Source organism: Rhea pennata, chromosome 1 (genome assembly GCF_028389875.1).
Source record: "Rhea pennata isolate bPtePen1 chromosome 1, bPtePen1.pri, whole genome shotgun sequence".
NCBI lineage: Eukaryota > Metazoa > Chordata > Aves > Rheiformes > Rheidae > Rhea > Rhea pennata.
Genome location: NC_084663.1, coordinates 161870533 through 162840586, shown reverse-complemented (window position 1 = coordinate 162840586; position 970054 = coordinate 161870533). Strand labels below are relative to the sequence as shown.

Below are 970054 nucleotides of genomic sequence, written 5' to 3'. Positions count from 1 at the left end.
ATTGGTTTCTTACTCAAATCAGATGATATTTTATTTTAGAGTTACTTTAAAAACTAAACAACATATCACAGCTTAAGCTCTCATTGATGCACTCTTTTCTAGCTTAAGAACGGTGATCTTTTCATCAACATCCCTCTTTCTCTTGAGGCCTGACATGTTGCCACCAAAATTATCTTCAGTTTTATCAGTCTGAGCATATTTTCCATCCTTCTGCAATCTGGTCAGTGACTCCTCTAATATAATTTCACATTCATCCTCTTTAAAGCACTCTACCTCTCCACCTTTCCAGCTACCTCTCATTTTGTTTCTTTCTATTACCAGTAAAGGATCTTCCCTACTGAAACAATCAGCCATGCACTTTCTATCAAACAACTCTCTGTGCTTGCAAGAGCAAACTGATAATCATCTGCTGTATGACCTTCTTCTTTGTCAAATTGCTCCCTCAACCCCACTTAGACTGTGAGAACTGTTCACTGCTGAGTACATTGCTGTGGGTTTCCATTGTCCATTACTTGCATTTATTGCACTGAATGTACCTAAATGCTTTAGACAGCAGTACAGTAATGAACACATTTTTTGTATTTCTTGCCTTACTCTATGGTCACTGAAATCAGTTTTTCTCCCCAGGAATTTAAATGCTTCAATGGGCTTTGAATTAGACCCCTATATTGAGCTTTCATGAACAGAGACTTTGTCTTTCAGATATGACATTTGCACTTTACGTGCTTTTAAACACTGAGCATGTCACCAGTGTCATAGGTTTAGGTCATGCCAATAGGAGAGAAGGAAAAGAAATGATTCTCTTCATATTTTGAATTAAATTCTGTTAAAAAAAAGTCATACTTGCAGGAGGTTTGTAAAGGTCTTTGAATATGAAAAAGTGCAGTATGGTTGGTAAGAATGATTGATGATAAAATTTAAGATCAGACAAGTTAACAGCAGCCGCTTTAGATGAGAACCATTTCTGTAATAGTTTAGCATCTTCTTGATATACCAACCCAGTGTCACTGAGTTTTGTCAACTGCTCACTGAACTAGTGGTATTATATTAAGCGTGGTATGGACAGTATTACTATAAGCACAATTGCTTGTTACCTTACACCATGAAAAGAGGGATGCTTGCGGAGTAAGATAAAAAGAGAGAAAATAGTAAATGAAAATAAGAGTTATTTAGTGAGAATATTAATAAATATTCCATAATTGAATAATCCCTTAAGTGAATAATTTTGTCATCATCATGACTTTTAACTGTAGTATTTTCTGCTTGTTTCATTTAAAACTGTTCACAAAATACAGAGTTGTGCCTATTATCTATTCCTAGTATGTGTCCATCATTTTTTAATATTTACAAACTATTTTAAAATGTATTTTGGGGAAAGTTTATCTTAATATTACTTTTGTTTTTATGTTTTCATACATATTTAACAACGCTTGGACTGGCAGCTTGTACATCTTCCTTCCTAGAAATCTTTCTTCCTGGAATGAATAATTTTATTTGATATTTTGTTGGAATACAATTGAAAGTAAGTTCCAAAGTAAACTGTACTTAACTTCAGAACACTTTAAGATCAGGCTTAAACATTAGGTCAGTACAGGAAGGCTGTTTATTGCTCTTTTACAACAGTAAACATTTATTTAAATTTAGTGTAATATAAAATTTCTCATACCATGTGTGCTGATATGCAATCCTTAGTGACTATGACTGTTTATCCAAGTCACTGTGATTTCTTTGTGCATTTATTTTCCATTATTTTGGAACACTATAGTGGAACAGTTTTCTCATAGAGAGATCTAGTTAACATTTTATGAGACAGACAAGCTTTTAGAATTCCTTTTGAGCTTTGCTAAATTGAACATGTGAAAATAAAGTTGTCAGATGTAAGAGCAGTAGAGCATTTTGTGAGTCTGGCTTGGAGGATGAAATCACATAGTGCTGTCCCGGGAACAGTGATTTTAGTCACTGTAAAGTGCATCAATATTATTCAGTCTGATTGATCAAGGAAAGTATTAATTTCAGTTGGATCAAACAAAGTCACCACCAAATGTCACTGCTTGACTATTCTGTGCACGATCAGGTGCATGCTATCTATATAATCTAAGCCAATCTAATACACTTTTTCATTTTGTTATAGAAAGTACACTGATTCCAGCAACTGAAAAGTAGTAAGTGGATGATAAATAACTCAGTGGTTGTCAGGCTGTATGAGCAGGAGAGTAAAATAATAAAAAAGAAAGACAATTTCTAAATCTTACATGGAAGAAAGGACACATTTCAGGTGATTTTATTTGAAATGGTGTTGATATCAGATAGATTAGATACACACTTTGCCTAACTGTTCACTCAGTTTTGGAAATGGAATATTTTTCTATCATCAGGCTCACTAGGTAAGAAACATTCTATAGTCTCTGGCTATTTGTAAAAACTCTAATTCACTCTATTATTTTAGCAGACAGCTGTCAAGAGGCTTAATATGCCATGTGATTCATTTAAGGATGTAACAGGTAAATTTCTGAGCTCCTGGAACATTGAAACATGGTATAGATTAACTTGCAAATTTGTTTTTTTATGTCATTTTATGTTTTATAGACTTATTGGCAAAACTCTACACTTGCTGGCAAGAAAAATATGTATTCTAAGGACTATCATGCTCCATCATGCTTCACAAGAAATTCTAATATCCATTTATATTATTTAAAATAAGGTTAAAGTATGATGATGCTAGTGACACTACACATGTTGTACCTGCACGTGCATTTTTCTGAACTTTTTTTTCTTTTCAGAGTATCTGGTTGTAAGCTAAAAGGGTGGACTGTAAATAAAATACTAATATTTATTACAAACTGATTCTGTCCTTAGCTGAGTATGAAACAGAGCACAATTCAAGCCCTCTGCTTACAGAGTGATTAGAATGACTCAGATCGCTAAGAAGAAATGCAAAATAGGGTGAAACCTCTGCAGATACTTATCCACAATGCCAGGATAAAAACTCTTGTAAAAAATGAGATTCATAACCTAATTCATTGATTTTCTCTGAAGTAAAATAAAGAAAGTGAAGGGTTCTTTTTTTTTTTCCTAAATTAGACACCTGTCATATAGCAACACTAATAAAAACATTGTTAAAATAAAGAAATAATATGAAACTGTAAAGAGGAGGAAAAAAAGGAGTATTCTGTATTTCAGTAGAGGACATGAGAGTAGAGGAAATAAAAGGGACTATTTTATCCTACCCCTTTAAGAGACTATTTTATCCTATCCAAATCAAGTCCAAGAATGGAAGAAAGCCAAGGTCACTCCTGTCTTCAAAAAGGGCAAGAAAGAGGACCCAGGAAACTACAGGCCAGTCAGCCTCACCTCCATCCCTGGAAAGGTGATGGAACACCTCATTCTGGATATCATCTCCAGGCATATGGAGAAAAAGAAAGTGATGGGGAGTAGTCAGCATGGATTCACCAAGGGGAAATCCTGCTTAACCAATCTGACAGCCTTCTATGATGGCATGACTGGCTGGGTAGATTAGAGAAGAGTTGATGAGGGTAGATGAGGGGCTGAACTCTTTTCAGTGGTGCCAGGACAAGAGGCAATGGGCACAGGAAGTTGTGCCTGACCGTAACGGGGAATTTCTTCCCTGTGAGAGTGACGGAGCACTGGCGCAGGTTGCCCAGAGAGGTTGTGGAGTCTCCTTCTGTGGAGATCTTCAAGGCCCACCTGGATGCAACCCTGTCTAACATGCTCTAGGTGACCCTGCTTGAGCAGGGAGGTTGGACTAGATGATCTCCAGAGGTCCCTTCCAACCTGAACCATTCTGTGGTTCTGTGATTCTGTGATAGTGAAGAAAGATCAACGGATAACGGGCAACTCAACTTTGATATGTGATTAGAGAAGTCATTCAGGTTTGAGGATATTACCTTGTTTCCCAAATTTTAGGTTATTTCACATCATCTGCTGTTTCCATTACTGAAGTCAAACACAGTGCAGTTAGCAGTGCAAGACTTGGTACAGCACTACAGAGCTTTCCCTTTAAGCACTTTGTAAGCAGTAAGTTTTCTGAATAACAAAATAGTCTCTGTATGGTCGAGTTACTATCCTATTAACCTGAATGTAGGTATAGAAGGCAGCAAAATGATGACCCACAGGTGATTTTAATTCTAACAGTTCCTGTCTAGTTGCATTCTTGATTTTGTAACTTCAATATTCTTTTAACAGAGTTTAAAATATGTGTCTTTGAGTAGTAAATAAAATAGAATGAAAAAAATTGCAGAGTGATTACAGAAACTAAATCCTAGAGGGACTTGTTTGATCATCCCTTTATAAATAAAGGTGATTTTTTTTTTTTTTTTTTTTTTTTGGTCTTTCCATCATATTATTAACTCTTTCACTGGATAAAAGAAAAATTAATAATTTTCTAGTTCCCTGCTATTGCAGGCAGTTTGCTAGCATGGTGGCTCAAGAGAAAATCTCTAAAAAAGTTATTTCTTCAGCAAGATTAAGAAAAGCGCATTTCATGAAGCAGAGAAATATAATGAACACTGGGGACAAAAAGAAGAAGGAAGGAATCTCTGTATTATCAAAGTGCTTAAAATGAGTCTGGGAAATTTCTGATGCCTGATTATATTTACAGGTGAAATTAATAACATAACTTAAATTTATAAAACCATATATGAGTAAATTCATACTTTCTCATCTATGAAGAAGGTTTAAGGAGAGGAAGGCTTATTTTTACTCCTCTGCTTGGTCTGCAATATTGAGAAATGAGAGCCTCTGTTTCCACCATGAGTGGTATGACATGTCTCCTACAGCTTATTTTCCTCATATTGGGAAAACAAGTATACAGTTATAACAAAAAAAAAACAGCAAAAACAAACCTACTTGTTTAACCTATGCACAAATACTCCAAAATAATTAATTCTGCAAAAGAAAACCAGATAAAGACACCGTTTTCAACAGATCTTGTACAAAGATTTCCAGTCTTTCCACATTTAACGATTCATTTAGTTAAGATGAACACCTAAATGGCTTCTTAGATTATGTCAGTTTTCCTGGTTTTCTGGTGTGATCTGTCCATTGTTAGATACAGACCTCCTGTTAAAGGACTTTTTCATCAGGCTTATCATTATGAATTTGCTGTGGGAACTGCTAGCATTACCAGTGAACAGCAAAATTGAGAATGATACAGCTGATAGGTTTTACCCTTTATCAGCTTCATGCTAATATAAAGCGACACAGACTATTATTTGCATTTCTTCAAAAGTAAAAAGATGCTTCCTGTGGGATTACTTCACTATTAGAGATTTCTTATTCTATTATGTTTGAGCCAACACAGTATTCAAAACAGGGATTGTGTAAACTTCATTTGTGATAATAAACTTAATGAGCAGCACCGAGAAATGTCTAAAGAGCTGAATTATGATGACATAGTATTTGCTAAATACAGCTTTATATTTTTTGAACATTGTTTCATTAAAGACACTCTACATCTTTTGGCATGCAATTAAAAATGAAAACAGCAATGTGCATTTTAAACACCTGCCATACTGGGCAATCACTGGAAGGAAAACAACCTGTAAAACAGATATAAGATGTAAAATTACAACATTCATCCTTGTTCCTTATGAAAGGGAAAGGTTATAGTGTATTGTCATGTTTTATGTTGCCTAAATAGCAAAATCCTATAGTTTTAGTGCATATCCTTTACAGGGGAAAGGAAGAGGGATTAATACGCAAGACTTATTTCATTAGGAAATGTAATCAGAAAAGGTCTGTTTAGCGTCAGAGGCAATAATTGAAAGTGGTAAAGTGGTAGTACCCTAGCCACAGTGAACTACAACTAACTTGGTCAAATCATTAAAAAAAAAAAAAATCTTAAAAAGCTTCACACCTAGGCATTGGGTGTTGGATGATATCCAGTAATCCTTCTGGACCTGAACCTGATGGAGGTTACTCCACTAAAAAACACAACACAATACAAACATAAAAATAAAACCAAAGACTTCACTGGAAATAGTTTTGCCTGAATAAATACAGCACTGTTAGCCCCAAGAATTTCTGAGACTTCTGTATAGGAATAACAGTTATGACAGAAGACAAACACAGGAGACACTTATTCTTCAGAAGCAGCATTTAGGATCAGGGAGATACTCCAGAGAACATTACAATAAAAGGCACTAAGCTCTTATGTGTACATTCATATGTTTATCTGCAATTATGCAGATAGTAGGAGAGAAAAAAGACACAGAGAAAAGCCATATTAATTCTGCTATAGACTACTGAAATTTCTGTTATTTCTCTGGAAAATAATAACGGATATCAAGAACTTGAGAGAAAATAAAGATAAGTATGCCCTACAATCCAGAATTCATACTGAAACTGTCTGAAGTTCAAAATTTCAAAATATTATTGCTTCTATTTTTCATAAATTGGAACATACCTTTTTTTTTTGAATCTATTAAATCTGTTTGGTTTGCTTACATACTCTTGTTTACCATGTGTAACAGATTTTCCTCTGACATTTCTTTTTCATTCTGAGTATTTGTCACCACACTTACACAGTCCTCATCCTCCTATTCCGTTCTGATGGTTTACTCTCTACATTTATGAGCCCATCATAACATACTCACTCTGAGCAAAATAGCCATCACGGTTGTGATGGTAAGCCTTGAGTATGTCAATAATTCATATTGCACAGCAAAGAGAATTTTAGAAATATATGTGATCTTTGTAAATCACCTTGAAAACTGATTATATCTAGAATCATAGAGATCAAAAAGAAGCACTAGACCTGGCACACAAAGGAAAGAAGACAGAGAAGACAAAGGAAAGAGTCCTAACAAGAAGGATAAATATTTATGGTTTCTCTTTTGTAGAAACATTGATGCAACCTCATCTGGTATGATTTTTTTCAATCACTTCTCAAAACCAATATTCTGCTATTTCTAAAAGAAATCATCCAGTAAAACATAGAAAAATTAAAGGCAGTTTTAGACTGTACCATTCTCCTGAAAATGACCCAAAAGAAACTTTATTACTAGATTGGTACATCAACATTTTCTCTATTTAAGCTGGATTTTCTCTACAGGACTTGACAAGTCCATACATGATGTTTTGTGTTTGATGCCATATGTTTCTGAAAATAATTTATGTTTTCCTTCATTTTTTAAAATTTTTAAGCAATCTGCTTTAAACAAATGGCCAATGCCTTGTAGAATGACAAGGTAGTCCTTTCCTGCTGATACATTGCAGAAGGCTGCAGAAGGTATTAGATGGGAAAAACTCCCAAGAAACACAAGATGTGAGTTGACAGAATTGTGATCTATGTGAACTATAGTGAGATTCTAAAAGTGCCAGAAAGAATATGTGTTAATTTATAACACATACAATTGACAGTACTGATAGTAGTCTCAACAGGAAAGGCAAAGGCTGAACAGATATAGTAATAAGATGATATGTAAAGATTACATTTTGATCCAAAGTTGAGAAAGTCTGGCAAATATTCTTTGTAACCTGCATTATAAATACTTGTGTCCCTGTTAACCTTAAAGGTTTTTTAAGTTCTCTCATCCTCAAATTCTGGCTACATCAAGCAGACACGTATCACATTTACACTGCTTGCAAGAGAGCTTTCCTGTGATTCCTACATCTTGGTGAATGGCCAAGCTATGTCCCAGCTATGCATTAGAACAAGTCAGCGGTGTGCAATAGCCTTTTGCTGTACCCTTGGTCACACAAGAGCGGACCTTTGGAGCATGAGAGCCATCATGTTCCTTACATGAGTATTGATCTGGACACCAGGCCCAGGAATGCATCAATAACAAGGTTAGTGACAGCCACAGAAACCTAAAAACAAGGTGCACTCCTGAAAAATCATGTTTCTTTTTTTTTTCAGGACTTTTACAGAGACTAATAGAGCTTTTAGTCTATTGTAAGACCAGGTGGGAACTGGAGGTCTTTAGAACTCCAGATTTAATTAGCTTCAATCAGAAAATAAACAAGGAATGGAAATAAGATGACAAATAGCAGAAGTCTACAATGCAATCAACAACTGGGAGCCAAAGATTCTCTAGTTAATAATCAGAAAATATAGAAAGATTTTGTCAAGAATTTCTTGTGGCATTTCTGCAGCAGAGATTTCTCTTGAGAAGTTGGTTAGATGGAAGTGGAAAATATCCAGATGCTTTTTGTCAGATAAGGGACTATTTCAAAGAGGACTCACTGTCATACCTGTTTCAGTAACTCTATTGTAACATGATCAGTTGAAAAACAGTTGTGTCCTAGTCCAAATTTGCCCTATTCAGTGAAGTACATCAGTCATCATTTTTAACCTAATATTTATCAGCTGCTAAGAAACAGAAGCTGCCAAAACACTACAGTTACTTTTTTGCTTTTATATTTCTTGGGTTTTATAGCATTTATATAGAAAACAAATAGTAATCTCTGACCACTGCAGTAATCATGGAAGAAAATTCCTGCTTATGCCTAAATTATTTTAGATTAACATGACTCTGACCATACTATTCCAAACACCATTGTACAGTAGTTAATGATAAGCCCTTACTTTTCAGTAGAGATCATTATAATACTGCATTAAAAGAATACTATTTTTTGCGATGTACCTTGTGCTCAGGAACTATTACTATAGTCTACCATGGGCTAAATAAATATTTCAGGCTATATATGACATGTTAACTCCCTAATCTACCTTCAAACCTGATACGGGAAATTGTTTACAGGAAAATGTATTGCTCTGCTGCAGTCCACAGAGCTATTTCGAAAGAGCTGTTGTCTATTTTGATGCTGCATTGTGCTGCTAGGAGATGTGAAAAAGGAAGATGAAAAAAAGCATGTCATTATAAATCAACTTTAATTGAGCCTAATCTTTGAAAATGGAATGTAATAAAGTTGCAAACAAAAAATTTTTAGATCATGTGTAAAAAACAAATAAGTGAAAAAATTTAAAGGGGGAAAGTGGTAGTATATTTTAATCTATTTTAAAAGCTTCTGTCAATACTCCTCTGAACAAGTTGAGTGTTTGAAAAAACCTTACTGAGATGGTACAAGAAGCATCATAACAGAAATTTATCTTTCAAATAACCATAATATCAGTCTTTTTATAAGAAAGATCTTGCCCGTCAAGACACACATTCCTATTCTTCTCTATGAATAGAAATCCTTCTAGCTGCTATACAACAGATGATTGGAGTTTTAATATCATTAACATGCATACAAGTATTTAGATAATCCTGATGCGAGTTTTGCAGTAAATACTAATGAAGCTGATTTTTTCATTCTTGTTTTTTGTTAAAATAACAATAATATTAATAATAGTAATAAAACTGCAATCTTACAAGTAAGTTGTTGCTTTCCAGGAGTTCTCATCAACTCATTATTTGGCCCATGGAAGTATATGAAAACTGAGCTACACTGTCTCAGTATAATGCAATTCTGGGAAGCCATCCAAATCTGGAAATGTTTTTTTATGATCAGTATATCAAAACTGGACAGCTAACTCATCTAGTACTCTACTAAGAAAAACACACAACCAAGGAGTTTGAAGCTGAGATTTTATATTTAATAAATATGGTGCCTGATTCCTTACTAGGAGCGCCGGTTTGTACCTTCGAAAAACTCTTTTCCATTTACAGTTGTTTTATTAACAGGCAACGGAGTTCAAATACTAAGTCTTTTATGAAGCCAAGATTTCATCTATGCATATATTAAAAGAGTTTGCAGACAGAACCACACCATAGTGTAGTATTGTCTTCTGTTTAAAATCTACCATAGCAAAGGTGCAATTAAATGATGTCTCATTACTTGCAAAATCTTTACAATTTAACACTCTTTTTGCTTCCATGCTTTACTAGTTTCCTCACTCTGAAATCTGAAAGACATTTGAAAAGAAACAGAAAGACGATTTGTCTTTACGGGAGGAGTAGATTAGGGAAACAGTTTAGAAAGGATGAACTCTGGAAGCAGCAGAGTTGAATGTCTGAAATAATATGGAAATTGCTTTCTAGTGCTGTTTATGTTCTCTGGCTTCAAGAACTTGCAGTGTGGGGTGATGAGTGTCGGCTAATAAACATGACAACTCAAAGAGGGAGTCATGAAGTGACAGCAAAAACACCTGGTAAGTACAGCAGGACCCAGAAATCCCAGAACTCCAAAATCACAGATTTGTAAAGCTAGGGAAGGCAGCAAGATATTAAATGTGCAGCCATTCTTTCACAGGTCTGTAGCGGGTTACTTGCCATGGGAAATAACTTACAAGTCATTTTTTTCTTATTGTTGGGCTTCGTGCCTTTGTGATTTTTGGGCTTGTAGGATAACCAGAGCACAGTCACACATTTTAGGTTGCATTGTCATTTATGCAGCCTTTATCAATTAATCATCTTAAATAGTAAACTTCTACTTAGTCTTAGATACAAGGCATATTGATTGTCAATAACACATCTGAAGTTCCTGTTCCCTTAAGATCTTCTCTTTAACCTTTAAGCTATTTCTTGCAGCAAAAGGGTTCAACAAGGAACATTATTGCATCAGATGGAAGAAAATATGTAATCTCCTCAAGTGTAATTTTTTATCATTATAGATCTCCCCAAATCCTGTCCAAAGACTGAAATGAGATACATAGTTTTGACAAATGATAAAGTCCAGACTTTAAAACAAAGACCCCCCCATCCCGAGAACTGTAAAGAATGAAAGTCACAAGTATTAAATACCCTGACATGTTAGAACAATAGGAAGATATATAATAAGAACACATACAAATAATCCATAAAACAATAAAACCTCCAATAAAGATAAATTCTGAAGACTTTCTTTGGAGAGGTTTAATAGAACAGAAAAGTACAAACAAGCTTGGAGAACTAGACTCAAAACATCCACCTCTCTTTGTCCTGATGTTTAAATTAAATTCAAATCAATTTCTGATTCATCTGCCCATCACATTCTGTGTGGACATTTAGAACCTAAGGCTAAAAGAGAAAAAACCAATAATTTGTAGAACTTACCTCACCTTTAGGAAGGCATATGTGTTTCAAAACAATAAAGAGGAGTAGGAATAGGGTCAGAAGCACACAGGAGAAAAGAGAGAGAGAAGGGCAAAAAAGCTGTGTACTTTGCTGTTCTTCAGGAATATTGTTTTTATATTAAATTTCATCTGCAAGAAATAAATTTTTAAAACTGCTGAAATGATGGACAGGTGATGAGAAACTGTGCCAGCTGAAAAGGAGATATTGACCGAAGGAGAGGGAGAGGAGAGGGGGAGGGAAAGGAGAGGGAGAGGGAGAGGGAGGTGGAAGGGAAGGGAAGGGAAGGGAAGGGAAGGGAAGGGAAGGGAAGGGAAGGGAAGGGGAAAAAATCTTTTTCTGGACTATGACATAAATTGCTTTCTAATTCCAATTCAATTCTGCACACAACAAAGCAGGTCTAATGAAGTCATTTCATGTACTATTTGAGACTATACAAGACATTCTGACCTCATTAGAGAGAAAAAAAATCGTGAATTAGACATCTGTATGGTGAATTACAAGGTTGAAGAAAACTGTGGCAGATGCTATATGGCATAACATGGATGGAATATCATTTTAGCAATATAATTAAAACTGCGGATATTATGACAAAATGGGAAGTTAAATATGTCAGTTAAAATTTCAAAGGGACAGCAAGAGGCTGAAACTGAAGAGTTTATTTGCAAATTAATTTTTGAATAGTTAGACATTAAAGAGCATGTACATGCATATATGATTTTGAATCTGTGTTATGAATCATTACATATCCTGTTAAGTAAGGTAGTGCTGGAGATTAACTGTATATAGATACATCTATAAAATTTTTCTTGGTACTGATGGAGTAATAAAATTCATATATTGGTGAAAATATAAGTTATTATGTGGAAGATATCAGTAAAGATAAATGACAATAAAAGATTTAAAATACAGAAGGAAAACGTGACAAGGTACGTATATATCAGGAAGGTATTGCAGAATGAAACAACAAGCAAGACAGCATGTGAGTTGAATACGCTAATGGTAAAGAATCCAAATGATGCCCCATTTGCTACTTTACACCAATATTCCTTCCTCTCCAAACTATTCTTTATCAAACACTCGTATGCACAGTTTCAAGAGAAATTGAGAGAGGAGTTTCAAAGTTTTCTTCTGGAAATAACTTCAAGATAGAGTTATAATAGATCAGACTCTTAATTTGTGTAAATCAGTCAAGGTTCCTCAAAATCAAGATAGTTTGGGGGATTTACAGTAGCTGAGGATCTGACCCAATATAGAAATTTGTTTCATTTTGGTTTTCATTTCTTTGCAGTATGATTTAAAAAAAGCATGGAAAACATATGAATAGTGGGAAAAATGTTATTTTACAAGTGATCCAAAATCCTGTTTTCTCCAGATGCTTTTCAAGAATGCAGAAGAAAAAGAAAGGGGTGTTAGCAATGAGGAAATAATGTACAAACAGAAGAACTAAAACTGTCATTTCTGTGCAATACTGCTGCAGAAGTTTGGCCTGGACACAAACTTCTGGATAATCTGAGTTTGAACAGTAAATTCATAAATACAAACATCAAAGGATACTTGAGGCCATGGTGCTAATGGTGCTACTAGTCTCATTTATAGTTGTCCTTTGAAATTTTGAAACTTTAACAGGAAAGAAGTTATTTTATAATAAGAGAGGTGATTTAGGGAGTAGTTTCATAAGCAGCTGATCCTGCTAAATGTCACTACGAACAGTATTTTTTTTTTCTCAGAAAGCAGACAGAGTCAATGAAATAAACGGACTGTTCCTATGCCTTTCAAAAGCTATATAATAACGAGTGCTAGCAGACAGAAGGAAATGTGGCTGCAGGCAGAAAAGAAGGCAGGATCACTTTTCTCAGTGGCAGCACTGTCCTGGTTCATCACAAGCCAGCTGTGAAACAAAAAAAACACAGGACAAGTTGGGAGAAATGTCTTCTGAAAGTGTTTAAACTCATTTATTGACTATAGAAGATGCTGGAATGTCGAGGTGAGAACGATCTAATTCAGGTTTTGCACAAACCTGAACAAAATTTGGTTCTCAAGCTCAAAACCAAGGCCCAAAAAGCAAAGTTCACAAATAGGTTGTATTTTTTCCCCTTTCTATCCTGTTAATCTTCTCCTACACCTCATGTTAATATCAATTTTGATAACAATTCTAACAGCACTCATAGCACTGCGAAGAGAAGGACTTAAGACATATTTTTTCCTTCGGTATTTCCTATTAATTATATTGATCTCTATATTATAGCATTCTGGATGCTGTGAATTGCAGTTCAGGGCACTGATTAAAATACTGCTCATTTGCTCTTTCTGTGTATACAAATGGGCTCCAAGATGAGGGAAACTTAATTCAGTCTATTTTATGTTTCTAAGTTAGCTGCAGTCATCTTTGAAAAGAATATGTTAAGGTGATTCATGATGATTCTGGGAAATACAGCTTAGATACGTAGGTTCCCCAGCTTTGATTGTTGAGTGTCTGGGGAGCCTAAGTACCTAAATTAGATTGCTCTGATAGACTGACCTAGATAAACACATCTTGTAGACTAAAACTCAGAGATCATGAAGCTTATTAAAATCAGAAACTGAAAACATGAATTTTGATAAAATGGTTTGCTCACTTCTTCATGTTTAGAGAAGGGATTCTTTAATGTTACTTCGCTACATGCATCTGTGAGGGATGTGATGTGTCTTCACCAAAGGATTGCATCTTCTTATCTTCCTGACTCTAAAAGTTGTATTTTGGGATATACAATTATACTGCTTCAGTACATGGCATGTAAGAGATACTCTACTGATTTTTGTTGCTCTACAGACTGCTAATCCTATCACTGCCTGAGAAAAATTACATTTCTCCAGACCTGAGTGCTTTTAAGAATGCACATCAGCAACAAGAGAATTTTGAGGCAGAACAGGACATGTCAGAAGAGGAGATAGCCTGTGTTGCTACCTAGGGCTCAACCGTCTATGTTTGATCTCAGTGCAGGCAGAAGTAAACTGCCTGGATCTAGCCTAAAAGAATTAATTCATTTGATGCTGACAATTAGCACTTGACAATTCAACATTCTTCTGCTAAAAGGGAGCTGCTCTGGACTACTTATAAAATCTTCAGCAGTGTGTATGTAATCTAATTGGCATTATTTCTCTCTTGAGAAACTGGAAGAAAAAGAGTAGCTGATGCTTTATTTTGGCCCGAGATTTCTGCAGCATCTTCTTTTCCTTACTTAACCAATGTAACAAGAAAGAATGAAATGAAAATCTTCTGTTTCCAAACGATACTCCTTATACTGAAGATAGAACCACTGAATCATATATGTTAGAAGAGACCTTTAAAGGTCATCTAATCCTACTTCCTGAGCAAAGCAAGTCCAATAGGGCCATTGCTCAGGGCCATGTCTAGTCGATTTTTAAATATCTCCAAAGATGGATATTCCACAACCTCTCTGGGTAACCTGCTACAGTGTTTGACCACCCTCATGGCATTTTTTCCATCCTATAAGAGGATTTTATTTCCTTGTCTTATCCTGTGTTCCAGGCTGTCTTACTTGCTTTCCACCTCCGAAAAGTTTGGGTTAGTCTTCCCTGCACCGTCCCATTAGGTAGTTGCAGGGAACATTAAGATCCCTCTTAGCCTCTCCTCTCCAGGGTAAACAAGTCTCTGTTCTTCAGCATTTCCACACAAGGCATTTGGACCAACTGCCTGAGTGTAATGGTAGCCCGTCGCAGACCTCGTTCCAGTATATCCTTCCTTATATCAACTCTATGAACAGAAACTGGTATGTGTCACTGACCCATATGCACTGCAGTTATTTTTTTCTTAATCAAAAGAGAAAGAAAATACTTGTTCCTTTCAGTTACATCCTAGCTAGTTTACTCTGCTACCCACTTTGTCTAACAGAACAGACGTCACACTTGCTTGGTTATTATATGATCAACAAATGTCACAGAAAACTCTTGGAACACTCACTTAGCAAAGCATTTTGAATGAATTGCAATGAATTAGCAACTTCTCTTCATCAGTTGACATGCTGTATACTTTTAATTCTTCAGCTGCTAGGTGTATGGAGTAGCATATAATATTCTATGCAGGCACATATGCACAACTTACTTTAATTTCCTCTGTGTCCAATGCAAGTAAGTTTGAAAAGCTCAGACTCTTTGGAGCCAGAGTTTAATGAAGGTGCTATAGCTTAGACTACTTTGTTCATTAATTCTAAATTTAGACTTGGTATTAAAACCAAACACACTGCAGGAATGTGGTTTTTTTAAAAAAAAAAATCACTTCCTAACTCTCACAAAATAAATTATTTGTAATGGTCTCGTCAGAGAGATCAAAACAGAGAATAACTGAAAACAAAGCTTTTTACAAGTCAGAATATATTTTAATGACCACATTTCTTTAAATCAAGAGTCTGCTCCCATTTTGTGAGATTTCTGTATGCCTGGCATATTTCATGAGCACTATAAGAATTCATAAAAATGCATATAATTTTGCAAGAGAGCAACAGGCATTATTCAAAGGAAGAAAACTCATAGGAAAAAAAGCTCAACCACCCATACAGATAGCAGAGTAATTTGTGGGATCATGACTTCAGATATCAAAACACGTAGTATGTCTAAAATTGTCTTTTATTTTAAATGGTAGATTGTTAGTGAAAGGACAAAGATTGTATCAAGCTCAGGAGATCATGTTTAAATTTACTGCATCTCAGAGTGTTTATAGAAACAATAAACTGATTCATTAGGAATTGAGAGGAAATGTTTTATAGTTCTTATTAAGGTCACAAGTTCCATAACAATCCTACTAGAGACTCGTGAGTTTTGCTTTTATTTTTTTTTAATAATATGTGAAACTCATGTTAAAATATAAATCTTTGATGATTCAGGATTTGGTTTACACAGAATATTGTATTTCTACTCTATTTGTCTTTCTGGGTTGTGTTCAGTTACTTAGGCACTGACTTAGGCCTAAACATAGGCACCTAATTTCTTTTGAGATGCTACAGGTATCCAAGATATGTATTTAGGGCTGGCGCACAGGTTCCAGGACTTCATGGAGACCTTCACCTTCCTGGAACAGCAGTTGGAGACCTGCTGGGGTACCTATAAGCCCCTAAAAGGGCACTAGATGTCTAGGTGACTGAAACCAATTTCCAGGCTTATTTTCACTTATCTCTCAAATCTTTTACTTCTTATCTGAATATATAAAGTAAATGAAACTGATTACCTTAATGCATGGCAGTTTGAGTAATTCAGTAAATTGCATTAAAAGTGACTCAGATGTTTATTTTAACATGTGCCATGATGCTATTGGCTTTTAATTTAGTTACTTCAGTTAAAGAATTAAAAATAGATGTTACAAATCTGACTCCTGTGTTTCTATCTTCTACACATCTATCTATGTGTTCATCTCTCTTTTTAGTATCTATTTTCTCATGACAATTTAAGTGAATCACATATACATGTGCACACACACACACACACACACCACTAAATGAACAGTCCTATAATCCTACAGATTCTGTATAATTTTCTATATTATATCCCAATTATCTTTGACTGAAGATTCAGGACATACAGAAGGAAATTTTTGTTTCTGTAAAAGATGTTCACTGCTTTTTTTAAAACATATTTAGGCCTCAAACTCTCATACTGCTTTAAATTTTCTGTTAATGTTTTTATCTACTACCTATTTTGATCAATGTGTTACTGTCTCTAAAATGATGCTTAAAATTTCTTCTGAATTTGCAAGCCTAGATGTTTATGTCTTGCTGTTAACTGACTCTGCTTCTATAATTGTATCTGCATTAAAGTTAATAGAAAGAAACATTTCTTTAAAATCTTTAGCTTTCTTTCAGTGTAATTATACATTGTATCAGGTAATGAAGTAGCATCATCACCCCACGAGACTTTCATTGCGGTTCTGTATCCAAGACATTACTCCAGCATGATCACTAGCTCCAACATGATCACTAGTTCAGATAGCTATAGCAAGTCTAGGAGATTGATTTATATCTTAATAATAATGTTGGGGAGAGGGGTATCTTGTTTTACTTCTCAGTAAGACAGAACACAAATGATGCTCCAACAAAATGAAATATTGGGAAAAAATAGTAATGCTGAAAACATTGTTTACAGCCTCTGAACAAAGAAGCCGCATCTTTCTACTTGGTCAAGTTTTGAATAATTTATAATGGTACTATCTTTTTTGCCTATGTTATATCCTTCAGTGGACAGAAACATGAAGCATATACAGCCAAATAATAACTTGAGCATTGTATGCAAATGGAATATCATTTTAGTCTTTCCAGATGGCCAGGCTTGGATGCATCCCATCTAACTTTGGGCACCTAATCAAGGTCCTGCCTCTTTAATTGATGACAACTTTGCTCATGATCATAAACAAAGGGAGCACAAATCTGATGCTAATAGAAAATGTTAAAGTTTTTTTTAACTCTTTGGCTCTTCACCAGTGGTCTGAATTGAAAAGCGGAGCCCAAAACCTAAAATCCACAAGAATAAGAATTATAAGCAAGACTTGTCCAAGAGGGCTTGAGACAGTTTAATTTCAAGGGAAGGAATTTAGAAAAAGAATATGAAATGTGGAATCAAATGTAATAGAGGTTATAATATTCACACTAGGAATCTGGTACAGAAGCTTAATGATTTTGGACGACACCGGACATCTCAATTGAACTTTTTTTTCAAAAGATGTTTCAAGAGTATAGTTCATACAATAAAAACATGCATCCTTGAATGCTCTACCTACTCTTGAAGCCAAAATGAAAAATCTCGAATTCAAAGTCAGAACTAGTATTTCATGAGACTGAAAAACAAAAGAGTCTATGTGATAATACATCATGGGATCATTTAGATACACAACTATTTCAAAGCAGTTATTCTCAGACATAAGCCAGAAATCTCTCTGAGAAAAGCAGATCTTTCATTGCTTTCTACAGCCTGTTTCTTCACCTGAGATTTAAAAAGGACAGGTCATAAGCAGAGAAAGAAAAGACTGCATTGCAGCTATACTGTAGGGATTATATTGCAGCTACTCCCACTGGAGAATTACCTAAAGCTAGTTGCTCATTAGTAAAGTCCAATTTTTAATCTTTGAAGACCTTAGTTAGTTGAAGTCAATGAGAACTCTGACTGCTCAGTATAGTTGGATATTATGCTACTGAGTCATGATTCAGAATATATATTTAATTAATTTTATGCACAATATATTATAACCATTAAAACTGATGATGACAAATATGGCTATGAAGTCACTTGAATAATTAATATTAATATGTAAATGATCATTTTATACATATAATTACTGATAAATAATGGAAAAAAAATAAGTGAATTAGGCTGATTCATTTATGAATTAAGCTGTTTGTCTCATTTTAGTTGCATTTCTATTCTGAGGATTCCATGGGATTTCCAGGCTTTTTGTTTTGGCAGATGTATTTTGGGCTATTAGATGTAAAGTAAACAAATAAATAACAGTATTTAAGATGACTACTGTTTCATGCAAGGCTAATTTAATTTGATTTAATTATGTATATTTAATCTATTAATCAAACCTTTTTTCTCTGTATTTGATTATTCTTTGTTCTGGAGAAATTACCCTCTTAATTTTGAGGGAAAACAAAAGTAAAGAAAGGTCCTAGCACTAAGAAAGAAACTTCTAAAATTTGATAGGACAAATGAAGTATCTAGCTGTTATCATTGGAGTTCTTCCCATCTCCATTCCTAAAAGTTTTTTTTCAGAATTTTCTTGTTCTCATACACTTATCTGCTCACTCTTATTCTGCTTGGCCTTGCAGTGAAGTAATTTTCACTGAAAGTGAATTTCAGTAATGTCAGAAATCCTATATGTGAACCAGGTATTGCAAGACTTCTTGTAGACTGCAAACACTTATGCCAAAATCAGTTTTGTGGGAGAAATAAGAAGCCTTCCTGAACTATCATTTAAATACAGCATTTTCCCATCATTAGAATCTGTGCTGAGGTTCAGTGAGCAAATAAATGTTCCCTACTTGAATACTGAAAACTTACAAAATAAATCTCTCCATAACTTAACATATTGTCTACATGAAGATCATAATCTTTAATTCAATTAATTCTAGGCTATTTTTTGTAAACAGGTATTAGGCTAGAAATTTCATTTCAGTGGGCATTTTTGAGAATTTGAGCTCTGCTGACTAATTTTTGACTGCAGAAACTCATCAAAAGAAAGTTTTTCTTCAAATGAACACAAGGCATTTATATTATATTGCTCCCCTTTGTCCATTGTAATATCCTTATTCATCACAGTTTATGTGTGTGTGCAGCCATACCATGCTAAGATTAGTTCTGTTGGTTGCAACATGATCTAACACAGTTTGTGACTTAAACACTGAGTAAATATATGCAGGAAAAAAATGCATAAATTCATTTAAAAGTTTAATTCAAAAATTTTCTTCTGTAAAATCCTTCTATCTACAGCTCTGTTCAGGAAACATATATAAAGATGATCTGGAGGTTCCTGAAAGGTCAGTACAGCACAAGCAAGTGGATTTAATGATTAAAATTGAATATATGCGCTATGTTTTCCTGATATATTTTCCCAACTTTTCTATTGAAAACATTCTAGACAACTCATCATTCAATTCAATATTTTAAAACTGTATTACTGTATTCTCTTGTATGTTTCAAACTATAATTATTGGTAGTTATACATTTTATTATAAGTGATATTTGTTTAAACGAGTGAGCTGAACTTGTAATCATAGTTCCCAGCAGTTTTCTTACAAGATATTTTACTGTATAGTAATAGAATTATAATTTCCTTACACAGATGAATTTTTTGAGTCAAAAGTTTTTAAAATATAAGACATTCATAGCAGGAGCAATCAGATATTTTTAAGTTGGATGTCATCTGTTTTCACTTTATTGTGATTTCCTTACAGAATAAAACAGGTTAAGAGTAGAGGAAATGAGTCAAAATATGTCAAATAACTTTGATAACTTTGGCTGAAGTAACAAGGAAATTATGAAAAATGTAAGACCCTTTTAAAAGTAGGATGTATTTTAAATTGGTCCCTAATTTGCAATTACATTTTCTAAAGAAGACATTCATAACTATCCGGCTCCTCAGCTAAGAGATAAATTCAATAGACATTGTGCAACTCTTCTTCAACTAGGAATCAAAGCTGTTAATATCCAAGTCAAAAAATAATGTGCTTGAAAAAATTACGAAATATATTTGCAGAGGCCAATAAAAGTTGCTAAATACCTTTATACAGAATAAAAGAGTATATTTTTATGCCCCATAAATATTTATTCTATCATTCAGCTTCTATTTCATTTAATTATCATCATATTTCATCATTATAATTGTATAGGCTATTACATGATTTATGCTATCATATTATTTAAACAGTTAAATTCTGTGCACAAAATTAATGTTTTAGTCTACATTCTTTTATAAAAACATTTCTTAAATAGTTTCAGGGAAAAGAAATATGTTCTCTCTCAAAGGACTTTTTTTTCCAAAAACAATTCAGAAGTATTGTTATTTGCATGAGGACAGTGTGGCCACTCTGTAAGAATACCGAAGATATTTTAAGTGATGTTCAGCAAGACTAATAAAAGCAGGTATCTTAGCACTGCAGTTATCCAAAGTTTTCCAGGATGAAATCTATCCAAAGAGTTGAACCCAGCTCTCTTAAAGCCAGTGATGCTTTAAACGAATAGCCCTTTAATAAAAAGGAGGCATAACTACTATTCTCGCTTTCTTGAACCATCTCATGTTAAGGGACTGGCATAACCATCCTTGTCCACAACAGGGTATGAAACTCCAAACAGGAATTTTATATCTAGGGAATTTTGCATTGTTCCTGTAGCTACAACATGTATTCTCAGTCACTGAAGGGCAACTTCAGGCACTCCTGTGCCTTCGGAGTTTCCAGCTGGCCACCTTACACAGTTCTCTGATGATTTTTATGAAGGCTTTTTTCAAACTCTTCCTAATATTTGATTGATATGTTCAGAGGGATCTCAATAGGCTTGAGAAATGAGCTAGTAGGATCTTCATGAGGGTCAACAAATGCAAATGCAACTCCTGGAAGTAGATTGGAATAACCCCATGCAACAGCCAGACTGGGGCACCAGCTAAGGAGAGCGCAGCATGCCCAGGAGATCCTGTTGGACGTGAGTCAGCAGCCTGCCTTTGTGATGCTGAGGCTAACTGCAGACTAGATGAGGTTGCTCGGGGCCTTTCCCAACCACATTTTGAAGTTCTCCTGGGATACCAGTTCCACAATATCTCTTGCTAATCTGTACTAGGGCTTACCTACTCCATGAAGAAATTTTTCCTTACTGGAATTTCCCCTGTTGCAACTTGTGATCATGGTACCTCGTCCTTTCCTTGTGCATGGCAGAAGACTTTGGCTCCACCTCGTCTGCATCTTGTGTGCCCAGCCACTTAAGCGGCCACTGGCTGGATTTGCACCATCATCTCATTTTGTCTTGAACTGGGGAAGACAGAGGTGGACACTGCTTTCCAGATGTAGCCTCTTAGGTACGAAATAAAGGGGAATAATAATTTCCCTTCACTTGCCAGCTGTGATCTTTCTAAAGCCGACTGGTCTGCAGGTAACCTTCATCAATGCAAGGGCATAGTACTAACTCATGTTCAACTTCTGGTCCAACAGGACACTCTAGATCATTTTCTGCAAAGGTGCTTTCTAACCTGTGCTTTCTGCCACAGCCTGTGCTATTGCATGGGGTTACTCTGTCCCACATGAGAAACTTTGCATTTGCCTTTGTTGAACTTGCTTTGTTTCCTCTCAGTCCCTTTTTCCCAGCTAATGACGTCCCTCTGAACAGCAGTCCTGCCCTCCCATACATCAACCACTTTCCCCCTCACACCCATGTTATTTTTGCTGTTATCTGAAAACTCACTTAGGGTGCACTCTGTCCCACTGTTGAGGTCATAAATAAAGACATGAAACAGCTTTGGCCTTGGTACTGAATCTTCAGGAATGCCTCTCTTAACCAGCCGCCAGCTGGACTTTATACTGCTGATCACAGCTCTAAACTCAGTGGCTCATCCAATTTTCTACAGCAATTATCCAGTCTATATTACTAATTTGATTGTAAGGATACCATGGGAGCATTAGAGCATGTTGAACATTAAGCCACTGATCACAGAAAGTGCCCAGGTTGGTGAGGCTGCCATGGTCTGAGTCCAAACTGACAGTGTGGAAACTTAATGAAGGGACAGAGTGCCTCCTCAGCAACTTCACTGATGATACTAAACTGGAAGGAGTGGCTGATATACCTGAGGGCTGTATTACTATTCAGAGAGACCTGGATAGGCTGGAGAGCTGGCCGGAGAGGAACCTCATGAAGTTCAACAAGGGCAGGTGCAGAGTCCTGCACCTAGAGAAAAATAACCTCAAGCACCAGTACAGGCTGGGGGCTGACCTTCTGGAGAGCAACCCTGCAGAGAAGGACCTGGGAGTGCTGGTGGACAAGTTGATCATGAGCCAGCAAGAAGGCCAAAGGCATCCTGGGGTGCACTGGGAAGAGTGTTGCCAGCAGGTCAAGGGAGGTGATCCTACCCCTTTGCTCAGCCCTGGTGAGGCCACATCTCGAGTACTATATCCAACTCTGGCCTCCCCAGTACAAAAGATACATGGAGCTACTGGAGAGAGTGGAGCATGGGACTACAAAGATGATTAGGGGACTGGAGCATCTCCCCTATGCGGAAAGGTTACAAGAGCTGGGCCTGTTTAGCCTGGAGAAGAGAAGACTGAGAGGGGATCTTGTCAATGTATACAAATACCTTCAGGGAGAGTGTCAAGAGGATGGGGCCGAACTCTTTTCAGTGGTTCCCAGCAACAGGACAAGAGGCAAGAGGCACAAATTGAACCACAGGAAGTTCTAGCTGAATATGAGGAAAAACTTCTTTACTGTGAGAGTGACAGAGCACTGGAGCAGGTTGCCCAGAGAGGTTGTGGAGTCTCCTCTGGAGATATTCGAAAACCTGCCTGGATATAGTCCTGTGTAATGTGCTTTAGGTGATCATGTTTGAGCAGGGGGGATGGACTAGATGATCTTCAGAGGTGCCTTCTAACCTCATCATTCTGTGATTCTATGATTCTGTGATTAATGGGCTCAGATACTGCAGAATTTCTCGTTGCAGATGCATGTAACATTACAGATGTAATGATATGTTAAGATATGTAGTGACATGACCTCCCTGTCTGGGAGCAGGAAGGATGTTGGAGCCAATGTAGATGCCTGAGGGTTGGTGTGCACTCGCCTGAAGCCAGTCATGGGTCCCCCTACCGTAAGCACTGCAGCCTTGCCTTGGAGCCTCCAGGATGATTTGACCCATAACCTTTTCAGGGACAGAGATGAGACTGTTGGCTTCTTGCCCTTTCTGAAGATGTCTGTGATGTCTGCCTCTTCCCAGTTACCAGAAGACTTCCCCAGTTACCAGTTACTTTCAAAGTTGACAGATAGCAGTCTTGCAATGACAGCCAGCTCCCTCAGCACCCTCAGACATATCCCATCTGGTCCCAAGAACTTGCAAATGTAAATTCATTTTAATGGTCCCTATCTTGATCATCCTCCACTGTGAGCAATCATACTTAAAAATCTAGTAACGGTATAGTTATGCCAGAACAAACCTTATTGTTTTGTAACATCATTTTGTGTGATTTATTCTGTGTCCCGTCTGCAACAATATCTGCTAGAAAGGCAGAATTATCATCAAAAATTTTGGAGTCTGCAATTCTACTAAAAGATCCTATGACTGGCACTTAGGAAAACTGTGAATGTAAAAGCAGAACAAGGACAGCAAATATTTCTGACTGAATAAGCAGTCTAGTCATTCAAATAGCTTACACTGAAGTAAAAAAAAAGAAAATAGAAACTTGATTGGCAAGCTTATATTTCTGGTTTATAAGACCTAGTAACCACAGAGGTCGTATTTGAGTTATCTGGGGATGTGTATTAGAAGCCCTCGATGCCCTGTATTGATCGCTGCTCTAATGTTATAAAATTCTGCTTTATTAAAATCTCCTAAAAGTTCAGAAGTCATTTCAGATTCTGCAAGAACAAAGCACTTCCCCAAACCGCTTCCAAGTTAAAAACTAATAAAATAAAAAAGCTTGATTTCTCTCTCTTTTTCCTGTAGGGGATGGTAAAGGTGAAAGGAAAATCTCTCTTTCGTCTGTCTGATAGTACATAACGAAGTCTTCTACAGTATGTGAGCCCTCATGGAAGCTTTCAAATTAAAGGCCTTTTCCTTTTATTCAGAAATGTCTTGTGGAAAAGTGTGTAAAAGAAAATCCCTTTCCTCATCTTTCAAGATTAAACATGGGTTTGAACTAGAGTTAAAAATGGAGGCATTTCCTAACAGTGAACATCAGTAAATTCTTGATTTCAACATTAGACCCTGTGATCTACAGATTTCAAAACAGCAGGCATTTCAGACACATTTTGTTTGATCTTCAGAGCTACTGCAAAAGCAAAAACAATTGTTCAGAAAAATCCACCTTTGTTCTACGAATGAATCCTTTCAGGTAACCTAGGAATACGTGAACAGAACATAGCATATTTTGTCCATTGTGTGCCATGGTTATTAAAAAATAAATAAAAGAAAAGGAGAATCTGATATGCAAAGATGACATTCTGGAATGGGGAGATAGTCTTGTCAAAAAAGCTGTTTTCTAACGGACTTTGAAGAAAAATATCAGTAACAATCAATAACAATATCAGTAACATCTGCAGTTGCATTAGCATGTCATTTCCTCATTTCAAGGACGTCATTTCAAGGTCCTCATTTCAAGGACCTTCTCACCTCAACAACGACACAAACTACTAGAAATTTCTATTTTACTTTGGCTTTGGGAATATTTCAGAACAAGTGTTTAAGAAGTTGTATTAATCTGCATTACACTTATGTAATATTTCCATTATATTTTATACAGAATCTGCAAAATGTATTAAAGGAAAATGAATTATTACCACTCATATATAGCTCAGCAGTTTGTCTGCACTCTGTCTGTAGGGCTAATTTTTAATGAAGTGACATTACGTATATACTTTATGCCTCCTAGTCATATACTTGATATTCAAAGCATTTATTTGACTTGAGAATATTTGGCTTGATTGTATATTTCTGTCATTTCGGATATCAGAAAATTTAAGTCTCACAGTAACGTCACTGGTAGATTTTGCACTGTGCATGCTTATTAGCTTGGAAAAGTACATGATTTACTTCAGACTGATGGAATAGATTGGACTTTGAAGGAAAATTAGTATTTAAGGGTTTAGTGCATCTCATAGCTTTCTATGGCTCCAGACTATTCTCTGTACACAGTCCTCTTTTAATGTGACACATTCTCCTCTGACACCTCCCGATAGTTTTAAATCAGCAGCACGCACTGACATGAACTGTTAGCTTTCTGATCAGTTTTAGCAGTAAGCCTACACTGGCTCACCTACTTGTACTACTGGAATGTTCTTGTCCAGCAGCCTGCGACAGATTAAAAAAATCTGAGGACGTTACAAGTTGCCACATTCATTTCACACATATCTCAGAACTTTTAAAGGGAGGCGCAATTATCAAGTATTGAAAATAAGAAATGGTTTCTTAGGGTATTGCCTATTCTATAGACATATAGAGCCTGCAGATTCAGGCTCCACTTGACCTAGACTATTCAAGATCAAGGTAGAAGTCTCAATAAAATTAAATGCTCAGGTCCAAGCATACTTAGTAATGTTTTAAAATAGAGAGAAGTATCTAAATGGCATGGAATAATAGGAAAATAAGTTAAAACAAAAGCATTAATACCCAAAATATTGTAAATTAGATCATTCATGGGAGACATTGTTCAATGGTCTATCTTATTAGTAAGGGAAGAGGAAGTTAATCAGATTCTTAAAATTCTGGGTCAAATTGCATGCCTAAATTGGACAGAATAGGTCCCAACTCCATGCTCCATTAAGCCAATGGGATTTACATCCCTAAAAATACTTAATTTCTAGATGAAAGAGCTTGGAAGTACTATAACTTGTAAACCTCTCTCAATAAAATTCTCTCCTCCATAAGCTAAGCAGCATCACCTTTCATCATATACAAGTTAATCCATGTCCCCAGACAAATGGTTGTTCTGGTGCTAGTGGATATGGCACAAATCCAAAGCAGGATGATGAACAGGAACTAATTCCAAGAGAGACAACTCAGAAAATACTTTAGTTACATAGGCATTCATGTGCAAAGGCAGAAGGCAGCACTGGCTATGTACTGAAGTCTTCCAAGTGTTAGTTTAATGCTTCAGCATTCAATGTTATCCTGTAATTCTGCTAGCAGCAGAACCTCTTTGCAGTAGAAAATATCTGTAATTGTACTGTCCTGGATCATGAGAAAAATTAAGTCATTTTTCCAAAAGGTCTGATTCCGCAAAGTCTTGAATCACATGCACAACTGCAAATATTCATTGATTCCAATTCAAACAAAGAGAAAGAGAAAGAAAAAAAACAAAGGACTTGTTTTTTAAGTTTTCTCAAATTCAGCTTTATCTTGTTATATAATACAGCAAATTCAGTTTGAATAAAGTGAATGCACTTCCCAATCAAAAAATATCATTCCGTTCATACTGTGATAACTGAGCAGAAGTTGGCTATATTTATAGATGCTTACTTGAAAAGAAAGTAATGCAAAAACTTTGGAGCTTCCTGAAAATGAGATTATCTAGAACGTACTGTTGTTTTTGGCTTTTTTGAGATAATTAGGTTTCTTTTTTCTTTACTTTTTTTTTTTTTTTTTTTGGTCTAAGATAAATGACGTAAGAAGATAGGGAATAAGAAACAGAAGGAAAGAAAAATAAACAAAAAGGAAAAGACTTTGGAGTCTTTTCTTCTTCCTTTAAAAGACACTGATTACTGGTAAAAACTAAGAAAATAGAAAAAACATTGATACAAGAAGAAATTGAAAAAAATGGAATTTAACAGTAAGGTTCTTAATATTATTGTATATAAAACCAAAATTTCACTGAATTATGTGGAATGGGAGCTCTACATAGCTAATTTCAAGCCATATTTACTGTTAAACTTATCGATTAATAATGTGAATAGTTGCATTAGTATTAAATGGATTATCCATTGTATGCATTATTCCCAGCAGCAAGTACTTATAAGTTCAAATTCTAAAATTTCAATCACAAATTCACTTATTGACCTGCTCTTCAGCCAAGTACTTTGGAAAGTACATTATGAAGTAACTCTTAATTGCAATATTTAACATATAGACACTACAATAGCAGATGAACCAAAAATACAGTGGAGAGCAACAGTGTCAGTCCTTACTGACAGTGTCAAAGGATTTGGAACCGGGAAGCACTCCTAGCTCTAAGAATTTCGGATGTACTCATCAGGAATGCAAATCCCTGTATACATAGTAAGTAATCATGTGGCTCAGTCTCAAGATATTTTTTGGGGAAAGTGGCATCAGTCGTAAGGCTGGGCTACACTGTTTACTATTTTCTTTTTCCGCTAATAAAGGAGAAAGGAGAGCAAGCTAAATAATCTTTCTTTAAATCATGAGCTTTGAGACTTTCAAAGCCATGCTGACGATTGTGATGGCGTACCGTGAAAACATAGATTTATTTAAATGACTTACATTTTGGCATGCTGAAAAAAAATTATTTCACATCACAAAGATCAAATAGCTTGATAGAGAACTACAGAGGACAAAGATAACAAGTTGCCTTTCAAAGCAGCACATCATAGAGTTCCTCTGCCCACAGTGGTTACAAGAGCACAGCAGGAAAACAGGAAGCAAGGACCGGTTTGTATAAGCAGGACAAAAGCATTTCTTTAAATAATTAAATAAAGTAATAATAATTATGGCATTGGAAATATACCATGTTAGCAGTATGTAATTCACACACATTACACTAACATTTATGAGAAGCAGCTGGTGTCCGTGGTAGTATAGCATATGCTAACTTAGTGAGGTAAAGATTCTTCTTCGGACATCATAGAAGTACTACATAATGTGACGACTGAAAGGAACAAACAGAAATGGAATGGTCATAAATTTTCACATGGATTTTTTCAATAAAAAGTCATGATTTATTGAAACAAACTTACTTTAACAAAACTTACAGTGTCACTGAATTTTCGATGTAAAAAATAAATTTGTAATTACCAAAAATTTTATAGCTTTTTAAAATCTATTTTCTGTTTTTCCACAGAAAGAAGACTTCTAATATTAAAAATACAGATATATTTATAAAGCAAAGAACAAAAGCCAAAACAGAAGTGAAATGTTTTAGAAATTATTGCAGCAGAATATTTTGATCAATCTTTCCTTATGTTTTTCTTTCCTGATTTCCATTAAGATGCATTTCTCCCATATTCAGTGTTTCTTCCCAATTCACAAAGGAATAATTCAGTTGCTGGGCAGCTAAAGTCTTCATAGATGCTCTACTATGTTTCACATACTTGCATGGAGCTAGCAGGACCATGGAAGAGCAGGGCTGGCAGAGGGAATCCCTGCAGGGCATCTCAAAGGGCCCTGCTGGTCTATGTTTAGGCAACTGAATCCTGTCTTTTGTGCCTTTTGTTACTTCAAGCTGGAACTATTCACTGATCATATGTAAACATTCCTGCACATATAACTACGCTAACTTTTGACTTTTGTTTGCTTCTTGCCAGAAAATGAACGGAAAACTCCCCTCTCCGTATGTCAAATGCAAAATGAACACAGGGGTTTGCAAAAAGTTGACCTACTGCTACTCTGATTACAAGAGTGCAAGATTCAAGTTCAAGACTGCAAGAATATTTCAACTGTTTGTTTGTTTTTAATAAATTTGCTTTATTGATCCTAGGTTTTGATGGGTTGAACTTACAAACTGAAATTTTAATATCTCACTGTATTATCCTTTATAAAGTAACACTGTCGAACAGGAATTAAGAAGAAAAATATTACGCAGGGAAGTTATTTTAGAAATATATCAAAAAAAAGGCAACAAAAAAAATCTTCAGAAGAGAGCATTGCCTTGATTTTGCTTTTCATGTCTATCCTTCATAGGATACTTTTAATACAAAATTTGAATACATGAGGAAATCAGCTATTGGACTTTTCTTTGGTGCTTATAAAGAGGAAAAGCAGTAGAAATATTTGCACTGAATCAAATTAAGAAAACAATAGCTATCATTTTTGTGTTTAGTGATCAGTGTTCTGATTCCATAGTTCATAAACCTGAAACTAAAATTGGGGCATTTTTTAAAAAAAAAACTTGATTTTAGTCTTGCGTTCGTGCTTGCTACTAATCAAGATTTCCTGAGACTAATCTTCATATTTTAGGCATAGCAAAGTAGAACATAACATGAAAACAACATAAACTGTAAAAACTAGGTTTCAGTTTATCCTTAAAGCTACTTTGTTCTTAGTACCATAAATTTTTAGATTTTATCTAAATTTAATTTTAAACATACTATTTCCTTCTTCTTTGATATATATATATATATATATATATGCACACATATAAAGAGAGAGAGTCACAAACATAAACACAGACACACATATGCTGCATCAATAAAACATTTACAGACTGTACAATTAGAGTTACAACAGTATCTCCCAGTATCTCCAGCATATCTGGATCACTCAGGATGTAGCTGCAAAGTTCATCATTATAATGTCCTAGAGTTAAAGAAAGACTAAATATAGCTGCCTGAGTATCTTACTTTGAGGTCTGAAAGGAGCGTAATCTAGATCCTGACATAGATAGCATTTCCCATTAAGCTGCATTTGGTTCGGTATTTATATTTATGTTCTCATTGTTCTCTTTAAGCAGTTGACAAATGTACAAGAGAAAACCACAAACAAAATGGGAAGAATTTGTTAATATCTTCCTTCTCTTTCCTTGAAAAAAAAAATCTAATTTTGTGACTGTTTATACAATTTTTTCTGAACACTTTAAGAGATCCCTTGAATTATGCACTAAAAATTAAACCACTCATTTCATTAAAATTAATGATTACTCTGAAACAAAGTCCTAGATCTGAATACTTTTATTCTTCACAGATTTGCAGTTTGACAACGTAGTTTTTAATCTCCATGATGGTCAGACCTATAGTTCCATATCTCAGCTCTTTCCAACTCTGGACAAATGAGGACTCAGTGCCGAAATTTGTAGCGCCAACTATTTCTATTTGCAAGCATTAAAATGGCAATACTTCCAGAGACCTCATTAGGTTTGAATTAACAATAAAAATAAACAAATATTTTTTCCAAACAAATAGGCTTGTTTCAAATATAGCTCCTTTCCCCGTCAGAAGAACATATTTTCAACCCTACTAGCATCTGTGGCAGGTGTTACACATTAATTCTAGCTCCATAATGAAAAATCTTGACTGTGAACAATAAAAGGGTAAATGGATGACAACATGCATAGTTACGTTTATAATGGCAAACAAATGCTCCTCAAAATGTATTTTAACTGAACGGACTTGTGGAAGGACTTGAAGGTCAGTTTGAGACAAGGGACGTAAAGGAAAGAAGTCACATTGTCCACAGAGTAGTTCTGTCATACAGAGTATTTGCTTTCAGAACTGCCTCAAAGACACTTTCTTTCCAGCACGATGCATTCTTGATTTGTCAGGAATGTGACACACACTATTAAAAGTGGATACTGTTAAGTGTCTTCACACAGCAAGTTCTGCTGAACAGCCCGCAGAAGTGTCACTTTTTGTTAGGAGGCGCTACTCTGTCCTCTCGTGTAATTATGCGTGGACACCTATACTGGAGGATATCAGTTAGTGAAATTAATGCTAAAAGTGAAAGAAAACCCAAGATGGCTGCATGATAGTGCCACAATATATCTGCCTACCTTAGGACATGTTAGAAAATAAAGGTACAGCTCTCACTATTTCAACTGGCTTCATTATATTTTAATTGTTTTTGATGTGCTTGCAAACTATTTAAATTAGCATAGAAAGAATGTATTCATTCAGTTTAATTGAGTTTCATTTATGCAAACACGTCTAGGTTTACTGTTCCCCTTTCCCTCGCCCTTACATTATTTGCATGTGTCCTTTTAACTTCCTGTTATGTCATGTTAGACAATGATTTCTTCCACTGTTTGCTTTCCTTAACTTGGGTATATGCTGGCTTGTGTAATCTAATATGTGTTGGGACCCATAGGTGCTATAAATAATGGATAACAACAGTTAGCAACTGAGTAAATATTGCAAAATAGAGGGCTTAGTGGATCGGAGGATTCCGCTTCCAGTGGCGCTAACATTGTTCTACCTGTGTATTTTACATGATTCTTCTGGGGCTATTCATTGTTGAAAAAGGATGTCATTGATATCAAACATGATCTAGCAGGTGCCTCAGCAAATCTAAATCAATATGCATGCTGTTTTTGTAAGTAATGTCAGAGTGTTACGAGAGTTCCTGAATAAGGTAGCATTTGTCAGTAATAGCTACACTGGGGAGTATCTAGGCAAGGATTTGCCCTCCAGCACGTCTAATACAACAGCTGGCTTCTGGAGGAGTGTGAGGGAGCCCATGACTGCAGAAAGTGGCTTGGCTTGTGAGCTCTCCCTAAATGACAGCTCCTACCGACCTTGCTGGTCAGTAGGTCAGTACGGGGCGAGATGAACCTCTTGATTTGACCTGGGAAGATGTTTCTTGTGCCCTTCTTACAGCAGGGCCAAAACCAAATTCTCCAGGTAGGGAGACCCCATTCCTCTGCAGTACTCTGTGTTTGGAAGGTTATGTGGGAAGGGAGGATGCAAATACAGGCATTCAGAAGAGTTTTCTCTTGAAAACTGAGCACTTTACCACCAAGTAGAAGAGATTTGCAGTGTAAGAAGGAGCCTGACTTCATAGTCCAGTGCTCGAAGCGCTCCATCAGACTGCATGGTCCTGGATTATGCTCCCTGTTTTACATTTTACATTGGAGAGTCACTGATTCAAAAACACTAGTAGCAATACAAAGTACTGATTCACTAGCTAGGTTTCCTGGCCACTAACGTGCTAACTATTGGTTTAGTCTTTTAATTCTGAAGATGGTCAATTAAGTAGTCTGGGATTGTTGCTAAATAATAATATAGCTTCTTTAAGTTTTTAACTTGGGCTCTACAAGACTCAGTGCTACAGAGAGGATAATTTATGACAGTCATAACCTTTGTTATCATCATGCAATTCATTTTATTTCTCTTTAGCTCGGCACTCCTGATTATAACTTTTATAAAGTAATTTTAGTCAGTATTCTGCAGGACCTTAATTCACAAGGGCCTATAGAGAACAGGAAGGGGATGTAATGTGAATATGAGAAACTCCAGATATATTTGTCTTGATGTTGTTTAGCTCACTTACTTTTCTACTCAGTCAAGATGTGAATACTGCTGACTTTTTTTTCTCTTTGTGTCAGAGAAACTAGAAGGAAAGCACACAGTGAACAACATATTTTCACCTGTTCCTTCTCAGGTAATACACTAAGTTACACAAATTTGGCATTTATTTATCCTGATAATTTGTTGGCGCTCTTCTTTCTGGAGTAGATTATGCTCCTTACACTCATGTAAACAAACTAGGGTTTATGGGTAAGACTACCTAAGAGTTGTTATCATTTGAACGGAGCTTATCATATAAATCTGAATTCTCTCATAAAATAAATATGTAAAAATGGTACAGATATACAAGGTACTTTCTAAACATTGTGGAATTCAAAATATACAGCTTCCTGGATCCAGTTCTATTAACAGAAAGGTAATAGGAGATTTTCTGTTTCTGACTCTCTGAAAACACTACGTTATGCTTCTTCCTATACCAGTGCCTCCTAGCCACAACCCTTTTTAATCACAAACCAACTTACCCTTCTTAAAATTTAAAGATTGCCTTGTGCAATGTTGGCAGAATGGTTTCATCTACAAACAACCTATTAAAAAACTAGACTAACTATGGAGTGCTCTAGTATTATTTTTGTATTTTCCCATTCTGATTATTTTCTTGTTTATGTGTGAACACGTGTCATTTCATGAACCATTTGCTAATATATTGCAGATCACCAATATACCAAAGATCAGCAGTTGAGAAACAGTCCCAGACCTGGCTGCTCCAAGAGCTTCTTTGATTAGTCCCTTCTAATCAGATGAAGCCTCATGAGGTTACTGTAAGTTTTTGGGAGCCAATCTGTATTTTAATAGAAACTGCCTGATAAAGCAAGGGTCCAAAATCAGCATCCCATTAGCATCCATCTTCACACATACACAAATACACACACACACACACATGCACACAGAAAACATCAATGTATTTGTCTTGAGGTTTAACGGAAGTGATTACATAACAAGGTGACCTGACGGTGAGATGTTATGGTTCTCTTTGAAGGTGCTAAGGGCTTGTGAGTTGTAAAAGGCATTCATATTGCTTAACATCTGATCCCATGGTAGTCCTGCTACAGAAATCTTCTTGTGCAGCCTTGAAATCTGTGATTTTCTCCCCACTGACTTCACTATAAGCTGTGTTGTAGCTTTATATTGTAGTAAATAGGGCTAGCAGAAAGACTGGCATTCATGTAAATTCATAGATGACTAGAAACTGATAATTATTTCATTCTGTACTCTTAATATATTATGAGATTGGGTTTGGCACTATTTTAACCACTGTGAGAGAAATGACAAGAGATGAGGAAAATATTCACTGCTAAAATCCCCCAGGGAACTCATTATAAAGATGAATTGTTTACAACATTGAAAAAAAGAATGAAAAATTAGACTGAAAATAAAAGTGAATATCACATGGGTTTTGGCCTTATGTTGTAGGATTTTTTTAATATGCCCTCATTTCATTGCATTTTGACATTTTTGTTACTCGGCCATCATTGAAAATTTATTTATGATGCCAGAGAGGATTTGGAAGGCAGTAGAAAGGCTGAGCAAAATGTAATAGCACTCAGAGAGTTGAACCGATATTTCAAAAAAAAAAAGAAAGAATTTTCTAGTTGCCCCTCAGCAAAATTCTCGTTTGGTAATTCTACAGATATGATCCTGAGTATAGACACAATGTTGAAATATAAGCCAAACACTGATTCTAATTCTCAGATAATGAGTGAAGTATTTATAATTTCTTTTCCTGCTTAAAATCTTTGCCAGCTGTGACATAAGTCAGCAAACTACAGAATAAAATAGGGGTTTTTATTATTTTTCTTTAACTTAATTTAAGAAAAATTCATGGGCAGAACTCATTTGCGTCATTCGTTTTCTTTCTTTGGGAGGCAACAAGCACCTAGCATAGCAGAGCTTATTTTGAAGGTCAGCTCCTGAGAGATGGAGTTTGGCAGGGTAGTAGCATGGTTTGTACACTCCAGTGGAGTAGTGAAGTGCTGTTCAGAGAAATGAAATGCCTTAGGACTGCAAGAATCTCTCTGCCTCTTTCTCTTGCCTCCAAACCTTATACTGATTTTTACATAAACAGAGTCTCAAATTGCAAAAATGTAAGAGAGAAAATCAATCTTAGAACACATCTATACAGTCTTTGGAAGGCAAACATGACCTTCATTTGCCTTCTTCTGAACTGATATCAACTTACATAATTCCAACCTATCCATACACTGTGATACTGTTGTTAACATAGTGATTTCTCAAACTAAACCATTAGTGAATATTTATACTACTCCATCATTATTCTGTTACAGAACCAGCATTCATTTAACATATGCAAAAAAAAAAAGATAAGTATTTTGACTTAAATGCTTTTTTTCTTAGTAGTGAGATTAATTTTGCAAATCAGCTGTGGGAATTTTTGGCTTAAATTTAAAGGACTTATTTGTTGCTAATAAAATTATATTTATTGTATCAAATTATAGTTATCTGGCTATACATGAAGATTTTGATATGCCTAGCCATGTCTAAGTGCTTTCTTTTTCTTTCTCTCTCCTATTAAAATTATTTTCCTATAATCATGAATAAAATCAATAATAAATAAGACCAGTTCATACTAACACTCTGAAAATGTGTTCTGCTTAATTTAGAGGTGTATTATCTCTTATTCTATATCCAGACATTGAAAGATCATTATGTTATTTAAGTGCAGGACTCACACCCTTAGAAGGATTCAGTTGCCCAAACACAGCTCTCAAATGCCATTTGAGATGCCATGGAGTATTCCTCCCAGCCTGCAGGTGCCTCTTTAAAAGAGCATGGGCTATCCATAGATAGCCAGTCAACCAACCCTGAAAAGAGATCTGAAATGCCCATGAGTATCCAAAAAGGCACTTGGTGCCATGCATGAGCACCTGAATCTTACCCCAAGTTAGTATTCACGTAAGTGCCCATTTACCATTACAGTTGGAGGAAAGCTGGTATCGTTTGGCAGCTGCATCCCTCTGTAGACTCTGTTGGCTACAAATCAGTTGCTAAGACCTTGGTGAGTGACGCCATCTGAGATGCCACAGGATGTTCCACTTACCTGTCACTGTTCCAGCAGGGCGTGGGTCTTCCCTAGGTCGTGTAACAGACTTGCCAAGTGAGACATCAAAAGAGGGTACCTTTGGGCAGGCACCTGAATCAAGTCTAAAATCCCCTTCAGCTGCAGTGTCATCTTGTGGATATCAGTTTACAAGCTGACACCTAAATGTTGATACTTAGATCTGCCTTGCAATTTGTCCCTGTTGGTAATGGTCATGCTATCTTTAAAAAAGACAATACATTTAATTTCCCTACCGTGCCTGGTGTTTGTGTTACTTTTTCACAGTTATCAGCTGATAATACAATATGACTTGAAAAAAAAGCTTCAGCTTACGTTGCACAAAATAGAATAAAAGAAAAACAAAAAAAGCAGCACCAAAAAAGAAAAAATAGTCAAAATAGTTAATTGAAGTTTCTCTTTCCTTGTAAAGCGAAAACAATCTAAATTGAGATACTGTTGGTTACAGATCTGAGATTACAACAAGCATTACAAATAGAGGTCTTCTCAATTGCTTTACATTAAACTCCATATTTGTAGCTCATGGCATTTCTCCTTAACAAAATCTTGTATCTGTTGGATTAAAACGAGAAATACCAGTTTCCTTTTTTTATTAAAAAGATCTTTTCCTCAAATACAAAATTTATCAATTCATATTTTAACTTTCTCATATAATTGGGAGTAGATAAGAATCTACATTCCTTATTCACTCTGCTAGGCAGTCACCAATTTATATGCACTACAAAATCTTAAGTATAGTAAGTACCTGCAGCTGTTTTGCAGCAGATAGCTATAGTCAGTGGCTGTTTTTATTTTTTTTTTTTTTTACTTTTTTTTTTTTTACTATCATTTCTAGGTGCATATTGCTCAGTTCAACAGCTCAATTAAAAAAAAATAAAAATAAAAGCCCATTGACCATTTTATAAGATATAATTTGTCTTTTTTTCTCCTGGTGGCTTATAACAGCCATAGCATCATCAGTATAGCAATCACTATTTCCTCAGCTTGGATAGGACTTTTGGGGTTTTTACCAATTTTTTAGTATTGACTCTTCCTTGATAGCTGTTGAATTAGAACATTAGAACTGTATGTGCTCCCTAGAGGAATTCTCTTCTTGGGAAGGATCTTCTGCTGATCAGTTTAAGACTTTTATTTTCACAAAAAAGCTTACAAACTTCCAAAAAACTTATAAACAATTCAATGATGTTTGGAGTAGGGGTGGGACTCAGGAGGTAATACTCATCTGAGATCTGTCTAAACGCACTGCAAGCTACAAATTATCCACTTGGGCTGAAGTGCTAAAAATAAGACAAATTAGTCTCAGCCACTTTAGACAACTTCTAGCCTATTCTTTTGGGGAGGGAGGAGGGACTCAAGAGGATCTGTGCTCCTCTGTTGACCAGTAGTGGCATTTAAAGCAGATCAGAAGAATAATGTCCTCATAATTATTTTTCCCTTTTTTTTTTTCATTAGTGTTAGATACAGAACTGCCTATAAAAGTATACGGCCACATATGTATATGGGCACATATGCAAGTCATTAAGAATCTTTAACTGAAAATAAATATCCCCCATTCAGGTTCTACATAGATGATCCTATGTTGCTCTTTATGGTTATATCTGGATTCAGTCCAAAGGGATGCTGTTGACCTGTTGTGAACAAAGTGCACAACAAAAACGGGATACTGGGCCTAAGGCCGTGTGCATCTGCCAGGGCAGACCCTAAAGTTCTTGTAGGATTAGCTAAAGGTGCCTCTCTTCAGTGGCTATAAAGAAAGTCATAACAAATAGTTTGAACTAGAGGCTTAACTTTCAGACAATTAACGTCAGCTGAGCTCAGTCCTACCTAAGTCTTTTTGTTAGTCAGAAATACACACGGTTGTACCTCCTCCCCAGAAGAGTTACACATAGGAAGAGAAACTAAGAGCAGACATCATTTTGTTCAAATTCTGACACTATATGTGACAAAAAATAGTGCATAGACAAAACTGACCAAGTAACATAGTGAAAATTAACTAAATATAAGCATAAGTTCCAGCTCACTGAAACAGAAGAAAGTGATAATCAGATGCCTTCTCAGTAAGGTATGACTTAGAATCATAGAATCATAGAATCGGTAAGTTTGGAAGGGACCTCTGGAGATCATCTAGTCCAATCCCCCTGCTCAGCAGGGTCATCTAGAGCATGTCAGACAGGGCTGCATGCAGGCGGGCCTTGAAGATCTCCAGACAAGGAGACTCCACAACCTCTCTGGGCAACCTGTGCCAGTGCTCCGTCACTCTCACAGGGAAGAAATTCCCCCTCACGTTCACGCGGAACTGCTTGTGCTTCAATTTCTGCCCATTGCCTCTTGTCCTGTCACACGGGACAACTGAAAAGAGTTTGGCCCCATCCCCTTGACACCCTCCCTTCAGGTACTTGTACACATTGATAAGATCCCCCCTCAGTCTTCTCTTCCCCAGGCTGAAGAGCCCAGCTCTCACAGCCGTTCATCATAGGGCAGATGCTTCAGCCCTCTGATCATCCTCATAGCCCTACGCTGGACTCTCTCCAGTAACTCCATGTCTCTCTTGTACTGGGGAGCCCAGAACTGGACACAGGACTCGAGATGAGGCCTCCCCAGGGCTGAGGAGAGGGGCAGGATCACCTCCCTCGACCTGCTGGCAACACTCTTCCTAATGCACCCCAGGAGACCACTGGCTCTTGGTCAACTTGTCATCCACCAGCACTCCCAGGTCTTTCTCTGCGGAGCTGCTCTCCAGAAGGTCGGTCTCCAGCTTGTACTGGTGCCTAAAACAGTTTAGAGTCAGAGAGAGAAAGAATTTAAAAGAGAAAAAGAAGACATTTTACAAAGCTTTGTTGATTTTTCCTATGTATAAACATTGAATGGGGGAGAGTAAACTGGTTCCCAAGGAAGAAATGAATGCTCAAGGCTGTTTTCATTAGTAGAACAATGTCATGGCTTGACAGCTATCATATCTACTAATCAAGAGTTAAATGGGAAAAAGCCGAAAACAAAGATGAGCACTTGTTTTTGTTGCTTAAGCAGAGAAAAGACTCTATTTATTTATTTCTAGATTCATAGGACCTTGGTTTTTTTATGCTAAAGTCATAGAAAAATATATTTTTCACTGCAGTTCCTTTACTGTTCTTTGCACAGGTTTAGCAGCTTCTTTATGGAGATAGGAAAATTGCTCAGGTCTGACACTTTGAATTTATGAAGCTTTGCTGAAGGTCAATAATTTCTGCACTGCACTGAAGAAGGAACTACTGGAGGGCTTTGCATTTAGGAGTCATATGAAGTACAGGGATGGATGAAGAACCACTTCTGCAAAGCTAAACTCTGCCCCTGTAAATTTTAGGACCTTCGTAAGACCAAAGTCAGTCTATCTCAAAGGGATATATCAGTGAAGTCTTCATGGATCTCTGATTAATATATAGTTTCTGTTAATCGGAGTTCATTTTTAGTTTATTAACTGTCTACTTCATTCTAAAATAATGCATTCTAGAATAAATTGAGAATAATCTAAGAAATGTCTTAGAAGTATCCTAGAAATCACTCATACTTTGCAGGTTCATTGGCAGATTACATTATGCTCTTGCCAGCCTTGCAAACCATATTTTACCTTTCCCTTTCGCACTTTACAACTCCTTCTAATGGCATCTAAGCTAGTGTGAGTGTCATGGGAAAGGACAATGAAGAGAACAACTCAGGATGAAGATGCCATAGGTGCTTTGTTCTCGTCTGTAGCATACAGAAGTACAGAGTCTGGTAAATACATAATTAAAAGTAGAAGAAAATCGCAAAAGACAGAAAATCACAAGATCTATAAACTATACTGAACAAAATATCAGGTTAATTGCTTGCTTTAACACCAGTTTTCCCATGCAGACTATTAAATAGAATAATTTCTTGATAGCTGGGACCCAAGGTATCTTAATTCTATCTATCTAGTTTCAATAACATCTTTTACAGTCATTTTAAAGTTGTTTGGAGAATTGAATTATTCTTATTCCTCCCTCTCCTACACAGCAGGTGGGCTAACCTAACATACAGAGAAATCAAGATCAGGACTCCTTTACGAAAGTTGCTATACCATCATTAGGGAAGAGTTCCTGGACAAGGCTGTTGCACAAGCACTGGGGAAAATTTGGCCATGCTTTGAGTGGGTTTTGGAAGATGACTTTCAGAGGTCACCTCCAAGCAAAATTTTCCTATGATTCTGTGATTCTAAAGCCTGTTTTTCACTTTGGCAGCGTTTGTCACTTAATTTAAGACAATTCCTAACAGCTCATCCTGAAAAGAAAGTAAGGATTAGAGGAAAACAAGAGAAATGACTAGACTCACTACCCCTCACATATAAGTCACAAGGAATAGTTACATGGAGAGTGAGCTTTAGGACTAATTTCTGCCACAGGAAAATTATGGCAGTAACTGTGCCCATTACCTAACTCAGGGTTTATGCATAGCTGAAGGAAGAACAGACTTCTCTGCAACAGCTTTTGACAGGACTACTGAGAGCTGTCAGGCTTGTTATTTACGGCAAGCTGAGACACACTGATAAATCCACCTGAACACAGAACTACTGCTTCCAAAAGTGTAAGCACTCTGGTAGACATCAATGCACTGGCTGTCCTTGGTACAGTGTGTTAGTACGTTATTTACAGTAGTGGGACTGGAACCTGAGGATGGTAAAGGGAGGTTTTCCTTTCTCTTCATACCCCCTTTTGCCTTCCCCCTTATCAAAGCTAGACATATGATAAACTTTTCAGCTCCAGAAAGTATGGCTTGAGCTTAGGTTTTAATCTATCCTTGGTAATTCATGACATGATGAATATAATGGAAATATTTTCCATTAGAATACCTAACAGTTATGCTGTTCCAATGTAAAAGACTATTGTTTACTATCTTGCATAACAGCACTAAACCACATTCAATATGCTTACCTTGTATCTTCCCATCACTGTCTAGTTAGGAGGACATTCAACTATTTCGTTCTGTAAGAACAGACTACTACTTGAACATGCTTCTCTGAAAACGCTATGGGTCCCTGAGTGGTAACTGATTGGATGACCTACCTACACTCTGATAATGAACAGAATATAGAAACTAATACAGCGTATTAAATTGAGGAAATAAATCTCTTTCTATTACTACTGTCTTCCACAACACTAATGGAAAGTTCATCTTTTTATGGCAGCTTAAATAAGAACTAGAAAATGATGAAGCAGGCAGGATTAATTGAATGCCAGGAAACAATGCTGTTGCTGATCTGCCTACTCTTAGTCTCTTACCCTACAGTAGATCCATACATCCTCTATTCTTCTTGTGTATTTGTGGCAGATTGTTTGGTGGGATATTTTTTGTTTGGTGACATTAATTTTCTGCAAACCATAAGGGCCATTCTATATTGCTTTACCTGTTTGTGCATAAAACTCAAAATTTCCATTTAGGCTACTTGTGTGCTCTGTAACTTGGTTGATAACAATAAAAATTTTGCACTGGTGCTGTGTCTAGGACATATGTGAGTCTCAGTCATTTCCTTTAACCACAGATGCCTAAACTATATCTTCAAAGTCTGCCACCACTTAAGCAGAATACTGCTCATGAGTGCCTTAATGTTCTTGGGTTTACCCTGCATAAATCACACCTGATATGTGTAACCACAAAATTAACTCTTGGAAGAAAAATTCAACCTTCTCCTGTGAAGTTTAAAAGAAACAGCTATTTGTGATGTTGACAGTTTACCATTGCATATAAGTCCTTGCAGTAATATGATTAATCTATTAACAAAAAACAAGAGTCACTGTAAATTGACACGGTTTTGTTTGAGAGTGAGTTTGGCTTTGATAATAAGGAATTCTAACTTTAGAATAATTACAAAGGGATCTTTTTTGTCCTGTTAAAATCTTTTGTTGAGGTGCATAGACTGTGAGGTTTAAAAACCACAGTCAAAATAAAAGTTAATTACTACTCAGTACCTTTAATTGCAAGCTGTGGTTCAAATACTTCCAGACAAGGTAAAGCAAATAACATTTGTCACCAATAATTATAGCCAGTTTTCTCTACCCTGTCCTGAAGGGACTGAGCTGCTGCTTTTTTAAGGGGTCACAAAAGATAAATGAGTGAAAAGATCACACTTCTAAAACATCTGAATAACACTTCACTTTGAGAATTCTTGTTTCCTTTATCCTCAAATATTTCTTGTTGTTCACCTTTAACACTGTTTAGACCAAACAGAAAGTGTTTCTAATCTTTCACAGTTAGTCACTCCAGGATGTCTTTGTATCATTTACTTTTGCAGACTGTATGGTATGCACACGGTCTGAAGTGAGAAGTGAGTTGGTGGTTGTGCATTTTATTTATTTATTTATTTATTTTACAAATGCACAGGCAAATGTGTAAGAGAAAAATAAACAGAAAGTCATGTAAAAGTTAAATGGTCAAAGGGAGATTGTGATTGCTTCTAATATTTACTGAAACCCTTTTTTCTCCAATGCAGCATGTGTGGAAAACATAAACAAGTAAATAAAAGAAATTTACATCAAGCTGTTTCTTAATTGAGCACTAATGGATCCCCTTTGAGACCCATCATAACAGAGAAATTTATATGTAGTCTGATCTGCATCTGTGCACAGAGCTGGCTCACAGGTGTTTACTTTTGCTATCTAGCAATAACAGCCAATTTTTAGGGCTGGCATGTGATCTAAATCCTCTTCTCATCTCTTCTAAACAGTATAGCCCAGAGGCTCAAAAATAAGTACACCGCTAACTCTCGGTGAAACTGCATTTCCCTTAAATAATCAGGACCTAAAAAGTACTATTTTTAACCTTTCCTCACAAACCTTCTACAAAGTAAAAATGAGAATAGAGGACTGAGGGTGTAGAAATAAGAAATGCCTCTGCCAGGTAGTCCCCACCATCACTACCATTTTTACTTTTCTAGTGATTATAAATTGTCACTGATGGAAACGAAATGAATGGTGTGGTTTCAAAATAGGTTTTAGTGAATTAAAATGTACATCACAAAATTCCATTTTCCAGTGCATTTGTAATTTTCGTGCATACCTAAACGTATATGCATGTGAACACATGGTAACGTAAGTTGTTTTCTTAACTGGACTGATCTAGAAAATGTTTGGACTGTTCAGAGAGAAGAGATATTGCAAAGAGGAGGGTAGAGCTTATATTGTCATTGAAGCTGCTCTATACCTGAAGAGAGGATTTTTGTTTAGACTGCTGAGCTTCATTCATGTATTGACAACAACCTGTATGAACTTTCTTGAATTATTGGCACCTTCCTACAAGGTAAGTTACAGTCTGCACTAAATTACTGTTGCATGTAAAAAGAATCCTAACTTTTGGATGGATTAATACTCATTCTCCTGGATCATTTCTTCAAAGAATTTTTCAATGGCCCTCATTGATCAGCTGTATTCAGAAGAGGAGCTGTCAAGCAGTTCAGTCAGTATTTGTTTTCCTCCTGACCAGTCTCCAGAGACTATTCTTCTGGAAGCCTGACATAAATATTTAAGCAGTTAGTCTTCTCCACTGCATATTCTAGCGTGTATGAGCATCAGAGGTGTTATGTGACCTATTGACAGCTTCAGAACCAAAATGTGCAGTGTTTTGTATGGGATCATTTGCATGCTTTTCTTCAAAGCTCAGCATCTAACTTTGATTTGAGATGGCTTAAGCACTTGAGATTTTTGAGTGTACAGCTAATACTTTGTTAGAAAGGAGCTCATTTCAGCCATTTTAATGATCCCTATAAACATCTTCTTGACTCACCCATATTCAGAATATTCAGAAGAATTGCTATCCTCAAATTCATTTGATTGTGACATAAACGTAGGATTGGATTTACAGCGATCTGGAGTTGCAGAGCTCATCATATTAAGTAAGATTATATATATATATATATATACGGATGGATTCATGGATGTATATAGTCTTGTATATAGCTTACACACGTGTATATATATATATACACGATATACTCCTGGTATTATCTCATTTTCAGAGTGCTAGTCTAGCCTTCTAGTCCAAAAAAGAAAAATCACAGAGGACTATCCAGGGAGAAATGACCAAGGAAGAGTACACACAAAAGCAAGGGTGGGAAAGGGAATAACACCTGCAGTCTGCCTATTTATCTTATTAGGCATTTCAGCTGTGTCATTTTGGGGAAGGTGCAGGCAATCAGATGCTTGCACATCAAATGTGAAACATTCAACTGAATCAGTTTATTAAAACCACTGCCTTCAAATCAATTAATTTGAAAGGCAAATAATAATATGTTTCAACTTATCATATGTATGCATATATGTCTGAAAAGCAGAAGTACTGAATCCTTGGAATGATTTTCGTTTAAATGAAATTTGAACCCAGAAACTGAGATACAAGCCAGAATTTCCGGAAGAAAATAAGTTCGCCTGCAAAATCGTTTTTTCTCTGGCATGGTTTAATCACAAATAAATGAAGGTACTAACCCAAAATCTTGGCAGTAATCAAAGTGCAATGTGTTTTAAACACTACTGAGGATGTATTAAAATACCTCTGCCATTTTGCTGTTTAAATAGAGGCATTGTTTTCTCAGTGAGTAAAAAAATTATATGAAAGGCAACTTTCACATAAGCCAATGAAAGTAATTTAAAAAATACTATGAATATGTTTTGGAGACCTGAAGGTATTTTGATTATTCTCCATTTTCCTGATTTTTTGTGTGGAGACAATTGTGTGGAAGTTACCAAGAACTGGATAAATATCAGATTTAAAGAAACAAGAAATCCTAGGGAAATAAAGGGATTTAAGATGGCAGGCCGTCTTTAACAGCCTTACTCCTCTTCTATCAGTTTCTACACCCTGTAAACTTCTGTACATCACTTCACTGTGTGGGGCTCCTCAGCACCCACAGCCAGTAAAAAGTCATTGGTAGGACAGTGCATCAAGCCTGGGCAGATGAGGAGGACAACAAACGCTAGCAGAAAGTGCTTCTCTGCCAGCATAGTTTCACTATGCCTTTGAATGATAAAAAACTAAGTTGACAAAGACTCTCCTCTTTCAGCATAAAAGTTTCTACTCAAGGGACTTTTCTGACATAACAGTGTCAGTGTGGGGTGAGATTTTTTTCATGGCCTCAGCTATGAAAGTTCTGCTGACAAAATCTTTGAGTGTAATTTAGACTAAAACTGCACGGTTAAGAAATCAACATTAAAATCCCTAAGAACACTGTCTCCTTTGTGTCTGTGTTGAGGAAAAGATGGGATGGCAAGAGCGGGATTTGTGAGCCACAGAAGGATAACATCAGGAGGAGTTTGATATGAGGCCGTAAAAGCAAGTGTTCATACCTCCCTTATGCAAAAATGATGCCAAGGAGTGTGGGGAGAACTAAGTAGTGTTTGAGATCTGTAGCCATATTAATCTGTGACATGGTTATCAAGATGCCGCTGTTTCTATAGTAATAGACTGGAAAGAAGTTTCTAGGAAATAGTCCATGCAATAGAGTTTATTTCCATTTGTTTTCAACAGGAGGCTACTGGGCTGCTACCATTGCTCTTAATCCAATGTCAGTGATAGTGTTCTGTAATATAAACTGAATTTATTATGACAAAGTCATAAATTACAATGTTTTACATTTCTGTTACTAAAAATGTGCTACTCTAATGAGTACATAGCCATATAGGCAAATAACGTGTGCCTACGTATATCTAGTTTATACTACAATACTCTCTATATATTGTATAGAATTTAATCTGTGCCTTGAGATACATAGTTCTTACTGATTGATTGGATTTATTTAGTGAAGCATAAAATCTATTTCTACTAGAAAAGACTTGATATTCAGCTTCCTCCAGTGACAGATTCTGAGGCCATTGGAAATTTGATAAGATCTAGTTAACAAAGTCTACACATGTTAATTAGCGATACATTTGTTTGCCATACAGTTATACCATTATGCACTGACATTCAGCCTTGTACTGGTATATTCAAGAAGTAAAATTTCTTTATGAAAGCAAGGCCAGAGTTCAGGACAGCTTCTTCACATTTAACTATTACATTTCATTTTAAATCTATAAAGCACCTTGGAAAAATTCTAGCAAAGTCAAGAATTTTGCCCTTGCTCTTTGCAATTACAGTTCATTTTTAACAGTACTGTTATAATTCATTACTTTCTTTTTAACATTCATTCCAAACTTTGATTCTCTCCAGTGTTTGCTTTTGACTTCAGGTGCCTCCTGAAGTCCTTATTTTTATTTATTTAATTTGTTATGGCTGTTTTATCTGCAATTCATAGACACTCTATTACTGCAACTAAGTAACTGAATTTATTGCAAATTTGGACTCCTCATGTGGCTTATAAATAACAGAGTTTAAGATTTTCTGACTTGAATGTTTGTTGCCATGAATCTTGTCCTCTGGACAGTGCATTTATTGTCTGAGTATTTGTTGTGTTTGTTGTTCTGTTGTGGCTTCTGACACTACCACAGGTTCATTCAGATGCAGATCCAGCTTCTGATTCTTGTTAATGAAATACGAGCAAGATCTCCTTACTTCATGCAGTGCCCAGTTGTGTATAAATGTTGGCAGCAGGAACCAGAACTCATTTTCACTAGCTCCATTTGAATATCCCTGTCAAACCATATGATCAGATCTTCTCTCCTCTCTCTCTCCTTCTGCCTGGTTACAGAGGGAAACCTTTGTTTTCAAAATTGGAAAAGGAAAATTCTTTCTCCAAATTTTTCTGAATACTTAGACTAAATGCTTAGGAGGTGAAAGAACAGTTTCAGGCTGAAGAAGAAACTGGACTCAGCCTCCTCTAAGGAAAGCTATTATTCAAAAGGTAGGAACTTATCTTTGCAAGAGATATTTCAGATACACTTGTGAGCAGACCTCATTCTCTAGAGCATGAATGATGCTTCGTGGACATATCTGAATCAAGATCCTAAATCTGAAATAGCACTGAAACAAGCCTGGGCTTAGACAGATCTGTTTGCTGGGGGTGAGAGGTTTCTTTGTCAGCTCAAGGAGCTCTTGCACTACCCTTTAGGGGCTCCATGCCTGAAGGTCGGAGTCTGTGTACTGAACCTCTGCACTCTGAGTCATGCAGTTAGTGACAGGTTCCTAATACCTGGGTGTCAGAAAAGTCTGGTCAGATGACTGAATCTTAGGTTTGTCTGATAGAATATACTCTACAGTGTCATCTAATGAAGCCTAATAGTTGTATTAATCTGATTAAATCAATATATTATTGTCAAGATACTATTATCTTTCAATGAAAAGGTACAGTATTGAAAGACAGTATCTGGAAATGTTGGGAAAAATCTTTATTACTGCAGCAACCATTCACTCTCTACATTGCCCATATATTTTTTCCTTTTATATTCTTAGATTAAATGACATGACTTATTTTCTTAGTTTTCATCTATCTTAATTTTAATTAGTGTAGTTTAGCTAATATTACTTTTATTATTAATATAGAATTATTTTAATGAAAGCTAATCAAAAATAAGTACATTAGCAATGACTCAGCACTTGCATAGCTCAAGGATTCTTCAGTGATGTATAGATACCTTCTCTGTATTAAGTTTAGCAATGATTTTTATGTCAATCAAATTCAAGCTCACCAAGACTAACATTAGCTTACTGTGGCCTGAATTCTAGCTCCAATTTTTAAGCCACAGAAGAAGAGGAGAAAGGCTGAGCTAGTCTTTTCAGAACCTGAGGATGGAAAAATAGGGAAGGGCTCTCCTCAGATCCGAGAGTCCTGGTTTTTGAAGACTGTGGACACCACTGCTACTGCTTTTAAGCACACTAGCGCAGAGAGTATATATTATATCTCGCTCATCCCCCAAACCGAAGTTGGACAGGAAGATTCAACTAGAGAGCTGCCCAGATGTGGAAATTCATTGGGCATTTAGGCTGTGCACTGTAGTGCAAGCCGTGCAGAGGCTCGTTCCTAGGTAGCTCTGATACTGGTGGCGGCGTACTCGCATCGTTATCACACTATGCCTGTACCTGCCAGAGGTTACAGTAACATACTTGTGTTGCTTCCAAGGTCTAATGGAGCATAAATCTGCAATCGTAGTGCTGGACTGCTCCATGCAGCCATATTGCACCATTTAGAGCTAGCGCAGGTGTCCCTAACAGACTGATGTATTACTTGTCGTAAGCACGTCCTTAAAGAGCTAAGCGCCTGGACTGAAGTCAATTCATCGGAGGCACTTGACACCTATACTGGCTACAATGACAATGTTGTGCTATAGTGATTATGGTATTGCCAAAGGCAATTTCTTCTAGAAAGCAGAAACAGAAGTTCTGTTGATGGACACTGCTCTTCTTTCGTTCCCGGGGAACAAGTGCTACGTAAGGATGAACCTTCAAAATTAGGGGATGCCAGCGCAAGGGCAGTTTAATCACTGTGCAACAAGAATCTAAAAAGCAAAAGCTCAACTAATAGCTTCCCTGTTCCCAGGCACTTTTTTATATCCGTTTGGGTAATTTATCCAGAATATGTAGATTGCCTCCTCTTTTTTTCACGTGCCTACATCTCTGAGACAATTTTATCCATTCTATCATTTTTTGTCTATTTATCAATTTTTATAATGTTAGAACACTCAGTTTTCTACCTGTTCTTGCCAATTATAACCTCAGTATTGTAAGTATTGTTAGCATTCTTATTTGTTTCTTCTAATCACAGTTTTCTGGATGGTGTTCTTGTATCCATCTCTGTATATAACACTGCCAATACTTTCTTGAACTGTGCCCATAAAATATGAAATAGCTCACTTTCAATGATCTCTCTCAAACAGCATTTCTCATTCATTGCTTAAACAAATTTCATATTCAATGTCCAGAGTTATTTGGGGGAGGGGGGTTATTTATTTTTGTGCTTGAAAACAGATTGTTCTTGGTCCACTAGAATTAGAAGCATATTCCATATCTTTTAGCATCTACATCTTATCTAAGAATATGATACCAATTCTGTTGCAGAAATAGATTTTCATGGGTGTCATTTCAGATAATAAATAGTTAGCCACCTCCGAAACTTTTATAAAGTTCTGATTGTTTCTTACAATGCTTAAGTACTTCTTTTTAAGTTAATGTTTTTTAGGCAACTGAATCTCTCACATTATGTCTAACCATGGACAATCACAAAACATCATTTGAGACACTGTATGATATATGAAACATTTGCACAGAGCTGGTACACATAACAAAGGACTCATGAGAGACCTGTGCCAAAGACTCCTCTTTGGAGTGACCACAACAGGCCACACAGAATACTTCACGGGAAAAAAAAGTGGTCCTGGACACGTTTAGGCACCTGAATTACTACTTAGATGAAGTTTGTAATCTGTATAGGATATTTGAATAGCAATAGTTTCTAACACTATTTAAAAGTTTCATTCTCACACAATCTCACTCATTCAAAAGTGAAAGAAATTTAACTAGCATTTTTGATGTACCTAATACTTGTTTTTCTTACAGTTTTTTAAATCAAACGTATAGGCCATTTTGTAGAAAGATATTGCATGAGTGTACATCTCAGTTACTTTATGGAAAAACATGCACAGATTATTTCTGAAAAAAAAAAAAATTACACTGCTGAAAGGACCAGAAGTGGTGTCACTTTGGAAACGTAACCTTCAGAGATAAAGAACAATAGATCAAACTTAGTAACTACTTAGATCTGTGTAACTGTATTTATGCAGAGATAGCTGAGAATAAAGTCTTTCCCATGAATAACAGTCAGAGGGTGATGTGATTCATTATGGATTTAATTATTATAATTACATTTTTCCCATCAATTAGGAAGGAACCTGCAGAATGAAGAAAATAGATTGCGACTTTTTTGCCTATACTGAAATAAAAGTACAGCTCTTTAGCTTCAACTAGAAGAAATCTCTTGCCACCATAAATTCAGTACTTGATCTTATAGTCCCAATATTGCATGGAACTATACTTATGAGTCACTTAGCATTTCTGAAAGGAACAGCATCCATACTGGCAACAACTGCCCATAATTAAACTATTCAGTGATCTCTATTATGTGCCTTACACAAAGGTTCCGGAGAGTAATTAACACTTATTAACACTTCACTACAGCAAAAACAATTATTAACTAACAGTGAAATGAACACATGGAAACAATTGTAAATTAATGGGTTTGTAAATTAATAGGTTTGTAGTGTGAAGAGATCAGCAAAGATTAGCAGCTATTTGAGAACTTACTGTAAAAACACTACAGTCTATTATGTTCCTAACTGCAAAGGGAAAATTTGTATATCTTGTCTTAGATAGATAAGTATTTCTGACCTAAAAATTTCAACATGGAAATGAACATAGGTTTGAATTTGCCTTTTCATTTGCTACTACATCTTAGTTATTTTATTCTCTAATAGAGAGGATCAATTTTGAATGTTTAATTATGCCTCTGAGTGGCCACATGGGATTTATAATTATTTTGAATCAACCTTCAGGTATAATTGTCAGTATAATCAAGGAATTATTGATTTCAGCTTCTGGCTTGCCTTTTCTGATTTCTATTATACTGGTCAATCTTGTGTGATTTTTTGGACAGAAGTATAGCAATTTTTGCCTGAAGTATGAATTTTATTTTACTTCAAAGCTTTCACCTTTTAGCAAAAAAAGGTCTCATTTTTTATATGGTGAGACATAAAAGTATCTTTTTGCTGATGTCCATTATTAAACACAGGTAGCTACCTGTATGTTATGGGGGAGGGGGGGAATTATCATCCAGTTTCCTCTTGGAGAAAAAAAGCATTTAGAAGTCTATTTTTAAGCTAGAGATATTTTTTTCCTTCAAATTTTGCTTCACTTTGCGTGGAGATTTCATAGAACTAGGGCCAAAAGAGACTTATTGGTCATTTCAAGTGAGGTGCTTACAGTTCCCTCCAGAAAGTGGATTCCAACATGCTGTTTAAGAGAATGGCTAGTCTTTCTCTAGGAATCCAGATGGCAGATAAGCCAACCCAAAGTGTAGAAAGGCACTACAGAGCCTGTGGATCTTCCATTTTCCTCCTAGCTACACACCTCACTTTTCCCACCATCACTGACCTGCAGCCCTTTATACTTTGTAGAGACAAAAATTTGCTTCTAACTGCCTTTCCTGCCCTTTGATGTTACCTCTTTACCATTGACTCCTATGTAAATATGCCTTGTTTTGATATCTGTGCTATTGAAAAAATGCTAAGGTTGCATTCATGCCCCTGAACTCACCAGCAAACTCTACAACCTCTCCTCCCACCCTTCCTTCTCCCTCTATCCTACAGCTTTGCCTGCCTGTGTTAAAGACAAGCATTTAAGTGCCACAGCTGTCTATCATTGCTTCACACAGCTAAGAGAACAGCTCAGCTGGGAGAAGAACCTGTCAGCCTTGTAGGCCTCTACTCCATTGCTCTGAAGCTGTGCTTAAGTGCTGGCCCACAGCTTTGGCACTTGCCTGAGCTATATTGTAGATATGCTCATGCCCAGCCTTGCATCTGTTGATCCCAGCCTGTTGACTTGACTTGACTTGACTTGACTTGACTTCTTTCTCGGCTTCACCTCAGACTAGACTTGGGACTTGGATGGTGATTGCTAGACTCTTGGCTGACCTTGGTGACCATCACTGGTCATGCTCTGCTCCTCTTGGTTGCATACCGTGGGACTGCACCCTGCCAAACAGGGGAGACCACTTCTCTGTACAGCTTGCTTGTATGCTTTGGTTGTTCAGGAGGAGAGGGAAATGGTGACATTCAGAAGAGAAGCCCTCCAGAGCTAAGCGTGAGCCACCACTGTTGTTGAGCTTTTTCAGGCAATGTGAACCAGGCTTGACCAAGACTCCTGTTCCTGAGGCAAGGTACTGCTCAGGCTTGATACAGGTGTAGCTTCAGCATAGTACAGACAAAGAACAAGGGCATGGGCTTAAATGTAGCTTATGAGCAAAGAAATGAGGAGCCCCCAACAGTGTACCTGACAGGTAGTTTATTCACTATTCAAAACTAAGGCTCACTTTCTCTTGCTGTAACAGCTTACCAGAGTTGCAACTTTTCTTTGTTAGTTTTTATTGAAGATCTTTGCCTGTTATCTCAGTTTGAGCTGAAGAAACCAGTTATTCTTGATATGGTGGTGTCACCCACTGGCACACAAAAATCACTCCTAATTACAAGGTAAATTTAAAAACAGCTCTGAATTCTTCTAATTTTCCTTTTGCGTTTAGTCTTCTAATTTATATATTCAAACTTTTCTATCTAATTATGGAAGCTAAATATTTCGTGTTTCTTTTCCTCAATTTAATCAGAAACTCATATTCTTAGGTAATAATACAGGAGCTGAGACATACAAAAAAAAAAGAAAAATTAATTTTGAGAGATCTGGTGATTTTGTGTGATGGCCTCATGGACTGTCATCTAAACAAAAGCTGTTGATATAGTAAGTCAGGAAAATTTCTTTGCTTACTGTTACATAATGTTTCTCTATTTCTTCTCTCCTTATGTCATATTGCTAACATTATGAAAGAAAACCTGAAAAGCTTTCGAAAAAAATTTTAAGTATCTCTCCTATGCACTAGTATTCAGCTTGAGCAGTAGTTAGTATAGCAAATGATCCTTTTTCTATCTGCAGTTCAACTTGAAGCCTGCATTCATCTAGACCAGCTGATGATGCTGGTACAAAGGAAGTTATTTTTGCCTTCAACCTCACACATATGGCAGCAGCAGCTCTACCAGCCAATACAAATGTCTTGGAAAGGGGTATAAACTCCACAGTTTTTACAGCAAAAGTTGCCTTTAAAATGTCTTTCTGTAAGCATGAAAAGATACACACAGAAATGAGAGATGTTAAATAGCTTTTATTACGTTTCTTTGAGTATACAATGTGTTGGTTTTACCTCCCTAGAGTAGTATGAAAAGAAAACGTAAAATGGTTTTAAAACCCAGACACACACTGTAGATATAATTGCTAGACTTTGTGAATACTATTATTATCCATTATGAACATGTCATCCTGAACAAAGCTTTTTCCTTCTTTGTGTGTTTTACTATATAGGTGTATATTTTGCAAACATATAATTTCATATTTTCCTAACTATATTTATGAACAAATAAGTAGTTAAACTTTTACTTGGTCATGAAGAACTGGGAAAATTAATAGGGAAAATGCCATATCTTCAATAGCATCCTGTGCAGACTTCGTTTCTCATACTAAAAATGCCAGAAGAAGGCGATAGCAACTTTGTTCACTCATATTTTATTTTTACCATAAGCGATAATCCAGCATCTTGGACTGCTCTGGGGGAAGTGAGGAGGTAAAGCTCCTGAAGAAGTCCACACAGAGCAGGGACAGGTTCCTAGAAAGCAGAGGAGTTTCCCTTTAGATCAACTGACCCTGTTTTCTATAATGCCTTTATGGCCTGTGGCTGCATGAACATTCTTCCATTTTCTCACCTCTGCATTTAGATCAAGGCTATATTTGTCCAGGTACCAGTTACTGGAATAGCAGAAATTGAAGCCATATAGCTAGTCTCAAAGGACCTGTGATTGAGATTCTTTGCTGAAAGAGCATAAATATGTGCAGAAAAAAAATGTAATCTTAAAATAATAATAATAATAATGACATCTTTGCATAATATAAGGATGTAAACTATCTACCATAACTTAAAATTAAGTATTAAGATGACTATATGTTGTATCCATGACTTTTGATCATTGCAGCCTCCTCCAGGCAATACTAAAGTTCCCACATGCTGTTCCCAACACTTGTATTTCCTGAATGTAAGGTTTGTCATTTTTCTCTTTCTCCTTTTCTTTTCTTTCTTTCTTTCTTCCCCCCCCCCCCCCCCCCAAGATGAGAAATAGAAGTCTCCTAGATGGTTGCTTATGTACCTTTTCCTACGATACATTGCACCAAATCTGTTTGTTTTCTTTTTAAACTTCTTGGGTTGTTCTTCTATTGCCCACAATAGCCAAATGCCAGGCTTGCTTATGAAATAGTATCTTTTCTGTTTCTTTATAAGAGAATTTTTCATTTTTCTAGAGGACTGCTTTATTCTTATTGAGTATTTATATTTATTTTTTGTTGAAACTACCCTAAAAGCAATACAACATCAGTGTAGAAGAACAATTGTAAATGGACCAGAATGTTTATTTCATACGATTATTGCAATTCTTGAACATTTTTTCTAAATACAAGAAAAACCTAATAGCAAGACTCCTAATGACGGTCAGTCTGATTTAAATGTGAGTCATAAAGTTTCTATGTGACTTTTAAGCATGTAGTTTGTAAGACCAATATTCTTAGATTTCTTTGATCTCTTGAAGTTGTTTTTATTACAAGAGAAGTTGATCTACTTTTTGATATAATAAAAAGTTTAGAGATAATTTAATCATTTATTGTTACCTGTCAGTCTTTAACGAATGACTTAACTTATTTGCTTATAAATCAGTAGATGACAGGAGATACAAATTATCATCATTAATCTGTGTAAATACATGCTGAGTTGGACTGCATCCAGGAAGCATGTTACTTAAATACACTGGTCAAGAAAAAATCTTGAAAATCATTTTGGCTGCAGTTTTGATGAAATAAAATAAGAAGCAGCTGTCTCATTTCAACAAGTTAACAGTGAAGCTATGTATTTCAAAAAAACTTCATTTCTAAATTTGTGTCTAAACATCATATAATTTCAATCTCTTTCCATTTTGCCCTAAAATCCTACTTATATAAGAAGGATGAGAAAAGAGAAAAAATAAGCAGCAACTTACAGTAAAACATATGTTTATGATTCCAAATAACACCATTTGGATGGCTGTATTTTTTTTCAAATTGCAATATTCATACTTCCTTATTTCCTGACACATTATTTATGTCAGATTAATAGGCCTGTATTTGACTTTTTTTTTTTTTTTTTTACTTTTTTTTTTCTCTTTTTCAGGAATTTATCTCTTAATTCTGTACACCTGTATAAGATACCTGTTTCCAGAGCTAGGATTTTCAGGGTCCTACTATAAAAATAATCAAGTATTTCTGACTTAAGACATTGAATCTCTATGTTTTACTTTCCCTAAGTCTCTTTTCCCTATATGTCTCCATCTTCACGTTGCTGTTATCTGTGGCCCACATGTTTCATACCACCTTCCCAAGAGAAAATGGAAGAGGACAGTCTACTGGCTTTGGCAGAGTGCTCTGCTGATGCAGTTAGACTCCTGGTGTCTGAGGTAGCTCTTTGAAGCTGTATTTTTTCCAGATTCACAGGTATTTATAAAGCTAAAAAGGCTTTTGGTATTTGTTCTAGTTTATCTTGCAGTAAATTCAGATTTAGTTCAGGAAATTCATACCTGAATTTCTTTCCTGGAGAATATCTTCTTCCTTTCTCCCTCCAAGTTACTCCTGATAACCTCACAGCTCAGTTTCTGGTCAGGGCAGCCCATGCAGCCTTTACACAAGATTTTGCCAGGGTGCTGCTAAACCTTTTGAATGTGAAGGAGTCTTGGAATTTCTGTAAATCAATTCCCTTAGCTCCTCAGTGCAGCATCACTAACTCCCTTAATTCATTAAAATCTGACCATTTGAAATTGAAAATATTTGTTAAAGACCTATTTGCAGTTTAATTAATTTAAATCGAAGCAATCCATGATTCCAGATTATTTTCTATTAAGCCTTTACAAAAAATACAGATCAGTATAAACTTAGCACCATTTTTTGTTGATTTGTAATGACTTAGTAAAGAAATCTGTCAGCTGTTACCAATCTGAATGGCAGAGGCTATTTAGTACTAATACCATTATTAGTTGCATTTGTTCACCAGCACTATATCTTGGAAATTAAATACCAATACCAAATTAAATACTGTAATGATACCATTCCCAGTTCACCATCTGTTGAACAATGATTGGTCTTTATACAACACTTACACCTAAATATTGAAGTCTTCTATGGTGATTATAAAATTACTGTTTCTTAAGACATCAGTTATGCAATTTCACAAATGTGCCTTCAGAAAGATGGGGTGTAGGGAAACAGGCTAAAACTTTGAGGAAGATTGTAAACAAATTAAGGAGTAAAACAGAAATGTAAATTAGGATAGGCTGGTGAAAAGAGCTGAAAGATCCAGACTAAAAACCAAGAAACTGAGAAGGAATAACTTGCCTCCAACATTTATATTTTATCCCAAAGCCCACTCATAGAGAACTCGGAATCAAATTCCTATAAAAAGAAATTGAAGACTCTAGCTTAAATATATTAGGAAGAAGAAGAGAGAAAGCCAGCTTCAAAAACTAGGTGAGAGACATGGATGCATTTTATGAAGTACCTGAACTTTAAGGATGAGCTGGATTTATATTTTCTTGCCCAAAGGTTTCTTTGGTAATGTTATAGTTAACTTAATAATAATATCTTTGATTTTTTAATCATAGTCAAGCAGAGAGGAATCACGGGGAGATACGGCAAATAACAGTGGCTAAGTAGTGGGAGGTGGCCACACAAGTGTATTATTTACAGATAAAAGAAAAAGAATTAATAAAAACATCAGTTGGGATGGATGATAAAGAAGCATCCATATTTTCTAGAGTTAAATCTTAGAAAATCAGAAATCCTTGCAGCAAATTAATTATTCCTTAAAAGATGCATAAAACACGAGCCTGCACTTATTTCAAGAACCTACGTCTGTGTCAGATGCAGCATTCCTAACCTGCTGTGATAAAGCAATTACCTCAAGCTTTGAAACCAACAGTAAGAGAAAATATTTGAGGATTCCATAGCCTGCTGGAGACATCTGGCTGGAAGACAGAAGTTAGATCGATTTTATTGCACTAAACAAAGCTATATTCAAGCCCAAAGTCTTAACAAGACATCTAATGTGTCCTGTTGGTTGAAAATTGTTAAGGAAACGTTGTTTTTAGGAAACAATGTTTGGAACGACAGCTACAGTTTAGGCTCTAAAAATGTGTGAAAATATTCACATTTTTGAATTGTCTAAGTCAGTTTAGGCAACAAAGCGATGAGACAAACTATTAAGTAGGATGCACTTTTTTCTTCAATTTTGAATGACCTTTTATTTGTAACTAATTGTTTTTTCATTCATACTTGTTAAAAGCAGGAGATTAAATTCTATTCATAAAATAAATGAACAATCTCCTTAAATAATCAATGATTTTCATATCCCATAGGTAGGATACATCATTCTAAATAACCTCTCTCTTTGAATCAGTTATGAAGGTAACATGGACAATTAGCTTAAACTACACACATCATTTTGAGAGGGCTACAGTTGAGTGAGATAGATTACACTATTACTGCTGAATATGATATTTGTAAATTTTTACTGATTTTCCTTTCACATTTCCAATCACATTTTCCAACATACTTAAAACAATATATCTTGATTTATTTCTTTCAAATAAAATTAAGAATAAATTGTTACTACCTGTAAAAGGTAATTTTCAATTTAACCTGCAACTCTCTTACTTATAAAAAAATAAAATTCAAACTGTGTGGAGGCATTAAAAAAAAAAAAAAAAAAAAAAGAAGAAGAAGAAGAAGAAATAATACCCAAACAGCACCTCATCCTAATTTTCCTAATATAAAAAAGTGTTCATATAAGAAATTGAAAGATTTTCCTGTCTTTATGGACAGAGAACCATTTTATCTGCTTATCTGCACAGATGTATGGAAATGATGAGATTAGTAGATTTATGCTATTAAATTTCCTCTTTACCTTCAGATTTTAAATCTTCTGTCCTCTGTATAATGTCAAAATTACACATTTTAACATTCAATTTCCACATATTTTTAGCTTAATTTTCCATGTATTTTTAACTTCAAAAAGGACAAGGAAGAGGACCAAGGAAACTACAAGCCAGTCAGCCTCACCTCCATCCCTGGAAAGGTGATGGAACAGCTCTTCCTGGATGTCATCTCTAAGCATGTGAAGGAAAAGAAGGTGATGAGGAATTGATAGTCAGCATGGACTCACCAAGGGAAAATCCTGCTTAACCAACCTTACAGCCTTCTATGATGGAATGACTGGCTGGGTAGATGAGGGGAGAGCAGTGGACATTGTTTGGCTTCAGTAAGGCTCTGTCTCCCATAACATCCTCCTAGATAAGCTCAGAAAGTGTGGGTTAAATGAGTGGACAGTGAGGTGGAGTGAGAACTGGCTGAAAGACAGAGCTCAGAGAATTGTCATCAGTGGCGTGGAGTCTAGTTGGAGGTCTGTAGCTAGTGGCGTCCCCCAGGGCTCAGTACTAGGTCCCATCCTGTTCAACTTTTTCATCAGTGAACTGGATGAAGGGACAGAGTGCCTCCTCAGCAAGTTTGCTGATGATCCCAAGCTGGGAGGAGTGGCTGACACACCTGAGGGCTGTGCTGCCTTTCAGAGAGACCTGGACAGGCTGGAGAGCTGGGCAAAGAGGAACCTCATGATGTTCAACAAGGGAAAGTGCAGGGTCCTGCATCTAGGGAGGAATAACTCCATGCACCAGGACAGGTTGGTGGCTGGCCTGCTGGAAAGCAGCTCTGTGGAGAAGGACCTGGGAGTGCTGGTGAACAACAAGTTGATCATGAGCCAGCAATGGGCCCTTGTGGCCAAGAAGGCCAATGGTCTCCTGGGGTGCATTAGGAAGTGTGTTGCCAGCAGGTGGAGGGAGGTGATCCTGCCCCTCTCCTCAGCCCTGTGGAGGCCACATCTTGAGTTCTGTGTCCAGTTCTGAGCTCCCCAGTCCAAGAGAGACATGGAGCTACTGGAGATGGGGCTACAAAGATGATTAGGGGAGTGGAACATCTCCGCTATGAGGAAAGGCTGCAAGAGTTGGGACTGCTCAGCCTGGAGAAGAGAAGACTGAGAAAGGATCTTATCAATTTCTACAAATACCTTAAGGGAGAGCGTCAAGAGGATGGGGCCAGACTCTTTTCACTGGTGACTAGTAACAGGACAAGAGGCAATGGGCACAAACTGAACCACAGGAAAGTCTACCAGAATATGAGGAAAAACTTCTTCACCATGAGAGTGACAGAGCACTAAAACATGTTGCCCAGAGAGGTTGTGGAGTCTCTTTTTTCTGCGGATATTCAAAGCCCGCCTGGATGCAACCCTGTCTAACATGCTCTGGGTGACATCATCTAGGGGTTGGACTAGATGATCTCCAGAGGTCCCTTCCATCCTCAACCATTCTGCAATTCTGTAATCTTATTTTACTTGTCATTCATGATAGCAAAAAAAATAATGTTACTAATTTTTTCCATTGAATTTTCTAACTCATTTCACTTCTAAAGTTTTTAGTGACACAGTGATTGTGACAGGATTGTATTAGAGTCTTCACAGAGATTTTTCCTTTATGTAGTTACTCCTTCAGAAGTATAATACCTAAATCTTTGCTTTCTAATTTAGTGATTAACATTAGGCTTTTAGATAGCAATTTTTTAAAAGATTAATTTAGAGTTCTGGAATTTTTTGTTTTCAGTCCATAATAAATTACACAGTTCTGCAGTCCTGGCCATGTTGATGTAAAATCTGACTTGTTCCAGAAATATTCTCTCTTAAAGCAAAACAAAATTATATATTAAGTAAACATCATTACATTTATAAAGTACTTGCTTAAAATTAATATTTGGTACGACATGCTGGCTTAGGTGATATCAGTATATCAGTATATTATAAGTTTGGTTCTTTCTGATAACAAATTATTTAATATGCTTTCTCACTGGAAGTTTACATCATCTATTTTTCTTTTGAGCTGCCTTTATCTAGACTTTGCTGGCACAGACAGCAGAAGATGCTCAATTAGATGTTGAGTTAGGTTCTCTTTGAACTTGCCATGTTGCTGTCTTAACAAAATGTATATGCTAGAATAATTTTTAAAAAGCCTATCTGAATTTTTTTCATGCTGTTCATAATATTCATAGTACCAAGGAATCCTCACAGTTACAACAATTATGAAAGAATCTAAGTTTTCAGAAATGGCTATTTTTACACTGACTTTGAGGCGGTGGGTTTGATTTCTGAAGAGTATCTAAAATTAATATTAACTGATTCTGAAAATCTATGTCTTATTAGAAACACAGCCTAACTCACCTCCTTTACATTAAAACTTCTCTTTAATCCTCCATTTTTTAAACTATGTTTAAAACTATATTTAAACTATACAGTAGACTCTGTTACTCTAGGTGATTCAGATGCTACTGCCAGGCTAAAAAATACAAATAATATAAGATGACCTTTCAAAAGTAGCATTCATTTTTAGATTAAAAATAATTAGCTATTTTCATCTATTGTAGATATAGCATATTATAACTTCTGACCTTTTATAATAAAATTGTATTCTTCTGTTTATTGGGACAGAAATAAAAAACAGTAGTAACATGCTTAGAGGCTAGCAAATCAACATCTGGTTTAAATTAAAAGCATCACTTCTGACCCCAACAATTTCTATTGTGAAATTCTGTCTAATCAGTCTACATCAGCAGTGTGTTCTAGCATTTATATTTTCACTTTGCATGGCATCTAAATTCTGTGTACATCCTTTTACAATGTATTTTGCTTATTTGCATTTCCCCAAAGTATGGAACAAATAAAAAGAGAAAACTTTTCCCTTAGATAACGTTTACATATGACAGAAGAGAAAGCAGAAAAAAAAGACAGAGATAAAACTAAGGATGGTTTGGTAATATAAGCTCTCTTACATGATTAAATGATCCGTTCATATGAAAGTGCAATTTCCTTTTGCCATACCTGACAGAATGGCAGGTGAGGGCTAATAGGGTAGAGTGAATTTCCCAGTACATATTGATTCTTTTCTTCTTGAAAGATTTTACCCCTTTGATTTCAATCCCTTTAAATGATACTCTCTAACAAAGAAGAGTAGGCACCTTTCTGTACCTGAAGAACGAATATGAACTCTGATGACGCAAACTTCACAACTCCATTACTCTCTCTATGTACCTCAGCAAATAAGAGCTGTGGTGGGATGCAGAGAAAAATTTGACAAACACATAAGGACTGGCATCAGTTGAAGGTTTTGGGCCATCTTCTTATTTATCTTACTGAATGCCAAATTTTGTTAAAAGGTAAAAAGTCTTCAGTGAGCATTTCACTAGTACTAACAAAATGTAAAGTCTCTCGTGTACTTGATTGAGAAAAAGACGGGTCCCTGCTTTGACTCACCCTTTGGAAGAGCCTAACTTTACAGACAGAATTAGCAGCAGAGAAACCTTTGTCTCTTTCCATTGATTACTAAAGACACAAATGAAGATCAGCCTCTTCAAGCACAAATTAATCCTTAAGAAGACCTTTCTCTTAATTGAATCACGCCTCTCAATGAGGTCACCTTGCGGCGTGATTCTTCAATGGTTCCTTAACAGGGTCCTGTGAGATAGCTGGCCTCTAGGCATGCAACACAGCAGACAAAGGGAATACTTAGCAAGCTGTGTAACTGGCAAAAAAATCAAGGGAAGAGCCCAGTATATTTCTGCAAGGTAGGTGAACAATAAAGTATCTTTGAGCACAAGACTTTTAATTAGAAACACAGGAATTTTCTTGCTATGAATTGCCGAGACTTTCTACGATTTCATTCCAGTTGTGGAGAGAGAAGCTGGACTGTGAGTATATTTTTTTCTAAACCATTCTTGTACCGAAGAAATATTCGATTTCTCTTTCCAATGGATCCAATGAAATATAAAGCAATTGCATAGACCTAATGTCAAATTCTAAGATGGTTGGTAATTTTAAGCTTTTCTTCAATAAAGCATTACAATTCTTGGGCCACATGGGAGTAGGTTTTATTTTACTACATCTTCTGAAAGTTTAAAAGGCTCTGAAAGGATGTTTTCTTCTAAGAAAGCTGGAATCAGAAGCATTTCTGGTGAGTGATGTAGACTTTTGGAAATTAACTGACCATGCAATCAATTGCTCAGAGAGGTCAAGGTTGCTTTCAGCTGGAAGTCATTTCTCTCCAGCAGCACTCCATTCTGCATTCACATGCAAATACAGAGGTGAATGCTTCATGTCCTTAATCATCTGCGTCTCTGTGATACGAAAATTCTTATACATATTTTTCTCTTTAAGTATATCCTGTCAAGACACTTGCTAATGATTTACTTTCAGAAAATAAGCGTTATACTAACTGAAGATCACTGGCACAGAATTGTCCGTGATTAGTTAATTAGTCCTACCATAATTAAGCTTTAAAGTAAAACATATTCACTAAACCATTATCTCTCTGATTCACCAATCAAAATGTGCTGTGGAACTGGATCATTATTGACAAAATGTGGCAAGTTTGCCTTGCCAAACAGATTTCCAGCCTTGACAGGTTGTTGGCAAGTCCCCCATCAGATCACACTGTGGCTTTTAGCCAGCTCTTCTGGGAGGCAGAAGCAAAATGTCAAGTATGCAGGACCTGAGCATCCTGTTTTAGGCCTGTGGCTCCCAGCTACTCACAGGTGAATGTCTTTCTGGCTTGGAAGGAGGCTAAATGCTGAAATCTTGAAGTTCTCCAATTACTCTTTTCTGCTCAGCATTATTAACAAATTAATTTTGTGCCAAGAGAATAAACTCTCACAATGTAAGTTGCATACATAACTATTTAAAAGATATTTTATATCAACCTTAACTCTTAATTGTAAAGAAGATTTATATACTATGAAATGATGATTTATATACTTTTAATGTTAATTAATTCACAAAAGACTAATTACACTTCAGTCTTAAAATGTGTAAGGGTTATAACTAATGATCCTAAAGCTTAATTACAATGATTTCAATGGTGTGGGAGATTTTTTTTTTTTCTATTTTATATCACGTAGCTTTTTGTGTTTTTGTGTTCTTCAGTACCTTCGTGATTTGCCATAGTAGGATGTTTGTATCTGCATCAATAGGAAGAATGTTGCTGCAAACTAGAAAATTATGACTTTAAAATAACAGTTACTGAAATTCAAAAACAGATATCCTTTCCCAAACTAATCTTTTAATTTTTTTATGGTTTATATTTTGCTTTATTTTAGCCCTCTTCTAAAGATAAAATGATACTGATTAACTAAGATTGATCCGTTGACACTTAGCACAAATACATTTTCTGAGTTTGTTTATAGACGCTGATTCTTTTATTTACTTCAGACATCTAATGATCATGCACCCTGTAATTAATTAAATTTGAAAAAAGGAAGTAATTTTAGACTATGAAAAGGAAGACAGTGGACCAAATTTCCATTTCCCTAATATGGAATATTCATTTAAATCTAGATATGTTTACATTAGTGTAACAGAGGAGGGTTAGACAAAATAGGGTTAGAAGTTCAGTATGTGAAAATGAGAGATGTAATGTAATATTTGACTTCTTTGCCATTATATCAGATATATCCAGAAATCAAAATGAGAGTTGTGACAATGACTAAATGTTGCATTTCCCCATTTGAAAATTCATATGTTTCATATGTTAATGTTTTTTTTTTTTTTTAGAGAAATCACTTTATATCTAAATACTGAATATTTTATACTATGTCTTAAAAAAAACTTTAAAAAGCATATAGACTAAAATTCTTTTTGAATTTCCTTTTCATAGCAGTCACAGGCTACTTTTTAAGAATTTATGAGCACAGAAAAAAAGATAATAAAAACTGAGCATAACTCATTAGAAAAGGATAAAAGTTAAGCTAATGTAACAATCAGTAGAGTCTATAGCATTGAAATAAGTACAAACTGAAGTGGTTGTACACTGGAAACATGTGGAAATCTCAAAGAGAAGTATCTGAATCATACTTCATTCTCTATTGAATTACCTTTGATAATGCCGCATATATTACCTTTGGCATTACTGTAGAGTAATACTTCTCATGTAAAAAGAGTCAGAATAATTAAGACTATTATTGATGTGAAGGAAAAACCATCTACAAATCTCATACGCATCAGACAATGGTTTTCTCACAAGCAAAGTGGCATAAAGGAAGTTGTTCACACCTGCTTTTAAGCCTTACCTCATCCTGACACAGATGTCAAAAATAGATCAAGTGAATTCATTCTAAAAGTGTCCAGCTTGGACTTAGATATTCAAAATTTGGAAAGATATATCTCATCCTTTGTGACCTTGAAACTAATACTGTTTAGGCTATTCCTGCTGCTGAATATCTACCAACAAGAAAGCTTTCCTCAACAGTGAAATATTTTTCACTGTATGTTTAGGATGCCTCTCACTTACCGTAAGACGACTACTGTTGAACTCACTTTATATCTTAACTCTTTCATGCTCCCTTTAGAATTACTAGAGATAAAAAGACATTTTAAATAAAACTCATTGTCTTTGAAAACAGTTTGGAAAATGAATCAGGTGTAGACATCGTAATTCAGTTATTTGAATCCTGATCTATATTACTAATTCTAGATACAATGTTTTCGGTGACAACAAAACACCTCTATCTCTTTTGCATCTTTCTCTCATTTCACAGGTCTTATCCCTCAGGATATTATGAAGATACTTTGCAACACTATTAAGAGTGATTAAATAGTAGTTTAAGTAGATAATCAATGTCTGTTAAGACAGATCACCTTATTAAAGAGAAATTTAATTTTAGCCATCTACAAAAACTGGGACATATTATGTAATAAAAATTTGGGAGGTCCATCAGGGTCAGATTCTGAAAGAAATGTCTCAGATCAAGCAAGAGCAGAAGTAATGACATGAAAACAATCAAAGTAAAAGTAAAAATCACAGCTGTAGGGATAGCTTATCTCTCAACATCAGTAAAGCAGAACTGTTTTATGAATATTTTGCTTAACCTTAAATTACCTCCTGACTCTCCATTTAAATTAACCAGAAACCAACAACCTTTACTTCATTATCAGAAGTTAACTTTAACAGTCAGAAATATCTTTTAATTGTTAGTGAGAACTAATCGATTACTCCAATTGTCTGCTTAAATTACAAGTAGTTTCTTCTTCTTTTCAAGTGATGGAGGCTCCAAATTTCCTTCTTTTTATGACCTTATATATACTCTTTCATGCTGCAAAATTCTTGGGATGTTTTACCACCTCTGATGTAAAGATGCCTCCAGAAGAAAACTTTTTAGTGAACCCTAATCTGTATTTGAGGAACACACACCAAATCAGATGTTGGAACTGGTCTATCTTCACAGTGAAACTGAGCAAAAACCTGAACGTTTTTTCTTTGCTCTCCATGCACGTGGCACTAAAAATACTGCTAAGGGAGACCTTGGACAGATCAAGGGTGACTCTAGGAGCTAAGACGGAAGATATAGCTGCTCGGGTGGTACCCTCCTTAATGGTCAAAGGGAAAGATTTGAATAGGAGAAAGTCAACACCTGGCTGCACAGCTGGGGTCACAGGGAGGTTTCTTCGGTTTCTGTGACTATAGAACCCTCTTCAAGGGATGAGAATGTCTGTAGAGAGAAAATACAAGATCCACCTGACGAAGATGGTGAGCAAGGTCATCTTTAACAGCAGAACTGCTGACCTAGTGAGAAGGACTATGTTTCATGGGGGATAGAGACCAAAATGCAAAGAGAAGTTGGGGAGCAGGGATGGGTGAGCTTCTACTCACTAAGGACACTACGATGGAGGAAACTCCCACAGTCCCCGTAAGAGATCAGGGTGAGTGGGAACCCATCTCAAATGACTGTAGTCTATGAAATAAACAGTAGAAATTAGAAATCTATATACAGCCGTTGAACTCTGATGTCACTGGGATCACACATCAGGATAGCTCCATTGCCTGGAGTGCTACAGTGAATGAATACGAGCTCTTTCAAAAAGACAGGCAGAAAAGACAAAGGGAAAGTTGTACTGTATATAAAGGAGCAGCTATGGAGCATGAAGCTCTGCTATGGAGCAGGCCTGTTGAGAGCTTATGGTCCAGGATCAGAGAAAAACCAAAAAGCAAGACATGGTGGTGGGCATCTTGTACAGACTAGGCAAATCAAGAAGAACAAGTGAATAATATCATCTTAAAACACGGGAAAAAGTGTCCCATCACAGGTCCTGGTTCTCATGAAATATTCAACTCTCACAGCATCTGATGAGAGGGCATCAGGGCAGGGCTTAACGAATTCTGGGTTTTCTGGTATGTGTGTCAAGGACAATTTTTGATGTGAGTAGTGGATGGGCTATCTAAAAGGGATAATCTGCAGGAAGAGTTGCTTGGGGATATGAGAGTCACTGGTAGCCTTGGCTGTGGTCACCATGAGATGAAGGAGTTTAAGATCCCAAGGGAAGTAAGGAAGTCAAGTAACAGACCTTGGACTTCAAGAGAGATGACTGGCTTTGTCAGAGAACTGGTAGGCAGCAGTAGCAAATGGAAGATGCCCTGAACGGCAGAGGAACTCACGAGAATAGGAGTGTAGATTGAAGAAATGGAGTACTTTGCCTGTGTTTTTCTCAAGTCTGCAGTGTTGGGGTGCACATTAATGATTCAGCTTACAGCAAAAAATTGTTTTGATTCAAAAAGCCATTGTGGCTCTTCTTGTTGCACATTCAAAGCATATGTACGTATCTCTGTGTGCAGATGCTTATTTCTGTTACAGTGAAATAAGGCAGAAGCTATATAATGCCATGTAACTAGAGGTAGCACTTACATGAACACAAGTTACAGATGCATGATGTCAGTTGTGTCACTGCCAAGGTCCTCCAGCACTGTCTGGTGGCACATACAGAAATGATTCTGGAAATATCTACTGCTTTTGCTACTCTTCCATTGGATCTGAGGCTTTCAAAAGGCCTGAGAGATTTCAGTTTTCTGCTACCGTTTCAACATTTTGAGTGAGACAAAGCCTTGTTTACACCTATCACAGGCACCTTCTCTGGGTATATTTTTGGAATTAAATCATTTGGGGAATTTGGTACTGCCTAGTTGTATTTCCACAAATCTAGATCTCCTGTGTACCTCAAAGCCTTCTAATTTCAACTTATTTAATTAGACATGGCAGCAAACGACGAAACAAAGATCAGGAGCTGTATCTCTGTGCTGCCACCTAGACACCATGTGAAGCTCTCATGTCTGTAAATTTTGTAGAGAGTGAGCTAAGAAGTGTGCAGGGGAAATGTTATAAATAAACATAACTTATATGACCGTAAACCAAAAATGTTAAACAAATGACTGCTGTAGACTACCTGAAGACCAATACTAGATAAAATTTAAAAGGATGAAGGGTATTTTTCCGAAGACAAGAGATAGTATGTATGACAAAAACATTTTAGCCTGTACCTCTCCCACAGATTTTGGTAAAGAGCTCCACAGCCTCTGATATTCAGAAATGAAGCAAGAAAAAATTATGCAAAAGACATCCTTTTGTCTCTGAGCTGTTGTACAATCAACGTTCTCCCAAAACACAAGTAAAACTGTTTTAAAGCAGAGGAGGGTGAAAGAAAAGAGGCTCTTTTACATGTATGCCGTTCCTGTAACTTATTGCTATAGGGAAGTGTACCTTGCCTGTGTTTCTAGCTTCTAACTTCTATCTTTAGACAGATTTCCATGATTGGTGCTAAGTCCATTTCTTTTCAATCTCGGATGTAGCTGGGAAGTAAACTTTTCCTCCACAAGTTTAATGTTTGGAATATCAATATCTTAATTAAATCATATCAGATTCACAGAATGATGTGACCATACATGCAATAGAATATTAACATCTCCTTCTCCCCTCTAATATCTCCCTAACTTCTTCCTCTATTTCTGTATATTTTAAGTCTCTTGTTACAAAACAGGTCTCCAGTTTTGTAATGGAAGTATTTTTTTTAATAGGTGGAGGATGAGAGAGATAGCAAAGGGACTCAATTTCTACAGCAAACAGGCCTGCAGAATAATTTTTCATGAAGTTACCAAAATAAATATTTGTAATGCATTTCAGTATCACCTATGAGTAAAACCGTGTTGAGTAATAGATGTCTGTACTCTATTATCCTCCAAGTGAAGGAAATAAAGACAGATGGCAATACATTAACTCTAACATGTCTCTATTCCAGTGTATCCTGTGCCAACTGCTCTCGCTCAAACTCCTAAATATTAACTTCCTTCTGCTTCATTGCCACATGCCACCTAGTGACTTTCCACTGAATCACAGTTTAAAATGTATTAAGAATGACTAGAAATTACAGCCTTGATTTTGAATGTTTAAAGATGTAAAACTGGCCACGGAAACAGCTAGCAGCACAACACAAAGCATGCCTTTGCTTTATTATCTTTACTTCCCTATTGCAGACCTCCAAATATAGGCAAACAAAATGGATCACATGTATCTGAATGATCCAAATTGTGTCTTGTAATATTTGTCCCCTGAAACTGAAATACTAAAAAAGAGATTGGGTCATTGAGATGTTAAACAAAACCAAAAATGAAAGACAATACACTTTCAAAAATATATAAATATTTTATATATATTTATATAAAATATAAAACTAATATATGCAATTAATGTATAAATAGAGCATAATTTCCTTCTGAGCTAATCTTTCTAGTATTTTACTTAACTTTTTATTTATTTTTGCATAATTTCAGCTTTTTGAAAATAATATTTTTATTAATTTGAGGTCTATGTTTTCATATTCTGATTTTCTGACAGAATGCAGAAAACGTTAGAGATATCCTCCTTTCTGAACGTGTACTGTGACCATATTCAGAAATGGTATTTTGATTTTTGAACGGGGCATATTTCTTACCCAGAATAGCCAGATGTGGTCTTTGTCTCACAAATCAGAGGGCTGTAAAACATTCTTAACTGCTTTACCAGTAACAGCAACCCTCAAAAACTCACTAATTGATGTAATCATAATAGCTTTAAGATCAAAACTTTTGTGCTTGAGTAGGCACTTCTCAGAAAGTAGGAGATGTGGTGGTCTATGCGGATTCTTCCTGCTTAGGAAAAAACAAACAAAACAAAACTGTGAGATACTCATGATGCTTACCAAAACACTGTGTCTGTTTTCTCTCAAGTGTATTTTGATTGAACACTGTCTGAGAGGTTCTTCATTACACAGGCAGGCCAGGCATTAGAGATGCGGTATGACTTTATGTAATGCAGATCAGAAAGCATTTGATGACAATTTAATATTTGAAATGTAATGAATAATTCACTGCACAGATCCAGAACATCATCCTCTAACTAGCCACATTAATAAAATTAAATTGTAAAGAAGTATCATCTCCAAACAAAACAGGATACCAGACCGAATCAAAATGACATTTATCATACAAGACTGTTAAAAGATCTTGTAAATGAATACTACAATGTATTCTCATTTGTGGAAAGGCTGCTATGTGACCGGTAACATAATAATTCTGGCATATTTGCCTATAGTATTTCTTTTTACCTGATAACTTTTGACCTGTTTTTTACCTGATAACTTTTGACCTGTTTTTCCAAAAGAAACTTTTTCTAATCTGCATCTGAAAAAACTGAGGTTGAAAGAAAAAAGAGATCCGTTAAAGATTTATTTACTTATTTACTCACTACTGTGCAATATTCAAGACATCTGATGTCTTTCAATGAGCTTTAGAAATTCAGATCTGAAATATGTTTTCCTGCTTTATAGTGTTTTTGAAGTTCATAATAGTGTGACTGAACAGTTTTAATGTAACAAGGTATTCTCCTGCCTGTAGCTGAATGCTTACAGAGCTTTCGTGCTACAATCAGTAAGGAGCAGTATCCATAATCCCAGCCTGTATGAAGATCAAATGTAACTGCATTTGAGAATTTGATCGTTTGGTCTGTTTGCACTAGACAGGACCTACCGAAATTTCTTTCTTGATAGTGTTTTAAGTTCCTGCCTTCTTAATTTATCAAGTGTGAGGCTGACGGACATCATTCAGACATTTAATTCTGAGGTTAACTGAAGATTGCTTGAATGAGACATTTTCTCTCAAAAGAGAGCATGTTTGTAATGCTAATATTACATGAAACTAACCTGGCCTGATGCTGCAGATCTGGGCTGATGCTTTATCAGTGTCTGAAAAAGGCCAGAGTAGGGGAAAGGGAATTAAGGGTAGTTTTATGGACTGATAGCAAATATTCAAATGCTTTTTTATTTTTTTTTTTAATTCAGAAGCTAAATATTCTTCTACAACTCTTGATTCTACTTCAGCCTGTCATGTGTATCAGCCTTGATGTATTGGATGATGGGAGTGATTCATCCTTCCTAATGCTGTGTGCTAGAGCTGACCTCAGTCTCCCTTGAGAGTTCTCAGACTCTGCTGAATTTATTGCTATAACCTATGGCTCATAACTAAAATTTTGAAATGTTTGTTTACTGCAATTTAAATATATTTAATATATCGCTTATATGAGATACATATATATGAGGATAATGAAAGCAGCGTACACTGTAAGGTGATTCAGGGAATCTACCTTTGAAAGGCTAGATATTCATCTGGTATTTAAAAAACTGCTGTTTCACAGGGAGCTCATAGTGTAATCTACCATCAGCTGTCAATGCAGTACTTTCCAGACAAGGACAATGGCAGTCAAATTTTGATGATAACGTATTCTGGATAGAACAGTTTCCTCCAGCTTCTGTAAAGGAGCGTGGCAGTTTGGAGAAACTATTTCAGGGCCTGAGAAAGTAACCAAGCTGTTAGTACTCCTTCAGAAACTTCAGAGAGGAAGAGGAAGAGAAAGACACTTTTAGGTTTGCTGACCAGCTATAGCAGGACAGTAGGATTCCTAATCTTGAAGGATATTTGCCTAAAGATCAGAGAGTTTTTCAGAATGGCGAAGAAACTGTGGCAGGATGTCTATTGCTTGGGATAGGTTATTTCCTGCTCATGACAGTAGCAGTCTGCTCCCCTGAAGTCCTTGAGTATCCTCTGTGCATCATGTCTCACTTGTGCCCCCAAAGGGACAAATAGCAAACCCTATTACATGTATGTTAAAGTTACTGAAGAGTCACCATTTTGGCCCAAAAGCTGAACTGGGTTGCAGACCTCCATTTTTACAGATGAGTAGTAGATAAATAGCATGATTCATGTCACCCATAGTCTCTTCAAGTCCTAAAGTAGAATTGGTTGCTGAGTCTACATCACAACATAAAAGGGGCTAGGGAGTAAAGTCACGGCTGGGCACATGGCATAATTGTAGCTCAGCATTCAACTGCTCCAACCAGCTCTTTCTAAGACTAAACCTGAGCAGGATGAGAGAGAGAGTTAATTCCCCAAAGTATGAAGAAGAGACTATACTGCACTTGCTTTCTTCCTCCAGCCACAGTCCTCCATCATGATTTAGAGAGCCCCACAGATTCTTATCCTGCACCCAAGGCATGCAAAAGATCTCTTTAGCTTCACATCATAAAATGTCTTTCTGGTGAGCTTCAATACAGCTTCACTCTATTTCAGACACTCTTAGTGGAAAAAAAAAACATACACACACAAATAAAATGATAATTCTGTTCTAAAGCTACAGGGATACCACCTGCCATTCAGAGATCACCTTAGACAAAGTGTTTTATAGCGTGGATTTAATCAATCATCTTCCCCAGAGTACTTTTTATTCCTATGTTGTGTGTTTGTGAACCAGTGCACAGCAGCTGGCCTTGGTGCCAGGGACAGCTTTCTGGCCCACTTACAGGGCAGTGTAGACTGCATGAGTAGACTGTATGACTGTATCTTACAGGACAAGTTCAGTCTTCTCCTTTGTAACACTACTGTCTGGAGCGCTTAATACCCACGATCATGTCCTTGTGCTGCAGCACAGGGAAAAGAGGCTTGTTTGAGATGTGTTACAATTCACGGATAGAAGCGGAGGAGCCTAAACTGCTCTTTAATCTCTGGTAGGGTAAACCTGGCTTGCATAAAACCATTCCCACATGAAGTCTAACACAGAAAGGCAGCGCAAAGGGCCCAACAGACTCTGCCACTCGCTGCATAAACGGGGCCAGAGACATGGAAAAAACGCATGACCTGAAGATCTAAACTTTGTTCAAATAGCAAACCTGGAGTTAAGGAATAATTCACTCTACCACCACTGACCTGCTATATACAACTTTTACATGGAATTTTATCAGAAAATTAACTTTGTCCAACCTGACTCTTGTTATTTATAATTAATGTTATATCACTACTATGTATCATTCTACATGCACATTAGTAATCTAATACTAAACAACATCAATAGTATAAATCAGTTAAGAACTTTAAGTGAAATCAACATAACTCAGTCATGAAGTTTTCTTAAAATGCAACAGTTTAATGCAGTTTAGCTGGAGGAAATTAAACAGTAAAAAATAAGTGGAGAAATAGTTTATCAAGAACACATTTGCAACCTAAGATGCTTACTGTATCAAAATACAGTGGATTTCAAACAGTGATCAAGAGCTTGTGCAAATGAACAAGTCACTGCGCTGTACAAACTTCACACACATCTGCTGATTTGTAGTAACTGCCTGTGTTCATGCTCTTAGTTTGTGGTAAGGTAATTTGAGTTAGCTGAGCCTTCTTTCATTAACTTCATACCCTGTGGGAACTTTTTGACGTATTTAAGCTCTCAGACCAACACCTAGCTTTCAAACTAACATGTAACACTGAAATAACATAGCCAGATTGATACGAAAGCTTTTCTAGATTTGAAAATTTGCAGGTCATTTTAACTTACACTGCCATAAAGAAGACTTCACAGAATCATAAGTTTTGCTTTGCATTTGCAGGATATAATCACAACCTATTACTAAGTGAGACATACAAAAGATGGGAGTGGGAAGAAAGAAAAGAAGTCAGATGAGTATACTAAACATGTTTTGCCAAGCCAAGGGGAAGCTTAATAAGAGGAGCATCTTCTCTGTTCTGTCAAAACTGCTTCACCTTGTGAAGCTGTTTTCTTAATCATTGTCAGACTGACTGATGTAGTCAGATGCCTTTCCTTCTGATCCCTTCACCACTTTTGTCTGAAAATGAGTGAAAACAATGAAAAAAGATCAGGTTAAACAAAATAATCACCTAAAATATTCTGAAAATTAGGGGTAGAGGGATCTTTTTCCAGATGAACTCAAGAGCCTTAGTTTTGTTTCCATTAAATAGTGTATAAATATTTTTATTTTCAAATACTGCTCAAAATAACATTTATTCCCCATTCAATTTATCTCATTTTCAGAAACAAATTGTCTATTTTTGCAAGTTCTACTCCTTTTGTCCCACTTATGGAAGAATTAGAATTTGTCTGAGTCCTGTTGAAGTCTTTTAGTCACAATTCTGCTCTTCTGTAAGTCATCATGCAACTAACTCTGGAAGGCTTGAAGGCAGAAATGTATTTAATGAGGAGAAATACCCAACTCTGAAGGTTGAGACTAGCTGTGTAAGTATGTTTTTAATTTATGGATATGAGTGAGAGGTGTGGAGGGAGGGGTATTATTCTCACCTGATTATAGACATCCAAAATGTTACGTGATCATCACTTTTTATTGATGATAAAGAGAAACAGTGTTTGGAAAAAAAAAAAAAAAAAAAAAACAAAAAAACTATATCACTGTAAAATAGATATCTAAGACCAAATTAAGACCTGAAGGTGCTTGTTTACTTCCTTCATTACCAAAAAGAATTTAGTTCAAACTAATTCAGGCTTAGGTATCTGACTTTTGCACATCTAAACCATGGGAGAGATTCCCACCTACATAGACAAATGATGCCATTAGAATCATGCAGCCTTACTGAACTGATTAATTTGGTGCTGCTGAGGGTAATTTGTGACCAAAGAGATCACTCTCTTCTGCTATGATAGGGATACTCTAATTATATGCTTACAGTACCTTTACTGCCCCATTGTTTTCATAATTTATTTAGACAAGTTGCCTATTTTTTAGTTTAATTTCTATAGCTTTCCCTTCTTGCCCCATGAGCATCATAATGCAATCTTTTTTTTCCTATCAGATTATTACATCTAAAACAATTTTCTTTATATACCATCATCCTCTTAGCAACCTTCAATTAAAATGCAATCTGTCTTCACATCCTATTTGGAAAAGGTATTCTCTCTGCAATAATCTTAGCCTGGTATCTATCAATTACCCAGTGAAATTTGGAAGATTTTTCCCATCATAACTAAAATATTTAAAACTTCTATTAGCCCTCAGTAAACTATACTTTAAATGCCTAATATTTTAATACTTGCTCTTATTATATCAAGTACTATTTTTCAAAGATGATAGTGCTTTAGAGTAATTGCTGTAGAATGCTTCTGTTGCTGTTCCTTTAAATAAATGGACATCAACCAAATGAAAATATTTATGTGCAAGCAAGACTTCACAAAAATATGTTATATATGACTAGGGAAGGAAAAATGCACAGGGCTTGGAAGGATAACAGCAACAAGAGATATCACTATCAGAAATAAAATTAAATGTAGACAGGAACATCAAACAAGAATGTTGTATTATAAATAACCATGTCCCTAACTGAAACGATAAATCAGACTTTCCTTATCTTTAATCTCTCTCTTGAGCATTGTAGATGTAGCTTCAGCTGCCTAACTATAGCCCTGACTGGCATTTGATCCCTGGGACAGTCCTCTTAGCCTTGAAGCAATGCATTCAGTCTCACATTAATCCATGCCCTGGACCAGACTTAGGCTTCATTTCTACTCTGGGCCATATCTCTTCCCAGGCTGCTTTTAAATGACTTCTCTGGTTCACCTCAAGGAAAATTTTGAGAATATGCGTTCTGCACGATTCCCTGGCGATTGTCATGCAGCCGACGTAGAGCTCCTTGGCACAGGCCCATTAAGGCTTCAGCCTTTCCTCCAAGGTTCGCTCCTGCCTGCATTTCATCTCTCACCTCCTACTTCAGCCCAACTATCTTTGCCAGCTCCATGAGCCTTGAAGGTCACTTGGTCAATAAAAAGATCAAAAGTGAATATTTTAAGACAAGGAAAAATCATGAACTTTAAATGTAGCAGAAGAAAGTAATACAATTGCAGTACTGGAAATAACTGACAAAACTTTTGCAAAAAAAGTAAATATAATATTGTTTACACCTTAACAAATAAATAACTTACTTGAAGTCTTACAGTTATTTTATGCATAATATCTCATAATTTAATCTCTAAATTATGGTCTTTCCTATCCACCCGTGCAAGAAAACAAGCAAACAGCTTGTTTCCATTTTCTTCATCTCTCACTTAGATTAATGATCTCTTCTTTTGCCCTGAAATTTTAAAATCGTCCTAAAAATATCAGTTCAGAATTCTCTTGCAATTATCGTTGTTCTTTAGTGCTACCTGATCATGTTACCTATCTCGCTGAATCCCTTATCTGACTACCCATTCTGTCTTGACTCAGCTATAAGCTAATTGTCTTTAAATGGGTTAGATAAATACTCAACAATATATTGTGCTTCTTTGAGTAACTACTCATCATTATTTTTTATGACCTAATGGAAACTTTAAAAGAGATTTCTGTTCATTTCTTAACTTTGTCTAGCTTTCAAACTGCTTGATTCCATAATTTCTTGTTACACAGTTAATTATTGTTGAAAAGCATCCAAAATCTGAAATCAATTTAAAAAATGAATAACAAAAAAAAATATATTTTGAATGGGAGGAGGAGAATTTAGAAGACTATAAATTCGAGGAAAAGTCAAATCCAAAGGTTTTAACTTCTATAGTGAACTATCTATTGTAAAAATGAACAATATCGACATGCCTTATTTGTATGAAAAGAATATAGGCTGCAGGACTCTCTGTAGTAACGGCACCACAATTTCAATAGTAACATGGCTATAAATAATGAGATTGAAAGTATACCAAAATAAATTAAAAAATGAATATATAATTCTGATTTTTAAAGTTTCTAACTAGTGAATAACTATAAAGTCAGAGACTAGAAACCACGATAAACAATAAATTAAGAATAAAATATGTTAAAACTTAAAAGACAAGAAATCAACGTGAAAAAGGGATCAGAGATGTCTACGCTTGTAAGAATTTAGCTTAAATTGTTGCATATAATAGCCACAAGTTTAAAACAATAATTTACCTCAGTGAAAACAAAATAGTCAGCAAAAATGACCATTCAGATGCAAAAAGTATGCACTTTTTTTAATCTCTTCTTTTTAGTGTCCTGGCTAATCTGTAACATTATAGTGATGAATGAGTCAATAAAGGGTAATATAAAATCAAGGGTGGGTGGAATACAGATAAGTAGTATTAATTTTTTTGGAATGTTGTAAGCAGAATTCATTTGAAGAGTGTGACGTTGCAGGAAGAATTTGAGAAAAAAAGTAAAAAATAAGCGGCAATATTCGGAATTTTAAAATCTTGTGAAAGTCAAATGTTAAAAAAAAGCCTCAAATACTGCAGTATTGGTGAGTTGAAGGAAATAGAATATACACTAACACTTAAAATCTCTGAGTTTTGTCAAGTGAAGTGTTGCTAATGAGAAAAAAAACAAATGATCGAAGCATACTTAAACTTTATGTATCAAGAAAGAAATCTTGCAGCAGAATTAGCATTCGATTTAGCATGTGCTATGAACTGTGGGGAATGTATTGAATTCCTTTCCAAAGTCAAATTAGCCATTTGCTTTCCTAAATAAAAATGTACCTGCATTGTGCTTTTGTTCCAGGCAACAGGCAACAAAGAAACACCTTCATTATTATTAAGTTATTAAAAATGTTTGTTAAAACATTTATTCAGTGATTAGTTTTCTGTAAGTGTTACTAAAGCAACAGAGTTGGAAAGACGGCCAGCAATTAAAATATTTCATCATTAGAAGTTCTGAAACAAAAAGATGAAGGAATAATACTTCTGGAGTCAAATTTGTTGACACAATGGAATGCCTCAGTTTAGAATGTCATCTAAAAGTGTACTGCAAGAATTATTCTGGGAAACTAAGTGTCCACTAATAACTCTTTAATAGCATATGTGCATACACTTGCTAAATATATAATTGAAATGAATCTTTACTTGTTACATATTTTGTAGAGCAGACAATTTTGTGATGAAGGACTGAAGATTATGCCAGTCAAAATAAAATATTAGTCATCTGCCAGCTATATTCCTATCTTTTGCAAAAAAAAAAAAAAAAGTATTTTGATGCTGGTGTCAATGGTGCTACTTCAAAGGATTTGGATAGTTGCCCCACAGGAGAAAAGTATTGTCTATTTTGTAGTTCTGTCCTATTAGCGTGAGGTGTGGCACTGTTATTGGAGACAACAGATGTCGAGAATCCTGGAGCTGAACAAACTCCCAAGGCTGGGAGTTTCCTTCATGGAAAAAGGAGTACAAAGAAATAAAGAAACAGCAGCACAAAGGTTATCTGACGGGCGAACAGCAGTGAGCTCCTGAGCTTGGGACTCTGGCACTGTCTGTATTGCCTGCGCCTTACCATCCATGACTTGACTAGTGAGTGCTCACTGAGCTCATTTCAGAAAAATCAGGATAAGAGACTAATTCAGTTCTCTTACAAGCACTTTTGATAGTTGGATAGGTTTTACTCTAACAGAGACATTAAAATCCCCTTGGAAAATTGAAAAAGAATGCTTTTGACTGTCATATAGACAGTTTTTCTCTGATGGTTCCAATTTTAATTTTCAAACATCCTTATTGCATATATTTAGTTTCTTTGCCATTTTATTTTGAAGATTAATCAATAAATGCATATAATGTTAGTTTTATTTATATACAATTGTAGGCACAAACTTGGACAAAACCAGACATATATTCTAAATGCTACAGAACAAAAGGGTAAGGATCTATTTAAAAGCCAAAGAATAATTTCAGTGTGCTTGAATGTAGTTTTATAGACTGCACTTTCCATTATGGTGATTATAAAATGAAATTCATTTGAAATGAAATTAAGCTATGAAATGAAATTAACAGAAGAAGTGCATGGCAACAAATTTGCTTACAAATAGCCAGAATTATTTCAGTTCTAGTTCTTCATTTTCACTAAAATACATGGCAGATTTTATCGACTCTACCTATAATTCCTGACCAACATTTCTTTATACTGGTCTTTGTAATCTCCAACAATGGAGATCATAGAATCATAGAATCAGTAAGGTTGGAAGGGACCTCTAGAGATCATCTAGTCCAACCTCCATGAGCAGCAGGGTCACCTGGAGCATGGTAGACAGGGTTGTATCCAGGAGGGCCTTGAAGATTCTCTAGTCTCCTCAATATTTACATTTTTTATCAATTGACACATTTTCCAAATATATAACCTAAATCTTCCCTTTCTGAAATTAAACCCCACATACTCTTTGTAGAGCAAACATGGAAAATGTTTTTCTACACATCTATCTGCTGTTCAAAAGTCTGTATCTCACCATGTTTCCCGCCAGTCTTTCCTCAAACCTATTTTATAGGTTTCTGAGCATTATCACTGCAACCTTCTAGTCACTCTTTCATTGGTCTGTATTTTTCTATTTCTATTATTTTCTATTTCTATTATATATATATTTCTATACTTCTATTATATTCAGTTATTTTCTATTTCTATTATCATTTGCTGATGACACCAAGCTGGGAGGAGAGGCTGACACACCTGAGGGCCGTGCTGCCATTCAGAGAGACCTGCACAGGCTGGAGAGCTGGACAGAGAGGAACCTCATGAGGTTCAACAAGGGCAAGTGCAGGGTCCTGCACCTAGGGAAAAATAACCCTAGGCACCTAGGTACAATCTGGGGGCTGACCTGCTGGAGAGCAGCTCTGCAGAGAATGACCTGGGAGTGCTGGTGGACAACAAGTTGACCATGAGCCTGCAATGGGCCCTTGTGGCCAAGAAGGCCAATGGTCTCCTGGGGTGCACTGGGAAGAGTGTTGCCAGCAGGTGGAGGGAGGTGATCCTGCCCCTCTCCTCAGCCCTGGGGAGGCCTCATCTCGAGTACTGTGTCCAGTTCTGGGCTCCCCAGGACAAGAGAGACACGGAGCTACTGGAGAGAGTCCAGTGTAGGGCTACGAAGATGATCCGAGGGCTGGAGCACCTGCCCTATGAGGAACGGCTGCGAGAGCTGGACCTCTTCAGCCTGGGGAAGAGAAGCCTGAGGGGGGATCTGATCAATGTGTACCAGTACCTGAAGGGAGGGTGCCAAGAGGATGAGGCCAAAATCTCTTCGGTTGTCCCGTGTGACAGGACAAGAGGCAACGGGCAGAAACTGAAGCACAGGAAGTTCCGCCTGACCGTGATGGGGAATTTCTTCCCTGTGAGAGTGATGGAGCACTGGCACAGGTTGCCCAGAGAGGTCGTGGAGTCTCCTCTGGAGATCTTCAAAGCTCGCCTGGATGCAACCCTGTCTAACATGCTCTATGTGACCCTACTTGAGCAGGGGGATTGGACTAGATGATCTCCAGAGGTCCTTTCCAACCTTGCTGATTGTATGATTCTATGATTTTTGCAGGTCAAAGCATTTCAGCCAAGATATTATGAGGAAGAGCTCTGCCAAGCAGGTCAGAAGGAGTACAGCCTAAATCTTTGAGGCAGTACTGGTATTTATGTAGTTTGGTATGATGATTACTTTTTTTTTTTTTTTTTTTTTTTTTTTTTTTTTTTTTTGCAATTATGTGACATTGATTGCTATTGTTTAGCTTCAGTCTTGATCTTACTTTACACAACTGCTACTAAGCCTGTTATTCTCATCTTATCATTGTGTAGTAGTGCAGTAGTGAATTGTTTGTAGAGAATTGCATCCTATTTGAGTTGTTGGCTTTTTTCCAGACCATTCCAAAAAAGAGTATTTTGAATGTTAATCTTATCCAACAATGTGCTTGCAGTACTTCCCAGGTGGTGAAGATTTTTTATTTTATTCCATCATCTATTATCCATAGGGCATAGGATCCACGCTTTTCAAGACATTAAAATTTAAACACTTTCTATTGAGAACCTATTTTTCCAGTGTGAAATATTCAGAGAAGACTTTCAATAACATAGAGAGAAATTAATTAGAAAGAACATTTCTCAAGGGATGCAGGTGACTGTTATTTATTTCAACATGCAAGGACGACAAACCAGCAAGCTCTGATTAACAGCCGGTGATGTGACTGTTGGGCAGCCAGTGACATCCATCACCATCGTCAGCTAGTTAATGGATCAGACCAGCCATCTGCACAAAGCATGTCTCCGTGAGTTCTGACACCATGCCTGACAAGGTACCCTGTCATATCATATCATATAACAAGTCCTAATCAATAACCAGGTTATCAGTTGCTTACGTCACTGATGCAGCTTTTTTGGAACACTGTGATCATCAGCTTGTTCTCATGCATTATGTTTAGTTATAGTAGTCATAGGGATACTCCATTTTCCTCATCAGGACCATGGTGACCTAGGTTTTTTCACCAGGATTCCAAGACCCCAATTAGCACATGTTAAAATCACACAATGCAGTATTGACTATCAAGATTCACGTCAAGATAACCACCATAACTATGCTGATGAGATATGATTGAAGCGACCTTTCAACCTCATAAGTGCAGGAAGGAACTAACAATGGTGGCATATCACGCACATAGAAGGATTGTTTAAAATCTCGTATTTTATTAAATAGATTATGTGCATATTTTTTATCTATTCTGGTGCTCTTAACTCATTTCACACTTTTAGTGATTTAATTTAGATGTCATGTATTGAACTAACGGATCATTCTGTTGATGTATGGTCATTGTCAGTGCTAGATGACATTTTTTCAAGAAATAATTAAATTATCAAGAAGAGACATCAAATTAACTTGAAAATTTAGTGAAGAGTTTAAACAAAAATGGCAAAAGATATTTGGAGAATCAGCTGTTTTGTCTTCGTATTCATGAATTGAATTCAATTCAGATTCAAATCATTTCTCTCTGATATTTTTAATTAAACTTTTGGTATGTTGCTTCATTTGGATATTTATCTGCATCAGAAACAGAAAGGGCTCAATAACCTGAAAATGAAACCAATAATTTCATATGACAAAAATAAAGTGTTGATCTAAGTGAAATTTGTAAAGCTTTCATTTTTCAGAAAGAAATAGGAGGAGGAGTGTTAGTCTGACACACAAGTGGGTCTCACAACTCCTTGGTTTCACTCAAACTGAAAAAAATCTTTTCGGTCTATTCTATTCATTTTGGATCATCTTTCATTATTATATCAACTGGTTGTAAAGTCATAGTCTTGAAGTCAGAATATTTTATTTCACTTTTTTTTAAATGATGATATTTGTTAGCTTAGTATTATAATAATTTTCATATACTTATGTTAATAGCACAGTGTTAAAATATTTTAAATCATACAGTTCACTTTTAGGATCAAAGACTGAGCCAGATATGACTAAGGTGATCCTTCATTTTATTCTCCTCAGCTCTCCCAATAAATATTCAGCCACTGCAATTCCAGGATAAATGTCATTGTTAATCAAATAAATGTATAAGCAATTGTTTTGGAACAAACCGAAAAAAATATAATAAAATCAGCTCAGTGTGCAAACACTGAGGCACCTTTCCTGGCAAGTCTTATTTAATTATGGGCTGACTATTCAGCTCTGGACAGTGATAAACAACAACCAATTCACCATGGTGGTAGTTAATTCCTTCTCATTAATTCCTTTCATTACGTTTCCTCTGATTTGAGAACTTAACTGCCAGAACATCCAAGTAACTATCTCTTCTCCTACTGTTAATAGAGCTGGAAGTGCTCCTTCTGCTGACAAATGACAAGAATGTTTTTTTCTCACTTCCTGCCAGTGACCCAGCTATGTATGTAGGCTACAGCCCAAGTGTGAGACCTAGGAATATATTCTAGTTCTCAGATCCAGCTACACACTACAGCTGTCTACCGACTGTGCCTGGACAGGAGTTAGGCTCTGTCAGAGTCTCTGGTCCCTGTCTCAGGTCCTGACTGCCACAGGAGGACAATCTTTTGCAACTGTGGTGGAAAAAAAAGAGACTTCAGTGTACTCTAATGGTTCTTTGGGAGGAACAGCAGGACTGCAAAATGAACCATAGAGCTAGTCTACCAAACAGTTCAGAAGTAAGCACAGACTTCAGAGTTGGCCGTTATATCCATTTGTGTATTTTAGTTTCACCATTTCAAGACAAGTATTTTGAAATTCTAGCCAAACTTATCTTCATTTAATAGGTTTCAGATGTTTGTAAGATGACTATAGCATTTCTATCTGGTGCTACTGAAGAGAGGAAGGCTGTAAGAGCACTGGCCTGTACCACTGGTATTGCTGAGAACGGAAAATGTACCAGCATTTGTTTACAAGAGCAGTTATTTACCAAGATTTTAGGTGACAAGTCCTCACCCTAAGTGGTTATAAAGCTTTGGGCAAAGGCTTTTGCCATGGCAGCACAGACTAAGACTTAACCTGAGACAATAGAGTTACTGTATTATAGATAGTAATATACGGTTATTCCCAAGAGGAGCAGTCAGTCATTTTGGAGACACACTGTACCAGTGTGCAGCAATAATTTCTTCAGCTATTGTCTTCTCTGAATTGATATCCTGTTCTTTTGTGAGTTCTGCTGATACTGAGTGCTTTGAGTTGTTGTCAGAGAAAAGACAAAAGACCATTTACACAGTTAACCAGTTGTGGAAATGACCATTGTACATTGTACCATTCATTACTGAAATCATATATTTCACTTCTCAGATTTGCAACAGCATCCTCCCTTGAAGCTGCTACGAGCTACACAAAAATTTGTAACTGTCATAAGCAGATCTTATTCTCATATAAAAGGCAAAACTATCTCCCATTATGATTTCCTCCTGGAAATACTCCCTGCAGGAAGATAGACATATGGTAAATGTGAAAAAGTTAATTGGCTATATATTGGCTGTAAAAGTTAATTAGCTGCATAGTGTTCCATATATTGGTATTTTAACAATTTACCTTCAGATATCAAAACCAGTCTTTTTGTTTTCTTGGGTCTGTCACCTCAAACACTGGCTTTCAGCAAAGCTCGGTCCAACAGACAGATCTTTATGTCCATAGACTACATGCATGTTACAGAGAAGTAAATTGTATTTTCTTTTGTTGGTCATCACAGTGAAAATGAAAAGTGCTCTGGGATTTTTGCCATCTGAGTCTATGAGTGGCCAATCAAAAGCTAATCTGGAAAAAATATATAAATTTAGCCATATCAACTACCTGAATTGATTCTTTGCCTGGTTACACAGTGACAGGGCTCAGGAAAAGAGGTAGGAAGATAACGCCGTACTTGATTTAGATGGTTCAACTTGCCAAAAAACAGCATTTTAATGCTTCTTATGGTTTTTTGCTGTGTCCACTTTTGAATGCGCTCAAGCTTAAACACGTCTCATATCATATAAGGATTTAGACTTTAAATAAGCTCCAAAGTGTGGGGGGGCAGAGGGGACATTGAGCTCACAACATTGCTTAGTGCAGTGCATCAAGGACCTATTTGACATTTACAGACATCTGGTTATGGTCATAGCCAAGCTGTCTATTTTTATATTTCTCAGAGTACCTACAGCAGCACATGTGGCTAATACCAGGAAGACAAATCAGTTAGACTTCATCAAAGGCCTAGGAGGGGAGATCAGAATTTTGAATTTTCAGGCAGCTGAACAATATATTTTTGTGATCCGTCATGCTCCCTATATTTTGCTTCTGCAGAGAACTGCTTACGTAGAAAGATGAGGCTTCTATTAGAGTTACCAGATACTTGAAAACTGAAATACCTAACACTAGGTCTTTTACTGGGTTTGGGCACTAGCATACTCTGAAGTCTGAATTTTGCTAAAGGCCTTGCACTTCAAAGTTTGTATTGCAGTGCTGAATGTCACATTGCTCTAATTCCATCTGACCTCTATCCTATGTAATCTGATCTAACAAATGATGTTGAGCTATAACTCAAGAATTGTACCCCAATCATCTACAATGTTTATTTTTCAGCTTATTTCTTCGTTTCTGTTATGGATTGTCTATCCAGCTGTCTCTAAGACAAATCTGCCACAGAAATGGCTGGAACCAAGCAGTGTGAAGGCTGGATGGTCTGTGTCACTTAGCTTTGGGGTCCTGTTAAATTATTGTAATAAAGTATTATAATAATATAATAATTACTTGTTCCTCTTCTAATTATTAGAGACTCTTGCCCTGACATAGTTGGCCCAATTTTACAGAAATCATCAGCTCGTAAAACCTGAACAGTCATGAGGAAGCCTGGTAAAACTCTACCTATGGAGAGGTTCTTTATATTTCTTTCTTTGCAGCAAAAGAAAAGCAAGAAGGAGGCTTCCATTATTAAATCAAATTATCTTTGCTTTACAGAGTTATTCATCCAAGAACCAAACAGTGTTTATGAATTTAATTTACTCATGCAGCTGCCTTGTGAGGATGTTTCATTTCTCCAGATGGTTTAGGGCTCAGAAGACAACTGACAACATGAGCAGCAGAATATGTGACAGATCACTGAAGACGCACTTCCCAATGCCAGTTAGCACGTTATTTCAGAAGGAAAAATACAGGATGGTACAAATTCTTAACTCTGACTGTGGTCTCAACTTTCATCATATTTAGAGATACATTTGCAATAAAATTGGTCATTTTCTTTCCAATTTTCCCTCCTTATCTCCTCAACTGTTCTTCAGTGTCATGTGTATGCTTTCTGGTAAAATTGATAGATGATTCTGCTATTGCTTTTCAAATATATATATATATGTATTGTTCCATCCAGAGCTGAACACTTGAAGACTTGGATTCTTTTCCTTCTCATTAAATTTCTCACTTGTCCTATATCCAGGACTACTAATAGTTCCACTTCTTCTCACTGCTTCCTCTGGTCTGATTTATTTGACTAGTAATTCCATGCTGAATACTTTTTCAAATTCTAATTCCCTCTTTCTATGCAAATTATTCCCAAGGAAACAGTACATTTTCTAGAACATGCTCAGTCTGGTTCTTTCTGCATATTTGAAATGATCCTTATTGGACTTCATATACAGTTTCAATAAGCTTTTCAACTAGAAGTTACATAGCCCAGAATATCTGTTCCTCTCTGCTGTCCAATTGAGAAAACTAGAGTAATGTAAAATGATCTTGTGATGGTCAAACAAAGTGTTGATCTGTTTGTTCAAACTGCACTTATTTCTGACACAAAAATTATTTGAAGTGCTAGACTAGAAACAGTTGAGTAGAAAGGCAAATCTGGACCAGCTCCAGGAAAGATTTAGGTTTCTTAATTCAATATAAGGTAAATTCTAAATGTTCAAGTGCAAAAATGACATTTGACAATCTCTGCAAGCATTTATGCTTGGCATTTCATTGTATACCTCAAAGGATTTTACTATCAGGTCTATTTTTGAGCAGAACAGCACTGAAGCCTGGTCAAGAACATGTGCTTCAATTAAATTTATTAAGAACAACTTATTTGCTTTTTAAAATATCAAGGATGAATTTATATGAATATACAATAAATGTAGGTGATCTAGATTCCTGTTTCTGCTCAGCCTAAGGAACCTTAAATCCACAGTTTGGAACTACCATTTCAGCATCAAGCTAGAAACTAGTTTCCCCTCTACGGGGGAGGTTGGGGCAGTGTATCTAAAATTGGATGGTCCAGAAAACAAGAAATCATCCTCTTGATCCTTCATCAACTTATTAAAGTCTTTCAGTGCATACCTATAGATGTCGTTTCCAGGATCTGTATCCCAAGTGGTAAAGATGTCTGGTTTTTCTATTAATTTCCTTTTCCAGAGAAACCAGAAATTCTAAAGAACTACGATTTTTGGGAAGCATTCATGATTAGCATTTGCCATTGGCTATCTTGAGGTCTGCCACTGCCTTAAATGTGGGTTTTCAAATTCTTTTTTGCAGGACTGGATTTTCTTCTCCAGGATTTATGATGATTTCTCGTCTTGAGTTTCTCTCTGGCAGAGAGAAGAGTACAGGTCTTTTGTGCATTTAGCCTGTATCTCTGGGAGTGGTAAGTTCAAGCAGTAACTCAGCAGTAATATGGTACCTCAAAGTATGACTAATATTCTTTCTGAAAGGAAGAGAACTTCTCATTAGCCTGTCTATCTCACTAGTATATGGGTGAAAATTAGCAGGTCGCTGCAAGCACATCTGTCCCAATCTGTGAGAGTTGGGATCTCTTCCTAGTGCATCCCAGCTGCACCCTGAGCTCAGCTCAGCTGTGCATACCATCTGCCCCTGCCATATCCTCCTTTTTACTGGAAGTAAGAATTCCTCTGCGTTCAGGCGAGTCCCTTAAATCACTAACTGTAATCTGTTATTATGGAAGAATCAAACCTGTAGTGTACCCAAGGAGGTATTACTCTCCAGATAAAGGGATAAAGTCTGCCAACATTAAAGTTAGGACTTGTGTAAAAAATAGGACTTTTACAAAATGCTGATTAAAAAAAAATAAAAAAACCCACAAGTTCATCCTGCAAATGTATGCAACACTGTATATAAAAATAATTCCTAACTTTCTACTGAGTATGGACTACCTATCTCATAGATTAGCAGATTTTGTATTTCGCTTTCTTTTGAATCACTCTTTTCACACTCCTGCTTGGAGGAGTCTGAAAAGGGGTGAAAGCTGCCCATAATATTTAGTTATACTATATTCGCATGTGCCAGCATTCTCCTAAAAGACTAGGGGCTTAACTCTACCCTCTTGGTGACTGAATGTGAAAGGTCTTGCAGGTTTGCCGAGTCAATCCACACTTCTTCAACGCAGAGGAAAGCTCTATTTCTTGAGCCTGGATGAAGGGCCTGGATATATGGCTTTATGGATGTATGGCTTTGAGATGGAAGTTTTTGAATCCTCACAGTCCTTTCTAGACTTTATCAACCTCCCTGCAGCTGGTGTATGTTTACAGAGGGCAATCGAGCCTCATTACCAAATCAGGCAGGTAGCTTCAAGTTGTGCTAACAAGCCTTCTATGAAGAATGACAAAGGCTGGCCAGTAAGAGATAGGAACAAAGATCAGAAATGTTGCCTGAAGAAGACAGAAGCTATCGTAAGGGAATTAATTAGTAGATATTTGTACACTGTTTGTTTTCCCTGGACATATCTGCAACTAATGATGTTATGTCAATTGGACTAGTGCTTGGAGACTTTGAATTTGTTAGATTCAGAAAGCCGCTAGTGAGTTCTGGGTGGCTCTGAAGGGCTAGGAGTTTTTTTGTTTGTTTGTTTGGCTGTAAATCCAAGTATACTATAGCTATTGATCTTTGCTGGGTTTGCTTGTTATGGATAAGCATGATCTTATTATAACCTGCAGTATGTTTGGTTTGTTTATCTTTGAAGAGTGGAAACTGATCTCCACTGTTTAATATCCTTTGCTGTTTCAACTTCTATATGTTGAATGAGTTGTACGATACTGCTACATACTATTTGATTTATGGAGACTGTCTCAAATCTTCTGTCTGTAGCTTAGAAAATATAGCTTGCTTTTTAATGCTGAAAAACACTTGCATATTCTTACTTATGAATAGTTTTTAATTGCTTAAGTAACATTAGATTTCAGCATTTTTTTCTGGAATCTTATTTGTTAGTTTTTAGTAGACAGTAACTGAATGGTTAATTAATGGTTAATAGCACTGGTCTCCTGTTCCTAATGCTTACATTCCATAATCATTCTAAAAAAATGTATTTAGATGTAATTCCCTTCCTTTCTGTATCCTTCTGTATCCCTTCCTTACCCATCATCTCATTCAAAATAGTCTTTCCTGAGACAAATGTAATGAAACTAAAAAAGTAGAATGCATATGAATAGATCCCTAGGAATCAGGTTTATAAAACTACATATATTTTCCTGGTTGGATAAAATAGCATTATGCCTAACGCAAGTGGCAACAACAACCCATGGGATAACACTGCTTAAAAAAAGGAGGAGAAAAGCAGTTTTGAGTAAAGTGCTTGTTTTTCTCATCAGGTGCTTTAGGATGTTTACCTAAACTTGATAGAAGACATAGGTATATATAGTCAAAATACTTTAATTCTTAACTTATTCATCAAATCCTCTCCTAGATTCTTCTTCCTCCCAACCAATAGGAATTATGTCCTAGAGAAGTAGTCCAAAAATAGGGATTGAACACTCCTCTCCCAGTCTTTGGAGTTTTTGCACCTTATTCCGCTTCATATCCATGACTTTGTTCCAGAGCTTTCTTCTGTAAAGACCAGTTCCTTCTGCCTCTCAGGAGAGTGCCATAAGCAAGAACCTCTGTGCGAGGTTGATGCAATAGCAGCCACTTTCAATGCATTGTATTAGGCCCGCATCATTGTACACCAGAGTACCCGGAATTTATTCAAATGAGCAAGGAGGTTGATTACAAAGCAAAGCTTGATTTGGTTGTGTTGTGATTAGAGCACGTGTCTGAGTCACTACTTGTTTCTTCCGAGGAGATTGCATTAGATTTTACTGCGTAATATCACAGGAAAAGAACTCTCTCAGATACTGTAATCATAAGAATCTGGTTGTGATTAGTCATAACTGCATGGCCACATTTGTCTGTCTTTAGTAGCTTTCATAGACCTCTTTTTTTCATTATAACATGAAAACAAAATAACATTAACTTATTTATTGTAATACCTGGTTTATTGGCATAGAAGGGCTAGGAGTAGCCGTTTATAGTTAAGGCCATATGAAAGCTTGATGAAAGCACCCCTTCAGCTACTTCATTCCGGTGAAAATGCTTCCTTTACCTCTCAAGATTAGATGTTTTTAGAGCCTTTCCCTTTGCCAATCCTCCACTATGTGGAGGATTTTAGCATCTAGTCTAGAACTATCCTGTGAGACAGACTTTAGGTCAGAGTTATCCCACCGAAATTCTTATTTAGCAGCATTTTTTACATGGGAGAAAGCACAATATAGTAGCACAGGAGATCTATCAGTGTCATGTGCGGTAGAGTATTGAGTTCTGACCCAATTGCTTCCTTAGCTCTTCATAAAATATCCTAGGAGAAGTCTTTCCTGCCTTTCCCTCTGGTTTCTACTTGTCTTACAATAGGTAAATTTTCTTATTACACAGTAACTTGCAAACACTCTGTAATAGAAAGCATATATTTAAATTTCCTGCCCAAGAAATGGGAATAGGAATAAGATATAGAGCAAACAGTACCATGGAGCAACTTTGAAAGTTTCTTGAACAGGCCAGGTATTTATTAAAATGACCATTTAAGCCTGCTTTGATTGACAAATCGGATTCTGATATGAGAATTTGGAAGTAAACATAAGACCTAGATTACTGGCCATTCAGACGTTCTGGTCTAGGGAAAAAAATATTTTTTAAGTTAATTTTCTCCTCTTTTTTGACATAAAGTTTTCATTCCCATATACAAAACCAACCCATCTATGATATGGAGGTGCTCTTCAATCTACCTAGCAATACTTTATATTTTCCTTTTTAAAGGTATCATCAAATACTCTTGGGGACATGTTCAGTTCCTCTCCATACTGTTCAACTCAGATATTCTGGCTTGTAACATAAAGTAATTTTTCTTAGTCTAAAGATATTTAATGAACTCTTCAAAAGTGACATATTCAATCACAGGCAAACGACTATGAAAAACCCTTAGTCTGATTTGGGGAAAGAGTCTGAGATTTCCCCTTCCTTTCCCCCCTTCCCCTCGCCCCGTTCACGATGAAAATAAATTGTTAAATATCAACAATCAACACTTCGTGGCTGTCTAAATAAAACACTCTTATCCTAAATCAAGGGTCTGCATATGCAGACTGAAGGAAAAAAAAAAGAGAAAGAAAAACATGATTTCCATTCTCATTGGCAAAATAAGTCACTCTCAAGCTGAAATTGTTTATGTATTAGTTAGGGGTAAAATCAATGCAGAACTGTGAGTAGGGGAAAGAGAATCTCAGAACCAATTTCATTTTTACAGAGTTGAGGAAAATAGAAAACTGCAGTAAGCAGTAGCTTATCACAGGCACAACTTGCTCTTAATTTTTTTTTCTCTCACTGGGTTGCACAACTCTTCCACCCAGTTTTAAACTGGCTGACCTTGGAGGCTTGCAGAATTATTAGAGCAGGCTACTTGTTTTATGCACACTGTTTGAAGTTTCTTCTCGGACCACCAACAGGACAGCGTTGGAAAACAATTATGGCTCAAGTTGATACCTTTTCAAAGTTATTTGGGAAATAAACAGAAGAAAAACAAAGCTGCCAGATGTAAGGCACGCAGCAACTCCATCACTGGGGTGCTTGTTTATCCGTCCTTCTCTTTGTAGCGTTCTACGCGCTCGTACAACAATTAAAAAGAAAGCCGTATGGCACATCTGTAAGACTCTAAGACGAACGAGATGAAGTTGTATCTTGTACTGTTCTCTTTCCCCCTGTTTAAAGTTTTTAGTAGACTGCCGGACTGGGATCAACAGTTTTTCCAATAACACACAACTCATAATGGAACTCGAAATGAAATTTGCAAGCAGTTGTAGCAAATTGGTGTTCAAGTTTGGATAGCTCAGTGGTTGTTCACTGTATTACAGAACCTTTCTTGTAATGATTTTCTTTTCTTCCCCACCCCCAACACTTTCAAACCATCAGGCGATGCATTCCCTCCAGTATTTCATCTGCTTTTTAACTATTTTGAATTCCCCATTTATCCAAAAATAATAGATACAAGGGAGTAGGACAAGAAGTTCGTTTCTGAAGGCCAATCTTGTGGACATTTCAACTTTCAGTAACATTTTTTGATTTTGGAGGAGGGGGGAGGGTTGATCCTAATCTTTAAAGGAATGGCATTTTCAAAATACTGATTCTGTACTTCTTGAAGGGCAATCTGCTCATGAGAAGTTCAACATTCAGCCACTGAAATCATAACTCTTCATAAAATTTAAACAGATAAGCATAACAACTCATTTGAAGAGAACAGTATCTCTTGGTTTTTCAGCACATCCAACTAAAGGCAATACATGAATAAGCAAACCTGACAAAGTTCTGTGAATATTCCCTGCTATAGGAATAATCACTTCTGTGAATATTCTGTTTGTTTTAAGCCAGAGTCTTAATGCAATTTTTCCTCTTTACAGTTTTTGTCCTCCTTTTTTTTTTTTTTTTTTTTTTTTCCTGTTTCAATTTAGACAGCATAGTATGCTTGTCCCTTTGGAAGACAGTTTTTGTCAAAGAGCTTGCATTCATTTAAAATCAATTCTAAAAGGGAGGAAAGTGAAGACTTAAGGTAATGTTAAGATTTATTTTCTGAATATAATGTTCTAGCACATTAGAAAAGAAAAAAATAGATAATTTTCTCCATCTTTCTTTTTAATGTAGAGTCAGTGCTTTTAATTTTTCTTTTTTTTTTTTTTTTTTCTTTTCTGGTGATAGATAATCTTTCAGCTGGACTTTAATTTACAACTTGATTACATCGTTCATTTTGCATATTTGGACAAAAATTTGCATAAACAACACAGTTACGATTATCAGCTTTTACCAAAAGATTATGAAGAGAAAATACTGATTAATCTAATTAGTATAACGATGAAGTTAGTTACCTGGGTTCAATTTCTATTGACTTTTTTTCCTTTTTTTTACTGTAATAAATCATTATTGTTTTATGAGTCACACCTTTTAGCACTGCATCTATCTAAATATACTTGTTCGAAGTTTTCCATGATAAGACTCAGATCACTCAATGGATTTTTACATGATTATATTCCCTTGATAGTAACTGATTTCATGCACCAGTTCAACTGAAAATGAAGTCTTGAATTCCCAAAGATTTTCAACACTACAAATAACTTTTTTTCAGGCTAATTTTCTCATGTGCATGTTCATAAATGGGGAATTTGTGGAATAGGATAACCCAACTGCTGTGTTTGCCTTTGAAAGCTGAGTTTCTTTTTTACTTTCTTTAAACCTGTGTGCTTCTGGATATCTCTATATTCATGTTTCCTTCTCCAGAAGGAAAACATAAGGCTATTTTAAAATTTGTGCAAGTGAAAAGCACTTGCTTGGTTGAATGGTCTAGTGGGGTTCAACAGATTTAAATCCCTAGATGTTTGGCAAGCACATTCTTAACACTTGAAACCACTGTAGTCAGTGAGCTAAAGGGTTTCACAGAGAGGAAAAATGAAGATCACACCCAAAGAACAGCTTCTCCAACTACCAGCAATAATAATGTAGAGTTTTATCCTTAGGCAGCACACAAGAAAAAGACATATATAAATAATTCTAAAATATTAAAACAAGTTTTTTTGAGGGGGAAGCATGATTTGTAAGTAAAATAATATGAAAAGGAAAAGCAGCATACTTTGCTGTACTTTTCTATTGGCACTAGATTGAACGGAGAGTAGCAAGTACAGAATTTCTAATCGTTGGCTACATGTGGTTACTTGAGTTATCAACATAGGCATAAATTCATGTAAGTCAATTCTTCTGTTATCCAGCTTTTTCCATGTGGTACACAAAACTCACTGTTTTGTGGGCTTACAGGCAATCTCATCCCCTTTTTGGTATAATAGAATTAGTAAGTCTGAATAAACAAATTTTCTTGACTTTCTGCTATCACTGTTGGTCATAGATATGAAGTAATCATCATGTTTTATCCTGATGTTGCGGTGGGACAGTTGCATAGGGGTAGTGGTGTACTGCACCGTTCACAGAGCTGCTGACTGCACCTCCCATGGCATCAGATTTCCTGCTTCTGCCCACAAGGAGAAAACCTCCCAGTTCTGCTAGTTTTGGGTCAGACTCTGTGTACCATCTCTCGCACTGTATCCTCTGTAATTACCTAGGTGGTCCTAGCCTGGCACTACGTGGCATTACGTGGGGACGCTGGCACAGATAGATGGATCAGCTTTCCTAATGTCACCTGCAGGAACAATGTTTTCCTAAGGAGCTGAAAAGGGGAGAAAGTTTAAAATACTGAAGTGCATGGTTAGCTTACCTTTACTTTAGCATGAACTTCTTTCTTTAGACAGAGAATTTGTTTGTTCAGACCAGTTCACGTGGTTTTGTGGGAAACTAAGCAGGAATATATACAATCTTTGGTTTTTTCGCTGTCTTCAAACACATCGAATGCCTTTTGTTGTATCACTTTCTTTAAGTCACAGCTTACACTTCCTGCTGTTTTCTTAAACTTTCTGTGGATTCACTCTAGTGGATTCACTCCAGTTTAGTGTGCATGGCAGTTTAACCTAAGCTGGAGCTTCAGAGATCCTGGTTGCTTCTAATTTCCTTCTTTCCCCTATCCCTATATCCTTCCCAGACTCCTCCTCCTCACTGTCATTTCTTTTGGAAGAATGAGTGGGGAAATTTCAGCCAGCTCATGTCCCTAAGTAGGTTTGTTGCATTACTTCAGAGAGACAGGTTCACAAAGAGATTGGAAGAGATGGAAGAATGATTAGGTTTGGGCAATTATGTTGCAAACAACCTAGTTTTCTAGTTAATAGCTGCTTCATAAGGAATTGTGGACTAGTCCAGTGTATATCAAGAAACTATTCCCTTGTCATCTCAGTCAGACTTACTAATAATTTTTTTCATTCAATTTAATGTTGAGTCTGTTGAATGAAAACTGCTAAAATTACTTTGAGAATAAATATAGATTATTTTATTAGAATGAAAGTGGGACAAACATTTTGAAGATTTACTTTATTTATAAGCAATGCCTTTTCATGCAGCAGATATGTTTTACCACCTATAAGTGTTGTGTATCCGAGGACACACAATCTCTGAAATGTTATCTCAGCTTGCTTATTGCTCTGCCACTTCTGTTTCTTGTTTTAAGTGCCTCTATGAAGTTTCAGCTCAGGCTACATGAATAAGCTGCAACATTTGAAGCCAAAACTTTCAGGAAAATATAAAGATGAAAAATATATTTTCAAATACCAATGGAACAGAATAAGATTCAGCTTCAATAGATTTGTTTTCTGCTAGTTTTTTTTTTAACCGTAATTTTAGTTACGCTTTAATTGATTAGAAGTCTTAAATTTTGGTCTTTGCATACATTACAAGGTAAAATTCAAGAACCAAATGAAAGAACTCTTTGGAGGAATTAGTTGTGTTTTTTCCTTCTGTCACCTCCTCCTCCCCGCCTTGCTAAACTATGATGCTTTGAAACTATAATGCTTTAAGGTAGTACTTTCTTTGCAGATAGAGCTTTGTCTTGTTTTGAGCCTTAAGCTCGCTCCTGGATGTGCTCACAGAGCAGCACATTAAGCAAGGAAGGCCAGACCTTTATTTTTTTCTCTAAGACTGTCTCTGACAGGCCTGATTTTTCCAGACATTTCTGGGAACTTCTGAGAGTCCATGTCAGCTGAGGGGCAAAAGCTCTCCAGAATGAGTGTGCATTATGCCAGCAAATTATGCTCTGCTTTTGAATGTGGACAGTATAGTCACGACTGCCCCTTAGCAGTAGTTACTAGGAAAACAGAGATGTGTCTAAAGACTTTGAGCTACTACAGTTTCCAGGTATGGAGCAGGAAAAGTGTGGTCTGAGATCTAGTAAGAATATTTACAATCCTTGAATGGAGGCATGCTCAAAACTAATAAACCAATAATGACAATGCTAATTTTATACTTTATATTGCCTTAATTTTCATTTCATTTATCCAAAAGAAGCAAAAAGAACAACAGAGAAAAGATGTGAAAATTTCAGATTCAAATGAATTGCACGAAACTTGAGGGCTGCTTATGCCATGAGAATAAAGCATACATAGGCTTTTCAAATCTGTCTAGTAGATACTCTTTTAAAAGAGAGAGGCAAAATAAATACTGATCATGTTAAGAATATCTTCTAAACTTAAAAACAGAAGGTACTTATTAGTGTCTTATTTACCTATTCCAGTATGATAATATCATACATACGATATTAGATTTAAACATTCGCATGCAAATTAGGCAGAAACCACAGACAAGTTCTTTCTTACAACTTATGCGCTGAGGCAGCTGCAAGTTTGGAAGCCATAGCGGACCTTGAACTTTGGAACAAATCATGGGGTTGTTTGACTTGTAGAGTCTGAGAGGTTTTACTTCGTCTAATGAGATGATTTATTAAAAATTAATATGTTTGCAATTACAAGCATGAAAACCATAACTCTGTGTTCCCAGACTCCTTACCTGAAAAACCAAATTCTTGGTATCACTCGCTATAGATTCTGTGTATTTTTACAGAATTTGCATTATGCAAGTAGGTCACCGCTAACCTCAAAGTTTCTGTGCTGTTTGAATGCTGTTGTGTGAATGTTAAACAGAATTCCATGTGAAGATATGCAGTTTGCTAAAGGAAGTTGGAGAAAATTTTGAAATTATACTAGAATACTATGCTCCCCCCCTTTTTTTATCCTCTCTCTCCATTAGTGAAACAAACTTGAATGGTCAGTATGGCGAACCATCTCAATAAGCTAATATAAAATTGTTGTTAATTAATTTATAACTTCACCTACTCATTTTTTATCAAGGTCATCTAATTTTTTTCAGTGCTGTTTAATTAATACTGTAGCTCCTTGTCCATTAAATCAACTCTGAGCTGTCAGTAAAAGGAAGTATTGCAGAGTAATCTGGTTATATCTTTTAAATCCTCCTAGCTTTTTAACTGAATCTACAATGTATTTTTGTGCCAAAAAATGACAATCTTTACAAACTCACAATACAGTCAAGGATAACAAATCGCATAGATGTAAAGTAAATTGATTTGAAATATTGTTCTGTTACGCTAAGAACGAGCTACTGGTATTCCTCTCAAGGGTTTGCTTCTGTATGCTGTCATATGGTACCGATGTATTTTTTACGTTACATACTGCCCAGTGAGTTGCTCTTTTCTTTGCTATCTTTTTATTACTGACTGAAACATAGCAAGTACTGAGTTAAAATTTTATCATGTCAAACTAGTATAACTGATGGGCCAGATGAATGAATAGTCTCTTTGTTTTTGTTGTTCTGGCCAAATATTTGAACCTGAACTTGCAAGAAACAGGAAAAAAGTCCCAGTCTCAGAGCCCAGGGTATGATCTCAAAAAGCAGGGATTCTGAGGCTGACCTGCCACGTCTGACTGTCTCCTCTCTGTAAAGAAAACAGAAGCGGTACTGTTTAGTATAAATAATAAGGACGAGGCATGGAAAGATGTATATCAAGTTTTATGATTTGGTGTTATTGATCACTGTAAAATCTTTCCTATGAAGTTTTATTACATTGATTATCACAATTCTCTTCAGCTACTGAATCTCAGTAAAGCTCTATTCCAGGATTTGGTTAATCTGATAAAGTCTATTATATGAAAGACTGGTATTTTCTCTTTTTACCTACAATCTTTAACTCTGTAGATGTTAATAGGTTCAGACCTGATCAGTTATGGCAGGTTGAAACCACTTAGGTTACAATAGGGTAGGGATACAGTAGGGATAAATGGACTTCTAGCATGCAAGTTAGGGAGACAGCGCATCTTGAGTTCCCCATGCTGGGAACATGTGCCCCTGATGGGATCGCAGACGGGAGGACAGGATAATACGTCCAACAGAGCTTCGGATGGGCGAGAAATTATCCCCTCTCCTATTGGAAAGGCTACCATCTCTTTTTTTTTTTTTTCCTTCTGCTTGAAATTTGAGTTGCAAACGGGGGGCTGGGCTGTTTGTGGGTTATATGTGGAATTCAACCTATGTAAATAAATTTATACCTATACTAATTAGGATGCATTCTCTGCACATGACGTATGTTTATGCTCCCACATTTCCATCCAAGGTTTCCTGAATAAAAAGACAGGATGCACCTCCGGCAGTAGCCCCCCTTATTTTTTTGCTCTTGAGTTGCTGAGTTGCAAACGCTTCTTGTCCTAAAGCAAAAGCAAAGTTTGTCTGGCTTCCTTCATGTTTAGTTTGTGATGCTGTGGAATCGGAGAAGAGCATCAGTGCAGAGCAGGGAGAACAAGGTGTGCTGGTGTCCTATAGAATGGAAAGATGTGGACAACAAACCAAGTGGAAGCAATGAAAACTCCTTCAACTGGCTTGTTAATCTCCACCTTGAGGTAGAGAGAGTAATACAGTTACATCCTCAGGCAGGATGGAAGAAAGAGACTTCAGAAAGATTAAAAATATATAAAAAAGCTGCATCTTGCAGGGTCTGTCCAAGCTCTCTCAAGTGGACACAATATGAAAAAAATATACAAAATTGCATCTTCTAAGAGAAAATAGAAAATTGGACATCTCCTAGAATTAACCATGATCTATTTCATGGGCAAAAGAATGAAAGAAGGACTCTAAAATGTATTTTGCATATCAATCACATTGTAGCATGATAGATCAAACAGGTACAAGGAAAACTTAGAATTTTCTGCCACTTCCATCATGTCTCCAGTCACTGATGTTCGTGCTGCCTTTCTGTAAGCACATCAGAAGGCCTCGCTGACACACAGTAGATGTATTAAGGAGAGAGGGTGGGTGTACATTCAGCTTGATAGATCACACTTATATGATTAATTCAGTTTTCTGCATGTAAAAGTTGGGTGACAGTTTTTGCCTCAGCTCGGTTTATGCAATTGAAATAGGATATACATTTAAATGTCAAATCCCTGCCTCTCGCCTTAATCTCATAACTGCATAAGAATCTAGTCTAGTAATCTTTGTACCAAATCTATAACTTCCATTATATCATTCAAATATATCATTCAGACATATACAACTGATTTAAAGATTTTCAAATGATGAGGAATTGACCAACTTCAGTTGTAAACTTTCAAGGATTAAACCCTCACAGGAAAAGAAAAATCTATGTCTTCCATTTTAAATTTGTCCAGATACAGTTCCTTAGTATTACGCCTTGTAATGCCTTTGTCTCTTAGAACAATTTATCTGAAATCTTTTCCCCTATGGGTATAGGTAGACTGTAATCAAATGCTCTCTTAACTTTCTCTTGGGTAAATTGAAGAAATGGGGCATCTTAAATTTATTATTACGAGAGATCTTTTTTTTTCTTGTCTTTTTTCCTTCAAACCTTTAATGATCCACGAGTTTCTTCTGATGGATGAATATCAAAACTGCAGACAGGAGTCCAGCGAGAGTTTCCCCAAAGCTGTATACACAGTAGCATTTCTTTAGTTCTTCCTGATATCCCACATCATCTTCATTTAAGTCCTCTGTTGCCTATTTATTTATATTGTAGTGGGAGTTGATATTCAACCTGCTACTGCCCCAAATTCTACCTGTCTTCAAATCTGAAAGCAGTACTTATTTCCTATGTTTACTCCCAGAAATTTTACTCAAATACCTTAGAAAGGGAGTCGTTTTTTCCACATCTACAAGCAAGTGCTGTGGCTTTCCTTTCTGCAGTACATGACCTGAAATATGGAATTCATAAAACAGAGCAGCCCTGTCCCCTTGGGTGCTCATGCTTAAAGCCCTGAGATTTTAAAATCACACAATGTGGGGTGGTAGTTGAGCGAGCGCATTGGATACTGAAGAATAAAAATCCACTGGTGGGAAATCTGTCCTGGGAAGATGTGGTGGTTCCTTCCGTTCCGTTTAAGGTCACGGTTCGAACACAGTCCTACGCAGGAATGTGAAAAATCCTTATCGGGAAGCCATCTAGCTCCCTATTCTGGGATATCTCTTCATACCAGCGTCTTCAATGCTCTGGCCTTGACTTCTGCAAGCTGACTGAGAACAAGGCTGTTGTTTCACATGTCACTGCTGACAAGGTTAGAAAAGCAGATCTTTTCTTTAGTGAAGGGATTGAGCAGGGAACCATTTCCTCTGTCTGGAAAGATTCAGTCCTGTATGGAAACCTAAACTCCTTTACCAAGCGCGCTCTCTAGTCCTCCATAATTTCTTGTTGAGTACATCTGTTTCCTGGGCTTTGCTTCTGCCTTTTGTACAAGTATTTTGAGGCAGTTGTTGATAATAGTTGAAAATGGTGGAAGCTGCAGTCAATAAGTAATGGAAGAAATAAATGCAGAAATCCTAACTGAATCCAAAGGTCTCTTAAGATTAGAAGCTCCAAAACATCTCCACCACCAGGTAAAACTTGGAAAAACTTGTTATCAGAGCTTCATTATGTAAGACATGTTTTATATAACTGAATCAAGCACTGTAATAAATTACCTTATATGATTAGAAGACACAAAAGTTATTACCCATGTTCTGTGGTAACATTGCGGTCTTGCAATTCTATTAAAGGCTATTCATTTTCCTGAGAGGGGACTTTAAACTTGCATTAACATAATTTGAGTATATTTCCATCTTTTTAAATATATACAACCCTCACTCTCTCTCCCCCACACCAAAAAAAATTAGGTCACTGTTTATATATGTAAAACATAAAAATAGGTGCAGGAGAGCAGATGTAGCATAACAACTATATATTTTTTCATTAAATGAAAGATAACAAATGATTTTCCTGGCAATAGGAGTGTTATTTTGTACTTTTAGAATCTTTTTCATTTTCTATCCTCTGTTTTTCTCAGGGGCAACTTAGAAGAGCTTAGAATAATGGTGAAAGCCGAAAGAGTGATGTCACTATACATTTACATACTTTATCTCCTGTATCAGAGAAATGGGATGTAATCGTTGAGATTTGTTCCTATGTTGGAATTCTAATACTTTGGAAGATGGGATTTTCAAATTCAGTACATTAAGCCATCTCAGATAAGTAACAAAATTGAGATGATTAAATATTATGTAATTTTGTTGGCTTCTTTAAATAGGTAAATATTTGTCAGTAAAACTTTCTCCTTTTCCAGCATCTGGAGAATTATGCTGTGACTCAAATGACATTATTTTACCACCCACAGAATGTTTTTGCTCAGAGTTCACAGAGACATCGAGATGATAAAAACATATTCTAGTAATGAATGTATTAAAGGAATGTTTTTATTGCAAGGATGGTAAAAGTTGAATTGAGAATATTACTTTAAGAAGTATTTCTTAAAGAAGATTATTCCCTTCTTTGTTTTCTATAAAGCTCTATTAAAGAAAAGGATTTATTCATCCTATTTAGCACTACCGTTGAGAAATATTCTTTGCCCCATTTCCTCCTGTTTTGATAACTTGCTGTGAATATTCATTCCATTTATTTTCAAGTGTAATATTAAAATAAATATCAACATTACTTTATCAGCACTTCATTCCATCAGCATGTTTTCTGCTGAGAAATGATGTCTTGGGTGAATTGAAATCAGTTAGTTCTATAAGGATTTTTTTTCTTCCTAAGAGCAGCTAGCTCCTTTCTTCTCCTTCCTCTTCCTTTTTCCCCTTTCTTTTTTCCTCTCAGCTTATGTGGATTAAACTCATTTAGCTATGCTCTGTACTTTGTGCTTTGTGGCAGAACAGTATTACATTCATTCACAAAAAATTGTATATGGAAAAATCAGAAAGGAGAAAACTCTGAGTTGATAAAAGTAGCCCACAGGAGGGCTGTCAAGTCCACATGTATTACGGACAGATCTTCTCCTTCCCCAAGGTAACTCATATTGGAGGCTACATAGGCTGAAAGCGTTTTCATTTTTATATTTTGTGCAAACATTTGGCTGAAAATGGCTTCCCTCAGCAAGTACAGTCACTAATATTCTGGATTTGCCCTTTCGGAGATAAATGTGCTTAGTGGCTAAACAGATAAGGTAACGCGGAAATATACGGGGTCACTGAATAAATCACTAATGTTTTGTTAACGGTCTTTTAAGCTGAGGTCACTGTCTTTCTACTGAGATACGTTTTAAAAATCTTCCTCCCCTCTTGAGCTTAAAAATTCCGGATCCATTAGAAGTTAAGTATCGTGTAAAATGCCCATGTGCTAGTACATCCACCAGGATTTGCTCATTCCAGAATGTCCCACCTATCGCTAAATTAATAAACCTGTAAATATATCCCTGGCACAGGTTGGTTGGTTATTTTAAATTTAGAGTGTATTTACAATGATTACTCTCAGATGCGGCAGAGTTTGATTAACACTGGTTACTCTTGCTAACTGTATTTTTAATTAGGAATTCTGCAATAAATACAGAAACTTTGTAGTAACTCTACACAACAGTTAAATGTTATGATAAAATTTCACATATTTTGAAGAAATGCAGATGAGGATTAAAAACCTATTGTTTTCCATCAAGACTTTAGATCATTATCTTGTTTACCTTTATCGTAATCTGGCAGAACTGAATGACCAATTATTGATAAATGCTGCCACGAAAAAATGTATTTTTCTTAAAACTTATTTTTATTTACTTGATTTTTTTTCTATGAATATGTTTATATTGACTACTGTGTGATTATCTGGTAATATTTTTCACTTAACAAAAGGATCACATTTGCTTTATTTGTTAATTAATATATAGAATTCTTGTTACTTTGAATGGTTACTGCCTAACCTTTTTATAAACCCACAATCCAATTGACTTATGTCAAAGTATGTCCTTAAGCCTGAGTTTTCCCACTTCTGCCCCTCAATTTTTGTAAAATCTTAAAAAAGAAAACACACACACATTAAACCTGATAGATAAGATTTTGAGATAAACCTCTGTTGTTTCTTTTTGCAGAAGTTGCATGCAACTGTCAAGGATTTATAAGGAAATAAAAAGGATATTTTGTCTTAACTTTGACTTCTTTATTAGCCATAAATTTGGTAATAAATTTCTCTGTGTAACAAATGCCTAAACTCAGGTCATAATCCAAAGTATCTGTGTATCATATATAGAATATATGTTTTGAAACACTAAAACAAAAGCATCATTTTGAAGAAGTAAGCTTATAATTCAAATCTCCTTTCAAAGCAAGGAATGGCTTTTGATGGTCAGGGAACAGATCCAATATTTTCTTCCTGAATTTTTGACCAAATAGGATAAAAGATAAATAAATCTGGTGTTCCATAAATCCATGATAAACTGTCATTCCCTTCCCAGAACAATTTATCAGTGAAAAATTTAAGCTAGCAACTTGACCATAAAATTCTTGAGGATGAACATAACTTCTATAGGCCGTTATATGCCTATTTGCAGTATTATTTCAATATCTTGTCTAATTATCTTTAAAACAATATCCTATTTTAATGCCTAACAACCATAAACTATCCCTGCAAGTGCTGATCAGATTTCTTTTTCGTCTTCACAGTACTTACTTCACATATACTTTGAAAAATACAAAATAAATTGTAGTTTTCAAATTCAGATAACCTGTCACTTTTATGCAAGCATGTTATGCAAGCATAGTATTTCTAGAAGCTTTGCACAGGTATGTCTGTACTGAATTCAAGATGACTGTGGAGCCAGTGAGTGAAAACCTTTCCCTCCCTTAATCACACTGTATTTCAAAATGCCAGTAAAACTTAATTACAAACTGACAAAAAACAAGAGCATCATATGATGCAAGATTGCGTATGGGATATAAAAACTCTTCAGCTCACTATTTGCATGCGCCTTTCATGTCCCTGCCTTAAAACTTAAATTGAGTCTCTTCTGCATTGCATCATCCTGCCTAATCCTTACACTTTTGCCAAAAGATGTGTATGGTTTCATATTCAAGAGGTGTTCAGGTGTGTAGATGATGGATATGAAACAGTGAAGCTCTGCCCCAAAGTGTTCTGACACGATAAAAATTTTTAGCTTGGATGCAGCTAAAGCTCTTGAGCAGATACACAGAGGAACATTAGAACTTGGCCACGAGACCTTCAAGGACATCATAAAGCTCCCGGGCTGTAGCACTGGGTTGGGTGTTCAGAGTAAGTCTGTTCTTCCCTACTAGAAACAAGGGCTGCTTTTGGACAAGTTTACAATAGCAGTCCTAAACAACCTAAAAGAGTGCCAAGACTCGCTAGAAAGAGGACTGTTCAAATTCTAGCTGTAGCATGGAACTGTTCTTTTATTTTCTTCTTCATATATTTAACTCTTCTATGATCTGACTAGATATACGAGGGACATTGACCATCCAATATCTGCCAATTGTTTCACTTCTTCCTGTTCATTGCTTGCAATTTGTTTTTGTGTGTTATCAGTGACCCCAGCTGGTCTTCTAGATGTTAATCTGGAATTCTTCAATGGCAAGAGTTATGAAACACCAGGAAATCTAACCTGAAATCTAGACAAAGACTGGGCACCTGGATAGACAGATGTGTGTCTACGTGCTGTTTATGGCTAGACTGACTATGCAGCATTTAGCATATGCATGCATTTAAACCATGCAATCTGCTCATGCAGGAATAGTATATGTGAAGAAATCAATTGCAATAGCTCAGACTAATAAGTTTTTTTTTCTTCTTTTAACTCATGGTTTTGGAGGAGCTTTGCTTAGTGTTTTTGCAGTTAAAAATAAATATATGATGCAGGAAAAGCCTCAATAGGCTGCTTCTGTAGTGCTAGTCCTTCCTTGGAGAAAAGGAAAACCAGATTTGCAAGAGGATCTGTGCAGCCTATGTGCCAGGATACCAATGTTCATGTAAATTATTGCAGTTGTCTGTGGTTTCTAAGGAGGTCTCTAAAGGCACTCTAAGAATTCTGAGTTTTCTCAAATGTATGTTTTGTAAATATTTATTGTGATACAGGATTTATACATGTTTTAGCTTGAAAATAAGCATCAGGAAGCCATTTTAGCTAGACATTACAATGTGCTAACTAAAGAAACAGAAAGAATATGAGCTAATACTTATTCTTGAGCACTTACCACACATGCACAGAACAGCACCAGGAGCCGAGTAAGATGTGCAGGAAGAGAAGAAAGCAGGAGATGGCATTTCAGGGATAGACATCTCAGAGCTGCTGTTGTCTGTAAGTCTGAGTTCCAGGCCCCCCAAGCTAGCTTCATTGTTCCATTTCGAAAAGCAGCAAGAAAGGAGCTGTTGCTGTTATCTGAATCATGCTCAGGTTTCCCCCAGCTTTCCGAAGGATTCAAAAAGAGAAATGGAACTTCTGCACCAAGCTCTTTTCAGAGACGATTTTTTTTTCTTGCTATAACTTTATTTCTCACCCTAAAATCAGCATATCACATGGAGGTTAGAGAATCATAGAATAATTTAGGTGAGAGAGGATCTCAGAAAGTCCCACTACTGCTGAAAATAGCTATATTAAAGCGTAAGAATTCCAAATTTCTTTCTAGTAATCCTGAAGAACAGTAGGAACAGGCTTTAAAATGACCTCCTGCATATTCAGCAATCTTCGTATACAAAACTCCCACTGGAAATCACAGATAACAAAGAAAAAAATCCTTTTATATTTCCTCTATTTGTTCTAAAAGAATTGATATCTAGCTTGATATTCTGACTCTGCAGAGAAACTTATCTTCAAAGATTTGAGGCTGAAAGTGACTCCTCGGTCACAGATTTCCATGCTCGCTTTTACCTCGGCCCATTCTCTATCCTAGGGAACGAACATAGGCCTGCTGTCTTCATGAAGAAGCCACCCCAAGACTTTATCAGATAATGAAAATGCTTTAGCCAATTATCTGCTGTTTACCAGGTTAGGTAAATGGTCTTTCAAAGGTTGCCTGGAGGCAGCTGCCCACCTGCCATACTGTGTTACATATGTCCATGAGGGCACATGCTCATATGGTTTCACCAGGGGAAAAAAAACAATCATGCATAAGGATCAGGTAGACTGCTGGATCCTATACAAACACATACACCTTTAGCTTTTGGTTCCCACAGTCTCTCTATTGTGATTTATCTGCTCTTAAAGTGATTTATTTTTAAGAATATAACAATTTTGTGGTTGCTGCAGAGGAAATTGGAAAGAAGTACTTGCAGTGAAGAAAATGGCCCACTTCTTTCTGCAAATGCTTTTCTGTTCATTCCCACTCCTAGCACCTTTTGAAATCCTAAAATTAAGATCTTGAGCTTTACAAAAAAATAAAGGTAGTGACATGTTTATTTTAATGATAATTTTGCCTATAAAAAATCTATATATGCTTATAGAAACAGCTATATATATATATATATATATATAAAGGAAGAGACATCAAGACATCTTGGTAAAGGGTTCATGTGGAGGTGATAGAAATAATCTCTAGAACTAAGAGGCATTTTCCTATCTGTGAGTTTAGAAATAAGAATGAAGCATCTGAGCTACTTACTTACAAAATATACATTTTATAATTAATGTCAAATACCATCTCAAGATTGGAGGAAAGCTGAATACAAGGCCAAACTCTCATGGAAGAGTTAAAGGTAATGCTGGGAATTACATAGTAGTATTGAAGCCCAAAGCTGTACACAAAAAGCTAGCTGCCACTAAATTAGCCAGCAAGGAATTTAATAGTGATAGATCAATACCCATATCTGACTTTTCTGTATCAAAATTGTAAATCAACAGAATTCCCTAGACATTTATTATAGTTTAAAGAATACAGTCCTTCATTTTGTCATAGCTACAGAAAGCGTCTGGGGAAAACGTCTCATGGAAAACATTTTTTCCCTAAACTTGGATTTGTAGTTTGCTGAACATGAATGTGAGGCTGTAGCAGACAGGTATTTACCCGAACAATAGGAGAGAGGATATAGAAGGAGAGGTCCTGTGAGCTTTCCTTTCCTCAGGAGGACAGGTCTTTCTATTCAGTTAAAGCAGTAGAGTTTAGTATCCGGAGGAAAACTGAGAGAATTCAGTAAAAAACTAAGAATCTTATCTTAATATTAAATGTAGAAAAAGGACAAGGCTATAGACATACTCTCTCAGCTTGCCCGGCCTGGAGTCTCACATCACTCCCAAGCCAGAAGCTTCCTTCATGTATTTAGTAATCCTCAGCTGATTTCTTTTCCATTAACTTGTCTAGTCTCTCCATGAACCCATATAAATCTGTATAGACCATCCATGGGGGAAAAAAAAAATCAAAAGATCCATTCTTTCTTAGCCTATACAATATTCTATTTTGATTATTAGCCAAGGCATGGCCTAACCCTGCGCTAAGAAGACAATGACATCTTTCTATAAAAAGAACTAAGAAAATTAAGCGCTATAACAGTGCCAGAGGTATATTTTCCTTTAATTCTCATTAGGGCTTTCTTGCCTATTCTTACCTTGGAACTTCTGTTAGATGTGTGTGTCCACAGCAGCAAATGCACCAACATAGTCTCCTCCTGCAGTTCATTGGCTGATATTCCTAAAAGATAGTTTTTTTTTCTACACAAGAAAAGCTGACAAGGTGAGCATGCCAAGAAAAGAAAAGAAAATCTACGCTCTAATAAAATCCTCAATATTATCATAATGTGTATTCCAAGTCAAGTCTAAGATGTCCCATATTTTTGCTGAATGTGTAAGCTTGTGTGTTTCATTAGGCGCCCATTCATTATGAAAATAGACCAGCAAATTACATCTTTTGTAAATGGAATCATTATAGCTGTAATTTACAAAATACATTAAGCCTTTTGATCTTTGTCAGAGAACATGCCATGTACTTTTAGACACATTGCTTGAAAATTGTAATTTAAAAACTATAAGCCTTACATTCACAGCTTTAATGCATATCTTAGACTGTACTTTTCCACAAAAAAAAACATTTACTTTTTGTTTGTTGTGTGGCTCACCTTTCAACTGAACAGAAAAAATATGATAATGCAAAATAGTTAGATATGAATACAAACTATCATCAATGAACCTCTTTCACTTTTGCATTATTCAGGCCTATGATCTATATAAACTAGTCTTTCTGGTGATAATCTATAGCACATTGAATTTTTTCAGCCCTGTGTAATATTGCCGTGATATTTCCCATAGTTTGATTTCTGATACATGTATGCATTTGAAAAAAGTTATGTAATATTTTTAAAATATATTAACCTATAGTCTAAATGTTCTTTGGGAAATAATATTTTTATTTGACTTTTTTATCAAGTGCTTTTTTAATTGCTATTTTTTAATGATGGTAGGTGCAGGAAAACAAGATGCTTAGCAACTTTTAGGAATCTTTAAGGTAATCTTCTTGTACAGTTAAGACAGAACAGATGTTGCATCTTATCTGTGGATTAAGACGGAGGAGCACTGTCATAAAAGTATACATTTGAAAATGACCTCGATTTTGTATATATCTGGTTTTAAGGAAGATGGCACATATTATTCAGAGGTCTAGCATAATGTCAAAATTCTGCCTAAGCTGTCATGTAGAAGAAAAGCATCAAATAAGCGAAAAAGAAGCAGTACATAATGTTTAGAAGGTCTAGTCCTGGTATATTCCATGTAAAATCTACACAAATGTAAAAATACTTTCATTTTGGAGCTTTGCCAACATTTATTCAAGCTTTAAAAATGTGGAATTGAACATAAGAACAGAATTTGCCTGTATATGTATGCTGTTATCTGGTTCCACAGATTTATTTAATTAAAATTTGCAATCTTAAAAATCATTTATTTTTTCCCCTTTTTCTTTTAACTGTCTTTTCCAAAGAAAAACAACTTGTAATCATTTTATTTAATAGAGAAGGCCACTATGGACCATTTTTTTAATTAAAAATGGACATACTGAAGTACACTAGCTGAAAAAAATAATAAATAAAATGAAACTGATTTTCTATTGGGAACAACACCCATGGATTATTTGTTGGAGTGGTTATCCGGAAGAAGCCATGGCTCTGTCCAGCCTTTGAGTACCATTGCTGAAAAGCCCAAGCATTTCCACTTACCCATTCAGTTGCTATGATATTTGTAATTCAAAATCATAAACTTCAAGAATTTTTTCACAAAAGGTTTCATAAAATGAACAGCTAAAATAAAACACTGTTATTTGCCCAAAATAGCATAGCCTGCAGATTTCAAGATTAACCACTACTGCTTATAATTAATATGATATCACTGATTACCACTTATAAAACTTTTTTATGGGAGCCTAAACCTCCTATATTATGCATAACCGAGCATATGGAATCTTAGATCATCTTTTTTACCTTCTGTCCCTGAAAATTTTCAGAGGAAAGCAAGCTATTTGTACTTGATTATTTTGTAGATTTAGCGGGTCTGTCTTCTTGGCCATGAGTCCAAAACCTTTTCTAAGAGGACTTATCTAACAGCTGCATTGAGAATTCTATTTTGAGTGCAACTTGAAGAGCAAGATGATTTCTTCACACCTGTGTCTCTAAAGCTTATTTTTTGGAGGAAATTGGACTCTGCCTTAATTTTGCAGGAAATGCCGTATAGTACAAAGGAAAAACAAGAATATTTCCCTTTCTGAGATAGAGTGATAAGAATCAGTTTGTGATGTGCGAAGGAAGGTTGGCTATACACACTCTGGACACAACATGAAAAACCAGCTGCTAGGGACCACTTCATGCTGTCATGTATGCCTTCACTGAACTGGTCTTTCAGGAGCTTTATTGAGACAAATTCATAACTCGGATTTATTCAAAGAAAGTTATCCCATCACCATACAATTAATGATTTCTGGGTTTTAAAGAATCACCTTTTCTTGGGCCAGACAGTATAAACCTTGAATAAGAATATTTTCTTAATGTAATTTATTCAATTTTTACATAGAGTTTTACTGTAAAAGGAATGTATTCAGATTTCTCTGTTGACACAGTTGTGAGTAACCTAGACTGTGAGTAACTTGGTCCTCAAAATCAAGGATGTGTTTTGTACTCTAAAAAATGCATTGGAAGCTGTTATGGGGCTGGATTCTCCCCTAAGATGAACCAGGATCCTGCCAGCCCATGTGCACACAGCTACAACTTCTGAAGCACTCCAAGCCTAGGAGGACAGACAGACAGACAGACAGACAGAGACCAACAGCCGAGAAGCAATCCTCCTCCAGTAAAAATCAACCAAACCATCAGAGACATGTCACCAACAACCATCCTGATGGACAACTAAGAATCTCACTGATTATAGCCTCAACCTTTTTTTTGCTTTTTTTGCCAGAAATCCATTGTGTGAAAGCTGCAAATATAAGGAACACATAAATTTAACAGTGAATCTGGACATCAGCTTCTTTTTTTGCGAAGTTGAGTTGTAGAACATTTTGGCATTTGCCAAAGCCTTATTTGTCAAGTCAGGTGAAAAATGCTTTTGTCTATCCAATCCTCTTAATACCCATGACTCCGATGAGAGTTTTCTGCTAACACCTGAAAATAAATCAATATATCTTTCAATGTAACGATATTTATCTTATCTGTAAAGTGAAATTGCTCAAAAATCTGAAAAAGGGGGCAGCACTTCCTAGTACAACCTCAACTTCACTCCAACATACTATGCATTATAATGCTTAAAATTCATAATCATGTGGTTTTCTGCTATGTCCTTGAATCCCTCAGAGCTCAAGATGATGGCAGCTTGGCAAATGATGCAGCAATTCAATATTTATTTTTGTCCTTATTATTTAGAGATTCCATAGCTCCGTTAGTGCACACCATAAAACTCTCCCAGCCATGTGGGGCACAGTATTCTAGTAGCTGGAGGAATTAACGCTGACTGCTGCTCTACTCTGCATTGACAGTTTTATTATGATGTGGTATGAATGATTACTTTCAATCCATTTGATCCATTTGTTAAGAAGCATATGAAAGCAAAGGTTAAAAATCGTTTGTCTTACCCATTTTTGGCACAACTGTAGGAAAATGTTTGCAAAAAATCAATCAGTAGAACTTGATATGAATGAACACCTCCTATCTGGAATAACTTAAAAAAGAAAGAGAGAAAGAAAGAAAACCCACGCTTGTAGTAAACTTGGCCTAATAGATGCATTGCAAAATCTTAATTCTCAGCAATCACATATGTTACAGCAGAGAATGTCTTTAGTGGAAGGGGCTCTCCAAGAAAATAAATGATTGATTTTCAGCCTGGCTGTCAAGCAAGCAAAAACATTAAAATTAAATTGATTTTTTAAGTTTTATTATTTCTTTCCACAGAAATGTAAAAGCAGCAAAAACATTCCTCGGTGATTAAAATGTTCCATCTAACTAAAATAAAATGTTTCATTTTGGTGCTTATGTAAGGCAAATGAATTGAATGAGTTGCTTCACAAAAATGATGGCAGGAAAGCCAACCCTTTACCAAACACTTTAGAGGTTTGAGCAGTCACCCAATAAGCGGGCAGCTCGGAATCACTTCAATCTCTGCCTGAGAACACTTTAACCTGTGAGACTTTAATCACCACGTCAAAGAGGTGGGAGGAGGGCTTTACTCCACATTTTATATACATTAAATTGTTTCTAATTCAGCAACTGGTCCACTCTCATTGCTTCTTCTAAAATACCAAGTTAAAGAGGTATTTTCACCGGTTGCAAAGCACACGAGTTAAGTATTTTTTAACGAGGCAGAACAGCTGCAACAGGATAGGTGTAGGGTGACCACCTCAAAAAGCCTAACAACGTAGAAAATGAAAAATGAGAGATTTTAGTTCATGCCCATCGCTTGCCTGACAGAAGGTGTCATGTTTCTAATGGAGCGCTACAACCACTGGTTTAGGGAGCGTACTGATTTGGGCTTTCTTTGGAATGCTCCCACTTTGTACAAAAATTAATTTAGTATGTATTGAGAACACGCAATGGTTCTCCTATGTGATGCGGATTGAATTCATTGAAGTGGTAGAAATATCTTTATTTTACATCTTTAAATGTAAGCATAAAGTAGAGACGAGGGGAGAATAAGATTTTCTTTTAATATATAGTACTCTGATACAATCAGCAGTCTAGGCCATTTATTTAAGAGGCATGATAGGGTGGGAAATGAACCTGGGTTTTCCAAAGCTGCTATGTAAAAGTAAAATCGTACTATCATCACCTTAAGTAAAAATACTATTGTCTTTTGAATTGAAAAAAAGCATGAATTCAACTGAAATTTGTAAAAAATGCAGAGGTGAATAAGCCTTTTTTTTTCTAGCAAGTCCACAGTTTTCCTGAAAATAAATAAAATTTACTTAGATGCATTCCTGAGATAACCACAGAATCTCTTGCTATTTTATAATGATTTCTGAACTTCAAACAATTTTGCTCTGATTTTCTCATTTGCATCTTTGAGCTTGTGTCAAATAACTTTCCTGTGGGTTGAAGAAATGCTGAAGAAGATTGGATTGTGGGGGAGTCTGTCACGTTTGATACATGGCAAGCTAACTCTCTACTTTGACCACAATGTAGAGGAAAGTTTGAGCAATTCAGAAGAAATGAGGTATGTGCAACATTTCTAACACCCTCCTGGTCCTATCTTGAGGTGCACTGCGTGCATCTTGATCTGTCAGAACTTTGCCACGTAGTAAAAATATGGATTTTGCCTAACTTTAGATTTAGATAGTGTCACGAATAATTACTAATGTACTATTTGTAGTGGGTTGGTAGCACACAGTTCTCTATTTTGGGGCTGTTCCCTCCCTTCCACCATGGGATAAGGCTGGGAGACAGCCTTTAACAGTGTTACAAAACCTATCCCTCAAAAAAAGATCGCAGAGCTAGAAAGACTTGATATAATGAAATCTTTCAAAATCACAAGTTGGTGGAGCCCCTTTGCTTTATTTATCACTCTGACCTCCTGGGGTCTGACCTTCCTGTCCCCTAGGGACATTTCACCTGAGCTTGTAGGTGCTGTGATCCCTTCTTTCCACTGAGGATGCAGGACTCTTCTAACAAAACCCTCTACTCACCTGCTTGTTGCTGGGCCCTGCTGGGCAAAGATACACATGCAGTATCTTTGCTAGGAAGAGGGAGGAAAAGGGGAGCACACATAACTTCTACTTCCCTGCTGGGTGCAGAACCGGCCAAAGGGCACCATCACCCATTTGATGGGGAAAAGGATGCAAGGAAAAAACAATGCGGGGGAGGGAAAAGTGGTAACAGAGGCTAGGGAAACACGCAGTGTCTGGTGGGGCCAGACTGCGGACAGTGGCCCAGAGCCAAGAACAATTTTGCGGGCGCTGTGACACTGCAGCAATATTGGCACCTATCATTCTGGTCTAATTTGAATGTATCTTGAATTATGATACCAGCATGCTATATGGCTTCTCACCACTAAGTCAGCCTTTGAGCTGATGGTATTTTTCTCTCTTCTTTTGGCCCTCTTTACTTTATCCTGGGACTGAAATCTCTGTACACTTTTTACAAAATACCACACTTCTCTACAATAATCGTAGCAAGCACTGCAATAAATTCTTTTAAACCGTAACTTTGTATTTTACTATTGAATACTTAAGTATTCTCCCTTAGCAGAGATTGAATTCACCTTGCAGGAATTTTCTTCACTTGCCCATTCAGTTCTTTGCAGCTGCTCATTTGCTGGAGAGAATTTATGGTTTTGTCTCCTGTTCTCCTCTCATAGGGTGGCACAAATTACTTGGGTCAAGGACTGTCTGCCTTGCTTCCTCCCCATTCTCCTCAATCTGCTACCCTGGCACAGAAGCATCCTTCCCCCTCTCTCGTTTAGAGGACAGGTTTTTCCTCCTCCTAGCTCTCTGGCTCGGGCATTCTGTGTGCAACAAATAATAATTAATGAAAAAGAAATGTTTACAGAGCCATTGCAAACCCGACATTATCGAGAGCAACAGCACTGAAGAGTATCTTTTCTGACTTCTCGCTAGCAGGCAATTCGTAATTTGGGGGCTAGGAGCCGCTGGAACCGAGGTCAGGAGGAAGTTTTGGGAGGCGCGGGTGCTTTTCCTTCCTTCCGCCAGCAAACAGCAATCCACGCCAGGATTTGCTTTCTGCTCCCGTATTTCGGCGATGCAATGTGTAGCACGTTTTGGTGTGTGAGTGTGTGTGTGTGTGTGAATGTGTGTGTGTGTGTGCGCGTGTGTCTCTCCCTCGCTGTGTCAGTCTCCCGGATTTCTCCCTGCCTGGATCAGGAGGCTGCTCCAGCGCTGTGCGGAGCAGAGGTTTTCCCCCGGATCACCGTAAATACAGGCACACGCACCCAGCACACCACACGCATGCATACGCGCGCACACACACACACACGCACACGCACACCCGCGCACAGGCACAGCGGCGCGCACGGAGCCGCTGTCCAGTCCGTCCCCACGCCGGCTGCCTTCCCACCACCTCCACCGCGCGCAGGCGGCACCAGCAGCTCCGCGGCGGATCGCGCTGCCGCCGCCTCGCCGCGCCGCGCCGCTCCGCTCCGCTCGCAGCAACGCGCCCGCGGTTTCAATCTGCACAACCTACAGACAGATTTTTTTTCCTCTTCTTACCCCCATCCTTTTCTTTTTTTCTTTTTTTTTTAATTGAGGGGGGGCCGTTCCGTTTCGCCTCGGGGAAAGGCGCCGGGGGCGCCGAGGCTGCCGCCCTCCCTCCCGCGCATGTGTGCGTGTGCGCGCACCGCTCTCCGCCGCCTCGCAAAAGTTTGCCCGGGCGGCCGGGGGGCTCCCGGGCCGCCGCCCCCGCAGCCGGGGGGCGCCGCGGCGGCGCGCCGGGCCATGCCGCCGGCGCGGGGGGCTGCGCGCCGGGGCCTGCCGGGGCTGCTGCTGCCGCCGCTGCTGCTGCTGCCGCTGCTGCTGCCGCCGCTGCCCGCGGCCGCCGACGCCAAGGCGCGGAGCTGCGGCGAGGTGCGGCAGGCGTACAGCGCCAAGGGCTTCAGCTTGGCCAGCGTGCCCTACCAGGAGATCGCAGGTGAGTGAGGGGCCGCCCGCGGTGGAGGGGAGGGGGGATCCGCTGCGGCGCTGCGCGGACTCTGCGCGGGCTCCCGCACCCCGCGGAAGTGGCGCGGCGGGCTGCCGCCTTGTGCGCGCGGCGCGGAAAGGCTCCGCTGGCCCGGCGTTGTGTGTGTGCGCGAAGAAATTAATACAGAAGCAAGAAATTAAGGCATGGAGGGGGAATGCAAAAAAAAAAAAAAAAGGAAAAAAAAGGAAAAAAAAAATACGAGGAAGGCGGGAGGGGAGGCGAGCGGGGCTCGGCCGCGGTTGTTTTCGCCGTCGGAAACTTCTTGAGAGTTGCAGCCGGGTTGCTGGAGGAGAAAAGCGGTTCCGACGTGGGCCGTGCCGGTGTGTGCGGCTGCCGGGGGCAGGTGGGGGGAACTACTTTGCCCTTTGCCGGCAGGGACGGGGCTGGCGGCGGCCCCGCGCTCTGCTCCCCGCGCGGCGCGGCGCAGCGGAGCGGAGCGGAGCCGGGCGGGCGCCCCGGGGCAGCCCGTCGCCGCGGGGCGCGGCGCGGTGCCGCCGGCGCTGCCCGAGCGGCGGCTGCCGGGGCGCCGTTCCCCCTCCGTGCCGCTCCGCAGCCGGGCAAGCGGGCGGCCTCTCGCTTAGCTGTGCCTTCTGCTGAAACATGCTCACAACAGGTTTATCTCCCAGGCTGCCTAACAGTCGCTGTTTTGTTTTATTTTATATTTTTAATTTTTATTTTCCAGCTTTTCCCTCCAACCTTATCCACAGTGTGTCTCTGGGACTGAATGAATAAAAACGTGTCCAAGGCAGATAATCCTGTAGCAATCAGAGAGCAGGACAAAAAGAGAGAAATGATACGGGAAAAGCATGAGCTGGGGCTGCTCAGATTGGACTGCTCGAGCCCTCAAGAAAGATCTCTGCTTTGCTGCTGACGCTTTGCTGTTAGGTTCTCCTGTTTGTACAGTGAATTAGATGCCCCTCAGTTTGCTTGCTTCCTTTTTTAAAGTTGGAAGCAGCAGATTTACCATGAAATAAAGCTGCAGTTACTTGCCATGCAGCATTTAGCACTTTACGTGAGGAATGACAAATGTGGAAAATCTCCCGGCAGCAAGGATGTAGTTCACAAAAATACCGGGAAGGTATTTCCACATTCCTGGTGCATAATAGACCAGATTCTCTGCAGAGCCACATTGCTTTCCTTGAACACATTGACCCATTGACATGCTTTAGGACAAGGCAGGAGCGCAAAGGCCCCGTGCATGAAACTGTCCCGCAGGCAACTTTATCCCTCTGGCTCGCTGATTCTCTAGTCTTTCTGTGCTCTTTCTTTTAATTTGTCTTCGAGTTGCTCATCAGTTCCATGAAGTCTCTCTTGTTGGGCCCCAGACCTTTTTAATATGCAGTCATGCTTTTTCTTGGCTTGCTGTTATTCCATCTACTTTGAAATAGGATGACAGGCTGTGCTCTATGCTATTTAAAAAAAAATCTGGTGGATTTCAAACTTGTAGTAACTTTGGATAAACACTTGTTGCTTTCAGTTCACAAAGGAGTTTTATTGTCTTCTTTATTTTTTGAATATACAGTGCAAAGTTTCTGTGCACTTTTTAAGGAACCCTCATAGTTATTGGGAACTTGCAAGTTTTTGGTAACATGTATCAGTACAGGAAGACTGATGGCAGTTATATTTAATATTTGTTAAATCCAAAATTATTCTTCAGCTTCCTCTTAAAATACACTTCTGGGTTTGAGAAAAAATGATTTATGCAGTCAAGTTATTTTTTCTGAGCTTCCTATTAAATATTGTCGGTTTTCTTTGTGGATTATCTGCCTTGTTGATGAATCAGCTTCAAGTAGTTTGTGTGGATTTACAGAGTACTCGTTTGGAAAAGTGTGATGATCTTAAGCTGTGTTTCACAGTATGCTCTTTTTATGTAGTGCTGAGAAGTTCAGTAATAAGTGCTTATGCAGCTCTTTTTAATGGCAGGCTACCTATTTGCAACCAGGTACGATGATGAAAGTGCTTAATTAAAGCAATCAACATACAGGTTTCAGGTGAATTTTTTTCTACTCTGTCCTTTTTGACTGTACCAATCTGGCTAAGGAAGCAATTTGTTACTGTTACAAAATAGCTGTAGTGTGTCAAAATGCTTCAGATATTAAAGATATCAAAGAGTTTTATTTAGATTCCAGTTTTTGAACAAACACTGCGTTTTCCAAAGATCTTGCATTAATGACTTGATAGTATGATAGAAAATAATAATACACAGCATATACGCAGTATGAGTTACGTGTTTTGATTTTGATTTAACAGTAGTCATATGTTCAGTGTCATTTGTTTAAAAGCTACTTTTCTAGGTTGAACTGTTGAAATGTGATAAACTGAAGTGATCGTGTGTATGTACTAATGCAAAGAGTTGAATAATCTGTTAAAAACCTCTGGGGTTGCAGACCCAGAGGGACCCCTCTGTTGAAATGAGCTGCAAAGTCAGACTGTTTTCATAACTATTTCCTTTTGTTGGTAAAATTATTTATATTAGTACTTTCTTTAAAAGTTTGAATGGAGCAGAGAGAGGTTACGGATTTGTGAAGCTGTCTATTTTTGCGCTGTAAGGCAAGGTTTTCATACAATATTTTGCAGCGAGTGAAATGCGTTGAAGTTGGTAATAGTACGATTATGATAGTCTTTTCGTGCTTTTATAACAGAGCTGAATTGTTCAATGTTGCTGGCGTAGTAGTTATTTGTAATTGGCCCTCTGCACTTACCAATGCTGTCCATTAGGGAATCCTGATCACTGCATTCAGGTGCTGTGACCTACTTCAGAGTACTGCATACAAAGCTGGTTTCCAGCATAGGTTGTCAGAGTAAAACCTCAGTAAAAGAACTTTGCCCGGGAATGCCTCGGGGGCCAGGGGGGAGATGAAAAACTGAAGTGTGTGTAATATATTGCTGTGGACTTTCTTCTCTGCAAAACCTGCATCGGTAACATGCAGACTAGGTAGCAGCAGCTTGTGGTGTACGCTTGTACGGTGTACAAGGCTGTTCATGTAAAATCTGACCTCTCCTCAAATTGCCCCGAGTGTCCTACATTTGAAGAAGTTACTGCAATACAGATATATCAGTTTGAAAAAGTATCCCTGCATTAAAAATAAAAGTAAATAAATAAAACATGTAATTGAAAGGATAGCTGAACTATCAAAATTATGTTGCCGTGACCCAATGTTGCTGAGCACTCAGTGGAGCTCCCAGGATGTTACAGGAAATGTTTCACTGTAGGAAAATGTGTCACTTAAAGAAGTCAATACAAAAGTGAAAAGTCACATTGAGTATCTCCTAGCGATACTTGTTTAACTCTAGGAGTGACCTCAACAACTTTAAGCATCTTAGGGAAAGCAATGAAAATGAAACATCAAAGTTAAAGTTTAGGGCATGTCCTTGCCTCAGACTGTTCTGAATAAAAGTGAATGCCTGACTCTTCAAAAATAATGGATGTGTCTGAGTCGTGCCTTTTTACTTTGAATTAAATCTTTGGTTTTAGCAAAGATTCTTATTTCTATTCTCCTGTTTACCTAAAAAGTTAAGTATGTTCTAGCAGCATTAAAATGTACAGTATTTACCAGAGGTGCTGAAAGGTGAAGGGTTGATTTTGGAATAGATGCTGACTAACAGTGTGTCTAAAGGAACACTAGAAGCATCCCGGTGAAGTGTCCAACTGTAAAGATGTTGCATTAAGTTTGCTAAGTGTGTTAGGTTTGTGAGCTTTGTTCTCCTGTGCAGGTGATGAATGAGGTGAGATTCAGGCAACACAGAGACACTACAGTGAAAGTAACTTAAATGAAAGCAGAAGCAAACCATTCATTTTGACGATTAGGAGTCACTTGAAATTGCACTTTGGTGAGTGGGCTTTATACTAACAAAACAGAGGTTTGGACTGGTGAAAGCAAACAACACAGTTGCTTGTAGCTTTAAAATGGTAATAGTAATAATAAAAATAAACTAAATAGTCACTTATGTAACTGAGCTATTAGCCCATGTCAGATGATCCCAACATGCTGTTTGTGAATATTTTTCTTTCCTTTAAATAGCACTAGGATAGATTGACAGCAGAACAGTGGAAAATCCTCCTGGCCAAATCTGTATTAAAGCACTTTTTAATTAATGTCTTCTTTTACTGTTTCTCTCCTGATGTCACTGAGAATTGTGTGAACAAAGTGCCTGTAGAAGAGAAGACAAATGAGGATTCGCAGAGATCTTTAGTTGTCTCAGGAGTATGGAATAGGAATAACTTCACTGAAATCAATGGTATAATCGATGCAAATTTGTGAAATCTGAATTGAGCCATTAGAGATCAATTCGTTCCTGAACTGAGTGATGAAAATGAAGATGGACATGCAATTTGAGGTTATCTGAATGGCTTTCTTGTGTTAGCCTAGTTGCAGGAGTATCCCCTACATTGTGTATAGCTGTTACTAATCCCTACCGGTAATTTCAGTAACTGTAGCATCAAGTGACTCCCTGGTCTCTCCCCTACGGTATCCCTTATTTTTCTGTTATGAATGCATGGTACATGCTAGTAAACCATGCTGTGCCTACATTCAGCTAGGAGAAAGTACAACTTCCGTAAATTCTGACTTTGCTCTTACTTTTCTATGTACTTACTCATATGTATGTGACTGGTTCCATTAAAAGTGAATGTGACTTCTGTCTGTACATCTAAATCTACAGGTACCGTTTGTAAGACCAGGACCTTTGAGGAGAAATAACATGCGTTTTAAAGCTTATAAGTAATTGATTTTTAACTGAGACTTGTAAATGTCAACATCTAGAGTTCCCAACATGATTTTATAGTAGAGTATCTTGGAAAGAGGGATTTAAAATAGAAATAGCAATGCTTTAATAATTAGTGTAATTGTGAATGTCAGCGTATTGTCCTCTAATCATCCTTTTTCTTTCTGTTGACAGTTTGATTTATAATCAAAGAGCATACCTAAAGCTATAATATTTTCTACACTTCCAAGTGCTAATGTGTTAAACTGTTCTAATGCTATATTAGTACTTATTCCATCATATGGTATTGTGAAATACTCCCGAGATTAGGTGGTGTTCAGACACCAGAGAGGTCAAGCACTACATTAAAAGCTCAGGCCATTCTTTTTATATTACTGCAATAAAGAATATATTCATTTCATTTATATTACCGCTTGGCTCTCATAAAAGGTCAGTTTCAGCTGAATGTACAATTACTTGCAAATGGCAAATCTTATAACAAGTGATCAACAATAAAAGCTTTTCTGGGTAATTTGTCTTCAAAATTACCACCTGCCATTTCTTTTGAATGACTTGAAGATCTTGCAGTATCGCTGTATGATCTCTGTCTTATTTCACACAATGTATGTTAGAAAACTATGCATACTAATCTTTCTTTCTGCTTAGTAAAGTAAAAATGTATAATTACATTAAAGTTTCCAGTTGAAATAACAAGCTTGGTGCTTAAAACTCCATTACAGTATCAAAGTATCAGCACTCACATTACTAGCAAAATGAAATTACATTTTCAGTGAACTATGACTTTATGCTACCCTTCATACCTGGTTAATGGGTGCTATCTCCCTGGGAAGGGAACATTCACTCTGTGGTTTTGACTATTCATACTACCAAGCATAATTATTTTAGCAGTTTAAATATGTGTAAAAGAATTAGCACTTCTCTACAAATTCCTATGAACAGCTTATAAAGGCTAGTGTTTAAAAGCAGCATAGTTACTCTGCTAAACTGAGAGATACATTACAGGATGCAGAAGGAATTTAAAAAGTATTGCAAATACTGGTAAAAACTCTTAACACTCAGTCCTCCTATATGTAAAAACAGCTAAAATCTACTGAAACTAAGGCTTCCTTTCTTCACTATTTATTGCTACAGAGCTCCTGCGCGCATTCAGAAAATAAGGTCCCGTTATTGAAGTTTTTTAGCTCTTGCTATAGGAGACTCTCATCAAGACCACCAGCAGGAGCTTGTTTCACTGACACAACCTTTTCCTTTCAGCAAAGCGAAGCGATGGCACGTTATTTTGCTGAGCGCCTGCAAAAACACTCTTCCGCGGGAGAAGCGGCGGTGAAGGCGATCGCTGCAGTGCTGAGCGCCCCAGAGGCCGGCAGGCTCCCGCTAACCACATGCAAAGCAGTAATTCCGCCTGTAGCATCGCGCGTCGCGGGGCAAGGCTCCTGCGAGCAAAGTTGGGAGTTGTTAATAGCACCGGGCCTGTTACTCGCTTTTCCGAAGCGTCGCCGGCGCGGCGGCTGTAGAAGCGCCGTGTGCCCAGAAGGAGGCTCTACTGGGTAGCTCCAGCCCCGAGGTGGAATACCTCGAGCTGCGTTTTAGCCTAGTTATTGCGGAATTGATTTTCACGGCTCATGACAGAAGCTGTTTTCGGCCCGTGAAAAGGAAGTGGCGAGGGCTGATACCCCTAACACAAATAGCAAATTGCTGTATGGCTTTCAGAGCCGGCGAGGTCTGTTACCTTAAGGTTCTAATGGCCTTTTAACAGCGTTTCCAGCTGAGCAGCAGATGTAAAGGATACCGAACACCGCGAGCTGTTTTTTCCTCCTGAAAGAAACATTTTTACAGCCACTGTGCTAACAGTGGAGCCTCGGACCTGCTCCCTGACCTGGTGGGTTTAAAATAGCAGGACGAAGCTCCCAAAATAAATTGAAGTCTCAACTATTTTTAACAGGTGCCTGATGGGGCTGTTATGTTAAATTAGATATGCTTGCAGAGTAATGCAATCATATCTGTGGATATGCGTGTGTGTAAAGTCATCGTTTTTACGTGGAGTGGCCTCAAAGCCACATTCTAGGACTGAAAAAAAAAACAGGCAAGCTGCACTTTACCAAGATAGTTGTTTGTTAATCAGGTTGAAACCTTAATTTACATCTGAAAAACACGTGGGCAAACACCTGAATGCAAACATATGCATGGTGATAAACTACACAGAGCTCGCATCATACATGTCAGAAAGATCAAAGGCTAAGTCAGCCTACTAATCCTCCTGTTTGGGGAATCTGATTAATTCGAACCTGATGCTTAGTGCAGCCAGTAGTACATCGTGCACTCTAAGGCAACAGCTCTGTTGCCCAAAACGTTCCTCCCAAGTCGCCGTAGCAGTAGCTTTTGCCATAAGTGTGCTGGTAGCCACAGATGTCTCTGATAAGTTTTGTCTTCATCTCTCTGAAGTATGTTTTGAGTTTCTCGTGCTGGGACTTCTCCTTTGGGCACTTCCTAGAGACCACTGAGGCTCTCATCTGGCTTTCGCACAAGTTTCTTTTGGAGGGAAATCAGCACTCGGGATGGGTTTGTTACACATCAGACTGTGATATAATACAGCATGAGGATGTACCTGGCTGCTGCCATGGTTGTGAGAGCTGCAGAGGTATGTAGAAGTACCTTGCATCTGGCAAAATAGTGTCTTTGCACGTGTCGCTGCAGTTGTCATCTCTTACATCTGAGCTGGGCTTTTGAAAGTGTCTGTTATGACCTTGGACTTTTTCATTGAGGGCGGGAGGCAGTGATTAACACAGGAAACTAAAACAACTTTCTTAAACTGATTTTTTTTTTTTTTTTTTAGAAGTGAAGCATGACAGTAGGGAAAAGATCTTTAGGCTCAGTTATCCTAGCAAAAGTCTGATCATGTTGACTGATGCTCCTGGAAATGGAAAGCAGAATCCTGTGTACGTTAGCTCTAGGTTCACCTTAGTTCAGGATACAGTTTTCTGTCTTCAGTTTTCTGTTTCTCTTTGAATCACTTTTTTCTAAGTTTCATTTTTTCTGGTGATTTCAGTTGTGTGGTGGAGGTAGCTTTTTGGGTTAGGCATTGGTATTTATAGCTGCAACATTTGAATCTGGAACAACCATTTTTCTTGTCCTGTAGATCCCAGATTTTTATCTTCTTGTTTGTTTATTTGTTTTTGTTTCGGACAGTCTTTAGGAGAGTAGCAGTCTGTAGCTTTCGAGTCCAAGCAAGAGTCACGGAAGTGCAGCTGTAGGTATAGGTAGTAAGACCCAGAGAAAGCTGATTTAGGGAATTAGGGAGGGAGTAGAGGGTAGAATGAATGGTAGGATAAGGGTCTGTTACTAGAAGATAAATGAAATACGAGTGGGGGTACTTCTTTCTCTCATTACTTGAGTCACTTTGCATTCAGTATGTCAGGTATTAAATCCTTGCTTGCAGGTTTAAACCCTGCCTGGGAGAAAGGAGAAAGACTGTTAAAGTGTATTCATGCTGGTCAAAGTTCTGGATGAGCTGGGTGCAGAGAAGAAGGTAGGGAAAAGAATTGAGCCATTCCTCTTCTTTCCTGTGCCACTTGGTCTTGTTCGATACAGAGGCTAGGTTTTGCCTTTTTCTTATAATCTAGGAAAGCAGCTGTGATTCAGCTTGACTGATCACGCTCCAAAATGCAAAAAGTTCTAATCAAGACGTATTGGCATTTCTATTGTTAAACAGTTCTTTCAGAGCTCATTGGTCTGCTAAGTGGGTAGTTTTCAAAGATTCAAGCTTGATGTGTAATAAGTAGTTGAAACAGGTCTCTTTCCAAAGAGAATACCACAGCTTTTGCACAGTTCTGTCTGTCATAAGAATTAGGTATATCTGTGCTCCATAACTTGAGAGAGCAGGCTGTGAGTTTCTAGGATATGCTTCTTTGAAACCTAAGAAAGAAAAATTATAACGAGCTCAGGTCCTGACTGTCGTATGTGCTTTCATTTACACCTAACTTCATTGGATGGGAGTCTGCTGTTAACCAAGGTAACCATGTTCTCCATTCCTGCCTCTGGCTGTGCCTCCTCCCTGCTCCCCTCGTGTCAGGGCTAGGCAATCTAACATGGTGGCCTGGACCAGCAAGCTGATCTGATAGCTAAACACCTCAAAAAAAAAAAAAAAAAAAAAAAAAAGATCTGGAAGTTACATGGGAGAGTATGTAGGAACGTGTACCTGAGGGCGTGTTGAGAAAGTGTGGCTCAAACTTTTGATGATTGCTGTCTGGTAGATGTCTTCAGATCACTGGACAACTTCAAGAGAAAGGCTTTGTCCATTTTATCTCACATGGCAGCCAAATGCGATGTGCAGTATGCCAGTGCTGCAGTAGTCTTACGGCATAACGGAGAAGAAGCCACTGGCAACTGATGAGCATTCTTGGGTGCAATCCTCATGTTTGCACTTGACTTTGTACCTGCGTCACCAAGATTTGATGAGCCATACTATGAGAGTCATCTGTTCTCCAAAACTGAACGATGTCATCTACCTGGGACGAAGGATCACAGTGAGAGTCCATCGCTAGCTTAGGGGAGCTCTCAGCTTGTTATTATACTGATAATATACTACTGATCTGGTAGTTAATGTGGTGAATTTAGTGGGGTTCTGCTACTTATTGCATGTTGAAGTTTTGGGTTTATGAGGCAACCATTAGATTGCATATGTGTGTACTGTTATACATTTCTTTTTTCCTTTTTTTAATCTTTTCTATACAAATTTAAAACTCTATGCAGTTTTGTCTTATAAAACTCCACATAGTATTGTTAAAACATAAATTGTTGAAAGCAGTGGCATTTCTCTTTTTGGCATGCCCTGAGTATCCAGTCAGCAGTCATCAGACTTCACAAACTGTTGCAGAATTTTTAAATGTCTTTTATTTTGTGGGTGCCATTTTTTTTAATGTGTGCCAGTCCCTAAAACTTAACCAATGCTGTAAAAGATCAGAATAAAGGGATGATGTGCACCCAGTGTACAGTAGCTGAAGTTGAAATGTCTTTTCCGTCTTTTCTTAAACTGATAGCATATTTTAGAAAGAAAGATCCTTTAAGTACTAACAGTGACTGTTTCTTGCTTTGTTTTCTTATTCAGATACACAAAGCTGATATAAACACAGAATATCAATATTTATTTCTCTGATACTAGCTTTTGACTTTATGACTTCAACATCTCAAGTGAAACTGTATATGAGCAATTTTAAATCCTTGGATGAAAAGAGCAATATATTGTTTTGTCCGTCAGTATTATTGCAGTGTGGAGAAATCCGAAAATACCTCTTGAACAGTTTCTGACTCAGGACATATTCTCTTTAACCACTTAGCGCTTTGGCAGTTTATGGTATTCTTACCTAGTCTAGTGGTTACAGTATTCTTATCTGTTCTAAAATTTGCATAACATACCTGTGTCTAAAGCAGTGTTGAAAATGACAAAGTTGGCCCACATAAAAAACTTCCGTAGTAAAATCTTCTTTTCACATTTGTAATGCAATGTATCCTCTGCTGACAGTACAGTTGCAAAAAATAAAATAAAATAAAATAAAAATAGCTGGAAAGAAAGACCTTGGTAGTCTAAGTTGCAAAATAGGTTATTGTGGCTCAACAGATATTTAGGTGTTTCTGAGCAGAAAATCAAAATCTAATTTAAAAATTAAGGTATTTAAAAGAACAGCACAGGGGAGCTTTATTTATTGAATTGGTGAAAAGCCAGGAGCGATATTCTTTGCTGCTGTTAGAATGGTCCATCATGCTGGCTATGAGCTAGCAATGAGCATTTGTTAATTGAATACCTGGAACATAACTAAAATGCATTGATTAAATGCAAACACCTGTCTTTGCAATGCGGCATGGCTGATAAAGTGAAAGGACTCCCAGAAATGGTTTCCTGAAATTGAAAACTGAAACAGTGATTAATTTGTTCTTAGAGCTGATCTTCAGAAGTCTAGTACCATTCTTTGAATGAGAACTCCGAAGCCTCTTTCTTATTTAATTAATGAGACAGTAATTAAAAAACATGTATAAACTGACTGTAATCAGATTGGTTGTGGGGCACATAAATACTTTGGTTATAATAGTTTTGTTAGTTAAAATTTCAGTGATTTCTACCTAACTCCATTGAATGCAGCTGGTGGCAGAACTTGATTGAGAATTAATTGCACTTTTTTCCAGAAAATCAGAAATAATTTTTACAGTAAATAAGCAAAAGTGAAATATAATTGTATGAAGCAATAAATGCAAAGAAAGGACAATTCTTTCTACAAGCTTATATTTTATATTTATGTTAACACATCCTCATGAGACTTACATGACTGTAGTGTTATTTCATTACAAAATAGTGATGTACATACTATTTAAGCATTTTTCTATTATATAAGTATCAAAAGTAGTACAAATAAATATATTCCTTAATTTTTTAATTGTCCTTTTAAAGGACATTGGCTTCATATCCCACTGAGATTACCACAATAATTGATGGATCCTTTGTGCAAGCATCTTTGTACCTTGTTAATTAGTAATTTAGAGTCTGAATTTGCTTTTAAAAGCAGCTCCAGCTGGACACTGTAAATCATTGTCTAGAGCACAAGCTATGCTCAGTACAGAAACTAGCCAAACCGCAAATTCTTTACACCTTGTATACCAAAATCTGGTTGCTGGCAGATATTTAAACACATAAATAGAGATCATTGCTCAAGTGAAGCTTTTCCTTATCTGACAAATGGATTTAAATTGTTCCTCTCTACCGATTTGTGCACAAGAGACTAATGTCTTCTACTGAGAATAATGCACAGAAGTAGTAGAGTCTGTGGATCTTAAGTAACCACAGTGTGTGGACATCCATCCATCCATCCATATATAAATAACACACATACATAAACACATTACACTCAGATAGTCTGCTGAAATTTTACCATGTACCAGACAGCTTTTTTTTCAAGGTATGTTATAACTCTTTGGTGACTTTAGGATTATAAGTGAGATCTGATTCTCACTTTTGGTATCCTTTTAGTATTTGAACAGTTTTGCTTTGGTTGCTAGTTTTTGCTCCTTCAAATATTCCAGAACAATTTCCATTTTTGTGGTAGCAGGATAGTCATTGACATTACCTTCATGCTTAATGGGCTTCTCAAGCTCAATCTGCCTGTGACAGGAGAAGAAACTCTGTAGAACTTGCCTATCCTTATTAGCTGAAATACCAAAAAGATCAAACTCAAGAGAAAGAGAATTATGGAGCTGATTAGCAGATCCATGCAGATTTTAGTTTATAGTGTTGAACAAATCAAATGTAGGTCTATAAACTGCAGTTAAGCTAAAGAATCATACATGTAGTTTTAATATCGATTTATGTACTTTTAGATGATCTTTTATAGTCCTTTCAACGTCACTATTACAATTATTGTGCAGCACACACAATAAACCTTTCTAGAAAGACTAATGGAGTTGGCAAATTAGGATCATCATCGCTTTAATGGCTGATACATAAGTGCTAATCTTCTCCTTCCATTCTGTGGCTTGACTGGTCTTAGGGAGCTGATCAAACTGTTGAAGGCAGTAACTGTGCAGATGAGTCACGTGGGAAGGACTGATACAGCAGAATAAAACTTGTCAAAACAGTACTGAGAGTTCCTATACCTTTGCATTAATTCAGTGTAGAGATATAGAAATCAAATTTTACATCAGCTTAAATCATTTCACATGAGATGTGCTAGTCCTATTTTTCAAGAACCAGGTGGATGTATACAATAAGCATTTGGGGAAGATGACAGTAATCGCCACCAGCCACATTTTGCAATTAATAGATATTTGTATCTATTAACATTTAATACTCCTGTGTCAATATGAAAAGCAAATTTATAAATATTACTGGTATTTATTCCACAAAATACACATTTATCAGATCTGTACATTATCTTTTTGTCTCAGTAATCTGCAAGCAAAGATGTCTGCTAAGGTGTACTAGATATAGTAGAAATTTAACATTCATACACACTTCTGCTTGAAAAAAACCTCTTGGTTTAATTTTACAAGCAAGCTGCATGCATGTCATTCAACAGTAAGGAAGTAATTAGCCAAGGCAAACTATATACATACATACATACATACATACATATATATATATATATATATACATACACATACTCTGGACAACTTTTCACTTGCTTATGGTGGAATCTTCTTTTCTCTTTAATTTCCAAACCATTCTTTTCTTCCTAGACTAGTCCATTCTATGCGAACAGATACATATCTCCTTATTTCAAAAGAAGAGAACAGATTTTTTAACATTCCTCATGTTTGCTAGAATACTTAATGCTTCCTCAAAGGGTTAGGCCATTACCATATTCACTGTTGTAACCTCATATTTTAAGACACCTTCGAGCCTTGTGGCATCTTTTTGTTTAGGAGCCAAGGGTACACAGTATAATGCGTGAGGATAGTTGGTCAAATCCACCATCAAGGTGAGTAAGGCAGTAAACCAAGGGAAAAAATCCTGAGAATGATGCTGCTGGTTAAGAGATTTGAGCGCACACTTCTTATTCTTTGAGTGAGTATCTTCACGGCTCTTCTGGAGGCAGGTATACTATCTTTCCTTTTGAAGCAATTCCACTGTGCATGAGTAATAGCATTTTGCTAGTGAAAATGTTTGTAGTGCAGCTGTTTGTCAGCACATAGCAGGATACTGTTTTGAAAGAATTAATGCACTCTTCTAGGCTCCAGTCCAACAAATTTATAAATATTTTTGTGCAAAGTAGCCACTGGAAAACAGACTGAAAAGAACATCCTGGATCTAGAATCTCTTTGTGGAATGAAAGCGCTCAGTGCTGAGCTAGATAGTCTGCTTGCTCTGTTTCTACCCAGTAAATAATTACTGCATGTAAAACAAAAGAATTTAATAGAAAAGACTGAGAGTAGGTTGCTAAAATTATTTTTATTTTCCATGGAGAACCTTTTCTATAGTAAATCTATGTAAACATGAGGTAGCTGTGAAGTAGGCTAACATTGCTGTTTGATCCTGTAGCTTTTCTTAATAAAAAGCTTAATCAGCTTGAAAATTGGTCAGCACAGAAAGTTTGTTCTGCTTTTCCCTTATTTCTTCCCTCCTGAGAAATATTTAAACAGTTCCTATTTTCTTCTTGTGCTGACAATGTTGTTTAAATTATCAGTAATCAGCTACTAGATTGCAAGCGGTCAGCAAAGATCTAAAAAAACATTGAGAAGTGTTACGGTTTATGGAATAATCTTCCAAGGGGTTTGATGGGAAACTCAATGCTCATTTGATCCTTAGTTAAACAAAATACAATGAATTGCACATGGCTATCACCTTCTTAGGATTTGCCAGTAGTGATAAAAGGCCTTTTTTCTTAAAGTAATTTAAAGAAACAAATCTCCCGCTTTAACTGTGAGGTTCTGTAGGGACCAGTTTGGATTAACACAGTTCATGTAGTAGGTAGCTACTGTCCAAAGGACAGTGGATTTGCAGGTGACCTAATCCCTTTTGATATATCAGTTTTGTTTAAAGGAAGCACATTTCCTCAAATGTGTGTTGCTTGCTCTCACTATGCTGAATCCTCGAAAACTGATGAAGAGTACAAACAGGAGCCTACGTAAAAAGATCTTCTGTTCTGCATATGAGTAAGTCCTTTTGAAAGTGCAGGAGGTGTAACTACTACAAATGCATATAAATATGTAGCAGACATATGTCAAGAATATTGTTAAAGGCATTGGTAAGCTTCAAGTAGTTCCAAAATATGTATTCTTTCTCACACAAATATGTACACAAAAAAAGAGAAGGAACTACCTGTAACCTGTTTTTGGTTGGGTTTGATGTTCTCATCCTATAATTATGTTTATTGAGAATAACACTATAAAACAAAAATCTGCAGAGAATTAGTGACAGAAATCCCGGTGTTTTTCACTGGAGATGAACCCATTCCTCTCTTAAGCTGTTCTGTGGCATGGTGTCAGATAGATCTTGAACATCTTGTGCGTTCTGTCTGTTTTCACTAGAAATTTTATTTGCTTTCTGAGCATCGATGTGAACTCTACAGTGGGAATAACAGCAGCTTTAATGTTTTCTCATGGGGAAATCACTTGACTTCAGAAGCGCCTTGGAGGGTTGCAAAGGTATCACTGGCCAACAGGCACAAAATAATTTGGTATAAAACTGAGTTTTAAGATTCTATTGGAAACCTCTAGGATAATGAGTCAGTTTCAGAAAGAATAGGTTCATTATTTTTTAATTGGGCAGGTTTCGAGAAATCCAAGGGCTGCTCATCAAAATGCAAGAGGTATTCCAAATATCACGAAGTTTAAGGAAATGAAGTTCTCATGAATTTTATATATTTGACATGTGATGAATCTACTGATTATACAATGCTGACCTTCACTAGTTATCTTTCCCATCCCTTCTAATGTCTTCTCATGTGAAGCACAACAAAAACACCAATTTGAGCCGTCATATTATATACATATGAACTGAAAGTAAGTACTTAAAACAAACCTTTAACATGGCCAGAAGCAGTTTTGCAAGATTATTTCAAGCAATAGTTAAGATAAATGAATACTGCACTGCTTTTCTTTGTGATTAACATCATTATGCTCTTGTTTGGAATATTCATTTTCAGCAATTTTCAGAGAAGCTTTGTCACAGCAGAGTGAGAAAAACAACAAATACATTGCAACTAGGAATGTATTTGATTTTCAGAGAAAGCAGGATGAAGAGTGGACTGAGAGGGGTGGGATATATTTATATTCATATTGATACAGAACTGTGATGTAGACAGATACGGGAACTAAAGAAGCATTTCTCATCTAGTAATATAGATAACCGTGACTGAGCAGATAGATATTTGGTGGAATGCAGATGAATGGACATAAAAGACTTTTTGAGATTAATTTTATTGCTTTCACTTCAGCTGTGAATTCCTCCTTTATTGCCACCAGTCCAAAAACAAAGCTGGAATCAGACCTCCTTTAGGAAGAATTTTATGGTCATCTGATAGAGGCTAATTTAATACGCATCTCAAAAATTAATGCAATGCAATTTTCACATATCTTTGGCTGTTTATTGCTCAGTGACTAGTAATTTTATATCAGTCCTGTGTGATGTCTTTTTGAAAGTTGAGGGGGTCAGGTACATTGTTCAAATGAAAAAGCATTACAGGGTAACATTATTATGCATTTTTTATAATATATATTGATATGCACCAGCCATTCTAGTAGCTGATACTTCAGATCTCTTATCCTATATCCACCTCATCCACCTGATCTCATCTTGAAGGTTTCTAGCATTTACACACACAGTTTTCGAATAAAGAAAAGACAGAATACACTAACAAATAGCATTTAGTAAGAATATGGGATAAATAGATTGTGGTGATCAAGCACTTGGCTCAGTCACAGAATCACAGAACGGCTGAGGTTGGAAGGGACCTCAGGAGATCATCTAGTCCAACACCTCTGCTCAAGCAGTCACCTAGAGCACATTGCACAGGATCAGTCCTGGTGAATTTTGAATATCTCCAGAGAAGAAGACTCTACAACCTCTCTGGGCAACCTGTTCCAGTGCTCTGTCATTCTCACAGTAAAGAAGTTTTTCCTCATATTCAGGTGGAACTTCTCATGTTTTGAGTTTGTGCCCATTGCCTCTTGTTCAGTGGTTGCTGAGCACCAGTGAAGAGTCTGGCCACATCCTCTTGACACTCTTCCTTAAGGTATTTGTAGAAATTGATATATCAGTCTTTTCTCAGTCTTTTCTTCTCCAGGCTGAGCAGTCCCAGCTCTTGCAGCCTTCCCTCATAGAGGAGATGCACCACTCCCCTAATTATTTTTGTAGCCCTATGCTGGACTCTCTCCAGTTGCTTCCCTTGAAGCCATGCCTAGCTCCTCCTCAGCCTGGAGGGCACTAAAGCTGTTCCTCAGTTGCAAGTCTTTGGGAAGAGTAAGGGCCTTTCTCCTCCCAGAAGGAGTTTCCAGCTGTCTTCTACAGTGTTATGATGTACCATTTCAAACGGCACAGAGCTCTTCAGCAACTCCACTGCTGTGGGGGGATTGGAACTGCTGGAGCTGTATAGTCTCTGAGAATATCCTGCCTATCTCTTTCTCAGCTTCTTGGATGCTGTCAGGTAAGCATACAGAACAGCTGTCTGTTTACATGTGACTTTCCTCTTTTTGTCCTATTTCCCTCTATTTCCCCATCCATATTTCATCTTAGTCACTCCCTTTTCCTGCCTTGGTCCTTTACTAAACCTTCCATAGTAAGTTTTCAGCATCCCCACAGCCACCTTAGGACATCTCTGAAAAAAAAATGACACAATCCCAAAATGTTCTTCCCTCAGCATGCCTTAATGAGTCTTATACGCCTGTAGACAATTATTCTGTTTTATCTGCATGGCATTGGGGGGATAAAGTTTCTTTTCTTGGATTATTTTGATGAATTTCACGCTAGGTACAGCAAGCTCGCCAACTATTTGGTCTCCCTGGATAGCTTTAGGAGCAGCCAATTCAGTGTGCTGTAATTTTCATTGATTAGGTTACTAGAGTGCCTCTACCTGTTGTCGTTCCTCTGATCCTTGTCAGGCCTTTGTATTTAATTTGTGTAGCCTTTATTAAGATAATCTGTCCACAAATATTCAGCAGCTTCATTCTGTGCTGCTTCTTTCCATTTGCTCAGTCGTTTCTTAAAGCTTCTTCCTTTTTCAAATTATCTTAGCATTCTGGTTCTGCATCTTCACTATAGTTTTATCTGTCAGTTACACCAAAAGAAATATCATTTAATGTAGTCTTCTTGCATTCATGATTTAGCCTCCTTTTGGTGCTTTTTCTGTCAAGCTCTGATGGGAATACTTTTCCATTTTGTCAAGCGCAAGCTTAGTTTTATCTGTATTTCAGAAATCATCTCTGCTGCATGTGGTATGTCATCGCAAGTGTTCCTGATTGAGGGTTACTGGTTTTGGCAAAGTCCACGGCAAAACTGTGTTGCATTTTAGTAAGTCCAGGACTTCTTTCTTCATCTAGAATTTTCTTTCCTGGACTTATTTGGGGGGAGAATTAGTTATTTGCTTAACAAGTAAACCAGTATATACTTCTGCTATTCTTTGGGTTATGAGCAAGAGAAGGATAATCAACACTTTTTCCCTCTTAGCAAAAGCAAGAAGTGGAGCAGTTTGCATCTGCCGAGCTATGTGAAAATAGGGGAACACCATCCAAGTACAACAGTATCTGGAGGAACAAAAGAAGCAGTAACTAAAGGACATCTTTTATAACTTCAGCTTATGTGTTGCTATAGTAGTTTTGCTCAAATTTTTACAGTAGTAGGGAATGTTTACAAACTCTGAATTTATGACTTCACTGTAATTAATGCCTGTATTTTATTTTTAGTTGATAATGTTTACCACGTAACTTACGGTAATTTTCTATTTCTTGTCATTACACCAAAGTTCCCTCAGCAGCCCTACATCCTCCCTTCGCAGTAGTGATCTTAGAAGCTGCACGTTAAAGTCTTCATGTGTCCAAGAGCCCCAGAAACAGCCTGTGTCTCTCAGCCCTCAGGAAGGCAGCTCTGCCAGTGGGCACAGGCAGCAGATGCCCCTTCTCAGTAGTCCCATCACTCTCGGTGAAAGGCGTCCTTGCTATAATCAGCTTCCCTGGCTCTTCCGTGTCTCCGTTGCTCTGTCCAAAGCTCCAGTGCCAATAGAGCCCACCGCCAATGACAGGATGTAGCCCATGTGTGGGTGTCCCATGTGAGCTGCAGCTCAAGAGCTCCAGGTTGGCCACCCCAGCAAGCATACATATGTAAGTGTCTTTCTAAACTTCACAGGATTTCAACTTGAAATCTTATTAACTTCCTTAATGGCTTCCGCATAGAATAACTTTACTATTGATAGGTAAGATTTTTCTCCTTATGAGGTAATTTGAAATTGTTTGGAGAATAATACTGTAGAATAGTGTGTTTGAATCTGTCTCAATGTGAATAGGACACCGAAGGAAGATTTTAGGAACAAGTTTGTTATGTTTTTTTCCCTCACATTTGAAGGAGAGAGAGATGTATTAATGACAAATACCAATACATATATATTTATACCTATCAATCATCAGCACTTTGGAAAGTGTGTAGGCAAAAGACAAACCAAGAAAAAAGCAGTTCCAAGACAGAACTGGCAATGATGTGTTGAAAATGCACAATCTTTGCCATTCTGCTGTAGTCAGAAAAGTCAAAATTCACTTCAGAATATAATAAAAAAATGACATTATGCTAGACTGCAGCCTTACAAAATTGCTGTGAAAATAAGCTAGCTCCAAGCAAAATGCTACTCACCTACCTTTTACCATGATGTTGACTTTAAGACAAAAGTATTATACTGTATTTGAGAGTGGAAAATTAAATTTTTCATTAACATGGTAATTTTTAATGCCATTATTTCATAATTACTGCATCAACTTTGGAGCAGAGAAGTGTAATATTGCCAATAGTTTTTTTGTTTTGTTGAGTAACACTGAATAATAATCAACATAATCATAGAATCATGGAATCAGTAAGATTGGAAGGGACCTCTGGAGATCATCTAGTCCAACCCCCTGCTCAAGTAGGGTCACCTACAGCATGTTAGACAGAGTTGCATCCAGGCAGGCCTTGAAGATCTCCAGAGAAGGAGACTCCACAGCCTCTCTGGGCAACCTGTGCCAGTGCTCCGTCACTCTCACAGGGAAGAAATTCCCCCTCATCTTCAGGCAGAACTTCCTGTGCTTCAATTTCTGCCCATTGCCTCTTGTCCTGTCACACGGGACAACTGAAAAGAGTTTGGCCCCATCCCCCTGACACCCTCCCTTCAGGTCCTTGTACACATTGATAAGATCCCCCCTCAGTCTTCTCTTCCCCAGGCTGAAGAGGCCCAGCTCTTGCAGCTGTTCCTCATAGGGCAGGTGCTCCAGCCCTCGGATTGTCTTTGTAGCCCTACACTGGACTCTCTCCCGTAGCTCCATGTCTCTCTTGTCCTGGGGAGCCCAGAACTGGACACAGGACTCGAGATGAGGCCTCCACAGGGCTGAGTAGAGGGGCAGGATCACCTCCCTCCACCTGCTGCCAACACTCTTCCCAATGCACCCCAGGAGACCATTGGCCTTCTTGGCCACAAGGGCCCATTGCTGGCTCATGGTCAACCTGTCATCCACCAGCACTCCCAGGTCTTTCTCTGCAGAGCTGCTCTCCAGCAGGTCAGCCCCCAGCTTGTACTGGTGCCTACGGTTATTTTTCCCTAGGTGCAGGACTGTGCACTTGCCCTTGTTGAATCTCAGTAGGTTCCTCTCTGCCCAGCTCTCCAACCTGTGCAGGTCTCTCTGAATGGCAGCACAGCCCTCAGGTGTATCAGCCACTCCTCTCAGCTTGGTATCATCAGCAAACTTGCTGAGGAAGCACTCTGCTCCTTTGTCCAGGTCACTGATGAAAAAGTTGAACAGGATCGGACCCAGTATTGAGCCCTGGGGAATGCCACTAGCCACAGGCCTCCAACTGGACTCCACGCCACTGACAACAACCCTCTGAGCTCTGCCTTTCAGCCAGTTCTCACTCCACCTCACTGTCCACTCATCTAACCAACACTTCCAGGGCTTCTCTAGGAGGATGTTATGGGAGACAGTGTTAAAAGCCATCAAATACAAATGTAAAAATTAATATGAATTCTGTAAATTCTTTTTTAAAAACTTGCTCATAAGCTTTGAAAAAAGCTTCATTTTTATATTAAAAAAATTCATAATTTTTCTTTCGTTTAAAGAAGAAAAGGAGTGCTGGTTTTGGTCCAAGGCAAATGGTTTCAGATTGTATGAAATAAGCTATTACTACCTAAAAGTGTGCAATACCAATGGCAGATGTGACCTCAGTCTAAATTGGAGACTGTGCAAGAGCATAACATGTTGTAGAAGTGCGTGGCACTACAGGGCTAAAGATCTGCTTGCAGCTCTCTTAATCTTCCCTCCTAGCTTGCACATTGCCAACAGACATAAACTTTATTTGTTGACATTTCTGATGTGTTAACTGCATTCTTGGTAACAGCAAATAAATCCAAATTTCAGGATGGAACACCAGAACAGTGAAAAAGCATCTTTGAAAATTTTGTAAAATAAATTAATAAAACAAAAAGCATATTGTGATTATAACCTGAACCTGCATAATGTGAAAAGTATTGTGTCAGCAAAATTATTCCTATGCATCATTTTGGGATTAAGGTAAAACAGTACACCCCATCACTACATTTCCCTATGGGTCATTTGCTATTATAATCATGATATAAAAAATACTTGGTCCCGGTGCAGCTATTTTACTAATTCTAAGTAGATAAAAGTGGAGTGCTTCTTTTTGGCCTCGTGCTACTTATCAATAGAGAAAGGAAACAGTTTATTTAAAAATAAAAAATCCTCCTACTTCTTGGAGAGATTGTAAGTTCATAGCTGTTACTGGTTCAGATTTTGGGCACAAACAAACATACATATACTGAACCAGAAACTATGATCACTCTATTGTATAAGAGCTATGAACATAGCATGTATAAGAACTACATAAGAACATGTAGTTCAGTTCATGAGTAGATATTGATAAAACTGGTTTTAGTTTGAATAGAAACTGATTTGTAAAAAGAAAGGGAGGTCTGTGAATCGGACAGAGATGATATGTGAATTTGTATTTATAGATGACGTTAGGGGCAAGAAAAGGAGAAGCGACCCAGAGAGAAAGATATTTGGAAGCGCTCTGAAAATTGGATCAAAATGAAAGCAAATGGAGAAAAAAAAAGGAGGCAGGGAAGGATAAAAAGAGGTATTCCATGATCAACATACAGCAGCACATGAAAGGAAATGGAGGTGAAAGAAGTTACGTAGGGTAACTTTGCTTTGGTTGTGAGGCCTCAATTTATTTTTACTTGTTTTGCATATGAATTCTTTAGAGTTGTATTTGCTTTCAAAACCTCATCAGGCACAAGTGCTTGATGGAATGTTTCTGACAGTATTCCTAGTTTCTGCACTTCATAGTTGTGATTAGTTCCTTCAACAGATCTTTTATGCTGTTGCTTTGATTCTCAAAATTAATCACTCTCACTCAATCAAGCACGTTTTTAAAAGACAGAAATTGTTAAATGTAAGTTGTTCAGGAGCTCATAAAGAAAAGACAATTTTAAATGTTTTGATTCCCAGCATATGTTCCCGCTACGAAGAAAGCATGATCACCTGACAAATAAAGAAGGCAGAGGATCACATTCCAGGATAATCTTTGTGTAAAGACAGGTTAGGGTATTTTTTTGATAAATTCCTAATATGCATAAAAAAAGTCAGTCAGTTACCAAATACTTGCAAAATTCTGAAACTGATTATTAAAGATAGAATCCTATATTGCTATTTATGATGTGCAAATATGTGTATATATTTATATGTATGTATAGCTACACATAGGTAGTTGAAGCGAAGCTGTTCATTTGTTTACATTTGTCAAACAACATTTTTAATATGCATGTGACAGAGGAGGATCTCAGCATATGAAGTGGAGCGTGATATCAGCAAACAGAAAAACAAGCAAAAATGACAAGTGTTGTTTTATCTAGAAATGAAGGCTTGGAGCATAGGCAGTATTACAGTGCTTGAATTACCAAATCCAAATCCTATAGTCATGCCATGCAACAGGACTGTATTCAGTCCTCTTAAGTTGGACCTTAAAATGACTTTATATGGAATTTAGATGCTGTAATCTCAGAAGAAAGTCAGGCAGGTTTTTTCAAGAACCCCATCACCTCTGTAAAAGTATAAACAAGCAAAAAAGCATACAAATGATATTCTCTGTTTTGAGGCCAAAATTTCTTCAGCTTCCTAACCACTAGGCTACTGAATCAAAGAAGCACTTTTTTGTCACTTACCTTAAAAAAAGTGTTTGGCACTTTGATTCTCAGCTGGATTTAGATGTCTGTTTAACCAGGTTTATGTATGTTCTTGTGCCTTCTGTTGTGGAATATGGATACCTTACATTTTCCTGTAGAAGTATATAAGTTTCTATAGTCTGTATGTTTTCTTTTTTATAGTATATAAAGAGTATTCACACACACACACACACACACACACACACACACACACACACACACACACATTTTTTTTTGTATATAGTTCTTTATAATTGATATAGAATGGTAGATTCTAATTAAGATCTTCTGAATCATTCCCTGGAATCCGGAGAAAGTGCACCTAGATTAACATTTTAGTATGAACTAGGAATGTGCTTTTGAAGTAAATCTCCCCATTGTGTCTACTTACTATGCTTGTATTCATATCACAGAGCATTTTTGGAGAACATAATGTGGACTTCTTCTGGATAGCCAGAAGATGTACTCCAATCATTAACAAGTACTTAGATCCATAGTTCCAGATTAGAGTAGGTCTGAAGCCTTTAACATGTGTAGGGTGGATATCAGGTCATCACAATCAGTGTTTCATCCTGAAGATCTGCTCCTATTTCACTCCACTCCTTGCTGATGTTAGGTACAGGCAAGGATTTCGTGGAAACTTTCTTTTAACTGCAGAGTGAATCTAGTTCTTCAGTGTGGGCAGTCTGAATCACCCTGCTGCAGAAAGGTGCCTAAATTTGAGTCACTGAAACATTCACATTAGCTGTCTAAAGTAGGTGATATAAATACAGTTCAGAGTGTTCATATCAGAAAATAGCGCTGTGTGTCAGTTCTTATTTCAGTCCCCTTCAGCAAGTTATTCTGTGCTCATGTGAAGCCCACTGAACCATGCGGAGTGATCGGGAACCGTGCGGAGTGATCAGGATCTTCCCACATCTTTGCTAATCCAGTTCTTGACTTGTTTTTTGCTTTAGAGAGATACTGATAATTTACAAAAAAAATGAATCCATAGAAAATAGACAACCCACCCTGTTTCTTTGGAGGCACACCCCTTTTCACTCTTTCATTCTTCTATTTCTAATCATTTGGTTGGAGCAAAACATCTTGTCCTAGGACTATTAAGTAAAACATCTAAGTCATTATTGTGCTTAAATCCTGTTTACTAGCTTCTTCTCTCAAAAGCTATTACATAAATCTTGATTCACTGTCAGTTTAGAGATTGTTTCTCCCTCCTAGAAAACATAAAGCTCTCAATGTATTCAAAGAATATTTTACCAGTATGTATTTCTCATGCCATGCCAGCAGTAAATCAAATACAGAATGGTACAAGCTTTAGTGATACATCCTTTTATAACTTACTGATTTTTATAAGCATTTGTAGTATATATTTCTGTTTAAAGACATTCAAAAATACTATCTTAGTTCATATTTGGAACCAAAGTAAAGAAGACTTATACTAGTATATTAATAGAAACTTAAAGTTACGAAGTCAAGCATTAAAAATTTAGATAATTAAAGTTGTTGGAGGAACCTCAGTTTAGCTCCCTTGCATGTATGAATTAGGATAATTCTAACAGTATAATCATGTACCAGTCCCGTTTGACCTTTTGACAATGATCTTTATATAATGCATTATTTTCTTTAGTTTTTACTAGATATTATTCAAATTCTGAAGAAAAGTCTATAAAATATTTTCATAGCCCTTTCTATTGTATCTGAAAATTTTTAAAAAGCCTTTATCTTCCCCGTACTCACTAGGATACTGTATTTTTTCTTTCACAGATGAGAAAGAAACACATTTTAAAAATTGCAGATGCTCAACTTCACATTGCAAGAGCAGGTAGTGCTATATATTTTAAGAGTGTTACTAACACTGGTTTCAGCTGCAGTCTCTGAGTAGATCTGCTTATCAGGCTCTACTATGTCAGGTTTTGGACACCAGAAAATGATTAAGGTAAATTGGGACTTATATGTGAAAGTTTGGTTGGCTGCAGGAAACTGTAGCAGAAGTTACGGTACAATGCAGGTCCCAGTGGAAATACTCTTGCTGTCGTACTCATGATGCTCATTGCTCTGGCTGCAGCTCCCCACTCCATTCGCTAAACATTTTGCAAGCTCTCCAAAAGAGACTTCTGTCCTGCTGACCGAATGATACCCCATCTCGAGCATTCAAAAACAGTTCAGTCTTGTGCAGTTTCACCATTGTGAGTCACATGCACAAGGGACCCAAGATTAACTGTATGAATGTTTAATTTCCTAACTATCATAATGTTTTTTAAACAGGACTGTCCATATATGTGTTAAAATTACAATGATTACAGTGAAGGTGCCTGAATTTAGACTTTCCATATAAAGTTGTGCACTCTTTCCATATAAAGTTCACCTCAGATTTGTCTGCCTATGGTCTTTGTTCTGTGCAACTAACATCTTGGTTCATTGAAAGACGAGTCCTTAACAGACCCTTTGTATTGTAATTAATTTCCATGATGCAGGATTTTTCAGTAGCTTAGTGAGCATTGTATTAAAATAGACAAGGGATGCAATGTCATTAATTGAAAAATATTAGTTCAGCTGCATGCTAACTATTCTGTAACTTTGTAATCAAGTGATAAAATTGGAAGATTTGCTTCAAGTAATACTGATCATGGCACCGGTAGACAGACTAGGTTACTCTTCCCTGAGGTAAGTTAGGAGGAACCTTAAGGGAAAAAAACATTACAGCTTTTTTCTTCTGATCATCTGCATGGGACTGAGATTCATACACGAGTAGGTTTTTCAGAATTTGACTCACAAGTTCTCTTCCTTATGAAGCTTATTCTACTCTATGACAGCTTTGTTACTGGGGGACAAACAACTAATGAGAAGATAGTTTTTGGAAGTGGCGCAGACTTGTCAGTGAATAGACTCAACTGGTACAACTTAATAACTAGAAATTTTGGGTTATACCCCAGCTCTTATAAAGAGAAAAAAAAGCAGTTTGTTCAGATCAAGTGGCAGCTGCTAAATACTGCTGTAAGTGTATTGAAACATCAGGTTCATATGGAACTCAAACTTAAACATCTCACGAAAATGAGAACAATTCTTCAAAGCTGAAACCTAAAGCATTCATTTATTTCAAATGTTTCTCTTAGAATGATTTACTTTCAGTAGACTAGACTCCTCATTTACTATTGAATAGTTTCTTATGGTTTCTGTTTCCTTTTGGGAGTTACTTTGGATATTATGCCAGAAGGCTCAGGACCTCCCTAAAAAGCCCATGAAACACAGAAGATTTGCTTATCTTCTCCTTCCGCTTGTTAATAAGGTTACAGTTATAATAGAATTACATGCAATGAATAAGTGACAAGGTTTAGGAGACATACTATAATTTATGCCCCTCATGCAACATATTTCACTTGACACAAACCACTTCCATATCATCAGATTACCACTTCATCCATTTCACATAGCTGCCTTGGGAAGTTTGTTTCTTATTATGTTCAGCATTATGAAGATTTTATATTCATAGGTCTTGGGCACATTTTTCATTATGCTGAAGTTTGCAACCCGTACTGCAGCTTACGGTCCATGACCTTGTACCAGCGAGCGGTATGGTATCAATAAGACATGTCATTCATTGGCAACAAAAATGCTCCACCTTCTTCATAATTTTACCTGTCTCCACAGCAACTGACAGCTTAAATGGGTTTCCCAGAAGTAGATCTTTTGTGATGAAAATTTCAAGGCTTAATTCAAATTTTAAATAAAAAATGTGTTCACTGTGTATATCTAATTCTATCTGCGCCTTCTCTGCGTTCTGAAGAAATTTCATCTCACTTGCTTCATCTCCTGTCTTCTGACATAGTTGTAGTAGCTGATGCTCTGGCAGATTTCAAGGAGCACAGGCAAAGAAAAAAAAAATTCTTCTTTTTAACTTCCATCCTACATCCCTGTCATTACCTATAACTGAATGTAGGCAAAGGCTACATGATCATCTTGAAAAAGCAGGAATAAAATCAGCCAGAACTAAATGGTCTACTCCAAAATAAGAATATACAAGATATCACTCCAAGATAATACGTTAAGCATATTAATGTTTTCCCATTCCTTCTCTTTCTCAAATTAAAAATTTCCTTATCTATTTAATCTCTCCAGAGATTAAGTGCAGAAGCTTTTCCATACATTTATTCATAACTGTCTTCTGTCTCTATACTTCTTATGCTTTTACCTTGCTTTTGAAATTCTTGTGCGCATGATATGGATTATACAGTAGATCATGTTATATTTTGGTTTTGTTTCCTATTATGTAATAATTCCTAACTTTCTATTTTATTTTTAATTGCTACTGGATGTCAAGAACAGTAATTAAAGGGTTTAAATTGACTGTTAATACTAATGAAAGAGTGAGGAGACCATGATTATTCACCCACTGTTAGGGTTGTCCCTTCTTTCTTTGCATATGCATTACTTTGCAAGTATCAGCTTTGAATTTCATCTTTCATTTTATTGACAGGTTGTTCAGTATTGTGTAATCCTTCAGCTCTTCAAAGTAGCCTTAATTCTTACTATTCTGATTTTGTATCATCGGACTTTTCCTTTACAATACATCCTGTTTTCCCAGATATTAAAAAAAGAAGTTAAATAGCACAAGAACCTTAGGGACATTTTTGGTAATTCTTCCTTCCTCTGTTATGAATGCTGACCGTTCATTTCTAATGTACGTTTCCTATATTCTAGCCTGTTACTGATCTGATAAGATATGGATAAGAGAGCCTTCCCTTTCCTCCCATGATAGTTTAGTCTTATTAAGGGACCCTTTGAAGGACATAATCAGAAGATTTTTGAAAATCCAAACAGTCCTTGTAAATCAATTGAGTTTTACACATACGTTGTTGATTCCTTCAAAAACTAGTCATTTGTGAGATATACCCTTTTATTATAATGAATGTATCAATTTTCTATTCATTTCATTCCTTAGACAAGCTTTCATTAATATATCTGTTACAGAGGTCAGACATCCTGCTTTGATGTTTCTTAAATCTGTTGAGAGTCAAAAAAAAAAAAAAAAAAAAAAGAAAAAAAAAAAGAAAAAAAAAAATTGGTATCCCAATTGCAGCCTTCCTCTGGTACAGATTCGGATTTAAGTGACAAGACCATGTTTGTTACATGCTTTCCTATGTTCTTGATTAGTTTGTAGTACAGTAAAAGTGATAGGACAGAGAGAGACAGAGATGGCTTAGGAAACCATTATTTTCTGATCTAAGCATTAACAGAGGTCAAACACTGCAAAAACAAATTCTTCATTCAGAGCCATCGTTGCTCAAAGAATACTTCAACTCATCCTGACCAGGAGTCCTGGAAGCACATAAATAATGCAACTCCTTCAATAAAACCCTGAACTATGCACTAATTGCCAAAATAAGTAAATAGAAACATAGTTTTTAGTAGACCATTAGGACCTTATTGTGGCCATGTAAATTAACACAAAAGCAGAAAGCAAGTTACTGTAGTGTGCTATCAATGTATTCAAAGAAAAGACACTCTCCTACAAAATATACAAAAGATCATTAAGTTATTTTTTAGGGCTACTTGTTTTATTTCAGACCAAAAAGTTTAAGACCATGGAACATTATTTTTACAGATCTGTGAAGATCAGGGGAAGTGCACTTTCAAGAGAGAACACTGTAAGGAGGTCTATTTGACTAGATAAGTATAACCAATATCTTTAAGCAAACGTGTTTTTTGAAGCTGGGGACATTTACGGATAAGATACAGGATTACATTATTAATTGAGGCAAGTGTTTCTTAAAATTCACATAGCATTTATTTTCAAAATAAATCCATGTAGTCTTCCTTTGAGGTGAGCATCAGAGCATTTATAACAGCACTGAGGCAGAGACCTCCATTTTGAGATCTATGAGAGCAACTGCATGGCTATCAGGATGTAAATTTACCGTTTCTGTTATTGGTCATCCAAAGTAGAGGGAAATAATAGAAATTATATATAATATATAAACTTTATTTTGAATTTACATATTTAAAGTACGGACTTGCTTTCCAAGCAAGATAGATCTTTCCAAGCTTATAACTATGAAAAATTGCACAGTAGTAGATTTATGGACGTTAGTATGATAAAAGATAGGAAAGTGTAACTATGCTTACCTGGAGGTTTCCTTTATTTAGCAATAAAAGTTCTCAGATCAGAATACCCTAGAGATGCTGAGTACAAATACAGAGATTTATGTTGTTATGGTAAATCCTCATGCACTGCAGCACTAGAAATCGTTATGCCTTTTCTTTCAGTACATATACTTGAAATAGTCTATTTAATTTAGGGATGTAACATTGAATTAACTTGGTTGTGAAAGTTCTCTGCTGTGGATTGAAACTTAAGGAAATGGGGTGGGATATCACTTGTTTGATTTCATCCTCAAGTTGCAAGAAGTCAGGGCTAGTGTTAGCAGACATGTGTTCCTTGTAAGAAATGGAAGTTTCAACAACTTACTCGGACTTAAGTTCACAAGGGAGGGGAGCAATATTGTTTAACCTTTTGTTGAAAAACCTCAGTGGCGTATGAGAACCATTAAATAGGCATGGAATATGATTATTTTTAGTGGCTGGAGTGTTGTTGGTACTCGAAGAGGTGTAAACTCTCAGGCATACTTACATCTGTTTTCTGTGTTCCCATTTCCCCTACCTCCAAGCCCACAGCTCAGTTGAGGCATTTTATTAGTGCCTCATTATGATGTGTGCTGGTTGTTGAAGATTTTCTGATACGGTTTACATAAATGGTATTTCCCCTGAACTATCACCTTCTATCCTCACCCCTTAATGTAATGTGTTAAGCTGTGGGTTTTTTTTAGAGAATATTAATGGTAGCCTGATTTCAGTGTAATTTTGTGACCACATCTGAAGTGCCAATAAGAATTTATGACTCCCATAAGATGAGGACATAAAAGATGCAAAATTCAATCCTCTACCTCATAGTCTTTTAACCACAACATTATTTGAATCAAGGACACTATCATTATGTGCCATAAAACACAGCAGTTTTGCAACAGTGTTTCCCAAAGTAATTCTGACAGAGAGGACAGGCAAAATCTTTCTGCCTGGTTATCATCTGCCAGAGTAGCTTTTTAAAAACCCGTATACATTGTAATAGAATAGGGTAACTCAGTAAGATTTATTTTGGAGAAGGCTAGTTAAAGCAGTTTAAATGGAGTTAGGGAACAAGACACTAATTAAGCATTGTGGCCTTTTGTAGAAGCCGTACAAGCTCATTCCTTAGCCTTCTCTTGTTTTGCAATTTAAATGTTAAAATCCCAGATGTTTTGAGAACTCTGCGAGGTAGGTTTGGTGGCCCTCACATCCTTTTCCAAAGATATAGCACTGGAAAAAATCTCCTCCTTCCTCAAACTGTGTTAATGCTCCCTCTTTTTGCTCTGATGACAACTGGCTGAGCATGCTTGCTCTCCTGCTTTCTCTCCCACTCAGGGAGGAAATCAGTCTCCAGATCTGTTTTCTGTGAGCATCGATAACAAATCTTGCCATGCAGTCCCTTCTTTCTCAGGCTTCTTTTCTGGCCATCAGTAGATACAACCTTGATCAGGATCAAACCAGCTCATTTCAAAAAAGAGATTTTCCTTAGCTTAGTCTTCAGCAACCAAGTCTTTAACATATATTTAACACTCCATTTTTGTTTTAACTCTTCTGTCATACAGAGGTTTTCTGAATTCAAGTCTTCATGTAGGCTATCTGCTGCTATAGATACAGTATGACAGAGTTTTTTCTTGGTTATCACCAGAAAACCAATGGAAAATGCTTCTTCCTTTCCTAGCTTTTGTTGGGCTGATTCTTAAAATATCCCATTCTGTAGAAATATAGTTGTTATTCTCTGGATGCTCTAGAAATAGTCTATTGGGACCCTGGGCACGATAAAGTATTTCAGTACCTGTATTTAAAGATTTGCCATGTCCTTTCATCAGGAATGTCTTCTTATCTGTCAGGTCATCCAGTCAGTCTTATCTGTTTAAGAACTAAATAGTGTATCTTTAAAACATTAATTTGCAATAATGAGACCTAAATACAGAAAGATATTAAGACTATACTTAATAATAGCAATCCTCCTTTCTGCTGCAGCCTCTCAGAAAGGTTTCATTTCTCTTGCTTTTCTGTCAAGACAGGCTCTCCCTCTATTAATTTAAGCTTATCTGCAGACCCTTTTGCCCTTTTTCGTTTGCTTATCCCGAGGAGAATGTCTCAGAGTAAGAGCTAATGCTTTCCTCCTCTGCCATCCCCAAGCTATTCACCTGTTCTGTTAGAAAGCCTCTTTCCGTGTTTCTTTTTAGTGAATACTCCTCGTGGTGACTACCCATGGCACTGAGGAGGAGGTGAAGGGATGAGGTTCTTGGAGTAATGCTTCGGTGACTGCTCACTTCAAAGCGGCAAATAGGAGACGTGCATGTTTAATTCACGTGAGAACCATTCATAGGAAGACTCAGAAGGATTTGTCTGCAATCAACACACTTTATACTATGTCTCTCATTTACAAAAAATGAGTTTTGTGCCCTTTCTTTCGTATAGGAAATATGATTACTCAGCAAGTATTTCACTCTTCAGGCATAATCTGTATTTTTTAGAACACTCAGAATATATAGCTTTAGTTTTTATTGTACCTTACACAACAAAATATTAAAGCATTTCAAAAATTTCAGAAACTGGAAAAATACAAGAGCAATGTAATATTAAAAAAAGTCTAAAGTACAAAAGATGGAAAGATCTGTGCAATGCCCATAAATGCAGAACCAATTTTTTCTCTTAATACGCTGTCAGTGAAGTAGGTGTTGTAATTGCTGTTTTCTGTATCTTATTTCTGCAGAAATCATTTCTGCAGGTAAATCATTTTAGCAATTGGGACCTCATATATTCAGCCATAGTTTTGTTCTTGTATGCTGCTCAGGAGTGATTCGGTAAACGGGGTCATAAAAATTCATCCTCCTTTATCCTTGGCAACTATAAGAATCTTTTCATAAACACTAAGTCTGCAAGCATCCGAATCAGTTTTTCTGTATATGTGAGGGAGTCACTGATCATTGGTCCTGCCAATTTAATTCGTATCATGATAAACAATTCAGGAAACCTACCTTAAATCCCCCTGCTCTGTATTTAGATTAACAGATGCTGGTACGGTTGAGATTATCATAGTAGATGCACAAGAATTGCAAGACTACTGTAAAGGTTTTTATTTGGGTCTCTAAGTGGGAATATTGCCAGACAAGCAGTATTAAAAAAACAAAACTTCTTTTCCCACCAACAAAAACTGTCTAGAAACATACATTTCCCAGAACAGGAATCATGATATAATGGTAGTTTGTAAAACAAGTCAGGAAATAAAACATACCCTAGAGGTATGTTTAGATTTAGTTTTCCTTTGAGAACCACCATGAGAATATATGTAATTTCAATAGTGTTGTTTTGCCATTACTTGCTGTGAACTGATTGCATTCCCTTTGCTTCAAAATAGGAAATAAATTCTGTCCCTTCATATACCTGCACAATTCCCAAAGAAAAGGATGACACTGTATAAAGTGGTTTCTTGAGAAGGTTTCCAGCCATTATGAGACTTAAAAAGGATTGGTTGATGTACCATCACTGGTGACCTGATACTATACTTTCAGGATAGGGGTTTTCAAAAGCTCTTACTGAGGGTGTTCATAGAACTCATGAGAACAACCAAAGATATTTCTGTGCTATCTTGAAAGTTTACCATAAATATGCCCCATGCTTCCTTAGTGCTGTATGAGAATACAAATCGAGCTGTGCTGTCCCCAAGAAGAGGCCCTGTGCGCAATACAGATATGCCATTATTCTATCATGGGGGGGCATTTCTGCATTCTGCAGGCAGTACAAAAATCGGAGTTACTGTAGCTTCCAAAGACTATTATACATTTAAAAACAAGCAATTAAATTCATATGGAATGAACTCCATTTCCTTTTATGTAGTTCAGTTGTCTGCTTCAGTCTAATGATAAAATGTGTTCTTCCTTCATTAGAACGTATTACCACTGTAATTTCTTTAATTAAATGGTACTAGATACATACCTCTATAGGATAAAAAACACTGCTAAATTAGACATTCAGGGGGCACAATGACATGCCAAAGAGCCCAGGGCAAAAGTTGAAATTGTTGTCTTTCCTAAATTGGGATTTATAATTAGTGTCATCACATAAAGCTCCTTTTAACTTCTTAAAATATTGCAAACTGCCTTTCTTGCTTCCTCAGCCTCATCTCCTGGACAGCCCTGGGCTGTATGTGTGAAATATTTCTTTAAGTCTCTTTCTTTTTTTTTCCTGTTAAACATCTCGGTATCCTTTTTCAAACTTGAAGTGCAGTCATCGCTATAGAGACAGTGGAATAGATAGTGGAATGGTCACTTGTGGTTGGATTTCAAAATAACTGTGAGCACAATGTGAGGTCCATTTATGAATTACAATAGCTTGAAACACAGTGTATATAATAGCTTGGGAAATACAACAGATGTATTGCCCAAGTTCAAGAGCAATTGATTAAAATATTATGAAGAGAGAAATCTTATGAGACCATAGTAACTCTGAGTCAGTGCTTAAATTCTGCCTTCCTGACTGCTGGATCTAACTGTTGTGTCTCATTTTCTATACAGATTGTAAAGGCTACGTGAATGTAGTACTGTTTCTTCCAACCTGATGCAGCCTTGTGCTCTGATCAGTTACACTAGGTTTTTATCAAATTATAAATAATAAATGTATTGCACAATGAAAGGAACAATCTGTAACTGGTTGCATAAATTGCATACAGGTGGTATCACTTTCTGTGAAGGTCAGCTCATCCTTTCAGAGCTAGATTGTGCATTCTGGTTATCTTTTAATTCATTCTCATACTACCTGAAGTCTTTTATGTCCTATGTAATATATTGGGGTTAACATAAGAAATTAATAAGTATTGAAATATTTTAAAAATAAGAGCTTTATAGTATTCCGACTATTTCTATTAGGTGATACATATTGTCAATTTTTTCTAGATCTGAGAACAATCTTAGTGTTAGGATTGGACACATGGGCTCCAATGCTCAAATAGGATCCATAAAATACAAAGGAGGTCTCCTGCAACTCAGTAAACCCATTGCTTAATGCCAAGGGAGAATGTACTGGCTGCTGACTGCCCATCAGCACCTTTCACCCTTTATTCATTTCTAAGTAATGGCAAATTGACCATGCAGCGAGTTAAGTACAGTATCTTACAGACCTCCTTGTCTGCAAAAGGCCTGGCTGCAGATTCCTCTTGCAAATGCCGTAGGCAATGTCACTGCTTTTATATCCGTACCACCTCTGCAGGAATAAATATATATCATTTCAAGCCTTCTGCATTTCTCATGACTACTAATTTTGTCTCTTATAATGTTGTTTCGTCATCTGTTTCTTGGGATGGCTTTTTCAGGGAAGTTGGAAATAAAGTTGCCTCTGCAGTCACGAGAGGAATTCAAAACCAAAATTAATAAAAATAAGATTTAGTTATTGTGGTGCTGAGCATTGCCACTGACTAATCTTTAAAGGCCAAGATTGGAAATCATGTGTTAGGCATCTCAGCTCTTTATCTACTCATGAGACCAGTGTAGGCTACTTAGGTGAGAAGTGTGAGATAACGTAACTGCTGCATGATGAATAGGGAGAATATGGAGACTATAGGATTTCAAAACCTGCCTACAGAATGATCTAATACCTTATATTAAGTGGTTGCTGAATAAATTTCATAAATAGTTATCACAGGAGGAACTGCAGCCTAGTTCTTCTCTTTCATCTGATGGCTCTGCCTTCTAAGTGACAAAATCGTACTCATTGCTTTTGCTTTCTTCTCTTGACTGAGGGAAAGCTATAGGGTGCTCTTTCCCAGCCAGAATAACCCACTGGTGAAGACACTTTCCAAGGAAGTTGGATGTCAGCGATAAAGCTTCAGATCTCCCTTTCACAAAGAAATGCTGTAGCCAGTAGACCAGTAGCCAGTCTATAGGGAAACTGGAAACATCAGCTGGATCTTAATGGTGCTGTCTAAAAGTAAAGAGTGATCCTAGGTGTATTTTTAAATACCTGTAGGGCCTTCTATTTTTAGGGAAGATTTTTGCCAGTGGACGTCTGTAGAGATCTAGAGAGGGATAGCAATGAAAGTAGGTATGGCCTCTGTGTGCCAGTTACTGTTCTAGTTCCAGGTTTGTTTCAGCACTCTTGACTTTAATCGCAGCTCTGTCAGCCTAGTTCGACTGTCTGTTCTGTGATACTATAGTGCAGTGTAAAGAGCTGCACTGCCATTACCTTATTTCTTACTCAAATCATATCACCTGATGCTTTGCATAATCTGTAGGGTAGTGGGAAAAAAATGAGGCTTGAATTGCAATGGGCAAAGAAAGGGGCTGAACCATCATCTCTTGAAAGCATCCTGAGAATATGCTTGACCTGCTAAGTCAAGAGTTTGAAATTTCTTTATACTTCTGCAGCTGAGATGTATCCTTGTATAGCAAACTTTAATCTATTGAGAATATGCTAGCTTTTCTTAGTTATCTCCTACAGATTACACTAAGATAGTCCGTTGTAGTCTAACATTTGCGGATTATAAATTTAAATTAGGTTAAGCTATTAAAAAGTAGGGAATGGGAGCACTACATCTTAGATTTTAAAAGTGTCAGAAAATGCCCTATTTGGAGGTGCTTGTTCCTGCTAGAGTGTGTTGTAATGCCATCTAATGAATTCAGGTCTTCATGGAAGGTAGGTGGAAGTTACTGACCTAATTTCTATGTTCTGTTTTGAGTTGTCTAAATGCTGACTTCTCAGTACTCCCAAATGTGGAGCAAAACTGAGTATGTACTAAAGAAAAATTTTAGGAGCCTAGGAAATTTTTGAGTTAAAAAAAAAGGAGGGGTCTTTGTGCTATTTTGCATTTGAGTTAAGGTCTTCAGAATTGCATTCTTTAATTTAAGCACCTATACTTTTCCTGAGTCTATTTTAAATGCCCTGCTTCCTTCTTTCCTTCTTTTCTTCTCCTTCTCCTTCTTCTCTTCCTTTTTTTTTTTTTTTTTTTTGCTTCCCATATCATTTGGTGTGGATTAACCTTAAATTGTGCTTACAAATGAGTGGGTTAATGCCCAGCCAGTGCTGTTAATGGCACTGCATTCACTGCTGAACTAGGCAGGAGAATAGCAATCTTAGTTTCTGGCTGGCTGTGATCTGGCAGCAAGTTTAATTGGACAGCAGCAGCTCCTTGAATTAACAAGTCCTACTGGCAGCATGCAGCCGATTCCCAGCATGACCAGAGGGAAGCAAGAGAAAAGATATTTGATACTATGAGAGAGGGGAAAAAAAAAAAACAACAGAGAAGTTGCTCCAAAAATGAATGAAAGCAAAGCTCATCTTTTCACTTTTTTTTTTTTTTTTTTTTAAATTAACAGGTAGGGATCAAACACCACTTTTCTTTCAGGAACTGCTAGCTGAGAAATACTTTTCAGATTTTGCAGTCTTCCAGATGAGAGTTTTTCTATCTTGAGAAGTCTTGGAACAGAACAGTCTTATTTATAGTAAATATTGACAGAATATTGGGCAGAATAATGAAGATTTACTACTCCTTTGAGTAACAGATGACTTGTCATACCACTTCCCTTTCTCAAAGAATGCATTTCAACAAAGGATCGGTCTGAGTACTTGGGGATATTTGAGAGTATTTTTGAACCAGGCAGGCAGAAAAACACCTGGAAAACAGGTAATTATGGTGGACAATTTCAAATTAATCATCAAAGAACTATAAGAATGGATTTGGAGAGGGAATTCGTGTTCTTTAACCATTATATTGCTATTTGGGTCTGGAAAGTAGGAAATTGAGAATGATTTTCAGCTTTACCTCAGGTATCTGAATGAAAGGTCATTCAACACAGGTTTAGTTGATTATGATAAGAAAACAGTTATGATGCTCACAATCTTGTGTGTGTGCGTGTGTGTGCGCACATACACTTGTGTATGTGTGTGAAGGATTCTGAATCTGAAGGGATTTAATTCTACTTTAATAGGTAAGCTTAAAAGCTTTCTGCCCTGAATCTTTGTGCCATAGTAGCTGATCAACTACTTAATCCACCTACATAATTTTTGGCTATGATATGGATTTTATATTATTTTGCTTTTTATTTAATCTGTTTCTCCTTTTTTATTTTTCTCTCACCAGCCTGATATCTTGGCTGTCTAATTAAAACAGCAAAGTGCTAAGAGAGCCAGAACTAAAGACACCCAATTTCTTTTAGATCTTTTTAATAATTGAATTACAATGTTTTTCTTCTTTTATGTCTGAATATGCATATATTCTGGTAATATATTCAAACTGCCACATTTCACATCAGAATTGGGGCTGATAAGATTGTTAGCATCCCACACGTTAATGCAGTCTCCTGGTCTCCCTAGAATCCAGCTGCTTCCTACAAAATTTATACGAACTTAACTATCTTTGAGATTTCTGTCTTCTCAGTCAGATTTGGTTGAAATTGGTCTGGTTAGTTCAAAAATTAGAAGGAAAGGATGCACAGGCTCTGTGATTACACAGCCTTGTTTCCATAGGAAACCAGGCTAAAAACAAGCTGCTAAAAGCCAGGTTTATCTTCTGAAAATAAACTCTTTCCCAATCCTATGCAATAGATCCATAGCATACTTGAGGATATTCTGAAGCAATCACTTTCAGGGAAAATAGAATATCTAAGTGCAAATCTAGAAATGCCAAATACCTATCTTCTCTTAGAAGGGTTTTTATCAGAGCAGGTAGATATGAGTCATTCAGCTCCTGAGAGTCTTCCCTGTCCAAACCTTCCCGTGCTGTGTTGGAGCAATGAGAACTGAATTCTTATTTCATGTGTCAGTGAGGAGGAAGAGTGGATGAAGGAAGAAAGAAGTGGGCTACAGAGAGGGAATATACTGACTTTTCCTTTCCGACTGTTAAAGATCCAAATAGACCACCTGCACTCTGTCTCTCTGTTCAAATCTCCTCTGCTGTACAGGTGTGCAGGGAACATTATGAAGCTAATTGGAAGCAAATTATCATAGAAATTGGAGGTACGAACTTGAGCTGCGTATTGCATCAAGAAGAACCCTTGCTTGTGGAATTTAGTTCAGTACATGGTAAAATGAATGAAAGAATATTTGGATAAACCATAGAGGCATTATCAAAAAGCAGCATCCTGTAGAGAGAAATTATTCACAAAACAGAAACATTTAAGAGTAGTCTAACCTGAAAAGAGTATTATATTGAAGACAGTATCAAGTTATTTAATGATTTGACTTGTCAGGGAAAAAAAACAGAAATGGTGAAACAGTGATAAAAATAAAACTTGATCAAAAAGCATTCCAAATCTATTCAGCAAATGCAGCTAAATAAATTAGCATGTCTGGATAAAAACTTGCACAATGCACAATTTGAAGAATTTTGGCTTGGCCAACTTGTTGCAAACTTGTCCAAGTGTTTGCTGCTTTGTTCTGTATTCTAAAATAACATATATCACAAGAACATATTTCAGCTCTCGACTATTCATGAATGATAGTCTTTGGGGTTATGAACTGATCACTCAAGTCACTCGAAAATAAAATACATTGTATGTCTAGTACCTGTAAAAAGCAGGTTATACATATGCCAGTTTGTTCTCTTCACAAATGTGTACAATCTAACGCCCTAGTCAATAGAAAGCATCTGTACATTTTTAAAAATCTAAATAGCAGAGCGATTATATAGCAATATGTTTGGAAATGTAAAGCTACAGAAATGAAATAATGCATGTAACTGAAACTTCTGTTTAGTTCAGTGCGGTCATAGATAATCCTCCTTATTTATACTAGATGCACAGAATGTGTTAAATTGTCTAAAAGTTAAGCATCAAATCTGAGGTAGTTGCCTTAGCTTCCTCCATAGTCAGTGGAGAGAAAAGATTAACTCCAGAGGATGGTTCATCACATTCTAAGGTAGGTGCATGAGTGGCATGAAAGCGGAAAAAAAATGAAAAGAAATAGTCTCATTCTGAAGACGAGGAATTTCTTGAATTCTCATTGATCTTCATCAGAGCATGGCTTTCCCCTTCAGAGCAGCACCTCAGACCCATGCTGACTCTTTTGTTGCAACATTTGCAGCACATGACATAGAAGCATGTTTAGACAGTGGCATAGTAACTGCTTAGTGAGGACTTTTTTTTCCCTCTGTACAGGTGGACAAGGTTTAGGAAATATCTGAGGTGCATATTTTTTCCTCTCCATTTTATTCAGAGGTATTTTGATTAGGTCATTGAGTTCTAAAACCTTTTTTTTTCTCTATTTCTCTAGTAGCAAATATATTCACTGGCAGTTTTGCCAGCTGAGGAACAGACTCTGATTACAGATTTGCAGACTACTATATCTAAGATATGATGTTATGACAACTGCCATTTTTATTTCATTGACTGAGGATAGTAGTAATGAGGTCAAAATCATACTTCTAAAACCGGTTCATTTAAGCCTCTAATGAGCTGTGTGATGTAAAAGCTGTTGTTCGTGTGTTGTACTACAGACACATAATATACAATAGGAAAAAGTATGGGAAGGCAGACGTCTTAAAGAAGTACATAATTTCTAAAGGCTACAGAAATATCAAAAAGATCATGTTTGTAATATCAGATTTTGAATTTGATAATCATTTAGTAACAGAAATTAAATTACAGATGATTTTGGACTTTGGACTTTGTTGTAACCTGATGCTGTAATGTCATGTTTGCTTGTGGTTAGAAATTAGTTGCCATCATCACCCGAAGAGGGTATGTTCATTGAAAAACCTGCTCCTGAAATTTGTTGCTGTCACTGTGCTTGGGCCACAGATTACTCTACGAATAGGTGATCTTTGCATGGTCAGATTTCCACCCTGCTAGGACCTATGGAAGTGTGGATCAGGGGAGCGATTCTGGTTAGAGTTGCAGTCTAATCTAAAATCTGAAATACTCACATCAAGAGGGACAACTGAGAGAAGGGAGTTTCCAGGATTTGGAGAACAAGGTCATGGAAACCAGCTCTGTTCAAAATTCTTATATGCAGACTTTTATTCAGTTAGTTATCAGCGTTCTTATACCATTTTTAATTATTTTCCAAGTTTATTATAAAATCATAGGCACTTACTGGTTTGTATCAACGAGTACATTCACATAGACAAGTGTGTTCATATCCTATGTCTATACATACATGACTTTTCAGGTAAATCGGTTCTTTTGCAAGAGTGTTTTCCTTTCATTTGTAGTTTCTAATGGGTTTGAAGACTAGCTATTGATAGTACATTTTTAAACAGTAGTAGTTTTTAGTAGAACCGCAGATGGGTGTTACTGTCTTAACAGCTTATCTCAACGCAACAGTTCTTGTGGTACCTTGCTTCAAACTGCCAAATCTATGGAGTGGAAAACAAAACGAATCACAGCTGGAAAGAGTTGCAATTCAGCTTTATTGTATAAGCTAAAAACAATAATTTTTTTTTGTAGACAAAGATACCAGTTCATGGTTTGTTTGGTTTTTTTTCATTTTGTTTTTGTTCATGCAATACAATAGCCGCTTGAAAAATCTCATCCATTAGTCTCGACAAAGTGATGCTTTCATTCACATTTTCCAAATCCTATGAACAACAAGATCGTAAATTACTTTTATTTAGTTGACAGTATCTTTTGTTTCTCATTGTCTTAAAAGCAAACATTGAATTTACAGTCTTAATAATTATAATAAGAAAGATTAAAAAAATAGTCTTGGCATTTTTCCAAATCATAACACTGTTACTTGCATATCAACCCACATTTGTCTACAACTGAATTGATATCATATGTTCTAAAAGTAATCTTTTATTCTTTATTGCCCTTCTTCTTACTATTTTTTTCTCTGTCTTCTAGGGAGGTCACAATCTCCTTATCCAACATTTTTTCCATCATATGGATCCAAAATTACTCTTTCTCAGTAGTATCTTTTTAATTTTTTTTTTTTGGAATATCTTCCAGGTGGATATTTTTTATATATAATGTTTTTCTCTCAAATACTAGTAATAATGTGATGTTCAAATTAAAACATATATTTAAATAAATTGATGTTGATAAATAAAAACCAACAGTTTCCCTTATGTCTTTTCTTCAGATAATATGCTCAAATACAGATTTTGTTAACTGTTTCAGCACTGTGATTTAAGACAATTGCATTAAGTTTCAGGAAATCTGCTTTTTACTTAAAAAAACCCTAATTAAGTCAATGTTACATTCACTGGACTTGTATCCTGACAGAGAGCTCCTGAAAAGCAATCTATGGAGAGCCAGATATTGTCTTTCTTGCTTGTGTTTCATTTGGCTCTCACTGATATTTTTGGGAAACGAATGTTAAGTCGCTGCACAAGAGAAGATTTCTGTCCTTAGAGAGCATACTGAGTACTACAGGCTCATTCTATTTATTTCAGATCTGCTGAGGAGAAAGCATCTTTTAACAGTTTCTGCTGCTCTACAACTTTAACTGAATCAAAGTTACCAATGTGAACTGCCACAGGAGGCAGCCGGCAGTCTTCCCCTCTCCTCAGGAGATGCTGGATGCAGGACAGTGGAGAAGGAAGCGACTAACACTACTTCATAAAGAGCTATTTGACTGGTAGAACCTTGAAGTTTTGGTGTGGTTTCTCTTTTTCCCATTGCCCTTTTTTGGGAAATCTTATTACTATGTTAAGTTCATTCTCATCATTACTCTTGGATCTCCATGCCTGAAAAGGAGAACTTTTCCAGCCACCAGCTTACCATGGCCTGACAAGTGGCACAGGGTTGGAATGGATGAAGGCTTCTGGGATATGTTGAAGGAGCAGAGGTACTCAGAAGGTTCATCAGCCTCCAAATGTCAGGCTTACCTACTTTCTTCCCCTCTTAGCTATTTGATTCCAAGTTCTCCTTCCCCGCCTGATTTGTTTGGTACTTCTGGTCTTCCACCTCTTTTCCTCTGTCTTCCCACTCCTTCTTATGCCTCTTAGCTGTAGTTCCCATGCATAAGCTGTCCCTTTTGGTCTCATCCATGTTCCTTTCTCCTGTTCATCAGGTCATTATCAGCTTTCCATCAGACTTTCCCTTCAAATATACATTTAATTCCAACATGAAAGCCAAGTCTGCAGGACCAATACTTGAATCCCACTTGTAGTGTCTGGGAGCACCAACATTTCTGACAGCTAAGCAGCTGAGAAAACTTGCTCTGGGGAATGCCCTTCTTAACCACCGTAGCCTTGAACCAGGGTGTATTCAGGTACTGGTGGTTTTCTTGAAGCATTTAGTTGCTGAATTCATTTCCACAGAATATATAAGAAGTCCCCCAGAGGTTTGAGTTTTGCTCAGATTCAGTACTGTTTTCATGGAACTGCAAAAGGCAGCTTTGCTTGCGCATTTCAGATTGCTGCTCCAGAGTGTGAAGTGACGAGTTATGTAATAAAATTGTAGAGTGAATTAATAAGGCTTTGGCAAGGCAAAACATTTCCTCCCTTTCCCTGTCTCATTTCAGTCTGGAATGCTTCACAGTTTTTGCATGCCTTTTTTAAAAAAATCATGTCAGCCAGATAACAAGTGAAAAAAAATCCATTAAAAGTTACTGGCAAAACTCTAATTTACTGGAAGCAGGGAACGTTATGGAAAATTTTGACCAATACAATACTGAGGTGTCCTGTATCCTGTGAATAGTTTCAGGGTTTTACTTTTATTGGTGTTTCTAGAAATAATGAGAAATAACACAGATTAATGACAGTGCCATTATCATAGTGCAGATTTTAATTGGATACACACTGTAACAGCTTTAAACTGTCTTTAGCAGTTCAGATTAGGATTATTGTAGGTTCAGAGTTTTTGAATTTTACAAAGATTTATCAGGAAAGATACTTGATTTCTGTGATAGTTTTTTATAACTTTACTATGATTTAACATGGAGAAATGACTCAAAAATGCTCTTCATTCAGATTACTGTTATTTGATATTTTATTTATACACTTATAATAATGTCAAAGTAGTAGTACAAGAAATATCTTTTATAGCTTACATTTTAAAGACTTCTTTAAAATGATCACATGCCAAATTGCTCTAATAACACTGTACAAGGCATAGCAAGACTATTACAAGGTTACTGTTAATGAATAGTCCACCTTCTAGGTCCTTTGAACTTGCTTTTAATGTGAGAGTATGCATATAAATGGGTACCAGGAGAATCTTTCCTGATTCCTAAGAATTTCTGAAGAGAGAGAGAGAGAGAGACAGGCAGACAGATGGGTGGCTGTAACATTGCACAGTTTGTGATTGATAGTAACATAACCTTCCAGTATAGATCTGGGATATCATTTTTTAATGTATTCAGCATAATACACAATAGATGCTGTTTAATGCACATGGAAATCCTTTTTATGTCTTTTTCCTTAGATGTTTTCTCACCGAGTTTTAATTTAGTTATTCATAATCCCCTGAGTTCCTTAGGAACAAGTATATTTTCAACTACCATTAATTGCTAACCATTTCTCTTCAAATTCTTGTATTTTGCAATATACAGTTTCTCCTCTTTTCTTTAACAGGGAAGTCCAAAAAACAGCATAAAGCTTGAGTCATATGTACAATCTAATAATGTACAATGCAATTAATTTTTACGTAGAGACATCTCCATAGAAGTGATACTTCATATGAAGAAGAATAATAAACTGGTAATTCTTCAGTGAGAAGGTATCACGATTCTTACACGTAAACACTTTTAAACAAATACAGAGTGCTTGGGAGTTTTTGTTGTTTATAGTTTGTTATAATTTAGAGGAATATGTATATAGGGAGTAAACAGAATTTTAATTGTTTGCTAAAGAGTGTAAGACTAGATTATGTCTCCTGAATCATCATGTCCAGTATCTGTCACAGGCAGAATGCCTTGCAACTGCTTTTGTAAGAATACTTAAATGCATTTTAAAAATGTTTGGCCTACCATTGCCCTATTGCATAATGTCATTGCCTTGATGGTGAAAGCAGGCCTTCTAATTTCTAACTGTTCATAGTAATCACAGAATCACAGAATTATTATGCATTTCTGAGTCTGTATTATTCTTTAATTTACAAAGGTCTTCTCCAGCCTAGTGAAATTTTAGAGAGCAAAGGTGTCTCTTCTCAACTTTCATTTTGCTAGACTATTAAAGCCTTCTGGTTTTATCCTTTTTGCTTAGGTGAGGTTACATCATTCACCCATGTGTTGTTCCCTTTCGACTTCATTGCACTTGAGTATCAGGCAGACCTGTGCCAGACAAGGAACATTACACAGTAGCACAGACCATCTTTATCTTTTCTGAATTTCTGCTCCATGTACTTGTGTGTTTTTTGTTTTTTGGTTTTTTTTTTTCTTTTTTTTTTTTTTGGCTTTATTGTCTTTTTGGCAGCTCCTAATGTTGTGGGTTGGATTTCATAATGTATACTCTGAGTCACCTAAAAGGCAAACATCCAATCTAAATCAGTTGTTTAAGCTGAGAGCAAAAGGTAGGCATCTAATGTGAGTGAGTCATCTCACCTATGTTAGACATCAGTTTTAGTTTGATACGAATTATGAGCTAAAGATACTCTCCACTAACTGCAGAGAAATCCTCAAGGAGTACTTTAGACTAGACATCTAGCTTTTAGATGTCTGAATAGGGTAAATTGAATCTGATAGTTTGTGGTCAGTTGTACACAAAACTCTTCTTGCTACCACTTCTAACAACGAGGGTTAGAAGTGCACAAGTTCCCTTGTGCAGGAACGTGATAGATACGCGTATGTGAAGTATATGGCAGAGAAGAAAACTATGCATAGAGCCAGAAGATCTCTTCCTTTGTCTTTGCATTTCTTTTACCTTTTCACAGAAGCATGAGACGCAAGCTGGATACAAGTTGAAATTAAGTGCAGAAGTAGTTGTCAGTCTGCTTAAAGCATAAATTACTACAAGATTTTGAAGAAGCGTGGTAGTGCTTTAGTTAAATGACTTTTTCTGTCTTCTGGACTTCTGTTGTTTCCCTCCAAAATGAGTCTTAGGATAAAGTGATGGATACAAACCAAACTGACAGCCTGCAAAGAGCTACATGGAAGGATAGAAGACTGACTATATATGTGATCACAGTAAAACTGAGATATCAGACTTTTTACCATGGGAGTTGTGAAGAAATACCAGAAAAAAATTTGAGTTATTAATGTGAAGTGTATAGCTAGAAGCCTTCTCGGCATACGCTTAAAAAATGAGGTTATTAAAAGATCTGCATCTAGCACTGTCTAGTGCTTTTCATGTTTCTCAAAATTTTCCCCAAACTCAGACTTAGGGATACCTCAGGTTGCAGGAACATTGATGCAGTGAAAGCTTGATTTTTCTTGATGCTTTATACAGAATTTCCTATCTCAAATGTTAGCCTTTTTAAGTTAAATAATTGTTAGAATCTTTAAAAAGAGTCTTAAGATAGGTAATTATCAAATGAGTTACTATGCATTTTTCTTTACATGCTTAGAGAGCTCATTCTTGTCTTTATGAGCCTGGCAGAAAATCGTTTAAACATTGCCAGATGATTAACTAATTCTCTAGTTAATATCAGCATTTCATAGTTAAATAGATTCCTGCACTGATAATCAGTTTTAACATGAAATGACCTTGCAGTTTTTGTGCATAAAACATTTTACTTTGTACCTGATAAAGATATTATAAAGGATTGCAATTTAAAACTAAAATATTTAAGAATTTTTGAGAAAAGAAGTTTTCACCTTAATATTTGAAACATCCATTAGCTGTAGCAAACATTTTCTGTTGAGTATTTCCCAATCATAAATGTTCTTCCTAATATTTCAAGTAGGAAGACTTCATATACTTTATCAAACATAACAACAGTAATTATAAATGGCAAAGTTGAAGTCAATGCCTACTTTTGTGGTGCAGCATCTATTATTAAAAAGAAAATTTAAGAACACGTTCAGATTTAAATATAGAATATCATTTTTTTTGTGTGTTGTTCAGTGTGATCTACAGGCTATCCAAAGGTTATACTCATAAAAACAATCACATTGTAAATAACAGTAAATATTAGAGAAGTGCATGATGACATAACTTTAAAGAAAGAAATTATTAGAATTCTAGTTTTTTGGAAATGTTTTCCATCATTATAGCTGTCATCAGTTTCCACTTAAAGGGGCAAGTTATTTCTTGCATAGCAACTAAAAAAAGTCAAATCTTGCAGTAGCAAAAGATGATTATGTGCTGATATTTCCTGTTTTGAAGGAAATCCAGATGAAAACCCACTGTTATCTGTACTATCCTGAGTTTTTGCAGGGTCGCAAATACTTTGCACACTGTTTAAACAAAACATAATTATAATACTTGGATTTTTATGCTCAGATCATTGCAGGAGATCAAGACACCAAAGCTTCATGAGTATTCCCTATCAAAAAAGCTATGGAAACTATTGATTAATGTAACTGTAGCCATCCACAGTAAAATCTACTAGCTTAATCTAGGAGCACTTAACATTTTTAATTGGGTGGGCAATGCTTGTTATAGGGCTGCTGTGACTTCACTTAAGGAGCACCCATTAAAGTGAATAGTCTTGGTAGAAACTGGAACAAAGCAAAGTTGAAATATCTGGAGAAGTCATGATGTCTACAAGCCACGCTAAACTTTCTGGTGATCCAAAGTTTGCTTAAATTCTTTTTGAGAAGATGGTGTGAATTTTAGTTTTTAAGTTTGGTACTTCAGTAACTTCATTTCTTCTGCCTTCACAAGTGCTTCCAGGTTTGCAACTGCTTCTGCTGTCAGATTCTGCTGTCAGACTTTTTTACCTGGTGTCTGTTGCTGCTCACTCAGCAACATAGTTTGGCTATAGTGAAAAGGGCCATGCTAGTTTAGTACTAGCACAGGGAGGATGTGGTGGCATGAGTTTCACCATGTGCTATAGGAGACTGATGAGATCCATACTCATCAACTGCATTTGTCTGCCAGTGCTGCTGTCAGGGCTGCCATTTATTCACGGTGAAATGTTAGTGTTACCTAGATTAAAGCTAGCGTGAAAATTCCTGTCCTGATTAAAAGTGCAATTTTGTATGCAGTGTACAAAATGCTCTGTTCCTGGTAGTGGGTCATCAGCTTGTCTTTCATAATGCTATGATGGGGAGAATCACATTAGTACATGGATAGTTGATATTCATGGGATATGATAATAAGCTGCTCTCCAGCTTCTATATCAGAAATGACTTATTTAACTTTTATGCAAGATTAGAATTTTTCTGTTGTAACTGACCTTTGCCATATGCAGTTAAGCTGTGTCTGTACCTAGGCTTGGGATATTTATTTTCTTTTTAATGTGTTAATCTGTTTCATTCTTAGAAGAAAGAAGTGATATATTTTATGCCCTTGTGATTTTTTTTATTATTCTTATTTTCATTTTAGACCATGACCTCAGTGTTTCTTATTCAGTACTGCTGTTTCACAGAAATGTGAAAATAGTCATACTTCTGAGTAATGACTAACTACTCAGTTATCACTCATATTACACATAGCAAAATAATTTGATTCAGATGACTCTGCTGTTTCTTTCTTACTCCATTTGAGCCTTTAGATGAAGCTAAAACCTCAATAGAAATATATTCTCTCTCTTTTTAGAAGGAAGAATTGTTAAGTTCTTTCCTTTTGGAGAGGATTCTTTTTTTTTCTTTGGATTCTTTTTAGAGAGAAGAATTTAAATATAACCATGTCAAGAGAACATGTATTTGTTTGCTTAAAAGGCTAAAGTGGAAGGTATTTTGGATCATCTAAGTAGTTACTCTGGTGGAGAGTATTCTCAGGAGATCTGTTCAAGATAGTTGAAAACTAACAAAGATAAAGATGAATACTGTGCTGCTGTAGAAATGCAGAGTTAAACCTATAAAGGACATAGAAACGTCTGGGCACATTAGAGTAATGCACATAATACTTGTTTGTGTTTCGCTGTCAATGGATGAGCAAGCAAATTAGTGGAAACTGTAATAGAATAGAATAGATAATATAGAACAGGTAGAATAGATAATACAGAACTGGTGGACACATGAAGAAATATAATGGGAATCCTTCAAAATTACTTTTGTCAGAAGAAGTTATGTCTCACAGTTTGCTAAAAGTTTTCTGAAAGAAGTGAGAAAGCTTATAGACCAAGACTGATAAAGTTAATGTACTCTGCCTGGATTTTCAAAACGTTTTCAGCAGAATTCCTGAGCAAATCTTCAATAAGAAATTAAGCTTCTGTGGAATAATAGTGATCTTCCCATAGATCAGTAACTGACTGAAGGATAAGAAACAAAGAATAACATGAAATTAAATAATAATGATGGTCAGTAGTGTTGGTCAGTTTTGGAATAATGAAATTCCGCAACTGTTCATCTTAATATGTTCATAAAGGTGAGGTAGATAGTGAGATACCATAGTTTTCTAGTGATGCTGAATTATTCAGGGCAGTATACTTGAAAGTGAACTCAGATCTTAAGATAGTAAGTAGTTAGGCAATAAGACAGCAGATGAAATTCAGGTTTGATAAGTCCAAAGACAGACGTGCTGAGGATGGTCTGTAAACTGGCTGTAACAACTGTGAAAGTATATTTTGGAGTTAGATAGTTCTATAAAACATCAGAGAGAGATGACAAGTTTGATCAAAGTTGTGGAATGGTATCTGTGCAAGGATTCCTGAATAGACTAACACTTTAGTAAGAAAAAAGAAGTGACTAAAGGTGGATAGGGTAGAAGTATATAAAATCATGACTGACGGGCTGAAGAGGAGTAGAAAATGATTACTTGCTTTTTCTCGTAAGTACCCCAAATCATTAAGCAAAATGATCAGGTAGTAGGTAATCAAATAAAATTGAACAAATGGAAATATTTTTCATAAAGGACGTAATGAAATCATGGAGTTCATTTACATAGGAATTTCTGGAGACCAAAAGTATGCAGAGATTCAAAGACTGAGTAAGTTCCTGCAGGAGAATTCCCTTAAGGACTGTCAAACAGTAAGATGCAAATGTAGTTTACAAAGTCCTGAAAACACAGATTGCTGGAAACTGGAAGCAGGTGTTGCAGAAGTGTTATTGTGTGATTGTGCTGCATTTAGTAGATTTTTAATCATGGTTATATTCATTAGACTGTGTCAGACACATGATTCAGGGCTTGAAGGATCTTTGTTTAGCACCAGTATTGCTACTCATATAATCTTACAGTCTAATCTAATTGCTTGTACTCTAGGCTTTTAAAAAATGTCGTAATACTTGAGGTACCAGGTCAGACCCAGGGTGCCCCAATCTTGTGTCAATATGTCAAATGATGGTCAGTAGGGAGTTCTTAAAAAAATGCTACAAGGTCTACACTAACATGCACTGGTAATACTTCCACTAGTATGTACTCTGTCACCAGCAGTCTGCGGCTAAACCAGGACTTGTATCTTTGTTTATAATAGATGCTGTTGAATTATTTTACCTAGATGCATCTAATTGTTTTTAATCTTGCTTATGTTTTTGGCATCTATAACATGCTGTTGCATTGAATTTCAGTGTTGCTTACACGTTATGTGAAGAAGTACTCCTTTTGCTTGTTGTAGGCAAATGACCTGATAGTTTCATTTAATGTCCCTGTACTACTTCTACTATGGTGCTTAGTTCTTATGGAATACTGTTTCCTATTCACCATCTCTATAATGTTATCGAATGCTTAAACTTTTTATTGTCCAGCTGAAGTGTCTCTGATCTCCTTTCAAACTGAAGCTGCTTCATGCCTTTGCTTAACTGCCATCTCTATCTTTGTTGACTTTCTTATTCTTTTCATTTTCTTGTTCTTTCTTACCCACAGAGAGGCCAACTTCAGATAGATTTTGAGATGGGGAGATAAAGTTCTTGCAACTATGTTAATGAACAGAGAAGTTTCACAGTGCGTACTGTGTAACTTGCAGACCCATCTATGAACTTAAGTGAGAGCTTTTGCAGGGCAATATAACTAAGTTAAAATATTAAGCAAGTAAAAATGCAGAAATGTCTTTCCCCATCCTGTGCAGAGATGCACTAATATGTGTATGCTACTGTCGTGCTGAGCTTTGCATAAACAGTAATAGAAAGGAATGTAGTGGTAGAATACAAATAGCTTAACAGCCGTCATGAAATTAGTAGTATTGTCAAAAGTTATAAATCAGAAGCCCCAAATCACAAAGCTGTATTAAAAATGACTTTAATGTTTGCAGTGGGTCTTAGCTTTTTTGTTGTTTTTTGCTTGTTTTTCTCTTTGTAATAAGAATGATTCTTTTTCAGATTAAAGTTGAGATTGTAGAATAAACATGTGGAAATGAATGTCTAAGGAAAATACTAAATAATGTAAGACTTCTGATAACACTGTATAAGCTCATATCACTGCTCATATTTCATGATCTGTTTGAAGCATCAAATGTATTTTACATTTGCAGCCTGTAGACATTATATAACAGAATAAAAGCACTGGATACGAGGGGACGTTTAAGGTTTTCAAAGAGTGATAGATGACTGTTCTCTCATTCAATGTCTTTTTTAATTTGGATATTCATAATAATTTAGATAACGTAAAGTTATTCAGTCACCCAAACAAACAAAAAAAAAAAAAAAAGGAAAAGAAAAAGAAAAAAAGGAGGAGACTGAATTTTGTCTGTGAGACCATTGGTTCTATAACTGGTTTTCTGATTGACGTACAGCGTTGCCTATGTTTTGGCTGTCAAGTGTTGGAATGCTTTTTCATTTCATTTTTATCTTTTGAATGGGAACGAAATTTCTGGTAAAGTAAGGTGCAGTGAAAAAAGTAGGCATTTTGATCTGCTTGGATAACAGTGAATCATTGAAGATTCTGCACTATTATGGAAAGAGTTAAAAATCTATTCGGACCAAAAGTCAGAGTTTTCTTAAAGGTTCCTTTTTTCCATATGTATAAATCTGTAGTGATAAAAAAAAAAAAATCATTTTCACATTATAGAGGGAAGAAAACAAGGTAAGACTTAAAGCCGTTATTTCATGGCATATTAGCATCAATTTATTTCCAACAAATTACTGAGAGTATTTTTACATAGGCATAGCATACATTGCAAAAACGTACACTAATTATATGCTAGGATAGGTTTGTTACAGTCTTTTGCATAAATAATACTGCTTATACAAAATGTATGAATATATTACTGTAAAAAATTATTTTTTTCTTCTACATTTAATTTACTGCATTTACTCAAACTGACTAGGTACTTTAAATGTATAATTAAGTAGTATTTTTTTAATGTATGTAATTTTAAGCAAAAAAAAAATGGAATGATTCCCAATTACATCTATCTTCTTAGGTAAATGTGTACACATGTTATTTTGTAAAGCATAAATTACAACCCTGATAAACTAGGATGGCTTCTTGAATTTTCAGAACATTTTAAACCTGGTATTATATGGTTGGTAGTGCTTTAAACAATGTTAACTGTAAAATGTAAACCACTAAACTTTAGGAAATCTAATGTCAAGACTGATGTGCTGTGTTTATATCTTTGTGATTTTTTTTTCAATAGTGTGAAAGTGAATGTCTCACAAATTGTACTGATTTCCAGAATTTAGATTGCATTCTTTAAGAACCAATCACTGTGAAAATATCAACACTTTGCAATGGTCTGTCCATTGCTAGCCCTTGTACTTACTTTACCTCGGACTCAATTTGACCTGAACAACACAAAACAGATTTTAGAATATGTTAGAAGAGATTACCTTTTGGGGGGAATTATATTTCCTGGAGCGATATCAAGGTGAAGAAATAACTTGTTCATATTTTTTCCCTTTTTTCTTTCTATTAGCTTTTACTGCTTCCTGATCTGTATGTTACAGTTTCAAGGGAAAAAAAAAAAACCAAAAAACTTGTAACTGCAAGTTATCATGTACTACAATTACAGTAAAATAATGATTAATGTTATTAGGTAGTAGACAATGATTTCTAAGGTCATTGTTTGTTTGCTGCGAGGTTGTAAACACAACTGTATTTCAAATAACTGGAGATACAATAAAGTTTCTTAATTTCAATCATCTATGAATTCTACTGGAAGAATCAAACCTCCAAAAAAAATCTGCTGTCTGAATTGTATTTAAATAATTTAGGTCTTCTAATTTTTGTGATTTGCTTAAATCTCTTTTGTGGCTTTTACTGTTGCCCAGCATATGCACCGTGAAGAGCCATTACTTGTTCAAATGGACTTTGGGCTGTGTGCACTGGTTTCAAACAGTCATACTTGGCCAAATGATGTGCAAAAACGCAAGGCCAAGTTTGCATTTGTTCAGCTGCTTTGTTAAGGTTGAGATGGCTTCTATGTATAGAAGATGCTCGAAGCCCAGTAAAGGGCTCACAGGCAGCTTAAAGCTGCTCAGTTTTTCTGTGTGGCCTCCTTGTTCTTTCCAGCATCCGAAAATGATCCTGGAAGGGACCAGCTGGCATCTGGAATATAAATGTACAATATAAATATAAATGTATAATATAGATGTTCTTTATATCAGAAGCAGTTCTTTTTCTACTCTGGCTCCCAGCACATGAGTGAAAATTAAATAGAGACTGGTTCCCTCTTCCAACTAGGTATGTACTCCTAAGTGTGAACGAGGTGTCCAGGCTCCCAACACACAGTGTGGTCCTGGGCAAAATGCTGGAGCGCTATTTAGCCCACATTAAAGTTAACACATTGAATATGGTTCAGCTGGCTATGTATAGGGATCCAGCCCCACCTGAGATGCTGACCTGCTTTACAGATGCTACTTTAGAAGGCCAACCGTGTTGTATCTGCTGGCCCCGCCAGGGTGGTTTGATATGCTGCAGGATCTCGGATGGTGCAAGACGCCTGAGCAGAAAACTAAGGCAGTCACATCTGGTAGCTGCGTTACTCTCTGAACTCCACTGGCTCCAGTGAATTAGAGTAATTTTGTTGGTGGTGGTGGTGGTGTTTTGCTTTTTCTTTCTGGTTTCACCTAAGGTACTTTACAAATCTCTTGACTATTATGATGAGCAGCATATCCATCTCTGTATGCATACAAATTTTAGCTACGGTCAAATTAATTGAGAACAACTGATATCTGCCCCCTATTGCTTTCCATAGAGAATAAATAATATGCATGTATAATACACAGGTATTCTGGTCTAGATGTTTCTTTGTGTGTTTATAAAAACATTGATTAGTGCTGGTAGGTGAGAAGGCTAGAATTCCTTATTCCTCCTGTGCTAGACCCCCCTTCTTCACAGGGCCAGTATAAAATTCAGCAGCTTAGTGAAGATAGTTTCCAATTTCATTTATGATGGCTATCCATAATACAGGTGAGGGCAGTGGGCTGATCAGGACTGACAGGATCCTAGTACCTTTATGTTGCATACTGGTATAGTATGACTCTCTTGTGAAAGAGAGAGCTTCTCTTTTAATCAGGAAAAACCTATATGTCCTTTAAATCATGTTATTTTGGAAACAGCAATACCGGAATACATCAAGGTCATGAATAATCCTCTGCTGCTATCTGAAAAATTAAATAGGAGTGTTAGAAAAGCTATGAATGTTGATAAGCATCTAAACCTTGATTTATATAGCATCTCATACAGAAAGATATGAATCTCAGTGAGACACAATGAAGTGGTCATTAGTTTGTTCCATTTGATACTAATTATACTATTTTCATTTTTAGAACAATTTTTAAAGGTGTCTGTAGTGTACTTACAAGGAAACACAGTATATCTTTTTAAATATCTTCTGAACAATTTCCACTGGACGAAGAAAATGATTTCCAAGCTGTGATAAAGCATTTTCAAACACATAACTCAAACTAGAATGAAGTGAGGGCAAGCCTCTGTCCTTTACTATATGGCAGATCAGATTAGAGGATCACAGAGACTATTACGGCTTTATAATCCATGATTAACATATTAATTTTTAACTCTCTGCTTCCATCCATTCTTTACATATAAGCATGCCCATGTTAGGAGCAGGTACAGCTGAACAAGTGGTTGAAATTAAGCAAATGTTCCAGTGCTTTGCAGGCTGGAGCTTTGGTTCTGATATCTTGAGTTCTTTTTGGCTTTCAGAATGTTTACAATAAAATGTCTTTTTTGACATTAGGCCTTCCACTTTATCTGAAAAAAAAAAAAGAGAGAGTAAAACCATAAAGGTAAGAACACATTTTCTTTGCCTGAAGAGACAATTATATTAGTTAAGAAATGCGTTAAAGAAAATTTTATATGAAATAATCTGCTTTTCCCTAAGCGTCAGTTTTCAAATAATTTTTACATGTTCTGATGAAATACATATATTATCCATAGAATCATTTTAAAAGTTCAATTTTGGTTGTGGGGATACATTAAGATAATGTAAATGATGGATAATTAGCATTATCAACCTGAATTCTGTACTTCAGTGTCTAAATTAAATCTATGAACACTTATAATACAACTAAATAATATATTTTATGTTTCTAATAACCTATTAAAAATTAAAAAATCAATAAAACTGATGCCATATTAGTCATATTAATATAATTCTGATATACTTTAATTAATTAAACAACAACAGTAACTCTTAGCTTAAATATTTTGACCTCTGAAGAATATATGTTTGACAGTAACATGAAGCAGCTGACTTACCAAGTGCGACTAATTCTCCAAATATGTATTGGGGTCGTTACTTCCATTATAAAGTGCCTGGTGCTAGCTTAAATCAATAAATTCACAACAGTGTGATATAGCTTGAAAAATACCGAGGAAAGAAATAATAAATATATATGCCTGTAATAAAAAAGGACTTCTGTCTGTAGGAGAGATTCATCTTTTCATCTCTCCTCCCTGCTCTGTCTGGTACTGTAGCTTTGGTCTCTCTGAATGTTTCTATTATGTGTAGAGTTGCAAACATAATTCATGGACAATAGTATGATCAACAAATTTGCAAAGCTGCTGTCAGGTTTCCCCATATTGATTTGTTATTCATTCAGCCAGTACTTCCAATACCATTTTCACATGTTGTTGTCATCAGTCTTCAAGAATCTATATTGGGTTTACTGGTTCTCCTCCAGTTTTCACCTGCCATTGTCAACCCTGCCAGTTTTGCAGTTACCCAGATGCTACCAGCTTTGCAGGTCGTACAGTTTTATCTACTCTGTTTCACTTGAGAAATATGCTCATTCTTTTTCTGTCCGATTTTGTAACTTCTGCCATTTTATAAGTTCACAGTTTCTTATCATAGTTCTTTCTTTTTCCTTGATCTCTCTTCCTTGTAATAGTGTTTTCCTGCCATGTCTTTTCCTTCTTCTGTTTGTACTTCCACTTTCCACGTTCTTTTTCCTAAAACTTCATTTTCCTCCTTGCTTATGTCATAGTTTCTCTTCTATGTGGCATTCTTCTCTCTGCATAATTATTAAGATGTAAAGTGTTTTGCCAAAGTCAGCTGTAACAGCTGACCAATAAAAACCAAACAGATGAACCAAAAGAGGATGACCAGAATCCATGTAAAACTGCTAGTGATTCCAGATGGCTGATCTGGGAATACATCTTAGGAGACCATTAAGGCCCCATGGTAATGAGTAGTTTTTGAGGACCTGTTTCTCCTTGTATGAACAAGTTTTGTCTTTTTTTGTAGGCAAGCTGTATAACTGTCAATTGAGATGTTATTTAGGACTAGGTGCAGGCAGCAATGGGAAAGGGAAAATAAGGAAGTTTGTCCTGGTTTCTGTCCGTCTCTGCCTTTTGGCAATGTTGCACTTTTACAGTCTGGTGGTAATGTTGATTTGTGATCCTTAGCAAGAGTAGATTAGCTGGCCAAAAGTTTGGGTTGCCAGGAGCCCTTTCAGCTCTTGAGTTTAATTACTTTCATACCTTATACAATACAGTATATTTAGAACATCAGAAAATGGTGAATTCATTTCAATGAAATTTACTTCATTTGAATTTTTTCAAATGATGAACGCTAACTTCAAATTATGAAAAACATATGCTGGCATGCCACGAAATTTTTCTAACGCAGCTCTGTTGAATCACACAGTAGCTAGAGGGAACAGTTTTGGTATAATAATTATACAGTAGTACACGTGAAAGAAAATGGAATTGTGTTGTATGTCAAGAGTTTGAGCTCTCGCTGTATGGCTTATCGGTGCTCCATATTAAATACAAATGTACCACATAATGGGGGATTGATTGAAGGATGTTGTCATTGTGAATGATGTAGTAAGGTCATAAGATCTTGGAAGTCTACGGCTGGAATTTGTCACCAGTTGTTGTCACCTACATATAAGCATCTGTAAATTAACTTGGTGTGTGAGGGTGGACTTGGATTCAGTTGCCTAAATGTAGGTGCCTGATGCTATTTGAGATGCCCTGGCCTAGTGGAATGCACACAGTGCTAATGAATATGACACAGGATCAGATGGAGATTGTAGCAGTGGGGCCAGATGGAATAATTCTGCTGCGTCCACAAGCACTTCATGGCAGGTTTCATTTCCTTAAATGGGTCTAGTGCCATTTGAGATGGCCTAGTGCGTCCCCCTGTTGTGCAACTAATACTAACAAAGATTGAAAATCCTATCCATAGAGCCTGTGCTGTATCTGTCCTCTCCATGAATGTGTTATGGGTACCTTGCAGCTTCTCAAATGGCTTTAGAGGCCTGTATTTAGGCAAGCAAGTCTACATTTACCTCTTTGTTTACAATAGCAGGAAGTTGTTCATAGTTAGACACCTTCCCATAAGTATCTGAATCAAGAACAGAGAATATCCCATTTTCAGTACTGAGTTCTATATCACTAAGAAAAACAGAATGCCATTTTGTTATCGTGAAGGACAACAATAGTGATATGGATGACATGGATCAACACAGTAATAACATGTAAGTAAAAGGAGTTTAAGAAGAATATTCTTGTACAAGGGGGAAGTGATAAAGGTTACAAGTGGAGGTTGTTTGATGGGTAGTACATTCAGAGGCAGAGTGGAAACCGTGCCTAAGTGATTTTCTGCTTGCTTGTACTTAATGCACTATGTGTCTTGCTTTCCCATAATGCTTGTTCTCTGTTCCCATGCTGTTCTGTAATATCACTAGTAGAAATATACTGCTGGCATTGTTACAGAGGGCAGAGTTAAAGTTAACCTTGTTAAATACTCTTCCTCTGATTTTTTAGACCTTTAGGGTACTTCCATTTAGATTGTGATGCTAGCAGGTAACCCTGACTATGCATGAGTTCGAAACAGTTATTTTTTATTGTTCTCGTGGAGGAGACTGATTCTTCCCATCCCCTTCTGGTATTCTTTGGGGACAGGAATCTTTGCTGGCCAGAATTAATCCTCTGCCTGCTTTTCTTTATTCTCCTGTTTCTCTCAATTTATTATTTGGTCCTCCATCCTCAGCTCTCCAAGACGAGCACTGGTGCAAGAAAACAGGAGTTGAGGAGCTGAACAGAAGAGACAGGAAGATGAGAACAGTGGGTACATATCATTGGCGAGAATGGATGGGGGAAGGACCCTCACATGTATATCCCACATACATTGCTCTGCTTCCCTGTGTACTTCTTTATACTTCTGTGTTGTGCTAGCAGTACTCTTAATCTGTAAAAGTAATTTCATTAGCAGAGGCTATTATGAAGAGAGGGAAATTGTGGGTTCTTCCCTCTCATCAGAGAGCAACCAAGGAGCCTCATGTGAGGTAATGAAGCAGATGTTGAAATAAAAAAGGAATTACTGAAAAGTAGTATTTGTAAAGGAGTTTATTAATTGGTGATGCAAACAGTCTCTTTCTTCATATTTGTAGTTCTCCTCTGCCAGAATTCCCACAAATAAAGGTCGCTTCAGACCTTCCCTTTGAAGTCCTTCTCAGCAACACAGAATTCCAAACAAATTCTTCCGTCTTGTGAGTGTAATCAGTATTCCCTGTTTTGAGATGCAACCTTGAACTTAAACCAGTGAAATGCATATTGGTCTAATGATCTCACTTCAATAAGGGATGAAAGTTTTCTGTATAGTGGATCTATTTATTCATTCCTTTATGTCCTTAAAAAATGTGGATTATCTAAAAGTATTTCCTGTACTGATTCTGTAGCTAGTGAGCCCTTGTTCTCTTTCAGGAACTACTGGGATAATTCCTGATACTCTGCTGTCACAAATAACTAGAAAAATGTCAGTTTTGAAGGAAATTAAAATTAATTATATTAAAGTAGAAATATATAGTATTTTAAAGTATTTTGTCAGCTGCATCCTTTCTAAACAAACAACTTCTGTGTTTTTGAGGCATTATTTAGGTTCATTTCCTTAAAAATATTACGTTCTTTGTTCAGTTTTGCTAGCAATTATTTTCCATTGACATAGAAAAATAAGGTATGAGGAAAAAGTATAAAAAAATCCATTTTTTTTCATAATGAGTCTTTTACAATAAAACTTCAGAATTCTGATATTATAGTATATGTACAGCACTACGAGTGCTGGTATGGTTTGCATTTTTAGTCCTCTCCAATGCTATGTTAATTTATCTTGTTGAGAACAACAGTATGTTCATGTACTTATGGAAAAAAGGATGAAGAACTTCAAGTCCGAGCAAAATACTCTGTGAGAATAGCTATTCTGAGTACAGCTGTTGCATTTTTGCTGGCTTTGTCTTAAAATATGTATTTTGGTTTACATTTTTCACTAGAGTAATTCAGCATCTGTAAGTTAGTCTTTTTTCTTATCCCTCAGATTATGGAGAAAATGCCAACTATCACCTGTATCCTTGATCTGGTATAAATGACTGCTTTCCTGATACTGAATTATTCTGGTGAAAAAAGTAAGTGGCTGAGATCCTGGGCCACTTACTTCTTACACAAGCAGGAGTTTCCCATCAGTAGCCTTACAAGGTCATTTCTTTATAATCCTTCCTCACTTCTTCAACATAATTTTACTCTTAATGCTAATGTTGAATCTTAAAAAGATTGTCTTCTTTTTTTGTTACAAGGATTAAGTAGAGTAATAAAATCTAGTGATGTGGTCATTGTCATATACTAAAGCATAAATTGGCCAGCTCCATCCAGAAATGAAATTGGAAGCATTATCAATGATGATGTTTTGTAAGGTAACACGTGTTTAATTATGTTTTATAAGCACTGATGAGAAAGAAGTGTACTTGTTACATACCACTTCATCCTATTTATGCACTGCGCTTTCTTCTATTGTACACATTTCACAAGATGCTGTGTAAAGACAATATTTTGAAATTAATTATTCGTTTAAGTTATTGTTATGATTTCATCTGTGTTTTGTCTTTAGAAAAGAGCCCCTCAGAGAATCCCTGGGTTTCCTAAGGGCAGTACTGTGAGGCCTTTTGATGCAATGAGGCACTGTAACAATACAGTTTGTTCCTTTCTTTGTTTACCAACTTTGTAGAAAGAAGAGGATTCGTTAAACTATTCCTTAATCTACTTGCTGGTCCTTTTGAATTGTGGCCCAGTGGGGGTAATTCCTGTGCCTTCTGTCAACAAAGAACAAATGTTTTTTTTCTAAATTGATTTTTATGAAGTGATGATAGTTTTCTTGTTTCATTTCCCGTTTGCTGTTGAAAAGCCTAGGTACATCCACTATTGCTTAGGAAATACCACTGCATACATTCTACATTGTGAGGCTTGCACCAAAAGGTCTAAAATCCATAGTTAGATAACGTATAGCTTTTTAGTGGGGATAAAAATCCACTGGGGACTAACACTAAATCCAGTCTGTTTTTGACTTTTTATAGCTTGATAAGTAAGTCATTTTTTTAATTCTCCGTTCACAAAATATTCTTAACGTATTAGGATTTTATATAATGCTCCTGCTTCACAAGTGCTCTATCTTTGCCAGAGGCTCACCTTATACTGGCTAGTATGTGATAGAGAACCAGGGGCATAAAAAGAGTTCTTCAGACTTTAGATGTCCACGCTGTAGACAAATAAAGGAGCAACTTTGGGTGGCATTTAACGGAAAGAAAGAAATACTTCTCAAGCACTGTTAATTTCATTAGTATTAGGAGGAGATTTCTCATGCCCTAGGATGCTTACTTCTCTCCGGTGACTAGAAAAAGCACAAAAGTACCTAGGTATCTTAGAGGTAGATCTCGGTATATTAGAGGTAGATGTCTTTGGTATAAACATTGGGTCAGATGAGTTCCCAATCAGAACATTTGTCATTTTACACTGATGAAAACACAACACTTCCTTAATGCTAAATGATAATTTACATAAGTAGAAGCAAATATACATACATTGTCTACATTTTTTGGCATAATTTAAGAAGATCTTTTTCTTCTAATTAAGAATTATGTTTAAATATGAATGCTTTTGAACATCAGTTTTGAGTAAGATCTGCTTGTTTATGAGAGAGTTGATTTGAGTTGAACAGAGTCTGCATTTAATGACAAAATAATGTAAGTTTGTAATATTTTAATTCCATGTAAGCTGAGTTTGGTAAAATATTTTCAGTATGACTGGAAAGTTTATTTAAAGAAGAGACTATTAAATGAAATAAAAATGTTTTAGGGCACAGAAGTACCAATTACTAAGTGATTCAATATACCTAGGGAACTAAACTAAGATCCAAGCTGTTATTCAGGATATATAAAGTCTTACAAGCCCCTCACTTTCAAATGTTTATATACTTAGTTAAATACAGTATGAATGTAAACAAATCAGCAAAATTTATAGGGACTTGCACTTCTGAAAACGTGTGGCTATGTACCATATATATATGCTAATACAATAGCATATCTAACTTTGAAAATGAAAAGCTACATCAGCAGATTGTGGATCTACTTTTAATCACTTTTATTTTGTCCATACTTTTTTTTGTGAGAAAGGTGTGTATTTGATACATATTTGTACTGGATTGATAAATATGTTCAAAAATTTGCAATTTCTTCCATGAACTGTACAGTTTAAATTTGTGTTCTTGGTAGACAGTTTACAGCACCAGCAATTGTAAAAATGTCTTCTGGGTAAGCATGAAATTAGGGAGAAGCCTCATATAGCTCAATAACTGAATGCTGTCTTCCACATGTTGAAGTAAAAAAGAATAACCAGAACTCTTACTGCAGGAGAAAATGTGTAGCTTCTATGAGGCTTCTTGGCTGCCTAGAATAAACAGGGTATGAACCAAAGGCTGCTGAGATTATTAGAAGGATTCCCATATACTTTGGCAGGTCTAGATATGGCTTGCTGCCCTTTGACTCTTTAGAATTAACTCTGTATATTAGTAAGGATTTGTTCAGCTCTAAGAGGAGAAGAGACAGTAATAACATACCTTCCTGTGGCTTAGGACCTGCTTGGGTATTTGAATTTTACTGAGCTATTAATCTTTCTAGAGCTATTTTCCAGCCAGGCAAAATAATATTACTGTGGCAGTGCCAGAAAAGACATTGATTTTATTGTCAGAATGTGACATGTCCCCATTTTTGGAGAAAGGGAATGATTGGTGAGTGGGGTTTTCATCCTCTTCTTCCTTTGGACCTTCTTTGACTTTCTGATTGGCAGCTGACTAGGTTCTGTGTTGGAAAGGTATATAGGTATCTAGTTCAAACCCAAAGTTGATGGTTGTGTTTGATACTGTCTTTTTAATAGAATCCCACATTGCTCCACTTAATCTCTGTAGTCCTGGAATACTGATCGTGATCAAAATCACTGCTCCTTACTGAAGTTTTCCTGGCACTTATTGAAGGTATCTAGATTGCTTACTAGGGGAGCCTCAAGGATGTTTTCCATACTAGAATTTGGAAACATGGCCCGTTGAAGCCTATGGTACTCAAGGTGAACCAACACAAGCTGGTGGCAGCATACAACATTGCATAGCAGCATGTGGTGATACTTAGCTTGACTCTAAAGCCTTCATTAGCAGAGTTTTGTGGGCCCAGCTGATAGGCCTTACTTTATCAGAATCAGTAGAAATTATAAAAACCATGCATTTACTGCACTGATTAAGTTGCAAATTGAATAATTATTTTAGATTATGAAAAATACAATAGCTTTTATCAGAGTTGTTTACATAGAAATCATAGTGGTACAATGTCTGCTAAAGACAAAGATCCTTAAATCCTTAGTCAAAAATACTCAGCAACAAAACTGCATGAAATGGTCCATGGGAATTGAATAAAAAGGCTGGTACTCTTTTATGAAGGAGAAATTGATAGAATATTAAATACATGTTTACTTTTAATTTTCTTTCTTGATTATTCCAATACTGAAAAGAGTACAAGTCATATTTTCTTTATGTAGTCAGGGCTAGTGAACGAAAAATGTACCTACTTGGGGGTCATTCTGACCCGTTCCCCACACCCCCATGCATGACCACACAGAGTTTTTGTAGATTTAGCATCATTTTAGTCAGCTATACTTCCTAATAATTGTTTGCTATACGTGTGCATTTTCCCACTGCTTTTCATTTGTTTAAAGGCTTCTAATGTGGATTTTGTTCATTTGTTGCCTAACAATAAATTGGCTTAAAGAAGGAAAGGGCCAGCTGATCCCACGGATAAAAGGTTGTTGGTTTTATTATTATACCTCAGCCGCTGTGGATGAACACTGCCTGAATCCTCAAGCCACTTTGCTGAAATGAATAGGCTCTCCTGAAGGACGATGACAAACGTGTTAGAAGGCAGACCCGATGAGATGAAAACATATAATTTGTTTTATACTTATTGCCCCAATTCTCCAAATGTTTTGTGAAATAGCAGTAATCTTTTGGCAGATTTTAGTGGTGTGCTTATATGCTTTGCATGTAAATTTGCGCAATTAGCTGCTGGCAGTGGGCAGTAAAAGGGCTCTCACGGCCCCTCTTTTTCCATATGGGAACGAGTGGCAGAATTAAACTTGGTGTACTGCAGAGGAAACGCGCTCACGGGAGAGCGTCGCCTGTCCCAGTTATTTTCCGCCCCTCGGGGAGTCCGCGGCGTGGTGCTGGGGGCCCCCCGAGGAACAGGCTGGCGTTGCTTGCCTTCGAAGAAGCGCCTGCCTGAGAGCTGAGCAGGGGTTCGCCTTGCTCTTCTCCTGCGATGGCATGCGAAAGGGAGAGTTGGGGTGTTCCTGACCCTGCCTAAAAGGGGAAGAGAAGCCAGCCGGGTTGATGCAGATCTGCGAAAGGGACTAGAAAACAGACTTTAACCCCTGGGGAGCGGTGCGGCTACACCCAGCCTCCAGCACTGCCAAAGCCTCTAGGTTAGGGGCACTTTTGAAGCCACGTGCACTTCTTTTTTTACATTGAGCTAGCCCATACTACGCAAGTCCAGGCTTTCAGAAGGTTTCATGCCTTTTTCTGAAGCTGCTGTTTGGTACTGTCTTTAACAGTTTCGCTATTCCCACACAAACTCCTGTTTAAAAATAACGTATTGCAGTAATTAACAGGTGAGAGAAGGCACAATTTGTGTGCAGCTCCTGCTTAGTTTGTAAACATGTGGGGTAACATTGTCTTGGATAATAAACTTGGTACTGGTTTTATGTTTTTTAAATTATGAGTTGAACATTTGTGATGACAGTGAGCTCAGTGTTCATCTGCAGAAATCCTGCTTTGATGCATCCAAGTCAGACATAAGGTTGGAGAGTTCATGGAATTAGAAATGGGATAGAAACATTAAGCATTACATTCTAAATTCAGAAATGTTATATTATTAGTATTATTAATTGGTATCCTAGAATTTGTTGTTCCAGCTAATTTGCAGTGGAAGCTATTTTTCACAAACAAATACTCATATTGCAGCTCAGCCAAGATCATGAAATGCTGGAAACGTAAGGCTGGAATTGACTTGCAGAGATCATCTGATTCATCACCTGTACTAAAGCAGGATCAAGTAAGACCGTATGTGACAGGTGTTGGTGTATATTCTGTTCTTAAAGTCAGAAAGCTTTTCCTGAGATCAGACATAAATCTTATTTGCTGCAAGGTAATCTCCTCTTCCCCCGCTACGGCCACGAGGAGCAGTTGATCACCGTGCCTCCTGTGCCAGCTGCAGGGTACCGAAGTTTCTCCCCCCTTACTCCCTGCCTCTGCCACATCCTCTCAGCTGCACAACCTGGACTCCATTCAGCTTTTCTCCATTAAAGATAACATTTTGGGGTCTTTCAGTGTCTTGCTTTGGGCGCTCCGATTTGTCTATATTAAAATTTTCCCCAAAGTACTGACAGTATTCCAGCTGCTAAGTAGAACAGGGTCAGAACTTTCTGTCTCACGTATGATACTTACATTAACAAGCTTGAAGCGATACTATTCTTTTCCAGCATGTGCAGTTAGTGACGACTCGCGTATATGTAGGGATCCCCTATAAACCCCCACACCTTTTCTGACATACCACCAACTCTCCAGGCTGTTTTCCTTCTGGTTTTTACATTTGACTCTCCTTTTTAAGTACCATATGTAGCACTTCGATACTGTAGATTTATTGTTATTTTTATCTTATTCCAGTGGATTTCCACCAGCACTTAGAATTCTGATTATCTTCACAACTGTTTAAAAGCTCTTTCAGAGTAATACCATGCATAAGAAGCCTTACAAGCATAGCCTCTCCTGTAATGCAAATACTGTATGAAACTGGGCCCAGGATTTTGTAGGATTACATTTGTGGTGTCCCACAGGTTGTTAAAGAAACGTCAGCAGCTTTGAGTGGTGTTTTTCACCAAGATTTGCCCTACCTGGGGCTCAACTCGTGTCCTATGTAGGCTTAAAATTCGTTTGAGGTGTTTTTTCTCCTGGCCCTCAGCTATCACATGTCCAGCAGGATGGGGCACATCCCAAAAGGTCTGTGTCATTTCTATGGGCCTTGTGTCAGGAGACTGACTGGATACATGTCTCCGTTATTCCCTGTGGCTGGATGTTATCGTAGCCTGTTCTATCATTTGCCCTAGTCTACATTTTGCTTGTGACGCTATTTCAAAAATAGATTTCTGATGTTATCAGGCTTTTGACCTCTCACATTGTCAAAATAAACGTAAATACTTAAAATACTTCTGTAGGCGCTTCTTACAGGACCAGACCTAATTAAAGTAAAGCCTTCCTTATTGGTTTGGGAAACATCAGGAAATGAGCATATTTTCTTAAGTCTCCCAGAAGTGCATAGAGAAAAAAGCTTTCCCTCCAATTTTCCCTCCAATATTCTTTCTTATGCCTTTTATTAATATCCATCAATCAAAGACACCATTCTATTAATCTGTTAGAGTTATTTTCATACAAAATGAAAAAGATTTGGTCTAGCGATTGAAATACCTATTTTATTTTGTTCTCAGCTATAAAGTGAAATCAGTATGCCCAAAACATGACAGTAATCTAACTTGAATATAATTTAACAAGCAACGTTAGTATGTACACAGTTGTCACACATACATGGAAGACTGGAACCATTGATAATCTCATAGAAAATTCTCTTTTTCTGATCTTAATCTGTCTTTAAAAGGATAAAGGATCAAGCACTTTCAAAAGAGATCCTTTCAAACACAGTCAGCAAAGTTGATTGGGACAATTTTAGAAAATAAGCTGAGTGTCTCAGTCCCTGATCTGAGAGATATGTAACTTCTATAAATGAGAACATTTATATTTGGCTTCTGGGAAGAGTCATTTGATTTGGTTGAGGCGGTTGTTGCTGATCTCACAGTTTCATTTTTTAATATAAATTGAAACATTTCCAGTAATGACATATATGTTGATATTAAACCTTTCACCAAAGATAGTAATCGTATTGATATAAATACATTGCACAAGAATAGCAACACTTGGAAGCAGCATATTTTATGTTAATCAAAAATAGGTAGCTAGAAATAAGCAGAAAGCCCTTTTTGAGGATCATGTTACAAAATTATTTGAAATAATGGGAATTGTTTGAACCCATTTTATCAGTATGGCTCCAGAATATACACATTTATGTTAGTTCCCTTTGAAGATGGTTGGCACAGGAAATTAGTCTTTATTATTGCATTGGCCTAATGCATAATAAGGGTCAAAAAAAGCAGAAATTAGTTTGCTTACATCTTTATGTTTTATCTTGCATTTTTGGGGCTGGCAATCATTGTTTAACTTCTGGTTAGATTACTTCGTTCTCACTTGGCAAAGTATATAAATTATACCCAAGATTAGAGAAACTATAGAATCTATAGCTATAGATTGGGTAGATACTGCTGGGACTTAGTAGTTGGTATAAATCCTTTTAAACGTTTAAATGAATTCATATTATTGAAACTGAGAAATCTTTAAGAAACTTTAGAATTTGCTATCTGTCTACAGAAATTTTTAATTTACAAATAATTTTCTTTCTCAGTTAAGAGTAAAACCTTTGTAAATTAAAAAACAAAAACTAAGTCTAAGAAAGAATAGAACATCTGAAGGAAGTGTTTGTTACTTAATATGTTCTAAGTGATGATTGAGTTTTGTGTGCAGATCTTTATAGTTTCTGCAGAAAAAAATGAATGTTTAGAGTCATTTTGAAGCCCCTATAGAAATACATCAATACATTTAGGGTGGTAGTAAATTACTGAATTCTGAGGGCTTCTCTATAACATTCTGGGGAAGCCTTCATGAAAAAGAAAACAAAAAGAGGGAGAACAAATGTATTTCAAAGAAGACCTTTTAGCTACATTGGCAGATTCCAATCCTGGTTTGAGCTTTGTGAATTGCGAATGAAAAGTGTGCTTTATGATTGATGAAAATGGATTAATGCTGCTGTACCTAGAGGTATCCAATAATCAGTCATTTTGTCTGTGGAGATGTTGGACTGCACAGACAGACAATTGCTACAGGGAGCTGGGTAGATAGCTTTTGGGATGTGCTTTATTCTGATAGAGTTAAGCTACCTCACAGGTTGTCTTAAAGTTGTTCAATTTTTTCTCCTAGTCATTTACTTTGCAGTACTGCACTTGCACTATTTATTTATTTCCAGTGGATGGCAAGATCCTTGCAAAATACCTAAAGCTGTAAATGGATGAGGAAAAGAGTTAGCTCATATAATGCTTCCTAAAATATATATATATATATATAATGGCCGTATAGAGCCTTTGTTCTGGCAGTGGTTCCAAAATGAGTATTCAATTTTACACGGAAAATAAAGCAGTCTTTTTGTGGCAAAAATAATTATCCATTTTAGGTATGGGTACCTTAGCTATATGTTGTCATATGAGAATATTCCCTAAAGATTAGCTTTTTGACAAAGATATTTCAACTATAAACTCTGCTTTCTGGTCATTTACTGTTGTGTTAGATTTCAGATGAAAGTTGAAGAAAAAGGTTTCTGTTGGCCATAACAAGAACATGTCTGTGATTAATCTTTTAAGATATTAGCCTCTGGCAGGTAATGCAGTTGCCTGGAGGAAACTCTAAAAGCTTTTTCAAAGTGCAGAATTATCAGTAGATGGCTTGCAGGACCCAAATTTCCCTTTTAAGCCTGACTCAGAAATGTACAATGTTCAGTCATTATGCATCAGAATATATGTTAGCTTACCTTTAAAGTAAATGAAGTTATCTGGAATGAGTTAAGCAAAAAATTCAAACAGACAGCTAGGAACTTTGTAGAAGTGTTTGAAATACAAAGGTAAATCCAAAAGAATGAAGAAAGAGAGATTTTCTTATAGTACAAGCAAACTTCAGTATTTTGAAACAAAGTTTTCTACAGTGAGTTATAAATAAGAGTAACAAAAATATCAAGAGTATTACAATTTTAAAATTATTATCACTATATTGGAAATTATGAGTTGATGAAAGTGATCTCCTTGTCTGTGGGGAATAAGGATTTTTCATCAACAACTATCAGAATCATCCAAGGCATGGAAATGTTTGGAATGAAACAAGTCAGGCAACCTAGTACTGTAGGACATGGAAGAGACTAAGGTATTTAGCACCTTTCTTGGCTTGGATCTTTACTAGAAAGGCTTGATCTCAGGTCTTCCACATCTCCAGATATAGGACCAAAGCCTTAGGAAGGAAGGTAGTATCCACAGTAGATCAGGATCAAGTTAAGGACTACCTAGTCAACCTGGACAGACGTAAATTCATGGAAGGGAGCAACCTGAGGGTTGAGGCTGGGACTGATGCTGCTCCCTATCTTCATCAACAGTCAGATGATGGGAAGGAGTTTGGAGGTGACACCAAAGTAGCAGGAAGGCAGTTGACATAGTGGAGGGCAGCACAACCACTCAGGGCGGTCGCAGGTGCTACGGGAATGGGTCCACAGGAACCTCATGCGGTGAAGCCCTGCACCTGTGTTAGTCTGACACAGATGCGGTATACGGTCAGGGCTCACTGCTGTGCTGCAGCTCTGCAGAAGAAGACCTGGGGTCTGGGTCAATAACAAGCTGAGCATGAATCTGCAGACTTTGAAGGCTAAGTGCCTACTGGGTGGCATTAGAAAGTGCATAGCTAGCAGGTGAAAGGGACTGATTATTCCCTCTGCTTGATACACTACATCTGGAACTACATCTGGAAGACTCTCCAACTTTGGGCCTCACAGTCAAAAATATTGACAAACTGGACACTGTCTAGTGAAGGGCCACCAAGATTGTTAGGTCAGAGAAGATTGTATGAGGAGAGGCTGAAAGAAACAGTTTGTTTGTCCTGGAGGAAAGGAGGAACCTGAGGTGGATCTAATTGCAGTTTGCCACTACATAAAGGATATTACAGAGAAAATGAAGTTAGGCTATTCTGAGAAGTGCATAGTGAAAGACCAAGAAGCAACTGTCAGAAAATTGCAAAACGGAGTATTTCAATTCAATATAAGGAAAAAATATTCTGAATGAAGGTAGTTTATCATGAGAGATGGCTGCCCAGCTAAGTGTTGGAATCTGCTTCCTTGGAGATTTTCAGAAGTCCACGAGTGTGAAGCCCTGAGTAATCTGATCTCACTTTGAAATTAACCTTGCCTTGAGCAGAAGGTTAGACCAACCTAAATTACTCTATGTAATTTATGTCTGTGAAGGTAGCTAGCAGGAAGTCAACAGGAAAAAAAGGTACTTGAAAAGAAGGTTTACTCTAACCTTCTTTAACCTGCCTAGTGAGGACATAAAATAATTTACCATGTCTAGAAAAGTGGTCTGGAAAGAAAGCGAAGATCATAATAAAACCAATAAATTACAAAAACAAACTAGTAGGATTGGTGAGTAAGCTCTCATTGCAAATGAATCTAAGGGAAGAACATTTACAAGCACTGGCAGTTCCCTCTAAAATTACATTAAAGGGAGAAGCACAAACCATCTCAATGTTGAGAAGTAGCCCCTTTAACTAATCCTCAAGTTCTTGATCGGCCTCAGACCCAGGAAAAAAATCCCACAGAAAGTGGAAAGCAGGTCAGGTAACCAAATAAGCATTAAAAAAGTAGCACCAACAGGACGCGATAACAAAAATGGAAAGGCCAAAACACAAAATTATGTCTGATGTAAAAAAAAGACATAAAAGGAAGCTATTGTATGTATAGAAAAAAAAGCCCATTTTATAAACACATCAATAATAAAAGAAAAGTGTTGGTATGCTACCAAACAGGGAAGGAAAGAAATTGAAAGATGATACTAAAACTGCAAGTGCTTAATGTCTTTTCCAGTTTTCCTTAATAAGGTCTTCTGTGATTAGTTAACACAACCAATATGCATCAGAAATGGCTAAGATCTCAGATTGCAATGATAAAAGAACTTCTGAGAGAGCACATGGAGAAATTAGATATTTTTAAATGAGTAGTGTTTAATGAAGTTTATTTTACAGTATTTAAATAGCTAGATGAAGCATTCTCAAGATCTATTAGCAATTCTCTTTTGTGGAGAATGGAGCAAGTTTCAGAAAACTCAAAAAGAGCTGACTCAGTGGCTTATGAAGGAGAGGAAGGAAGAGCTGGGGAATTACAGATCATCAGCATAATTTCAATTTCTTTAAAAAAAACCTTGGAACAAATAATCAAATCAAATGAACTGTAAGCACCTGCAGAATAACAAGGAGATGAGTAATAGCCAAAATGAATTTGTCAAGGAGAAATTGTGTAATAGTAGTCTAATACCTTTTTTTGACATGATAACAGTTCTTGAGAAGAGGGTGAACCAGGAGATGTCATGTGTCTTGACAAGTAAAGCTTCTGACATTATTTCACATGACATTTTCATGAGAAAGTGTGAACTAAATTAAACTACTATTAGGTGAGTGTGTAATTAGTTTAGAAACTGGCGAGTGCATTGTTCCCTGTCAAGCTGCAATGTGTTCTGTAGGAATCTGTCCTGGGTCCTGTACTATTGAACATTTTTAGTAATTTTTAGTAATGACATGGCCAATGGCCAGTCTAATTCCATTTCCACCCCACGGGGATGGGAGAGGAGGGAGAGCTAAATTAGCAGGCAAGATTAGAACTCATAAATTGATGAGTGAAAAAAACAAACAAAATGCAATTCTGGGATGACAAGAGCAGGTTCTTATTTTAGTGAAATTCCATATAAAAATGTAAGGAGAAAAATGATTACATGAATGAACTAAACTCTGGATGCCTGTTTTAGTCCTTTACAGTCATTCATGTTATTTCCATGATTGTAATGGTAATTCTTGTTCTCATTTTTTTTTGAAAAGTATTTCAGCTAATGTAAACATGGTACTTTTAAAGTACAAGCTTTTTTATGAAAATAAATATGTGCAAATTTCATATAAGATTTCCAGTATCCTAAACCTTGACCTCTTTATCGTCATTGTTAGTAAGAAAGGTAGAGCTTATACTTCTGAATTTTAGGAAAATATATTTTGCTTCTCTCTAAATCTTAGAATCCAGTAAATCTTCTTCTGCATTCATAACTTCTTGATTTCCAAGAATGTTTTCCAATAATGTTTTACCATGCTGTTCTGGAACAGTGGTTCCCACTTTGTAGTCCATAGTCAAGAGTTTAGACTACAATGTCAAAGTAATATTTTTGGTAAATAATCCACAAAATCATATAGCTTTTATAAATTATCTGCCAGGACTTTTCTGGAATGCGTGTTAATTCCTTAGCTATGTTAAGAACCCAGTATTTTTACCAGATCCTCATAGATGCTCAAAAACATTCTCTGTAATGGATGCAAAACCAAATTTAAGGACATGGATTTTCACCATTAGTACAAAAATATAATCGTGTTCTGTATGGGTTAAAAACCTATTGGAAAGGAGTCAACACTGATGTCATCAAAATAGTGTTTTATTTAGGTATGCTTATTGTAAACTTTGTTATTTGTATTTTTATTAACATTGCTTCAATTTTTCTATTTTTGCACTTTTTTTTTTCATTTTTTTTTCTAATTTTTGTATTGTATGCATCTTCACCACAGGTTAACAAAATGTATTGCCAAAGGATCTCTTGTATAAAAGGAAAAAAAAGAGTAAAAAGTTGCATCAAATAAAATGATAGATTTGATTGATGCTCTTAAATGTTATTGAAGCTAAGTTTATCTAGTTCTAAAGAACTGGCTCTTCATACTGAGAAGTCAAAGGTCTCTCCTTGTGTCAGTCAATTAATCTGCTGCAGAATAGGAAGGCGCTAATGATAAATTTAAAAAGGAGTCATTATATTTGATTCATATTTTTAATCGAATAATACTGTGTTCTTTAGGAGAAAAAAAGAAAAGAGATATTCAGGTTCTAAAAGCTTTAATTCAAATACAGCACTTGGCTGTAAATGCTTCAGATTCAAAGTTGAAAAAAGCTGAATAAAGAATTTTCTTTTAATATTCCAGAGCATATGTACACTCAAATAGTCTGACATTTGTAAAGCTTTGAACAGGATACAGAGATGGCCAGGAAGGTCAGGTTCACCATTTAACCCAATAAGAATTTTTCAAGATTAACGACATCAACAGTAGACTCTAGGGTCTGTTTATCTCATCTGATTAATTTAGACATTCAGGTATCCCACCTCATTCCAGCACTTCCTTAAAGGATTGGGCTTCAGCTACTTCATCTGGATGTGATCCAGCTCCCAGTATGACTCTTCAGTCAGCGTTATTCATATATCTTGTGTTGTATACTTTGTTTTATAGATTATTTCACTCTATCACATTGCATATAAGGTAAAATGAGTTTCAAGTCAATCTGAGATGAGGTTTCAAAGGTAGAGCATAGAAACCTGGCAAAAACCACACACACACATGCATAAGAGTAGTAGTAATGCTCTAAAATAAAAATTTAGTCATTACAAATTCCTTTGGAATTTTTGTTAATAACATTAATCATGAGATACTCACTTGGGATTAATTTGAATAAAGTACTTAAAGGATTTTGGTGTTCATTGACCATTATTTTGAAATGCTCTTGTGTGAATTTTGAACTTAGGAGCTTCACACACTGAAAATGAACCATTTGTAAGGCATCTAAAACTATGAAAGCTTCTATATAAGCATTTGGAAATGTGATTTGGGTGTAGGGATGATTCGGCATCCTTATTGCACAAACTGAAACAGCATGTAGCGTCTTTTGTGATTTGCTTTGGGACTTTATTGAAGTTGCTGAATGAAGTAGTTTAAACCTATTTAAACTAGTAAGTACCCATGCATAAAAAGTTTAACAATTAGGAATGGAGCGTTAGAACTACCTTCCTCAGATTTTGGTTAAATTATCAAATATTGCTTTTTGGATGTTGCTTATTTTTTAGTAACTGTTATCTTGAAACTAAGCTGTCTACCCTCAGTATAATTTTGAACTGTCAACCAGTTTTGGTTCAGGACCAACTTCTTATATGTTTATTATATTTTTAGTTACAGATTGGTTTCACATCTACCTCCTACTTTTTATTATCTCTTTCTTACAGCTTTCAGAAATTACCATCTTTGGACTGTCCAAATTTAGTTCTGCCTGAAAATATGCTTTCGATTTTTCTTTTGGGAAATCTTCAGTGAAATGTGAGTCTTCCTAGAACCTTCAACTCAGAGATTATCATTCATCTTCCTCTGTCTTTAACAATCTCTACTGAATTGAGAAATGTATACTTTCTTTTGAATTCCAGCTGGTTTCAAAAGGATGGGTAAAGGTCTAAGGTCTAAAGCAGAATACAGAATAAAGATAGCTAACCTGAGGCTGACTTGCATCTACTCTGCATCACCGTGCACATGCACGTCGCACCAGTTTGTGTCCCAAAATATCTATTAACTAAGCCAGTTAAAATAGTTGTCCCCTCCGTCAGAGATATTGGAAAGAGATGTGAATTTAGAACTACTAGCACTGCTGAGAAAAACAAAAAGATTCACATCTAAAATTCATGTCTGGCAAGAGATTAAAGGGATTGCTGGAGGGCGCAAGAGGGAGCAAACAGAAGATTGTGTGTTAGCTGTCTGCGTGGTCTGAAAGGAGAACTCCAGTTGTGTGTGTGAGCAGGGATATGGACGGAACACTATGTTGTGGGGCTGAAGTAACAGAATCTTAGTTTTTAAGTTAAAAAGACAGAAAGTAGACTAAAAACCATTAAGCATTAGCACTGTTTTGTTTTACAGTCTCTTAGATTTAGTTATATCCTGTGTGATTAACAACTGAAAAGAAACTTGAGAAAAATTCAGCACTTGCAATCTTATAACTAAAAACAAAATAAGAAGCTGAAGATTTTATAATTACTTAACTTTTTCTCAGTTGTCAAAGTTCTTAGACAGAGCAGACAGAGCTGGAAATGTATAATATGCAATCTTTACTAATTCAATAATATTTTGGCTTGTTAGCCAAGGAATCTCAATGATGTTGCTTGGAACAAAGTACTTAAAAGGAACCATTCATATGCTGTCTTTAAAATTAGAGAAGCAAAATAATAAAAAAAAGCCTTTTCTTGATTAGCCTGCATTTTGCAAAGAGCAACAAGTATTTTTACTCTCTATTCATTTGAGTTAATTTATAAATATTCTTTGTAATGAATTAAATTTGAAACGTAAAAGATGAAGAAATCAAAATGAAGCAATCCAGTATGTACATGTAATACAGGTGCTGGTAACTTAAGGCAGAATTTTTATAAGTATCTAAGCAAAATTTAAGGGTGTTGTGAGTTACATAGGCTGCTAGTCACATTTGTCCTACCCTAGGCAATTGATAGTTAAATATTTGACCCAAGCTTCTTTTTATTGTTTTGTCAATGGACAAAAAACATATATACAAATCTAGTGAAGGGTGACTAACTCAAGTTTAGATGTTTTAGACACCTAATTTGGGGCAGTGGGATATCAAAAAACGATTTTCTTCTGTTGAAATAGGAGACTTTAAATGCTGAGCAATGCCTTGATTATTTCACTAGAGGATGAAAATATTATTTAGGAAAGCAGAGAGCATTATTTATTGCTTAGCAGAAACCGTACTTTATTCATTTTGCTAAACTCCTTCTCTACCGTAACATAGAGCAGTAAATGTTGCTGGTTAGACTCTATGAAGAAATGAAGCGGTAAATTGCATTATGTTTTGTATTATCTCTGTCTACCACTAAACAATGCCGCATCAAATTGAGCTCATATGTACAACAGCTTTTACTAGAAAAAAACATCAGTTTTGATAAACTCTTTCTGTAAATAGCGAGTCTTCTCCCTGACTTAATATCAAGTTACAGGGGCAGAGGATGAAAATCTTTGTTTCTTGAGTGTTCTTTGAGTTTACTGCATAGGGAGGGAATGCCCAAGTTCACCAGTTTTTGCGAGCTGAAAGGCTCGATGGTAGCATCTAGTCTCGTGACCAGGGAGGTCCTGCTCCTGGGAGCTGCCCGGCAAGGGGGAGAGAGGCTGCTGCGGTCCGGCTGCATAGGGCTGACCCCGCTGAGCTGTGGTACCCCACGGATGCAGGGTTTCGTATGGGTCCCTCCAGAGCCCATATGTATTTTGGCTAGCACGAGCTCTGTGCTATGTAGGCAGTAGCTGTGGTCACGTGTCTGGGAAGGGGCTGTAGCCCATGATCCTCAGCTAGGGCAAAATATATACCTGGCTGTAAAGATCAAACCGGCTGAACTGAGGGAAGGAATTTAAAAATGCATAGTCAGTAGATATTAAGTCACTGTATACATATTTTGGTAAATTACGTGGTCTGCCTTCACAAGAAACTGCTCTATGTCTGCATGGTAGCACGCACACAACATGCATTTAATACCTTTTAAGGATACACCTTTGGTTTATTAGCTGCACATCCCATCTGGAACACATTTATTTGTTGCTGTAAAGAAGCAAGATAGAATATCAGACTACTGAATAATTTCTCTTAATATCTGCAAAAGTGAAAGCGACTATAAAACCATCCTGTGGAGTTATTCCTTCATCTATCTATCAACAAGTCAGTCTTTTCTGGAGTTAAACTACAGTGGTCATAATGATGGCAGTAAAACTTGAAGAGGATCATGTAGTTCTCCAAGCAAATAAGTAAATAAAAGTAGCAAGAATTAAATTCCTAACTCGGATTTACTGTTTAATGCATACTCTGTGCACGGAGAGTCAGTCACAAGTGAGGGCTGACTGCTTCCAGTGATCACAAAGTTCATTATTCATCACTACCACCCGTTTAAAGATTATTACAGTTGAAATTAAAAACACTTTTGGGAGCAGAGAGGGATGAGTGAAACTTAAAACCCATAGGTCTTTACTTTCCCCTGCCATGAGTGTCACTTTTTAGTGCCCCCCCATGCACTTTTTCTTCCATTAAAGAAATCACTTCTAAAAATTTGCTACTTCTTTCACCTCTAAAAATGAAGATGCAGTGCTCTGTGTCTTTCAGCCCTCACAAAAGTACATTGAAAGCTTTTTATAGACAAAATCCTCTTTAGCTTGTGGGAGTAGAGGAAGAAGATGAGTGTGAGATGAAAATAAATGGTCTGTGTCACTGGTCTTCCAAGAATATGAAGGAAACTTATTTTCAGCTATCTCTTTGCATTGTGCTTCATTTCCAGGACTTCTTTATGTGTAGTTTAGAAAATTCTCTGCTTTAACTGTAAGGACTTTGAAGCTGACTTACTTCCTTTATTGTTGGCAAATAGTTCAAAAATTCTGAGTGAGAAAGCCTTTCTGAGCAAAGAGATTGGCCAGCTGTTGTACAGGTATTATTAAAAATCAAATACAGGAATTTAGTAATAAAATCCCCATAGCTAAATAACGCTCAAGAAGTTCCAGTAGGTGAGTAAAAAATCTTTACTGATTTGAAATAGTTTAACTGTAAAACATCCTTATGCTCTGATAGCTGAAGAAATTCCCATTTTAGTGTAATGGCCTGTATTGTTGAAAAACTCTGCTACAGATGATGGAAAAAAAAAGGAGCAGTAAATGTTTTTTATTACAAAATATGATTAACTTTTCACATGATTGGGCCATATGAAAGAGATGGAAGAGGAAAAGGTAATTTAAAAAATAATTAAAATTGATATTTGCAAAAGGTTTATTACCTTGATTTTTTATTAAGGCTTTCTGCTAGCTGCTCTACTCCCTGCTGCTCCAGATCTTTCTTCTAAACATCAATCATAGATTTTAACAGTAATTCGCCTGTCACTAGGAATTTTAATTGTCAGTGTGATCATTTATTAAAAACCAGAGGTTGATCTGCCCTCTGCTATGCAGCATGTACTTCCATAGATTCAAATTAAAGCAATTGTGCAAGCGTGTGTTATACAACAGAAATAACATTATAGGAAGAAAAGCTCCTGTGTATAGGCAGTTGTCTAGTGCTAATAATGCTGAAGGTGTACATTTAAGCTTCATTTAAGTTTATTACTGAGGGCGGTGATGCACGCTAATTTGGAGGGTTTTTTTTTTTAATACTAGGGATGTTTAGAAAGTCTCTTCACTGAAGGAGTTTGGGACTTCTGCACAACGATAAAGTGTCTTTAAAGAACTGCACTTCAGCATAGCACTGCTGTAGCTGGTAATGGAGCAGGAGCTCAGTGTGGAGCTCGATGTCTGGCTCACTTGGAGGAACAGGACCCTCTGGGGTGAAAATGTGTAGTGCTGTCTGGAAGGCCACATGGCCAAACTTACATAGATCCTGGACAGTATAGAGGTTACTGGCAGATTACAGAAAGTGACCCAAGTAGCCAAAAATCATACTGCGATATTTTTGTGAATATTTATTTATTTATTTATTGGTATTATCCTTAATGATAAAGGCTGAAATTGAGTTGAAGTTGAGTTTCTTTTGCAGTGAGGAGGAATACGAAAAGCCAGAAATAAGGATAAATTGCGAACCACACTTCAGAAATTGTGGCTCCTAGCCTTGTTCTTTAACAGTGGAAAAATACTGTTTATTCTTTTTATATATGCATTAATATTTTAAAATCTAGTTTACGTACCAGATCTACATACAGGAGGAAGCATAAGCTCATAGTTGTTGACAACATAGGCCAGACACATGCTTAACTTTTCTCTAGGCCCCTCTTGAGGCACTTACATTAGAAATGTAGTTGCCCAAGATCTCTCTGTCATCAGAGGAGAGATACTTGAATTGCCCTTCGGAAGTGTGTGGGTGCATGTGTATATCCCTCTTCATTGACTCTAAAGGGAACTTAGGGTCATTAACCTTCAAACTTAGGTATCTCAGATTTCAAAACTTTTGGACGTGGAAGCCACCTTTGGGGTACTGGACTCTCTGTGGCCCTATATTAAAACCTTGTCTTCTCAAATATCCTCCACCACTTTTGCCAAAGCAATTCCCCTGTGTAACAGCATGTAAAATTCAGGGAGCGAGGAAGAAAGAATACAAGAGTAGATAGTAAAGAGGAATTTTATTTACTGATTTCAAGACCGTACATGTTTATATTCAATGATGACTTAATGAAAACTGTATAAATAGTCCTAAGTGCAAGGTGTCACTTTGCCGACATGTGAATCCCGCATCTAAATCCAGCCAGATAAAGACTGGGATTGACTTTGAAGCTTTTTAGTCTACCTACATTACTGGCCTCTTTTTTTGCATTCTTACAGCAGTTTTACAGTGGTCTGAATCTGTGCAAATAAAATGGAATTTGACTAATGTAAAACTGCAGCAACACAAATATAATCCAACGCAGTCACTGGAAGTCATATAAAGGAACTTATTCAAACAGGTCACTCTTTATTAAGCAAGCAAATAAACAGATACCATGATTTAGTGCTCCCAAATATTTCGTCTTTTAACACCAGTTTCTGCACCTGTGGATAATGTAGCTTTCTCCAGAAAATGTTTTCCTTTCATTGTGGACCTGGTGGAGGCCTTTCTGTGATAGAAGGTGGATATTGGGTGTACAGTAGGAAAGAATAAGATCTCAGAAATACATATCCCCAGGAGAAATAATCTAGATGAGAATTTATTGTATACCTACCTCGTAATATCTGGAAGGAGGAAATCATGGGGACAGCATGATGCTAAGGCAGAAATCTCTTTCAGGTCTGTTGGAGTCCTCTAGGTATGGGAGAGGGGAGAAGCAGCAGCCAAGTCATCAGCTGGCACAGCTGGTGGTCAAGGTCTGCCGACAGGCTCATCACGAAAGAGCTCGATAAGGAACCCCTTTTGGAGGTCTGCTTTCATCAGGGATCTCCCACCTCCAGCAGAGAGGATTATCGAGACGCTGTAGTTTAGCAGCTGTATGCAACAGAATACAACTCGTTCCAGTGTCCTGCGTTTACCACATCTCAGCTAGCAGGATATTTTAACTCAGGAGTTGAAAACATCCCTCCAACAGAGATTTATGTTCGAATGGCAGCATTGATACCCAAATAAAAAATACTACTGTGCAGCATGATAGCTGCAGTCTGCAGAATCCAGAATGAGTTCAAAGAGCTGATGCTGTAATTTTCTCTTTGCCTCCGGACACTATCCAGGTTTACATTTCCCTCTCTGCTGGTGGACACCCTTTTCTGTTGTTGTTTTTTTTTCTTTCTTATGCCTCATTAAGGTTTTCTTGTAATATTTACTGAAGCCATGTTTCCACATGTTTGGAAACCTGCTCCATGTTCAGATTTTCACTTAGCACCAAAAATTAATCTAGTTCTGATCAGGGCAAATGTTATATTGATGAATGTGATAGTCGGGTAAATTTTAACAGGTAGTGTTTATTAAACCATCTCCTTTTCAAAGACTGTTTTTAAATTAAAAACAATTGATTATGAGCTATTTTACTATTTGTATGGACCATTGCTTCAGTTAAAATTAAAAGGAAATGCTGTTAAACTAAGCAGTATTCTAAGTCATTTTTACGTGGCTCCCAGCTCTGAATAAAAACATAGCAATTTGTGTAACTCAGTAAAACGCTGGATAGCAATAAAACATCTTCCTCATTACAATCAATACCTATGAATAGCAAAGACCTGCAGCGTGCCATGGCCTTTCTCAACAGGCAGCCTCGCTTGGTGGTGAGGAAATTTGCTATCGCCTTGTATGAAACTATTTTAGCATCACCCTGAGCTTAATAGAGCAGTCTTTCATTGCCTGTTAACAAGCTGAGCTATTGCCAGAAAATGTTTAAACTGACAAATGTTGTCAACACTCTTTCCTTGCAAAGACTTTTTTGGTGTGTTTAGTGTGTTAACATTAGTTTTAATTATGTCAAAACATATGTTGATTATTTTGTTTAAGAAACTGATCAGTCCATTAATTCAGGATACAGAAAAGTCTCTACGCAACAGCAGCTGAATTTCAACACATTTGTAATAGGTTTCGTCGAGTAAGTTTGCAGTTAATTTCACCGTGATTTCAGGTGGAGTAGATATGAAAGTTATGTACTCTGTTGCGTGGCCTGTTCTTTTCCGCAGTAGTCAGTCATTGTCTCTACACAATATCCAAGACGTTGCGGTTCCAGTGACAACCCACAGATACCAATTGCGATGCAATGACAGTTGTTTTATAGAGGCAAGATGTGTTGACATTCTCTGGACATTTATAGTCATGTGTGTACTTGCAGCTGAATATGACGCATACTGAAAATAGCATGCATGAAATACGACACGTGAAGGTGCACGAAGTTTTGTGTAAGGTGAACTTTCATGTGAAGAAATCCAAGGAAAGGGTCATTCCATTGGTCTGCAGTCTGGGAAGGAAAAGTTGAAACCTAAAATGTATGAACTCTCTAAATTGTCTAACAGGAGAAAAATGAAACATCAAGGCTTTTTTGGAACATACATCAATTTTATGATTTCCGCAGTGTAATAAAGGGACTGTAATAAAGATGCATTATTTGTGCTGCAGTGACTTTCAAATTACACAAATGGTCAAGCTGGCTTTGACCATCTGCCCTACCTTTTCTATAAGGCTTTCATGGGCAGTTAGAGACAGGAAGAGGAAAAAGGGAATGCTGAAGAAGAAGAGAGCTGGTGTATGCTGCTGTAGACAGGTTCCTTCCCACTTTATATTAGTGCGACCCTAAGATTTCCATAATTTGCATTAGAACCCCCTTCATCCCTAATGGCACAAAGTTGTAGTGTGGTGTCATATTTATCCAGTTGCCCACTTTGCTGAATGCACTTCAAGTAGAGCTGATGGATGATACAAATTATTTTTTTGAGTGGCAGAGAACTACTAGGGGTTTTGCTTTATGTGTTACTGTTATCATTTTACTTTTCAGTAGGCCTGCTAAAGAGCAGTCATAGTTTTTATTTTGTGTAGGAATTGTACTCATTTTATTCTCTTCTCCTTCCCAATAGCCTGTAGCCTCACTAGATTTCCTAGATTAATTAGAACTGGAATGGATGTGACAAGGGGAAGGAAGGCAGAATTGTTAGTCTGAACCCTCTAATTTCTTCTAGTTTTCAGGAAGTAATTGTCAAATTCATTCTGTCTGACTCGAGCTGGGATGAACAATGATTAGGCTCACTAGATAAAATCTTCTATTTTCATACAGCGGGGAAGTGACCAAAAAAAAAAAAAACCCTGAAGTAAATTATGGCTCTTTCATTGAGAGATACTTTCCAGTTTCTCTTTCTCATGTAAGCTAAGTTATAGCCTTTCTGTGACATGTGGTTAATGTGTGGGAAAAAGCAATTTTTTAATGATAATAGTTTCTTCTTTATGCTCTCAGGAATGGCTGGAATACTGTAGTGATTAAAAAAAGAGGAAAAAGAGCTAGTTAAATACCGTTCTTATGCCAGCTGTGTATTCAGATCCATATTTCTTACTGCTCTTCTCAAGCTACACAGACCTAAAAAGAAGGCTTCGGAGTACGGGAAAAAAAAAAAAAGCTAAAACATAAAGAAATATAGAATCCCACAAAGAGGGGAAATGTCTTCCTTTCGCACTTGAGAAAGTGCACGGAGTCAAAATGAGGACAGAACACTGCTCTACAGTCCCCTGAGAAACAGTTCGTCTCTATATCCCAGGGAAGGAAGATCGTGCATGGAAATCAGGCTTACGCTGCAGCAAGCCTCAATGTGAGCACTGTATTAGTTGAGACAAGGGGAAAAGGAAAGGAGGGAGCAATGAGAAAGGAAAGATAGAGGAAACTCCCACTTCATTTAAAAAACACTTGCAGTTTGATAAGTTCCTGAAATTATGTTTTGAGACAACTCTGAAATTTCATTCATTTTCAGTATGGATAGCACAATAAGATGCATTTTTTTTCAAGAGTCTAATCTCCTTTTTGCCCTTTGCGTGTCTGTGAAATGCCAATGAAGTGCTGTGATGGTTAAAGCAGCAGTGAAAACAACACACTTGCAAAGAGATTGGGTCTAGCAGGGAGGTGTAAGAATAAGGAGTTACACTGCAGACTGGTTGCTAAAGGCCACATACATCTAGAATGAGTGAAAGTCTGAGCATATAAAGCATGGGAGATTATGGCATGGTTGAATGTAGAGCCTGCTGGATCGGGTGACTAAGTATGTTCAGTGCTGCTCCTGCGTAATAGCTGCATTCTTCTTCGGAAAATATTTGTTTTATTGGGACTAAGGGTTTCCTGTTTCCCTGAGCTCTGGGATTCAGCACAGTTGTGTTAGCAAAGACAGAACTACATGAAAACACCAATAATTTCTACAAGCTGTGCTTCCAGTGTCATAGAAATACCAGAAGTTTTAGCTTGCTACACTCTATGCAGCCCACATCTGAGAAAAAATTAGGCACAGGATTTAATTTCTAGTTCTTCCTGGGTAGTGTTTGAAAAACCCTTTCTAAGATGACAAACTGATTTGGTTTTTGGAAGTGAAATGCACTGTTAGTTTATTTGTAAACTTTTACCTGAGATACTTCACTTTGAATGTGTAAATGAAGTGGCCCAAACCAAAAGATCAAGAATAGTGTCCAGAGCTACATCAGGCAGAGAGAATGTAAAAAGTTAGGATAGTGCAGTTAGTTTGCATACCCCTAAATGCGCTGGGATGCAGAACAGTGTTTTTTGCCATCTAGTCCTGGCAACTATTTAAAAAAGAATAATATAGAGAACGTTCAGATACATTTAGATACTCCATTAAATAGAGTTTGGAAACAGAAACCTTTTTCTTCATAATCGCATAATTGTACTTCTGTTCCAAAAGATGTTTGTTCTAGTTTATTACAAGTTCTCAGTTGGACTTACAATCATTTACATTTACCTTGAGCAGATTTTAATTTTTTGGATAAGATTTTCGGTGCTAATCAGAAGCGTTTTCACAGAAGATGACATTTGTTGTTGAAAAGGAAGAGCTGAAGAACTGAATATCAGTGAAGATTTTTACACATTGGCAGGTTGTTTTCTAAATTTTTGTGAGGTTCACATTAAGTCTCTGAAACTTCTCTCATTTTCTCTTACTGAAAAATACATTAAAGTGTTTCCAGAACAGCAGGCGTGCTTTTTTAGCAATTGTATTGTGTTCATAAAATTATCATCAGATTTTATGCGTTCAAGTAGATTTCACATGAACTTTCCGAGATGTTGGCTGTAAAAAGGAAAGGAATTGCTGGAAATATGAAGATGTCCCTGGCAAAGGAATAATGTTAGGAAGTGGGAATCCAGATCAAATCATCATATCAAAAGCATGAGGGAGGGGGAAAAACACAAGAACTCTGCCTTCTGTTCCGTGTTACAGGCTGCCATGCTAATTTATTAAGAAATCCTTGTTAAATAGCTTCAGTTTGCATGCAGGTGAAATTTCATCTTTTAAAAAACAAACAAAAAGCCTATTGCAATTTATAGTGTTTTGTGGTCAGTTTATGGTTTATATTGTTTTGTGCATTAAGCTATAAGCAGAGTGACTGGCTGGAGAAAGGGATAGGCAAACAGTATTATGGTTTGGAAGCAGATAACTGAAAACTACAATGTACATTTATTTCCCAGTCTGTTTTGGAGAAATAATTTAACAGTGCAATTACAAGAAAAGTATATGCACAATTTAATGTTAACCAAGGTAATGCTAAGGTCTGTTGGGAAGGAAGAGGATTTATTTGGAAATGTGTTTGAGAAAATGTGACTTAATTAATATCTCAGCACTGTGTTTGGAATTTGGTTTCCTATCCTAACTCAGTTTCACAGGGGCTGTGATAGCTAAGAGTTTCTCAGAAATGCTGATGTTAGGTTTTGGGATTTAAATCCAATTTTGAGGGAAGCTTTAACTGTGGGGGGTTGAATTAGGGCCTATAAAGTATATGATGACACAACAAAAAGATGCAATAGCTTTTTAAAAATAAGTTTCTGCATTTTCAAATACTTGACATTTTTTTCACTGTTATAAATGCAGTTTCTTTTTTAATTGCTCTCTGAATCCTTACTACTCAATGCAGATCTTGCATATTTCTTTCTCTTCCTCTGGAAATATTCGATGGAAACAGAAGCTATAACTCACGTAACTCATAGATAAATGTCCAGGCTTTGGAAAATGTTAGGAGAGAAGTTTGCGGACCAGCCTTGCACTGACATTTATAATCTGCTACTTCTATTAAGCATGATGTCTTCTTTTTACAGTATGTCTAGGATTGAGATTGCACTAATAACAAAGCAATAAGGAAACTTCTGCTTCTTTTCTGTTCATTTTTATGTAAGGGTTGTATTTCACTGTTGTCTTAAAACCAGTGGTTTTTTGTTCATAGGCAAATTTTTGTCTTCTGTGTACCCTGCAATTTAGCTATAATGGTAGAAATACAAGCTATTAATATGAATGTGATTTTGAGCAATATATGAAATCCTTAGTGGAACTACATGGCCACAGGGAATGTGCTTCCGGATTTGTTGCCTACAAACACTGTCAGAAATCCACATCTAGTATCTTCAAGGTTAGACATTTGAAGCATTTATAGTGTTGTGTGTTTGATGAGATACTGCAGTAGTAGTCTATAAGTGATCATTATTTAAGCAGTATTGACAGTCACTGGTAAGTTATTGGTTTGTTTTTGCTGTTTCTGCTATAAAACTGTGTTTTCTGCAGACTTGCTAACACAGAAGTAAAAAGTTCTACATAAAAATTCAGCTATCATATAAGGAACTGCTTGTAAAGATATTAAGCGAGGGTTAGATTGTGTCTCATTTATAAAATACGAAAGCTTTTTTGTGTTGCAGGATTCATCCATTTTTCTAGAGATTTATGGAAATGAATTCGCAATAATATCAAAGAGTTTGCTAAACGTGCTGACAATATATAATCTTAATTCAAACACAAAAAATAGGAAGTTCTTTATTTTGGAGAACTGCTTAGTGCAAAGTCTGTTAAACTCAAGGGGAGTCTTTTTACTGTTTCTTAACAAAAATGGATGTAATTTTCATATCTTCTCAGCTTTCCTCCCCAAGTTTTCTGCTTTCTAGACACAGATTGCCCTGTACCTACTTTGAATGCACTGCATATGTCTATGTGCTTGTCTTGCATGTTTATGAGCAGATGCACATACTACATAACAAAACCATACCTTTCCTTCTGCCTGTCATCCATCCTTCTTTCATTCATGGAATCTCCCCGTATTGCCTATTTTCCAGGCATTTTCCGAGCAGATCACATTTGTTCTAACAGATGTATTGCATCTGTGCTAGAGGTTGGTGTGGAATCCTTACGATACACCATGTTTCTTTAATGTAGATGATGTCAGGAGAATAAACCAATCAGAACTACTAGATAGTGTAGTTCTAGATATAGTTTGATATGTAGATGTAGTTTGATGCATGTTTTGTATCAATCTAGGTATTAGGAATATACTTGGCAAGCATAAACCTGGAGTAATGCATGCCTTAACTCTTACTAGACACAGTGGTAGCCAACCACTTTGAGAGGACAGTGGGTTTATAGTGATCAATCTCCACTGTACTTTTTTCTGAATTTATCAATTCTGTGTCCAGTATGCCGATAACGGATCTAAAAGCTATGGGATTCGTAAGACTGAGATGTACAGGGTCAGCACAATACTGAGCTTTCCATACTGCTTATGTGAATAACCACAATTTGCTCTAAAGTTGCCACAGTTGTTTAGACATGAAACACAGCTATAGTTTCATTTAAGCAATGTATGAAAAGTTCTCTGTGAGGAGACAAAGTAGAATAATGCTAAATGACTGCACAAAATGCAGTAAGATTTGCGTAAAAAGGTGGAACAGATTATAACATCTTTTTTTTTCTACTATCCCTTCTTTATCTTTGCCCTCTTCTCTGCTAGTGAAGTAAAACGAGAGTCTGTGTCAATGTGCAGCCATGTATTTCCCGTCCAGTGCCCTCCTACTCAGTACTGTAGCTGAGTAAGTTCTGCAACATGCTATTGTCTTTCTGTGTTTTAATATATGGGAAATGCTGTATTCTAGCCGTTAAGTCATAACTTTCTAATTACTGAGTTTACTGTTTGTGTAGATGGAATGGCTGTCAGATTAATACTCTTTTCAGTAGGGTGAAAGTTTTACCGGTACAGAGTGAGATTTTTATATACCCTCTGACTCTAAAAGTAAAAAATACTCTTTAATATTTTTTTTTGAGAAGATGACCGTTTAATTTTTTAGGAAATTTTTTTTGAACTTTCCACCTGGTTCCTATCTTTAAAAAAAAAATGGTGATGAAGGGTCTATAATTAATGTCCTTATATACGATTCTGAATATGTAAAACCAGCAGATGTTAACTGATACTCATGTCTGATAGTAAGTCAAGAATATTACAGTACACTATATAAGTATATCAGAGAGAAGTTTTGGAACAAAATTCTACTTTAGACTGATAGGCATTTTCCTTTATGTGATACATCTGTACCACAGAATTGTGTAATATTAGTATTATTCCATGTTCTTCTATAATTAATGTGAGTGTTAGACCCAGCATTATTTCTCTAGTGTTCTTTGACCTTAGGATAATTTTTTTCAACCAAAGAGGTCTTTATTCTGTAGTGTGCTCTATGGCTGGCGGTTACCATCTCTTTCCCTGTATTCTGACTTCTTCCTGCTCAATGCTACCTGTAACTTAATTAAAACACTTTCTGAAAACAAAAATCTGTACTGTATGCTTCCAAACTTTTCCTCTCAAAAATTTGTCTATTAAATGTTGAGATACTTGGAAGCAAAATTGAAAGCACCCACAAGGATAATCTCGTCTCTGTCCTAAGGTAATATAGTAATATGTGTGCATGATCCAGAAGATTAACTTGGTTCCTTCTTCATTATTCAGTAATGTTAACTGGAAATTTGATAGCAGTTTTGTCTATAATGCAGGAGCCAGTATAGAACCCAAAAATTTTTTCCAGAGAGGAATGTGTTACAGAGAGCTAGTAACACCTAAAAGCAAATATTTATTTTCCAGAATCAGTATAAATAATTATTTAGTAACTTCTTTGACAGCAACCAGATTTTCAAAATGCAAATATTTTACTTTGTATTATGGGGGAAGAAAAAACTTCTTGTTTCTCTCTCTCGCTCCTTTTTTTCCACCTAGCATTTTAATAAATATGCTGAGATAGACCTGATTTACTTTTGTTAAATGCTCTTGTTTCATGTACAGGAGGTGGAATTTCCTTGGCACATTCTGACATAGCATAAGAATGTCGATTGATGTAAGGAAGGCAGATGCTTCAGAGATGTTGAATAGCAGATATAGAAATGCTATATCATAATAAAGAATACAAAAAAGTAATAATTAATATAAGGATTAAAAGCAGAGCGGTGATAACTAGTTAGAGCAAGTTTTTTAGGTGAATGCAATGCTCTAATGTAACAGGGCCGATAAAATTGGTGTGAAAGCAGAGTTCTGTAATAATGCCCTCCAAACAAACTATACAACATCATTTTCCAAATACCATAGTGACATAATTGCATTGCTAAAGAGTCAAGAGACCAAATAATGTCTTAGAATGAAGTTCCAATGACTTTGAAAAAGAGAGAGATCGTCAGCAAGGTGACTCAAGAAAGATGAGGCTTCCCCAGCCATGTGGAGAATGGAAAAATCTTACAGGATCTTACAAAAGTACAGGAGCAAGATAAATGCATAGATTTTTTGGAAGAACATCAATCCTATTTGAAAAGTTGGGTTATAAATGAAACAACATTTTTCTCAAGGAATGCTATCATGTACCTGCTGCTGAGTAGCAGGTGTGAATTTCATTTGGGCTTGCTGAGGACACTGTGGTTAGTATCTGTTGGGACTGCAGTCAAAGATCATGTCTAACTACAAATTTCAGAAGATACCCTTTGTCCTTTGCTGTACTCTTACAACCTAGGAAGCTGGAAAATGATTGAGCTACCTCAGAGCTACTTGGAAACACGATTGCTTCAAATTTATACATGAAAAGAGCAAGGAAAGAATAACACTTCTGGTGAGCTGAGGGGGAAAAGTTCACAAAATTCTTAAAGTGAGTTTGAATTCTCATGAATGCCATCAGCTGCTCAAGTTCTTAAATTGCATATTTTAGTAAGCCAGTCAATCACTTTGCAGCAGTGCTTTCAATCTGTACTTTTCACTTTATGCTCTAAGAAGTGGAGGAATGAAGTTGTACTTAAAGGAACACTATAAACGTTCTGATTGCCTAAAACAGGATTGAAAGATTTTATGCTGTAGACCTTTTCAGAGAGTTTTCTTTGGGACCTTTCCCCAGTATTTGAGGATTTTATGGATTGGTTACTAAAGCTAAAAAAAATACTTGTTTCAGCACCACTTTGCCTCATTTTCCATTTCTTTCAAATTGAAGTGTGCAGTTTAGTAAAAGGAACTTCTGAGGTATGAGAGAAAGGACTGTAAGTTATATTCAGGGTTCAGAGTCTTTACATCTTCAGTGCAAGGTGCATACAATTATTTAAACATCTTCATTTATTATGGAGAGGAGAGTTCATTGAAACTGTCACAAGTCATGCTGCATATTCTGAAATACCAGGGATGCTGTAAATGGACTGCCTGCCATCCATTTCTAGCAAATCATAGCAAGTAAAAAATACTACTTTGTACAAACAAATCATGCAAAGAAAACGGACTGAGTCTAGCATCTCTAAGAGAAAGTTCTTGCAAGTATGTTGCAACAAGGGATTACAAGCTCTTAGCTTCTAACTGTAGGTATCTTTAAATGACTCAAAAGATTATGTCAGGGTATATCCCATATATGGTTTTCAAACCAGAAAAGCAAACCTGTGAGCAAGACCATTTCCCCACAATCTCAAATTTTATATAATCTAATGAATCAAAAACTCATTTGCTTCCTTACTGAAAACTATTACAGATTTCATATGTTTGCTTCCATAATATTTGTATTATAAATCGTGGAATGATAAGCCCCAAGTAAAAAGATAATAGATGTCCTCACTCCTCCAAATTAGAACTAAATGTACAACAATAAATAACAGATAGCTATAAGTGGAGTAGAAATATGAAAGAATCAGGAGAGCTTTTCAGCATGGAATAAAATAGTACTTAATCTTTCTCATGTTTTTAAAGGCATCGTAGTAAAGGACAGTTTGAAGGTTTTGGAGGAGTGAGAATATGTCTGGCTGTTTGTGTGGAGCTCCTCACAAATATGTGGAACCACCTCAAAAAGTAAAAAGGTTGAACATTTTGATGTGTGGACAGTAGAACTTAGGATCATAACATTAATGAATGGAAGATGATAGGCACAGTGAGGATATTACATGCAGGTCATGGGAATGAAGACAAATGGCTTATATAGGCTGTGACAATGATGATAAAGACAAAGAGTGACATGGTCAATAAAATAGGATGGAAACGTTTTCACAGTAGAATTATTCTAAGTGAATGAGCAGGTGAAACTGCATTAATAAAGGACGGAGTAAAGGATGCTGCGGCAATGAAGACACATGTTTGGAATTTGATGAGCATATAGGCCCTATATTTAGATATGAAAGGCTGTGTCTGTAAGAAGTTGCCTTGAAAGAGTCTGTATGGTGGAAATATATTCTTAATATAAGGAACTAAAAGTTACCATTTGAGAAAAGTCTTGGGTTTTGTATCTGAGGAGGATGATGGTATTATTCACAATTATATATTAAAAGAAAAGAGTAAAGAGCTGTTATGCCAGACAGTAAAATGAAGAATTCTCTTTTTGCTATTATGATCTTGACCTAATAGTTAAGAACTTTTTGAAACACATACAGAAATTTGAAGCATGGATGAGAAAGATGTTCTGGCATATTAATTCAAAGCAAAATTAGAGAAGGAAAAGAAAAGAGACATCTCCGAGGCTGAAAGATGAGTATCATTCAAGGAAAAACTCATGTCAGGAGTATTTGAAAAATCTAGGAGGTTGAAGATAAAGTCTTCATTCTGCTTTTGGCTAAGAAAAAGCGTAGGGAACCCTTTGGGAAAGCTATGTCCATGGAATACAAAGGACAGAAGTGAAGCTGAAGCAGAGGAAGTCCAGAAGAAAGTATAATTGGGAAAACAAATGAATCCAGAAATAACTGTGAAAGAATATGTAAGACAGTGAGGGTCAGGGAATTTAGATGATTGGTTCTGACTTGTTTCTGTTGCATTTATTATAAAATAGAAATGACTGAGGAATTGCACACTCTACCTAAAGAAATTACCATATCCATCTTTTGTTCCACTGCCATTTTAACTTTATAAAGAGAGCTAGAAAATAGCTCATGTAAGTCTTAGCTTTCATTATACTAATCACATAGCTCCAGGGTCTAGAACACTATTAAAAATGCTAAAATTAAAAAAAAATACTGATGCACAGTAAGAATATGAGAATATGAGAGTGACTGTGCTAGATCGATCCAAAGGACTATCTAGTAGTCCTGTATTTAAACATCACCACACTGGAGTGCGTAAGATCAAGGAAAACATACAGTGATACACTGGACTACTTGCCCTGATTTCAGCAGTTTATAGCCCTTGAATCTTTTTATTTAACAGTTCTTAGTTTAATTTTCTTCCATGATTTAGGCAGCATTGCATTTGACATTACAGTAAAGTAATCTTTTGAGTCATTTAAAGATACCTACAGTTAGAAGCTAAGAGCTTGTAATCCTCCCTAACCCTTGTTACAACATACTTGCAAGAACTTTCTCTTAGAGATGCTAGACTCAGTCCATTTTCTTTGCATGATTTGTTTGTACAAAGTAGTATTTTTTACTTGCTATGATTTGCTAGAAATGCAAAGGGCAGAAAAGATAACAAGAGTTCAAGGAGTGACAAAAGATGAAAAATTTGTTATATCTTTTGTTTTGTGAAAGGTCAGAAAATAAAGGATGTTTCTTTTTGGAAAAGATTCATCACATTTAGTTTTGTGTAGCTTTACAGCTTTGAACGTGGTTTCACACCTCTTGCTTCATGATATTTTTTGAGGCAAATCATATTGCACCAGTCTTGATGCTATTTTTTTTTTTTTTTTTTTTTTTGATTTATGGTATTTTGAATGTGTCATTGTAGCTTTGTTTTAGCCAATGGTTTTACTTTTGAAAAATCTGTTAAAACTTAAGCTATAGCATTTACCAGGAGTGACCTTGCAGGTGTGCCTTTTTCATTTTACTTAAAGCAAAGCCAGCTTTTCTTTAACCAACTGGCTTTGCAAGAATTGGCTTTCTACTGTATAATGTGTCTAATATGCCTGCTACTAGCGTGGCTCTTGAGCATCGTGTAACAGCAAATTCTGCCCTCTTTCTTATTTTGGTGCAGCTGATCTTTTTTGTGACAGCAAAATTCAATGTAGGTCATTGGAAGTATTGTATGGTAAGGTCTAGTGGGGGGGAAGCATCTCTGCTTTCGGAAGTCCGCCTTGTCACCTTTGCTTATCAGTACCCCAAAGCCAGGATTTGCTGACAGTCTGACTCAGTATCTTCAGCTTTGCTTAATATCCTCAGTGAAAGTTGCAGTGGGCTAAACTAAAAGGATGGAACTCCATAAAATGCCTAATCCCTTTTGAGCAAAATGTGACACAGAAACAGCATTAATCTATGTCGTTGACAGCAGATAGGCCTGTATTAGGTAAAGAATTTTGATATTGATACTGTGTCCTGGCTGGTTGGCTAAATTCACTCTGATTGTGCCCAGGCTTGACACGGTTTTAGAGATGCATTTTATCCATTTCAGTTGCTGAAGATGTCTTAGAGTTGCTCAGAGCAGGTGCTGCAGTGATTAGGTCTGTCTCTAGTCCTAGGTGAGAGCGTTTCTGTCTTTCCTCGTTGCTTCTCCCTTCATTTCCTGTGAGTGGCAAGGGGCACTGCTGGTGACTAAGCCATTTCCTTCTCTCTTACTATTTTAATGTTTCTTGTTAAACATGTTAATACATATGTATATATGTATTTCATAAATACATGACACTTGATATATTTATATAAATATATATAAACATAAAACACACACCCACATATAAAAGCAGTGTATATAAAACTATATATGTATAGTTATATATATATATACATACACACTATATAAACTAATATATATATATATTAGTTTAATTCTTTCAAGGGACATTCTAGGGATGAGAGCAGTCAGTGAGACTATAATGAGAAGTATAGGACTTGAGGAGTTATTCTCTTTTTATATGGAATTCTTGGAAAACAGCTCAAATTCTTGCTCTTAAGTAAAAGTGTTTGGTATAAATCTTTTAGAGTTCATCTCATCGTTATCATGGATATCACAAGTAGTAGTCTGTTAAATTCATTAATGAATTTTAACTTCTGAAGTACAGTAAAATCTTCTAGGTGGTGAGGGTAGTCACTTCTGTAAATTTACTGAAAAATGTAAAATCATATTACTGAAGAATCACAGAAGTGTTGGAAATAACTTATATTTCCATGTACATTGTAAAATGAAAAAAATTTCTGTGAGAAAATCATCCATGTTCTTATTGTTTCTGTTTGAAATTACAAGGTGTAGTAACTATATAGCCATACTGAGGATGAAGCATTTCCAGCCCTGAGAAACTTTAAACAGGGATCTTCAAGAAGCCAGAATCCCATTAGGGCTGCATTTGTAAAATCTACCGAGTACTGGTAAGGAAAATGATCTAAAAAAATGAAGAAGTATAGGTATGGGGCAGGAGACAAAGCTTTGAAATTTTCTTGTGGTGTAATGTTGTTGAATCCTAACTGCCATTAATAAAACTGAGCAGTTATTCCATTTCTGCATATTTGTGGGTTGGTAAATATGTTAGCATATTTTTCGCAGGGCCATGCGAGAATAGCCATAATTTGAAAAGCATTTTCTGCATATCCTCCTACATGATTGTTAGATTTATTTATTTATTTGCTGGATCAGTATCTGTAATATATCAGAACTCAAATTGAAAAATAAAGTAATTCTGCATTGGAAATTCTTGGGATTTATATGGTCTAATAAAAAGAATAGAACGGAGAACTTATTTTATTCTACTCTGACTGTGCTGAAATAAATACCCGCTGTTACTTTGCCTGTATAAATAAAGGTTTTCTGAATGTTAAAAGAAAAAACGATTTTTCTTGGCAGTGTGATAAAGTTTAGTTCAGTAGTAAGAGGTGCCATTTAGAAATGGAAAGTATTGTTGTGAAAGCATTGACATCAGAGTCAAGGGTAATTGATTTCTAACATGGCTTTGAAACATTACGGTATCTACAATTTATTTTCTTCTTTGTGGTGCTGTTGAGATTACTTTAGGAACATTGTTAGATGTGTGCTTAAATTTTATTTCTAGTAATGCTGTTTTCTTTGCTGACATGTTCAATACAATCTTAAAAACACTATGAAGATACATGTGTGGTTATAGTACCTTTAATAATATTGTTGTGTGTATACTGCGAAGCAGATGGTATTTTCAGTAAGTTAATCATGAAAGATATGCTTTGCATCACTACTTGAAAGAATTAAGTATCTTGTTTGCTAGTCAGATCCTGTTAAAATCTTTTTTCACCCTTTTGTTATTGGTATAAGTGTCCAGTGGGATAAATTTAATCTCCTTGACCATATGTGTTATAGAGCATAGATATCATAATACGTTTTTTTTTTACTTGTTCAAAGTAACTTTAATGAACTGATTTATTCTTTATTTAATTCATGATTTTGTGAGCATATGGTAGTTTAAGTCCTACTGCTTTCCAGTTTATCTAGTTTTAAAATTGATGTCATCCTTTTGATCATCAAAAATCTGACTGTAATTCCAGGAGATATTTTGTAATGCTTTATTCACTAGCAGTGTTTTAAAAGAATTAGTATAAAATAATTTCACATCTGCTAAGCATTTTTTGCAAGTGACCAATATGAGAAAGCAAACTTTATTGCTAATCTTGGTATGCAGCTTTCAGCAGAAACAGCAATGGTCTGTCTCATGTAGGCAGCAAAAATACTAAAGGTGGCAACAAGGCTATTTAAGAAAGCAGTACTAAGTGGGACATTTAACTAACTACGAGCTTATTTCTGTACCCTAAATAAACTCTTACAAGACTTTGGTCAGTGCCTTAGTCAAGTTGTCCTTCATAGGGAAGTTGATTATGTTCCCTCCCACGATATGGATGAACCTGGAGTCCAAAACTGTTTGCTCTTATGAGTTGTATTTGACTAAAGACCCCTGCCACAAGTGGTTCCTAATGTACAGGATCTGTTGCCTGCACCAGTAGCCTCACATTATCAAGCAAAAGTGAGGTACTCCTTCCATCTGTTCTGTTTGGAATGACAGGTTGGAAGGTCAGTGTCTTCCTCCCTAATGAGGAGGCCTTGAAAATCTCAGCCTAGAGGTTTTTCAAGCAAAAGGTTGCTCCAGCACAAACATATTCATCTCCAGTAAAAGTGTGCTTTAGCTGTCTAAGTACAGTTACTTAGTATAGAGACATATGCCTTTAGCTTTGGGCAAACACCGAAAGTAGCATTTGTATTCAAGACAATAGGCACTCATCAGTGTAAATTCCTGTCTACTATGCGAGGTGCATCTTTTGATCTTTTAGACAGAACTGGAAAATTGGATGGTATTTGCAAAAGTCTTTCAGCTGAGAAATGTCAATAAAGCAATAGTGTTGAGACTGGTACATGCAATTGACTTGTTGGAGTGGCCACAGGGATGGTTACAGGTGCAGGAATGAGTTGTGTGCATCTGCTGATTACACAGAACACAGCTCAGAGATGAGGAATTGCACGCAGGCTCAGCATGTCAGGGCTGATCGCATTTGTTGCGGCAAGTAAGAATGGAGAAATAGGGATGCAGTTTTTCACACTTTTTATGTGTTGTCTATGTAAATGCTTTGCCTTCAGCGCACTGCTAAATACATAAAGGCAACAATGGAGTGTGATTGCACGGGTACACATGGTGCATGGCAACAAGTGGGAATAAACGCATAACATAATTTCTTAGTGAAACTCTCTCATAGTCTGTCCCCCTGCACATACCCTTCCTTTGAAGATATTTGCAACTCTGCAGTGTTTAATGTGTCTGTCTGCAGGCCACTCTTTTTCGCTCATGTTACTTCCATAAATAAATAGAAATAATTATCAAGGGTTTAAAATGATTATCGTTCATCTAATGCATGTGTTTGTTGTTAATCCATTAACTTAAGAAGATTAGTGTTGTTTTATTTCTTTTTTAAATAAATCTGGAAAAAGCAATCTAATGAATATACATAAGAGTCTTTTCCTCCTTGGACATTACTGTTTTGAATGCAACATTCTTCAAAGGTTATTCTTTTAATAATCCCATAAAAATGTCAGGATATTTATAAAGTACACATGCTAATGCTGTATTAGATACACTGCAGTATCGTCAGGGTAAGCTGAAAGTTTGTTAAAAGGCTGATTTTAATATAGGATGGAAGTAATCAACAAGTGGAAATGAGAAGATAATCCAAATGGAAATAAAGGGAAAGGGAAAAATGTTTAAGGGAACGCATAATATCAGTGCCTCCTTGCTAGGAGAAGGTGAGAGTAGGTTATCATATGTAAGAAGGAGAAAACAGTGAATCGGGGTGTTCACTGCTGACTTGCCAAATGTAGGTCTTCCTGATGTCAGATTAAGGTCTTCGATTTGGTTGATTGATGTGTCTCATCTTTACTGCTCCTAGAGTAGCAAGCAGCATGGTGGAATTTAACAATTTTTGTTTGAGCTGCGGAGGGCACTTCAGAATAATTTGTCTTCTCTGTTTGCATGTTAATACCTTCACACACTTCAGTAAAGCATTTCTCAGTAAAGGTTCTTCATTCAGTGTCGCAGAGGGGGACAAGCTGGTGATGCTAAAAAAGCTGCTGGAATCTTTACAAAAGGTTGGCAAGGAGTTCCATAGCTTAATTTCATGTTACTTGACACACTACATCTGTGTTTTTTGGGGTTTTTTTTTTTGGGGGGGGTAGTGCTATCAACTTGTTGGTTCATTTAGTGTGTCAGAAAAGCAAATGAGAAATATATATGCATGTTCTCCATACAACTGAGGATTTAATAGACCTCTATTTTATCTCCTCTGTCTCTCACCCAGGCTGAAGCATCCTTAACTGCTTGGTAGTTCCATGTACAGAAAAGCTACAAAGAAGCCTAATATCTTCAGTGCAGTTTAATAATCTGTAAATGCAAACTTAAGCATCTAAATAGAAGGAGGACTCTCAGAATTTCTAGAGTTCTCCCAAGCATAAGCTGATTATGTTTGTTTGAAGTTTACTCAATGATTGACTTATTTGCTCATTTAGGAAGTGTATAGATCTCTGAGTTGATCATTTATAATTCTTCTTAGAAATATAATTTTGAAAATAAGAAAAAGCAAGTCTAGATGACTCAAATGTAACCTTTGTGATAACTCAGAATTCCAGAAAAGTAGAGTCCACTAGCTATGCCCTTTGATAGACACAAATCCAAATAGGGCAGAACTATTTTACAGATGTTGAATTTTATTAACTGACGTGATATGCTATTAACAATGAAACTTCCAAACTTGATGTTAGTGATTCAGATGCTCATTACTTAATTTAATTGTTCAAATTATATGCACTATCTCAGTGTGAAGGAGAACAGTAAAGTTTCAGTGAAGTTAAACTCAATTTGTAAAAATTACCTGGTGATGGTTTTGTTTTATTCAACTAGTTAAGACCTCAGTGTTCACATAGCTTATCACAGGCACATTCTCGATTTTTGGAAAATTTTGTCTGAGTTTGTTTGAAAATATAGGTGGAAATCAACTATGAGATTACTAGGACCAAGAAAATAGACATTACTGGTTTTTAAGCGTCTTTTTTACAAGTGAGAGTAAAACAGAATTAGAGAGATTACATTTTTTTGACAGATGTTCTACAAAATTTGCCATTTTGTGACTCCTTGCTCTGTGTTGAATCTTCTAAAATAAATATTGGCTAATTTTCAATGGACAATTTTGATCTGGATTTCAAGTAAGTTGTTGCCAACTCTTTGTATGTATAATCTTACAGTTTTATGGATTCTGTGGAAACCTGAATTATGGGAAAGTAAGAGATGAAATCAGTCATTCTGCAGTTGCTGTCTTGCTATAATGCCTTAAAAAAACACATTGTTCTTGGGCGGTCAGTGGGAGAAATAGCACTGACTCCCTTCCCCAGCTGTTTGTGAGAGCTTAGCTAGATCCACACTTTGTTTCAATAGTGCTTCTCTAATGCTGAGCAAGTGTTTCACAGATGACTGTGGGCAGAGCATTTGTTAAAAAACAAACAAACAGACAAAAGCCTCTGTGTGTTATGACCTCGCATATGGTAATGCTTATTTTGGGAATGAAATGATTCAAACAGGAGAATCAGTCGCTGTCTGGATGCAAATGGGAGCTTTTATTGCAAATGTCCTTCCAATGGCACCTACAGTGGGATGGGGTGCGACTCTCCAAACCACTCTTCTGCTGGCCTGTGGTGACTTGGTGACTACAGCACATGCATGGTCTGCTGTTATAAATTACACAGAAAACACCTCCAAACTCTCTTAGGTGCATACAAAAGACTGTCCTACATTACCATTTTTGCCTCTGAGGAACAGCTTCTACTGGCTATTTTCATATGGCTTACCTATGTGCAATACGATCGATTCCATAGCAGAAGCTGCCTGGAAGTCTCTGGGACGCTCTATCCAAGATGTTAGTCACCACATCTGGGCACACAAATTGAACTGGGCACAGCAGGAGCTGCCTGGGGAATCTCTACAACTGTGTGAAGTTCCCACCTAGAGAGCTTCTGTAACATTCAGGCAAATAATTAATTGTGAAGGTGGCTCGGAGCTTAGTCAGTCGCCTGGTTTTAAGCCTGTTCGTTCCCTCAAGGCAATCTGTTACCTCCTCTCTGTAGGTGACTGACTCAGGAGCTCTTGGACCACCCAAGGAGTTAATTACTTAAGTGCACGGGGTGAGCACACAGCCACAGCCCTGATACCCAGCTCCATCACAGTTGTAACTAATGGGCAAGCTTGAGTTTCCTACTTATAACTCACTTCAGGCTTGTGTTTCTTAGCTCTTGTCACACAGGAATAACAGAGGAGGTATCTCAGCTGGAAGGAATATCTGCAGGAAACGAGCATCCACTTTCCTCTTCCCCCAGAATCTATAACCTCCTGCACACTTTTACCTAGGATTTGCAACCAAATCATCCCTCCATCCTCAAACTTCAAGTATTCTGCCTTCTGGTACTGGCTAATTTGACTGCTTCTACTGTTAGATGCTGTAAAAGGTCAAAATATCCCCCTAACATTCACAACATCTCCCTGAATTTATTGTTTTAGGACCCTGCTATGTAAGGAAAAATTCTAGCTACCTAACTGTATTTTTCACTTGCATTATTGGAGATCTGCCTTCAGGTTCAAGGGATTAATTACATAATGGCCTGCTGTTCTTTCTGCTAAATTATGGGAGTTTTTTCATTTATAGTAGGCCTGGGCCTAATGGATATAGAAAACCCTAAGTATGAGAAAACAGCAGTGAAGTGCTTTACTGGTATTCTGTTGCTAAGAGAATACCTCTTGTTTTGTCTTTTTTAAAGGAAAATATGGATTAAAGAGCTCACAGCAGATGAAAGCAATCTTTATTTTAATTGTACTGAATTTCATAAACACTTCAAATCTACTTTACATACAGAAAAAGAAACTACTTGTGAGTTGTATGATGGTTACTTAGGTACAGTTTTACGTTTTGATATTTGGAACAGGAAGTGGTGTTCGATTATGAAAGTCAGGTGACAATATTGTTCAATTATTTTTAAACTCATTGACCAGAAAGCAAACAACTTTCTGAATCTTTTGAGTCATGCTAATTAGCAAATGGTCAAATGCTGTTTCTTTTGGTCAATTGGAAGGAACTAGTATATGGCTGCTTATATGCATACTTGTAAAATATATTTTCCATTAATTTTTATTGATGTAAAAAATAATCAAGATAATATTTATGAAAAACTAATGCATAACAGTAATGTTAATTCATTAAGAATTTTTAATAAGATTTTCACTTACTAGTGTCATAAAAAATGGTTAAAATTGGAATTTTAATGGAGGCAATGATGAATCTTTTGCTGAGTTACAGGGGACTATATAGCCATTCAGAGTATCATTCAGAAAATCTTAGAGTGTATCTCTCTTACTAGAGAAAGATGCAAATGACACAAATCTTTAGTCAATCACCAGTCTATCATCTGATTTGCTTTCATAAATTTAAAATTCCCCCAAAGAGCCCTGGAACAGTTAGATGTACTCCTCCATGTCCCTTTGTTTTTGTTGTGATACTTCACACATCAGACAAAGCTTCATTTTGAATCATCTGCCTAGACTGACAGCTTGACATCTAAAATGAAATGTTGTCCTATCAAAATACATATTTAAAAACGTATCATTCAGTTTGCTAATGTCATTATTTTAAAATTAAATTATAGGGACAGTACTGTTTCAGAGGGTTCTTTTTTGCGTTGATTTTTATTAGCCCAGATAGATTGACACTTAGATTGCCATTATTAGACTTCAGCAATGTCAACAGATTTTTTTCTTCTACCTCTCCTCTCTTCCCAAATAATTAAAAAAAAAAAAGTTCAGTTTGGGGAAGTGTTGCACTTTATGTTGTCTTTGGCAATCTTTCAGGAATGCATAAAATACCAAAATAATTCCTTTAAAATTCTTGTGGTGATGCTACGCTTTTGAATGTATTCTTCCAGACCATTATCTCTCTACTGAAATTTGAACTTCTTTTTCATTTGTGATTTTGTCAAAACCTCAGAATTTCCATTTCATCAAGGATGCTGCATAAAATGACAGTTCTCAAATGGTAGATTGATGATAAGATACCCCAGGTGGAAGATTTGGTATCTCAAAAAAAAAAAAAAAAAAAAAAAGGAGAGAGAGAGAGAAAACCCCCAAAACTCTTCAAGCCTTCTACCTCCCTGGGAATAGTAGTTCCCGTTTACTACACTGAGCTTCAGAAGCAGTTAGCTAGTAAAATGCCACAGCTGAATTATCCTCAAACATGAATACTGCTTACATGCATGCCTTGCTGTCAACAATCTTACTTGACACAATAACTTTTTGTTTTTATCTGAGCAGAACTTAAACTTAACATAACCTGAAAAGTTGACTCTTTCCTAATTGGTAGATATGCTTGGGAAATGCTGTAGCTTGTATGTCAAAGAAAGGACACAAAGACTGTAAATGAATATGTATATAAATTGATATGAAATACCAAACGTTTGCTAAGATTAAGAGTCTGTCTGTGATCTATTTAAACAATTAACTATATCTCTCAGTTTTTGCAAAGACCGTTAAAGATTTGTTCTTTGGGTTTTTTTGTTTTGTTTTGTGCGGGCAGGTTCTTTTTTGTTAAATAGATGTTTCCTCTCATGTTGCTCTGCCACTAATTATTTTTCTTGTTGAAATAGCATGATCTAAACATAAAACATTCTGTACTTAAAACAAGGACCTTTCGCATATGGCTTGCTTTTATTGGGAACTTACTCTCTTATATTTTCTTTAAATCTGAGCAAGACTATACTCTAATGGACAGAAACATTTGAATTAGTGTAAACTGTATCCTCTGGTGTATAGGGCTTTTTCCATGATAGATTTCTGTGTATATACTTTAAATACTAATATGTAGTAGAGTCTTGTAGTATAGTGATAGGAAATCTTGATGTGCTCAGTTACAGAACCACAAAAGGTCTCTGAAAGATGTTTCTAAGGAATCCAGTATTTCATAATTTTGCTTGTAACTTTTCATACATAGGTCAAGCTCTTTGTGTACCACCAGGACTCCTTGCATTCTTTTGCTCCTCTACTCTTTTGTATTTTGGGGGCCCTCATATATTATCCATCTGACTCTTCTGTTTTCTCCTGCTGAAGTGCAGCATTTCTGCATTTCCTGCCCCTCACCCCTGCTTTAGTGTCTTTGATCTTTCACCAAGGCTGCTGGTCCCACATGTGTATCCCTCCCTGCAGTGCTTTTATTTCCACCTCCACTTCTATTTCCACCCTCTCTATCTCTTTTCAGGGGCCGTCTCTGCTCCCACATGGGAGTCTCAGTAAAATTGGAGTGTGCCTCCTGATTTCTGCTTCCCCTGACAAAGATTCCCAAGTCTCCTGCTTTCAGAACAACTGGAACTCTCCTTTACCCATCTCCCTAGTGATAGTGGCTGAGTAGAGGAGCTAAGGAGATGTAGAAGGTATTCAAGGGCTAAGGAAAACTCCCTGGCTTGGGTCCAGAGAGAATGTCCATATGGTGTGATGTTGGTAATGAAGTGATTACTGGCATGGAAAGGTTGAGAACCACTGCTGCGGGTAAGTGCTTGTCACTATGGTCTTGTGAAAAGAGGTTCACTCTCTTTCCTAATATTTCCCTCAGCCATTTGTAACTATTTTTAAACACAAAACCCGATCATGAGAATTCAGGCCATTGATATGTAGGAATTTTGGAGTTGTTGTAAGGCAGGGTAACTGTTACATTAATACGCATGGCCCATGAGTGAATGGCTGTTCATACGAAAAGAAATTGTATATATCTGGCCTTGAATAAAATTTCCTACATATAGAGGAGTAATCTGGAGTTTTTCCTCTCACAATAGAGGAACAAAGTTTTACATTCTCATTTTCTGTAATGTGATAATGCATACTTTTTAAAACTGTAATACTATTAAACATTAAAGTCTATCCTTCAAAATTCAGATGTTTCTCACATCAGAAATCATCCTTTCCTTTCTAAGTAAGCAAATATTATTTCTGAAGAGGTCATATCAGAATCCACATCCTGGTATGCCAGTACTATCACTTATAGACTTGTTTTTAAGTATTTTATTTCTCTTTCCCTGATTTTTTACCCAGAGTACTGTCTGTCTTTAATTTCTTTTGTGTTCGGATGTATTAAATATCTCTCTCTGCCCAACACAGATATGTTTTGGGCTCCAGACCAAAGTCTAGATACTTATATTTTACAGGATTTGCAAAAGTTTGGTGAGAAAAGCAATGAAAAATGGGACTTGACACAAAATTAGGAGTCTGGGGCTCTTAGGGTATTTTTTGACCTGCTTTCAGTGGTGGCTGAGCTTGCATATATAAGCCCTTAACACTTAATATGACACAAAACTTCAGTGAATGAAAACTCTGCCCAAATTTTATATAAGATATCTACTAAATCAGGGCTTCCCAGACTTCTATCACTCCCATTAATGTTGTTTACAAGAGTGGACATATCAGCCTTACTGTTTTAGTTTAGATCAGGTTGTAGTTTAAAAAACAGTCCTAGTCATTCTTACTTACCACACTCTAGCCCACACTGCAAACAGTCTTGGCACACATAAACTAGATTTATTTGAGACAAAGCTAAATTATATTATGTACCTCAAAAGGGTACCCAGTGCACTGCAGCTGCCAATAGGTGTTCTTTATATGTGATCAGATTATTACTAGTCTTAATTAAACTTCCTTGAAATTAATACAATGTGAATCTTGCTTCTCAGCAAACAATTTTGCCCTACAGATCTGCTGCTGTTAGTCTGTGCTACTTGCAAAAGTAGTCATAGACAGGGAGTGGTCTGATCATCATCAGCAATAGTTCCTGACTCTGATCGCAGCTGGGGAAAGCCCTGCTCTAAGAGTCACTCTTGCAATGCCTTTCCTGATCCCATAGCAATACTTGGGTCCTACAGTTTTCAAAGGCTTTCAGATCTGCAAGATTTTAAGTTTGTTGTTTCTGGGAGCTCTTTCAAAGTTGACTCAACAAAAGGATAAAAAAAAGGGGGTGGGGGGATTCCTTGAATGGCTTCTCCTTTTCTATCACTGTTTCCTACTTTCCCCTATTGAGAAGGGGAGACTAAGGCCTGCATTAGTGCCTTACTTTTATTTTTTAGACACAGTTTTCCTTAGAGAATAGCACATTTTTTTTTCTCTCCCTCTCTAAGCAAGACATTAACAAGGTTCACATTATATATGCAGAATTTAAAATATAACTGATTCATCTGTACAATAACTTCTTAAAAGTAATGAAAATATCAAATTTGGGGGTAAAACTTAGGGCTTTATTTCCTGCCTATGCTCATTTTGGTTAAGCTGTTCTCACTGACTAGCATCATGTGAGTAATAATATTTAAATGAAACTGTGGTTGTTTTTCATAAAGAAAAGGTAGAAAGTCTTGTATGGATTGAATAGCCAGAAGAAGAGAGAGAGAGAGAGATTAAAACTGTATGAAGTAGAAATCCATATAGGATGATAGGAATTGATTAGACAATTATTAATAGAAGCATAAACAAGAAAATGCCTCCCACAAGCACATCTATACTTGCAAATATACCAAAGCAAATATGTCAGCATATAGCAGAGAGTAAACTTTTTTTTTTTAATTGGTGGAGGGTAGTTGTTCAGAATACAGATGATCTTAAAGTGCAATAAAGACATTTTTCCAAGGCTAATCTAATCTTGCATTGACAGCACAGTTGGATTATATTGCATAATAGAGGCACTGCAAGAACACTGAAGCTGGCAACAGGTTACAGAAGCTCTGAAATAATGTAATATAACTTACAATTAAATAATTAAAAAGCAGTCGAGCTGCATTTATATGGTGCCATATCCAAGCCGTATTCCTACTGAGGAACTTTCTGTCTCTGGTGTAATGTTGCATTTTTGTTCGGACGTCTATATCATGCTGAGCTGCATTGTGCAGACACGCCAGCTTGGGTCAGCGTTAGCTCAGGCTCTCTGCAATCTACAGTATGACAAAAGGATGCTCTGTCGAGCCCCTACTTATGTGTAAGAGTGTTTTCTCTGACTCTTCAAGAGATGTCTTTGTCGAGTGTGCCACTGAGAAGTCTGTGATAGTGACTGCCCTTGACTTTCATGATTGCAATGAATTATTAGTTATCAATATTTGCAACAGTTAATTACTGTTAAAAATCTCAGTCATCTAAATCTGCATAGAAACTTACTTTCTCTGCTGCAGCAGAACATTCATTGTTGGTGAGACACATTTGGGCAAGACTTCTTGAAGCTGAAAAGTGCAGTATTTTTCTTTTATAGGACAATGTCTCAGTGGGAGACATTAGCAACAGAAATTCTGTCCTGGGAGAAATTTAAAAGGTAACTGTTGCTCCTTATGTTGATATTGTGTTTCTGTATTTGTCTTTTCCCCCCAATTCAGATTTCTTTGCCTATCATCACTCATAAAATGTACAGAATTAATCTTGTAAAACACCGAATTGGTATATGAACAGAGCTGACGGTGCAGAGAGGCAGTCTGTTGTGCTAGGAGAGCTGTTCCTGAAGGACGCACCAAATTGTGCATTGTGCTTGGGTATAATTCTGCCATGACTAGACAGATGGGTGGCTATAAATGAAGTATCTTCCTATTCCCTCTGAGACATAAGCAGCAATGTCCTTCTTTAGATGTTCTGTCATGGCAGTGCACACAATTAGCTACAGAATATTAGTTACTCTGCTGGATGCAAATCAACATCTTTCTGTAAGTATAGTAAAGGCACAAACCTATCAAATGGTATCAAGACACCAGATTTTCACATATACTCAGCTGGTGTTAGTGATTTGGTTGCTCACTAGCAGTTGGGGGAGATAATATAATGAATGGACAGTCCTATGTTTGTTTGTAATGAACCACAATGTAATGTTTTCATCTCCTTGTCCATTTAAATGCAAAAGAGCACATTTCACTTTGTAATGAACCATATACACTGATGTACAACTTTACTGAAACATCAGTTTCTTCCAAAGGTTCTCATTCAGATGTAATCGCTTCACAGTGGAGACTGTTTGACATTGTGGTTAAATATCAGTACAGATCTAAGTCAGAAAGAGAATTTTCTTAAATGTTCTTTATATTGAGAAAAGAGAAATATATCCAGCTATTTAATTTAATACCTTAAACACAGCAGGTGTTTCAACTTGGAGGATTTGCCTGAAATTCTTTGTGACCTTAGCTACACCAACAGGTGTCTAGCTATCTCTTATGATCTTGCTGGGTAGATTGCTTTAATTAAGCAATAGGTGAATTTGATTAAACACCTTGATCTGATGTGTGCATAATAAGAAAGACGTGACCTCTGCCAAGGATCATCAACAGATCAAGGAGCTGTCATTTTTATTCTTAGATATGAAATCTATTTAACTTGTTTCTCTTGCAAAATAGGAGTTTGAATTGGACAATTGCTGAGCAGTGAATGCCCAGCGGATGTCAGCCATCTCAGAGAATCAGGCTGTAAACTGGGACCGGAAACCCCAGACAGCGACATAATTTTGGAAGCACGGAAGGCCTTCTCCAGCTTCTGTAAAATACTTACCTTTCTCAGTCACTGTACAAATATAGCAATTTTATTCACACTACCTTTGCTGTGAGCTATGTCGTGGAAAGAGCTATGTCGTTCTTATTATTACATCTGCTCTGTCTTGAACAGTTAGTCATCTGACATTTCTTAAACACTTGGAATAAAATTAATAACCCTCTGGAGGAGCATCTATTGATTATAAGGTAGCATGAGAATGACCAGCTAGACCTAGGTGTCTAAAAGCTTGGTATATAGATTAGTGTACAGTAAGTTTACCCTGAATTAGAGCAAAACCTTTTAACAATTGCATTTTGTGCCTTTGTGATCTACTTTCTGTTAGAATTTCACTGAGCTAGTTGTTTTAAAGTTTAGACATGTTTTACAGAAGGGCTAAATCACCAGCAAGTTTTAAATAGTAATACAAATTCCTAACTTTATTATTTTACATATCTTTCATCCAGGCAGCACCCATACTGATAAACAGAGCTTCCCTTCAGTTACTCCAGATAACAGTATGCTTTATTTTAAGATTTCTCTTGATGTGTGATCAAGCACCACAAATTTCTATCCCAATCTTACAATTTATCACATGTCCAGCACTTAGAGAAGGCAGACAATATTAGTTGACTTTCCTGCTTTCCTATTTCCGTAAGAAGTAGCTGAAAAGTCTTCCTGATGGTCCTGTAAAAGTGTGAGAGAGAAAATATGTTCATAGTATTTAAAATGGAAAGGCCTTTGATAAAACTAGCCTTCAGAATGATATGCCAGGAATGATCTTGACTGTTGGCTCAATATTTCTAGAAAGTCAGAGACCTCCTCTCCTTATCTAAGTCACACAGAGAGCTTTTTCAGCAATGCGAGCCAATTTTAAGACACTTTGGGGAGTCTGAGAGCAGATTAAGCAGTTCATGTAGATATCCCTAGTATGCTCTCATGACACAGTCGGAAACATTTGATTGTGCTACCTGAAGACTGCAGAGTTGCTGTGTTTTCCAATCATTTTTTTCTATCAGGTACTACCAAGTCTCTTGAAGTTTCTATTTCTTTTCTTACCTCTCATACCTTTCCTATCTTTGCTGCACACTTACATTTGTCTTGGAAGAATTTACTGTTCTGCGAGTTGTTAAAAGAGAAGTAGCTGTGTCTTCTGGACCACAGTTGTTTCCTTTAAAAATGAATTATTGTTCTGCTTCTTGTTGTACAGTGTTTATGCTTGTCCAGTTGAGGAGCTATTGAAGGTTAAGGTTTTAGCATTACCTTACATGAGCTCAAGCCTGTGACATTATTGTGCATCACAGCACTGCAAAATTTCTAACTATCTGGTAAGTTCCTCTGAGATTCAAAAGAGTTCTTTAAAGGAAATACAGGTTATCCTGCTCCAAACTTTTTTCAACATGGATAACACTGAAAGCAATTTAACAACTTAAGCATTGATGTTATCTCGTGGGTTTTCTCCACTAGAAAACAAACCAATATAAAGAAAAAAAAAAAAAAAAAACCAAAAAACCCCCCAAAACTAAAACCTAGATTTTATTCTAAAGGTCCATGCTCCTCCTGTCCTTTTTTATTCCAGTGATGCCTTCTCTAGTACATTTGTCCAGTTCTAGAAAAATCTCAAAAGCAGAAAGGCTAAGAAGCACTTGAAAGAGTTCTGTTCAGGTATGGACTTTCTTTGCTGATAACAGAAGTGGTTTCTCACTCCATCTGTGAAGAAGTTATTGTAATAATGGCAAATTCAAATATTTTCTAATAAGATTAGAATCCTATAAAACTGTTCATTGCTGTAAGGAGCCCTTGGGTCTACCCATCGTGTACAGCCTCAGTGTTCATTTTGTGGGTGAGAAATCAATGTGAATTAGTACTTTGAAACAAATTATGTTTACTTCCATTCAGTTTAAAGACTGCTAAATAGTCTTACAGAATTTATAAATATATTACTTCTGGTGTAGCTAGCGTGCGTTAATATGTCTAAGTGTAGTAACCTGACTGAAAGCAGCAAGCTACCCTGTAATTCTTTGTTTAATTCTTTAAATGAACGTAGGCTGGGGTGGGTATACCAAGCTGTCAGTACTGCTTTTTATTCAGTTTTATCTCTTGAAAACAGCTTCATTCTCTTGCTTGGACTTTGGTCAACCCAAATTAACTAACTACTCACATTGAAGCATGCAGTACAAGGATGTTACTAAATCTCCAGAGTATTAGATGGTTTTTGGAGTAAGCCTTATACTCCAGACATCTAACATAGCTGGAGTGACTGCTAAGAACCCTGTTTCCCATTCCCTACAACTATTCACTGTGACTGAGATTCAAAAAGAGCTCTTCTGAAGAAAAAAAAAAAGTGTTTTTTTTTTTAGTTGATACAGCCTTAACTCTATTCCTTTGAACTTCACTATATTAAAAAAAAAGAGTATATAGAAAGAGTAGAGCATATATTCCTCATGCAATCTATTCAGGTATTATGGCAAGCTCAATTTCGTATCCAGAGGGCTGACTTATACCTCATTTATGAAATGTGTTTACTGAACTTTTAAATTTAAGTTATAGGTCACTTCCTTTAGTAAATTCTTAAAAGGTTTACCTACCATCACCTATTTTGTGGACTTTTTAGATTATGGAAAGCAGGCCACTGGTCACTTACCAGTTCAGCTGATGATTTTGTACTAAAACCTTTGATAGCTGCTAATCCAACAAAGATTTAATATTTTCTTTAAAGTTAGCTCCTTATTTTGCAGAAACCACCAGATGCTACTTTGATCCTGTTCTGCACCTCTTGTCTTTTATTCTTGTTCAAAATTACTGTGTCCATTTTGGAGTTACATAAGCATTCTCACATCTGTTCTTTTGTGATTCATCAGAAAAAAACTGCTCACAATTTTAGCTCCTTAGAAATAAATTCCGTATCCGACACCACCGTTTCCTACTCCTGATGTGATGTTAGCAAGTAATTAGAGTCCCAAGTATCCTTTGTGAGATTCTCAACAATGAGGTTGAATATCTCCTTGTGCATTCTTTGTAAAATAAATAAGATTGTGTCAAAGTACTACTCCTGAAGCACAGTATGGAAAGGGAATGGGATTTCATTCACAGATTCAGTTCTTTCACCTGGCTTCATTGTTGCCTGCTGTCTCTGCTTCTGTCTCACTTTTTTTGATCATGCTGCCTCAGAGATATGCAAGCCTTGGTAGAACAGGAACTGGTGAAACACCGTGCCCACCCCAGTGTTAGCCAGTGATCTCTGTTTATTTGGTGTTGGAACTCATTTCAGCAATCTCTTTCCATAAAGTTGTTAAAAACAGAGCATTGGCAACAGCCTCAATGTCAAGATCATTTAACCAAATCACGACCTGGTAATACTTGCTAGGAGTCTTGTTGCCGAGATAACTGCCAAGATATGCTTTACGTGTTTTGTGATGATAGTTTGCCCTCAACTTCTACTTAGTCTTAGACAATGTTTGTTTTAAAGTAAGAGGGACGGTGGGGCAGAATATAGTACAGACCTGTATTCAAAGCTGTGTCAAACAAATATTGCTGCTGCTTTTATCTTTTTCATTTACTCTTGCTAATCAACAGCCATGAAGATAAAGATCATTTCGTAAGCCTATATGAAATTCATGTTTTGTGGTACATCATTTGTTGAAATAGAAGAAGGAGGGAGATGAAGAGGGCATCTGAGAAACTGTGTATGAGAAAGCTCACTGGCCAAGCAGAAATTCCTGGGCAAGTAATACAATGACCCTCAGCTATCTACATAGAAAACAGAATTAGATACATACCTCCAGATAGTGACCCGCCAAAGATTTATTGGCTGTCTGAAAAACAGTCTTCCTCCTTGTTGATGATGGTGGAAGTTGTTCTAACTACCCTTTTAGTAACACTTCGCCTAGGTTGTATGACTCTCAAGATCTTGATTCCCAGATAGAGATATTGCTGTTGGAGTAGAATAATTTCCATAAATTTGAAGGGATGTTGTAAATTAAAACAGATGAATATATGAAAGATTCCTATTGAACTCTAGAACTAATGCCATACCAGCTATATTTACATATTCATATTTTTATTTTGATCTGATGACAAAATACACCGAATTCTTCTTTATAACTGAACTTCTGTCTTTTTCACTAGAGTATTTGTTTTCTTTTAGCTATATTCCCTATATTTTTGTGGAAATCACTTAAATTAAGAAATTGTTTTAATAAGTTTGAGTACTAGAACAAGATAAAATGCAAGACTAAAATCTGAGATATACAATAAAAATAGATTCTATCTTTAATAGATAGATAGATAGATAAACATAGGGTATAAATTTATATAGAGCTAGGATAAAAATTCACAGCATGAATTTCTGTCTCCTAATACCCAAAACTGGATAATTTGGGAATAACAAGGAGATTGTAAGTCATATAAATCATTCTGTATCTGTGGGCAATATGTAGATTTTGAAAGCAGAACAAGAAAGAAAATAATTTTCTCACTTGTAAGATAACCTGTGGTATTTCAGAACTTATACGAGCGCTGTACTGGAATAAAACTGGTGTCTTTTGAAAGTTGCAGTTCAAAGTTTGAATCAGGTTGAAGAGCAGTGTGAATCTCTCTCAAACATTACCTGTCAGTATCTTGACTGTGTATCTATTGGATGTTGGAAAGTGGAGCTTGTGTATACGTACTTCTTTTTGTAGAAGTTGACCAGAATTCCATCGTTCCATCGTTGTTAGAATCAGCAACACATTTCTTTGGAAAGTTTTAAGTCTGCAAATCAAATAAGAAATGATTTTTTTTCAGATAATTCCAACTGCTTCAGTCTGAAATAGCTTCCTTTGAAATACCAATCTAATTCATCATGGAAAAAAAAAAAAAAGAATATCCATGCTTTTATCTTCTGCTGCTTTTAGAGAAGCAAAAGCTAAAGAATTTTAAATATCAGTTTCATGTATTTTGGAAAGAAGCACAAAACAAAAGCTACTTTGTCAAATTCCTTTTTTAACTGCTTCACAGTTTTTCACTATATTTTCAGTCAGTTGTTCTGTTTCCATGGAGCTGTATGAATTAGTAGATATCTGGTTGCTGAAACAGGGAAAAAAGCACAAAACCAGGATACATATCTTATCTGACATTTTCATAAAGAAAATACTGCATTTTCTTTTGCTATCAGGAATGTAAAAGTGGGCACATTTTAAGTGTTTTGAAAGTTTCAATTACTCTCCAAGCAGAAGTATCATTACTGGAGCACTTCAGCAGAGCTCTTTTCTCGCTGTTGAATTGTAAGTGCTCAGCAGATTATGGCAACTGCAACAGGATTCGGATTTCATCCCTTCTGTTCTTGAGAGCAAAATAATTCCCTTTAAAAATTAAAGGGAATTAATTTAAAAAATTTAAAAATGGCATTAGTAATGCTTCTGTAAATTTGTGGGGCTTTTAATATCTTATTGTGCCTGAGGTCACTGCTGGTAACAGAAGAGTTTCCATGTTGTCCAGGCATATTGTGGCATGATCACAGTGTACTTGTGAAATGATTTATCAGTCACTCTCTGCGTACCTCTAAAATGACTCATCAGTTAATCAGTCTGCTAATTTAATTGCTACTTGCCCCTTGACAGGTTGGCAAAGATGCCATTGTGGTCCCCACAAATTAAAAATAGTACTCTGCTAATGTAATAGCAGTTGCAATTAATTATTCATAAATTCTTATTTATGTGATTATTCTTCTGACTGTGATGTAAATGATACTTAAACTCTAGGCTCTATTTTAGGAAAACTTAATGGCAAAGAAAGATCTGCCATTTAAACTGAGGTGAATTGAATCTCTAAAGAATAAAGGGAGAAAATAAAAGGAACTGTGATCCACATTCTAATCTTTTCTTCAGATCCATAGTCCATTACCTAGCGAAAAGGTTAATAATTTGGCTCTAGAATAACAAGCTTCAGATGGTTCTGCTTTAAAAATGTATTTGTTATCTTCTCAAGTGCTAGAAACTACCTAGACGGCTTTTATGTCCTTATAACCCTCATATAATACTGAGAATTACACAATTCAGCAAGCAAATGTGGGAGTTTTACCTATTAAAAATAATGTAGGACAGAAATAGCTAACTAGAGTTGACAAAATAACATTTGCTGTCCGTGGACTTCTATACTTAGCAGTAGTTTTCTGCTGATTCTTGTAGCAGTATCTCCTGCAGCAGGGTAAGTAAGGGGGTTCTCCCTGCTACCTTCCACACATTTACACATAGAGAGAAATTTTGAATATACTGCAAAGAAAGTTTTGGATGTTTCATTGTAAACACATAAGTAAGGAAGGGACATATTACCTCTGTGCAATTTTGGGGTTTAGAGTAAGTGCCATCTGGCACTCCAGAAGGTATCAGAGTTATTCAGGGTGAAAAACTGATCATGATCCTTCAGCTCTGTGGGAAGTGTTGATCATTTATTGAGCAGCATTAAGATTTACTGCAGGGCTTGTTCCGTGACCCTCAGTGCCCAAGCTATTGTACAGCTCTGTCTTCCACTTCTTTTCTTCTCTTTTTCATGCAATTCCCCAAGGAAAAATGCCAGAATTTCTGCCTAAAAAAATGTTAAGTGTCAGCCGCTCAAAGTAGTGCATTATACTTGTCGGCACTTCTTTGGTCTCCCTGGTTTCTGAAGAATCATATCAGAAATCCTGGTGGGCAGAAAACACAAAGTGCTTCAGAAGAATTGTTGACATGATAGAAGTAACACAGACAAGTGGCCACGAGATACAGTAGCCCTAAAGGCAGCTGAACAAAGAGAGGCTGCAAAAGATTTCCAGCTGCCAGGAAGGCTCATAGGAAGCCTCTTAATGGCAGCACGGTATCTACACAATCTTTGGCTAACTTTTGCAGGGCTTTCAAAAGTGTTTTCTTAGGAAAGGGAGGGATACGGCTTCTAACACGGGAGTGAGCTGCCTCTATTCATTACTCCTCACGAGGTGTTAGTGCTGTTCCACAGCCAGGAGCCGTGCTTCTGTGCATAAGCAGAGGAGGCCGTTGCATCAAGGAGCAGTCAAGTACCTCGTGGGTATTGCCCATACCAGAAAATCAGGCTGCTGCTGTTACTACCCCCAGAATTTCAGGATATAGGGCAAGGGGAGGGAGGGCTGGCTGCAGCTACAAAAGAAGAGGAGAGGCAGCACATCTCAGAAGTAGCGGCCACCTCTCCATGCGGGTGAAGCAGGTGTGATTGCCTAGACATCTCCCTCAGTGTCTGTGGCTCCTGTAGCCCTGCTGAAGTGGCTCCACATTCTCTGTTTAAGAAAATTTAGTTTTAGTTTTGCCAACTCTGTTAAGGTGACTCTATCCTCAGCATTTTCACTGTGTTCAGATCAATGAGGACTATATAATCTGAACTCAAGCTATGTGATTTTTCTAAAAGCTGGCAAATACTCCAGCCGACATAAAAATATAGAATCTCCTCTTTGGGGAATCACCAGACTTACATGGGTAAATGATTTTTTCTGAGGAACCTGCAAAATCATACTTACTTCTGCTGCTTTGGGAAGCCATGGTAAATATATGCTGTTTATGAAAAAAAATGAGTAATATAACTGTATGATCGAAGAATAGTTTTTCTCTTTTTGATTAAAAACAATACTTCATTTGTCCTGCACTGCCCCAAAGTGCAATTGCAGGCACTTCACACAGTCTTTTTTGGATCAGAAGCACTGCATCCCTTCCCATCCGCAACATGAGAACTCTGGGGTTTGGCATTTTTCCCTTATAACTGTTAAAAAAGGAGGTGAACTCTTTTCCCCAGTTGCAACTAAAGGCGAAAAAATGAGGGATATAATGTAATTACCAGTACTGGAATCTCGCCAGGATACTGGACCTTATTTCTCTGAATTTTCAAAAAAGTGCCATGGGACCCTCTATAATTGTAAGCAATCAGGACCACAGTTTCGTATCTGACATGAAACACTGCCTCCAGCAACTAAGAGTATCAGACTGGGACATTTGTTCAGTGCTGACTCAAAAAGGCCATCTAATGAGTCACAGTCATGCTGGTCTTCTTTTAATTTTGTTATGTACCTATAGCTTGCCATAACATCTGAATAGCCAGCATCTGTATATTTTACAACACTCTGCTCCACAGACAGCAGAATATAAGTCAGCACGTATAAAATCTTTGTCTGTTCATGTGATTTTAAGTGATAGAAAGTAAGGTGATAGTAGTATTTTAATTGCAGGAAGTTTTTAAAACTTTCATATATGATAAATATGAATCTAGTAGCAAAGAATTGGAAATAAGAAAGAAGTGTCCCATCATATCTGTCCTGTCTATAATATGTTGTCACAGACTGTCTTTTGCAGCTCACTGACAAAAGGTATATCCAGGCAGAAGTCTACATAACAAACCAAATCAAGATCTACCAACGAAATACAGAGCAGTCAACAATTGTTTAACATGAAATTTGATTTTCCTCATAATGTTCAGAAAATTAAACCCTGTTTCTCTTGTGCAAAAAGGAGTCACTGGTATTTTCCACAAAGAAAACAGTAAACCTATTAAAAAACAGTGAAAAGGGAAATTGATTGAGCTTGCTAATATAAAATTATTTCTACAACATATGTCCAATAGTTGACAAAGACAGAATAAATGGATTGTGGTTTGTGTGCCAGCTTAATGAGATAAATAAGTTTGTAAAGTCCTTGATGTGAGGAGCCAAGATGGAAGAAAGGATGTGTTTGTGAAAATGTTTCCACTCTAAATTATGATCAGCTCTAGTATTTTACTGACAGAAAGGAGAATTGGTAATAAAATAGTAAATATTCACGTATACTATATATAATCTATAGTATACTGTATACTATATAAATATATATTATATTCACATACTACTTAATTAAAAAAAAACAAGTTCTGAGATAGAACATGTATTTTCTTTTTAATTTATCCCATTCCCATTTATGTGTTGAGGTTGTGGTAAAATCAATAATCTGGGCAGGTTAATGAAATCAATGTCAGCATGCTGATTTCATCAACCTGAAATCAAAATCAACAGCAGCACAGGTTAATGAAAACATTTTGGAAATCACTTGTAAAATGATGTCTGATTTCTCAGGTTGCTTCCAGTCATTGAAATCATGCTTCTTACTCATTCCTTTTCTAAAATTCCTGTCACGATGTTAACTACTTCAAATAGAAAAATCCTAACTAGTAGATAGCTGGGGAGAGGGAAGTGGACTCAAGATACATTGCATAAAATGTTTATGTTATCACTGTCTGAAATAAGATTGTGTATGAGGAGATGTCTTTGTTCAAATGAGGAAGCTGTAATGATTTTAAACCTCAATTTCTTCTACTCAACCGCCACTGACTTTAGTTTAAGCCTGACTTATCTTTGCTTTAGATAAACCCCATATGTTTGGAGGTTTTTGATGTTCAGTGTGATGAGATCCCTTGTGAAGTGATCTTGAAGCACAGTGGACATTGGGATGCTTAAAAACTGGTCACATAGTTTTTGACTTCAGCAGTTAAGAGTCTCAGGCCTCCAGCTTGGTTATACCAAGAACATCAAGTCCTTGCTACCTTTAAAGAAACTTGCATGTATGAAAATGCGACAAAATAAGGTTTATGTTTCATCTGAACTTAAAAATATTTTAAACAGAAATTCATCAGTAGCAATCCAGGCAATTTCTCATCTGTTTGTATCAAGTAAATTTAGATTATGTTCCTCTTTGTGGAGATGTTTAGCCGAAAGCAGATCAAGACAGATGTATTCACAGATGTAATTCTCAAATTTTCAGATTTGTGTAGGTGGCCTCCTGTGAGGGAGACCAAACTTTAACAAGCTAATAACAGATGAACAGGAAAGGTGGCATTCGACAGAAATGCAATTAGGTTATTGTGCAAAAATTTTAATAATCTGGAAAAAAAAGTGAAGCGCTTTGGTATTCTTGCGTCAAGTAAGGATTATTATTGCTACTTTATTCCATTGCCTAACTTTTAAACAAGCAAACGGTAACCCAGCTTTAGAGCATTACCACTGTTATGCTCTAGGGAATGATTTAAGTAAAATAACAATGTATTAGTCTGGTAATTGTTAGGGATTAAGTTTGTAGTTGTGAGATATTACTTCACTGGACAAGCAAAAGAAAAAGGTGAGTAATGAAAGGCATGCTTTTACTGGGAGGACCCACCTCCTCATTTAGTCAGTCAAGTGTTGTTATCCTTTTATTACCCTATAATTTGAGGGCAAGTTCAGTGAATAACTGTGGAGGCCATTAGGAGCTGTCATGGAGAATTTATTTGCCGTTGAATGGAAGGTGGAAGCAGTACAGCAGAGACTATGCTCCTTCAAAGTGGATAATTCTCTTTTTGCAAGCTTTTTAATACTATGTTTATTGTTTCCTGGTATGTCTCCCTAGACTGTTCTTTGTTGCCTTTGCTGCTCTTGTCAGGAATAAAATTTATAGAAGTATGGCCCAGGAGAACCACTCTTGTTTTGTGTAGTGACTATATTAATAGCCTACAGTGAGTCTTACTGGAAACTTGCAGAAAACATAGTAAAAACCAACACCTCTGCAGAAACTAAAGGACTGGTGACATTTTTTAACTGCTATAAAATACAGGTAGTTATGGGAAAATGCTCTCTTACAGTAATGTAACTCCAGAGCAAATCTCATCAAAGTTAGTAAAAGCAAATGCCACTGAAGTCAATTAAATTGTTACAAATATATCATAGTTTAACAGTACAAGCATCTGACTTCCTGTGAAAGTAGTTGTTATTCTTGGTTTCTCTGAAGTATATTAGACATCTTGAACACAGGGGAAAAATCTGGTCTTTGCTTTACATAATGTATTATCTGAATTTTAAAAGACATAAGAAAATATGCTAATTTACAGAAGAGAAATAGAGTGACAGAAATAAGTTCATCCAGTTGTTCATGTACAACGCATTTATCTTTGAAGAGCCTGCACTACTCAAGAAGTAGAAGATGAACAGCTCTGCCTCATCTTCATTTAACAATGAGAGACTGTATTAAAGACTGCATTTTGAGGGTAAGGATGAGTGAGAAGGAGAATCTTCTTCAACAAACATCATACTGTGTATATTAGGCATGGAAGACATTTGTAAGTAAAGATACAATTTCCAAAATTCACTAATACTTTACGTAATTCACATACCCTGGGTATGTACAGTGTTACAGTGAGCTGTATCAGGAATGTATTTGATTTATTCTAATGGAAACTAATCCTTGGGGTTTGAGCATCTTTATAGCTATGTGTTTTCCTTAACAGAGTTCCTCTTGCAAATATCTGATAGAGAGAAAATTATATATATAATATTTACTTATTTATTTATTTATATCTATAGTCATATTTTCAGTTTCATTTATATATATATTATATATATATATGTATATATATTCAGATACAAAATCAGGTAGTGACTTCCAGGTCATTAATTTCATGGTCATCTAGGGCTAAGTTTGAGTTCTATGTATTTCCATTGCTTCCGTGTGTAAATACCTAGACATTATTTAAAATATCTCTTTCAACTAGTGGTTTTTAAGGCATACATTTCCTTTCTGCTTTCCTTTCCTTCTTCCTTTATGCTGCAGGATTTAAAACAGTTTCTAGAGGCACTGGCGGAGATTTCGTGTGATATCATTGATAGTTTAAAGGGCAGTTTATGGAATAGCAGTATTAGATATTGTACAGCCTAGGAGAGGAAAAAGACTGGAACAAAGTTGAAGATACTAGATATTTCAAAATCAATATTAATGCTTTTCAAGAGGACAAGCAGTGGTGATTCAATAACCTCTAGTTCTCGGTAGAAAGATATTTTTAAAATTCTATCTTAAATTCCTGTAGCAAACAGCTGTGAAAATGTAGCAATGTAGCTGTTAGCCTTAGTGTTTAGTTCTGGTGAACAGCAGTTCCTCAGTGTGCAGTGCCTTTTGCCTAGCAGAAAACAATTTAATCAGTAATGGAAGAAGAACAGAAAAAACCTCTGCTGATGCAGACGGGCAGTGTCTGACACTCCCAAGTCATCACGAGTTCGGACTTACCAGCTCATTAGCCTGCTTATTTATTCAGCTGTAGTGTGGGTGCAACATCTACGATGCTAAACGCACCAAGTGCTGCCTGACTCCTCAGCCAGCTGATGGGTAACTGGGCTAGGTGGTGTCCTTAGAGCTTCATTTAGCACTAGTGCGATCCTAAAATACTGCTCTTGCTTGTATGTGTTACACAGCAACCCGTGTGTTCCCCGTTCAGTTGTTCCAGAGGGGACATACAGTCGCTCGTGTATTATGGCCTAGGGTGCTGTAAAGGGAGGGTACTATAGCTAGAGCCACAGAGTTGCCTTCATGGTTCATACAGTTTAAAATAAAAGATATTAATTGCTGAGTTGCTGGATTAATGGTGGGGAAAATTGCTAAATATTGGGAAGTATGGACAGTTTTTCAATGAATGGTATCTAGTCAATTCTGGAAGTGTCGGAGTAATAAAGTGTAACATTTGTTCCTGTCTTTACTGAAAATTCATAAGCAATTCAGTAATGGACCTTAAGTACTTGTATTCATTTTTATACTTTCTGTTTTGGATGCTACCCCAAGAGCAGTACTTTACATGTACTCACTCCCATGTGATTAAGAGTCACCAAGGAAGTTACAATTCCTCAGTAACAGTATGAGCAATGTTCCTTCCAGCTGGCAGCTGAAGTTTAAATTCCAGCTACCACAATCATCTCAAGCACCATTCATCCGCACCTGACCTTGTCCTAAGCTGCACTGGCCTCTACTTCTACCTGCAAGTTTTACAGAACTGCTGGCATGCCAAACATACACTTACTTACTCAACTAGTTTCTGCTAGCTTCAGTGAGAAAGAAGTCTTTGGATGTGTTGGCAGTGTCAAATAAATCAGCTGTTTCTTCGAAAAGTGGTAGATGTGTTAGTTAATTCCCAGGGTCTCAGGTGAAGCCAACCAGAATGTTTCCCTTGTCCAAGGTGAACTCAGCAGCACGTCAGGAGATGCTTCCTTCTGAGGACAAGCAGACTTCAGACGGGACCATGCCGGGTTTGGTTCCTTCTGCCCTACACAGTCCTCTGTGCTATCCCAACAGGCCTTGTACTTTCATACACACCATATGCTCTGATGCTGTATCCTTCGTTCCCTTAGCAGCATGCGATGCACACGCGCTAGGCTGCTCTGACAGATTGCATGGCAGCCTTCCTGTTAATTCAGGTATTAAAACTGAAACAATTTAAAAATAAAATTGTTTTATCTAACGGCCTCAAACACACTATGTGAGGTTGTGGGGCTGGTCTGTGGGGCACTAAACTGCCAGTCCCACCTAGAGGGAGTGAATTCACTACATGGTCTGGGGCCCAGGAATGACTGCTAGTATAGGCATAGCTTGGGCTGTCCTTAGCTGGCAAATGTGACTAATCTCTCTGCTGCAGGATATTTACTTACATAGCTTAGCTAGGTTAGCAGAATGATGTGAGAAAGCATATCATGTCAGAGATGGAATAATACCCTTTTACAGTGGCTTCTTTTCTTCAGCTCTCCACATTCCTGGATGGAGACGTCTTGTTAGATCTCCTTACCTCCTTTACAGCAGTGCACAGAAGTAGGACTTGCAATCAAGCCCTAAAAGAATAGCTATTTTGAAGTCATGCTCACACATTATGCCTTTTAATTGCCTGATTTTCATGGAATGGGTTGCTCTTGCATGTCCGCAGGGCATACCAGTGTCGCTTTATGGTGCATCATTGCTTCGTAGTGCACACAGAGGGAAAACCACTCATTAAAAAGATGAACAGTGCCTGCTTTTCAATGCCTATTACTATCAAGACATGTCTGAAATATGCAGTGCACATTCTTAATGGGTACTGACAAAGTAGTTTTAAGCACATTGATGTTTTAAATGTATATTTAGATTAATGAACAAGATGCAATTGAAGATTAACCTTCTGAGTGTATCAAATCAGTGGGAAAGCCTCCTTCACTCCTGAATCGACTGTTTTCTTTCTTTGTGTTTTTGATCCATTCAGTGATACTTTAAGAAGATAATGAGGATCCAACTCTCTTGGAAGCGTCCCTGGGCATATTGCGAAAGAGTGGTAATTCAGCAGGGTAAAAAAAACTGCATAGGAATAACATGAAGGACAGAGCACACTCAGGATTATTGAAAGTATAATTTTGACCTCAGCAGTGACTTTGCAAAAAATGGCACTGTAGAGTTACATATTTAATATGCCCCCTAGATTTTTCAGATAAAACTCACTCAGTTGGAGAATGAAATGGTGTTGCTCTTCCTGACCTGTCATCCCTTCTGACTCTGCCTCCAGCAGAGCTCTGTCTGGCATGAGCAACCTTAGCAGCAAGGGTGCTTCTGCTGATCCCTAGCCATACATGTGTAACCTTCTCCTATGGGATTTTCTTCTGCAATGCCTGCAGATGCCCACTGAAAGGCCATGGCCATGCGTTCGCTGCATTTTGATGGATGGGCATGAGAACAGTGGAGCTTAGTCACGCCTCACATAATGCTAGCAGGCACGGTGAACATGTAGCTTCAAGGGCAGCCTCAAGGTGATGTTGATGGCAACACATGAAGTGAGCAATCTGTCTGGGCTTGTTTCCTTCTGTCTAGGTTAGACTAAGGGCACAATCTGGTCTGTCCTGGCATGTCCCCCGTATGCACCCATTTAGATGGTAAAGGAAACTCAGCTTTGATTGCTCGACAGTAAAAACGGGAAGAAGTGGATATATTCCTGTTCGATATAAAGTACTGGCTGCTGTAGCAGTCTGTGCAAGAGCTGAGTTTAAATTTTCTTATCTAAAGCTGATTTGGGGAAAGGCTGTTCTAGCTCTCTGACATTATTGAATGCTCAACTGTTTCTGCTAGTTGCTATATGCCACCTTCTAATACAGTTTACACTTTTCCTTACTGCTATGTGCAGATGATATTTATAATGCATATCATGATGTGACTTATAGGCAAGAAGTTCTACATCGTAGAATCTGTTGCTGTAAAGACAGCATCCCCCTGTGGAGCGATAGGAGACTCCATAGATTAAAAGTGGTATTGGAGTTCAAAATGCATGAACATAATCCTTGAAAAGATTTGACTTGGTTTACTTACCTTTCTACTCTGTTTACTGTTGCAGTAGCAATTTCCATCACACCTAAGTTTAGGGAAGTACTTGATACTACTAAGCTAGCAGGTTATTTGCCTTAGGCTTCCTTAATAAACGCTGAGAGAGACAGGTATTTACAGCAGACAGATCAGCCATCTAAGGTCTTCATGCTTAGAATGTAAACATTAAATCTTATATTTTCTTTGTGATAGTGCAGAGAAAAATAAAGATTCTTTTAGAATAGGAGTATTGTAAAATATTCTATTTAGAATATTCCTATTCTAAAATATTTGTATATCTAAAATATGGACTCATGGTGCTCCATTTTCTTTACCTGCATGAATTTTCAAAGAGATGGAAATTTGAGTCTACTAACCTAGCTATATCTCTCCAAATACTAGTAAAATAATTCATAATATATGAATAGCTGCTTGAACAGTGGATGTTTTTATATTTAATGAGATAATAAAAATAATTATATAAATACACAAACTCACATATATCTATATATGTGAAGCTTTTATCTAGTCTTTTTAACAAAGTATAGGTACAATAAGGGCTTAAGTAACATTGTATGCACTAGATGTTTGCAACTTATATTTTGTAGTATGTTCATTTTTTAAAAAGGCTCCCACACCCAATGCATTAATGAACAGTTTTCCGTTATATAAATGTAATAAGAAGAAACTGTTTATGCCTGCTGGTAATGTCTGCGTTTGCAAGCTTTCCAGATTTTAGCTGAATGTTTTGTTTGTGACAGCTTGATCTCCTAAGTGAGCCATTCTGCACAGATTGTTTCTCTGCACCTGAAACTATCTTGCTTTTCTCATACTGATTTTCTACTTAGTTTACTGTTGCTTTTAGAAATATGTGTAGTTTCCTCTGAGTGTAAGGTCCAAAAGACTAGGATTAGGGGCAAAGATGTGCTTTGTGGTTGACGTGCAGTTGATAGTTTCCATATGACTGGCATGTGTCCTTCTGGCACATTCAATGCTTAAATTAAACCTAGTGTGAATGTTTAATATAACCTTTGTCTAAAGCACTTCATAAAAAAAAGGTGATTTTCTTTGTAAAGTGCTGAAAAGAAAAAGGCTTGATTCTGACCCCATTTGACCTTATACTCTTTAGATAAAAACCAAAATAGGGTATTCTAAAGAGAAAATGGCTACCGTGAACATACTAATTTCATTGCAATAAAATCCTATTGTAAACAATATCCTGAAAAACTCATTAATAAGTTAAAACTTGGAAAGCAAGACGGTATGAAATCTATATCTTTCAGTTTCCTGTATGAAGTATTTCTGAAAAATTATTGAAATCTGAAGTTCCACTGAAGAGATCTTGTTTTACATGCTAAATAATCGTATTATACACAACTACCTTTTAATTCCACAAAATATGCCTTCATTTCTTTTGAGCTTATACACATTGTTTACTGACAGGCTTAGTTGCAAGTCTAGATAAGTGTCCTAAACCAAAGTAGAACTCTTATGCATTTTCTACTGATGCAGATGGTCATTTATTTTGCCAGAAATTGATGTTTCCCATTCAGTCTTCTAACTCATACAAATCTATATTAATTTATTTACAGCCTTCCATACTTCATTAACTGAAATGATCGTCGGCACATTTCAAACATTTAGTCAACTTTCTCTTCCCAAACACTAATAGATATACTTAACACATTGATATTGACTGACTGTCTTCCAGAAGAGCACTCTTTATAATTTTTCTGGAGTTACTATACCACAGGCCTTTTATTTTTTTCTTTAATGAAAAATTAGGTGATTATTTCTTTAATAATCACTGCTTGAGAATTTTAGGATTTTTTTTCTGTTGCGCCATATTTTTTCTGCATCCTTTTTTAAAAATCAACACTGTTATTGACTACTATATATCCTGGCTGCTGCTAAGGAAAAAGCATTTGCTTTTTGCCCCTTGCAGAATATGCAGACAAAAAATATTTTCAAGAAAACAGGGCAACTAACCTGTTAAATTTGCACAAATCAAAAACTGTTTTGTTTGTTGTTGTGACCGTAAGTAAGGATTTAACCGTACAGGAAGGACCACTCTAATTTGGCCCTATGTCCTGCTTCAGAGAACTATGACCAGTGCTCTTTTATGGTGATGTTTCCCTTACGTTCTTTCCATGATTTGTAGCTTTACGGAATAAGTGAATCTGTAGTGAATAACATTTTATCAGAGCTACCTAGGTATCTCATTTGTGCTCAGTGATTTGCTGCACTTAGGATTCTCCCTAGAGATTTGAATTTTTAAGGAGCTTTTCCTGAAAAATGTCTTTATGATGGTTACTCCTCTCTGTGTTTAAGACTGACAGGAAAAAAAAAAAACAAAAAAGCCATTGTGTTTGTTAACCATCTTTTTTTTGGTTCTTGGCTTCAACTTACTATATTTTCTTGAATGTATTTCCAAAAATATGTATTTTGCCATTAGTTGCCTTTGTTTGTCTTATTAAATACAGTGATGTGTCCTGTCCATTTTCTGTTCTCTGCGTTGGTCTTGATGAAGCCGTATGTCTGTACACTTTTACTTTCTCCTCTCACCTCCGGGCTCATTAAGAATTTCGGTTTGTGCAAGTAAGTTGAAGTTGAAGGGGATGGGAAGTGGGGCCAATTGTGTCACAGCTCAGTAGCAATCTCCTCATTAAGGCAAGAGCAGAGTAAGGCAAAAGCAACTGTAGTGGTTGTTGTCATACTTTCCGTCATCTGTTTTGCAGGTGCCAGTTGATTTGGAATACAATTTCCTCATATTGAAATTGTACCTTCTGGTACAATGGAAGAATCACCGAATGTGTACACGTTTTGTGATTATTAACCTGCTAACGATCACTCAAAAGCCAGAAGATTGAAATTATCAGAAACCTTTAGATGGAAATTACATCTCTATTGCCTTATGAAACAAATTCAAACATGATTAATTTTATCCCTCTGCTTTTGAGTTTCCATGTTTCTATTTAATGTGTCCTAGCTGGGATGGAAGAAGGAGAGAAACTGTATGAAAAATATTCGACAGTTTTACGACTTAAGCAGTTATTTTGTTCTCTACCTCACCCCGGTACATTGCTGATATGATCTGAGCCATGGCATTTGCATTTATCAAATTGACGGGAATATCTTAGGTTGCACTGGTGGTTCTCGGTGCCTCTGGGACAGTGGTTTTAAAACCTACCTGGGATTAGACGGGAATCTCACTTATGCGTATATGGAAGAGGCACTGGGTCAAACCTTTTTTACCAACTCTGGTTCAGTCTCTGGGCTTGAACTGGTCACTAATGGGGCTCACATGCAAGCGACTTGTGCTCTTGTAGCAGGACTTTTGGCAGAGCTCCTGCTGCCAGAGGCCTTTGTTCTGCTGTGGCAGAGATTGAAGCGTGCTCATAAATGTGACAAATGTCTCCCAGGCGTCATTCCCCTGGCTTCAATAGAGTTACACAAGGAATGATTTTGGACATTTTCAGCAGTACTGTGTGATTTTAGTACCTGTATGCATACAGTTTGGAGCACGTATTTAATCTGCACAAGCAATTTGATAGCTGTCCCAGAAAGATAAGTCACCCTTTGTCAGAATTATTGCTCTGTATATTCCACAGTTAAGAGACTATTAAATCATTTACTCTAAAAGCTTAACATTCTCCAACTTTCAGACTTTGCTTTCTTCCAGGAAATATAATGTCTAGTCCAGCATAATGTATTTTTTTTCCTGTTGTTTTTAATAAATCCTTGCAGAACTGAATAATTAATAATGCTGCAGTCATTTTAAGACCTAAGACAAATGCAGTTTATTAGGCCAAAGACAAGAAATGCAAAAACTCTTCCCCTCCCTCCGAGACCCCGCTTGGAATGCTGCATTGCCAAGGTACTTTTTAGAGCGTGGCCTGATACCCACCAGTGTTGTGACTGAAACCAATTACTGTGTCGAGCCCCTTGGATGTGAACAGCGCCACGAATGAGCTAACGATTAAGAAGTGGGTGATGAGAGAGCCCATACATGAGCTATCTCCTTGCCCTCTTCTAGTTGGTAATATACTCAATTATTCAATCACGGAAGCTTTTAAGCTAATTGGATCTGGACAAGGTCTGCTTTCTAAGTCTACGAGACAAAATCCCAGGTTCACAACTCCTTTCTGAGGCTCTTTCTAAGTTGTCATTGAATGCCAGTGTCTCAACCCTAAAAATTAATGTCTGATGCATCCTCGTGCACCTTGGGACTGCAGCGTGACTGTAGGCCCTGGTAAATCTTGCTTGACCCATTTAAAGAGGATGAGTAGTAAAATGAGGAATTTAGGTATAGTGCTGTCCTACTCACCAGGACTTTATCCATGAAATAGTCTGCAGTTGCACGTCTTTCAGAGTAGCCTACATCCTTCTTATGTCAGTCCTTTGGGGAGTACCGTATTTGGTGTTTGGGGCAAAGCTGACTCGTTCTACATCTCACCCTTACGTAAATCTGTTGGGCACCCTGCAATGTTTGACTTCCCTCAGAGTAGAAACCTACCATTAGAAAAGATCCCCTTCTTTATGACTAGTAATTTTGAATTTGTGAAAGCTCCAAGCAATGCTATTCATAATCATCTCATTCCCACATACAGCCATCTGTGTAGCAGATGCTTTTTCTTCTTTTTTCTCCCCCAGGAAAGTTTTAATAGAGGAAGAACAACAGTAGTTTTTGACCAGTAGCCTTTCCATAAGCAACCAAAAGCATTTCCAGGATAGAAAAAGGCACTGTAGGTGTCTTCAGGGTTTCCAGGCTTGTATAGTCACAGTGTCCTAACATTTCTAAATGTTAAATGATAAACTCAGATCCAAAAAAGATTAGAACTCAGTTAAGACAGTCCATTCTGTAACAATTGTTTCTGTTTGTGTCAGTATTAGAGCCTTTACAACACTGTTAGCTGGGTGAAAAATGTATTTGGTTCAAGGGTTGTGATGACAAGTAGCAAAAATTCAATTTTATTTTGATTTGAGTGACTTTTTCTTTAAAAACTGTAAAGGTGTGGTCCCAGGAACATGCCTCTGAGGTAGATGCTTAAAAGAAGGTAAAGCTGCTCAAGTAGAGGTAAGTGTTTCTTTACGCGTTAAGCAGTATCAATGCTAACTATTCATTAGGATTCTCTGGCACACTAGTACGCTGTATGAGAACAGTTTATTTTGTATTCTGAGTTTAATTACCATGTTAGACCTTAGACCTCCCAGCGAACAAAAACTTCCTGCCATTCTGACAGCTTATTTGACAGCAACGATTGTTAACCTTGAAGGCCCCCCAAATGACATTTGAATGGCATTATGGATTTATACCGCGCATTGCAGTTTTGCTCACCCTCCATTAAACCAAATAAGACACCTCCAGAAGGTTGTATTGATTCTTGACCACAGATTCTGGCTCTGCAGGATATCAGTCTATTCTTCAGAAAGGTCACGCTCTCTCAGAAATCTTTTTTGCTGAAAACACGTTGCATTGCAGCCAAGAGCTGTGCAGACAAACATATAACCTAACTTCTATGAAGTTCACTATTCTTCTGCTATTACTACCTCTATAGTAGTAATTATCTTTCTCTATCTTTTCTCTATCTTTCGCAATGTATATGCGCACATAATTTTAAAAAATCATATTTATTAGTCTAGTAAGTAGCACCACTCACTCAGACTGTTCTTAATGTATCGTATTAAGTAGAAAGTTAGCTTCTCATTCCCACAAAAAGATTTGATTTTGAATCTCATTTATTTTCTATGTTAATTCTGCAGACGCTTTACGTAGACTTTCTGCCTTCTTGTATTCAAGTAATAACATTTCAAAAGATAGGTTCCTTTTTGGCTTTCTAGGCTATGCTTCCTGGTCAAAAAGATGGTCTCATGACTTGCACAGTGTAGATAGAGTGTAGCGGAATGGAATTTTCTAAATTATTTTATTTCCCATTGAAATAAACCAGCCTAACTGAGACCTTCCGTCAAACCCATATAATTTTCAGAAGAATGTAACCTATACTTGAATCATTTGACAGTTTAAGTCAGTGGTTCCAGTTCATTCTCATATGTACCCCTGAAGCTAAAATGCAGTTGCTGGAATATTATATAGAGACATGGAATTAATAATTGTTATAGGAACATGATAGTTTGGTAAGCTCCAAATGGTTGGTGAGAAATGATCTGACTTTTGGGAGCAACTCTGAGAAAAGAAAAAAAAAAACCAAAACAGTAACTGCAGCATTGCTTATGATAGGATCAGAGGACTGGTGGCAGCATCTAGTTTGATCTTCAGAATGGCTGCTGGCTCTTGGCTTTTGTGAGGGCTTTTCACCAGGCAACATCAGCATTTGTAGTTATGATGTTAATTAAAATACTAAGTTAATGTTTTGTAAAGCACTATATTTTGCTCACTGAAGTATTTTTCACCTAAACAACACCGGGACATAAGCTGGTCTGTGGAGTTTTCTTTTTTCTTTTTCTTTTTTTTTTTTTTTCTCTGAACATTGTGGGTGGCCCTTTCCTAAGACAGTATCTTGAAAAAGCTATTCTATGGATGGTGAGGCTTGCTTAATGTGGCATTTTATAGCCACAAAGGGCATATGCATTTGCAGTTTTCTTCTAGTAGTCAGTACTAGACCTCTGGGACTCTTCAGTTGTGTTTATCGAGCTAAGTCCTAAAGTTTTGGTGTGAAGTAGCTGTTATGAACAAAGGCAATGAACAGAAGTCTGTGGGTGTTGAAACACGGAAAATAAGCTATCCGCTAGGCAAAAAAGAAGAAGAAAGCAAGTTCTTTAGAACATGTTCAGATTAGTTTTCTTTTTTTCATGTTATAGTCAACAGAAAAACTAAAAAAGAAAAAGAACTTCAACTCTGAATGCACTACTTCATGAAGCTTGACAGAACAAAAAGAAAGAAACTAGAAACTCTGTAAGATTATTTCTTCTTTGAAAAGATTTTCTAAAGCAGTTATATTTTGGAATGCAATCTTTATCTTCTGCATCTGTTAACTATTTAAAAGTGTTTCATTGCTTTGATGTTAATGACATCATTTCCCTGTTTATAATAACCTGACATGATAAGTCTAGTGAATCGTGCATTCGTTTCCCCAAGCTCTGGACTCCTTTGTATGTAAAGTGGAGCAGTTTCTGATATAAACTGAATAATCAAAACTACTAATTTGAACATCAGGCCTGAATTAAGGCTATTAAGTAAAAGAATGACATTAGAGGGATGAACCATAATTTACTTTAAATTAAATTAAATTAAATGGAAAATACTGGCAATATTATAGCGTGAGAAATTAAATAATTCTACCTCCTAGACATGCATAAATACCAGTGAATTTTCCTAGTTGGTTTTTATCATTATTATTTTAGGAAAAATGCTGTGCAACATGCATTTAATTTTTGGCTCACTAGGCATAAGAGTTTCATAAGGCAAATTTATAAGCAACTATCTTCCAAATAAATAACAATATTGCAAAAATGTGTGTGCAGAAAAAATAAGGAGTAAGAGATTTTAAATTGTTTAATTAACATATTCCTAAAGGAAAATGTAGTTGACTGTGTTCTTTTCCACGTAGCGCTACTAATTACTGCCTACAGGTAGTCATAGATTGTAAAAAAAATCCATTAATTTGAAAAATGTCTGGAATTAACAATAAATTTTGAAATTAGGAATGAAAAAAATTGAGAGGTAATAATAAAATAAATTGTGACTTTCTATGTTTTGGTAAGTTAAGGTCTTGTCTTCTTAACATTTACGATTTTAGAACGTGAAACAAATTATTAAATAATTTTCAAATTTGAAATTTTGAAAATATCAGAATACATTCATAATTCCTCTCCCAGCTCTATATTTTCTAAAAAGAATGGCAAACATTTTTGCAGAAACCTTTCTCCAGACTCTTCAGAATTTTTTGAAATTTTTCAGGTTTCTCAGGAATTTGTCAAGTTTTATATTTTGGGAGAAAAGCATTTAATTTTAAATTTATTAGGTGACTATTTATAAAAGAAAAATACTTTCATGGATAATTCCAAACCAGCTATTTTACCAGCCCTTTCCAAATTCTCCCTGGTGATAGTGGCAGGGTAGCCAGCCATTTCCCCATCAGTTCAGCATTGAGAAAAATGAACGCAACTGCAGCATCAAAAGGACGAATCCTTCTGCCTCAGAATTTGGCCAGGCTGCAACATACTGCTTAGGTGAGTTGGGGACAAAATTCATGTAGATTATTTTGAGACAGAGGGGCCATTCAATTACTATCACAGCCCACTTCTGCCCTCCTGCTGTTTTTCCCACTGACATATTTATTTGTTTGAGGCATCCAGTGGTTTATAAAATTCTTCTGGACTCTCCTTGGCTTTTCACAGCTCTTTCCAGATATGCATGCAAACTAGTTTATACACTGAAAAGATCTGTGAGAGCTGCAAAACGATATTCATTCAGAAATATCCATTTTCTCATGAATAAAATTTTCCTTATAAATATTAATTTCAGAAAAAAACCCTGTTGAGAAAATCTGTGGTGGCACGCACAAAGCTTGCACATCACTTGGATGAATGGCAAGTTAGATTTGAGACATGTACAGCTCTTGCGTCTGTTGTTACTTTGATTCCAGTTTACATAATAAGCCCATTTCCCATGTTGTAGAAACTGCTAGCATCACTGCATGAAAGGGTACAGGTAATATTTAACTGGAAAAACTACATAGATATGTAAGTTTTGTGGTTATAATCTAGAAACAGATAAAGGCAAATTTAATGATCAGACTGAGTGTAGATCACCTTTAATATATGCTTTATTGGGTTGAATCTAAATAAGCATATTTGCCCATTGGTGTGATGAAGGCGATGATAATTAGTAAAAGAAACACTGACTTACAATATGTAAGCTACCCTGTACTGGAAATCGTAAATAATAGATATAATAGGTAAAATGTTATAAGAAATAAGCAATAAGTACTAAGTAAAGGAATAAGTGATGGCAATAAGAAACATTCTCTTGTAATATTTCGACATCTAAGTGTTGAATACTGTACTTTAGTATATAAGTTGCTTCTCAGAAGAAACTGAATAGTTCTGAGCAATTAGAAATCAACATTCTTGTGCTAGCAGAAAAAAAAAGTAGCTCAGCAGTATTATTTCATTTATTTATTGGTTTGTTTATTACTTACTCTTTTAAAGGAAGGAAAGAAAGGAATTGGGTCTGTTTTCTGTACTGGCCGAGCTCTTGTTTCTTGTGCAGGGTTTGGCTCAGCTTTTTTGGATGAGCAGCTGGAGGCCACCTAGGATTCCCTGGAGCATCTCGAATGGCACCAGACACGTACAGTCGGGCAAGTAAACTGAGCCCTTGCTCAATACTGAGTTTTTTTTTTTAAAAAAAGGCCCTGAAGCCTGAGCCCTGACCGCAGAGCTGGCCCTGCTTTGAGCAGGGGCCTCCTGAGGTCCTCTCCAACCGAATCACCCTAGGATCCTGTGAAAAGAAGTTAAATTTTGCTTTTGCATTGGTTTCTGATTACAAACTATTTCCAGGGCAGAGATGCTCCTACAGATTTGGGTATTAGTGTTGAGTTCAAATTCCTAAAGAGATTGTCCTTCAGCCTGGCTGTCCTCATTTAGTGCTCATGCTTATGCATAAGTTAAATCAGTTACTCTGAGATTATGCACGGATTCGACATCACTCACATCCCCTCTCCTGGGAAACCGAAATGGAGGTTTTCTACTTCGCTGCCGAGATCAGAATTATACGTTGCCCTCCTTCCAATCACTGTTTTAAAGTCAAAACACACCCAAGCACAAGAGCAAATGAGAGGAGGACCGGCTGGACAGCCGCTATGAATTTCCTCCCACGGCTATGGAAAGTTATCGCAGATGAGCACCTTGCTAACTCAATTTCTTTTAAGTGTCTAGAGGAAGATTGCAGCCAAACAGCTGAAAAACTACTTTGAACTAAACTACATAACCTGAATTGAACTGTGTCCCCATCATGAAGAACTGGCCAATGTGAGCAGTGAAATGTAGTTGGATAATTAATCTTTGCCTGATAAATAGTGCCCTTCTGCACATGTCTTTTCAGTCAAGCAATAATTTGGTCAATGCAAATTTGATATTTGCAGAAACTCATACCTGAATTTTATAAGGCCTATAATTGACTTGTGCCTAAAGTGCGGATTTATTTCTGTAAAAAATTCACCTCAAGTAACTAGAAATAATTGAGCCAATAAAAGCAGTAAGAATGTGGCCACTGTAAAAAAAATTAAATGGAGTAGTACATTTTGCAAGAAACCCGTTTGTAGGCAGTAAAAAGTCAGCAGAAACCAAGACAGCGTACTTAAGTATTTACAGAGTAGAGATATTTCTCACTGCTCGTAATTTGTGATGTCAGTGATTCAGCCAAGATGTGCAAGGAAAGGCTTTATAATCATATCCATGCAAAAGTCTTGGGAGACTGGAAGGATGGGCTTAGGTCATTTTAATGTCGTGGTTCCTGTCTTCTCTGGTTCCTTCTCATCTTTGTGGAAGAGTGGATTATGAAATAAATAACCATCATAACCATTAAACCCAAATTTTAAAACAGTGATGTGGAAAATTATGATTAGATTTTGATTGTTTTTTAAGAGAATGTCAAAAAAAGTGAACTGTAAATCAGTGGTTGTTCTCTGTGTATTTGAGATTATAGACCTTGATGATAACATTCTCATACCTTGCGAATGCAATTTAAAATAGATATTTAATTAAATAGTTTATTTAAATTCTTACTTTGGAGTAATTTAGAGCTGTAGTTTCATTTTAATTGATAAGTTTATAGGAAATCTATTAAATATCTATATTTTCATAATGATGCTGGAGCTGCCTTTCCAGAATTACATAGATTTACTTCTGCATGCTAGAAGTTTAAGATAAGTATGCAGTACAATCCTTATATAATTTTGCTTTATTTACTGCTCTAGAAAATTGCATACTATATATAGGAGAGAGACATTTACTAAGAGATTCCTGCATACTCAGCAGCTTTTTATTAAATGTTTACAATTCATATTGATATTTTTTGTTTATCAAACACTTATTTTGAACACATTTTTAGCAAGCTTCTCATTATATTAGTGGTAAGGATCTTTAGGGAGTAGGGAAAAAAGCCAATCTAAGTAGTGTCTTTTTTGTGTTTGTAATAATTAATTGTTAGTATAGTCCTGTTCTCGTATTCTTCTGTTTTTTGTGATACAATTAAATATATATATATATTTAAACAGAAAAATATTTTAGGAAAGGTAAACAGTTGCACTGTCTGGAGCTAAGCTAAGCTTGTTTGGATGATTAATTTTTTTTTTTTTTTTTTTTTTTTTTTTTTACAGCATACAATTTTGAGATGAATGAAAGAATTCATGAATTTGGGCCAAAACAACAGTTCTAGCTAAAACAGAAGCAAAATCTGAAACTGAAGATAGAGCTGTCCCCATGCTGCAGTGATAATTAAACACTGCTTATTTATTTTTTCGCTAGTGTTAGAAGAGTAATACTTAATAACATTGAGCTGTTACACAGAATGTTCAATTAGCAGATCTCAAAGCATCTAAAGAGGATTTAATTGCAATTATATTAATTCCACCGAAGACCTTTACAAATAATCAAGTATTAAAAATTTGAAAATACAAAAGAAATCAGGTTTTACTTGAGAATTGTTTAATGAGACATTAGGTCTGCTTCCTGAGGGAAATTTCTGCCTGTGACAAGTTTCATGCAGAGCTTTCTCAGAACTCTGAAAAACAAAAAAGTATTAGGTCCTTTTAAAACTTGTTTTATCAGTGGCTTTAGGCAAAGGCGTGTACATCGGAAGATCAGTGACCAGGCACTTAGTCTTTAAGGCACTGTTCAGAAGTTACATATGTAAAATGAATTAACTGCCTGCTTTGCACTGCAGAACATTAAGTCATTCTCGTTTCTTCTCTGCTGGAGATCCTACATTATTGACTTATTATGTGTGTAAATATAAACCATCATTCTTAGTACTTACCAATTATTCTTGTAAATTTAAACCATCATTCAAGTTCTTAGCATAACATGGGAGGATGGTCTGCTTGACTGCATGGTCAGTCCTATCGTGTTGGCAGAGGCAAGAGAGCAGAGTGGCTCCAAGAGTATAATGCATACAAAATACTGCTACAGGGTTAAAAAAACCCCGTAAATTGTGTTCTATTTGTAAATTTGATAGAGGAAACTGTGTTTCTCTTTGAAATGCTGTTTCTGAACATCTTTCATCTATCTTCCATATATGGATAAAAATGATTAAGTCTTCTCCTTTGGTATCATATCCTGGACTTTGGATAGTTTGTGAAGACTAAGACACAGTGTCAAATAAACAGATTGATAGGATATTCTAGTAGTCCTATTTTCCTTGTTGTACAAGTAGGTATAGTGTCACTAGCCTAATTACATTACAGCTTTTGTGCTCGTGTTGGGGAATGCTGACAGTTATTGATCTCACAGATCCACTGTATTTATTATCTTGAACCTTAGTAGCCCTACATACCAGCTATGTGAAAATTACGGAAAGATTTGAGGATTGGAGGAATAGTAAAAAAAGAAATTCAGAGTTCCTACAAGAGAACAAAGCTGTATCTATAATAAAGGGTTCAAGGTACTAAAAATGGTCAGATATGTCTTCAGTTTAGGCCAGCCCAGAGGAAGAAGTGAAGCACCTCTCAATATGTTATCTTTTTTTTTTAATGATACAACATATCGTTAATTAGTCAAATCGCGTGTTGTCTGTATTGCCATTTAGTACTGCCTGTTAAAGTGTTATGTGAGACACTGCATGATCAAAGTGTCCTTCAGGTGAAAAGCAAGCTAAGAAGTGACGTGAGCCTCTTTCTTCTTGGGATAGTCTCAGCACAAGAATGAACTAAACTGTAACCCCGTGTATATAGATGGTAGAAGTACAGTACTATGGTATAATTTCCTTGCATTGTTACAAAATTTCAGACTCTGGGCTCTCCAAATGCAGGGACTGAGAGTTTTCACATTAACTCATGAAATAAGCTAATACATGGTGTACATAAAATAAGAACACCCTTACCAAATGCTGCTTGCATGATGACAAACTTTTGAAAAAAAAAAAAAAACAATATGGCATTTGGACAGGAAAACTGGAAGGGAAGAGAGTTAAAAGAGCAACAAGAAGAAACTGCTAATACAAGCTGAAAAGGGGAAAGTGAGGTTATGTATATACAGATCTGTAAATGAGCACTACAGAAAGAGTCTGAGGATAAGGGTCATAAGGAGTCATGCAGACTAGTGAGTCTAAACAGTGAGGAGAGTGGAACTAGGTTGAAAAATAGGAAAAGTGAACATTTGAACTGGCTTAATGGGAAACATGAATTGAGAGAAGGATATAGGTAATAGTGGCTGGGCACAGGAACACTTCAAAGGATAAGCAGTAAAAATAATTAGACTTGGAATATATGACCTTGACGGTACCCTGGCACCTGGAATAGAAGAGCCAGATCCTGCATCTCAACATTTTTCTCCTGTAAATAGCTATCAGTGAAACTCTCTGCTATAATATTTAATCTCTGTTTAGTGCTAGTTTTCATAAGAGGAGAGTTTACTGCTTCTGTGTGTATTCAGGTCCGAGGGCCGCGTCCCTGCCGGTTGTCCATATGAACTGCAGTACGACGCAGCATGGTATCATTTCTGTGTTTTGTGCAATTAGATAAGTGGAGTGCAGTTAGGACTGCTATGGCACGTGCGGAAAACCGGCGGGAAGCAGGTTTGCTCCACGGGCAGGATCAGTGTGGAACAGGCAGTCTCCTCACATGCCCAGGATCCCTGCCTCACGCAGCAGATGAAGTGGAGAATACTTACTTTTCAGTACTTCATTCACCCTTTATTGTTCACAGTGTAATCCTCCGAGCGGCGTACTGAACGCCGTTCAAACACTCTCCAAACAGTTAATTTCTTCACAGCCACTCCTGCTTAATGCATCCCTGTAGTTTCTGACTGATTCACAAATACTTGCCTAAGTATTTTCTCGGCATGTCTGTGAGGATATGTTCCTGGGAATGAACAGAAAAATCAAGGTCCAGGTACACATGGCACCAGCTATTGACTGACTCCTTCCAGCATGCCTGCTCAGTGGTCATGATCTGCCCAACTTGAACATATGTAGTCTTCAAACATGTGCCAAATGTACTGATTTCAGTAGAACTGATGCTATGTTTAAAATCAAAGCAAAGTACATCTTTTGAAAATTGCAGCTATAGGATGGAGAAGGGAAAAAAAATCCGCAAACCCAATTTTAGAAATGTTTTGTTTTTATGATAAAATGAATTGAATCTATCAGTTCTTTATAACTGGTTTTCAGATTACACATTGACCTGATACTGGTATTAATAATGAGAGATGAGCAGGGGAAAAATGAGTAGACATGCGCTGTCAGTCAGTTCAGAAAAGGTGTCATGAAATGTTGAAGACGGAGGCAATTGCATAAGAAATGGACATACGTGTAGTGAATGTACAGGAAGCATCATGGAGTGAAGAGCTATATGACATCAGAGCTAGCTGGGTAGAGAAAGATCAGAACTGTATGTTTTTCTAACAAGCTCAATAAATATAGGGAAGGTGAATTACATTAACTGGACTCCTTTGCAAGCCAAGTATTCTATATAGCATTCCAGAATGAAGTCTTCATTACAGTGGATCATTTGCCTAATAAAGCTCGAGAGAAATGACCAGTTTGTGGTTAATTTTTTTCTCCTTTACACCACTCAGAGGCTGACATAGTTCTCAAGTTATTTTTCTAGTCTGTGTGTTTTGAGTAAATCCCACAGTGCAGTATTCAGTGATTCAGGATTAATGTTTGAGGTAATGTCATATCAGTTAGTTAATTTGTTTCTTCATTTCACTACAAGTAACAAATACTGAAAATCAAGATCTAGATGGGAATACTTTCAATAATGGAGATTTTTGGGCTATTAATACCAACAATATTTTTTTGTATATGTTGAACATCTCTGTTGGCAATCTTCAAAAACCTAATTTGGTGTGGCGTTTGTCACTTCTTTATAATAATATTGTGGTGGTTTTGTTTTAATATAGCCTGTTTTTGGCAACCTCTGAAATGAGGTTTAGGTGATCACAGAACCTTCTCGCTTGTTTCGCAGTCAGAAACCCATTGGCAAAATTTCAGTCAAGTTGAAAGGAAAGGAGAAGTCTTGCAGATGACAAATTCAGAAAGCTGGACAAAAACTAGTGACGGAGTATAAGAAAGAAACCAAGACTGCTTTTTGATACTATATTTAAGAGAATTCTGTTTGGCAGCACTTGGCCTCATCATTCTGCGATAGCCAAGACTGTTGGACCTTGCCAGTAGACATGCAGAAGGAGGTGAGGGAGCAAAAGACTAATATTCTTTAGCTCCCCACTGCTCACAAGCAATGTGTTGCTTTTTCAGTTGCATCGCAGAGATGGAGCTGGTGCCTGGCTCTAAGGTTTATCTGGAGTGTATGTGCCAGGTTGTTCAGCATATGATGAGCATAAAACAGTCCCAACTGAAGAATGACGTTTGCAGAAGTTGATTAATTCAGGAGCAGGCAGTTCAGGAAAATCAATAGGTTCCTGCCCATTACATTGATTATGGAACCAATAAAACGCTATGCTCAAATACTGTTTTTATTATCATCTGCCAATTTTAACAGCATCTCTGGACAGTTGACTCAAGGCCTCTTTACAAATAATATATGGATTACATTCTGCAGGTCTTCCACAGTTGAGCACCAGTTGAAATCAATAGTAAGGACAGAAAAATATTTTCTCCAAGAAAAAAGCCTAATGGGCAAGAAAATAAATGAGTTTATTTCATAATGATATTTTATGTGTAATGAAAACAGTTCAGTACTTTGGAAAGACAAACCTTCACCCATGAATATATCTATAATTGTTCTGATAGTTAGTTCATGATATTTAATGTGCTGGAGAGGTAAGAAAATAAGGAAGAAGGTGCCTGTGCCTATGTCGATTAGTGGAGAAATACCTATTGTGCTGTTCATAAAGCAAGCATTATTGGTGAAGGAGGTAGTTATATATTAGGGAGCTCATTGCCTGAAGACCTGGTCTAGAACTGTCATTAAAGTGAATGCTAAATGAGGTTCATTCAGCTTAGTTCGTATGTGATGCCAGTGATTGATTTTCACAGTCAGGCTAATAGAACATTTTTCTTCAGTCCTTTGTGCAATTATGTTACTGTTACAATATTCTTTGCTTTTTTTTCCCTGGTATTATGGTTTTAATAGATTTTTTGAGTCTCTTTGTTGCTGATAAAGTTAAATTTAATTGGATCTTGAAATCTCCATATTGAAAATTTCACCTTTTTATTCTCTGGAAGGAAAACTGCTTTTCTGTGTTCCTACATCCCTCAACCGTCTGACCTCAAAAGGATAATCAATGCTCTTGTGGTGGCAGATATTTCAAAAAGAAAATGCCTGTGTGGTTTAGACTTAGTCATATAATTCATCAATGGAAATGCTTCATGAAGAAAAAATTAGCGTAATATCTCTCTGTTATAGTAAGTGAGGTTAGAAGTCTGCATGCTTATATTGCAGTTTATAATGAGAATGTAATTTTCATGTTATTTAAATGAAGCACAGACATTAAACAAATAAAGTTTGCTTTTAATAGTTTTCCTGAAAAAGCTATTGTTTTAAATAGTGCAGATCAGACTTGTCCATAACAGGAAATTACTAGAGTCCAAACAGAAATAATTTCAGTCTTGTGAAAAAAATAGCAGTACATGTGAGGTAGTTAGTTAGCTTTAAAATCTATAGACATCAGAATGGGAAAAAAAGAGGCTGACTGGTCAATCTTACTGTATCATGCTGGTACATGCAGAGTGTTGGATATGTATTCACACATTTGTATACAGAAAAGGTAGCAGGAATATATTCTATTGTTACATCCCTACTTCATATACTATTGTATTCTTACTAAAAGTCAATCAATTCTTGCAGATTTTTATAATAAGTATTGAAAACAAGAGTTCTTACACCTGTGCATAGTAATTAATTCACTGAAATTATATTTGAAATAGTACTTTGATTTTTTACCTACTTGTATTTGAAAAATACATTTAAGTAAAGTTGGAGGTGTGTGGCTTGACACATAGGAATTATGAAGTTAAGCCAGATCTAAATGCCAAATCTACTGTAATGTCATCTAAATTAAAACACAATTGTTACATCTGACATAATGAAAGAATGAATCTGTCTTTTGGAGTCAGTTGTTCTCTATAGTTTATAATCCATGAAAACTATGATGAATGATAGGATAATGCAGATGTGAACTGAAGGCAAACCCTTCGAAGTGCATATAGATTATGGACTTATTTTCTGAAAGAAGTAAGAATGATCATAGAGGAAAGTATTTTCACATAGTAATGCAGAAGAATGCATTTATGCTTTCATACTATTGATACTGACAAAAATAAAAGGAAGCAGGTAAAAAGAGAAAAGAAGGACACTTATTTTTACATTATTACTTTTACAATAGCTCAAAGTAGCTCATTAGTTTTGTGTTGAGATAGTTGGATAAAAGTGGATTCCCGAATGGTAATAAAAAAACACATAAATACACTGGAAGATGTTTTGCATCATGAAAGTGATACGCATAGTGCAAAAGATTATTAAAAGGCTCTTAATCAGCTGTATATTTGCCAAAGGAAGACGCATGACCTTTTCAGATAGTATTTGGGTCTGCTCCCCAGCTGCTAAATCTCACAAGACTTGCCTTCATGTGTAGTTACACATTATATTTGAAGGTGTTTAAAATTACAAGAAAGTCATTAGTTTGAAAAGTAATTAAGGCAAAGAAGTTTAATCTTTTAATACAAAAAGTTGCATCTGCGTGGTGAAATTTCAGAAAGCTTAATTTGAATAAAAGTATTAACAACAAAAAGTCAATTCATTTTCTTAGTGATTGCATATAAGTCAAACTTACAGAATATTTGCATTCCTTGTCCAAAAATATCTGTCAGATGATGAGAGGGGACAGAGATGTTCAACATGATAGGTAAAGGGGAAAGCCTCTATGAGTGGGATTTTTAAAATTTATGTGTTCATTTTTGTAACTATCTCTACCTTTCTAAAATCCCAGGAAGTCATCTGTATTCTCTAGGAAAGTAGTACAGAGTGTCTTTGTGTCCGCCCTTGGTTAGCTCTGGTTGAGGAGGACTACGCTCCTTGTATGCATGGAGGACTTGTGCACTTGGACCGGTAGCCTTAGGCATAGTGTCTGTGTGTCTCAAAGTGCTTGAAGTGGAGTGAGGGCTGTATTGCAGTCCAGCAGTGATATTTGGTTAGCCTGATTCGTAGTGGTGTCTTGCATATCTTGGGAGGTGGCCTGAGAGAGGCCAGAGCAGTTGAACATTCAAAGTCTGATAACACAATGTCGAAGTACAATGTAGAGCAGCGGAGTCAAATCTAGGCTTCGTGAGAGAGCCAGCAAGCTAGGTTAAGTATCCTGAGAGTTTTGTCTAGGTTTTGGTCTTGGAGAGGGTTAGTTGGTTCACTGTGAATGATAATGTGTTTAGTGCGTGAATTACCACATGACAAGAAACCAAAAGTGAATGGAGGAGTGAAGTTATTTGACTTAGTAGATCCTGAAAGTGATTATAAAAATGAAATCACTATTTACTACAAAGTTCTGTTTTCACAAATGATTTGCTGTAAAGGGTTCTAGCACCTGAATCTCCATGTCCTTCTCTGTCTGGCTGTCTGGCTGACATGCTACTTGTGGAGACTTTCACCACAGAATAGTTTATCTGAGAGGAAGTTTTTCCTTTATGAGGGCTTGTTTTTTTCCAAAGTGGTAAAATCCTTTTGGGAGTCCAGAAAAACTTCAAAGGATATTTTTAACTTTAAATATATGACATTTGATTACAGATTACACATAGACCATTAGTACAAGATGCTATTGGAAATTCAAGCAGTGATTAATTTTAAACTCAGGATATTTTATCTAAAATAATTATTTTGGAGAATCACTGATTGAGATCAAGTGCATGTTTCTGAAATATATGATCAATAAATTCAAAAACACTGAGAGAAAATGTATTTCATAGTGCAAACTCAATTTTACAGTTAAGGACCATGCAAGATCAAAAGCTAATCTGATTTTTTTTTAAGGGTTTTGATAAATTTATAGCCAACAATGGTGTCTGAAATTATTCAGGTTCCTGAAAGATTAGTAAAAGTTTAATTTTCAGTTTAAGAGTAATGTTCCACAAAAAACTATTTTAAATCATAGCCATGTGCATCCCTGTTTTTTGTCATTACATTGAATTATTGGATCCAGTGGTGCTGTCACTTGACAATGTAAAGATTGGATTCACTTGAGCAAAATACTGTTATCATGAGCATCCACTGGCTTACAGAAGAAGCAGGGTACGTGAGCTTGGCACACAGATCCCAGTCAATAGCTGGTGGAATAAAGGGGAGCCTCCTGGTCCCTGCTCCTGTCAGCAGTATATCTCTTCACGTATGATGCCTGTTTAGAGATTTTTTTATGAGAATCAGTATCACTGTTTCCTCTGAGAGCAGCTGACAGGTGATGGGTACTGAGCTACTTGCAGTGAGGAGAAAAGCTGCTGCGCTGTAGCACCATTGCTTCCTCACTGTTATTAAGGAAACTGGACCAGTCATGAGGTCAATTCTAATCCGATGCAGGAGAAGATCAAGAATAATTTTTTTAGATTATGTAATTACACTAACTTATAACGAAGGCAAGTACATCTGAGTCTTCTTTTATCATTTTCTTAACACTATTCTTGATATGCCTAGGCATGGACATTTGTTGTAGCAACAGGAATAATGTAAAATGAGAGCATTTTTATATTCAGGGAAAAAATAGCATTTTAAGACTAATAAGAGTTTTCAAGCAGTTAGGTTTTCTTTTTCATAGCATGAAAAGGATCGCTCATTGTTTGGATGTCAGATACTTACTATACCGACACACCTTTACAATATTATCCTCTCCCTAGGTAAATAATAAGCATAATAGTTTCCTTTTAGATAAATAATAAATATAATAACAAAACAACATTTGAACATCTGAGAAAAAAATCAGTTGGTAAAATCAATTGGTAAGATGGTTTTTGTGTGTACATTTTTTTGATAGTATGAAATGAGGTTCTCCTGACCCAAGAACGGATGTAATAGATAACTCAGTTTGAGACTACTTTTTAAGAACACTTATTAAAATAAATGAGCACACATCACATTTTGTAGAAAAAACTTGCCAGTGCATTGAAATTATTTAAGTGCTTGTAAGAAGCAAAACCAATCATGAAGTCAGACCAGAGCTACAAAGAAAATTCACATCTTAATTAAAAATGATCCAAACACCCACTGTTAAGAGCTTTTCTCAAAGGGAGCTCTGTGGGAGTTAAAGTCCTCGATATGTGAGTTGTCTCTCTTTAACTAGAATGAAGTACAGTTCGTGATTTTTCACTTGTCAGTACTTTTTCAAGTTTTTAGCAGGCGAATAATTATAAAAATTAACCTAAAAACTTTTGAGATCAAATTTTATTTCCGTTATTGAATCTTTTCATGACCATGTCTGCTCCTCAATCTCTAAAATGGAGTTGTGATTTACAAAAGAAGAGTAATAAAAATAAATTGACTTTTTAAGCCCAATAAGAATAAAATGCATTCGATATGTAATCAGTGATTTGAAGATTTTCTTACATTGCAGTAATATGCTCCGTTTCCTCTGAATAACTTCTTCAATAAAATTTTAATGTCCTATGGGTAATTTTGGGCAGTCTGGGATATTTAAATGCTCATTACACCTAAATTATTTTGCATAAATGATTCGTGTCAATAAATTCCTGGAAGATGGATACCACAAGGTATGTTCTCTTCAGTGGGTTTATCTTCCTGATCCCTGAAACCAAATCAAAACAAACAAACCAGAAGATTTAATGGCTGTACTTTCATTCTTATTCAGTGAACCCAAAGTTTTGGTTCCTTAGCGTGCAACATCCATTGCATCTCAGCTGTCTTTCATGAGAAGTCTTCAGTGTCTCTTGTGTACCCTGACTTTCTTCAGAAGTCTTTGTTACGTGGGTGGAGAGGGAGCCAGAATGTGCCCCACTAAATCAGGGGTCACCATCTTGTAAAGTGTGCGTGTCCCAAGATGAGACTCAGTGAGCTGATGAGTGCGAGGACCAGGGGTTCGTGATACAAGATGCTGCCCTTCTTTCTGGCTGTGGACCCCCTGTCTCTGAAGGGCTGGACCTACCTTTCATGCAGCCACTTGACAAGCTGAGTAGGGGAACCCCAAAAGGCTTGCTTCACGTTCAACTACTCCCTCGCCCACACCTGGCTCACTCTGTTAGACCTACAGCAGCACAGAGGAGGGGATGTGGACAAGTGCTCAAAGTATGGCAGATAGTCTAATCAGTCTAGTTAATGAACGCTTGCATTAAGTGGTTGTTGGATTGCAGGCTCTATGGCAAAGGCACGATGCATAACAGTATGAGTGCGAGAATGAGAAGTATTTTCTCCTCACAGCCTTCTGACGAGGCTTAAAGCACAAAACTGAATTCTCTGTCCTATTGCAGAGGCCAGTGTTGCCTACATTCATTTTTTGCTACCTTTAAGAGCACATTATTTGTCCTCATCATAGCGATGAGAATGCTGCAATCGTTGTTTAGCAACAATGGCAAACCTGGTGGTGGTACCAAAAAGGCTACAAAACTTCGAAACTATATTTATCAATTTTCTTTGGGAATAGATGTTTAAATTAGTCGAAACATGACTTCAAGGATTTAAGTGAAGAGCAGAAATTATAAAAGAAACAATTGTTCAGTAACAACTCCCATAAGCCTTTAGCACCACATGAGTTAAAATCTGCTTTCTTATGAGATAATAAGCAAGTATTAATGAGAAGACAGTTTAAAAGACTGTAAGTTTACCCACCATGAAACAAATGATTTTATTCTTACTATTGCATTTCAACAAAGTAAGTCTCTTCATGTCTTTCAATTTCAAATCAAGTGTTTCAGCTATTATGTGAGAAATGCAGGGCATCATTTAACTCAAAATTTTAAGTAATATAAACATGTATTTTATATACAATCCATAGTTGTAGATTTAAGTAGTACTTGAAAGTGCAGTTTACAATAACAAAATATTTATGACAATAGTACACCTATATATTTTAAAGAATCCTCCCATATATCCATGAATTCTCAAAAATCCTGAGTGATTATTATTTTTCTAAAACACCATGGGAACATCATGAGTGTTCAGTACACCTGAAAGTCAGGTGTCATACTGAAGACATAATTATTTTGGACTTTTCCAGGAATGAGCCTGTACAGTTAAAATTTTACTGAAAAGTCCTTTTTTAATCTGACCAAACCCACTTGAGGAATTCTGGAAAAATCGTTTTATTCATAGTTTTCAATACTGGTTATGCACTGAAATATGTTTTTAAAGCCACAATTCCTCAACAAGAGCATATCAAAGCCAATAGGAAGGAATCTTTCTGTTGTTGTAAAAGGACATAGTTCTTTTCATAAGCAGCATAGTTCTGGAAAGTATTGCTTTTCCTGTGCTCCCATATTTTTTCAATTTCTTCATTTAAAATGAGAAAAATAACAGAAGATTTAATCAAGAAAATAATTGTAACAGTTTTCCCTTGAAAAGTATTTTGAAGTACACTGGGAGTTATATCAGAGCATACGCGTAAACTAATCCGTATGATCATGGTAGTAGCATTTTAAACTGATTTTGATAACAATTGACATTTCATGTATTCACAAAGAAAAACTATGGTCTTGCTTTTGGCATACTAGTTGTTCAAGCATTGTAGTCCTAGGAGTTGTGCAAAAAGTAAGGAAAAAAGAGAAAAAGAAACTTTAAGAATATAATTATAATTCACAAAATCACAGAATGGTTGCGGTTGGAAGGTCCAACCCCCATGCTCAAGCAGCGTCACCTACAGCATGCTAGACAGGGCTGCATCAAGGCGGATTTTGAATATCTCCAGAGAAGGAGACTCCACAACCTCTCTGGGCAACCTGTGCCAGGGCTCCATCACTCTCACAGGGAAGAAATTCCCCCTCATATTCAGATTTAGAACTTCCTGTGTTTCAGTTTGTGCCTTTTGCCTGTAGTTCTGTTGCATGGCACTACTGAAAAGAGTTCGGACCCATCTTATTGACACCCCCTCTTAATTTGTATATGTTGGTAAGATCCCCTCTCAGTCTTGTCTTCTCCAGGCTAAACAGCCCCAGCTCTTGCAGCCGTTCTCATAGGGCAGGTGCTGCAGTCTTCTTTGTAACCCTTCACTGGACTCTCTCCAGTAGCTTCGTGTCTCCCTTGTACTGGGGAGCCCAGAACTGGACACAGGACTCGAGATGAGGGCTCCCCAGGGCTGAGGAGAGGGGCAGGATCACCTCCCTCCACCTGCTGGCAACACGCTTCCTAATGCACCCCCTTCCTGGCCACAAGGGCCCATTGCTGGCTCACGGTCAACCTGTCATCCACCAGCACTTCCAGGTCTTTCTCTGCAGAGCTGCTCTCCAGCAGGTCAGCCCCCAGCTTGTACTGGTGCCTCAGGTTATTTCTCCCTAGGGGCAGGACCCTGCACTTGCCCTTGTTGAACCTCATGAGGTTCCTCTTTGCCCAGCTCTCCAGCCTGTCCAGGTCTCTCTGAATGGCAGCACAGCCCTCAGGTGTGTCAGCCACTCCTCCCAGCTTGGGATCATCAGCAGACCTGCTGAGGAGGTGCTCTGTCCCTTCGACCAGGTCATTGACGAACAGGACTGAGCCCTGGGGGACACCACTAGCCACAGGTCTCCAACTAGACTCCATGCCACTGACTGAATTCAGTATATGCAAGGAAGATTTCTCAGAAAGTTCTTCACTAGAAACCAGAGGGTGGAATATGATGGTGACAGACAACAAGATGAATAGATACAATTAACCAGAGATCTGAGAGACAGTAAAGTGAATGGAGACATACAGTTTCCAAAACATAACAATAAACAGTGAGGAGACTGTCAGCAGGAGTACATTCTCTGGAAAACATGAACTGATAATGACAGAAACTAAATCTAATTTAGTGTCTCACAAAATAAACTGCTTCTTTGCTTTTAATATTAAGAATATATAGTTATAGCTCATTTTAAGTAATATAGATGTTCAGATAAGTTAATATAATCATATTGAATCCTTGCCAAATTGTTAAATTACAGTGCTTTTAAAGTAGCCATTTATTTGTGCATTTAACAGAAAACATGACTGTATAAAGGGTAACAGATTATAAAGTAATGTAAATTTAATAAAGTGTATTTATTTAGAAGAAAATATATTTATTTTTTAAAGGAAGAGAAACTGGCTCCTGAGAGTATAGTTACAAGTTGAGGTCAGGAAGGCTCTTTTCAAGCAGCTCTGCACATTCTGTTAACCGAGTTCCAGATGTCAATTCTTTACTAGGAAAAGCTATATATATGTGTATATTAATATCTGTTTTGTTTCAATATCTCAACTATGCATTTGAAAATAAAGAGTTACACAGTGAAAGAAAGATACTGATTTGGTGGGACAGAACTGCAACTGGCTGTGCGCTCTCTCCTATGCTGGCAAGTTTAGCTGGCCTTGGAAGCAATTTATCTAAGGCTGTTTTCATGTTTCCATTTTATTTTATTTTGAATAATATTATTTAAAGTCCATCCAGCTAGTTTTTCCTCTAACACTGGAGGACCAAAGATTAGATAATAATTTCATATACCAGAGGCTGGTATCATAAATTATCAGCCTTAGTAAGGTCAAATAAAACCCTTATGCTCAGGCTCAGAATCTGCAAGCTCCTCCAAGGGCTGCAACTCAGGCCACTTTGGAAAGTGCCTGCCTAAAGAATATATGCAAAGTGTTAGTGGTTATGAAATTCCTTCTTTTTTTTTTTTTTTCTCTCTCTCCTTTTCTTTTTATGATTACTGAGATTATTAATCATTGCGTCTTTGTGGTACTGTTAGCTTCATGCCTCATTCTCCATCTGAAGGTCCAACTCTCTCATCATGTGAGACACTCTGTGATTGTCTCCCTCCCCAGGTGGAGGCACTCCACCAGGTCCTGGAGGAAGAGCATCTCTGTTGGGTTGCAAAAGATCTTGCACTGCCAGCACATTGAAATGTAAGCCTCTCCTTTTCCCTTCCAACTTTGCTGTGGAGCTATTGTCTTTGTCCTCAAACTTTAGTAGTTCTGAAGCAGTATTGCTGGTTGTTTAAAGATTTCAAGTTAGTAAGTAAGGTTCCTTCTTTCATTCAGGAAATGTTCATTCAACATTTGTTTTCTTCATGGATACTATACTAGAAAAGGGGCAGCACTGCAGGACACAATATCAGGTTATTAGAATTGAATTAGGCTGAAGGAGACAAAGATACTTTGACAAAGGCCAAATTTCATAATCTAGGAGAACATTTTACAAAATCTGAGTTTTGGCATTTATATTCTATTTGAAATGTCTAGCTTTTCTTTAAATGTTGGCTAACAGAGTTCATATCTTTACATTGCAAACTGAAGAAACAGTTCTTACAAAATGGCTCTCATGATGGTTATAATTTTAAAAAACAATATTTTTTCCTCTTTGAAAAATCAGTAACTTTTCAAAGTAATCATACAAACAAAAGGGATTAGCTCTAACAAAGGACTGTGAATGTGTTAGTTCAGCATTTGAGCTGCAGCCTATGCAGAAAGCAACGAAACAAACAAGTCATTTGAATCCTTACAATTTGGCATGTTACTGTTGGATTCAATAACACATGAACAGTTGTGAGTTAAAGAAGAAAAAGGGATGAACAATTTTGTTTTGAAATTGTTATTCACAGAAGAAGTCTAAGAAAGCTGTATATACTTCCAAAAATCTATTGGGAGGTTTCCACTTGTTGTCTAGTGATATTTAATACAGATAATTTATTATCTATGTTTGCATAGTATTTAGCAGCATGAATTAAGTATCAGGATACTATTTTAATTGGTGCTGATATTCAGTTACAAACACAGATGAAAAATGAAGGTCCCTAAAATAGGCAGAAGACAAGAACTACCACTGGACAAATTACAGATGAGGAAAACAAAGAATAAATTAACTAATACAAATACGTATCGCTGGCAGTGGTTTCAATATATTTTGGGGTTAGACAGTGATTTCAGATGAAAATTTGCTTCTAATCTAGAAATGCAGTTAGTTAGGTTTTGGCAAATCTGTGGGTTAGACCAATGAATTTAGATGTATTTCTACTACTCAAAGATTGTGCGTATGTGCTGTTTTAAAGTTTCTGCTTTCTAAGTTCCTGTTGTCTTTCTAATTGTTTAAATGGTTCCCTTGCTAAAGTTTTGTATTTGCATTTAATTTAACACATGGCAGGAATTAGCAGTAAATAGAAGAAAGGTGCAGCTTGCCTGAGTATAGTGAAGGCAAAATGAAGTAGAAAATTAAAGATATTTATCTTCATTATTCTTTTTAAAATTTTGTTATTAACAAATTCCAAATGCAAAGAAAATGATAAATTATTATTCATAGTCATACAGCAATATATACTTTAATGGGAAGAAAAATAATCCACTTCAAGCATATCATGCACATTTCTTTCTTTTCTAGAATAAATGAGGTGCAACTGTTACATAGACAGGGCTGTATATTCCAAATGTTTGTTTTATTGTGCAGTATGTCCCCATGGTAATCTGTATCACTTGATGCTAGTAGAGATGCCAAGAATGAAGTGTATAACCAGTGAGAAAGTCCTTCAAGGTCAAACTCTTAATGACATTAAATTAACCCACACATTATGGATTTTTAAATATAAATAAATCTCTAATATATTTTAAAGAAAAAAGGCTGAGATACCTTAGAAATGACATTCCTGAATATGTGGTACATTGTTTTTGTAGATGGATATCCTTTTTGCATGCATTGTATTCTACTGTACCGCATGCAGCTGCACTCACTTAAGGTGTTTTTATCGTTGGTCACCAGTTTGTTCCTCTGCCTGAGGAGAGCAGTAGGAAAAGTTAGAGACTATTTCTCTGAAATTTGTAGCTTTAAGGCACATTTGCTGGATAAATCTACAAATACATACCACTTCAGTCAGCATAATATACTAAAGTCCTTGTGATACCTTCAGTCTCCTGAGGAAGTCAGAGCGAGTTCTGCATTATGAGAAAGTCTCCAGGACATGAAACCTAAATCTCCTTTCTTTTGCTTGCTGATTTCTATTATTGATTGCAGCAGGGTGGAGAATGTGAGGAAGGACTTGGTTCTCCAGTAATGCCAGGAGGAACATTTTGCCTCAAGGATCATAGGCATGCAAATTAGAGAAGCTTTAAACTCACTGGGTCCAGGTAGCTCCTCAACTCATCGCTGTCTCACCAGATTAAACTCTACAGAGACAGAGAAATTCTGACCACTGATACAAATAATTAGAAAGTGGTCCCACCTCTTACTAGCAGCTGTAGTACTCATTTCTCTGAAAAAGGGAATTATTGATGCCTGTGCTTAAAATAGACTGTTTTTTGTCAATTCTATTGGCTTAGGCAGCGTACATTTTTGAGTGTTCAATGCATCAGCTGTCCAGCTGCAAACTGCAAATATTTTTGGTCAAAACAACTGTAGGGGTAACCCCTAAAAATTGGTTCAGCACAGTCTGTGCTTCTTAATCCTCTGAATATTCTATTTTTAAACATACTTTGCTAACCCCAGTTGTACTGTTCTATCTTAATACTTTAAAATACTCTGAACAAATTGTCAATCATCCAAGAACACTGGACTATCAAGTAATCCTAATGGATTACTGTGTTTGTTATAGGTGTAATGAAGTGTATTTTACCTGGAAAGGTTTTAATTAGGAAAGCATCAGGGATTTGTATGAAGACCAAGCTGTTAATCTTGAGGTGGAATTATAGCAAAACCAGATGAACGCACCTGATCAACTAAAAACAAATTTGGTATAATGATAGAAAATGACGTAGTCTGCTTAATGCATAAATTGCAAGATAATGAAATTACAGGTCATCTGTTTGAATAATAGTGATTGTTTCTGGAAAAAAACATGCTGTAACATGTAATTGTATGGAACAGAGGTTATGATAAAAACTTTTGAAACAGTCTGTGTTGATGATCAGAAGCTAAAAAAGACATACATGGTTGTGAAGAATATTTATGGAAAGATGGACATTAAATGTGACCAATATTGAGTAATACACGGTTGTACTCACAATACAATATATTTTAAAAGTTTTAGTAATTATAGCACAGAGGAGTATTCAAAGAGGTGTTTAAAATGTTCATGTTCTGTAATTTATTTTGTATTCTTTTTATATTTCTTTCGATCATAAAATGCATAATGAAAGTGCAAACAAATCCCTACCAGAAAGAGTGTCTCAGTGACAAAAGTTACACTGTATGTAACTCGCTTTAAAAAGGGAAAGACTAAATGTATAAATGATAGCAGCAGTTAAAAATGCATCTGTTCTGTAAACTCAATATTGTTTACTTATTTAATGAAAACTGTATCTGTGAATATCCGAGTAGATCACAAAATAGTTACCACTATGTATAACTGGGACAGTTCAAAAGACTTGAGATGAATTGTAACTTTATATGATCACATCTTAATTTGTTCATCAACTTTGTTTTGTAGTTTCCATACGTCTTGTAGTGAAAAATTTAGAAAATAGAAAATTTACGTTTTTTTTCCCCCTCCAGCATAGTTCTTTAAATTGTAGAAATGTATTTGACCTTTTACTTGTGCCCAGTTGAGACATCTTAGGTAAGACAAATGATTCAGCTGGTGTCCTGATCCAACATTTTGGGTCAGCCAGTTAGACTTACAGAAATTCTGAGACCGACCTAGATTTTAGATCACCATTTCCTTTTTATGCTTTCCTAATGTTCAGTGTCCAAATCAGATGTTCAGCATCTTTACTTTATACTGCTAACGTAAGTAGTTTCTTATTTTATTTTGGAGGACAAAAGTAGATAGAGCATCTGTTGTTGTGGAGTAGCTATTGTCGGTATTCCCTAAATTTGGCAAAGCAAAGACCCTTGATAGGCTCTCACCAAGCTCATGGCAGTTAGCATTAGATGTTTGGCTGGTGTTAGGTGTGCCACCAGCTGAAATCCAGCTAAATGATAAAAAATGTGCAGTATAACAGAGATCAGTAAGCATAAAAAAATGATTAGCAAAATCCAATGAAACTGTAACTCATAAAGGATAATGTAACTAAATTCATATGCAGCAAGAAAGTCCATGAAAATAAAAAAAAAAAAGGCCCAGGTTTGTTTGGTGGATCACTTTCTGCAAGTACATGTTCTTCAGAAGAAAAAAAATGTGATGTGATACCAGAGTTCAACCCACATTCATTTTTCTTCTGTTTTTAAAATGAGAAAGAAATACTTAAGTGCTTATCTAAAATAAGAAGTAGGACCCACTAAATGAAAGGTGGCGTGTTTTGGATCAAAATTAACCAATCAGGTAAAATATAAGCTTGAAATTTAACTTTAGGAACATTACGAAGTGTTCTAATCTATGCAATTTGATTTCACAGTGATCATAGCAGCTATGCAATCATAACTGCATTAATATATTTGGACACAAAAATGCCACTTCAACTAGTAATATTACTAGTTTATAAATTAAAATTTATAAAAAATAATTTTTGTCTTGCATTGTTACAAAACTGCTGATGCAGTTTGTTCTTTGAGGCACCCCGTTTTTGGTGCATTGAGCATGCAATATGTTCTTTGAAAATAACTTCCTTCAGTATTTTGTAAGCCTCAATGATTCACATGCCAAATGAAATGAAATTGGCATCCCGTGACAGCATCAAGTGTTCTGTTTGTGCAACTTTTTAGGAAATAATCAAAAATATTTCTCTTGAATTGATAAAAATTTTGGGTTCTTCAGTCAATTGAAGCCAATCTGACTAATAAGAAAGGCAAGTTAAAAAATCTTTTATATATTTGTGTAGTCTGAATACTGAGGATAATATTTCATGACATGCTATGGCTTTTCTCTATTTTTCAACTGGGAAATCTTATATATAAAACTTTCATCCTTTGAAATCTAACAGATGTTTCTTGCCATTGACTTACTGGACACAAAATACTATTCTAGATTTTTGTTGGTTTAATTAGATAGTCCTGTTTCTAAACTAAAAAAAAACCACTGATCAAGAATCAAGTACATTCTTCATGATGGATAGGAAAGTAAAAACTTGTTTCATTGCATAAAAAGTGCTGTCTTTTTTTTCAGATTTGCAGAAATATTTAGAATGGAATCTATGTCTGCCCCAATTAATTAGCGAAATCAATACAAATTTGGTTCTAAATTTAATCCTCTCACTGTAGAAATAAAATGAGCGTATCAGACAACTTCAGTAGTGACATAAATTCTGTGAAAGTCAGTATGTATCAGTAAGATCTCATTGCCTTTCTGTGATGTTGAGCCAAGGTTGTTCAGATAACATTACAAAAATTGTATGTTTTACTCTTTCTTTTTCAAAGTTAATGTTTTAGAAGAGTTTTTCTTGAGGTTAAAAAGCTTGAATTGTTTTCTTATTTCCAAATATTTTAATAGTTGTAGATTTCAGGACAGAGATTAATATGAAGAACCATGTTTTGCATATAGATAAGAGTAGACATGACTCCCAGATATAGTAATTTTCATTCAGCAGGCCTGTGTCAGTAGTAAAGTCATGATCTCTTTAATCTTGAAGTAGTTGTCTTTCTAAGTCATGTTAATATTATTAGGTGAAACCAGTAGCTATACTATTATCATTGTCCTTGTTATTGACATATCAATCAGATATGTCACATACATATCTAAACTTTGGAAAATAGGTGGGATTACCTATTAAGCTTCACCAAATTACTATCTCTGCCTAGTTTATTGATAAAACACAGACCACTGAGCAGCATTTTGTGTTCACATTAAAATAAAAAATACAGCATTCACGAAGAATTCATCTTTACTCTTCAAACATGTTATTTCCCTACATTGAAAATGGAATTCAGACAGAGATTGTAGCTACCTATGTAGAGACACCTACTTTAGGGTAAGCTGAATAGCAATTTGGACTATACTAAGTGATTTGATGGGTGACTCCACTCAGAAGACAGTAGTCCAGTACCACTTAGACATCCTGGAGCATCTCAGATGGCCTCCAGCTGCCAAACCAGAAAGTCACGGTGCTCATCTGGCACCTCTGTTGTATCTGTCAGTCCTCTGTGTCTCATTTGGGTAATCGAGGGTGTCCCAAAGGGCACAACAAACCTATATTTAGATAGATGAATGAAGCAGTAAGGTTTGTAAGCTGGAACTGAATTCCACTGAAGGTGATACTAATCTGACATGCATTGCATTAGTCCTTACCAGTAGCGAATTTCTGGTCAAGCTCTGGTCTGCATCACTCAGGCATAGAATTTTATATTGTTTTATATATAACAAAAAGGCATCTCTTCGCACAGTGATATGCGTGATACAAGAATGTAAGCAGATAAGGAAAAGGAATATTCTTGAGAACAGTAATAAGAAAATTTAAGGCATCTAATCTATAAAATATTTTAAAAGATACACCTGCTTGGAAAAGGTGTGTGTGTGTTATTGTACACTGAAAACACCTGAAATATTACTGCCTATTTTAGGTGTATCAGGATTCTACTTGTTTTACACTACTTCACTCTGATGCACTTTGATTTTGAACATGAAGAATAATTTCTATTTAGATGTTACTACAACATCCAAGAGTGGGAGATGTTTAGCCTCAAAGTGGTGATTTGGGAGGACTCTTGGTTCCTGCAGTCATGGAGAGATCAAGGAACATGAAAGAAAAGCTGATTCAGAATATCCACATGTGATCACTATCTCTTTTTTTATCTATTTAGGGAAATCAGATGCATTTACACAGTGATTCAATTCTCCTGAGTGCCAAAGAAGGGGCCAACTAAGGTCACGGCAAAAAATGCTGATGTGTTTTGGCAAGGATATGAGATAGAGTAATATTTAAATTATGTTAAATTTTCTTAAAATATATACATTTTGTTAAAAATATATAGATTTTATTTCTTATGATAAATGTAGTAAATGTTATAAGAATTTCTGGATGTAGCGAGCTGCTTCTGAACTTAAGCATGTGTGTGTTTGTGCCTAATTCCTTCTGTACAGTGTTAACCAAATGAAATGATTTTTATTACTGTTCTATTTTTTTCTCATCTCACTTAGATAAGATGTCCACTGCTCACTTTTGCAGTCTAGCACCTCTGAGCTAGTGACATGTTAGAGTCACTACAGAAATATAATAAAACATATGAGTCCACTGAAACTGTGTACTCTGCATAGTGTTAGACAAATGGATTTTATACTAGTATTTTTTCAGATGAGCCAGAGGATATTTATTCCATTATCTTTACTCAAAAGTTATGTAAACAGAGGTATTCTTAACATCAGCTCCCTAAATTGCTCTATGCTTTTGTTTTCCATTTTTATTTATTTTGCTTTATCCTAAACAGTAATGAGATAAGCTTTTTTTAAAAAAAAAAAAAAAAACAAAAAAAAAAACTACTCTGTTAGATGGTGATTCTGTGTCCTCTCATCTTTAGAGAAAAATATTATCTTCTATTACTTTAGCTTTCCAATGTTAAAGTTTCTATTAGAAACGAGATTTGAGGTTAACGTTAAAGAAGACTAGGTATCATGAACGCTTCTGAAAATGTTTTGTTGTCTTAATCTTGTCTGTGGCAACGAAGAGCTTAGCACAGGCTGCAAAATTTGACTAAGATGCAGGTAGATGTTTCGTGATGAACTGTGCTTAATCTTGTGTTGTTATGGCTAGATTTGAATACCAATGTGAGTTACATCTTGGACTGTAAACCCTGAGGGGATATTTCTCTCCTGCTCCATTCAATTGCATTTTCAACCATCTGGAACTGTGTGCAAATTCATTTCCATTGTGAGCTAAAATCTGACAGAACACATTAACTTCTTTATGAGAAAAGTTTTGCATGGCATGAGCTGTACCTCAATTAGCCTTCTGTACACCAGTCTCATTGGTTAATTTGTTAGGTTTTTGTGTGCATAAATGCCAGCTGCCAGTAAGATCTCGTTCTTGAATACTGCTGCACAGGTCAGGCCGTGGTGCATGCCCAGCCTTTCCTAGCTGTCAAACCTGACACAATTCAAACCTTCAGATTCCTCGGATTGAGTGACTCCTAGCCAATGATGTTTATACATACCCTTCCCACTATTAAGTTAGTCTATCTTCCCAACAGTAATTGAAAACGTATCCCAGAAATACCAGCTAAAAGAGCATATAATCGAATATGAATATTTTTTTCTCAAACCAAAATATTCTCATGTCTTTAATCTCTTCTCCAAATACCCTCCCCACGTTTTCCATTCATGACAGTTTATGGAAGAGGACCAGTCAGAGAAAAAGAGAACGGAAGCAGAAAAAGCCTACATTCAAAGTCTTCCTTTTTAAACAATCTATGATTCTGCATATAGAAAACTTCATAGCAAATGCAAAGGTTATACAATATCAAACTAGATAATAATTAATATAACTGTTTGCAGATATTACAGAAATTCAGGAATTTATGATCCATATGAGGTCATTTTAAAATGCAACCCTAATTACAGAGTAGTGATCAATCAAGAAAAATAGATGAAACAGCACGGTTCTTTAAAGAGTTTAAAATTACACAGTATACATCAAAATAAAATACTGCTTATCATTTGAATTGTATCCATATATGTAGCTACAGCAGAAAAATGGAGTTTCTATTTACAAAAAGATTACATTTGCTCTTGTTTCAGTGAATAAAAAAGAGAAAAATAAATTGAAAGTCTCAAAATCCTGCTAACTTTAAAGTCTGTCAAGTCTTTATGTAACAAGCCTCAGAACTTTTAATTAGACATGCTATAGACTGTGATTTTATGTTAAATACACTAAGATTTCAAAATTAGGAATGCAATGTGAGGGGAAAAAAAGCACTGAATGTTTTTGTATAATATTAGTAGTAAAATAAAATCAGTCAGAAAGATGAGACAAGATTGCAATGTGTAAAAAATTGTGTACAGTCTGGTAGGCAAAAATGTGAGTGTCCGTGAATTTGTTTTTATCTTTTTGTTGATGTTTCTCATTCAGAAACAGTTCAAGACACCTCAAGTGTTAGCAAGTGTAACTCACAGTATGTGGGGGAATCACCAGTTTTAAGTTTATTTCTTGAAGCAACAGCAAAAGGTATAAATGCCGTTAGACTACAGCTATTTAACCATCCTGAAGGAATATTGTAAATTTAAAAACAGTTGCCAAAAAGAGCAGACCGACTGCAGTCCTAACGGGGTTTTGCTGGCAAGGGAAAGTGTAAGGGCAAAAGTAGTAACCAGCTGCACAGACTGCTCATCTACTTCAGTCTCTTGGATGTCAGCAGTAAAAATCTCTTTTGTGGTGTCTAAGGCCTTTCACACTGTTCTGAGTATTCCAGATGAATTGAGAAGATATTTAGATTTTCACATTGTAACCAAGACAGGTATTTTTAATGTCTTTTACTAGCATCTGTCTTACTGAGGCTATTTGTCTACTCACCTGAGCCTGGAGATACTCTAAAACTATCACTCATGAGACTTTATTCTGAAGGCATGATTAGATAGCTTCTAAAAATGAAACATGTAAGTAGCATCATAAATGACTACTGTCTCTCAAGACATTCTCATTTTGCCAGAGGAGTAAAATATTGCAACTGGAGGAATGCAGCCACGTTCTGTTTTCAACTGGGACGACTTACAAATATAGGGAATAGGTAAATATTCTGTGCCCAGAGGGCACATAAATATGACTTAGTTATAATAAGCAACAAATCTCATTTCCTATGCCTCAAAAATACTGCTTTTCTGAATAAAAATTCATATTGAGATAACAAGTGGTAAACAGCCTTTAGCACGCTTAAGGATGGCACAATATTTTCTGGTTTTCAGTTTACTGGGTGTTCCAACACAGACTTCTAAAATTACAGATTTGCTATGTCCTCAGTCAAAATTATAGGCTTGATGGACCTGATAAACCTATATAGTCCTGATAAATCTATTTATTCGTTAAAAACTTTAATTTCTTTTCTCAAAATTGTCACTAAAATAGCATTGTACTTTGTGAGTAATTGCTGGAAATTAAGGGCCATCCTGACCATCACAAAATTATGAGCGACTTCAGTGTACCTAGGATTTACATCAAGTCACCAAGTCTTTCTTTCTGTCAGAAGAAAAGGACAGATTCAGAAGGAGTTCACAGAATGCTACTACTTATTATGAAACGTTGTTGTTATTGGTAGCAAACCTGTAATGCTGTTGAACGCACAAGAGGGAAAAAACAGGCAAACGTAACATTTCTTCTGCATTATCAGCCAAGGAAAGCTTAAATATGGAGGGGCTGTTTTTATCCTTTTATCTTTGTTTTAATCTTAGAGGTTTTTTGTTTTACTTTTCAGTGCTTTATCTGAATGTATTCAGTCCATTTTCAAGATTTTGGGGGTTATATTTAGGCCAAAGACTGTGATTAGTCTGTCTGCTGTACTTAGCACTTAAGAGCAAGTAATTTTATTGCCATTCAAATAGAATATTATCAGAAGCAAGATTATCTTTCTGTAATATTCTTAGAAAATCTGTGACCTAACAGAAATACTGACATTAAATTACTGTAGCAGATAGATCATGAAAACCTGCAGGAAAGATTGTTCAATGGACAGTTTTAAGAAAATTTCTTACTGATAGAAAATATGGGTAAAAGTAAGGACCAACTCAGCCTTAAGTAGCAATAATTAAATTCTATAAAAAAGGTTGTTTTTACAGCTGATATTGTACTTTAATGATTCATATAAAAATCTCAATTTGGTTTCCTATAGGAATATGGCTGAAAACATGAACAGCAGAATTGCAGCTTGCCTAAGATTTCTGTAGTTTTTGTCAGCTTCATAATAAAAGCCAAGGCTATGAGGTTGAATACTGCACTCCTAGGAAGCATCATATTTTCTATTTTTATTGTTAAAGTTGTATTCGGATTTAATACTTTTGAACCTGAGGGATTAATAAATAGTGTAGACTTGAAATGGCCTGTACAAAATTCCCCATCTGCCCTGCTGGTGCCTCCACTTACCACTCTTCTAAGAGCTTCCCACTCCTCGAAGGTGCTGTAATCAAAGCAAAGGCTGGTTATAGGACTGGTCCATGAAACCTGAGGCAGTCAAAGCACCATCAAATGCACTTTTACTTACTCCCTCAAGGTTTAAACTTTTTATCCAGATGCACAAATCCAGTATTCTGACTCTGGATCTTAATTACAACGCCAGGAGATCATTTAGTGGTGCAGACTTGTCTTCCTCATGTCTGGACCCTTCTACAGAAGTTCAGGCTTTATACTATTTTTACTCAGCCACAGAATTAAATAGCCAGACTGGCTACATGTACTGAAGATTATCACAGGTGGGTAGAAAAAGATCAAAGAAGAACTATGCAAGCATGTGGAGAGCTCTCACAGGACAGTTAAAGATACCAAAGGTTCTTTTTTGCTGGAAAAAAAAAGTAGTGTAAATCTCGTACAATTGCATAAAGATGAAGAGATCTAAAATGAGAGAAACTGGTTAATATGTGCAAGCAGCAAATTATTCTGGACACTATCCGATCACAGAATGAGCTTGGCTATTTACCCAATCAAACCAAATACTTTTTTTTTTTTTTTTTTTTTTTTTTTTTTAACCAATAGCCTCTAAACCATCTCATGAACAGAATCACTTGGCAGTATTTTGGATTTATCCCTGTTAAATCTTCCCTGCTTTTCTTATATTATTTTTCACTGAGCAGGAAAAGATAACTATGGAATGGTTACTTTTCATGAGACTTAGCAAGTTGTTTTTTGCTCCTTTTTCTGCTATATTGATCACTATAGTGACATGTAAATAAAAATATACTCCTAGCAAAGCCATAATTTAAGAAAATAGAAAAGGAATTTATCTCAAATGAATTGTCAAAATGTCTTCTTTGTCTGTAGATTTCAGTACTAGATCTTCTTTCTCTTTTTCTTTCTCTGTTCTTTGACATTTAGCTGTTATATTCAATAGCTGTCATTAGGACAAAGGTACTATTTCTGAAGATGAATGAGACTCTTGCTTTCCTATTGCCTTAAGATTTGGCATTGGCATTATTTATACTTTTATCCAATAAAGAGAAACCAGCTGGAGAGTAATTCATGTTCTCTCTTTTTAAAGAATGCAGAGGCATATACTCCATTCAAAGGAAAATACAGATTTTTAGGCCTTTCTTTTATGTCATGTCTGTCCTGTTTATATCATTTTAATGGTTCTTTCAGTTTTTATGGAATGGAGGCTTTATTGACTAGTCAGCCTAAAATACAGAGGTAAATATTATATATGAGCTAAATAACTTGATTATTATTTTGCCAACTGCATGTCTGAAAAATATGAAACTCCTCATTGTGATCATCTGAAGAAGAAGCTCATTTAGTCTCTGAAGAAACTCAAGTAGAGTTGCTTTTTGGGTTTGTTTGCATTTATTGCCAGAAGAGAATTTAAGAAGTATAAAAAATTCGTATCTGGGGAGAAAAAGCAATATTCTAGGAAAAAGACTTTGTGCTTTGATTGGAAATAGTAGTTCATTCCTTCCACTCTATAACGATTTTTGAACTATCCCCTAGTAATATGTAATAAACATTGGGTGCCGAAGTAGAAATCAGTTCTTAGTTAGAATCCCCACAGTATATTACTGTAATAATTAATGTTGACTGTTTCTATGTTGTTCTTCCTAATCCAAAATACTTAAATTGACAAGCTACTTCCAAAGAATAAGGAAATAAAAGGAGCTTCCAAATGCCCATCACAACAAGCTTCAGCTCTAATCTGGTAACTGCCATTTTCTGGTATTTGACAGCTTATTTGCCTGTAGGACAGCAAAGCAAGGAAAAGATTTTCCACCTAACTAAGAGAAAGAGAAGTATATTTGCAGATGCAAGTTAGATGTTCAGTATATACAAGAGAATGTGTTTTGAAGTGTTTGAGAGTCTCACTATAAGACTTCATAGTTGTAGTATCGCAGCATGGGTGAAACTGAACATTTGATATCTATCTCCAGAATCAGAAGAATACCTGGCAAATAGTTAGATCTGTAATAAATTGGGCCACTAAAATTTACATTATCAGGTTTTGTTGAAAACAGTGAGGTTGAGTGATCTTTCGTTTAAAGGAAACCGCAGTGATTATGTAATCATCTGATTCCAGGTGACCATGGTTCTAACATTAAGTATTACAAAATAAAACCACAGCAATTTGCAAGACCGCAAATGTACAGAAGGCTTGAGTTGCTTTGCTGCAAATGAGTATCAGTTAAGCTCGTTTCATGATCCGGAACATGTTGTGTGCTGCAAAAGAATGTACAGTTCTGTTGCCTTCACAGTCATGTGCAAGAGAATCAGGAAGAGAGGAAAAGAGAAATGGCTAGGGCTCCCATAAATCACTACAGCTTCTTTAGGAAATGAATCACAGCTTTCAAACTGCTGTGTTCTTCAAGGTCATACGTATAAATAATAGTCAACGTCACGCTTATATAATCCCTCCCATATGAGGAAAAAGGCAAATTCCAGTCACTTAAAGAATCAAACGACATCTTCACTAGGCTTTAATAAATGGACAGAGGCCGGGGGCTATTAACCAGCTACTTGTAACTTGCAAGGCCAAAGAAACAGAGCGACGGGGGGGAACGTTGGCTGGGAATGCTTCATGCCTTTGGTGGGGCAAAGCAAAAATCAGTAACTACTCTGATAAGTTATCAAAGAAGGTGGGCCCAATCTTAGAACCTGTGAAGCTATTTTAAACCATTTCAGTTTTTCTTTTGGAGCAGTACAGAGTTTTGGAATGAGTTGTGAAAGGCGCGCGGATGGAGATTGGGAAGATGCGTACTAAGGGAAAGGTTCTTGTATTCTTTAAGGATTTTGAGATAAGTCAAGCTGAAGAATTACTCTTGTCTGCATGTGTGTGCGTGTCTTGGCAACAGGCGTGTCTATATTAGCATTTTATATAGGATGAGGAGTATGCTTTCGGAGCAAACGTCCTGATCATCTCCCCTTGCAGGGTTTTCCATTTTAATTGTGGAACAGTTTTGTAGTGCACACTTACACACTGCGAAGGGTTTTTGGATGAGGCTTGCCCAGGTGGGTTTCTGCAAATTCCATGTGCACCACAAAAATGAGATGGAGTGAGTCTGTAGTAAAAACTCCCCAAAGTTCAGCACAACTGTTTTGTTCTGCAGATTCTCTCCTGTTGTGATGCACTTCTTGCTAATGTGAACATAACTCAGAACAAAAAACAGAAGGGAACCCAGGAACTGAATTTCTTTGTCCCTCACATATAGAAAAGGACACCATTCCCACCCTTTTCCACCATTTTGAGGTGGAAAGCTGCATCTTTTTGGGGGAGTGAAGGTAACAAAATGATGGTTCATTCCTAGTAACAGATTCTTTTTAGCTGAAATCACATGTAGTATGTAGATAAAGTTTGCAAGTTAGAGTTCAAGCCAACAGAGGAGCTACCTTCAGTGCACTGGCACTTTTGGATTCTTTTATTTTCTTCAAGGCTGCCATTGTATGCATGGTGATATGATTTGTTTTCTTTTCAAATACTGACGTTGTTAAATTAATGATCAGAGTAAATTTACTGTAATATGTTCCTCTGTGTGTGTGTATACTGTATGTACACACACACACACACACACACACGAGCACAGATCAAATGGGCTATAGTATTTGTTTGTGAAGGCCGTTGCCTTCCTTCAGATGGGCTCTCACAGCAATCTTGCTGAAGGAACTTTTGTTGGTATACTTTTAAAAAAAATCACTCTTCAACAGCTGTTTCTATGTAAAATACATTAATGCAGTTAATTAGTATTGACCTTTTCCAATATTCATCATGCCATTGCTTTATTATCTTGAAAGTTCTCTTTAAAGGAGGTATAGCTGGTCCTGCAGGGAGAGGCTGAAAGAAATCTCAGCTGGGTTTTATTTTTATGCTAATGTTAGAAAACAGTAAATGGTTTCTGCTGGGTAGCCTTGATTTGCAACATCATTAGAGATATATTTATTCAATGTTATTATAAACTTTATTAGATTATATTATTCATCAGATGATTACTTGAGTAGAATATGAAAGTTCTTTGTGCTGAAATTGCTTAACAGTCATGCTTTAGCCTATTTTCTTGAAGAAAAAAAATCTTTATCCAAAGAAGTAAAGTAATAACTATCCTTCAAATACCATCACAGTCCATTGCAGTTTTACAATCAGGAATAGTATTACGGATCTTTAAATGATTTTTTTGTTCAAAAGTCTTTGACTTTTGAAAGTGATGATATTATTGTTCTTGCTTGCTTATTTAGATGATAGCTCTACTAGATTTTCCAGTTTAGAAGTTACTACAGTATTTTTCAAAGGTAGATTTAGGTTGCAGTCACTCCCAACTCAACTACCATCTCTGCAGGGTTAACACAAATGTTTGATCTTTGTCTGTGCAATCATATGAATGAGTTAAATACATTTATCCCATTTTCATATCAGTATTAGTACACTTATTCAGTTATCTCCAGGTTACCATAAAAATACATCTGCTTTTATAGATGTAAATGGAGACACTGAAATTTCCACTCTGAAATTTTTAGACAGACTCAAAAAACAAGATAAGGTGTGCTGTTATTTATTGTGTCAAGAAATTTTTAATGGGCCAGTCAAGTACAGGAGACAACATAACATTGTTCTGCCACATCAGTGACTTATATCTCTGTAGCGGCAGGACAACCTTTCTTTGAACAGTGGGACTGTCTAAATCATCTTCTGAATAAGACAAAGAGGTAAATAAATACAGGAAATGGGAAGAAATGAATGTATATGTAACTCGTGGAGAGCATCAAGAGAAATAGTGTCTAAAACCCAATATATTTCAATAGGAACATTGTCTCTAAGGAATGCAACCAGGAGCATCAGCCCTGCAGGGCAGCAGAATTCTTTGGGGTGTCTTGGGGAACATCTGCAGTAGGTCAGCTGAACATAGCTTACGTATAGATTATTACAGATGTTTGCAGATGTTTTCAAGTTTACGTCTACTTTTATGTTATCGTAGTCTGGTTGAGTTAAGGGAAGTGTCAAGCTACATAGCTAACAAACATGAAAGCACTCGCCACCCGATTAGGGGAGGAAAGGAGGGATAAATACAACACATGGACTGCTAGAAACACTTTTACAATTGTCTAGCTTCACATTTTTTTTTTTCAGGCTTGCTCCATAGAAGTAACTTTTTCTAGTCTGGAACTTGGCATCACAGAAGCCAAGAACGGGACTTTCAGAGATAGTAGCATTTAGTAAAAGTTCTTTAACATGAAAGTAATAGTCTGCATGAACTCCCAAAGTCCCAAAGGTGCTTACAGTTGTGTGTACTTGAGTATAGAAAGAAGACAGACCATTGTTAAATGTATCTTCAGAACTTAACCACAGTGGGGCCTGACTCTCTCTGGAGTCTACATGCATTGTTGTTTTGCTGTATAAAAGCTTTTCTATCAAAATACATAACAATGGAGGGGGCAATTCGGGCAGAGCTAGGCATGTAAATACAAAGAGATATTGAGATGCCTAAGTTCCCGGGAATTAGTCTTTGGTGTCTGATTTACTTCCCAGGAGCATGCATCCAATAAAGCATAATTAAAGCTAATGTGATTTTGCCACTGCTGTTGTTTTGCTACTGCTATTTATACTGTCAAAGGACAATTACTGTCATTAACCAAACAAAAGTACTGTTTAAGGCAATGCAAATTCAACAAGTCTTGCTCAGCACTTGGCCCGTCCTAAAGGTAAGCAATCTTTGTTTGCTAAGACTTTATACTTCCCATGAGCAAGAAGTGCTTTTTTAACCAGTGTCATGCTTCTTTCTATACCTGATGATTAATGTGCTGGTAAAAACTTTATGCATGCTTAATCTTTCATAGCCAAATATATCTGATTCTATACTGCTAAAAGCTTCAGCATTTATAATTAAATGACATCAGCAGAAAGAAACCAGCTAAATCTGGAAGTGAATAGTTTGAAAGCTTAATGATAATATTTAAATCTTTCTCCATATTGCACCACGGCATTTAAGAGGGATTCTTGGTGTTTCTATCAGAGAGAAGGAAGGAAGGGATAAGAGCAACTCCTGCACACTGTTTTCTTGGATAGAGAGGGAAAAAAAAGGGGGGGAATACAAAAGTAGCATAAGTATTTTTTACAATGATATATATTGTAAAGTACATGGGCATGCATTTTTACCATGCTAGATGCACTAAAATCTAAAGAAGGTGAGTGCATCTGTGAAGATGGAAGAGTAGTGCTGGGATTGTATTTTCTCAGAACTATCTGTTATTAAATTAGGGTGCTCAACAGAAATAAATGAGAGCAAAAACCACGAGACATTCCTGTCCCTTAATCTACTTCCTCTTCCAAGAGAAGGAAATTGAGTTCTAGTCTCTCAAATCACGAGAGATGGCTTGAACCTCATCACTACTGGATAAAAGATGAGGCCTTGATACCTCATTGTTGAGTTCTGCTTTTAATGGCAAATGGGGAGAAGATTGCATAGGCAGATGGGTATGCATATTCTGGAGTCACACTGGAATGTGAGCTCAATTGAGAAATAAGAGTTAGTGAATTCTGACTAGGTTGAGATTGAACTGTCATTTCTTATAATGTAAATTCAAGAATATGGGCTCATATTTTTTCACATTTTTCCATCCTATACCTTTCATAATTTCTCATGATTCATTCAATTCAGCATATCTGAGATTAAAGACAGCTGTTTGCTAAAACACATGTATGCATATTTAAAGCAAATTTAAAGCAAATTAACTGTAACAAATACAGATTTTTTTCCATGAATATTTGCAAATATACTGTTTATATTTTTATGTAATCCCTCATATAAATAAATAAGTAAATAAACTCATGTTTAAATCTTTATTTATTTATTTATTTATTAATGTTGGGAAGATGTTAAGCAGTAGTTAGAGAATAAATTACAAGATGAAGTTTCCATTCTGAAAATTTTCTTGTGGTCCTACCAAAGCAGGTGATTGATGATAGAATAATGTAATAGATGGATCAGTGGTATAATTTATTAATTCCCAGAAGCTTGAAAGAGATATCTTAGGGCAAAATAACATGGAAAGCTCTCTGGAGCAGCACGATATTCAATTATTTATTTGCTTCTCTTCCTAAAGACTGCTTTAATTCCAGATCTTCCCATTTCTGCTATATAATTAATGGGAAGTATAATGCATAGCTCAGAATACCTTGGCTGGATTTGAAAGTATGTGTGCAAGTCATTTCTTTGGTTCATCAGAGAGAGTACATACGTATTTATATTCAAAACAGTTTCTGCAGATTTGTTCAGCAAATACATGTGTTACGTGTTTCACTTCAAAAGTGAAGATGCCTGTCTTACTAGACTGAAAATTTCTGAAAAGTAGTAAACAGCTGTATTTATAAGTGTTTTTTAAGGCCTAAACCATTTTTTCCCCATGTAAGTAGCACATTGGGAACCTACATATTCCTATTCATTTACTCACAGAATTCTACAACTGGAACAGAAATCTTCATTCTAAATTACAGAAGTGATGAGGGCATGTTCTTGGGTTTAGATGTATTCTCATGTTGAGGTGAATATTGAATCCAGACCTTCCATTTAAAGCATAGACTGCAAGGTGAGAACAACTACTACCTTCTTCCACTGTTTCCTTGTTTGCTTCCATTGCTTGGAAGAATTAAAAAAAAAAAAAAAAAATAAGAAGAAGAAGTCAGCTGATTGCATCATTTCATGCCTAAACTTATTGTTTTATCATTTGAGTCATTGAGAGTATTCCAAGTTGTTCATCCTGATGTTTCATAAATCCCTAAATAGATTCCAGATTCCCATCACTTTTCTGCTTTCATTACTGGTTAGCTTAGCATAACCAAGCATTCAGCGAGTGCCTGAGTCCTAGGCACTCTCAGTTCTCCACTACGGAAACATAGAAACGGGAACGGATAGCTACAAGCTCTCACTGTCTATGCTCTGAACCAGTTTGACATCAAACTTCTGATAGCAATACTTTCAAAAATCTATAGTTAGTATATATGTGGCAAAGTGTATTTAAAGGTCAGGCTTTATGTAGTTTAGGTGCTTAAATTTTACTTTTTCATCACCCATGAAACTTTGGCTCCTAAATACACAGGGGCTATTGAATCCCTTGACTTGTACATCCATTAGAATAAGAGTAAATCTGAGTGCCAAGCATGATTTTCAAAGTACAGCAAATATTTTCTTTTTTAATCTGATGTTTTGGGATGGATGAACGTGATAAATGGTATTTAGAACATTATAATTAGATTGCTTCTTCCTACCATGTGTACTATTAGTCATAGTGAAGAAATGTGTTTGTATGTGTGTGTATATATGAAGTTCTAATTGATTTGTATACTCAGAATTCTTCAACAAATATCAAAAAGTGATATGTGTGAATACAGGCTATCCTTTTTATTTGAATTTCTTACAGTTTCTAGGTAAGTAAAATCCAGTAAATATACTCTTCACTGATGATGAAATCTTCAGCTGCTAGAAATCATCCGTTTCCAACAGCTGAAGATTGGCCCCTCTTGTATATATTGTTTTCCACCACAAATACTTAAAAATGTAGTCCATATTTTTTCCTCCTATCTAGAAACCTCTGGTATAAAAAACTGTATCTAAGGAGAAATGCATTTGCTTTCAGTACAGTCCGTTTCCAGGTTTGTTGGACTGATTTGCATAACTGACGAGATTCTCTGTAGGAGACAAATGCTCCATTATAGTTTTAAGTAAGCATTACTGTTTTCTTAAAATTCAGATCCTGTATTACTGTCTGATGTGCTGATTTGAGCCTTACAACAGGAGAAAATTAATGCAAAAATCATAGTATTAAGTGTAATAAATACAACAATTCATAGGATTCAGCTCTTGTAAGGGTTCTGTACAGAGATTAGCAGAATTATTTATTTCTCTATGTCTGGAGCTGATTTAGCACTAGAAACCCCAAAGTAAATACCATTTGCCCTTGAACAGTAGTATAGTTTAGCAATATACGGCCGTTGCTTTAATTTGAAAACTATATGAGCTGTGTGGATAACAGGTTTCTTAGTGTGCACACATTATGTAGACCTTTCATGTTGTTTTAATGTTTAGTTTACAGTCAGGTCATGTTGTGTAATGCTGGAAACAGGGTGAATGAAAGCACAACCTTCCCCTCCCATTTGTGAGAGAGGAAGAAGTGGGGAGGAGGAGAAGTGTCTTAACAGCTGTCATTGACAAAGATTATTTAAAAGCTGTAAAAGCCTTCATTTGCCTTCAGGAGTTGTGACATATGGTCAGAAATGGTTTGAAGATTTATTGTCATCTTTGTTGGATGAGATTCAAAGTGTTCTTTAACAAGGATCTTGTCCCTCATCATCCTTGGAAAAATCCTTCAGAAATTGTAAAGCATACAGAAAGCAGACAGAGAATAATGAGTTTTTTTTTTTTTTTTTTTTTTTAAAAAAAAAGGCAGTAAGCAGGGTTGCCAGATAAAATAAAATAAATATTCATGGTAAAAGTGCACTTTACTTTTTACTTGCAATCTAATTTTTTACATGACACTATCTCATATGTTAATTAATAAAAAATTTTTCTTATCTGGTTAAATCAGATTTCAGTTGCAAATTGTGCATGCTACACTTCACAGAAAGATTCAGGAGGAATTTGGATGCATGAAGCTGCTCAATCCAGTTACAGCTACCCATTTGGTTTGGGCCTCCCCCACTCCTCCTTTAAAAAATAAGGTAATAAATGTAGTTATCAGGTGTGGATTTCACGTTTTGAAGACATGGTGGGATCTTTCCACCCCTAAAAGCCCATCAAAACATGTGAGGCCAAGAAAGTGAAAGTACCAAATGACAAGACTGCTTGATCAAGCAAAGTAAAAGGCTTTGGTAAAGGGAAGACAATTGCCTGAGCATAGAAATGTTTAAAATCAAAACCAGCCCCAACTGTGTATCTTAAAATGGTAAAAGGACAAATCTTCTCTAACTTCATTTTCCTAGTTGAATCTGTGCCTATTCTCACTCCCACTGACTGTTGCACCTGTGGGAATTAAGAATAAAGCCCATCTCTATGAATATTGAAAGACACATTGATCTCAAAGTATACGAGGTATCAGTGAGATATGGCAAAGGGCACCTTTTTTATCCCTCTCTAAATTTTGCATAAGTCAGACTGATTTAAACTTCAGCTGAATAAACTCTCCAATTTTATCAGACTTGACAAGAATTTATTGTGTTCTAGTGAGAAAATAACACAGAAACATAATACTCCAATCATATTTTTAAAGGTAGCTTCACAGTATGAAGTTATGGCACTTGCACTATGGAATTATAGTTACTTTCAGATTCAGTGTCCTTGCTTGTTTCCTGAATAACAATAATATATCAAATAGCCAGGAAATTAATCATCAACGTATGTAAAACTTCTCACTTTCAGCTGGAATGAGAGCAGGACTGACACAAGGAGGAGGAGAACAGGGAGAGGCCACCATGTTAACCTTGGAAACTCTCCTCTGCCTCAGTGTGGTGGGGAGGAGAAAGGCACAGGACAAATTTGGGAAGGTTTAATGACTGTAGCATGAACCTCTGAATTGCTGGTAACTATCCTGTTACAGAGATGATCTGGCAGGAGCGAAAGGAAGAGAGGTCACCTAGATGTACCTTTTACCAGGTTTCAGAGTACAAGAAACCAAGTAGAAGCACTAAGTGAAAGACAGACTTGGCCAGGGAGCTTTGTCACTGCCTTAGTGACTGCCTTATTTCTGTTGCTGTTGTTATCACTGAAATTTGCTGCTCCTTTTGGAAGGAGGAAGAGCATCCAAAAACTCTTTGCACTGTCCTTTTCCACATTTTCATATTGAATGAAAAGTCTACCAGTATGATGTAAAAATAAAATCACTTCTTCCAGCATCCATGTACCATCAGAAACAAAACAAAATTTTACCTTTGAACAGAATCTTGACAAATCTACTGAAAGATTCTGGCTACATATATGGTGCAAATGAAACTTATCCAGAACTGTTTTCTGGCATTGTAGCCAGCAGGTCCAATCTATACTATTAAACACTCTTTACTACCTCCAGGGCAATATGCCCTTACAGACAGTGACTGCTATATGCTACTTCAGGCTTCATTTTTACCACTGCAGGGAGGAAAAGGGACCATAATTTATCTTCTGCAGGGTTCTTTTTCTGAACTTTTTTCCTGCTTAATTCCTGATTGAGTTGCCACAGAGCTTAATTGTTCCTGGCAGGAGCTTTGTTTTCCTGGCCAGCAAGACCTTCCTAAGTGTCAGACTGTCCTTTTGAGCTTTGATTTGCATAAATTTGCATAAACCCACCAGTACTAGGCCTCGCTTACACACTTGTGTTATCACTGTGTGATAGGAACAACACAAATGTACAAAACAGAACGCCCTAACTTGCCCAAGAAACTTTGAACACCACCTAGCCTGGTGAAAAATACTCTTTTCTGATTTTTCCAGGCATTCCAATTGGCAAATGCTATTCCAAGCATGGGTGTTTAAAAATAACTAATTGAAAAGGTAACTACCATGTTCTGTGACCCAACAAAAGGTTTGTTCCTAGCTCCTACCTGCAAGTCAAGTCTCAAACGTGGAAATAAGGAAGGAAAGAATAAAAATGGAGGTGTCCAATTAAGAGCAGAAAGGTAGCCAACCTGGAAGGAGAAAAAAAAAACAAAATCTTTTCTGTCTACATCTGCATCTTGAATAACCAAGATGAGCTAACTATCCAAGAATACAGTGAACTAGCCTTGGCCTTTTATGAGAGATGAATAAACTTGGGCCCATATATGTTGCCTTAGAAATTCCTGGAAGAGGATATACTTCACAATATTATTCATCATTTCTGAGATGCCCAACCAAATTCTAACAGTTTTCTGAATCACTTGAGATTTGATCCTTATTAATGCTAATTTTAATCTTCTTTGAGAGTTGATAACAAATCTGTCTCAAGCTGAAAGTTTCCCTTTCTGTTTTTATTTTTTTAAGGAAAGTTTATGCTGGGAAGCAAATATTAGTCATTTTGATTTGATTTTTCTGTGATTTACTAAAGTACTGCTCCTTGACATAAATTAACCTTGTTGATACATTTATATAGAAATTCTCCTGTGGCCTTCCTACTCTTTTTCAAAATAGCTGTTTTTATGATTGCAGATCCCAGGCATATATAAAAAGGTACTAATATATTGCTATGAACCTCAAATATACTGATCCATCAATAGTTATTGTCTCATTAAGTACCTTGTAAAAAGGAATTTTAAGTATGCACATTAAATGATAGCTAGGAGACCTGCATAATGAATGTATAAGTTTATCCTAATCAATTGCTGTTTTCCAGATAGAATTTCTTGATCCCTGGGCTAAGGAGAGCTCAGTAGGGGGCTAATTACAGTGGTGCTACTAGTGTGAAAAATAGTTGCTCTCCCTTACGGGAAAGTTTCTGTAGACTTCTAGGTCAAGATAATGAAGCACTGTTTGGCAGTCTGGAAGACTGCAAATAACAGCTGCTTTTCTTAGAAGTTGGTGTGGATGATTTTGCTGAAATTTGTGAAATGTCTGCAAAGTAGTTGCCATTGCTTCTGAGAATTCCAGTAACTAGAACAAATCAAATGTACTGTATCTAAGATATTACGTTACAAATGTCAGAATGCATGAGAATAAATAACATTTAATACAGGCAAAGGAATCCCTTCTAAAAGAAATCAATATATAATAATCACTAATATCAAGTCTATATTCAATTTAATGGGGGGCAAAATTTTCAAAGAGTGTACAGTATTATGGGTGCATTCACTTGGTGCTCCAAGAATAGGTGCTACAACTAATCTCAGCATTGGTGTGTCATAGTACAAATTTGGCCCTTGCATTTTTGAGTTTGCCTGGTGAGCTGTAACTCTGTAGATACAGAGAAAAGTGGGACTTAGGCATTTACAAAAAAATAGACATTAATTTTACTTTTAAGTATATGTGCATGTCAGTGTGCAATACGCAGAACGCATACTTCGTAAGACGATATTCTGCTTCCTGGTGGGCAGAATAACAGTAAGAATGTCTAGATCTTTGTCTTTCACACTAGAGTAATGAAAAAGTTGGAGAGACCTAAATCATATGGTTTACAGAGTACTAGGACAATCAGGCTTTTGGTTTAAGCCTTAGTACTATATAGGTACATAATATGCTAGTGTTTGCTATGTAATGTGCTACATACCAGGGTCAGGGAAGAATTTATCTTTCTCTTACTCCTTTTTCTGTAGCAAAGAGTTATGTGGTCTCATATGAGGAAGAAGAAAGTAGATCTGTGTTTGCTTTGTTAGATATTGATTAAAATCTGTGAATCTGGGCTCTAAAATTATTTTGTGTGCTTTTTGTTGCAAAGGTTGGCCACTGTGTCTAGTCTATTTTAGCTTCTGTTTAGGGATAGCTTAATGTAGTACTCTCAGTGAATCATTTGTTTCCCTTTAAACACAGCCAAAATTTGAAGAATATTTGGTAATGTTAATGAAAAATAGTGGTATGCAGTTTTCTATCATTAACAAAACTATGATGTCGACATGGTGGATGAATAAATATTCATAGCCTACAATGGGATTAATGCACATGGATCTTTCTAACATCTTTTATATAATTGCTCTAACCTTATCACTAAGGAATATAAGAAGTCAGTAAAAGTGTGCAAGAAAACAATGTTATGTTCCTAACATGCCAAAGTGTTCATGAATGATCCTTCTTACTATTGGTTTTGTTCTGTTAGAATCACCTGTACCTTTCTCTCATGTTTTTGATTATATCTTTCTTCATTAAGAACTATTTCTGAGACTGAGCTCTCTGACGTACCCTTTTGAACTGTTACAGCTGGTTGCAGAAGTTTTAACTTTCTTTTGTCTTACCTGCATGTTGCAAAATTGGGCCTTTGAGATGTTTGTGTTTCTCTCATTTATTTCTTATCCTATATTGTAGAGAGGAAAAGGCTGATAAAATGAACTCTTCACAGGTTGTAATGAAGGGTTGCTTCTCAGAAAACTAGACACAACCTGAAATGAGCAAGAGGAGAAAAAAATGCAGTGGGAAATCTCAGAAATACAGTGCAAAATATTTGGTTCTAATCCTAGAATTCCTGACTGACCTTAGAATTGTCATGAATATTCTTTTTTTCTTCTGTTTTCTAATCAATGAAACGTTTATAAAAGTTAATGGGGACAGACAAAAGCCTCAGAGAGGACTTATTTGTCTATCTGCATATACATAGTAACATATTTTATGCTGTGATGGATGCATGGAGAATGAAGTAACTGAATTTAGAGATAAGAATAAAACAGGGAAAGGTTTGGACTTGGATTTAGTATTCTTGGAAGTTGTCCTAACAGTTCTCCACACATTTCTGAGGGTTTCTTTTCTGTAAAGTGTAATTCTGAAAGGTAATTTTGAAAAATGATACCTCTCTCTCATCGTTAGATTTAATTGCCAGTGAAGCCAGAGGTGACTCAGCATTTGATAGTTTAGCTTACCGAAATTTGAAGGTAACCCATGTATATTTTTCTCCTTGGTGCCCAGGCATAACTGTGATGAGCTTTGGAGATACTGAGTTTTGAAGCAAACCCATTTCCTTTCAAAAGTATGAAAAACAAACTGATGTGCAGGTCTCTACAGTATATGCAAGGTATGAGTAACCCTGTCAGATTTACTCTTTCAGCATTCAGCAGACTACTTAAGGAAAGAGATATTAATTCATTTTTAATGTTAGGAAAATACAGTCATTAAAAAGCAGATAACATAAAATGCCAGAAATGCTTTTAACATTACATGAAGTGCACTACTTGCCTAAATAGCTTGCTACTTTTGGAGATCTAGATATGCTGAGGTATTAAATATTAAAATAGAGGTTGCTTTTTAAAACGCACTGTTTCTTATCAGAAAAACAGTTTGAACAAGCAGTGCTGTTGTATAATGCATGATGTTGCTAATAAGAGTCTTGGAAAATCATTTTCTGCGCTGTAAGAATGATTAGTGTTTTGAATAAGAAAGATGCTTTCTCTGTTTGGGTTCTCATATATAACATATATAACTGCTGTCAAGCTGCATGTGATTATAAATTTACAATACATTCTCAGTCACATGAGGTCCATTCTGGGCTTTTATCATATTTTTGTATATCTTCTGTTTATCAACTCTGTTAGCAGATTATACATAACCTTGACTGGAAAGTGATACTCAAAGAGCAGTATCAGTATTTCAATGTTGATTTAGATAAATTTATTGGAGGAGTTCTTCAGGGTCTGCTCTATGTCTGGTATTATTTAGTATTCACAGTATCGATTTGGATGAGATAATATGAACTATGCTTATTAAATTTTCAGATGACACCAAGCTGGTCACTGCTGTTCCTGCAACATTAAAAGATAAGATTAGAATTCTGATGATTTTGTTATATTGGAGAAATCAGTGAGAAAAAAAAATAGGATGTAATTCAGTAAATATAAATGAAAAATTTTACATTTGGGAGAAAATGCAGGTTAGATAAAGGATGAGGAATGGTTGATTAGACAACATGTTAAACAAAAATTTTTTATGGTCACAATGCATTAGAAATTGAGCATAAGTCATAAATGACATGATAATGCCAAAAAGCAAAGTATATAATGGGATAGATAAACAGGAGTATTATCTGAAAGCTATATAGATACTCAGATACAGGGATATTTTGTCCAGATTTGGGCACAACTGAGAAAGAGCAATTGTGGATGGTCCAGTCAGAGTAATAAGAATGAGCAGAGGATCTAAACTCTGAGGAAAGGTAGAAGAAAATGTTTTTCAGTTAATGAACCATCTTAATCCCTGTAAAAGATAGCTATTAAAAAAAACCCAGGAAGTACTATGTTCTCCATGTTTATGGCAAAATAAATGGGTGTTAGACGTAATGACAAAAAGCATTAAGGCTAGTGAAGCACTAGACTGGAGTGCCTAGGGAGAATTCAAGAGCAGGTTAGATACAAATCTTTCAATAATGGAAAAGACATTGACGACTGTTAGATGACCTAGTGCTCTGTGTTTTATTCTAAGAGAGATTTCCTTGGAGCAAACAGCAGTGCTTGTCCAGTCCAGATGCCAATTTTCATCCTGCAAAAAAACAATAAACGAGGATCTCACTTAGGGATGGAGCTGGGACTGATTAGAGCTCCCAAACCTAAGAGTTCAGAAATGTATAATATTTTAACTTTGATTAATTCTCTCAAGCTATAAATTATGTTTTGGTGAGAACTAAATGATGCTGCTGTGGAGACTTTGGCGTGTGACTGTATTTTTATTGAGGTGGACAGAGTAGCACACATTTTGCCTATATGAGTGTTTCTTTTAAACAAATCTCCAAGATACTAGAAAATTTTCAGACTAAAAACTAGAACAGGAAGCAGATGACAAAAACATACTTATTCTTGAATTCTTAAGGCTACTTGTGAAAGTCTGTTTCATTTTTAGTTAGTTGGCTTGGTTTGTGTCTTCGTGATAACATGCGATGATATGGCTTAAGAGCAAGGCCAATAATGTTTTCAGTCATCATTATAATTGAAGTACTCACTGTTACGGGAAAGTGAGAAGCTTCATATAATGCCATATGATAACATATGGCTGAACAACTTGAGAGGAAGGAGCATCAGACTGGAAGGACCTGGATACAGTTTTTGCCCTTCCACTGACTTTGAGCAAATCACTTCATCTATTTCTTCCTTTCCCCTTGCTCCCATTTGCCTCATGTAAACAAATTCTTTGGCAAGGAGTGCAAGGAATGACTCTTACTGTGTATTTAATAAAATGGCCACCCCTGTTCCACTGGGAACTTCAAGCCACTATTATCATTTAATAATAACAATATAAGACAAAAAAAGGGAAGGCTGTAAATAAGGTTCATATGCACGTCATGCATCTAATCTGGTCAGATGCATCAGGCATTGCAGTGGCAGATTAGTACCATTACAGACAGAGTCTGCTTTGCTGCTTATTCCCTTTGAAATATTAATATTCATCACTTACTCTGTTATTCACAGCAACAACAATAAAAGAGATTGAGTAAAAATTTTCATAATAGTCACTCTAGTAGTCTACTTATATTCCTTGCATTATCTCCATCCTGCTGTCTTTCATCTCTCTAGTATAATGAAACTCCTTTTCAATAAGTATTTTTATTAAGAGATATACTTAATGCTATAAATATTAACATTTTGTATTGCATATTGTGTGTGATAGCTTGAAGAAGACAGACATATTATCCCTAGACCATCTGCATGCAGGCTTATATTAACTCTACCTCCTGCATGTATTTGTTCTCTTTGAGTCAGAAGTTGATTTTAAAGCCTACAATTCATATTAAATGTAAACTTACTGGTAATCCTTTTTTTTTTTCCAAGCACAAGAACTTTTGGCTACCCATGAAAGGGATTACGTTCCCTGAAACAATTTTGGGGTAACAGAGTTCCCTCAGTGTCAAGTAGAACAGATCTCCTGAATTATTTTAGCAGACTAATGCCTAAAACCTAATCAGTTTTTCTGATTTAAGTGGCCTACACTGCAGCCTAATGTGAATCAAAAGCAGGGTTGTCAGATTTGCCAACCTGTAAGACTTTGTGGGAATCAGAAGTATTTTTGATTCCAGTGTGTCCTTGACCAGGATGTTAAATGGAAAGCACTAGAGAGAGTGGTGAATGAAGTGTTCAGGAAGAAAATGAATGCTTATAAAACTGTATGAACCTTTTAGGGAAAAAAGTCTAGTTAGTTGGAGCTGAAGTATAGCGTAGTATAGATCTGAAGTGAATAAATAGACATCTCTTAGCTTTTTGTATATGTAGTTTTGGGAAAGCTTTCTCCCCTCCCCAAAGAATAAATTCTGACTTTCATTGTTTGCTTGTGAATTATTCATTGTGTCTTCATTTGTTTAAATCTAGAAATGGGGAATCTTGGAACACATAGTGGTAGTGATTAGAAAGCCCAAGATCTTCACTAACTCTTGGTCCAATGTTTCCTACAGCTAATACATCAGCACCTAGAGATCAAAAATCTCTAGGCCCCATTTCTCCTGCAGTCTTCTGTCTGCTCATGATTTCTCATGAAGAAGCCACAGAAGACAGAGAGCCTCTCATGAAGAGAGCCTTAGACTAACTTCTGAGTTAAATGAGAAAAGCAATGACTGAAGAAAGCCAGATTTTGCCACGCTTGAGATACTGAGCAGCAGCATATTCCCTAAATAGGCCCATTGATTCTGAATTCAATAGAACTGTTTCCATGTGGTAATGAATCAATATGGCATATAGATCATAACCAGACTTCAGAAACTGGCCAGATTTCTTAGCAGGAAATAGATTTTTGTAACATCATAATGTTAGTTTTAAGCTTAGGATGCTACTGATGTGAGATTTTTGTAGAATAGTCTCATAAAATATTTTAGTGATTGATAGTTTTAATTATTCTAAAACATTTGAATACATTATTCTTTTTCAGAAAAGTTTTTCAATTACATTTCTCAAGATTAGTGTTTATTTGCTGTTATAGCCATGCACTACAATCTTTCAACTTACTGCTTTTACATTCAGATCAAATGTCAGATGTTTGAACAGCCTTTTATATCTTGTGGTCACTATGCTTTACACTCTAATTTAAGTAACTGAATATTCAGTGTCCAAGCTTGAACTCCCATATTCCCTTTATAGTCAATGAGGAGACACAGGTATTTCCACAGAGCAATTCATTTCATCCTAAAATAGGATGTCTGAAAGTAGAGGAGATTAATCGCATCTCATTAGGCAATCAGCCTTACAAATATGAAAATATTTCTTTAAAGAAAAGATATTATGGGAATTTCAGATGTATTGCTTGATAGATTTCATAAATGGTTGGCTGAATTACCAATGAGATCTGTTTATCACATATCCTGAACTGAGAGCAGTCTGCAATATTCAATAGCTGAGAAACATTTTGATTTCCTGCTTTAAAGCATCTTAAGTCACTTATTCCCAAGATGATATTGTATGCCTGTATTGCTGAAAATGATACATATATTTTTCATAGCCAATTTCAGGAGGTGAGAAATTTATACTTTTGTTTCTTACCAACAAAGGAAGTAGGATTTGATTTTTGCTATATTTCAGCTGGTAGTCATTTACATGTGTGCCAAGAACAAAACTTAATTAAGTCAAAATAGTTGGCTCTATGTAATTCGGATCTGTCAGATCTCACACACTGAACAGGAGGTTCCTGTCTTTCTCCTCTTTGACTCCTGTCTCATGCTTCTTTATTGCAGCACCAAATTTGTCATTATAGTACTGCAGCCTCTCTCCTCCATGAATCCCTGTGCAAGAAGTGCTTCCCAGCTTGCTCTGGGATCTGTTGATCAACTGCATGTGCGATATGGGGTCAGGAAACAAGCCTAATACTGACAGAGTGGTACTGCTGATAGGGCGGTAGCCTGGTCTTGCTCTGAAGGACCCTGTTAAAAGGTATCTTCTACTTCCTGTAGTTGTCATGTGGTAACCTGTAATACAACATTATAACGTGTAATCTGAAGTCTTTGTAACAGAAGAGAAGAAAGCTAAGGAATACACGCATTTGTCTTTAGTTCAGAGATGCAGATGGCAACTGAAGCAGCAATACTCTTGTGATCCAATCAAGTTGTTGAGGTTTCATGGCAATACTGATATCAAGTAAAATAGAAAAAAAAAATCATTGATTCTCCAGAAGATAGCACATTTGATGTATTCTGGCATATGTAAATACCTGCAGGTGGCTAAAAGAGGCAATGTGAGGTATGACAACTGAAGAGAGAAAAAAAAGAGAGAGAAGAAAAAGAAATGATTACACCTTAATCCAAAGCCTAATCACTAAGACCTGGAAAAAAAAAATATAAGAAAGACAAATCAGTGAAGCCACTGCGTAACCCTTCCAGGGAATGGAATCCACCAACAAGAAGCTTCTCTTTCCCTGTATGTATTCAGCTCAGAAAAAAAAATAATCGGGACATTCAAATAATGGAAAAATCTGCATATTCATCACTTCCACGGAAATGAAATTTGCTATGCAAAGATGATAACAGTTGCATTTTAGTAGCATTGATAAGTAAATGTCAAAGCATACATTTTTAGGAGACAATCTGGTTACTTTGGCAACTCAAGCATTATTAGTCACTTCTGATAAGGCACCCATCTTTCATTACCACCTGTGGCCTTTGTCACTCTGTTTCCTAGTAACATCAAATTGTTTTGATAGAAAGTAATTAACATATTCAGTTGTAACAAGACTATACATAAATCTGATCGCTTTTTATTGTTTTTCTCAAGGTAGCATAACAGAATTTAACAGAAAGCTTTGTTTCCTTTTCTTTTCTTTATTCCTAACGCAATCTGAGAGAATTACACTAAATTACTGAGGCAGCTATATATCCGAGCCCATTAAAATAATATAATTAGGTTTAAAAATGCCGGTTAGAATTGCTGCTTTAGATCAGGGGATATTTGATTAACAAGAGGAAAAAATAGCCTTGAGGTATAATAAGAGATATAAATGACTGTTACGAGAACGTAGGAAAAGCTACAGCAATTTAGAGATACAAAATTTATTAAAATCCTTCAAAATATAATTGTAAGTAGTTTCTATTGTGAATTTCCTAGATTTATTTAACCATTTTTAAAATCAATTAAAACACTGACTTTCTAAAAGTTTTGTACAAGGAATGTTCCTAGGTTTTCTGAAGCTGATTACCCATGTTAAGAAACATATATATTCATATGTACTTACATATGTGCTACATATAGTATTTTTCAGGATACAAGATGCTTTTCTTGCGGCTGCACCTAGCATGGCAAATGAGGCAAGGCAGGGAGGCCGTGTTCCTGGTGGCAGCATCAACTCCTTGGATTCAGTTACTGATTACTTATTATTACAGAATTGCAGGATGGTCAAAGTCAGAACCTCTGGTGAGGTCTAACCCCAAGTCCAACCCCTTCTGAGCTTTCTCTTCTCCAGGCTAAACAGTCCCAGCTCACTCAGCCTCTTCTCATGTGAGATGCTCCAATCCCATCATCATCTTCATGGCTTCACTGGACTCACTTCAATATGTCAGTGTTTCTATCTTGTAATGAGGAGCCCGGAACTGAACCCAGCACTGCAGATGTGGCCTCGCTAGGGCTGATTAGAAGGGAAGGATCACCTCCCTCAACCTGCTAGCAATGCTATTCCTCCTGTAGTCCAGGGTACTATTGACCTTTTTTGCCATAAAAACATTACTAGCTCATGTCCAACTTTTTGCCCACTAGGACCCCCCAGGTTGTTGTCTTTCTCTGAAAACCTGCTGTCCTGCAGGTCAGGCCCCAGCTTTTACTGCTGCGTGGAGTTATTCTGCCCCAGGCACAGGGCTTTGTGCTTCCCTTTGTTGAACTTCATGAGGTTCCCATTGGCCCATTTCTCCAGCCTGTCTGGGCCCCTCCAAATGGCAGCGAAACCATCTGGTGCACCAGCCCCTCCTCCCAGTTTTGTGTCATCTGTAAACTTGCTGAGTGTGCATTTGGTCCCATCATCCTGGTCATTAATGAAGATCTTAAACAACATTGACTCCTGGGGGACACTACTAGTGACTGGCCTCCAGCTGGACTTGATGCTGCTGATCACAACCTCTGAGTCTCACAGTTCAGACAGGTTTCAGTCCAAATCACTGTCCACTTATCTTGCCTGTACTTCATCTGTCTATAGGGATGTTATGGGAGACAGTGTCAGTGTCCTTATGAAAATCGACACAACATCTGCTGCTCTCTCCTTGTCCACCAAGCTAGTCATTTCGTCAATCTATAGGGTTGTTCAGGAATAATTTCCCCTTTGTAAATCCATGCAGGCTTCCTGTTCTTCATGTTTTTTGAAATGGTATCCAGGATGCTGTCCTGGCATCCATCACCTTCCCAGGAATCAAGATGAGGCTAATTGGCCTGTAGTTCCCTAGAGCCTCCTGCTTGCCCTTTTTGAAGATTGGAGTGACACTTCCTTTCTTCCAGTGCTCAGGGACCTCTCCCAATCACTATGTCCTTTCAAAGATGATCAAGAGTGACCTCACCATGATATTGGCCAGCTCTCTCAGCACTCATGGGTGCATCCGATCTGGTCTCGTGGACCTCTGTATGTCCTGACATGATTCTCCTCTACTGAGAATAAGTCTTCCTTGCTCCTGACTTTCCCACAGGTCTCAGGAACCTGGTAATCCTGGTTCTTAAGAAGGCTGGTCTTAGCAGTATGGTCTGAGGTGAGAGAGTCATCGAGTTCGATGGCCTATTCTGTGCCCTTTGTCACCAAGTCAGGGTCCAGGTCAGCAGCCAGCCCGCATTTGCCTTCATCTTTGTTTTGCTACTGATATATGTAATATCATAACATAATGTCATAACGTAATATAAGACCTGATAAGAAAAGGAAGCCCTGAAAATCACTGCAGATTGCAGAAATGGACATTTTTCTAACTGTCAGATTCTTGAGCTATGTGCATAGTGGTAACCATTCCATGTCCTTGCAATGTGACCTCATGGACATCGTAGAGGGAGTTGCTAGCTATTTACACCAATGTTGTTGTTGGAAACTTAGTGGTTTTGGCGCCTATTGTATAACATATTTTCCAGGTAGAAGTGGAAATGTGCAGAATGACAGAAAGTGTAATGCCATATATTCTGACAGTCTGTATGTAAGTAAAAGTTACAAAAATAATTTTAAATTTAAATAGGCATAATTCAATTTCAAATGAGGAAACAGCGACTGACTAACTGTGAGTAAATGCATCATGGAACACTGCATATTATAAACATGAAAAACACAAAATAGAAAATGTGTTTGTTTATATGAATCTTGAGTTTGCCTTCCTGACTAATGCTACCAATGTGTTTGAGTGTTGGCTGTATCAATCCCACTGCAATCCCATCTAAGACACAAGCAAAAAGCAATTTACAGAGAGGTGAGAGGAATACTTTTTTGAATGCTCTTACTGAAGGCAGAGAATTAGAGAAAGTTTTCTGCTGCATTTCAGATTTATTAAATATTTTCAGTTCTTCATTTTTTTAGACAGTGGGAACTTTTGAATATTTTGTCTTACATAATAAAACATTCTATTACAATGCTGTCAAAATATTTATCATTTTATGATGTTGCATAAATCTCTTTTTTAGCAGTCACACTTTTTTGTAGAAATATAGTTACCAGAAAGTCCTGCATAATGTGATCGTGACATGTTCTGACTGATCCTCCTTTTTTGTTAACCCTTTGTGATTTTATTTAATTGCCTAGAAATGTAACAGTAAGTTCATATAAAAGACTTGTATTTGCTGAAAGTTGCTACAGACTTCACTAGCTGTTTTTGGTGGTACAATCTAGTTCTCAAAGGTTACAGCAGATTAGAAAACTTCACCTTTGGGTACTTCTTTGAATATTCTATGTAAACTTTGATCCTCTATGCAGTTCTCTGTAAGACAATGGGACAGGGTAGATAGATAGATAAAGAGCTGTTATAGAAATTGCTGCTGAGTAACATTCATTGCTAAGTAGCATCCTTTGTTTCATTTCCATGATGAAATAGTTTCCTGAAGCCAGATTATGAATACCAATAATATTTTACTGCTTCTTCTGCTTAGCAGTGCAAACAGAACTCTCCATATTCTTTGGAAGTAATGGAGGGAGGCAGATTGTTTTATATTACAGTGTAGGAATGAAGTGATTGTTTTCCATTATCAGCTTTATTTCCTAATGGTGACAACTAGGAATATATTACCAGCAGCATTTATAAAATTTATTTATTAAAAAAAAAATACTGTAACTAGATATTTCTTGTATTAGACTATTGTTGCAACCAAACTGTAAAGAAAGTTAATGTGAATTGGGTACAAATGTTTAACAGTCTTTGCAGAAAACAAAAACACCAAAAATTTAATTTTTTTCAACAATCATTCCTTTCACACAAATATTATAATGTATAATTCTAGCCAAAATTTGCTCAAACTGAAAATGTTAAATATCAAATAAGTCGTAAGTTATTCAAAGCAACAAAGAAAAATATATGAATTGTCTGTTACTCCATCTTGACTGTTTCCTTTGAGAAGAACATGATGTCTTCATGACCAGAGAAAAGGACAAAATTCATCAAATAAATTATTCATAAAAAATGATTGCCTATCTATAGTGACATCATGGAGAGTAATAGTCTCCTCTTACATTATGACTGTTCAGGCCAAACTTAATCCAGAAGTGCATTAATATTTGAATTTGATATTCTGAAGTAATTGAGTCAGCATTAGGAAGTTTAATGGAAACAACAATTTAAGACCTTGATCTTGCTATCTTGTCCTCAGAAATAGACTCTTGTGCTGCTCACACTGGATTCTTTCCAGTTAAATTTTCACTAAATAAAAAATTGAGGAACACTCAGTGATGTTAAAGCTTTAATCAACATGGAAACAAGTTTCTCCCTGTAGCAGAATCAAAAATTAGTATGTCATTTTACACAGATAAATCTTTGATTCAAGTATCAGTGAGCTCATCAAAAGTCCTAACTATTTGTACTGATATTGAATTTGTGCCTAGCAGTGTTGGGAATGATTCAATCATATGCTAGCATGTGTTCAAGAAGACATTTTTGCTCACTTTAGCTAGGGGTGACCGCTAAGATTCATCTCATCTAATTTCTAAGCCATTTAAAAATTAGTAATTTTATCCAACTTTTCAATTAGAATATATTTGTAGGTAAGGGAGATAGTCAAGAATTTCTGGAAGGCAGTTAAAATACTTTCCTCTTTTAATTACCAAGAAAAGGCATTGATCCATGCGCATGCAGGTACACAGGTACCGCTGGTAGAAGAGAAGCAAAGATGTGATCACATGTGAATGGGAGAAAGGGATACATATCTTTCAGTAACGGATCTTTCAGATCACATTCATCTTACTCCACATAGACTTCTCTACATCAGATGAATCCCATCCTGATGTCACATATTATCTCCATTGACTGTAAAAGTAGCATAGCTTAGGTGTAGGTTAGTCCAAATGTAAACAGCTGCAATGTACAGAGATATAAAGTTAGATTAAGTAAATCCTTCCTTCTTTGACTATGAAATTAAACTATATTTACAAGAAAGGCTATTGAATATGTTGTGGTGAAGTGAATCACAATTTTGATACTGAGTTTCTTGACTGCTATAGAAGGTAATTGATGTGAAATGGCAAGGGATTTTCCATTGTGGCTTTGATTTTTGAAAACATCTCTGGTTATATTCTAGAGAAATACCTATTATTTTTTAAGAAAAAAGGCTCCAAACAGAATTAATTTTAGCCTCATTTCTAATCCTTTTGCAGCTCTTTCACTTTGGGATAATGCAGCACTATCTGATAGAACAGTGCAGCTGTGAGGAAAGGAAAAAGAACTATAAACTTCTTAACCAACCTGATAGCCTTCTATGATGGAATGACTGGCTGGGTAGATGAGGGCAGAGCAGTGGATGTTGTGTACCTTGACTTCAGCAAGGCTTTTGACACTGTCTCCCATAACATTTTCCTAGAGAAGCTCTGGAAGTGTGGGTTAGACGAGTGGACAGTGAGGTGGATTGAGAAGTGGCTGAAAGGGAGAGCTCAGAGGGTTGTCGTCAGTGGCGTGGAGTCTAGTTGGAGGCCTGTGGCTAGTGGCATCCCCCAGGGCTCAATACTGGGTCCCATCCTGTTCAACTTCTTCATCAGTGAACTGGATGAAGGGACAGAGTACCTCCTCAGCAAGTTTGCTGATGATACCAAGCTGAGAGGAGTGGCTGATGATACACCTGAGGGCTGTGCTCCATTCAGAGAGTCCTGGACAGGCTGGAGAGCTGGGCAAAGAGAAATCTCATGAGGTTCAACAAAAGCAAGTGAAAGGTCCTGCACCTAGGGAAAAATAACCCTAGGCACCAGTACAAGCTGGGGGCTGACCTTGTGGAGAGCAGCTTTGCAGAGAAATACCTGGGAGTGCTGGTGGACAGGTTGACCACGAGCCAGCAATGGGCCCTTGTGGCCAGGAAGGCCAATGGTCTCCTGGGGTGCATTGGGAAGAGTGTTGCCTGCAGGTGGAAGGAGGTGATCCTGCCCCTCTCCTCAGCCCTGGGGAGGCCTCATCTCGAGTCCTGTGTCCAGTTCTGTGCTCCCCAGTCCAAGAGAGACATGGAGCTAGTGGAGAGAGTCCAGCGTAGGGCTACAAAGATGATCCGAGGGCTGGAGCACCTGCCCTGTGAGGAACGGCTGCGAGAGCTGGGCCTGTTCAGCCTGGGGAAGAGAAGCCTGAGGGGGGATCTGATCAATGTGTACAAGTACCTGAAGGGAGGGTGTCAAGGGGACGAGGACAAACTCTCTTCAGTTGTCCCGTATGACAGGACAAGAGGCAATGGGCAAAAACTGAAGCACAGGAAGTTCCATGTGAACATGAGGGGGAATTTCTTCCTGTGAGAGTGACGGAGCCCTGGCACAGGTTGCCCAGAGAGGTTGTGGAGTTTCCTTCTCTGGAGATATTCAAAATCCGCCTGGATGCAACCCTGTCTACCATGCTGTAGGTGACCCTGCTGAGCAGGGAGGTTGGACTAGATGATCTCCAGAGGTCCCTTCCAACCTTACTGATTCTATGATTCTATGAACTGCATCTGAACTTTCGTGTACCAGAATTGTGATTTGAAAACAATATAACCAGATCCAAACCCTAAGTACAAATTATATATACTATAACTATGCTCCATATGGGATCTGTTGAAATTAAAAGGCGTAGGCATAGCACACTTCGGGGGATACAATTATGTATCAGGACTTACTGTTTGAAGCAAAAATAAATTTGTCAAGCTTAAACCAACTATTCTGAAAATTCAAAAGATGGTTCACAGGGAATTTCTCCTCTTTAGACTGAGAGTTATTTGGGGAAAAAAAAAAAAAAAAAAAAAAAGCATTCATTTATCCAGCAAATAAACTTGTGTGAGAATAAATTTGGAATTTGGATACACTTTTAATCTGGAAAATAAGTTACTTGAATAAAGCAGAAACTGCAGTGTGTTCTTTTCCAAGAGACAGAGAGATGGTGACTGAGTTGAATGTTTTATGTGTGAGGGGGAGAATCTTATCAATATTCTGTAATTTAATTTTGTTCTCTGTAACCTGAACCTATTTCTGAAATTATGTCAAGATTAATAATTATTGTCCTTAGTCATTTGGAAATAATATTTTCTACAGATACAGAGAGAGCTGATTAACTTACCTTGTATATCTGTGAATCTTATTACTTTAAAGGTAGTTCATTCAAATAGCAGTGTGTATTGAAGTGGAGATTTGATTTAAAAGCTGTGTCTACTAACTGTATGGAGGTTTTGCCACTAAATACATGCCATCAAAGGAATATTACGTTTTGAAATTAATGTTGTTTTCCTGTAACTGGAGTATATTTATTCTATTAATATATTTATCCAAGTCAGCCTTGTTTTTTATTTTTGTTTGAAATTTATTTAACTAAATAAAAGTATTTCAGAGACAGTATTTCCAAGAAACAGCTGAAGACTGCGATATCAGTATCATAAGAAAATAGCAGTATAGTTAATACACCAATATCACCTTGAGATTGGGAAGCTGTTTTCAGGGGTCGGCAGGATATTAGGAAACCTGATCTATGACTATAAACAGTTGTTTAGAAAGAATGAGGACTATGGTAGGAAAACAGATATTCAGCTTTACCCTCCTGTGTGCCTGGGAGTTGATGTAGTGGAATGGAGTACTCTGCTGGGATCGAGGAGAGATGGCATGGCCATCATCCGTAAGATGAGATGCAGCTGACTCAAGAAATTCCCTTTGCAAATAAATCAGACCTGCAGGCAAATGATAGGATTGTGCTAATGGTTCAACATTGCAAGAACACAACACTCTTGTGTCCTCTGTGGGAATGGTCAAACTCGTTGATGGGCAGCAAGCTTGTTTAGCCCTGCTGACTGATACCCAGGCACTGGCTAGTTTAGACAGAGACCTAGATAGAAAAAGAGCAAAGAAATAAGAAAGGAAAAGATAAGTAAGCTCATGTTTAGCACAGTATACCTTATGTTTTTATTTCTTGTTTAGGTTTAGCTTTGTTGTATTCCTGTACATGGTTTTGAAAAACAGACCAGAGGGAAATGCAATCAAAAGTGCTAGAATATATGTATTTGAGTGGTGACTTATTAAAAAAATGCAGGTAAATGCAGGAAAATTCAGGTAAAATTTGGGCAGAAGATCAGCACAGGGCTAAGTGCCTCTCTATTTTACTGCATTTTACTGTTTTGTTTCTAGAGAAGGAGCTGAAAGGAACTCACCCAAATTTAAGTCAGTAAAAAGTATAGATAAAAACAAATAGGCATTGTATATCCTGTTGCTTACATTTCCTGTTTCACAATAAGGGAAGATGGCAGCTGCAAAATGACTATTTAAAAAGTGACCTAAAAAGATCCAGGGAATTACAAGCCTCTTAGTTTGGCTTCTCCTCTGGAAAGATTGGTAGGAAAGAAAAGAAAAAAAAAATGGTAGGAAAGAAAGGAACTAGTAAACATGTATACAGATAGCATAGAGAAGAAATTAATCTGCCTTATATAGAGGATCATAGAAATGGATTTACAAAGGTATTATATAGTATACCTAGATTTTCAAGAAAAACTTTTATATGTCCTTTTCAGATTTTATCGTGGGGAAGAAATTTTTTAAAGCATAGGGGACTAAGGATAGGAATAAATGGTTGGTTCCACTAAGAATGGGCTGAAACTTGTGTTCTTTAACTTATCAATAAATGACCTAAAAAGGCAGGGAGAGGGAATGAAAGAGAGGCCAAAATTGAAGTGATAAAGTTGTTTATGATACCAAGTTACTCAGGGCAGCGAAATGAAAACTGATGAGCTGAAGAAGGAGCTGGTGTTACTATCTGGGTGGTAATGTGGCAGATACTATCCAGTGTTAATAAATACAAAGTATCATACATGGGGGAAAAGTACCTGACTAATATACATATAGTTATGCATAATAATAAGTATGTGTGTGCACAATGATGACCAGTAAACTAAGTATTACTTTTCAGGAAAGAGATCTTTGAGTCATGAGGACAGTTACTGAGTCTCACTCCTCAACAGCTGTCAAAAGGCACATAGAACTTCAGGAATTTTTAAGAAAGGACAATAAGAAAGAAACATCATTGTGCTATTGTACAAGTAGATGTTCTGCCCTCATATTGCATTCATTCATTGCATTCAGTTCTAATCAAACTAATCAAAAAAGATTAGAAGAACTTAAAATTGTACAAAGGTAATCAGAAAGGGATGATCAGAAATATGGACTTCTACATTTCCATTAGAAAGAATATTAAATAGATTAAGAGTGTTCAGCCTTTAAAAGAGATGATTGATTGAGGTCAAAGGAGATGCTGGAGATCTCCATAACATATGGAGAAAACGGCCAGGTAATGATTAGTCACCATGTTTTATTGTATAAGCAAAACCGATTGACATTCAATTAAATTGTCAGGCAGTAAGTTTAAAACAAACATAAGTAAGCACTTTTCTTACATGACCCATAAGTGAAGCATGGAGCTCAGGATCTTGCTGTTGCCAGACGTACAAATGCATTCAAAGAGCAAGTAGATGAGTCATCAGCACAAAGTCTGTTAACTGTAGCAAAGGTGTAGTGAACACAGTTACATACAGGCTGTTCACCCACCCAGTCCATCTTTTCACAATTTGGCTACAAAGATACTATAGAAAACTTTGCTAAAGACTCTCCTAAAATCAAAGTAAATGACTTCCACTGTCCTTCCCTCTGCCATCATCCATAGAGGTTTTTAACTCTTCATAAAAAGCAATCATGTTGGTCAAGTACAATTTGCCCTTGGTAAATCTGTGATGACTGTTCACAGTCACCTCTTGTCCTTAATGTGCCTGGAAATGGATTCCATAGGGACTTGCTCCATAAGCTTCACAAGGTGAATTAAAAATTTTTAAATTAAGCAATCCAAAGTAAAAAAACAAGGTAAAAGCTTGCTTCTAAAAAAATCTTCTTTACCCTCCTTATCATCCTAGTAGTGCTGCTTCAAACTTATTCCAGATTGTATTTGTATGTTTTGATCACTGATGGGTTTTGCAGAGTATTCTAGATAAAATTTAATATTGTTTCTTACAGAGTTGTGGTAATACTTCACTTCTGCAAATAAATATAACATTTGCATTTTTCAGCCTTCATTATGCTGATGTCTTTAAGTTATCCTGTGCTCAACAAGTAAATCTAGTTCTGTCAAATCTTTTGCTACTCCCTTTCCACTTAGTAACATTATTCCATTATCATGTGCCCTTCTTTTCTCTAATCCTATTATTCCTAAAGATGCAAGTATTCCTCTATGATATTCTTATCCTCCAGCCTTGTGTCATGAACAAATTTCATTATTGTGCTTTTGTTCTTTGTGCCAAAATCACTAATGAAAAAATCCTTAAGGAACACCGTAAGTAACTTCCTTCCAGTGAAATATATTGCTTTCTCTCCCTTAACCAGTTCTGTCTGCACCTCAATTAACTCAATTAATTCTAATAAATGTTAAGCATTTTTGTATTAAGTTATAACTTTTCAAGCGTTATCATATCTAATGTTTAGGGAAATCTGGAGAATTATATCGATCTTACTTCACATTTTCTAAGTAGTTCATTTTCTAGATATAAGGTCAGTCTGGCAACTATATTTAGTATATATTTCTAAATCATTTTTTCACTCATCAACATTCATTTTAACTATTCTTTTTTCAAAAACTACTCTAAAATATTTTTTAACATTAGTCTAAACAAATCTACATTTGTTTAGGCCTTTTTTTTCCCTTTCTTGTAGGTAGGTTTTACATTATGTCCAGTCATATGAAACCTCATATAAGAATCTTACGCTTCTTTCTAGCCAGGTTGAAAAATGTCACAGAAACGTAAGTATAGAATTAATAGTTTTCTACAAAAAAAAAAAAAAAAAAAAAAAAAAAAAAAAAAGGATTTAATAGGAAGAAATCAATTTGTCCCAGACAGCATCAACAAAATGAGACAAGTCTGCACCCAGTCAACGAACGTGTCAGATCTGTTGAGGATATTTGGCTTGGTTTTGCTTATCTTGAAAGGTTGAAAGCTACCTTATGTTCTTTGACTTTGCATGATGAATGCACGTGTTTGCCATATCCCAGAAAAAGATTTTGGGGAAAAAGGGAATATGGAGGGACTTCGTATAACTGTTCCAGTTGATGCCTCCGGACATAGCACGTAACTTTCTGGTTATGTGTTGTAGTTGCGCAGGTGCGTGGTACAAATTGTGACTATGTCTACCACAATACAGCAGGAGATTACAGATACAACTGCCCTCCCATGGCAGACACAGTCAGAGGCAATAACAGAGGTTGCTGGATTGCAAATGCATGGTTTGTGTCATGGTATGCATCTACCTATGATCTCTCTCTGTCAGGTTCAACACAGGCAACTTAACATGGTCTTGATGCACCCTTAGCCAAACTAGCTGCATCATCTGCAATCCAACAGATGCCATAGCTAAAGTAGCAAAAGCCATTGTGCCAGGGGCAAGTGTACCAACAATAGCAGTTTGGCCTTCATTAGATCAGCATGAGCTTTGCCATTGAATTCAGCAGTGTTTTAACTGAGCTATTTTGAAAAACTCACCTGACATTGAAATATTAACATTTTCAGTTCCTAGAATTATTAATCAGGAGTCGTTAACAGACGATAATAAATGGAAGATATATGAGAACTACCTTGACTACCCTTCACAGGTAGATAATGTTTTATTCTGTCTCTATTCATCTTTACTCTTGAAGAAAGCTAGAAAAAATATTTTTGTGTGGCTTCCTTCACACATTAGACAAAATGCTGGCTTATAACATTTACATTCAGACAGTGTTTGGCTCGCTGAAGTGGAAGTAAAAGTAACAGTAACAGGGTTGTGAGATTCTTTTGTAATTGCATGAAAGGAGCAGTCACCTCACTTTATGAACAGCAAGTTCTTAGGTCAGGGAGCATTCAGAGACAAGCCATAAAATAAAGAATAATATAGTGTGGATATCAGTAAAATAGTAGAATCAGCACTTCTTACTCTATTTAACTGAAAAAGTATGAGGCCTGCCTTGGGAACTAATGCCTCTTAACAGTGTTTGGGCAGAGAGCCAAAAGGAAAATGCATTTCAGAAAGAGAAAGGAGGACTGGTAGTCCATAGGATAGGTAATCATGACAGGCCATTCTAACGCAGCCAAATCCAGGGTTTTAAACTGAGCATGCATTAGACTTTCAAGTCAGTGCGGATGAAGGTAGAAATCAGAGGTGTATTTGTAAGATTTCCAGTGAAATAGAAGCTTGCAGTTTAGGCTTTCACTTACTGTCCAATCCGGAACCAAACTTATGTAAGTAACATCAGCTAGTCAGATAGAAATTACTGGTTTTAATGTTGGGTTTTATATTCAGTTACAGTGTTACAAGACATTAACTGGAAGACATACTACATAGTGATGTGTCCATCCCTGAATACTCAATGTGGAGTTCACAAAATCTAGTTGTCCAGTTTTAGTGCTTCATTTTATTGTGTATCTTGTTTATGCAAAATATAAAAGGAAATCTGTTCTAATAGCTTAAGTGTAAATGAAAGTTACTGCCCCTACATCCTTTTCTTCCTCAAATTGCTTTCAATTTTAATACAAGAGTATAACTGCTTTAATAATAAGCAGTAAACATATCTACTTAGGCACATACTAGGGCGTTTATTTTTTCAAAAGTAATCACATTTCAAGTTCAGATAAGTATGAAGAAATATTGCAACAGAAGTGTGTGCCTGTGCTAATGAAAATCTTACTATAGTAACACTAAGCACTCTTATGATCTGTAAACTGCAAATGTAAGACCTGAAAACTGTTGACATTAGGAAGAATGATAATTAAGGTACAGATAATATTAGAATATCTATTTTCTTTTAAGAAATACTTGACATTGCCTTTAATTTGACTCCTAAATGGTGTTGGGAATTAATTAAGTCAAACATCTATATTAATCTTGGTTCTGACTTGTTAGTCTTTTTTAAGCATACAGAAGAAGAAATTTAAGGATATTAAGTCTAAATCTGCCCTTTTATTATAAAGGAAATGTTAACAACCTGCTGAACATGTTAACTTTCATGCCTTTCTGGAAACTAATAACAACAAAACAAATCTTTTGCTGGTTTCTCTTCAAAATTAGGGTTTTAATGAGATTTCAGAAGTATATGATTGAGCTGTTTTGATCCAAAATATTTTCCCCACCATTAAATAACTATGCATTTGCTTGAGATCTGTGGGGGGGGGGGCGTTTAGACATTCAGTTTGTACTGTTATCTTAAAAACACAGAATTATAGTTTTCTTCAGTGGCTGTTAAAGCAGTCCTTCAATCTATTACTGATAGTTCTCTCAACAGGGCACAGAGCAGTTGTTAATTCTGTGAAATCCTGGATGCTGCATATCCTGCACAGCACCCTGCTAGCTCTTTAAAACCAAAAAATTTGTTATATCTTATGACCTAATATGCTCCCAGACTATGAGGGATTTATGATTTGAAGAGAAAAAAGAAGCAGCAGCCAGCACTGAAAATTTCACAGCATCAGTAATTTTCATGGAGATGCTGTTTTCATTGTCATTTCAAATGATCTTATAACCATAGATGTCACAAATAAATGGGCCTATGTGTCATCTGTTGGTCTTTAGAGTTGAAAGATACACAGTGCTGTGAATTACTAGTAATAGTTTTAAATGCAATAATCATAGAGGTTTGGCTTTAAAACTTCTCTGTGTGTTCATTAAAATTGACATCAATAGAAGCAGCAAAAATATGCACTAGCAGACTTTCATTTTTGAGTCTATTTTGTTTTTCTAAGATAATTTTCATACTAAGCAATACATCAAATTTAATTTCTGTTGGAACTTACTGTTCTTATTACCCAAGTATAACCACTGCTCCTTTGATCTCATTCTTGTGTGTGAATTTGCACAAGCAATAGGGGAGGCAAACACACAGGTAAGTCAAATACATGTGATAAATCATGTGGAAACTGGAATTTCTTAAGGCTCTCTCTTATGAATAGCAGAGATAATGAACACTTCAGTTTTTCCACAGATGACCAAACAAAAAAGACTGAGCAAATATCTGGAAATTTTCAAGTCAAGCACAGACTTTTCTATAAAGATTTTGAAGGGAAAGTAGGGAATTACAATGAAAACTTTGCCCCTGTACCTTTACTAAAAAGATACTGTATATTTTCTAGAGAACTATTCTGAATGACTGAATAATTTTTAAGCAGGTTATCCTAGTATTTTCTTTTATTTGTCTCATGGCTTATGAAGACTAACAGGACATGAACTGTGCTTCATTTTGAGAAAACTATCAAAAAGCTGTTAGTCCAGATCTTAAGTAAAGGTCTTAAGGGATAAATGTACTTAGCTCTCCTGATTTATATCACAAGTATGCAGTAACCTTTCTGCTGAGATCAGCTCTTCTACAGGTTCATCTTTCACACTCTTCCTAAGTAAACCAGTAATGAAGTAATTGATTACAGATGATTGTATAAACGTAGCTAAATCTTGAACTTTCATACCAGCACTTCAGATGAGCTGTGTGTGCTCTGCTGCTAGAGCAATACTTGAGAAAGAACAAGGTGTAATAATCTTTTTCCCCCACATTTCATCTAAAAGCAATATTAAAATGATTCATGTGGCTTAATTGCTATTATTTCTTTCTCTGCTTTTAAATTATTTTAAGGGATTTTCAGTAGACACAGTAATAGCGTGCAAAACTACAGTTACGTGTAAAATGCAGTACAGGATTTCACAGTGCTTTTTGTATCTCTGCACCTGTAGCATAGATGAATAAAATAACTGCCTCATCAGGAGATAAAATGCAAAGTACTGCCCATGAACAGCTGTTTAAACTGAAGCTCTAATTTTCTAAAATTCACTAAATATTTTCAAATCAGTGGCCTTTTCCTCATAGAATTGCTTATGTATTATAAATGTACAGTTGCTGATGCAGCACAAAGACCCGCATGCTATTCTCAAATATAGAAGTAATAGAGCTTTCATTGAAATGGAAACTTGAATCTAGCTCTTCCCACTCATATGCTAGCTTCTAAACTACAGAGTTGTGCTTCCTAAATCTATCTTATATATGTAATGTATGTAGCATATCTTAAGCTATCCCACAAAAATTGAACTGTTTCAGATGGAGAGACAGAAAGAGAATCAGCCTTCAACATTAAATAACCTGGCTGGAGTTTGTCTCACAGAATTTTAGGCACTGAAGTACTACAAAAGATTTTAGTCTGACGAATGAATTTAGTTAAAAGAAAGAGTTAGATGATGGCAAAAATAACAGAAATACCTCAATGACCTCATCCCAAGATAGTCATCTGAGATAGTCATAATGAATTGCCCTTGTAGGTAATGATACACCTCACCTATATTTAGCTGCTGTCAGTATCTAGCCAGTCTAGAATGGGTAATCTGTGGGTTGGAGAAATTTGGATCAAATTCTCTCAGAGGTGCAGAGCTGAATTTGGCTCTCTTTCACCTGCAGTTGGTGCTCGATCTGCTGCATGACTGTCAGAACAGCTCTTGCTCCTCTGAATTGTCTGCGCCACAGGTAACAGATGGCTCTGAAAACACCTCCTGTTTGAGTTGCTTAAGAAATTGGAGGAAAACTTAGTTTGTGAGTCTAGCTGTAGTTGGATGTATACAAGAAGTGTGCCTGTTTGCTCCTGTTAATAGGTATGCAGCCTGAGCATAGTCTAAAATGGAGAGTTTGGCATTAGGGAATCACTCCAGTAATAATTTATGTACTTGAGGAAGTCAGATACTGTCAGTGCTAAGTAATAATACTGCGTGGGTTTTGAGGATCTTAATTTTTGATCTAGGTACCTGAAAACGGCAACTGAATGCTTAAGTCCCCCTTGAGAATTTAGTGCAAATGAAATAAATCTATTCTAGCTCTTGCCTAAATCAAGTGGGAATGCAAATTCTTTGTTTTGCATATTATTTCTGATGTGTTTTGGAAGAGTCTTTGTCATACATTTTGGAAGACCTTATTATCTTCCCAAAGGAAAATAATCAAAAGCATGTGCTTTAGCTTATCCGGAGACTACAGTTATATTTTAAAACTTCTTTTTAAAAAAGCAGGAGAAACCATCTTTGCTCTGGGCACTGAAGGCAACTATTGTGTTTTAGCCATTGAATTTGTGTTTGTATTCTCCAGATACTGTATACTTTTATGTACTTTATGTACTTACCTTAATGTCCTGAGATATAAGTGTCTCCAGTCACAGCACAGGAAATCTAAGCACCTAATTTCAAATGATGTGTTTCAGGTGGTCGATTTGGGCTAGTCACCTGAAAATAGGAATACATCATCTTAATACTTGGAATTGCCTCTCTTATTCTTTAGTCCTCTATGCTTGTTCATGAAGAAGGAAAATTGGGACCAGTCATTTAACAGAGATTCTCCACCTTCAAATTTACAGAATTTCATAGTGGCCTCATTAATGATCCATGCCTTTTCTTTCTCTTTCTTTCTCTTTTCATGTAAAACTGTCTCATACTAAGTATTTGGAAAGCTAGTAATTCTCCAGTTAATTCCGATTTCTGACATTAGTTTTGGCATCCCCTGTCTTGTCCCCTGTGTATGTTTTCCTTGGCTACATTTTCTTCAGTCCTAGACTCTAGTAGCCAATAATAATAATAACAACAAAGTAATGTATGGGAGGGTGAATGATAAAGAGCAAAGTAGCACACAGAAAACTAATAGCTAGTGGAGCAGTTCAGATGTCAATATTTGATGCCATTATCTTCTCTCTCAGATCATTAAACAGCTGATGATACTGCAATGGAGCAGCGAACTGCTTTGGCAGCATTGTGTGTGTAACTATTATGCTTCCCTTCCTATGCTAACTATTTGCAGAAGGATTGGCTGGAGTTCTCACTTGCCCCGAGGAAAACATCCTTTACGATTTCATAAACAGCTTCTGAATTATATGCCCAGTAATTTTTAAACTTTCTGGATGTTTCTGGGCTGAGTTGTTCTACTCGAAGCTCTGCAAGCATACAGATACTGGAATAAAGCACATCTAAGCTCCTGCTTTCTCTGTCTCTTCTTCTAGGGAATAGAGTGAATGGGAGGCAACACATAAATACTTCATAAAGCACATCTAGTATAACATTAATCTCGGAAATGTGAAACAACACTAACGCAAAATAGTACCAAGGTAACAACAAAGGGCAAACTATGCCCAGAGAAAGTAATAGCACTATGACTAATAGAAATTCAGTCTGTAAAAACTGTGAGCTAATAAATAGAAGGCAAAATGTTTTAAAATACCGTGGACTTACAAAAGAGAAGAAAGGAATCTAATTTAAAGATGTTTAGCTACCACTTACGTTCCAGAAGGAAGTTTATCTAGTTAGAAGAGGTACTCTGAAAGCAGGGTTATTGAAGCAATTTAAGTAACATGCCAGTGAATTTGGGGATTGAATGTGGAAACACAAATAATTGGAAAGTCGTGCAAGGAGGGGTTTTAGGAGTGCAGCAAAGTTTTAGAATATTTATATGTGTGTGAAGTGAAAGGATTATAGGACTCCTGCCATATAAACATGGGGTTTATACACATACATTTCCCAAACTATCAGTGGACTACAGGTGTTAAAATTCTCCCGTGTCCTTCCCATTTTCAGTGTATAAGCCCAATTGCATCAAATTCTGTTCATCTCTCTCTTTCCTGTAAGATGCTTCAGAAAATACCAGCTGCTTTGTTTCTGAGAGGCCTTTAATCTTTATGCAAGCCACAGCTGATGCAGTAAACATTCTTATTGACAAAATTACATCCTAAGACTGCATTTGTAGTCTTGCGACTGTACCAAACTGATGCTATGAGCAAGAGGAAAAATAAAATTAATGAAACAAAACCACCAGATCAAATATAGAGTGGAAAATAAAATCCTTTCAAAAATCAAAACAAGCAACTAATATTCCAAAAGTACAGATCCTTATTTTACAACAGTTGGGCTGAAGAGAGAAAAAAGATCAGAATTATTGGGGGGGAGGGGGAAGTCCTAGAAGGAACTTCAAAGGTTCATGTTCCCCATTTTGGTCAAATACAGAATCCTTTGCCTAAAACATTGCTGATCTATCCTTTTAATAAGAATAAATATTGCACTGTCTCCACAGACAACCCACTGCTGTATTTAATCAGCAATAACATCAGCTTCTTAACTAGAACTTCCTTTCTGGAATGTAAAACCATTTCTTCTTATCTTATACACCACGGACATGGAGAATGGCTTATTTCCGTTCTCTTTATAACTGCTTGCTTCTTAGTATTTAAGACCTCATACTTCTGCTTCAGTTATTTTTCTTCTATGAAAAACAAATCCAGCTGTTTGTATAGGTCATGCTTACTGGACGTCTCGTTGCTCCCCTTTAGGATCTCTCCAACTGACCCATTTTTATTCGATTGGCAAAGCCCAAAACCAGACTCAGCAGGCAGTGAGGGCTTTGCCAATCCCAAAGAAGTATTTTAAGTGGATTGCAAAAAATGTTCCTCTTTATACATCTTTGTATGAGAGCTTTTTTTTTTCCAGTCACATGGCATTGGTAGCTCACTATCAGCTGACGGTTCAACATCTGGCTTAGATTTGCCCTTCACAGCTGCCACTCTGACAATTGTTCTCCATCTAGTATTTTTGCAGTAGTTTATTCTACCTAACAGAAGAACCTTTTTTTTTTCCTGTAATGAATTGCATCCTGTTTCTTTCAGACTGCATCTTCATTTTGTTAGTCCTGTTTTCTAAATCATTTATATTTTGTTGTCTATGAATATAATCTCTGTTCAGTCACACAAGTATCAGGGAATTTGTCAATAAAATATGAAGTGTTGATGTGTTGCTGGATCTACATCTGTTGATCATCAGATATCCTTTCAGCCTTGCTATGCTCTATTGATAACCACTTTCTGAGTACAGTTATTAAACCAGTTCTGGACGTATCTTAGAAAAGTTTATCTTAGAATAGTTTTTGTTTATTACTTGCATATAAAAATATATTGTGAGGCAATGTCAAAAGTATTTTTTAAGTGAAGATCTCTTCTGTTTAAATTGGATTTGTTCTTGACAAGTCTATTTTGGCTGTTATTCATGTTATCTTAATTTTCTAATATTGTTAATTTCTTTCAGTATTGTTTCAGAAATTGAACTTAAGCTGAGAAGTTTGTATTTCCTTTTCTCTTCTTTTTCCCACTTGTTAAAGATAAAGGCTGTGTATGACCTTTTTAAATCTTCTGAAATGTCAGCATGCTCTCTGGAAGATAACCACTAATGCTTCCGACATTGTTTCAGCCAGTATTTCATGTACTCTATGGTGAATTTCAGGAGACTCAGCTGATTTGACAATATCTAATTAATCCAGATATTCCCGCGTCAGTTCTTTCCCTATTCTTATCTGATATCTTAGCTATATTTTAAAAATATTAACTACCTGATACCTACCTGGTAAATGCAGTACCATCCTCTGATTTTTCTAGTACGAGTTAAATACATTTGTGCTTAAGAAAGCAATACAGGGTAATGTTGAATATTCTTGTAAATAACTTAAGCTAGAGTTGATTCTCTGCTTCCAAGTACTTTTCAAGATCAGATAAAGCTTTACCTATCGCCAGCCAGCCATTAGAGAATTTTCTGCAAGGTAGTCAGAGACTTGCCTGATGTGAAGGATCTTTTCTTTTTTAACAAAATAAATTTTACGATAGAGTTAGATCTGTGTATCTAAAATGTCATTAAAGGTAGGATTTAGGTTGCAATTCAGACACCTCATTTTAGGGGTTCCAGCACACTTGCCTAAACACAAGAGCTTAGACCTTTCTGAGACATGCTACGATGTCCAGGATGTCCTGTAACATGAGACCAGCATGACAGGGCCTTCATCTGCCACTTCAGGTCAGGCTTCAGCTACTCACACACAGGCATTTGGTGCCATTTGAAATGTCCTGGAATATTCTTCTTGGCCTTCAGATGCCAATCCAGATGGTCACAGGTCTCCCATAGGCCTTCGTTCATGCTCAACAGCTCATGCAGATAACCCCAGATAAACCAGAGGGTCCCAGAGTATCTCCAATGGGTCTAGGTACCGAGGTTCACGCAACTGCATTTCCCCAGCCACTGTGTACACAAACGAGTAAGTTAGATGTCTCATTTAGAACTTAAATTCCACCCCAGATTTCAGGATAATAAAATTACTATTGATTTGAAATAATACTGCTTCTCATGAGAAATATTTGGATGCTCTTTTGTTCAGAAAACGTTCCATGTAAGTATATACTTAATTCTTTTCCTTTATTCTTTAGTACCAGAAGAATGTAAATAAGAAACCCCTCCCACATGATGTTTCAAAGAGTTAATTTTCTTGCTGCTCTTTTGTAAATGTAAGTCATAATCCTCTATTTTTGACACCAAAACTGATTGCTGTGGAAATAATTGCAATGTTACCAAACCTGGTTAAGTGTTCAACTGGAGAGGCAGTTGGAGGAACAAACAAATTCTTAGAAACAAGGATTCTATGCTCACATAACTATCCTTGCTAATAAATATGGTGTTAAAGCAAAATTGTTTCTTTGTTTCTAAATATTTTTTCCCAAATTTCTCCAAGATGTATGACTATTTTTTCAGCTAGCAGCAAAATTATTTTCTATATTCTATGTGAAAAGCTTTAATAATGGAAAAAAGAGAGGAACAAAATAGAGAATACATGTGTTCACTCAGGTATGATAAAACTAAAATTAATCTCCCCCAAAATCTGAAACAAGGTAAAACTAGATCATTTTAATGGAAAATTGCAATAAATAAAAGGAAGATTTCTTTAATAGCATCCCATAAAGAACTGCTTACTTTAGGGTAAAGTGAGTAATGTTGCCCATTTATTATCATATGTAAATAACATTGACGAGTCTATCTTTTGTATGCTGAGAGCATTACTAAACATTCAGTCACAGAGGTTTACACTAAAACATTTTGACAGCTTGCAGACATTTTAACCCAGAGACAAGTATCTTTGTGTGACCACTAATGATTCTAATGTACGAAAAAACAGCGACTGAGATGAAACAGTAAGAGAAGGAGACAAAGCTACTAAATTAAATGGAACTATCAGATACTTGAAAGCATTGCTGATAGGTTATATAGTGGTTATACAGTAGGTGTACATCTGAATTGTTAAGCCATGGTTCCAGACTCTTAAGTGCATATGATTTATTTGTACTTAAAAACTAAATCATGTTGACATTCTGTACATTACTTTGGCTAAATGGATAAGTCAAAAGGAGATAAAGTCTGAGGTTTTGTTTGATCAGATGTGCTTAGCAAACAAATGCTAGAGAATTAAAGCTGACAGTAACAGTCTTCAGCACTTGGCTGAACTGGCTGTTCAGTTGCAATTAATGTATTTTGTATCATAGGTAGAATACAGTTTTAAATATGCTTTACTCTCTCAACTCTAAAATAATATTATATTTATTATTTGAGAGAGAACTATATTCACCCCTCCACCAAACACTGAAGAGGAGTCTCTTCCATACACAAAGGAGTTTACATTTAAGATAAGTTAACTCCTTCCTGTTTCTTTGTTCCTTGCAGTTGTTAGTATCCTTGCTCCTTTAGACATCTGTTACCATCTCCCACTTCTGTAACTGCAGTGTTCCAGCTACAGGAGATGTTCTGCAGACATGCACAAAGTACACGTCCCAAGGATCGAAGGATAAAAAGAAAAAGCAAAATTTGAAGACAGGGAATAGAGAAAGAATCCAAAAGATGTGGAAGAAAGAGGGCTGTTATGAAATGTCTCTACTTCCTCTGTGCAAATTCATATTCTGGACAAAACATCAAAGACAAACTTCCTGAAATCAGAGGGACTCCTAAGCCGTGAGAGACTCCCTCCCCTTTGCTGGCCACATGGGAAGCAACAGGCTGTATTTCTAGGCTCTACCTACAACAATGAGTAGGTAGCACCTAAACACCTTACAAGTACATGCTTAAGCTTAAATTGGCTTAAGATACCTCTCCAAGTTCAAGGATAAATTAAAAGTTGTGTAGGTTTATGGAATAGGAAAGAACCTATTGCTGGCCAAGAAATAAGGGAAAATATAATTTCTAATACTCAGGAAGCAATAGTGATCAATCCTCCTCCTTCAAACTTTGTAACATCACCATAAAACCCTGTCTAATGATATAATGGCAAAAATTCAATTTCTTTCATGAAATCTGAGTGCAACTGAGTAAGGAAATTACAACGTGGAGCAAATTTCAACCTATTCACTGCATTTTCAGTCAATGAATCTAATAGGGCCATGAATACAAATTGCCAAAAGTTTATTAGGAATGTTGCTTTGACTGTGGAGCACTTACACAAATGTAATAATCTGAATTCATTTTCATATGAAAAGTGTAAAAACCTAAGTCCACAGTAGAGCTCTGATTTCTCACTTCCAGGGATAGAATACCAACATGAAATTACTAGGTCAAACTTTAACACATATTAAATAAAACTAAATTAACTTACACAAGTGAATTAAAAAAGAATTTTAAGTTGTACTGAACACGCAGGCTTAAGGAATACTTTATTGTTGCAGTCAGGTTGTTCACACACACTTTATTTATTCCTTTGGGATCCTGTGGTGTGTTTTTAATTTGTTTTTGCTAGCCTTGACAATCAACAGTGCCTTTTACATTTGTGACTTTTAGCATTGCCAAGAGAACATTTATGATTAACTTTCCTATCACTACTTTCATTCTGAGCCTTCTGTTAGCTTCTCTCTCTTTTTATTTTCCCTTTCATTTAACTTTATCAAAGTCAATCTGAAACTGAAACAAAACAGCTCATCAGAGTTACTTGGTGAGGAAGTAAGGATTGTGGCAAGGAGTACAAGTCAGTAAGAGTAGATGTAGAGTGAACATATCACTGACTGTAGAGTGAAATAGCTGAAGTTGAAGAGCTGATGTCTGCATTAAATGCACATCAGGATGTTTATTTTATTCTAGTTCTGATGGTTCTGTAGACTGTATCTCTGTTAGAAGTTGGAATACCTTAGATACAGTCCTGAAGTGCATCTTTAGCTACAGTTTAGTTTGAAGGCAAAGTAGTACATACATGCCCTCTGAGACTGGTCCATGATGTGAACCAAAACACGGTAAGTGCAGTAATGTTAGAAAATTCACTTCAAAAGCTTATTCTTGATCCAAACCAAAGTGCTAAAATAGACACAGCCAAAGATTAAATGCATGAGGGACCACGACAAAGCAAAAACAGCTGGGAAAAAAAGTTCCTTTCTCAGAAGACAGAATGTCCTATGATTCTTGATCAAAATGTAGAGACTCCAAAATAGCCCTTCAGTATTCAGACCGTTATTCAAACTTGTGTGCGCAACACTACTTGAGAAACTTGCTTAACTCAGTATTTGGTGGATGGTGTTTTGTTTTGCCTTGGAGATACTAGCAGAGGGGTTTGATAGGCACCAATAGAAGGCCATCCTGCAAGATATTGTTTATTAAGCAAATTAAGCAGCTAGGGAACTCTGAATCTCTCTCAATCTATTGAATCTGAATTTGAGGTATTCAGCTTGAAATGTAAAATAGCTTTGTGTTTTGCTTGAGATGAAAGAGGCACAATAAAGTGATAAACATAGTTTATGCTAGAAAATAGAGTTTCCTCTCTAGTGCTTTGTTCTTCTAGCAATCTGCATTGTGGGTACTTTCTGAGCTGTAATCATCTTTCTATTTTTAAATATATTTTCTTGTATTTCCCTAATAACTCTTGAGCTCCATTATAATTTTAGCATCCTAAATGGAATATATGGTAATAAGTCAAATACAGAATATTTACTTCTTTTACTTCTTCACAGCTTTATTTAAGCTGTGACCTGATTTGGTGCCTTCTTGAGACATAGGATAAGCCCAAGAATCTGTCAGCTGAAACAGTTGGTGCTGATGACCTGATATCCTGGAATACACATTTGAGCGGGTTTTACTTCAAACTACGTAGGCTGGTTCCATAAATGCTCATTAGTGACTGGATCATGTAAGGTGAGTATCTCAAGTGCATCTTTCAATTTATTTTCATTTGAAAGGAATCTATTTCATGGTCTCTGAAGCTGCTGTACCATGTGAAACAAAGCAGATACTTGCTTCAAAAGTGTTCTCCAGGTGCAAACAAAACACTAATATGGATTCACATTGCTAATAAGAGTTCCCTAGTCCTCACTATTCGTTGTCTTATGGATTTCCTTTATATTTCCTCAGTAATCTCTTTTCCTAGAGCCCTACTGTATCTAATTCCACCTTGTATGAAAGTATTCCATATTTTTGATCATCTGTGTTGCCTTCTCAAGTTTATTATCTTCCTGGGAATTAAACTGCAAAATTCAGATTCTTCACTTATAATAGAGCTCCAATGATATTGTAAAAATGCAAAACAAGGTTGTTTCACCCAGCTGGTCAGTCCCTGAAACAGATAGATGGTTTTGTTCCTTAGGCTGGCACACAGTCATTCTGGAGGAGAAAACAGCCTCATTCAAATGTGGAACAAAGTGGAGGTGAAGTGGAAGGAGGCAGTTAGGAAACAGGAAATTTGCAGGACGAAAGGAATTTTAAAAATTATCAAGGGAAATTGGAGGAAAAGATAGGGGAGATGGAAAGGACAGACCAAGGAGATTTACAGTCATACAGATTTCTTCCAGAATTTGAGAGAAAATTCAGTATTCATCTGAGAATACCTACCTAAAAGACTGGCAAAATAGCATCCCTCTTGAACAACTTGTTCCATTAGGTTATGTCTACACTAGTGTTTTCTTTTGAACCAGTACTGAAAGTCTGAACAGGGTGCCCAGGTCAACCCCACTTCTTTTATGTCAGAGCTGGGTTGCAGAGCTGTTCTGATATTTTCAGAAGAAACCAAAACCTCCAAAAGGTCCCCAGAAGTTCCATTTCAGGTGCAAGCTAAATACACTCCAACACTTTTTGGAGACTTAAGGGTCCTAACCAATGACTAGTCCTTTGGATTAGTTAGTTCCCACATGTCTGTTGGGAACATTCAGTCTGGGAGACCCTAGGGGGAATCTAGTTATTTCCCCTTAGTCTGAGGGGAAACTCCTCTTCAACATACAATATCATTGAAGGGGTCTCAGCACCATCTGCTTTGACCTGCTCATCCTCTTATATTGTTTCAAATTACTTGCTAGTGTAGCAAGTAATATGTTTAGAAACTAATTGATAATTAGCCTGAATATCTAGTGCATCTAACATTTAGTGCAGGGCTCATTATGGTTTCACAAAGCATTGATGACATTTGTTTGATTTGTTTTTATAAAGCAAAAAAGTGACTTTTAAAAGAGTGATAGGCTCACATAAACAGGGTCTGGAAAGGCTGGAAAGCCATGTGCTCAAACGTTAGGAAATGTCAGCATTAAGGTTATAGAGGTGCCAAGCAGTTCATAACTGCAAATCAGGTCAATTAGAGCAGAGCTTTGGATGTATAGTACGAATTAAGTGTCTGCTGCTATTAAAAGTCAGATTTTTTGTGCCTTAAGTGAAATAATAATAATAATAAAAATAGTAGTTGTAATGTAGATGGCTTTCACTTCTTTTTAACTAAGTGGTTATTACTGATAGCACTCCAGGGTTAGTTCACAAACAGTGCAGCTTTCAAAGCAGCACTGCTGGAGGGATATGTGTATATTTTGTGGCATATATGAGACAGGGAGACTGTGAAGTCTTCTTTATCACTGATAACCTATACCAAATTGCAATCATCAGAGCTGTTATGAATTATATCCAAACTATTGCAAGAGTGAGAAAAGTCCCAAATAGAAACAAAAATAATTAAGCTGTACTAGCTTCTGCTGCTGTGATCATCTCTGCCAACCAAATGGAGTGACTGAAACTCTTAACATAGGGAGAACATTGCTTCTGTATCTCCTAAAGCTTTGCTATTCATCCATAGCACTGGCCACACAACTTCTCAGTACTTCCTACACCAAGCCTGTAACTTCTGCTTCAGTGAAGACATACCTTTTAGATGGACACCCAAACTTTGTACATTGCTTTCTTATTTAAAAATGTGACCTTGCTTCCATATGTATTTGTCTAATTTCGTACTCCAGCTGGCACAGTGGAGGAGGGAAAGAGAGAAATGGACAGGGATACAACAACACTAGTATTAACTGAACTGACAGTATAAGTCTTGTCAGTTCTTCAATCCATGTTTTAAGGCATAAAGATAATAATGTGGAATACCTCTTACTGTTGCTTAGCGGTAAGATTAAATCTGTGTAGGTGAGTCAGTATATTGGCTTGTGATTCTTCTGTTGTCTGTAATGTTGCTGTTTGATGTAATGTTCCCATGATGTATTGTGCCATACTGTACACAAATTGAAAATATACCCACCCAAAATTTGCTAAGCATCTATTTGCCTCTAATGTTTTTTGGATGGTAAAATGCTTGGGCTGCAAAATGTCTTTTAATGAATATTTCAAGCTGTTCTAGAGATATAGAGAGAATGTGCCTTTTCAGAGACATTTTTAAAAGGCATTTTACTTAGAGCTATTTAAAAGTCATAGCAGTTGTCATAATAAAATCTTTCTCTAATTTTGATAGTTCTGGAAAATAAGTATAAATCAAATTGTTCTGAGTACTGAAAGACTAGTAAATGACATCTAATTTTTTATGTGAAAGAAGATGCTTTCAAACATTCATGAAATTTCTATCATTCCATTTTAATTTACCATAATAAGTTTTCTCCTTTGTTACTTGTTTTAGATTTGTGTAATAGTTACTTCTACTCAAACTGTTTTCCTATTCTGAGGAGATTTTGCAGATGATATAAGCGCATTGATTTCTTTAATGGCATATAAATTGAATTCCTTTCATAAAGAGATAACATTGTGGTAAACACACTGATGCTAAAATATTAGATTTCTTTTGAAGATACAATAATCTTAGTGGTCCTGTCATTATGAATTTTCAAATGTAAGCATAAAAAATTTATTTTGATTTTTGGGGGGGTTCTTCCTATTTTAATCCACTATGTGAACAATTTCAACAATCAATGTTGAAATGAAATCAAATTCATATAAAAATTTACATTACTTACATTGATACAAAAATACATAATGCAGATGTTAGACTGTATTGTAAAGCGATGCTGTAAAAATTCATCTCTAATAGGAAATACTTGGCAAAAGTTGTACAGATATTCTTGAAAGACTACTTTCTTTCCTTTGTGTTTTGAAAGCTTTATTTGCAAAAAAAATCTAATTAAAATCTTCTGTAACATGAAATATCCACTGATGGCTGCTTTGTTAATGTACATGCTTTTCTTTATATTCCTCTGTTCTTTGTATTTTCTTCCTCACTTGGCTTTCACATAAATCTTAAGCCATGCCACCCCAGTCTTATCAGTGATGCCGGACCTAACGTCCAGCTGCTCTTCTGTCACTTTTGCCTTACATTTGTATGCCTCTACAATGCACTAAATATGTCCCAATGAAAGACATCAAGTGCAACCATCTGCCTATGCTAACACAACAAGAAAACTTCCCTTGTCTTCTGATCACTTGATTCAAATCTCCTACCAAATCACTGTTTCTTTGCCTATACAAAAAGTGAACTGAAAAAGAACAAAATATCTTCAAGCTACCTTATCTTAGATGTTTTCCAAGCTGGCCTAGTCTTGATCCAAAGGTATCATGTTCCCAGTATGGATTACCCTCATATTGCAAGGGTCTACAACACCTTGTGAATAGCAACTTATCACTACCCAAAGTGCTTCTTTATTACATATAATTCTGAATCAACCTCATCTCTTAATTGTCATAACAGTTGTAGAAATTTACTAATAAGCCCTGATATAGGTGATGTGTACCATCCAAGACTCATCTTAACTTGTACATTGTATTTTCTAACCGTCTCAAAATGAGTAACAGACAAACAAGCAATACAGATAAAGGAAGTCATGTTCTACTAGAGTGTATATGGAAAAAAAGCTGTATATTTTAAAGCTTCAGTAGTTCTCTGGTAAAGTTAAGTGAAGAGAAAAGTTAAGAGAAAGCCTCTTACTACCCGAGACTGACAACGTAGAAAAGTAGGATGTCAATTTGAGCCCAAACAGGTAGCTTTTCAGGAAGACAGTGGTACTCCAGAACTTAGGAGGAGGACCTCATGAATACATGTGGGCTTTTCAGAAAGAAGGCATCTTGAAAAAGTGCATGTGGCAAACAGAGAAGGAAAAAATTTAGATTTGAGGGAGCAGTAGGTGTATGTCTTGGAAAAATTTAAAAAGGAATTACATTGGACTGCGTGTATGACTAGTGATGCTTCAGAGCAGGTTCAAAGGGATATCCCTAACCAACCTGCCTGCAGCTGTGCTTGCAGCCTATATCAGCAGGTACACCTCAAATCACCACAGGCAGAATTCCTTGTTTTGTTCCTCCTGATGACTCTTACATCATCTTCACAGTGCCCAGCTACATCTTGCTGCTGTATGGATGAGAAAATTTTGCTGCAGCTGATTAGTGCTGATGAATGTTCCTTCTCTCTGTAATACTTTGCCGCACAGCCTTATTACATAATCCATCACAGAGGCTCAAGCAATCTTTTTTACCAAAAACATTAAAGGAAATTATGATTTGGGTTAAAATATCCTTTTTTTATAGTATATGTGAGATCTGAAACAGGGCTGTAACTTGTTATGTGGGCACAGGGGAAATCTGGAAGTTTGATGATAGCCACCGTCCCTAGGATGTAAACAATAACAAAAAGGATTTCTCAAGCAAATAGACCAACGGTAGATGTAATTAATCTAATATCTTTAATTGTGACTGTAATTTACATCTATGATAATGCTTCATTTTGTTTTTTCTACTTCATTTTATTTTTTTCAGGTTTCAGAAAAATAGTACCTAAGTATCTTAAGGGAGGGGATCAAGGGGATGAGGACAAACTCTTTCCAGTTGTCCCATGTGACAGGACAAGAGGCAATGGGCAAAAACTGAAGCACAGGAAGTTCTGCCTGAATGTGAAGGGGGAATTTCTTCACTGTGAGAGTGACAGTGCACTGGCACAGGTTGCCCAGAGAGGTTGTGGAGTCTCCTTCTCTGGAGATCTTCAAGGCCCACCTGGATGCTACCCTGTCTTCCATGCTCCAGGTGACCCTACTGAGCAGGGGGGTTGGACTAGATGATCTCCAGAGGTCCCTTCCAACCTTCCTGATTCTATGATTCTAAGTATCCTTTTAAAGGAAGAACTTAGGAAAAACTTCAGGGAACAATCTCATTCCTTACCTCTTTCAGAGAAAGTTAATTTGCTTGACATACTGTGCAAAGAGATAAATCCTCTTATTAAGGAAATTAAACCCAATCTGTATGTTTCTAGTACTCTATATACCAATTCAAACTTCTCATATATAGCATGTGTTAGGAACTCTATCATTTGCAGATATCTGGAGAAGAGTTAATGATAAGTTATAGCCTGGAAATGATGTGATTCTTGTTTTTTACTATCTGTTCACACCTAGGAAATATATAAAAATGAGCTGCACCATGCAAATATCAGAATATTAATGTGACAAGACATCTATATTTTCCCTTTTTCTGTGGTAAAGAATGATGATTGAAAGGCCCAAGTGTCAAGTCTAGCCACGGGCCCAGCCTGTGTTGGATAAAATTCTGTCCAAATCTAAATGATTTTTATTTATTTCTGTCAAATATTTACTTCAGTAGAACTAGAGATGTAGATCAGCCAAAACTATATGTCAAATTTGACTTGATGAGTCCCGTAGCCAGTAGTGTCCCCCAGGGGTCAATACTGGTCCAGGCTTGTTCAGTTTCTTCATCAACAACCTGGATGAGGGAACAGAGTGCCTCCTCAGCAAGTTTGCTGATGATCCCAAGCTGGAAGGAGTGGCTGATGCACCTGAGGGCTGTGCTGCTATTGAGAGAGACCTGGACAGGCTGGAGAGTTGGGCGGAGAGGAACCTCCTGAGGTTCAACAAGGGCAAGTGCAGAGTCCTGCACCTAGGGAAAAATAACTCCAGCAAGAGCTGGGCCTGTTTAGCCTAGAGAAGAGAAGACTGAGAGGGGATCTTATCCACGTCTACAAATACCTTAAAGGGAGTGTGTCAAAGGGATGGGGCCAGACTCTTTTCAGTAGTGCCCACCGACAGGACAAGAGGCAATGAGCACAAACTGAAACACAGGAAGTTCCACCTGAATATGAGGAAAAATTTCTTTCCTGTGAGGGTGACAGAGCGCTGCAGCAGGTTGCCCAGAGAGGTTGTGGAGTCTCCAGGGGTGTTGGACTGGATGGTCTCCAGAGGTCCCTTCCAACCTCAACCATTCTGTGATTCTGTGACCTAAATTGAGAATAATTTATGCTGAGGAAAAAAAAACATAAGCAAAATTAAAACAAAAACAAAAACAGAGCAATAAGTTGAAGGAGGAAAGAAAAGGAGTTTTTTATTTGGCTACCAAATCCCAAATTCAAATGTTCCACAGCAGCATGAGACCTTTGATATAGCTGATATTCTTTGGATACCCAACAGATAAAATATTAGTGGTAAACTCTGAGTAGCTTATTCCATTTAAGTGGAACAAAGACTGGTCAGGAAGCTGCCCTGCTGAGTTTCCTGGTTAACATGCTGCTAATGAGAATGGGTGAGTACATGGTCTGGCCTTTAACGTTTTGCATAACATGTTTTATTCTTGGGGGAAAAAAGCTATTTTTTTTCAGTGCTGTCATAATGAAAGTTCAAAGAATTAGGAAGGAGAGAGAGTGAAAGCAAATTCTTTAAGTGAGAAAAGACCTTAATGAAAATGTTCCAGGTAAATTGCTGAAGTTGTCAGTCAAGAGCTATAAAGCAAACCAATCATCTGCACTAATTATTTTCCAATTGCTTGAAGAGTACACTAGTTGGCAAAACCACAACATTGCAAGAGTGAAAGGTATTTCCAGCAACTTGGGAAATCCTTTGTGCAGCAAAAAGTTAAAAAGTGACAGACCTATTTTTTTCAGTAACAAACACTTCTTTTGTTCTATTTTAGTTGAATTCCTTTTTAAATTTAAAGGTATTGGATCTTACTGAAGGGAGAAACCAAAAGCATTAATCAATTTCTTTAAAGGTGAGCCCTATTTCAGTAGTATGAAACTTGCATTTCATTTAGTCTGACAAAGTCCACTGAGGATTACAGCTGATGAATTAAAGCGCAAATATCATTTAAATTTTGCCTTTTAAGATGAGGACTAAAATGCTAACAATACCCTATGATAAGACTATTGCCAGAAAGTTATGTATGAATTTCTGCTTTAATTATAGACTACATATACATGTTCACACAGACTAATACAGACATAGATACTCAAACATACGTATTTATAAATACACAAATAGCCTACAGTCCACACATGTATCTGTGATCAAAGAGGAAAATGTAAAGAATTTAAATTACATCTAAGATGTCATCATCAGTGAAAGTTTGAGATTATAATAAAAATTGATGCAGAGGAAATACTATCTGCAGTATACACGGAAAACTGGATATTCGTGAAAGAATAATTCCCATTGTTCAGAGGAGCTCTTGTGCTTACTATTAATGAGAAGAGTTAATCTAATGTGCTAATATATTATCTTTTCTTCAGCATCCTTGAGGATGCTAGATGCATATACAAAAATTATTGTGAAAAAGGTTTTAAATATAGACAAAACAATTATCTATGAATTTCTGAAATCTCTGTATGAGGCACACAAAATTGAAATGTACTGAATAGTTCAAAGATGCCTAAAAGTTTGAAGACTGTTAGCTCAGTATCTACCAAACTTCCCAGAAACTCAAAATTTCTCCTATGCTCTTAAAAAAATCACTGAATAATGATACTTTATAAATAAAAAGAACTAGTCTTTTGTAACAGGAAATAAATTGCATGGAACATTATATGTATTAACTACATTTTAAAAAGCTTAAAATACCATGCAAACTCTATTTAAAGATCCGTACACAATATGTGTGGCACTCAGGTTAAAAACTAGATGAGAATTTACTGGCTGTAAATCAGAATAATAAATCACTTTTTATCAGTGGTGAATAATTACATCAAAAGTCATGAACAGGCCATGCAGAAATGCATTTGAGCCTGTCTGTACTTTTCTTACGACTCGTCTTTGACCTGTGCTACCCACAAGTGAAGAGTTTTTCAAAAAAACAATAACAACTGCAAAAACAAACCCTTGGAACTTCATGGATCTCTGAAAAGCAGAGATCAGAGTACACTTTCAACTGAACTTAAAGAGTCCTGTTACTGTAGAAGTGCTGAAAGCATAAGCAAACCATATTAGACAAGTATTAACTATTCACAGATCCAACAGATAGAATCATAGAATCAGTAAGGTTGGAAGGGACCTCTAGAGATCATCTAGTCCAACCTCCCTGCTCAGCAGGGTCACCTACAGCACGGTAGACAGGGTTGCATCCAGGTGGCCCTTGAAGATCTCCAGAGAAGGAGACTCCACAACCTCTTGGGGCAACCTGTGCCAGTGTTCCGTCACTCTCACAGGGAAGAAATTCCCCCTCACGCTCAGGTGGAACTTCCTGTGCTTCAGTTTCTCCCCAGTGCCTCTTGTCCTGTCACATGGGACAACTGAAAAGAGTTTGTCCCTGTCCCCTTGACACCCTCCCTTCAGGTCCTTGTACACATTGATAAGATCCCCCCTCAGTCTTCTCTTCCCCAGGCTGAACAGGCCCAGCTCTCACAGCCGTTCCTCATAGGGCAGGTGCTCCAGCCCTCTGATCATCTTTGTAGCCCTACGCTGGACTCTCTCCACTAGCTCCATGTCTCTCTTGGACTGGGGAGCACAGAACTGGACACAGGACTCGAGATGAGGCCTCCCCAGGGCTGAGGAGAGGGGCAGGATCACCTCCCTCCACCTGCTGGCAACACTCTTCCTAATGCACCCCAGGAGATCATTGACCTTCTTGGCCACAAGGGCACATTGCTGGCTCAAGGTCAACCTGTCATCCACCAGCACTCCCAGGTCTTTCTCTGCAGAGCTGCTCTCCAGCAGGTCAGCCCCCAGCTTGTACTGGTGCCTGGGGTTATTTCTCCCTAGGTGCAGGACCCTGCACTTGCCCATGTTGAACCTCATGAGGTTCCTCTCCGCCCAGCTCTCCAGCCTGTCCAGGTCTCTCAATGGCAGCACAGCCCTCAGGTGTATCAGCCACTCCTCCCAGCTTGGGATCGTCAGTAGATAAATAAGGAACTGTGTCTTCTCTTTCAGAAGGGCACAGATTCTGTGATATCATTTTAAGGACATCAGCAGTGTTAGTGATACCTTCGTAGATGCTACTGTTTCTCTGTTTTAGCTGCTGATTCTGTGTCATTCAGAAAATCCTATTTTGTCTTTTGCATTTTTCCCCTTTATAACTGTTTCTGCCCTGTGCAATAAAAAAAATTACTAGTTTCTCTGGACTGATTACTTACATCCTTCAACATAATGAAAACAAGGCAGTACAATTGCATACTTGAATAAAAAGGAAATAACACATTGTGAGGACAATATTAAATATGAAAGTTTTAAGAATCTGTTTCATAGAGAACAGCATTATTTTATTTCCCAGGGTAGTAAGCAGTGTTGCCTTGATGGCATTTGTAGTAATGGGGATAAAGTCCTACTTTGTTATTTTGCCTAAAACACTTTGTTTTTCTCATCTCATGGAAAGGAGTTTGATCTTTTCTTTGACTTAGATATATCTGGGACACTATATTCTCTGTTTTTAAATCTCTCTGTCTTCTTTCCTCTTTCAACACATATTGCATTTCTTTATTTTTTATAAATAACAGGTGCTACCTCTATCTCAATAATATAAGTAATTTACAGGTAATATAATTTTCAGTCTTTCTCTGCCTGCTCCACCTGTGGGACATGGAGAGATCATCTCTGCAGAACTGGCATCTAAACTACCCAGAGAAAGAATACATGTGCTGGGTACCAGCGTCGATCTGCTTCTGGCAATATTTGCTTTCTTACCTAGCACAGAACCCCAGGCCAACGAAGCTTCACAAATGAATGACAATTCATTATTTTTTCTACGGTCTCTAAATCTAAACTTATGCAGATCTTGTTTGAAAACATCAGCATTATTTCAGTAGGTTTAATAATAGGTTTATGTCATTGCTGGATTGTGATTAGTGCTCAAAATTTGTCAGAAACACCCCCTTCCTTCATCCTTCAGGCAAATAGGTAATCAGGAATAGTACTCTGTGTTATAAAATATCTTTGGCAGCATTTTAGTTCTTGGCAACCAGAGGAGAAGGTGGTTTTCAAAACTCATTGATAGCTATATGAAAATAGTTTTGTAATGTGTGTATAGTTTTTAATTTTAAAGATATTGTTGCAGTAACCTTGTTATTTCACGGGCTTTTTGGTGGCGGGTCCTATAAATATTCAAGAGTCAACTTTACAATTGGTCATAAATTTCTAAGCATTTTCTCAAAACAGCACATTCCTCCAGCATCTTCCAGCAGGTGTGACTATGAAGTGTCATTCTCACCACTCAAATAGAAGCCATAATCTATTATACCGGATATCTATTGGCATAAGGTAGGATAGGGCAATGCTGTAAAATAAGAACATTTAATTTCAATCAAGTATCAAATATGGAGTACTGTGTACTGACCTGATTTATATATCAGCAAATGTTTCCTTATTTATAAGTTTAGATAATATTGCCAGTGAGAAGCACTAACGAATTATGAGTTAGTGTTTACCATATCTTCATACTATTTTAAGCCAGAGCTTTTTTTTAAAAAAGGGGGGGGGGTAATTTATCTGTTTAGATTACTGTGAATACACATTTACAAATTACTGTTAAATTAGATTTAGTTATTAAACTTTGAGTAAGAAATGGGATATTTCATGAAATATTATGACTATGTACTGAGGTACTACAATAATGTAAAAAAATTCAAATGGTTCACAAAAGTTGCTTTAATTTTGCCTGTAAGTCTTTGTACTGCCCTTGTTGCACTCAGGGGCAAAGTACCATTGATTTTAATAGGAGCAAGCTTGCCTTAACGTCTGTAATTGAAATGCAGGTTAATGAGAATCAATAAAAGAATATGAATAACAGATCTGCCTCTGGAACCATACTGTACAAAGCAGAATGACTTTTTGTATAAAAGAAATTAAGGCAAATATACAGGTGTTTTTTGGTGATATAAAAAAAGGGGTAACCTTTGAAACTAGAGACTGAAATACCATCAGAAGTTACAAGGGGAGCAAAGAGGAAGATACATTTAATTCAGAAGCCCAGTTTTAATAGATCCCTTTATCAGTGATTACAGCGCATGTATACTTAAGGATGGTGGTATGGAAAGCACTGATCTGGCAGTAACTATTTTACAGTTTGGCAGTGTCTGTAGTTTATGCTTGTAGGTACTATTGCAAATGCATAGAGCATCGGACTTTTGTTACTGACCTGGAGAGAGTACAGTTGTATATCTGCCAAACAGGTCTTGTAATCTATAACTAAAAGCATATGTTAAAAAGATATATGAGGGTCCAGGCTCAGTAGTGTGAAAGTGGTGAATTATACTGTTCACAGTTAGAGATTTTCCTTCTGCTTTTCAACAATGGGTAAAATATCATCAGGTTGAGCAGATACACTGTAGAATAAACATAAAAAATACTGCTGGAAGCAAAGTATCTTAACTATCAGAAAGAAAACCATTTTAAATTATTTATATTGTGATACTTAGAAAAGATGAGTGAATGAAAAAAAAAATTCTCTTATATCTATCTAAATATAGTTTCACACAAATCTCAAGAGGGTTCGTTTACATTTCCATTGGATTAGTTTACTGCAACTGGTATCTGCCTTAAAATTATTTCTTTGAGAGGAATGATTTCTTAATGTTTTTGGCATGTGTCTTAATTTCCTTTCAGCGTTTTCATTTATACAATTTATCCTATACTGTCAAAACAGCGAGCGTATCCTTCAGGACCAAAGTATAAACATGTCAATACAGCACTGTTTATTGCTACAAATGTATTTGCCTTTTGGTGTTGTCTCTTCCTTTTTATTGCCAAGTGAATAACTGAATAAACAGACTCCTTTGGCCTTCACCATTTCTCTCTGTGCCCTTAGATTATGAGCCAGTTGTGCACCACTGTGCTTTGGAAATGTCAACAGTTTGCCACTGATAGAGGTCTCCGTTCTTCAGAGAATATCCCGGTTGCATGTAGATGCTTATGGAGTGAAAAAGGAGCATATGTAGGTTTCTCCCAACTGCCCGTTCTTTGCACTTGTCGTGCAAATTCACTCACATTGAGTTTCAGCGCTTGTAATGCCGTCTTCTCACAACGCCAGTACAAGCAAATATGAGAATGGTCACCTGATTTCTGAGAATGAACAGAATCTCACAAAATGAAGTTTATGATCTCTACTGAATTCTAAGTTTCTAGTTTTCAGCTAAGCTTGCATCAAGATTAACATATTTAATTTACAGGGATAAATGAATGAAAGGAGAATATTGGCTAACTTTGAGAGTTGTTATAGAACTGGTTGTCAAAATGACAACAAAAACATACCTTTTTTTTTTCTGTAGTCACAGCAACAAAATTTAGTAGCTTTACTAGCTGGTGGTCTAGCAGGATTCCCAAGCCAGAAAGGACTGGGAACTTCCCACACTCTAAGGAGTTTCCCAAGGGCCTGGTATTTAGGGAGATATTTTTTCTCTTCTTGTAACTAGAAGTTGCATTTGTATATATGTACATTGACAGTGGTTGATAGGAGAAAACTGTAACTGAGCTTGTATAGGTCCCCAAGCTGTGCTAAAGTGAATTCATATCCTTCTAAAGCGGTACATATTTAATGTGGGCAATAGATAATTCTTTTGAAAAATTTTTTTTGAAATGTTTTAAGTAGAGTGAACGTCCCTCACTGTCTTCCTTTCATCTCTAAGAACAGTTTTTGCTTTTCTTGTTGATAACACTTTCTGGATCTTTGAAATTTGAAAATATTTGGGAACATAGTTTTTCCTACCATTCCTTCTTTCCTCCTCATTTTTCTAACTCCTTCTACCACCACAGATTGTTAAGGTTCACAGAGAAGAAACTGTATTGTAACTTTTAAGAAAAAAAAAGACACATAATACACTAAATACTTTATTATAAAACATAAGTTACATAATTTTTATTAAATAAATATATAGATATTATTTAAAATACTCATTTCATACAGTGTGAACTAGAAATATCTTAGTCATTCTAATTTTTTTGAAAAATTATGTTTTGGACTAGCATTAGCTTGGACTTAGTGGCCTTTCTGTCCTTGACATAAATGTTCTTTGCACTTTGATCAGCAGAAGTATAAATTCTGGTAGGTATAAGCAGTTGCTAGTTATGACTTTGATTACAGCAAAGTGAATATTCCTTTGTATGCACATGGCTGAGGATTATCTAGCCAATAAATTGAAATCATATAGATCATTTACTATGTAGTGAATAAGACATTTTATGTAGATAATACATGAAAACTTCTTTCTGAGTACTATACCCTCCTCTTCCCCTCCCCCCCCCCCCCCCCAAGGACAGTACAGTAACAGAAAAACAATAAATTTTCAACATCAAAACAGATTTCTGAATATTTATAAGAGATGTACCACAGCAGGGAGGGAAAAACCTTGTAGACCATCACAGTAATAAAGCTCATTTTAGTTGAATGTATAAAAGTTGAAAAAGAATTGAAAGTGCTCAGATCTTCCTATTATTTAAATGTGTTACTTGGACTAAATTAAAGACATGCTCATCCCAAGTGAGCATACAGACTATTGGCTGTTTTTTGAGAGATACAGAAAAACAGAGCACCTGGGGAATCAGAAAAGCAGCTTTTTCAGAGTATTTTGTAAGAAGCAAAATGCATATGGAAAATATTTTGTGCAGAAAAGGTATCATGAAGTAACAGATCTTGAAATTGGGAAGAAAAAAAAAGATTTTCAGTGTGATAAGTCATGTCAATCATTGTATCTGAGTCTGTCCTACAGAATATAATTGAATAGAAGATACGGAATACGAAATTCTGTTTGTATTGAACATTACTAAACAAAAAGTCAGTATAGTGAGAAGAAAAGACTCTTTTTCTTTTTGCTCATCAATAGATAATGAAAGGAAAGGATCTTAATTTAATTTATTTTATGAGTGAAGCATCTGAGGTAAATTTGTTCCCTGAAGGTGTGCAAGCAACATAACACACCCAGCATATAAATCTTTGCATCTCGGTAAGAAACTATCTTTAGCATAGCTTGACTATGAAAATTCTTGTCTTCATTTTAATTTCTTAAAAATGTAAGATTATGGTAATGGAAAAACATTTTTACATTGCAGCAGTAATTAAGTGCATTTTAAAATACTATATGAAGAACAGCAATGTTTTAACCTGCAGCTGTTGTGATGCTTTGTACAATATGGAATTACATTCACCTTGCCCAATTCAGGGCCCAAGCGATTGCCTTAGCTGTAGTTTAACAGTTTGGTTGCTTGGATTTTGTTGTTGTTGTTGTTGTTGTTGTTGTTGTTCTATTTTTCCCTTTATTTACTTCTTAAAACACAACTTTCATTGATCTTTAAAAAGTTTCAGCCTGCTGCCTTCATACCATTGATAACTTAACATGATTGATAGTCCTTGAACCCCTTTTTTGCAATAAATTTTTAGTGAGACTGAGTACTCAGTTTGGAAGCCTGAAGGCATGTATGCATAGGACTGTATGAATGAGGAGACCAGGAGACATATGTATGAATACCACACCCATGCCATGTATGTAAAGTTGTATCTGTTTTTATTATTGTGGTACATTGACAAATAGCAATATAGTTATCTGTACAACTTTAAGGCATAGTAAAGTAAAAAGATCTGAATGAGATTGTTTAAGCAAATCCTAGAAATCTAGGATTTTGCTACAGATTTCATCCAGAAAAATAGCACCATATTTTTGACTTTTCAGTTTCAAAAAAAAAAAAAAAAAAAAAAAAAAAAAAAAGGCTAAACCTCTTATGAGTTATCTGCTAGCTCTTCTTCAATGATTTCACTCCACTTTTTCACACTCCATATGTTTGATTTGTCACCATTATACAGCTATACAAGCTACTCACCATTACCCTCTTTTGGGCGAGTTCTGGCGTGAAAAAATATGCTAATCAACATAACCTTCTCAAAGTTGCTGTGGAAACAAGGGTTCTGTGAAAAAATATCAAGGTATTGCATTAACAGCAAAGCTGTACAACATTGCACAAACTCTTGAAGCCAGAACAGAATTATGAGCCACAGTGTCTGGTACAGAGTGGACGTTCGGAAAGGATGGCTGCCACTTTCTGGAGGTCAGGAACTATGCTGGCTCTTGGTTTACCATGTTTGAATTTGAAAGATATGGAAGACCTGCAGTCATTGCATGGTTGGCTTAACCAGAAAACTCATTGTCACCATACAGCTGAAAAAAGGCAGTATGGGCAGATTTGCAGCCCCAGAGCATGCAGCATAGTCAAGCTGATACTCACGTGGCTATGCCTCTTCTGGAGCAGAAGCTGACTAGTGTGTAGATCCTGCACTACATAGTGCCTGGCCTTGATTTTCCTGTGGTCCCAAAATAGGGTCATGCTGTGGCTTAATTGTTGTGTTTAATCAGTTCGAAGAATGTAAAAATGATGTGAGGTTTTGTTCAGCCTGAAGAATACTATGTTTTGCTTGTATATTTTACTTCAGTTGAGAGCTTATGAAAATTCAGCCAGCAATGGCATGGCTCTCTCTGGACAAATATTACCTTATGCATACCCTCAATTCTTAATACGCTTTGTCCTTCTCTTGCTTTTAGTTTCCCTTTAAGTTCTCTTCACACATTTCATAAGCATGAGGCCTTTGACAATTTAATTACAGTAATTACAGTATCTGAAATCAAACTGAAACTGTCTAAGGATTGTGGTCCCATTCAGCAAAAGAGGGCTGGGTCACAGTTGGGTCTCAGTTATGAAAAGTTACGCATTGAATAAAAGGATAAGTAAGGAAAATATAATATGACAAGTCTGACTGAATTTTCTTTTGAGATTTGTGGGTTCATTCAAACTTGGAGAAGACAAGCAAAGATCTCAGATGCCAAAACTTAGATCAAAACTGAATATGATATTAGCTTGACTGTGAAAAAAAATGGTGAGCTCTGTTCAGTTCTGAGTAGCAGACTTGAAGTGCAGAAATGATCATGCAATGCTATGGGAGCATTTAATAAAGTAAAATGTAATCACTCAGAGGCAATATGTTTGCACTGTATTTCTTTGAACAGTCACACAGTCACCTGTGTGGACGATACTCGCTATCTTTACCTCTACCTTTCATTTAATTAATCTGTTCTGATGATACAGTCCCTTGTAAAAGCAATTTTGTAACATTCAGAAAGCTGATTTGCTAATAAAATAAATGACAAGGTTTCCCTTTGATTATTTTGTACCTTAAATGCATCTTGTCAAGCAAGTCTTAGATGGTGTCTTGACTCTAAATGATGCATCAAATTAGCCATAAGTAATAAGTAACTGCATGCTGGTTCCCTTTTCAAAGTCTGTATCATTCACAGATCTGCAGCTTGACATAAAGTTTGCACTATCTGCCTATAAAAATGCAGGCAGCTCAGTTCACACTCTTGTATTCTAGAATTCATTTCTGAGGGGGACAGATTGGCTAAAGCTTTGAATGTCTTTTTTTTTTCTTTTTTTGTCACTAGCACATATGCCTAAATCCTATTATTATATGATCATCTAGGTTTTAAACTTTCTAACAGATTTTTTTTTTTTTGTTAATAGTAATAGTTATAATAGCTTCAGACTACTATAGGAACTTAAACTTTCCATTGCTCAGCATTTGCAGTTTCTTGCATCAAAGGATTTCATACTACTGCAGTGAGTATGATGCTAATGCAATGATGCCTAATAGTTTGAGCCTCTTCTTGCCTTACAGTTATTTTATTCAGATTAATATAAATACTCACAGAATTTATGTTAGCTAGTTGAAACTTTAATCCATCTCTAGAACAACTGTACTTAATTATACAACCTTTAACAGTAAAATAAGACAATATTTTGACATACAAAAATGGGCAATTCAGGAGAAAGATTCCCAACTGTATTCTAAGAACCAGAATCCTTTAAACAAGGATTTGAGTCCTGTGAGTATTATTTCAATCCTAGTCTTAAAACATAATTTTCTACTGTGCTCTAATTTTAACCCTTACAGAAACTCATGCTTTAAATACCACTGGGAAGACGAGATCAGTGCAGGGGCTTACTGTAATGTTTTCTTAGATGTCTTAGGTTTCAATACATAGAGGTTGTCTTGGCTGGATTTATCACCTGATTATGTATATGTGTAAGCAGTTATTTAAGTGTGACCAGACATTTATGGATTATAAAAAGTTAAAGCAAGGATTTTGATAATGTGATATCTGAAAAGCCAATAGATTTCATTAATTTTAGATCCTACTTGGCCAGACCTAAGGAGAACAGAGTCTAGGATCCTTGCATGGAGTTCATGAACCTCTCAGAGGCTGCTTGTAGTTAGAAAAATAAGGAAAAGGAAAATTAAGAAAAGTCCTATAATCTAAGTCTTGGTTCTGTCAGCATTTACAGTTGAGTAGCTTTATGTATGTCAGCAATCCCATATTGCTTATTAGAACTTTTGAGTGCAGAAATAATTGCAGAATTACATTTATTTTGAACTCTGTGGATGGCTTTTTTGTATCTTAGGAAGCAATGTTAAACTGGGCTAGGTAGTTGCTTTAAATTAGGAGTAGTCAGATAATAGTGAATTATTAAAATGACAGCATAGAGCAGTCAAGATTCATGGCTTGTTTTTAATAGCTTTTTTATGTAAAGGTTTACAATTTTATCATGAAACTGAGCAATGTTAATTTTGGATAATAATTCTCTTATGATACAATTTTGATACTTCATTTATAACCACATTAAAGAAGACTAAACCTACTTACCTCTGCTGTTGTTTTTAAAAGACATGCTGTCCGAGTGGAAGGTGATTGGGGGTATTCCCCAAGTGCTGTTAAAAGAACACAAGTAGTAATATGATTCTCCTTATAGGACGTTATTCTTTCAACAGTGGTATCAGCTAAAATTGGCATTGATAATTCAATCACTCAAAAAGAGAATTTGCATTTGGGAGAAGATGTTTGGAAACATCTACAACAAGTGCTCAAAACTGCTGCTGTGTGGAATGGACATAAAGAACAGCCAAAAAGTTTCCGATAATATTCGTTACACACTGTATTCATTAAACAATTTGGACTTACGGACTCCTGATGTGAACTCCACCAAATTAACTACACTGCTCAGAAGTCACCTCAAAATATAGACATTTTATTCTCAGAGAGCAGTATGCAAGGAAAAAACTTAAAGAAAATGCTTTTGAATTTTCTATTTAATGGAAGATGTATGGGATTCATATTTCTTTTTTTATGCCTAGTTTTTAGTGCAGTTAGTAGCACCTGCACTATAATGTTCCTCATTATAAACCTATAAATCTCTTTCAGAAACATAAAGCACTGTGAGGGCTATTAACTAATAATATATATTGTATTTAGTGGGATCATGAATCCCTAATTTGTGATTTAGAAAAGTGCTAACTCAGTGAATAGGTTATTTACTGGTAGGTGTATATATTTTTGAATATGTCTTTTTCATAAACTATTCTGATTTTTTTTGTTGTTGATTAAGTCATGTGATTTGCTGCTTTATCTCATAAATACATTAGAAAGAGACTAATCTTGATACTTTTCCTCACAAAAGCAGCCAAACTTGACTCAGAACATTTCCAAGAATGGTTTTCAACAGTTTCACAAGAAGAAAGTATGCTTTTCCATGCAGTGCATTTGATTTTATATGTATTTTTGTGCAAGTGTGCATCATTTGTATATACTATTGCTTTTAACAATAACTTTCCAAGTCAACAGTTTAAACCACCACCCTAAAGCCAAATTCCTGGCAGCTGTTCAACTTCATCCTAGAAACATCAATGACCGTCAGGAACTACAGTTAATCCACAGTCCACTCTGCAGAGTGTATGGAGCTTATTCCTATATTGCAAGCTTTTAGCACAGGTAGTCTTCTCATAACAGCTCTACCAGCTCTGGTTTGTGCTTTATTACCTCTCCTGGTATCTCCTCATTGCCTGTCGAGTCAAAATAGGAAAGAGAGGAGTTAAGCAGACTGACATTCAAGAACTATAACAAAGTTGTGCTGTAACTTAAACAAAATCACACAGAAATAAAGTGTAGTTCTTGCGACAGCCTGTTTACCTGTGAGTGGAGATCTTCCTTTAGGTGCTTTGTAGAGTTTACTGGATAATTTAGCCTCTTTCTTCATTAATTCCAGACATTTCTTGTATTTGCCCAGGAGAACAGTGTTTTAGAATAAGATACCTGGAGATGACTATTCAAAGTTACTTGTTTACATATATATTTTACTAGACGTATCCCTGAACTGTACCTTGTCAGCTATATTTTTATAACTTCACTTGTGATATACAAGGAAATTAAAAATATATATGGCTTCCTTTTGGTAGATGATAAAGACAAGGATAAGTAAAAGCGTAATAAGAGTTTTACTAAGGCATTTCATATAAAAATTATTTTTAATGGCAGTAAAGGTCAATACTATTGACTGAAAGAATCAACATTGCTGGATTTGTAATGGGAGAAAATTCAGGGGTACTACTAAGGGCTATTATTTCCCTTTCTTCAAGTTCTTTGTGAAGGTGATAAGGGAAAAACATTCCAGATGAAGCTTTTGGGCATGCACTGGCCCAACATAGCCCCTGAAAATATTTTAATATATTAACTACTTCTGCAGTTGAGCCCAAAGTGGAACTATTTATATAACCCATCCAAAAAAAAGCAAACAAAAAAAATCGGAAAACATTAGTGAATGCACATAATGTCTGAATTATGTCCACCTTGACCCAGCTCTTATCTTACAGATTTATTGTTGCTATTTCCAGAGATTTTTTTAGGTAGCCATCATCATTCTCTCTGTTAAAGAGGTAAATGATAACTGCTTAACTCAGAAAGCCCTTCTACTTTGTGAAAATGCACTGTGCATTGCACAGGCCCCCACCCTAGCGAGGACCACATTTAACTCCAGAGAGTGAAGCCTTACAGGAGAAGGAGGTGAGGAAAGGGAGACAAATTCACACTGTTTCACTGGAAGCACTGAGTAAATGCCTTTGTGAAAAGAGATGGTTCCACAGCTGGTTTGAAACCCTTACGTTAGGCCTTAAGAATTGCTCAACTTAGGTTTGCCTAGGATAAATGTTAGGAAAAAATAAAAGGAAAAAGAACAAGCCTTGGAAGCGTTACAGCTACATCTGCAATGCAAGCATGTCTACCACTTGCACATTCCTACACATTGGTTTTATGGGTAAGGTAGCAGTCAGTTAAGATTTGTACAGCCATACACTAAGATTACTTAAATTTCCATGTAGCATTAATATGATGCATCCTCCCATGGCTCCATCCATGCAGAAAAGTCCAGAAAGTGCCAAGAAGTGTCTCATTCTGCATAGTTTCTAGACCAATAGAGAAATAAATTCAGGGTGCTTTTAATTTGGAGAGGTGCCTTTCTCGTACTAAAGAGAATAAGCCCAACCAGCCTCTGCTATGACATAGTCCTTGCTTACTTTCTTCCTGGCTCCATCTGCTATACACCTGCAAAGAGTTTCCTTCATAAAACAAGGCTTCTCTTTGGATAAAATCTGTCCGTATTATGTCAGCTGAACTGCACTAAGTAAATTGCACTAAAGAGTGCCTTGTCATCTTTATAGGAAATAGCCAATTCAGCCGTAATGAAGAAGAATTATCAAGCTGTTTCAAGGAAAATACAGTGCCTAGCGTGTGATATTCTTTCACTTAAAAAATAAAAAGTATTGATTTTTTTTTCCAGAAGTGATGGCTGCACGGTAACTAGAGGTCACCACTGTAAGCAGCTTGTCTAGAGTTTAATTAGACTGTTCAAATATGCCAAAAATGCATATTAATAATATATTAATAGTAATAATATAGAATAGTAATTCTTTGAGAGACTGATGGCACCTTTCTAGCCTATTACTGTGTTCTTCCAGACTTAAATGCTTTGATTAAGTATATAAAAGTGGATAGGAGCCTCTTTTCTTTTTTTCAATCAAAAATGTCCACTCAAGAATATGGTTATGTAAGAGAAGACTTCAGATATAGATGGGGATTTCCTTTCAAGTTGATCTTTAATCATAAATGTCAAACCTTTAACATTAAAACACTTGAAGGGCAAGAAGCTCTGGTACATTCAATTATTGATTTTGAAGACCCTGAGCCTTGCCAAGTATCACAAGCCATAGAGGGCACTATCAAAAGGACAATAATAAAAACAGCTAAAAACTCTTATTCAATCTTTTTTGGTGGTTAAATCCAATACAAAAAGCTATACAGGACTAACAATGGAATCAGATATCAAACACTATAGGGAACAGTGAAAATCTGCAACTGTTGTTTGTGGGCTAAGTTACTATCTTCTGCTCTAAAGAGCTTTCATTTTCCTTTTGGCAGCTATTCTTGTGGCTGGCTGACATTACAGAAGCATAGTTTCTGTTAATTAGAGTGAGCTAAAAGTTTTCAGAGCAAACAGAGTTCTGTTACAAAATATTGACTTACAGAAATATGATATTGCAAGCAGGTTTTCCTGGTAGGCTGCAGGGCTGCCTAAGCTCTCAAGCTTCCCGCATTTGTGATGCAAGGCGTTCCTGCCATGTGGCCTCCTTCGGATGAGGAGACCTTCAAGGGCAACATTTTGCCTGCTCTGGCAGTCTCCTTGAATCCAGCATCCAGAGTCCTTTGCCTCTGAAAGACTCTACTCTAATCAAAGGACTCAAGATCTAAGACACAATGCCTTAAAAGGACCAATCTCAAGCACTGGCCCCAAGATCATCTACGCTAATGGCTAGCTCCCACATTGGCTCTCTTTCTGACAGGGCCAACTGTTTTGCTTCCAGATTCATTATGAACAGAGGGAGTTAACCCTAAGAAATGTGGGCACAAGCTCCACCAAATGGCATGGGATCGATTGCTGGACCCTTTTTATGCAGGAGTATAGCTAAAGACTTTAGATGCATAGGGAAGTGTATAGAAGCCTGATAGACTGATCTGAGCCAGATGCTGAGAGCACTTCTGATCTCCTACCACAGAACACCTGGAAGGAAGCCTCAGAGGTTTTCAAAACTCCCAAGCTCTCTGCTGTAAAGTCAGAAAGCCTTCGGACTGCCACAGGAAAGAAACCACAAAGCCTTCAAGGCTTCCCAGCCTCTGCTGAAGAGCAATGGCCCTGTCATATGCACTGCCTTAGGTCCAGATACCTCTGGGCTTCTAGACACACAGACCAGCTGCCCTTGAATCAAGGAAAGCACTTGAATCCAGTTTACCTTTAAGACTGGAGGATTTGGATGTCCCAGCCTGTAGCCCTGGCTCTAGGAGATCTAACAGCTGACTTTGAAACTGATATTCTGATAGCAGCAGTGAACAGAGGATTTCAAGAACATTAGTCTTCATTGCTGAATCTTGAGGAAATTCCTAAGGAAATACCATGTATTGAAAATATGTCATAATTTCCTGTTTATTAATCAGTTTGCTTCTCCATAATGTTAATAATAGAATTACTGGTCTCACACTATTGTTAGCAATATCTAACGAGAAGTTTTAAATTCCTATTGATAACTAGAAGCCTTGTAATTTATAAGATTCATATAGTCTAATGCACATTTTTTCAGTTCAGTAAAACTATATTTTGTCACATAGTGCATCAAAACATATTTTTTTTAGGGTTTTATATCTTCTCATTTCAGAATTTTTCCCCTGGAATCCTTTAACTGCTATAAGCCTGTCCATAGTTTTGCTTTCAGTATCTTGCATGGATTTAGCTTGGACTTTCTCACAGTGTAGCAGCAACTAAATCTGAGCCAAAGTCACACAACCACACTGCACCAAACTTGGATCACAGAGCGCAGAACCCCTGTGTGGAGGATAACAGGCCATTAGCTTTTGCATCTCTTTGGATTCTTGCATTCAGTGATTTTTCTACTCATTTTACTTGTGGCCATATTTATAATACACTGGGGAAAAGGGAAGATTCTTTTTTTTCCCTGTAAATTCAAACACACACAAACTTGATGAAGATGTTTTGTTTTTTGCCTTACAGCTAGTGTCATGATAAGGTTAATATTGAAAGAGCTGAGAGTGGCATTTTGTTCATTGCAATGTTTGGTTCCAAAAAGAAATGAAAGGCCAAAGACCATAGTTTCTCACCCTGATATTTCATGTGTAGACCTTGGGCTAGTACAATAACAGGACTGTGAGGTCTTTATAAATTGAAGCCTCCCTTTTTGTATGCTTGTGTACCTAAGCAAGTAAGGAAATGGGAAATTCAGAGACTGAGTTGTATGCGTAGGCTGAAGAGTATCTCCGAAAAGAGCTCATGGCAATAGCACCGAAGTCTTATCAGTGAAGTAACTGATACAGCCTCTGACTTAAACCCAACCCAAGGTATAGCTTAGTTGCCTTTATGAACTATTTCTGCAACTGATGTTGTAGGAACAGGTCATTATCAATCAGAAGAGCGAGGCAGTAGATACATCTGTCCAATGCTGGTGTAAAAAGTTTTCTTTGGACAGACTGAAGCCGTATGAAGAACAGAAGAGCGCCGTGACTAACGACTCTTGAACACATGTTGTTATGTTTTGTATTTTAGAAACATGGATTTTATTCATGGCGATACAGTGATCAGCAAGTGTTCTGCACAGCTTTAAAATATGCTTTACAGTGCAGTCGAATGGTATAACTGTAGCTCATGTAACTTTAACGTTTCCTGCCTGCATATTAGTAATAGTGTAACCAGTGTTACTCTGCCCTTCATAACTGCATGGTTGTGTACAATGTCATCCTGCTATCTTAATAATAAAATTGTTCAGAGAGCAGCTGAAATACAAAAACTGCTTGCACCATATTTCATGAGCATGGTAACGCAATGTGCTTGCTTGTGCTTTCCTTCTCACTATACTATTATATAAGATATTTCTGCTACTATAGTGGGAGACATAATAAACAGCAAAAATCAATTTAGGGGGAGGGGAAGTTAGCTGCCATTCCCAGGCAGGAGCGTGCTTTGAAATCAGAAAATAACAGCCATGAAGCCAGTGAGATGATGAAACTGTGCAATGCTGAATCACAGCCGCACAGTTTGCTTTCCGCAACGCGCCGAGCAAAATGTCAGTAATGCACCCCCCGAGAGGTAACTAAAGATTCTTCTCACAAACTGCGCTATCAAAAACCAATTGTCTGACTCCGTATGCTTGGAAAATAAAATGAACCTGAGCGTTGGAGTGGTGGTACTGCTTCTGGTAGTTTAGTTAGGAAGGCTCTAGGGACTTTATCTCTTTCTTTGGCAGCTGTGTAGTCCTGGTCTGAACAGGTTTGCCTTGGCCTCCACTTCTGTAACTTATTACTGAGGGCTTCCCAAGGACAACAGGGTCAGGGCTTCTTGCAAATGAATGTTCCCTGTGGGACTCATAATGAAGAGACTGTTAACTAATTATCGGTCTGTTTGGAAGGCATTCATTTTTTAATTGACCTCAAAGCACTCACGGAACAAAAGAAATCTGAGGAAAGATGATTTGGGTCCAGGGCAAACAAATGAGTCATTTTCCTTCCTGGGGTAGTTGCACTGGTTTATTAAAGTCTAGTGGACATGCAAGTTTTTCAGGTTTGTTATTCTGATGATTTAAATCAGGAGATTTATTTCTGATGGCATGCTCTGCATGCTCTGTATTTTACAGGGAGCTTGATTCAGGTATCATATTCTGCGCAAACGTTGCTCCCATCAGCACTTGTCAGGGCAACATTACAATAGAATTAATTTAAAACATAATCTGTTTCCTTTTAGTTTAAGTGGGAAAGTTCAATTCTGCAGCTTGAGTGTCAGGTGCAATCTTACAGAGGCTGCTTGCAGGGCTGTTATACCCCACAGAGGAGATAATTACAAAGTCAGAAGGAGCCTTGGGACTCTTCATTAGGGAACAGGTTTTGTCCAGCAAAATGATATTTTAATTTTCATTATTTGAATATTGGCTGAAATGATGAAACTCATCTTTCTAATTTAGTTTTAACTGCTAAATAAGTCAATGCAGAAAACATGGTACTTTTTTTTTAAGATAAAGGTGATTATAAATCAAATTATTCTACAGCACTATTTTATCTTTACATTTATGAGTGACAGAAGGATATATGTGTGCTGGAGAGGAATGGTGTTCCATGGTAGAAACTTAATAATGCGATCATAGAAAGTTCTCCCATATTTAGCATTTAGTCCTGATTTCACAGGCAGAGCACTTAACACATTACCAGCTTTGAAAAGCAGATGTTCAAAAACATAATCGCCAATACAGACAGAGAACCAAATCAATAAGCAGGGGGCAAGGTTATAGCTGAATAAGTTTTTTTTTTCTTTTTTTTTTCCCTCTCTATTTATTGTATTTAAAGGTAAAATATAGAAAGTATAGAAATAAGTTGGAAAATGTTAATGCAGAAATAGAATTGCAGCAGCTGCAGCCCTTTGTAATTCTGCCAGTATGAAGTTCTGAAGATGGTAATAAATCTTCTCCATCAAGGGCTGTATATGAGCTGGTCTCATGTTCAGTCTTCAAAGCAGATCCATTAAGACAGATATTTGTATTTTTAACAAATTTAATTAATGAGGAAGTCCAAAATTGCAATCACATTAACCTGATTCACAGGATGAAGGAGGTGAAGCTACTCTGTCTTCCTTTAAATTTTGTCAGTGCTTACAGGAAGACCAAATTTGAAAGCACACGTTGCATTTACCCTTTATATTTATTGACATTTGTTCATTTTGGCTTTATGAAGCAGTGCAGTGATCATATGTTTCTATTATCACCAGTCATACAATTAATTAGTCTTACCATTCTGTAGGCGGAACAGTCTAGGTAAAAAGTTTTGTACTGTTTTTTAATTTATGAATTTTACAGGTTTAGAAACTGTATAAAACTGACTACCTCCTAAAGAACTGTGCCTGAAATTTCTAAACTTGCAACGTGACCCTTAAGAATTCTGGCTGATGCAAAATATTTTCTGTAAACATGCTTCCAGCTGTAATACTATAACCAGTGCTTACATCGGGCATCCATGAAATTTGGTGGTGAAATTGTTAAGGGCAGTGTTATATTCCATGGGGTTTATTACACCTTCAAATTGCATCATCTGGAAGTAGTTGCTGTGCTCAAATCAGTTGTGGCATTTTGATACACAGAAGAAGCATTTATTCAGTTTGAGAGCTGTAAGCTGCAATTTTTCATAAAGCTCTAGTGAGTTTCTGTAGCGTTTTGTGGCAACACCAAACTGCTGTATATCTGAATATAAAACAAGTGCTTTATAAATTGTTTTATTACACTTCACAGCAACATGCTAGCACGATTACCAAACTCAACTGCAAAAGTTGCCAATTTGGAACGTGTGAAGACAGGTGTGAGATTACAGCTGTAATAAAACTGAAATTGAGTACTGGGCAGCTGAATTTGTAGTAGGCAATTGATTTGATTTATATAACACAGGCCACAAAAGGAGAGGCATGTAGGTCAGCATCTTCGGTTGGAAATGGTGGTTAGAGGAGCTGTGGTAAGCTGCGGGGAACTGCTGAGTTAATACGTGTTTCGTCTGGCATAATGCTGGTGCAGCGTAACTACGGTCTGTCGAGCTTGTCTGTGGAGACACCATTTGCGACACGGAGAAACCAGTCAGTTATATCCAGTGCCACTTGCGCCATAAAATCTTCACTAAAATTAGCATAAGAATGTATGCTAACTCCATGACCATATGGAGTTTCCCAAGGCAAGAATTGGCACATTAGCTGTGAGCACATTTTGAGCCTGCAAAATACTTAAGGTGTGTATATACACAAATCAACGATTAAACTCATTTTAGAGTAATAGAACAATATATTACAAAACTCAAATGGTAAATGAGCCTGTTCAAGGAAATAGAGGAAGCACATTCAAATATAGCCTGCAGAGTTATTTCCAATCCAAGCAGCCTGTAGTACGACTGATTTGCATGGAATAAGCAGAAAAGCCAAAACAAAATAAGAACACCACCCTTAATTAAAAAAAAATGACCTTTTTTTTTGAGAAAATAATGACTGCTTTTATTTTCCAGGTAATGAATGATCTGGTTGTAATAATATAAATTGGGGGATTAATAAGCACAAACACAAAATGGTAATCACTGCTTTAAAAAGGGAAATTAAGATCAAGCATACAAAAAGGACTGTTTGTATGAGGAAGTTTCCATTCGCCATTTCTACAAAATCTGCCCACATTTTTTTTTAGCTGAGCTGCGAGCCTTTGGGATCTGCAGCCGCTCATGGTCAGTACAAACGTGCTTATGCCCCCCAATTTCTGAAGTCATCATCTTAGCTAAGTGTAGCTGAACCTCTTAGGCTGATCAGCCTACAAACACTCCATTGCCGCAGAGCAGAGGAAGATACTTCTGCTTGATCTATGCTCTGGCCTGAACCTCCAGTGCAGGGACCAGGAGGAGGAAAAATATGATCTTGAAGCAGAACATGAAGAGTAACACAATATTTTTGTTATTATTTCTTTTCCGCCAAAATGCAGGGAGTCCATGGGGGGAAGATAGGAGAACTAGAAATGCTGTTTTCAGAAGCTGATTATAGTTTAGTGAAGTGCTTGCAGTGAAGGTAGATGGTTAGTATAGATGATACAGGAAGATACATTGTTAGGAAAGGGATGAGGTGGTGTAGAAGTTGTGCGTATTTCTGATAATAATGAGTTTCCTATTTCAGCAGGTAAGAGTGTAATGACTGTATAAAAATCCAGTGAATTAAAAAGAAGAAACTTGATGAAAATCCATATGTAGATATATGAAATAAGTACAGTAGCTATCTGAATGAGATCATAGTTGTTATGGTGCATTTTAAAATAAATTGGGAAGTAGGTTTTGTAGTAAAGAGAAACTAAGATCGTAAATAAATTAGTAATACTACACAAATGACTGTAGTACTGAATTCAATATTCTTTAATGTGTTGTAATACTCAGAATAACATAACGTCTTAAAAACCTACACCTATGGCTGTTGTTCACTAAGTCTTGATGATTATTATTAGTTCAATTGATACTCTGGCAGCTCTGAAAATATTGCAAATAAAGCCAGACAGAGAAGAAAAAAAAAACAATGTGAAATGAACAGGAGGAAAAAAATGAATTTATAAAAATTCATGACTCCAGTGCTAAAGGGGGTTATTCTTACACAAAGCATAAGCTACCACTGTGGCTGGAAATGGGACAGCATGTCTCCCCAGTGCTTTCCGTTGAGCAAAAAATTGAGTTTATCTAGGAAATGGAGTGATGTATGGAGAGGGTATATATGTATATATATTAATCATTGTAATAATTATTGTAATAATTATTGTAAGTAATTAATTATTGTAATAATAATTGTATATATATTAATCAAGACTATACAAGTGCTTATAATTGTGCCGTTTCAGTTTTCCTTCTCCTTCTGGCCTCTGATGAGAACTCAGGACATGACTGTTACTCCAGGAAGGCTTATTTGGGCCCTCCCAGAGAGGAAAGCAAGCATCACTTTGTTTTTTTCATTTACGTTTGATAGCAGCTGGCTGATGAGTCCTTACATGGGTTGTTTCTGGTTTAGATGCCTGATTTTGAGAATGGGGAGGGGTTAAGCTGATAGTGTTGGGAGAGTTTAGCAGATGTGGGAGATAATCCCTACATCATTTTGATGGTAATGCAGTATCTCCTTTTCTGGTGTTCATATAGTCTTTAACGCAATGGTGGTTTGGTATGTGGCTAGAAATTGTAGGTATTATTGCAAAACAATAACTGATGATAATGAAATGATCCTTCCTCAAGATATATAGCTGTGATTTTTTTTAAAGTTTTGAGACTGCTAAAAGAAATCTCATGGCTTTACAGGTGAACTCTTCCAGAAAAACAAATTAAGTCTGGGTTGATGGGTCAGGTCTGGGGAGTGACTAAACTTCAAATCAAAAGACTTCATTCAAAAACTAATATAAAAACTGGAATATGGTCAGGGCAGACTCATGTACAGGACAGTGTTTATTCTAAGCATGTACAAACCTCTTTTTGATGCTGTTTTCAAGATGATGCAGCAGCTAAATGTATGACACCCTTGGGAAGTATAAACCTCAGGGCCTGATTCTCCTCACTACATAATAAGAATGGTGAAAAGTAGCCTTAAAGTAGGTATAAATTGCATGTAAATCTTCTTTATGGCTCAGCAGTGGTACAAAGGTGCCTTGATATAAATGAGAATCAGGTCCCCAGTATTTATTTAACCCTTGGGCTTTGTGTATCATTTTATTTGCACCTTTAAGGGATTTGCAGAGGGATTTTTAATCAGGATTTGGTGTACAGAAAGCTAAATGTTTTCATTGCCTTACAAGTAGCTTTAATCATAGAGGCAGATCATTCTTTTTATTTCTCAAGAGGGAATGGTAGAATTTCTTGCCTTCGCACAAACTGAGCTAAATGTTTCTGACACCCATAGTACAGTGTCAATTGGAAATTCACATTTCATGTAATAACAGACCATTTTAATTTCATGAGCTAAAGAATTGGTTTCCACTTGCAAATTGTACCGAAGAAAGCAATATTGTCAGAAGAACTGGCACAGTGCTTCAAGAGATAAATCTATTGAATTAAATAAGAGGCTTTCATTACCTTTTACATTGCATTTCCGTATAACATAAGCATTAATTAAACTCTTCATTGCTTTCTGCCATTCAGTGGAGCATTTGCTATGTCTGACAAGAAAAGACGTCTAAGAAAACATGTGGCACCCAAACACAGTCATTAAAAGTCACTTACTCAAGCAGAAGGGAAAAATGGTAGAAGGGGAGAGTGTTTTGGTGCATTTGGGCATGCATTGAGACAGAAGGAAAGAATCACATTTCTAACCACCTTTCTGCCCAGCAGAGTAGGACCATATTACAGAAACATTTAATTTCTGTGTTTTTTTGGTTTTGACAGCAAGACATCTCTGGTGGCTTGTAACTGCTCATGTTACTAGGTATCTCTGAAGGCATTTTGAATACAAACAAAAAGCAAGCAATTGTCATAGCATTTTAAAGTTTTTCTCTGTTTATGAGAAAGGCGTTCTCAGTTCAGGAATCATGTTGAGTTTGAAAAAGTTTTGCTTCTGAAATATCAAAAAGTCTCTGCAAAACGTGTCTCCCCACCTGTGTGTAGAATGCCCAGCTGTGGCAAAGTCATTGATATAGATTCAAAATGTTCCCAATGAAGTGGTCAAGCCTTAAAGAGCTCCTGGTATAGCACAAATCTCTTAACTGAAGGGATATCATGTATGAATATAAAGTTCATGGAAAACTCTGGCATATATCTATTTAAATATTTCTAATGCATTTTCTCTTGTGATTCTAGGGGAACATTTGAGAATCTGCCCTCAGGAATATACGTGTTGCACCTCAGAAATGGAGGACAAGTTAAGCCAGCAGAGCAAACTGGAGTTTGAAAACTTAGTGGAGGAAACAAGTCACTTTGTACGCACTACTTTTGTGTCCCGGCACAAGAAGTTTGACGGTAGGCTGGATATAATTTACTTGTTTTCAAGGTTATGGGATTTAAGTCAGATATCCAAGATGAATTCCAACGTTCTTTTCCCTACACATGCAGTTGTCAGTTTGGCTAAGATAAGGGTTAACTTACAGCTGGTACCCTTATCAGCCTTTTGAGTATTGCCTTTAATTACAATAACATCAAGAATCAGACTGTTAAGTGCCTGCAGGCTTGGCTAATGTTGAGAAAACAGATTAGATATGCATAGAGAGGCTTATAATTTTTGTATCCTAATTTCAAATGCAAAATTTAGGTTTGCAATTATGTTCACTGTTGCAAGATGAACTATGGATCTTCCATGCTTTTTGTTATTGCAGAGCTATTATTTGTAGTCTGCAGTCTGTAGCCTTAAGGCTCTATTTTTTTCCTGCATAATTTTCTTGCAGTGCACAGAGTCTCTCAGAGGGTCTTGGTTGCAGTCAGGCCTCAGTTGCATTTGGGAGGGATTTTAATGCAAACCACGCAGGCAGTATTAAATACAAATCTTTTCTATCTAGGGAAAGTCTATAAAGGCAGTTTTTGTTTTTTATTTGTTTGTCATTATTCTGACCTCTTCTGGCCCTCAGCCTTTGTAAGATCTGGGAGAGGAATCAAGGGACCATTGCCACGATTTGCTAAAAACTTTTCTTTAATAATGAACTCTAAGTAATTTTTATGCTTGTATCCATATTTGCAAGTCATAATTTATGAAGTTCTTCTCATAAATTGCAGATTAGCAAACATTAAAAGAGCTTCAGAACATTTGGTCATGGCCTTAGCTAAGTATGAAATCTGTATTTGTGTTGAATGCTTTCTTCCGTGCATTTTTGTGTCTGCATAAACATGGACATTGGAAACCATCAAAAGCAACTGCAGAGCTTTTTCTTTTTCTAGAAGGAAACCAAGATGATCCTTGGTGTTTGGTGAGGAATGCAGATCACTGAAAATGCTGGCCTAATTTACCGTGGAGTCAGAGGCTGCCTTTTTAATTATTTGGAAACCTGATGCCTTTTGGTATTGCAATGAACCTGAACATGTGGCGGCTTTTTCAGTAACCTGAAATTCTGTAAATCAAGGCTGTATGTCTTTATTGATGGTAGGGTATACCTCAAAGTTATTGACCTGCTTTAAACATTACATTCTGAGATTCTTACAGATCTCCTCTGCAGGAAGTCAGATTAAAAGACTAGTTGATTTCTTCTGGCTTATCATTGATTTTTAAAGGGAATTTGCAATGTGAAGTCTCAATATCATCACTGAGCAACTGAACTTTATGTCACAGTATTTTAATACCATTCTACAATTTTTCAGAAGTGGTTGATTTATATGGAAAACTGCCCAGTTTTTCTAGGAGAGCAATACATTTATGGAAAAATATATCCTTCTAATAGGCTGTGCCTTTCAATATAAAAACAGGTAGATTTTCTTGCAATCTAAAACAGGATGGCACTTTTTGGCATAAAAACAAATATTGAATTGTTGGGTAACTTCAATATTATAGTTTTTGGAGATCATCTTTTTTGTTTTAATTTCATATTTTGATTGTACAAGGAAGTTCTGATACATGACTCTGCTATTTGTTGCTAGTATACCACATAGAATGAAACAAATACAGCCAGCTGTAATCTTTCATGGAAGTTTTTATATATAGGACCTATTTTTAGCAAGAGCCGCAGACATAACAGAGTGGGTGAACATTTGAGTAATGTTGAGACAGAATATACTATCATTGCTCCTGTGAGGAATTAATTTGAACTAGTGTTGGTGCCAGCCTCTTTGTTCCTGTAGACATTTGTATAATTTTGAAAACTTTTGCAAAATAATGTGGAATTTCTTGCAGTATTTGCATTTTTTTTCTGGTGTACCAGGCATGCCTTAAGGTAATGCTAGTTTTGACAACATATGACACTCTAAGGGTATTCTCTGTTGAATTATGATCTGATTTTCATATGTCTTACCATTGGTATCTTACAGTATTTTGGATTTTCTATCATGTCCTTTCTGTCCCAAATCCATACACTTAAGCATAGATCAAATGATTTTCTGATTGCTTTTTTGAGAGTTGATTTGAAGACTGTTTTCCTTTTTAGGATTTTGCCCCAGATCCCATTCGTGATCTAGTCTTTAACCAGGGAACTCAATCTGGTGATAAGAAAGATAGAAAAGATAGCTTCTGGTCAAATACATACTTTATATACATTTCTACATCATTTCTATATCCATTTTTCTGATGCATTTTTACTAGAACTGCAGTTTCTTCCAAATTGCTGTAATAACTAATTTGTGTAATATCTATAAGCCTGAGAAGCTGTGAATGAAATGGTATTCTTAACAGAGAACTTTAAAAATTATTAAGTTTGGAACCAGCTACAATCAGAAAAAAAAGGAAAGATGCCTTTGTTTTAACTGGCATCAGTTCTTGCTTATTAAAGCCCTATACAATGTTCTTCATTTGTCCTCTGCATTTCTAAGGACTTGTCACTGTGATGGGAATTGTAATTGTTCCATTCTTCCACGTTCATTTTTTTTTCTAATTAATTGTTTTATTAGCGTATGTAATTGTTATATTAACATAGTAAGCGGGGTTCAGCAATCACTCAGAGCCAAAGTTTTAACAATAGTATTTTTCATTTGGTTTCTATATTCTAGCTGGTAAGTGTGAATTAGCATGAGTACACAACATAATACCAGCTGCCAAATGTTTCTTGAGCGAGCCTTATGTGTGGATTTGTACATCTGTATTGCTGACACCTGCACACTTGCTGTTACATTGCCATATGGATGGTCGTTTGCAAAAATTTGAGGTTTGGAATTTCCGTTTGGGGTGCATGAGGATCCAGGGAATCCTCTCCTGGGAATCTTGACTAAAGAAGAAAGCCTCAAAATGAGAGAGATTCCTTGAAATACAGTAGGTGATCATTTTTACTAGCAAAGAATAGAGCACCTGTTCCGGCAATGGCACTTCTCAAAACTAGAGGGAAAAAGAAAGAGCCGACAGGCTTTTAAGAGGCTTCCAATAGGCAGGAAAGTCACATGAAGCAAAGAGTTACAGCAGGCCTGGATTTCTTTTACTTCAATGTTTAGGGCAAGACTCATCCAAATAAGCAGACTTGTAATGATCAACTCTTTCCTGTTCCTAGCAATAGACAGACCATCGTGTTCGAATTCTTGGACCCCCACTGCATGCCTCAAAGTAGCTTAAAATATACTGTGCTCCCTCCCAGTGTAGTCATCTTATTATCACCAGTTCCCTTGCATGGTGGCTTTGCTTAGCAGCTGTTTCACAGACAAGCCAATTTCTTTTAAGTCTTGCTCCATCAGCAGCTGAAGCCAACCCTACTGGAAGGTTTTGTCATGAATGTTAATGAGCAGACAAGTATCTGCTCAGTGACATTTTCTCACTAATCCTGTGAATAACTATAGGCAAATTATAGAAAATAATTTTATTTCAGCTAAATTGATCTGATCCTGATTAAAGAGGCACTGTCTCCTCATTCTCATAAAAAAAAAAAAAAAAAAAAGAGAGAGAGAGAGAGAGAAGTATTCTTGGTAATAGTGTTAAAAGTGAAAGCGTGTCTAAGAATAGCTGTCATGAACTTGAACAGATACGGATAGCCTTCAGCAGAAAGTGTGAGCCACGATGCCATTTAAGGAAAATAACCTGAGCAGGATAAGAACCAATCTGCAGCTGCATTGATCTAACAGGGTCATCATTCCCCACAGTCCTTTTTTTTTTTTTTTTTCCTTTTTTTTTTTTTACAGTCTTGGAGAAGAGTGATCCATACCCATTAGTGCTGCTTATGTTTCTTACAAACATTACCAGCAGGAACAGTGTAAATTACAGAGCAGGAAGGGAAGTTTCAGAGATAATCCCCTAAACAATACCTACAGGAAGAGCTACCATCCCAGAAACCTTGTATCACCTTTTCTTTTTCTTCTCCTCCCTTCCCCCCCCCCCCACTATCATAGAACAATTTGGGGGAAAAACAGTGTTTATGCATCTTTTCTTGATTGTGGAGTTGACAAACATGTATCTCAACAAAATAAGAACTCTTTAACCAGATGAACCCTCATAGCCAGATTTGAGTGTCTCAGAGTAGACTTTGTGGGAAAAGCATGAAAAATAACTGTGAGTAAAATAAGGGAGCTGCTTAAAGCTGGAAAACGCCAAATTTCAGTTGCTTAGCTAGTGTAAGTCCTCTGCACTTTCTCCTGTCCTTGCTGCTCAGGCTGCAAGCCCAGCTTGAGCCTCAGGTCTGGCAGCTGAGCGTACATGGGCTCTTGCTCATGCCTCGAGCATCACCGATGCCAGGGGGTTTCTGAACAGCAGGCCTCTTGCACACTGCTTGCATACTGCTGTCATAGTCAGCAGGTGAAGAAGGACTTAGGGCAGGATATTTTTTTCATGCTTTGTGCTTTGCTTGCTTTGACTGTGCTAGGGTATGGTTCTTTTTTTTTTTTTTTTTTTTTTAATTTTAATTTCTGTGGTTTTTGGAGGCAGGGAATCAGAAGGCTCTGCCTTTTCTACACGGCTGTTTAGAAGGGAGGAGGCTTTTAAGGAATGCAGGAAAGCCATACTGATACAGTACAGTCCATGATCCTTGTGCAATTACTGATATTCTTCATACTTGTATTATGCTAATCCCATGAGATCTGTGACAGAATATAGGCTCCATTCTGTGAATGCTGTGATATCAGGTATTTTGCTTTTTACTTCTGGGCAAGGTGACAGTGTTTTGTCTGTTTTGCTTTGTTTCGTTTTGTTTTACAGGATTTCAGTGTTACTTTGAAATGTATTTTGCATCAAATAGAAAATCCATTGCAGGACAGGTGGATTTTTAAGACTCCACAACTGTTAGGCTGTTTCAGTGCTAGCAGGTCACAATTTCCATATAATTCCTCTACTGTTTTAACAGACTGCATAACTTCTCCACTTCCCAAAATACAGGCCTTACAGCAGTTATAAGCCATAAAAAATGGTAACATCTGCTGGCTTGTAGTAGGTAAATGCTGCAAGCCTTTGCTGGACATCTGGTGCAAGTTTCTAAACTTTACAGAGGTGCCTGATAAAAGATCCCATTACACTATATTTGAAATGAAACATTAATTTGAAAACAAAGTATTCATGTAGACTTGAACCAAGTACTATCAAAGCTGGTAATAGCCTACAAGGAATCCCTATGGCATACAAAAGATTTAGGGTCTAATTCTGTGAGATGTGTATTGAGGTTACTGCTTATCATCATTTCTAATATCATGTGAAAATGTGTTTACAAATTACATCAGATCACGTAATTAATGATATTAATAATAATAAAGTTGACCAGGACAGGAGGTGCTGCAAGCCTATGAAACTTGGAAAGGAAGGGTTTGTTGCATAGTGAGAACAGTTTCCTGCTAGGGGTGCAAATTCACGTCACCTGTCAAGTCCAGTGCTGACATGCAGTAATGTGGGCACTGGCTTCTTCTGCGCACTCCCTGCAGCCAGAGCTGTACTTCATGCATTCGCAATGGCTTGTTCGCACTCCTCTCCCACAGCCTCATTTGCTAAGTGCAGCTGGCCAGTGGACCGTGTAATCTCCTAACCAGCTGCATCAGGTTTATGAAGTTACAAAGTGAAGGACAAGCTGCTGCACTGTGCTGCAACAGGGGGACGTGACCCACTCCCGCATGGATCTCACTAGAAACCCTGTTGTCGGAATATAGGCAAATCTTTGTCACATTTGTATGTACTCTGATACGCACAGTCTCATGTGTTGAAATGCACGAGCTCTGAGAGGACAGGAATCCAGTCTTTTCCTTATTAAACTGAGAGCAGAATTCTTCTTGCTGATTTTAGGTGTCCACAGTGTAGTTACAGGACACCTACAGGTGTCCTGTAGGTTTCCTCTGCAGTCAACAGAAAATGATAGGTGCATGCTTGCCTAAAATATACACTACAAATCAGTCAGAAAAATCTCTTTCTGAAGTGCGTGTTTCTCTATATTGATTAGAGAGGGCACGGAGTTCAGATGTCTATACTGTGGACATGTACATTTGTTCAGATAAACTCCATTCTGAGGAACATAATATAGCAGTGAAACATCTAAAACACTTCTGAGACTCTCTGTGCTTTATTTTCCTCCTTTAAAAAGTCATTTTCTACTTTTTTCTGTAGTGTTCTAGGGGAAAATACATTAAAAATATTAAGCCAACTAGGCACTATAGTAATGAGTTATTTATTAAGTATCTTATATTGGTTGAAAAAAGACTTTCCTGTTAAATGCAAATAACATATAATCTTGACTGAAGCTCTGAATAATACACTTTTTTAAACATCTTGTGATGGAAATTGTTTTCTCAATTTAATGTCCAAGTCTAAAAAATACTAACTCATAACTAAAATTACTGATTTCTGAATCCTGAAGCTCCTGTCATTAAAGATGTTTCATATGCATGTGCACAAGAATAGGATTAATAATGGATTCTGCCTCAACTCCATAATACTAATGAAAGATATCAGTATTCTGAAAATGTCATCAGAGTCTCTGTTACCCAACCCTGATTCTTACTCTGACAGTAGGTGCACACCTGACACACAGCAAGGACAAAACTGTGTTGTAAGAATGAGAAATAAGGTCTGGATATCAAAACCAAGCTGCAAAACAATGAGATTCATATGCATTATCAGCACCCCGGATAATAGGAATGGTGGTCTTACCATGTCTCGTTTGTTGTCTTCAGCCCTCATTAAATGGGCAAATATTATTTCAGAAATGAATTTCTCAACTATATTACATGAGCATTATTGTCTTTTTGCTGCCTTCCCCTACTTAATTCTTTTACCTGTGTGTCCAAACAACGGGAAATTAAAAGCAAACTTTAAAATAGTATATCAAGAAATGGGTTCTGGAATATTTGAAAAATGATTAAATGAATCATTAATCACTACTGTCCCTATATCTCTACCTATCTAAAAAAGATCATCATTTTCTAGAGTTTATTTGAAATTAAAGTTTCTTCCTTTTACCTCTGCTCTGTGGTCTTCCAGGAAAATACGGAAATGGCTCCTTCTCTGAAAGGAGTGTCATAGATATGTCACGTCACTTTTAGTAGTAAGGTAGTTGCTTTAGGGATGAAAAGGGACTGTGTGCCTATGTGCCATAATTGCTAAAGTCTGCTTGTGTTATACTTTGTGATAAATGTGCAAATTGCATGTATAATTCAGAGCTACTAGATCTTCAAGTATGCCTTAGTAAGAAAGGTATGGCACAAGGGTATTGTTCCTGAAGTCTTCCCCCCTTGCTATACAAGTGCTTTCATTCCATAGCAGTATCTGACAGGTAAAAACACGTCCCCTGCTTACACCGCTGTAGTGCAACCCAGCTGCTTGTCTATTCAGGTGGCAATAGAAAGGAGCAGCCGCATTCTTTTTTTGCAGTTGTTACCTTATAAGTGTGCTTTATGCATTCATAATAACATGTCACTGCAGCATTACGTAAATGTTTCAACAATGTGCAGGCCAGTTACCTGTCATTAATAGCAGCGATATATGTAAGGGTAGCACATATTGCAGGGTGAGATTACCTGGGACTGGGGTAAAAGACCTAGAAGTAGAACCCACAGTATTGTGCTGTGAACTGATCTGTTATGACTATAAACCTGTAAAGGACAGTATAGATCTTAAAAGAGCAACCTTATATGAGTAATTCAATGCAGTAGGATAGTTTAATGCAGAAGGATAGTCTTCATATCAGTGGAAAGACAGCTAGCGAACACCATCACTACCGGAAGTGTGCTTTGAAGCTATACTGAAAATTAAAAAACAAACAAACAAACTTAAGCCCTGAAATAAAACTTATCTAATAATAGCATTTTGGTTAGCTCTACGAACTAATCTCAGACACTTTCTGGAAAGCAGTGGGAAGAGAACTGATTTCTGTTGTCTACTAGTCTACATATCTCTGTAACTTTCCTGGAATTCCTACAAGTAAAATGCATATGAATTTAAGTTCCCATTAAGCACAAACTTACATACCTAGAAGAGTGAACCTTTGTCACCTACTTTGATGCCTCAGGAAATTTCAGTATTGGCCATGGGCCTGAAAAACCTTCTAGACTTGTGTTTACCATCAGGAGTGGATCCCAGAGTCTCAGACATCTCAGCATCATTTTTGGACTCTACCCAAACCCAGCCAGGTTGGATCTGCTGCCTAGCAGTGAGCCTGAGCTGCAGCTATGAAATTAGTCAGCTTTTTACTGAGATGCGTGAAAAGCCATCCCTTTCCTGTTTGTAGTCTATATTTGAGATTTGGCTTCCTATTTTGATACCAAAAGAAACATGGTCTGATATTTTAAAAAGCTGCTGTGCATTTCCAAACGTGACTACTCCTTGAAATTAAGCATTTGTTCATATGGATTTTGAGTCTTAAGTAAAGCATCTAGGCTTGAGCATTCTGGCCGATGCACATGGGAAGGGTGTTCTTTATTTGCACTCGCTCAAAATCTGAACCACTGAAAATTCCATGTTTAGTAAGGTTCATTTTATTACCACATCCTACTTGGTCCAGTTTTGCCAGTTCAACCCAGAGTCCAACCATTCTTAGAGTTTATCTCTTTAGACTGTCCTTCTAGCAGTGTAATCAATGGGAAGGATGACATTTAAAACAGAGGCAAGATGCTGCTAAATCAATATCCTTAACTGCTCCTCAGCTACGAAGTGCATCCTGTACGCACCAGAGAGCACACACGGCCTTATTCTGTGCCAATGTGCTGCTCGAAATGCCATCCCTGAAAAATCGCAGTGGCGTGACAACAGTTCAGAGAGAGAGCGGAAGAAATGGAAAGCTGAGCGATGCTATTAGCAACGGTCAGAATGGGCTAATGAGGAGCACCCAGCCTCATATACTCCTGTCTACAGGATGCTTCTTCAAAACTTCTCAAAATTTCATTAATACGCTGTTATTCCCTTAACCACCTTTCAGTGTTTGGCACAACTATCATTTTATCAATGCAAACTATGAAGGTACTTTATGGATTCAGTTTCGTTCTGTTGGTTTACTTAGATTATTTTGTTGTACTATGGTGGTTGTGCACAGTGGTACAACTGTGTTGACAGTCGTGGTACTTAAATGTCAATCAAATTAAGTCTATGTCAGACACTTTGTGCAGAGATATATTTCTAAATTCCAAGAAGTGGGCTGAAACAAACAAATTAGTATTCTGTGGGAGATTATGCCTAAACTTAAGTTATTTTAGTGTGGCATATTTTAGCGTGGCATATTTTTCAGCAATCCCACCACCACTGAGTAGCTCCTCAAGCAAGCTGTACAGTCACACACTTAAAGTTAGGGGTATAATAAAGTTCCTTGCTGAACAAGGTTGCCTATGAGTATATAACAGCTTCTCTGTTAAATAAAAGTGAGTTGTAAAATAGCAAGTGATCATTGCGTAAATTCATATTAGGCTTATACTGCTCTTGTAGTGGAAATTAAATAGCACTAGACATTTTTTCCAGCTTACATGCCTGGTATCTCAGTTCTTGAATATCTGCCTATCTATATTTATATAGATATCTTCATTATTTTGGTTAGTTCTAGTGCCATGCAATCTGTGTATAGTTGTCGTCATAGCACTAGGACATACCTTATTAAACCTGGCATACCCTTGTATAAATACTTCTTTTCAAGCCTAACAAAATATGACAATAGGAGTCACTTTGAAAAATAAATGAGTTCAGCCTGGAGAAGCCTGAGGGGGGATCTTATCAATGTGTACAAGTACCTGAAGGGAGGGTGTCAAGGGGACGGGGACAAACTCTTTTCAGTTGCTCCGTGTGACAGGACAAGAGGCAATGGGCAGAAATTGAAACACGGGAAGTTCCTCCTGACCGTGAGGGGGAATTTCTTCCCTGTGAGAGTGACAGAGCACTGGCACAGGTTGCCCAGAGAGGTTGTGGAGTCTCCTTCTCTGGAGATCTTCAAGGCCCGCCTGGATGCAACGCTGTCTAACATGCTGTAGGTGACCGTGCCTGAGCAGGTGTATTGGACTAGATGGTCTCCAGAGGTGCCTTCCAACCTCAACCATTCTGTGATTCTGTGAAACAAGACAAAATTTTCAAATGGGCCTCTAATAATGCTTCTTATGGAAGGAAGAATATTTTTAGCTACTTTGGCAGAGGAATATGAGTGTACCTGATCTTGATTTTACAGAGTTCTTGAAAAGAAAAACCATTAGTATTGATTCAAAATGATAATTGACCAGTTCTTACAGCAAAGCCAGAGAGATAATAGATTTCATGCCAAAATAATACCACGCTTAACTGTTCACTGGGTACCCTAAAACTTGTAGGGGTTTGTTTGGATTTCTGGCATCTTACATTACTACATTCTCTTCCTTAACGTGACTGGTTTTTTTAAGTGCTTTCTTCCATAGGTGGTGAACCCTGTGACGCTATGTAAGATGAAAAAAAGCCCCATTCAGTTCATTTAGCCCATGGATAAGTCTATGCTGGGTCCTAACATACACAGGCTTATCACTGGACCTCTGCATGGGAGTCAATTGCATTTTCATATATTACCTATAATAGAATGCAGCCACCAACAGCAGTGGCATCCCCACCACTTTTAAGGGAATACTTTGAAACCAAACTCTTTACCCTTACTTCACCTCTTAAATGCTCTACTTATGCATCAGTAGGCTGCTCACTAGAAGTTCATCGTGGCTGTAGTGGTGTGCCTGGGAGGAAAAGGTTTTATTCAGCTGTTTCTAAAGAAGTGCACTGAGGAAGAGTGACATGGAGGAGGAAGGGAAGATTAGAAATGGGACAGGGACAGATAAGAACTGACTGTACTTTTGTGCTGGGCTTAGTCCTGTGAAAGGATGGAGAAGCGTTGAAAGCCAGCGACCCAAGGAAGGCCACCTCAGCAAGGCTATCTCGCCTGGCAGCCCTCAGGGGCTTATTGCCGTTGCAGTCAGTGGATTCATACATCAAGGACTGTGAGATCTGGTAAAATGTCTAAAAGTATGAGTAAGGAAAGAAGGTTATTACCTGAGAGTTGTTTACAAGCAGGTATGCAGTTATTATGTAATGCATAAATCTGCCCTCCTTCTGGCAGCTGCTTTTCCTGTTGAACACAAAGGAGACTTCAGAGAGCAAGAAGTAGCTGTAATGAAGTTTTCAAACATACAGCTTGAAAGGAAACATTTATAGCATAACATAAAAACAATAGCCATGTTTCCTGCTTTGACTAAAATCTCTAAATGTCTTAATCTCTTTATTTTGCTTTTTGAATGCTCCTTTTCACAAATTGCTTAAATAGAAAACATATTACTATCCAGACTGAAATCAATACCCTATATACATTTATTTTTATTATTACTTTAGGCATATCCAGGAAAGCTATAATCTGTATCTAAGGTAGGACTAGTAGTGATGTGACAGGCTTTTATATGTTATCTTTGTAATGCAAATAAATATAGAGTTGGGGGAAAAAAGCAGAGATCCAGTGGGCTAGTTTGACCAAGCATCTATAGGGAAAGATTTATGCATCCCTATTTCAGTGCTATAGGTCTGCAAAAAAAGGTATGCCTGAACTTTCTGTTGGTAGTTCTCAACCTGAGACTCTGATGATAATACTGTTCATGAGTTTGTGCAATACTATTCATGTGCTTGTGAAATTAAAAACTGAATACTGTGACCACATGTTATGTATGGTTTGTTGCTAGCTCAGGTGTTTTGCTTGTGGCTTATAGGAAAGGTTTTATGATTTTTGTCTTTTTTTCAAAAGAAGAAGATGAATTTCAATCTTGTATTTTAGATGTTTTACCACTACTGGACGTACTGGTAGCAAAATAATTTTCTGATGGCTACATTAGGGAAGGATTCGGAGATAAAAGGGCAAAACAAAGCATCTTGTTCAACAGGAGGTTTTTTTAGATCAAAACGTTAAAAGAACACAATCCCCCCAAAAAAAAGAAAGAAAAAAAAAAGAAAAAAAAAAAAAAGAAGGAATTTAATTGACTTCTGCTTACAAAGGTTTAAAGGATAATGTCAGAAGTTACTGTTGTTTGGATGAGTCATCTTGGTTTTCCTCATAAGCTCATATACAGGGCCCCAATGTTCATAGTAGTGGGTTTTCTTCTATCTGTCTTTCTCAAAATCTCCTTCTGCTCCTAATGTTTAGGCTGGTTATAACTCATATTTTTCAGGAATTTTAAATGTAATAGTTCAGGATCGATCACAAGGTCACCTTACTTTGATGTCCCTGCATACTATCAGCCAACTTTAAAGGGACTGAAATATTTTAGCTTGTTAAATCTGCAAAAACTGCTATTTCTTCTGACAAAAGAAAGTGGAGGAAGGGACAGAGAGAGAGAGGAGAAAATTCAGCCATCAGGTCATGTAGTGTGGCAAGTGACTCTTAGAGATGAGGACAAAATACTGTCAAGATAGTGCCAAAATTAGGAGGAGGAGATTTTGAAAAGAAAGCAGTTGATAACTCAGTGTTTGAATGTGCTTAGCATGTCTCCTTATGTTTAGCTGCCACATAAAAAGGTCCAAGTACCAATGCAGATTTCAAACTCTTAGTAAAGGGCCAGGTCCTGCTCCCACCACCGGCTTTCTGCTTAAACAATTAGAAAGTCTTTATGAGACTACCCAGTGAAACTGCACACTATCAGATTCGCTAACAGACCGTCTATGAACAAGTGTGGCAAGTTTTGCAACAGCTAAAAGGTTTCTTCTCAGCTTTTGTTTGCAAAACATGTGTGAGCTAATGGAGTATCACATTTATGCAGTGCTGGGGCATTGACCTGAAGTCTCTTCAGGAGACAGATCTAGGCTTTACCTAGATGTGCTGTGCTCTACAGTGGAAACAGCCCACATTTTCTATAAGGTTATAGCGTTGTTTGTTCATTAAATAACAAAAGTGGATGGCAACTTTTCTAAATTTTTATAATCTATACAGCCGTATGTTCCGTTCCTTCTTGGAGAGAAGTTATCTTCCCAAATTAAAGTCTAATTTCTTTCATTTGCTAGCTTAATTATTGAGTAAACTAGGGCAACACAATGTTTACTGTAAAGGTTACAGTTTGTCTGGCTAGAAGGTAATCTCGTTTTGCTTTCAAAGAGTTCCGTGATATTTGGGAGGGAATTTGGGAAATGATTTAGAAATAGTCCAAGTACTTGTGGAGTCATATGGAGAAGAGCGCTCTTAAGTCAGCCTGTCTTGTGAAAGCCTGATTCTGAAATTACGGGCACAGATAATTAACATAAAGAACTTTTTCTGGTGATAGAATCAGTCAATCATACTTTAACTGTTGAACACCGAATATGCTTGTGGATTGTCAAATTTTCCTGTTAATGATGACATCTCTTGTTGCATATGATATGAGCAAAGGCTGAAAAAAGCTTTAACAATGAAAATTTAGTGGATAAATGAGTATAGTCCCCTACCTCATCCACTACAAAAAAGACGATTATGAATTGCATCTTAATACTCAGAATGACAGGGCTCATTTTCATGTCTTCATCTGCTGCTCTTCCTCCATCTTTCCTTCAAATATTTCTGAAATTGCACTCAAGTCAATGATAAATTTAAGAAAATTTGTAGTCACATTTTGTACTTGCACATTGTTCCTTTTAACCAAAAAACATAATTCTCTCTAGCCACAAGGAAAGACTTTACTCATATTACTCACAGAAGGATGAATAGCCAGAGGTTCATCCCAAACTTAAGGACATGGAAATCTTGGTTTTAAATGAGAATTTAAATCATGTAGCCCCAAACCTTTCAACCATAAGGATACTATCATCTCAGGCATTCTTTTGGGTAGCCTGGATGTGGAGAGCTCTCCTCTGTGTGAAAGAGTCTCAGTCAGTCTTTTTTTTTCACCTTATGTATTTTCATTTTTGTATTTTTGTTTTCACTTAAACATTTTGAATAATCTGAGTCGAGATTGGCTAATTGAAAACTTGCAGCTTCTCTGTAAACTAAATAAATATTCTTATAATATTCTTATGTCTAAGAAGACAATGAAGAAACTGAGGCACATAGGGGTAATTTGACTTTCCTGAGGTCTCACAATGTGGGAGCAACAGAACTGTGAAAGGAACAAGGGTTGCTTTCCATGTGCATTACCTCAGACTCGTAAATATACCCTCACCTTTTGTGATGTTAATGCCAATAACTCCAAAAGTATTTGGAGTAAGTTACAGTTTTTCTTAGCTGTCATTTATCCAAGCCTTCTCTGTAAGCAATAATTCTTTTAATTTTCTCTCATAAATTAATGTCCCTTTTTACTCCTTTTTTTGTAAATACCTTTCTGCTGAGCTTTTCTGTGCAAAAGCATCCAGACTTGTACACAGCATTTTAGTGAGGGTTTTGTGCTACAACAGAAGCTTTTGTTGTAGAATAGTATATTTTTTTTTGCCCTATGAAAATAAAATTGATTTTTTCCTTGCTGCAAGACTGTGTTACAGATTCACATTACAATTATTACCCTCAGGTCATTTCCCCCCAGATATTTTGAAGCTTTTCTTAGTTACCTTGAATGCATTCACTTGTACTTTTTTTTTTTTTTTTTTTTTTTTTTTACATAGAACATACTTCAGTACTTGCTGCCAATTTTTATTTTCAGTCTCTGCAGGCTTTTTGTCTTACCTGTATTAGTAGTTGCAGCACCTTCCATTTTGGAATCATCTACAAATTTAATTAATGTGCTGTTTACTCCTTCTTCTAGGTGATTAACAGATGATTTGTCTGAAAAGAACACCCATCCTTTATCTGACACAAGCTCTTTGGGATATACTACTAACATAACTAATTAGACTGCTGAAATTCTCCCATAACCTCCTCTCATCATTGATCTTCTGAAACAACAGTGCTCTCATTGTATCAAATTTCTACTGGGCAGCTTCGTGCTAGTTTCACACGCTAAAGTGGATCAGTGAACCCCAGTTATTTATCAGACAAAGCAAGTCTTTTACTTCCAATCTGTTACCAAATTGCACTACACTTGTGACCTTCTTAGATTTAGTGCTCGTAAAAACATTTAAGGTTTGCTGGCGCTAAAATTGCGTCTGCAAGTACCATTACTGAACTGGCCACTCAGTTTTCTGTATCTCTCTGGGTGTTATGCTTGCTAGTGTATCTCTAAAATGTTTGATAACTATTCATCCTTGATTTGCTCAAATTTTCTCCAAAATGAACAAACTGTTGCACTAGGCCTGGCTGGGTTTTGATTTTAGCTAATAAATTCTGTCCAGGGCATCGTTCCCTAGTGACCTAGCTATAAATCATGAATATTAAACTTCAGTGTATTTTTGCAGCACTTGATAGCAGTTAAGCAGAACCTGCTGATTATAGGCACTGTATGTACGGACTTCAAAGATAGTTTCTCTTTTACAAATTGCCAGATACTCTATTTACCATATTCCCACACAGAACTAGAAAACCAGTATTATCCTTGTGTCATACTTAACTGTGAACAGCTTTTATGCTCAGTGATACCTCCTTATTCCTCCTCTTAAGAATATGTTTTTTTCCTAAAAGCAGCAAGATACTACGTTTTAGACTGGAGACAGATTGTATGCTGCTTTGTTCTGGCATGTGCATGATTTCCAGGAGCAGATTTTGCTCACAGCTTTCAGAAGAGGAAGAAGGGGATTGCTTAACAGCACATGCACTTAGTAAAGTGCAAATTCATTTTGTGGCAGCTTCTACCTTTTACTCTCTTTTTTCCTCCTCTCCAGCTGTGCCATGCTATTTGTTCTTCAGAGAAGTGTTATAATATCACAGGTACGCAAAGGTGTCAGCTCTTGCTAAATAATGGTGTTTGAATGATAAGTATACTCTCTGATAGAATGATTTGACTAGTACACTTCAAGTGAATACCCAGAATGTCTGCAGAATATCTGTCTTTGTAAAAGCAAAATATATATGTGTGTGTGTGTGTGTGTATATATATATATATATGTGTGTGTGTGTGTGTATATACATATATATATATATACATACAGGTAAAATAAATATGATAGGACATGTTATACTAGCCATGTTGTCTTCTCAGGACCACAGATGAGAACAGAACTGAAAGCACGCATGCATGTAATGTAGTCCTGTGGTTAGAAATACTGAGGAAGAACAAATACAAACAGGCAGGCAGAGTCAGGAGAAGAGATGTATTCTAAGTCTTCAGCTGATGACAAGATAATAGGAAATTTGTTTTCAAAAACTACAAATATACTTAGGTGTCCAATCCTTCAGCTGACAACATGTGATACATGTAATTAATTTGATGGCTGGCATAGCACCTGCTTGTACAGCACTTAGCTGTGAGCTATCTGGCATCTTAAGTCTCTGTTCTCAGAGGACTGATGGAAATCAGGATGTCATCTAGAGCTTTTCTCTCGAAATATCTGTGCAGAGAATACCAAACAAAATGTTCTTATATTTGTTATACAGCTATTGCTTGAACATAGCTTTATTAGTGAAATGATTCGTTTATGCTTTGTCCATACTGTTCAGAAAATAGGAGTGATCTGTCTGTCTTTGCCTCTGCAAGATAGACGTGCAGGTCTTATAAGGTATCGCTACCACAATTTCAAAACATGAAATGGAAGCAGTGACACCTGATACTTGAAAACTCTGTCTGTGAAAGATATTATTAGGGATGATGATGGTATTAGCAAACATATTAACAGTAATTACTGTTAATCTACCTTAATGTGACCTGACAAGGTGTATCTAAAATGAATGTATATTGGGCATGCCTATATACCTTTTACACTTGTAAACATGAATAGATTTTATCATTTATCCACCAGAGTTTACAGTAAGGAATGTTTTTAATCAGGTGTCTCATAACCAATGTTTAGAGCATTTGAGTAACTATGAAAACACTCAGTAGTTTCAAGTGAATTGGTTTTAGTTTTAAGGCTTGATTTTAGAAATAGAAGCCAGACCCAAAGAAAGAGATGCAAAGGAATTTAGGAATTTAATTTTTCTGTTACTGCTTGTTACTTTGTAAGTACGATCTTACATAGTCTATTGCCATTCCTGCAAACAATCTTGTGAAAAACTAAATACCGATCTATGATGTCCTGGAGTGCAGCAGGTGCTAGCTTTGTCATTTTAACATCAATTCGGGGTTCAACAGCCTTGTAGGGCTGATACTGTCAGTTTGCAGGTGCTGGAATTTAAAGACTCTGAAAACAGATGCATTCAGGCACTATGAGTGCTCACGGCAGGCATTCAAGGGCAAATCATGCTTGAACAACCTGATTGCGTTTACGACAAAATAACTGGCTATGTGGATGAGAGAGGAGCATAGGAGGTAATATACCTTGACTTTGTAAGACTTTTGACACTGTTTCCCGCAGTGTTCTCATTTGGAAGCTGGGCTGGGTAATCTGGCTGTTCTATGAATGTAAAATTATCTGGACTGCCAGGCTCAAAGAGTGTGATCAGTGGCTTGATGCCCAGTGGGTAAAGTAAAGAGAGAGTACCCAGTACAGTAGGGGTCAGTACTGATGTTCATATCATTCACCATCTTCATTGGTAACCTGGAAGGTGACACAGAGCTCAGGGAAGTGGCTGACATGAGGAACGGCAGAACATCCAGAGGCTTGTCAAGGCAAACCTTGATAAACTTGAGGACTGAGTGAACAGAAACCTCATGAAGCTCAGTAAGTAGAAGTCAAAAGTTCTGGATGTAGGACTGAGAAGCCATGTGCAGGCTGGAAATCAGCTGCCTAAGAGTCCTGCTGAGGGGACCATAGCTCACAGTAGGTGCCAAGCTGAATATGAACAGTGTGTGTTTTGCCTTACTATGGCAAACCCAGGTACTGGGCTGTATCAAGAAGAGCATAGCTAGCAGAGGGAAATTATTCTCCTCCTCTACTTGGTGCTGATGGGGCTGCACTTAGAATGCTGCATCTAGTTTTAGGCCCCCAGTTCAAAAGGGATATGGAGGAACTGGAGATCATCCAGGAGAGGGTTGCCAAATGGTTGCTTGTTATATGAAGAAAACTTGAGAGAACTTGGTTTGTTTAGAATGGTAAAGAGGAAGAAAAGGAGAGCACCAACAGCTGCTTATAGTTTCTTAAAGGGCATCTAGTTCCAAAGATAAGAGAACCAAACTCTCTTCAGTAGAGATGGAAAATATAACAAGGAACAGTGGCCACAAATTGCAGCTTGAGAACTTCAGGAAAAAAAGATGTCTCTGGAAAGTAGTGCAGCATGGGTGCGGGTTGTCCAGAAAGGCTGTGCAATCCCGATCTGTGGAGATTTTCATGACGTGGCTGGACAAGGCTCCAGCTGGCCCTGCTTTAAGTGGGGGGTAAATGACCTTCAGATGTCCCTTCCAAATAACATTTGTAAGGTTCTCCGATTTGTCCCATGGCAATATCTGGAGTAGTCAGAATGCAGAACATTCAGGAATCTTAAATAGAAGCCACAAGAAAATGGTATATGTATCAAAACACAAGCAAGATATTCTTAAGCAGGTATGTGGTAGAGCTGCAAAGAGATCCAGAAAATTCCCAGAAGAAGTTAACACTGGAACTGGTGGAATTTCCTCTTTTTTTTTTTTTTTTTTTTTTTTTCTGTGCTCTGAATCAATGCTTTGTGCACATTTAAACCTATCTATTGTTGCTTTCCTCAGGCTTAATAATTTAGTTGACTCAGAGTGTTTTCCTCCCTGCCTTTGGCAATAAAATCTCTTTGTGAACTTGTTCAGTTCTGAATTATGTTGCAGTGTCAACCTATCTATACCTTTTCCACCCGCATTTCAAACATTAGATTCTGATTTTTATGAATTAAGATAGTTATGTTAGTTGCCATTGATCAGATTCCTGCTGACCTGCCTCGTTCTCTATGTAGGACCAAAATGTTAAAGCTTAGTCCCTCTTCTGATAGTAGACTATTTCGATTTAGCTTAGTTCCTTAGTATTCTTCATCTTTTGACATATCTCTCTTCTTCCCTCCCCTTCCTCCTCTCTTCTCCTCTTCTCTCCTTTTCTCTCTGCTTTGTGGATGAGGATGTCAGCCAAAACGTGAATGACTTTGAGCAAATTGTTTCAGCTCCCTTGATAGTCATTGGAAAGAAATAGGAACTCTCAGGGCACAATATATTTCCTATTTTAAAGTAGGTTAAATGAATACATCTTACACGTGGCTTTTCTCTGCTGACTAGGCCAGAAATGAAGAGTAACCCTCTCAGCTGTAAGATACATGTGTCTAAAGTTAAGTAGGATGGTATTACCGTAATTCAGAGTGATCACAACCAGAAAGAACTATGTTGCATCTATCTCACAATGTTAGGAGGTATTCCTCCATATGTTTTATGAAGTATTTGACATTCCTTCCCTGTTCTTTTTCCTCTATCTAAATATTCCTTATTGGCTTTTGTGTTTCTCCATATTTTTGAGCTTTCTATTTATAAATATTGTGTATAGCGACATTACTCCCCTTCTTTTTGTGCAGCATATTGTATGCCTGTATCAAAAGGTTTCATGTATTGAAATCACTCTTCATACTCATTCATTAAAAGGATTAAAGGATCACAGTACTGGGTACCTCGCTGTTTAAATCTGTAAACTCAGATTTACAGATGCCCACCAGAAACAGAGCAGATTAAATACTTTTTCTGTTTCCTTTCCATCTTTTACATTTCAGTTAACTTGTTGGCCTTTGCTATATTGAACACCATCAGTGTTCTCTAGTATGAGAAATATCTTAATGTTACTGGCTGGTACAAAATGCTTCTGCTGTGTTTTAAGTATAGCAATATACAGCCAATGAGATTTTAATGGCTCTTTATCACAGTTGGACTGTAATAATAAATGCTTCCAGTCTTCAAATACATACATTCTCCTTATATACGACTGAGGACATTGAAGAATCCAAATTCAAGAGAAATACAATTCAAATATTTTGATTTACAATAAGGTAGCCAATATTTTCAGTTTCTTTGAAGTTCAGCTTGGCTCACTTTAGCTTTTAATGCACTAGAAAATCAATATTAGGATAGTTTTATAGATGTAGCAATACATCTCCAAATTTTTGATTTCCAGATATTCATGAAGTCTCTGGGGACTCTTTCAAGATGAGCTCTTCCAATCACATGCAATAATAAAGCCATCTGCTTTGGAGATATAAGATCATCGGATAACAGATTTCCTACTTTTTCAGGATTCACTGAAACTCTGATTCAGAAGAGGAAAGCCTGAGTTAAAATGCAGCTTTATCTGTAAAATCTGTGACCATCTTTTTTTCTCCTTTCTTATTGCAGGACTGTTTTCACCCTTTGATAATCGTCCTTGTAAGGACAAGGTATATCCCATGCGTATGTGAGCATAAATATATGTATATTACGAAGTAGTATTACAAAACTATGGACACATTTGTCTTTCACTTCTGTAATATTGATTAGGTAAATTTGAAGACATTCTCAGCCTGTGTTGTATGTTTCAGAGAACTGAAATTACAACCTCTTTCAGTGACGATATAAACAGAGTTAAACAAAAAGCAGCAATTTCTGGCTCTCTTCACACTACATTTTGTAAAAAAGTCTAATAAAAGTAATTTTTCTACCTTATATGAATTTCATGTGAGCAGCACAGTCAGAGACAATTGCAAGTCAGCGGCAATACAAGACATCTCTGATAACAGAAAATTTCTCATCTTTTTCAGTACATAGTAATTGCTTTGCCTCTGGAACAATGTGTTTGGTGTTCTATTCCTGCTTATCTCACTGAGACCTTAAGATAAAAGGGTCTGATGTTATTCAGCCTGCAACAAGTCTCCCTATTTTGCGTTTGGTTGTTTGGTCAAAATATTTGACCATTTGAGTGTGATAGTAGAAAAAAGAACAGTTACCAGTGGGTAACTTCGTGCTCCATACTGCTGTTCTAGAATGATGCTGGATCAACCATGCTGGAGACATTTATCCCTGAGCCAAATGATCTGTTGTTTACAGCCAGCCCCCTCAAGAACCATTTGGTCACATCCACATTTGCAGTTCTGGTGATTCATGCTTTGATACTGACCCATAGGCTGCTTCATCCATTGGCTTTACTTGCACAGGTACATGTGCCACACATAAGCTATGTCTGTTCCACATGCTAGATGACCACATCCTTTTCCCACATAGACTTTCAGGTAGGTTTACTCTTTGTTTTATTAAGCTTAGCGTAGCATTGCTTGGGGTTGTGCTGAAACCTTCTGCATAGAGGTGTGCTGCTGTATCCTTGGCAGTGGTCAGATGGATTCATGCAACTATGATTCGCTATGGTGTGGGGATAGCTCAAAATCCACAAGACTTCACGTTTACTCTCAAGCATCTATGGGCCACCATTTGGGACCCATCTGGGACAGTGAAGAATATTTTAAGGTTCCTCAGGAATTAATAACATGTTTAATGATAAAAGGGCTCTAGTATTATTACTCTCTAGTATTGTACTTCCATTGAATGTGGTCAAGGGCATGTACTGAGTGAAGAGAATTGTTGTGTGAGTGTGTGTGGATATGCAAGACCTACTAGAACAGTGTTGAAAAATGGTGCCATTTGACAGGATGGGGAGAAGACCCAGTCCAATCTATAATCTGTCTCAGATTGAGAGTCTCTCAGTTGGGATCCCAGGAGCAATCTAGCATATGTGTAGTGTGAAGGAGAAGACAAAACAATCGTATGTGGTAAAAGAAGGGGAAAACACTGAACAAGCTGGTACATCAACAAATTTTGGCCTTGATATTAGGCAGCAGCATTCATCTAGGCAGATAAACTTAATTCTTGTCCTATGTTTCAGTCTTTTCAACCTTTCATACAGTCGCTATCTATAACATGCATACATCAGTGAGTGTCCATATCTATTTTGCCCTGTGTTGTCTATATGAAAAATTTTTGATACACTGTGACTTTTTTTTTCAGTACAATCATTCCGGTAAAATTCACAGAATAAGCCAGAATAATGCTATTTTGACTTTTCTGCTTTCAGTAGAAAGTGATACCCCCAAGCAGCAGTGGTGGCAACTGGTGCAGAGTGAAAATGTAATTGTTGTGTTTTCTCCAGTCCCTTCTGTCTAAGAAAGCTTCCTAGCTAGTTATAAAATGCTGAACTGTGGAAGCAGCAGGACAGTGCTGCATAAGCTTTTTTTTCTCCAGAACAAGCATTGAATATTTTGAGCAAATTAAATGGTGCTGAAGCTCACACTATAATATGCAAAGTGATAATTGAATATTTGTGACAAAGATGTTCTAACTTGGGTTAATAGAGATGTTGTTTCCGTAGCACTCCTTAAATACTGAATGCTTTAAATAACTAACATCCCAGTTTGAAGCCCATTTTCCCTTCCCTTTCTGCCTTTCATATATTGTTGTTGTAGGTAGTTTTAGTAGAAGTTATTATTTAGCCACAGTGAGGAATTTCTTTGCAGCACACACAAGCAAAGGCTTGAGCATATTTTTGCAAATGGTACTTTTGTATTTTTCTGCTTTACACTTGAAAAGCAGAATGAAAACTTCCTTGACCCTGGTCTCTTCAGGTACTCTTAGTACTTTTAGTTTGTTTTTCCATAAATATGCTTGTGCCCATTGCCTCTTGTCCTGTCACGGGGCACCACTGAGAAGAGTCTGACCCTGGCTTCTTTACACTGTTCCATGAGGTATTTACAAAAATCAGTAAGATCTCCCCTCAATCTTCTCTTTTCTTGGCTAAACAGTTTCATCTCTCTCAGTCACTCCTCATAGGAGATATGTTCCAGTCCCTTAATCATCTTTGTGGCCCTTCACACTGGACTCAGTCCAGCAGATCCGTGTCTTTCTTGCAAGAAGGAGCCCAGAACTGGACTCAGCACTCCAGATGTGGCTGCGCCAGGGCTGAGTAGAGGGGAAGGATCACCTCCCTTGACCTGCCAGCAAGGGAGGTCACCCCCCTCTCCTCATATAGTCCAGGGTACTCTTGGCCTTTTCTGATCTGAGGACACCTTGTTGTCCCATGTCCAACTTTTTGTCCATCAGGACCTCCAGGTTGTTGTCCCTTGAAAAGCTACTCTCCAGCTGGTCAGTCCCTAGCCTGTACTGCTGCAAGGAGTTATTTCTCCCCGCATGAAGGACTTTGCACTTCCCTTTGTTGAACTTCATGAGATTCCTCTCTGCTCATTTCTCCAGCTTGCCAAGGCCCCCCTAAATAGAAGCACAACCATCTGGTGCATTAACCACTTCTCCCAGTTTTTTGTCATCTATGACCTGAATCCAGGTCATTAATGAAAATCTTAACAGTATTGGCCCAGTATCAACCCCTAGGGGACTCCACTAGTGGCCAGCCTTCAGCTGGACTTTGTGCCACTAATCACAATCCTTTGGGCTCATCAATTGTGTTTAAGCACAATTTCCTCTTTATAAGTTCGTGATGACTAATCCTGATTACCTCCCTGTCCTGCATGTGTCTGGAAATAGCTTCAGGATTAGCTGCTTCATCACCTTCCCAGGGATTGAAGTGAAGCTGATGGACCTTCCTTGGATTCTCCTTCTTGTCCTTTTTAAAGGGTGAAATTTGCTTTCTTCCAGTCCTCAAGAACCTCTCCTAATCACCATGACCTTTCAAAGATGATTGAGAGTGGCTTTGCAACATCAGCCGGCTCCCTTGGCACTCATGGGTGCATCCCATCAGGGCCTATGGATTTGTGTGTATTCAGTTTGCTTACGTGATCTCTATACTGCTTGTCCTCCACCAAAAGAAAGTCTTCCTTGCTCCAGGCTTCCTCTCTGTTCTTCTCAGGGGCTTGGGATTCCTGAAGGCCAGTCTTACCAGTAACACCAACACAAAGCATTCAGTACCTCTGCCCTTTTGGTTTCCTTTGTCATTAAGGCCCCTGCCCCATTTGCCAATGGGCCCATATTTTCCTTAGCCTTCCTTTTGCAGCTGATGTACTTGTAGAAGCTCTTTGTCTTGCCTTTCACACCCCTTGCCAGAGGATCCCAGAAGCCTACTCCAGGTAGGCTTTATCCTCTCTTAACCTCATCCCTGCATGCTCAGACAGTGAAATGCCGTAGGTTATCCTGCTTGGTCTTCAGCTGCCTCTCCAAAAGAGCATGGCTCACTCAGAGGTCCTGTGCTGGACATGGCAGCTCTGTGAGGATGTCCTAGGTACCCTAAAAGACCTCAAATGACACCAGACACTTGTATGTGTGTGACTGAAGTGAGCCATCAGCTATTTCAAATATGGAACAAGCCTAAGATAAGAAGATATGGACTGGCAAACTAGGAAGCATGGTTTTCTTTAAGAGAAATGGAAAAGGCAGGGTTCCTCTGATCAAATGGCAACAGAAAAGACATAGTAGTAGTTAAAACACAGAAGAAGAGTTTATGAGTTATTCAAGGATCATACAGGTTTGTCCAGTCACCTTCCCAACATATGGCAGACACAGCACAACAGAAGTTGATTGACATTTATATTTTGAATTGATGAGCATGAATGGTGTGGTAGTTTAGCTGTAGTCTGCAGAATAATTTATGTATTCATAGTCAAGCGATGAGAATGTTACAGTGAATCAAAGCTGGAGTTGTATAGGCTATGGTCAGGAGTTAGGACAAGTAGGGAGATTTGGCCTTCTGTTATATTGTGAAAGATGGTGAGGAAAAAATCAGAAACCATTTTTAAATATACAGAGAGTAAAGTATGATCTCAAACTCACAAGCCTTAGAGGTGAGGAGGATATATTGCTCATATTAATATGTAATAGTAATAAGGCAGATGGAAAGTAATGAGAGGAAAATATTTGTTTACTTTCAGTAAAAAAAAGCAAAAAAATACATCCTCTTGAGAAGGTGGGGTTGTTCATCAGTAGGAAGGTAATTCATGCTTGATTAGAGATGATGTTTTCTCTTCTGGAGACATTTTTTGAAGCAATGTTTATTTTCCTACACTTGTTTCAAAGAATGCATTTTCACTGAGGTAGAAGTCAGAATATGCATATAAATGGAAATCCTTCAAAACCATCACTGGAAATTTTCATTTTCTAGTGCAAGGATAATATTATTATATACACTTCTTAATACAGAAGGAAGTGTAAAACAAATTTTATTTAAATGTAAATTTTGAAAAATGAATGCAATGATATCTCTTGAGTTCATTCAGCATCAAAATGCTGGTATTGGGTAACAAAAATAAACACCTAAACAAGCAATACTTCAGCTTCTCTCCCTTTATATTTTCCTTTTTAGTATAGAATTCTTGAATTACTCTAAGAGCAGTGTCACTAAGAGAGAAATGATTTGTGGCGTGCAGGGCATATATTTGTGACTCTGTAATTTGCTTCTATTTTGTGTTCTTATTAAAGCAAGGTAGTATAAAAACATGTTAACATCCAGAGAGGTTAAGGAGAGAGAAGTAGGGAAAGGTAATCAAGAACTTTCAGTGTCCTTCTCACATAAGCTATTTATCAAGCAAAAGGAGTGCTGGCGTGGCTGCCCGTGTGGTGCAAGGACTCTGCTTGTCTTAATCCCCATTTCCCTCCAATTAAATATTACTACATTCTTTCCCTATTCTAGACATCTGCTATTGGATATCTGCTGTTGGAGATGATATGCTGAGCTAAACAAACCTTTTTTGTTTTTCCTGATGTTTCTATTTAAACAAAGAACTACTCTGACTTCTTGAATCCAAAAGAGGATTTGCCCAAGAGCAATGACATGGTAATATCCTTCTCTCGCTCTTCTTTTCTTCTGCCATAAAAAAAGCAGATTCAGTAATGGTTTCTGGCTTCATGAAATTAAAGTAAGGTACTATTTTCAAGACTCGCTCTTCTCAGTTATGCTACACACTCTGTGTGACTTTTATAAGCTTGGCAGTTTCTATTTGCTGTTTTTAAAATGAGGATAATATTTAGTAACAGTATTAAACTCCTTGGCTAAAAGAGTGAAGAAGAGCACTAGAAGAGTGCTAAGCATTGTTGATATCTTGTTGCTGGCTTTAGTGATTCAGAAAACAGACTTTCTGGTCACAACTGAGAACAGAGTTGCTAAAATGTGACGTGTTTCATCTGTAAATAGTAATTAAACATCTGTGAATAATTGTATGTGAACAGCCTAGCACTGAAAATGAAAAATAGAATGCTGTCTATTAAAACACAGACTGTAGCAATGCAAAATTATAAAATTCATCAGTGTTGTGAAATAAAAATAACAAAAAGCAGCTGGCTTTCAGAGGCATCATGATAGCTTTCTCACTTTCCCTGTTTTTCAGTGATCTATGACAGTCCACTCTCTTTAACACTCCATCTATCTGCAGCCCTGGAATCCATCATATATCCAAAATGACTAATGCAAATCCTTTTTATGTAAAGCTAACGCATCACTATGTGAATCTTCTATCTCTGCCAGTAGAGACAGATATTATTTGGAAAACAGAGCCTTCAATAGATAGCTTTGAGAGCCTTAGAGTCTGCAAGTGTTCTCTGGTCCTTCCTTATTCTTAGAGTAGGGTGAGCAGCAGCTGGCTCTATTAGGTGTCTAAGATGGTCCATTCTCTAGAGATTCCTTATGCAAGAAGGATGAATCAGCATCTCATGAGACCACAGAAGAAAGTTTTACAAAATCAGAAAAATAAACAGACACAAACCCTGACAAGATGAGTATTGTATGACAAACATTCATTTCCTTACAGGCAGTCTTTTGGAGAACGACAGTATCATATGGTCCCATTTCTTTTTTTTTTTTTCCTTCCTTTATGAAATTTAAACCAATATTTGGGCCAAATAACAAATCACTACATTTGAATAGCAATTTTAAAGAATCAGGTAGTCTTGGCCTATTACATTCCTCAAAACCCTATTAGAATACAAAGAATGAGCAGAAGTTAACTAGTATGAAAAAGCAGAAGAGAATAAAAATAAAAAAAAATGCAGTGAAAGTCATGTAAATTGAAATTAATGAATCTGTTTGAGTTTCAGTAGTTTTTTTGCTGAGAACTCTGAATTGATGTTAATGGATCTGCTTGAGTTTCAGTAGCTTCTTTACTGAGAACTCCATTGCAATATTTTTTATAGTCAATAGGAGTCTTTCCCCTGGCTGCAGTGAGCTTTGATTTGCTTCTTGTGATATGGATATGAAGAAACAATATTAACCAGATCTTTGTTTAGAAAGGGACCTCCATCTTAAATCCACAGATTTTGCTTTCAGAGTATTAGGATAACACAGATTAACCTTTTAGCCAATTGTTAGCTGCTCATAGCTTCCATGTTATCAGAAGTTCTGCAACTTATTCTTGAAAAACTCCAAGCTTTGTAGACTCTACTTAGTGAGCTCCTATTTTCCTATTATAAATTACCAACTCTAGTATTATTGCAAATCCAAATAAACTCCCTGGTGATTACAGATTGCAGTCACAAATCCAAAAGGTACAACACAATATACTTTTATTATCTAAATTAATTATTTCAGTTCTGGGCAACTCAATAGTAAGAATTGAACCACCAGCTGGCTAATATGTACAGTCAAAACATTTAGCAGCAGGTTTTTACATTACTAACAGCAAGAATCCATTTCACAGAAGACAACTGAGAATAAATGATTCTCATTTTAAGAGTCCTTAAGGCTAAAGTGCTTTATCCTCTTTAAATGTTCTGACTAACTAGCTCCACATGATGTCATCAAGATTAATTTTATGAAGGTAGTTTCTGCTGCAGAAATACAGTAGAAATGTATACAAGTTATGGAAAGTGGATGAGGCAAAGCAGAACAATTCTTGTAACACAAAGCTGTCCAATTTGTAAGCAAGTCTCAGAAGTCTTGCTTTGGGTGTGGGGAATGTCTTTTTTTTCAACTGCTAGCATTATGATTGTTGTTGCTAATATTATGTTCTCCTCCCATAAGTGTCCAATGTCATTTGAGAAACACTCAAAATATCCAAAACATCTCAACCAGACTCCCAAATAAGAATTTTTAGAGCCCTTGATAAGTTCCCTTGGTTCTGTGGTATTGTTTTTCATGAGAACTCTAATCCAGGTTTGTTGCAATCAACAGGAATCTCTCCATTAGTTGCACAGAAAAGATATGACATACGACATTTTGGAGACCCACTGGTGTGACAGTTGGAAGCCAAGCAGATTACAGTAATGCATCTGAAATGACACTAAATGCCTGTATCTAAGCACTTGCAATCTAGCCAATATAGTCAGTGGAAGCTGGCATTTCTTCAGCTAACTAGTAGGATAAGCTGACTAGCTCTCCAGATCCACTGAGCTCATTCCGTAGCCTGAACGTAATTGTCTAAACACACACGTAAGCGCTAGATAATTAGCTAGTTGCCTGTGTCAAATTCTACATGAGATTCCATGTATTATCCAAGATACTGGCACAAAACTAGCAGAAATGTCCCTGGGACCTATGGAACTCCTATGCCTAATTGGATCAGCGAGCTGGAGGTAAGGTAATATATCCTAAGTCATCTCAACAGAATTAGATTCCTGTTTTTCAGCCATTAAATTGAGACTCATCAACTTCCCAGATCTCTCACAAATATAACAGCCTTTCCCATTTCACAGTAGGTATGTCATGTAGGTATGTTATAATGTCTTGAATTAGACCCAGTATTAGACACTTGCTGTGTAAGCGCCTGTGTTTAGATTTCTGTTGTCTGAAGCTGCAGTCTGAAGCTGATGCTTGATGTAAGCACTGAGAGATGAATTTGGTCACCTAACCTGGGAACTTAATGTAGGACTCAGTGCTCCATAGTATTCAACATAGTCAGTGAGGAAAGAAAGGTCTTCCAAAGGGAATTTCAGAATAGGAGCCTTAAGGCTGCAGGTGCAGGCAACTTAGAACTAGGATGAGCAGAATTCATTTATCTGTTTGGGACATTTGAGATTCCCTAGATTATCTGCCACTTCATTATGGAACTGGAAGATTGGAGACCCAGAGCCTTCTGGCATGGCAGCTGGAAGCCAGGCACAATGTTTTGAGGCATCTCAAGGTGCTCTAGACACCATATCCAGGCATCTGAATTGTAACTCTCTTTCTCTTGTATCGGCAAATTTTATTGTGTGCAAAGAGACTCTGCAGAACAGGATAAGCTCAAGAGTACAAGCAATTATTTACTGGATAATACACATATTATACAAAAAGAGAGCTAGGACTGTTGAGCTACTAGACTACGCATTAGTATGACCACCATCTGCGACGAGGCACCCAATAAGTCTCTGCTGGCCAAGCAGTCCACAGTCAGGTGTCAGTATTTTTCTTTTTGAATCCTTGAGCTGCTAACTAATTCCTAAACAATTGCACACGTCTGTCTTTTGACTTTCTTTATATTGCATGCTTTAGTTGACAGACTTTCTCACACCTTCACAACCGTTTTCCCCATAAAACTGAGGCAGGGTCACACAGCTGTGCTGCACCAAACCAGACATTGACCCATGGAGAGCAGACGGCCTGGGCTGAGCATTGGAGAACTGAGCTCAATGTGTCATTGAACTCTTCCAGAGAGACAGTGGGAAGCCAGGAAGGGCATCACGCTGCCTGAAATACTGCTGAGTTTGGGCAACTAAATCCTCCACAGGTCAATATTTCTTCATATGCCAGCTCTGTAATAAATATAGTCCCAGTGAAGTCAGAGGAATTTTGTCCAGCCTAAACCAAAACGAGAGTCTGTCAAATTGTGTCTAGAAACACTAATTTAATAGTGCATTGGTAAATTAATTATGCAGTAGTGCCTAATGAAAATAGTTGCAAGAATGAATAAAAGAAGATTTTTTGCGAGAGAAGTACATATGTTTTAAAACTAAAATACATCACAGTGAGAAATAACCATAGAAAAGAAAATTGAGATATTTCTGAGGCACAGATGCACAGACATCTGGAATAATATATTAGAAGCCCTGTATTTTCAATATATTACTTGTGTTTCAGATAACCCACATTCCTCTAACTATCTGTGAAATATCTACTCAGACATTTTCCCAGATAGGAAAGAACTCTTCTTTGTCTGCTGAAGGAGAGGACTGGAAGGATTCTGCCAAATGTTAGCATATAGGGTTACATTCACACTAAAAATATCAAGAGCTAATACATTATCTGTTCATTTTTGATAAATTTTCCCTTGTAATTACTTGTATTGCCTTTTCACCAAATTAAAAGTTTTCCCACAAGTAACACACTGGCTATGAAATTATGATAAATAAGTACACATTGTATCACTTTCTAACAGAACATTACAGAACTCTTTCAGAATAGAAATTATTGATTAAAATATTATTCTGGTATATTTCTTTAACTCTTTTATGACCTTTTTCTTTCCTTCGTCACCAGGAGAGCACGTTTTTCTGTACCATCTCATATTTTAAAATCTCGTATAGACGTTACTGTGGTCGAAATTATTTGTAATATCTTCACAATGATGGTGATGATATTATGATGTTTCAAATATTTTTATCAGTAGATCTAGAATACTTTATGAAGACATCCAGATAACTTTTAGAGAATGGAGAATACTTAAAGATGTTTCAGTTTTCCCAGGACTGAAAAGATCTAGGAGAAAAAGCAGCTGTGTTTGTTTCTTAAGCATGAGCTTTTATCTCACTGGAATTAATAGGATATAGAAAGGTCATTAAAGTTAAAGAAATGCTTCCATGCTTTAAAGAAGAAAAAAATGTAACTCTGGTCTTGTCCTGTCTTATCCTATTTAAATTTCTGATCTTCGTTTTATTTGAAAGTTGCTCATACAAATCAAAATGGATAAGTGAAAGATATATAAGCTGAATGCACAGTATGTTTTGTGTAATTTTCAATGAGCCCGAGAAGTGATAACTTTAGAATGAAAACTTCAATTTATATGAAACATTTTGTGGGGAATTTGGACATGTTTAAACATTTCAAATAACATTTTAGAGAAATGCCAAAGCACAAAATAATCTCTAAATTAAAAAAAAAAAAAATCTTACCTTGTTTGATTTTTTTTCACCTGAACTTATAAATTGCCTGAAATTCATAAAATGTTTTGGTTTAGGTAAAGCCTATATTTTTCCTAAAAGAAAGTTTTATCCAATGATTATAGCTTGCCTGTTTTCAGATAAGAGTATCAAGTAAGCACATGCTGAATTATTTTGCTGACTTGAATGGTCAATATCTCTAAGTGTCTAAGATATTGAATCTCCAGATCAATTTTAAAGACATTTGGGCAATAAGACATCCTAAAGTAAATTCAAAGTTTCACTAGGAAAGAAAAAAAGTGAAAATACAAGTGTTGTCATTCCACATAAAACCTTTCCAAAATTTGAAATAGAAGACTGATGAACAATAGAACAAATTGTTGCACAAAAACATAGTAGAAAGAAGTTCAAAGCAAGAGAATCAGAGTAATGATATTAATAATTTATTCTATCCAGTATAGTTTATTTGGTATGACTTCCAGTTACAGATAAATGAGCCATCAGAAATCCTGTCTTAAAAGAAAGAAAAAGAAAAGAGTGAGGTATAATTCTAATAGCAAAAGTGATAGTGTCAAATATAAGGAAATCTATTTATATGAAAATTAATATGGATATTGAAATAATGTAATATAAATTAATCTTTTGGATATACCGTCAGAAATAATATAAAAATAATTAAGGGTACTTACCTCTTCCAACAAAGATTGTGCTTAATAAATAAGGTAACATCTTGCTTGGGGTTTGAAAGAAACATGTAGAAGGACACCCTTCCTCCACCAGAACCTGAATGAACCATGTTATTCTTTCAAAGTGAACTTAGAGCCTTCAGCAGAATGATAGACCAGAGCCATTATTACTTTTAACCACACCCACTGTTGCCTGCAAAATTTTGTTAGGGAGAAAAGGAACACACTTTTGCACAGATCCAAGAAGTTATTGTCTGCCTAATTTAAATCTTACCAGTGAAGCCAAGAATTATTGTTAGTCCAGACCTAATGATTACAGAAAAGAACACAGTCACAGAAGAAAGTGATGACCATCCTGTGCTTGCACTGCCCCACACAACATTTTTTTCGAGCCATAGATAGTTTATTCTTCACCATTTTTATTTTAGAGCCATGAACAGTTCATACTAGCTAGAGTAACTGCTTGCTGTTACTATCCGTTAGTTACATTTATTTTTACATACACATATATGCATACACACTATATATATATATATATATATACACACACACACACACACACATATATATGTATAGATCAGAATTACTGTAACTATTGATGTTGCACCACAGCTTAGCAAAAGCTGGAACAAGTTAAGTTATGGCAACCTGGTTGTTAGACAACTGCTGTTACAGGTAAACAAGCCAAAATAAGGTCCATGCCAGAATGGCGACACCACATCAGCTAGAGTACAGTGCGACAGCATAATGACTTTCCTAAATGAAGAATCTTCATTCACAATTTAAGCTTACCTCAACCAATGCCCACCTTCGAGATAAGCAAGTAGGGCTCATCTTGAAGGTACTCTTCTGCGATCCAGTTTTGACTCCTCTGAGGAAGAATTTCTCTTTTGTTTTTTTTGGTATCAATACAGTCAGGGGGAAAATAAAAAAATATTTCACAAACAGAAATGTGACAGAAATTTCAAATTAGCAGATGTTAAAGAGGAGAACTAAGAGCAAATGTTGGAAAAATCATTTTAGAGGTATACAGGAGTCTGTTTTCAAAGTAGGTCCTTGGTAGATTGAGGTGGTGACATGAGAGCATGCAGCGCGATTCTCTAAAGAAGATTTGAAGCAGTATGCGAGTGTTTCACCTGTCCTTTCTGGTACTGTGGCCCACGTCTCATCTCATAATAATATTGAAGGTTTATGGTATGGCTTCTCTCTTCTTCACATCACTAGGTGCAAGTGTGTTACAGTTATGTTTTTGTCCGTGTCATATGATACTACCTGGCACAACAGCAAAATGCTGCTACATCTTCATACTGAAAGTAAAAAAAAATAAATTTTGAGATAGGGAAAGCAAAATGAAAATGTACAGATTACCTTTTAAAAAAGGTGCACAGGCTTGTAGAGAAAAGATTTTTTTTTCCTCTAAAGGGAAATTCAGTTTAAGACAAAATAAGCAAAGATCTGTGCTAGTTCATAGAATCATAGAGTCATGGAATCATAGAATCAGTAAGGTGTGAAGAGATCTCTAGAGATCATCTAGTCCAACCTCCACGCTCAAGCAGGGTCACCTACAGCATGGTAGACAGGGTAGCATCCAGGCGGCCCTTGAAGATCTCCAGAGAAGGAGACTCCACAACCTCTCTGGGCAACCTCTGCCAGTGCTCCATCACTCTCACAGGGAAGAAATTCCCCCTCACGCTCAGGCAGAACTTCCTGTGCTTCAATTTCTGCCCATTGCCTCTTGTCCTGTCACACGGGACAACTGGAAAGAGTTTGGCCCCATCCCCTTGACACCCTCCCTTCAGGTACTTGTACACATTGATAAGATCCCCCCTCAGTCTTCTCTTCCCCAGGCTGAACAGGCCCAGCTCTCGCAGCCGTTCCTCACAGGGCAGGTGCTCCAGCCCTCGGATCATCTTTGTAGCCCTACGCTGGACTCTCTCCAGTAGCTCCATGTCTCTCTTGTCCTGGGGAGTCTAGAACTGGACACAGGACTCGAGATGAGACCTCACGGGGGCTGAGCAGAGGGGCAGGATCACCTCCCTCCACCTGCTGGCAACAGTCTTCCCAATGCACCCCAGGAGACCATTGGCCTTCTTGGCCACAAGGGCACATTGCTGGCTCATGGTCAACCTGTCATCCACCAGCACTCCCAGGTCTTTCTCTGCAAAGCTGCTCTCCACAAGGTCAGCCCCCAGCTTGTACTGGTGCCGAGGGTTATTTTTCCCTAGGTGCAGGACCCTTCACTTGCCTTTGTTGAACCTCAGGAGGTTCCTCTCTGCCCAGCTCTCCAGCCTGTGCAGGTCTCTCTGAATGGCAGCACAGCCCTCAGGTGTATCAGCCACTCCTCCCAGTTTGGCATCATTAGCAATCTTGCTGAGGAGGCACTCTGTCCCTTCATCCAGTTCACTGATGAAGAAGTTGAACAGGATGGGACCTAGTACTGAGCCCTGGGAGATGCCACTAGCCACAGGCCTCCAACTAGACTCCACACCACCAGTGACGACCCTCTGAGCTCTGCCTTTCAGCCAGTTCTCACTCCACCTCACTGTCCACTCATCTAACCCACACTTCCAGAGCTTAAGATGTTATGGGAGACAGTGTCAAAAGCCTTGCTGAAGTCAAGGTACACAACGTCCACTGCTCTCCCCTCATCTACCCAGCCAGTCATTCCATCATAGAAGGCTATCAGATTGGTTAAGCAGGATTTCCCCTTGGTGAATCCATGCTGACTACTCCTGATCACCTTCTTTTCCTCCATATGTCTGGGGATGACATCCAGGATGAGCTGTTCCATCAGCTTTCCAGGGATGGAGGAGAGGCTGACGGGCCTATAGTTGTCTGGGTCCTCCTTCTTGCCCTTCTTGAAGACTGGAGTGACATTGGCTTTCTTCCAGTCCTCAGGCACCTCTCCAATTCTCCATGACCTTTCAAAGATGATGGAGAGCGTCTTGGCAACAACATCCACCAGCTCCCTCAGTACCTGTGGGTGCATCCCATCTGGGCCCATGCATCTGTGGATGTTTAGCCTGCCCAAAAGGTCTCTAATCCTCTCCTCCTCAACCAAAGGAAAGTCTTCCCTTCTCTGGACTTTCTCCCTCATGTCCAGGCTTTGGGATTCTTGAGGGCTGCCCTTAGCAGTGAAGACTGAAGCAAAGAAGGCATTCAGTAATTTTGTCTTCTCTGTATCCCTTGTCACCAGGGCCCCTGTCCCATTCAGTAGCAGGCCCGTATTTTCCATAGTTCTCCTCTTGCTGCTGATGTATTTGAAGCAGCCCTTCCTATTGTCCTTAGGTGCTAGTTCTTTTCCCATTACCTAGCTGAAGTTTTTCATTATTTAGGTTCATTTTTTAAAAAACAGTCACTTTTGGATGAAAGAAAAGCATGGATTTCCTATTGCAGAAAATTTCACAAACATACAAAGTTTACAAAGAGCAAATCCTTTAAGCTCTTTGGAAGGGTCATAGTACCTTAAGCTCCAGGAGGTTTAAGCTTTCTAATAGTTTTGACCTTTCAGTTGTATTTCTCCAGAATGTTATCCCAATGTGATTTGTTTTAAGAAATATAAAGGAAAAAATCATGAAGTTCAAGAAAGTTCAGTGGTGATTTAATGGTGGTTGGTGCAATTGCCTAATAATTGAAGAATAATTGAGTGTTGTAGGTAAATCATGTTTACTATCTTTCAGGGCTTTATGACAATCTGCAAAACAACTGCTGATTTTAACTAGTGCTGTCTATATTTTGATTTTGAGACAATAAAGTTCACAAGCTCTAAACCAAAATAGTCATGAATTAATAAATAACTATGTAAAGGGGAACCCCTCCTTTCCGCAAATAAAGCTCTGTTATAATCACAGAACAATATATCTTAAAGTAGATTCCCTTTAAATACTTTGTGAGGTTGTTGTGGGATTGTTATTGTAAATAATATAAAATAAATAAATGAGTGATTTATTTTCTAATAGCACAATAAATCTATGTGAAAAGCTTCTGGTGACATTGCTGAAGCAGCCTGTTAACATCATTTGAGAAAGAGCAGTAAAATTTCTGAAGAAGACTTTCCAAAGTCTTTGTATGAAGTCTTTGCCAACTATAGGCCCCTATTTTAGAATAGAATCCCTACATCTCAATGACAATTTGAAATATATTTTGTGAGATAACTTTAAATGTAAAATACCGTAATCTCTGAATCTGACAGAAATCTTTTGCCCAGTGTTTGTTTTTGAAAGTATTATGTGATTGTGAAAGTATGTAAAAAAAAATGAGAGATGCAAAATTCCAAATTTTAAAAAGCATTTAGTGCTACATAGATGGGAGGATATAATCATCTAACGGTCTTTCGGTACTTTAAAGACAGACCTTGGGTTTCAACAGCATTTTCTACTTAGTCAAGTAACTTAATAAAATGTCGTAGCATGCCTGTGCATTTTACTAGCATTTCATTTTACCACAAAGAAAATATATTAGCACTATTTTGTTATAAAAATGCCATTTTGTACTTTATATATATATGTGTGTGTGTGTGTATGTATATATAGCTGAGATCTTTGTCCCTTTAATTTGAGTGAAATAGCTATAACTGTATTAGAACAAACAGAGTCAGGAGCTGAACTAGGTCCTTTCCATCCCACCGCAAAATACAACTATAAAACTATTCTCTTTCATCTAGTGATTTAAATTCCTGTGAGAGAAGTTCTATGGAAGTAAGAAGTAGTTGTAGTTCTATAGAAGTACAAATCAGGTACATTAAACTTTGAATGGCATGCAGCAAAAATGCTTTTCAGTGTGTCTTTCAATTTCTGCCAATTTACATTAGAAAAGTGTCTAAGTAGTTAACATATTTAAATAAGAGCTTTGAAGAGAGGCTTTATATTCAGCATAAAAGATAGGTATTCAGCAGTGTTTACTGATTTTTTTGAAGCTTTGAGTGTTAAAGAGAGTATTTTTTCAAGAAGAAAATATATTCCTTTGCCTACATGTGTGAGTTTTTTTTTTTAATGTAGACGCTCTCTATGCTATCTTAAATGCCTGAGTTTAAGTTGATAATTTACAGAGACAATCAAAAAGTACAAAAGTAATTTTGAAAAGCCTGTGCAATTAAGCTTCTCAGATGCAGCTTCAGTAGGGTTTAGTGTTGTATTTGTAGCTGTGTTTATTCATGCAAATGTTGCTGAGAAACCCCAAGTTTTACAGATTTTAAAATTAAGTTATCTTTTTTTGGAAAACTTGTTGAAAGAATATTTCTGAAGCACCAACTTAAATTTCAACAAGATAATGAGAAGCACTCCTCAAATGCACACCAAATGTCTGTGTTACAGGATCCACTTTAAATCTAAATGCTGTTTTGAAGAAAAACTTGCACACCACAAGTAGATGATACACATTTGATTGTATCCTGTTGACCCCATTTTGATGGGACATTAACTTCCATTAGGCAGTTCACTTGTATTTCACCTGATATGTCAGCCAGAGTCTATAGTAAAGATTCAAGGCTTCGTAGAGTGTGCAGATAATATAGCCAAGATTTGCTGGCAGACCAAGACCAAGTGTTTGCTCTGAAGCCATTGCTGACTGGTTTTAGTGTAAATAAAGTTGTGCAGGGAAGCATGAAATTGAGAGAGTTCTTGAAGCCTCTGGGAATGGAGGGAGCTCGTGCTTCTGCTACATTTGACACTTGGTTTCATGATTTGTCTTAAAAATGGGGTGAAATGGGATAAGAAATCAAGAAGTGCCCATTATGCACTTCTGAGAATGTTATAATGTTGGGGAGCCAGTAAAATGCATGGACAAGGGGGAAACCATTCTAGCAAGAACAGGTTACAGTGATGTGAAGTGAGCATACTGAGTAACTTACTGCATTTTAGTTTGAGCTCTAAGGTTTTTCTTCCTTTTTTTTTAATAGAGTAACTGCCATTATCAGCAAAAATCTTCACTGTTATCAGTGCTGCTTTGCTTTAATTCTTAGAGGCAGTTCAAAAGTAATACTTACAAATTGTTTCACAGAACTTGAATGGGTTCCTTGCCCACAAAGCATATCATTTCAGCTCAGTCAAAGCAATCAAAAAACTTAATTAAACCTTTTTTCTGAAAGAAGTGTCTGAACAAAATGCTTCTGTGTTGAGTGATATATAGGTAGAAGATGTGTGGAATGATACTTGGAGAGAGCTCATCCAACTGTAGATTTGATTTCAGTACATTATTACATTGAAATCCTAACATTTTATTCAGAATAGATAACCAGTGACTGTAGATCAATTAATACATAACAAAGGGATTTTGAGGCTGTTTGTTGCATTTTAATAAACTGAGCTTATATTCTTGGAATAGTCTCATCTGAAAGTAAAAGACTGAAAGTATATTAATCTCTTTGTTGGTCTTTATGATTTTGCTTCTCAGCATTCAGTATGATCTTTTTTAACTCTGACATCTATATTTAGAATTAATTATGCTGAAAAAGAGTTTGTAGAAGGCTTAATTAAGGTTCTAACATATAGGCATCTAGTGCCATTTTAAATGCCGTAGGACACTACTCTTGACCTCCAACTGTCACTTCAGAAAAGCACAGTCCTTGATATACCACAAATCACAGTGCCCCCCTGTCCTGAGCCTCCTAGAACATCTCAAATGCCATGAGACACCTTTGCTTAGGCAGGTGAATTGGCACTGAAGTTACATTATACTCTTGGAGAAGAATTCAGTTGCTTAAACCTAGGTGCTTAGTGCTATTCGAAGTGCAAGGTACAAGCAGGCATCTCAAAAGAAGCTTGTGTCAAGGCAACAGTATTTCTTCAGTGGGACACAGCTTCAGACTAAGATGCTTAAATTTAGGTATATACAATATTGATGTCTATAAGTAAGTTGAAGGTCTACATCCCTGTTATAGCCAATGAAGATGCAGTTGAAATAGACAGTGGAGTCTAATGGGCTGTTTATTTACTGGTCTCAATTTAAATGTTCCTGCTTGACATCTTAGAAGGCAACAGACATTCTGTTTAGGTAATTGAACCAAGATCAGTGGTTAGCTCTCAAGGATGTCCAGAGGTGTTGGCCAAAGACACCTTTTCGTTGCCTGCAGAAAGGTGCTTAGGGGCTGCTTGAGCCACTGTAGTGTATACGACATTTTTCCAGGGCTGGCAGGTGTGGCACACACTTGTGGGACATCTGGAGTAGGAACTGAAAGGCAGGCAGGATACCCTAGAGAATTTCAAAACGCACTAGACACTTATGTTTGGGCAACTGAATTAGGATTTGAATCTCCACTGATGATAGTGGGAGCCTAGGCATATAAATTAATGTAGGTATCCTTACTTGAGAGTTGGATGTTATCTTTCATGTCTGGCTTTGTAGAGCTGCACTAATTTGCCTTAATGTATTTGTCGGGTGCCATTTGAGATGCCCATGCTGTTCTGCCTGTCCTCTAGCTGCCAGCCCGGAAGAGCATTAATCTCACAGATATTATGTCACATCTGCCCAGATCAGGCCAATATCTCAGATAAACCGGGCAATGCCAAATGGCCCTAGACACTTGGTGTTAGGCAACTGAGGGAAGTCCTTAGTATATATAAGTCATGGAAATGTTACTACTATTCCAGGAGCATCAGTTCCTGACCCTGAATTGAAGTGTAATGGCAAATGATTTAAGTGCATGACTTCAGAGCATTTGGAAAGAGAAAAAAAATCAAAAACGTTACTGAAATTGCTATGTTTCTGATAATTCAATCATACACACCTGTAAACTAAAAAATACAACTTTTTTTAAAATATCCTTTCAACAAATTAGTTAACCCATCCATCCACTAAGTAAGATTTAGTGGAAATTTTCCCAACAAAAAGAAATAAGCATACCATTTAATATATGTGCAATAGTAATTGTTTACTATGAACACAAGAGTTTATGTGATCTGAGAAACAATCAAACTGAAACATTAAGGACTCAAAAGGAAGGCAGCTGTTATTTATCACAGAAATGTTAGTATTTTAAAAGATGAGTGATAATCTACAATACTTGAAGAGGATACTTCTCACCTCAAGGTGAGGAACGGAAGGACATGTAATTGTTTTTCCTCCAGGTAAGGTGTGGAAAGCCACCAGCTTCATTGTGGGCTCTATTTGCTTTAGCATTCTCAGTCAAATTATTTAAGTAAAGACTTTAATCTCCTCTAGGAATGTATGAGAAATGAACTGTGACTTTCTTACTAGGGATTAAATCTAAAGAGCCTTGTTTGTCGAGAAACATACTTCTCTCTATAGTTTCATGGAGAAAGGGGAAAAAATTGTGCCTGTATTAAATGTTGATATAAATGTATATGTTTATAGCAAGCATGCTGTTTTTTCATGTGTTTCTTGTGATATAATCTGGCCTTTATAAATCAGTGGTCTGGTGTCAACTAACTGAAAATAACTTTCTTTTTAGCTACTTGCAAAGGATAAACAAACTGTTAAGGAGGCATGTTTGGCTTTAAAAATCAAAGTATGGGTAGCGTCTTTGTGAACAGAGAGAAAAAGATCACATAATGATATGCAGAAGAGTAGGTTGGAGTATAAGGACACTGCTCCATTATGGTTCAGAGGTCTTCTATTTCTTTTACTTTGCAAATATTTGCCTTCATTAAGAACTCCAGGCAGTGCTGCCAAGTCTCTGACTGCGGATGCTATGCTAGGACGCTGTTTTCCTTTTTTTTTACTTTGTGTAGTTCTCGAGCACAACCTATTAAGCCCCAGTAACACAGACAGTCCTGTCCTGTCACTAATCCCTGCTGCTGTTTGGAAGAGTCTATGATTTCATTACATTCTAGCATATAACTCCCAGAATGCTATTATACCCCATCCATTACTCATCATTTTGAATTGCTGCCTATTTCACTGCCATTAAGCTGGCACTAAGTGCCTGAGTCTCTTGCCTTTGCAATATTCGAGGCCCTTGATTGATTTGCTAAGTGTTTTCCATAATCCGTTGTCTCCATAGGCTTCATTTCTTTGAGTCTGCTATGTTCTTATGGACTGACTCTGTAGGAACAATTTGGACTTTTTATCCTTGTCTCTGTCACTAGGTCTGACACTCAGCACTTACTGAAAGTGCCAAAGAAATACCAAATATTGGTTCATAACTGCGTAATATAGATAGGATGCAGTTATACATAGGTGCTTATATATGACTTCAATCTTTGACTGACATCCATAACCAATGGTAAACTGGAAGAGAAAGTTCTGGGAGGAGTGGCTGACACACCTGAGGGCTGTGCTGCCATTCAGAGAGACCTGCACAGGCTGGAGAGCTGGGCAGAGAGGAATCTCATGAGGTTCAACAAAGGCAAGTGAAGGGTCCCGCACCTAGGGAAAAATAACCCTCGGCACCAGTACAAGCTGGGGACTGACCTGCTGGAGAGCAGCTCTGCAGAGAAAGACCTGGGAGTGCTGGTGGATGACAGATTGACCATGAGCCAGCAATGTGCCCTTGTGGCCAAGAAGGCCAATGGTCTCCTGGGGTGCATTGGAAAGAGTGTTGCCAGGAGGTGGAGGGAGGTGATGCTGCCCCTCTGCTCAGCCCTGGGGAGGCCTCATCTCGAGTCCTGTGTCCAGGTCTGGGCTCCCCAGCACAAGAGAGACATGGAGCTACTGGAGAGAGTCCAGCGTAGGGCTACAAAGATGATCCGAGGGCTGGAGCACCTGCCCTGTGAGGAACGGCTGCGAGAGCTGGGCCTGTTCAGCCTGGGGAAGAGAAGCCTGAGGGGGGATCTTACCAATGTGTACAAGTACCTGAAGGGAGGGTGTCAAGGGGATGGGGCCAAACTCTTTCCAGTTGTCCCGTGTGACAGGACAAGAGGCAATGGGCAGAAATTGAAGCACGGGAAGTTCCGCCTGAGTGTGAGGGGGAATTTCTTCCCTGTGAGAGTGACGGAGCACTGGCACAGGTTGCCCAGAGAGGTTGTGGAGTCTCCTTCTCTAGAGATCTTCAAGGGCCGCCTGGATGCAACCCTGTCTACCATGCTCTAGGTGACCCTGCTGAGGGGGAGGTTGGACTAGATGATCTCCAGAGGTCCCTTCCAACCTTACTGATTCTACGATTCTATGATTCTATGGTTATCTGGTTTACAAACTAAACTTTAGTGTTTAGGTAGAAGGTGGTGCCTCCAAACTTTAAAGTTTCCAGTTTTATAATTAGACAATTCATATTTTCCTTTACAGTTAGGAAAGTTTTAAATCTAGAAATGACAAAAAAATAAAAGCTGTATTTGACTAGAGGAGGGACTGAATTAAATCCAGAGTTCTTGGCTCTGATCAGATCATTTTCTTTTTGTTTTGTTTTGCTTTGTTTCTTTCCTCTAAATTGGCTCCATTTAATACTGAATGAAAGTGCTGTCTCTCCCTTGGTTCTAATTTCTGCTTCAGAAATTCTACTTCTAATGCCACACAATACTGTGTCTCTGAACTGCTGCTGTTCTGGGTGATGTGAGTTGATACCATGTGTGAAGGACTTGGATCAAAGCAGAATTTTATTTATACAAAGCTGAGAAACTATATCCAAAGAGATTTGTAGGTTTATCCATTTATATTTACTTATAGGTAAATAATTTTACTTTGATGCACGTTCATTGAGAATCTTCATTCTTAAGTGAAATTTAGAAAAACATACGTAGGCAACTTTGCAGTACACACATTTTGTGCTTTTTCTATTCTGTACTGCTTAGAGTCACCCAGATACCTATGACAATGTTGTTATTGATTGGAGATTGCTGTTACATTGCTATGGAAATACTGTGATTCCTCTGGCAAATAGCTTTCTGTTCCATGGATGCTCAGGGAATAAAAACTTTGATTATCCTTAACCTTGAAGGTCTCTTTTGTAGGAGGGAATGACTAAGGAAAAGTGTGTGTGACTACCATGGAATTTCCTAAGATTCTGACCTTTTCTGGCAAGTTTAGCTCTGTGATACTACAACATAGCTGATACTACAACATAGCTACGACTAAAGAGGGAACAGTAGCCCTTTGCAAGTGCTGTGTAGCCTCATCATTTCATATCACCTACGTTTGAGCACAACAGGTCCTACAATTATATTTCATGGAGAAATTTATTGTAAGATGCAATGAACTTCAAAATGTCATCTCTAATCTTTTGCTGCTGTTCTGCTTTGTTTTGCTTTGCTTTGATTTTTTTTTTTTTTTTTTTTTAAGCAGTGCAGCCTGAATTGCTTGCAAGGTAGAGAGACACAGATGGCAGTGAACCTATCTTGTTAGAGTTTGTTAAAATAAAATGACAGATGTACCTTAGAAATTGAATACAGGTGCTGCAGAGAGAAAATTATTACTTTGTATCTGACTTTGTCTGGAGACAGCTGGTGCTGCATATTTTTTCACTTTTTTGATAATAGGGATTCAGGCATTTTATTTGTTCTCATCTGAAATGTCAATTTTGGAACACAGTTAAATAGTTCGAAAGATAACTACCAATGGTAATAAATAAGGAACTCTGATTTTCAGAGTTGCCAAGTATTCCCAGCTCCCAGTAACTTCAGCAGAGTTTCTTGAATGGAGGCCATCAATTAAAAAAATAAAGTGGAAGCATTTTTTTCAAACATTCTTCTGTATTTGCACCTGAGCACGAGCTAATTAATTTAAATGTAGTTAGGGATAATGCCTATATATTTTGCAAAGAAGATGATTTTAAGTTCATCAAAATTCCAAAAGTTAGATAGTTCTCTACTTCCTTCGTAGTGCCTAGTGCCGTGTCTTCAATTCCCATTTACTATTTACTCTGTGCGAACAAAGCTAACTGCGGTTATACCTGCCATTGCAAATTAATCCAGGAAAATTCTGTGAAACTGCGTATCCATAGCTCATCAAAACTTACAAATCAGACCAAAAAAAAAAAAAAAAAAAAAAAAAAGATGAGAACATGAAAAATTAGCTACCAGTTATAAACAGTTGTGTTTAGTTTAATTATGCCAATCAGTAGAGCAATCTGAGAGAAGAGGGCAGCTGGCAGTTTCTGGAAAAGGGGGACTGTTAAAAAAAGGAGTGGTAGCAGGATCCTTCTGCTGTATGGAAATGACAGGAATGGGTAAGTGAATGCCTATGAAATGTTCAGGGGAAGTTGGCAGCGCATCACAGGAAAAAGTGGAAAGAGCAATATCTTTATTCAGTCTATAACTTTTACTGTCCTGTATAATAATGGATTTTAGTTTCCAGGCTCATCTGTTGAAGGTATTTTATAGGCCTCGCTTGTGGCTTAGGACAGCGAGAATGATGATAGAGAAGCTGTTCTGCGAAAAACGTTTTTCTCTGACAACTGGCTGTTCATTTTTGAGATGTGGCATTCGTTTGGTTTCAAATATGTGGCTTCTCTAAGGGTGTGCTGTGTAGTGACCCCCATATGGGACAACCTGGGACGTGCATCAGTAGGGTACTGAGCTCTCGGTGACTCCGTTGTCCAGGCAAGTAACTATGGTAGCTTAGGACATAAACTGAAGTTATATGCTTGTTACTCTAAAATTGTCTCGTTCTGCTGATGAATGTTAATGTTAAGGAATTTAACATTCATCAGTGGGGAAAAAAAAAAACTTTCTCTGATAGTGCTAGGTGAGGTTAGAAGATCCTTTGGAGGCTAGGAAAAAAGGAGGATGCCAGGAAATGTTTTTTTCCAAGACACTATTTTCTTTTGTATGTAGATTGCAACCATTTAATGACTTCCTTTTTTGGGGGGATTTCAGAGCAAGATGATATGTAACAGTAAAAATGCTCAGTTAAGCAAGAGGGGTCAGTTGTTTAATAAGGATAAATAGAATCCCTGTGTCTATTCTAAGGGTTTTTTTGTTTATTTTTTCTTTTTTTTTATCCCTCAGAGCACTGAATGGGGGTTATTTTTTAAATTAAGAAGATAACATTATTCTCAAAATGAAAACACATTTATACTTGAGAACCTAATTGTACGTCACTGTTTCTTTGATTAGTCTAAGCAGTTATTGCTCCTGTATGTGGACAGCAGCCTGAGAGAGGCTTACAGATATTCACCTGGGTATTGAATTTGAGATATTTTCAAACGTGCTAATAATAGTGAATGAAGACCCCCATGACACATACTCAACTTGAGGCACCTTAAATTGAAGGAGTCTTCAAATCATTAGCCTTCTTTGAAATGTAGCAGTTTGGTCATAATTCATTTGCCAAAGTGACGTTAGAAATAAATATATAGTAATGTAGCATGAAATTCTTGTTTCATGGTCTAAATTCACTTACATTTTATCCATTAGTGGAAATCAACATCACTTACGTTAAAAAAATGAGATACCCTTTGTGTCTGAGTGAAGTGCTAAAAGGATTTTAAATAAGTAGAAAACGTTTAATCCAGTGTACTTCAGTGTCTCTGATAATGATGTTGGCAGCTCTAGGCAAAATCATGTTTTGTGGACAATGCTGTGAGTCACTGGGTATCTTGATTAATAACCGGAATAAGTAGAGCTCTTTGAGCTCCTTGTAATGTAATGCCCATATTTGTAAAGGTCCCAGGAATTAGCTTTGTTTTTCTGTCAAAGTCATATATCAGCAGTACTGAGAAGCATACAGGACAGTAAGAGGCTTATTAGGTGGTAAGAGTTCTTGAATTAACAATGTTGCATTGGTAGTATCCACACTGTGTATTTGTTACGTGTAAATACATGGCTTGTGATTTCTTAATTAAATAGTACTTTTTCATCCTGATTCATACTTTTCATGCTGTGAATAATATTTTCAAGTAGAACTATAGACACAAGTCTATCTCTAATGCTGTCACATTAGTCTCTCTAAATATTGTTGGTCACTTCTGCTTTTTGAAATGATAACCTAAAATTTGTTTCCTGGGAGGAATATAAATGAAAGGAGTGAAACAGATGAAACAGTGACTTTTTTAATCTTTCAGTAGTTTCACATTATATTTAGTATGTGTTTGAATTACATTTTCATTATCAGCAGCTGATGACTTGCCCTGCTTAGCACTTCCTCGTGTGTTTCCCATTGGTTACAATTGTTTTTAAGATTATAAGGGAACCAGTAAGTCAGTAGCAAAAACATGAGAAGTAGCTTAATTATTGGGGGGGGGGGGGGGGGGGGGGAAGCTCACAATTGAACCTTAAAATGAAAAAAAAAATTAATATCTCAGCATGACAAATCTTAATACAGGTGTCAGAAATGAAAAGAGCCACTGAATGTTCAAAAGTCAGTGAATGAATGGTGAGCTGCAAGGAGAGTTCTCAGAGGTTACAGTAGGATGTGTGCTCTGTAACTAGCAACTAGGAAACTTGAAGCTCTAGAATTTCTATAAATGATTAAAGCAATGATAAAGGGCTGATTTAGGTCTTTGAAATGATAATAATAATGCTCCTTTAAGTGAAACACATAAATGGCTAGGGAAAAGAAAGGACTGCATAAAAAATCTTGTATTTTTTGAGTCTGTTCACTACATTCTTATATAAGTCTGGGAAGGTTGGGTAAAACTCAGCGGTTGAATTGAAGGTCAACAGCAAAGGTTTGCTTGTCCCTGGAAAACTTTGCTAACTGTACTAGTATAATACCTCTCCCACATCCTTCTTACACTATTCTTGTGGGAGAGTGGGTTTACCTTGGTTTCACATAGCATTTTTATCTCATGAACTACATGAGAAAAGGGATTCCTATATTGTAATACAATTGTCTGTAGAGTTGAGATTATGCTGGTATAATTGTACTGATTTATACTTATACCTTGTTTTATATATATGGGACTTACCTAGCTAGGTAAGTCCCTCAAGTTCTTTGAGCACTCCTGAGAATGTGACTTTAGGGCTTCCAAGAAGGCAAATATATATATATGGCTTGATGTAAAGGCTTCTGGAGTTGCTGGAAGTCCATTGACTGCAGTGGAATTTCCATCTGACTTGCATACAACTATGCAACTGTCTAAGGAAGTCAGATGAATCACCAATCATTTTTGCAAGTATAATGGTTGTTGGCATACTCAGCTTCATTTTAAGGAAACACTGCTTTTGTAGAGAGAAATGAGAAAGCCAAATATGCTTACTCAAGTATTGGCAAAGGGGAAATGATCTTGAATGTTGGAGTTTTTCCATCGTTAACTCAGCAGGAATCATTCATAATCTATTGCTCTGTCTTTCTAGAATATCATAGCATGACCACAATGCCGAAATGCTGTTTGCATGTGGTTCCAGACCATGTCTGTTGGAATTCCATGGAAGACAGATTTGCCAAGATTGCTTTGGAGAAAAATAAATGCATGCTCATACTTTCAAAGTGTGCAGGGTTTTTGTGTGTTTGAGGATTTTTTCTTCTGTTTTTTTTTTTTTTTAATCTTCATCTGCTCTGTAATGTAGAGCACTTTTTTATTTCTTCTTCTTCCCCTTTCATATTTCATTACTTGTGACAGTGTTCCTCGGGAGACTCTGCATCACTCCAGGTAATTTCATCAGTGTCGAAATGGATGTTAGTCAATGGTCTTGACACTGCAAGTTAGTCCTTTATGAAAGATTTAAGCAGACAACAATAAGGCATAGGATGGTATCTTTAGACTAGACCGTGGAGAACTCAAATGTCAAAAGCATACAGCATTGTCTTTAATGTTTCTCAACTTACCTTGAAGGTTTTACATTTGTAACAAGACAGATACTTTGAAAAATCAAAGCAACGGTAGTAATTTCCAGCAAGTTGTCAAATTTACATTTCAGAATCTTTCTCTCTTCTTGTTCTGATGTAATAAAATGCCGTAACATCTGACAGTCATCCACACATACTAATACATTAGGTTCCTGTGAAATAAGACCATAAAGTGCTGATTTTTAGATTCTGCTAACACCGTATAGCAATCGTACAAATAAATTTTTACTGTACAAATACAGTATTAACTTTATTATAGGGTCCATGGCACAATACTGAAAACAATTTTGAATCTTTAAAATATTTAAGGTGAGTAATATTTAACAACACTTAAGTTTGCCTAATTAATATAGGGCATAAGAAGACTACTACAGCCGAGAGGCTCGTGATTTGTTTTCTCAGTCTGTATGTAATAAGAATTAGAATAAAATGAGGCTTATTATGTAACATTTCAGTACACATTCAATAATCTTATTTTTTTTGCATGTGCTGATAACTGTCTGAATAAATAAATGAGTGATCTCAAGTTGCATCAGAGAATTTCTTCTACACATAAGTAATTTTGTTCCATTTTTAATGTTGTTTTTCATCATGTTTTCCACGTAGACCATTAATGGAATTAAAGTAAATGATCTGTATGCATGAATAGGGAATCATGCAAGCTGATCTGGTTACAGGCTGAAAATTTACTCTTTTATGGAAATTCACTCTAATAGGCTAGTTTGCCTCCTTTTACGGATGAGTGAAAAAGGAGAATGCAGCCTTGTCTGATTAGCAGATGTAGAAAACAAAAGTTCAGGTAAGTCTGTAGCAGGATAAGATTGTGTTTAAAGAATTACATAATAGATTTAGTTTGCATATATAATGCAATGATATCAGGGGGAAAAAAGATGCACCAGAACACAGTCAATTTAGAAGGAACAGGCTTTCTGCTGCTTCTAACTTCTCTGAGGACATATGGGTTTCCATAGTGAACATGGAAGCACTTCCTTATACTTTCAAACACAAACTTGGCGGAGGGACTTGAAAAGAGAGATCAGTCTGCCAAGCCTTTAGACATCCAAAGCTCAGTTGTGTAAATCTCAGCTTCTTTTAAAGCCAGCAGAGATTAGGATTCGAGAAAGTAATTCATCTTACTCTTCATAGATGACTTAGCGTGAGATCAGATCCCTTTCAGAGGGGTCTATTTCCTTCCGTAGACTACGGAGGAAGCCTAGGCTAACAAGCTCAGACTTAAACACCTGATCTGGAGAGGCGTAAATTAGACCTAATTAGTCTGTCCTGTAGTTCTTATAAGGCTGAATGGCACTGTTAAAGCATTTAGTTTTGAATTTCCATATATCACATTTCACCCAATTACACCTTGCAGAATCTGCAACTTCAGCTAAAGCTCAGCTTCAGGTCAGCTTTAGCTCATCTTTTGCTGAGGCTGTTATAAAACACCAGTGTGAATCCCACAGGCCTTACAGGACTGTGCGCCTGTGCTAGAAAGTGGATGGGTGAACTCTCAGCCTTCTGGTTTCCCGTCCCCCCCATGAACCCATGAAAATGAGCCAAGTTTTCTGATTAGAAATGATTAATACAGAGAATAATTCTCTTTTAGCTAAGATACTTTCTCATTTAATTGAATATCTTGCCCCATTCCAGACATCAAATAAATGACACAAACTTATTGCTCTGCTTCAAACTGAGTTTTTTCTTATTCCCTAAATCCAAGGAAGGATGGGGCCACTGTTCCCTCCCAAGCAATAATTTTATGTATCCTCTCGTAACACCATTTCTGGGTGTTAGGTATGGAAAAAGTCTCTTTGAATGCTTTGCTTTCACATTTCTTTTTTGAGGAAACTGGTGTTTGCTATATCTTAAGTTTCATTTTTCTACTTTCAAAATATAGCCATGCTGAGACTCAGTTAATACAAAATGCAAGCAGCTTAAATCCTGTCTGATTCCAGTCTGTCTCATTATGTTACACCTGTGGGGAGAAGGAAAGAAAAGAGGAAAAAAAAAAATCACTTTACTAACTTTATGTAAAATTCCTGGTAGACTTTAAAGTGCATTTCCCCTCTACACACACACTTACAAATGCTTCCATAATAGCGGTCCAATATACTGTGGCTCTCTGACTAGCTTTTATTATATGTTGCTAGTTCTCCAGCCAGGTGTGCATCAGACCGGTATTTGAAATGTCCTCATTATCAGCTTTGAACACTGGGCTCAGTCTTTAACATCTCTGCCCCTGACTATAGAGTTATCCTATGATCCAAATTCAGCAAAGTGGCATTATCCTGTCTTTCAAGTCCACCTTTAAGGGGCACAGGTTTGTGGAAGATTTTTAATGAGTTTCCAGGCTGTGAAATACACTGTGTCTGCTGTGAAGAAAGCCCTTGAAGTCTGTGACTCAAAACATCTAGGAATTAATTAATGATGTAATAATTAGTATTTACTAGGAAAAAAAATCACATGACATTTTTTGGGGTGGTTCTAAAATATGCTCAATTTCAGTAAATCATTGGCTTTGCCTGGCTCCTGAGATAAAGGAGATTTAGGAAAGTTGACCAGTCATCTCAGATTATTGCTTCAAGATGTAGGATTACTCACACTATGCAGCAGTTAAAATACATCTTGAAATATTTCTCAGCTAGAGGATTGACAGACATCCTATGCCTGAAGGTTATCTTTTTTTTTCCCCTGATCATTTGTCTTGTTTTCATACTGATCTGCAATTGTTTCCCAGCTTCTGACTCCTCAAGTCAGAATTTCGGCACCAGAATGCCTAAGGGACGTGTGCAGGTTGCAGACATCTAGGCTGATCTCAAACAATACACCCTTGCTTTGTATAGCTGAGATTTACACGCTCTTATTTAGCCTCCTTCTCTTCTGTCTTGCTCATCTTTCATGGAGCAGCTTAATCTTTCGTAGCCTAATCAACAAATTACTATCACATGCATACACTGTGATGTAGCTGTGATTACAGCCCTTTCACCCATGGTTGTTATCCCTCTCAATAAATATCAGTAACTAAACACACTTGGAGTCTCAGGGTTCACCAGAGGTCAAAATTCTGCCACACTGAACAATGCAGATGATATGTTATTAGTGTGTGGCAGGGCACAGAGGGGAAACATTTAATGAAAGAAATTTCCTCCTCTTCAGCCTTAGCCATACCTTAATGTTTAGTTATTGTTTTTTTTTTTTTTTCTCTCAATCTCCATTTTTTTCATTCTAGCAGGAAAAAAAAATACGATAGCTACTAGGTGGTCACAATAGCAGCCTGTGCCACAGCACCAGAGAAGATTTTTTGTGGAATTTGGGAGGAGAGGGCTCTCAGCCTGGGCAGCAGCACACCCTTCCCACCCAGCAATGGCTTAGGCAGCAGTGGGATGGATATAAATATACGGCTATGGAGAAAACGCAGGAGTTACGTATGAGGAAAATGAGAAATAAAGAAGTCTGAATCTGCCAGGCCTGCATACATTCAGAAGTCCAAGAAGTCCAAGCAGCTCCGTAAATGACGGAATACCAAGTATGTGAAAGCAGAGGAAGGAATGGGGAGGAAGCAAATGAAGTACAAATTCAGGTGAGACTAGCAGTTAGCTGGCTGTCAGCTGGCTTCATTAGTTCTTATTTAGCAGGAATACGTGTACCTGGTAGAAGCAGGAAGTTTGATCTTTTCTTTGATAAAGCTGCTGCCTGTTTATAACAGTCAGTGTACTTTGACTTTCTTTGTAGCTTCATCCTTTCACTATTTATGTTAATATTTATTCAAAAGACATTGTACTTCATAATCATTCATTAATGTGAATGACAGTACTAAAGTATTCTTTTAAAAAAAATACTTCCAGATGATTCAGTGAGATTTGATTATCATAACTTGCCAATATATATATGCAGACAAAATGTGTGCTGAGGTGTGTATATACTTCGTAGTATACATGTAGAGGTTTTGTGTAAATATAAAAATACCTTAAAAAATGTAGTAGGAGAATATCACTGAGGTTTTCCAAATCAAATGTTTAGAAATGTCAAAAATAAGGTAGTCTGCACACATGAATGATAATACAGTCTTCAGTTTTGTGATTACAGACTTCTTTTAATGGAAACCTTACCTTAGTGCCTGCTTCTCTGAGGCTGCAGTGAGAGAAAATACTGCCTGTAGGAAGCCTGATTTATTTGTTCCAGGTCTAAAGATGTGTGACAACTGTGATTGGACTGATGAAGGGGAAAAGGGATGATACCATCATCAATGCAGTCATATTAGAAGTAGTATCTTTCATTTAATCAACTGATATTTGGAAAAATTAAATCAGTTTTCAGGAGCATATTCCCTTTCTCCGTTCTTAAACAGAAGCAGCAGATTTCAAAACTCAGTAACAGTTGGGAACAATTTCTCTGATATCTTTAGGAGAAAGTAGCCTACAGAGCAGAAAGCAAGGAGAGTAAAAAGTGAAAGAGATGATAAACTATGAATCTCCTACACAAAAGCTGTAAAGCGTGGTCTTAGAGGGAGGAGAAAGGAAACTCCTGGAACACAAACCTGAATTTCAGAAATTTATTTTTCATTCAGTATATAAAATACCCTTGTGGTAACTATGTTTCCTGTTTTCTGGACATCACAAAAAACTGAGGTCGGATTTGCAGAATAACTGGTTTTTCAATTGTAAACAAAATCAATTAGGACTGCTCTGAATGAGGACAATGTTGTGTATGAAGTGAGATCTAAAGTGATCCAAACTAACCCAAGTTAGTGGGCATCTCAATATCGCTCTGAGTCATTTTTCAAACTGAAAAAAGGGTGTAATAAAACTACTTAAATCTCAGGAATTTATGTTTGTCAGGCATTCATTTACTATAGCAAAAACGCCATGGAAACAGTGATGAAGAAAATAATTTTAGATTCAACACAAGGTTTAAATAATGTGCTAAAGAAGGTATGGGGTCAAACACTGAATAAGGAAAACAAAAGAAGACCTTGAATAACAATCCATTTGTTAAGTGCAACCAGAAGCTTTGAGGAAGAAATACAATGAGTCACATAACTGAAATATTATGATGGAAGTGTCAAAGAGGCCATAAAGTAGCATGTGCATAGGCAATATTTCTGACTAACTTTTGAGTGCTTGAGTGTGTAACCATACCACCCTGCTCACAAAGGGCTGTATGTACTTCAGATCAATAAAATGCTGCATATTTTTAACTTATTAGAAAATGATCTGCAACATGATCAGCTATAACCAAGTTGATAATGAATTAGGGTCATCAGCATTTTTCGAACCAGTGTCACAAATTGTTGCAGCTTCAGGCAGTGGTGTAACAAGTAACAGGAGTAAACTATTCCTCTCTGTCTTCCAGCTGCTATGGATACTGTGACACAGCCCTTTGTGTGGTTTGTGCAATATGAGATTCTTAATGGGTTTATAATTTGACCAAAACTGAACAGGTTTTCACTGACAGAGAGGAAGTGGGATTCAACTGCAAATTCAAGCCATCTAAATCTAGGTGGCAAACTCTAGGTATCTGTGTATGAGCTTTTCAATTAAATATTTCATAAATGTTACAGTTTTGTTCTAGCTTTTGTTTTAATTAATTTAAATCTCAGAAATAGGTGAATTATCTTGCTGCAGTGTTCTAAAAAAGCCTGAAGAAAAATACTCAGGGTTAGTTCCTGCCTAAATTAATGAATTTTACATAATTATAATAAATGAGACCAAACATTTACAACAGGAGATCCTTGCTCAAGTTTAACTGTAGGCAGTATTTCCCACTTGCTGTTATCATATACTCCCATTTAGCTATTACTTGCATTCTCTACTCTTCATTCTGTCTTCTTGCCTTTTTATTTTAGATTAATAGGTGAGGTCCTCAGAGCATGGACTTTGTCTTTATATATTCCTATGGCCTAATAGAGTGGAACTCAAGTCATGGTTTGGGTTTTTTATGTATCTCAGTGTGATTCATAGAATATTTATTTCTAATGAAAGTCTTTTTTTAAAAAAAAGGTTTGGGGCATAGCATTGTATTTAGCCAGAAAGGAAGTTTCAATTTTTACACAAGAGTAATGACAGCAAATTAACACAGATTTGGTGCTGATATCCTTGCTCTCAGCATGTTATCCTATGTGACAGGGGAGAGAAGGTACCTGTAGTAGTAGCATCTGAAAACATAGAAGCTAAATTTGGCGCTACTGCTGAGTTAGATCCCACAGTTTAATTCCAAATTAGAAGTGTCTTACATTCCTATAAGCAAAAATTTTATTGCTACAGCATAATTTTGCTACAGCATTGCTAGACTAGCATGGTTAGACTTTTGTATTCTGAAACTATATATGCAGGGCCACAGTGTAATTTAGGTTGGAAGGGACTTCCAGAGGTCATTGAGTCCAACTCAATGACCACTGTCTGAAGCAGAACCAATTAAAGCGGGTTGTTCTGCCTTGTCTAGTTGAGTTTTGAATATGTCTAAGGATAGAAACTCAACTTCTCTGTACAACCTGTTCAGTATTTGACAATACCTCACCTTATGGTGAAAAGTCTCTCCTTTTCTGATCAAAATTCCACATTTTACAGTTTCTTTCTATTTCTGCTTCTAATATCCACCAAAGCCTTTTTTTCTTAAGGCTAAACAAACAACCCAGCTTCCTCAGCCTCTCCTTGCATGTTGCATGCTTCAGCCTGCTGATCATCATGGTGGCCCTCCACTGGATTTGCCCCAGTAGGTCCACGTCATTCTTGAAGTGGAGAACCACCAACTGAACACAATGCCCCAGTCTCACAAGGGTTAAACAGAGGAGAAGAATCACTTCCCTCAGCCTGCAGGCTATATGTTTTCTAATATGGTCCAATATACCTTTGACCTTTTTTGCTGCAAAGGCAAAGTCATGCTCTTGTGTTCAACTTTTTGTCCAGCAGGAACCCCAGCTCCCTTTCTTCAATGCTGCTTTCTAGCCAATCAGTCCCCAGCCTTCATTGGTGCAGAAGTCATTCCATCCCAGGTGAAGGATTTCATATTTGCTTTTGTTGAACTTCAAAAAGCTCCTGTCAGCCCACTTCTGTAGCCTTTCAGAAGGGGATGGCACTGTTGTCCAATGCATAACTGACCAACTAGGCTAAAAGGATACTGTGGGAGACTATGCTGAAGTGCTTGCTAAAGCCAAGGTAAACAACATCCACTGCTCTCCCCCTGTCCACACAGAAAGGTATTTTATCATGGAAGGCATCTGTGTTGTTCAGTTCACCCATACTGTCTGTTCCCAGTGCTTTTCTTATTTTTCTTGTGCTTGAAAATGGTTCCATAACCCTTCCAGATACTGAATAAGGTTGATCAGCCCGTAGGTTCCCGGATCCTCTTCATCTTTCTTGAAGCTAAGTATGGTGTTTCCCCTTGTATTCCTTCTGGGTAGTGTGTCCCACTTCCACCTTCTCTATATTTACTTTTTGCATTTGAACATATTCAGGAATTCCCTGTCCACCCATACTGGCATTCTGCCATGTTTTTTTGACTTTCTGTGCACTGGAATAGACAGATCTTGTGCTCTGATGAGGTTGTCCTTGAAGATTAACCAGCTCTCCTGTGCCTCTTTATCTAGGATACTGTCAAAAAGATCTCTGAGCAAGCCAAATTCTTTTGAAGTCCAGTGTTCTAATTATTTGTCTTGGTTGCTTCTCCCAGGCTTTTAAACCTCACAGTCTCATGATTACCGCAGTCAAGGCCACCCTTGACCTCCACATCTCCAATCAGCTCTTCTTTGTTTGTGGGTAGCAAGTCCAGTAGACCATCTCCTCTAGGCCATCCATCACCTGTGTCAAGCAGTTGTCATCGTCACTCTTCAGGAATATCCTGGATTTATTTACTGTGCCCAGCTATGTTGCCCTTCCAGCACTTAAGAGGGTTTTTAAGTACCAAAAGGCACTTTCCTCCAGTTTTCTAAAGAAAGCTTCCATCTACTTCCTCTTCTCAATTAGGTGGTTTGTAGCAGAAGCATGCCACAATGTGACCTGTGTTGGTCCTCTGATCCTTACATCTAAGCTCATCACCTGTCCCAAGGCCAACCTCTATGCATTCAATGCACTCCTTTGCACAAAACACAGCCTGTCCTCCTCACCTTCCCAGCCAGCCATGCACGCTCTGCCTCCACATCTCAGTAATTCTAATGAGATAATTTCAAGAGTAATTCCAATACATAATACAGAGTTTTTAGATGACTTTTTTTTTTAACTCAGTGGCCATGAGAATAGTGACCAAATGCAATCATTCCCATTCTGAAATCCTGTAATGAAAAGATAGTACTCTGGGGAGTAAGCAGACATTTTGGAAAGCTACAGAGTAGTGAGGACCTCGGTTCAAGAGCATAGACTTAAAGATTTGAGCTTTCTTAAGAGCAACAATGCAATTAATGGTAATTGAAGCCTCTTTCTGAGGCTAAATAAAAATTTAGTATGCACGTTTACTTAAAAATATCTCTAATGACTTATCATATTACTAATGGGGCTGGAAATGATAACTATAGGTAAGGGACTTCAGAAGTGTTTATAAAGTACCAACAAGGAAATTAACAGCTATGTCATATTTCATTGTGTTAATCCTGCTCGAACCCCTGGTTGACTAAATTCTCACTCTAAAGCCCTGATCTTCGTCTCCTAACTATACATTATATTAGATCGTTTCTGCAACTATTTTATAAGTCTTGGAACACTGCACATTTTATTTTACATAATATTTGGCACTACCCAATCACTCTTGGCAATTTTTATTTCCTTTTGAATCATAGAAACTCTCCTCTTAATAGAGAAGATAAATATAGATTCATTAGCATTTTGTTTGGGCTGTTTCATTTTGTCTGGAAACATGGGAGGAGGAAGTAATATTTCCATGAAGTCTCTTTCCACTCCCTTGAATTCAATTTGTATTTATTTTACTATAACTAAGCAGAGAATTTTTAAAATGTTTATTTATACTCTATCCTATACTCCCTATGTCCACTATATGGTCAACTGGAAGTGGTAATACAGTCAGACAGAAATTAATTCAGAAAATTATTAAATACATTAAGTTGCCTAAAGTAATTTTCAAATCTTTGTCATATTTGAGTTGCCTCTTCTGCAGTGCTACACTTCTGATTCAAAAAATATTATAAAGAGACTACATAACAGAAATGATATGCCTGGAGCTTAGGTATATTTCCATCAGCTTAGGAAAGAAGTTTCACAGATTCCAAATGTCACTGCAACTGTAAGGCAGGAGAGCTGTCTCAAGTAAGGAGTAGAAATGTGCTACTAACAGCTGGCAGTGTAAATCTGGGCAAAAAATAGTAGTAACTATTACTAGTTACAGTACCTGTCTATCTACTAAGGTATCACAGAACTTAAGTCCAGATGACAACAAGAAGTATCCCATCTAGTCTTTATGTCTTAGTTTTGACAATATCTTTTTTTTTTTTTTTTGATTACACCTTAAGGCCTCAAATACAATGCAGATGTACATATATAAATCTATGCCTATACAAGGCGTTAGTTGGATAAAATCACTTCAGCCTTTAGTAGACTAGGCTAGAGGTAGCAAACTGCAATGTTGAGAAGTGCAGCAAAGATAGAAGATTACGTAGATGAAATATGCAGGACTTGACCAAGTGCAAGAAATCTTGCCTTTTGGAAGAAAGAGATAAAAAAAAATAATTGCATAAAGAGAGGGGAAAATTCATTCCAGTCCCCAAATTAGCAATCACTGTAATCTCCATTAACTGTTTATATAAAGTGTAAAGCATCCTAATTGCAATCAACCAGCAAGATGGTTTTGAAAGCTATCCTTTGCTCAATTATTTATAACAGCCATCCACTATTTCCACAAGGACTGTAGGGACAGCGTCGTGGTTCCCTCTCTGTATGTGTCACTGGGAATAGGTGATAGCGAGATGCTCCTGAATGTTTTACTGGAATGAGATTTGCATGCACATATTAAATCTGCACACATATCCTTATCCTCACCTAATGCACTCCAGGTAGTGTACCAGCATATTCTGCTGTATGAAATTACTTGCATTTGGGACCATGGTTACTCAGCATGAGAGCAAATTTTAGAGAAAAGGAGATTGTTACTCCAGATTTAAAAGTACAAGTTCAGGGAAATGTGTGATGGAGCATATGTTTAAGGAAGAAGGTTACAAACGTGACCTAATGCAACTCTTCAAGACCTTTACAAACTAAATATAATTTGACAGCACTGTGAAGGTTTTAGGGTAGTGATGGAGGTTTTATGTTCCAGTTACTTTCCTGAAATTTTTCATCTTTTCATTTCAGAAGTCTGAAATTAGGTAAATCTGGTGAGGTTTAAGGAAATTTTCTAAACTCCAAACATTTACTGCTATGGTCTCTGAACCCAGGTGTAAATGTGCTCGTGTATCTTGGCTTATCTGGACCTTGGCAATGTTTGGGACTAATTCAGTGCCTCCTCCTATGTGTATTCTGGCAGCACCGGGGGCTGGCGAGCCATATGCTTCTTTATTAATATTGGCAAGGCTAGCATAGCTTTGGTGCACGTTTCACAACACACTCATAACATAGAACCTTGTGTTGTCCCAGTGCTGTTGCTGATGGCATGACTTTGAAATCCTAAAGGTAAAGCAACAGTTTAAAATAACGGAAATTATTATTCTAGTTTTAAATGTTGCAAGTAAGCAAGGGAAACAGTCACATATAAAACATTCCCTATTTCCACAGAATATGAGAAGTTGAAACCAAATGTTTTGGTTTTACCTTTGGACATGATACATGTGATGAGTCAGCACAGCTAGCCCTTTGGAAGCTAGACCGTGGATGTCTGAGTCAGTTTTGGATAATATTAATAAATTTCCTAGATTTTAAGAGAAATTTGGTTAATTTATTCAATTTTGTTCCTAGCAAAGCTAAAACTCTTACTCTGATTAAACACCATTCAAAGGGAAATAGATTTCTGTCCATGCATTTTTGCTAACTGGTTGGAATCAACTGCTGTTCACAAAAAATAATATTAATAAAATCAAAAATTATTTCTGTTTTTCATGGTTTAAGAAATCAAAAGGCAGTGCAGACAGATCAAAATTAAATTTTGATTGATTAAAGACTGATATATCTAACTCAGAATGATTCCTCATGAAATAATATTTTTGATTCTTTTTGGTAAAATAATGATTGTTTCTGGTAGCAAACCATGTATCAGAGTGTGGATGAACATAATAGCAGACTTGAAAGTTCTTGCAAATTTCTACTTTCACTGAACAATGCCTCATAAAAACAAATTCAAATTGACTGTGGGAACTGTGGTTTATGGTTACTTGGTCTCTAGGTGTTCATAAAAAGTGTTTTAAAGGAGCACTTTATTTTAGAGGCTGTTTCATTCTTAGCATTCTTCTCATTCTCTTTGCAAGATAATTTTTATTTAAATGAGAACTGTCCATTTTATTTTATTGTATATGCAGTTAAGAAAAAGGTAGCATTTTAATGTTGTATGACAAATAATGCTACTGAAAAGCTGAACATATACCTGAAAAGACAATAAAAACCTAGTTACTCAAGCATAATCATTTTACCTATTGTTTTTATTGATATGTGAAGAAACCTGCTGTTCATCTCAAAACACTGTGGAGCAGTAAGGAATATTTCAGAAGTTATTCTTTTCTACAGATTTCTATTTGTCAATAATTAGGTAACATTAATCTAAACATTTTCATGGTTGTTTTAGTCACCTCCCTCTCTCTAAATAAAGTTACAGACTTTATAAGTAACAATCAACTTGATTAGTAGCATGACCACTAGGGTTAAGAGTAGAACATAGAGAGAAATCTGTTGAAAAAACATATTCAGTTACATATTTTAGTATCTTTAGCAATGAATATTTAAAGAATTGTTCTGAAAATTCAGAAAAAAATCTACACTACATTTTTTTCAATATTCTTTGTTTACTTCTTCAATCAACATAACACATCTATTTTTAATTTATGAATAATACCACGGAAGGAAATTCATCCAACAATCAGCTTTTCAGGTTGATCCAAATTCTTTGATCCATAGAATGATTTGGAGAGGAAAAGCTACCTAACATTTGTCTGTGCAAATTAGTGCAAGTCATCTGTTCTAGTGTGGTCAGAAAAAAAAGAGTTTCCATATATGCCTCATCAAGCCAACAGGAACTTTATAATTGTATTTTCAAAAGTATGTATATAAATGTCAAGTCAAAAACATGCATCCATTCAGAGCGGAAGAATATATGAGTCCGTCATTCATGAGAAAAATCTGGGACAAGAATATTATATTAATTTTCCTTCTTCAGAATTTTATATGAGACTTCCAGCTGCAATTGCCTATATTTTTATTTTAAGTTCTTGCTGTTAAATATATGTTGGCTTAAGACCTTTAAGTAAGGATAAGATGATCATTGGATCTTCTCTTTTAGGTGCAAGAGCTAGAGGCATACTGTTTTCTTGCTATACTTCTTCCAGTGCTTGTAGTTGATCATTTTTGTTTTTCAACAAGTAGCAATGACGTGAACTACTGAGAAATTCATTCAGAGAAATGTACTAAGCTGGATAAATATTTATGGAAAGAAGCTTTGGAACCACAGCTGGCTCAGTGCTTTCTTATTATACTTGAATTTTGATTTGTGTTATGAAGCAAATTTTGCCACTGAGCATTGAAAATGAGGATGCACAGAAAAATATTTGCTAAGATATATGTATGTTTTCAGTGTAGTACTGAAAGCAAAGAGAGGGTAAAAACAGTTCTTCATGGCCGGATAGCACTGAGCAATCTACATGGGCTATTAATTTAAAGACAATCATGACTCTGAAAGAGAAACATACACTAAAAACTAAGTAATTGTGGGTTCACTTCTTACTGAAAGTAGATGAGGAAAGGAGAAAGCATAAAACCTGTTATCATAAGCCAAATGGAGTTCTTCAACCCCAAGAAAGACTCTGCAGAATTTTGTGCCTTTAAAGGGTGGAAAGTCAAGGCCTAGGTAAAATTTGCTTATTGTGAAGAGCAAAGTGTCCCATGATCAGGTTTCTCACAAATAATTAAAAACTATTGTAGAATTGCCTAATTTCTAGATGTGAAGTAATTTAAAAGGGAGTATACTAGGTGAAGAGTGCCCTTGACATTTTCTTTCTCATTGATGCTTTCCTTTCAATGCTACTATTGACAGTCTTTCACATTTAGCTTACACCCTGCAGTGGTTTTGTAATTCTGTGAGAAATTAACAGAGATTAATAGATCCCCCCTCCAGTTTCATTTGAAATTGTGTTTCCATTGGTGATGATACTCATTATTTGTAAGAAGGAAGATTTTCTTGTTTCCTGCCTAGAAATACACATGCCAGTTAAATGATGAAGCCCAGTGGGATAAGCGAGTCTCATTCTCAAATGTTTATATTAATCCAAACAGGTAAATTAGCTTAACTGCAGAGAGACATCCAAATCCTTAAGTTAAGAAGACTTTGGACCTTTCTCTAATTAACAGTAACCTTAAAAGTCTTTACCTTTTAAAATGGATTAAAGATAATGCTCAGTAGGATAGATTCTATTCACAAAAAAAGTAAGAACAAAAATGGGGGTAGTACATAATCAATTTCTGTTTAGCTGATCTAATACTATTTAACTTATAACTTCCACAACTTCATTGGAAGATTTGGGATAGCACAAGGCAATTTTATTTACTGAGGTTTGACTGAATGGCAATACCATTCTTTGTTTTAGATTGTGTGTATAATTATATAAGTGCTGACCTGCAAATGTTTTTTGGCTTTTTTGTTTGGTTGGTTTTTTTTACCTCTCTCTATTTGACTTTGGCCATTGGTTCACCTTGCTGAACACTGATCTTTGGAAGTCGTAATTTTGTCTTCCAAACCTCAGCAGACATCATTTTCTGTTATTGTCTTTATGCATCATATGTCTTCCCCACTCCCCCAAAGTCTTCTTAGAAGTATGAGTTTCTGGACTTCTGAGGGCTGTGAAATACCTCATTTATTTATAGAGTAACTATTTTTAACAAGAAGCCCTGATATCTTCATGTATGTGATGTATAGTTCATGGGAACAGAGGTATTTTTTTTCTTCATAACTTCTCTGCACTCAAGAATAAAAATTCTAAAACAAAGAAACAAGTGCAGTTGGTACTTCATTATTATAATGCCCAGTAACCTCATTATTGATGGAAAAAGAAAATGATGAATCAGAATTCTTACAAAGTAAATCCCTCCCAAAAATAAAGTAACTTTCAAAGGAAAAAAAAAATTCTGTGCTTGACATCTCATTTCTGTTCCCACTTGTATAATATTTGCAATCTATCACCATCGATTGTGAAAAACTACTTTACTTGTTAGATATTGTTCTGCATATTGAACTTTAGAGTTAAGTTCCATCTTTAAAAGATAAAGATTCAGAATATACTTTTAAGGAATGTGTGCTGATTTGTAATTACATCTTCCTATCTGCAAGTTTTTTTTTTTTTTTTTTTTTTTTTGAGTTTAAAAGAATAGTCATTAGCTGACCATTTATTGAAGGTTTTTATTTTTTCCTATCAGTTTATATGTGGATATCTTTACTCAATAGAATATACATATATTTGCAAAGTGCATGAAAAAATATTGTACTTCCAGATACATTCTCAAATGATCTACTTCTATTTTTGAATGTAACATATGGACTTAAGTAGCATGTGAAAAGAAATACAATAAAATTCTATATTATTTCTGTTTGGCTTTCTCTGTTTTTCAATATAAAAATGCATCAATGAAAAGATGTGTTTTTCTCCATTCACCTCAAAAAATATAGAAAATAATGCTCCTTTAGCATCATTTTCAAAGGAAGACTAGTTATTTGGAAGATCTATTGAGTGTCTTTTTGAGATCTACCTTCCAGAGAGGTTCTGAGGCTATGGACATTCTAGACACATGGAAGAGCTACAAAATACAGTGCAAAGCATCTAAAGGAATGCATCTTAGCATCTTAAGCAGCTTAGTGGCAGTGACCAGAAAGCCTTCAACTGTCTCCATAGCCTGAAAATGTTTCATCTCCATAAATTGTTTAGCACCTTGAAGGAGTGTAGAGACATAGCTTTATAGGTCCAGACCTACTTCATATCTACCAGATCTGCTCCATGAATGCTGTGAACTTCTATGTATGATACAGAAACAAAATGTTTTTCACAGACTCCATATCCCTTGAACCTTTAGAAATTCTCAAATTTTGTCTCAAAAACAGTGATATAGTTGGCAATGTATTAAGCGTGGCACCTTTTTATATAACATAGTGAGGGTTTCCCAGGAAGAAGAAATTAATTCTTTGCTCTGTTAGAGGGAGTGCAGTACTGAAGAGAAGAAAAGCCAGTGAGGATGTAGCCTGGTCTTCATGGTAACTTTTCACTCCTTCTGATAAAGTACTTTCATTGTTTTAAAAAATTTTTCAAGTGTTAAGCCAAAGAAAGAATATAAAAGGAAGCATGAATCCATGACCTAGAAATTAAGCAATGCCACTATAAGAACGGATCTTTAGTGGTCCCTGCTGTAAGCATTCACTTTTATACTTTACGTAAAGCAGTCACAGGAGAAAATATAGAAAAGAATAACCTTTCCTGACTCATTTAAAAGTAAAATGTAAAATCTGCTGTGAAAGATCTATCAAAGATGTATTTGTAGGCTGGTGACTGCAAGAAAAAAAGTAATTTTCCCCAAACTCCAGAGGATGGTATCTTAGTCCTATATGAGAAAGAGATGAGAGAGGATTGCAGACATGCTCGTTTACACAGTGTTTGCTACTGGTTTAGCTCTAGGCAGTTTTGTTGTGGGCATGGTTTGGGTCCACTTGACTCTTAATACTGTGGTATCAGAAATTAAAGCTCCTCAAATTGTATCCAACCCCTCTTGAGGAATTAAATACCATAGCAGCTAATTTATAGGTACCAAAATCTTTTATAAGACTGTCAGTTCAACACTGCTTGATTTTCAGATAACTAACATTGTCTAGAGCAGGCTTCATGTCTACATGTTATGTCTATAGATGGTAGAAGTACTTGTTTAATTTCCCTTTGTGGAAGGAGCTGAGAAAAAATCTAAGAGACCAGAGGGTAACAAAAAATTTAGTAAGATATAAAAATTAAGAAGGAAATGATGAAACTGGGCAATCAGATTTAGTAGAATCCTGCAGTCAAATGTTCATGGCTGCATAGATTCCCTCTACAGATACTGGTGCACAGGCAATGATTTGGTGTGGTACAGCTGTCAAAACTGTCATCATTTCTTTGAAGAAACTAAGTTACTTTTTGATTAAGCCAGATGATTAGAATGAAATAGATCTGTTTAGCTCCATTGAGAATGACCATTGGAGTAATAGTACTAGGGGGAAAAATATAAAATCAAATAGATGTAAAATACCTGAAATGTTGTCCAGTTCTTTAAAAGCAGAAGTCAGATAGAGTGTCTATGGAGTATTGGCCCAAATTCCGTAAGATATCAGACTGATATGTTGGTTGTGTTTTGACCAGATTAATTGCAGCCTAATGATTTACTTAGTACTCAGTTATTTTCATTCATTTTGAATCTAATCATCATCTAGTCCATTCTCTGCAATACCTCTAATTCACCAGGCAGAAAAAATGTCTTCTTCCCCTGAATGGGAGGTATTCCTATACTTGTCTAACTCTGGTATTTTTATCTATGACATTTGAAAACCGATGAGGAACGCTTCGACTTTGCTGTCGAAGTCCCATTCCACCTTTAGCTGTTCGGCAGGAAAGACTCAGGTTGCTGTGGCTTCCTTCACGGCAGGAGAAGGTATTACAGCAGTGGGAGGGAGTTCAGGGTGAAGATCGATTTGGTGAAGGAAAAGTACAGATGCAGCGCGCTGACAAACTATTACCAAGCAGTGGCCAAGTAACAGGAGTCTATCGCTCTTTATAAAAAAGCAGTTTGTTTTAAAAAGCAGCAAACTTTTTGTGTTTAACAAGATCTTGATTAGAAGTTAGGTGACTGATAGGTTACAATAGTGGTGTATTATACAATGAGGTACATGTTTCTGACTCAACATTGTTCAATAGCTTTTACTAACCTCAACGAAAATTAAAAAGAATAAAAAATGAGGTAATACGGAGAAAGGAGAAAAAGCATAACCAGGGACTGGTAAGTTACCTTGAGTGACTGAAAACTGCAATTTAATCTGAACGGTATGTGCTGTAGTACAGCCAGCTGTAAGTGATATTTCTTGAAATAAACCCTGAGTGTTGCACCCGTTCAGTGTATCCTGAAGTGCAACGACACTGGAAAGGTCCTGGAGGCCAGGGTAGATAATCAGTTGAACATGAGCTCTCAGTGCATGGCCGCAGAAAACAAACAGCGTGCAATTATTGGGAATGATTTCCAGTAACCAGGAAAATAAGTGGGACTAGGGAAAAGTATTTCTTAGTATGCAGCATCAGTGACATTGCTACTGAAATACTACAGTCAGTTCCAGTGATGATGTTTTAAAAGCTGTTGATGGATTACTAGAGGACTAAAAGAATGATTAGATTTGGATTAATCTCTCATATTGTGAGTTTAAAGTAGTTCCATATTTAGTTTCACAAGCAAAAAGCTAAGAGTGGCTCATTAAAAAGCTCCAGATGAAGAAATGACTTCTGGCAGTAAACAACAGAAGAAGTGAAGATAATCTGCACTTGGAAACTGACACTAGAAAAAATTCAGACTAGATTAAGGCACCATACTTTTGTACGTAGCCATTGCGAAAAGTATAGCTGCTTCATCAATGTAAGCGTACAATTCAAACTAGCATGTTTCTCTCAAACATGTATGATAACCCTAAAAGATTTTATGGGCTCGGTTCATGAATTATTGCGTGTCTTTTTATGGTCTGTGTTACGAAAAGAGGACAAGGTGAATGTAAGACTTACTTTGGCCTTTAAATTTAATCTGCTGTGAAGAGGCTACTGAAAAAAGAGACTCACTGAAATTGAAGCTGACACCGGAATTTAAACTTTCTGGAAAAAAAGTGAATGAAATCTTGGTAGAAGATAAACATTCCCCTGTATTCACTGATTTCATCATATATGCCTAAGCTTTTAGAATATAGCCCCTATGTCATTCAAAATACCTGTCAATATTTTTTTTGCCACTTTTCAGAGTATAGGGGTGAGAATGGCATCTAATTAAATCAGTTTATAGATATGCCTTTATTACTTGTATTCATTAGAAAAAATACAATTGTTGCCAGTGGACAACAGCATTTGTTTTATTTTAGCTTTTTCCCCTAATTTGTTTTACTGATAGTTTCATACTTCTAGGAAAATACCATGACCCAAAATAGTAGATGTTAGACGTATTTTGTTAATAAGTTGAATTAGAGCATTTCTTGTTTAGTGTTTCTTAGGAAGATGAATTTGGATACTGGAAGTTTTTGTAAAGATGCCCAAGCTGTCTGATTAACTTCCACTTCTCAGATGTTTCTTAGGCAGTGTCTAAACATGACTTACCCAGAAACAATAATCAGATGTCTTAGAATTATGTTGTTCGTGATCTATCCAAGTTGAAATGATACTTTGAATTAACAGTATTAGTTTTTATCTGAAAACAAAATGAATACTTAAAGCATTATATTAGTCTTGTGAAGATTTGCTCCTCCAGTAGTATCCTAAGTTCTGATGGAAATCAGGAAAGAGAATCCTATTATATCTTAATTAAAAATCACCATGACAACTGAATAAATCCCTTTATAAGTTTCCTGGAACTCATTTTCAAGTAATTAATAAATATGTTATTTGGGAAGACCAGAATTACACTCAAGAAAACATACAAGTGTTATTTACTGTTTTAAAGCATTGTTTGAAATAGGAATTTTCTGCTAGTGACACAGCTTTCCAAAACTTCTTTGGTATGACCAAATGAAAATCAGTGGGATGTTTTTGCCAATGACCTTTTAAAAATGTTGTTAATTCAGCTTTTTCACTTCTGTGGACTTTTATCCTTTTTAAGAACAGAACTGAATATTGAGGACCACCCTGAAGATCATCCTCTTTGGATGACCACGCTTTAAAAGAACAATTAAAACCACCATTCGTTTCCTCTAACAGGAATTACATTCTGCGTCACTTGTTCGCTTTCCATGTGCCCGCAATCCACAAGATTGAAAAATCGATTAAGAGTCACATGTGAGTGAACCCGCTAGCCTTTAATGTGAAAGCACAATCATCAGTCATTTCTCTCTCCCTTCGTTCTGGTTTTCCTTACAGAGTAGAAATGAGTGCTGCAGTAGTATTTTTATACACGGCATTACCTGTTTTGGTGACTGAACTTGTTAACGTGGATACTGTTACACCAAAGATGCGCAGTCCAACCCTTTTGCAGTTTTGCAGCTTTGCACATTTGTGGCACTGTATCTCCATCCTCGCTTAATTATTTGGGCGATAATCCAACACATTTTTTTAAAGCCTAATTAATATTCGCTACTCTCATGTTTTAAAATACGCTGCAAATTCGTCTTTTATTGTTCTGTAAATGCAGTACACATTTCTTTATAAGCAAAACAGGATTTGCTATCATAAAAATTTTGTAAGTCTAACTCATACACGTGTATTATCAGTACAGAAGTTGAGTGAAGAAAATAGAAGTATCCCTTGTGGGAGATAGCATAATTAAAGAACAGCTTTAATATGTAAGAGCAGAGGTCCACCTTGCCCGGTAGTGGTCAACTGTATTTAGGGAATATGAGTAGTCTAATATTCTTTTAGATCAAGTCTTTAGAATATCTGTGATTGTTTTCCAAAAATCCCATGATCCATAATCAGGTCCTTCCTAAGCCAGGGTGGTCTCTCTACATTTAAGTAGCCCCTGAAGATGGATTTTCATTTCCAGGAATAGGGCCCCTTTTTGGCAGTGTGTAAATTCCATCTACACCTTTCAGGATAGGAAGATAAGGTGAGAAAAATGAGATATAAACAAGAAAATGAACAACAATTAGTGCAAATGAAGAACAGGGATTTTCCAAGTGCCTGGAGCAGAATTCAGAAGAAAAGATATTAATCATATTTCTACTGTGTTTATATAGCACTTCTGTTTCTACTGAGCACTAATGAGCTTTCAAAGTATACTAAACGAATAAATACAAAACCGAAATAAAACAATTTATTGTGTTGCAATGGGCACGTGGCTCCTGTAGGAGCACGTGTCATCAGTACAAAAGGATCGACAGGAGCTGAACTGGATTAACGCACTGAACTGGATTTTCAGCTCCCAAAGGATAAATCCTTGTATTTGTCTGTGGTACAAGAATTGCAGCCTTTGAATGAGAACGTTGACGCTAGTTTTACTAACCAAGCTTGACCAAGACTTGGACTGTGTTCCACACCTGAAATACCATGTCCCCTACATCACCATTCAGCTCGAGCTTTCTGCATCCAACAGATGTTTTATCAAAACGGCAAAGCAGCCACAGCAGGCGAGCACAAAGGCCCAGCGAGCCCAGAATTTGTCTCTGACAGCTGCCGGTAAAGGAGGATTAAAAGAGTGGGGCAAATACTGATCAGTCGCTACCTTGTTTAGGATTTTCGCCGGCCATGTAAAATAGCGGTGCGGCAGACCAACACGCTGCATTTCCACATGTTTTAAGCTAGCGCTTTCCAATATAAGAAACTGCAGGTATCACTTCAGCTGTTTTCTTGAGCGGTAGGAATGCCAACAGCAGCTGTGCAATGAAATCCTATATAACCATTGTGCATTCCCTGTATTTGTTGAAATGCTAGCTGCTGGTATTCAGGGACTCCTCATTTCTGTTTATTTGTAATTTGAACTATTTTTGTAAGTGAGCTAGGCTGTACACCGAGCAGTTTTCCCCCCACAGCTCCTGCTGATAAATACCAGCTGTCAACAGCGAGCGCAGTGATATGAGAACCGTACAATGATTTTCAAGACAAGGTCAAATGACAGGTAGTTAAATAATGTAGAAAGGATAATCTTCTGAACAAGCAAAAATCTCAGGTTGGCTGAGTGTTTTTCACAAAATTTACAATCAGCAGATGGCAATACAGAGGTCAAGCTCCCAAACGGAATATATCATGTATCTGAATAAATAATCTGTGTATAAATGATACTCTATGAAAACTAACTTTTGCTGTTGACATACCTACCTGACCTACTATTAACACTCTTTAAATTGTTGTCTGAATTTCATTATGGGGCAGTACTCAAAGTTATATGTTGCAACTATAATCATATTTATATTGTTATACACATGTTTAAAGAACTAATGATTCTGAAAGCCTGAAATTTGCATTTTCTGTGGTAAACTGCCACATAAACTGCTGGTAGTCTTAAAAAGTGTCTTACAATGGGAACATGACAGAAATCACATTTGTGAAAATGCATGTCTGAACAGTCTAGAGCCTTTTCTGACATACTCCTTTTTTTGCTTATATCTGACTTCCCGTGTTTCATAGTGCCTCTTGAGAGCTGTTACTCTACCTTCTTCAAAAACCTACATTTAACTAACAAAATTAGCAAAAGTGATTTGTAGTACTTCTAAATCTTAATTTGAATTCTTTCTTATACAAGAGGTCCTTTAAATTTCTTTAAATTTAGATCATTCCAGACATTTATTATGAAAAATCTCAAATGCATTCAGTAATTATTTTCTAACTATCTTTTTTTAAATCAACAACAAAAAAAAGAATGTGTTTTTCTAATGTGGGTCTTTTACATGCTGTGAAAAAATGTAGCAATAGTCTAAAACCAGTTTTTAACTAAAGGACTCACAGTGAGCTGTCATAGATATAATTCTATAATGCCAAAGGAAGTTTTTTTTAATGGAAATGTCAAACACAATTGTGTTAATATGAAGTTAGCTCCCTATGACAATATAAGTACTATTTCGTTGTCAGTTGGGAGCTTAAAAGATTCCTTTCCTTTTATATATTATATTTTATTGAAGGAAAATAAAATATCAATCAAAATCTATGCTAAAATAATTTTAAAGGCTTTAAGGAACTAGGCATTGTAGGAGGATTTTCAGATAAGGCTGCCATAATATCCAGAGATTAAAAGCAGTGAAACAACCCTCAGGAATTTTTTGCCTTCCATGAATTCTCAGCTGATGGTGAGCTGATAGCAAAGTGAAATATTTCTTCCCAGTGAACCGCAGGTGTGATATTGACTTCTGAAGGTGCAAAGATAACTTGATTAGACTGAGTTTGTTCTGAATTTGCTTTCTAGTTTTAAAGAGACAGTCTCCCTTTCAGGTAATGGAATGGTAATAACCCAAAACTTCACACATTGTATCACAGTTTTAACAAATTTATTACTTAAAATTTATTTTCAATTACTTTGGGCATTCTCCAAAAGTAAAGGTGCATTTGTGAGTTAGTGAAACTCCACTGACTTTAAAGATCGCACAACTGTCTATGATCATAATGACACAGAAGACAGTTCTGAAGATGGTATTTACGGCTCCCCCACTGACTGCCCTGAGAATAGTCCCAGGACCCTGGATTGAAGTGGAAGTTGCTACGCAATATGAGAAAGGGAGGGGGAGCTTTTCCTCAGTCCCCAAGAAGGTGTTGCTGCATCCTTACTTTCGACAGTCACTTTGTGCTAGTCACGTTTCTTAATTGAGACAGGAAAGTGTAAATACACTATAGTATTTCTATCCAACAGTCCAAAAGAAAACGTTACTGACTACTTGATTACAAAAATTATTTGCTACAGCTGTCAAGTGTTTGTCCAACTCTGTGACAATCCTGAAGAAACTTGTTGCTGAAATGGCGTTATATTCTAGTTCTGCCAAACTTTTTGCAGTTCCACTATCATTAGCTACAACTTGTTCAGATACAATTATTATTTTTAATTTTGTATCTCTGAAATAAGAAGAGCAAGATACTAATCCCACTGAAATAATTCTATTGTCCTACTGCATACACCAATAGAAGTACATAGGATGTCACCAAGTGCTAATATGCTGTTCTGGCATTTGAAGATGACCTGCAGTGGTTTAGCATATGATATTTTTAGGAGCATCTTTAACTGGAAGCCTGCAAAAAAATTAATATATGTCATTCTCTGGCTTAACTGAGAAGGTTTACACTTGAATTGTTCGCTTGTCTGATTTATTTAATCCACACTTTATGGTCTTTGAAGTTGTTCCACAATACTTACTTGCTGACATTTCAAATCTCCTAGCAGTGTAATAATCATTTAGTACTGGATATGCATTTCCATAGCTACCACCATGTATGAAAACTGACATTTGAAGGATTTGGTTATTATCATCCACTGAAAATTAAGGAAGAAATTGAAAACCACAGCTGTTGTTATGAGAAGAGGGTCTATCCTCTAGCAAGAAGCTTCAATTAAGTGTTATTTCCCTCAGCATGTTTTACGTTTCATGACACAAAATTTCTAGCTGATACAACTTGTGTATCACTGATAAATCTGAGCTAGTAAGCGGAAACTGAGAAGTGAACAAAGGCGTTTGCATTGTGCATTCAGTATCTTGAGCTTCTGAATGGGAGGTGGTCTCTAACAAATGAATTTCCTACACTGTGATGTAAAATATGCTCAGATTGCATTTTAACCTGTAATAGCTGAAAGGATTCTTTATTTTTTTTATCAGAGTCCTTCACCTTCAAATCATTTCTCCTATTGAACTTGGCAATGGCTTTTGAAACAGAGGACTGGAGACCATGATGTAGCTGTTATATCAGAAGTGAATTCAATTGCTGTGTGGGGTTTCTCCTCCCACCTTTTACAGTTTTGGGTGAACCTGGTGCTGCTGAAAGCTTAACTGATGGTCCTAAAGAATGAAGTCTTCTATTTAACTGCAGAATAGTTGTAACACAGAAGCAACACAACAGGTGACACACAGCGATTGAAATGTCTTTAAAAAATAGAAGCACGAATTTCTGTCCATTACAGTAGCTGCTAGGAGCAGTGAGAGAAAGCAGTAAGGGGGAATGTTTGACAGCAACAGTGTGTCACGCTTAGTGTTGCTAAGTATAATTACAGCATGAGGCAATGCATGCTTTTAAGAGTTAGCTTTTGTAAAGCTTTCTTGTATAGAAAAGTGACTATGGGGACACTTATCAGCAATTTTACAGATTCATCCTCCCAACTCGATCATCTATTTTGTAACACAAGCACTCTGAAGGTAGCAGTCTCTATTGACTGAAAATAAAGCCTACCTGATCGACTTTGGGTCACTATTATCAGTTATAGAACAAGTATAATTAGCTGAAGTTAATCTGGCCCTGTGGGATTAATCAATAGCTTAGTGCTTTCTTTGAAACTAGAATATCACATAGAAATGCAGTTTTTATGAAAGGAGTGATTCTTATCAGTATAAATCTATCTATCTGTGAGCTGTTTAGTTAATATAGGTAGAACAGCATTCTACAATTCTATTTCTAAAGGTCACTCAACATTAGAGAAGATTTATATCCTACCATTTGTGATAGTATTCATGTTTTGTTCCACTTTTAGGGTGTTTGGGTGGGTTTTTCAGGGTGGTTCTTGGGCTCTTTTTAAAATTTTCTCACAGAACTTCACATTTATTTTGGATACAAAAGTTCAGTATTGTGGAATATCACAGCAGCAGGAGCCTTCTGTGTAATCATTTTGAGATTTTACTTCTTGCAAAAAGGGAGAGCAAGAAAAGTACTTTGCTACAGCATGTTGAGATTTGTAGTTACTATGAACTTCCTGCAAGTCTGAGGAACACAAAAATGTAAGTTAAAACTGCCTTTGCCCACAATGAATGTGCAAAGAGCTAAGCAGTGTCCTATCTTATCAGTTCAGAAATAGTTGTCAGGACAAACAGCTGTAAAATTAGATAACTCTTAAAAAAGGCTGCTTAACAAGTCTAAGGGTAACCAAAGTAAAAACAGTAGTTGCACATTAGAAATGTCACATGAATCATCAGTAGATAGGTGAACGTGATGGATTTCTAGATTTTCTTACTCAAAAAATATTTTGCAAAATGAAATAAAATATGGGAAAGGCTTTTGTGGTGTTCGTTTCTTAAATCCTTTTGTAAACAAAATCATAGTACCATTCTGTAGTCCTGCAGTAAGGCAAAGGTGAAGGAGCACAGTGGTATCATACAGAAGGACAATATTCTGTTCAAACTAGAGTACAGTAAAATATATTCAGAAGATTATCAGGAAAAAAAAAGGCATTGGCCCTCAAGATAAACATTCTTTCTTTTTACCAGCTTCAAAGTATGGCTCAAAATATGCTGCATTTATGCTGATTTACAGGATAGAGGGTTTCAGGAACAGCAGTTCAGCCACAGTGATGATTCAGCTGTAAGAAATATTTGCACTGTGTGGTAGAAGGGATGTGGTCAAAGCTGCATAGAAATGCAATGATTAGGATCACATTCTGTACTTTCCACTGAAGGAGCAACTGTGCAGTCAAGCTAGAGTTTCCATCTTTATTTCCTTCTGTGACAAAATCTTGAAGAAAATGTGAATAAAATTTTACATTCTCTTTCACTCTATGAATACCATCTGGGATGTAGGAGATAGCATGGGAGGAGTTGTATATAATTTGTGTTGAATGTAGTTCTATATTTTGGGATAGTCTATAGAGAAGGCAAGAAGAGATTCAAAGAAGAAGTCTCAAATCAAAGTTCTATATTCACTTTTCTTCAGAAGAAAAGATTTTGTATCATCTGCTCACGTACCTTTAGCTACAGTTAGTGATTAAACGTGCTAAAATTGTAATGTGCATGAGCTCACCTTTGACTGAATACATTCTGTTCTGCAAGCTGCCTTCCCATCATTTACAGTCACGTTCCGTCTATGCTTTTAGTGTTCTCAGTTGTGCAGGGAGAACATCTATGTACAAATATACCCCTAAAATGGATCTCTTCTAATATTATTTCTTTAAAACATTCTAAATATAAATATATAAAAAACAGAAATAAAAGAGACAAGGAGAAGAGAAATGGAGCTAAAAATACTTCAGCAGCAATGAAGACATTCAGTCAGCAAAGCACAAGTTATACTTCTTTTAATATGTCACATTGAATCTGTGGGGAGTATTCAGATGTCATAATGACCATAATGATGGGCATAAGCATAATAATATGAATATAAGTGAGTAAGGAACTGTGGAATAACCTATCAGCAATTTTCAGGAGTGCTAAGGAGGTAAGAGAAAAAGAGGAGAAAACCCTGTTTCTGTCAGTTAGGGAATTCTGCTTGGATTACTGTAGCTGTTCCAGGAACCTGAGCGAAGATGCAGAGAAATAAGTTTTGTTCTCTTTGTCAGCATCTATTTGTAAATAGGTTATTATACAATCTTTATATTACAGTTGATAGTCGTAGTTTTTAAATAGTGTAACCATTAGAGAAATTTTTGGAGCCCAAGAGCTTGCTGGTTAAATAGAAGAAGCTTTTAAGGCACAGATTTATGATATGATAGAGGCAAAATGTATAAAGCAAGCATATAATCATATGGTAAGGATTCAAAATAAATTAATTACTATCACGTATATAAATTATGTCTTTATGCGATTTTTATATGTTCATATATATTGCAATAAGTGAGATCCATTTACTGTTAAATGTTAGTTTGAGGGAATGTACTGATCTTAAATTGATTCACTGCACCTGGTGCATTTGCACTTCACAAAGCAACATTTACATGAAAAACTACAAACTTTATCTAGGCCACTGTCAGGAAGTGATGAATGAGGTCAATGGTGCTGTAACCCCAATTCTTATCCCTTGGGTGCTATTGGCTCCCTTGAAAGCATTTGCTAGCTGGTTTCCGAATATGCAAGGTTTTCTATTCAATATCTGTGGAATCATAGCTTTTATTTAGTTTCTGAAATGTTTTGTCAATCAAGAGGGAATAGTGTGTGGAGCAGAGTACTGTTTCCAACAGGTTAGATGATAGTGCTATCCATCGTAAATAAGGTAGAAAGAGCTGTTTGCTGAAGTATGAGTAGGTTTACAGCTTCACCTATCAACTTTAAAAGCTAGCATTTGCATTAGAGTAAATCAGAAAGACAACATCTGAGTAACTGATTAAGCAGTCTGCTGTACTGCCTCTCATAACGTTTTGAAATATCACCTTTATGCTGGAATCAATGGAGTTATCATAAAAATAACACAGAGTAACTGATGCAGTTAATTTGCTGTAACATTACCCAATGTATAGTTTTCTCAGTGCTGTAAAGTAGCAATTAACTGGCCTATTTTCTATTTGACTTGTGAATCCCCTTTTGTACTGTATATATGCAGTGACATAAATAGACTATAGACTAAGTCCAAGTTAAGGGTAAGTTTGTGGGTTGGCAATAATAAAATCAGCATTTTAACAGAACAGATATATGAGATTTCAGGACCTTAGATCTTGAATATACTGGCCCTTTGATGGTTTGATTTCAGATAAGTGTAATTCTCTCGCTGAAATGTGTGTTCATCTGCAGAATAGGAATGGTGGATTCTCTGGAGAGTCCTGTGCAGTCTGTTGTATTTCGTGTTTTTAAAAATGAGCAATGGTATATATAAAGGTAAGGGGAATATGTGACATCATGGAGCTATGTTTTCATACAGAAAACAAATCTAAACTCTTATGATATTCAACTTTGTGTTTACTAATGAATACCAAAGCTTGATAACTGTGCCCTACTGTTAGGAATGTTTTTATCATTGACAAAACCATAGCTTTTCAAGAAAAATACAAGTCAAATGATAAAAAATTAAAGCATTCGTTATAATGGCCTTCCCCCTCCCCCCCCCCCACTACATAAGAGAAATCCAGCACCTGATAATAGTACTTAGACACAGAGGAAGAGGGAGAGAAAAAGTAATTTCACTGCACTAACCATTAGCATCAGTTTTTAAATCATCAGCAGAAAGATGATGATATACTTTAATTTCCTCCATAACTATGATCACGTAAGTTTACAGTGAAATCAATATTACTAATAAAATGGTGATAATTTGCTTAAAGTTCTTAAAAAGAAGCTGCACATAGCTTCCTCATTCCAAGTGAGTAAAACCAAAACAGTACAGACAAAACCCAAACAAAAAAAATAAGGAAGCCAATAATGCTTTCCACAAAATAAGGATTTATTTTTAACAAGCTACAAAAAGGCAATGGTAAACTGCTCTAAAGTTATATTAAGAAGGCACAGAGTATATCCTTGTTTTGTAAAATTTTTGCTTTGTAGAAAAGAATGAAAAAATAAATAGCAGGAGAAAGAAAGCAGAGATGGCTGCTTAGATGCCTGGGCTAAGTACTATTTTTCTGAAGCCCTTCGGGCTGCTCCTGCCCATTAACAACATGCACTCACCACCCAGATCTCAGCTGTCTTTGACAACTAACAAAATCAAATATTTGTGTGTAATTTAAGGTGCATATTGCACCATGTTTGGTATACTGCTGTTGGCTCATAAACAAAACATGCCACAAGCTACTATTTACAAGGGAAGAGAAGTTTTTAGAAAGGAACTTAACAAGAACATTGCAGGAACTGCATTTTATTCTTATTGTGTACTTTTGCTTTTTCTTAGAAGAACTTGTTCTGTGAAATCATTTAACTGTTTAAGAGAAGGTTATATTGCAATATCTGATATTTTGTGGACCACAAAAAAGTCTGTTTGTGGGTAAGAAGGATGGGAAGCATCTGTAACCATGAACAGAAATATCCTAAAGCTTCTTTCATCATTTAGTATGGTCTCTCATACAAAGCAGGTCAAAGGCTTGCAAGTAGCTAACTTTTACAGTGACTCATACTCTGCAATATATGAGGCCAAGTGTGATCAAGCTGTTAGAAAATTTAGATATTAAGATCAAAAAAGACACTGAAGTTTGTAGAACAACGAGAAGTAGCAGCATCTTTTAGTGCTGCTGAAAGAGGCATCTTCCCATCAATCTTTAGTAAATTCTACTAATGTTCAAAAGCATTAACAACATTTTTCCTTGATTCTCCTCTTGCCAACCTTATTTTCTCCCATGAAAGTGTACCAGGATGCTAATTGTTTGTGTCCTATTCTTTCCTTAAAGGAAATTTTTGAGTCCTGGCATTGTCAAGACACTTTTTCTGTTTCTCCCCAAAATGGCATAACATTTTGCTTCATCATTCAATCTCTTCATAATTCTCTCATAGGGAAACATTTGTCTTTGGTTTCAGCCTCCCCATTTTTTACCCAGTTGCAGTAACATTTAATAATGTTGAATATTGATAGGAAATAGATTTCCTTTTTCTCCCTGTCAAAGAAATATGCTTGTGTTCCCAGCCCTTGCATGCTGTTTCTCATAAGTGTTTTCATTCACTTTTGTCTCTCTGGATTTTTAAATAAGGGTGTATATATGCATATATGCAGTAAAACAGAAAGTACAGGACAAGCACTAAAAGACCTTGTTCAATCAAATTAGTGCTGAAAATTAAATAAGAACCAAATGTACAAGCTAATTTGTATTGTAACAAAGCTTAAAATGCCATATTCTGAGAGCTAGAAACATTTTTATTTCCATTTTTTGCTTGCAGATGTGACCTGACTATTTGAAATCCCTCTTACCATTTTTTCTTCTAACTTTCCCTTTTGAATGTAAATCTCTCTTTCTTCCTACACTCAGCCCTTTTGTACCAATAGTCCCCTGAGTCAGAAAGAACTAACATGACCTTGAGCACAAATCAACACACAGATGTAGCAAATTTACATAGTATCATGCAGTTTTCCTTGAAAATATATTACCTAGTGGAAAATGGGGACATGCGTATGCCTAGGCAACATGAAATGAAGGATAGCTTTGACCAGAGGCTTTTGACGTATTAAACTATTTCTATGGGAAATTACAAACTTATGCAACTTTTCCCCCCCTGAAACAGCAAAATTAAAGGCAATGTGTTAGCATACTGAAAAAGTGCTGATGAGTTTTTGTGTATCTGTCTCTGTGCAATTTGACCTCATAAATTTAAAAACTGAGTGACTTAAAGCAGTTACTTCTTCCAGTGAGCTTTGCCCTCACTCCAACATACACATACCAGCATCCAAAATGTTCTTCACGTTTATTTCCATATTCTCTTTAATTATGTGTAATTGTGAGCCAATGTTTTCTCTTCCTGACCAAGAACAGCAGCAGACAGAAAGCATGAAGTATGCTGATACATACTAACTGGATGACGAGGGTACTCTTCAGACCATCACTGCTTGTGACGGAGATGCAGTAATGTCAGCCCATGCCATCGAGTTCAGCCTGCCAGTCTTATACGGAGGGGCAGTTCAGTATCCTGAGAAGAAGGATGTTTTGAGGATTGTGTGCAGGACTGAGAACTGACCCCGCAAAAGTGTTTGCCTTACAGACAGTGGTTTTGATGGTTTAAGTTGGCCAAGCAGGCTGAAGTTTAGCTACTATTAGTACTAGCAAGAGTCAGGCAATGGAGAGTGCTGGCCCATTCTGTCCCCAGCAGAGGGCTGGAGGACTGGTTTGAGTGCATTTTTTTTTTTACATCAAATTCATTTATTTTGAATAAATGATTGAAACAAGAAGCTAAAACAGATTTGAAGTGTGGAAAGAACCACTTTAACCACCTTTACATTGAGAGAGGAAAAGCAAAACTGTTTTTTGTTAATCCAAAGTCCGTTTGGCAGTCATTGTTAATGGTAATTGGATCTATTTTTAGAAAAGTAGCATGTATGAATCTAATGATAAATAGATCCATGTGAACGAAGTGCTGTACAAACAGAGGGTAGGAAGATAATTCAGCATTACTGACCCTACAGTTGAAGAGTAACATAAAATATACCAGATGAGTATAGTTGTTGAAGGAAACAGCAATACAGCCAGCATCACAGGCGGCAGTCATAGCTCATCAATTGATACCTATGGTCAAGGTTTTTGTATCGTGGCAGAATGATATTTTGAATGGATTCAAAATGAGAGATTGTGTATCAAATGTTTGGAGAGAAGAAGAAAAGATAAAGATGTGTATTAAAATTCTCACAGAAGGACAAAGAGAGTTAGGTGTAGGTGAGTCAAATAAATGAGGAATGCCAGTTTTGACATAATGCAGTTTTATTATATCAGTGCAATGAATCAGTCAGTAGAAAATATAATGGGAAGAAGATAATAAAATCAAGAATCCACGCTAGTTTTTTTTCATATGCTTTGACAATAATGATGAGAAAACACAAATGGACAGCTTACTATTTGGTAGCCGAATTTTTTGCATGCAAAACTACACAGTTCAGTACTGACCTTCATTTTGAATAACTGTCACTTTTCTGCCCGTGGGCGTACTAGAGACTCGTACTTTGCAAAATGGAGTTTGAAAACTGGTCTTTACACTTCAAGTCTTTTTTTAAAAGGTAAAGAAAAAAAAGTGAAAAAAGTGAAAAGCTAATATGCTAATTGTATAGGTCAGTGCATGCTGTCAAAATTTGTTACAGCCAGTGCCATTTACAGATGTCTTGCTTCTGTCTTTGCATTGCTCTTTACTGTAGCTCATACTCTTTGTCACCTGAAATATCAGAAGAACAAACATAGTAGAAAGCTCAGACTTTTGGCCACTGTTGAATGACTGAGTTATATTTGACTAGTAAGCAAATTGTGCTCTAGCAGGGTATTCCTGCAGGATCCATAGAAGATAAAAATTAATATCCCTCTTGAAACAGAGTGGTACAGATGGTTCTATGTTATAGCTATCTTCAAACACCAAATGTCAAACTGCTCTGAAACCAAGAAAAGACACTGCAAAAGCTTAAATATAATCTACTCATGGAATACGTCAGATTACTAAACATTTCCTGAAACTTTTACAACCCTTGTTGTTGAAATCACACAAATAGTTTACTACTGAAAATATTCAGGCCAAGAGCCTGAAGATTATTAGCATATATGAACATATCCTCTCATGTTCCAACATACTTGACTGTGATACAGTGTTGTGCTGGACAGTTTCTGAAGTAGACTAACTTGGCGCAAAAAATGTTAGTTTTTGAAAGTATCTTCCATCCTACGTTTATCCTTAACATTTGGAAACTCACAGAGATGATGGAAAAATACATTTAAAATTTTATTTAGGTTAACATTTAAAGACTCTTTATTTGAAACAGAATAAATTAGTGCTAATAAATTAGTTATGACAGGTATTTGGTATATGATTATTTTATATATGTAATCCTATATTTTTTATAATCTGAATCTTTAAATTGGTTCATTCAAGTGACTGTATTAGATTATTCTTTAACCATCTGATTCAATACCCATTAAAATGTAGGATTGGGCACTAAAAGAAAATGGGTTTGTTCCCCTAGGATTCAGTCTATTTAAGCAGCATCTAACAAATGAAATTGGGCTTGTGTTTATTGTTTAAGGGAAATAAAGTGCTTTCAAATTAAAAAAAAAAAAAAAAAAGTGAAGGTTTAATTTATGTCTTATTCAACCTCTTTGTTACAGAAGAGTTTAAAGATCCCTAACAATTCAAAGATTTCTTGACTTCATAGAGATATTGGAAACTGCTACTCTTCAGCAGTTTCATGAATTTTTCATGTTAAGTGATCACTGTGATAGCCTTTTCAGATGAGAAGTCCCCACCCTGCATAACTATATACCTAGTCTATGTTCCTGCCAACCTTTCTACTCATTATGATCAGAGGCACTCTACAACTGGAACTTCTGTTCTATTTTAAAGTAAGTTGTCTTGCAGGTAATTTTGTATTTGTCTTTTAGTTCTTCCTATCTAATGCAGCTGTTTCGCTGGCATAAGAATTCTGCCTAGAGTAACTAGGGAAACCTTGAAAACAGGTTGTGCTGGCCAAAGACAATTATAAATCTATAAATTTATTCTATTTAAAAGAAGAGAGAATTTTTAGGCTACAGATTATCTTCATTCCTAGGAAAGGTGTGAAGAAAAAGTAGCAATGTTTATTATTGCAGAGGAATGATTGCATAAAGCAAGCTTAGCTTCGCCGCGGCTAGCAGTAGATGAGAGGGCGAGGAAGAGCAATTCTAGCAGCTTTATTCCATGAGTTCACACAGAAAATCATATGTTCCCTCACAACCCATTTGGAAACATAAGCAATCCTGCCATGATGTATTCATAAAGCTGCAGAATGAAAACCAAGTGAAAAGCTGGTCAACTTTCTGATGAAGTCACATTGGGAACCTTCTTATGGTTTATGGCCATATACCCCAGAGCCAGTGCATGACAAGTCGTATGCTAGTGGGAAGTGACACGCTGTAGGCCATCCTATATCACTCTGACCTGGAGAAGAACCATTATGGACAGACCTATGCTGCTGAATAAAAGGAGACCACTTGTCCCTGACCACAAGTGACGTGGACTGCGTAACTGCTTAGGACTTTCCTACCTCCCACGTCATGTCTGACTTGCAAATATTTGCTTGGAATAGTCCAAAATGGAATCAGAAAGTAGATTAACAACCAAGAGACTATCTGGTGTGTGATGCTTAGACTTGCCTGACCCTTTAGTTTTTTGCTTAAGCTTAGCCTCAGAGGCCTGCTTATGCAGCGACAGGATGCCCGTATCTTGCATACTCTTCTGCAGCTGCAGTTTGATTGCTCCTACTGCAATGGTTTCAATACCAAGCATAATATAAGCTTGCAAGGCTCCATACTCTACATATGCATTTGTACTTGCATGTTTGCTATACATAAATGTACGCGTTTGCATCACACATGCACATTTTGTGGCTATGATGAGGACTAATAATGCAAAACTCTTTATAAAATCTAGAGGAGATGTCATCAGATTAGAAAAACTAACTAGTTTTGAACTAATAGCTCTTTCCCATCTCTAGGCTTGTAGTTACTGTCCCAGTAGCTAATGTTTCAGTTTCAGTAGACTCAAATAAGTTATATCAGTCCTGAGAGCAGACCGTATCTGTTCTGCTATTTGTCAACAATTTGAAAAATCATAATTCTTCCTTTTGCAAAACTGTATTTATCTAAGGCATAATGTCTTAGAATGAAAATAAAGATTACTCAATAAGATCACAAACCTGTGAAGCAGACCTGCTAATTTTATTTAAGGGAAAGGGAAAAGAAATCTGATCATTAAGAAGCAAGGTGGCATTTCTGCAGCAAAGTCTGACCCTGGGAGTATATGCTTTCTTACTGTGAACTACTTTTTTTTTTTTTTTTGAAAATACTGCAAATTGTACAAAATTGCATATGTTACATAGTTATTATCAGTGGGAAATTAGTATTAAGAACCTTTACTGAGTTGCATTTATTCAGTCGTATTCTGTATAAGCATATTTTTATTCACTATAATAGTTATTTTTGTACATAAATATAATTTTCATCTACACTATTTCAATATATGACTGTGATATACGTACTATGAGATAAATCTTGCAGGCAATGTCATCTCCCTTTTCCACACCTACAAGTTATGAACTCCCAAACTTTAAAGGTGGAGCATCTGCATTCCTCTTTACTCTTTCTTATTGCTGGCATGTAGTCATCATAGCAGTGAGTGTACTATGCTTGGAGCAGCACGAAGTGCAATACCATGTTACATTACACAGTGCAGCATGAGCACTCATTATTTTTCTTGCATACGGGTAACATAGTTGTTCTTGAACTCTGCTTTGTAGCTTTGGACATGATAGCATAAACATGATGCACCTAATCAATGCGCAGGATTAAGAGCCTCTCCTGCATGCTGCTTAGTAGCCTGCAGCCATGCTGAAAGCTCACTGACTTTGGGTGAGACTTCAGTAGGGATAGTCAGTCAGGAGACTGACCAGCACTCTTCCTGCATATGGGATGGTGATGAGGCATTGAGTGCTGGATATGACTAGAGGCAGCCAATTTTCAGAGTTTTCATCCACCATAGAATTTCAGGAGGATATCTGCAACTTAAGGGTTGAGAGAACCTTCTACATCACTCTTATGGTCAAAGCAGCCAGTTTGTATTGGGCCAGTAAATCAAAAAGCTACCAACAATTCTCTCGTATCCCCACCCCTTTATTTTCCAGTGTTGAACTCATGTGTACCAGTAACACTTCTTGCCCACCAAAACTGGGAAAGAACAGTTGTTCACTTGCTTTTGTGTCCTCAAAGAACTCAGTGAATATATAGTGAATATATATATATTAAATGTTTTTAGGCACACATAATAATGAATATATGTAGAAATTAATTATATGATCTTTCTGAATAAGATACTTGCAGATTAAAACATAATTATGAAGTCAAATATAATTTTCAATATATAGATCAAATTTTAATTGCTAGACTAATTATGGAAAGACAAGAGACCTTTGAAATGGTTTGATTGAACAATATATCAAACGTAGGGTTTGTATTTTTCCTTTGCCTGTCCCCACTCCTTTGCAAGTCATACTAGCCTTCATGCAGTCATGTAATAAAAGCTTTTTATTTAGTCATTTAGAAATTTAAGTCCTGGGATAAGACCAATGAACCATTGCATTAATATGCTAATTGGTACTTTAAGGAGTCTGGAAATGATTAAAGTCTTAAAACTTTTATTGCTGTTTTGCTTTCAGCCAGTGTAGGAAGTGAGCACACTGTCTAAATTTAAAGATTTGCTTGTGAAAAGATTCTAAAAAAGAAAGAACTTTTGACAGTATTAGGGGAAATATTTCTAATTTGGATATTTCAGCCACTTGAATGTTTTTAACTGAAATAAGAAACTCCCTGTTGGGCATAATTTCATTCATTTGGAACTTTTTTACTAACTAAATCAACTGAAAGGTAAGACAGTGTCATTCAGCAGCTAAGACTCTTCCTCAAACTATAAAAAGAATAACAGAATCTTAAGGAATGACAAGATCTATTCCAGTTATAGATTATTTAGTCATTTCAGAAATGACATTTGCAGGGCTCCGCTCTGCTTCAACACATGAACATCACAGAATATCAACATGAAACATCATGTAGAAAGGTTTGCAGTTAAATTACAGGGGTAAGTTTGAACATGAAGTAATTTACAAGTAAATAAAAAATAGCTACCATATGGAAATCAGAATTAATTAAGTTTGTGATTCTTAAATATGAAAGTCTGATTTCTCAATTTGATTTTTATTTTATGATATATTCTCAATAATCTGTTAATTAACAGTATGTTTTCTAAAGCAGGAAGAAACTATTTAAAATACGCACTACAAGATTCATTTTTATTAAAAGGTATAGTCTAAGGACAACTAATCTGGTTACGTAAAACCTTCCCTGCAAAACCATGTACTTTATGAATCTGTTTGATATATTACACATAATATCCAACAAGTATGTTGCAGCTCTTTCTCAATCTTATTATTTACAATGGGAGAGGGAGTCTGCTTTTTTTGGAGGGAGAAACAGGTGTGGTGATTTCCAGATTAAAAAAGAGGAAAAATACAAGAGCCAGATGTTGACTATGGTAAGGAGATGATGATGTACATATGATTAATATATCACTAAGTATGGTTTGGGACAGTTCTGTATGACCTCTTTATTCAGATTAAAAGCATGTGCTCTAAATAACGGTAGGCTTTTAATTTAATCAGCATTTGCCTTTATACTGCCAGGACTCAAGTGGAAATGTCATGGGCATTGAGGCTGATGAGAGCTTGCAGCCACTATATCATTCTTGTTAAGGATAGTAAATGATTACATATTTGAGCTTTACTGTTATATCTGGTTACATTGTGGACTGGAAAATTATAGAAGCTGTAGAAAGTTGTCATTATGTGCTTTACTAATACAGATCAATCCTGTTTTGTGAATATCCACTTCACTGTGATTCTTGAATGGTATCATTTGTTATTCACATAGTCTAATAGACCACCCTACTTTCATAAGACTAAATTTAAACTTATATGAACTATATTGTTTAGCATAAATGATGCATACTGATCCTCAGTGAAGCCATATATTAGATGCTGGGCATCACAATACAAAATTGGTCATAAAGTCAGTAGAAATTCTATGCCTTGAACGCTTGCCAATTAAAGCCTTGAACGTTATTGAAACAGAACATAGAAATCCAAAATAAGCCTTTTCCATCAGACTGCACCTTACCACAAAATGCATATAAGAGCAAGTTGTCTACAAATACTTTTTTTTTTTTTTTTTCATTTTGGGATAAAATAGGAAATAAATAAATAGGAAGTGTCCCATCTGCCTTGTTGTATGTTGTATGTTCTGTTGGCTGTATCCTGTGATACTGATATATAATGAAAGCCACAAAACTCCCATTTCAAGACCAAATTTACTGACAGAGCTCTGTGATATTCCGGTGGAGTGCAGCTATGTATGTACCTCTATAAAAATATTTTTAAGACGTAAATTTAGGCATCTGCAGTCTAGCAATGAATCATTACCCTGGGCTAGATAGAGGTGTCCAAATGTAGGTGCAAAAATATGAATTACGTGTCTAAGTTCCATGGTAGACAATGGAAATCTAAGGTCAATTCAGTGGCTTAAACATAAGATCCACATACTAGGTCCTCTGATATTCACCTTCACACCAGATAACTCTCCATGAGCTTTTTTTAATAGGTCTTATATCTGCTAGTCCTGTGTAGTGGACTTTTTTGGGTACCACAGGGCTTATGATATAGCACTGGAAGCCTATATACTGCCTTTATAATCAAAGGCATAAGTAAGCATATTGAATCCACATGAAAATGGAGTAAATCATCCTCTGCAGGTGGTTCTAAAATCAACAGCAAGAGATGGGAAATCTAGATAAAAAACATACACCGCAGACCTACATTCTGGACAGATAAAATTAGGTAAGGGGAAGCCTACCCTTTTCATTCTACTTCTCTGTCTCAAATATTTTCAGAACAGTAGTCAATATGCCACTAACCTAATCACTTGTTTTCCACCAAAGTTTATAGGCAACAATATTAATCTTGAAACAATTTAATTGAGCTTAAATGAAATCTATTTTGCAATGGAAGATTTTCTAATCCCTATCGAATTCCCTTTTAAAGAAAATAAAGTGTGTTTATTCAAACCTCTTTCAGTTTGCAACTGCACTGTGTGGGCTTGTGTTTGTAATCCTGATGCAGCTAAATACTTTAAGAAATACTTCAGCTGTGATGTATTGTTCTGAAATTCCAATAACAGAAAAAAGTCAAAGGAATTGTATAGTTGGTCCTTGGATAGAGCTACTAATATAAGCTGAATGAACACAAAAAGGAGGAGGGGACAAAGAAGTTTTCTGGTGAAAGAGAGTATTTTCAGAGCTAAGAACAGAGGGGAGGATTTCCCTTGCCTTTCCCCAAATAAAAATACCTCTCCATTTGATAACACATGCAATTTTAGCACTTAATCTAGTTTTCAAACATGCATTCTCCTGGAGATCGATCTTCTGGGATTCTTCTCATCCTGAGATGGTATACAAAGTCACTGTGGGTGACTTTGAGGGACTGTCCAGTGACTCCGTATCCAATAAATTAAACTAAATGTATTTACTCTGGAGATATCTGGATAGATTTAGCAAAGTTTACAAAAGAGACTAGAAATATATGCTAGAAGTAAGTGAAGCCCTTAAACAGACTTATAATGAAGTTCATACAGGCCTTAATTATGCAATCCTTCGGTGAATATTTCCAAGCTAAATACCACTACAGTCATTTTATTGAATGTAATGACATTCAGAAGAAGAATCTCTTTAATAAAATATAAAAGCATGAGTTTATGAATTTCAATTCATTTCTACTTGTCAAAAATATTTTATGTTACTTATTCTGAGAAAATAGTCTTCCTAATTGCTCTGATGTATAGACTTTCCAGTAGTTTTTGAGAGCATAGATGTGTCTGTAAATCTGCTTATACAGCTTGCTAAGTTCAAATTAAATTAGAAATAGTATAATACAGACAAAACTTCAGTGGTATCATCAAAGTGCAATGGACCAGATCATAGAATCATAGAATCGGTAAGGTTGGAAGGGACCTCTGGAGATCATCTAGTCCAACCTCCCTGCTCAGCAGGGTCACCTACAGCATGGTAGACAGGGCTGCATCCAGGCGGACCTTGAAGATCTCCAGAGAAGGAGATTCCACAACCTCTCTGGGCAACCTGTGCCAGGGCTCCGTCACTCTCACAGGGAAGAAATTCCCCCTCACGGTCAGGCAGAACTTCCTGTGCTTCAATTTCTGCCCATTGCCTCTTGTCCTGTCACACGGGACAACTGAAAAGAGTTTGGCCCCGTCCCCTTGACACCCTCCCTTCAGGTCCTTGTACACATTGATCAGATCCCCCCTCAGGCTTCTCTTCCCCAGGCTAAACAGGCCCAGCTCTCACAGCCGTAGATGCAAGTTACATGTAGATCCACTGTAAATTCATTAAAATATTCTTTAAAAAGACAAAAAACTCTATATAAGTCAATATCAGCAGATTGAACAATAGCTATTTTTTTAAAAAAATGTCTCATTACAACATCTTTATTTCTCACTGTTTACTAAATTTAGCCTTTGATTTAATGAGGGTCATTTCACAGTTTCCTCCTTGCTATGCTTTTGAGTTGTGATAGGCAAGAGCAACAGTATGTCTGCTAGTGAGAAAAAGGGGGTATACGCGTGAATAAGAGATAGCTCAGGCTTAGTGTAGTAGTGGCTGGCTTGTGTGTATCGTATGTGTATAGGTGTGGAGGGCAAGCATATGTGTATGCATATCATGCCTGTAAATGAACAAAAAAAAAAAAAAAAAGAAAGAAAAAAGAAGAGCAAAGCATAGAAAAGTCATTCTCTTTCCCCTCACTCAAACTGGGCCCTTCCCCTCCTACGCTGGCACCTTCCCGTCTGACCCTTTTCCATCTATCTGCATCTAAGCTTTCTTCAGTTACGCCATAATTACACCAATTGATAGTTTCCTGATAGAGGAATGCTTTTTTCTCCCTTTTGGATAATTTTCTTCAAATAGATCCTTACTCACAGCGATGTATGTTTTTCAACTGAAGAACTTCAATTTGCAAATGTGTTCTCTCGGCCATCTCTAAAATTAAATAAATGTGTCAGGAATTAAAGAATAGGACTATAATGTACAAGTTTTGACTTTAAGGCTCTAGAAAGACTTGATGAACACAGACCATATCATTTGGAATATTTGTTGCTTGGTTTCAATGCAATGGGCTGTTCACTGTGCTTGTCAATATGCTTACTTATGCCATACAGTTAAGTTTGTTGGAGGAAACTACAAAATAGAATTGACTAAATTAGCTCCAGAACTGGAAGCAATGTACCCATGCTGGTATAGATCCAAATCTGAATGCATCAAAACTGTTTCTAAGTACCAAAGTTAATCAGGTCCACTTTTTTTTTTTTCTATTTTGGCTTCGTGCTGTGCCAAGTTTATGTAAGCTAAACTTTAGGGATAGTTTTCATGCTTCTATGCCATGCTCCATTGAAGAATATAGATATGCCAAAGAAAACTGTATGAACTGGGTGCTCAAAAACCTTTGTCACAAATTAGTATATCGCTGTATCATGAAATGTTGCTCTAGAAAGAGTAACAGGGCTCTCTCTGTTCACTGAATAAGACCAACAATGTTTCTGTCTAGATTATACAATTCTCTAGAATAATACTGAGGTGTGTAAAAGCATACATGCACAACTTATGAGTGAATTTATGTAACTAAACATAGTTATCTAAAATAGAGACATTCTCATATGAGTTCTTCACACTTAGTTCTACTTCTAATCAATGGAGAACAATAGAGCTTCTACAGTGTGACTCGCTGCATCCTAAAACAATAACTAAATGTGATTATAGCATTAAAAGTGCCTGTTTCTCTACATCAGCTGTAGAGGGAGCCTATAGTGACTAGCCTGGATATAAACTTCTGCACTGTAGTTATGTTAGGTCAGAAATCCCATGCTAAATGATAAAATAAATTCTCTCTCAACCACATGTTATAAAGAGCTGAGTTTCCTTGGAAGTGGTGTGATCATGAATAACCAACGTAAGCACTGAACATACCTAATCAGCTCTAGAATGATTACATCTCTCCTGTGTATTCGTCAAAGTGCTTATGAAAATTATATTTTTAAAAAAAATTTCTAAATCTATACACTGTTTTCTTTAAATCCTAAAGACAATTTTGAAAGCAAAATGACTGTAGGATGTTATATCAAATGTATTGCTTCCAAACAATTCCAGTGTCATATACAGTCATCTGAATTGTATATGAGTTTCTGTAGTACTTACAATGCTATTATTAATACAAAAAAATAGAAAAGAAAATAAGAAGACTTGTTATTTGGCTGTGTTGTAATGGACTGTGCAGTTTTTCTATTTACTTGCTAAGCAACTGGACCAACAGAAAGCTTCTGTATCAGTGAAAAGAAATTCCTCTCTATTCTGAAGCGAGCTGCCACTAAGTTATTTCCTATTTATTTTTCCATTGTTTATGTCTCACATGCCTTCCTAGTGTTGAAGTACTTGAACAGGGGGCTTATCTTCATGAATAATGGCACATTTTTGTCAGAAGAGACTAAGAAAGATTCTTCCCGAATTACCTGATAGTATTGATCATTTTTCTAGTATGCAGAATTATCTGGCTTGAAAGTATTGTTCCAAAGCGGGGTTAAAAAAAGGGGTTCTGCAACCTCAGTGCAAAGTACATGTCTCTGGTCCTAAATGCCATGGGCTTATATGTGTGTGTGTGTATATATATATATATATATATAATATATACATACATATATTGCATACACATACACATGCACATGTGCGCACACACACACACATCTATATATAGAAAACTGTGTGTGTATGTGTGTGTGTGTGTGTATGCATACATACCTTTATAAATAGACATACAGTCCTGTAAAAATTTTGCTGCCTAAGGGTAGTAGTGGGCTAGGCAGTCAGTGGATGGGGGATGTTTGAAGATGCTGGTTATGCCAAATGATAGCAGTCATCTACCTTAACAGAGGTTTGAGAGTTTAATATAAAATTGAGCTACTGACTAAATTTTAATGTAGACCTCTCTAAAAGCCTTCCACCTGTTGGGCCCTTGTTTTAGGATAAAATTCATTGTCTTTTAGAACTATTTATTTGTCTTCAGAGGCTACAAACACACCTAGGTTGCTAGCTCAGATGCTCAGAAGTGGCATAGATGCCCCCAGATGTAGGAAATAGGTTGCTCACAGTGTAATTTAGGTGCCTACAGGCCATTGGAATCAGTCTAGTCCTGATTCACTTTCAGACATTTGTATCACTTCTCTAAAACTAAGTTGGGCTATTACAAAAATTATGCTAAGAGCAAAGTGATCAGAATCTGTAACAATCAGGGATATAAATTAGTCAGAAAGGGCTACCCTTTGAAACTGTTATTTACCAGAAAGTTTTAGTCTGCCTTGTGATGCAGGCGTTGTTCTTTCTTTCTTCTGTCCTGTACCCTCTTCAAGCTTAAAATGATCTTCCTACCTCTTCCCAAGATCTACATTTCTTTTGCTGTGCTGAGTATAGTTATATTCATTTCCTGGCATCCTCTTCTATGAAGAGCAACCACATTGCTTTGCAGTATACAATCCAGTAGCTATTATGTACACTTGAATTTAAAAATCTCAGTATTTGTAATATTTTCAGTAGATTCAGTAGCTGTGAGAATTCAAATATTTGCTTTCTGCTAAAGGCAGATATTAGTATTTTTGAAGTTTTATTCAACCTTAGTTATAGCACTTTATAAACATCAAGTTCTTGAATTTGTAGTTTATTCCCTTATAAGAAGACTAGATTTTTTTTTCATTTTATATAGCAGCACAATCCAATAAGCAGGAAAATACCATTTTAGACATATTTATTGAAATAAATTCAGTTTATTGTGCACTATCCTACTGAAATACTTAGGTTTGAATTCTTGATTTCATAATGGAACAAATGTCAAAATGTCATTGTGCAGAAAGCTGAAGCATCTGTATGTTTTGTGGTATTTTTTGGATTCCTTCATGAAGGTTTGTATAGTAACCTCATGAAGACATTGCATGCAATGGGAAGGCCGACTGAGAAACTTCGTAGCCAGAATCAAGCCCATATAAGCAGGAATACATACCCACATTCTTTACCTGGACTACTTTTCTTAAATATTGTTAAATTTTTTGCTTCTCTTACTAAAATTATTCTTAACCTCTACCTTGCCCCCTCTCTTTAAATGTATTTAGTACATATATTCCACAGACTTACTTAGATTTCCTTGATTTATCAGGCTCTATCCTTGCAGCTTAAAAGAATGACTTAAGTGCCATGCTGCATTGCTTCTACAACTCACCAGCTTTGGAAAAGTTCTCATATCTCATACAGTATTGTATCTCATACTCTACTATAGAGTTTTCATTATTTACTGTATCTAATATATCACCAAATAAGGTTACAGTAATAGACATACACAAATAGGAAGATCTTTTAGCCTGTCAAGAGGTAGAAGTATTGAAAATATAACTTGCTTTTTGTATTGGAATAAAATACTTTACTGCTTCACAGAAACTTCTCTAACTGTCACACATGGTAGCATTTAAATTGTATGAAAACAGTTTGGGTATGTTATTAAAGGGCATTGCTGATATTGTAGGTGAAAAAGGAGGGAAATCACAGTAAAATCTTATAAGTGCTCAAATTTTTTCAGAAATACAAGATCAGCTTATTAATGTGAGGATATTTGGTCAGCCTTGGAAAGAGAAAGAAATCAATGAATATCAACTTCTTCTGTAAACTGAAATGTCCCAGAAATAAATACCTTCTGGTGGATAGCTCTTACAATTTTAATATGAATGGGGAAATAGCTAATTCTGTGGCACAGAGATGCCTTTTCTGTCCAAGTGGCCAGTATATTGTGTCATTCCTTTCATTAACTTTTACTATTATTCAGAAAAACTGCTTGCATAAGGCATAAAGCATCAGGTAACTTATTCTTCAAACTTTAATTATTTTTTTCTTGTGAGATCCTGCCTGATTTCAATAGTCATAATCTATATAGAGTGAAGGAGAAATCAGTCAAATATAGATTATATTCTTATACCAACCACGAGCATGCTAGACTAAAATGTGAAGTGGTTTATGGAGCACTGAATTGAAACCACCTTGGTTAAAATACAATCAAAGGACTGTGCACAGGCATGCTTCATTTCAGTTGATTTCCAGCCCATGAGCAAAAACTGGGGGGGATCAGTCCTCCTCTCTGGTTGATTATTCTATTATCGAAAGAATGGGGAGTGCCACAAACATACATGTTGATTTAGGGTTGCACTGAGGAAACCATTCTGTTTGCGTGATGTGTCATTTTTCATTGCTTTCTTATCAAGGTGTTTCAGCTGCACCCAAAACAGGTCTTGTAATTGCTTCAGTTGCTTGTGGCAAAGTTATGTCAATGTCAGTCACTAACCAGCTTTTGACTGCTTCTTGTTGGATCAGTGAGGAAAGAAAGCCAGTGCGATGTGGATTCCTATGTAGAGACGGTGTCTTAATTCTGATTGTAAGGAAGGCTTTCTACCAAAGAGTGTGGCTGCTAGTAAATATATTAAATATAATATTGCACTAAAAATGCCTATAAAGCCATGAGGGGATCACATGGCACTTTCATAAAGAAGAAATCTAAATGCAAACCTGCTATCCTTATTGGCAAAAGCTCCTGAATTTTTGCAAAGGGTATGTCCCCCGCACTGAGACTCAGTGACTGCACAAGGGTAGAGAAAATACCTGTTTTGGCACTATCCACAGCCTTTCCTGCATTTTGTTAACTGTACCAAAATGAGGTTGTGGTGAGGTAGGGGAAAGCAGTATTTCAGTGGTAATTAATAGTAACTGGAATGTGGAAGTTTGTTGCTCCTGCTGAGCAGACAGCTGCTGAAACAGGAAGACACCATGATTTTTCCTGATGCCCATTAGGTACTTGGAGCAAGGATTTCAGATTCTTGTATCTGTCCTATAAGATTTTAATGCCATATTTCCAAGCGGCAATGGAATGAGTCTGAAAGCATTATGTACCATGTGTCAGACAAATCAATGCATTATAATATTTCTCCTTGAATTAATTGTGCTAGCTATTAAACTTACAACAACTGCAGGGTCATATGCACGCATGTAAAACACAGGAGAGCCACTATTTTGCTATGTTGCAAATTTGGAAGAAAAGAGTTGCCCATCATCAAAATTTTCAACTCGCATTTTTGAGTGTAGTAATATCAGAAAACCATCTGGAACATACTTCTAGAGATAACTTTTACCACTTAGAGCTTTTCATAACTATGACGTTCACTAACTGCTGTAGCTCAGGTAGGAGCATGCTCAACTTCAAGTGGCTATGTTCAGAAACCAAGAAGCTCTGACAGGGTAGGAGTTGGGAGTCTCAAGCTGCCTTGTACACATGTATTGGAGTAGACAGGAGAAATTTTGGGGAAAAAAGACAAAGGAAAGGGGGGCAAAGGCAGACTGAGATCCATAGGATGGAATATTTGCCTTCATTTTGAAGACACTTTGGAATTACCTTGTGTGCTCTGAAATCGGAATAGCTTTCAGACCAGAAAGAGAAGCAGGTTTATAGGCTTGACCTCCACTGGTACGACCACTTCATATCAATCACTGACCTTTGCTTGTAACCAGCCAGCCATCAGCCTTTCTAAATCATGGTTTCAGCAGACCTTAGGAACAAAAGCTCCTAAATCTTTGTTTCAGACCCTGAGGACTATGAAAGATGAGTCACTGAGTTTCCATGCTGACTGGAAAATAAGAATTATAAACAGATATTCATAGAATTCCTATTAGCATAGGATTTCTAGGTAGCTTTGCACCCTTACTTGAACAGGAGTAGCCTTCCAAGTGACCGGACCTGCAGAGCTTCTTGAGTTCCTCTCCTCTGCAGGAGGGAACCCATCCGTGCCTTCATGTCCACTGGGAGATATTACATTTACAGAATAGCTATGTTGTCCATATAACTGCTGTGAATTTTGGAGCTGATTAAAGCAATATGACTCACTGATATATGCAAGTGAAATCACTGCTAATATTCAATGAAGAGCAGAAACTGGCTTCTATTACACATAGAATGGACAACGCATTCTAGCAGAAGTGATATTTCTGAATTTTGTTGCATTCTCTGGGGTTGAAATCGCTACAGTCTCAGTTTTCCAGAATCTGGTCTTCAACTCAAAAATAATGCATCTCCTGCACACACACGCATGCACACACGGAGCTGGAATACAGTCTGCCTCCTACTGCTTGCCTCTCTCCATTTCTGAGGGAGGTAACTGAGAATATGCTGTATCTGTTCAAACAGGCCGTATAACTCATCCTTTCACAGTGGGCACAAGAACTAATTAGCTGTGCTACCTGGGAGAGAATCTTTTACACAGATTTTCTTTCACTCAAGTAAGGATCAGTAAAGATACAAAAGGTAAATTCTTCAAGATATGGTACTTGTGAGAAGATGGCAGTGTACTAAATTCATGCAGGTCCTCTGTCAAAATGACTGCATTGCATTGTGTATCTGTAAGTAGCAGAGTTTTGCTGCACAGAGCAGGACAAATGATCTGATTTCAGTTTTATGACCAGAGCAGATGCACTCTTCTGGATTCCCCAAAAACAAATTAAGCATTTTCCAGAATTTGCTAGCTTTTCTGCCATTGCTCTTACTACCCATGTGAGTTGTTGAAAATTATTCTTCATACATATTATACTATCCCTTGAAGCAAGATCAGTAGAGCCACTGAAGGCACTAATTTAAGGATTCTGCTGGTATTCAAGATTCTTGAACAAGGATCCACTTTTGTGATCTTTAGAAACAAGGGAAACATTCCAACTTTTTCATATTAGAACAGCATTAGAAATAAAGTTGATGTACAGAATAGTGACCATTAACTATTTGGATGATATATTTTCACCAAGTTTACATGAAAAAGCCTAGAGAGACGTAGGAAAGGCCTAGACTTTCTATTGCTAATTTATCAGAAAATTAATTTTAACTTCAAGCACTGGAAGACATTTTAAAAACCTTTCAAACTGTTTTTAATTATAATGATGTTAGGTTTGTTATTTCATTCCAGATACATGGTTTTAACTTAACGGAAAACAAGTATATCAGGCCTTCTCCTTTGGCAGGATTTCATTTCTATTTGTTCATTTGGCATTTCTTCTTAAGTCTTCAGAATAAGTCTGTCAGTTCTGATCCATGAGACGAATATAGAAATATAGCAAGCTATGTCTTGGTTGAATCAAAGCAATACAATATTGCCTTTTTGGTTTTCAAAGTTTTAGTTAAAAGTATATTGCTGTAGTCCAAGAGTTTCATGGTGGCCTTACCATTCATATTTTAGAGCATTTAACTTCCCATACATTAATAATGTTAGTAAGTTTCACTGACTTCTAGATTTTTTGTGTGTATGCTCTATTTTCTTATAATTGTCTTTGATGCTTTTAATATTAATCGACATCCAGGTAATTGCATTGATTTTTGAATCATTGACTATGCCAATAATTTTAGAAGAATGTGTTTTCAGTTCTTTGCCTGAATAAACTTTTGTTTGCGGTGATTTTTCAATGTTTCCTGTACTATGATATGCATAAATGTGTGCATGCTCCAAGATGTCTATAAAGTTGCTGGAGAGACCAAGAGAGAATGGAGATGCAAATATCTCTTTCTAATTCTTTATCTATTTCTAAGTTAAAAAAGCTGTCAGGGCAATTTAATTAACCTTGTATTTTGTTTCTTAGATACATTTCAGTGTGCAGTATCAATAGTTTACACACAGGCAGTGAAAACATTTCAACAATTCAAAAATGTTGAGAACTATTTCATGTTAGTTACCCATCTTTTATTTAATTTGCATTGCTGTGTTGCTCAGAATGGTTGGTGTGTATTTCTATAGCCAGTGCCTGAATTCCTCTTTCCTCTTCATATTTACTCCATCTTTCCAGTTTCTCATTGTAATACTTCTGAGAGAGTATTTAGAAAGGTGTAAAAACACTGACTGCTATGGACGTTGAGGCATCTTGAGTAACCTTAACTGAAAGAATATAACTTTGTTAGAAGTGAAATTTTAGCATAGATATATAGAACAGATAAATGTAAAATATTATTGTAACTACATTTAAGACACCATATATTTTAGAAGAAGGTTGGCTAATTTGGATATATTGTTTCTATGTCTTTAGATTCCATATATGAGACAATCTTAAAATTGTTATGAACAGCAAGTCAATTACAGTTAAATACACACACACACACACACACACACACACACACTGTATGTATATACTAATAAAGTCTTCAGGAGAACTTTGTGCCAGTTTCATTGTGATTGGAGACATTCATTACCTCCTTCCTTCAAGCTAGGACAGGAGTGATGTGTCATGAGAGAAGTCTGCTCTGCCAGTGCTGGGGATTTATGCTGCTTTCACAAAGGTTGCACCTCCACTGTCAATTTGAATCAGACCCTTTTTCATTCCAGAAACCTGTTCTCCCCAATTGTTCACACTTCATCCATGCAAATCCACTCGCTGGAACCCTTCTGGAGTGGAATAACCTTGTCCTTCCGCAGATCAGCCTCAGGAATGCCTCTGTGCGGAGGCTGGTCCAGGGATTGCTCCAGCAGCCAGGGAGGTTGCTCTGTCTTTCAGCAGGCAGCACATGCTTTCAGCTTCTTGCCATGGAAACAAAAATTTGGCAAGCCCTAGGGGAGCCACTTATCTTGTCGAAGTCATACAGATATATTAATTTGTAAAGAATTATAAAAGTGTTGGTATAATGTATCCTGTGCTAAACTGAAAGTGACCTCTGTAGAGCCCTGGATGAGAACCGCTGTCACATGGCAAGAGAAACGCTGTGTGCTGGGAATGGTGTCCTGGGTGCGTTGTAGAGGCTTACGGGATACTTATTGCATCCAAATTATGTATATCCTGAAGGTGCAGCCAGACTCACCTATAAAGAGCAGTAGGGGCTTGACTCATTCTGGTCTCAAGTAGTTAAGATTCACTTCCTAGAGCATATCACAAGGACCAGATAACCAAAATGTAAATACAGAGAGACAGAATGATAAATCAGAAATGTCCTCTCTCCCTCCAAAATCTGGAGATAAAATCATCTGTCCGGAAATGATGCAGAATGGTTTTTTATTGGCTACTGCTTAGAAAGTCAAATAAAAATATATCCTCCTTTGTTGCTATGTCAAACTACAATGAGAGGTTAAATGAATCTTAGCAGACTATCAATATCATTCTTTAAAAGACACTGCTAATCATCAACACTGTTTTTTGGTTTTTAGTAACCCACAGATCTTTTAACTTTTTAGTATTAACAGTAAAAAATCATTATCTAGAAACCTTGGAAACTAGAGTGACATCAGTGAGGGGAAGCCTGGCACAAACTGCTCCTTTATAGGGTGCTGAGGACAGTAGCTGCCTATCTCTGAATGCTGAAGCAATGTTTTTTTCAGCTGTCATTCTTTTGGGTTTTATCCATCTGTTAATGCACTTATATTCAGCTTAGTACCCTGACTGAAATGACTTACTTGTTGCCATTCTTCAAATGTCACTAGAAAAAACATGACCTCAGAAAATAACCATCTTCTTAGCTGACTCATCTCAATACATTTTTTTCATAATTTATACATTTGTAAATCTTTCCTTTTTATTTCAAAAAATATTTTTGTGATAAAAGTTTGTAGTATTTAAAATATATGCACCTCGTGTTTTTTTTCTCAGAACAGATTTGTAAATCTTACTTCAGTACAAGTCAAATAGTTAAAGTGCAAATGAAATATAAAATTAAGAAAAATATGAACATTTTACTACAGACAGTAGTTCAGCACAGTGTCTGAAGAAAAACAAAACATTCTCTCATTTCATTTTTAAAGTACTTTAATAGATTAAGGTGGTTGATAAAGAGAAACTTGATGGCATAATCCATTTTCACTTTTAAAGAGACTGAAGTCTTTCACGAGCAACCATTAACAGTGGAGTGTCAAGGATAAGATTCTGAAGTAAGTTCAGTTTTGTCTGACTAGTAACATAGAATAAAATCTCCATATTTGAGGATGATACAAAACTATCCAAGTAATTCAAGGAAAAAAAAATATGTAGAACCTCAGAGCAATCTAGCCAGGCTAACAAAATAGGCTCATGTTTTCAGATAAGTTCGCTATTGAGAAATGCTAGGAAATCTGCTTAAAGAATATATAAGCCGATTAGCCTGCTCCAAGTTAATTGTATAGATTCAGGAGAATGAGGAGACAAAAAAGGCTTAATAATTTCTGTGAAGAAATCGTAGAGAATAACAAAGTGCAAGAGTTATTAAAAACGAGTAAAATGTATGAATGAATGAAGATTTTTACTTGAGACATACAGATAATAGAAAGGATTAAAACACTACAAAGGGCAGGGAGAAGAATTGGTAAAGGCAGGTATAATATAGAAAGTTGGTGTGAACAAGATGCAATGACCTGTCCTATTTAGAAGCTGCAGTCAATAAAATAGGAGCATTTGGCACAGGAAAAAGTAAAGCTTGTGCTAGCATATAGCTTACATATAACTACATTTTCTTTCAAGTTGTCCCAAGGAAATTTAATTTTCAACTGTAAAATGTGTACAAAAGCTCGCAGAAATCATCACATCAGAAGTGGTTTACCTAAACTCTTCTCTCTGTCTCTTTTGATAGCCAGTATGGGAACTGAGGCAATATCTTGTGATATTCATGACCAAGCAGGCAGACAGAATTGCAGACATTTGTTGCATGCCACAGAAAAAAGTCCAGAATCTAATAGGCTGACACACATTTTTTGAATAAATTCCAAAAGCATGATACATAGGCATGCTTCAACTTAAAAAAAAAATCTATTTACAGAACAATGCAAAGAAAAAAGTGATTTAATAAATTACATTTATTAAATAATTTATTCATCATAAATAAGAAAAGTGTTTAAACATGAAATAACCTTCCTAGTAGATATTCACTGAAACTGCACATGAACTGACAATCGGTTTTTATGTGAGTGGGAAATTGATAAGATCCTCTGCTTCACAGTTGTATTTTTTATGACTGTGGCTTTATCATACTATTTTCCTCTTCTTCTGTTTCTCTCCTTTCATTTGTACAGTGGAGGAAAGGCTTGGACACATGACCTGGACATTGCTCATGGAATGTGGCAGTCCTTTTCCTCATTATTTTAATAGTACTCAAAAAGAAAGCAGCAAATCATGGTTGACAGGTTTTTGAATTCCTAGCTTTTGGCTATCACTTCAAGGAAAACTTAATGTAAAGTGTATACAAGAGCACAAGTAGGTGTATAAATATATCAAATCCATTATAAGGGGGTTTTCATAAATCTATGTGTAAGTCTATACTCATTGAGTTCTTTTTAAGTTTGCACAGGGACTTTGATCATCATCATCATCATCATATTTAGAGGGCTAAATCTCTAATTTGGCCTTTTTTTCACTCTACTTCAGTCTTACCTGAGTTGTCTTGAGTTATTATTTCCTTTTTAGGAAGATGTTGCCAGTCTCTGTGTAATTAGTTAAGGACAAAAGGCTTTATTTTAAAAGGTTCAGCTAAGGAGTTAAGTAAAAGTTGGTCTATTTTGCCTGATGAGCAGAAAAAAAAAAAAAAAACATTTATAGCCATAAATGTCTTGGTCAAATTATATTATGGCTTTTGATTACCTTTCCTTTTAACACACAATTATGAAAATCGTTGTCATGATACCCTCATTCTTGCCATTGCCTTTCTCGTTAGTCAAAGCGTTATTACCTGCAGCAGCATTTGCACCCTGTGCTGGTGCCAAGCGTGTACCGTGCGCAGGTACAGAGCCAGCAGCCCGAGCCCCTGCATCCACCCCCCAGCTGGGGTGGCGCCTGGTGCGGGGCAGCAACCTTGATTTCCCCTGGGGGAGAAGACCCTAGAAAAGCAGGTACACACACTTGTACCCTTAGGTACAAGCATGTGCAGCAAGACTGTGGACCAAATATAGACATGAGGGAAATTTTTACCTGAAAGAAACTCTTCCTATGCCTTCTTTTAACCTGTAAAAATGCATTTCAGGCAGCAGACTCCAGCTATGACCGGTAGTGCAATAGGTGATAATAATCACCTATTGCATACTCCAGGGGAATTACAAAGTTCACTATTTATGATATAATCTTATTGAGACAGAGCCTAGACTTTCTAGGTACTAGCACAGTGCCCATCACTATGCTGGGATTTCTGAACGGACACTCCGACAATACGGAGGGACATGCAAAAGATGCATTTTACATAAAAAAAAAAACAGTCATTTTTAAACATTACATATCATAATATCTCTCCAGACAGATTAACTTTATTCAGGAAACGATAACTTTGCATTGTTTCACTGTGTGTTTCATTGTAAACCTGGATGCGGGCTGAGATTTTCAGAAGGACCTGAAGGACATGTGCATTCCATTAATTTTAATGAAAGATGTGTTTAATTTTGTGTGATATGGCTTTAAGTCAGCTTTTATAGACAGAAGGATGAAAAGTGATATGGTTTCTGGAGCTATGCATGTTTTGTTGTTTACAATCATTTTGTAGAAATAACAGAAGACTTCATATCTCACTGCTTTATATTCAGCAAATTTACTTAATTCATGCTCTCTGGGCCTTCTGTTTGCTCCTCATTACAAAGCAGAAAGTGGAGCAAAAGTAAGAAGGTGGTAGAAAGACTACTACAATCATCAAAAAGTTATAGGTATCAAAGGCCAAGTCCACACTAGAAGCAAAAGTGTTTATGGAGAGAGAAGGAAAATTTGTAGATAAAACTTTGCAATATTTCTGTCAAGGGAAAAAATATGCTTGAGACTTGATAGTTAAATTGGCATAAAATTGCTTTTATCACCATGAGCTTGTCTGAACCAAACTGATGGGAGCTCAAACTGACAATAACAGGTTGTTTTGCTGCTAGATGTGGAATATTTTCAGGTAAATTTGAACTAACAAGTCAATCTCTCATATAAACTCAGTAAAAAATTCCTTGGTATTCCCTCCTTTTAGACATCAGAAGAGCAAAATATAATCAGAGTAATTCACCAAATGTAGAAGATGAGTTTTCATTCTTGTTGTAAATTGTGTTTCTCTTCAAAACTGGAAAGAATTTATTTTTCAGAAAAGGGAGATTATCTCTCATGCTTAGGAAACCTTACTTATTTTAAGTGTTTCAGTGTAATGCTCTGAGTAGGTCAGTATGGTAGTGATCTTGTTTACATTAAAATATTCTTGCCTACGATATTTTTTCAGGTTTTATACTCGAAACAGACGTGTTTGTTAATGACATTACTGGAATCATGTCTCATCAACAATTAAAAAACAAACGCCTACCTTTTAAGAGTTTATCTGTCAGATAGATAAATATTAATTTACTGAGTCCATCTGCTGTGTTTCAGTGTACAGAACACCACAATTAAAATTTGACTTAGATTCATTACACACAATTATTTTTCTGTATGCTGTAGATATTAGTGCTTTCTTGAAATATTTTACTGAAGTAAAATAGGGCAAAATTAGGAAAAAGTTTTTCTGCTGTTATTGAAATTTATATTCAAAAATGTTAATCTTATACAGCTAATATTCTAATAGCTGAGGCTAAGATAATTTTGTATGTGAAAATATATTCAAAAGCATGCAGTGGTATGCTGCTAGGCTTAAAGTAAAAATGTTTCTGAACATTCAGTAATGAGAATGTAATCCAGGAAAATTACTCACTTTTAAGCACAGGTTCTTTAATATAGTTTTATAACCCCCTTAGTATGGTGAGTGTACTTGAAAGGACAAAAATCATTATTTCACAGAGATATAAATGTTTGTCTCACTGAAATTGGGAAAACTTTGAGTAATTGGGGATTATTGGAATATATGGGAAAGTAATAAACCGGTCTTTTATGGACAGCTTAACTCGCAGAATATATTTATTATCTAGGTGGAATAACTTTGTGGAAAGGACATATTTTAACAGCTTAAAAGTTTATATTAACAGATGACCAAGAGCTTGTAACACAGCATTCCTGAATATACTGATTCAGTAAAATATTCCCATTGAGGAAAGTATATGCAAAGGTAACGTAAAGCTGACTCTGAAGTCCAGTTAGAAATAATCTAAATGGAAGCATATGAGTAAGTTCTTCCTCACTTTAGGGAAACACCTACACCTCTGCTTTAAACTCATATGCAATGAAGTTATTTCCCAAATGGGAAGTAAACCAGATGGGAAATGTGAGCCATCATGTATGTAAACCAAGGACTTCTGTCCATACAAGCACCACTGTGTATGGATTTATAAATACATTTGTTTTGCTGCTGTTTTTAAGGGACTGAAATCACGCATGGAAATGAACCAACTTTCAACATTGTGTAAACCTCTCAGATGTTAACCTTCAATGATGTGGCATTAAACTAAGTTCCAACAAATATTATGCTATAAAAGACCATATCATGATTTAGGGAATGTTTCTCTTTTCCTTGATTAAACTTGCTCCATTTCCCTTTTCAGTCCTTACACATGCCAAGTGTTTAGCGTTCAGTTAGGTAATCCTACAAAAAAGAAGTTAATATCTTATGAATTCTGGAAGAACATTTGCCTTTCATCAATTTTTATATGCACAAATACTTGTGCTATTGAGCCCAGATGAGTAGCTGTCCTGACTGTAAAATAATGACAGCCATGAAAAAAATGTGATAGATAAATAAATGATTATGGAAAAAGTAATCTGCGATTAAATCAAGTATAATAATTTTTTCTTAGCCCAGCTCTGAAGATTCCTAAATAAATGGTTGAAAGGTGAAAGGCGTGCTTATCAAGATGGCAGGTTTAAAACGTGACATTTTCTGGATCTATCTGTAGCATGCCCGCTGCCTTTGATTCTGAACTTTGGATGAGTTACCCCTCTGCAGCAGAGTCAATAAGAAGTGGCATTTGCAATGCTCCTAGGTCCATTCCTCCTTTGTCAGTTCAATTCTGATTTGATTTTGACTGTCTATTATTTTGAAATGAGCAATCAGGACTCTAAGTAGAATCATGGACCTAGTAAAAGGTGATTGTTAACATTTAATAGAGGGTATTTAATATCTCTGAGACACCACTAAAAATCTTCTTAAAGCTGACCTACCTAGCATAGTATTAGCACTATAAAACTAATAAACAAAAACAAAATTGAACTTGCAATTAGAGCGAGCTGAGCGAATAATTTGTTTAGAGACTCTGGAGGTGGATAGATGACAGATAGATAGGTAGTGAGATATAGGCACACACAGAGACAATATACACATACACATCCATGAATTTTGCTAGGCATTCATCTGTGCATTTCACTGTGACACTTTGTGCATGGCTCTCACATCTTCTCTAAGTGTCAGGATGTTTGGAAGAAATTAACTCCATATAGGCCACAGAAGCATGAGTATTCCCCGTAAAAGCACAAGCTTTTAAGTTATTGACAAATTGCACCTTACAATTTTTATTGAGACCTACATACAAAAGGAGCATTAAGCCTGCCATACACAGATCTCTGACTGATGGTAATAGAGAAATAAAATGCTAAGAAAACAGGTCAGCAATGCCTGAAGCTGAAAATAAAAATAATCCATAATTTATTTTTTTCATAGATTTTGTCCTTTTAATATATTTAGGGTTATGACTCATCATATTTGAAAATTTGCAGTTGGTTGTGTTCCACCTGCAAGAGCCTCATTACTCTGTGTACAAGAAAAAAACAAAACAAAACAAAATCCCTGGTGTTCCATCTAAGATATCCAAAAGGGGGCCAAGAATCTATTATATCAAATCTGTTTCCAAGTTTTTTTTCAGGATGAGGAGTAAGAAAATCATTGATATCAGACATTTAACTAAGTAACCTTTTCAAATAATAAATCCTGAGGATAGATAGTCACAGCATATATGAGAAATACATGGTCCAGGCCATTGCCTACAAATATTATAAATGCTAGTGATGGTGCACATGAACCATCACTATGTTATTTTCAAGTAAATGGCTTGGTTTCACCCTCTTGTGAGCCAGTCTTCACCCTATATGTTTCCATGTAGATGAGACTATCATAAAGCCATAAATTGATTTGGAGAGTCTGATTAATGTTGTAGGTTGATTTATTGGCTTTGCATATGTTTTCCTCAAAGTCTCTGCCTTTTTTATTTCACTTTTTTTCTTCATTCAGCCCATATTTATTTATTTCTTACAAAAATTCTAATTTGGTTTCCAGCTTCTTCCTATAGCTCTTTTTCATTGAGCCATCAGATTTTTCCAGAAGACCATTTAGACTAAGTGAAGTCAATAGCTATCCAAAAGCCACCATCTTTTAAGAAAACTTGAAAGCTGAGAGCCTGATTCTTGTCATTAGCCCACCATACAATAGGAAGAACATTGTTCTGCAGGAGGATAGAAAATTGGCATATGAGGCAGCTGGCAATGGATTATTTGTTCTCAGGAATCAGGACCATGCTCAGAGAGCACTACCGATATGCCAGTAGTTTCCAGTCTGTGACCAAACTATAAAGTTGGCATGAGTCCTAGTTCTTGGAGGTCTTTAAGCAGGATTCATTTTAGTTAACATCAGGTATCTACTTTCGACCTAGTCACATGTCTGTACTATTTAATAAAACACAGCCACGAAGTGGGCTTGAGAACTGTGCTACTGATATCCTTACTGCATGTTTCCTCATATGATTTTGGCCTATGTCATCTAGTGCTTTCCTTGCAAGCCCCCCAAATCGTCTGTGGAGCACGCCTCGAGTGCCCTTCCCAGTATGGAGTACAAAAAGGACTGCAGGAAAGCTTGGCTGCCTTTAATCTGCACAGTTCCTGAGCACTATTGCAACGCTTGTTGCATACCCCATACGCATTGATGCTGCCTTCTGACACGTGCAGAACAAACCCTCGGTTTGGTGTCAGTGCAACCAACCTGTGCCACTTGGCCTGAGGGCCAGAGAGTGCCCCATGACCTGGTTCAGTTTAGCAGTGTAGATACAGTCTCTTTGCAGCCAGAGGGAAAAAAAGTAGTCACTTCTTAAGTGGAATTAGTGTCAATCTATTGTAAAAATATAGTTCAGGTTAGCTGAATTAGGCTCTAGGAGAGCCTGTTGGGTGAGACGACTCCCACCTTGAGTGTCTGTGAAGATTTCAGGAAGCCAGTGCCAGTGAAGATCATTCATTCTTGGAAAGTATTCTGTGTTCACCTCAGGCTGTGGTGATCTCTGTGCCGTTGGCTCAAGCTGCAATTCTTTCTGCATTCATTTTTGTAAATGTGTGTGCTTTGCTTTTCTGTTTCTCTTTTGTTGGTGTTGTTAGGGGAGGAGGGTATTGGCTGCTTGGTTTGGGAGGTCTTTTACAATGGCTGGACAGCCATCGCCGATTAGGAGATTTGCACTGGTTCTGGAAGTGTTCCTTCAGAGAGTACATTGTGTACTGAGAGGCCACAGACAATTGTTCTCCTTGTGTGTTTGTTCAGGAGAAGGGAATTTGTCCTTGCTTGAAAACAGGACATTCAAAATGAATTTCGAGTTCCACTCTCACAGGTGTTGAATCTTATCTTATTGGAACAAATACAGATAAACCCCTACAGTGTGATCTCAAGTTCAATAAACAGCTTAATTATTAAGGTTAAACAGTGCTCCTGAGAGATATGCGGAAATCTACCTTATTTTTGACAAACACGGTTTGAGCAGTTTTGCAGTCTGAAGGGACGCTGGGTTAGAATGGCTCCTGTGGGGCTGATTAACTATTGGAACTAGCACTGGAAAACAATAGTATATTTTGAGAAATTATTTTTAAAAAGGTTTATAAACACAGTATAAAAAATCCGTCAAAGGAAGCAACAAATTGCTTTTTTTCAACAAAATGTTAAAAATTAACTGAATTTTCTTTATTAACTAAAATATCTTGTGTTTTTTTTCTTAATCCAAATAAATACTAAAAAATGTACAGTTTCATTAAAAGTGATTCTTTGCCAGGACTACATTTCCAACGGAGGAAATAAAGGTCTTTTTTCCTCTGCTATTGAAAATGTAACACAGTTAAACACTTGCATAACTGGAAGATATGAATTGAATTAACAATTAATATAGTTTAAATAATGCATTGATTTAAAATTGAAAAGATTTAAATACTGAATCTGTTGTAAAAAGTAAGTGGCTTCCTAATACTTCCTTTATGTCAGTGGTAGTATCTAAATCTAGAGCAAAGCTACTAGAGTAGGTAAAATATAAGTATTTAAAAGCCTTCTAAATAACTTCATGAAGTGTTTTACTGTAGAAAACATAGCAACACTGTAACATAGATTCAGAACTTTAATACCTAAATAGTATTCCCTTGTGCAGTAAATCTTTCTTTTAAATACTTTGGCTTAAGTGAACGGTATGGCAATTTTTGAATGATTGACATAACGTGTCAGTCTTCTAGCCAGCAGAAATGACAGTATAAATCACTTTAGAGAAAACAAATCTTCAATTTTCTAAAGGGTGGCCATAGGTTGAAAAGTGACTTTATAAAAACAGCATGAAAGGTTCAGCAGTGCTTCTGTGCTGCAGTTTTTCTAGATGAATGGGTCTTTTTGCAAATAAAAAGAGGTGATTTTATAACTGTCAGACCTGCAGTAGCTCTAGACTCTGGTCATCCAGTGGAATTCTTGTTCTATCATGCATCTGTTGCCAAAAAAAAGGCAGAGTGGTTTCACAAGTTTCACTGAAGATATGGTACTGAAAACAAGTATTGGACAGACATCATTTAGCCTGAAAATTTTATCCCACTGGAAAGATGGATGTGATGAAAACTATCAGGTTTGATAGATCACATGGAAAAGTATGTATCACATAATGCACCTAATTTTCATTGGCAAACTTGCAGTTTTGCTATAGAATGAGAAAACTCAATAGCCAGTGAGCAAGAAAAAAACATTTTTGAAAAGTTCATTCTGAGGCTAGAAGATTTATGTGCCCCAAAACTATGATAAAAATGTCAATGCTCAGACCTGGGAACTTAATGAAGCTCCTTCTCAGCTGATATAAATCAAAGTAACTCTGCTGAGGTCAGTAATGTCACATGCGTAAACATGAGATTGCGCTTTTATTCAGCTGATGATCAGCCTTAAGTATTCATTCATTGCAAAGTGTATTTTGACCTGAAGAATCAAGCAGACATTAATTCATTTGTTATGATGATTGTATCATCAGATAATCAGATGACTGAGGATGTGAGATGCTGTAGCAGCCCTGTTTCCTCGTCTCTAAGTGACGCTGGCATCACGCTCAGGGGAGCGAGTATCGAACACGCGCTCTGCACGGCTTTGGAACTATTACATCAATATTGCTGTAAATATTATAACATAGATCCTCAAGGTTATAATGCCATACAAAACTGCAAATAGAATTGGTCAGATAACTGGAATATTGTAAATCCTGGCATTCTGTCTTTTTAAAACTTATCTGCTCTCATTGTGTGTATTGGTATTACATATGCATGGCTGCCTCATGCACTATTCTCATTCGTTCTGTGAAGGTATAACATGGCAGTTGTGGAAATAAAAAAGAATATTTGCTAGCAGCAGAGTTTTACTGTTCTGATTGTCAGGGTGAAATTTATAGCACGTATTTTTTTCCAAAGCACTTGACTTTTTGATTATAACTAAGTAAATTAAATGATATACTGAAGCAGCTTCTCTGTAAGTGATATTTAACAGAAGTAATCAAAACAAAGTAAGTAAAGTGAGAATAATCCCAGTACAGATTTATATTTTGCTTATCTGAGGTTTCTTCATAAACCTATCAAGGTAATTTCTTTCTCCTCCCAGTGGAATGAAAACTGTAGATACATCTTTTTTACTCTTTATAGGCAAACCATCATCTCAGCACACAGCTTTTAGTCTTTTCTAGCAGCAAACAATAAGGACAAAGCTGTGTGTGCAAGTATGTGTATTTGTGAATACATATGTAAGAGCAGTGATTGTATGAATGCAGTTTCTTTTTTTAACGTGGAAAATTAGAGTCACAGTGAATAAGATCAGACAGCAAATGTGTTAGACTGGGCAGTAATATATACTTTAGGTGTTAGGGACAAAAATACCTATGTATCCTTCCCTAAAATAAAAAAAAAAATCAGAATTATTTTGTAAAACATTATCATCATACACAAATGTAGAGCAAGCAGAATTTCTACTCCCTGTTGGAAATATTTATTATGTTTTCATAATAAAGTCAGCCACTTCAGTTTGGAATTTTTACAAAATAATTATTAAATATTATTTGCCAATGTATGTGTATTTACTATTAATGATCATTGGGAGAAATAGGAAACCTCAATACACAGAGTTTTGTTAAGTAGAATATTGAAAGTTGGGGAAAGGAGGAACAAAAAGGCATTTTTACTAAAATCTAAATATTTTCCTTTTCTTGCCTTGTTGACTGTCTTTGTAGGAATTCAAAATGTTCATCACTATCATCTGATATTTTAATTAATGAACAAGAGTTTAAAAAGTATTTAAAAAAAAGACAAAATATACGCATATATCCCTGATGTGCTGACTCAAAAGAGGAGGACAACTAAAACAACTGCTTTCGTTTTTGTGCTGATCTTGTGCTGATTTTGTGTCCTGGCTGTGCTTGAAAACTCTGAATTTGCCTAATTATCATTGATAGCTATCAATTTTTTTCTGTAGAGGGGTGTGCGATAATCCGTAGATCCTCTGGCATTTCACTTCAGAGCCTGACTAATCCTTGAGAAAGCCCTCTTAGCTGCCTAGATTATGCTTACTCTTGTCTCTGACAGTTCCAGAGGAATCAATGTTTTACTACAGACTTTGCGAGTTTGAAGCGATTTAAATACAACTGCCTGGGCCATTTAGCATTTTGAAGTTAAGAGCTGAGGCTTTAGACTTTATGTCGTGTAGGAAGTGAACAAGATGGGAGAGGTCCGTTTTATTGTTCTTGGGTCAGTGGTTGTGCTGGGGAGATGGCCTGTCACTTTTTTATGCTTGATATATTTTCCCTGTTGATGGAGGCTTCCTGTGTACGTAATTTGTGTTGCTGTAGTACAGCAGAGAGATGATGTAAGAACAATCACATAGTATCAGGTCATCATCTACCAAGAATGGGACAGAGTCTTCTAACCGGCGTAGAGAACATTATTTATTCATTTACGACATCTTCTTAGTTTTCCTAAACCGTGGGTCAAGTTAACCAGCTGTGGACACATTTCTTAAAAGAAAGGTAACAGCTCTACAGTGAAATTTGTTTCCTACATTTTTCCTTAGCACATTACTCACAGTATGTATACCATTCTTTTCCTGATAATAAAATTTTTCATGTATTTTTCATACAATTCTTGTTTTGGTTAATTTAATTTAATCCCTCAACAATGTGGAGGAAGGGGAGAACAAAGCCTTTAGTGTGAAAAGTGTGGCTTCTTCCCTGGAGAAGTTACATGACTGATCTCACAAATTACTTATTTATGGTGCTCAGCTCTGCGTTGTAGCAAGCCATCCAATTTATTGGTACACCTTTTAGCCATGCTTAAGAAGAGCTACCAAATATTTGCAGAAGGAGTACATAGGTTTCAGAACAACAGCTTAATATTGTATACCTTTGGGCTGAGATACTGAAAAGGACACCTGAGTGGTAAGAGCAGTAGCTACTTCAGTGCAGTAGCCGCATTTCCTCCTTGTTTAATCTAGCAAAGGAGAACCCTCATGTAGGCAAAACTCACAAGAAACACTTGTAGAAGTGCTTAGTGAAATAAATCAGTCAATAGCACTAATTGCAATGTAAAAGAATGAACAGATGGTCTTTATGTGACTGAAAGTATCAGGACGAAATTTAGCACATGTGTTTGTTAAAACAGCTCTGCTCCAAAAAACACACCTGTTTACTTTTCTAATAGCAAAAATATTGTTAATATAGTTTTTATTTACAATTATCTTTGCAGTTAAATTACTCCATAGTCTTTTAGTCCCTTTTGTACCTAGACAGATAATCAGCTTTAAACTACGTAATATTATTCATATAAGTGTTTCACCCCAGGGTCCAGTAATTGTTAATCATGACATCAAAATAGCAAGGTGATCTTTCCAGTTTCCTTAATCCTATTTATACCATATGGCAAACATGGTCCAACTAGAAAGAGAACAAATATTTCATCTTCACTACTGGAAATCAGAGTTTCCAACAAGCAATAACCAGTCAAATTAAAGCACTCACTGGAGCATACTGGTAGTAGATCTCTAAATTGCTTGTCTTTCTAATAGCACTGGAATTGGAATGTATCCACAACTTCACCAAACCTTTCCTGCATTGCCTAAAACTGTCATATGCTTTAAATGTTTTTCCCTAACTCAGTGAAGTCATGGGAGTGGGACTGTGATGAAAGGGTTCATCCTGCATCATAGATTGTCACCATAGACTGTCACCATCTCACTGTCCCCTCCTAGTCAGTCCATCGGCAAAAGTATTTGCTGTGGCAACACATCAAACTCATGTTTGCAGTTCAGTGGGAAACAAGACCCAATTCCAAGGTTTCCCAAGCTCAGTTTGGATTTCAGAAACTCAAAAGGAGTGACTGGCATGTGACTTTATCTGAATTCTGAGAAAACAGTATGCCTCGTGCGTTCAGATTGCCTAGTTCATCAAACAAGTCTACTAAAGTGGAAAAAAAAAAGCAAAATACAAATATCTAAGTATATAATTGCAAAGTTTGGAACACAATTGTAAAAGAGGAGAATAAAATAATCCAAATTTCTATGAGCTCATACTCCTTGAAGTTCTTCCTTTGTTGCTTTAACATTTCTGATTATTTTGAGGGAACTGGCATCCAGTATTTTCTTTTGGAAAATACTGTTTGATCCTTTGTTCAGGATCAAACCCCCTCTTCTATCTTACTTTTGCCTGTTCAGAAATTTCTTCTAGTTCATCTTTATTCTATAATTCAATCAGAATTTTTCACTACCAGAACATACTTTTTAAATAAGCAGAATTCAAAGTTTTACCCAACTCTATTCTTTGGTATTGGTCTTTAAAAGGGAAAATACGAATGTCTCATTCCCCTGTGATTTGGGAAACTTCTGCAAATTTATCTTTAATCGTATTACTTAATTAGCCTGTTTTTCCCTGCTATGCGGTGCTTGTACTACTCACTATATTTCCATACCAGAATGATGCCTTATAAATCATATATCTCCAAGAAATAATGTCTGTACATACATCATAATAAAATTAAGTTCTAGCCACTAGTTCTTCAGATGGAAACAAGATCTCCCAGGTGTAGAGACAAGCAATGAGGCATGAGAGCATACATTCTATTTCCTTTCCTTCTTCCATGCCTTTGGCCTGTTTTAGAGCTCCTACCACATACCCTGTCTTTTAGTCCTGGTCATGTGACCGGATTTTTTTTTGTATGCTTCTGATTAGCATAAAGTACTCTGCCTTTTTTAATGTTCAGTTAAAAAAGAAATACAAATGTAGGGTAGTAACTGAGCTAAGCTGTATTTCTGCATTTAGTCATTTTTTTGGCTTCAATGTCGTAAATTAAAAAATTATTATCTATTATTTGAACTCTACTGTTTGACTTGATAAAGATGAAAAGTCATTAATCATTTGTAAGCTTTCTTTTATGATATGTCATAATTTTACATAAAATACACTAAATTAAGCACAAATACTTGTTAGAAGAAAAAGATGGTGATGTACAGCTATTACTTTAGCCTTTAAACTTTTAATTGATTGAGTGCTGCCGGAAAACAACTGATACCAGTTCAGCATTCATAAAGATTCTCTGATTTGGGAATCTTTAAAGACACAATTTTGGACCAAAGCCAAAACACCGTGTTATGATCCAAAACTCAGTAGACAGCTGATAGTCTAAGTGTTAGGATTTGTACGTAGATTTACACTAAGAACAATAGACTGTGTTGGCCTGGTAGTTGGCAATGAGGAAAGGGATTGGCACCGAGGGAAAACAATACCTTCTTAAAGATAAGAAGCCTGTGAAATAAAAATAATGATATTGCTAATAGATCTGATTGCTACTGAAAGATCTTAAAAAATCTCTGGGTCTCTAAGGTTTTATATAATTCAATTGGTAGAGTTCAATAAATAGTGATGTTCAAACATTTTCATGCACCAACTAGCTTTTTACTACAACCGTATGAAAATTAAAGCTTAGTGGTTATATGGAAAGGTAATATGAAACTGGCATTTCCTGTATTTTTAACTGCAATTTGACACTGAGAAATGAGAGAACAAAACCACTGTCTAGAGGATACCCTGTAGACTAATTTTTTGAGAATCTAACAGTGAATCATTAACAGCTATTCCAGGCAACCGGGATGAATTCTTGTTCTGACTCTGAGCTCTTCTATACACTGCAGTGAATAAAAGAAACTGAAATCCTAATAGAAATGATTTTTGTTACATCATGTATATTTAAAAAAACTTAGGCAACACAGTACTTTCCAGCTACTGAAAATTCTTCTCCAAGAAAACATACAAAGCTAATCTAAAATTAGATCAGTAACAGTGAACACAGTAAAACTTCATCATTCCTTGAATACTTGCTCCCATTTCAGGTAAACAGTTCAGAAATCAGGTCAGAATCAAATTGAAAATACATGTCATACCCTTGAGCCAAGTAACATGTTCACTATATCATTTACAAAACCTCATTAAGTTACTTACAAACCACGGGTGGCAAGTTACAGGCAAAAAAAAGCTAGAATAGAACAAAAGTAATTAGAAGATAATTTAGCCCCACATATGCCCCACAGAGCTTAGCAGTTGGAGATCAGCCCATACTGTGACTGAATTTCATTTAATCTTCCTTATCATGCTTTGGAAACTAGACAGTGCCAAAAATATACCTTGTTATAAGCTATAATAGATATCAGACACATTTCACCCCATTGCTAAATTTTCTTATCATGTGCTAAATATTATTATCCATATGGTTTTCATTTAGGCCACAACTACCCCACTTGTCTTTTATTGTTCCTTAATTTTATTCATAAATAACAGAATTTCAGAAAACCTAATTCTTGCCGTCTATCACTACATGTAACGAGCATTAAATTAACTAAAGAAAACCATAGCTTTACACAGATAGCCAAGTACTGTCTGATAATGGCTCACATGATGTCTTTCATCACCACCTTCCATCAATATATATTGCTGCTAAGTTAAAAATATATATTCCTCTTGTCATTGCAATTCTCTCATCTTCCTGGCATGAAACCTGATTCTAATGCCCAGATCAGCTTCTTCTTACTCTTCACCACAGCTCCAGCTCTACAAGGCACTTAGGCCTGGGATAAAGTTAAGATGTAAATATCATGCGACTCTGGGATTCCATGTGGGCTAAAGGCAAAATATATTCCAAATTAGAAGCTTTTCTTGGAGACAGTTTGGATCCTAATGTTAAAAACTCTTAATGGTGTTTTGCTGAATCAGAGCAGTGAGGGAGAAGTTCAAATGATGAAGAAGTGATTGACTTCATCTTCTAAATTTAATACAGTATCATTCTATTCTATGCAGCACTGTTAGTGATAGCTTGCAAGAATTCTTGATAGACAGATAACCCATTCAATCAGTTAAGTAGTTATCACCTCATCACTCTTTGTTGCACTTATGATTCTCATTTTAGGAAAAAAAGAAAAAAAGGTTTGTATTATCAGTCTCTTTAAATACTTTTAGAAGTGCTCAAAAGCTGTTCTTCATCAAGTTCCCATGGGAGTAACTTGTGCTTTATGTATTATTGCCATGGTAACATTAGAGAATAGGAACAGGAGTGAATGCTGTGTTGTATCCATCTTAATTTAGGACCTATTTTTCCCCCCAGGGTCAGTTTAATTTAACAAAATATTTAATGGTCTGTAGAATAAAGATTGAAAAGGCAAATGTCCTTAAATATAATACTGCACTGAAGTCCTTTTCCACAGTTCATTACTTTTTATCATTGAATCAAGTATCAGTGATCTTTTTATTGTTATTTTTAGCAAAGCAACAACTGAAATATGTTGTAAGTTTGCTGTGACAGAACTAGAATACAATCATGTGAAATTTATCATGAATCACTTGGAAACTTGCTCCCTGACATTTCTCTGCATTTTTCCTGTTAATAAAAGTGCAAGTCATGGACAGAGGCAGCATTTTTCAAGTGACTCCAAGCAGCTGATTGGATTCAGATATCCTTAGATTCAGATATCCTTAGATGACATCTTTGGGAGGGTGGGGGGTTCTTTGCCTTTTTTTTTTTTTTTTTTTTTTTTTTTGCTACTTTTAAAATTGTGGTGTTCTTTGCTATCTGCCTCCTCACCCTACACTTTGTGTAAGTATGTTTTCAATTTCTGTTCTCTCTATTTCTCTTAAACTACCAAATGTACTTTGATCGACTACATATATATATATATTATATATATATGTATATTATAAACTGATTCTGTAAAACTTTATTTAAAATATATAAGACTCAGTGGAACTCACTATTCAGCTAGTATTGCTGCTTAACATTATTGCATAAGTAATATAATATAATTCTCTCCAAGGTCAGCCTTTTTATTCGTTCTTTCCATACTTTTATCCTTTGGCCAAGTACATATTCATTTATAAGTAGATTACATAAGAAGTATTGAGATAATGAAGGGCCTGTAAAAAATGATGTTATGAGAATGAAAACCACAGGAGGTACTACTGTTGGCAGGCTCGCAAGAGAAGTTTATTAAAGATTAGGTTTCATTTCTCTGTTTGTGTGTATGTCCTCCTAAATGTTAAGAAATGCTCTGTAAGCCACTGTACAGCTTCATCATGAAGCTGTCAGGGTGCAAAAGTACACTTTGCAGATCTTGAAATATACTGCCTGGAAGACATTTTTTACAAAATATCAATAGAAAATATCCTTCAGGGAACGATTGTGCTGCATAGAGGCAGAATTACATTCTAGTCATCTTCGTTAAGATGTCAGCACTCGCGGATTGATTCCATGAAGTCATTTCCTGTTTGCAGGGGACGGAATAACTACCAGGTGGACAATGCAAACAATTGCATTTAATTATACCACACGTTAACTTATCAGCAATTTAATGACAATCACTGTATCCCAAGTTCATCTGTAGAATACCTGAGTGTTTACTTCATGATGGTAACATTTTTGCACTGGCAAAAGTGTATTGGATTTTTATGTAAAATAACTTTTCATCTTGAATTTCCAATTAACTTAGGCTAGAAATTTTCAAGAACAAGAAAAATGACAATTGAAACAATGTTTCTATAGAACTTCTGTGAACTAAATGTGGCTGCCAAATTCTTCCTGATTTGTGTAAATTCAGTGTGCATGGGGAGCCTGACTTGAACTTATTGATTTGTGTGTGGGGAGGTGGGTGTCTGTCCTTGAAATGTTCCTACACATTTCTCACCCACTTCTGATTTGAGCGCATGTCCGTGAACGAAATTGTGTGCAGTAGATTTCTTTCCTCATCCGAAGCACTGAAACTCTGAGTCAGGATTTTGTAACAAGTGGTTTCTGTAAGTGATGCCTTTATATGTAAAGATGCTTCTGGCTCCCTTCTTCTACTCCTCACAGCTGCTTCTGATTTCTTACGGCTCCCCCTGTTTGCTCAGCCTGGGGCTGAGAAGGGAGCAACAGCAAGACTTGTGCATATTTGTGCCCACTTCATGCCATTTATTCTGTTTCTTTTTCACACTGCATGTGGGATTAAAAAGAAGAATAGAAAACTAGTTCCTGGGGAAAATGATCCCTCATGAGTAGTTTTGAGCTAAGTTATTGAAAGATGAATCATTGTATCTCTACCCTGTAACTGTGGTTTCAAAAAAAGAGACAATTAATATAGTTGGCTATTAGTGAAGATTCCAAAATCATATATTGTGTATATATTGCAAAATCCTCTGTCAAGCTCCTCAAGTATTTCTTTGAAAATCTTTGTACTTTGCAGCTGCCAGAACCCTGGTAATTGGTTACCACCTGGAAAGAAGGCAACAACGACTCACTACATTTATAGATACCTTGAAATCCTTTCAGGTTTCAGAGCTCTCAGTAGGAAACTAGAATATCTCTTTAGGCAGTTTCCTGGTAAAACAAAGTTTAAGAATGCCCAGATGAAGAGAACTACTATTCTGTTTCTACTAGGCTTAGTTAAACTTGAGTTAAACTTTGGTAAATCAGCTCAGTTCTTGCTTCCCCGTTACCCCCCAAATGTTTAGAAAGGTTCTCTAAAGTATCCCTGCTCCAGTCACTGGAGCTAAGCAGAAGCTTAGCAGCTGCTGAATGTGTGAGAAATGTAATTTTTCAAAACTATATAATTTTGATTTAATTTGGGCGGTTCTGTATTGAGAGTGACGTAAATCACTATGGCTATGCAGATGATGCTCCATACTCTGCACTCAGCTGTAGAAGTGGGATCAATGTTTCAGGCTTCAACTTTTTCTTCAAGTGATTTCTGCGCTTTAATTTCTGTGTTCTAAAACAGTTTTTGGCATCATTCTTCCCTGCAGGGTACAATGATTGTCTGACAACTCTCCTTAAGGTTCATTTACTATCATTTGCACCAGTAAAACTAGGGTGCAAATTCTCCTTTACAGTGTGACTTCATTGCAGATTGTGATGGTGCTGCTGCTGTTGCTGCCAATAGCAATGCCTCCTTCTGAAGGTGACAAACTGCCTTGAAGGTGCTAATGAATTAGGAGTCTCAACACTCCTGCAAGACAATTAGGTAATGTTATCCTGTACTACAGATGGAAGAAATTCAGGTGCACAGAGGACTAATGATTTTCAGCAATGTGCTTAATATTTCGATGCATAATGATTTATATGGCAAGAGTTAAACAAGGGCTTCTGTACAGCAGAAATTCGCTCATATCATAAAATAATATTATGGATTTTCAGAGTGAGAATGTTTGCTTTTTCATTTTCCACTCACCCACAGCAAATTCTAGTGTTTTTCAAGAGGGGATTTTGAATCGTCCAAAAGTTAAACCTACTTCCATAATTCTTCTGGGGTCTAATGTAAAGAAAATAGCTTATCTCTAAGTAAATAAATGTAGTAGCATCTCCAGTCTTGTAGTTTTTCAAGACTAAATCCCTGAGCAACCTTATCTGACCGCAGAGGTGACCTTGCTTTGAGCAAGAGGACTAGAGACCTCCTGAGGTCCCTTCCAACCTGAATTTTCCTATGATCCTATGTTTTTGTGCTGTTTACTGCTAGGAACTCCTTGCCTGTGACAATTGCAAGCATATATCATTAGCATATTGCATGCAGGAATTGAATATTCAAAATAAGATTCATGCAGATTAAATTCTATTTATTGTAATAAAATGTCATACTAGAACTTCTTATCATTAAAGGAATGATGGCACCTTGTAAAACCTATCCTGCATTAAATAAACAAATCATGCAATTATAATTAAAGTGCTTCCCAGCAGAAACAGATGGAAGGTGGAACCAGAATATACAAAAAGTAACTGGCTCAGAAACCACTCTCGTTGCCCTTAGTACACATTTTCAAATTGATCAAAAAGTTCTACAAATCTGAAATCAAATCATCATTCATCTATTGCTAATGCAATAATTGTCTGTGAAATACATTTTTTTCTGCAAAGTTGCAAGAATTTTTGAAAACATTTATACAATGAGTGTAAATGAGTTCACACAGAGTATACGTTTATCATTAACTTGCAATATCCAAACCCTAGAAGCCTAGGGAATGCAGCCTGCATACCATATCTTTTCTGCATATTAATGTATTAATTGCCATAGACTGTGTGTAAGCTTGTTTACTTAATGAAGTGCATGATGGTCTCTGTGGGTGAATCCACATTAAAACATCATGAAGTGCTCCTAATCCTTTTCCCCCCTCCTTTAATTCCTGAAACTTGTATGAGTTAATTCTTGATTATTTTCAGGAATATTCAAGCTTAAGGCAGAGGTAATCTGTAATCAGAGGTATTCAGGGGACCCCTGAAATAACGGCTGCTGTCTCTGTCTCAGCCTCACTTGCAGTGTGTAAGTAGGGAACTAAGAAGAAACTACCATGAAGCTCTGTGGAGTCTGGGCAGACCAGAATGCTGCCCTTTGTATCTGAAAGATCATTTCACCTTGTAGGAAAGCAAGCTTAAAAGTGGACTGTCTCAGGGTGAGTAATTAGATCCAGGCTCCTTTTCAAGGTTCTTTTGTAGAATGGAAGACAAAGAAAAAGACCTAATTCTCCCATTTGAATGTGCAGTTCACAGCGCAAAAGCTACAGTCTGCCAATCTAATGAGAAAATTCTGCCAGTGAAGGTCATTTCAGAAATCAGTACAAAGAGACTGCAAGCCAGAAAGCAAGAATAAAGAAAAAGTTACAGAAATGAAAATGCTGTACCAGGGCAGGCATTTGTTGCCAGCTGCTGTAGCACTTTGTAAACTCAATCCAGTGGTTGAACTCATTTAGTGGTGACTATGGATCGGCAGAGTCAAGAAACCTCTTCTTCAGTGAATGACAGTAAACCACAGCTTCTAAAAGGCGATAAAGGAAAAAAGTAAGTCTGACTAAGATACTTTAACAAAGAATCTTCGGTCCTCAGTTGTCCAAGTAAAATCAAAGAGCACAATCTGATTTTGTTTTCACCAAAGACAATATATTTGGCCGAGATAAAAGAACATAAGAGAATGCAAAGGAATAACCTCTTTTGATTTCCCTTATATGAAATATTTATAACTTGCATTCAGTTTCTTCTTTCTACTCATGTTGAAAGCATAAAACTTAGTATTTATACGGAAAGCAGACATTTGTCATCCTGTGAAAGAAGCACAACAGCACTCTGAAACGTGACCTCCTGACTATTTATGTAGAGTTGTCCCACGATAGCTCCAGTTAAGGAACGATGTCTGGAGTAGTCTATTTTTCACATGTGCTATGTCTATTTGTTTATTATAGTACTGACATGACTGTAAATGCAGTGGCTGAGCACAGTCCAGCTAATGGCTGTGCAGATATGGCCAACAGGAAGCCCCTTTTCCCAGGGGCAGCAGTTCGAGTGCAGATCAGGTCCCCAATTAATATGTGGTCAGTGGCAGAAGAGACCCAGTAATACTGTGATTGCTTGGCTTGGATATCCTGTTTATTAGCTACTCTCTGAGTACATCTGGACAATAGGGACATTAGTCCTCCTACGAGTATGTCATGTTTGATATTTGGCACGCTTTCGGGGTCGGGTCCAACAAGCTTAACACTGTGGCAGGAGCTAGCAAGACCCCTGTGGTGGGGCTTCCAGCACTGATAACAATGCTGAACTGGAGCTAGTATCAGCAAAGATGGACAGCTTTAAATAAATAATCCTAAAGCAAATGTGACATTGAAGAGATCTGATGCACAGCAGGAGTTGCCAAAATGTTTCTTTTTGTGTGTTTTTTTAATAACATCTTGCATATGATCTCTTGGTAAGTGACAGTACACAGAATAGGCAAGTGGCACACATTTCCCTCCTTCCCTCCTTCCACACAAAACACTAGCCCTCAGCAAAAAGGGGCCAATAAGGCAGAAGCCATAAGCAAATGGCAGTTGCCCACTCTACTTTAAGACTTTTCCACTAGGCTTTGTTGGTGCCTACAAAGAGAGAAAGAGAGCAGCAGTGAGGAAAGCAGGAGGGTCCTGTGGTCATCACGGACCACGCGCGCAGGGCTGAGTTTAGGTGAGATCCACCCTTCTGTAAGTGTGAAAACATGCACGATGTGGGTGAAATAGCACACATTTTGGCATGAGTTTTAAAACAGCCACAGTTCACGGGGGGGGGGGGGGGGGGGTCAGACTGGGTGTCCTTTACTCGCAGTTCCTTGAAACAGAGCATGTAGCAGGCTTTAGTTCCTGTGAGCAATTACGGTGTCAGAGCAGGTGGGCTCTGACTGAAAGCTCCAGCCCTCAAAGCCTAATCTTGGAGGGTACCTGGCTGCCACCCTAGTCTCAGTGGTTAGAGAATTTTGTCAAGATAGACATGATTTTAAAAGTCCTTTCATGAGTGAGATAGAAAGGCTTTACAAGCCACACTTAGAGAGTCAATGGTAGAGTGCCTATTTTTTTTTTTTTTTTCTGTAACAGCCAGCACTTTTCAATGTAGATCAATACATTTCAATTAGCTACGGAGGCTTAAAATAACCAGACTTAAAAATCTGTAGAGAAATTTTTAGCACTTTCTTTGCCATTTTTTATTTAAAAAATGTTAGTGAAAATGAGATAAGAAGAAGGACAATATCAGTATCATGCAAATAGATTTTAAAAATTTAGATATGGGTTCTTTTAGTATTTTTAGCATTTTTACCTGGTATACTTTTAATTTAATAGGACACAGTTCAGTCCCTGTAGAACAACAGTATTCACCAAGTAAGTATATTCTTTGCAAACTGTTGGACTTGGTGGATGCTTTTCTGTTCTCTATTGGGATTTAACTTGGGGTCCAACTACACATGGGCTAAGCTGATACTTCATAAACAATACTGTCAAACTTGTGCTCTATCAAATAGAGAAATAGGGAAGTTTTATCAGGGAGGTTGTGTGTGTATGTGTGTGTTGCTACAAAAAGATTTCTGGAGAAAGAGGAAATAAGCAATAACCCAAGCCAGACACTTACTGAGACATAAATTGAAATCTTTTCCTCCCTGGATTCAGGAGCTTGTATTTGTATCCTCCTGTATCTTGGACCCTGACTTCATGGATATTCCTATACACAACCCTCTCATTCTTCTTCTGGAAATATCTATTGATTATGAAGTATTTCTTTTAGCTGGGCCTGCCGCTTTTCGTAAGACTTCCCTAACTGCATGGACCTCTCTGTCCAGAAATTTTCAAAGGACATAGGTTTCAAACAGTGAGGAAGAAGAACCTTTGGAGGAAAAGAATGTGGGTTTTGTTTTTTTTCTTTTCTATAGGATGATAAGCCTTTCCTTATCAAGATCTGCCTTCAATGGGACCTTTGCTGATGGATATTCCGTTTGAAATAGAATGACAGAAGCTTAAATAATCTACAGCAAAACTATCCCACATGTTTCTGTCACCTCCCCCCACCCAGCATGTATTTTAAAGTTTATTTAAGATTACCATATATCTAGTAAACTTTGCAATATAGATCATTGGATCGGATCCTGATCCTTTCCGAGTTCTCATTATGTTCTTACCATACTTTGTCCTAGTTGATGAGGGAAAAAAAAAAAAAAAAAAAAAAAGAAAAAAAGAAAAAGAAAGCAAGCAGAGAACAATTTGGCAACATTGCACTGGTGAAACCTCGTATTAGCTGGCATAATTGACATCAGCAAGTGTCATATCCTTTCTGTTCTCAAGGCAGGATGGAGGACAGAAATAAAAGTGATGTGATGTCACCTCCTACCCCCACCTGAAATCTATACATTTTACTTTACTTATTTTGGCCGGCTGGCTGTATCTGTTCATTTTTACTGTTATTGGTCAACTGCCCAGTAAGTTGGGTAGTTACACTGGTAGTAGTCTTTAACCCACAGTTAACTGAATCATCAGTCTGACTTCTAATGCTACTTAATTTAGTTAAAAAATATACACACTGATGTCTTGTTTCTAATGCACGCCAATATGTTGTTTCTAAGGTGCTTCAATTTGCCATATTGTGAAAGCAACCTCTGTCTCCCATTTCAAAAAAACTCACATGAATGCACTTCCTGCAATGTGTGGGTAGATGAGCAGTGACCAAGCCAGACTATACATCAAGTTTATGTCTCAGGAACTTTACCCCTAATAATTTTTACTGTCAACTTTTAATAGCAAAGAAGAAAGTGTTTTAACATACTTCAGAACACTTTATTAAATAGCATAGTATTATATAGTATTAAATAGCATAGTATTATTATATAGTATTACTATAGCATAGTATGCTGTAGTAAATTGAGGTCAGGATGAAGGGTAGCAGTACTTTACAAGCTTAGCAACTTGATACAATGGTACAGCACTAGGATAAGAGTCTGTTCTAGACTGTTTGCAGCTGACAGTGCTATCAACAACTCCAGCTCATTAAGACAACAATAACAATAACAGGGTGAAAAAAAGGAAGTATCAGAGATATATGTAAAACCAATGATTTTGTTTATCTCGAGAAAAAAGACAACCAAAAGGGACCCTTGGGATACCTGAGGGAAGAAACTCTAATGCTAATTGACATGATTTAAAAAGATGGCTCTTTTATTGCCAACAGTCTAATTTAGTCATTAGCTTCCCAATGTTGAGGCAATCAAACGAGTTGTTATAATTTTAGCAGGTGGATGACAAGATATGCCTCAGTGTACATATGTATATGCTAAAAGGTAGTTTAGAATATACAAAGAGGGCTTTCTAATAAATAAATTTTGTTTCTTTTTATGAAATACCACTCCTTAATGTTATTTGTCTGCTGAATGAGCTTCATTATATTTTGTGCAAATATGTAGTAATAATCTGTCATGAGGCCATAGAAAAACAGCAAAACCAAACAAAACTATCTGTATCTCCTTAATTTCACCATTTTTCAAATTAAAAGACTTACATTTTTACATAAAAATAAATATTTGTTAGAGGGGAAAATATTTTTTCTTCTCTATACTATATGCTTGCTTTGCAGAAAAGGGCCTTACATTAAAGAACTCCAGTGTTCACCTGGAGGTTGCCAAAGCTGAAAGAATTGGAAATTAGATCCATTGGAGATATAACTAGCTATCTTGGCTCAAAGGCTTGCTGCAATACTGCCCTCATATCTTTTCCCTGGGTACACTTCATACTCTGAGAGTATCCTGGTGGTACCATATATTTTCACCAAATGATATGACAAGACCCTTTAATGTGCTATACCTGCAGTACTTCCTATTAATAGCTCTAACTAGCATCTTTTTTAAATTATATGTGGCTCAAACTGAGTGGAAAAAAAACCACACATGGCAAAACCTGTAGAGAAAAACCTGTTTCCAGACCTTTCTACCACCCAGAAAAGCTCTCTGTGCCTGTCATATAAAATTGTTGTGCTCTCTTGACTTTCCTCTCCCATAAACTTGCTATAAACTTCTCCCTTATCCAGTAAGTTTGCAGTAACTCAAAATGCCTGTGCTGGAGAGAATAGGCTATGAGAAGGAAGAAAGCCTTTATTTTGAAAAGTCCTCCTTAGAGTCCTCCTTAGAGTGAACTCTGCTCACCTAGTAGTGGGATACAGAAAGTAGCTGTCACTTACTTTCCATTAAATAAGAGAGTTGGGAACTAGGAAAATCTTTTTCTTCTTTGCAAGAGCTGCTCTTGGTCCATGTGGCCCTCTTGCTGCATGCTTTCCATTAAGTATATCTGCCACCCCCCTTTTCCCAATCTCCCCTCCCTTTTCCAGTGTTTACCGGCACAGTCCCATGCCCTTTTGTCAGGAAGTTGGACTAATGCAGGTTCCATTACTCCGAGTCTCCTGCCAGCCCAAGAGGGAACACTTTGTTCTGCTTTATTTATTTATTTGCCAAAAATGTTGATGCTTGGAAATCAAAGCTCTGTCCTGATAGTAAGACTGGCTCAGACAAGATGCCCCCAAAGCCCCAAAGAGAAGGTATTCTTACACAATGTTGAGATTCGAGTCCCTACTTCAAGTTAAGCAAGGTATGAGCAAGAATCTTATTCCCATATCCTACACAAGTAGAGGCGACTAGGTCACAATCTGTTTGAATGTACCGTTTCTACATTCTTTAAATGTAGATCTTAGAAGTCCATTTCAAAAATGTAAAAAAAAAAATCGTTAAAAAACAGCAAAAATGGCTTCTATTTGAAATAAAACATATAACACTGAGAGGTTATTTATCCTTATTACTGTTGTGGAGAAAACAGGACAAAATAGTACAGATAAGCATTTGAAAAGTCCCTGTTTTGTTTAGTTGGTATCTGCCAGATGTTCTAGCAAATTTTAAGGAGTGAATGCCTTTTCCATGACCTTACTAGACATTAGCCCTAGATGTTATAAATGGGCCTTAGAAAATGACACTGCCCGGGATGGATGAAGAGAGTTAACTTGCATAAGGCCTCAAATCTCTACTCTGATTCACCTGTCAGGAGTGCCACGATCTGCTAGGAGAAAGACGGAAGCTATAGCCTTTCCAGAGCAGCAGAGATGAGCGCTCCTGTGTGTAGAAGGGCTTTCGAGTAGCTGGACTGAATGCAGGTCAGTTCAGTCACAATTTACAGCTGTCTACTGCTAGAACAATTTGCATAGGGGAGATTTTTGTAAGGCTTGTTAAAACAAGTGCGGTAGAATCATCGTCAGAAAGGAAACTACGCAGTGAGAATATTAACTCAGCAAGCTGTCATTTGCTGTCTTTTTTAATATCTTTGTATATGATCTATTTATAAGTGACAGTGCACAGAATAGGCAAGTGGCATACATTTCCCTCCTTCCACACAAATGCCACCAGCTATCTGTGGGAAAACTTTAAGACTTTTCCACTAGGCTTTGTTGGTGCCTACAAAGAGAGAAAGAGAGCAGCAGTGAGGAAAGCAGGAGGGTCCTGTGGTCATCACGGACCACGCGCGCAGGGCTGAGTTTAGGTGAGATCCACCCTTCTGTAAGCGTGAAAACATGCACGATGTGGGTGAAATAGCACACATTTTGGCATGAGTTTTAAAACAGCCACAGTTCACAGGTGGATGTCAGTAAAGCATTTTTACCTTCTGATTTCAGTATATTTTCTGAAGCTGGTATATTTGCCAGAAGAGCTGCAAACTATTAAATACATACTTTCTGACATCTGAACCGTACAGTACTGTGTTTGATAAGGAAACCTGTCTGAAACCACAGAAATCTGTGAAGGTTTCTCTAGGGGCTCTTGCATAGGGTTGTAACAAATTACAGTTTTGTTCACTATCAAGAAATGATTGAGCTACATCTTGGACCTGAGGAGTTTTGATATTTGTAATTGTATATCACAAACACAACTGAATTTAGACTCCAGGAAACAGTTTCTGGGTTTGAGAACAAGAGCCTGTGCTGCTCAGGGGAAGTGCCCGTTCCCAGGCAAGGGAAGCCCTCGGTGGTGCTGCGAGCTGCGTGATGCGCACGCTCAGGAGCATACCTACCCTGCTGTACAACTCTCATACTGTAAAACATTACTGCTTTGGTGAGCCCATTACTTTACTTTTCTAACTGAAACTGAACAACCTACATGTGCTAGTGTCATCACTGCTCGCCTGCACCATGACTCGTGTTTCCAGTGCTAGCCTCTGGTTTGTAAAATACCAGTTTTTTCTGTATCTGAGTATCTGCACATACTTCTAAGCCTATCAACTAATGTATTAGGAATTGCCACGATACAGAAATACAAGCACAATACAGTTTCTACAAGCACAACCCTTCCCACAACCAAAGAAATTTCTAAATTTCTCATTCAGAAGTACACCATGGTTGCACATAGACTATGTCTACTAGTAGACATAGTTCTTTCATTTATAGTTAGACCCAGAGATCACTTGGTGATCACTTGGTCAGGAAGGAAGGATATGTGACCGCATTGACTTGTAACCACAAACTGTTTACTACAGTTAGCTCCCCAATGCAGGCTACACCCTTCCAGTACCCTGTAAAGTATCAAATGTGTCACCAAGAAACTTAGAATGCTCTTCACTGCTTAGCAGTTTGTTTTTTTTTTTCTGATTGCACATTAAGATTTAATATAATATGCAAACACGGAGAATGAGTCACTCATTCACTTTTGATAAGTGTTCGTCTTCTCCTCCAATACGCCAATTTCCTCAAAGAAATGCCATGTTCACCGATCCCGTTGTTCTTAGTGAGTTAGGTGATTTTATGAAAATATGATCTTTTATAAACACCTGTTCTAAATTACCTTCCTGTACCTTGTGTGGCATTACTTCTGAGGAAAAAGCAAAGGAGTGTTTTAGAGGCTTTTTTTTTTCATAATGCTACTTAATTGAGAAAGAATTTACAGCTCACACTTATGTTATTCTTTATTCAGCCTGTCAGAGCACGCTCATATCCTATATGATAACTTGAATAAGAAAATTACCCTAAAATTACCCGAAAAATTACCCTAAAATAGGGCTTTAGGAAACAGGATTTTTGTGACTGCCATTAAGGAATAGAAATTCTTCTTTGATAATGGGGCATGTATTAGGCATTACTAAGAAAACATCAGTGTTTAGTCTAATTTAGTCCTCAAAGTCTGTAGCAATTCGTATTTTAGCATTAACATTTGTATGTTTGTATAATACCTTGAAAGTATGTGAAGTCTATATGGACACACAGTTATGGTTCTGCCTTGAAAGTTCAAAATCTGTCTGGATTCTAACAGATAAGGTTGATAGCAATACAATGCACTCAAAATTTCTTTTTTTTTCTTTTTTTTTCAATGTAAATTTGCTTTTATTTAAATAAACCTCAAAGATCGATAACATATCTTCTAAAATGGTATGTCTTAGAGTATACAAGTTTATTAATTTAAATGAAATCTTACAGTGAAAGTATAGGACTCCTCTTAAAAGAAGTCTAGTTATGACAATGACCTATCCCTTAATTTACTACTGTTTCAGCTATCTCTGTACATTGTCTGGAACAGTTGGGGCTCCTAATTTGTAGGGCTTTAAGCACTGCAATAACATACCATAATTAATAATAATTATGGAAGATGTATGCTTCTTAAACACAGTGCAGCAATCACACAACATATGACAAGGAGACTTCCAGTGATAAAACAGTAGGCAAACAAATGGGGCAACAGTCTTGTTTTAATGCACTACGTTACAAGATGAGAAAGATAAGCAAGAGTTCAAGTAGATAAACAATCCAATACTCCAAGTGGGATGTTGTGCATCAGTGACAGACTATGGTGCAGATTCTTTGAGATAAGAGTAGTCTGATCGTATTTCTTGACTCTCATCAGAAAACAAAGAGCAGCATGTTTAAGCATGTGGATTGACGTGCTGAGGTTTAGGAGCTGGGTTGACTGTCAGCAGTAATAGGTAAGGTAGAAATTGGAAGGGAGAGAGAATATGACACTCAAAAAAGTTCTCCCACTCACATGCATTAAAACAGCAGAAAGGTTGACCCTACAGTGCAAAAAGCCACAGACCAACTACAGAATTTTATTATGGTATGTATAACCAACCTCTGTAATTATTATCTGAACTATTCAAATTTTAAAGTATTTTAGTTAAATAATGAATTGCAGTACCATTTATAAGATATATTCAAAAAAATCTGGCAATTATACCTTGGTAAACATTTCAATTTTATCTGAAATTTTTGCTAATCAGATAGAACTACGGGCTATTCTTAATGGTTAGAGAGTGAAATGAAGAGCAAAGTGACAAAAGAAAGTGATGAAATTTCTTCACATTTTCCTTGCTACTTCATCCATAAGAGGAAATATGTGATCATTAGCTTTTAGAATGGCCTGCATATCTTTTTACAATGTCCTCATATACATAGGACCTGATACTTATTGCCAATAGGACACTGAAGATTATTCTCATATAAAAGGTTAATCACGTGCATAAGTGTTTGCAGGAGGAAGCTATTAAAATGTGCACTGTATGCTCCCAAGCGAGACAGACCTTGAAAAAAAATGAGAGAGAAAAATTCCATTCTTTGGTGTGTGCTACTTTTCCTGGCTCTTTGTTAGCCTTCAACTCACACAGCCAAAGGCTGGAGTAACATCAAGAAGAAGGAGAGAAAGCTGCATTCTCATTACTTGAAATATTACATATGAAAGCTTATAAAACAGTTAAGAAGAAATCAGGACCAACATCTCAGTAGCAATACAAGTCTTGACTCTTCAGAGCTGAATGCTTTTTACTGTCAGTGATGTCAGAAACAGGATACTGAATTACCTGCAATTGCCATAAGTTTAGAGAACACATTTGAAAATTTGCTGTGCATCAGCTACTGTAACATGCCTGCCTTCAGATACTATTTTCAGCCCAACAAAATAAAGTGGTCACACTTTCCATTCTCACCTGCAGCTAGCAATTCCCCCATCTTAATTTCCCTTCTAAAGTATTTTTAGATCCCCAAATCTATCTATCAAAATACCTTTCATATTCTGTTTTGAAAATTGTTTTCCTACTTAAAGTACAGAGGGAAATTCAAAATCACGTGCATAAGCATGAGTCACAAAAGATGGGCATGAACTGTCATTAATTCCAGTAGGTACAGTAGGAATTTATGTAATTATAACATTTTTCAGGGCTGCTTTTCTCATCAGATCATGATTGAGGACTAGATCCTCCCTCCTGTGTTCCCACCTTTGGAGTTCTCTTTCGAGGAGAGCCAGGAAAGCAGAACACAGTAGCGTGGCAGACGAAAACAGTTGATTTCTTTATTCCTATGAAAGATTTATCTCTTTTCGTACATTGTAGGCAACACATTTTAGCCTTGATTTGTTTTCTGAACACATCTATGTTCTACTTTTATTTATTTATTCACTTTTAAGCCAGCCTTAGCTTAGTTTGGAAAAATATTTTGCAAGACTCTCTCTCTCCACATCCGTAGATGTCTCAGGATGTTGAGCACATTAATTGGTTTATTTAATGAAATATCTACGTAAGGCTGTGCATGTCTTTCAAAACACTTCCCTGTAAATGTGCATTTTCCAGACTCCATTTGCCAGCTCTGTTCTCTCCCTTGAGGTGCACTGCTGGAACCACCACAAATACCAGGTCCTAACCCTGAGTGTCCACTCTGGTCGGAAGTCAGATGGGGCAACTCCGCGGGTTCTCACCGAAGAATGCCTGAGTTCAGTGCAATCAGTGGGGATCTTCAGGCTGAATTTGCAGGCCTTGTCGTGCTAATGTACTGTAGGACATTGAACAGGAATAGAGCCAGCACACTTGTTATGCAAAGAGCAGAAGTCCCCAGAAATACAAGGGTGGGGAGAGGTGCTGTATATGCTGTGAAAGCAGGAATGGGCTCAGGGAGTCGAATGTTTTGACACAACTGTCACCACACAGCTGAACAGCTACTTGTACTTCAGTTTCAAATACTAAGACCCTAAGTCTGTGTATTTACTGCGACCACCTTTACCCTCTCATTAAACATGCAAAAAAGGGAAATAAAAATTCTTAAATGGTTGAAAATTCAAAATGTTCTGCAAGTCTTACAATTGTAATGACCTCTAGAGTTTCTATGTAAAAAAATCCTTTTTGTTGCACAGTTTTTTAGATTGGTAATACAGATGGTCATTACTGTCCTTTTGCAAGAGAGAAAAAATTTTTGTTGAGAAAGTGTGGAACTTTCACTGCTGGAGTTTTGTCTTGTTTCCTTGAAGATAAAATAAATCAAACGCATGCAGAAGTGAGCGGAACAAATAGCCGAAACAGAAAATGCAGCATCAGTTACTAGGGCTGAATTGAGCAGCATTGCCCCTGAAAAGGCCAGGTATTATGCACAATCTGATCAGCTGGGCTCAGAAAACTTGTGGCAGTGTCAGGCTGCTTAAGGTATTATCATTAGCTGCCTTTCTAATGATAAGCTTATTGAAATCAAACAGAAATAGATTGTTTTGATCTGGTAAGACAAATAGACTTGCAATGAGATGGATCAGAAGCAGTAATCCGTTAAACACATCTGTTTTGACATTCCCTGTTAACAAAGTATGATTACTGGTAGTGCAGCTGAAGTAGGTAAGAAAGAGGTATTTCCACCATTGGTGAGACACAGTAACTAATATTTTGGGCGGTGCTGGCCCCCAGGACTTTGGAGTAGAGCCCTCGTCCTTCCCATTACTAGGCCACTGAGCTGGTGCAGTCAGTTGTACAAATAGTTCACCTTGCTCTTTTACCTGTACTTAACTGTGGGTCAGTTTGTTCACTGCACTGTTTTTCACGTAGCTGTAAAACGTGTTAGGGGTTGTGGTAAGGCTGTGGAACACCAAAGGTCTGAAGAGAAAAAAACACAAGGGAGATAAAAGGACATCCGAACGAAAGCGACGTCAGGAACATAAATGTCACATTTCAAATAAGCTTTGGGATCTGACTGAAGCCACTAAAGGTGCCAATACCCTCTGCATGCCTCTTCAGGCTTGGCCCCATTAGGCCATTTCTAAGGATAAGGATGAGGAATACTGGTATTAGCAGGTGGCAGGAAAAAAGAGAGGAGAAGAAATTCCAGGAAATGGTACGGTCAGTGGGTAATTCTTATTCTACTACTGTGGATACATAGATTCCATAGTCACTAGGTAATAAAAATAGAAAATTTTTCTTTGAAATGTGCTAGTTTCATGTTGTAATTTTTGACTGACTTTATGCAAGTAGATGAGTTACATTTTTGTTATCTTGGATACCTAAAATAATTTTCTACAATAAAAAATACAGTCATTAGTTCTGCAGTGTGACTTTCTCTACAGTTTCATTAGAATAAAGTCAGACTAGAAACCATTTCCTTTCTATCTTTGAAAGAGCCTGTGGGGAAGAATCCATCCAAACACAAGATAAAGCTACTTGACAAAGAACAATCTTAAGTTTAACATTAAATAGGACAATGTAAAATTAACAATACCCTGGGATGATGGCAGGCTATAGATGTTGAGTTTGAGATGGAAAAGTCCAGTAATGGGAGAATGCTTAATGACGATAACAGAAAGGGGAAAGGAGTTCCAGAGGAGTGCTTTGTTTGTCAAACATCTTTGTAGAGGCATCTAGACACTTCTGGACAAAGGCTAATCTTTTTCTACCTTGTTGTGCTGGCTGCTGAAGAAGTCAGGAAAAATTATTGCTGCTAGAATTGCCTACAGGATCTTTCCCCTCCAAGTTCCCCTCCAAGAAGGTGAGAGAAGCCCCCACGTCCACTGAAGGCAGAGACGCACTGCTGAAAAAAGGCTTTAGATATTTCGTATGATACCATTTCGCTGGAGCCCTGAGTGGACAGGTCAGTGTTTGCTACCATGCCTGAACAGAGAAGTTGCTGAAATATAGAGAAAGGACATAGTACTAAGTCCAGAGTGGGGAGAAAAAATAAATAAATAAAGGAGAGGTATAAAGAAAAATCAGATGGAGAACTGCAGTTGTTGCCCAGAAAAAGCAAGTTGATTGCTATTCTCATCCAACTAAGACACAATGAGGGGGACTGAAACAGAGCATCAATATCCTTGATTTTTCTTTAATTATTATGGCATTTTGTATTCTTGTTTCTATTATTTGTAAATGTTTTATTAAATGAGTCTTATGTGTATATTATATTCCTAGCATTATGTTAATACATTTTGTATTAAAAAAAAAAAAAAAAAAAAAAAAAAAAAGGGCAATTGTTTCCAGACAGTATGTATCATGGCCTAATTTATAAACTCTTAAGAATAAGAGTCTGCTGGGATTAAACCTATCTTTTACCTCTTCCCCTAAACAGACCCCTATGCCTGCATTCTCTTTCCAACCCTAGTTGATCAAATTCCTCTATATGGAAACCTAAGACTTGTTTAGGAATATACCTGCTCTTTCTGTTCTCCTTGGTACTATCTCTCCAACTGCAGGCAGTATTAAATTCCCATGTGAAAATCAGTAATGATAAAGGAAGCATACAAAACTGTATTATCCAAGTTTCAATCCACTGAAGTATCCTATTCTTCTGCCTCCCTGTACTTTGCTGGCTTAAATGTCAACAACTTGAAGTCCCTTGTCCTTAAAGTATTTTACTCCTTCCTTTTTCTGCAGACAAGTGAAATCTGTGAAAAAAAAAAGGGATGTGAGATCTCTAGGAGGAGATTCCTTCATGACAAGGCCCAAGAAATTGTTCTACCAGCAATGATAGATAGAGAGTCCAGGGTTTTTTTTCAGAAAAAGAATGAATTGATAGGATTTTGATGAAGTAAATCATCTTTATTCAAAAAATTAAAAGTCTAAGAATCCCTAGAGTTGAAAGTTAAGGAGGTCAGGTTGAAAGTTAAGGAGGTCAGGTCACAAAGAAGTAAAAGCAGTAAAAAATAAATAATAATCCCAAGTTTTCTAGTTACTGAGGAGTAGATGAAATAATTGAATCCCTGTCTCTCTGCAGATTTTATTGCCCTAGTAAACAGACAAAAAGAGATTTGGGGGAAAAAATGTATAAGTAAGAGCTTATTCCTATTCCTAGAAGAGCCACTGGAAAGTCTGTCAATTCCACATCCAATAGAGGATATGGAATGTATAATTAATTTGCTCTTTTGCTTGGAAGAGATCATCTCGTTTTGTGACAGCTTTGATCAGAACAAACCATCAGACCTCTCAACCGCTGCCTGCTCTGAATGATTAACACTTAAAGTTATAATAAGGCAAAAAAAATCATTCAGCGTGTGTTTATTTGTAGCTGCAGCTAAGAATACTATCCCCAGCTTATATCTTCTGTTGTATTAAAGGGTATATATTTATATTATTTTGTGTCTCAGAATGTGTTGGATGGCGTGACTACTCAATACTGATATTTTACATATATTATGATACAGGATTATTCTGTACTGGTATCCTTCGTATCCTTGTATCTCTGTAATTCATTAAACTGCTTTTCAGATCTTAAAAAAGTTTTTTCTTCATTTTCCTGTAAAACAGTTTCCATGGAATCATAACTTGCTTTGTATTGTCAGTTTCAAGCACTTTGCAGGGGTGTCAAAGGCTTATACTGGCTTCCTGTTCAAAGTTAAAAATATGCAGAAATGGAAAATGAACCTCCATGTTTTTAGTATTTCTTCTGTTTCTTTGAAACATTGGTACTGTGCGTGATTCGTGTTAAGCACTGTGTTTCCAAAATCACTTTACATTTCAATGTAAATAGGTAGTTATTCACAGCTAACATTATGCCTCCTTGGTTTTTAGAAGTTTTTTTGTTTTTCTGTTTTTCAGGGTTTTTGAATGATATTCTCTTCATTTTGACTTTATATCAGGAAAAACAGAGCATGGTCCCAGACTGAAGTAACATAAACATTTAGAAAAAAGGTTCAGCTAAGAATACTAAAATTATAAATATGATATAAAATATAAGTATTATATTATAAATAAATTAGTAAAAACGTTAATTAATATTTTTTGAAAACTTGTGTCCCTGACTAAAGCAATTCAAATAAGTTTTGTAGCTCTTGTATATATGTGCCAGTAATTTATAAACACCATGTACTTATAATTATGAAATTATTCCTAGCCTGGAATTAACTTGGAGTTAACTTTATCAGGCCTATGTTGTTTTGCTTCGGTTAAACAGCTAGACCAGTGTGTACCTTCTATGTACTTCTCTACATAATATATTTATAAGAAGGAAATTAATAATTTCTAGAACCCTGTTTTCCATTCTTATGATTAAGCTTTCTATATATTTTCTTTAACATAACACATTTTTTATCAGAATTTCAGCTAAACATTAAATTACTTTAATTATAAAAGAACTTAGATATAAAAAAGTAGTGAAGGATTTGGCATTGAGATAAAACAAGGCAAATAAAATATGTTTTTAATGGAAACTGACTCTGTATGGAATCAATCCATATTGTTTCATTAAGTGTTAAAAATGTAACTGATTTTGAAAGCTGTCTTAAAATAGAATGATTATATCAGAAAGGATGACATCAGTGTTTCAGACTTAATGTACTTAATTTGTAATGCCCAAAATCATTTAATTGAACTCATCACAGCTACCCAGACATACAAATTCAGTATTGGCTAAAGTGCTTCCTGGATCAGGCCATTGTTTGGATTGAATTACATATCCAAATATTTGTCATTTTTTTGCCAATCTGTTTTCCTAGTTCATACCCAGATATAACCCTGAAAAACAGACTTTATTTACAGGGTTATTGCCATTTTGGTTCTTCCACAGAAAGTATTATTTACTTAAGTTTAAAATATTTACATGTTTTAATTGAATTTTACCATATAATGTGGCTTCCTGGGACTGCAGGCAAAAAATGAAATAGTAATACTTGAAGTTAAGATGACAAACATCAGGGTATCCATATGATTAGGCTTGATGTTTGCTCTTGAAGAGGAATAATAGTAATTCTGTTTTCTAACCTGTCTTTGAGTCGTTGCTTGACTATCAGTAGGGAGCTTATCTAATTATTATCTGAATTGACTTGAGGTTTGGGTTTCCATTATACAGCTTGTGCAATTTCACCGTGCTGCTGTCATAAAATAGATGTGCTATTTCTAGTAATTAGTTTTAATCAGATGTTTGTTCCCTAAACCACATATACCTGCCTCTTACAATATACCATTCCAGGTGCTGCGAGACAGAATTCAGTTATCTTTTTACTTGTTTACTTGTTCTCATCACTTTGATTTTTGCAAATATCTCTGAATCAATTGGTTCCTTTTTTTTACAGGGCTTCTTCTATAGAACTTCAGTGCAAAACTTCTTATGATACAGATTTTTTACAAATTATCACATTATAATAAGCATAAAGAATTGGCTAATGTTCATTTACACTGTAGTTATCTTACATTCTATTAGACATTAAAAATCTCACTTGGGCAATCTTTGAGCAAGTCAAAGCTGTAAGGTCATAGATTTCATGTTAAACAAACCTCACATTAGTGGGAAAAGAGATGGGCTGTATCTATGCAAGGTCTTTTTTCTTTTATTTTTTTTTAAGAAGACCAACTATGCATCTTAAAACTTCATTTTCATTTCCAATAATTTCTTCATTCTGAGTCTTGAATTTGTGAGATAATACCCATCAATTTTGAAAAGGAGTTTTAGATTATTGTTTCTCTTTTCACAGGACCTGCAATAGGTTCCTCTCAACACTGTCAATGACATTTAAGGCCACATATCTTATGGACGTCTGCAGTGATAATGTTTTTGGAGTAATGTCACATCATAACTAGTACTGGATACTACTGTATACTGGGTACTGGATACTACTACTTAAGTTTGTGAATTAATCATCAAATCAATTCAGCAAGTTGTAGTACATTAACTTGAAACTGGTCTTAATGTTAGAGATGGAATTGGTCCAGGGGTTGTTTTGTGCATATTAGATGTGGCCAATAACTTCTTGACAACATTTTGTTTGTTTTATTTTTCATGGAAAATCTAATTAATTGAAACAGAACCTCATTGCTGGTTGGTGCCAGTTTAACAAAGCTTTTGCTGGCATAGCCTTATCAGCCTCATAATGGAATTCCAGGTCAAAACTGGAAATAATAAAAACTGGAGTAAATGTGTAGGGTTGTGGTCTCCTGTGTGAGAGGAGAATACTGTGATGAGTAGGTTATTCAGCTTTGGAATTAATCTTTTTCAATTTCTTCTGCTGGAGCTATTCCACTTTGTATGAGATTACATATCAATTGCTGCAACAATATCAGCAGTGTCCCAAATAGCTGCCTTGCCTACTGAATTTATCTGTAATAATTTCATCCAAAGTAGAAGTTCTTCAAAAAGAGGTAGACGTGATGAATAAGATACAAATCTAGTAAGACTTCATCAAACAGAGCGTCAGTGAATAGGGCAACAAAAATAGACATAAAGGAGTCATAGCCAAAAGGCCTCAGTATAATTCAGAGCATGCTGGAGGCTGGACATTATATGTCCTCCAAACATTTGAGCAGTGATGGCTGTAGGACCGAAGCAGAAAAGTTATCTTCTTCTGAGTGGAGATAGTACTATATGACAACTGATATGTCAAAGAACCAAACTTAACTTTGTGTTGTTGTCCTGGGCACTATTCAAAATTATTCCACCTAGTGAGGATTCCAGACACAATTCTGGTAGCCATCAGTGAGGACTCCACCTCTGAGGATATCTGGCACATATTATGCCTCCAGCTTAGCCTTCCTTCCTTCCTTGATATTTTGGGGCATTTTTGCTGCCAGTCTCTGACCAGGAGATCTATTCTCTTCTCTGTTTTCATGCAGTCACTTTGTTCTCATGCAGTCAGATACAATAGAACTTGAATTTCTGGGAACTACAGCTTGAGGTAATCCACTAAGTAGGTTTAGCAGAATGACTGCAGGATCCTGGCTGAGCTGCTTCCCTGGATAATGACTATAGATAAGGTGTCATAATAACAGCTGTCAACAAGCAGCATGTGAAAGATTTTTTAAGGCACAATTGCTCGACAACCTCTGTTCTCCTTGCATATCAGAAGGGTGTTTGATGTGCCTTCTGTTGCCCTCCCACCTAGCAATACCACTGCTTTGGGCACCATGCATACTTGCTGCTGCTTGTGAGATAGTTAATGCAATTCAGCAAAACATATTCTCCAGCTGTGGAAAATGAATAAAAGTGACACCAGTATGCTGGCTGTATAAGATATACTTTAAACTAGTGCCTTTTCAGTTCTGAGGGAAACTATTTTCCCCTGCATTTGGGATTGGTGTTGGCAGGCGCTTGAAAGTGACTTCTTTGATAGCTTTTGCCTGTAATTGGCCTTTGCTATCCTGGCATAGTTGATCTCAATGCAAGTAATTGATCTTTCACCCACTCAGGATATTGACTGGATAGATTGTGCTTAGAGAGGTCCGCTAGAATTATTCCGAGTGACCAGAAAATTGGCATGGGGAGAGGTGGGACGAGAAAGGATAGAGGTCCTCTACAGTCATGAATATAGGAACATGTTGTGAAGAAAAATAGTACATTCCTTTGCTTTCCTTACAGAGTGGCTGAACAAAGTGTTTTCTGCATAGCAATCTAAATGTTAGATTACTGATTGAGATCTAATACATATTAAAAAAATATTATTTACCAAATTAGAAAGTAGGTATGTAAAACTAAAAGGAGAAACATGCTCTTGCTACTTTAACATTTGAAAGATAATTACCTAAAAGTAGGTTCCCTATAAGATGATTTTGAAGAAAAATATGCAAAACCTGTTATAGTAACATATTATCCTCCAGCAACATATTATCTTGCTGTCTCTTCTCTCTGCATTTAAATTCCATCATTTCAAATCTTTTAAATGGTATAAATCAAGAAATCTGGAATTCAGAGAATGCATAACGTGCATGAAGATATACATTTTGACAGTGCAATAAGCAAAATTGATTCAGGCAATTCTTCACACACACACACACACACACACACACACAAAAAAAAAAAAAAAAAAAAAAAAAGAAAGAAAAAGTGCCAGAGGAAAAGTCTCTCAAGTTTTGTTTCTTGTGCTTCCATGTTCAGTTCTCAATGGGGGAAAGTCATTTGCAGCTGTGGGAATTATTGTTTGGGTCCCACTTACAACTCCTCAGAAGCTTTCAGAAGCCAGAAGAGCTTGGGAAGACAAAATGTTTCTTAAATTTCATGTACCTTTTGCTATTGCTGCATCCCAGGGATCAGGTTTCCTGCCTTCTCAAGTGACTCATAGCGAGTAGCAGGTCTTTTGCACTGTCTGAAAGTCCTAGGGGAGTTTCAGAAATCAGAGCTTCTTTCCTTTATCCTGCGGGTGGAGGGAGATTCACTGCACTGTGCTATCCTTTGTGAAAATTCCGTTTTAGTCCTCATAAGCACAATGGGACCTCTGTATAGATTCAAATTAAAGAGGGAAAAATCAGCAGATTGGTTTGGAAAATGTAACATGATAGAAAAGTAATTGATTTAGTTCTTTTTTGTAGATGCTACACTATTCAGTTTTACTAGAAACTGATGATGATTCTAATTTTGAAACATTTTGAAATATTATTTTCTAAATTATAGATTTATTTTAGTTTTGAAATAGCTGAAAATTTATTCTTTTTGTTATGTGAAGTCTTGCTTTCAATGTGAAATGTCATATTTTTCCTGATTAAAGATTAAAAAAAATCAGTCCAAATAGAACAAAAGACACAAATATTGTCATGCTCCAATTGCAAAATATTTATTGAATCATACAGAAATAGTATAACATGCTTCTGAAAATGTTAAATTTTATATTTGCCTGCACACAGCTCCACAGCTTAAGTACATGTAAAATACTGTTACAAGGAATAGACATTTTTCTCTTTTGCTTCCCTCACTCAAATTTCATAATCTTGTTAGCTGTACTAATGCTAACGAATTACTAGACGCTGTTGGGGTTTGGTGGGGGGAGGAATTTGATTCACAGATCTCAGATAACTACACATTTAAAATTTTATTTTAAACAATTAAAAATTTGCTTCTAGTGGAAAATTTAAATGATCCTGTTGGCCCTCTTTCAATTAGACAAGTATGGAACACATGTAAGCATAGCTGCAGAGTACATCCATGTGTTTTATACCTGTGAGCCTTACAAACATGTTCATAATGTAACAGATGATCATAAAATAACAGATAATAATAAAAAAATCAACTAAAGTTGTCTTCCTATAGGATAAAAGAAAAGACAGTGGTATACAGATTTCAATTGTTTGGATATAGAGCATTTTTCTTCTTTTTCTGCTTTCCAAAGATCTGCTCAGAATTCACAATCCAGCCAGGGTATCCAGGGCTCAAATGAAGCTCATGAAAGTAAAAGTTTACCTCAACCATTTCTTTAGATTTTAGCAATATCATTTCTTTATCTTTTTGTCTAAGCTTCCTTGGAGATCTTGTTAAAGTTTCACAATTTGCTCCTTCATCCCTGCTGAGGTTTGTTGTTTCTCAGTGCATTTGAAAAATAAGGTTTAGAAACTTTGGGATTTGGGATTTCTCTAGGGTACAAATTAAGCAATGCTCATTTCTTTCCAAAATTTTCTCAATGGACTTCCAAAAACTTGTTGCTATTGCTATTTCATGTCTTCCTTTACTTTAAAAAGCCAAAGTTTCAAGTTTGTGTTTGCAAACTATTAAGCTAAAGAATGTGTTGGAAGGTGAAAGTTAGAAACAAGATGAGCCCTATGGCCATGTCAAAAATGTTAAGTCTCCATCATAAAACTAATCTTTTGCTATTCTCACCTAAGGCAATATAATGTGATCTCATTGTGTTTTATAAGCTAAGAAAGGTCAAACCAGCCTCCTCTGTCTCCAGATGAAAGAAATCCAGGGAACTTGCCTATGCTTAGGATGATGCTGATTAAGTTAGCATAGAAACAAACAAGATCTAGCTAGAACAATCTGAATTTACTTTTCACAGCTGTTTATTGCTGCTTCTCTAGCTAATCAGGAAAGCCCCCGCAGCTGAGGCCCAGTAACAGATTGTGGGAGTCCTCCCACTCTGTTTCAGTGTAAATTAGCTGTATTAATTTAAGCCACTACTGAAGATGGTTCAGGCTAACCTAAATGGTGACTTATTATTGCAGCTCAGTATAAGATGCTAAGGAACAGCAAATCCTAAGATCTAAACCTAGTATTGCTATCTTTGAAGTATTTTATGGCCCTCTAAGCTACACTTCTACTGAACAGAGCTGGCAAGAGGAAGTCCTAGAGCACCGTAAGGTTTGATATGAATCATATCAGTTGATATGATTCTCCTTTCTGAGAGCTTTGGCCCTTTTAAGCCCCCACACCGAAGGCTTTCTGTCTAATGAATGGTGTTAAATTCCAAAGCTGTTTGAATAGTTTTCTGTTCTTCTTTTTGTGTTAAAAGGATGCCATTCCAAGTAGCTCAAAAATGTTAGGAAAAACAAGTGTTATCATTTTACCGTTAAAGAGGTTCTTGCATTTGTTTCTCCCTTTTTGTTTTGTGTTTACTTCCCTCTTCCACATGCACATGCTCTCTGCCACCTCTCGCCGTGCAGGAGGGGGATAAACCAAGTGTCAGAACTCATTAAAAATCAAGTGAAAAGGAAAACATTTTTCAAAATAATCAAAATAAAACTTCTTAGCTCGCATTAAGTTGGATGGATTTTTTTGCCTCTGTGCAAATGAAAAAGAATGTTGTTTAATAAAAAGTTTGGAAAATATCTGACTTTGTACAAATACGGAATATTATTTAATATTTCTGATCCCCATTACTACATAGTGGTGATGAATGCTGTTAGATGTACCCTCCATGATCAAAGATATCTGTGTTGTTAAATAAAAGAGAGCCAGGAAATAAGCTTGAGTAGTCAGCCCTTGTTCATCCCCACCATTTATTTTTTAAGTCAGTCTTTTGATCTGCTTTGGAGCTCTCCAGCTAACTCTCTGTAATAGCCCTAAGCATTGTGGACACGAGCATCATGAGCGAGAGTTGGCCTCTTTCTCTCTTCTGTTGGAGCAGTGATATTTTAATGTAAGTTAACTGACCAAACTTATGTAATCACTTTATTAGACTATTTGTGCATCTGTTTATTAAAGTTCATCTGTGCCCTGTCATACAATTTCTAATCGTCTTTTTTCCTGAAATATTTTTCCTATATGTGACTGTCATCAATTCTTCTAAGAGATGTTTATATTCAAATGATATTTAAAATCATCTCAACATTCATTTCTATATGGTCTTAAGTCCTCTTTTTTCTCAATTATAAACAATAAGCTCAGAAGCCCTTATTAATCCTGAATGTACTTTTTAACTAAAATAAATTAACTGAAATTGCATCTGTAGCATGGAAGCTCAGGACCACAGCTCTTGATCAAGTTTCCAAAGCATTAGGGGGAGAACGAATGTAGTATGAATACAGAGGGAAGGGAAGAATTGGAAAGGATGTATAACAAGCCATTGTCATAGTGAAATAATAGATTGTTTGTCATGATTAAAAAAAATAGCAAATTATTTTGATTAGCAATATTGTAAGAGAAATTATTCTAAGTGTGCTACTGTGCTGTGGTATTGTGTGCTGAGCCCTGTTGAAAGCCTTAGTTACAAATGAGAGCTACCTTGGGAAGACATTGCTCTAACTTGAAAATGCTTATTTTACAATCCTACAAAACTTTGCCAGATGAGCATTAAAATAAATACAATAAGCTTTATTTCAAAATATTCTTTCTAAAATATTGCTGGAAAGAGCTATTTTGGAAGCGATTTTATGTCTGATAAAAGATTTCATTGGCTTTTTCCTTTTCACAAAATGCAATGGAGAAGAGTAACTGAAATTTCTCAGAAAATAATTTCTGAAAGCAGTGTTTCAGGCCAGTCCAGTCAAAAGGCTGAGTTTAAATAAAATCTCATTCCCCCCCCCGCCTCTAGGGATTTTTATATATTCATATCTTTATAACATAAATTTTAAACGAGAATTCAGTTGTAGGATAATAAAAAATAATTATTTTTAAAATATCCTATGTATAGCTTGACATTCTTGATAATCCGTAGATCTTGGTACTAAATCTTCAAAATCAATATATTGCCATAAAACATGTGACTTCAATAATTACGCAGTTTATGAAGGACAGTGGTTCATCTGAAAATCCCTGATGGGTCTGCTGATGAAATTTGCATATCTGTTTTTCTGTATCTGTTGCACAGAAATGTTCATGAAAAGTCATCATGCTCAAAACAGCACAAACAATATTAATGCTGGTTTAATCACTGTAAAGAAAAAAATCTGACCTCTTCAGCTTCAAAGCAAAAACACTTTAGCATATTATTTGAACTTTAAGTCAAGGCGAGATATAAAAAATATACTGTAGCACAAATGGAAATTAGGGGCTTCACATGGTAATTTGGGGGTAGAATGTTACAATTTTGTTATGTAAAAGATGAATAACACAAAAATCATAATGATCTCTCTGGCTTGAAATCTATGAACTTTCAGGCACCCCTTTTCTCTGCATATGGATTTATTTGCGAAGAACATAAAGGGGGAGTTGAAGTGTTTGCTTAGACAATTTGTATCGAATCAAGGAGAGATGATTGTTTCTTGGCTCACAGATGACTAAGTATATATAATCTTTTCAGTAATACCATTGCTTATTACTTATTATCAGAGCCTCTGGCAATCGCGGGGTTGAATTGCTGCCAGCAGACACTGGCCGCTGCTGAGGGACACAAAGTATTCTCTCTTGGGCTATGTTTGGCTGCTGGGCACTGGAACAAGATCTTTTTCCGTAATATGATCTCAAAGAACTCAACAACAAGACCATTGGAGAGATTCTAAATTCCAGTTATAATTACTGAATCGCAATTTTGGAATTACTGAATGCTATATATGTATATGTAGGCATATGTGTACGTTTATATGTGTGTGTGTATATATATGAATATGCTCAATGTATGTGTCTGACAAATGACATTAATGTCAGGAAGTGAAAGTTTTGTAATAGATGCTGTCCTTTCTCCAACATTTAAAAATAGCTATCAACAGTAACATCCAGTTAACATTGCCATTTGATTAACACTGTAGTCTAGAGATTGGTTGCAACTGAAATTGCTGTGGGTTTTTTAATTCATCTTTATTTCTCGGAATGGCAAGGGCCTGCAAAGTTCTGTGGATAATTTTGTTACTTTAGTTAGGAATGCTAATGAACAGCAGCTCAGTGATCTGCTTCTGTGCAAAGGGATCACACTAATTGTGATTCATAAATATTATCCTCCAGTTGTGCTATTTTAGGGCAACACTCAGTCTAGGTAATTATGGTCCACTGCCTGTGTTGCAAACAGACACTGTGTAAATCCTGCAGCTGAGCCAAGCTTGACAGGCTGAGAATAATGTGCTGGTCCTCAGAAAGGATTTATACTCGAGATCCATTTCGTAGGTGTGTTTTCCAGTTTTTCATTTCTCAGTAACTGACAACAAACTAAACTAGCTGGTTCTTCCCCTCTGATGCCGTCCTGGTGATAGGATGATACATTATCTGTGGTTAATTTAGAGTCACTCGTATGTTATTACTGAGCAGTTTTGACAGCCTTACTTTAAGAATTGATTTATTATAAAATTTACAAAAGAGAGGAATGCCCCAGACGACGGTGCCTGGGAAGTCGTCGCCATCCCCCCCGCCAGGACAAGCCCCCTGTACAGAGCCCTACCGAATCACGGAGCCCTCCCCCCCCCCCCCCCCAGTGAACAGTCTTATTTTATTTCCTCTATCTTTCTTTTATGATGGATTTAAATTCAGTTAAGGGGCAAAAAAAAACAACCCTCTCAGTAGTGTATTAACGAGAGCCTGTCCCAGAAACATAATGTACCGGTCCCTTGTTACTACGTGTATTCTGGTTTTACAAGGCCTTGCAGTCTCGAGGGCTGAGAGATCAAGGAGTGTTTTGCTTTGTTATCCATTCAAACAAAAGCCCTTTACAGAGAGCGTAACTAAGGAGGTACATAATGTCGTTTGACAAAACGCACGCATGTTAAGTTCGTATTCCAGATATGCAATGTTCTTTTTTCCTGGGAAAATATATGACATTAAATTCAATTTTCTTTTCAAAAAGGGCAGTTTCTGTTGAAAGCTTTTGCTGAGAAAAGGCAAATTGGTGGTATATTAGAACTTACGGTTGGAACACATAGAAGTTAAATGTGATAGGAATGAAAGATAATGAAAATCGTAGTGGAGAATCCAGAATTTTTCCCCATCAAAACACCGTTTGGATAATACCTTATACTTGGAAGCATTGGACAAACAGTTTGAAAGGCTTTATGAGGCCTAAGGATAACAACCTTGAATACATGGAAAAACACTGAATCAGTTCTAGCGAGTACATTTTCCTATCTGTAAATTGTGGTAAACGACTTTTAACACTGATTTACTCTTCCGTGATAGCCTCAAAACTGCAAAGATTTTTAAGCAAGTAGAAAAGATTTCTGGTGAAAATGAAACTAATTCACATCGCTGTCTTACTACTGAAATTATCAAACTGTACAATATGCTAATCATTTTGCAAAAAGAATTCTCCCTTGGGAAATTTGCTAAAATATGTTTACTTAGTTATTCAATTTCATTTGAATAATGAAATTGTTTCCATGAAGCCAAAGCATAACTAAAAAAACTCCTTAACCTTGTATGAAAAAACGAACTTTTTAACTGAAGATTAAACAAATGTGCTGCTGAAAATATTAAAAAGAATGAGGTAATTTTCTCTTTTTGGATGGCAGACTCCCATGTGGGACACAGAAACACAAAAATGAACTGATTTTTGGCATCAGAAATTAAGCTGAATGTATTAGTACTTGTATTCTGCTGTTTTGCTAATGTCTATAAAGCTAACTATGTTCCATACAGGACTATGCACAGTCTCACACAAACAGCATATAAATATGCAGCTATATATACAAGATGAAATGAGAATACAGGATCCAAAGCAGTCCTGCAAACCCTGTGAGAATAGAGATGTGTTTAATGTGATCTGTAGAGCTGACATGTTCAGCGAGGAGAGTGATACATTTTCAGCAAAGATTGCAGTATGTACAAAAATATCCTTCTCACTTTGGCAGTATCTCAAGATTGTTTTTGAAGAATCTCGGCTTTGCCCACCCTTGGTCGAACTGAAGGTGTCAACTACTCAACCAAGATTTGCCTTGGTGAGAAGGACTGCTGCCTGTTACAACAGATCCCTCTGTCAGCAGCTAGTTGTGGGAAGGGATGGTAAAAGAGTTTAAAATAAAATTTTGTGGTTATGGCTCTCAAGTGCATACAGTAAGTGTAGTTGTTTTCTAGGTCAGAACCTACCCTCTGCTTTGACAAACGTGGTACCTCCGGAGTAATCAAGGCTGTACCTTGTATCTGTATAGTACAAAGCAAGCATGCATCAGAGTATTCTTTTTATTTAAAATTATTATGATGCATATTTTTGCGCTATAATGATCTGTAAGTGCATGCATTACTCACATATTCATTATGTTCATAATGTTCGTAATGTATGATATCAATTTTAAGACTCTGGTTTTGCCACCATTTACCCTCTAACATACTGATAATGTGAAGCAACACACCTTGATATTGATAATAATATGTAACATTTTCAAAGTGCTTCACTTAGGCCATATCTATTTTAGAAGAACTTTCTAGCAAGAATCCTCATCCTCTTTATATATGGTGAAGCCTATGTTCCTTTCACATAATTTAGTCATCTAATCAAAGTATCTATGTCAGCATACAGATTTACTGTGGAATGCCACAAAGACAAGGGCAAGAAAGAGATGACCTTCTAGAGATTCAGAATTTAAATTTCAATAAATTATAAAAAATTTGTATTGTACCACAAGTCTACAAAATTTATGCTCTTCATTTATATTCCTAAATGGAATCAACATGAACCTGGTACTAGCATACACCAATCTACTTTTAGTCCCATACTTATGTCACCTACCATAAGTGAAATAATCTGCAGGGATTAACCAAAGGAATTCATGTTTAGAATCACAGTGAGTATGAGCTTTGAAGATGCAACTGTATTTTCGTATCCCACAAATTATGCTGTAGAAGTAAAATTAAACTCTCTAATTAATTTAGATATTTAATCAGTCAAATAATATATGGTAGCTTGAACAAACAGAGGATCACTAACAGAAAGGTCAGCAAAAAAGTGTATGTCAATATTGTGGAAAATGGATTAAACAGTCAAAGAATTGTATTTTATGCTGAAGGGAGGTTCATGGAATTTGCTAGGGAATGAGGAACTTGGTTGTTGATTTACATCACAAACCTGATCCTTTTTTAATTGGTATCTGCTCCACAGACAGTTTACCTTTGGCTTTCTTCACAGCCTGCTTCTGATGGTTAGCTGGCTGAGATAAGAGATTTGCACAGGCATAGAAAAGGAAACTGAGCTACAACAGCAATGACAAAAGTAACATAAAAAAAAAGCAGGGAATTCCGTTACAGTGTTAGATTATATTAATGATGTTTTATTGCTGTTTTCCATTTTTTTCGTAGTCATTCCTGCTCTTTTTCAGCCTAAAGGCTGAAAAAGCTTGGAGTACCATGTCTTTTTTTTTTTTTTTTTTTTTTTTTAGTTTGACAGAAAATACAGTTACAGAAAGGGAAATGTCAACATTTAAAAGGAAGACAGGAATGACCAGGAATGACAGGAAGGTTAAGGAGTCCCTTATCTTCAGCATGGCTCCAGCAGTCAAGGAACTCATGGGTTAATAGATTTACCCAGGGTGTGTAAGTGGAAGTCCATCTGACGGCTCTGTAATGAAATGACACACAATATTCTATGATTGCCCTCAATTACCCTATGCAAAGCAAGAATTAATTACTAGCGTTGAAAAAGTTCACCTTTGTCCCTCATTTCAGGCTCTCATTTATACTGAGTGTTTCTCAGGCAATATTAATAGAGGTCCAGAGTACTTGATAGCTGCTTTTTTTTATTATTCTTTTTCCCTTGTAATGGGGCTGATCCTTTTACATGATAACTGTAGTCTAATCAATCAATGGTGGGAGTAAGCATTAAGTTATATACAGAGCATTTTAAAAGTGCTGAACCCACCATTTACTGTTTGGCACTTTGTTGTCCAGAATTGTAGTACATAGGATGGTTAATTTGATCCATTTGTTTTGCAACAAAGACTGCCACCACCAAGTTATTTTAATGTAATGCCATAAATCAACTTGAAGGCTGCATAAAAAAAAATAAATAAGCCAAATAAAAACAACTTGGAGATTCATCACATATTTTGTCTGTTTTCCTTGCTGAATCAAGAGAGATATTTCTAAAAGAAAAACAATGCTAGGTCATCACTATCATATGCTCCCACTGATTCCTAAGTTTCTAATATAGCCTTATATTGGTAGAATGAACCAGTTGCTTGCATGTGCTTTAAAAATACGTTGTCTGTGTGTATTTAGTGCAAGTCTAAATGTAAATGCAGAGCCAGAACCAGCAATTTAAACAGAAATGACTCAAAAAGAAATAAATTCTTAGAATAATTATAATTCCCCCATGTCATACTTACTTTATAGTAAGCTTGATCAAAGGATACATGTCTAATTTAACAGATGGAAGTGATGCCAGAGTAATAAAGGAAAGTCTAGTAATATAGGAGAATGGACATTCACATCTTTATCCATTTAGTTCTAGATGTGTTGTTGCAATTAAAAAAGATTTTTACTGTCTAAAGGCTTAGGAGTTGTCTATCAAGGCAACTATGGATGATACTGAGATGCACTAAGGCAATTATGGATGATACTGAGATGCACTAAGATTTCTTGCATACACTGGTAAACTATTCAAGTGAGTATTAAGGCTGAAGACAAGTGCATGAAGAGGAAAAGTGGTGGATCAGAAATCAATTCCAGGGACTTAATAACTCTAAGAATTTTCATTCCTCGGTGACTGCTGAAGGGAGCTGGTAGTGAGCTGCTAGTGAAGTGAGAGCAGCCTCCTAAATCAGTTGTTCAAATTAACCTGCTTGACTCTGCTGTGTAGTAAATTGCATTGTAAATACTCCTTTACTCAGAAAAGAGTGGGAGGAAGTTTCAAAACCCCCTTCTATCATCTTCTAGCAAAAAACCCATGGAAGGAGGCCTCTCCATAGACATCTATAATGTGTTGTCAGTATCTGAAGTGGTCAATCAGACCTCTTCAACCAGAAGAATAGGCACCCCTACAGTGCCATTTCTCTCATTTCTAAAATAGAGATCTGGAACAGGCCAATTTAATTTCTCTCTAGAAGTTCCTGCTACTCACTAACAGAAAAAAAAAGGAGCTCCAGGAAATTAATCCTGTTGTAGGTGTCTACAGAGGTCTATAATTGCATGAGGCAAATCCCATCTCCAATAAGTGATTTGTGAATGCTTCAGTCCCACTTGGTGCAAAGTCAAAATGGTTATTTTGACTGATAACTGAAGATTTAGGAAGTTGATCCAAACCATTTGCAGTAGTTAAAGGATCTCAGCTGAAAGTTACTTAAAGCAAGCTGTTTGACTGTGCTGAAGAGGACTGGAATATATCACTCACCAGCTGTAATCAAGAAATGCATCAGAAAGCATCTCCCATCTAGAAAGTAGTACTTGAGTGCAACAGAGTGGATGGACATCCATGTCAATTTGGCATATTAACCGCTATACTGTGAATGAGTTCAAGATAGACAGCCAAGTCACCTAATCGTGTAGAAGTGTGCTTAATTGCTTTCTAAATAAAATGTAGCAACACAGGGACTCAGGCGACACAGAAACGTGTTCAGACACTAGTCACAGTAAAGACTCGTTGAAGACTAGCTTCTTTTTAGATACTGTATTTTGTCTCATTTAGCATTTTTAAATTTGGTGTTAGTAAAATATACCATAAAAGTTTTTGATTTTTTTTTCTTTTCACATGACTTGAAAGTAGATAGATTTCCCTCAAAATCCATCCTCTTCACACTTTCTTACTTTCCAACTTAAATGACTTTTTTCAGGGAATTTTCCTGCTGAAAAAGAGATTTTTTTTTTAGAGGAGTTGAAGTATATAAGACCAATGGATTATAGAAGTTAGGCAACAGCTCTGGAGTTGAAGTTGCATTTTCACGGAAAGGAGGATTAAAATCCTTCTCTTTCACACATTTATAATTGAAGTAAGCTTTTAACTTAAACTGCAGCCTTCACAGAAACATGATTCAGCCGAGGAGAGACAAGCTCACAGTCTGTGCACACTTTTTTTGTCTCCTCTGGTTTTCTACTTATTATTATGAAAGTGAATGGAGAAAATATACACCTGATACTGTGGGAGTTGATTCAGTGAGCTGTGATCTTTGAAGAAGGTGATTTGCACTGCACTGACCACCTTCGCAACTACAGAAACTAGGAACTTTGATGTTTTATAACATTTTTAATGGAAGCACAGGCTCAGAAAAATAAAAAGATTAACAGAAAGAACTTAAATCCTTAGATTGTCTGCGCCTGCCCCTGAATATCCCCAATGCAGTAAGTTGAAGTTCTATTAAAGAAAATCATAGGCCTATGTTTTGTTGCTGATTTACTTTATTTAATAAATAGAGGAAAGTTGTAATAGCACAGTTCTGGGCTAAGTGAGATAGCTATGCTGGCACACTGGCTGATGATATAGTCTAGAACAATACTAGCAGAAGGACTTCTGACAGAAAAACAGAATGGATATGAGCGGATTATCGTTTAAAATGCTGATGCTGAACAAGGGGAAAACATAATGCTTTTCCTCCGGACAATATATAACATTAAGACTTTTTGATAATTCTTAGAGAGGGGTGAGAGAAAGGAGTAAAAGGAGAGCAACTATATATATTCACAAAAACACATGGCTTCATGTGGTTCTTCATAGACTGGGATATGTAACTCAGTGGGAAACCTTTTAATTCTTCTCGCTCCATTAAGGGATCCAGCAATGCTGAGATTAGCATAGGCTTTCACAGAAAATCTGACAACGTTAATATCTACATTATTCCTTTTTAGTGATTGTATATACTGTTAGAATAGCAGGAGGTTTTGCAGAATTCTAATGGGAAATACCTGTTGGTAGATTTTTAGTTGTGACTTCATTGTGTTCTTCATGATTAGGAAAAAAATACGAAGCCTGATCCTTAAACTGTAAGCAATAAATATTGCTCACTGCCCTTCAGGATGATGCCAAGATGAGACTTCAAGGAGGAATTAAATATGCCATCAGAACATTGATAATATCTGACTATATTTTACCAGTAAATGAATGTGTTTCTATCTACAAAACTGGTAAAAATAGGACTTGCTGAGAGAATAGATTTGTTTACTGTTGTTTTTAAAGAATCTTTTTATGCAGTGAAACATCCCTAATGAATGTCCAATCTCAACATAAAACAGTTAAATGAGTAAAAGCTCAGAGCAGTAAATTGTGGGCTACATTGATTTTATGACCTGCATACACAGTAAATTTTTCACATTGAGGCTACCCGCAAAGTCTTTTGTTTTCCACTTCTTAGATTTCAGTTTGAAATAATTGAGAGGAAGCTTTCAGAATCTCCTTTCGGTGACATCTTTTGGAGGTGACCTTTGACTTGGAAGGGACAGTTAAAACAGCTCTTCAAATATGATAAAACTGCATTATTTTCAGGGAATGTTAGCTGTCTGACTTAGTAGCTAAGATGATTGAGTACAATATTAAAATCAAAATTAATCAAAAGTAATTAGTTGTCCAGAAAATCAGTAATTCCTTCATTCCTTGGATGAGGATTGAGGAAGAAATTAAAAATGCAAGTTCTTTACCTTTAGCTTGATTGCCAAGCCTCTGACTTCATCTTTCTGCTTCTTATTTCTTGACAGAAGTGAATCCATTGCTGCTTTAGTGATTTGAACTCAGGTTCTTTTTTGATTTTAAAATCCTGCCATCTATGTTCTTACTGAAAAGTCAGGGCCCCTTTAGCAAATACACTTGCATAGTGTGTTTGTCATTGACGCAGTGGTTCTGTACATGCAGCCTTTGGTCAGAACACAGAGAAGATTGAAGCAAAGATAAAAACGGATATCACAGCAGAAAGCAAAATGTTGTATTAATATTTAATTTTTAGAAAAGAGACAGTTTATATTCCTTCCGCAGTAGCAGATCAGCTTTTGAGGGTTTAGGGAAGGGCTGAAGGGAATAATGCAAATATTGTGGGTGAAAAAGGAGTTTAAAAAATATCAAAGGAATTTCATCCTGTAAAGGCAAGGAAGTTTTGTGTTTGGTCTTCATACAGCAGATAACCAGTTTGAATCTAGCCATTCAGATCAAGCTCGTTTCTCCTATTTCAGTTTAACTTTTGGGAAACTAGGCTGCAGCATCACTCGCATAAGGTGTGAGCTGTAAAAAATTACATGTCTTCAGTATTTTTCACTCTTTACTTTTCATCTTTTGGCCTTTTTCTGGTAGGAAATTAGACTTCAGGAAATTATGAGGGAGACGAGACAGGAAAAAATAGAATAGTGAATGCTTCATCTCTGTGAGAAAACTCTTTTCTACTCTGAAAAACTAGTGATTATTCAGACTCACAGCATACTTCCTACGCATAAACACCATGATTTGGTGGGAGAAGACACTTACGGTTAGGCTGGTAGATAAATTCTTTCAAGTACAGATTATAAACACATTTATGGCTCCACTGCCAAAAGGTAGGCAGCTATCACGGAGTACTATCACATAATAGATGCAAAATGTGAAACCAAGCTAAAGACAAGGCAATATTATTTTATTCTGAACTAAATTAAGTGAGAGCATTAAGTGCCTAATAATTAAAAAGAACAGTAGCTCTATTAGGAATTCACAGTAAGTTAGCAAGGGATGAGATGTGAGTATTCCCATGGCAAGGGAAAAAAAAATCTTTTCTTTAGAAGACAGGACTAAAACATAACGAAAATAATTTTGCTCTTGCTCTTTTTTGTTAGTCGGGCTAAGCCTACCTTGATGCTGATAGCATAGAACTTCAAGTTGTAGTTAATGCCGCGTAATAGCTTCCACTATGCAAGTAAAATTTTCCATCAAAGGGAAATGAAAAATACCTCTTGCAGCTATAAAAACGTTTGCTGAAAGAATTCGTCTTGTCATATCATAGCCACATCCTAAGATGGGGACAAAAGCTTGAGGCCTGGGGCCTGGAACACAGTCCCCAACCTCCAATAAATAGCAATTTCAATTCCAGCTAACAGGATTACCCCTTCTCTTTACCACTTTCAGCTCTAATGGAAGACTGCTACAGACCCTAGCTGCTTGGTTGCATTTGCAAGTAACTGTTTTTTAGTTTTCAGATCTATTCATGGCTAGCTTATACTGGGGTTTGTGCCATTACAGATCTTTAGCTTGAATAATTCTTTTCCATCCTGCTATAAAAAATTACTGAGAGCCAGAAAACTGTGAATATGTTACTCTTTACATACATATATATAATATATATATAATATTTATGTATAGTGTGAAACACACACACACAAAACATTTGAAAGTGGTGAACTATTTTTGTATATGAGAAATCAATGATTTAAAACCTCTGCAGTACTGACATGTTTGCATATGCATCACACCTAAGAATTAATCTGCAGCTAGGAATTAACTGTTAGGTGGTGAAACAAGTTATGCAGGGGGTAGTATTGACTGTACTTGCTGTCCACAGGTGACATTTCAAAATTAGCTGTTGTATAAAAACACAATATTACTTCTGTCCTGGTTACCTTCTGAAATTTGTATTTCTTCATACTCTTGAACACCTCTGAGCCATTTGGATTAAGTCCAGCTAAAATATTTGCAGTTCACAAAATCAGCTTCCGGCACATTGTTAGGAAGTACTGAAGAGTGCTTTCAAGTTTGTAAACATTAACAGATGATTTTTCTATTACAGAAGTCTTTATGAAAACCAAACATTCATTTAAATCCTTGAATATGTATAGTGATGTGGCAGAGAGTGCAAGCATCTGGGTAGCCCTGTTAAACAGGAAAGAAATCCTATAGATTTATATTGTTAAATGTACAAGTCACCAATTTTTAATTCTTCATTAAAAATTGTCTCAATTCCCATGCTGAAAGGGTTGTTTCGTGAATACAGATGAGCAGACAAAATAAACCCATTAAAGCCATTGAAAATGAGAACAGAGAGAAAATCTACAGTTTGGCAGCAGATTTCTGAAATGCAAAACTATTCTTAATCCCTGTAGTGAAGTTGCCACTGCGTACTACAGATAGAGGGAGGCTCACAGGCATAGGAAACTCCATAAGTTTAATAAAAATGATTCTAACACTCACAAAGAAAACAACTATGCCTTTTGAACACTTTCATAATAAAACTTTCATAAACTTGCACTAGTCCTTTTTTAAACTAATGGAAACTATACAGGGAACTACAAGAAATAAGGAGAGAAAACCAAAGGGATTTTCTGTGATTTTCACCTCATGGTGAAAGTGTGTTAGGCCACCATCCTATGTGTACTCATAAAGAGTATGAATTTTCACAGCCTTCAGATGCAAAGTCTTGATCTTGTTATTCCAAGCTGCAGTACAGTACAATTTTTTTGAACAAGATCCAAGATCTAAGACCTAAGTATGATTTGGAGAGAATTTAAGCACTCGCATGCAAAATTGAAACTATGAAGATTTGCATGACTTTTCCTGCCAAATACTTGGAAAAATGGAGCTCCCTTCACATGCACCTTACTTTCTGACTTTAAACTTTTGCAATTCTACCCCTCCCTGAACAGCACAGTGTGCTAGGCCAAACTAGAATCATAAAACGTAGGTCCTCCCCTACCCAGATCCCCAAAAGTTCCTTCCAATGGTTGTTCCTTGAGTATCCATAACACAACCTGTAGGATGGGGTTCCCTGCAAGATGCAATAGTGATTCCTGCTTCCTTTCATGATATGGGAGGCAGAAGAGATGGCTTGTGCCGTAGCAGAACTCTCTTCTGTAAATGTTTGTGGTTAAAACACTCTCCCAGAAGACCTAGCTTACATATCCACTTTGGTATGTATGGTACATATATACAGCTCTGTATTAATCAGCTCTCAAGGACAGCAACACTATCACTAGAGATATTTCTTCTGTTGAAGTTGTGTGGCTACCTAGAGAAGAGTCAGAGAGGGAGCCTATGTGAGGAACCTCAGCCCAAGAAAGCGCTGACATGTCAGTCACCCTTCAGTACTCACCATTATATACAGTGAGACTGCTTTACCTAAGTATTTGCTGTTCATGTAATTTTTTGTGCATGAGGTATCTCAGCTGGTCTCCAGAATTTCTGTGCTCTGTCTGTCAGACTTTGTTAGATGTCTTCTCTGTCTCAAATGACAGATGAATCCTGCTCCTGGCGTTTCACATTGATTAATTTCACAATGAGTTTGGTCACCTTGACCCTTAGCTATATAGCATTTTGCATCACATTTTCCCAAGGTGCCACTTCTCCCACCACAGACAGATGGATTCTGGATTCCACTACTAAGCCTTACTAGATCCATCACATGGATCTGGAAATCTTCCATTCAGTTCAGCAAACAAAAAAGACAAAAATAGTTTTTCTATAATCAATAGGCATAAAGATCAAAAGTACTGGTACTTTTATCAATTAAGCTACATCTGGAATTTAAAAAAAATATATTTTTGAGAAAAGGTAGCTGCTTATGCTTGGTAAGTTACACTTAAAGTAAGTTACACTTAAGCCTGAAGAGCTGTCATCCTTTTCAGAATAAAACACTAGAAATAAACTTACTTTGTATTGAGAGGAATCTGAAAACAGTGTAACCAAAAGTAGAACTTTGCATCCTTTCTCATCTTTCAAAAATGCTTTGCTATGATAAGCATACAAGAAATATTCTTGAATTTGGATACAATCCTAAAGGGTAATATCTCAGTCTGTTGTGTTTTTGCCTATTCAGTAAGATGTGAAAACATACCGCTGAAATACATTTCTTCTCCTTTGTTTGCTTTACTGGAACAGAATATGAAAATCTGTGTTGACTTGGAGACGTTCTGCTGATTGCTTAGATTTTCAAGGCAGAGTTAGCTCAGTATTACTTTTGGATGTAGATCAAATTAGCTTTGGAGCTGAAAGTTTTTTTCATCTTGACAATGAAAAACCATTTAAAGCGATGGCATTAAAAGGAAATGCTTGCAGGTAAACCACCTTCCTTTTGTCTTTAAGTAGGTTACCTCTTCAAAGTACATTTCACTGGGCTTTTCCTCACCCCTAAATGTGATTTTTAAGGATATTAACAGATGAAGAGGCAGACTGCAAAAGGCCAGTGCCAAGCACTTTCTGTTACCATGTTCTCCTTTAAAGTAGTTTTTTTTGAATCTTGAAAATGAGGAAGTATTATTCTACATCTTTGTCTTTCAACAGCTATAAATATTTCCCAGTGTTGCCACACATATTTCAAGAATGAATACTTAATAATTGTTTGAATACTCTAGGGAAAACAAACATAATGACATCCAAGACTGAATCCATTAAAGTCATGTACTTACAGTGTGATACCACATAACGTGAACATTAATATAGTAGAAATGGACATTATTCTTGCACCTCATATCACTTCTGGTCTGTGCAAAGCATCTTACCTGTACAAACTTCTGTATAAACCAGCCTGCACAAACCTAGCCATCCAGAAAGCATCCAGATTGAAAGAAGTATTGCCTTAAAACATCTTCTTGCAACCAAAAACCTTTCTTGGTGATAAGTGAGATACCTTTCCACACTCAAATACAAATCAAATGACTTAACTACCAATATTTTTATTAATGAAGAAAACTCTATGGATAAAAGGGGTAACAAGAACTATCTGTTAAAGTAGAACTATAATAGTTTTTCAGTCTTTCCCTCTGGGCTAGTTGGTTACATTCCCTTTCTTGTTGCAACCTTCAACCTTCAGTTTAAGATTCTGGTTAGCAAAGCTCAATTTAACCTGAATAGACCTTTTGGTATCCTCTCCCTCAAGTAGCAGCTCTCACTTGCTCTGCTTCTCGTACCCTGAGGTTTCCCTTAGGTGCCCTGTGCTGCTCTTCACTCCTTTCCTTGGTCTGCCAGCTGTGCCTTGTGCTACTTCTGTCTCTCTTCTAGCTATTCCAGCAAACTCTGACAGCTTTGTTAATGCTTTCTGTTGCAGCAGCTGTTTTAAGAATGTATGTGTCATGGAAATTAGACACCAGCCATTTCTCAGGTAACAGGAAACTCCTGCAGCTTCCATCTCACTCCACCTTCCTGGACATGGTTAAACGAAACTTCCTGTTATTTCTCTCTGAATTTCTCACTCTGGTACTGAAAAGTAATGTCTTAGAGTAAGTTGACCACCCACCTCAGACACATGTTAGTTGGCATAGGTACTACATGAAAGTAATTGCAAATTTTCTCTTTTCTCTACATGGCAAAGAGCAACAATATATGACTATCTTATCATCCCTTTAGAGAAACAAGTGTCTTTCTAACTTTGTAAAAGAAGACATGCAAAATGACCATGTCTTAGGTCTTTTTCATTGATTTCCCTTCTCTCCATCAGAAGTCTAGAGAATGTCCTGCTCTTACGAGGCTCTTCTCATCTGGAACACTCCTGTGAGAGGGGAGTGTGTGTGTTTGTGTGTGTGTGTGTGTGTGTGTGTGTGTGCGCGCGCACGTGCGTGCGCCTGTCTAGAGGAGAGGTTTACCTGATGGCTTGATGTCTCAATCATCAGGCTTACAGAAATAAATTTTGTCTAACTTGCATTGCTCCACCAACAATGAGGGTTCCTAATCTGTGCAATATTGGCCCAGATCTTCTGTAACTGCATCTGAAGGAAGGAAGAAGACTTGGGCTTGCTGTATTTTGAGGTTTATGTCAAAAGGGAACATCTTGTAAACAATACAAATAAGTTCAGCTTCTGAGTAGGAAATCTGCAAGAAAGAAACCTATTGAATATAGATATCTTTTTTAATAACTAGTGTAGTGTGTTTAATAAATGCATTCCACAGATCACTTGAAAAGTAATATCTTATTCCTTACAAAATCCCGTTGACATCAAAGCACTAGCGCTGTCAGTTGCTACTGCTCTGTAATCATGCTGACTAAGGGAAGCATAAGTTGGCAATAAGTCTGAGAGAAGAAACGAAAGGACAAAGTTCGTAAACTGTTAAACAGTTCATAAATATGTTATTAAATGATTATCCCCCCTTTTTTTTGAAAAGCTATAATGATTTTTGCATTTCATTTTGTTTGTAGCACAGGTTTACCAAGGTGTTGCAAGTAACTAAATTATAACTATTTTAAGGGAATATTTTGACTTGATTGATTAAATTAATAGTATGAAAATACTAGGGACCTACTCAGACCTTATGCTTCTGGGTCCCATCTACTTCTTGAGCCTTAGCACAGTCTTTAAGTGAGCAAGAAAGGATCTTCTCTAGAACAGTTTTAGATGGTATCAATAGGCACTCATGGCAGTCTTCGACTCGGATTTTAGGTGCCTACATCTTAAGTGTTGAAACATAGGTATCTACATGCAATTTTGGTATTTGTGGTCCCGTTTCAATCAGGGCAGTTCTGGGGATTGATTCCATTGCCCTCCTTCAGCATTTAGCCCTATTTGAGAGGTGCCTTAGGGTCTCCACAGATTGGCAGATATGGCACAATAGCTGCAGCTATGTATAAAACAATAGCTATCGCTCATGCCCTGTGCAGTGGAGAGGCCAAACAGAATATCTAAGAGTATTCGGCATTCTCTGCAGGGTATTCAACATACATTGACTGTAGGGGAGTTTGGACCCCTGGTTCAGATATAAAAACCTACAGGTGCCTTGTTCTGAGAGCTGAATTCTGTTCTTGTTTATCTCTCAAGTTTTTATAGGGAAAATGACCTAGTAACAGAAATTATTATGCTTGACAGATAGGGAATTCTGGGCTGCAGAGCTGCTTATGAGGAGCCCTGGGAGCCAGTGCTAAATTGGAAGAGCTAATGTTGGGATAGGAAAGGGATTTTTGCAAGACTACCTGAGAATTGCAGTATTCCTCTGATCTGACTGGATAAGCAATACTAGAAGAGTGAATAATTCTTTTCACAAAAATGAGATGGTGGAAAGGACCTGTGTAACGGATCAGATTTTTAGATTTTGCAAACTTTACAGATACTGAAAGGAAAACACATTTTCTCTTGCCAATGCCATTCTAAAATCAACCATGTCCAAGAAATATCTTCAATAATTGGAATGGTAAAATGTTCCCATTTTCCTTTCAGTGTTAAACCTATGCACTTTGTTCCGAGTTAGAGTAGTGACTGGTAATCTGAGACACTCTGTGGTTCACAGTCATGCATCCTTAAAATAGGGACAGATAAATAGGAACAGTGAAAATGAAGTAATTCCCAATAGAAGTATAGAATGCTTTCTATGGGTGATTGTGAGGAGCTGTGTGAGGAGCACATTTATGCTGCAAGAATTCTGCGATTCAGGAGGTAACCAAACCAGTGGAATCAAAATTAATTGGTGCCATGAGCTACATGAAGTACAGAAGTAATGAAAATTGATATTGTTCAGTTTCTTGTAATATACTTTCTTATTTTGTCAGTTTATAATATTGTATCCTTATTGCAGATTTTATTTTTAAGAAAATATTTTTTCCTTATCATTTTATCCTTAAATCTTATCTCAAAGCAGAGATTGAGTGATGTAACTCAATGGCATTCTATCCTTGCAAGTGCTGTAATCCCTAGAAAGCAAAGTCTAAACAGTTGCAATTGAATAAATCAACATTCTGTTTGTTACTCATGGTAAATCATGGAGCATCTCTGCTGTATGAGCTCATTTCAAGGTAACCTGGTCAGAGGATATTCTGTCAAGTTTGACTGTTCTGCTTTTGATATGGACTCAGATGTGCAACTAGAGATCCTCTTGTGGCTGTCTTTTTCATAGGATATAGATATAAATAAAATATAAATAAATATAAATAGCTAGAAGGAAGATGAGGTCTTAGTGTCCATTTTCTTCTCTCACATATGTATATTTCAGCAGTATTTACATTTTTTAAAAAAAGTAGAGACTTCTTTTGTTCTGATAATTTTACTAGTTTCCCGTATTCAGGAAGTCTTGCAATTGGTGAACCGAAGAAAACTGGAATTATCAGAAACAATGCATGCTGAGTGAGTTCAGGTATACTGTGAGTCTCTACTGAAAAGGTTTTCATGGAGTAATATTTAGGGCTATATAAAGATATGTGCTAATTTACATATAAATAGATTCTTTTTAAGAAAGAGGCTAGCTTTCAGGAATTTGAGGGAAGATGTATAATGCAAATTATTTTCTGTTGACCACTGAACAAGCTCAGAAATGAAATTATAAAAACGTTAACCTCTTTCTGTACCACACTATAGGTTTGCTAAAAGAGACAGAGAGCTAAAAATTTTTACATAATTAAAATAACTTTTTTTGGTCACTTACAGCACAGCTATTATGTGTCTTAGCCACTAGGAGAAGCCTTTTTTCCTCACTCTCTGTCTCTCCTCCGAGCCATTTTCATCTTTCAAAATGCCAAAGATTAAGGATTTAGGAAATGCTGCATCCCTTTTGGGCCTGACCAGAAGTTCAGTTCTTAGTGTAAGAGTTAAGCGCGAGACAGCAGTAGGCAATCGGCAGATTTTACTGTTTCGTGGTCACTGAGGGAAAATGATGCCTTCCCTCAAGGATTTTCTTTCCAGCAACGGAGGAAAGCAGGATCCGGTTCCAGAAAGCAAAGACTGCCTGAGCAGACCCACTGTTGGCAGGAAAGCTGAACTGTTACCAGGGTCTCCAGTGAAAAGCACCTACAAAGCATGTTCTCTCAGGAAATTTCCTCTTCTAGCAATTAGAAAGCCTGTGAAATGTCTAATGTAATAACTGTAATAACCTGTTGAAAGTTTAATATATATTTTAAAGGAAATATATATGAACTTGAATGAGCGGCCCAGGTCAGGTACTGAAGTGGGAACAGAGGAGTTGTCAGCTAACGTTCAAGTCAGAAGCCAGCCCTGCCCATCAGCTGCCATCTCTGCTTTCTGGCACCACTTCTTGGAGAAATGCTGCAATTCCTACAAGCACTTGCTGTTCTGTGCTGCTACTATTCCATATTTTAATTCTTTACATCAATTTCTGGCTAGCAAGTAGCAAAGAAATGTCAACATCTTTCCAAAGACTGATCTAATACTTCATTGGAAAGAGTATAATTTATGCTAAGGATTGATAACGCAGTTTAGGCAGACGATCCTTGTAGTTGGGGCTACAACTAGATTCCATTGCTCACCCCTTAAAACTTTACAGTTTCTTTCAGCTTCATAGTGATGCTGTAAGAACATATTAATGAAAATCAGGGGCATAACCAGAAGGCAAGGTTAATAATAATGTGTATTTAAGAGCTAAGAGTTACTGTTCTATTTGTATTTGAAGTGGTATGTGTGTGGGATTAGTTGCCAATTCCAGCCTTGAAGTGGAGATAGAAATGTAGGTTTTATCCTAACCATGAGCTGCTCACAACAAAGTACTTTTTAGTAGGGCTGAAAAATTCTCACAGGGCAATGATACTAATTTAGAAAAATGGCATATTTCTGAACAGATTCAGTGAGGAAAGGTAATGATAAGATAAGCAGAGAAGAATGTTTAACATAGTCCAAAGAAAAAGATAAGAAATCTGAGAAAGGGATTTTCAGGTGGAGATAGTGACCAGATGAAAAGGCCTAGGTCTGTAAGCAAAGAGATTTTCTTTGCTTTCTGAGCACTACTGTGTTTGGAGAAATAAGATTTCTGCATTTTTTGGTAAATAAACAGGACTGTTGAAAGAAGCACTCATCATTGTTTGTTTCTTTTGCTAACAGAAACAATATCCCCATCTCTGAGTACCCCTTTATGAAAAACAAAAAGTACTAAATCAGTGCCGAAAGCTTGTGATTTCTGAGTGGGAATAAAATGAAAAAAATCAGATCTCTTCCAGGACAGGGTTGTTATTTCGCTACAGTATCTCCAACTAGCACTTCAGAAAATATTGTACTACCAGCATACTACTTTTTTCTTACATGAATATTGAGATCTATCCATTATTATTATTGTACACATCTAATTCCAAGCAGGACAACATAAATTCCTAATTACCTGTTCAATTCTCCATTCTTTATTGTGTAAATAGCATGCGGTGTTTCCCAGTGTGTAGCTAAAATGGTCGCTCTGAACATGACAGGAATGAATACCTACTCAGAGTACTAATCTCGGTGACTATGCAGCAGATCTTATTTCCTTTCCTCCTTCAAAGCTATGAAGCTTAGAGTCACTATTAAGGATAAGAGGTTTGAGCTTTAAATCCTTTGAAGTCAGGTCAAGTAACCAACACCTTGTAAAACCAAGATTAACAACAAGTGATAATGTTTAATCCAATTCTGTTAGATTTTGCGTCAGAAGAAACATATAAGCAATATAAATCTTGTACCCTGGTTTACTCTAAGTCCAAATTTTAACTTGCCCGAACATAGTTGCTTTCACAAGCAACATTAAAAACATGAAAGCTAAATTATATGCTTGTATAATACTTACCACTTGATTTCTTTGAGTATACTTTAAGACTTCTGTCGCTATAATAGCGAAGCATCTCATGTAGTTGTTTGTTGATTCTGTTGCTAAGCCTTTCAAAGCCTCTCTGAGACACTGCCCTCAGTTTTCTGATGAGGAACTAAAGCATAAAGTTGTGTATGGATCTTTTGCAAGCAGACATTACCTCACTCTGCTGAACCTACAAACAGTTACTTTAGTGGGCTCTTTAGACAAAGTTAATGTACTTTGCTTCTGCAGAGTCTGCTAAACCAGAATGTATGCAGACATCCCTTGACTCTGCTTGCAGTAGATTGTGTGACTGTGTCTTAAGTCAAACAGTTACAACTGCAAAGGAAATCTGAACCAAACCTAGGATTTCAACCTTGAGCACCTCAAATTTGGGGCTATCATGTGAACACCTAACATAATTTTTCTCAGGTGCTACTTAAAATGAGACAGAGATGCTTATTTCAGAATTATGCTAACACTGCATATTCTGTAGCAGTACTTTAGCACTGAGGAGTAGCAGTGTCTATGCTACATCTAACCTACATGTGATGAAGGCACGAGTCATGGCTTTTTCATGGTCAGTACAAGTTGTAGAAGTGTTCAGAAACTTCCTCTTTGTAACAGGTTATTGTGATTCCACTCATTCTTACTATACATAGTATCAAATCACCATCTTCTCCAAAGATAAAGACCGAAAGGTAATTGAAATAACATACGGAATTCCAGGATGAAAGGCCTTGCCATAGTTACAGCTTTCGGGCTTATCTGCATCTCTGACAAAATCACTAGTCATTACCATTTCTTTAAATTTTAAGCCACCGTTCCTTACATGGACTGCCTAAGTGCTTGTGGTTTTAACCACACAGAGTCAGAGTTCCGGGCTTTTTGGCTTCTTGTGATAGTACATCAAGGCTACTTAATAATGACAAATAGGTACCTATAGCTTGCATCACAAAGCTTAATATGATTATAAGTGAAAGAAAATATATACAGTTTTGGACATATTTTGCACTAAACTTAAACTTTGTGCTATAAAACAAAAGAAAACAAAATCCCAGAACTTAGAATTTGGAAACTAATCCATGTCTCTATTTCTTCCTATTCATTGCTATTCTGTCTACATTTTGCTTCTTAGTAGTTTTTGGGTTTGAATATATATCTTTGGAAGAACCAGCTGTTGCATCATAATTGCTGTTGATTTCTCCTAGGGTGTCATACTGTTGTAAAATCCTAATTGCATGTTTTTCACAGTTCCTGAAGCTAAATAATGAATTTTCCTTCTGCAACTTCTTTATATCTTTCTTACTTGCTGTGATAGCTTAACATCTTCCAACAAAAATGTACTAGAAATATACAAATTTAGTTGCATACCTAAAAAATGTAAAAGGCTGTTTTCTTGGCTGAGCTCCCATTACCAGTTGCAGCACATTAGCTATGCTTGAAGAGAACATGTTTTGGTTCAGTTTCATTTCAAAGGAATCTAGTCTTGCAGTCCAAAACCGCTCTGCAATGTAAAAGAAAGCTTGTTAGGTGCTCCAGAATTGCATGCCTGGTCCAAACTACAACAGTAAATGTAGGTTGGCCTCTGAAATGTAAAGAATAGTGTCCCCAGGCAGACATAAACTTCCTCTTTGTGGAACTCTGCTAAGCTATTACAAGTAATAATGATTTGGAGTGGGTGGAAAAGTAAGCGACATCCTCAGAAAACCTACCAGGTGTGGATGAGGTCACCTGAGCATGACATGCCATACTTTCAGGCTTATGTCAAAGGCCAGTTCAGGTAATACTGTAAAGTGAAAGAGGAAGTGAAAAAGGAAGGGTATTCATCTGCAAAAGAGATTAGAAGGAAGAGACAATGATGCAACATTTCTGAAAAACTTATTGGGACTAATTCAGAATATTGCTTTGAAATATTAAATTTTCTAAAATGTTTTGCCTCACGCATATCACTGTGATCTACAAGAAGTGCATGTTGGAGAGGTTATGAATTATCTTATGTATAAACACAGTATCTGAGATATATTTTGTAAAATAAAGACAATTAATTGTCAGGATAAATATTAACATGTTAAAAATATAGGTACTGAGTTGGAAACCTGGCTCTGTTGTATGCCACATCTCTCTTTTTGTTCTAGACAAAGACTTATTTTTTTAAATTGAGTTTAGTAATTAGTGCAATATAAAAAAGTATTCTGATAGTATCCATTATAATTTAATGAGTTTAAAAAATCCACTATTTGTTCTTTTCTGCTAAGGGACATTTGTCTTTTATTAATTCAAGGAATTAATAAATCTTTTATTAATAATCAGACTACAAAATAGTCTTTTGTGTGTGGGCAAGCTTTTGCTGTTGCCAATATTGTCAATATATTCAGTATATTCATGACTGGGAATAAGCTTTTTCAGTGATGTCTAATGGAACATTTATGTATAAAAGATTTGTGTAGATAACTTTTGGTCATTTTCAGTGTCAGTCAGAAGTGCATAGGTCTTCCTTTTTTACATCATTAGCTTTTTAAAAAGTCTCCTCTAGCCTTCTTGCCCTGTTATTTTTATTAGAAAATTATTGCAGAAACTCACTATTTTGTTTATTAAAAATCTTCTACTTCCTAGATGAGCTTTATTAACAGCCATTTTTTTCTTACATCTACTTTATCCTTCATCTTAAATAGCTCTCTTTTCTCTATGTCTTTTCTCCTTACCCTCATATGTACTAGAGAGTAATCATAGCTGGCCCCAACCCAAGCTTCATAATGCTAGTTAAGCACGACAAGCTCTTCCACTCTTCTGTGGTATGCTGGGTTCTCTGTTCTTTTGATTATCCTAATGGACACATTAAAATGAGTGATGAGTCCCTTGGTGATTCGCTTAATTTGTTTCTTTTTAAAATGCTGAGAAGACCACCATAATTAACTGGAATCCATTCATTGCACAGTCCTTCTGAAGGTCCCCCATGCCTGTCCTTATTTTAAGAGAAAAAAGGATTCCCCAATTACCAAATAACCCCTAAAAATTTTTATGTCTTTCATAACCTGTGGTTACAATCAAATGAACATCAGGCGGCAGCTATGATTCACAAGCTTCATGCAGCCCACTGGGGCTCGTAGCTTTTTGCCATCAAACCAATAACTACCAGAGTAGTTCATCCAAACATAACTCCACTACATTAAGTTCCACCTTTTTTTAAGCTAACCCCAGCACATCACTTGCTTGCCAGTTTGGACTGATATAGATAAGAAATGACTATGTGTGGGCAAAAATACTGTTTTAGTAGTCTAATATTTCTTTTCTGTTCTAAGTTATATAAACAGTAGAAAGTTCCAAAACCCTCTTAAAGGGGAAAATTTGGGAACATTTGTCCCCTTAGCTCAGTTCTAGTTTTGTGTGAGAAATCTGGATAGATCAGGCAATTAAAAAGGCTGAAGAATCTAACTGGCAGCCATCCCAAGCTTGATATTTCTTATATGGAGAGCAAATACTCCAAGTGCAATTCACCTGACCGTGTACATTATAGATGTCTTTATCTGTGCTAGTCACTCAAAGTATTATTATAGTCAATAAAGAGAACTAAACACTTCAGGGTGCAATTTATACAGCCTTAATATGCACTCCACATTTGGTCAAATTAACTGTATTCTTACAAGCACTCTTCTATTCACTGGCTGAAAAGAGACCCTACTGTGACCAGTTTGAATACAGATGTCAGCACTGACGGCATCCCAAGTTAGGTGAGATGAATCCAAGCTTTTAAAAATTAAGTCATGAATCAAATGGGTTAGAAGGCATTACATAGCTAAGCCTACTCTCAAACTCTCTCTTTACCTTGCAGTATAAATATAGGCTTGAGATAATGGATACTATATTACCTGCGCTTCTATGTTAGGCATTGTGACCAAAAAGAAAAGCGAAAACAGCATTTTCAGACCATTCAGAGGGCAACCATGTGTTTAATGAGCTGTACAGAGCTGGCACAAGTACCACACTCGTACCTTGTCAGTGAACTGGCACACACGCAGGCTTTTACCCGTGCTCACCTCCCTCCTGCACAGCACAGTTTACTCTGGCTGAATATTTCTGACTATGGAGGAATTCTAGTATGAAAGGGAAAAAAATTAAAGTTTATTTTTTTAAACTGAATTTAGCATTTTTTAGAAATTGTTTGCAAGGTAGTCAGTGTAACCTGAATGCTTTGCAACTGTAGTACAGAGCAGCTTAGCAGATTGTTCCTCCCCATCACACTCATTAGGAATTTCTCCAGAGACAATTTAGAAGCGTTGTATTGGGCAAATAAACATTTAGAACCAGAAAGGAAAAGAGAATCATAAGAGGTTAAGAACTCAATAAAAATGTAACATTCAGTCACTGGGTATAAATATTTAAAGTACTGCCGATAATGATGAATGAAGAAAAATGGCTATCATGAAATAATGAATCAGTCAGAACTTCTGATTGCATATTTGTAGGAACAAACATTTTCTTGTGAACTAGACACGTTTCTGGAGTGGAATGTGTTTTTGAATTTTTGTCCTAAACAGTGAGAAGAAGAATATACTGCATGTTGTTCCCTAGCAGTGGGTCAATATTTTTAGCATTTTTTTTATTGAGGCATGGATAGATTTAAAATTACAGTTTGCAAGTATGGATCTAAGTAATGATAATCTAAACAGATGGCAACAAAAAGTAATTATTTTAACAGTCATAGATTTATTACTTTCTGAGTTTTTATAAGAAGAATCTAGAAACATTCTACCTGATTGATGCACAGTTCCGTATTTTATGCACACTTAATAACGATTGCCATGGTTAAGTCTAATAGTGTGTATAAAAAAGTATTGACTTTTAAAAATACATATATACCACATATATGCACAAACATACATACAAGGTATATAGTAGAGTCATGCTTATCAGTAGATTCCTATCTGATTTCCCCAAAGTTTAGAGCCATGTGATCTTATACTACTGGCTTCTTTGATGGTGTAGGTGATATGTCAGAAGTCATGCAGAGAATGAAATGAAAAAGAATCGACCACTTTGATTTCTCTGACTCACTCTACATAGTGGACCTCCTCCTCCGCAGTTTCAGAGTTTTGTTTGGTTTTGTTTTGTTTTTCTGTGGAAAGGTTCACATATTAAAAACTAAGCATTATTCTTCTTGCTTCATGGTGATATGTTGGATACTTGTAATCTTTCTTTCAAGATTCCAGATCTCTATTTCAAATTGTAGCCAGAAAATCATTCACATTGTTGTTTTGGAGACAAAAATTGCATTTTATTTTCTTCATACTTTTCTGCTTACTTCTGTCTGTGCATGTCTTGCACTTTGAAAAATTTTAGCGAACTTTCCTGGAAAAGAAAACTGTGCGCTATACAGAAATATTTTAATATTTGCAAGTGATCAGTCCTAGTCATACAAGCATTTAAGCACATGTTTGACAAGAATTGTTGACTACAATGTATGTTCCTTCTCACTACACAGATGCTCCCAAACAGACACTGCCTTTAGAGCTGGGGCAGGTTTATAGCAGTCAGGAACTAGTAACAGAATCATTTTAGTTCTGTGACCAGTCGCAAGTTGCTAACACAATCCAAACTTTTAAGATGTTATTTAAAGTGCACATTGTTATGTATGTTTCGTTAAGGATCAAACTGAAAAAATAGTAGAATTGCTAAGGAAACTTCCCATTGCAAGTGTCTGGATGAATGTATCCACATATGTTTGTTTTTTTTTTTTTTTTTTTTTTTTATTTTGTTGCTGCTGTTGTTTTTTAATCATCTCCTCCAACATCCAAAATCTCCTCTTCCTTCCCAATCTTCACCTCAGGGTGCATGATAGACACGCTTCCACATCAGATCAGTAAGACTCTCCTCAGAAATTTAAAAGGATGTCATTAGCAGTTTCCTGAAATAGTGGATAAAAAAATCAATAAGAATCATTTAATCTGTCAAGGTCAGTGGGTGAATGGTTATTGGACAAGTTGAGAAAGAAAATAAATATTTTTCTGGACCCTCTTTGACTTTTTTCACAGAATCATATGACAGTTTATAAAAGTGCAAGCATTCTCACAGTTTATTTTCCGAGCTTTTTAAATCTATGTTTAAAATCTAAATGGATAACAATCCTATAATTATTTATTATCATAATAAAACATTGTCACTTTGTCATCCAGTCTAGAATAGACATATCATGTAGGGGCAGGTACATTTTTTTCCTAAACTATATGTTTCGTGGTTTTAACAAACCTGTATTTGGTTCTGCTTTGGTTATTTGAACAGCCAAAGTTTTATCTTTGCCGTATCACAAAGATGTAAGCCTGAGGTGTTATATTCCTTAAGCATAAGTTCACCAACAATGTGGTTTTGGATTCATCAAAACTTTCTCCAGCATTTGCTCAAATGCCTGTGGCCAAACAAAAAACGGATGTCAGAATATTGTGCTAACAAGAAGCATTGCCAAATGATAAAATATTAATTCTTTTGCTTTGTATGCAGATATGAGAGAAGAAGCAATTACTCCTACTTTAATTGTTTCATACACGAGTCCAATTTAATGTACTCATACCATTTGCAGACTGAATGTAAAAAATAACATCCACATCATACAGTCAGAGATTTCATTTTAAAGTAAACCTTACCAATGTTAGATATATTAAAGCAATAAACGAAGAGATTAAACTTTCATAAACAGTAAGAGCTCATTGTTTTGTAAATGGATGTATAATAACATCTTTGGAGCCATAAAACTGAGTAGGCGCTCTAGTCTTTCAGCAAACTTTTGATTTATCTTTTTAATCACTTGTTAGCATTTTTATGGCAATTAAACACTGAAAATGTCTTCTTCCCGCATTACTCTTCACTTATTGAACTGCTGTCATTTTTTTTTTTTTTTAACAATGACAAGCAATGTAGAGGTGCGAAAACCAATCAAAGTGTATGTGGATCCTGTTGTTACAGGTGTTTGCTGTTAATGAATAGAAGTGATGGCTGTTGTTGGAATGTGAGATTTATTTTTGTTTGTGTGCATGTGAAGCAGGGAGTGGATGGGATACAAATGCAGCTGCATAGATTTGAAAAGATAGTATTAAAAATTCCGAGCTGACATGACTAGGCAACAATCATGGAAAAGTCTTAGCTAGAGTTTATAGCAGTTTTGTGTAAAAAGCATGAAGATGATTACTGTTAGGAAAAGGTTAACTAGACTGGTGGAAGTCTGTGATTTTAAAACTTGCCATAGCTGCAAATAAAAAAGAATATATTACAACAGGTGTTATGGTCCAGCCATTACAGGCACCTGCTAACGTTCCGTAGGTTAAGAAAATTTTAATATCTAGGAATGATTCATTGTCAAGGAGTAACATAATGGATGATAAATACTGTGATGATGCTAAAAGAATTAAATGTTCTTTATAAAATTGTCTGCACGTGTATTAATTGTAATAGCCATTGAAACCAGTAGCAATGCTTAAGACTCGGAAGCAGTTCCTGAAAATCCCCAATTACTATGAATTTCTCCAGCTATGTCTTATGACCAAAAGCTTTCATTCTGAGAGAGAAAGAGAGAGAGCGAGAAACCGCGCATGGCTAACAAAAATACCCTCCTCTCCCCCTTCCTTCCCCCCCCCCCCCCCCCCCCGCCATCATGTTATTGCTTCAGGGCTAACAGGAATAAAGAGTGCTAAGAACATATATTGTCATTGAACACATTTCTTACTCAAACTACCATTTTTTTACATAGCCACTTCTGAGAGTAGAACAGCACCCTAGAGAAAACTGTTCCCAGGGGAAAAGGAAAAGGAAAAGGAAAAGGAAAAGGAAAAGGAAAAGGAAAAGGAAAAGGAAAAGGAAAAGGAAAGGAAAGGAAAGGAAAGGAAAGGAAAGGAAAGGAAAGGAAAGGAAAGGAAAGGAAAGGAAAGGAAAGGAAAGGAAAGGAAAGGAAAGGAAAGGAAAGGAAAGGAAAGGAAAGGAAAGGAAAACAGCAGCAGCATTTCACTTCTCATTTCCCATTTCAGTCCAGCTACTTGGAAATATTATCCATCCCTATGTACCCTGTCTTGAATGACTTTTTGGCTTTTTTCTTTCCTTTTAATTTCAAACATATCTTTTAGCATTTATTGAATTTCACATTCATGTATTTTAAATGCATTATTTTAGTCTATAACATAATTTACTATCTGCATCCGTTAATGCTTTCTTTCCATCAAATATAATTGGCACAGCTCTGCAAATAAGCCTGACTAAAAAAAAAAAAAAAATCAAACAATTAACATCTAGATATAATGAAAGAAGACAGTGAATCTCAAAATCGCATACACTTTGCATTTTGCCATTTTAGATGATTTTGCATCTAAAACTCACACCAGTCTGTCTGTGTGTTGCCAGGGTATCCTTACTGTTTGGTATTCATTTAAATACTTTTAGTAGCATGTTGTTCATGTAAAATGGAATGAATAAAGGACAGTTTTAGGGCTGAGAGTGAAATTTGCTGCTTTCATTTCTTTAAACTACTGACACTGTTTGGATGTAGCTTTTGTGGTATAATTGTTTTTAGTTCTGCTGACATTGTGGTGGGTTAGCAGTGCAGATAATAACAGATGACAGTTTCTTTTGTGGAAGTTAAGAACTAGCTGATTAATTGTTATTATGTTACACTCTAGAGGAAACCTTGTAATTAAACCACAAAAAAATACATTAACGTAATGTTTCAGGTCTGAGTTAATCCCACAAAAGCAAGAAAATTCAAAGTTAGTGATGAAGAGCATGATATTGCATGTTTTAGGCCAAGTGCTGTTCTTTAGAAAAGAACTTAGTCTGACTATTGTGGTTGTTTCTGTATGTGATTAGAGCAGCTGAATTTAAATCAAATTAAGTCCTTTGATTTTTCTTTGTCTGTGCTTGCAGATCAGACTTTGAAGAACAATTAGTAAGTCCTCCGCTCACAGTTGCAATTGGAGCTGGATTTGATGTTAGATTTCATGCTTGCTCTTCATTCCAAGTACCTAGTTCTGGCTTTAAACCAGAGGATCAGCTCCTCAGTAATTCTTTCATTTGCAAGTATATCAGGCTAGTATTAGTACACGTTTGTGGCAGATTTTAATTTGCGGTAAAATGCTATTTCTTTATTCCTGTAATTCAGAAGAAGAGGCACCTGGTATAATTGAAAGAGTGCTTTTCTAGAAGCTGAAATCTTCTGAGTGTTAATACCCACTCTATTTTTTCATGCAATTTTGAATGATTTCCCTGATCACACTTCCCTTTCTTGCTTTGTGTGCGTTTTTTATCTCACCTGTATATACCGAGTGAAGATTTTAAACAGCATAGAAAATTCTGGGCAGATGTACTGTGGAGATGAAATGTGCCACTACAATTTAGGTAGATAAATGTTTCAGGTAAGTCTGTGATTAGTCTGACGAGATGGTCAAAGTGACCCGCTTCCCTCTTTCCCCTTCTTCCAGCCCAGTCCTCCACCATGCCGCCCCTTCCAGTGTCTGACAGCTGCCGTGGTGGTTCGTTGCCGTACCCTTCTCCGGGGTAGCTGATTGGGAGATTTGATATTCCTAAAAGGTCTTGATTTTTCATAGTCCCCTTTTGTGTGAACGATTTGGGAAACACAAACCTTAATTCTCTATTCTCTAGCCTGTATGATCCTGTGGCAATTTCGTAGCCCACTTTGCATCTATCAAGGATAGAAAATTAGACATAGGCTGATGGAGTTGGCAGTGAAGTGACAAAGACAGATGATTATCCAGAAAACTCACATCCTTTGTCAAAAAAACTTTAACTCTTTAGACATGGGCATCCTTTTACTTCCTGTGCCTGAAGGTTGCTTTCACATATATTTACAGCAAAATAGTTTCCAAAGCTTAGTACTGAAACCAGAGATAGAAACACATAAGTGCATAAGTTCCTAGGGAGATCACAAGATGCATGTGTAGTGAGGTATTTCTTTGGCATGTTTAAAAATGTGTACAATAAAATCAGTTTCAAGAGCTTCTTACTACAGTGGACGGTAATGACAAGTGAACTGGGTATACAAAAACTACATGAAAACAGAAATAGCTTCTGAATATTAAGAACTTATTCAATTATGAAATTTAAACAATATAAAAGGACTCCAGAGATATAATTGCAATTCCAGAAATAGACTTGTTTGTGAGCTGTCAAACAGTTCACAACATTCAAAATGAGAATATATTTTTCACATACTTCTTAGGCTTTAAAAACAATACAGAGTTATTTATTTTCCATTTTCCAGGTCTCAGACTTAGTCCAATACTCATTTTACATGCAAACTCCATCAAATCTTTACAACTGAGTTATCATGGAAATGCCTCAAACACGGAATTTTAAATATGATATACTCACCTTTGTTTTGGGAAGCTGAAAGAATATAACTCTATCTGCAATAGGTTTGTTATTTCAAACTCTCACCTCTATAAATATGAAGGAAGCAAGTTCTGTAGAAGAGAGACCGTTTTAAACATTTGTGAACAACAACAAAAAAATTTAATTTCTAGGGCATACTGCTTTTCAGCATGTCCTGAATCTGAGCATAAAACGTGCATGTGACTACCTCTGAGCCTCCTCTGCTCCTCTCTCCCTGCACTTGTGAAGTGTTTCATCTCCTTTTTTGTCTCTTGCTCCCTCTTGCAGGGAGGAGTCCAGCTGGTAGCATCTGTACCGCAAACAGCCCGCAGCCCCCTGGCTAAGCTGTGAACGCTGGTGGCTTTGCAAGCAATTGGTGCACTTGTAGTTTAGGTGTGTGTTTTCAAGGGACTTTTAGTTATTTTTAGCCTTCTCCTAAATGGCTGTGAGACATTTATGCTCACTAGCTTCAATAATATTCCTCCTGTACAACAGTCTAATTATAATTATTTAGTTTTACTTTTTTAAGCAACAGAGCTAGTGCGGTAATTCTAAATAGGTGCAAGCTACAGGAGTTTGTGTCTACTTTATTCTCTTAGAACCCCATTTGGCAAATGTGACACAACACTTGTCATTTAGAGAAATCTTCTTTCAGCTGCAGTAAGAGGCCTATCCCTGTGTTTCTGCATAGATGACTTAAATATTTGATTTGTAAACACTTTTGGATAGTTGTGCTTGACAAGCACATTAAAACTGTCTCTCATAGGCTACAAATACCTCAAGTTACAGCTAGAGTATGTATTCCACAGCTGGCTGTCATGATGCAAGTAAGAGTTTTGCTCCATGATCAAACAGAAGTTTAAAATTCAAAGCATTCACGATGCTTATCATTATTGTCAGTTTTATGCTTTCCTGCAAACGGTGAGAAAAATCTTTCCATCATCCAAACACCACCCACCTAAAGTGCACTTTTAGCAAAGTTGTCAGCTCCGTGCTGAATGAGTACCTCACTGTTTCTGCCGAAGCCAGACCCTCACCGAACTCTGCCTGTTGGGGCCCACTTAATTTGAAATAGTTGGAGCACTGCACAGAAGCCAGACGCAGAAGGACACAAAAACTACATTGGCAAATGATCTGTCAAGTGACCCATGAACAAAATCGAGATTGAGTTGCCCTTTGAAATAAACCTATTTGAATTTTATTATCTCTCGAGCTCCTTGTGTCTCTAATCTTGTGAGAGGTTAGTATTCCATCCATCAGAGCGAGATTAGAGCCGTAGCTGATGTCTGTGCTTGATGATAACTGAAGGCAGCAGTTGGGGCTGGAGGAAGGAGATTCATTACCATCAGCAGTTCAGAGAAAGATTGGGTAAACAGACGCTCGGGGAAGCAGGTTTGCAATACAGACCACATATATGCCAGGTCAGGATAGCAGAAATCAAAGGATCAGAATGTCAGCAAAGATTTAAACCTTTTAACAATAATCCAAGTATGGCAGTGTTGTCTCAGGCCCATCCTCTTGTTTCTTCCCCCCTCCCCCCTTTTTTTTTGGTGTCGCAGATTAGCAGACCTAAATGGCTGCTGCCTGTCTGGCTGAAACACTAATCACTTCTTGAGTCTATTTATCACGCAAAGCTAAAACTAAAAGAATAAATGAGAGGGAGGAAAAAAAAAAAAAACTTCCAGCACTCATGATCAGATTAATGTCCACCTGATACAATTGTATGCATACACAGAGGTGAAGAATTCAGATTCTGTGTTGTTAAAAAACAATGCTCCATTTTTATTAATTCACAAGTTCTCCCTCTCCTACCCCAGATAAAAATCATTTTCTCATGCGTTATGTCCCTTTTAAAACATACCTGACACTGAAAAAAGCTTACTAAACAGGCATCATTTTTTTTCATGTCCCTGTTTGCCTGAACTTCTAAATTTTGTTTTATACTCTGAATTATATTTGTCGTTATTAACAGTGCTAACCTTGCTTCTAATTTTAAAAACAGGGTCATGATTAAGTTTTTCACTGTTCTGTAGCAGTATCAGCTCTAATCCTACTCATTCCTTCAAGAATATAGAAGTAATCCAGAGGATTAAAATGTATATACATATATATATATATATATATATTTCTAATCCTTTAGTTCCTCCTGATGGGTCTGGATTTGTGCCTCTGGCTTTTCCGTCTGTCCAAAGCAGCTTGTGTATTTATGGCCTCATATTTGGCTTTGAAGGATAACAAGCAGCCCTTCGGAGCTGATGGCAGTGTATCAGCCAGCAGCAAAATAACATGAGACTGAAATTTTTATTTGCTGTCAAACTTCATAACATCACAAAAGAAAAAAACTGAGGGTAGGTCTCAGGTTTTTCAGAGGCAGAGGTATTTCATAACAGTAGAAATGGTTGTGTGCAAGGTAGGAACCAGATTAGCTCTTTAGGAAGTAGCAGCCGCTTAGTCACAAAATTTTTTTAAAATGTAAAACACAATGCCAAAATAAATTGCAATTTACAATAGACTGTACTAAAGCTCAGCATGCAGGAAATCATGATTTTCAGCAATATAAGACTAGATCAGAGCCTGCTGGTGGATTGTACAAACTTTTATGGTGCCTTCTCAGAATCAGCAAAGATACATAGAAGAGGCCAATTTTAAAGAAAAAAACAGGTAGCAAAAACAACAACAAATTCTAAGGTGCTATAAAATATTTCAGTTCAAATCTTGATACCAGAGACAAAAACAACTGATTCTTTGTACTCAACAGAAATGCTTTTTAGTACCCTCTGCAGTTCCATCTTCTCTTACTTAACTAATTTTTACTGTAATAAGAGGCTAAGAAATAAACCATACATGGGTATGTAATATTAAATTGCTTCATGACTAAGTATGTATTAGGCTGAACAGTAGCTATCACAATTAGCTTGACATTAAACATAAAAATTGCAACTGGAACGTACTATACGTACACATATGGGTAGGTCTGAGTGAACTTGTGGTCTGTACATGTGACTAATAAAATAATGCTTTTTCAGAGTAAACGGAGAATATTTCCTAGATGCTGGGTTAAATGAACAATATAATTTAATGCTGAACTATAATATTAACATTTCCTAGTGGAAACACATTTTTAATTATATGATTTGTAAATGTAGAGACACTTAAAGTGTAAGGCTACCTAGACTACATACAATTATAATGTACTGATGATGTTTCTTATTATATAAAAGGAGCAGTGTAATTAGTGTCACTTAACATGCAACATACCTAATTTTTGCATTTTTCAGAAGTTAGCACTTTTTTAGTGTGAGTCCAAATGTCTTTTAACAATTATTTTGATTCTCATCAAGGAAGTATGTTGTTTCAATTAAATCCAGAAGGTATGTTCTTTCTTGTGTCCTTTCCAAAGACATCTCTCTCCTTGCTTGCTGTAGTGGTATCTTTACCTTATGGTGCCATATGTTGAACAATTCTCCCAGTTAACTTAAGTATATATACATTTGCAAAATATAAATAAAGATGACCGAAAGTTAAAATAATCTCTTATAGTAGGTTTACACTTTACTTCACTATCTCACCAGACTGTTGAAGACTTTAGACTCTTGCAGTAGTGGAAGCCCTAAAGAGCTTCACATCAGGCAATAAAGCTCATGCTTGTATGTATATTAAAAGAAAATACAGCACTGATCCAGTCTAGTCAATATGAAGAGACAGGGTCCTGCAGAGTGTGAACTGGGGCTTTCATTTTAAAGCTTATGTTGGGCTTGAATGATTCGGTCTCTTCCCATTGACTGTATGAAAGTAGAGCTCAGGCAAGGCTCCACGTCGAGGTTCCTCGGTTAGATGTCTGGAGTGATGCAGATGTCTGGAGTGATGTGTAGTCTGGAGTGCAGGTCCGCCTACAGCTTGACAAGAGACACAATTTGAGGGGACTGTTGTTCTGTGAGTGTATTCGCAGGGGATGGTTTTAGTGGTATGAGAACTCGTTATGACCTGCTGCTCGGTAGAACTGATTAGCTTTTCAGCTTGTTAGGTGGATCACATCTCAGGGTGCTGTCACTCTGAGCTGTGAAAATTTACATAAGAGTAGTTGATGGGAGATTCAGCTCAGACATGACACAAGGTTAATATTACGGCTGCAAAAGTTAGAGAAAAACCAAAATACTATACGTGACCTCAAGCCTGGAGGTCTGGAAGTCCAAAGTGACTACTGTGTGAAAAAAAATCGTACAGAAATCCGGAAATAGAATTCAAGTCTGCCAGTTCCTATTTAACTGCACCACTTCTCCTCAACACAGGACCACAGCAGGAAGTCAAAGCCACTCTTTGTTTGGTTAAACAGTCCTCAGCTTCTGAATCACGGAAACATTTGTGTTAGCACATTCAAAAGATTCAGCACCTGATCGGCAGAACAGCATAGGAGCACAAAGTCTTCGATATCACCACATGACACATATCCGTTAAGATGGAAACATCACATGCAGCACAGCACCTGGTTAATGGGAACAAGAAATAAATTTGTCCTAGGAGTTTTAAGGCCACTCCTGTGTAGTTCAATTGAAGAGAAAGTAGATTATACTGTTTTAAATCTAATGTAGCCCTAAATATATGCTAATTTTGCTAGGATAGTTTTCCAGTTCACTGTATCATATCTAACTTCTAAGTTTCCTAATGACTGGAAAACTCTCCCAGTAGATACAGTTTTAGGAAGCAAAAAAAAAAAAAAATATTGCTATCAAGATAGTTGGCCAGATTAAATGCAATAAGGCAGCAGCCCAGTCCAGTGAACTGGAGTCTACAGATGAAGATTTGTGTTGACATTAAAGCTATTTAATTACAAACTTTGTTTTCCACTCCCTGAGCTTTGAAACATCCAGGTAGAAAGGATTACTGACTTCACAATTTTCCACCAGCATATAAATGCAGATCTGGATCTGAAAGTGAGACTATTTTCTTCAAAAGGCATAGATTGATTTGTATGATTATAGCTTATTTGAAGTCAGCTGTGTTATCCTTAAGGTTCAGCACGATTTTATACATTGCCTTAAGTCACTGATTCCTCCCATCTGATCTCTAGGACCACTGTTTCTTCATAAAATTCATACTATTACCTTAGGAAAAAAAATCCTATAACAAACTGAAAACATTTAAGTTGACTTCTTGACATTTAAGTTAAGTTTTTTGATATTACGATAGGAAAAGAAAGTTGTTTGCTGCAATGAAATTTGGCAGTGTAGCTCAATTTACAAGCAAGAAATTCAATGATATTTCTGTATTATTAACAGTAACAAACAGTACTCATATTTGTTGGGGAAAGCTCAGTAACCCGAAAGCTAAGAAAGACAACCAGGGAACCACCCTGGATTAAATACTACCTGGTGTTAAGGGGGCATGGTATTCCTTGTGGGTATGGGGAATTAGGATATGCTCAAGAATAAGTAAATTATCCTTGACGTATTTTTACCTTTTCTGTCAGCACTGTTAAGCCATAACAGAAATCATTATTTGCATTCAGAGGCCTCTGGAAAAACCATCAACATGAATTCATTACCTTTTAAACTAAAGACTTGTATACAAAATTGATTTTATGTATATAATAATTTCAACAGGAAGGTGAACTTTAAACTGCTTTTACAGCAGGTTTCCATTGGTTAATTCAAACAGAAGTCTCTTCAGTTACTGCAATGTGATCTGTAGCAAGTCACACATCTTAAGAGTTTTTTTGATGTAATAAATTTATTTCTTTATATAAATACTAAAATGAGCTTGTTTCAAGGAGATAGAAAGGTGAAATGAGATGAGAAGGAGAACTGCAATAGATTTACAGCTGTTCTATAAAGTAAATATAACTGTGAAAGTATTTCTTAACTCTCTGCTCTTGAAAGTTTGACTTAAAAGTAGTTACAATCCTCATTTTAAACAAGTAATGACGTGCCTCAGCCTGAGCTGTTGGATACATGTCTTTCCTTAGTGGCAGGCAGAAACTGCACTTCCTACTGGGTACTTTGCTCTAATAGATATGATTCAGTAGCTGCTTTCATAAAATACCCCTTTCTAGCTTGTGAACTGAGACACTAAAGCATGTGGCTGTAATATGAATTTGAGCCTCTTAAGTCGAATAGGGCCCAAGACCAGGTGTTCTCCTTCCTTGATGATAGTTCTTCACAGCAGTCTTTTATGTTTGCAAAGGGAGGAAGAAACGATAAAGACACGATTTTAAAAGAAAAGACGAAGCCCTCTGCAGTGCTCATACGTGCCTAATTCCAGACTGAGGTTTCTGCCTCTGAATCCCCGTTCCAAAGTGTTGCTGTTGTCAGGTGGCAGTAAATCCACTAATTGTAAAAGACAGAGAACATTTCAGTGTTCTCTGCTGGCCGTTTAGAGCCTCCTTCTGCACTAATGAATCCTGCTCTTCGTAAATTAATGCTGTCTGTTCAGAGGATAGGCATCAAGGCATCCACCTCGGTGCTACATTTCTTCCCAATAACACATTGCCTGACTTCTGAATGCTGCACTTCTGAGCCTATCAATTGCAAACCCCTCTCCTGGTTTTCAGCCTGCTTGTGAAAAGAGTGCCTACTTCTTCTTCAGACCCAGAGTGTAAAAGCTATTCTGGCTTAAATCAGTTTTATCTAGCTTGCACCAATGTGAATTATCATTTATTTTCCCTCATGTCTTATGGTCCACCTCACACCTCCCAGCATTAAGAGACTGCGAACTTTTGATAAGCTGTCTCTGTTGTAGGCATGGCAAAGAATTTCCATACAAAATACTAGATGGCAAATCTACCTAACTATTGAAATAGATATGCCTCTAGTGGTGCATAGAGAAAAAGAGAAGGCTCTGTATTTTAAAATAATTGTTGCAGTGAGTCTCATAGTTTTTATATTGTTAATATCATTTTCATGAAAGCTTTAAATGTTTTTCATAAGAAAGTGTGGTGTCTCATGAATTTTTCATGAGGCATTATGCATTTTTATGAACATATGATGTAAAATTCACCTGTCTGAAATTCACAGATATCTATGAAATGCTACATGTCTGTCTTTGGTCATGGACATTCATGACTAGTACTGCTACAAGCATTTAAATGTCCATTCATAAATATTCTAGAATGTGGCCTTCTGATGCCATATAACATTTTGATTACATTTTTTGAGTACTTCACTTAGGATTTTCCACCTGATAATGAAACTAGAAACTTCAGTGATGGTTATTAACGTATGTGGTTATATTTAATGGTTATAAATTATGTGAAAAGCTATCTTATTGCTTTGCTTTTATTCCTAGCATTTTCTTTCTTTACTGTTACTGTAAGTCCAATGAATTCTATTTTGGAATTTTGGATTTTGGAAATTTCAGGTTCCATATTTATTATGGAGGATACACTGTCATGATAAATAAAAGGTACCAGGTGCAACATAATAAGAATTAAGATTATAGAGAGCAGTAAAGATTTCTAAAAGTATATTTAATATTTTTCAAGTACAATTTCACCTAAATGTGTGATTGTCTTTATAGAACCTATTGCAGGATAAAATCTCCTTTTTAGATGTACTATTAATTGAACTTTGATGGAGAAGAAGCAAGACAATATGTTCATTCAAAACCTGCACCTGCATCTTCTGAAGTTTTGAGAATGTTCTAATCGACTTCAGTGTTGCAGAACAGTCTTATAGACCTTTAGGGATGTATGTAATCAGCTTTGATTAGATGTCAGACCCTTTAATGGCATATTAAAGTTCATTTGTACAACATCTTCACTGTATATTGTTAGGTAAATATCTTAAATTATTTTCAGAGTAGGTTCATGTTATGATAATGGTATTTGATGTTATAATGGTGCTGTAAATACTAGTCTCGTTCTTTCCCATATCCCATATTGCTTGGATCTGACCTGGCTTGTCCAGCACTGCCCAGGATAGATGCGTTTCAGTCTCCTCCTCTTCTTCACACTGTCCCTCCTCTTATGGCTGAGCAGTCTTGTTTGTATTATCTGTTTGCGAGGATGGAGTCAGGGCGACCTCCTCCCTCCCCAAGGTCTTCCTCCTTCCCCACAACGACCCAGTTGGAGCCCCCAGTTGTGTCAGTGGACACTTGGCAGGGAGTAGATGAAGTAAAGGATTGTGCTGTGGGAAGAAGTCATGTACTCTGTGTGGGGAGCGAAGGGTAGCGGTCACTGTGAATTACCTTCTCTAATAAAGTAGTCAGAGAAATGCCTCAGTGGTCAGAGAAGTAGCGGGGTTAAAGAGGGAAGAGAGACCCTCATCTTCACTCATAACCTCTGAGACTACATTAACTTCTGAAAGATTAATCACATCTGAAATAAATAATAATCTCAAAATATGTACAGACATAGGACATCTTGGAAAGCTATCAACATCTATTAAGAGTCAAATCATTTTACTCATAGGTGATTTTATCCAAGATATATGGTAGAGGATTTGAATCACTTATTCTGAATGTTTTAATAATAGAATATTTATTTAATCATCTTATCTATATTTTATATTTGTGATGTTTATATATTCAAAATAAGTTAAAATAAGAAGATAAGTTTTCAAGAGACCTTGTCACCTCGTAGGCTCTGTTATTCCTAACTGGAGCTGAAATTTTTCCCAGCTGTGATTGTTGAGTCTTTCTAAAGGACAAAGCTGTGAGGGAAGTTTGAAATTAGATATTCAAACTCACTAAAGAATAATACTGATGGACTGGCCTCATGCATACAGTTTGTGCATGGATGAATATAAATACGAATATAATGTCAAAAATAGAAAACATATTATCTACTGTAAGTAGTCTCCTTATCGCATTTTTTTTCTCAATTGAGAAGTTAAATTGAGTGCTGTTTTTTTTTTCGTAAGACTAATTACTGTTAGAAAAGAGTCTCTGAAAACCTAAAATGAAATAGTGGAAAATGTAAATGAAAAAATACAGAATCCACATAGATTAATTTCACTTTCTATGAGAATTTCAATTTCTATGAGACAGTACTTCACAACTTGCAGTAATTGATACTCTTGTGGAGTCTCTTAAAAAGGCATTTTAAAGAGTCCTATAAAAAAATGAAGAGTTTGCTGAAACTGGATTTTTTTGTGAATCACTTCATGAGTAAATAAACTAACCTAGGGCTGTAAAAAAAAATAAAATAAACTGCCACTGATGAATATGCCATGAACGTTAGTGTCTGTATCTAATGACTTGATTTTGCACAAAAAGCTAGTCAGCTTATGTGAGTTCTTATATCCTTCTTATTATCTGCCTAATCATAAGGACTGAGAAGTTCAGAGATATCTAATGAATTTAGGCACCTAAATTCCCCTAAATTCTACACAGGGTGAGTATGTGCCTCTTCAAAGTGAATGAGAGATCACCAGAGTTTCTGTATCTAACTCTCCAGATCTGTTTGAAAATTAGCACCCGCAAGCAGGAAGGCAAGTCTTTAACAGAGAAAACTGCATGCATGTTTTGGGTGGCATTAGTTGAACAGAACTTTCCATAAATGCGGATGAAAAATCCCACATATATATCTGTCCGGAACCTCTGAAGAGCTTTGTGTAATTAACTCTCCTGTATTCTCGCAGCTAGCAGTTAGACTGCGTGTCCTGTGTACTAGGTGCACCAAAACAGAACCACCTCAGGTTCCACTAAAAAAGGATGAACAAAATACATGGTAAATGAATGGAATTGTCCGTTAGTCTTTCTTAGTCTAAAGCCTGTGCATATCTGTTTTTTTTTTTTTTTTTTTTTTAACAAATCAGATGACTTCTATTTCCAGCTTTGTTTTTTGCCTTACAGTCAGATGTTAGTTTTACTTAGGTTACAAACAGAAAAGAAAATGAAGGGAATTTAGCAGGCGGAGAAAGATCCTAAAACATCCGCTCCAACATAATACAAATCTGTTTACCTAAAAATTGGCTTTAGACAGTAGTTATTACCTTGCTTTTATTACAGCAGTTATCACCTCATGTCATGCTCTAATTTTGTCCCCAGACCTTATACACCGACATGTGGTGACAACTAGTTGTCTCTTTGGAATTAGGTAAGCTCTCGTGTTGAATTAAATTATGACACTAGACTACCAATGTTAAAATAGAATGAGAAAGTCAGCAGTTAGTTGAGAAAGTAAGAAAGTGAGAGCTAACAAGACCCTATTTTTAATGTGAGAGCAATACCTACTGTTCAGTGAAAGCTTCTAAGCAACACATACTCTTTCAATATGTAAATGTGTTGTCTTATGATAGAAAGTGTTTAATAACAATTCAGACATCATCTACAGAGATCTGCTATTATGAACCTGATGTCCTAAATGTACAAATAATGTTTAAAAATTGAAAGCTATATCTGAAGTGATATGCATTGACTATAAACCCACCATTTAAGCCTATATTAGGCATGTAATGGTTTCAAATAGTAATCTTCTCTCCCTCTTTTCAGTTATATCTATTGTGACTCACAGTGTGCCTTAAACCCTATCCTTTTGAACCAACTCATAAGCACAACTAAACTGGCTTGGTGATGGCCCTCTGGCTAGTAAATGAAAGCTATATAAAAGTGTGTGTGCAGCATAAGACATACCCAGGATTTATTCTGTCATGCAAATGAATCACCATTTAAAATTATGAAAAAAATATTTTCAGCATTAGCATTGCTCAAGATAGCCTATTTTGGCAGCAAAACTTTTCATAAGATATGTATTTTAAAACAGGCACAGTTCTGTCTCATAGAGATTCTCCTCTCCCGCCCTAGTACTTGAGTGTCTTCCAGAAGCGCATTAAGCAACATGACTAATGTCTGTCTCATCCTCGTTCTTCTACTTAGAGCTGAAATATTACATTATTTTTCAAAAGGTACCTGCAAGTGGATGAAATATCATCTTTGCAATGGACATAAAGTCTTTAAATTACTATGAAGACTATGGAAAAATTCAGCCTTTGCAGAAGGAAGTACAGTTTCTCTTGATGTGACTGGACAAGTGCCCAACTATGCCAGGACACAGTCTCTATATATGAGCAGTATGAAGCAGGCTACCTTCATGATGTATGTCGTTCTCCTGACTGAAAAAAGCAAGTGACCTTTCAGAGCAGCATTCATTTTACTGAAAAGGACTTGATTAAGATTTTTTTCTGACTAATTAATACAACATGAGAGATCTTTTTCTCTCTGAAACTGAAACAGGTGTCCAATTTTGTAGTTGTTGCTGCTTTATTAACCGAATTCTACATAGAGTTACTGATGCAGATAACTAACTGTCTTAAAGCAACTGTCTTGTATCAAAGCATGCAGAAGAATAAAGGTCTAACTTTTTAATGGCATAATAACTTACTCTAAGCAATAGCTTTCAAAGACTAGACACCTAGGAGAAAACTAAAAATTGACTGAATTACCTGCTATTCTGAAGATGCTAATTTTTCTACAGCTTATCATATGTCTAATGTCACATTTGGGCTAACATGACATACAAGCTGGAGTTACTGATAATGTTTATATTGCAGTATATTTGAAGATTGCAACCAGCCCAGGACAAATTGTGCTAGATGCTGTACAAGCATAGAATAAATGACCATTCCAGCCTGAAAAGTTTGGTCGATTTACAACAGACAAACTCTAAGATTGCTAAATAATACCCCTACATAAAGAAATAATAGGCTAACAATCTCAGACCAGAGGAGCTGTCAGCCTGCTCTCTCTGTGACTGATTTATACAATGGCATAATCTTTTCAGATAAATAGTGGGTCTCCTAGTGTGGCTATAGATTGGGAGGAGCTACCACTTGATTTGCTTACAGTAACCTTTTGATATGCAGAATCTCGTGTGAGAGGACTGAGTGGCCTGGATTCACTAGTTTTATGGTTGCTTTTCACAGTTGTCATTCAATTGCACTGGGTCTTAGCGCCAGACCTCAATTTAAAAGTTTGTCTATCATCCTTTTGCCTTACAGACTCTATGAATACAGAGCCAGATACTTCTTAGAAGAAGAAATGCTGAATGTATAAAATAATAATCAGGATGATTCAGACATCAAGGATCCTACCATGTCAGAATTAGGGCTGAAAAACTGTTTTGTTTTGTTTTCTTCTAAAACTGCTTTGTCAGAATGCATGAATTTGAAAAAAATAACAGAAAAGACCTGCACACTGTATGTTGTGGACCTCAAGTTATTCTTCTTGCCAACAGAGAGGAACAAGGGTTTATTTTTTGTTTTTTGTTTCTTCCTACATGTTCTATTTGGGAAAGGCATATTCCTTCCCAAACTGAATTTATGCACTCTGAAAAGCAGTAATTCTATTGACAGTTTAGACATTGATATATTTATTAGAATATATTTTCCCTTTAATAAGTGCTTTGATATACCAAGTGCATTCTCAGTGTTGTCTGTATGCATTTTCATTATTACTCCTTTGCAGTTATTCAGAAGATCAAAGACAGCAACTCTGCACAATTTCTGCTAAAAAGGAAAGACTCTGCTCCTGCTGAGTCCTTGCATCCTGGTACACAGTGTTTAGTGTACTCTACTTTCCACTGAACGCAGTTGCAAGGCCTCAAATTTAGTGAATAATTATTTTTTGAATTCTTAATTCCCATCCTGTCTTCAGCATTACAGTTTGTTTGCATTTGCAGGAATTTCTGTAGCCGTGTAATGGTTCCATGTTGTAAGGGTATTCACATAGCAGTAGCCATGATTTTAAGTCAGGGTGTCCACAGAGTTAGTGTACAAAATTGTGTCCTTGTGCAATGACCATGTATTTAGAATCCAGTGTCTGGGAGTTGGCTGTATGATGGCTTCCGCATCAGCATGACTCCTTTAATAGCAATAAGTATATATCTTTGCTAAAGGCATTGCTGTCTCTGCCTTACTGCCTGCAGTGCTCCGTTTACAGGCCACAGCCATCAGCAAACTCTTTTCCAAAGGAGATTTAAGGAGGCTGATTGTAGTGTGAAGGACCTGATGACAAGCGGACATTATAGGAAGATGGTACCTTCTAAAATCCGAGAGAGCTCTGCCTGCTTTATCAGAATGACTGTACATGTTCAGTGAATTTCTAGGGAAAACCTAAACATATGGCAGTTAAAGGATCTTAACAGAAGAGATGATAGCACATTTCTGCCATCCTAAGAGAGATTTCAGAGATCTCTGCTGTGGTTGGTATCCCATGGGCCCATAAATGAAAGAATAAAGTCCATAAGCCAAAACTTAAAAATAGGCTGTGGTTTGGGCCTGAGCAAATAAGAAGCACAGAAGCAGTTAAGTCTGACATGAATTTGAAGAAATATAAGGCATACTATCCCAATACCAACAAATAGTACAAATGGGAATAAGCAGGCTGGCTATGACACAACTAGGGGATGATTCTAGTACAGTCCTTCTGTATAATATCAAATTATTGAAAATGCTAAGATTTTCTTGCTATTTCCTGTTCAAATAATTGAATTTTACTAATGAAGTGTAGTGATGACAACATATTAGGTTAAATTTTACTGGTGGTTATATAGCAATGCAGTCAAAAACACCCTTTGTGCCTTGTTAATATTTTTATTAACACTTGCTTATTTTCTCTGCAGAATTTTTCCGAGAACTTCTGGAGAACGCAGAAAAGTCCCTCAATGACATGTTTGTTCGGACGTATGGAATGCTGTACATGCAGAACTCAGAAGTGTTCCAGGATCTCTTTACAGAACTGAAACGATATTATACAGGAGGCAATGTGAACTTGGAGGAAATGCTGAATGATTTCTGGGCTCGACTACTGGAGCGGATGTTCCAGCTCATAAACCCCCAGTATCATTTCACTGAGGACTACTTGGAGTGTGTAAGCAAGTACACAGACCAGCTGAAACCATTTGGAGATGTACCAAGGAAGCTGAAGGTTCAAGTGACTAGAGCTTTCATTGCTGCACGGACCTTTGTTCAGGGGCTGACTGTAGGCAGAGAGGTTGCAAACAGAGTATCCAAGGTAATCTCAAATTAGGGTATTTAAAGCTTGAATTTGTTTCAAATGTATTTATTAGACATTTGAATTCTGATTATGCACTGCTTTTTTTTTTTTTTTTTTTTTTTTTTTCTTTATATGTACTGATATGCCTCTCCTAAGTTTATAAGTAAGGTCAACAGCGGTTTTTAATTCTTTGAGAGAGATTAAGGCTATACTGACTGGTAATCATTTCCCCTTGCTTAGAACACAGCGAAATATCAATACACATCACAATTCTATCATGGTAGTGATTGCCATTAGTAATGCAAAAAAGGTTACATATATAAAAGATAATCATTATAGTCAGAATTTAAATGTTTCAGGTAAATTTATGCAGCTATTTGTTAGAGCAGCACAGCCTGTACAGTATTCATTCATCAAGCAACTGAGTGATGGATTTTGTTAGAAATGTCTAGTCATGCTTTTGATGAGGAAATAGACCACTAGTGACACCTCTTGAGCTTGAGCTTTCCCAAAGGACAGTTTGACTCACATTTATTTGTTTTAATTATTTATCTATGCAAATACTTATGACAATTATAGTCCTCAAGGGCTTCACCTAATTAAAGCTGCATAAGAAAAAAACCCACAAAAATAACCCATCTGTGTACCCGAAATGTGCCTGAATGACTTCTTCTTAAGCAGTGCTTCAAACTCAGTTATATTTCTCTGAATGGCTGTTCCAATAAGATAGTTATCCTGTGATCTGGTTATTTTACAGGCCTAACTGGAACTTACCTATATTCTGAAGTGCTTAAGTGAGGTTCTCTATGAGATGCTTAAATACTTTATTCTGGTCTATAATTGCTTGAGTGATTTTGGACTTGCCACTTGCAATGCATTCCTACATTTACCATCTAAGCCATTCCTGAAGAGGAATCAGAAGGACTGGCTCTTTTGTTTCTTTCGAAACACAGCCAGAGTGCAAGGTGGAGGTAGAGTTGATATATTTTACAGTAGACTGCAATTCAAGCACTCAAACAAGATGAGAAAAATCTGGCTACTAAACTTTTCTTACCATATATGATGCATTATTTTGCAAGTAAAAATTCAGAGGCTGCTGGGCCAGAGAGGTAGCTAACAAACAAGAGCCTAATTTTGTGCCTGAGGCATTTGTATAGCAGGAAAGGGTCATTTGCCCTTCAGCTTTGATAATCAAAATACGTCATCTGTTAACCCAGTTAGAACTAAGGTCTCTTCCTCCTAGGTGCCTTCCTGGGCTATGGCATTGGTTTTCCCTTCATTTCTGGCACTGTTAATTCTTGCATTCCTCTCTGAACGGCAGCGTGGCATCAGCATGAAATCCCAGCCCGTCTAGCCTGGTTGGTAGACGACATGGATGTTTAGCCTCTGAATGTGTGGAGACACACAAATCTGCCTCCTCAGATTTCCTGAAAAGGGCCCTGTCTCCCTTGGTCAGGCTGCAAGTACAAGTGCTCAGCTCTTGTCACTCTTGTCAGTAGGCATTAAGTCTTGCTGCAACAACTAGATCTGGTTGTAGAGATTAGGCTATATAATTCGGGTAACATGCATTATGTGTGAAACCGAAACAGATTAAGGTCTGTCTGCTGAGATGATGCTTGTTCTTTACATGTACAAAAAAGCACAGAAATTGAAGGTATCTTGCCTTTCACATACCCAGAAAATGTTTTTGTCCAGCCTGCTGGTTTTGGGCACATTAGCCCTTTGAAAAATAAATCTTTATCAGTAGATAACTAAATGGTCATATAATCCTATGATGAGAACTACTGGTTCTGTAATCCTAAAGTGAACCTTTTTGTAGTGTCCCTTGAAGATGGTAATAATAGCTCATTTTAAATGTTACTGCTTCTTTTATTTAACTTGAAAGCAATCTTTTAAAATCTTTTAAGAATGCCTGGTAGTTTTCATGGTTGCAAGGTACTGTACAGGTTCTTTGCTTTAAATATAGAAAAAATAGTTTGAAGTAATAAATTCGTGATATTTAGATTTTTCTATTATTCATACCAGCTTCTAGGGTTTCTGCTTATTTATATCTCTGGTGAAATACAAGCATTTTTATGATCTCCCAGAATATTGTTTGATTTGATAAAAGTTTCTTCCAAGCATCATAGGAAAGGGCTGTGATCAAAACATAGGAGTGATATTTTTCACCTGCATTAATTTCTGAAATTCCTTCACATCTGATGGTGTGTATCATGTTGGCAGGGATCCTAGTATGCTTGCTCAGTTTTTTTGCCCTAAAATAAGTCTGTGTAGATGACGCATTATACATCTTGACTCTTTTAGATACATTTTTCTGTGTGCAGCTGCTTACGCTTATCAATATAACTATTTACACAATTTATATTTAGGGTTTTATTACACAAAAAATCAGTGTATGTGGATGTAAAAATGCACTAGAAGTGTATTATTAACTCAGAAACAAAGCAATAGCTAGAACTAGCTTGTCTGTGCATCTTTAATTCAACTCATGTTTATATTATGATAAGAAGTTGAGCATTCCAGAAGTCCTTTACCCAATTCAGTGAGCAAGACAGACTATGCTAACTTAATAAGATGCTAATTCAAACCGCCCTTTAAATAGACAGTTAGGACTTTGTCTGTGAGCCTCTCCATGAATGTTAGCATTGTATCTTTTTAGTTCTTCACAAACAGTAAGTCATATATCTTTAAAACATGTATAGGAGATAAAGAATAGGTGTAATAAGAAGTTACTGATAGAGTAATATTTAGATACCGAATTTGGGACCCTTACAATCTGATTTTTCGAAGTATTTGAGCTTCATTGATTTAGTTAGTGTTTAGATAGTGTTTTTGTAAATTAAGCTCCAATGTTCAGGCATCTCTGAAATGAAGAATGTGTAGTTAGTGACTCTCATATGGGAAAAAAAAATGATGTGAATGGCTTGCCTAGCACAGTACTGTCTGTGAAATTAGTGGAAAAATGTATTTTTTCTTACGGTAACGTTCTGTTATGCTAATCATAAAACTCCTGTTTCTCTTTCTGAACTACCCTTTCTCTACTAAACCCTTAAGCTTCTGGCACAAATGAAGGAAGGTTTTTCCAGAGAAGTGTTCTTCCCTTGGTAGTCGTGATTCTTCACCAGAACAGGCCTATCCTATGCAATGAATGAGATCACCATAAAACTCAAGACCTTACTTCCAACACTTTGTTAAAAATTAATGTCATTCAAGTTGAGACTTTCAGGTCTCACTCTAGTTGGCTATGTGAGGTATCCAGTGTGCTTTAAGATGCCCTGGGATATCCAAGTCATTACACAGGGCTGGTTCACACAGGAGGCTGTGGCATACTTGTTTTTTTCTGGAGCTGGGAGGTCAGGCTGAGTACTCCAGTGAATTTCAGACAGTACCTATTAAGGCAATTGCAGTGATCCCAAACGCTGAGATACCTTTGCAGATCACCTGCATGGTGACCTAGGCATGGACACCTAAAATTATCAGTGAGAGCAGGTCGAGAGTAAGACAGACAAATTTGGGGTGTTCACATATAAAGCAGGATTCACAGATCTTCACTGACTATAATTGAGGGTGGTCAGTGTGGTCCGTGGAGGCTAGCTTTTCATATGCAGAGCTTCCAATTTAGTGGAGACATCTACAGACATCTATTAGCATTTTAGATGCCTAAGGCACTCCCATCCTTCCAGGCACAGGCAAAACTTCCTGTTTTGTTTCAGAAAGGATCCTACCTCAGTCCTGTGTCATATCTGTCAGGACTGTACGGTTGCTTCAGGTAATGCAGCTACTATAACACTAGCCCTAGATGTCTACTTCTGTGAGAGTGGAGTACTTCTGTAAAGTCTGTTGACTGTATTGATTACATTTCTGTTGAGTATATTGAGTTGTTCTGGTGCCTAGCTCACATATAGATAGATGCTTGCCTTTAGCCATCTAAAGGTTGGCATCCACATCGAGGGCTGAGTTCCACTGAAGTCATAGAAAAGTCTTGTTATTGATAGTGTTTGAGTACTTAACTTTTCAAACTTAATTATTTCCTTCCAGCTTGTTTGCATAAGTATGTAAAGTATCAACACGTATAAGCTAAATGGAATAGTATTTATAGAAAGCTGAGTGCCTCACCACATCGAAGCATTGTGCCTATACTGACATGTTCATTTTATGTGCTGTATAAAATATAAAGCAAATGTACATGTTCATTTTACAAATATAGATGTGATTAGCTATAAGTAATAATACTTCTTTTTTCCTTTGAATACTTTCTAATTGTAGCCTAGCTTAGCAATGAAAAACTTTTCCTTTCTAATCAAGTTATTTGCCTAGAGAAATTTGACAGTGATATTAATAAGAATGAAACAAGACTAATGGAAAAAAGTTCGAATAGATTCCTCAAGAGCTCAATGCATCTTCATTTCTAGAATCTTTTCTTTTGCACTCTTCAGGTGCACACTGGCATGAAATTAGAACTCTGATTCTAAAAAATTTACATATGAAGGAGAAATCTGTGTGATTAGCATGTTTTAGGGCCCAGTGATGCTCTGTTAGACCACACCTAGAATACTGCATCTAGTTTTAGGCCACAAGTGGCCTGCAGATGTTGACAAATGAGTGAGTCCAGGAGAAGGCCACCGGGATGGTCAGAGCTGGAACTCTTTCCCTGTGAGGAGAGGCTGAGAAGAAGGAATGCCTTCAGGGGGATATAACGGCAGCCCCTGGTACCAACGGAGAATCAGGAAGATGGTGCTGGATTCTTCACAGTGGGGCGTGACGGGAGAAAAATGGACGATAGGCTTGTGCTGAAACATGCGAGGTTCAGACTGGTTATAAGGAGACACTTTCCACTGTCATCACAGTCAAGCAGTGGGATCAGTTGCCCAGAGAGCCTGCACAGGCTCCATCCTTGGAGGTTTGGACAGAGCCCTGAATAACTTGGTCTGACCTCAGAGCTGATGTTGCTTTGAACAGCAGGTTAGACTAGAGACCTCCTGAGGTCCCTTCCTATCTGAATTATCCTTTAACCTATTCATGAAATGAACATTTTTACTTGAATGTAGAATATGCTTTGATGGTAATATTAAAATATCTGTGGATATATTCATATCCACAGCAAATGGTATACAACTGCTGGGTTTAGAGACTATGTCATATGCAGCCTGGTGAGGCAGATGCAAAGAACCCTGAATGACTGCAAATATGCAAAATGAATAAATAGCCTATGCAAAGGATGTGGTTTCTCTGATATCCACATTTTCATGGTTGTATAATAAATACATTTTTTATGTTGGTATATCTACTATAGCGCATGACAGATGCTCTACAGTATAAAGAGCTTTTCTTCAAACTTCATTTAGAGCAGACTGCAACCGTTCTTTAAAATTAGCATATAACTTTACCATCAAGAAAAGAAAAAGGTGAATATTTTTTTTCCTGCTGTTTTTAAAGTCATCCAGATTCAGCATGAATTTCATTTTCATAGTACTCTAATATCAAAAGATTCTTCAATAGAAATAGCACCTTCATGTAAGCCAAGACAAATGAAAAAAAGAAAAAAAAAAGAGAGAAAAAATTGAAAGAAACCAGATGCAGTTCTTTTACAGAAATCTTAGTCCGTTGCCTGCACTGGTTGGGAACAGGTGGGGCTCTCTTAGTTGCGACATCCACAAGCCGCAAAGATTTTCTGCTTTCTGGTGGACCTGTTGTGTGACTAAACTGCTGCTGCCAAAGGCTACTGCTGTAGCATACAGTTCACCCTCCATCTTAATCACAGTGAAAAAGAGATTTGTCAAAGAGAAAGTTGGTAGCAATGTCGCCTCTGGGCCTTTAATTCACTTTCTCAGCCCCTTCTGGCCCATTTCTAAAGGAGTTTGTGGATCACGCTGCAAGACTGATGGTGTTCCCTGTCTCATGCTAGGAATATGCACTTTCTGAAGTATTGGGACTGGCATCCAGTATTGCACACTGGAAACTGTGCAAAGAGTTAGTGTGTTCTTTGCAAAGGAGCCGTACTCGCCCTTTTTTCACATGAAGTACAACACACTCAAAACAGGTAACGCTTATGGCAAAGGTGTTCCACTTGTGTTAGTATTTTGCTATTTGTTTACCTGAGTGAGGTTATACTTTAGATAGCTCCCCTTTAGAGAAATATTTTAGCTTTTTTTAGGATATGCACTTTTCTGTAATTTAGTGTAATGTTTTGTTTCTGTCATGCAAACATAGTTGCATCTATCTGAAGTTACGCAGTTCTAGTTGAACAGAATTTTTATAATCTCAAAGTCCAGTTGCACTTTGCAAAATATCTTTTTATTTATTTTACTAAGGCATTAAAAATTTGATAGTCTGTGTTTGGTAAGGGTTTGTTGTATCTCCTTTCAATACAGTATATTTCCACTGGCTTGAGTAGACTCCAGCTCACTAACTTCTATATATGTTCTGTAAAGAAATTTATGCATATGAACAAAAAGTAATGAGAATATTTTTTTAAGTGAGAAAAATGAAACCAATTTATTTATAAATTTATAGCATAAGAACTGCCATTTTGGACACACCAAAGGTCAGTTTAGTAGATTTCCACTTCAGTGTCTTGTAGTTTATGGGTCAATATGAGAGCAGAGCTTCTCCCTCAGTACATGTTCTTAAGCTATTTTATAGACTTCAAGTTTATGGACTTTCTGAGCTACAGGCACAGAAGTTATGGGTAGAGTTTTCCGCCAGCCTGTTTTCCTAGTAATTTGTCAGATCCTAAAAACCTGTAGAATAGACTTTTCTGCTTTGTTACCATTTTAGATTAAAAAGTGCTATTTTTTTCCCATAAAAATACAGCATATTTAAAAGTCAATGTTTTAAAGTTAATTTTATTTTTCTCTGCTTTTTCCACGAGGAAAAAAAAATCCTGACCAGCTATGAATTAGTATATAATGTTAAATTGAAGAAACTGCTGAAAATACTGCTGAAGTATTGGAAGCCTGTGGTTTCCAATAAGATAAATATGTGATAGAAATGGCATATGCATATTTCTCAAGTTCATCTCTCACTGTGGCTGAGCTCTGCAGACTTTACTGGTAAACAGTGTTAAGTAATTCTTACTGACTCCCGACAAAACATGATGCTGTCTTTGACCTCTCACAGCTTGGTGGAAAATATAAACAGCAAAAAATATGGGGAACATCATAAAGCAATTAACTTTATTTAAGGGAGGAGTCTTTATGACTTTCCACAAGCTTATGATTCCTGGAATACTTTCCTCAGCATAACTGAATTACAGCAATTATAAAGCTTGTTGTACATGAGAATTTTTTTGTTAAGTAAGGGAGAGCTCTGGAACAAGCACAGCATGTTAAAAAAATATATAGCACCCAAGAAAAAGAATCATACTAAAACCAAGGGTCATTTAAAAATCTAAATCCCTAACTGGATGCAAATTTTCAAAAATAAACTATTAGTTTGTACACACAGTACAGTTTCCTAAAGAGTGTTATCCCATCAGGAAGTTGCATTCCGCCTAAACAGAACCTTTCCTGCAAGTATTTTACTTTCATATATTTTTAATTGAAAGGTACCGAAAAATGAAGGAAAAAGACCCCCAGACTCTTATGTTTTGTAAGCATAACTTCACAGGGATGACTTGTGCTGATTTGGTATTTCAGCCTAGGTAAATTCACATCATTGAGACTGTATGAGTTGAGCAAAAAGTAGTAAATAGTAGAGTATGATTAGTCTGCTTCATCCAAAAATACTGTCATTATGGAGCATTATAAAACACTACTGCAGTGCTCCTCAGAGCTCTAATTTTAGTCCAAGGAAGACAGTTATACCTTTATTGGCTATTGCATTGCATCTGGCTCCCTGGGAACACGAGTGAGTACAGATTTCCTCTATTGGCCTAGCTCTGGGGTATTAGTTAGTGTTTGCTAGTTTTGCTTTTTTGTAAGTTTTCCTGAATTCAGTGGCTTTCCTCCTGATATATATTGAGATAAGTACAGGGAGAATTGTTCTTACTTTGAATTTGCCTTTTACGCTTGCAAATTTATGCTACTGGATACCAAAATAGTTTTTATACAAGGAAGAAAGAGGTGGTGAAGCTTAGCTCAGGGGTATTATTAGGAGCAGTTAGCAATTTTGTTATTGGCATAAACACAAAGATGTGTGATACAGCAACTAAGAACTTATTTCATTAATGCATTTAAATATTAATTATGATTCCTTGCAAAATAAAAAAGGCTGTGAAAATACTTTTCTCACTACCTGACATTGGCCTCTTGATTCTGCCTTATCTTAAAACCAATTAAAACTATCCTTCTTAAATTATGTTGATATCGGACTTCTTATTAAGAATCTGGTGATATATGGACAAAGTGAAACAAATTCAGTAACACAATTATAAGGTTAAATCCAAGATTGGTAGTGAAAGGTAGTCTCTAATAATTGCACATGATTACTTCTGCTCACAGAAAGCTAGGTCGCTGCTTTTTAAATTCACTGAATCAATATTCTCACAAACTCTGCTTTTCATGGTTTATAAATAAACATTTGACAATTTGTAAGAGCTATAAATAAAGGTCAATATTGAATGTCACACTGATTCAGAATGTAATTACTGCAGGGAGGAGGGACAAATATGACATGCTGATAAGTCAGGTAATTAAGAGCCAAAATGAATAGTTCTTTAATGCTGGAAAATGTGATTTGCAGGGTGTGATAGATAAAGAGCTACGTGTACTGTATATTTTAACTGCATGGGCCAAAAAGATTTGTCTTTAAGTCACAGAGGGAAAGCAGAACAAAAAAGGACTATAGTTTTCACTATATTTTGATCCTGAGTTCAAACTGTTAGTTTAGGAGCAGCCCAGCTGAGTGAGCATAGCTTTTATGATTACTTCTGTGTTTATTATTTTAAGGTTTTTGGTCATTCATTCTTCAGGTTTTAACTGAGTTAATGTATCTTTCAAAGAACTGGATCATAGCATTGTGTGAATGGGCTGCATATTTTTTCCTCTTGCCTGGTGTTTCTCAGGCAGGGATTGTAGAGACAGTCCAGCCAGGGATTTTTCAGTATGCAGAGCCTTTTGTGGCATAAAATGCTATCTGCAAAGTGAATGGTGTCTGCACTGGCATACTTTGTGATAAAATGGCTTGTGAACCACAGCTCTCTAGCTCTACAGACAATCTTTCTCCTTTTCATGGAAAGAAAAGGAATGTAAATCAATATAGTTCATATGCAGATATTTCACAGGACAATGAAAGAGCCTTTTAGATGTTGCAGACTTGCTGAAGGTTCACCAATCTTCTTACCACTTTAGGTGCAGTGCAATATTAGATACTCTGGAAGGACAGCTCAGGAGAAGAGGCCAAAGATGAAACAATGACTCCAACATACCAACTCTACCTGCTTGGTAGACAGCCTAAATCATTAGATTACTTCCAAAAGGAAAATGGCAGTCAGATATTTGTAAAAACTGTGTCATAGCTATTAGAATTGTCACATATAATCCAGCCTGGCCTCTCCTTACCCTTGGTCCTTAAATTTCATTCAGCTAGCTTTGCACTGAGTTTAATAATCTGAGTTTAACTGAGGCATACTATCTAGAAAGACATTCAGTCTTGCTTACCTTAAGTAGGACTGCCAACCTGACATTATAACTAAGTATGTACTAGTTCACGTCTCAGCATTTTCAGTAGTCCTATCTTCCAGATGGATTATTTGCACCATTCATAAGCAAAGAAAGATCTCCAGGTTAATACACTGATTACAATCTGCTAAATTAGTGCTTTATTTCATGCCTATGTCACAGAAAATACCATTTAGTCCACTTATACCTAAAACATCTAAATATGCATTTAGAACCAAAATGAAACTGTTTCAACAGTGTCATTAGACACCAGCCTGACACGTTATAAAAATAATTATTCAAATCAAAGATCTCCATGGAATTTACAAGAAGAACACTTCACACATAATCCTTTAGAGTTTTCATAATAATTATGTTTCTCAGCTAGAAAAGATGTTGATATGACACCTGCAGAAGTTAAAGGTGAATTGTAGAGCTTCTTCAGAGGAATTCCTAGAACAAAGCACAGAACCCTAATGCATGTCATGATACACAGCCAGGTCATGATAAAAATAATGGTGAAGGACCAAAGCTTACCTAGGAACTCACCTAGGAACTTGTGTTCTTCTTGCTGACATTGCTAGATTTAGACCTTCTCTGTAATTAATCTTAGGGCAGGTTTTACAGATTTGCTGTTTTAGCACAGGAGAGTGAAAGAATATTCAGAAGAAGCAAATGGAGATATGAAGGAGAGTCTGGAGGTTCAGCAATGCATGGAGACCTATATCATCTTGCAACGTGCTGACTTTTTAGAATGACTGCTGTTACAGATTGTCTCCATCTTGTTTTGAAGGCAGCCTGTGGAAGCATTTTATTCCAAACATGATTTGATAAAAGCAATACATCTATTCTCATATGAGCCAGCACATTTCTACAGAAAACATTATTCAAGGAAATATCTGGTTTACCTAAAACTTATCAAGAATATTAATTGGAATTTAAATGCATATCTATTTAAAGTATTATAGCCAGCAAAGTCATCAGCAACACATTGAAAGGGTCAGATCTCTTTGAGACTTTAAAAAAATGAAGTTTGGAATTGACTATGTTGATCTCAGTTATTCAGTGGTCACTGACAGTTGGCTGCATTGTCTTCTTAGGTTTTGTGTCTAAAATGTATATCTCAACAAAAGAAATATATGAATATAGGAATTTACTCAAAAATGGAGCATTCTGTCATCAGGATATGAATGGTTCTGGTTCTCTATAAAATTTTAAAGTTATTCTCTAGCATCTTTTTTCTTCTAGGAGTCTTTTATACTGCCAGCTTGCTAGGTTTTTTACATAATCTTTTCTGAAGAGAAGGTGTCAGTCTTGTTCAGTTCCAAAATCTAAAGCTATCATTGCTCTTCATTCTTCCTATTCGTCTTCTTTTTCTCCTTTTTCTTTTTTCTTTTTTCTTTTTTTTTTTTTTTTGAAAGTTCTCATGAAGAATTCACTCCTTGAGTAAAAACAAAGCATACCATACAGAATGGTGAAAAAGAAGTAGAGCTTTGGTCAGTACTGGAGGGATTTAAATAATCTCAGCTATACATTTCTGTCTTCATTACATGGCCAAAAGCAGAAACTATTTCAAGAGAGGATTTTAAAACAGGAAATGCCTACCTGGCCTTCCTAAGAGCCTACCATCCTTTGACACCTTAATCTAACTAGGTCTGGAATCCATAATTTATGTTTCCTGAGTAAGTGCTCAATGTGTTATTATACCACAAAACAAGTGAGTGTATATGGATCTGAGTACTTGGTCTTCTTTGTGAAATGCAATAACTGGCCGACTTTAGACTCTAGCACCTTGGCTGCATGACTGCAAATGAGGAATTTTCAAGCAAAGTCTTCTTTTAGCTCTGTAGTCTCAACTGGTGATGCAAGAAGGAATTAAGTTGGAGCAAGTCTGAGCTAATTTTCTCTCCACAGGAAATCAAATCAGTATTAGATGATATACTCCTCATTGTAAATTCCACACACAGAACTGTTAGCCTTTTACCATGTTTGCAACTTTCGCTCTCAGATCATCTGTGTTCTTTTTGGGAGCTGACCAGAAGGCCTTTTATACTTGCTTATTTCGCAGTGGGAGAGGGAACTGTTTAGACTCATTTAAGCATCTAATTGTTTTGGATTCATCTACAATAATTTTTTTTGAGTTTACCTGAATATACTACCATTAGAGTGCTAATCAATTCATTGTTTGTTTGTAACATCAATTTAATTTGGTCAGAATGGTACCACACTACTCACTGGTTTGTGCAAAGGATAGCCTGAGCTAGAAAAGTTTTCATCTAATCTGTGTCTTAGTTTTAAATTTACATTAGTTTTCTTTAGAGAACTAGTGGCTAGTTTAACTGTTAATTTGAGATCTAAGACAGAGATAGCTCAAGGCACACTGCTGCCTCTAGTCCTGGAGATCTTAAGGTAAATTTCAAGGGAGTAACCTACCAGCATGTAGAGTGTAGGCAGACAGAGCCAAAGGATGTTTGGAAAGCTCCTGGCAACCTACCAGTTCTGTATAACATGTACTTTTGTAGGAGATGTCTTTCATCGTCACACATCTGATCCTAAGAACAGTTTCCATCTATTTTTAAAGAGAAAGGTATAGAAAGTGGACCATGGGAGAAACTTCTATCCCATTCCTCAAAACTGAAGTTCTTTGGGGAGTCCTCAGGCTGTTTCCTGGCCAAAAGTAGTAGATTAAGGAAATCTCTTAATTCAGTGCAACTGTTTTATTGTTGTACAATTCATTGTATCTAAATATTTGGTATTTTAAAGTAAGAGAGAATTTACCAACTGGAAATGAATGCAATTCAACTTTTCACTTAAATTCAAATTAAAATTTTGAGTGAAAAATGTTTACAGATTCATTTTTGCTATCTGTAAACCTTTAAGCCTCTGAAGCAGAGGGAACTTTACTGTTGCTTCAGTTTTGTTTTGGAGTTTTCTATACAGAGCAAGAAGACAAGAAAATAAAATAAGTGACAAAAAGGCAAATAAGTACAGTCAAATGTATTAATAATATGAAAAATGTGAAGGAGAAGAGGTAAACATTAAACCAGATATGGCTTAAATGTGTTATTTTCTGCCTGACCCCAAGCAATGCATCTTATGCCCCTATCTTATTTTCAGTTTGATTCCCTAAGAGAGGTTCTGAGAGAAATGTCTTCCAGAGTTAGCCTAGTACTGAAGCAGTGTGAATGTATGTATGGCTGTATAATGCGTATTTTTATATATAAAGACTGATTCTCTGTTTACTATTCCATCTCTGTCTCCCTCCCCCTTCTCCCACTTTCTCTTCTGAATTAGTGGAAAGTTCCCCAGATATTGACTTCAATCTGAACTTGATTATGGTCTGATTGTTCAGATCTATGTAAAACCACATTGTTTTAATCACACAGTTTATTAAAGCGAAGACTTTTATGGTGAACCTAAAGAACTTACTGAAGGAAACGTACTGGGAGGAAATCTGAGTGAAATAGAAGAGATTTTCAGTAAAGAAATGACCATTTAAAGGCATAAGGCACTCCTAGTTAAAATAGGTAATATTTATATAGGCTATTGATATTTCTAGTTAAGGGTCTGCAAAATCATCATCAATAAAATTTTCCCCGCATAGTTTAGCTTAAATACACTGTAAAAGTTTAATACTTTTCTGAAGCATATAATATCATCTGCCACCAGAGATATGTTCCTAAGGGCAGTCCCTGTGTCCTGTGGCAGTTAATTACAAATAGAAAACAGAAGAGATGATTATATACAGGAGGAGGAACACAAAAAAATCCACTGCTCCAGCCAACATGTGTAGTGAGCAAACTGACTACCGGGGTTTATTTACTGTTTAAGGATTGTTAGAGGTACAACAAAGGCCCTGAAAAGGGTATGTCTATGAACATGTATTGACATGCATCATTCAGCTTTTCCTTTCAGTTATTTATTGTAGAAAAGTTTATTTCTCCATGAGTTAAAACGTTCTGTGAACCAACTTTTGAATAATAGCTGTAGAATGCCAACTGAAAACATTATTCAAAAGAAGCGCTGTCAGAAGAGAAAGCTCTGCTAGAGACTAAACTTTTTAAAGTTCTGAACATTTCTCTTTTATCATCCCATCCACAGCAATTCAGTGCTACAAGGACATTCCCTTAGGCAATATCAATACAGTGTGGAGGTTTATGAGCCAAGATACACATCAAAAAGAATTTTAATAAGCCTTGACAGATATATTGCATTAATAGTGCTGATGTAGTGAGGTAGGACCTACGCAGTGGGGTGTGTAAACCACTAGCATATTCTTATTGTTGGCTAAGACATAGAACAGACTGTCACTTGGTGGAAGAAAGAAATGTGTTAACAAAATGTACTGAATTATTTCCTGTTCTCATGATCAAAATTCTTCTCCTGTGGAAAAAATATTACTCCTTAGTAAGAGGAGTATGTCTGTATAAAGGAAAGATTAGAGTGCCATAAAGTGAATAAGCCTACTATTTATTCAATCAATTATCTAGCTCTACAGTTTTTATCTTGTTCTCTATGCATACAGGTACATATGCATGCACACACATGCATACGCACACGCATATACACAGATTCACAGAGCAATTGTGGTAGTAACTAAAAAAGTGTGAGAAATCACCTTTTTCTATGTGAGAGGTGAATCAGGCTGTCTTCAAATGCACAGATTAATAGTGATCAGGGTACAGTTACCTATGTTTATGCTCAGATATATCTCAGCATAAAAAATGGAAAGAGAGGAAGAGAATATATAAATGGACAAGGAGCTACTGGAGAGAGTCCAGCATAGGGCTGCAAAGATGATCAGAGGGCTGGAGCATCTGCCCTATGAGGAACGGCTGCGAGAACTGGGCCTCTTCAGCCTGGGGAAGAGAAGACTGAGGGGGGATCTTATCCATGTGTACAAGTACCTGAAGGGAGGGTGTCAAGGGGATGGGGACAAACTCTTTTCAGTTGTCCCATGTGACAGGACAAGAGGCAATGGGCAGAAATTGAAGCACAGGAAGTTCCGCCTGAGCGTGAGGGGGAATTTCTTCCCTGTGCACTGGCACAGGTTGCCCAGAGAGGTTGTGGAGTCTCCTTCTCCGGAGATCTTCAAGGCCCGCCTGGATGCAGCCCTGTCTAACATGCTCTAGGTGACCCTGCTTGAGCAGGGGTGTTGGACTAGACGATCTCCAGAGGTCCCTTCCAACCTTACTGATTCTATGATTCTATTCTATGATTCTATGCACACAATCTGACCACAGGTAATAGCGTACCAATTTTGCTATCCAAGCTCATAATGACTATGTGTTGTTACCATCTAATGACTGTTTCTTGGTCTACATGTAGGTTTAACTTCTCTAGCTGTGGTTTTGTCTTTTCCAGTTAAAGCTAAAGCACTGCTAAGAGTCACTTGTCCTTTCCTATTTTTTTTTTATCAGAAGTAAGAACTTGCCTGCTATGTTGTCAAGTTGACATCCTTTGCATCCTTTAAAAACAATGAGAATTTAAAAAGTCCTTCCAGTGGAGCCAGTTTCCCCTATTATGATTTTACCTACATGTATTAGCAGCATATTCCAAAAAGCCTCAGAAGTAAAATGTTACCTAAAAGCTCTAAGATATGCAAACGTAACACTATGCTTAACATGCAAGTGACAAATGGGCAAGTGTGCAAAGAGTGGAAGTTTTGGCAGATGAAAATGCTCAAAAATGAAGAAGAAAAATTACAGAGAATATTAAACGGATTGAGAAGCTGATAAGAAGCAGAATACTTGATACAGAGGAAAGATATTCCTGGAAACTAAAATCATGAGTATTATTTAAAAACAAGAAATCTGAGGTAACTAAGTTAAAAGTAAAGTGACTTGATTCTCCTTATGTAATTCATGGAGAAGAACAGGTGCTGCCGGAGGGAATTCACATCTTGAGTATGTAGAGTCATGTGCTGGAGCTGAGAGTCTTTGTCCAGGGACAACAGAAGGAACCACTAGTGGCTCTTCAGTACAGGGACCAGATTAAAACTACTCCAAGGTAAAACTGCATGAACTACAGATAATGTGGACATCCCAAGAATTTCATGAAACTTTCTTTACCCACAAAAAAGGGAATCAACCAAGCCATTCTTACCAACATTTATAATTGAAAATATTATGTATGTTCTTTTCCTTCCTTCTCAGTCAACTACAGAAAGTATATCCATTAATTCTGTTGTGAATATTTATTTTTTAATTAATTTCTATTTCATATTTTTTAAAGACTTTTTAAGTTGACATTTGAAAATGTCAAATTAAAAATGTCTTTTAAATTGACATCTAAAAAAACAGAAACAGGAAATCTAGTTTAAATTGAAAAGGCATAGAAATAAAAATAAATTTAAAAGCTGGTCTCTTAGAAATACAAAGATCCTGACTCTCAGCTCTCTCTTTCCTGCATCAAGAGTAATTCCTTTCATTAAAGGTACAGTGATATAAAACTTGCATCAACACAGACAAGAATGATTATGTTTCATAGAATCATAGAATCAGTAAGGTTGGAAGGGACCTCTGGAGATCATCTAGTCCAACACCCCTGCTCAAGTAGGGTCACCTAGAGCATGTTAGACAGGGCTGCATCAAGGCAGGCCTTGAAGATCTCCGGAGAAGGAGACTCCACAACCTCTCCGGGCAACCTGTGCCAGTGCTCCATCACTCTCACAGGGAAGAAATTCCCCCTCACATTCAGGCAGAACTTCCTGGGCTTCAATTTCTGCCCATTGCCTCTTGTCCTGTCACATGGGACAACTGAAAAGAGTTTGTCCCCGTCCCCTTGACACCCTCCCTTCAGGTACTTGTACACATTGATAAGATCCCCCCTTAGGCTTCTCTTCCCCAGGCTGAAGAGGCCCAGCTCTCACAGCCGTTCCTCATAGGGCAGATGCTCCAGCCCTCGGATCATCTTTGTAGCCCTATGCTGGACTCTCTGCAGTAGCTCCATGTCTCTCTTGTCCTGGGGAGCACAGAGATGGATGCAGTACTTGAGATGAGGCCTCACGGGGGCTGAGGAGAGGGGCAGGATCACCTCCCTCGACCTGCTGGCAGCACTCTGCCTAATGCACCCCAGGATACCATTCACTTTCTTGGCCACAAGGGACCATTGGTGGATCATGGTCAACTTGTTGTCCACCAGCACTCCCAGGTCCTTCTCTGCAGAGCTGCTCTCCACAAGGTCAGTCCCCAGCTTGTACTGGTGTCTAGGGTTATTTCTCCCTAGGTGCAGGACCCTTCACTTGCCCTTGTTGAACCTCAAGAGGTTCCTCTCCACCCAGCTCTCAGGCCTGTCCAGGTCTCTCTGAATGGCAACACAGCCCTCAGGTGTATCAGCCACTCCTCTCAGCTTGGTATCGTCAGCAAACTTGCTGAGGAGGCACTCTGTCCCTTCATCCAGTTCACTGATGAAAAAGTTGAACAGGATGGGACCTAGTACTGAGCCCTGGGGGACGCCATTAGCTACAGGCCTCCAACTAGACTTCATGCCACTGATGACAACCCTCTGAGCTCTGCCTTTAAGCCAGTTCTCAGTCCACCTCACTGTCCACTCATTTAACCCACACTTCCAGAGCTTCTCTAGGAGGATGTTGTGGGAGACAGTGTCAAAAGCCTTGCTGAAGGCAAGGTACACAACGTCCATTGCTCTCCCCTCATCTACCCAGCCAGCCATTCCATCCTAGAAGGCTATCAGACTGGTTAAGCAGGATTTCCCCTTGGTGAATCCATGATGGCTACTCCTCATCACCTTCTTTTCCTCCATATGTCTTGGGGTGACATCCAGGATGAGCTGTTCCATCAGCTTTCCAGGGATGGAGGTGAGGCTGACGGGCCTATAGTTGCCTGGGTCCCCCTTCTTGCCCTTCTTGAAGACTGGAGTGACATTGGCTTTCTTCCAGTCCTCAGGCACCTCTCCAGTTCTCCAGGACCTTTCAAAGATGATGGAGATCATCCTGGCAACAACATCTGCCAGCTCCCTCAGGACCCATGGGTGCATCCCATCTGGGCCCATGGATTTGTGGATGTCTAGCCTGCCCAGAAGGTCTCTAATCCTATCCTCCTCAACCAAAGGAGAGTCTTCCTTTCTCCACACTTTTTCCCTCATGTCCAGGCTACAGGATTCGTGAGGGCTGCCCTTAGCACTGAAGACTGAAGCAAAGGAGGCATTCAGTAATTCTGCCTTCTCTGTATCCCTTGTCACCAGGGCCCCTGCCCCACTCAGTAGCAGGCCCACATTTTCCCTAGTTCTCCTCTTGCTGCTGATGTATTTGAAGAAGCCCTTCCTGCTGCCCTTGACATCCCTTGCCAGACTCAATTCCAACTGGGCCTTAGCCATTTCTTGCAGCATCTCTACGTACTGTGACTGCATTCCTATCATTCTCCCAAGTAGCCTGTCCCCACAGTCTGTGTACTTTCTTCTTCTGTCTGAATTTGGCCAAGAGCTCCTTGCTCACCCATGCAGGTCTCCTGCCCCTCTTGCTGCACTTCTTACTCAAAGGGATGCATCACTTTTGAGTTTGGAGGAAGTGATGTTGGAATACTAGCCAGCTCTCACAGACCCCCCTTCCTTCTAGGGCCTTAACCCATGAGACTCCACCAATTAGGTCTCTGAAGAACCCAAAGTCTACTCTCCTGAAGTCCAGGGCTGCAGTCCTGCTTTTTGCCTTACCTCTTTCCTGCAGGTTCCTGAACTCCACCATCTCGTGGTCACTGCAGTCAAGGCTGCCCCCAACCTTCACATCTCTAACCAGTCCCTCTCTGTTGGTAAGGACAAGGTTTAGCAGGACACCCTTCCTCGTAAGCGCCTTCACCATTTGTGACAAGAAGTTATCATCAATGCATTGCAGGAGCCTCCTGGACTGTTTGTGCCTTGCTGTGTTGTCCCTCCAGCAGATGTCAGGGTGGTTGAAGTCCCCCAGGAGAACCAGGGCCTGTGATTGTAAGGCTACCTCCAGCTGTCTATAGAAGGCCTCATCAACTTTCTCTTCCTGGTCAGGTGGCGTGTAGTAGACACTCACAACAGTGTCCCCCGTGTTGGCCTGCCCTTTGATCTTTACCCATAAGCTCTCAACGGCCTCCTCCTCCTCCACCCCTAGGCAGAGCTCGATGCATTCCAGTTGCTCTCTCACATAAGGAGCAACTCCACCACCTCGCCTCCCTGGCCTGTCTCTCCTAAAAAGCACATATCCATCCATGGCAGCATCCCAGTCACGTGAGCTATCCCACCATGTCTCCATGACTGCAACGAGATCATGGCCCTGCGATCGCAGACAGATCTCCAGCTCCTCCTGTTTTTCCCCCATGCTGCGTGTGTTGGTGTACAGGCATTTCAGAGAGGTGGTCACACCTGCAGGTTTCCCAGGAAGGGTGCACAGGGGTCGCCCATGGCCATGTCCCAAACGCACACCCCCAGCTGCATGCACCTGTTGGAGGCCACCCAATCCGACTTGTGTTTTGTTGTCTACCCTGTCTGTATGACACCCCCACACACACTCCAACCTAGTTTAAAGCCCTCTTTACTAGGCTGGACAACCTGTTTGCAAAGGCAAATGTGCCCTGCTTGGTGAGGTGAATCCCAGCTCTCCCCTCCAGTTGCTGATCTTCAAACCATGTTCCATGGTCATAGAATCCAAAACCCTGTTGCCAACACCAGCGGTGTAGCCAGTTGTTGATTTGGAAAATTTTCCTACTTCTCCTCCCATGCCTCCCCCTAATCAGCAGAACAGATGAGAAGACCACCTGGGCTTTCAGATCCTTGACCACCGTGCCCAAGGCCTTGAAGTCTTCTTTGATTGTCTCTAGTTTGTTCTCTGTATCGTTAGCAGCCACATGAAAGAGCAGCAGAGGGTAGTAGCCTGATGAGTGTTCGGAGTGGAACAAGCCATTTTCAGTATGTTTTTAGAGAGTCAAAAATAGTGATGATATACTTCTTAAAAGCCCAAAAGATTACCTTTTGCCTAACCAAATTTTCTACTGCATTTATTTGTAGTAGTTATTTCTTACTAAAAAGTAAGACTCACAGTTATAGTTTCTTATTGTATAGTGTGTAGTCATGCAGGTGTATGAACTCTCAGTAATCAGAAGGAAACTTTACATGGGTAAAGATTAAAATAAGAGAGAATCACCTTTAATTTCCTTAAGATATATATAGGATGTATTGCTTCATAACTCATTTTTTCTGAAGTCACACTATAAAAAGTGGGACTTATGTTGAATTGAAATGGAAAATGTCTTTTTTCATCTGATGCTCCATGAGTGTGTAGATTATTGTTTATTAGAGTATGGAAACCTTGTAAATTAAAGACAAGTGACCTGACAAAAGAGGAAAGAAATGCTGTGCTTTTGTAAAGTTCAGTTATTATGCACGCTTTTAACAATATTACAATTTGATTTTCTTAGCAATCATTAGGGAAAAGTACCATTACAACATAACTAAAAATGTACTAGGTAAGAAACTTACAGCTGTTGGTTAGTACCTTCTGATTCAGCAATGCCCAATTATAGAAATCTCAATCTGCTTGTTTAAATTTCTGTCAGCATTAATATTATTGATTTACTGTTTTTCCAAGAGAGGAACCTATATCCCAATGCAACCAATTTTGTTGTGATTACTGTCAAAGGTACAGTGACATTTCCTGATTTTTTGGCATGAGGTAAAGCTGAGGCTTTTTGAGCAGTTGCCTCGAATGAAATGATGGTCAAAGAGCATTAAGAGGAAAAAATCTGAAAATCTCAGTTCTCTATCCCTTTATTGTGAATAAAATGGACCTGAAACAGACATTGGCAGGTGTCAAGTATAGGACATCCAAGAACTGCTACTGTCAATATTCATACATTAGGGTTTACGGCTACAGGATGTGAAAACAGGAGTGATTTCAAGAGAGAATAAAGCAGAGCTATTTGTAAAAGGTTTCTTTTCTCAGGGTTAGATTATTTAAAGTAAATATTGCCATTAAAAAAATCTGCAGAAAAATGTGTTACTTGAATAGCAATACCATTTTACTATAGTATTTTGCAGTATTTTAATGGGCCCATAATTTTCATTAGTTTTTTTTTTTTTCTTAGAAGTTGATAGATTTATGGGTTATCCTTTTTGGTACAGAGCATGAAGTGAACCTAGAAAAGGAGTTACTGCCTCAGTAAATATGAACGACTATTTTTGGGCTGTGCCTGAGCATTTTAATGGGTCTTAAAGCATGTGGTTTAGCTAATGAGAGAATTGACTTCAGATTATTCCATAAATTATATATTCTGGTGTAGTCAGAAAGTGCAAACTGATTTACTATGAGAGAAATCTCTTCTACCTCAGGAAGCTGTGGAAATGGTAGGCTGCATAATTTGAGCACACATTTCACTAAATTCAAAGGGGAATTTTAGTTGAAAATAATAGCCTGCATTAGCCTGGCCATACTACAAAAGGAGGAAGAATGGTTTGGTCATTCGGTCTGCTCTCTGCACCCCTTATCAGTCACCCTCCTTCATGATGTGGTGTTCTTAAGAGTACTTACTAAAGTGTTTTATCAGTCTGATTTTATATATGCCCAATAATAGTGTTTCTACCACATTCTTGAGGGACTATAACTTTGTATCTTAATAGGCTGATTGAATGTAATTTTGTGTCAAAAATTATTTCCTGAGCTAGAGATTAATTAAGCAAATTTAATTTTTTCTTATCTCTTTGTTTCTGTAACAAGAAAAAAAAATCTTGTTTCTCTTATGCGTATCACACAGATTTCAGTGTATATTTTTCATCAGAGGAAAAATGTCTCAGAAGTCTTATTAACTAAAAAGTTAAGAATTTTAGATGAAAGCTGACCTTTACCAACTTGTATATTTTCATAGAGATTTATTCAGAATTACATTTCTCTGAACATGGAGGCCACTTGGGTTAGCTCAGCTAATCTGGTTCATTCAGCAAAGGAGTGTTACTTTCTTGGACAGAATTTCAGAGAAACCCAGCTTTAGGTATCTAACCAAGATAACTGATGTTTGGAATGTATTGGGTACAGGTTTCTTCAATATGCAATGAAAAGAGGTAAGTACCTTCAGAAAGCGATTCCTATATTCAGCTGCGTGAAGTGACCTCAGTTGTTGTCTTTCTTCACTGGCAATAGTGGAAAGACTAAATCTTAGGAGCAATATGCTCCTGATTTACATTCTGTGATTAAACGCATGGACTTAGATTAGGGGAAAAATTCAGCCTGTTAATATTTATATACAGTAGTGGATTTTGTACCTAATAAGTTAAAGATGGTCAGGATTTTATCATAGATTCTCACAAATGTAAATTGTTCCTGCTTAATTAATTAACTAACTTAAACACAATTGTTAATGACGTTTTATTCAGTACTTACTGACTAGTCATTGTGGATATGATTTCTGAAAGAGAATACACAGATGATGATTTTCTGTAGAAACCATCTGCTTTAAGGCACCAAACATACAATCTTAATGCAGTTCACATCCTGATTTACTAGCAGAGCTGAGTGAATAATAAAAATTAGATTATCAAATACTTTTGAGTAAAAGTTGACCAATCTCACTTCACTTGAAGCAGTATTGTTTTGAAATCTCAGACCTTTGTAAAGTGCAAAAGACTAATAATTAATCTTGATATTTATGAGGAACTTACTGTTAGTTGGTCAGCAGCTGAAAAACTTTGTTTTCCAGTAAAGGACCGAGACAGATGGCTAGCTAGCCCAACATAAAATTGTCCAGTTAAAATATGCGATCTGTGGTAAACAATAACTCAATGGTAAATGTTGTTCTTTAAATTCTGTTCTAAAAAACTTTTGAATAATGAAAGCATTAACAGAAAAGGAAATTGGTCAGCATTAGAAAAACATCCTGAATCTCATAACCTGTACAATTTACAATGATATTTGGTCAGATATACTGATTAGAGTCATGAGTCCTTATATGGTTCTAGCCATAAAACTTGAAAAGGAGTATATTTTCTGGTTTTATCAAGGTCTGCATCTCACATTTTCCAACATCTCATTAAAATTAAAACATAAGTAATTGCTGCTTTTTTTGTAGGAAAGACTTGTTGATTCGGAAAAACATATTTTGGTGGCTTACTGACTAGAACTACCCTCACTACCAAATCAGCAAGATACAAACATATAAATCATATATTCCAAAGTAGTAGTTGGAGCAATGGCTGTGGGAAATTCGTGAACTGGATCAAGACACGGTTGATCTCATGGTCACTTGTTGATCATATGCTCTTAGATTTTATTTATTTTTGTACCTCTGACTTTTGGTGTGTTTGTGGTTAGTATTCTGCAGTTAGTTCAGAGGTCTCCATAGCACTTACTTTAAGAGCATGGCATTAGCATGTGTGTGTAGCATCCTGGGAGTACAATTCATATCTGTGCAACTTATGAATTTAAATTGCTAGAAGGGCTTTTAAAGCACAATTTTAAAGAGTTATATAAAAGAGTTATGTAAGTACATAAAAGGATACATAACTTTGTTTAGCATAAGGTATCATGACCACCAGGGACTCCTGAGATGACTAGGGTGTGAATAAAGTATTTATTGAAATTGATCTTTGTGAAATACTACCTAGTATCATATATAAGCCACAGTATGTCCTTTTGACTAACTCAGTTTTCTTAAGGTAAAAATAGTAGGTGAATCTTGGGTTCCCTTATTTTAACTTGTCCATGCTTAAGATAGTTTTCTCCTATACATATATGTTGTATGAGTGCTTGTAGATTGTCCCCTTTGGTGCACATGCAGGACAACTCTGCTCTTAATGGGTGGCCCTGCGTTACCTACAGCAATTCAGCATCCCACTGGCAGAGTCAAGTGCCTGAAACCACAATGTCATCTGTTTCCTCTATTGTTTTGCATCTCTGATTTTGGCTTGGGCATTTGGCACGGATGTGACACTCTCTCAAAAACAATGCCCTTCATGCAGATGAGACGGCCTTGGCAGTGCAATCCAATCTATCCACCTAAACCCAGCATTGACTGGCAGTTGTGTCATGGAAAATTGGCATATTACCTTGCAAGGGGCACGTTGCCATCCACAGACAATCAGGAGCCTCGGCAGCAAAACGATCACAAATGAATATCAGCTGCTAACACTCAAGAACGGATTCCAAGTTGTTGGGGTTGGCTGGAAGCATGAAGTCTTTATTCTCTTTACTGCTAAATACAGAAGTCTCTACTGCGCACAGCCTGCTCTCTTCTTTCACATAAGTAAAAGTATAAATTGAAGCATAATCCTCCATTCTATATTTACAGATATCTGTGCTGCTTCATGAAAGACAGAAGAATGCAGGTTTCAGAAGCTTTTTGTGTTGAAAAATCAGAAACTGTGTTAAATAAGTCAGCTTTGATGTCTCATCTTACCCATGCTGCTGAGAAGCAGTCTGTGATCAGCAGTGAAATAGACTATTGCAAGGGTTAATAAATAAATGTTCAATAAATTTTCAGAACAAAATATGGGAAATAAATGGGTGACCTGAGTCTGCCCTTTAGTAACAGGGGCAGACCATACCTTCTTAATCAAGAAATCAGCTAATGCGATAAAATAACACAATAAAAAGCAAATAGCTACCATTTGAAAATGTGATTTTGATCAGAATAATAGGTCTGGAGCCATTTTGAATTCTTTCTTCTTCCCAGATTTATTTATTATAATATCATATTTACTTCCTTTAAATAGAAAACTTCTTTTAAAACTAAAACTTTGAATCAATAAACCTGAATGTTAAAATAGGCTCAGTTTGGCTCCCATAAAGATTCAGTGGACCAAGTACCCTGTGTAGTTCTAAATTGTCTCTAGTTGGGTAGGACATTTGTAACGAAGAGTGGGATATTGCACTCAACAGTTCTGGAGATGGAGAAGCAAGAAGGAAATTCAATTAATTCTGCCATAATTCTGTGCAGTTTACAGTGCTGAGTGTGAAAAATACTGATCTTGGATTTTTGTTACCAGACAAATATGATGCTGAATGCATGTAACTGGTGGGAATGTTAATAACATGATGACATTTCTGCATACTTTATTTTCAGATTAGAAATGAAACTTGATTTATTTCACAGTTTTTAGGACAATTTTATTTGACCTTTTCTAAATACTACTGCTGTTGAGCAGTGGATTTATCCCTGGCAAAGGCTTTTCTCCCTGTAACTTTGTATTTGCTAGAAACTGTGAAAAGCAAAGTTGTTTTTAAATTATTGGCCTCACATATTTAGTTATATTACAAAATTTGAGTTAGCCTTGCTCAGCAGGCTAACAAACACCCCCCAGCATATCCCCCACCATTGCTGGAACATGTGAACCACCGCTTTTATGCTTTACCCAGGTACTTTTTGCAAAAATGCAGTTTTTAGCCAACTGCATGACTAAATCAAAGAGGACAACGGACTAATCCCTGGCCTCAAGGTTAAGCAGCATGGACCAGCTGACATTTGCATCCTTCCTTCAATAAGTAGAGAAAACAAGCTTTCCATATGCATGCCCAGACTATTTTTTTTCCTAACTCAGATGAATAAGCTTGCATCTCAGGAAAAAAAAAAGGAAGAGTTATGTGCCTGTTTTCAGCCACCTTTCCCTCCTCCTTTCACAGGAGAGTGTTTCAGCACGGTCATTGTGTCAAGTTTTGGCTGGGTCTTGTGTTGCAATTACCAGAAGAGAAGCGGTAGATAATAAGCTCTCTGCCAAGGGGGCTGTGAAAGCTCGCCACAGGGCAGGCAAGTGCACAAGAACCCCCCGCGGAAGGACAACTCCAAAGCAAGGTTTTCATCCAGCCTCTCTGAGGATTTCTGGAACAGAGTGTTTTGAGCCGCAAATTTCTAACAAGCACATCACAAGCAGTGTGAAATCTTGGGGCGCTCCAGCCGGTGGCCAATGTACAAAAGGGGAAAGATTGTAATGTCAGCGCTATGTGCACAGCCCGTTCTGAGGTTAGGCAAATTCAGGCTTAAACAGCGTAAGACGGGTATTTTTAAAAATAACTGAAAATGAGTTGACAGAGGTGTCTAAGTTTATGCCCCTTTGTTTTACAAATCTGACCCATAGTACTAATCCTACAAGGTGAAGTCAGCGTCAGCATTGCTCTTCACTGTTTGCCAGTTTTCCAGGCCTCTGATTTAGGGACTAGATCCAGTGCTAATGGCAGGGAGGGGACCGTGCAGCTGAGAGCATGTGGGAGTGATGTAATGTGAGGTTACTTATTCCACAGGCTAATAATGGGAAGGTTGAACTTTCTCTTCTCCGATCGTAATAAATCCAAGCCCGTCTAGGCCACTCAGCCGCTCCTTGAAGAGAGGTGTCATGTCTATGAACAGCCCAGGAAATGTTTTAAACTCAGTTACGCATTGGACTGATAGCATTTTCCAAACTAGCTTTACACAGAAAGGATTACAAATATCTTTTATTTTACTTTTTGAAGGGAAAGCTGAAATTCTCCATATGTTTCTTGATCTACTTTGTAGATGGGATTGCTGATGAGTTTTCAAGACCTCTAAGACTGACTAACTATATATAAAATAATAATAGAGGAGAACATCCTGTTCGGAACAAAGAAACTATAAAATGATCCAGACACAGCTGCATCTCAGAATTGCTTCATACACTGACTATTAAATGTCTTGCAAATATTGCTGACTCCTCTTGAATGCAGTTCTTGTTAACTGCGCACTAATCCTATTTGTGTATAACCTACAGTGGTTATGTAAAATCTTTCATAAGTTTTTTTCTCTAGCAAATTGGACTTGTATACAAGAGATCTTGATGACACTGAGATTCATAGGAGGAAACAATGTATTACACACAGGGAGGCATGACAATTAATGCAAAATAGTATTATGAATCTCAGGTGGATGTCTGAGACTCTCAAATAGCTTAGAAGAAACAGAAAAATCTTTATTAACTTTTTATCTGAATATAAACCTGAAAAGCATATTTTGTTGGTCTATCTGATGAGCACTCTGTGTATCTGGTATTTGCTGTTCTGTTATTGTTTGTAGCATGTCTAAGTATGTTGACTTTGTGCATTAATTCTGACTCCACCAAATACCTAAGAACGTACTCACCTTTAAATTTGCGGTACTAATTCAAAACTGAGAACATCCACTTAACTCCTATGCTAAATCAGGGTCATGAGCTCCACAGATAAAATATAGCACATATATAGAATTTACAGAAATGTCTTTCTCTTTTTCAAAGTGACTACATTTTGTTAATGCTTTCACAAAGTGATTTTTGAGTGCTGTACCTCTATTCAGGAGAGAACATCAGTAACTACAGACTTCTTCCTGCTACATTTATGTATTATTTCTACAGCCAGTGACACACAGCACCGATATAGGCTGACATCCTTATCAGAACTAATGTTAAAATAATTATTGTCCAGAGAATACCATCATGTTTGTTTTCATAGCAGCATTAATAGGGATTAAAGGTAAAATGTAGGTCTATCTATGATATTTTAAGAGGAAAAAAATAGGTAAGTCTATTTTTTCCCTAAATACAAGTGATGGTTCTTTTTTGAGACTAGTATGTTCTACAGTTGGGACTAATATGTTATTTTCAATAAATTGATGGAAAAAGATGGTTGAATTATGTAGTCTGATGTTTTGGTAAATTAAATTATCTTAATTTTTGAAAAGCCTAAATCTCTCTAATGCAAGTTGTTACTCTTTTATTGCAATCACTAAATTAAGAATCACTTTTGCATATTACATCGATGCCATTAAGGCTAAGAGATTTAAAAGCAGCTAGAGATTTGGGGAGTTCAGTTTGAGACACACTGCAGAAGTGGGAATGTCTAAGTTCTACCACTATTGAGTTGTTTCTAAAAGAACTGAAATGCTGGCCTCTGAAAAGTCGTTTGGGCATCTACACTAATAACTTTTCAAATCTTGCCTAATGTTAGAAAATAGACACCTCAGAAATTGCCCTAAATTACTTGCTTGAGATAGAGGCAATTTTTCCAGAATAGATAAATCTTCCTTTAGGAAACTCTAGGTCTTATATCTAGAATACTGTCCTGTATTTATTTTAATAGCCTTTGTGAGCTGACCTGCCTGATCATTTGGGGAATCATCATCTCTTTCTCTTTTTTTTGAAAGCTTTGGTATGTTTACATGTAACAGTCTCACTTTTTTTTTCCTTTTTTTTTTCCCTAGAGCTGTTTGACAGGATGAGCACTAGAACAGAATGTTTTGAAAACCAGTAGCTTTTTCAATAGAGAGGCAAAATCTGAGAATCACAGAATGGTTGAGGTTGGAAGGGACCTCTGGAGATCACTTAGTCCAACCCCCTGCTCAAGCACGTGCATGTTAGACAGGAACATGGTCAAAGTAATAGTTTAGAAAAATATCTTTGCAGTGGATAAATATGTGTATGGGAAGACTTTACTTGGTAAGGCCAACATCTTCTCTTTCCCCACCTTTCCCAAAAGGTGCTACAAATATTGGTGAGTGAGAAGGAAGAAGTCGGAAAAGATGAGCTATGACAAGCAAGATAAAGCTTGTTTTTTACAGATTTTCCCTTCAGGCTTGTTCTTCTCCATCTTTATTATTATTATTATTATTATTATTATTATTTATTTATTTATTTATAGAGGACAAACCCAAGCTAAACACATGGAATTATTATTCATTAATTATGAATTGCCTTATCTGTAAAGATGGGCTACATGCCTCACAGAAAATGACTTATATCTCTATAAAGTAAAAAGTTTACAACACCACAGATGTAGCCCTGGAAACACACCTATTCAAATGGCTATCTGTAGAATATAGGGGAAAAGACAGAATGAGCATAATGTACTCCTTTGAAATCTGTGGAAATTACAAAAGTAACTATTATGTTTCTGAAGAACTGTGGATAGCACTTCCTTAACTCAAGAAAGTAGCACTGGATGAAGAAAGATTGTATATTGACAAATAAAATTGAATTTATCATAACATTAAAATACAAAGGTTGGTTAGATTCAAGTGGATGGAACTGTTAGTTTCTGTATTGTTCTGTCTGAAATATTTATTCAGTCTGTCTGCAGTCTATTTTGAAGTGAACAGTGTTCCCTGTGTTCATTTGTCCAAGAAAGATATTAAAGCAGGGGTGATGGTTCAGAGAAATGTCATAAGAATATTTAAAAGTAATTAAGGAATGCCTTATAAAGAAAGACTGAATGAGATATGTCTATCTCTTTTAACAAATACGGTATAAAAGGTAGTTTAATCATGGTTCTCATAGGCGTATGTGGGGAACAGAACCCACAGTATACTGATATAAATGTATGATGTTCTTCTAGCTAGAAACTCAAAGTAGGAAAATTTAGGCTGTATTCAGTGCACATCTTTTTAATTGTAGAGGTAATTATCTGTAGAAACAGTTATTCAAAGGTTATGATGACCTCTCTGACACTTGAAATTTTAACAATTAAATTGGATATTTTTCAAAAACCTCTGCTCTAATTTAACCTACTTATATGAATTAGAGTAGGAATCTGTTTCGAGAAAATGTACTGGCTGGGTTTTGCTAGTCTTTAGATTAGCTGACTTTAATGACTACCTCTGCATTTAAAATCCCAGCAACAAAAAGGGTGAGAACTGAATAAAACTGCTATAATGAGGTTATATGAAAATTTAGCCTGATCACACTTATTTAATAAATACTAAGGCTTCGTATTGAGCACCTGGATAAGACAGCACAGAACAGGTTCAGTGAGGGAGACTTGTCCTGGATTTTGTTGTCTTTTGCTATTGTGCTTAAGGGACCTGAAAGAGCCCACAGAATAATTTAGCAGTGTGATTTAGTAGAAGCTGTGTGCCTACTTGAGCTACATGATGTTATTATTAAGGATAATAATATAATGATCATATTAATCCGTAATTCTGTAATATGCCCTCTGTCCCAGTCTCCAGATGCCATGTGCTGGATGCTGTTCAAACTCTGATTGACTGTGTGTGTTGAGGCCCAGACATCCCTGTTTTGTCCATTTCTCCCGTTTGACCCACCAGCTACACTAGGAGATACCACATCCCTCCAAAGTAAATTTATGATGTTTCTAATTCAGGGAGATTGTTTCCCGTGCAGTTTAATGGATTTTATCAGCTGTGTATGGGCCCATAAAAATGGACTTCCTCATGCTTTTAATTTTGTAATGTAAAATAGGTCCTTAGATCATGGAGGGCATGGTCTCCAAGGCCTCATCTCTGTGGTAGGCCTAATGACAAAATATAGGGCTTTCCTGTTTACCTGAGAGAAGCTGTACCACAGAGTACAACCTAGATTAATGCAGCAGAATACACTATTAGGAGTTTCAAAGAATAAGCAAGTTTAGAGAATAAGATTTAGAAGTATACAATTCAGAGTGCAAGGCATACAAAGTATGCCTCTGTATTCACAAGAATGCATTATAAAAATATACACTTTTTTAGTTTGATATGACCATTGCTCGAATTAAAACCTAGAAAACCTTTTCTTCCTCTTTTAAATCAGCTCAGCCTTTCTACCAGCTTTAAACAGTTTAATTTCAAATATGAGATGTCTTTATTGAAATTCCTCTCCCCTTCAATGGGACTAGTTCATAACTTCTTTTTGGAAAAAATCACTTAAGCACTTAAAAGAAACTGTGCATTTTAATGAGATACAGGTATTTCTTGATTAGTGAGTCCGTTCTTGCAATGTTGAGTAGAAAAACAACATGTTGGTCTTGAAAAGATAAAATGGTTAGGAGATGAACAAGGCTAGCAAAACGTCTTCATGCAATGCTGATTAGTTTAAAAGATACCTCAAATATATATTTACCATTGGTGACAATGCAAGCATGGGTATTTGAATCAGGGAAACAATTCGTAATTTATGAATGTCAGCCTATACAAATAATTGGAATATCATTAATGACACGAAGCTTTAAACAACTAGCAATCTGAATTTATGCCCAAAAGCCTTTATGAGCATTTAAGTAACTGACATCATACTCAGTACTTCAAAAAATCAGGTCACTTTTTTCAGCACCAATAATAATACAGAAGATTTGAGTAAGGCATTTGTTATTAAAAAACTTGGCTAGGATATTAAAATTACTTATGTAGTTGGCATTTTCAGACACATCTGAATATTGATGCAATGTAATCCATACAGTATAGTATGATTTTATATCATGTTGAACATCTTGTTGCATTTGCTTCTGAGTGGGAGGAATTTAAAATTTTCAGTCTTTACTTATCCATATTAGTACAAAAAGTAATATCGTAGTAAATGATGAACATATTTGGATTGTTTGCTGAGATGCAGCAGGATTTTTTTTTCATGTTGAAAGAGAGAGCACAGTAGAGACATGAATCTGTGGAGACTGTAGACCCTGAATTACCATATATTTGGAGATACTCAATAATCACTTGTGTGCAGGCTTCTAAAGCCTTTGTGAATGCTCTAGATGCAATGCAAAACAGCATCTTCAGCTCTCTGCTCGTTATAAAAGGGAATAAAGGGATTAAATTGATGAAAAATGTGCAATTGGCTTCAAAACAATTACTCCTCTACCCATTTAAAAGCTAATATATTTGAAATGTCATTAAATATTAGCCAAAGAAGAATTCAGCTGTTTCTCACAGACTCTTTCTCCCATAATCCAAAGAGAAGCAAGATAAGAAAAAGTCAAATAGGTAACTATGATACTGTAATTTCAGAAATATTCTTGTTTTATATATTTATTTTCTTCTGTGTTTCTAAGTTTGAAAAATAATCCTGCTGAAGGAAATGCTAATGCAGAGTGCCTTGCTAGGAAAGAGAAAGGCACTGGTTGATTTGAGGAAAATCCTTTCCTCCATCCAGCACTTTGTGATAAAACTTACAATTCTGGCCTGTGCAATTCACAGGGCCTCAGCTTTTCTCAAGCTGGCTGCAAGCTATGGAGGCTCATGATTGCCAGCAGCAACTCACAAGCAGAATCACAATCTGCTGTTGTCATATCTGCTGCAGTAAAAAGGAAATAGTATCAGGCAACCCTCAGGGCTGCAATATTTAATTGTGCTATTCCTTACTGAGAGGCAGGCAAATTTCTTTATACATCTTTGAGCTCTTTCACTCCCAAACTTTCTCGGAACAGGAGCTTTAGTCCAAAACCATTACTTTATCTCGTTATCCTAATATAAGGCTTTACCTGCGTTCTTATATTTGAAGAAATGTTCAGCTTTGGGCTGTGGCCCTATTAAGTAGTAATGCATCCCAAGTAGAGAGGCAGCAGATTATCCAGGTTGTAGCAGCTGTAAGTAACTGTCATTCTTCAGCTCAGATTTGAATAGTTTTCTAGCTCCGGATGGCTTATTTTTAACCATTTGGGTTTGGGCACTATTCTTGATCACCAGGTTGTTGGTTAGTTCTCAGGATTGGTGTGGGAACCAAGCCTTTGCATAGCAGCTCTGGTGTCAACTAGGTGCCGTAAAATTTGTTCCTAGTCAAGACAGGAGCCTGACTATGCCCTTCCACTCCTTCTCCTGGAGGGAGCAAGGCCTTTTTATCTGAGCAGTGGTCTCAGACTGGAGAAGGTGCAGTTAGTAATCACCTTAGAAGAACGGAAAGGATCAAAAGCATTCTTGTAGCCAGGCTCTCCTGTCAACTGGGAAAGGACGGAGAAGAGCTGGGACTTTTTGATTGCTGTGTGTGTCAGAGCTCGATGTTGTTGGCAGGCTCACCTTGGTGGCTCCAGAGATTTTAAAATAGCAATTTGAGAGCATAGCAATCAAATAATGTGTACACTTAGGATTTAAGCCCAAGTGACACCGTGGCTGTGGCCCACTGTCAGTGTGTGCTACAGTGACAAATATAACACTATGTATGATGTTACAAGTATATGTAAATAGAGTTATCCTTATCAAAACATCGTAATAGTCAGATAGCCTTTTTATTTTCAGGCAGAACCTTTTTCCCTTCCATAATTATTTCCTTATTTTCTTGCTACCTACACCATCCTTCATGTTTTTTTCTTCATCTTGTGTGAGTTCTTTCTGGCACTGCATCCTCTAAGTGCTCCCTTTCTTTTACGCTTCTCACCAACCATACTCCCATCCTTACCTCCACCTCAGTTTTTTACCAGTGTAGTTCATCTGTTCTTTACTCTGCCATTCAATTATCTTCTCTCTTTATGCTGACTGCAAACCCTCTGTTTGCCACTGGGGAGTACTTCAGAGAGCAGTTTTCATACTGTTGGTAGGCTTTCTCACAGTTATTTTTCCAAAATAATGTCCTTTGTCACTGGAGTTAATCCATATTCTTGGAGGGCTTCCTTGCCCATGTTTCTGATTCCTCTCTGTTATGACACTGCCCCTCTTCAATTAAGGTTCTTCATCATCTCTCTACTCTTTTCTTTCCGGCAATTAATTCTAAGTTCCTTTATCCAGATAGATATCAGCATGGTGTGTGGGCAAGTGGAACATTTTAAATTTTGTAACACATTCTTCCTGTCATTTCTGTTCTTCCACTGTGTGTACCATTGGCATCACCCTTAAATCAATGCTCTCACATTCATTTTGCAAGCTATGAATAGTATTCTTTTTCTGTTGTCTATGTATACACATTCTATGTATAGAATTTTTCTGTTAGAAATTTGATTATTTTAATTCATTTCCTGTTGACTTTTCTAGTATTATCTTGCCATAAAGTGCTGGATTCAGCTCTTACTTTCAAACACCAGAAATCACTTAAGAGTTCAAAGCAGTATTACTTTCCTGTGCTGCACGTGTATTCTCCTCATGCTGTACAGATTAACAAGGTGTTTGTAAAGTGATTTGAAGTAATTGCTGTTATTCATAGATATATTGTGGACCTTGCTTCTTTAATTAACATATCATCATTTGGCAATAGCTTCTCTTTTTCTAACTAGTATGGATTTTCCTTCAGCCCCTCTGATCATTGAGGCTTCCACCTAAAAGTTCAAACCTCATCTGAAATATACTTTTTACTGCTTTTCTAATTTTAATTAGTTTTACTGTCCTCACAGATCATTTTGTACAAGTGTTTTGAGAGGGACTGTTAGCAGTTGTCCAGTATTGGCAACCACTGTGCTCTTTGCATATTACTTTTTCGCGCTTTTTCTAAGATTAACAAAACTGAAGCTACTACATTTCACTCTGAAGAATAGGGAAGATAATTTTTTTAAACTTCAAGATAGACTTTTTTTACAGTAGCAGTGTGAAACATTTTTGGTCTCGCTTTGTCATTTTCCGTCTTTCTTCGCTGGGAGAAAAGGCAAGTAATGTAGTATTGCCGTCTTATTATTCCTTCCTCCTACAAAATATCTATTCTTACTGTAGGTGGAAGTTAACATTGTTTGTCCCACTTTATCTTGATTAGAGTAGTGGAAGGAAATCATATGTCCTGGTAGCTACTGTATATATAGCCTCTTCTATTACACTAGTGAGTGGGTTGCACCTGAAGTTACGATACGCTTTTTCTCTATTTGAAGGTCAATGGGACTGCCTGATTATTAGCTAATGTCTTTGTCCACTGACCTTTTACAGTTCAAAATCTCCTTTCTCAGAAGGGAAGAAAATTAAGAGCAGATTGAATCTACCTCTCTTTTTTTGTCTATCTTTTTGATGAAGAACAGTAAATTATTAGAGCAAAATTCTGCCATTCTTAGTTAGATTACAAGTGCTGCTTGCAAAGCAGATATCCTCTATGGAGATGGCCAAATCTGAAGAATTATTTGCAGAAGGAGAACTATTTCAGGGTTATTATGAATCAGTTAAAATGGACCTTTAAGTAAGTAATAATAGATACACAAAGAAATCATGGAAGGAAGTGTTCCAGGTATAAAACTAGAAGCCAAAACAGTCATTGCTAGAAATTATGAACATTAGCCAACATAAAAAATATCTATTACTTAAACATGAGAGCAAAAATGATTTTCTATCCAATAAAAGACAAGAAAGCAGAAAATAGTTTGTCCTCCTCTATTTAGAGTTGCTTTTGAGCTTTGAAAATGTTTTGTGTAATTTGACCAAGAAACATATCAAATGACACTGGAGATCTCCTCAAAAGTTAACTAATTATTACATGTAAGTTACCAACATTAGGAGTGGTACATTAAACATTTATATGTATTTAAACATACCTAAATAAATATTTGTATTAATACTTTAGTCTTTTAATGATATGCTTCTTCTGTGTATAATAATTTAACAAGCTATTAAAATAAGTTTTCCTTTATTCATCTAAACTAAACTATTTCTATTTCATTATTCTGTATAAATGAATTATTCCTTCAAATTCATTACTTTATATAATGTTGCAAAAATAAGGAAATACTTGTAAAAATGTAACTAAATTAAAAATAAAAAATCAGGCACCAATTTTCCAACTTTGACATCTAAAGTTAGGAGGAACCTAAAAATTGTTATAAATCAAAATAAACACAGCTTGTTTTTCAGAAGTACTAGAGACATCACTGTGGAAGCTCATAGGAGCTGACAGGGCCAAGCATTTATGAAAAGCAGGATATATTTATTTAGGGACACAAGCATAGATTTAACATCTGTCTTCTGCCATCTAAGCAAATGTGAATCCAAACAGCAGCTGTTTGCAGAATCTCATTAGAGGTTTCCTATTTGTTCTTGTGCATTCCTAACTGGTCTTCTTACTGCAAATGTCTAGCTTTCAAATATTATGGTTCTTACCCTGAGAATGGCAGAGCAGTTCTCTTGATCTTGAGCTCAGTGGTAATTTTAGGGCTACATCTGTCTATACTTGATGTGTTGATAAGCACATATTCCATGGTAGGTAGAACACGGTCCATGACCACCAAGACTGGCTGCACTCAGGGAACTGCACAGTGAAATCCATCTGAGGTGCTCTTTTTCTCTTTTTGTGGAAGCAATTGCAGGAAAAGCAACACAAGAGGCAAGGAGGGAATGGGGTGCAGCCAGATCTTCCTTCCCTGGGGTTCACAATCAGACATGGGAATTTGACTGTGGGAAATTCCCAGGTGGCTGTGATGTTCACAATTGTCAATAAGCATCACTCCAGGCAATTACTTTTTAAGATAAGTTTATTGCCACTCGTATTTCTACTTACTGATCATTTGAACTTTCTGTAATTGGAGGGGGAAAATCTCACAAACTTTTGAAGAATTTTGTGTGGGTTTTAGCTGAAGTAATGTGTTAATTGGATTCTGCTTGACATCTTGAATACTATTGCCCAGCTGTATTTGAAACCAGTGTTCATGTGGTATCAAAATTAAGCAAAGCAAGCTCACTCGTTTACATATTTTGCATATTTATAACAACACCATTTTCCTGTATCAGTGAAACTGTGGGTGCAGGTCTGCTGCAGATGCAAATCTGCCCAGGTCCATTAATTTTTGAAGGGCGTAGTGTGATTTACACCACCTGAGATTCTGGCCTGTTCTATCTAACAGGGGTTTACACTGAACCACATGAAGCCAAGAAAGGCGATGTGTCAAATTCACAGAACTGTCCTGAATCCTCTTTTGAATAGCTTCTGTACAACAAGACTAATTTCAAGTCTATGGAACTTTAAAATCAAAAGAGTTCAGATAAAATATAGGCAGCAGCAGAACCATGAAAAGAGCCTGCAAATTATTTATAGCAGAGAGATTGGGATTGAGATGTTCCCATAATGAGAAAAACCAGACACAGTACCTGAAGCTACACTGCTGTGAGCACCACACAGGTGGAAGAGTACATCCAAGATACATTTCTGCTGGAGTGTGATTTCTTGATCTACTTTTGAGCTTTGCCTGCAGCTGGAAAATCTCAGTTTTAATAAAAATAAAAACACAGCTGGGCAAGAATATCATCTCCCGGAAAACAATGAATTCTTCACACTTCATAGAATAACATAAATAAAGAAAATCCACACTAGGGTATCGAAGATTATACAACAGAGTCAGTGACTGACAGAAATAAAGGAGGGGGTCAGAGCTAAAAACACAAGCATGGGGAAACACAGCCTCGGGGGATACTTTCTGAGAAATAAGCTGTGTAATTTCCAGGGGGTGGTGAGGTGCATAACTGCAGCTAGTGACTGTGAAGGCCCATGTTATTCTGATAAGCTGCTAAAACCAGGGTACGCTTGCAGGTTTTGAGAAGGGATTCAAGCATGGTACCAATACAGTGAGTGAAAGCAGTGTTCTCCAGCGTCTCCCTTCCCTTCTTGAGAAGATAATTTTTTCCACAGCGCTCAAGGCCTAGATCTGGCTACGTTCCTGTGTTACATGTTTTTTAAAAATCTGCTTCATACTATTAGAGTTGCAAATAAACTTCTGTCACAGCATTTCTTGGTGAATCTTCAGTATTGTTGATAGAGCTACACGACCTATGTTGACATTGCTAAATAAAAGCGTGGCCCAGAACCAACCCCTAGAACAGCATAGTACCAACTAGCACAAGCTAGTTGTGTATATATTTGTGTGTGCAAGCTGTGTGTGTAAGTAATGTGTGTGTGTATGTGTGTGTATATATATTTACGTATATATAGATGTACATACATACACCTGTACATGTATATTTATGTGTGTATATATGTATACACATGCAGCTGCATATATGTATGTCGGTAACCATATTAATAACCCTAAAGGATGCTGCCACATACATTTTCTTACACATATATGTATGTTTGCAAATGCTCGTGCAAGTATATAAATGCATTGTATACAAGCACACATGCACGTGTCCTTTAAGATCAATTATATGGTTACCTCCAGTAGAAATGTGTTATGTTAAATAGAAGGAAGTACTGTGTTACTGGCATAACCATTTGATATGATAATAGATTTAAATGTTGTTTTTATAAGAGATCATCATTAAGTTTAAAATCTCACTTGTGTCTGAAAGCACTTTTGTTATTTCAAGGCATACATAAAGTTACCATTTCTGCATGGTATTAACAGTCGAAATATTTGATCTGATGCTCTGTTTATTTAATGTATTTGACAGCATTTCACATGTGGTGGGTTTCCACAGCCAGCTGGTATCACCTATAGTTGTACAGATCTTGTTGAAAACAAAGAGAAAAATCATTCTCAAGGGGAAAATTTTGTTGGCTTGCTTTCTTTACAACCTGTCTGGGATCCAGGAATATTTTTAAATGTGGCTCAAAATGTAAGCATGAAACAGCTGAGGAAGATTATGTTATTCATATGCTTTTAAAAAATAGCTTTTCTGTAGAGTACTTCACTAGATCAGGCCCACCGCCAGGGCAATTCATGGGCAGATGTAGTCCTTGAAACTACTTTTAACTCATCTTGCAAAACTGATTCAGTTTTAATTTGATAATCTGTCTTTAATGGTGCTTATTGTACAATCAGTGCTAGTTAACAGGGATGTTCACTTCACTGCCAGAAAGCATTTTCATGTAAGGTATTTAATGGGAATTTCAGACCTCATGCCAGATATTATGGATAGCTGAGAATTTATTATTACCTTCATATATACAATACTACCTTGAATAATATCTTTGAAATTTAAAGAAATGTTGTATTATTTTTCAAATATAGGAAGATGTCACAGATGAAAACAGGGCTATCATTACAGATTTAACAGTGCAGTTTACATTTCCTCCATTTTTACAGCTGAAAATGAGCATGTTTCTGCAATTATATCTTCTGATCCTTATTATGTGGTAGAAGAGGATATTTACATTTTACTATCATGAAGAACTAAAAGAAAGCTTCAAGAATAACTTGCCTTTGCAAGAGATGACCTTCAGTCTACACTAGAAAGAAACTGGAGCTTTGGTCCTCTAAGGAAGGACTATCTTTTATAGATGGAACTATCTCCATATAGCTGTGTTTGAGACTCAGTTTGAACATTGTAAAGATTAAAAATACAGAGTAAAGGAGGAAGGGGATTCTGAGAAGAAAATAGTCTGATTTTTTTTTTCTTTTGAAACACTGAGATCTGTCCCCACTCTTTCCAAGAGAGAAAAGTGCTCCTTTATTGCGCTCTCAGGAGTGGCAGTTTTACTGTCAACTTTCCACACTGTTCTTCAGCAACATTTCTCATTAGTTGCCATCTGCCTTTTTTATTTTTAATTACCCCTTTAAAGGAAGACTGCCAACAATTTCTAGCCATGTTTGAAATTGGCAAGTCAAGAAAATAGAATACTATTTTTCACTAATTCTGTCCTATTGAATTTTTGGCCCAGTTCAAGCAAAGTCTTTCTCGCATGATGGAATATTACTCTGTTACTTTTAAGTGGAACAGTTGAAGTTTGTCAACCGATAAGTTACAAGCAATTTGTTCAGTAAGACTGTGGGAGGAATGACCATGAAGTGAATGAGTTGGGTGGAAAAGAGCAGTGGCTATAATGGAAACAGGCTATAAATTACTTCATTGTGAACGAAAAACTTTCTGTTGATACATGCAGAGAAAAGAGCAAAACAGTCTGTTTGCAAAAGCAACTTCCTAAATGGTTTATTTCCTTTCCTTTTTTAATTTTATTTTTATTTATTTATTTATTTAGTTAGTTTGAGATGTGGTTCAGATCTCAGGGACTGTCTGTGCTCTTGGCTTTAGTTAATGTTGGGAATAGGGGTTGAAATAGTTAATATATAATAGTTAATATAGGAATAGTTAGGAAGGGGGTTGAATTTTGCTTGATTTCAGTTTGGCTACAAAATAATAAAAAAATGTGACGCTTCATTAGCTCCATAGCAGTTAAAGTACTGTCAGACAAAATAAGAACTTAGTGTTGCATGATTGACTTATATAATAAAATGAAGGGAAAATAGGAAATACATATTTTATTAATCTGTTATTTAAATGCCGCTTCTTAAAAGGCTGTTTGCTTCAGTGGGTCCAAAATATAATTTACAAGTTATGTTCATTTTATTGCATTAGGCTGCCTAGAGCAATAACACCTAACAGCTGAAGTAAAATGTGTTGTCAAGCAAATAGTGAAAGAGGGAATTAAAGGGAACACCTGTGTCTTGTTATTAGAAATCATATCCATGCTGGACTTGTAATAGCCTAAATAATACAAATTTAGCTAGAAGTAACAAAGCAGATGGAAACATCTGCATGTTGTATGTGGTGACAGTTATTGGATAGTAGAATTTTCTTCCCAGTGAACATTATTTGCATAGCAGTTTTATCCTTTATGTCTTTAACCCCTTTAAAACCTTTATGTCTGATGAAGGTAGTATTATGTTAGCAGTTTCTACAGTGAGACAGTATCATCCTGGCATAAATACCCAGGTACAGATATAAGTCATATATAGGTCCAGGACAGAAATACAATGCATACATTAATTGGTATAAATGGAAAATAAAACATTGAAACTGCCTTGAATGTACCATTTTCTCAGTAAGCTAAAAACTTGCAGAAAAACTTGGAGAAAACAATGCCAGAGTTGTCAAGACAAGAAATAGTACATCAGATGTAGCCAGATGTGTTCACTGTGTTCAGGAAACAAAGGCAAAGCTTATGAACATTAGCATGAGGGAATTTAGTGCTCCCTAGCTTTAGGTATCTACAGTGAAGGTAGGCAGCATGCGGGCGAGCTGTCCTGTTCTAGGCAGTATGGTCGAAGGAAATGGGAAGCAATTCAGCTGGTCAGATGACAGGATCATTTTTTGTGTGAGCTGAATAGCTCTGCAGCCTCCATCAGCTGCATTGACTCGATCCTCCCCTGATGGTGGTGAGAGCTGAGGCACTGGGGGTCTCTTGCAGACACTCAAGCCATCAGTCATCTCAGACTGAGTGCCTGAACCCACAGCTGAATCTCTCTCCTGTAGTTCACTTATGCTCAGAGATCATTCCTAGTGTGACAGCATCTGCACTGTATCAGTCATCCTAACCCTCTCTTAGCTTTTAAGAGAGCTCTTGTAGATGCTGCCCAATCACAGTGGGAAAAGATTAGTTTTTACTAGAGTCACGACTGTTTTACATAACGTTTTCTCTGACCATGATTTCCTTAGAGAAAGGAAAGAAACCTAACAGCAACAATAAAAACAGATGATATGCAATAAGTGAAACATGCAGGACCTTAAAATTAAGCATATGGCTCTTTAGAAGATGAATTTGAACAAAGTTTCTGCAAAGAAAAAATCTTAAAACGTGTCCCCTCTTTAAAAATAAAGGAAGCAGTGTAATCGCTTAAATTTGAATTTTCTATTTCATGTTTCAGAAAAGTGGTTTTAAATATATTTCTCTCTCTCTCTCTCTCTCTCTTTTTTTTTTTTTCTTTTCCAGCTGAAAGTTGTCTTCTATACTTCGTCAGCAAGCTGAGATAGTTGTACGTTGTACACTTTGGGCCAGAATAGCTCTAAGATACTACAAAAGCACATGCTAAACAAAAACTTGAGGTAGACAAAAAATATTTCTGGAGTTCTTACTAACATGTGTTATGCCTTGTGCGACTTGAAAATATTCTAAGATATTTGGAATGTGACAAAGAAGTGACTTGTTGCCTGTATGAACAAGTGATGCTTCTAAACTGCTATTTTACTTCACATTGGTGTTTACCTCTAATGCTTCTAAACAAAATATTAGCTGATGCACCTCCAAATTGGAGATTTTTTTTTTCTGATATGAAAAAGTCTTCCTCAGATGGACTATGCAATCTACATATGACCTGATGCTGTTGAATCCATTTTTTTTTTTTTTTTTTTTGTAGCTTTTTGACATAGGTATAGAGGCTTTAGAAATTACAACTCTCTACATAAAGAGTTCCTTTAATAGGTTAATAGATTCCTTTTGAAAGTTCTTCTGGATCAGTTGTTTCTATAATTTCTTATAGTTGATGCAGAGGTCACATTTTGTTGAACTTGGTGGTTTTGAGTTGCTTTCTGGGGATGGCTACAGGTAGGCATACTCTCTGTTAAGAGATTATTTAGATGCAAGAGGAGATGTTGCTGTATTGCAGAAACAGTAATTTATTTTACTCTAAGATTGTCCTTCATTCTACTGAATTTATTAATGAGGAAAAAAAATCTTACATCTTCTATTCTTCCTCCAGCTATTGAGCTTGTTATATAATAAAAAGGAAACATATTATTAATGAAATAACGTTCCTTAATGTATTATTCACCAAGCTCTAGGGTTTCAATGCTATTTTGTATTGCCAAACACTTCCTATGTTCATTATTTAACATTCAACAACAATTCAAATAAAGCAGGTCATTTGAGTGGTAGATCAGAAGGCAGAGAATATGGATTACACATGGAACCACTTTTTGTATCAAATCTTTCTGTGCTTTACCATCAAATTTTCAGAAACACTTCAAAGGGTAGTTCTGTCTTTTCCAATATTACCTTGCAGACCAGCTTTCTTCAACATAAAATGAATCTGTTGTGTTCTCACCTATTTATCTTCTTCCTTGTTTAGAAGGTAGCCATGGCTCGGTTCCATCTTTAGGCTCAGAAACCATGTCTCCATTTTCAGATCTTCCTTTCTTTGCATTTCCAAGATACTAAACACCTTTCTAGGGCTCTTATACGTCACAGACAGATACTGCTTTTGAGGTTCTGTGCACTGTTCTTTAAATCCTTAGTGGAAACCAACCTGGTGAAACTGTGGAAGGCAGGAACAGTGTAAAAAGGGGGAAAAGAATGATGACAAAGTATGGCCGTGTTCTCTCATTCAGTGAAGCTTACTGTTAGAAAGGAGAACTTAGAGCTTGCTTTCTTTCAGATGATTTTCATATTATAGAACCCAGGCTTCATATATCACCTTCTGCCCTTCTGTGAAGACACTGCCTAGTTTTCCCTTTTACAGAAACTTCAGTTTTCCTCTAGATCCTGAGCCATTGACTGCAGTTGGGCTATGATCACTGAAATCGGTAATCACTTATCTTTCCTTTTCAATTAGGGTGTAACACTCCTTTAAAGACTTCAGTCTTCTAAAACTCTTTCCACTGCATCCTTTGGCTGAAGATGTCATGTTCATTTGTCTTCAGAAAACTCCAGGACAGAGTGCTATTCCTTATCCACTTGCTTCTTCAGCCTGCTCCCCATCCTTATTTTTTTCTTGTTCATATATTTTTAGCTTCGTAGAAAAAAGACACAAAGCGTGGCCTACCTAAGCCCCAGAAGTTCTGAAACCAGAAGACGAATGCACAAAACCCATCAATGCAATACCCAAACATGAAATTTTAAAAGCTCTTGAATAAAAATGAGCCTGATTTTGGAGGATCCGACTCACAATTTTTGAATGCTCTTGCTTGGCAAGACAGCAGTGGAAGCACCTGCAGTGGCATAAATGCCTTCTGTGGAGTTAGCATCCTGCCAGCTTTTCCCCATGTGCTAGTAGCAATGCAACCTGCAAATGCTCCTTGGGGATTCCTGCTAGGTAAGTGTCAATGAATATCATTTTGCAGGTGAGTCCCAGAGCAAATGATACTAATAAGGATTCCCAGAATGGGCATTTGGGAAGGACAGCATTAAAGCATAATGATGGATATTGTGGTGGATATGTTAATACTTAATTAGCTAACCTACTTATAGGCATCTCTATAGCACTCATTACCAGAGCAGCTGTGATCTGATTATATCAGCAATCTGAACTTTATCAAATCATTAACTTATGGCATTAACAGTTTAGGAAGAGAATCATAACAAAAAATGGCTGGCGTTGCTGTTATTGTAATGCATGGCATAGCACAATGGCAACTGATAATTAACCATGCAATTAATCCTCATTAAGGTTAATTCCTGTACATTTGTCAGCCATAGAGCATTTTTGTTTTAAATAACACAACATTTCAGACATGATACTCTGGATAAAATGTAGTTTCTTGAGAGGAAGTTTTAAAACTAGGAGTAATCGTATGTTCTTCTGGAAACAAAGTACAATGCGTGTGTTACAAGGTATTTTGTGACATAGTTACATGTTGTAGATAAAGTAACAATGCTCCTGTTTGTCAATGCCACGTGGAATAGGTGCCAAAAAAATAGGTGTTTAGTGGTCTGTGAAAAAACTCACTTAAGCCAGATGGGTCTTGAAAACAAAAACATGTCCAACATTGCTATAATTTAGGAGATCTGGAAAGATGAGAATTGGGAAAAAAAAATAAACTTTTTATTCTCTGTCAGCCACTGTGAAAAACTTATATTTTTTTGTGCTGATTGATAACTTGCTGCGTTGACACGTTAGAACTGTGATGAGTACCTACGTACATCACATCTTGGGGACAGTGTTAAGGTTAGGAAGGGCTGAAGTCCCAACTGAATATGTTTTCAAAATCACTTGTGTAGTTATTCAAGGATTTTTTTTCTCATTTAGTAGAACTGAATGGCCTCATATAGGGGTACAGATTGAGTCAGCTTTCTTTTAACATTTCTTAAGTGAAATGTACTGCTTTTGAAAGGGGGTTAGACTGACAGCAGTAGAAGCTGAAGTCATTTGTTTATTCAAAAAACGGGTTCTGTGAAATCAGTGTCACAATGCTTTTGCTAACATATATATCCAGCATTTTTTGTTTTGTTTTTGTTTCTTTTTTTTTTTACTTGGAATGCAAGGTGCTCAAAGCGAGCAGAGTTTTTCAGCCTTATGACCCATGAACTGCTGGTCATTCAACTGCGATCTGCTCCAGTTTGCACCTGTATTTTTCTTTCTGAAACAAATGAAACTGATTCATTGAACTGAGACCATCAACTAGTTTTACGTATGCCGCCAAACAAGTTTTGTTCACAAATGACACAAGGAGAAAGAGGACTCTGTGAAGGTAAAAGCTGCAATATTCTCTATCAGTCTCCTTCAGCAGATCCAGTATTTTTCATGTTGTCCTGTTTGTAACCTTTCTAAAAGAAGGATCTGAAAATTAGGACAATATGATTGTTAGCATATTCCCGGTCTACATCCATGTTCACCTCTTTTTCATTTCATTTTTCATGTCTAGACTTAATGCTGAAAGAGAATGCTTTTCTTTCTGTTACTTCCCAAATAACACTAATTCAAAAGCACATTAAGGCAAAAACTCCAACTCCCTCAACAGGAATGGAGATATAAAATCCCAGTAACTACATTCCCTTTTTCCAGAACCATGTTCCCCAGTAAAATGGGGGAGGAAAGAAGGGAAAGAATAGGACAGCCCACTGGTTCTCTTAGAAAACTACAATAACGTTACAGAATCCGAAAGGCACTGGGACATCTGAGCGCCACAGAGGGAATAGTAGTAGTAGAATCACAGAATCAGTAAGGTTGGAAGGGACCTCTGGAGACCACCTAGTCCAACCTCCCTGCTCAGCAGGGTCACCTAGAGCATGTCAAACAGGGTTGCATCCAGGCAGGCCTTGAAGTAGTAGTAGTAGTAGCAGCAATAGTAGCAATAGTAGTAATAATAGTAAAGGTGTAGGTGCCTGCACCTAGCTCATGCTCCAAACCACTTAATTACTTACATGCTCAAGGAAGGTAACAGAACATTCCTGACCACATTTTGTCAATGTCTTATTATAAATAACACTACTTTAGGTACCTGAGATAAGCAGAGCTTGTTATGTACGTGAATGTGGAGAGATATTGCCATTTTCTGTTTCTCCGTTTGATTTTCTGCTTGTCTGCTATGATTTTTGCAATTATATTTACTGCTTTCAGTGAGTATTTTATGAATGAACTTCTGTTTAAATGAACCAAAATGCACCCACTACCAAGTGCACATTGTGTTGTTTGCAATGACACTAGCAAATTTTTGTGATTGGTTGATTTAAACATGTATTTTAAAGAAAGTCTTAATGTCCTTGATCCAATAAAATGTTCATAAGAGTCAAGGTAGACTTACTGATTTCAATAAGACAATGGAAATGATTTAATGTTTTCTGCTTTGAGACTAGAGTAGATTGCTACTATGGCATTATCCATTGGACTGAGATACATCCTCCATATTTACACTAATTTTGAGGGTAAGGATTACCTTTGTTGAATATGTTTGTGGGGAAAGTACAGCTATTCTACGTGCCTATGCAAACAGTATCTGCATGAATTTCAGTGAGAAAATATTACACTGTTATTAATAGACATTTCACTTACCTAAAATATTTTATAAGAATGGAAAAAAAGATCACAAATGCCACTCCCCAAATTGTGGGTTTTGTTCAAAATGTGCAAAGGAGTGATTTTGCTGTGTCTTCCCCTAAAGTCTGCTGAACCTCTCCTTGTGTCATTTGTGAACAAAGCAACAGAGCCTGCCGAGACTGCAGCCCTCATCTGTGCTGCTAAAACCTACTATCTCTGTTCATATGAGGTAGGTGATTAAATCCATGAAATGTGAAGAATACTATTTGCAAAGGGAGAAGGCCAGTTTCTTAATTCTGCTCAGCTGTCATAAACCCAAAGGCAAAGAATACCAGTACTTAGACAGAATTTTTCTCTGTTTACACCAGTCAAACTGGAGCTCTTGAGAATTTGATTTTAGTTAAAAGCACAGAAAGTTATCTTTCAGTATCACTAGGGACACAGTACTGGTTTCTTCCAGAGTGTCCAATTCCAGTTTCGTGCATAATCTTGTTGCCATCAGGAGGATTTAAAAAGTCTTTTAATTTGATGGACTTAATACGGTGTTAAGTAATTTATTCATTTAAGTCAAAACAGAAGACATCTGAGGAACTCTTGAACACATAATAGGAAAGAAATATTTGTGACCCTCTTGCCTCTCATATACATGCATCAAAAGATGGCTCTAAGATGGGGTTAGGTTTAGCTCAGTTGGTTAGCATGTGGTGCTAAGAATGCCAAGGTTGTGGATTTGATCCCTGTATGGGCCACTTGTTAGAGGGTTGGTCTAGATGATCTCCAGAGATCCCTTCCAAACTTACCAATTCTATGATTCTCTGGAGTCTGCCTCAGGTAGAGGCAGAGGTGTTTTCTTGGGGCAGGTTTAGCCTAGTTGGTTAGAGCGTGGTGCTGCTAATGCCAAGGTTGTGAGTTCAGTCCCCGTAGGGGCTACGCTGAGGGTTGGACTAGATGATCTCTAGAGGTCCCTTCCAACCTCACCATTCTATGATTTTATGATTATTAAGGTACCCTCTTGGAAAAGTAAGTGTCCTAAGTCTGTTTGAGTGTTGACAGAGTGTCTTGCTTGGTAGCTCAATGCTTTCATACTGATCAGCTTCAAATTCAATTTACTCCAAAACTCTAATAGGAAGACTGTTTACCTCATAAAATCACAGCAGCTGATTGGTTTATTTGCCACCTCTACTCCAAAGAAGTGAGATGAATCATCTTAAAGTATAAATGACAGCTGATGGGATGGGTTCTCTTGAAAGATGCCAAGATACAAGAAGCATTGTGCACCCTTACATTGCAACAAGGCTTGTGGGTTTGTTTTCCTTCTAGCATTTGCATTTATGGTGTTAGTTTGCCATCCTTCCCATATGCCACTGTAGAAATGAACAGTTTATGGGTGAAGAAAAAAAGAAAAGTTATCATCAGTGTGATGGCACAGAACTCCAAAAATACAGAATGAAATAAATGGCAAAATCTTATCTTTGTTCAAATGCCAAATTCTAGTTAAAGAAATCAACTGTGACTTGAAAAGGGTCCTACCAGAACTGCTTTGCAATCAAATCAGAATTCAGACTTTGTCTGGGAAGCACTATGATTTTCTTGCCACTCATGTGTGTCCCAAGTAAGCCACCAGTGTCTAAACTTTTCCTACACTGGGCAATTTGTCAGATTCTAAAGATGACACTATAATTCCCATAACATATTTTTATCCTGAGTAATGTTTTCTGTACCTTATTCAATATCACATATTCTGCATGCAAATAAGTTCCACCACTAAATGCTTCAGTGAAGTGCTTTTCCCTTGTTTGTGAATAACTTCAGAACAATAGAGACAGGTGGGAGAGGGGTGAGGGAAAGGGCTGCTATTTTCAGTAACTAGCATATGAAAAATACAACAGTCTCCCAGGTTTCTTCAGGCAAACCGATTTCATTTCATGTTCAGTGAATACTACTTTTGGAGGCAGAATGGAGGATCCCAAATAGTAGATGGGAGTGGAAAGCCCCTTAAACTGTGCGGAAAATGTTTTCCTGTAGTAAGCAGGAATTGGTGCATCTTAACCATGGTAGCAGTGCTTCATGTGTTCAGTCTTTTAACTGATTCTTAAGCTTTCATTCGGACAGTTCAGTTGTCATGTGAATGGAGTACAATTACAGTATATCTCAATGTCCATTTCAGACATCTTTGGTTTTAGTGCAGCTCTTTTATTTCTGAAATAAGGAGCTGCATTTTAGAAACAAAAGGAGAGTTGCATAAATATGTCTGAACATTTCATGCATAGCACTTGTAGGACTTAACACACATCTTTTTCCTCAATCCTTTACATAGAGTAAAAGCTGTAATTTTTTCAAGTCATAGAAAAAAATTGAAAAAAGATTATTCTTTGGATTGTGGCAATACTTATGTTCAAGACTACAGCAAAATTGTAGGAAGAAATACGTTCTGCTGAAGGTTGGAAGAAATGCTCTTAGGAGTTGAATTCATTCATGTTTTTCTAGACAAAATTGTCTTCCTGTATTCTAGTATCAGAAACTATGAGGAGTGTTAGTTGCTAGAAGCATATAAACCTATATAAAGTGTTGCAGTATTATTTTGTGGTTTTAAAAAAATGGAAAATCCAAGTTTGGTTATGTATTTAGTATGAGACAGCTGGCAGTCATATTAAAATCTTCTTACATTATCTCAAAAAAAATACAGAATATTTGGAAACAAGTCTGCTCACAATTCTGCAGATGTAATTATAAAAGAATTAGAGTACTTGCAGAAAAACACACAATGAAAAACAGGAAAATGTTAACTTGTTTCCCTATGAGAAGGTTAAAAAGTGCTGAAGTTCAACTGAGTTTAAATATTCCATTTGTGTTAACTTCTATATTTTAACCAAAAAAAGCCCCTAAGGACTGTGGTCTAGCAAATTGTAAATCAGTTTGTCCAGGATGAGAATTATTATAGTGCTTGTTCCTATGAAGATCACTTGAGAAAAGAGGTATAAAATTACAACTTTCTTTCAGGAATGGAAAAAAATGGTTATTAAAACCTTTCCAGGAATTTGTGCAATTGCAATATTTAAAAGAACAAAGTGATAGAAAGCATAGATCTACTTATTTTCAGAATTCCACAGAGTAAGGAGATCTAAATGACTGAGTAATGTTTCTGGTGACTGGAAAAAGTGGACATCTTACATTTGCCTACGTAAAACTGATGAAAGCTGTTGTGAGTCCTCAGCAGTTGAACAAGCAAGAATAATTCATAGAGAGGGTTTTGCCAATCCACTTAACTTTTAAAGGAAATTTTATCTAGGGTTATTTTCAAAACTAATTTAATTGTTGGATATTTCTGACTGTTATGTGGACCCTGAAATATTATTATAAAAAGAAAATCACAGTTCAGAGGGGACAGAAGTAGGCAAAGGTTTTTTAATTTTTAACGGGTGTTCTAAGGTCTGTCCAAATTCACTGTCATAAGCTGCTGTAAGAGGCAAATTGTTGTGTCATTTTATGTTTTAGTTTTCCCTCTTGTCTCAATAAAAATCTCAGTATATCCTTACAAAACACTGGAGTGCAGAAACCAATGAGTAGTGTAAAGAAGTGGTACACATCTGAAATTAACACGTACCGTTCTGATATACAAATTTCTAAGAAGGTAATTTGGAGAAAAAAGTAAAGAAGGATAATGAGAAGAAATTATAAAATCATTCAAGGGTAAAGTAAAGGAAGTAAAACAAGAGGAAAATCAAACATGAAGTTTTACTGAAAGACATCTTAAGTACTAACTCTTTATTTCCACAAAGATCTTTTCTAGTCTTCATGTGATTTTGATCCTTTTTTTCAATGCACTTTCTCTCTGCCAGTTCTCTTTCATGGCTGTTCAAATATTTCAGAGATACTTCTCTCCATTTCTCTTATTCCCTTTTCTTCACATTTGTCGTCATCTTTCTGAAGAAAAAAGGTGGCTCCTAAGGGTATTTCTTCACTTGTTTTTCAGTATTCTGCTAATGAAAGAATGGTTTCTTAGAAGCTCTGATAATCAAATCAAATTATTCCAGTGCCTAGTTTTCTACCACATTTCCAACTTTCATCTTGGATGTTTTCTGGGGTCTAATTTTCTACCATTCCCAGTACAGCATTGCATTTTCTATTCGAACTAGGTTAAGGCTATGATCTCTCCAGTCTTCAAAGTTGTCTTGCTAATTTTAAAGAGGAACTACAATAAGAGTGCCGACCTTCCTTCTCCAGGAGCCACATACTGAAAGAGTTCAAACCTGTTCACTAGTAAGGATATAGTCAACTGAATCCAGGCTGTATGTCAATCTGAACACAGCCTGTATACCACAGCTAGGCAATGGAAATATTGCTCCAGACGCATTTCAAAAGTCAGAAATTTGTATGTCATCCTACCCCAATGTTGTAACAGGGGCTAGTGCTCAGTAGGTCAGCTCTCTGGGTCCCATATGACCAGCCCCAGCACCTCAGCTAATCACTGGTATTCCTCCCAGAGGTATGAGTACAATTTCCCCACCAGCACATGGCATAACCAGGGCACAGGAACTGTGTTTGAAGTGCTTTGATGAGGAGGGAAGAAGAGAACACATGTAAAGCTTTGTATTTTTGCCAAAGTTTTGTCAGTTTATGAAACATCTTGGCCACACAGAAATTCAACTTAGCTGAATCAAGTTTTAGTCAAACCAAGACATAGAGCTTTGTGTTTGCTAGAGATGAAGTGCATGCATGCATGCACATGTGCGCACACACACACACACGCGCGCTCACACAGAGAGAGTGACCGCGACTGAACTGAGGCAGCAATCTGATATAATTCTTTGTTTTAAGAGCCAATACTGTTGCATTATATTCAACTTTCCTCTAGTCTTAAATAGAAACAAACTTAGTTTAAGCCAGAAGATACCCATTTATGCACTTTGGTCACTAAATTTATCCATCTATCTTCTTTGGTTTTAAATTGTAAACTGAAGTAGTGCAACTTTCTTGTGAGGACAAAATGGTAATCAGGGTGAGAATGAATTCTAAGGCACTTGAGAGAGAAATAACAAAATCTAGGCATTAAAAACACAGAAAATGAAATTCAACATAGATCAGTGTGAGGTACTTTACATTCAAAGGAGAGATGAAAGCATTGTGAATTTAAATTAGTGTAATGACCTACAGAAGCTACAGCAAGGTCTCTGTAATTATTCAGCCCTGGCAACCATAAGGTGTTCACATTCTGTTTTATTTAGAGTTCAAGTTAAGCCTTAGCACTAGTAGAAGTCATTTCATCTCTCCTCCTAGAGGAAGCACTGAAAAGAATTTTCTTTGTCTGAGCAGTGTCTGCTGCTGCTCCTCATTGTGGCACTGGAAAATAGAGTTGATCCATTTTTTCCCCTTTTCTTCTTTCCTCTTCCTCTTTCTCACCCTTTACCCTCTCCCCTTTCCTTTTTCCCTTCCCCTTCATTTCCTTCCTAAAGGGCTCTGCTCAGTTCTCATTGTTTCTTTATTTCTTCTAGTGTGCTTCTTACCCCCTTTCTTTCCAGCAAGCACGAAAACTTGAACTCTTAAGGAATCCGAAGCTGGATAACAAGAAAGGCCATTCACTCATGACTTCAACAGTCTGTTAAAGTCATGGTAACTGTCTTACATTTTTTTTCACAAGCCTCCTGATGCTCTGAAGCCTCATTTACAAAGTTTAAATGGATATAGTTGGAAATACTGAAAATCAGACTTTTGAAATGTTTCAAAGAGGATGATTCATTGTTTCTTAAGGTCCATCTTTGAAAAATAGATTTTTTTTAAATGAAGCCAAATGAATCAACTGTTATGAAAACATTTATAGTTGCTTTCCTCTAAGGCCAAAAAAATGCAAATAGATTTAGCATTGAAACTTAAAAACTTCTCAACTAGGAAAAAGTTTAGAACTCAGATCTGCTTCTTTCCCAAGTAGATTGTGTCCCTGAATAGCCAATCTGTGATTAACAACCTTAAGGGGCCCAGTACTCAAATTAGCACCTTAAGCCTGTTTGGAAATGACATCTATACTATTTGTACATGCGATTGAGTTCTGAATTAGTTGTAATCTCTCAGGAAAAAAAAATTAAATGTCACTGTGGACAGTACAGTGAAGACATCTGCAGTGCACACCTGCAGCCAAAGGGAAAATGTTATATGCCTTTTATTTCAGTGGATGCTTTGCATAAGAGAGAATGACAGGAGCAGGCTCAGGGTGCTGAACGTCTGTTTGAAATGTCTCATCATTAGCCCCAGTAAGAGAGAGGATATGAGACGAGATGACCCATTGTTTTGTCCCAGTATGACAATTTCTGTGTTCCCATGATGAAAGGAACAAAATCTTATATGCAAGAAAGAACAGAGAGATCTGTAGATAATAGCCAATTAGTGGATCAAAGGCTAATTAGGTAAGTTCTAAAATAAAGTTTTGAAGGTGATACAGGCAGCTAAGCAGGGAATTGTCAAAAGAGAGGGTAATGATACTCTATACTGCTCAGGAAAGTGCAGCCAATAACTCAATGATACCTCAAATGGTAAGGAAAAGAAATATTTTATAATAAATATACCAAAAAGAAATTCCTAAAATTAATTATTCTAGAAATCACTAGTGGAATGACTGGTCCACCAGACAAAACAGTTAATGAAATTGATGTATTCTATTTTTAAAAAGATCATATTCTATTGTTTGTTTGTTATATTAGATAGATGGATGGATGGATGGATGGATAGACAGGTAGATATATGCACAGATACACACATAATCACATATACAGCTTTCTGGTAGTTATTTTGAAGTATGTTACTAGAGACTGAGCTTGCTTCTGAATGTAGGGATAAATGAATGCATAATATTTAGAGAGTTGCTCCATCAAATAGGAAGACAGCATACAGTTTGATTTATTCAGCTCTTACAGGATCTTACTTGTTTAATGACAATTTATCTGTTGAGGTGTATGGATTTTGAAAGAGGGAAAAGAAAGATGGATGATTATACTGTGTGTAAATGCAAACATTAAACTGATATAAAAGTCAGTAGGAGCAAATAATGCATAAGTCAATCAGGAAACTATGGAAAGAAGTCCTAGATGTATGCATCGCATTCCTTTATCTACCTGTTTCCATCTTCTCACAGCAAACACTGGGGTGCTTTCTCTGTGAGAACCACTCCTTACCATGGACTTCCAACAACCATTCTCCCACTTTATCATGAGTAAGCACCTGTGAGGGTGCAGAGTCAGTCAGATCAGGGAGTAGATCCACCTGAAAAGGGAGCTTTTGGATCTTTTCTGCAGGATCACTTCTCAGACAGAGTAGCTCCACGATCATGCAGTCACACAAGAAATGGTGCCAGCATGAAGGGAATGATGGGAATCTGCCACCAAAGCAGGACTGTTGCTTTTTGGTTGGGTATGGATTGTCTTTAGCAGATCATGAAATGTCACTTCTATGGTGACATTTCCTTCCTTCACTGGTCTCCCAAATTTACAAATTGGTTTCTTCTGCATTCTCTGATTCCTCTTTCCTATGTGCAGCCAACATTTGGGTTTTCAGACAGTAATCCAGCTTGTAAGAAGCAAATAACAAAATATATAATATTTATGAGTTATTATAGTCTGACTCACTCCAAAAGTCACCATGTGAATAAATGTCCTCCCTGGTTCACTGCTACAACATAAACAACCATACCATATGTTAGCTTAAATGCTAACATACCAAACAAATAGCCCGAGATACCAAACGAGTTGAATTATATTCAAACATGATGAATGTTTCTTTCACTGGGTATTTTCTTTAAAAAAACTGTGAACATTTTAAAAGCTTCCAAAGTTGGGTTTGTGAATTAAAACTCTTTTTGCTTTGTTTTATACGTTAAAATATTATTAAGTTCACTTCTTATTAAAGAGGATGTTACATCACACAGTGATCACAGTGTATAAATCACTGTTCTTTTTAGGCAAGGAAAAGATTTAATATTGTGACACCATGGTCACCAAGAACATGCAATGTTGTCAAATTGTTGCCCTCTGCCTTTTGCCTAAAGGTCCTTGTGACTTTTTAAAAATAGTGGCTAAAGTACAGCATATACATGGAGTGTTCCTACACAGCGCTTTTCACATTTGAAAAAAAGCATTTCAGTATCAAGGAAAATGTACTAAGCTCTGTTTCAGCAAATTTCCTATGCTCAGAAATGTACGTATCACAGGCGCTATCTTTATCATGACTCAAAATACCCAATTTCTGATCACTAAGAGCAGACTTCATCTTATTTTGCTGTCATAATCTGGAAATTATGCCTTTAGTAGGTTATAGCATCTCCAAAGGCAATTCGGTTAATCCTAAAATGGGTGTCTAAGAGAGAGAGGTGGAAAAGAATTGCCCCCAGGACCATGTGTCTCTTAGAGGACTTAAGTTAGGTGAGATGAAACACATTTCTCACAGTTAACTGCATCTTTTCATGTAAAATGTTCTTCTGTTGTCAACTGGAAATAGTAAGAACAGGATGTATTTGGAAAATAGAGAGAAATAGTACTTTTTGACAGTGAATTGAAATATATTAACTAGGGACATGGCAATGCAAATAATACTATACTTTATTTTTAAGAAGGTTGCCGCATTCTTAAATTTAATTGTACTGTGTTGCATTTATTTTATATTTGCATTTATTGTATATTTGTCTTGATGTTCACTACACAGATTTCTTAGAGTGACTTTATGTTCTTTTTTTTAAGGGAAAAAATGATGCACATTATATAATTAACTAACATCCCTGTCATTTTTTGTCCCATATCACCTGAGCTTTCTATGTCTGGAAAGTAAAAAATGTCATATCAGTACTTGAAAACTGATGGGATTTTGCTCTGGTTAACAGTTGTGAAAGTTGTGCTTTTTAAATGAGAAAGCTGTAGTTTGTACTTTATATGTGTCTTTAGGCAACATTAATGATCATGACAGTCTCTTCTTCTTTCTCCATTTCGTTTTTGTTATATTTTACGTAGTATCTGTTTTAGGGTTACTTTCCTGAATTTTAGATCCCCAGTAGTGTAACTCATGAGCAAATTCTCTGCTGAATGTCATACCAACACAGGCATCTTTTCCCTAGGTTTAGATCCAACAAAAGCCCATACATAGGATAAGTATGTATTCAGATGTACATTCAGGTCATATATTCCAGTGTATATGAGCAAAGATATTCATGTAAGATAAAGCCTAAAGGCAAAGCATTTCATGCTTTGCAAAAGTGAGAAATGCCCTAACAAATATATTTTAAGCTACTTAATACATAGTGTAACTCCTCCATTTATTTAAATGATTCTAGCCTCATAAAGCAAGGCTACAAATTATTTACCATCCCCTCTCAGAATTACAGCAACTGTACAGAATATGTTACCAGTTTTTCGAGAACCTGACCACTATACAAACTTTTAAAGGTGCATTTGTGTTCTTTGGAAAATGTCAGAACAAGGCACACAAGGATATGTCATTATGGGTGCCATTATCCTGAGAGATAAGTTAGATGTATTTTCTTGTCATAAGAAAAAGAGATACGTGGCATTCGTAATGTGTTACTGAATTCCTGTGATTTTATGGAGCATTACAACATTTCAGAATAGTGCTTTTTCCATCTAGAAAATATATTTTTTTTTCATTTTAAGTACACCATAGATGTTCTTCTCACTTTCATCCTCTTTTCTGGACCACCTATAATTACGTCACTTTTTTTTTATGGACTAGTTGCGATTATTATTGGGATGCTTTCATCTTCAAAAGCTGTTTCTAATTTCCATAAATAAATGTTTAAACCTGTTACTTTTATATGCAACATTCAAGAAACATGAGGAAAGTGACAACTCTTTTTCTAAAAGTAGAATTCTTTTCCAAAATGAGGTTAATCAGCCTCACCAGAAAAAATACCAGAAACACAGAGCCTGAAACCAAACTCAGCATTTAAGAATCTCAAAAAATAAGGAAAACCTGAGGAATAAAAGACATTATATCCCTTTAGGTCATTGGATGTTGATTGAAATTTTTTAGAGTATACTATGCTAAGTTTATTTGGAAAAAGAATAGCTTTTATAATAGTGAAGGGGGTAGTGGTTTTCCTCAGTCCTTTATGGTTAAAAAAAAAAAAAAAAAAGTGATCTCAAGAATATAATTCTTTTGATCATTTTTTTTTCAAATAAGATCAGAAAGCCTGTCCTGAAACAATGTTAATGGAAAAAAAAAATGAATAGTATGCTGGTATGCTGTTTGAGACAGGAGACTACTTAACTGAATGAGAGGGAGAAAACAATAAGGCAATTTTGAACATAGATTTTCAGGCTGGAGAAAAATCAATGATGTGGCTGAGGTCAGTACTGAGTATCACACAGGCTAATGATCTGGATGAAGAAGTGACCAATGAGTCAGATGTTTATTAATAAAGCACTGTTGGTTGTTTTAGTTAATTAACATGGCAGGACAATTAAAAAATAAAGCAGATTTAGACACCTCTGTCTCTGAGCAGCATGATGCCTATAAAACTCAGCCAAGCTGAATATGATGCTCATGGGCAAAAATAACTGAAACTTTATATCTGAAAGATGAAAAGTCCTGAGAGGAAGATGGAGAGAATGGCTCATCTGAAGGAAATGTTTTCTTGTGGGAGTTTTCTTACTGAACATTATTTGTGATGTTTGTGACAGTTTAGCTAAAAACCCATAGAGGAGCCTCTCAAATAATAAAAAAAAAGTCCAGAAAGCAATAAAGTCATGGTGATGACACTGTGAATCAAATAATGTTACCCTTTTGCTTAATCTTGTCTTACATCTTTGTTGCTCTAGCTTTAAGGTTGCTGAGATTGAAAATGTTGTCTTACAAAGATGTGTATAAAAAGCATGGGATGATCTAGGAATATCTTGTCTATTGAAGAGCTATTATACAGAGGAAAAAAACATAATTAAGGCATCAGAGATATGGAGAATGAAGTATAAAAAATTCAGACTTATTTGTGTTATTTCGGTGATCAGGGGGAGTTGTGCTACCATCCTTTGGTAAGCTTGACTAGGAAGAACAGGACACACTGAAGGCCACAGAAGGAGGCGGTGATGGTTTGCAGCAGATTTATCCTGCACTCATTGGTACGAGCTGTTTTGATTTCTGTGAGATCAACCCCGAATGCATGAGCCACCTCATGATACTTGTTTCCCTGGTGGGAGAGAAAAATCAAGTTAAATGAAGAGTATGTATGTTCTGTTTTCACATATAAGTGCCTCTGACTTGATGTCTGTTAGCATTTACAGTTAGAGAAGCCAAAGCAAAAAGGTAGTAAAACCTTAAGCTTTGGGGAGATAGTCCATCATCTACAGGCCAGGAGGGAATTTCTTCCCCTCTCTGAAAGCTCTTGCCTTGGATGTGTTACACATATTTTGCCTTGCTCCTGAGCATGAAGTGTGTAACTGTTGGCAGTAGCAGGCAGGTCACTGTGACAGACCAGTAGTCTGTTCCAGTCTGACAAATGCTATGTTTCTGGGTTTAATTTATTCAGGCTTAAAGTTTGCTTATGAAGTTGATAGGGGCGTAACAACTAGCTGTATAGTATCGTTTAACTGGTCCTGGAGAAACAGTTATAGTTTCAGAACACACAATCCCTAATTAGGGTAAATTACTCCTGAAGGAATAAGCAATCTGTTAAAAGGGAAAAGAAAAAGTGATTTTAATTTCTAGTGCCACAGGGAGGTCTTGACTATTCAAATACTGTCTTTAAATCTTAGGAGCTATGCTTTGAAGTGGTAGCTAATAGAACGGGGCAGGAAATAAGCCTGATTAGCATTTTGTCAGTAACTTTGAGCACAAAAGGCATATTTTGAGCAATAGCCAAGACTTATGATCTTCATCTAAACTTGACATTTGTTTAAGAAAAAAAGTGATTTGAATACATTAAAATGAAATTAAATAAATTAGGCTATTCATTCTGTTGTGCATTCTAATTTTAAAAAATGTTTGGAGATCTTCAGCTCTGACTAAGGGGAAAGGGTTAACATTGATTTAGATGGCTGATGACACATTTATATTCATGCTATTTACTAGTTACTATTAATTCATATCACAACAATCTTTGCTGCACTTTAATACAGCAAATCAATCAGCAATATCTATAAAGAAAAGGCTGGGAGAGATGTATTAGATTTATCCCAAGCAATTTACATCTTTAACCTTAAGGCCTTATTCTGCAGGATTGATTTGAATTCGTTTCAATGCATGTGGCTGTGGTTACGATTTTTTTGCCCTACAGAATAATCCAAAGCTGTAAAGCTTGGATGGGCCACATAACTCTCTTTCTTTGGATGCTCTTGGTATCTCTACAGTGAGTAATTGTAAATAGATTTGGGAAGGGAAAGAGGTTTTCTTGTTGTTGATTCGGCTTGTGGATTTCATTTTTTTAATGAAAACCATTCAGAGCAATTGCTCTTCTGCTTGGATTTTGTTGTTGTTGTTGTTCAGTATCTCTTAGTTCAATTTTGTGCAGAACACAGAGCACAATAAGGAAAGGCTTACAACAGTGAAGAGAAACAGTATTTGCCAATGAATACAAAACAGAGTGATCCCTGCAAAACCTATAATCTGTATATCCATAGATGCCTAAGCTTTCCTGGGCGCATGAATGTAGCCATGGATTTCCAGACATTTGGTCAAAAGGGAGGGAGGTGGGGAGCCAAACCTTACTTTAACAGGATATTCCATAGATCACAATTACTGACTGTCATTTAAAGAAAAAATAGAAGAGGAGAGCGTGAGAGAGGCAGGAGGAAATATGAGCAAAAACCCAGAGGTAGATAAGTACTAAGGTATTTCTTCCATCATTTTGTGGGCTTTTTCTTTTTTTCCTTACTGCTTTGAAGTTCCCTGGTAGTTTTATTGTCACCTGGGCTTCACTCCTATTTGTTTTCAGAAGGCTGAACACAATTAACTGCGTCCCCTCGGTGTCCCGAGCTGCCCTCCCTGGCTGCCCGCAGACCACGCGTTTCGGTCTGCGAGAGGCTGCTGAAGCTGAGCGGCAGGAGAAAGAAGCCTTTCATTTCACTCGGAGCCAGGCGGCTACTCGCTGATCACAATAGACACATTTTCCTCTTTAATGTGGGTTTCGTATGTTTTATATTTGTTTTTTGGTTTTATGTGTATACTAACACATGAACTTCTCCAGGAATTTCTTTGCTGATACATGCTCAGGTGTGCAATATGCTGACTCTTTTCATAGCCCTCCGTACTCCAGAGGCAGGGTTGTTTAACCTAATCTTCCCATGCTAAAACATGAGCTTTCCTTGCCAGATGTTCAAATCATTGGCTTGAAACACTTAGAGGACCTCAGAAATGCTTTTTATTTTTTTCCCCAAGTATTAGCATTCCTTTTATTTAAAATTAGTGCCAGGTGGTTTGTAAAAACACTGACTCCTTCTGTTTCAAGTCATTAATTATTCAAGTTCCATCCATTTGTTTTATCTTCCAGTCTAAAGGAGCTCTGATTCCTCAGTGAGGTAAGGGACCACAGAAACACAGGACTGTTGATATAAGACCCATTGTTTTCATGAAGCAGAATTGCATTTAGTTCAGATAAGTGGATGCAACTGTGCTACCTTCTTCCTCCTAACAGATCCATGTATTCAGAAGACTCTTCAACACCCAGTGAGTTAACTGTTGACATTTACCTTTTTGCAATTAAGTTTTCTTCAGCTTCAAGGGAATGATATTCAGTAAACACGTATCTGGGAATCTGAATGTGTACGGTATATGCCTTATGCCCTAGGGCCAATGAAAGTTTGGACTGAGTCCCTTAACGATGCTTTTAAACAGTCATGCCAACTCTAGTCTCAGTAAACATCAATTTTGCTCTTATGGTGAAAAATATCAGTGTAAATAAGGATTTGCTCTACTTTCGTGTATTCTATTTAAAAGATCAATATAGAGCTGAAAAGCCCAAAAGACTGAATCATTTTGACTTCGTTGTGTTCTAGAAGATCAGACCTCGAGATGTAGACTGAAAACTGTTTTCTCAGGTGCCTGGTTATGATTTAACCCAACATATTGCTGCCTTGCTGAAAAAACTCCATATTTGCAAATATGAGAACAATTTTACCTGGTGCTTTAAGTAGAGTGTCTGTATCAGACTCTATAAGTTCAAGGGTTATATTATTTTCTTAAGAGGAAAACATTCTTAGTTTTTTATAATGGATATCATCAAATCATGTGTTGTTTATTATGAAACAAAACAGCAAAGCCTATATTCTGTCCTTCTCTATCTCAGCTGCACAGCTCCTGAAAAGAAACAAATTTCTCCTTCTGACATTTCCCCCTTATCACCAGATTTTGTAAAATATTTTTCCTGAGAATATTTCATGGTAATAAAAAGAAAGGTATGCCATGATTGCAAGCAGACAAAGCAGACAAATCTTCAAGAATGCAGAAAGTGCTATATTGCAGAATACCCGTCGTCTAACTTGAGACTAAAAGCTACCCTGGATAAGATGATAGGCACCAGCTGTGCCAGAGCAGAAGTTAGGATACAGAGAGCCTCTAAGGACTTTGGCCCTTCTATTAACATTGCTCATTGCACAGATTCTCTTTCCCTGCCCCTGCTCCAGAGGGATATACTGCAGACCTTGGGCAGGCTAATTCACAGTGTTCCTTCTTGGAGCTCCTTATACCCTAGGGCAGGGAAAATTATATCTGTTTCAGGCAAACATACATTCTATTTTCTTTTTAAGAAAGATATTTGTTATCATATCCTACCTCTATAGGAAGAATCATCCCTCAGAAAAGAAAGTGTGCACACTTAAGTTCAGCTTTAAACTGTGGTAGTTAAGCCCTGTGCTGGTGATAATCACTCTGTCATTGATTTTCTCCTTAATTTTAAATACTCAACCATCAGGATCCCTATTCAGGCCATATGTAGACCCCTTGGACCAAGAACGCTGGAATTCTCTTGTACTTGTCATAACTCATGGTTATTCTTTCCAGATCAGATGTTCTCTGGGGTCAGAGCAGAGCAAATTGATTTTTTTTTTTGATTTTTTTTCCTAGTACTTTAGCAAACTAGGAGTCTGGATTTGTTTCTGAGCTTGACCTTTCAGAAAAATAAATTGACTGTCCTCATTAGTGGTTTTCTTAACTGACATGGATCAGCCAGGTCAAAAGGTGAGAGATACAGAGGTATAGAGAACACAAATGAGAATCGAATATCATCTTAGGCTGCTTTTCTCCTTTCTCTTGCCTTGAATGCAGAAATAAGTCAGTAGAGTGTCTCTGCTGTGCATAGAGCTGCCAGATTCTGAGGCTATGCCCTTTTTATTAAACCAAGCATGGGAAATATGAGAAAGCAGGGAATCCAGAATCACTTTAGTTGCTGTCTTGTTTTGCCAGCTTGGATGCAGCAGCATCTCCTAATATATACCTGAAATAGTTATTCTATTATATGTTTGGATAGTCCATCACATTTCCAAGTAAGTGAATTGTGATTATTCTTCCCATATGTCAAAGTCAAAATATCTTTTCTCGTGTATTGTAAATACACCTCAGGATAGTGGCTACCCTGTAAATTGACGGTGTGGGCTATTTGAGTAGGGTAAAGTAAAAGCGAGTGGAAACCTGCATTGTGCAATGGAGTCTGGAGCAGAGATTGACTAGCTGGCTGCATCGGAGTGAGCTCTAGAGCCAGGAGCACATGGTGCCAGACTCCCACTCTGAGAGCTTTGCCCTGCGGAAAGCATAGTTCATTTGAGAGGAAAATTAGGGAAGCACTGCTGTCTGTATTTGCTTCAGAGCCTGATAGATACCATTTTCCATATATATAAAATATACAAAGGGTATCTCTTCCTACTTGGCTAATCATTAATTGTATATGTAACTGTATATTGATGCCTCTACATACAGTTCCAAAGTGGGTGAAGCTGATTTTCCATAATATGCTCATTATCATTCTCTGATGAAAGATTTGGGAAAGATTTTCTGTTCTGTCTCTCTTGATGTTAATAAAGTACATCTTTTCCTCACTCTCATTGCATCTCAGACATTGAGTAAGCAGCAATAGGAGTAGGGAGAGAAGGAAGACAACTCTAAAGGCATTGATCATTTCCTTCACAGATGCCTATGGACAGATGAGCTTGTTCCTGATGACCTGGCAGGTCTAATTACAGCAGAGTACAGTGAAAAAACCACAGAAGATACTAGTCCAATTTGGAAAAAAGCTAGAATTACAGAAATATCTCTATCACCCTATCACACACACCAAAAAAAAAAAAAAGTATAAAAAAAAAGTAACACAAGACCAGTAGGAATTCCATACCAAAGATCATCCCTTCGATCTTTCAGTGGATACAACGCAGTGGTAAACAAAATCCAGTGAATCAAAGTAAGAAGCAGATTTCAAAAAAATCCAACAGAGCGCTTTCATAGCTACTGTCAGTAAACTATAACATTGCTTTCATGAGAATCTGCTTATGAAACATTTTATTCTTACGAATGTTCACACAAGTTTGTATAGTACTGAGTAAGTGATATTCCTAAACAGCAAAGCAATACAAAGAATAAATAATAATAATTCTGCTGTATGAATGGTGGCGGAGGAGCATTCCTCAAAGGCTGCTATTATTTGGAGGTTTCTTTCATTTATAAGCCTTAACTCATGGATAAAGAAATAAAGTGTGCAACATCTAATATTATTTTCAATTTTTAGTTAGCATATTCCATTTAAATTTCCCAAAGGACATTTCTTTCCTTTCTGGATTCATGTTTTTTTTCTGTGTTCGGAAATGTCCTTCAGGACACATCCACTAACTTTTTTAGGAAGATATCTATAACACATCTACTGAGGAGGTGTTATTTTTGATAGAGGTGTGGTACTCAAATCATTTAACTCTCTAACCAATTTTACCAGAAATCCTAGAGAAGCACAGACCCTTTCTTTCCTTCACACATGGGAGTACTAGCAATCCATCCAATATTAGTCCTAGCATGTATATGATGATCAGATGGGAAGATTCTAGCTGATCGTTGATTCATCCGTTGATCCACTGGTTATATCAATGCTGGATTATATGTGTCTGGTAAACATCACATACCGTCTGACAAGTTCCTCTTCCTGTGATAAAAAAGGAAATACTTTTCCTCCCTGCCAAGCCAGCACTGATATGATCACTGCACAAACTGGTAAGACACAAGTGAAATCATTTCAGTGCTTTTAGAACTGCCCACAAATGCTTCAAAGTGACAATTAAAAAAATTTAGATCAGCATTTTTCTCACTATCACAATTCAACCCAAAGTAAATCAACAACTATCAGTAGGAGAAGAGTGGCTGTCATGTTGGAACTACAAAATAGTAGACAGAAAAGAGTTTGCACTTATTTCTGAATACTTCGTTCACAATTAAGAACTGAAATGTGTTTTACTTAGGAAACAAATCTGATTCTGAAAATATTCGTGGTCATGTATGCTCCCTACTGGGCATATGAAGAAGAGGTGTTTTCCAGCCAAAAGCTGAAGAAGAGAGTGCTTCACTTAGCTACCTAATGGGAGAAGGTAGGGTAGAGCAAGGCTCTTCTTGAAGGTGCACAGGACAACAAGAGGCAGCAAACACAAATTGCAGCATGGGAAATTACAATTAGATGTTAGGAAAAAAAAATACAATGAGGGAGGTTAAACACTGGAAGATTGCACAGGGAGGCTTTGCAATCTCCATCATTGTAAACATTCAAAATTTGATGGGAAGCCTGCTATGGCTGGCCCTGCTCTGAGCAGACGGTTGAACCAGATGACTTCTGGGGACTGTTTTCGTCTAAATTATCCTATGGGTCTGTGGCTGGATGAAATACAATCGTGCTACCCAGAATAAATGTGCACTGCAACTTGGAAAGCTGTGACCTGGAAATTCAAGTGATAGTTTAGAAAACAGGTGTTTTCTGTGGGGTCTGTATGTACTCTCTTTTGAATCAGTAGACTGGCTTACGTGACCTGAGACAAATTTGCAGATCTTGATTTTGAGAAAAAAAAAATAAAAAAGCAGTAATAATACAAAAGATGGCTCTAATTTTTCAAGCAATAACTAGATAAAGTACACACTTAGAATAAAAAAAGTTACCTCAATCAAGTAGTGATACCCTCAGTCTGTGACATTATGGTTATATCTTCAAGAACTTTTCAGTTCTTTGGGCAATATTTTATAGCTGTATCAGCTATATTTTTGGCACAGTTTGTTCAACATGAGATACTTAAAGTACCTGGAGTTCACTATATTTTTGAGAGGGATGTGGACCTATCCTAATCTGGGTTTTATTTAGAGATGCTCTTGTAAATTGGATAGGTCACATATAGCTGGTCTGTGACTATCTTCAGACCACTACAGTTAGTCTTTCTGTAAATGAACCGCGGCTCAATACACTGTGATGAAATTGTACAGTTTATGTACCAACTCTTTTAAAACTTTAAGTATTCAGATTACAGAAAAGGTGAGAGTTGGTAGTTTGCCAGCAAAACCAGGAGTCACTGAGCATACACAGTACCTTTGCAAATCAGTCGCAAAAGATCTAGTGCAATATATGGCAGACACTGTTAGCTGGATTTCTCTAGAGCCGTAATGGCAATTTTATGTAGTCCCTGTTGTATGATTCACAAGAGAGTGAATCTGCTCTCTGCCTTTCATATGAAAGTGAATGGAGCTTAAAAACTGGCATTAAGTATTTTCTGTGTCTCTGAGTATTGCCTGTTTTTAAACTGCATCTGAAGTAGCTGAGGAGTTTTATTCTTGTAATGTCAGAAGTACTGGGCTTTAACTCTTTGCTGACATCTCTCTGCCACTCAAAATCTACTTGCAGCGGTCCAGCTTTGACAGGAGCTGATCCCAGTGTGTTATGCTTGGCCCCACACAGGTTGGGCTGACTCTGCACCATTTCTGAGCGCCAGTGCCACACAGTTGCCTTGGCCTTTCCAATGACTATAAAGTGAACGTAAAATGACTATAGATTGACTATAAGTGAACCTAAGTCCACCTACAGACATGTAGACTGCAGACATCAAAAATGAGGAACAATAGTCTGGCACTCAAAGAAAATAAATAGCTAAATGACTAATCAACACTAGAAACAACAGTTAAACATTACTATGTCAGGTAGCCTATTTTGATCCATAAAGCAAACTAAAGAGAGGGTTGGCGGGAGAGAACAGAGGCAAGGGAGAGTGGAATTAAAACTAAGGAAGTAAACAGTAAAAAGTGATATATAGCACAGACTCCACAGGCCACCTACATAGACAGGAATAAAAAAATAAAATAGAAGAACACCCAGCTTAGATTTATATCTTGCAATCCAAGGAAATATGAGCAGGCTTTAGAGCTGTTCAGTACAAATCTTCCTAGCTGTCTCCTACATTTTAATCATATCTTATTTTGGAAAACATTATGTCTCAAATCCAAATAAAACAAGCATCTTTTTTTAATTAGCTATACTGACTTTAATTGAATGAGAACAAAAAGAAAACAAAATGACTGTGCAAATGAATTGATCCAGCATAGCTTCGACTTTAAGTTGCCACTGGTGCACTTCAGTCCAAACGCAGCCTGAAATGGAGCAGAGGCTGCTCCTAATAACATGATTTTGGTCTTTGGCACGTAAAGCCCTGTAACAGTCGCCACATTTCAGGCACCCACTGAGAAGAAACAGCTTCAAAAGTATTGGAGCAAACCATTATAATTTTCATGTGAAGCAGGCACAAGCAAAAGTGACCTTCTGCTTTCCGTTGCACTTTGGCTGTGGTGCTGGGAGCACGCACTTCTGAGTGCCCGTATCCTGAACTGAAACTGAAAAATGCACTCCTCGAACACTTAGTCCTTAAGTATCCTTTCATTTCAGTAAGACTCCGTTTTCTGAAGTGTTCATTATGCATTATACATCGTCAGTACTATTTTTGTTTAGGCACATCAGGAATCATCCCACAGCGATTAAAAATCATTATTCCATTAACTTTCATGTCTAAAAAAAATTAATGACTCCATGAATCATAATTAAGGCTTCTACTTCTTTTGGCAAGCAGAAAGCCAGACATTCAACAGACCTTCTTGTTATCTATTTTGGCTGTTCTAATGCTTCATTTTTCATCTTGTTCTCATGCTAACTGAGATCTCCACGCTTTTCCTTCTTGTTTCTTTGCTGTACTTGGCTGTAAAATTGTTGAGTAGCAGAGCAAAACTGATGAACGAGAAGCTGACTACAAGATTGAATCAAGTAGCTGTGGGTATTTTTCTAATATTTTCTTGGAAAACTTTTATTGAAAAGTTAGAAACAAAAGGTGAAGATTTTTTTTTAATGGAAGATTGGAAAAATTTTATTGCATTTTAACTAATGACAAAAATCATAGTTTATCTCACTGTTACCTTGCCGTTTCTCCCTACTAGTCATCAGTTTATCAAATACATTTGTTAACAAGGTCATAGTTACGCCCAAAGAAAAGAAGTGCTGGCACTTGCATATGAACAGGTAGTCAATAATCACAAAGTATTCTTCAAGTTTATTGACTTAAAATATTCTCAGTTATAATTTTATTCATCTATGTGAATTAGATGAATCATTATCTGACTATTATTCATCTTTCTTTAAAAACTTCCTTTAAAATAATTTCAGGAAAATTAGCTATGGCAGGATGTGGTGACATGTCTGGAAGTTCAGAGAACAATGCATGCGCATTCTATTAATTTTTTAAAAAAAGGAAGTTTTTTTTTTTTGTTGTTCTTGTCTTTGACAACTGAGATAACATTTCCTTCCTAAAGGGCATTAGCATATTCAGAGAAGAAGTCAGTGTAATTTAATGATCCAGGGAAATGGAAAATGAATATTAACATGTAAAATTACTTGATTTGCCAAAAATTAGAAATACTTGAGAAAGTAACTAATATAGGTGCCCAGTTTGCATACAGTTAAGCCCTGTAACAATATTTTCCTCTTGAAACCTGACTCTTCTTTCATCTTCAGTTACTCCTCTGTTTATATTCTACATCTCTTTCAATTTTCTGGTGATCCCAAAGATCACCACTTGGCATAATGAAGGCCAAGATCTGCAGCTGGTTGTAAACTGTAGTGCCATGTGTCTAAAATAATAATAGAAATCATAGTGCTGAAATGAAATGATCGCCTGTGTGAAGAAGGCATCAAGCAGATACATATTACAGATAGTATAGTAGTAGTATAGCAGTGCAGTTGGGAGTCTTGCATTTTTTCAGTTACAATAAAGTTCTTTTAAGCAAAAAAATATTATGCACATGTATACATAAATAAAATTATGAAGATACAATATTTATATAAAATGGTCATAACAAAAACCTAGTGATGACAGTGGCAAAGACAGAGTTTCTTCCCTGAAGCATTTTTCCTTGTGGCAGGCTGGAATCACTTTTTCTTCTCAAAGGAACAATAAGAAGGTAACCACCTTCATATTACATTTTTGCCCAGCAGAGTAGGCCAAGCATAACAGCTTGCCAAAGGTATGCCACTACCATCCTTTTGTGTTTGTGAATGTCTGTTTATTTCTCTTTTTTTGCATTTGCCTGGAAGTTTCGTGACTGATACTTTTCTATTTTATGATTTCTGAAAAGGTGGCATATTTACATACAGGAAATTATTTTTATAGAAAGCTTTTTTTTTTTTTTTTTTTCCCCACTTTTCAGATATTTCAGATTAAGGACAATTCAGATGTTACTATATATCTACCTGAACAGAATGATTCATTGCATAGAAACAAATACTAAGATTTTTACTTTCCTGAACCAATTTATACCATGCATAAATTTCAAATTTGGAGGAAAATATATTCAAGACACTAAGAAGAGGTTTTTTTGGTACATGATCATTTTTGTCATCTTAAAATGGAAGTCAGTATTTTCAATACCTCCTATTGAAAACTATATTCAACAGGATTTTAAAATTATGCCAATAGCTTTCTTTGTATTTGTCAGCATCTAAAAGAGACTGTTTTGAAGGTAGTCCTGCCTTGCCTGGATCATTGGTGAACTTTGTCTCTCTGCTAGCAAATAAGAATATCCCTTATACCAGAGCTTTTCAGATCTAAAGCACCATTTTTTCAAACTCGCAACAGAAAGCAGAAGCATCCTATGAGGATACTTCCTTTTGCCAAAGGAGGGACTGCAGGTAGCGGGATCTCATCTGTTCTGCTGTTACAAATCCTATTTTCACATTTGTTTTGGAGAAGGGGATTGCTGAAAGAACTGCTTGTTAAGCAGCTATCCTTTTTTGAGATTGTTTTAGTTGGTGAGGAGGCAGGCTTGCTTTCTGCAGTGCTCTAAGACGTGAATACAGATTATTCAGCAGCACAGTGAGAATTAGCCATGTCCTGGGTGATGTTCAAAGATGTCCATAATTCTTAAACTCCAATTGAGGGTTTTTACAGGGGCATTCAAAACCTCACCCATGATTCTTAGCTCCTGAGTGAAAAAAAATAATACAAATAAAAATAAAGGAATTTAATTCACTTACGGTCTGACAATACTTGTATTGGTATGGCAAGCCAAACAAGTGCTGCCAAAATGTAGAAGAGATTGAACCGCTCCAGTGTCTGTGTGGAAGTGTAGTCTGATTGCAATACGATTTTCCAGGATGTTTGGATTTTGTCCTGTGCCCATTTATCATTGACATCTATTATCATTTTGACGGCAAGCTGCCACAAGGTTTGCATTTTCATACCTCTTCTTGTTCTTCCCAGACTTATAAAAAATGTTTATAAGCTTCTTCAATGAAAATTAAGTGCCAAAATTTTCTGTAGATTTAATGAGGAAACCCAAATTCAAACAGAGATAAGAAACAATAATTTATTATATCCAATGTGGAAGTTAGGCATTAGCATACTTGAATATATTATTTATCACCCAACATTGCAACTGAGAGAATTTTTTTTCAGCGGTAACTTGAATAAATACTGGGAGCAGCAGGTTACACTCCCTTTCCCGTGGGGACAGAAAAATCTTGTAAAGAACCTGCCATATGTATTCCTACAAGCTGTTATTCAGAAGGGAACAACACATTCTAAATTCTTTGGAAGATATAACAATGCTACAAAATAAAAATGGATAGTAGGCCATTGAAAGATTCCCCCCTACACATAAGATTTTTTTCCCTCCCCCTGTAAACTGAAACGTTTTATAAGTTTCATCACAGTAGCTTTCAGCAAAGATGATTTCTTGCCCAAAGGCACAGGAAGATTAACCAAGTATATCCAACTGCTCAACCAATAACTCATCTGAAAAAGAGTCTAAAGAGCAAATTGTAAGCTTCACAAATGCAATCAGTTTATCAAGGTCAGATAAGGACAAGAGCCTGAATGGATATGATTCAGGATAAAAATTGAATAGATACTGATACTATATGATTAGAGGCCACCTGCTGAATCGCAGGGGTGAAATATCACATTCTGCAAAAATGCACTGTCACTCGAGCATACACAGTCTGAAATCCCTGCTGATGATGGGAAATTAGCTTTGTAGTCAACAAATTTATTGCCAGTTTCCTTTGACAAATGTACAGTGAAATTACTGGTAAGATTAGAGGGAAATTCACAATGCATAAATGGAGAGCTTTTATTAGAATTTTCTGCTGTGCCAGAGAAATGTGCAGTAAGCCTCTGCCAATGACCTCTAGTATAATCATCATTACTGATGGGGCAAGATGGCATCTGCTGGGAAGCTGGCACCTGACAGGTGAAATATGGGTATCTTCTATATAATTGAGGGCAATAATTTAATGGAAAAACACTACATAAATAAAATAAAGTCAGCAGACTGAATCACTGGTATGACTAATAAGACAGCAGACTGAAACGCTGAAATGGAATATCTTGAAAGTGTAAAACAATAGGTAGGAAGAGGACTATTCTCTACACGATGTGAAGGAAAAGAAAAGTCAGAGGGAAACAGTTCATTACAGAATGAAACCTGAGAAGAAAGAACATATCACGGCAAATGTGCTGTTCGGTAGTGATAGAAAGCAACAAACAGACCAAGGAATGTTAAAAGAATTGCTGGCCTTGCAAATCTTATCAATAGAAATCAACTATTATATTTTTGTTGTCATTTCTTTCTTTATAATTCACGAGAACTGATGGCTTAGTGTTCCTTAAATAAACGTCCTAGTACTTAGATAATATGTTCACTGAACAGTTGTTTGACCCTCAGAGTAGATGCCAATGGGCACTCCCAAGGTTGCTTTACTGTGGTGCTGTGTCCATTTATGTGAGTCGTTAGAATTTCAGGGGTCAAACTCACATTTCTTAGCTTCCCCAAAAGAGGAGCCATTTTTATGAATCCTTCCTTGAGAGACTTCTTTGTCTTTCTGTTCATGTGATCATGTGGTTGTAGACAGACAACTTTTAGAGAAGTGTCAACATTTCAGTCAAAATTGTCTTTCTTCCTCCCTACCATTTGGGTGGATTGTCACTAGCGTTCCCATGATGGTTCCACATTTTGGTGTAGTAAAAGCCCTAGTAAATATTAGAGAGCTGATGCCTGAGGTCCCTTCTCAGGAGAACTGAGACTTTGACGCCATTGAGATTACTGTGAATTACTGTGACAGAAACCTTCCTTTCTTCACTCAAGTGTTCTGGTTAAAGCTTACAGGATTTTTAGAAAGTTAGAGGAGGTACTTGTGAGCCAGTGCCTCTAATCATTTCACATTGAGAATGGCCACTCATATTTGGACAAAAGATGCTCATCTTAAGACTGTTCTAAAGTAATGTAGTATGCTCTTCATACTTAATGTTGCAAACCAGTAGTCATTCTTGATACTAATGTAAACAAATAGACATTGAGTGTAATCAGCAGTTTTGTATCATATAGCTTATGAGATTCAGTCTTTTGGAAGCATTAGTAGGAACTGTACAGTTAAGTTTTGTTGTAAATTTGATCTTGGTTTAATGTGCTCTCAGTTCCTCTGAAAAAGAACATTTGCCTAAAACCACTTTCAAATGGTCTTTAGCCAGAAAGGCTTGTGGAAGTGTGGACACACACACTGTATGTACAGTACAGTGAGACTGAGATCTGTCCCAGGGTAGTTTAGCAAAGTGCTGTAGAGATCAGAAGCACAGAAGAAAAATATTTTCTTTCCATTATCATTTGGTTCACATGCTTGATTTCATTTCTCTGTCTCAGTAAGATCTGGGCCATTAGAAAGTATTCCTGTTTTCATTTATGTATCAGCTACAGAACATTTGACAGTTCTTCATTTACAATGAAACACGCCAACCTTGCAAATACAGCATAAAACCATCTAAAATCCACAGTTACTCTGTTACTCTTCCATGAGGAAAATGATGGTGTGCCAGTATATTTATTGCTAAGAACTACAGTGGATTCCAGCTATGCCCTTCTTAAGAAATAGTCTGGGGTTGAGGAGGGGGTGATATTTTTTGTAAGGTATTTTTACCCAAACTTATTGCCGAAGCAGAAAACCATAGTTACACAAGCAAACGGTGCATTTGTTTGGGTGAAGAGTCTGCAGCTCTTATTCTACTAACGGGTAAAATAGTGCATGCTGCCACAAGTGTCAGGAGTTCACCAAATATGAATAAGGAAATAAACTTAAAGTCCACTTATTTAATTTTGAAAATATGGTTCAAAGTGCTTTGTGTTTTTAGTGTACCCAAATATGTTTACAACTTCTGCTTTGTCTATTTGAAAAGGATTAAAGTGTAATAAATGTCAGTCAATTAGTTTATTAATAAAAAGTAACAAGGACTGGCACATGTAGAAAGGAGATTTGGCGATACATAACAAAAAAACCTCAAACTTGGGTTATATTGCTGCAAGCAATACAAACGAACAAACAAACAAACAAAACAACTGAACTGAGCTTAAAACATCCAGAAATAAATTGAGAACTTTTGATTCCGAGAAGTAAGAAACGGTGAAAAAACATACCATGTTTTGAAAGTTTATTCTAGAGGTGCAGAAATAGTGCTCCTAATTATCTGCTTTATCAGAGATATATGGGATATAGAAAGAATCTCAACGATGACTACTGTAAACATTCTTCAAACAGTCCTATAATTAAATGAGAATTTGTTCTTAAGGAAACACTAGAAAAAAAGAAACCTTTTATGGAGTTTAAACCCCAAAACTAAGATTCTCTGGATCTTTACCAAAAGATACAGTCATAACAAGAACTCTTATCATTAATATTATGCAATCAGAGGTCTACTGGTATATCCCAGCTACATTTTGATATCCTTGATATCTCAAAGTACTGGTAATTGGAAAAATCCCATATAGGCAAAGTCATTTCAAATATTTGACAACATACAATTACAGCAATAAATAGTTGCATCAGTGCAAACTATGACTGCTGTTAAGTTTTTATAGAAGATGCACATGATTTGGTTTCTGACTAAACTTGATGACTTTTGGAAAAATACCAGAGCAATGGTTTCTTAGTTAATAGAATCAAATGATTTCCAGCATATGTATGTGAGACTGTCTGATCCAGAAGTACATGAATTGTTTTGTTTAATTAAATTTTGAAAATTCTGGAAAGACTAAACCAAGCAAAGAGTAAGCTTTGATTGTGTGAAGGTCTAATGCTATGAACAAAATAGGAGGAACATATTTTGCAATAACAAGTAAAACAAAATTGTGACCTCTAGAACAGTATTACTCGGTAAAAAGCCGTGAATCTTTGATCAGCTTCTGGTCCGCACAGACTAACCCTTTGGCAGAACCAGTAATGGGAACACCGAAGGTTAGCCCATCACTTAAAACAGGGGCAATGGTCTGGCTTTTTTTTTTACCGATGCAGATTCTATATCAGGCAGGGATAAAAGCAGGACGGATATGGCAGCTTCAGTAAAGCACAAAAGCTGATGTTTTGTGCAGTGGACTGGGGCTGATATAGTGGTAATCAGGACTTGTGCTGTGCTAGCAAAATCATTGCAGTCCTGCACCAAAATGGGGTATAATGAAAAATAACTTATGAAATAGACTCTTAAGTGCATGTGAAACTTGCAGGCACTATAAGAGGTACTGCATAGACAAAGCTATCAGAAAAGCAGGCTTGGGTGAATTTTGAAGCAACCAGCACATCAGATTAAAAAGAATGTGAGTAATATTAGCATAAAACAATTGTAATGAATATTCCTAATTTTTTTTAATGTTTTAGAATTGAAGCATTTTTCATGTGACAGGCACAACAGATATTTTACCCCTCTGCCCCATAGTCTGAGATGTAATATCCTTATCTTGTCGGGGAGAGGCTGATAAAAAGTATTAGGAGAAGTGTGTGGAGAGGTGGGCCATGGATACAGAAATAGCTAGTGTAACTATTAAGACTTGTGCTTAATCTGGTAAAACAAAATAATAATTCTAATAATGAAAAGGAGAATTAAAAGATTCCTTGATCCTGATTCCCACAGACAATACAGTCAGAGCCAACCTCATGGAAAAGCATAAAAGAGGGCTGAATAATGACTTGAAGCCGAATTTTCACAGATCTTTGTGATAGGATTCCTACCTTAATTTGTGCATATAATTGTTCTGTATCTTTGTACCCCTCTAAGCCAATTGAAGCTCTTTCCAGAGTTTATTTCATCTTCTCTCAAGGTAGATCAAATAAATTAACTAGAAAGAGAGCCTAAGGTAACTCTTTCAGACTTAGATGTCTAATTTTAGAGCAGATGAACCACGCTTTATGCTGCTAGTGAAGCTAGATCATAGCATACATGCTTTACAATTGCTGTGTTGAGCTATTTGCCAATTCTTTCTTGTAACCTCTAATCCCACTCTAATGAAACAGCCCTTGTGAGAATGATTTTTTTCTGAGCTGAATTATACACTACAAGGAATTTAATTTTACCCTCATTTTCCTTTCCCATACCTTTCCTTCAACCTCTTTTAACACCTCCATCTTCTCCTTCTTGAAATCTTTTCATTCCTTGCTTCTAGGTCTCTGCTCTTTTCTGATCCTCTGCTTCCTTTTCACCCGCCAATACACTTGCTTTAACTGAAGCCCCTCCAGGGTCTGTCCTAGTCCTTTCTCTTCTTGCACTATGCTGTATTCTGGAATAATATCATCTAAAAACAATCTAATTTACTTTTTTTTTTTTTTACTAGAAAGATATGTAACTTACTATCATACTAGCTCTATTTCCTTCTACTCAAACTCTGATATGTGCATTTTGCCAGCTCTCAAAATTATCTGTAAATATTTCTGCATTATTTTTTTCTACAGTATTTTGAACAGCAGCACCATCTTTCCTCTGAAGATATTAGTCTACATCTGGGATTTAGATTACATCTAAGTGTTGTAGGTTCATTCTATATTATATGTCATATATACAACCTTCTACATTCACACAATTTGAGCCAGGCTCTCAGCATCATGTGTCTCAATTACTATCCTATACTTCTCTGGCCTTGACAAATGCAGTCTTGCTTCACTATTTCTCAAATCCTGTAAAGATTGTTCTTCTAACTTGTTTTTAAATTCCTCTTTTCAGTCTTCCACTGGATCCCATTTTTTTTCAAAATAAACATAAGGTTACTGTTATCTTCACTGCTTATCTCCTCCTCCCATCAGGTCACTTACAACGTCTAGCTGCCTTATAACCAGCCTCCATCGTTTTCATGCCCCTCCTTCTTATTAGGAGCATCTTGTAGTAAACCTCATTCATATCCCTGCTGGTATGATGTCCACAACATAACAGTATGGTTGATATCATCTGTGCTGATGATATGCTGTGTATGTCTATTTTCTATTAAGCTTTTCAGTTTTGGCTCACTCCTTGTGAACAACCGCTTCTCTCCATTCTCTCTTGTATTATGCTCAGCCTATAATCTTTCTTTTTTTCTGTTTGTTTTCTCACAGTCTTTTACAACAAAGTCTTGAGCAGTATCTAGAGCTCATGGTGGTTAATACTAATTAAGAGAAATAAAAGTAAGAGACTGCTGGCTTTGATGAAAAATAAATAGATACACTGTGAACAAGGTGAGGCTTTGTGAAGGAAGTACTAGAAACTAATTTTTATTTATTTTTACATACCAGATTACAGTGATATACATTTTGGTGACTGAAGTATATTTAAGCAACATTGCAATATTGCAGTTTAATTTTTCTCAACTAGTGGATCTGGTGAAAAGTTTTGTAGCCAGTAAAAATAATGCAAAATTGACTGCATATAGATCCATAATCTTGATATTGAGCGTTCAAGGTTAGAAGTGACCATCTGTTCCTTGTGAACATGGGATTTCCGTGAACATCACAGTTTTTCATATCCTTCATGGCTTCTGGATGGGCACTGTCCACTCAGGCTGGTTGACAATGGGTTCACAGTTTTATTTTACAAGGGTCAGCTATGGTTCTATATTATTAGCAACTTTAAACTTATAGGAGGTTTCTGTGTGCACTAATATGTACTGAAGTACAAAAAACTCCTTGAGTCAAGAAAAGTATTATTTCTGAATTACCATTCTCCAACTTAGGACTTAGCAACTATGCTTATTAAATCAAAACTTCAGAAAAGAAAGCATAAACCTAATAGTTCATATAGGCAAGAAATGTATTTCTCGAGAGTTGAATTGCTCATAGGTGAAAATCAGTGCAAGCTGTACAATCACTCTTATATTGCGCCTATGAAGGGTTTTTCATAACAATGTGTTCTGACAAATTGCATGTTTCATTTCTCCAGGGTAAGAGCACTGGCTAAATTAGAATCATTTATAGACAATGAATGTATAAACCTAAGAAAATTATATTATCTACCTCATGAGGAAGAGACGTGTAACTGAAGCTGCTCTACAGGGATGAATTAGTCCATCAAAATATTTTCTTTTCATGCCTCAAATTTTGGACAAGAAAATGCCAAACTAATTCCAATTCTTGGCACATAAGCCAATGGGACTTAGGCAGCTAGATCATAGTTTGAAAAAATTATTTGAATTGATAAACTATTTCCCTCTGCATCTAATTTAAAAACATAATTCAACTTTTAAATGTTTTTCTAGTTCGAAATAAGTACATTCCTGCAGAAGACATCTCCTTACTATATTAGCTATTGATTAGAATTCCTTCTTTCTCACTGCTCCTCTTTCATAAGTATTATAAAAATGCTTGAAAAATCACTTTGCATTGGAGTCAAATTGTCAAAGGGAAAAATTCAGATGGCTTTAAAGGAAGGAAAAACAATATCATTAATATATTTTACAAACTGGCTATGAACAGTAACTTTGGTAGATGCGGACAGCAAAATATAATAGGCTGTGAAGGCAGGCAGTTCTTCAAGACTAAAAAGAGAGTAAGTGATTTAGTCATGCTCTAAATAAAATTTTACAAATTATGTTAAGCATTTATGTTAATAAATCTCTTTTTTATGTGCTATATTTATGCTATAAATTTGTTTACAAAAAGTCATATCTGATAGTAAGAATGCTGTGGTGTCTAATTCAATATATTGGAAAATCAGATCTCAATGAAATAACTCTTGTCATCTCCTTACTGCACTGGTTAGTAACTATAACTGAATTCTCTGACACAATCATTTTATTTACCCATCTGAAGATTTTTTTTTTTGCACATACCCCACTTTGACATTTGAGATTTCTTTCCAAAAAGTGTGCAGCTGTGTTCTCTGGGAAAAAAAAAAGATCAGTTTAAAACTCATATACTAAAAATTAAAGTTCTGTGTTGGTAATGCATGATTGTGTGATTCTGTATTATAGTTTTCAAATGTATGTTATAATTACAAGCACTTTATAGCAATTGCAGTTACTCATCCATCTAAGTTTTCATAGATTCATAGAATCATGGAATCAGTAGGGTTGGAAGGGACCTCTGGAGATCATCTAGTCCAACCCCCCAGCTCAGCAGGGTCACCTAGAGCATGGTAGACAGGGTTGCATCCAAGCAGGCCTTGAAGATCTCCAGAGAAGGAGACTCCACAGCTTCTCTAGGCAACCTGTGCCAGTGCTCCGTCACTCTCACAGGGAAGAAATTCCTCCTCACGTTCAGGCAGAACTTCCTGTGCTTCAATTTCTGCCCATTGCCTCTTGTCCTGTCACACGGGACAACTGAAAAGAGTTTGTCCCCATCCCCTTGACACCCTCCCTTCAGGTACTTGTCCACACTGATAAGATCCCCCCTCAGTCTTCTCTTCCCCAGGCTGAACAGGCCCAGCTCTCGCAGCCGTTCCTCATAGGGCAGATGCTCCAGCCCTCTGATCATCTTTGTAGCCCTACGCTGGACTCTCTCCAGTAGCTCCATGTCTCTCTTGGACTGGGGAGCCCAGAACTGGACACAGTACTCGAGATGAGGCCTCCCCAGGGCTGAGGAGAGGGGCAGGATCACTTCCCTCGACCTGCTGGCAACACTCTTCCTAATGCACACCGGGAGACCATTGGCCTTCTTGGCCGCAAGGGCACATTCCTGGCTCAGGGTCAACTTGTCCCCCAGGACTCCGAGGTCCTTTTCTGCAGACTTGCTCTGCAGCAGGTCAGTCCCCAGCTTGTACTGGTGCCTGGAATTATTTTTCCCTAGGTGCAGAGTTTTCATAATAAACTACCAACAGAATGCAGGGAAAAACAGCATATGTATCGTAAAAACTATGTTCTTCACAAACACCCTATTTTGCGCGCATGCTTCCTCCTTTGTCTTCCTGGGTCCATGTCTGCAGTTTCCCTGGCTGCAAGCTAGTCTGGAAAAGACACTGCAGCTGAGAGCAGTCCTTGTCAGGGAGTTGGGAAGATGGCTCGAGCCACTTGCTTTCTGGAAGATCAGTCCCTGCCCTCTTTGATTTTGCAAACCTGAGAGGACCACATTTCTGCTCCTTAAACCCAGCCAACCTGATCTGCAGGGACAGGGAAAGCTTTAAGTGCATCATGGCAAAAGGGGGAAATGGTGAGAGCAGATGAAGTCATGATTTGCAGGCAATGTTTTGCCCCCTTGGTGCATAAAGGATTTAAGAGACTTCAGACGCAATGCATTTTTCTACCGCTGTGGGCATGTGAAGCAGCAGTAATATGATCTGTCATATTGAAGGGGACCTTCAATGATACATTAACCTATTACGAATATTAACAAGCGAATGTGTTGGAGAGGAGTATTGCAAGCAAATATAAAAATAGAGACCTAGCTTTTGAGGTAGGATGTTTGCTTTAGAGAAGCTTCAGATTTAATTATTTCCAATACCTTGATAGTAGGCAGGAAATCACAAAACATTGACTTTGGTATGTTTTGTGTGTTTAGTTTGCCTGAGGCTTTTGCCTGGGGTTTTTAAAGATGTATGGAAATGTTAAACCACAGACCAGTAAAAGCAGGGCAAAATGAACTCTGAAGAAAATGTGTGCTCTATCTTTTCCTTTCCCAATGAGAAGGGTGTTTTAAACTGAACTGTCCAGGCTTGTCTTCTGTAGTTCTTGCCATAACAGCTAGCCACTATTAATAGTACCTAATATTCAAGGGACGTGCCTATGCTTTATGAATAAGTTGAGTAGTCTTAAGTGAAAGTTGTACATATTTTATAGAGGAAATGTTATAAGAAAGAAAAGGATGACCATCCCAAAGAACAAAAATCCAGTCTTAATCTAAACTATGTTGTTCTTACGAATCACTCTTAGAGTTATATTTTATCTTTTTTATAAGGAAAACTTTTTGATGCAAAAATATGTCAGTTTTCTTCAGGTACTCCAAACCGATTTCCTAAAGAAACAAGTATGATCACATGCAGAAAAAACCCTAGAAGTTAGAATCACCTACCATCTTACCACACTGTGCTTGGACTTATATTATTATTTAATTAATTGCTTCCTTGGAAATTGCAAAAATATCTGAAAATTATTCATACACTTACTATAAAAACAAAAAGTATGAAAAGGTAGCTTTCTATATTTTGACTTCTATGTGAATAGAAGGAGGCTACTATAGTGTTTGCACAGGGGCCAAGCAATCATGGGAAGTGAAACTATTTTAAGGAAGAATTATCACAGTCAGTATACATTCCATAAGAATAAGGGCAGCTGTCCCTTTCTGACATTGCCCTGCTGAGTGGCAGAATATTAGGTGATCCTGAAATGCTTTGACTATTAAACTCCACAATCTCATGCTTACAGGTCACTGAAAACCCTTTGAGATGTTTTGTTGTATTTCAGCCACAGATAAATGAAGCAGAAAATGACTGTGTTAGAGACCTGTCAATTAAAGAAAAAAAAAATCTACTTCCCCTTTTCTGTCCTTGTTTTGACAGATTTATTTTAGTTTCTCTAATAGAGTTTTTTTTTTTTTTTTCAGAATTTCAAAGACATTGAAATGCCACAAAGAAAAAGCTAACATGTAGAAATGAAATCCTGTTTTGAACAAGGGACTAGAATTTCTGTTCAGCATGAGCGTATGAGATTTTAAGTCCTCACAGTAGTGGTGTTTTGCTTCTAAATTTTGTTGCCCAATGCATTGACTAGTAAGGTACATGTGCTCTGTGAGTTGCTTTGAATCTTTTATATGCAGGTAAGTGTTTTTAAAAATGTGCATTGGGCCAATATCTATCTATTATCTATCTTGTTAGCATATGCACTGTGCTAACCTACAATCCACACATGAATTGGGAAAAAAAAAAAAAAGTTATACAGAAGGAGAAAAATACTCCATTCTTTTTCCTTCTTTCCCATTTTCTGTTTCACTAATTTATAACTTGTTGGAACTATTTTTGGTAAAAACAAGCAGGAACACAGATATTGTTAGTGTACCTTTTTTATTCATATCTCTATAAATGACCCAGTCCCACAAGTAGTTCGCAATTTGGTATTATATGGAAATTTTATAGAAAAGTCCTAAGCTTATGCACATAATGATTGGGGTTGGGATACAGCTTCCTTCCTGATTTTGAGCACATTTGAATATGATCTATGTGGATATGTCTTTACACTGCTAAGTCCCACAAGATTAACTGGTTAACTAGTTCCCTCTAGAGCAAAGAGATTTTTTTCTGTCCCAAGGTCATTGCTAGTTGCCATAGCTAAAGCAGAACATACCTGGAAGTACTTCTAATTCTCCTTCTTGCTAGACAACACTGCAATCACAAAGCACATGGGGAAGTAATTTCTTTTCTCTCAAAGTAAGGCCTGGGGAATACTAAAATCACCTGCTGAAAGGTCAGTTTTCCCTACTTTCCCACTTTCCCTCCTTTCTGTGGAGTGTCCCATAAGCAATGAGAGCAACCAAAACTCTGTCTGCCAGGAGAGTGTAACATTGATCTCGATGAAGCAAGAAATATTCCTTTCTATGACTGATCATGTTTATTTTCACATGTATGTTTGAAGATAATTTCATAGATGAAGAATTTAAAGATAAAAATCCAACCTGAGAAGTTCCACTGAGAACATGAAGTATAATTCACAAATTTTAGACTGTGTGCAAGAAATAGAAACTAACTCATAGGAAGAATGGCATACATATTTTTCTCTGTTTTCTTTTCAAAACCAGAATGGCAGAAGGAAACTAAATATCTTGTAGCAATCAACTGTTTGTTTCTCCTCACTTCAGTCCATTCCTATCCTACAGAGGTTATGCGGGTGCATTATCTGTACATATTCTGCATTACAAAAAGTGTATTCTGCATGTTTTTCTATCAAAGGGTGTGGAAATAATTTAATAATACTGCCTGGAGCTTTCCATTTACATTTTCATTGCACCTGGGAAAGCTGCTAAGTGAACAAACGTTGACTTTCTGAGATAAAAATATACTTATAGTGCTTTAATTTTTTGGCAAAGAACCAGCATTTCATAATTTCATCCTTTTGGATTGTTATGGGCTATAACTCACCTTTAATGATCTGATTCACTGAAATGATAAAATCTCAGCTTTGCTTCAGCTTTTTTTGCTTTTTAATAGCCAAATTCATTGGTTCGCACACAGGCTTTCCCATTTGCAGGTCAGACACTGTCAAATTGCAAAAATCATGGTACTTGTTCATTTCCTGGGTGAAGTGAACATACAGATTTCTGTGTGTAAATTAATAAAAGACCAATGATCTTATTTTTAGTGACATAGCAGAGTTCACGATTTTTTCATTTGCATATGATGACCATATGGTCATCTGCTAAGGGTTTTTTTTATTTACTTTTTATGCACAGCCAATTGTACATTCAGCACAGAAGTAAGCAGTTTTATCAGAATCAGAATGGGCAGTCTGGGAATGATGTTCAAGGATCAGATAAAAGATGTGAGTATGGTGGAGAAGCTAATTAATTTAATATTAGAGCCTGCTTTATGTTTGATTAGCAAATGTGATAGAAAGAGTGGAAATGCCTAATATTGCAATCAGATAGAAAGACTGCTTAAGAGGAAGGCACAGAGTGAACCTCAGCTTTGTCCTCAGATTTGAAAGGAAAAGTGTAGTTGCCAAGAATTTACTTCCTTCAGCTTGACTCATTTTTTTCTTTCCATCAAATTTTATGATTGTAAAGTAAAGCACTGACACTGTTCACAGAATCACAGAGCCATTGGGGTAGGAACACACCTCTGGAGATCGACTAGTCCAATGCCATTGCTCAAAGCAAGAACACCTACAGGGTGTTCAGGGCTGTGCCCAACTGGGTTTTGAATATCCCTAAGAACATAGACATCACAGTCTCTGCAGCGTGTTCCAGTGTTTGACCACTCTCACCAGAAAAATTTTTTCTTATGCCTAGGTGGAATTTCCTGTATTTCAGTTTCTGCCCATTAACTCTTGTCCTGTTGCTGGGCACCACTGAGAAGAGTCTGGCTCCATCTTCTTTACTTCCTCCCATTAGGTTTTTATACACATTGATAAGATCCCTTCCTGAACTTTATCTTCTCCAGGCTGAACAACCCCAGCTCCCTGATCTTTTTCTTGTATGAGGGACGTTCCAGTCCTTTTCATCGTACTCACCAGCTAGTTCAGCTTGAAAGTCTCTAGCATTCATACACATATGCAGGTTTAGAATAGACAGTGCACTCACACAGAATGTAGTTAAAAAATAGGAACATATAAGAATAAAGGATGGACTGCGGTGATGAAGTGCAGGGATCAGTTATGCAAGCATACTAACAAGTCCCTGCTTACAGTGGAACTGACCCCTTTCTCTTGATTTTCACTGTTTGTTCCTCCCTTTCCCCACTTTCGGTCCTTCCCTTAAACTCCCCAAAATAAGTTTCACACAATCACACAATCCCCTTAGAATAACTGATAATAAGCTTTACACAATCCCCAAATCCTCTTCCTTATATCCCCCAAATTGTCTGCCCCATGACATTCCATACTGTCCATAGTGGTATCCCATGGCATTTCAGGCAACAACCCCCTTTGGTTTACATGGCATTTTGGAGAGATGTTTTTTGTGCTTGATTCAGCTTGATGGGGTTTACACCTGGGACAATGGTCTAATCATTCTCCTTTGATGAGTGTAAGAGGATCCAGGTCAGCATGCTCCATTAACTGCTAGGTTACCTGTTATGGTAATCCTCACCAGGTCTTTGTTTTCATTTTGGCCTTTAGTCAGGTACATAACACTAATATGGACAGCCTCTTCTCATGCCAAATGGCATTTGCGTTTTGGTCTTCTTTCACCATATTAAACATTCTCTTTTGCTGATGCGGTTCCTCCCTGTCACCAGCAACTCATCTCACAGGCAAAGCTGCTGTGCAGAAAGAACAAATTTCTCTACTTTTGCATTGGAGAGAATAGTTAGCAATGCACTCCACTTCCAATTCTGCCCATAACCTACTCACCATATGTAGTTAATGGTGAGCATGATTTCAGCTTGGAGGCTTCATTCCCACCCAGTCCTTTGTACAGTTATCTTGTAGAAGAAATAAGAAAGTGAAAATCTCTTTACAATGTTAGTACGTGAACATCCTCATAGTAGTGACAAGAGCTGAGAAAAATACTTTATGGCCATGGCTACCCGCAAAAGTAGATCACTATTGTGAAGCCACCCCATCCCCTAAACATTTCACTTAAATAGTCCCAATGGATAATCTGAGAGCAGGACAAAATGTAGTATGGGAGGCCAGCAACATGTTTACAATGCAGAAATATTCTGTCATGTATTGTAGACTAATTAGAGAAAAATGTATTCGGGTGGTTTCTACCTGGTCCAGATCAATTTTATACTGTCCTAGTGATTTGGCAATGCGTAGACTTGGTATTAATGTGCATAGAACCATTACCTCAGCTTCATCAGTGACTATCCTGCCTCTCTTCCATGTAAAGGCCAGCTTTTTTGAAGCTTGAATCATGACTTATACTAGATACTTTTCATTAAGCTCATCACCTTGCTCCATCTACCTATGATTTTTTCATATGAAATGAAGATATTCTTCTGCACTATGCGGCAGACTAATTATTCATATATCAGGAGACCACAATACACTTGTATTTGCAGAATGGGTAGCCAAGGAAAAACAGGAATGAAAGAAAAGGCTTAATGTAAAACTTTGTAATCGTACAGTCAATACAGAGAGGGGCCATGTTTTTTTTCTTGTTTAAATGAGTACTCCACTTGCTTGTAACTTCCATTTCACAGTATCCTATCACAAAAAATTGTTATAAACAAGAGGTTTGAGCTTTTTACCCTTGACTTGTAAGAAACCTTTTACTGCTGTGAGAGGTTGTTTGCTGGAGTAAGGATTGTACACTGCTGAATGTGAGCAACCTTCAGGTAGCTTTCTTTTTCTGAAGCTAGTGGTTATCTTGTAGTCAGCTCTTGCATTTTCAAAACTAGCAAATTTTGAGAGCTACAGAGGCAGAAACAGCTTGTATGTCTAATGTTTGCCCTTCATTTGGTGGTATTTTATTTTTAGCATGCTGTTCTTTTCTCTTCTCTTTTTAGAAATAGAATTTCAGTACAGAAGTCATAAAAACACTCCATTTGACACGTACAGACACCTGTGCACTTACACATGCACACACATGCGTACTTGCAGACTGCACACACAGCATACAATTTTGTCATTCAAATTTGGAACAGAAAAGAACATCAGTGGGGATATCTCTCAATAATTAACTATTATTGAAAACAGCATCAGGCTTTGCCAATGCTTGCTTATGAATAATTGTCATTTACTTTACAAGTGTGAGTTCAATAATTTCTTCTGTGTTTTTGTGCACACCCTGTCTTTAAAACAGGTGAAAAATAGTCTTCCTGGAGATCCATTTAACAAATTCATATTTGAAGAACCAGTGTTTTCAAGTTAGAATGGTTGACAGGTTCAATTTCCATTTCAAATTCAAAGTCAACTTCATTCTTATTAAGTAAGTATTGACCTTCTGCAAAGAAAGTCTAATCAGAATACCCCTGACAAAGAAAAGGATACTAAGAGTAGAAGAGAGGCAATGTGAACGAAGATTGGATATTCAGCGTCTCCTCTTTCTCTGAAGAGGATTTGCTTTTAGGAACTTTAACCTAGATCCTGATGTCCAAGAACCTGTAGAGTCTGTGCAAATAAATATTAACATTTTTGACAATTTTCTAGCTATCTAGGTTTTCTTGGTGTAGACATACTTCAAAATATAGTGACTACTATAATTTTTGAAACTCACAAATATTTTTATTAGATTTAAGAGCAAGATTTTTCCAGCAGTTTTCTTGGTATGCCTAAGACCTGTATACAGCTTTATACAGGATGAAGATTTAGTGAACTCACAGAAGGCAGAACGAGAAGGGCCCGCTATGATCCTTTGGTTGGACATGGAGTCAAGACGCTCTAGAACACATGTATCGTAATGGGACAAGGTCCTAATCTAGCTGACCTAACTTGAAGCTGGCCCTGCTTTGAGTGCTAGATGACTTCCAGAGGTCCCTTCCAAACTATATTTTTCTATGATACAAGGATAATCAGTGAAAAGAAATGTCGAATACAGAAAACGACAGCTTCAAAGTTCTCTGATACAGTAGCACATCTAGTCTGCATCCTGGCTCTGTATCAATAAATTCTGGACATACTTCACTCCTTCCTCCATTTCCTTCCTGTTTCTGTTTGTGAAGACCTGGTGAAAGCAGTAGTGTGACCCAACAAGTTCCAGCTTGTCAGAACTGAATTAAAAGGTTTGTTTAGTAGAATCAGATTGTCAGGTGACTGTTGCCTTAATGTACTACTACCCATTCAATTTTTCTATCTAACAAATATGACAAATCACCTTCCCAGTGGCTATGGCTATATGGTGTTTGTAATCATGGTCAGCAGCAAAGAAGTTAAAAGACCAGAAAAATGCAAACTGTCACCCCCACTACCACAGGGCTTTATGAATGGACTGCTATGAATGTTGTTAGCTTTCTAGCTACAAGACATTTTAAATGATGGATGAACAAAAGCATCATCTGTGCAAACACTGGGATGTTTGAACCCAGAGGAAGGCTCAATAATTAGTCATGCAGAATATTAGTAACGCCCTTTGGTCATATTCCAAGTTCCTCATGGATTGCAACACAATGTCACAAATCATCAGCTGCTGTGACTGGTATTTTCACAGAGGAAAGGCTTCCTGGTGGTAGTACTAACCCCTGGAATAATATTTAACTCTGCTTCTTCCCTGAAAATGGATACTACACAATGACCATTTTATTCAGGAAACAGGTTTTTTTTGCTAACATTTCTGGAAAAAGAAAGGTGGCTTGGTGGCTTCCCCCCCCCCTTTCAAATTCCATCATGCCTACAGAACTAAGTTAGTTCAGCATTAGAAAAATGGATTGTTTTCTACTCTTTATATTGGCAGCATAGCTACGAACAGAGTTACATATGCAGAGCCCTCTCTTATACCTTCAAATGAAGTATGGAGATGCACTTTCCCAACCCCAGTTTGGCTATGTAGAGGGAGATAAGGAGCTAAATGAGGGCAAAACTTAAAAGCAATGTTTTGTCCTTCCCAATTGTACCTAAAGGAAACATATGCCCAGTGGAAAGGCTTTTAGATGATGTTGTGCAGTGTAGTTTAGTTTTCTTGGTCTAGGAAGGTTTACAGAACAGGCACATAGATAAAAATGACCTTTCAAACAGTAAGGTAGGTAAATTTGATCTGGAAAGCTTTGGGATGTAACAGATGTGGAAGTCTATACTACCATTTTTTACAAAGGGACTTTTAAAGTAGGACTGCACTTTAAATCATTCAATCTCAAATAGTCTTGGCCTGTAGGGATGGAATGGAGATAGAGATTATGTAAAAAGCAATGGAAAAAAATAATACACCTTTCTTTCTAGCTTTAAGGTTCTCTAGCAACTCGCAGATCTCACATTCATTGTTATTGACAGCAAAGGCCCATATGGCATTAAAGATACCGACACAGTACTGTAAATTACTCAAAGAAAAAATCCTATCCACCTAACATTCTACCTTTAAAATGGCTCATTGTGCACTTAGTATCACTTCAAGATGGAAAAAAAAGCAGTTTGGGCAGACAGATTTAAAGTAGAACTCAGTCGAGCACACTTTCCTGGATAAATCAGGCTAACTTCAATGCACTCAGAGCTGAAAACTTCTCTGATGAAATATTGGCTCTGTATGGCAAGACATGCTGGCTGTGACTTCAATTGTCTGCTTTAAAACACAAGCCTCCTGCAGAAAAAAGATTATTTAGTTAGCTAAATAAAGTGCTTGTTGAAAATCCAAAGAAATCATTTGTGTGATAAATAAGGTTGCTTATTATCGAGCTAGGATGATTATAGCTATTTTATGAAATTTTAATTACATTATGTGGCTGCTCAAATATTGGTTTGGAACATTAATCAAGTTACTTGGGAAGCATTTCATGGAATAAAAATGAAATGGCTTATTTACTTATTCCAATGTATTAAAAACAAAATTCAGCAGGGAAATCATGAAAAAGCCATCAGGGAGAAAGTACTGCCTAAGAGTGTTCACAGTCAATAGAAGTCTAAAACACATTTTCACTTGAATGATTCACCAGAGCTGACTCGGTAGTATCTCCATGCTTCAGACAACACAGGATAGTTAAAATGCTATGTGTATAATTTTAGAGGTAAATTTATAGCCTGAAGCCTTCAGATATTTTACATGTTTAGGAAACCATAAGATATTCTCATGTTCCTAGATAAACAAGGTATCTACCAATTTTGTTATTCAAAACATAAAACTATTTATAGTTTCTGGAAAACCAATAAAAATTCTTGGTCAGAGAGAGGGGGGAATGACAGTTTGCACGGAGGAAAAGCAAAATGCAAGTCTGCATTAACTAGACAGATATAGATTGACACTGAACTGATGTGATAGGTCCCGTGTTTTGCCATTGCATATGTTTCCTGTCTCAGTGATTTATTTCCTGTGGTAGATTACACAGGACAGAGATGTCACCAGAAATCTGCTGCATTATTTCATTTTATGGGTTTTTTTAGCCTTCAGAAGCATTCCAGATTTGTATTAACATTGCCGTCTGGAATAGCGATTCCAGTGGGCTAGTTATGCCTAGAGCTTTACTACGTACAGATTGGCATTGATGGCAGCGAAAGCCTTCTGATGGTGCTTCGCCATTTATGTCCATGAGCTCACAGCTGTATTCTGCAGAGCTCTTTACAGTGAGATGCAGGCAAACATCTCCTCGGTACTGCGTGGTGAAGGAAAGCATTATGAATTGGGGCTGCTTTTCCCTTATCCATAAATGCAATGATGTGGAAAAAAAGAACCCTTTTGCTTTCCTTTTCCCTTGACAGAATCCACAGAAAGGCCAAACTGGCTTCACTCAGAGAGCCCAGCACCAACATTTACTGGTTTCTTCAGGCCTAGAAGGAAGAGGGAATAGACAAAAATGAAGCAGCAGATGCCGTTCAGCATTTCTGTCCAACTGTATAGAAAAAACGTGCTTCACATCTTGAAGACTAGTTTAGTGCTATACATGCTATTCACTCAGCAGGAGCACCAAAAGCTGTTGTTCTTCCTAGTTAACTTCACACGACACCCTCAGACACCCCTTCTCCAGCTAAGGGCTCCACTTAGAAGCTCTCTAATGTGATATTGTTTATACTGAAGAGATGGGATAATGAAAAGTACAGCTAGGGAATATAGCTGGTCATCTTATAGTTTTATTTTGATTTTAAATTGAAAAAGCATTGCATTTTAATTGAAAATCAACTCAAATCCTCTCTACTGTTCAAATTAATGGTGTTCAGAATTGGATATTTGTGATACCATCACGCATCCAAATTATGAATATAGTCTAAAAAAGCAATGTGGATAATATATATATGAATCTCTGAACATACAAATTCGTCTTGCATCTAACTTATACAAACACTTTGTCACAGCCTCAAACTGTCTTTGTAATCACAAGCATTAATCCTTCTTAAGCAACTTTACCTAACCTTAACTTCAAAGAAAGGAAAAGCTATTTTTGTACTCATCTATGTAAGTCTATCTCCTTATTAGAATTTTAACTCCAAAACTGAAAGTCTAGCATCAGTAAAATAAGTAAGTTTTCTTGCTTTTTCTGGGGTTTTCGATCTGGACTGTTTACTATGGGCATGTAGCACAAACTCCTCTTGCTTACCTGAGTTATTAGCATCACAAATTTAGATTCCAAGAACAGAGAAAGTTTTGAGGATCTGTGTGCGTGTGTGTGTGTGCGCGCGCGCGCGCTTGTGTGTGTGTGTTCTTCAATATTTCAGCTACCAATTTAGCTAAAATGAGACACAATAAATCTATAAGGGAACACAGTGAAATAAATTTGCTGAAGACTACTGAGGGTTATGCAGTATTTCATAACTCCAGAAGACACCATTAGAGATGGTGCTTGATATCCTACTTATTCTGTTGTGTTTCACCTAAGTATCTCTTAAATTAGCTTTGAATACTGGAATACATAGAGGAAAGAGACTTTCAAAGAAAAGTCAGTCTTCAGTACACAGGCCACATCTTTTACTCTTTTTCAAGAATTAACTAAGAATAATATTTTATCCTCATAAAATTAAATAGTTGTTATATTTTTATAATATCTTTCATCCTATGAATCTCATGAAAATCAAAACTTGCCACTATCTAAGGAAATGGGAGATATTTTGGTGAAGGAAAACAGAAAACAGTTGGACGGGAAAGTTTTCTTCTCACATTAAATTTAAGGATTTAAAAAACTGTTTTTCCAGTCTTTTTCTCCTGGTAGGTTAGTGACTAGTACACTCATCTGAATGTGAAAGTCTCTGCTGGATTCAGATTACGTGTGCTTTGCTTCAGTCCTCCTCATTCCATCAATATTCCTAACCAAAATCCTATTTACTACTCTGATAGGAAATCTGCAGCCTCTCTAAGAGGCATCTCAAGAGGCTTGAACCTTAGCTTCTGGTATTCCAGGATAAGACCCTAGCCACTGAATTATCCTCTCTTATGCTTTCTCTGCACTACTCAATATTTAATTGTATATATCAACAGGAAAAAAATCAGTAAAGAGAGACTTTCAAGAGTGGTTGGAATAGGCGAAATCTCCCCTTCTTTTGCTCTTATTTTGATAAGAAACCTGATCCTTGTCTTGAAAAAATTCTTACTAAAGCCAGTTGACTAGTTAAAGCAAGAGATATTGATTTTGATGATTCAGCATTTCCCAAAAGAAAAATTATTTTACTGGAAAAATTCCCAAATTCCCAACCAGCTGCATACTAGCACATCCATCTGTTCTTTTAAAAAGTTCCATGTAGGGGAGAACAAACCTTGGTTTCCTTCCAAGGAAGCCGCACAAAGTGCCTGGAACTTCATTTATCTACTTTGAAAGGACAAAATTGCTCAACTGAATTCACTTAGATTTAAAACCATCATTCCTTAGAATCTAGGTTTTCCAAGTTTGTAGACTATGTTGCTAAATTATATCCTTCAGGATGTTGCTTATGTTTTCTTTTCTGAATAATGGGCATGAATAAAATTAACCAAAAAATGAGGAAAAGATAAAGCCATGGGATTATGTATTTAAAATAAATATGTGCAAATTAATAGGTACTCAGTTTACTAGAGTCTTTTGAATATTTCCTATCCCTCTGTTATTTATTCCTGCATTCCTCACTATAGAACCGAGTATTCTGCAGACTCAGTATGATCAGCACGTTCTCTTAGTGCATATATTAAAAAGAGAATATATTTTAAAGAAAATAAAAAGGCAAGAGAAAAGCTTCTCTTGTGCTTAGAGAGCTCGGGGACCTTATGAAAGGAATGTATTATAAATTAGAAATAATCACCATATGTTTAAATGAAGTTGGAAACAGCATTTTCAAATAAGTGATTTGGAGCTGTGTGAGGAGTGATAAAATGTGCCACAACCACCTAAAATGAAATTAAAATTGACAGAGCTATAGTAATATTCAGATCTAGAACAGGTCAAATTTATAGCTGCTCTTTTGGCTGTTCTTAGAGGTTCGGAAGCCAGTAGGGGTGCACTTATGTAAAACCAGTGTGAAATGGAATCACATCACATGGACTATGGACGCATTACAGAATCAGTCTGAAGAGAGAGCAGGACCCCTACTCTCCCTAATTTAAAGACTGGGCTTTGTTCTTTCTCATAAATGCTATTGCTATGGATCCGCCTTCGTCTCCTCTTCCCTTCACTTAGGACATTTCCTATATTTCACTTCCTTTCATCAGCCCTGAATGCTGCACATTTGCTCTCTGCGTTTGCAGAATGGCACAACTTTATTTCGTTGTTCTGGTGTTTAAACCACAGAGGATCTTTTTAGGTCACCTTCAAATTCTACCACTTGTACTAGAGAAACTTACCATTGACATCTTTCCTTGCAACATTTGCTACTTCTTGTTTTCTCTTGAGTCTACTGCAATTGTTTACTGTTTGCTTTGTCTCCTTCTGGATTTTCAGTGAGATTTCCAAGCATTCCTAAACAACTCAGAAAATCCTAAGTCCCACTGACGTTCGATATAAGGTAAGCACTTCAGTAAGGTGTTTTATAAATGGTATTCCCTTTTAAGCTATTTTCAAATAGTCCATGTTTGTGAGATAGAAGAGTTGTGAATCCACGTAGTGATTTACTTCCTAGGCTAAATTTTTATCATTACTCTATTAAAAGATGATAAAAATAAAAGCCAGCACAGGGTTGCAAACAGTTTTAATCCCTATTTTGTAAAGCCACATGAGCTGCTAATCTGAAGTAGAGCTTCAGCTCAGAGAAAATAATTTTCAACACGTTTTTCTCTGGTATTTTCTATCAGCTGGTTTGGACATCCTAACATCCCACTGATATGACAAATCTGGGCATCTCTCTCTCTCTCTTCCTCTATTTCATGTTTAGAGGGTCTCAGATGACTAAAACAACATTTTTTTATTCTGGTCCCAGAGTCAACACATCTCAATTTTCCAAAGTGACACTCAAATCACTTTTTTCTCCTAAGAAGAAGTCACGTTTCCATCTTTAAGTTGCTTGCATATTCTGAAATATCTATTATCTGCTTCAATGTCTCTTCCAGGCTGCCTTTCAAGCAGAAGAATCATTATATTTGCTTGAAACAATTTTTCAACCGAAAATGCTCTTAAGTCATTTTTAATTATTCTGTGAAACTTTGTTGACAAAAAGAAACATTGATGTAATGTACCTGAAACATTTAAATTCAAGAAACTTTAGCTAAAAGGCTTCAAGGAGTGCAAGAGGTTGCATGTAAGAAAAAAAAAGGGGGGGACAGGAAGGTAGATAGGAATAATCTAGATCTAGGCTAAGGTAGTTACTGTCCTGTTTACTAATTCTATTCCAAATTTTAAGTGTTTCTTGATGATAACTGCATATTTGTCTTTTATAAAAGGACAAGATATGGTGCTCTGGTTTGAAATGTTAGGATAATTCCTATATTCCTGAATAGGATAGCATACTTTAAGGGGACAGAAATTTCAAAGCTGTTCAGAGCTGAATTTTGAAGCTAAAATACTATATATGGTAGGTATATCCAGCAGAGGATTAAAGATTTAAAATTACCTGTTCATTGGCTTGATTCCATCAAACTGAAACCTTAAATAGTCATTGTGATGTAAATTAGAACCAAAATGGAAGAAAAGATAAATTATATGAGATCTCACATTAAAATATCTTCTCTTCTATTTGCTTACCGTGATCCAAATTTTAAGCATTTCTTCGTGGTAATAATAATTTGTCCTGTGAAGTAATTTGCAGTGGAGAATATTAGAGCCCTTTTAAAACATCTGAAATTATGTATCCTAAATACAAGTTGTATCAGTTGTAGTAGACTTAGTCCTGTAGCTAGACAAGATGGATATTTACCAAAAGTAATGGCACTTGACAGCTTACAAGACTGTATAGAGGCTAAGTTTATAAAAAGTGAAATTGTTTTTTTAGCCATAAATCTATGGGATTCAGGACAGTTTAAAATAAAAGAGAAAACTGCATTGCTAAACCCACGAAGAGTTTCACTGTATCTTTATAGGAATTTAAATAGGCAAGAAGTGTTTAACTAAACTAAAATTTAACCAGACATGGGGATCCTTAAAAAAACTAATGTGGAATTTACAATGCACTAAAAGAGTCTGAACAAAAATCTTAGAAACTCTGTAAGTAGAAACATTACACTGAGATTTTACTTTTCATATTTCCCTCTGTTTGTTTGAGCAAATCTGAAAAATGTCATCTGGAAGTCATTGCATTTATTCACTTTGTCTAAACAAGAAGGTAGAAGGAATTCAAAATAAAATGTTCACTGGTGATACAGCAGAAAAAAAATAAGACCATTGGGCCTAATCTCATTTTAAGCAATCAAATTTGTTTTTGCTAGCTAGCTAGAGTCTTGCCAGCTATTAGACAACCTCTTTTCAAGAAAATGGGCAAAAAAGATTGAACAAAAAGTACTTAATAGCTTTTTAACTTACCCCAAGCTTCTACCTGCCTTTCAAATTTTCCTTCATGGTGTTTTGTTGTGGTTTCAGATATGAAGCCACACTTATTGCCTCTTCAATTTTCTTCATGAGCTAATGAAAGATGAAGCAGCTGCCATCTCAATATATTGTATTTATTGGAGCACTGTATATTTTTCCAATATCTCTACTTTACTGGCTCTTCAGCATGGTAGTCGTTCTCGTCATATTAGAGAAAGAGAAATTATTCTGCTTACTCAAGCAAGCAAAAAAGTGACTTGCTTCATTTAAATTCTCAAGGTAGGACGGGTTGGATCCATTTGTACATTAGTCAGAAAGAGCAAACAGCACTGGTGATTAAGTGTACATTTCCTTTTTACCTATGTAATTTGTCACTCTTGTAGTAGTTAGATTTTTAAACCAGCATCACTTCCTGACCCTCAAGAACAACAGGAAAGCATGTCACTTTAAATGTCTCTTACATTACATCATTCTGTTGAAAGGATACCTATTTTCCATATAAGAATGGTGGGCTTTTTTAGATCATGGCTATTTTTAAGTGGAGCTCTTTTATTACCCAGGCATTTACTTTTGATATACACTGTCATTCATTATATCTCTGTTGGAAGCAGTTGGTTTAATAACTTTATTTTTTATTTTCTGAAGAAAGCATCTTATCAAACTAGAGCAAGTAAAGCCCTTAAAAGAGTTGCTTAGCTTTCTGCAGCACATCATAGAAGGAAAATGTCAGACCATCTATCACTCCTATCAATTCCACTGGATAAAGCTGTTGTGGACATTCAATCCTTAGCAGAACTGCTTTGGCAGATGCTGAATGGAGCTGTTGATATTACTTTTTCTGGGAAGTTCAGTCTGATCACATAGTACATGGACATAGAAGGTCAGATCACATATGGCTACCTCTAGCATTTCAATTTCATTTATTGTGATTGGATTTAAATCGCACACTTAATTCCAGACTCCTTGTTATTTCAGTTTGAATTCTATTCTGTGTTGTAACTTGTAGGGTTTTTTACTGCCAGTAAGAATATATTCCAGGTAAATTTCAAGCAAGAAGTAATATAATAATGTATTGGTTGCTAAGTTATAGACAAAAATAGAATTATATGGATCTTGGCTTGTAGAATAACAACTTGCTTACATCTTCCAAATAAGATTTATTATGAAGATAACAGGACAGTATTTTACGAGACTAGATTTTCTACAGAAATGTAATGTTTCAGCAGATTTTCCTTATAGTAAGGGCTTTCTTAGTTGTGGTTCCCTACCTTCCCATTTTTCCTATGGTATGCTCTTTAATTTTTCTTCTATCACAACTTCACTCATTCTTATAGCTCTCTTCAGGGATGTGTTCAGTATTTATAGCTATATTTCTTATTGTGTGTTCAATTTAAATGTATTTTCTATAAATTCCCAAACTCTGCACAGGTTTGTTCAGATTATTCACATCCTTGTCTGGACAACCTGCTTACTTTTTGCAGGCTTTATGCTTAAATGGATACTGAAGAAATAAAAACATATGAACAGGCTTTCAAAAATGCTGAGCAGCCAGTTTCTATTGCCTTCAACAGGATCTTCTTTGTGCAGCATCTTCAAAGAATGTATCAATAGATTCTAATTGAAGAAGCATGATTTAGTAGAAATCATTTAAAATTTCAAGACTGTATTGATGTTGCATCTGAGTGTTAAGGTATTCAGATAAGTGACTTTGTAGTTTGAAAGGGTGGATGAAGCAATAAATGTCTTCTGCAACTATGGCAAATGTTGGAGATGGAATGGCATTTTATTTATGTGAAGTTGGAAGCTGGATGGGTTTTTACAGTATATGTGTGAAAAAAGGCAGTGTTATTGATAGACCTATTCTTGACTGGTTTTGTTGTTGTTGTTGCTTCTCTCTATTTTGTGGCAGCCCTTGACAGTCAAAATTGGTTTTATTTCATCCATCTTCCATATCAGAGGAATAAAATAGCAGGTACTGTCATGTGCAAGACAAGTTGATCTATGTGATATCACTTCTCTTTCATTTTGATCTGTCATTTTGTTTTGATTCCACACTCATCCTCACTCCCAATGAAGAGATAGACATAATGCAACAGTTCTGCTGACTGAACACAGGAAACTGAGTTTTGTCTTCAGTTATACCCCATCTAGCTTGAATGATGACCCATTCTTGAAAACATTGTTTGAGTTACATTTTAAATATATATATTTTAAATGTGCTTCATGTCCGTTTTACTTGCTTAAATACTACCCATTCATGGGTTTTGGCTTTGATTTCAGCATACTTGTGTCAGGTGAATTGTTGTTGTTGTTGCTGCCTATTGTTGAAGTCAGATGAGTTATTACTTCTTTTCTGATATCTGTGGCTATTGCTTTCTTATACCTATGGATTTTAAGGCTGAATTTTGAGAAAAGAACAGCTAAATGTGTATGTGTGTATGTGTGCATGTGTGTGTGAGAGAGAGAGAGAGAGAGAAAATCTAATCTACTAGAAACGACATCTGTCTGATTGCATTGTATGTATTTACCATTTCAGCTGAATTCTTCATCAGTGGAGACCTTTTTCTCATGTGATCATCACCATGATCATCAATATTGTTCGTAGTAACTTTTGCAAAAAATTCAGTGAGAACAAATGAGGATTTGATACTATTTAGAAACAGGCTTAGATACGTATTTTGCCATTTGTTCATACTGCATATGTTTATAGATTCAAAGTGACTGTTTTCTCATTTTAATTTATTAATGTGAAGGCATATAAAATGATACAAATTATCAGGTATATTCTCAAAATTCAGACTGTTTTAGGATCAATCATTAGTAATCAATCTCTGTATTACTGCAAATCATTATAGTGTATATAAAATGGATATAATTTCTCGCTTAATATATTATATTGTTTTATAATATTACCATATCAGGTAGCATGTATTACCAAGAAAAAAATTAACATAAATCACCACACATAGCCTGAAGTTATCCAAATAAGGATAACTTATTTAATAAGGGTGGAGAATAACATGCAGTAGGAAGGCTCTTTTGCAACAAGTTTTGCTGATTTTTGACAACAAAGCTGAATTTTCTGCTTTATTCTCATGTAGGCATATATATTTATATTTCACTCTACATTCAAGTGAAGCCAAATATTATTTTTCCACTCCTGTGCTACAGAATCATTTGCTTTCTGGAGGAAAGACAGATAGAGAAACAGAGACGTTTTGGGCAATTTAAACACAAAAGAGTAACATTTATTTCCTGCTGTATGAGAACATAATTAGAGAAATCATAGTAAATGTTTAAGCAAAATTTTGGAATCAGTGGTATTGCACATATTTACGTCTTTTGCTTAAAAATAAACATCATGATTAAATAAAATATTGCTGATAGCCTTACAGTCATTAGACAACTCATCTTGGGGATTTTTGCTGATCGGTCAATCTTTTTTAGGTCTACAAGTGCATTACCTAAGTCACTTAAATTACATTTTACCTTCCAAAGGCAAAAGAATGGAAACACAGTCTAAACATTAGTCAAGAAGACAGAACAGCTGTCTGCCTGTCTGCTTTTAAAATTACTTCATGAGGTTCACTGTGGTAATATATAATAGATGGCAGATAGAGTGTTATTTATGAAACAAAGTAACTTTTTGTCACTTGGTGACCAATATTGTTCATTATGCTTTGCGTAAAAAGGTATGGGTGGAATAGTATTTCTATTCACTTACTGTGTCAGTTGTTTTTCAGTTTTAAACAAGAATAGGAGAATTATATTGGCAATCAGTTCTTTTGTTTTGGTTTCTAAATAACAATATTTTAATTGTTGCTATTTTTATGAATTGCAGTGCAAATGTTTGAGGGGTTTTTTTTCCATTTTTGGAAAACATTGATAACATTTTTGCCAATTTATTATCATGCCAAGTTTACTTTAGAAACTATATCAGATACGTTTTCCTATCATGCCTGAACTACACTGATACATTTACTGCAGTGATGCATTTACTACATTACTATATTTACTATTTCTGCTAGAGTTTTTTAATGGTTTTCTTTAGAATGTGACAAGGACTTCTACATGCCTGGTTAAAAAGTGAAGCAAGGCCACCTAAACAAGTCCTGTTGTGGCAGTCATCTTTAATATACTGGAGAGTTTGTTGGCAATACAGAGATATGCATTAAACCTGTATTTGCAAAAACTCCTTGGAAAGAAATGGAAGCACTTTAATTATCAAAGCCTAATTTTTGCAAGCACCAGGTGTGAGAGATACCATGTGATGAAAAACATGTTCCATATTTCCAAATGTCATGAGCTCCCCTGATACAAAGTTCAAGTAATATCATCTGTGACTGATGATAGAAATCCATACAGGAAATTTTGCAATTTCGATTATCTGGATGTTTTGAGAACATGTAAGGAATTACAGAAATAGTGCACATATATGCATAAATACATATATACATATATATATATATATATATAAACACACACACACAAACCCACACACCCCGTGTGTGTGTGCATGCATGTGAGTGTGTGTGTGTGTTTAATGTTTTGATTTGATTAATTTTATGTTTAGAAGGATACGTGTTTGCTTTTGGATCACCTCCCTTAAACAGATGGTATCTTTGTGATTGTTGTGACACTTCATTGTTGCTGCTGGCTGATGACTCATGGAAGGAAAATCCCAGCACGCTCAGTGTGAGAAAATAAGGCTGTTTGGTGTTCTTTGCTACATTTAATTTTCTAACAGAATTTCGACAGATGTGACAATTTTTCTGAAATGTTGTCAAAATAATAGCAACAAGTTGACAAATCAAATCTGGCTCATTTTCAGTCCCCTGGTATTATACTGGTTCATCTGCAATAACAAGGGAATTTATATCAATGTCATCCTTGACAACTTGATCATTTTAGATGGCACATTATCAATTTTTTGTCCTTCTTTTTGCCTCTATGCCATTCTCTCAGCCACTTTTTACAAATGATTATTAATAAAGGTAAAATCATGGGCCCTGATTCTCAGCTGGTAAGAAAAATAAGGGAATTATAAGCACTGAAATATTCAGTCTGAGGTCAAAATATGAATGTAACTAAGCTTTAGCAAAGAATTGCCTTATTTTGTACTACTTGCCAAAGTCAAACTGGGAGTAGCAAGACTAGAAATTCTCAACACCTGTAACAATGGAGTCTCACATTGGAAAATGCCAAGCAGAGGTCTTTGGTTAACATATGGCTACGGCATCTCATGAAATATTGAAAATATGCTTTGTGTGAGCTGTTGTGTTGCTTACTGCCCCTAAACATTCCTATATAAAGATATCCTTGTGGCTCCATTAGAAGATATTTTTTATGAAATTTTTTCCTTTCTTTGCTGAAGAGAACTAATTTTGATCAAGATTTTGTTGAGCTGACATAAAAAAAAAAAAAGAGAGAGAAAAAGAAAAAAAAAAGAAAGAGAGAAGAGCCAAAAGGCTGGACGGCCTCTTTGAAGTGCTGGAGACTAGGTATAAAAATCTCTGCCGTGTCTGAGTTTGCACATTGAAACACCAAGATCTCACCGACCATGGCTTCAGATAAGAGACTTGTAATATATTCAACACTTATACAGTCAATTTCTCTGCTTTATGGCTAGTCCTGTTTTCTATAGCTAATTCTATAGTTTTATTTTACATGAGTGATTAAATAGTCATTAGGCAGAGACAGAGAAACTTACTTCAAGAGTTGATGGTCATACCAAAGAGGGATTTGAGGCTTAGCCTTTCAGATGCTGACTCTCTGCCTATCAGGTAAAAGCACTGAACTGCAGCATTTGGAAAACTTTAATCATTATTAAAAAGAGGGAAACAGTTGTGTAAATCACTCCAACCTACAGAACCTGCTGTTCTGGCCTCATGAAGCACAGAGGAAAGTTTGTGTTGTTTTTCCTCTGGGAAAAAATAAATATTTTATCTTTTACCAGCATTCTTTAAAGATCTGCAGTAAGAGGTCAGCCTTTGTGTACTAATTTTCTTTTTCTTTTTTTAGGAGAAGCAAGAACAAAAATCAATTTTGAAAGCTTTATATTTTCCTCAAAAACCTGCAGTTCCTGTCTGTACTTAGAGTTTGGGCATTTTGAATGATATTATTTTTACCTCATCTTATAGCTTACATATAGCTTAATCATGATCGTGATCATTAAATTGCAAGGTGACATGATATGGCAGAAGATAACATGAAAATGGAGAGCTAAGGCAAACATCATGATCTCTTGAATTTCATTTATATTGGAAGGAAAAATCTTCCTTACAGAGATGATGCTCTGAGACCAGCTTAGGATTCGCTTTCTCTCCATGTCAGGGGCAGGAGGAGGGAGGAGGAAAGTGGATGGATCATGACCTCTACTCCTCTGGGTGCTGACTAAGTGAAATTAGAAGTCTTCCCTGTTGGCTGATTCTTGAAGTGACTATGATTGTGCAGAACAAAACGAAATAGGTCAGAGCAATGGTGACATTGAAGGTGAAACTTTGATTGACTTCTGATAGACCTTCGGGCCCCACCACAGCATAGGGCTCACGCCTGATCTTGAATAGTTCTCTGGTCTTTTGCCGCATACCTAAAACACCAGGTTGGCCTGAAAAGATAACATTTGCATTAACAGATATGCTAAAGGGACATATTTGCCAAAACCAGGGGCTGAGAACTTACCTGCCTTTGTCTAGTTCTGTACTAATCTGTATTTATGTAGTCCATGCAGGCAAATCTTTTGAGACGTGCAGACTCATCTGCAGGAAAGCCACATCAGCAGCACCGTATGATTAGTAACATCCCATCTCAAATCAAAACATTTTAAAGAAATACAGACTGTGATATGTTAAAAGCAAATATACAAAATACAGTTTGTACTGACTGAGAGCTTAAAATAAAGCAGGATTTCAGCACAGAATGCTAGTTATTGTCGGACTGGTTTATTATTGTTGTTATTATTATTTTTCCAATACATATGCGAGGCACCTCTAAGTCTTCATGACGACTCATAAACCCTGACCTATTAAACTTAAAAACTAATTTTAGCTAGTGTTGCTAGCTAGCTAGCAAAGATGGAAAGAATGAAGTGGAAATAGGTAGGCTGCAGCAGAACAGTAGGGAAGGTAAGGGAATGAAGTATACAGCAAAATGCATTTTTTCCCAAAGCTCTGGCTTCATACTAGAAGTCCTAAAAAAACAGGAATGAATTAGAAATATCTGCCGTTAGTCAGTGTATGTTTCTGGACATTAGCCACTTAGAAATTAGGTCTAAAAATGGATGAATCCCAGTTCTAAATGCTTTCATTGCTTATATTGTACTTGTATGTAAATGAGCTACAGACATATCTGTGATGGCATTATAGATGTACAGTACCTTCCAGAAGGCTGTTTAGCTTAGATGGTAACTGCTGCACTGCTGCTGATTCCAGAGTTAGCTAGATTATCTGCTAGCACAAGAGTCTCTACTACATTCTTCATTATTTACTTCAAGCAATCAGCGTACACTAAGAAAAGTAGAATTGCAAGTTCTGTGGATTAACAAGTCATAGGAAAAGATGCAGCCATTTGAAGTACACTGTTCAAAAAGAGATATCTGAGAAGAACTAAAATTAAATTGCTTTGAAGCCAGTTACTAAATTCTTTTCTCCATGAGAAAGCTTAGTTTGGTTATAACCGGTTATGATTTTCAGATTTTTAAAGATCAAGTGAACAATTCTTTATATATCCCTCTAGACTGATCTCACTAAACATCATGAATGCAGTGGTCTTTGCAATGGTCTTCATGCTATCCTAAGCATGCTGTGAATTTCATCATGCATTATATCTCTCCTCTCCTACTCTATTATTTCTTTCACCATCAAAATACCTGTTTACTTTTCAGTTCTATATTAAGCTGGCATCTGTTTGATTTTAAAATGTAATAAAAATTTCCTTGTTCCTTTCTCCAAAAATAGAAAGGAAGTAGTAATTCAAAAGCATATGAGGAAATTAGCCTTACTGGGAAGTCGAGTAGACTTGAACATGACAAACTTAAGGTTTGTTTTATTCCACATGTGCCTGGAAAGAGCTAGAATGATCATTCTTACTCACTAATGGCCTTGTTTGAGTGACCTGTAAGACAAACTGCTGGGTTATTCAGAGCACCAGATTTCCGTCTTTTTTTTTTTTTTTTTTTAACACTTCACAGCAAAAAATGACCTAAAGCTGCTCGTAAACCTCTCAGCGCAATAGAGCCATAACATCTGGAAACCTTCAGGCGATACCAAATAGAGGAAATAGCTCATGCAACAACCCCCCAGTAGCACCTGCATTCCCCCGTGAGGACAAACAGTAAGCAGAACGTGATATGGCCCTGAAATCCCAGAAAAAGGTGTGTGTCGTGTAGAAACAGACACTGCTGGCAATGAGCCACAGGTGCTTGGAGCTGACATCAACATGCCCTCTTCACCACCCGTATAAGGTAGGCTCCTACAAGGTCCACCATGGGGGCGATGCTCTCTGCTACCTGGAGCTCACAGAGGCTCCACAACCTGCTCCTTACTGGGAATTTCAGGCAAGGAATGCTTGAGTAAAAAACGTACCCTCAGGATCATACCAACCAGTTGGATATCTCCTACGTTCAGTTCAAATGGCAAGTCTCCGCTAAAGCTCTAAATTCATGGATGTCAGGTTTTGAAAGGAAGCCCTTTTTCTTCTTTTTCTATGCTTTGAAAATGACCCAGAAGGTAAAAAAAAAAAAAAGCCCCTCAACCTCAGGGTGCAGTGCTTCAGTATTTGCTGTTCTCGCTGGGGTCACATCTTCCTGGTGACCTGCAAGGTTCTGGGGATACCCTCATTTTCTCCTAATGTTTTGAGAGGTTATGAACTGAGGAAGAAGACTGGTTGCTGGCAGGTGAACGTGATTTCAGTAGAACTGACTGCACATCAAATTAGACTCAGAGTAAGGGAGCCAGGATCTTGCCTTTTGTTATGACTGGGGAAAACGCATGCGTGCTGTTAGAATGGTGTAAGCAGCTCATGAAAGTGGTTTGTTTCAAAATGTAATTTCAAAAGGAATTTGGAGGAACAAAGTATAGGGACAAATTTATTTTTCATTTGAAATTAATATAAATATAAGAAAGTACTGCAGAAAATAATGCATACTCTAAGATAAAATTTCTGACCTTTCACATATGAAAGCAGTTTTAATGGGACATACCCACTTAGGTAGGATAATATGTAAAAATGCTTTGAAAGTTTTTCATCAAAATGCCTCATCTATTTACAAATAATGTGCTCCGTTAGACAGTGTCACCTGACCTTGTTATGTCTTTTTTATTCCTAATTAGAAAGGAGGCATCCAGATGTGAAAGGTCATTATACTGTTTTCTGTGACACCTATCATAGCTTATCTGTGTCACCTAGATTTTTATTAGAAATGCGCTGAACAAGCCCAGCTCTCTGTGCCATATGTTTATCACTGTGTTCAAGGACCCACAGGTAAAAAGAAAATTTTGTCTACCCAGATGGTTATTGCCACATTTAGTTTTTAACTTCCACAGCACCTCATCGTACTAATTGGTTCACACTCTAATGCTAGCTTGCAGAGATGTTGCTTTTGGTATAACACTATTAATAGCAATTCCTCTATATGTTGGAAGACATGAGAAGGAAATAAAAATTTTAGAGACTTTACCAGTAAAGGTCAACATTTTAAATACTAATTCATAGGAAATATTTCTTAAATGCACCCTTATTTCAGAATTAAAAGTGTTTTTTTTCCCCTCTTTTTCCTATTATAGCTGTTTGGAAAGTCATTTCATGCACACTTACTGGAATTACTCAGAAGAATAAAACAATACAATGACAAAAAGGCTTCTTATAAAAAAATATCAATTCAGCTGTACAAAAGAGCATTTTTGTAAAAAAAAAATCCCTTAATGATGCATTTCAACATATGTGAAATATATAGTAGTCATCATATTTTCCATTTTCAGTTCTGGAAGGTGACTCCTGATATCCTATTTGGCCTGGGTAGTTTCTTATTTGGAAACCCATACCATTAAAATCAATTGCACCACTTACTGAAAAAGGTACCTTTCCACACAAAATCAGGATAACAGAATTTGGCTCAGAATTGAAACTGTCAAAACTGATTGATTTTATTTTTTTTCTCAAACTCACTTGAATATCAAAAAACCTGGGGCCTTCTCGTAGTCCTGAAAAATATATGTATAGTGGCTTCATCACTCTCCAGAATTGGCATATGTAAGCTGTATTGTTTGTTTGTTTGGAACAAAGGAGGTATGATCCAAAAGAAATACTTGTGCGTGAGCACCAACACACATAGCAAGTCAGCAAATTACTTATCCATTATTAAGATAAGGATCTTATATTACCTATGTACTAGGAATAAATTTTTCTTTATCCTTCAGAAAAAAGATAGGTAGACTCTATTGGTCTGTAAAGATTACCATCTATGTATCCATCTATTTTTCTCAAAATATTATATGATTTGTGAGTTAGTTTTAAGGCAGTTTTCAAATATGTCTGTTACGTTTTCAATATATGATGAAAGAATGTCACAAATTAATCGTCATCATGCAGCAGAAAAGTCTTACTGAAGCACCCCGACTTTTGTTGTAATAAAGTTTATGTGCTATATGTATCTTATATATACATAGTAACAGAAGTCTCAATGGGACTGAGCATATTTCATTCAGACGGCATGCTCAGAGTTTCTCTCCCTAATAGTTTAGCAAGCTGTACAGAGGATAGCACAAACTGTAACATTTTCCTGTCTGGAGCTCAGTCAAGTCTGGACATATTTTCCTAAGGATAGCCAGAATTTTTTTTATAATGCTTTCCAAGTTTCAGATTTTTTATATAGGTGATGAAAGTCTGCTAGGAACTGCTTTGAGGTATTTTAAAAGCCAGAGATATGTTTATGTCAAGGGTTAGAGAATCTGAACAGGAGGCCATTTGATTGCATGTTATAAAAGATTAGTCTTTTTATCAGAGCCTACAAGTTTTTTTTTTCTTTTTTTTTCTTTTTTACAAAGTGCTTAAATCACTTTCTTTTCCTATTAATTCATCAGCATGTCTTCTCAGCTGGTCAATAAAATTATCTGGTAGACAAGATGTATACTAGGAAACAGGTTTGGGGTTGTAGAGGGTGGTGGCATGAGATGACTCATTCCATAAAGGCTAAACTCTCAAAACCACCCCAAAACAGGCTGGCCTTAGCAAAGGTACGTGTTGGAAAGACTTTGTCCCCCAGATAGTGCTCAGGTATTTTCTGCTAAAGCAGTAGGTGATATAAGCTAAGCTACGTTACGGCAATTTTGTGCCAGCAGCCTAGTCCTGTCCCTGGCCGTGGGTAGGTTACAATATAAGCCTTAAGGCTCTGTCTGCAGCCTTGCCTCGAGATGTGCCGGGATAATGTGCTCAGGAGACCCTGACCCCGGGCGTGCGGACTGAGGATGTGTAAGAAAGCCCCCTTCCAGCCTCCATGCCCAAGTTTCTTTAAAAACTGGAAGTATTCCTGGATCCATTGATAGCGATGTTAAAGAACAGTAAAAGTGTGTTGTATTAATGGTCAAAGACTGCATCAAAGAGAAGGTTCTTTTAGATATTTTCCAAAAATTGTACTGTGGAATTGAGTGCATTTTGTGTGTCAGTAACTAAATGAACGTAAATACATTAAAACTGAGGAAAAAAGGCAAAGCAGATCTTAACGTTATTGTTCAAAAATAATACCAGATGTTATGGCAAGGTAGAGACTCTTTCTGGTGTTGTAAATAACTTCTCGATGAGTCCTGAGCTTGATGACTGTGACTTGGAAGATCAATAATTTCTTACCCCATAAAGTTAAATTTTAAAACATAAAAGTTTCAGCTATGCATTTTATTGTTAGTAATGGGCATTACACACCTAGGTACATTATTTTTGATATCAAGTATCTCACTTCCAGGTAAGATCCTGTGTTTCTTCATTATTTTCTGTCTCTAGGTCCAATCTTCAAGAAACACTGGACACAAAGATTTAAATGAAGTTTAGGCTGGATTAAGCTACGTCTTCAGTGGGTGATTTAAGAGAATGGAAGATACATTAATAATTTCAAATTAGTTCTTCAAAAAATGAAAGCTGTTAGGAATGTTTTGCTATATGGTTGGTCTGTGAGAAATTACATTTACAAATGTGAAAAGTATATCTTTCTCTGACTGATCCTGTACTATTTACATTAATCTAATTTTTGAGTTTGAGGATTTTTCACGTTTCTCACTGTTTATTTTAAATGAGTCATTTATTTTTAACAAAATATATTTAAGAAATCTCTCAGATGTTTGGAGAACTCCTGCACAAATTTTAAGCTATGGAGTATAGAAGCTTCAGCGTTTTTAAGATTCATTTTCAAATGTCAGTTGGATTTTCTAAGGACATCAAAATGTTGATCACTCTGACTGAAGTTTTACTTTGTATTTCCCAGTCTCCTGGGTTTTGAAGAAAAAAAAAAAAAGAAAGAAAATATGACTTAATTTTTTATATTATATACTGGGGACAGAAGTACCTTTAGGTATGGACATGGTCATAGCATGTCTAGAGTAGCTGGTGTATATATGGTACGACCATATGCCAGTTGTTTGTGCATCATATGTGTCAGAAGTTTGTTAGTATATTATATTGCTGTAATATTATGAAAAACTAACACAAAAATGAGAAGGTTGAGAGAAAATTGTTCTCATTCACTTGCTTGTAGATTGTGAGATAATCGATGGAAAAGAAAACCCTTACTTTTTTACTGCGGGGAGTTCTTGTGGTATGAATCTGTTTGGTCTGAAGTGAATGCCCAGACAGAATCACCACAGAAATGGAAAAAAAGGGTAACTAACAGTAAACCATAAAGTGAAAGAACATAGGGGCAAGATAGAATGAAGTCAGCATTGCTCCCAGATGTATAGTAGCTTGGATTCACTTAAAAGAGAAAATTGTAGTTCCCCTTCTGTTCTACCTCCATTCATCTTCACTTGAAAGAAAATTGTATTAGTGTTGGAACTGGAACAAAGTCAAAATATTCAATCCAGAAGTATCAGGAAAGTTCCCTGTGTTGGCAAATACATAACTTGAGGAGCCAAAATAAATAATTTCTTTTAAACCAAGTTTAAGAGCCTGTAAATTATTGTGTTTCATATAAAATGTAAGTACATTTCCTCCTTGATGAGAAGGCAGAGATATAACCACTGACTTGCTGGTTTTCCACAAAATCGTCCCAGGAATCTTTCACCTTATCAGTAGCAACAGGGAGGGAGCAAGCGTATCAAATGATATGTGCTTTAAAGTCTACTAACTTTACATAGACCAATTTTTTTTTGTTATAGATATGGAGACTTTAGTTATATAGAAATCAGCAGTATAATTTGTCTTCCTTTCTTTCTCAGACTCCTTGCTCTTAGAAAATATCTATTTTACTTGGATTTTCCATGAGTAAGAGAGTAAGCAGGCATTACAGGCCAGGGAAAATGGGAAGATATAGACAGATGTAAGGCAAAATTTTCTTTGTCAGTCTTGGTGAATTAGTCTTCTGATTTGATGGATTTTGCTTCTAGATCTTAAAATAACCTCTTGGAAAGCTCACTCCAGAACTTGTAAAAAATCTCATTTCTCATTTTTGTGTCTTTTCAGAAGCAAGCTTTACAACAGTTGAAATGTTGACAGTTTTCCATAGATGGGACTAATACTTTAAAGTATTTGGTGAGGCTGGCAAAGAAAGCACTTCATGTTATGAATTTGTGGGGCCTTTTCTTTATTAATCACTGCTGTTGATTTAAATACTCATATTTTAATTCAAGCTCTAAAAGATGAAAAATTTCACAGTTTGCTGTACAACTCCTAGTCAAATGACCTAGAAGTGCTATTTTAATGCTTCCTGATCCTTCTTCACAGAATCTCTCTCAACCTGAAATAAAATATTGATTGAAACACATTATACAAGACTTAATAAATTCAACTGCTCTGCAAACTAACTTTGAAAATACCAGTATATGACATACTACTTTCTCTAGTTTGAGATTTAGCCAAGCTCCTGCTTATCTATATGAGGTAGCTAAGTCAATGTCTAATACCTGGCGTAGCTGCAGATGGAGGACATTAGAGCCTTCTTGGCAAACAGCTGAGCAAACCAAATATAGAAATTATTAAGAGTCTTGATTGGAAAAGAAATGTGTTGTAAACACTTGGCAAGCATTTCACTCACCTCATTTTCATTTCTGGTTACAAGCTATATAGTAGTTATGGCAACCATTTTTGTCTTTGTTAAAATGTGAAGAGATGAGGAGAGGGGTGTGAATTCTCTCGTTGCCTAAATGGTAGTTCGGATTTCTTTGTAGTTAAAATTATGGGAGTTCTAGGATAAATAGGCCATTGGCACTCAGTGGCATTTTTGTTCCATGAGATCTTGATTGTTATTACCGACCATAATGAGATCAAGAGAATATATCTTGATGGCAGTCACTCACACTAGTTCCATGTTCAAAGGCTTGAGTTCAATGAAGTTTAGCTACTGATTCACAAAGACTTTGCCAAAATACGTCAATTTTTCTCTTCTCCCAAGTATAACCATTCTGTTGTCGTACTGGAAGCTGGGGACCCTCAGGTAAGCAAGGAGTGGACACGTTTTAATGGTGGTGGGCCAAAACTCCCTGTTGTCCATCCACAGAAGATAAAAGGACACTTGTGACTTCGTTCAAACATTAGAACATTAAAATATAAAGAATAATTACCTTATCTGTGCTTTTTGGAGTAGTTTTCCCATGCTATTTCCTTTCTCTTCTTACATGTGAATCTATGCCTCAGTTGCCATTGCTTGACAACATCTTTGCTATCACCAGATTTTGAAAGTTCGAGCTTTTAAGTGGATACACTCCAAACTGAAATATTTACATTTTTCAGTTAGCACTTCGCCTTTTTAACTTCTTGACACTTTGCTTTAAATATTTGCCAGGTATTTCTGTATAATGATAGATGCTATGAAACCTGGGGCCAAGATGCTAAGGAACAATGATTGCTGACGTGCTATATGGCTGATTAATCCTAGTTAAGGTCTCATCATACCAGTTTTGATTTAGGATCTCATTTAATATTAATTTGAATGAATTTACTCTTTAGTTTATACATGGTTTAAGTAATAAGTGGACCTCATTTTTCTTTTTATGTCTAGATTAGAACATACACGTTTATCTATGTGAAAAAAAAGTTTAATTGCAAATGAATTTTCTGGGGAAATCTATGAGCAAGTATTAAAAACAGAATTATGATCCTAAAGAGGCTGTGGCAATCTTAATTAATTTTATTGACTAAAGCCAATTATTCTTTATTGGAAGCCATGCTGTATAATTCCAGTATTTGCTATTGGTATAGATACTGCTTCACTATTTCAAAAGGAGGACAATCTTTAAGATATTATCAAAATATTCTTTATGGAAGTCGAGAGCTGTCTGTGTGAATGTGATGCTTGCCATATTGATAAACAACCTGAGACCTCCAGGACTAAAAACCATAAATTGTTACCTTCTGAGGAAGAAAAAAAAAAAAAAAAAAAAAAAAAAAAAAAAAAGCCAGAGCCACATGACCAAGGACAGTAATGTCCCGTATCTGGTGCAGATCCACCCACAGCAGCAGTGGCAATACATCCTTTCCAGTAGGTTTCATTCTTTGCTGCTTAAAGCACTCAGCACTTGTGACCTACCACAGCTGTAATCCCAGGTGAGCTACTGTGCAGGAGACTGCGTGATAGCCAACAGTACTGACTGAACTATAGAGCTCAAAAACCAGAAATTTGGGTCAGTGCTGTTTGGTATAAGACACACTGAGGCAAGGATTACTATCAATTGCTGTCATCCGTTGAGCAGCAAAACCAGTGATTTACACAAATGTTTGCAATTCCAATGATGAAGGTGTGATTGGATGTAATTTAATAGAGACCTGATCAGCCTTGTGGTCCCTGAGTAGTGAGAATTCAATCTTTTGCTATTCAAATACTAATTAAAAAAAGTCTTCCACTGGTTCTAGTAATAATAATTTCACTATATCTCTTTTCTTTACAGGGCTGAATGTCTTAACATTTAATTACTGTTAACAAGACCTTTATGGGCAGAATAGAAAATTTCATGTACTGTAACAGCTTTAGCATATAAAATGTAATTGTCAGGTGGCCCTCTTAGGATTACTATTCCTGATTGAAGCCTATTCAGCTTTTTCTTCATTGTCATTTAAACTTCATTAAGTATAGAAGTTCATTGCTTTTACTTCTTTTCATGATAGACTTGCGGTCAAAGTTATATAAGTAGGTAATTCATTTTGGTCGATCGATAGAAGTTTGATCTGATTGCATTCTGATTTAGATTGGCCTGAAAGACAAGTTAGATTTGTCAAAGTCAAAATAACTGTGGAAATATTTGTTCTTTGTAGAAGTAAATAAATTAGGAACTATTTTTTTCAAGATGTTCACATTTATAGAAATTTGCCCAGAAGAGACTTGAGTTCAATATTGTTTCAAATTCCTAATAATATGCTTGGAAAAGGCAAGTCTGATTAATACAGCAAATTTTTGAAAAGTAATTCTTAAGGCTGTAATGCATGAACAAAGTTCATATTCTACAGCATCAAGACTCCTGTAACTAAGTGAACTTCAGCCTTCCAGAAGTGGTGTAGTAGTGAATTTCACTGCTTCTGAGGTTAAAATAGCACAAATAAGATGAAAAATTGTTTTCTTAAAAATGGCATGTAATATTCCCCAGGCTGTAGTACTGTCAAGAAGCTTCTTAGTGAACAAAACATTGACAGCATTGAACTTTATCACAAAAGGTTGCCTTTCAGTTGCTCTGCTACTAATTAAGATTAACATCTAAATGTTATTTTGCATTGTTCTAATTGGCAGTTTGCTAAAATTAAGACAGAAGCAGGTGATGCTGCCATGTGTAGCTGCTCTGATACTATTTTTCCCAATCTCCTTTGTTTTTCAAAGCGCAATGTATAGGTTCCCTTGGCGCTCTGATACATGCACAGCAATTCGCATTTTCAGGCGGTACAGCTCATGTTGAATTGGAGCAATGAAATACATCCGTCTATCTTAAATCTGATTCAGTTTGCACTGTTCATGACAATCCTTAAGGAAGCAATGAATGTTTTGTTTTCAGGAGATCTCAGCTTTGGAGCACAAGGTCATGTTTGTATCAGGAAAGCATTCATATGGGGCAGTGATAATGTATCAACCTGCAAAAGCATTGCGTGCACGAACGAAAGGTCTTGGCTTTTGTGTCAAAAACAGAAAGTCAAAGATAGTGCAATCCATGGCATAACTTGATAATAACAAAGCTTTGGGTTTTTTTCTTTAACCTTAAGAATTTGTTATTTAAATTCATTTTACTTAGTACTGTTTTAAAGAATGGTTTGACTTGGTTTGACAGTTCTCTGTGAAATCATCGTTTGTTTCTTTTCACAGTTAAGAGATATATTATTTTTCACCTAAATGTATGTATCTGATTGTGCAGGGGCACAGGCCAATTATTTTTCTTGTCTTTTTTTTAGTTTAAGCTTTCCGAGATGCATCAGCTTGAGTAAACATGACAAAGAAGTCAATTGATAAAATAAGTTACCATAATTATGTGTCCCTATGCTATTGTTATTACTGAGTCATTTTTCATGCCATAAAACATCCCAGAGCTGTTTCCCTCTGTATTCCCTGGCATCCTTGGCTCCAGTGTGTGCATTAATAAACACCAGCTGGGCCTCTCCCACAAACCTTGGTACAGGTGAGGAGTGGGTGGACCGAAGATATCATTATAATAACATAACCAGTTCTATTATTACATAAGCATTTTTGTAAATTATGTCAGAGATGGAGTTAACATTGTGTTAGTGAAATTTGTAGAGGTCAAAGCCTGGGACAACGGGTGAGAAGTAACAGGAAAAAGAGAGATTGAAAACTTGGAGGGAAAAAATCCTTTTCTAAAGGTACCTAAGGAAAATGAAGATTCACATATCCAAAGGAAGCAGAGAAATATAATTCCCAGATTATACATTGAAATTAGAAATTAATGAATAACGGAAACTTATAAAGTATTATTTATAAAGACATGAGCCTACTAGCCATGTTACACAGAAACATCCAACATATAGAGGTAAATTTCAGGTGGAAGGAGGAGCAGATAATTCATAATTGTTAAAGGATATAATAAATAGACAGAAAAATATGATTCAGAAAAGAAAAATATACTCTTCCCATTAAATTAACCTTCATATCTGGCCTTGCTAGCCTTCTGGCTAGTCTTCAAACATGATAATGAAAATTGTTTTCTGAGGGAGAAGGGGAAGAATGGAGGGGATTGCACTCAAAAGGAAAATTCTAGATTCTGAAAGATATGAACTAGATGACCAAAGGTTTTTTTTGTCTTTAACTGTAGGAATTTTTATGAAAAAAATATAGATTTTTAATAGAATGTACCAAATACATATTCAGTAAGTATAGTTTGGCCAGTACTGTGGTATAAAACAACTATCTATCAATATAATTTCTACTTTATAGGAAAGGTTAATCCTTAAATCCTTTTATTTTATTTTACGGATATTGTCAAAGCTATACACAAGGTCCAAATCAAGAGAGATTCATTTCACCAGCCCAGAATTCTTTGCTATTTTTTTTCTGATAAATTGAGTTGTAAGTCATTTTCAAGTAGTTTCTCCGATAAGCTTAGGCAAGTGTAATTTCATGCAGTGCAATTCAGACTTACATTCCTGCTGTGAAAGAGAGCTCATCAGTCTCTCTTCTGGACAGAAAGGCAAAACCCTTCAGAATTACTTAGTGTCAGTTATATTTTCTTTGCAGTGCAACATAACTCTTCCCTGAGAATGGAATGTACCTAGTGCTTGTTTCCATTTACGGTCAAGAACAACTCGTATAATTTTATCAAAGCTTTTATACGTATTTAGGGAATGACATCCTTACGAAGAGCTCCATACTAATACCTCAGAGAGTGAAATGCTCTGTCTTGCCAAAGAATGGAGGCGACGGTGCAAGTTTCTGTATGCCGTTCTTGCAGCCTGGAGTGGGTTATGGGCTGGTTCAGTCTCCACCGCGTGGCTTTGCAGTTTAGCTCGGTGGTGGCATGTTGGACTGAGCTCGCTGCCTTGTCTCCTTGTCCTGCGCTGTCCACAGAGCAGCCGTCGGATGGTATGAATAGAAGCCAAGATCCTGCTGTGAGCTGTCCATGGAAAAAATACTTTGCAAGATTGTGGCCATAGTATAGCTATTATGAATCTGCCTTCAGCTTGGAGACTGAAAATGAAATACTCTTTATTTCCTTGTCCAAGCCCAATATACCAGGACTGCTGGTGAGAAAATTTTATTTGTTTCTTTTAAATCAAATACGCATGAGAAAAAGAAGAGTTTGGTCACTAAATTAGTTTTTTAAATGGTCAATCTTTGGGGAATTTTGGCAAGCTTCTTCTCCCATTTTGTGGTTGTCTAAGAAGTACCACTGTTTTGTAATTGTTGAAAAGACAGAATTCTTTCCACATTCTTTTCATATTAATGCCTTATTTTTTATTATTTAAATAATCCTCATCTCATTCAACTGTTTCCTCCTTAGTCCCAAATCCTCATTTTTGGAGAAAGAGCCATAATATTGTAGAACTTCATTGTAGAAGAATGGAGTAAGAAATGGGAGCAGATGATTTTTGTTTTTTGTTTTAATGTTATTTTGACCACCACAGGATACATTAAGTATACTTTTTCAAAGCAAAAAATATGTATTTGAAGATTAATTGCCTTTTGGCCTATATCCTCACAAGAACATGAAAATACCAAACTTTTGAGAAAAAGTTGTTTCAGTTTTAGGAAAGGATCACTCCATGGCTCCTCGGAAGCCATGGATCAATCATCCTGATTTTTTTTCTCCAGCTGTTAATGACATTGGATTGTGTGTGGAATAACCATAGGTTCTTCCTGTGGAATGAAGGAGAATTTTAATTTATGAAAATTACATTAATCATTTATGAATTAAGGGAATCATCGATTCAACAAATGAGTTATTTGAAGTTTATAAAATTGATTAAGTGATTTAACTGGAGGAGTCATTCTCAAGAAGAAGTAAATCCCACAAATATTAGGAACAAAAATGTAGGAAAAGTAAAGGGGCAAGGTGAACATAGATAAGAGATCCACATAGCTTGGTAAGAGATATTGGGACACCAGAGGATAGATTCCAGATAGGAAGAAGACTGCTATTTCTAATGAATTTGTTGTTCAGGTCCAGGAAAACATTTTGCTACTTTTGGACAAGTTGTTTGAAAATAATGTTAAAATGTGAAAAATTTTGTCCAGTATTTAAGGCAAGTTCTAAACATATTTGATTATTTTCTAACACATTTGCCACTACCCCATGAGCCTACTTCTGTCTTAAAATGCAATAAGCGCTAATTTCCTCTTCCTTATCCACCCTCAGAAAAACTCCATAAATATGTAAGAAAGGAGTGAATACTTGGTTGCATCAAGGAAATACTTGCCTGATGAGTACTAAAAGGTTTCAGTTCTGCTACTAGACCGGAAGAGGACTTTTCATGGAGCTCCTATTTGTGTTGGGCTGGGATGGACAGGAGGAAAAGGTTCCTTAATATGGACAAAGACAAATGAGATTTCAGACAAAAAAAAAATGTGTTAGTCTCATGCACACACGGAGCCAAAATTCTCTGCTGCTGCAACTATGTAACAGGCTTTCAGTTCTCTGCAAACTGTTTTTTTTTTTTCACTGATCCATTATTTTCATTGATCACATGCATCCTGTACATGCAATTACTTCTTTTGATGGTTTGTTTGTCTCCTTTTTAAGGAAATTATCACGAAATATCATTCATGCCATCACAAGTTGTTATATCACTCTCAAAAACATTTTGCCTCTGTGCATTGAAGTATCTTCTATTATATTACAGTGTATTGCATTGTAAAAGCATAAAACCTTTCAAAGTGGTTGACTGTTAAAGTGGTGTTTGTCCATTGTACAGGACATTGTACACTTATAGCATGAAATAGAAGTAGTCAGACTGAAGTGCTCTTCGTCTTTCTTTACCTTTACGTGATACTCCTATTGAATGTTTTACCAACTGTCTAGAGGAGTTTCCTTTTATTGTTCTTTGTTGTAGCAGCCTTGCCCCTCTAAAAATAGGTCTATTTAAAAATTCTCAGCAAGTATTAAATTTCTTTTTCAACAGAAAAAAAGTGGCTTGAACCACTACTGGAAAATGTACGACAAAATTATTATTATTATTATTATTTTGATAATAGAAACCTCAAGATAGAGTCTAAACTCCAAATTAGATTCTTGATTTTAATGAGCAGACAGTCTGCACCATGTAAGTTGATTGGACTTGTTAGGTGCTTGGTAGCTCTGAAATTATCCAAAGATTTAACTGATGCAGTTTCTTTGTTTCTTTTAAACTTCAGCCCACACATCTAGCTGAATTTTTACATAAATTGGGGGTTGTAATTTCATGGATAGCTTGTAATATATCATCTGTTTTCCATAATACCCACCTTATGCTCATCATTTTACAAATGATAATAAAAAACCCACAAAATTTGGCATGAAATATAAAGAAAACAAATTTAAATAAAATAACTGTGGAGGGAAACTGTTATCATGCCAGAGAATTCAAAGAGATCAAGTCTGTTAAATGAGATCAACTAAATATATATAGTAGCACTCTACAGACAAAGCTTAAAATTTTCAAATCCTTTTCTGAGCTTTGAAATATAAGTCTATTTCACTTCAACAAATAAATGTGCCCTTTTTTCTTCTTTATGAGCTGTCATCCACGTAGTCCATTACAAAAAAATAATTGTGCCGTGTAAATTCAAAATTCCTTCTCCTTTCCTACATATGACATCTTTACTTTTGAAATTTAATGCAAAAAACTCACCATATGAACAAAAAGTAGCAAGCAGTATGAGCAAAAAGAGGAGGTGGTTAGAACATACGTGAGAACAGACATCTCTGTGCTTGTAAGAAATGACAGGACTGTTTTGTCCAGTACGGAGGGTATGCTAGGAACTACCTTCGACTCACAAGAGACTTCTCCTTTGGTTATTTGCTTTCAGAATGCTTTTTTCTGTAGTGGCATGTTTAATAGCTTTGGTCAGTTTTCCACTGAAGGTGGCAGATTGGCTCTTGAGGCCAGGTGGTGTCTTTCCATTGCATTCATATCACCAGGATTTTAGTCCTAGCAACTGTTTCTTGCTACAGGTGTTTTTATCTTCTTTGAGTACAGGGACTTCATATTGCACTTGCAGCATGCAAATACCACCCACATTGTGGATATCTTCAGAAAACTGTATCCTCATTTGTTATAAAGGTTTCTGTTCCACCAAGGATGGTTATTAGATGTGACCTTTGGTATATGTAGCAGATCTGTTAGTTTGTTGGTTTAGAAGACATTGTCACTTGGGAATCTAGTATTTCTCACCTGTAAAAGGATTAGGTAAGGTTTTTTTATGTGATTTATTTGATGTTTTTCCCCACCTAATTAGTCCATTCTTTTTTCTTGACTCTTTTGCAACTCCTTCCAGGTTAGCTACCTTTGAATCAAGAAATGTTACTGGATGTTGAAGGTATCTGCTATTTTAGTCATACTTCTGCTGGGTTCCAGTCCCAGTAAGGACTTCTGATGTGTTGCCGCCCTCTGCGTTAGGGGTCTATGTGAGCTCTACCTCAAACCACCTGCAATAGTTCACGGCAGCACTAATAACAGGACTCACTCAAAATGATGGTCCACTGTCACCAAAGCAGACTGTCTAATGCCTCTGCCACAGGGAGAACTTAATCAGGGCTCACTGTGCTGAACACAACTACTTCAATCTCAGTGAGCTCCCTGAGCTCGAATAAAGTATAGACTTATAATAGGAACTAGCCTCACTTCAGGTGAAGGCTGCGAAGAGTCCAGCCGTATTGCTAATCTTCTTGTTTGAGCCCAGCTGTCAAATTCCTATCATAAACCTGGAGTAAGTTGGGCAGTGGCAGCTGCGCACAAAGCAGCAGGCTGTGCATCCGAGGCATTTCAACGCCTGGCAGAGTTAGTCCTAGGCTTCCTCCCATGGCAGCTTTTTAAAATCTGGAGTTTTCATGGGTTAGCCTGCTTATACATCCACTGCCTTTTCTTCAGAGGAAAACATCTCAGTGGATCTCTTCCAGGCAATTGTAACAAGTTAGGTAGCAGGAGAGTTGTACCTCTCCTAAGAGAACCTAAAGGTATGTAAGCCCAATGAGGACAAGCAGTGCGTTTATCTCAATGACCTTGATTTCAGGCCACTCTTAGGAAGGCAGCACAGGAAGGAGACCATTTCAATCAGTGCAAATTAAGTCCTTGCTTAAAGGTCCCTGAAAAAAGGGACAGGCTTTAGCTGTATTTTTTTAAGTGAGTAGTTCTGTTTTGTATCTGCAGAACTAGCCTAATAAAGATAATGCTGTGAATTTTAATTTAAGATTTGTGAGGCACAAGCTATGGTGCTTAATTCCACATAAGTACTTAAAGAAAAAATAAAAGAATGTAACAAAGATAAAATATGTAATAATCCTAAGATTGTTGTAATCAGAGTTTCTGCTGTTCATCTTTTTTAAAAAAAATTTAGAGTTGAAATTTTCTAACAGAAGAATTAATATATGTTTAGGAAAGCTCCATTTGACATGAAATCTCATTTGGGAAAAGAAGTCTTTTCTATAAAAGTAAAGTTGAATGTTATGTAAGGTTCACAGATTTTTCTAATATAATATCTGTATCCACTTTTCACACAGTTAGAATATACATCGCTATTGGATAATAGACTCTGGCACCTATCAGTAGTAGTAGAAATACACTTACATGAGAAAATAATAAAGATTCATAAGGAACTGCCGTAACACATTTTACACAAACGGCCCTTCTATAAGTTTTCTGCCTGTTATTCAACAGCAGTCAGTAACTACAAGATTTGGCTGGCTTCGTGAAAAATTCTAAGACTTGATTCATTGTTGTGACTTTATTAATAAGAAATCATGAATTTGAATTAACTGACCAATTTAGATAAGACCATCTGCTGTCTAATAAGATGTGACTGTAATTTGAATAGTGGTTTTGTAATAAGTGTATTATGGGATGAAGGACAAGCAGATATTAGCTTTATCTCATTAGTTTCTGGAAAAATACATAGTAAGTTTGCCAGTATGGAACATGGAATAGTTTTTCTTTAACTGTTAGCTGATCCTGTGTACAAATAGACCTCCCTGTTTGTACCTTCCATAACATTATAATAGGAAAGTGTCATAAAAAGAGAAAGAAATACTATGTGCCATAATCTGCTGGTCACACATCACTGGAGATAAATATATTTTGTTCTTGGGACTATTTTGATTCTCCTTGGTGCTACTGCATACCCTGAATTGCTGTGATGATGAAATGGCAGGCCCTATCTTATGAACATTATCTCAGTGTTATTTGCTTTATTTAGTTGCCCTCTCTGGTCTAATACAAGGAACCAATGTCAGCTAAGTACTGAGACTGCTGGAAAATAGTCCTTTTATGTTTAGCATTAAGGAAATGGAGAAAGTACATGTAATGCTGACGTGTCAGCTCAAACTCTCGCAACAGCTTTCAGTTTTTTATATGGATGTTAAATAATACTGTAGAGTAGATAAAGCTTTACTACAAACCATTGTGGTTTTATTAAAATTCATAGGGCTGAATTTTATAGAAGCCTGGTCCAGTTAAGTAACAAGGATAAATCTTTTCTTTGGCCTTACAGAACCAAGCATTAATCCATATGCATAGAATGTAAGACAGAAATAAGTGCAGATCTGTGTGCCAGTGACTTTTCTAAAAACACATGTAGGATGAAGAATGTTGTGTTGCCCTGGTTTCCTTTTCAGCCATTCTCTTATGTCTGGTATCATTGAACAGAGGAAAGGAAAACAGATGGTTAACAAGGACTAGATGACCACAAATTAGAAGAAAGATGCTGTCAAAAGTGTAAATTATGGATGATACATAGCCTTTCAAAACTTTTCTTTATGCCCTTAGAATTCTCTCATTTGGGTTATTCAGTAGATCCTGGCCAGCTGAGGCCTATTTCTTTAGTTTTACAGCTCATTTACATTTAGAAAAATGGAAGGAACAACGAATATTGGGAAACTCAACAAAATGAAATAGGAATTTGAGTTGTACAGTTAACATGATTTTGGCTTGTGTGTGGTATTGGATATTATCATGGTAGTGCAAATTGAGATGTTGATGGCTAAACTCTGTTAGAAATACCTCTAAATACCATGATGCTCTCAATGCTCTTAATAAGTGCTATTCCTTAGGTGAATTTATATTTCCAAACTGCCTGAAACTGTAGCACTATGTACTACAAGATAAAATTGTTAAGAAAAAGCTCATAAAAGCGCAAGTACATTAGACATTACACAACTTTTCACCCCTTTTGACTGAGTTCCTCACCATGCCTATTATAGTGTGAAAAAAAAGCATAAACTGGAGTATGCTTCCATATTTCTTGTCTTATATGTATAGGAGTATAAAATAGAAAGCCCTAGCAAGCTACTAAAATCTTCCTTTATCTCTGCTCTGTTGGTGCAATCTTTACAGTCTACTGAGCACTCTCTGAACTTCAGGCTGACTCTGAAAACTCAGGGAGCCTTTAGGTAAACAGCTGGCTATCCCATTTCCCAGCCAAAGGTGGAAAACAATAGATACCTTGCTAAAAGCAACCTGGATGGGTCTGGCACCAGGATGAAAGTGGACTGTTATTTAAAGAAAAGGCCCTCCATCGGCCTCTGGCTGACATCAAGGTAAGGGTACACCGAACCCCCAAGGCCAAGATGATTCTAAGCCGCCAGGAAAGTAAAAGAATCTGCAACTGATTCTTTAATAAAAAGATTCAGTTATTGTATTGACTTTTTCAGGGAGGCAGGATAATGAGTTTTCTGTGCAACTTAATGAAGTATCACCAGAAAGGAAATTGCATAATATGAAATCTTCAGACAGGTTTGAAAGAGCACGTTTTATATTTCCAGAACACTAAAGATTCATTGTGGATTCTCATTTCTTTAACCAGCCCCGAGGTTAAAACACTGTTTCTTCATAAATCCTAGTATATCAGTCTGGTCGGAGAGCTGTTTTATGTTTGCATTCATGCAGTTTTAAAGATGTAAAGTAGTGTCTTGATGATTTTCTGAAGCAATTCATTTTTTAGAAAATCTGTAAAGACATGTAAGGAACAGGAAACCTTTTCTATTTGTAGGAGTACAAAGTCTCAGCTAGCAAATACAATCAGGAAAAATAAAAATGCATTGCAGGTTTAGGTCACCTGCTTCAAGATCTGGATGTTCTTTACATATGACCAAAAGGATGCATATGAACAGCAGGCCTCAAAACTTACAGATATTTTTGTAGCATTTTAGTCACATTTATTTGCTGTATTTCTAGCTTTGTGTGTTGTTTCTAGTGTGTTGTTGTTTCTTGCATATTTTTGTATTTATGATTGAGATCAAAATGTAGCATTTACTTCCAAGGAATTTGCAAGGTTTAAAGCAAAAGGAAATTGCTTTTCAGCAAAGTCTCAGGTAAGTTAAACATATAAGAGTTTTCATTATGTTGTGGAAAACTCTTTTTAGGGAAGGATCATTGCACCTTTTAGAACTGAAGATGATGGTTTATATGTATGAGTTCTCCTGAATACAATTTATTTCAGAGAACAGATATTGAAAAAAAAAAAAAAAAGTTTTAACTAACTGAAAAGACTTTACAGGCTTCCATAAACTAAGGTTATAGTCAAGGTTAATTCAGGGTGTCAAGAAAGTGTGACTGTGACAAGATATAGTGACGATGTAAGGGCAAATTAATGCAAGATCAGTGGCCTCACTATTGATTCTTTTTCATGGGATCCTGCTGAAATGAAGTCATTATTTAATTAGACTTTTACTTACATTATAAATGGTTCCCAGAATAGACTACACTTGGGTTTGATGTCTATGGCTCCATCTTCACTCTTCCTTTGAGTTCCTGAGTAGAAAACAAAAATAAGCACTCAAAAAAAATTTGTTATACTTCACATGCTGTCATTTTCTCACAAAAAGAGAGTAAGCAAATATTTTTTCATCCTCCCATTCAGAGTAGTCTGTGATCTCAAGTAACTCTGAATGTAGGAAACATGCCTTGAAATCTCTGTGAAGATTTACAGATCAAAATTACTCTAAATTTAATTCAACCAAACCAGTGTTTGACTGTGTTTCCAGCTCTTTTTGAGTTGTTTGGAAAACAAAAATTGTTTCCACTGTCTCTAAACGAGATCTTAGTCTTCTAAAGTTACTGTTCATACTAAAACAGAAACAACAGGACTACAGGTATAACAATAAGAGTGTTGCAATAGAAATCTATTAGGAATGTTCAGATCTAAGCCTCTTTCAGATGAGATCTTTAACTGAATACTCAAAATTATATTGTTTTCCTTTTGCATCCTTGATTGTCTTCATTCTGAATCAAATTTGTTTGTCAGAGTTGTGACTAATAAAAAGATATCTTTAATTCAGATCCCTATTTTGTATTTAATTTAAGAGGACAAATTAGTGTTGTCTTGTGGACCATTCCCCACATTCTGTCCAATGACACAGATTTTGAAGGCTGAGAATTGAAGAAAATGAAGTTGGTTGTCATTATAATTTTATTGTCTAAAATAATATGTAAAAAATGGCAGGATTCATATTTTAAATGTAGGATTCTTTTTGTTGCTTTAGAACATGGAAGTATCTAATTCTTTGCTTGTGTAGCATATAGTAAAGTGCAAAGCCAGTGTTAATCAGGATATGAATATTAAATAAATAATAATCTTATTGTAGTAAAAGCACAATTCAGTGAAACTGAAATTTTATAACAGGTTAATGAGAAATTTTGGTTATTACTAAAAACTAAATAAAGGCAGAAAATGAACCTTTCGATTTTGCATCGGTGACATGAACAAAACCCATCTCCAGACTTCAATTTTTACCTCCTGCTATCCCACTATTATCCCTCCTATCCCATACAGTGGTATGTATGAAACCATATAATTCACAGAATGACAAAGATAATAAATGTAGTGCTTGAAACATACAACAGCTTTCTGCAAGACAATGTGCTGGACTCAGAGTGGGATAACCACGTACAATTTAGCCCATGGTGTGGACCAAACTTTTGGTATAGATACTTTTCTCATGCAAATGTTGTTCCCATTTAAATACTGTTCACAGGACAAGGACTAAAATGTCGCTGTTAGATGAGTAAGTAATGTGATAGCTTCTAACAATAACAATGTCTAGTAGCCATTTCCTAATCAGACATTCAAAAATAAACAAATAAAATACAGTGCAAAATAAAAGGTTTCTTTTGCTAATTTAGTACCATGTAATTCACCATTAAATGATAATATAGTAAGATCATTATGTTAAAAATGGATGATTAAGGAAATTTCTTTTATTCTTCTCTGATATACTTATGTAAGTAGTAGTATTACAATTTTATAACCATTTTCAGCTACTAGAGATGGAGTATATTTAAATAGAAGAGATAATATATAAAGGTTTTTCTTAGTGCTTTTGCTCTGAATAAAGAAATCCAGATACAGTGAAACTATTTCTGGTGCAGGTTGTCTTTCAGTGCCCTTTACAATTGTAGGTTTGTATTATTTATTTCTTTTGAACAGCTTTCTGTCCTTAATGATATTAGTCTTGGCTCAGTGTGTTTTTCTTTGTTAAGGTATATTACTCTTGATTTTTTTTTAGCTGTTCCTTATCAAAATCAGTGCCAAGTGGTTCTTCTTTTTTTTTTTGTAATCTAGTAGCAGCAATGTCACTGATCTCACTGTTTCATAAGCATGTTCATACAGTAAGTCAAAGGTGGGGTGGCTACTACAGGAAATGGGAACATGGACTGCAAAAGACTGCCAGGAGCAGCTGGATAGGAACCCTTCTCTAGGAGGCGTTTTGTACAAGGAAGTATTTCTGCTGCATTATTTTGTACTTTGCAATTAAAATAACCTGTCTTCAGATTTTATACATGACCTTATAGCTAATGGGCAGAGAAACTGAAAGATCAGCTCTGGTATTTTGTCCCATAGCAAAGTGTAGGTATGGGCCACTTTATGTTTCCTAGTCATGTTACTAAATCTGGCCTTCCTATATACGAAAAACAACAAAAAGGGAAAAAGAAACTACCATCTTCTTTGCTACAAGTTCTGTTCCTCTTGAAAAGTTAGATGCTACACATGCAGAAATGAAACAAAGTTTGGGGGAAATACGTTTCTGAAGTGTCAAGATAGTCAAGAGCCCACTGTCAGAGACAGCAGAGAATAATGCAAGAAAAGTGAGGGCAAATCTATACAGTATGCTTTTTGTAGTGTGTTGACAGTAAAACAACTCCAACATTTTTCAGGGTAAAATATTTTTTATATGTTTTATAATAACTTCTTGCCTATTCTAACTAAAAACTGTAATATATAATGTAATTTATCTACTTAAATCTAAGATTGATTGTACCTTATTTGTTTCTCTCTATAATCTATAAAAAGATTCCAAATAACTAAATCAGATGTAGATGTCTAGGTTGTAGATTTTTAAATTTAGGTGAGATTAACCCCACATCTACAATTCAAAGCTGATGGTAAGGAACAGGCTGCAGACAACCAGTTCACCTTCTGTGAAAGAGAAGGCTATTACCCACAGTGAGGTATGGCCTGTAGACATACAGACCTAACAGAGTCACTACTCAGACCATGTCACTTAAGAAAGATGAATCAAGGGCTTAACAATTCCATCTTATTTTTCTGACCAAAGGACTGCTCCTGTAATGAGCCCAGTGTAAAGTTCTGTGGCAGATAAGGCATCTTCTGTTTTTGACATTTAACTGGGCATTGTGTGTTGTGTTCCCTCAAAAATGGAGCGAGAGAGTTGGAAGTTGCTTATTTACTTCGTTCTGACTATTCTATTCCAGGTCCATATCTGGAAGCGCAGAGGCTGCCCAGAAGCATCTGAGCAGGCTCAGGGCAAAAGGCTTCAAGGGCTAGGGGTACAGAAAGAAGGGAACCACTTAACAAAGGCAAGGAGGGATGCTGAAAAGAGCAAGTGGATGAAATAAGGGAAAGGACTAGTTGCAAGCCAGAAGTAATTTAAAGTCTGCTGGAAGGTGTCTGAAAGCATGCTTAGCCTATCAACTGATGGTAGCTATTCCTTACCTGTCCTCTTTATTCTGGAAGCTTTGCTAGTATGGAACACTTCGCAGTATAAGCATTATTTTGTAAGCTCAAAAACTTTTGTGTTCACTTCTATTTTTCTTTAGGTATTTCTTTTTTAATTTCACCTTTTTAAGGTCGTAGAGATGGTGGAACAGTGTTCATCAGACAAATATTTTGACAAATCTAGGCTTATTTTGTTCTGTTAATCTGTAAGCTGTTCATAGTGCAGTTTGATGGGACAGTGAACTCTGGTATTGAGTAGTGGTGAAGAAATTAGACCTAAAATAAGCAATGACAGTGAAAAAAGACTAGTTTTATACTATATCTTTTCCCTGTGAATCTGAAAACTGTCTTTTGATGAGACAGGAACAAACTGCGTGTACCCACTTGTCATTGACCTCAATTATTAATTTTTAGGCCATCCATCAAGTGGCATTTTACTGACATGTGGAATCAGAAGGTTATCCCAGTCAGCTCCCTAAGGTAGAGATACCCATGCTACAGAATCTAGTCACTGTTACCTTTAGTGAGCTGTTATGTTTAAAGTGGAGATGTATACTTAAATGTATGTTTAGAGATGTATGTTTAAATGTAGAGATTCTGAAAGTCAAGTAGGTATAGCAAAATTTATTATTTCTTATGTTTCTGGAAACAATCTTTTAAATTCAGGAAACAATGTCTAGGAGACTTTGCAGAGCTTTGAACCTCACTGCACTTGTCAATATGAATAAGAACTTGAACCTTGGTAGTTGTTGGTGCAATATCTCTTCTATTCACTTTGTTAGTTAAGAAAGAAAACCAGTTATCATCTCCCCTTTTATAAAAAGCTTTTCAGCAGATTTTATAAGGCATCATTCTGCAAGAGCTAATGTTCTACTGGGATTTTTTTTTTTGGAAATATTGTCAAAAACAAGATACTCTTTGCCACCTAGACTGACACAGTAAAATTGTGCTTTCTTACAATGGTTTGTGCTACCTAGCCTAAATTTGTCAGATTCAGACTCTGTTCCTGTGTCTGCCTATAACAACAGAGGAGACTATCATATTTGTAGTATTTTTTTGTACCTACTGGAAAATTTAGCCTCTCTGTCAAAGGTTTACAGTACTGCTAACATTACAGTGATATACCTATTGTCTTCTTCATTGAAAGTGAGTGATATTCCTGGTGAGGAAATCTCCCCTGACTTGTGAAATATTTTTATGTGTTGGACATCACTGAGACTTGCTTTAACTTTAAAAGGTTTGGAAAGAGATTGTGGTAGTGTAGCTGACAGTTCATCCATAATGGAGATGGCAATGATGAGACATCTTTCAGCAGGCTTTATAAATAAATATCTGGCACTGAGAGTGCCTTTATGGTTTGAGTATGTTTTTCCTTGTGGTTCTGGAACCCAGACCACTGGGTAGATTATGCTGCTGTATATAAATTGTATTCCAGCATGTTTTATAAATCAAGTGGCTTAATCAGATAGAGACAAATGACCATGAAATAACTTAAATATAAATTTACTGCTATGTAGCCATTTTATACTGCTGCATTTTACTTTTACTGGATTTTCTGAGTTAGCTGGCTGTAAGTTCAGCCATTTACCACCCTGAAACATAGGGCCAAATTCTCATCCAGTCCAATTTGTGCAGTCCTTTCTCATTCTACAAGAGTGGTGGATTTGCCATGTAGCCAGGACCGACATTTTATTTAACAGGCTGTAGAACATCTTTAACTGTGTCAAAGGAGAATTTGGCATGCTGGGGAAGATCTACAACAATCCCTGCCCTGGTTTGGTCATGGGTCCTGTCAGGGGCCAGTTCAGTCCATAGCTTCATTAAATCTGTTCTAATTTACTTTGGAATATGAAAGTCTGTTAGGAAGAGTGACACCAACACGGGCAAGGACCCATCTGGCTGCCATAGCTGACTATCACAGCCTTCCCCATGCACTAGGTATCCCTGACCCAACACATCAGAAGTTTCCCATGAGGAGTGAAGCTCCAGTGGTTGTGTCAGCCCCGTGGACTGCATATGCTTGGTGGGGTGTGTGGAGCTGTGATCCTTGCTTGCCCACACCAGAAGATCTGTGGGAGCACTGTGAATCCAGACTCCATCTAAAAGAAACCAGAGCGTGTTGGATGGTTATACATGCACTTCCCATACCCTGCCATGCAGCCATGGTGTGGCCATGGTACCTGTAAGCACTGCAATATCAGGTTGATGCGTGGAGTGGGTGGAGAGAGATGTTACTCCCTCCTCCAGCACCCCAAATCCATTTAACATAAAATCTTCACGCTGAGGATGTATCAGATATTAATCAGTAAGAGTACATGATGCACATGAGGCCAGGAAGCATGCATCTGGCACAGGGGCTTCAGAATATACTGCAGAGCACTTCCGCTCGAGTGAGGATACAGAATCAGTGTTTTGAAGGGCTGTTGACAGATCTAAGCCATAACATGTAAATGAGTGATTTCTATACTTGACAAAGTGGGAACTGTAAATCAAGGAAATTATAATAGTTTGTAGTGATAATAGAAATGATTATGTTTAAAATGATTATGGCAAAATGTCTGAGCAAAGGAAAATGAGCTCAGGCTATATTTTTTCGCAGCTCAATTTCTTCTCTTAATTTTCACGTTTATAAATCTGTTGTCATTTATAAATCTATTGCCTAGTCAGCCTATCATAGAATGTATTTTTTGCTCAATTTTATATAAAGATAAAAAATTTAAGGAACAGCTTACCTGCTGAGAATTTATGAGGAGCAAAATATTAAAGGAATATTTTCATATAAGTTGTAGTCTCTACTTCTATTTTGCTCATCAACCTAAGCTTCATGGTAGATAAATCAAGATTTAATATTAAATTTCACCTTACCCTATCTCAACATAAAAGGAGAAGTCAAATCTGATTGTCAGATATATTTTTGTAGTGCAATTGCTACAATGTCCTTACATCAAAATGTTTTCTAAAAGTGATAACATCTGAGCGATAATTTTTAATGCTAGGTATATAATACAGATATTCTGCTAGTACAGTTTACCCATTTGTTAACTATCAAGGCATAAGACAATGCATATAATTTTACCATATTCATACATGAGTTTAGTTTTCATATGGTATGTGCACATGAGTGTGAAAGAGGGAAAAATTTGAATCTTTAACATAGGACTACTGTTTTGGCTAAGATTGAACAAAATATTCTCAGGAAAATTATATATTTGAGTTCATATTATATATTGCTAATATACATCCATGCTAATACTCTGGACCACGTTTTTTCTTTAGTAGACAAATCATGAACAAAATACTGAGAAATATCCCTGTGTTCTTGTTATGGAGACATTCATTCCCCTAAACTATTCTTTGTTTAATCCCCTTTGTGCAACTTCTGTAGTCATTTTGAAGTAGGACAAGCATGATGTCCTACTCCTGATGACCCTTCTATTGCTAATGTTTGTATCCATAAGGAAGGAGTTATCAGGTGGCAATTTTTTAAAAAAATATGATGGAGAGAAGATGCAAATTTACTTTCTACTATGCAGTTCCAACAGCTGCAAGTGCAATGCTCAGCAGAAATGTGAGCACACTTCCCCATAAACAGGTCATTCCAGACCATAGCCATCATCCCAAGGTGCATTTGAGCATCTGTTAAATATTTTATATATGGTATTTATATTTACAAGTAGCTTTGTGAAAGTTTAACAAGAGGATTTCAAATGAGGAAATGTTAACATGGAGCTATAAGGTGACCTCACATGATTTGGGCCCACATAATGGACTGGACATTTATGGTACCTATAAATAGACAGTGAGCTATTTATAAGGCATCTCTCTGCATACTACCCTGAATGTATTACCAAGACATTGTGTATCATAATGAATTACCCACATTTGAGTATTAGAAACTAGCAATGTATCTGACTAGATCCTTCCAAGGATACATTAAAGATCTGATATCCTTCTGAATTTTAGAAGTCAGCAAAATAGTTTAAGACATTCATCTTTGATCTCTTTCATTGGTACTTAAACAGGATTTGTTTTGCTGTCCTATCTATTGCACTCCATCTTGTGCTTCATTCATATTGTTAAATACAGCAGAAACAGAAGCAAAGTCCTTAGCGTTGTATTCTGTTGTCTCCTAGATGACTACCATCTTGTTTTCTACTGGGCTGGGGCAAATAGCCGGTCTTTAAACTGGCTTTAAACTAAGCTTTATGGTCATTACTGAGGTGATGACTATGTTTTTGGTCCCATCTGGTTTCTGACAAGGTGTGGTCAGCTTACTGATATCAATCAGATTTAATATTTCATTTCAAAACACAGCATTTTTTGTGATTTAGCCTTCCAAAGTTCATACAGAAAGACCAAGAATACAGACATCTGCAAAAATTATATTTTCGTTTTCGTATATTTCCTTTGTTTTTCCAAATTGTTTTTCCAGTTGCCAAATTCCAAATGCCAAATTTCCATTTTACCCTTTTTGAACCACATTCATCATGGGGATATGATGAAGCTTGTCAAGTAGACGAACAATCTACTTTGGAGTTGCCTACTTCACTATCTCTACGGTTTCCATACTCTCTCTAGCAGAATATCCTTTTAGTCTTAGTCTACCCAGTCCCTATCCTTTAGTCTCTACTGTTATGCACCTCAGACAGTTCATCAGTCCTGTGGAAGACATCAGTAAGGAACCTGCATATTCTTATTTACTGTGTCTAGGAGATTGCCATGGTCAGCAAACGTCAGACAGTGATCATCTTGCTGTAGACTTTAAAGTGCCTTTCTCCATCAGAACTTTTTCTGTGTCTCTTAGAGCAGCATGAAGCTGGAAACTATAGGGTCATTCTGTTGTCACTTGTCACACCGAATCATTGCATAACTTGTCACTGACAAAGACTGCCAACAGTTTCTTCATTTATTTGTTTTTCAGCAGGGCTAGTGCTCGCGTATTCTTGCTGACATCCCACAACCCAAGACAGCCCACTATATTATTCTGAGCTGCACGTCTTTTTGAAGTCAAAACAGACTTTGCTTTGGTACTTGTGAGTACTTATGAGTGATCAGAATGAATTCACTGTTCTCTCTCTGTTTGAGGAAACAGATTTGCATCTCAGGTGCTTTTCTGTTTTGCCTTGTTAAACATTGATAGGCAATGTATTCTGCCTGTTTCTTGGGTGTTGTAAGTAAGTCTGACTGTCCATTCTTCGGGTCATTTTCTTTTCCAGAGGCTGCTGCACAACATGTCTAACTGCTTGCTTTCACCATTACCTCCTGCTGTGGCAGCTATTCTCTTTTTTCTGTTTTTCTCAACTTTTTCTCAGAGACTTCCCTCTTGCTTAACTGGGGGTTTGGTTTCCAGATTATAAAGGACCTCCTCCTCTATTTTGATTGTTATCTGTATACTATTTGACCTATTTCTCCACACTGCCTTTTTTTTCTCCCCTCAGTGAGCACAAAACCTTGATAATGCACAGCCTCGACTGGCACTTTTTCCTCACTATCCTTTCTTAATTCCTCTTTTAATTTGGCTCTTCTCCTGACTGTTCTGCAAGGCAACTGCAGTTGCATCTACTGAGAGCATCATTGCTCAACAGTATCCTTCTGCTTTTCTATTTAGAAAGAAAAGATGGATTCATCTTGCTTTACTACAAGCATAGTGTAAAGCGTGAAGATATTTATGTCTGGACTAGTCATTCTCTTTATAGCACTTTGAGAGAGTAATAAGGACCTATTTTAACTGACTGTTTTAGGCGGAGATGAATCTATGTTGGCTAGACTCCAATACAGGGAGCTTAGGTCAGATTTAGATATCCCTGTCTATACAAGTAAATCTACTGAAAATCTCTTCTGAAATTCTGGACTTTATGAGTTTTGTTTTGCTCCCCACCATACTTGAAGTAGCCAGTTTCAGGAGGGTTTATAACCATCTTGCTTACAGTCATGTCAAAACCTATTTTGTGTTGTCTCCTTTGTCAGCATTGAGAGCCTGTGGATTTATGTCTCTCCTCTGTTGGTCCTCTGGACTTCTGAGAGTTATCTGATGCTCTTCCTGAACTATCTAATTGTTCAGTAAGTGAAGCCACTTTCACTGTTCCCAATGCTGTCTTGCAATGCAGATTAATGCAGTTCTCAGAAATGGTTTCTTGTTTTGTAAGCGTGCAACTACAGTAGATGCTGAACTTAAGACTCTCACGAACAGAAAGTGAACAACAGCTGCCCAGTGTAGTGGCTGTCTCGGAGCATTCTCTTTGTCTCCATGCTTCGTTGGGGCTACTGATCATAGAGCTAATATCAAAGCCCAATTGCAGAGTTAAAATCAAGAACTGCAGTACTAATATGATTCCTACTGACATTAAAAAAGAGAGGTTTGGTTCAATTTTTCAGACATTTTCTGTTTAAAGATTCGTGCCTGTTCAGATCTGTACTACCTACTTATCCATGTGTGAACATTCTCCAAAAACTTTAAAAGCAGTTTGTGTTACTGATCTCGATCAATCTGACTTACATAATTCTATTTTAAACCTTGTCAATCTAGCACATGCTTCCTTTATAAACCCAGACCTTCTTATCAAGATGAGACCTTAGACATTGTACAAGAGGCTGGAAGAAATGAGCATGTTCCCTTTTAAGAGAGATTCAGTGGCTTCTCCTTGGGAAGAAAGCACAGGAGCTACTTTTTATTAAGACAGTGTCTTAAAATTTATGTTCCAGAAGAGAGGGTGGGATTTTAAAAACCTAACAGCTATGAGATTCCTCCCTTACTTCTACATAGCAGAAAACTTCTCATCTCCTGGGAGTGGTAGGAAGAAATTATTTCTAAGATTTTTCACCTTATCGTTGCCCTTGCAACGATGAAAAATAACAGATGGAATTCATACCCCAGATTCCATTTAATGTGGGCTGGCTTTAACAGCAGATGAGAAAGGTAAATATTTTTTTCAGAAAATTTGAAGGGCAGATTTTTTCAGCTCAGTAGTATCTCATGGAATGCAAATCCTCCCATTCTGCAGTATTTTCTTAGCTTGCACTATTTTCAATGTAAGAATTCCTGCTTTAATCACATTTATAATCAAATGGTATTTTTTAAACCCAGTTTATATGATATTGATTATTTTTCTGACATATAAAATATGATTTGTGAAGGACAATTTTAATATTTACATTGGGGCATTCAACCATTTTAGTTTGTAAAAAAACACATTATAAAAAAATTGCTTTAAAGCATCAAAGTGATTCAAGAAATAGTAAATGGAATCTGTATATGAAATACGCTTGTGACTACAGCATTTCAAATGATTTTCTAAATCTGGATTTTCTGTATTCAAATAATCTGATAATCAGTTTCCTTGGTTCCCTAAAAATAGGAGAAGTTAGATATTCTTTTCCTCTGGAAAAGATGTTCAGGCTTCCCCAAATGAACATCTGAACATTTTGTCCTTGTGTTTTCTGCACTTGACTTTTATGGAGAAGTTGGGGGCTTCCGCAGTTCACCTCTCCAACAATGATTTACTATTTGATGTGCAACTTCCTGAGGTAATCATTTACAGATTTGCAGTCTTTATTTTCCTATAAGCTCTTTCAGAATTACATGCAATGATAACTGAAGCAAATCACAGATCAGAGTGATACTTATAAGCAGCTTTGAAAATTTTGTCTGGTGCATACCTTTCAGGGTTTTGTCCTTCTAAATACCTTTAAAAGTTGTTCTGTGATATTTCAATTTTTCTTCTGTAAAATGGACGAGCAATATTTGTTCACCTTCCTGGACTGAACAAGTATGTAAATGTAACTGATAGACTGAGATGACCAAATAAGCATGAAAAAAGCCTTGAATTTTAGTAAGTATTGGAAAGAAATGCAGTTATCGTATTTCTCAGGTTCACAAAATCGTAGATAATGCAAAAGAACATCTGAGTTAGACAAGCAAAATGGTTAAAAGTGCCTTTTCTGAAGAAAACAGTAATATGATTCCTGTGACTTGCCATGGGGTATGACTTAGTGCTGCGCAATAGCAGATAGTAAATATATTTCTTTTTTACATTTAAGAGGTTTTACTAGGGTTTAAATGTTTCCTTCAAATCATGTCTAATATAATGAGTAATACAATGAGTATATTCAGCTATCAATGATGTATTTTCTAGAAAAAAAATATTTAGGAAGGAAGAGACTAAAATTAAATTTAGTACATCTTATCTCATTGTATTCTTGAGATATACCATCCCAGAATTGCCTGCATCTTGCATCAGTTTAACTGGCTCTAGCATTCTACTTTGATTTTAGTGTAGTTCAGGCACAAGCAGTCAAAGACAGTAGTACAAAGGTCTTCTAGCTTTCAGGCATCTGGGATACTATGAATTGTTAAAAAGATAACTATTTTTAGCTGTAGGAAGATGGTGTTAGACTAGACTTTCAGTTGATATAAGCAGCTATTCTCAAATTGACCTTCTACAATATAAATTCCCAACTGAGTATGGATGATGAAGTATTTTTATTTGTGTGTCAGATAGCGCTGTAAGAGCAGTGAACTGAAACCATGAGAAGTATTTCCGTAAAACATTCAAATATCTTATACGTGTTTCTGTGTAGTTCTAATTTTAAATATATACAGACATACTTTCAACTGAAAGCTGTTGTAATGACTACTGCTTGACATCTAGATTATAAAATGAAATCAGCAGTAACACAGGGCCCATGAAAATAGCCAAAATATGGACAAGGAGAAAAATGAATGATTTGGATCCAGCAGTGAGCAAATATAGTTTGAAGAAAAGAAACAGAGAAAGGAAGAAAAGCATCATTAACAGCTAAGCTTTACCTGTTTTCCCCAGTAATAAAAAGCAGAAAATAGTGGGTAGTAATTGTATCCTACCAAGAAGATACTCTCATAGTATCAAAGATACATGATTTAAAGTAGTGAGTGAGTCGACCAAAGTTTAGTCTTTGGACTGGAGTTAATTAAACATGAAAGGGAAAAAAAAAAAAAAGACCATTGGCTCTTAGGACAGAACTTTGTGGCAACCCTACATATCCTAAAAACCGTACTTCATGATACACTGATTCCTGTTACATCACTGTAAATATTTTGGTGAAATTACAATGGGTTTTAAATCATCTTATTTTGCATGTAGGAAAAAATTTCCTCAGTTCTGGCAGATGGAATACACTAATCAGCATTTTTAAGTTAACTTAAAAGTTTTTCTTTGTCCTTCTCTTCTGAGTTTCACAAGCATGAACTTCTAACCCTGATGCCCCAATTTATTTTAGTACAATTTTGAATGGAAAATACTAGAACTAGACTGTGGAGTTGTCCACAGATACATTAACTTTTTGGAAGAATATGGGATAATTACTATTAGTCATGACCATGTATTTCCTCTGCATTTCCTTCAGAATTAGTTGAGAAATGCCAATATATAAAAGATCAGACTCTGACCTTGCCATGTTTGTAAACAGGTATATTATATTATTATTGCCCTAGCTGAAACTCTGGAGATAATTAGGCTATAAACAAAACTATCCTTGAGCAACTAAACCCATTTTCCTTTCAGATTAGTAAATTGGAGATAGATAAGGGAGAGATCCAAAAAGGCATAGAGGAATGTCAGGGCCTAAGTTTCTTAGATAGCACACCATGTCGGTGCAGGACACACAGCATTACCTTGTTGAGTCAGGTTTAACCCACACAGAAGTGCTAAACAGAGGGATTGATTTTAAAAACCATTCCAATTAGGATCCACTTACTTGGAATTGAAGCAATGATGTGCCTCACCCTCTTGTGGAAATCCGATTTGTATAGAACAAATAATCTATTATCTATTTCTGAATGCCAAATGAGAATAGAAATAAAAGTTCTCACTTTTTATCCAGTAGCCTGATTGTTAAAGCAGTTGTATAGCTTGTGAGGAATAGAATGCAATCCTCTTCTCCATCCCAGAATATAGGTTGTGTTAGTGTAGGGGCATTTTAAGGAGTATCCTAGGCCAGCTGGCTAGAAATGGACTGGTTCCTCCCTGCAGTTTTCTCACAGGTCTTTTTGCTATGGGGCAGCTCCACATGATCCACAATGAGAGGTGTCATCTAGAAAGGTCCTTGGGTCCATAGGAAGTGTGGGAAGGAATTGTGTCCCCTAGTGTCATCTCTAGGATGGCACTCATTTTTCATTCCTTCTGCTCGTACTTGACAGACTTTATTGTATGTTAAGGAAATGAGGTGATCTGGACCTAAGTACCAGAGTTTAGATGCATTCAATATTACTTTGGAAGAACATCATTGCTTTATCACCAGACCACATCCACCAGCTATTTCAGTAAGAAATCTCCTGTAAATATTAACAGAGAAGCTGAATGCCAATGTGTTTGACCCTCTGAAAGAGGACCAGTTGTTTAATCAGTTTATTTGATTTCTTTCTATATCAGAAGAAAAGTTTAAGTCTATGTAGTTGACAGAGTCCAGGCTTTTGATTGTAAAAACAGGTCAAGTACATAACAGAGCAGAGCCTAGAAAATGTGATACGAGAGAGTACAATTTCATGGCTTTTACCCAAGAAAGTTCTCTCCTCAATTATTTATATTTCTAAGTTCACCGTTGCAAAGTCTGTCTTCTGGGTGAAATAATATTCCTTCTAGAATTCCTATAGGGGAAAACAAGTATTCAGTAATGAAGCCCTTAAGAATCTTGCTTTTAATTTTTTTGCATGTTTGCAAAAGCATGCATTTAGATAAAGCTGAAGCTTTCAGAAAATGTTACAAAATGCAGTAAAGCAACATGTCCTGCAGCTAGTAGGCTCAGTCAAAGCTCAAAAGGGCACTTTTCTGGAGTGCTGCAATCTGTGTATGCTTCCAATAAAATGAAGATGTCCTAGTCAGTCAGGGAAACAACATGATTTAATTAATTACACTTCTATAACTATTTCCCCAGTTATATCAATCCATGTGATGTGATTGATTTATAATATATGATTTACATAAGGACTAGTTATTTCTAAAATTTGAAGCATATGCAAGTTTTTCTGGTTTGATTAACATAGGGCCAATTATAAATTATATTAAAAGACAAAAAAAAATAGCCAAAACCAAATAATACCCAGCCCTGTTTATCCACAAATCTTATTTAGAGCAAAACTGATGAAACTCCTGAGCTGAAGAGCAGCTCTCCTCAGGAAACACAGGTTTTGAGTGCTTCTGTATGGATGTCTTTTGAGCGTTCTAAAGAAAAGTATTGCTAGATGAGGGAGATTCTGGGTATAGGATTTTTTTTCTTTTTGCAAATAGAATAAGAAATGGGCTTTGAAAAAACATTTCATAGAATTTTCCAGGAGCAAGAAGTAGCAAGCAAATTATATATGGTTTAAAAGCAACTTTCTGTGATAATCTCCAGCTTTCACATGTTCATAGCTTTCTGAAATACTCATTCTATGCTACGTTTTTTATGTTTGTTCTTTTACTAGGACTTTTAATGTTAGAGTGAAATGTGATAATTTTTTGCCTGACAGATATGATAGATACTTGAGCTATTCTTAAGGGAGGAAAAAGGCCTGACTATATTCTCTCGGGGGGGTGGGGGGGGGGAAGGGTATAGGAGGAAGCAGAGAATTGAAACTTGGCTCCCTACTGAAGGCTAAATTTACAGAGGCACTTAACTGTTGTAACACAGCACTTAACTTTTAGTCTTCAGACCTCCAAAGTAGTTGAGTTATTTTCTAGCCCCCCTTTGCCATAGGAAGAGTTGGGCATATAAAGATACATCAGTACTGCTAAAAACCAGGGGGGATTTGGAGCAAGCTTGAGAACTGAACCCACCAAATGCTCAAGTTACAGCTTAATTATTAATTCACCATCGGGATCCATTTTGGATCTCTTTTCCTGGCTTTCTCCACTGTAAAGCCTAGAGGTACACCACTACTAGGACTGCCTCTGGTAGGTGGAAAGAAGATGTCTATCCTGTTTCGGGCCCCTCCTTTCTTTCTATCACTAACCCAAGCAGGTTTTGCACTAGAAAATGTAATCTTCTGTCTCACATCAAAACATGCAATGTTAAATTTAGTTTGTTGCTACTTCTGTTGTCTGCAATACTACCTCATATTATTTCAAACACTTTGAGCTGAAAAATAAAAATGACAGAAAAATAATATCTTAAAACTTAAAAACTTATATCTTTAAGCTGCTCAGGCACCAGGTGGGGCTCAAAGGAGATATAGGGGCAAACACTATGTAATATAGGACATGGCTGGCTTGGAACAAAAAGAGCTAGCCCTAAGCATAGTGAATGCAAGCCAGTACCTGCTACTTGGCCTCAGAGACAGCAAATAATCCATGCTCGTATTAATGTCAACAACATAGCAACTTCTGGGAGGTTGCATATGCTACATGCAGCATATTCTGCAGAGAGCTAATTGAGTTGGTCTCCATCAGAAGCTGAAGACAGTCCAGCTGCAGAAGGTTTTTACATCTACTTTCTGCTTGGAGTCACCGCTTGGCCTTTTGTCTTAAAAACAGCATTACTTCTCTCAGAGCAGAAGCAGGGGACACTCCTTTCTTCTAAAAAGCTGCTGATTATGACACTGTTTTGTACAGTAGGTATTAAACTATTCAGACAAGATATGAGAAGCTCAGGTTCAGTTCATTCTTCTTGAGCAGTAAGAGTTTATCCTGACTACTTGGAAGTGGGCTGTTCCTGGGAATACTCTTGTTAAAGCTGTTCAAGATTCACGAGGCCAATGTAAATAAATATTTTGATTTGCTGTTAGGGTTCTGTCCTAAAAAATGCAAGTTAATGTTTGAACCTCTGGCAGAGAAAGAGCTGATAGCTGGTTCCCTCTCAGTTTAAACTTGGTGTAAAAGGAGGAGGAAATAACATTTACCCAAGGAACTTCATATATTTATGATATATGATTGACATAAACATAATATAATATTAGGGACTATCTTTTCTAGATCTTCTTCTAGCTATGCTTCTGAAAAATAGAAATTGCCAGGAAGCTTTTGTGCAAGACTTTTGAGCCTGAGAAAAAGTAGAATTCTAAGCACAAAGGAAACTTTACTGACAACTCTCAATGCCCCAAGATAGAAATATCTATTTCTCGCTTTAAGTAGTTATTTTAAAGTAGTTTTGAACATTGCACCGTTAACCATAAGTATCTACATTTTGCTTACATCCTACTTCTGGTGCCTATTTCTTTTGGCTAGAATGGGCCTGCTCTGAGTTTGGAGGTATAAAGATTAAAAAGTTGGATAAGTGATTCAAAAAGTAATTCTGAACAGTGAAACTAATGAAGTCTGTCTTTCCGTAGATATGTCCTTTTATTTGGATTTTCTGATGTTTAATAAGGTGAAAATTCCAACTGGTGCTTTTTTAACTTCTGGGACATTCATAACATTTTTCTTGCACATGGATTCTTTGGTATCTGCGAAGAACTGACCTCATGCTTCAATCTTTTCCTCAATAAAAGCAGTAATAAAGTCTGTCTCTTTTTCTTCTCCCACCTGTCTATTTCCAAAAAACCTGTAGGACCTTAATGTGCTGTGATCTGAACTCCTCAGTCAACTTTGATTGAAATTGGCCAACAGGTTCAAAAGCTATTAGGAAAGGACAGATAAATATACTCCCACATACAGCATCAGTGTTGTGTGAGTTCAGTGAATTTCCCTAGGAAGCCAAGTTAAAAATCACCTCTCAGTATATGCAGCAGCATCAGCTATAACTCTTAACAGCCATGTTCATGTAAAAATGTCAATCATAAAGAATACATGCTGCATAGTATTCTAAAATCAGTGATCTAACGTCAAAAAGAGGAAAGGAAATCTGAAAGAAAAGGGAAAGAAACATCATTTCAGTACAATCCTGATAATAAAAAGCATATCAGAAACTGTTATAATGTAAAGTCAGATGCATAATTTCACCTTCTTTTTTAGCACAAATTACCATTAACACAGAAAAACTGTTTTATTCCTTTCAAATTCATATTAAAAGTGTTGCATTTATTCATGAACTAACAGAATGAATAAAAGGAATGCCATTACTTACGCTCTTCTCTCCAGAAATTCTAAAGTCACCAAGGAACCTGAAGCCTTTCTGTCATTGCTCTGTATTGTCACTGTGGTGTGGGAAACACGTGCTCTACTCTGCTATGACGAGTATCTAACATGTGCTTAGCACTTTTGATCTAAGATAGAGTTTCTGGCTTGATAAACGTGCATTATAATAGTACATTATATTTTAAAAGTCTGAGATCAAGCATTAAATAGGGAAATGAGAGGTTGGGGAAAATAATATTTACCTAAGAAACTTCACATGCTTATCAAATGTGACCCATTCATGAAGTGTAAATTTAGATGTAGAAACTTGAGTGGATGTCCTCCAGAAGATTTTATTCTGCCTTTCAAAAGATGGGATAAAGAAGCCTCCCAAAAGAGGACGTATTTCTCTCCTTTGAATATAGGAGGCACATTGCTGAATAGATGCCTAGTTTTTAACGAGTGAAAAAGAGATGAAGGATCGTATCACTAGAAATAATGGAAGATCCTACTAAAAAACCTTTCTCTAAACTCCGTGCTCTCTCTTCAGGAAATCCATACCCTTCTCATGCAAACCGTAATATATACTGTTCCAAATTTATGTATACACACTATTTTCTTCTGTCAGATATGCCCAGTATTAATGACTTTGACCAAAAGCCTCTTAAACTCATTGATTGTCTTGGCATTGACTCTGATGGCTGTTCTAAGTTCACCATGCACAGCCACATTGTGTCATACCAATACGTAAATTGAAATGCATCAGGCTGTTGTCTGTGAAGTGCATTTTGTCACTTGAGATATTGAAAGGCAAAATCACACAAAAAATCCTATCTGTTCTCTTTATAAAGTTGCATTAGGTTCTCTTTATAAAGTTGCATTAGAAAATAGAATGGTGTTTTTTGACTGAAAACAGAATGATATCCCTTTGTCATGGTGCAGTTCTGAATAATTTTATAATCAGGATTATCCTGGATTTACTGTGCTTTAATAAAGAGGATAATCTGATCCAGTGACTATGTGATTGGCAGGTCTAATATGAGTAAGAAGAGCATGGCTCTCATCAGGATCCTCCACATTAGGATAAGTCAGCTACTGTCCAACTTATTTTTTGGGTATGTTCCAAAAGACTTTGTGTGGGAGGGCTGTGGTAGAAAACACTGCCATCGGTATGGGAGTGTTGATTTTTGCATTGCTGAAAATCACTGCTGGCTGTGCTAAATGAAGATAATTGGTAGGAATCGATTAGTCTCACAGGAGGGTGTATGGAGGGTTGAGCTCTTTTCACGAATTGCCCCATCTGCATTTATTGCCTGAGAAGCATAACCTCACCTACCCCAACATTCACAGGGCAGGAGATTGATATACTCCTTTTTCTTTTTCTTTCCTCCCCCTTAAACTCTGCAGGTCAGTCCCACTCCAGGGTGCATCCGGGCGCTAATGAAGATGTTGTACTGCCCTTACTGCAGAGGACTTCCCACTGTGAAACCTTGCAACAACTATTGCCTCAATGTAATGAAGGGCTGCCTAGCAAATCAGGCTGATTTGGATACTGAGTGGAATCTGTTCATAGGTAAGAAGAGTTTAAATATTAGTGGAAGGAAATGCTGGTAATAGCAAATATCTGCAGTTTTGTGAGGTTAGAAGATTCTGTTGGTCAATATTTATCAAAAAACAACTGTAGATGATTCTCACATCTTAGTTTACCATGCTGACTTGCAGTAAGAAATGACTATTCCATCTCAGAGCCATTCTTATGAAACATGTAATAGTAATGGTGTGATATTAAGGCTTCTGAGTCAAATTATTATATGATATGTGGTAAGAAAGCTTTGACTGAGGATATGATAACAAGCTTAACTTGGCAGAAATAGTGTGTATTAAAACTGAAAACTAGGCTCTTGTAAGATGAAAAGATAGTAACACCGTTTAACGTCCGGTCAACAAACTGCAACTACTGCTTTTCTTAATTTTGGTACTATCTAAGTACCAAAGTACTAAGCAAATGGCTCAAAAAGTTATATACATGACAAATTATTAATTCACTGTTCTGGGTTAAAATATATTAATGTTTCCTTTTCAGTACAGAAAGCATCAGACATGCAGTCAAAATGTTAGAATGGAGTATAGAAAATGTGTATTTAGGGAAAATTTTTATTCACATAATTCTTCACTAGAGTAAACTAATAAAAAAAGAGAAAGAAATCTCCTTAAACAGCCATTCTTATGTCCTGGAGCAAAATGACTCCCAGAATAGTAATATTTAACAATAAATAAGGGCCTCAGGTTGCTTTTGATCATATACAGTACAAGGGTAGGCTGTAGAATTAGACAAGCCTAATGATAATATAGAAAGAACAGAAGCAGTTACTTATATCAGTCATTAATGAGCATCATCACTATATAAAGCCCAAAATGGATTTTGGAAAATTGAAGCATCTGGAAAACAAGAGATAAAACTATCTGTATTATAACTGAAGGAAGGAAATTGTTGTTTCTACTTTTGGAAGGACAATATAGGGGCAATTTCATTTTGCTTACTTTCCAAATCCCACCAACCAATGTGACTTTGAAAGCTTGACTCTGACTCACTCATGCATTTTCACTTTACTCAGCACAGAAGTGGTACTAGATGGTAGAGAGAAGAAAATAAGATGAAAAATGAATCAGAGTAAGCAAAACAAAAAATAGTATTGAGTATTTTATAAAAATAGCACAAATAATAAATGGTAATGAATATGCCTTCTCAGTTCCTTTTACTTTACTGTTTAGAGCAGCTACAGGAGAAGCAGTGCTATATGAGGAGATACCCATGAGATTACTGGTGTGAGAGTAGGGCTGGAGTGAGTTGGTCCATAAGAAAGCTAAGTAGGAGCAGAAGGGAATGCAATTTCTACCTGCTGAAGACTTTGTGTAAACCACTTCCCCTTTGACATTATAGAGTAACCATGAGTGGAATTGTAAGCAATTCTGAACAAGAAAATAAAGTAGGCTTTTAGAAATGCTTTTTAATTAAAATAAACAACACAGTTTTTATTAAGGTAAACGTCTATTCAAATGAAAAGCTGGAAGTTAAGATTTCAGGTCTTAGCACTTTTCCTTTCCTGGTGCTTTGAATTCAGTGAGAGTGCTGAGCAGAGAGTAGTTATGTGTCCACAAGTGTGGAAGTGCTTATAGATTCAGGCTTTCAGCACCTTTGATGAAAAGCCCTTGTCTTCGTCAGTCTTGCACATTTTGATTGTTCCTGCTCTCACAAGAGAAAAACGATATGAAAAGTTGCACATGATGTTAAAAAGATAGTACTAATTTATTATTAAATGCCAGGTAATACACTCTGTGCTTCCTTAAAGGAAAGCAGACTGCTGTGCAATTATCCCTTCAGGGAAGTAATAACAAGGCAATATGAAGTACAAATACATCAAGAAGTATTTTCTTTCTTCTACCTGTACACCTTTCCCTGTGCAACTTGATAGGGAAGGAATAAAGATAGAGAGAGAGACTTTCCTATGTTTGGAAAAGATATTCTGTTTTATCCCATTTTGTGAGACTTCTGACAGCTTTGCTGAAGATGAGGGTCCTTAGTCCTTCCTTTATGTAAGATTGAAATGCAGCGAGTTGTCTCTGTCTCTGTCAGCTGTCAGAGGCTTTCTAATAACACATGCAATTCCCTTAGTACTAAACACAACAAAACTTCTACTCACTGAATTAAAACGAATGGCAACATTTTACAGCGCCACTGAACTATGAAAGATTGGAAACTATGCATGAGCAGTTTTTATCCCTGTTCCAGTGTTAGGAGCCATGCACTAGGAAAAGAAAATAATTTTGTGCACTAACGGTCTCTGTGTAGGCAGGAATCCAAATGTTAGCACATATTCATACACAATAAGACAGTTTTGCTTAGCTTTTAATCTGTGTATTGCAAAGTCTTTTTGGCAAAAATTCATACTGAGAGAAAATTCTCAGATGTTTTTGTCACTAAGAAAATACTATGATTTGTATATTGGTATGTATATTCTGGTATTGTTCTGCAGCCACTTTAATTGTTCAGCAGTACCCAAAATCTACAAGTGGGGAGGAAAAGAGGAAAGTAAATGGGCTCTCTGACAACAGGATGCATTACATATTCCACCTAGTTTATAAATACAAAACTTGAGACTGAAATCACATTTATATAGTACTAATAAATCTTGCATCCACTTTAAAAGCTAGGGAGAGTGAGACAGCTTCCCCTAAACATCTGGTGCTTTCCAAGGTTTTATAGACTGTGAAAATTGGTAAGAGGTGAAACAGCTGCAGCAGCATGACACATGTTTTATTATATTTTTCCTATTTGTGTCACCTTAAGGTCTGTGTCCTTTTTGTGTAACATTTCATTACAGGCTTTTTGTATTTTGTTGCTTTTGTTATGGCACAATAAAAGCCAAATGTATCACATAATCCTCAAGTAGAATTCCTATGAATCTCAGAATTTTGCCCGAGAAAGTGTTTAGCAAGAAAAGAAAGACATAGATAGCCCTTACAAGTTATATGGTATAATAATAAACATAATACATTTTTTAAAAAGCATTAATTAAACATTTCTTTCAGGTATCTATATAATAGGTCCAAAAGAGGTATTCAGAAGTAAATAAGCCACACTAGCTTTGAAAATATCTATTCTGACAAAGCTTGCTCCTGATGTTTTGCCTTTAGTTCTAACTCATGGTCTCCTTTGCATCAGTCTTGGGAAAAATTAGAAATGAAAGATGAAAAGAATGAGCAGAAAAACTGTACTTCTGGAAAAAAGGATTACCTCAGAGGAAAATCTGACTGATTCTGTGGGACAGGGAGAGGAGAATTTTCCCTACGTCCCATAGCCCAAAGGATATAGTCCAAATTACGCTTCTCTCTGTGGAGTTACACCAATTAACAATGATGAAGGATCCCAGTGTTCATTCTGTCATTAAAACATAGAAGAGACAGAGAGGAAGCTGTTCCCAGTTGTACAGACTCAAAACCTAACTATCTTGGGGAATTATGTTCAATTTTAGCAATGCTATTACTTTTCTTTCTTCAGCTACCTTGTGTTTCATGCTCTGTTTCTATCTTGTGAATCTTCTGATGCTAGCTTCCCCTAATATTGATCAGTTAATTCCCATCAACTGTTTTTTTTCTCAAGCAGGAATGACAGTCAAGGAATGTGCTCTCCTTAGAGGGCATGGTGCTTTCATTAAACTTCAGAACTAAAACCTGCATAAATATGATTTATATACAACAGTATGCATATCGTTCCAGTCATTGTACTCGCTTATCCACTGGCTCATGAAGACAAAGTGGCCACAACTTATTTCATGTCTGCAGAACTTTTTTCACAATTAGATGTGGATTTAATTATTTTGTGCTCTCTCTTTAGATAAAAATGTGGAGGGTACTAAATCTGAATATGTCAAGCAATAAGGTGGGCTAAATAAGATAGCACTTAAACAATATGAGAGGGTAGATCTAGAGGGTAGCTGTAGTCACAATAATGATTGTACGTGGGCTTATTTTTTAGACATCTGAAGTAAATCATAAATGCTCTGTTGCTATATTTAGTAATAAAATGCACACTAGTGTGGTGCCTCTGCAAATTACAATTGCTTTGCTGCAACCCATTGAGGTTTGCCATTGAGCTACTGTGTATCCATATCCACCATCTTGCTTGATCTGGAAAGCAAGTGGCTTTCTTAGCAGTATGTCTCCCATCTGTCTAGTTCTCTAGCATAACAAGATAAATCGGCATACATTTTCCTGAGACTTTATTCTTGACCAGCAAAGGTGGCATCCAGGCTCAGAGAGTCCAAGCCACCTCTTGCAGTGTCCTGCTATACGTCAGCCGCAGGAGAAAATCTTATCTGCAAAGTTTCAGCAAGTTTCTCCTGCCTGAACGTCATTTCACTTGCAGTCAGTGCAGCAGCCCTGAACTACTAATAAACTTTCTTGTTACTGTGTTTTAAGAATCTCTCTAGTTTCTTCACATCAGCATGACTCAGGCACTTACCTTAGGAAACCTCTTGAAACAGAGCTTATGCAATCTCAGTTATAGCAACTCAATCACTTTAAGTAAAAGTCCCCATCAAAACCTTAACTACTTACTCCTAATGAAAGCTTTAGAGTGATGAAAATGTGCAATCAGTTTGATTTACTGCTTATAAAAGCCTTCAGGACTATGTAATTTTTCTGTTCCATGTGTGAGCACAAGGATAAATATTTTCCTTTTTAAGCTTCAAGAAACCACCCAAATCTGTTTGGTTACTTCTTTATTGGTTTACTAACAGAATAACTGCTTTTCAAGTCCCATTTTTTTTTGTTCATTAAAAAAAAATCATTCTATAATTGTAATAGAATAAAAAAAATTGGAAAGGATTACAATGGGTACTGCTACTGTAAATAAGCAGAGCTCTAGCTGTATAAACAGCTGCATACTGGTTCATAAATGTACAAAACCTCAGAAGTGTACCAAGGTAGATAAAGGAAACCTATTCAAAAGTTTAGGTTGTTTTCCCCTTCTTTCCCTGCAGCATATGGTATCTATTGCTTTGCACTATACTGCAGAGACTTTGCACTGTAGAGACTAGAGGTTGTCCATCTCTTGTAGCTATCAGTAGACAAAAGTCTTTCTCCTGCTTGATCATGCTAAGGGTGAAAACAACCCTTAACTCTTAACCCTTTAATAACCTTGGTTGCACTTGAATTTATTGCCTCACTAACCTTCCTCCTTAAATCATTATACAAAAGTATGCTGTGATACTATGTCAGCTTCTGTCAAGGACTCCAGGAGAAAAAGTGATATTATCCACTCCACGGACAGGTGTTGAAGAAGCCATCCTGGAGTGCCATTACTCCAAGCTCAGATTTTCCAGCAGAAATTGCTGCATTTTGATTTGATGGGCATAGAAAGGTACTTGAGTATAAACACAAATTTCATAACATGCATCTTGTTCATATGAAAACTGATAGCTTTCATGGATAAGGCAGCCTGAAAATCAAAACCTATAAAGCCTTATTTTCATTTATGGTTGACTTGGCAAATGTTTAATTGTTCAGACTAAAATTATCCTTATTTGCATTTATTCCGAAATGAAATGCATCGTGGCGCCTCTAGTGAAACCACCATTGCCATCCATCAGAATGAGAATAGGGAAAATATTGAGCTAATGCTAATCATCTTTTCTATGCATTTTTTAGAGAAACCTTAGTGTCTCCAGAGTTTGGAAAAATAATATTTTCTCTAAGTCTCTTGTCTGTATAGACTATAAAAGCTATTATTATACACAAATCAGTATTCCCTTAGTCAAAGTGGCAGAGTTTGGTGGATGGCTCTAAGGGTTCTGGAGCCCAATCCCAATTATAAATGAAACAATTGAATCTGTATTTTAGAATTATTTTTTCCAGCTTTACCTCATGTTTTCCAAAAGCCAGGGAGAATAAGTAGAATAACCTGTTGTGTGTTACCATGGCAAATTTATTTGCTCAGAAGTTAAGAACCACCACATTTAAAGTTACTGACATAAATCTAATGTTCCTTACAGAAAAAAAAAGAAATGTAGTATACTTCAGACCCACTAGTTCCACAATGTATAAGCAGCCTATCCTCAGGAATTTAGATTTTGATTAAAAAGCAAGACTTAACATCATAAAATATTTATGATAGTTCAGGATATCCATAGAAAATGTGTAGTTACACAAGTAAACAGTGAATGCAACTTGATGATGCCCAATTAAAAGACTGTAGCATTACCATATTTAAGTTCTCTAACAAGCAGTAAGTTCTATGATCCTATATTTTCCTCTTACTTTCCAGAACTACTGGAATCACTACTTACATCTTGAATATGACACCAAGATCTGGATAGCTACTGGTTAGTCAGAGTATGTAGGAGTACCCCTGAAACAGAGAGAACGTCACCATTCAGAGAGCAAAATAATGATGTGTAGAAGAGAGAGCCATGTTTGTGTTTTTCCCTATTGTTTTTTCTCCTCACAACCTGGGCACGTTTGCACAGTTAATTCTTCAGATGGTGATTAGTTCTACCTGAGGGAAGCTATCCAGAGGTGTGTGACTGCCAGCAGCATGCAAACACCAGTACTTGCCTGCTCCTTAAACTTTGCTTACTTAGCCTTCTATATCTCCAAGCCTCCTCCAGGGCAATATAGTTTCTTGCAAGCAGCTTGGAGTCCAAGGCCCTGTATATTTGCTTTAGGATGTGTCACTGAAGAAGGAGGTTCATACCTCTGAGACTGTGTGCTGATATTGTTGGCAGCTTTTTCCTCGGAGGATGCCTACCTAGAAAGATGCTGATGGGACCACTCAGGGTGATCCTGAAAAATTGCAAATTCCAAAGAGTGGCTGTGGATTTGTAAAGATGCAGATGTTTAGTTGAATGATAGCAGCAAGCTTTTCATGGGCTCCTGAACTTTGGAATGGCTTAAGGAAAGGAATTATGCCAATTATTTATGCTGTCTTTGTTAAGGACAGAACAATGTTAGTATGTGTGAAACAAGTCAGTCATCATCAGGTAATGTGACCGTTGCAAATACAGGATCAAATTTGTCTGTTCCAGTCTGTACTGTTCCTACACAATATTCCTGAATCATGTGATTTCTGCATTGGTGGAGAAAAGAATCCCAAAGCTGGAAGTGGGACACATTTGGTGTTTTCACCAAGCCTAGCACAACAGAGTCCTAACTTGACTGCAGCATTTAGATGCACTGGTGTGTAGCACTGGTGTGTAGCAATAGCATCATTTGAAAATAACAGTGCAGATCAGAAATGTAGATATAGATACAGAGGTATAGATATAAAAATGTCTACATATATTTATTTTATAATTAAACCATCAAACACAAATTATTACTTTTTAGTCCCATTTCCTTTCCACATCTTTCAATTTCTTCATTTTGTTTTGCACCAAAGTGAAATGATTGGTCAGTACACATTAGCTCAGTTTGGAGGTTACACAGAGTAGCCGATTTCTCTGTGTTTGTATTCAGGGGAAGTGCTGGGGAAGCTGTTTTGACACTGCCCTTCAAAATGCAATGAGTGAACACAGTCGTGTTACATGAGCCATCTTTAGAAACAAGAGAATAGGTTCATCATTTATTACTCAAATACTGCTTGATTCAAGCATTATTATGCTGTACTTTTACCTGTCCATAACTAGGCTCTTCTGGGAATTCGTGCTTCCAAGAGTGCAACAAACAGTAATGGTCATTTTGTTCTAGGCTACTATGTATATTAAACCTCAAAGGTGTTTCCTCTTCAGTGAAGAAGTTGATCTCTTAGTGATGCTTGTATAAAGCTACATCTCTTCCTGCTAGGGCATCCCTCAGGCACCTCCCTGATCTCCCATTTCACAGGTCAGGGACCGGCTAGAAAATACTGTGGGTCTTACCTGGTCTGGTTTCCCTTCTAGTTTCCAGGGTTTGGGGCATCTGGTCTCTCTGACATGTGAAATGATGTGAATGATGCAAACACCTGGACTCCAGCACTTGGCAGAGCTGCTTTGTTCATCATTAACATATGACTGAGCTACCTGGAAGAACTGCTTCAATGCAGTTGCTTTTTCAAGTATTACAAAGTCAACTGATGAACATATGGCTCCCTGCTCTTTTCTGCAGTGGTAAAATATTGGGAGAGGGAGAAGGGGAAGAAAGAAGAACCTTTAAAAAGATTTCTCAAATACAGAATGCCTTAAGTTGAAAATAAATGCAGTATTAGATTCCTATAAGGCAATATTGTCAAATAATATATAAGATCCTAATATATTATAAATTTGTTCTATTACTCTGAATGAATGACTTGCAGGGTGAAATCAAGACTCATGGTCCTGACTATAAACTGTTTGAAGTGTAATTTAGGGTTGAATTAAAATGCCAAATTGAGGAATTGTCTACTGTTTCTAGCTGCTGTTAGCCAGATTAAAATGCCATATCCAAACTGCAGCTGATACCCATCTCATATATAAACATATCCGGTTAAATAACCAGTTTGTAAACCTCACTCCTTCCCTTCTTGTAGCCTGTGTTTTGTGTAACTAGTTTTTATTGCTGTTTGACAAGTAAAGAATTTAGAGAGAACTTTGGTTTCAAGTATCCTTCCAGGGCATGGAACTCATTCCTTCTGTATTGCTGCCATTTCTTGAAGGATGGTGCGTTAGGTCGTATTTTTCTTTAACAGAAATGCATAAAAATAGGTCAAATTAAGAAAAGCTAAGTTATCCACTAGAGTAAAATGTGCATTTTTTGAAACAACATAAAGAGATTTATTTCAAATCTTATAAGCGGGAGAGGGTAAATATTCTTTGAATTAGTTTGAACTTGCCACTTTGGTTGTATTTATTGAGAAAATGCTGTATTACCCTGGGAAGCTTGAAATTTTTATTTTCTCTATAAATATATCTTCATTTACATGAACATTTGGCTGACTCTATACTGATAAACTTTGTATGATCTGAATTTTATATTTTTCAAATATTCCTGTTTTTAAGGGAAAACATACTGATGCAATAGTCTGACTTTTGCTCACAGCAATACTGAATATTGCAATATTTGTCTTTGTATCCATTTCTATGCATTTTATTTCTGCTTGGGTTCAGCTGAATTTGAGACTGCATAGAAGGGAAAAGTCTTTTTTGAACTGCACTATTTTTTGCTTCTAAAATGTTTTGTCTTAGAATCTACTTATATAGCAGAAATTATTTTCAGTCTATTTTAAAAATTTGAATAAATCTGAATCAATTTTTCTGATCTTAAAAAAGAATTGAAACTATGTGATAGCATTTCAGATGATTGATTTGTTCTGACAGATTAATTCATTGATTATTTCACATGCTTTAACCTTAATATTAAAAACAAATGTTAAATTCTATTCTCCAGTAAGTGTAACAGACAGATGCATGTTACTCTGAACAAGTTTTTTCCATAGTAAGAAACCTGTCTACCTTACCACTGTCAGGTATATTTGAAAAGAATTTATTGGGGGTTTTTATACCATATCAATATAAGGTGATAGGTACAAATCCATGACCTCAATGAAGTAAAAACAAAACTTCTTCTTTTACTCTTAAAATACAAATAACTGTAGGGAAAAACAGCAGCTTGAAAAATAAAGAACAAAATTTTGATTCCACTGGATCTTTGTTACTGATCTCAAATGAGAATAATTTTTTTTCAACCAGTCTATGCAGTTCACTGTAATGGTGTGAAGTGAGGTGAAATTCAGTCTTCACTTTCAGTGTGAAGGTTACAAGAGCATCCTGCACTAAGCTCAGCTGTTGGATGAGATGAAAACCATCTCCAAGCCAAATGATGAGCCGTAGTAAATGGACACGGCCAAAAAAGGCAAGAAGTTATCCTGAGCATGAGCTGATGAAACACAGAGCACTCACAAGTATTTATCTTGAATTTCATAGATGGAATGATACAGAAAATCTTCCAGTAGATTTCATGCTTCTAATAAAACATATAGGATCAGATCATAGCCACTGGCATCTAGTTATACTTCAGCATCCTTATTTTAATACATTGGTTAAAGGAAGCTGATAAACAGGATATAGCCTGTCTGTACTATAAGAAAGAGTAACAGTTCTGGTATATATACATACACAGTTCATGATTTATGTTTCATTTACACACCAAAAGAAGAGATTTATGTATTTCTTATAACAAACTAAAAATGAATCCATGATTATTTTGCTAGCTGAAGCTTTGCTGATATCTACAATGCTGGAAACATACCTTAAATCAGGTTGTCTTTTTTGTACTGCACATGCTCTTTGGTTAACTTTTTATAGCAATTAGAAAATGAAATGGTTGTGTTCCCTTGCTATCTTGCCCTGAGAGAGTTTCTGTCATGAAAACCTCTCTGTGGTAGGGGGAGGCATAAGAGATGGCTGCTCCAAGCTATGCTGATGGCTAAAAACATATTTTACTAATATGGAGATCCTCTATTACAGATATTAATAACTGACATTGTCCTTTTAGCAGGTTGACTACACTTCGATAAATCACTTAAATGCTACTATTGAGTCATTTCATAATACTTGGGTTGACTGTCTTCCCTATATATGATTAATACATTCTTACAGCATCTTTCAACCTTTTATTGATATAAGTGCACATTATATTGAGTTTGTGGAAGTGCGTTTGCCAGGAAAAAGAAGTAAAACCTAGTTGTCTGACTGATGTGTTTTGGAATGTGTATACAGATTTACTAAATTTAAAAAATCACAGGGATACACAAATATGATAATAATATCTGCTCTCACCTCTTTAGAAGCCTCTCTGGCATTTCAGTTGTGATCAAATCTTTTTTATAGGAGTTTAACAGTGGCTTGATACATTAATGGGATTGAGATTGGGAGAGAAAGTACGGCAGAACTTTAGCTGGTGCAAATCATATAGCAATAGAAATGTGTCAATGAACTATACTTGAAGATCTGACTCTACTGATATTTAATGTATTGCTGAAAAAAATCTAGAGTGAATTCATTTGGTCAAATCATTTGTTTACTGACAGATAAAGAAAGTCAATATTTATTTTTTTGGTTGTGACAGCACCTTCAAGGTCTTCCTCCCACTTCTATTCAGTTCAGGAAAAAAAATATCCATTAGTAGTGTAAATGTAGTGTTGTAGGATTTCAAGTCTGATTCACCTTTATTTGAAATCTAGTAATATTAAAACAAGTAATAAGCCAGAATATGGTTTGCATGCAGATACTTCTGTTTCTACTTGCCTTGTTGCTGCTGTTCAGGGTAAACTGGCTACTAGACCTCTAGTTAGTTCCTTTTTACAGGAAAAGAAAGCATCAGGTAAATATAACTTGCACTCTTTGACAAATAAGTAATCCGAGAGCAGAACAACAGGTTACAAATAGCTTTTACTGAAGTACATGACAATGAATTTTAATTTTCATCTTGTTCTCATCTCGGGCTCATCTAATTTGGAACCTTTATAGGCACATGTTGTATAAAGCCTTGTGACTACAGTGTAGTACGAATGGCAAGAATGCAACTCTTTCCACTAATGCTGGTATACATAGTTTCATTGTTGTTTTTTTTTCTTTTTTAGTTGTACTCACCTGTAGAATTTTCAGTAATCCTTATAAATATGTAAAGCATGTTGCACCATGAGTCTTATACCATAGCTTAATCAATGCCATAGGAAATGAATTTCTACTTGCCACAATTCTCCACTTATTTTTCTAAAAGCATTCTATTTTATTGTAATTTTCACCTGTGTGGCTTTCTAAAATAAGTAATTAATGTGAAGAACATGACATTTGTTAGAGATGAAAATAAACAGCATTTATGTAGAAGGATAACACCTCTCTTTTTATTCTAAACTTGATCACAAAATCCATGTGTCATCCCAAGTCCTTTGTGTTCTAAATGCTTGTGTATAAAACTACATGTAGTTTAAGAGATCATAATTCTAGGAATGCCATATGAAATAAATAGCTCTTCCTTAAATCAATTTTCATGTATTTCATCTAATGTTTTAGCACTCCAGCTCAGTTTATTTTCAGCTATAACCCTATGGTTATCTTCTATTGAAAAAGATGCATCTTCACATTTTCTGCATATATGTGCTAAGCTGATGTAAGAGAGGTAAAAGACAGATATATCTCTTATATAGTGGGTTTCAGGAGTTTAGGTTTTGGGGGTTTTGGTTTTTTTGAGAAGAGGAGGATAGTTTATCCAAAAGTTCTTTCACTGCAGTTTGGAGTAGAGCTTACAGCAGGCTGCAAGTCATTCAGGAAGTGAAGTATTATTTCAAATGTTGAAGATTTCTAAGATAAACATGAAAAAAATAATAGCTTTTCATTTGCTCCTAGTCCAAATAGCTTTTGAATGCTTCTAGAAACACACTCTTTAAAATAACAAGTAGAATTGGTATTGAATTAGTAGTTACTGTACCCCAGGTGCACCACTACAGAGACCAGCAAGGTTTGGGGTTGCTGCAGCCTGGGAGCACACCTTCTAAGGACCCCATAATTGACAAATTGACAAGTCTAGACAGAAGAGATGACCCACAGGGACATCTCGGTGCTGAGGAGACATTCCCCACAAAACGACCTGCTAATGAGTGCATTGCTGAGCAGTGTTTGGACTGAGCAGGAGGTCACCTGCTGATGTGCACACTGGTGTTGACTGGAGCCATGCTGCCTTGGTATGGCTGGCATTGTTCTGGCTGTGTATAAAAGGGAGTAAGCCACACACTCTTGTGTGGACTGGGACTCATGGTAGGCTGGTGTGTAGACTCAAGGATCTACCCATCCACGGGGATGACCTCAGCAGCAGTGTGGTGAAGAGAAACTGTGAGGAGAAACTGGGGAAAATCAGACCAGAAGGGTGGCCTGTAAGGGGTGAGAGTGGTCACTGTACCAGGCACCTGTTGTTTGAGATCCCAGGAAAAACTGTATCAGAGAGGTGACCCATAGAAGGCGAGAGTAGTCATTATACCATGTGCCTATGACTGAACTGTAGAACTCTGATATATATATATATATATATATATTCGGTTCTCTTGTATTTTTAGCTTTCCTATACTTTTAGTTCTGCTATAACCTCTTAGCTCTAATAAATTCTCACACTTGACAAATGATGATATCTCGATTTCAGTGCAACTAATCTCAGAACTGGAAAGAATTTCAGATGCCCCCCTAATGGCACATCATGGCACTCTATGATATTCATAACTTTTTACTGAAATTCTATTGAAATTAATAAAATAAATAGCTATTATATTAGCATAAAACTCTGTATGGAAGAGTTAGGATTCATTAGTTATGAAATCTCCTTATTTTCAATGGAAATCAAGTACCTATTGAATTGTCTTCATTTCAGTCTGAATTCCATAACTATTAATTTGTAAAGAGTTTCAGATGTCTATCAGATTCCTTTCACTTAAACAGATGCAGAGAAGCTAGCAAATCCCTTTTGTTTGACTGGTTTTTGTTTAGTAGATTTTTTTTAGAAAAAAAAGGATATAAAACAAGCTCATCAAGTCCAAACTATTGTAGTTGACCTCTTTAGAGACAGAACTTGAGAAGTTAGATAACATATGTGAAAGGTAAGAGAAAAGGCTGCAGTTGCTCTATTCAATGTTATAAACGATGAAGTTTATTTATTGTTCTTAGTTATTGACTGAAAGCACTGAAAAGGTGAGAGAGTTTGAAAGAGTATGTTAGGAGGCTTTTTAAGAAGGAAAATTTAAGATAATTTAAATTTAATATTTAAAATATTCTTATATGGAAAAGTCATATTTAAGCAGAAGCATTAAACTGCTGTTTGAAGAATGGCAAGTGTAGGATTTTTTATTTTGGAGGATGGAGGAAATGTTTTCATAGACTTTAGAGAAGTGCCAAAAATATGATTGGGCAACATCCCAATCAAAACAATTTTTTATGATACTACTATTTGATAAAGATAGTGATTCAATACTCTACAAATGTATGTGTCACCTTTTGGTGAATTAAATAAGCAAAGAGATAATACCCAGGCCTTTGAGAATCACAATATTTCCTCTACTTGATCATAGGTCAGCAGAATATCAGATGTCTTCCTGCTTTCCTAACATATAAACTGCAAAATTTTCAGTGTTCATGGAGTTAATGTAAATGATCACTGACCCAGATGAAGCACCTGCATAAGCAATTAAGCAATTCTGAATGTAAATAGGTCCTTGGCAAATGCAAACTTAACTCTTACTTGATTCCACTTTCCCTTGTGGGCATTGCTGACATTTCTGGGCACTTATCAGTACTTGTGTTAAATTAAGACACAGTATTTCCTAACAATTGCAGTAAATTGTGGGGTGAATTGCTATTGTTTGGAGCACGCAGGAGCATTGTGATGACCTACAGATGCTTTCCCAGTATTCAATAATTAAGTTTAAACCTCATCTTTAAATGGAGGATTATCTGCTTAGTGAAGCAGCACCTTTTGTTACCAGTGCATGTCTATTCCCAGAATAGCATGCTAGAGTATGGGGAGTTTGTATATATTGGAAATTCCAGTCACACTGAAAAAGCACTATTGCTAAAATCAGCAGCAAAACATGGATATTGATAAGCTGTTTCCCAACATCTTTATACTTCAGTAAAGGTACAACCTGAGCTTTATTTGGTTTAGGCACTAATATCTGGTTTATGTACTAGTTACAATATAATAATGTCAGCACAGACTTGAACCTCGGCTTACTGTCTAAATATTTCCCTGGGCTCCCAAGTGACTCGTATACTAAGTTTGGAGCTAGTCCAGACACGTCTATAGGTACCTGTGCTGACTCCTGTGAAGCTATGTTGCGTATTTTCAAGTAAGATGCTATCTCCCTTATGCAATAGTGTAGCTGTGTCCAGAGAGTGAAGGAATGGGGAAATTGCCCTCTTTTTCCTTTCCTTTTTTAAGGAAAGAAATACATGAGCAAGAAGAGATGGTAAATAACATCTTTAATATGTTTGATTTCCAATACCTACAATTCCTGCAGGTATAAATCTGAAAAGAAAGTAATTATCACAGTTCAGGGCTTATGTACTTGTAAACTGCTATTAAGGCAGCTCAAAATTCCCAGAATGATTCAAACACAGTCTCTTGGTTACTGACTATCAGTATGAAAAGTCTTATTCAGTTTCCAGCTTTTAAGACCAATTTTTAGATTTCAATGCATAATCGGATAAGGTATCATGACTGTCTGAAATTTCACATAAAGATGCAGAACTATGTGGATGAGTGTCTCTAGGAAGCTGCAACCCAAGACAACTGAAATTATTTCTCTCTCGTCAAAAGCTCACTATATATGTCATATGTGTTGTAATGATCCATAAGAGCATAGGAGGCAAACAGAACCTGAGCAGTTTGCACCTAGGTGTTGGAGTAGTTGTGTATGCTGTATTTTTTTTTAATGCAGAATTATGAATGTTTCCTGAAGGTATGCCTTCATTATTAGCTTAGATTAATAGTTAATAGCCCATGTTACTTCAGAAAGGCGTGATACCAGACACTGTATTGTGTCCTTGTACTGACACTGGTCCTTGTACTTTCCTATGTTCTACTCCAGTGCTGGCCAGTCAGCAGGGTCAGAGATCTGATCTGAACTAACTAATTCACTTTTTTTCCCCTGTTTTTCTTTAATGAGTTAGTTCAGCTGAGTTTGTTCTCTGATTTGGCTCTGCCTGTGACCCAGTGAAGTGGCACCATGGAGAGGGCAAGGTTGTGTGCTGAGATAGGAGACCCCTAGAAACAATGAAGTAATGCTCTAAAATGCTCTGTTCTAATTACTTTGTTACAGAATGGTTGAGGTTGGAAGGGACCTCTGGAGACCATCTAGTCCAACTCTGCTGCTCAGACAGGGTCACCTAAAGCATATTGCACAGGATCACATCCAGGCAGGTTTTGAGTATCTCCACAGAAGACGAATCTACAACTTCTCTGGGCAACCTGTGCCAGGGCTGTATCACCCTCACAGGAGATACATTTTTCTTTACATTCAAATGGAACTTCCTGTGTTTCAGTCTGTGCCCAATTGCCACTTTTCCTGTCGCATACTATCACTGAAAACAGTTCAGCCCTATCCTCTTGACACCCTCCCTTAAGAGATTTGTAGACATTGTTAAGATCCCCTCTCAGTCTTCTCTTTTCCAGGCTGAACAGGCCCAGCTCTCTCGGCCTTTCCACATAAGAGAAATCCTCCAGTCCCTTAATCATATTTGGAGCTTTCTACTGGACTCTCTCCAGTAGCTCCATGTCTCTCTTGTACTGGGGAGTCCAGAACTGGACATAGTACTCCAGATGTGGCCTCCCCAGGGCTGAGCAGGAGGGGCAGGATCACCTCCCTCGACCTGCTGGCAACACTCTGCCTAAGGCACCCCAGCATACCATTGGCCTTCTTGGCCACAAGGGCACATTCCTGGCTCATGGTCAACTTGTTGTCCACAAGGTCCTTCTCTGCAGAGCTGCTTTTCAGCACATCAACCCCCAGCCTGACTTGGTGCATGGAGTTATTCCTCCCTAGGGACAGGACTCTGCATTTGCCTTTACTGAACCTCAAGAGGTTCCTCTCTGCCTGTCTCTGAAGCCTGTCCAGGTGTCTCTGAATGGCAGCACAGCCCTCAGGTGTATCAGCCACTCCTCCCAGCTTGGTATCATCAGCAAACTTGTGGAGGAGGCACTCTGTTCCCTCATCCAGGTCATTGATGAAGAAGTTGAACGAGACTGGCCCTAGTATTGATCCCTGGAGGACACCACTACTTCAGGCCTCCAACTGGACTCTGCACCATTGATCTGAGCTGTGCCTTTCAGCCAGTTCTCAATCCACCTCACTGTCTGCTCGTCTAAGCCATATTTCCTGAGCTTATCTAGGAGGATGTTATGGGAGACAGTGTCGAAAGCCTTGCTGAAGTCAAGGTACACAATGTCCACTGCTCTCTCTTCATCTACCCAGCTAGTCATTCCATCGTAGAAGACTGTGAGATTGGTTAAGCAGGATTTCCCCCTGGTGAATCCATGTTGACTACTTCTCATCACCTTCTTTTCCTCCACAGTCTTAGAGATGACATCCAGAATGAGCCGTACCATCAGCTTTCCAGGGATGGAGGGGAGGTTGACTCACCTATAGTTGCCTGGGTCCTCCTTCTTGCCCTTTTGAAGAATGGAGTGACACTGGCTTTCTTCCTGTCCTCAGACATATCTCCAGTTCTCCATAACCTTTCAAAGATGATGGAGAGCGGCCTGGCAACAACATCCACCAGCTCCCTCAGCACTCGTGGGTGCATTCTATCAATGCCCATGGATCTGTGGGTATCAAGTTTGCCTAGAAGATCTCTAATCCAATCCTCCTTGACCAAGGGAAATTCTTCCTTTCTGCAGACCTCCTGTCTTGTCTCTAGCCTTTGGGATTCTTGAGGGCTGCCCTTAGCAGTGAAGACTGAAGCAAAGAAGGCATTCAGTAACTCCGCCTTCTCTGTATCCTTCATCACCAGGCCACCCACTCCATTCAGCAGCGGGCCCACATTTTCCCTAGTCTTCCTTTTTACTACTGATGTACTTGAAGAATCTCTTCTTGTTGTCCTTGACATCCTTTGCCATATTTAATTCCAAATGGGTCTTAGCCTTCCTCATTGCATCCTTGCATACTTTGACCACATTCCTATGTACCTCCCAAGTGGCCTGTCCCTGTTTCCACATTCTGCGTACTTCATCCTTCTGTTTGAGTTTTGCCAGGAGCTCCTTGTTTATCCATGCAGGTCTCTTGCCACCTCTTTCCTTCTTTGAATTATTACTGTTACGGATGTACCGCTCTTGAGTGTGGAGGAAGTAATGTTTGAATATTAAGCAGCTCTCCTTGACTCCCACTCCTTCCTTCTAGGGCCCTAACCCATGGGATTCCTGCAAGTAGTTCCCTAAAGAGGCCAAAGTCCACTCTCTTCGAGTCCAGAGTTGTGATCCTATTTATTGCCCTGCTTCCTCCTTGCAGGATCCTGAAATCCACCATCTCGTGATTACTGCAACCAAGGCTGCTCCCAACATTCGCATCTCCAATGAGCCTTTCTTTGTTTGTTAGTAAAAGGTCTAGCAGCACACCTCTCCTCATAGGCTCCTCCACCACCTATGTCAAAAAGTTATTATCAGTGTTCTGCAGGAGCCTCCTGGACTGTTTGTGCCTTGCTGTGTTGTCCTTCCAGCAGATATCAGGGTGGTTGAAGTCCCCCAGGAGAACCAGGAGGGGACTTACCATAAGCTCTCAACTTGCTCCAAATTGTAATTATACACTTCCATTAATGGTAGGCAAGCAGATTCAGAGCCAATATCCCAAAACTAAGAAGTGATCCTTTTTCTCAAAGGAGGAAAGGAGAGCATGAAATTCCTACTGTGATTCCTTCACTATAAAGGAGCCAAGATCTGCTGCCGCTGTTACTAGTCTCATATGGGAGGGTGAATTAGGCCATGTTTTATCCTAAGCATATGATATGGCACAGATTGCAAAGGTGTGAAAAAAACATACCTAGCCCTGTGAAGCCCAAGCAAGCAATATTTGAAGATGTCTGTAGGGCCACAATTTCACATTTGGCACCATCTGATTAAGCACATTTGTGCTTAATCTGGTTATGGCAGCCCTCACACAGCAGTCAGTTCATACCACTATATTATCAGCAGTTTTCTGATGCTGTGATCATGCAGACAAACAAACAGCCAACACAGTGCAGGGAAAGACGTCATGGTGGGAATAAACCACAGGGGCTTATAGAAGACGTGGGGAGAAGAGAGAGAGAGTCTCTTAGGCCAATGGTGTGGTAGAAATAGCAGTAAAACTGTGATTTAAGAGATTATTTTGATGTTACAGTGAGATTTAGCTGTGGGTAGCTGTCCTTGTACAAGTCAGTCTCATTTCTGCCCTCACCGTGTGCATCTGCCACTTCTATTTCCAGTAGCAGTGGTACTCTCAGAGCCTACAGAGACTGTAAAACCAGACCAGCAGAAAACTAACCCTACCCCAATATTGTGATAAGCTTGCTGTTGGTTCAACTACCTGAATTGACTCATATCGTATGCTGCAATGTCATTTTATAGACAAAGGATATGGCACAGAACAAGGATTTTGGTATTAATAATTAGATCTTTAAGTAGATTTAGCAGTTATACTAAACTACAGCCTTGAGGTGAAGTTCTTGAGAAGGGTGAGCTGGAAGCTACCAAAAGCAGTAGACTCTTTCCTGGTCATGTTTACCTTCTGCTTCCCTTCTTCTGACTTTTTCTATTTTTCAAGCTGAATCAGCTTTCAAATCTGCTAGAAAACTTATTCTGCAGGGGAAAAATGTTTTAAATTCTCTGCTAGTTTAGTGAGCATCATTAGCTCAGGAAATAGCTGTCCCAAGCAGAAATGCAAACCATAACTTTACATGAGGTGGCTGAACCCACTGCTGCTGAAAAAGATGGTCTTGTCATTTATCCTTTCTCTGTCACTGTGCCCCCTTATGGCTGCACATTTGCACCAATTCTTTTGCATTCCCTCTGACGTTGCTCAGAATAGTTATTAACAGGATTTATAGCCAACCGTAAAATAATCTTCCTCCTCCCCTCCAGTCTTTTTCTTTTTTTAACTGAATTTGTTTTCTAATTGATTACTGACTTGTCTTAGCAAACTCTCCAATCAGATCATAGGTCAATGTATGCTAGAACCATTGCAAAATAGGCTGTGAGTGCTTGTAACCAGGAGCAAGGATGAGGTGTGTGAGAGAGTGAAATCCCCCACTCCTTTTGGCAGCAGTGAACTGCTAGATTGGCACAAGCTCCTACATGCCACTCCACCCTAAAAGTCTATTTTGAATTCTTCATTAGAGTTGCATGTCACATAATGCTGCAAAAACAGACATCTCCTTAAAAAAAATAAGCTGTCAACTGCTTTATGTGCTTGCCAAGTCGATCAGTTGATTATTCTAGTTTTAATATTTGTAAGTTAACTCCTGGTTCACAGACTCCCTTATACAATGGAGGACATTAGTTCCGTATAATTTTTAATTTTTCTTTTGCTCATGTGTCATTTGTCCTGTTTCTTGCTCTAGTGTAAGAAATTATGACTTTATCTTAATTTTCAACTATTCTAATATGTCTCATAGTGCCATACTGATGTATGTGCTGTGCACATCATCCTCCTATACTCAATAGACTAAAATGTTTTATAGACTTATCGATGTTTATAAATTGGAAATAATGAACAGGTAAGCGAAAAAAAAGAGCAATAAAATTGTGAAAAGGGAGAAAAGCATGTTTTCTGATGTGATGAGAGATAAAAAAGCTGTTAGAGGTGGCAAAAGTTCTATTTAAGAAGGCTCTTGCACCAATAAGGGTAACAAAATGAAAAAAAAAAACACAGAGAAGAAGATAGTAGTAGATGGAAGGACTGGGGAAATATGAAGCATAGACAAAGTCTGGGTGGTAACTTGCAGTAAATCTGTCAGAATATTACAGGAGGTAAGCGTTGATCTGGATTCTGAAATTAATGCCATTTTTAACGCTTTTATGTTTCATTGTATCCACAAGGAAATGGGATGTAGCTGTGAACAGAACAGTTCACAAAGCCCTGAGAAAAGCAATTTCAGCCCCATCTTTGAACTGTATTGAAGATCTCCTCTTTCTTTGTGTTTTGAAGTGTTTTAGTTAGGAAATCAGAACAACAGGCAGCAATAAGATATGGATGATCTATATCCCTCCAAAAATGAGGGAAGACTTTGCTAAAGAAGCTGAAAACTATGATCAAATTCACAAAAAAAGTTACAATTTAGAAAGAGGCCCTCTCTGTCTATTGAATTATGAATATTTCCAGTAATGAAACATCATAGCTACTTTAAATAACTAGGTTGCTTTTTCATAGATATTAGTGTGAGAATGAGAAGGGATTATGCATGAGGAAGTACTACTTTTGAAGAAACTTAGACATAGAAAGTAAAATATAATTTCATGTCAAAGCAAACAAGGTCCACTCCAAAGTCACCAGTGTTTAAAACAGCCATCTCTTCAGAGATGGTGAAGGGTGGAATAGGGATTTCCTCTGTCCTGTAAGAATGACCTAGACAATATTGGGTTTATACAGAGCCTTCAAAGACTATAGTTTCATCCTCATTTGGAATAGGAACATTTTTAACACTTCAATTTTTCATTAAGCTATATGCTGTCTTTAAAAGCCTTCTGTATGTTGCTACCGCCTTTTAATCACCATAGTATCACATTATGTTAACTATAAAGAGCTCCCCAAATAGTTATTTTAGTTAACAGAGTGTTCTATGTTGTCTTCTAAATAAACATGAGGTTTTCTGTTACCAGAATGTTCAACACTAGCACAATTCTGAGATGAGCATGAGCATATGAGGAGGACTGTAATTACAGCAATTATGGAAAAGTAATTTACTGGTTGTATAAACTGAACGGCTTTGAAAGAGAGTAGATCAACCATAAAAAGAAGTTCAATATTGAAAATAAATACTATGGGATCTGTGAAATGGTTGTTATGTGGATAAGCAAACTGTAAACATTTTGCCTAAAATGCATGTATTTTCATTTTGGAGACTCTTATAAGTTTGTGTTTTTATAAAAAGACTTAGAGATGTTGAAATTACATAGAGATATGCAGACTTGTCATTTCCCATCTGGAATGTACACAGGGCTTACTAAAGAAACAAATAAAAACAAATTAATATAATTGAATTTACATGTCTTTGGGGAAAAAGAACAAAACCAAAACCCTTACATTTTGAATCAGGTAAAAAAAAAAATCGTATATTTAAAAGGAAAGTAATATGGAATGATTTCAAAATATGAAATGAAGAGTTTTGCTATCCTAAATATTTACTAGAGAAATATTTGATCCAAGTCCTTCTGCTAAAAGGTGGGTCCACCTTCTATTACATCTGAATGGCTTAGAAACCAAATCCAACTGTAAACAGTTAAGTTCTAGCCTAATATTCAACCTGAAGTTTTCAGTGCTTAGTCAACTGACCCCCACGAGTTCGTCAGCTGTTTATAAAGCCCCCACAAAATATGATTAAGAAAAGTGAATTCACATATCTCATATGAAATTTCTAAAGAGATTTTCACCTTCACCACACAGGGTAAAGTACATAAATTTTAAGGAGTACATAAATAGGAGAAGGGAGAAAACTAAAAGCCTGAGCTTTTAGTCAAATCAGGCCCATTTTTGCAGCGGCTATATTTAAAGCTAAGGTGTTACCGCAGATAGCTGTGCTCTGCAGTACACCCCAACATCCTGCTCTCCTGCTCAGAGGGCACCACTCATCTCTGTGCCTTCATCCTTCCCATGAGAACCTGAAATTAGGGAATAGAGCTTCCCCTCTCAATTTGGCCTCAAATGGGGTTGGGACACGGCCTGGGTGCATTTCCAGAGCTTGAGAGACACTTCTGTATCTCGTGTTTAAACAAAGTGTAAGAACAGCAGTGTTTACATCTTCCCTATATATCAGGCCAGAGCAGCCTAAAACCTACCATAACTCACTGGATAATAATAATAAGGTTCTGATTATCAGTTGTCCATAATCTACATATTTGAATTTTACGTTGATCTCTCATTAAAAGCATCCAACAGAAGCACCAGTTGTATTCTGAAGTCAAACTAAACCACTTGGCAATTGAATGTTCCATTGCTTTGTACTAAGTCACAGCATTTAATCACATTATCTCAATATTAAACCATTATACACAAGTCAAGAGCAAATAATGAAACCTGAATAACTATTTACAGTCATTCAAAGTTTGGGGACTGTTATAACAACACTTACACTTTGCAGGGAGAAAGTTAAGATTTCTATCTCTAAGTTAAATGCTATTGAAAGCTAAAGGGCCAGGCCAAAACTGTTATAGAAAATAGACTGCTTTAAAAACAACCCTGCTGCTATAAATGCTTCTTTATATATGGAGCATTTGACTTAAATGGATTGCAGTTCCTCTTGCCTGTGCTATAGGTGCCCTGAAATGGTTTTAAAAACTCTTGTATTCCACCTTTAAAGCTTTGGTGTATTAACTTCGCAGAAAATGTTTTATAAGAAAACCTTACTTACATGAATGACAAAGCTGAAGAGTTTGGTATGCTATGGAAAGAATACATCACTTTGTCAGTGGGAGAGAACACAGGTACCAGTGGGGACTCATAAAATGAATAAAGGGTTTTGCAAAGGGATGAAATACTTACCCTTGGTCTTGTATTTTGTAGCCTGTCCAGAATTTTTGATTCCTATTTATAACTTGTTTTCAAAATCAGTGAAGCTGAGCAAAAGGAACATAACAAAAGAGATGCCGATTTGGATCATTACCTACTTTATTAACAATTTTTGTTCAGTACATCTGGTTTCTTAATTGCATCTTTCTGGAGCAGTCCTGTAGAACTGAGTAGGTGTGGAAATAACAGGGCTATGTAGAAATGCGGTAGATATTCATATACAATGCTGCAAGATCCTATTAAATGTAATCCGCAATATAATGCATGTAATTGCTGTTTTTAACTACCTAATGAAATTCTATACCATGGAAATTATAAATGAGTTTTTAAAATATATGAGATGGCTTAAAGCACTTATGATTATTCTACAGCGGAAATTCTTGTATTGTCTTAAATATATATTTGTCTTCTTTAGACTTTCGGTTCTAAAGTGATTTCATTTAAATAAAAACAAGTCTCCCACAAAATGGTGGTGTAATTAAACAGAAATATAATTAAAATAACAATATGCTTCAGGAGGATAAGCTTACTTTTTATGAGAAATTATCTTATGTTTTCAGTACAACACAAAAACATAAAACAAATCAACTTTAATATCCCACAATTTTATTATTCCTTTAAGAATATCCTGCTCAAGTATTACTGAAAAACACTAAACTTTTTCCAGATTTCTAGGCTTCAGTGGGCCAAAGATATATATAATAAAATAGAGCTTGAATTCCATTTAAGAAACCTTTAGAAAACCTCATTAGCTGCAACCTCTTCTAACTTTGACCATGTTTTTATTAACAGATTTCTGTGATGGAGAATGAATGAAAGGATTGCTATGTGTTGATCTTTAATAGTACGCTCTTGCGTAAAATTCTGATGTATTTTAAGTCAAGTGAAAAATAAGACGCAAGTTCTCCCAATTGAGAATTAGAAAGTGTGTTATTTCAATTTGCTGTTTCTTCTCTGAGCAGGAGATTCATTTTGTAAAGCTTTAATAAAAGAACCTTTAAAATAAAGATAATTTTCATGTTTAACTTGTAAAAATTGCAACGAGTGAGTAATATAGCAATGTAGCCCTTTTTAATTCAACTGTCTCCAAAAAATGATTCAGAGTTAGTTTGGGGTGACTAAACAAAAAAAATCATTTATTGGACAAATTATAAGGAGTAAATTGAGGTAAGATCTAAATCTTATGAGGCATGAATGAAGGGAAAAAGTTCAGATGAGATTTAGAAAGGTATGAAGTTGATGAGATAGAGAAATCCAGAATGCTGTTGTAGGTGCTAGAAGGTGTAGATGAGGTCATGCTCTTTATGTTGTTGTAAAGTGAGAGAAATACAGTGTGGTTTGGATAATGGGAGAAAAACAACAGAAATTGAAAGCAAGCCTTTTGGTTTAGTGCTGAACAACCTGTCACCATGCTGAACAGTTCCGAGAAAAGAAGCTGTGATTCTGAAGGCCACAATTTATCTGAGATAAAGGAATTCTCTCTTTTATTTGGAGTTAACTCTGTTTATTTCCATCTTCTGTAGACAAGTCAGACAGTCACTTGCACTCCTTCTGGTCAGAATTTGTCAAAACAGAGCAAGAAGCCTACTTTACAGATGGGAAAGACTGTCAAATGGATATTCACTTGTTTCTCTGTGACACAGAGGATGTATTATTATACATTTACCAAGAAGTCTCATTGGGGGGGTCTTTTTTTCTTCATGTATTTCTGTTATCTTGGGCTGCAGAGTACAGCTCTGAGAGAGCCAATTAGTTAAAACAGAGCAAGTTTATAAATAGCAGTCTTGACCTGATCTTGAAACACATTCCAAGGTGGCATCATTGTTTTGTGATACTGATAATCTTTGTTTTCTTTCATCTTGGCACTTTGTGCATCTTGTGCATCTGGGCAATACTCTTGTCTGATATGTTGGAAAAGCCAAGAGGAGGTCAGTGATCAGAGTCTATGTCCATGCAGCAGGAGGGCAAATCTCACCTCTATCTCGCTGTCCTGGGCTTCTCAGCATTTAGCCTGGGAGATAGGTCAGAGTACACCACAGCTTTCCCCATGCCTGGATTTTCTCCCCATGGAAACTGGAGTGAGGAGGGGACAGTGATGCATGCTCAGGTTTCATCCCATTACAAAATTAACAACTGAGTCTCATACACAGAGCTCAGAGACAGAAAGTATTTCCAGTCCCACAATGAATATATAGAATAAGACACACAAAAATTTCAAAATGGGAGTGAGATCAAGGCATATATAGAATGTGTAGATAGTCCTAATACCTAGTCCGTCTACATTCTGAAAAGGGAGTAGAATAAAGATCTGAAAAGACTGACACCCAAGTGATGCAGTAAAGAGGCAAATTAGAGGGACAATAGCATCTCTAAACTGTTTAGACAGCAAATACACTGAGGCAAGGATTGTGCCATTTGATGGATTTATGAATTCCTTTTGCCTACAATAGAATTATCTGCTTCTGGAACAAAATTGTTACAAAAATGGATAATAAGTATATCAGCACTTACAAGATGATTAAAACAGTCTAATGTCATATCAACAACCGACAAAATGTCTTTCTTTCTGAAGTGTCAAGGTAGCAGATAGGAATATATGTGTCTCATGGTGAGGGAAAAATATTTCTCATACATTTTGAAACTGATCAAGTTCGTAAGAGTCAGTGAGCAGTTTTCTCAAGGGCTTATATCTCTCTAATGGAATTTTCCTGAAGATTGATTGCACTACCTTAATAATTAGAAGTCTTAATAAGCAGTTTACCTTTGATAAATAGTATTGTTAAAAACTACCATACTCTTCTTGTAAGTTAATAAGGTTGAAGCATCAAGTTTTAGAATGCATTTTAATCTTGGTGTTACATGATACTTAAAGGTAATTAATAATCCAGAAATAATCACCAACAGAAAAGTCCAACTCCTTCTCATTGTTTAAGAAATTCCATATAGCATATAGATGAGGCATCTGTACAGTGGAAAAAGTTTATCAAGTGTTTCTATGAAGACTTAGCTTTCATGTGTGGCGCTTTCTGTATTAAGTCATTTTTTGCAATCTTTATTATTTTACAGTATATAAAAGAGTGTTAGGTATTTAATAATTTGTATTTGCATTCTAAAGAAAGAAGAGAATTTCACTCATTTTGAATCAGGATGGGGAAAAAAAACTAAGCAGTGAAACTGGGTGCAGTGACCAAGGGCTCCACATAGAAACTTCTCTGGAGGACCAGCTTGCACTGAGATCCAGAGGTAACTGTGCCATGAGATGAACTGGCATGCTCCCGCACCCCAGGGCTCTGATCTTATGGATTACATCCATGTTTCTGATATAGCTTTTGAGAACTAGGCTTGAAATCCGTACATTAAGATGCCCCATTCCTGATGTCCAGACTATGTTACACACGTTTTCAGCTTCTTCACAGATATATATATGCCTTTCTTGGAAGGACCCTGGGTCGTCTTCTCTGTCCAATGTTGATCATGCAACATGACTGAGAAAAGCAAATAGATGGAGGCTGCTCAAGGTACTGGGATAGTCCACATACTCCCTGAGCATGTCCAGGGGAATATGTGAATTCTTTCACAAGAACTATCCCAGTTATCCAAAAACTAGACCTGAAGACACTCCTATAGCAAGTACTGTAGAGAAGAAGTTACTTTGTCCTTGGTCCTGGTCTTGGGTTTGCTTCTGCACACCTTCATAACAGTAACAGTTACATTGGAACAAATCTACCAAAAATCAAAAACTTTGGCGATAAAATTGGAACCCTGCGAATGGACTCCTACGGGTGTGCCAGTTCCTTAACTGGAACCATAGACTTCATTGTCTATTGCTGCAAAATATTGATTTTTGGATATGCTCCCACTTGAAATGCATAATATAGATATCAGAAATTTCTGAGCATGATGAAGAAAATATTTATCATTCTGTAGCAGTGCTAAGTAAAAGCAGTCCCTCTCCTCACAAGAACACCAGGATTCTTGTGCAGTTCATAAAGTAGGTAGTTACCTTTTGCAGTAATACAATATGTCTTAAATAATAAGCAAGTTAAGAAACAATCCATAGCAAGATAATTAAATGTATTAATTCCCCTTGCTATCCTGAAGGGATTGATTATGACTCTTAAGTGGGCAAATTTCTTTTACTTTATTTAAAAGCAGATGTAGTATAATCAATGTTAAATTTCCTGATTAACCATAAAAAGCCCTATTTGAATAAGTGTTCTCTGGCATTTTAATAGGTTTTGATACAACTACAGAGTGTAAGTAGAGTTTGTTAATACCATAGGACTGGAAACATAGCATGATATTGGTAAACTGGTTCCTGTTTTGTATAAATGTTAATATCCTGTGTAGATGACCTTGTACTTCATTTCACATATATTTTTAGCTCAAGACAGTAAGTGAAATTTAAAGACTAACTACAAATAATAGTGTGACAAAATATGATTTCTGAGAAATCAAAGTAGAATTTTCTCTCATTAAAAATATGGATAAATAATTACACATTTTAAAAGCTAAATTGTGTAACAAAGATAAGGTACGGAACATAAAAAGAAGTAGACAGCACTATAGTTTCACTAAATATGTGCATAGTGTAACCAAGGCAAAGAGTTCGCTAAATCTTTGGGATTTATGGGCAAATAAGGCAACTCACTTTGCAGGTGGAGGGTCACATAAAAGCAGTTTCAGTAACAACATTTTATTTTAAAAGCTTGCTAAATATTTTTCTTTAATGCTGTTGCTGTGATATATTCTGTGTGGCATGAGTAAAATATATAATAGTGCATGTTGCTATAAAAGTTGTTTTGCCACTTGTTTGGGATGACCTGCATAACTCACAAGTGCGGGCAATAAAACCTTTATAGCACTCTACACTATTACTGATTCTAACCTTATGCTGATACATACACTTATGTATATCATAAAGCACAGGCTGTGCTTTAGCATCCCACTTAATAAGACAAGTGTCAATATAACAGCAATAGGGACAAACTTAACCAACACAAAATGTGTAAACTTTTGTATAACAGCATAAAGCAGACTGAAAATGTAACTGAAAACAAATAGCTGCGATCAGTCTGGTCCTTGCCTGAACTGGAATTGTCAGCTAGACTGTCCTAACAAACATTTTGGCTGCACTTGCTTCTCTTACCAAGCTGCTCATTCCATATATTTATGCAGGTAGATTGCTTATTTTAAAATAAACAATTTCAAATGCTAGTAGTCCCATTTTGATAGTCATGGCAAAAATGATCCCAGGAAGACCATAAATGCTGCTCTAAAGCTAGTGCTGTGGGACTACTGAAGAGCAAGGATGTTTGATTCTCCATTCCATCCATAGATGGGACTGCAGTAAGAAGACCACCTTCCACAGAAAGCGAATCAGGGTATTGCAGAGTATAAGCTACATCATCTCTCCACCGCAGCACTCCACAAACTCATTAAATAATACAAACAGTTGAGAATTTGATGGAGAATTCAGACAGCATAAACCATATTTGCTCTATTTTTTTGGTACACACAAGCTTCCACGAAATTGTACCATGAATCAAGTATCTATTCTCACCTCACCTCAGATCTGGGAACCTGAACTTAATCCATCATCTGTAAGAGGCAGTTAATTGGTTGTTTTGTTCTTTCTTTCTCCTTAGTTGTGAAAAGTGGCATTGTGGATGGTTTCAGGACCATCCCAATACAGAGTGAGGAAATTATTGTAATCATTAAAAGTTATATGTGATGAGAAATTCATTCTCCATTCATCCCTACTAATCTCTTCTGAAACTTCTGCAAGAGGAATGGATTAGTGAGGATGGAGTTCTCACAGTGAGGGATTTTCTTGCCGGTAGCATGATAAATGTTCTTATAAGCAGATGCATCTAAAATTAAAGGTAGATTCATGAAGGAAATAACCATTTCTGGAGCATTTAAAATGTTTTGTTTCAACGGCTGTGTGTTTAAATCATAAAGCATGTCCGAGGTTGCAGAGTGCTCTCACTTGTTATTCAGTACATGCTTAATGAGACAGACAATCAGAGGAATGCAGCAGTGACAACACGCTTTATCAAGGTTGTCAAGAAAAGTTAGGGAAAGGGAACATGACTAGATTAATAGTGCATCCATTAACACATCACAGTTCCAAAGACACTCTGCTCTTTATCTTGTACAAATATTGGTAGAGGAGCATATATCGTTAGTAAAGGGAAAATATAAACAGCAAATCTGGAAACTTGGAAAGCAGGAGCGATCTAGTCTAGAGCTAGGATCTGTTCTTGCCTTTCCCATCTCCTGATTTAAATCTATGATCGTGTTGCTAATCTTTGCTCTCCTACTATTCAGATTTTACTTATTTAAACTTTGAGATTTCAAGGCCAGCATTATTTCTAAATAGCTATGCCCAACCTTGCCCCAAACTCAGTTTTGGCTTCTTCTGGAGATATGTTATAACTAATGTTTATGCACTATCAGAGGTCTTGTTTCTCAAGAAAATTCAAACAGAAATGAACTGACAAAGTCAAACTTCTAACTGTATGTTCTTGTGCAAATTTGTAATGCAAATTTGCAATGTCTTGATCTATGACATTTCTGATCTTTAGTGGGACTTCACAAAAAGGGATTTAATGGAAAATACAGATGTTTTATCAGAAGTGAAGGATTGCCCTATTTCCTAATTGTTGTTGAATCATAAACAATATTATAATCTAGTGCAGGTGATTTGAGATTTTTATTTCAAACTAGTAAGCAAATATTAAATAAATGTGATGCTAAAGTGCCTCCTCTTCCACATTTCCGACCGGATATCCTTCCATGTACATACTTGATGAGTCTGTTTTAGGTTATAGCCTTCCTGAGTGTTCTGTGCAATATCTGTGGAAACAGATGGGTATCTCTGAAAGGTCACTCAGATCTTAGGGAATCATCAATCAGAAGTGTCTGTGTCTCTCCAGTTTTTCTGGAATAGTAAAATATTCAGTTAAGTTGAACAAAGTAGATCTCTAGAGCGGATCATCAGCACCTTATGAGATTTCTTTATCCTTTGTACAAACTTTGCTAAAACTGAGAAAAAAATTACAGACACTGAACTGGATTGCACAATCATAATACTGATCTACTTTAATCAAACATAATCATATTTTTTATTTGCTTTAAATATGACTAGAGGTGCAATAAAATAAAAGCATCTATGCAATGTATACATACCAGTATTTATAATACTGGTCTGGATGGCAAGTGGGCTGTAAAAAACATATAATTGCTTTCAAAGTACTTGACTAAATTAGCATGGGTTAACACATTTATTTGAAAAGACATGGCAGGAAGCACTCTAAGTGCTTGGCACATCATCCCTTATGATACTGTTTATTTTTTCAGCACTACAAAATAAGTATTGCCTAAAAATAAAAACATTTCATTACGTGTTTCAGTTTCCCACAAAAGGCAACTTAGTAAATAAAGTGAGAAGATCATCCCATCCTCTTGACACCCTCCCTTCAGGTACTTACACACATTGATAAGATCTCCCCCCAGTCTTCTCTTCCCCAGGCTGAACAGGCCCAGCTCTCGCAGCCGTTCCTCACAGGGCAGGTGCTCCAGCCCTCTGATCATCCTCGTAGCCCTATGCTGGACTCTCTCCAGTAGCTCCATGTCTCTCTTGTACTGGGGAGCCCAGAACTGGACACAGGACTCGAGATGAGGCCTCCCCAGGGCTGAGGAGAGGGGCAGGATCACCTCCCTCGACCTGCTGGCAACACTCTTCCTAATGCAGGATACCATTGGCCTTCTTGGCCACAAGGGCACATTGCTGGCTCATAGTCAACTTGTTGTCCACCAGGATCCCCAGGTCCTCCTCCATGGAGCTGCTTTCCAACAGGTCAACCCCCAGCCTGTACTGGTGCCTAGGGTTATTTCTCCCTAGGTGCAGGACCCTGCACTTGACCTTTACTGAACCTCATGAGGTTCCTCTCTGCCCAGCTCTCCAGCCTGTCCAGGTCTCTCTGAATGGCAGCACAGCCCTCTGGTGTATCAGCCACTCCTCTCAGCTTTGTATCATCAGCAGATTTGCTGAGGAGGCACTCCATCCCTTCATCAGGTAATCGATGAATAAATTGAACAAGACTGGAGAATGAGAAATAAGAGGAAAAGTGAGAAGAGATGATAACTGTCAGAATGTAGGTTATTTATACCATCTGAATTTTAGCACCTTTTTTGATCATACATTTTTCCCAAAGGAGTGCCTCTTGCAGTTCACAGGGAGGGTAGTAGCCAAGGAGAGAATGAAAACTTAAAAGCCAGTATGCCCAGTGACTGTCTGGAGGATGTCTACCTTGTTTGCTTCTGGTGATGGAAAAGCAAGTAAGGAACCTAGAGGAAAGAAACTCCTCAAGCAAGTGTGCTAAAAGTAATACTGTTCCAGCAGATTCACTGACAGATTTCAATGAGACAAAACTGTTCTGAGAGGACTTAAGCAGTGAAGTTCAAACACAGTAAATTCACATTCATGCGATGGCAGTAAATTGCATACAGTGCAGTAGTTAGGTCTACACTAATAATCACCAATCAAAAGAGTGACTTGATGCTGAATGAATATAGATTTCTAACATCCAAAACAAAAATTATCTCACAGTTGTGGATAAGGAGGCACCAGACAACAAGGAGCAGTAACAGCAAACAAAATTTTAAGTATATGTTCTAGTCTGGTCTCTTTACAGGCCAATATCTGTTTCTATCCCCAAAACTTTATCTGGGTATGTCCTGTGCAGAATCCTAGAATATCAGATCAAGTTTACAGTTTAAAAAGGATGCAGCACACATGGTTTTGTGATTACTATAGATTTTTATCCTAAGTTTCACTAAAGTCTTTCTTCCTAGTCAGCTCTGGAGACTCCATGAAATTTTTTCATTTAGGTACAGGTGACAATTTCTCTATTGTCCTGCCCACAATTCATGCAAACCAGTTTTTTTTACAGGTGGCTACATTGTGTCCTCAGTCCTGGCTACCTATTCTGATATACTCAGGATTTTACAGCAGATGAACATGCACAAATTCAACTCCCATTGCTAGATACTAAAATGTTCCATGTTTTCAAAAGCAGGAAGATCAATTCGTAGAAGAAAACTGATGTGTATTAAGTAAAAAAAACACCAAATATCAATCAGGAAGTCCAGAGGTAGAAGTCAATGGAGGCTGAAAGATTGTTTTGAAAATATTGTGTATTTATATCACAACAGGCTTGCTCTGTTTGCTGACTTTCCTGTTAGCTTCCCAAGGTCAGAGACAGGGTGCTAGTCTGATGTGGTTTGAACACCTTATATTCATCAAGTTTGACAAAAATGTATCATGTCTGAACATACACCTGGCAGTCAGGTGATGCTGAATTATAACTCTTCAGTAAGTGCTAAGCCCATATGTTGCCCCAGGAAGACTTTCTCTCCAGTTGTGAAATGTAATGTGTAATCTGATACTGGAGATAAAATGATTGGGCACAAGCTTCCACGTTCCTGAGTGATGATCTGAAAAGCTTGTAAAGACTGAATTATAATTTTGCAAAAATATTGAACTGCCTCCTCAGGGAATGTCCTGAACAAAATCCGTCATGTACATTAGATGAAACAGGACTCCTCTGGGAGTAATATGTGAGCATGGCATTAAAGGTGATCATACCACATGTGCACGGGGGGAACAGTAGATTTAAAGTTTTGTGTGTAACCTAAATTATGAAATTTCCTAATTTTTGAGTTCTTGCCTCTGCAGCCTTAATACTTTATAATGTAGTTCTACATAAGTATAAAATAAACATGGAGAATCCATGATTTTGGAGAGCTGCAGAGAGATTTTAGAAGCAATGCACATAAACGTGTCTAAGTACCCTGTGAATACACTACAGGGAGGAGAATCTCTCTCTCTCTTTTTTTTTTTTTTTTTTTTAAGGTGAGGTAGTACAGGTCAGTCCACTACAGATGGAGTTGATGGTATGCTTTCATTTATACTTTTCAAACATTTGTTTGAAAGCTAGAAATATGTCTTATTTCCAAAGATGGTTGACACTACCTCTAGAATAAGTTAGGAAGGATAACACTAAACTATGCTATGAGCAAAAAATGACTCATACTGGCCTGTTGGCCTGATCTGTGGTGCTGAAAAGTGGAGAGGAAGGAGAATTAATCATAAAGGAGAAGCACTGAGAAGAGATGAGCAGAAATGTGGGTAACTTTCCAATACTGCCCGTGTTGCATACCCCCTTATATCTCTACTAAGCCTCCATTTACTATCCTTTCCAGGATGGTCACTTTCTTTTCTTATTTTTTCATTCTTTTTATTTTACTTGAAGGTGTTCTGTGACTGTCTCCACTTGTCCTTTTCCTATCAGTGAAATAACTAAAACAATTTGTGAATACATTTCTGGAAGTGACCAATGAATTATGGAACCACTTTTCCACTCTTCTACAATCACTAGGAAACATGAAGTTCATATTTACTTTCATAGTCAAAGAAATTAAGAGCATCATCCAAGTTATGCTCTTGGGATGTAGTGAAAAACTGAAGAGAAAAAAGCTGACCCATTCTAAGACAAATTAATAGGTACCAGACTAATTTACTAATTTACTAATCAGTTTAAGTAGTTAGGACAGTGTATCTGCAGTCCAATCTGCAGCCTCAGCAAATGGGAGGAAGTCTGCAGAGCAGAATATAAATTTGATATATCTGCACTGAATGTATATCATTTCATATCCATGCATTAATCATGTTTTCTTTTTTTTTTAAAAAAAATACCTTTAAGAAATTTGGAAAATCTTGTAATGTTTTATGAAACGAGACAATAAACTTTTTTTTCTGTCATATGCACTGTTTATTCTTTCATATGATTTGCATTACAGTCAGGAAGAAAGCATGATAGCTCTCATTTAAAAATATGATGTTTTCATCTTTGATGCTGTATTGGTATAGCCAGTGAAAGTAAAAAGCAGAGAACCCAGCAGTAGAACAGGTAAAGAGCTAATGATCAGTCTTCTCATTACAAAATACCAACGCAGTACAACCATTGCACAACAGAAAAACAGCAGGAATAAAAGGGTATGCCTGTTGGAAATCAGGTTATTTCCATGCAGAGATTTTATGTGTGGCATGCTCTTACTGTAAAAACACTGGATAAAATAAAATTTCTCCTTTCCATTGGGTAATCATAGAGCAATCTGAATCTAAACTGAGTTGTTCTTAAAAAAAAAAAAAAAAAAAAAAAAAAAAGTGAATAAATACATTATTTCCATAACACTTCTGTAAAGGTAGATATAGCACTTTGATGCATATTACTAAATGAATTGCTTTGAAAATTCAAGAAGAGGACTCTGCATTCAAGCTTAATTATACCAAAAGCAGTGTCAATGACACCAGAGTAATCTTAAACAGAACGCTCACAAAAAATGGAGGTGTTCTTCTGGGACCTTCTATGGTATTAATAAGGGCTTTATCAAATCAGGAGATCTTATTAAAGAGATGTGCTGTATCTACCTTAATGACAGACTATTTAAGAGCTTATCAGGATCCCAAATGAGAATGGTAATTACCTTAATGGGATGCTGATTCTTTCCAGACTTAGGACAGTAACTGCTAGAAGTAATGTCTTTGTCTTTTATGATTTTTTTTGACTTGCCAAAATAAAATATGAAATGAGATTCCTATTACTATAAAAACAAAAATAATGACTTCTTTAAAGTGTAATCATTTTAGAGTCATATTAAAATATTTTAACTAAACTACTGTTTACTTTTTTTTAATAAGTCTGGGTTGAGTTGGATAGAACTTATTGGATGAGTTACGCTGCTGATTTGGTAGACCAAATTAGCTATGGCTTCTGTGCCTGAAGTTTAAATCCTTGTGTTTCTTGTAGGGGGACCTTCTGTAGCACTCAAAAAAATTCTAAAAATATATCAAGAGTCTATTTTTTTCCAATCATGTATAATGCATCTAGTAAAATTTAAGCTATTTCAGGAAATGGCAACTAAATCTGTGGCAGAAAGATGCTATAAAGATATTTCCAGAAAAAGTTCTGAGAAGAAAAAACAGAGAATATGACTGTCTTTCTGTGCAGGTATCTGTGTTTAAGCAATCTGTTACTAACTACCATGCTTCTGGGCTCATCAAGCAACTGTTCTCTTGATCAAATCATTCATCTGTTTCAGTGATGTGATCCAATCATAAGAATTAAGAAAAATAAATAAATAAGTAAAAGAGCTTCTTTATTCCTCTGAATGGGAAGAAAGAAGCTGTATTTGTAAACCACAGTTACCAAAGACTAGAATTTTGCTGACTGTAAGTGATATGGCTGTCACTTCAAGAAAAGCACTTGCAAAAGTTTCCTGCAGGAGGTATGCTCAGATATGAAAATAGGTGAGGTTGAGCTGACTAATTTATTTGTGGTTTTGACTAGATCTGTGTTGCTGTCCATTAAGCAACCTCACACTATTAAAATAGGACAGGAGTTATGGCCATGATGTCACCACTAAATAAAAGAAGGTTTACCTATCCACTGCTCAAGAGTAGCTTTCCTCCCAGCAGATGGGCTGTGTCCACAGGACATAGTATTTGGTTCCAGACCCCATTTAATGCCCTCTTGGCCTTAGGCTGTGATATGTGTGACAGATATGATCTGAGGACTCAGTAAAAATAAGGTGATTACTTTACATGTCCAGCCACGTATCAACAGGGCGTGTTAGAGGGTGTAAAGCTTACTGGAGAGGTGTTATATGGAGGGAGCCAAACCCAGCGCAGTTTTGTCTCTGAGTATTGCCTTTTGGAAGGGATGGCAGAGTGAAATGCCCTTTATCAGGGCTCCAGCGTTGTCTTAGAGAGCTTGTTGGAGTAATCCAAGACAGGAAAGTAGATATCAATTATACAGGGTGACTGATCAAATGGTACAGATACCATTGCTGTGTGCCTTGTTCTTAACAAGAGACATAGTTCTCAATAAGAGTTGCACATGACTATAACGGAAATTCATGGCAGCGAACATACAGGAGGAGAGGAGGAGAATGCTTTTAAATGCATTTCACTAGTCCAATCCCTCCCTCTAATTTATTCCAGCCTTCTCAACATTCATGAAGCTTTTAAAAACTCAGGTAACAGAATCATCTTCTTAATACCATGAATGTGCTTGGGACAACTTAGGAAAATATTACAAATTTTGTTATGATATTAGACATGTGGTAACTTTGCTAAGACCAATTTTATCCAAAATATCTTTTCATTTATCTTTAATTCAGAAAAGGTGCTGATTTTTCCATTCTTCCTCATTTCTGAAGGCCTGAAAAGTAGGGAAACAGACTCTAGAGGCTGGCAGCTTGTGGTATGAAGCTCAATGTTTTACACTAAATTGTCTTCAGCATCTGCTAGAAGACATTAGGTTTGTCTAGTAGTATGTCATTTATTGACTAGAGAAGACCAAAGAAAATTGGAAATTATATCTTGTACAGAAGACTAATTCCCTTTATATAATCCTGCATGACTGTACAAGTGAGGAGAAATGTCAGTATTTCTGAGACTGCCAAAAATCCTGCAAAAGTCCTTAAAATATTTGCTACAGGGCTATGTAGTAGTAGGCTGCGTAAGGACATATAAGGTGAAGATGCAGCACCATTTTAACAGACCCCCAAAATAACATGTTTTAATTCAAACGAAACATTTGTAATCAAGCAATTCATGATTTTTGCCTATGTCCATGAAGCTGTTGATCTGTGGCATGGTTTTCATTAGAGGATCATTTCATCCTCGAAATTTCATATAGTCATTACGGAGACTGAAGTATGAAATCAAATATGGAAATCAGAAGAAAGAGCTACCCATGTGCATTTGTTTCTGATCTAGGTATTGACTAGCTGATGTGATCTGCACAGGAGGCTGTTTCCACCTAATCCCAGTACCTTCAGTATCTGCAAAGTCACTGAATTTCTGAGAGAAACAAAGATGAAACTTCTTTGGCATAGAAATGCTCAAAGTTGTAAATAAAAGTGCCACTTCCTGAAGATACTTTTACCTCCACATTGTTGATCTTGTGGGGTATAGGCAGGGTTAGTTAGTTATTGCTGCAACTCCATAAATTGCCATTCTTGGCCCCAGGGAAAAAGAGTTGAAGTGACAGAAGGATGAGTAGTTCCCAGCTTCTTCAGCTTGCTTTTTTACGCAGCTAATGCTCTGCTTTCCTCTTCACTCAGCCTTTTTCTCAGGATGTTTTGTGGATCAGCCACTTTTTTTATCAGCTTCTCATTTCACTTCACCAACTCTATTTGTTTTTGGGTTTGGTTTTGTTTTTTTTCCTGGAGTCACTCTGCATTCATTCTAATGTAATGCAGAAACACTTTGGTGTGACAGATTTTCCTGCAGCCTCTAAACCATGTGTATATTGATAATGAGGAAAAGATAGCTGTTATCTGGGTTTGCAGGGATTTGGTTGGTTGGTTCATGTTTGTTTTTCTGATGGAACAGGCATCTGTATATTGATGTATTTACAGCTTTGCCCTGCTCAAGCTTTGTACAGTCAGTGGTGCAGGCAAGATTACAGGCTGGATTTTTTGCATTCTGATAACCTACTGAGCTAAACACCTAATACTTATCTGGAGGCTAACGGTATTTCAGACGTGCAAACATGAAGTAAAGGCTATACTGGAAGTTTTGCACTCTCTGGTTACTGTACGCTCCCTGACTGACAGGTCATAACTGGTGCACCTCTCCTCACCCCGTAACCATGGTGCATCATTTCATGATCTTTACACATCTTGCCTACTTGCAATCTCTTGTTAATGCCACAGGTTTCAAATGTACACAGGTGTGGATCAGTCTCTTTCATGACTATCAGATGGGAGTGCTGTTCTTCACGTGTCTGCTAGTTTTTGCCAATATTTGTACCATTTTCTAAGTGGGCAAAGGTAATTGGATGAATGGATAGTTACCATTAAAATGCCCCCAGTTTGTTCAAACTTGGGGGCTGTGAATTATAGTGATTACATGAAGAGTCTTTCAAATCTTCCTCATCTGGCGTCAGGTATACAAGAGAAAAATATTCTGATGCTGAGCTAGGGCTGAAGAAGATTTGTGAACCACAAATAGGACATGATAAAAATCTATCTGGAATACGTTACTCCTGGGAAGCTTTACTTTCGGTGCTTGATTGGATATAATTGTACAATTTGTAGCCAGAATGGCTGTTTCTTCATCTTCCATGGATTTTTGCATGATTTTTGACCATAGCTGTCTGGGTGATATTTTTGTAGTAGCATAAGTAGCTAATATTAGAAAGATTCTAAAAGATATAAAAGAAAACCTTCTCATGTCAACTGATAAAGTGTTTGATTCTTCATAGGGAGTATCATAGTATCATAGGAACTGCTAGTGCTTTTCTGGAGTATATTTTTTTGCATATTTTTAGTAGAAGATACAATTATAAAGCAATTTTGTTCTTAGGCAGTAGGAAGATGTTGTATTAGCAGAAGCTGATGACAGCTGAAGGTTTTTTATGTGGTTCTGTAATTCACTAATTAAAAAAGATCATTCTAGCAAACAGAATGGCCTCTTGAGATAATGCTTAATGAACATTTCAGTGACTAGATACCTTTAAACCCTGGTCAAGATTGCTACAGTTCATGAGATTGCATTCAACAAGACTGCATATTATAGTACACAAATTAGTTTTAGCTTTCATCAAAGAATTTTGAACTCTTTAGCATATTTATACCTCTTGTATTTACATTTGCTGGAATAATTGAATTTGTAACAATTGTAAGCCTGTGCAGGTCTCCTTAACTCTGTATATTGATTGTTATACAACATCAGTTTTAGTTCATTAATAATAGAGTCTTTTGACAACAATGCCTCTGTGCAGATCCTGGTTTTCATTCTTTCAGGAATCCTCTGGTTTGAGAGATATATCTCAGACTCTTTACAGTGTGACATGTAAAATATTGACTGGCAGAATCTTAAAAAAAACAGCTCCCTGTGAGCGCAGCCTGTGGCTTTGGGAAGATGCCCTGCAGAAAACTGTTAGTTGTTGAAAAAGCCTCCGCAGGATTTACTCACAAAGATGACTAAACTTTCTTGATGATCTTGACAGATTCTTCTGTCTCTTGAAAGGGAATGAAGAACTATACACTGTCCAAATTAAAAAAATAATGATTCAAAGCCTCTGGCTGTTAATAAGCAAAGCAGTTGTTCTTCTGCTCTTCTGGGATGCAGTCTGGGGCTTAATAGCTAATTACTGATACTGCTCAGCTACCAGAAAGAGCAGGGGATTTCTGTTTGTTCACATTATAGAATCACTATTTAGGACACAATGATCTTTAACATTGAGGACTTAAGGATTTTAATTTATCATGGGCTGGTAGTTGTTGCCATGGTGGAGCCTCACCATTTGCTCTGTCCTAGCAACAGGCTCCGTAGAATGGTGCTCATAGAAAACCTCAAGTGAAACTATTATGGTGTGATTTACACTTCATCAACGGGCTTTTTTTTTTTTTTTTTTTTTTTTTTTTTTTTAAGAAAGTTTAGGTGCAATATCTGTAGAACTTTGTCAGATCAGAAGTGACTAAAGATGATTGTTATGGGAATAATATGATACTAATGTAGCTGTTCTTTCTTTTAATGTCAAGATAATTGAAATATTATTAAAAAAAAAGCAGTCTCATGGATATGGGTGCAATGGTCCAACTTTAACACTCTATTATTATCTTGTCTCTCCTTTTTCTTCTTTCCCCCTACCCCAAGCTCCTTATGTTAGTTCTTATGTCAGGACTGATGCAAATTTAGTACTATGGTTATTCAGTCAGGAAAATAATACTTTCAAAATAGTTTCCATTAATGTTTATTTCCTTATTAATTTTCATCATCAAGATTGCCATACTCCTGCTGTTCTTTGGTAATCTTTCTTCCCACTCACAGACATTTTGTAATTGAGGACCATATTCACAGAAATATTTAGGGACCTAACAGTCAGTACCACTAAAGCACTCAGGCACCAATAAATTAGGATTCTCAGTATTTTTTACTTGAGCATATGGATCTTAAGATGCACAAAGGACTTAAATGCAATGAGTACCATTATATTGAATTTTCAGGCATCTGGCTCCCAGAGGGAAATCCACAGTGCCACCGCCTATACAGGATATAAAAAGAAAGACACTTAGAAATGTGTTACTCAGCAGCCAGCATGCTGAAGTCTGTAGAAGGCTTAGCTAGATATCTAAATTGTGTATGAGAGATTCCTCTCTTTATATGTAGTACTTCAACCTCAGTAATATATCAGATTTGAGCTTCTTCCTGCCTTAAATTTAAACAGACCATTAATTTCAACTGGACATGGGCATCTCAGTATCTTCTTTAGGATCTAGGCCTAAGGACTGTTGTTTTATACTATATGTTTTGCTAGATGTAGAGTGCTGGCAGTATGGAAACTATTTGCCTTTACAGTTTGACCTTGACTCTAGGGAGGAGCTAATATTTGGTCTTGAAGTCTACATTTGTGCTGGGTTTTTTTGTTTGTTTGTTTGTTTTCCTGTCATATCACATTAAGTCCCACTCTTTTAGCTTGTTTTACTTTTATTTCTGTGTATCCACATATTCTAACTTAATCCTGAGGGTTTAATATTTACAAAAGAAATGTTGATGCTAGGTTTGAAAAAGCAAATTTTGGTATAAAGCTTTCACATTTCCTTCAGTTTCACATATGCTTTTAATTAATAACTGTTTTTAATAAAATACATTTCACCAGAGTTGGAGACTAAACAGAAAAAGCATTAATTAAAATGGTATGAAGAATAAAGATTTTAAACGTCCCTTCTAAAATAAAAAGCCCAAAATAATAAAGAAAAATATTCACTGGAAACTTTTGTAGTATCTGCCCTATGAAGCTGTGCCCACTTTAATAAAACCTACATGAAAACCCCAGGAAACTGAGTATGTGAAACCATAAGCAGCACTAACTGTGGAGTTCTTAAAATATGTTTGCACTGTCAAAATATGTTGTTGCCTTTTGTCTATAGTCTTATAGATTACATGTTAATCTGGGGCAGCAGTCCCTTATTGAGTGGGATATTATGCTTTTTACACGAGCAAAAGCATTTGAATTTGAGGCTGAGCAGAAAGGGGAAAGGAACTGTTCATATAAGCGCACATTAAAACAAAGATTTTCCAGTGCCTTCCATTTAGGGCTAACATCGACACATGGACAAAGTTGCAGTCTAGCTTGCATCATTTTGCAGTCTTTCATGCTTGTTTTATATGGCTGCACAAGTGCAGATCCATAGATATTCAAAGCTGTTCTTTACGTGATCACTTCAGTAATAATAAATTAACCTAGACAAACCAATAAATCTGGCTTGTATTTTGATGCCTCACCTCAGTAAACTTTCTTGTGGGGTAGGTCTGTGTTCCCTGTGCTGCCTCAAAGCTTCTCTTCCAGGTCTTGGAGCCTTTCCAGGCCAGGCAGCCTCCTATGGCCTTGTCTGATAGATCCTCCTCTCTTTTGCCAGAAATTTCCTTATGGCACATTTTGTTCCTTCTGTGACGCATTTTTTAGCTCCCTGCTCTGTTACTTTAGCTTACTGCCCTGTTTGGAAAGATTGCATTTTTACCTTTCTGCTCTCTTACAGAGAAGGTGGAGAAAAAGCTTGCTTTTCTACCTTTAACTAGCCTCCTGAGCACACCTCCTGTGTCACAGTGATCGTTAAGGTTAATGACGCTTCGTTGCGCCTAATCCGGTGCATGGTACAGAGCTTTTAAGAAAATTACAAAATTCCCTGTCCACAAATTGAAACTAAAAACCACACACTTTTCACAATAATTTTATATAGTTGACTAGATCTCAAAAATTGTACACTGGCAGAAACCCAAATCATCGAAGCAAAGAAATCTGAAAGTATTTCTCTGAGATAAAAGGATAAAAGCTCTTTCTCCACTTCAGTTCTCCAGGAAATTTTGGGTCCCTGACCATTTTTGACATATTCCCCTGCTGCTTCTAAACTTTGCATCTACAAAATTTCAAAAATTTGTATATATATTGGATAGTGAGGGTAAAAAGGTAGGGACAAAGTATAGCTAGATTGTTTCCCGTTTCTGTGAGGGTGCTGAGTATAATTATGTACTGTGAATTTGAATTTAGCAAATATGAAGCAGGAGACTGAAAATTGCCTTTGAGATTCAGTTTAAATTTAGAAGGTCTTGAGGGAATATGGTGAGAAGCACTTGTCAGTCTCACAACATCTGCAGTGAAGATGCCTGAACAGAAGGGCAAATTACCGTTATCTTTTGGGAGTGTGAATTTATCACAGAGTATCCAAACACATACAATGTTAAGAAATGTCTAATAAAATTAAATCTAAATTTGCGTAATCCATGAATTGTCACAACTGGAGTTACGTAGGTCGGGATGAGCGTTCAATGTGCTGAAGAACAGTTTACTATCTTTGACTTGAAATTAAGATTATGTGCCAGTGATCCAAGTCAAACCAAAAGAAGTCTTTAGTGAGCAGTGTCTGAAGATAAATCAGTTGGATTCTGCTTAGAATTTGGCAGCTTTGAAAATCATACCCATTTGGAGCAATATAAAAGACCTGGTATTTGTACTTAAAATAGCTCAGGAGGGAAAACTGTAGGCACTGAAAGACAAGTCAGAGTGACTGCCTACAGTCATCAGAGGTGTTGTGTTTGGGGGATCCTTGCCCCAGCTGCTGCTCTGGGGAAATACGCCAAGAGAAGAGAACGGGCTAAAACCTCTCCCTCGCATGCTGCAAGGAAGGCAGCTTCTGCCCAGTCTGTGTTGGTCCTTGCATGGACCAGCCCTACTCAGTGCTACCGCGTGCTGAGACTGCAACGTGCAGCCTTGACCCCAATGAAAGTGATACGCAGACCTACTGGTGGGCCACAAAGATGAATAAAGGCTTGAAGTGCCTCTCCTGCAAAGAGATGCTGAGAGAGCTGGAGCCGTTCAGCCTGGAGAATAGAAGACTCAGAGGTATCTTATCAATGTGTATAAATACCTGGTGTGAGGCAGTAAAGAAGATAAGGCCACACTCTTCTCAGTGGGGCCCAGTGAAGGGCAAGAGGTAAGAGGCAGTGAGTACAAACAGAATATAGGAAATTCCATTTAAACGTTAAAAAATATTTATTTATAGTGGGGATGATCAAACACTGGAATAGGTTGCCCAGAGAGGTTATGGAGTCTCTGTCCTCAGAGATATTCAAAACCTGCCTGGACATAGCCCATGAGCAACCTGCTGTGTATGTATGACCCTGCTCTGAGCAGTGGCATTGGACTGGGTGATCTCCAGAGGTGCCTTCGCACCTCAGCCGTTCTGTGTGATCACGACTACCCGGGAGCATACCGCGCTTCAAGCGCGTGTCCTTGGCCAGGGGGCCCCTGCCTCCTCCATCTGTTGCACTAGGGATAGGCTTCAATCCGAGCAAGGAGTAAGCATGCGGCAGTGAGCAAAGAAAGATGGAGGAGATGGAAAGGCTGCAAGTGGAGCAGTTTGAAATAAAGGAGCAAGGCATGCACACAGGCACAGGGTCTGAAAAAGCACTGACTTGCTCTTTCCTAACAAAAGCTAGTTGCTCCTCAACCTGCAAATATTTCATGTGAGGAAGAAAGTAGAGAAACAGGATATACTATTTTCCTCTTTCTACTCCAGAGTTCTGTTCCAGAAAAGAAATACTACTTGTGCAGATGTTCTGCACAAATACATATATTTTTCAAGTTGTAAAAAGCAAACATATCTTTGCTCCAGCAAGCAGTTAATGGTGAAATCTTTAAGAAACAGCTTCTTAGGGAGATAAATGGCACAGCAGGCACCAGGAAAATCCTAAAAGGATAATTCAGCAATAAGCATTATGGGAAAAAAAAAAAAAAAAAAAAAAAAAAAAAAAAAAGTTGTTTAATTTTTAAATTGTTATCTCAATCTTTTCAACCAAAAAAGCTTTCAGATTTTCAAACCTGTTAAATAAATCTTTCCTGCATCTTAACTGTATGTATTAGAAGTGCTTGAGAGAGTTTTCAAATATTCCTTGTAGGTTTCCCTGTTCACTGATGGAAATCTAAGTGATGGGACTCTGAAACCTTTATTCAAGTGAGCTGTCATACTGGTATCACCAGAACTATCTGTGTGTCAAAGACAAGGCGGTAAGGTAAAGCTCTGCAGAACAGGACCTCATGAGACCCAAAGAAGAAATCCTTTCAGAAGGCTGCACAGACAACTTCTAGATAATCTGTTTTATTGAAACACTCTTGATTTGACATAACCATGATAATCTCACCTTTTGAAACAAAAACGCTGGCAAGATTTTATGTCACAGGGAAATTATTTTAGGAATAGTTCAATGCTATTGCAGCTATTCCAGAGTATGATACTCTTTCCCAGTTCATGCCACTGTTTACAAAGATGTATCTATCTATAAGACATAGGATCCAGTGTTATTTCTGAGGACTGATTATTATTTACAACATAATTTAATTGTGGCAAACTGCTTATAGAGTGAGTAAACTGAGAAGAGAGAAGCATCTAATCCACTCACTTTCTAGCCACATCCTAATTTTCCAGTGCACTATTTAAATGTTAGTGTTGATCCTCCAGTTCATTTGCCAACAACATGAGCTTTCTTCATTTGCCTGTTCCACAGTTGTCTTCTTCGTGATCTGTCCCTTGCTTCTTGCTGTAAAGGAAACGTGGCCCCAATGTGGCTTTTTGGTACTGAGGGGCAGAACTGCGTATAACAGCAGGCTAAAAAACACTCAATTCATAAGTATTTGTTGCTGTCATGAAAAAATTTGATCAACTTTCCTAAAAATCATGAGTAAACTCTATCACTGCTGAATAAATGAATTTATTCCATTGACCTCAGCAGTGCCAAGATTATAATCCAGGTATTCTGATATCCATTGGTAAAATTAATTACTCTCAGATAGCCACAATTATCTAATCCATAAAAATGAGTCATTGATTATATAGCCAACAGGAGAATATGAAGTAAATAGCAACAACATGATAAAAATAAGTGATATGTTACATATATATTTGTTGGAATACCAGACTTTAAGCAACAGTGATTTAGATCATTTTCATATTTTGTTTTGGTTTTCATTTGTTTGGATTTGGAGGGTTGGTGTTAAAATATTCTGACTTCTGGTGCTTTGATTTGTTTATGCACTTGATAATGCAAGTGTAAATACAAAATACAATTTTAACAATGGATCTTATGGTTTCACAAAACAAAAAAAAAGTACCTAGTTTATATTAAGGTATCTTTTTATACAGTATGTTGAGTCACATTAATATTACCATAACTAATTTATTTGAGAGTGGTCGGTGGATTCTGAATTGCATTACTGAAAATAAGAAAGTTGTTTTGCGCTATTAGCTCTGACTAATCAAGGGTAAAATAAATTTACTCAAAAAAAAACCACTTCTCATTTCATAATAAGCAAAGTTTTCCGTTCTGTACTCCCCAGCAGTAGGGAAAGTATACTTCTGAGTGGGTACAGTAGTCTATTCTTGTGTAAATAACAGTGAAATCACCTGGGAAATGCATCACCATTCTCAGTGTGTTTTTAAGAGCTACCCTACCCCAACACAGTACACCGTGCTCAATTACCTTTTGGTTTCACAGTTTCTTTTATTATCAGCTTGCAGTTTCAGATGATTAACTATCTCTTTACTAAGAAAAGATGTTTCATTTATAGCATTTTAACTCACTGTAAGTAGACAGTTGCACTGATCTGGCATTTGAAGTTAGTCAAATGACGCTAAATATCAAATTTGGCAATTAATCAGAGGCTTCTTTAGTAAACAAAGAAAGTCTGGATAATCAATCTTCAAATGTTATATGTTGCCTTGCAGTTTTGCACTTTCAATTAAAAAATGAACTGCAAACTACTGGAGTGTCTAGCAAATTTGTATTTCCAAAGCTATCCTGCAAAACCAGGACAAAATTTGAAAGATTCAGATTCGTTTGCACAGAATTTGATATCAGTTGAGATACCTGAACTGGGAGCTAAGAGTTTTTCTCGGATGTCAGTCACTCCTAAAGACAGCTGTGTTCCTATGCTGACTGTGGAAGGGGACTGTATTCCTAAATTCAGTAGGTTCCTATGAAGAAGCTAAAATTCACTCTATAAACTTATGCTGTGAATTTTGTCTTGAATTACATTTTCAAGTCCTAACTGGTCTCTGAGTTTCAGAACATCACTTTAAAGGTCAAAAACCTGGAAATCAACCCCTGTTGTGATCTGCAGCCCTTTCCTTCTCCTCCAAGTCCAGAGAGGTACTTGTTAAGGTCAGAGACAGCTTTGTTAAGTAAGACTCTGTAATCAAAATTTCTAAAACTAACACATCTGCTCCAGGCTCTAGATTTCACTTGAAAATGATCTAAACTAATAAAAGTATTTACCAAAAAACATTATCTTGATGTGGAAATCCATTATGAAGTGACTTGGGCGGTGGTCTCAATCTTACAGAAGTGTGATATTTTTATTTTAACTTAACCCAAGCCTTGTTTGAACTTCAACCATATATTCTAGGATTTAGTCTGAATTTAATGTATTAATTCAAATTATGCTGGATATTTATTTACCGCTGCCTATAAAATCTTTATGAAATAAAAAATTTATAAATATCCAGTTACTCAACCGGAGACCACACTCTGCATTTTCCAGCCTGCTTATTACTCTAATGCAAGCTGATACCAGATTTCCATCCTAGCAGTTCAGTCAGATTCAAAAGAAAATTCAAATTTCTAACTTAAGGTTAGCATCTTTTTCATTCTTTTCTGTAATTAAAAGTACTAAGATAATAATTATTCTTGTGTCAGGCAGGTGTGATGTAAGGCTTTTTGAGTACTTTTTGATTTTACTGAAATTGGATTGAACCTGACAGTGACTACTGTGACAGTAACTAATGACCTTCACTCAAGAGCATTCCAAAGTTTCTGTTAATGAGGATTTACAAGGAGTCCAAAAATCAAGTTTTTATCTTTATCTTCTCCTTTAACTTATTTCCCATGTTAATTTTGCAGTTTTATGCCTCTATTTTCTCCACATGCTCCACATTTTTCTTTCTTGGCATGTGAACAACTGCACTTTCCTCATAAACACTCTTTTGGGGTTGACTTCTACCACTAATCTTTGCTCTAACATTCATGCATTGTAATTTATGAAAGGACATTTGGAATAGAGCCTAATGCAAGAGAGACACACTAAACAATAATATTCTTGCTATTTTATTTACTTGAAAAACAATACATCCAAAAACTGACTTCTGACTTTTTAGTGCTTCAAGCTGTGTCATTAAGCACTGCAGTTTAATATTATGATTCATTATTACCTGCCTAACCTAAAGTAGAAAGCTCCTGAATCTGAAATTTTTACTTCTACTTAATGCTAGATATGTCAATAAAATTAAAAAGATTAATATTTGGTAATATAAAAAGTCATGATTATGCAGATTTTTTATAATCTGTTCCTTTATTTTCAGTATTAGAATTAGTTGGACAATGTTTCTCATGGCTAAGTAAAGCTATTAAAGTATTCTACTTTAGCTACTAAACTATTCAGCTAAATAAAGTATTCTAAAATGCTTCCCATTTCACACTGGAATAAATTTCAGATTTTTCTTACACCATGGAAAATGTAAGAATATAAGAATGAATGACACAGACAGGCAGAGAGGAAGAACTCGAAACAGTCTGATAAGTAAGGGAGCTAAACCTGGACTTACTAGTAAGACAGCCTGTCAGCGAGAACTGGTGATGACCAGAACATTAGCTGTGTGCCTTGTGAGGTAAAGAAAAAGTGTGCTTGATCTAAGAAATCAAGTGGATAAATTTGATCATAAATAAACAAAATAGTAAATTTGATTCTTCTCAGTTTTTTTTTTTTTGTTTTTGTTTTTGTTTTTTTGTGCAGACAAATTTTTTGATGAAGTAAAAAATCCAGAAGAGCTTGATTAGCAATGTCATTTTGAATGACTGATGGCTACTTTTGCTAAATAGCTAAATAGCCAATCAACAGTATTCAGTTCAGGTTAATAGGGATCAGAAGTCACTGGTGCTTCATAGATACTCAGCACTTTTGTTAAACATAGTAGTGTCAGTTCAGCTCATCCATTGCAAGTTGGCAATACAGCTGGGAGGCTTCCCAGCAGCAGCAGCAGAGGATTGTAGAGCTTGATGGTGTGAGGAGAACAGATGACTGACAGTAATCCACGAAAAATACAATATTGATGTTGCAAAAGGCTATCCCATGCCATATTTGACATCTCCAGCTCCAATATCTTATACCCGTTTGTCTTCTGATTCTCCAGTTAAGACTTAATGGGGCAAAGATGAAACTGTCAGGCCAGGAGACCACCATATATATATACTAAAAGGCATCTGTAAGTGTTCTTATTTGCAGTCCGTATGTGTGCCCTGGCTACATCCCAAATACACACGAAGGACACCTGGTCTCAGAGCCGTATGGCAGCACCCACTACAAATGACAGAAAAGGGAATCTATTTCATGTGTTACACGTAGAAAGCTGGCCCTCAAACGGTGTGAATGTGCCCTTGAAAATCCAACATTTTCTGCTAAGTGGTGGTTTTCATCAGCCTCCCTCATGATGTATTTACCTCAGTTTCTCTTCAGCTCAGTCTTCTCACTGGACTCCTGTTCATTCTTTCTATCACCTCTCACCCTCTCTGCCTCTGAAGCCCACTTGTGCACTCTCCTCACACAACAGTGTTTTTAAAAGAAATGAATAACATTATTTTTCCTCTTAAAATACTACATTCTGCTTGATGACCCTGTGATTTCCCCGTTCCTGCCCTCACCAACATTTTCTTTATGAAGTCTGTTTAGAGTGCAGTGGCTGCGGAGCCTGGCTTGCCAGTTTTCTCAATGTTTTCTGTGCAAATTGTAGTGCTGGGGTTCAAATGCCTGCCATGATATTATTATTAATATATACACTTATTAAAAAATCACATTAAGTTTTTCATGGCAATTTCATTCTGTGTTTCTCTTGCCTTTCTTTTTGTCACTCATGGTCCCCAAATTTTTCCTCCTCTTTCCTCGTAGCTATTTTTTTAGTTTCTCTTTAGGAGTTTTCAGATCAAATGATTTTTGTATCAGGGTTGAATGGTCAGAAGCTGGATACTTGAATAGGTTTGAAATTAGCAGAACACACTCCTAGTCCTATATCACTGAACATAGGTAGAAGAGACTGTTTACTTCAAAAAAAAAAAAAAAAAAAAAAAAAAGGAACATTTTGAGAGTATCTTGAAAATAATGAGGTTGCCTAAGAAAATCAATCTTCAAAATAAAAGACAGATTTATCAATATGAGGAACTAATCAACATCTGTCTAAGACAAGAGGTACCAACCATGGAAAAAATAGACAGTTTTGTCACTTAACTCTCAAATGTTTCAGTGACTGAGCACATTTCAGTCAAATCTCAAAGAAACAACTGAAACACAAGATATAACATCTGTCATTCATTCACTGATTTAAAAATCTCATAGATTCAATCAGAATCTGATCTATGTGGAGCTTTTCCTTCAAGTTGTAAACAAATTAAGGACTATTCAGTGAGTAAATAACAATTCAAAGCATTTTTTTTTAATTCTAAACCAAAATCTTTGCCTCAAACCTAATTCATTTTTGAAAAGTTATAGAAAATTCTATCTGTTCCCATTTTAACCATTTGCTTTGATGTGAGCTGTATTGTTAAAACTATTATTTTTATGTATTTGGGATGAAGTACAAAGCAAGACTGCTTGCATGTAGTGCAGTTAGACGTGCATGAGGAAGTGAAGGGACTGCTGTTCTGTTCCGAAAGGAAAAAAGATGCCATCATAGTCATGCTGGTCTAGTAATAGAAGATTAAACATAGTTACACAGAGCTCAAGGATCTTGTCGTCAGAATTAGCTTGTATCAGTGTTACAGTTCTTAAATATTACAGATACTCACACTCCCGGATGACATGCTTCTGTTAACAAGTGCAGATACTTGATATCCCTGTCTCATCATGTTTCTGAATAGTTGAAATCACAGCATTATATCTGCATCCTCTATTTGGAGTAATATTTGCTACAAGTAACTCCTAAAAGTACTGTTTTTCAAAATAAGATCTATTAAAATGATATGCTAAATGAATGTGGGGATTTTTGTATTTTGAAGTATTTATAACTTTTTATGTTTTTTTTCCCTTATTTAATTAAAACTTTATTTAAAAGTAAGCATGCATAAGCACTCACTTAACTCAGTCTTATTCTTTTAAGATTCCTTGCTGTGGTATTATCAGATCAGGGTCAGTCCTCAGCAATATTTGGGTGTAAAAATGAATCCGTTGACCAATTTCAGCTAATTTCATAAGACAGATGAAGGTGGGAAAAGAAGAGGGAACAAGACTGAGGATGTGAAATAGAGCAGCAAGACACAGTGGGGAAAAATACCACAAAGTAACCAATAGGAAAACTGGACCTCATTAGTTCTGCTCTCATTAAACAGTTGTTGATAGCTAATATTTTGCAGTAGTATATTGCTATTGAGTTACATAGTTACACAAGAAACTGCTTTTTTTGGAATTATATACTTAATTAATGAATTGCAAATATCATTATGAGAAGCACTGGGTTTACCTACACAAATGTTCAAAGCAAAATTATCTGTGACTACAGTAAGATTTAGAGCACAATTATGCTCCCTACAATAGAAGTACTTAAGGAGAAGCTTACCATATGTTTAAAATTATCTGTAGTTGCATTTATGATCTGTGATAAGAGTGCGTATATTTTCTGGATTGCAGCACTTTAGAGGTTTTCCATTTTATTTTTATAGTGTTAGTGTACAATTCACCTCCAACAATTTATAGTAAGGCTTTAAAAATTCAAATAATAAAGTAAAAGGTTTCTTTCTATGGCTAAGAGTAGTAATTTAACTTTCCATTAAAATGTTCACTACAAAGAAGTCAAAAATAGCTATTAGTGACAAGTTTAATAAACTGTATTTGCACTTCTGTGCAATGGTAAATTCCAAGTTGTGAATCTCATTGTAGCATTAGCATTAGTGTTATTAAAACACCAGGGAAGTTATGATAGTGCTCATGTACTGTACGAGACTTTATTTTCTTGTCTGAAGTCAACAGAGAAAAATAATACATTGGTAATCTGAAGTCTCTAACAGTGCATTCCCGTAATCACCTGGGACTTTGCATAGTCTGCTAAGATTCTCGTTCTTTAGTCCCAGGTAACTGCACAGAAATAGCAAGTCAAGGAATGTTTCTATACAAATGAAATTACTTGTAAGCGATTGCACTTCACAGAAAGATATCTCTAGCTAAAGAGAAAAATCATCTAGCTGTGTAGATTTAGAAAGCTCTGATTGTATTAAGAATTTCCATCAGCACGATGAGAGGTGCCATGCTCCATTCTATAAGCACCACATCTCATCACGTTTATGTGCATGTGGTTGTGTGCCCAAGGATTTGTTTCACTGAAACTTCACCAGTAGTTGCCGTGATCACTTGGCTGCTGGCTGCAACAGACTGCAGGAGCTGTTAAGGCTGAGAAACTTCAGTATGAGCAAATGGAACTCAAGAAAGTAAATTAAATTATACAAACCCAGTCACCTGGTATTCAGAAATGAAGGGCTAAATCATGGTAAGTGATTTTTAAAAATGATCATGCCCATGAGTGTCAGCCAAGGCGTAATCCAGTAAGGAGTGTTTTCAGACCCCGCTATTGCTAAATAGCCAATCTGCAGCCATTTGTATTTGTTGACATTTTTCGTCCAGGTCCAGAGAACACAGAGAAGTCCAGGTGACACTATCATCAGAGAAGTTTAGTACCATCCCATGGTATAACAGAAAGGAATCTTCCTTTATAACTAATTGGTTTAAATGGTAGATCACTATGTTTCAACTAATCGCTTGTCTTTATGGTCAATGGAGATAGACAGAATACTTCAAAGGGTTGTTAAATTTTTCTTCAGACAGAGATTTGAAATAGGTCGGGTGAATCCCTTACCGAGGGCACTTACTTCTCTCTATCAATCACGAAAAAAAATTTGAGTTGTTTAGGTCATCCCTAACGTCAAAATTTTAAAGATCTAAAAAGACTGAGAGAAATCCTACTTAGGAGTCTTATCAAGTTACCAAACCTGTAGCAATATCAAGTTTCTCCTTGGCCAGATCTCTGAGTCAGACTCAAGGATTACAGTTTTTTGGCCAAAGTAATACAGAAAAGGATATTTCTACCACTCTGAAAAGTGGTATGAAAACCACTTATGAATCTCACTTATGAAAAGTGAGATTCAACTCACCCTAATTCACCTCATTACACACATAGGTGTCTACAGGTAAGCCAGGTGTCTAAGTTGCCCTATAATCAAAAAAAATCCAGTCAGTACAGGCAATGGAGCTAGAGGTTTATTCCAGTTTACCAAAAGTTGGTGCCTGCTTTAGGGAGCTCTATACAGCTCTTTAGACCTAGTTGTACTTGGCTAGGAGAGGGGTTCAGGTGCTCCAACATAGGTTTCTAGTGCCATATGGAGTAACCTAGCATATCCTAAGCCCTAGCAGCATCCTCGAGCTGTCTCTCCTGTAAGCTCTATGTCATATCTACAAATCCGATGTGAAGGTTTTGAATGCACAGGGGCATTCCACCTGGTGCCAGATCCCTTCAGTCAGTAGAATCTCACCTGAGATCTCTTTTGAAGGCAATGGGAGCTTAGTTACATCCAGAAGCCTATATCATAGGCATGCACATGTCTAAATCCCACCTTCGGAGTCCAAGTGTGTGCCTAAAAGGCAGATCAGACTCACAGTGTAATGAAAGATACCTTCAACACCAAGAAGTTTTAGTGAAACACTGGTATATTTCCTCATAGATACCTATCTCGGTTCTGTTCTGCCTAGGTAGCAACCGCTCAGTTTATAGCTCTTCAGGAAGTACTCTGACCATTGGAAAGTAGGAATATACAATATCTTGGAATTACAAAATCATATAAATTCTAAAGTTATAATTTTTAACATATAGAAAAATACTACATTAGTTTGTATTGACAAGAGTTAAATTTTTAAATAATATTCTAGACTGAAAATGGCACCCTAGCTTCTGAAGGAAGAGAGAGAAAAAGATATTCTCCATAAAATATTTGAAGTCTCTCTAGAATTTTCAATTTTTTTTCTGTTAAGTTCCTGTCTGATAAAGAATATGTCATGTGTGGTAAAAAACTTTTACTGAGATGAGTTTACAGTGTGCAGCTGAGTTGCCCCTCAGGAACTGTACAGCTGTTGATAAACTCATAATAATTTAACTGGCTATCCATATTATATGCATACCAATATTGCATAAGTATGGACATTGAACAGACATACATGTAGGTTTAGATGTGTACTTATACATGCACACACCTTAATGTTGAGAGGAAGAGGAAGTTCTAATTCTTGTGCAGACAGCCAGAGGGTTTTTTTAATATATAATATATTTGTATAAAATAAGGGTGAATTATTGTATCACTACTAATAAATAAAATAAAAGACATCACTGTCTACCCATGGAGCAGTCTCTCTTTTCCACTTTTTGTCATCATTGAAATTCAGTTCAGCATCCAGCTGGAAACTTTTCCCCAGAGCCTATGACTTGGCCATACAGTATTCTATCAAAGCATTATTTAAATTCTCTGTTTCAGCTTTATTATGAGATATTGGACAACTTTAGAGATCTTTAACACTCAGTTTAACATTTACTAATTGTTCTGTGTGAGTTTGATCACTTTTGAAGTTCTCTCCACAGAAATTCTTCAGACATCCCAAGTGCCACACATATATTGATGGAAGTCTTCACTTGCCATAACATTTAATAATACCCCATCAAATTGAATGTATATAGGGACATTTAGGAGACAATAAATCTCTGTGCCCTTAGGATACCACGCTCACTTAATGTATCTTTGAGTATCCTGTCATGTCCCTTTTCAGTCACAACTACCTAAATCATGCATGAGGGTAGATTTTTGGCTGCTGTTGTTGAAACTACACTAAATATAAAATATTGATATTCTGAGTTTGTGAAACTTTTTTATTGCATTTCATTTTTAACATTTGTGTTGGTCTTTTTCTTCTTTTATTTTTCCCTTTCCCTTATTCTTCATTTTGGAAACTGTCACATATAACAAATTCTGCTGTCATCTTAAAGACTGGATGACTTTAATGAAATATATTTCATTATAATGCCTGCCCATTCCAGCCCCAGCAATAAATGCTGAAGTACAGAGAGATTTGTTAGTTCTCTGATGAACAAATGCCATTTTACATAATCACGAGCTATTGAAAAAAAGCAGCTTCATTCTCACTTCTTTGCAAGGCAGAAAAATTACAGGCATTTTAGGGTTGTGAAAACAGGGTCCTGATATTAAGTCATGCTAAATTTCTACCGCTTCTGTGGGTTAAGATCTCTCTTATTGTAGATATTACCACATGCATAGTTTTATTGACATGTATAAATACTTTCTGAACTAGGGTCCTCAGTTGGTTCACTGAATAAATTTAACACTTTCAAAATCAGATCCAAAATGAGTCGTTCCCCCAAATAAGTGAAAAAATAGGAAAGAGTTCCCAGGAGCCCACTTTAATAAGCTCTGCAAAGTTGCTGTTATCATTTTTCAAGATCTAAATAGTACATTTTATTTGAGGGTCAACCTTTCTGCTCGTCTGCACTTTTCTTCCCCCGAGAATTGGAAAGCTCAGATATGCCTGTGTTTATTTCCTCCACTGAAATTAAGAGAAGGTTTAGTGCTAGCTTCAGTGGGACTTGGCCTTTGCTTTGCGGCATGCAGATTTAGATCTGCTGTCAGTGTTTGAAACATGACTCTTTTTCCCGCGTTGATGATCCCTTTTTTCCCCAGTGCTGATTGCAGGCTGTTTTAGTGACATTTCATTACAGAGTTAGAAGGACATTTCCTCTGAGAGGTTTTTCTTGCGTGTTTATGCTCCAGAATCACTGAGTAGATGGTGTAAAGATAAAACAGCAGGAAGCAGCTGAAGGCTAGCTTGAACTGGGTATCACTGAAAGTCATGTCTCCCCTTGCCCGAGCAGTGAATTTACACAAACGTCTTTGTTCCAAGTACAAGAAAGTTGTTAAAATTTTAATCTGGCACTGATAATGAAAAGCAAGATTTCCTGAAGGAAAATCTGAATGTATTAGCATAAAAAACATATAAAAGGGATGCTGGAGTTGTCCGCCTGCTTTCAAAAGTAGGCAAAAATGTTTGGACAGCCACACTAGGTAAAGAGTCTGCAGCAGCAACTGCTTTTATGGCTGCTACTGCCATTAGTAGAAGATGAGTTTCTTTGAGAAGTCATTATGTAAAACTTGCCTCATTGCCGTTTTCTACTCTTTCTTCAGCCAAAATTTAGCTTTGGTATCTTTTCTATTTGTATTTTTTTTTCTGCTAAGACAGTCTGCTGTGTAAGAAGATCATCTGCTTCTGGTTTACCTGAATTCATTGTCCCAGACACAAGAAAATTATTTACATGATCAGAAACAAAAAAATTCATCTTTTAGAGATCTCCTAATTGATATGTTCCAAGCCGAAAGCTACCTAGTCACTCTTATTCCAGATGCTACAGAACATATGTGGATAAGCACAGCACAGCAGAGAAAATTTGTACAATATGTCACAAATTACCAGAAAAGACTTAAAATTTCATTAAAGGATATTTGTTGACCTTCTAGATTTCATTAAAATATTTCAAATATCTTATTTAGAAGGCTTTCATAAGAAAGTAAGCACAGATATTTTACTTCCTTTTTATGCATGCACATTAATATCTTCCAAAGATCCTGGTTTCTATAGATTTGTAGAGCCACTTAGACCCATTTGCCTCATGACTTTTAGATGTACATGAAAGTCCAGCATGCACACTCCAAAAAGGATGGCTGTCTACACTTTTTAGGCACACTTGACTTTATTTACACCTAGCCATATCATTAGACTCTAAATTACCTAAAGTATCAGTAAAACTCAGTAGAAACCCAAAACAGCAAGCAAATCTAACCTTCTTTTAGTCCTTCCCTGGTTACGAATGTCTAGGAAAGCAGAAATGCAACATGCTTTGCAACATGCTGGAAAGTCAGGTTGTCTCATGCCCAGTAGTAACATAAATCCATCTGCAAGCTGAATAGCTGCCTGTCTTCAGGCAGGTATTTTATATGATATTAAGCATCAAGTACTGTAGCCAGTACACATAATCCAGTCCAATTTGGCCTGTTAAACAGAATAAAGATTTAGCTGAGTTAGTTTTCACTTACTAACTGAAACAAATTAATCTATTTTCTGAGATATCTGTAACAGTATGAGAAACAGAAACTGTCTTAAAATATACCAGCTCAGAACAGGAACTGGACTTACCTCATTAATAAGAGCCTGTAGGTTGATCTTCCAGGAAGAGGCATGATCCTCCAAGAAAATGTAATCTGTGGCACAAGTCATACATCCAGATCTAAAGATGAGTTTATATAAAAGTACTGAGGAACACTGTTCACAGGGAAGGTAGCATGTTCATTTAAAAATGATGCAGTCTGTTAGCCTCCACAATAAAGGTTTTGAAAGGTTTTGAGTTAAATTTAATTTTACCATTTCCTTAAAAAAAAAAAAAAAAAAAAAAAAAAAAAAGAACATAAATGTAAAGTTAAATGTTGGGGCCTTGTCTGCAATCCATTTCCATGGCAGCACCTACACTGCCTAAAGGGTTTGGGCTCTGGTGATCTGGCCCACTCCTGTTTAAAATTACCGGGATATTTCGTTATCTACACGCTTACATAAGCCTGCAATCCTCACACATTTTGGCTAGGTTACCAGTCCCAGTCATTAGCATTTTCTGGCCCAGATGTGCAGACATCTATAAGCCCTTTCACTTAGGAATCAACAGCTAATTTTTGGAAAGTGTCTAAAAACTGCATCTTCAAAGCAAAGCAGCAAAACAAAGCAGCATGTAACTGTAAAAGGGAACTTGTTATACAAAAAACAGTCTCCCTCTTTTTTTTTTTTTTTTTTTTTTTCTCTTTTTTATCCCTAACTGATCTAATTCTAATTCAGGGAAGTCCAACTTCCTTCTTAAAAGACGTCTTGCTCACAGCATCTTCTCTTTTCCTGGTCCTTGCTGCTCAACTCCCAGCGACTGCTCTTAGGTAATTCCCTTCCTTCCTGAGACACTGTAGTCAGTTTAGGCTTAGCATCTTCTAACGGCATGGAGAACAGTGAATTGTCTTTAATCAGATGAAAATAAGTATAGAATTTTCCCAGTTAAAAAAAAAAGGAAAAAAAAAAAGCTTTATATTGTTCTTTCAAAAAAAGAATACCATTGGTTTGACTTTCTTGCTTTTTCCTTTAACAAACAATAAGATCTAAGGCATTCATCCTGAAAAGTATTGTAGAGATAAACTTGAATATTTATGACATTTATAAAAAAATGTCAATTCTATATGTTTATAGAGAATACTAAAAGGAAATCTAGACATCCAAGACCGGATATTTTATACTTTTTCCAATAATGTAAATGAGTTTAATAGTTTATGAAACTATTCTTGCAATTTTAGCAAAAAAAACATACACTATATTTCTGGCTCTTAATGTGATTTTATTTTTGTTCACAAAAAGTGAGACTACTGAAGTCAGTGAAGCATCACAAAAGGAAAGCTAGTAGAGATTAAATCAGTTTAGTTTTGCTCACCAGTTTTCCATATACACTTCATAATCAGTTGAGATAACACTTTAAATTTAAGGAAAGGAAGCTTCAGATGAAGAAAATCTGGAAATGTTTAATGATTCTGTATGTCTGAATGAAAGAATAAAGGTTCATATCAAGCAATTTAACTTAAAGTTGAGTTGACCTGCTGGTGAAGCACTTTGAGTGAAACACTTCGTTCTACAAGTGTGAATGAGAGTGCTTTTCATAAACATGGCATGTATTAGTAGCTACTGTGCACTATATTGGCCCCTTTCCAAGCATCTAGTATTTACATTCATGGCTTTTACCTTGGTCATGGTAGAGAAATTACTCTAAATTTTGTGGCTCAGTATCTAAATTGTATACACGCAGAATCTGACTTTCTTGGAGCAGCTATTTTTACAGACATATGGAAGAAATTGGCTTAATTTTGGTAATTAAGCCATTCATTTTTCAAATGTGGTTACTGGCCATCAGCGCAAATTACCTTGGATTGGGAACATTTACATAATGTATTTTTTTTGCCAGGAAAATCCTCTACAAGAAATATGTTGTTGAATAAGTTATTTGGGGTATGAAGATCAACAGCAAAATGTTAATTTACATTAATGAAATCAAATTTAGTTAATATAACCAATAAAACAATAGACTGGTAATGTACATATGGATAACAATTACAGTAGGATCCAGTTGTTGCAGCAAATTGAGTGATTGTTCTGTAAGTGTAAGATGATCTGAAAATTGTCCACTGAAGCTGAATTGGTCATTAAGAAAGAATGTGTCTGAAAGTTGACATGTTATTAGATTGTTCAAGATTGATACCTGCAGTGAAAATATCTCTTAAAACTATTGTATTATTAGACTTAAAGTGATGCTAAGCTTCTACAGGCCTTTAATACGGCTTTCCAGTATTGAACAGAATTTTGGAACGCAAACTTAACGCAGATAAAAAGTTGCAAATCTTACCTAAGGACTTCTCAGATGATGCCAGGCAAAATGCCTAATAAATGATACAAAGAGTGGAACTGCTCCAGTATCACTCACAGACACTGGGAACCTCTCCATTCAATTCAGCAGGTGTTGGATCAAGCTCATTTGTAATTTGGGAGGACTACAGTAGCAATGTCAAATCAGTCAAAGCACTTAACAAGTCTTAAGAAAGCCAGTCAAGCCCCTGAGTTGATGAGTAAAAATTCAAAAACAAGCAGATATGCAGTTGAACCATAGATCTGATTTCTGATCTCAGTGCATTACTGTCATGTGAAAGATTTATTTCATTCCTAGCTCACAACACTTAGAAATTTATGCTTTATTAAGGAAGCTACATGGCGTAGATGATCCTTCTAACAGAGACAGAGTTTCATTCATTTTGTTCTTCCTGAAACAACATATAGTGTGAGATGCCTGACCTGACCTTTTTGCTCTTTTCTTGTCTAGAATATTAGATGCTATATAGAAAGTTGCCTTTTTTCCTGCATGATTACATATTACAGTTTAAGATATTCAGAGGTTATGACACATTATTGGGAAGATTAAGACATAGCAGTATAAATGAATAACACACTAAGAATATAGCTCAATTTTACTCCATTTTTTTGACCAAAACTATATAAATAATAACATTTGGAAGAGCCAGCATAGTTGTGTTACAATTGTCCTTGTGAAGAGGGGTATATAGCAAAATTAGAACTGTTTCCCTTCCATGAAAGGTAGAATGGTATTACAGCATTATAACCTCTTTCTGGTAGCTAATCAATTCTATGAAAATTTATCGAGCTAATGTAGTAAAAGGCCAAAGGTAAGAAAAAAAACTCCATAAAGTAATGAAACTAATAATATTAACAAAGTATTAAAGCAATCAATTATTAAAAACACATAAAGGTTAACTGCCCATGAAATAAACATACTAATTCAATGTTATTTGATGATGAACTCAGAGTTTGTTTCTAAATTTGGTTGAGTATCTCAGGAGAAAAGCTATTCAATCTTATTTGTGCTACATTAAAAAAAATATCCATCTACAGTTTATCAGATTAGTAAGCATGAATTCTGGTGACTCTAACAGCATTCTACATTTGGCAGGACAGAAGTGTATCCATATTACTACCTTAAGATTTGAATTTCTTTCCTCTCGTTTACATACAAATGGTCTTAGCCAATTTTGCTCTTAGCTGCATTCCTAAGTTTGTGTGAGATACAGATCCTGGCCCAAGTTTTAAAAGCTTTGAACACTAGCACGTGGGAACTGTTTTCAGAAACAGCTGTGTACCTTCCTCTCAACGGTGAACAGACTGAGAAACTTGCAGGTATAATAAAAGGGTTCTTAAATGAACTCATTTTTCCTGGGAAAAAAATGAAACTACTTGCAAAACTATTCACTCAAGTTAATACATCTGTTTGGGACAGGGAAGCCAAAATGGTTTGGTTGTTAGGGGCTGGCCAATTGCTTTATACAACTAGCAGTTTTGATTTATTTTCACTTGAGAATTTGTTATCTCAGCTTTGCTAAAATTGGTTCAGAGATGTAAAGGCAATACATAACAAATTTGGAAAGCAGAAATTTTAAAATAGCCTTGCCATCTTAATGAAAGATATGGACAACCCTGCTGTTTTGTCTTTGGAGGATTGGAGGATCATTCAGATTGGAAGGGACTTCATGAGGTCTGTAGTCCAAACCACTGCTCAAAGCAGGGTCAGCTATGAGATGAGACCAGCTTCCTTAGGACACTTTCAAATGTATTTCTATCTCTCAAAATATACTTTGGCTATGAATTCCCCCTTTTAAAATAAAATATGTATTATAAAAATAGATATGTTGCAGATTAATGAAGAAAAATAAAAAGGCGTGCATTTATATACAGTTTACAACTAGCATACCTATAAACAGATGCATGGATACATGTATACTAAACCTATACAGGAGCAGTTTATGGTTTTAAGTTGGTTTTAAGTTTTATCAGTAATTCAACTGCCCTCATCCTGGAGTCTGTCCTACTTCCTGTACTTGGGAGTAGGTGAACACTAGATTTTACCATTGATTGATCTTTTATAAGGACTAGGTATGGTGCTGCCTGGAGGAAAACAGTTGAGCATAGTAATTTAATGACCCACAGCAGGTGAAAGGAAACTAAAAGGCAGGAAGTAGCTGCTAAGTGGGTGTTGAAAGGTAACCCTGTCATCCCTGACCAAGGAAAAGTTTTACTTGCTCTGACTTCTCTGTTATCTGTGATTGTTTAGCTGAGCACTTAAGAAAATTAAGATTCCTTACATCTGTTTCCCCAAAGCTCTATAGTGCTGCGTTTTTTGATAGCTTGCATCCAATCTTTTTTGTCTCAAAAGTGAAATAAATACTGCCAAGATTGGTGTTTAAAGAGGGCCCAGGTGACTAGTGTACCTTTGCTGTATAATAAACTAAATGATTACTTTGGCTTGCCCGTGGTTTTCTTAGGTACCTGAGAAATAGAAAAGGAATGAGGACTCGTGTCTTGGGGCTGAGCAGGGAGAACATACCACAGATTAGTGATCCTCTTAGATCCTCTAGTGATCTGAGAGGCCCATAATTGCAAATGGAGTTACTTTCTGCATATTGCCCACAAGCAGAAACACACGTAGACACTGCTGCTTTCGTTTGCTATTTCATTACACGCTGTACAGCAGAGGTGCACTCTCCTGATGGCCCTGGGTCCAGCAGCATGACTGTTTTGATTGTTTTTGTCTCAGCCTGGGTCTCACTGCATAACATAACTTTCCAGTTTGTAACAGCTTTCCTGTTTCTAGTCTCTCTGTTTCTCCTCCTGAAGGAGGCAGTTATCTTCTCCCTCAAGAGATATCAAGACAATATTTCTTTTTCCTTTCTCTTCCTTCTCCCTCTGTTCTTGTTGAGGGGAATTGGACCTGGAAACCATTTCATGTCTCAGCTCGTTCAGCTCTGTGCTTCCTCATTTGTGAGCATTTTCTTACTGGAATCTGGCAATACGAGATGTTTGTCCAGCGGAGGGAGAGGCACAGCACATCACTGCTCTGCTCCGGGAACACCCTGCTAAGGAACGTGCCCCAGAACGTGGTCCCCCCTTGTTATCTCTCTGCTGTGAGAGATCACTTGATTTGTATCCAGTCACAGGATAACTCCTCTGCTATAAGCCATTTGCCACCCCTTCGATATTATTTTGGTTCCTGAGGGGATTATCACAGAAGTTGCTCCTGCCTTTACCTCTCTCCCTGCACAGCTCTCATTCCGCTTTTGGTGCAGACTACATCCCTGAGCTGCACTTTGTTGACCAGATAGAGACAAAAACAGGCAAAAGATGAATTGCTGATGTGAAATAAGGATAATTTAGTTTTTGGCAGGAGCTAGTATCTTTTCAGTTTGACTCCCTGTACTGCATTATGTTTGAGTTGCAGACAGCCTACGCTAACACCTACATAGTTCCTTTCCTACAGCATAAGAGTAAAAATTGCTAGGTCCTTGAAAGGTGGTATAACATAATTTGCAATATTTCATATTCAGCCAGATCCTTTCCTATTATTTGCAAAGAGTTACAAACCTGATGAAACCCATTCCCAGTTTACAATAGTGAGAGATCAGCACTGGGTCCTTGCTCTCTAAACTTTTTAAGGTCTTAGCCTAGAAGAAGATCTTGTAAGTTCTCTCCTGCAGGCACACAAGGTGAGAACAAGGTGAATGCTTCTCTTCTTTTGCAAGTCATCAGAAGTCCTTCCAACATTACTTTCTCATGACTTATCTATATAAGATTTTTAAGAGTAGCAGTAGACCCGCTAGATCCAGAGAAATAATCAACTCAATTAGTGCTTTTCGTCAGCAGTTGCATTTTATACACAAAAGCTTCTAGATCTGATTTCTCATAATTCCTGTTTCTCCAGTAGAGGCAGGTAGATTGCACAGGCACAGGCACTGGGCATCTTCTGGCTTTAAGTGTTCTCATGTACTCATATATGAGTAGGCAATGCATCCTGGTGAATGGGATTTAAAAACAGTAACGGAAAGATTAATATTTCCTCTCATTTCATACTGCCACAGCATACTGCAGAGATCATTAATTTGTATGCAGTATCAAGGAGTACACACAGGCAAATTCTGAGTGGGTGGAGCTGGGACCTGCAGTTTCCTAGGTGTGACATCTGTGAAAGAAAAGCAGAGAGTCTCACCAGGCTCCAAGATCAGCAAAAGAAGAAAAGCAAGTTAGTGCCAATACAATGGATCCTTCGAAAGGCAACATCTCTCAGCCTCTCACTTAAAGTCATGCTGAATTTCTAATGCAACCTGGCGTATGACTTCTGACAGTTTGTCAGCCACTGGTCTTCTTGGGTTAGCTGAGGAAGCTACACACTTTCTCTAACAGGGCTTTTTTTTTTTTTTTTTTTTTTTTTTCCTTTTTCCTGAGTACAAATGAAAGCTTTATCATTGGAAGTTTGGGGGATTCTATAAAAAGCCTGGAATTCATTTCTCTCCACAGATTTTTGACTTATTTGGTCAAAAATCCCTTGAATGCCAGGTAAATGTTTGATCAAAACGAAGACATCTTTATTGTCATTGAAATGTCTTAGAGGGAGAAAAATAAAACTTACCTACATCTCTTGTAGCAGTTTGTTTAATTCTTACAGAATATGTAAAGCTTCCATTTTTTTCCTACGAAGTACATATGAAATAGGCCTTTTGTACACATTTCAGAAATAAACACATGAAATTTTCTACTAAATTTCCAGTGGATAAAAAGTTGTCTTGCTATTACAGTGGAGAATGACTGTCAAACCTAAACTGAAAACTATTTCATAATGATCAGCAAATATTTGTTTACATTTCACAGGAGGATTTTTTTAATCAAAGAAATGAGTGAGGAAAATGTCTAATGAAGTTCCCTCTGCAGAACAAAATGAGTACAGACTGGTAGCTTTTAGGAATCATAGGCAAAGATGATTAACTTTGGAGGCCAGTCATGGTATATTTCCCAGATATCTCACAAAAAGAGAATCACGCTGTGAGAAAGAGCGTTGGCAAAGACACTGTAGCTGCACATTATAAAAGTACTTAGCTTTGAGATGTTGTATGACATCCTTTCGATAACATTTAGATAACTGCATAGCCACACAATCAGTTTTATTTCTACCCCAAACCAGGAATTAGGATGATAGCCCAAGAGGAGGAGTTTGGCCTTTTGTCCCATCTGCTGTTTGAACTATAAATCCATTTCTCCATCCCTTGCCTCAAACCTGAACAAAAGCTAAAAAGCTAACACAGAGATGGATACATCTTCTTAGACTTTAGCCATCTGAAAATTGGGTATCATCTGCTCTAAGGTCACCTAGAATGCCTTAATTGTCAGTGGAGAAAGACAAATGTCTAAGACTGCCGAGATGAATCATCCTCTGGAAATGACTGTGTCTACTTTTTTATCGTCTGTTGAGAGACTTTCTTGTGCTAGACACAGCTTTTAGAAAATGAAACTTATTTTTACCGTAGTGAATAAACAGTTAATATACACAGCTCTGAAGAGACAGCTTATAACCAGGATTTTTTAAATATTATTATTGCAGTATCAGATTGCCCTGAAAAATCTTGCTCAATATTCTTTGCTGTTGGAGCCAAGGGAAGCTTGTATGATGGTATGTTCTATATTTTCCCATAATAAGGAGAGTTCACACCTGCCAATATTCTAATGAGGGAAATGGTAGGAATCCAAAGTGTCCGTAAAACCATCTGTGCAAGTGCTGTCAATCTAGTCTATACTGTAAGTGTGCAGATCAGCTCTACCTGGAAGTCCCAATTGAGGCTGTTCTTCATGTGGGTTTGTATCCTATCTACAACGAATTCAAAGCATGCAGAATGTGTTTGATTTGCTGCACACACATAGAGTTACTTTGTGTACAGGTAGTGATTGCTTTTTTTAGGTTCCTGGGTGACCAGAAACCCTGTGTGCTGTACAGTAAGAAATCTGGTAGGCAGCTGCTGAAAGCCATTGGATAGTACATTACTACTAAATGCAATAAAAGTGACAGGATATTGGGAAGATAAATTTCCATCATCAAAGAGAGAATTGTTTGAGTAAAAACACTGTGAAGAGCAACTACTTTGTTGTAATAGGGTATTGAGAAAAGATCAAATCTGTACTGAACGTATATTCAATCTGGGAACAGCTGTAAGGGGTGGCATTCACCTGCAATACATGAAGAACAGGAATACTGAACCTTGATGGGTTTTCATGTATTCAGGTGCAGTAAATACATAGCATGAGCCAAGAGGTATAAAAGGATTTTCAGTAAAATCTGAATAAAGCTTAGATGCCAGGTAGGCACAGAAGATGAAATCTGCACATACTTTACGATTTTTCCAAAGAAATACTCCTTTTTAAAGTCAGCATGTCAAAGCCAAAGCAAATTAATTCCGTAACACTGCATAAAATCCACACTGCTTAAATCAGTACATGGTTTCTTTTCTCAAATACATTGATTTCAATAGCTACCACCAATTCAACAGTGTAAATATTGGAAGTGGTAGCTTGTTCTAAAACAATTACTCTAAATTGCAACTGGTGGTTACGACTGGGATTCACCAGCTGACTGCAGCCATCCAGGGCTATTCATATTACTGAGATTGGAAAGCATATTAAAAGTGTGAGCAAAGAGACACTCATGCAGCGCAGTTCACTGTGCTAGTCTGCTATCCACCTGCCTGACAAGTCACGTGAAGTAGGTTAGAAACACAAAGCAGATGGCATGGGAAGTTACAATGCAGTGGACCTCTGCGCTCAACAGATGGCATCAGTAGGATGCAAGAAAATAGTGGCCCTTGTGGCCTTGGGAGCACAACAAGAAGGGTTTCAGAGACAGCTACTGGAGTTCGCCTCACCACAGCAATAGCCAGCACGTGTCATGGCATTTCCTAATCAGCTGAACAGCGTTCAAAGATGAGCTCTGTGTATATTCCTCTCTTGTCTGAGCTAAACCTTTAAGGACAAATGTCCATGTTCTTGCAGAAAGTTAGATCCGGATCCAAATTTACAGTTTAAGATGATCTTCACAAGCTGTTCCCATGTCTTTTTGCAGCTTGGTATGTAAAATGGTATGTCAGCCTTCCTAGCTATAGATTAATTTTTTTCCACAAAATTCCTGTTCAGTTTATCGTAAGATCTTAATTCATTCCTATTTTTCTATAATTATCCTTAATTCTAAATGCATTAGCTGCTTTTTCATTTCTGACAGCTACCTTTTGTCATATCCCTTACTCCTGATAAAAAGAAATGTAAAGGGGGTCACAGTGCTGAAGACTGAGTTTGGTATGTTGTCACTAATGCAATATTCACATAGAGGCATCGCAAAGTTTGCTGGATAGTTCATGGGCCAGTATTTCTTAACTGGTTTTGAGTGAAGACCAGTTAATCTTTCCTGAAAACGCATTCTAAGACTGTCTCACTGTTATTTGTGGGAAGGAAAAGGGGAAAGGGCAGATAATAAATTTAACTAAATGCAAATTATTTTACAGAAGCATTGTGGTACTGTTCTAATTACAAAATTTTAATTGCAAGTATTGATAATAAGAAAAATAATTAGCAGTGGAATTATGCCTGAGGATAGATACCCACAACAGCCAAAAGTTATCTCTTGTCTATATCAATTTACAGAATAAGACTTAATCTAGACTTTCAATGTTCAGTTATTATTTTAATTTCTCTCTTTTTATTTCCTTGTTTGTTTGCAGGGTGTGAGATTTTAAAGCAACTATATTTGCAGTCATACCATATGACATCTACTGATGTCAAATGATATGCAGATTGAGAGGATAAAGATATAGTCCGTGCCTTAGTAAACATAAGATCTACATCCTAGTTGAACAGCAGCCAAGTGGGTAATGAGGCTCTGTGTGCTTGGTAAATATTTTGAAATAACCTTTTGGGTGAATTATTATTTGCATAACACATTCCTGAAATGATTTCTCGTAAACTCAGAGCTTATCCCATCTACACTAGTTCAGTAGGATGTGTGGGTGCTCTCTGTAGTTACCGCTATTTAGGTGTCTGTAATTGAAAGGTGCTGGCATATATGCAGAAGACAAGTGTAAACATTTTGAAGAGAGACAGCAAAAAAGATACAAAATGTATCTGTATAACTGGTCTGTTTAGGAGTTCAATGAAAAATGTGAAATACTAGTTTTATACTATAGTGCTTTCAATTAAAGCTCACAATTACAAGGCTTCATGTTTGTAAGAATAGAAAATAAGATCATTTTATCTCACACCTGACCAAGAGGTGAAATGTATCATTATGTGGTAAAAGAATTTTTTAAATTACTACAGCAGCCAATCTAGATCAAAAGCAAAAGGATTTTAGAGATAGTTAGATAACTTGTGCTATATAAGTATACATGCCTCCAATGAGTAAAGAGAGAGCACAGAATGACGAGCTTGGATGTAGATATCTGCCATACCTCACAAGTCCAGTAAAATGAAGCCCAATCCGAACTCCATTTTTCATAAATATTTCTTAAATAAATTACTGGTTTGACACTCTTTCGCTCCTTTAAGGTTTTACTCTAGCACACAGTGGAAATAAAATGGTCTCTTATTTTAACTTCATATAAACATAGATGATCTATAATATGCAGGATAGCATAAGACCAAGACCCAGAGCTGCAGTCAGCAGATCACTGCTAGAAGGAACAGCAGACTAGGAAAAGCAAAGAATGGTAACAATAGCAAGGAGCAAGAGTAAGAAGTAAAAGTACAGTTGGAGGAGATGTACTGGTACAAGGAAGCAGAACTGAAAGAGAGAAGCACCAACTAATGAAGACTAAGCAGAAAATAGGAACTATTTCTCACAAAAGATGCGTATAACTATAAAATGATGTTTTTCACCAAATTAGATGGCTAAAGTGTGGGAACATCAGTGTGCATTTTTGTCAAATACACTGAGGGCCAGATGTTTCCCACCTAATTAGAGACTCCTGAGTAAAGATCATAATTGCCTTTGGTTCTCTGCAAAGCAAACCCAGAGCAAGAAGGCCTGGATCAGTCTCATGTGAAGTCTAGGAGTCACAAATCCATTTTTTGAAGTATCTGTGTCTCTTGATCACTACTTTCAGGAAGATAATGTTTGGTGTGGAATGAACCTAGGCATTTCTGCTTCTCTCATCTCTGTTAACTGCTAACGCTCATGCTACCACTGCTTGTGATTAATGGCTTGGTGGATTTTTAATAATATGTAGTTAGAGCTTATAAAGTTGTCTTCCACACATTCTAGAAAAGAATTGAAGTATCCTAATCAAAGATCCAAAAGACAGAAGAACAGAAGGTTTCACAGACATCTGTGAATATGGGATACCCTCAGTCCTTCCATGACTTTAGTGGGGACCACTCCAGGCACTACAATAACATTTAATGTTAAGGCACTTGAGATCTACAAGTCAGGTAATTAGCAGTGGTCAAGTATGTAAATGAGAAAGTAGAGTGGTCATATTCCTATTTATTCATGCATGGATCTTGTTTTCTGATGGAGTTCATTCTAAAATGCAACATGCATCATCACTTTTATCATTTTTACAGCAGTTGCCTTGACAAAAATATGACTGAGATTAGAATAATATGGCCATGGTGCCAGAACAGTGAGAATGGTAATAATGATAGCCTCACTATTTATTATGATCACCATTTTATTCTCAGTGTTATATCAAACAGTATAATTTATTGCAGTAATATGATTTGGCAATGAGTGAATATACAAATACATATTTTATATGGTTCATGGGTGTTACATATTCATGCTTTTTAGATGAAAATATATTATGTACCAACAAGAAGGTCTTAGATTAAAAACAAAGTAAAATTTCTTCTAACTGGCAGCTGTCCATTTAAGAACAAAGAAGGGTATGAGAAATACATGCAAATGTGACATCTTCCTGTTGATACTAGGATTTCTATGATTTGTCTATTAAAGTATCATTTTATTATAGCTTTCTTTATTCTGATCCTGAACTATATGAATTTACACTTAACAACAGGTGCATGTAACTTTGAAATATATCTAGCTGCTTAAGATATCAAACAATCTCTGATTTCAGAATAAAAAGAACCTATGTTCATTTATCGTCTAAGTAGGTTTTAAAACATTGAACTTTGATGGTATTTCTTAGAGCTTTGGTAATTCCTTTCCATAAGGAAAAACAGCAGTCGTATTAAAACTCTCTACAGTACTCACTGATACTACTCATATAAGTCAGAAGCAAGCTTTTTCACTTGATCAAGCATTTACAAGATCAAAGTGTCTGATTTGCAAAATACTTTAATATATTATACATTTCCATTTTGTCTTTTGAGAGAAGTCGATTCTGGAAGACCAGATTTTTACAAATTCATGTTCCATTTAAAAACCAACAAATTTAAAGAGAGTTAATAGGCCTTGCAGAGCCTTTATAGCAATTTATTCTGTGATTATATTTTATACGGAAGAATAAGGTACACAATGACCTCGGTCATAATTCATGTTAATGCAGTACATATTTTAAGCTCTTCGAAGACATGAAACATTAGATTGCTTAGATCAAATGCTTCTGGCATCCAAAGGGCAGATTATAAATATTTTTGAATTATATCTGACAAAAATATATCAATATAGTGTAAGTAATATTTGAAAGGCTGCTGTAACAGAGTTATAAATTAAAAGTAAACTGCTAAAGTTATTCATGCTAAGCAGGCTTCTAAGTAAGTATGACGCTTAAATCAGAGCTAATGTTTTATATATATGTGACTGCCGAATTCCATTTTGTGAATTTCACACTTAAATCTGTCACTCTGGCAAAGCATGTGTATTTCTTTCCTAAGAAAATTGTTAGCCTTTTTTTGTTATTTTTTTCCTGAGGATACAGTGATGAACTTCCTGCAGCTTTGCTGCGGGCGTTATTTTCAGGCATACTCACCCTGCTTTAACCTGACAGTGCTCTCACCGCTGTTAATAGCAAAGCCTTTGCTGCGGCAGAGCCATGCTAGTCCTGAGCACTCCTGAAATATCCCCCGAGAGCTGCTTTGCGGTGAAAAAGAAAAGGAGCAGGCTCTGAGTGGCGGGATAAGAAGGAACCGGCTGTTTTCGTAGGTGGTGCAGGGTCAATGTAGGCAGGTCGTGTTCAACTCACCTGCAATCCTTTGCGAAGCTCTATGCTGGGTCTGGTAATGAGGGGAAGAGTATGTGGGCTGGCAGCCCGAAAGCCCATGGCAGGGAGGTGGCCTGGATTTGGACCTTCCTCCAAAGTTTTCTTTACAACCAAAGCCTATGAAAGGCATTTTAATACGTCTTCCACTATACACAAACTTGGACTCGAGTACTTACATTGATAATCAAGTTTCTAATAGTGGTTCTTTGCAGCAAGGTTTTCCATCACAACTATCCTTTATGCAGAATGACGAATGTTTTATTGGGGACAATGGTCCTTGACAAGTTATTAAACACTGAGTAGGAAATAATCACTCTAGCAATTTAGAAAGAAAAAAATGACAGTTGTATTAATTAATATCTCTTTCGCTCTTAATACTGAAAGACATTTACAGTCGCAATTTATATTAAGCCTCCTTTTATTCTTTACCTTTCATTAATTTATTGATTTATTTTAAAATAATAGCAAAATTATTACGAGATGTACAGCATTATTGTTTGTGCTGAGATTAAAAGGAAAATTGGCAAACACAATAATGTGGAGAGATGGTATTACACAATGTTTTCTCATTAAAGAAGTAGGTTAGGAGGATTTTTTAGTTATAAGATTAATTTGTGGAAAGTATACACTAGTCCCTAAGCACTGATATCCACAAAAACTGATCTTTGTAGATTTGGAGTCAGCGTCCTTATTTCTGTGTTAATCACAGAAGCACAAATATCAGAAAATCAAGAAACAGAGAGGTAGTGTTCTATCATAAACCTTGGTATGTGCTTATTACACTCTAACGAAAACGTCTACATTCAAAACTAAGTAGGCTGTTCCCATAGAGAAAAGCTATACACCCTTCCCCTTCTTTTCTAGGCCAGCACTAACAAGATACTCGTTCTAATTACTGTTCTTCAGGTGATAGAAGTCACAAAAGGAAAAATATATTCCTCCTCCAAAGATTTATAGAGAAGTGTACCAGTACCTTTCCACAAATCAAACTTCTCAGAGCTTTGTTTTTTTCCTGCAAAAACATGACAACAGTGTTTTGCCTCAAGGAAAACTCACAGGAAAAATTCACAGATTAAGACATTTACAGTCCCAGGTTTCTCACAAACCAGGGAGACAGGAGGGCAGCCTGGGCTGCGTTATAGTCTAATGACTGGGACTCAGGAGAACATTACCATGATGGATGCAGAGCTGAACTTGGAGCTGGTTCCAGCTCAGAAGCCAAATAAAAGCTCAAAGTGCTGTCTTGGAGTTAAAATAAGTTGTTTTACAGCAGACAAAGTTTGACTGCTTTACTCAAATTTAAATTTTCTTGTGGTTTTGGGGGACTTTACCATTTTTTTGTATTAAATTGCAAATCAAAAAATATTTTGACAAAGTACACTAAAATCATACACGCTAATCACAGATGTGAAGGTAAATAACTTCTATACACCTCAGTGTTCTTCTTCTCACGTAGCTGTCCTATGGGCTGGATGGTGGATCTGGCTTGCAGATGCTTCTGGCTTTGGATTCAGTGTCACTTATATCTCCAGTCCTGGCCAAGATAGAATTTTCTAAGTGATTGTTGTAAAATATACGCAGGTTTCATTTAAACCTCAGGAGCTAGGACTGTTTTCCTGTTCCCAGCTGTAAATTTACACCCTAGCCATGCAGGTCAGGAAGAAAGTCCTTTTTTCCTTTCTGCCCAGCTTTCAGTGACAGCTCTTCCACGACAGGAAAGGTGCTACCCATGATATAGCTGATCCCTCTGTCTTGGGGGTTCAAGACCATGGGATGTTCCACAGGACATCTTGCCCTGTGGCTACTATTTTCTTGTGTGTCAAGTCACAGATCACTGTATCAGAGAGCCCCTTCCCTTTTTTATTTTATTGCTTCGGCAGCCTCTCGTTCTTCCTTGCACAAAGTCAGTCATAATTTTATCTTTTCTTCCAGAACTTCTATAAATATTTGATATGAGTACTAAGAAGTTCATTGAAAGAATTTGATGATGAACAATAACTGTTTCAATTTACAATGACGTTTTGAGACCTATCATTTAACCAGTTCTTAATTGTTTTAAAATACGCCTTGCAGAGTTTTAAAATAATTTTACTCTGTTAATTAAAGTGCCATGTAATATCAAGTCAAATGCCTTCCATAAGTCTAATTCAATGCTTTTACCACATCCAATGAACTTATGACTCATAAAGAAAATATATTAATTTGATCTCCCTAAACCTGCATTGACCAACAAAAGGTATAATTCCATCTTTTAGCGTTTTCATTACTGGTCCTGTAGCACCCAGATCATTATTTTGCCTGAATATTTCTCAAACTAACATACCTTCTTCATGCAAGTTTGCAGATGATCCCAAACTGGGAGGAGTGGCTGACACACCAGAGGGCTGTGCTGCCATTCAGAGAGACCTGGACAGTCTGGAGAGCTGGGTGGAGAGGAACCTCCTGAGGTTCAACAAGGGCAAGTGTGGAGTCCTGCACCCAGGGAAAAATAACCCTAGGCACCAGTACAAGGTGGGAGCTGATCTTCTGGAGAGCAGCTCTGCAGAGAAAGACCTGGGAGTGCTGGTGGATGACACATTGACCATGAGCCAGCAATGGGCCCTTGTGGCCAAGAAGGCCAATGGTCTCCTGGGCTGCATTAAGAAGAGTGTTGCCAGCAGGTGGAGGGAGGTGATCCTGCCCCTCTCCTCAGCCCTGGGGAGGCCTCATCTGGTGTCCTGTGTCCAATTCTGGGCTCCCCAGTCCAAGAGAGACATGGAGCTACTGGAGAGAGTCCAGCGTAGGGCTACAAAGATGATCAGAGGGCTGGAGCACCTGCCCTATGAGGAACGGCTGCGAGAGCTGGGCCTGTTTAGCCTGGGGAAGAGAAGACTGAGGGGGGATCTTATCAATGTGTACAAGTACCTGAAGGGAGGGTGTCGAGGGGATGGGGACAAACTCTTTTCAGTTGCTCCGTGTGACAGGACAGGAGGCAATGGGCAGAAATTGAAGCACAGGAAGTTCTGCCTGACCGTGAGGGGGAATTTCTTCCCTGTGAGAGTGACGGAGCCCTGGCACAGGTTGCCCAGAGAGGTTGTGGAGTCTCCTTCTCTGGAGATCTTCAAGGCCTGCCTGGATGCAACCCTGTCTACCATGCTCTAGGTGACCCTGCTGAGCAGGGAGGTTGGACTAGATGATCTCCAGAGGTCTCTTCCAACCTTACTGATTCTGTGATTCTATGCATTTCCTCTTACTTAAATACTGCTTAACTTTAAGGAGTAGTGATAATTGCTCGCCTCCTTCTCTACTTCATTCCCTCTTTATTATTCTGTTTTATAGACCTATTTATTTTAATTTCCTAGTTAAAATGTTTTAATTCTTAATGACATCTATATTTAAAGTATATGTAAGATTAGTGATTGTGAAGATTACATGTATTTTCTAGTTACAAGTAGGAAGAGCAAAATTTTGCAACTTGCGAAATCAATAATGATCCTAAAATATATATACATTACGGCTGCTCTTTAAAAAGGAGTAACTGGTCTTAAAAAATTCTCTACAATTCTTTATTGTAGAGAAATAAAATTATATAATGAATGAATGTATGATAAAATCTTTTGCACTGAAGGAAGTGAAAGTATATGGACTGTTAGTAGTGCAACAAAAAGCTATTCATTACCAATAAGTATAGTTATGAAATAAACATCTGGACTCATCTATGCCATCACATCTTGTGTCCTCATTTTAGTTTTAAAAAGTTGGAACTGTCCAAATAAGTGATCTCTAGCTTCCTAAACTAGCTTATGATGTGCCATCTTTCCATTCTTGGCCCCAGATCATAACTGAACATTTGTCTTGAAGCACCTGCATTTTAAATCTGGAGATTAATATCCTGCATAAAGAATTTTAAAAAATGAATAGGGATATGAACTCACATCTATGTTTAGTTTATAGCTGTCATTAGCAGTAATAGGAGCTTGATTTTTCACACTGAAAATAGAACAAACCATGTGTTTTCAGTTCTGACTGGTGTGTAAATAGAAAATAACAAGTTATCCTAGCATAGTAGATAATGAATATCATCAAGAATGGAAAAAAACTCTCTCTTACATCCTGGTTGATTTTACACTTAAACCAGTAAAATGATTGCTCTGCTTTTGTGGTGTTTAATTTTAGTGTTACCAAATCTAGACTGAAAACATCTGGTATACAACAACACAAACCTTCCAATTTTAGAGCTGCCTGTAGGTATACTGAAATGATAGAAGGTACTTCCCAACACCTAAATATTGTCAAGTAAATGAAAATTTCGTAGCAAAAGTGAGGTTCAGCATTTCATGAAATAACTGCTCTATCACTGTCATCACCAGATGACTTACATGCACCAACTTTGACATTACACATTTTTAAAAACAGTCGGGTCAGGATTTGTTGTAGCACTTCTAAGGGGGAAAAAATCTTGTTTGAGATATAGCGTATGAAATTTGGAGGGATTTTACAATGTAGTGTGTGAAAACTCAAGTCTGTAATGGAAAAGTAGCTTTAATCTTATTTGTGCAATGATTGTCAGTGACAATCTGTAGCTAAACAGGTGAGAAAGGGGGGTAGCAGTTTAGAAGATTCCTGAGAAGACAGATGTACAAAGGGCTTCCAGAAATGCTCATTCAAAGCAGCTATTTGGACTGTATTTAAAAGCTCATTTTTTAGGTTTGAGCTTAAAAAAAGATATTAACATTTGCTTAGATATAGAAAAATATTAATAACAAATTTTTGTAGATTGCTTGTGTTCACTTCTACAAAAGCATAACCAAGTTATCTTTTAGGAATTTAAACAAATACAAATAAAATGAGTAGTAAAAGATACAGGATTAATTTGATGGATAGACTTATCAATATTTCTCTCAACATACCAAGGCAGTTTCTCTCCATTTCACCTAAAGAATTACTGTACTTTCTCGTGCCTTAGTCATTAACAGCGTATTCATTAAAAGGCATGGGTTTTAATGTCTGTATTCTGAAACTGAATCTTTCTACCTAAGCTTAGACCCTAAGTGGAGAGGCTAATCGCTCAGGGCACACCTCCAGCCCTTCCAAAGGGCAGTCCTGTCCGTGGCGGGGTGACGTGTTCCTGGAGTACCTGCTTCTCCGCACCGATAATGCCAGTTGCCTCAGCTGGGCTGAACCCCGGCCCACTGAAATCGATGGGAAGATAGATGACTGCTCGCATCTCTGAACATTTTTATCTGCCAGTTATTTACCAACAGCATGTCCTGCCCTAGCTCCTTCTGTCAGGGCTGGAGCAGGCATGGGGTGCTACGCAGAGGATTGCAGCCTGCTGAGCTGCTTCCAGCTGTGCCAGCATGCCCCGGGGCTGCAGCGGGGCACTGCTCCGTGAGGAGGGACTCTGGGTGACACTCCAGTATTGGAAAAGGAATTAAAAAATCTGTTTGGAGGTGAGAAGAGAGGATATGAATGGAGGACAAGGTGGAAATGAGAATATTGATAATTTCACTGCATCATCTTGTTCTCAATTACATAACTATTAAGACTTTTGACAGCTGGCCATTTTAGCTGAATTTATGTAGATTTGCTTGTAAAGAGCTACTGTGGTTGAATATCATATAGACATAACTTTGACAATGTCTGAGAAGCTCTCTAAAGAAAGGACTTTAGTGGCACGGTCCTAACAGCATTGAGCAAATTAAAAATCTTTGGCTAATCAGTAGATATCCTCTTGTGAGCTCCTTGTTACTATTGGGTTAATTAGAAAACAGCTGGCACTGGCTGGGGGTGGAGAGAGGGATTTATAGGGAGTAGGAGCTTGCAGACTCCATATAATGCTCTATTATCTTTCTCTAACCTTTTAGCCTTTATTGTCATTTTAGGAAGCCTAACACAACTTGATGATATGCATGCTTTCGGTGTAATACCCTTCAGAGTGATAGGAAGTGGGTTTGCTTGGGTAAGCATGTTTAATCCTCTGGGTATACCTGTGAACTGTTCAATTTAATTGGATTACACTAGGGATTGTGACTGGGTGTGTAGAGGGTCCTCTTCACACAGGCCCTTGATTGCCTCATACTGTGTTCATCTTGTTTTACTTCGGTTTGGTGGGTTGTAAAATGTGAAAGACTGCATGTCTTAAGACTTAGTAAAAACATCAAGTTTGCAAGTAGGGCAGGATGTGCTGAGTTCTTACTATTTTCTGGAGGAAGATAGTTAAGGAGAAATGTGAATACATATGGTATCTACAAATTAATTGAAGTTTCTGACAGGAGTGTATTTTTTTGAGTTTATGAACTAAGTTACTACATTGCCTGGTGTTCAGAACAAGTATTTCATAGCAAGGATATCTGGAAAAGATGAGCACAGCAAGAATAAGATCAAAATCATCTGGAGTTAGAGCTCATAAGAGGACAGTGAGAGAAAGAGGGAAGACACTGAGGAAAGAAGAGCTTACTAGATGCCAAGCCACACACACAAATTTTTAATCACCTGTTAACTTTATAAGAAGTTGGTGGTGGAGATCCTTAGGATCCTTAGGGATCCTTTTCCTTAGGGAAAGAAACCTGTGGAGGTAAAGAATCTAAGCTTCCTAGGAACAACCACAGGTGAATATCATAAGAAATGTTATATTGATATTGAAATGGTGCAAAAATACCATATACAAAGTGGGTTTTTCTAGTCTCACTTCCATGCAATCTTAAGAGATTTAAATATTTTACTACATACAAAAACAGCTGCACAGAATCAGCCACTGGGATCATGAATGCAGGGAGATGACACATGTTGCAGTGTGGGCAGATGATACATCCCAATTTGAGGAGCAGGAGTTCAAGGAAGAAGTCACACATGCATCATTTCTCTCTTCCCTCTCCACTTCCTAATGTTAGCCTCACACAAACACAACCTCTAGGAGTTTACTGTGCCAAGTAGCCATCAGTTGTCTCTCTGTTACTATTGCAAGTTATTAAAGAAGATCAAAGACTACACAGCAGTGTTTGAAAAGAAAAAATCCCCAATATTTTATGTTGCAGGAGTGGATTGGTTTGGGGAATGAAGAGGCTACAGGATTTTCATGCATGATCCTTGTTTCGTTAGCATCAGTACAGTGTTATTGAAAAGTAGTGTCCGAAATGAAGCTTCAGGCAGATAGGTTATGTGGATGGTTTGGGAGTTACCACATTGCCTTCTGTCCCAGGGACACCAGATTTAATGTAACAGGTAACAATCTGACCATTTACTTCAGGGTCTGTTGATCTGGATGGCAATTAAGCAATTTGAAGAAAAATGCAACAGTATAATTTCCTCAGCAATAAGTCACCTAAAAATAGAAATCTGAGCATATAGCTGTGAATACAGTGAAGTTATGAAGCCATAAATTCTTGAGTCTGTTCAAATGCTTTCTAGTCCTCAGGACTGTTATACATAGAAGAACAAACATCTCAGTAACTTAAATGGATAACAGTTGGAAGGAGCTGAATAGCACCTTGTTCTTGTGACAACATCTATTGTAAAGAAAGAGAAGGTTGCTTAAATGAGGAGGCAGAAGCAAATATGAAGACAAAACAATGGTTTCTGCTGCAAACTCTAGCCACACAGAAGTTTTCTTAGCAACATCAAGTAGAATAATTTAGGTCTACCTACTCCTAGTATACAACTGACTGCCACTTGAAAATTCATTATCCTGAAGCTATACAATATCCCAGTACATTTCCAAACAATTTTAATTTTGACTGATGCATGGCAATTACAGTGATATTGTCACCATGATAAAGACTATCAGATACATGTAGGTAAAAAACACGTGATAGAGTTAGTTCAAAAGGTGATCAGATGGGTGCCAAGAAAGTTTACAAAGAATTGGTAGAAAAAGGTAAGATAAATTGGAAAGCAAATGAGGGAGGGGAGGAGAAGAATTTTTTGCAGGAATTATTTCTTTTTAATGAAATACACATTTTAGATAACAATTTAAGACTTCAAATAGACAAACCTTAAATAGAAGATGGGGCTATATTCTTTTCTTAAGTAAAGTATAGAAGTAGTTTATATTTGAGGATGTGACAATAGAGGTGATTTATCATATTGGAAATGGGAACTAGAGCAAAAGAAAAAGAGGAAAAATAACAATATAATCCTTTTTGATTGAGAAGAAGAACAGCTTATAGCAGTTGTAAGCACAAAATTAAATGGAAAGAGAATATAATCTAAAGCAAATTGTTGAAATTCAGAACCAGTAACTGTAGACTCATTACATAAAAGAAATAAATCAAGATATATATTATTTTTGTGTCTGAAGAAGAGCATTATATATCCAGTAGGGAAAAAGAAAAGAATTTAGAAAAAAAAATCAATCTTTGGCTAGGTCTCTGTGTGTGGTAAATATAAAGGGATTGCAGATGTGAGTAGGGCTTTTTACAATTGTGTTCATAACCTAATTAGGGTGGTAATTAGGACACAGGTAAACCACAAAAGAAAAAAAAAAAGAAAGGATGTTAAATTTCTAAGACTGAGTTTCAGAAGAATGTGGAAAGCACAGGATGAAATCAAGTAGGATAAATCAATAGAGATAAAGGACACAGAGGGAAATGGAAAACATTCAAAGATAAATTAATGTATGCCCAAGGGTTATGCTTGCAATCTAGCTAAAAATACACCAGAAATAAAAAAAAAGGCAAATGTTGATGAACAAAGAAGCACAAAACTGAAAATATACACTCTAGCTATATCGAAGACACTATGTAAAATGAATCCAGCTGAAAAACAGAAGGTCAAAGATGAAGGTAATAGTGCATTTAACAAATGGCAAAGGTAAGTTTTCAATTAAAAATAAACTATTTCTCAAAGAAGAAAAAAATATTCTTGGCTATGGAAGTAATCAGAAGAAGATATAGGCCAAAATGATTACAGGGAGTGAGATATTAGGTTTAAGATGCTGCAAGAAGTAAGAAAAATAGTTGAAATTTTTGAATCAGAGCAGAAACTGTTATGCTGTCAGACTGCAACTCTGATATTTACTACTTACAATACTTCATCAACATATTGCAATTATATGAAAATCCTAAAATTAGTTCTAAAATCTGCTTATGTAATTCAGCTATTTAAACAGCTGATTCATTGGTGCTTTTGTAGATAACTGAGCACAATATTAAGAGCCTGAACTCCTGTTATAATTGATTTCATCATGTCCTTAGAAACATAGCAATAAATAATTACAATCAAATTAATTCAAATCCTTAGAAATATATTGTGTACCTGCTGTGTACATAGCTCTAACTAACATCTATAGAAGCTCAGTGTCTCCTGAAGTTTCAAGCTAGCAGATGGAGAAAATCTTTAGAAAAATTAAAATGAAGGTTCAAAACAGCAAATCAATTACTTCCCTGCACAATCTCTTGGTCCTGGCAGCCAGCATGGCCGAAACACACCTCGTTTATATGACCCTAATTATATTTTTCACTGGGGCCACACAAGATCTGCATTGCCCTGGGAGCCACGTTTCTTCTTCCACTAAGTATAGAGGGAGCCTCTTTGCGGGGGAGACTAGGAAGGATCGCAGCTGCGGCACTTAACTGAGGTGCCTAGTGTTGTGGGAGGGTGAATCAAGTCTGAATATAGTTTATCAAATCAAGTCTGAATATAGTTTATTACTGTAGTTACAAAAACAACTGCTTGCTATACATAAAAATGAAACAAGAAAATCGAATGACTAACTGCCTGAATTAAGCTGATAAATGCACTACAATACTGTAGGTAGGATGGATCCACTGAGATAGCTGGTTGAAAATGAGTAATTGATAATCATTTTACACCAGTAGCTGTTACTTACTGCAGCCTATAAACTGTCCTTCTGTAATTTTCCCCTAGTATATGACCCTTTCTTTTTTGCCAACCAAGGAAGAAAATATCTTGGCTTGTCAGAAATTCTGTTCACCCTTGATAAAAAATAATTAAAACAGCTAAAATATAGGGCAAGAGAGCTTCATGTTCCAGGAAGCAAGTGTTCAGAAATCTCTTTAGCTGAAGAAAGAAGTAAAGGGAATGAAGTTTATGACTCCGTTTTGATCTGATCCTCTCTGACCTTGCACCTTTTCTTATCGTTTCTTGTTAATGAGTCAGTTTCAGAGCTAAAGGGAAACCTGAATTAAGCTTATAAAATGATGTAATGGAACTTAGAAATAAGTAAAGAGGAGATGGAGGGTATTTTAGGAAACCCTCGCCAAATGACAAAAGAATCCAAAAGAGGGGTTCATCTCATGCAGCCTCGTCTCAGTGCTGAGGTCCAGATTCAGACACCTTTGCTGAGGTGTCTGCAGTATAGATGTCTACGCACAATTGCCTGAATTTGTAGGTGAATCCCACTTGTGATATCTGCATCTGAAGTCACCATCCTTGTATTCCTAAACAGACAAAAAGGGACAGTTTTAATTCACATTTAAATAGTTCATCTTGTGGGTTTATACATTTACTTTAGGGTAAGAAAGATGTATTCTGCCTTTGCAGTGCCTGTTTCTGTTTATAGACTATAAACAAAGGATGACAAAATTAAACTGCATTTTGTGAGAGAAATTCCAGCCTAACTTCATGTGAAATGAACTATCCAGACCAAGCAGGGAAGGTGTTCAGATACTGACCAGGCACAGCTGGAGTGTCCCATAAGAAAAATATCCTTTGGGTTTCAGCTAGTCATCTCTATGGCCACATCATATTTTTTCCCTTTATTGTAAGATTTGTTTTATCCACTGTAACTTTAATATTTGTCTCAAAATTTGACATAACTGAAAGTATGAAACATGCAGTTTAAAAATTCATACTTTACTCTCTCTAAAGTACCATTTATGCTTTGGAGATTTGGATTCTTTTTTTAAAGATAGATATAGTGAAGGTCAGAAAAAAATAAGCAGGTTTTTGTGACATAAAAGTGGAAGGAATTATTTCTCTTGAACAGTGTATGCCATTATCAACTGTAGCAACAGTAAATTATTATTTGACTTCTTTGGTGGTGTGAAGAAACAGCTAATGACCGAAACAATTAATGTTTGCCTTTTCTTTGTGCTGTTCTGATCAGAGAAAAGCTGGTTGGTGAGTATTGCTCGCATTGCAGGAAGCAGCAATCAGAAGCTTACTGTATCTGCATGACTGTGTGATCCATCAGTGCAATGAAAGAGAAAACTACCTCCTAGGACACATCAGCAGAAATATTTTCAGTACAAAAAAAAAAAAAAAAAAAAAAAAAAAAGTGATGCTGTAAAAGGCAGTCTGTAGGCAGAAAAAAGAAGGCCAAGAAAAATGAAGGCTGAAAGAGAATATAGTTGTAGTCTGTAACTCAGAAATAAGCAAAAAGAAAGAAAAGAGCAATTGAAATTCAGCTAAAGGATTTTTTTTTAGTTAGACAAAGGCTTTGCAAAATTAGAGCACTGAGATTCTGAAATAGCTTTCTTTTCAAGTAGTGAGGGCAAAATTAATTGATTTTAAGGTGCAGCCTGATTATTTTATGAAAAGCTTTATATCATAAGAGTCTTGAAATAGTGAATCTCATGACCCACATCTTTTCCAGTCCTCTGCCATTCATTGTCTGGAGAAGTTTTTTGAAACAACTATATTAAACTCCAAAAATTGCTTTTCTTCCCTTTTCTCCTCTAAATTTGGAATTAACTAAGCTACTTTATATCTGTTATCTCAGATACTAAGAGCCATTTAACTGAGGCAGCATAGCTCAGAATGGTGGAAAAATGCACTCATGAAAGAAAAAATATTTTGTCAGTTAGCAGCCATTTGGCTCCTTGCAGCTGTAGTCTGCAAATAATTTAAAAGGTATTCAGGTATGTCTGCAAGGATTGCAAGTGACTAAGGGTAAAAGACCAAAGGAAATTCCTTTCCATCTAGTGTGTGAATAAAGTCCACTTCCAGGCAGCCAATGCATAAATAGGATGGAGCAAGATGCTCCTTCAGATAGTCAGCCCAGTCACAGCTCTTCATTGATTCCCAGCTCAAAGTAGGAATGGAAACCAGCTTCTTTTATCTTCTGAAGGGTGCATTTTGTCTCCAGTGGTTTTAAACAACTTCATTTTGTGCATTCAATCTATTTACAGCAGTAGCAATCGTAAGCATAAAGTGAAGCAATTTAGATTCTCTTCTGTGGAAGATGAAATTACCTACTCCTTACTGCAGAGATACACACTTTGAAACTATTCCTTAAGCTCTCCCATAGTCCTCACCTTTCAGTGACTCCTCCTCATCTTTCTAAAGGGGGCTGGTGAAGGATATTATTTATAAGCATTTCTAGTGGGCATCACAGTGTCAGCCAAACCGAACTAATTCCACAGATGCTTTTTTCCCCACGTTTTTCCTGTTTTCTATATTTTTATAAAGCATTATATAAGCACTTTTAAAAAGCAAAGTCAAAATATATTGGTTTGGAGTAGTGAATTAAAGTGAGATAAAGCTTACTGCTGCTTCCTTAGAAAAAGGCATTGTAGCACCACAGAAAAAGTGTTCCTGCCAAATTCAAAAATAGGACAATAAGATCATCGCTCTGACTGCAAGTGAATGCCGCAGTCTCTGAGAGTTCCCTGAGAGTCTCTTCTGCCTGATAAGCACTCACAAGAAATATCTTTAAAAAACAACTACATAAAATCTCTCTGAATTAGATTCTCCTAGTCAGTTTTCCAGGATTAATACTTCTTTATGCTCTGGGGTGCTATATATCTTCACAGCTTCTGAAAATGCGTGCTGCAAGGAACAAGAGATACTGGAATTTGCACCCTGGCACTCTTCCAGAGATGCCGGTACACCCTTTGAAGAGCACAAAGACTCGCTGAAGCTGCAGACAAAAGAATCAATCCTTCCCTCTTCAGTGAGAGAATCTAGAGCAGATGTTCCCTTTGATTTTGCTACTTTTTCATGATCAGCATAAAGATTACATATTAGGAAGGGATCATTCATTCCTTTGTTGACAGCTGGCAGAACAAGGCTGTGATTCTCTGAAAAATCAATCACAACGGCATTTCTTAATTTTGGGTTTTCCCTGAATCTCCTTCTCTCTACGACAGACAGTTCCAGAAACCTGAAATAAGCAGGAGTGGATAATGCGTATGGAAGTCTTTTCTTTGCACTAGGATGCATCTGTTCCAAAGTGTCTATTTTTCACTCTAAAGAAAATTTATAATGAATCCACAACAAAGCAAAAGCTTGCTGTACATCTCATGGATGTGTGCAATGAAGTGTTTCTCAAAATATTAGAAAAATAAGATAAGCCTGCTAAAAGGTATTTGCTAAGGTTACAAATTTGTGGTACAAAAGAAAATAATGTCACACAGCACATTTTAGATTAGAGCATTAGATTCCCAAAGCTTCATGTTTTACTGGATATGTTTGTGATAGATACTCTTGCTTCTACTGCAATAAAAAGCATTTCAATTCACAATAGTCTTCATTGCACTTAAACTTTTTCCCTTCAAGTATAAGTGATGTTTCTGAAATACTTTCTCAGCATCTTTTGTAGGACCTGTCAGTCACTGATTCTACCTTAGGAAACCTGATTTTGAATACACTGGCGGAACAGTTCATTAATGTTCTCCCAGCATTTCAGTACCCAGAAGAATCTAGCAGAAAACAGGCAACAGACATATGAGAGAAATTAGACACAAGAACAAGTTTCCTAACACAAAAGCTCAAGAACTCCACTCAGGAACTAAGCCAGATCCCTGGCCCAATTAAATGTCATATCAAATCCAGAGTTAACATATTCTGAACTGTTGATGCAGCGCTTGATAAAAGGTTTTGATGCAACACAATGTAATCTTTAAGATTCTTTTCAAGTGTGTTTGCTAAATAATTTAGTTTGTCTTTCGTTTCTGTACTCCTAGGCTTAGTAGTAATGCTCATTGATAGTCAGAGAGCACCAGGTTATACTCCACTCTCTCTGGATCTGTTCAGATATAATCCTTTCATCCATAGCAATCTTACAAAGTAAGGACCTCCTGTCATAGACCCCTCTTCAAAACCATTTTAAGCATTTGTCAAATACCGAACAGTTTATTTTAAAGATGTTTTAATGGTCCTTGGGCAGCCTTACTGCACAGATTAAGTGAGGAGAGAGGAATGTAGAATGCCTGCAATGGAGCCAGGAGCCAGGAAGATCCCTTTGGAGGCTCCAGATCAGTAATGACTTGCTCCGCCAGAAGCCAGAGATTTTATGTAGCCTTACTCAGGCTATCCCTGTGCTGGTCAAACACTGCCCACACACAGAAATGTCATCTTCTCTTCTAGCAAATATGGCACATTTTGATCTATGCTAACTAGCACTTTCCCAGAAAATTCTCCACTACGATTTGGCAGTTAAGTTCCCGAAAGTCTTCCTGGTTGCATTTGTGTGCAACCACAGAGTAAATCTAGACACAGGCCATTCTGTTCCCAGTGCCCAGTTATGTGTAAATGAGGTTTCTAACATTTTGGCAAAGATATGACATTTTCAGTATTTTTTCCTCCTCAATATTCAGCCAGGAGACCAGGAGTCTGGGGTAAATAAATTCTCTAGGTGCTTCCAGGTACCCACTGCACCGCCTGGAACCCTGGCTTGAGATAGAAATCTCCTAATTCTTCAAAAAAGCTTCTCCCATAGCAATGACCATGGCAGTATTCAGTTCCAGAGGAACAGACATGAGCACAGTCAGTGTCTAGAAGCCAGAGCAACCTCCCACTAATTCATTCAGATGGAAAATCAGAGGGTCATGTCTCTGCACAACAATTTCTTTTTCAAAATTTTATTTCCTTAGGAAATTTCAAAGATTAAAATCAGAAGAAGGACTGTTAAAATAGTATACGGAATGAAAATTTGCAAAAAGGTTAAATGGAGTTTTAAGAAAAACTATATTCTTTCGTTAATCTTATACCTGAAGAATATTTCTATCATAGTTCTTTTGTTAATCTTATACCTGAAGAATATTTCTATCATAGTTTTTTTGACAAAATTTTGATATATTAACCATATGCATATGGTATGTATGCAGAGTGGATAAGTATCCCATAAACCCAGCCTTATATTTTAGCCTCACTTGGCCACAGGTAAGGGGGCCTAGGATACCGGAGATAATGGACATCCAAATAACTGAACTGGCTTGAGACAAAGATGGCCCTTGATCAGCATAGCTGCCAGAGCCGATAAACCAGGTAGACCCAAGCTGACTTTAGCAGAGTCTCCGTTCGGATGTCGCTACCCCAACCACCCACTCTAGCAATGTATATTAGCTTAGACGTGGCACCAGATCAAGCAGGCTCTGTACGTTATTTCCATTCTGCCTCTTCATAATAATCCTTGGGACCAGGAGAGCTTTGGAAAACAGTGCAGAGAAGTGGAGAAAGAAAGCTGTGAAATCATGCAGTGCCAGCCAAACTCTTCAGCTCCTCTCCAGCCAGCCATGCCAGCCATGGACTAGCTCCATGCAGCCATTTGGTTGACTCTGCATGGCACAAAGAGATCAAGTGGTATTAGTTTAGGCTCTGTGAAAGTACCTAACTGCCTTTGGGCCAACTTGACCCTGGAAACTATAGAGTTACCTTCACAAAGCCCTGTGCTTTAGCATATGAGCCCTGCCTGACTCGACCTAGCTCCGCATGGAGCCAGCTCAGTGTCCCTGCATTTGCAGTTCTGCTAAACCACAGCTTGTAAACCACCCACAAATAATTGAGAGTTGACTTGGTGGAATTCATTTCATCCATGTAAATTCTCATTAATCTGCAATTCCTAAGCAGGAAATTGGTGGAGTCAGGGAGAACATTTTACTGAACTGAATCCAAATGAAACATTTAGAAAGTCATTACATTAAACTACAGGAATAAAATATGAACTGGAATGGGTTTGGAAATTAAACAAGCCTCTGTTCTCCTTGGCTGTGGTATGAATTATATCCGGTCATTTTCCGTGCGGCTTCTCTGGTCGGGATAAGTGGAATGAGTTGAAGAAGCTTACTACAAGGACTGGAATAGAGCAGACTGCTTATCACAGCTGTTAAACCAAAAATAATCCGGCCAAATACTACCACTCCTTTTACAACAAAGGTCTAGAAAAATTCTTGAATCACCAGCCTTCTCACACAATCACTCAGTTATGTCATTTTGTTATCCTGAGTTTTCCTGCATATATGAAAATATTCATTCAGTCTTCAATTATCTGATTATTCATTCTCAAGAGTGTTTTTAAGTGCTGCACAATGCCTTTCATCTTAGAACAGAGCACATATACACATTTCATAGCACTTATTGGCAAGCCTTACTTAATGTGGCGTAAGTAGCCAACTGGTTTTTTAAGGGGTGGTGGTTGGGCAACTGTTCTCAAAAACACTCAATAAATAGCAATGTAATTCCTGTTTCCATAGGAATATGGCACCAAAATAACAAAATTATCTTGCGTGTGTCAGGCAACAGACCTCAAAGAAAAAAGAAGAGAACTTCTGGTATGTTGAGACATAAAAAAGAATTGATTGGAAAGGCAAAGCTGCTAATTTTAAATAAGAAAAAAATGCTTAGGTTTGCCGGTCCTTCATGAAGTACTTATGCTCAGTTGCTAAGAACATATCTGACATTTCATAGGTGCTTGGTCTGTTTTTCACTTTAAAGAAGAACAAATACATTATTTAAACTTTAGAACTTCCAAGTGGCAGAAATTCTGGAGAAAGCTAAACAAAGAAAATACATTCTTTTTCTCATTATGCCATGCTGCTTAAAACATCTATCCTGAAAAGAAGAGATAAAGTTGCAAAAAGCATTCAATTGCATTATATTTCTGGACAGTATCCATTCTAACAACAGGGCCATGGTTGTTTTCTTCCTCATACTAGCAAGGTGTTCTCCTATGAAGATGCCAATAAAAAAAAGAGAAAAAAAAATCTGACTATAGTTTTGCCAGTATATGTGATATAACTTTGAAAAGCAGCCTCCAAAGTTTCTTTTGGAGATATCTGTAGGACATGGATTGTTTATGTTAAAGTAAATCCAATCCAGAAGAGGTCACTTAAAAATAAATTACTTATTTTTGTTGTGATATCTCTATTTCTACTGAAGTCAACGGTCACACTCCTTCCTTGGCAGCAGATAAAATAATTGTATTTATGAGGAAGAAGATATTTTAGAAATAGCTATAGCAATAACAACAGAACCAGAGATACCTGTCTTGATATTTCCAAATGGATGAAACCTCCTGCTGTGAATTATTTGTGGGGCACACATTTTTTACTCTCTTTCCCAAAGGAAGTCTGCTGACATAAGGCTTGAGTGCTAATGAATTCCTGCAATTCCCATAACTGGTATAGCAGATGCAAAACTCCTTCCGAATCAAAATTTGGCTATAGGAGGAGGAGGAAGAAAGGAAGAAGCATCTGTTTTTTGGCAAATGAAGCACTGCTCAGCATTTCAGTGCATGAGGAAAAAAAAAAAGGGGGGGAAAACTGGAAAATGCTAGGCTATGGTACACCTTCATATTTGGTATAAAATATAGCCATTTTTATGTGATATTGAACAAGCAGCTCCATGTCACCTGAGAAATACAAGTCAAAGCAATTGTGAAAATCGACTTTCTCATACATGCTAACATTAAAAATCAAATCTTTGGGTTTCTGTGTACAAGACCTCAATACAATGAAGCTTTACATTTAGACATGCTGATATTGGCAGGGAACTTTTCTGTGGACACATATAAAATTAGATGAAGAGATTATAAGAAAAAACTGTTTTGATAGATTGGCCAATTTTTCTTCTGTTTGAATGTGGCATTCAGAAAGGGTCATTTTCTAACCTAGCAGTTCCTCTAGCAAAGGTGTCATGCCTTTCATACGAGCAACAGGAAATGTATCATTAACGTAAAGCTCTTAACATTTTTTCACTAGTTAGCAAAACCGTTACTGATACCCCAGTGATTTGGAAGAACAGAACACCATGTTACCCTGAATTACTACAAATTCAGCTCTGACTATTGGCTTTATTAAAATATGACACTTTACAACGTGATTCTTGCCAGTGTGTAGTTTTACTTGATCAGAAAAAATGTCCATGCTTGAAAGAAGGCATGTGAAGTGATGCGAGTATCTTGAAGAGCTTTTTGATTTGCATTATGAGAAAGGATTTGAAGATGAACGCTGTATTTATAGCCTTAGTATTTGGTTTAAAGAACTTTTACCTACTTCTTAAATACTTTCCCTAAACCTTTATTAAATTCAGTTGCTGTTAGTCTTTCCAAATTCCTTTGGGGTCTCAAATTCCTACTGCTTCAAACAGACAGCTGAATTATTCCCAGTTCAGACTGGATATTAATTTTGTCATTTACTATCCATTTCTAAAGATGCTGCTTGTAACAGGTCACCCTTTATAATTTATTTTGTAAAGGAAGTGATTTAATTTAATATTCTGTGAATTCTTGATATCGGCTTTTAACTGAACTGCAACTATAACAGAAGATAGTAGAAACTTAGTGGGGATGAGGGGATTGTACTTTTGTTTCTACGGTACCTTTGTATTCTGTATAAATTATTTTATATTTCAGTCTGATTTTCATTTTTTATTCCCCTGTATTTGGGTTTACTTGTATTTGGGGACTATTATTTAAGAAAAATAGGCAAACAAAATTACCTTTTCACTCAAGGTGAACCTTCAGACTGCACTTTTCTGCTCAAACCAGCAACCGACTTTTCTGATTTTTTGAGATCTTTGGTTTGATCAGCTCTGACTATTGGCTTTATTAAAATATGACACTTTACAACGTGATTCTTGCCAGTGTGTAGTTTTACTTGATCAGAAAAAATGTCCGTGCTTGAAAGAAGGCATATGAAGTGATGCGAGTATCTTGAAGAGCTCTTTGGTTTGCATTATGAGAAAGGATTTGACTATTGCTTCTCAGCAAGTCAAATATATTTTTGTTTTCTAGCTTGAAATACACTTGTCTGAAGAACCAACTTCTGACAGGCTGATACAAAGGCTCCTGAAATTATGTATATATCACACAACCCTTCTACAGAGGTGTCGTCTTGGGTCCAGTTGACACTCCAGCTCAAAGTGACAGAGGCCTGCTCTCACATCCTATCATCACCCTATAGAATACAATATATATAATTGGTTTTATATAGTGTGGAGATAAGAGGGAAGCTTAGAGGTACCCCACACTTCTTAAACTGCCTCTCTGCTATTTTAGCAGGTTGTTGAAAGCCCATCTGCAACCTGACAGCTTCATGGCTCTTGGCCATCTCAGCACCTCAACCAAGGATCCCCCATCCATTTCCTCTGCTTTTCCTCACCTTCTCCAGACCACAAAACCAGCTTTGTTTCCATTTCCCCTCTCTGCTCCCACTTCCATTTCTTCCCTGTACGCCACAGCCGATTTCCCTGTTCCCCAGCACTCCGCTGTGCACTGACCAGTACTCGGCCAAGAGGGGAGGAACAGACACCACCGCTATCCTCTGGTGCTGACACCTCAACTCTGCTTGGTGAGAGCTAATGAGGTTTGCAGGCTGTGCACATGATGCTGTCTGTGGAAATTTGCAGATTCCTAACGCTCAGCCTGCAGACTCTGTAGTCTATAAATTTGTCTTCTCCCAGTTCAAAAGACCAACTGAAATTTTGTAGGGCAAATGGTGTCTTCAGTCTCCCAGCAATACAAGGCCACAAGCCCTGAGGGTTTCTTCCATGCCTGACTGAGATTTATTTCACATCCTATTATTCTAGGTACCTGCTGTGTAGATAGCAGCAGTAGCTTCCCTGTGGTTCCCTGTATTCATGGAAGAAGAATATATATTTCTAGGCTGTGATTTATCATATCTTAACATTAGACCAGATGAGCTGGTGGTCCTGTGTAGCCAGGGTGCCTTTAATAGTCATCGCACCAATCACATTAGTATGTGTATATACCTGGGATCGTTGGCTCCAGCACAGGGAAGTTCTGCTCCACCTGCTAATCACCTTGAAGTTGCAACTATTCAAACCCTTTCTTATGAGCTAAAAGAAATGGGGAAATGATGCAGACAGACATCTACCACTATACAGTGTCTTTATTTTATTCTTCTGAAAGAGGCAGTTACAATGTTCAGTCACCTTAACAAAGGCCAAATCCTTTTGGTTCGGTTTGTTTGCTGGTAATACTACCTGCCCTAGAAAACCCATGTCTAGCTGTCCTAATTTTGGCTTCTTCAAAATATATGTAAGAGAGAAAGGACTGCAATGTACTATTCTACGATACAGAATAAGGATTTGACTATATCTCTGCCCACTAGCTTGGCTAAAGTTTTGCTGATACTGCAAAAACTGTTTCTTGCTCCTGAATAATATATATCAGTGATGCTTTTGCTATGTCTTTGAAATTCTATTCTAATTGACTATTTCGTGTAATTTGGAGTTTTCCATAACATACATAATATAAAATACTTTTTAATGTTTTTCATTCATTTTTTTTTCAACAGTAAAATCTTGTGAGTGAGTGCAGACAAAAGTTCAAGGACACAGTATTACAGTGTTGAAGGAAGGAGCTGAAAAATGGCATTTCATTAGTTAATTAATTCAGTCAGTGATTTTATGCTTATAATGTCTATAAATTCTCTGAGGTTGTTCCAGATATGCAACTAAACCACAATTCCTCATTCATTCATCTTTATTCACTTGCAATGTATTCTTATTTTATGAAATAGAGATCAAATATGACTATAATAGTCAGGGTAGTTTAAAACTGAGCTGTGGACATCCAGAACTGAGAGCTTACCTGTATATAGCCTGAGCGCTCAGCTACTGCTATCTGCATATTGTTGATGAGCTGTAATTAAGGACTCATAACACTCACTGGTCAGTAGATTATTTTTAAAATGTGATCTAAAAAAGGCTCTAGTCTTCTGCTTGCAGATACATTCTTTTTTTTCCTAAATATACAGAATTCCAAAAACTAAATATGTGAAAACTAAATGAACCAAACTAAGTAGTTTACACAACTATGCCAAGGAAATAATCAGCAGGTTGTTTGATTTCCTTCTAGGTAATGTATATATATGCACATGTAAGGTTCTTTCTTATCATTGCTTCTCCTTCTTTCTCATGTTGAATACTGACTATGAAATGAACAACTGCAGAATATTGTTGCTCTTTTCCTATGGTTTGTAATGTTTGCAGAACCAAATTTAGTTAAATTTTAGGGAAAAAGAAAATCACTGAAAAGAGTAGTCAAACACTGAAGCAGGTTGCACAGAGAGGTTGTCGATTCTCCATTCTTCGAGATAGTCAGAACTCAACTCAACGTAGCCCTGAGCAACCTAGTCTACTTTTGAAGATGGATCTGTTTTCGAAGGGAGTCCTGGTGACCTCAAGAGGTCCCTTCAAACCTAAATTATTCTATGAATCTATGATGATCCTCATTAGGACTAGCAGGTGATATCCAATACATACAGTTTGTGCTGCAAGCAGTTTGCTTGGGATTGTAGGTTCACAAAAACTCTCAGATTTGAAGGCAAGTCAGGTTCTTCTGTAAGATTCTTAAAGTTACCAGGGTTTTTTAATATAAACCATGGACTATAACATATAGTGCAATTAATGGTGAGATGCTACTGAAAGACACTTGAAAAATCCTTGATCTTTCCAGATCCCTTGTGTAGTTGCTTCAGGTCTGTAACTTTAAGTCTTTTATACCCTTAAATCTTGTTGTAAGGAGGAGGATTAATCAAATTAAATATGAGTCACTACTCATATCTAAGCTGGTCACCTTAGTCTTCTTTTGTAATAACGTTATTGGGGTATAAGTCATCTCATCCCAGTAGAGATGGCTAAAATAGGTCAGGTGAATCGTGCTTTCAAACTGGCTGTTTCTGTCCACTGACAGTAAAGGGAGCTTGGAGTAATTGATTAGCTCAACGGTAAATATCTATACCATTGGTGTCTAAAGTTAGGTCAGATGGATTCCATCTAAGATAGCGTTGGGTAGTGTTTAGAATCATGTGGCTTGTGAAAATATGAATTCTAAGGACTTTTCCAAGCCTCTCTTACTTAGTTTTCTATAATTGCAGGATGATTCATTCTCAATTCAGAAAACCTTCAGTCAGAGGCCATGGCAAATTACATCCAAGAGCAATTTTGCTGAAAAAATCTCTCCTTCTCTCCCCTGGGACAGAAGGATTGTTGCCTGTTTTAGTGAAAGATCTTGATTTAGAGGTGCTGAAGACAAAACACACTAATAAAGAATACTGTCGGGGTGGCAAGATGACTTTTTGCATTTAAAAGAAAGGGATTCTACACGTTGTATTCCAGACTTCTGATTAAACTTGTTAGCCTGAAGTTTGAAGAGAACTCTGATTTAATTGACTAGGGCTGTTATCTGTTTGGAAATGCAAGATGTCTAAATATGGCTTGCCTTCTTATCGGGCAGACAGAGATTTGTGCAAGTCCTTAGAGAATCTTAATGTGACAGAGAAAGATTTAGAAACTGTTTTCTAAAATGATGCTGTGCCTGGCTTGTCTTTGATTGCCCCATCAGACACCTCCACTGTCTTTTCCATTGTCAGCTTCAGAAATTTGTTGTCACTTCTGTAAATGTAAACACAGCCAAATCCCTGCTTGCAGGAAGATGGGAGTGTAGCCCAAGGGCTTACCATCTTTTGGGGAGGTGGAAATTTATTCCATTCTTCAGCAGAGCATTGCTGCTTCATTTTGTCTTCACTTTCCTGTTAAACGATATCATTAGGTCCAACTTCTGCCTCTTTACTCCTTCCATACTGCCAGCACAGAAGCTTTGCAAATACTTCACTATATAATGAAAATCACATGCAGTTTTCCTGGCTTCACATTTCTTTATATAACTGAAAATCAAGCCCAGATGAATCAAAAGGAATGAATCTTCCTTCTCAGTAAGGCTTTAGGCTGAAAGTCATGTAGAGCCTGACAGCACAGATTCTGAAACAAACAGAACTTGTTCCTTTTTCACTCAGCTCAAAATTAAAATAGAAATTTGTGGGATACCTCTGTTTAGGAACATAGAATGAATCAAAACTGCAGACTAACTTACTGGCAACTGAATCCACTGAGTGTCAGAAAGCTCTAACAGTCCTGCCTTTTCTTTTCAACTGCTCACCAGCTTTATGTTTTTACTAATAAATATATAAATAGCAGAAAAGAATTGAATTAATTAGGATTTCCAATGCAAAGTAAATTTGCATTTACTTCACTTCCTATTTTTTGTCTCACTTTTATTCTCTCTCCGTTGTGACAATAACAGCAGTAGCATTAATACATAATTAAATGGGTAGGAATGTGCCCCGAGTCAATAGATTGTAATAGCTCCTTTGGAGCCGTAGTAAAGCATATCCTATAGTAAAAACATGGTTATAGACTTGTTAAAACATACATTAGTTACTCAGTAGTCCATTATGGCTCCTTATAGTCTACCTTTTGAGTAGGTCTATATTTAGAGTCATATTGATCAGTAATTAAGAGATAGCATGGCAGCAAAATGGAAATATGTTGTAAACAATCTTAAAGAAGTAATTTATAGAACTGTTAAGAACATCAGGAACTGGCAAATGACTTTTGTACTATTTTTGTTTTCATGTAGAAACCAATAATCTTAATAAAATTATAACTGATATTAAAATATCCTCCTGTGCAGGCTAAAAAGCTTACTTCATCCAGAATTAATTTTTAAAATTAAACTATTAAACCTAGGAAGAAGTAAGGCAAATCACCACCATCTGTATAGGCTTCAGCTACTTATTGTAAAGATGAACTTTATCAGGATGAAATTAAGCACAGGTAACAGGAATTCAGCCACTTTTAATTTGAGCTGTCTGGAGCTTTCCCATTTCTCATTAGCCTATGACACCATACAGGTGAGTTTATCCACTTTTCTATTTACCACTGAACCATTGATTTTACCATTCATTGAAATACAATTTCTAAGACCAATTAATTACAAACCATTAGAGGTCTCTATTAGAAAAATACCTCGAAAAGATATTCAGGTACAATAATCTTTTAGACTCTTCAACGCACCACAGTAGTACTAATCCCTTATGATTTTCACATGGTACTCAAGATATTGGGGCATGATTAAATGTAAATCCAGAATGAACAGCTATTCCTCACTTGACTTACATTTAACTCCACAAGGGGACTGCGATACTTACTTGTGTTGTGTCTAATGGAATTGTTTGATTCACAATAACTCTTGCAAATGTAAAGATTTAGTTACCATGCTTGTACTTACTGAGCAAAAGAAGGATGTTCTGCTGTGAGTCTATTCTTCTAATTGTTCCAGTCTCTGTATTAACATTAATTAGCAAATTCATCTTTCAGTCTCTCCCACATGGGACATATTCAGGCAGGGTTGGGTCGTTAGGGAATTTAATTAATTTATCAGCAAATTGGATTTTTCATTAAGTGTCCTTCCTTTGGTTTTTCATTTTTTGAAATTTTAGGATGGTTTAGAAAATTACAGCTACAATTCTTTAATGCAGAGGTTGTTAATGGAATGATATAGAACAGAAATACTTTGTTTAAAAAGGTTGTCAGAAGAGAAACTCTCACTGTCTCGTTGTTCATCTGTAAGCAGGTGCTTTTGTTAGCTGGAACTCTTTCTTGTGCAGGCTTGTGTTCTAGTGGGAATACCACTTTACAGTAGACCTGCCAATAGCTGGATGTAGAAATGCCTGATATTTATGGCTTAAGTACAAAGGGTATCAGTGTGTGAGAATTCAATTCAACGAAGCTAATCTCAAATGCAATTAATGTTCACATGCTTTATGTGCCCCTATGGTAGTCTGTTTGCCCAAGGAATATATTGGAAGTGATACATTTAATTAAACTTCTTGAAACACTTGGGCAATGATATCATTTAGGTGATAAGGCATCACTTAGGGAAAGTGGGAAGAGGAACAACATGATTGTGAAGCTTGTGCTACACTGCTTTACAGCTGATGGAGGGCACCTGGGACCTCAGGTGACCCCTGTGGACAGTGCGTGTCAAAGGCTGCTCAGAAAGAGAAGTTTCCTCACATTCTACCAAGGTGCTAAATAAAAATTAGAAATGTTTTGATCTTGTATCAATTTTGATCTAGCCGCAGTAATGTAGTTGCTTTACGTACTGTGCGATCAGAGGCAAATGAGCAAGAAAATACATTAAACTGTTCATGGGATAAAAATGTCATTTGCTATATTTCTTTGGGGATTATTACTTTACTAATAGAAATAATTTCCTGCCTATTTAGCATCCACTCTTTACAATTTTTTAGCTATGTGTTGTAACTTTAATTAAAGGGATATCTTCTTCCCTGCTGCCAGGGCATGTTCCATTTGGTGTTAAAATGCATGCTGTTACAGAAAAAGATAACCTGAATTCTGAAAGAAACTTTATTTTTACATTTTTATTGTGCTTTTTGGTACAGCCAAACTCTGCTATCCTTATGCTGTGTTGATTCCTCTAAAGATTGATATTCTAAGATAAACTAGAGAATAAGTGAAATGATTGTTAGTGTTTATCTTTAACAGTACTGTTTTCACAGTGTTCTCCAAAGATCTCAGCACTACAAGTGTTATCAGTGCAGAGCTGGCTGGGTGACTGAGTATAAATTTCCCTCATGTGCTTTATATGTAACTGGGAATTCAGGAGGGCAGTCAATGAGAGTTTACATTCCTGTAGCCTCGGTTTTGGCTCCCGCTGTTTAATAACAACTCATTGCAGTAGTGAAGGTCAAAATACACTTGTAAATAGGTCTCAGTACAACAAGAAAAGAGTCAGAAATTTGGTTTAATTGTTTTCACGGGCCTTATAGCTTCTGAATTATTTCAGATAAATGTAAAAGCTTCTACAACTACCCTGCTAGGGACTCCGGGATGTACTGGGTGAGGTGACTAAGAAAGTTTGCTCTTTCAGAGACTACAAACCCTAATATAAACTCAATTCATGTATCAAGGTCATCTTTACAACCAGAAGTGGTTTAAGTAACTTAAAAAAAAAAAAAAAAAAAAAAAAAAAAAGGTTGAAAAGTTGAAAGCAGGAATGATGAGATTCCTGAGCACAATTCCAAGACTGGCAGTAAATTCTGTAATGCTACCAATATTCCCAGACAAGCTTGTTCTTTCAGTGAGGAAAACATAATTATGACATATGGGTTATATTTTTGTTATAATAGCAAACAGAGTAGACTGTGCTTTTAAGACTGACAAAGATACAATCCCAAAATACTAACCATTAGATGTACTCACGTCAGTAAGAATCATGAAAAAGCTTTGTCTCCTGAGTAAACTTAATCACCTCCATCATTTGTTTTATATATGTGTGTATATGTATCTTGTTCCAAGAAATATAGCAAACCTTAGACATATTTAACAGAAAAAAAAATGTATATATTACATATCAGGAAAAAATCAGAGTAAACAGTGACAGATTTTTTTCTACTGTGCTCTCGATTCGATCTTTATAATAAACATGGGAATATATTCACATAGCAACAGGGATGAACAAACAACACCTAAGTAGTGCTGAACATGTGGTGCTTTCATGTCTCTTCAAATCTGTCCAGGCTCAGTTGGAGGACAGGATAGATGCATCCTGAATAATATGAATGCTTCCTCTTCTTTTGCTGCTGTACCTACATTGTTTCCGTGTAACAGAATACCATGGAGAGCTTGTTTGTGTTTTAGGAATGCCTATTTTGGCTGAATTTAAACACAGGTTACTGTCGGGGGGGGGGGACGACTTATTTTCATCTGGAGGGAAATAAACAGAGAAAAATTTTTTGTCTTTGAGAAAGTCTCCTAAAACTTAATTAAAAAAAAATAAGGAAAGGGAATTAAAGAGACAATAACAAATGAGAATGAACATGCTAATTGCAACCCAGCACGAGTCCACACATCTTACCAGGTGTGAGTGTGCCAGTCTTCCATCAATCCACAGGGCTTCACTGACAGTAAGGTTATAAGGTATCCTACAGTCCCATTAGTTATCCTGTCTGTTCATCGTGCAGGGATATTGAACACTGAATTCAAATGAAAGATTTTAAACATCCCAGTAGAGACTTGCTGAAATTACTCTGACAGCATTTTGGTCTTAAATATTGTTTTCATTTATGCAAAATCCTGAAAATTTGCAAAGCATAAAATGCAGTTGGTCAGATTTGCCATTCCTTCTTTTTCAAGGAGCCGGAGTACGGGTATCTTTAAATCACCTTTGGACTTTCTTAACTGCATTTTAACCCAAGTACAGTTCAGAGTTATTCAATATTCTTAAATCTTTTACCAGTTTGGTATGATTTGTGCAGGCATAGAACAAAGACAATTATCTCTCACTGACGTGACAAGGATTTTTCATTTAATGCAGGGTCTATGGAGGGACAAGGGTAGTACCACTACCTGCTTCTGTAGCACTCTGGTGGAGCTGCTTAAATCCGCTTGTTCAACCTTCCTTGTAACTGGAATGGTATAATAAGGCTATGTTACACAGAAGAACCAAGTCTGAAAAGCTCTATTTTCTTTCTTTTTTCTTAAATAAACACAGGTGCATTTCACTGCCTCTTAGAAAAAAGTCTGGTAATGAAGCTTGGTCTTTGCTTCCATGATGAAACGTGAGAGCATAATTATACTGCCATTGTTGGAAGAATGTATCTCACCAAGCAGGAGAAATTTAGAAATTACTCAGAAATAAGAGTACCCATGCAAAGAAATGTATTGGTAAAATGATCCTAGTAAATATTGTCTTGATGACAAGTCATCCTATCATGGAGACTGCAACCTTAATTTCAGGATAGTAACCTGCTAATTTAGAGACAAGTTTGAATCAAGCGCTAGGATTTGAGTATATGGTCTGGCTAAGACAAACATCCGAATACTGCATTTGGTGATGGTTCCCACTTGGACAACGGAACATCATGAATAAAAATAATGACAAGTTCTTATAAAAAAAAGTGAGAAATTGCTATTGTATAGTTAAATTGTACTGGTAGATAAACTATAGAAACTATAGTTTGAAGTATGACCTTTCTGTAGCTGCATGTTTGAAACAGGTGGATAAATGTTCAATTTAAGTAAATAAATATGATAACATGAAATATTTGAATCTGAGGACCTTGAGCAACAAATAAGAGTCTCAGTTAATCATAATTATTTTGTCTTTGTAGCATATAATGTTCATTGCGTGGACATCGCATGAACATGAATGTTAGCTCTTTTTTTTTTTTTTTGAATAATAAATAGAATAGTAAGATGCACATGTGTATTCAAACATTTTTTTAAAAAAAAAATCAATTTCACTTTCTTCTTTTATGGCAAATTTGGATTAGAGCCTCTAATCCAAGCCTACATAGTATTTTCTAAACACATATGAGTATCAAAAATCTTCATCATTGCTGTTGTTAGTCTAACACTAGTTGTAGGAATACTAATAAAAATGGTTGCAATCTGCCTCTTTGATCAGTTGGTTCAAGGCACAGGACCTCGGTCATCTTGGTTGTCGTGCACACCCCCTCAGTTCCTTCTCCTTACACAAGGAAGCCCTGTTCTGTACTTTAATATTTCCTAGACTCCCAGGTGCTCTCAAAGGAGCTGAGGGAGTGAACTGGAGAACAGAGGATGTGTCCTGAGAACTGACCCAGCTCCCTGATGTTTAAATCTAGTCCAATAGTCTAAAAAGAGTTTGAATCACACTAGCAGATTGTTGGTTAGAGCGTGGTGCTAATAGTGCCAAGGTCGCGGGTTCGATCCCACACAGGCCACCCTCGTTTGAGGGTTGGACTAGATGATCTCCAGAGGTCCCTTTACCTTACCAATTCTATGATTCTATGAAACGGTCTAGCTGTGCTCATGGCTCTAGTAGGCTCAGGAGCCAGAGGGGATGCATGGGCATTGAAACCTGTACAAACCAAAATCATTTTGAACAGAAAACTACTGTTACAGTTAAGAAAGTGGAGTAACATACACCTGGTGAATATCACTCCTGTAGAGTGCAAGATCATTTAAATTTACTGTGATCAGTACATGGAGGAGGTGAACTTGCATACCTTATTTTCATTAGACCCAGATAATTTTGTCTTTTATTCTTCTCCAATGCTGTCTCTATCTGGAACATTGCATGTCTCATGTACGATGAGACAAGCTCTTTGGACAAATTAAAAAAAAAAAAAAAAAAAAAAAAAAAAGCTTAAGGTAAAACGTAAAGTAGCACAGCACTTGAAAAACAGTTTCAATGCATGCCAAATCTTATTTTAGAGCTGGAGAAAATAGGGCTGTCATATACCCTAAGAAGTTGTTTAATCTAATTGTCTGTGTCCCAGCTGTCTCTGTTTTAGTACAATCACTGAGCTTCATCAGAGCATTCAAGCTAACTATCCCTAGATTTAAACATCAGAAAGAATCAAATGTAGTTGTGTTTTTATCACATTCATATCCTTTCACATCCAAGGATGACCAAAAGATTAAGATTTATGTCACATGAGAGATCTTCTGAAAATATCTGAGTGATAACCATGCATTTCCTTAACAAGTTTGTCACCTTCCTCTTAAGAATCTTGAGAACACAATATAAACAGTCGCTGTTGAGTTCTGCCATACAACAAAAAGTCTTTTGGTCAGTATATAATTAAATAAAACATGAAAAATGCAAAATACGAAAGTACACCTCAAGTGTGATGTGTTTTATCAAACTTGTAGTTCACTCAACATAAAAACATAGAAGTTTAGATAGGAACTGCAGCTATTCACATAAAATTGTCCTAAGGTCTATAATCAAGATACAAAAAATAATCACACTGGTGTCCCTGTATATTGTATGCTAAAGTAGGTACTTGTTCAATCCATATATGAAGATTCAGCTCTATATCTAAGCTGTAATGCTGGCTAATGTTAAATGCTGTTTAAAGATCTGTCTTACCTATGTCAAAAACCTCAAGTAAGGCTAAATATGCTAAAGGAAAGGGCTACGAGGATGAACAAGGATACAAAAATTCTTCCATACTAGAAATGATAATATGGACTGGGATTCTTCAGCTTAGAATAGAGAAACCTCCAGGGAGAAATTCTAGTGATCTGTAAGACCCTGGGAAGCAAGGAGAATGTGCATAAATTATTTATTTCCTGTCCGTCATAATGCATGAAATGAGAAATATCAGAAGAAATCAACAGGTAGTAGATGGCAAATAAATAGAAGAAAGTGCTTTTCCATATATGGCATAATTAAGCTGCAGATCTCTGCCAAGTGATATTGTGGTTATCAGAAAATTTTGCATAGGTTTAGAAATCAGTTAAGCAAACACATGCAAAAAAAAAAAAAAAAAAAAATCAGGTAAGGACCTTCAAGTACAAAAATACTCCTCTGGCACTTTGAGTCTTCAGGGGTGTTTCAGTATGTGCCTGACTTGTTCTTACATGTTTTCCTAAGCTTCTACTACTAGACACTGTTAGAGAATAGTGAGTTATGTGAAGCTTTGGTCTGATCCAATACAGCCATTTGCAGCTCCTGAAACTACCTTAAGCACACATAAAACTTGAACCACCTACTTATTTATTTAATGCTACATAAATCATTTGTAGCAATTATGTGTGGTATACATCAATAAATAGTATTTCTATATTAGCTTTCACTTGCATGGTACTTAGCAACTCTCTTCCCTTATATCCGATCCTGTTTTGTATTTCTATATTATTTGAATACATGTTGCTGTTTGCATTAATAGGGGGAAACCATGTAAATCTGTACACATACAGAAGAAAAGACCCCACAGCCTATTATTGTGGAGACCAATATGACATTACCAAACTGTGAAGTAATCCTATAAAATATTAATTGCAGATTGATTTAGTCTGGCTGGAACTCAGCATTAATGGTTTCACTTAGTGTTATCTAGTTTATCAAAATTGTGGAAGAAAGGGAGTGGAGGGGAAGTCATACATGGAGCTGTGGAATATACCCTAACTCCATGTAGCCTTCATTTTTGTAACCTCCAGGAATGAAAGGCTTTCTTTTTAAATATACTTATTGGAATGAGAAAATAGGATTAAACTGTTTTTTTTTTCTTTCTTACTTATTTGGCAATGTCTTTATACACAAATAAAGACCACACTGTCACTGTAAGTATAAATTTAAACACTTTAGACAGGATCTGGGCTGAGAAGTGGGAAAAGATGTTAAATAAAGAGTTATAAATCTCATATTATTAAATTCATATGTCAGTTCATTTTGTAGATCTTGTTCTTTGTTATTTTAGTTCATTATTTTCACTCTTTATCTAAAGGAGTTGGTTTTCTTTCTCGTGCAGGCAGCATTATCTCTTTTTTGTTGCAGAAGTAAAAGAGTCTAAGAAAACACATGTGACTTAGGACCAATGGAAAAAAAACATTAGCGCTTTCCTCCATTCCCCAACAAAAGTTAAAGTATTGTTTTTAATTCTCTGCCAAGGTCAAAAAGATTGATTTTATTATAAACATCTATTATAAAACATTTACATGGAAGGAAAATTTGATGAGGAGTTTGTGGATACAAATTATCTCTAGCATTTCCTATAGGAAAGCAAGATGTATAACATGAGTAAAGAACCTGAGTACATTTTTTTTAAATACACTCATTTCATCTGCTATTTAATGTGATACTTGCAAGGAAAAATTGAAAGAGGAGCTATCCAAAGTAGCCAAACATCAGAACTGACATTAGAATGTGCATTTTCTCCTTGAAGGAAAAATACTTTTCCTTACGTAGAGGTTCAGTTTAGCCAATCTATCTATGATTTTTATGGGACATCCATCTTTGAATTATATGAATACCATAAAAATCAAAGGTGTTGTCTTGTATTCTTCTATAATAACTGTCAATCTCCTTTGAACCTAACAGGCGTTTTCCAGTCAAATATGAAGTAACCGATTATTTAGTTAGGTAGCTTCAATATGAATTGAGTGGGTATGTTGAGAGTCTCAAAATGTGCAAATCTCACTTGACAATTTAAAAGACAGGGAAAAAAAAGATTTTCAAAAAATAATTTTAAAAAGTGGCTATGTAGGCATCCTATGCTTCTATTTTGTCTTTAAAAAGGATGCTTGGAAAAACCTTTAAAGCTCATACCTGGAAAGCAATATATGAAAGTAATATTTTTTAAAAATATCTGAATGCTTAGAGTGTTCATTCTAAAATGTCTTTTTTGTGGTTCTTGTTGTTTTTTAGAGCATAGAAAAAATACTATGGAATGAAACCAACAATATTAATATATATTTATTGTAAAATCTTGTTCTTTGATTATTTTTATTATGAACTTTCCATTAGGAGAAACAAAGGGCACTGAAAAGATATTAGGCAATTAATGAGTAGTAGTCAGTGTCATTATTTATCTTTGGTTTTTGTTTATCTTGCTCCTATCAAATACTCACTGCTATGTTACTGAACATCGGCAGTGAAAGGATTTTTTTTAAAGGCTTGTGATAATTAAACTGCAAGATAAACAAAATAGTAATATATGATTTCATGATTTTGACTAGTAGTTTTTAATCTCATAGAACAAGCAGTGGCTAGAGGATAAAGAACATTTTGCTCTACTTATTTTATTTCATTTTATTTTATTTTGTCTTTTACAAATTGTCTTAGATTGCTTGGCACACAACTTAGGATCAAAAACAAAGCAAAAGTAGTCCTCTGTGGTTAGTGGTGGTATATGGATAACGATCTCTTAGGCCTATTGCACACATATATTATCTAGAATGGAAATGCTTGTTCTCCTGAAATCCACAGGAGTTTAGCTATTCATTTCAGCAGGGGCATATTTCGTTCTGGGAGTATATCTGCAATTGCAGCTGCTGTTTTGTGATGTAAATGTGCCACACGTTGGAGTGCTCTCTCCTGAAAACTTTGTTTTTCTCTATTTGCTTTACTGTTTCTCACAGTCAAAAGCAACACCATCCAAATCTCTCTCTAGAACTGTTTTCCATGTTTTCAGAATTTAACAAATTCTATACACACTATTGTTCTCCTTATTTTCTCTGCACCAATATTACTAGTCTCCCTCCACACAATCTTGCCAGAATTATTACAAGAATTTTTGCCTCTTCATCTCCAGTCATGCAGAACAGCCCTTCGCTTTACCTTGTTTATAGCTTGTTTCGGATATTAGTTCAAAACTTATCTCTACTCCTGCGTCTAGTTTTCTTACTGTTCTCCCATTGTGCTACTTGTCATTCTGACGTTTAATAGGAAATCCTCTTTGCCAGATGAAGTGACACTATTTCTTGCTATTAACTCACCATGAATTCTTGATATAGAGTTGACCTGTCTTTTCCATAATGTGCTAATTCTAGTAAGAAGTTCTTGCTAGCTCCTTTTCATAAAAAAAGAGCTTTTTAAAGTGTTTTTTTTTCAAAGTGAGAGTCAAAACCATTTGCATGCAAATATTTCAATAGCAAACCATGATTGCATGTTTATACAAATTACTATTTTTGCTTATGAGTACATAAGCATACATAGAGCAAGTAGAGCTCCAAGTAGTTCAAATAAGTAAATGCAAAATAGCTTCAAACAGCATAATTTTTAAGACAGAAAAATCTCTCTAGTGCAGGCCGATTCCTTTGCTTGGATAGACCAGCTTTTTTTTCAAATTTGCCTCTTTTTTATAGAGGACTAACTACTCCATTCATCCTTCAAAAACTTCTTTCAAAAGGCAATGTTTAATTTGAACTTCAACTTAAGTTATCAGAGAAACCAGTAGAATATCTTCCTGCTTATTTTCTTGCATTCCAACTAAAATAAAACAAGTTTTCAACCCCACTTTTACACACAAATGTCACTAGTTCCCATCACGTCACCAATATTTGCAAGATCCCTCCCTGAAGTCAGTATTGTGAAATCCAGCAGTGATGGCCTGAAAGATCTTGTAAAGCATTTTTAGTGACACAAAAATCCATATTTTGCAAAGAAATTGCCCTATCTTTAAAAGTTTTATGCTCTCCTAGCTTGTAAAAATCTGAGGAATGTGAGTGCAATGCTTTCAAATAATCAGCATGAAATGAATCATAAATTCAAAACATTGCAAACACTACTTTTTTTTTTTTTTTTTTTTTTTTTTTTTGCATTTATAAAGAATATTTAAAATGCTTGAAGGTTATTTTTTATCAGCAAGGCTTTTTTTCAATTGTGAAATAATATATCATCATAATAACATATGACCACTACTTTAAAGATTAGAATCTGAGGTTAGAAAAATGCTTGTGTGAGACTATAAAAGATGGCTTGCTGCCAGATTAAACTATGGTCTCAGCTGTTTAATATGTGTATGGTCTCCACTAAATTGTCAACAGCATGTCTGAATCAAAATCTGAGATGTCTCTACAATATACTTTCAAAATCTGAACTGGGTCATGGTATATATTGAACAAATACGCAAGGAAAATTGTCATTATGCGATCTGCCAGCTCATTAGATAGCCCGGAAAATACCCACAAAACATTGGTTCACTGATTTTGGGAGTTACAGTAGTAATACCCAGTAGATTTCCTTTCCCCGTGAAAGAGAAAAAGAACTTAAATATAAATAACCCAGGGGAGTTAAAAAACTGGTACCACCTAACAGTAAGTTTAAGAGGATTAAAAAAGAAGTTTGTTCGACTTCTAATACTATAATAAAATACTTCATCTGAAAGGCTCTTTCCCTGTGTTTCTGTGTTGAAATAATAATATGATGGAAAGCTTTTTTGTTTAGAAGAGCAATGATCAACCCTGAACTTCCATGATTTTTTCTGTATTGAGAACAGGAGCAGAGAAAGAATTCAGTGGCCAGTTTGAGATATGGCCACAAAATCAAAGAGAGAAATTAGAGTTTTTCACTCTAAAACTCTTATAAAGTGTGTTTTTATCAAAAGGAGCATATCTTTTTCCTGAATGAGCTCCTGCTTCTCTTGGATTTCTGCAGAGTCAGTTTTGGGAAAATCCAAATTTAAGAAGCATTTGAGTTGATGATGGAATAAATACTGATCTAATTTATAGTGATGATTTATTGCTACATGCCCTACTTTCACAAGCATCTCCCTAACGGCACATTCTGAAAATTATCCAGGCCTTTAGGGGGATGTCTGATTGGAATTACATAGGCAAAAGAGAAAATGAATTACCCGTAGGGTACTTCGTCAGGTTAGAAGCAACAAAGAGGTACACTTACTGTTTATAAATAAAAGAAATAGATGTTTGATCATTTATTAACTCAGGCCATTTTTATTGAAAATACCAGGAGCTTAAAAACTTACCTATAAACCTCTATCATTAGATAGAAGTAGTATCTATACAGTCACACGCTAGTTTGAAAGACCTTTTATGAACAAATGAATGAAAGGTCATCATCTCTTGATACAGAAACTAAGGAAAAGAAAGATAATGTCCCTTTGAATTTCTATTTATTACATTTAACCAAGTATAAACTACATCTGGCTGCACAGCATTTTCTTCTTGAATGGTTTCCCTAGTTCAGTTATCATAGAACAATAATTATTTTTTTGTTGTCTGTGTGTAACTCACTTCATTATGTACTGTTAAATCCTACAGTTTTGAATGCCCACTTTGAAGTTAATAGAATGATTTTATAGACATAAGTTAGGAATAATATGACCCATTTTATTTTGTATTCTGCCTTTTTAATGGATAGCAACTTTATCAGACCATCTGTTTTCTATAAAAGTTTTATACGTATATATAAAAAAGAGAAAGATCTAGAGAGAGACAGTGAGAGAGAAGTAGGACACTTGCAGGAATAGAGAGTACATGAGGACAAATTAAAAATGCAATATATTTTTTGAAACTTGTATTAACCGTAAACTTAGATCAAAAGTCACATTTGAATCTTGGTTTTGGAAAGGCAGCCTTTGAGCAGGGTTTTATTTTGTGGCCACAAATATATTCTAAAGGAAGTTCAAGTTTGTGAGTATCTTTCTGAGAGAGGAGAAGAATCTCAGCAGTAAAACTGATCTGTTGTGCTTGTAAAAGAAATGTTAGGGAGCAAATCAAATTAATAACATTTTTAAGAAAATTCTCAGTCTCCCTCGTTGCTGAAAATAATTATTTAAGTAAAGAAAGTTCAAAAGCAGGTCTACCCACACTCAGTAATGAAGTTGGACTCTACTCATAGAATCGTAGAATCATAGAATCAGTAAGGTTGGAAGGGACCTCCAGAGATCATCTAGTCCGACCTCCCTGCTCAAGCAGGGTCACCTAGAGCATGTTAGACAGGGTTGCGTCCAGACGGGCCTTGAAGATCTCCAGAGAAGGAGACTCCACAACCTCTCTGGGCAACCTGTGCCAGTGCTCCGTCACTCTCACAGGGAAGAAATTCCCCCTCACGCTCAGGCAGAATTTCCTGTCGTTCAGTTTGTGCCCATTGCCTCCTGTCCTGTCACACGGGACAACTGAAAAGAGGTTGTCCCCATCCCCTTGACACTCTCCCTTCAGGTACTTGTCCACACTGATAAGATCCCCCCTCAGGCTTCTCTTCCCCAGGCTGAAGAGGCCCAGCTCTCGCAGCCGTTCCTCGTAGCACGGGTGCTCCAGCCCTCCGATCATCCTCGTAGCCCTACGCTGGACTCTCTCCAGTAGCTCCATGTCTCTCTTGGACTGGGGAGCCCAGAACTGGACACAGGACACCAGATGAGGCCTCACGGGGGCTGAGGAGAGGGGCAGGATCACTTCTTTCGACCTGCTGGCAATAGTCTTCCTAATGCAGCCCAGGAGACCATTGTCCTTCTTGGCCACAAGGGCCCATTGCTGGCTCATGGTCAATGTGTCATTCGCCAGCACTCCCAGGTCTTTCTCTGCAGAGGTGCTCTCCAGCAGGTCAGCCCCCAGCTTGTACTGGTGCCTAGGGTTATTTTTCCCTAGGTGCACGCCTCTGCACTTGCCCTTTTTGAACCTCATGAGGTTCCCCTCCGCCCCTACGCTGTTATAACCCTGGAAGGAAATATCCATTTATTTAATATTAGTGATTTTTAAGTGCAAATAGAAGTAATGTCATATAACCTAAAGATCAATTTGCATTTGTGATAGTGACAGGGATCTCCTTTTGACTTCCTTCCCATTGTACATGGGTCACAAATTTAGTTCCTGCTCTGGTCATCTTCCGTTCACAGTTAATGATGTGCCTAGTTGGAAAAGCATTGTCATCTGATTTATTTTGATCAAAGTCTGCACCTCATATCTTCAATCAGAATGAAAGTGCTTGTCTGGATGCTATGTTTGTTAATCTGTAGGGATAATGCACATGCAGTTCATCCATGCCTGAAGCTATTCTTTATGTGTCTTTTCAGGGCCTTAAATTGCTTATCATAGACAGAATTGATACATTACACTTTGTCCCCAACTTCTATAAAATTGTGGAATCATTTCTGGAATTCTTCCAATATAGGAGACTTGTAACTAGTTTTAAATCAAGGTCATATTGCATAGTTAGGCTTCTGATGTTTTACTATCACATAAAACAATGACCGTGTTTCCTCCGCAGCCTTGGTCATAGACGAACGCAGACCCATCCATCCAAGGTTCTGCATGCACTGATACGCACCACAGCTCCGCCACGAGGGCTATCATTGTTCAATTCACCACTTATATTACAGTATTTTTCCTCTGAAAACCTGTTGGAGTGAAAAGAATGCAGACCTTGCATACTGAAATCCTCTGTGAGCAGGAGAATTTTGGTGAGGACGTCCTCTCACTTCACTGCTAGTGCTCCTCATGCACAATCCTGATTAACATCCATAAGGATGGGAAGAGTGGATTAATTTTTCTGCCTATTCAGACACAGGCTTCTCAGAGTTATGCTGCTGAGTGAAAACATTCATCAGAGTGTTCCAGCTGGTCTGCTCCCAACTAGACTGAGTCACAAAAGTGCTGACTAAAAGAGCTTCTATGGAAAATGCTAGTTTGTCAGAACAAACCATTTAATCTGGTGTGTCACATCATTCCAGCTGCATTTGAAAGCTTGTGGAGTAGAGCAAGTATTTAAAACCTTACAGGTAAAACCTTACAGGTTTAAAACCTTACAGATGCTGTAAAACCTTACAGCACTGCCATGCAGACTGCCATAGAGACCATCGCACTCTTGCATGTCCTGCACTGTATGCAGGACTGGGCAGCTTGGGATCTCCCTGCTCTGAATGGGTGGTCATGAGACATTATGGCTTCTCCATCCTGAGGCAAAGGATGCTCTGGAGAGATCTCAAGCTTCCTCATCTTGTCACAAGGGTATTCCCCAGAACTGGAGTAGATAATTGCTCTGTTTTCTAAATTGTGAACCAGAAACCGTTATCTCCTTATTTTCTGTAGTATTTTCCCCTTCCTGTAGGTAGTAACTGTAAATTGTAACAGTATTTAAAAAATTCTCGTATGTAAATGCATTTCAAAATGCTAGAATTTTTGAGTGATAGGAATGCTGACTTTTGCCCATTTCTCTGCCCATCTCCTTTGCTGGACTCATGCAATGGTCAGTTTTAAACAGTACAAATAATCAGGTCCTGCAGATGCACAGAATATGCCAATAACATTTCATATACATAGCACTCTCCTGTCCCATACTTAATCCCAAAATCCATCCAGTCTCTAGTATAAATTTCACGATGGAAAGGAAGGTAAAATTTCAGTAAGTTTCCTTCGTTAAATAGAACCAAGCCAAATGCTAAACTCTGAACCAAAATTACCATGTGGATTTTGGGGCCCATATTTTTACAGGGCTGGAGATTTCTGCTAAAATTCATAAACATACTATAGCTACTGAGTATATTTGCCATAACTAGGGATGACCAGCTAGCAACTACTGTTTGCAGCCAGATACACAACTGTGTGTCTAAAAAAATCTGCTTACAGTTTCAGTTATGAGATTTACATGTACGCTGATGGATGTGCGTATGCATGTGCCTACATGCACATGCTTATGCGCACATAAAGCAGAGCCCTGCACAAGCAGAATAAATGTGTATCTACATCCAGATGGGTGAGCCTTCAGTGTTCTGTACAAACAGTTTGTATAAAAAGGCAAATCTTTAATAATCTATACGAAATAAATAGGCAAAAGTAAAAAAAAAAGATGAATCTCACTAAAGTCAATGTAAAGAAGGAATCATTTTATCATTCACTTTTCAACATAAATTGATAGGCAAACTTAAAATTCTTTGATCGTTTTTAAATAAATGAATAAATAAAAATTTTAAATAAATAATGACAGTGAGAGGAAAGATTTCATGAAAGGCACTGATAATAGTGCATTAGGGACAGCATGAAACACAGAATATGAAAAGCTTTCAAATAAAGGCGTTAATTTTTCTTTTAAACTGTCACAAGGACAGAGGTGGATTGTTACTAGGGTGAAGCTCTCCATTCTGCAGTTCTGTGCTGCAGAATTCACCAACTCTGGCTAGACAGCTGACTTGCTTAACAACTGCAAGACATTTATCCCGCAGACAAAGCCACAAAACCCTACTCCATCCCGAGCCATCTCCTGATCCCTAGTCTGATGGATGCATTTTCCAGCAAACTCCTGGCTCCTCTACTGGTAATGTAACAGTCATAGAATTTTTCTTTTTTGTGGAGATGAAGCTGATGTGAGGCACTTTGGGTGGCCCTCCCTTCCTTGGATTTACTTTTCTTCTGGCTTATCTGTAATAGGGAATGATTGGTCATCCGAACGCCTCAGAGTGCATTGTACAGGTGCCTTTTATCAAAAGCTTGAGGGGTGGAAGACTGCTGTCTGTTCTGACAATTTGATACGAAAACAAACACATTTACCAAGAAATTCAATAACCTTGGATATGTGGTCTCTTGTCCTTCTCCAATACCTGGAATAAAAGAAGTGTCTATTTAATCTCTTGCTTCAAACCCAGTTAAACTGTTGGTAAATAATATGTCTCTCTGGTGACTGAATCCAAGTTGTGCATGAGATTATGTTATCTGAGGGAAAATGGCAACTGCTGTGTTAATTTTGTGACATAATAAAATGCATTGCAGTGCTTCTAGTGATCTTTGGGATTTTTATCAGTCATCTCTGTGTAATGCAAGAGGAAAAATGGAAGCGCCATGAGAGACTTTTCTTTCCCCTAAACTGTGCTTACATGGTCTGCTGCTTACTGCAGGAAACATGTAGTAATAAGCAGGGTGCTGCACATTTCAAGTTGTCTTGTCATTATCTTATTTCCTGTGCCATCAAGCAGTGTTTGGATAAAATGGGATTGGTGATATTCATAATATTGCCCATTTTTTGAGAGGAGGGAAAGAAATACAATGCACACAAAATTCCATATTTATTTATTGAGGACTCATCTAAGAGAGATGTAAGTGACCTAGGAGAGAATGTAAGTGAGCAATTGATAGGAGCTGACTAGCTAAGTATGAAATAGCTATGCTGGATATGAATAAGGTTATTTTGTCTGCTTGTAAAGAACCTTCATCTGAAGGAACACAGTGCAAGCTCTCTTTCTAAGGGATTCCGTAACACTGCTAATCAAAGATGGTGCCCTAATGGTAGGGAAAGACAAAAAAAATCATGACAGTGTTTTTCTGAGAGTCTAGATTCTCTTAAACAACACGAAGCTCTACAAGGCAATTCTGCCAAACTCTTTCTGTGGCCCATTCTTTACCATGGATTCACTCCTCTATTTCAATTTTAGCAAAAGAGCCTCTCTGATACACTGCTTCCACTCCATCTTTCTTGCAATATTTGGGAATACTTTTCTGAGGATAGTTTTCCTTGTAGTGTGCCCATCTCATTTTAGAGCTGCTTTTGTTACCACAGAGGAGGTCTGGTACCTCTTCACAGCAGCCACAACCCTCCACCATCACCTTCCTTCAGGTGTGTGACTGCACTCCAAGTCAGACAGGTACGGTTGGCCAGTCTTCTGTCACTGCTTTTTAAACTATTAGGAGTTATCTCCTCCATATATACAGACTCAGTCTGCTTTTCCATTAGTCCGTGAGATTTCCAGGCTGTATCGTGTGTCCAGGAAAGAAAAGAACAGGATATCATTCCTGAGTAGAAGTACCAAGACTCTTTCGTCCCTTGTTGTTCCTTCAAAGAGCTATCCATAAGCAGAGAGTAATATCATGAGTACAATCATGATTCACTACAATTTCAAGAACAGATTTTATAAACATATGTGTATTTTCAGTTCTACTAAAACATTTATACTACAGGAAAATACAAGTATTAATTACAGTCAAAGTTTGGCATGTAGTTTTGTTACTGGCCACTCAGTTCACAGAAAATGGATTTCTAGTCCTTGATTAGATAATTTAGGCTCCCCACAGAAAAAAATGAGGCCTAATAGAAGTGTGGAAATGTTTGATATTCTTTCCTTGTCAGACCACCTTTCATTCTAAATTAGTGAGATTTCTTCTTATCAAAGGAAAGAGGAAAATAAGAACTGTCCTTTTGCGTACAGTCTTTTAACATCTAAGTGACTGATGTTTTAGTGATTTTTTTCCTTGTCATATTCCTGTCAAAAAATTGTGGGTTTGTATGTGACAAAGCCGAACAAACTCATCTGGAACACAGACACAATAATGTGCTCATGAATAAAACTCCTCCACAGATATTTGTGTAAACTAACACCTAGCACACAAATATTTGCAGAAATATAAACAAATAAAAAATGTTAAGCAATATGTTCAGAGTGAAGAATGAGCTAAATTTAATAACTTACATTTCTGTGAGAAGAACTTCTGAAATAATTGAAAATGAATGTTTCTATTGCCTAATTTGTTCTGCTCTTCCTATGAGAGCATATCACCAAAGGGACAGACTGGTTCCAGTTCCATCTATGCAACTAACCTTCGAAAGAGCATGTCATAGAATCATAGAATCAGTAAGGCTGGAAGGGACCTCTGGAGATCATCTAGTCCAACCTCCCTGCTCAAAGAGGGTCACCTAGAGCATGTTAGACAGGGCTGTATCCAGGCAGGCCTTGAAGATTTCCAGAGAAGGAGACTCCACAACCTCTCTGGGCAACCTGTGCCAGGGCTCCGTCACTCTCACAGGGAAGAAATTCCCCCTCATGTTCAGGCAGAACTTCCTGTGCTTCAATTTCTGCCCATTGCCTCTTGTCATGTAACTTAATTTTTCAGAACAGACTTTCTTTTATAAGAAAATAGAGAAATCACCTATCTGTTTTAGGATAAAGGATGTTGTTAAGCTGATATATAAGTGGTATCGAAGCCTTTTGGTACTCTTCTCTTCGTGGAAGAGGAACATAGCAGAACAATGTTAGCAAGTTAAACATCATTATTTATATTATTAACTTTTAGTTTTCTGTATAAAACTTGGCAGAAGCTGTGAGGACATAAAGTATGCCTTAAATTTTCCCCTTATTGAAGTGTAGCCTGGTTGACAGCTCTTAAGTGGCCCTCTTTAGTTAATGAATGACAGCAATGCTAACTGCCTGTGAAAAAGCTTCCCCTTCTTGCAGATCCAGTATCCGGTGCAGCTCACCAATATCAGATGATGTTGGCTTAATACTTTTCCTTGAAAAATACATGACAACTGTAAACAGCCCTTTAGGAAAATAGACATTGTTGAATCAATTTTTAGAATAGTGGTTTTTGGCTGGGAGCAGGTTCTGCCGCCCACCTTTAGTTCTCTTTCAGAAACATGAAAATTAATTTCCTCCATAGATGTTGTCCTGTTCCATTTGACAAACATTGATTTTTCTCCTCGGAGTTTTGAGTGAAGCCAAAACTGGCATGGCTGGTTTTGCTTAACAGGAACAAAATATCAACTTAATTACCAACTAGTCCTGTCATGCCAAAACATGCTTCTTTCTGTACCAGCACTGTCCACAGATATCAGTGCAGCAATAGGAATAACAGTTGTTCATTTGCTGCCATGCACTCAGCCAAGAGGAAACAAAAATGGCTACTTTCTGTGAAACTTGAGAGTAGAAAATGAACAACCTCCAAACCTATCAAATTATTCAAAAGATGCTTTGTGACTTTAGTAGGCCTTGGATCATTTCTCAGTTGCTTGGGAAATATAAGTATTATTGACACCGTTATTGTTTTAATTGCTACGTGTAACATTTAAAGTTAATATCTTTGGTTTTATGTTTTTGCATTCAGAAAATCTGAAATCAGAATTATTTTTGATAGCAATAAACACTGGATCCAAAACATAGGACAGAACCTACCATTTGTTCTCCCTTCCTATGCTGGTGGATCCGTGTCCTGTTCTTGCTTACATCAGTATGGATCTGGAACAATTGCAGGGAAATCAGAGTTAGTATTCCAGATTGATTCCCAGGTTTGTTAAAGCAGAAGTTCAACAACATACATTGTGCTAGTAGGCAGAGGAGCAGGATTAAGTGGGGGTGTGCAAAGCTTAGTAATTGCAAGCAGGTTGGCACCAAGTGTAGGTCATTGGCACAGGAGAGAGGACAGATGGTAGGTGAGGTGGGACAGAAGTGCAGAGAGGCTAGACTACAGAGGCGAGAGCCTGATGGTCTTGGGGCCATCGCTGGAGGGGGGATGAGTAGGAATAATTTCCACAATGAACTAGCACCTACATTTTAAACCCTAGTTTTATTGGATGGATTGAATATCCCATTGTAGGTCTCCAAAGTTAATTACATCTCTTCACTTGGCATACAAGGAATGTGGGACAAGTGCTCAGAACCATAGGCAAAAGTTAAAACTCCAGGTTACAGCAGATTGATCCCAAGACATCCTGTATCTCTGTTTCCTTTGTCTGTGTTTATAATATCCAGAAGTCTTATAGGAAAATATAATTAATTCATATTCATAAATCTCTCTGATATTCTTGGATGAAACTGAAGCTGATTGGATGATTTTTTTCCTGGAAAATGCTTGTTTTAGAAAATCAAAAATTTTTGAGGGAAAAATAATATGATGGTTTCCTGGCTGCTGGCCCGGAACCCTCAGCAACAAGTAGCCAGCCAGCAATTCTTCTGGTAATTCCTGTGAAAAAATGTTCCAATTTTAAAATTTTCATGCTTAGCTAAAACATTTTTTTTCCTGCTGTGAAAGTTTTAGTGGGAACAGATTTTTATTTTGTGGCCAACACAGTCTGTGGTGTTATTAATATTTATGATGATATTGGGCAAGTGGCCTTCTGTGATGAGCCTTTTTTTTTAACATTATTTTGACCTTCTTTAGACCAGACAAACATTTTTACTTTTGACCTCCTGGTTGTTTTAAAGAGAAGAACAGTGATAATTTTAAAAAGTCAAAGAACTCCAATGTAGGATTTTATAACATTGCCCCTTTCCTATTGATTATTTTTGTTTCATCTTAATAATATAGTTAGTGTAGCTAGTCAAATGTACAGAACTTTCTCTTTTCTTCCAAGAGAAATGTCAAAATAATAGATAGATTAGTCACACTAGCTGTATTGATTTGTGACAGCCTTGATGTACTCAGTCTTTTGGGAATGCAGGTGTGCCGTTTGGAATAACAGCATAAGTATTCAAGTGTTCATCTGGAAAAAAAAAACACTAGTATATTCAAATCCTATTTTTATTTACTGCATTGAGCCTCATTGGGAGAAAATACTGTTAGGTTTCTAAAAATTCTCCGCATAGTGGAAGGTTTTTAAAAGCAATGAGATATCTGCAGTACATTTCCATATTAATCAATAAGATGAAAGACAAAAATCAATTTTGTCTTTGCAACTATATGTGACACCTCCCTAAGAGCTATAACATGGACAGATTCATGCTAGCAAAGCTGGCCATAGGTTGATTGTTTATTTATAGTAAGGAAAGAAATAAAGTCAGCTTAGTGGCAAAGTAATATGAAAGATGTTACTCTCAAGTTGTCTATTCAAAACTCTGGCTTTGGTACCTGGGAAATGTATATTCTGAATCTTGATAATAATTGTAGTTTCCCACATGAAACAAAGTCAAAATTTTCTTTGGTTCAGAATAAAAGGTCGAACCTGTCAAAAAACAATTTTCTACATAGTCATGGGATTAGCATGGGATTATTATAATACTAAGAAGTGAATAAAATATGATCTTCTAGTTTTATCTGCTGCACCCTTGTTCTTTTGCTGGAATAGGCAATGAACTTTAACACCTAGGCATCCTCCTCATGTCACCCGAGGTTGGTCTGCTGGCTACACGCTTGCTGATGCTGTCAAGGACACGTTTTGCCTTCATCATTACCGGAGCTCAGTGCTGGCTCATGTTGAGCCTGCTATCCACCAGGGCCCCTGGGGCCTTTTCAGTAAAGCCATTCTCCAGCCAGTCAGGCCCTATCCTATGCTACTGCTTAGGACTGCTCCATTTCACATGTAGGACCTTGCATTCAACCATCTAACTCATTTCCTGTCTACCTCAGCGACTTTTGGATCAAGACCTGTAGAGATTATTGGTAAGACTGCAAAGTAGCTTATGTTGATACATGGTGATGTATTTGGTTGGTTTTACCTAGAGGAAAAGATGGCAGCATGAGGAAAAGATACAACGACATTCAAAGGAAGATGCAAATTACACTGTTAAGTTTTGCTTGGTTATATTTGGGAGATATAAAGGGAATATTTAAACTTACTACATTAAGATGGAAAGCTAATATTGATGATATCAAAATTAGTCTCCATATTCAGATAGGTTAGAAAAATCATTGATAATCTTGACAATGATGCACTGCATCCAGTAGAAGAGAGAGGATATGGAACAGACAAATGCAACACTCAAGGAAAAGCAAAAGTAGAATAAGGACCAAAGTCTTTCCATAAGTCAGTAAACTGTCAATAAAAATGGCAAGATTCAAGCATGGCTTTTACAAAGGAAGACTTTTAGGTCATAGATAACACCACACTTATCAATAGAAAGTTTAGGTATAGACTGCACAAAGTTAATGGATAAAGTTATTGCTGAAATAACCAAACAATCCTTTGAAATGAGTTGCTTGTTAAAGTGGAATACGTATCACTTCTCAAGAAGAGATAATAGCTCATTAATTATGTTTTCCAAAGAGAACTGTAAATTCTATCGAGGTTGGAAAAAAGTCTACTGTGCAAAATTTAGAAATACAAGTAAGAAATAAAGCAAAACCAGTGCAGAAGACATAATTACAGTAAATTCTGAATGTGAGGAGACTCTTGAAAAAATGTGCATCAGGAGTGACATGGGGAATATGAATTACAAATCAATTGTGATGAAGAAGATAAGGACATCAGATGCATCAAGAGAATCAGGCCAATTTTCTGAGCTAGAAATGTGGGCCAAAAAGGGCCTCTGCAAAACAATGCTAATGAGATCCCACTATAAAACATTAATCAATTCTAGACATCGTACTAGCAGTGAGCTCTTTTACAGGAAATAAAGAGAAAAGCAAAGTACCAGAGAAAATTATTTATGAAAATAGTAAAAGAATGAGCATGGAAAGCATGACCTAACATAAACTAAAAAAGGGTATGATAGATGTCCACAAATATCTGAGGGATGTAAATATCAAGAAAAGAATAAAACTGTTTAGGATGATACGAGATAGTTTATTAAGAATAATCAAATGAAATTAAGCAGCAGAAAAGTTACACTACATAACTGAAAAAATATTCTAATAGCAATGTATAATACACAATTAAATAGCTTTCCAAGAAAGATGGGAAAAAATTGTCTGAGCTATTTTAAAATTGGACTGGACATCACTGGTGAATGTATACTGTAGGTAATAATTCTGCATTGGGAGTGGAATGGCTGAAAAGATCTTTGAGGTTCTAATTTCTATGACTTGCCTAAGATAATATGAACAATATATCCAGGAGTATTTTACCAAGGAAAGGATGCATTAAATAAGGAATTTTAGACCATATTTTGCTATCCTCAACTATTTGAGCATATATGGTCAAAGAAGAGTCAGAAAGATAGATATTTTTTCTGTATTTCAAATTCTACATATCTTTAAAGAATTATTCACAGTAGTAGATGTCAAAACAAATTTTATAAATGGACTTGAGCAGACAGTAACCACCATGTATCTCTCAGGATTTTTTTTAATTTACTAACTCAGGAAACTACAGGCCGGTCAGCCTCACCTCCATCCCTGGAAGGGTGATGGAACAGCTTGTTCTGGATACCATCTCTAGGCATGTGAAGGATAAGAAGGTTATCAGGAGTAGTCAGCAAGGATTCACCAAGGGGAAATCATGCTTAACCAATCTCATAGTCTTCTATGATGGAATGACTGGCTGGGTAGATGAGGGAAGAGCAGTGGACGTTGTGTACCTTGACTTCAGCAAGGCTTTTGGTGCTGTCTCCTATAACATCCTCTTGAGCCTAGGCAGGCTGAAGAAGTGCGGGTTAAATGAGTGGACAGAGAAATGGATTGAGAACTGGCTGAATAGCAGAGCTCAGAGGGTTGTCATTAGTGGCACAGAGTCCAGTTGGAGGCCTGCGGCTAGTGGAGTTCCCAAGGGCTCCATTGAGCCCGGTACTGAGTCCCATCCTGTTCAACTTCTTCATCAATGACCTGGATGAGGGGACGGAGTGCCTCCTCAGCAAGTTTGAGGATGATCCCAAGCTGGGAGGAGTGGCTGACACACCAGAGGGCTGTGCTGCCATACAGAGGGACCTGCACAGGCTGGAGAGATGGGCGGAGGGGAACCTCGTGAGGTTCAAAAAGGGCAAGTGCACAGTCCTGCACCTAGGGAAAAATAACCCTAGGCACCAGTACAAGCTGGGGGCTGACCTGCTGGAGAGCACCTCTGCAGAAACAGACCTGGGAGTGCTGGTGAATGACACATTGACCATGAGCCAGCAATGGGCCCTTGTGGCCAAGAAGGACAATGGTCTCCTGGGCTGCATTAGGAAGACTATTGCCAGCAGGTGGAGGGAGGTGATCCTGCCCCTCTCCTCAGCCCCCGTGAGGCCTCATCTGGTGTCCTGTGTCCAGTTCTGGGCTCCCCAGTTCAAGAGAGACATGGAGCTACTGGAGAGAGTCCAGTGTAGGGCTAAAAAAGATGATCAGAGGGCTGGAGCACCTGCCCTATGAGGAACGGCTGCAAGAGCTGGGCCTGTTTAGCCTGGGGAAGAGAAGCCTGAGGGGGGATCTTATCAATGTGTACAAGTACCTGAAGGGAGGATGTCAAGGGGACGAGGACAAACTCTTTTCAGTTGTCCCATGTGACAGGACAAGAAGCAATGGGCAGAATTTGAAGCACAGGAAATTCTGCCTGACATGAGGGGGAATTTCTTTCCTGTGAGAGTGACAGAGCACTGACACAAGTTGCCCAGAGAGGTTGTGGAATCTCTTTTTCTGTAGATATTCAAAACCCACCTGGATGCAACCCTGTTTAACATGCTCTAGGTGGCCCTCTTTGAGCAGGGAGCTTGGACTAGATGATCTCCAGAGGTCCCTTCCAACCTTACCGATTCTGTGACAACAATGGGATGCTGATGTTTTAACAACTTACTCTTGATGGGAGTATTTAAACATTTCTTGTCTTAAGAATAAAGCAACGAGATTATATGTATATACCATCTTTTATTCATTCTTTCATGTCAAATATTCAGACAGAATTCTTGATGACAACATTTTCTGAAAGTCTAGTTCAGAACAACATCTGGTATTCAGCTCTTGTAAAGTAATGGAAGAATAATAATCATAGAAAAGAGTTACTATTTTACCTAGTCTTTGCTACTTTCTTTATTGTTTGAATACGCAAACAAGTATAAGACACAATTCATCTCCTAATAACAATGCACTAAATTATGTAGAATTGCTCAAAGCTATAGAAAGAAGCCAAAGCATTTTTACTATGGTCATTTTCTGAATCCATGGAAGAAAAATGTATGTTATGAGAAATGCTCAGAGAAATCTAGTGAACTTGCGTTTCACGCTACAAAATTCATTTTGTTGCTATTAGCTACAATATGACAACTGCCTGTCAATATCTTTTTCATACATGTTGTACGTGATATTAAACTGATTTCTTGTGCTGCTCTACATAAAAGAGAAGGTTAGATACAAAACCTGCAAGAGTAATTGAAAATAATCCATTATTTAAAAATTGTGTAGAAAAAAAGTTAGCTCACTGAAACTATTGACTTTTTTTTTTTTTTTTTTTTTTTTTTGCTTTTTTAAGGAGGAGTAAGTGACATAGCTGATCAGAAATAGCAAAACTAGTATAATTCTTAAATCTGCCTGTTCTCCTATCTGAAATTCAACCTACGTAATAAAAGGTTAGATCTGATTATCTACCCTCATTTATCTCTTTTTAAAGTTTGCCTTATTAATTAATTAGTAATTCAGTTGTGAGGGAGAATTTTGGATCCTTGTCTCTCCTGCAGGAAGTCTTGATGTACTTTTTGTTATATCATTGTTTACTAACCAGCTTTCAGACATCAGCCCTAGGAGGGTAAGCCAGAAACCTGGACTTATTCCTTCATAACTGTACACCTTGAATGCTAAGATAGACATCCATGGCTCCCTTGGACCCCAGACCAGATATTAAGCCCATCCAGGATCCAAACCCACACACCTGACACTTTACCTGGTCTCCAGGTCAGACCTTGGGTCTTTCCAGATTCTGGTCTCCTAGTATTTGCCAGCTAGTCCAGCTTGAAGTACATTAGCAGAACATATATACAAGCCCATACAAACGTTGAGAATAGGCAGCGTGCTCACATTAAAATTTGCAACCAGAAAATGGTTAGGAACAGCATGTAATAAGAAAATAGAGCAGACTGCAGTAATCAATGTGCAAACAAGTGTACTGACCAGCAGTACTTCCACATGACCAACCCTTTTAGCTCACTTCCTCTGCATTTTCCCATGTTTTTTCTTCCCCTGCCCACCTTGATCCATCTCTTTCTCCACCCAGATCTTCTCCCATATAAACAACCCACCCCAATTGCTTTTTTTCCCCTGCTGGTCCCTCTTTTGCTATATCCTCACCCAGATTTGGTATTGCTGAAATGGTTACCAGGGTAATACTGACCTTACATGATGTTACTGATAGGGCTGCTGTTGGTTTTGCAAAACCTTGCTTACTCCTCGAAAGGCCCCCTCCAGGTACCTATGATTCTCAGCTGTCTCTCAGATTACCCACCCTTAATCATCAGTGAAATCCAACCATTTCTCACAGCACTAACTGTGACCTTTGTTCAGCTTCTCACTCCTCTATTACTTTTTTCACTTCCAGGAAAACCTCATGCCATGTCCATCCATCAAGTTTCTCTTGTTTTGTTCAGTTAGCTAAACCTCAGGCCAGGGTCCAGTCAATGTGCTTATTACACACCTTAACAGAGAATCTTAACAGAATATTGATAAATAAATATCCAGATAATGCATATTGAGATCACCTTTACACAGATGCAAAGTACCAAAAAAAAAGGAGCAGGATGTGGGAGGAAGACTGAGAATTAGAATAATATTATGCCAATATTTATGTAGAGATTAATGATATTCAGAAAGGAGATCTGTCATTTTAGCCACATCAAAATAGAATCATACAATGTTCTCATACACATAATAATGTGAAAAAAGGGACTGTGGACCCTAAGGAAAATAGTCATTTTGGCATCCCTAGTGTGACTTATTCTTGTTTTCTGAGAAAAGAGTTCTCAGCACCTCATTAAACAAGAGGTGGAGTTTTACTTTCCTCTTGTCCTTGAATTTTATTAGTAAATCATAATCTGGCAGTAAAAAGTTTTGGCAGAATATTACAGGGATATATTTCAGTTGTTACTATATTTTTTAAAAGTCATATGGGCTATAATTCAGCTTTCAATTTTATTTTTTGTTTTGTTTCATTACTTTAACATTTAACACTGTGAAGATTTTGTAGCTGTTATTTACATTTAGTGTCATAATGGAAAATTCACTGACTTTAGCTGCATGACATAGTAAACACAACCCAAACGCCCACCTCCCCCTGCTCTTGGTCAGAAGGATGGGAAGCCACCTCAAGAGTATGTCTTTGCAGCCCAGTATATTTACACTTACAGTCTTTTCCAAAACTACATTTGCCACTCTCAAAGTCATGTTCCACTGCAATAAGTTGCTCAGTCTGTTTACAACAGATTCTTCTCTCTTCTCCTGTAATCTTAACATAGAAAATCATTTGAAGCTTTCAAATAATACTTATCCTTACCTTCTTTCACAAGGCAATATATAAATAAGCACTTTGCATTTCTTCATAGCTAATTGTTAGGGTCAGTTAAATATGGCTAGAAATAATAGAAAGCTCCTCCTAGCAAATACAAGATAAGCTCTTCCTCTCTTCTTGCTTCTGAAATAAAATATACTTTGAGATTTTGTGAAGGGCATGCAATCTCAGTAATTTACCATCCTTCATCTCCCTTAATAAACAATCATTTAAGAGCCTTCATCCACAGATGCTTTTCTGGAATTCCCTGGGGAAAGCTAAGCCACTTGTGGAATCTCACTGATAATTTAAGAGTAGAAGATCAACAGAGATGTGCACAAAAAGAAAAAAATGTCGCTGTCAAACTAACACAGACCAAAAAACACTTTCACTTATCAGTTCCCTGAGTCTTTAAGGGAGCAAGAGGCAAAGTACTGAAAAGTTCCTCCTCTCATATCTTTCTGCTAGTAGAAAGGTGGCAAGAAAAAGGGGCCGTTGGTTGTTTTAACTCTGTGTTTCATTCTGGTTTGGATTTTTTTTTTTTTTTTTTTTTTTTTTTTAGTTGTCATATGCCTCATAAATGAGTGTCCTTGTCTCTGCTACCTTTGTTTCAACACAGGATTTAATAGGAAGCTCTCTGGAAACCTACCCTGGAGGAAATGTAACATGAACAAGGTATCACTTTTGGTGTAAAGTTAACTGAAAGACAGTAGCTGGATGTAGCTCATAGGAATTATAGGCAGACTTTTGTCTATCTGTATTATCATTCTATCCATTTCACTTGGAGATCCTCAAAGTTCACAAAACATTAACATATCTTCAAATTCACACATCCTTCTGAATTTTTAAATTAAATAACATAATCAGCTTTGTCATGTGCTTCTCATTAAAATAGCAACTATAAAACCCCCCTTTTTTTTAATTTTCTGTGAAGTAAAGCAAAAGAAAGTAAATATCTTTAGGATCTCTTTTATATTTTGCTTAGACTGAAACAGTGTCTTCCTAAGAACCACAAGCAAAACCCCATAGTGTTTATTTGAGTGGGCAAGAGAATACTACTTATATTCCCCAGAGCTACTGTGCTCAGACAGCAGCAATGTATTGTGGCAAGTCTCTCCTTAGGAATATACCTTGTCTTTCTAGTTGATTGGTTTTTACCTGCACCAGGAAGGTCTCTACTCCTCTTTTTGGCAGTATGCAAGCAACATGTCTGTCTGAAAGCTGTAGTTCTAACTGCAAATCTAGTATGCCATGTAGGCTGCTTTGCATGCCCGTGTGCTCTGGCTTCAGGAACACTTGATAAAATAGTGAGTAATTGGTCACGTTTTTGTGCCCAAGTTGCTAATAAACCCATGATGCAAGAATTATTTAAACTGAGTTCTTGATCTGCTTGCCCTTCAGCTAGATACTAGCGATCTGCCAAGTTCTGTAGTGAAAAAGAAGAAATACGCTTAGCCTTAGGAGAGAAGAGTTCAAAAAACACGTAAGAACTAAAATTAAAGAACATGAATATTTTAATAAGTCAGTACAAATTTGTTAACAACATAAAAAGCAGGTGTTCAATTAATGACTACCTATCATTAGTTTTTTTATAGCACAGACAATAACTCTGCATCTATTGTCTGAGCTGACTGAGAAATTATTAAACCCACACAGAGTCCCCTGAACTGGACTCTCTTTGAGTTTAAGGATCTGTTCTTAAAAATTAAGATTTCAAAACCAAGACTCATAAATTTTGAAATCTTTCCAGCAGCTCCTGTTATAGTATTCATAATGGTTTTAGGAGAAACAAGAAAGTTGGGACAACAAAACATTTTTGTCCCATACACACTGTTAAATGATTATAGATCTGAAGGATTTATGCCTATGAGGGACCATTACAACATTTTAACTGACTTCTCATAAATCTCAGACCATTGCATTTCACTTGATTTCTACTATATTCAACCCAACAGCCTTTATTTCATTAAATTGCACAGGTTATCTTGTGTTTACACATTGCATGTGTTCATACAGAATTGTGCAAGTGAATAAAAACAGTTTAGGCTCGAGTGTGGGTTAGGGTTAGCAACCAAGAGGATGGAAGTTAATAAGCTGAAGAAATATTTTCCAAGGGAGAAAATCAGCTTAAGAGGACACACAGTTTGGTTTTTTTGTTGCTTTTTTTTTTTTTTTTTGTTTGTTTGTTTGTTTGTTTGTTTGTTTGTTTTTGAAGGAGTAAGTTTTATGGGCAGGAAATTCAGCTCGAATTTTAGTCTGAGAGCTAACTTAAAAATTCAGTAGGTAGAGGCCAGTTAACTGGAGTAGTGATTATGCTTCCCAAGAGGCCTGCACACTGTCAATATTATTGTCATAATCATATTATGATTGCTTTGCTCTTCAGGCTTCTCTAGGTCTGTCAAAGACATTCTGGATAGGTGTGGATAGACTTAATTTTAGGAACAGTGTGATGGTGAGGGAACAGGTAAAGGGAAGAGGGCAGACAAAGGCTGGCAAGGTAGGAAAATCATTTGGGAATTCATTGAAATAGCACTTGCTCATCCTCTTCTGCCTGGCTGACCCTGTACTCCTACCAGAGGGAGTTAGGGATAATCTAGCAGGCCAGCCACCACTAGATCAACCACGGCCCCACACATCCACTTGAAACCAGAGATTATGCAAGTTCTCAAACAACGTCAATTTTCAGTTTTGCACCACAGTTCATCCACACCATGTCATCACCCAGGTTTTCTAGTCTTTACCCCCTGAACTAACCCTAAAATGAAGTTTATCTGAAAGCATACCTGAAAGTGCCAACCTCAGAACTAATGTGGCAGCAGGAACCTGTTTTATCTGAGCTCTTCAAACCCCTCATCTCTCATCCTAGTGTTTATCCCATTTATCAGCCTTTGCTTCTTCAAATAGGTCCCTGAATATGCCCCTACTTTAACACCAACCCAGTCTCACCTCTCAGCTCCAAAATAAAAATAAAGATGTTAATATAAAGAGGTATTTGTCATCAGATAAGGTGTGGATTGCTTCCAAATTAAACTTCCTTCTTAACTAGTTGGTCCACATGGTTACCCTATAGCACTAAATAAAAGATTGCAGGGCTCCAAGGTTGAGTGATGTTGTTGTCTCACATCTATACTGTTTTGGGTAGACTTCTCTACACATTTGGGTTGTAATCATCCAGCATAATTTCAAGCCAGAGAAGGAGGTAAGAATTTAGGAATAAAGATAACCAGGGATCTGTTGCTTGATTTTGCTCTCTGCTCCTCTTTTCTTTTTTTCCTTCTCCTTCTTTTTCTTAGCATACAGCTATAGCCCATGTAACTAAACCATAACTTGCTTCTAACCCTAACTTGAACCCAAGCCCTTGAACCTACCATTAGACCTGTGCCAGAACCACATCAGGCAAGGATACAACACAGCATTAAGCTCACAGAGACCTTTGCCTGCCAGGCATTACCTGCTCTTCTCACTCTCTGCCCACTTCCACTACAAAAACTCAGGCTACTCTTAAAGCAAAGGCTAAGGCTATGAACAGGGTTAAGATTCAGAAAAGAGAAGCTGATAAACCAAAATAGTTTTTTTTCCTATTGTCTATAAGACAAGAACAGATCTTAGTTTGTATCTCCCAGTACTATTAATTTTGAAGTTCAAATGACTTTGCTGAAGGTAAAGCTGCCTTTGCAGTTAAAGATACGTTCTTTTTCAGTCACAAATGATGCACTCTTGCAATATAGAATGCAAGAAGCACTATAGAGTGCTTCTTGAAGTGCTTCTTGCACTCTATATTGCAAATGATGCAATATAGAGGAAATTTCACTATAACCTCGCTCCAAGATTTATGTTAAAACTAGCCCCCCCTTACCAGAGGAAGGAAAAGCAAGTAGTCTCAAACCAGCACCTGTTCTCATCCTACATCTCCAGCTCCCATCTCATACTAGCATTTACCCACCTACGCTTCTACAAACATAATCCCTTATCCCAGCCATGAACTTGATTGAGTCCAGCACCGGGCTTGTTCCACCTGCTTATTCTAAACCTGGAGTGAACTGGTGCAAAGAGGTACGTAGGTACCTTAGCTTAAGCTCCTGCAGGAAAAATGAGATAAATAAAACCAATTGATTTCTACATTAATTAATCCTAATCTTAACCCTAACCCCGAACTAAGAAGCCACCTAAACCAAGGCACCAAAACCTACATCAGAATATTTTCTAATACTGGTTACAGCAGTTAGGATTTAGGCTGATCTCCTGACTCACAAAGTGCAAAGGCATGTATATTTTCCACAAGTCATTCTGAATTTGCAAGGAAGAAAGTACTTTGTACCAAACTATATTATCAGATTATCTTTGCATGTGGAAAAATTGCTGAATTATCATGGGAATCTTTAAGTGTATGTGTGTGCATGTGTGTATCAGTGTGTGTATGAAAACTACTTGATTTTCTCTATCAAAGTTAGGTGCTGTCTTCACTGTTTTCCCACTGGATATGGCTTAATCTAAAAAGATTTTAAAATAATGCCAGCCCAAATAACACTTTTGTTAGAAACCGAATGCCTGCTATCTCGTCATTTCTCATAATTAGCAACAAATGCTCTAGGCCCCATGCCAAATAACTGGAAATCCACACTTTCCAACCTAAAGGTACTGTGAAATATTAGACACAAGTTTTCAAAGGTGCTTAGGTATCAAATGCCAAGTGATTTCAATTTCAGTGGGATTTTTAGGCACATATTAACTGTATCTAAAATGTGAACATGTCCTTACCCTCAGGTCTGACTGTGCCTGGGAGTCGGTGGCTCAATTGTCTCTTCTTCCCATACATCCACACAGCTGGATTTCTGTAGGGAGGAAGGATGTAGGCTGGAAAAGAGCCCCAGGATTGCCCATCCAAGAGCACAGCTAACACTTTCATCAGGTCCATGGGATGCTTCACATCTTCTGGAGAGAGCTGCCACGAGTCTAGTACTTACCAAAGCAAAACACAAGTGGGGTCTGTTTTGAAAAGTACTCTGGTTAATACCAGAGTATCTGGAGTCTAAGATTCGGGGATAAAGAGAGCACATGAAGATTTTTGTTTGTTGTATTAAAGCTGCAGATGTATTCTGTTTAAAGCTAATTAGATGCTGGAAATTTAAAATGCTAACTCATGATAAACCAGAATGAATTACAATGTTCAAACGTAGAGTAAAATTGCAGTTTATGGCATGGCTTTTGCCACAAAAATTGTGATGAAGCTGTGTCAGTGCATAGGCAATGTGTGAAAATCATGTATGATATATGAAAAAGCCTTTCTGTAGCTCTTAATTTATTTTCAGTTGCTTAGATTTTACTTGTTAATGAATACACGTATATAAAATTATTTTGGAGCCATGCACCAATGTAAATTAAGCAAAAATTTGTTTTTAAAATCCAAAACATACAAAGGACATATCTTTCCGCATACAACTTTCAACCACATTTTCAAAACATAACAAGGCAAACATGGTTTATACCTATGTGTTATGGCAGAAATCCAATATTCATCTGCTGTTCATATTGCAAGAAAATGAGATCATTAAGGTCAGAAAGAACAGCTGCTTTAATTATAACATCCTGATATATCATATCAAAGTTTTCATCATCTCACACAAACTCTAAGAACATACCCCCAGGGATTATTTCTGTCAACCTGCTTTTTCTCAGGAAGAAGATTATGTAAGTACACTCCAGAGCACTGGCTGTTTGCAGGTTATGATGCTGTGTAGAAATAATTTTACCCAAAGCTTGATAATTTGGTGGCAGTTGTTATTAAATCTAACCTGTACAATCTTGAGCCTGTGGTGGCAGTGGCAGAAGAAGAAATTTTCAACAGTCAGGAAGCGGCACTGCGGAGACAAGTTTTGCTGCATACCCATCTCCACGGTGCTGCTGCCACATGTTTGCAGCATGCTCCCTCCCCTGGAGCATCCACATCTCCAGGTGGGGAAGTAGGTTGGTATGAGGCACCTGGAGGTATCCTTCCTTTAAGGGAATGTTTGATTTGTGTTTTAACAGATGCTATGCTTCTGGTAGCAGAGAGATTAGAGGGACCATTCAACATTGAATCAGTCATGGATCCTATTGATGTCAAGATATCTGAAGCCATCATGAACATGCAAGAAAACAGCATGCAGGTGTCAGCAAAGGTACTGTGTGAGTCAATCCTTCTCTCTTTCTGAGTGTCACAAGCAAGGGGGAAAATGTCTCCTTCAGTTTTCTATCCAGGCATTGAGAAATATTGGCTGGACCACTAGAACTTATATTTGTTTGTTCAGCAATTCACCAGGTTGTTTTTGAATCCTTTCTCTAGTTAAATAAGCATAGAAGTTTTCAAGCAGAAGTGTCAGGGAGAAAAGTACTGTTCAGTAAATTGCAAATTAGTAGCTGCAAGCAGTTTGAGAAAACAGAGATTGCTGAAAATTGCTGCTCTGTAAGCAATATCCTGCAGAGTACATTTGATAACTTCTGGTCATGTCTCATCTGTGATTCTTCGTATTAACATCCAAACACATTTTGATCTGTCTAGGTCAGACTGCAGTATAATGTGCTTGAGGTGAACATATGAAATGTTCCACTTAACCTCCTTTAATAGCCACTCAAGGGAAATATCATTATGTTGGGCAGCCTCTGATTACTAGACCTTGTTTTGATGGAGTTTTGTCTGGATTCTGACATGAAAATAAACAGAGGTAATGCTAATATCTTCCTTCTTTCCATTTTTAACATGTGAATGTACACAGATCACCACCATCTCCAAACCCCATAGTAATAAAGTCCTTTTGAATTCAGTAACAGGTGCTGTTGAGCCAGTAGTTAACAACTAATGTTTTTTCCTTAATATTCGTCAGTGCACTGCAATTCAGAATCTGAAGTAAACGGTATGCCAGGTTCTCCGTATTAAGAGTTTCCATCTCCCATTGATCTCCCAGCGGTCAGTTAGGCACTGGCTAGACTGCCATCCAAGTCAATGAATTTCCATTGCTGGGAAGGTAGATGGGAAAAACATGGGGAAAAAAGACGTGAGGATGAGGTTAATATTCTTCCTGCCAGGCTAAAATTAGATGCTCTTTATAGGCCTAGTGCTGCTGGATGCTAAGGATTTCTTTCAAGAGGCTCTTTTCTTTCAACCTACGTGAAGTTACTTAGATTTTAAAAGCAGTCTACATCCTGCAAGATGAGACTTTGCTCTGGCAGAAGTGATCAAGAAACTTATCAACTAAATTATCTCAAATACTTCGGAGGTTAGCTTAGCAAATTCAACTCTTACCTCAAGAAAGAAATAAAAAAAATATTTTCATTAAAAACTCACCCAAGGCTCAGGTGTATTTCATTTTCCTTTTTACTTTCTTCGTCCTCAGTTTTTCCATTGTCATGAAAGTGTGTTTCCTGCCAGAATCCAATGACTTCACCTTGGCATAAGCTCATCTCACTACTCATTTACAATAGAGCAGACTGTTTGTCCTATCCCTGAGAAATATTTTGTTTTCTCTAAAGGTTAATAAACCACAGAAATTCCATTTGCACTTCAAAGTTTTTCTTCTAAGAGAAATCTTAGCAAATATGTTTTAAAATCTTGAGAAACAGAAACCAAACTATAGCAGTGAAATTTATTTTACTATATTTTCATAGATAATAGAGCTATATATGCATGGAGGGTTTTGTATTTTATGGGTAGATCATTTTTCTCCTAAAAAGTGATTTCGTTATTTTCCCAGGTTATATCCATCTTTTTCAGGTCTTAACTCATGAAAGTGCTTTAATGTTAAAAAAGTATAAGAAGGCAAAGTCTTTGAATTCGGTGCTGTGATATTCTATGTCATATCAGATCTATAAAGATGATACATGAGCAGACTTTGAATCAATTATCTGCAGTCTAATTTTTTTCCCCCTTACACATACTTGATCGCTTAGACAGAAGTTCAGTCAGAATGACAGATACCTTGCAGATGTAATGGGGTGCATGGAACGCAATTGCAGACCTAATCTAGGAAAAGATCCACACTTGTCAATTATTCTGAGACGCCAGTCAGAAATTTTCAGTCAGAATGCTAAAATCATTCCATTTTCTTTTTCTTCAGACAATTTTCCATTTCATTTGACTTTGCCCTGCTGAAAACATGGTAACTAGGAACCACACCATTTTTCCACAAGTCAATCAGTGTGTTCATGGGAAAACGGTATATCCATGGAAAAAAAAGCTATCTCCACTTGAAAATCTGGCTGATGTCCGACATGAGGCTCCATAACACACTCAATAGAATTTATGGCCATTTAGCTACTGTTGTATGCTGCTGTTCATCTCTTAAAATGAATGGAATAAATTCATTAAGAACAAAGAAACAAATAACAATGAACAATTTCTTTATCAAGGACCTCTCCACAATTCCATGTTCTTCTGCCAGCAGAAGAGCTGGAGACCATTTAGTTCAAAACCAATCCCTCTTCTGTTTCAAATATTTCCGTAAAATTGCCTATTCCAGAGGTCATTACCATTAAATTGTACTACCAGTTTTACAATGTGATGTTTTGTATTATACAAACTGCAATTATATATTGAATTCTATTTGAGAAAAATATATGGATTTGGCATAACACAGTTACTATACGTTACTGCGTATATGGAGGCAAAATTAAGTGAGTAATGATGTACGATTTTCAACATAACATGTAGAAAAAGTAAGAAAGAATGCATGCTTTTATGTGAATGATGGGATCTTCAATTTTAGACATTAACAGAAAAATATATCTTGAACTTCCTAAGTCTCCATTTGTATGGTTTATCTTTCCATTCTTCACTTGATGTAGTACTGAAGATTTTTTCCAATTTCTTTTTTCTATAAATATGCACCTCCTATTCAGCACTATTTTTCTGAGAAATAGTCTTCATGGTTATGGCTATACTGATAAATAAAAGAGGGACAAGGACCAGTGCCTGACCTTGATGCCAAGTGGCACAAACTGATTCATGCCTATGCTGCTGAGAGCTACAGAGCTGTTTCGTTCTGGAACATACTAGTTGGGGCAGTCCAAGGAAAAGCCAATCATTTAGCAATTAATCAGTGCAGACAGTCAGGGCTCATTGCTCAAGTTCACACTGTATCTTTCATTTCTTTAATAGAGGCAGACCCTCTGTCTTCCACTCCTGATGGGTGCACGTTAATATCATTGAGACAGTGAATTATAGAGGTGACACATGCACCTCTTCTGTCTTTGTACTTCCAACCAAGGACACACAGGCACAGACCAATTCCAGTCACTCCATAAAATGGAGCATCTCTGTTCCATCAGCTCTCAGCTATCAACTTTTATTGTGTGTATGCTGATAGGAGTTGATTCTTTTAACAAAGTTCATATTAACTAGGTACTAGCATTATGCTAAGATCCTCTAATTCATCTTGTGGCTGGAATTCTTTATTTTTTTGGTATGTCTCTGCAATCTGTATTCAGCACCAGGCTGTTGAAAATGTCTAACCACAAACCTCTAGGCTGCAAACACTGCTCATCTGGTGAAGCTGTCATGTCCCTGAATGACAACCATATGAAGTCCTTATTTTGCCTCAAGGAGAGTTACATTCCTGACAGTTGCAATATCTGCAGATGCTTTTCAGATAGGAGCAATGGTCTAGGAAGTCACGCCAAATAAAGAACAGGCTGAAGATCATCAAAATCAGCTTCTGTAGGTTCATCATCTAACATCTGCAGCCATTCTGACAGAGTGCCTTCTGCAAACCAAAGCCACACAGAGTGCAAAAACAGCCAGTCTGGTCTGTTTGAGATGCCAAGCAACACTTCTGCGCTTTCTAAGAGTAGGCTTTGTGATTTAGGTCCACTCAAACTTCAGTGGAGCTGCCTGAGGGCTGCCTCTGGTAGCAGTCAGGTTGCCATAGACTTACCCTGGGTTTCCCCTGATAGTTTCTGAGACACACCAACATCTGCATTATTGAAATAATACTCTTCATCATTTGTCAATGACACTCTTTTTGATATTTGAACATCACCGTGCCATAGTACAGCTCCAAGTCATAACAGGCTCAGCAGCAGCTTAGTTATTTCTCAGCTGACAGCCTTATATTCTGTATATTCAAAACTTACGATTTAGTCATAGCAGACATACACCTCATTCTTCTTCTTGCAGACGTAACTCAGAGAGTCATATTCAGAGGGTCAAAACATATTCATTTAATATCATTTTTAATAACTTTATCCTGGCCAAAACAAACTGGGATCTGGACCTTCAAAATCTTCCCATAAAGCTGCCAGTATCATTACCTTTGATTCTGTGTTTCCTGTTTCAAATCAAAGAGTAAATCCTACCTATGTTTCATTTTAACAATGTGAATGTTTAGTAAATGACATTTGCAGAGATTGTTTGTTCGTGGGGAATAAAGGAAAACTCGCAAAACAGCAAAAAAAGATACTATAACATCTGTTTTTCTTCAAAATGGATAAAATTTACAGTCTGATTGCATCAGTATAATTCTGTCTTGGTTGCTACTCCAAATACAACACATTGGACTATTTTCTGCATTTTAAACAGGCTGGTTCTATATCAACATGCTTAGCTGCTCTAAGCATCTAAGCATCTTGGCATATCATGCCAAGACTTCTGCTCCTTCGTAAAGGCTACCCCAGAGCCGATTCTCCCATTAGCAGACTTAAATCTTTCTATCCAAGCTGATGGACGTCCAATTTAACCCGTAGATATGTGTTCCTTTCTTGACAATTACCTCAGCTAAAAGAATGAATGAGCTCCATGACGTAGCAGACTACCTATGCATTATTTATAAGGAGGAAATCTTCATAAAACTACGTCCAAGTTTCTTCTTAAAATAGCCCCAGAGTTTCGTATTAACAAACCTCTTCATTTATCTGTGTTCTCGCCAGAGTCCTGTGCAGGAAAAATATAATGTGCTCTTCAGGAAAAAATCGATACTATTCTAGCTGAAAATGAGAGAGTCAATGGAGCAGTCATACAGAGATACTCAATAGGAAACACTGTGCATGAGCACATGTCTAAATAACAGCATGGCTCAAGACTTCAGAGAGGATGAATTCTTTCTGCTGAGATTCAAAACTGGGTTCTCCTGGGTAAAGAACTCTTTTCACAGTAAGACTAGCTCATTTTAGTAGATCCTCTATTTAGCCAGCTCTCTGCAGCAGCTATGTCGACTTGATCTCATGGCTTGGTTCGTATCTCTAAACAACACAGAAGTCAAGTCTCATTTGAAACACTCAAGCATGTTGCATCAGAGTTTTAACTGCCAGTTCAACAGAGAACTGGTCTTCCAGAAGTTCTCTATTACAACAGACTTAGCAGATATCTCGGATACCCTAGGACACGAAAAATGAAATAGCGTGTGGGCAACCAGAGTTTTTGATCTAAAATGGGAGCTTACATATTTAGCTTAAATATAGACAGCTACATGTACACACCTAAATTTAGGTTTCTTAATTTCAAACAGAATATCTTCTCTAAATTCAGATGAGATGAATTGCACACAGTATATATAGAGTTTTTTTTAAAAAAAAAAGGAGGGTAGATTTATGCTGCCAGTTCATAGCATGTGTAATGAGAAACCTAAATATTTTCCTGAAATTGACAAGTATCTCTGAATACCTATTTGAAGAAAATATTTCAGGTGTGCTTTTCCTTAGGAAGCACTTGCTAATATCAGGTTATCAGCTTTGCATTTTGCATCCGTCAGTTAATACTTGGATGCAAATTAGAAATTGTCTCCCTTGCACTGAAAATATAGCTACTGCATATCATATTCTTACAGCAATTCTGCTAGCTCACTTAAAAAGTAAATGATTCCTTCTCCCCTAATGTAAAAATGGCCATTTAGTTTCCACTTCTATTATTATCTAGTTGTATGTAATTTTATTCATACAAAACTGCAAGTAACAACTATTTATATGACTATATATATATATGTATCTAAATTCTACGTAGTGTATGCTAGGTTTTTTTCAGTATGGCACAAGAAAAGTAAAATATAAATTATTCAGACTAGTAGTTTCTCCATATGGCCATAAAAGTAGCCTAACTGTCACGCACTCTGAAATTTAAGGGAAGGATTTCAGTGTCCTCATTTTCCTTTACCATGGGAATCAGGTCCCATATTTTGAATAACTGCCATTTGTGTTTGTAAGCAGATACCTAAATGCTTAAATAACTAAAGGAGATTTCATAGATTTCTAAATAAACTTTTACATTTTCTTCTCATAATTTATCTTCAATCAAAAGAAATGAGTAAATTATTGTAAGTACAATTGATGCCCCAAGCACATATATTTGGCCCTTTAAAATGTACGATATTATTCATAATCATGTGTAAATTCTGAATATTGATTTTGGCCTAAATTTCTGAAAAAAATAGAACTCTTCAAACTAGAATCATCTTTCCTAGATGATTAAATTAATTTATTGTCCAATTATCCTCATGACTGAGGAGTTTAGAAACTATTCAGAAAATCTTACATAGTCTCAAAACAACCAAGCAATGTTTCATGCATACATTAAAAATCCCAATGGCCACACAACAGCTGACTTGCTAGACTTTGAGCCAAAACAGACATGATGACTGGACATAAATTTAGCATGGGTCAGTTTCTTTCAGCAAATTTTGAATCATTTGGGGTCTCTAAATTAATATCAGGAAATCTAGCCAAGAGCTAATTGTAATGAATCCTGAAAGCAACAAAAGCCATGATATCCATACCTACTTCAAGAGAGAACCACTCAAGGCAGAATATTGTCTAAAAGCGAAACATGAGCCTTGGGGATCACTGGCTGACAACATAGCCACCACCTTATTTACCATCTGAAAGAGGAGGACTCTGGTCATACCCAAAAGACACAGTACTTGCACCACCATAAAATTAATTTAGGCAAATAGTTTGTGTCTAGCACTAGAGTTCAGTAAAAAATATATTACAGGAAATCCTGAGATTTATTTATTTTTCCTTCTCAAGAGAGATAAAACGTCGAAACAGGCAAAATACAATGCTCATAAGAGAAGAATGATCCCAGAACTGAAAAAGTTGATATGAAAGCAAGCAGCAGGACTCTACTTCGTCAGAGCATTTTAAAAATTTAGTTGTGTGAATATTCTACCCCCCTTCAACAGAGCAACTTCTGTAAGAAATTCTCTTAGATTTATACTCGTTATCCAGTAGTCTAATGTGTCCTCTGAGTCTTTTAGTATGTGCAATATATATGCTACCAAAACTTTTTTCCAAACAGGAACATATGAAACATTTCATAAGCCTGAACATTATTTTTTATACCTAGGAAGCAAGTACACTAGCCAAAAATAACTCTCACTATTGCCCACTCAATATGCCTCAACCCTCATCTAGAGAAAGACCTACTAGGGAATAAGAAGGTAATCCAGTTACAAGACTATTTCATCATTGACCTTTACACTGAGACTACAAACAAGATTACCAGGTGGGGATAGCCGTGAACAGGGATTATGAATGAGTTACGATTCTGGATAAATAACACTTTTAACAAAATCTGAAACAATTATCAACTGAGTCCTGCCACAGAGGACTTCCTTTTGTTCATTTCTCTTCCTGAGCAGATAGAAATTAAAATGCTTTCAGATGTTAATTTCTTAGAACAATCACCTTCCTGTACTGATTTAAGTGTTTTTAAGGTCCCTGTATAGTGTTATACTGAGTAAAGTAAAATAATTAAAGTATAATTATTAATCTGAGTTTTAATGTAGAAAGAGTGCTCAATTCACTGTTAACAAAATGTCAATCAAAGCTAAAGTTTCAAATATATGAAATAGAGAATACTTCCATAAAATATCAGCTTCTCTTATTCTGGCATTGTCATACAACCTGTGATGATTTTTTCAGGTTTTCCAAGGATGTGGCCAACCTAAACCAGCATCTGCAATGAGATCATCTCGTTCTGTCCCTGAGAACTTCAACACCCGGTTTAGACCTTATAACCCAGAGGAGCGACCTACAACCGCTGCTGGCACAAGTTTGGATAGGCTGGTAAGGCAAAACGTGTGCCACTTGAACTAGCACAAATGGCTCGGTAATGTGATAGAAAAGCGGTAATCTTCTGATAAAGGTTTTCTAATAATTTCATAATCGTTCCATACAATTTCTATGCCAAGTGTTCCACTGTTCAGTAAATATTTCTTTCCTCATTGGAAATAGTACAGAACTGCATTTTAGGGAAGCAATATGACTCAGGTTTTACGTATTAGAAATATTTGAAGAGAATAAGCTCCTTCCTGCAGATCAATAAACAGATAAGCCAAGTACTTTGCAGTATGAATGCTCTTTGAAAAGCTAACACATCAGATATTTTAAAAATATTAAATTAATTTTTAGCAGCCTGTTATTTAACATATATGCTTGTAAAGGTACATTCATTTATTCCATTTTTAATGCAATTGTAAAATTAACTGCTTTGTTTCCATCAACAAAAGTCAAAAATTGACTTTTATCAGAAATTCCAGTGATCATTAATCTTGTTTTATTTATTCAAGCGTTTCAAAATCATGACTTTAACATAAGATTGTTTTCTCTACAATCCGTCGTTGGATTGACATCTCGGACTTCACTGTTCTTGCTATTTACATAGCTAGAGATTTCTAGTGGGCTAATTATTATAGCTGTTAATATTATCTCAGCAAATGTCTTCAGGTAAAGTCAATGGGAAAAATTAAAGAGTTGTAAAGCATCTGAATCAAAACAAACCATATCATATAACTTCAGCTTGCTGAGCACGTCACTGAATGCCTGGGCACCGATGCTCCTGTTGCTCATGCAAACTTTCAGGCCATCCAAGAGACCAGACAGTCATGTTCAGGGCTGGAGCAAGAGAAGCACCTGGCTGGGAGCAGCCACCACCAGTTGGGAAGCTAAGATTTCAGGGAGCTGTGCTCCTGCTCGGTGCGCCGCTTGCACCGCAGCCTTCCCTGATGCTTGCCAGCTATACATGCATGTCCTTCCATGCAGGGTTCAGAGGACCAGCTCTTGTGTCCTAGAACTGGCCAAGGTGAAGTGAAGCGTTGCTGAAGCCAGTAGGTTTCAGTCACACTCTGGGCAAATTTAAAGGTTGAAAGCAGAGGAAGTGGGAGCAAGAGCACAAAAAGGAAGGTTGGGAGCAAAGTACAGCTTGGATTACTACTATACAGTAAGAGCAGTTAAAGCATTTTTGCAATGAAAAAGAGATTTAAGAGGCATTCCATATTCACATAAGGAAAACACATCCAAACATATTAATATCTTTTTTAAATTGCAAACTTCCAAAATAATTATCACCCTGACTAAAGCAAAGATGTGTCATATGCTGCTGGCCTTTAAAGACTGTAATGAATGAAAATTTCCAGTGCAGGTATTTCTTTATAACTCATAATAACTTATAATCTTTCAAAGCGGAATTTGCCCCTATGATTTAACTAGATTTATTCACCCATTGTTTCAGAAAAAACAAAGAGTTTAGATTTGCTGCTGCTACTTTTAAAAGTGTGGCAGCCAAATACCTATTTATTGTTCTTGCAGGTGTTATTTAAATTAGAAACTGTTCATTTCTTCTTAGCAATGAGTATTGGTTTCAAATCCATTTCCAAATGGCAGCGATGCACGTTATCTCCTTTTGGATTGAGACCAACAGTCCCTGAAGTTAGAGATGGCCACTGACCTCAGCTGGAGCGAGGAAAGGCTGCTTATGTGGATTAGAGCAGAAGGCATCGTTTCAGAGCTGTAGTCCCTGAGCAGTGCTTGGGAAAGGTCACTGCCTGCATCTCTTGCCAGCCTGGGTAATTTTATCCAGAAAGATATAAATGCTGCACTCTTTCCTCACAGTAGCTCAATTCATCCTGTCTACATGAGATCCATTGCACTTAATGTGCTCAATCATTCCTTCAATCACATATCTCTCTTCATTAACTATAGACAGAGCCTGGAGGACCAACTTCACTTAGATCCTCCTAACCCTTGTGTTGTTAAGAGGGCTTGAGAAGAATCCCACTCAAAGTAGTTTTCTGGTCTGTGCACTGATCATTTTCTATTGCTTACTAAAAAAACCCACAATGTTAGTATTTTGACAGTAACATCAAGCCATCAAAGCTGCTTTTGTTTTTTATATATACAAAATACATATGTAAGGAATTATTATTACCTACTTCTATGTTGCAGAAACTTTTCCTTGTGAAGCAGTTTTTTGACAGTGTTTTATGAATAAAATCCCCAAACCACTTTACTTTAAACTGTCATAGCAAAGTCCAAACATGAACCTATATAAATCTTAAAAGGTGAAATGACAAACAATTCTGCTGTCATCTGGCTTAGAGAGCATGTCCTCAGAACAGACCAAGTTATAGAAAATACTTCCTCTGCATCTCAATTTTATACAAACACTAGCCAAATTTTTCAGCCCTACTCAACTGCCCATGTATAAGTTTAATTCAGCTGAGCATATTTTATCAGGTATGTTTCACAAAGCAGCTCTTATAAGAAGCCAACACCGAAATCACCCAGTGCTGAGCCCTTCTGAAAATGTGCTCCTTCATCCTTGGCTGAAACTGTTTGATTAATCCAACTACAATATTCCAACAGGAAGAGGTGTTTTCTTGTATTATTGTCATAGTTGGGACTAATAAGTCTTAATAAACAAGAAATAAATCAAAAGTCTTAATAAACAAGAAATAAATCAAAATAATTGTGTGAAATGAGAAAAGAAAATGAAATATCCTGGAGTAGTAGTGGTATAACAGGCTTAAAATGCATTAGATTTATTCAGGAAATTATTTAAATCTTGAGAGAGTTGTCTAAGCATGGGTGTAAAGTACCATTTGAGACACGTCAGAGTATCTGAAACACAAAGTCAGCAGACATGGCACAGGATTTGTAGAGACCAATATTCTTCTGGAGCAGAAGCTGAGAGCCAAGCAGAATATGCTGCAGCATCTCAAACAGTACAAGACACCTATGTTCAGGCAGCTAAGTCAAGTCTTTGCAGCACAGAGCCTAAAAGTTAGGCTCCTTCTAAAGTCAATGGAGAGAGACACACACCTTTGGAGAGTGATTCACCCCACCTGCTGTAGACCACTCGCACAGATTGGGAAATGGAAGGCTCAACATTATTCACATCTAGACATGCAGTACTCTTTGAGATACTCCAGGGTTTCTAAGACATCTGACTGAGCGGGCAGAGCAGCCCTTCAGGACACCCATGTCCTCCAGGGGCTGATGGTTGAAGACCAGATAAGATGCCCTAAAGGAGAGTATATGGTATTTCTGTTCCATTATCATGGCCACTTAAGGTTATTTGAGATGTCTATGCTGTTCAAGATGTCCAAATGTTACTGGAAAACTTAGAGGAGAAGGAAGCCTCTTGTCACCTGAAGGCAAGCGGAAATACCTCAGAGCTGCTAAAATTGTAGTGTATGCTTACATTCAGGTCACTGGATTCCTCTCTATTTCTCTGCCGTGTTTCTCCCACAGAAATTAGGACTCTTCTGATTAAATATAGAAATCTATAGTATAGATACCCATAACTAGCTATCTAGACCTTCTAGTTTAGGTGACTATCTCAGTACATTCTGTAGTTTTATTGTTAATGGAGAGAAAGAAATAGTTTCATTCACTTGTCTAAGCATAGTTTAGACAATTAAATTGAAATCAAATACTGCTAAAGCATGGTTTATCTCATCCTAAAGCATACATTTAAAAGACTCAGAGATAGCATTCTCTATCCCTCTGCTACAGAGGTGCCAAAAGTGACACCCTTAGACTAGGCAATGAACAATCACACCTGAAGTAAGACAAATACTTTCAGAAATTATATAATTTTATCTATTGATCTCAGTTGTTTCTGCAGAGTACGATCTAAGATTTCTCATATACAATGAACTACTTATAAAGACTCGTTATCTTCTCTGTAGTTGCCTGTTTGGTATAACCTGTTTTGTTTTGTTTTGTTTTGTTTTTCTATTCTCTGAATCTGTTTCTCTCTTGCTTCCCAGAGGACTATCTGGAGGACAATGCAACATGGTGTAAGCTTTGGTATTCTTATTCTTCACCTTCATTTCCATTTGTCTTTGTGCAATGCTGGGCAAGACACTTTTAAAGTTTCATCTTCACCTTGTTTACTTTGTGTGTAGGCTAAAATGCAAGCAGTTCTTTCTATAATTTTACACTCTTACCTCATTTAATTTTGACTAGTGCTTAGACTGCTAGTTTTTTCCAGAACTCCTGCTTCAGGGATGGTTCTTCATCCCCAGGAAGGAGTGTGTTCCCCCTGTGAGCTCAAAGCCTACCTAGGTGTCCACATGATCTCAGATCCCTCCTTTCACAGGCATGGCAATGGGGCCACTTTGTGGTGGCATCTAAGTCTGGAACCTATCACTTAAGACAGCACTGGAGCAATGGAAACAAGCTCTCTGGCCTTCCTGAGCTCCCTTCCTGGAGCTGTCCCTGCCTTGCTGTCTTATCTGGACAAACCACTTAGCTTCATTGTGAGGGTTTGACGAAACAGACTCCATTATACTTTGCAACTTCAGAAACCTGCTAAGTTTTGTGAGTTTTAGGTGTTCCTTGGGTTTCAAATAGGCTTCCTTGCAGAGAGTTCAGTGGGACCCAAAGGGAAGGAGGATATGCAGCACCATGCAGATACACATCCTCTTACTAGTGAAGTGCCCCAAAACTGTCTGCTTGGACTATTAACATCCTGCTTCTTGGTGGGACTAATTAGTCTACAGAGAGCACCATGTTGATATAGCCATACTACTTCCTATATCTGAGCTATCTCAAGTACCTCTGCATCCAGTGCGTCATCGTACCATACAGCTGGAGTTTCTCCTAACAACCTATCGCAGCCCAGCCCTGGCTGGACATGTAGAAAATAAATTCCACATTCTGTTTCAGGAGAATGTGGGAGCTTTCTTCATTTTCTGCAAGGGAGTTGATGCACTATTAAACATGTAATACATGATGCACGTGCATCCTATGGAGATCAGCAGCTGAGAAATTGACCATGGCATTTGGGGTGTGATTTATGTTCAAGTACTGTAGAGTGGCTGCATGGATAAGTGGATGAGCACACACCCTGTCTGAAAAGGAAACCCTTTCATGCTTTTTACTAAGGAGAGGGGGGTATACAGTGTCACATTTTGTAGGAAAGTGTTCTTTTTTCTATCTTACCTCCTGCTTTCTTTAAAATAGTCTCAATTTCTGTGAGCAAAAGGCCCAGAAACATTTACTTCAGGAAAATGGTGGGGCACATTTTAAGTGTGCATTTGTTCATAGATTTTTTATGTTTTTTGATTTGATTGTGTGATGATTTTTGATACAATAAAAAAATGCTAATAGTAGCCCAAGAATTCTATTGTGAACAATTGCTTCCCAGTGTTTCCAAAATTACATGAAACATAAAACATAATTCAAGAAATGAATGTTTTGCATTTTACCCACAAAAGGCTAAAATTAACAGGACAATATACTTTGAAGACATTGATCTGAATTACTTAGGGAATCCTCTGGGGCACCTCTGCAAGTGGAATTTACGTTTCAGTTTTGTTTGAATCAATTTAGTCCAGGGTCTAGAAATGTTAAGTACGTGCAGTGGACAGCACAGAATGCCTGAGATAGGACGCTTATTCTCAACATTTTATTTCTCTAGGGACCCTATAGTAAAATCCTGTAGATGTAGATCTTGGAGAGTTTAAAAGAAAAAGCTTGACTCTCTTAAACTGCAGGACAGATATGAAATTTTCAAACACCTTTTGCATATACAGCCCATAGGAAAAGATACAAACAATGAGCTTGGAGAAGATTTCATAGCTCAAGAAGAATCAGTCAAAATTTTAACAGTTAAGATAACAGGCTCATGTAGGTGTTTGGGAAGCCCAGTGACTTCCCATAAAGTAGTTCCTCACAATGTCATAGATACCTTAGATGCCACGCTATTAGAGGTGTCATTTCTCCTTGTGCCATATCAGCAGACAACTCTTGTCAAACCTCAGGTGTTTAACTTCTCTAAGTTAAGATTTATATGATCCTGTTTCTTATTAGCTGTCTGGATATAATACACATAAAGAATAAATATGTTTTATGATATCTGTAGCGGTCATTTGGTGTCATATTTAAAATTTACTTGATTCTCCTAAAGTAGATGTTTACTTAGTATCTGATTTTGTTTATTCCTAGTTCCTGTGTCACAGCAATATCTAAGTAAGTTTAAGTCTGTGCTGTCACTTTTTCCCTCATGGTTAATACCAGTTTCAGGTGGCAAAGGCAGATGAATGATAGTAGCTGTCAGAATCCTCCTGGGAGACCTGCCAGAGTTCTTTTTCTAAAAACTGTGATATTATTCCATAGCCCAGCTGAGTGGTTCTGCATGCTGCTATATCTGATGCAATGCATTTCTAATGTACGTGACGCAGTTACTAAGCAAGTACTTTGTAACAGTGGTTGCCTCTAACTTTGGATGGCTTGCCTGCTGTTCAGACCCTGTTAGTATGAGCAGGAGAAAAATGTCTTCTAACAAAAACAGGAAAGACAGTTCTCTACCTTAATTAGTCATCCAAGAAAAATGCAGTCTTGATTTTCATGCAGTATCTGCCACGCCTGAATAATGATGTATTGCCCGACTCCCTCAATGAACACAACGCTCGCTTGAGCAGCTTCTAAATATGTACTTGTTACTGCTAGCTGAGCTTCCTTTTAGTGAGGGGTGTGAAGATCCACTGAGAGTCATCATCTCATCTGTAGGAATGTCTTAGAGGCGTAAACAGTATTATGTAAACTGTTACCAAGATGGGAAACACGAAACGTGCAGGCTGAACCCACTCCTGATTACTAGACTTGCCTGTGCACAGTACAAGGAAGAGATGGCAATTATGGGCCTTCAGTTTTCATATGCTAAGGCACTATGTGATTCCTGAGCATGGGTATTAAAATAAAGAAAAACAGGATAACAGGCTCAAGGTTGCACAGCTGTGACATATCAAGCCAGAATAACTTGAGGTGGGATTTATTTGCCCTAGCTTTAAGCATCTTTAATGTTTCCTATCAAAGTCTGAGCTATCACCTTGTTTCTTTATTAATCACTGGAGAAAATTAGGCACCTCCAGGCCTTGCTTAAGATAGCTTTTTGGAGATGACAAGAATCTGAATTATCCTCTGAATTACCTATTTCTCCACATTGAGTATGAAGAAAATCTAGTTGATTAGCTCAGACATCCAATTTGTAGATGTCTAAATATAATTTTTTAATGTTGGTCTTTGGAGTTAGCCTCCATAAATTCAGAGTAAAGAAGAAGAGAATTTGATCTTTAAAACTTATTGATAGATAGGCAATTTTTATTCATCTTCATTGTTGTAGTATCATCAGGTACTGAGAAGGATCACTTATTTTTGATAAAAATAGTTTATTCCAGAGGCTGCACAAGTTTTGTTCAGTTGTAATTCCCCCTTGTAAATCAGGATTAAGATCCTTTTCCTTCCACTTGAAGTTTCAGGCTCCATTCAATGAAGAATAAGTTTTCTTTTTCCAGTATCATAGAAAGTTTTTATTATCAGCCTCTGGAAGACGAATCTAAGCAGGAAATACATCAACATAGCTCTTTCAACTCAGAGGAAGATCATGTTTCATTTCATGTGTCTGTGTACGAATTTGTATAGCAGAAAAAGTGAATTCTTAATGGTTTTTTTAATGCTAAAGAATGATAGTAACTATATAACCATCCTCTGGTCTTTAATATTTTGATGTAATATTAAGAAAAAATATAACATCTAAAAATTGATAGCAGAACTTGTGTCCTCACTTACAGTACAAAAGATATGCCCATGTATATGCTTCCAAGTAATGACTGGTGCAACTAGACTCACTACCTACCTGAAAACTGTTATACTGTGATGAATTCTTGTATAGTTAATTTGACTACAAGTAACAGGTTCTAAAAGCAATATTATTCAGTTTTCAGAAAAAAATGGATTCTATAACCATTCATTTACCACTAGAGAGGAATTAGAAGGTTCATTTTTGCAAGTGACTACAGACCATAAAATATCTTTTCAGCAGCAAGTTAGTTGTGCATGAGTGTGGGTGCCAACAGAGAAATTAAAGCTTTGCTGATTTTGGAATTAATTGCAAATAGAGATTCTCACTCTCCAAAGCAAAATACATGTTAATTGTACTGACAATTAGTTCTCTTCAGCCTTTTGAAGCTATTTTCCATTTTGATAGGCTGCAACACAAGGATATATTGTGAACTTATAACAGGAGTGTATAATACCAGACTCACCTTTTAACAGGTTATAGCAGGCTAAAAAGTGATTTCCCAAGCCAAACATCTAATAGATTTTTTTGGATGTAATAGACAGAAATTGACACTTTATGGACTTTTATGAGTATTACTACTGGTTAGAGGGGAGGTAAAGTACAGAGTCTGAAAAGATTTACCTTCATACAAATACTGACCCTTTCATGACCTTTTCTTAGTCAAAAACCAAATATGTTGCATTAGAGAAGATTGCTTATGTTTCCTTCCTACTTTCTTCTCCCATCCCCCAATCATATCAGCAAATCAGTCCAGGTTGTAGGCACAGTAGTACAAGATGTTTGTATAATGTTGCTGCCTATGAATAATAAAGCTTGGGTAACTAGTTATGGCTATTTATTTACAGTCAAAGGCACAGACCTGTAATCATACTAGAGTAGGGAGAAGGAAAGGATTCATCTCATTTCTTTTTATCCATCTAGGATAACCTTAGACTAGGACAAGTCTAAGGTTATGCAGCTGTTAGCAGACCAAGCAGCACTTCTTCAATCCTACATATGAGGGCAGGCCCTAGCAGCATGCAGCTCCACACTCAGGCAAATTGCATAGACCTCATATTACCACAATAGGTACCCTAGTCTCTGTGGAAAGTAGGAGAATACCTGCAACATGCTACAGTAGGTCCTGTTCTGGACACCGAGGGGTATCAGGATGCTAGCATGTACTGAAGTGCACTGCTACAGAGAAATCAAGCTACAGGAGAAGGAGTTAGTTGAACAGGCTCCTTCCAAAGTCATTCAAGAAAACAGCCATTTTCAGATTGTGATTCCTCCTGCCTAATGTAGACATCTGCCACAGATCAAACAAATACCCCTCTGGAAGTGCAGGTGTTTCTCTGTCAACTGTGAGGAACCTGAGGCTTGACCAAATGCTTAGCTTGCATAGGGCTATAGCTGAGTTAGATGAATCCCCTACTGAGTAGTCAATACCTGACTTCTCCACAGACAGCCCAGCAGAGGTGAAGGTGATACAGGCTATTAGAATTTTGGACTTAGGTCTAGAGCTCACCAGGGATTGAATAGATGTTCACAGATTCACCACTGTCCTGGTGTCTTTGCACCGTCTGCCAGCGGCAGCAATGCTAAATGATCATCATGTACATATTTTAACTGTTTTTCTTGGGTTTTGCTTCTTCTGTGCTAAATTCATGTCATGTACATGTCATTTCTGGTACCTAATAGAATTCATTGTATCTAAATTCAGTGTAGCAGTAGAGTACCCAGGGTAGAAGTAGAATCAAGTTAGTCAACGGGGGACAGGATTCAACTGCTGAAATACAGGCACCTAGTGCTCTGGGAGATGTCTTGAATTATCCAAGGAATCTACAAGGACCCAACAGATGTAAAAAAGGACATACAGATGTTCTTCAGTCTTCTGGACACTCCAGAAGATTCCCAAATGACATTCATTTATGTCTTTTGATAGATTTAGAGAGCTAATGGTCTGATCCTAAATAAGGCAAAAGTTAGACATTTGGCAGCTGAATAACTCTCCAGATTCTCTTGACTAAGAGCTCAATTTGGCTGTTCATACAGAGGCATCTGGGGCCATTTGAGATGCCCAGGGGTGTGTGGGATGTCTGCATGGGGTTCTCAGTTATAGTGCAAAGGTACTGGACATCTGTGTGTAGGCAAGCAAATTCCCCAGTAGGTCTTCCTGGACTGTGGTGGGGCTTTCACATGTAGACACCTACACTGAGTTCTTTTAAATTCAGGCAAGAGTAACTCCCATTGCCACAGTCTAATGTAACCGCCATTGCCATTCATTTTCATGGGAGCAAAAATGTCTCTGATATACAACCAGTTTTTAATAGTCTCTGGGATAATTGCATTCACTTTAAAGTGCTGGGAATTTTGCTTTCTTATTATATATTTGGACAGCATAAATGCTATGAAGGAACCAAGAAGAAAATGCACCAGAATGCAAGTTGGGTTTTTTTCCTTTTTAAATATTCAAGTCTATAAAAATCTCCAATACATAATAACGATTGTGTTACCCAAGTAATGGCTACAGCCACTAAAGTAAAAAGCTAATTGTTTGAAGTGCATTGTCCTTTTTAATATAATGCGCCTACAGTGTTTGAGTAGTCTGTGGAGCTATTATTCACAAATGTAGCTGATATATTAGAAGTATGATATACTTCTAATATCATAAGTTTGAGAACCACATTTCTTTTGCTGAAAAGAGCAGCAATCACTCACGAAAAAAAGATTCACTGCATAATAAATGAAGCTGAGAGAAACTTCCTTTCTCCATGATCTCAGTACAAATGTTAATAGGCTTAAAAATCAGACAACATTTATTATCTTGAAAATAATATGTAAATAAAAAAAGCCTTTCACACTTCTTTATGCTTTCAGATGAAATCCAGCTGACCAAATGTAGGTATCTGACTCAAGGGCTAGCCAGATTATGTACCTTTTACCACCAACTGAGAGAAATAGGCACTTTTCAGTCACAGCTGACCTGAGCTATTTTAGGAATCTGTATTACACTGAGAAGAATTTGAACCCTGTGCCTATTTCTCACCACTGATTACAAAAGTTAGCATTAGAGCTAGCAAGAGTTAGCATCTCAGACACAGACACTAACACCATCTTGAGTCGAATACCATTCTTAGATACTATTTTACTGAGTTTATGATCTACAGACACGAGTAGAGTGTGAAATTACTATTATACATCTTGACATTAATGACAGTTATATTGTTTTGGTAATGAGGGGCCACTCTGTGGTAGGCACTGAGTGCCATTAAAAGGATGTTCCTGTCTTGAATATCTTAATTAAATCTTCATTTTGGCTGTTTTTTTCTTCTGAAGTAGAAGATGTAGGGTTCCCAACCATAACTTTATCTCTCTACATGATTTTCTGATCATTCATTTGTGCTGTGGGAATAGGATGAGCCAGAAAATTAATCAGTTGTTTCTGTAAAGCATGATTTTCTTAGTGTCCAAGTTAGCAAAGTCTGAACTGGTAACCTCAGTTTGTGTCATGGCAGAAAAAGAAGTTAACATAGTCGCCCCGTGTCATTTATGCTCAGGCAACATTTGAGCTTTCATCATCCCATGCAGAGAATGTCTACATTCTGCCCTTACGGAGAAGTAATTTTGACTCCAGGGTCCAGTACTTCTGAATACGCTACTATTTGTAGTTCAGAGCACTTCCTCAAGCAGTCAGGGCAACTGAGTGATGAGACTGTGAAACTGTGGCTATTTTTATCTACACCCCACCTCTGCCAGAAAACTATATCTATAGTATTGGGAGAGAAAAAGAAGTAGTTTCTGGCTCAGTTTCCTGTGCCTGTCACACAGGCTACTCACGTACTAGCACAGCTCCTTATTCCCAAGCCAGCCAGTGTTCACCCCAGTAAAGACTTTTGTTGTTAGATGAAAAACGGTGAAGTCAGCTCCTCTCTGCCTGTAGAGAGAGGCCTAGTTTCATCATGCTTTTCATCAAGTCACCCCTTGTTTGATAAAAGTCAGGGTGGCAAAAGTGAGTCCCTTAAAAATCCCTTTTATCATGAAGTCAGCTGGATATAGACAGATAGGAGAGGGATTGATTGGAGAAAAAATACTGCCTGTGAAATGTGCAGTAGCTCACTCATAAATGTGACCAGCCGGAAATTAACTTGGTAATGTCCTGGGACAAAACCCCTGGAATTCTAAAGCTGGATGTGAAAGCACTTTTTAAAAATCCTATTTCGCACAAGTGATAATACTGATTTATTTCTGTGCTAAAATGTGAAATAACACGGCTGGCAAACACTCTTTCAGAAATCTAGAAAATAGTTAATGATATATAGGGGCATATTCTTCAATGCCATTTGTTCCTTAATGTCTCCCCATTGCAAAGGCACTGTAATCACTCCAAGGGCACTCATCTCCATGCTAAAACTCTCTCTTGCCTCACTCAGCCATTCCCTTTCTTGAAGAAATACTGGGGATTAAAAGGGCATCATTATAAAAAGGAGGATTTGACCAGGATATTTGTGTGTCTTACAACACCTACAGATTTAAGTTTCATCTTCTTAACCAAATGACCAAGGCTGCCTTCTCATCCCAGGATATGACCCTTACTCTGTTAGTACTGAGCAGATGCCTAAGGCATAAGCAAGTTGACAACTGCCCCTGCACCCTTGTATTAGCCACTCTTGTAGCTGTCCACAGACACATTCTTAGCATGAAGCAAACGCAGGTGAATGTACCGTGATTTTGAGGAGGGCTCAGCTGCTGCATGTTGCCAATAGAGGCCATGTCTCTCACTGAGTTTAGACACACACCTACATTTTTTTCCCCCTTTGAAGCACGAGATTGTCTGAAGCTCAGTAAATCCTAATTTGTTTTGTACTCATCCAAGTAGCCATGCCCTAACTCAAGCAAGAATGTACTGTCATTTTTCAGTACTAACAGTGACAAATAGAAGATTTGTCTTCTAAAGTTCTTTCAGGATTTATTGAGCTTCTGAATCTAATGTTATCTTGTTTTGAGACCTTAGTCTACTGGCTGTTGGCTTGCTGAAGTGTTTTCTAACAAAGAAAGCAATACTCATGCTGTAGTCTGGCCTAATGACAAACTTTCAACAAGGCTGAGCCATCATTTGCACAATTTACCTTTTAATTTTGTTGGATTAAATTGCATAGTCAGGGAAAATTTGCCCTGATAAGAACATATATGTGAATGCCTCATTCTCGCTGCATTGGTGCAGGTTGCCATAGTAACGGATAAGGATAAGTTAATCAAGCCTTTCCTCTTATCAGAAACCAGATGGAGCAGAGAATCCCAACTATGAATCTTTAGACAGCTGTTAAAAGTCAGGTCCAAATTCAGATAGATATAAATATGGAAAGGGTCTATCAGACAAAAATGACGGCCACATACGTTGGTATAAATGAATTTCAGGAGAAAATGAGGAGACAAGGCAGAGCAAGGAAAGTGTTTTAAATTTTTATTGCTCTATATTTTTCTGATTAAGAAATATATTTATTTAAATAAGATTCTGATATTCCATACAGTTTGTTTCACTGCTTATATGACTAGCATGCATATTTGCTTAGTCAAAGTAATTTTTCTGCTCTACTCAGTCTTATGTGGTCAACCCAATCTAAGAAAATTGTATTGTCCTCCTTCTTCTCCTTCTTTTGTATTCCATCACTTGTAAAGCTCAGGAACCTACACTGACTTTTCTTTATAGCATCTGTCTATTCCTGGGTAGTGATTTGTGAAGAAGAAATTAGACTTGATTTTCATGGGCCCCTGTGGGGATCCATGCTTGGCTAGCAACAAAATTATTTCATTTGGTATGCAACCACTAAGAAAGTGACATAAAGCAAAATGTTGGATTTTCCCTTGAAGGTGCTTTGGAGCGAGGAAAGGAGTCACACAGTGACCACACCCACTGCAAGAGGCCTGAACTGTTCCACCTCTGTTGCGAATATGTAGGCAGGGAGGTGGCCAGGAGTATCCTGACTTTTCTTTCAGTTTTGAGAACAAGCAGCATGCCTCTGTACAGATTCAGAAAAGGTCAAGACATTTGCACTCTTTGCTTGGAAACATAAATTCTATTCTTGGCTCCTTCTGTCCTCAGCAGTCAAAAGAGAGAAAGTAGTAATTTTTTAATTTTGTCTTGTATACACAGTTTTTAATTTACCTGTAGGCCTTTCATGTGAAGGGCCAGTGCAAGAAAGTGCATCATGCCCTTAGCCTCAAGGGCTATATGAGAAGGGACAAGGTGGTGTGCTAAGCTGCTGTCTGGTGAATGCATCCTACTCCCTGAGTGCAGCGTGTCCAGTGCTGGCTGCTGACACTATGCCACTCACTCCGTCCAGCTCTGGGAGCGTGCGCACTGGGAGAAAGCAGCTATTCTGCACTGTGAACTCAGGGATAGGGGAGTAAAATGATGAGGCTTGACAAGCCTGTGTATGGATACAGAAGGAAAGCCTAAAGGCATGTTTTGCCAGCATGACCATCAGCTGCTAGCCTTTGGAGCGAAAGTTATATGTGACAGGCTGAGCTAACTTCACTCTTCATCAGAAGAAGAGGAGCTAATCCAGAAAGAATTCACATGAATCCTACGAGTTTAAATTTCAACAAGCTAATCAGAGCACCCAGGGTTACCTTGGCTTGTGAAGGTACTAAGCAGCCATCTAGTTTCCATGGAGAGCACTCATGTGCACACTTCTCTTTTTGGTATTTTGCCAGATTTTCCTAAGTAGAAAAATAAAATGAGATAAAATTGCTAAAGCCACCTTGAAAGGAAGTGTAAACACTGCATAGATTTAGATTGCATACTATATCAGTTAAAGGGCTGGAAGCCATCTGTGGGATAATGTGAGAAGTTATATCATCTAAAAGAATTGAACTCAAACAGCATATTGACATAAAAGGCAGATGAGTAAGTCAGTTCACATAAAATAAGAACTGACTCAACTCTTTCTCCCAAACCTAATCAGATTCAAACATTTTTGTGGTTTGGAAAAGTCATTTAGCCTCTGAGGCTTTTTTCTGATTTATTTTTATGGATACAGTCCTTCTTAGGGCTTCTGGCAAGATGAAGGATCTATTATTCTAAGAACTATACAAATACGTAGGTCTTGTACCAGAGACTTGAGTCAGGAATGAATTCAGATCTTGACCATTCCAGCCCTTGGCCATCAAATCATATTTCCTACCAAAAGGAGGGAGTAGATATGAATTGAAGACAGATAGTTCTATTTTGTTTGTTCTTTCTCTGGTTTTGATCAAGACCAGAAACAGAAATAAGCAAATGAAACACAGTAAGCTGCTGACCCAGTTTGCCATCACAGGTTGAAGTTCAGATTGCTGTTATATTTTGCAGATATGTTTTGCAGATTTCAAAGGCTCTGAAAAGAAAAGCACTCCAGTTTGGGATGATTCTGAACCACATTCAGAAGTGGAGCTTTAAAAAAAAATACATAAAATTCACAGCTGGGTTCCTCATTGTTTGATGTTCAGCACTGTAGAAGCTGGAACACATTTCTGGGTCTACATATTCCAGGTGAAAAAATCCTTGAGAACATCACCTGCTGGCTAGGGATGAACTTGCAGAAAGATTGTTCGGTCTGATAGCAGTCTACCAATTGCTGTGTTTTTTTTTCACCTTTTTAGTTCTGTATGTCTGCTATTGGAATAACAGCTTTCAACTTACTCACTTGCATATTGTACAGCAAATCTTGAAGATGTTAGAATCACAATGGTTAAATTCTCCTAGACTTTAATAATGTAACCGTGTGGACTCCTCTATTTTTTTCTCTTTATATCTCTTTTGACACACCTTTGCCTTCCACTTGATCCTGCAATGGCATTCTCATCATTTGCTTCTTCCATCAAAGGCTGCTGTTATGCGTAAGATGGCTGAGTTATAAATTCAGTTTCATGAGAAGTAATACTATAGAATAAAATACATTGGTGTCTGTAAGAAACAAAACTTGTTTAGATATAAGTGCCTTTGATCAGCAAATGTGGCAAGGACATGAGGAAAATAAATCAGCTTATCTTAAAATAGGGCATAGTTTAAAGTCATTCCCACTGTGAAAGTATTCTCTTTGCACAGCTGAAGCATAAATGATGTAGGATCGATGCTGGATGCTGGCTAGGCTGTGCTAAGAAGGAGCCTGCAGAAACTGTGCTAACACATCACCACCAATGAGTTTACTTGCTGTATGTCTCAAGACAGAGGAATTGAAAGCACATGCAAAACCAGGAGCAAGCTAATGAAGAAATTAAACAGTACAAAATGCAAGGGAGAAGATAGGAAATGTAATGGCCAGTATAGGTTGGTTCAACTGGTTGTTTGAATTAAAATATTTGTATATACTGCCTCTGGAAAGAAAAGCTCTCATTCCCTTCAACACAGTTTATAAAGTTTTGCTCCAGTAATGAAAAATGAAAATGAGCTTCTCTAATGAATTACAGCAATTACATCTCTGCTGGGGCAAAGCAACTCTGAATCCAGCCATATTCCCCCAAGAAAAAAAGCACTGGTGTGTTGCTGTTCACTACACACCTTGAGAGATTCAACAACATATTTTTATCATCGTTTCTCTAAAGTATGAGCAAGCTTAGCTGCCAGCCCACAGCACTTCTGCATTTTACACTGTTTGTAGCCTCTGACTTCACTGGGATATTTGCACAGGGAGATCGCAGCTGGATGACAGATAGAATTAGATTGATTCCTTACGCTGTTACAAGGCAGTAATTTATTTGCAGATTATGAATCTGGTTAAAATAAAATACAAGTTATTTCTTACTTATGAAGCTTAGTTGATTTATGATAAATGAAACTGATGCAAATCGTATTTTTTCCTATGTCATCTGTCACAAAATGAAATAAAATTAAAGTTAGTGTTTCCTTGTTAGTATGACTTCATCCAGATTTCCTGGTTATTATTATACAGACGACAGAAGTGGTGTGCTAGGGTGAAAGGACTAGTATTAAGACTAAATCCATCTGCATTCAGTCCACTACAGAGAGGAAAAGCTGCAAGAACTTCATTTTACTTTATAGATGCATATTCTCACACACGTAACATTTAAATTCAAGGTAGCTCAAATGCATTTTCATTCAATTAAAAAATTGAGGAATTTTACTGTTAAATTCTACCTGAACTGGACAAAGCGTGAAATAGTATGAATATATAGCATGCATTTCAATGAAGTTTCTCTAGCTAGAGTAGCTCAAAAAATCTTCTATCTCTTGACTTTTTTTGAAAAAGAGCATATTTAATGTTTCCCTTGCAAAACTAAGTTCACGTCTACCTATATTAATTAAAATATATCACCTAGGAGATCACTACTGAGGTTGTACACAAGCTCTTCATTTGTGATGCATTTTAGCTGTGTTGGACTATTATTTTTATACAAGACCTTATGTTAAGCCAAAGGCACTCAGAGCATCTGGGATGTCTTTATCTGAATGTTTTCATGTTATAGAATATATATTTATTTGTATGCTTATATCATTTGTATATATCACATATACACATAGCTGAGTTTTTCAGACTTGCAGACTCAAAACTTTGCTGCCTAAATAAATGATCTTGTTGTCAGGGATGTATTAAACACACAAAAAAGCTCAGTTGGTTAGAGCGTGGTGCTGCTAATGCCAAGGTCATGGGTTCAATCCGTGTATGGGCTACGCTGAGGGTTGGACTAGGTGATCTCCAGACGTCCTTTCCAACCTTACCATTCTATGAAAAAACAAAATTTTGAAAATGTCACATATCTGTACTGCTGTTCACCGGAGGACAACCTCTACAATTAACTGTTTAAAATGATCAGAGCCTGTTTTCTCCCTTTCTTTTGACAGTGATAAACTCTCTGCATCATAAACAGCCCTAGCCATAAATCTCACTTAAGGCCAAAGCTGTGTATCATCTCGTTGTCAGTATTCCACTACACCATCCTGCACTGGCGGGCTCCGAGCTCTAATCCCAGGATTCGTAGGCACTCATAAAAATTGCATCAGGAGCTTTTGTCTCGACACACGAGGATGAACCTCATTTCTGAAGGCAGGGCAGCCTTCATCCTTTGGGGGGGGGGTGGTTCCCAAGCGGTTGTTGGTGGAGGAGCCCTCCAAGGGGAGGTGGTGTGCCTGTAGCCAGCAGCTAATCAAGATGCTTATAACCCCTGCGGAGCAAACGAGATGGAAGAGTCATTTGCCTCAAGAGTTTGCACCGTTCACTGTGATGTGAAAGGAGAGAACTGAAGAAAAAGGAAGGGGCTGGCTAATTTCCAGTTCATTTCCATAGTACCTTATTGGAATAAAAATATGCCTAAAAGGTGCGCAGTGCAGAAGATGGACAGACCCCTGAGGCTTTCATCTGAGGAAGGCAGTATCTTTGTAGGACAAGACTTCATCCTGTGGCTGCTGTTTTATCCCTGTGGGTCTGCTTGTTATTACTTCCCATGAGTAACCTAGTGGCAAGCTGCCATCTCTGTCAGGTCTCTTCCCCCGCCTTCCCTTAAGCAAAGTCTTTAATGCTTTCTGATCACTCAGGGAGATACTGCTGCTCTTTCCTCTCCAGTTTTGAACTTTACAATTAATAATGTGTCATGGGTCAGCTCCGTGCTCTGCAGTGACACAGGCGAGAGAGTGAAAAGGCAGCTGGGAGTGAGTTGGCATGCCTCCGCCACCCAGCGCTGTGCTGCACTGTGGGAAGCTGCTAGCTTGGGTCCTGCAGGCAATATGGATATTTTAGCATAGTTCTGTACCTTCTGACCTGCCTGTCCACATAACTAACTGGATCAAGTGAAATGGCACTGCTATCCAGTCACCAGGTCTGTAACTAGCTCAGCTAGGGGTAGCTTGAGGATTTCTGCATGCCATGGTGGAGCTGTGCCCCTTGTCCCCTTCCCCCCCCCCCCCCTTCCTACATTAATTCCTCCCCAAATAGCGCAGGGCTTTCTTGTTTATAGTTTTTGTAATTGGTCTGTCTTAGAGACACATATTTCTTGTTGTTGAGCTTACCTATTAGCAGGCTATTCTGCACCCAAATGTGTAGTGTCCACAGCTTGGGTTTGAGGCATTCGGTTTGGTGTGCAAGATAGCAGTGATCTTATAGAACTTCTGCAGCCTAAAACTTAAGGATGGAGCCTAAGTTGCTCACTTAGGCCAGTGTTTAGCCAGTGGAGGGAGAAGGCCATTAGCCAATGTGTTTTAGACAGCTTTCTCAGGATAGATTAAACAGACATCAAAAAACTACTATAGTGGAAATGTAGACAACAAGCCTAGGCTAAATTTTAAATGCTCAGGTGAGATGAATGCTCCTCATAGTGGACAGTAGTAGTGTACAACAACAAAATATTTGTTCTTTAAATACCTTAATCCTTTAAATAATACCTTTTCCAGTGATATAGTTATAGCTATGTTACTATATTAATCCCACTTGGGACTGTTTTCTGGCACTGTGGCCAGGTGCCTCCATTTGTCCTGATGTGGGTACCAACAGACTAGCCTTGTCTATAAATAACTGCATCACTGGAAATCACTATTAAAAAAGTATGTCAACAATGTGATGCCATTTATGCAATAAAGTTACTTTCATAGTTAGAAGCACCGTGCAGAACTTTTGGTTCAAGGACAGCTTTGTAGGAAATGCAAAAAAATTGTGCAGGTCATCACAAAAAAAAAACACAAAAATGATGCTATAAAGGCATCAGTTTGCAAATGACAACACAGAACATCTCTGCTTGCTTTTATTTTTCATGGACATAATCAATTCAGTTGCCAAATATAACTGAGTAACACGTCTCTGTTATTTGAAGTGACAACACACAATGTCTTGCTTAAAAATATTCCTCTATACAACATTGAAAAAACCTGTATTAAAGGCATTAAGAACAGAGGCAGAGTTTTAAAAATATGTAGGCACGTAATATCCCTCAGTTTGCAAAAGCTAGCTGACTGACTGATCTCAGCAAACAGAGGGAATCCTCATCAAACATATTTCCATGCAAATCTGTTCCTTTATATAACCATATTCTTCTATGGGACCCTGTACCTAGAAGTTGTAGGTCTCGCAGCATCCAGTGTTTTTATTGGTTGAATTCAATGTCAGACTTGTAGGTAGGATGAAGATTGGCTGAATGCTAAATAATTTACAGAATAGCAATTTATGGATAGAAATTTATAGACTGAGAGAGTGATCTAAATCACTTAAGATCTCAGACCATTCAGATAAAACGGCCACGTATCTGGGAACAATGACTACAGGCCAGATCTACAAAATGTGAGACTATCCTGCAAAAGAAAGACTAACAAGAACAAAGGAGGGAAGGGGGGGAAAGCAAGGTTGAGACTTGCAGATGCTGTGGCAAGAAAGGTTAGCCATCTGATACAGATGCAATGGCGAGGAGGCCTAGGTATTTATTTATTTGCCTGAATTTAGAACTGAAGGGTACACTTATGCCTCTGAGTGAAAGAGGGCCTGGGAGTGAGACCAAGGACTGGACCACTGACTGTCCACACTGCGTACATTTATCTCATTCCATATCACAGTTTTGGCCAGTGCCAACACATACTTTTCAAGACAAAGGCATGGTTTGAAGGATATTGTGAATCATAGACCATTCCCAAAAGCCAGCAGTTGGGCACAAAGCCACCCAACTTTTTATATCTTCAGCCAAGCACAGTCCTCCAACACATCATATCATCCAATATATCATAGCATCTGCTATCCCAATATCACCCTCAGAAAACTTTACTCAGCTACCTGGCACACCCCAGGGTCTGTAACATGAGTCATGGAAAACCCTGGGCCAAGTGCTGTGTTGACTGGATGTTGCCAGATCTAGTTACTTGGCATCAAATCCACACTCTTGAGATCTTAGAAAGAAGTATGCAGTTTTAGTATGCAGATTTTAACATGTTGAAAAATCAGAATAGTATGAACCAGTATCTTCATATGTACGGAAGTATGAAAAGCTGGAAAAAATGCCTTACAGTGAAAAACTTCTGTGCTGAGACAATCAGAAAAGAAAATAAACAGGTAATTTGGTTTTGGTGTGTGAGTGCCTCCAGATGGCCTCCAAAAGTCCAAGTACTAGAGAACTCTTTAATCTAAAAAAGATTAAAGTAAGTGCCTATGGCTGAAAGGTGAAGCCAGAAAAATGCACAGTTGAAATAAAGCATTTGGTTTAACAGTGAGGATGATTAACCACAGGAGCAAATTCCAGCAGGGTCTGGTGGGTTCTCCCTCTCTTGTTTTCTGGTCATTTTCCATGTTAAGTCAAATGCGGGGGTAATGGGGCTAATTCCTTTCACAAGAGGTTAGATGAGATTCCCTCTGTTCCCAACAGCAATGAGTCTGTGATTGTTAATTCAGAAGATGAAGAGTTAAATGGGCATGATTTTTTGCCAGCAGAAATGAATAAGACTTGCCAGCAGAAGGGATAAGACTTGAAATAGATCTTGATAAGAAGTTCACTGCTTATATATTAGCACAGCACATCCCAAAGCAATATGTAATGTGTTCTTGGCATAGCATACAGCTTACTAGGCAGTTAAGCAGTGGCTATATTCTATGTTTGTTCTGTTTTCCAAATGAATTCAGGTCACTCCAGGTAGAGTGCATTACAGAAATCCAGCGCTGTGATGACAAAAGTTATGTGGTAAAGTTTTATTGGAGTGAAAAGGTTGTGTTTGTCTTTTCAGGCATAGATGGAAAATTATCTGCGGCCATCATTGCACACTAGACATCCAGGACATTCTTTGGATCTTATAACACAACTAAATGGTGCATCTGCCACCTTCCAGAGTACGGCTGCACTCTTTCAATATGTATGCTGACATAATATTCGATACTACTCGTACCTTCTCTTCCCAGTCCACCCAAATTATCTCAGGTGGACAGTAATACTTCTGCAGACAGCTAATCTTCCTGTAGCTTTCTAGCTCACAGGGGTACTCAGTTAGCTGGTCTATTGCCCCAGCCTGTACCAATTTGACAGATATGTAAAGTTTCATCAACAGATTGAATGCCTGTGCCATTTACAGACTGCTCCCAGTTCCATTTTTAGTGCTTTCAGTCATTCCTTTATTGTACCTATAATAGTATTCAGTCAGAGCTGGAAATAATCCCCGAGCTAGAAATAAAGTGCTTGACTTTCATATTTGAAAGGAGGGCTGCTAATTAGGTAAAAATTTCATAACATTTTATTTATATTGAAAGCAAAATTGATTCTGAAACCACTGAGAAGCAGTAACTACAGAACTTTATGATTTTACTGTTAAAGAGATGTTTTTCATACTTTTTATTAATGGCCTAATTTTTACAAATTATCTGCAGTATTGTGGGCAAATAGGAATGCCACTTAATTGCAGGGAAATCTGATGCTATCTGAAAGAGCTACTGTGTGGTCACCAAGACTTGGTTCCAACAAAGGATGCAGGTACTTACAAGTTATGTTGCACAACACTATCTTTTAAGCATCTGGATCCACTGTTTAGTCCAAACAGTGGAACTAAATGGGCTGGTGTAGCCAGCCAAACAGCTAAAAAGTATGATTCAAAATACCCAGGTGCTAAGTGGTGAAAGTACACTGACAGGTAACAGAAAATGTAAGCATTGGAGTATAACCAAGCCTATCTTATTTTTGGAGCCAAGTTGCTTTCTGAGGGGAGAAATATACATCTTTCAAATGTGTTTCCACTCTAAATGCAAGTGCCACCTTACCATGGTGACTATAGACCTTTTATATACTAACTGTGGCTCCACACTGCTTTGCAAAGTGGGAGACATACTTACTATCCTTGCCTTTCTAATTGGCTGGGTTTAGGTAGTTCCACCTTCTGCTTGCAGGATTTTAGGGTGGCGCTCCAGGGGGGCACCTAACTTTCTTTACTGGTTTGTGTTCTGCAGTCAATGCAGCTCAATGCAGCTCTCTCACTTGTCTTTTGGAGCCAGGCAACTACTACGTTTTGTGATGTGCATCGGCAACAGCAATGCAGCCACCCTGATACTCATCTGGGTGCCTTTTGAGTTCCTTTTGGGTAACTGTGCCTCTGTTTAACCAGGTCTCAGATTATTTCCGAATACCTGTACTAAACAGCTGTTAGAAGATAGATTAACATCTTGCTGAACATTATTCTCTCTCAGACACCAGTTCCAGGACCATTCCCCTCTTTTTTGCTCACTCATTAGTAAGATATAGGTGTAGGACACACAAGTTTGCTGTGGTGTTGTTTCATATCTCACAGCTTATTTTGGCTGTCGGTAGCCTTCTTTCACGCATACTCTGTACAAAGTCAGATTTCCTCTATCTAGAATCTTGAATAATCTGGATGATAAGGTAAATTTCTCCCAGTTACAGCATGTTGTAACATCTTGGAACCATCCAAATCCTTCTTTTGATTTTTTAAGAGCTTCTGAAGCTATTTTGCTTATTTGGAGACTGAAAGGTAGACACTGTCTTGAAACACTCCTCTTCTGGCAACACTTAAAATTCCTTGTCCCAAAACAGACAAAAAACCTTTTTTTCCCCCCTCACGGCAATGTGCAAAACTTATATATACATCAGTTTAAATCTCAGTTTCAAGTAGTATGACCTAGCTGGAAAACCTGCCAGCTCCCAGATGGTCTTTGTCTTCTGCTGTATCCTTATCTCTCGGAAGACTACCCTGGGTCAGCGAATGCCAGCAATTGCCCATATTTCTTTCCTGTATTCAGAGGAATCATTTTAAAACTGCACAGTGTTTTTCACAAGACCCTGTCTGGGTCTTGTCTAGGTCATATATTACTACTCAGTATGAAAACTGCAGAGTCTTGCTAGATTGACTATAAAATATCTGCAAGTTGCTGCAGGTTTTTGATTTGTTGCACAGTACTAGTTGAAAATCCTTTCAGCTAAATATGAACGAAGACTCAGGGCTTATATAGTGACTATCCAGGAAGAGAAGGTCGTCATGACTCTATGATTTGAAGAGAAAATGAGGGCTAAAGGAGTGTAATTAAGAATTTCTTCTCTAAGAAGTAGGATAACATTAGCAAGCTCAGTATTCAGTCTGGAGTAGTGATGGCAAGCACAGAGACTTATGTCATGTTTGCTGCTGACAGGTGTTTGAGTTGGTCCCAATAGTAATGAGACTCAGTGTTCTTTTAAAATAAATTTGTCACCAGCCACCAAAAAAAGGTTATTATTACTGGTTTAGGGAAAAGGAATGGCTTGAAAATCTTTACATTTGGAAATTGGAGAGGGATGTTATGCTCTTCTTTTTGAGGATTTACTATAAGACACAAACACACTGGTTAGTGACTCTACTAGGAAAATCACCAAGCAACATATCTTAGAAAATGAAGGCCCATCATATTTGAAACATGCATGGAAAACTAGGGCAGAGCTATTAATTCCCAGTCTGGATGGCTGCATGTTTCGGAGGAGCTGGGAGGACCCCTGCCCAGCTGTGGTCTGACTGCCGCTGTGCAGGCACAGTGGAAGGTTGCTGGAGATCCCTATCTGGGCTGCTCCTCAGAAGCCATGACTAAGGCATCTGCTTGGGCACACCAGTTTTTCCCACCAGCCAGATTTCTTCCAGTTCTTTTCCCTCCCATCCCCACCCTCTGCCTTGCCCCAACACTCTTCTTACACATTCAGACAATCTCATATATCTAAGGGAAGAATAAATATTGCAGATTTTGGCTGGATTTATCTTTTAGTAGTTGCTCCCACCAGCTGTGTTTGCTGTACAATCTGCTGGCTGCAACCACTGCCCTGCTGAGCTCTCTACCAAGCATTTCCCCCACAGGGTTTCAGTTCTGTTAGAATGGGATCATTAACAACAGGACTTTCATATAAGCTTTGCAACAAAAGAGAGACATCCTGAGTGTCATCTTTTTCCTCCTTAATAAAAATAAACTAGTTAAATACTCTTCTACAAACCCTTTTAACAGTGGCTCTTTCACCCTTCCCATCAATGCAGAACACAGCAGTTTATTAAGGTGCATTTGGCTTGATATGGCTGCCCATATTTTTACAAACACATGGGCAGCAGCTCCATTTCTACCCTGAAAAAACTCAGTTGCCTCTAAGGCATTATCATGCCTTGTCTGTTCTATCTAGTTTAGTCAAAAGTCTATAGATCCATCAGTAGTTCTCAGGGAGCTCTTTGTACCCCTGCAATAAGTACTGCTAGCCAGTCCCTTCAGTCTTTTAAGGCTTCAAACAAATAACTTACATAGGAAATAGAAAATAGTCAACTCTTCATGTTTAAAAAACACCCAGGTGGCATGGTTCTCCAGAAGGCATTACCCAAACACATGAAATTCATTTCAGTCATGGACTGAGTGGAAAAATAGAGACTGAGTTCGATTGTTTTTTCTTTTCAAATTTAATTCCTAGGGGCAAAAAGACAAGATGACAGATCCCAGCATTACTATTCCCACATCAAAGAAAGCTAAGATACGTTATAATATTACATGTGAGGGCACAGGGCCTCTGCACAGACCTTCCATACCATATTTTTCATCATTGCAGTGGCCGCATACAGAATGTAAAAGTACCATTAAAACACGATAGCCTTTTATAAAAAAATCAAATAATTGTACTGCTTTGGGAAAAAACATTACTTGTTAATGCATTTATGAGTTTGTATTTCGAATTACCAAGTGCTCACGGCAAAATGTGAATTCATTAAGTATGACAAATTAACAAAGTTCACTGATAAACTGCCTTAGGAGATCAGTGAACAAAATCATCACAATCACGTAGGAAGCTGTTGGTGAGAACTTCATGCCAAATAGCTTTGAATATTTTCAACAGTAATTCATGAATGACAGCACTGAGAATATCTCCCTGGCTACAGCATTCAGACACTCTCAGAAGTGTAGGTGACAATGAAGATACACCTTTGCCAAGGGCAAATCTTTTCAGAGAGAAGCCAGACAGTTCTTACTGTACGTTAAAAACTATGCTTCATTTTTTAAGTTTTTATGTCTATGAAAAAAATGAAGTTAAGTGGCATATGACCATGCTGGTGACAGAAAAAAGTTCTCTCCTCATTCTGTGATTATTCCTCCTCCATTCTTGTGCATTAGCATGAGAATTTCAGGAGGTACAAGAGAGAGGTGATCCTTTATGGGTATCTAGCTTTTCTGTTATTGCAAGCATGCTCATGTACTGGACCTCTCTTTTGTCAGAATCCCTGACAGTTGCTAACCAAACATTTTCTGAGACTCAGCTTTCATCCCTTACATTTCTATGCCACAGTAAGTATGCTTGTACCAAATTTCAGCAGCTTGGGGTAGTATAATATCAAGTAATCCTTTTTTCTTTAATTTTCCTATTCACTTTTTAGGTTTCTCACACTGAAAGTGAGGTCTTTTCTCTAAAAGGGTATCATTGAACTTTACTCTTCTCACCTGCGCCCATTACCCATCCTATACTATCTCCCTATCCCCAAGAAGAGAGAAGAGTAGAGCTGATTTTACATTTCAGACACTAAGAACCTTGAATCACTGCCTGAGATTGAGACTGACCACTAAGTAATTCCTTTACTAGAATAGGGAGTTTGGGTCATAGCGCTTGACCTCGAAGGCGCACGTTTTCAGATAGCTGTACATGCTTTAGGTAGTATATATATACAAATATGCATTTGTGTCTGCTGGCACTTGTGGCCCACCCATATTTGACAAGACCAGGAACGAGTTTTGTATTTAAAAGGGTCCATATAAAGAGACTGAGCAATCAATAAACAGACTCTTTTAAACTTTCCTTCATGGTAAATGAAAAGCCTGTAACGCTCAAAGATATTGGAGCAAAGCTTAATCCCTGGATACTATGCATATATTAACCTCTGAAAAGACTTTGATCAAATACTTAAATGTCACCAGCGTCTTTTCTGTTTCTTCTGGGCCATATAACATCATACACAACATGAGAATTGACCTTTATTTTTTGCAGGTGTGCCTGAGAATATTTACATCATCCAGACAGCCCAGAGATGCTGGCCTCTGTTCCTTAAAAGATCTAAGTAACTCACAGTAGATGGAAGGTAGAATCACAGATTCAAGAAATAATTTAGATTAAAGGGGACTTCTGAAGGTCATCTGGTTCCCCTCTGCTTTCTCACCCTCATCCTGTTCAAAGCAGGGGTAACTTCAAAGCTTGATCTATCTTAAAGTTACATCAGGTTGCTCAGGGCCTTGTCTCAGTCAAGTCTGAATATGTCCAAGGAGTGAGATACCACAACTTGTCTTGATAACCTGTTCTGATTCTCAATCACCTTCACTGTGCAAGAAGTTTTCCTTATATGTACTTGGAATTTCCCTCATCATCAGCTGTGCCCAGTGTCTCTGAACCTTTTGCTGTGGACCTTCAGGAAGAGTCTGGCTCCTTTTTCTTTGTAACTTCCCATCAGGTAGTTGAAGGTAGCAATAAGATCCCCTCTTTGCCTTCTTTTCTTCTGTCTAAACAGCAAAGCTCTCTTCTGCTCATATGCCATGTGCTCCAAGCCCAAACCATCTTGCAGGGAGAAGCAGCCAGAAGTTCATTTGGGAATCCCTTCCTCCTTCCTATGCTGGTGAAAACAGTAATAAACAGATGGATTTTTCCTAGGGCAGAGATCCCATTTGGCTGGACATGTGAAATAGAGCACAAATTCCCCAGGAATCATTGTCCTGCATCAGCCTCCCAGTGCTCAGTGCAAGATGACATTTCCAGCTACTCAATCAAAATCAGCCCATGCCCTAACAGGGGACAGCATGGCAACAGTGTATACAGGGATACAAGCAAAAGCAAAAAGCAGTTTCCTCAGCTTTACACAGAAGAAAATGCTTTGATAAAAACGTATGCACTGTGAGAGCACTTTATCAGTGGTGCACATGCTGGCTGTGGAGAGTACCAGCTGGTAATCTCTGCAAGCGTTTTTTCTGCAGATTGTGAATGGGAGCTCTCCAGTTTGATTAGTCTGTTAATTTTTCAGAAGTAGGGTCGTCTAGCTGTGGACTCGTCTGTAGGAGGCACAAGCAAGAAATGTCAAATTTTACTCAAGAGACATCAGAGCCGGAATGCCTTTCTAACGCACTGCCAGGTCAATTAATGTATGCATCCCTGGTGATTGAGAGCTCTGAGGAAAATCAAATGGGACAGAATAGCTAGTTCCTCCAGTGTGAATTCAAAACACCCCTGCCCACAATGTGTGTGACCACTCAGCAGGTCCTGTGGGGCCCCAAAATGTGCCCTCACTGCTTGTGAATGGATAAGCAGGGAAGTAGTCCACTTCCTTCTTAAAATAAGAAGAATGCGAACCTCTCTTCACTTCATGGTATTCGTACGTCACTACAGGCGTTGTTCTCCCTGCCAAGCAGACACTGCTGGGAAAGATTCCCCAGGGAAAAAAGCGTAAGCACACTCACGCGCAGAGCAAAATGCGTACTGAGGTAACGCAAGTCAAAGACCTCCAGTTACTGCTCAGGTAAGTGACTTTCCTCTTAGCACACCGCATGATTGAATTCTAATTGAGCATCACATTCCTCCTCAATGCAAAAGCAAACTGTTTTGGACAAATGAGTCAAAGAGCCAAAATAAAAATCAGTCAGATAGCTCAAGCACGCCTGACAGAGCTATTTAAAGGATTCTGACCATTAGCTATCACTTCAATGATATTGCTTTTCATATTGACATGAAAGGTGGCAGAGGAGCTATTTTCTCAGTCTCTTGCTTCCTCATAAAAGGAGACAAACATCAGACACAAAATATTCAGAAAACTCTTTACTGTCTTAGTCACCACCACATCTTCATATGCCTCCAACTTTGGAGGTGAGAAGCATTCATATCTGAACAGCCAAATGTTGTTTTTAAGACTTCTAGACAATAACCTGGATATGAAATAAATACGTCTACATACGGATGATTACACTGCTTTTTAATGCATGTACACTGCTTTTTAGCCCTGTAAAGATTTTGCTGATATCATCAAAAGGCTTAATTCCACATATTTAAATGTATGTGTTGCATCTTTTCAATGATTAGATATGCATAGGTACTCCTCCTTTGCTGTTATCAAAAATCATATTTTTTTTCACAGACTGATAGTGTCCAACTTAGCTTGACAGTTAGTTTTACAAAAAAATGAAAATGCAGCTTGAGGCTTGTTTAAAATTAAACCAATCCTCAGTTGTATCTGAGTCTTTCATTATATAAACAAAAAAAAACAAAAAAAAAAAAAAACAAAAAAAAAAAGAAAAGAAAAAAGAAGAGAAACAGGACTTCAGAGTAGAGCATTTCTTCTTAACTAAAAGGGGGGCAAATCGCAAGTCTTAAAAACAAGTCACTTCTCATATTTGGCTCTTGGTTGAAGCTCCTCCTTTTCTGAGGTTATGGCCTCTCTTTTCCAATTTACATTGTTTCTTTTGCTCTCAAACAATGAGATGTTGAAGTCTTCTGTTATGAAAAGTAAATGCTTGTATTTTGTTTTAATTTAACTCCTCAGTACAGTTCAATAGGAACACCAGTGATACAAATGAGAATGACAGTTTAGAGCCATACGTATCTATCTCTTCATTAGGTCATGATCCGGTGTCAACAGCAATCTTCCTACGCCAGCAGTGAATTTTGGATCGGGTCTTTTAGGGTTAGATCCAAAAAAAGAACAGTTGTACTGCCATACTGAGTGAGCCCTGAACTGAATCCAAAGCTGTGAGTCAGGCACTTAACGCTGCTTATATCTCATCTGGGGATAGTTTTGTGCTTCATTTTGAGATGTAGAAAAAAATTCCAGAACTTAAAACAACAGTCTGCAGACTTGGTCTTGGAAATGTATAACGCACTGTTGTTTACAGTGCTTTCAATAAAGTATTTCTAAAAAAGTAAAGTAATCCAGAAGAAAGTTTAAAGTTAACTGTGAATTGTTGGCGAAAAGAGATTTGGATGCCTAAAAGTAGACAGCCAATGCTTAGGACAAGCTAATGTTTTAGATCCTGACTTTGTCCACATCTTTGGCAACTTATTCGTTACCAGGAAGCATCTCCACATAAAGCTTAGATATACGTAGCTATGTAGCTATGTATCGCTATCACATAGCTATCACCCTGGACTGCTGAGCAGAGATCCTCCAAAATAGATGTAATGTGTTACAGAGCTCATAATCTGAGTATTCACCCAGCATCTGGGACATCTGGGGTTCATTCCCTCCCCTGGTCGAGACTCAAGCTCAAACTTCCCACCTTCTTGCAAAGGGCCCTGTCCACCCACTGTCTTCCAAACTGACACTCAGACATCCTCCTGCTGAATTTGGGCAGCATGCAGGAGAGATGTCAGAATGCGTCAGAGCGAGAGGTGGAAGTGTTAGTGAGTGTGACTCTGAGTAGTAGACATCTCACCAACCCAGAGGTGCCAGTTAGTGTGCCACTCACTTGATTTTCCCTCTGTTTTAATCTACCACTATAAGTTGGTTCCAGTCTCTTTTCCAAGATCTTTCTTTGCATTTTAAGTAGTACAAAACCATATACTTATGTACTTTACACATACTTTAATATTTCTTTCATATGCAATCTGAAAAAAATACAGTAGAGCAAGACAGACTGCTGATGCTGGGCAGAGTTTTGTCAAAGACTTTCAGAGGCAACATGAACCCTGAAACAGAGAGTTGCTCTCTTTGAACTGGCTTCTCTTTCCTGCTCTCTTTTCTACCTCACCTTCTCCTCCTCCTCCTCCACTGAAGGTTTACTTCTGTCTTTTGCTTCCCTGTCCCTAAGTAAAGAACCTTTCTGTCTCTCATGGCAAGCTTTGCTTTGCCCATCAACACAGCAATTTTTTACCTTTTTTGTGTGGAACATAATTTGCATCTGTGATGAAATTAAACTAGATTGAATATGACCTATGAAATTTCTTTTTTGTTTCACTTGGAGGGAAGCTGAAATATGTTAAGTGCATCATCAGTGTTGTCTATTTATTAAAACTAATGATAGGTAGGAAAGATCAGCAGTGTAACATAAAAATGATATCTTTCATTTGTGACAAAACTTTATGATACCTATCATTTTGGAATGCATTCGGTTTTGGGCAAAGTTAAGGTCATTTAGATTATTACTGGTTCTGCTGTTATGGCATCACTCATAAAGATTAATAGCATTTAACCCTCCATAAGGAGTCTTGAACTATAAATGGCTTTTTATAATAAGGATGGCCTACTGTTTTATAGCTGTGACACCACGGCTGCTTCTAATCACACAGTAACTTCTCTGATTCTCACATTGCTTGGAAGAGTTATTTCATTGGAAAAAATGAAGCTACATGGGTATTAGAAATATATATACCAACCATTTCTCTTTTTGTCTATATACTTAAATCTCTTCAGGTAGATTTGACTGTCTTTTAAAAAGCGATGTTAGCTAAGTTTGGGATCACACTGATCGACTAGCAAACTCTGTGCTGGTTAAATAAGGGAGATACAGAATAAGTATTAATAGAAGACACACTGCTTTTTTACTAGAGCCCTAAATTAGGCTAATAACACTACACAGAACTTTTTCAGCAGATGGCTTTATTTTTCAGAAGGTGTGAGGACTCAGCCTTTTCTGGTGATTTCATGGGAAGCATCTGTCCACTTCTTCAAATCACATCACTAATTCAACTGTCTAATGGCTGTCACAGAATGGCTGAATGCCCATTGCCTCTTGTCCTGTCACCAGGCACCACTAAAAAGAGTCTGGCCCCATCCTCTTGACACCCTCCCACATGAGATTTGTAGACATTGTATATTTAAGATCCCCCCTCAGTCTTCTCTTCCCCAGGCTCAAGAGGCCCAGCTCTCGCAGCCGTTCCTCATAGGGCAGGTGCTCCAGCCCTCTGATCACCTTCATAGCCCTACGCTGGACTCTCTCCAGTAGCTCCATGTCTCTCTTGTCCTAAGGAGCCCAGAAATGGACACAGTACTCGAGATGAGGCCTCATCAGGGCTGAGTAGAGGGGCAGGATCACCTCCCTCAACCTGCTGGCAATAGTCTTCTTAATGCACCCCAGGATACTGTTGGCTTTCTTGGCTACAAGAGCACATTGCAGACTCATGGGCAACTTGCCATCCACCAGCACTCCCAGGTCCTTCTCTGCAGAGGTGCTTTTCAGCAGGTCATCCCCCACCCTGTACTGGTACGTGGGGTTATTCCTGCCTCCCGAGGTGCAGGCCTCTGCACTTGCCCTTGTTGAACCGCATGAGGTTCTTCTCCGCCCAACTCTCCAGCCTGTGCAGGTCTCTCTGAATGGCAGCACAGCCCTCTGGTGTGTCACCCACTCCTCCCAGCTCGGTATCATCCTCAAACTTGCTGAGGAGGCACTCTGTCCCCTCATCCAGGTCATTGATGAAGAAGATGAACAGAATGGGGCCCAGTACTGAGCCCTGGTGAACTCCACTAGCCACACGCCTCCAACTAGACTCCATGCCACTGATGACAACCCTCTGAGCTCTGCCTTTCAGCCTTTCTCAATCCACCTCACTGTCCACTCAGACAGATATGGACATAACAGTCTTAGATACCTGCTTACAATAATTCTGGACATAATGCTTACAAATCAAATTCTGTATAGAGCAGATAATTTAGAACTTAATATTAAGTCCACTGAAGTCAATGGGAAAATTTCTGTTCAATTTGTCAGGTCTTGGATCAGAGTCACAACACAGATTTTACAAATGTTCAGAGGATGAATTCATAGCTTAGAACTAGTCTTGGTACAAATATGAACTCCTCAATAGACATACAAAAATATTAAACATATTCAGTTCACAGATTTTTTCCCACTATTAACCCTTTCAAATTAAAATATATTAAAATTAAATTTTCATCCAATTTCCCCTTAAGTAAACATATTTTTTGTTCCATTCATAATTTTCAACTCTGTGAATTCCATGGCTGCACTGGAATTAAAAATGTATGTCTTTACATACTTACATTTATAACATTTCAGGTGTATTACAAGAAAACCACAGAATGTGCTCAAAATTTTAATATTATTTTTAGAATAACTATGTCCAGATTGGACACAAGGACTTGGTCTTCTTGGAACTTCTCATGTCAATTTCCTTATCACATCACACAAAGCTTTACACTCAAAAGCATTCCTAACTGAAAGTGTGAGAGCACTATATTCACTAAGGGAACATATATCCCAATGAGGGCAGATGGCCTGTGGCTAACGTTCATGCCCACAAAATTTAGAGTCAGTGAGAATTAGGCTTTCAGTGCTAGCTAAAACTTGTTCCGAACCACAATAAAGCTATCCAAATCAGCACTGTGGTGCACTATTACTCTAAATTTTAGTGGCTTTCCTGTTGTGTTGGGAGTGAGAGAGCTCTGGGGAAGCATATGATCAGGACATTGATTTAATATCAGTTCTGATTTAAGTTTCTTGCAACAAAGTGGGTTATGGTGGCTTGCTGCCTGTGTATGTGTATGTTGTTATTTGGATTCTAGAGAAATAAAACAATGGTTCTTCAGAAAGATACTAACACATTTGTTTTGACTTTTGTGTATATAGGGGAAAACATAATACCTCACCTTTGTTGATACCTTTAAAATTTTAAACATAGAAAATCATATGAAAAGTAATTTACTTATGATGTGTTTAGATATCAACTCAAAGGAGACTTCACAAATATTGCCAGTAGTAGAAGAGCCATATTTTTACATGGCCTTACTGTTTATAAATAAGTTTTCTTTTTACAAGTGATTATTTTATGACAATTGTGCTGCAAATACAATTATTTGTGGGCTTCACAGAATCATTACTTTTGTATGTCAGGTGTCTCATCCATGAATGTCTAAAGGACTTAGGTCCGTGTTGTAAGCATTCTGCATGTGTTAAGAGAAAGTATCACCTATATTTTCTAGGATGCTCCAGCTCCAAAGTATGGGTAATTTTGTCTTCAATAGTACTTTTTCTTTGCCAAAGAGAACACACAGAAATCATCGGTCTGTTGAAGAGAAAGTAGGTTAGTTTGCTGCTCCTAAGGATGATGACAACCAAGATTGCTTGCTCTCAGTACTTGAGAGGCAATATTCTCTTTGTGGTGAAAGTTGGTCAGAGCGTCAATGAAGGCTACCACTCACCAGCATGCTTGAGCGACAATAGCTCTTGATATTTGGAAGAATTTAGTGTGATGTGGAGTCATTTTAGCACACTGTGAGCTTAGTCAGCACCAAAGAATTTTGTTATTCATTGCATTTGAATACATGTATCCTCTGTGTATTGGTCAAAAAGAAATTTTAACTCTATTCCTATGAGGCAACTCTCTCTTTCTATGGTAAAATCATTACGTTTACTTCCAAATTGCTTATTGGGCCCACTTGATATGTCCCCATGCACTGTTTGTCCTCTCCCAATTATTCTATGTCTTGGTCCTCTTTCCAGTAAGAATAATTTGTAGATTTTTGAAGCAGTGTTATGCTTAGGGGTTTCAGTCAACCTGTTTTTCCAGGATCTTCAGGTGCTTTCTACATATAGATTTTTTTCTGAACTTCAGGGAAAAATGAGATCCTACCAGTGACATCTGCCAGTTATCTGATTTTGAAGGAAAAATTAAATCAGCCACACTCACTCCCTAGAATCTGATTGCAGCTTAGGCAGCCTCAGGGAACCTGACTTGTCAGGTCTTTAAAAAAAACCTGAAAGTATAGAGGTTTAATTTGGCTTTGGTTTGAAATGAAGATGTTTTTCAGAAAGCTATTCCAAAGCACAAACTGTGAAAACTGTGGTGTTTTTGGAAAGCTGGTTAACAGAAATATTACCATGATTACATTGCTCTGAAATTCATGTTCTGCTGATTTTTCATGAATACAGTGTATTCTTCTAATGGACAGAGAGGAGGAGGTGCATTAAAAAAATGTATTTTGTGCACAAAGATTTGTGCTGCTCCAGGCACAGTTTAAAAGTAGCAATTCATATGCCTGTATCTTCAAGCAGTATTCAAGGGCACCTTGATTTAAACTGTAACCAGGGCCCTGGTGTATAGTCACAGGGTTATTTTTGTTCTTTGGGGAGAAAATCAGGCTGCTAGTGCACATGTCCTTCATGACAGAATACCTGTCTGGAGAGAGGAAAGCAGATGTATGTGTAAGTCTAAAAATCCCAAATATAGCCTCTAATAGGTGTTATAATTATTTTCAGGAAGAAGTGATAAGATGCAGTTTAAATCCATGGGGCACATTGTTCCAATGAATGTGTAGTGTATTTATTAAGGTACTCATAGGATTTATAGCTGCTCTAAAGAAGTACATCTGCTCTATGACTACAGGCTACATTGGTTTCTAGGGAAAGTTTCTTGAAATGTTTTTTAATGTGCTTTAACCTCTTGCATGCTGCCTTGATATACCAAGAAGTAAGTTTCCCCCCTCAGTTCTCACTGGCAATGTCTAGATTACAGCTTCCAGCTACTTCCGAATGCTGAGGCTGGGCTAATTGCTCTGGCTGAGTCCCAGCTCCAAGCTGTGTCAAGACTGAAGCACACACCACCCCCAAAAATGTGTAATTCCTGGTTTCTGGGAAAGGAAGTCTGGATATAAAGACTGCATGGGAATCACAGCTCTCCAGAAGTATCTGATTTAAATGACGAGGGGTTGCAGGACACATCATGGCATGCATCAGCAGTTAAGTATAAGACTGTGTATGTATATATGTAGAATGACGTGCTGGTGATGATAAAAGGTATGCTAAAAGAATAGCCCAACAAAAGCCTATGTCTACACTGCATATTTGGTTAGCCCGGTACTCAGTGCTTCAACCCAACAAATCCCTCACCATGTCCCCTGCCTGACTCATGTTTGTATACTGGCAGGCGCATAGCTTGGAGGTGGCAAGGATGAGTCTCTTAAACCATCTCCCATCTTTATGTGACTGCATGAGCACTGCTCCTCTGCTCAGTATCAAGTAGGGTATTAGGCCAGTCTGTTTAAACTGTTTAACATCACCTGGGAATGGAGAAGCCCACTCACACAGATGGGTACTAGTGTTCTTTAGGAGGCAGCAACCGCTGGCTGATGGACAGTTTGTGGAAGCGGTTCCTCTGTTCCTTGTCCCGCAGGGTTGACATTCAGTCAAATGAATAAGCAAGCATCACAATGTTTTGCTTAGTATTCAAAACTCAATTAAGATTCCCTACGTTTCATGCTTCTTGTTCTTCCTCGTGGCAATCTTGTTACACAACAGCAAGATGTTAACAGCGAAGAATAAAAGGCATACTAATAATTTCCCCTCCCTCTTTTTTGTTTTAAACATCGTATTTGCTTCACGTTCTTTCTTCCATTGTGCATAGGCATTGAATAACAGAAGTGAAACTGGGCCTTTTTTCTACAGAGCTCTAGAATTTTGCAAGCAACCCATCACTCACTATTTATGCTAATTGTATGTTGCTCCCCTTCCTACTCACAGGCCAGGTCAGCTTTAGGAACCTGCTGTTCTTGTATGCAAAGATGTAGTAGCAGTGGAGAGCAGTAGAATGGTTTGTCTGAAACCCATTCTATCTCTGTCTCCTTTCTTTTTTTTTTATCCCTAAGCATTATCTCACTCATTTTAAAATATTTCTGTTCTACATTCTTTTTTTCCAAATTCCCTGTGTCTACTGCTATTGGCTTTGATGGACAGATAAAGTATGATAGCCCGAGACACTTTTGACAGCATATGTCTTTGGCCTGCATAAATTACTGTCAAGGAATTTTCAGGGAAGTACTGAAGTAAATTTTCAGTGACCAAAAAATGAGTTATAAATTATAGCATAGTCACTGCTGCTGAACAATTTGAGGAGTAAAACAATTAATTCAGTTTATAGTTTAGGTGGGTCCTCATAATTTTTCTTTATGGATTAACTTCTAAAATTGCTCTGAGGCATTCAGAGGAAGAGATTTTAGAAGGGGCACTTCCCATAACCTTACCAAAAATCACATTTCTTTTATGTAGACACTGCGTCTTTCCTCTCACAGATAATTCATAGATCACAATTTCTGGTCTTGCTTCGCATACCGAAATCAACCCCTGTGTGGGAGTAGGTAGGCATCCTTTCATCATGTGCCAATATCTTCCTGATCCTTCTCAACTTCATGTCACCTTATCCCCAAAATACTCCAATTAATAGGATAAGAAATAGTTCGTGAAGCTCAGTGTCCTTATGGGATGCTCCCAAAAATACACTTCTGGCTGTGGCCTATATTTTATACATTCAGTATCAATGGTAACTTCAAATCAGAAGAGCTGCTGACAAGAACATATCACTGTTCTTATAGCTAAAATAGATAATACTGCGTGTTTCTAATATTAGCTTTATTTCATTTGTCACACTATCTTTTGTGAAGCCATATTCTTTCCTTTTTTAGTTTTTTCACCCTATAAAAAGTCTAATTTTTGTTTTCATGCCCCAAACTACAAAGTCTCAAGATTTTCATCTGATGCCTTTCAAAATTAAGTGTTTCTCCTCAAAACCTGCTGTCTTCACTGTTATGGTAAAAGAAATTCCAGCCCTTGTGAATGCTTATTACAAAAACCCCAAAACCACAAGATCTAAAGCTTCAATGTTCAGAAGGCAAATAAGTGGCACATTTACTGCTCTTTAAATATTATTATTTTTACAGTAGCCTCTTGATTGTGGGAACCTAGCTTGCGATTCCTGAGTGCCTGGGGTGGCCCTGGGTGAATCCTTGCTGACATGCGGTGGCATGCTAAAGCAGGGAATGTGTCTTGAAAAACAAGCAGTTAAATAAGTAGTGTGCTGCTGCTTCCGTCCTGAGGGTGCTGGCGCAGGGGCAATTTCAATTAATTTTCTTGGCATATAATTGTTATAAATATAAATTTATGTTTATGTTTATATATAATAGAGTTATTCTTTTCTCCTCATCCCTTTTCTATTTTGGATGAAAATTCTTTGGGACAGACACCTTCTCATTAAGATTCACAAAGTATGCCTCAAGTGCTTGCTAGGACACCCATTCTTTTCCATGTAAAATTCCCCCACTGGTGTTTGCTCTTTAAACTGTCCAGATTAGATTCTACAAATTACCTTGCAGACTACATTTAATTTATGACAGAGGTGAGTAGTGCAGCTTAAATTTGTATGGCTCATAGATTCACAAGGCTCAGACTCCAGATTCCAGATACAAGCACGTCCTAGGCAATTAGTTTCAAAGTGAACCCAGAACTAGCAAGGGTCTATGTCCTGATTCAGAATCAGATTCAACAGCAATATTGAAAGAATATCTAAATTCATGAATTTCATCCTGCCATGGCAGAAAACAAGAAATCAATTCGTTTCTTTAGATTTTTGGTGGTATTAGTTAAAATCTCATGAGGACACCTCACTATTTTGCTGCACTCAAAATGGACTTGCGTTTTATCCTTGATTTAGAGTAAGCCTCAACCACTAGCTGTAGCTGCACCCACACCCAACCACTGTGTCTTCAGCTACCTCTGGCTGAGTGCCTGGCAGCCCTGAAGAAGCTGTGTGCAGTTGTTCATTAGTATCCAGAAACTGGAGTACTTAACCCTATCATGAAAGGAAAACAGAGTGCAACTCCACATCAGAGGAGTCTAACCCTCCCTCTCCTCAGTAGGAGGGCAATGAAAGTCATTGGTAGATTGATATAGTAGATTTCCAGCAAAAGTCTCAGAGCTCTGAGTCAGACTGCTTTCCTGATAAGACCTTTTCCTGCTGAGCCTACTGGAATTCATACTGTCCTTTCCCCAAAAAATCCTTTCAGAAACCTTTCTGCCTCTTCAAATGTTGTTATTGTTCTCATTCTAAAGCTTTTGTGATTTTCACTTTAGAATTAGATGTTTTTGCAAACAACATTTGTGTGGGATATATCATCAATTTGTTGTATACTCTCTGATCTCTGAAGCATCCCTGAAAATGAAATTGTACAGCTTCCTTGGGGCTAGAAAGAAAATCTGGCAAAAAATAAATACAGAATTCCATGTCAGCAAAGTCAGTTTATGCAATGTCATGCAGCCTCTATGTTAATTTTTAATTCCTTTCTGACCATATATATTCATCATTCGTAGTAATGCAGACCTGTATATTTAGATTAAAATAATCCAGAGCACAGAATGCAAACATCTAGGCCATTGAAATCAAGCTCTAGTTTCGGTTAAGCTGAATGACTGACACTCAGAACCACTAGGGGAGAGAAACCCATAAAACATTAATCCTGGGTGAAATGAAAATATAATATTTGAAGAAGCATGGGTCTGCATGCTATGGCAGCAACTTCTGTTTTGTTTGATAAAACATTGTTACAGGTTATGACGCAGGCATATAGAGAAGTGCATTTCACCACATATAATTTCTTATTCTTCACAACCGCCTAACCTTGTGCCAGGCCTGATTTTTCTGACATTCAGGCCAAGACAAAACTGCCCTTAAGATCAAGGAGTCTGCATCGCTCTTTGAATGCCACAGACAGAGCTGGACCATGATGCCAAGCCTTCCTCCTTCTGGCTAGCTAGCAGTAGACTGCAGTTTCTGCTACCCAGATGCTCTCCCAGCCTGCCTGTCTGGTGCTCTACTTGCCTTTCTTGCTTTCCTGTGGTCCTTTCCTCTTTTTGCATCTTTTATCTCCTCTCTTGCAGCCAGTCCCCTCGGTTCCATTGGTGAACTTATCCTTGCCTGCTCCCACTGCCAGGCCATCGCTTCTCCATGCTCTACCGAGTGCCACCTCTCCTCCTGCCCTCCAGCTGCCTCCTCAGCCCTTGATCCATCAGCCTGACTTCACTCTCTTTTTTCCCCCCTTGCTTTCCCCTTTTTTTATGTGGAGGGGAGACTGACACCTACTGACAAACCTGCCAAACTTCACCCAAAGAGAAGTAAAAATAGTATACGCTGACCTCACAAGAGTTTCTCTGGGAGATTCGTAAAACATACCTGTGCCAATGAGGAGGAATCCTCTTCCTCTCACACAGGCAGTTCTCCAAATTCAGAAGAAGCACAAGTTTATGTTGCTTGCTTCACAAGAAGTGTTCTGAGGCTATGGAAAGCTCCCAATGGGGCAGCTGTTGAGTTGAGGGGAATCCTGCCGTTGCAATGTAGTGAAAAGGAAATTTGAATACTTTTCTCTTATGGAAATGCATATGGGGAAAAAAGAGAACAGATTTCAAATAACCTTAAAATTAGGGTTTAATGGGCTGAGTAAAATGTTGAGGTCTGATTAATTAATTAATCACTTTGCAGCATGAGAATGCCTCTTACGGAAAAGCAGGTGCTTACCCCATCAAAAAAGGGGTATATAGGCTATGAAGAAAAGGAGAATGAGAAAAGATCCCTGAAGCCCATAAGGAAAACTGTTGTTTCTGATATTGTTTGGAAAACGTCATATTTTATGACAGTCGACAATAATTTCAAAATCTTAAGAAGGATCATTCATAAAAACTCTCACATACTCTAGGTTTACATATCTCTTTGCTTTCTGTCTTTTTGGTCACCCTCAGACAGCCTTTCCCTGTAGTTCTACCTACTTTGGGTAAACAGCTGGATGTCCCACCGGAGGTTGAGGGAGGGGAAGGTCAGAAGTACAGACGTTGCTGCTCAAGTAGCTGTCATCACGTTTCTGAATCCTGAGTTATTTCAAGGCATTGAGTGCCCACTGAGAGCTTCTTCAGGCTGGCAGGCAACGGAGCTATATCAAGAAGTAGCCACAAGAAGAAATGAAGTTAAATGCAAGGCCACTTCAAGTATGAAGTACAATTATCCTTTTTGCTCTATTACAAAAGGACATATTCTAGTGCTCACTCCCCCCACACACATCTAGGAATCATGTGCTTCTCTCAGCTGTTGGGAGGCTTTAAGTACCTGTCTGTGCTAACACACACAGTTGTCTGTAAACCCTTGAATTTTCAGGGGGAAAAAAATGCCATTTCACTACTGGCACTGGATGAACATTTCCAGGACTAAGGAAAGTCTACATAAGCTTGAAATTTTCTATCACTAATTGTTTTACACTAGATATTAAAATTGTTGCTTTCTTTTAGGGAAGATGAAGGACTAGTCTCAAAGAATCAGTGCTTAACTGCTAAGTTTTGTCATAGATAAGCCTCTGGTATTTTATCTTTAAGATTCCAGTATGTTTCTGGAGCTACTTTTATACTTATCTGCAATAAAAAGCTGATTTCTACGAGTGCTTTGGATTTGCTTGAATAAGATTTATAGCCTAGCTTTTTAGCACTGCTCCCAGATATTATAGGAAAGAGGAAGGCTGCTTCAAAATCCTGCAGATTTCTGTTTCTGGGTGCTGACTTTTACAATAACTTCCACTTTCTGAAAGCAATGGTTTTACTTGCAGTGGAGCCACGTGCGATGGAGCCAAGTGCGGTGAGCTTGGCCTGACACAGCTATTAAGAGGCAGATCGGTTGTGCAAATGAAGCCAAGAGGCAGAGTTAGGGTTAATAGGCACATTTCTGTAATAAAGTAGAAGTTTAGTTCAGACTGCTTGATCATTTGCAAGACTCTTGCTCTATCCTTCCTCCTCAGTCAAAATGAGTGTTGAACATGGGAACGGTTTGGTGTCTCACTCTACTTGCCTGTAAGCAATAATGTCCACGTTAAAAAAAAAAAAAAAAAAAAAAGACATTGATTCGTTTGGTGATGTGAGGCAGCATTAAGCTCTCTCCTGATCTGTGGAGGTTACTAGAGGTAGGGCCTCCAAATGAGGGTTAAGGCACAAAAAGATGGCACTCCGGTAAGCCACAGGCTCCCTTTGCTCATACTGATTTTGGCCATCAGCTCCAAGAGGTGACAACCCAGCCCCATACACGGGCATTCGCACGTACCCTAGAGCTGGCTGGCACATGGCACTGTGGCAAGGAAACTGCTGCAAGCACATGCCAGCGTTAGTGCAGACCTGTCAATTGTTTCCCTAAGAAAAAACATGCAATGGGCAGCCCATATCGCCTTTAAATGCCCATTTCAAAACTGAATGAAGTGAAACACGAGGCCACTCAAGACAGCAAACTGGATGGACACATGGGACTCGCAGTCTGTGGGAAACATGCCCAGGCATGCACCTCGGACATCTCAAATGGCACCAGAAACCTAAGTGGGCACCTGAGTCAGCATGTTGATGGTCATGGATCATACTGAAAATGTAGCTATGCAAGCATAGGAGTATTAGGTAGACAGCTGAATTCACACTAGCTGTCTAAAGTTATATATCTTTAAGTCTGAGAATTCAGTAGGGCCAACGGTAATTCTTTACTTACAGTTATTAAAGGCCTTAACTTTTTCTTGTCAGAGATGTGAATAGTCCTTAGAGATAATGAGAGCAAAAATCCGTTCATTTCATTTTAAAATACTCTGGTGAGAAACATCTTGCTTTGGAATGTCACCTAGCTCATTTGTTTTATTTTACAAATTACCCAAGTGCCCATTTGTGCTTTATAACTGGGATTCGGCATTAGTTCTTGATTAGAGGAGCTGTCATCTGCTTTTCTATGCAGAAACATGAATCATGATAAGGGAGTTGTTGGAAGAGCTCTGGACCATTTTAAGTTGCAAAGTTAATTTTTTTTAAAAAAAAAGAGAAGCATAAAAACAGAAAGCATTTGTTGCGCAAGAAGGCCTGAGTGAAATTCTCAGAACTTATATGTACTGAGAAAGTATCAATAACCGTAAAATTTCACAGCCCCCTTTTTAGAACCGCAGCCTTAACATTTTGTAGGGAAATAAAGCTTTGGTTAACCTTGGCACTGGCAGACCTCATTAAAATAACAGCCTGTCACTTTCGAGTTTAAAATAACAGGGTTGTCAGTTTTATATTCAGCGGAACAATCTACAGTTTTATTCTCTGGGAAATAATTTGTATGTACGTATGGGGCCGGCAGGAGCGAAAAGGCTGATCAACACTGCCATCTCGAGGCCCACGCAGCTCCCAAGCGTGCTGCGACAGCGGTGACAGCACCGGGTCCGCCGGCCTGCGATGCGGAAGCCCGGTGGGATCAGCGCCGTATATGCTTAACTCTCTAAAAGGCTGAAAAATAATCCATGATTAATTCGTGGTGCAGCAACTACTTGGCATTTAAATTTATTTTGTGAGAAAGAATGGAAAGGAAGATACAACGTATGAAAAAAATCTTCTTGTAGAGCAAAGAAAGGCCTGCTTCGCTTGTTCCAAACCAGAGCAGGTCCTCTTAACTGAGGTACCCAATGTGCATGCAAATTTTGGGCACCTACTGAGCCACTCCAAACACAAATAAGCGCCTATGGTCCTTGTATCCAGCCAGTGGAGAAATGTAGGTGCCTAGAAAACTTCCAGAGAGAAAGATCCTTTTCAGGTACATTCAGGCACGACTTAGAGGGAGCTCAGTTCAGCTGCGTACGCATAAGTGTCTACTGCCTCTGAGATGTCTCTACAGAGCTGGTGGATACAACAGAGGACATTCAAGGGGCATGTGGCTTTCTGGACAGGCAAGCCCTGAAGTTTGGGGGTCCAAGTTAACCGCTTTTCATTAAGCCCAGTTGACAAAGAAAACTGTGTCTACTAAAATATCCAGGTGCCCTATACTGCTCTGCTTGTGATATATTATTTTTGGATCGACTGTGGCACCCACATGTAACAGAGACATAAATACGATAAATAGTTAGATACAGCATATGCGCGCTTTAAGCCTGCTGACCTAGTATCTTTAAACAAATTGCTGGCCATTAGTCTTAGAATGCTTTCAGATTAAATCCCTAATGAACATAAATACTGATCGATGCATGAAGAAGGTCCTGAGCAGTTTTCTGCTGGTATGGCATAATATAAATCAGATGGTAATGATCTGTCGGTCCGTGCTGCATTACTGTGTAAACGGCGGAGGGTGTGCTCTTCCCCAGCCCACACGCAGCTCGGGTGGTCAGGCTCCGCATCTACAAATCCGTAACGCAGCTGCCCACCGTTAGACGACTTCTGCATTGTTTCAAACAAGGACTGCCAGAGTGCAGGGTGTGTGGCTCTGTGTGCGTTGGGCACATCTCAGGGAGAGCAAGCAGCGGGCAGTAGAAAACTGATTACTCACCTGGAAATAACGTAGCATAAGGAGGTGGCATCAGTTAAGCGTTGCTCATGAATTAAAGGCTAGAAGAGTATTTGACTAAAGGAACTAAAGGATTCAACACATGTATGAATCTAGCTGGTGATGGCTACCTTTGGTCTTTTCTCTATGACAAAACCTGGTACCTCTTTCTGCTTGCTCAATGGTGCAGTTCTGTTTGTGTGATACACCAGCAAAACACAGTGCACACACAGCCCTGGAGTCCCTGAAATGATGCTGCCTCAGCACAAACATCCACCGAAAACATCTAAGCATCCACATTGCCACATACCTACCTACCGCACTTCGTCCAGAATGGCACCCCAGTAACTCAAGGAGTAGCAAGAATCATTTGTACATGTTTCCAGGGCGTAAACACTTAACTCTTATGCAGACTTTGCCTCAAGATCTGAGTATCCCCAGAGAGAAGATATCAACAGAAAGGCAAGCCGAGCATCCTGCTTACTTTCAAACAGAAAATCTTCTGAAACTTGCAGAATAAACAGAAAGAGTGTTGATACAAAAATGTCAAGGAGAAGGAATACAGTTAATAATGCCATTTCTTCTTAACACAAGCAAGATTCTATTACATTTATTGCATTGAACCAGGGTCAGTTTTGGACACATTCCAGCCTCTCTAAATACTATTTTAGCTGTTTTTGATATCCCTGTGAATATCTGTGAGAGTAGGGATTATATTGGTGTGGATGTCAAAAGTAGTTAGGACTGAGATGGATTGGAGGCCAAAGGATGAAGGAGGCGATAAGGGAATTTACTTTGAAAAAGTTATTTTAAGACCTTTCAGGACCAACTTTAAAATTTACTTTGAGTGCACATTGCTTCTGGGGGCGTATTGTCCCTCTGCTGAAAATGTAAGTTTCCTTAGGAAATTAAGCTAAATAAAATTTCATGGCAATTTGCTGCCCACTTCAGAATGAAGTATCTTTTTTGGACCTTCCTACCTTATAAAATTTCACCATCTCATTTTCAAATCTACATGTTTCTTTCAATGCTTTTCTTCATTATTCCAGTGAGTCTTCAATTTATCCAGGCCTCCCAAATCCCTACAAGGGATTCTAGGATATGATTCCTGCTAAACTTATGGTCTTCCTTTTTAGCTCCCTTTCTTTCTCTTCCTTGAGTGCAAGGTGAGTATAGAAGTCAGAAAAGTTGTTCAACTCTGTTTACATCTTAAAACTAAGCCCCTGTGAGTGGGATTAGAATTGAGCTCATGAGATATATTCTAATCTCTGCTGAGGAATTACATTACATAAGTGACAACTCCGTGCCATTTTAAGAAATCAATGGCAGAAATAAGAAATGAAGTGGATTTCTCAATATAGGCCATGTAACTACTTCCCTTTTGAATTCCCCTTTAGAAATGATGCAAATGTTAAACTTTTCTCACCTAATCAGTAATACCTTCCTTCTGTTAGCAAACACAGAGAAAGGGTAGACTAACTACTTTAATCTCCATTTATCCCACAAATTAAAAATGTAACTCTTTGAATGATACTTTGTATATCCCTTTTCTTGGAAATATTGCAAAGCAGAACAAATTTAATACCTTCAAAGTAATGCCTGAGGGACTCATTCAAAGTACAGCCTGGGCTACTTCAGGAGATAGCTGAGGAGAGTCAGGCTAACCACAGCCAAAGAGATATGTTTGTCTTAATCTGAGTAAAGCTATGCTAGAGAAAGTGGAAACGAAGTATGTAAAACATCAAAATTGCATAGGTCTTTTGTTTAAATGTTTCCACAGAACTCGAACCTAGCCTTAAAGTTAATCTTTATTTCAAAGAATAGGAAATAACAGGGAATTATTTACAAGGCCACAGTTCATAAGGGGGGATACAGTAGTTTGACTTCATAAATCATAAGCAAGCAATGTTAATTGAAACCTTAGTGGGTTTTATTGTATTTTCAAGGGATTGTACATCTGTTACATATTTTTTAAATGCTGGCAATGATCAAAATGATATACTGTGGGACATGCATAACAGTGGGGACGAATAAAAGACTTTCTGTGGCTATGGTTGAGGTCATCCTAGAATTGAAACCCTTGAAAACCACAGGCTAGAGTGTTACATATTATGGTATCATGGCAGGCATTATGTCATCTAATTCTATTCTGTATTTAAAGTTGTATTAAAAATATTTAAAAGTCATTGCCTGCCTGAATGTTCATGGTGCATAAGTGTGCATGACCATCAGCCTATTCCTCTGAAAAAGGAGCTAAATCAATTGACTGAAAGATAAGCTGAATCAATGGGTACTCATTCATAACTCCTCTGTCAAGGCCATCAGAAACTATGCTAAATTTTCAGAAAAACACTGTCAAGATGAGGTTGAAGGTATCATTGAGGTAGGTGCATAAAGTCTACTAGGGAGTCCAGTAACGGAGCAGGATAGAGCATGACTCTGCAGGCTGAGTCTACAAATCATTTAAAAGTCATCGGTGAAATAAAGCAGTAGAGGGAGAAGGGGACAGATACAAAGGGAAAATATATGAGGTGGATAAAAAATGCTAAAAAGACACTTGAACTGAAGGCAACTGGAAAGTCTGCACATGGTAACCACTCTCTCAGCCGTAGTCAGTGCTGCAGCCGCTTTGTGCGAGTCAGGTAAGCGTTCCCGCCACTCCAGTCTACAAAACGGGAATGACAGTTCCTGGGGATGTTTGAGAGGTTTAATTAGCTATTGTTTGACAAGGATCATGATCTTATGCTGATGTACTTCTATAATGCAAGGAAATCTTTATTGTTAGGAAATTTAATGATTCGTTGGCTATATGCAGCACACATATAGAGTATGTATACATCATTTAATATCTTCATAAGTGACTGTGGAATGGGAGGCCTCATTTTAATTTTCAGAGAGAATTTCTGACAAGCTTGTGCAGCCAGTGAGCTGTGAGAACCTCTCTAGCTTCTTCCACAGAATTCTATGAAAATACAAAGTTTGTACTCCAAAGTACAGCCTTTACAAGGACTAGGGGGAAAAAAATCACCTTTCAGTGCATGTTGACTCACGTGTGGTTCAAAACAGAGGTCTGCAGACCTAGAGCGTCAGATCTAATTTGATTACTGTAGAAATGTGAATATAACATTAACATCTGAGTTTTGAGTAGTTTAAAACAACTTCCAGATAGCAATGAAGTTACTGCTATGAAAACTAATTACTTGCCAGCGATATCAGTCAGATTACTCTGGTAAATACTTATCCAGGCATAGGCAATAAATGAGAAAATCTGTCTTGTTGGCTCTCATGTTTCTCGAGCTTATTTGAACAGACCCTGCATTTCCCCTGCACTTTTAGTAGCTTGTGTAGGACTTCTCCATCTACTTTACTACACTGTGGCTAACAGGAGTCTATCTGTGAACACCTGGCAGTTTAACCCAAGTTGCTCGTGTTAATTAGCTGTACCACTAGCAACTCTCCACTTTTAACTCTTAGCCTAAGCTGAAGGGGGGAATAGGAGGGTCTCTTGTATTCTCAGTGCCCAAAGAGCCTGTTCCTATGGACCAAAGACATTAGAAAAGGCAGATATCCTGACACCATACCTCCTGCTGCTGGAGGCTTGCCTAGGGTCTGTAAATCGGAATTTAATTTTTGGCTTGACAGGACATCCCTATTGAGACTTTAAAGGCTTGCAAATGCTGCTAATATCTGTGATATGAAAACCAAGCGACTAGTGCTTGGCAAGGGGCGTGGAGATTTATAAGATTTTATAAGATTTCTTTCACGGCAAAAAACCCTGTCAACAGCTCATGCAGTCAAATGCTACCCAGCTTTTCTTTTTCACAGATGAAAATGTGTGTGGTGATTCTTGAAATAACATCCTTGGATGTTTCCATCTCCCGGCATATAAAGTGACATTCCCCAGAGTTTAAGCACTGCAAAGCAGTTTGGGCCATTTACTCAGAGAGCTATCGTGTCTTCAGAACAGAAGATAAAAGAGATAAATAGCCAAGTACAATATTGTACCTCAACAACCTAAAAGCCAATCTTAAAACTGAATGGAACAATGGAGAGCTTTTATTTCTTGTTTTTTAAAGAAAAAAGCTCAATGATTTCCTTTGAAAGCTGTTCAGCAAGCTCCCCCTAAATCCTATTACAACTTAATGTGAAATGCATCTGTTTTCATAAAAACAACAGTGGCAACATTCATCCTTTGTAGTCTATCCTTTCTTATGTTTTCCATCTATTCCTGTAGATTTTTCCACTCTAGTAAAACAAATGCAAACAAAAACTGATAGCATTTTAGCCAGAACATTTATTAAGCTGGTGCTGGAATTCAGTTTGCTCCTGCTTGCAAACATGCCACATTAATTTATTGTTCAAGAAAGAGTATATAGCTTAAAGGAATTGTTCCAGTTCTGGCCTACCATCTCTTGAAAGTGAAGTCTGTATCTGACTACATCTAACAGCAAAGACAGATATAGGTTCTCTATGCATGCATATACACAAGCTTCTCACTGTTACTGAGTTCCAAATGTATTTCACTGTATCCAGCCCATGTATCTTACATTAATTCAACATCACTTTGGTACAGCATCATTTTTTAGAATCTGCACATGTAGGTCTAAATATAATATTTATCTAAGACACAGCCAAGTCAGTGGGTGAGACATTTTGTCTTATGAATGCTGTTTAACTGAATTGACATTCAGCAGACTACCGGGCATATTAATTCTTTGAAAGATATATATTTAGAAAAACTCAGACAAATGAAGAATAGAAAGAACAAGATGTAGCACACTCTTTTTATTAATGTCTTGCCTGTGGAACAGTGCACTGAAGGTAACTTTGATCATTTGCAATTTCTGCACGCAAATGCACTGTGCCTCATAAGCATACGTGATTCATAAGTATAGGAATTTAAGTTTTGGCATCTCCAGTCCCTTTAACCTTCACCATCATTTATTATGGAATTAAACAATCTATTATTCAAAATTATAGTTAATGTGGCTGAAGTCTTTAACCTGTTTTCCCTCTCATTGTTTCTTAATCAGGTAACAGACATTAAAGAAAAATTAAAGCTCTCTAAAAAGTTTTGGTCAACGTTACCCTACACGATCTGCAAAGATGAACGCGTGACAGCTGGTTCATCAAACGAGGAGGACTGCTGGAACGGCCACACCAAGGCAAGGTGAGGTGGACCCCTCTCCACTGCAGTCAGTCCAAATCCCCATTAGGCCTGAAGCAATAATGAAATGGAGGGTATTTTACGAAACTGTTTATAAAAGTGAAATGGAAATGGGGAGAACAAGTAATGGTCCACATGTACCTTGTAGCTGAGATTAATTATTGTCAAGGTGCCCTTAAAGCTGGAGTGAGAGTCACCATAAATGTGCCCAGCATGCCAGCATGTGAACACAGAAAATTTTCATTGGTTTAGCTCCAAAAGGATAATTGAGATTTCAAAAAGCTCTTTAGCTCAGTTTAGCATCCCTGTGTTGGGACTGACAGCTTGTGAGGCAATTGCCCTCTTTGGATATCATACTGGGATGAAACAGAAATTGGAATTTAAGCTCTATTTACTATCGGCTAGCAAAGCTTATAGCTATTTGCTAAAAAAAGGAGGGGGGGGAATGAAAAATAGCCAGTACATAATAAACATAATCCTTCTAGTCAACTTGTGTAGAAGGCCTGACATGATCTTACTTCATCAGAGAAACTGTGGTCGTCTGCCCTTCTTGTGACAATTTTTCTGTGAGTTTTAAATTTGAAGTTTGCTTGGCTCTAGTTGTGACAGAGCTGGTGCAGGTGGATGAGAAAGTATCTCAAGAGGACCCACATGGATTCATCAGCTGGTGGAGGAGAGGATCTGATTGTCACTGTTAAGAATGGGCGGGGGGGATTGACCCAAGGACAGTTGAGGGCAGTTAAGTTTCAGCTCTGCAGCAGTATCCTGTGCTTTTTGGGGAGACAGGAGGAGTTGTGGATTTGAATGTCCACTGAGTACTGATTCTTGACAGCAGTAATAGTTTCTATCACTCAGTGACTAGAATCTTTATTTTTCTGTTATCTGGTAAAATAAACAGTGCTAGAGCAATAAGAGAGACAGAGAGAGAGAAGCAGATAAAACATACATGATAATGTACAGATAAAATGAACTCCATGAAGATGAGACAACATAGGAAAAAACTCACAAACCTTTTAAATATCATTTTGAATGGATGGATGAGTGGATGGATGGACAGATAGATAGATGGCACCCACCCCTGCTACCCAATCAGTTTTATAAGGAAAAGTTTGCAGGGAGTTTTCTGCACTTTATGGGGAGATATGCAATAAGTATAAATCCTTTCTCAGTGCTTTACCACACAGTGCTCAAAAGAATTCATTTTTATAGTCCAGAGCAAAGGACTCTTTGGGCTGCTGGTAGACCATTGAACCTACTTGGAGAAGCACATGAATAAATCTGTCCAAAAGCACAGGTACTTCTACAAGTCGCTGCTCAGTTCCCAAGTCCCAGCTCCAGAGAAAGCCCCTGGGGACCTGAAGGAAGGCAACTAATGGGAACATCAAGCTATTACAGTATTCATGGCAAAGGAACAGAGTGAAGAGAGAAATAAAAAAAGTGTTTTCATCTTCTTCAATAATATTTGTTCTTGTAGGTGGGCTTTGTGACCCTGGGCAGGAGTGCCATCGTGGTTAAACGGAGTTGTGAGGCCTCACAGCTGGTTTCCACGTGTCACATCAGCATACACACTCAAATAAGAGATATATGCTGCTCTTTTCACAAAAGAACAATCAAACAGACTTGCTGAAATCCCTCTTCGTTTTTGTGACCAATGCTAGTATTTGTACCACATCTATTCAGCTATTCTGCTGTCTTTTGCTTCTGTGCTTAAGCAGCTTGGTACAGGTACTGAGTTTGCTGGAAATTATGTAGGTGCATTTTAAGCATGTAGGTTTTCATCTTCCTTTTGTGGTATTTATCTTATGAGAAGCTTGGTTATTTTGATGATGCCTTCTGAAATTAATGTTCAGAAGCTGTTAAGAAAATATATCCTCTAATGATAATGTCCTTGATTAATTAAGACATTTCCCTGGATGTAGAACCACAGCTTCACAGTATCATGTGAAAACAGTTCATGTTCAGCCAGTCTGTCCAGTTTCTATTTCATCTATATTCACAAAGGAAATGTAGAATCACAGTCTTAATAATATAATTCAATAAATGCTTCAGGTAGAGAGAATAGTAGTATATCAGAAAGAAACTATAGCCATGCTATGAGCTAGATGTAAAACAAAGCTAAAATTTTTATTCCAAGAATTACTGAGAATGTAATTAACTATATATGGAAAATCACCTCTTGACCTGTGAATAGAGACATAAAGAAAAACATAAATGTTCCTTTGCCCATACAGATTAGCATCTGGTATCAAATACTAGTTAACAAGAACAAGGATGGCAGAATTTATGCATATACATACTGTGCATATACCTATTTACATTCACTGTGTCGCCCATCATAAGCATCCAGTTTATCCTGTGATATATGAAGAATTGCATTTTGCATTCTAGAAAATAGGACAAAAGCTCATGATAGAAAAAAGAAGCTTAGCCACCTCATCTTTTTCCTAGACTTTACTACCGCAGATAAGAAGACAGTGGGCTGCCTATCTAGGGGAAAGGAAATTGCTGCTGGTTTTTTGTTGATCAGGCTCCATAGTGGCAGCAAGAATTAAAATATTTAAACTGCCAGATGCACGCGACGTTTTGTTTTTCATTTTACCTATCGTCTTTTAATACTGCTTTTACAGAGGCTGGTATCAGAGAAATTAAGGTTAGCCTTTCTCCTGAAAGAGGCATTACACCAAGGTCACTTGTGGCTGTTGCAATCTCTAGGTATCACTCTGCTACCATGATTACTTTCCAGTGACCAGTGGGGGCTGAATGAAGGTCACCAATTATCCGATAATCATGGGGCAACAGAGTGATCCACTTGGCATTCCAGAAGGAGCCACTTTGCATGTCGCTGATACTATACAAAAAAAAATTCTAATTAGGTCACCTCAGGTAGAAACTAAATGGTGTGGAGATTAAAAAACAGTTATTAGATGGTTGAATCTCCTTTTTGAAAGATTTATATCAAAAAAATTATTAATAGCTACTCCAGACAAAGCGCCTTTCAGAAAGATGCCCAGCAGGACTTTTCCATCATATCTGTATTCATAAAACTACATGAACATAATTTTATGTTTAAAGAATGAACATCTTTTGCAAGACACACAGATTTTTTTAAGATATTTAGAAACTAAAACTATCATTATTACCAATCTTTAAAATTTTAATTTTTCCTATACACAGATAAATTCTTGGTAACAACTGATTACTTCTTCACTAATAGGTATTTTAGAGAAATTAAGGAATTTTCTAAGGAATTAAGGAATTCAGGCTTTTGAATGAGCTAGGCCAAATCCCAGGTATTAGCCCTTGAATGAGCAAAGTGACTGTTACTGAAGTGAGGACTGTAACCAGATCTACAACCATTCTACTGCCTGCAAGAAGAATCTTGAATTATTTCAATCAACTCAGCCAAATGGTTTCAACAAACCCGTCCGAGCGGTGGTGCTCAAGTCTTTGCCACCATGAGTATAAATATATCAATATGTCCTAGCTCTAAAAGACAGTTATCTATGGAAGAGATGAGGGCTGTGTTCTGTTCAATGAGGAACTCACCACTCCTCTGAGCATAATAAAGAATAAATAGAATTATATATGGAACAAATGGTAATTAGAATCATAAAAAGAAAACAAAGAAAAGTAAGAAATAAAAGGAAAAAGGAATGACATAATTTTCAACATCTAGTACAAAGCTACAAGACATTTCACCAAAACAAACATAGGACAATCTCAGCAAGCCCACAACTTTCTTCCTTTCCTGCCACAGGTAGATGAACCTATTTACCCAGTCAAGGGCCCTTAATTATTGGTGATATTTTGATGGGAAGAAAGAATCACTAGAGCATTGACTGCCTAGGAAAAGGGACTCACTGCTGACCAGCAACGCTTGCAATGAGAATGAGTTGAATGTGCTTTACCTGGAGGTAGACAGAGGCAAACATTTAGCACCACCCATGAAAGCTTAAATAAACCTATCTTTCAGCAAGCATGAAAACTGGCAGCTCATAATTGATGGCTAAAGTCTATTTTTGCAGCTTCTTTCTTCCAATGAATTGGCAGATAAACCATTCCCTCCCTCTCCTTCTGTTTCCTCAAGCTTTGCTCCAACATGGAGCAAAAATTATTAAAAAAAAAAATTCTGAAAACATCCTATGGCGATTAGCTCCTGAGCAAACTGAATCAGATGAGCTGATCTTGTTAGCCAAGCAAGCCAATTTTCCAGTGCACTTATCTTTCCAGCCCAGATATGACTGCTTTCCACCAGCTCAGCCTGAGTATAGTACAGTTATATATTGTCCTGTACCGCCTCTGATTCTGGACACCTGGAAAAACTCCATTACTGCCTAGGTGGGATGCTCCAGTCATACTGTATGCAGCTGCTGCAGTAGCAAAATATGGAGAACGCTGCCTTTTATGTCAGATATCATTTCAAAAAGAAGAACATTCCTCCTTTTTTAACAGCTATAGCTTTTATATAAATGACCTGAAAGATTCATCAGTCATTTTTAGACTTGAAAAGGAAGCAGATATCCTGTAACATTAGCTGGATAATAAAAAACAAAAAATAAAACAAAAATAAAATAAAAAAGTGGTTTTAAATAAGCTTTGTGAGGCTTGGCCATGATGTGCCAAAAGACATTTATGTTGTGTCTGCTGAGACAAGCAAGAACTGTGGAAAGGCTAAGAGGAACCGAAAACATTAATATTTTAGAAAACAATGTACATTACACTGAACTCCAGACATAGCTGAGTAAGGAGCAAACTGCAGGAAACAAATGGTAATGTCCAGCTTCTCTATCTCTATGTTCAGAGAATTATGATAGGTTTCGGGTTTTTTGTGATTTTTTGTGTGTTTTTTTTTTTTTTTTTTTTTTTCCTGGAGGGATGCAAATAACAGATACTGATTCAGGAGATTCTGATTCTGTTTTTTAGGGGGGTTATAGCGGGCATATAGTTCTTGTAACGGCCAGGCATACAAAGAGATTGCTAACAAGAGCAGAAGCAGCAGCAAAGCTTAAAATTCACAGGGGTTCCTCTGCTTACAGAACTGCAGCAAAAGCAGCTGTGTTCAACCACTTTGCCCAGCCAGTAACAAATCTGCCGTCAGAAAGCGGTCCCAAGACGTGGCTTCCAGTTCTGTGTGCCTTAAGTCTACCCCCATACACATCAAAATGCTCTTGTCAGAACATGTGCTCAGCTGCCTCGCAGAAGCTGTCGCTCAAGAAACACCTTGGGCTGTGTGCTCCCCTATCTCTACCTTTAAAGAAAGGAAAGCAATTGAAAGATATTTGTATTCAATGTAAGATTTTCTGCCTTTTTTTTTTTTCCTCCGGAGGAAGGAGGTGAACCAGTTCAGTAATGAGCGTGGAATTCAGCTTCAAATTCAGACATGTAAATTCAGGCATTTAAATATAGGTGCCTGAGGCTGAGCTAGTAGACAATGAGTCAGTTGTGTTGTCCAGGCACTGGTGTCATTTAGGACTGCCTGGGATATCTGTGACAGGCATGATAGAGGACCCTTCTGGACCAGAGGCTGGACAAGACTTGCTAGAACATCTCAAAAATCACCAGTGTTAAGGTGCCTGAACAGAGCCCCAGTGTCCAGTCAGAAATCCAGGCAGATTTCAATTGCCCAGTCACATATACCTACCACTATGTGAGATGCTCTAAATATTCAAGACACCTTCACAGAGCTGGCTGATGTTTCACCAGACCTATCGGTATTCAAACCCTACCAGAATGGCAGCTTGGCTGCCACCAAGCAGCATATCCCACTGTACCCAAGACTCAATTCAGTTGTCTAAAGAATAATTGCATCTACTATCATTCAGATGTCCTAAACATCCAAAACCGCTGCACCAAGATTGTAGATAGGAAGCAGGACCTATGGGGAATCCACACCTTTCTGGACTGATAACTAGCATCTTCAATGAATAACTTAAAGGATCTCAAACAGCACCAGCTGCTTGTGTGTGCAACTAAATCCCAACAGATGGAACTACTTAGTATCCAGCTAAAGGCAGGTGTGAGCCCAACAGCTGTCTATCCTTCACTGGCAAGATTTGCCACTGAGTAGTATTGACAATATCTTCACTCACAAGAGCGGGAATAGGCTCGTATGCAGGCACCTGCATTTAGACATACAAGTTTTGGCATCAACAGAAACCTAAAGCTGAATCACACCCTAACCCTCTCAATTCTTTGGTCAGATGCTGTAAATGCTGAGATGCTCATTTGCCTGGGAAATTAAGCACTCACCAACATTTAGGTGCTTATATGGTAACAGGTTATTTGATCCTGTGTGATTGGCTTACAAACCTAGGTGAGGTGCACTGGACCGTTCTTCTGAAAGGTGAACTGCTCTCTCTGACACCTGAAGAGTACACTTAGGGGCTAGCAGTATTGGTAGGTTCCCTTCCTTCACTCACCAAGCCAAATATCTGAAATAAATGTGCATCAGTGCCTAAACTAGGTGCCTAAATTACTCATGGTAGACCACACTGGTACATGTGCTTAATGTAAAAAGTTCTGAGTCATGCTAATCTGATATTAAAATGCCTAAAATCTGATGAATTTGCTTAAAACTTGATGAACTGATTAGTGATGCTCCCTAAAGAATTATGTCAATATCCCTCTAACCTAAAAAACAGATTTAAGCAGTAAACTCTAGCTTTAGATGCCTAATTTGATAATTATATGTGGAAGAGTCAAATCCTGTTTATGCTGAAACCAGTCATTTGACCACACCTTATATTTCCTCTATTTGGAAGAAAATTTTCTCTTACAGATTTATTGTAATGAAGCTGTTGATTCTGTATTCTCAACACTTTGTATAAATCTCCCTCTGATTTGCCAATGAGTTGCAAAATCTCTCCTTTGTGTATGATTTATTATACTTGTTAATTTTAAAGCAATTATATCAAAACAAGCTAAAATGGTAAGATCTTCCACACTAGGAGTGCTTTGCGTATCACCACATCCTGAAGGGGAGAATGACCAGCTGACTGAATCTCTACAACTCAATGGACTGTCCCATTCAAAGTTAAATGGTCTCCATATGAACATCAGATCCACACTGACCACACTGTAGAATCTGAGCCTTCATAAAAAGCACACACTAGAACACTCTCTAACTGCATTAAGCGTCCAAAATAACTCATATTCTTTCTATATAAAAAGCTTGCTACGTCTGTACATTCTCCTTTTCTTATTGACGATAAGACAAGATGAAATCAAACACAAGCCAGTCAAAGAAAGCCTGTGAACTGCAGTTCAGAGGTAGCCATAGCTTCTCACGGATGGTTTGTGATAAGGAGGAGCTAATGTTTCCCAAAGAAAGAAGGAAAGCGATCCACACAAACACTGAGATTTCAAATCACTTTTAGCTATTAATAGCTATGGCCATTGTCATGGACAAGATACTGGACAAGATAGACATCTTCTCTGAGTTAGTAGGGCAATTCTTACATTCTTACTTTTTTTAATCAGCTGCACCCTGAAAACACTGATTTACTTCTAGGCTGAGCAATTTATCTACAGCAGCCATTTAATTTGTAGAGACCTGTGACAGATGGAGCTGCCATTCTTTTGCAGCCCCAAGCTTCCCTGTGTGCCAAGGTCTCCATCCTGCTGCCTCCAGGTAGCTCTGCAGAATTATTTCCAATTTCTATCTGTGGTGATTCATAACACCGTTGTCTGCAGTTCTCTGTACCATGGGAGGTAGCCCTGTATCCTCACCGTACTTAAGACTGTACCACAGGAGTCTGGATGAGATCCCTACAGCATTGTTACCGCTTTTTATGCTGCTAGCAAAACTTCAGGAAATGCAATTTGAGGCCGGGTATTTTTGGCAGTCTTGTTTCATTCTTGTATGTTCCCACTCCCCTCGGATTATTCTCTTGTAAGCTTTCAAAGACTGCTGATGACAAATGAATCTCATCGTGCAAAGCAAGTACCTATTATGATGTGACTAAACCCTTCTCTGGCTCAGCAAAGCAGTCATCATCTTGTGAACCTCCAGGAGCAATATGAAACTTATTTTCCCTTAACCATGGCTTCAGCAGAGAAAATGCTTTCTTCTCTCTCACTTTCACATTTATTTTTAAGGAATATATTTACTTCCAGACCCAATAGGAACAAACCACTTGCACTAGAGCCAAATTTGTATATTGACAGAAGTTGGCATTGGCACCAGTGAGAGTGAAGTAAAATACTTCTAAAACTACATTTGGCACCAGGTATCATGAAAGTTTTCCATTAGTAGGCTAGACTGTTCTATCATTAATTGCTGAGTATTTACCCACATGAGGAGTCCCACGAACATCAGTAGGATAGCCTGTTTTGTAAACTAATTATCAAATAGATCACATCCTGATAATGAACATGAACATGAGCATGATCTGCCCCAAACCCCTTGCAATCTAAATGAGACAAAAAACACAGATGAATAAAGACAGACAAGAGAGTACAAGCAAACAGTGATACAATATTTTCTCAGGATTACTATGCCAGCACAGAGAAATAATATCAGCACTTCATCAGCCTAGCAGCTGTAGAAAGCCCAGATAATTTTTAACAGAGATTCAAAGCAGGAAAAGAGGTAGCTTTGCAGACGCTTATAAGGAGAGTTCCCTGAGTACAGGCAGCATCAGGGGCAAAGCATGCGTATGTAACAACAGATAAAAACTGTCGTCATAGATTGATCAGGGGCATGGGCTGATTTTCCTACTAGAGTTATATCTGCAAAAGCACACTGGATGGCTGTGAGCAGCATAAGACTGCATTTGTCAAGGTCAGAGAAGAGAGTGCTGCAGTAGTCGAGAAATTATAAGCTAAAAGCCTGAATAAGAATTTCAGATGTGTGGATGGATAGGAAATGTCTTATCTTAAATATGTTATGCACACTGCATATATGAGATGCAAGCTTAGCCCGCTTGTATTAAGGAATGAGGACAAATAAGGAATTGTAGACAAATAAAAGATAATGCTAGAGATTTGTGAACTCAAAACCCTGTTTATGGGCTTGGATGTCAGGCAGGTTGGAGATGTTGTTCACAGTGGTCAAAAAATGGGATGCAAAGAAGAACTGGAGAAAAAACAAGTTAGATATCTCCTTTAAACAAGGGGAGAGCCATAAGGTCTTCTGAACTATCTCAAAACAAAGATGTAACAAAAGAGTACATAATTTTAAGCACAAAGAGGTAAAAATAGAAGAAAAACATTAGGTGTGATTAAGTGTACAACCAGTTATATAAGTATAGGATCTGAACATGCAGAAACTTATTGTTAGCTAGTAAATCTCATCCTTGGGTTATAGAGTCATTGCACTTGCTGGGTAGGATGTGGACAGTTAGAAGGTTGAACAGTTTAAATTCTTTCTGGTTTCTCTGTAGCCAGGCTACTAAAAAGAGCCATCAGAGCCTGTAAAATTAAAAACATATTTTAAAATGTCTTAACTGGAGCTGTTCAAGAACTATGTAATTGCTATCACTGTCAAATTGCTTAGCACGGCATTTACTGTACAGTCTTTAGTTCTGGAATGTACTGTATTTTCAACTAATCATTCATTCTGCTATCTAGATACTTGCCTGAGATTATGAATGATGGCTTGACTAACCAGATCAACAATCCAGAAGTAGATGTGGACATCACAAGGCCAGATACCTTCATTCGACAACAAATCATGGCCTTACGCGTCATGACTAACAAACTGAAGAATGCATATAATGGAAATGATGTCAACTTCCAGGATACAAGTAAGAAACTGTTAGCTGTCATTAAACAAGTTTATGGGTTTTTTAAAAAAAAATATATAAATCTATCTACTAGTTCTACTAGAAAGGTTTTTCCTTGGTCTTTGTGCTCTATGCTGTTGACAACTAAAAAAATCCCATAACATTCCGATTGTATTGGTTTCTTTTGTTTCTCTTGCTTATCAGCAAACCAAATGCATCAAGACATACAGTGCCAGGAGTTCACCCTTTTTTCAGACTAAATCACGGTGGCTTTCATTTGGATGCTTTATTCAGTGTTGGAATCATAAACGCTTTCCAGTCCCCAAAGTGTTTGTCCACTCTGGGACACCCGGTGTTGGTTCCTTCCTAAGGACAGGAACGGAGAGAAGAGAGCAACGCTTTAATGTTGGACCTCACGCTGTTTTTCTCACTTCCATGTACCAGGTGATGAAACCAGCGGCTCAGGAAGCGGAAGTGGCTGTACAGATGACATCTGTCCCACCGAGTTTGATTTTGTCACAACTGAAGCTCCACCTGTCGACTCGGACAGGAGGGAGGTGGAGGCCTCGGCCACCCAGCCTAGCCAATCCCTGCCTACATTGCTCATCATCTTCATCATCCTTGTACTACAGAGACAGTGGAGATAATCCTGGATCTGGTTGGAGAAACTGTGTTTTAGCTACAAAAACAGCCAACTTTCTTCTTTTCTTATATTCTTGGACAGTGGACCATGCCACAAATACTTACAGTTTTTTATGAGAAGAGAGCAGTACTGCAACCTGCTTCCCTTTTTGTTTTCCCAAAGAGTACCAGGTGCCAGACTGAACTGCTTCCTGTTTTTTTCAGATATCTCTGAAGACAATATCCACTCTTGAGATAATTCTTTCTCAAATCTTTATTACAGGAGACTTTCTGAGCTTCATTTCCTTTTATGCTGCAGAAGTAAAAGGATCTTACAGTGTATGTTTTTCTTAACAAAAAAAAAAAAAAAAAAAAAAAAAAAAAAAAAAAAAAAAAAAAAGAGGGAGGAAGAAACCAGAAAAAGTTTTCTTTCTGAATCAGGCCTGACTCAAGGCTGCTGCATTTCAACAGAAAATAAACAAAAATAAAAAGACAAAAAAGAACAAAAAATGCAACCATTCTTCACTGGCAGCCAAGTTTCCTTTAGGAACTTCTGTACAATGATTTAGGTCATGAGAATGATCGTTGCTATTGTAAGGAAGTCTGGATTTTTTTCCAACACAAAGAGTATGTCTCAACGGTGAATGTCTTGCACTCCATCTGCCAGCCACATCAAATTGGTATGAAGGTAAAGAAGCTGAAAAAGAAGTTTATCTTTTAGTATTATAGTAACTCCACTAGCTTCAGAATATCATGTTACAGTTGTTTAGAATTTAAATCTTAATCCCCAGTTAAAAAAAAAAAAAAAAAAAAAAAAAAAAAAAAAAAAAAAGAGTAGTAGCACAATCTTGCCTAGCTTCTTTTAGTATTTATCCAAGCTTTATAATTGGCACAGATTTCCACTTAGTTTCCCATCAACAATGGTGGTGATGCTAAACAACTCTCTTGACAAATCTCCCCTCAAGGGTTCAGATAGAAAATAATCTCTTGTGATATAATCTCTTTCCTTTTGTCACTATTCTGACATTAATTAGAATTTTCTGCGACTATGTTCCTTACCCTATCAAGATGGCAATTCTCTAATGGACTAACAACAGCGACTGGATCAATACTGTGTTTCACATTTAACTACATCTTTCATATTACTTAATTTCAGTATCACAAGGATTTCTTCTACAAAAAGTCAAAACCAACAAATGTGTAGAACTGACATGGAGATTTCTTTCACTTTTTTAGTCTTAGTATGATCATCTATTTTTATATATATATAAATATATATAAATCACAGATTTTAACTTCTTAATTACAAGCTCAGGGTTGACACTTCTTTGTAAGAAAAAAAAATGTTTGGTCAACCAGCTCTTCTTTTTTTGTGCTGCTCCAAAAAGTAACCCTTTGATGACTGGTGAGCACAAAAATCAAAGAAGAGAATTTTTTACATATCCAAATGTCCATTTCTTAACAGGTGTGCGAAGTGGAGGAGAAAACCTCTCTCATCTCTGTGTATTTGTGTGGGCATGTGAGTTTGCTTGATAAGCCTAGAGAAGGACATGGAGTTTATTTGTGATGGCAATTGCACTCTCAGATTGTCCAAGGATACATTGCTTTAATAATAATCATTGCCCAAATCAGTATGGTCCTAACTTTCCCTGATTTGCATTTGGTTGTAAGACCTGAGAACAGACACTATTTTAAATCCTGGACAAATGAGTGTCAGCTATTAAGTAGATGGCAAAATCATCCCTCTTCCATCAGCCACAGTTGAAGGGCTTCTGTGACAATTCCATGTGGTATTGAAATGGCTTGCTAGAAGTTTATTTCTTGATTCTTGTGGGTACTCTGCAACTGGTTTAGACAACACATGAAAACATTGTAAAGCCAACCGATCACACTACAATTTAACAATAGAGCAAGTAGATCATATCCACTGCAATCCCTTTTTCCTTTCAAATTATAATTAGTTATCGATTTAGGCATTAAATTAAAGCAGAAAACACAGAGCACATTAGGATAAAGTATACTTAAGCACTTTTACCAAAAAGTATTTACAAACTGTCAATATATTATGTCTAATAATAAACAGCATAGGTTTTTAGCCATCTGTACTCCATTCCTTTTTTTTCACTGTTTGTTGGTTTACTTCGAAGTAGAATGACCTATTATTCTTCTTGGCGTGGCCTGATGTACAGAAATCACAGGCTAGAGGTTCAGCATACAGGAATCGCGGGCTAGAGGTTCAGGTCCTGCATTTCAAATGTGGGCCTTAGCCTGCTGCTCTGATGGTTCACTTGAGAGCGGATTTCATGATTTAGCATTTCATGTCTTAACAGTAGTATGTAGGCCAATTCTCACAAGCACTCTTGGTTGGCCCTGATACAACAGGTACCAGGCAGAAGATCTTTTCTTTGAAGAGGTTTTTTTCCCAGAGCCACATGTTCCATTTGCTGTACCATTTAGGTCCCTTTAAACTCTCTCCTAGTCCTTCTCCTGTTATCCATTTGCACACCCTATTTACACTCTCCACTTCAGCAACCTTATTGCAGGACAGGTTGTGTCACAATACTTTTTCCTATTAGGGAAAATTCCCAATTTCCCTTTTATTCAGTGGTAACTAATACTATTTCCACCTTCTTGTTCTAATGCTGCAAGCTTACTGACAGGTAATGAAATCCAGACCCTCCAAGGCAGATCCTCTGCCTTGCTCCATATTGCTGGTTAAGCAGAAGAGAACAGCTCATGACTCCCACTGTCTTTGAATTAGCCTTGGCCTAGATTAAGGTCTTTGATTAAGTCTGATGACTGCTTTCAGCTGGTGCAACCAAACCAGATGTCCAATGTGTTCTCAGCTATTTGTAGATGTCCATGGGCAAAGAGTAAGAGGCTGCCTAAGAAACAGAGGGCTTCTGAAGGCTCTTCCCACTCAGGGGATGTCCTAGCAAGGGGCTTGCAGGATGGGCCCTGCTTTACCTGAACTGGAGCTTAAAAACGGTCAGTGAAACAATGACCCAAACTAACCTCTGCTGAAAAGTGATTGTCTCATGGGAGTGCTGTCAGAAATTCATGTCTTCCATATGACTTCTCTCCTTATTTTCCTACAACGCACAGCAACGTTTCATCAGGAGATGGAGATCCCTTTGCACAAGGTAGTAGGCATATATTTCTTTAATAGTACTTAAAGGTTGAATACTCTCTTCATACGTTGCATTTTTCAAAGATTAAGAGAACTATTAAATCTGTAGAGCAAATTCAATTTCAGAATGAAAGAAAGAAAAGAAAGAACATTTGTGTTCATAAATGTGAAAAGCTACATTATTTCCAGTGCTTCTATTTGCACCTCCTTTAGATCTAATAACTCTTCTTCTAAGGTAACTTATATGTATGCCATGGTTACAATATTTCTCTTCTGTTAATGGCTGGTAAAATAAGAGATGGTAAAGAAGACAATTACCTATTCAGGAAAGAGAGTGTAAGCTCTAAGGAAAGTCCTTGGATTGCATAACCCCTTTGTGTTGTGCAACACAGAAGTTCTTGCCATTTTATGCTCTTTTAAAGTGGAAACTCAAAAAAAAAAAATAGATGCAATGAATAATGCAATCAGTACTGTAGGCTCCTATGAGATTTTTCATTTTACCTTTAACTAAGGCGGGAGGGGAAGGTTGCCTTATTGCCATTTATTTTGCCTTATCCCCAAGTTTTTAGTGTTCAATATATTGCATTTTTTTTCCACTGATGACTCAATACAACATGTGGTAACCACAGTATGGACTACCTGAACTCTGGTTACATCTTAAGCATCTTAGTGATTTCAAAGACAAACAGAAAGAAGCTGAAAGAGAGGTTAGAGTGTGTCTGCTAAAGGGGAAGAGCAGAGGGACTTGCATGGGGTTCTAGTAAAAGCTGGTATATTCCAATCCCTTAAGATGCACACATGGCATCACAAACCTCTGTCCACCTAAGTCTCCTGAAATCTGAGCCTCAGTGATAAAAACCATCATAGCTCTGTGTGATTTTTAGGAGAGATCGATCCAGCTGTACATTCCCACAGCTGTGTGAACTAGTTTGCTTCTATGCAATATGGCTGTGAGTTAGAGCTGTTCTTGGGAAGTGGTGTACACATGCGGAGTCGCAACAAGCAGCAGATCTCTTCAGTTTAATAACTGACCCTAAACTATTATCAAATGTAACTATACCTACTCACTGAGTCTTTTTTATTGTTTTAACATGAAAAATAAATTAAAACATTGTTATGAGTTGGGTTTTTTTTTAATTTACTTCTGAAGATAATCCACTAAAATTGAATACAGAAAATTATAGAATAATTCTACCAGGAAAATCAGGTTCCTACAAATTTCATTATAAAAATAAATGCCTGGACAGACTTCAGATATTAAGAAGAAATGCATATTTTCAAAACTACAAAGCTGGTGTTTATGCTCACCGACAAATTTTCATCCTGCTGGATGGGAAAGAATAGCATCAACAGCAAGAGACAGAATATCAAATAGAATTGCAAAATCCTTAATTTCAAAGGGAAATTGGACAGACAAATGCTAAGGCATAGCTGTACAGTTGAGAATATGTTGTCAAAATGCAATAGACATGACAGTGCATATTTCCAGAGAAATTAGAGCAAGCAACGAACTGAATAGAGCAATGTTTCCATTCCAGATATTCACACAGACTATGATGATCATAATAACATATGAAATTATGCCCTCTTTTTTGAAAAAAAAGAAAAAATGATAAAGATTGTAGTATCATGGTAATAGGGTAAATAAAAGATAAGCAATATGCTATTAACCATTTTGTCATTATTAAACAGCAGGAAACCTGATCAAGGACTTTGAAAACAATTTTAAAATAAACTTTTAGCAGTAGTAAGGAGAGATGATCTTGAAGTAATTCAGTCAGAACATTTTTAATAATTTGTCATATTCAAATGTTCTGACCAATACAACTAAACATCCACTAGAGGATAATTCTCCAGCGTAACATAAACTGTTCACTTATTGTACTATTTTTCATTATTGTTCACTATTTTTTCTACTAAACTGACTACATAGTTTACAGTTCTGATTGTACGTTGCATATGGGTGTATAACAACGTTGTGCTTTGCACCTGTGTGAATCCCATTCGCACAGAAGTAAATGGGAGTTTTGTCATTAACTTCAGTGGAACAAAGATTTTGATTATAGCCATGCAGACAAAGATAAGCTTCTTCCTCTGAAAGCTGATTTCTTTCTGACTCTGAGTGAAAATAAAGCAATAACATTCTCCATAAGAAAGATAACATTATCACCCTCACCTACAAGTTTCCAAACTTTACTACAAAGCAGTTGCAGCCTTTCTGACTGGTTCCCCCAGAGCTGTGGACTCTGAGCCGCCCAGAAGTTGAAGGAAGTCACATAGGTTTGTCTGTAACTTAAAGTCAGCTCCACTGAAATCAAACCATTTTAAGAATCAAGATCAGTATTTCAATCAGTTCTCATTTCAGCATATTTCTAATCATGTTGCATTGATACAGTCTAATATGCATGAAAGGCTTTTGTCTCATGATAATCTGGATATGATTTTTCTTCCTGTGCACCTTTTTTATTCTGGCAGCAGGAAATCCATAAGCCTTTATGCTTTAAGCAGTAGGCATCATCCAGTGACGTAGTTTGTTTGTCATACTAAAACCAGCTACATTACCAAAGGAAGAAGTTGTCCTTCTGCTTGGGAAGAACGAGGGAAAGGGAGTTTCTATTCATCACTGACAAAAAAGAGGTATCTAATAGCAACTATTCTCTCAGATACAGTATAATCTGTTAGTATCTCTGGAGACTTTTGAAAGCAAAATTTCCACAGAAGCCAAATCTATATCTTCTAAATTAGTAATCAGTATGATTTCCATTCTTGAAAAACTAGTGAAGTGTACAGCTTTTAGTTCCAAGTGATAGGGAAGATGGAAAGAAATCTTCCTTCTTTAAAATCAGAGACTAGTCATTTAGACAGTTACACTACTATAACTCCTGGAGCTTCCTCTATACCTCTTCTGGGCTTTGCTGAGCTCCCACTTGGGTCGTCTGAAACCAAGATCCTTCCGGGAGTGCAAATCCTGTCTCTAGACAGTAGTGCTTGTTCTTTCAAAGTGGTTAGAGAGACCAATGAGCAATGAGTAAGAGAAGCAATGATTTTCTAGTGAAATCTAGCAGATTTATGAAGATAAAGGATTTACAATGAACGGGATTGCAAAATGCGTGATGGACAGATACTGCTCTTCACTGCTCTCCAGGTCTTCCTTCTTATCTATTCTCTGTGAATTTTTTTTGTATAATCTACTTATACCCCTCCACTCATGCATACAACAAAGACCTAAATACTGCCTCACGAGTCAGTGATATTTCTGTAGTCTGCTAGGTCTCTCTTTCTTCTTTTCCAGGTACTTTGTTTGATTCTGTATCCTTCAACATGTGAGGAAGAACTTACTATATGAAACAGAATGCTGTAATCAGTTGTCCTTATTCTTAAAAATACAAATTATTTAAACACAAAAGCCCATCATATCTCTTAAAGAATGACTCATCTGCACTGTGCACCCAGTGGGTTTTCTTGTTAAGCCTGAAAAGGTCATTCACATGGGTAGGGGAAAACATGAGTTCCCATTGTTGAACCTCCCATGTTCCACCAAACACCCCAAGCAGCACATGCTAGGTGAATGGTGGCGTGTCTTTCCTCTCCTCCTCCCAGTCTACACCTCAAGGTACAATCCTGGGTCTGAAAAATCTGTCAGAATGGATGTTTCATCAAAGCTAGTGCATTCCAGCAAAAATATCCTTTTTGACCATTGATGTCTTCTGATGGTAAACATTTCTGAATAAAACTTCAGATCTGCCTCTGCTTCTCCCATGTGCCACACATCCTATCTGTCTTTGAGACACTCATGTCCCTACAGCCACATTCTTCTCTAGGCTGAACTGTCTTTTCAGTCACTTCAAGCTGACTGGACTTTCTGTCTCCCCTTCTGTAAGCTCTATACCTGTGGAAGCCCACTTCATGCTTCTTTCTTTCAGAGGATATAACAAAGATTCGGTCCACTTATTTTTGTTTAGTCAAGCTTTATCAGGCCCTACCTTTAGCCTTTATTCTTTATTCTAAATATACACTTCTGTGTATGTATTCTTGACCATCTGTTGTAAATCATGATGACTGTTCTTTGGTTGAATGCATTATTAAAGCTTAGAGACTACATTTTGACTCACTCAAAATGTAGTGGCAAAACTTTGTTTCTTCCTTATGGCTATAGTATATAGTCTGAGTTTTGCTGTTTTCTGCTTTGCTGTGTCAGTAAAGCCAATGGCAAAGAATTTTGTGAGGGATTTTGAGAATTTTCTATAGTAAGATTAACTCATCAGATAACAACATCAGTAAAAGTTTTGAGGTCTGGGGTTGGATTTTTTTTCCTTTTATTTTGACATTCTAGTCTTGATTTGATTTACTTTCATATTAGCTATGTGTATACTACATTATATACACGCAGTGTAACTATAGATGAACTGTTTCAGTCTTTAGATAAAGCTGACAAATTTTAAGTAATCAGCTGATCTTAGCCTGTTGTGATGAACGCTCTTAAAAATCTGTCCTAAGAAAAGCAGTTTGAAACGTTCAGATCTTAGCTTTGTGGTATTAGTTGAGTTTGAGGCTGCAAGAATATTTTCTAAATAATGTGTGCATATGTGCACGTACTGGGAGGGAAGGGATCACTTTCACCTTCAAAGCACTCTGAAGCTTCTTTCCAAATTTTGTCTAATCTGAACACAAATATACAAAGACTTGTATTCTGACTTTTAGGGATATCAAACTGCATTAAATGATGTACATTTATATACAGACTTCTCCCAAATTACTTTGTTTTGTTGGTAAGGAATATCACTTAATATCCACTAGCAGCTTTGTTGCATTTAGCAAATTCAAAGAAAATGTGTTGCTTAAGGAGGTCAGATGTCTTGATTTGGGTATCAATTGACGTTTATACTTGCTTGTTAAACTTTTACGACTTTAAATATATGAACATTGCTTGAAAGCATGCAAATTGTTAGCTCCAGTTTTGATGCTGTATTTCTATATTAGTATTTAACATAGTTAAATGTGAATTGATAGGGGAGATGCTTGGTTGCAAGTCAAGGTTAGAATAGAATTAACAGAAATAGGGCTGGGTTGAAAAAATCTTATTAAACCCGTTGTTCTAGATAAACAGTTTTAACATTTCAGCCTAATCTGAGACAAAGAAAACAGATCTTGTATATAGATCATACCTGAAACTAAATGATGCAGCGTCAGTTTTGGGAGAGTTCCAATCAAAATAATTTTTTAAAAAATTCTCCCACTTCTAAAGACTCTATTTAGTAGTGTATAACAGTATGTGTATATACATATATATATATATGCACAGCAGTGTAGCAAGGCAGAGTTTGAACTTTTAAGGAAAAGATTCTTTATGGCTTTATAACTTTACAAAAGTAATGTACCATGGAGAGAAATAAAAAATATATAAAATTGTTTTGATACATTCCTGAAATAGGTTTCACAGAGCCCAGTATTTTTTGTGTAAAATGCCTTAAATCACTTTCTGTAGGGCTAATGCAATTGAATTTGTTTCTGTATATAGCCTTTTATAATAATTACTTCGGATGCAACACTAAACTTTCCTTTTCACTACAATCATACACAGCCTTACGATTCCTAACTACAGTAGATGGACTATGGAAGCTCTGCTTTATTAGCTGTAAATGCACTTTCAGTCCAGCTTATGCTTAGAGCTCAGAAGTGAGAAGAGGTCATGGTGACAAAAGCACTGTGACCTACCTGACAGGCCATCCCTAAGTTCTCTCAGGCTTGAAATCCTCTCCTGCTCACTCTTTATGCTTTCACCCCATTTGTCTTCATGAAAACCAACTGTGTCTTAGGGCCTAGAGTCATCCCAGCTAGCACTGGGCATGTCAGTGAGCATCTCGCTCAGCATGGAGGTCTTTCTCAGTCTCTGCAGGTGCTCAGAAGAAATAGGCACTGCCAAATCCAGACTGCTCTTGGGAAAGGGCCTGTTTTTCTTCCCTGTGCAGGTAGCCTGGTATGACAAAGCCTGTAATTCAGGCACCTCACTTAAGTGCCTGTAGTTAGATGCCAGTGGTGAGACTGGGGGATGCAGGCTTAGCCCAGACTCTTTCGTGTCCTGCTCCTTGTCGGCACAGTGGTGTTTCATCTTCATGCCATTGCTGGAGTGAGGAGTCAAGAGGGAGTGCGGGGAAGTCATGGTATAATGACTCCTTCGTTTCTTGGCCAGATCAACGCTGATGTAGCTAGATGTACAGCTCAATCTGTGCTGGTTGTCATGAATTCTGTGTATTGCTGTTTCACCTTTATGAGACATCTGAATCTGTTGACTTTCCTAGGTATGAACATGCAACACAGCTGCCTTCAAACCCATATGCACAAATGGATGGGGTTCAAAACGATCTCTCCTGAAACCCTACATGCCTTTCACAGGCTGGTGAAAGCAGTGAACAGGGCTCAGACCAGCTCAGAGGGTTAGTAAAGAGTAAGATACCAACACTGAAGGACAGAAAGGAGATTAATATAGTGTCTCAAGAGTGAGAACTACGATAAAGATACCCTTCAGGTTTAACCATTAATGTAATTAATCATTTGTCAAACTCAGCCCTTACTGCTTCAACGAAAGGAAAACACACATTTTCTAAGAGGTCAGTAGAGAAAGAAGGCTAACATTAACTAGATAATACTAGACAAATCTCTAATATCCCTCATTCAAAATAGCTGATTGTTATGACATAAAATAACTTCAAAAACCTGAAAATAACTAAGTGCAGCTTGCTCTGTACTTCCTGCCAACTCTTGGGGCTCCGTAACGAGGAAATCCTTTTTCTTTCCCCTGTTTAGGGATTGGGACTTAACATGCAGCAGAGACCAGAAGTCTGAGCTGTAAAGCATTCTGCTTCTGACTTTCTAAATCTCCTGCTCTCATGCTATTTTCCTTTCCTATTTCTGAGAGTGGCACACGTGTGTAGTATATATGAGCATGCATATCTTTCCCTATACACACATTTATTTACACGTACACACACACAGATGTCTACATACATACACAAGCCAGTAAATTTCAAGTACATACACTATAAAAGGATCACTGTATTGGAGGGACTCCATTTACCACCATACTTGACGCAGACTTGAATAGCGGAATCCCAGGCTGGGACTTCTGCTTTAGAGATGATGATAATTTGAGTCTCTATAAATGTTACTGCAATTTCTGAAATAACTGTGTAAAAGAGTGAGTCTGTAGATATTATTTGGCAACATCTGCTAGTTAATATGGAAACAGTCAAAAAAAAAGAGAACTATAGAGATAAAAACAGCAACCTAGATGGTATCTCATTCTTAATATTTTGGGGCTGTGCTGTTATGTATTTGATTATTTCTTGCTCTTGATCCTAACATGAGAAAAGCCTTTAAAAGCTCTCCAAGTCTTTCAGGACTCCTATCTTCTTCCCACTTTCAGACTACCATAATTGCTAAATGATGACTTTTCTATATTTATGAAAATATATCCTTCAGAAGTGAAGAGGGTAAAATATTGATCAGAACTCTCATCCTGTTTTCCCCTTTTTAAGATGAAATTCCTAATACACAGGAGAAAGTGTAAAGAGATTTATAACCACACTGCCACTGTCCATCATCCAAGCGCTTACATGACACAACAGTACGCAATGGATTACCTTTGCAACTACTGGATCTTTTTCATCACATCCTTCCCCAACACTTTGCTCCATGGAGTTTTGATTAGTAGAAATGCATTAAGAATCCCCTGTTGATAGAAAGAAGGGAAGTTTTTGACATTTTCAAGATAATCTCAGATGGTTCTGCTTGGCCCATTGCTTTTCCATTTACTCATGAGCCTTTACTAAGTCCAGGGCACAACAGTTTACGTGGTTTCCAGAGCAGTGTTCAGTAATGTAAATATCATTTCTTCCCGCAAGGGTTAGATGGAATTCTGTGGTACTCAAGCTTGCTTCTTCCATGATCTTAAAGATGATATTTGAAAGTCATAGAACAGCCAGACCATAAACTGCTGTGTTCCTGTCTATTAGTAAGAAAAGTTTGACTGCAGGGATATTTTGTTGGAAGGGTTGTATTAACAGTCATTTACATATACATGTATATTTGTAGTGCTGCACCTGCTTCTTTCACATACCTTGAAATTACTACCAGATAATGAATGACCTCCTGTTAAACTCATATTTTGTAACTGCATCTTCCTAAAATATAGGCATTAGAAGATCTTGCTGCTCTACCAAGGTAATTTTGCCTGGTACAGTATTGTGTTACTAGACAAAGGCATTTGATAAAGGCCATACATTTTGTTTTCTAAATCAATACTTTCCTTTGCTGCCTGTTGTCTTTTCAGTGCTTACAACACATTTGAGAGTTAGAGTAGGATTGTAATATTCAGTAACAGACTAAGACAATAACTAGCATTCTTAAAGATTGATTTTATTTGCCTGCAAACGTTATCCACATAATGCTTTCCAGACAGGTTGTATCTTGTTAGTTTCCCTGCTTCATAGTATACATATGTTAATGAATATATATTTTCATTGACGACAGTGTAAGACAAGTTATTTCTCTCATAGTGTTATTCTACTGTTTATTCATGTGCATATTTTAAATTTGCAATGGCTTGTTGTAAAGTCTAATTGATTGTCACTGATCACTAGCCAAAACTTTGCTTTTGTTAAGACAGCATTACATAAAATCCTGATCCATTACATGAAAGTTTAATTTATTAGATGTTAAGGATATTTTTCTCAAAAACAAAGCAAACTCCGTAACTGTCAGTTTATCTCCATAAAGACACTTGGTTAAAAAAAAATTAGAAAACACTTTGTTTCCAGTTGACTTTACTGTGAGAAATAAAGAGACTTTCCTCAGTTAAACAAAAAAAAAATTGACTATGTATTAATCTTGCCATAATTGGACAGGTAAAGTATTAAAAAGTAGAATCCATGATTAGCTAAATCTCCATAACAATATCTCACCTAAAAAGATCTGATTGCTTGTCAGGAAAGTCACACAAAGGCATATGCAGACCATCTAATATAGGTATCCTGTTGCAACTACTACTGTGGCATATAATGTCAAGAGAGCAATGAGCAAGTCAAAAAATCTACTACCTAATGCGTGAGATCTTGACTGCCTACACACTCATCAGACAGAAATGAGGAAACATATTCTGTCCACCTCCTGTAGGAGCATAAATTACATGTTGTGCCAGCTTCTCTCCATTGACAGTAGAGAGAAGCCTTGGGCTGGCTGCACAGTGTAAGCAGTATGAATGATTCATAACTATCTCCAACTTAGAAACCTTTATAGACATGCACAACGCCATAGTAGACGGTCTGCACATAGCCCGCTAATACTGGTTTAACTATCCCCATAGTTTATGGACTCCGTAGTATGACTTCTCCTTTCAATTCAAAGTTTTAAAGCGTGACAGTAATGTGGACAACATAATTTCAGCTGTGTGAGGACTATGCAATGGAGGATCAGAAATGCCTTCTCCAGCCTCTCTGGCCCTCCTTCCATTGAAGTTAGTGAGAGTTGCCATTGACTCCAGTGTGAGGAGAAGCATATCCAACAACTTTGATACTAACCATTTAAATTTTGTGCTTGTATCCTCAGTGTCTACCTATCAAACAACACTGATGACACTTACTTCATTAGTTCATAATTACAATAGTAATAAAGTGTGGGGCAATCTTTTACACTGTTGCTAATATATTCAGTACTGTATGTATATACTTGACACCTCAGTGAAGACTTTGACATGCCTTATTCATTCTAGTTATTTTTATGGTATTGGTTTTGTTAGATTGCTTTAGCATATAAAGAATAAAACAATAACTACTCTGACTTAAAATTGTCCAATTCATTTTTATGCAAGGTGGTTAAACAAATCTGTCCTTGTTCATCAGTTCTTCTCATTTAGCCTTATCACCCTTCACTCACACCATGAAGGCAATGTACATTGGTGGTTTGAAAACAGGGATTTGGTATTCTCTGATGGACTACAATAAATATCTGAAGTAAGTACATGCTTTGTGTCTTGTGGTTTCTCAGCTGTAAAATGAAATGTGCTCTCTACAGGCCAGCAATGTTAATCCCATGATTGCCAGCTACTGTCACAAGGTAAGATGAACCTAAAATAATTCATGAAGGCTTCATTCCACAGCATTCTTTTCCAGTTATATTTATGTGTAAAGGATGTTCCTCTACAATCTGTCAGAGAGTTGAAGAACCTTGTGGAAATGTCAAAAGTCATGACATCTGAGGATGAAATTTCAGGCAATATTTATTTATTCCATTATTCTCTTACAAAAGATGAGAGCTCTCTGGGACTATATGTAAAACAGTTTTTAAAATGACACTCACAATTGTACTTTTCACTTGCTTGTTAATTCTGAGTCAGTTAGATTGAGAGCTCATGTAATGTTGGCATGTTATTCCATCTGTTGACCCCATCTTTCTACATAGGAGTATCTATGATACAGGAAGTCTTAGAATGTATATCAATCTTTTCCCTTAAGAAACAGGGGATTTGGCCCAAAGAGGGATTTGTTTCTTCATTTTAATCTGTCTGATCTTTTCTAATCACTGCAGTGGGCTCTGAGATCTAATACTAAGTCTTCAAACTATAGATACAGCCAGCTTAAAATTCTCCTGTTTATTCAGCTCTAAGAGCTTTGTTCATATTGGTGTCTTGTGCCATTTGAGATCTGTCACAACTGCACAGAGTCATCAGATGTGACGCAGGACCTACAGAAGACCTGCACCTTTCTGGGTTGGCAGCTGGACATTAGGCGGGATGGTTTTGAGAATCTTACATGCAATTAGAATGCCTATGGCAAGGCAGAAGAATCAGTTTCCTAAATTTGGGTGAGCTGAATCTCACCCTTACCTGGAACATAGCTAGATTTAGGTGAACTGAACCTCACCATGGGATGCAATATAGTTGTCTAAATATAGGCCATTTTGGATACTGTAGGGCTCAATTCAGTTGCCTGCTAAACATGTTGTATGTTTATACCATGGACTCCCATGCGTTCATCCAGGATTTTCTAAGGCCTCAAGTCAAGTGCCTCAAAAGGCACTAGACATCTTTGGGGGCCTCACTGAATCAAGGCTTCTGTTGCACTCCCAGCACCTGTACATAGGTGGTCAATCTGCTGCAGAGCAGTTGGAAACCCACGCCTTCCTGGGTAAGTGCTGGAGACAGTATCTGGCTCTACTAGCCTTCTCAAATGGCACTAAATTGCCCAGCTATGGGTAGCTACATTGTGCATCTAAGATAGATAAAGTGAACTACCCTCTGGGGGTCTGTCTCTGAGTTTAGACAGTAATAATGCAAGAATCATTTGAGCTGGATTGCAAATGCTCTCACTTGACCAGCCCTGATCCCTGTGCTCCACATCTAGGCACAAACCTGAGTTCTCAAACAAAAAGAGTATTTTTGCAGTTTCCATGCTCTGAAAATTCCAGACTCTAAAAATTTTGCAGTATTCATTGTTTTCTTAAAGCAAGGCAAACCTTCCTGTGCATGATTCATGTCCTACAAAGAGGAAAACACAATTGCTTATTGGAGAACAGCTTAGTGGAAGCATCAGTTTAAAATTCTACTGCTTGCCTGAAAAGACATTAATGCAACAGTGGAAAGATCCTTCTGTGAATCATAGAAAATTTGAAAATTAGTAACTCCTATTAATTATTATTCTTTCTCAGGCACATTGTACAAGGTTCTATTAATTAATGATGCCTTGATTTAAGTCCTGCTGGGACTGCATGAAAATGTGAATTATTATACATTCGATTCAGTGAAGTGTCCAAAATGTAGTTGCCTATTCTAACACTCCAGAACCTCTGTGATGGTGCGTCACTCATCCATGACAACCTCTTTAGTCTAGAAATACTATGAAGACAATTGTTTCAGTCAGATTTCTGTTATTTGTTTCATGACTGTATGAAAGATTGCAAGACTATTACGATATTTTTGACTCATCATCATGCAAATAAAATTCAAGAAGAATGAAATGTGAGAAACTATTTCAAAAAACTGAAAAAAGAATTAGGTAACTGTTTGAAAACAGCAGATGTTTTTAATTGAATGGAGACTAAAGGTTCTAGTCTGTTCCTTTACCTCTTAGAAATGATACTTGAAAACTAGTTTTTATCACTGAAATGATATAGTTATACTAAATCCTAGGGATCTATTAAATTTATTAGCATGCTGTTGTTTTAATACACTATTGAATGTAACATCATATTTGTATCTCCAAAATACACATCCATTCACTTGAATATATGGGTAGTACAGAATGATTTCTGAAAAAAAGGCAAATGCTAATAAATCCAGTTCTGTTCTCACTTATCCAGGAGAAATTGTGGCTTAACAAGACATTTTCTGACACATCGTTAAGCTCAGACATACCAGAGAGCTATCAGCTAAGGCTGCCAAGCTGATATACAAATGAACAGGTGTCAAGTGTTTGCAGTACAATGTGAATGCCAAAAAAACTCCACTGGAATTTGGATCTGCATGAAGAATGATATTGCATTATACACAGATAGAGAGGAGCCCACTTTTATACAGCTACATCTCACCCGTCGTGCTCACTTCTGAATTCAGCTTCACCTAGCAGAGGCTGGCCCCCAGGGCTGAGCAGCACACACAGTCAGAGCACTCTGGGGACAGGGCTATGAGAAATGATTACAAATATGAGGAGCTTGGAGAAGGAACTAGCTCACTGAAACAATGCAGCTTTGATGTTTGTAATTACCACAAATAAATTATTTGAGGAGACGATGGGTATGTGAGAGAGGGGAGAGGGAAAGGGAAGTCCAGAAGTCATGCAATGATAGAATTAAGAGGAAGCTTTGGAGTGATCAAGAAAAATGTCCTTAAAGTGAAACAGATTGGCATGCCAAGTATGTTCTTCTGGTTATGTTTTTTGGGGATGAAATTTTTCTTCCTTTACTTTTTTCCTGGTTAATGGTTTTCTTCAGTTATTTATTCATCCAGTTTTGGCACAAAAATTAATGAATACAAATCAATAAAATTAATACAAATATAGAAACTCCTCATACACACATTAGATATTAAAAACCTCCACCTTTTAACTATAACCCTGACCTGTCCAAAAACAACAGAGAATACATACAAATGGTTAACACACAGGACACTTGTTTATACTACACATTTTAGTGTTTTCTAAAAATAGAGTTTGTCTTAATTCTCAGCCTACCTTTTCCCTCTGTATTTATGGAGGAGTTAAAAGAAAAGATACTGTAAAATATTAATAAATAAGCTGGAAGAGAGCGAAACAGAAACATTTGTAAAGCAAGACAGGAAGACCTAGAAGTGAAAAGGCAAGCAGTGTGGAAGAGGAGGGAGGCTGGAGAAGTCTCCAGGGGAACTGATGGATGAAATAGTTGGGCACCTCCCAGGGGAAATCACACAGCTGTGACAATCCTGCACTGCGATGGGAACACGCCTGAAGTTCAGATAAGCTTTTTTCTTTCCCTGACTGCCGTGGTGCGCAAAAGACTTTGTTTCCCCATTCAATAATCGTTGGTGTATGTATAGCTACAGTTCCCTGAAATGTTGAAATGTTCCAGGGTCTCTCCCTAAGACAATTTCACGTCTCTTTAGCCATGCCACAATCACAAAGAGATTTCTAGTCTAGTGAAAGCTGCTCTGCTGCGTGCTCCTTGAAATGTGGGAAGAAACAAGCCTGACGTTCGCTGGCTGCAAAGTGAATTTATGGTAACTTGTCGGGCAATATTCCAAGCAGTTCATATTTGTTGTTGTTTAATAAATTTCCATTCCCATTGACTTTGCTCTGTAAAACCTGCCCTTATTTTGCTTCTATATGAAATAAGCTGCGGAATATTAGAGAAAAGGAGAGGGAGCAAATCTGTGTGATACTGCTAGAGATGTACTTTCTAGATAGGAGCTACACTGATATCAAATGACTGGCAGCAAATGAGGCAAAAACGAGCATGAGACAGGCTGTTTTGACTGATTGACTGAAAGTACATTCGTCTGTCTGAATAACATAAATAAGTATACATTTAAAAAATGAATAGTCAATTCCAAGACCAAGCCAAAAAACAGTATATAGAAGCAAGACTAAAATAAAAGGTACCACTTTTTATCCTCCTAGGATGCTACTTCTCAGTTTTAAATAGAAATACACCTTTTCTCTTTCTGTTCTTCTATCCTAGCCCAGCCACCAGGGTATACTTCTTTCTTACCAGCAGACAGACATGGTATAAATGAACACTGAGCTCTGTTATCTCCCTCTCCATGTACCATGTTCGTGCTCAGATTTTTTTTAGCTAGGATGTTGCACTTAATGATGAACTCTACATTATTTTTGCAAAATCATGACATTTGCCCTAATATTGCACACAGAAAGGTGGAGGGAAAGGAAAAAGGAGAGGGAAAGAATGTATCTGGCCTGAATAAAAGGATTTTTCCTTCTGTTAAAAATCCAGCTTTTCTTTTCTCTGGGAGATTGTGCTTTGCCTTCACAAGGTTTATTTTTCAAAGCTCTGAGCTGAATTCTAAATCTACAGGGTCTGGCACACAGAGAGGGGGATACACAACCACAAAAGCAGCAAACTTGCTACATCTCATCTAAGCTTCAGTCTCCAAGCTTGGGGAGGAGGGGGGTGGACACAGCCTGTTTGGGATGCAACACAAATCTGAACAGTCTTAGAGCTGTCCTAAATAAAGCCATTTGCTCATGCCTCTGCCAGATACCTATGCCAAGCAGACCAGCAATAGCATAGCGTGCCAAGCAAGAGCAAACTTGCTAACCAGTAAGTCAGCCATCGATGTAGGTCCTAAGGATTGTAACTATATTTGACGTGTATGTGCTGGGCACACCAGACCTCACGATGATCTCGCCATGTGCAGCCAGTTGGAGCCAACATAGAAGGAAACAGCTCTTTGGCTAGGTCTCCCAGGACCTGGGCAGTCACCAACCACAGGGTGGCAGGACACAGAAACATGAAGGAAAGTGGAAGAATGTGTTGTTAAGAGCTCCACCAGCATCTGAAATTATCTACTTAAAATGTAAAATAAGCCAACTAACTGAGGAAGGTTTAGATTTAACAAGCAGTTCGGGCTGTATCTGAAATCAGTGGCAACCAGCCCAAAGGAAGCCAGTCATCGGCCTTATTCCTGACAATAGCAGCTTCTGAGCATTTAGTGTGTTGAATAGTTTTTCGGTAAACTCAGGCAGAGGAGCCAACTGTGAAAACGTGTTACAGATATTTGAGCAATAACAGCTCCACATAAAAATGAGGCTGCTAAAAGATTCTTTCAAGCAAAAGGCACCAAAAAATAGTGAAATCTTAGGAAACTTTCTTCTGAGACTGAAACGAGAAAATTTGTTAAGGCACCAGATGGGCCAAACACTCAGAGACAGATCACATGGAAAACAAGCCTGAAACATGGTAACAAAATCACCAAGTGAAGGAAGCCACAAGAGGGGACTTTGTGACCCCATTACTTAAGATTTGAATACCTGACTCCCAGGCATCCCAGGCAACTCGTTATATCCAAAACAGACAGACGAGCTCTCTATTACACAAACACAGAAAATCGGGAACTGAAGGAGACCCACCAAAGGCAGAATCCACAGTGCTGAATAAGGAGTTATTTAAACTGCTCTGTGAGAAATCCTGAGGGCAGAGATAAGGATTTAAAACACTTTACCTGAGCTGCAGATAAAGTGCCTGTCTCAGTGCAGTCCCTCCTCTCTTAGAAGTGCTGCCAAAGGCAATGACTGGAGTAAGCCAGCGCTTCCCATCCTGCCTGTGGAAGTTGCTCCAGTATTTAAGGGTTTGTCAATAGGCCAGAGACAGCAAGGTACTGAAAGGAGGAGAGTGGAAAAGAGAGGGATTGTATGCAGTGGAAGAGATCTCGCCACTTATTCCCTCTCTGCTGATGGTCTGGTATGTTCAGTGCTAGGTGTTCTTCAAGATAGCTCTTTAATTCAGATCTCTCACTTTCATCATACTATTTATCAGCTTAGTTTGCTGTCTGCAAATCCCATCTGTCCATGCACAAGCATGACCATGCCCTTTGAAGAAGGAATACATGGTGATGGTAACATCACCATGAGTGCAGATAGGATCAGTGAATGAGATCAGCCCAGGCAAAATAAACCAGACTTGCAAACACTGCAGTTAGGTATATAACTAGAGCCATATTAAGTGGTAGGTCAACGGTCACATCTTCTTCTCAGGCTTCTTCCTTGTAGGGCTCTCAAGCTAGCATCTGAGCATGATTTTGGATCGATACTATGCAGTGGAAAGTGCACAGACTTAACCTGAAATGCTTGAAATGCAGTGTAGGGGTAGTTTTTGATGTCCATGAGCTTTCAGATGGATGCTCCCTCATGAGAAGGGATGGCATTCTGATACCTCTCTTCCTGGGCAAGTGTAAGCCACAAAACTGTTATATAAAAAGATGAACAGCATTGTTACCATTTCTTCTGGCCACCCAGACCTGGAAAGCCTAATTATAGAGAAGAGTTCTGGATAATGAATATCTCTCCACAGATCTATGTCAGCTTCAGGAACTCTGAAGTGGAGCAACATCATAGACACAGCCTTGTTCTTAACCTGACATTCACCAGGCAGCTCTGTGGAGGGGCTCTTAACAGGCTTCATTCGCTATATAAAAGGCCAAAGGACATATTTTAGGGCAACTAGATTACTTCCAAGTTGCCATTAGCCTGAATGCCAGGTCAAATTTAACTGATAGTCTTTTAATCTACCTATCCTTTCTCTTTTGGTCCCATTACAAGCATAGTCACATGACTTCTGTCCCCAAAGCACAGTAGCATGAAGTAACTAGTCAACTGAAGCAGAAAGTCAGGAACGTCATTGCAACTCCAGATCTTACAATAACAGTTATGAAATGTGGTTGCTCCGTGTTGCTCCATTCAGCTAAACAGCCAGTAATGAGGCCAGTAATGAGGCTGAATTCAATTCAGTAGACAGGTTCTCACTAATTCTGTCAGAGAATTTTCATGACAATCATTTGCACAGAAGCATAGGCCATGATTGACAGAGATGAGGTGGCCACTGCCAGCTTACTATAGAGCCAAAAAAATAGGCACCTGGCCCAATGGCTAATTCAGAAAGCCAACATTAGCTGCCCACAGCTCCTGTACAGTCAATTGAGAGAACAATTAACAAGTGACTGGAGACAATTAAACACCTCAGAAGGATAAACCACACAAAAAGCCCTAAACACAGAGCTGGAAGCTGCAATGTCTAGTTAATAAAAAGGCAGAGAAAGGGATGATTCTGAGCACATTTCCCTCTTTGGAGCTTAAATATCTCATTTGGAACCATATATTGCATGTTCCTGTGTGATTCAGAGCCCTTTGTTTGAAAGAAACATCAATTCAACAGAAATCATTTTAAAAGGGGGGATGGTGATGCTTATACCCACCACAGCTTGAGGTAATTCATGGATACACTTCCCATCTGCTTGCAAAGTGTCTTGAGTAGAAAGGTACCGCAGAGATTGGATGTGTTGGTCCTTCACCCTTCCTCATTCTGCTAGGTGATTATTTAGTTATGAAGATGAGAGGGGAAAAGTGATGAGCAAAGGCAGTCCCAGAGCTTCAGTGTCCCTGTCATGGATGGACACTGCTTTTATTGCCCCCTTTTGGTGTCTGTGCTGAGCTCAGAGCTGCCTGGCCAGGTTGAGGCTGGGGAGGTGACGTGACCACTACTGCATCCCTACCCAGACCAGCTCCAGGAGTTGAGGTCAAGCTTTGGATCGACTTTCATGACTAAAATCTCAGAGCCTCCAGGATTTTATGGAGATTGAGGATCATGTGCTTTCAGGATTATTTTCCTCAGCTTAGCAGTCTTTAGGAGCTTTATCAGTCTTTGCTTCCATTTATCACAGAATCACAGATAATCACAGAATCGGTAAGGTTGGAAGGGATCTCTGGAGATCATCTAGTCCAACCTCCCGAAGATTTGCTGTTGCTGGTTCTACTGCGGCTTGAACCCAGGACCTTCAGCATGTAAAGCAGGTGTGATAACCACTACACTAGGTACGTGACAAAGTAGACCTTCTTCATCTCCCCCCAGCAGCTGTAACAGCTGCAGTACAATTCATGCGACAGTAGATCATACATATTTTTAATACCTGCATCAAACAATAAAAAAAAATGCTTTTTTGTAGTTTGGGATGGATGAAAAACTAAAACCTTTAAATATAACCTCTAAAATCAATTTTTTTTTATTTGCACATGCTCAGCTTTCTTTTTTCCTTTTTTTTCTTTTTTTTAAGAATTTCCTATAAAGTTTACCTGCACTTGTTCTTTCACTAAGGACACAAACTTTCCTTAGTTGCCATTCCAAGACTGTACTTGCAAAAATGTGAGAAAATCAGCTTTAGTGTCACCAGGTATTTTTCAGGTAAGCCACAAGAGGGCAGGTTGCACTCTCCATACAGCCTGCTCAAGCCTGAACTTTGTAAGTAACTGGAAGTCTAGACACAGCTTTAATGCTATCGCTATTAAACCAAGGCCAAGCAAGTGGAAAGAGCAAAACATGGCTCTTTACCCTAGGGTTTTTTAATGTGTATAATATTAATCTAATGCACTAATTGCTTTTCTTCAGGAAAGAAAAACACCTTTCCAGGAACTACACTCAATTTACCAGTGAGAACTGGACAACTGTCCCTTATTTTACTCATCCATCTCTAGGCAAAATCAGTTCTAACAAGCTAGCTGGCTACACTATATCTTTTGGTTTTATTCGCCTGTCTCTCTGTCCTTCCTCTCCCCCAGTCCCACTGTCATCTGCCCATAATTAGGGCTGCTTTCAAATAAGTGCTTGGAATAATAGTAGCTACACCTCCAAAACAGTAAAGCAAGTCAGATATACACTGTGCCCTGAGACCCAAAGGAAAAATCTCACTTAGCCTTGAATGTAACAGCCCAGCCTGCCTCCTACACCTTGACATTCATGTCACACATAGAACAAAAGGTAGTAATCATGAGCCAGCAGTGTCTTATTAAAGCAGAATACAGCACAAACTGGTGCATTTGAAGTCTGATAGTCCTGCAGTGCTAGCAAGTGGCTGACATCTCCTCTCCTGAGAAGAGCATGTGAACCTCAGAACTAGTTCAGAATGGAGCTTAATCTGGTACATGCCCAAGTCTGTTCTCTGGAGGCCTCTGGTGATGTTCTCAGCACCACATGAAGCAGCTCCCTACACAATAAAAAGTCCCACAAAGGCAGCGTAACCTAACTGGGAGCTAACGTACCAGGCAGGGCAGCGGCTGTACAAAAAGTGCTCCAGCCCCTGGTATCTTGGCTGTGAACCAGAGAGGCGGGTAGATGCTTGTGTCCTACCTTGCCCTTAAGTCTGAAACATGGAGCTTTCTTTGTCTTATCACATTTTAAAGAAAGACCCAAGGAAATAGCTTTATGAGGGAATGGGTTGAAGCACCTACCTCAGAGAATGCACTGGTGTTTGTGGACTCTTCTCCCAGCTTAGAGAACTCTTCACGCAGCCCACTATCCTCTTGAATCCCTTTTGGCGTTCCATGTATCATCCCTGCACCACCAGCTCTAACATAGCATTTTGCTCTCTAGAGCAGCGATGAGCCTCAGTCCCTCTTTAAACACTTGTCCTCAGCATTTTCCATCATCATTCCCTTCCTCAGACTATCTCTTCTGGCTCTTATTCTTCAGGCATACCCAAGTGGCACAATGCAGGACTGTGCTGGAGAAATCTGAGCTAGCTGTGAGGAGTAACATCCACCAAGAGCATGGACACTGTCCCAAAGGCCATGTAGCCCACTTAAGGTGCTATGAGGTTATTGCTCAGCAGTGCAAATTTCAGTGCCTCAGCCAGCTTACCAATGTTACCCGACGAGAGTTCAGTTCTGCACCATACTGCAAAATGTAAGCCTTTCCCCAGACACCTAACTCATCTGTGTGCTGGGTGGAGAGCCAGGATGCATAGCAGATATTTTGAAGACCTAATGCATGAATAGGCATACAAATGTTGGTGGGATGTGTTAAAATTTGGTATGCATTTGCTATTACTTAATGCCTAATCAGTGCCTCAGTGAAGAAAAACAGTGATGGGAAATTCTGGTAAGACACATAAAAATTAATTCTAAAAGTAGGCAGTATCCATGGACTTATAGGTGAATACGGGGCAATGTTAGTTCAGCACCGAACTTGATTTGAACAGAGGTTATATCAAATGTAAAGTGATAAACAGAAAAGCAATAAATAGATCACCAAAAACTTGGTATTCTTACCCTGGATTTCCCAAAGAACTAAAATCACATAACCACTCTGTGTGTGTGTTGGTCCTATCCTAATAACATGTTAATTTATCAACCGTTTTCAATCACATTTTATAGAAAGGTAAATATTTTATGTTTTATGAAAGCATGTGGCCAAATGAAAGTCAGAATCTGATTCTTCTACTGAAGCTGCTGTGTGAGCGTATATTACTGGATAGACGAGGGAATTCACACAGGACTTCAACCTTGAGATACAGATCCATAGCAAATCCTGCTTTATTGGTTCTGCTGCTCATCAGACAGCTTGCTGCCACAGGCACTGTGGATGCTGTACGCCTTGCCCAGTCCCAAAGTGAAGTCTAACAACAAATAAAGGTAGTGTCATCTTAAGGTCCCCAGGTCCACACCCCAGCCAGATACTTTATTTAACGAGACCTACAGACAGTGCAAGTCCAACGTGCACAGGTGGTGCGATGTAAAGGCTATACTGCCCAGGCTGCAGAGACATGCTCTACACCTGTGTAGCCCATCCCACTCCGCTATCCAAAACATGTGGCCAGGTGGGACCCTGCACAGTACCTGCAGCAGGTCAGGCTCGCAGTCGGTGTTACCATGATGCCTGCTGTCTTTGAGGCCCTCCAATGGCCCTGCATAACTGCATCACTACCCCAAGAGAGAAAGAGGCAAAGAGAAACAAAAGAGGAAAAAAGAAAAAGAAACTCAAAAGAGAATCTGCAGGTAATCTTGGTGATCTGATGAATACTGCAAGTATTTTACTTAATGTTTTTAGCATACATTTGTTCTGCTAGTACACCAAGGGCTATGTTAGCATATGTGAAGGTCTATAAGATCTTTTTTCCTAGTTCAAATAGCTAGTTTTAAGTAGACCTAGAAGAAACGCCAAAGAAACCTTTACTAAGTGGAATTTTTATTCAAGGCTATGCAAGCAGACCCTTTCTAAGACCCAAGCCATTACAGTTTATAAAAATGCCAAATCTGAACATTCCACTAATATAACACATGCACTGAACCTGACACAATCTATTCAGAACTTCATTTGCTACATAAAAATCTTGTTTCAAGATAGCGTAAGACAGCCACACAAATATGGTGCAAATTAGATTTAAATAGCATTTATAACAGAATATTTAAGATAGAGATCTAGGGAGTGCCATATCCAAACCTACTCCCCTATCTGCAGACCTGAGTAATACAAGATAGATCATCCTTGTTACCTTGAGTCCCGCGTCTCAAACTTTTGGAAATATTTAGGTCTACATTCTTTTCTGCAAGGAGTCTTTTCAACACTCATATTTTCCTAAACCACTAATGCAGAGTTATCTATATCACCAAATCTAAAGCAGCAGCTACACAAGTTTAGTAGGAAATTTGGGCCACAAGATAGATTGGTTAGTAAAGGAGTCCTATGAGAAAATAATCAGAACAAACTTTTCTTAGCCAAGAATTTAACTAACTTTTGAGTGTTCAAAATAATTTGTCCTTTTATACTATGAATGCATATAGATACAGATACGATCAATAATGGCTGTGATTGTTATACAGTTTGGGTTATAGAGCCACAGCTTGAATATCAGGTAGACACTGAAGGTGACTGCTTTATACTGTACTATACTATAACATTTGCCCTAAACAGTGGAGGAATCTTTTCTGAAGAGCTACCTCTGTTTTCCTGCCTACTTCCCATCTGACATCTGCTCTATCCCCATACACACACTCACTCCTACTTCTCTGCTACCTGGAACATTTCCCATCACTGAAAAACTTCCTCTTTCCTCTGAATTTAGTGCCACTTTTTCTATTTATGAGCCTCCCTCTCCTTTCCATACATGCCACAAAACTGTACAGCAAAGCCAAAAGAGAGGACAAGCACCATGTTCAGCTTCTGCCACAGTACCTTAACACAGATATAAAACGTAAGTTTATATTTAACTGTAAGGGAATTCCTGCTCTTAATCAAACTACAGGGAAATCTGAGTTGGGAGTTTTACCTAGTGCTAGCACCAGCTTGATTAGAAATAACATATGGAACTCATCCTGCTTCCAAAATAAGCTAAACAGAGGTTTCTTATTCTGTCAAGCTGAATTATCTTCTTCACCAAACTCCGTGAAACATTTGTAACTGTAAAAAAAAGTCTACATCATTTATTCAGAACATTGACTGATAACTGTAAAATGTTCTGCTATTCAAATATACATGTAGAGCTAACGACATTCTGTGCATCTCAGAGCTGCTAAATGAAGTCAAAAACACGTTGAGTTGAAAAATCATCTTGCTTATTGATCATTCAAGTTGTTTTTCTCCTTGTTCAGATTCTTAGCTATCTTGATCTAAATCTATAGAGAATATGTATCACACACTCCAGATAATCTTTGGAAATGAGAAAACTTTGGTCTGTCTTGGGCGTTACACACAGGTACTCAGAGACTTTATTTATTACAGTTCATAAGATAATGAGAAAAACTGAACTTTTCATTAGAATAATATACTTAGCTGCCAAAGGAGTGTGTAATAAGTGGATAGCTAAAAATCCAGCTAAGAGCTGAAACTAGTCAAGGTCACCTCCTGTAAGAATAACCAAGAAAACAAAGCCAAAGCACTAAGCCTCTTCCATGTACTTTTTTGGACTGAAGCTCACATTCATCAGTGGTTCAAAACCTTTCCTCTGTCTTCGGTGTTGTAAAAGGACAAGCAGTAGAACTAGCAGGACCAGAGCTATAAGTGCTCCTCCAAGTGTGGCTCCAACCATGATAGTCCAGCCTTGAGTTTCTTCAAGTGAATCTGGAAATACAGAAAATCTGAAGTAAAGACTGCTCATAATTTTATTTCTCAAATCACATGAGAGAAAGAGATAACATACAGTCTGATAATTATTACTACTTGCATGACTAAGAGATCCATTGGCTACAAGGAAAGTTGACAATCCATCATGTAACCAACACACGTAGCAGAGCCAGAACATTTCCTGCCTCCGACATTTCACACAAATGAAACAGCTGGGAATGAGAAGGATGAACAGTAACAGGAAATAGAGACTATTCTCTTATTTAATTTGGCCAAAGTTATGAATGACTTAAGTCACTCTTTTCATGATGATATTTCAGCATATTAGTTTCCATGATAATTTTGTCCATGGAAAATCCTCAGCTTTTCCTATAGACAATGCAACCTATTGCCAAATTTTTAATTGAAAATACTGTTTATTATGGTTCTGCTGACAGCTAGCTATACATCACATCCTCTGATCTTGAACCACTGTCAGGGAACTACTGTTTTCTTATATAATATTGATCTTTCTTACTGTATGAATAAGTTCATCCCAGTACCACTTGAATTAATTATTTTATTTTGTTTTTGTAATTAATACTTTCGGAAGATTTGGGCAAGAAATTCCTACTGTCCTATTCTGAAAAATGCTACAGATACTGAGATGTTAGTTACAAAGTCTGACTCAAACAACATTCAGGAAAAACTCTCAAAAAAAGCTTAAGGTGTTCTCAATATCTTGGTTCTATTTAGACATAAAGGCTTAAATCCAGAGGACTCGAGCAGATGTCACATATTGTCTACAGAAGTGACTAAAAGTTGTGTGCCCCAATCAGCAGTGCCTCTCAACAAGAGAGTTGAGGGCAGTCACGCCCAAATTCAGTATGAAGCCAAAATGATTTATTTACCGTTATTCCAGCTCTTAGATTAGAGGCAGTAATGTGATTAGGTACATTAATCCCCAGTTGGGTGGTTACATAGAATAGAATTATCAAGTTATATATTTAGATGAAAGAGAAGGGTTATAACGGAAAAGCTTCATTCTTTGAACATTGACCATCCAAATGGGAAAAGAAATTCTGCTTCATAGTGAGCTAATAATTTATTCAGGTCACAGTCAAGTACCAGCACGATCACAAGCTGCCTTTGCTACTCTCCAGGTAAGTGGTGTCAGGGGTCAGCAGCATTTCCAAAGAAGAAGGGGGTACAGCGGTCCAGAGGGTGGAAAACTGAAATTCATTAACATAGGAGGTCAAAATGTTCAGGGGAAACTCTGAGGATATCCCTGAGAAAAGCACTGCACAGGTGTCTAGCATGCCTCAGATCAGGGCAGCCTGTGAAGGAAGGACAGGGGATTTCAATCTTTTGCAATCTGTAGATGTTTAAGCAGTTTCCACAGATCAGAACCAGAGATACAAGGTAAGCTCTTAAAATAATTTTTTGGCCATGCAGATTAGATAAGCACCTATAGCCTCTCAATGGACTCAGATGGAGAAAGAAACTGCTCATATTTAATATTGGTTAAGTACATGAAGGACGGTTTTCATGCATTTCTTCCATTTGTAATTTTTATAAAACTTTGTAACTTGTGTTGCAAAATTTGAACTTTGTACAGAAATACTAGAGGGTTTTTTGCTCTTTGTCTTGATCTGGTTTGTGTCAAAGTTGTTTTCAAAAGAACAGATAAACCCCGAAGCAAAACATAGTTATGAAGAAATCTTTAAAACTGGGCGTTTATAACACAAAACACCCCAAATACGTCCATCCAGAGCATCCAAAGCTTAACAGAGTGTATCTCTAATGAGTTTCATGGTGCAGCATAATGTGCAAAACAAGTATTTTCTAATGATCAACATTAGCCAGACAAGCTTTCTGGCAGAGAGCCTGACCTCTGAGAGATTAAAGGATGCTGTAACAGGCATAAACAGTGCTAGGAACAGGAGCCAAAATCAGAGACTCCCCAGTCCCAAAGGAGCATGCTCATCAATGTCAGAGCAGTTTAAGTTGGTGCATTTCGCTGCAGAGCAGAAGGAAACTCTGCACATGCTTGTGGTCACCACAGCTTACCTGGTGAATTGTAACTACCCAGGCTACAACAGGGTCCCACATGTACATGATTGCTGGTGACCAGGAGAACACACTCATGCTTTCATAAATGGTGCCTTATTTTCCAAATTCCTATGTGACTGAAAACTTGAGCTGTCACATCACTTGGCCTGGAAGTACCTCCATACCTCCAAAACATACCTGGTAGGTTGATGGCATAGGTGTAGCCAAGCTGCTCCGCAGTGAGGAAGAGTTGGTCATTGGTCACAGGAGGGAAAAAAGGGACCATATTATACAGTCTGTTGTGACCAATTGGGGCCAACTCCTCAGGCCACACATTGTCAGGAGGGCTAAACCGTTTCATCCATTCATCAAAGATGGCATCAGTAAAGGAGTGAAGAACCTGCAAATTGAGTCACGCATGTTTATTAAGTTCACTCTTGAAAAAATTGCACAACTGGTCCTTTCAGGAGACACCAGGCACCTAAGAGCTATACAGGCACACTGTAATCTCCCCTCAATAAGCACAACATTTCTGTCACCAGAGGACTGTGTGGGACTCAGGTTGTGACTCAGAATATCCCAGCTTGGTCCCCACAACCCTCTTATTGCCCCAGGAATGGTGAAATTTTGCCTGCCCTCCCCTGAGCAGGACAGATGTCCTGAAGGACTTACTGGAGCTGCACCATTGCCCTACCATGCACAGAGCTGGGGACAGCTACTTGCTGATACCTTGAGGGAAGCAGTTTTTAAAGAAAGAGAGGGGCAGCAAGAGAGAAATGAGAGAAAAGCAAGAGGGTAATCTAATTTAGATGGGATTTACAGAAGAGGAAACAGGCAAAACTTATGAGAATGGACAAATTAAACTGCCATGTGGGATATTTTACTACATATTTTCTTGATCTTTTACTGTTGTTCATCGTGAACTCTTTCTCCAGGTCATCATTTTGCAAAAGCTAGCTTTCTACCCTTGTTACTCTGAGTGGCCAGTGCACTGAAAAGTCAGGTCATTTATTCAAGCTACTTTCGACACTTTCTCTTGAAAATCCCGACCCAGGAATTTAGGCTCAAATGAATGCAATATGAATTGCTAAATAGCTTCGATTAATCTCGGCCTCATTTAGAGACCGTGTGGGTGAAAATGGGCTCTAATGTCCCAGCACTTACTCAGGGCAGCAACGCTGAGATTGGTCACTAGAGGGAGCTCAAGACACTCACAAGAACCGACAGCGCTTTAATGCATGAGACGCGGTCGGGAAAGGACATTTCAAGAGGGGAAGGAGCTTCACGAAGGTATTGCAGAGTATGCCTAATACTGTGGTTATGTTCAAAGGCATTAAGTGCTTTACAGGTGCGGAAAGGCATAAAATCTTTGCTCCAAAGCCTATGCTGGAAGCTCATAGTACGTCCACAGTGTGAAGGGATGTGGTTCGTTTGAATGCTGCTGTCCAAACAGCTGTGAAATGTCTGCAGTATCAAGCAGAAGGGAAATCCTTTGCTTTTCCTCTCTGTATGTATATTTAAGACTTGATATCGTAATATCTCTCAGATGGAAATTAATGGGTAGGTCTTTCCTCTTACGTAAGGGTCCACCGAGTTCATTTGGGTTAATCTGCCTCTCGTGCATATTTTACTCTTGCTTGCCTTTGAACGTGTCTGGAAAATTGCAGCAAATTGGATTCTTCATGGTCATTTTATAGCCTTCCACCAGCAGCATAATTCCTGTTCCCCATGGATTTGATCAAGTCTTTCCCAGTAAGTTTACAGGTCTATAAAATTCTAGTTCAGAAAAGCTGTTTCTAAGTTGACTACAGACAACTATTATATATGTCTGGGGCTGTTCAAACACATTTCTGTTGTACTTTTCTTTTTAATGACCACCCTGGAAAAAATTAGTCCTGTAAATGCCTTAGGGCAAATAAACCTGTGTGTAAAAATAGAAAGGACCGTGAAATAAAGATGTCATTGTGTAAGAAAGGAATTAATGCAGGAATTGAAGAATTATAAAGGAAACAATCTAGAGAACCACTACATAAATAGTCAGGCTAGTTTATCAAATTATTTTCAACAGAAAATTACAAAACTACAGAATTAAAATATTAAAACAGATAAATAAATTCTATTAGAATATTTCTATGTAATCACTGTGGTTTAATCTAACAAAGAAGAAAAAACTGGCATTAATATATCAGGGAGCCAAAAAGAGTAGCAGAGAGTAGCCAGCTACTGGCTGGCTTTTTATTTGAATGTTGCTGTTTATGCTGTACATTGCAATGCGATTTTATACTAACACATCAGCAAAATCCTATTATTTCTGTTCTCTGAGAAACCAGATGTTCTTCCTCTTAGACTGTCCTTTAGAGAAATGTTTAAAAAATAAAAATAAAAAAAATAGTCAGTCTACTGTCTGAAAATAATTAACGTAGTTTTCTGTTTCTCTTGTTGCTATAAAATTGTCTGGTAGAAGCCATGAAATTTAGATCCTACATAATGAAAGGATTCTAGGCAACGTGACTTGGAATAGTACTCTTCTCCCTAGAATCTGATTTTATATTGCACAAATCATCCTGAGATTTCTTCCTTCTTTATTTGACCATTACGCAGATGTGGCAGTGTTCAAGCAAAGAGAAAAAGGTCTCACTTTGTACGTAGAGGATTCATTTTAGGGGATTCGCTTTACTTCTATTCTGCAAATCCCTGGTGAGATAGTTGCCTTTGAATCACAGCCAGTTACACTTGCACTGGGAAAAAAAAAAACATACCACAAAGATGGGATCATTGGCGGCTGCATGAGGGAGAACACTGGTCCCATTCAGAAAAGAATGAGCCAAATTGTGAAGGCTCAGCATTGACGAGTTCAAGGTACCATCTGGTTTATTGAACCCTTCCAGCGCATTCCTGTGGATGGATAAAAAAATGTTAAGCAACTACATCTTGTTTGGAAACACGTGAATAATAAATACATGTGACTTAGCTGGCTGCAGAGGAGCCAAAGGACAAACCTGAAACTGAAACTGGAATTACGAAAAAAGGGCGGGCTGTCAAACTCTTGCAGGGAAAGGCAGTTCCTGACGTCCTCCAGGGTAGGTAGCTGCCGGCCGGAGCTCCGCCACGGCCCCCTCCACAGCGGCCCTTCTTCCGTCCCATTGCACAGAGTGACCAGGCGGTTGTAATCATCCAAACTGAGTGGAAAATGGAAAAGGGCACAAGCTAGAGCAGGGTGTTTATGCCTGTTTGCCTTTTTTTCATTGCCACCGTGAAAAAGAGACCTCATGTATCTGAGAGGGCAGAATATACAGCCAGGCTCACCATGGGAAATCTCTGTTTGCCTCCAGTGGCCTGGAAGCTGAAATTACTGCGGAGCTGCCGTCATGCCCCGATACTCAGTGGCTCATTCAGAACAAGAGTCGCTAGATGCGTCTCAGCAGAGAAGACATTTCAGAAAGAGCAAGCAAAGCTCCATGCAGGCCCTCTCCCATCTGAGCATTTTGGAAGAGCAGTTTTTGCCAGACAACCCCAAACTATTGAAACTTTTGGTACTGAGTAAGGACTAGCTTTTTAACTTTTAGCAAAGAGAAAAAACATGGAAATCCCACTATGCAATAGGCTAAAGAAATGCAAGGAATGATAGAAAACAGGTTTTCACTTTTCATTTCTCAACTTATTAGCAGAAAAGCGGCTACATTGCATCCACTTTTTCAGGGCCTGCAGGACAAAAAGCCCTGCAGTTGCAGCAGTTGTCTGCTGGGTAATGAGGTGGAGTCTTTTATATCCAGGAGATAAGAGGGAAAGAGAAAAAATATGTAACAGTTGGGAAAAAAAATATGCAAGTGCTGTTTAATATTAAATGAAATGGCATTTTCCTAAACTGCTGGAGTAAGAAAAGTCTTTCTGTTTAACCTTGGCAAGACAAGAGTCCAGTCACTTCAGTTTTTAAGTAAAAGCAAAACCCTATGTATCTTAGAGAAAACGTAGGGACAAAATACAAAGCTAACTAGTGCCTAAGGCCAGTATTTCAAGTAGCTCTTTAGGTACCCAGAGAAATAGAATCTTTTCAGAAGAGCCCTGAACTTTCAGCACCTCCTTCTGACCTCCTACCAGCCCCAATCTCACAGAAGAATATGAGTATTGTAACCAACAGCATCATACATCATAAGGGCCCAGTTCTCCATGGGAATCCACCATCAATGCCCTGCACTAACCCAAGTTGCTACATACCTACAGAGAGCTGGTAGTGAGATAGTGGCTACTTTTTTTTTTCTAACTTTGTAATCTGTGTGAGAATTCAGCCACTTTGAAGTCAACTACAAAACTGTATTAAATACATTGGATTTAAGATCTCATGCAATGCAAGGAAACAAAATTTTCAGCCTACCTGCAAATTGTTCCAAGATCACCTGGGTGTTACGGAGAATCAGCATACTGGCATTTCTCCTTTAAAAAGATATTTACAAATGTGGCAAACTCTTCAAACTTTTGTCAGACTGAGATTGGTTGAATCAATGAAGATTCTGTACCAAAAGAATCATCCTAAAAGTATATCTCAATTTTCTCTGCTCTTTCAGTGGTGAAGCTTACATAGCACCATCTACCTACTAACCCATCATGAGCCCGGGTTTTTAGAAAGCAATCTTTGCTCTTTTCCTATCATTCACTCCCACTGCGAGAGCAATCTAAGACATACAAAGCTGGGAGGAGTGGCTGATACACCTGAGGGCTGTGCTGCCATTCAGAGAGTCCTGGACAGGCTGGAGAGCTGGGCAGAGAGGAACCTCATGAGGTTCAGTAAAGGGCAAGTGCAGAGTCCTGCCCCTAGGGAGGAAGAAATAACCCCAGGCACCAGTACAAGCTGGGGACTGACCTGCTGGAAAGCAGGTCTGAAGAGAAGGGCCTGGGAGTCCTGGTGGACAGCAAGTTAACTATGAGCTGGTAATGTGCCCTTGTGGCCAGGAAGGCCAATGGTCTCCTGGGGTGCATGAGGAAGAGTGTTGCCAGCAGGTTGAGGGAGGTAATCCTGCCCCTCTCCTCAGCCCTGGTGAGGCCACGTCTGGAGTCCTGTGTCCAATTCTGGGCTCTCCAGTACAAGAGAGACATGGAGCTACTGGAGAGAGTCCAGTAGAAGGCTCCAAATATGATTAAGGACTGGAGCATCTCTCCTATGAGGAAAGGCTGCAAGAGCTGGATCTGTTTAGCCTGGAGAAGAGAAGACTGAGAGGGGATCTTATCAATGTCTAGAAATCTCTTACGGGAGGGTGTCAAGAGCGTGGGGCCACAGGCACAAACTGAATCACAGAAAGTTCCACCTGAACACAAAGAAAAACTTCTTTACTGTGAGAGTGACACAGATTGCCCAGAGAGGTTGTGGAGTCTCCTTCTCTGGAGATATTCAAAACCTGCCCAGACACGATCCTGTGCAAAGTGCGGTAGGTGACCCTTCTTGAGCATGGGGGTTGGACTAGATGATCCACAGAGGTCCTTTCCAAACTCAGCCACTCTGTGATTCTATGATTCTGTGAGCCACCAATAGTGAAGGAAAAAACAAGATTTGGCCAGTATGTAAGTTTGTCGTAGGCATTCTCTTACCTACTACAAACTGTTTGCCAGAGGGAGAATCTGGAGTCCATGCTGATTAGACTTGGGTCATCTGGCCGAGATGCTCCGAAGAGCTCATCTGTGCACACATCACACTCGTTTCTACCTGTGGCAAAATTCCAGTAGGGCAATGCAAAGGACTCATTGCCAATCAGTCGCTACGATGGAAAGAAACATGTTAGCAGGGAATTGCCTTTAAAGGAAAGAGAAAAAAAGTGGTTCTCCAAAACTGTTGTGGTAGATACTCTGATTCTGCTTTTCATTTGAAAATGAGCAACACAGTTCACAATGCTGCTCCAACTCTTTTCAAAACATTGTTGCATTAAGTCAGTCCTAACAAAAATACTATCTCTAGTTACTATACTTTTGGATTGTACTTTTTTTGTTGTTGTTGTTCAAATTAAGCTTTCTAGCAACTCAATAACCAAGCAGGAGAGCAGAAGAAATGAATCAAGCCTTTAAACAATTAAGAGGTTTTATCAGTGAAGTGAATGAGTAATGGGTAAAATTATATATATGGTTTGCTTTCACTCCAGAAAAGGTAACCTTGGGGAAGAATCTGATTTTGTATTAATAGAGGAATTCTGTTTATTTGCTTGTATTTGCTTGTTAGATAGGATTTCATTCAAGCAAGATCCTGCAACTATTTTGGTACCGATCAATTTCAAGGTTAAACTATAGCAATGCTGCTAATATGGAAGTAATGCAAATGTGAATGCTTAGCCAACTGAGTGTCTGGCACATTAATATACATTGCTTTAAAATCCATACCTAAATAAATGAATGTATTAAATGTTATTGTTAAAGGGGGTAATATTTGGAGCTGCTTTCCCTAAGATGGTGTCTTCAAAATTAGCAGGCAATATCTGCCATCAGTATTTGTTTATAAGTGTTGCTTTGATTTTCTTAGTAAAGAGGTTACTTCACATCTTCTGCTCTTTGTCAAGAATATATAGGAAAATCTCCATGCTAACCTTCATGTAGTTGTTCATACTAAAGCCCCTAATGTGGAATCTAGTATATCTTCATCTGACTATTGACTTCATTTAAGTTCTAGTTCCGCTTGAAAATGTTCACAGTCATCTTCAAACTGCTCAGCACCTTGAAAGAACTAAATTCACTTTAAATAAAAAAGGACCAGTAAGCAAACATACTTGGGAGTAGGTTGTACAAGAATCTATCCGAGGAAATAGCTTATCCTCTGCTAGCTGGACAAAGATGTATAGCATAAGAGAGAAGCTACCTGAAAAAATAGAAAGGATAGTTTGCTAACCTGTAGATCTCTTTCCAGCAAGAGCAAATGGTACCTATGCCAAGTAACAAAGGCAGGTCCTTGGTGTGAGAAATCAATAGCTGTGAAAGGGCGGCCAGGTCCTATAAAGAAAAGATATAATGAGCACTTCAGTATCAGATGAAGCTAGAGAGAAAATGACCACTTTCTTCTATTACGTACATTTGAGTCAAATAAAATCTCCAGCTCTGCATCTTTGGGAAAAGCACAGATCAGAAGCCAAAATAGTTAAACAGGATTAGTGAAGAAAGTCTTCTTTGGATATTAATTTCAACATTTCTCAAAAATCACTTTCCAAAAGGTTTGATATTGTGAAGATTTCTTCTCTTTTTAAGGCTTAAGAAACAGTCTTACTATCTAAATCAAAACTCCTCTCTGGTATGTACCACATTGTCTCATTTTCTTGCTCAGCAACAAGACTTACACATTCTAGTCTAGTCTAGTCTAGTCTATCTGTTAAGAGAACCTTAACATTTTCCATAACCTGCCAACAGTAATTCAATACGTCTTTTGCCACCTCTTTTTTTTTTTTTAATGGGCTTTTTATTTCTCTTCAGGCTTGTGCCAGTCCCCACTACAGAAACTCCTGAAAGAATCAGCTAAAATGATAAGGATCTCTGCAGTGTTTTGCAAGGAGGTGAAATACAAATCTGCAAAGGGAAATTTGGTGGGTTTTGCTGCTAAGCATTTCAGATCACTGCAGTTCTTATGACTTTTTCTCTTTCTGGCCCTCAAAAGCTCAGCAGAAGAGCTTCCCCCCATTTAGGAAATCCTTGAAAAAAAAGGGGTGCACTGTTTTCAAAATGTACCCCTTTTGAAACAGGTTATTTTTCCCTTCATTTAGCTGACCAATTACTCGTGGGCACTGACACCACTTTCTCCCCTTTTTTAAATAAATTCTTATCTTAGGAAAAACAAACTACCTGATGTAACATAGCTTAGCGCTAAGTGAAAAAACAAACCACAAAACCATCTGTAATGTCTTAATGCACACTTCGTACATAAATACTGTTTTGCCCAGCAGATTTGTAATGGTTAGCCATGCTTTTAGAATTAAATCTCATGCTAGATTTCAGAAGAAATACAGGTTTTGTCTTTTAAGTAGTCCAGCAAAGTATGCGGTTTCTCCTGAAGTTCACAAATAAACCTAGTCTTATTTTTCTTACAGGACTAGATATTGATTCTGTAGAGTCCAACATGCTACAATAGCTGTTCTCTAGAAAAGGAAAAAGGAAAAAGGAAAAGGGAAAAAGGAAAAGGGAAAAGGAAAAGGAAAAGGAAAAGGAAAAGGAAAAGGAAAAGGAAAAGGAAAAGGAAAAGGAAAAGGAAAAGGAAAAGGAAAGGAAAGGAAAGGAAAGGAAAAGGAAAAGGAAAAGGAAAAGGAAAAAAAGGAAAAGAAAAAGGAAAAGGGAAAGGAAAAGAAAAAGGAAAAGGAAAAGGAAAAGGAAAAGAAAAAGAAAAAGAAAAAGAAAAAGAAAAAGAAAAAGAAAAAGAAAAAGAAAAAGAAAAAGAAAAAGAAAAGGAAAAAGAAAAAGAAAAAGAAAAGGAAAAAAGAAAAAGGAAAGGGAAAGGGAAAGGGAAAGGGAAAAGGAAAAGGAAAAGGAAAAGGAAAAAAGAAAAAGGAAAGGGAAAGGGAAAGGAAAAAGGAAAAAGGGGAAAGGGTAAAGAAAAAGGAAAAAGGAAAAGGAAAAAGGGAAAGGGGAAGAGGAAGGGAAGGGGAGGGGAGGGGAGTGGAGCGTTCAAAGATATGAGAACTCAAATATATTGCTCTCTGCAAAGGCAAGTTAGCTACCATTCATGTTTTCATTTTAACAAAAACCATTTCAGACATCTAGCATTTTTATAATAAAGGTCTCACCAAAATATCACATAGAAAATCTGCTTTGATTTTCCATGATGTAACTAACCTTACACATTCTCATCATAATTTTGATGGATGATCAGCTGACAACCTCTCCTGCATTTACAACATAATTTGGAGAAGAGCAACGTAATGGAATAACTCCACGCTACAGAAAATACTGAGGCAATGAAAGAGTGGATGGTTCAAGCCACATATGGATTTACTTATCACTGTAGTGGCACTGGAAGTGGCCTCTTTCCACAAGACCATCTTAGCCCTTGAAGGATCTTTGTTTTTGCTAAGCCCTTCAACTGTTTCACTAATCCCAGCAAAGTGGGATTGTTTCAGGAGAGACTGAAGTAAACCCACCCTAGGATCATAGATGCTCTCCAGAAAAATTGAGTTAAATATGGGCTGCTCTACTGGCTGACTGTTCATCTCACTCAGATGCAGAGACTTGAATGCCAAGCCCCACAGCTTGGATGTAGGACTGCTGGATAAAAAAGCCACACTACTGCCTTCTTCTTTGAGAGCTGAGCTCTGTGAGATGGGGCTGGCATAGATACTTCACTCCAGAAGAGCAATGACAACTAAGTGCCCTGATCTAGAAGAGGAAGCATGGGGTCAGATGCCCAAATCTCTCACTTGATTAGGTTTTAAAAGCTGCTTGTGGCTGACCAGGTGAATCCCTTCCTTAGTGACTTGCTGAAAGCCACAAATGGAGACTCAAGGAACTGCTTTCCTGTCAGATGGAAGATGCACCCAGGAAGATGTCACCAATAGGCTTTCAGTCCTTGGGACCAGATTACAGCAGGTCTGAAGCACAGCTCCCTGAACTGCATATGGCCACAAGGTCCTCAGCACCAACTGTTTTACTCTACAGATCTGCTCCTATTGGGCCTCACTGGTTGTTAAGGTGACATAGCCCAGTTAAGCATGCTTAGATTTGTTCAACATTTATACTGTTCACCTTTTTCTTTACATGAAGAACTCTTTGCATAAGAAAAGCACTAACCTAATAGTGTGTCTCTGACTGAGTAGTAATGAAGCCAAACAAAGTAGTTATAGATACTACAGTTTGCTATTTGTGGTTCATTTCCAGTGGGACCAAGTAGACTCAACCAGTGTTGAGTTGCAATTACATAGTCTGGATGAATGGTAGTCTTCGCACGGTGTAATGCATCAAAGAACTGTTCTCTCTCTTCTGCAGTCAAGGAATGGATGTTCTTCCTGACAACTGGTGGCTTCCTCTCATTGCAGTCAGCGCCAGTCCAGCCAAACTTGCAGTCACCGCAGTTATAGCCAGCAAAGTTCCCTGAATTAAGAGGAAGAAAGCATCCATGAAATTATGAATCAAGGAAAACTAACATTGAAATGCAGAAGAATTAAGAATAAGTGTTCTTTTTCTTCCCAGAGATTTCAGTTACTGGAAGGACAGCAGCTGAGTAGACTGGCAGCTTTGCAATTGCTTAACTCAAAGGATGGCTCGCTTCCCAGAACCTCAGCAGGGCCAAGAATCACACTCAGCTGGTTGGGGAGGTAAAGCACTAGATACTAGGCTTGATGCCTCGAGGTACTGAGAACACTGCAAAGCCTTCAGATGTATGAGGACTCTCACAGAACAGAGGATTAAGACTTCAAGTTAAGTATGTGATTAAGTGCTTTGCTTGATCAGCTCTCAAGTACTCCCAGACTTCCAGGATCAAACCCCAAAATTGCTCTGCTCACGTGGATCTTTAAAAGCCGTAAAAAAAATCCCCAAACAAAACGAAACAGTGCACTTAAGGACAAAAACCTGTGAAAAACTAAAGTCTGTTAACGGTATTTCTGGGACCCAACAAAATCTGGTACAGGCACCAGGGGTGCTGCTGGTCACACTTTAAACATTCTTAAACAGTGCTGAAATAACAGCCTGAGAAACAGTACAGTACCATCATTCCCTGTTGGCATTTTTTCTGAAGCAAGTAATCAGGTCTACTCTAGGTATTAACTCTAATGTGGTGGAAGAGTCCAGGAATACAGAGCTTGCTTTAAGCACAGACACCATGGCCTCTTGCCTACAGTGGCAGACTGACAAAAACAGCAGAAAGACCCTGCGGGAGTGTAGTAAGCTTTCTTCAATTTTACTGGAGGAGATGAGGAACAACTGTTCTAGCAATGCACATCTACCTCCTGCCTGAACACACACAGGCTGCTGGTGTACAAGGTCTGTAGGAGAGTGGACATGACAGGGAGAAGGGAGAATGAGACAGCCAGGGCTCCTCTGGGATCTCCACTTAGTTCTGCAAAAGCTGCACTGAGACTTTCTAATTCCACACCCCTCCCACATGCACAGACTCATTCCACAATGACTATGCCAATTGCCTTCAAAAAAGCCACAAAATCTCACTTTTCTCCACACATTTCAGTGCTGCCAGTCCCAGGACAGGCTAATGTGCAGATGGGGAAGTGGCTTACGAAGAATTCATTGATTTCACTTAGGCTGCAGTGTTGAGTATAGAAGTGTTAACACTAAAGTAAGATTTCAGATTGTCAGGGGCTACAGAGCTACAGCTTATCAACAATTTCAAAGATCTCCAAGCTTACAAGGAGTGTTGCCATATGGGTTATATAGCTTACAGCTAGCTCCAGGATAAGGGCTGCTGAGCTGTGAGCATTTGTGACAAACTCCTGTGAGACCTGTCAAGGGGATATGAGAACTCTTAACTTCAGGTTTGAAGAGCTTGTGAGGCTATAAGATTGATAGATTTACATGCTCTCATGAAGCTTAGGAGCAGTAATAGGTTTATGAACTACATGGATGAAGACTTAACCTAGGTTTTTCAAAGCCTGGTGGCATGCGGTGAGGATGGTTGCCAGGCATACAGTTTATATTTCAACATGATGCAGGCAGGAGTGGCTGGGCTGGGCTGTGATTGAAGACAAGCTAGAGTTCTGCACTGATTTAGGGAGGTGATGTCTTATTCCAGAAAAAGCAAATAGTTTATAGTTTTATGAAAGGAAGTAGGAGTGCATGGATATGTTGTGATGGTGAGGGCAGGAATTAAGATGGGGGAAAGCAGCGTGGCAGGCTGATTTTATCCTTACATCCTGCAAGTCCTCGGGGAAAAGCATCACTGATTTGAATGTGCGTGTACTTCACTGTCTATATTCCTACTCGTTCTTGATAATTCAGCCTGGCTATTAGTCTGTCACATACTCCAGTCTGTACTGACCAAATGACAAATCTTCAGGAATATCTTACAACATCACCTAACTAGGCCACATATATAGTACAAGCATTTTCAGTACATGATTCATGAACTTCTGGAAAGAAACTTATTTCCCTTCTCACTCAAAGGTGCAATTCAGTTGTTTTTAGAAGAGGAGTGGCAAAGCAGGAGTTAACCATGGAAATATTCTGTCAATAACCTTTTGTGAGACTGGAGATCACCCTTACAGTAATTCTAATAACTCATTTACTTGTAGTATTGGATAAGCATCACACTGAAACATAGCACTAACAGACCGAGAATTAATGCAGGACCAGGTTTTGTCTGTCTAGTCTTAGTACCATAGCAATACAACTCTACAAGTCACTTTTGGATGCTCTAATGACACCTATTTCCCTCTCAATGAGGGATCTTCTCAATTCTTTTCTTCTGAGATCATTTTATTAGACAACATCCATAACTTAGGTATACTTTGTCTCCTCAGGCTATGAAAAGAAAATTGCAAAGGCCTGAAATGGGAGTAATCTTAGGAAACAGATTTTCTCCACTAGCATGGCCTCTGGAGTGAGATGAACCTGTGAATATATGCCTGCTTTCCTTGTGCAGGTGCTAGTCATATCCAGCTAAAATTCTGTGGGGTTTTCTCCCTTAGTAGTCTAATTTATCAAGTAACCAAAGAGGTCTATTCTTTCCACCACTCCTCTAGATATTTTTCAGTGGGACATGAGCTTTGACTGAGCAAGGAAGAGAACTGGAGTCAAGGAAGAGATTGGCAATCAGGAGGACCCAATCTTTTGGTAAAGTGGTATATCACACTGCATTACTTCTGCTAATTGTGTTGCACATTTTTTAATATCCTCTGGTCTACTTGACAATGTTCTATTGTCAAAAACACACACAAAAACACTTTGTGAGATGAAAGTTACTTTTTGTCATTTTCTTTCCATATATTACAAGACTGTTGCTATAGAGCAGCCTGAATGGGAATAAGCTAATAGAGGCCTATAATATTTCCCAGACTGCAAAGCAGAAGGCTTGCAAAAGGCTCCCGGTTTTTATGTTTTAGCTAAGGCACTTTTTCAGCAGTTATTTCATCTTTTTAAAGTGTTCTACCAGCCCATTGGTCTGGCAATGATGCATGGCTGTTTTCAGAAAATTCATTTATTACCTTGTTGAATTTCCACACAGTAGCACTGTGAAATGTCCCAGTCTCTTACAACTTAACTTCAGTGTCTGCTACTCTGGTGACGGCATAGCTCAGTGGCACCAGGGGATCAGGAAAAGCAATCATACATTATCAGGAAATAGTGCTCAGCTGACATTTACAGCAAGAGGAAACCCTTATGAACGTTAGGACCACAGAAACAATGAAGGATTCATGTCTCAGCATTTTTCTGCCCTAAATGACTAACATAGCAATTCAGTGCACTACTTCTCTGAGGCTATGCTAGGGACTACCTAGGTTTTCTCACTTCTTGCAGTTCCTAGAGAATACAGTGCAGAAGGTCACCCTGTCACACAGATGGGAGATAACGTTACAGCTGGGGTTTAGATCCTCTCTGTGTGTAGACACAGCTTGTTCCATTGCTTCTAGGAATGATCGGAATGATCATTGCACTGATGCTGGCAAAAAAAAAGAAAAAAAAGAGCGAGAAAGAAGAGAGAGAAAAAGGGAAGGAAAGGGAAGGGAAGGGAAGGGAAGGGAAGGGATCATCTGAGATTTCTTCCTCACTAACTCATTTGTCTGGAGATGATATCACACCCCTCAAGATCTCTCTTCTACATCTCTCCTCATCACCTTTAATGGTGCTCTTTCCCAGTAAATTTGTATGAATCAGGCTGTTTCTATAGGCTCTCTGGCCATACCAGTTCTCTCCTTCAGTCAGTCCATGGACATGACCTTGAGAAAATGACACTTCTTATAACATGAAGCTGCTTATGTGTTCCTACACTTCAGTGGTATGTGGTAGTTGGCACACAGCACTTTGATTCCTTCTCAACCCCAGTGATTGTCTGAGGTTGTAGACACATTTTTCTACCTCTGGGCAAATTTATAGCATGTGGTTGGTCTTCTGACACTGGGGGTAACACAAATCAGTAAACCTGTCAACTCAGTATTGACAGTGTTACTACTTTCTTCAGTAAAAATAAACCCCTCTAACCCTCACCGTCTTCTGTCTTGTTTTTTTTTTTTTTTTTTTTTTTGTAGCAACATGAAAACTGTCTTGCCTCTTCCTTTCTTGGAGAACAGCTAATATACATCATTTATCAAATGGTAGATAAAGGACTTTTTTTCAGGGTTCTTCTGGTTCCCTGCATTAACACAGGAGTTACATTAGATTTGAATCACCAGCACACAGCAGTATCACAACAGTGGTATCAGGATTTTTGCCATGAGAGCCAAATGGATAGTTTTCTGCTGTAAGGGTCACTGGGCTCTGCTTTTGGACCTAGTTTTAGGCTGTACTGAGGGCTGAATTTGAAATGTTTATAATTTAATAAATTCTACAGCCACATTGCTCTGTAATACTCACTGCTCCACAATACTCACTGCTATGCTTAGAGAACAAGGACTCTAAAGATCTCTCAGTAAATGACTCAATTCGAGCTCTAGATAAAAGGACCTCTGAAAATTTGGCCATCTGTGATAGTCTTTCACTAAAGAAACAGTTCTTGTAAATCGTATCCATCCAGGTCTGGGTGCTGAGCAAAGGAGGAGGAGGAATACAACAAGCAAAATATAAACAACAGAGATGAAATGTGGAGAAACCACATTTAAAGAACTGAGGAAAATGGACAGCCCAAAAGAAGAAAATGAGAATAAAACTACACTATATTCCAGACACTTAACTTAAGATCTGGTCCTGCAAATTCTGGTTGGACAAGCAATTTAAATTAATGTCTCTGTATGGGTATGACAACAGTGCTCCCCGATTTACTCTTGGGTTCTGGTCCCCTAATAATTCAGATGGCAGAAATGTTAGGGTATACCCATATGCTGTAGTGCTCTTCTGACTCAGGGTCTGTGCCATATGTGATACTTACATTTAGTTTTGGAGGTATTTAAGAATGCTTAAAATAAAATAATAACTTTATTTATTATTTTCAATAAATGTCTGGAAAATATACAGAGCTGTCAAACAACCTAGTCAAAGAAAGAGATAGAAACATTTTTATACTCTAAAATCCATTACTGTTTCAGATGAGCCTCAATAATACTATCTATCTGTTTAGACCATCTGCCACTACCTCTCTGCTTTCAGTTGATACCAACGTTGCAAAACTTAACTACACAGCCTGAAATTTTCTGTTGTGTGTTTTCATCAGACTGATTTGGGTTTTGTGATAATGAGAGGCAAGGTAGATGTTAGACGAAATAGGTAAGCTACTTCTAACAATCACACTGAAAATAAGTGCACTATTTTTCCCATGTTAGAAAATCCAAACAACTTTATTTCCAAAAAGACACCCCAGGCTGCATTTGAAATCTGTTCAGCAGGTGACTTTCATGCTACAGTCACACCTTCCACCTGGTATTCCCAATATTGTCCCTCAGCAGCCCTACAAAGCACTTAGGGCACTGGTTCCAGGGTTATTTTAACCCTCTTTAAATGAAGGTCCTGCCTCCTTACCCTGCCCTGACCTGCCTTTCTACTCCCTCCCTCGTACCAGCACCAGTGAACTGGTCTCACTAAAATCTGCTCCTTCTGACCAGGTTAGCCTTCAGGCAAATCAATTCCCTGATCCAATTTGCTTCCCACCACACCAATACACAGAAAAGGCAAGAGTGGGACTGAGCAGCTGGAGATGGGAAGGAAAAGGGCAGTATTGCCCTTCTCACGGTAATGCGGACCTGTTTGGGATTAAAGTGAGGTGGAGCCTCAGTTGACAACCCTGGAAGACACCCCAGCTGGACATCAACACATTTTCTGTACCGGGATATACTGTTCTGCAAAGTACTGCTCCAGCAGGAACAAACATGATCAGCATAAACTGATCCAGATTCACAGTGTCAGGTTTCGCAGCCACAGAAGAATCAAATCTGAACATAGCACTGAATATGTAAAATCCTCTGGAAAAAAGGTGTTGCAGGGGCTACAAGGAGAACTCTAGGGGAAGAGAATGACAACTCAAAAGGTTACATGAGAGAACATGCTCTTTTAACCCTGTTGACCCTGAAAGTTGATTCCTGCTCAGAGAATATCATGGCTTGGTCATAAACTTGTTTGACTTCTTAGGAAACTGATAATATTCAGAGCCTTCTTGATGCCTTCCCCCATCAGGGACCTTTCCAGCCTTTGGGCCTGCCTGGAGCAGATCTGTCCATCCCCTTGCCACCAGCATCCCCTCTCACCTGTGCATTGACAGCTTTGATTGAAGAACTTGAGGGGCCATCGTTCCCGGTCGTCCACATTTCGAAGAGTATAGGGGCCACTCCAAGGCTGAGCATCCACATGCACCACCTGACACTGCCCCTTGCCCTGCAGGATCCCACACTCATTGCCTGGCTCTAACCCCAACACCGGGCAGCATCGCTTCAACCGAAGGGCCTCCACTGTCATACAGACACGGGGGAACTGCGCCTCCACTCCAGCAGGACAACAGCAGCTGAAATAGCCCAGCAAGGCCCAAAAGAGCCACCCCTGAAAGCCCATTGCTGCTGAGTGCAGGCTCTCCCTGTCTATAGCACTTCAGGGAGTGGAGAGTGGAGATTTCCTCAGTGAGACAACCTGACTGCCTGGACTCGCAGCCACTTCATGCCCCGGCCAACTGGGATAATTCCTTTTGCTGCTGAGGATGCTGGTATTGGGTTGTTTGCTTAATCCTCGTCTCTAATTACCTTGAATGTGGTTCAAAACACAGGAGCTTTGGCTCTGTGGTGCCTGCCTAAGAACCACGGCTTTGAGTGAGGGTTTATATAGGGGTTGGGAGAAGCCCTCATTAGAGGGATTAACACTGCACAAATCCTCGTGTTTTGCACATGACATCAATGGCAAAAAAGACGCCAGTGTGAGAGCAAGTTATGAGGGTTCTGGCAGCATGTCAAGAGGGTGAATGCCTTGGATTTATTTCTACAGCTCGTGCCTGTCTGTCATGTGCTTTGAGAAGCTGATGGTCTCATTTTAGCTGAGGTGGCTAGAGAAACAGATTTATTCTTTTAATCCAAACCCTGCAAACAGATAATAAACAGAAGGGGAAACCCTTCTTTTTTCAGTTCATTCACTGCAATAAAGCACTTTTCACAAAAGAAGAAACAGGAGGAATGAACTAGATGTGCAGTGGATATAGGTACATCATTAACAAAAATTAATAAAGCTAGCAGTAACAGCTTGGGATGGAGACTCCATCAGATAATTGCAGAATTTTGGTGCTTGTGCTGTAGTGTTTAAAAAGCAAGTGGAGATGGATTCCTATTTTAATAATATTTTTGTATACACAATGAATTATTTAATTGTTTTTAAAAGGTGAGTAATATTTGTCTGCTCTCTAATCCCTTCCCCACTGTTACTCCAGAGATCGTTATGGGCATGGTCTGATTGCTAGCCATTCTGAACTGTCACAGTTGAGCTTTTATAACCCACCTAGTAGAAAACAGTCTGTAAGATCAATGTATACACTAGACACACAGACAAGCGGCATTATTCAGGGCACCTACAAAATAACTTTAAAAAGCTGCCAGCATGCAGCAATTCTTGCTCACAAAACAACTCTTACGTGATAGAAGGATAAAAGGAATAAATCAAAATAAAGTAGAGATAAGTCATGAAAAGACTCTGAAGCAATACTCTTAGTTCATCTCTACCACACTGAACCACAGAATCACAGAATGGCTGAGGTCGGAAGGGACCTCTGTGGATCATCTAGTCCAACCCCCATGCTCAAGAAGGGTCAGCTCCAGCTGACTGTACAAGATCGCACCCAGGCGAGTTTTGAATATCTTCAGAGAAGGAGACTCCGCAACCTCTCTGGGCAACCTGTGTCAGTGCTCTGTCACTCTCACAGTAAAGAAGCTTTTCCTCATGTTCAGATAGAATGGCCTGTGTTTCACCTTGTGCATGTTCCCTCTTGTCCTGTCTCTGGGCATCACTGAAGAGTCTGGCCCCACGCTCTTGACACCCTCCCGTAAGAGATTTCTAGACATTGATAAGATCCCCTCTCAGTCTTCTCTTCTCCAGGCTAAACAGATCCAGCTCTTGCAGCCTTTCCTCATAGGAGAGATGCTCCAGTCCTTAATCATATTTGGAGCCTTCTACTGGACTCTCTCCAGTAGCTCCATGTCTCTCTTGTACTGGAGAGCCCAGAATTGGACACAGGACTCCAGACGTGGCCTCACCAGGGCTGAGGAGAGGGGCAGGATTACCTCCCTCAACCTGCTGGCAACACTCTTCCTCATGCACCCCAGGAGACCATTGGCCTTCCTGGCCACAAGGGCACATTACCTGCTCATGGTTAACTTGCTGTCCACCAGGACTCCCAGGCCCTTCTCTTCAGACCTGCTTTCCAGCAGATCAGTCCCCAGCTTGTACTGGTGCCTGGGGTTATTTCTTCCTCTCTAGGTGCAGGACTGTGCACTTGCCCTTTACTGAACCTCATGAGGTTCCTCTCTGCCCAACTCTCCAGCCTGTCCAGGACTCTCTGAATGGCAGCACAGCCCTCAGGTGTATCAGCCACTCCTCCCAGCTTGGAATCATCAGCAGAATTGCTGAGGAGGCACTCCGTCCCCTCATCCAGGTCATTGATGAAGAAGTTGAACAAAATGGGACCCAGTATTGACCCCTGTACGACACCGCTAGCTACAGGCCTCCAGCTAGACTCTGCACCATTGATCATAACCCTCTGAGCTCTACCTTTCAGCCAGTTCTCAATCCACTTCACTGTACACTCATATGACCCACACTTCCTGAGCTTGCTAGGAGGATGTTATGGGAGACAGTGTCAAAAGCCTTGCTGAAAGCAAGGTAGACAATATCCACTGCTCTCTTCTTCGCCTATCCAGACGGTCATTCCATCATATAAGACTATCAGACTGGTTAAGCATGATTTCCCCTTGGTGAATCCATGCTGACTACTCCTGATCACCTCCTTTTCCTCCACATGCTTAGAGATGACATCCAGGATGATGGAGGTGAGGCTGGCTGGTCTGTAGTTTCCTGAGTCCTCCTTCTTGCCAAAGTCCACTCTCTTGAAGTCCAGGGTTGAGATCCTACTTATTGTCTTTCTTCCTCCTCAAAGGATCCTGAATTCTACCACCTCATTGTCACTGCAGCCAAGATTGCTCCAACCTTCGTGTCTCCAATGAGCCCTTATTTGTTAATACAAGGTCCAGCAACACACCTCTCCTCATTGGCTCCTCCATCACCTGTATGAAGAAGTTATCATCAATGCTCTGCAGGTGCATCCTGGACTGTTTGTGCCTAGCTATATTGTCTTTTTCAGCAGATATCAGAGTGGTTGAAGTTCCCCATGAGAACCAGGGCCTGTGATTGTGAGGTTACTTCCAGCTATCTGTAGAAGGCCTCATCAACTTCCTCTTCTGATCAAGTGGCCTGTAGAAAGCACCCACAACAGTGTCCCCCATGTTAGCCTGCCCTTTAATCCTTACCCATAAGCTCTCGACTTGCTCTTCATCCACCCCCTAGGCAGAGCTGGATATATTCCAGCTGTTCTCTCACATAAAGAGCAACTCCACCACCTCGTCTTCCTGGCCTGGTCTTTCCTAAAAAGCACATATCCATCCATGGCAGCATTCCAGTCATGTGAGCTATCCCACCATGTCTCTATAATTGCAATGAGATCAGGGCCCTACGACCACATACAGATCTCTAGTTCTTCCTGTTTGTTCCGCATGCTGCATGCATTGGTGTACAGGCATTTCAAAGAGGTCATCAGGCACACACGTTTCCCAGGAGAGGTGTAAGAGGATCCTCCATAGTGATGTCCTGTGCACACTTCCCAGGCTGCATGTGCCTTCATGCAAGCTGGAAGCATCCTGACTGCTCTGTCTCTAGAACTCTCCCCTTCCCCCATCTTTCCTAGTTTAAAGCCCTTAGTGAGGTGAATCCTATCTCTTCCCATCAGTTGTCAATCTTCAAACAGGGTCACATGGTTATAGAAACCAAAATCCTGTTGCCAACACCAGTGGCACAGCCATTTGTTAGTTTGGAAAATCCATCTACTCCTCTTCCTAACCTTTCCCCTCACTGGCAGGACTGACAAGAAAATCTGACACATGGACAAGCTTTGGCAGTCTTTTGATGACATCTTGTGTACAAGCCCCTGGCAGGCAGCAAACCTCTCTAGACAAGAGGTCAGGTCAGCAAGCAGGTGCCTCGTTCCCTGCAGGGGGACACACACGACAATCACCCGCCACTTCTGCCACTTCTGCATGTTCCTGCAAGGCACAGGGTCTGTCAGCCTGGTTCCTTCCCTTGAAGCCATGCCCAGCTCTTCTCAGCTTGGAGGGCACTAAACCTGTTCCTCAACTGCAAGTCTTCAGGAGAAGTAAAGGCCTTTCTTCTCCCATGAGAAGTGACCAGTTTCCAGCCTTCTTCTACAGTGTTGTGATGTACCAACGTACCATTTCAGTTGGCACAGAGTCCTCTGGCAGCTCCTCTGCTGTGGGGGATTGGGACTCCTGGAGTTGTACAGTCTCCGAGAATACCCTGTAGATCCTACTCATTTTTGCCGATGCTACACAACCTACTGACTTCCTCCCATAACTCCTTCACCTGACAACACAACTCAGCAGCAGCAGCACACCTCCTGCAGGAGAGCTGACTGCCAGTCCAGGCCATCTGGAGAGGCCCCAAGCACTCCCTGCAGCCTGAGACCGGTAGAGCTGCATCTGCTGACAGAGGGTCTGCCTGGGCAAATCTTCTGACACAGCTGATACAGTGACTCCAACAGCTACAGGGGAATGTACTTTGCAGTATGTCATGACCATGTCTGAAGAAGTGCACACTACACTACTAAGACTGGAAACGAAGGTGCCTTCTGTGCACTTCTATGCAAACTGCTGCACAAACTACTACATCTGTTCGCTGCCTCTATTAGCTGCACTCAGTAAAACTTGCATAAAATAATCAATAAAAGCTTGCATCTCCCAGTATTTCACTGAAAGCTTTTTCTGTCTCCCATTCTCTCTCTTTCTGTCTCCAGTGTTTAGGCAGACTTGTAAATAGGTATAATAAAAAACAGCTGTGGTTATAGCAGTGTTTGTGTCTATACTATTCAATATTTCCATAGATGTTCAATCACATCATTCTGGAAGTCTGTTATCTATGCAACAAACATTACCATCACACAGCTGAGGACTTCATCCATGCTGCAGTCACTATAATCAGCACTTTCAGGCTCTCAAATCATTATATCAAAAATCTGTTCTTTGCCAGACACATTCAAATGTGTTTCTACTCCATCTACAGAAACACAAAGCCAATTAGTAAAACCACAAAATCTAAAACACATTTCAACTCATCTCCCTTAGGATACGATTTACCTGGAACTGACTTTTGTCTGCTGCTTTTGTTTACACAGTATGTGAAAAAGACAGAAAGTAAGCCTGGAAGTTTGTAAAATATGCTGAAGAAGCTCTGAAACTATGAATGGGGACACTAGCTCAGTACCAATCTGAGCAACACAGCTCCCCTGTAATACTACACCTCTTCTGAAAGTACATCTTTAATGTGGGAAAGATCAATACACGTAGATAGATTAGACATTGCTTTAACCAACACAGCATCTTAGAGCAATTAAAATGAACACTTTACACATATTTACTGGCATGTCAAAAAAGGAATCAGAAGATTCTTTCTGGAGTACAGCTGGCTGACTAAACCCCTAAATTGAGATGTCTACCTGTAAAATACATGTCTGAGCAACCATTTTAATCAAAGCTGGCTCAATTCAGAGACTCATATGCAGGTGGCTAGTGCCATTTGAAATCCCATATGGGGCAGAAAGAGTGAGCGCAGAAAAAGGTGAGGTATTGAGAAAGACAAGGCAAGGTTAGGTAAGGGAAAGTGTTTCTAATGAAGTGCAAGAGGAAGGAGAAATGACTAATTTTCAGAGAAGCCTGATAAGAAAGTAGAGAAAAGAAATAGTGGGTAGACATACGAAGATTACTTAATTAACAGAGGAAAGAGAGCAACCAATAGAACAGTGTAAAACAAATACTTTTTATTTTTACTCCTTTCCATTACAACTACATAATTTTACAAAATTGAGAACAAGCTATGGTATGCAGTACTGATATAGATATAGCAATAGTCTCTAGTCTTCAGCATTGCATCCAAATTTCAGGTGCCCAAGGAGTTCAGGAGGTGCTGTGTAGTCTGTGTTTTCTCACACGTGCATGAGTCTAGCACTGAAATAGCCTCATTTCTTTTGTCTTTGTTCAGAGACAATTCAAACTGTCTTGTATCAGCCAATCTGTTCCTGCATAGCTAGGTATGTAGGTATTTACCACTATCACAGTTCACATGTAATCCTCCATTAAGTGTATTTAACCATAAACACCACATCTACATATACTTTTTGTAGAAAAACACTTCTTTGTCATCTTGCAGTAACGTATCATTGTCTGTGGCAATCAGTTCAGTCATCCACAGATACCTAGTGCCTTTTAAGATGTCCCAGGATTTCTAAGACATGCTTTCCTCCTTTTCCATTCCTTCTCCCACTTGGGCTCAGCAAGATCATTAAACATATGTTTCACATGTTTCGCTTCAGGCAGAGAAGTAATTCCACTGGGCATGCTTAAAGAAAAGAATTATGTAAGAAACAGGTTACATCAAGACTTCAGTCACTGGTTACTTCTCCTCAAACTCCAGCATCTTTATTCTTATGTCTTTTGTATGTTTCCTTCCTTTTTCTGCATTTTTCTTTCTATCTTAGGCATAATATCTCCTATCTTTTCTTTCTTTTTTTCCTAGCTCTTCAGAATTTGAAAAGTGTTAGAGCTGCAGGCATCTGAGCCACCGGGCCTGAGATTTAGCTAACTGAACAGGACATGGAAAACTGCTGGATATGACATTATGAACCGCTGGATGGGGCAGAAAACAGTGTAAGAAGCTGACACATTTACAAATAGCACCATGAGGACTGTCTGGCTTTCAAGGTGGTAGCAGAGAAACTATGTGAAAACAGCCAAATTCTGCAGATAACTGGAGGGAAGCACTGGGGGCATTTAGAGGAGTACAACCTTGCAAGGCCAGCTGCACCTCGGTGACCATAACAGTAATGCCATCTAAGGCTGAGACTGCCCAGTTAACGGTAAACTGGGACTGCTGGCAAAAAAAAAAAAAAAAAAAAAAAAAAAAGTGATTAAAGGTTCTCACCATATGGCAAGAGTTGGGTTTGTGTCCACAGGTGGGAGGAGGGAGATGGATGCAGGATGGGTTCTCTCCCCATCTGGTGAGGGAGCACTGGGCAGACAGATTAATCATCTTGGTGTCCCCATGTTGGCACCTGCTCCAGGCTTGCCGGCATCAGCAGCTACCCACAGCTGTCTAACTTTCAGCATGAAAGACACCAAATAAAGCCACAAAGAGACAGCTGTCTTCTTTTGATTAGGCATTGGGGAAATCGCAGGCACTGTCTATTACTTAGCCTTGCTGTCCAAGTGTTACAGCTTCTCCTCAGCTATTGCAGTGAATAAAGGAGCCATTCTTATAGCTGCCCAATATCAGTACTATCCTGATTTTTCAAATAGCATGCTGAATGACTTTTCATTTAATATGCAGTTTTACTCTCTTTTCAAAATGAGTACTGCTGTGTGTTTCCACTGTTGCTAAGATCTGTTTGTCTAGAGTTGTCAAAGAACTTTTCAAACAACTAATTTCAGCATAAGAGGAGTGGCTAAAGTCCCATTGATTCAAATTTTGACCTTACTGTTTCTTTCAAGAGCTTTGAGCTACTGAGGTCAAGCTGAAATTACATTTAATTTGTTAGTTAAAATATTTAGGCTTTATATTCATGTACAAGAACAAAGTATTTCAGCTATCTTGTAGCCTGGATTCATGCTCAGATTCACCCCTAATATCAAACTCTTCAACCTATTGTCAAAGGGCAGCAAATAAATATATCAACACAGATATATGCTCATCTTTGAGTAAACACATTACATATTTTTTTGGCAAGAGTGGAAATAAAGAAGCAGAATACACAAAGGTACAGGCAAAAAAGAAAAAAAATCACCAAACACAGTTCACCCAAGTAATACAGAATTCCTGAGCAGTAAGTAGATAGTAAGTTTACATTTTTTCCCCCTAAAAGACGGTATTGTTTCTCAGGGTCCTTTTACTGTACTCAGGGACAGATTAGCACCAAGTCAGAGATTTAGTCTTTTAGTCTTTTGAAAGAATTCTGGGCAAAATGAAACACTCTACACATAAATTTTTGTGGAAATCAATATATCAAAAGAAAGAGTAAGCCACATGATGATTCATAATGACAAGTGATAATTCTGAAGAAGAAAGATAATTCCAAGTGGAAAAATGCAGAGATGGAAAGAGTAAAGGTCAAAGCGGAAAGAAAAGAGACAGGAAAAGCAACAACCATGTATGTGCTCCATAGGCACATTATATGATAAGAAGCAAACTCATTCAGTCAGGTCCGTCCGTGGTATCTAAAGCTCAGCAACTAAAACTGATGAACACTTTTTGAAATCTTGGCCATTGACAACATTTTTATTTTCTTTTCTTGTAAAGCAAGATAAGATTACACATCTGATCCTTTGCTCTGCTAAATCACCTTTACATTTGTTTAGGGGTATATACACTGTCATAAATTTCATCTAAGAAAGCAGAGCTTCTACTTCTGGGGAGAAGAATTTCCAGTCTGGACAAAAAAAGGCCTACTAGTTGGCAAGAAACTCAATTTATAACACTTTATTATATTTTTCATTACTCCAAAAATCATATCACATATCTTTTCCTTATGCATGACATGAAATTTGCCATAAACAGAATGTTTTGAATGGAAATGAACGCATGCTAATCTTTATCCAAAGCTTACACTCACTCCCCCTTTTTGGTAGTATTTGAAGTGATAGATAAATATTTCAGCTGATAATTGATTGAACTTATGTACTTGAATTTCATAGAGTAACCAACACAACCTGAGGCATGCTTTTCCAATACTGCCACCAATTATGCATTACTGGGTTATTTCTGAAATTCTCACTGAGAAATGTCTGGAAAAAAAATATACAGGATGACAGTCAATTCAAGACCAGGATAGTTTAATTATGTTTACCATATATATGAATCTACCTAGCAGCTAGGTATCTAAGTTCCCATAACAGCCAATAGACATCTAGTCAGTATAGTGAACAGATCCTAAAGAGTAATATCCTCGTAATAGGACATAGATTTCCTAGGAGTTTCGGTAAAACTAGAACACGTTAGGTGGGAAAGTGGAAGAGAGAGAGCTGGCGAGTGTCCAGCTGAGGTAAAGATTGTAGTGTGAAACTATGGACAATGAACATTATTAGACGTCAGAGAATACACACACACACACACACACACACACACACACACACACACACACACACACGAAAGGATAGCTGTTCTTACATCCGCTGATCTTGTTCATATTTGACTGGTTTTTATTTGATTTTACTGTAAGGTAACTAGGTGCAACCAGATCTACACAAAAACATTCAAGTAATTAAATCTGGGGAAAAAAAGAGCAGTTAGAGTAACAACTTTGTCCTCTTAGGTTTACACCTTAGAATAGTACATCTCAGAAAAAAGTTTCTCCAATCTTCCAAATTTTTCAAATATTTCAAAATTAAAATATGGGATGATGTCGGAAGGAAAAGGAGTAATTGTCACTGTGCCCTCCTACTAGCAATGTAGATTTCTTTACCCTTGCAAGATTATTTTTCATTTCTAGTGAGTCTTATGATAATTTTTCAGCCTTTTACATCCCTGTATTTATGCTTGTTGATTTCTGTCTCTATGTTGGAGGGATTTTTCTTCTTACTTTCTTACTTACTTAATTGCTCATTTCCATTCTCTCTTGCCCTTCTTAAGGGTATCTCTCCCGCCCTTCTTAAGCATAGGTCTCCTGCACTCTTTCCTCCATACTTATCTTTATCCTCTCACCCTATTTTACTTTTCCTCTCTCATACACATACACATACACGTGCACAGGCTCTCATTCAACAGTGTCCTCTCTCTTCCTTCCTCCAACACAAATCACTGCCCTTCCATAACCATATTCTTCATCCCCCTGTCCTGTGACTGGGAGAATGAGTACAAAGTTTGGGGCCGTGCAGAGCAGCTCTGGAGATCTCATGATTCTGCCCTTACACAAAGTGCCTCTTGAGATGAACAGTGTCATCAGCTGCTGCCATCTCACATTTATGTTATTTATCCAGGGCCTTTCTAATTTGCCAACTTCCTTTCCTTAGAAGTCTCATTGAAAACCAACATACTTGCTATAATATATCCATACATTGTTAGAACAGAAGAGTTATTCAGGGAAGAGTTATCTAACCAGGCCTCAGAGATAATATACGACAAGATTGCAGCCAAGAATTCAACATGAGCTAAAGACAGTTTCACAGCCTTTGGGAGAGTTTCCTTTTCTTGGCAGCTACAAGGCTGCTGTGTTTGTATCCCATCGATCTGGACTCTGTTCACTCGAACTTTCCTTGTTTTTTGAATTCTCCTCATTGGTCTTTCCCCGGCCTTATCAGCAGACCTCCTAGTCACCCTAGAGGTTAAATACTATCTTGTCTTATGTTAGATATCTACTGATTATAGATAATCTACACCTGACTAATCACCCTAAGCTTTCTTTATAGGTTCCTCTGTTCATGGAGAGAAATAGATGTTTTTAGACTGAAATTCCCTTGGCCTCTTTAGTCTCCCTACCTTAGGGGTAGGGGATGAATTGCATCAAACAAAGACCTAACCTTCCCCATTTAGTTATCATAGGATATTATACGGTGTTTGTTCAGTGATGCTCAATACGCTTCAGAGGACTACAGTAGACAGATAAATCCAGTCTGGATTCCACACTGAAATGGGCTTTGTGGCCCAAGTGAACTTATCTCTCACAAGTCTGGAGCTGACTGTAACAGGAAAGTCCCACTGCTTAAAAACATCCACTTCCAAAGTTCCAGGCGTGAGGACATTTTGCTTCTCTCCCTCCAACGATACATGCTATCTGAAGCATACAACATACACAATTTGTTTAAAAAGGTCCTAAAATCCTACAGGGCTTTAGTACAGCAGATATCTGTGTCAACTCTGCTAGAACTTTTCACAGCCTGAAATAAACATTTAGAAACCGCTGATACCTTTTTACGCTTCTAAGTCAGGCATTGTCTTAGTGTAGTTCTATTCATTTTTCGTCTGAGATAATTTATGAACATTTTCATTTCCTTTGTGAAATTTTTCCTCTGTCTTATTAGCTTGTCTGACACCTCTGAGAAACCTCTTCAGAGATCATGAAGCAGTATCATCATTCTGCTAATGAGATTCAGTACCATGTCATTTTTCATCTAAATGGACACACTTTTTCTAATGTCTACCATCTGTAGAAACACAGAGGAAAGCTTAAGCTACTTACAGTTTTGATAAGTACAGTGCTGACTGGCAGAGGAAACCATCCTGAGTCAGCAACATCATTTATCTCAGCATCTTCAGCTGACAGCGTGCAAATACTGTCAAAGAGATCTACCACCTGAGAGCCTGACTATACCTCTCTGCAGACCAGGGCTGTAGTGACCACATGCCTAAAGGCTGTCCAAAAACTTTGTTACCTCTAGTTACCTCATCATCCTCTAACCTGGACTGACTACACAGCCAGGCAAAGAATATAAGCTAGCATAGATACCTTATATATATTAACTATAGGTGACTGGAAGGTAGAGAACTAAATCTCAATTACCCTGTGGTTCCTAAACAGTCAGTGAAGAGAAACAAGCACCTCCACCGGATGGCCCATCCCATTCATAGAATCACAGAATCATGGAATCAGTAGGGTTGGAAGGGACCTCTGGAGATCATCTAGTCCAACCTCCCTGCTCAGCAGGGTCACCTACAGCACGGTAGACAGGGTTGCATCCAGGTGGGCCTTGAAGATCTCCGGAGAAGGAGACTCTACAACCTCTCTGGGCAACCTGTGCCAGTGCTCCGTCACTCTCACAGGGAAGAAATTCCCCCTCACGGTCAGGCAGAACTTCCTGTGCCTCAATTTCTGCCCATTGCCTCTTGTCCTGTCACACGGGACAACTAAAAAGAGTTCGTCCCCATCCCCTTGACACCCTCCCTTCAGGTACTTATACACATTGACAAGATCCCCCCCCTCAGTCTTCTCTTCCCCAGGCTCAAGAGGCCCAGCTCTCGCAGCCGTTCCTCACAGGGCAGATGCTCCAGCCCTCTGATCATCCTTGTAACCCAAAGCTGGACTCTCTCCAGTAGCTCCATGTCTCTCTTGTACTGGGGAGTCTAGAACTGGACACAGGACTCGAGATGAGACCTCACGGGGGCTGAGTAGAGGGGCAGGATCACCTCCCTCAACCTGCTGGCAACAGTCTTCCTAATGCACCCCAGGAGACCATTGGCCTTCTTGGCCACAAGGGCACATTGCTGGTTCATGGTCAACCTGTCATCCACCAGCACTCCCAGGTCCTTCTCTGCAGAGCTGCTCTCCAGCAGGTCAGCCCCCAGCTTGTACTGGTGCCTAGGGTTATTACTGCCTAGGTGCAGGACTCTGCATTTGCCCTTGTTGAACCTCAGGAGGTTCCTCTCCTCCCAGCTCTCCAGCCTGTCCAGGTTTCTCTGAATGGCAGCACAGCCCTCAGGTGTGTCAGCCACTCCTGCCAGCTTGTATCATCCGCAAACTTGCTAAGGAGGCACTCCATCCCCTTGTCCAGGTCATTGATGAAAAAGTTGAACAGGATGGGACCCAGTACTGAGCCCTGGGGAACACTACTAGCCACACGCCTCCAACTGCGCCACTGAAGACAACCCTCTGAGCTCTGCCTTTCAGCCAATTCTCAATCCAGCGTTCTCGGACAGGCATCTCGGACCCTGTCTCAGCCAGACGCTGAAATATTAAATGCCTAAAGTTAAGTGAAGTGAATCTTACTCTAAATGACCATGGTAGAAGACTACCCAGTTTCTATACAGCAGATTCATATTGGTTGATAAAATGCAAACCGAAACTTAAGTTATTTCAATATTCTAGTTTTGGCACATGTGGAGCTTTACCGATGTTGGGCAAAAACTGTAAAAAGCTTGCAGTCTGACTAACACACAGGCTGCCTTCATGACCTGTCTTTCAGAATAAAGTCAGAAATGTGTAAGCCAGAGACCAGTATGAGAGGGGTAGACAGAGGACCTCATCTCTATGATTCAGTAGTGCAAGAAATGGTCTGAATCACAGCAAAAGAAATATGAAGCCTTAACCAGATTTGGCTCTGCACCATGTAAAAAATAATTTGAAAGGCAGTGGAAACAGAATATTTCAAATGATATCAGAAATCTTTAATGTCCTGATTTTACATTAGTCCTCAGTTCCAGAAGATACAATTCTCTCACACTTTTTATTCAAGATACCAAAACTAGTATTTATACTAACAGAAAATACAAAATGAAACAAAAGATATTCATCCCTCCTGTCATGTGGGCTAAATCCCAAGAACATTGTTGGTCAAAGTAGTGAATGCTCCCTTGCTTTAAGCAAGAAGACAAACATACAGCCAAACAAAAAATATGCTGTTCCTCTAAGGATCCCCAAGGAATAAAGATAAAGCTGATAAGCATAGCAAGACTGAAGGTAAAGACTCATTTAACTACACAAAATCTGCCTTGTTAACTATCACAGATTACGTGTACCATGAACTCTACATTACTACAAAAACGCAAAGCAAGAACACTGTGATATATTGCAAAAACAGAAACCCCCAAAGTCCCAGGACATGGATCAGAAAGCTGATTTACAAGGAGTTCCTGAGAGGAACTCAAATGGAATAAATCTCTCCTAACTTTCTAGCTCACACACACACACAAAAAAGTAAGATTTGAATGTAGAGGGCCAGATCCTAGAAAAGCATGATTAGCTGAAAACTTTGATTTTCTTTTTAAATAGATTTCTTTCCCAGAAAGTTGAAAAATATAATTCTAGTTCTTCTATGAGATCAGAAACCAGATGGCTGATAACTAATAGTTATTATTAAATTAAAAAAAAATTATCATGAATCTGACTTTATGATTGTGGGATCCTTGCACTGATCATACTAAATATCTAACAGAATTTTAATGGATGTCTGAAAAAGGTGCAGAGGTCAAAGTCAGGAAAGTGCTAATTAAGAGACAGAAATCTTTTCTAACAGACAGACCCAATTTTCAATGCCAAAAGAAGGAATTTTTGCTGCATGTAAGAATGAGCAAAATTTTTTTCACAGCTGTGAGGCGGACAAGACTGTAGCAAACATCAGGTGCAGAAACTGTCTGGAGGGACAAGGAGGGGGTTTGTTAGATCAAGCAGATGTGGAAGTCTGGGGACACGCACCAGGAGGCAGAAGGTCTCGCCTGAGCAATACCTGAACTTGCTAAAACCCTCAAAAAGCCCGTGCAGTGTGCTAGGCACGATACGTTGTTTTGGCCACTGTTATAAACAGCAACTAGAAGGCGTTTCAAAGTAAACCCTTAAGCTTCTTCATCACATGTCATACCTTGTTGTCACAAGTTGTACTTAAGACTATAGCTGAGCCGGTGGGTGCGATACACCTCTCCCAGAGCTGCTGCTGCAGCTTTCATTCACTTAAAACAGTGACTCGGTAGCCAAAGACGGTCACGGAAAAAAAAAAAAAAAAAAAACGTATCAGCCAAATCTACCAGATTTTGAATGTTTGATTAAGACTGAAACATGATTATAAATCTAGACTTTTCCTCTGAATCCCAGTGAGGTATCAGCTTCAGCATTTGATACTCATTTTAAAAATACTTGCAACCGTATCAGTAGTGACAAAGGAGTTTCCCAGTTGCACAGAAGGAACTTTATGATTAAAAAGCAAAGGCTTATCGAGGTAGACACGAAAGTAGCCTGGATGGGCTTCCTAGCAGGGGGTTCATCCTGAAGAAACAAGCTATAGAACAATAAACGGATGTAGAGATGTTCACTGGCCAGAAGAAACCGAGAAAGAAGCAATGTGGACAAAAAGATGGTGTAAAGCAGATAAAGCTGAATGAAAAATGTCTGAATGTGGTGCGACATAAAAACAATAAAGCAACACCCCTTGGGGTTATTTTCCCAGAGCCTGCCAAATCGCATTAGAAATCTGCATCAAGCCTGCAAAATCAAACAGACAGAAGTTAAAAAATACCAGAATTAAGATTATCTCTGCAGTACTTAATTTTATCCTCTTTTTTCCACATAAGACCTGAGGCCTTAATCAGCGCCTGCTCACCAAATCCCATACTGAACAAAATTTAGATTTTCTTGCCAATGTCCCCATGGCTATTGCCCTTAGTATTTCAGTGTTTCACAAAAATATGTGTTTTGCTTCACACAAACTCTGAGAAGATAATTGGTATCGCTATCCTTATTTTAAAAATGTAAATTTTATACAGAATTTTAGCACATAATGATCTCATATCCATGCACCTGGGATCCCACAGTAAAAATAAGACCTCGGGAGTGGGAAAGAGCAGCCTACACCTATGCCGGCACTTGAGGGAACTCTGTGGCAGACAGGACCTAAATTTCCAATGTAGCATTTACAGTATATGTCTATACTGGTACCTAGAAGCAGGCCTGGGACCAAGTCCTTGCCCCTTGGCCAGCCAGCTTGTGACCACACTGTACAGGCAGGGCCAGTCCTCAAGAGCAAGTCTAACGTTAGAAAAATGTTCTTTGGAAAAAAATATTTATTTCTTGCATTACTCTCATAAGAGTACAGATAACGTTGGACAAGTAATCTTAATTTTTATATTTCCTTCTGTCTACAAGTGCTTGACTGGGCAGTCTTAATACACTTTTGAAGGCTTAAAATTTTGTTGGGAAAAAACGGTAATACCATATGCAGTTACATTCATTACTAGGTTTTTCTGGCCATAAAGGCTATTCTTTAATCTCCGTGTGAAACAGGAGCAGCTCCAGCTGCGGCTCGACATCCGAGCAACGCCGAGGTTCAGGGAATTCGGCCTCGGTGCTCCCGCCCTTCACGCCGCCCAGCTCCCTCTCTGCTTCCTTTCACCTCCCGGCTCCAGGCGTCCGTGCCCTCGTCTGCGGCGGGGGGTGGCAGCGGGGCGAGCGGAGGCGGGGGCCCGGGAGCGACCGAAAAGGGTCTGCCCTGCGCGGCAGCGGAAACGAAACGAAAAAGCAGCGTCTGCCGAAACCCGGGATCGAACCAGGGACCTTTAGATCTTCAGTCTAACGCTCTCCCAACTGAGCTATTTCGGCTGGCGCATGTGCGTTGCTCAGGTCTCGCCACAAAGGCATTTCTGAGCCGAAACCCTCTCGTCGGGACCCCGCGCGGCCCTTTCGCCTCCGGCGCTGCCCGAGCAGTTCCGCGACTCGCTGCTCGGGCCGCGCCGGGGCCGGTTCCCCTCTGCCGGAGCGCAGCAACGCGGCGGCGCAGCCAGACCGTCCTCGCTGCGAAGCACAGCACGTTTTTGAGCACATCTTGTTCTTAGGGTAGTACTACATGCAAAAGAAAGAAGTGAGCAATTTGCACAAGAAAGTAGCTGTTATTTATTCTCCATTACCTAATTCAAGGAATACCACAAACAAATTTGATTTCAGGTCTTTTCAATTAAAATTTAGCCTTACCACAAAGGCAGATACAGTATGAACATGGAACTGCTGCTTTGCAAGGTGGTCCGCTGCTTCTCCATCTTGTTAGTCTAGTAAAACCAAACACAGCTCTGTCTCTTCCTCAGTAATAGCAGAGCTGAACATACTGCTCATTTTTGCAGTAAGGAAGAAGCAGTCTTCTCCCAAGCTAGCCCTAACATACGTCACCATATCGCCTTTTACTTTTGAGCAAAAAGTGCCATTTTTCTCAAGCTGTCAAGCGTCTGGAAAAATCTTGTGTGACAACCGTTTTCCAGCAGCCACACTTTGCACATCTGGACATGAGACATGCTTTCAGAAACAGAAATGATGACTGAGTTAGCAGCTCCTTCCTACTGCCTGAAAACAAAATTTCAGGTAGGGAGAGTTTGGGTTTTTTTTTTTTTTTAATGTAATAGAAAAGGTGCAGCAATAACAACATACTAATACAAAAATCTCATCTTCTCATGAGTTTCCATTGCCACTGGCAATGACTGTTCTGCTCAGAAACGACGAGCGTAATCACTTAATGAGCGAGCCTTGTACTGAGACAGCTAACATAATCTTGTGATCTCTGGCACAGAAAAACTCCAAAAGTGTGATTACAGGCATGCAACTTAAAACACTGTTGACATCAGAGTTTCCATATGCATTACCACAAAACCAAAGCTATTAAAGATGAACAATTTCTGATTTTTATTACTTTTGGAAACATTTGTTTTTGCCAGGGAGGCAACAGAAATAAAAATTGAGGGTAATGCAAAAAAAAAAAAAAAAAAAAAAAGAACAGGATGATTCATAGTTGGATACAGTATGTTTAATAAAAAATATATTTTTCCTCAGCAAAATTTAACCTTTTGTACAAGAATCCCAATAAGTGAAAAGGAAAAATTATATTTGCATTTCATGGCTGTTTAAAGAGCATCAAAATAAAGTTTTAGCAAAATGGAACATTATTTATAGTTTTATTTTATGGGGAACTGAATCTGTGGTACTTTATACTACTTAGAATAGAATCACTGGTTAAAAAAAAAAAAAAAAAAAAAGGGAAAAGAAAGGGTTTCACCCACAACCTTTCCACTCCATCCTAGTATAGAACGGAGCGCGCCAAGAAAAGCTATTTTCTTGGCCCAAGAAAAGCTGCTCCCAAATAACTTCCCAGGTGTAAACTTCTGATAAAAACCCAAATTTCTCAGGTCCCGTTTTTTTTCAATCAAGTGCTAGCCTTTCCCCTTAAAAGCCCTTAACCAGTTTCAGTTGCATACATATTTATTCACTTTATTGATTTTCTTATTGGTCTAACTTCAATTTGTCCTACGACCCAAACCTTGAGAAAATGGGGGCAAAGATTACCTTGCTCACTATATTTTATACGGCTATCTTCATATTCTGCACAAATGTTTTTTCTTTCCTGAGTAAAAATAGTAAACTAAATTTAAAAAATTGTTACACCTCTCCACGTTAACAGTTCACTGGTTCATCCTTTGTCTGTCTCTTTCCACTGAAGCCAGACAACTAACAGAAAAACAAGTTGTTTTATTTAACAGTAAAGACTTTTCCCTCAAAAAGCAGTTCTTCCCAGAGCATTCACCTGCTAAGGTAACCTGATCTACAGTATCTAAGTAGCTCAAAGCAAAAGCCTTTTGCATGAAAGAAATAAATGGATAAAAAGTAGGAACACCAAGCCAAGATCTCAAAAACGTGGAAGGAGTAAATCTTCAAAAACATTTAAGTGAATTAGGTGAATATTTTCCATTAAAAATTAATAGACCCTTTTAAAAAAATCCACTCTTTATTTCTTGTTCACAGTTACAGAAATTTCACTAAAGACCGCATCTTCATCTCCCAAAAATTCAGAATACTTCCTAAAGATCTGTTCAATAAACCAGACTACACTTTTCCTCAGATTTGGTAACATCTTATTACAAGCTACTTGAATTTTATTTTAAAGAGACTCTTGCATTCTAAAGGAGACTGGATGTAAGAAGCATCTTCCTTTTAGCATGAACAGATATGAAAGATCTATACTTTTTACTCCATTTAATCCAGTGCAGCTGCCATAATAAGCAAAAGTATAGTTTAAAACAGATCTTTGCAGCTATTTCTGGTATAGACTTGTAAAATGCAAACTGATCAGAAAGATGAATATTTCTCAGTCTGAAGAAAATGCAGATATTAAGAACATACTTCAATATTACCATTTTTTAGTCTATTTAACAGTGATTCAATTGTACAAGCTTAATCTTAGTATCCAGTATGCAAAATATTCTAATAGAGTATAACATACAAGTGTCTTGTAATTTCTGCCTTTTGCGACTAGAGGTTTTTCATTGAGAAAAGCCAGGCAAACAAACACAGTAACTTTTATTAATAATCAACTTTGGAAAGAATCTCATTGACACATTCACAGAATTGAAGTTTCCTCAAAATGAAAACTCAAGTATTGTTTCTTCTTTAAAAATATTTGATAGAAAACTTGTGAAACACTGCATTGAATAAGGTGTGCCAACCCACAATTCTCTAGAGCAGAAAAAAATAAAAACAAAAAACACCGTTTAAGTTTTTATCTGTAAATGGTCCTCATATCAAAGGAAGATTCATCATTTGAATGTTAACTGTATTACAGTATTTCAAGCTTGTTACAGTTTAAGAGATAAGAAGGAAATTAAAGAGTCCATAGTACACTAAAGATGACATCTAAATCAGACATTGAAGTTAAATTTTCTGGAAGCATTATTATTATTTTAATGAGAATATCTGCTACCTCTTTCATTTTTTTGGGGGGGGGGGGTGGGGGCAGGGAGGGGGCAGGAATCGGGGAGCCACGGAAGGAAAAGGCGGGGGAAGGAAGAGACATTTGAAGTTAGAGCAGGTAACGGTCTTTAACAGTCATCTGCAGAAAGTAATACTGCACCAACAGAGAAAAGGATTGTGAAGCATCTGGGATTCATATATAGCTTTTATCAATTGAATTATACTCTTCAGCTTCTTTTCCTCTTAATTAAACAGAATTCTTCACTGTGACAGAACAAATATATTACATTGCAAAAACAGACTAGCACAGATAAAAGATTTCAGAACAAATAAAAGTTTTCATTGGAAGTCCTAGTAGTAGCAATCACAATATTCTTATTCTAAATGAATAAGTCAGGTTTGACATCAGCTATATAAATTTACAGCATTATAAAAATTCTTTGTCTTGTAGAATTCTTTTTAAAAAAAGAAAATCAATACCTAATGAGGATATAATATTGCACCAAGAGCTGAGATTAATAGGTTAAATCTATATAAAGTGCTGAAAGCCCTTCCAAAGTCATGCGGTATTGTAGTTCTCTCTTCATAACGGTTCTCATATCTGGAATACATAAGAAGTTCAGTGCGGTCACTTGATTGCAGATTTCAAAGAAAAAAATTGTGTGAGGTAGAATAAATTCCTTCAGGTTTTCTTCCACCTTATGGAACATCAAGCTGTGTAAATGGCTCTGTCACAGGAAAGGGCTCCAAAGCTTTCTCTACGTTCTTCCAGTTGTGAAAGTTTTCTTTGTACCATTCAACTAGTATGAAGAGAACGCTGGTGAATCAAATTGGACAGAGATAACAGCAGGGAAATTCAAAGATTCCATAGGTATTGCAAGAGTAACAGAATTCTTTATACAAAGTGTTACTCTACAAGATCCCAATTATCTACCTTCTTCTTTACAGAGTCCTAATCCAAGACTTATTCTAGCATTAAAAAGATGATTTAACTCTAGTACCTGATGCTACTGTACAGTGATTATTTTTTTTAAACAAGTAAATTCACTAAAGAGGAGTCCATTTTATGCAAAATTAAAATCTTAAGTTCATTCTCCTTAGCTTCTCATTAAGCTACATACTCATTTTCCCCTCTCCCTTTTCATTCTCCCATCACATCCAAATCAGTTAGTATAAAAGGTAGTCATACTTGTTTTCTTTATTCCTTCTTTCCAAGGCACTTTAGGTCTCCATCCTAAGTTATGCATTTTTTCTGAATTCATTGGGTATCTCAGGTCATTGGTGGGTCTGACAAAGTATGAAACACACAAGGAAAATGATTTGATTAGATTGCTTTATTAATTAGAAACTCAGTACATTGTTGTCCTCAAGACATCATATTACATGTGCTTCAATTTTGAAGATTCCTATGACATGAACAGACTAGCCCCATTAACTGCAAAGAACTAAGGGTAGATGATAAACAATGGGATTCATCTCATCAAAGTTATGCAGAATGCAACAAAGTACTGAAAAAAGACTGTCATTAAGAAAAAGTTTAGCTACTACACTATCCCTTTTGTAGGGCAGACTTCATTGCTGAGAAGTCTGAAGAAAGTTTGAAGACAGTTAACCTTTGGACATCAGCAGTACATACTCCCCTTAAATACAAAACTCTGACCTAAAGATCCAAATAAAAAATAGAGCTCATATTTTTTCTATGAAGTGTTCTTTACAGTTCATAGATGTAAAAATCCATAAAAAGTTAAGAAAGCAGAACAGCTCCTACTCTCTCAAGAGCAGAGTCCTTTATGAAGGACAGGAACTCTTCTACAGAAGAGTTTATCAAGCAAGAGACCCAGAAACCTTCAGAATAAAACTATCTTGCATATACTTTGCTATTTTCTTACCTGTCTTTGACATAATCCATCCAGTGCTCCATTTCAGATTCTGAACTGGTCTTCTTTATCTGTTAGGGGGAGGGAGAATCCAAATATCTTACACTGTCTTTTTACATACTGAGTTGTCAAACTGCTGAAATTATCAGAACTATTTAGAACAATTCTAATAATTTTTCCGCCTCTTCCAAGCTCTTAAACATTCGTAACTTAAAAGTTCAATAGTGCCACGCTCTCAAACAGAAATTGAAGCAAATAGCATGAAAAGTTGAACAGTATTCATTCATCATGTCCCCTACATCCTGTTCAGGATAGTTAATGCAGTAATGCAATGCACTGCATGATAGTCTGTACTGCATTTTCATGCTATAGCTGCCACAGAAAGGGTAGCACATTATTCTAAGGCTTGCAAATTGACTTCTCCCACCTCAAACACTTAACTATCTCACAGTGCTACAAAAGGTTTACAGTACAACTCTTCATACAGCCTACACACAGTGACTGCTAAGAAAAAGTATTATAATTGTTTACTCACTAAATGGATTAACTCCTTAGCAAGTTGGGCAATGGACATCTCAAAATTAGTTCCAATGTTATAAATTTCACCTGGCTTCCCCTCCTTCAGGACAGTAAGGAATGCTTCTACTACATCAGTGGCATAAAGGAAATTCCTTCTTTGAAGTCCAGAACCATGAATACAGCTTAAAAAAAAACAAAAGGCAAAAGATTCTTGTTACTCTAACCAGCAAAACTGCTTTAAATGCAGACTATTAAATTGAATGCTTCTATTTAAAGTTACATGAAGGTATCTTAAATTAAATAGCTTCTTTGCATACAATCCTTAAATACTTTTGAAAAATAATCCCATTACTAAGAAAGTCGTAACACAGTTAAGAAATTGTTGTTTTCCAAGCCATACTACCTAATTATGACTATAATCATAGTTTCTGTAGCATAAATACCACACAAAGAAAAAAAAATCAACTTACATACCATTTTCTGTTCTGTTGCAACAAAGAGATAAACTTTGGAATAACCTGAACAGTTAAACAAGAAAACTGTTACTCCAATTTATTTTAGAAGCTGTTATTCTATAAAGAATATGATCCTTCACCAGTAAGTATCACCAAGCATTTTAATAATCTTTGAATAGACTTTAAAAAAACTTACAATACTAAAGAATGCATTAAGCCTAGAAATTGCAAGTATTCTTTTTTCCTGGTGTAAGCAGAGTATTTCGTACACCACCGTTCCTTTTGTGTTTTTTTTTATTATTATTTTTATTTATCAAGACAGGAAATAAAGTCATTATGACAACACTACAGAATGCACACAAGCTCAATATTAGATATGCATCAAAACAGCTAGTTTATTTAAAAGCGTAAGCCCCTGCAAGATAAGCATGGATAAATGCAAAAAAAACCACAAGTCATTTTGTTGCACTTCTCCCCATATTTCTGACTGCTATAGGTTCATTTTATTTATTGGCCTTGCAAGTTAAAACATATGCTTTCATACCCAATATATCACGCTCTCCCAGTTCACCTTTTAAAATGATGTTTATCTGTTATTTAACATCCCCAATGACAGCACATAAAATGTGAATTAACATAACTTGAGGGGAGGAGCGGGAAGGGCAGCGACACTGCTAGACGTACGACAGTTAAATATCTTCTGAAAACTAGGAAAATTCCAGAACAGTTACTGTGGCAACAGTAATGTAGATATTTGACAAGCTCTAAACTTATACGTTAATTCTGGATGTCAATAAAGCATCAGTCATGTTGATGTGTTAGTATGAGACCAAAACACACAGCCATGGCTAAGCACAGACTAATGCACTTGCAAGACAATACTTTGTGGGAAAATTAGTTCATTCTTATGAAGAAAAAAATAACATATCACTCTCAAACTCTGATTCACACTGCACTGAAGCTCAGAGTAAAGCATACATTTAACTTACTTTTTCTGGATATTGGTGTGGTCCATAAACATTACTGCTCCGGGTAATAACAACTGGAAACTTAAGAATATTAAACATGCATGTGATTATATAAGAAATCAAGTACTTTTGAACAAAAATCCGTAAGCTTCCTGCAGATTAATAACACATACGTAATGCCCAGTCAAGAATCTGAAATCTGATATGTGTATTAATAAATCAAGCTATATATGCTTCTGTCAAAAACACATGAGTATCCAGTCTTCTCAGCTTGTCATGTAACATGAGTGACAAATGTTCCTAATTTCCTAGTCTTGTTAGGAATCAGCCACAGAATGTTACACATACCACACAGATACACAAATATGCGTAAGTATATGTCTGGCTAGAGACTTACTATTTCTTATGCCAGGTAAAGACTTCAGAGTTACTAACACCATATCAAGTCAATTTTTTGTCAAAAGCAATTTTGCAGAAAGACATTTAAGAAACAAAAAACCTAAGGCATTCAAAAGTAAATACTTCTGCTTAAACTGACTGTTATTTGAGTTTGCTTAATTTTTCTTTCTTTCCTTTTCTCTTTTTTTTTTAGTTTCACTATAATCTAATCCTTAATGTGACTTGAATTCTGCATATTTTATTTCTGTATAAACAAATTTCTTCCTAGTTTAACACTGTTTTTTCAATTGCTAATGTTTTTCCAACCATTTTATCAAAGAGAACACTTTAGACATTACAGTTCAAATTTTTAAAAATGTTTGAAAATACTTGACCTTTTCTAATCCCTTTGTACTATCTCCAGAAATAAGAATGACGGACATCCTCTGATCCAATCGAACCACAAAACTAGCAATCAGGAAAGAGGTGGCACTGTGTTATCCATTTTTTTTTATATTCTTAGTGCATATAGTACAGATGCTGTTAAGTATGGGCTTTAGTGTTTTTAAAGATTGTATTAACTTACTTGGTACCTTTCCCAGTAAGATTGAACAAAACATTCTGCAGCTGCTTTTGAGGAGGCATAGGGATTTGTTGGACGTTTTGGTGAAGATTCATCAAATTCCTACAGTCAAAGGACAATTTGCATTACATAATTTCTTTTGCCCAGATAAGTCTCAGAAAGTTATAAAACTTCCCATTAAAACTACAGCTGCAACTGAAATGAACATCCATAAACATCTAAGAACAGTCTGAAAAAGTCACCCTTCCACTTAAAGCAGATTGACACAAGATGATCTAGTTATCAAGCACTGGAACTGGCCAGAATATCAATGGTAGTAGTATTATACTTCTGTCAGAATACCTCATAGTTGCAGCAATCACCATCACCACAAACAGGAGTAATTCTCTTCAGAAGCATATTGTCACTGCACACCACAGCTAGAAAATTGAGCTTTCAGTTCTAAATAAAATGGATCCTTTCTCCCTTTTCTAAAAACTTAACTTCTCTAGAGAAAAGCAGAATTTAAATCCACTGCCCTCTAACGTAAAACTTCAACAGTTCTGTCCCAAAGCAATCTTGCGGCTATCCTGACACACCTCAACCATTTCAGTCACTTTTCACTTGTAAACGGACACAATGTTGAACCAAGGGAAGGAGGCACTTTACACCAGACTTCACACCAGCTGAGATGCAACTCAACAATAAGCTAAACATGGGAACAAAACACTCAGTTCTTGTCTGACCTTTATTCCTGAAGTTTATTGACGCATAATTTTTTTTTGACTTATTGAAAAATCTCTTTAAGACCAGCTGATTTGCAAAGAGAATAAATCCAGACAAACGAGAGTGTTCTTTTCAAGGTCCAGAGGCAGAAAAAGTTTAAAGTTACTCACCCAAACCACTGATGTACAAACAGAAGAACAATATCCTAAGTATCACAAAGCCTATAGATTTAAGTTGTGCTGAAGGAGTTGATGAAGGCATTTAAACAATAAGAAAGTGCATAACTTTTCTGAAACATATTAACATTTTCACAGATTATGACACTTTTGTTGTTATTTATGCCTTTAGAAGGACAACCATGTGTAATCTTTTTCCTGAGCTAAGCTTTCATTTCCTGAATTAAGTTCAATCATAAATGGACAAGAATCAAAAATATTTTCACAGAACAATAAAACATCTGCATTCCACTTCCACTGATGCACAAATCCCTTCCTGCATATGTCATTAACTATAATTCTGTTAATATTTCAGCTAGTGTATAAAACCAGTTCCCAGCATGTCAAGCTCGCAGTCAAGACAGAGTAAAAACAGAACAAGCTCTGTACATTACTGAAGTCACACAAGTGTTGTGTTGCACAAGAAAAATTTGTGCAATACACTTCTCTGATACTATCTCCTAGATATAGTCACGTCATTAACAATTTCAATCTCACAGTAACATGAATGATTTCAATTTAAAAACATGCTATGAAAAATCTTAAGGACAGTTTTGATACTTATCTTTCTACAAACAACCTATACTACAAGTTCAAGCACTGCCCAAATTAGTTCAGAGGTCATACATTTACAGAAGAAAATTACTTGTTTTGTGTATGATTGTCAGTATTAACTCCAGTAAAGTTAGAAAAATCCTGATGCACTTTCAAACTCACCTCATCAATGCTACCTCCATATACTTCATCTGTACTGACATAGACAAACTTCTCCACATTAGCTTCATATGCAGCAGCAACCAACACATTAGTGCCATAAACATTCACATAGGTGAACTCTAGGGCATGCCAAAATGAAAGATCTACAAAAAAATCCAAACAGGTCTGATTAAATTAGGCAACAGAATAAAATTAAAAAAAAGTTCAGGCAAGACACAACCAACCATTAAAATAAAATATGGCTTCCTATTAAATCATAAGAGGCAGCAATAAGACTTGAAACTGCTGTTGGTGCTTTATCACTAATTATTTGATTGGCAGATTGCAAGGTTATCATTAAATGAAGAACTCTTCCAGTTTTCTACACATACTTCAAGATAAAACATGTGGCTTCCTGAAAAGGGGCCACAACCAAGAGCAAGTTTGCTGTCTACAGACATTTGCATTTGAAATAGCATTATCACCTTTAAGTGGCAGGATAACCTTCCTCCAGGAAGGGTCAATTTCAGTAAGAGAAGTATCATTCAAACACACTTGCAATAGGCAGTAATATATAATTGTTACTGTTAATAAATTAGTAACTGTTGTAATTCTTAGTATTATGCCACTGATGCACTGACTCCGTGCACATCAATTTTGCCAATTCTGAGAAGGATTTTTCTGGAAAATACTTCAAGGACTTCTTTTCATGATGAAAGGAATATCAGAGAGACTTCTCTTTACGAGTTTTACTGAATAGCGCTAATCTATAATAGGCATTTTCAGGTATAATTCATTTTATCTCTTCCTAGAATCTTGACACTTCCCTCTTAGCTTCTACACAGTAGTTTTTGCTTTATGGTTGGACTCAATCAAGTAAAAACAAGAGGTTTACATATTAACTCTTTTTTCAGTAGTCTTCTCATCTCCTCTGTTACAGTGTCAGTTGCATGTGTGTGTCTAGATGAAATCTGAAGCGTAATGTGAAAAACATCATCATTTACATGGAGTCAAAATGGATAACAGTCAGATGAAGCACTTTACTCTTACAGCTGTGAACCTCTTAAAAGTTAAAGATGCCAAGAGTCCTTGAACCGTGCAACAATTTGTACAAGGATATACAGCTGGTACAAGGATACAGTTGATTCTATATCCTTATAAGGGGGAAAAGAATGAAAAATATCAATTTAGTATTTCAAGCAAATGCATCTCTTGAGTACAATAACAAAACATACAACAATGCTCACCTACATGTGTTTGGGCTGCAAAATGAAGGACTATATCAATTTTCTCAGTTTCAAAAAGCTGTTTAATAAAGTGAGGCTCACAAATGTCCCCCTAAACAGGGAAAAAAATCATTAAAAAAAAAATGTTGATAACAAAATAGTAAACTTTGATTTGTAACAAGTGACACATAATATAAACCATTACAAAGGAAGTATAGGAAAGAGCTGTGCAGTAAAAGCAGGCTTCCAAAGCCAAAGCATGTATTTTGTATCTGAACCACAGTATTATTCAGCTTTTTCTTCAGTAGCAGTAAGAGGAAAAAAAAATTGTCCAACCAAAGCACAAAACTATGTCCTGGAAGAGCAAGTAAGATATTCACATTCAGATTTTTAAATAAAAAAAGTATGCCTTCTTTTACTTATTTATAAACACAAGTAAGGCTCCCAATTGAACTTTTAACAATACTCCAGTGCCATGTCTAAAATAAGACCAGATGCACGTTTCATGCTTTTTGAGCAACAGCCTTAATCATATTTACTTCACTTTGGGATACGCATTGTTATTTAACATTAGAAACAAGATCATCCCCTAGAACATACACAACAGAACTGTAGCATGTACCCGGAATGCCAAAGTAGCAAGGACAATTTCCTACAAGAAATAAAGAAGTTACTGGAGTCTGGCTGGTAGATAGTGACACCTAGTGGCATTACAGAAGGCGAAGTGGTTCTCTCCATCCAGAGCAGACAAGTGTCTTAATTTTTTTTTTTTATTCTTACTAGAACAATTGATATATTTGGAAAAAAAGTCAAGTGTTCGACACCCAAGTCATTCTTCAGCTTCATACAGAAGCAGCAGCAGTTTTCAAAACTAAGTACAAGCTAAGAAATTTTTGATATTTATCAATTTATCAATCAACAGTATCAATATTAAAATGATAAATTTTGATAAATTATATTGATAATTTATCAATGGATAGTTATCATTTATAGCTCAGCTTAAAGAAAAGCTAGGTGGGACCTGAGAAGAAGGGCTATTACAGGCAGGGGAAAGATTTTCAAGAAAAGGTAATAGTTCCAATGCACCAACATTTTGAGAAGTTCTCAACTAACAACTTTAAACGATAGCTTCTAAAAAGTACTGTATGTCACAAATGTGAGGAAGTTAAAGTGATTTACCTATTTCTCATCCCTGAACAGTACTGAAACACTCCAGCAAATACTTTGTGCCCATAAATTGCTTTTAAACTTACAGAATTATTAATAGTTATTATCATTATTAATGCTACTAGGTTTCTGGTAAACTCTTACAGGCTGAATCTCAGTTTTCCATTTATTTATTTAATTGAAATTCAAATTTGATCTTACTTTTTTAGATATATTCCTCTTTCTTTAAAGGAATAGTTTTCAATAAATTACATAAATTAATAATTTTCTTCTAAAAATACGCTTAGATGTAGACTTTGGCTCGGACCATACGAAAGACAACCTCCACATACGCAGTGGGTGAAATATGCAGAAATATTTTATTAATTACAGATTACAGATGTTTTGTTACATCTGTATTAATATCTGTATTAATTACAGATGTACAGATATTAATTACAGAGTTTACAGATGAAGAAATGCTGGTAGGTCCATTTGAGTGACACTCAATGAATTACTAAAAGTAGTTTCAACTGTACCATAAAAGAAAGTAGTCACTTCCATTTTGGGAGCTATGGAAACCACATTATCTTTATACTAAGATATGAAAGTCTGCCCAAACTTAAATTTGCTAGAAGAGAAAGCAGTATCACCTGAATAAATTTATAGTTTTCCTTCTTGGAGACGGTTTCAAGATTCTTCAAGCTTGCACAGTAGTCAAGCTAAAGAGAAATACCCACAAAATATCACCAAATAGTCTTCATTAAAGTGAATAAGCAAGCTCAGATCCAGCTTAATTAAGTTCGTATTTCAAGTAAGTTTGAAAATAATGTAAAAGCTTTTTTCAAAAGAAAAGCTACTTTGCAAGCAAACATGATGAAACTTAAAAAAAAAAAAAAAAAAAAAAAAAAGCAAGTCTGAAAGATACCAACTTCAAAGATTCTTAATAGCTAAACAGAAGCTTAGAATTTCAAAAGCCTCCTCCTTTATTTTCCTAATAACAGTAGTACGTAATTAGGTACTACTACATGATGAGCATTATAAGCATGATCAGCACCTGAGCTACTGTTTTTGCATAAGAGAAAACAAACAGTGAAACTAAAATTACATACACATACACACACATATTCAGAAAAAAAATCAACATGCCATAGTTTTAGTTGAAAACACTAAAAATAAAGTTTTCCTTAATAAGGAAGTCAAAAATTCACTTACCTTATCTAGATTTACAATCAGATAATTTGGATAGTTCTTCACAAGAGACAAAACTACATGTGAAGCACTGTAGGACAGAAGAGCACGCATTTTACAACAATATACTTTGTTTTAAAGTAAAAAAAAATACTGAGAAATAACTTCAGCAATATCAAGTGGGCTGGCTTTGTTGGGAACAGAAGTTTGCACTCAAAAAGGGAGAAACATGAATTCACAGAAAAAGAATATGATTTATTTTAAGATATGTTAACACTGATCATGCTCATAACCATATACTACTATGGAAGTAAAAATCTGAGAAAGAGATAATGCTACAACAGAAGAAAGCAGCCTTCACAGCCATCTCAAAAACAAACATGTATGTTACATCAAATCTCTTCCTAAAACGCTCTTAGGCTCTTAAGCTTATACAAATACCAAAACAGTCAATTCTTCTTATCTGCAATACCAGCTCTCTACAATATGCTCTCTATCACTATTCCTAGGTGTGAGAAGAAAGAATAGAATTGCATGTCTTCGGTATGCAGCCCTGCGTACAAAAGGCTCCCTCGCATACCATGTTTCTCCCAGATATCCAGCTTCCTACATCGCTGTAGTGCAAGCAGATTAAAAACCCTTCCGGGCCTGACTTCCCTTCATTTACCAGTTTATCCGCAGAGTAAACGAGAATAAAAGCAGCTTCCTCGATTTTGTTGTCGTTTTGGGTTGGGGGAGGTGTTTTTTTTTTTTTTTTTTTTTCTTTTTCCCAGATGGTATATGAGACCTCGGTTTTGGCAGCGTTACTCCCCTCCGCCCCACAGCGCCCGGAGAAGCAGCAAGTGCCTCAAGCCCGGCCACGCCGCGTTCAGCCTGAGCGCCGACGCCCGCCCGAAACGGCGGCCGGCCTGAGGGCACCGGAGCGGCCCTCTCCCTCCCTCCCAGCATTTACCGCCCCCAACTCCCCTAGGCAGGAAGACCCACGGCCCAGGGTCCCCGCCGGCCCCCGGCTCACATGAACCCCGCGCCGCCCGTCACCAGCAGCCGCTTCTCAAACACCGGCGGCGGCGCCGCGGCCGGCGGCGCCTCCGACATGGTCCGCGCTTTACGGCAGCCCCCGCGGCCTCGGCGGGCCGGCTCCCGCACCGCGCACGCGCGCCGCCACTGTGGCTTCGCCCTCACGTTTCACGGGGGAGGTCGCAGCCATTGCGAGAGCCCAAGTGAGGGAGGAAAACCTCCTTGCCCTCCCCAGGCGCGCATCAACAACCGAGACCGATGCCCCCCGGCAAACTCCAACGTGCCTCGGGTGAGGGCGTACCGGGCGGAACTAGACGGCCCTGCCCCGGTCCGGCCGACAGTGGCCTTTTTACGACGCTGGGTCAACTTACGGCCGAACCCAGCGACGGACACGTCGCGGCGGCGACGAAACGGACCCGTGTGGCAGAGGCGAGGGGGCGGGGGGAGGTGCTGGTTGCTTTGGCCCCGCCCCCTTTGGCGGTAACGGCTCCCGCGTGGCTCCCATTGGTTCTTCGTCCGTCCTCTCCCCCCCGCGCCCGTCCCGCGCCGGGTTGTAACGGCCGTGTGTGGAGGGGTCACGTGGCGCCGCGTCGGGGAGCGCCGCCGCCGGGGCCCGACGATGAGGTGGCGGCTCCTGTGGCTCCTGTGCGCCGCCGCCGCCTGGGCGGGCGCCGGGGGCAAGACGCTGCGGGGCGGCTTCGCCAGCGCCGCCGCCCGCCTGGAGCCCTGGCGGCCCGTGGCGCGCTTCCAGTTCCACGGTAGGTGCCTGGAGGCGGGGGGGGCGGGGGGGAGGCGAACCGTTACGCGGCGTTACAGCCGTTAGGGCGGTGCGAGGTGGAGGTGGGGGGTCGTTCCGGCAGGAGGCGCCGGCGAGGGGCACTCGTAGGCAGCGGGAGCCGCCTCGCAGCCCGCCCGCGGCCGGGACGCGCGACGGGCTCCATCCGCTGCCCGGCGGGAGAAGGAGCTTTCGGCAGCGCCGGGACGGGCGATGGGCAGCTCCGCCGCAAGCTGGCCCTCCACTCGCCCGCTGTCCTCTTCGCAGGCGGGGCTGCACCCGGTCAGCGCAAGCAAAAGTTTATAGGCCCCCGTGGAACAAAAGCGCGGCTTTTCATTATTAAAGACGGGGGAGGAGGGGGAAGTACTGTTGTGGCTACTCAGCGCTATGTTTTCCTTGCTGTCTCACAAACTAACCTGGGAAAATTGGGAGAGTAGCTTGTAACTTTTTAATGCGTCTTCTATTTACTAATGGCACTATTCGGTAATTAACCAAATGAAATAACAGAAATGACAATGGTGTTTAACACTAAATGTGTTTTGATTTTCTTTTCGTCCATGCTGTCGTGCATTAGGATGTAAATTCTCATTTGATTCATAGCATTTCTTTCTCGTGTTATTAACTGTTTGTTAATAATAATCTCTAATCGTTAAGAAGCCTAGCAATGGGATGGAGCCCTGTTAGAACAGGCATTGCAGAAAAATATCTAATTGGGTGAAGAAAAACGTAATATAAACCAAGAAGTAGTGGAATATGACTTCTCAGTGCTGAGTAAGAGATGATGTATAGGGTGGGGATAGCTTGTGGAGTGACTTGAAAGCAAAGTTAATTATTGGTGTCCTAGAGAATAACTGCAGATATACTCTAAAGAGATCTGAGGAGAACAAAATCACTTGCATTACCTAAAACTGAGAAAAGACTATCAAGATTCAAGATGGGTGTTGTAGGTATTCAGATATATTATACAAATATGTTAATGTTGCATACCTAGTTCTTGAGAAATATTTCCTCTTCTGCATGCATGCACATGACTGTACATATTCTGGGTCTCAGTAAAAGCCATATGAACTTTTTATAGAACCTATTGATAATTTTTCAGAATATTGTTTTCATTAAAGACTTAGGCGAGCTGTACTCCATATAATGCTTTACAGAGATCACTTTTTGTGAGGTTTTGTTGTAGGACTGCTATCTTGCAACTGTTTCTGAATAGACAAACCTTTCCTGGCAAAGATTTACTTGAAACTGGTAGTAGTCTATTTACTAACATCCACCTCATGCCTAGGTTAGGTGGGAAAGGAGCTTATTCTCACAGTTTAAAAAACATAAAAGTTGGTTTAAGTTTGAATAAATCTGAATTCTTGTAATATTGATTGATTTTTCTCCAGTATGTACTTCTAGTTCTGTCTATCTTTTGATTTAGAGTAGTGTTATATAAAAGAAGTGCATGGCAACATGCAATACACAATAGTATATTACAATGTGTTTAGGAACTGCTGAACTACCCAGATGATAAATTGTGTTAAATGAGCTTCTTCTAAAAAGATAAAATATTTCACCATATCAAGGTGAAGTATGTAGATAGTCTGACAGGTTAAAGAACATTTTGAAGATTAGCTTTCTTTGCAGATCTGTTGGTATCACAATCAGGGCTGATTGTGGCATTATCTTTACTTGAACAAATAAAATTTGGAATGAGAAAAAAATGATGATTTGAAAGTCTGTAGAGGGGGAAAAAGTAGGGTAGAGAAAGGCTGTTGGAAGTAGAGGAGGTTGGTGGCATCATGGTGAAGACTTAAGTACCATCATGAAGAACTGTGTATACACTGTATTGTGTTACTGAGGCATGTAGAAATTGTTTTTGAAAGACATTACAGACTTTTATGGAAAGCAGTGGTAAAAGCTGTAGAAATAAAGTGAATCTTTAGTTCTGTTACTTGTTTAAAAAATCTGTTGCTTTTTGTTGTTTGTATAACTGGCATCAAGACAAAACTAGTTGATTTTGTTTTTTAAATATCAAGGCAATCATGCTGTTCTGTGTGTCAGAATCAACAACATAGCAGTAGCTGTGACTAAAGAAGCTAGACTTCACCTGTTTAAAGCACAGGAATGGCAGAAGCTGCAGAATGGTATCCAACAACACAGCTGTACAGAGAAATTCTCTAAAGCTCAGCTGATAAGTAAGTTACTGTTTCTTTCCCTTTATGAATTGTTATTGATATATTTAGAACCATGGTGTTTCAGTGAATTTGGACTTTGCATCAACTTAAGTGAAAGCAGGACTTCAGTCTTCTAGAATTAAAAAAAAAAAGATTACAAGGAAATTAATTGCTTTGCTTGCATCACTTCAGAGGACTTTGTCTGCAAGTTATAATTTAGTATACTGCTGGAAAACAAACAATCTGTGACAAATGTACAAACAGCCAAACTTTGTGGCAGGTTCTAGCCTCATGTTCTCATTTGTACAGAACTCAAAGATATATGTTTGGCTGACTTTTGCATTTACTCATTCAGTACAGGGATCTCTTATCTCCACTTGGGATAAAAATCTTTTTATAAACAAAACTTTAGGGGGAAAAAATGAATATGTTGAGTATGCAAAAGAATTTACAAAGAATACCATCATAAGGTGAAATTAAAGTAATTACAATTTATAGGTGTTCAGTGTGGGCAGAGGTACACTTTGAATTGTGACTCATATTTCAGTTGGGGAAAAAAATAATAAAGGCAAATCGATGGATCCTACACATTTTGTCCAAATGTGCAATAAAAAGCAAACTTTCTACTGAACACATTTTTCTCTCTTTTTTTTCCCCACAACCTCATAATCATTTGCTCCTTTTTCCATTTATGTCTGTAGGTATTTGTGAAAATTAATTTGTCCGAGTTATGCTGCCTTATTTTACAGTTTGCTTTTATTATCGTTTACTGTTCTTTTATCCTTTAATTTTGTAATTTGTTATTCATCTTTGAATCTCACTTTCAAATGCTTTTAACTGCAACAGTATAAAATATGTAGGTTGTCTCGTTGTCTTCTTTTTATAGAGAAACCTCTCTTTTGTTCTCCAATTCTGTGTAAAATGTCATTTTTCAAAGACAAGAAAAGTATATTTTTCACTGTCATAGTAGCACAAACCTGTCATTCTTTGATGTACAAAACATGTTAGAGCCTTTAAAAATTCAATATGGAAGATGTGCTAGTCAGGAAAATGCTTAATGAGTATCTATCTAGCTGTAGAAGATAAAACAGTGAAGCTTTCAGTTATATAACTACAAAATAAACCTACTAAAATAACCCTTTTGCACCATTTATTCATCATAATATTGCAAAATCTACTTAAAGCATACATTTACCTGTAAGAAATTTAAATTAGTGTTAGAAACATCATTCAACACTATCTTAAGTGCATACAGCTTCCTTTTTTAAATATGTTTCCATTGTGCTGCCAGAATGCCTAGAATAACTTACTGATCTCCTGGAATGTTGTCATAGTGAAATCTTAAAAAGATGTCACTTCTAAGGATGTAGTTCCCTGTTACACTTGATCTGAGCTAAACACGAAGTGCTGCTGAAATCGCTAGCAGTTGCCCCTCACCTCTCTGTCACAGCAATGTGCTCACTGTTTTCTGCTATATTTAGGAATCCTATGACCACAGGGGGAGCTGTGCTTGCTGATATGTTGAAGAATCAATAAAATTTTTATTTTATCTTCATTCCCTATGAGTTAGCTTACAGTTTGATGGAAAACTTAAACTCCTGTGTTTTTCAGGATCTGTGTTCCTTGATCCTGATGGAAATAAGGCATTATCAGAGCTCAGTTGAGAGGGCAGGTGGGGAGTAGAGCCACTCCTTCCAGCTGCAGTTTCCCTTTGTTTTGGATTAAACATCATATGAAATCCTTAAATCTGTGTTTTAAAAAGCTTCCTTTTTGGACCAAGTTGTATCACTTTGTATTTTTGATTGATAAGATACGTAGCTTCAAAGCATAATACGTATACATCAGTAGCTACACAAGACAAATTGCCTTTAATAGTATGCTTTTCTTCTGGTTCACGTGTGGCCCCCATTTGTACTTCTATGACAAATGCTGCAGAGACATATGATATGGACCCAACTTCTTCCTAGATCCAGCTGTTGATCAGTGCATGCCTTCAAAGGAGGGAGAGTAACTCCTTAAAGTTTAAACAAGTTTATTTAAATTACATAAGCTTTATTCACAGGTAGGTCTGAAGTTAGAAAATAGTTCTAAATTTTGTCTACAAAATATTTAGGGATAATGAATTTGCAAAGGGTTGTTTTGTGTGCGTGTTTGCAGCTTTTTCGTACGGAAGCTTCTGGCACGAAGGACAAATAGCTTGTTTTGTAGAAATTCTATGAAATTTTTCCTTATCCTTAGCCATTGTCATCTTAACCTATTTTAGTGATTTCATCTACACTTATTTTATCATTTCTCCCACAGAGGAGGGCTTTTGGTGGTAATTAAGCTGATTAACACTATAGTTCAGTAATTAGTGCAACCACTCTCGTGACTCTTGCAGTGAAGCACACACAAAGCCACAGATTTCATTGGCATCAAATAGTTATTTCAGAGTATGTAGTGATGAACTTTATTAAGAATCATGGTAAGATCAGTGACTGGATGAAGTTTTGCAGTCTCTTATGTAGTTGGTCTTAAATGTAATCTGGTTTGAAATATACAGTTTTATTAGACAATGGTAACAACCCCTAGCTGTCAATTGAAAATCGATCTACTCTTTGGGGAAAATACTGTAAAATATGTTAAGTTGTGTATTTAAAGCATGCATGCTATTTTTTTTTACTGTTTTCTCCTGTCACTCTTTCTGCTTTGTGCTCAAAGTATCTTTGAAAATTGAGTAAAATAAATTTCACAAAAGTATTTTTGTATTTATTTTTATATTGCATAAGTTTCTGTAAGTATCTGTTGGTTAATGTAGAACAGTTACACCACTGGATACTGAACAAGAGGGTGGAAGTGTGCTAAAGACAGTATATGCTCTATGAACTTACTGGCTTCTGGCAAAATGGAGCAATCCCAAGCAAACCCAAAAGCTGAAAGATAGAATACTGTACATGTCCTCACCAGCCCTTGACTGTACCTAGTTGAAACCAAGGATGAAGATGGAGAGCTGAGTCTTTGGTGTTGTGGCTGTCTTTCAAAGTAAAGACTTTTTTTCCACTGTGTGTTGTTTATAACGTCTAAGTGATGATGTGGATTTAAATTTTATCTTTGTTCGTATTCTCTTTAAGAAAATAATAATAATCAAGTACTTACTCTACGTTTTTGTCTGTCTGTCTGTTTTCTTCCAAAGTGACTGTGAACCACACAGAGCAAAATCTGACAGTGTCCCAGATTCCTTATCCGGAAACATGGTATGTGTTTTATGTAGACAAGTTTACCTGCGAGGAGAATTTTTCTGAATCCGAGGATATTCAGTTTGAAATGGTCTTACTAAACCCAGATGCAGAAGGGAATCCATTAGATCACTTTAGCGCAGGGGAATCTGGTAAGATATTTTTTCTTAAAATTAGATTTGTAAGTTAAGGATCTGATCATCCAAACAAATCAATATTTACTGTGTTTGAAAAACTGTGGAACTGGGGAATGGACAGTTTCTTACATTTCAGTTTCTACTTTTTCAAAGAAGAGTGAATTTTAATAAATTTTCTAATGTTGCAGATAAATCCTTCCCTTTCTTTATACTGACTGTCCAAAACTTTTCTAATTAGCAAAATACGCATCTATTCTACAAGGAGGCAGAATATTTATACTTTTGTTGATAAGTATTTTCCCTTTGAAGTTGTATGCTTTCAGTTCATTATGAATTTAATTCTTGAATTTAATAAATTTGTTTATTTAATTCTTGAAACTGCTTAACTGTTTAAACTTTAATTCAGTGCAGTATGTGTTCATACCCTACATAAACTTTTTGCTAGTACAGTTCCAGTTCAGGGTTTAGATCTTTCCAAATAACTTAGTGACTGCAGGTTAGAGTGAGGCATTTGTCAATTGTGGTTATTATTTAAGAAGTGCAGATTTGAATATGTAAACCTGTGAAGGAAAACTTCTAGAGGTGACTCAAGATCACAGCTGAAGAAGTGCCTGCAAAAAACTAAATGATTTGGACCTACCAGCATATGCATCATTGCAGTTCTTAGCTTCACTCGTCAACATGTCACTAACTTTGGACTGTTCTAAGGAAAGAGCTCAGGAGGCTTAGTCTGCCTACATATACAGATCTAGCCTGACTGCTATGCAAAGAATCAGCTTTGCTGTCATTCTTGGTCTCAAGAGGATATAGAGGGAGCAGACAGCTTTCTCTTTGAAGGGAAGAAAATCTTCAGACTGAAATGTTTAGTGGAATCTATAAGAAGGCGCACTATATATCATCCATTTTTTTAGGTTTATGTGACCTGTCTCTCTAACTTATTAATTGTGCTTGTTAATCTGAAAACATAGTTTCTAGTTTTTACTTGGTGAATTTTACATCCAGAAATGAATTCTAGATTAATTCAGTTAGTCCCCAAAATCAGCAGTATCATTCCTCTGCCAAATCAAGAGGCAACTGCACTGTAAGGACATTATGTGGCCCTTGAAGTAGAATACGGACTTTCTAGTGATACACCTCAGTTCTATATAAATTTTGTAGTAAGACTTGAGCACTTTGAAGTAGAATTTGGAAAATCTGTCATGTGGTGAGAAGTGTAAATGTATTGGATGCAGCTATTTAGAGCTAAAAAGTAGGAAATGGGATGAGCCTTACATGTCATCTCTTCTGTGGTTGCAGAACTCTGCTCTGAATCCTGAAGTTAAATGCCTATGCCTGCTTTCAAAGAACTGAGGAGGATTTCTTTTCTCTCTCTCTCTCTCTTTTTTTTTTTTTTTTTTTTTTTTAATGGTGTCTTTGGGAGATGGTTTTTGTTCTTTTTTCATAAAGTGTGCAGTTTAGAACATTGGAACACCAAGGAAAACATCCAGCTTCTTCTTTTCAGTGAAAGAAAAAAAAGAGAAAGAAAACCACGTAGTTACAGATAGTTCTAGTTAGATCTCCTTTAACTTTAGTTGTTAAAGTTGTTCCACTGACATGGGAGATTTCTATTAAATGAACTAAAAGGAAAATAGAGTAAAGAACTTGAGTCTGTAACATTGTGATTAAAATGTTCCCCTTAAAAGAGGAGGCCTGGGTTCCCATCCCTAACAAGAAATTTTTTATCATTTGATAAGATAACTCTTTTATGTAAGACCAGTAGAATCTAGGATTTCTAGGGGCAACTGACCAGGTAGGCAGCATTGGGATCCTTAAAAATTTTTGAAGTTAGGTACTGTAAGGTACTTATATTTTTCTCTGCCAAGTCTGGTTAACTTAAAAGACAGAAAACTTACAAAGACAGAAAACTTATAAAAGACAGATTGAAGATCACTGCTTTTTTATTTTTTTAAATATATTTCGGTGCAGGTTTCTCTTAAATCCTTTTGGTCTTGAAGCCATCAGCTACAGTCTGTCTTTGATTGTAGGGCACTTTCTATCCTGAATATTCTACTGTTCATTAAAAGCTAAGTGATTTTCCAGGTGTTCCCACTCTTCATGATGAGAAACATCCTGCTCTACAAAATTCTTGCCAACTTCTTTTGGAGCACAAAGATACAGAGTGAAAGGAAAAATAAGAGATTTGATCTGAAATGAATGTTTTTCTTTTATCAGTCATAACTTATGCTTTCTTGTAGGTGTTCAGGAGAAACAGAGTGGCTCTGACATTTTTGGTTTTAATGAGTCTTTAAAAGCTTTATGTTCTTGTCCTCCCAATTCATTATATGTATGTTTGAGTTGACTAACTTTAGCTGTAGAAGTTATTGTACTAGGGAATATTCAGAATTCATCCAACTCCAATGTTTTTCTTTAGCTGAGATATTGAAATGTGTATAATTGCTCTGTTTCTGGACTTTGATTAGAGCTGATTGGAAACTTTTTAACAGATTGTTTTCCTAGAGTAAAAAAAAAACATTGGTCAGAATCTGATTTTGTGGAAAACCATTTGGTTTCAAAGAAAGCTAGAGAAGAAAAACAGAAGTTTTTTGTAAGAAACTTCTGTTTACCTGTTTTAGCTTTTAACACCTAAGCTTTTTGACCTGGGTGCATATATGATGGGTTCCAAAGCTTGCAGGTGCTAGAAAAGATTTCCAGGATCCAGATCTTTAGGGAAGCATCTTACCAGTCAACTACTATACTGAAAACCGCAGTACTCTTGTTTTGCAGATAATATCAAAATCTTTGGGTCTCTTCTCAGATTGAAGCAAAAGAAAAATCCCACTCTGAAATTATAACTGTTCTCTTTGCTACTTTTCTTTTGATTTCTCTTTAATCTAAAAAAAATGTACGTGGAGGAAGAGTGACACCCAGTGGTTAAATAGATTCTGTGGCAGTCTGGTCACTGTTACTATCATTTCAGATTGTGCCTTTAAAAATTGAAACAAAAAACAAACTAAGAATGAATCATTTTTTAAAGGTGTTCTTGACTGATCAAATGGGCTACAATTATTTTCTGCTTGTTAAGAAACTATGCTACTTTATGCTATTTCAATAATTGCTACAAAGCTATTTATATTCTGAACAGAATATCTGTTACACGCAGAAAAATGTTGAGTAAAAAATACTTTATCGGATCAAATTATAATCAGCTGCCTGAAAAATTAACTTTTTTTTTGTCTTGTGATAAAATGAGCTAGGATTTAAGCGTTTTATATGTACTATCACTTAATATTGCTTATAATGTTGTGCACTGCTGGTAGCTTAGTTTTATTAAAAAAAAGTTATATTTCTTTCTTTTTTCCTCTACAGGACTACATGAATTCTTCTTCCTGCTTGTCCTTGCATACTTCTTAACTGCTTGCATATATGCACAATCCCTATGGCAAACAATTAAGAAACATGGACCTATGCATACTGTATTAAAGGTGCTGTCAATTGCATTACTGTTGCAGGCTGGTTCAGCTTTTGCCAACTACCTCCATTTCTCAAGGTATCTTTACTTACATTTGCTTTCAGTTTTAGTATTTGAAGATGTTGTAAAGATCAGTACATGATCTTTCCTGCAGTGATTGTAACAAAACATAAGACTGACATTTTAGAACTACATCACTTCCTAAGTGTACCTTTGAGAGAGAATATAACTCACTTGTGTATCATCTCCTATTCTTTTGTCAGGTATTCTAAAGATGGAATAGGAGCACCTTTTATGGGAAGTCTAGCAGAATGTGAGTATGCTTGTCCATCATTCTTTTATGCGTTCCTATGTATTAATCTGTATAATGCATTATCTAATGCTGTTTTTGGACCAAATTATGATCCTGGACCATATCACTAGACTTTTAATATGAATTAACTAAAAGTTGCTCTTCTGAAAAACAGATTTTATTCAGGCTGTATACAATAGATACTATATAGAGAGAGTTACGTGATTATGGTTTAGTTTCACGCTTCTTAAGACAATAAAATCCTTTAAAACTCCATCCTACAAACACTTAAATACCTGTCACATAAGTAAGTGTTTCAGCAAGTTAAAGAGATCTGCCGAATTTGCATGATCTAGCATACTGAAGCTTTTTTAGGAAACTTTATCATATTTTATGCCATCTCAATGGCAAACTTAAATTTTATTATAATGACAAAGGAAATGGCTTACAGCACAAGTACTATGACTAGAACATGCAAAAATGCTTATGTCAAGAAAAATGGTTTGTTAACATCAATTCTTAACTTTGTATAGATATTCTGAACTTCTATTACAACTGAATTTCTACAACATCCCATCCTAAAATCCACTAGTCTACTCTAGTTAGATTCTTTAGAGTCTAACATTGCATTGGTTTCACTGAAGTTCATATTTGAAGCATAGAGGGGTTCTTTTCAACTCAATATAGTGCCCTTTGATTGGTCTGAAGTACCCCAAGAAAGTAATACTGTGATAGAGAGATGGATTGGAGAGGAACAACCTATATAGAAAAGTATTTTCCTTCATAGAGTCTGTTTAAAAACTTGCAGTTGGAATTAACAGCCTCTTGATGGCACTTGACACCACAGTAATTGATACTCTTTCTCATTTTGAAGATTTGAATTAGCAAATCTTTGCAGTCTGTCCAGCAACTGTGTTACTAAACTTTCCTTCTGATCTTTTGCAATGATATTAAATGGAGGATATGAATGCACTTAACTCCTCCTCAGTGAGAAACCCAGTGTCAACTGTAACGCACCCTGAGGCATCTGCATCTTAGATTTTATGTGTTTGTATTATAGTAAAGACCACAGTTTTATTTTCGTAAAGCAAAAGTTAATAGAAATAAAATAATATTTCTGAAATTAACAGCTACATCTGAGAGATTCAACTAAGGAAGTTTTTCTTTTATATTGTTTTTAAAATTCATAATTCCGAAAAGAATAAGAGAGCAGAAGGAATAGAATAGTTACAGTCCTGAGGAATGGATAGTAGGAAGTATAGTTTGGAGATTGAAAGTGTAACCAGTTTTCCCATATTAGAAGTGAAATCCTAGTTAAGTCTGTGGTAAAAATTCCCATTAACTTCAGTGGGGCCAGCTTCTATTTCTAGATTATTTGCAGTTACTTTTTCCCCGATATTAGCTTTTATCATATTTAAGGACCTGACTCTAAAGCTATTTAATTATCTAAATTTGCAGAATCACTTAAGATTGCATAATACATGAATAATTCTGGCACTCAAAAGTAACACAAGTTGTTGACCGTCCTTTAACTTTCGACAAAATCAAACCCAGAAAAGTCAAAGAATATTATTATGGCTGATGGACATACAGAAAAAGATGGATTGTGATTAGATCAGACAAGTTTCTTACAGTTCAGTTGTGTGTGGCTTTATACTGACCCTGGATACAGTGAGATGGTCATTTTAGAAATTCCTCTCAATGGTGAAGACCCTTCTTAGTTTCACATAAAGTTTATGATGCATCAAAGTTGTGTTGAATCCTTGTTCTTTTAGCGTTCTATCTGAGAATCCACTTGAACTGTTGCTACACTGAAGCACAGCACTATCTGCATCCAATATGTGATTGAGAGACAATATCTTGCTATAGTTCTTACATAGGGAAGAGGTTAGCTTCAGGAGTGGCAAACTATAAAATGGGTGAATGTTCTGTAGAACATCCAGATTTTATTAATCTTTTCCATAACTTGAATTTGTGATACTGATTTGGCATGCTATAAGCTCAGGTAATCATTTTTTCTAGGGAGTATTTTACTTCCAAAGGTGGCATTGTAAAATAGTTCTAAGATTGTTTTGTCCAAGACCAGTGCTGATTCATATTATTAAAGAATGAGCAAGTTTGTCTTTATCAAAAGTTCCTGAGAGTTTTTAAGTAGCAAAAGTGCCTGAGTATTTATTAGGAGTATATAAACATATAAACCAGGAGAGGGCCAAATATATCCCAGGAATAATGGTTTGAAATCTCTTTACATCCGTATGTTGCTAATATTACTAAGCTTCAATGGAATATTGTAAGTGATCTTCATTTGATATATATCACATCTATGCTTGCTAATCTCTGAACAGTGGCAACATTCTCCATAAAACTTTTCATAAATGTGGAAATACCTTTATTTTTTGAAATGCTGTACAGGGTTTGTTTTTAATGTGTTTTTTTTTAGAATAAAAAAGCTTATTTGTGATGTAGAAATATTTTTTTTTAATCTGGTATATAAGTGAAATAATAAATATGTTAAAAAACATTTGAGCTAAAATATTGAATAAGTGAATAAAAAAAGTGGGGTAATGTTCATCTAATTTCTGAACTAAGTTTGTGATTTACATGCTGTAAGAACAGATCTTTTAAAATGCTGGTACATCTCTGCTACACCAATAAAATGGGTCAGTTTTCTCTCTGAGTGAGAGTTTGCATTAGAGAAAGTAAGTTTATGGCTGAAACTTACTGAATAATTCCTAAAGCTGATGTTTGGACTTGAAAGTAACCTGGAGTTCTTTCTAATGGCAGTAGTACTTCAGCAAGGCTAATGATTAAAACCTTGAATATGTTCTAACTTGATTTTTTTTTAATCAGATACAACTTCAAACACAGGTTTGAAACACCGATTAAAAGTATAAATTTATAGTGTACATATTATTTGTTTTCAAACTGAGCAAAAATGGACACAGCAAAATGAGTAAGATGATGTTTACATTTAATTAAATAAAGTACACAAAGATTGTTGCTCCAGATGAAGTTGTATTAGGGTCATTAGCTTTGTCCCTTTATATATCTGAGTGTGGAATTTATCCTTAATGTACTTTCTGTTGCAAGCTGCTTTATCCTTAAGACAAAATACGGACAATTTAAAGTACCGTGAAACTGTCTCTTTTTTGAGGAAGAAAGTTTGCTGGAACAAAGGAGTTAATTTCGTCATGTCTTGTACTAGCAGAATGAGGTATACAGTGTGGTGAATATACATATTATGATTTTAGTCCATTAGCTTTGTAAATCTGTTTTTTGTAGTCTGGACTCCTGAGCCCAGGCTTCTCTGGCACAAAAATAGTAATATTTGGATGGATGCAGTGCTCTGGCCATGTTATTGCAGAATTGAAGCATAAGTAGAGGAAAGCTAATGATGATCTATCTGATTATTGAAAACAGATTGAAATAATCACATTTTATGACAAAGCAAACTCAGCTAGTCAAAATGTATTGTCAAAGCAATGTCCATCTTTCAATTCTGGGTGTATTTAGAGTATTTCTTTTTGCTGTAGAAGATCTTTATTACTTTTTTTGTTGCTACTCTATATAATTTTCCTTTTTTCCCAATAGTGTGTGACATAGTCTCTCAGATACAAATGCTGTATTTATTGTTGAGTCTATGTATGGGTTGGACAATAGGCAGAATGAAGAAATCTTATAGCAGACCTCTTCAGTGGGATTCCACTCCAACATCTACTGGCATTGCTGTAGCAGTTGTTGTTACACAGGTTTGTATTTTATATTCATGTTCATGGTGAAATATACAGTTGCTATTAAGTATGACAGAACTGTGAACCAGCTAATACCAATGTTGAATGAGGGAGGGAGTATCAAGACTGGAAAAAAAATTAAACAAAAACCCACACCATGACGTGCACTTAGTACGTTTGGTAGGCAACAACACCTCTTCTTAACAATTTAAGGTATAGGTCCGCAGTATGTTTTTGTTCAGCAGCAAAACTACTTAAGAAGTTCCCATAGTTTTCCAAAATCTTGGTTGTGCCAAGACTCTCAGTGAAATTATGTAGATTCCCCAAAAAAAAAAATCTATCTATCTATCTATCTATATATATATATATATATAGTACAATTGTTTTACTGGTCTGGCTTTATAACTTCATTTTATAATGTTATAACAATCGAGGGGTTTTGTTGTGAGGAGCAAACGGCAAGCTTGGGAGGAAGCCAAGAATTTCAGACAGCAGCTTTTCTGTCACTAGAGGGGATTGAACTACACCCTCAGTGTTCTTTTCTTAGAACCACTCAAATAGGATAGCTAGCAGCCTTTTCAGTCAATATAAGGGAATTCTTGAAAGGTTGATGTACGAGATTGGTCTTGCAAATATACAAATGGTCTGACACACAGTTTCATTCAAATATTTGCCATTAATATAAATTAGAAAGCCAAGTAAACTAGTAACTTGTAATTGAGATCATCCAGTCCTGGTGGTGCCTTTTATAAACTATTTTTTTAAAATCACAGCATAAAGACAAAAGAATCTGAAAGCCGTTGACGATGAGGAGAACAGGGAGAAAATGGAGACAATAATAAGGAAGAGATTACATTTTGTGATGTTTGAGTAGTATGTGTAACTAGTGTAGCTTCCAAACTAAATAAGTGGATGCATAGAACATTAAAAGTAGCTGAAAGCTGAGAGCAGTCTTGCTAATTAAGAACATAAACCAAAGGCTATTAATATCAACAGGACTGTTGAAATTTCAAGATGGGTGTCAGATTAAGGTGTAATGAACCTGTCTAGTGGCAGCAATTTTACATGCTGGTAGTAAAGAAGACTTCTAAAGCACGTACTTAATTTTGTGTCTTTCTACCTGTACATGGGTATGGGTGTGTTAGTGCTCTGTCACTTGAGACTGGAAAGGTTTTGTTATAGTTGTTTCCTTTTCAATATACATACAAAGAACACTCAGTGTCAGGTAGATCTTTTTTGTTGTTACCTATATAGTAGGAACTAGGACAAACACCACATATATATGCTACTTTTCCCATCACTGGTCCATTATACATCTGCATTGGCTATTTCAGCACTGCTGACATGAAGTCAGCCATCAGACAGGCACATCTCTACTACATTTCTCTTCCTAGTACAATCAAGAATGTCAGGTCTGGCAAGAGTCTTATAGAAACAAATATAGGTACCAGAATATATCTCTGCCTGGGTGGTTCTGCACCCCTTCACAGTGCCTTCTGCCTCCAGCAAGGGTTCCCTGGCACCAAGAATATCTTACCCTTCTAGAGAGGGTGTCTTCTGTCTCATGGCCCAGTACCTACAATATACACATTTTTCCAGATTTGTCTTCATTATAGAATCCAGTTCCTGAGCTCAGAGGAGCTGAACCCAGACCACATCACCTCTATAAAAGGTGCTGACCTTAAGGCTTCATTCTCCAAATTACTCCATTGTTCATTGATCTATCTAGATTGGCATGGGTGTTAGACCTGCTGTAACAGGGCAATCAGTGAGCACTTTTATTCATAAAAATCTAGAAGAATATTCTATCTGTCCTACCTTTTTCTGTAGGGATTTTCAAGGGAGATCTAGCTTCCATATTGAGGTTGGACAGTCTTTCATGGATAATCAGCAATTTTGTCAAGAGTTGCTATAGATGGTAAAGGAACACACATGCATTCCCCTAAAGCAGAAAAGGGAGATTAAGTTGTGTTAGTTTTACTGATGTTCTATACTATCTGCCCTCTTCTTGGGGCTGTTAGTAATAATAAAACCTGTTTCGGAGATGGTTGAAGCAGTTTGGAAGTTTCATAGTCAGGAGAACTGATAGCAAATTCCAAGTGTCCAAGGACATAGATTGGCTGTAGGGAAGCTTATACAGCTTAGAGCTCTCCTGTTCACTCATTACAGCTGAATCAAAGAGGTCTACCCATTTAGACAAGAGTGAAGTCAAGCAACAGGATAGCCAGGGAAAACTTGTTATTCTTAAAGTGAATTGCAATTTTAACTGGCAAACTATGCCAACCCTGTTTGCCTGCTGCTAGTTTAAATTACACTGCAGACTCAGCTTTTTTTCTTCCCTCTTCATCCTGATGCTATGGATTCTATTTTTTTCATTCTTTCAGAAACATAAGCAATTTCCTGGGATATGTTTACAGACTGCCGTCAGTGTAAGATGGATGTAGCCTGCGAGTCAGCAAATCTCTTGTCCCCCTTTTGAGATGCAAGCTCTTACAGCCACAGTGACAAGTCTTCCATTCAGCATTTCTCCTTGCCTTAACCTGTTCTTTTCTTCAGCCTCAAAGCAAAAAATTCTCAGGCCACTGTCTGTTCATTAAAGTATCCTCTCTTTTTGCTGAGACACAGGATTTGTTCAAAACTATTTATTGATGGCCTAGACTTCTCCCATCACACAGACCTGTGTAATATCACCTTTCTGGGCTGATTGGAGAGGTTGCAGTGATTCCAGAAGAAAAGTCGGTAACTTTGATGCTGATGAAAATATACAGTGTCTCTTACTGCATTAGAACTTGTAAATTAAAGAGGTGCTTAGATACCCCCCAAAGATATGTTCAGAATTAGTATGTTTTTCCTGTTTGTTTTGAAATTTTCTCAGACAGTGTATATCCAGTCCAGAGTAGTTTAAAGAATTTGGCTATCCTCGCACATAAATGCCAAAAGGGATGATGCTCTGTCAAACTACAGTGATTCTGCAACTGGTGAAACCCTCATTTGTTTGAGCAAGTTAATTACTTCTGTTATAACTTCTATTATATATATCTAAATAACTTCAGCCATAGGAATTCATCAGTTTCATACCAAAACTAATGCTTTTATCCATGCCTTCACCAAATACTGTACCGTCTCTTAAGGTTTCGGGAACTATTTAGTTTTATTTCAGTCTTACTCCTTGATAGGGTTCTCTGTCAAGTAGCTTGATCATTTGAAGGTGTTTGGAGTTGCCCACAAACAGAATGTTATGGTGGGATCATATCAGTCAGATCTTTTACTAGCTATCAGTATTGTTCAGTATATGCTTAACATATGTCCCCCTCCTATCTTTCCTTTTTCCACCCGGTAGTTGAGAAGCAGCTGAAATAGTAGCAGTTGCGCTTGCTGTGTTATGGCCCATGTAGGGGAAGGGAAGAGCAAGAGAGTGCCCTTTAAGGATATTCTAAGGGAAAACTAACCAGTCTGAACTGATGAGACTCAAGGAGACCTATCATTGGAATGCACAGGTGGATTACACATTTAAAAGAAAAAGTTAGTATCAGTAAACTTTTTTGCCTTTATGTAGTTAATATAGTTGGAGAGCCTTTGAATGTGTTAAAAAATAAATCTGACTAATTTCGATCTGTAAACTGAGGCAAGCAACGTCTCCTTCCTAAGGTCTTCATAGCTACCTCAGTTATAAATCACACTTGACTACCTTCCTTCAGAAAGCCTGCTTCATTAGACACCTGAAAGCTAAGTGCAAATTAAATATGTACAGTAGGTGGACTAGATTTCCCTATATTCTCAAGTCTTAAAATGCCACTTAGCTGCTACATGATGCTGGAAGAATCTAAACTTCTGTGAGCATTCGAGTTTGTAACTTTACCACTCTGTAAGTCCCCCAAAGGTATTCTTCAGCAAGACCCAACTTTCATGCAACTGTACAAGTAGGCACCTGCCTTCTGCCCAAATGAGATTCAGAAAGTAGGTATTCCTTTGTTTTTCCTTAGAGACTCTATTGATACCCTTTCTCACAGTATTCCTACAAAATTGGATTCCGTAGCAAATGGACACAGTGCTGGGTTTTATGAGAGCTAAGGGGGGTTACCGCCTTTCATGCAGTAATCTGTTTGCTAGAGTATTTATCCAGATGTTGAAATAGCATTTGGAACCTGTGATGCTCCCTTCGCAGTCCCTAGGAGGTTTCTGAGCCGGTTGCCTGCAGAGTCAGACTCGCTCACACTTTTTGACCTAGCTGATTTTGAATTCTTTTCTCTACAAATGGCACAGCTTCAGTAGAAGGGGTGGAGAGTGGCCCACCCAGGAACAGCCTATAGCCTTAGCAGTTAGGGCACCCTCCAAGGAGGGTGGGAGATGTGGGTTGGATATCCTTTAGGCAAAGGGGGGAATTATGGGAGATGCAAGTTCAACCTAGGTGAATGCTTGAGCCTTCAGGCTATTGTATAAAAGGGGCAGCAGCACCAGCCTCTTACTTCCTGATATTTAAAAAAGAAAAGTGAATCCTGTTAGAATTTTGAAAGAAAAGGCGTAGTCACCTGTCTTTGAAAGAGGCTTTACAGGTTGTGGATCCCAAGTGGAGAGAGATGCCTCCCCATAGCTCTGTAGGATCATTTTAGTGGGCTTCCTGTTGAGCAGGCTGACTGTTTAATCATAATTATTTTGGATCTTGTGCTACAATGCTACATTCCTTCTATCTAAATTAGAGGAACTTTAAATTGTCAAACTTTGTAATAGTTAAGGAATAGGGGAGATGGATTCTGTTTCTGCCAGTTGTACTTGGAGTAGTAAGCAACGCTAAAAAGCAGTTCAGGCTATTTTTTTGTTTAGTATAATGGTCTCCCATAAGCAGAACAGAGCCTGGCCAATTGTACTGATCAATTAATCTTTGCATCACAGATTAAATTAGGTTTAGTGTAATCTTATTTACTCTAAATGTGCTTTGCTGTTTTCTTTTCCAGAGCTTTTTGTTAATTTGGGAGCAGTTTGAAGATACTAACTACCACAGCTACCATTCACACCATGGCTTAGCAAGTGGACTGCTTATTGGCCTCAGAGTTTGCCTAGCTTTGTCACTGGCTGCTGGTCTTTACCAGATCATCACAGTAGAGAGAAGCACGCTGAAAAGGGAGTTCTATATCACCTTTACCAAAGTATGGGTTACATCAGAGACTGAACCCTTTTGTTGTAAATATAATTGTGACATGTAGTTGACTGAAACACTAAACTATTTTACTCCATAAGAAAGTTAAGAATGTTTAAATGTCTTAATTTGATTAAATTGCACCCATCATCATATTCTGAGTAGTCATTTTAATATGACAAGGAGTATAGAGAGTTCTTTAACAAAAATCCCACCTTTCATTGTGTAATTTTTGTTCTGTTGATTGAAAAGTAAACAGTAGATTCATAAAATAGACAGAAATGTAAATACAGTTCCCCTGACTGTCATCTCTTCTAAGCTGGCATATAGTCATTTTATAACTAACGCTTTTCTCTTTCAGGCCTGCATTCTCTGGTTTTTGTGCCACCCATGTCTTGCAACCATTTCTGTAATATTCAGAGAATATCAAAGAGAAAAGGTATGTACAGGCAAGATAAAAGAGATGAAATTTGAATGGTAGTTTTCCTCATGTTCAGTGTTCGTTAGCAAACTCATGCTCTTAGGCTGTTAATCTTATGACCCCAAATCAACTTGAAAACTTAGTCACCCAACTCATTGATGCTAATGTGAGTCAGATTTTATAAAGGCATACAGGGTTTGAATCATATAAGCATAATCCTTTGTAGCTTAAAGGAGGGAGAGATTGTTAAGTTAAAGGAAAATGTGAAGGAGCTGCTGTTTTATTGCTTGCTGGTTTGTTTGTTTTTCAATTAAAAACATATTGCAGATTCTTTTTAAAAGAAGCTAATAGAAAGATAAATCGGTGAGTTCTTTTTTACTTCATTTTTAGTCTTCATCGTTTAAAAGCTTTGTGTGGCTAAATAGGTCAGGGAACCTGTAGCTGAAATGTATTTAGAAGAAGAGATCTATAGGCAATTTGTTTGTAAACTCTATAAACAGTTAAAAACAAAAGTGGTCTTACTGTGTTTCTCAGTTGCTTAACATACTGGGAGCTAGGGAACTAGTATGTGGAGCCTGCTATGTTCAGATAAAGTGCACTGCTATTCTCAGGTGGTTGACTACCTCATTCCAGGGTAGAGCTTGCAACTTTTCTTTGTAGTTAATACCATCTGTGCATTTATGTGCAAAAATTTTCTGAAATGGAGCATTTATTTTTATGGAGGATATACAGGGAGAAAAAGCATTGTACTGAAATACCTAAAAATGAAATACCGTATTTGATTTTAAGAGAAGGAATCTTAAAAAAAAAAAAAAAAAAAAAAAAAAAAAAAGAGAGAGAAAAGAAAAAGAAAATCCTCTAAACCTACACATCAAGGTACTTTTTATTGTTGCTGGATGAAAACCTCATCATTTGCAGGACGCAGAGGAGGTGTTCCCTCAATCTCTTGAGCTAGAATCAATAAATAAAATTGTTTCTTTTTTGCAACAATTTGAGCTCAATGTAGGAAGATTGTATTTGCATTTGGAGTAGGTCTAACTATTGTGTGCAACTGCAGTTCCTAAATTGGGAAAATTTAACTGTTTCCTTCTTTAACTGCACTACAATATATATTAAGAAGTGTGTAATCAATAAATACTGTATTTGTTTAAGAAAAACATGTATTTTAAAAGACTGCATAAACTTGGACTTTCACTTCCTCAGAGACAACAGTAACCTTTATGGCTTTGATAAGTATTGCCTTACCCATCTTTTCCAGATGAAGAAACTTGCACTGAAAAGAGCTAAGTGAGGCTGATATATAACTATCATTTAAACTCCATGACTGTGCTAGTGCAAAGTGGGTTCAGGCATTTTTTCTGTTTATTTTAAGAATAGAGTATCTAAATATCACCTCTGCTTGTGGAACTGCATGGGTGGTGAATTGCAAGTCCGAAATTCCCCAGATCGGAGGCAGACAGAGGGCTTATGTGATTGCCCAGGGCTATCTAATGATTTAAAAAAAAAAAAAAAAAAGATGTGAGAGTCTGAATCCTGGAGTTGAGATTCATGTTCAAATCTTTCGTAACTGTAGCAGTATTATAAGTTTTAAAGTTAAGCATCAGAACTTGCACTGTGTGCTGGGTTGTTTTTTTTTTTTTTGTTTTTTTTTTTTTTGTTTTTTTAATGTTTGGAGATTTTTTGCTTACTTTCTCCCTTTCTCCCTTTTTTGTGTTTAGATTATTACTATAGGTGTTATCCTCTGTCAGTGCATCTCCATGGTTATCCTCTACAGACTTTTTCTGTCTCATAGTCTATATTGGGAAGTATCTTCACTGTCATCAGTGACATTGCCACTAACAGTATCCTCTGGACATAAAAATAGACATCACTTCTGAGATGTTTAGGAAGAATATGTTATGTAATAAATGTGCAATAATGACTTAAATATACAGATGCCTTTGTCACAGGTTTGAGACGTTGGTTTCAGTGGAAAACTGAATGATAATATGAGAGCTCTTCACTGACCTTCACTCTGACAAGGTTCCTAGATTAATCTGTGTTGTGGAGTGGAAAAATCCAAAATCTGAATACTTCTATGAAGATTGTTTGTGTGGCATGTGGTGCTGTGCTACGTGACAGAATGACTCCTTTCTCTCCCATTAGCAGACATGAAAAAATCCTTACTTTATATCAATACTAGGTTTGAAAGTCTTAAAAAACGCAGTCCATAAAATGACTACAAGCTCAAACAAGTCGGAAAGAGGCCAGTTATGAAATTGGTGTTATGCATAACAATGAATACAGATTCTTTTTATTTTCATGCTTTAGAGAAAATGCATTTTACGTGTAAGTATAAAAGAAGGGGAAACAAAAGAGAGAGAGTCTTCTAGGAAACCTGTATGAAATGTTTACAACAAACTGCAGGAAACTTTCCTGTGCTATTGGTATAAAGCAAGAGCTTTTTTTTTTGCCACTAATATTAATATTAGTTAAAGTTTTAAGGAGAATGGCAATAAGGCTTATATCTGCCTTTTTTGAAATAAAGGTGACTGAAATACTAGTAATGAAGGTCTAAACATTATCTGTGGCTCAGAAGACGTAGCAACATAAAGGTAATTAAAACAGCAGACTTGCGTTTTCAAAAAAAAAAAAAAAAGGAAGGTGGGGGAGCAAAGAAAATGGAATGGGTGATGTGGTGCTAGAATTTTAATCCTGATATAATTCATTTCTCTTACATTGAGGATTCAATCATAATTAAGCCATATACACAGATTAAATTAACAGAAGCATTTCAAATAAATGTTGGTTTCAGTCATCAACTACCCATGAATTCCTGCCCAAGGATACTTAATCAGGATTAAATTTTCTATGAATAATTGAAAAACAAAATACTCACTGGATTTGTTATAATCCATGTTGGCACTGGGTTCTAAGTAGTTGCCATCTTCCATCCATTGTAATAAAGCCATAGTACTTTGTGATGCCCTAGTATTCAGAAAGCCAGTGTAAATATATACTTTATTGAAGTGCCTATTTATTAAGTATGATTAAATCATGCTGACGGTTTTTTCCTTTATAATAAGAACATTCTTATTACCTCTGTGATCAAAATCTTTGTCTGGATTTAGTAATTTGTTAAATTTTAGACCTGTTGCCATGTATGTGTTTCTTTACAACGTTGTTTTTATTTGCTAGTAAATGAATGTATGTTTCTTCATAATAGTCTATATTTAATTGTGTTTCTTTGAAAATGTGGAGACACAAATAGTCCTAGCGTTTCTATTCATGTTTGTCCGAGTTGTGAACATAGTTGAAATGCAAGTCTCTTCCATTTTCGTTTAGAGGCAAAGCTAGACATTTGACTAAGGCAAAATGGCAACATGACAAAGTTGCTTGTTAAATCATCTCCTTTCTTATTGTTTGTAATTCAGATCAAGAATGGCAGGTTGAGGCTGGAAGAGATGAGATACTATGATTTCACACAATCTTCAGAATCATTAAAAGATTAATTATTACATTCCTCTGATAACCACACAAAAATATTATTGGTTAAAACTTCAGTCTTTATTCTCTGCTTATCTCTGTACTTTCCATCTTCTGAAGAAAAGAGCATCTTGTTTTTGATAAGTCTCCAATAATGCAGTAGGAGAGTTCTGTCTGTCCTCATGTGTGAGATGTGAAATTCACACATCAAATAGAGAACAATCTTCCGATAGAGACAGTAACTATTTTATAGTTTATGATCTGTTATAATAAAAGTTTTGATTCTATGCAGAAAAACTGTGTTTTACCATTCAGAATAAGCACTCTTACTTATTTTTCTGGAACTATTTACTTCCTGTAGCTCTTCTGACTCTAGTCTGTCAGTTTTAAGGTAAATGATATTTTAATTTCCTGTTGTAAATGTATCCTACAACAGCTCATAACGTGAATTCAGAAGTCAGTGCATCTGAATATAAAGCATAAGATGTTGTCTTAATCTTTTCCAAATTGCTACATAAGTCAAGAGGTAATGCTAGCCTCCTAGTTTGGCATCAAATCTGATGCTTTGAAAACTTAATTTTCCTATTTGTGTAACCCTTAGCAATTAAGTATCATTTTTCTCATGTAAGCTGTAACAAGGATGTGCACCTCTGCTCCAGTCTATTAGCATTCTTTCATAACCAGCAATCACCATTTTATGTTGTTAACTACAGTATGTATTAATGATTTAATAGGTCCATATGACTATAATAATATTCAGGATGTCAGTTAATGCAATACATGGTATCATTTAGGGAGAGGTTAGGAGACAATCTTCAAATCCAACTTACTTACAAAACTTCATACTTACCTGTGCTCTATCTTGAAGCCTGCTGTCTCTGAATCATGCCTGAAGAATGGTTTGAATATGTGAAAGCCTCTCCTCACTTGCATTTTCCCTGAGACCAACTGATAGTACTTCAGGTTTTTTTAATGCTTACTCATCCAGTTACCGATTTTTTCAGTTTGGTTTCGTAACCTCATCTAGGAAGGACAGCTTCTAGCCTTCTTTCAGTTGTCTTTGATCAGTACATTCTGATGGGAAAACTTTTTCTCTCTCTTGTTCTAAGATTTGCTTTGTTGGGGGGGAGGAAGAAGATATCAGAGTTGAATCTACTACTTCTGTTACAAACTTCCGCTCTTGTAAAAAATCAGAGCAACTGATGATGAGCCTTGACACACACCAGGTGACAGCAGTAGACACAAACACTCCTTTAGTATGCCCATGGTCCCAGTGCCTAAATAGGACAGAAAAGTCCATATGAATGGCTTTGTGCCAGCTGAAAGCTGCAATGTACCCAAGGAATTCTCAGCAGGGAGCCTGGACTCTCCCTGAGAGTCCAGGCTCCCTGATACCTAGCCACTGCAAAGAGTGAAATATGTTCCTTGTAAGTGCAACAGGACCAGCTGCTAACCATGCTGAACAGAACTAATTAGTTGAGGTTGAATGGCAATGTTTTATGTTAGTTGTTGTGCATTACCTGGTTATGTTTTAAATAAAGTTGCAGTTAAAAAGTATACTAATTCTGTTGTCTGTGAGTTTCAGAGTCGGGAGACAATAACTGCATATTGATGGGACTGCAAGCAGAGGTGGTTTGTGCTCTGAAGGAGTCCACTTCTCTGTGTGTGAGAGAGAGCATATTTCCTTGCCAGTCATCACCTTTTCTACTAGCACAGATGCCCGTTAGCATCAGTTGTGATTTATTGGTGGGGACGGGGAGGAATCCCTGTTCAGGAGGAATGAGAGTGAGATCACCATTTTGGTCTGCAAGACTCTCCCACAAGCTGTAAGGAGTAATAATTTTACATTGCTACCGGTGTGGACTTGATCGGACCTGGTGATGTTGAGGTTGGAACAGTTGTAGAACTCATCACAGGTCCCCTAAACTATTTGCTCCCATTTGTATGTTTATTATACTTTTATTTAACAGTGCTCCAGGTAGAAAAATGAGTATTTACAATTAAATGAAAGTGGAAAGGCTGATTGGAGGAATATCAAGTTTCTAATACATATTATTATACTAAGACCTCCCACACTTACAGTCAGATCTAATGAATGTTCCCTTCTGGATTCTTTGCCAATGGAAAGTCATGGAAGTATTAAAATGTTTTTGATTGCATGTCGATCCTCTACGGAACTTGAAGAATATTCCATTTCCTTTAGTTCTAGTTTATTCTGGATAATGTTATGCAGCTAGTTGATAGTTTTTAGAGATTATTATAATACTGATTGGGCTGGCTAAAACTGACAATATACCATACCTTTTAACTCTTACTTTGCAACTGTGCAGTGTGCAAAGAACATGTGATCCTTGCAAATGTAAAATATTAAAAGAGAAAGTATTAAGCTGTTCTTTTTTTTAAAGAATCATTCTTTTCTAACCACACTAGTGTAACTAGACAGTGATTTTTCTAGTGAACACCGTCCCAATTCTAATTATTCTTAAACTATTTTTTCCCTAAATCGTTATTTTGTCTTACAGAATTCCATCTCTCCCACCACTCTCTCTTCTCCCCCTTTTTCCCTCCTTTCTCACACATATGATCTTGAGTGTTGTGGGTGTCATTTCTTTCTGTATCTCTCCATCTGTTCCCACGATCAACACTCACAGTCCAGCCCCTACTTTGCATCTAGTATGTGTTTTCTCTTTATCCTTGGTCTGTTTTGATTTCACGCTTTTCCTGTCTCCTTTGCCCTCTCTACCATGCCTTTAGTCTCTCTAGCCATCAGAGACCTGAGGGTCTGGTTTGACATTGTAGCTAGTTTGGTCTAACTGTTAGCTGCCAAAGAGAGAGTGTCCCTGTGTCCCTTGGCTGCGTGTTGCTGTTGCTTCCCATGTACTGACATTGGTTCTCACCTAGCAGTTACGGTGAGATGGAGTCAAGGAATTAAACTGGTAGAAAGCTCAGCCTTAAAAAAAAAAAAAAAAGAAAAAAAAAAAAAAAAAGGGAAAAATCACTTTAGTTGACAGTTGTTTTAGCTCCCTGAACCAGTTCATCAGAATTTGATGAATATTACTGGTGCTGCTGGGGATGGGGTAGAAAAGGCATGGTGAAGAGGGACAAGACCCCCTTTAGAAAGGTAACTGTAAGTTCAGTCTTCTGCAAACAGCTGTCTTGTAACTGCCATATTTCTGTCTTCTGTATGTTCTCTACTAGATTTTGCATGCTAAGAATCAGACTGTTCCATACCTTAAAAGCAAATTTTCATGAGTACCATCAGATTTTTTTTTCTTTTTTTAACAAAGAAACTTGTGCTGCTGCTTAAAGTGTTTTAACATGAACGTGGTCAATTTTGTCTTTGCAATATTCCAAAAAGGACCAGGAGGCATCATGGGCAGATTCCAGTTTGAAGAAGTAATCTTGAGGGGACAAAAGACAAGCAACATGAAATCAGCCATGGCTTCAGTAGTCTTCAATAGATGGCAGCATTGTGGTAGAAGACAACTAAAAAGATCACAAAGCTTTTCACAAGGTCTTCCTCTCTGTAGGGAGAGACTTAATCTGAACAACCGCAACCCAGAGAGCAGCAGTTTGCAGCAGTGGGTATCCTTGAAGGCTACTTTTAGCTACTGTTTTGTTTATCTGCTGGAATGTATGTCTTCATGAGGATGTGACACAGTAGTAAGGACCTTTCTCACCTTGTGATGAAATACTGAAGAGATTTTCTGAGCTGGCTAGTAAGTTTAGGCTTTTTAGTGCTGCTACAAAACAAGTTGGCTGATGAAGCCTACGAATAAGCAATCTCAGGAATCTGTCCTTTTCCTGAGGTAGTAGTTAGAGCTAAACGAATGTATGTATATGTTGTAAGAGGATATGCTTTTTTGCCTAGTTTCTAACAATGTGAGCCTTTTTAAAAACAGGAGAATTATTTTCAAATCAAATCTTATAAAATGAACATTAGAGTCGTTAAGAAGAGATCAAAATTTACATCAGGCTGCTATTTAACCTATTATCTATAAAAATTTACTTCAGGCTGTTTTGTTTTTTTTTTTTTTTTTTCCAAAATTTACAGCCTACAAAATAAATGGTTTTTAAAATTTCCTTACTTATGAGTACCTAAAAGGGGAAAAAATATTGGAACCTTACCAGTTTAATTTGCATTTTGGCTCTGATGTAACTCAGAATAGATTAGATTAAAAAAGGGAAATTTGGCAAGTGATTACTCAATTACATGATTTTACTGCTCTGGTATTTTGAAAATAAAAATGAACAGATCTGTTTTACTTTGAAAAGTGCCTGGTGCACGTGTTCTGTAACCGCTTTTCAGAAACCATATGGGAGGTTTTCTACAGTGCATATGGCAGTGCTACTCAGAGCTCAGATATGTACTCCTGTGATAGACTACACTAGCTATGTAGGATCCAGTAGGGTTGATGCATTCATTCAGATAGTATTACATTAAAGTAATGCAGAGGACTGGGATGGGTTTATAAAACACAAAAAGTTTACAGTGACAAGGATACATTGCTCTTTTTTCATAGACAGGAGATAAAAATTGCTTGGAACTAATTCTGGACCAAGAAGCTAGACTGAATTTGGGAAAGATAAAATTTCTATAGCATCTATATTGTGCTGGAGATAAAGATGAGTAATACCAAGAGATACCTTTAAATGTTTCATAATCTAGGGCTATGGATATTTGTCTTGCTCTGTGCCTTTGTTCTTATTTCTTGATTCCCATGCAGTTAAATCTCCAGGGTTTCCCTGGTAGATGCTCGTTTCTCGCCTTCATGCCCAAGGAGGGAAGCCTCCACTGACTGCTAGAAGACCAAGCAGGTGGTGATGGAGCTTCTAGAAAAAGTTAACGCTAATTCTCAAAGTGGTGGTGGTTGGGGTAATACCTTTAGCGTCATCTTGTCCCACATTTTCATTAGTGAAGTTGTAAAGATAGGAAAAAGACTTTTAGTCTGTCAGTCACTGATTCATACCCTTGGAGTGTCTGGGACTCTATTTGCTGCTTTCAGGTCTCAGACAGATGCAGCACTTTTACAGGTATGTGTTCAGTACCATTATCTGGTCACTGGCCTGTCCTTTTCTCTAGAGCAGTTTTGGTTCTTAGGAGTTCTTCCATAGGCATATGTGCGGCTGTCCTTTCAGTGCAAGGGGTCACGATGTGTGTCTGTTCCTTTAGTGCAAAGCCAACTTCTTTGATTGTTAATTAGAATGAAATAACAGCAACTTAAAATTACAAATAACCTTACTTAGATCCATTCCTGTCCTGATGAACTGTAGCTTCTGCAGTTGATTGCAGTCAGGATTAAGACTCTCAGAATACTAACTTTGGTGTGGTAATAATGGTATAGGCCCAAAGTCCTGATACGTAAAAAGTAGAACATGCTGGGTAGTTGTTAAAAACAAACTGCGTTAGTGGAGTGGAATGGAGGTGGTTGATTGTAGAGCTTCACTCGATTACTGTTCTTCACTGTAGAAGCTGAGCCTATGGAGTTCCAGCAAATTGGCACTGTGTGAAGAGTACCCACTGCCTGGTTAGAGGAAAATTCTCATTGCAGTGGGGCAAGCATTCTGCTCACGCAGCAGGGAACTCCTGTCCCCCTCGGACTATTTTAAGAGCTAACGTGTTGCGGGGGGCTGTGAGTTGTCCTCTGCACAGTTTGGTTCCATCCTGCACAAGGTAACTGCTTTCAGCTGCTACATCCCCGATCATCGGCAGACCTGTTCCTGAGAAGTGTGAGATGTACCTCATTGCTTCAAAATAAAGCCTTTCTCAGGAATGTACTTCCCTCATTTCTTCACTTTTCTCCTGCTTAAACATGAAGTGATAGCCTGTATGAATCTCTTATTACCATGACTTCGTGTCTGAAATCATTGGTGCATGAGGGTCACACTGCTTCTCCTCAGGAAGTGAATATGTTTGATTTTTTCTTCCTTTCCTGCTTGTGCGGGAACAAGGGATGAGCTCAGACTCGAATCTCTAACCGACCAATGCAGTAATCTGTGTCAGTCCTCTACCAGTGGCCCAAGTCATTCTGGGTCTTGGGAGCAGACAAAATACAAAGCAACAGAAGAGGAGTTACAACTCTGATCAGCCTAATATATTTACACAAGTGCAGAATTTCAGTGCACTGACTAGATAAGGTGACCACCTGCAGAGAAAAAAAAAAGGGGGGAGTTTTCTACCACTGAGTTTATATTATGTATAGACAATTAATTTCAATTTTTTATCTCTGAGGTCTGTTAGAAGACCAAAATGTGCAGCAAGCAGTACATATATATGGGTCACACCATTGTAGGTAACTTTGTTATGTCATACAGTGATACATTTCTTTGCTGAGGATAGTGGAAAGCAGAAAATCTCTTCTGTTCTAGAGACGAAAATAGAATATTGGAGGAAAGAGAGGAGAATTACTTCCAGGGCACCAAATCCCCATGGAAGTGTTGCAATTTATGTATTAATTAAAGTCTTTGCAGTTATTTGAACTATTTACCTTATTTAAGCTATTTATCTTATTTAAGGTTTTCCAGCTATATCTTATATCGACCTTGAAGTTATATGAAACCGTATTTTCTTCTCAGTTGAGTACGCACATCCCAAGCTTCTCCCTTACAGCTTATGCATCTCACCCCTTGATCATTGCTGTGACATGTGCTGCACATTGCGGAAAGGAAATTCTAGCAGTGTTTTAAAGTATTCTGGAAGTTTATTTAGGTTAATTTCTCTTTCCTTGATTCATTATACATGGCTCTATCTGTACGGGGCTCCTGAGGAGGCAGATCTACACATGTCCTCAGTGCCTGGGGTGATAACCTCAGCTTCGCTTCATGCACCCGCGAACAGAGTTGGGTTGTGTGTGCTGCTCCGGAGAGGCGTCCCATCGCTGTGCGGAGTCTCCCGATTTCCCGGGGTGCGGGACTTGCTTTCCAGGGGCTGGAAGCGTCGACGGGGAAGACGAGTCGCAAAGAAGGAGGACACCTCCCGAAGGCGGCTCCAGGGCTGCCTGCTTCGCTTCCTCTCTTCGAACGATGCCTGACTGAGGCCGTGCTGGCTCCGAAGCGTCGGCGCAGGGCGGAGAGGGGCTGTGCGAGCGGGGCCAAGGCGGGCTGGCCGCTGCGCGGGGCGCCGCGGAGGGGCCGCGGGGGCCCGGCCGCAGCGGCCGCCGCTGACGAGCGGGCGAAGCGCCGCTAGGGGGGCTCGTTAGGCCGCCCGGCGCCGCCGGTCCCCGCCGGAGAAGGCGTGCGCGGGTTGCAGCTCCCGCACGCCCTCGCCCCCGCCCCGCAGCCGTCCGTCGGCCTTGCGCGGCCCTTTCTCGCTTTAAGCGCAGCGCTGTTAAAGCAGCCTCGGGGGCCCCGGCCCTTCCCCGGGCCCGGCGTCCCGCGGCGGCAGGCGGAGAGCAGCGGCCGCCTCCCGGCGGCGCCCGCCCTCCCTCGCCTCCGGCTAACTCCGAGATCGCCCGGAGCCCCCCGGGGCAGGGGGAGAGGGGAGCGGGGCGTTGTGCTCCGCGCCGGTTAATGTCGGGGGGGGGGAGGGGGAAGGAGAGGTAAGGAGAGGCCAAGGCTGGGACGTGCTGCCGCCGCCGCCGCCGCTGCTACTGCTGCTTCGAGAGCGGGGCTGAGAGAGGAGCTCGGTTTCCAAAATCAGAGACGTAACTTCTACGGCTCCGCTTAGCTGAGCCGCCGGCGGGACGCGGAGGAAGGGTGGGACGGCTCCCCCCACCCGCGCCGCTGAGCCTCGGCTGGCCGCTGGCTGCGCCCGTTCCCGGTGAACATCCTTCCTGCCTTTTTTTTTTTTTTTTTTTTTTTTTTTTTTTTTTTTTTTTTTTTCCCACCGTTGTTTTGTTTTTCCCCACTTTACACTTGCTTCCATACACCTGCCCCGTTCTTTTACATGCTCGGGAAAATCCCGAGCACAGTTTGGATCGAATCGCAGTGAACGAAATGAGAAGGACAGAGCTGGAGAACTTTAGGAAGAAAAGTACGAAATAAAATGAGTCTTTAGAAAAAGAAATCCCGAATGTCTGAACGTGTGTGTGCGTGTGTGCGTGTTTTCCTGCCAAAGCAGGATGTCAAATACTGTCCTTTTCCCCTCTTTTTTAAAGCACGCTAAAAGGAAAATTCTTCACAGAACCTTAAAGAACTTTTTGACACAACAGCTGCAAAATCTATTTTCTAAACAAAGATTTATACATATTTATATGAGCTTAATCCAGATTTTTTTTAATAAATCATTCTCAGAACTGCAGAGGTAAACTATATGTAAATACCTCAAGTAATAGGCTTGTAGTGCAAATCACATCATTTTATCTTCAATTTTGCATTCGTTTTTCTGGCTTAAAGGTGCATCAGAGATATGCATTTTAGCATATTCAGAACACGGGGCGTGAAATTAAATGTTTGACAGAGTGAGAAAAATATACAGACTTTGGAGATGCCTTAAAAATAGTAATTTATGCAGATCTAGAAGAGTGAAATCATTTGCAATGGAGTGACCCTCTCTCCAGGAATTTTTTGCTCAGTGTTCTTCTCTAATCTCCTGCTGTATCTTCATTTTTCATTGAACTAGCCAGTTTTCTGCGAAGCAGTCTTGTAGATAAGGGAAGTGCTAAAAGAAGAAGAAAGAAGAAGCTCAGTGGGTCCGTTTCCATTGCACTTTTACCCAAGGCAATGGGCAGAATTTAACGGATTCCTTCCAACATATGTTTTTGCCAGATAAGTAAACAGTGTGTGTCGGAAATGAAAAAGCATTTGCAATTTAATGACATTACAGCTCTCAGCTTAGGCTGGCGTGCTGCGAGGCGAAAAGCAGAAAGAGAGAGGAGAGTAGAAAGAGAAAAAGAACAAAGTTCATCTTCCCTTTTGTGCATTTTTATCAAGGAAAATATTACTTCTTTCCCTCTCTTGTTCTCTTTTCTTTTTCTCTTTGCTTTTTTGTCTCACTCATTTACATTTTTTCTTTTCTCTCCTTTTCTCTCCTCTGTTCACTTTTACCTTTTTCTTCCACCGCCACTGACTCATTTCCTTTTGCCACCCCCCCCCCCCCCCCATTGTGCCGCCTTATTCATCTATTTGGGCCATTCAGTTTTTACCTATAAGAAGCTGTTTATCCAACAATGTATCTTTTTTTCTTCTTTTTTTTCCCCCTTTTTTTTTTCTTTTCCGCGGTGTTGTACTCCTAGTGCTACAGCTCACAGTCAACAGGATTGTTGGAGGGATTATAACGTTTCGTTTCAAAGCGCTACAAATCTGCTCTCCTGCCCCGGGTGCCGGCTCCGTCGGGCGCTCGCGGCTCCGGGCCGCGCTCGGCTCCCCCCGCGCGGCCGCTCCGCGGGGCTGCGGCCAGCGCGCGCGTGTGTCCCCCCCACGCGCCCCACACTCCCTCCCCCAAGCCGCGGCGGTCGGACGGGGCGGCCGCCCGCGCCCGCGCCCGCTCCGCCGTCGGACGCGGCGCTGCCCGGGAAAGGCGGCTTGAGCTAATGCCCCAGATTTCCCCGCTAATTAGATTTCGAGAACACTACACCAAAGTCGCTTGCTCCCACCCTAGGGCTACCCTGGAGGCTGGGTGTAACTGAAAATACCTCCAGTCAGTAGCAAGCCCCATCATATAGGCACATATCTGAAAAGAAGTTTAAAGAAAAATGTACTTGTCTAAAGACCTGTGCATGCTTTTATTTTTTTTATATATTTTTTTACCATGAAATTACATCTTCCACATCTTCCAGATCCGGTACTTGGTAAGTAAAAAGGGAAATCTGTTTGGACATAAGAAGGTAAAGTAGCTAGAGGTGGTAATTTAATCAACCGAGGATATATTTCAATGTTTTTTCTAGTCTTCTAGGCATTAGCACTTTAAATTCATTATGTCTGTTTGACAGATATATGCAGCCTTAAGGATCTAAAAATGAAATCCAAGAAGTATAGCCTGCTAGAGGACATATATTGAAGTTAAGAGATTAAAACGGTCTAACCATTGCAAACAGAATGGAACATCTCGCATTTCTCATTCCTTATAAGCATGACTATTTTGCAGATGTTAAATACGGTCTGCTCTAATTATTAACGAGGGGAGGGGGGACCCGCTCGAGAGCCGAGGCTTTCTAACTTTTATATTGATGGAGTGGATATTAGAAAGACAATATTAGCTCCTGTGCCGTCTCAGGCTGGGGAAGTTTTACATGGGGGATTTTCTCTATCAATAATTTAATAAGGAGGGTGCTGCAGCAGCAGCAGCCTCTCTTACATGCTTTAAAGACTCAAGGATCGTGCATGAATTTCCTATAAGGCAAATAACAAAAGAGCCAAATGAGAAAAGCAGGTCTTTTTTTCGTCTAACTGGGACACTGAGGACTCTGTGTCATTACAGTAATTTAGCAGTGTTAATGATCTGTAATATTAATACATCATACTTGAAAATGGGGAAGAGTTGTCATAATTAAATGCATTAAGCCACAATTAAAAAGTCATCTAAGCAGTTGTAAAGATACCAGCGACGATAAGGCTGTTCATTACACTGCAAACCTCTGCCCGTGGAAGTGCCTCCCTCGTAGGTCTGGCTGCAGCAGCCCTTGCTTCGGCGCAGACGTGTCAAAACAGCAGCCACACATGAAGGCAGCGGCAGCCACACACGGCCTGGCCTTATCGCCCTTCCCATCTCCAGCTGCGCTGTAACGTGGGCGGGGGGGGGGGATAGTATTAAGGAGAAATTTTTTAAATCTCTCAGTCCTGCACAGGGAAGAAAGTGAACAATCCAGGTGAAGATTGCATCCGGACACAGTCTCATAAGCTGAGGGTGATCTTCCTGTCACATTGAAATATATACCTTGGGGTATTCTCCCTAAAAATGGGGCTGGCGTCATGTTTAAGCATAAGCCCGGGTTGCCTATCACCCGCTGGCTGATAAACTCTTAATTCCCCTTCCTGCTGGGTTGGCTTCCAAGCCACAGATGTGCCAGGCCGAGGTCAGAGCCAGCGCTGAGCCAGGCACAGGCCCCACAACGCATGCCTCCAGCTTGGCTCATCCCACGCTCGTCCCCGACCTTCTGCGGAAGAGCCAATGCCAAAGCTAAAGAGCCCCCCCCCCAAGCTCCTGCGGGGGCAGTCTGGGTCACTGGGGAGGGCTGACCTGAGCCCCCAAGCCGTGGGGCTGAGCCCCCAAGCAGTGGGACTGTGTCCCTGACCTGCGGGGATGACCTTGCCCATGCTCTGCCATGTGCAACCTGCTTCCCGACAAACCAATACCTCCCCAGCAGCTTTTTTTTTTTTTTTTTTTTTTTTTTTTTTTTTTTCACAAAACCCTGCAGCTATCTGTGAATAAAAGGAGGGTTCAGGATGCAATCAGATGTGCTCCAGTGGTGTGGGCTGTAAGGCCCAGCCCTCATGCTGCCCATGCCCACCACCCCACCAGAGAAATGCCACACAGATTTCCTAGTTCTCCCCAGCCTGGTTCTGTCAACATGATTTAGCTTCAAAATCTATTACAAAAATGTTGAAGCACTACTGGATCATCATGTCTTTTCTTAGGGATTGATATCCAGACAGTTTCTTTTTGCATCCCTGGCAGATTTTTCATCCCATGGGCATGCACAGTGAGTGATTTTTCGGCTGGTTTCCTAGTAGAGTAAGGGCTCTGCTACCACACAGTGTGCTTATATAGGACTCTCCAGCAGTCCCCTTCCGAAAACTGCTTATCTATTTGGCCAAGATCAGTAAATCTGGCTGAGGGAAAATGCAGCCTTTTGTTGTGAAAATGGCTAGGCGTAAGAGAAAGACCCAGTCTGCTGCTTCTGCTCACAGTGACTTCAGAACAAGAGTGATCCTGTAAGTGTCCCAAACCAAAGAAAAGTTTTAGGCAGATCTTGAACTTTATTCTCCAAGATAAGCCTTGTTCCTAACCATAAGCTACAGCTCCATACAAGGGTGCCTTGCTTACCATGAAGCCTTCTGGAGAGCTACAGCATGTGGACATTGTCATCTGTCAAGCAGAGGGTGCAAAGAAGAGCATTGTGCCTATGGGTCACACCTTACCTGCCTATACCCTTCCCACTCAGGTTCATAACATTGATGATTGTGATTGCTAGCAACAATAACCATGCAACTAAATGGGATAGAAGCAATGGCAAATAAATGGATAGGAGGAAGGAAAAAAAAGTAAAAGAATAAGAACAGCATAATCAGTTTAATCTTCACATATGATATTTAGGTTACGCACATTGTATTTTATTTTGCATTGCTGTTATACTCAAATGTATCCTAGAAATACTGTCTTGATAAAGAGTTTAGAGCTGGATTTTACACCAACAAAATAATGAAAATCATTTGCACATGTACCTACACACATAGAAAAAGTCTAATTTCATACATGATGCATGTGTGTTTCTTT

At 37.2% G+C, this 970054-nt stretch overlaps 4 protein-coding genes and 1 non-coding gene across 5 annotated transcripts; 2 read left to right on the top strand and 3 right to left on the bottom strand.

Moving 5' to 3' along the window:
* The first annotated feature begins 112469 nt into the window (after positions 1-112469).
* On the top strand, positions 112470-860527 carry GPC6 (glypican 6). The gene is made up of 10 exons (XM_062575905.1): positions 112470-112779; positions 343376-343534; positions 527199-527590; positions 665629-665794; positions 792901-793031; positions 800758-800901; positions 804888-804917; positions 849712-849848; positions 859416-859591; positions 860015-860527. The coding sequence occupies exons 1-10, from the start codon at positions 112470-112472 to the stop codon at positions 860215-860217; spliced, it is 1848 nt and encodes a 615-aa protein (XP_062431889.1). The 3' UTR covers positions 860218-860527.
* Positions 860528-886224: 25697 nt separating this feature from the next.
* Positions 886225-905030, bottom strand: DCT (dopachrome tautomerase). Its single transcript, XM_062575891.1, has 8 exons — positions 904730-905030; positions 898179-898478; positions 895303-895403; positions 894021-894187; positions 891440-891619; positions 891200-891335; positions 888639-888840; positions 886225-886406 (listed from the first exon to the last, which is right to left on the bottom strand). The coding sequence occupies exons 1-8, from the start codon at positions 905028-905030 to the stop codon at positions 886225-886227; spliced, it is 1569 nt and encodes a 522-aa protein (XP_062431875.1).
* A 15699-nt stretch (positions 905031-920729) lies between these two features.
* On the bottom strand, positions 920730-920802 carry TRNAF-GAA (transfer RNA phenylalanine (anticodon GAA)). The gene has a single exon. It is a non-coding gene; the product is annotated as a tRNA-Phe (tRNA).
* Positions 920803-923523: 2721 nt separating this feature from the next.
* Positions 923524-934982, bottom strand: TGDS (TDP-glucose 4,6-dehydratase). The gene is made up of 12 exons (XM_062580784.1): positions 934903-934982; positions 933912-933978; positions 933350-933418; positions 931572-931662; positions 930346-930488; positions 928712-928810; positions 927769-927828; positions 926799-926842; positions 926341-926506; positions 925818-925876; positions 925118-925215; positions 923524-924728 (listed from the first exon to the last, which is right to left on the bottom strand). The coding sequence occupies exons 1-12, from the start codon at positions 934980-934982 to the stop codon at positions 924628-924630; spliced, it is 1077 nt and encodes a 358-aa protein (XP_062436768.1). The 3' UTR covers positions 923524-924627.
* A 541-nt stretch (positions 934983-935523) lies between these two features.
* GPR180 (G protein-coupled receptor 180) lies at positions 935524-959238 on the top strand. Its single transcript, XM_062575879.1, has 9 exons — positions 935524-935662; positions 937701-937859; positions 941011-941205; positions 944536-944716; positions 944902-944951; positions 948522-948679; positions 953614-953805; positions 954157-954234; positions 955935-959238. The coding sequence occupies exons 1-9, from the start codon at positions 935524-935526 to the stop codon at positions 956091-956093; spliced, it is 1311 nt and encodes a 436-aa protein (XP_062431863.1). The 3' UTR covers positions 956094-959238.
* Positions 959239-970054: the final 10816 nt, after the last annotated feature.

Excerpts from the sequence above, each read along its gene's own strand:
- GPC6 (XM_062575905.1), top strand. The coding sequence starts at position 112,470 with ATGTGTGCGTGTGCGCGCACCGCTCTCCGCCGCCTCGCAAAAGTTTGC. Across the intron at positions 800,902-804,887 it reads GCACAAGTTTGGATAGGCTG|AGGACTATCTGGAGGACAAT; the intron begins GTAAGGCAAAAC and ends CTTGCTTCCCAG. Across the intron at positions 859,592-860,014 it reads TGTCAACTTCCAGGATACAA|GTGATGAAACCAGCGGCTCA; the intron begins GTAAGAAACTGT and ends TCCATGTACCAG.
- DCT (XM_062575891.1), bottom strand. The coding sequence starts at position 905,030 with ATGGGCTTTCAGGGGTGGCTCTTTTGGGCCTTGCTGGGCTATTTCAGC. Across the intron at positions 891,620-894,020 it reads TGGCAAACAGTTTGTAGTAG|TTTGGATGATTACAACCGCC; the intron begins GTAAGAGAATGC and ends TTTTCCACTCAG. Across the intron at positions 886,407-888,638 it reads CTATGCCATCAACCTACCAG|ATTCACTTGAAGAAACTCAA; the intron begins GTATGTTTTGGA and ends CTGTATTTCCAG.
- TGDS (XM_062580784.1), bottom strand. The coding sequence starts at position 934,982 with ATGTCGGAGGCGCCGCCGGCCGCGGCGCCGCCGCCGGTGTTTGAGAAG. Across the intron at positions 933,419-933,911 it reads TGATTGTAAATCTAGATAAG|CTTGACTACTGTGCAAGCTT; the intron begins GTAAGTGAATTT and ends ATTTCTCTTTAG. Across the intron at positions 931,663-933,349 it reads AAAACTATAAATTTATTCAG|GGGGACATTTGTGAGCCTCA; the intron begins GTGATACTGCTT and ends TTCCCTGTTTAG.
- GPR180 (XM_062575879.1), top strand. The coding sequence starts at position 935,524 with ATGAGGTGGCGGCTCCTGTGGCTCCTGTGCGCCGCCGCCGCCTGGGCG. Across the intron at positions 935,663-937,700 it reads GGCGCGCTTCCAGTTCCACG|GCAATCATGCTGTTCTGTGT; the intron begins GTAGGTGCCTGG and ends TTAAATATCAAG. Across the intron at positions 953,806-954,156 it reads TCTATATCACCTTTACCAAA|GCCTGCATTCTCTGGTTTTT; the intron begins GTATGGGTTACA and ends TTTCTCTTTCAG.